The following is a 1,099,501-nucleotide window of genomic DNA, read 5'->3' as shown; positions in this document are numbered from 1 at the left end:
TGCCTTCAGAAGGGTGGGGAGTAGCAGGATAGATCTAGTGATTGAGCCTAGGCTAACTGTAGTTATGCAACTACTTCCTCCTGCCTTTATAACTGAGATTTAGCCACTCAATATGACTGAAAACACAAAATGATTTTTTTTCTGCAACTCCATCAGCCTTGTTCCTATTCTCATCCCAAAGACCTAGGATAGGCACTCTGAGCTAGGCTCAGAACTAATCCATAACACAACTTCAACTAAAAAATGATTAAATTTTCAGGGAGTTGGTAGAAGTTGGGAGTGGAGGGAGAAGAGGAAACAACAAAAAGTGAGGAAGATTATAGAATGAAAAAATAAAGTATATGTTTAAAAATCCAGTATCTTTTTTTGGAACACTTTCAGAAAACATGAGTAACACTTTACAATGTGAATGTTTAACCACTGAGGCACCTGGATGGTTCAGTCAGTTAAGCATCCAACTCTTGACTTCAGCTCAGGTCATGAACTCACAGTCATGAGATCAAGCCCTAGAGCCTGCTTGCTACTCTCCCTCTCCCTCTGCCCCTCTACTGCACACACTCACAAGCATGAGCGCACTCTCAATCAATCAATCAATCAATAAAAATGCTTAATCTCAGAGAATATGAGAACACTAAAGATGTTATTAAGTAAATTAATTTCATTCTTTTGAGTTCTAAATAGTAACATATATATAACATTATACGACGATTAGGTGAGAAACTTCAGCTAGGTCACAGTCATACTTTTTCAAGGGCAAAGCTAGAGGCATGAAGTCAATACCAATAAGAGCACAATGAATTGTGTATTCAAAAGCTATACAAAAACTTTAAAAAAGAAAAATGACTTCCATAAGTAATTTGAAAATTTTTGCATATGTTAATTTTAGCCTTCAAGGGTAATTCAGCTTGAAGTTTCACATTTAGTCATAGCATCTCTAGGTTTAAACTATCTTATAATGAGCAAAATCTAATTTTGTAGCTTGATCAGGAAAATCCAAATTCTGTGAACTTCTAAAATTATTGCCACTAAAGACCATCTGCTATGGTGTATTTTTACAATTATATACATAAATGGTGACGCCTCAATTAACTAAAAAATTCAATGAATCTTTTCCTCACCCTCCAAATATAATACTAGAGCTGCCAAATATATATATATAAACTAATACAAGGTTAGCTTCCATAATTATCTGGCGTCAAAAAAAAAAAAAAAAAAAAACCACTGTCAGGATGTAAGTATTGTATTTGTGTAGTGTGCTTACAGAGGGGAAGCCCTGGTAATGCCTTCACTTAAGTCATTTGGTAAGAAGTTAAGGGTATGCAGTTGTAACAGGAACACATAAAGGGCTCTGCGTAAAACATAAATTGTTCTGTACAGAATACAAAACAAATTGAAATTTGCTAACCAGCATAATTCCTCAAATTCAGTTCAACAGAAAAAGGTCATTTCATTTATAACATATATCACCTGATATTTAACCCTGAGAAACGAAAAGTATCTCATGTTACTGTACTCATCTTAAAGATTACCTCGAGTTTATCAAACACAAATTGAACTAATATTTTCTCTGCAAGTTAACTCATTTACTCAACACTCAGCATCATGCTTGAATCTGTTAAGCAGTGCAACTTAAACTTGCCTACTTCAGGGGTGCTTGGGTGGCTCAGTTGGTTAAGTGTCTGACTTCAGCTCAGTTCATAATCTCATGGTTCATGAGTTCAAGCCCTGTGTCGGGCTCTGTGCTGACAGCTCGGAGCCTGGAGCCTGTTTCAAATTCTGTGTCTCCCTCTCTCTCTGTTCCTCCCCTGTTCGCACTCTGTGTCTCTGTCTCTCTCTCTCTCTCTCTCTCTCTCTCTCTCTCAAAAATAAAGATCAAAAGAATTTAAAAAAAAAAAAAAAAAAAAAAAACTTGCCTACTTCCAATTCTTAGAAGTAGGCATAAAACATAAAACAACTTACTTCTCCATTATAAAAATCAACTTGGGGCGCCTGGGTGGCTCAGTCAGTTAAGCGTCCGACTTCGGCTCAGGTCACGATCTTGCAGTCCGCGAGTTCGAGCCCCGCGTCCGGCTCTGGGCTGATGGCTCAGAGCCTGAAGCCTGCTTCGGATTCTGTGTTTCCCTCTCTCTCTGCCCCTCCCCCGTTCATGCTGTGTCTCTCTCTGTCTCAAAAATAAATAAACGTTAAAAAAAAAAAAATTAAAAAGAAAAAAATCAACTTGACCTTTCATCTGATTATTAATCCTTTCTCCCTTAGTTCGTTTTAAGTCTGGAATTTCCAGCAAAAGTTAACAGTATGAGTCTTACCACCCCATTTCACTCTTCTCCAGGCCCCCTTTCCACTCATATCATAGTCAATGGCTTGTCAGAAGCCCTATGAAAAGCTTCCATGCTCAAACACATTTGTTGCCTAGTGTATTCCATTCTCACATCTGCATGTCCTGTCTCAGCTATATAACATCAGATTCTGAAATTTAGTTGTTGCCTGAAATTTAGTCTGCATCAAAGGGAATTAAAGGTACACGTTTCTCCATTTTGCAGGCATATTAAAATCAGTTCACAAGTTACTAAGAGGCTTATGATAATTTGTAAACACATCCCAGAGGGTAGCTACAAACAGGCATATACATCAGATGAATGGCATTTTCCTACCTTATGTAACAGAAAGAGCTGACCACAATGATGAATGCACAGTCCGAAAGAGCTACAACAATCCAAACTGGATCAACTAAGAATGAAAACAATATAAGAACCAAAATGATCAGAAAACCCTGACTACCTCAAGGCCAACTTGCAAATACCTAAGAAATAATATAACACACAAGTGAACACCAAAAACTATTTTAAAACTCAACACATGAAACTATCAAATAAATGTAAAATCAATGTTCCAATGTTAACTGGAGAAATGCATCCCCAAGTTCCTAATAAATTCACACAACTGACATTTCCAATAACAAGTGACAAATTAAACATTAATTCATGTGCAGTGAAAAGTTATCAGCCAAAAATGACATGAAATAATTTCTAAGACAGAAGAAATTAAGTTTTCAAACTATAAGGGATAAGAAACAAATTTCAAATCAGATTCAGGATAAGGAAAATTATTTTAAAATGGGTAAAAATAAGCAATACAAAGTTTTACATGTACTTGTTTTCAGTGAGCCACGCAATAATGTTACCATCCACAATCGCCTTCACTCAAAAACCCTCATTTCCTGGGGCGCCTGGGTGGCGCAGTCGGTTAAGCGTCCGACTTCAGCCAGGTCACGATCTCACGGTCTGTGAGTTCGAGCCCCGCGTCAGGCTCTGGGCTGATGGCTCGGAGCCTGGAGCCTGTTTCCAATTCTGTGTGTCTCCCTCTCTCTCTGCCCCTTCCCCGTTCATGCTCTGTCTCTCTCTGTCCCAAAAATAAATAAAAAACGTTGAAAAAAAATTAAAAAAAAAAAAAAAAAAACCCTCATTTCCTGAAAAGATTTGCCAAGTGAATAATACTAACTCTATTTAATATGCAATGGACTTCTCATTTGTGACACAACAAAATACTCTCCATATCTTTTAAGATGCTCATCTTCACTGTCATTCTGGGCTGTATAAATGAAATGCCTGCTACCATTAAATCCACTAGTATTTCAAATCAGGTAAAAAATATTTTCTGACTGTTCCAAGAAGGTTTTGTTTTTTGTTTTTAAACATCAAGGCAAATTATAAACAGGTATCTGACTCTGAACTTCAACAGCACAGAGAACCTTTGTCTGCGAGGCTGACAGGTGTCAAAACCTGACCTTTCCCTAACTGGCCAAGTGAAAAATCACTAATAGCATATTTGACCTTACCCACTCACCTTTAATGTGACACAAGGTTAAGTCAATCAACTCAACAATGAGATCCAAAACAGCCTCCAAAGACAATATTTACTCATTTCTAATCCTTCCTAGAAATTACAGATTTAAAATCCAAATTATTTACATGTAAGTCCAAAAATGAAAAAGTTTTTCCTTTCTGAATACTTCACATTAACATTTTGTGTTATATATCAGAATTTACTATGCACTAGGAACCCAAACACAGACTACAAAAGCCAAATTATCAAAACACAGCCAGAATGAGAAATACAAGAATCTGAATCTGATAACTGGCCCCATTCCCCTCCCCCAAATTTTTATCCAATAAAATTACATCAGCTATGGCAAACTGAACAAAAAAAATTTTAAAAAAAAACTACGCAAAATATTGTTCCTTTCTCTGTAAATATTTCTCCATTATGCAAACATAATGCAATTTAGTTATAACAATGCATCTCCTAACGTAAAAATATATTTATTTTACAGAAACAGATCCACGTAGAAGTCACTGCAGCCTTAGGGACAACTGGGTGGCTCAGCAGGTTAAGCATCAGACTTCTGCCCAGGTCATGATCTCATCGTTCATTAGTTCAAGCCCAGTATCGGGTAAGCATGAGCCCCACTTCAGGTGAGCCCCGCTTCTCTCTACCTGCCCCTCATGGCATTCTCTCCCTCTCTCTCTCTCTATTGCTCTCTTCCCCCACCCTCACTTGCACCCTCTCTCTCTCAAAAAATAATAAATAAAATTTAAAAATAAAATATTTTTTTTTAAAAAGTCATTGCAGCTTTAATGAAACTGTAAAGATAAACAAAGACATACAAACACAGAGTCCAGGTAGACTCTAAGATGTGTGTGCCAGGAACCCAGCTTCTGTAGCCTTGTGGCTCTCCACTCCCCGATGTTTCCTTCTGCCTCAACTTGGGCAGCAGGATCTATTATACATCAGAGACCAGTTTATGCAATAAATGCAAATAACGTTTCCCTAACTCTTGCTTTGCCTTAAGTCTAAAAGCACGTGTTTAAGCCCAACAGTTTCAAATGCAAACCAAATATTCCAATCAAAGTGAAAAAAAAACTGTGCATGTTTCTATTAACGAAATGGTAAAAGTTGGTAAATGGGAAGAGCCACAGGAAACTAGAGGTGAGCTAATCAAAAGCACCTGAATTCAAGCGCCTTAATTACCAGTACCAGTTGCCATGAGAGTATACCAGAAGGAAAAAGTCTCAGCCAGGAAAGTGATACAATGTATCACAGGAATGGGTTTTCTGCCAAGCTCCTGCAATGCTTTCTCACTTTCTTCCATGAAAAGTGAGCTACAAACACCAGCTACAAACACTTGACCAAGTTTTACATTCCAGTTTATTTCAGAAACAAAAAACGTGTTTTTCACTCTACACACCTTCAACCAACATTCTAATAAACCCCCAGGAGGACTACCTACATCCCATCTCCCAAGTGAGAATCACTGAACTAAAAAAACAGTCACACTAGTAAGCCGAAAGTTACTATTCCTTTTAGAAATTGCAAGCCTCCGACTTCAGCTCAGGTCACGATCTCACTGTCCGTGGGTTCGAGCCCCGCGTCAGGCTCTGTGCTGACGGCTCAGAGCCCGGAGACTGTTTCAGATTCTGTGTCTCCCTCTCTCTGACCCTCCCCCATTCATGCTCTGTCTCTCTCTGTCTCAAAAATAAATAAAAAAACGTTAAAAAAAAAATTTAGAAATTGCACAGGACCCCCTGTGACATACAAATGTAGACATTAATTTTCCCTACAATTTCCCAATCATCTATATTTCTACATCTTACTTTAATGCATGTTTATTATAATGCACCTCAAACGACTTGCAGAATGAAATAAAATATAATTATAGCAAACACACTGGAACCAACCACAATATTAAAAACCAATCATGACCCAACACACATTAGTTTCAGGGATACAATAGAGTGATTTAAAAATTCCACACATCACCCACTGCTCATAACCACAAGTGCACTCCTTAATCCCAATCACCTTTTTCAATCCATCCCCCGACCCACCTCCCTTCTGGTAACCATCAGTTTGTCCTCTATAGTGAAGAGTCTGTTTACTGATTTGTCTTTTTTCCCTTTGCTCACTTGTTTTGCTTCTTAAATTCCACAGATGAGTGAAATTATATGGTATTTGTCTTTCTCTGACATTTTGCTTAGCATTGTACTCTAGCTCCATTCACGTCATTGCAAATGGCAAGATTTCATTTTTTATAACTGAATAACATTCCATTGTAAATATATACCACATCTTCTTTATCCATTCATCAACTGACGGACAGCTGGACTGCTTCTATAATTTGGCTGTTGTAAATAACGCTGTAATAAACTAAGAGTGCATGAATTAGTGTATTTTTGTATTCTTTTGGTAAACACCCAGTAGTTTGATTGCCGGATCATACAGTAGTTCTATTTTCAACTCTGTGAAGAACCTCCATATTGTCTTCCACAGTGGCTATACCAATTTGCATTCCCACCAACAGTGCACAAGGATTCCTTTAGCTCCACATCCTCGCCAACACTTATTGTTATTGATTTTAGCCATTCTGACAGGTGGGAGGTGATATCTCACTGTAGTTTTGATTTGCATTTCCCTGATAAGTGATGAAGAACATCTTTTTGTACATCTGTTGGCCATTTGTAGGTCTTCTTTGGAGAAGAAGAATGTCTTCTGCCCATTTTTAACTGAATTATTTTTGGGGGGTATTCAGTTTTATAAGTTCTTTATACACTTTGGATACTAACCCTTTATCAGACATGTCATTTGCAATATCTTCTCCCATTCCACAGGTTGCCTTTTAGCTTTGTTAACTGTCTTCTTTGCTGTACATTAGCTTTTTATTTTGATGTAGTCCCAGGAGTTTAGTTTTGTTTTTGTTTCCCTTGCCTCAGAAGCCATATCTAGAAAAAAGTTGCTATGATCAAAGTCAAAGAACTCACTGCCTGTGTTCTCTGCTAGGATTTTTATGGTTTCAAGTCTCGAAAATAGATTTTGGTTTTTTTTATTTTATTTTATTTTTTTTTTTTTTTTTGGGACAGAGAGACACACAGCATGAACGGGGGAGGGGCAGAGAGAGAGGGAGACACAGAATCGGAAACAGGCTCCAGGCTCCGAGCCATCAGCCCAGAGCCTGACGCGGGGCTCGAACTCACGGACCGCGAGATCGTGACCTGGCTGAAGTCGGACGCTCAACTGACTGCACCACCCAGGCGCCCCTAGATTTTGTTTTAAATTGCAGCAAAAGTATATTAAATCTAATTAACCCCAAACTTCAACATATAGGCATTTGCTGCTGCCTCTGTATCTGCCATAGTATTACTAGTTAACATATATGCCAGCCACAGTACTAAGAACTCTACATATTCTAACCCATTTAAAACTCACAAATCTGTGAGGTGAGGATTAGGATTATCTTCATTTTATTTTTTATTTTTGAGAAAGTAGGGGAGAGGGGGAGAGGGAAAGAGAGAATCTTAAGTAGGCTCCACATTCAGCATGGAGCCTCATGAGGGGCTCAACCCCAGAACCCTGGGATCATGACCTAAATTGAAATCAACAAACATTCAAATGACTGAGCTACCCAAGCGCTCCAGATTATCTTCATTTTAAAAAAGAGGAAACTCTGGGCGCCTGGGTGGCTCAGTCGGTTAAGCGTCTAACTTCAGCTCAGGTTATGATCTTGCGGTTCATGAGTTCGAGCCCTGTGTTGGGCTCTGTGCTTACAGCTCAGAGCCTGGAGACTGCTTCAAATTCTGTGTCTTCCTCTCTCCCTGTCCCTCCCCCCTCATGCTCTGTCTCTCTCTTAAACGTAAAAAAAATTTTTTTAATAAGGAAACAAATACAAATTAGAAAATTTACTCTAAGGGGCCCCTGGGTGGCTCAGTTGCTTAAGCATCTGACTTCAGCTCAGGTCATGATCTCACGGTTCATGGGTTCGAGCCCCACATCAGGCTCCATGCTGACAGCTCAGAGCCTGGAACCTGCTTCAGTTTCTGTGTCTTCCTCTCTCTCTGCCCCTCCCCTGCTCATGCTCTGTCTCTCTCTCTCTCTCTCAAAAATATATAAACCATTTTAAAACGAAAAGAAAAAAGAAAAGAAAAGAAAAGAAAATTTACTCTAAATCACATAGCTGATTGTCAAGTCTGGGACTGAACTTTATGCTACCTGTAAGTCAAAAGTTAGCCTACTACTGTTTAATGGATGCTGACAGAAGACACAGACTCCTGCATTAGAGACAAAGAACTTTATTACTCCTATCACAAGAAGCAGCAAGAGAGCCAACATGTTGTGTCATTCTCCTTAACCCTAAGTTCCTGGGGGGCAACATGACATAGTCCAGATGAATGGTCAAGTAGAGTAGGTTTGCACTATGAGGGAACACGGAGAAACAATCAACTTTGTAGCAGGCAGTAAGCAAGCCTCCTCTATATACCAGGAAGATATTTCTTCATCCCTCAAGGCTGCTTACTAAAATCACAGCTGTGAGAAATGGCCTGGTAAAGAGTGATCATGACCATGTTTTCATGACATACCAAGCAAGATATGTAGGATCAGAAGAGACCCTTGGAGGTGTTTTCCCAACACTGATGTGTGCCAGAGAGAAAACTCAAACTAAACAAATACAACACCATAGTCTGGACTATTGACCACTATTAATGAAACATTCAAAAACTTCACCTTTGTTCCCTAAATTTAAAACTATAATTACTGAGGTCATTAAGGCCTCTGGCTAAACACAACATATTTGTTTCCATTACCTCCACAACAAAAGAAAAAAAAAGTCTCAATAATTTTAAAAGGACTGAAGTCATACAAAATATGTTCTCAGACTAAAATGAAATTAAGTTAAAAATCAGTAACAGCAGCAAGTTTAGAAACTTCAAAAATACATAGTAATTAACACTCAAAATAACAGTAAGTCAAAGAACAAACAAGGAAATACTTTCAAATGAATGAAAACAAAACATGACATAGCCAAAACTCATGGAATGCATCTAAGGCCATGTTCAGAGGGTAGTTTTAGCTATAAATGCCTACATTAAAAATGAGAAAAAAGAAAAAAAAAACTCAAATCAGTAACCTAAACTTTGACCTTAAGAAACTAGAAGAGCAAACTAAACCCAAAGCAAACAGAAGGAAGGAAATAATAAAGATTAATTAGTGATAATAACAAAAATTAAACACACAAGAATAGAAACACAGTAGAGAAAAATTAACAAAACCAAAAGATAGTAATTTGAAAAGATCCACAAAATTGACAAACCTCAAATTCAATGACAAAAAAAAAAAAAAAAAAAAAAAACGACTTAAATGAAAAAATGAGATCATTACCAACCGTATAGAAATAAAAAGGATCCCTGAAACTAATATAACATCAGATGTTAATTATATCTCTTTTTTAAAAAAAGGATTGTAAGAGAACACTATGAACAAGTGTACACATCAATTAGATAACTTAAATGGACAAATTCCTAGAAAACACAAATTACCAAAACTGACTCAAGAAGAAATAGAAAATTTAAATAGATCTATAATAAGAGTGAATTAGTAATTTTAAAGCACCCCACAAAGAGAAGCATAAGCCCACAAAGATTCACTGGTTAAATTCTACCAAATGTTTAAAGAAAAATTAACACCAGTCTTTGACAACCTCGTCCAAAAAAACCACAAGAGCAGGAAATACTTTTACAAACTCATTATATAAGACCAATATTACCGTGATACCAAAACAAGACAATGACATCACAAGAAAACTACAGACCCACATCCTTTAACGATAAACACAAAAATCCTCCACAAAATACTAGCGAATCAAATCCAACAACATATAAAAAGAATCATACAGGATAATCAAGGGGGATTTATCCCACGAATACCCCAGCAAGATTGGTTTAACATCCAAAAACCAATTAATGCAACACACGATATTAATAAAGGACAAATCCCTAAGATAATCTCAACAGGTGGAGAAAAAGCACATGACCAAATCCAATACCCTTTCATGATAAGAATGCTCAATTACAATTAGAAGGAAATTTTCTCAATCTGATAAAGGGCATCTACAGAAATCATGTATCTAATATCATAGGTCATGCTAAAAGACTGAATGCTTTCCCTCTAAAATGAGGAACAAGATGGGTGTCCACTACTGCCACTTCTATTCAACATTACATTGGAGATTCTAGCTAGGGAAATTAATCAAAAATGGAGAAATAAAAAGCCTCCTGATTGGAAAGTAAGGAATAAGATTATCTCTATTTGTGAGACATAACCTCCTAAGGAATCCACTAAAACCAATTAGTACTAACAGAGTTCCATAGGTTGCAGGATATAAGATCAACATGCAAAAATCAACTGGACTTCTATACACTAGCAAGAAACATTCCAAAAATGAAATAAAGAAAATAACTCCACTTACAATGACATTAAAAAATAAAATACTTAGGTATAAATTTAACAAATATAGTACTCAATCTTGTTGAGAAAAATTAAAGAAAACCTTAAGAAATAAAGGACGAGGGGTGCCTAGGTGGGTGCCGTTAGTTGAGCATCCAACTTGATTTCAGCTCAGGTCATGATCCCAGGGACATGGAATCGAGCCCCACATTGGGCTCCATGATGAGCATGGTGCCTGCTTGGGATTCTCCCTCTCTCTCCTTCTGCCCCTCTCTCCCACTTGCACTCTATCTCTCTATAATAAAATTTTTAAAAATAATTTAAAAATAAAATAAAAAACATCCCATGTTCATGAATAACACTTAATATTAAGATGGCAATACTCCCCAAATTGATCTATATATTCTCTGCAATCCTAGTCTGAATCCTAGCTGACTTATCTGTAGAAAGTGGTAAGTAAATCCTAAAATTCTTAAGAAAATACAAGGAACCAGAATAACTAATCTTGAAAAAAGAATAAAATTCATTTTATTCTCCTACTTCTCAATTTCAAATCTTACTACAAAGCTACAGTAGTCAACATTCAAGACCACAATAGTACTGCCACAATGATAAGCATACAGCTCCAAGAAATAAAATTAAGAGTCCAGAAATAAACCAACGTATAGTCAAGAGTAACAATTTGGTGAGGAAAGAACAGCTGTTTCAACAAATGATGCTAGAACTGGATATCCACATGCAAAAAAAATGAAGTTGGGACTCCTACTTCATATCATATACAAAAATTAACTCAAAATGGACCACAGACCCAAATATAAAAACTAAAATTATAAAACTCGTAGAGAAAGCCAGAGGAGTAAATCTTCATGACCTTTAGACAAAGCCTTCTTAGATCTGACATCAAAAGTACAAAAGAAAAAAACAGACTTCACATAAATTAATAACTTTTATGTTGCAAAAGATAACCATCAAAATGAAATGACACCTAAGAATAGGAGAAAATATTTGCCAATCATAGATCTTATAATGGACTTGTATCCAAAATATGTAAAGAATTAACACTCAACAATAAAAAGAGGACTCAATTTAAAAATGTACAAAGGAAAAAAAACAAATGTACAAAGGATTTGAAAAGACATTCCAAGGATATACAAATAACCAATAAGCACATGAAAAGATGCTCAACATCATGTGTCATTAGAAAATGCAAATCAAAACCAGTGTTATGTTATCATTTCACATCCACTAGGGTGGCTACATTCAAAAACAACTGTGGATGACAATGGTGGAGAAAGTGAAACCATCATATCCCGCTAAGATGTAAAATAGTGCAGCCACTTTGAAAAAGTTCGTCAGTTCCTCAAAAGCCTAAGCACAGAATTAATTACCCTACAACCTAGTAATTCCACTCCCAGATATATACATAAAATAAAAAAGACATCCACAAAAAAAAAAAAAAACTTGTACACAAATACTCACTACAGCATCATTCCTATTAGCCAAAATGTAGAAACCCAAATGTCCATCAACTGAACAGAGAAGTATCATTTGACAATAAAAAGGAATGAAATACTGATATAGGCTACAACACGGATGAAACTTTAAAATATTGTGCTAAACAAACCATTATTCACAATAGCCAAGATATGAAAGCAATGCCAGTGTTCACCCATAGATGAATAGATAAAAAGATGTGGTATATTATACAATGAACTATTCGGTCATTAAAAAAAAAAAAAAAAAAATGCATTCCTATACACCAACAATGAAGCAACAGAAAGAGAAATCAAGGAATCGATCCCATTTACGGTTACACAAAAAACCATAAAATACCTAGGAATAAATCTAACCAAAGAGGTGAAAAACCGATGCGCTGAAAACTAAAGAAAGCTTATGAAAGAAACTGAAGAACACACAAAAAAATGGAAAAAGATTCCATGCTCCTGGATAGGAGGAACAAATATTGTTGAAATGTCGATACTACCCAAAGCAATCTACATATTCAATGCAATCCCTATCAAAGTAACACCAGCATTCTTCACAGAGCTAGAACAAATAATCCTAAAATTTGTATGGAACCAGAAAAGACCCCAAATAGCCAAAGCAATCTTGAAAAAGAAAACCAAAGCAGGAGGTGTCACAGTCTCAGACTTCAAGCTATACTACAAAGCTGTAATCATCAAGACAGTACGGTACTGGCACATGAACACTCAGATCAATGGAACAGAGAACCCAGAAATGGACCCACAAATGTATGACCAACTAATCTCTGACAAAGCAGGAAAGAATATCCAATGGAATAAAGACAGTCTCTTCAGCAAGTGGTGCTGGGAAAACTGGACAGCGACATGCAGAAGAAGGAACCTGGACCACTTTCTTACAGCATACACAAAAATAAACTCAAAATGGATGAAAGACCTCAATGTAAGACAGGAAGCCATCAAAATCCTCGAGAAAGCAGACAAAACCTCTTTGATCTTGGCCGTGGCAACTTCTTACTCAACACATCTCCAGAGGCAAGGCAAACAAAAGCAAAAATGAACTTACTGGGACCTCATCAAAATAAAAATCTTCTGCACAGCAAAGGAAACAATCAGTAAAACTAAAAGGCAACCGTGAGAATGGGAGAAGATATTTACAAATGACATATCAGATAAAGGGTTACTATCCAACATCTATAAAGAACTGACCAAACTCAACACCCAAAAAACAAATAATCCAGTGAAGAAATGGATTCCAGTGAAGAAATGTGGCAAAAGACATGAAGAGACACTTCTCCAAAGAAGACATCCAGATGGTCAACCGACACATGAAAAAATGCTCAACATCACTCATCATCAGGAAAATACAAATCAAAACCACAATGAGATATCACCTTACACCTGTCAGAATGGCTAACATTAACAACTCAGGCAACAACAGATGTTGGTGAGGATGAGGAGAAAGAGGATCTCTTTTGCATTGTTGGCAGGATTGCAAGCTGGTGCAGCCACTCTGGAAAACAGTATGGAGGTTCCTCAGAAAACTAAAAATAGAACTACCCTACAACCCAGCAATTGTACTACTAGGCATTTATCCAAGGGATACAGGTATGCTGTTTGAAAGGGACACATGCACCCCAATGTTTATAGCAGCACTATCAACAATAGCCAAAGTATGGAAAGCGCCCAAATGTCCATCGATGGATAAATGGATAAAGAAGATGTGGTATATATATACAGCAGAGTATTACTCGGCAATCAAAAAGAATGAAATCTTGCCAACTGCAACTACGTGGATGGAACTGGAGAGTATTATGCTAAGTGAAATTAGTCAGAGAAAGACCAAAATCATATGACTTCACTCATATGAGGACTTTAAGAGACAAAACAGATGAACATAAGGGAAGGGAAATAAAAATACTATAAAAACAGGGAGGGAGACAAAACAGAAGAGACTCATAAGTATGGAGAACTGAGGGTTGCTGGAGGGGTTCTGGGAGGGGGGATGGGCTAAATGGGTAAGGGGCATTAAGGAATCTACTGAAATCATTGCTTCACTATATACTAATTTGGATGTAAATTTTAAAAAATAAAAAATAAAGTTAAATCAAAAAAAAAAAAAAAAGAGTGCAAACTTCCAGTAGAATGATGGATATAGTTAACAATACTGTATTATGTAACTGAAAAGTTGCTATGTGAGTAAATTTTACATGTTCTCACCATAACCACAACAAAATGGTAATTATGTGAGGTGAAGGATGTGTTAACTAGCCTTACTGTGGTAAAACATTTCACAAGGCATACATGTATCGAATCATCACATCTGACACCTGAAACTTACACAATGTTATATGTCAATTAGGTCTCGATAAAGCTGGTGAAGAAAGACATACTATACAATACCATTTATATAAAGTCCAAAAAATAGTCAGAATTAACTTATGATATTAAGAGTCAGACAGTGGCTAATTTTCGGTGGAAGATAGGAGATAGTGAATGGGAGGACGCATAAGGTGCACAGGTGATAGCAACATTCTATTTCTTAACTCTGTTAATGTTCACTTTGTGATACTTCACAGAGCTATATAATTCCAATCTGTGCACTTTTCTGTGTGTGTTACGCTTAAATTTTAAAGTTTTGGGTTTTTTTTTTTTAACGTTTATTTATTTTTGAGACAGAGAGAGACAGAGCATGAACAGGTGAGGAGCAGAGAGAGAGGGAGACACAGAATCTGAAACAGGCTCCAGGCTCTGAGCTGTCCACAGAGCCCGACGCGGGGCTCGAACTCACGGACCGTGAGATCATGACCTGAGCCGAAGTCAGACGTTTGACCGACCAAGCCACCCAGGCACCCCATGTTTGTTTTTTTTTAATGTTTATTTTGAGAGAGAGAGGGGGAGAGAGAGAGGGGGAGAGAGAGAGAGAGCGCGTGCACATGTGTGAAGGAGGCGCAGAGAGAAAGGGAGAGTGAGTTTCCCAAACAGGCTCCACACTGTCAGCACAGAGGCCAACGCAGAGCTCAATCTCATGAATTGTGAAATCATGACCTGACCCAAAACCAAGAGTCGGATGCTCAACTGCCTGAGTCAGCCAAGCACCCCAAATTTTAAAGTTTTTTAAAAGAAACATGGTTTTTGCTTTAAAAAATTACACGTGACAATACATGGAGACACCGTAGACACATCTATAAAAAAATAGATCTTCTCAAAGACACTCCTCTATTCATTTCCACAGGAAAATATACACTATTTTTATCATGAAAGGATAAAGTAACAGTAATTGAATTAGCAATAATGGACTTCACTAAGGATCTAAGTTAAAACAAAGGGAAAAAAGCATGGGGCTTGGGTCAGATGATCTGAGCTTGACACTCTTCTATGCCCACATAGATGTTATTTAGAAATCTCACTGACCTCTTATGAGAAGGGAGAGAAACTTGAAAGTGCTTCCCTAGCACATGCTAAACACTAAACGTCTATCAAATATTTACTTCCCTTCATGCTATTTCTTTCCACCAACTTCAATAACCAACAGTGTTCCTGTATACAGTAGGTACATTTTCCACTTCTCAGACAGGACCATGTATTTCACTCCAACTTCTACTTTATTTGGCTTTAAGTTACTCACTCTAACATCAAAATCAAGACTCACCCAATGCTACTACCATCTGAGTCTAAGTCTTCCAGAACAGAATTTTTCAGCCTTCCCACTACAACACAGATCCACCTAAAAGACATAAATCCTATTTCCACCCACAATACTTATACCTGCTAAATATATCCCAGACATTTCTTCTTTAATATATAGTTATGATACATAAATTAAATATATCTGCAAAATAACTATTCAGAGGTTCTACTGACAACTGACTTTTCAAATAAAGTCTAAATTAAACATCATTAGAAGTAAATACTACCACCTCTCTATTCTCTTTAATGTATATTATTAGCTTTAAATTTTCAGCCTAGAAGATTAAAGATGAACTCTTATAAATTAAACCTTCTTGTGCTTTCACAAGTCACATATTTAATAAAGCAACTCAATGTGAAACTTCGGTACTAAGGAGTCCCTTTTCTTCTAGTCACGGAAAGGCAAAGTTTCATTGCTGTGCAAAGCCAATAGCTATTGTTTCAGGCAAGTACTTAAGAAAATGTAAACAGAAAAAACACCTCACGGGCACCTGGGTGGCTCAGTCGGTTAAGCGTCCGACTTCAGCTCAGGTCACGATCTCGCGGTCCGTGAGTTCGAGCTCCGCATCAGGCTCTGGGCTGATGGCTCAGAGCCTGGAGCCTGCTTCCAATTCTGTGTCTCCCTCTCTCTCTGCCCCTCCCCTGTTCATGCTCTGTCTCTCTCTGTCCCAAAAATAAATAAACGTTTAAAAAAAAAAACTTTTTTTTTTAAATAAAAAAAAAAAAACACCTCACATTAATACTCGCACTTAAGGTGAATGGGAAGGGATGAATGGTGAAAACAACTGAAAATGGCTACAAAACCATACTCACGGCCTCAAAATGCAAATGGCTATCCTTTAAAAAACTTTGAATCTTGTCTTTGGGTAAAATACTGAATCGAAATCGAAGGAGATCCATTTCTTGTTGAATGAACCAGCGTCTAAGATCCTCACTGAAATCAAGACAGAGAAATGATAAGTATAAATGAAAAGTCCACTGATTTTAAAAGTCCATGGATTATTAAATCAAGAATTTTTTATGAAATAAAACTCAAATATGAGCAAGATGCCAACAGACAGAAGTTAAAAGCACACATGTCGTCTATTATGATAAACAGTATACAGAGCACATACCACTATCTTCAAGGATGTGTACATTGGGAGAGGTATTAAATACAGAATACCTTGAGCCTAGCTGATTATCCAACAATATAAAAGAAAACAGTTCATTGCATTTAACTGCAAAACAGTCATTTACATCAGAAAATGGGGTATTCCTTCAGTCTAAGGTGGTTCCATCAGTGCCAAATCAACACCAAAATTTTTTTTTTTTTAACATTTATTTTTGACAGAGAGGGAGAGACAGAGCATGAGCAGTGGAGGGTCAGAGAGAGGAGACACAGAATCCGAAACAGGCTCCAGGCTCTGAGCTGTCACCACAGAGCCCGACGCGGGGCTCGAACTCACAAACAGGGAGATCATGACCTGAGCCAAAGTCAGACGCTCAATTGACTGAGCCACCCAGGCGCCCCAACACCAAAATTTTTAAAGGTCCCTTTATCTCTGAATACATTATGATCAGATAAACTCTGAAAGTAAACTTTGTTTACAGCTTTATAGTTAATAATTTCACAAAATTTAATATGCACAACTACATCGTGATTTTTGAAAAAGCAACACACAAATATAAATTCATAAAATACATAATGGTTATTACTATTGTCACAAAATAATTATACTACTATACATAAAATATGATGTATATCCCCCCCTCAAAGGGACTTTCACAGATTGTCAGCAATTCATTTACTGCATAAATTACATAAACTGTACATTCATCTTTACAAAAGAAAACCTCCAGAACCAAAGATGGTCGTGGATAGGATCACCTGTCCAGGGATAAGTGGGATAGTAAACAATTCAAGATTCTCATTTGATAAGACTCTTAACAGAAAGAAACAGAAAAGAAACTTACAATAAGTATATTATTTAGCCAAAATTAGTACAGAAAAAAAAAAAAAAAAAAAACACAGTTTAAAAAAAAAAAAAAAAGAAAAGAAAAAGGCAACTAACTCCTTCTCCCTCTGGGTGGCACTGTAGACTACAAGAAACCAACTAGCAAAGGGAAAATAGCTTACACCTGTACTAAATTCAAGTATATGTTTGAGGTATTATTTCTTATAAATAGTGCCACTTTTTTTCTGAGAAAACAGGATCAAAAAGTCCTTTCTTACCGAAATCCCCCCACCCCCACAATTGCAAATCCCAAATGAAGAGCCTCTCCCATAAAACTAGTAAGTGTTGCAACAGGCAAGTTTTACAATAGAATTTTTTTCAATTTTTTTTAGTAAACAACTGGCTTCAAACAGTTTGCAACAACAGTGTTCAACCCATGAATCACCAGCTTCTGTTGTTATTCTGAGTTTTCCTATGTGCAGCACAATACATGTCAGCTTCCCACGTACCAATTTGTAACCCAAGATAGCAGCTTTGACTATGAGAGTCTAAACGTATACTCACGACTGGCAATAAGCAAGGCGTAAAATAAAGTGAGAAATATGATCTCTTCTTCGGCGCTCATATTCATTTTCTACATTTTCCTTAAAAATAATGACACATGAATAACATAAACACATTAGAATGTTAAGAGGTATAAAGAAAAATGGAGTCAATATAAGCCAATGCTAAAATAAAAGTTTCAAAAACAAATTTCATAATATGTAATTACCATTTTACTTACGTTAGCAAACAAGTGACACTGAGATATGACCTGATCTCAAACAAAACCTCCTGGGTTTGGACTCTCTTCTATCAACTCCTCTCTTAACTTTCTTTCTTACCCAGCATATATCCAGGGTTCTCCCCTCTTCCACCACCTCTGGCATGAACCTTCATTTAACCATTTGGCCAAACCTAGATTCTAAATAAATCTGCAGTCCTATTCCCAAAACACTAAGAATCTCTGGGGGAAAAAAATACACAATTATTGAGAATTTGGAATATTAAAAATTCACAACCTCTAACCTGAACTGGACTTTTACAAGCACCAAGAAATTCTTATTCAAGTCCAACAGAGTAAGAGCAAACATGTCTTGAGCACTTATGAGGTACACTTACAGCACTGTTGTAAGCATGTTTAATCTATTAACTCACTTAATCTTTAAAAAAAAACTCTCATGAGGTAATAAGCACTACTATATCCCTATTTTAAATATGAGGAAACCGTCTAGGTGGCTCAGTCAGTTAAGCATCCAACTTTAGCTCAGATCATGATCTCACGGTTCATGAGTTTTAGCCGCGCATCAGGCTCTGCTCTGACAGCTCAGAGCCTGGAGCCTGCTTTGGATTCTGTGTCTCCCTCTCTCTTTCTGCCCCTCCCCTGCTCACACTCTGTCTCTTTCTCAAAAATATATAAAAATTACTAAAAAAAAAATTTTTTTAAGGAGGAAACTGAGGCACAGGGATGTTCTGAAATTTTTCCAGAGTCATAAAGCTTATTAAACAATAGAACAGAGATTTGACACATAATCATCTCTTTCCTCACTGTTAGAAAAGCTGCTTCAGTCTTCACTACTTGACCCAAGCTCCCTACCATGCCATCTTCTCTCTCAACAGAGAACTTCACTTACTTTACAGAAAATAAAGGCCACCAGGCCAACTTCTTCAGCTCCAAGCTTGTGCATCCACTGTATTACTTTCCCTTCCATCTCTATGGACAAAGGATCTCCCCCTCCTCCTGAATAAGCTCATCCCTAAACCTGAACCATGCATTACTTTCCCTTCCATCTCTATGGACAAAGGATCTCCCCCTCCTCCTGAATAAGCTCATCCCTAAACCTGAACCATGCAATCCATCTGCTCTTGGCTCCTAAGGATCTTGATTTATCAAATGCTCTCTCCAAGTATCTTTAAGCTCCCCTCCTCTTCTTTCTCTTCTAGATTTTTCACTCAGCTTATAAGCATGTTCAAGTGTCTCCTGTTATGTGTCCTCTCTTTTTCCCTACAAATTCTTCTATATTCAGACCTATTTCTCCCCTGTCTTTTCAGCTAGCCATCTTAAAAGAGTACATATTCTACACCCACCTCTCTCCTCCAAACACTGTCCTCATTTTGGCTTCTGCCTCTATCTACAACTCATCTATCCGTACAACTCATCTTACAGGAGCCTAAACTTCTGAAATTATGTGGTTAAGAGTATCACCTGGAGACAAAATGTCCAGTTCTAATCTTGGCCCCACCATTTACCATCTCATAAGCCTGGGCCAGTTACTCAGCCTATCAATAACTCTGTACCTTTATCTATAAAATAGGGATGACAATTGTACCTGCTTCATAAGACTATTAACTATATTACATGGATTAATATATGTAATGTGCTTAGGGCAAACTCTGGGATACACTAAGCATAATATGAATGCTTGCTGTTATTATTCCTATGGGATCAGTATTTACATCATAATCATCATTATGGAAACTCCAAATTTCCTTGGCTACCATGCCACTATTATCCCTGCTGATCTCCCACCTCTCAGGCAGCTCCTTCTCAATCTCCTTCCCAGACTCCCCCAATTCTACTTCACCTTCAGTACTGGTATTCTTCACATCTTGTCCTCCATCGTCTTCTCACTCAAATATTTCCCTCCTCCTGATGATTCCAACCTTCTTCTTAAATCCATACTCCCAACTCCAGCCTTAAGTCCAAGCTATATGCATATCCAATTATCTACTACACATTTCCACTAGAACCTCAAATTCTTGTCTAGAACTCAACATGTTCCTTCTAAGACTTGCTTCTCCTCCTATATGTTACCTCTCAAAATACTACCACCATCCATAGTTGTCCTAACCAGAAACCTAAGGTGTCATTCATAACTCTCTTTTCCCTTCTCCCTGTAATGTCACTAAAATCTTTTGATTCTACCTTCATAATATCATTATACTAGTCCTCTTCTCCAATTCAAATCACTCTCATCCTTTTCTCCAATTCGAATCACTCTCATTATGTCCAAGCTACTTGGTTTTCCTCCCACAGACATGGCCCTCTCAATCTGCTATCTTCCCAAAATAAAAATCTGATCACATCTATCGAGTTTCAGTTCCAGCACTACCTGGAACTTTAACACCTTCCCAAACCTCCCCAAGCTGGGCTGGGTAATCCTATGTGCTCTTGGAGTTCCTGGAACACATATCTAGTAACAATACTCATCCTGTGGTACACAGGGTACATCTGGCAATGTCTGGAGATACATACCAGGTAGAAGCCAGAGATGCTACTGAGCACCCTACAATGCACAGGACAGTCCCTACACCAAGAAATTATCAGGCCCAAATGTCAGTAGTTCCGAGGCTGAGAAACCCTGCTGTATTATAATCGTCTGACTATATATGGCAATCATTCCTAGTGGACTGCAGATATACCTTCAGGCACAGTCCATGCTATTTTAGTCTTTTTAAAAGCCCTGTGCCTAATACAAGAGATTTTCCACAACCAAGACTCAGTATATAAATATATACAAACTGAAAAACATTTCTTTCCCACTTTTACTTACTCTGAAGGAAAACTTGAGCCTTCTTATCTCAGCCTCCAACTTACTCTGGTATTGCTCGGTTCCTTTCACATGGCTCACACCAAGATTTTCGACTGTTTTTAGCACTAGAAATTTTTTAAAAACAAAAGAAAGAAAAATGTATGAATGCAAGATAATTTTTTTTAGAAGACAGCACACACACAAGCAGAGAAGAGGGACAGAGAGGGAAAGGAAAGGGGGGAGGGACAAGGAGAGGGACAGGGAGAGAGAATCTTAAACAGGCTCCGCGCTCAGCACAGAGCCCAACGCAGGGCTTAATCCCATGATCCTGGGATCATGACTTGAGGTGAAATCAAGAGTCGGATGCTCAAGTGACTGAGCTATCCAGGCACCCCAAGATAGTTTTTAAAAACTAAATCACAAGACAAAGCCTATGAACAATTCCATAATTACTTGTTTTTAAAAGATAAGTTATAGGGGCACCTGGGTGGCTAGTCAGTTAAGCATCCAACTCTTAATTCCAGCTCAGGTCATGATCTCACGGTCCAGGAGCTCTAGCCCTGCATCAGGGCTCTGCACTGACAGGGAGGAGTTTGCTTGGAATTTTCTCTCTCCTTCTCTCTCTGTTCCTCCCCTGCTTGTGTTCTCTCTCTAAGTAAACAAACTTGAAAAAATAAATAAAAGATAACAAGTTGCAATAGTTTTATTTTCTGCAAGTACATTATATAAATTATATAAATTTATAAGAAGATAATTTCCATCCATGTGCAGAAAATATCCATGTCCCATAACACAAGTTAATACCAGGGATTCTCAGAGAGTGAAGGATGGGGAATAATCACTGTTGTACTGAGCCACCATTGTCGAGGAATGCAAGTGTGCTGGTATGAAAAAAAAAAATTAAGTACCCTTGTTTGCATCCCTTCTGTGGAACTGTTAGTTTGTTTCATTTACTCAGCATAGAATCATCAGAAAAAACAGCCCTTCCTTTCCTGATGAAGTAGAGGAGAAGACACAACAGTGAAGAAGCATAGCCCTCCAATGATGCAAGTGAACTGTCCTGATTAGATGCATATTGTTCAAAGGTTCCTTGTCAATTCTTTCTCAGATTAATTCTACTTCCATCGATATAAAAAACATTTTTGTAATTCAAGGATGAAAAACTAAAAATGAATCCTGAACGTAATTCCATGTCCCACAGGTACCTCCTTATTACGGTATCTCAAACTAAACTCATCATCTTCCCCTCAGTCCTGCCCCTCTTCCTATCATCCCCATCTCAACTAGCATAGTTTTTTTTTTTTTTTTTAATTTTTATTTATGTTTGAGAGAGGGAGAGACAGAACGTAAGCAGGGGAGGGGCAGAGAGAGAGGGAGACACAGAATCTGAAGCAGGCTCCAGGCTCTGAGCTGTCAGCACAAAGCCTGACGTGGAGCTTGAACTCATGAACCATGACATCATGACCCGAGCCAAAGCTGGATGCTTAACCAACTGAGCCACTCAGGCACCCCTCCACTAGCACAGTTTCTAACCAGACCATCCAGACTGGAATTTCAGCCACCCCCACTGGCCCCCTCACTCCTCACATCCAAACAACTCCCAAATCCTGTCAGGAATACCTCCTCAGTATCCCTTAAATCTCTCCCTGCCTACACACTGCCACTTGTCACTGCCTTAGTTCAGGCACTTATAGCTCACCCCTTAAGTGCCAAATCCAAGGGACACTCTTCAATCATCCTCTTAATCTCCATGAAGCATCTGACACTGTTAAGGTTCCTAAAACCCTTTTCTCCCTTGTCTTCACTCTTTCAGTCAACAGACACTAAGTGCCCCCTCTGTGTATTAGCAGTTGTCACTCTGCTCTTCTAAAAATGATGAACAGTTTCTCACCTTACCTTCTGATTTTCCCACAGGGATATCCTGGAACATAAACTCAGAGAACACTGCTTTTATTTCTGTTTCAATTCATCCTAGCTTATTTCTTTCTTCCACTAGCACACAGAGGATAAGTAGGCCACATCCCGCCTACACCCTCATATTACACTGTTAGCTTGGCAAAAAAATGCCCTTGGTTATCCATTCTTCTCCATTTGCTCTGAACTTGTCACTGTTCCCTCAGATATAACATTCTCTCTTGCCTCCCAGCCTTAGTACAGTTTGTTATCTTGGACTGAAAAAAACCTTTAACTACTTCTCTTTTCAGAAATTTCTACTCATCCTTCAAGGTCCAGATTACACTTCAACTTCTCTAAGAAGTCTTACTTAATCAAACTAAGTCACCCCTACTTCTGTTTTAAGAGCATTATTATTTGGGGCGCCTGGGTGGCTCAGTCGGTTAAGCATCTACCTTTGGCTCAGGTCATGATTTCATGGTTTGTGAGTCCAAGCCCCGCGTCCGGCTCTGTGCTGACAGCTCAGAGCCTGGAGCCTGCTTCAGATTCTGGGTCTCCTTCTCTCTGCCCCTCCCCCACTTGTGCTCTGTGTCTATCAAAAATAAATGTATAAAAAAAGCTTTTTTAATAAAAAAATAAGAACATTACTATTTACCTCTAGTAAGGCACTTGCAATACTAAATTATGATTATTATTTTGGATGCCTTTAGTGTGTACTAGAATACAGCTTCAACAAATATGAGAATTACATTATTCATCTCGAAATCCCCACCCCAGAATATAGTGGCACTCAATAAATATACACTGAACAGTAAATAGCAAACCCTCAATAAATATTTCGAGAATGAACTGAATGAAGGAAATTACCCTCATTCATTTCCACAAAGTATAAGTGAAGTTCTCAAGAATATATAAATTCTAATTCAAATATCACTCACGTTTAACTCTATCAATAGCCAAGCTTTCAAACTCAATCAAAGATATGTTTTCAGAAGGTGGCTCCAAGTAAAACTGAAGGCTATGAGGATAGCAAGCATTCCTTTGGTCACCTCCCAACCTCAGTCTTTTCCGATTTCCTCCAGAAAACTGCATCTCATTATCTTGGAAGGAAACATAAAAGGGTTAAAAGGATGGCAAATGGAGTTAAAAACAACAAACAACAAGCGCAAAAAACAACTCCACATACACAGCAAAAAACTGAAGGGCATGCATAAAATGTTAAAGTGGTTATCCCAAGGCAATACGTCTTTCTGTATTTTCCAGATTTTCTACAACACACCTGTAACAATTCTGTAAAGGGGGGGGGGGGGAAGGTTAAACGCAGGTGGTGGTCATAACTTCCAGCAACATCAAAGTCAAAGTCAAGCGATATTGCCAGTTCACTACAGGTCTGTGTACCACCGTCCTTAGATCTCTACAGTCCCAAGAGTTAAGACGAGATTTTAAACCCGTTGCAATCGTAAATTCGGAGGAAAGCGCGGTAGATTCTGGCTTTCCAGAGAAGAGACTTAATGGTCCGGGTCCAATTCATCACTTCCTATATTATGACCCCGGAAAATAGAACACGTCTTTCTAATCCAGTCCTTCCGAACCCCTTTTAGGAAACATCCTCAAACTCCTATAAAAATTAAGCCCCTCAATCCTACCTGAGCACTCCTCCGACGAAGCTGTTCTCTCCTCAGCTCGCTAACACCTGCGTCTCTGCCTCAACCAACCAATACTCAATACACCCACTCCACCATGTCATTCTTCTGTTCCCAAGGCTCGCAAAGTGCTCTCCTTTCTTTCTCGACCTGCAAGCCTTAACACCAAGACTACTGTCCGTGGTAAAACCGCAGGAGATCCTCTTACCTGCAACCACACCAAACGCGATATGCAGAAACGCCGATAGGCGCTTTTGTCAGATGGCGGGAGAGTTCATATAGGGCCGGAAACGGAAGTGACTGGACCACAAAGCCCGCCCTCCGAACCTCCAGCCCACCCAGCGCGCGCCCTGCGCATGCTCAATGTGGCGCTCTTCGGTTCCTGAGGGCGTGTAATCCACGTTGCCCGCTTAAAGTTTTTTAAATACGATTGTTTGTGTCTCCAAATTAAAAGCTGCACGGCCTGTATGTGCAGTCGATAGCTTTTTGACGATTGAAATTGGGGAACTGGAAAGCTATCGGCAGAATTTCCAGACTCCCAAGAGTGTGGCGCTTTAATCCACAGCCTGGACTGTGGAGCGAGCGGAGGAAGGGAGGAATAGGCGTTTACGGAACTGCTCAGTATTAGAGGTTCTCTTCTTTTCTTGCTTAATCTTTCAGCGACCTTATGAGGTATTACCCCCATTTTACAGATGAGAAAATAGAAGCTAAAAGATGAATGTTAGTTAGCCTATGTATAGTACATATTTTTATTTTTCTATGGGACGTCAAGCCGAGTAAAAACAGATTGTACCTTCATTTCTTCCCCTTCCACGCCTCGCGCATAGTAAGCGCCCCGAAAAATAACTGGAATTAGAATGAATACACACACGCAGAAATAGCTCCGAGCCTACAGAAATTAGAAGAGATTCGACTCAGAGGGAAGAAATAGGGGTCGAACAGAAGCGGTGAGTCAGCCACAACAGCTCTCCGACTGAGGTCTGTATGGTTTTCAAGAGCTGGAAATAAGCTTCACCTGTGGCCTGTAGGAGGCGTGTCTCACTAAAGTAGCTGAGGAAAGATCTAGTAAAGGTAATTATTGCAGGTGAAGAGCGCTTTGAAGCTTCTAGAAACGCAAAATATATTGAAACGGTATCAGATTTCAAAGCACATACCTATCATGGACCAAAATGTGGCTAGCACTGACTTTGTATCAGGACACATTCTAAGTGATTTCCATATCAATTCATTTTATTCTCATAACCCTGTGACATAGGCTTATTATTAACCCATTTTACAGATAAGGAAACCGTAGAACAGGGAAAGAAGTTATCTCAAAGATGACAGAGCCACGTTCAAAGTGAAGGAGAATGTCCCCAAACACCACAGTGCTAACCAGCATACTGTACTAATTACGTGTTATGACAACAGTGCCTCGCTTTAATGCTTTCCTGTCTGTATCAGACAACATAATTAACATCACCTGGTACAAAGAAGGTATCTGAAAGCATGGGAGCTGCCTGAAAAAATCTGGAGCACAGACGATAAGAACATTTATTTGAATGTTCATCTGATCTCTGGATAGGAAAGGAAGGTAAATAAATTACAAAGAAATCTAAAGATTTCACTGTAAAAATGTAAAATTGGGCATCTAAAAAAAATCAAAACTAGAGGGAAAGTTTACCGTAACTAATACCATCAAGATGCAAAGAGCTTGTGTAAATTAATTAGAAAAAATCCTGACACAAATTGAAAACTGGAAAAAGAACAGCAGCAAATAACTCATAGCCAATAAAATGTGAAAAAATGTTTGTTGTTGAGAGCAAAGAAATTTTCCCCAAATTGGCAAGGATTTTACAATGGAAATACCCAGTGCTGAACAAAGTCCAGTACAATGAGCTCACATAGGAATTGATCTTGGCGCTAAAATTCTGGAGTACAATATAGTAATGTGTATTATGAGCCCTAAAAGAATTCATACAGTTTGACCAAATAATTTCAATTATATGAATCTATGCAGAAATGGACACAAAAATTTGTATCCAAGTAACTTCATTACATCATTATAAGAGTGAAAACCCAGAAAAAAGAATAAATGAGCAATGATATAGTTGTGTCATGGGACATTACACAACCATTCAAAATATATGTTTTTGAAGAATATTGACTTGGGAAAATGCTCAAGATACTACTCATATAAAACCACGTATGTCATATGAGCCCAATTTTGTAAAACAACAAACAAACAAACAACAAAAAAAACTGACAACAGTCATTTTTAAGTTACTTTTCGTAGTAAATAAAACTGTAGAAATTTTGGGAACTGTCAAAAAGAAAACCCACCTATGATGTTGCTTTCTACTTATGCCATCACCCAGGGACAGGCACTGTTAACATTTTGTTTCAAGCAATAAAATTTCACGGTTGGTGAGAATGAACAAAAGATAGTGGTACCATACCAGTATATTTTTCTGCAATGCTTCTGACTTCCAGAAGGAGGCTGCCCTCTGCAACTCCTTCTCCCTCCAAATGTACACCAATCCACAACCTCCCCTCCTCTTATGATCTGGGCAGATGGTATCCGTCGCAAATAGAATTTTAGGTGCAAAACAGCCACTCTGAGCTATACATAGTTTTTATTTAACTTTTCTTAGCTTTATCTTCAGTCCAGTCTAAAAAAATTGGTCTACTGCAAAAATAACAATGCTTTACATTGATAGCAACTAAGCCACTGGCAGTGCAGTAGTATTTTTCTGGTATTTTTAAAGTTCTATTTTAATTATTCAAACACATCTTGGGGACACCTTGGTGGCTCAGTCGGTTGTGTATCCAACTTCAGCTCAGGTCATGATCTCCCGGTTTGTGAGTTTGAGCCCCGTGTTGGGCTCTGTGCTGATAGCTGGGAGCCTGGAACCTGCTTCAGATTCTGTGTCTCCCTCTCTCTATGCCCCTCCCCCACTTGTGCTCTGTCTCTCAAAAATGAATAAATGTAAAAAAATTTTTTTAAAAAATTCTATGTATCCTTCAAGGAGTCAAATGCTGCCCTCCTCCATCCTATTGAGCCTTTGCTTCTGCCACCTGGGTTGCTCCTCATGTAAATCGCCATGCTCTTTGTAATTCCATACAGTATAATTCTTTCTCTAGTTATATCCCTATACTACAGAAGTTCTTAATCTTTTCAGAATGTGAACTACTGTATGATTTGATGAACACACTCCTCAAAGTACGCTCCTTTGGTCACTACCTCACTGTAAAGAGTGTTTTCTGTATCCAGAGGCAACTGTAATATGCATCTACCTATCACAGCACCAATAACGGACAACAGTGTCATACATTTCAGTAGCCATATTTGGTAAATCACTGTAATCTCTTTCATGTATTTATTTTCATCAAAAAAATTAACACAATGCTCAGCCCTGGCAACCAAGATGCACATAAATTACAGACCTTGACCTCATAAGCCATGGGAGCAAAAACACATATAAACATATAACTTTTACTTCCATTAGACCATAAGCATCTCAGAAACAGGGACCAGTGCATCATTCATCTTTGTAACCCCTACAAATATCTATTATTTTGAATTGATGTAAAATATGAAAGATGCATGAAAAAACTGATGGGTTCAGCTTGCCATGCAACAGATGGTTTGAATCAAAGGTGGCTCAACATATAAAACTTCAAGTCCTCATCTGAAAACTACATACACATTCCTTCCAGAATGACTTGGGTCCCAAGTTTAGCCAATAGTAAGCACAGAGTACCATCTCTGATGAAAATTCCATGATCATCACTGCTAAATTCAGTGCCTGCCCTGGACATCACCCAGCTACAGGCAGACTGTCCCACAGAGGGGCATTCACTCTTAGATGACTCCACAGCTCCAAGAGTTATGTCCTGTAATGTGTCGTACTTACAACCAAGATTTTCGTTACCATGCTTAGCAAATCAAAATGAGTGCTCATTCTTCCCCTATGCAGGGTATGCTGCCCTAAAAACCAAAGGTCTGGTACATTTCTTTATCCAGTGATGACTCTATAAACTCTAGGTCCAGCCAGCTCTGCTTGCCAATGAAAGCAAAGACAGGAGGGATTTCCAGCAGGGTAGCTGACCCATAAAATAATACAGTTAGCCAATACTGATCTCTCCACCCTTTTCATTTCACTGCCCACCTCTGGACATGGCAAAGAAAGAAACCTGAAGGAGCCCTTTGTTTTTATCCCTTTGTTTCAGATTGCTTTTATTAGTCGAGCATCAAGTAGCAAGAGAAGTAGAGAAAAAGCATATTCCTTTTTTTAATGTTTATTTATTTATTTTGAGAGAGAAAAAGAGAGTGCAAGCGCTGGAGGGGCAGAGAGAGAGAGAGAGAGAGAGAGAGAGAGAGAGAGAGAGAGAGAATCCCAAGCAGGCTCCACGCTGTCAGCACAGAGCCCAACATGGGGCTCAATCTCACAAACCTCAAGATCATTACCTGAGCCGAGATCAAGAGTCTGACGCTTAACCAACTGAGCCACCCAGGCGCCCCAAGAAAAAGCATATTCTTAAAGGAAAGTACAGGGAGAAAAGATTACCCTTCCACGTATCAAACTTAGGTGACTTGTTTTAGAAATACTAATTCAGTACCTACTAAGTGCCAGGCAATATTTTCTATGTCAGGGATATAAGAATGATGACACAGCCAAAAATCCCAGCCATCACAAACCTTATATTCTAGTGGAAAAGAGAGACAACAAAGAAGAGAAGAATACACATTACTATGTTAAATAATAACTGCTAAGCAGAAAAAAAAAAATTAAAGCAGAGTATGAGGATATAAAGCGTTTGGAAGAGGCATTGAAATTTTGAAAAGGGTAGTCAGGAAAGACTAGCTAAGGATATGACCATAAGAAAATTATGGATTTAGTTATGTGTATCTTTAGAAGAATAACATTTCAGGCAGATGGAAGGCATATCATAATTCCATAGTAATAGACAAATCAACAATAGCAACAGAAAAAAAAACCCAGAAATGGACCTACACTTATGAAGAAACTTGGTATAGGACACGTCCACTCTATGACTCAGAGAAAAGATGGATGATTCTAAATGGTCCTGTGACCACTGGCTATCTATATGGGGGAAATATATTTCTTACCTCTCGCTATACACAAAACTCAATTCCAGATGGTTAAATGACTTACATGTGAAAGGAAAAACTTTAAGAATTTAGAGCAAATATATGGATGGTCTTAATATAGCAAAGAATTTCTTAAATAAGATATTATGAAAAAGCACAAGCCATTCTGGAGATGGACAGCAGTGATGGTTGCACAACAATGTGAATGAACTTAATGCCACTGAACTGTACACTAAAAATTGGTTAAAATGGTAAGTTTTGCACCACAATTTTCTTAAAAAGCACAAACCTAAAAGGGGAACATCGATAATTTCAGCCACATTAAAATTAAGAACTTAGGTTTAAGAAACACATAAAGATATATTTTTTTAAATCACCCACAAATTGGGAAAAGAAACTTGTCAGATATGATTAACACAGGATTAGTATCAGAATACAATCAATAGAAAAAAGATAAAAACACAATAGAAAAGAGGGGGAAGAACAACCCTGAACAGGTATTTCACAACAGAAGAAACATAAATGATCAATAAACATACAAAAATATGTTCAACCACATTAGGAATTGGGGAAGTGCAAGTTAAAACCACAGTGAAGTAATAATCTATATCCACTAGATGGGAAAACATTTTAAATCTGAAAATATTGAGTATTAACAAGGAACTCCTACTGTAGGTAGGAGTATTAATTGGTGCAACTACTTTAAGATTTAAAAAAAATTTTTTTAATGTTTATTTATTTTTGAGAAAGAGAGAGAGAGAGCGCAAGTGGGGTTAGGGCAGAGAGAGAGAGATGGACACACAGAATCTGAAACAGACTCCAGGCTCTGAGCTGTCAGCACAGAGCCCAACAGGGGGCTCGAACTTGGGATTGGTGAGATCATGACCTGAGCCAAATTCGGATGCTTAAGCAACTGAGCCACCCAGGGGCCCCTTTTTAAGATTTTTTTTTAAGTTTATTTATTTATTATTTGAGAGACAGCACAAGTGGGGGAGGGGCAGAGAGAGAGAGGAAGAGGGAGAGAGAATCCCATGCAGGCTCTGCACCACCAAGGCAGAGCCTGACATAGGGCTCAAACCCACAAACATGAGATCGTGACCTGAGGTGAAACCAAGAGTCAGATGCTTAACCGACTAAGCCACACAGATGCCCCTAATGCAACTACTTTTAAAAACAATTTGGCATCATCTGGTAAATCTAACCCTTTGTCTCAGTATATATAATAATTCTACTCTAAGTGTATTCTCTAGAGAGATTTTCATGCATAGACATCGAAAACCCTTAACAAGAATGTTCATAACAACATTAAGATATTAAAACACCGAAAACTATCCATCATCAGGAAAACAGGTGAATAAATTGTAGTCAATTCACAGAATGGAATAAAACAAACAAAGACAGCAGAAATGAATGAACTACATGTTTGCAACAACGTGGATGGAGCTAGAGAGTATAATGCTAAGTGAAATAAGCCAATCAAAGAAAGACAATACCACATGATTTCACTCATATGCAAAACTGAAGAAACGAAACAAAGGAAGAAAAAAAAGGCAAACCAAGAAACAGTCTCTTAACTATGGAGAAAAAACTGATGGTTACCCAGAGGGAAGGCTGGGGGATGGGTGAAATAGGTGAAGGAGATTAAGAGCACACTTAGCATGATGAGTACTGAGTAATGTATGGAAGTGTTGAATCACTATACTGTATACCTAAAACTAATATAACACTTTATGCTAAATATACTGGAATTAAAATTAAAAATTAAAGAAAGAAACATTAACACCAACTGAAAGAAATGAATGAACTACAATTAAAGTAAATACATCAGCATGGGCGAATCTCAGAAATATGTTGAAGAAAAAGCAAGTCTAAGGAATATATATCTATGTACTAGATCTCTTCCATTCCACCCCTCACCCTACACTCCTGCCCTCTCCCATACTCTCTGATCCTGACTGGCATGGACCATATATCTTCCTGTGCCTTCTGCGTTCTGCTTCCAGAACTTTTTTTTTTTTTTTTTTAAGATTTATCTTTAAGTAATCTCTATGCCCAACATGGGGCTCGAACTCAGAACTCTGAGATCAAGACTTGTATGCTTCACCAACTGAGCCAGCCAGGTGCCCCTGCTTTCATAGCTTCAAAAGTTACTTTGGGAGCCCCAACAGGAGATGGGAAGGAGAGAAGAAAGTGAGATCAAAATATTGATTCTGCTAGCTGCTTCCCTGCAGAGCTGCCTGTGTTCTCAACCTGTCCTTGCTCTTTCAAGGTGACCCTCACCCTGGGTCTGGAACAGCTCCCATCTCTACTTTTCAGGTCCACACACACTAAAACATCAACTTCAATTAAGCCCTACTTGGTTAGACTATCCCTTATGGTTCCCTACTCCCACATCTTTGTAAATAGTCTCTGCAAATTCTGGCTTTCAATTAGGCTATTTTGAGTGTGCCATCTGTCTCTTGTTGAATACAATTCAGCCTTTATATAAAAACTAAAAAAAATGGGGCACCTGGGTGGCTCAGTCGGTTAAGCGGCCGACTTCGGCTCAGGTCATGATCTCGCGGTCCGTGAGTTCGAGCCCCGCGTCGGGCTCTGTGCTGACAGCTCAGAGCCTAGAGCCTGTTTTGGATTCTGTGTCTCCCTCTCTCTGACCCTCCCCCATTCATGCTCTGTCTCTCTCTGTCTCAAAAATAAATAAACGTTAAAAAAAAATATTTTTTTAAATGGAATAATATATTGCTCAGGGATACATACTGCAAGTGGAAAATTATCAAGAAAGCAGAGAGTGGGGCTCCTGGCTGGTTCAGTTGGAAGAGCATGAGACTCATGATCTCAGGGTCATGAGTCAGAGCCCCACATTAGATGTAAAGATTACTTAAATAAGTTTTTTAAAAACTAAAAAAGAAAAAACCCAAGAGAGTGATTCATACAAAATTCAAGATAGTGGTTAACTAAGTGGGGGAAAGGGGAGGATGCACTGTGTGGGTACATGGACTTTGAAGGTTCTGGTCCTGTTCTAGTGATTATGCTCAATCAGGGGAACATGAATGTTCCTTTTATTATTCTTCTTTACTCCTATTTCCTCCCCCCTCCAACCTACATCTCATCCCCACTTCATATCCCTCCAAAACTCTTATGCCTTCTCCTTTCTCTCCCTATTAGACCCAAGACAGAGCTGACATTGTAATAGGGACTGAGAGTTCCAAGCATGGACTCATGGAGACTCAGTGTGAAGTCCCCAGCCACTTCCATCCATTCTCCTGGGACCAGGAGCTCATTCTTATGATACAGGTCCTCTTCCTTGTCTTCCTCATCTCTGAACTTCTCAGGTGTCAAGATCCATGTCTTTTTTCTTGAGAGAGTCACCACCTTCCCCTAAATTCTCACCTCCACTTGCCGGTGTCATTCACCCCTTGCTGTAATGACCTGGTAGAGGGAGGGAGTTGCCTGAGCCTCCCATGAAGTTTGTCCCACTTGGGGCTTTTCATCAGCCCAGATACCTGGAAGTTGGATGCACTAGGCTGGCCCTCTCACTTGGGGTAACACAGTATGGAGCTCATCTCAGAATCCTGAATCTGGGACTGGGGCTGAAGAAGGAGACATGGGATAGGAACTATGTGGGGTTTAACCCAATACCTCTGCTTTGAGTTTATCCATATGGTGTATGAGCATGTGTAGGGGTGAATGAAGGGTGTGAAATGAATTTCATGAAAACATCCAGTAAAATTATCCACTCTTGATGCTGTTTATAAATACAGAAGACTAATAATGAATACAGAAAAAGTCTGACCTTGGTTTAGCCATGGGGAAATAATTTCAGATACCAATATTTATAAGCACTACTTATCATTTCTGGATAATTATCCTAACAATAACTTGAGGCATTTCATTACTCTGCATCAGATTACATTTGGGGCAGAATTTATTTTATTACAGTCTTAATTATCTATGCCAGCTCAGGATATCCAAAGAGTATAAGAAATTCCTATTTTGAGTAAGCACACAACCCAATTTGGTCCCTAACAACTTAGTAGAATGTCCCTTATTGTTCTTTCCCTATTTAAATTTCAGCTGACTGGAATCCACTGAACTAGACCCATCTACTTAGAACCATCTTATTTGTGTTTAAAGGAATTTAGAGAAAGGGAACATAAGAATTTAAGTAATCAAAGAACTATCCTCAAGTACAAATTCGCTTTATGCTCTATAATTGATGGCATTTTTCAATAATGTACTGTCCATATAACCTGCTAAAATAAATTAGTGAGTTCACATGAATTCAACTGGATCTTGGCAACATCAGTTTTTCTTTGCAGTGACACCACCCCAAATGTTTGAATTTGTAATATGAGACCAGTTATGAGCTCCTTTACACCATGAGCTCCTGTAGATCAAGCCAACTATCTCATTCACTCCTGCCTCTGCCACAGTTCCTGGCATAGCTGTCTGCTGAACTGAATTGAACTCTTCTGTATTTATCCTTAATTCCAGATGGGTCCTCTTACGCTTTATGATGTAATCCTTCACAGAAGATGTGTTTTCACTCTAGATTTTGGCTTTCCCACTAAAATTCCTGATGAAAATATTTTCTCTCAGTTGGCTGAGTTTTGGAAACTGAAGTAGGTGTAAATACGATCCCATTATGATGCCAAGATTTCATTCCAACTTGACTAACTGACTGATCATCATATCCAAAAGTTAACATTCTCAGCTAGATAATGATTTTAACATTCTAGAAAATGGAAATAAAAAAGTAAAAAAATAAATCTACTCTGACTAATCTAAACACTCCATCATCGATGTTCAGGGTTATCCAAAGCATGGAGAGAAAGGACATTCCTACCACATGTGGAATCCCATCATCTGCATTTTCTTCTCTTGGAACAGTAAAACAATCTGTCAGCCGAGGGCTCATGTGGTTAAAAACTTCATCCGTCTAGAAGGAACATGGTTTTTGCCTACGAAGCTAAATATTTTAGGATCAGTGGCCCAGAAGCAACACAGTATGTACTTGGGACTCCACCCTAGGTGGGCTTCATACCTGCTGCTCTCTGTCCAGACCCCTCTACCCCAGGCAATGGGCTCCCAACTCAAATGTCCGGTCTCTTTCACAGGGACAGTCTTCTTCCCTTCCAATTCAATACCGCCCCCTCCCCCCAACCCACACAAATAGCCCGCCACACAGGCAACTCTTAGAACCAAGGTCAGTCTTCCTCAGAGTATATTTATGAAGGAATGAGGTTGTTTTGTGCTTTTTCCAGTGGAGTGATAGGAACAGCTGTTTTCTTGGAAACTCTGTGTAATGACCTTTATTGTGGGAATTTTCTATGTAGAGTTAATGTGAGCATTTTTAGAGTTTGCTATGTAGAGTTAATCCAAGCATTTTTATATTATAAAAACATAATATTATTAACTCCAGACTTTTCCAATTAGATCTGTTTCCTAATAATAATGCTATTGGCATTTGTGGAGCACATTATACTTTTCCTTTTTTTCTAATTTCTTTTTAATTTTTTTAAAGTTTATTTATTTTTGAGAGAGACAGAGACAGAATGCGAGTGGGTTAGGGGCAGAGAGAGAGGGAGACACAGAAGCAGAAGCAGGCTCCAGGCTCTGAGCTGTCAGTACAGAGCCTGATGCGGGGCTCGAACTCATGAGCTGTGAGATCGTGACCTGAGCTGAAGTCAGACGCTCAACCGACTGAGCCACCCAGGTGCCCCACACACTATAGTTTTCAAAGCACTTTTATTTGTATGATCTAACCCAGGATTTCTCAAATCAGTTGAATCTCTGGGGTTCCTTCATTCAACATAATTTCCATTTTTCCCTTCAATCTTCTATGATAAGCTTGAAAAGTTTAATAAAAAGCATATCCTGTGTCATCTGGAAGACGATGTTATTTCCAAATGGTGCTATATGACTTCAATGCCAGCCACTGCATATGACACCAATCCCACTGATGTCATACGATCGTCTGAAATGACATGGTTTGATTTGCCGTGCGTTGATAAACATGTCTATCTGCCTTTAGATTAACAAGTTCTAAAGTCAAAATGTCAATCATCATGCTGCATTGCCATTGTTCTTAATTTGGATTTTTTTCAACAGTTATACAGATAGAAGGAGCTTCTATTTTGCAGTCATAATTTGCATAATTTTCAATTGCAAGACATTCTCAAGAGTAAGACTTTGGTTTCTTAAAATATTTAATAGTCAACGTTTGATTTGATATTGTGAAAACAAACCAGAGTAGAAAATAAAGTACTATTGAAAACACAATAGAGGTGAACTTAAACATGAAAAGGATTCATTGGAATCAAATAAGGTAAATGATGCTTTTGTTCACTAAACAAAGATTTCACAGCAGTTGGAATAGAATTTGTGGTAGGACAGCTGGATTTTCAGAGCGTTTATAATTCAAAAGATATTTAGAGGTTACAAAGAGCCTGCTCAGCCATTCAGCCAGTGCTCAGTTGGTATTGCAAGTAAAAATGTTGCTCCGATTCTGCCTTTGAATGTACCAACTTGCAACGATGTACAAGCATTATATATAAAAGTTAATATATATTTAAGGGTGTTCAGTCAGTGGCATTTTCAATTTTTTTTCTCTTGTGTTTTATAGTGAACAATTAACTTGATTGTTGCTCCAATCAATTGTAGTGGTTAAAAACAAACCCATTGTTTAAAATAAAATAATAAATAACCAACTATGGTAATGACAGTGATTCAGATGATGAGTTACTATGTTCAAAATAAAAAATATCAAGTAAAACAGTGACTGAATTTTCCATTATTAACCTTAAAATATGCTTTTTAATTTCAGCAAACATCCAACAAATTAAATACTGTCAAGTGGAATTGTATTAGCTTGCGTGGCTCAGTCAGTTAAGCATCTGACTTCGGCTCAGGTCATGATCTCATGGTTCACAAGTTTGAGCCCTGCATCAGGCTCTGTGCTGACAGCTCAGAGCCTGGAGTCTGCTTCAGGTTCTCGATCTCCCTCTCTCTGCTCCTTCCAAATTCACACTCTCTCTCTCTCAAGAATAAAATAAAATAATGGGGCACCTGGGTGGCTCAGTCGGTTGAGCGTCTGACTTCGGCTCAGGTCGTGATCTCACAGTTTGTGGGTTCAAGCCCCGCATCAGGCTCTGTGCTGACTGCTTGCTCAGAGCCTGGAGCCTGCTTCGGATTCTGTCTCCTTCTCTCTCTGCCCCTCCCCCGGTCATGCTTTGTCTCACTCTGTTTCTCAAAAATAAATAAAATGTAAAAAAAAAAAAAAAAAAAAAAAAATTAAAAAAAAAGAGTAAAATAAAATAAAGGAATTGTATCAGCTTTACAATTCTGAGCTTAATATATAAATGTACTTAGGTTTCATGTGGATTTCTTAGCTACATACACATAAATATTATGACGACAATTACAATGACATCAAAATGATATGTGTCAACTCTAGGAATCCTTGATAATTTTCTTCCCCTTAAAGACTTCTTTACATTACTCAAATTTGAGAAATACTAGTCTAATCATGAAATAGATTAACAGTAAACTTTTTGATTTATAATGCTACTCAGGATAAATGCTACCCACAGTAACTTAAAACAGTTTTTGACAAATTTAGAAATTTTTTTTTTTAATTTTTTTCAACGTTTTTTATTTATTTTTGGGACAGAGAGAGACAGAGCATGAACGGGGAAGGGGCAGAGAGAGGGAGACACAGAATCGGAAACAGGCTCCAGGCTCTGAGCCATCAGCCCAGAGCCCGACGCGGGGCTCGAACTCACGGACCGCGAGATCGTGACCTGGCTGAAGTCGGACGCTTAACCGACTGCGCCACCCAGGCGCCCCGACAAATTTAGAAATTTAAAATCAATTTAAATTAAAAAAATTTTTAATTTAAAAAATCAATTATTACTTTCTGTTTCAATAATTATTTTATTTGAATTGAAAACAATGGACTTTTATGATGGAATCAATTCCAGAAGGCACTGGTTTAGGGATAGAAGAACTAGCCCTTTGGAGTATTTATTTTGTGGGAGATAAACAGTGTTGTTATTAAAAAACACTCTTCCAAATGCCTCATGGTTATTTATAACATCCATTAACCCTAATGGAGTTACAAAATGTTAAGGAAGAAAAATGTGTTTTAGTAGTTGTGTCTTTGAGAGATAAAGATAATACTTTCATTGCTAAGGTATTTTATATATTTACCTCTTAGTTGTATGTGCATAACCAAGCAACAATTTTCATATCTCTGTTGGACACATAATTTTTAATGAACTATTTAAAATTCAACAGCTTCCTTAAAATCAATTAAACACATGGAAAAGTGCTAGAAAAAAAAATTGAAAGCCAAAAACATTTGCTTACAATTCAATGATGTACTTAATGGAGCACTTAAAGATTCAAGAGTTAAATAACCTGGATTGAAACTAGATGGATAGATAGGTAGATAGATAGATAAGATATAGAAAGAATAATGAAAATTATTTATATAAAATAAAAAATATATTAAATAAAAAGAAATAAATTCTACTTTTACATATATTCAAATGGAATTCTGTTTAAAAAAAAAACTAAATAACTAAAGTATTTAGCAGATATTCATGTTTAAGTGAGTTTTTTTTCCTAAAGAAGTTTGTATTCTCATCATAAAAGGTGCAGGTAAGGCCATGTTTCATATTTGATGTTTCAAATTTGGAAATGAAATCAGTTCAAATTTGGAAGCAAGAATCTTGTGACCCCTAAGGATTGGGACTGAAAGTCCTATCTTAAGTTTTGAACTTCTAGCCATAACTGGGATTGTGTTCTGAAGTATCTGTACTTAGGTGGGTACAATGGAAAAGACAAAGGAAAATAGAACCAGAGTTGCATCAGGATTCAGTCTTAACTCATTCCTCACCTCAACACGCATATAATCAACAATCCACAAAATCTTTTTGTGAACTCCTTCTTGGTAGTGCCCATGTGCAGGAAATCAGGTTCTGACTGGCAGGCTTTCTCCACTTTATTCTTAAGATTAATCATTTCATCATCAGGTATGAGGTTTCTAGGGCTACTTCTCCCATTCTTAAGACTACCATGCCTGACAATAATCTGCATTCAGGGCCAACACGAATCTCACTTCAGGCAGCAGCCTTTAATGGAAGAGGAAGGAAGGTAGTAAAACTTAGAAAAGGGATCTTATCTACACCAGGAACTGCAGCCACGGCTATCCTGTGCTTAGGGTAGTCAGATATTACTTTTGTTTCCTTGCTACAAAGACCTTTCTGCAAAAAAAGACCTAAAATATCAGGTGTTTGAAACTACCTATTTTTCTGAAATCAGCTTCTCTCACACCAACATTAATAGTAAAATGGCAAAGATAACCAGTAACCCTCCTTCTCACCCTTTGATAAGAAGGACATCCTTTATTTTTTTTAATTTTTTAAGTTTATTTATTTATTTATTTTGAGAGAGAGAGAGAGAGAGAGAGCAAGCAGGGGAGGGACAGAGAGAAAGGAAGAGAGAGAATCTCAAGCAGGTTCCATGCTGTCAGCATGGAGTCCAACACAGGGCTCAAGCTCGTGAACATCAGGCTCATGACCTGTGTTGAAACCAAGAGTCAGACACTTCACCAACAAAGCCACCCAGGTGCCCCAAGGGACATCCTTTAAATCAAGATACTTTAATAAAGATTACTACCTTGCACAAGTTGAGGCAGAGATCAACCAGTAAAATTTATCTGTGTTGCAGCTGTTTCCCCCAGAGCAAATTTAGAAAGAAACTTTGCATCTCAGCATGATGATAGGACTATTGTGTCTAAAGGCAGAACCAGAACTATGCTAGTAGGGAAAATAGCAATACATGTTTAAATCAAGATTTATCCAGAAAAATTAATGCCTTTGAGGAATGTACTCATTTATTGTCAACCAATTAATAAACCAACAACCTCATTATTCTTACCAGAGGGAAGATTGAACTCTTAAGTAGAAGATATACATGAACCCACACTCAAGGTGACTACCCAGTCACCAGACCCAAAACACACACACACACACACACACACACACACGACAGAACAGCAATGTACAGCCAGTTTAAACACACCCACCTCATCCACCTAGATCTGAAGCCCAGAGAGTCATTCTGATCTAAATCTTCTCTTATACACAGGGACTGAAATTTCCCCAGGGAAGCTGAGGTTACTGCACCAAGATACATGAAGTATACCTGAGGTACATGTGGGAGTAAGGGGAGCACAGGGTGCTGGTGCAAATGTAAGCCACATCCAAAGTGGAGGAAGTATATGCAGGACTTGCCTCCTAATGCAAGTTGGCTAAAACTTTAACACTTGTCCCTCCTCTACTGTAAAGTGCTTTTTTCAAAAAATGTCTATTTATTTTGAGAGACAGACATAGAGGTAGAGAGAGAGCATGAGCAGGGAAAATGGAGGGAGAGAGGGACACAGAGAATTCTAAGCAGTTTCTGCACTGTCAGCCCAGAGCCCGTTGCCAGGCTCAATTTCACTTTGTCAGATCATGACCCGAGCCGAAACCAAGAGTCGGACATTTAACTAACTGAGCCACTCAGGTGCCCCTCTACAGTCCTTTTGAAATCACCCTAACCCTTCACTAAAGGATTTCATATATAGATTTCACATATAGAAGACATGAATAGACACTTCTCTAAAGAAGACATCCAGATGGCCAACAGACACATGAAGAGATGCTCAACATCACTCATCATCAGGGAAGTACAAACCAAAACTTCAATGAGGTATCACCTCATTCAGTCAGAATAGCTAAAATTAACAACACAAGAAACAATGAGTGTCAGCGAGGATGCAGAGAAAGGGGAACCCTCTTACACTGTTGATGGGAATGCAAACTGATGCAGCCACTGTAGAAAACAGTATGTAGGTTCCTCAAAAAGTTAAAAATAGAACTACCCTACAATCCAGCAATTGCACTACTAGGTATTTACCCGAAGGACACAAAAATACTAATTCGTAGGGATACATGAACCCCGATGTTTATACTGGCATTATCAAATAGCCAAATTATGGAAAGAGCCCAAATGTCCATCGACTGATTAATAGATAAAGAAGATGTGGTAAATATATACAATAGAATATTACTTAGTCATCAAAAAGAATGAAATCTTGTCAATTGCAATGACATGGATGGAGCTAGAGTATAATGCTAAGCGAAGTAAGTCAGAGAAAGACAAATACCATATGATTTTACTCATTTATGGAAATTAAGAAACAAAACAAATGAATAAAGGGGGGAAACACAGAGGCAAACCAAGAAACAGTCTTAACTACAGAGGACTGATGGTTCCCAGAGGGGAGGTAGGTGGCAGGATAGGCTAAATAGGTGATGGGGATTAAGGAATGCATTCCTTGTGACAAGCACAGGGTGTTGAGAATGTTGAATCACTAAATTCTACACCTGAAACTAATATTACACTGTATGTTAACTAACTAGAATTTAAATAAACACTTAAAAAAAGAAAGAGAATTGGCAAGACAAATGGGGCATGGGAGAATAGGAGAGAGGAGGCAGGGGGGAGAATGTAGAATCAAAATGATTCAGATTTTGGTGTTGTTTTTTTTTTACTATACGTATGTTTTATTCCAAAATGCATTTTCTGTACATGATGTGAGGCTTGACTGTCATCTTACACAACTGAAAATAACAATAGCATTCACAATTTTTGTTGTTTAAAAAAATCAAATGCCTCTCAGAATCTGGAGGGAGAAAATGAAGGGGAATCCACTCCTTTACACAAAAGCCCAATTTTCTAGCTGTTAAAATTTTGCTCTCTGGGGTGACATTTAACCCTTCTCACATCTGACTCTAGCCCCGCTTTCCAGGGTCAACTCCCCATATGCCCTGCATGAACCAGCATTCCTAAACCAGGTGTACATGTCCATTCCTCGTTTCTTCAGTGTTGTCATTCTGTTAGCATGGGGTACCATTCTGCAAAATGGTATTTTTTTTATGATGTTTAAATTTTTAAAATTTTCACTTTGAAATAACTGGCTTACAAAACAGTATAAAATAGCACCAAAAATTACCTATTGACCTTCCCTTCATCAGCTGACCCCAAAGACATTGTCCCACTGATGTCTTTCTGTGTCATCCAGGATTCCACAGTACATTTAGCTGCCATGTTTCCTTAGTCTCCTTTATATGGGACGGTTCCTGAGCCTTCCTTTGTCCTTCACGTCCTTGATACTGTTGAGGAATGCTAGCCAGCTATTCTGTCGACTGCCCATGTTTCCTCATGATGAAATTCAAATTATGGAATTTTGGCAGGAGTGTGTCTTTCCAGGGGAAGATGTTGTGCCCATTCCTCCATTCTTCCCACCCAGACTTAGAGATTATTTTAATCTTGGTCTTGGGGAGGAAGGTTTTACTCTCATGTCGGGGAACCAACGAATAGAGGACAGATGTGTAGGGAGAAGATGATGCACTCAGTTTTGCAAATGAGGACTTAAGGTGCCTGTGCACCTGTTCACATGGAGCTAAACATCAGGACTTGGGCAATTAGGATTTGCCACTCAGAAGATATTTTAAGCAGTTCTTCTGTCAGTGCCTGGAAATGCTGTATTTTCTTCTAGCCCCTCCCTGCACTTTCTTTTTCTTTCTCTAAAATCAGTCAGTTCATTAAGAATAAAGCTAAAGACTATAATTCTAACTCATTAAATCACAATATGCTATCAATCAAGTATAAAACTGGCCTTTTCTCATGCCAAATATTTCCTTTGGCAGAAGAGAGATTTAGGATTCTTTTTTTTTTTTTTAATAAGATTAGTGCAGACTAATTCACTCCAAAATAAAATAGTGGTCTGGTGCTGGTTAAACCTCTAGGCATCGGATCAGATATTCCCTATCTGAATAGTTATTGTTATAAAATCCAATTCTTGCTGATAAAAGATTATCTTGCTTCAGAATATAGATGTATTTGATATGTAGAAGTAATTATTGGCACCAAAAATGTTGGCAGCATTTCCTCTCACCAGCTGGCGGAGAAAAAAAAAACAACTCTTAAATAGACGACTTATGGGTAAAGTAAAACTGGAATTCTGCTAATTTTTTAAAACAAAAAATGAAGATACCTTTGTTTCTGATTATGAGATATATCTTTATTGTGAAGATCAGTATAAAATATGACAAATAAAGTAAAAAAATTCTAACACTCTACCACTTAGAAATAATTACTGTTATTTTTTTTGTATTTCCCTCCATGTATTGTTTTTAAGTTTACTTATTTATTTTGAGGGCAGGGAGGGGCAGAGAGAGAGGTAGAGAGAGAATCCCAAGTAGGCTCTGTGCTAACAGCACAGAGCCCAACATGGGGCTCAATCTCACAACCATGAGATCATGACCTGAGTTGAGATCAAGAGTCGGATAACCAACTGAGCCACCCAGGCGCCCCTCCCTCTATGTATTTTTAACTGTCTTTTTTTTTTTTTCAAGTAATCTCTACACCCAGCATGGGATTCAAATTTACAACCAAAAGCTCCATGCTCTACCAACTGAACAAGCCAGGCACCCCCCTCCATGTGTTTTTAATGGATATACATAAATAATTAAAGTTTATTTTATGTGTATGCATGTATATATACATTTATATATGCTTATATATAAATATATATATATATATAAATGTGATAATTCTCTATAAACTTTTTGAGTCTGCAATTTTTTTAACTTTTTTTTTTTAATGCTTTTTTTTTTTTTTTAACATTTTTTATTTATTTTTGGGACAGAGAGAGACAGAGCATGAACGGGGGAGGGGCAGAGAGAGAGGGAGACACAGAATCGGAAACAGGCTCCAGGCTCCGAGCCATCAGCCCAGAGCCTGACGCGGGGCTCGAACTCACGGACCGCGAGATCGTGACCTGGCTGAAGTCGGACGCTTAACCGACTGCGCCACCCAGGCGCCCCATTTAATGCTTATTTTTGAGAGAGAGAGGGAGATGGAGACAGAGCCTGAACAGCGGAGGGGCAGACAGAGAGGGAGACACAGAATCTGAAGCAGGCTCCAGGCTCTGAGCTATCCAGCACAGAGACTGATGTGAGGTTCGAACTCACGAACCGTGAGATCATGACCTGAGCCGAAGTGATATGCTTAACCGATTAAACCCCTCAGGCACCCCTAGTTTGCAACTTTTTAATTTTCTTTTGGAGAGAGACAGAGAAAAAGTGTGCAACCAAGGGAGAGGGGCAGAGGGAGAAAGAGAGAGAATCCCAAGCAGGTTCCACACTCAGTACAAATCCTGACGTGGGGCTCGACTCCACAACACTCGGATCATAACCTGAGCCAAAATCAAGAGTCTGAACACCCAACCAAATGAGCCACCCAAGTACCCCGAGTCTGCAATGTTTTACTAATGATAATTTATTTGTACTCAATCTTTGTTTTGTGCTGTTTACTTATGGAAGATGGAGATCGAGTGGATGAGTGGTGATGGACAGAGGGACTTATTTTTACTCTCTATATGTGATACCATTTCAGCCAGGCACACCAAAACTGTGTGCATATATTACATGGGCAATGAAAAACAGACAAAAACTATTTAAAATCAGAATATAGACTCATCTTTGACTTTTAACAACACACACTTAAACCATCTGATTAGTAGCTTTTCGAGCTGTACAGCGTCCAAACACATCTGCCAAAAGTTAAAGTCGAAGACTAAACTTGGCAATATTGCTTGCAGTGAAGTGCAGCTGGTTTATCTTATCTGACCTCGGAACATTTAAGGAAAATAAATTTACCCGCAGGCTTCTCAATGGCCATTAGCTGAAATATTCTCCTAAATAGAACTTTTTACTTTTGGGTTCAACTCTCTTCATCTTCAGACTTTTCTTCCTTCAGAGAAAGTTTGCCCCTTGCCCCTCTTATCTTCATGAAACAAATTCCATGGTTCTTCTTAAGCAGGGCCATTCATGGGGAAGGCAACCCCATGATTTGTTGTCTGGGGACGCCTGGATGGCTCAGTCAGTAGAGCATGTGACTCTTGATCTCAGGGTCGTGAGTTCAAGCCCCATGTTCGGTGTAAAGATTACTAGAAAAAATAAATAAACTTTAAAATAAAAAAAGAGGGGCGCCTGGGTGGCGCAGTCGGTTAAGCGTCCGACTTCAGCCAGGTCACGATCTCGCGGTCCGTGAGTTCGAGCCCCGCGTCAGGCTCTGGGCTGATGGCTCAGAGCCTGGAGCCTGTTTGCGATTCTGTGTCTCCCTCTCTCTCTGCCCCTCCCCCGTTCATGCTCTGTCTCTCTCTGTCCCAAAAATAAATAAAAAACGTTGAAAAATAAATAAATAAAATAAAATAAAAAAAGAAAAGAAGGCATATAGTTTTATGTCTAGATCCACAAATTACTAGGCCTTGGAGAAGAGAAGGGGCATTTCCAACAGAGGTAACAATAAAAAGACATGGTCAAATTGTCAATCATTCAGTATGAGTGGTACTCAGAGTACATATAGGACCATATCATAAAAGAAAAATCTGATATTGAAATCTGTATATAAAGAAAAATGTGCTGAGACTATTCAATAAGAACCAACTTTGGGGCCCCTGGCTGGCCCACTCAGAAGAGCATGCAACTCTTAATCACAGAGTCATGAGTTCAAGCCCCACATTGGGCATAAAGCCTACTTAAAAACAAAATAGAACAAAACAAAAGAATCAACAATGAGTGGACTAGAATAACAGCACTGCTGGTAAAGGGAAAGAAAGAAAGGAAAACAAATATTTAGTGATGATAAAATGGGTTGAGAGTATTAGAAAAGAGACTTCCAAGTATATATGCCTGAGAGAATGCTGGTAAGTGCAGAAATATGGAGGAACATTGGGAAAGCCAGTTTATACTTCAGATAAAGAAAATGTATTAGTAAAAAAAAAAAAAAAAGTCTATTAGGTTACTTGGGATGCCATAACATAGTACCACAGACTCAGGCTGGGGGCATAAACAACAGAAATCTATATCCTCACAGTTCTGCAGGCAAATAGTCCAAAATCAAGGTGTTGCCTGTGTTGGTTTCTTCTGAGGCCTCTCCTTGGCGTGTGGATGACCACCTTCTCCCTATGTCTTCATACAGTCTTCCCTCTGTCCCTGTCCACATCCCAATCTTCTCTTCTTATAAGGACAACGAGCAAAGGAGATTATGGCCCACCCATTGGACCTCATTTTACCTTAATCACCTCTTTAAAGACCGTATTTCCAAATACAGTCTCATTCTGAGTCACTGGAAGTTAGGACTTCAATATTTGAATTTTGGAGGGACACATTTCAGCTCATCACAGGAAGAGACTGGCTGGGTGCGGGGGGGAGTGGGCATTTTAATTTTAGCCTTTTGTAATTTGCAATGAAATTAGATTATTGGAGTAGAACTATGTAGGAAACAGTTGGAGATAAGCACCAAAGTGTGCATACTAAAAGCAGACAAAACTGAAAGACTATGACTTCTCTGAGGGAAAGAGTATAGAAATAATGTTTAAATGAAAAAAAATCTATTTACCATGTAATAGCAAGATAGCATGGTGAGCACTGTGCAGTCTGCAAAACTGAAGAAGATACTGTCTTACTCTCAAAAATGTGCAGAAAACGAGAAACACACAGATCACATGCACACACACACACACACACACACACACACGAATGGCATAACCTGAAGATGGTCCTAAGATAGGACAAATAAGTATCAAGTGTGATTTTTTTAATGTTTATTTTTGAGGAGGAAGGGGGAGAGAGAGAGGGAGACAGAGGATCCAAACAAGGCTCTGCGCTAATAGCAGAGAGCCCAACACGGGGCTCAAACTCACCCACCACGAGATCATAACCTTAGCTGAAGTCAGACACATAACTGACTGAGCCACCCAGGCACCCCTCACGAGTGCTTTTTAAAGGAAGAAAGCACTTCCGATAATGAAAAGGAACAAGCAGAGGGTCTAGGAATGAGGCTTGGGGTAATTTCTCCTATCATTAGTGGTGGCTTTTGCCAGTACTTGATGTTTCCCTCAGATGATCTATGAGGATCGAGGGACTTAACTGAGTACTTTAGAACCGAGCACAAATCATTCAGTATTGGCTTTGAGCAATGCCAGTAAATGTTGGATCAGACTCGGGGTTTAAACTGGTCTAGATCATGCAGAAACTCAGCTTTAATACTCTTTTAAAACATAAGGAGAAGCATCTGCCAACCACTTGTAACTATCTTAGGGAGTGAGGACTCCTCTGGAAGTAGTGCCCAAAGCTGCTGCCATAGGTAAGTTAAGCCGTAAGGTCCTGAGAGTCCCATCTGCCCAGGAGCACATCCTGACTCAAGATTCTCTGCTTTCTTTGACCCAGAATTCCCACTTCTCCAGGTCAATGCACTGTAACTCGGTAGCCCCCTGCTTCAGGCTGGGAATGTCCACTGACTCAGAACACTGCGGGTCAGTTTTCCAGGTTAGTTAGTGGAAATAGGATAGAAGTAAGTATATTCTGACAGAGATGAGACAGAGAAAGTAAATTGTTAACATGAGGGAAAGCTAGGTCGCAGACACCCAGGAACTATTTCTTGCACTGTCTTTGGAACTCTTCTATAAATCTAAAATAATTGTAAATTTTAATATTTGTTAACAAAAAGAATATAGAGTAGGGAAATGTCTAGGAGGTGATGTTAGTGGAAAAAAGCAAAATATAGTCTTATACATAAAATGGTCACAAACATCTAAAAAGTTATATACCAGATATACCAATATATTGGCCAGGGTTATCTGTGTGGTGGAGTTAAAGGTTGATTTTAAGTTTTCACTTTATGCCCTTCTATAACCTCCAAATTTTCTTCAGTGAGAATTTTTCAATTTCATAAGAAAAAATACAAAGATTAAAGAAACAATATAAAGAAATGTTTATATCTTTTTGAGAGAGAGAGAAAAAAAAACACAAGTGGGGGAGGGGCAGAAAGAGAGGTGGAGAGAGGATCTGAAGTGGGCTCCGCGCCAACAGCAGAGAGCCCAATGTGGGGCTTGAACTCACAAACTGTGAGATCATGATCTGAGCCAAAATGGAACGCTTAACCGACTGAGCTGCCCATGTGCCCCCCAACCCCCTTTCAAATACTCACCGCCTTACTTAAGATTCCTCAATGTCTCTGTGGAGTGTTGAGGGGGCTGTCTAGACTTCTCAGCATGGTAGGCGAGGGGCATGATATCTGGGCTCTGCCCTTCTCTGCAGCCTCACCTCTTGCCCTCCTCCCTTCTAATCATTCTGAACCACTTACAGGCCTCCAGCCTACCTGGTCCATGTAGGCTGTTCTCAATGTGGACGGCCCTTTCCCCAAATCTTCCCCTGTTTAAGGGCTACTCTCTCAGAATTCCGCTCAGGACATGCTTGCCTCCACTCAATCCATACTGCCATAGTATCATATTTTGCCTACTTTTAGCGTGTACCATACATTAATCCCTCTCAGTCACTTGTCTGTCAGAACTCTCTTATTTTCCACTTCGGAGCCTAGCACAGTGCTGGCACAGAGTAGGGCCTCAAACATGTTTTGAATGACACTAATCCCATTCACTACTTTATGTTCCCTCTAGCCCACACCAACCTACCTTCCCCTAAGCCTCTATATGCAAAGAGGAACTTGTCTCAATCTAGTCATACAGCTCTCCACAAAGAGGGTGGCTGTACCAGCCTGGCATGGACTGATCCAGCAGCGCTGAATTCCTGAATTCTCCCCAGGGCACTGCAGTTACTGACCCAAAAGAGTTCAAAATGACCCAAAAGAGTTCAAAAGACAGCAACTTCTTAAGCTATTTCCCTACAGTTTAAAAGCAATCTACCCCATGCGGGAATTGAAAAGGGGTGAACCAAGGATTCCCTTCTCCTCCCAGACCTAGGGGATGCAGTTTCCAGAAGTTTAAAAAGAGAGAGAGACCAGTAAAGTAAGCAGTAAAATTTTCCAGCTTTAATGTGTGGCTTCCCCCGTCTAAAATCTTTACAAGCTCAAGTGCCTCTTAAGACAGGACTTGGAAACACGATTTTAAATCATCTTGCAAGCCAAACCTCTAGTAACATGCCCTCAGTGAGTTGGGCTTAGGTTTCACAAACCACCATTTCACCCCTCTGGGTAGAACAAACACTCTAAGCAGTCACAACCTACTGTCTTTAATGGATGCTTCAGGCCATGCTCCTGGTGCTGCCTGGCAAGTAGTAAGCACAAAACACCATTACTGAGTGAATACAGAGTCTTTGGTTTTTTGTTTTTTGTTTCTTATTTGCTTCATTGTGTCAATATAATGATCACTCGAGAAGGAGGAAAATATTCCATAGAGTTCCAGAGCAATGTTGATGGAAGAGGTCTCCTCATCTGTATCTTGGTGCCCCCTCCCCACCTGCGGGACACCCTTTCCCACCTCCTTCATGGGTCCCTTCCAGCTGAAGCTGCTCCCTCATCCACAGCTCTTTTCCCTACAATCCTCTTCACAACTCGGAAAAGCATGAAGAAGAAAACAATAACAAAGACACCTTACATCCATATGTAGAATTCTATTATGTCTCTCAGGATGTCAGATATTTATATGTTTTTGTCAACAAGACATTTGGGGGATGTAGTTCTTGCCAAAACATTATACAGTTACAAATTAAATGATAAAGAATTTATTTGTAAAATATCTTTTCATACAATAGCTTGCTATGCAAAATAACAAAAGTGTATTGAGGCAATGAAATGAATTTCTAACAGTGACATACCGGTGCTGAGAGAGCAGACAAAAGGGTAAGGGGACAGGTTTTGGAGAACAGACTCTTCCCAGTGTCCTAGAGCATAGAGCTGAACCTTAGGTACCCGATGCCCAGGCAGAATCTTTCACTCATGCTAATGACCTGAACCGGGCTTTGAATTCCCGTCACGGTCCTCCAAGATCACCAAATCTATTTCCAAGCAGAAGCAAACTCCCAACACTCCCCACCACTTTGTTGCCAAGGTAGCTTGGGTATTCCTCCCACACACGGAGCTGCAAATGTCTCAGTGGATATAGAGCTCTCCCCAGGAGATCATGAGCTCCTTGAAGGCAAGGATTCATTCCGTATCCCCAGCATCCCACAGAGTCTGCCATCTGTGAAGCGTTCAGTACATATTTGTAGAATGAATAAACCCCTCTCTTTCCCTGGGTGCCTTGCTGGGACATTCACACACAAACAAGTTGGACACAGAAAGAATCTGCCTTCCAGACACCTCGGGTCCATGAAGGCAGATTTTTTCGTGGTTTTGTCCACTGCTGTGCCCTGGAACAGTGCAGAGTACATACAGTTAACAAATATATGTTGAATAAATGAATTAATGGATCTGCTTCATTGGAAAGGGTGCCTTTCTGTCCTTTCTATATCATCTGATTTTCCTAGCAGTCACACACACTGACCTCAGATTCATCCTCTCAGTGTTCCCTCTTTTTGCACTAAGTCTCTGTGGTGGTGACCTCTTTTTTCTTTTTTAAGTTTTACTTAAAACTTAAGTTTTAAGTTTTTTTAAGTTCTACACCCAACATAGGGCTCGAACTCACAACCTCGAGCTCAAGAGTCACATGCTCTTCTGACTGAGCCAGCCAGGTGTCCCTGTGGTGATAACCTCTTGACTAAAATCACATACCTCCTGGAACTCACTGGCCTGCAAGTTCCCATTCCTGATCCCTTGAGTTGTCTTCTCCTTCTTCCTCTTCCTCTCCTGTCTCCTTTCTTTTCGTTCCCCTCTTCCTCCTCATCCTCTTCTTCACCTCCCGTTCTTCTCTTAATTATTTGAGACAAGCAAAAAAGTATAATGTCATCATGATTGTGCCTCTACCGCCATTCAGCTCACAAAAAGATATTACAGTTAAAATTGAAGTCCCTATATATGTGTCCCCACCCATGCTCTTCCTTTCTTAAAAGTAACTACTATGCTTTGCTTTACTACATATGTCTATATATATGTATATATACAGTGTGGTTTGACAGTTTTTAACTTTTTATTCATTATACCATATTCAGGTACACCACTGCTACTTGCTTGTTTTCACTTGGAAACATGGAGCCCTCGTTCCTTCTTAATCACTGCTGTGTTATATAGTATTCCATGGTATAAATATATCACCATTGGTTAATGCATTTTACGACTAATGTGAGGTTTTCAATTTTGCTATTATGACAACTGCTGCTTTGGACATTTTTGTTACCTTTTAGACAAGAGTGAAGGGGTGGGTACATTTGGACTTTGGGGATAAAGTCCAATTTGCTTTTTCATGAGGACTCCAGCAGAGGTAGCCACCTCAGACCCAGGAACTGAGTAGCTCAGGAGTAGGAGCTATGTTGTGTTGGCAGTGAATTAAAATTACCATCTGTCCAAACTCTGACTTTGTAATAGCACCAACATGTCCTCTTATAAGATATTCCTCTAGCTATCAGCAGCCCAAGAGTTGACTGCAGAAAACAATATCTGGATTTATCCAGAACAAGGTATGGGGGTGGGGGTGGGGGTGGGGGGACTATTTTTTTTTAAGTAGGCTTCACACCCAGTATACAGCCCAACGCAGAACTTGAACTCATGACCCTGAGACCAAGACCTGAGTTGAGATCAAGAGTTGGAGACCTAACTGACTGAGCCACCCAGGTGGCCTGGGTGGGGTACCTGGGTGGCTCCATTGGCAGAGCATGGGACTCCTGATCTCAGGGTCATGAGTTCCAGTCCCACATTAGGGGTAGAGATGAAAAAGAAAGAAAGAAAGAAAGAAAGAAAGAAAGAAAGAAAGAAAGAAAGAAAGAAAGAAAGAAAGAAAGAAAGAAAGAAAGAAAGAAAGAAAGAAAGAAAGGAAGGAAGGAAGAAAGAAAGGAAGGAAGAAAGAAAGAAAGAAAGGAAGAAAGAAAGAAAGAAAGAAAGAAAGAAAGAAAGAAGGAAAGAAAGAAAGAAAGAGGAAGGAAGGAAGAGAGAGAGAGAGAAAGAGAGAAAGAATTGTGCCTTAGGTAGTGTGAAACCATCCAATTGTAACAGCATCTACTTTTAACTCTAGCCTTGCTTCCAGGCACCTGAGTGGCTCAACTGGCTCAGGTCATGATCTCTCACAGTTTGTGAGTTTGAACTCCACATAGTGCTCTGGGCTGACAGCTCAGAGCCTGGAGCCCTCTCTCTCTGCCCCTCTCCTGATTGTGCTCTTTCTCTCTGTCAAAAATAAATAAACATTAAAAAAATTAACTCTAGCCTTGCTTCCTTACCTCAGCAATTGGCATTTCATTCTGCTTGCCTTCCCCCCCACCCCCCCCCACCTTCCCCCCAAATCATTGCTTTTCAGAGTTATCAATCCGCATCTTTCCATTTTGGAGATGACATTGAAAAACTGTACAAATGTGGAAAAACAGGTTCTTAACAGTGTTGGTAGGCAAAAGACATGGTAACATAAATTGAAATCTTCATAAATTCCCAGAACCTACTGTATTATAATCATTCTTGAAGCTCAATAGAAAAAAAAAATACTGAATAAAATCCACTTTCCTACCAACAGTGTTAACCTTGACTCTGAGGTAGCATTTTTTTCACCTTTTGTGCATAGATGTTTTGATATCCCATTGTATATATTTTTTAAAGCCATGATCTCTCAATATGTGAAAACCTCATGTCCTGAGGCTCAAAGCATAGAATATGTTCTGCTCTTTGGTTCTAACATTTAATGTCCTTATAGCCCACTAGAGGTCACGTAATTCCATACAGTAATTTGAGCACCACCTAGTGGGCATTCTGGCTACATTCCTGATTTGAAAGAAACCAATAGTTCTTTGAGACCAAGGAGTTAATGTGAGCCAACAGGGGCCTCTCGACTGAAATGACAATTTACATAATTCATAGAATCTTTCTCTGCCCCCAACACGTTAACAGTGTTCATAGGCCTATTCTAAATCTCACTGAAATTGCAAAACCAGAAACAAGAGCTGTTATTCTCTTAAAGCCCAGACAACACTGCATAGACAAAGCTGATTTTGCTCCTGCTTCCATATGCTCCTCATGTAGCTCAACAGCCCCTTCATTTTGCATGAAGTCTTAGATCGTTCCTGTGATACAGTTTAACATAATCTGCCCTTCTGCATTTTCAATATCTGGGCTTCATTTTCGTTTCCATTTCTAGCCTTTAATTTACAACCTTCTCACGCTTGATCATTTTAATTGCCTCTGGTTGCCTAAGCTGTTCTTGATTCAAACAGCACATTCCAGTCTAATTAAAGAGAATAGCTAATAATCAGTGCTTTAAACAATTAACAAGCCATTTTTATTAGTATCAAGTCAAAGGTAATTCAAAAACAGTTAATGTCCATTAAGATAAACAAGAACTTAAATTCTGAATTTAAGAAATAAACAATTCTTAAATTATAGGAAGAATTGATGGCTTAGCATACGTTAAAAGTTCAGAAATAACAGAAGTAAAAGCAGTGAATCGTCAAAGTAGTAATTAGTAAAAATTTATAGTGCGTGCACCAAAAAGGCAGCTGGCAAATCAGGAGCACTCAAACCAAACACAGAATGAGGCTCAGGGGTATTGTTATAAAGCGGCTTATACAGTGAGAAAGCAGGGACTTTATATTTTACAGTGATTGGTGATAACATGAGAATTTTCTTAAATGACAGGGAATTGGTCACTGAATACCTCATATCAACTTGGGGAAACAGTTTAAGTTTTGCTTGTGATTCCCAGAGGTGTAAGCGAGAAATGACTCAGGTCAAGTTAGTCTTTCAAAATAAGTTAAATTAAGCTTTGTCTACAGGACTACACTGGTTTTGTCTCCTCAGAGAATTTTCAAAACTGGTCTCCACTTGTTTTTGATTTTAACACTATTACTGTTACTAACATTATGACCACTTACGGATTCATGAATGGCAGAAACCTTGAAAGTCATCTGGTTTTATACCATGGTATAGGAATTCCTCCCACAGTTTGCAAGTAGTCAACCAGTCTCTGCTTGAACACTTCTGGGGAGAGAGAACAAGTTCAGTGTGAAGTGGAGAAAAGGGAATGGGATCCAACACCAAACGCATCAAAGTCCTAATCTTTGCACTTGCAGTTACTTTGTGGTGAATAACAAGACCTCTGAAACTTCCCTTTTCCCATCAGTAAAATAGTTTGGTTGGGGCTGTGGGAAAAACTAAAGATCCCAATACACATGATTCTTACAAGGATCAAATGAGATAACCTCCCTTTCAGTTTTCAGGTACGCAAAGACCATAAGCCTCCAACTTCTGACCTCACATCTTCTAACCCCACTACTTAACTAAATTTTCCTTTCTCCAGTCTTGGTCTCTGTATATCTACCAACCAAGCTTTGTAGCAATGCTTCCCAAACTTCCATGTGGTAAAACTCATAGAAAGTGACAAGATATGTACAGTGTTGAGCTAAATGGCTGAGGTTGGTTAAAGCCAACAGGTTTTGAAGTCTCTCAGAGGGACCAGTGGGATTGAGCCCCCCTTGACCACTACAGCAACCTGCTTATCAAGTTTCCCATAATAACATTCCTTTCTTGTCAATATTACTTTCCCACTCCCTAATCATGCTTGCTAGGGTCACATCCCAAATAAACTACTTGCACCCAAACTCTTAGCACATTGTAGTAGATAATGAACACCAAAAAAACCCTGGTAAAATGGTAATAACCATAATATCCAGGCAAAGTAAAGCTTTGTGTATCAAGTTCTCCTTCAAAGCATACATCAACCAATAAGGTAAAACCATGTCTTAATTAATAAAGGTAGTTGCTTAAATTCTTTTTCTTTTCTTTTTAAGTAGGCTCCACACCCAACGTGGGGCTTGAACTCATGACCCTGAGATCAAGAGTTGCGCACTCTACTGACTGAGACAGCCAGGCACCCCGGTTACTTGAATTCTATATTCACTTTGTGTGTGAAAGCACCGTATTCATTCTAACAGCATTTTCAGATTTATATCAAGACACCCTCTTTCACAGCTAAGAAACCAGACCACAAAAAGTTTAATGACTTCCAAGATCATATCTTTATCAGTAAAAGTAAAAAATAGTTTAGATTTTCTGAGCTTTGACTACATATGAGGCCCTGTGTTAAATACTTTGCCCCATTTCACTAATCACTGCAACAGCTTTATATTATTTTAGAGGTTTTAATTATATCTAGTCCACAAATGCAGAAATTGAGGCTTAAAGAGATGGGTTCCAAGGGGTGCCTGGATGGGTCAGTCAGTTGAGAGTCTGACTTCGACTCAGGTCCTGATCTTATGGCTCATGAGTTCAAGCCCCACGTGGGGGCCTATGCTGACAGTTCAGAGCCTACAGCCTGCTTTGGATTCTGTGTTTCTATCTCTCTCCACCCCTATGCTGCTCGCTCTCTGTCTCTGTCTCTGTCTCTCTCTCAAAAATAAAAATAAACATTAAAAAAAATTAAAGAGATTGGCTCCAAACTGGCACCAATCAAAAATTAAAGAGAAGTGGGGCACCTGGGTGGCTCATTCAGTTAAGTGTTGGACTCTTGGTTTTGGCTCAGGTCATGACCTCATAGTTCATAGGTTCGAGCCCCACATCAGGGAAATTCTCTCTCTCTGCCTCTCCCCCATGCACATGCATATGCATTCTCTCTTTCTCTCCCTTTATCTCAAAATAAATACATAAAATTTTGAAAAGAAAAAACTAAAGACAAAGTTTTGAGCTAGCAATGAAGAGGAGCTGTGGCAGAATAAACTGTTTTTATCCTACAAAATATTATTTTAGTAAAGGCTACATATACACCCAAACTGAAATGGAAGATCAGGGCAAATAACCAAATAACTCAACAGCAACAAATCATCCCTTTCCTTGGCAATTCATGAGGAATTTTTTTTTAAGATTTTATTTTTAAGTAATCTCTACACCCAATGTGGGGCTCAAAATTAAAACCCCGAGATCAAGAGTTGCACGCTCCACCGACTGAGGCAGCCAGGTGCCCCAAGAGGAACATTTTTGGGGTGAACTATCCATAAAGTTGAATCAAATCTCTGCTATTTATTGTATGCTTAAATAACTCTGGACTTCATCTTAAACAAATGGTCACTTTGCTCAGTCCCATCAGAAACTATGACTGCAAAAATTGTCAAGGTGATTATTAGATTAGGTAGAACTAAAAATTCTGATATTTTTAGGGTCAACATTATTGGCGTTTTACTGAAATGAGTCCCTCATTATTGACTCTGTAGGCCTTCTGGGTTTGTTTTCTAGAGACAAAGATGGAATTTGCACCAAAAATCTAAATACGTAGGAACAGTCCTGAGCATATGGCCAAGTTTTTGTGTTGAGATGCTTGTCTGCCCACATGAAATTGCTACTGTCTTCCATGAAAACTTTGGTTCCTTGGTTTATTTATGTTGAATCATATTACAGCTATTTGATATTTAAAGCAAAATGGAAATTTTGATGCATTCCACTCAAAACCATGCAAACTGCAGATTTTGTTTTTGGGTGTCTCATCTGGTTAAGCTCTTTATAAGAGTCCTAAGCCTGAAAACTAGTTAGGTTTCTGACTGTTCCTTTTTTTATTCTCCTTTTATTATCATTTAAAAATCAAAATACGTGACTTCATTCTACTTTTGTAAGAGTGGGCAAGAAGCCCTTTCCTGTTCATGATGAGCTGACCATATTCTGACAGGACATTAAGGAAGAGTTGGACGACATCCTGGCAGGAGAAAATCAATTGGAAAAAAAAAAAGTGTACTTGTATTTGGAAAATGAGTCAGTGTCTAGGAACCAATTACATTCAACACACAAAATTTGCTCCAAATGAGCAAATTGAAAATGCTTCAAGAGAAGCTGCATAATGAATATAGATCTGGAGTGGTCAGGCACAAAATGCTTCATAAAGAATTCTGTTTAATTACAATGGTATCAATTTCTGGAGCATCTCCAGAATAAATTAACAGATTTTCAAAAGCTGAAATACATAAATCACTAAATGTATTCAAAACGTTCTCTGGAATTGTCGAAGTCTGCATGCCTAAATGTGTTCTAGTAAGTGTCTGAGTGTCTACCCTAAACTAAAGTCCTACAAAAAATTTTTCTGGAGAAGCAAAATTATAATGGCACAGGCCAACACACCAAACAAGCAAAAGATACATCACAAGGCATTATGTTAAAGAACTTGGGAAAGATCATCAACAAAAAATCAAGATTTTTGCTCCTTTATAGCTTGATAATTAACATCATAGTATCCCTTCCCTCCCCAAAGTAAAAGATGATGAAAGAATAGAAGAGGTTAACACACAGAAGCTGATGACCTTGAAAATGCTGCTAAGTGGCCTAAACACTTATTTGCCCAGATGGCTTAGTAAAGAGGCCAACTCAGGTCTTCACCAGAGATTAAGTTGCTTCCCATGGTCACCCAGGTCAAAGACAGAGCCAAGACTATTAAGATTGCAGCTGATGTTATTCACAATGGCATTTGAGAGCATTTACAACATTGTATAGCTTACAAATTGCTTTTGTAGACATTAATCAAGTTATCTTTACAACAATCCTATCAAGTAGGTGGGACATGCATTACTATTACTTTCCCAATGACAAAAGACATCAGAGTCCAAGTCTCCAGACTTGGATTTTTCTCTCCTCCACCTATTACTCAGTCTCTATCCTTAAAATCTACATCCTTAAAAGATTTCGAGTGTTTTAACCAGCCTAGATCACCCCTCACCGCATTAGTATCAGAAAGACTGGATCTGTTTACTGATTTATTCAATGATAAGAAGACTGGCTGGCTCTGTCATTATATCCTGTGAAATAATCGGTTGAGTATTTAAGAAGATGATGAGCACTCCAGAACCAATGAAAAAGAAAATCAATGTAACAAGTCAGGGGACAAAAATAAAGGCACATCACTCCCCTGTTGACAACCAGTTACGAGGTCAGAAAACTAGCAAATGAAACCCACGGCTTGGGCATCATCATAAATCTGCACTAAAGAGGGCTCTAGGCACCACACCACCCAGCACTGCAGGAAACACTACAATATTTCCATAGCAACTGTAACTAAGGACATCATCAGGATGCTGAAAATGCAAAAGAAGAAGAAAAAGAGGCATAAACTGGGGACAAACAAGATTGTTTCCCTGGCAGAGTGAAGCCCACTATTCACCCCCAGAAAACATAAATATTTCACCACCTGAAGCAGGCAGTAACTAGCTTTCAGCCAGCCAAAACCATCCTCCCAATTTATATTTTCCAAGAAAAGAAATCAGCCAAAGGGTCAAAAACACAAGGAACTCAGAAATACATATACCAAGCAGGCAGCAGCATGCTTGAGTGTCACAGATTGGTCATGAGTCAGGAAAAGAGCCCAGTCATTTATTAAACTATCAAACCTGTTATGGCCAGGCAGGTACTGTCAGGAACACAAAAGTGAACCAGAAATACATTATGTCCTTGGAGTGTTCAGGGTTGTAAGGGGAGATAAAAGATCAATTACTATAAAACAAACTAGAATGTGATAGACATTAAAAAAAAAAAAAAGAAATGAATATTGCTATTAGAATTTAGATTATTGGAGGGTGTTATGGATTGAATTGTGTTCCCCAAAAAGATATGTTGAAATCCTAGCCTCCAAGTACTTCAGAATGTAACCTTTTATGAAATTAGGGTCTTTGCAAATATGATGAAGTTAAAGGAGGTCATAAGGGTGGGCCCTGATCCACTAGGCTGATGTCCTTTGAAGGGAGAAGAGCTTATAAAAACTGAGACAAACCAAGAAGGTGGCGATGAGGCGGCGGAAGCAGACTGCAGTGATGCAGACACAGGCTGCAAGGACCAAGGATTGCCGAGCTCCACCAGAAGCTGTGAGAACCACTAGAAGCTGGGAGAACCACCAGAATCTGCAAAGGGCCTAGGAAGCATGCTTCCTTGGAGACAGCAGAATCGGGGCGGCTCTGCTGACGCCTGGATTTCAGAACCGTGAGAGAGAAATTTCTGTTATAAACCTTTCAGCTTTTGTTACTTTGCAACCGCAGCCCTAGGAAACTAATTCAGAGGGAAAGATTACTTCACACTAAACAGATTACAGCAAGTCTTCTTGTAAGCAATGACGTCTGAATGTAACCTTGAAGAAGTTGCAGTATACCAAGAGCGGGAAATGGGATTTCCTATTTATATGATAATAGCATCTACCGTTTACTGAGAATCCACTCTGTACCAGGTATTGTACTAGGAATCATTCATACGTAACTGGCGTGGTCTCTGGCTCATAAAGGAGTGCATACAGACCTCACCTCCCTAATTGACCCTTGCTCTTCCATTTCACAATGTCTGATATGTAAAGAAGTTTCCGTTTAAGGGTGCCTGGGTGGCTCAGTCATTAAGCATCTGACTTCAGCTCAGGTCATGATCTCAGTTCATAAGTTTAAGTCCCATATGGGGAGAGCTCAAGCCCCGCTTTAGGTGAGCCCCACTTCTCTCTCTCTCTCTCTCTTTCTCTTCCTCTCTTCTTCTCTCTCTCTCCACCACTCATGGGATTCTCTCTCTCTCTGCTCCTCGCTCACTTTCGCCCTCTCTCAAAAAAACAAAAAAGAAAGAAAGAAAGAAAGGAAGGAAGGAAGAAAGAAAGAAAGAAGTTTCGGTTTAATAAATGGAAAAGGAAGGAGGGCTTGGGGTTTGTGGACAGATGTGGAAGGGAGGGAAGGAAGCAGGGAGCAGATGGCAAAGCATCTGTTCCCCTTCCAGCCTGGCCATGATCTCCTTCTAGAAGAGAGGGTGGAAACAAGGCCCAGAACCTCTGTGAGTTGTTTTTGTTTTCATGTGAAACTAGGTGAGGAACTAGTCAAGGGAACTTCAACAGGCTCTGCATGTTTGGGGCTAATCTGTCTCAGAGGCAGGGGAGGCCATTCTCCCCTCCTCTCCACATGGAGGCCTTCCAAGGACTAGACTCTGAGAGCACGAAGAGTCAACAATTTTGGCATAGGCAGTGTTCTTATGATGGACAGTGGCCCTGGAAAGGCTTCAGCCTTGGCAAAGCCTCAGCAAGTGGCCTTGCAAGCAGATGCTGGACATGTGGGAGCTAGGATGGAAGAAAATTAACAGGGCAGAAATCCATGGCAACTGCAAAAGAAAGGTTAGCAAGGGAGTTTCTTTGAGAATTTCTAGAAATAACTGGAGATACTTTGAAGGGAATTAACTTCCTTCAGCCAAATAGGATGGGGATTCACACCATAAAAATTGGGATATAGGGCACATGAGTGGCTCAGTCGATTGACGATCTGACTCTTGATTTCAGCTCAGGTCATGATCCCAGGGCCATGGGATCAAGTCCCACATTGGGCTCTGAGCTTGGATCTGCTTAGAAGTCTGCCCCTCTCCCCTCCTTGTGTGCTCTCTCTCTAAAAAAGAAAATAAATCTTTAAAAAAATTGGAATATAAAAAGAATGTGAGACAATGGAGTACTACAGGGCAATGAGAAAGAACGAAATATGGCCCTTTGTAGCAATGTGGATGGAACTGGAGAGTGTGATGCTAAGTGAAACAAGCCATACAGAGAAAGACAGATACCATATGTTTTCACTCTTATGTGGATCCTGAGAAACTTGACAGAAACCCATGGGGGAGGGGAAGGAAAAAAAAAAAAAGGTTAGAGTGGGAGAAAGCCAAAGCATAAGAGGCTGTTAAAAATTGAGAACAAACTGAGGGTTGATGGGGGGTGGGAGGGAGGGGATGGTGGGTGATGGGTATTGGGGAGGGCACCTTTTGGGATGAGCACTGGGTGTTGTATGGAAACCATTTTGACAATAAATTTCATATATTGAGAAAAAAAAAAAAGAATGTGAGAACTTGTTCTGTGACAGCAGGCTGATGAGGCCTGGAATATACCAATCAGGCACAGATTTTATTTAATCCAGCCAATCCCCATCATTATTCCCACTCTACAGGCAAAAAAACTGAGGCTCAGTTAAATAACTTTCCCAGCCATTAAAAACAGTTTAATTCTGGATCAAAAATAAAACCATGTCTGTCAATGGCCAATGCGTTTCCCACTATACACACTGTGGATCTAGGCAGAGGAAAGAAGAACACTTGCAAAGAGTTGGGAAAAGAATAGAGGGGTACTTGGGGGGCTCAGTCAGTTACGTGTCCAACTCTGGATTTTGGCTCAGGTCATGGTCTCACAGTTCATGAGTTCAAGTCCCGCATCAGGCACTGCACTGACAGCATGGAGCCTGCTTGGGACTCTCTCTCTTCCCCTCTGTCTCTCCCTCCCTGACTCATGCTCTCGCTGTCTCTCTCAAAAATAAATACATAAAACTTAAAAAAAAATAATACAGTAGGTCAGGGTATCAGCCAGAATTCTGGCAGGAAACAGAATGCAACCTGAGTTGTTTAAATGAAGAGATTTGTTTATTTATTTATTTACTTACTTACTTACAGGCTCCACACCCAGCACAGAGCTCACAACCCTGAGATCAAGACCTGAGCTGAGATTGAGAGTCAGACACTTAACCAACTGAGCCACCCAGACACCCCTGAAGAGACTCTAATAAAAGATATAGTTGACACCGCTATGGGCAGGATTAAGAGAATCAACAACAGGGGATGTTAAGATACCCAGAAACCAGAAATAGAGGATTCACTCCTAGTGAATCCTAGTGAGACTGGAAACCATGCAGAAGAGGCTGCCAGAGGGATTGGTAACCAGGGAGGGACACCTACAGGGAGGTGGGGGGCTGGAGAATAATCTGACCTTTCCTCTTACTCCCAACCTTCTGACTGCACCACCTACTGATGGTGCCAAACTGGAAACTGGCTGCCAAGGAAGCCTGGATGAGGCCAGTGTCAGGGATCAGAGACTCACAAGTGGAAGAGAAGGAAGACATTTCCATGGAAAGAAGATGAATTGAGGCTATGTGCTAATCCTGGCCTGTTTTGCTCTTGGATCCATTCCCTGCCCTACTCTGTCCTATTCTGTATCATGAGAATTTCCATCCCCACCTTCCTTGGCCCTCTGGTTTCTGCATCAATTCAGCCAGTGGGAGGCTCTGAAGGAAGACTAGGGGGAGGAAACAGAGAATCCAGGCTATTTCTCCCCCTCTCCTTCTGCTTCAGGCACTGTCTGTGGCAGTGGCTGTCTTTTCTGTGAACCCAACTCTTGTGGCAAGGCCTGCCGAGGTGCCCGCTTCCGCTTGGTGACCCTGGATCCTATTGCCCCTTAAGCTTAGGCAGTGATAGTAGCTTCTTGCTCTTAACCTCAGGGATGCTGTACGATCCCACTTTAGGCTTCTCAGCTCTGTCAGTGCCAGTGGGACCAATTCTTTGTACTAAGTTCTCTGTTTTAAAATATCAAGAATATTTCCTAGACCCTAGCTGATATAGGAAACTCACACCAGAAAGCTTCAACCTGTGGCACCTGGGTGGCTCAGTTGGTTGAGTGCCTGACTCTTGATTTCAGGTCAGGTCATGATCTCATGGTTTGTGAGATCAAGCCTCATGTCAGGTTCTGTGCTGACTGCACGGGGCCTGCTGGGCATTCTCTCTCTCCCTCTCTTTCTGCCCCTCCCTCTGCAAAATAAATAAATAAAACAAAAACAAACAAACAAACCGCCAACCTTCCTACAGAAAATAGGAGGAAAATGAATATAAACATGACGTGTATATCCTAAGTATTGAATAAATTTTTGTTTATCTATCACTGTTGTGAGCCTGTTTCTCCATCTTACTGGGGCCTCCTGTCCCTTAGCCACCAGTGTTCGGATATGCTCTCTGGCCCCTCTTGCCCTTCATACCCCTGGAGATGACAAATAGCCACATAAGCAATAGTCTGTTAGAACTCTTAGCTTCCTTGCCGAATGGTCCTTCTATCTTATCAAGACACATCCCTGAGTAGAACAAATTCTCTACTTTCACAGTTCCTGCTTTTTTTCTGGAGAAATACTATGTGGCCAGAGAAATACTGTGTTTCTTTTCCTAGGATGTTCATGTGCTCTGTTCATTATATCCATAGTGCCCATTTCCAACAATTCTGCACACATATCTTTCCCCCAGAGTCCCTTGAATTCACTAAGCTTCACATCAGTTTAAAATTGATGCAAAGGAAATCCAGTAAGAATCAGAGACGGGGTGCCTGGGTGGCTCTGTCAGCTAAGTGTTTGACTTAGGCTCAGGTCATGATCTCACTGTTCATGAGTTCAAGCCTTGCATCGGGCTCTATGCTGACAGCTCAGAGCCTGGAGACTGCTTCAGATTCTGTGTCTCCCTCTCTCTCTCTGCCCCTCCCCTGCTCGCATGGAATGATTTCCTAAAAGCAGAAGAGGTTGGGGCAACTGGGGGGCTCAGTTGGTTGAGTGTCCGATTGTTGATTTCAGTCCAGGTCATGATCTCATGGTGAGATTGAGCCCGGCATGGGGCTTTGGATTTTCTCTCTCTCCCTCTCTCTGCCCCTCATCCTCCTTGCACTTGCTCTCTCTCTCTCAAAATAAATAAACATTTCTTAAAAAGTAGAATGGGTTTGTTCAGAAAATGAAATAAACTGCTGATATATAAATCCTGACATGGAAAAGAATCAATATTATTAAGTCAGTTATATCTATAAAACAGTTCGCTGCATTTTTATCTTTGGAATACTGAACTGCCACCACACACTTGGAATTTAATTCAATTTATGAAGCTTCCATTTGCCCACAACTTCTCCAGAACACCAGATTTTGCACATTCAGTTCCACCTCAACCATATTTTAAGCTCTAATACCAATGGTTTAAGTATACATTAGGATATTTCAGACACTCAATAGTTTCTCCAATACATACTTTTGTCCTAATCTTGGATGCAGTTTAGTCTAGTTGTTAAATGCAAAGGTGTGGTAAATTGCATTGTTGGTCCTGACTTTCCTATATTCCATCCATGTCCTTTGCCATTGTCTTCGGAATTCCTCCCCAGTTGAAGATTAGATTTGTATGTGGCAATTATCGAGGAGTGCTCTTGGGAACAGCACTTTCATCAGAGCAAGGGAAGCAAGACTAGGCAAGGGAGAAAAAATAGGACTTGGTCTGTTGCACCCAAGGCCTCAGCCAATCCCACAGGAAGCTCTGGAACTGGGATGGCCCTTCAGAAATGTTTTGAATTGGGGCATGGGGTTGGGTCTTTGCACTGTCACACCTGACCTGTAACTGCATGTGGGTGGCCTGTGGGGGCACCCTTGAGCAAAGCAGCTGCCAGCAGGCAGTGGGGATGGGAGATCAGGGGTAAGGGTGGTAGTGGGAGGACGGGAGGGTTGGGGGGGTCTATCTGTGAGTCTTCATCAGCAATAAATATTCAATGCAGCTGAGGGAATGAGAATAATTCTGAGGGGGATCGACAGGTGTTTCACAGCATGTGCTATATTCCATAGAGGTAGAGTGTATCTCTTTGCTGCTTGACATTGGGCTCAGCCTTGTGACTTAGCTGGACTAAGTGAATGAGGCAGAAGTGAGTATACTGGTCTCAAGCTTAGGCCTTAAGAGACGTTGCATATTTTCAATTTCCTTTTTATACATGTCCAGGCTAACCTGCTGGTCTCAGGAGGAAGATTAGAGGCGCATAGAACAGAACCATCCCAGCCAGCCACCCACCCAGGCAAGCCCAGCTTAGATCAGCTAACACCCAAGATGACCTGTAGACACTATAGAAATTGAGTGCTTGCTTTTGTATGATGTGATTTGTTATGCATTGATAGCAAGTTGATATAACAGACTCTGACCCAACGGTCAAATCTGATTCAAAATCCAATACTTCTGGCATTGATGATTAACTTTATGTGTCAACGGGCTACAGGGTACACAGATTAAACATTATTTCTAGATGTGTCTATGCAGGTATTTCTGGATGAGATTAGCATTTGAATTGGTAAACTCTGTAAAGTAGATTGACCTCCCCAATGAGTGGGCATCACCCAACCCAGGGAGGGCCTGAATAGATCAAAAGACAGAGAAAGAAAGATATACATATCTCCCACTGGTTAGGTTTTTCTGGAAAACCCTAACCAATACAGTGACCTACTTGTGATCTTGAACAATTTGCCCAATCTTTTCTTGTAAGCCTCAAGTTTACCCTTGATATAGAAACGGTATCTGCTCTATAATGTTGTTGTGAGTTTAGCGTGGTACATGGCAACTTAGAAGCACTTAATCACTATAAGATATGCTCAATATTTGTATGCTTTTATTTCTAGGTGTAAAAATCATGACCCTAGAAGATATTGCTGGGTGACGGGGGATAGCAAAGGAAGGGTCAGTTCCCACTGCTCTCCAATCCCATTGGCTGCTCTTATCCTGCCCTCCACCCTTCAAATGTTTAGGTCTGGCAATGGAAGAAGTGACAAAGCTGAGTCCAGCAATGTCAGCAGTAAATTGGTGTATCTGCCCTTCGATTCCTGGACTATTAAGCCAAAGATAATATTTGCTGGAAGGGGCAAGAAAGAACAGAGGACAGGTGCCTTCTAGTCCTGCACTGGTCTTTTCTTGTGGCTTCCAGGCTCTCGAGCTTTCTTAACTATTCATAACATGGTGTTCTGATGCATCAAGAATAGTCTGTGGAGCCCTCACTGTGTAGCCACTTCAAACAGTACTGTAGGCGGAGAATTTTTGCTCACTGAAATTCTACTGCCAAGTTTTGGCATGGTGCTTTACTTTTTTCCTCTTCCTTTTAAAGCTGACAAGGAAAAATAAAGTGCAGAAATACTGTTAACCAAATAAAGAGACACTGATTTTTTTTAAACCTCATTTGCGTCAGAAAATTCATTCCCCAATGAGCCATAACCAGATGAGACTGAACATATCCCAAGCCTTACAAGAGAAAGTTTTAATTACAGACTTCATGTTTCATCACCAGCAAGTCCAAGCCATGGTTTCCAAAGGGAGTTGAGACTGAAACGCCTCCCATCTATATCTCCAAAATCTTATCTTGGCTTGCTTATTCCCAACTATTAGGTTATTTCATTTTAAATAGAGTGAAACTGAGACTCATTCCCCTTCATTTCCCAAATTCCTAAAACAGCTACTCTTTGTTTTTAATGGTGCTACAAAAAGAGAGAGAGAGAGAGAGAGAGAAAAGAAAACAGCACATTCCTGAAATATTACAAGAGACCAACAGAAGAGAAGCAAGTGCAGCATGGAGAGACTCCTGGGGAAGGGCTTCTTGAACTTTTGCACCAAGACGCCTTAACAAAAGAGGAGAACAAAAAAATTGCCCAGGGGCACATGGAAGTATACACAAAAATGAAAATAGCTAACATTAGTGAGAGTTCACTGTGTACCAGCCACTGCTCTAACATTTAACATATGCTTGTCATTTATTCTCATGATAACTCTATATGGCAGATGACATTATTATTCCCACTTTATAGATAAGGAAAATGAAAAACTGAGACACAAAGAGGTTAAGCAACTTGTCTAGGCTAAATACACAGCTATAAAAAGGCTAAATACAAATAAATAAAAAGGCTAAATATAGCTAAATTTAGCTATAAAAAGCTAAATTACAGCTCTACAGCCTGTAGTTTCAACCACAAGTTGCCATGAGTAGTCTACTAAACACTCAAAGTGTCGTTAAAGTTTCACCTTAAAAATGCATGTGAATAAAATGACATAGGGTATAAGAATGGATTAAAAAAAACAGGATCCAGGGGTGCCTGGGTGACTCAATCAGTTAAGCGTCTGACTCTTGACTTAGCTCAGGTCATTATCTCATGATTTGTGTATTTAAGCCCCACATTGGGCTCCATGCTGACAGTGCGGAGCCTTCTTGAGATACTTTCTCTCTCTCTCTCTCTCTGTCTCTCTGCCCTTACCCACCCCCTCTTTCTCAAAATAAATAAATAAACCTAAGAAAAACAAAAACAAAATAAAACAAGATCCATCTATATGCTGCCTACAAGAAACTCACTTTAGACCTAAAGACACCAGCAGACTAAAAGTGAGGGGATGGATCTATCATGTTAATGGACGTCAAAAGAAAGCCAAAGTAGCCATACTTATATCAGACAAACTAGATTTTATTTTAAAATATTTATTTTTGAGAGAGAGAGAGAGAGAGAGCATGCACTTGAGCAGGGGAGGGGCAGAGTGGGAGAGAGAGAATCCCAAGCAGGCTACCCATTGCCAGCACAGAACCCAATGCGGAGCTCAATCCACAAACCATGAGATCATGACCTAAGTCAAAATCAAAAGTCGGATGGATGGTCGACCAACTAAGCCACCCAGGCATCCTCAGAAAAACTAGATTTTAAACTAAAGACTGTAACAAGAGATGAAGAAGGGTATAATATCATAATAAAAGGGTCTATCCAAAAAGATCTAACAATTGGGTGTATTTATGCCCCCAATGTGAAACACCCAAATATATAAATCAACTAATCACAAACATAAAGAAACTTATTGATAACAATACAATAAAAGTAGGGGACTTTAAATCCCCACTTACAGAAATGAGATCATCTAAGCAGAAAATCAACAAGGAAACAATAGCTTTGAATGACACACTGGATGAGATGGACTTAACAGATATATTCAGAACATTCCATCCTAAAGCAGTAGAATACACATTCTTCCCAAGTGCACATGGAACATTCTCCAGAATAGATAACATACTGGGTCACAAACCAGCCCTCAACAGTACACAAAGATTGAAATCATACCATTCACATTTTCAGACCACAACACTATGAAACTTGAAGTCAATCACAAGAAAAAATTTGGAAAGACCACAAATACATGAAGGTTAAAAAACATGCTACAAAGCAATGAATGTGTTAACCAGGAAATTAAATAAGAAATTAAAAAATACATGGAAGCAAATGAAAATGAAAATGAGAGGGGCCTGTGTGGCTCAGTCTGTTAAGCATCTGACTTTGGTTCAGGTCATGGATCTTGCAATTCATGGGTTTGAGCCCCACATTGGGGCTCAGGTGCTGATGGCTTGGACCCTGGAGCCTGCTTCGGATTCTGTGTCCCCCTCTCTGCCCCTCCCCCACTTGTGCTCTGTCTCTCTCCCAAAAATAAATAAACAATTATAAAAAAACAAATGAAAATGAAAATGTAACAGTCCAAAACTCGGGATGCAGCAAAAGTGGTCAGAAGAGGTAAGTACATAGCAAGACAAGCCTACATCAAAAAGCAAGAAAAATTTCAAATATACAACCTAACCTTAAAAAGGAGCTAGAAAGGGAACAGCAAAGAAAAAAAAGAAAAGAAAAAAAAAAAAACCGGCAGAAGGGAAATAATAAAGATTAGAGCAGGAAAAATATAAAGAGAGAAATTACAAAAACAGTAGAACAGGTCAATGAAACTAGGAGCTGGTTCTTTGAAATAATTTATAAAATTTATAACCCCCTAGCCAGACTTAACAAAAAGAAGAAAGGACCCAAAGAAATAAAATCATGAATGAAAGAGAAGAGATCACAAACAACACCACAGAAATACAGCAATATAAGAGAATATTATGAATAATTACATGCCAACAAACTGGGAAATCTGGAAGAAATGGATAAATTCCTAGAAACTCACAAACTACAAAAACTGAAACAGGAAGAAATAGAAAATTTGAGCAGACCCATAACCAGTGAAGAAATTGAATCCTTAATCAAAAATCTCCCAACAAACAAAAGTCCAGGACCAGAAGGCTTCCCAGGGAATTCTACCAGACATTTAAATAACAGTTAATATCTATTTTTCTCAAACTGTTTCAAAAAAGAGAAATGGAAGGAATACTTCCAAACTCACCTACAAGGTCAGCATTACCTATTCCAAAACCAGACAAAGACCACACTAAAAAAGAGAATTACCAGCCAATATCCCTGATGAATATGGATGCAAAAATTCTCATTAAGACTAGCAAATGAAATCCAATAGTACATTAAAAGAATCATTCACCACGATCAAGTGGGATTTATTCCTGAGCTGCAGGTTTGGTTCAATATTTGCAAATCAATCAGTGTAATACACCACATTAATAAAAGAAAGGATAAGAACCATAGGACCCTTTCAACAGATGCAGAAAAAGCATTTGACAAAATACAGCATCCATTCTTTTTTTTTTAAGTTTTTTTTTTTAATGTTTATTTATTTTTGACAAAGATAGAGACAGAGCATGAGCAGGGGAGGGGCAGAGAGAGAGGGAGACAGAACCCAAAGCAGGCTCCAGGCTCTGAGATGTCAACACAGAGCCCGATGTGGGACTGGAATCCATGAACTGTGAGATCATGACCTGAGCCAAAGTCAGACACTTAACTGACTGAGTCATCCAGGTGCCCCCATTCTTGATTAAAAACCCTCAACAGGGGCGCCTGGGTGGCTCAGTCGGTTAAGCGTCCGACTTCGGCTCAGGTCATGATCTCACGGTCCGTGAGTTCGAGCCCCGCGTCGGGCTCTGTGCTGACAGCTCAGAGCCTGGAGCCTGTTTCAGATTCTGTGTCTCCCTCTCTCTGACCCTCCCCCGTTCATGCTCTGTCTCTCTCTGTCTCAAAAATAAATAAACGTTAAAAAAAAAATTTAAAAAAAATCCTCAACAAAGTAGGGATAGAGGGAACATTCCTCAATATCATAAAGGTCATATATGAAAGATTTACAGCAAATAGTATCCTCAGTGGGGAAAAACTGAGAGCATTTCCTCTACAGTCAGGAATAAGACAAGGATATCCACTCTCACCATTTTTATTTAACATAGTACTGGAAGTCCTAGCCTCAGCAATCAGACAACACAAAGAAATAAAAGACATCCAAATAAGCAAGGAAGACGTTAAACTATCACTATTCACAGATGACATTATACTCTACGTAGAAAACTTCAAAGACTCCACCAAAAAATTTCTGGAACTGATACACAAATTCAGTATAGTTGCAGTATATAAAATCAATGTGCATCAATCTGTTGCATTTCTGTACACCAACAATGAAGCAGTAGAAAGAGAAATCAAGGAATCAGCCTCATTTACAATTGCACCAAAACCATAAGATACCTAGGACTAAACCTAACCAAAGAGGTAAATGATCTGTACTCTGAAAACTATAGAACACTTATGACAGAAATTGAAGAGGACACAAAGAAATGGAAAAGCATTCCATGTTCATGGAATTCCACACTCCATGCTTTGGGTCTGTGCTACCCAAAGCAAACTACACATTTAATGCAATCCTTATCAAAATACCACCAGCATTATGGAACCACAAAAGACCCTGATAGCCAAAACAATCTTGAAAAAGAAAAGCAAAGTGAGAGGAATCACAACTCTGGACTTTAGGCTGTATTACAAAGCTGTAATTATCAAGACAGTATGGCACTGGCACAAAAACACATATATAGATCAATGGAACAGAATAGAAAACTCAGAAATGGACTCACAACTATATGACTAACTAATCTCTGACAAAGAAGGAAAGAATGTCCAATGGAAAAACTCTCTGCAACTCTCTTCAACAAGTTGTGAGTTGTGGACTCACAACTATATGACTAACTAATCTTTGACAAAGAAGGAAAGAATGTCCAATGGAAAAACTCTCTTCAACAAATGGCATTGAGAAACCTGGACAGAGACAGGCAGAAGAATGAAATTGGACCACTTTCTTACACCATACACTAAAATAAATTCAAAATGGATGAAAGACTTAAATGTGAGACAGGAAATCATCAAAATCCTAGAGAAGAACACAAGCAGCAACCTCTTTGACCTTGGCCAGAGTAACTTCTTACTAGATACGTCTCCAAAAGCAAGGAAAACAAAAGCAAAAATGAACTATTGGCACTTCATCAAGATTAAAAAAAAAAACTGCACAGAGAACAATCAACAAAAGTAAAAGGCACCCTATGAAATGGGAGAAGATATTTTCAAATGACATCTGATAAAGGGTTAGTATCCAAAATCTGTAAATAACTTAACAAACTCAACACCCCAAAAACAAATAACCCAGTGAAGAAATGGGCAGAAGACATGAACAGATATTTTTCCAAAGATGACATCCAGATGGCTAACAGACATATGAAAAGATGCTCAACATCACTCATCATCAGGGAAATACAAATCAAAACCACAATGAGATATCACTCACACCTGTCAGAATGGCTATAATTAACAACTCAGGAAAAAACAGATGTTGGTGAGGATGCAGAGAAAGGGGAACCCTCTTACACTGTTAGTGGGAATGCAAAGTGGTGCAGCCACTCTGGAGAACAGTATGGAGTTTCCTCAACGTGTTAAAAATAGAATTACCTTATGACTCAGCAATTGCACTACCCAAAGGATACAAAAATACTGATTCAAAGGGGCACATCCACCCCCAATATTTATAGCAGTATTATCAACAATAGCCAGAGCCCAAATATTCATCGACTGACAAATGGTTAAAGATGTTGTGTATTTATATATATATATAATGAAATACTAGTCAGCCATCAAAAAGAATTAAATCTTGCCACTTGCAACAACGTGGATGGAACTAGAGTGTATCATGCTAAGTGAAATAAGTCAGTCAGAAAAAGACAAATACCATACGATTTCAATTATACATGGAATTTAAGAAACAAAACAGACGAGCATAGGGGAAGGGGGAAAAAAGGGAGGCAAACCATAAGAGACTCTTAACTATAGAGAACAAACTGAGGGTCGCTTGATGGGGAGATGGGTGGGAAGATGGGCTAAATAGGTGATAGGTATTAAAGAGGGCACTAGTTGTGATGAGCACTAGGTGTTTGTTGAGGTACAATTGACATAAAATAAACTCCATAATCACAGTGTGCAATTTAATAAATCTTAACCTGTCTTCCACAATCAAGACAGTGAACATAGCCATCACCCTCAAAAGTTTCCTTGTTCCCATGTATTCCCTCCCTCCTCCCCTCACCCCTCCACTTTTCTGATATTTTTAATGTTAAATGTTGTGGGTTTTTTTAACCACCCCTCTTTATGGCTCTAAAAAAAAAAAATTCTACTCCTGAAACAAATATTGCACTATATGTTTAGTAACTAGAATTTAAATAAAAATTTTTAAAATATATTTTAAAAATGCATATGGATACTTCATTCTATTCGATAATTCACATTTGCTTTAAGATAAAATCTGCCCTCAAAGAGTTTGGTTTACATTTTTCAATGTCCTACTTCCCCTCCAAGCAAATCTTCAACCAAAATTGCTGTTCCAAGATGGTAGACCAAGTGTTTAAGGTGGTGTGCCCAGTTTGAGAAGCACTGGCCTAGGGCAGCTACCTTGCCCAAGAAAAATAAAAACACCTTTATTTTATCAGCCAGAATTAATTTGTCCAATTAACCGTATTTATAAGAGATATTAGCTTCTTCTCCACTGTCAAGGCACCTGATTCTAAAGGGTTGTGGGTAAAATGGAATTGAACCAAACAGATTAACTGAGTAATTTAGCAGGAGAAAGGAGACAAACACATCAGTTAGACAGATGAAGTTCATCATGGCTAAACTCAAAATAAGCGTAAGGCTTGACATAAGGCAAAGCATCTTACGAGCAGGATATTTTTAGCTTGGACTGAGATGTAAGGACATGTGAGAGAGAAAGGGGGAAGGAATGTGTGTGCGTGTGTGTATAAGAGGGAGAGAAAAAGAAAATTTGGAGAAGGAGCAAAAAGTCTGTTTTTATTAGAAAAGAATGCGGTTGGGCACCTGGCTGGCTCCGTCAGAAGAGCATGCAACTCTTAATCTCAAGGTCATGAGTTTGAGCCCCATGTTGGGGGTAGAAATTACTAAATAAAATAAATTAAAACTTTAAAAAAAGAAGAAATAATGCAATTTAATGGGGGAAAAAGCACAGGAATTAGAGTCAATTCAACCATGAATGAGAACATTATATGTGTTAATAATAGTGCAGCTTATTTTATCAAATCTAAGACACCATCAATTGTAAGATTCATTCAAATATTCTTTTAAAATTAAGAAAAAATTCTAATGTTTAATTTTTTTTTTTTTAATTTGAGGGAGAGAGAGAGAGCACAAGTGCAAGAGAGGGGCAGAGGAAGAGAGAGAGAATCCTAAGCAGGCTCCATGCACACTGCAGACAGGGCCAGAAGCAGGGCTCCACCCCACAACCCTGGGATCATGACCTGAGCAGAAATCAAGAGTCAGATGCTCGACCAACTGAGCCACCCAGGTGCCCCATTCAAGTATTCTTTTAAAATGTCATCTCAGAATTGATGAACTACAATAATTTCTTTCAGTCCCATTTGAAAAATGAAGATAATACCTACTATAGCCCTTTTTGTTTTGTTTCATTTATTTATTTTTGAGAGGGCGTGCAAGCAGGGGAGGGGCAGAGAGAGGGAGAGAGAAATAATCCCGAGCAGGCTCTGCACTGCCAGCTCGGAGCCCAATGCAGGGCTCAAACTCACGAATCATGAGATCATGACCTGAGCCAAAACTAAGAGCCAGCCACCCAGGCGCCCTATTACCTACCTACTACAGCCTTGCAGGGAGACGGTGACAGATAAATAAAGTAACATTTGCCTGACATATGGAAAGTCCTCAGGAAATATAAGACATATTATTTCTACTACTTTTTGCCAAAAGCAAGTTAATTCTTATCCAAAATAATATTTTTGTTTTTATTGGAAAAGTTTACATTGTAAAGGGGAGCATTCATCTAATCACAAATGAAAACAATATACTGATGGGTAAAGCAAGACAGTATTTATCCTCTCCAGATTTTTCTATATTTATACAACAAATATATGTGAGTATTGACCCACACACGAGGTGATAAATTGATTTTTAAAATTTATTCACATGAGCACCTTTAAGGTTTTTCACACCGCACTGCATAATGGACAAAGAGTCATACTAGAGGAGATACAACTCATTAATTGTCTTTCTAAGAACTGCTAGGTTCTATCACTGAAATTAATATAAATTACCATACCTATACTTAAAATGTGTTAGGTTCTAATAGTGTTTTACTCATATTTGTATCTTCCATAATAGACTTGAAGATTTTTCTTTTTTTTTTTTAATTTTTTTTTTTCAACGTTTTTTATTTATTTTTGGGACAGAGAGAGACAGAGCATGAACGGGGAAGGGGCAGAGAGAGAAGGAGACACAGAATCGGAAACAGGCTCCAGGCTCTGAGCCATCAGCCCAGAGCCTGACGCAGGGCTCGAACTCACGGACCGCGAGATCGTGACCTGGCTGAAGTCGGACGCTTAACCGACTGCGCCACCCAGGCGCCCCGACTTGAAGATTTTTCTGATCATTAACTAGATGTGCTCTTTCCCACCTTTACAAGGTCATGGATTTCTGTATTATGCTTATAATTGTTATGGAATACCGCTGCATATTGCAGTTATGTGTGTTTATATCTTATCACCTCTGCCAGCACATTGAAAAATGGAAATGACAGGTTGTGGCAATGACACAGCATCGGTCACTAGAAAGAGTGGTAGAAAGATAAGATCTCAAATAAACTGAGAGCAAGTCTAATGATCAACTGTGGTTTCTGGGCTGTATAGAGAAGGGTGAGAAGCCAAGCAGGGAGTAAAAGATGAATTAAATAGAGGGATCAGGGGGATCAAGCTCTCCTTGTGCTCAAATAGTCAGTGGAGTTGCAGAGAGATGCAAGAATTAAGAGCAGATGTTAGGGGTACAGAGAAAAAAAGTAAAATTCACATTCTATGTGGTAGAGAAGCTCAGAGTGATGATAAACTTCAGCTGTAACTCTCCAAGTGGGTAATGGAAATGAGATTTAAGAGTTGGGGAAGGGGCACCTGGGTGGTTCAGTCAGTTAAGAGTCCGACTCTTGATTTTGGGCCAGGTCATGATCTCACAGTTTGTGAGATCAAGCTCCAGTAGGGCTCCAAGCTGACAGAGCAAAGCCTGCTTGGGATTCTTTCTCCCTCCCTCTCTGCCCCTCTCCTGCACACGCACAGTCTCACGCTCTCTCACTCTCTCTCTCAAAATAAATAAACTTTAAAAAAGGAGTTAAGGGGAAAATTGGGGTGCCTGGGTGGCTCAGTTACGTAAGTGTCTGACTCTTAAGCTCAAGTCTTGATCTCAGGGTCATGAGTTCAAGTCCCGTATTGGGCTCTGCCCTGGTTATGGAGCCTACTTTAAAAAAAAAAAAAAAAAAAAAAAAAAAAAAAAAGAGTTGAAGGGAAAATCTGTGGACCTGAGGAGGTAAATACATTCTGAAAGCTAGGATGCTAAAAGGTCCCATGGGTGCTGAAACTCCTCAGAAAACCTCGGGAGCTGGAGTAGCAGGGAAGACAGTGAACTGGGCATCTATAACAGGAAAACTCGTTTTCCTCCTTCTGTGGGGAAAATCCAGTTCTTCCCTGTGTGTTTCTTTCCTAGGAGTCTCCTTTACTTTTACCCAGAACACTTCACTTCTGGTCACTTCTGGTTACCAGATATGTGGAGGCTTTTCCCCATACCAAGCGATTCTCTGGGATACAGGCTGGGTATCTTACAATTTAACTCAGTTCTGATACTATCTACCCAGATATAGTGTCAGATCCCACAGGTTAAGGCCTCAGTCTCACAAGACTGCCGCCCCTCCCCTGATGCAAAACACACATCAAATGCAAGTTGTAAATCCAAGTTATCACCTGGACTTCTGACCAGCTGGCTATAGATTGGAGGTTCCAAAGACCCCCAGCTTGGGTTTGATTCATTTGCTAGAGCAGCTCACATAACTCAGGGAAACACTTAGGTTTGTCAGTTTCTTAAAGGATATGATAAAGGATACAGATGAATAGTCAGATGGAGAGAAACATAGGGTGAAGTGTGGTGGCATTTCTGGTGCAGAAGCCTCTGTCCCCATGGAGTTGAGGTATGTCATCCTCCTGGTATTGATGTGTTCCCCACCTAGAAGCTCCCTGAACCCAAACACTACTGGGATGTTATGGATGCTTCCTCATGTATGCATGATCAATTATTTACTCTGTTTCCAGCCTTTCTTCCCTCTCTGGAGAGTGTGGGGTAGGCCTGAAAATTCTAAGCTTTTAATCTTGGATTGGTTGTTCTGGGGACCAGTGCCTATCTTGCAGCCATCCAGGAACTCACCCAGAGTCTCCTCAATAGAACAAAAAATGTTCTCAGTGCTCTTATTCTTTAGGAATTTACAAGGGTTTTAGGAGACCTGTGCCAGGGATGGAGGTCAAAGACAAATATTAGAGCAAGAGGTGCTCCTTGTGTTCTTATCATTTAGGAAATCACAAGGGTTGTAGGAGCCCAGTGCCAGGAACCAGGGGCAGAGACCAATATATTTTTTTCCATTTTTTTAAAGTTTTAAAATTTATTTTGAAAGAAAGAGAGAGAGCAGGAGAGAGGCAGAGAGAGAGAGAAAGAAAATCCCAAGCAGGCTCCTTGCTGTCAGCACAGAGTCTGACTCAGGGCTCAATCTCACAAACCATGAGATCATGACCTGAGCCAAAATCAAGTGTCAGACACTTAACCGATTGAGACACCCAAGCACCCCTACTTTTTCTGTTATTTCATAGTGCCATAAGATCTTCTGAGAGTGTGTGTATGGGGTGACTGGAATGTCAGTAGACAGCAACTACAAGTTGGAGAGTGCATGGCATAATGTCAAAGGTATCAAAGGAAGAGGAACATTTTCACCAGCATAAAGGAGTAATGATTTCCAATGGTGATTCTCAGAGTCTAGTTCCTAGATAAGTTACACCAGCTCCACCTAGGAACTTGTTAGAAATGCAAACTCTAGCCTCCACTCCAGATCTACTGAATCAGAAGCTGGGAGTGGGCTCAGAAATCTGTGTTTTAAGAAGCCCTCCAAGTGGTGCAGAGGCTTGCTAAGGTTTGACCACCGTCGGTTTAGAAGTGGCTACAAACAAAGCTGAACAACAGGTCAGCATCCACCCATTTACCATCACAGCCTTTTCTTTAGTCATCTGTGGGATTCAGATTTCAGTTAAAGCCATAAAATGGAGGGAGCATTATGAAGAAAAGCCGGGGCAATAGAGGGGTTTGTTTGCAATGGAAGAAGGGTTCCAGAGGCAGCCCTGAATGTTGACTCTCTTCCTTCCTATCCCAAGCCCTTGCATGGGCTCAGCCATCCTGACAGAAACTGGGGACAGGAGTACACAATGGGGCAAGCTGAATTAATAACTGTAATAGCAATATTTTATAATAACCATAATTATACTATTAATAATTACATATAATTGGTAGCTAATAATCCCGTTTCATTCATAAAAACCAGCAAGAAGATAAGTGTCATGGTCTCCCAGGGCTGAACGTGGAGAAAATGTTCACTCTCACACTTACAGTTTTCAGATGGAACAGATACGGCCACATGGACTAATGTTTTTCAGTTTATCCTTAAACTAACCAAATAGGTCCAGTAGCATATTAACAAGCCCACAGTACCTAAAAAGCACTTAAGTTCACGGAGTTAGTATAAACTTATACTCATGGTCTCTTCCTTTGCTGTGATACATACCCCTCCCAATCACCACTGAGATGGTTCTCCAAATGAAGCTGACCATACCACGTGTTGCTTCAGCCTTAATTACACAGGTTACATCACACCTAATTACCATTTACTTCATTTGCATGTTGTTGTTGTTTTAGGAGATTGAGGAGGGGATCCTGAAATTTCAAAAACTGGGAACAACACCTGCAGAGTTCAATTACAGTTGGACCTTCTCCTCCTGGCTAAACTTCAGCTTTGTTCTTGGCTCTCTGCCCTGGAGTCACAGGAATGTAAACATTAGAGAACCTCATCCTCTTTATCTTGTCTGTTACTTCCAATGTCCCCTCCTGAATTTACTGATCTAACATATTCTGTTTCTAATAACTACTAAAGTGAATACATTTCTTCCCTTCAATAAAACAGATCTCCTTTCTGATCAATATAACTCAGAGTGAAGGGTGCCTGCATGGTTCAATCGGTTAAGTGTCTGACCCTGATTTTAACTCAGGTCATGATCTTGCAGTTCATGAGTTCCAGCCCCATGTTGGGCTCCATACTGTCAGTGCAGAACCTGTTGGGATTCTCTCTCTCTCTCTCTCTCTCTCTCTCTCTCTCTCTCTCTCTCTCTCTCTCTCTCCCCCTCTCTCTCTCTGCCCCTTCTCTGCTCTCTCTCTCACACACAAACACAAAATTGAGAGGTAGGTATAGAGATTTCCAATATACTTCCTGTCTCTACAACTGCATAACCTCGCCTATTACCAATATCACTCACTAGAATGGTATGTTTTTTACCAAGGGGGAAATTACATTGGTGTATCATAATTACTCAACGTCTATAGTTTACTTTACACTTCACTCTTGGTGTTTTACATCCTGTGGATTGAGACACAAGTATAATGACCTATCATTATATCATACAGAGTATTTACACTGTCCTAAAAATTTTCTGTGCTCTGCCTATTCATGTTTCCCTACTCCTACCCCTGGAAACAACTCATCTTTTTATTGTCTCCATATTTTGCCTTTTTCGGAATTTCTTATAGTTGGAACTATACAGTATGTAGCCTTTTCACAGTGGCTTCTTGCACTTAGTAATATGCATTTAAGTTTTCTTCGTGTTTTTTTCATGGCTTGATAGTTCATTTCTTCTTAGCACTAAACATTTCCCTTGTGTGGATGTACCATAGTTTATTTACCCATTCACATACTTAAGGACATCTTGGTTGCTTCCAAGTTTTGGCAATTATAAACAAAGCTTCTATAAACATCCATGTGCAGGTTTTTGTGCAGACGTAAGTCTTCAACTCCTCTGGGTAAGTACCAAGGAGCACAATTGCTGTATTATATGATAAGAGTATGTTTAGTTTTACAAGACATTCACCAAAATGTGTTGGCTATACCATTTTGCATTCCCATCAGCAACGTATGAGATTTCCTGTTGCTCCCCACATCTTTGCCAGTATTTGGAGTTATCAGTGTTCTGGATTTTGGGCCTTGTCATAGGTGTGTAGTGATATCTCATTGTTGTTTTAATTTGCATTTCCCTAATGACATATGATGTGGAGCATCTTTCCATATGCTTATTTGCCATCTGTACATCTTCTGTGGTGAGGGGTATATTAAAACCACTGACCCATGTTTTTAATTGGGTTGTTTGCTTTTTCACTGCTGAGTATTGAGTCCTTTGTATACTTTGGATAACAGTCTTGTGTCAGATGTGTCTTTTGCAAATATTTTCTCCCAGGCTGTGGCTTGTCTTCTAATTCTCTTGATATTGTCTTTCACAGAGGAGAAATTTTTAATTTTAATTCAACCCACTTTCTCAATTGTTTACTTCATGGTTTATGCCTTTGGTGTTGTATTTTTAAAAACATCATTATACCTAAAGTCAGCTTGGTATTCTCCTATGTTATCTTCTAGGAGTTTTATAATTTTGCATTTTATATTTTGTTTTATTTGTTTTTGTCACTGTTTAAGTGAGCTCCAAGTTAGACATGGCTTGAACTCACAACCCTGAGATCAAGACCTGAGCTAAGATCACGTGTTGGATGCTTAACCAAATGAGCCACCCAGGCGCTCTTGCATTTTACATTTAGACCTATTATTCATTTTGAGTTATTTTTTATGAAGGGTGCAAGGCAAGACATAGAATTTTAAGAGCTAAAGGTTAACACTATGCGAAAGTACAAGCAAGGTTAAGGGTCACTTGATTGGGTGGATCAAGTCATGTAGGAATTGAGCACGAGGGAATAATTATTAAATGTTTATTTTGAGAAAGAGCTAGAGAGACCATGCATGCATGCATGCATACACATGCACCCAAGGGAGAAGCAGAGAGAGAGGGAGAGAGAATCCCAAGCAGGCTCCATGCTGTCAGCATGGAGCCCCACCTGGGGCTGGATCCCATGACCATGAGATCACGATCTGAGCTAAAATCAAAGTCAGACACTTAACCAACTGAACCATCCAGGCGTCCCAGAGAACTAAAGAATAATTATTAAGGAGTGGAGTTAATTAAGGACGTCTTCTTAGAGGGAGGAAATTTGAAGGAAGTTCACAATTGAAATGTGAGGAGGGAAGTTGATGAGCTAGTTTAAATAACCTGAATTGCACAACCTGCAGAAAACAGACAATGTTTACCCTGAAAAGAAAAGAATGAAGCTCATGAGAAAGAAGACGACTGGCTATTTTCTTCAAATATGTGAAGATCTGTCATATGAAGTAAAAATGGCTGCATGAATAATACCTGGTTGGATGGTATCTGCCCAGCTCATTTCCCCTTCTGTGTAAATGGTCCAATTCAAAAAATGACCACTGCAGCCACATTTTTTAAAATATTTGTTTATTTTTGAGAGAGAGAGAGAGAGAGACAGAGTGTGAGCAGGTGAGGGCCAAAAAGGAAGACACGGAATCTGAAGCAGGCTCCAGGCTCTAAGCTGGGACTCGAACTCATGAACCGCAAGATCATGACCTGAGCAAAGTCACACACTTAACTGACTGAGCCACCCAGGTACCCCTGTACCCATGTTTAAAGTACTTGACCAGCCCCTCTTCATGGCTCAGTTGTTTGGACCCAAGAAAGCATCTCATCCAAGTTAGATATTCGGATTCTCCCTTTTGGAAATTTGAGATGGTTCCAGTGGAGGAGGTGAAAACCTAGGGGGTAACTGACCCACTAAATGAAGTGACCTGAACTACTAAATGACTACATAGAGACACTCCCCTGCCAAACTGCATTACACTGTGAGCCTGCAAGAAACAAGCCTTTATTGTATTAGGCCACTAAAATTTAGGGGTTGTAATAGTGATTCATCCACCTTGACTAATAACAGCAATTTATACTACATCACCTCTAAATATCCCTTCAAACTCTTAGATGCCTTAATTAAAGTAAGATTTAAGAAAAAAATCTAAATAGATGATCTGCAAGATGGAGCAAAGGCAAAAGAAAATGGAAGCAAGAGATTAGTTATAAATCTAACACAGAAATTTAGAATCTAAATCATGTCACTTTTGGGGCGCCTGGGTGGCTCAGTCCATTAAGCATCCAACCTAGGCTCAGGTCATGATCTCACGGTTCGTGAGTTCGAGCCCCGTGTCATGCTCTGGGCTGACAGCTCAGGGCCTGGAGCCCCCTTCGGATTCTGTGTCTCCCTCTGTCTGCCCCTCCGCTGCTTGCACTTTGTCTCTCGCGTTGTCTCAAAAATAAATAAACATTTTAAATAAATAAATAAATAAATAAATAAATAAATAAATAAATAAAGTCACCTTCATGAGAGGCTTTCCTTCACTCCTCAATCTAAATTAATTAATAAATAAATGAATAATTTAAAAATAAATAAACAATAAATTATGTCCCTCTCATTATTATTGCCTTTCATACTCCCCTAAACTGTTTCTGTAATAGTATTTACTATAAATTACTATTTAATTTGTAATTATATATATCTGTAGGGGTTTATTTATTTAATCTGTCTCCCTGGATTGTAAGTGTCATGAAGAAAGTGACCATCTCTTTCAGTTCACTTTTTTATACCCAATGCCCAACACAGTAAATAGCCAAAAAAATATTTGCTGAGCTAATTAAGTAATTCTCAGATTTCTAATCTGAAACACTGAAGAAATGTTACATATTGTCTGAGTCAGTATTCACATATTGAAGAAACGGCAATATTTGTACAATCAAAAAATTAACGACTTAGGGAATATCAACTGTCTGCTGCAGTGTGCAGCACTCCAGAGTAGGTCAGTCAACAAATATGAGTTCCATTCCTCCAACTCTCAGGACATATGCCCCAAACCACCAGATGAACTGTCTGCAACAATGGAACGTGCAATGAAACAAGAAAGATGGACATTTAGATACTGGTCTTCCGAATACCAGGAAGGCCAAGAACTAGTCCAGGCAGGATGTCATTACTTGAGGAGCATCAGGGCCATATTAGAGCAACAGTGCCCCTCGGCAGTAACCAATATTCCATTGAAAGCCCCTGGACTAGGGGTGCCTGGGTGGTGCAGTTGGTTAAGCTTCCAACTCTTGATCTTGGCACAGGTCATGATCTCACAGTTCATGAGTTCGGGCCTCGCATCAGGCTCTGTGCCAATGGTACAGAGCCTGCTCAGGATTCTCTTTCCCTCTTCCTCTGTCCCTCCCCCACTTGTGCGCGCTCTCTCTCTCTCTCTCAAAATAAATAAATAAAACTTTAAAAAAATTTATAAAGCCCCCGGGCCTATGTTCTCAAACTTAGTGTGCCAGGTCCTGTCTTGGCCCAATCTTTTCGTTCTAAGCCTTTGGCCAGCACATTAACCTGGGTAGTCCTTATCTCTCATTAGATAACCTATCTCCCGTCTTGGCAAACATGACCTACTCTGTACTGGACACACTTGTACTATTCTTTTTTTTCTTTTTTAACATTTATTTATTATTGAGAGAGAGAGAAAGACAGAGCATGAGCATGGGAAGGACAGAGAGAAGGGGAGACACAGAATCCAAAGCAGGCTCCAGGCTGGGAGCTGTCAGCACAGAACCTGACGCGGCACTTGAAGTCATAGACCACGAGATCATGACCCCAGCCCAAGTCAGATGCTGAACCAACTGAGCCACCCAGGTGCCGCACACTTGTGCTATTCTGGCTCTCAATTAAGAGTAAGATATTCTTACTTCAATTTCTAAACAAGTTGTCCAACTAAAAAAGGACTTCTTTCTTCCACAAGTGACCATTTTTTCGTAATTGAGAATTGCTCAGCAAATAATATGAGGAAAATGTTCTCTTTGGAAAAGCAGAAGAGGAAAGGAAAAGGTAGTTTAGATTTTCCAAGAATATTTCTTATAAAATACTCCTACAAAATATTTCCTGAAACAGGCATGTCGCACCCAAGCTCTAAGTGTTTTGGGAGGACAATTTTTTTTTTAATTTGTGGCATCATATTACAGCCTTTCATATTTACATTTCATAATTGTCCTTTGATAACTGTTCAAACGGAGTCTGTTTCCCCGGTATATTAACGGTGGCTTCAAAAAAGTAGGGGAGGGGGAGTGGAAGCCCATCAGTTCTACAAAGAACAATGTGCTAAGCAAATTGACATAAATGGTATTAAGGGAATTCTGGTATTTTCTAAGTAATAACTTAAGGATATTGAACAGAAGTCACTAGCCCACTGCAAGGCATCTTGTGAAATACTGTCTTCTGTCTCAAATGGTTATGAAATGAAAGTTAAAGGAGTACAAGACTGAACCTCACATTGCAAGCCAAGGACAATTAGGTAAGTTAATAGGTGTGATTTATCTCTCTCTATGGATAGCAAAATGAATTTGAAAAGTGCTTTGTAACCCAAAGAGCTTGGCTCAAGTTCAAACTGCTCCTACCATCTGTTTCCAATGTTGATTTGCAGAGTCCTTGGGTACTACTCTTTCCTGACCAACTCTCTGAAGTTACAATGCAAAGTCCTGTGTAACTACACTTGGATACATTTGCTTATGCCATGTTAGGTATGATACATGATTTGGATATGGCGCTTCGCATGTATTATTTATATAGTCCAAGATTTTTAAGTACATTCCTTAATTCTCCACTTGGTCTCGTTCTGACCATTGGCACCTGTGATGGATCCAATTATTTTTTGGTTAAATTCAAAATCTCCAAGCATGATTTGAATTACATACTATGTTGACTTGTGTTATTACACCCAGTATCTTGATTTTTCTTTAATCTCCCTGTTCTATAAAAATTTCAGAAATAATCTCATGCTCACTCACTGGCTAGGGCTACAAATACATCCAGAGTGACAAGAGTTTATTTTAAAAATCTCAAATAGATGTTTCCACTGCTAGGAGAAATCCTTTGAGTCATACAGAAATTAGTTCGCCAAAGGTTTGTAGGCCATGTCCAAATAAAGCCCCAAGATTATTTAAATCACAACTTAAAAAAAAATTTTAGTATCCAAAATGACATCCTAAGATATAATTTTGATAGTCCTGTGAAACACTTTCTCACATAGACCAATCACGTAGAGAACATTTTCATTTTATCTGCAGTAGCTAAAAATGTGAATTTATGCTATTTCAGCAGTTCTTGCTATTTCTCATTAGTTTCTTTGACATTTATATGCTCAAAAAATACCAAAAATAATTTTGTTCTGAATAAGCTTCAATTGTAATATTGTCATTTATTTGATAATACTTTTCTACCTTCCTTCAAACCCCACGCACTAATGGATAATTAAGCACTTTTCAAATTCCTAACAATATGTGTGGTATGAAACAGAGCCTTGAAATCTGACAAGCTCTAAAACTCATTATAATCTATCCAAGCCATAGACATGATGGATACTCTTACACAATTCAATCAATGTCACCCTTGGATGTTAGGGGCAGTGAAAGAGGGCTGGCCAGAAGGGGCTAGAGCTACTTTTCCAGCAAAATGGGAGAGATGATGAATACCCTAGGTCTAGGTGGTCAAGAAATCATGTCCAGAGATGTCAACCAGACAGGAATCAGCACATGAGGATTATAAAGGCAGGTACAGAAACTAGCAGGTGAGGGAATCAACAGGAACGGTTACCTTGGTACACGTCTGCCGAGCATTCCTTGCACCGGTGAGCTGCCCCTCCCTGTGCCAGCCTAATGGTTCTGGCCAGGGCTTCTTCTGTTCTCACCATTGTCCACCCACCTGGGCACAGGTATGGATTTCTGAAACAGACTGAATAAATCATAGTGCTAGTGCATTAGGGTTAACTGTGCTCCTAGTTTCTGAGCTGGTATAACACCATCTTATCTTTAACTCCTACTTTTACCCCATTGCCAGAACAAAGTATTGATGGGTGAGTGGAGACTGACAAGGGGGGAGTTATAGGTAAGAATTGGGCCAGAAAAGGACTGAGCCAGTTCCTTTTTCTTCACATCTGAGGAAACCTAGAAACTGGCAAATGTAGAATAGCACCGTCTCCAGTATTGCAGCCATTTTCTGTTGGCCTCCTGGAGACAGGAAATCAAGTGATTTCCTATAGGTTTTCGCTTGAAGATGTGAGAAGTTATAGGAACAAAAAGAGTTAATGCCTTTGAAACACAGACCAAGAAAACTTGTACTGAAATAAGTTTCTAGGTCCAACATGGATCTACTCCTGCCCAGAGTGCCTAGTCAGTAAAAGAAAACTTAAATAATTTTCATGTCTCTGTAAGTGCTCCTCTTGACCAGAAACACAGTATATCCAGTCAGCCAGTCCCCAAACCAAAGCCACTCTGGGGCCTTATCACCCCCAACAAAGAAGACTATTGGCTCCAACCAATCAGATATTTTTATTTGTCTCTCTCTAGTTCTCTATTCTTTATTCTATAAAAGCTTCTTGCCTTCTACCCCATTTGGCAATTCTCCAAATGGAGACTGTCCACTTCATGAAGTGTTAAATAAAGTTTGTCTGTATCACATAATTTGTCTTCTTTAGGCATTTTTTTTATCACTTGTAACACCCTTTCACTCATAAATGGGCTGTAGAACAGATAACACAGGTTTCTGTAACACAATTTAACATTTAAATGAGTTTACTGGGGGGGGAGGGAGTCTTAGAAAATAAAAATTTATTTCTAAATAAATTAAAAATTTTTATAGTATTGGGGCCCCTGGGTGGCTCGGTCAGTTAAGCATCTGACTTTGGCTCAGGCCATGATCTCACGGTTCGTGAGTTCAAGCCCTGCGTCAGGATCTGTGCTGACAGCTCACAGCCTGGAGCCTGCTTCGGATTCTGCGTCTCCCTCTCTCTCCGCCTCTCCCCCAATCATTACCTCCCTCTCTCTCTCTCAAAATAATGAACATTTTTTTAAGCTTTTAAATTTTTTACAGCATCGAGATACATGATATATAGATATGATACTATAAGTGAGCAACCACTAAAATAATAGAACTCTTCTGACACAAAACTAGGACTAGATTTATTATATTTTCAATGACTCGCATGGCACTAGAAATAATTGTCTAGTCTTTCTCAACAATTTGAAAATTATAATTATGGATGAAAAATTCAATCATCTATTCCACCACATTCTATAAAACAGGAACTCTCGTGTCCTACCATTTATAATCTAGTACTTCAGGCACGCTGTCCTCTGCCTGTGCCCCCATTCCCTCCACCTCCACTCCAGGGCACTCAGGACTCAGGACCCCATAATTATTCTCTTGCTGAGCTACTCTTTGACCCTCTGAGCTCTGAGATCCCAGCAGTTGTGCTAAACCAAAACCCGGCATTAGTCAGTTCTCTGTGAGGTGGTCAATAACCTAGACCAAAATCTGCAAAACTGAGACCTCAGAGGGGGAAGAGAGTAAGACAAAGAAGGTGAAAAATGGAACCTTGATGCAATTCTTTGAGCAACCTTGGTTGTTTGGTTACCAGGCCCAAGGCAAAGTCAACCCTGTGAGTTTACTGGTACATACTTCCAAAGATGACAGATATAATTCATCTTTAAAGCCTAAGAGGTAGGCAAACTGGGCTTCATGGGTGTGTGACCTGGGTTCTGCTATCAGAAAGGCAATGTCTTGAAATTATTAATAATTTAATCTTTACGCTTGTACTTTGAATGTTTACTTATTTATTTGGGGAGAGAGAGAGGGAGGGGTATAGAGAGAGAGAGAGAGATAATCACAGAGCCTACGTGGGGCTCAATCTCACGAACCACTAGATCATGACCTGAGCCAAATCAAGGGTTGGACGCTTAACTGACTGAGCCACGCAGGTGCCCCTGCACTTGTACTTTGTCAATGAGGCGTGATGGGGTAATGGAGCATGCACGTTAGCAGAGCAGATACAGGCTGTCGGCAACAGTAAACTCGGGCCCATGAACATAGTCTGCGGCACAAAAGTCAAGCCAAGAGACCAGGTGTCCTGGGGATCTGGTGAGCACCTGCATGCCTCAGGGCTCCAAGGTGATTAGAGATGGGTGGTGGCAAAGGTAGTAGCAGAAGCAGCAGAGGACTGGCCGCACCAGGGAACAGTGCTGGCACCTGTGGTGGGAGGGCAGCAGCCAGTCCATCCCCTGAGCCAGTTCTTCCTGGAGAGTCTGCACAAGTATTAACTCTCCCACCTGAGCTCTGGAACAGGCGCTGCTGGTGCTCAGGTAGCAAATCCTGTCTGTAATTATTACAGAGTAAAAGCATATACACAGACTTTCTGGGTCCTGGATACAATTCCAATGTTGCGCGGGGTGGGAGGTAGTACTTGCCACATACCACCAAGCAATTTCTGGAGAGCAGCAGGCACCTGAGAATTCAACCCAGTTCTGACACTATGCATTTGGAGATGGCATCAGCCTCCATAGGTTCAGGGTATGATCTCACAAGATTGCCTCCCTGCACACACACACATACACTTCAGACGTCTACAGCGAGCCCAGGTTGTTACCTGTATATCTGACCAATTTGCTATAAATCAGAGGTTCCCACAACCCCCACCTTGGATTTGATTAATTTGCTAGAGTGGCTCACAGAACCCAGAGAAACATTTTACTTACTAGATCACTGGTTTATTAAAAAGGATATAACCGAGGAACCGCCATATGGAAGAGATACACAAGATGACATAGTAGGGCACAGAGTTTCCATGCCCTCTCCAGGCGTACCACTCTCCCAGCACCTCCATGTGTTCACCGACCTGGAAGCTCTTGGAACCCACTGTTTTGGTTTTTCACACAGGCATAGCAGATTAAATCATTCACCATTGTTGACTGATTAAACCGCCAGTCTCCTCCCCTGCCCAGAGGTCAGGAGGTGGAACTAAAAGTTCTAACTCTCTATTCACAGGTTGGTGTTCCCGGCAACTCAGCCCCCACCCTTTAATGGGGTTTATAATTCACCTCATTAATATAATAAGGAACAACTTTGTTACTCTCATCAGTTAGGAAATCCCAAAGGTTTTAGTAGTTCTGTGCCTGGAATGAGGAAGACCAAATTTGTTTCTTATTATAAATCACAATATTACACACAGACATTGCAATAAGGCATCATAGGGAGTTACGGCAATTCTTTTGTTTAGAATCTTTGTTTTTGAAAACCGTGCAATGTAGCAGAACAAATATCCACAGACTTAGAAATTAAGTTTCAAGATTGTCATATTCAATGGAAAAAAATGGAAAGAGATGCTCTCTCTTTCTCTGCCCTTCTATCATACTCGAGCTCTCTCTCTCTCTCAAATTAAAAAAAATTTTTTTCCTTGTAATTAAAGACAAAGTACAATCCTTATCAAAATAACACCAGCATTCTTCACAGAGCTAGAATAAACAATCCTAAAATTGTTTATAAAATTGTTTGATAACCAAAGCAATCTTGAAAAAGAAAACCAAAGCTGGAGACATCACAATCCCAGACTTCAAGATGTATTACAAAGCTGTAATCATCAAGACAGTATGGTACTGGCACAACAACAGACACTCAGATCAATGGAACAGAAGAGAGAACCCAGAAATAGACCCACAAATGTATGGTCAACTAATCATTGACAAAGCAGGAAAGACTATCCAATGGAAGAAAGACAGTCTCTTCAGCAAATGGTGCTGGGAAAACTAGACAACAACATGCAGAAAAATGAACCCGGACCATTTTCTTACACCATACACAAAAATAAACTCAAAATGGATGAACGACCTAAACGTTAAGACAGGAAGCCATCAAAATCCTAGAGGAGAAAGCAGGCAAAAACCTCTTTGACCTCGGTCGCAACAACTTCTTACTCAACACATCTCCAGAGGCAAGGGAAACAAAAGCAAAAATGAACTATTGGGACCTCATCAAGATAAAAATCTTCTGCACCTCAAGGGAAACAATCAGCAAAACTAAAAGGTAACAGACAGAATGAGAGAAGATATTTGCAAATGAAATATCAGTTAAAGGGTTAGAATCCAAAATCTATAAAGAACTTGTCAAACTCAACACCCAAAAAACAAATAATCCAGTGAAGAAATAGGCAAAAGATATGAATAGACACTTCTCCAAAGAAGACATCCAGATGGCCAAGGGACACATGAAAAAATGCTCAACATCGCTCATTATCAGGGAAATACAAATTAAAACCACAATGAGATACCACCTCACATTGGCCAGAATGGCAAACATTAACAACTCAGGCAACTACAGATGTTGGCAAGGATGCAGGGAAAGAGGATCTCTTTTGCACTGCTGGTGGGAATGCAAACTGTTGCAGCCACTCTGGAGAACAGTATTGAGGTTCCCAAAAAAATTAAAAATAGAAATACCCCATGACCCAGCAGTTACACTACTAGGTATTAATCCAAGAGATACAGGTGTGCTGTTTTGAAGGGGTATATACACCCCAATGTTTATAGCAGTGCTATCAACAATAGCCAAAGTATGGAAAGAGCCCAAATGTCCTTCCAAGGTTCAATGGATACATAAGATGTGGTATGTATGTGTGTGTGTGTGTGTGTGTATGTGTGTGTGTGTGTGTGTGTGTGTGTGTGTGTGTGTATTACTTGGCAATCAAAAAGAATGGAGTATTACTTGGCAATCAAAAAGAATAAAATCTTGCAATTTGCAACTACATGGATGGAACTGGAGGGTATTATGCTAAGCAAAATTGGTCAGAGAAAGACAAATATCATATGACTTCACACATATGAGGAATTTAAGATAAAAACAGATGAACATAAGAGAAGGGAAGCAAAAGTGACTTAAAAACAAGGAGGGGGACAGGGGCGCCTGGATGGCTCAGTTGGTTAAGCGTCTGACTTTGGCTCAGGTCATGATCTCACGGTTTGTGAGTTTGATCCCCACATCAGGCTCTGTGCTGACAGCTCGGAGCCTGGAGCCTGTTTCAGATTCTGTGTCTCCTTCTCTCTCTGCCTCTCCCCAACTGCTCTCTCTATGTCTCTCAAAAAATAAATAAATGTAAAAAAATTTTTCAAAAAAAAACAAAACAAGGAGGGGGACAAAACATAAAAGACTCTTAAATATAGAGAACAGAGGGCTGCTGGAGGGGTTGTAGGGGGGGATGGGCTAAATGGGTAAGGGGCATTAAGAAATCTACTCCTGAAATCACTGTTGCACTATATGCTAACTAACTTGGATGTAAATTTAAAAATTAATTAATTAATTAATTTTTTAAAAAGATAAAGCATTATAATGCATAAATGGGCCTACTGAATTACATACAAATTATATACAAATGATGAAGGCAGTGGCAGGCTGTTGTACACAAGTTACAGGAAATGTCAGAACAAACATTAAAATGCCAATGTATAAGTTTTCATGGAAAGTTAAATTCACACTCAGACATACACATATGGATTTTTATGAAGGGTTAAATCTTTCTAGAACAGTTGTGCCATGAGAATCATCAAGTCTAGATGTACTAAAATTTACATTTCAAAATAATTGATCAGAAATTTATCCTAATGTAGGGGCACCTGGCTGACTCAGGCAGAAGGCATGTGACACTTGATCACATGGTTGTGAGTTCAAGCCCCAAGTTGGGTGCAGAGATTACTTAAATAAAAATAAAACTTAAAAAAATTTTTTTGAATGTATCCCAAAGTTGTCACAGCCTATCAAATACTCTTAAGAGCTCAGGAACAGTTGTATCAGTCGATCCCAAAATTTTAAATTATAAAATTATGTGTGTGGGGTGCCTGGGCAGCTCAGTCCATTGAGCATCTTGCCTTCAGCTCAGGTCATGACCCCAGGGTCAAGGCCCTGGGATCAAGCCCCGTAGCAGACTCCAATTGTATCAAATGAAAATAAAGCTAAAAGTGTAAATTTTGATCACATAATAAATAAATTTGCAGAAATATGAGCCAGAAAAGTCTTATGATCAATCAAGATATCACATTAATCAAGTATTATTATTTATTGCATTCACAAAATTATGATATCAGAAATATTATTTTAAAATTTGTAAGTTATGTTGTTACTCAGTTATCAATATTTTCCCAATTACCTTTCATAAATAATATAGGGATTTTTGGGGTGCCTGGGTGGCTCAGTCGGTTGAGCATCTGACTTCAGCTCAGGTCATGATCTCACACTCCATGAGTTCGAGCCCTGCGTCAGGCTCTGTGCTGACAGCTCAGAGCCTGGAGCCTGTTTCAGATTCTGTGTCTCCTTCTCTCTCTGACCCTCCCCCATTCATGCTCTGTCTCTCTGTCTCAAAAATAAAATAAAATGTTAAAAAAATAATAACATAGGGATTTTTTAAAAGAAAAACCTTTAAATTTTAGTTCCTTTTTTTTAAATTGATTTATTTAAGTAATTTCTAGTACCTAATGTGGGCCTCAAACTCAGGACCCCTAGATCAAGAGTGGCATGCTATTCAGGCTGAGCCAGCCAGGGGCCTCTATTTTAGTGCCTTTAATGGCACGTTTTCCCCGCTCTTTGAACAAGGGGTTCCACAGCTTTTTTTTTTTTAATGTTTATTTATTTATTTTGAGAGAGAGTGCATGCACACAAGGGGAAGGGGCAGAGAGAGAGGAGACAGAGAATCCCAAGCAAGGTCTGTGCTGTCAGCACAGAGCCTGATGCGGGGCTCGAACTCATGAACTGTGAGATCATGACCTGAACCAAAATCAAAAATTGGATGTTTAACCAACTGACCCATCCAGGTGCCCCTTTAATAACATTTTCTTTTCTCCAGCTTACTTTATTATAAGAATGCGGTATGTAACACATACAGCATACAAAATATGTGTTAACTATTTGTTATTGGTAAGTCTTCTGGTCAACAGTAGGCTATTAGTAGTTAAGTTTTTGGGGAGTCAAAACGTGGGTTTTCAACAGCATGGAGGCTTGGTGCCCCAACCTCCAGGCTTTCAAGGGTCAACTATATTCTTGGAGAATCTACTATGTGCTGGACCCATTGCCATACTGGGATACAATGGTGAACCTCAAAAGACAAAGTGCTTCTCCTTAGGGCATTTACAGTCTAGTGGGTGAGAATAATAAAATAAAAGAATCACACAAATACATGTAAAATACAACCTCAAAAAATACTTAGAAGAAAGGAATATAATTGGGGAGATCAGGGAAGTCAGGAAAGGTTTTCTCAGGCAATTGAAGTATCTGTGTTTCCCCATTATATTAGCTAGATTCAAATGATATAGAAGGAACAGTAAGCCAAACACTGTGTGTCTCATTCTGAACACTCAGTTTTAATATAGAATTTCACTGGGTCACCTGGGTGGCTCAATAAGTTGAGTATCTGACTCTTGACTTCAGTTCAGGTTGGGATGTCAAGGTTCATGGGTTCATGAGTTCGAGCCCCACATCAGGCTCTGTAAGTGCAGAGCCTGCCTGGGATTCTCTCCCTCCCTCTCTCTCTGCCCCTCCCCTACTCAGTCTCTCTCTCTCTCTCTCAAAATAAATAAATTTTTAAAACTTTAAAAAATAAAGTAAAATAGAATTTAACCTCTTCATCTGTGCTAATAGTCTTTTCTTTAAATGTTTATTTATTTTGAGAGAAAGCTTGAGTCAAAATCAACAGTTGGACACTTAACTGAATGAGCCACCCAGGCATCCCTATCTGTGCTAATATTCTATTGACATCCCCTCTTAATCTTTATTTTAGGGGGCCAGCACCATTCCTTTCTGCATCCTTTTTCCCTTGGTCCCCACATGCACACAGCAGCCTATTCTACACTCAGGCTCTCCACAGCCACCACCATCACCTTCACACACCCACACCTTGTCCTCGTTGTCTCCCCACTACAGCTTCCTTTCCCTCTTCTCAGGCAATTAATCAGGGTGAAATATTCAGTAGTGAATGACCATTACCATTTGCATTTCTTTCACCATTTGCATTTTCAGAGTATATGTAATAATGACATCTGGAAAGTGTAAAAAGGTGAAACAATGAATTACAGACTGCAGAGGAGAGCTGACTGAACACTAGGAACCTTCTGAGAACTTATATTTTATAGGTGGCTGGCCTTGGGAGATGGTATTTGGTTGGTACCAAACTGGGAAACATGGTCTTTGGAACAAATAATACTATGTTGTTTGAGAATATCCACAAAATTCATAAAAGGTATTTAAAACAATTTCTAGGGGGCTGCCTGGCTGGCTCAGTTGGTAGAGTGTATAACTTGATCTCAGGGTCATGAATTCAAGTCCCATGTTGGGTGTAGAGCCTACTTGATTAAAAAAAAAAAAAAAAGGATTTCTATAAAATTCCTCTTTTCCGTAAGAAATCATTCCTAAAAAAAACTCAAGGCAAACATCACTGTGAGATTGCCTGTAATCAGTTAAGATACAAATACAGATCAGGTTACATCATTGCTTAATTATAATGTAAGGAGCCTGGGCTTTTCAGGGCTCTAAATAAAGTCTGGGCAGCAATTTGGTTACACACACACACACACACACACACACACACACACACACACACACAAACCAAAAACCAAGCACATGATATGTTACTAATCTTCCTCTGAGAGTTAGGAAAATACACACCCTAAGATGTCATACAGTAAGAACTTTACAATTGTTTATACCATATTAGGAAAAAAGCTTATGCTATGATTAACTAGCATGTTTTTCTTTTTGATTTGGTAACCATCATATTGGTTTAGGAAAACATGAAACAATTTAAGTCAGTTGTAAGTTACTTGATTTCCATGTTGTAGCTATACGACTATAATTCTTTTCAGTATTAAGTTGTGATTACAAGTAATCTAATTTATATTATAATAATTCCCTTAAGGAATATTTATTGGTAGACAAAAAAAAAATCAAAACATTTCACTTTTTCTATCTGTTTTTTTTTTTTTTTTTTTTTTAAACAAACTTTAACACTTTCAACATTTATTTATTTTTGGGACAGAGAGAGACAGAGCATGAACGGGGGAGGGGCAGAGAGAGAGGGAGACACAGAATCGGAAACAGGCTCCAGGCTCTGAGCCATCAGCCCAGAGCCTGACGCGGGGCTCGAACTCACGGACCGCGAGATCGTGACCTGGCTGAAGTCAGACGCCCAACCGACTGCGCCACCCAGGCGCCCCACTTTTTCTATCTGTTAACACAATATCATATTACATTTTATTGGCAGGGAATTTTTAATGCTTTATTAGAGGCTTTTACTATATTTTGACATGAAGGAAGTTAGAGGTACTTTCATTTAGAGGTACTAGAAGAAAGAAATCATTATTTATTGAGCATTTATGATATGCCAACCAGTGTTTTGCACATTAACATGTCAGATCTCATTTAATTAGCTGAACATTGTACCAAACCAAGTAAAGAACCAATTATTGTTAATATCATTATTAATAATAGTGATAGTCTTTATCTGTCACTTAACAGTTTACAAAGAAATTTTAATATAATTTTATCTTTATCAGTTTACATATTCATAGTTTAAAAAATTAAATAGTTCCACAAAATTTATTATGAAAAACAGTAATCCAATAGCTTCGTATGCCTCTGATTTTTGTTTCCAAAGGACGAATTTTCAGTCCTTTTCTGTTTCTTTTAGTGTTTATAGCCATACTTCTATACTTAGTTTTGTTACTTTAAACATGTCTTAATCTTCTATATCCATCAACTTTCTATTATGGAAGACGAGAAAATGATTCTCTTACATACTAACTGCCCCCACACTCACATCCACACATCCACACTTAGGAATCTTCTCCTTCCTCATAATACATAATTGTCTCATGCTTTGATTAGATCAAACAGTATTTACTTTGTTATGGCCATAAAATAATTTGCATTGTTGAGCTAAGTAGCACAATGTGATTATATTTCCTCTCTTGTACTTTTCCTTAGTGCTTGTTTTTCGTTTGCTTAGTTTTCTATGTAACTTATATTAATTTACCACAAACTCTTTCCTAGAAATGTAAATCTTCTCTCAAAACATTTTTAAACCCTTATATATTCTATCAATTTCATCCCCCCTGGAGATAGCCATTCTGGAGCCTCTCCCTTTTCTACCATCCAGGACTTGCTGCTCCCCTACCTCTCACAGCTGCTGGCCCCCGCTCTCCCCTACTCCTCACCTGTGGTGGACCTCCCATTTCCTGGATCAGGTGTATTTCTCCTTGTTAACTCTTTTGTTTTAATAACGTATCTTGTCAAGTAACTTCCTGAAACGTATATATAGAATGTAAGTTTTTAAAAACCTTTCACTTTTAAAAATGCTTTGATTATACCCTCATATTTGTTAGTTTGGGTAGGCGAAGAATTCTGGGTCAGGAATTATTCACTCTCAGAACTTTGAAACCCTGTTCCACTGTCACCAGCCTTTCTGTGTTTCTGCTGAGAAGTCTGATCCCTGGTCTCACTCCTGATCCTTTGTATGTGACTGTTTTTCTTTCTAGAAGCCTTTAACATCTCTGTCCCAAGAGTTTGGAAATTTCATAATGATGTACTTGGATTTAGGTCTTTTCTCCTCCACTGTGCTGGGAACACGTTGGACCTTTTCAATCTATAGAATCAGGTCCTTCCATTCTGAAAATTTTTCTTGAGTTATTTCTTTGATTTTTTTTCACTTCTAGTCTCTTTCTATAGCCTTCCTGGAATTCTTGTTTTATAGATGTTGGATTGAAATTTGATCAGTCCTTTAATTTTTTTTATCTGTTCTCTCCCATTTTATCTCTTTCCATTTTTATTCTATTTTATGGGAGATTTCCTCAGCTTTATCTTTCAATCCTTCCATTGAAATTTTAGTTTTCCACAAAAAAATTGCTTTTAATTTTCCACTATCATATTTTAAGTTTCCAATAATTTTTTTACTCTTATAATTTTCCTTTTAGTTATCTATTGTTTCATGGATATGTTATTTTTGTATTATGTCTCTGTAGATTTTATTTTTTTTATTTATTTATTTTTTTTTTACATTTTTTATTTATTTTTGGGACAGAGAGAGACAGAGCATGAACGGGGGAGGGGCAGAGAGAGAGGGAGACACAGAATCGGAAACAGGCTCCAGGCTCCGAGCCATCAGCCCAGAGCCTGACGCGGGGCTCGAACTCACGGACCGCGAGATCGTGACCTGGCTGAAGTCGGACGCTTAACCGACTGCGCCACCCAGGCGCCCCTGTCTCTGTAGATTTTAATGAGCTGTGGTGTTGGGATTATTTTTAGCTTTTTTTCCTCCCTCTTAGTTTCTATTTTCTCTAAGCTTTAGCTTACCCTTGGATTTTGTCTCTGTCTTTGAGGTTGGAGGCTTTCTCAATGTATGGGGATCCTTGACAATTCATTCACATTTAAGAGTGGAACGTTCAAACCTGAATTGAAGCTGTGTGGGCATGGGCAGGGCTTTGTCAACTAGTGAGCTGGTTGAGGTGATTCCTGGGGAAATTCCCAATTATCAGTATCTTTAGGCCTTTTCTTAGATTTCCAAAGAAAGGCCTTTTCTTAGATGTCCAATGTCCTTTAAAAAAATTTTTTTAATGTTATTTTATTTTTTAAAGTTTTTTTTTAATGTATTTTGAAAGAGAGAAAGCACAAGCAGGAGAGGGGCAGAGAGGGGAGAGAGAATCCCAAGCAGGCTCTGCACTGTCAGCATGGAGCCCAACATGGGGCTTGAACCCACAAACCGTGAGATCATGACCTGAGCCAAAATCAAGAGTCAGATGCTTAGCTGCTCTGGAAAACAGTGTGGAGATTCCTCAAAAAAATTAAAAATAAAACTACCCTATGACCCAGCAATAGCACTGCTAGGGATTCATCCAAGGGATACAGGAGTGCTGATGTATAGGGGCATATGTACCCCAATGTTTATAGCAGCACTTTCAACAACGGCCAAATTATGGAAAGAGCCTAAATTTCTAAAAAAAAAATTTTTTAACATTTATTTATTTTTGAGACAGAGAGAGACAGAGCATGAACGAGGGAGGGGCAGAGAGAGAGGGAGACACAGAATCGGAAGCAGACTCCAGGCTCCGGGCCAACGGCCCGGAGCCTGACGCGGGGCTCGAACTCACGGACCGCAAGATCATGACCTGAGCTGAAGTCGGACGCTCAACCAACTGAGCCACCCAGGTGCCCCAAGAAAGAGCCTAAATTTCCATCAACTGATAAATGGATAAAGAAGAATTGGTATATATATACAGTGGAATACTACTTGGCAATGAGAAAGAAGGAAATCTTGCCATTTGCAGCAACATGGATGGAGCTGGAGGGTATTATGCTAAGTGAAATAAGTCAGTCAGAGAAAGACAGATACCATATGTTGTCACTCATAAGTGGATCTTCAGAAACATAACAGAAGACCATGGGGGAGGGGAAGGGGAAAAAAAAGTTACAGAGAGGGAAGGAGGCAAACCATAAGAGACTCTTACATACTGAGAACAAACTGAGGGTTGATGGCGGTGGGGGAGAGGGGAAAGTGGGTGATAGGCATTGAGGAGGGCACTTGGGATGAGCACTGGGTGTTGTATGGAAGACAATTTGACAAAAAATTATATTAAAAAAAAAAAAGAGTCAAATGCTTAACTGACGAGCCACCCAGGTGCCCCAAATGTCCAGTGTTCTATGTGGAGGCTCTAAGCCTGCTTGCTACTGATCCTGGAACTGAGTGGATTTAGAGTTTCTCCCTTCAATATGTAGACTTGCACTTACTACTCGTTTTCAGTGTGGTACTCTCCTCTCAGCTGGGCCTGGTACTCCCTCTGGTTCACTTTTATTCAGAAAGCAAACAAAATCTGCTATAGTGAGAGAGGGGCAATTGACCAGCTCTACATGGTGGTAGACAAGGCGAGTAGCAGGGAGAGAGCAAAGGAGATCTGGAGTATCTAACTGCTTCTTATAAAAGCTTTCAGAGGCGCCTGGGTGGCTCAGTCAGTTAAGCGTCCAACTTTGGCTCAGCTCATGATCTCATGGTTCGTGAGTTCAAGCCACACCTTGGGCTCTGTGCTGACAGCTTAGAACCTGGAGCCTGTTTCGGATTCTGTGTCTCCCTGTCTCTCTGCCCCTCCCCTATTCGTGCTCTGTCTCTCTCTTTCTCTCTCTCTCAAAAATAAATAAACATAATTTTTTTTTAAATCCATCAATCCTATTTTACCCTTTTATTTCAGAGATTCCTTGTTTTTAACATTTAGGTTTTATTAGTACTGAGGTCAGGAGATACTTGCCATTGAAAAAATCTTTTGTTATTCACCATTCCCGGAAGGAAGCATGCCAACCCACAAAGAGCCACAGGGGAAGCCCCAGGGTTGGTTCAATAACAGGGAGTGAGGGAGAAACAGGCTTTACTGCAATTTCCTGAGAGGACTGGGAAAGGCAGGGTAAGCAAGCCAAGGACTGGCTAGTTCAAATAATCTCAGCAGGCTCTGGGACACAGGGGTTGTCCTTAGGTGTTGACTCCTGGCCTAGGATGATTAGGGCAGCAGAATATTAGCCCCGAATGGAAGAACCTCATAGGAGAGGTGGGGAGAGAAGCCCTGGGAGGTTCAGTCTCCCCACCATCAGAGGTCAAACATCAGAATAAAAAGGTGTATTTAACACACTTAGTCCTGCCAATTTGAGCCTCTGGGAGGACTGCGGTGCAAGATGGCTCATTTCTGGGGCTCCTCCACTGCTGTTTATGGTTCTGCTTTCCTGGATATAATACGATTATGACAAGTAAGGACTTCTCCCCAATCCATCCACTCTCCAGCTTTCAAAATTGTATGCTGTTGCTCTCCCTTGTTGTCTTTGAATATGAGATACTTATAGCTTTTTAAACATCTTTAAGGTCATTTTAATGGGGTTTGTAGAGGTGGCAAAGATGAATGATCATGTTCAGTCTACCATCTTTAACAGGTGGTGACAAGTAAGTACAAATACTTTTTCCTCTTACTTTGAAAGAAGGGAATATTTAACCATTGTACTCTACCCTACCCTACTCCTGCTCCAAATAAGGCCATATAACCATCTTAAAATATTCGAAGGGCTACTATATAGAAGAAAGAGTAAACTTACCCTGAGCTCCTCCAGAATCCATAACTAAGAACAGTAAGTAGAACTTTGAAAGAGTTGGTTAAAGCATCTGACTCTTGATCTCAGCTCGAGTCATGATCTTACAGTTCTGAGTTTGAGTCCCACAACAGGTTCTGCACTGATGGTGCAGAGCCTACTTGGGATTGTCTCTCCTTCTCTCTCTGACCCTCCCCAGCTTGTTCTCTTTCTCTCTCTCTCTTTCTCTCTCTCTCTCTCTCTCTCTCTCTCAAAAGAAATAAACTTAATTATATACATGTACTACATCTTTATTCATTGATCAGTCAATGGACATTTGGGCTCTTTCCATACTTCGGCTATTGTTGATAGTGCTCCTATAAACATTTGGGTGCATGTGCCCCTTCAAAACAGCACTCCTATATCCTTTGAATAAATACCTAGTAATTAAATTGCTGAGTCGTAGGGTAGTTCTATTTTTAATTTTTTGAGGAAGCTCCATATTGTTTTCCAGAGCAGCTGCACCAGTTTGCATTCTTACCAATAGTGCAAAAGGGTTCCCCTTTCTCTGCATCTTCACCAACATCTGTTGTTGCCTTAGTTGTTCATTTTAGCCATTCTGACAGTGCAAGGTGGTATTTCATTGTGGTTTTGATTTGTATTTCCCTGATGATGAGTGACATGGAGCATTTTTTCATATGTCCATTAGCCATTTGGATGTCTTCTTTGGAAAAGGGTCTACTCATGTCTTCTGCCCATTCCTTCACTGGATTTTTTTGGGGTGTTCAGTTTGATAAATTCTTTATAGATTTTGGATACTAACCCCTTATCTGATACTTCATTTGCAAATATCTTCTCCCATTCTGTCTGTTGCCTTTCAGTTTTGCTGATTGTTTCCCTTGTGGTGCAGAAGATTTTTATCTTGATGAGGTCCCAATAGTTCATTTTTGCGTTTGTTTCCCTTGCTTCTGGAGACATGTCAAGTAAGAAGTTCCCCTTGCCTAGGTCAAAGAGGTTGTCTGTTTTCTCCTCTAGGATTTTGATGGCTTCCTGTCTTACATTTAGGTCTTTGATCCATTTTGAGTTTATTTTTGTGTATGTTGTAAGAAAGTGGTCCAGGTCACAGAAAATGAAATCTTGTCATTTGCAACTATGTGGATGGAACTGGAAGGTATTATGCTAAGCAAAATAAGTCAGTCAGAGAAAGACAAATATCATATGACTTCACTCATATGAGGAATTTATGATACAAAACAGATGAACATAAAGAAAGGGGAGCAAAAATAATATAAAAACAGGGAGAGGGATAAACTAGAAGAAACTCTTAGAGAACAAACTGAGGGTTGCTGGAGGGGTTTTGGGTGGGGGGGGTGTGTGGACTAAATGGGCAAAGGGCATTAAGGAGGACACTTAATGGAGATGAGCACTGGGTGTTATATGTAAGTGATGAATCACTAAATTCTATTCCTGAAATAATTATTACACTATATGTTAACTAAATTGAATGTAAATTTTAAAATGAATAAATAAACTTTAAAACTTTTTAAAGAAAAAATATTAGAGGAGTCTAAAAATTTAATCTGCTGCCTCATGAAATAAAGAGCTTTCCATCATGGAACATAGGTATTCACTCATGAACATCTATCAAGTGCCCATTAAGACCAACATAATTTCTCACCGGTCTCAAGTTGCTCATGGTCTAATGGAGGGAGAGAAATGTCTCAGCCTAAAGATTCCTGATCCCTGAGGTCTCTCTGTTATACTTACCATAGAATTTATATTTCTTTTGGAGCATTTACAATTCCTTGCTTAATTTCTGACTTCTTTTTAGTCTCTGAACTCCCTAAGAGCAAGAACTGTGTCTTTGTTGATCATTACTTTACCTCTTAGATTTAGTATAGTGCCTGATACATTGTAGGTGCTCTGAAGCAGACCAAAATTTAAATAGCAGATTAAGAAGTAGTATGGTATAAATATAATCATAGAGGGGAATCATAGAGGGGAATTCCAGAAGAAGTAGAATTAAGTGAAGACACTTAATTTAGCACACGATGATAAGGGAGGACTTCCTGAGGGATGAAGGTACTGACATGAATTCTTAAAGAACATTCAGGAGTTAGGAAGGCAAGGAAGGAGAAGAGTAAAATTCTAGGAGAAGAAACAGACTGATCAACATCACAGAAATTTTAAATAACAGATGCAATCTGTGAATTACAATGTATTCACTATAGCAGATTAGAGTGAAGACTAGAGAGCAATATAAGAGCAAGGTCCTACTAAAGAATTTGACAATATGGCAATGAATATGATTCAAGGCTCTGAAGCAGAATATTTTACAATTTATTATTATTATTATTATTATTATTATTATTAATTAATTTTTTTTAAGTAGGCTTCATTCCCAGTGCAGAGCCCAACACGGGGCCTGACCTCACAACCCTGAGATGAAGACCTGAGCTGAGTCAAGAATTAGACACTTAACCAACTGAGCCACCCAGGTGCCCCAAAGATTTTACAAATTAATTTCGCTTAAGATCACTCTGGCAGCAATGTGTAGGATGCATGAGAAGTGGCAAGTAGAAGCAAGACCAACTGGGAATGTGGAAGGTAGAACAAAACACTAAAACATGAACACAATTCAGCCAAGTTCTTTGCCACTTTATAACAGATTGCCTTTCCCCCAGTTTCCCTAACAGGTTCTTCATTTCTGTCTGAGACCTCACCAGAATGGTCTTCACCATTCATGTTCCTTCCAACATCCTGCTCTGAATTACTTCAGTATTCTCTAATAGGACTGAAGCTTCCTCCACAGCTCTCCTCTTTTCTTTCTGAGGTCTCACCAGAATCACACTTAATGGTCCATTCACGGACATACGGGGTTTTTCTAGCATGTACCTCAAAACTTTACCAGTCTCTGCCCATTACTTAGTTCCAAAGCTACTTCCACATTTTTAGGTATTTATTATAGCAGCACCCCACTTCTCAGTACCCATTTTCTGTCTTAGTTCCTTTGGGCTGCTTTAAGAAAACACCATAGGGGCGCCTGGGTGGCTCAGTTGGTTGGGCATCCAACTTCGGCTAAGGTCATGATCTCACAGTGTGTGAGTTCAAGCCCTGCATCAGGCTGTGTACTGACAGCTCAGAGCCTGGAGCCTGCTTCAGATTCTGTGTCTCATTCTCTCTCTGCCCCTCCCCTACTTATGCTCTGTCTCTCTCTGTCTCTCAAAAATAAATAAACGTAAAAAAAAAAAATTTTTTTTTTAAAGAAAAAGAAAAAACCATAGCATCCGGGGGCATCTGGGTGGCTCAGCTGGTTGAGTGTCTGACTTTGGCTCAGGTCATGATCTCATGATTCATGAGTTCAAGCCCCACATTGGGTTCACTGCTGTCAGCACAGAGCCTGGTTCAGATCCTCTGTCCCCTTCTCTCTGTTCCTCCCTGCTCTCTCTCTCTTAAAAATAAACATTAATATATACATACATACACACACACACACACACACACACACATATATATTTATATATATATATATATATATATATATATATATATATATATATATATATATACATACAGCATCCATAGAATGAATGGCTTATAAACAACAGAAATTTAATTCTTACAGTTCTGGAGGCTGGGAAGTTCAAAACCAAGGCACCAGCAGATTTGGTGTCCAGTAAGAACCTATTTCCTGGTTCATGGGTAGACATCTTTTGTAGTGTCTTCACATGGCAGAAAGGGCAAATGAGCCCCCTGGGGTCCCATTTATAAGAGCACTAATCTCATTCATGAAGGCCTTGCTCTCAAAGGCCTTACCTCCTGATACTATCACACTTGAGATGAGGATTTCAACATATGAATTTGAGGGTTAGGGGGGAGGGGACACAATCAGTCATAGCACCTGGCATCTATAATTAAAGATAGAATCCACCATATCTTTTGCCATGCTGTCTGTTCTGTTATCATTTATGGAATTATTCTTCACCACAAACCTACAGACTCCTTCAGCGTTATTCCCCTCTTAATTTACCATTAGCTGACACTGCTCATGGCTTCACATCCTACTGCACCATGATCTGGTTCAGGATGACAGTTGAACTCACTTCCTTACATGTGAACCACTGGCATTAACACAACTCACATGTCAATAGATAGGCTCTGTATATTGTCACAGTTTAAACTTCGATATTTTTAAACATTTAGACACACAAAATATAGTTTTGATCAAAGAAAACATTTTCTTCCAAAGTTTAAGCATGATTGGTTTAAAAAAAAAAAACATTACTACTTATAGTGTTTGGTATATGAGGCAGTCCACAACTATGTGATAAATGAGTGGACATTTGGGGTCAGGAAATAAAAGACCCAAGATGGCAAACTCAGGGTATGTTCTAAAAGCAGTAATGGTCAAAATATCAGATACATAAAAGCAAAGTAAGAAGGTGAGCTGGAGTAAAACTTTGGGGAGTCCTGAATGCTAAGATATTTGGATTTTAAAGAGAACCATTAAAATTTGGTTATAATCAGCTATCTGCTTAAGAAAGGTGTTCTGGGAGCAGCTGGGTGGCTCAGTCCGTTAAGCGTCCAACTCTTGATTTTGGCTCAGGTCATGATCTCCTAATTTGAGTTGTAAATTTGAGCCCCACATCAGACTCTGTGTGGGTAGCGTGGAGCCTGCTTGGGATTCTCTCTCTCCCTCTCTCTACCCCTCCCTCACTCATGCTGTCCCTCTCTCAAAATAAATATATAAAACTTAAAAATTTTTTGAAAAAATATAAGAAAAAAAAAAGAAAGATAATTCTGAAACTTCCCATTTTAGGGATGTTTTCAAAAATGGCCAGTATAATATAAATACAGGAACAATTCTGTTTCAGGGATGGAAAAAGAGATGGTATAGGTCAGAGCAATTTCTATAAGACAAAGTGCAAACAAAACCAGAGGGGGTGGAGGTGGGGGCGAGGAGGAAATGAGCAACCTGCAAGTCAATAAATGAAAAAGGAAAAGCCTGCTTGGGTAATTAGTGATGATGTCCATAACTGAACCCACACCCCCATACTAGAGAGAGGGCAGTAGAGCTTCAGGCTGTCAGCAGGAGGCCCTGCCAGAACTGCAGCTCCTTAAGCCTGCCCTTGTGAAGTGGAGCACAGAGGGGCCTGTGAACCTCTAAAACGAGGATCAGTGCCTGTTGCCAGGGTGAGTGTGGGAAGGGGGGGCAGTGCCAAGGAACAAACCTTGAGAACAAACCTTGAGAGGCAACGGATTAGCACATCAGTGAAAAAAAATTTTTAGAGAAATTGTCTGAGATAGCTTCCTTCCTACTTCAAACAAGCTGTTTATACTATAAATCTTGCAAAATCACTGAAGAAGATATAAACTTTTACCCCTTTTTTAAAATTTTTTAAAAATTTATTTATTTTTGAGAGAGAGAGAGAGAGAACAAGTGGGGAAGGGGTACACAGAATCTGAAGCAGGCTCCAGGCTCTGAGCTGTCGGCACAGAGCCCGATGTGGGGCTCAAACCCATGAACCATGAGATCATGTCCTGAGCCAAAGTCGGACACCCAACCGAGCCACCCAGGCACCCCAACTTTTACCCCTTCTTGAAACCAAAAGATTTGCCCAAGGACCCAGATAATCTCCAACACAATTTATTTGAAATCCTAATACTGGACCAATATAGATACTTTGTTAGGATGAACAACCAGAAAAGTTAACAAATTCAAAGTTTACTGGCAAATACACACATACACATAGACTTGAGTAAATAAATGTTGTAAAATGAGTAAATAAATATGATGTTCCTGAACAGAAGACTCAACACGACGAAGATGACAATTCACCCCAAATTAATCTATAATATGTATACAACCCCAACCAGAATCCTAAAAGGTTTGTGTTAAGCATTTCATCAGAATTTCCTCTACATACTCTCTGAAGCCCAGTACTCCTTCCTCAGGAAAGGAATTATGAGCAAGCCCTACATGTCCTACTTTGATCTGGTTCCATATATACCACTTGGGAAAAACTCCTTGAAATTTGTGCCATGTAGTTGGTATTTTCCATATCCTCATATTAATGCAAGTTGTTTTAATTACCAATTGTTATGTAACACACAACTCCAAAATTTAGTAACTTAAAGCAATAATCAATTTCTTTGCTTGTGATTTTGTAATTTGGGCAGGACTCAAATGGGCACTCATCTCTGCTCTGTATGGCACTAGTAAGGTTGGTTTGACTCAGGCTAGGGGATCCATTTCCAAGATGGCTCCAGGTTGGTGCTGGCTATCATATGTGAGCTCAGCTACTACTAGGTGGAGCCCTTTATCCTTTTCCCCTTGACTCAAGTTTTCTCATAGCATGGCTACTGGGTTTCAGAGGAAGGAGCAGAAGGCTTATTAATGCCTGGTTTCAGAGATCCCAGAATGTTTCTTCTCTGCATTCAACTAGGTAATGCAGTTACAAGCCCACATCAGATTCAAGAGGAGACATAAATTCTCCCTCCTGATGGAAGTAGCTGCATGTATGTACAAGAAGGGGCAGAATTATTTGGGGGACATCTTTGGAGACTATCTACTACTCAGGTTGTTCCTCTATTTTATATTCCATTGGTCATTTGGTCAGTTTCCATAAAGGATATCCAAATGGCTAGTGCTTAAGCCACCACCTTTCTTAGAAGTAGTCCCAAATAATTATTAATCTAAATATAACTCATCATGAAGGTAGTATTTCCCAGAAAAGAAGCACATTATTTTTCTAATTTTTTATTGAGGTGTAATTTAGTGAAATATACAGGTCATAGTGTAGAATTCAATGTGTTTTGATACACACATATAGCTGTGTATGCACACATACATACGCCATGTGCATAGCTGTCTAACACATACCCATACCAAGATATCTCCCTCACCCAAAAATATTGTGCCTTTTTCTTGTCAATGCATGTTTCCAGAGTCAACCACTGTTATTTTTTTAATCTTAAATTTGCCTACTCTAGAACTTCATATAAATGAAATTATATGCACATACTCTTGTTTCAGACTTCATTCGGCATAGTTTTTGAGATTCATGTTGTTTTGTATATTAATAATTTGTTCTCTTTAATTATGAGTAGCATTTCATTTAATGAATATACTACAATTTGTACAACTTCATGTGTTGGTGGATATTTAGGTTGTTTCCAGTTTGGGGCTATTTTAAAACTGCTATGAACATTCATTTTCATATACCTAAAATTTTATTTCTCTTGGGTAAATACCTAGAAATGAAATTTCTGGGTCATACAGATGACATATCTTTAATTTTAGTAGAAACTGCCAAGGCTTCTGAAGTGGTTGAGCCAGAATTCCAGTTTCTCCACATCTATGCAAATATTTTGTCAGTCATTAATTTCAGCTATTTTAGAGGTGTCTGATATAATCGTATTGTTGTATTAACTTGCATTTATACGATGACTAATGATGTTGAGCGTTTTTCCATGTACTTAATGCCCATTCATATACTTTTCCTTATAATGTGTCTGTTAAAGTATTTTGCTCATTTTTACTTTTATAAATGAATTGTAAGGTTTTAAAAAAATATATTATGCTTTTTATTATTTTTTTAAATATGTATTTTTGAGAGGGAGAGAGAGGGCAGGGGAGGGGCAGAGAGAGAGGGAGACACAGAATCCGAAACAGGCTCCAGGCTCTGAGCTGTCAGCACAGAGCCTGACACGGGGCTCAAACCCACGGACCGTGACATCATGACCTGAGCCGAAGTCGCACACTTAACCGACTGAGCCACCCAGGCTCCCCAAAAATATATTATGGATATAAATCCCTAATGACATGATCATTACGAATATACTTGTCTATTCATTTTCTTAACCAAGTCTTTTGATGAGAAATTTTTTGTTTTGTTTTTAAAGTTTACTTATTTTGAGAGAGACAGAAATAGAGAGAATCCCAAGTAGGCTCCAGGCTGTCAGTATGGAGCCCAACATGGGGCTAGATCCTGAGAACCCTGAGATCATGACCTGAGTAGAAACCAAAGTCAGTCACTCAACCAACTGAGCCACCCAGGTGCCCCTTGATGAGGAGAAATTTAAATTTTTTATTATGTACAACTTATCAATTTTCTTTTATAGTTAGTGTTTTCTGGGTTCGAAGAAATACTTGCTTACCCCAAGGTCATGAAGGTATTTCCTGTTCTCTTTTAAAAGCCTTAGTTTTTGCTTTCATTTACATTTAGGTTAATAGTACACTACAAATTACTTTCCAAGGGTAGTATGAGATAAGGCCTGAGATTCAAAATACCGTTATTCCAGCACATTTTCCCTTTCCCCATGGAATTATTGTGGAGTATTTTTTAAAAATTACTCGATAGGGGCACCTGGGTGGCTCAGTTGGTTGAGCATCTGACTTCAACTCAGGTCATGATCTCACGGTTTGTAGGTTCGAGCCCTGTGTCAGGCTCTGCACTGACAAACGCAGAGCCTGCTTCAGATTCTCTCTCCCTCGCTCTCTGCCCCTCCCCCACTCATGCTCACGTGCTCTCTCTCTCAAGAATAACCAAACATAAAAAAAAAATCATTTGATCATATTTGTGTGGGTGTATTTCTGGACTGTATTTGTATTTCAATGATCTATGTGTCTTGTTTACAGTACCCATCCATACCCAAGGTCTTAAAAATCATAGAGACTCAGTCCCTCAACTCTGTTCTTTTCCAAAACTGTTTTAGCTATTGTAGGTTCATCACATAGCTTTTACATAAGCTTGAAATTTTTAGTGAAAAGCCTACTGGGATTTTGACTGCACTGAATCTACAGATCAATTTAGAAAGAGCTGACAACAAAACAATATTGAGTATTCCAATCGTGTATATAATATATCCATTTATTTAAATCTCCTTTAATTTCTCTCAGCAATAAGTATCACACATTTAAATCTTAGGTGTTTGTTTATAATCTGCTGATTAGTGTAACTTATAAATCTGTGTAAAGCCATACGAGGAAATTTCAAGATTGGTATGACATGGTGTTTTTTCTTATACTCTAATAGGAGAGCAAAGTATCCTCATTACAGTTTTAAAAATAGAAAAATTTGAATAACATTTGAATTAGAAGAGATGAAATATGTACACATTTAATGACAGCACAAAGATAGAATATAAGAGATATAAAGGAATCACACATGCTACAATACAACAACCAAGGAGAAAGCAAATCTAGCCTTTGATTTCTCTTAAACAATTAAAAATAGAAATATGTTGAAGTGAATCTGTCACTTAATATATGAAAAACTGAATTCTAAGAGATATAAGCAATTGGGAAAATAAAAATCTTTTTATGACAACTTCTGCATCCAAATTGGCATTCAGCATGGATAAAATATATTTTTTAAAGATTTTATTTTTAAGTAATCTCTACACAATGTGGGGCTCAAATTTATAACCCCAAGATCAAGAGTCACATGCTCTACTGATTGAGCCAGGCAGGTGCCTCTATTTTTTTTATTTAATATTTTCATTTATGAAGATTACTTAACTTCATTAAATGATTTCAGCATTTAATAATCAATATAACCAAGCTTAATCCTTCACCTATGATCTTCTACTTTAATTAAAAATGGCTGGTCAGAATTCCCTTTATATAAACCTTTTATAATGTACTTGAAAATGGTTAACTTATTTCTTTTTGCTTACTAAGTACATAATCCCAATTCAAAAGCTTTTCATATGTTTTAATTCTTTAATTTTTTTAGACAAAACTATCAAATAAATATACACTAAAATATGATTAGATCAGTCTTTTAAGATACTTCCCTCCCCGTAATTTCAGATGAGAAATTAGACTTCTGATTGAAAAATAAAGTTATTCTTTATTATTTTAGTTTTTTTAAAATAAATGCATCAAATAAGAAATCAATGTTAGAACATTTATAATCTGAAAATGTTCTTAGCAGTAATTCCTCCATAAAATATAACTGCATATATAAAGCAGTATCAAATCCACATATATACATATATATATTAGATAGTAAAGTATAATGAGAAGATAGCACATCTTTTTATGTCTGGACTATATGAAAATTAATAGTTATAAAATGGGATAGAAAATGGCTTTGCTGCTAACTAGTATGCGACTGACAAACTTCTCTCACATCTTCGTTCTCCTTTTTCTCAAAAACAGGGAGGGAATAATAATACCTCCATAGGGTTGCAAAGATTATTGTTTGCAAGGTACTTTGTATAGTTCCTACCTGATAGTAAGTACTAAATTAATGGCAGCTGATATCATCTTATGGCACTAATAACAACAGAAACACAGTTGATCCTTGAACAACACAGGGATTGGGGCACTGACCCCTGCACAGTGGAAAATACAAGTATAATGACTCCCCCAAAAGTTAATAGCCTACAATTGACTGAAAGCCCTACGAATAAAATAAACTATTAACAAATATTTTGTATGTTGTATGTATTGTATATTGTATTCTTACAATAAGCAAGCCAGAGAAAAGAAAAGGTTATTAAGAAAACTGTAAGGAAGAAAAATACAGTATTATATTTTACAGTATTGTAAAAAATCATGTAAGTGGACCCACACAGCTCAAACTGGTGTTGTTCAAAGTTCAGTGGTATATTGCCTTACATGAGCTATTCTGTATGCTATTTAATTCAGTAGACTGACTGAAAGAGAAAAGGAAACTTGAGGAACTCTGCAATATGGCAATTATCCCACAGCTATGTGTCTGTATACTAAAAACCAGCCATAATGTAAAAATGCACAAACAACATCCTGGAGTCTTACACAGTTTTTTCTTTAGCATCCATAGCTCGTTAGAAATTAATGGTTATTTAAGAGAATTAAGGGTCTCAAGAAAAAAATTAATGTCAACTTTGAAGGCTTTAGAATTAAACTGAGGAAGTATTTAACATATCATTTGTGACTGATTTTCAGACGTACTTAGTTATTTAAAATGATCAATTATGGTTAGGTTTAAAATACACACAAGTGCAAATAAAAATTCAAATGTGTAACAAAGATCTCTCTTCAGTTCTTATGAAAAGAAAAAAGGACAAAACTAAGTATGTAAAATTATATTACAAATATCAGGAAACTTCAACAATCATCAGAGATTATATAGAAAGCTAGCAAACTCTTTCCCACACACATTTAATTAATCTCAAATAGAACACATGTGAACATATTACATACATGATTTTCTTTGGCTACTAAAGACCACAAAACAATTCGCCACAAAATATATTTTGTGCAAAAATTAAAGAGACTGTATTTTAAGAGAGAAAAAAAGGAAAGATGAATCATTAACAGGTACCCATTGTTAGGCACTGAGTTTGTTTCCCCCAACACCTATCCCATGGCCAGCAATGGGTGTAGAGACAACTGGTGACATAAAAATTAACTTGTTATATTACTTTAAAATAGATAATGCCAGATTATTTCAGTATTATGAAAAGGCAAACATTCACTCTTGACCACTTACTAAGGACTTGCCCCAGAAATTTCTATTATCTTAATAGTAATCTGGACAGAGGGAGGAGGACGGTGCAGATGGAAAACTTTGAGAGAGAGAGAGAGAGAGAGAGAGAGAGAGAGAGAAAACATACAAAAGAAATACATATAACGTTACGCATATAGTACAAATAATGAAAAACGACTTTGACACATTTTCCAAAAAAAGTTATTTTTACACACCTTGAAATCCTGTAAAAACCAGGTAGATAGCAAGGGTTAAAAACAAAGTCACTGATGAATGATAATCACTTTTTAACAGAGTTCATGCAGTTATCTTAGTTGGAAAGCTCCTGTCCCAAGTCACAAAATTTATGCTGTCACATGATTACGTATGAAAATCGTTTCTTAAAAGAAATTATTTTGTATTTGGTGTTAACAGAGCTCTTGAGAAAGTGCTATACAAACTGAAGTTTATAGAAATTTTTAAGTGATAATCTTAAAATACCATACAAAATGTGTAAACGAAAAGATGCTTTAGAGTTGCAGGGCATTATAAAATCCATAATGCAGATTAAGACCAAAGATCATTTCTTCTGCATTTAAAAACATTATTAGCACAATCTTAAAAGTTCAAAATTGCATTTCAGTCAGCAGCGAAAGGTATTGGAAGTACCACCGCACTTCACAGGACCTAAGGGATAACTGCAGGTGCGCTGTGACCTGGCCAGCACAAGCTCACCGCACTTACGGATGGACGTAGGAGAGAGATTTTGCAACAGGTCTCACCTAGGAGATATTCTAGCATTAAAACATTTATACTCGACTTGTATCTACTCTGTCAGAGAGGGAAACTGCTTTTAAAAGACATTATAAACAATATAAATTCTGATAGTAAAGCACTGTAAAAATTAGGTATGATATATTTGGCACAAAGCACTTTTAAAATCTGAGCTCATTTTGCAAAATATATGTCTGGAATTTCTTATTTGAAAATAAAAACTTAACATACATACAATGTGTAAATGATTTTATGAATGAATTAGATTCTATGTTTCCTTAAATACTGAACATACCGTCAGTATACTTCAGTACCAGATATCTGCATGCATACCTCCACATTCTAAATTATACAGATATTGCACAAGTAACATTGCCAAAATACACACCAATGCAGTCTGGCAAGATTTAGAGTTTACCTTTCAATATTATTTTTTTATAAGTATTCAGATTCAGTACTACTTTCCAAAAAGCTATATGACCAACTTCAGAAAAAGAACGCTTGCTATCTTTCCTTGACCCATAACATTAAAATCTGTACCAACATATTTAGGCATTTCAGTTATGTTTTCCAGCATTTCAAATTCAGCAAAACCTGTTTTTTGACACTTCTTATGGACTATTCCTTCAAAAACAGGAGAAGCTTCGTCTGATGCAAAAAAATTAAAACCAGTCCACAAGGCAGTAATTTTTCCACCAAAGATGTCACTCCATCTGAAAAGCACTGCAGAACAGTATTTAAGTCTGTCAACTTTCAGAGAGCCATTAGGTGCAAAGTCTGCTAAAAAAAAAAACTTGTAACATACCACGACAGCTGGATGTGTTTCTTACGGAATTGCACAATACAATTCAACTTTTTTTCCTCCCTAAAACATTTTAGGGTATGCTACAGCTGCTAAAAGGATTTCTGTTTTTCTTGGTCCTCTGTTTGTTGGGTCTAAGATTGATGACATCTCCACCATTAAGGGTACTTGAATTTTGACCTGAGTGACTTCCACCAGATGTATTAAAGACACCTGTATAAATTGAGAGAAAGCACAGAGAATGGCACCGATGCAGCTCAGGGTTACCAAATGTAAACTGTGCATCCAGTTTCTTAGTAAGTTCGTAATATGTTCAGTATTTATAATTTTAAGCTTCTGTTTTCATTTCATTTATTATTTTTTTAAACTCTACGATCTTTTTTTTAAGTAAACATGAGGCTTGAACTCACAATCCTGAGATCGAGTCACCTGCTCTACCAACTAAGCCATCCAATTTATTTTTAATAGCCAATGTACATCATTCAAAGTTCAAAGGATACAAAAAAAGGATTACAATGAAGTCTCCCTTTCACATCACCAGATTACCTTCCCTAATGCATGCATGTTTTATCACTTTTCCTATGTATCCTTCCAAAAATATTTTATGCATATGTAAGCAAAAATGCACATATATATTCTTCTTTCCTTCCTTGACTACCAAAATAGTGATGAACTATATACACTGCTCTGCATCTTTTCACTAACAATCCATTTCTGAAATTTGGAACCAGTAAATATGATAATTTTAATAAATTCACTTATTATCTTTTACATTGTATAATTTCCTCAAGAATACCAGATCTGTAGGTAACAACAGTATTTGTGAGATTTTATGTTAATAAAAACACTGCATATATAAAAGCAGGTAGTAATGTAAAATTTTCCTATTTGGCTAAAACAACAACAAAATGGTCTATAGATAATTAAAGTGATGAGTAGACAAAAGGATGAAATAAAAGAAAATGTTTAACTATTAGAGTTTCCATTTTGAATTGTGCTGGTCTTAAAATGTAATCTCCAATTTCTAAACTACTTAGTGGGGAGGCGGGGGGAGTTGGATAGAATACAGATATGAAGTCCTTAAGAGACTACACAGAAACTTAAGAAACAAGGGCGCCTAGGGCACCTAGATGGCTCAGTCAGCAGAGGATCCGACTTCAGGTCAGGTCATGATCTTGCAGTTCATGAGTTCGAGCCCCTCATCAGGCTTGCTGCTCTCAGTGCATAGCCTGCTTCAGATCTTCTGTCCCCTGCGCTCTCTGTCCCTCTACAACTTGTGATCTCTCTCTCAAAAATAAATAAAACATTAAAAACAAACAAAACAGGGCGCCTGGGTGGCTCAGTCGGTTAAGCGTCCGACTTCGGCTCAGGTCATGATCTCACAGTTCGTGGGTTCAAGCCCCACGTCAGGCTCTGTGCCTGACAGCTCAGAGCCTGGAACCTATTTCAGATTCTGTGTCTCGCTCTCTCTCTGCCCCTTCCCTGTTCACGCTCTGTCTCTGTCTCAAGAATAAATAAACATTAAAAAAAAAATTTAAACAAAACAAAACAGGGGCGCCTGGGTGACACATTCAGTTAAGCGTCCAACTCTTGATTTGGACTCAGGTCATGGTCTCGCAGTTTTTGAGATCAAGCCCCAAGTTGGGCTCTGCGCTGAGAGCCCCTCCCCTGCTCACACTCACATGCATGTGTACTCTCTCACTCTCTCTCTGAAATTAAATAAACATTAAAAAAAAAAAAAAAAAGGCCTTAGAAACAGAAAATTTGGTTCTCAACTTCTTGGAAGCCAAAGCAACGAGCAAGAAGACATGGTTAGTCAGTTATTGTTACAGAGAAGACAATACACTTGTTCTTCAGGAAATGCTAAACTTTGCAGGCATTTAGCATTAAAAATAAAATCAGTAAAGTGTATGGAGACAGTACAAGTACAGAACATGTGTTAAGAGCTTCTTTATTTATAGAACAGACCATTTTAAAAAGTCTTTATCTCTGTTCTCCTAAAATATAAAATGAATTTAGAAAACTCAATAGTTAAAAAAAAATCTTTTAACTCAATATACCTTTTAATATGAGACCAGATACTAAGTTTAAAAATTGCACCTGAGGGGTGCACCTGAGTGGCTCAGTTGGTTAAGTGTCTGACTTCGGCTCAGGTCATGATCTGGCAGTTTGTGAGTTCGAGCCCCGCACTGGGCTCTGTGCTGATAGCTTGGAGCCTGGAGCCTGCTTCAGATTCTGTCTCCTTCTCTCTCTCCCCCTCCCCCACTTGCAGTCTGTATCTCTCTCTCTCTCTCTCCAAAATAAATATTAAAAAAAATTTTTTTAATTGCTTATCTAATACTTCCTAATCACATTTTTTTAAGAAAGGAATATATTGTATTAAAAAATAGTAAATATGGGGCACCTGGGTGGCTCAATCAGTTAGGAGTCTGACTGGGGCTGTGCTCAGGTCATGATCTCTCAGCTCATGAGTTCGAACTCAGTATCCAGCTCTGTGCTGACAGCTCAGAGACCCTGGAGCCTGCTTTGGATTCTGTCTCCCCCTCTCTCTGCCCCTCCCCCACTCATGCTCTGTCTCTCTCTCTCTCTCTCAAAAATAAACACTAAAAAATTTTTTTTAATTAAAAAAATAGTAAATATGATAACGAATGAAAATAAATTTACCAGGTAAACATGGGACTAAAACTTTCTGAGTACTTACCAATTTTGTTACTACTTGAATGCATTAATTCTGGATCCTCAGCTATTTGCTGTTTGAGTTTCTGAAGATATTTTTCAGCCAAATATTTAAATACTAAAATAAAAACAAAAACAATAATCTTACCAGGTCAATATAATTTCTGCATGTAAAATCTATTATTTTATATCACTCACTATAATACTTTACACTACATTTATTTTATTTTTGAAATATTTATATTCTTTTATTAATCCTTACTAAACACATTTAAAATTACATTAAAGTATACAATCTGGGGGGGGAGGGGCACAGGTGGCTCAGTTGGTTAAGTGACCGACTCTTGCTTTACTTATTTTGAGAGAGAAAGGGGGAGAGAAAACGAGTGAGGGAGGGGCACTGAGAGAGGGAGAGAGAGAGAATCCCAAACAGGCTCCACGCTGTCAGCACAGAGCCCAGTGCAGGGCCAAAACTCACCAACTGCAAGATCATCACCCAAGTCGAAATCAAGGATCAGACGCTTAACCCACTCAGCCACCCGGGTGCCTCAAGCGTCCAACTCTTGATTTCAGCTCAGTTCATGATTTCATTGTCATGAGATGAATGAAGCCTCATGTTGGGATTCTCTCTCTCCTCTCTCTTTGCCCCTCCCCTGCTTGCAGGTACGCTCTCTCTCTCAAAATAAATAAATAAACATTAAAAAAAAAAAGTATACAATCTAATTCAAAAATTTCAACTTTTAAAAATTATTTGAACAATACTTAAGAAAATGGTAATACTAATATATATATATGGCATTTTATTGGTAAAGAAATGAAATACTTGTAGTCATGAGTTTTGGTACTTGAATAGGGATCAGCTTCAGCAGCACTACACTAACTCAGTCTTGAAAAGATGTCCCCTTTCTTTAGATGAAAAAAATAATGAACGATGCAACAATCGAATTGCAATCTAATAAAGTAAGTAGCAATTCTGGAATGAGAAAAATAACAGTCATCTTTCTCTAATCTCACTTTCTTAAACTGGGAAATAGTATTAAACAAATTAAGGTCAGAGGTGCCTGGCTGGCTCTGTCGGTAGAGCACAAGACTCTTGATCTTAGAGTCATGAGTTTGAGCCCCGCATTGGGCATAGAGGTTACTTAAAAAACAAAACACCACATCAAATTAAGGCCATTACAACTACCTAATGGAATATGCACTATTGTGGAGTTTTAAGAGGTATGCATGAAAAACGCATACATGTATACATACATATACGCAGTTACATATTTATTTTTTTAATTTTTTTAGAGTTTATTTATTTTGAGAGAGACAGAAACAGCATGAGCAGGGGAGGGGCAGGGAGAGAGGGAGAGAGGGAGAGAGGGGAGAGAGGGAGAGAGGGAGAGAGGGAGAGAGGGAGAGAGGGACAGAGGGAGAGAGGGACAGAGGGAGAGAGGGACAGAGGGAGAGAGGGACAGAGGGAGAGAGGGAGAGAGGGAGAGAGGGAGAGAGGGGCAGAGAGAGAATCCCAAGCAGCCTCCACACTGTTGGTGCAGAGCTCAGCATGGGGCTGAAACTCATGAAACTGAGGATCATGACCTGAGCTGAAACAGAAAGGCTGATGCTTAACCGACTGAGCCACCCAGGCTCAGTTATATTTTTAAATGAACCACCCAGTTATATTTTTAAAGGTAAAAAACAAAACAAAATCCAATGGAGTTTTGCTATAGAGAGCAACAACTATTCAAAGACATCAGTAAAGGGGCACCTGGGTGGCTCAGTCAGTTAAGCATTCAATTCTTGGTTTCAATCTCACGGTTTCGTGAGCTCAAGTCCCACATCAAGCTCCACACTAACAGTGCAGTGTCTGCTTGGGATTCTCTGTCTCTGTCACTCTCTGCCCCTCCCCACTTGCACTGTCTCTGTCCCTCTCAAAATAAACAAACTTTAAAGAATTAATAAAAAAAAAAAAAGACATTAGTAAATAAGGATTCTAAGAAGCATCATCATGCCTTTAAATTTTACTTAATGATAGGGGCGCCTGGGTGGCTCAGTCGGTTAAGCATCCGACTTCGACTCAGGTCATGATCTCACAGTCCATGAGTTCTAAGCCTCGCATCCGGCTCTGTGCTGACAGCTCGGAGCCTGGAGCCTGCTTCGGATTCTGTGTCTCCCTTTCTGTAACCCTCCCCCATTCATGCTCTGTCTCTCTCTGTCTCAAAAATAAGTAAACATTAAAAAAAAATTTTTTTTTTAATTTTACTTAATGATAGGTGATAAGAAAATTCTGTTCGCATTAAATATGATTTCCAAACAATACAACCAAAAAACCATAAGCAGAATAAAACAAACTTCCTGTTATTAATTTTTTTTAAAAAGGCAGTTTACCTTCAGTCACATTTAGATCTTCTTTCACTGATGTTCTGTAGAATCTTAGCTTTAACTTTTTTGCCAGTGCCTCAGCTTCCTCACTATATATAAATTAAAAGAAAAAAAGTGCTTACAAAGGTACTTTCTGATAGCTTGTTTTAAAAAATCGTATTTATTTTATTTACTGAATACAGCTTGAGGTTGGGGGGGGGGGGGGTGTGAGACCTTCCAGACCAGTTCAAAGCTATGTTCTCAGTACCTGAGCAGAACTTTTAGTTTTCAGTACTCTTGTAGAATAAATACCATTATGCTGTCACTTCTATAGTCTCAAACTCTAGGCTTAAAATAGCTAAATATCACTTTTTTTATATAATACTTAATTTTCTCCCTTGTCTTTAAAAACATTTGAATTTAACTGCACCCTGATAATCTTACACTGCACTCCCTTCTTCACTCTTGCTCACTATGAAACCACTTTGCTGACAAAGCCAAAGTTACTGTATTAACAACTGTGTCTACAAGAGGGGACTCCTAACTGTAGTTTTATTATGACTCCTGATCTTAGTTTTATTAAGACTGTAGTAGCTCTACTCTAAAATGGTTCTCAAGGATTCCACCCCATGCCTCACCCTCCTCCTGGTCTTCACATCCTTGTATAGTTTCCTCCCCCACTGGAATCGAGGTTGGTCTGTGTCTGTGTGATCAATAACACACAGAAGTGACAGCAGGTGACTTCTGAGACTAGGTCATAAGAGACATGATGGCTTCTGCTTTGCTCTGTCTTGAATCATGGGATTGGGGGAAGCCAGTTGCTATGTTGTGACAACACTCAAGCAGCCCTGGGGAGGTCCACATGGCAAAGAGCTAAGGCCTCCTGATAACGGTCAAGTGATGAGCCAACATGGAAGTAGGTCCTCCAAGCCCCAGTCAAGCCTTTAGATGACTACAGTCCTCAGCAACATCTTGACTGTAACCTCATGAAAAACCTGAACCAAAACCACCTAGTTAAGCCACTCCCAAATTCCTGACCCAAAGAAACTGTGAAATAACAAATTTTTGTTGTTTTAAGCCATAAGTTTTGGATTAATTTGTTACACAGCAACAGATAACTAATATAAGAACATACAAAAAAATAAGGTAAAAACCAAGCAAAGATTTTCAAAGCTAGCAAAAAGTTAACATGATGTACAAATACTTACAGAATTATCTAGATGCTCTGTTCACAAATTTGAGCCTACTTCTGAATATACAAAACAACGTGAATCTGAACTACTGACCCATTTAAACTCATCCACACAGGACAGCTCCATGCTTTAGATATTAAAATATACAGGGATGTTTTTCTTAACATTCTTATTATATCTAGATTTGACTTAACATCAAGCGCTGGATTTGTGGTATAAGACATAAAGACTAGAATTCTAAAAGGGCTTTCAAAATTTATTCCTTTAATTTGTTCTACTTAATGACAGTGCAAACCCAAACTGATCACGCAGAATAGCGCACAGAAAATTTTAAGTATAAGGTGGTCTCTATAAAACCTCTCCCAAATTTTTTAATGTATGCATAAATTAGAACAGGTTTTAACTGTACAGAATTACCACCTCCCCCTCAAAAGTGGACACCTTACTTCTTTATACAAGAGTCATCCAAGAGATCAATCTTGTTTTGCACAAGCACAGTTGGTATATCTCCAACTTCAGCTACGACTTTCTCTCTCCAACTGGAAATTGCTTCAAAAGATTCCCTGTCTGTGGTAGAAAATACAAGCACACAAGCCTGGGCTCCTGTAAGGTCACAAAATAAAAATGTTATTTACATTAATGAAACAATCCTATATTTAAACAATTTTTTTAATTGAAGTATAATGAAGATATAATGTTATATTAGCTTTAGGTGTATCAAGACAATTTTACGTAAATAAATATTGAGCTCATCTTTGCAGCGTTCCACTTATTTTTAACATTTAAACTCTATTTTCCAATTCAAAGAACCAGTGGTTCTCAAAATTATGTACAAGTCTCAAAACTATATTCTTGTTAACTGGAATTTAAATAAAAACTTGGAAGAAAAAAAATTCTCTAGAGAGAATGGTAAACTAAGTATGAATGATAGGCTGTTGCCAAGTTCTTCCTGTTAATATCTATCATTTGCTTAATTTCTTTTAGCACATATTTAAGAAAAATCTATGAGGAAAAAGTCATAATTTTCTCACTGTATTAACTTTTTAAAAAATATGTATTATTTTATTTCAGTAGAATACCAGTGATGTTAAGGAACACGATTTAAAGACCAGTGCCAAGGGGCACCTGGGTGTGGTTCAGTCGGTTAAGCATCCGACTCCGGCTCAGGTCATGATCTCACGGTTCATGGGTTCAAGCCCTGCAAAAGGTTCTGTGTTGACAGCTCAGAGCCTGGAGCCTGCTTCAGATTCTGTGTCTCTCCCTCGCTCTGTCCCTCCCCTGCTCATGCTCTGTCTCTCAAAAATAAGTAAACGTTAAAAAAATTTTTTGAAACAAATAAATAAAAAATAAAAACCAGTGCCAAAGTTAAATATATATATACACATATATTTTACATATACATGTTATATATACATATATATATATATATATATATATACATGTTATATATATATTAGATTATATATAACATGTATATATAAATTATATGTATATATATATTTAACTTTGGCATTGATATATATATATAAAACATGTATATATGTGTATATATATTTAACATGTATATATAAAATAGAGAAAAAGGTTTAATTTCATTTTTTATCCTGTTTAATTGTATAATTCCCATTCTCACTGACAATATTTTAACTTCCAATTATCACATTAGGTTGATAATATCTAAGATTGAAAATAAGCAGCAACTTTCTAAAAGAAGCCCTTTTATTTTATTTTTAAGTAGGCTCTATACCCAATTAGGGGCTTGAACTCACAACCCTGAGATCAAGAGTCATATACTCTACTGACTGAGCCAGCCAGGCACCCCTGAAAGAAGCTCTTTCATAAATGATTAGATGTTGAATTAATCAGGCAGCATGGTGACAAAAGCAGATACATAAGTAACAAAAGAAAATCATCTTTGGGTTAAAAGGATTTCCTGGAATCGAGGCACGTTTTCCTACTGTTACTCTTTACTTCCAGATTCCTCAGATATAAGAATTTCCTAAGATTCAAAGCATACACACCTGGGCTACCAAGACACTCTGAAGGGAAAAAAGGGTTTACAAATCACCAAAGCAAAGCAAAAGAGGATGAAAGAGAAAACCACAGTTCACTACTACTGTAAAAGCAGAGGCTTCACGTGGGAAAATCTTCCCTACTCTAAAACAGGTTTTAAATCAAAGAAAAAATTAATTACAAAAACTGTATAAATTACTACAAAATTGGGGCAGGGGGCAGGGTACAACACAGACAGAGGTACCCTGATACCTTCCAGGAATTTAAGGAGAAATAAAACTGATAAGATCACACTAGATACTGGTAAATAAATTTGTATTTCCTCGAACTTTAATATTTACTTAAACTATAAATAAAACATTTAATTATACTTCGACTAAGAAACTATTCTCTTTTTTTTTTTTAAGACTTATTTTATTTTTTAACTTATCTCTACACCCAACGTGACGCTCAAACTCACAACCCTGAGATCAAGAGTCTCATGCTTTGGCCTGCTTCAGATTGTGTGTCTCCCTCTCTCTCTTCCTCTCCCCCACTCACACTCTGTCTCTCTCTCAAAAATAAACTTAAAAAAAAAAAAGGCTCATGCTCTGGGTGCCTGGGTGACTCGGTCAGTTGAGCATCCAACTCTTGATTTCAACTAAGGTCATGATTCTGGGATGGTGGGATTAAGCCCTGCATTGGTCTCGATGCTGAGTGTGGAGCCTGATTGAGATTCTCTCTCTCCCCCTCTGCCCCTGCCCCGCTCGTGCCTCTCTCAAAAAATACTAATTAAACTAAAAGAAAAAAATAAGAGTCTCATGCTCTACTGACTGAGCCAGACAGACACCCCAAGAACTGCTGTTTATTATAAAACTCTATTTAGCTTTAAGCCTAGAATTTTATATCCAATCAATTGTTATTTGAATAGGGTACAAAAGGGCATTTCCAGGGATACAGAGTCTCACTTTAAAAACAAAGAAAGGCGCATGTGAGTGGCTCAGTAAGTTAAGCATCTGACTCTTGGTTTCGGCTCAGGTCACGATCTCATGGTTTTTGAGTTTGAGCCCCATGTTGGGCGCTTGCACTGATAGCTCAGAGCCTGCTTGCAATTCTCTCTCCCTCTCTCTCTCTCAAAATAAATGAATAAAATTTTAAAATGTTTAAATAAAATAAAATAAAATAAAAAGATGGTCCAGTTTCAAAAAAAACAAAAACAAAAAACTCTTAGAAGTATATTTTAATAATAATGTAAAAAAAAAAAACACAACAAACTAAGCAGATGGTGCCAGAGATATGGGCAATAAGAGTAATAAAGAAAAGAAAAATGTTGTTTAAAAAAAATCAATGATTGGGGAAACTGAGTGGCTTGGTTTGTTGAGTGTCAGACTCTTGATTTTGGCTCAGATCATTGATCCCAAGGGTCATGGGATAGAGCCCTGCATCAGGCTCTGCGCTGAGTGAGGAGCCTGCTTAAGATTCTCTCTCTCCCAGGGCACCTGGGTGGCTCAGTCGGTTAGGCATAGGACTCTGGCTCAGGTCATGATCTCTTGGTTCATGAGTTAAAGCTCTGTGCTGAGCTTTCAGCACAGAGCCTGGAGCCTGCTTCAGATTCTGTTTCTCCCTCCCTCTCTGCCCCTCCCCTGCTCGTGCTCTGTCTCCCTCTCAAAAATAAACATTAAAAAAAAATTCTCTCTCCCCCTCTGCCCTGCTCGCAAGCTCTCTAAAAATTAAAAAAAATCAGTGATCAACAGATAAAAGAAAAGTATGTCCATAACAACCCAAAAGTATTTAGTGGGCAACTTGGTGAAGAGACAACAGAGGAACATGGAAAAGTGCTAAAGTGCCAGTCTAAAGAGGAGGAACATGTAATATATGTTAAAGCAATCAAGGGAGTTTCACTGCAGCTGTGGACAGGTCCTGCCTGTTGTATCTACCCTGAAGCACACGCTACAGGTGGTACTCGGCTTTTCTGCCACATGGCTTTTTCCTACACTTCAGAAAGACCCTTGGGTTATCCTATTTTAAAGGAACGGATACCTCTGGGGAGAAACGTGAATGTATGGGAGGTAGGATAAAACCTCAGCGTCACTATGGTGGGACCATCTTGAGGCATGTCTACATGGTTCCTCACAGGGATTGGTCCCCAATTGCCTACAGTAATAATTAGCTCATTAATGCACCTGCATAGGTTTTTTTCCCCTTCCTTCCCCAGTCTCTCACTTCTTCCTGGGATCACCTACCAGAAAAACCAGCCCCAGAAAGTTGTGCCAAGAACTATCTGGCGCATGACTGTGGGGGTGGCATTCACATTAAGACAGAATCTTAAGTTAAAGGCAATCACCATAAGAATAAAAAGGATTGGGGCTCTGCGCTGACAGCAGGGAGCCTGCATGGGATCCTCTGCCTCCCTCTCTCTCTACCCCTTCCCCACTCTCTCTCTCACACACAAAATAAATAAACTTTAAAATTTTTTTAAATGAAGAATAAAAAGGGAAAGTATAACTATTAAACCACAGGACAAAAGAAGATGTATCCAAAGTGATGGAGGAAAGAAAATACACACACACAAAACCCAAACAAACAAAAAATACAAAGCCTGAACCAAGATGACAGAAATAAGTCATGACAAGAGCAGTTACAATCTCAGATGGCTCCTCTGAAGCAGGATGGTTCAACTGACAGGAAGCCTTAGACTGGACGCTGCCACCACCTTAGCTTCCTTAACCTAAATCAATTTCCAACAGGAAAAACCAAAAACACAAGACAGACAACCTGGATTACTTCTGGAGATTCAATAACTCTGACAAAGGATAGACAACTACTTATTTTAATTTCCCCTAACTGAACATTATCATCCATACATACAGATAAATACTCTGTGAAATTGTGATGCATTATGGTTCTTTTCTGCTTAGGAAACCAGCACACCTCCTCACCATAAAAGCCCTTTACAGTATATACTTTAAAAAGTTAAAGACCCTTTATAGAAAATTTTTACGTAAGTGCCAATAAAACAGATGATAAATATCAGATTCCAAGTATGTGTGGAAAGATCATTCTTTGCAGAATTTACAAAGGAAATGATCATAAATCCATTATACAACTTTGGAACTCCCTCAAACACTTCAAGAAAATTTTTTTTAAGAATTGAGACAAAGGGGAAACGATTTTTTCAGAAAAAATGCTATCTACTCCAACCCTTCCCTCTCGTAAGTAGCATGATATGTGTTCCCAGCAACTAGAGGACACTCTGGATTGATGGTGCTGCGATTCAAGGCTGGAAATGAGAGCAAAAGGGCAAGACCGACAGACAGAAAGAAGAGAGCCACACTTGGGAGTAACTGCGCTCCTGCCAATGGCAAGACAAAGAATGCACACAAATTTCATATGGATAGAGGTGAACCACATCTAAGAGACAAGCTAGCATACTCGGTCATCTTTAACTCATGTCCAACAGGACCGCTTATCAGGTGATGGGAACTTTGCATAAAGGAAGGTGGAGGTGGGGGGTGCCTAGGTGGCTCAGTCAGTTAAGTGACTGACTTCAGCTCAGGTCATGATCTCACAGTTCCTGAGTTTGAGCCCTACATCGGGCTCTGTGCTGACAGCCCAGAGCCTGGAACTTGCCTCAGATTCTGTGTCTTCCTCTCTCTCTCTGCCCCTTCCCTGCTCACACTCCGTCTCTCTCTGTCTCTCAACAATAAATAAATAAGGAAGGTGGAGGTGGAATGTAAGTCCCACAAAGGGGAGCAAGGGAGCAAAGCAACTGCAAGAATCAAGTACAAGTGCTCAGAAGCAATATCCCTGAAACTGGGAACCTTGGAAGAATCCAGAACAGTCACCTAGAGAAAGAATCATCTTTGAACATCTGCCACCCACTCAGTCGGTTGAGCTTCGGACTCCTGATTTTGGCGCAGGACATGATCTCATAGTTGTGAGATGGAGCTTCGCACTGGGCGTGGCGCCTGCTTCAGATTCTCTCTCCCTCTACCCCTCCCCCTACCACATGTGTGTGTACTCCTTCTCTCTCACACACACACAAGCACACACACACACACGAAGAAGAAGAAGAAGAAGAAGAAGAAGAAGAAGAAGAAGAAGAAGAAGAAGAAGAAGAAGAAGAAAATAATGTTTAAAAAAGTTAATAATGTTCTAATTTCTCTGTTGCAGTCATCTGGACATATCTTACACCCCTGATATTTAAAGGCAGCTACTGTTTTCTATCCATATATTTTTAAAAGATCTGTATTTTCCCCACTATTCAATCTTACTTCAATACCACCTACCCTAAGAATCACATGGTTAGAAGTTACTCTGTCATCATAGTTAAGAGTAAGCCACCCACAAAAGATTCACTTGTAATAATTAACAAACTACTCCACTTATCCACACATCACAAACACAGAGATATGAATAAAGTTGTGTCAATTATAAGAACACCATTAGCAAATATTTATTTCTCTTATTTTTCTTAATTGTTTATTTATTTTTGAGAGAGAGAGAGAGAGAGAGAGAGAGCGAGAGAGCGAGCGAGCACGAGCAGGGGAGGGGCAGAGAGACAGGGAAACACAGAATCCCAAGCAGGTTCCAGGCTCCAAGCTGTCAGCACAGAGCCCAACAGGAACCACTAGGTAATGACCTGAGCCGAAGTCTGACACTCCAGCCACTGAGTAACCCAGGTGCCCTAAAGCACACAGATTACATAATGAACCAATCTATTACAGATTCCATGCTCATACAATTTCGAAACAAATCTAAAGGATCTGCATAGTCTAATTCAGTTGTTCCTTAATTTTTGCATTTATAATTGAAATTCATAAATAGCTTCTTGTCTAGAGCTATTTCATTTTCAACAATTTATATTCACTTAGGTTTGTGAAAAAAGGTACTTTAAAAAAGTTTCCTTCTATTTATGGACATAATCTCAGGTAATAGGTCTCAAGTCTGTAACCTCATTTTCTATATATTGTTAGTCAGGAACATTTCTTAGAACCAAATCATAGTAAAAACTATGATGAAAATCTGTATTATACTGTATATAACTTTCTATACAAGGAATGATTTCTACTGCCTAGGGTGGACTTCTTAAGACTTTAAGAGGAATCATTTGGGATTCCAAATGGTCCTATGATCTGTGCTCTGTTCTTTACAAGGTTATTTTTCAACATGTCTCACTATACAATCAACACAGCATTCTAAGAACATAATTAATCCTTTAAGCAAAGGTTTTTGATATCATGTCTTTCAAATGAATTATAGTAACATTTTTCCTCTTTAAATATAAACTTTTAAAATTTTTATATATTTTGGATGATACATTTCTAGGACATATATCAGTAAGTCCTAATTTTATGAGGCATGGTGTTACTATCACTAAATCACTATCTTATTTAATGCATTCTTCCCAGCCTTTATCTTCTCTTCCTAGTCTTTGCTTCTATTTAATTACATCATTATTTGAATCTATGTTAGTGGCAAAAATTGGCATCCAATTCCCCTCCCTCCCCAAGAACACCTCTCCCTCACTGTATAGTAGACACATGGTTTAGGCAGGCTGAACCTACACTCTGCTCTGAGGGAGTAGGCCCTAAGTGCACCAAGCCAATTAGGGTAATCACATTCCTCTGACTACTTACTGTGATCTGGTCAAGGGTGATCTAATCAGATAAAAGCTCAGGATTTATAATCCACTGTTGTGGGAAGTGATCCTTTCTCCCAAGGATGTGAACAAAGAATGTGGCTTCCATTGTTGATGGTAGCAATCTTGCAACCAAGAGGAAAATCAGCATGAGAAGGAACCCCACAAAGGGAGAGAGGGGAGCCGGGAGAATCAAAGAGGTTACAGTAAGAACAAACCATAACTAAAAGCTATGATACTTCCACTTTTCTTTGTAGTTTAAGTCAGTTTGAATTTGCTTTTCTGTTGTCAGCAACCAAAAGCATTCTGATGAAACCCCAAAGAAAAGTATAGAAGAATATTTAGTATGCCATTTCTCAAATTCACATATAATTGCCACTGGGATGGTATGTTTATTCTTACAACTTAGAAAAAGAAGCTGAAACTTAAGACCTGTCTCAGTATCCCACTTTCTTTGCCATTTAACATGGTTGACTAAAAATTTACATTTTAAGAAAAGCTTTTAACAGACGTCTATTTATATGCTTAAGATCACTTTAAGTTAAAATGTTAAATGTAGGAAAATCAAAGCTGTTTAAAGCCTTTTAGGTGAAATGAAACCAAGTGGAAAAAAATTTAAACATCACCCATAGTAAGTTAAGATGTAAATACTAATAATTATGGGTTCTCTTTTTAGTTTCTGGCAAAGAGTGTTTTTTTGTAGAGTTAGTAAAGAGAAACTGATTTGTGGACACCTAAAAAGCACTAAACAAGAATTACATGACAAGCCAGACGAGTCCAATTTTGAAATTTAAAAGATAATAATGTTGAACACAGTCTGAAGGGAAAAACTGAAGAAAGCATTAATTCCTCAACTACAGTGGATATAAAAATATTTTTAGGGGCGCCTGAGTGGCTCAGTCGGTTGAGCGTCCGACTTCAGCTCAGGTCATGATCTCACGGTCTGTGAGTTCGAGCCCTGCGTCGGGCTCTGTGCTGACAACTCAGAGCCTGGAGCCTGTTTCAGATTCTGTGTCTCCCCCTCTCTCTGCCCCTCCCACACTCGTGCTCTGTCTCTCTCTGTCTCAAAAATAAATAAAAACATTAAAAAATATATATATTTTTAGCTACCTGGTCTTTTTTTTTAAAACCAGGGACCCAAGTGATCTACTTAACTCTACAGTTCCCACATTTTCTCCTTTTTATTTATATGCAAATCAAATCATTTTTGACATTTGATCATTTTTGCCTTTTTTCAAGTTAAACTTTATTTTGGGTCAGTTATAAACTAACACAGTTTTGCTTTATAAATTAGAGATACATATGGTAAATACATTCTCCACAATTATCCATAACGGTTAAAAAGTAATACTGCCATATAAAATTGTCGAAAGCTTAAAATGAGAGAACCCAACCTATCTTTTTTCCTCACAAAAGAACATATATTTCATGCCGAGAACTTAGAGAAAAAAGCTAAATGAAAACAATGAAAATCTCATATACTCCTACTAGTTTACACCTAGGCTGTTTGTGTTGTTTTTTCCCGTGTGAATGGGGTGAGGGGATGTGGTGGTAATAACCTAAGAAAATACAAATAATCTTACTCAAGAATTAACTTTACTGGGGCCCCTGGGTGGCTCAGTCGGTTGAGCTTCCAACTCTCAATTTCGGCTCAGGTCATGATCCCATGTGATCCAGCCCCATGTCAGGCTCTGCACTAAGTGTGAAGCCTGCTTAAGATTCTCTCTCCCTCTCCCAGTGCCCCTCTCCACTGTGCACACACTTTCTCTCTCTCTTAAATAAAAATAAAAATAAAAATAAAAATAAAAATAAAAATAAAAATTAAAATTAAAATTAAAATTAAAATTAAAATAAAATAAAATAAAATAAACAACTTAAAAATGTCAAAAAAAAAAAAAAAAAAAGAATTGGGGCATCTCGGTGGCTCAGTTGCTTAAGCATCTGACTCTTGGTTTTGACTCAGGATGTGATCTCACAGTTCATGGGATCGAGTCCCATGTTGGGCTCTGTGCTGAGAGCGTGAAGCCTGCTTGGGATTTTCTCTCTCTCCCATGCTCTCTGCCCCACCCCCACCTCAAAAATAAACATTAAAAAAAAAAAAAAAGAATTAACTTTATTTTTAGGACCTTTAGCATCAGTGCTTATGAAATTAATAATTTGATAAAAATCCCATCTAATCTAAGAGCTTTGGGTACTAAGGACACAATTCCTGCCTCATACCATGTTATAGGTGCTCAAGATCCAAACTGGCATGCATCGGAGAGCAACAGTCCAAACTACTGCAGGTGGGAAGCTTTTAAGGACACAGTAAATAAAGTGAGAAGTAGTGGTGACATTATTACAATACTACCTGGTGTACCTCTCTTAATTTCTCAAGGAACCAAAATGTCTTCTGAGAGTAGGCAGTAGAAGTCAAGTTTCCCTGGTACCAAGTTGGAACAGCAACTTCTTTGGTGGTTTGGATGTTTAGCACAATTGTGTTTTCATTATACCTCAGCTGCCATTATTAATATAAATCCCACATTTTCAAAAGTGGGAAAAAACAAGATATATATTCAAAAGCGCCAACAGACTATAAGACTACATGGTATTATATCAAACCTCCAGTTATTTTGTTCTCATTGCAATTACCACTGGCAATGAGTTGCAGAAACACTGTAAAAGTTTGTCATAAATTTCAAAAGGACAAAATTTTATAGGAAACTTTAAGTTCCATTTAGAAATTTCAGTTTTTGGGGCGCCTGGGTGGCTTGGTCGGTTAAGCGTCCGACTTCGGCTCAGGTCATGATCTCATGGTCCGTGAGTTCGAGCCCCGTGTCGGGCTCTGTGGTGACCACTCAGAGCCTGGAGCCTGTTTCAGATTGTCTCTCTCTCTCTCTCTCTCTCTCTGCTCCATCCCCACTCATGCTCTGTCTCTCTCTGTCTCAAAAATAAATAAACGTTAAAAAAAAAAATTAAAAACAAACAAAAAAAGAAATTTCAGTTTTTCCCCTACAACCCAGCAATTGCTCTAGTAGGTATTTATCCAAAGGATACAGGTGTGCTGTTTCAAAGGGGCACATGCACTCCAGTATTTACAGCAGCACTATCAACAATGGGCCAAGTATGGAAAGAGCCCAAATGTCCATCAATAGATGAATGGATAAAGAAGATGTAGAATACTCCGTTGTATATAACGGAGTATTACTCAGCAATCAGAAAGAATGAAATCTTGCCATCTGCAACAACTAGAGTGTATTATGCTAAGCGGTATTAGAGAAAGACACATATCATGACTTCATTCATATGTGGAATTCAAGATACAAAACAGATGAACATAAGAAAAGGGAAGCAAAAGTAAAATAAAAACAGGGAGGGGGACAAAACATAAGAGACTCTGAAATATAGAGAACACTAAGAGGGTTGCTGGAGTGGTTGTGGGTGGGGGGATGGGCTAAATGGGCAAGGGGCATTAAGGAGGACATTTGTTGGGATGAGCACTGGGTGTTATACACAGGGGATGAATCACTGTATCCTATTCCTGAAATCATTATTACACTGTATGCTAACTAACTTGGGTGTAAATTTATAAATGAATGAATGAATGAATGAATGAATGAAATTTCAGCTTTTCTTGAGGAATTTAACCCCACATTTTATTCTTAAATCCTATAGGTGTAGTTCTTTCCTTTCACATGTATCTTACGCCTTTCTGAACTCAGAGCACTGAGACAGCTTTATCCACGCAATTTCATGAGTCAACAAAATGTCATCTTATTTGCAGGGATTTTGCTTTCTTTCATGCTAGTTCCCACTCTGACCATATAGTCATCTCCATATGGTCAGAAATAGGCATTTATGGGGCACCTGGGTGGCTTAGTCGGTTAAGTGTCTGACTTCGGCTCAGGTCATGATCTGGCAGCTCATGGGTTCCAGCCCTGCCTTGGGCTCGCTGCTCTCAGGTTACAGCCTAGAGCCTGCTTCAGATCCTCTGTCTCCCTCTCCCTGCCCCTCCTGTGCTCACAGAAGCTCTGTCTGTCTCTCTCTCTCTCAAAAATAAACATTAAAAAAAAAAAAGGCATTTAACAGTTTCTAACTGATTAGAACTGGGAATGCCTATGTGAGTCATATAATTCCAAGGCAGAGACAAATGATCTATAGTACAAAGTATTGTTTACCACTCAACAAGATCATTAGAATAGTGACCTAAGAGATTTTTAAAAATGCTTTGAAATTAATGTAAGTATTCTTAAAAAGAAACCCTTCTAATGTGGAATAAAAAAAAGTGAAGTTCTTTGTTTACCCAAAAGAAAACGCCCCCTGCAAAATACCCCACAATTTACCTCGATAGTAGGCCTTTGTTATTGCATCAAATTCCTCTTGACCTGCTGTATCCCATAACATTAGTCTGACATCTTCATCATTAACTCTGAAACAAGAGATGAATTTATGTCATATGTAAAAGAAAATGTCTTCAGCAACATAACTTTGTACCTATTTTTATTTTTCAAAGATTTGAAGGTTTTAAAACTACAATATTGGTGTTCACTCTGAAAAAATCTGAGTGCTTTTAAATACTGATACTATTACCAATAGTGAAACTAAAGGGGGAAAGACAGTCCCTCAAAGCTATAACTTTATACATGATCTGAGCTTACCTGTCCTGTTTTCTCCTTTAACACCAGTCACAGACAGTGGTGGCTCTCAGACACTGGCACTGGCAAGGGGATTCCCTTAGGTTAATACTTGCTCTCCTCTTGCTACAAAATTCTAATGGGTTCTGGTGTACAAGTGATACAATAAGAATAAGGAAGGAAAGAAATGAAAGAAGCAAAAGACAGAAGTGAGAAAGAAAAAGAAAGAAAGAAAGAAAGAAAGAAAGAAAGAAAGAAAGAAAGAAAGAAAGAAAGAAAGAAAGAAAGAAAGAAAGAAAAAAGAAAAGAAAAGAAAAAAAAGGAAAGAAAAGAAAAGAGTGACAATGGAAGGAAGAAGCAAGAGGAAGCAATGAGCAAAAGCAAGCAGTTTACCTGCTTGGTTGCCCTTCAACTTATAAATTTACTTGTCAGACACTCCATTGTCTTATTCCTGTTCTATAAAGTCACTGCAAATGCTGCATTATAAAATACTGAAACACTGCTCCCAGGGAAATACAGGGTTAGGTTCTTGTAAGCCCTGGTTACATTCTCCCCAACCAATAAATATATAACCTTGGTTTTTTGTGATTCTGTTTAAAGATAGCTTATTTAATGCATATTGTTTATTCATTAACGTTGAAGTCAAAGCCAACAGCACTGTAACTTACGCCTGAATGACGCATACCTAACATACATATTTTCTCTATAAGGCACATCATAGCGTTCTTGTACTTAGGGAAACTAGATGGCACTATGCTTGGGGCCATGTTAAACAGCATCACCTTCAACAAAAAGCACAAAAATGTGGGACAAAAACAGACACACAAAAAAACACTTGTTTATAATATGAGAGATGAAAAAGGAAGTCACCTTGTTCAGTCTAACCTGAGAACATGCATGTAAGGTACCAAATATTTGCTGCTCTGTGCATATCAATGAATGACCACCAAAGCACTGACCATATTGATTCTGGGATTACAAATAAATTTTAGCAAGTAGATGAATTTGCAAATATGGAATTACAAATAACAAGAATCAACAATATACTTAAAATATAAATATGGACTCTACAAATAACAAGGATCAACTATATACTTAAAATGTTAATTTGGTTCAGATAACAAGTACAGAAATAAATACTATTAAGACTTAAAATGAATCCTCTTAAAATATCTGAGAAAGGAAGTAAACACAGAAGTATCTTTAAAAGAGGGAAATAGGGGCACCTGGGTGGCTCAGTTGTTAAACATCTGACTTTGGCTCAGGTCATGATCTCAGTTCATGAGGCCAATTCCCACATAGGGTGAGCTTGAACCCCGCTTCAGGTGAGCTCTGCGTCTCCCTCTCTCCCCTTAGCTGACTTGCACCCTCTCTCTTAAATAAATAAATAAATAAATAAATAAATAAATAAATAAGGATAATAAAATGCAAATTAGAAATTGAACAATCTTTAAAACAATGAGCACAATTATCTTTAACGCTAATGTCTACGCTAGTCAGATTTGTTTAATGTTACTTATTTCTGGGACTCCTGGGTAACTCAGTTAAGCATCTGACTCTTGATTTTGGCTTAGGTCATTATCTCACGGTTCATGGCTTCAAGCCCGCAATGGGTTCTCTGCTGTCAGTGCACAGCCCGCTTCAGATCCTCTGTCTCCCTCTCTCTCTGCCCCTCTCCAACTTGCTCTCTCTCAAAAATAAATACTTAAAAAATACATATAGATATGGGCGCCTGGGTGGCTCAGTCATTTGAGCGTCTGACATCAGCTCAGGTCATGATCTCGTGGTTCGTGGGTTTGAGCCCCGAGTCGGGCTCTGTGCTGACAGCTCAGAGCCTGGAGCCTGCTTTGGATTCTGTGTCTCCCTCTCTCTCTCTGCCCGTCCCCTGCTCACACTCTGTCTCTGTCTCTCAAACATAAATAAACATTTTTAAAAATTAAAAAAAAAAATATATATATATATATGTATATACACACACACACACACACACACACACACACACATATATACACATGCATGCTTGGGGTATGGGGGAATGGGCATAATGAATGAAGGGCAGTGGGAGATATAGGCTCCTAGTTATGGAATGAATAAATCACGGGAATGAAAGGTACAGCATAGAAAATGTAGTCAATAATATTGTAATTGCATTGTATGGTAACAGATGTAGCTACACTTGTGGTGAACATAGCTTAACCTACAGAGAGTTGAATCATTTTGTTGTATACTTAAAACTAATGTAACATTATGTGTTGACTATACTCAGAATAAAAAAAATTAAAATTTCCTTAAAAGTTCTGAGGACTAGGGGCGCCTGGGTGGCTCAGTCGGTTAAGCGTCCGACTTCAGCTCAGGTCACGATCTCACGGTCTGTGAGTTCGAGCCCCGCGTCGGGCTCTGGGCTGATGGCTCAGAGGCTGGAGCCTGCTTCCAGTTCTGTGTCTCCCTCTCTCTCTGCCCCTCCCCCGTTCATGCTCTGTCTCTCTCTGTCTCAAAAATAAATAAACGTTAAAAAAAAAAAAAAAGTTCTGAGGACTAATGACAAAAAGTGTCACTCTTGACATGTTTTAGAATCCAAATGGATCTACTAAAGTAAGATTTCCTTTTCATAGGAGTATTTAATCCTGCCAAATCTGCTCTTATTTCTTTAAAACAAATGATCAATTCTCGAACTTCCAGATAGTCTTAGGATCCCATAATATAAGAGCTGAAAACTATACTGAGAGACAGGTAATTTCCCTTCCACATAAAGCAGGCATGCCTCATTTTATTGCACTTCGCTTTACTGGGCTTCACAGATACTGTGTTTTTTACAAATGGCAGGTTTTTGGCAACCCTGCATTTAGCAATCATATCAGCACCATTTTTTCCAACAGCATCTGCTCACTTTGAGTCCCTGTGCCACATTTTGATAATTCTTAGAATATTCCAAATTTTTTCATTATTATCATATTTGTCATGGTGATCTGTGAATAGTGATCTTTAATGCTACTACTATAATCGTTTTGGCTGCCACAAACCACTTCCATATAAGATAGCACAGTAAATGGAACAATGTTGTGTGTGTTCTCACTGTTCCACCATCAGTCATTCCCCCATCTCGCTCCTTGGGCCTGCCTATTCTGAGACACAGCCATACTGAAATTAGGCCAATTAATAACCTTACAAGGGCCTCTAAGTGTTCAAGTGAAAGGAAGACCCACACATCTCTGACTTTAAATCAAAAGCTAGGTGGCTCAGTCGGTTAAACGTCCAACTTTGGTTTGGGTCATGATCTTGCAGTTTGTGGGTTCGAGCCCCGTGTTGGGCTCTGTGCTGACAGCTTAGAGCCTGGAGCCTGCTTCGGATTCTGTGTCTCCCTCTCTCTCTACCCCTCCCCCACTCACACACACATGTGTGCGCGCGCTCTCTCTCTCTAGAAAATAAACATTAAAAAAATTTTTAAAAGCTAGAAATGATTAAGCAGTGAGGAAAGCATGTTGAAAGCTGAGAGAGGCTGAAAGCTAGGCCTCTTGTGCCAGTAAGCCAAGCTATGAATGAAAGGAAAAATTCTTGAAGGAAATCAAAGTGCTGTCTCAGGGGTGCCCGGCTGGCTCAGTCAGTAGAGCATACAACTTGATCTCAAGCCCCGCATTGGGTGTAGAGATTACTTACATATTTGCTTACTATCTACTAAATAAATAAATAAATAAATAAATAAGCAAGCAAGCAAGCTACTCCAGTGAACACATAGAATGTAAGAAAGCGAAACAGCTGTACTATTTATATGGAGAAAACTTTTGTGATCCGGACAGAAGATATAACCAGCCACAACATTCCCTCAAACAAAAGCCCGATAATCCAGAGCAAGGCCCTAACTCTCTTCAGTTCTATGAAGGCAGAGAGGTGAGGAAGCTGCAGAAGAAAAGACTGAAGTTAGCAGAGACTGGCTCATGAGGTTTAAGGAAAGATGCTGCCTCTATGACATCAAAGAGCAAGGTGAAACAGCAGGTACTGATGCAGAAGCTGCAGCAAGTTACCCAGAAGATCTAGCTGAGATAATTAACGAAGGTGGCTACACTAAGCCACCAATTTTCAATGTAGGTGAAACAGCCTTCTATTGGAAGGAGATTCTATGGAGGACGTTCATAACTAGAGGAAAGTCAGTACCTGGCTTCAAAGCTTCAAAGGGCAAGTTAACTCCCTTGTTAGGGGCTAATGCAGCTGGTGACTTTAAGTTGAAGCCAATACTTATTTATTATTCTGAAAATTCTATGGCCCTTCAGAATTATACTACATCTACCCTGCCTGTGCTCTATAAATGGAACCACAAGGCCTGGATGACAGCACATCTGTTTACATCATGGTTTACTAAATATTTTAAGCCCACTGTTGAGACCTACTGCTCAGGAAAAAAATTCCTTCAAAGTATGACTGCTCATTGACAATGGACCTGGTCACCCAAGAGGTCTGATGGAGATGTACAATGAGAGAATGTTGTTGTCATGACTGCTAACACAACATCCATTCTGCAGGCCATTTGACTTTCAAGTCTTAGTATTTAAGAAATATATTCTGTAAGGCTATGGCTGCTACAGATAGTAATTCCTCTGATAGATCTGGGCAAAGTAAACTGAAACTTTATAGAAAGGATTTACCACTGTAGATGCCAATAAGAACATCTGTGATTCACTGGAAGAGGTCAAATATCAACATCAACAGGACTTTGGAAGAAGTTGATTCCAACCCTCACGGATGACTCTGAAAGGTTCAACGACTTCCATGGAGGAAGTACTGCAGACGTGGTGGAAATAGCAGGACATGGAGCCTGAAGATGTGATTGAATTGCTGCAATCTCATGATAAAACATGAGCAGATGAGGAGTTGCTTATTATAAATGAGCAAAGAAAGTGGTTTCTTGGCATGGAATCTAGTCCTGGTGAAGATGCTGTGCAGACTGTTGAAATGACAAGAAAGGATTTAGAATATTAAATAAACTTAGCTGATAAGGTAGCAGCAGGGTTTGAGAGAATTTTTTTAAAGTTTTTAATTTTAATTCCACTATAGTATAACATACAGCGTTATATCAGTTTCAGGTGTACAATATAGTGATTCAATAGGGTTTGAGAGAATTGACTCCAATTTTGAATGAAGTTCTACTGTGGGTAAAATGCCATCAAACAGCATCACATGCTACAGGGAAATCATTCCTGAAAGGCAGAGTAAATCAGTGAAGCAAACTTCACTGTTGTCTTATATTAAGAAACTACCAAAGCCACCCCAACATTCAACCACCACCCTGATCAGTCAGCAGCCATCAACATCAAGACAAGACCTTCACCAGCAAAAAGATTAAGACTCAGTGAAAGATCAGAGGATAGTTAGCATTTTTTAGCAACACAGTATTTTTTAAATTTTTAATATTTAATTTTTTTAACATTTATTCATTTTTGAGAGTGAGAGAGACAGAGCAGGAGTGGGGGAGGGGCAGAGAGAGTGGGAGACACAGAATCAGAAGCAGGCTCCAGGCTCTGACCTGTCAGCACAGAGTCCGACGTGGGACTTGAACTCACCGTGAGATCATGACCTGAGCCGAAGTCGGATGCCCAACCGACTGAGCCACCCAGGTGCCTGAGCAATACAGTATTTTTAAATTAAGGTATGTACATTTTTTTAGACATAATGCTGTTGCATACTTAATAGACTACAGTATAATGTAAACATAACTTTTATATGCACTGTGCAACCAAAAAATTCATTTGACTTGCTTTATTGTGGTAGTCTGGAACAGAACCTGCAAAATCTCCAAGTTGTGCCTATAAGGGACAGAAATCTCATTAGAGTCAAGCATCAGTTTGACTTTAAGAAGTACGCAAGGTGCCACCAATAAATATAACATCAGATACAAGACAGAAAGTGGGGAGGGGAGTATGAAAAAAGGGGGGAAATGAGGAAGGGAAAACAGATGAAAGGTGAAAAAAGGCAGAAGAATAAAGATATACACAGGAATATGTTAACTAACTGGAATCTAAATAAAAGCTTGAAACATTAAAAAGAAAAAAAAAAGATACACACAGTAATAAGTATTTGAAAACCACCACAGAATGTCTCATTAGCCACAGTCACTAGACTCCTAACCTTGGACTATACTATAATCAGTATTATTCCAGTGAAAGTCCTAGATATAGTTCACAAATCAAAACTTCATAAATCAAAACTCAGGGGATAAAATGGCCAAGTACATACTGGATTTGTCGCTCCAAAAAATCAACTCCAATGGTTTTCTTGTAGTCTTTTGTAAAAATGCCTTTGCAATATCGCTGAATCATACTGGACTTTCCAACTGCTCCATTCCCTACAACCACCATCTTGATAGCCACTTCCATATCTTCCTCCAACATTTTTGCAGTTGAAAAGGTTTCTGAACCAACTTTAATTCCAGGTGATCAGATCTTCTCAAATCTGTGGTTTAAAATGAAATTATTTTTCATAACATAAAAATTGTACAAAATAAGCTATAATTGTTTTATGGAGAAATAATTATATTGCACTGCAAGAATTTGTTTCCATGATGGAGGCCCTCTTACCATCCTGTTTAGATCATGTAAATTATTTGAAAGGAGGAACAATAATATCATTCATTTCTGAATCCTGATCAGTAGCAAAATGTATGATATCTAGGTATTCATAAAGGCCTAGATTACATAGTTCTACCTTTCACGGAGACTAAGATTAAGATGGTCAGTGTTAGAGTTGAGGTCTGATTTAAAGTTGCTCTTAGTGAAGTTACTGCTTGACCTCTTTAAACTTCAGTTTACTAAGGATATTTATCTCACAAGATTGTTGATCAATGGCACATATAAAGCACTAAGCATAATGAAAATCGAGCACTCAAAAAATGGTAGTTTCATACAACATAATAAATCCTCCATAGTCACCATCATATGGGTAACAAATAAAATATCTAAGAAAACTGCTTTTTCAACCTCACAAGTAATAATTACTATCCCTAGAAAAGCACCCCTAAGAAAGATTTTGTATAATATACAACTGTGTGTCAGCACTGAACTCTTACAGTGCTTCACTGTTCAGATTATAATGAATCCTTTATAAATAATCTTATACCACACATTCTTTCTTTAGTTTCAGACTAGGTACAGTTACTCATATAATGAAAGTAATACAATGTGTACTGTCTGCATTTTAGATTGAAAAGAACAGAAAGTCAATTTCTTCTATTTCTTAAAATTACTAGTTAAATTCCTATTATACAATATTATATTCCAACTACCTTAACTGAAAATCCATCTATACAACCATTACATAAAACAAGTCTGAAACATGAAGAACATTTCCCCCATCCCCCACCACGGAGTCTCAGTAATTGTCCCTACCGCTTCACAAATTTGCACAATCATAAGAATCATCTAGGAGGATTTGTTCAAGTATAGGTTCTAGGTCTCCACCTCAAACATAATTAAACGATAAAAAAAAAAAAGTATAAGAATGAAAAGAAGACTATGGTAGGAGCAAAAATACAGGTAAATACAAGACTTCTCTTGAATGTTCTAAATTATGTTGGACTCAAACACAATTGTGTGGTTTTCAGTATGTATAGAGAAAATATTTATGATAGCTAATTATAAATGGGAGAAGATAAAGGAATGTAAAGGAAGGTAAAGTTTCTATGCTTCACTTGAACTGGTAAAATGTTGACTCCAAAAGACTGTGATAAATTATATATATAAGTGTATATATATGTGTGTGTATATATAAGTGCATATATATGTGTATATTACATCTATACATATATATGTATGTATATATACATATATGTGTGTGTACATATATTTATACATACACATATGTACGTACATAGTGTGTGTGTGTGTGTATATATATATAGTGTAATATCCAGAGCAACTACTGAAGTTACAAAGAGATATACTTAAAACAAAATTAAAGTCTAATAACAATAAAACAATCAGAATCTAACTGACATTTATAGAACTGTCCACACAACAGAATATACTTCTTTTTAAGTATCTATTAAATCTATCTACTAAATATATACCAAGATAAAACAAATTCCAGGTGATTTAAAAAAAAAAAAACCTCAACAAACTTAAAATAATCAGACCACAATGCAGTCGAACTAGAAATAATTAACAGAAAACAGAAAGATAACAGGAAAATCTCCAAACATTTGCAAACTAAAAACAATGTGTGAGCCAAAGACTGAAGCTGAAGATAATTTTTTTTTTTTAAGAGAGAGAGAGCGAGCATGAGTGGGAAGAGGGGCAGGGAGGGAGGGAGAGAGAATATCTTAAGCAGGTTCCATGTTCAGTGTGGAGCCTGACATGGGGCTCGATCCCATGACCCTGGGATCATGACCTGAGTCGAAATCAAGAGTCTGGATGCTCAACCGACTTGAGCCACCCAGGTGCACAAGAAAAAAATTTTTTTTAATTTTTAAATTTTTAAATAATTTTTAAATTTTTAAATAATTTTTAAATTTTTAAATAATTTTTAAATTTTTAAATAATTGAATGAAAAGGAAAATACAACATGTGAAAATCTGTGAGACATAGCTAATGTAGTGCTGAAAGAGAAAATTTATAGCACTAAATGCTTACCTTAGAAAAGAAGAAAAATCTCAATCATTTAAACTCCCACCTCAAGAAACTAGAAAAAGAGCAAAATGAACCCAAAGCAAATGATGGAAATAATAAAGAACAGAAATCAATGAAATTGGAAACAGAAAAACAGGGAAAATTAAACAAAAAACTGTTTCTTTAAAGATCAGTATAACTGACAGAAAAAAAAAAAGAGAATACACAATTTACCAATATTAGGAATAAAATCAAGAATGTCACTATGGACTCTGTGGACTCCAAAGGATAATACAACAGACAACTCTACACACATAAATTTGACAACATAGATGAAATGGACCAATTCCTTAAACAGGATTAACTACCACAACTCACTCAATATGAAATAGATAATTTGAATAGCCCTATAACTATAAAGGAAATTGAATTTGTAACTTAAAAACTCAAAGAAAAATCTCCAGGCTCAGGTGATTTCATGGGAGAATTCTACCAAGCTTTTCAAGAATTGACACCAACTATACACAATCTCTTCTAGAATACTGAAAAGAGGGGAACACTTCCCAACTTATTTTATAAAGCCAGCATTACCTTGATACCAACACCACACAGACAGTACAAAAAAGAAAACTGGACAAATATCCCCTCATGAACACAGACACACCAAAGTCCTCAACAAAATATTAGCAAGTCAAATCCAGGAATATATAAAAAGAATAACCAGGACCAAGTGGGCTTTGTTCTGGGAATGCAAGGGTGGTTCAATACCTAAAACCAATCAGTGTAATCAACCATATTAACAAAGCAAAGAAAAACCTCATCACCGTATCAACTGATACATACATCACAGGAAATATATAACAAAACTCAACATCCATTTGTCAGAAAAACAGTCAGCAAACTAGAAACACAAGAGGACTCTTTCAACCTGATTAATGGTGTCTATTAAAAAACTATCCAGCTATGCAGCCGCTCTGGAAAACAGTGTGGAGGTTCCTAAAAAATTAAAAATAGACCTACCCTATGACCCAGCAGCACTGCTAGGAATTTACCCAAGGGATACAGCAGTACTGATGCACAGGGGCACTTGTACCCCAATGTTTATAGCAGCACTTTCAACAATAGCCAAATTATGGAAAGAGCCTACATGTCCATTAACTGATGAATGGATAAAGAAATTGTGGTGTATATACACAATGGAGTACTATGTGGCAATAAGAAAGAATGAAATATGGCCCTTTGTAGCAACGTGGATGGAACTGGAGAGTGTGATGCTAAGTGAAATAAGCCATACAGAGAAAGACAGATACCATATGGTTTCACTCTTATGTGGATCCTGAGAAACTTAACAAAAACCCATGGGGGAGGGGAAGGAAAAAAAAAAGAGGTTAGAGTGGGAGAGAGCCAAAGCATAAGAGACTCTTAAAGACTGAGAACAAACTGAGGGTTGATGGGGGGTGGGAGGGAGAGGAGGGTGGGTGATAGGTATTGAGGAGGGCACCTTTTGGGATGAGCACTGGGTGTTGTATGGAAACCAATTTGACAATAAATTTCATATATTGAAAAAAAAAACTATCCAGCTAATATTATATACTTAACTCTAAAAACCTGTTGTTTTTTTATTTTAAGTAAACTCTACCCGCAACATGGGGCTCAAACTCATGACTCTGCAATCAAGAGTCACAAGCTCTACTGACTGAGCCACACACCTGAAAGTGTGACTGTTTTAACCCTTAGACTAAGAACAGGGAAAGGATCTCTACTCTCACCACTCAAAGTTCTACATTATACACAAAGTTCTAGCCAGAGAAACAGGTGACAAAAAAACAAATAAAACAGAGATTAGGGAAAAAATGAATAAAAGTGACCCTACTCACAAATTACATGACTGTCTTTATAGAAACTTAAAGGAATTAAAAAAAAAAATCCTGAAACTAATAAATCAGGTTAGCAAAGGCACAAGATACAAAAACAACAAACAACACTGAATTGTATTTCTATACCCTAACAATGTACAATTTGAAAGCAAGAAACAATATTTTTTTAAGTTTTATTTATTTAAGTAATCTCTATACCCAACATGGGGCTTGAACTCACTACCCTGAGATTAGGAGTCACATGCTCTTCCAACTGAGCCAGCCAGGCACCTTGAAACCAAAAATTTTTACGTGACATTTACAAGAGTTCCAAAAAAAATTAAATACTTTGGTATAAATCTAACAAAACACGTACAGGATCTATATGCTGAAAACTATAAAACACTAATGAAATAAACACCTAAATAAATGAGAAGATATGCCATATTCACAGAGTGGAAGATTCAACAAAGTAAAAATAGCACTTCTCCCCAAATTGACCTATGGTTTAATGCAATTCCAAAGTACCAGCAGGATTTTTTTTCTGTATTTGAGACAAGCTGATTCTACATTTATTTTTATTTTATTTATTTTGAGAGAGAAAGTACAAGCAGGGGAGGCAGAGAAAGAGGGAGAGAGAGAATCCTAAGCAAGTTCCACACTGACGGTGCAGAGCCTGATTCAAGGCTCAAACTCACAAAGCATGAAATCATGCCCCGAACTGAAAGCAAGAGTTGGTCCCTTAACAGACTGAGCTACCCAGGTATTCCAAGACAAGCTGATGCTAAACATTATATGGAAAGGCAAATAAACTAGAATAGGTAACACAATTTTGAAAAAGAATAAAATTGGAGGAAATCATACTAGCCAATTTTAAGACACCAAAGAGCTATATTAATTAAGACAGCATGATACTGGCAAAGACAAAGATACATAAATCAATGGAACAGAGAGCCCAAAAATAGACCCACACAAATTCAGTCAATTGATTTTCGACAAAGGTGCAAAAACAATTCAATGGAAAAAAGACAATGTCTTCAGCAAATGGTGATGGAATGATTGGACATTCATATGTAAAAAAGCAAACAAACATCTACCTAAACCTCAAAATGGATCAAAGATGTAAAACTATAGGTGCTCTCTCAAAAATAATAAACATTAAAAAAATAATAATAATTTTTTTAAAAAAGGGACTCGTGGGTGGCTCAGTAGATTAAGCATCCAACTTCAGCTCAGGTCATGACCTCCTGCTTTATGAGTTCAAGCCCCACATCAGGCTCTCTGCTGTCAGCTCAGAGCCTGCTTCAGATCCTCTGTCTCCCTTTCTCTCTGCCCTTCCCCCACTCATGCTCTCTCTCCTTATCTCTCTCAAAAATAACATTTTTAAAAAATAAAATAAAAACAAAAATATAGGGGAACCTGCGTGACTTAGTCAGTTGAGCATCAGACTCTTGATTTCAGCTTAGGTCATGATCTCACAGTTTGTGAATTCCAGCCCTGAATCAGGCTAGCTGCTGTCAGTGCAGAGCCAAGCCTGCTTCAGATCCTCTGTCACCCTCTCTCCCTACTACTCCCCTGCACTCTCACTCTCTCTCTCTCAAAAATAAATAAAACGTTTTAAAAAATAAAATAAAACTATAAGGGTGCCTGTCTGGCTCAGTTTGGTAGAACCTGTGACTCTTGACCTTGGTGTTGTGATTTTGAGGCCCATGTTGGGTGTAGAGCTTAAAAATAAAATCTGAAATAAAATAAAATAAACAAAAATAAAACCATATTTTTTGGAAGAAACATTTTAGAAGGTGTAAATCTTGACCTGGGGTTAGGCAGAGTTCTTAAAAGGAAAAATTGATAAATTAGACTTCATAAAAACGAAAAACATTTGCTCTGGAAACGATGCTGTCAAAAGAACAAAAAGACATGCTACAAACTACAAGAAAGTATTTGCAAAGCACATATCTACCAAATAACTTGTTTCCAGAACATATCAAGAACCCTCAAAGCTCAACATAAGAAAGCAAACAACCCATTTGAAAAATGGGCAATACCCTTGGCCAGATACTCATCAAAGATTATACATGCCAAATAAGCACGTGAAAAGATATTCAACATCATTAACCATTAGTTAAAGACCCATCAAAATCATGTGATACCACACGTCTATTAGCATGGCTAATTTAAATTTAAAATTTAAATTTACTTTTACATTTTACATTTACATTTAAAATTACTGACAATACCAAGTGCTTAGGAGGATGTAGAACAACTGGTACTCTCACACATGGCTGGTAAGAATGCAAAATGATACAACCACTCTGGAAATCAGCATGACAGTTTCTTATAAAGTTAAACATATTTTATATGACCCTGAAACCCACTCTTAGCAATACCCTAAAATGAAAACTTATATTCACACAAAAACCTGTACATGAATGTTTATAAGCAGCTCCATGTATAATCACAAAAAACTGGAAACACTCCAAATGTCCTTCAGTGGGTGGATGTATAAACAACTGTGGTACATCTACCTAATGGAACACTACTTAGCAATAAAAAAAGAAAATTATTGATACATACAACAATTTGGAGGAATCTCAAAGACATTAAGCTGAGTGAAAAGAAGTCAGAATTAAAGGTTACATATTGTATGATTCCACTTATATGACATCTGGAAAGGACTGGTGATTGCCAGGGGTTAGGGGTAAGGGAAAAGATATAAAAGGACAGCATGAGTTTGGCAGGGGTGGGGCGGTGGTAAGAACTGTTTTATAATTCAGATTGTAGTGGTGTTTGCATTAATCTAAAATTCATAGAACCACAAATCCCCTAAAAAGTCACTTTTACCATTTAATTTTATTTTATGTTTGTTTATTTATTTATTGTGAGAGAGACAGAAAGAAAGAGAGAGAGAGCGAGCGAGTGAGCACAAACACACAGGTCGGGGAGGGAGAGGAGAGAACCCCAAGCAGGCTCCAAGCACAGCACAGAGCCCAATGCCGTGCTGGATCCCATGACCTTAAGATCATGACCTGAGTGGAAACGAAGAGTCAGAGGCTCAGGCAACTGAGTCACCCAGGTGCCCTTTATCATATAATTTTAAAAACAAAATTTAAAGGGACACCTGGGTGGCTCAGTCAGTTAAGCCTCCAACCTTGGTTTGGCTCAGGTCATGATCTCAGGGTTGGTGGAATCCAGCCCCTGCATCAGGCTCTGAGCTGACATCATGGAGCCTGCTTGGGATTATCTCTCCCTCTCTCTCTTTGCCTCTCCCCAGCTCATCTCTCTCTCTCTCTCTCTCTCTCTCTCTCAAAATAAGTAATAAGTTTTTTTTTAATTTAAAGAAGGAAAGTGCAATCAGATTTTAACGCAGGCAGTCTGACTCTTATGATTATCAGCTACTACTACTGTCTCGACTTAAGGCACTATATCAAAACAATTAAGTTCTTAGAAAATAAGCATAAACCTGAGTATGATAATTAAAAAGCTTACAGTAATGCTTTACATAAATACTCTTTTCCCCCAATTTAATTTTAAAGACTTACCCAACCAATGCAATCTAATAAACTAGAAAAGAAAAATATGAGCTAAGTTACTGATTAAAAGGGTTGTCTTTTTCATCTCAGCCTGTACTTACGTACAGTACGATTATGTTTATAACAACACTGAAAAAACTTGTTAGGTTCAGTGAAATTACCCGGAAGACGTTAGGAGTTATATAAAACCTAAAGAAGTACCCGGCCCTTTTCAGACTCGGCTGACACTACTGATAGTGAAGTTAATACTCTCACACACACACCCTCAGGTTCTTACGTCTGGGAGCTGCTGAAGGCTCCTCGGTTCTCCGAGTTAAGAAATTCTGCGGCAGCCAGTGTCAATGAAATAGTGCAGTCTGGCTCATTCATATTCTAGCAGTCACTGAGTGAGAAACTAGGGAAGGGTGGGGCCGCGGGTAAGGAGGGGGCCCCTCCGCAAGGAGGAGGGGGACCTAAAAGCCGGGGTAGAGCCTGGGACCCTCCTCCCCATCACACCTCACTCGGCACTTAACGCCCCCTGCCGCTGTGTCTCCCGGCCGGGGTCGCCCCTTCCCCACCTGGGGGCTAGGGAAAGATGAGAAGCTGGGTGCTCAGCCAGGCTGGAGGCCAGCGCCTCTCCCCCGCGCCGTTTCGCTCCTTCCCGCCCTAGGGGCAATTCCAGGGACCCACACCCTGGGAGCCCCGGCCGCGGGGCAGGGAGAACGGGTGCCGGGCAGGCGCTGCCGCCCACCTCCTCCAGCTGGAACTTGGGCACGGCGCTCCGAGGCGGGGGAGAGGGCGCTCAGGGGCCGGGGGATGGGAGCCCGGGCCTGGAGGGCCCTGTCCCCGACACCCCTCTCCAGTCCCCGGAGTACGGCACATCCCGGGACCCCGGGGAGAAGCGGGTCCTTCCTCAGCAGAGCCGGGGGAGTTCTGAACCGCTGGAGAGGGCGAGTGAGAGCCGCGCGGCTGCCCGGAGTGCAGGCTGCTACTCACCGTCCCCGCTGGCCACGGACCCGCCGCCCGGCGCGACCGGCTCCTCCTGGTCGCGGCGCAACCGCTGCCGCCGCCGCCACCTCCTCCTCCTCCTCCTCCCAGCGCGCCAGCTCCCCCCGGCGGGGCCGCCCGGCTGGCTCGCGCCCTCTTTCACTCTCTTAAAAATGACTATGATTTTTTTAACGAACTTTATTGCCAGCCAGGGCTCAGAACGAGCGGCTCAGCACGAGCGACTCAGCAGCAACTCCGGCAAGGATGGTGGGGCGCGGGAGACTCGACTCCCCTCATCTGTGGACGCGCCGCTCTGCGGAGCATGCGCTGGGCTGCTTCTGCGCATGCTCCGCGCGGACCCGGTCCCCCCGCCCTGCTCCACCCGCGTTCTGGCTGGTTCTCGGGGAGGGCGGCTCTCCCGCGTTCCCGGCGGCTTTTCTGCGTTCCCGGTGCGTCTGGGGGAACCCGGTGTGCAGTGAGGACCGCAGCGGCGGGCGGGAGCTCCTAGATCGTCGACCCTAGTATAGCACTGACCGAGGAAGGTCCGCATAGGTTTCGCCTACTAAGTGATCAGACTTCCAGAGTACTCAAAGGACTTGCCCTGCCTTGGACACACACCTTTTTTTCTCCACCGGATGACATCCAAGTGGTAGAGTGAGCAAAAAATGTTGAGCAAAACTGAAAACGCACTCACAGTCCACCCGTTGCGGCTGGAGAAAGAAGTCTGAGATGGTTAACAGTTGAGAGAACCAAACCAACAATTAAAAGTTCCCCCTGAAAGCAATCTAAACTGCTTCAGTTGTTTTTATATTTCAAAATACAATAGAATAGAGGGAATAAAGGAAAATACCAACTGTTGGCAAAATACTCCAAGGATGTAGAGTAACTGAATGCATCTACCCTGCTTCTGGAAAGTAAACTAGAACAACTCCTTTAAATAACAATTGGGCGCTGTTTCCTAAAGAAGCATACCCTATGACCCACCAGTTCCACCTCTACTAATCCAGCCAAGAGAAATGAGTACTTACCTTGCACCAACACGGCAAAAGAATGTTCACAACTGCATTTGTGTTAATAGCCCCCAAATGGAAATAACCCCAAAGACCATAAACGATAGAATGAATTACCTAATTCACACAGTGTTGATGCAATGGAATACTGTGCAACAATGAGAAGAATAACCCACAACTACCGACATGAAATGGCTTAACTGCAGAAATGTAAATTTGAACAAAAAGTAAGGCACAAAAAGTACTTAATGGGTAAGACTTTTTCAGCACAAAAACATGAAAAAAAAAAACCTATAAAATTTAGGATAATGGTTACCGTTGCAGGAAAGGGATAGTGACTGGGTGAGGGATTTCCAAGGTGTTAGTAAGGCTCTCTCTGTTGATCTTGGCACTAGTTACACATATGTGTTCATTTGTAAAAATTCACTAAACTGTACTCCTATGCACAGTTTTCTGTATGTGAATTATATTTCACAAGCAGTAGTTTTTAAAATTAAAAATTTTTAATTTCAAATGTTTTACCTATAATTGCAATATTGTTTTGTAAACACAGTGGTTATTTATAGGAAATTTAATGCCAAGTAGCCAATGGATTTATCTCTAGGATTTGGTTAGTAGTCTCTTAAACTTGACTAATGTACTCACCCTCACCCCCTTTAAAAGAAAAGGAAAAGCTTCACTAAGAAATGGGGAAAGGACTTAAATAGACATGTCTTCAAAGAAGGTGTACAAATGACTAATAAGTATATGAAAAAAGACTCAATATCACTTATCATTAGTAAAATGCAAATCAAAACCACAGTGAGATATTACTTCACACCCATTAGAATGACTGTTATAGGGGTGCCCAGCTGGTTCAGTCCATTGAGGGTCTGACTCTTGATTTCAACTCAGGTCATGATCCCGGGGTCCTAGAATCAAGCCCAAAGTTGGGCTCTGTGCTGAGCACAGAACCTGCTTAAGATTCTCTCCCTCTCTCCCTCTGCCCCTCTCCCCCGCTCTCTCTTTAAAAAAAAAATTAATTAAAAAAAATTAAAGATAAATGGCTATTATAAAACAAAACAAAACAGAAAATAGCAAGTGTTGGCAAGGTTGGTGAGAAATTGCAACCTCTGTGCACTGCCAGCAGAAATGTAAAATGGTACAGTCATTATGGAAAACAATATGGCAGTCCCTCACAAAAATAAAAATAGAATTCCACTTCTGGGTATATACTCAAAAGAATTGAAAGCAAGGAATCAAACCAATATTTGTACAACCATGTCCATATCAACATTATTTACAGTAGCCAAAAAATGGTAGCAGCCCAAATGTGTATCAACAGATGAATTGATAAACAAAGTGTCATATAAATATGACATTTATTATATTACTCAGCCTTAAAAAGGAAGGAAATTCTGATACATGGTATACCATGGATGAACCTTGAAGACATCGTGCTGAATAAAAGCCAGTCACAATAGGACAAATACTGTATGATTCCACTTACAGAAGGTATCTAAAGTAGTCAAATTCATAGATACACAAAGTAGAATCATGGTTGACAGAGGGAGAGCGGAGGGGAGAATGGGGAGTTAGTATTTAATGGGTACAGTTTCCATTTTGCAAGGTGAAAAATGTTCTGGAGATGGATGGTGGTAATTAATGATTGGACAACATGAATGTGCTTAATGCCCCTGAACGCTACCCTTGAAAATGGTCAGAATGGTGGGGCACCTGCATGGCTCAGTCAGTCAAGCATCAGACTTTGACTCAGGTCATGATCTCATGGTTCATGAGTTCAAGCTCTGCATCGGGTTCTGTGCTGACAGCTCCGAGCCTGGAGCCTGTTTCAAATTCTGTGTCTCCCTCTCTCTCTGCCCCTCCCCCACTCCCACTCTGTCTCTTTCTCTCAAAAATAAACATTAAAAAAATTTTTTAAATGGTCAAAATGGTAAATTTTGTGTTAAGTATATTTTACCACAATTTTTTAATTTTTTAAATGTGTATTTATTCTTGAGAGAGAGAGAGAGAGACAGGGAGGAGGGAGGGGCACAGAGAGGGAGACACAAAATCCAAAGCAAGCTCCAGGCTCTGAGCTGTCAGCACAGAGCCTGATACAGGGCTCAAACTCACGAACTGTGAGATCATGACCTGAGCCGAAGTCAGATGCTTAACTGACTGAGCCACCCAGGCACCCCACCACAATTTTTTAAATGGGAAAAAAAAAGAAAATTCTAGTGAGTATCAAAAAATAAATCTGAGGATTCAAATTTGAGAAAAACTTCTTGAAGGCCCTTTTCCATTTCCATGGGATTTTTGCACACTCTAATGCAATTATGTCTACCTTTTATTTGATTCAAGACTGTACCCAAGAAGTGGAAACCTGGCCTTTTATTTATTTTTTAAAAATTTATTTATTTTTGAGAGAGAGAGAAAGAGTGTGCGCATGTGCATGCCAGTGGGGGAGGGGCAGAAAGAGAGGGAGACACAGAATCCAAAGCAGGATCTAGCCCTGAGCTGTCAGCACAGAGCCCGTTGCAGGTCTTGAACCCTAGACCTGCAAGATCATGACCTGAGCTGAAGTCTGACGCTTAACAGATTGAGCCACCCAGGCACCCCAGATCTGGCCTTTTAAATCCTGCAGTTGTGGTGTAGCAAAAATGGCAATAGAATTAGTCTGAAGGCCTTTGAAAGAAATTTCACCTGCTGTATCTAGAAATGAGTTGTGCAAAATTATTTAGGGAAAATATTCTTTTTTTGAGAGAGACAGCACTCAAGAGGGGAATGGGGCAAAGGGAGAGAGAGAGAGAGAGAGAGAGAGAGAATCCCAAGCAGGCTCCAAACTCAGTGGAGAGCTGGATCCCATGCCCTTGGGATCATGACCTGAGCCAAAATCAAGAGTCTCAACCCAACTGAGCCACCCAGGCACTCCTAGGGAAAACATTATGAAAAGTTTTTTTGTTGTTGTTTTGTTTTGTTTTAATTTTTAAGTGATTGCCATGCCCAATGTGGGGTTTGAACTCACAATACCAAGATCAAGAGCGGCATGTTCTACTAACTGAGCCATCCAGGTGCCTCTGAAAAGTTATATTTTTAAGTAATTTAGTGATTCTTCAAATCTAGTACCTTCACTGACCCAGCAAAAAGTCCTTTGCTAGTTTTTTTACCATGTCTGACACTAACGTGCCAAATAGTTTTCAGGGATCATGAATTGTATATGGGTGAAAAGAAACACATTAAAGAAAAATGACTTACTCTTTTTTTTTTTATTTTTTAAAATTTACATCCAGGGGCGCCTGGGTGGCGTAGTCAGTTAAGCGTCCGACTTCAGCCAGGTCACGATCTCGCGGTCCGTGAGTTTGAGCCCCACGTCAGGCTCTGGGCCGATGGCTCAGAGCCTGGAGCCTGTTTCCGATTCTGTGTCTCCCTCTCTCTCTGCCCCTCCCCCGTTCATGCTCTGTCTCTCTCTGTCCCAAAAATAAATAAAAAACGTTGAAAAAAAAAATTTACATCCAAATTAGTTAGCATATAGTGCAACAATGATTTCAGGAGTAGATTCCTTAGTGCCCCTTACCCCTTTAGCCCATTCCCCCTCCCATAATCCCTCCAGTAACCCTCAGTTTGTTCTCCATATTTATGAGTCTCTTCTGTTTTGTCCCCCTCCCGCCTATATTATTTTTGTTTCCCTTTCCTATGTTCATCTGTTTTGTCTCTTAAAGTCCTCATATGAGTGAAGTCATATGATTTTTGTCTTTCTCTGTCTTGGCTTAGGCCAAGCCTAGGACTTGGCTATGGAACAGGAAAGAGGTAACATCAGGAATGACTCACAGGTTTCTTGAATGACCATCTGAGATTCTGGCACCTAATTCCAATGTGTGGGAGCCACCCCCACCCCCACCCCCCACCCCCCCAGGACACTAGCTGTGTGTCCTACAATTCAACTCAATTTTGACATTTTCCGTCTGGAGATAGCATCAGGTTCCCCAGGTTAAGGGTTCAGTCCTACAAGACTGTGTTCATTCTCCACCACCACCCCCTCCCCCCACAACACACACTTCAGATACCAGTCACAAGCCCAGGTTATCACCTGTGTTTCTGACCAATTCTTTATAGATGGGAGGTTCCAATGATCTCTTCCGTGGGTTTGATTAATTTGCTAAAGCAGCTCAGAGAACTCAAGAGAAACGTTTTACTTTCTAGATTACCAGTGTATTATAAAAGAATGTAACTCAGCAATAGCCAGATGGTGGAGATGCATAGGGAGAAGAATGGGGAAAGAACATACAGCTTCATGCCCTCTGCAGATGTCCAGTCTCCCCACATCTCTGCCGTTCATCTACCCAAAAGCTCTCTGGCCCAGCCCTCATGGGTTTTTATGGAGGCTTCATTATGTGAGCATGATTGATTAAACCATTAGCCATTGGCGATTGAGTCAACCTCCAGGCCCCCTCCCCTTGCAGAGGTGATGGTGAGAGGCAACTCTCTAATCACAAGGTTAGTTCTCCTGGCAACCATCCCCCTATCCTTAGGTGGTGTGCAAAATTCACCTTATTAACATAACAAGAGGCCTCTGTTGCTCTCAACCCTAGGAAATTCCAAGGGTTTTAGGAGCCCTATGCCTGGAAGAGGGACAAAGACTAAGCATATACTTCTTATTATAAATCACATGAACTTGCTGATAGTGATCACTATGCTACTAATTATAATCCCTAGCCAGTGTGAGTCAGGGAATAGTCGGTTCTTTCTAGATTTCCTTTTTTGGTTTGTCATTGATTGTTCTTGTCTCAATGGGCTAGCTAGTCTGTACCATCGCATACACTTCTGGATTTAGGGTGCTCATCAATTGTTAGAACATAAAAAATAATCTTTGTTGAAGTGCCTGGGTGACTCAGTTGGCTAAGCGTCTCTTTTCTTTTCTCTCTCTCTTTTTCTTAATGTGTATACATTTTTGAGAGAGCTTGAGTGGGGGGTGGGGTGGGACAGAGAGAGAGGGGGCAGAGGATCCAAGGCAGGCTCTGCACTGAGAGCAGCAAGCCAAATGTGGGGCTTGAACTCAAAAACTGTGAGATCCTGACCTGAGCCAAAGTCAGATGCTTAACCAACTGAGTCACACAGGCACCCCTAAGCCTCTTACTCTTGATTTCAGGTCATGATCTCACAGTTCATGCAATTGAGCCCTGTGTCAGGCTCTGTGCTGACAGGATGGAGCCTTTTGGGATTCTCTCCCCTTTTCTCTGCCCCTCCCCTGCTCTCATGTGCTCTCTCTCTCTCTCTGAAAATAAATAAATAAACATTAAAAAATGTATATTTGTTCTCCTTCACTGCCCAGGTCTTTCTCCTACATAAATTTGATTTTGTTGAAATAGTGTGCTGAGAGATTTCCTCTCTGAAATACTCTTTATTTCTCAATTGGGAGGCTTGGGATTACCTTTTAGATCCTTTTTTTAAAGTTTTATTTTTATTTAAGTAATCTCCCTATACAACATGGGGCTCAAACTCACAACCCTGAGATCAACAGTTGCACGATCCTCCAACTGAGCCAACCACATGCCCCTAGATCCTTTTATACTCTCTGCTCCTCTTCATTTCATTTCTTAAAATTTATTTGATTTAGGGGCACCTGGGTGGCTCAGTTGGTTAAGTGTGTGACTTCGTGGTCAGGATCTCTTGATTTCAACTCAGGTCAGGATCTCACAGTTCATGGTTTGAGCCCCGCTTCAGGTCAGGCTTTGTGCTGTCAGCTAGGAGCCTGGAGCCTGATTCAGATTCTGTGTCTCTCTCTCTCTCTCTCTGCCATTCCCCTGCTCATGCTCTGTCTCTCTCGCTCTCAAAAATAAATAAACATTAAAAGATAATTTTAAAAAAAGAAACATTTAAGATTTATTTATTTGGAAAAAACTTTTTAGCTTTACTGAGATATAATGAGCATATAAGATTGTGTAAATTTAGGTGTACAATGTGTTGATTTGATATACTAACATATTGCAGAATGATTGCCACCATAGAGTCAGCTAACATTCTATCATGCCACATGATTATCATTTCATTTCTATTTTGCGGTAAGAACATTTTTTTAATATAATTTCTTTTTTTTAAGTTTATTTATTTTGAGAGAGAGAGAGAGAGCAGAGAAGGGGCATAGAGAGAAGGAGAGACAAAATCTCAAGCAGGCTCTGCCCTATCAGCAAAGAGCCCGATTCAGGGTTCAAACTCACAAACCGTGAGATCATAACCTGAGCTGAAATCAAGAGTCGGACACAACCGACTGAGCCACCCATGTACCCTGTGGTAAAAACATTTAAGATACACTCTCTTAACAACTTTCAAATAAGTAATACAATATTATTAACTATAATTACCATGCAACACATTAGAGCTCCAAAACTTATTCATTTATAACTGAAAGTTTGTACCCTTTACCAACATTTCTCATTTCCCTCACATGCCTGTCCCTGGTAACCACCATTCTACTCTGTTTCTATGTGTTAGGCTTTTTCAGATTCCATGTGTAACTGATATCTTAAAGTATTTGTCTTTCTCTAAATGACTTATTTTGCTTAGCATAATGCCCTCATGGTCCACCCCTGTTGTTGAAAATGGCAAAATTTCCTTCTTTCTCATGGATGAATACTATTGCACTATATGTATGTTTATATTGTCTTTATCCATTCATCCACTGACAAACACTTAGGCTGTTTCAATGTCTTGGCTCTTGTGAATAATACTGCCATGAATATGAAAGTACATATATCTCTTCAAGATACTGTTTTCATTTCCTTTGGACTTATACCCAGAAGTGGGACTGTTAAATCATATGGGACTGTTTTGGGGGAAACCTCCCTATTGTTTTCCATAGTGATTGCACCAATTTATTTTCCCATCAATAGTGCACAAGTCCACATCCTTGCTAACACTCGTTATTTCTTGGTTGTTGTTGTTGTTGTTTGATGACAGTCATTCTAACAGGTGTGAGTTTTGTAGTTTTAATTTGCATTTTCCTGATGATTAGTGATATTGAACATCTTTTCATGTATCTGTTGGCCATTTATATGTCTTCTTTGGAAAAATACCAATTTGGTTCCTCTACCTTTTTTTTTATCGGATTTTTTAAAAAAGATATCTCTATACCCAACATAGGGCCTGAATTCACAACCTCAAGATCAAGAGTTACATGCTCTACCAACTGAGCCAGTCAGAAGTCCCTGGACTTTCTTTTTTCTATTGAGTTGTATGAATTCTTTATATAGTTTAGATATTAACTCCACATCACATATATAGTTTGCAAATATTTTCTCCCATTCTGTAGGTTGCCTTTTCATTTTGTTGATTGTCTCTTTTACTCTGCAGAAGCTTTTTATTTTTTTAATTTTTTAAAATGTTTTATTTATTTTTGAGAGAGAGAGAGAGAGACAGAGTACAAGCCAGGGAGGGGCAGAGAGAGAGGGAGACAGAATCCGTGAAACAGGCTCCAGGCTCTGAGCTGTCAGCATAGAGCCTGACGTGGGACTCGAACTTGTGAACCGCAAGATCATGACCTGAGCCAAAGTCGGAAGCTTAACCGACTGAGCTACCCAGGCGCCCCTGCAGAAGCTTTTTAAACGTTTTTGTGTTTATTTATTTATTTTGAAAGAGAGAGAGAGAGAGCTGGGGTGGGGGGGGGGCAGAGAAAGAGAGTCCTAAGCAGTATCTGCAGTGTTCGTGCAGTGCCTGACATAGGTCTCCATCTCACAACTGTGCGATCATAATCTGAGCTGAAATCAAGAGCCGGTTGCTTAACCTACTGAGACACCCAGCACCCCAGAAGCTTTTTAGTTTGATGTAGTCAGAGATTACTTTATTGTTTCTTGGTAAATGCTTGTTGTCTCAAAAACTCACCTTGAATTACAAATAATAATACACAAAACCAATAACAAATTAGGAAAAAGTACTATCAACATTTGACAGATAAATGGCTAGTTTCTTTAATGTAGAAAGGACTCATACATCAATACGCAAAAGACCATCAGCTGAATAGAAACATGGGCAAAGACGACACGTCGAATATGAAAAGAAATACAATAGTCAATTGACAGGAAAGTGTATTAATATCATACACAATAAGGAAATGAAATTAAACAATGAGGATATAATTTTTCTTGTATCTAATTGACAGGGATTAACAGCATAACACTACTTAATGTGAGTAAAGCTGTGGGAGAAGAGATATGTAGTTATCCCCTGTTTTTCACAAATTCTCATTATGACACCTTGCTTGTACAGAAGACCTACATTAGTACCTGTTTTCACAACCAAAAGAAATCTGAAGAGGATTTTCGCTTTTACAAAACAAAAACAAAAACAAAAAACAAAAGATAAAAATCGAAAATAACATTCAGTGTTTGTTTTGCAGCGGACTGTTATGGTACAAGCAGCGGGCACCTGAGCAGCGAGAGAGGCCCTGCCTAACTCCTTGAGATCCACATCCAGCATCTCAGCATGACTGGCCACAGCTCTGAACTGTGCCTGTGAGCACCTATGCTCTGTGCTCTGTCTCCATTTATTTTGTGCATCTACTGGCAAGATGTGTTCTAAGATATTGGAAAAACCTAAGAGAAGTTATTGCAGGGGAGTCTGGGAATGATGAAAAGTTTTTCCATGTAAATTAATGGTAATTGCTTCTTTGCTTTACACCAATTTGACTTAGAGTGTATTTATTTATTTATTTATTTATCTATCTATTTTTAAGTAATCTCTACACCCAATGTGGGGCTTGAACTCATGACCCAGAGATCAAGAGTACCATGCTCTTTTGAGTGAGCAAGCCAGGTGCCCCTGCTTTATGCCATCTTGGCTAAAGCTTTCACAGGACGGCTCTACTTTTAGGAGTGGGGGAAGCCTGGTATGTTGTTGGAAGAGAAATGAAATCAATCCTTTCAGAGAGCAATTTGGCAAAATATATCAAAAGGGTAAACTTGTATTTCCCTTTTTAAACATTTCATTTACACTATATTCTATAAGGGTCCTTAATAATACAAGTACAGTGAACTCAATTATCTCATACTTTAAGGTCAAATGGATATAGAGTTTGTGAACTGAGCAAAGTATTAAATGCTTTTCTCTCGGGGTGCCTGGGTGGCGCAGTCGGTTAAGCGGCCAACTTCAGCCAGGTCACGATCTCGCGGTCTGTGAGTTCGAGCCCCGCGTCGGGCTCTGTGCTGACAGCTCGGAGCCTGGAGCCTGTTTCCGATTCTGTGTCTCCCTCTCTCTCTGCCCCTCCCCCGTTCATGCTCTGTCTCTCTCTGTCCCAAAAATAAATTAAAAACGTTGAAAAAAAAAATTAAAAAAAAAATAAATAAATGCTTTTCTCTCTATCCCAAGTTATAGTTGGTTCCTTCTAAACATACAGGCTTGGGGTGCCTGGGTGGCTCAGTCAGGTTAGGTGTCTGACTCTTAGTTTTGGCTCAGGTCATGATCTTATGGTTTGATGAATTCAAGCTCCACATCAGGCTCTGTGCTATTGGCTTGAGATTCACCTTTTCTCCTACCCCTCCTCTGCTCACACTCTCTCAATCTCTCTCAAAAATACATAAACTTAAAAAAATAAACAGGTTAATTTGGGCATTATCAAGCCTTCAGAGATTCAGAAATTCTGCTATAAAAAAAATGATAGTCTGTCTTGAATTTCCTCCTAAAAGATTTTTCCCTCACGGGACATAATTTAAATGTAGACAGAAAAAACAAAAAAAAAAAAACCACACACAAAAAAAAAACACACAAAAAAAAACCCCAGAAAGAATGCAGGACAAAACAAGTGTTGCATTGATGATGAATTGGTGATAATTACAAAGACACCTCTGGGTGCTTTTAGGTTGCTTCAGGGCCACATGGCAGGTCCAGATTCTACTCCTCAGATTTATATGTTTAAGAATCGTATTCTACCAGTTCACTCAAGGGATGATTAGGGAACGGGAAACCAATCATCTTCCAAGAAGCTTATTATATACATAAAGCAGAATGTTAGTCTCATAAGTAGGATATATACCAAGGATGATAACCAGACCTGAAGGTTTCTTCACAAAACATGATCTCTTGCTTAAAAAAGCAGAAGCCTCCATTTCATGCTTCCGTCTTTCTCATTTTTCTTCTTTTCTGAATTTTTTCTTTCTTGTGGGTATGTACATTTAGGAGACCAATTTGCAAGTCAGAAGGCTGCTGAGTAAGCACAAAACTAAAGCAAATAGAATTGGATGCCTTCTGAAAGAATTTCTAGCAAACTGAAGAGAAACAATGAATTGTTCTTACACATTTTACAGGAATTTCTTTCTAAAAATTTGGGCTGTGAGTCAAGAATCAGAACACCCTTTCTTTTTTCAAGTGAAGGAAAAATACAGGCTCAGATACACAGTTGACTCTTCAACTGCACGGATCCACAGGTCTACTTATACACATTTTTTTATACACAACAGTACAGTACTGTAAATGTATTTTCTCTTCTTTATGATTTTTTTTTGGAAGCATATTTGAGAGAAAGTGTGAGCACGTGTGCGTGTGTGCACAAGTGGAGGGGGGCAGAGAGAGGGAGAGAGAGAATGCCAAGCAGGCTCTGTGCTGTCAGCTCAAAGCTTAACATGGGGCTCAACCTCACAAACCATGAGATCATGACATGAGCCAAAATCAAGTGCTAGATGCCTGACTGACTGAGCCACCCAGGGACCCCGAAGTATTTCAGCACTTTGAAGACCTTTTGGGGACAGTAGTCTGCTGTCTTCCGTGTCAGCATCATTGAAATAAACTCTTTCTTGTTTCATCGCCTCTCATCCCTCTGCCTTTGGATTTTGTCAGCTGCGAGTGGCCGATCCTGGTCTGTTTGGAGCCCCTGGAGCCGGGTGCTCTTGCACCCCAGCACCCCAGTTACCCCATGTTGTACAAGGGTCAGCTGCAATGAAACCAAAAACCGGGCCAAATGATTTCCTTTTATCTGCCCCCAAATGATAGCACACATGCTGCTTTTTAAAAATAAAGTAAAAGCACTACCAAAAAGAGGGTGAATACCTTTCTTCACTGTGGAAGGAAGTTATGTGGTTGTTTCAAAAGTTGTCAGTGTGTTCCATGATAGGGAGTTATATGCAAAATGACTCCGAAAGCAAAAGGAGCCACAAGACTGAAGAAAAAAGTGGACAAATCCAGCTTGAGAGAAATGGTCTGTTAAGGGGAAGTAGGGACAGAAGCTGTGTCTTTGGTGCCAGGAAGGCAGTAAGATGAGTAGATCGCTGCAACCTCAGCTCCCGTTAGACTTGTTTTTATAGCCTAGAGGCTGGGGAGTATAAATTGGGGACTACCAGGAGGACTACCTCTGAGGAGAATGTTCCGGAAAAGTTGTCTTATCTCTAGAGCAGATCAAGGACATTTTGCCCTGAGGGTGTACTTAAGGGTGTGGTTAACAAAAGGAAAGAAGGTGGTGGTGGTAGTGGGATTGCTGTACCCCAAAAGGCTTCCGGTCACAGAATGCAATGCTTAGAAAGAACTCTCAATGATGTATTTCACAGTGCCTGTGACTTTTAAGGACTGGGATATTTTCTGAAGACCTTAGATGAGCAAATGGCCTCAGCACCTAGTGTCTAACTTAAAGTGACTTTAACATAAAATGTTAATTGTTAGCATCCTTTTCCAAACCTTTTAAATAGTTGCTGGTAACTTGCTGAAGCACTCCCATTACTCTATCGTTAGGGCATCTGTTTCTCTGAAAACAAAATGACTGGTGAGGTGAAAATTTGTCCCACACTGCAGTCATTTAATTAAAAGGTAGATTTCTTCAGTTTTAACTGTTACAAATATCATGTATACCATTATAACTCTTTACGTTTTCACCCTAAAATACATAAGCCTACTATATAAGTGACTTTATTTGCTAGTAGAAAGTATTTAAAACCACAGTGGACTCTGAAATGTCCAGTCACCTAACTCCTAGGTAACTACATTATTTGGCTGTAATAACTTTTATTACAGGGTGCTCCTTTTCTTCTCTCTCTTGAAATATCTATGTTAGGATGTTGGTAAATGTCCCTTAAAAATAAAAACATTAGGGGTGCCTGGGTGGCTCAGTTGATTGAGTGGCTGACTCATTTTGGCTCAGGACGTGAGACTGATTGATCCCTGCCTCTGGTTCTGAGCTGGGTGTGGAGCCTGCTTAAGATTCTCTCTCACCCTCTTCCTGTGCCCCTCTCCCCACTCATGCCCCCCTCCTCTAAACAAACAACCCTTTGGATTAAAAGGAAAACTGAACCCCTTATGTATTTTTGTTACTATTAAATAATGCTTTTGTAAATTTGAATGGAAAACCACCTGTATGTATTGCTATTGGGTTGGCGTTAAAGTTAAGCCCTTGTTTAATTTAAAATATACTACTTAGGGGCGCCTGGGTGGCTCAGTCGGTTAAGCGGCCGGTTTCAGCTCAGGTCATGATCTCGCGGTCCGTGAGTTTGAGCCCCGCGTCGGGCTCTGTGCTGACAGCTCAGAGCCTGGAGCCTGTTTCAGATTCTGTGTCTCCCTCTCTCTGACCCTCCCCTGTTCATGCTCTGTCTCTCCCTGTCTCAAAAATAAATAAACGTTAAAAAAAAATTAAAAAAAAAATAAAATATACTACTTAATAAAAATTTCATGAAAGATAAATCCAATAATCAAAAAATAAATGAATTTCAAAACTAAAATTTTGTGTAACATGTATCAACAGTGTGGAACAAAGCAGTAAAAGATATAATGTAACTTTATTAAAAATATTTTTTAATGTTTATTATTTTTGAGAGACAGAGACAGAGCACAAGCAGGGGAGGGGCAGAGAGAGAGGGAGACACAGAATCCGAAGCAGGCTCCAGGCTCTGAGCTGTCAGCACAGAGCGTGACATGGGGCTTGAACTCACGAGCCCTGAGATCATGACCTGAGCTGAAGTTGGACACTTAACTGAGCCACCCAGGTGCTCCTATAATGTAACTTCTTTAAAATTTAGAACAACTTGGGGCACCTGGGTGGCTCGGGAGGTTAAACTTCTGACTTCACCCCAGATCATGATATTGAGGTCAGTGGGTTCGAGCCCTGTGTTGGGCTCTGTGCTGACAGCTCAGAGCCTGGAGGCTGCTTTGGATTCTGTGTGTGTCTCTCTCTCCCCACCCTCCACTCATGCTCTGTCTCTCTCTCTCTCTCTCTCTCTCTCTCAAAAATAAACATTAGAAAATTACAAAAAATAAAATTCTGAACTTAAAAATTTTCATATTTATCTAATTATTTATTTTAAAAATGTTTATTTATTTTTAGAGAGCGTGAGTGGGATGGGGGGGGAGAGAGAAGGAGAGAGAGAATCCCAAGCAGGCTTATGCTCAGAGCACACACCAGCCCGGGGCTCATCTCATGACCATGAGACAATGACCTGAACCAAAATCAGGAGTCAGAAGCTTAACCAAATGAGCCATCCAGGCACCCCTATTTCATGTTTTAGATACTCTGCCAATATTTAGCATAGTGATTTTATTGATAGTGGGATATTTAATGCAATTTAGTAGCACTGTGGCTTAAATAATTTTGTCTTAGAAATGAAGTTTGTTTTAAAGAAATAAAATAAAGTCTATTTTAAAGAAATGTTGTTTGGAGGCTTTTGTGCTCCACCCTCAAGTAATAAATTTACTTTGCCCTGTGCAAAATAACTGTAGCATTAAAAAATATATAAATAATCTCTACATCCAGCATGGGGCTTGAACTCACAATCCTGAGATCAAGATGCTCCACCGACTAAGCCAGTCAGGAGTCCCCTATTCAAATTTATTTAGCAAGTGCTTTCTATGTTAGCCACCATCCTAAGCACCTTGCATATGGCATCTCATTTAAAGTTCATAACTCACAGGAGCATTAGCATCCTGACTTTACAGCTGGGGAGGTCAGGGATATTCTTGGGGCTCTCTGCTGATAAGAGCTGGGGTTAGGAACTCAAGTCTTCCTGCAGCAAAGCTTAAAGCCACTATGTGTGTTCTGTCCCAGGGCTGTATCATCTTTAGACCTGAAGGCTGATGATTACACTTGAATATGTACTTATAATACTCTCTGGATCCAAATTCTAGGTCAGTTTTCCAATGCCAGGTTTTTTCAATCTTTTCTGACAGCCTCTGTCAAATTCCTGCACAAATCGTGCCCAAAGTAGTTGCATATTAAAGTTGGACTAGAGGGGTGCCTGGGTGGCTCAGCCGGTTGTGTCTGACTCTTGATTTTGGCTCAAGTCATGACCTCACGGTTCATGAGATCGAGCCCTACACTGGGTTCTGTGCTGGCAGTGCAGAGCCTACTTGCAATTCCCATTCTCTCTCTCTCTCTGCCCCTCCCTCACTTGTATTCTCTCTTTGAAAAATAAACTTAAAAAAAAAAAAGCTGGGCTAGATACTGAAATTGGCCCTCACCAAACAGCTGTGAGTGAATGCCATAGTGATCTGAATGCCAACTACATGCAAGGGAAGCATGTTTGCCACAATGTTTTTTGTTTGTTTGTTTGTTTGTTTTATTGTTTTTACATAAGCTCTACACCCAGCGTGGGGCTTGAACTCACAAACCCAAGATGAAGAGTTGCATGCTCTAAGGCCTGGTCAGCTGGGCACCCCCAATATTTGAGGTGGGTAATTAAAGATTAGTGTGACCCAGTTCAAGTTGTTTACTCTTTGATCATGATTGAAAGCTTAAGAATGTAGTCATGTCCCTAAACAGAGGTCCATTTCATTTTGCTTGCTTGTTGTGAGTAGACACACACAAGTTCAATTTCACTACTGTCCTTGCCTTTTCTAAAATTCTCAGCTTTTACTTTCATTTTTCTCTTTGAGGAATTTCAAAATCCAGCCTTCAAAAATAGCATTATCACATATGTGTCCTCCACATGTATCAGAATTTCTTTCAGTCATTTGAAAGGGACACATGTATGGATATTTCCTACTTAAAAATCATTGCATGTAATTGTTTGCCAGATCCTTACTCTGTTCCTTTCAGGGGTTGTTAAATTCTTTCATGCTTTCCAACTGTAACATGTTTAAGCAGAGTTCTGTAATTAATTGGTCATCTCCTTAGAGTGAATTCCAAGCATTTTGAGTTGGAGTGCTAGAGTGAGCTGCATCAATGCAGAGGACCATGTCTGTACTCACTGTCGTGTCCCTCTGCATCATACCTCACTTGCTAATGTTCTAGGCACAGGATACCATTCCCATAGAATAGCGTGAATGGTGCCCCCTAGTGGATGCAGTACTGGTACTGGGAGGGCAGCACAGCTGGAAAACCCAGTTCACATTCATTACTGTTAGCTCTCTCCTTCCTATCCCTGTGAAAGCTTTCAGGATTTTTATTATTATTTTTTAATGTCAATGATTCCTACATTTAAATGCCAGGAGGGACAAGTCTACATTTGTCAGACTTTTCACGGGGTGGCAATATCACTCTGTCCTCAGTTGATGCACATTGAATGCTCTCCCGTCAACTCCTTGGCTGGTCCTGCAAGCTGCACTCTTAGAGCCAGTGTAGGAATAGGGACACTCTACTGGGAAGCAGTCTCATGAAGGATGGAAGCAGGGCTGTCCAAAAACTGTATGCTACATTCAGTAAATGGTAAGAAATGATCTTGCAGTTCGAGTCTGAACGCCACTTCAGGGTCTGTGCCGACAGCTCAGAGCCTGGAGCCTACTTTGGATTCTATGTCTCCCTCTCCCTCTGCCCCTCCCCCTCTCAGGCTCTGTCTGTCTCTCTCTCAAAAAATGAATAAACATTAAAGAAACAAAAAAGGAATTGGGCTTTAGGGAATGTATGAATAAAAGACAAATAATATACTCTGAATTCCATTGTAGCCCCAGACTATCATCTATATAAAAGATGACAGGGGCGCCTGGGTGGCTCAGTTGGTTGAGCGCCCGACTTCAGCTCAGGTCATGATCTCGCGGCTCGTGAATTTGAGCCCGGTGTTGGGGTCTGTGCTGACAGCTTGGAGCCTGGAGCCTGCTTCGGATTCTGCGTCTCCCTCTCTCTCTGCCCCTCCCCTGCTCATACTCTCCCCTGTCTCTCTTTCTCAAAAGTAAATAAACATTAAAAAATTTTTTAAAAAAAAGATGACAGATGAAGGTTAATGTGACTCTTGGTAGTTTCATCATTTAAAAATGAATTGCACTTCTACTCATTCTTGTAATAAATAAAAATGTTAAGAATCAACACACTGAGGTCCTTGCCCCTGGAATGTGGCTCAGGCTGGAGATACAGTGGGCTACAGGTGCTGCAGGCCAGGGACTGAGGCAGCCTGGAGATGAGGCAGCCTTGAAGACCACAGCTCTTCAAGTCCATGATAAGGACTGGCCTCCAATGAATCTCCACTACAAAAAAATGGGAAAGAAACAACATGAAGAGCATAAAGGTTGAGGAGGCGGGGCCCAAACATGTGGTAGAAAATGTCCTAGGCTAACATGGAGTGAACGAGTGAATGGGAAGTGGGAGTATCTCCCAGGGTGGAAGGGATTCAAAGATGCTGACAGTCCTTGAGAACTGGAAGAAAACTTGATTCTTGTTTCTTAATTTTCAAAAAGCTGGTAAAGATGGCACAAAAAGAACATCTTTATCTGACAGTGAACCTGATGACAGCAAATGAGAGTCAAATGACAAAATCAAGCGGCTTTGACCACAGTTACCAATGAGAATTAATGTTCCCCATGAAATGGAAAGATTTAAATGAGGCCGACTTAGCAATGGCAATCAAAACCATAATGTTCTCAGATTGTAATTGCTTTTTATGAAGAGAAGCTAATTTGACATTTTTGCCCAGAAAATGAAGCTCAATATTGTTTGCATCGCAAGCTATAAATATATAAAGCTAATCTGGATCCTGACGCCCTTTCTCCCCCAGTGTGAAAGAATACCTACATTCTCATGAAAATTGGGTTTGATGTATTCATTTTGAAGTAGTATTTGAGGGGAAGTCGAGGTTTTTGTGTATCCACAGCACTAGTTACTTCTAACAAATGAAAGTGTTCTACGGTTGTTTCATTTATCACACGTAAAAGAATAATCAATATACAGGTCAACCTTGTCAGTAAACAAAATGCAAACTAAATTCAGGTATTTAGTCTAATGTCTAATGTTAGAAAAAACAATGCTCGATTCTCGGAAGCTTTTAGTGAAATAGCTACATTTTAATTACTGAAGACAGTATAAATTGATGTAACTCTTATACCAAAAAATTTGGAAATATGTCAGGTCATGAAAATGTATATACCCTTTGACCTGGTAAATCCCACTGCTGGGAACTTATACAAAGAAAATCAAAAACAAAGAAAAAAGGAAAAAGCTCTCTGTATATAAATATGTTGCAGGAATAAGAAACAACCTGGAAACAACCTAAATGCCTAGTTAGGGGAATGGCTAAGTAAATTATACAACTATACGGAATAGAGGTTTTAAAGTTGACAATTAGCAGACTTTATAGCAGCATTTTTTTTTTTTTAAAAAGGCAAGTTACAATACCGCATTTCAATAATGAGTACAAATTGAGAGAAATGATGCATTTGGAAAAAGATAAAGTGGACATATAGTTGTTCACAGTGGTAAAATCAGGTGAATTCTCTCACACTTTATGCCATGTTTTCACACACAGGAAGGAATATATTCATATTATCAGATGCATAAATCTTAAGTCAAAATTGATTCAGATGTCCAAAAAAGGTGCTTTATGAAAAAGATGGAGGGAAAGCTTCTTATTTTGGGATCCCTTTTAAGCACACTTCTTAGTTAACAGTAGATGTGTAGTGTGTGTGTGTGCTGATTAAGTAAAGAATTTCTAGTCAACCAAATGCCCCATGTGCCCAAGTATCTCCACGTCAGATAAAGCCCAGGAAAGAAAATAATGCTTTTGCCCTAGGCTGAGCACTAACTCTCTCCTATATACTAAGTATTCAACCACAGAATAGTAAAAAAAAATATATATTAGGTGCTAGATCCTAATACAAGACAAGAATTCAATCTAAAAATTTCTAGAAAGATAATTAAAATACTTCTAGTTTTAATTATGTTAATCACAAAACTGATGACACTGGGATATTTTCCTCATCTGAAATAATCAGTATCAAATGTTATGCCTAACATAAAGAACTAGTATTTAATCATTTTTACGTCATTATTTGTAAGTGCTCTTCTGTTTCAAAACTAATTAAATTTGCCTTCAGCATTTTGTTGCAGAGTTTTGGAACCAGCTCCTTTAGAATGCTCTAACAGCTTGATGGCCTTGTCAGAGTTTTCAATATTTCTAAGCAGAGTCTCTAATCTTCTCTTAATTTTCTTCTGATCTTCAAGAGCACAGCCAATCACTATGGACTGAAACTTCTGGTCAACAGGCCCAGATGGCACCTCAGATGAACAAGCACTGTACAGTGACATCAAGTGACTCTTGGCGTTTCCCAAATCATCCAGAAACTTACTGACCACCTCATCAATAATCCTGGTGGCATGCTTTAAGGATTCTTGCTGCTGGGGATTTCTAATAGTTTCTACTGAAACTTCAACGGTGAGCGTTCTTCCCATCAAACGGTTTGCTGTCAGATTTAATTCTTCTCTTTCTCCTAAACGTAGAAAGTTTAAAGTATCAATCAATATGAGATATAAATTTATCGATGTTGAGAACATAAAGGCATTCTTTTGTGGCTAAAACTATTTTCTGTAGTGCCTCTGCTATGAAATTTTTAGAGTAAAAGTTAAAACTATAGCACATAAGATTAACTATGTGTATTACAAAGAGAGGTTGCAGAGTACCTTTCCCTGAAAGTCTTTATACGTGGGATACCAGATGACTTCTCAAGTGGTCATGTTTGAAAAAGTTTGGGCGGGCATGCATTTGTAACTGGGATGGAGATCAAGTCTTAACACAGAGTGACTTAACTCTGTGTTACACTTAACACAGTGTAACTGGGATGGAGATCAAGTCTTAACACAGAGTGAACATAACCAGGGCTTTGTGCTGGGTAGACAAGATATCAGATGAGGTGGATCTCTCCATACGGATGTGCACATAGGGGAAGAAAAAGAATTTTCCCTGTACCTTTCTGAGCTCTTGGCTGAGAAACGTTGTAATAAAAGACAGATTCACAAGAAAAAAAACCCAGAAATTTATTAATATGTATACTTCAAATATACATAAGAGATTTCCAGGGAAACGGAGATGGTCTAACTCCCTGAGATGGCCTGAGCCACCACCTTAAAAACCATCTTCGGCTAAGGACTAAGATGTTGAGGGAGGTCTTCCCCTCCTTAGGGAGGTTACTAGGAAAAGCAGGATAAACAAGGCTAAGGCTGTTTTGCAGATGTAGTAGGTGCTTTCTGCATAGATAAGAGTTTCTTGTGACTTCCAGTCATCCTTCTTTCTGGTACACAGAGTTCCTTACAAATGGAACTTTCCTTTGTAAATTTAAACTTCCCTTACAAAAGAATGACTTCTACTCTGTTTTCAGAGCTTCTCCTGTGTCTGCAGTTTCTCAGAAATAATCAGCTTGAAATAATTCTCATGCCAAGAGGTATACTTTCGGATGACATAGTCTGCACGTGTATCAGAATACAATGACCCAATTTTGGCTGACAAAAACTTAGCCACAGTAGTGGAGAAAAAGCTGGCCTCAGAATGAGACACTGGCTTCATCTTCTCCAGGCAAATTTAAGCAGGCCAGTAGTATAAGTCTTGACCAGCACAGAGAGGCAATGGTGGGGAGAGGGGCGCTGGGTCAACATTTCATTATTTATATGAAAAAGTCAGCAATCTTATGTGTGTTCTGTTCTGTGACTTCCTTCCTAATTCATGGATCTTTGGCCAGGATGGGGAAAAGACTGGCTAGGTCTTAACCCCGCTGTGCATGTCTAACATTTCAGGGCCTAGAGTTAGATGGCACATTCATGGCACCAGCTGCTGGCCTATTAGCTTGTCCCGGGAAGCACCAGGGCAACCAAATTAGGAAGACCACTGCTAGTGAAAGGAAATTACAAGTACCCTGTTTCTCCATGGGCAGTCATGCTTTTCGTATGGAAACAATAGCACATTTTTACATTAATGGGGTTTTATCGGGTCCATAATTTATTTCCCCTGCATTTTCTCTCCTTCCTCTCTTTAAGTTACACCTCAACCCCGCCTTTTTTGTCTTCTCTGCTTTTATACTTCTATGGTCCAATAACTTCTGAGGAGCTGAGGTCAAAGCCACAGCCCTACTGCTCGGGGCTACCTCTTCTGGAGCTTAGAGGCCTTTTCTACCATTTCCGATCATGTCCCTGAGGTAGGGGGTGGGCCAGAAGGGTGACCTCTGGGTACGTGGCTCTTGTTGTAATAGACTGACAGCTGCAGCTGCTGTCTGCTGCTCACGGGAGATGCCAAAGCCAGGCGTGCTCATTCCTCAAGTCAAGCGAACATGGACCCATGTGTATCCCAAATCCCTTCACGGAGTGGAAAAGATGAGCTCCCTTCCATGGAAATGCTCTCACCATCGCTGATCTGCCTCATGTCCTGGCTATTCTGGATGCTGTGGATCATCTCCAGGAGGATTTCTTTCTCTTGCTCCACAGCAGTTGCCGCTTCTCTCAAAGCCTCCACCCTGTAGAAGTTGGGAAAACAAAAGTTACCATATGGAAGTTTAGTTTTCCTCATCTCTATCATGTGCTCCAACTCAAGTTTCAAGATCACTAGGAGCACCTTTCAAAAATTCTTTATTCCTTTTTAAAAAGTTCTTTAACTTTTCTATTGTTTTAAATCCACCTACCCCACTCCCATTTTCCTCCCTGCTTGTATGGCGACCATTCTGTTTAGTGTTTATCTATTTTGTATTTGTTCTTAACAAAATGTGTATTTGTGTTTTCACCTATTTTCAATTTATATCTCACTCTGTTTCCCCTCAGCATTATTTTATTAAGAACCATCCGGCTTCCTATGTGAATATCTAGTCAGTAGCTTCTGATTGCTGCATATCATATACTTCATGCATATCCAGCTGGTTTTACATCTACTCTCCCAGTGGAGACACCCACCTTATCCCCTCACTTTTCATCACCACAAAAAATGCTTACACGAATACATGTCCCCTCATGGACTGAATGAGAATCTCCTTAGGATGTATTCCAGGGCAGGATTGCCGAGACAAGGGTACAATTGTTCTCTGGAATGGCTATGCTAGACCACTGTTCGGAAGCAAGAATTCTTGTCCCCTCAAAGGTCCTTCTAGCTGGACCAAGAATTAAATTGACATGAGACAGATTAAGAGGAGAAAATCAAATATAACAGTGTACATTGGAGGAAATTCCAAAGATGGTCAGGCAAAATGAGGTGTATATGTCATTCTGAATGAAGAAAGGGGGAGTAGGGGTCTGGGACTTCGGACAAAAGGAATATACTCCACAGGGTGATAAGAAGAGCAGATGTTTGGTAATTAGATGTTTGCCCTACCAAAAAGATGGGCCATTCAGATAAAATTTATCTCTGTTTATAACCCTTATTTTGGGAAAGACCCCTAATTTAGATTCTTCTGTGTGGTTAAGGGAGGGGTAAAAGTTTCTCTTGAGCCTGCAGGTTCTCAAGTGCCTTCAGCTCAAAATAACCCACGTGCCAAAGTGGCACATTCTGGGGGCCCTGTCCTGAACTCCTTCACAATATTCCCAGCAGCAAAGCAGAGGAATCCCTGTGCCCCCAAAGCCCTACCAATACTCAGCATTTTCCAACTTTCTACTTGTTGCCAGTCTAGAAAGTGTGCAGTGATATGTTCGTACCTAACTTGCATGTCTGTCATTACTAATAATTTTGGACATCTCTTTGTATTCTTGTTAGCTTCTTCATAGCCTGTACCTATTTTCACTTCATTTCATTTCATTTTCTTTTTCCCCCTCCGTCCTTCCCTTGTTTATCTTTTTTAAACAGGGGTTACTGTCCTCTTGTTGATTTGCATGTTCAAGCAATCAATCCCACGTTAGTTAAAGACATTATAATTATCTTCTCCCATCCTATCATACATGAATTTTGTCTGGGATATCCTTCACTGAACAGACATCCTTACTTTGAAGTGATCAAATTGATCTTTTCTTGCTTTTCTTTTGCCTTATGGTTTACGCTTTTGAAGTTTTGCTTCAGGATCTTTCCATCCTAAGTCCTAAGTTATTTTCCTATATTTCTTCCTATTAACTTTATTGCTTTATCTTTCTCATATTTATGTTTTAGTCCATTTAGAATCCACCTTGTATGTGTTTAGGTAAGGATTTTGCTTTATTTTCTCCAAATAGTGAACCGGCTTCTCCAACATTCTATCCACCAAAAATCTACCTTTCCTCCAATGATTTATAGATTGTCTACTCATAGAAATCTCTATTTCATTCACTAGTATATTTGTTCTTTTTTAATGTTTTTATTTATTTTTGAAGGAGAGAGACAGAGCATGAGCAGGGGAGGGGCACAGAGAGAGGGAGACACAGAATCCGAAGCAGGCTCCAGGCTCTAAGCTGTCAGCACAGAGCCCGATGCAGGGCTCGAACTCACGAACTGTGAGATCATAACCTGAGCCGAAGTCGGATGCTTAACCAACTGAGCCACCCAGGTGCCCCTACTAGTGTATTTGTTCTTACACCAACACCCATTTTTTAAAAAACAGCAACAGCCTGGTAACATGCCTTAATATTTGGCAGAACTAGTCCCCTAATCTTAAATATAACTTAGCTATTTAGACTTTTAATTCTCCATATTAACTCTAGAGTAAGTTTATCGGGTTTCTCAAAGAACTGAGATAAATTTGGCATCTTTAGCATACTGCCATTCTATCCAGAAGCATGATGTGTCGCTCCATCTATTCAGATCATCTTCTATCTTATTTTTATTTTTTTATTATATTTTTTTTTTAATTTTTTTTTTCAACGTCTTTTATTTATTTTTGGGACAGAGAGAGACAGAGCATGAATGGGGGAGGGGCAGAGAGAGAGGGAGACACAGAATTGGAAACAGGCTCCAGGCTCGGAGCCATCAGCCCAGAGCCTGACGCGGGGCTCGAACTCACGGACCGCGAGATCGTGACCTGGCTGAAGTCGGATGCTTAACCGACTGCGCCACCCAGGCGCCCCTTTTATTATATTTTTAAGATTTTATTTTTGGGGGGCACCTGGGTGGCTCAGTCAGTTAAATGTCCTGTCTGACTCTTGATTTTTGGCTCAGGTTATGATCTCACAGTTACTAAGTTCGAGCCTGGCATCAGGTTCTGTGCTGCTGGTGCAGAGCCTGCTTGGGATTCTTGCTCTGCTCAACATGTTCTCTCTCTCTGTCTCTCAAAAAAAAATAAACTAAAAAAAAAAAAAAAGATTTTATTATTTTAAGTAATCCCCACACCCAATGGGAGGCTTGAACTCACGACCCTGAGATCAAGAGTCACATGCTCAATTGACTGAGCCAGCCAGGCGCCCCTCTTTTATATTCTTAGAGTTTTGAAGTATTCTTTTAAAAAATTTTTTTAATATATTTTTTTAAAGCTTATTTATTTTGAGAGAGAGAGAGACAGAGAACATGAGGAGGGGAGGGGCAGAGAGACAGGGAGAGAGAGAATCCCAAGCAGGTTCCACACTGTCAGTACAAACCCTGATTTGGGGCTTTAACTCACAAACCATGACATCATGACCTGAGCCAAAACCAAGAGTCGGACACTTAACCAACTGAGCCACCCAGGTACCCCGAGTTTTGAAGTTTTCTTAATGGTAGTCTTTGTGGACTCTTCTTAGTGCTTTGATCCTTTGAGGATACTGTTGTTATTGTGAATATTTTAAATTATAATTTCTTGCTGGTTATTGCTGGTTGGAGAAATGCTGCTTTTAGAAGGTTCATCTTGTACTTGGTAACTGATTTATTTATTAATTTTAATAATTTATCTTTTGATTCAGTGATTCGTCTAGATTGGTGGGCATATCATCTGCACAAAATGACAGTTTTAATCTCTTCCTTTTCAATCCTATCAGCTCCTATTTTAATTTATTTTTAGTATTGACTAAAGTCCTCTGTTACTTTATTAAGCAGTGGTGATTAGACAGGGCAACTGTGTCTTTTCCTGAATTTAAAGGAAATGCCTGTTTAGGTTTTTGGTATAAAGACCAGATCAAGCTATAGGAGCACTACTTTTCCTAATTCCCTTGAGTATAAATAAATACACATGCGCTCTTATTACACATACACATGAACACACCCAGTCACCAAAGAACAAGACTGTGGAATTATGAGAACAGAAAAAAATAAAATCCTGTATGTTTAGGGTGCTTTGTTTTCAGGGCCATTTCTTGCTATACGTTATCCTGTAACTAAGTAAGTTGCCATTTCTGCAAAATGAACAGTGACAGACTTAGATCCTTGGTATTCAGATGGCCTGAGAATCATGAGATCATGAAGATCTAATCTTGATTGCTGCCTTAAGTGGGCACAGAAGGAACAACTTCACTAATGTTTGAACACATGTCCACTCCATATAAGGCTTCCCCTACTCACCCTAACCACACATTTGCCTTTTCCCCAACAGCCATCCACCTGTTAGACCCCAAAATAGCACTGATAGACTATAAAGTCACACGGTCTCTTTGTTCATCAAGATACTAAATATATGTTGAACTTTGTGTTCATAAGAGCCAGAAAAACAAAGAGCTGGTAAGAATCTTATGTGACAAATGTGGCTGGAAAGCACAATAAAACCAATATTCTATAAAACAGCAATAATGCCAAAAGCAGGCCCACTTCCAGCACCATTCATTGCGTACTTCAATATTTTACATTAGCAAACTCTCAGGCAGATAACCTAGGGCCCAGGACATAGAAGAGAGATTGAGTAGGCACTAATATCAAATATTTATGTGAAAAACACAAACCATGACTATACTGTTTAAATGACACAGATGAATCATGTGATTAGTAAATGAGAAGATGCTGAAAGAAGAGATTAATTTTTCAACACTCTTTGAGTTTGTACTCAAATGCACAATGATAGAGAATTAAATGTTACTCTAAAAAGGAAAGCTTCATTTACATCAAGTTATGACAGTAAATTCATGGAATTGTTAACAAGAAATTGGTTTAGGAAGAGATGCTCTAGAAAAAAACCCCATAAATATAAGGAAGATATTTTGTCATTAAATGAGACCAAATGCAGAAGAAATTATTGTTAATGTTTATTTATTTTTGAAGAAACACAGCGAGCGAGAGAGCGAGCGTGAGCTGGTGAGGGGCAGAGAGAGAGGAAGACAGACAGGCTCCGTACTGTTAGCACACAGCCTGACATGGGGCTCAAACCCATGGGCCATGAGATCAAGACCTGACCCAAAGTCAGACCTTTAACTGACTGAGCCACTCAGACGCCCCGAATACAGAAGACATTAGATGGAACTTTTAAGGGTTGTGGGGTTTTTTGTTGTTGTTATTGTTTTGTTTTGTTTTTCTCCCCAAGGCTAGAAATTGCCAGGGCATTTTCCCTGTGATAAACAGACTTCACTTTTAATGAAACCTCTCATATACATTTTTATGTATACTTTTTTCATTTCATAGCAAAGGTAAAATGCATTCTTTAGAATGTAAATATTTCAAGGCTTTTTTGTTTGTTTGTTTGTTTTTTTTGGCACCATCGACCTTTCATGTGCAGTTCCCTCTAGCTGAACCTAGACCTCTACTTAAATTTATGTAAGTAATATTTGCACTGTTTGTCAGCTACTGAGATCCTTAAATTCATCTCACATATAAATCTTTCTGTCTACAACCCTTCCATTTAGTTCTAGAAAATTGTTAGTTATAGTATCTTCGAATATTCCCTGTCCTCCATGCTATTATTTTCCTCCGGGACTCTGGTTAGACAAGTGTTGGACCACCTCACTTTACCCTTCAAGTTTTTAAACATCATTTGACAACACTTATCTTGGCAGAGAAGGGTGGTTCTGTTTTTATTAACAGATCCTAGAAGAGCTACATGTCCAAAATTGGGAAAGAAATCCTCATACCATGGCTGGCCTGGGTTGTACTCCTGGAAAACTCTCTGCATGAAATCGCAACTAAGCAGGCTTAACACAAAGAAATTTTAGTCAGAAATTCTTAGGAGGGCAAAACTTGAGGTGCCCACATCCTCCACTAGTGTTCGGGTCTCCTGCACCTCACACATCTCTGCAGCCTAGGTAGCAAAAGGATGCACTTGTGAGGCCTGACAGCGACTTCACCAGACTGAGGCTACTGTGGATATGTCCACTAACACAGCATTCAGTGAAGCCACAATGGCTTTTCAGTCACACTGTTCAAACCGGCACCGCCGATTACTGGCTGTGTAACCTAAGTTCTCTTTGCCTCAATTTCTTCATTTATGAAATAGGGATAATGAGATGGTGGTTGTGACTGAATGAAGTAAAGCAGGTAAAGAGTTTAACACAGTTGACTGACAGCACTGACTACAACAATTATGTTTATGAGTTACTACATGTCACGTGTCTAGAATTGGTGCTGGTAAACATTAGCTTCATGCTATTTATTACACACTTACCATTATGGACTCAGGCTTATAAATACCAAGAACTTGTGCTTTCATACAAAGGAAGAGAAATGGCAAATGCTCCTATCATGAATTTAGTTGAAATAAATAATTTCTAAAATAGGTTCTTAAAATCATAGTCCATCTCTTATTAAATACTCATATCCAAGAAACAAGTGTTGGTAAGGATGTGGAGAAAAAGGAACCCTTGTGCACCGTTGGCAGGAATGCAAACTGGTGCACACACTGGAAAACAGTATGGAGGTTCCTCAAAAAAACAAAAATGGAATTACCCTATGATCCAGTAATCACACTACTGGGTATTTACCAAAAGAGTACAAAAATGCTGACTTGAAAGGTTATAGGCACTGTTATGTTCATTGCAGCATTATTTATAATAGCCTAATTGTGGAAGTAGCCCTAGTGTGCATCAATAGATAAATGAATAAAGCAGATGTGTATATAAATACGCACACGTATGCACATACATAATGGAATATTATTCAGCCATAAAAAAGAATGAAATCTCGCCATTTGCAACAACACGGGTGGAGCTAGAGTGTATAAGGCTAAGCGAAGTCAGTCAGAGGAAGACAAATAACATATGATTCTATTCATATGTGAAATTTAAGAAACAAAACAAATGAACAAAGGGAAAAAAAAAAAAGAGAGACAAACAATAAAACAAGACCCTTAATTATAGAGAACAAATTGGCAGTTACCAGAGGGAGGGAGTGAGTGGGATGGGTAAAATAGGTGAAGGGGATTAAGAGAAAACTTATCTTTTTTTTTTCTTAAGTTTTTTTTTAATGTTTATTTTTGAGAGAGAGACAGAGCGTGAGTGGGGGAGGGGCAGAGAGAGAGGGAGACACAGAATCTGAAGCAGGCTCCAGGCTCTGAGCCTGACGACGAGCTCAAAACCCATAAACCCTGAGTCAAAGTCAGATGCTTAACCAACTGAGCCACCCAGGTGCTGCTTAAAGATTTTATTTTTAAGTAATCTCTACACCCAATGTGGGGCTCAATCAAGAGTCACATGCTCTACTGAGCCAGCCAGGTGCCCCAAGAGTACACTTACCTTGATGAGCTCTGAGTAATGTATAGAATTGCTGAATCAGGGCACCTGGGTGGCTCAGTCGGTTAAGCGGCTGACTCTTCAGCTCAGGTCTTGATCTCACGGTTCGCGAGTTTGAGCCCCTCCTCGGGCTCTGTGCTGACAGTGTGGGGCCTGCTTGGGATTCGGTCTCCCTCTCTTTGCCCCTCCCCCATTTGCTCTCTCTCTCAAATAAACTTAAAAATATATATATACTTAAAAAAAAATAAGAATGGCTGCATCACTATATTGCACACCTAAAACTAATATAACACTGTATGTTAACTATATTGGAATTAAAATAAAAATAAATATTAAAAAAATACCCTTGTATATAAAGAATGCTACAAGGATTACTTATATTCTAGGCAGTGTAAGATTTTGAGTAAGTTTTCCTAGTCATCACCAAAATATGAAAATACACTCACCACTGCAACCCTGCAGTGTGAAGATGGAACTGGTGCTTAGGAGCCTCTCATCAGTACTGCGGCCTTAGGCAAGCCACTCAATCCCTCTGGACCTGGGTTCCCTCATTTCTAAAAGAGATAACATTCTTGTGCCCTCCTCTGCCTCAAAGGGTTTTGTAAGGTTCAAATGACAATGTATGTGAGAAGTGCTCTTTTAAATTATAGGCTGTTGTTCAATATTAACTCTGAGGCCACTTGTTTTGTGACTCGTGGGTCACTGGCACACCCTAAGAAACTTCAAGCAACAGGAAACTTTCAGCCAAATGATCCATATCACTCCCGGCCCCAACCCTTCATTCTCTGGATGTCGGGTAAGTCACTGGGCAGGGCAAGGACCTACAACGTGACCAGTTTTGGGAAATTTGTGAACAATCTTGCAGTCCTATCATTTTCCCCTCTGCCACTCTCCACAACCCATATCCCAAACATCTTCATTACCATCGAGAGCCTTCTAGGAGCCACTCAATACTTAGCATCAGTAGGTGTTCAGTATTTACTGTATTCAACACCAATTTAAATGTAATTTTTGGGGCACCTGTCTGGCTCAATTGGTGGGGTGTGTGAATCCTGATCTTGGGGTTGTAAATTCAAGCCCCATGATGGGTGTAGAGATTACTTAAAAATAAAATCTTAAAAGAAAAGGGATTTTCACTTCTTTCAGTAAAGTCATATATTCATCCATATACTATTCCTCCATTTTGAAATACTGTAAGCAGCAAGAGTTAGGGGTCCCTGGGCAAAGAAAGACAGACATAGCTTTCTTGATGTAAGAGAAGTCATTTTAGGCCCCAAACCATCTTGTGACAGAATGTGAGAACAGCCACCATCAGGCCAGGAGATAGTCTAATCATAGTCGGAAAGCAAAGACTGACCTGATGCACACTCCTGAGTTATTTCTGCAGGATTTAAACCCCTTTGAGTACTCAGATCCCAGACCAACTGACGCCAGGGAACGGATGCTGCTGACCCTTTCCAGCCCTTGTGACTTTGACTTGGAATCAGTCACCCCATTGCCATGCTGTATTCCCCACTGTGCAAGCCTCTTCCTGAATATGTATGCACCCTTAGCTTAAAACTCCCCCAATCTTGTTGTTCCGGGACACACTGCTTGGGAAAGATCCCCCATGTTCTCCTTCACTTGCAAGTAAAACCCTTCCTTTTCCTATTCTTTGGCTTGGTTGTATCTTTCGGCTTGACACCCACCAAGAGGCAAACCCAGCTTCAGGTAACAGTAAGACACATCTAACTTTAAGAGAATTCAGGCATGAATTATTAAGCTCTATTGCCAGTCTTCCTGGGTTCTGGCTGGGGGACCCTGGACAAGTCATGTATCTTCCTAAGCCTCAATTTCCCATGTGGAGAATGGAGGTAATAGTAACTTCCACAAAGGAATGGGCCCTGGTATACAGAGTCAGTGCTCATTTAATGAATCATTGTTAGCATGTATTATTCATAAATTACAGTGACTTAAAAAAAAGTAACAATAATAAGCAAGGTGTCTTGAGCCACTGATGAATGTAAAAGTCAGATGCCATTTAGAACTGGTCAAAAAACTGGGAGAGACAGGAATCACCTTTTTAGGAGGAAGCAAAAAAGGAGATGAGATGGAGTCAAGAAAGAAAGGCCAGTGTCATGGTAAAGTATTAGAAACAAATGGAATTCCTTTAATTTGTAGAATGCTGCCAAACATTTTAAAGCATTTAAAAACTCACATACGCCACCAGTTCATACTCTAGCTCATAGAGCATTTAGCAAATTGTTTTCAGTTTCATATGGAAGACATTTTACCACAAATGACACAATTAGTATGGCTGGGGAACAGTAAATGCAAGCTTCTAAGTACAAACTACAGTGTTTTATTCTACCTAAAACACTGCCTTATGAGTCATCCTTAATATAAAATTAAACTATTAGAGCAAAATTACCTTGAATATGTTTTCTTTTACAAATAGATCTAGGCATGAGGCTAGTTTTTAATAGTGCGGTGCTCTGTGACACTGCTCATGTGGTTTCAAAGGAACTTTAAAGCATCAGCATTTGCATTTATATTTTCACTACCTTCTAAAATACTTCCTTAGATCAGTATTACTTTTTATTTTAAGGAAGAAACAAAGCTTACAAAAGGCTAAATTACTAGATAAGTCCTTAAAATGAGTCATTAGGACATTTTAATCAGTCTTTCTTCCTCAGCTCAAGGGTTAATTAAACAAGTTATAATGTAATCACTTGTATACAGTAATCAATTTACATTAATCAAACATTAAGAATGTACTAATACTCAGAACAGAGGCTTTCCTTTAAAGATAAGTACTTGCCTGCTTTTCCACCTACCCCACACGAGGTGTTAAGTCAAGTTTGAGGAGAATGACTCAGCTTGAAGAAGGGAAGGGCAAAATCCTCCTCATTCCTTTCAGGAAAAATCGTTTCTGACCAGGAGGGAGAGAGCCCTGAAATAGTTAAGAACTTGCCCTCAAAGTTCTAATACCTGGGGAGATGTGGGAGTTACTTGTTTTTTTGTTTTGTTTTGTTTTCAGTGTCTTCATTTCCTCATCTTTTATTCATTTATTTTTATGTTTACAATTTTATTTAAATCCAAGTTAGTTAACATACAGTGTAATAGTGGTTTCAGGAGGATGTGGGGAGTTACTTGTAGCGCTGCCATATAAAAAATATTATTCTTCAGAGGGGCATTAAGTAGCTTGAAGCTACTGATCAGTCTTGTTCCACTTTCTCTGGGGGCTGAATGCGTCAAGCTCAACCATGGGGAAGCCTTAGTTTTCTTTTGTTCCATTTGTCTCATTCTGAGCCGAACTCTAGAATGTGGTTTTGGCTCCGATTTCCCTACGAGTTGCCATCCATGAAATCATCCTGGAAGGAGAATTTCTCATCTTTTGACTCTTTTCTCAGGATAATAATAATAATTTCCTCAACTGCTGAGATATACTGTGGTTATGAATGCACTTTGTTGGCAAATAGACACCCCTTCTTATTTTGGTATATAAATCCAGGGAGATAAAGACATACATGCACTGCTTCCTAAAATTTTTGGCTTACATACTTCTTTGCTCCTCCAGAACCTGGTGAAAACTATAGAAAAAAAATTCTGTGTAGTTTCAGGGGTTGCAGAGCCTTAATAAGATTTTCATTTAACTACATCTGCACACAATTGTCACAGTAACTTTGGTGACATAAACGTTTACAAGTACATAAAAGTTTTAATACACTAAGGGAAACAAGTATTTCCAAAATTTATTATAAATTACTTAGAGATTGTACATAAGCATAACTATGTATTACTTAATAAAATCTTATTCAGTTGAGAAGGAAAAAAAACGGGTGACTATCTTATGCTTTTGGGCCAATGATTAGCACTTTCAAGAAGGTGTCAGTCAGGGGCGCCTGGGTGGCTCAGTCGGTTAAGCGGCCGACTTCGGCTCAGGTCATGATCTGGCGGTCTGTGAGTTTGAGCCCCAAGTCGGGCTCTGTGCTGACAGCTCAGAGCCTGGAGCCTGTTTCAGATTCTGTGTCTCCCTCTCTCTGACCCAACCCCGTTCATGCTCCGTCTCTCTCTGTCTCAAAAATAAATAAACATTTAAAAAAATTTAAGAAGGTGTCAGTACAGTCAATGCCTTCTACGGAAGGAGGTACACAAATACTGCGAAACTAACGGAAAGGCTGCATGCAGGGTTAGGAGGAAAACGAAAACTGCAGGGTCTTATTACACCAAGTACCCAGCCATTGTTCTCCCCGCAGCCCCTCATTTGTCCTACTCCTCCCTACTCCTTGCTATCAGACGGGTCCCTGGATTTTTAGTTTTTTTGCTCTGCTGGGTTTTGGAGCAAAGAAACTGATCACTCACCAGTAAACTGCTGCCGCTCTTAAAAATGAATAACAGGAAAAGGGCAAGTTAAAAAACATTTGGGAAGACCACACACTGGCACTCAGAAGGTTCTAGAAGTTCTGTAGACACGGAGTGTCACAGTCTGTAATCTCAAATAACGCCACGCTAACTTTTACCTTCTCTGGTTTTTCTCCGTTCCCAAACGCTCAGGTCTGTTAACGAGAACGTGGCCACCAATAATGCGCTCACAGGTTCTTAAATCGCATGCGTTCTCTCTCCGACGGAGAGGAAAATCCACCAAGGGCGAGAGAAAACTGCAGCATCCCCATGAAAAACAAATCTCAAGCAAGCAACTTCTGTGGCCGCAGCCTGCCCCGGGACCGTGCCGGACCGGCCCGCCCCGCCGCGCACGGCCTCCGTCCGCAGACCGCCCCGCCGCTCACCTGAGCTCCAGCTGGTCCAGGCTCTCCAGCAGGCGGCTGGAGCGGTCGGCCATGGAGGAGGAGCGGCAGAAGCGCCCCTCGTTGGCTTTCGCGTTGATCTTCGCCTGAGCCATCTGAACCTCCGAGGCGGGGCGGCCAAGAGGTCAGCGGCCTCTCCGGCGGCGGCGAGTGGAGAGTCCCGCGGCCGCAGGCGTCGCCGTCACCGCGCGGGGCGCCCGCCTCCCTCTGACGCCCGCGGGGGGCGGCCCGGGAGGATGCGCCGACACCGCCGCCGCCGCGTGGCCAAACAAGGGCAGGCGCGCCGCCCGCCGGGCTCAGGGCTACGGTCCCCGGCGGGGAGCGACTGCGGCTGCGGGAGGGAGCTCGCTGGCCACGGGGCCTCGAGGGTGGGCAGCCAGGGCCCGGGGCCGGAGGAGCGGCCTCCGAGGCACCTGGAGGGGCTGACGAAGGAAGGGGAGGACCTAACTCGATCGCCCCTTCTTGCTCTCCAGACCCGGAAACAACCGAAACCCCAGAGGAGGCTCACAGAACAGCCCTCTACCCCTATCTCTGGGCGCCCGCGACTCTGTGCAGCCTGGATGTAGCCAATTCCCCACACGCCAAGGTACCTACTGGTAGGCTGTGGGTATTACCCAGTGATGGCTTCGCTTAGTTTCTCCCAGCTCTCCTAATTCACGCCCTAAACCAAAACCATTAAAATCCTTTGATATGGGGAGAAAGGTTCCTTTGTGGCACCGATGGCATCTAAGTACGGCTCCTTGGCAGTCTGTACTTGCCCGACCCTGTCTCAACATTTCCTTTCCTGAGGTGGAATAAATGAAAGCCTGGATAAAACCACTGAAGCTTACAGAGCGGGGGAAAAAAAGGAAAGAAAGAAAAAGCTACCCCATCTTTCTTTGTCTTTCACACGCAATTGATTTAAATCTCCTGTTAAAAAGATACGGCAAGTCACTAGGGCAGACGCTATAAAGGTCAGTGAAAGAACAGGACAGGGAATACAAAGATTTATGTACTGAAAAACTTGTGCTTTGCTCCCATCTCATTATAGCTGTCCGCCTCATATTGCAAGGATGAGAATATATATACAGGGCACATTAAATGATAGATAATAACAGTTTAAAGCTGAATTACCACCTTTAATCTGAGATCAAAGACATTTAAATACCTGAACAGAGAGGAGTGCTGTAAGCCTGGATTCCAGTTCCCTCTGAACTCCATCTAAATACTAATAAACTATTGGTGTAGGGGATTATTTGACCTCATTAAATATATTTTGCCATTATCATGACACAAACTTGGAATCCAAAGAGATGTTGTGAATGGTTTGAAAGTCTTTCATGGAAGTTTAGAATCATCTTGGACTCTCTCTCTCCTATCCTGTAGATCCAATCCATCAGTAAATCCCCTCACCTTTATTTTTAGAATATACTCTGATTCTTCTCTCCAATTCCACTGCTACCACTGTGGTCCCAGCCACCATCAGTTCTCACCTGGATTACTCCCAACACCTTCCTGTCTGGTCTTACTTCTCCTCTTGCCTCTGGTGTATATTCTCAATACAGTAATTACAGTAATCCTTCTAAAGAAGGCAGATCACACCATTAATTCTCAGAAACAGGATCTTTCCCTTCTTTATTTTTCCTTCTTTAGTTACCACCATTGGATACACTTGTTTATGATAATGGATAACACTCTATCCAACCCTCTCTTCACCAGTTATGCGAATCATAAAGGAGTGTGGGCTTTGCTTTGCTCACTGGTATATCCCAGTGCTTAGAACAGTCAGTGTCACATGGTAAGTACTCAACAAATACTGTGTGAGGGAATGCATGAAAGAAAAATAAATCAATGATGTAATGAAGATAAGCATCTTTGTCAATGTCAGAAACATATTTACTTTTTTTTAATCACTTACTTTTGATAATAATACATATAATTTTCTGTAATACCATCTAATTACCTCTCCTCTTTGTGTCTAAATTAAGTTCAAATTATGAAGTAATTTAAAAATGATTTTTCAATTGCTTAACAAGTAGAAATATAATCAGTGACAATTATTAAATAAAACATTGAACCACCCAATTATCTTTTTTTAATGGTCATGATTAAATATCCCTTTACTGTCATATAAAAAACTTCATTTATTCTTTACCATACACACCACAAAAACTTCTTAACAGAACATCTGTGTGTGGCACCTCTGGCAGAGAGGTGTTGATTTCTCTTTCCCACATCTGCTTCAGCACTCTTCTTTCTGGATCATCCTTTGTGCTCCTCACTATTGAGCAAGCTCCTGGAAAGGTCTTTAAGGTCCAGCTCATGACTACCTCCTAAAGCCTTGCTTGATGACTTTAACATACAAATGAAAAGTACAATGTGGTCATTTTGGAAAAATGACTGGTAAATTCTCAACCTACATGTCTACTTAAAAAAAATAAAAGCAGAAGGTAGGACAGAACTGACATCTTAAGAAATAAAAACACAAATTGTTTCCAGTGTGGACTGGAAAGACTATAGTAAACAAAAACAAGCAGTAATTGTATTTTACACTAAAATATCTAGTTGCAAAGAAGAAAATTTTAGCGATGATTTTTTTTTTGTCTCAAAGAAAAAATTTATATTTATAGAAAATGTTAAGTTTTGTATGGAATTACTACTCAAAATTTTTAGGAAAGACATTTCTGGTCATGAAGCATATACACAAAGATACTGTGATAAGCCCTTCTTAGTCTTCTAATTATGTAATGTTTTTTATTATTCACAATGGAGCCTGAACATTTAAAAATTAAATGGGTAATATGAAATGTTGGAGACTGACAATTTAATGATTAATTAAAATGAAGACACTTACAATGAAATAAAAATTTTAAAGGGTTAATTAAGGAAGATTACTCCTGAGTAGACCTTTAACATTATTTTTTGAAGATTATGTTTACACAAATATATATAGAAAAGACTAATATTATTAAAAATACATTTAATTCTATGCAAACATTTTGACATCATTCCCTTTAAATAGTAGATAATACAATTCACATGATAGTCTAAGCAGGTAAAAGGAATGGAAAGGTTTCTTTTTAATAATTTCAAAGAAATTAGGGTTTGTCTTTTTTTTTTAATTCTACAATGTGCTGCCCCAGTTAAAGTAGGAATATACATCTGAGTGAAACCCACAAAGAACACTGCTGGTAAAAATTTTAATCTGTTTCCATGATCAGTTTTCATTACTCTCTTCCAATAATCATAAACAAAGATCTCAATGGTATTCTATACTAGTGCCACATAAGAAATGGAATTTACAGAAAAACTGATCTATGACAGCTTTATTTATATTCATTTTCACTCTAAAAAAATAAACTAGAATCATTGTACAGTACAAATAAAATTGAAGTACTAATGCTATTTGGGAAACATATAAACAATAGTTGAGGGCTTCTCTATTTTTTAATTCTTTTAACCTAAATATATAAATTCAAAGTTGACTGGAAAACTGTGATAACTATATTAGAATACATGATTTATATTTGCATTAACATGTATTCTACTCCTCTGTACATTTTTGCAAAATAGCACAAAAATACAAAGCAAGTATCAGATGCAAAAGCAAAAAAAGCGTGTTTCCAAATACATTTGTACTAACAGATTTCTGGTCTCCTTTAGAAAACAAACTCAAGAATTCATTATTCTGAGTCTCTTCAAGGCCACTTGATGTTGTGTGGTAATATCTTTATAATTACATTTCCTCAAGACTTCTTCTAATAGCTTCTTCTAATTCCACATCTGCATTAAAAGACAGAATTTTAATATTTAGGGCAGAAAATAAATACATGCTTTATATAAATCTCATCAACTACACTTGGGATGATGTGACAGTTTCTTCATAAAATTTGAGTATTTCAAAACAATAAGAACCTGGATATAATCTCAGGCTGAATTATAATAAATATGAGCTTAATAAGGAACTTGCAAGTTACTTCCATTTAGGGACACGGAAAGTCAACAACATTCTAGAATCACTTGAGGCAATGCATATAAGAGTTGATATAGGCAAAACCATGAAATGCCAAAATCTCAAAGAGATTAAAAATTTAGTTTGCAGTGCTTGGGTGGCTCAGTAGGTTAAGTGTCCAACTTCGGCTCAGGTCATGATCTCACACTTTGTGGGTCCGAGCCTCACATCAGGTTCTGTGCTGACAGCTCGGAGCCTGGAGCCTGCTTTTGGATTCTCTTTCTTTCTCTCTCTCTCTCTCTTTCTTTCTCTCTCTCTCTTTCTCTCTCTCTCTCTTTCTCCCTCTCTCTCTCTCTCTCTCTCTCTCTCTGCCTCTTGCCTGCTTGTGCTCTCTCTCAAACATAAACAAACATTAAGGAAAAAAAAAAAAAGCTACAGACTAGTGTATAATGTATGTTAAGTTAAAGCTAGATTCTAGGTCAGGGAGTTGCCCTAAGATGAATTCAAAGGGATGAGGAAATACAAAGAAAACCCAAGATGCTTCTTAGCAAAGAAAAACAAGGTGACAACACTTATAAAAAATATGAAAACTTATTATAAAGTTATAGTAATTAAGAGTGTGGTCCAATTTCTAGAAGATAATTCAAGGGGACAGCGTCAAGACCTTAGTGTAGGGAAATATTTATTAAACAGAATTTAAAAAAATATTATGGAAAACTACGGTAATTTGGAATGTATTAAAATTACTTTTATTCATTAAAAGACACCATTAAATGAGGAGCATGGGTGGCTAAATCAATTAAATGTCGACTCTTGATTTTGGCTCAGATCATGATCTCATGGTTTGTGGGTTTGAGCCCCACGTCTGGCTCTGTGCTGATGGTATGGAGCCTGCTTGGGGTTCTCTCTCTCTCCCTCCCTCCCTCTCTCTCTCAAAATACATAAACATTAAAAAAAAAAAAAGACACAATTAAATGAGTAAAAAGGCAAGATATACAGTGGGAGAAAATATTTACAATACATGGAACTTGCACCCAGAAAGTATTAAAAAATTTTCAACCCTGAAAAATCAATAAAATAATCCATACGAAAACTATTAAGAAATTTGAAAACGCACAAAAGATTATGGCAAAATGGTCAATAACCTTACTCATCAGAAAAATGTAAATTGAAACTACCAAGAAATAACAGTATATATCCATCACTAGCTAAAATTAAAGAGATCAAAAAATTTAAATGATTAGTGAAAATGTACATCAATGGGAACTCACATATGCAACACAGGACAAAAGAAAGTGGCACAACCACTTTGGAAAAACAATTTGGCATTACCTTCTGAAGTTGAACACAAGCAATCCCACTCCTAGGTATATATTCCCATAAATGCACACATATGTGTATTAAAAGACATGTATGGGGGCACCTGGGTGGCTCAGTCGGTTAAGCGTCCGACTTCGGCTCAGGTCACGATCTCGCGGTCCGTGAGTTCGAGCCCCGCGTCGGGCTCTGTGCTGACTGCTCAGAGCCTGGAGCCTGTTTCAGATTCTGTGTCTCCCTCTCTCTCTGACCCTCCCCCGTTCATGCTCTGTGTCTCTCTGTCTCAAAAATAAATTAACGTTAAAAAAAAAAAATAAAAAAAAAAAAAATAAAAGACATGTATGAGAACATTCACAGTAGTATTACTTGCAACAGACAAAAGGTACAAAGCAAATGTCTATAAATAGGTGAATTGAGATATATATGTAAAATAGAATATTATTCAGATATTAGGAATGAACAAACAAAAGCTACATGCTAACACCTGGATTAATCTAGAAAACAACTCGACTAGAAGACACCCAGACACAGGAACACCTGGGTGGCTCAGTCGGTTTAGCTTCCAACTTCAGCTCAAGTCATGATTTCATGGTTCATGAGTTTGAGCCCCACATTGTGCTTGTTGCTGTCAGCACAGAATGAGCTTTGGCTCCTCTGTCCCCCTCTCTCTCCCCTGCTTGTGCACTCTCTCAAAAATAAACATTAAAAAAAAAAAAGGGCACCCAGACACAAAAGAATATATAGACTCTGCTTGTGCTGTCCAATATGATGGCCACTGACTCTATGTGGCTATTTATATTTAAATCAATTAAAATTAAATGAGATTTAAGATTCAGTTCCTCAGTTAAGCTACATTTCAAGTGCTTAATAGCCACACATGAATATTAGCAACCATATGGGTGCTGATATCAAGTATTTTCGTCACAGAAAATTATATTGGACAATGATGATCTGTATGATCCCCTTTATTTATTTATTTATTTATTTATTTATTTATTTATTTATTTATTTAATTTATTTTTTAACGTTTTATTTGTTTTTGAGACAGAGAGAGACAGAGCATGAACGGTGGAGGGGCAGAGAGAGAGGGAGACACAGAATCGGAAGCAGGCCCCAGGCTCCGAGCCATCAGCCCAGAGCCCGACGCGGGGCTCAAACCCACGGACCGTGAGATCGTGACCTGAGCTGAAGTCGGACGCTTAACCGACTGAGCCACCCAGGCGCCCCTGTATGATCCCCTTTAAATAAAGTTCAAAATCGAGCACTACTAAACTAGTATTTCAAGACATGATAGTGGCCACTAACCTTTTTTGGGAAGGAGTGCAGGAAAAGTAACCGGAAGAGAGAAATGAGGGGGACACTTCTAAGGTACTGGTTGTTGTTGAATTACGTTCCCCCCAAACATGTGTCCAAATCTCTAGTACCCAGGAATGTGACCTAATTTGAAAATAGGGTCTTTGCAGATATAATCAATTTAAGATTAGGTCACTAGGGTGAGCCCTAATCCAACATGACTGGTGTCCTTATAAGAAAAAAATACCATGTGAAGACAGACACGCAGGTAGAAGACGGCCACATGATGACAGAGGCAGAGACTGGAGTGATGCATTCATAAACCAAGGAGTGCCTATGATTGCCTATAACAACTAAAAGCTAGGAGAGGGACAATGGCCCTACAGACAACTTGACTTTAGTTTTCTAACCCTTAAAGCTGTGAGACAATAAATCTGTTGTTTTAAGTCATCTAGTTTGTAGTATGTCGTTATGGCAGCCCCAGGAAATTAACATGCTGGTGTTATTCCATTTTTTTAACCTGAGGGATGTAAGATCTTTTGTACAATTTTTGTGTTCATTATACTATACACATTTACACCCAGAGAACCAAACACTGGAGAATACCAGCATCTAAGTTGGGAGGAGAGGATCAGAATTGAAGGGTTTTAGAGTCCTTTTCTTGTTGCAGAGGCAGACAGCATGTAGGTATACTTTAGTTTTTAAATTACATGTAAAAATGTGGCAAAATGCCAATATAAGCACAAAAAAATAGAAATAAGGTATATAACTTACAAACCAATTAAAAGAAAACAGAAAACTAAAAATATACAAAAACAATTAAATGGTTCCACTTTTTTTTTTTTTTTAACATTTATTTATTTTTGATACAGAGAGAGACAGAGCATGCATGAACGGGGGAGGGGCAGAGAGAGAGGGAGACACAGAACTGGAAGCAAGCTCCAGGCTCTGAGCCATCAGCCCAGAGCCCGACGCGGGGCTCGAACTCACGGACTGCGAGATTGTGACCTGAGCTGAAGTCGGTCGCTTAACCGACTGAGCCACCCAGGCACCCCTAAATGGTTCCACTTCTAATAATAGTGGAGTAGCTTATGTTGGATTAGCCCTCTCATAGATAACAATTATGAACTATTTTAAGGCACTGGAGAAGAAAAAAATCAGGTAGAAACAGGACAGAAGCTGATCACTGAAAGAAGCAAACTGCACAGGGTTCAATTTTCAGCTTTATGGTTTTATTGCCTCAGGGTATTCCTCAGTCCTTGTAGAACAAGAATACAACTTAACCCAGGAAGCGAAACTGTGTGGCTTAAGGCATCATAGACAGAGTTTGAATCATAGAAGCTAGAAAGTGGAGCTGGGGAAAGGAAGTTTTGAAAAAAGAAGGGTATCCCAGAAGAAACAAGAAACCAACAGAAGGAGGATCCTCGTAATCTACAAATTCTTAGTTGACTTCTAAACTGTGCATACAAAGGAGACGATCTAAGATTCTGAGTGAAAAACAACAGTTCGGAAGTAAAAGAAGTAAGCAACTTTAGCTACTGCCTGCTGTGGAGGAGACAGAGGTTGGAGATTAGGTCTATCAGGTAACTGCCTTCAAAAGAAAAAAAAAAAAACCCAAAATCCAAAGAATCTGCAATGTACATCCACAATATCCATATACATCAAAAATCACTTGATTTGCAAGGGAAAAGAAATGTAACCCAACAGTCAAGAAAAATAGCCAATTGAAACTAATCCCCAAGATAACTGAGCTGTTGGAATTAGGAGAAAAGAATTTTAGAAAATTTGTATTTTCAAGGACTTAAGGATGAATGCATAGAAAATGTCAACAGAGAAATGAGATCTATGTAAAATCAAAACAACTAGGAGCACCTGGGTGGCTCAGCTGGTTGAGCGTCTGACTCCTGATTTTGGTTCAGGTCATGATCCCAGGATCATGGGATGGAGCCCCACATCAGGCTCTGCGCTGAGCATGGAGCCTGCTTGGGATTCTCTCTCCCAATCTCTCTCTCTCTCTCTGCCCTCCCGTCCCCACCTCTCAAAAAAATTAACACTTAAAAAAAAAAGTTCATTCCTTGAAAAAGATCAAATAAATCGATAAATTTCAAGTTAGACTGATCAGGAAAGACAGGAAACAAAAATTACCAATATCAGTAACAAATGAGGAAATATCACCACAGATCCTACAGAAATAAAAAGTACATTTGGTATATTTGACAATTTAGGTAAAATGGACAAATTTCTTGAAAAACACAATTCTCTAAAAACTGACACAAAATTAAGCAAAATCTGACCCTATATATATTAAAGAAAATAAATCTATTATCAAAAAACTTCCCAGGAAGAAAACTCCAGGCCTAGATAGTTTTACCAGTGAATTCTCTAAAACATTTAAAGAAGAAATAAAATCAGTCTTGGAGTGAATTCAACAAAATGGTGGAGTAAGCAGCTGCAAACACCCATCCTTCCACTGAAACACACGCAGAAACCATCAGAAACAACTTTGTCCAAAGTCTGAAAAACATTCAAAGGTTCACAGCAACTAAGCAAGCATTAAATCAAGAAAAGACAACATAAAAACAGTAGGAAAGGGGCACCTGGCTGGCTCAGTTGGTTAAGTGACTCTTGATTTTGGCCCAGATCATGATCTCACGGTCCTGGGATCAAGCCCCGAGTCAGACTCTGAGTTGACAGCATGGAACCTGCCTGGGATTCTGTCTCCCCCACTTTCTCTCTGCCTCTCCTGCCCATGCACATATGCTCTCTCTCAAAATAAGTAATAAATAAACTTAAAAAAGAACCAGGAGGAAAGCCTAGTGGTATTTTTACTTGCCCTTTCTTCACCACCTCCTTGACTTGGCAGCAGTCTTGAAAACAACAGAGAATGTTCCTGGTATGGGACTCTGGTCTCTAGTTCCAGATGGAGTACAGTAGAAATTACAAATTACTGTGTTTGTTTGTTTTAGTCTGTCTGGGGGCTCTGGGGGCTACAAGAAGGATGGATACAAGGCATATGTCTCTGTTTTGCCTTGCTCAGAACCCATTTAGGACCAAAAAGCAGTGGGCATTGCTCAAAACATTTTAAGGTGAATAATAAAAAAAAAAAAAAAAAAAAAACACAACAAAACATAGCCTGGAGCAAAAGATTATAGTTGAGACATACAAAAGACTGCCTAATAAACACCTAGAAGGAAAACCCCCAGAAACTTTCTTCGGGAAATCAGCGCATTCAAAAGCACCTGCACATGCCCTAGGACAGGATGCACACTAAGAAAATACCTGAAAAGACCCTAAGCTTTCACCACTGGCTGATTTGTAGGCCCAGTGCAAGCCTGGCTAAATGCTAAAGAGCTTCAGCACAGAGCCAAACTGCAAACACTAAGAAAGGTTGTTTTGAGCTTCTGGTAATCAAGGCAGTTTCTGGTAAAACACTAGCTGAACACAAGCTAAAAGAACAGAGATTCAGGAGTGCCTGGTTGGCTCAGTTGGAAGAGCATGTGAGTTCGAGCCCCATGTTGGGTGTGGATACTATTAAAAAAAAAAAAAAAATTAAAAAAAATAGAGACTTAGATACTTTAATGACCAGACATGTATTTTTTGCAAAAATACAGTTGATCTTGGAACAACACGAGTTTGAACTGTGTGGGTCCACTTTTATATGGATTTTGATAAATACAAATACAGTACAGTACTATAAATGTATTTTCTCTTCCTTATGGTTTTCTTCATTTTTTTTTCTGTAGATTATTTAAGAAAATAGTATATAACACATATAACATACAAAATATGTGTTAATCGACACTTTATGTTATTGGTGAGGCTTCCAGTCAACAGCGGGCTATTAGCAGTTAAGTTTTGGGGGATATAAATTTCTGATTGTGTGTTGGGTGGTGTCAGTGCCCCAACCCGTTGGGTTTAAGGGTCAACTGTAGTTTGGAAAAGCAACCAACCAAACAGACAATTACACCCTTTAATAATAACAGCAAACTGTGGGGAAGAGATATAATCCGATTTCCAGAGGTACTGTAGTATTTGCATACCCAGTTTTCAACAACAACAAAAACAAAGAATACAAAGAAACAGAAATGTATGACCCATTTGAAGGGGAAAAAAAAATGAATTAAACTGTCCCTGAGAAAGCCTAGATATTGGACTTCCTGGACAAGGACTTTATATCAATTGTCTTAAATAAGTTCTAAGAGCTAAAGTATATTATGGACAAAGAACTAAAGGAAACCAGGAAAGCAATGTATGAACAAAATGAAGTTACCAATGAACAGATGGAAATTATGAGAAGCCAGCAAAAAGAACTTCTGGAGCTGAAAAGTACAACTGAAATAAAAAATTCATTCTAAAAGTTTAACAAATTTAAGCAAACAGAAAAAAAAGAATCAGCAAACTTGAGGATAGGGCAATTTATCCAGTTTGAAGATCAGAAAGAAAAACGGAGAAAAGCAATCAGAGGCTAAGAGACCAGTGGAGTACCATCAAATGCAGTAAGGCAGGCATTATGGGAGCCCCAGAAGGAGAAAGGGGCAGAAAGAATATTTGAAGAAATAATGGCAAACAAATAGCCCAAATTTGATGAAAGATATGAACCTATGCATCCAAGAAGCTCAACAAACTCCAGGAAGAAACTGAAAGAGATCCACATTGAGACACATTATAATCAAACTGTCAAAAGCCAAAAACAACAAAAGCAGCAAGAGAGAAGCAATTCATCATGTATAAGAAATTCTCAATAATAAAATTAATAGCTTAATTTTCATCAAACCATGGAGGCCAGAAGGCAGTGAGATAACATATTTAAAGTGCTGGAAAAAAGACCTATAAACCAAGAATTCTATATCCAGCAAAACTAGTCTTCAAGAATGGAGGAGAAATGAAGACTTTCCCATATAAACAGAAGGTAAGGGAGTTTGTTACTAGCAGACCTGCCTTACAAGAAATGCTAAAGGGAATCCATTTGGTTGAAATGAAAGAATATTAAACAATAACGGAAAGCTATATGAAGAAATAAAGAGAATTTGTGGGAAGTAGGTCTTTGCCTTAATTTCATTCTCTTTGAAAAAGAGGTAATTACTGCAGAATAGGCAAGAACTCAGTAATAGGAGTTAGGATACTTATATATGAATCATGCCCCATCATTTTGAGACTGAGAATCTGGAGGCAAATTACTTAATGTTTAGAAGACTACATTTTTATGTAAAATGAAGAGAATATTCTGACTCTCACAGAGCTGTTGAGATTAGTGTTTTCTTAAACATTAACTGAATTAAAAAATAAACATATTATTCTCCCTTATCCTGTATTTGTTCATTCAACTAGCCACAATGTTTTACTACTTATAATATTAATTATATGATGACTGCTATTAATTGAGAGCTGAGTTTTAACCAAGGCAGTCTGAATCCAAAGTCTGCACTCTATATCACCATACTATGTGGTCCCTACTTCCCCTGTCTGGTATACAAAATAGATTACAGAAGATATTTATGATTGGCATGGGTAGTCAGAGTCTGATACTGGTCTATAGAGAACAGCAGCAAATAATGAGACAAATCATCATGGGGGTACGTAGTGTGGGTAAGGAAACTACCATTCCTCAAGGCAAAAAGTCACAAGATTTATCCTGCCTTTTGCCACTATTTGTCAGGCAGTTACAATGTTGTGCCGGAAAGAAAAAGAATGAAAAGAGGCTTGAGAAGTTATTTAACCTTTTTTTTAAGTTTTGCTAAGAAGTCTGCACTAAAATACTGCTTTGCTTCCATGGTGCAGGGTCAATAAATCACCCACTCTTCTCTCACCCAAATGGCCTTTATCTTTTTTTTTTTTAATTAAAAAAATTTTTTTTGAGACATGGGGAGGGGAAGAGAGAGAGGGGGACAGAGGACCCAAAGCAGGCTCTGTGCTGACAATAGCGAGCCCAATGAGGGGCTGGAACTCACGAACCTCGAGATCATGATCTGAGCCAAAGTCAGATGCTCAATCGAGTCACCCAGGCACCCCCAAATGGCCTTAATCTTAATTTCCCTTACTTAGCTTTAGAGAGATGGGTCCTGCTAGCTCTAGCATATTCTGAGTTTGTTATAAGTATATTCTTCAACAGGCAATCATTTTAGTGCCAAACACCAGGAGCTAGGTGCTATTGAAAAAAAGACAAAAGAACAACAAAACACATGATCCTACTTCTCAAGGGGATAATACACAAGCAGATAAATCTGTTTGGTATGGTACAGAGGGAGCTTAGAGGAGGCAGCGGTTAGCTCTCTCTAAAAAGGGTAACTCTAAAAGTAATGACCAAACAACAATGCCTACAAAATGTCAAGTCTCTACGGTTCGACCTAAGAGATGATATTTGAGCTGGTTCTTGTTGTGTGAAAGGGGAAAAAGAAGAGTATCAGAGGAAACTGCAGAGGAGACCAAATTCCTTAACTTAACATGGAAAACTGTGGGCTGTCCAACTTATTTATATAAAGCATCAGAAGAAAAAAAAAAACACGCACATAACACTTTGATTTTTCTTAGAATTAGAGCATTACATTCTTACCTCATATGACAAGTAGTTTAAAGTTTAAAGTATCTTTTCCTGAATTCTTTAATAGCAATCCTTTTGCCAAACTGAAGAATCACAAAAATGTAAAAACTCTTCAAATCATAAAACAGCCAGAGATAACAAAATGTTAGAAACTCTGGTACACATTGCATTATACATATCTCAGATCTCCTGGGTCAGCTAGGAACCATAAAAACTGTGAAAGCTCCTCAAGGGTGGTTATTTAAAAGTTATAATTTTGTGTGGCATTTTCCATGGGATTAAGTCATGAGTGGAAAATAAAGGCTGCCAAGTCTGAACTACTTAGATGCTCAGTGGTGTTTATCTTTTAGTGGTCTTGATAAACAACTTAGGTGGCAGGTTTTTTTTTATTTTTTTTGTTTTTAACTCACAAAAGTTCTTTCATTTGTTTAACTCATTATTATGTGGCTGCTAAGCAGTGAGCTAGACCTTGAAAAACCATGTTGGGAAAACAAGATGGTCAAAAAAACTTGCTTCCATTTAGGTTGCAGATTTACTGCCAACTTTATTTAACCACTGAATTTTGGTTATAAGACTAGAGTTTTGATGAATCAAGTCCACTGCCAGACTCAAATTCCTAAACTCCTAATAGCACAGAGTATGCTCTTTTAAAAAAAAATTTTTTTTTAATGCATATTTGAGAGAGAGAGAGAGAGAGAGACAGAGACAGAGCATGAACGGGGGAGGGTCAGAGAGAGAGAGGGAGACACAGAATCTGAAACAGGCTCCAGGCTCTGAGCTGTCAGCACAGAGCCCCACATGGGGCTTGAACTCACAGACCGCGAGATCATGACCTGAGCCAAAGTTGGAGGCTCAACCGACTGAGCCACCCAGAAGCCCCCAGGGTACGCTCTTAAACAATTGCATTATGTGAGAGATCAAGCAAATACACAGAAAATAAATCAGCTGGGCCATTCTATGCTTGTTTAGCCACATTTTCCTCCCTACATTCTGGTCTCCACATTCCCATTCTCAAATCTCCAACAACAAATACTTTATTGGAATATATTAAGACTTCTGTTGTCCTTTAAGGTTAAAGATGTCATTGAAATAGTTAAACTTCTTCAGTGAAGCTTAAACCATTTTCTAAAATCACTGTTTCGTTTTTCCCTATGGTTATTCCCTATGGTTATAATATTTAAGCATATTCCCTATGCTTAAAAAGCACAGTCTGTTATGGAAAAACCAAAATAAAAGCATATGACACAACTAAATAGTGGTACAGCCAGGAAACTATTCGATGTGAATAAAAAAGTTCTCTTTAACCTATGGAAGAAAACAGCTTTTCCTTTAAGAAGAGGGAAAAACTTAATTTATAGAAACAGCCCATTAATAATCAGATAGAAGTGCTTGTTTTCATAGTTCCACGCTTAACTTGTAATATTCTTGTTTTTTGACAGATAGAGAAGGAGAGAGAGAACATGTATGCACAAGGGGGGAAAGTGCAGAAAGAGAGGGAAAGAGAGAATTCCAAGCAGGCTCCGCACTAGTGGAGGATTTGCGGGGCTTGATCCCATGAATCGTGAGACCATGACCCTAGCTGAAATCAAGAGTTGGATGCTTAACTGACTGAGCCACCCAGGTGCCCCTAACTTGTAATATTCTTAATTCAATACTACTTGAAATAAAGAAAAATTAGAAAACCAAAATCTTCTCCTAGCCTAGGGTTAGAAAACTTTTTCTGCAAAGGGTCAGAAAATAATTATTTTAGGCTTTTGTCCTTGATTCAACTTCCATAAGAAAATGCAAACTCTCAAAAAAAAAAAAAAAAAAAAAAAGAAAATGCAAACTCTCCTTTAAACCAGGAAACAATGTTTCTGAAACTCAGGGGTAGGAGGTTAATAGGAGGGAGTAGGAGTGGATGAAGTGGTAAGAAGGGGAGCAATTAAAAAATACAGATACAGTGAAGTAGGAAAAGGATTAACTCCATTAGGTTACCTTCTGTGGATGTGAATTCTTCTTCTATTGAAGTATTTTTTATACCCAGGTTATCATCACTATCACATTCTGTAAGGCAGAATAAATACAAATATATTTCTGAAACAGTTATTGTGTCATCATTTACGTAGTCTCAAACAATACTATTTTCAATCACTTCTACCATAGCAAAGCTTACTAATTACAATTCATTAGTATTATACCACTTTTCCTATAGGTTTCCTTTTAAAAAATGCTTACCAAATACTACTTAAATAAATCAAGGGGGAAAAAATGCTAATGAAATTAATTCAATTTCAGCTCTATATTCAAATTATTTGAAAAATTTATTTTAGCACAACTGTTAATGAATATAAAATTCTATTATTAAAAAAACCTAGAAATTAAGAAAAGCTAGTATGCTTGTTTAAATCTACCAAATAAACTCCCAAGTTTAAGTTACATGAAATCATCTTAAAATTTCTAAAATGATGAGATAAAGTTCTTCTATATTTTGACTATCATGCATCATTGCTATAGAGACCACAGGCTTAAATTAGCAATACTTCTTCATGGCACAAACTCACTTACCTGATGTCTTATATACTTTCATAATGAAAAACCTAAGTCTATATAAAAATGATATGACTGATCAGGTATTGCAAAAGTCACTTAAAATTTGAACCAGTGAGCAAATACTTGATTTATCACTTTAACTACATTTAAATCAATATATACATCATAGTGACTGAATCAGAGATTAAATAACTGAATATAAGTCATATGGACATATTTGCTTTTGTGGAAAATAGGTTAAAACTTAAATATACATTTAAAAATTTAAGATTTTTAGTATTTATAAATAAAAATCACTATATTTCACTTATATTTCTTTGTTGCAGAAATTTGTTGTAAGCCATCTTTTGCCATTCCAGCAAAAATACTAATGCTGTTTTTATAATCTGTTATGTACACTTACAAACTCAAATATTTCAAGCTATGTTTTAGGGAAATAAAACTTTACATTTACAATCTGAAGAACAACAAATTAAGTCTTAAGACATTAGGAACAATGAGAAAGTACCCAAGGTTTCTGTTATTTCAATTCAAAAGCAATGCCAGTCAAAAGCAGAATGTTTTAACTGGACTAAACAATTCATCACTGCATACAAGGCTTAGGCAAAAGTGTAGGTTTGAATCACAAGGATTAGCATGACACTAGGTTGCAAGAATTAAAAAAGGTTTTCTTTGCCTCAGTCAGCCCCACCTGTAGAACAGAGAAAATCATGAATATTCTTTCCTGTTTTCATTACCTTACAAAGAATTAATTGTATCACATAGATTTTTAGGATGGTGTCCTAACCAACAACCTGTGGATAGTCTCATTAACAGGCTGAAGAAACAACTGGCAGACTTTTAGAATTAAGTTCAACAATTATTTTATATAATGACTACTGGATACAGCATGATGCTACTTCTGTCAGCCACATTTTCATGACATGGGTGAACTTTTATGTTTCATACTTAAGATGGCTTTAAAAATTTGTGTAACTGGGGGGGGCGCCTGGGTGGCTCAGTCAAGCATCCAACTCTTGATTTTGCTCAGGTCATGATCTCATGGTTCCTGAGTTTGAGGCCTGCATCGGACTTTGTGCTGACAGTGTGGAGCCTGCTTGGGATTCTGTCTGCTTCTCTCCCTGTCCCTCCCCGACTTGGTCTCTGTATCTTTCTCAAAATAAATAAAAACTTAAAATTTTTGTGTAATTGGTATGATTCCATAGATACCAATGATACTTAATGCTTCCTTCCATCCATTCATTCCAAAATGATGACATACACCAAATAGATATGACAAAGTCCTAGGCCCTATGGTACTCAGATTCAACAAAAATTATCTTGAAGCATAGTAAAATCTGCTTTCAGACTGAATTAATTCATAATATCAAGTTCAACCTTGAAAAAATATTCTAGGGAAGTTAATACTTTACATAAAACTCAAGGAAGATGTTTAATTACTAAAGAACTATAAACAACTGAACATACAAAACTATGTTTTTAAAAAGAAAATTTTACATAAATCAATATTCTTCAACTAAACTACAAGATACAGCTAAGTTCTGTTATATAATTAGATCTCTAAGAGCCCATAGAATTCTTTTTTTTTTTTTTTTAATTATTTAAAGTTTAGTTATTTAGAGAGAGAAAGAGCAAGTGACAGGGGGGGGGGGGGGGCAGAGAGAGAGGGAGAAAGAGAATCCCAAGTGGGGAGATCATGACCCGAGCCGAAATCGAGTTGGAAGCTTCACCCACTGAGCCACCCAGGCACCTCCAGAATTTTTTATATAAGCAATTGTCACCAATGGAGAAAGAAAGAAAGAAAGAAAGAAAGAAAGAGAGAGAGAGAGAGAGAGAGAGAGAGAGAGAGAAAGAAAGAAAGAAAGAAAGAAAGAAAGAAAGAAAGAAGAAAGAAAGAAAGAAAGAAAGAAAGAAAGAAAGAAAGAAAGAAAGAAAGAAAGAAAGAAAGAAAGAAAGAAAGAAAGAAAGAAAGAAAAGGTAATGTAGAAATTCAGCCATTATAAAGTATGGCTAAGATAGGGGTTTGTTTGTTTTTATGAAAGATATTAGGGAACTTACAGTGCTGATCACTTTCCTTGGCTGTGTTTGATATATAATCAGCAATACCAAAAGTCACAATCAAATCTTTTAATTTTCTGCCCACCCCCATACATCTTCCTAAATGTTATTTTTGTTGAACTCTCATATTTGGTATCTTTACACAAACTCTGCAATTGTGTTGTCAACACTACAGCAAAACGTCTTTATCTTTTTCAAGGAGATGGTTAGAGTCAATAATTCACACTGGATTCTCTACATCATAAAATCAGATATTTGTATCAGTAAAAGGCTCAGCCTTACCAGGAGATACTGATAAAGAGAAAAATACTTGCTGTGTGGCCACAGGTAGCTTATTTTAACCTTTCTGGACCTCCACGAAATGGGATGATCTTAACACATCCTACCTCACAGTGTTGAAAAAGTAATTAAATAACATGTGGAAGTTGTTCTTTAAACATGTTTAAACATATTCAACCACTACAAATATAAAAAGCAGCTAGGAGAGTGGCTGGCACATTGTAGGCCCTCAATAAAGATTAGTTCCTTTTCTCTCCTTAAAAACATTTAAGTGACAAGTTATATTTGCATCTTCGGAATATGAGTCTTGAGTTAGAATGAACATATATTTGTGAGTAAAATGTAAAAAAAAAAAAAAAGTTTTGAGGAAGAGAAAGTATACCTGGCTCCTCTGATTAGGATTACTAGAAAGGATCCATGTTTCTTGGCAAGTTTTTTTTTCATTTTATTTTTTAAGTATGCTTCACACCCAGCATGGAATCAATGCAGGGCTTGAGCTCACGACCCTGAAATCAAGACCTGAGTAGAGATCAAGACTTGGACACTTAGGAGCACCTGGGGGGCTCACTCTTGATTTCAGTCAGTGGACTGACTCTTGATTTCAGCTCATGTCATGATCTCATGGTTCCTGAGATTTAGCCCAGCACTGGGCTCTGTGCCGAGAGCATGGAGCCTGCTTGGGATTCTCTCTTCCCCTCTCTCTGCCTCTCCACTGATGATTTCTCTCTCAAAATAAATAAACATTAAAAACTAAAAGTGCCAGATGCTTAAATAATTGAGCCACCCAGGCATCCCCTGTAAAGTTTTAAATGAGTGAGAACAACTGGGGCACCTGGGTGGCTCAGTTGGTTGAGCGTCCAACTTTGGCTCAGGTCATGATCTCGTGGTTTGTGGGTTCAAGTCCCATGTCTGAGCTGTCAGCTCAGAGCCTGGAGCCTGCTTCAGATTCTGTGTCTCCCCCATCCTCTCTGCTCCTCCCTTGCTTGTGCTCTCTCAAAAATAAACATTTAAAAAAAGTGAGTACAATATAAAATAGAACTGATGAAGGATAAGAGGGCCAAAGGTGTCAAATTAATAGATGTTTTAAAATAGCTCTACAGAGGGGCGCCTGGGTGGCGCAGTCGGTTAAGCGTCCGACTTCAGCCAGGTCACGATCTCGCGGTCCGTGAGTTCGAGCCCCGCGTCAGGCTCTGGGCCGATGGCTCGGAGCCTGGAGCCTGTTTCCGATTCTGTGTCTCCCTCTCTCTCTGCCCCTCCCCCGTTCATGCTCTGTCTCTCTCTGTCCCAAAAATAAATTAAAAAAAAAAAAAAAAACGTTGAAAAAAAAAAAATTAAAAAAAAAAAATAGCTCTACAGAGATTTATATATTTATCATAGCTGTAATCAAAATGTAGGTGATTGAATCCTGAGGCTTAGAAGGAGAATTTAATTTACCGGGCAAAAGCCATGCCACGTTCAAATCTCAAATTTAGTCTAAAGGGTTATGTTGCCAGAAAGAGTAAATGACTTACTCTAAGTGAGAGATCTTTTTTTTTTAATATATGAAATTTATTGTCAAATTGGTTTCCATACAACACCCAGTGCTCATCCCAAAAGATGTCCTCTTCAATGCCCATCACCTACCCTTCCCTCCCTCCCACCACCCCCCCCCCCCCCCATCAACCCTCAGTTTGTTCTCAGTTTTTGAGAGTCTCTTATGCTTTGGCTCTGAGAGATTTTAAAAAGTACCAGTAGTAAAGCTACTTAGCTGTTCCCTCCCTACCAAGTGAAAAAAGTAGTATCTTATGGTGAACTGACTTGACATTTATATAGGGAACCAGCCACTCAGACTGTATTTATTTCTATTGTGAAAAATACTTCCTGAAAAAAACCTTCCATTAACTGAAAAACTGGCAAAAACTAAAGATACAACATTGTCACAGATTCTCATGACACTATTCAATACATTCTTCCTTGTTTATATAGGAAGCTCCAGTTCAGTAATATCACTTTCTGGTCCTAACAATAGAAAATTTCTGAAAAATTAGAAAGAAATAACAGGTTCAAACTTCTATCATTTGTTTATGCTATGGTGGAGATTTACAAAACCTGAAAAATCAGCAAACTGTCTATAAAATAATGACTAATATGAGAGAACCTCTCACTGTATGTTACTTGCAGTATGAATTTTTGTCATATTCTAAAGAGTTTTGTGGGTTAATCAGTAACTAGGAGCCTTGAGACCACAAAGCCCCTGAAATTGTATTTGATATTGCATATACAAATTTTTTTGTTTTTTGTTTTTAATTTTAGAGCAAAAGGAGTGGGGCATCTGGGTGGCTCAGTCAGTTAAGCATCCGACTTTGGCTTGGATCATGATCTCATGGTTTGTGAGTTCGAGCCCCACATCAGGCCTTCTGCTGACAGTGTGGAGCCTGCCTGGGATTCTCTCTCTCCCTCTTTCTCTGCCTCTCCCCAACTTGCACGTGTGTGTGCTCTCTATTAAACAAACTTTAAAGAGAGAGAGAGAGAGAGAGAGAGAGAGAGAGAGAGAGAGAGAGAGAGCATACAAGCAGAGGAGGGACAGAGGGAGAGGGAGAGAGAATCTTAAGCAGCTTCCACCCTCAGTGACGAATCTCTTGCAGGGCTCAATATCACGACCCTGAGATCATGACCTGGGCCAAAATTAAGAGTCAGATGCTCAACGAACTGAGCTACCCAGGTGCTCCTATACCTGTTCATTTTTGAGGAAAGAAACATAGCTTTTGTCAGATTTTCAGAAAGGTCCAATGATTTCCACCCCAAACGGTCTTATTTTCAAATCTGAAGATAGGAACACTGTGCTAATAAGCTAGGAGGGAGGAGTTACCCTGGCATTCTTGTGGTCACCAAAAGTACCTTAAAGGCCTAAGAAGAATGACAGTATTTGTGGACACTGAGGAATTTTCTAAATCCCAATACATATCAAATATCATTTTTAAACAAACGCTATTATTCTATTTTTCAAAGCCATTTATTAGGAAAGGTGATGGAATAAAGTTATCCAAGGACTGTTCTTTTTCTTATTGTAAAGTTCACTACTAGTCAATTTGATGTCTTTAAGCCTTCCATAAAGAAAAAAATTTGTCTTCAACTGAATCTGAACTTACTGTGATTCAGTATACCTTATTTTTTTGAATTTTTTTGAATTTTAGAGCTAGCTACGTAAGTATCTTTAAATCTAGGTCTAAATGAAATCTCATGATCGAAGGATTCTACACATCTTTGGCCACTTAATTTTAGTAATTTTCATTACTTTTAAAATGTAGTGGCTGTAGCACATGAAAAGATGCTTGGGCACCTGCGTGGCTCAGTCGGAAGTGTCTGACTCTTGACTTCCACTTGGGTCATGATCTCATGGCTCATGAGTTCGACCCCCATGTCAGGATTTGCGCTGATAGTGCGGAGCCTGCTTGGGACTCTGTCTCCCTCTCTCTCTGCCCCTCCTCTGTGTGTTCGCTCCCTCTCTCTCAAAATAAATAAACTTTAAAAATTTAAAAAAATTAAAAGATGCTCAACATCACTAATTGTTAGGGAAATGGAAATCAAAACCACAATGAGATCCCACTTCATACTAATTAGGATGACTACTATAAAAAACAAACAAAACCTAGAAAGCAACAAGTGTTAGCAGGGATACAGAACACTTGGAACCCTTGTACACTGTTAGTAGGAATGTAAAATGATATAGTCACTATGGCAAACAGTATGAAGTTTCTCAAAACATTAAAAATAGAATTAGCATATGATCCAGCTATTATACTTCTGGGTATATATTCAAAAGAAATAAAAGGCAAGGTCTTGAAGAGATATTTGTGCATCTATGTTCATAGCAGTTATTCACAACAGGTAAAACATGGATACAATGTAAACATCCACTGATGGACAAACAGATAAGCAAAAAACAGTCTGTGGGTTCAGCTTTTGGCTTTGTCCAGCAAGGCTGAGGATGGCAGAAAGGATTGCTCAAGATTCCATGCAAGTCAAGAGAGGTGAGAGGGAGGCTTAGGGAAGTCTCTCTGAGCTGCTCTCAAGCTCCCATATTTATTGAGCAGACATTTAGGATAACATTGTGCAATACTCAGTGGGCTACATGCCACTAACAATGTACAGAAAACGTGCAGAAAAACAAGTTAAGACAGGGTAAAATATTCCATGTGATAACATGGTCTAAGGAATTTGTGAGCATAGGCAGGACCTAACCCCTAGGTATATATTAACAAAGCTTGGCTGGTGTTTTCAGCAAGGCCAGAAAGCAGTTTTCTGCTTTGCAATGTGTTCCCTTATAATCTCTTAACCCACAACATACCTATTTGATTTCCCACAAAAGTCTATAGATACAATGGAATATCATTCAGCCTTAAAAAGGAAGGAAATTCTAACAGTTGCTATAACCTGGATAAAGCCTGAGGACATTATGCTAAGTGAAACAGGGCAGCCACAAAAAGACAAATGCTGTACGATTTCAACTATATGAAGTACTTAGTCAAAATACTGAAGAATGGTATATTGCCAGGGGTATCTGCCAAATGGTATTTGCCAGAAAGGGGAGTGCGAAGTTACTGTTTAATGGGTATAAAGTTTCAGTTTGCAAGATGAAAAAAGCTCTGAAAATGGATGATGGTGATGGCTGCACAAAATGTAAATGTAGTTAACACCAGTGAACTATATACATACACTTCAGAATGGTTAAGATGGTAAATCTTCCGTATATTTTGCCACAATAAAAAATATTAGAAAAAACAGAAATAAAAAGTAGTGGCTAGGAATCATATTTTTTTCTTATGGTAGTAATAATAAAAATAGCTGCTATTAAATACCCACAGTACTTTATATGCTGTGCTAGACATTTTATACATATCATTAATTCTTACGACTTTATAGATATGAAAAGTGAGGCTCAGAAAAAGTTCAGTAACTTGCCTGAAATCACACAGCAAGGAGGCAGCAAAGTTAGCATTCAAACCAAAGCCCATGCCCTTCTTTATGCACTGTAGCACAATCTCTGCATTTCATAAAAATTCAGAATAAAGTACACAGATGCCCTCAAAGAGCAGTAAATTCATAACAGCACTGATTATGAACTGATTAAAAAAAACAAAAACAAAAAACACACACACCTAGAGCATAAGGGGCACTGAGAGGGGAACAATCAGAATATAATAACCTATATCTTATCTCCAACCCTAATACACCCATGCAGACCTACTTATATGCAGCGCTCATTCCAAATCAAGTTGGTAAGAAAGGCAAACCGATAATAAGTTTCACGTTGGAAACTACCAAATAAATGTCTCACAAATCAGCAGCATAAGAAAAGGGAAAAAAGGTGGTCTAGGGTGGCAGAAGGTAAAAATTTAGGTATTTCACAGGATATTAAGTGGATGTTGTTAAGGACTGGGGACAGGATGGCAAAAAAATAAAAGAAAAAGATTAAAAGAAAAGAAAAAAAAAAAGGAGCAGCCAGAGATACAAAAAGCAAACAGATGAAAACAAAAATTACAGAACAGGAAGATAAAATTCAGTACTAAAGAATGACATAAATATGCAAAACAGAGTTGATTTTCCTTTAAAGAGCAGAGTTGGGCTAGTAAAGATTCCTAACTTGGCAGAAGTAAACTGATCCACTGTAATGAGTGATTAGAGCAAAATTTTTCAGAATGGGTTTTCAATCAAAATGTGGCTCCAAAAATATTGAAAGAAAAAAATACCTAGGCGGACAGCAGAGTTGGAAAATTTAAAGCATATAATAAAGGGGCGCCTGGGTGGCTCAGTCGGTTAAGTGGCCGACTTCGACCCAGGTCATGAACTCACAGTTTGTGGGTTCAAGCCCCGCATCGGGCTCTGTGCTGGCAGCTTACAGTCTGGAGCCCGCTTCAGATTCTGTGTCTCTCTCTCTGCCCCTTCCTTGCTCATGCTGTCTCTCAAAAATAAGTAAGTGTTAAAAAAAAAAAAAATAAAGCTTATGATAGAAATGCCAAAGATACGTTTTCATTGAGGTCATTCATCAATATCTTCAAATCTTATTCATGACTGGAAGCCATTAGGATATTTAAAAATTATTCTTTTGTTCTTTTCTTCTATTCACATTTACTTCAGAAATTATGAAAAAAACTCATCTGATTCCCTAGAATTACATCCTTTCTTAAATGCTTGGTAGTGAAAGTGAACATTAGCACATCCTTTCATTGAACAATATCAGAGTGCCAGAGAAGAGAGTTTAAGTCCTGGGAATAGGACAGGAAGGTACCTCTTTCAAGGAACTAAACCTCTCTCAGGGCTTCATTTCATCCCTGCCAATCTCTTAAAATGATCTTTTTTTTTAAATTGCCATATTATTATTTATTCTTTCTGGTTTAATCTATAAGCAGTTAGCTTTCAGAAAAATTGAAGATAAATTTGGAACTTCAGAAATAGTGAAAATCTGGATTCTCAGCTTTGCAAAATTGTACTAACATATTTCAAATCATGAATATATATTTTATATACATGAACACAGATTTTATCTATTAGATCAGAAAAGCCTCCAGAAAATCATGAAATCATCCTTTCTCTAAAACACTAAAAAATGAAAGGGAGAAAAGGAAAAAAATAAAAAAAGTATGAGAGCATGATGCTTTAGTGAGCAGCCAGTAGTTCACTAGTGGACAGCAGTTTATTGGTTTCTCTCAGCAGTGAAGTCTCCTCCTCTTGGACGGTTTGCACTGTGACTGCAGCTGCGTACCTTTGGTAGTATCAGATATGCTATTTAACAAGGCACACATCATATCTCCCTCTAAATGGTGAGGGTTTAGTATATGTGCTGGCCTCTGAGTCTTCTTAAATTGGTTCTCTAGCTCCAGAAAACCTTGATCTCCTGAGAGGATGGTGAAAGGAATCTGCTTGGGTAGTTGTTCATCTAGACGGCCAGCCTAAGTTGGAACAAAACGCATATGTTGATAAAAATCAGCATTTGAGTTTTAAACCATTACATCTATTTCAGTATGAACACATACCTAGAAAGGTTTATTTATTTATTTTAAGATTTTATTATTTTTTTAAAGTAGTCTCTACACTCAACATGGGGCTCAAAGTCAACCTCGAGATCAAGAGTTGCACACTCCACTAACTGAGCCAGCCAGGCACCCCTAAAAAGGTTTATTTAACTTGTTCTCTAGCTCCCACCAAAGTATGATACAAAGATCTCCTTCATAAATATAACACATTTAATCAAATGTAAACTGCCACGAATTATAAGATAAGCTATTTTATGTGCCACTAAGAAAGAAAAAAAATACCAAAAGAAGTCAAATAAGAGGCTGGAATGCTACAAGGGTTACACAATCTAAGGATAAATAAGAAATAAATCTGCCATAGAGAGAAGGGAAGCAAGGTAATCTGCATAATTCAATCTTAGCACTGAATAGATGGAAAAGAAAATGTTTTGTGGTTTAAAATGTAAGCAGGAGTTAACAAAGTTACAGAGTAAATTCATGTTATCAGTGCGACATGTAAACTGACTTACATTTAAGCAGAGAATTTAATTTAAAATGGGTCTCAGGTTGGTAGTTTCTCTAGGTGACTGGCAGACACAGAAGCAAATGCAAATTTCACCTAGGCCAACAGTGATTGTTAAGGTGTCTCCCAATTTCAGAGATGTTAAAATGTGAAAGTATCTCAGCATACATCAAATACACTGTCATCTATTGATCATTATTCTATAAATAGTTGAGGGTCTACAATGGGTAGCTGGGAGTCTGCTAGGAATTGGGGAAAGCAGTAAATAAGTATGATATGGGTCCTTGCTCTCATTAGTCATCAGCAGAATCTGATGTAGAAGGTTTTATACAAAAATATAGCACTGAAGAATGCTCTATACTGTCATTACGATTCAAGTGGAAAAAAAAATTCCAAATGGGTCCTAGATTCACATTAGATTTTGAATAAAACAATCACTCACATGCATACATATGGCAAAATCAGCAGCATCTTTTCTTTTACTACAACGAGGATGAAGGAAGAAACATCCAATCCTATTCAGGTAATTATAGATCTTACAGTTGAGTGGAGGCTTCCAATTGGTGTTTCCTCCTATTATTTTTAGAAAAGGCATAAATGATAGTCAAACAGAGAAAAAAAGAGAACTGAACAGTAGCTACAACTGAAAGCTCTATCAAGAAAAAACACACTAGAAAAAGATTTTTTTAGAGGGCAAGTACTAGATTAGAATGCAGAACTCAGTTCTAGTATAGGCATCACCATCTTGTTGCTTTACAATCTTGGCAAAGTAGGCCACCTTCCCTGCATCTGCCCATTAATCTGAAAACTCATAGGTTATGTTAAGGAAAATCAAAAGTAATTATGTGTAAGGAGTCTCTGGTATAATTCCATATAAACGTAAGCATTAATTTTGTTTTGCTTTGTTTTTAACAAATATGTCAAGACTATTCAGTGGACAGAAATGATAGGCAATCAGCAAAGCTAAATTTACTAAAAGGTTGTACTAGAGTATTTATCCAGGTCAGTACATTTCTTTTTTAATTTTTTTGAGGTCAGTATGTCTCTATCCTAAATCCAGTCCTCCTCTTTGTTTTTTTAAAATTATTTTAAAAATGTTTATTTACCTATTTTGAGAGAGAGAGAGAGAGAGAGAGAGAGTGTGAGGTGGGGGGGAAGGACAGAGAGAATCCCAAGCAGGCAACATGCTGTCAGTGCAGTGCCCAACACAGGGTTCAATCCCATGAACCGTGAGATCATGACCTGAGCTGTCAACTGAGCCACCCAGGCACCCCAAATCATCCTCTTATATGCTGTTTCCTATCAAACATAAAGTTTATTGGATGCTCACTATACTAAACTTCCGTAAATCAAAGTCATCTCTCTCCCTGTTTGGTCAATGGTTTGTAAAGAAATATTTAGATGAAGTTGCATATTTATGAACTTCAGTTCAGTAAGGATGAACTGAAGAGGCAATTATGGCAATTTGAAAATCATACTAGTTCTGTAGCCAAGTGGTCCAAGTTCAAAAGCTAACTCTATTATTTATCAGTTTTACACTTTGGAAAAAATAAACTTCTCATGCATCCTGCCTTATGTTTTAAGAAGGAGATAAATAAAATAATTAGTAAGCATGGGTTAATACCAAGCATTAGTACCTGGCATATTGTAGGTGCTGAATAAATGTTTTTTCAATATGTATCAAAAGATCCACAAACTTTAGGTCACCAAAGAGAGCTAACATTCACCACAAAGAAATGTAAAGAGAAAAATATTCTGGCAAAGTAGCTACAATGCAAAGTGACAATATTGCAATTATGTTTGTATGTTCTATTCAAGAAGGTTCAAGAGCAATCCTTTTACTGTGGAACATATTCTAATGGAGAAAAGAGGAGAAGGTATCAGATGTTTTCCTTATCAATCATACCTTGAAAGCCCCAGATGAATGTTCCTTGGTTAAGATGCCCTGGTAGATGACCAAAAAAGTTTGACCAGTTATCAAAGTCTACAAAGACTATATGAGTCATGGTTCGCAGATAATCCAAATCTGGAAGTTCAACAACTTCTTCATCTGAGAAGAGAAACATTAACATGAATTTGGTAAGAATTAGCTAAAAATGCTTTAATTTCTCAAGTTTAAAAGATACTAGAGAATATACAAAAATATTAATCTTGAATATTAATTTCTACTTAAACCTTTTCATGAGATCCAAACCTATACATGATACAGTATATTTACACCAGATAAAAAATATTCTGAATACTTCCAAAATTTTATTATTCTTTCTATAAATACATGCCATTGATGCTAAGCCTGTCTTTCTCTTTTTAATTTAAAAAAAAAAAAAAAAAAAAACTGAGGTGGCTCAGTTGGTTGAGCATCCAACTTTGGCTCAGGTCATGATCTCATGGCTTGTGGATTCAAGCCCTGCATTGGGCTCTGTGCTGACAGCTCAGAGCCTGGAGCCTGCTTTGGATTCTGTGTCTTCATCTCTCTCTGCCTCTCCCCCACTTGCATGCACACTGCTCTCTCAAAAATAAACATTAAAAATTTTTTTAAAAAAATAAATAAAAAAAACCTGTCACACAATTAGTCAGAAATACAGTCCTCATTTTTTTTGCCCATACACATGAATATTGCCTAAAACATGTCTTCTTTGTATGTAGCAGCTAGGCTCTGCCACCAATATGGTGGTCTGAGTCCACAAATCCATGTAACTAACACCTTCCCTGTCACTTCTCTGGCTCTCCTCTCCTGCTAAGCTGTTTCCTGGCAGTAACTGAAATCTGCCACTACTATAGCTACTGCTGCTGCTGGAACTGCCATAGCCATCTTAGTTTTGTAGATTGGCAAAGTATTGGCCTGTACTACCATAGGGGCCAGAGCTTGTCTCTTTTCTCTTTTCATGGGTCCCAAATTTGAAGACTGTTGTAACTGCCAAAATCATTATAGCTTCCACCACTTCCAAAATTACTTCCATCATTACCAAATATGTTATAGCTAAGACTTTCTTTAAAAGTTGTTTATAATAATAAAATATAATAAAATAATAATAAAATAAATAATAATTTAAAAATAACGTACTGGGAGAACTAAAAGACCAAGTTTTAAGGCTGAAAAACCAAAAACTTGTACCATCCATCAAATAAAATTTCAAGGTGGGGCACCTGGGTGGCTCAGTCAGTTAAGCATCCAACTTTGGCTCAGGTCATGATCTCACAGTTTGTGAAAGTTTAAGCCCCGAACTGGGCTCTATGCTGACATCCTGGAGCCTGCTTTGGATCCTCTGTCCCCCTCTTTCTGCCCCTCCCCTGCTCATGCTCCCTCACCTCTCAAAAATAACTAAAAACATTTAAAGTATATATATTAAAATAAAATTTCAAGTTTACCTGATAAGAACTTCTCCCCACCAGAATTATGCTCTTTTCCCAATCTAGACCGATTTATTAGTAACCTGCTAGCTATGTGATTAAAAACCCTACAGAGCACAAATGAAATAAATGACAACCCTCTACCATAAAGTGGTGCATAATAGATACTGGTGGCACATCAGTACCTCCTACCATAAACACATCTTTCTTGGTTCTCTTAAGTTCTTTCTTCTTCCACCATTCTCCAACTCTTGTTCTCCATCTCTTTCACTTCTTTCATAATTTTCTATCTTGATAAGGCCTTAAAGTTTCTAGTGTACCAATGCAAACCTTAACATTTTTAATTATTTTTAAAATGACTAGGTTCTACTCCATCTAATACAGCCTCCCTCAAATATACTGCACTGCCATCCTCTCCCATTTCCAAGCCACCTATCTTCTTTTATCTTGTCTTAAAATTCTTAGTAATTGTAAGGGCCCCTGGCTAGCTCAGTCAGTGGAGCATGTGACTCTTGATCATGGAGCTGTGAGTTCAAGCCCCACATTGGGCGTAGAAATTACTAAGAAAAAAAAATTTTTTTAATTCTTAGTAATTGTAGATTTAGATACCACAATCATCTATCAAACACAGATCGACATAAATTCCCAAAAGTAATCGGGAGAACAAGAGAAAAGCACAAGAGAACATAAAAACAGTGTAATCACTGCTTCACTGTTAAAAGTAGAACTGAATGAGTTGATAGTATGTCATGTAATCATTTCTTACATAAAACATGCCATGACTAAAGATGATGCTAAGATCTACAAATGCTATATACAGCAAGCCTGTATAAGCTCAGTAGTTCATAAAAATAGTTTATAAAAAAATTTTAGCCAAAATTTTCACATATCCTCATTGTCCCCTCTCTACACTGTGTAACTTACCAAGAGCTCATATTTATTTAAAAGAATATGGACTTAAAATTATATTCTAACCACGACAAATTATACTTCTAAACAAAATAAAACCATTGTCCTCTTCCAGACTTACTCTTTTTTGTTTGTTTATTTATTTATTTTGAGGGGGGAGGGGCAGAGAGAGAGAGGGCAAGAAAGAATTCAAAGCTCGCTCTGTGTTGACAGTACCTAAGCCACCCAGCACACCTACATTCAGGGAGTCTTATCTAGATTAAGTACAAAGGGATCTATATCTCAATTTTCTCCCTGGTTTCCTGCTACCATTTGTAACTCTACTTCTAATTGCTATTTTAAGTCTAAGTAAAAGCTCTGCTTTCCAGAAAATCATAACAAAAATATGTAAATTCTGAAGTGAACATTACGATTTCTCATAATTACGGAATAAAGCCAAAATATGAGGATGTGGAGAAAAAGGAACCCTCATACACTGTTGGTGGCAATGCAAACTGGTACAGCCACGATGGAAAACAATACGGAGATTCTTTGAAAAATTAAAAATAGAATTACCACACGATCCAGTAATTCCACTACTAATTACCTGAAGAATATGAAAACACTAATTCAAAAAGATATATGGACCCCTATGTTTACTGTAGTATTTACAATAGCCAACTTATAAATACAACCCAAGTGTCCACGGATAGATGAATGGATAAAGAAGATGTGGTGTATATATACAATGGAATATTAGCCATAAAAGAGAATGAAATCTTGTCATTTGCAACATGTGTGGATCTAGACGGTATAATACTAAGGGAAATAAGTCAGTCAGAGAAAGACAAATAACATACGATTTCACTCATGTGTAATTTAAGAAACCAACCAAACAAAAAAAAGACAAAAATCAGACTCTGAATATAGAAAACTAGTGGTTACCAGAGGTGAGGTGCATGGGGAGGATGAGTGAAATAGGTGAGGGGATTAACAGTACATTTATCATGATAAGCACCGAGTTCTGTATAGAACTGTTCAATCACTATACTGTACACCTGAAATGAATATAACACTATGTTAACTATACTGGAATAAAAAAAAAAAAAGTTTAATTAAATAAAAAAAAGTCTGCCGACAACAAAAGAATAAAGTCAAAATATAAACACAAAGAGTTCACTGGATTTATCTTCTTAATGAACCTTCTAAATGATAAGAAGAATCTAAATGTTAAGGATAACATTTATATATATATATATAGACTATCAATTTTCTTCATCTCTCAAAATTCCCATACTTCTTATAAAAGAAAAGACAATGTTATCTTAAATACATAGTGTTTAAATCTAATATATACTCTTTGTCCCCTTAAGTTTAGAGTAGTTAAATGAATATTTAAATACTAGTATGTATTCGTATTTAGGAATACATATCCCCCAAAAGTATATGCTATAATGATTACTGTATCATCCCACCATGTTTCTTACTTCAAAACTGAATCATTATTAGCTTTCACAAAAATGATGGCCACAGGTGCACCTGGGTGGCCCATTCGGTGAAATGTCAACTCTTTTTTTTTTTTTAATATTTATTTTTGATAGAGAGAGGGAGTGAGACTTGGTAGGGCAGAGAGAGAGGAAGACACAGAATCTGAAGCTGCCTCCAGGCTCCGAGCTGTCTGCACACAGAGCCTGATGCGGGGCTTGAACTCATGAACTGTGAGATCATGACCTGAGCTGAAGTTGGACACTCAACCGACTGAGCCACCCAGGTGCCCCAAGTGTCAACTCTTGATTTGGGCTCAGGTCATGATCTCATGGATTAGTGAGATGCAGCCCTGTATTGGGCTCTGCACTGACAGTGAAGGGCCTGCTTGGGATTTTCTCTCTGCCTCCTCCCCGCTTGTGTGGACACTCTCAAAATAAATAAATTTAAAAACAAGGATGGCTACAATACATGTATGTTTCTCTATCAGTATGTGAAATCTGCACAGACATTAGAGTTGTAATGCCATACCTATATTCTGACAGCTTAGGTCATTCTCGGCTCCCTTTTCCATCTCTGAATTTTTTGGATGGCTTACTGCCTGTTTTAGTTTTCTCTCTGGACGTGAGGCACTGGCAGCAAACTTGTACAGGCTTGTTTTCTCAGATCCGAAATGAGCCACACTGGGTTTCCGTAAAAAGCAGTGTTTTCTATGGAAGTGCTGCTGAGCACTCTCAGGATCGTGAAACGCTTTGGTGCAAGTGCCACACTTGATGACATACTGTTGCTCCTCTTCCTCCTCACTCTTTTCTTCTCTGTGCACTTCATGGATGTGAGTATTGATGTCAGTTACATTCTGTGCTGTTGCTGAACACAAGGTGCAGCGAAACCACAGTTTACCTTTATCCAGCATGATTTGGAGACATCTACCATAATCTTCCTTTCTGTTAACTTTACAGATGTAACTCTCACGGCAACCACAGGTTAACAGGTTACTGGTCTCTATTACTGGAAAATCATTCTCAGTTTTAATTGAAGTTTCAGTTTTTTCTGACACAAACACATAATCTGTGCTGTGGTGCTCCTTATAATGACTTAGAAATGCTTCTTCCACATTAAAGGTAAGATCACAAAGCCCACAGAAGTACTTAACTTTTATCTCATTGTTATGCTCATCTTGGCAATGTCGGTACAGTGTTTCAACCTTGTGAAAAGTCTTTTTGCAATGGGCACAGCTGTATCTATGAAACTGGTGACTTGCTAAAGACATGCAATGCTGTTTTACACAGTCCTGGGAATCAAACATATCTTCACAAATTCGGCACTGCCATTTACCCCTTGGGGGACTATTTGCTGGAGAATGATCAATAATAGTAATAGTTGAAGAAGGATTCTTAGCAGTCAAATTACTCACCAATGTTGCAGAGGATGTTGGCAAAGTTTCACCTTCTACCTCATCCGTCTCATAAAAATATCTGTGTCCATTATGAAATTCAGTCACATGTGCCATGATAGTCTCTTTTCTTGTTAACTCCTTTTTGCATGTCCGACACCAGAAAAGAAAGTTATTTAAATGTGCCCCTCCATGAATCCGGCTCATATGTAAACGGATGACCCCTGAATCTTCACATACCTTTCCACAGACCACACACTTATAACACATTGTGTTTGCTGAGAAAACATGTTTTTCCACTGCATCTTCACTTGGGAATTGTTGATGGCATTCACAAAACCAGGTTTTAACAAATGACTTTTCTTTCTGAACACAAACTGTACCTTCATGGCTTTTACCTTCTAAATTCATCTTCTTTTTTGGAACAGTGGTGCAATCTTGTGAGTTAGATTCTTGAACAGCCATGGTTCTTTTAAGTGATGAAAATTTTGATCGATCTAGCAAGAGATTCAAGTCAGAAGAAGGTTTGTTCCCTTCACTGCTATGGCAATAAAGTAAGACTGATTCTTCCATTGAGGTAATGACTCGGACTTTGTGCCCTGAATTCTGCTTGTGATTTCGGGTACTGGTTTCATCTGCAAAGACTTGGTTGCAATTTGGACAGTAACCTCTTAATACGAATTTTTCTGCAACTTGGGCAATGCTCTTCTCAGCCAAAGCTACAGGACCAGCATTTCGACAACGAACTCTAAATTAGATGAAAAAAAACCTCTTTTGTAAGTACTTTCTAAATACGGTATCTCTGCTTTTTATAGGAATTATAAACAATGTATACAAAAAGCACTAAAAGATATTTTTCAATAAAAATGCAGGTTACAGAATAATTTTACCTCAGAGTACCTGAGTATTACCTATATTTTGTCTGTTTCTAATCCATGTACAGAACAGTAAAACTAGAATCAAAGGATCAAAAAAATTCATACAAATATTTGGAAACTGAATCCCTAATCTTTAGAAGTTAAACAACAAATTTCTACTAAATCTATGGGTCAAAGGAGAAATTAAAAGGGAAAAGGGAAAATATTATTAAATAAATGAAAAAGAAAACAACCTATCAAAACCTAAGGGTAATTCAATGCTTAGAGGAAAACTTATAACTTTAAATGTTTATACAGAAAAAGAAGGTCCAAAGTCAATCTAAGCTTCTACCATAGGAAGCTAGAAAAACATAAGCAAATTAAACCCAAAGTTTAATTTTTTTTTAATGTTTTTTATTTTTTTGAGAGACAAAGTGTGAATGGGGGAGGGGCAGAGAGAGAGAGACAGAGAGACAGAGAGACAGAGAGAGAGAAACAGAGACAGACAGACACAGAATCCAAGGCAGGGTCCAGGCTCTGAGCTGTCAGCACAGAGACCAACGTGGGGCTCAAACTCACAAGCCATGAGATCATGACCTGAGCCGAATGCAGACGCTTAACCAACTGAGCCACACAGGTGCCCCATAAACCCAAAGTTTAAAGAGCAGAAATCAACAAAGTAAAAAATGGGCAAAAAGCAGAGAATCATCAGTAAAGTCAAATGCTGGTGGTTTCAAAGATCAGCAAAAATTTGTTTTGAGACAAATTATAGAAATAAACATAAACGCTAAAAAAACCAAAAAGCTTAAAAAAAGCTGACGTTCATAAAAGTTGAAGTAAACAAAATATATTCCTGAAGAATAAGCAAAGGATACTCAGGAAAGAGGATGGACAACCACAAAAGACATAATTAATATGATAGCAAAGTCTAGACTGGGACAGAATATAGTCACATATTTCTGACAAAATATTTATATCTAGAATATATCAAGAATTCCAATTCACTATGAAAAACGCAAACAATCCAATCTTTAAACTAGCAAAAGACTTGAACAGACATTTCACAAAAAAAGATAAATGAATCACCCATAAGCACATGAAAAAGTGCCCAACATCATTGTTTATCAGGGAAATGCAGATTAAAACCACAAAGAGGCACTCAAAGAACAGCTAAAATGAAAGACTGGCGATACCAAACCTTGGCAAGGATGCAGAGAAACTGGAACTCTCATACCTTGTTGGTACAAACACTTTGGGAAAGTATGTAGTAGTTTCTTATAAAATTAAATATACACTTACTCTTTGATCCAGCAATTCCACTCCTAGATATTAATCCAAGAGGAATGAAAACATATGTCCATAAAAGACTTGTACAAAATATATACAGTGGCTTTATTTATGATAGCTAAAAACTTTAAATCCAAATGTCCATCATCAGGAGAATGAATTAACAAATTGTGCTAAGTTCATATAATAAAATACTACTCACCAATAAAGAGGAACAATGTACTAAGCAACATAGGTGTATCTCGCAGCTATTATGACAAATACAAGAGAATACATACTACATGATTTCAATTACATGAAGTTCTCAAGGAGATGAAGCCAATGCAAGGTGGAAAAAATATCTAGAGCAAGCAGGGTAAGAGGGTGGGAAATGACTGGAAAGGGACACAATGGAACTTTCCACAGACAGGTAACATATTATGATAAAAGCATAGGTTAACAGATGTAGGTATCTATCTGTGATTTTATGTCAAAATCATAAAAGTTAAGATGTGTACACTGTGATTAATTTAATTTGTATTTCAAAAACAAAGAACTTTTAAAAATAATTAAGGGGCTGGGGCGCCTCGGTGGCTCAGTCAGTTAAGCGTACGATTTCAGTTCAGATCATGATCTCTTAAGTTGTCAGTTTGAGCCTTGCATCAGGCTCTGTGCTGGCAGTGCAGAGCCTGCTTGGGATTCTCTCTCTCTCTCTCTCTCTCTCTCTCTCTCTCTCTCTCTCTCTCTCTCTCTCTCTCTCTGCTTCTCCCCTGCTAGTGCACACACACACACTCTCTCTCTCAGATTAAATAAACTTTAAAAAAAATAAGGGGAATAAAGAGCATAAAGATGTATAGAATAAAATGGGTAAATGGAGGTTCGCTAGACTATTCTGCTGACTTCATACAGTTGAAATTTTACATAATAAAACATTAAGAATAAAAATAACAGGTAGAACCAGGATTTGAACTCACGAAATATAAGTCAGAACCAGGACTGCTAACCTTAGTAGTTACACTGGGTATATACAGAGTAATTATATTCTACTGCCTCGTTTATTGAGAACATATTTTACTCGAAGGTTTGTGAAAATAATTGTTCTATTTAAATGAATGCAATTTAGTAGATACGAACTTTTAATATATTTTAATGATATAACAGGAAAACAGAGACCTAAGAGACAGAGCACCTAAATAGAAAATATGTACAGACTTTGTTTGGATCATGATTCCAAGAAACCAAATGTGAAACAAAAAACTTTATGAGATAATCAGGGAAATTTGATAACTGATTAGGTATTTGATGCTATTAAAAATACCAGTTTTTAAAGGTGTGATAATGGTATTATAGGATTTTTTTAAAAAAAGGAGTCCTTATCATTTATAGTTATATTCAGAAGTATTTACAGATAGAATGACATTACTGCAAAATAATAACTTGCAGGGGGGTGAGAATATAAATGAACACGACTGCCGTGTGTCGCTAAATCCTGAAGCTGGGTAAAAGGTATACTGGGGTTGTACACTGCTTGATAATTTCCATTGCAAAGACAAAAAAAAATCACACTTGATTATTTGATAAATTTGGTCTTTCACTGAAATTTAATTTTCATATATATATTATACTTTCCATTCTGGTTGACTTAAAAGCAAGTCACACTTAAAGGCAAGTTAACCCACTCCTCCCCTCATACACACATTCTTCACAAACATACAGAGAAAAACACAAATAGAACTGTTGGTTTTACATTCACAGCAATATCAATATATCCACTTTTTCCACACCTTTAACTTCTCTCATTATGTTAAATTTGATTAATTTCCAGACTAATATATAATCTCATTTTAAAAGCAGAGGAACATGAAATAGAAAAACATCCTATTGAATCCTCCTACTGGTAAAGAGCTTCTTGGGCAGGATTCCCTTACAGCCTGACTAGACCTGTACAAACCTGAAGTGGGCAGTGAGCTCCATGTGAGAACGTAGTGTCTGGTGGCAGGCCACACACTTAACTTGAAATGAGACATCTTTGCAGAGAGAGATCAGAAGTTTCTTTGCAAAAGATGGAAATGATATTGGCTGTGCTATTCCCTTGTCATCTGAAAGACAAAATACACTATAACTTGCAAAGATTTAAGCAGATAGCAACCCAACCTTCCTCCCCTTTGCCTTTCTCAACATTGGCTGGAATATGTAAAAGATTGTTGTGATAAAAAACTAAGAGAAGTCATTTTCCAGCCATAAGTACAAAGGATGCTGAACTCATGCTCAAAATTTGAACCTTTAATGCAGAGAAACACCCAACTTCCCAGATATTATGGATATATAAAAATTATTACATCAAAAATTATTTTTTATATTTATTATATAAAGAAATGTTTTCTTTCCAAGTTTCTCTTCATTCCTCAAAGTAACTAAACCTTACTGCTGGTACAGATCAATGTTGAGAATTTTTTTTGAAAAATAAAAATTAAGACAATCTTTCACTTTCATGTTTCCAATCCAATGTGAGGATAAGTTACCTCAAGAATTATCTGAGAAGTATGGTAAATCAGCAAAGATTAAAGTACTTTAATAATTTTCAGAACAGAGTATTAACATACCACTCAGTTTAAAATTCTGATGGAAATGATTCTTTCCAGACATATGCTTCAAACACTCATCCTTGCTGCTAAAAAGAAGGAAGCAATTTGGACATGCAAAACACTGAATAATCTGAGGAAGAAGGTTGTTTTTATGTCCATCATCTGCAGCTTCCTAAAATACAAGCAAAGCTGTATTACAGACAACTAAAATCAATATTCAATTTTTAAAAATCAACTTTCAAAATTTCTGATTTGGAATATTCTGTACCAGTTTTTAACAAGAGAACTTTTCTTTCCTCAGTGTGAACTATGGAATTTTTATCATTAAATTGCCTATGTGGATTAAAATTTTTTTTTTCTTAACTCTTGACCATCTTTTTGTGATAATATACAAGTAAATTTGCTTTCTATATATTTTTCTTTTATATACACATCTATATTATGTTAATGAATAAATGTTTTCATATCACATATACTTTTTCTTCCATTTTGCTTTATTCACTCTACTCTGCAATATAACCTATGTTTATATATATGTATTCTTCCACAAATATCTCCATGCTTAATAATCTACAAAAATATATAGAAATAAACACACAGGGAACTGCCACTGTTTTACCAAATATTGTCATCTTACAGACTCTTCTGCTTCTTAGTTCTCTTATTCCACAATACCTAATGAAAATGCCTAAAAAAATCAACTGGAATACCTCTAATTCATTCTTCTCAATGGTTGCAAAGCTCTCAACTGGTTGTAAACCAGTGTAGGTTTACTAAGACTTAGGTAACTATTCATTACCAGACTTTTTTTTTTCTTGCCACTATAAACAACACAATGGTGTTACAAACTGATAAGAACATATACTACACTTGATCTCAGGCAAAAGGCAGAGAATAACACAATGGTGTTATAAACAACCTTGAATACATATCCTTATTTACAGACGTATTTTTCTCATTATTAGGAGTGGCCCTATTGAGTTAAAAGGTTTATTACTTGAATATTAAAGGATACTGTATGATTGTTTTTCAAATAGGCTCTACCAATTCACACATTCCCTAGCAATGAATGAGCCTGGTACAATAGCTACTGTAGATTTTTTTTTTTTAATTCATACAATTCTATGGATAGTCCATATTCTGTGGATTGCTTACTCATACCCTTTTGTCTGATGTTTCAGTTGGTTTTGTTTTCTCCCCACCGGTTAACTTGTATCATTTCTTCATTATAAAAATTAACTTTCTGTCTGATGCTCCATTTTGCAAACATTTTTGAAATATCTATGAATTTTGATGTGGTCACTTTAAAATTTTAATATAGTCAAACAGGTATGTCTTTCTAGGTGTCCACTTGGTTAAGAGGCTCCTCTATCTCAAAATTGAAAATGTTCTAAATATAAAAAAAAATTTTTTTTAAAGTAAACTCTACCTCCAATGTGGGGCTCAAACTCACGACCTCGAGATTAAGAATCACATGCTTGGGGTACCTGGGTGGCTCAGTCAGTTAAGCATCTGACTTCAGCTCAGGTCATGATCTCATACTTTGTGGGTTTGAGCCCCGTGTCAGGCTCTGTGCTGACAACTCAGAGCCTAGAGCCTGCTTCTGATTTGGTGTTTCCCTCTCTCTCTGCCCCTTCCCTGCTCACGCTCTATCTCAAATAAATAAATAAATAAATAAATAAATAAATAAATAAATAAATATAAAAAAAAAGAAAAATTTTAAGAGTCACATGCTCTACCAACTGAGTCAGCTAGGCGCCCCAAAGCTGAAAATACTTTAAAGTATCTATATTTATGTCTGTGTATGTGTGCTTGTGTATAAATATAATTTGACATCTTGTTAATGGTCCTTAGAGTAATAGCCTTAGAAGTTGTACTGTGTCTTTTTAAATTTACAATCATTAACATTAGGGATATAGAAAGTTTATATAGTGCTAATAAGATGAAACAGAAAGAGGAATAAGAAATTTACATTTAAATTGAGCACATGTGAAGAAGCACATTAGGGTTCAAAACGTGCTTTTCCATTTAGTCATTACAATAGTCCCATGAAGTACTATTTTCATTATTTATAAATGAGAAAACTAAATTTAGTTAAGTCAACACTTCCCTCCAATCAAGTTGTACCCTGGGAAGAGACAAAATAACCATTCAAACAGTCTTATACCTCGATTAAAAATTCTATGCTCTTTCCACTATACCTTACTCCATTTTAATTTAGTGAGTGCCCTGCAGAAGATCATATCTAAGAAGATACTTAGAAAGCTCTAAATAAGAGCACTAAAGGCATTTCTTAAACACCAATTTATAAAAATGTCCCTAACTTGAAGAATGCTAACAAAATAATTCTTAGTTCAACTGTGAGTTATAAATGGATTCAATATAAAGCTTGTTTAAAATATTTGCTCAATAGAACAAGAATGTGATCCTACATAAAATTTTATTGAAATATACCAATTGCAAAAGCATAGCATATTAGCTCATGCAAACTAGGGGAATAAGTGGGAAATAGTTATTCAATTCTTTTCTACCACTATATTTTCAGCTATATTAAAATAAAATACACCATACACATTTGTATATCTAAACAAAGTTAAATCACAATAAAATATTACTTTTTACCCACTAGGATCTAGGCTAGCTTAAAAGACATGTAAGTGTTGATAAGAATGTGGAAAAATTGGCATCTGCATATATTGCTAGTAAGAAAGTAAAATGGTACAGTGTGTTGGATAACAATTTGGCAGTTCTCCAAACAACCGAACATAAGTATGATATGACCCAACAATTTAACCTGTTAGACAAGTAAAGACATAGTCACACGAAGATTTATACATTTATTTATAGCAACATTATTCACAACAGCCAGAAAGTAGAAATAACTCAAGTGTCCACCAAGTGATGAAATGATAAGGAAAAAGTGGCATATATCCATATGCTGGAATGTTACTTGGCAATAAAAAGGAATGAAGTACTGATATGCTACAACATGGATGAACCTTGACAACATTATGGTAAATAAAAGAATCTTGTCACAAAAGGCCACATATTTTAAGATTCCATTTATATGAAATGCTCAGAAAAGGCAAAACCATAGTTTACAGGTTGCCTAGGGCTAGGGAGGATGGGCTAACAACAGGGAAAAATAACCTTCAATGATAGGCTGGCCCCTAGGAAGAGAATGAGAAAGAGTGGTTGTGCCTATTGACCCACAAGTGACACTGAGGTACACTGAAGCTTACAATATGTCCTCTACCACCTGCATTAAACGGAAGAAAAGCAGAAAGCTATCTAGTGATATAGCACTCATTGAATGGCTTTAATGTTAAAAACCACTAGACATTGGCTACTACTCAAAGTGTGACCCAAGTACAAGAAGCACTGGCATCACCTACAAGCTTGTTAGGAATCTTGAATCCAAGGTCCCACCTCAATTTATTATCAGAACTTGCATTTTACAAGATTCCCAAGTGATTAGTGTATTAAGTAAGAAACATCAGCATAGAAGAAATTGGAGACGAAAGGGAAAGAGGAGGGAAGCAAGGCAAAAAATGCAAATTGTGGTAATTTCATTCTCTTTCACCGAAGAATGCCATCTTTACAAAACAGAATTCACAGGTATACAATCTTCTAGTGACCTCTTCTGGCTGATTTAAGATAGGCAATTATAATTAGTGCATACCAGTTTCCTTTAGAGTTCCGGTGACGGACTCTCCAAAGAATAAGCAATAAGGAGCATTTAAAGAGAGCTGTTTGTTAAGGCCTAAGTGCTTTAGAAAGAATTATATTTTCTCTCGACAATCTTGCATGTAAGTATGACAATTTTATTTTAGAGACAAATAAAGCTCAGAGATGTTCCTTAACTTGCTGAGTACATACAGCTAATAAAAGCGACAGCAGAATCCAGGTCTGTCTGGACATCAAAGCCTTTGCTCCATTTTACCATAATGCTTCTCAGAAGGCTAAATATCATAAATTTACTTCCTGGAGACCAGTCAAAACAACATGGCATAAGTAATTCCCAGAAAAAAAGGGAACAAATTAATGAAATTTGGAAAATACAAATGAGAGTATTAATTAAGGTTAAAATACCTATCCAGATTTACTAAAGAAAAAAGATAAATAATTTGCTCGCTAAAATAGACAAAACACTTACCCTGGAATAGGGAAACAGACTCTGAAAGAACTCTAGTTTCGAAAAAGGAAGAATACTAGTCACCAAGTGAAAACACCAAAAAAATTTATGGAACGCAGTCCTCTTGTATCATTTTTCTCTTCTCTCCTTAAACCTTTGTCACAATAGGAAGCCCTGTCATTTCTTTTTGTTTCACTTTAAGGTCTTTATTCTAAATGCCATTACCTAAGCAAAGCCTTTTTTCATCTCAAAGTTAAATTATTGCAAAAGTCACCTAAAGCAGTCTCCTTTCTACACCTATGAATCCACCTTGAACACTGCTACCATCCTAATACCACTCGATCTCTTTGGTATCCCTGAGAAAGAGAAGGAATTGGGTTCTAGAATTAAAAGTCCTTCTAACTCTAAAAGGTATAAAGCATTATTTTCATCATGTCACTGTCCTATTACAATAACCTCTTGCCAGTATTAAGGTTACCACTTGTGTTGGGAGTCCCCCCAAATCATCCCCAGGTTTGATGGTTTGCTAGGATACACAGCACTCAGCATATAGTTGTATTCACAGCTATGATTCATTATAGGTTTTAAGCTATCAGGATATTTAATGTGGTATTGTTTTTAATAACAAAAAATGAAACAACTCATACATCTAAGAGGAAATTAAATGAACTATAATATACTCATACAGAGAATACTATTCATTGACTTAAAGTGTATGCATCGATTCAACAAATGTTTAAGCACTCATGTTTACAACACACTGCTTTTCTCTTTTTTTAAGTTTATTTTTGAGAGAGAGAGAGAGAGAGAGAGAGAGCAAGCACGTGTGCATGCAAGGGGGCAGGGAGTGGGACAGAGAAAGAGGAAGAGAGAATCCCAAGCAGGCTCTACACTGTCAGCACAGAGCTGGGGCATGAACTCACTAATCGTGAACTCATGACCTGAGCCAAATCAAGAATCAGACACTTAACCAACTGAGACACCTAGATGCTCCTAACACACTGATTTTCTTAATTACAGAAAAACTCACACACCTGATCTTATATAAAAATATTTATAAGTGTTTTTGATGCAACTGTAAATCAGATTTTTTCTTAATTTCACTTTCTGCTGCTTCAGATTAGGGTATAGAATTGCAACAGATTTCTGTACGTTGATTTTGTATCCTGCTACCTTACTGAATTCATTTATTAGTTCTAGTAGTTTCTTGGAATCTTTAGGGTTTTCTATATATAGTATCATGTCACCTGCAAATACTGAAAGTTTTATTTCTTCCCTACCAGTGTGGATCTTTGTTATTTCTTTTTGTTATCCAACTGCTGTGGTTAGGACTTCCAGTACTATGCTGAATAAAAGTGGTGAGAGTGGACATTCTTGTCTTGTTCCTGACCTTAGGGGAAAAGCTCTCAGTTTTTCACCACTGAGTATGATGTTAGCTGTAGGTTTTTCACAAAAGGCCTTTTTTATGTTGAGGTTATGTTCCCTCTAGACCTACTTTGTTGAGGGATTTTATCATGAATGGATATTGTACTCTGTTAAATGCTTTTACTGTATCTATTGCAATGTTTTTTATCCTTTTTCTTATTGATATATCACATTGATTGTTTTGTGTGTACTGAACCTGCTGCACCAAAACCAATAAAATACCTAGGTATAAACTTAGCCAAAGACATGAAAGACCCATACTTTGAAAACCATACAACACTGATGAAAGAAATTCAAGATGATGCAAAGAAATGGAAAGATGTTCTATGCTCATGAATAGGAAGAACACATATTGTTAAGATGTCTATACTACCCAAAGCAATCTACAAATTTAATGCAATCCCTATTAAAATACCAACGGCATTTTTCACAGAACTAGAATAATCGTAAAATTTGTATTGAACCACAAATGACCCTGAATAGTCAAAGCAATCTTGAAAAAGAAAAACAAAACGGGAGGTAACACAATTCCAGACTTCAAGTTATATTACAAAGGTATAGTAATTGTAACAGTGGGGCACAGGCATAAAAATAGACATATTGATCAATGGAACAAAACAGAAAACCCAGAAATAAACCCACAATTATATGGTCAATTAATCTTTGACAAAGGAGAAATGAATAGCCAATGGGAAAAAGATAGTCTCTCAACAAATGGTGCTGGGAAAATTGGAGAGCAACATGGAGAAGAATGAAACTGGGGACACCTGGGTGGCTCAGTTGGTTAAGGGTCCAACTCTTGATTTCAGCTCAGGTCACGATCTCCCAGATCATGAGTTTGAGCCCTGTCAGGCTCTGTCCTGACAATGTGGAGCCTGCTTGGGATTCTCTTTCTTCCTATCCCTCTATCTCTCTCAAAATAGATAAATAAACATTTAAAAAAAATAGAATTAAAAAAAGGAAACGAAACTGGACCACTTTCTTTCACCATACACAAAAACAAACTAAAAATGGATTGAAGACCTAGATGTGAGACCTGAAACCATAAAAATCCTTGAGGAGAGTACAGGCAGTAATCTCTGACACTGGCCATAGCAAGAATTTTCTAGATATTTCTACCAAGGCCAGGGAAATAAAAGCAGAAATAAACTATTGGGGCTTCATCAAAATAAAAAGTTTCTGCACAGCAAAGGAAACAATCAACACAATTAAAAGGAAACCTACTAAATGGGAGAAGACATTTGCAAATGACATATCCGATAAAGGGTTAGTATCCAAAATATATAAAGAGCTTATACAACTCAGTCAAAAAACAAATCGTCCAATTAAAAAATGGGCAGAAGACATGAACAGACATTTCTCCAAAGACATTCAGATGACCAACAGACACATGAAAAGATGCTCAACATCACTCATTATCAGGGAAATGCAAAGCAAAACTATAAGAGGTGATAATGAGATATCACCTCTTATCTGTCAGAATGGCTACAATCAAAAACAAAAGAAACAAGTATTGGCGAGGATGTGGAGAAAAAGGAACCCTTGTGCACTGTTGGTGGAAATGCAAACTGGTGCAGCCACTCTGGAAACAATATCGAGGTTCCTTAAAAAGTTAAAAAATAGAACTACTCTGTGATCCAGTAATCGCACCACTGGGTATTTACCCAAACACAAAAACACTAATTCAAAGTGATAATGCACCCATATATTTATAGCAGTATTATTTACAATAGTCCAAGTATCCATCGATTGATGAATGGATAAGGAAGATGTGGTGTATATATACACAATGGAATATTACTCAGCTATAAAAAAGAATGAAATCTTGCCATCTGCAGAGAAAGACAAACACCCTATAAATTCACTCATAGGTATGATTAAGAAACAAAACATGAGCTAAGGGGAAAAAAGAGAGAGAGACACAAACCAAGAAACAGACTCTTAACTATAGAGAATAAACAGATGGTTACTAGAGGAGATGAGTGAAATAGGTGATAGGGATTGAAGAGTATACTTGTCATGATGAACGCTGAGCGTTCATAAAGTAAAAACTTAAGGGGCACCTGGGTGGCTCAGTTGGTTAAGTGTCCAACTTTGGCTCAGGTTATTATCTCATGGTTCTTAATTTCAAGCCCCACTTTGGGCTCTCTATTGTCAGCACACAGCTGGCTTTGGATCCTTTGTCCCACTCTCTTTTTTTGCCCCTCCCCCGCCTGTGCTCTCTCTAAACATTAAAAAAATTTTTTTTTAAATGAAAAAAAAATTTTCTCCACAGTGAACATATTGCACAAGTAACATTTTGTAACGTTAATAAGTCATTATAGATATATAATTTCAAATATAGTAAACACACACTACAGAATCATCTATTATACAGATTTGTGTATGCCACGAATCAACCTGTCTCCCTTGAGATTTAACACTTAATGAGAGTTACATAAAACAACCTTTTGTATACTAGATTTCTTAACACTAGCATTAATAAAGGAATTGTTATTTAATTTACTAGATGGCTCCAACATTTCAACAGGCAGTGAAAGGCAGCACACTTAAGATTAAAGTTCTAGTTCTCATCATAAGCATCTTGAAGAATGTTAATTCCACAGAGCAACTCCATCAAAGGAAGGGCTTCGATGATAATCTTTAGGAGTGCTGGCTTTCAGTAATGAAGTTTACCTGTCCACAAAAATTTAATGTTCCAATCATTTTACTCTTGACCCTTATGTGCACCACTAGTGACTGCAGGCTTAAGAGCAGCAAGAAAACACTTGCATTGAATTCCATGGTTCTCTAGAAAAAATACCTACTCTTAGGACATCCTCTTACCTTAGCAAAAAGATGATCCCTATATTGCTGTTGAGTAACAAAATTTTTGTAACATACTACACAAGCAAAGGAATTGACGAATGGTCCATGTAGTGTAATTGTCGGATCACATGGAGAGTGATCAAACCTACTCGGCAAAAGAGAGGTAGCATTAGAAAAGTCCACATTTTAGGAGCCAAACTATGTTGCTTCATTTGTTAAGCATTTGCTTATTTGTTTACACACACATACACACAACACACTCAGAAATTTATACTTTTCTATTGAAATATTAAAAACGTTCTTCATGTTCAAGAAATGCCACACAATCCCTTCAAACAGTGACCAACAGTTAGCTCAAGATTTCATAAAAGTATCCAAGATCCAATAAAACGGATTTAAGCATGTCTTGCCAAACTGGTACAATTCCAGTCTGAAAGTTATAGAGCCATCATCTTTTCCTTTTTGCCTTATTTGCCACAATATTTACTAATAGTTGTAAATGAATCAATAGAATTATAATCTCATGTCAAGATTTCTGGCATACACCTGTTTCCTAAAAATGGCTTTTAATCCTTTTAATGTTCACTTTAATCATTTAATAAGTATGTGTCATTTTAAACTGCCTCAAAGACTTTTAAAAACTCTTTAGATATAGTATGCTACCTAGTTATTTATAGAATGCTGAAGACCGTACAAAAGGCTCTATAGGTAGGTTAATGCATAAGCAGGGTGAGACATCTAGAAATGAAAAAGGTTGTGAGACCCCAAATTCTCAATTTCCATCTTTAAACTATTAGAAGGAGAGATTATGAAGGTAGGAATGTTTTATACCTTTAATACTGCTTTTCCCTGATATTTACTTTCTCAAGCTCTACTATTAAAAAAATTCAGTAAGTTAATAAGATAGGTTTATAAATAGAATATTTATTATTAATTTTGCTACATTTAGTTTGCTTTTAACATTTCTTTTGTAATACCATATTAGCTTTCTTTAGGCTAAACCAAATACCTGTAAGTGCTTTGTGTCTCTTGAAATTTGCATTTATGGGCTGGCTTTATCTACAACGGATTCAACTGCATATCAATGTAAAAATCTGTTCAAAATTTTATGAGACATATTAGGATAAATACATACTTGAATGCTACAAGTCTTTAAAGAAAAGAATATAACTAGAGAAATCTGACTTTAGGCCTTCTAGAAAACCTAAGAAATATAAATTTAAAATAACTATCATAAGAGCATAAAACAATTTGTCTGGAATATAAAGCTATGGTTACAACGGCATGAGTGCATCATGCTTTCATTATATGAAATCACTTTGTAACACATTTGCTCTTCAGTATCCACTATTCTGAGTATCACACTCACCTTTTCAAATGTCCTAAGAGAAGGTGTCCATTATCAAATTCCTTGTTACAGTGCATTATGGGACATAAAATTGGTTTCCCAGACACCTGCATCTGGCCTCCTCTTCGGAATGAACTTTTTTTTCCAGAATTAATTGTGCCTGTTTTGAGTCCTGCATTATTGGAAATACAAATTCTTAAGTTCCTACTTCAGATATTTGTCCTTTGGACAGGTAACCAAAATTACGGCAAAATAATAAATACTATGAAATAGCATCAACTGGGTGATTCTAATTATAATTAAAAATTTCTTAGCTTTCTAATAAAGCATATGATAACCTAAAAATAAATAGTTATTTGGGACAAATAAAGCTGTTAACATCTTTTTTTTGTTTTTTAAAGATTTTATTTTTTTAAGTAATTTCTATACCCAATGTAGGGCTCAGACTTCCAACCGGAGATCAAGAGTCACATGCTCTATTGACTCAGCTAGCCAGGTGCCTTTTCTTTTTGTTTTTGAAATAGGTATAGGGATTAAGTTTGTTTGTATGTTTATTATTGCTACAGCCAGTATGGGTCTTGAACTCAAGACCCTGAGATCAAGAGTCACATGCTCTGTTGACTGAGCCAGTCAGGAGTCCTGAATGCTGTTAACATCTTTAAGTAACATTCTCTGGGGGAAAAAACTCTATTTTCTTAAGTTCAACAGCCAAGAAATGTCAAACATTAAATACTGATTAGAAAAGCAGTTGCTGGGGCGCCTGGGTGGCGCAGTCGGTTAAGCGTCCGACTTCAGCCAGGTCACGATCTCGCGGTCCGTGAGTTCGAGCCCCGCGTCAGGCTCTGGGCTGATGGCTCGGAGCCTGCAGCCTGTTTCCGATTCTGTGTCTCCCTCTCTCTCTGCCCCTCCCCCGTTCATGCTCCGTCTCTCTCTGTCCCAAAAATAAATAAAAAAACGTTGAAAAAAAAAAAAAAAAAAAAAAAAAATATACAACTGGGAGAGCGGGAAGAGTGGAGAGCTCAGGGAGGCAAGGAAAATAAGAGTGGTACTTTCTGAAGAAACCAGCCACTGAGCAATGAGTTCCAACCTGGATATCAAATAATGCAGATCTCAGTAATAAATTTACAGAACACAAAGCAGAGATTTACTTATTGTTACTACCTCTTTCCTTTCTATTTATTCTATTTTGTCCCTCTTCTTCTCCTTTCATGTAAAAAAATTTTTTTTTAAATCTTATTTGAGAGACAGAGAGAGCGAGAAGAAAGTGCCAGTGGGGGAGGAACAGAGACACAGAGGGAGACACAGAATCCAAAGCAGGCTCTAGACTTCGAGCTGTAAGAACTGAGCCTGACACAGGACTTGAACTTAGGATATGAACTCAAGAACCATTCTTGAGATCATGACCTGAACCGAAGTTGGACACTTAACTGAGCCGCCCAGCCACCCCTCTTTTTCTCCTTTCAAAGTTTGCCTATCACTAGTTTCTCTCTTTCTTTTTAAAGTAAACTCCATGCCCAAAGAAGAGCTGGAACTCACAACCCCAAGATCAAGAGTCACATGGCTCTACTGAATGAGCAAGCCAAGCACCCCTTTTCATCACTACTTTCTCTTAATTAATCTTCCTCTATCCTGATCCATTCTTCATCCCCTCTCTTTCTTTATAATCACACAACTCTTGTAGACTAATACCCCTGGCCAAATTTTGTTCCCAGGGAAATTCCGAATGCATGATATATGATGGAAATTTTGTAGTCACACTGTATAAACCATGAAATGTAAAACTGCCAGGAGGATTCTGACTGTATATCACATGATTATACACAGACGGTTTGATTATTGACTCCCTTTTATAATTATTTGTGGATTGTTTCAATACCTTGAATATTTCATACAATAGAAAACTAAGTTATTTATCTTTATGGCAGATTTAAAGATTTAAATAGAACTTAAAGATTTAAATAGAATGAATTATTCTTTTAACATCATCTAGTTTTAAGATCTAGTTTTAAGATCTCCAAATGGTTATTATACAAACTTAAGGTTTCAACTGCTTTTCTGCTGTTTTAGTTCTCATGGGGGGAAGGCCTCCATTAAAAGCTGCCAAAATGCTTATCAATGTGTTCTGACAACATTGAACAGCATAGCATTAATCATATTTTAATCTTAAAGAGGCATTAAATGACAATGCATTTTTTTTATCCTTAATTTTCCGATGCAGTCGCAATTATGACAGTTTTTATTTACCGTCGATCCACATTCTAGATGTTGCTCCATTTTGATCTTTAACTAAATAAAGGCTCTGGCTAAAAATAATAGCAGAAAACAATCTATTGAAAGAAAATAAGCTTTACCCATGGAAAGGCAAAAGACAGAATTTTTTTTTCAAAATACAGAAATTTAAACAACTCTTTTCCTTAAATAGTATAGGAAGTGTTGTTTTTGGGGCGCCTGGGTGGCTCAGTCAGTTGAGCGTCCAACTTCGGCTCAGGTCATGATCTCACAGTCCGTGAGTTCGAGCCCCACGTCGGGCTCTGTGCTGACAGCTCAGAGCCTGGAGCCTGTTTCAGATTCTGTGTCTCCATCTCTCTCTGAACTCCCCCCCCCCCCCCCCCCATTCATGCTCTCTCTCTGTCTCAAAAATCAATAAAGGTTAAAAAACTTTAAAAAAAAAAAAAAGAGAGAGTGTTGTTTTTAAGTTATGAAGTATTCAAATGTATACAAACTGGCCTAACTGTAAAGATCTATAAAAGATGAATTTCTAGTAGAGTAATTATAAATAAAGTACTTAAACTACTTCTAATCAAAGAACTGAATTACAAAGCTGGATACTTTGGAATAGATTGAACAAGTCCCTTAGTGCTACTTTAAAGTAGAATCTCACTTTCTGTAATTTAAGAAAACAATGACTCATCTCTGTTTCCCCAGCTATACCCTATCCAAATATCTCAGCACTTTCTAAAGATAATTTATGGAATAGCATCATACCAAATATAGTCAGTGCTGAAGCAGCTGTTCTAGAAATAGATCCCAAACTTTCGTTTTATAGTATTTTTGTAGGGAGCAAGCAAAAAAAATAAAACAATCATATAAAAAGAGTATAACTAAAGACCTTAAATCCACACTTAAGCTCATCAGCCACCAATGAATCAGGTGTGACCTATAGATATATACAATAACAAGTCTTACCAAGACATGAAGACACAGTTAAATGACTCATTTGTTCCCCCCTGACCTGTTCCGACAGATCCATAAACAGATGCTCATGAATTCATTTTACAAGAAATTAAAATATTGTGCCAACCTGGAGGCTAGGGGTATGCCTAAAGGGGCATATTACCAGGCCAACTAGCATTCTAGACAGGACTTGAAGGTGTTAGATTCACATGAGATAAACTATTTTTAGAAGACATCTTATAGATGAAATAGTCCATTTCTCTATCAAAAATACCTAGGAATCTTTCCAAAACTATAGATGTCCTAGAATTATCTCTGGAGATGAAGCCAAGGTATATATTTAAAAGCTCCCAGGTGACTCTGATGTAGCTAAGGGGAAACCAGTGAACTAAAGTCATTAACTTGCACTAAGAACAGAATGCTTATCAAGAGGAAGTTTTTATTATTCCAAGCCTTACAAAGAACAACCCAAGGGGCAAAATCATTTACCACAATTCCTAAGTATCTTTTGCTAAAGCAGGTCTGGAATGCCAAACAATTCTTTTGTTTAGTTGAATGACAGTCACATTTGGAACTCAAGTCCTAGGCTTCTTTTCTGTATTCATATGCAAATGATTATAGCCTGCTTTGGCTAATATTCAACCAGCATTTATTATCTCTATGCTGAGCATTCTTTTTAGGCACTCACACAAAAAAGAATTATAAACCTTGGTCTTTGTCCCCAAAGAGTGTGGAGTCTGACAAAGACAGACGTGCAAACATTTCAATTCAACATAACAGGGTAAAAACCGCACTAGAGAACTTTGGAATTATCTCATCAGTGGTAATCTGATTCAAAGAAAACCCCTCTGAAAACAACTTCAGAATAACAAGATATCTAGGTTCAAGTTGAGTACTGCATGCAGTTATTTCTTTTGTTTGTTTGTTTATTTATGTTTAGACACACACACACACACACACACACACACAGTGAGAGGTGGGGAGGGGAGGAGAGAGAGAATCCCAGGCAGGCTCCACAGTGTCAGCACAGTGTCCAATGTGGGGCTCTAACTCAAGAAACTGTGAGATGACCTGACCAGAGATAAAGAGTCAGATGCTCAACCAACTAAGCCACCCAGGCACCCCTGCATGCGCAGATATTTCTAATGGCTTTTTCAATGAAATCTTCTGTGGATTATATCCACAGCTAAGATTTCTGTGGATATCCCAAGCGTTTAAAAGGCTCACTGTTTTGTCTACAAGACAGGCTAGAAAAGCTGCCATGGTGTGAATGTCCCACTGGCTCTTAAAGATTCCATCAAATTATCTGTTGGGAAAATGTTCCATAGTGACTCTTTCAGGAACCTAAGGTCTGCAAAGAGTTAGTGAAGAAGCTACCCAATGCTTTAGATGAGACTCTCATGTGGACACTTCCTTCCAAATATCTATACAGGCTGCATTGATGAATAAATAAATAAACATGAACTTTTTAGATCTCAGCTTAAAATCCACTTCATTAGAGAAGCCTTTCCTGACCCCAAATAATCCATTAAAAATCCTCCCAAAACACATGCACTATTCCATGTAACAACTATAAAATAACACGAATAAATACATGAGCAGTATCTAATGAGATCAAGGATGGCCTATTATAATCAAAATACACGTTTGCCAATGTAGAAAGACAAGTGGTAAAGTAGGCCATTATTAATTACTGAAACTAAATTTCAATACTTTATACACTTACTAGCAACTGAATAATACAGACATAATGCATTAAGGCTTTAGGGAAGCTCAGTAACCTCAGTGTTCCACTCTGATCACTAAAGAATACCTGGCATTTTTAGCCACTGGTCCACACACAGTCTTGCTGCTTCTGTATCAGAATGTCCTCGAATAAATTCCAATTCCTGTAACCCATGAGCATGCTGAAAATCGATTTTTTCCTAAAGATATTAAGAAGAAAATTAATTAACCTATGATTACTAACCTGGTTTCCTTAAGAAAAAGATTTTAACATACTAGTGATCAGAAAATACTGATTATCCTTTGTCCCTGTAACTCCACATCTGGACATCTATCCCAAAGAGAAAAGTCAAAACAAAGGTTCATGCTCTAAGATACTGATTCCAATGTTATCTGTATTTGCACAAAGTTTGCTACAATCTACATCTCCAACAATGGGTACTGTTTAATTATGTATATATATCTCGTGAAAGTCAATTAGAAACATTAATCAAACTTTTTCAGTGAAGTAGGAATGTATTTTTGTATCAAGTAGGTCACCAAATAGTATTAAACAAATGAGGCCAAATATAAATAAATATTAATTTCAAGCTATATGTAACTACATCTGCTGCAGAGGGGGAACAAACGCTGAATGAAAGTAAATATACAAAATGTCAATGACTATCTCTGGGAATGGAAATATGAATGGTTATTTTAATTTTTAAACCAGTATACATTCTTTTCAAATTTTCCACATATGTTCTGAAGTATACAGAAGCCTATTCAATATTTGTTCAGTGAATAGTATTAATAAGAGCAGATATTCATTAGTACTGAGTATGTGCCAGTATAAAGCATTTATTACCATCAAGATCCACAATTGGCAAACTTTTTTCATAAAGGGCCGGACCAGTAAATATTTTTAGGTTTTGCAGACCATACAGCCCTTACTGCAACTACTCAACTCTGCATGAAAGCAGCCATAGAATCATGTAAACAAATGGGGATTGCTATGTCCCAACAAAATCTTATTTACAAAAAAAGGTGGCAGGCCAGGACCAACCATGAAATTAGACTTGTGCTTTCGACTGTTAGTTTCTAACTCTTCCTGTATATTACCTGTAAATCTTTTGCATACTGTCTGATCATGCTATATCTAACAATTAACACTTATTGATGACTTACCATGCCATTATTCTAAAAGCATTTTAGATTTTTCACAATAACTTTGTGAGACAGGTACTATTACTCTTTGCATTTTATGATGGGAAAACTGAGGTACACAGAAAGGTCAAATAAATTGCCCAAGGATAAATAACAATGACAGGATTTAAACTCTCACAATTTGATTCTAGAATCAATGCACTTAACTAGCATACCATACTGCATCTCAACAAAGTTGTTCTTAAAAAGAAATCACAAAGTCACAAATGCTAGATTTGTAAGAGACAGGCCAGAATAATCAATGGCCTAGTTAGCAATACAACAAGATCTTCTATCAAAAAGTAGAGGAACAGGGAGATTCAAGATTTAAATCTGAAAAAAATCTTCTATACAACATTGTTCAAAGTACAGCCATACGATACTAATTCTAAAAGATGTTAACAAGCATTATATAGAGATTTAAAAAATTCCCTATAATCAAATTAAGTAAGTATAGAAGCAATGGTTTTAATACAAAATTTAAAAGTCTCCTTTAGTGCAGGACTTCCAAAGCCTTCAAGCGTCAATGTTTGTGTGATTTTCCACACAGAGAATATGCAGTATCTCAAGAAATTATCAAATATTTTTTTTCCAAAGTATATCCTGATCCTGCAGTATTAGTGTTCTGAGTAATACGTTATGGAAAACAAAGCTAGTTTATCCAAAGAAGCAATATAGTAAGCCTCCGGTAGACTCCAAAGAAGTTTTCTAATGTACAAAATTAAACTACTTATCATAGTTCCTTACAAAAATCTATCACAATAAAAACTCTTAGATTAAGATCAAGTACAACTACATGCCAGCCAACAGCCTATTTATTTTAAATTGTCAAAATTTAAAAATAAACAGATTTTTAAAAAGTTCTGACATTTTTTATAACAGAATTTGAACTCTCTGGTGATAGTCAATGCTCAAAAAACACTTGTTGGCTGAAGTCATCCCCAAATTAGCCACTACTTTTCCTTTGTCATGAAGCTTCTTCCACAAACTTTAGGGTTATACCCCTTTTTGTAAGTCATCTTAACTCTTACAGTATAGCCACAAGCAAAGCTGGTAGCTGGTCAACTAGTCAACACAACATTATCTCTGAAAGTAATTTATCTAGTGAAGATTTTGAAGTTTATTTACTTTGAGAGAGCACAAGAGCACAGGTGTTTGCACACAAGTAGGAGAGGAGAAGAGAGAACAGGAGAGAAAATCCTAAGCAAGCCCTGCGCTATTAGCACAGAGCTCCATGTGGGCCGTGAACCCATGAACCATGAGATCATGAACAGAGCTGAAACCAAAAGTGGGACGCTTAATCGACTGAGCCACTGAGGTGCCCCAAGATTTTTTAAAATTTCTTTTTAAGTAGGCTCCACACCCAAAGTGGGGCTTGAACTCATGACCCTGAGATCAAGAGTTGCACACTCTACTGACTGACACAGCCAGGTACCCCATATGCAGTGAAGGTTTTAATGAATTTTCTTTTTTTCTATAAAACCACTCCATCACAAAAGATGAACAATTCACTTTAATAGTAAAACATCAATAATTCACAAAGGCCTAAGAATAGTTGGAAGATATTTTCTACTATATCTAGTTTTAGTCAGAGTTATCATCCACTAAAACTCCTCAACAGTTATTTTTATTTTCGTTTCATTATCTTCCTTTCTGGGTAGTTTATTTTTGTTTTCTGTCATCTAGTTAAAACAAAAAAGAAGTTATCTACACAGGAAACCAAATTTTAAAAAATCATGAATGGATAGCAAGCAGTGAACTAAAGCATCTGTGTTACTTTCTCCCTTAGAAAATGAAATCTTAGGGGCACCTGGGTGGCTCAGGTGGTTAAGCTTCGACTTCGGCTCAGGTCATGATCTCACGGTTCGCGGGTTTGAGCCCCATGTCCAGCTGTGTGCTGACAGCTCAGAGCCTAGAGTCTGCTTTGAAATCTCTGTGTCCCTCTCTCTCTCTCTGCCCTCCCCCACTCTCGCTCTGTCTCTCTCTCAAAAATAAACAAACATAAAAAAAAGAAAGAAAGAAAGAAAGAAAAAAAAGGAAAATGAAATCTCGGGGCACCTGGGGCTCAGTCGGTTAAGCGTCTGACTCTTGATTTTGGCTCAGGTCATGATCTCATGGTTGGTGGGTTTGAGCTCCATGTTGGCTCCGTGCTAGAGCCTGCTTGGGATTCTCTCTGCCTCCCCCTCCCCAAAATAAATAAACTTGGAAAAAAAAAAAAAGAAATCTTAAGAAGAAAGAAATTTGGACACATTTATTCTTCACAACTGATTAAACAAGAATTTCACAATTTCAAGAAGTTCATTCAATGCTGAGGTAAAGTCTTTAATAGAATAAATCAGCATTTATATGGGTAGAAGCTAAAACCACCCTTGAGAAAAGCACCAATTATCATAGTGCCTATAAGATTCTGAACTCTTCACAGACGCTTTATTATTCATATGGGAACACTGCCTGGGAAAAGAAGCTAGCATCATTCAGGAAATCTGTGGAAAAGGACAGCTTGCAAATCACCCCTCTCTCAAGATTTTCCCCAAGACCCATAAACAATACATTTAACATAGTTTTGGGGAAAAATAATCTTCCTTAAAATTGATTATTATTTCTGCCAGGAAAGAAATGATCCTATTTTTTTTTTTTATGTCTCTATGCATTAAACATTTTAAACATACAACTAGAATACTATGCACTAGTTTAATTGGTATTACATTATGAAGTAAAAGTCCCCAAACAAATCTATTTCTAAATGTAAAGAATATTAATTTATTCTATACCAAATTAGGAGATACTAAAACAGAGGCTATAGAAATATACAAATTCCTTTAAGATAACCAATGGACAAGCAATCAAAACACAGATGTTAAAATTATAAAGTCCTAGTGCTTATCCCAACCTGGGAGATCATCTCCAACTCTATCCCTACCAAATTAAAGTACAAAGTCTATAAAAGGTAAGTGACCTGCTGAAACCCAAACAAGCAGCTGGCAGTGCCATGATTTCAATTTCTTTCTTTTTTTGTTTTTTTTAAAGTAAGCTTTACATCCAATATGGGACTTGAACTCATGACTCTGAAATCAAGAGTTGCATGTTGTAGGAGTGCTTCGGTGGTTCAGTTGGTTAAGGGCCTGACTCCTGATTTCAGCTCAGGTCACAATCTTACAGTTGTGAGATGTAGCCCCACATTAGGCTCTGTGCTGAGCATGGAGCCTGTTTAAGATTCTTTCTCTTGCTTTCCCTCTGCCCTTTTCCCTTACATATGTGTGCTCTGTCACTCTCTCTCTCTCAAAAAAAAAAAAAAAAAGAGCTGCATGTTATACTGACTGAGCCAACCAGGCACCCCTCAATTTCCATTGCCAAAGTCCTAGTATGAAGCTTTATTTACCCAACTCATCAACTTTCTACTCCTAACAGACATTTGTCAGCCCTGAGGGATTCTATTTTAATTTTTATTAAAAAAAAAAAAAAAAAAAATTTTTTTTTTTTTTTTTTTTTTAAAGTAAATTCTACCCTCAACGTGGAGCTCAAACTCATGATGCTCACATCAGGAGTCACATGTTCCATCGACTGAGCCAGCTAGGTGCCTCAGTATTGAGGGATTCTTTAAGTAATTCATCCAGGGCCTTCTAAAGCAAGTGAAGAAAAAGATTTACATCATTAGATATTCTAAATTAGGCTTCATTTTCCACATAGCAGCTTTTTGACAAACCTGACTCAAAATTCCTTCCTTTTAGTAATAGATTTAATCTGAAGGGACAGGCTCAAGTTTGAGAAAGCGGTCTGATTCTATTTAGTAGAAAAACCTTTCTTTTAATAGCTTTCTAATAACCTTTCTTTTAACAGCTTATGTCTATGAAAGCACCAATAAACTCTTTTCACCCTTGTGATATAGTAATCAGAAACCCTTAATTGCTTATCTGCTGTAAGAAATCCCATGATTTTTAATTCCCAAAAATAAAGCCCAGTCAATTTTTTCTCCTGTATACATATATGATCAGAATCTAACAAACTAAAGACAGAGATATAAAAAGTTATTATGAATTACTACTAAATTAATGAGCTATCTAGAGTCCATACTGAACTGGATTCAATTACACATTTTTTGATGACAAGTTTCTCTTTACAATTGTATTCTAAACAATTCTATAATTTGGTAAAACACCAACTAAAAAACACCAACTACATACCCTGAATGCTCTATTCTTCTCCTCTTTCTGCTGTTTCTCCACTTCGACGTGGCGGGCTAGACGAGCCAGAGTTAAAGCAACTTTATCCTTCTGATGGTCAATATAGTCTTTATGCTTAACATTATCCTATAATTGAAAAAAACATTTTCATTTTTTTTTTAACTAACAAAACAAGCCTTGGGATAACGAATCCATTTACCAAAGCGTTATTGTACTAAAGAACCATTTACCTTTTTTTGTAGTTTATTTCTTTAAGTAATCCCTACACGCAACATGGTGCTCAAATTCATGACTCTGCGATCAAGAGTCACATGCTCTTCTGAGTGAACCAGCCAGGCACTCAAGAACAATTTACTTTTATCATCAGCAAATTTCTAAGAACATGTCTTGTGTATTCTGTATTTCATGTAGTATTTTATAGGTCAATTATCCACCAACATCTTTCATTTTCTAAAAGTTAGATAAACTAGCTTCTAAGGACAATTTATCATCTTTATTTACTTTATAATCATCTGGATATTGAAGAGTTTGGTGTTGCTTTGTTCTTCTGATCTATAAGGTAATGCCATTAAGCCATTAGTCTACCTCTAAAAGGTCTAACAGTACAAACATCCTTGATTCTGGCTTTTCAGCAATGCCAGAACAATATTTATTTAAGAGAAATTATTGATTAAAAAAATAGATCTAACTTCCAGTTTCCAGTCCAACATGTAAGGAGCTTATAAGCTACCACTTCATTCTGTTGAGTAAAAAGCTGAAAAAACCAAAAGTGAACAACTCTTCTTACATCCACCAGAGAAGTGAGGTCACAGTATAAATTGGTGCTCCAAAAAAGACAGGGGGCAAATACAGAGAATCCCAAGTAAATGGAGCAAAAACCCATGAGTGGAAACCTCAGCAGGAAGCAATAAAGGCAAAAAACCTCAACTGTAACTGATGGATTGCGAGAGGCTCAGTGGGATAAGTCTAAGAGTTAACAACTGCAGGATGACCCAGTCATGGAGAGCCCTCACACTTTTGTGAGTTTACCTCCAAGGAGTTCTACCAGGTTCTCACAGTAAACACTGGAGAAAAATCCCTTCATGCTTCCAGCAGGGGGAGAGGAAAAGTAAACATTTTGAAATATGCCAGAGCATTCTGTTCTTAACAAGGTCTGCCCTCACCAACAACTATTTTACCAGAAGGTAACCTTGTAGGAGTTTTATCAGAACCTAACCAACCTGGGAAAATGGAAAGACCCAATCTAGCTCCATTTAGCCTTCCACATGAGGGAAAGGGAAATACCCAATTTCAGGCCACACTAGCCATCCTTCCCGATTGAAAGAAGGGAATGAGAAGCAGGGCTGAAGGTCACAGTCCAGGGGCACAAGCTCAACAAGACAGAGACTTAATCACAGGACTATACAGTGCTACCACGCCCCATTCTTTACTATCACATTATAAAGGCCCATTTACCACAGTTCCTTTTACCTAACACATCTTATCTACCTTTCCACCAAAAATTATAAGGAACACTAAAAGGCAAAAAAAACCCCCACAGTTTGAAGAGCCAGAGCAAGCACAGAAAGGCAGACACGGCAAGGATGTTAGAATGATTAGATCAGGAATTCAAAACAACTATGATTAACAACATGAAAGAACAGATGCGTAATGTAAGTAAGAGAGAGAGAAATCCTAAGAAAGAATCAAAAAGAAATGGTAGAGATCAAATACACTATAAGAGAAATGAAGAATGCCTTTGACAGTGCCCTTAGTAGACTGTACACTGCCGAGGAAAAAATCTCTGTGCTTGAGAATACGGCCACAGAAACTCCCAAAACTAAAAAACAAACCAAAGACTGAAAAAAACACAAAATGGAATATCCAAGAATTGTTACAAAAGACGTTACACATAAAAAAAATACGAGAGAGAAAGAACAGAAACCTTTATGCAATGACTAAAAAATTTCCCCCAATCAATGCCAGACAAACCATAAATCAAGAAATAAAATCCTCGGGGCGCCTGGGTGGCTCAGTCGGTTAAGCGGCCGACTTCGTCTCAGGTCATGATCTCGCGGTGCGTGAGTTCGAGCCCCGCGTCGGGCTCTGTGCTGACAGCTCAGAGCCTGGAGCCTGTTTCGGATTCTGTGTCTCCCTCTCTCTCTGCCCCTCCCCTGTTCACACTCTGTCTCTGTCTCAAAAATAAATAAACGTTAAAAAAAAAAAAAAAAAAAGAAATAAAATCCTCTTTGTTCACAGATGACATGATCTTTCTTAAAGAACAACATGCAGGGGCACCTGAGTGGCTCAGTAGGTTAAGCGTCTGACTTTTGATTTTGGCTCAGGTCATGATTTCCCAGTTTCAGAAGTTTGAGCCCTGTATCGGGCTCGGTGCTGCTGGTGTGGTGCCTGCTTGGGATACTCTCTTTTTCCTAATCTCTCTGCCCCTCCTTGCTAGTGCTCTCTCTCAAAATAAATAATTAAAAAAAATAAAAAATGAACACGCAAATATATAGTAGTTAGGGGCAAAGTAACCTGTGTAATTAGATATTTGTAGCAGCTTTATTCATAAATGCCAAAACTTGGAAGCAACCAATATGTGTTTTAGTAGGTGAATGGATAAACTGTGGAACATCCAGATGACAGAATATCAGTGCTGAAAGGAAATGAGTCGACAAACAAACAAAAAAAGCCATCAGTTTATGAAAGGACATGGAGATTTAAATACATATTACTAAATGAAAGGAGCCGATCTGAAAAGGCTATACATAGTGTATGATTCCAACTACATGACATTCTGGAAAAGGCAAAACTATGGTGATAGTAAAAAAGATCGGTGGTTGCCCAGGGTTGAGGAGAGGGGAGGATGAGCTGGCAGAGTACAGATTTGCAGGGCAGTAAAATTATTCTGTATGATACTATAAAGGGGACACCTGTTATCACAAATTTTTATAAACTCACAGAATGTACGTTAATAGTGAGCCCTAATGTAAACTATGAACTTAAGTGACAATGATGTGTCACTCTAGGTTCACTCACTATAACAAATGTATCATTATGCTGGGGGATGTTGATAATGAGGGAAGCTGTACATGTGCAGGGGCAGGAGGTATACAGGAAATCTCTATCTTCCTCCCAGTTTTGCTGTAAACCTAAAACTTCCCCCCAAAATAAAGTCTATTAAATTTTTTTTCTACTAGAAAGACTGGGTTACTCTGTATCACTCTGTAGGCAAATCAGTCATTTATGTGCAACCCAAATTTTATATACAGTGGGATAGAGTTGCATCATCAACCATGTCAAACACCAAGTGTGACTTTCCAAGAACACAAAAGTTACACTGGAGTATACATAAGAAGGTCAAAATGGTATTTTCAATATGAAGCTGCATCCTTGGATGCAAGGAATTCCTGCATCCAAGGAATGCTCACAGAATCACTTTGGGTACAAGTAGTTCCAGCTGACTTCTGACCACTTGGCCAGCCTACATATACCCTTGTACCAGGTAATAGATGACATTCTCCTAACTTCACCAAAATATTCTTTTACAAGGCATAGAACAATGCAGCTTATTAGAAAAAGAGTCACAAAAATCTTTATCAGAGCTCTGATCCTTTAGTAAAGACATATTGACCTGTCTTAAAAACAAAAATTTACTCTTTGGGAAGACAAAAATATTTCTTTATTTAAAATGTAAATACTACCTTGAGAAGGAAATCTAGAGTAGATTCTAAAAGAATTTTTTAATTTAAGGAAGTTAATGATAATCAATCATGGGCCTAGAGTATGTTAGTTTTCCTAACAGATACACTTTTTAGGTTTTAAACTCTAGTAAAAGTTGTGCTTGGAAGGTTAAGTAAACTAAGGTCACATGAACACAAGGTAGACAAGGTATAAATTAGGGTTTACCTATAAAAATATGTTGTTGGATCACAATTCTGGGGACAGAAAGAAGGCCATGTTCTGGATTAAGGTAATTCTAATGCAGGAAAGAGCTACCCTTGAATTGATGGTTCACTATCATTTTACTTTTTCCTAGGCCACTACAAAATAACCATTCTGAAATACTTCTGAGGTTATACTCATTCAGGAAGATTTTACATAATATTTATTCTTCTTAAAGTTTCCTTTAAAGCACAATTAAGGATTCTCTGCTTTACATTATAAATTATAAATACACTCTCGGGGCACCTCGGTGGCTGAGTTGGTTTAAGCATCTGACTCTTGGTTTCAGCTCAGGTCATGATCTCATGATTTGTGAGTTCAAGCCCTGATCTGGCTCCACATTAACAGTGTGGAGCCTGCTTGAGATCTCTCCTCTCTCTCTGGCCCTCCCCTGCTTCTATGCTACCTCAAAATAAATAAATAAATAAATAAATAAATAAACTTAAAAAAATTTTTGAACATATGCTGGGCAGAAAACTAGCTGAAAATTAAAGTCTAAAACAGATTATATATCCAACTGGAAAAATTTTTAGTAATCCATTAGTCACAAAATATAGGTAAGAATTTTACTCCATTCAAACTATACTCATAAGCTAGGAAGATAAATTGTTTAGTACCTTTAATCAGCACTTATACATTTGTTTAGATCTCTTCAACCTCATTCTAAAGTTAGTCTCTAGTCCTAGAACATTACCTTTTGGAGAACAAATAAAGACTGTTGGTATTATTGTTTGCTAAAATTATTTTTCCTATATTTAGTTATCAGTAGCCTACGTTAACACTTAATGAACTAGCTGACGATATCAATCAAAAGATTACTTCTGTGATTCCCAGCTAACTCTGATCTGTTTATTTAATCTTTCATGACTTTGAAGGACTCAAAAGACCTACCAGCTCTGATACTGAAAACAAAAGACATTTGAGTTTATTTTCCTTCTTTTCCTCAAAGGGGAAAGTTTCTATTTTCTTCTTAAAAATAAAAAACAAAAAACAAACCCCAAGCCCCAAAAACCCCACCTCTGGCTACCTATACTGAAAGCACATAAGTAGATATGAAAGACAATCTGCTAGGAGTAGCTAAAAAGGAATGAATGGCAGCCAGAGAAAGAGTGAACTTCAACTTTGAGACTTCTGCCATTTAAAATGACAAAAATTAGGGGTGCCTGGGTGGCTCAGTCGGTTAAGCGTCCTACTTCGGCTCAGGTCACGATCTCGCGGTATGTGAGTTCGAGCCCCGCGTCGGGCTCTGTGCTGACTGCTCAGAGCCTGGAGCCTGTTTCAGATTCTGTGTCTCCCTCTCTCTCTGACCCTCCCCCGTTTGTGCTCTGTCTCTCTCTGTCTCAAAAATAAATAAACGTTAAAAAAAAATTTTTTTTTTTAAATAACAAAAATTAATTATATGAGGCAGGGGATGATGATACTCATATACTTTTCCATCACAACTTAGGTTTCGGGATCACGGTTGCTGGTTTAAGCCAGGCATGAGTAATGGGTTATTTATGAACACACACTCACTCTAGGAAGCCAAATCCTTTGAATTTCCATTTTTAGAGGTTCAAGATGAGGGGCAGCCTCTAGATCTTACTGAATTACATACTTCTATGGTTCTGGGAAAACACACATGCACTGGAAAAACAGAGATGACTGATATTAAAACACATACTAGGGATTTTGCCTATTAGGTCGCAGAAGACCTTATTTTGCACAAAAATAGAACAGGTAATTCAAAGAATCAATATGTTCGGAAACATATTTTAACTTATCAGAAAGAAGCAAGGGGAAAAAAACTTACTGCAGGCCACCTTGTTACTGATTCAAAAGCAGAATCAAAACTATAGTGTTATTTGTCAGGAACATGGGCAGAAAGTAAACTCATTTCAGGATAGACGAAAGTGTATTAAATGTTTCTGTAGAATTAAGATGAAAAGGGGCCACTATATTCTTAGGTGTGGGAGTCTCCACCATTCCATTAGTGACAAAATACTGAATTGTTATTTGACGTGAAGTCACAAAATTCTAGGAGTGTTCTTCTTAGGCCGGATTTGCCAATCTTCCCCAAAGCCTGTAGTATTAATAAGCATTTAGGTCCTTAGAGTTTCTCTATGGTCTGACTTTCAGATATGTAAATTCTCAAGCTAGAAATGGAATTGGCTCTCAAAGGTAAGAATGGTAAGAATAAAGACACAGAGAGGATGATGCCACATGAAGAGACTAAGTCACGCAGGGAGAATGTCATGGGAGACAGAGGCAGCAACAGGAGTGACAAAACTACAAGCCAGGGACTGCTGGCCACCGTTAGAAGTGAGGAGAGACGTGAGGACCCTTCCCTAGAGTGGTCAGAGAGTGCTTGGTCTGGCCAAACTTGGACTTCTAGTCTCCAGAACTGTAAGAGAATAAATTTCTGTTGTTTTAAGCCAAAAAGAAAAAACAAAAAGAATAAAATGTTAGCAGCTATAGGATCTTCAGAGCCATCTTTCTTGAAGCACTTGCTGTGCTCACCCTGGATTAACTTCCATATTAGAAACTATTAAAGAATACTACTGAGTCCAGGGTTACAGCAAATAATCTGCAAGAAAATGCTACCCACTCAGTTATTTTTTGGGAGAAGAATATGACGGTCTCAAGAGATACACTGGGGAGGGGGAGAGTCTGTTTGCCTCTATTTTAGATCATTCTCTGCATCAGTTTTTCTTCCATACCCTCTCCTCTCCCATTGGGGAAGTTGTGTGGGGTTTTCATAGAATTAAGAAGAAAGTTGTCAAGTCAGAAAATGTTAAAAGGCATATCCTAGTTCAGGGACCATGGAAAAAAATTTATGAAGAATATTGTTTGTTTTTTAATTGGGAACCAGAGGTATGGTTAAAATCCCAGTCTGACACACACAAAAAATCTGTGGGTGATCAGGAGTCGGAAGGTTACAAAATAAGGGACACACTGGGTACAGGAAGAAAAGCTGTTCCAGAACCTCAGAAGCCAGGCTAATATGGCCTCTCTCTGTGATCCTGTTTCTGCTCACCCTGGACACTATGAACTCCTTATATCCTCTGGTATATTCTTTACATTTTTATCTAAGACTTGGGTTTTATACAAAGCAAATTTGAGTTGTGTCCTAGAAATGGCAGTCAGATTAAGAATACGGGTTAAATCTGAGTACACATATCCATGAAAGTTAAGCACAGACAGGCACACCTCATTTTATTGTGCTTCGTAGATACCACGTTTACAAATTGAAGGTTTGTGGCAGCCCTGCATCCGGTAAGTCTATCAATGTGATTTTCCCAACAGTATTTGCTCACTTTATGCCTGTCACATTCTGGTAATTCTTGCAAAATTTCAAAATTTTTCACTATTGTATTTGTTATGCCGATCTGTGATCTTTGATGTTACTACTATAATTGTTTTGGGGTGCCATGAACTACACATAAAGATTGCGTAAACGTTGTCTGACTGCTCCACTGACTGGCCATTCCCTTGTCGCTTTCTCTTTCCTTAGGCCTACTCCCTGAGACCTAAATATTGCAATTAGGCCAATTAATAACCTGATGATAGCCACTAAGTGTCCAGATGCAAGGAGGAGTTGCACAATTTATCACTTTAATAGCTAGAAATGATAAAGCTCTGTGAGGAAAGCATACTGAAAACCATGATAGGCTGAAAGCTTGGCCTCTTGGACCAAAAAGGCAAGTTGTGAATGCAAAGGACAAGTTCTTAAAGGAAATTAAAAGTACTACTCTAGTGAACAAACAAATGATAGGAAAACAAAACAGCCTTATTGCTGATATGAAGACAGTTTTAGTGGTATGGACAGATCAAAGCAACCATAACAAAGTAACCATAATATTCCCTTAAGCCAAAGCCCAATCCAGAGCAAAGCCCTAACTCTCTTCAATTGTGTGAAGGGTTAAGTGAGGAAAAAGAAAAGCTAGTTTGAAGCTAGTTGATTCACAAGGCTTAAGAAAAGCTGTCTCAGTGAACAGCGAAGTGCAAGGGGAAGCAGCAGGTGGCTACACTAAGCCACAGCTTTTCAATGTGGATGAAATAGCCTTCTATTGGAAGGAGATAATATCTAGCACTTTCGTAGCTAGAGAGAAGTCAACGCATGGCTTCAAAGCTTCCAAGGACAGGCTGACTCTCGTTAGGGGCTAATGCAGCTGGTGACTTTAAGTTGGAATCAACGTTCATTGACCATTCTAAAATCCTAAGGTCCTTAAGAATTATGCTAAGTTTACTCTGCCTGTGCTTTATAAATGGAATAAGGCCAGGATGATAGCACATCTGTTTACATCATGGTTTACTGAATTTAAGCATACTGTTGAGACCTACTGCTGAAAAAGAACTCCTTTAAAATATTACTGCTCACTGACAATGCACCTGGTCATCCAAGAGCTCTGTTGGAGATACGCAGTGAGATTCATGTTGTTTTTATGCCTGCTAACACAACACACATTCTATAGCCCATGGATTGAGGAACAACTTCAACTCGCAAGTCTTATTATTATTTAAGAAATTTATTCTGTAAGGCTATAGTTCCATACATAGTGATTCCTCTGAGAGATCTGGGCAAAGAAAATTGAAAACCTTCCGGAAAGATTTACCATTCTAGTGGCCATTAAGAACATTTGTGATTCATGGGAAGAAGTCAAAATATCAATATTAAGAGGAGTTTGGAAGAAATGGATTCCAACCCTCTTGGAGGACATTAAGGGGTTCAAGACTTCCGGGAAAAAGGAAGGAAGTGCAGATATGGTGGAAATAGCAAGAGAACCGGAATTAGCCAGAAGTAGAGCCTGAGGATGTGACTCAATTTCTGTAATTTCATGATAAAACTTGAATAGATGAGGAGCTCCTTATCAATGAGCAAAGAGATTTCCTCAAATAGAATCTACTCTTGTGAGGATGCTGTGAAGACTGTTGAAATGACAACAAAGGATTTAGAATATTACCACGCTTGAGAGATTGTTTCTGAAACTTAATCAAAGCAACAAACCTCACTGTAATTTTATATTAATTGCCACAGCCACCACAAACTTCAGCAACCACCAACCTGGTCAGTCAGAAGCCATCATCATCGAGGCAAGACGAGAAAAAAGATTAAAACTCACTGAAAGCTCAGATGATGGTTAGCATTTGTTAGCAATATTTTTAAATTAAGGTATGTATATTTTTTTAGACATACTACTACTGCACACTTAACATCTGTGCTATTGTGGTGGTCTGGAGCCAAACCTGCAAAATCTCCAAGGAATGCCTGCACAGGTGAAAGTAAGACTTTTGTTTTTGAGGACAAAATGTTTATGTTTTAATGTAGTGGAGTTGAGTTATAGCAAAAATTCCAAGCTAGAAGTAAGGTATAACTTGGGCAAGAAAGGAAGAATCTCTTATGAGATCTAATCCGTAATAATGGGATTCAATGTGTCAACATAACTGGGGGCAGAGGGAAAAGCAAAGCCTGGGATAGGAGTCCCTTATTTTGTCAACTAAGGACATTTTTTTTTTTTTTTTTAAAGTAGGCTCATGCCCAGTGTGGAGCCCAATGCAGGGCTCAAATTCAGGAACCTGAGATCAAGACCTAAGCTGAGATCAAGAGCTGGACACTTAACTGACTGAACCACCCAGGCAGCCCAAGTAAGGGCATTTTAAAGGAACTAATATCAATGGTCACCATTTCTTACGAGTAAAGACACAACCTCAGGCTGATCCTTTAAAATTTCCCTTAATAGTCTCATATTAAACAAATTTAGCCTTGTGAAAAACTAGCTGCACTATCCTGATTTTTCTTTTTGCTACAGGCCAATAACCACCTCAAAATCAGTTCAGTTGAACTTCAAATTAGTTTTGATCATGAACTCACAATCCTGATCATAAAAGATCGTGAGGAGTCACACCCAGGGTGACTACTATTTGGACAAAATTTTCACCAAAGTAATTAATACTTTCACTTACTAGTCAAGTTTAATGAGCTAAGATTTCCTGGATACTATTAAAATTTCTAACATTCATGTGAAACATCTATGTGAACTATAAAATCATACACTATCATTAAATAGGCAAATTAGTGATGAAATGGCACAATACTGCCGATCAATGAAGTTATCATCTATATACATTTCAATGTCTTTTTTCCCTAATTTGTATTTAAGTGAAAATAATTTTGTCTTTTGTTAAATAAAATATGTTAAGTAAAATCTAGAAAGCTAAAAATCAAATCTTAATAGCAGTTGTTTCTTTCTGTTTGGAAAGGTTTTTTTTCCCGTTTTATCTCTATTTCCTAGTATTTCTACAGTGAGCACATGTAATAAAATTATTTACAGAATTACAATTTTTTTTTTCAGTAGACTTCACGCCCAGTGCAGAGCCCAACATGGGGCTTAAACTCACGACCCTGAGATCAAGACCTGAACCTGATCAAGAGTAGGATACTTAACTGACTGAGCCACACAGGTGCCCCATAAAATTTCAATTTTTAACAAACAAGACAGCATAAAGACAAAAAGAACTGAGGATCTCATTCTTTTGTTTGGGAATGATAGATCTGGTTTAAATTAATCCCTTACAAAAATAGAAGTTTAACATTTATACTTTATAAAGGTAGATGGAAATTCTGTATCTAGAAGCAACATAATCTGTTAGTAAATTGTATTTAACTTTTCTTTTCCTCCAGATTTTTCCCTCTAAGAAATCCAATGACAAGATAACATTATTTTCCAAACCTAACAGAAAAAGATACTAATCATAACTAAGGTAAGTCATATTCAATTCAACAGACTTAAGGGCTATCAGGAAAGTGTATTTTACACAGTTTTGATGTCAAACACCATACTATTTTAAAGCAAAAAGCAAAATACATGTATGCTTTAAAAAATTATGAAGTACCCATACCCATTTGTATTTTTAAGTGTAAATTATTAAAAGTATATTTTGTCAAATTAAAAATACTAGTTTATTTAGCCTAAACCTGACCGTCCTCTTTTTCTTTTTGGAATATAAAAATAGAAAGCAACATTCTTAACTTTTCCAATGACCAAGGTAATTTCTAAATATACATATTTATTCACAAGAAAGCTAACAATGTCCCACAAGTAATTTTAACTATAACTTGAATTTCACAGGTGGGTTTTCTTTCAAAATTCATCTACAAATGCCCATTTCTTGGACCATTCACTCAATCCTTCAGTGTATTATAGTTCAAGAAGCCAAGTGCCATATACTTGCCAACTCCCCTTTGGTAGTTAAGAACTGGACTTGGCACTGAATGCTGAGAAAACAGGCTATAATCCATTTAATAAAACTTTTCTAAGGTCTCATGAATAAATGTTTTTAAAATATTAAATACAGGCAGTTTTTCCATTTTACTCTTCATTCATCTGCTCACCCAAAAGTTGAGCTTCTTACTGCCATTAAGTCAGTTTTCTAGAAATATTTGCCAAGATTAAGTTAAAGGAAATACAGAATTAAAAGAATAAATCTGCTTTTGTAAAGCATTTTCTAGAAACAATACTGAACAAGGCAGGGCTTCACAGAAGAAATTATCATTTTATAATAGTTTGTGGCATTATATCATTTTGAGGCTTTTTTATAATGAGCAACTGACATATTTTAAAATCACCAATCTCTAAAAAGCATTTTAGTTGTTGAGTAACTATCAAATTTGGCATTATACAAAATTACTTTTTTAATGGAAATAATGAATATAGCCAATGGAGCGCTCTGTGAAATGGACTAATTCTCACTCCTTACAGGATGATGTAAGCTAGGAGAAAGCACTGTAAAAATAGTTATCCAGAGAGGTGATCACAACAACCCAGTTCCCTATCTGACGCACCAAAGGCGCTTTTTTGGCTACAGAAAAGCCAGTAATAAGGAAAGATGAGCTTTGTAGGAGCTGGAGGGCGGGGGGGGGGGGGGGGGGGGGGTAGATTAGGGAGAGGGGATATAGAGAACAATCCAAGGGAGCGGTTTATTTGTTGTTACAGCATCCTTCCTGAATACCAGCTGGCACAAACTAGTCAGAGGGGTGTTAACTGGAGAATGATTATTCTGGCCATTATCCTTATCCTCTATAAGGGATTCCAAGTTTAAAAAAAGCTCGAAGAAGCAATCAAATGCGAAAGTGTAATTAACTTTGTAAATCATCATATTATCTATCCATCTGACGAATGCAATTAATTTTAAAAGAATTCCTGAAACAATTGCATTATTTAATACAAACTCAAATTCCAAAGCCTGCTTATTACTGCTCATTCTAAAGCCGGGGTCCGCAGTTCGGTCTGAAGTTTGTACTCCCAGAAGTTCTGTTTACCAGAAGCCTCTTCTGCCCAACCTATGGCTCAAACCATACCCCAAAATAACATTTTGAAAAGCAACAATTTTTCTCAAGAATTTTATATTCAAATACAGACAGAGCAGAAGGGATAAACACAGCAAAGCAGTACAATATTTATTTACCATCTCCAGCAGCAAAGCTTTGGAACCAGAAAACAACCCTTTTATACAAAGCAATCATCTTCCCACCCCCAACTGGTTATTGTTTACAAATACAAAGTACACAGAACATCTGCTCTATATGAGCAAACTTAAAAACATACATACAGACATACCCCATTCTGTAAAGTACTTTATTCATTTAAGAAGGCCAGTAACCACCAAACGTGTTAGGTAAGATTCTTCTTCCTGTATTGTCTTTTCGGTAAATTGCCAGTATCTATACTTATAAAAATCCCTCCTGGGAAGAATGACATTGATTCTCCTTCAGCACAGGACCACAAACAAACAAAAAAACAACTTTGGAACTCGGGAATTTAAAAATATCTCTGAAGCTGCAAAGGGGGAGTTATAGCTTTAACCCTGAGTGCCACTGCTATATCTCTGGCACAGAAAGAAAAAGGATGAATTATGAAAAGAGAAAAGGTGACAAAGTGGCAACAAAAGCAAGAAAAGAAACTCCAAACCAGAGAAAAAACAAACAGGAAGTTGACAAAATGTGTTCTGGGTGCTGCTGGAGATACCACTGGCACAAGGTACACAGGTCTTTCTTCAATACAACACCTCCAAACTCCAATGAAGCAACATTTTTAGAAATATCTTCATTTTCCCCAAATCCACCCTCAAATTATCTATAAACCAACATACAGGGAGATTAGCCACATTTAGCTACACTAAGGACACAATGCCAATAGGAGGTCATGAAGTATACAACTGTATACCCATAATGTAACATTCCACTTCAGTGTCATCATCCTGTTCATCTTCAAAGTTGTTCTCTACCGGTGCCTCAGTTCTTTCTCACTGCTTGAGCTGTCTATCCCTGGGGCTGGTGGTGCACTGACCAAAAACCCTCCTTTGGCTCAGTTCAGAGAAGAAAAAGAATTGTTCTAGATGTCCACAGGAGACTATGGTACAAAGTGAACTCCAGACAGACTACTTCTATAACCTTACAAGTAACGGCTATACAAACTTGGTATACTTTGAATAAGTAGGAACCAATACATTTTCATGGGTAATTTATCCTTTTTCTTCAGCTGCATCTCAAACTGTGCCCCGTAAAGGCTGTTCCTTACAATTCTGAAACCAGATGTGATGTTCCACATGCCTTTGTATGCACTGATTCATTTCAATGCCTGGCTCCTGATTCTCCGTTAGTCCAACTGGCTCTTCTCTAAGCATGTTCCAAACCCCAGCTCAAGTATTTACTAAGTAAGAAAAGCTTCCTTGATCCCTCTAGATGGCCCTCTTTTGTTCCAACCTCATCACAGACAATCCTCTAAACAGGACAATTACATTGTATTGGTATTTCCTTCTCTTGCGAGAATACACCATCTCTTATGAACTCCCAGTACCCCCAGACCTTCCTCAGTGCCTGCCTGCACATAGATATTGATAATGATGATAAAAGTTTGTTGCCAACATAGACACAAAGTGACAAAACAGCATCCATCAAAAACTGTATACACGTACCTACATATCCTAGCTCTTCATTCTACATTCTTTTATTTCTTATTATCATAAGCATTTCTTAGCTTGCACTTGAGAAAAGCAACTATTTTACTTTAAATATGCCTTTCAATCACTTAGTCCATTGATGGGTTTGCAATATAGCTTAATGGTTGAGCCTTAAAAAACTGTAAACAAGGGGAAATGATCTGATGACAAGAACTATTACATGCTATTAAATACACATCTTAAAATGTACCTGTACTTATACCCAATACCATCCCACAGTTATATCTATGAATGTGTGTAGAAACAGCACAACTATGAAAGAAATCTGTATTTGACTTTTGAGTTTTCAAAGTACTTCTGCGCATTACCTCATTTGAGAGTAGGAAAACTGAGGCTCAGATAATGACTTGCTAATACTCGGATCAAGGTCTTTGAATTTAAATACCATGTGTGTTGCACCATTCCACCTTTTTCCCTAGCCAATATCTTAAAGATGCCAGCAAAAAAAAAATAAATAAATAAAATTTAAGTGTGTATCTGAAACAAAATGGATACAACAAACAAAAAAGGTAGGAAAAAAAAACCATGACTAAAATGATCAGTGCTGAAAATGAATGGAATACATGAAACAAGCCAATGACCATGCATCAAGAACAATCTTAGTCCCACAGTGAAATCTCAATGGGAAAACTAAGAGGTTAGGGTTTCTCGTCTGACACATGAAATGACCAGGAATTAGTTAATATAAGACATCAAATACTAAGGGATGAGAGTACAACCATAAACACAAAGTTTAGGGAAGAAAAAGATTAGTGTATGTCAAGTTAGCTCATCAGAAAAGTTAAGACTTTAGTAGAGCCTTGAAAAATACATAGAGGCAGCCTAGTATAATGCTGAATTCAGACTTTGGAGGAAGAGTCTATATTCAAAGCTTGGTTTCACCAATTGAGCAAGGTGTTTAATGATGTTTCATTTCCTCATCTGCAAAATCAGAGTGAATTTCTTCCTCAAGAACGCCTTGTAACTTCTAGCACACAGCCTAGTAAATGTAAGCTCTATAAATGAAAATTTTCTCCTCTGCTTGCTTCCCAGGTAGGAAGACAATAGTTAGACTCAAGGCTATCAAGGTGCTTTCAAGATCTCAAAATATATTTTTGCTAAATGTAAATAGGAGTTGTTATAAGCCATTAGACAAAGACCAACATGCATGCAACTCTTGCTAAGAATCTAAATGAGGTTAATAAAAAACTGACTAGAACCAAGGCAGGAAGGAATGGGCTGCACACCTAACAGCTGGATATTTAATGTAATTAAATATGTTCAAAAAAATGTAACTGAAAATTTAAGACTATTTAGTGACTTGGAAAATGTTTTCCCCCAATCGTCCACATCATTGTTGCCCCACGAATTAAAAGTGGTATAAATAAAAGGGACCACAAACATGATAGTTCTTATAGCACATTAGTGTTAAATGCACACTAAGTAGTGTAAAATAGCCATCATAGATAAAAGTGGGAGTTAACAAGAGGTCTAACTGTAGCCCTTCAAACTCAATGACGTGACAGAGCTACTCTTACGGGCAATGAAAGAAAACAGAAAACATAGATAGCTCATGGGAAAAAAACAGCATATCAAAGTAGGTCTTGTAAGAAGACTACTAACAGAACTCATAATAACACCTGAAGCATTTAAGATCAAAGGAGAAATTTAAAATACCACTAGATATAAAGCATTTACTTTCACTTCTACCAAAGAACATAGTTAGGATTATTAGAAAACTCAATACAACTTGAGAGATCTCCAAAGTCCTAAAAGAAAGTACAGACAACCTGAGAATTCTTGTTGAATTCTTGACAAGGCATCAGAAAATCCAAGAGACCATTTGAAATAGACAGTTATCTCAATAAAACATGTAAAGCCCTTAAGACCTGGAGAAAACTAGTTAACTTTAAGATGCACTATATGTCAGCACTGTTCTATAACTCCATGGTAATGGGCTTAAAATTTTTATGAGAGGATGCAATTAGCCATAAACCATATGTAATAATACATTTGTGTGAAAATTATAAAATGAGAAAATACTACTATTAAATGAGGAAGCATTTAAAACTGATGAAAGTTCAATAGCCAGAAAATAATAGTTCCAGAGACTGGACTGGCTACTTTCAAAAAAAAGGACATTAAAAAAGAAGACTAGAAAATCTCTTACAATAATGCTGAAGGCATTGTATTTAAGTATACAAAGCCACATCAAAATACTGGCTAGTAATTACTGGTAGAATAAAAAATATAATCTACATCAAAGAGATTAGGGGAAGATCAGACATCCTTCCAGAAAGATGTGTTACATAAGGGAGAAGAAAAGATCAAATAAAGAATGAAATAACCGATATGATAACATCAAAAGGACATGGTTGGACTGTGATCACTTCCAGATATATCCCACTGGAAGCAAACATAATTTCCAGTAATAACATAACTCAATGATACCGAACACGACTATAAAAAAGTTTTCATTACTATGAAGTCAAGCAAACAAAAAAGACAAAAATATTACAAAAATATTATCCCACTAATCAATAAGAAAAAAAAGATTTAATAAAATAGTATTTCATCATTCGTACAGGACGGGAAATTTCATAAAAGAATTTCTTAATGGCTTACAAAACTCTTTATTTCTGGAAAAATAACTAAAAGATTTGCATTCAAAAGCGATCATCAGTTAAATGATAACTTCCACCTGTATATTTTAAGTGAAAAATGGAAGGATTGGTTTGTGTATCCACAAATGAAAACTATACAGAATGGACCTGGCGAACTGAATGACATGCGTAAGATGTACACAGATATCACAATCCATTATTGGACTAGCCACTAACATTAAGAATGGCAAATTTCAAAAGACGAGGAAACATAAGCAGTGCAAGTCTGGGGCAAGATATGCCTCACGTTAAAGAAAAAAAAAAGTTTTCAATTATTGCAACCTTTATAAACTATTCCTACAAAGACCTAATCCATGATTTCTAATCTTCATCAGAACCCCACTAAATTACATCCTCAAGAATAGTGAATGTGGCAGTTAAGTCTACTTATCCATGTCATTTAACTCTGTATCCAATTTTATAGCTAGAAGGGATTCTGGATTGTGTCTATTCCAACCTCCTTGTTTTTAGTACCTGAGGTTATCCTGGATGTACTGGACCCTTAAGGACATTATCAATCAGGTCACTTAGGTATCATTCAGTAAATTATTAGTATAGTACTAATGTAACATACTAAATAGTATCCAAGTATCCTGAAAGACTTTATGCTCCCCTCAAAATGTCATTTTGAGGGCTATGTAAATAAATGGAATTATAAAGAAGCTGCCACACAGTAAGAAAAAAAAAGTTTAAATACAATTACATTGATAAGGAAGTTGTCACACCATCTGAAAACAAAGGATAAAGTATCAGGAAATCTACTGCTTTTCCTAAAGTCCTTGTTTCTTCTTACCAAGCAAACACTTCCACTTATCAAATATAAGTTGTGTTACCATGGCTTAGAACAAAGTTAGATAGACAAATGACTCAATCAGAAAACCTGGAACCTGCAGAAAGAAAACAAAGCTGCCTTAATGCCCAGGAAACTGAGCCAATCATTAATAACTAAAAAGAACTACCATAACATTATTTAAATAAAGGGGAAGGGCATACTCTATAACCTTCTGAAATGGATCAACAGTGCTATAAAGAAAACAAATGAACATTCAGAAGGAGAGTACATTTAGATAGTGCAATTGTACAGATGATGAATAAACTATAAGACTCCAAAAAAAAAAAAAATAACTGTACAGAACTCACATAAATACCACCAGCAACATATGCAAGACACCAAAATGTTAAGTTTTAAGCAGGGTGAAATTTAAAAAGGCACTTCATATAACAATGGAAACTGTTTCTCTGTACACAGTAACTGCAAGAAATCATATTGTCTTCACATATATTTTATGTCTAGTTGAGAAAAAACATTTTGAAGAAAAAGGATCATTAAACACATCCCTTTTGAGAATACCAAATCATTAAATTTGCAATTACCCCAAAGCTTCCCGAAAACCTAGAGATATTTAAACAGGTTCACCTAATGGAGAATTTTTGTGGCAGGCTCTGCCCATGGCAGGCACAGTAAGAAAACTTACTATCTAATTGTGAGTTCCATATGCTATTGGGGTTGTCTCCCTACAACAAGTCCCCATTTTTAGTTTTGTAACACCATTATCATTCAAGTATGCCAGAGAAAGATTTTTAAATAACAAGTTAAGAATACTGTTTCTTCTGCAGTCAAGAGACTGATCTATAGCTAAAAGCTGTTCCTATTTACTGCATTCTGACAATCCCCACTCAACTGCCAAATCCAAATCCCTTTCAGAAGTTACCCAGTCAACAATTCGGGGATTTCTTTTCACTTTTAGGATTTCACTTTTAGGAAAGTTCTCTGGAGATGCTTGAGTCTATCAACTGGAGAGTGGTAATGCAATTTTAACTTTACTACTGAGCAACATAAATAACACAAGAAGAGAACAGCAATGCTGTTTTATAAAATATTTGAGGAGCTATACAATGTAAATAGAGCTAACACGAGTGAACTGTACACTTAAAAATGGTTAAGATGGTAAATTTTATGTTGTCTTGTCTCTAACCACAATTAAAAACAAAAATTTTAAAAGGAGGCGTGTGTTAAGTGGAAGTGCCAAAGCAGTTTCAGAGAATCCCATCTTCACATATCATTTTTTGATTCGGATTTTGGAAAGTAAGAGTACCTCAAAAATCATCAAATTTGTAACCCACTATCTGATTCAGGGGAGGAAAGGGGAGAAATGGACAAGTGGGAGATTAAAGTAGCCTTAGCTAACTCGGAACTATGTGAAGCCATATAGAACACTTCCAAGGTCTCTCTCTCCACTGAATTCACCTGTGATTAGTCCTTTCAAAAAAGAAGCTATATAGTGCCATGTCAAGGGCACATGAGACCACTTAACTGATGTGATACATATCAAACTATAAAAATCTTTATGATTTCTTAGACCCTTGTGTCTTTCAAGGTAAATGTTAAGTCTAGATATGACTTGACCAAATGTGCAAGATCATCTCCTCTATCAAGTCTGCTAAGCTTAATCTACAAATGGGACCAATATAGTACTCTGAAATTATCTGACAAAATAAAATAACTTCTTCTAAGTAGGGATTTGAGTCTTCAACCTCTGTTGTGTCTTCAACAATCAGAAAGAGGAAGAAAAGTAGTAAAAAGGGTACTGAATATAGTTACAATGGAGGGGGAATGAGCTTCAACTATTAAAAAGTGGGGCACTAGGGAAAATATAAATCACCACTGTGCAAGAACTACGGCAGAAATAGAAACCACATGAACCCTAAAACAGTTATATTCCACTAATAGTAGATCCAAAATATTTTGACCAAGCAGATGAAAAAATGCAGATGTTTTACAAACTAAGGAGATACAAAATGTTAAGTCTGTTGATAAAAATTTTTGGGGGGGCTGTCAAGCAAATAATACTAGGTGATGGACTCTGACCCCTCAAACTTGACACTTCTTCCATTTTTGAAGTCATGCTGCGAAAACGAGGATCTAAGGACTGGTATACTGCACAGCCACTGCCTTGAGATTAAAAAGATACTGTGGAATATACAATTGAGGTATCTGCTGCCAGTTCCAGAATTGTGAAGAACTATTAATGGAACCAACTTGGAGCAAAAAGATAAGTCGTCTCTCATGATTAAGAGTCTGACTAGAATAAGGGACCAATAAACCAAGAACATGTTACTGAAGTCTTGATTTCAGACTTTTAAGAAATCATTACTGGATGTTATCGTTTAAACAGATATCCAGAAACAGAACTGCATGAGATGTTCTCTTTACTACATCCATAGTTATACTCTAACACTTAAGGATTCTCAACATCATCTATTTGATGGCATCCCTCTTTATTACAGTAAGAGGACCAGATTGTCAGGCATGTTTGGAATTCTCCTATAAGAGTTCAGATTTGCATGCCTGGATTGTAGAACATCCTTTATTTCCAGGACACTAATGCACATTTCCTTTTTGTGTTTAGAGTGATGAATTATCAAGCTCAAAAAGTTTAACTGTTTAGAAGGTAGGTTTGTTTAAGAAGGTCATCTTGGTGAAAGGCCTAGAATATCCTGAGAGAACACCATGATGGGTCTCACAGCTTGCTTATATGTGACAGCTTGACAGGTCAAAGACTTAGGCCATGATGATAAAAAGAATTCTCTCACATGTAGCTTTGAGTGGTAATGACACTGTAGCCATCAGTCTCGATACGGACAGTTACTTTGAAAATTTTTAGAGATGTTACAAGAAGGAAAAGTCTTTTTCCAGCTGGTGTCCACAGTAGACCTGTAACATCTAGCCATCCTACTGGAAGCAAACTGGATTTGGCAAAATTTGATTTGTATTCCAGTTCTTGACAGAGTTGCACGGTTGATTCTGAAGTCTGAGAGAGCTTGAGAGTAGTATGGACTCTTGAAGAGTCAGATTGTCCTGACATAAACAGGGCACAACAGATTTGTCATTTTGTGAAGATCTGACAAGGTGAAGCCCGAACAAGGAAGCACTGATGACATAAAAATGAAGGATTTGCCTCTGGCATTAGTAAACAGAGACCTAGTAGCAGGTTATTTCCAGGCCCCAGATCTGCTAGTCCTCAGTTTACCAGTAAGATTTTCCTGAGGAACAAATCATTTATATTTTTTTAAGCACAAGAGGATTCAGATTCCTGAGTACCCTCCTCTGAACTTACTTTGGACCAGAAATAATGGGTAAACGTTTGTCCAACCCTACTCAGATGGAAGTCTCTACTGTCACTTGGCCAATAAAACATAAGTCTCTATTTCAAAAGTCTAGAATTACATGTTAGCCGTGATAATTCCAGACATGCATTTATTTTCTGAGGTGACCTCCTACCTGTAGATCCTGTTTGAGTGGGGAGGAACAAGTAAAATAGTTAGGATCTTGGATGACTACACTGCTGAATGCAAACAGGTTATTAATTCTTGTACCCATGGCGTTCTGGAGATTCTCCCTTTTTTCTATATCTATAGGGGTGGTTTCGAGGTTTGTACCAATCTCCTTTGGAATATCCTCTATTGTGATAATGTGCTTTCTGATCATGACTATAAAAGTATCGATGTTGGTTATAGTATTTGTTGTGGTCTCTATAATCATTTTCTTTTATACTGTTTTCTTCTGCAACAACAGCATTTACATCTTGTCCAAAGAGAGAAGTACCATCAAAGGGCAAGTGTGAGATCTTCTCCTGGGTTTTCTTAGTGAGAGATGTAAGTCGGAGCCAGGCTTGTCTTCTGTAGTCTATTGCCATGGCCATAACTCTGACTACAGAATCCATTATGTCCCTAGTAGTACAAAGCTGCCAAAGGCCGGCATCCATACCATCCGATATTATACATCTTGCTTTTCCACGATCAAACTCTGGGTCATGAACCAGATCCTCCATGTCTTCCCAGAGTTTACGCTGATATTGAGTCATATAGGCCATGTAACTAGCAGCTCGGGCTGCAATGGAAGCAGCATGGTAGAATCTACAACCCATGACCTCCATTTCTTTTGAGGTAGAATCTAGAGGAGATGTTGTGCTTCCTCTTTTGCTGTGCTCTAGTGCTTCTACAATAGGGCCCTCGGCTGGTGGATTTGGTTGGAAAGGAGAGGTATCCTTGGCCACAGGATATACTCTGTGCCCCATGAAGGAAGAAGGATGGCAATCAGCAGGGTCTTTAAAAACCTCAGTGGTGGCAATTCTCAGAAGAGGATGCAATGGAGGAACCAAACGTTTCTTAGAGGTCACATAATCATGTTTCCCTTCACATGATTCTGCTTCAGATTGTAACGTTACTCTCTTTATAACACCTCTTTGTTCCATTCTTTTCAAAAGACCTGTGAAACTAGACTGACTGGGATCAGTTGGCTGCCCTTTGTCATCAGCTGAGGGGGACTTGCAGTCAGCTTCTTCATCAACCGTAGATAAATTTTCATCCTTGGAGGTGGAGATGTCCCACGGAACTGAGGAGTTCTCACTTGGCCTAGAATGATGGAATCTAAAACAGCTCCTAGACTGCAGATCACGTATCACTCGTGACATCTCAGCCACCTGTGTCTGAAGATAAAGGATGGCATCTTGTCCATGCTGTGAAGCTGAAGAAGACTCTACAGGTAAATCCTCCTTGACCTCTGAAGAGGCCAAAGATTCTTGGGGGACCAGAACTGGAGATGAAGGCAGAGTCTGATAATTTTGTGATGGTTTAAGTGTCTCTGTCTCAGAAATCTTAATATCTGAATTATTTTGATCATTTTTCTGGTTCTCCAATGGGTTCTCAACAGAAGAAGGTTGAGAAACTATCCTTTGTGGACTGCTGGTGCAACTCCCAGAGGAGGAGCTGCTGTCTCCAATGGGAAGAGGAACACTGCAGCTAGAGCACATTTCTGGGCGATGATTCTCAGAGGATGGCACCTTAGACTCAGGCATTCTCTGGGTTATCCACATGAACAAGAAAACCAAGGAAGAAAAAAAAATGCTTTTAATATGTTAACTTTCAAGTGCAGAGATGCATGACCAGTAAGTAGAACTCAATTTTTTTAATTATTATAACAACAATGAAAGATGCAATCCACTACAGGTCTGCAAGGGGATCATAGAAGTCAAAGCCACAAGCTTCACTACCCCCAAAACCCAATACCAACTACTGGCAATAATCTGGCACTCTATTAAAAAAGAGAGTAAAAACAAGCCCAGTTCAATTGGTGCCATCTTAGCCTACTGCTCAGTCTTCTGCTAGGACAAGAAGAGGTGGTGAGACTACTGGTGATTAACAATCTTTTTTTTAAAAATCCCATCTAATGTATGTAAGTCAACAAGTAGAAGTTTATAATAGTATAGAGAACTTGGGAAAAGTTCCACTGAAAATCACACACACAAAAATATTTCTCAAAGTCCCCATTGAAGAGTCACTTTTAAGTCCTTTAAAGATTCTTGTTCCCTCTCCATGAATAACATAAATGAATAATGATAAAACTTGCCAGTTGCATAGTCCTACTTTATGGTTTGTAGTTTCCAAGGAGCTTACATAGTATGTATTTGTCACTTCATTTTGTCCTCACAACAACCCTGTGAGGTAGGTATTATTATCTGATAAAGAAATTAAGATTAAAGGCTACTTAATTTATCCAGAGTCACAAAATTACTAAGGAGTAAAGCTCAGGCTAAAACCTAGGCATACTGATTCCAAGTCCAAGTCTCAATCCCTTGTAACATAAAGCAAGAAGTATTCCGGCCAGGAGTCTCCAACCCATCAATCCATCAAGACAATAGCCCATTAATAGAAACTCGGGCTAAGACAAAAGAAAGACAAGGTTGCTACAAAGGGCTCAGCTAGTTTAGTTCTCAGAGTAAGGGAAGTATTAGTTTAAGGGTCAAACCCACAACCAATAAATCACAGGTAAGAGAAAAAAAAACCCCTAAATATGTGAGGAATAGAGAAGGTTAAAAGGAATGACAACTGAAGTACTATACCACCTATAACCCTTCCCCACATTCCATTTTCTAAAGGATCTTCACACATCCTCTCTTCCAAGATAAAACAAACTTTCTGTGGCCACATGGTTCTGGAAGAAAAGGATCCAGTTATACATGGCACCTAAGGAGAGATACGAAAGGAGAAGGGCACAAGGAACCAAAACACTTGCAGTTTTTATTCCATTTCCCTTTTATCAGATACCATCTTCAAGTGTTAGAACTTTGCTGTATCATGTTATCTTTTCACATTCTCACTGAAAGTAAAAAACAAAACTGGAAGTAGGAGATGTTCTGGGCAAAGGACTCAATGGATACCTTCTATGGCTCATTCTATAGAAATGGACCATTCACTAAAGTACTACAGCTCCTAAACAAAGCCATCATTGACTTGATAATTGTCTTAGACAAGGCCTCTTAAATGACTAAAGTGAAAGAAATCCAAATCAAATATAATGTACTTACATCACTATGGGAGGTGCTAGGCTCTTCATCATCACTGCTGATCAGATCAATGTATTCCAGAACAGGTCTTAATGGTCCTTCCTATGAAACAATCAAGCAAATTAACAAGTCATGTAGTTATTCAAACTAAACCAGTCACTTAATCACTTTTTTTGTTGGGACTGGCAAGAATTCCTCTAAAGAGGCGGCCTATGGGCGCCAGAAAATAATTAGAACACACACACAGAAAAATATTCAGAGTACATGAGTAAGAAATGATGATGGGGCACCTGGGTGGCTCAGTTGGTAAAGTGCCCGACTTCGGCTCAGGTCATGATCTCACACTTCATGAGTTCAGGCCCCACATGGGGATGCTAAGAGCAGCTTGGGGCCTGCTTCAGATCCTCTGTGCACCCCCACCCTTGCCCCTCCCCTGCTCGTTATCTCTCTCTCTCAAAAATAAAAAATAAACATTAAAAAAAAACTAATGACAAGATCTAAAAGGAAGAGTTTAAACCTTGGTAGAATATTAAGACAATGTTATTCTTTGAGGAAGGATTATTAATAATAAAGGAATTAGTGCTATAAGGACACAGATATGATTCAATGTTTTTTAGATGGGATGAGTATTAATTACCTGTTAGATAACCAGACTCAAAAACATGTGGTTCTCTAACAGCTTGGCTTTATTTCCCACTCCTATAGTCAAACATCAAACCTGATTCTTCTCCATCCTGCTTCCAACCATACTAACTGCATCATATATCAGGCCTTGAATACTAGGCCTAAAAGCCTAGATTTTATTCCATAGGCAAGAGGGAATCAATAAATACTAAGATAAGGAAAACATGAGTACTGTGCTTTAAAATTAATCATGTAGATGAGTATGGAGAGTGGGAAATGCAGGGTAATTAATCAGTCAAATAATGCAAAAAAAACAGCAGCAAAGAGAGTAGTGTTGTAGTATATATACAAGACAATACATGGGTATTAAAAAAGAAAAAAAGATTGGCTATAAAAAACAAAATTCCAACAATAAAAAGGAATCAAAGAAGTCCCTAAGGTTTCAAGCTTGAACAACCAGCTGGATATATCTGGAATTCAGAAACAGGAAGCCGACACTCTTTTGAACATAATGGGTTGATGTACCAGTGGCACACAAAGTTAACTGGCAGAAGCCAGAAATGCAGGGCTGAAATCTGGATGTACAAACATAGCTAGAAATACAGATTTGGGAGGGGTTCCTCTAGAAGACTAAATTGAACTATGATATTGCTAACAAAGAAAACAATGAGGAAAAAGAAGAAATTTAATGAGGCTCTTGAGGAAATGCTGGAATTTTAGGACTCAAGAAGAGCTAAGCAGGTAATTAAAGACTGAAGAAGAATCAGGAATGGATAAATTCAAAAACACTAGAGAATCCTCAAAAAGTTGTCAATGCAAAATGCAGTCAAAAACATGGACAACCAAAAAAACTGCCACTGAAATTGGCAACATGATTTTTAAATGCCTGAAAACAGCTTTCAAGAAAGTAGCAAGCATATAAAAGCCAGGCTCTAAAATATTAAGTAGAACATGAGGCAATAGAGGTGCCTGGCTGGTCAGTCAATGCAGCATGCGACTCTTATCTTGGGGTTGTAAGTTTGAGCCCCACGTTGGTTGTAGAGATTACCTAAAAATAAAAAAATAAAAAAAAAAAAAAGAGGCAGTAAGGCCATGAGTAAAGAATATTATTTTTTAAATTCTAATATGTTGAGAATAAGAGAAAGGAACACAGGAAGAGAATATAGCTGAGGGAAAGATTTCTTAGGATGCAGAAAGCTGACTGTTGGCAAGCCAAAGCGATCTATTCAGTGGATAAACTAACAGAGAAAGACTAGAGTCAGGACACAGAAGCTAAGATCTTTAAATATCCTCTTCCTTAGAAGAGACATTCCGTCTCAAAGATAACTTGTTTCTCCCTTAGGCTATAACTTCTCCTCAAGCAGAAAACTGCTATCCTTGCAGACAGGTTTTATCTAGGCACTATGATAAAACCAGAGACCAGAACTTCAGGACAGGGATCATGTAATAAGTAATTAAGATTTTTGCCTGAGCTGTAAAAATGGAAGTTTAAAAAAATGTTTTTTATTTTTTCTAAATGTTTACTTTTGAGAAAGAGTGAGTGAGCGAGCATGAGCAGTGAAGGGGCAGACAGAGAGGGAGACACAGAATCCAAAGCAGGCTCCAAGGTCTAAACTGGCAGCACAAGCCCAACGCGGGGCTCGAACTCCCGAACCGTGAGATCATGACCTGAGATAAAGTCAGACACTTAACCAACTAAGCCACCCAGGTACCCCTAAAAATGGGAAGTTTAGAAAAGAGGATATTCTCCAATTATGGTCAACAGAGAGGAATCACCTACCTTTAGACTATAATCTACCACTGTTATTGTCAATGTTATACATTCAATTCAAGGAAGTAGAAGAAATAAAAATATGCTAGCTTCTCCTGTTCTAACGCCTTAACTTTGGGCTCTTCAAGAAATGTGCATTAGAAATTGTTATTACATGTCCATAGCAACAGCCCACCAAGAAAGTCTCCGGGTTACCAGAAATACACAGAGGGAGGGGCAGAGAGAGCTTCCATAAACAGAGAAAAAAGAGACAAAAGAAAGTAACAGAGTACAAAGCAAAAAGTAGAAGAGGACCCCCCCAAAACCCCCAAAACCCAGGATAAAGAAAATGGTCACAGATGGGATTTAAAAACAGCTGCAGAAATAGCAGAAATAGCAGAAAATAGCAGGAGCAGGAAATGATGAAAGAAGACTATTACAAATTTACTGCTAGGGTGAACCATTAGACTGATATGCAACCAACTATTCCTGAACTAGCGAAAAATGACAACTTCATATGATTCACACTAATTAAAAGAGTAAAAACAATCTGGGTAGGAAATCCAAAAATGAGAAAAACCAAGAGTCATTTAGAATATTTATTGATTAACTCAGCAAATAATTATGGGTTTGTATGTGAAAGAATGGTAGATGACGATGACATGTATTTGAGACCACCAAAAAAAGCAGAGGCTGAGTTAAAAAATAAGAGAAGTATCCCCAAGGAAAATATTACTTATATGCACACACTCTAAACTTTAGTTATGGATATGGAAAAAATGCCACCATAACGAACTTAACGAATCAAAACATTTTAGTATTCCATTAATTTTACTACTCATCAATAACATTTGTCTTTGAGCCCTATACAGGAACTGTACTAAACTTCTCATGTAAATGATTCCATTTAATCCCCAATTACTTTATGAGATGAAACAGTGAATTATTACTATTACTCCTTTTAACAAATGAGAAAACTAAGTGAAGTACACCTGATTCTCTAAATATATAACCGGCTGTGTGGTCACTATAATTCTGAGGTTAAGTTCAAAGTATACACACTACATTTTTTTTTAATTTTATTTTTAAGTAATCACTACATCCAACGTGGGGCTTGAACTCACAACCCTGAGATCAAGAGTCACATGCTCTACTGACTGAGCCAGCCAGGTGACTCTACATGCTTTTTTATTTTTTTTTTTATTTTTTTTTTTTTTTTATTTATTTTTGGGACAGAGAGAGACAGAGCATGAACGGGGGAGGGGCAGAGAGAGAGGGAGACACAGAATTGGAAACAGGCTCCAGGCTCCGAGCCATCAGCCCAGAGCCTGACGCGGGGCTCGAACTCACGGACCGCGAGATCGTGACCTGGCTGAAGTCGGACGCTTAACCGACTGCGCCACCCAGGCGCCCCTCTACATGCTTTTTTAAATCAATCCCTTATTACCTAAGTTTTTAAGAAACTTTGTCTTCCTTCAAAAAGAGAAAAAAAGACTTCTTGCTATTGCCCTCAAATCTGAATAACTCATAACACTAACCAAACAATAAGTTATTAATTCCCCATAAGAATGTGTATTATGTCAAGAAACATTTCTTAAAATGTTTACAGTAACTGCCTATGTTCTTAACAAGTATAAATGCATGTTGTCCTCCAGTTAAAGGCATTTTATTTGAATTTGCTCAACTCATCAACTAGTAAACCATCACTCTCATCATCCCTTTTGTAGCAATAACAAAACCAAAGGATTCTACTCCCGAAGGCCGCACAATTAGGGCCAGGAGCACAGGCACAAACAACACAGTTTAGTAACACAGCTGAATTAATATTAATATTCTAAGTAAAAAAAAAAAAATTAATGACACAAAAAGCTTTCATTCCTGCTACTAGAAAAATGATTATCATACAAAACCAAACACCAATTACCTATGACAGTTGACCCTTGAAGAACATGAGGGTTTGGGCTATGACCTTCCCTTCCATTATGGAACTGAAAATCGACATACAGCCATCTGACTTCCCAAAACATAACTACTAGAAACCTACTGTTGATTGGAAGCCTTACCAATAACATAAGCAGTTGGTTAACAGGTATTTTGTATGATGTTATTATATACTGTATTCTTACAATAAAGCCAAAAATATTACAAAAATCATAAAGAAAATACATTTATAGTACTGTAAAAAAAACTAGATACAAGTGGATCCACGCAGTTCAAACCCACTGTTTAAGGGTCAACTGTAAATGGAAAATAATGTCAATACATTAAGATATGGACTGTAAGAAATGTAGTTTACCCAAGTCTAAAAGAATATGGATTTGAATACTGACGCAAAACTCTAATCTAAAATTTTAATAATGCATGTGTTTTTTCAATAGATTTCCAGTTACAGGATCAGGGATATAGTTTACTTGTGCAATCCTGCCCAGTTCAAAAATTCCAAGTGGTTCCCATCTGCCACTTTTAGACCACAATTCAAAATCTACACTATCTGGCCCACCCTTTTCTCTTTCACTTGAAAAGTTTTTATCCTCCAAAACTACACAGAATCTTCCCTGCTTTCCCATTTTGATGCCTTTCCTTATTTCTTTTCAAAATGCTCTTTTAAATACAAATACTAAATGTTACCTAGGCCAAAAAGGCTTCCTTTATTTTTTTATATAGCACCGGGTACTTTTTATAAAATAACTACTTTCTACAACCATTTACACAGTTCTCATAACCTATATTATCTTCCACATTGAAATATGGGCACTTACAGGTAGGACCTATTTTCAATTAATCTCTTGTAGTTCTAGAGTACTTACTTCATGACTTTGCATATCATGAGCTCCAGCATTATTTTTATTTACTGAGCTAATTATAGGTGCAAGACACCCAGCCAAGATACCTTCACATTTTTGCCCATGACTCTTACCTACTGCAGTTTAAGTATTATCACTTGACCTATGTGCTTCAGAAGCTAATGATGAAATTATACCTTGATTTCCTTCACTATTTCCATATGTTCAATGATTCCGCATTATACCAATAATCTTGACTAAAACCTAAATCTCATGTGCTATTACCAAGATTATAATAGGTTGCCTTTGTGTCTCAAGTAGCACTGTGAAAAATCATGTCATCAGCTCTTGGCTAAAACCATTTTCTGGGAGTAAATTAACTAAAATATACAAAGTTTCAAAGAAAGACAGAAAGATGGTGGCTGAATAAGGGATCAGAAAAATATTCTCAGTTTTCAAAAGCTTGTGTTGGGGGGCGCCTGGGTGGCGCAGTCGGTTAAGCGTCCGACTTCAGCCAGGTCACGATCTCGCGGTCCGTGAGTTCGAGCCCCGCGTCAGGCTCTGGGCTGATGGCTCGGAGCCTGGAGCCTGTTTCCGATTCTGTGTCTCCCTCTCTCTCTGCCCCTCCCCCGTTCAGCTCTGTCTCTCTCTGTCCCAAAAATAAAAATAAAAAACGTTGGGGAAAAAAAAAAAAAAAAAAAAAAAAAAAAAGCTTGTGTTAACACCATTTCACTTTTACGAAAGACCTACATTGGTATCAGTTTTCACTAACTGAAGTAAATCTGAAGATTTTCTCTTATACAAAAAAAAAAAAAAAAAAAAAAAAAGTGATGAAAAACAGAAATACTGTACAGCATTTGTTTTGCAGAAAACCATTACAGAGGCGGTATGCACCCCAAGCAGCGACAGTACCACTGCCAAGCTGCTTCCCTGTGAATTAAACTCAGCATTTCACTGCCATAGCTTTGGATTATGTCTGTAAACATCTGTACTTTATCTCAATTTATTTTGGACATCCATTAGCAAGATGTGTTTTAAGGTATCAGAAAAGCCAAAAAGAGGTTATTTTTGGGGTCTGGAAATGCTGAAAATTTTTCCATATAAGCAAATGGTAACTGCTTCTTTGCTTTAGACCCTCTTAGCTTATAAAGTTTTCATAGGTTTCAAATGTTTCTACTTTACAATAACTGGGAGTGGTGGAGATACACCTGTATTATTAAACTAAACAGAAAATGAGAGCAAAATGCTTAAATAAAAAGTTTTTGCTATGGTAACATTATGTTTGAGATCACCCAGGTATTGGCTTTGCAAAAATCAAACGGTACACTTATAAACCGTGCAGTTCTCTGTACGTATATTTCAACATAATTTAAATGAAAGGGATTTATTATCCTTATTATTTCTTTCCTTCAGCACACTGCTATATTTTGCAAACCACTGAAAGACTGCTGTGCCACCATGTGATCAAAGACGGGAAAATTAGATTAATGAGCGTGAATTAAGAAATCCAAGCCAGAGTAAATCAAGAAGCAACATTATAATGCCATTTTTGTATCTGAAGAAATCTTAAGCAGAGAACAATTTGTTATCTTTACTGGATGAGCATCACCTAAAGGAGTCAAGGATAAGATTAGTTTACAGAGAGAAGTAGAAGGTTATATCTCAATTTATTTTAAAATAGAATTAAGTTATCATTAATTATCATTTAAGTGTTATCACTAAAAATGTAGAAGCAATGTTTTTCATAGATCTCTTCTAAAACTGTAATTGTGCTTAATACATATAATTCACTTCTTCATTTGGAACTATCAGAACTTTGAACCTGTATTTGCCAACAGGGATAAATACAAGGTGTTGTATCAAGGTGCACACACAATATATTTTTTAATTTTTTAAAATGTTTATTTAGTTTTGAGAGAGAGAGAGAGAGACAGAGCATGAACAGAGGAGGGAAAGAGAGAGAGGGAGACAAAGAATCTGAAGCAGGCTCCAGGCTCCTTGCTGTCAGCACAGAGCCCGACACAGGGCCTGAACTCACAAGCCATGAGATCATGACTTGAGCCGAAGTTGGATGCTCAATCAACTGAGCCACCCAGGTGCCCCTGCACTATATATTTTTTATTCTTGACACAAAGATGTAAGATATTCTCTACATTTAAAATTAAAAGAATATTTTTAAAAAGTTTTTTTTTTAATGGTTTTTTTTTTTTTTAATTTTTTTTTCAACGTTTTTAATTTATTTTTGGGACAGAGAGAGACAGAGCATGAACGGGGGAGGGGCAGAGAGAGAGGGAGACACAGAATCGGAAACAGGCTCCAGGCTCCGAGCCATCAGCCCAGAGCCTGACACGGGGCTCGAACTCACGGACCACGAGATCGTGACCTGGCTGAAGTCGGACGCTTAACCGACTGTGCCACCCAGGCGCCCCTTTAATGTTTTATTTATGAGAGAGAGAGAGAGAGTGAGTGAGTGAGTGAGCACTTGCAGGGGTGGGGGAGAGAGAGAGGGAGACACAGAATTTGAAGAAGGCTCCAGGCTTTGAGCTGTCAGCACAGAGCTTGACATGGGGCTTGAACCCATGAACCGTGAGATCATGACCTCAGCTGAAGTTGGATGCTTAACCAATACACCACCCAGGGGCCCCTAAAATTAAAACAATATTTCAAAAATAAAGAGTATTTTGAACTTCAGCTTAATACATTATTAAGCTTAAGTTACATACATGCTATACTGTAATTTTTTATTCCACAAGTACCAAAAAGTTTTTCAAATCTTATTTTTATAAATTCCATCTATGATTCTCAACCCAACACCCATAGTTTATAAAGAAGTATATCATTCTTTAATATACACAAATATCAAGATGAATATTCTCCAAATACCAATATTCAGGAACAACCTGAAATATTTGTCCTAAGAAGCCATAGAATCCTGTTACCAACATACTTCAGTCCACTGTTAGGGCACCTGGGTGGCTCAGCTGGTTGAACATCCAACTTTTGATTTCGGTTCAGGTCATGATCTCAAAATTCATGAGATCGAGCCCTGCGTTGGGCTCTGTGCTGATAGCACAGAGCCTGCTTAGCATTCTCTCTCTGCCCCTTTCCCTGCTCCCATGCTCTCTCTCAAAATAACTAAACAAACACTTAAAAAAAAAAAAAAAAGAAAAAAGAAAAAGTACATCGGAAACTAATTTAACACTATGTTAACCACACTAGAATTAAAATAAAAGGACAAAAGGCACCTGGGTGGCTCAGGTGGTTAAACATCTGACTCTTGATTTTGGCTCAGGTCATGATCCCAGTTTGTGAGATCAAGCCCCACACCAGGCTCTGTGCTGACAGGGTGGAGCCTGATTGGAATTCTCTTTCTCTCTCTCTCTGCCCCTCCCCCTGTTGCATGCTAACCTGCACTCTCTCTCACTCTCAAATAAAAGGAAAAAGTACCACATGCGCTAGCAATGGTGAAGACAGCCAAAAAAATGATCTCGTGAAAGACTCCTCAATAAAGCAATTAAAGACAATACAAGAATGGTTTCACCACAATGGCCCTAACGTTGGGTATATAGAGGATATCATTTAATAACCAGCTTTACAAACTGTCCCAAACCAACAAACATAAAAACACTACAATCTATTAAGAAAAACTATACACGTTTCACAGCAAACCTCAAATAACTACAGTATTCAGAAAATGGTTTAGAGTAGAAGTATTCTCTAGCTAACTATGATACCACTTTAAGCTGAGCCTTTGCAACTCTTGACAGTTTTGGGTGAAAATCATCTCCAAATACGTCATAACCCCCACTCTGCCTAAACCAAGGCTTTACAAACTGTGGTTCAGAGATTCATATGTCCTTTCATCTTTCCAAAAGGAAGACTCCTAGGTCCCACCTACAAATTCTGATTCAGTGGGTATGGAAGGGTGAGGCCCCGGAATCCGCACATTTACGCTTGGTAATGCTTAAAGACCACTGACCCGAAGGGACGAAATTCTGAAAAATATGTGTGTTCCTGGTGATGCGGGGATCTCCATATGAACATCAACTCCTGCACTATGCTGTAACAAACACCATGATCTCACAGGTCAGGGAAGTCTTCAAGCTAGTCGCCTTCATGTTATGCAGCTACATAACGCTCAGATTTTGAGTTCTTGCAAGCCTTCTTGTTCTCTACCTCCTTCCTCATCATCACCTGTCCTCTCTCCCTCGCCTGCATCGTCATCTGTTACAGGACAACCTTGTCCCTCTTGGAAACACGCCTAGACTAAGCATTAAAACAGCGCTAAATAAACGCACGAGAAGCGTGATGGAGTGAGCACCACGGACTTTCGGCAGTCTTTGTGACGGCTACCGCAGCTGCTCCGAGGCCTCTTTGGGGAAATTTCCTAATCCTACGCCACGCTCCCCGGTGTCTAGTACCTATGAGACGTTCATACACAGTTGCTCAATGAGGAGTGGACAGGTGCAGTACAATCACATAATGGCTTACCACGCGCAGTCTTGGAACTCTAGGAAAAACCCGAATGTCGTTGCTACTTACACTAACAAACTGAATGTCATCTTCATTTTCATCCGTTGTTGACTCAGATGCTTCGGGCCCAGCTGGAGGGACAGATTCTATTATCTATAAAAATAAGCCAAAACACGCTTATCTATACAGCCACGTACTTGGTGGAAGAGACTTTCCCAAAAGGAACGAAAAAGAAAGAGCTTTTTAAAACAACGAGCTCTTGAGGAAACCTAACAGCACAACTGCATGCAAATCCGACTAAGAACAGAACTCCATGGAGTCGCGTTCTGCCTCTGCAGACGCGGAGCCACGGGGAGCGGACGCCGAAAACGACTCCCCAGCCCCTGCGAATTCCCCTATCTGCTCGAGGAGGAGGGATGCACGCTCACCGCCGAAGAGCGATCCTGTCTCAAAATGTCGCTCTCGCGGGCAGAGCGGCGACAACAGAGACCACCGGGGCCGGCGTAGGGGACCGGGGGCGGCCGGGCGGCCATTGTTACCGCTGGGTCGTCGTTCGGACCCGCACCAGGCCCGAACGCTGGGCTCGGCCCGAGACGCCGAGGCTTTCGCCCCGCGGGCGCACAGCAGGCCGCACACTCAACAAAACACAAAGCCCTTTCGCGACGCGGCTGAGAACGCCGCGGCCCGACGCTCCACCACTCACCTCCGACCCCGGGTCTCCCATTTCTCCGACGGCCTAACTGACAGCACCACCGCTGCTGCGGTCTCCGCCGCCACCGCCGCCGTCGCAGCTGTCCCCGCCGCCACCGCCGCCACGACTTCCCTTCCCGCCCAGCACCGCTTCGCGCCGCCGTGACCCGCCCTGCGTGAGCGCCGACGCCGCCGACGCCACCGACGCCGCGGGCGGAAAGAGGTGCGAAACCGCTTCAAAAGGAGGAGCGGCCGGCTCTGGCCCGCTATCCCCCGGAGTCTCTTTCGCACAGTCCCGGCCTGCCTTCTCCGCGCCGCGCAGGAACCTGGGAATTGTAGTTCTAGTGCCGCCCGAGACGGTCCCGGCGTCAGTAGCAAACCGCGGAAAAGGACTCCAAAGCATGGCGCACACATTTTGCCACGCTGACGTCAGCTGCAGCTTTGCGGCGCCGTGGGCGGGCTAGGTTCTGTTTCATAGTGAAGGGCAGGAACAGGGATGTGGAGGTGTGTTTGCAATTGGGTATTGTATGGGTGTGGAATCGAAGCTCACCGGTGTCAGTTTTGGCCTAATGGCGGATGATGGGGATTAAATTCTCATATTCCTTTTTTAATTTTGTATTTTTTGCAGTGGGCCCGAAATGTAAAGGTGTAGTTGAATTTTGAGATAAAGAAATCCGAGGTGTCTTTATGTTACTCACCTGTTCCCTAGCTTCATTCTCTCAGCCATAGCATGTATTAATACACCCGAGTAGGCAAATTGAGGACCAGAGTTCCAGTCTCCAGGTTGGCCTGAAGAAAACTGGCGAAGCAAGAGTCCAGGGAGCCAAGGCCTAGCTAACTATCATTAAGCTCTAGGCCAGTGAAAACATGCGCTGTTTAAAGATATTCTCAGAGTATTACCTTACTACAATAGCTTTTTTTTCAGCGTTCATACTCAAAAAGCAGTCTTTAAAATAGTTGACTCATGTTTACTTGTGTGGTTTTTCTCACTTTAATGTCATACAAAACTGTCTGGCTTTTTTTTTTTTTTTTCTACACCAACAATTTTGAAAAGAACTTTTAAAGTCGGAAAATTCTTTTAAATTTTCCGATGCCTGTTTTTGCCTATGTCCACACCTAGCTGATTATTTATGCCTATAGTAATTATTCTTGGTATTTGTTATTTTCTGCTTTTCCAGCAAGTGCTTTATGACTTCATTTGCTTTTCTGCCTAAGTTTGAAAATTCTTGAAAAAATTGAGAATAAAAGACTGATTACAGGTAGGAGTTAATGGGTAAAACTATCGGAAAACGAGCTTTCTCTGGCTGGAGTTCCCAAATTCTCATATTCTTCAATTCAGTTGTCAATGCAAGGCTTTATCCTGAGGACATACCTTAGTCTGTAGGAAAATATGTATGCAAAATATTATTTATGACAAGTTTGTAATAGAAAAATTGTAAAACATTTAAATGTCTAGTGACTGGAAAATGAAATGGTTAAACTTTGGGATGTATTCTGCCAATATAATTCTATAGTGTTTTCATCTCCATTGAAAATGTGTAGCTAAAATTTCTAAAATCCTGTTTTTCAAAAATGCAAGATAAGTAATATGATAAGAACCATGTCAACTGCCAAGAAAACCATGCCTGAATTAGGAAAACTACTTAATCATCAACAGTAATTTTCTCTGGGTAGCTAGACTATGTGTTTTTAAGAAAATCCTTTGCAACACACTAAGAAGATTAGAGATATGCCTGTAGTTACCACAAAACTAGGTTTATTTAGCTTAGTGTAGCAAAGGAGAAGAAACCACAAACAAAGTTTAGAGACTCCTCTCAATCTGAGGAAATTAAGAGATTGGGTTGCGTGATGTTAAGACCAGCGTGTGAAGTAGGGACTGATTAGATTTGGAAGAAGCAGAGTTGTTTCCTGAACGGTTCAGGGTTCAAAATGGAGACTTTTTAACTATGGGGAAATGTTTTCTGTGTGGCTATATTTTTTTATGTTTTACTTGGGCCGTGGATCCATTATTTTGCTTTATGAGTTTAGATTGGTGAGGGAGCCTACCACTGGTTTTGGTAACTCCTCTAATTTAGTTCTCTTAGACTGTATCCTAAACAACATAATAGATTTTTTAGATCTAGATCAGTGATATTATTTTGATATTATTCTTTCTTTCTTTTGGTGGAGAATATTCATATTTTTTTAGTTTTTATTGAGGCAAAAAGCACATAACATGAGCTCTACCCCGTTAACGAAGTGTATGACACAGAATTCAGTATAAGCAGTGACTAGAACTTGCTCATCCTGCATAACTGAAACTGTAAACCCCAGTGAACAGCAGCTCCCCACTCTTGTTCTCTCCAGCCCTTGGCCAACACCATTCTACTTTCTGTTTCTATGAGCTTGACTACTTTAGGTACCTCGTGTAAGTGGAATTGTGCCATATTTGTCCTTCTGTGACTGGCTTATTTCACTTAGCATCATGTCCTCAAAGTTCATTCATGTTAGGTAGACCACATACCAGAATTTCCTTTTTTACGGCTTCATGATATTCCATGGTGTATGTAAATCTCCTTTTCTTTACCCTTTGATCTGTGGATCAAAGGCATTTAGGTAATGTCCACACTCCACACTGTCTATTGAGAATAATGCTGCAGGTAACATGGGAATGCAAATCTCTCTTTGAGATTCTGATTTCAAATCACTGGATAAATGACTGGAAGTAGGATTGCTAGATCATATTTTTTTGTTTTTTATATAATGGTCATTCTGTTAAGAGGTGATATCTCATTGTGGTTTTGATCTACATGTCCTTGATGATTGCGCATCTTTTCATATATCTGTTGGCCATTTGTAGGTCTTCTTTGGAGAAATATTTTCTTAAGTCCTTTGCGCATTTTATTTTTATCATTTTTTTAAGTTGATGAAATATCATTTTTAAATTTACATCCAAATTAGTTAGCATATAGTGCAACAATGATTTCAGGAGTAGATTCCTTAGTGCTCCTTACCCCTTTAGCCCATCCCCCCTCCCACAACCCCTCCAGTAACCCTCAGTTTGTTCTCCATATTCATGAGTCTCTTGTTTTGTCCCCCTCCCTGTTTTTATATTATTTTTGTTTCCCTTCCCTTATGTTCATCTGTTTTGTCTCTTAAAGTCCTCATGAGTGAAGTCATACGATTTTTGTCTTTCTGTAATTTAGCCTAATACCTTATCTCCAGTTCCATCCACGTAGTTGCAAATGGCAAGATTCATTCTTTTTGACTGCCGAGTAATATTCCACTGTATATATATATACCACATCTTCTTTATCCATTCATCTATCAATGGACATTTGGGCTCTTTCCATACTTTGGCTATTGTTGATAGTGCTGCTAGAAACATGGGGGTGCATGTGTCCCTTTGAAACAGCACACCTTTATCCCTTGGATAAATGCCTAGTAGTGCAATTGCTGGGTCATAGGGTAGTTCTATTTCTAGTTTTTTGAGGAACCGTCATACTGTTTTCCTGAGTGGCTGCACCAGCTTGCATTCCCATGATACTATTCTTTAAACTCACAATTTAACAAAGAAGTTTAAGCTTCAACTTTAGTTTTGATCAGTTTGTTTTTTTTTTAAAGACCACAAACAGGGGAGGGGCAGGGAGAGATGGGGACAGGGGATCTGAAGCTGGCTCTGTGCTGACAGCAGAGGGCCTGATGTGGGGCTCAAACTCACGAACTGTGGGATCATGACCTGAGCTGAAACCAAGAGTTGGACGTTTAACCGACTGAGCCACCCAGGTACCCCTGTTTTCATCAGTTTTCTATTGATTTGCTTTTTTTGTTGAATGATTATTTATAGAACCATCTGTCTGAATATTGGCTGCACAGCAGCATTTAAGATTCTGGAGACCTAGTTCTTAACTAAGAGAATGCCACCAAGAGGCAAATTAAATGCATTAAAAGGCTCAAACCCTCATTGAGAATTATACAATATTTTCATACGTCTGAAAAAAGGGGAAGTATCATGTGCCTGTAATTTACTTAAAGAGCATTCAATTTGGGCCAAAGAATTCATGTATACACAGAACCAAATCTTACTATACTTTAGTAAAAGCACAAATACTTCTAATGCAATTCTATTATTAAGACCATATTTGGTTTTGATTAAATGCTCTGGTTTTAAGACCTGGCAACTACAATGGTCTCTTCAACAACTGCTAATAAAGAAATGGATTTATAGGCATTTATTCCAAAACAATTTTCTTCAGGGAAGAAGATGGCTCTTAGAATAATACAGAACCAGTTGACATAATCATTTCCTGGGAGTTATGGGAGCAGAACAAAAAGCATTTGGTTCTGAAAAGAGTATAAAAGACTAGCCCATAGGTCTATAAGTGCAACTTCTTTTTTCCCGTCAGATCTAGAATTCTGTACAAGTGTTGCACATAAGGAAAAGTAGCCTGTTGGAGCACAGAACAAAAGAGGGTTTTTCATTTCTATGGTTCATTCAGAAGTACAAGCCACTTTTTTCATTAAAGCAAGCTGTAATTACTTCTTTAAAATGTAGACATTTCCCCCTTCAAGCAATGATGTATTTGCCTGTATGAGGAAACTGGGGAGAGTAGTTTTTGGTGCCATTATTACACATTTTGAGTAATTTGCAAAACTTCCTACCCCTCTGTAGGACTATTTGAAGGGCATTTTTCACTGTGTTTGCATCATAGTGACATTATTCCTCCATGTAAAGCCAGTGAACAAAACTTTCAATGGTTCAGCTTGTAGTGGGTCACAAGGGTTTTGAAAACACCACAGACAACCAAAAGTATTAAAATTGCTTTTTATTCAATAAAGGAATTGGTCTTGTTGCACAACATAAGTGTAGATATAATTGTTAACAATCTTGCTAGCCAATCATAAGTATTAAGATCTCTCTAACTTCTATGATAATGTACATGTTAGAATAGTTGTCAAAGTCTATTTACGAAAGAGAAACTGTGGAGGAATTGAAGGCATTTTTAATATTTGTTTCTTCATACAAGCTAAAGGAGAATGAAAAATCCTAAACAGGAGCAAGACATCTCTGTATGATTTCACACTTAAAGAAAAACTGCAGGAAAAATATTTGTTTTATCATATTGTCTACACACAGAGAAACCTATGTATACACATATACTTTTCTAAATCATCAAAGAGCAGGTTGCATGTATCATGCCTCCTTACACCTTAATGTTCCAGTGGGTGTTTCTTAAGAATCAAGGATTTTCTTTGACATAACCATAGTACTTGTTTTAGTCTGCTTGGGCTGCTATTAATAATTTACTACAGAATGGGTGGCTTAAATAACAAACATTTATTAGTCTCGATTGGGAGGTTGGGAAGTCCAAGATATATATCTTATATCTTTACACGATGGAAAACAGTTCTCTAGGGTCTTCTTATAAGGACCCTAATCCCATCATGAGGGCTCCACCCTCAAGACCTATTACCTCCCCAAGGTCCCATCTCCAAGTACCATCCATTGGAAATTAGGGTTTCAACATAAGAATTCTGGGGGACACAAAAACATGCAGTCCAAAAAAGTGGTAATGTTAAAAGCTGGAAATTTAACATTTATATGATACTGTTTTTTTTTTTTTCTAATCTATAGTCTTTATCACATTATATCAATTGTCTACTCCAGGATCATGTAATACATTGAGTTGTTAGGTATTTTTCTTTAATTTGGAGCACTTTTTCAGCCTTTGTTTTTCATGCTATTGATTTTTTTGAAGTACAAACGTCCATTGTTGTATAAAATGTTCTTCAGTTTTGGTTTTTCATATGTTTCCTTACTCTTAGATTCAAGTTTTGAATTACCAGACAAAATACTGTAAGTGATGTTGAAGTGATTACTGCATCTAGAAGCACATGATGGCTAACTGCCCCTCATTGAGGATATTAATTTTAATCATCTGTTCAAGGTGTTATCCAGTATTATCCCTTAAAACTAATAAGCAATCTGTGAGGGTATACTTTCAGACCACGTAAACTTATTCCTTTATAGAGAGCATATTCTGATTATATCAACCTTTACTATGATCATTACAAAATGATAATGTTCCAACTCTACAGTCTTTCAACTTTTTTTTAGTTGGCATTTTTCTATAAGGAAGAGTCTTGCCTCCTCTCTTTTTAAAAATTTTAATTATGAATTCATTGATTTCCTTAAAAAAAAATACTCTTCATAGTTAAGTTGGTTAAGTGTCTGACTTTGGCTCAGGTCATGATCTCGTGGTTCATGGGTTTGAGCTCTGCGTCAGGCTCTGTGCTGACAGCTCAGAGCCTGGAGCCTGCTTTGGATTCTGTTGTGTGTGTGTGTGTCTCTGCCTCTCTCTCTCTGTCTCTGTCTCTCTCTGTCTCTCTGTCTCTCTCTCTCTGCCCCTCCCCCCACTCACACTGTCTTTGTCTCTCAAAAATGAATAAACGTTAAAAAAAAATTCATTACATGATTTCTTGATGTTTGTACACAGAATACAGATACTCAGAATCATGTCAAGAGCCTTCCTTGCATGTTACCTTGATCACTTTGTAGATATTAGGGGTTTAGAATATCAGAGATAATTAACTACTTTTCTTGTCGGTCTACTTTTTCTACTGTAAGACCTATAACACTTGTCTTAGATGTAGTTTAGCCATGTTACATATTTATGTTCTGATTTATTTTCTTTTGAGATAAGTTTAAATTCACATGCACTTGTAAAAAATAATTCATAGTACTTCTGGCATGATCATGTGAGGGGCTAGGCTGACCTGTTCCCAAAGTGAAACTGGTGAAGATTATATCTAAAAAAACCACTTAAAGCCTATGGAAGCAATCCTGAGGACAAACAGCAAATGAAGAAACATCTATTTAAGAAAATCTAGGAAAATTCTGTAACCAAGGGAAGAGTCTGTGGTATTCAAACCATGATCAGTCCCTACCACTCCCCTCCCAGCTCAGTGAGGCAGAGAATCTACTCCAGATTGCTGCAGCCAAAAGCACAGGGCTCCCTCTCTACTCACTAACCCCTAGCTCCTGGTTAGAGAGAGCTCTTTTCCTGGAACGAGCAGGATATCAGCATTTCTCATCTTGTCCCCAGCTACCTGTTGCTGAGGCTATCTCAGGTGAGTGCAGTTGAGAAGTAGTGAGTCTCGTTTTCCATACAACTGGTACTAATGGAATAGAAGTTCTGCCTTGAACACAGCACACTGAGAATACTTAGTCCTTTGTCACCCCTGACTCACCTGGTAAGGCAATGTTCTGTGCAAGAAGAGAGAAGACCAGAGGACCTCAGGCTGATGCCCCCATTCCTCCACCAACTGGTTAGCTCCTTGAATGAGATGTCACTAAAAGAGAAGCTTGCCAGTGTCCAGAGCCCTAGTTTAGAAATTTTACCTCAGAGGAGAAGCAGGCTGTGCAACACATGGCTCCCAACCTCTTCACAAAGGAGCTGACTTCATTGCAATTGGTGGTGGTTAAGTTCAACCCTACAGATACTTTCAAGAACAGTGGAAATTGTGGTGAAAGGCAATTGGGAGGACATTCAAGATAAACTGTAGGCTGCCTAGTTTTCATGAGAAGCATGGAATAGGATATCTAAGACAACAAAACAAAACAAAACAAAACAAAAAAAGGTGGACATAGGAATATCAAAAAAAGGATGTAAATATTTCGGAGGTCCAAAGAACTCCATCTAAATATCATCCATGCCAGCAAAGGTAATAGTAGCTGTTTAAAACAAGAGAAAAAGAATATGGAAAGATACCATATACCCTCTTCGCAGTTTCCCCAATAGTAACATTATTCATTATTCAAAATTGTAGTACACTATCACAACCAAGATGCTGACAGTGATACAGCTAAGATATAAAATCTGTCTGGAGATTCTTCTAGATTTTTTATGTGTAAGGATATTTTGTATATCTAAGGATTCCTCCTGTTGCCCCTTTCTAGCCATACCCTTTTTCCTCCCAGCTCCAACTCCTCCTTAACCCTTGGCAACCACTAATCTGTTCTCCACTTCTATAATTTTATCATTTCAAGGATGTTATATCTATATCTCTATCTATATATAGAGAGAGATGATATATAGATATAGATAGCGCTATATAAATGGAAACACACAATATATAACTTTTGGAATTGGCTTTCTTTTCCACTCAGAATAATTTTCAGGAGATTCTTTCAGGTCCTTTCATGTAGCAATACTTCATTACTATTTATTGCTCAGTAGTATTCCAAGGTATGGATGTAACACAATTTAACCATTCAAATGTTGAGACATCTGGATTGTTTCCAGCTTTTGGCTGTCACAAATAAAGCTGCTATGAACATTCTGTAAAGATTTTTATGTAAACGTAAATTTTCACTTCTCTGGGATAAATACCCCTAAGTGCAATAACTGAGTCATATGGTTTAGCCAAACTGTTTTCCAGAGTTGCTGTAACACTTTACATTCCCATCAGCAATATATGAGTGATCAAGTTTCTCCACATTCTTGCTGGTATTTGGTATTGTCACTATTTTTTATTTTAGCCATTTTAAGTGTGTAGTGCCGTCACATTGTAGCTTTAATTTGTATATTAATAATGGTAAATGATATTGATCATCTTTTCATGTGCTTGCCATCTGTATGTTCTGTGTGTCAAAACGTCTCTTCATGTCTTTTGACTATTTTCTAACTGGATTTTTTTTTTTTTTTTTTTTTTTTTTACCATTGAGTTTGAGACCTCTTTATATAGTCTAGGTACTAGTCTTTCATCATATATGTAGTCTCTAAATATTTTCTCAGACTCTGTAGCTTGTCTTTCATCTGTTAACAGTGTATTTCACAGAGCAAAACCTTTAATCCTGATGAAATCCATTTTATCAATTTTTCCTTTTATGGATCATGCTTTGGGTGTTAACTCCAAGAACACTTTGTCAAACATTAGATCCCAAGGATTTTACCCTGGTTTTTCTAAAACTTTTATAGAAACCTTTATAAATTTATAAAAAATAAATTTCTAAATTTCTAAAAATTTTTATAAATCTTTAGAAGTCTATAGAAATTTCACATTTCACGTTTTAGTTTATGATCGATTTTGAGTTAATTTTTTATAAGGTATGAAGTTTAGGTTGAGGCTCATTTTCTTGGACTATGGATGTCCATTTGCTTCAGCAATATTTGTTGAAAAAGCTATATTTCAGCTTTTTCAGCTATATTTTCAGCTGGAAAAAAAATAGCTGGAGATGTTTGTGTTGGCCTATTTCTAGGTTTTCCATTCTGTTTCATTGAGCTATGTCTATCCCTCTACCAATATCACACAATCTTGATTTCTAAGCTTTATACTAAGTCTTGAAATCAAGTAGACTGATTATTCCACTTTATTCTTCTTTTCCAAAATTGTTTTAGTTATTCTAATTCCTTTGCCTTTCCATATGAATTTTAGAATAATCTTGTCTAAATCTACAAAATTCTTGCTGGGATTTTGATTGGAAGTGCATTAAAGCTGTATATCAGTTTGGTGAGAATTGACATTTTTACTATATTGAGTACTCCAATCCATGAACACATTTCTCCATTTATTTAGGTCTTCTAGAATTTCTTTCATTTGCACTGTATAGTTTTTAGCATATAATCCTATATTTAAGGATTTTTGGTAGAAAGATGGTAAACAGTTGTATTTTTACCTTTGGTGTCTATCTGATTATTGCTAGTATACAGAAATACAGTTGGGTTTTGTATACTGATCTGGTGTTTGTAACCTTGCTGAACTCACTTATTATTAGTTTTAGCAAGGTTTTCGGTTGGTTTTTGTTGTTGTTTTGTTTTTTTGAGACTCCTTGGGATTATCTATATAGTCAATTGTCTGCCAATAGGGACAGTTTTGATTTTTTTCTTTACCATCTGTATGCCTTTTATTTTTTTTCTTGCCTCCATGTACTGGCTAGAATGTCCAGAACTATGTTGAAAAAGTGATGAGAATGGATATCCTCATCTTTTTCCTAATCTCAGTATTAACTCTTACAGGACCAAGTGTAATGTTAACTATAGGGTTTTTGTGTTTTTTTAAAAACTTTTTAAAATTACGAATAAGCGCTGAATTTTGTTAAATGCCTTTTCGGTGTCAATTGATTAGTACAATGTGATTTTTCTTCTTAGCCCCGTGGGGGAGGAGTGGGATGAGCACACCTGCTTACAGGCTGATGGGGGAAGAAATCTGAACTCCCTGATCAGCCTTTGCTGGCATGGATGATGTTTAGATGGAGTTCTTTAGACCTCAGAAATATTTAGACCCTCTTTTTTAAATTTTCTATGTTCATTTTTTTTTTTTTTTAAGTAGGCTTCGTGCCCAGCACAGAGCCTTAGCTGAAGTCAAATGTCAAACATCTAACCAACTAAGCCACCCAGGTGCTCCAATCTCCACCTTTTCTAACAAAGCCTTAATTCCTTAGGGACATACTAATAAAAATGCTATTTGGTATAATTCAGGGAAGCCAAGACTTAAATTCTCCAGATTAATTCAAAATTTACCATCAAATGTATCTCTCAGATGCCCCTCTGAAATGTACAGTTTTGCTCATAAAGTTCCCCAAAGTGTCCAACGTAGTTCTCAATTGCCTTTGGTAAAATTGTGGCATTTAGAAAGATAGGAGCATTAGTTATGACAATAATGAGAAAACATAAAAAGAAGCACGTGCCCATCCCAATGGAGGGTAAACTAACCCATGAAAACTCAGAGAGTGGTGTTTTTGCACCTTTTGTCTCCATGTTCTAACTAATGGCTGACTGTCATTAACTGTAGGCCTGACAACTTGCAGTCCCAGTTCAAACAGGTGAGGATAATCAAGTCAGTTCTAAGTGGCAAGAAAACAATACTTAGGAGAGTTTTTATAAGATTCTGAAAGATGACCCTAGTCAAAGTTTGTGGAAAGGATGACACTCTAACAAGACTTTGTTTTTTAGTCCTTAGGGCTAATTCAAATGGTAGCCTCATCAGCCCTATGCTTTGTCCTCTCCTCAAAGATTTTCTTTTACAGAAAAACAACACAGAAGACATCAAAATGAAAGATAAAAAGGAAGAGGAGACAATGATACAAGCCAAATTTAACCAAAAGGCAAAATAACACAAATTGATCAGAATCTAACATTTTATTCTTAATCCTAGGAGTAAAAATAAACTTACGTTGAAAGGCACCATGAAAGCTTAAAGCTCAGATTCAGTTATGAAAGTACACATCATTATTGGCAAATAGATTTCAGGAGTCTCAGATATGCACACAGCTACCATGTTGAAGTTCCTGGTCCATGGTAATAAGGATCTTAACAGAGTCTCTGTAGGACCTCAAAAATGCCAAAGCCCACCAATGTAAGATCAACAGTGACATGCCAAAGTAACAATAAGCCAATTATACTTATCTTGCTACATCAAGGGAGAACCTCTACCTCCCCCAATACAGACACACACCAGGGCAAAGTTTAGGAGAATCATAATCTAAGAAGGTTAGGAAGGGCCTTTGAAGGGGTATTAATATTTGTGCTGAGTGGTTTTAATATAGGTCCTAAATGTGAGTAACTGACAGGAATAGGTAGGTTTGGAGAAGCAAGGTTATTTATTGATTGATTCAGGCTTAAAGCAAGATTTTTTTTTTCCTGTATTAGAATATTTATTTTATTTTTTGAAGTTTTTATTTAAAATCCAGGTAGTTAACATACAGTGTAATATTAGTTTCAGGTGTACAATGTAGTGATTTGATTCAACACTTTCATACAACACTCAGTGCTCATCACAGTCAAAGCCAAGACTTTTAATTAAAAAAAAATTGTTTACTTTTAAAGATTTTATTTTGAAGTAATCTCTACACCCAATGTGGAGCTCAAAAACCCAGTCCTGAGATCAAGAATCACATGCTCCACTGTCTGAGCCAGCCAGGTACCCCAAAGCAAGATTTTTGAACTGGAGGAAGATGTTTCTTATGGCTTTACTTTGGGTCTGTTAATGTGGCCCGAGTTAAGAACTTTAAAGGGATACTTGGGCCTTGAGTCTGTTACTGTAGTTTATGAGTTAAGATCTTCACTGGGCACATAAGCATACTTCTCAATCCCTTAAATTAGCTTTTGATTCATTTTGGGTTTTCATGTATAAGTACATCTCATTTATTTAGAGGTAATAATTCTGGTAGCCATTATTATCTCAAATACAATAATATCTTGCGATATAACTTTGCTTGGAAAAATTTCCATATTTTAAAAATGAAGGCATAGGGGTGCCTGGCTGGCTCAGTCGGTGGAGCATCTGACTCTTGATCTCCGGGTCATGAGTTCAAGCCCCACATTGGGTGTGGAGCCTATTTAAAAATAAAAAATAAATAAAAATAAAAATGAAGACATGGAGGGGTGCCTGGCTAGCTCAGTGGGTATAGCATGCAACTTTTGATCTCAGGGTTGTAGGTTCAAGTACCCACATTGGGTGTGAAGATTACTTAAAAATAAAAACTGGGATGCCTGGGTGGCTCAGGTGGTTGAACGTCTGACTCTTGGTTTTGGCTCGGGTTACAATCTCATGGTTTGTGAGTTTGAAGCCCACGTCTGGCTATGTGCTGATAGCGTGGAGCCTGCTTGGGATTCTCTCTCTCTCTGACACTTCTGCCCTCTCTCTCTCAAAATAAATAAACTTTGGGGAAAAAATTTTAAAAAGTAAAATCTTTAAAAATATAAAAACAGAATACAAATGAAGACATGGGTTCCTTTGTACTCTTAATATCCTATGACTTTCAGTTAAAAAGTAAAGAATATGAAGACTACTCACAAGAAAAGTATTAAGATGCCTCCTAAACATATAAGAAATGCTTACACTTATCCACAAAGAAACATGTAAAAACTAAAAGTACACATATTTTTCATCTATACATATTGTAAAGATAAAAATTTTAGAATATGCTGTGCAAAGCAAAGATGTGGGGAAAGAGGCATCCAATAGGATTGCTAGAATTTTAAGTTTATTAACAAAATGCAATTCGGTAATAACAAAATGTGTAATACTCTTTTCTAGGAACTTACCCTTCAGATGTATTCACAAATACTTGAAACGGCACATGCACAGGGATACTCCTAGCAGGACTGTTTGTAACAATAAAAAACTGGAAACAACCGAAACGTCCAACTCAAAGTGATTTCAAATAAAGTAGGATATACCCATACAGTGGAAACAGTTGCAACCATACAAAATTGGCTATTGGAAATTTGGATTGGGGTGCCTGGTTGGCTCAGTAAGTAGAGCATGCGACATTTAACCTCAGGTAGTGACTTCTAGCCCCACTTTGGGTGTAGAGATTACTTAAAAACAAATTAGGATCGTGGTTATATTTGGGAAATTGTGGTTGAATAGTGCTGGAAGGGGCACAAATGACCTTCTGGGGTGATGGTTACACAAGTATGTTCAATTTGTGGAAGATCATCACACTGTACACTTACAGCTAATACATTGTTTTGTATGTATGTTATACTTCAAGAAAAAAGATTCTAATGAATAAAGCAGTGTTATGTATTTATATGCAATTATCTTTATGTTAACTAAAAAAACACAAAGATCAGAATAGTGTATATAAAATCCTACAATTTGAAAAATATATGTGCATGACTGTACACGCATAGACAATCTGGAAATATAGGAAGGTGATAGGAGTGGTTGCCTCTGGGCCATGTGTTCAATATAAGACATTTTTCAATATGGAAGCATTTGGATCTTTAAAATATTTTACTGTGAGCATGTATTACTCATTCAAAATTAATATAATTTATTAATTTAAATAATTTTTGTTCTCTAGAACCCAAAATAAATTTGTCACTACCTAAAAATTATTCTACTAATCATAGGGGTATCCTCAGACCTGTCATAGCCTATTTACTTTTTTTTTTTCAATGTTTATTTATTTTTGAGAGAGAGAGAGACAGAGCACGAGAAGGGTAGGAACAGAGAGAGAGGTGGACACAGAACCTGAAGTGGGGTCCAGGCTCTGAGCTGTCAGCACAGAGCCGGACGTGGGCTTGGAACCCACCAACTGTGAGATCATGACCTGAGCCGAAGTCGGATGCTTAACCGACTGAGCCACCCAGGCTCCCCTAGCCTATTTACTCTTTAATTACATTAAGTGGGTGTAGTGCATTCTTGAGTCCAGGATGATCAGTAGCAGATAACAAAAATAGAGTAGACTTACTACATGTAAGCATACTGAAAGTTATAGGAAAAGAGAACAGCTGGAAAGTGAGTAGACAAAAATTAGAAAAAATGTACATGAAATAACCCACAGAAGTAATACAATCAAGGTTATTTGGTTAAGGAGCAAATGACTCTACCTATTCAACAACTTTTTTTTTTTTTTAACGTTTATTTATTTGAGAGAGACAGAGAGCGAGTGCGAGCGTGAGAGTGGGGGAGGGGCAGAGAGAGAGGGAGACACAGAATTCTAAGAATGCTCCAGGCCCTGAGCTGTCAGCACAAAGCCCACGCGGGGCCTAACTCATGAACCGTGAGATGGTGACCTGAGCCGAAGTCGGACGCTTAACTGACTGAGCCACTCAGGCACCCCTCAACCACTTTTGAATTTATGATGTAGCAAATGCTGTTCACATGTTCAACTTAATTCACAATAGAAAAAAATAATGAAAAATAGATTACTTTAAAAATCATGAGGTATAGTCTTCACACCATTCTAGTGTGATCATAAAACAGAATGACATGGAAAGCAAATGATCCTGGAAGTGCTACCAGGATTGTGTGGCAGGTAACTCCAAGGAGCTAGACACAGTTCCTTTCTTTTCCTTTTCCCTCTTTTTCACCTCTGGCTCCTGTCACTCAAATATAAAATGGTCTATTTTTTTTTTTCCTCTGAGGATAGAGCTTGATTATTTACCACAAAAGCCCCAGATATTAGAATCCCAAATAACTATTTTCCTTTAATGAAAGTTATGTGTGAGATTTGTGCGTGTATGTACATGTGTGTACTTTCTGGTTCATTGTTGCTTAAAGCAGCAAAAGCAAAATATGAATCAATGGGACATTTGTTAAAGAATGTCTTATCTCCAGCCAAAACAAGTAATCAGACATAACACTAAAGACATACCTATTTAAGTAAGAGAGAAAATAAACTTGCCTGTTACTACTACTCCTATGTCTAGAAGTCACAAGCAATGCTCCAAGGAAAAGAATGGAGCAAAAAGCATCAGAAAGAGGAGGTAAAAGAACCATTATTTGAAGAAGAAATCTCCCCCCCCTCCACAACTTGGAAAACTAATGTGAATCAAAAGGGTAATATGGAGACTTAAAAGGAAAACACATTGGGGCACCTGGGTGGCTCAGCTGGTTAAGTGTCTGATATCAGCTCGGGTCATGATCTCACAGCTCTTGAGTTCGAGCCCTGCCTCGGGCTCTGTGCTGACCGCTAGGAGCCTGGAGCCTACCTCTGCTTCTGTGTCTCCCTCTCTCTCTGCCCCTCCCCCACTCACATTCTGTCTGTCTCTCTCTCAAAAATAAACATTAAAAAAAATTAAAAAAAGGAAAACATATTAATATCACTATTTTTCTATATAACAATGACCAATTACAAAAATAAAAATAATGTTCCATTTGGAGTAGCAACATATAAAAATATGAAATGCAAAAGAATTAAGTTTATGAGTACATAGGACCTATATTTTAAAAATGCAAATATTTATTAAAGAAAAGAAAGTATAATTTAAACTGTCCATGTACTTGAATTGGAAGAATCGGTTTTGTAAAGATACAACTTTTTCCCAGATTTGAAAATTACTTAAGTGTAATTCCAGTAAAAGTTCCAAGGGTATTTTTGGGGAAAAGGGAGTTGGGGAAGACCAGATGATTCTAAAACTCATCTAGATTAATAAATTTATGAAAATAGTAATAATATTCTTAAAAAACATTGAGTTATAATTAACTATCAGATGCTATAATTTATAAATCTCTAGTAATTAAGACACTGAAATGGCAGAATTAAAGCATGAATTTATTTTACTTCTCTTCCAATTTTATTCCTTAGATGAATATACAGAAATTATTAAGTCCACAAAAACACCAACAGAGATTTTTTGGGCACTATCGTTCAGGGAATTAATATGAATAGGACTGTCTGGGCTTTTGAGAGGTTTTATAACACTAATAACTGCCATTTGTAGAATGATTACTTCAAGTTCAGTGCTCTGTTAGGCATATTACATACGTAACTTCATTTGACTCATACAACAACCTTATGAGGTATTATCTGACATTGTTTCCATTAGATAGTTGAGAAAACTATGGGAGACAAAAAAATGAGTAGTAACTTACTTCAAGGGAAGAGGAAGCAAACCAGTTTGCCCCAGAAAACCCAGGAGGGGCTCATAATAGATACCAGATATAATGGATAAACTCTCTCAAAGAGAGTTTGAGAGACTGCATACAGGAACTATAAATCTCTCCTCCTACACATCTCCACATATCTATTCAGAAGACATTTTCTGCACTTAGTCAAAAGCAGACATTCAGGGCCCAAGGCACTGGGTATAGTTGTGGGCATGAGTGAGAGCTGAAAAGGGAATTCACACAAAGTCTGTCATTGAAACACTGTTACTTCCAGTCCCTTTTCTCTGTCCTGTATGTAAAATATTATCAGCCAGGAGTATCAAAAGATCTGGAGAGCAATTCAACACCAACCACAAGATTCAGTATCAAACTGATATGAAGGATGCCCCCCCCCAAACAAATGGCTTTCTACCCAGTGACTCATAAGTGAAGCTACCCAGGTAACAGATTAAATATGAAAGAACATCCAGGATTCAAACAGAAAGGCCTTGGAAAAGAAAAGTAAATTTAAGATAATGAGGAAAAGGGATCGTGAGTGAAATAAATAATACCTACAAAATAATTTATTAAATTTTTTTCATAAGGATAAAGGAAATCCAGAAATAAAGTATTTTAATAAAAAAGAAACTTATCAGAGAATAAAAAACAGGTCTTAAAAATTAGAGTTTTAGGGGCGCCTGGGTGGCTCAGTTGGTTAAGCAGCCGACTTCGGCTCAGGTCATGATCTCACGGTCCGTGAGTTCAAGCCCCGCATCAGGCTCTGTGCTGACAGCTCAGAGGCTGGAGCCTGTTTCAGATTCTGTGTCTCCCTCTCTCTCTGACCCTCCCCTGTTCATGCTCTGTCTCTCTCTGTCTCAAAAATAAATAAACATTAAAAAAAAAAATTAGAGTTTTGACACGTTCAATTTATATAGCCAAGAAATCTTCCAGCTGAGACTTAAAAACAGCTGAGACTTAAAAGAAAAATTGTACAGAAATGATAGGAGACCTAGAGATTCAGTCCATAATGATTGGACTTCTAGGACAACTGGAATTCCAGAAAGATATAAATGAAAAATGGGGAGGAGAACTTTAAAAATTATATAATAAGTAATAAAATAAATGTTCCCAGAATTGAAGAAATGCAAGTATCCAGATTGAAATGGTCCATCATGTGCCCCAAACAATGCATATGAAAAGATACACAACAGGCACATTTTCATCCAATTCTAGTATATAAGAGACGACAAAAAGAACCTTAAGGAGTATGAGGAAACAGGTTCTGAATAAAAGAATGAGAATCAGAGTTGCATTAGGCTTTTGAACACTGGATATAACTGGATGTAACTCTATGGTATGAACACATTGGTAACCTTTCTTTCTCCTCCTGAGAAATCAAAGCAACAAGAAAAAATTAGAAACAACAAAATGAAAAGAGGATTAAAAAAATATTGCCCCACTTTTTCAGCAAAGAGGTGTCAGACAAAATCTGTGGAACCCAAAAGAAAACCAATTAAAATTAAATAGAGGGGTGCCTGGGTGGCTCAGTCAATTGAGTTGTCTTGACTTCGGGTCATGGTCTGGCAGTTCACGGGTTCGAGCCCTGCACTGGGCTCTCCGCTGTCAGTCAGAGCAGAGCCTGCTCTGGATCCTCTGCCCTCTTCTCTTGCCCCTCCCATCACTTGCACTCTTTCTCAAAAATAAATAAATGTTGAAAAAATAATAAAATTAAACAGAAAATGCAAAGAGAACATCAAGGGACCTCATGAGTAGCAGGCCTCAGAAAGTAGCAGCAAAGCATACTTCCTGAAAGGAGAAACTCATCCAGAAATGCAAACTCTATAGCCTATAAATCTAATAACTGAGGGGTAACGTAAGCTGAGCTTCAGAAGTCACAAGTTGGGATGCAGAGAAAATGCACAGAGTATCTATCTGAGAGGGCTCCTAATAGCATATCTCAGAAAGATCCAGCAGAATCTTACTCCATGAAGGTTAAGGGCTCATCGGTAAGTGCAAGGGCTCTGTCCTGTTTGCTGCTGCTGCTGCTGGTGAAGGGCCTGGGAATGCAGGGCTGGGAACAGAAATCCTTTCAGACTCAGCTCGGGTCAGAGGACCAAAGGGAGGAGGGCTACACAAAATCTTGTCAGAGGAGCCATGCTGGCTGGTATCTGTGGTCTCTGTGACTGCGAAGAGAGGGCTTCTGAACGGTCTGACACCTGGCAGGGAACCCTGGCCCCTCCACCATCCATGAACTCACCGGCAAATAGCTGGACCAGGAAAAACAATGTCATTATATATTAATGTTGAAGAAAGGCTATGGCAGGACATCAGCACAACGATTTTGTAAGAGAAAATGTGAAAGAGCTATAAAGATTACAAATGCATCAAAGACATTTGCAGGAAAATGATGTCATAGAACAGATGAAAATATTGGCCACACATTCCACCACAAAAGAAGTCTGCAAAATACACATGTAGGAACTCATACATTAGTTTTTCCTTTGGCCCTTTTGCTGCATCTTTTATATTAAGACTGTTCTTTCCTTTTAAAGAACATAAAAATATTCACCAATGTTAATTTTTCTTTTATAGCTTCAATTTTAACTCTTAATTCCATCTTTAATTTTTTTTCTGGAATTTGGTATGAGGTAGGAATGTAACTTACAATTTTTCCATATACCAATTTTATTTGAGGATAGAGAAATGCATATTTCCAAAGTAAACATACCTCATGCTTATTTGGCTACTAAATTCTCTGGCTTGATCAATCACTGATAATTAGGGTAGAATATATGTACAGCTTCTTCAGCAAGCTTTTTGCCCCATGAAGAGAACTAGTGATATTACAGACATCTCCTGGCCTGTCACTATGTCTCTGTGCTCACTGCCAGGGAGGCTGCAGATTCTCCAACAAAATCCAGTTAGATTCAGAACTGAAAATGCCTTGTTTCAGGTACCTATAAAAAGCAAATTTTTAAAAATAGGGCAGATTTATGCCACTGTTTTGAAATACTTTTAATAGTTGTATGTTATTTTTGTATCAACAAGTTTTTTGCTTAAAAATACAAATTGTAAATAACCATTATTCATAAGGTGAGTTGAGAACTGTATAATTTATTAAGAATTCCAGCATAGGGTCACCTGGATGGCTCAGTCGGTAAAGCGTCTCTTTTTTTTTTCAACGTTTATTTATTTTTGGGACAGAGAGAGACAGAGCATGAACGGGGGAGGGGCAGAGAGAGAGGGAGACACAGAATCGGAAACAGGTTCCAGGCTCTGAGCCATCAGCCCAGAGCCTGACGCGGGGCTCGAACTCACGGACCGTGAGATCGTGACCTGGCTGAAGTCGGAAAAGCATCTGACTCTTGATTTCAGCTCAGGTCAGGATCTCATGGCTGTGGGACTGAGTCCTATGTCAGGCTCTGCAATGATAGCACAGAGCCTGCTTGGAATTCTCTCCCTTTCTCTCTTTCCCTCTCCTGCTTGCACACACACATGCATTCCCTCTCTCAAAATAAATAAGTAAACAAGATTCATTAGGGAAGTTTAAAAACACGAAGTAAAATGAATCCTCTCTCCCCACACACGCAACATTAAAAAAAAAAAATTATCAACAATTCTGTCATTCTTCAGGTAACATTTACTGACTCCTTATTAAGTGTCTGGAAACATCCCAAGCCTGCCTTACCTCATTCAAAACTCAAGAAAACCCAATGAACTAGGTCAGTGGCAGAATTAGTACAAAGCTAATAGTTTCTGGGGCGCCTGGGTGGCGCAGTCGGTTAAGCGTCCGACTTCAGCCAGGTCACGATCTCGCGGTCTGTGAGTTCGAGCCCCGCATCAGGCTCTGGGCTGATGGCTCGGAGCCTGGAGCCTGTTTCTGATTCTGTGTCTCCCTCTCTGTGCCCCTCCCCCGTTCATGCTCTGTCTCTCTCTGTCCCAAAAATAAAAAATAAAAAACGTTGAAAAAAAAAAAAATTAAAAAAAAAAAAAAAGCTAATAGTTTCTATACACGAATACCTTACAAAAAAGGGGCCCTATCAATATCTCCATGTTTATTATGTTTTTGTAAAGTATGTAAAAATGTCTGTTTCTACCATAGTCAGTTAAGACTACCGTCTCTTTCCATTTCAACTGCCCCTTATTTGCATTTCCCTTCCTGTTTAGCGGAAGTAGAGGTGGCAGTAGGTATTTCTGAGATTTTGTTAAGGATTGACTGGAAATATTTTTTGTGCTTTCTAATCTCTCTGCCATATCTAATTACATTATTGCTGGCCATCTCCAGTTTGGGATGTCTTCTAAGAATACCCTGAATGTGGCCAATTCAAAAAATATTTAAGACATTCATTCTACAGAAAATTTGAAATGCCCTAAAATCTCATAGCTCAGATATATCAAAGAAAGTCAATAGAGGTTTCCTCAAATTTGACAACAATCCTAAAAATGACACTGCATCACTAGTTGAGAGTTGAGAATTTGGAAGAAACCTCTGAGCTATCAAAAATAAAAGGCAAATTTCCATCAGCTTATGTTAGAAGATACTCCTAGTTAGTTTCCTGTTCCTCCTATAGAAAATGATAATTACATGGGGCACCTGGGTGGCTCAGTTGGTTGGGTGTCTGACTTCAGCTCAGGTCATGATCTCGTGGTTCGTGGGCTCGAGCCCTGTGTCGGGCTCTGTGCTGACAGCTCAGAGCCTGAAACCAGCTTTGGATTCTGTGTCTGCCTTTCTCTTTGCCCCTCCCCCATTAGCATGTGCTCTCTCTCAAAAATAAACATTAAAAAAAATTAAAAAGAAAATTATAATTACAAAGTTGTTAAATGAAGAGAGACTCCATGTGTATGATTTTCTTGGCCTAAGAAATACTTCAAATTGTATGTAACACGGTAGTCATAATTTTGTGGGTTTGTTTTCTTAAATACAGCTTGCCAAATTTAGTAAGCAAAACCTACAAAATCTAGAACCATTCATGAAGTTATTATATTACTTTTGTTGAAAGATTAATAAGTTGAAGTTCAGAGAGATCAATCAACTCTCCAAAGTCATGTAGATATTAAAAGGTGAAATATGACATAAAATCACATTTTCACTCCCCAAAATATTGAACAGAACCATAAGATAGTATTGGTTAACTGTTCATGACAAACTATGTGGCCATGGCAATTTTGTTGACCTCTGGAAACTTCAGTTTCACTGTGTACGAAAAAAAAAAAAAACAAAAGAGAGAGACAGATCCCACTAGGTCATCTTTAAGTTGCCCTTCAAAACTAGGTCAATGGCATCTACCTTGAACTTAGTAGTGGGTGGAAGCCCCAATCTATCACAGGGTATGCAGTGAGGGTTGCTAGGCTTCCTGCACACATTCAAATTTATAAAAATTTGTTGATTTGTACTAGTATGGTTTTGCTCATAATGAAAATTCGCTCCCCTCCAATAATATATAGGAGTGAATCAGTGTAATTGCACTTAGGTTTCTGTTGAGTTTACCAACCTAGGACAAGAGAGAAACTATACCCGTATACTACTACTACTGACTACATCATCAAACATGTCTAGACTGTTTTTAGTTTAATTAAAATTTTCTTTTGTGGGGTGCTGGATGGCTCAGTCAAGGGTCTGACTTTGGCTCAGGTCATGATCTCACAGTTCATCGGTTCAGGCCCCGCGTCGGGCTCTGCGCTGACAGCTCAGAGCCTGGAGCCTGCTTCAGATTCTGTCTCCCTCCCTCTCTGCCCCTCCTCTGCTCACATTCTGTTTCTCTTTCCTTGAAAAATAAACATTAAAAAATATATATTTTTTACTCCCTTGGATTTTCTTTCTTGATTTCACAACTTGACAGTTATTTGAGAAGTTATTTTTTCATTTATTTTCTCATGGATTCGTCCTTAGAAAATAACTCTAGGGGCATCTGGGTGGTGGCTCAGTTGGTTAAGCATCTGACTTTGGCTCAGGTCATGATCTTGCATTTCATGAGTTCAAGCCCCATGTCGGGCTCTGTGCTGACAGCTCAGATTCTGTGTCTCCCTCTCTCTCTGCCCCTCCCTCGCTTGCACTCGATCTGTCTCTGAAGAATAAATAAATGTTTAGAAAAAAAATTTTTTTTTCTTTTGAGATAACCCTAGATTCACATGTAGTTTTAAGAAATAATAGAGATACTATGTATCTTTTCCTCAGTTTTCCCTTGGTGAATCTTATGAAACTATAACACAATATCACAACCAGGATACTGATAGTGATATAATCAAGATGTAGAACATTTCCATCAGCACAAGATCCTTAACACTGCCCTTTTATAGACACACTCACTTCCCTCTTATCCTTAACTCCTGGCAACCACTAATCTGTTCTCCATTTTTAAAATTTTGCATTTTGAGAATGTTACACAAATGGAACCCTACATTATGTAATCATTTGAGATTGACTTTTTTTTTATTCAGGATAATTATATAGAAATTCACGTAAGTTGTTTTAAATAAGTTGGGGATGCCTGGCTTGCTCAGTCTGAAAGTATGCAACTTTTGATCTCAGAGTAATGAATTTGAGCCCCACGTTGGGCATAGTTTACCTTAAAAAATAACAATAGTTTGTTCCTTTGTGTTATATAGTATTCTATGCTGCAGATGTACCATAGCAATTTGTACATGTAGATATTCGGTTGTTTCAGCACCATTTGTTGAAAAGATTATCCTTTCTTGTTTTTGCTCCTGTGTTAAAGATCAGTTGATTGGGGCGCCTGGGTGGCTCAGTCGGTTAAGCGTCCGACTTCGGCTCAGGTCATGATCTCACGGTCCGTGAGTTTGAGCCTCGTGTCGGGCTCTGTGCTGACAGCTCAGAGCCTGGAGCCTGCTTCAGATTCTGTGTCTCCCTCTCTCTCTGACCCTCCCCCATTCATGCTCTGTCTCTCTCTGTCTCAAAAATAAACATTAAAAAAAAAAAACCAAACATCAGTTGGTTATATGTTTATGGGTCTATTTCTAGGCTCTCTACTCTGTTCTGCAAATTTGTCTATTCTTTTGCCAATGCTAAACTGTCCTGACTGTCACATAGCAAGTTTTGAAGTCAGGTAGAGTTAATTGTCCAAATTTGTTCTTTTTCTTTAACAGTGTATTAGCTACTCTGGGTTTCTTCTGCCTTTCCATATAAACTTTAGAATCAGTCTGTTGATACCCACAGAATTATCTTGTGGGGATTCTGATTGGGATTACACTGAAACTATAAATAATGCTGGTAAGAACTGGTATCTTAACAATACTGAGTCTTGCTATCCATGAACCTGGGATAACTCTCAATATATTTGGGTCTTCTTTGCTTTCTTCCATCAGAGTATTATAATTATTCTCATATAGATCTTTTACATATTTTGTTAGATTTCTACCTAAATATTTCTTGTAGACAACATATGGTTGGATCTTGTTCTGTTTTCTTAAATCTATTCAACAATCTCTTTTAATTGGTATATTTAGAACATTCACATTTATCCAAAGGATACAAAAATGCTGATTTGAAGGGGCACATGCACCCCAATGTTTAACAATAGCCAAATTATGGAAATAGTCCAAATGTCCATGAAGTGATGAATGGATAAAGAAGATGTGGGGCATGTATATATGGAGCATGTATATATATATATATATATATATATATATATATATATATACACACACACACACACACACACACACATATGTATGTGTATATATGTATACATACATATAATGTATATAATGGACTATTACTTGGTGATCAAAAAGAATGAAATATTGCCGTTTGCAACAACGTGGATGGAACTAAAATGTATTATGCTAAGTGAAATAAGTCAGTTAGAGAAAGATAAGTATCATATGATTTCACTCATATGTGGAATTTAAGAAAGAAAACAGATGAACATAGGGGAAGGGAAGGAAAAATAAGATTAAAACAGAGAAGGAGGCAAACCATAAGAGACTCTTAAAGAGAGAGAACAAACTGAAGATTGTTGGGTGAGGGGATGGGTTAAATGGGTGATGAGCATTAAGGAGAGTACTCGGTTGGAATGAGCACTGGTTGTTATACATAAGTGATGAATCACTAAATTCTATTACTGAATTATACTATATGTTATTATTACACTGTATATTAACTAACTTGGATTTTAAAAAAGAAAAAAGAACATTCACATTTAGAGTGATTACTGGTATAGATGGATTAATATATACTACTTTTCTATGTGTTAGTTTGCTCTTTCTTTTCTTTTGTGTTTCAGTCTTTTTTTTTTTTAAACCTTCTCTGGTTTTAATTGAACATTTTATATAATTCTATTTTATTTCCTCTCTCAGCATCTCAATTATACTTGAAAAAACTTTTAGTGGTTAGGGCACCTAACCTGGCTCAGTTGGTTCAGTGTCTGACTCTTGTTGATTTCAGGTCAGGTCATGATCTCGGGGTTCATGAGATGGAGCCCTGTGTCGGGCTCTGCACTGACAGCATGCAGCCTGCTTGGGATTCTTTCTCTCTCTCTCAAAATAAACTTTTAAAAAAAAATTTAGTGGTTACTCTAGCATTTGCAACATACATCTACATACAACTAATCCACTTTCAAATAACATTGTTCTGCTTATTTGCCTTTATTGTTACTTACTGTATTTTCTTCCTTTCTAATATTATTCTAAGATTCCTTCTTTAATGGCTTCATTTGTTTATAGAACTTCCTTCAGTCATTCTTTTAGCAAAGGTGCATTGAGGTCAAATTTTCTTAAACAAGTTTTCCTTCCATCTTGAAAATATTTTGAATTCTTCATTCCTCATGGGTATTTTCTCTGCATATAGCACTCTTTGTGGATAGTTCTTTCAGTACTTGGAAAATGATGTACCACCACCTTCCTGCCTCTTCCATCATTCAAATTATTTCTTCTTATACATAAGGTGTCTTTCTCCCTTAATGCTTTCAAGATTTTTGTCTATAGGGGCACCTGTGTGGCTCAGTTGGTTGAGTGTCCAACTCCTGATTTTAGCTCAGGTCATGATCTCAAGGTTCATGAATTTGAGCCCCGTGTCAGGCTTTGCGGTGGCAGCACAGAGCCTCCCTGGGATCTTCTCTCTCTCTCTCCCCTCACCTCCCTGTTCCCTGTCTCTCAAAACAAATAAACTTAAATATATATATATATATATATATATATATACACACACACACACACACACACACACACACATATATATACGTATATACACACACACACACATATACACACATGTGTATATGTGTGTGTGTGCACATATATATATATATATACGTAAAGAGATTTTTTCTTTAGTTTTCATAGATTTGATTCTGATATATGTTGTTTGGATTTCTCTGATTTATCCTGTTTAACGTTCTTTTGGCTTTTGTTTTTCCCTCCCCATAGCCAGCTTCTTGAATTGAGGTTCTGTCTTTGCTCAGTATGGGAAATTTTCAGGCAATATATTTAAGATTGTAATTTTAGGTAATCTCTACCTAACGTGGGGCTCAAACCTACAACCCTGAGATCAAGAGTCGCATGATCAGGGGCGCCTGGGTGGCTCAGTTGGTTGAGCAGCCGAACTTCGGCTCAGGTCATGATCTCGCGGTCCGTGAGTTCGAGCCCCGCGTCGGGCTCTGTGCTGACAGCTCAGAGCCTGGAACCTGTTTCAGATTCTGTGTCTCCCTCTCTCTGCCCCTCCCCCGTTCATGCTCTGTCTCTCTCTGTCTCAAAAATAAATAAACGTTAAAAAAAAATTAAAAAAAAGAGTTGCATGCTCTGAGACAGCCAGTCACCCCATCAGCCAACATTTCTTAATACACTCTTTCAGCCCTGCCCTTTCTTCTCCTCCTAGCTCTCTGATGACATGAATATTAGATCCTCTGTCATTGTCTCACAGGTCTCTATGGCTGGCCTCATTTTTTTTTTCCAGTCTATTTTCTGTTGTGCCAATTGGGTAATTTTTGTTCCATCTTCAAGTTCATGGATTCTTTCCTCTGTCTCATCCATTCTTCTGTTAAGCCTATTCATTTAGTTTCTTATTTAGGTTATTGTATTTTTCAGTTTTAAAATCTCCATTTGGTTCTTTATAGCTTCTATTTCTTGGCTGAGACTTCCTGTTTCTGTGCTGAGACATTCTGTTTTCATTTATTTTAAGCTTGCTCTTAATTGCTTGCTTAAGCATTTAATGATGGCTGCTTTAAAATCTTTGTCAGATATTTCTAACATCTCTGTCAACTTAGTGTTGCCATCTATTTTTTTTTAAGGTGTTCCTGGTTCTTGGAATGACATGTGATCTTTTATTGAAACCCAGACAGGGATGCCGGGGTGGCTCAGGCAGTTAAGTGTCTGACTCCTTATTTGGGCTCAGGTCATGATCTCATGCTGTTAGCATAGAGCCTGCTTGGAATTCTCTCTCTCCCACTCCCCTGGTTGCACTCTCTCTCCAAACCAACCAACCAACCAACCAACCAACCAACGAACCTAGACATACTGCCATGCTGGTTGTTTTGAGATTCTACATCATAAACTTTCTACTTTAGTTGTTCTTCTCGGACACCACTATAGGAGCAGAAAGGGGATGTTGCTGCCATGTACTCCCAGGTGGTGAGGACGTCCAGGCCCCCTAGGTAACTTCTGTAATACCTGAGGTGGTGAGGGAAGGGCTTCTTATACTGGGCAAAGGTAAAAATCATGACTCTCCATTAGGCCTCCCCTGACACATCTCGGTGGGGGATTAGGATTAGGATTAGGGGGGCGCCTGGGTGGCGCAGTCGGTTAAGCGTCCGACTTCAGCCAGGTCACGATCTCGCGGTCCGTGAGTTCGAGCCCCGCGTCGGGCTCTGGGCTGATGGCTCAGAGCCTGGAGCCTGTTTCCGATTCTGTGTCTCCCTCTCTCTCTGCCCCTCCCCCGTTCATGCTCTGTCTCTCTCTGTCCCAAAAATAAATAAAAAACGTTGAAAAAAAAAAAATTTAAAAAAAAAAAAAAAAAAAAAAAAGGATTAGGATTAGGATTAGGAAACAAATAACCCAGTGAAGAAATGGGCAGAAAACATGAATAGACACTTCTCTAAAGAAGACATCCGGATGGCCAACAGGCACATGAAAAGATGTTCAACATCGCTCCTTATCAGGGAAATACAAATCAAAACCACACTCAGATATCACCTCACGCCAGTCAGAGTGGCCAAAATGAAGAAATCAGGAGACTATAGATGCTGGAGAGGATGTGGAGAAACAGGAACCCTCTTGCACTGTTGGTGGGAATGCAAACTGGTGCAGCCACTCTGGAAAACAGTGTGGAGGTTCCTCAGAAAATTAAAAATAGACCTACCCTATGACCCAGCAATAGCACTGCTAGGAATTTATCCAAGGGATACAGGAGTACTGATGCATAGGGGCACTTGTACCCCAATGTTTATAGCAGCACTCTCAATAATAGCCAAATTATGGAAAGAGCCTAAATGTCCATCAAGTGATGAAGGGATAAAGAAATTGTGGTTTTGGGGCGCCTGGGTGGCGCAGTCGGCTAAGCGTCCGACTTCAGCCAGGTCACGATCTCGCGGTCCGTGAGTTCGAGCCCCGCGTCAGGCTCTGGGCTGATGGCTCGGAGCCTGGAGCCTGTTTCTGATTCTGTGTCTCCCTCTCTCTCTGCCCCTCCCCCGTTCATGCTCTGTCTCTCTCTGTCCCAAAAATAAATAAAAAATGTTGAAAAAAAAAATTAAAAAAAAAAAGAAATTGTGGTTTATATACACAATGGAATACTACGTGGCAATGAGAAAAAATGAAATATGGCCTTTTGTAGCAACGTGGATGGAACTGGAGAGTGTGATGCTAAGTGAAATAAGCCATACAGAGAAAGACAGATACCATATGGTTTCACTCTTATGTGGATCCTGGGAAACGTAACAGAAACCCATGGGGGAGGGGAAGGAAAAAAAAAAAAAAAAAAAGAGGTTAGAGTGGGAGAGAGCCAAAGCATAAGAGACTGTTAAAAACTGAGAGCAAACTGAGGGTTGATGGGGGGTGGGAGGGAGGGCAGGGTGGGTGATGGGTATTGAGGAGGGCACCTTTTGGGATGAGCACTGGGTGTTGTATGGAAACCAATTTAAATAATAAAATAAAATAAAATAAAATAAAAAAAAAAAAAAAAAAGGATTAGGATTAGGGTTAGGGGTACTTCATTGTAAATTGGCCAGGATAGGAGTCCAGGCTCCCCACTTGGCCTTGGAGGCCTTGAGTGGGAGTGTGGCTACTGTTTTTCCATAGTATTTGCCTGAAATAGAGACGTTATTGTGTAAAATAATACGTTTTGTCTCACTAGCCTGCCCTTTCCTGATCCTTTGACCATGACAAGACAGGCATTTTTTTTTTTTTTTCTGTCTGCATCCATTGGCATTTCCAGATTGCTAGCTTCTTCAGCCTGAGATATATGAGGCAAACAGAAAACTCCAGAAACTCACCACTCTGTGGTTCTATTGAGTTCTCAGGCCCCTCCCTACCTGGTCTGCCTTCTCTCCATCTTTCAATCTTCTTATGTGTTTATTTATATATAATGTATTCAGGGTTTTTAGTTATACACAGCAGGAGGAACAGGGCAAAGTACATTTCTCCATCCAGGTATTTTTGACTTGTGATTTTATCTAAAATCAATTTCTAGTGGACAGAGGTAGGTATTGCTATTTATTCATTTTGGCAATCTGCCTTATTTATTGGTATGTTTAGACCATTTGTAGTTAATGTAATTATTGCAATGGCTATATTTAAATCTACAATTGTATTTTGTTTATTCTGTTTTTTATTCTTCTGTACCTTTCCCTGCTCTGTTTTTCGATATTTGAATATTTAACAAAGTTCCATCAATTGCTTTTTTAGTTGTAACTCTGATTTTAATTTTATTATTACTAATTTTGTTAATGTTTACTTATTTTTGAAAGGGGGGGAGGGGCAGAGAGACAGAGGGAGACACAGAATCTGTAAAAGGCTCCAGGCTCCGAGCTATCTGCACAGAGCCCAACATGGGGCTTGAATTCAGGAACGGTGAGATCATGACCCAAGCCAAAGTTGGATGCTTCAGTGACTGAGCCACCCAGGCACCCCTAAAATTTTATTTTAGAGAGAGAGCATGCAAGCAGGGGAGAGGGCCATACGAGAGGGTAGAGAAAGAGAAAGAGAGAGAGAGAGAGAGAGAGAGAGAGAGAATTCCAAGCAGTTATTGGATTCTTAGTTATTCTAAGTAAGTTAGTTATTCTAAGAATTAAGATGTACATTCTTAACTTTGTTTCTACTTAATTAACATTGTATCATCTCATGTAATACATAGAAACTTTACAACCAAATACTTTCCTATACCATCACCTCCACTTTTTTATGCTCTAGTGTATATGATGAAACAATGTTATAACTTTTGCTGTATTTAATTTTTTTACAAATTTTAAGTAATTAACAATTTTAAGTAATTTCTACACTAACATGGGGCTCAAACTTACAACACCAAGATCAAGAGCTGCATGCTCTACCAACTGAGCCAACCAGGTGCCCCAATTTTGCTGTATCTTAAAGAAATTAACAAGAAAATGGTCTTTTATATCTGCTTATTTACTATTTCTCTTGCTTTTTTGTCAAATCTGCACCACTTCTCAAAACTACTTGAACTTAAATACAACCAAAGTATACCACTGTCCCCCTTTGGGGATAAACATATCAATTATATAGTAAGACTGTTCTTGACCTTTCTCATTAACTCATAACAAGTATCATTTGGTACCAATGTGATTGGAAACTAAAACACAAATTTAAGTAATGAAACTGGGCAGTACAGATGAGAAGATTTGTGTTTCTGTTTCACATTATCAGTTACAATTTTTTAAAAATGTTAGATATTGAAATTCTTGCTGAAAATTCTGTCTAAAACTGTTAACATGTCTGAAATATTAAATAAAACAGGCAATGTTTTCAACTCATTTTAAAGAATTACCCCAGTATGTCTTCAAAGTAAATGTGAAATTTTAGTTCATACCAATATGTCTAAAATTAAAAACTGTATTTTATTTCCCTTAGAAGTCCACTGGGAAATAGGAATATTTGGTGAGATAACCAATTCATAAAAATAAATTCATATGTATGAAACTTCATTTACTGAACTTTCCTATGTGCTTGACATTGCTACTAACCAGGATTATAGACTCCTTTTAAGACACTCACTAGTAGGGAACAAAGGCAAAAACATTGCCTTCTTATAAGTGAATCAGAAAGGTTGAACTTTACTATCTTGAAGAAAGTGAGGAACGAGTGAAGGATTTTCAGTAGTAGAGAAATATGGTAACCTAACAGACCAGCTAACCCAACGTCCACTCCCCTTTCTCCACTGTCTATATTTACTAAAGAAGCTAGAAAAGGTAGAGGTTCATATTCCAAACCTCTCTTGCAGTGAGAGATGGTCATGTTGACAAAGTTCTTGTCAGTAAAATATAAATCTACTTGAAAAGGCTTCTGGCAAAGCTTTTGATTTCCTGATGACTACACAGGGCTTGCTCCACCCCTTGCCTTCTTGGCTTAACTCCAGCCTGTCTACAACTGTGCCAGCCATCCTATAACCTGAAGGGGAAGACCAAAAGCATCCTAGATAACACAGCAATGAGGCTATTGAGCCTGCAGCCATCCCCAGATTTCTTATTCAAGATTATAAACCCATTTAAGTGATTTAAGTTTGGTTTTCTTTTATCTGAGTCTGAATGTTTTTCTAACTAATAAAAATTGTAAGAATAAATGTGTATTTTAGAATATCCATTCCTGAATTAGTGTGGAGGATGCATTAAGAAAGGGGCAAAATGACTCTGGAAAACAGTGTGGAGGTTCCTCAAAAAATTAAAAATAGATCTACCCTAGCAATAGCACTGCTAGGAATTTACCCAAGGGATACAGGAGTGCTGAGGCATAGGGGCACTTGTACCTCAATGTTTATAGGACCACCTTCAACAATAGCCAAATTATGGAAAGAGCCTAAATGTCCATCAACTGATGAATGGATAAGGAAATTGTGGTTTATATACACAATGGAATACTATGTGGCAATGAGAAAGAATGAAATATGGCCTTTTGCAGCAACATGGATGAAACTGGAGAGTGTTATGCTAAGTGAAATAAGTCAAACAGAGAAAGACAGATACCGTATGTTGTCACTCTTATGTGGATCCTGAGAAACTTAACAGAAGACCATGGGGGAGGGGAAGGAAAAAAAAAAAGTTAGAGAGGGAGGGAGGCAAACCATAAGAGACTCTTAAAAACTGAGAATAAACTGAGGGTTGATGGGGGGTGGGAAAAGTGGGTGATGGGCATTGAGGAGGGCACCTGTTGGGATGAGCACTGGGTGTTGTATGGAAACCAATTTGACAATAAATTTCATATTAAAAAAAAAAACAAAAAAAGGAAGGGGCAAAATAAAGGTACTGAGACTTGTTAGGAAGTTATTAAAGAACTCTAAGCAAGAAAAAGAAGGGCCTGAACTAAGGTAACTACAGTGGGGATAGTGAAGAAAATATAGATTACAGAGATATTTAAAAGATGTTAGAGATAGGGCAAAATGATGAAATAATTTCAAGTGTCTTCTAAGTTTCTAGTTTGAGCAACAGGATGGATATTTGTGCTGTTCTCTGAGACCAACATAGTGAAGATCTGATAAGTTCAGGTTTGGACATACTCAGTTTGAGATACCTATGGGACAATGTGAAAATGATGAGAAGGAAGTTGACTATGGACCTTGAAGTCAAGAATGGAGTCTGGATTGAAGGAATCCTTATTTGACAGTAACCATCATATAGAGTAGTACTGTCCAACAGAATAATGTAAGCCACATATGCAATTCTAAAGTAAAAATAAATGGATAATATTAATTTTAATATTTTATTTACCTCAATATAACCAAAATATTTTCAACATATTACCAATAATTATTAATGTGATATTATACATGCTAAGTCTTTAAAATCTGATGTGTATTTTACATGTAAAGCACATCTGTTAATCTGAATGCCTTTTTTATCACAAATACTTGATTTATATATAAATTTCATAAAATTTAGTTGAAAAATAGATTCATATACTCAAATTATTCCAGTTTTCTAATAACTGAAAGAAAATAATATTTTCCAAGAAAATAATTACATCCATAATGAAAAAAATCCCATATATCTTTTTAAAAAGAATTGATTTGCCTTCAGAGCAAAAGCATATCAATTTGAAGACTGTATTTGTCTAAGTAAATTCGATTAATTTTGGGTCAGCTCAGTACTGTTAACATCGAATTCAGAATTATGGAATAAATTTAAGAGCAAATTAATCAATAAATAAAACATTTTTCAAATTTTCTTATAGTTTACATAGTAAATTTACATAGCAATGTCAAATACAGTTAAAAGTTTGTGCATACGGACTCATATTAGAAAAATGTGTGAAATTATTTATTTTTAAAAGTTTCTATTTCAAAATAAATTTTAGTGCTTGTCTAAGTAGGACACAAATAGGCTTTTTCTTTTCCTTGCAGCTTCAAATTTAGATCATTGGGGAGATCTAATTTAGATTCAATGGGGAGAAAACCAGCATTACTCTTTTTTCTTTTAACTTTTTTTTAAAGTAAGCTCTTGTCTAACATGGGGCTTGAATCCATGACCCCCCAATCAAGAGTCACATGCTCTGCCAACTGAGCCAGCCAGGTGCCTCACCATTTTCTCTTTTTAAGTATTAAATATTTGGCTAGCATTTTTTTGTTGTTAAAGAAAATCCTGAACTAGTGTTAACATTACAGTAAGTTTTTACTTCCACAATTCAACCAACTGGCAGAGTACATCAGATCACTAAATTCATTCTTCTAATTCTTTCAGCAATCCTTTAAGCTGATGTTGATTCATAGTGTTTGCACTCATACAATGAATATTTAACTGTATCCATGACACCTTTCATAGAGACCATTTCAGAAAATTGACAACTATCTTCAAAATGTATCATACAGGTAGAATGAACCAATAAGGGAAATGTCTCATCTAAAAATTTCAATAAAGTATGACATTTTACCTAACCTGGCTGGAGTGCCATTTACTGTGATAGAAGTAACTTTTTTTCTCATCTAGTTGAAACTCCTGTGACAAATATAAAAGCTTAAAAAATAGCTACACAGGGGCACCTGGCTGGCTCAGTCAATAGAGGAAGCAACTCTTGATCTTGAGGTTGTGAATTCAAGCCCCACATTGGGCACAGAGCTTACAAAAAAAAAAAAAAGCTACACAAGGGTCATTTTTTTAGGCCACAAATTCAAACTATTGCTTCATAAATGTTTAAGTCCTGTAAGACAAAATGCACTCCAAGTTTCACCTGAGTTGCATCTATTACATAACTCATCCAAAAAAAAGGAATTTTTCAGATTTTAAATCAATTTATCTTTTATATGTAAGAAAGGTCTTGTATTCTATAAACAAAGTTTGGTTACTTAACTAAGGACTCTGCACTTTCCTAATAAAACATTTTTTAGGCTTTACCTCATAATTTTCTAACAATTTCTATTACTAAATATTTCACTATCTATCCATCTAAAACCGGTTCTATTTCATGTAAAAATTTAAGCTGTTTTATAGGTGGCCAAACTTAACAAGCTCAACTCGTTTAAAAATTGCTAAAAAATTTTTTTGTTCAACATTTAATTCTGATTTCAAGTAGCTAAATTTCATTTCTTTTTTGACTTTGAAAGATTTCATTCAGTCATTATGCATTTGCTGAAAACAGTCTCAATATTACCCAGTCTACTGTCTCTGTTAAGTAACAGCTCATTTTCCTCTGCCCACAGCCAGTGCAATTACCATTCATCGTGAAATCTGTAACGTACCTTCTTCCAGCTTGTTTACTGTTCCAGTTGTAGTACTAGCTTCTGCATCTCTACTTCTTTTTCAGTATGCCTTCATTTTAAATTTAAAAATGGGTTCATATTCATGTCTAAACTAGAAAAATAGTTACAATTAAAATAGGTATTTCAATCTAATTACCAGTATGATTTATATAAGTATCACTAGTTCCTGTTGTCTATATAAAATACTCAGATAAAAATGCTATGTTATATCAATTCATAGAAAAAAAGTTATGTGCACTGAATCTGTTGACACCAATTCCGTGACGTGTTTTTATGTAATACTAGACATGACACATGAGTCTGACAGGCACGCTACAAGAATCATAAGCAAGGTAACAAATGTATTTCTAAAAGTTGAGTTTTTAAAATATTTTACACTTTTTTATATTTAATTGAAATTAAAAATTTGCTTAGTCCTACTGAGCTCATTTCAAGTGCTTAATAGCCACACGTGCTAGAGATTACTGTATTAGCACAGATACAGAAATGAGAAAGAGCCAAAAAGTTTGCAATTTTTATTTCATTTTGCATCCATATAATTTCTAGGGCTTAGAACTTGACTGGGTTGTTATTCTTTTGCATCTTAAGTAAAAAGTAAGACAGCAAAAGTGGAAAATGGCTGAATGTTCTGTACAGAATATATATCATGGCCCTCTAGCAGACGTGGGCTAATCTCTAACTATGTAACTCCTAAAAACAATCAACTTTAGCTTTTGGAGAATGCCTTTTAAACAACATGTTAATAAAAGTTTAACAATTGACTTTCAAAGAATTTTTTATGTATAAGAGATGTATAGCACACAATTTACAAATGATAAAAACATATACAATACCCTTTATTGTAAGTTCCATATAGCCAACTGATTCTCACAGAAGGCTTTTGCTGATTTTTGCCGAACTCTTTTATCTGTAGCCAACCTATGGTTACAATTTGACCAGGACGTTACAAATGGAGTTGCATCCCAATCTGCTAACTCCTTCCCCAATAAATTTATTGTCATTAAATCTGATATGTGATCTATTGTTAAGCTATTTCTCACCCTTGTACAAATTATATTCATTAAATTGAAACCTCTTTCAGCTTCAGCATTATTGATTGCAATAGTGTTAACTATCTTTTTAGCTTTTTGTATAGCTATAGGAATTGAAACATTGTTTGATTTTATATTATCATGTACAAATTCTCGAAAATCATTCAAATCAATTTCGTATTTTAAAATTTCACATAGATGAAATAATTTTTTTTCACCAGCTATCCATGGTGAAGTTATTTCTTCATAAGGCCATGTAGAAGGTTCTAGCAAGTCAAAATAATTAAAAATACTTTCGTCATGGTTTCTGTCAGATAAAAGACGTAAATGCATGTGTTCAATTATATTTTCTAGTAACATACTCCTTGGAAGAGCATTAAATTCATTGTTTTTATTAAATGGAATATCTTTAAACTTATCTGACTTAATCAAACCCTCAATTTGAGACTCATGCTTTCCAGCACTGATTTTTAAATTTTCCAAAGCTCTTATGGTGCGTTTGATCAATTTTTGTGCTTTGTGAATGTTAGTTGATCTTGACTGTAATGCAGTTGAAAGTAGTGAAAATTCTTCAAGAATGTCAATCATTAAAGCAAGGTCTTGTAAGAAATTAATGTTAGATAATCTCTTTGCCAAGCCAGAACAAGAATGAGAAAAATGCATATATAATACAGGATATGCATGCCATACAGCAGTAGCAGCTTGTAAACTACATGCTGTCCATCTTGGTCCCATTACCCGGCCAATTTTAACAATTTCAATTTCAAGATCTTCAGCTACATTTTCTAAAAGCTTGTTTTGATTTTTATTAGACTGGTGATAAATGGAATAAATTTTATCAAGAAATAGTTTAAAATGATTCACTTGTTTTATTTCAGATATTGAATCATCAAGTGACAACTGTAATCGATAATTTAAACAGTTCCAAATAATGATTTTAGGAAAATATTCTAACAACTTTGTAGCTACTCCAGACTTTTTTCCCAGCATTGTATTAGCACCATCAGAACAAAATGCAATTAAATTTGCTTTCAAATATTCATTAGTAAACCCACAATCATTTAAAGTATTCAATAACGTATTGACAATAAACTCTGCTGTGGCGGAGACCAATTCTTTTAAAGCAACGAACAACATAACTGGTGCGGGAGCCGACTGAACTGTGCATTGGAGATAAATCACTAGAGTGCTTTTCTTTGAAACTGTAGATGCCTCATCAATTATGATGCAGATTTTGGCATTCTCTTCTATCATATTCTTAAATATCTTCATTTTAATTTCTTTTGCAATATGTTCTGCTATTCTTGTTGCACTGTATCGTGTATTTAAACAGCTGACCTCTCCATTTTTCTCTTGTAATTCTATTGCCCCCTCAATATCAGACAAAGGTCTATTATGTTTTACTAAACTATAAACTGTATTGAAAACTTTTATGGTAGCATCAATATTTTTATTTTTTTTTTTATGCACTAAATTAGAAATTGAGTCATTAACTGATTCCTTCAAGAGATCCTGAATTTTACCATGGGCTTTAGAAACATCGTGTTCCCTAATTTTTTTCCGCAGAGAAGCTTGTCTAGTAGTTTTATTACTGCCATTAGGGGTTACTAAATATGCAATCCATTCCTTGGACACATGGACATGCTTTTCTGCTTTTGATCCCAAATGCCGAACTGTTGAACAATCCTTACATCCTAATTTACCTTCTTTTATTTCAAGCCATTTGTACTGTTCTGTAAACATAAATGCTTGTTTTTCATTCCAACAATCTGGAAGCACCAGATTATCTGTTTCTTCCTTTGATGAACATGATGGATTTTCTTCAATGACTGGTTTTTCAACATATTTGAAATTTGATTCCTCTGACTTAGACAGTCCACAATGATTTCTGTTATCATTTCTTTCTGTGTCTGTTTTCACCTTCTTCACATTTAAAAAATGCAAAAAATCTCCCTGTCGTTTTGGCATTTTAGGGAACAGAATCTGAAAAATAATTTTACATGTATAAGTCAAGTTCATGATAACACTTTAAGAGTTGATGTAAAAGTTTCTGTTAATGGGGGCGGCTGGCTTAGTCAGTTAAGCATTGACTCTTGATTTCGGCTCAAGTCATGATCTCATAGCTCATGAGTTAAAGCCCTGAGTGGGGCTCTGTGCTGACAGTGTGAAGCCTGCTTGGGATTCTGTCTCTCTCTCCGCCCCTCCCCTGCTCACATGGTCTCTTTCAAAATAAATAAACTTAAAAAAAATTAAATAAAATAACCTGAAGGTGCCTGGGTGGCTCAGTCAGTTAAGTGGCCAGCTCTTGATTTCAGATCAGGTCATGATCTCATGGTCTGTGAGTTCAAGCCCTGTGTCGAGCTCTGCACTGAGTGTGGAGCTTGCTTGGGATCCTCTCTCTCCACCCCTCCCCCACTTTCTGTGTGTGTGTGTGTGTCTCAAAAATAAATATAAGTAATAATAAAAACTTACAGGGTGCCTGAGTGGCTCAGTTGGTTAGGTGTCAGACTCTTGGTATCGGCTCAGGTCATGATCTCGTGGTTTTATGAGTTCAAGCCCTGCATTGGGCTCTCCATGGGCAGCGTGGAGCCTGCCTGGGATTCTCTCTCCCTTTCTCTCTCTGTCCCTTCCCTGCTTGTGCTGTCTCTGTCTCTCTCAAATAAATAAACTAAAAAAACAAAAACAAACAAACAAAAAAACCCAAAAAAAACTTTAAAAAAGAAAAAAGAGAAAGCACTCTAGGTTGAAGTAACAGAGCCCTATATCTAAAAAACCAAAAATAGCCTCATTAAAAAAATTTGTTAATGATTTTAGAAATAAATTTTAAATTACTTACCTTGCCTTTGTTTGTACCTATAACTTCAATACGACTTGCTATTTGTTGAAAAATTCACTACCACGTTGTTTTCTTAAGTTTATTTGTTTATTTTTTAGTAATCCCTATACCCAGTATGGGGCTCACTCACAACCCTGAGATCAAGTCACATGCTCCTCCAACTGAGCCAGCCAGGCACCCCAGTTTTCAAAATTTTATAACCAGTAATGTCATGAAATCTGACTACAAATGTTTATCATCCAACAAAGAAGCTGCTCATATGATTTAAAAATGGGTATAGTTCCAATATGAAAAGTGGTTAACGTTTTCATTTAACGAATAAGGTAAAAAGTGAAAAAAATGAAGATTTATATGAGAACTCCACTCAGTCACCAATGATATCAACATCTTTGTTGAATCAAAGGAGGGTTTTCAAATAATGCAAGTTTTCCTCAATTGTTCATATTAAATACAGTTTAGTAATTTACATCTTTTGGCTTACTCTACATTAACATTTTATCCATCACTTTCTGAAGTTCAGATAATCAATAAATAATTAATCAAGCCCCAATTTTGAGTTTGCTGATTACCGTGGTGTAAATACTCCAATCATGTTGCAGGAGGAGTATGCTGTTATAAAATATTTCTATCATACAGATACAACAGATATAAATAAATAAAGATATGAGGAGTTTTGAGTATTTACTACCTTAAATGTAGTAATTTATTTCCTTGTAGGTTTATACACTTTAGTTTTTAATAACGGCTATGTTTAACAAATCAGCTTCATAAAACTCCTGAAAATCTAACCATCAGTTCTTGCAAGCCAGTTCAAGCCACCTCTAACACATTTTGCACTTGATGACAGAACTGAAAAACCACAGGTATAATGTACTTACATCACTATGATAGATGCTAGGCTCTTCATCATCACCACAGACCAGATCAATGTATTCAAGAACAGGTTTTGATGGTCCTTCCTAAAAAAGGATTGAGCAAATTCACAAGTCGTGAAAACCATTCAAACCAAACTTGAATTTACAATCAATAGGTTTTTGTTGTTGTTGTTGGAATTACCAAGAATTCCTCCAGAGAGGAAGTCTTGTAGGTGGAACAGAATAATCAGAAACAAAAGCAGCACATGAAAGACTCAGAGGAGATGAAGAAGTAACGATGACAAAACCCAAAGAAAAACTAAATCTACATAGAGGAATAAAACCATATGGATTCCTTTGAAAATGGGAAGAGTACAGGGATGGTATTAAAAAGACAGAGACAGACCTCATGGTAGTGTATTTTTTAAATGTATGACTATCAATAATCTTTTAGTTATCTAAGCTCAAAATCGCATAGTTCTTCAATAGCTCTGCTTTATCTTCCACATCCTACACAAGCAAACATGAAGCCCTGATTTTCTCAATTCTTTCTTTACATACATACTACCTGCAACACACATGAGGCCTTAAATACCTGGCTCAAAAACCTAGATTTTATTCTATAGGTAAATGAATCAATCAATAGTGTTGAGATAGGAACAACAATTAGAGCTCTGTTTCAAGGTGAGGAAAGTATGAAGTGTGGGAAGACTAGTAACAAGATAATCCAGACAAATAGTAATGTAGTACTGAAATAGAGTGAAGAATGAGGAAGTACAGTCTTCTGTATATATATTATAGTAAAATTTATAACAAAGGGCTCTTTTTGTACCCCCAAATTTCTATCATTCCTTTCTTTCAGGATATTGTGTTTATTTAGCTGCACATACATATATATTTATATGGCAGAACACAAAGGAGATGCTCTAATGAAGAATGAAGGCGGGAAAGAAATTTATATGAAAAGACTAAGGAATCCATACTAGAATACATCAAGTGGTAACATACTTTTTTTTTAATGTTTATTTTTGACAGATTGCAAGCGGGGGAGGGGCTGAGAGAGAGGGGGACAGAGGATCCAAAGCTTGAATGTGGGCCTTCAACTCATCAACTGTGAGATCATGACCTGGGCAGAAACACACTTAACTGACTGAGCCACCCAGGCACCCCAGTAACATACTTCTTGATAAAAGATATAAAAGGAACAAAAAAAATGTTCTTTTTGTATCTGAAGAATCCTCAAGCAGAGAACCATACCCAGCAGCCTTTCATCGTTACTAGATGGTAATATAAAAAACATGAAGAAATAAGCACATCCTGGTGGAGCCCAGCACAGAATGGGGTTACAAAGGGAAGTAAATTCTGTTTCTGAATGTATTTAATTTTATTATTTTTATTTAAAGAGTTTTTTAAGAGCTTATTTATTTATTTTGAGAGAGAGAATGTGCACACAAGCAGGGGACAGGCAGAATGAGACAGAGAATCCCAAGCAGGCTCAATATTGTCAGCACAGAGCCTAACTTGGGGCTCAATCTCATGAACCGTGAGATCATGACCTGAGCTAAGATTAAGAGTCGGACACCTAACCTACTGGGCCACCCAGGTGCCCCTCTGAATGTATTTTAAAGTAGAATTAAATTAAAAAATAAAGTAGAATTAAATTACCATTGTTTTGTGTGTGTGTGTGTGTGTAACCATTTAAAAGCAACAGAAATATTTTTACCCTCTTTTTTCTTAAATTTTAATGTTATACTTATTTATTTTGAGAGAGAGAGAGTGTGTGAGCAGAGGAGAGGGGCCTAGGAAGAGAGAGAATCCTAAACAAGCTCCATGCCACCAGCGCAGAGCCCAACATGGGGCTCAAACCATGAACCATGTGATCATGACCTAAGCCAAAATCATGAGCTGGACATTCAACCAACCAAGCCACCCACGCATCCCTACTCTCCTTTCTGATACTGCAATTCTACTTAGATCCACATAAGCATACTTCCAAAATACTGCCAAGAATGATATTGTGAATATCACAATAAAGTGGGTCAAATGAATTTTTTGGTTTCCCAGTGCACATAAAAGTTATGTCTATATTATACTGTAGTCTTTTAAGTGTGCAATAGTGTTATGTCTAAAAAATACATACACAGCTTAATTAAAAAATACTTTATTGCTAAAAAATGCTAAACATCATTTGATCTTTCAGTGATTTATCACTGATCACAGATCACAACAAAATAATGATAAAAAGCTTGAAATACTGTGAGAATTACTGAACCATGACAAAGACACAAGAGTGAGCAGATGTTATTGGGAAATTGTGCCAACTGACTTGCTTGACACAGGGTTGCCACAAACCTTCAACTTGTAAAAAACACAGCATTTGTGAGGTGCAATAAAACATGGTATGCCTGTATAATTCACTTCTCCTTATAGAGCTGTCAAATATTTGATCAATTTTTGGAAACAAGGCTAAATGATAAGAAGTTCTATCAAGTTGGAGGTACAAAACTCTGGAGGCAAAGATACAGGGGCACCCGGGTGGCTCAGTCAGTTGAGCGTCCGACTTTGGCTCAGATCATGATCTCGCAGCTCGTGAGTTCGAGCCCCACGTCCGTCGGGCTCTGTGCGACAGCTCAGAGCCTGGAGCCTGTTTCGGATTCTGTGTCTCCCTCTCGCTCTGTCCCAACCCACTCGCATTCTGTCTCTGTCTCTCTCAAAAATAAACAAACATTAAAAAAAAATTTTTTTTTAAAAGATACAAAAGATTCTCTGTATTTAAAATTATATTTAAATTAAGAGTTTTAAACCTCAGTAAGCAACTCAATCAGATAGCAACTCAGTAAGAATTTAGAATATAATACTTCAATCCACAGAGTGTTACACAAACCTGTACCTATTCATTTTTCCAACCTTAACTTTGTAGAGTCCTTCCATTTCTCAAAGGCACGTGTCATATAACATCTATGCCACTCCTAGTTCTGGCTGCACAAAATATCATGAAGATAATAATGTCCCATTCGCTTTGATTTTTATACCACAGTCAGGAGGAACCAAAGTATTTTTCCTGAAGACCCATGAAATACTCTTTCCAAATGCTTTTCAGTACAAAAACAGACACTGTGGATCTTCAATTTTCATAGTTACATCATTTACTCCACAACACAGGGAAGGCAGAGTTAGCATACAACCTCTCTTTGTACCCCCAAATTTATAAAGTACCAAGTGTCAAAAAAAGGGGGGAGTACCATGTGTACAATTAATGGGCAAGAATGTCACAGAAATAATCTTGTAAAGAATTTCTGTATGACCCTACAAGAAACGACATGTTAACACAACGTTTAAAGATGGGATTTTATTTGATTTAAAAAACAATTTATGAAAAAAAAATTGTGGTTTATCAGGTTGCCCTAAATCTATAGCAATTCAAGAACATACATACATTAAACAGGCACTCATTTAAAAAAAAAAAATTATACACCTTTCACAGCAAACCTCAAGTAATTACTGGTTTGGACACTTTTTTTTTTTTTTTTTTTTTTTTTAATTTTTTTTATTTATTTTTGGGACAGAGAGAGACAGAGCATGAACGGGGGAGGGGCAGAGAGAGAGGGAGACACAGAATCGGAAACAGGCTCCAGGCTCCGAGCCATCAGCCCAGAGCCTGACGCGGGGCTCGAACTCACGGACCGCGAGATCGTGACCTGGCTGAAGTCGGCCGCTCAACCGACTGCGCCATCCAGGCGCCCCTGGTTTGGACAAGTTTTAAGGTAGCTAAGATACCACTTTAAGCTGAGCCTTTGCAACTCTTGACAGTTTTGGGTGAAAATCATCTCCAAATACGTCATAACCCCCACTCTGCCTAAACCAAGGCTTTACAAACTGTGGTTCAGAGATTCATATGTCCTTTCATCTTTCCAAAAGGAAGACTCCTAGGTCCCACCTACAAATTCTGATTCAGTGGGTATGGAAGGGTGAGGCCCCGGAATCCGCACATTTACGCTTGGTAATGCTTAAAGACCACTGACCCGAAGGGACGAAATTCTGAAAAATATATGTGTTCCTGGTGATGCGGGGATCTCCATATGAACATCAACTCCTGCACTATGCTGTAACAAACACCATGATCTCACAGGTCAGGGAAGTCTTCAAGCTAGTCGCCTTCATGTTATGCAGCTACATAACGCTCAGATTTTGAGTTCTTGCAAGCCTTCTTGTTCTCTACCTCCTTCCTCATCATCACCTGTCCTCTCTCCCTCGCCTGCATCGTCATCTGTTACAGGACAACCTTGTCCCTCTTGGAAACACGCCTAGACTAAGCATTAAAACAGCGCTAAATAAACGCACGAGAAGCGTGATGGAGTGAGCACCACGGACTTTCGGCAGTCTTTGTGACGGCTACCGCAGCTGCTCCGAGGCCTCTTTGGGGAAATTTCCTAATCCTACGCCACGCTCCCCGGTGTCTAGTACCTATGAGACGTTCATACACAGTTGCTCAATGAGGAGTGGACAGGTGCAGTACAATCACATAATGGCTTACCACGCGCAGTCTTGGAACTCTAGGAAAAACCCGAATGTCGTTGCTACTTACACTAACAAACTGAATGTCATCTTCATTTTCATCCGTTGTTGACTCAGATGCTTCGGGCCCAGCTGGAGGGACAGATTCTATTATCTATAAAAATAAGCCAAAACACGCTTATCTATACAGCCACGTACTTGGTGGAAGAGACTTTCCCAAAAGGAACGAAAAAGAAAGAGCTTTTTAAAACAACGAGCTCTTGAGGAAACCTAACAGCACAACTGCATGCAAATCCGACTAAGAACAGAACTCCATGGAGTCGCGTTCTGCCTCTGCAGACGCGGAGCCACGGGGAGCGGACGCCGAAAACGACTCCCCAGCCCCTGCGAATTCCCCTATCTGCTCGAGGAGGAGGGATGCACGCTCACCCCCGAAGAGCGATCCTGTCTCAAAATGTCGCTCTCGCGGGCAGAGCGGCGACAACAGAGACCACCGGGGCCGGCGTAGGGGACCGGGGGCGGCCGGGCGGCCATTGTTACCGCTGGGTCGTCGTTCGGACCCGCACCAGGCCCGAACGCTGGGCTCGGCCCGAGACGCCGAGGCTTTCGCCCCGCGGGCGCACAGCACGCCGCACACTCAACAAAACACAAAGCCCTTTCGCGGCGCGGCTGAGAACGCCGCGGCCCGACGCTCCACCACTCACCTCCGACCCCGGGTCTCCCATTTCTCCGACGGCTTAACTGACAGCACCACCGCTGCTGCGATCGCCGCCGCTACGACTTCCCTTCCCGCCCAGCACAGCTTCGCGCCGCCGTGACCCGCCCCTGCGTGGACGGCGCCGCCGCCGCCGCCATCAACGCCACCGACGCCACCGACGCCGCGGGCGGAAAGAAGTGCGAAATCGCTTTAAAAGGAGGAGCGGCCGGCTCTGGCCCGCTATCCCCCGGAGCCTCTTTTGCACAGTCCCGGCCTGCCTTCTCCGCGCCGCGCAGGAACCTGGGAGTTGTAGTTCTAGTGCCGCCCGAGACTGTCCTGCGTATATTTGAAAAGTGGAAAGGAACTCTGAGATGCGGCGGTTGCGTTCCTCTAGGCTTTTACGGTACCAAAGTAGTATTAATAGATGGCTTTTCTTTCTTAATATGTCTCCCTCTCCCCACCTTTCTTCTACTTTTTAATTTTTTCTTCTCCTCCTCCTCTTTCAATACAAATATCGTTCTAGGTAATTTAGATCAGTAGTGTTAAAATGCTCTTTCGTTGTTTGCTCAGATACTTCCTTACTAAATAATGGCCAATTTTTTTGTTTTCAGTATTTACACATTAACGAATGTGAACAGATACAGTTTATGAAAACATGTGTTAACTGAGAATATACTGTTAAAGCTTTTCCTCCTAGCCCTATCAGACCAAGATCACCTAACCTATCTGTGGTCCCACAAAATCCCCTTTATGATTTTGACAGTGGTCTACAATGCGTGAGATCACACAGCAGAGGAACTAAGGCATCTCACAAGACAAAGCAATAGAGTAATTAGGAAATTTTTAGGAAGGTAGAGGTAGATGAAATTTAAATGAAACAGTATTTTGATAGGTTCAAAGCCAATTAGGGCTGTGTGTAAGAGTTCAACGTCACGTCTGGACTACAATTTGGACCCAGAGTCCTGTTAACTTAAAAACTACAAAATTAACATACATACTAATTGTTGGCCCAGAACCCTCTTATCTGTAGCCTTGCACTTGGTTTGATATGTGGCTTGTTCTCTGTGTGTCAGTGACCAGCCAAGGAAGGGCTATTTCATTCTTACTGATAGATTTTCAAACAACAATGTTGCTCTCTATGAGTTTGGGAACAAATTTTCTCATTGTGTAAATAAGATAGGAGTAGTCACCAAGGTCACCTTGATTCTACAAGTGCAGTATTTCTTTGGGAGAAATACGGTCTGTTAATTTTTCAGCTGACTTTATCTATGTCTGTTATTTATGCCCAGCAGATATTTACTTTCTCATTTGAAGGCTTGTTTTTGCTGGTCTAAAGGAGAACATGGTGTTTGATTACTTACATCCTAGCTAGTATTTGATGAATCTGTTTGCATTTCCACAAAGTGGACTAAAACTGCAGGTGCATTTGTACCAGCTAATTTGGGACTTGCAGATGAAAATTGAGAAAAAGAAACATCTGCCAAGATGATAGACTCAAAAGCTGTATGTAAATTAACCATTTTTAAATCTCTTAAAAGTCTAGGAGAGATTTGCATTTAAACAATTTCTTTAATGTGCTGGTGGGATTTCAGTGGAACAAGTACTTTGAAAGGTTGCAGGTGGGAGTCATTCAGTTACATTCTTGGAAAACAGGCAGTAATTATGTGGCTGGAGCCCAAATATGGTTATGCCTTTCAATTCAGTAATTGCTGCATGGATAGTCTTTTCCATTTTAGATATTCTAATAGGTATGTAGTGATATCCCATTGTGATTTTAATTTGTATTAACCTAATTACTAATAATGTTGAAAATCTTTTTATGCATTCATTTGCCATCCATGTATCTTCATCGGTCTTGTCTGTTAAGATCTTCCGCCCACTCTGTAAATTATTTTCTTGTTATTGAATTTTAAGAGTTGTTTATTTATTCTGGAATCAAGTCCTTTAACACATATGTGATTTCCAAATATTTTCTTCCAGTCTGTGGCTTGACTTTCCATTTCTTAAAATTGTCTTTCAAGAGAAGTTTTACTTTTGATTGAGTTTAATTTGCCAATTTTTTGCTTTTCTTGATCATGCTTTTGGTGGTATATCTAAGAAATCTTTGCCTAAACAAAGTTACAAATATTTTCATCTTTGTTTCCTTCTAGAAATTTTACCCTTCACACATTTTCAGTAGTCATTCTACTATAAAGAAGGTCTTCCCTACTCCCCTACTTTTTGATTTATCTATCCATTATCATGATTCATAGATTTCTATTTTTATTCAATGGGTTATGATTTTTGATTGTTCGTTGCTATTACAGAAATAAAGCAATTTTTTCCCTAGCTTTATTGGGGTACGATAAACAAATAAAACTGTGTATATTTACATGTACATGATGTTTTGATATTATTATACATGTGAAATGATTGCCACAATTAAGTTAATTAATACATCCATCACAAAAATAGTTACCATTTTTGTGTCTGTGTAGTGAGAACACTTGACATCTACTATCCTGGGGCACGTGGCTGGCTCAGTTGGTACAGCATGTAACTCTTCATCTTGGGGTCACAAATCCAAGCCCCACATTGGACATGGAGCTTACTTAAAAAAAAAAAAAAAGATCTACTCTCAGCAAATTTCAAGTATATAATACATTATTATTATAGTCACACGCTATACACTAGGTCTCCAGAACTTATTCATAACTGAAAGTTTGTACTCTTGGACCAACATCTCCCCGTTTCCCTCATCCCCACAGTCCCTGGTAATCACCATTCTGCTCTCTGATTCCTTGAGTTCAGTTTTTTTACATTTCACACATGAAATCGTGCAGTATCTTTCTGTGTCTGGCTTATTTAGCTTAGCATAATGTCCTCCTGGTATACCCATGCTGTTGTAAATGGCAGGATTTCCTTTTTTAATTTTAATTTTCATATCTGTTTATTCTTCTTTAATTTTGAACAGTTTCTCAACCTTTCCTTTTTTCATGACATTGATATTTTTGAAGAATATGGGCCATTATTTTATAGAATGTTTCTCAGTTTAAGTTTGTCAGTGTTTCCTCATGATCACATGCAGGTTATGTCTCTGACCAGAATACTACATACATGATCTTGTGTTGCTTTTAGGGAATCACATTCAGAGACACCTGATATCCATCTGCCCCTTATTGATGATGAGGATTATTGGTGATAATCATCTGGTGAAAGTATTGTCCACTTTCTTCCATTTTTTTCTACTGCATAGTTAGATTTTTCTCCTTGCAGTGTATAATCAATCTGTGGGATAATTCACTGAGAATATGCAAATACCCTTTTCTCATGAAACTTAACACTTCAATCTTGCCTGATCAATCTTTACTATTATCGTTGTAAATAGTAATTTTCCAACTCTACCACCCTTCCCATATTTTTAATTGACATTCTGCTATATAATAAAGGGTCTTCCCTTCTCCCTTACTTTTTGATTTATTATCATTATGGATTCATGGATTTCTGTTTTATTCAATGGGTTATAATCCATTACAGTCCTAATTTATTTTGATTCCAGTTTGTCCCAAATTTGGCCAGTTGTAGTCCCTTTTGCAGCCTCACATGGCCATCATTCTTTGAGCAGTCCCTTACTTTCTGGCGTAACATACCATGTTCCAAGTACATTTGGTACCTTCTCTGCCCCTGCCCTGGAATCAGCCATTTCTATAAGAAGCCCCTTTTCCTTTGGTGGGAAATGGTATTTAACCAAGATCTGGGTGTTAGGTGTACTCATTGTCACTGGAACATTTACAAAAGATTCTGACATTTGTTGTAGCTTGGATCAAGGGATGATTTACCACACAATCTTTTGTTTACACAGCTAACTTAAAAATTCACATTTTGATCCATTTCTAAAGAAGATGGACATGGTGTGGAAACATCTATATATCCGTTCCAGAATACTGCCTAAAAATTCTTACTGGGTGATACTTTATATCCTCATTGGATTCTCCTTACCTTTGTTTACGGGACTGGATCAATTTCTACTCAATTCTAGAAATTGGGCGGATTTGAGATATAGCCTTAAGAAGATTAATGTAATTACTCCTGCATTTTTTAAAAAGATTTTTGAAAAAGTGTTTATTTATTAAAAAAAATTTTTTTTAATGTTTATTGATTTTTGAGACAGAGACAGAGCATGAAGGGGGGAGGGTCAGAGAGAGAGACACACAGAATCTGAAACAGGCTCCAGGCTATCAGCTGTCAGCACAGAGCCCAACGCATGGCTCAAACTCACGGACCGCGAGATCATGACCTGAGCTGAAGTTGGCCGCTCAACCGACTGAGCCACCCAGGCGCCCCTTTTTATTTAAGTAATCTCTATACCCAACAAAGGGCTTGAACTCACAATCCTGAGATCAAGAGTTGCATGTTCTTCTGACTGAGCCAGCCAGGTGTGCCCCTGATTACTACAGCATTTTTAAGTATTCTTCAGTTCTATGGTTTTTCAGAACACTTAGGTCATTTTCTGGCATTCTCCAATTCATTTTTTGTAATCAAGTGTTTTTTTCCTTAGGGGCATATTAATAAATGCACTAATTAGTTTAAATCAAGAAGACTGAGATTTTGAGTAGATAGGAGCACTCAGAATTCCTTCTTAAATGTATCTAATTTTTCCTGAGGTTTTAGAAATTCTTTAAATATGGCTTTCACATCTGCCTTCGTCTTGGTTCAAAATCTACTCTTCATAATTTTAAGTGAAAATTTCAACTTTACAATTACAAGTTCAGGTGGGAAAGGAGATGACCTTTGTGTGTTTAAATGGTAGGTGGAACATAAAAAGAAGAGAGATTGTGTATGTGAATAGAATTGTTTACAGATGCCTGGCTGGCTCAGTCAGTAGAGCATGTGTCTCTTGATCTGGGGGTTACAAGTTTGAGCCCCACGGTGGATGTAGAGATTACTTAAAAAATAATAAAATCTTGGGGCACCTGGGTGGCGCAGTCGGTTAAGCGTCCGACTTCAGCCAGGTCACGATCTCGCGGTCCGTGAGTTCGAGCCCCGCGTCAGGCTCTGGGCTGATGGCTCGGAGCCTGGAGCCTGTTTCCGATTCTGTGTCTCCCTCTCTCTTTGCCCCTCCCCCGTTCATGCTCTGTCTCTCTCTGTCCCAAAAATAAATAAAAAACGTTGAAAAAAAAATTTAATAAAAAAAAAATAATAAAATCTTAAAAAAAAAGGAATTGTTTAATCATTATATTGTACATCTGAAACTAATATAACACTGTAGTCAATTATACTTGAATTTAAAAAAAGGAAGGGAGATTGTATAATGGAGTAGAGAAAGGACACAAGATGAATAGGGAATTCCCAAGAGTGAAACAATACTAAATTTTTCACATTTTTTCATTAGCTTTAGCCATAGACTCTTTTGGGAAACAATTCTATTGTCAAGACTAAGCTCTGATTCTTTCTGATGGCAATCAAAGAAGGCTGACCTTCTTGGTTAGGTATTTTGTCACCTTATTGTTCTAAGTCCCTCCGAAAAGGACAATCAGTCATAATTAAAGATTCCCCCAAGATGCCACTGTAGTTCTTGATTATTCTTGGTGAAATTGTGCCATTTGAAAAGATGGCATGGTAAGTAAGAACTGTAGTGATGTAATGGAGAGGCAGAGAACCCCATGAGAACTGACCTGGATGAAGCATTGTTTATGGTTTCTTTGTCTCCATATCCTAACTAATGGCTTGCTGTCATCACCACTATGCATGAAAACCTCTGGTCCCAGTTCAGGCATTGAAAATAATCAAGGCAGTTCTCAGAAGCACAAAGATAAGACTAAGGAGTGTTCTTACAAAGTTTTGAAAGATGACCTAAACCACGTTTGTCCAAAGGATTCCATTATAATGACGTTTTTTTATTCTTTATTCTCCACAACTAATTTGAATGGTGGGCTTACCAAATATATGCCTGCTTTCTCTCTATAGACTTCATATAAACAAACCAAAACAAAAGCAAAAATTAAACAGGAGTAAAAAATACAGGCCACTTTTAACAAAAGGACAAAGGATAACAAAACAGAACCCAAAGTTTTATTCTTAGTCCTGGGAATCAAAAATAAATTTAGTGCCAAAGAGCTTAACAAAGTTCAGAGCTTCAGGTTCAGTGTGAAACTTACCTCATTATTATGGGTCAAGTGAATTTGAATGGGTGCAGACCCAAAGATTCTCAAATTTGCCCCCTCTTACCATATCAAGGAGTGTGGAAATGGGGATCTCAACAGAATCTAGGCAGCACCTTCAGATTGTTAAAACTCTACAACAGAAGAACATCAGCGACCTGCCCGTGTCTTAATAAACCAAGTACATTTAGCTTTCTGCAGTAAGACAGAATGCCCCATAGGCACAGTTTAGAAACATCTTAATCTGGGAAGGTCAGGGAGGACTTTTAAAATGAGTATTACGGGGTGTCTGGGTGGCTCAGTCAGTTGGTTAAGCAACCAACCCTTAATTTTGGCTCAAGTTGTGATCTCCCTTTGTAACATCAAGCCCTGCGTTGGGCTCCATGCTGATAGCATGGAGCCTGCTTGGGATTCCCTCTCTCCCTCTCTCCCACTCCCCTCTCTCCCTCTCTCTCTCCCTCTTTCCCTCTCTCTCTCCCTCTTTCCCCCCAACCCCTGCTTGCACGAACACATACTCTCTCTCTCCCAAAATAAATAAATAAACTTAAATAAAATGAGTATTAGGTGCGTACAGAGCAGAGTAAATGTCTTTTCTTCTAGGGCAAAATACATACATACATACATACATACATATTCATGCTTGGATCAAGTGCTCGTAGTAGGTGTTTTGTAAAGTAGGGAGCTGGTTAGAATAGGAAGATTGGAAAAAGAAGTTATTTGCTGATTGGTTCAGGGTTCAAAGCCAGATTTTTTTTTTTTTTTTTTTTAACTGTGGGGAAATATATCCTAAGGTTTCACTTGAGATTTGGGTCAGTTATAGTGGTTTATGAGTTAAGATGTTACAAGGGGGTTATAAACTCATTTCTCATTCTCTTAATTTATCTTTTCCCTCACTTTGGATTTTCCTGTATAGGCTGACCACACTTATCTGGAGGTAATGAATCTGGTAAACTTACGTTTCTGAAACACAATACTTGGGCCCTTAACTTCTGGATTAACTTCCACATCTGTAAAATGACAAAAGAGACTCCATGATCCCTTCTAGCTTTTAATGACTTGAGATTTTAAGTAAGTTAACTATGAAAGACTGTTTACAAGAAAAGTAATACAGATGTCCCCTTATACATATATGAATAGAGAGATGCAAACTGAACTATAAGAAGATAGATAGCATCCATCCCCTAACATGTTGTCAGAGACTAACTGAAGGATAAGATGAAAATGCCTATTATCACTTGTATTACTTAACATTGTATAAAATACAATATCTAGGCCTTGAAATATGTGTAAGATCACCCTAATATCCTCCTCAGTGGGGGAAACTGAAAGCCTTTCCCCTAAGATCAGGAACACGACAGTGTTGGCCACTCTCACCATTGTTGTTCAACATAGTCCAGGAAGTCCTAGCCTCAGCAATCAGAAAACAGTAAGAAATAAAAGGCATTCAAATCAGCAAGGAAGAAGTCCAGCTTTCACTCTTTGAAGGTGACATGATATGTGGAAAATCTGAAAGACTCCACCAAAAGATTGCTGGAACCAGTACATGAATTCAGCAAAATCACAGGATATAAAATCAATGTACAAAAATCTGTGGCATTTCTATCCACCGATAATGAAGTAGCAGAAAGAGAAAACGAGGAATCAATATCATTTACAATTGTGCTCAGAACCATAAGATACCTAGGAATAAACCTAACCAAAGAGGTAAAACTATAGAAAACTTATGAAAGAAATTGAAGACACAAAGAAATGGAAAAAACATTCCATGCTCATGGGTTGGAAGAACAAATATTGTTAAAATGTCTACACTACACAAAGCAATCTACACATTCAGTGCAATCCCTATCAAAGTAACACCAGCATTTTTCACAGAGCTAAAACAAACAATGCTAAAATTTGTATGGAAACAGAAAAGATACCAAATAGCCAAAGTAATGTTGAAAAAGAAAACCAAAGTCACAATTCCGGACTTCAAGCTGTATTACAAAGCTGTAATCATCAAGACAGTATGGTACTGTCACAAGAACAGACACATAGATCAATGGAACATAGATCAATAGAGAACCCAGAAATGGACCCACAACTGTATGGTAAAATTAACAACTTAGGAAACAACAGATGTTGGTGAGGAAGGGGAGAAAGGGGAAACTTCTTACACTTTTGGTGGGAATGCAAACTGGGCCAGCCACTCTGAAAAACAGTATGTAGTTTTCTCAAAAAGTTAAAAATAGAGCTATTCTACAACCTAGCAAAGGATTTGTATTTATCCAAAGGATACAAAAATATTGATTTGAAGGGGCACATGCACCCCTCTGTTTATAACAGCACTATCAACAATAGCTAAATTATGGAAAGAGCCCAAATGTCCTTGAACTGATGAATGGGTAAAGAAGATGTGGTACATATATATACAATGAAATATACGCAGCAATCAAAAAGAATGAAATCTTGCCATTTGCAACAACGTGGATAGAACTAGGGTTTGCTATGCTAAGTGAAATAAGTCCGTCAGAGAAAGACAAATACCATACGATTTTAATCATACATGGATTTTAAGAAACAAAACAGATGAACATAGAAGAAGGGAAAGAAAAGTAAGATAGAAACAGAGAGGGAGGCAGACTGTAGAGACTCTTAAATACAGAGAAAAAACTGAGGGTTGCTGGAGGGGAGGGGAGTGGGAGATGGGCTAAATGGGTGATGGGCATTAAGCAGAGCATTTGTTGTGATGAGCACTGGGTGTTATATGTAAGTGATGAATCACTAAATTCTACTCATGAAACCAATACTACACTATATGTTAACTAACTTAAGTAATATATACTACACTATATGTTAACTGACTTAAGTGAAATTAAGTTAAGTCTTAGAAAAAAAATTTTTTTTTAATTTTTTTTTCAACGTTTTTTATTTATTTTTGGGACAGAGAGAGACAGAGCATGAACGGGGGAGGGGCAGAGAGAGAGGGAGACACAGAATCGGAAACAGGCTCCAGGCTCCGAGCCATCAGCCCAGAGCCCGACGCGGGGCTCGAACTCACGGACCGCGAGATCGTGACCTGGCTGAAGTCGGACGCTTAACTGACTGCGCCACCCAGGCGCCCCGAAAAATTTTTAAAAAATATGTGTAGGAACTATACGGAAAAAATAAATGTAAGTATATAAATATAATCCCAATAAAAATTTCAGCCTTTCTGTTTTTGAGAGTGGAAAGTTGACAGAAGTATTTTAAAAATCATCTAGAGGAAGAAATTTATGATTACTATGAGAATAATCACGAAATTTGTGAAAAAGAATAGTTATTATATTTCACTTTTCTCCTGATTCTTTCCTAAAAAGAATACTTACGGGTGCCTGGATGGCTCAGTTGGTTAAGCATCCGACTTTGGCTCAAGTCATGATCTCACAGTTTGTGGGTTTGAGCCCTGAGTCAGGGGCTCTGTGCTTACAGCTCAGAGCCTGATGCCTGCTTCGGATTCTGTGTCTCCCTCTCTCTCTGCACCTCCCCTGCTAATGTTCTGTCTCTCTCTCTCTCTCTCTCTCTCTCTCTCTCAAAACTAAATAAACATTAAAAAAATTAAAATAAAAAAGGATATTTAAAATATTAATAAATCCCAAAGGACAGCAATGTAAGGAAGAGTTTGGGTGGAAGAAGGGAGAAACATGTGTTATCTCCACCATCATTAATGGAATTATTATAGCCAGGACCATCTGGGACACTGAGAGTTTGTGTAACAGTGTTTAATATAATATAAATAATATAGATATCGTATCATATATACTTAAGTATACTTTATATTTTATGTATAAATATATACTTTATAATTTATAAATATATAAATTTATATTTTACAATATAATTGTATTTATATTAATTATTAATATTATATTAATTATATATGTCCCATATATATTTCCCAGAATTAAAAGCTAGAAGTATCCAGATTGAAAAGGACAAGCATGTTTCCTGAACAATGAATAAAAAGAGATGGAGAACAAGACATATTTTCATAAAATTTTAATGTATCAGGGAAAGACAAGGTCAAAAGAACCTCAGGGAAGATGGGAAAGCATATCATGAATAAAAGAATGAGAATTAGGATCACATTATGCTCTTGATAGGCTAAGGCTGCCAGATTTGACAAATAAAAATAAAGGACATCTAGTTAAATTTGAATTTAAGACGGATGAGTATTTAGTGTAAGTATATCTTAAATATTGCAAAGGATATACTAAAAAATTTGTTGTTAATCTGATTCAGATTTAACTTGATGAATTTAATTCTTCCAGCAATCCTACAGTGGCAACAATGGATGTAACTCTGGTAAGAACATCCAAGTAAGCCTTATTTACCTTTTCCTTACTGTAAGAAATCAAATAAAGCAACGAGGAGGGAAAAAAACCAACAACTGCAAAACACCCTGTCCTGCTATTTTTTTTTTAAGTTTGTTTATTTATTTTGAGAGAAAGAGAGCATATGAGCATGTGCACGCAGGGGATGGGCAGAGAAGGAGGGAGAGGGAATCCTAAGCAGGCTCTGCGCTGTCAGTGTGGAGCCCAACGCAGGGCTCGAACTCCCAAGCTGCCAGATCGTGACCCTAGCTGAAACCAAGTTGCTTAACCAACTGAGCCACCCAGGTGCCCTGTCTTGCTATTTTTAGCAAAACAGGCAACGGATGATACCTGCAGAAACCAAGGACTTAAAAGTTGCTATTAAAGGTTAAATTGTGCAGAAAATGCAAGGACAATGTCAAGGCCCCTTATGAGTAGCAGGCCTCAGAAAGTAGCAGAAAAGCATACTTCCTGAAAGGAGAAACTCATCCAGAAATGCAAACTCTATAGCCTATAAATCTAATAACTGAGGGGTAATGTAAGCTGAGCTTCAGCAGAAGTCACAACTTGGGATACAGAGAAAATGCACAGAGTATCTATCTGAGAGGGCTCCTAAACAGCACATCTCAGAAAGATCCAGCAGAATCTTACTCCATGAAGTTCAAGGGCTCATCGGTAAGTGCAAGGGCTCTGTCCTGTTTGCTGCTGCTGGTGAAGGGCCTGGGTATGCAGGGCTGGGAACAGAAATCCTTCCAGACTCAGCTTGGGTCAGAGGACCAAAGGGAGGAGGGCTACACAAAATCTTGTCAGAGGAGCCATTCTGGCTGGAATCTGTGGTCTCTGTGACTGCGAAGAGAGGGCTTCTGAACGGTCTGACACCTGGCAGGGAACCCTGGCCCCTCCACCATCCATGAACTCACCTGCAAATAGCTGGACCAGGAAAAACCATGTCATTATAAATTAATGTTGAAGAAAGGCTATGGCAGGACATCAGCACAACAATTTTGTAAGAGAAAATGTGAAAAGAGCTATAAAAATTACAAATGCATCAAAGACATTTACAGGAAAATGATGTCATAGAACAGATGAAGACACTGACCACACGTTCCATTACAAGGTAAAAATCTTTTTTTTTCTTTTTTTCTTTTTTTCTTTTTTAGTGTTCCATCTACTAGGTAAAAATCTTAAGGAAACTATCATCTCCATGTAGGAAGACAACAGAAAACCAGCCCAGAAAAAGATTTTTTCCCTGGATTTTATACATTAATAAGAAACAAGCAAATACTTTTTATGTTTTCAATGGGATTTATTTATATTTAAGTAAAAGTAACAAACGTTAACATAAGTTATTTCCTTTATCATATTTATTTTGTACGACCACATTTTTATCAAGCAGCATTATGGAATGTTCCCTGGGTCCACAACTCTGAACTTTCCAACTATTATATGCATCCTCTTTTCCAACTTTAAACATGACCTTGTACACTGAAGAAGCATGGCTTGTCATTGCAAAGTTGTCATGTGTGACAACCTGACATCAAAGTAGAAGCCTCTTGATGAAGAATGTTTTATCTTTCATTCATTTAAAAAATGGTATTTTTCTTTTTGTGTGATTATCCATCCCATATGATTTTGTTTTCAATTCTTTTTTCTACTGATACTATGGAATCAAACCAGTTAAAACTAAGGATTGTAGCAATAAAACCAACCAAATACATATGATGTAATATCTTATATAGGATATTTTAGATGATGTTTATGTTTTATATTACACATCTGTATTTAATATACTTTGGGCAATAAAAAGTTAGAAGCATGTAAACAAACAGGAAAATTTTTTCTGAAATCAATATATTGTTTCAACAGTCACAAAAACTTGGGTTTCTTTCTTTCCTAGGAGTGCAGTGGAATAGTTTCATATTAAAATAAAAAGGTCTTGTTGCTTTCACTTTTTTCAGATTCCTGTTTTATACATTTTTAGGTAACAGGGAAGAATAACCCTGTAACTTCATTGCGAAAACACCATTACTTGGTTAGATATGATCATCAAATTTTAGACCAACTTTGCTGTCCTCACATTCATGTACATTGATTATTTACTATTTACTTTTCCAAGCATGCACTTTTGCTAAAGATCCAAACACTAAACTGGGAAGTCGTTGGCTATAATAAATGTACAGTGACTGATTATTTAGGACAATGACAAATCGTAGGGGTTAAAGTTTTTGTTGCTGTGGTAAGAGCTCTATTGTGTTAAGTTAGCTGTGCAGAGAAGCGTTTGGGGACAGGAAAATGCATATTTCCAAGAAACCATATTGCATGCTTATTTGACTACTAGAAATTCTCTGGTTTGATGCATCACTGATATTTATGGTGGAATCTACATGCAGCTTCTTCAGCAAGCTTGTTGCTCCATCGAGAGCCAGCGATATTCCAGACATCTCCCAGCCTGTCACCATGTCTCTCTGTGCTCACTGCCAGGGAGGTTGCAGATTCTCCAACAAAATCCAATGTTAGATTCAAAACTGAAGATGTTTTATTTCAGATACCTACAATACCTAGAGAAAGCAAATTTCAAAAAAACAACAAATTTATGTTAGAGTTCTTACAGTGCTTTTAACAGTTGTATGAGTTATTGTGCCTACTATAAATTTTTGCCTAAAAATACAAATTGTTAATAGGAGCTATTACTACTGAGGTGACTTAGAAATTATTTTATCATCTATTCAGAGAAATTCCAGCATAGACAACAGTTAAAATATTTTACATATATTTTAATCTCAAATGACTTAAAAAATCTTTGTATTGGGTAAAATTTCAAATCCACAAAGTAAAATGAACCATCCCCACATACCCATCAATCATCCTAAAAAAATTATCACCAATTCTGTTTGTCATTCTTCAGTAACATTTATTGACTGCTTAAATAGCAGGCAGTTCCCCAAATCTGGTTTACCTCTTTCAAAAGTCACAAAAACCAAATGAGCTAGGTTAGATGCAGAATTACTATAAAGTTAATAAAGATTGCTTGCATGAGTGCCTTCCAATATGTTCACATGTTTATTTATTTTTATTAAATTTGCAACAGTTAGATATTTCGACTATAATCAGTTGAGACCACTGCCTTTCCCTTTCAACTGCCCCTTAGCCATATTTTCTCTCTGATTGTAACCATGGGGTGGCAGTGGGTATTTCTGGGATTTTACCACGGATTGACTGGGATATCCTTTTGTGCTTTGTCATGTCTCCGATTTATAGTTATATTAATGGTGGCCATTCCAGTTTGTAGTATCCTTTAGCAAAAATATGACTATGGTCAATTCAAAGAATGTCTAAGAGGACTCACTCCATAGAAAGCTTGAAACGCCCTGAAATCTTATAGCTCAGGTATCATAGAAATTTAACAGAGGTTTCCCCAAATTTGACAACAATCCTAAAATTTATATTGCTACAAAAGAGTTAAGAATTTGAAAGAAAACTCTTAAAAATGTCAAAAAGAAAAAAATACATTTTTTAATCTACTATACTAGAGGATAGTCTAAATTATTTTTTTATTCTTTCTGTAGAAAAGGCTATTATAAACTTGTCAAATGAAGAGGCAATCAACATGTATGCAACTCAAAAAAAGTAGGATGAAAGTATTATAGAGCTGTTAGTAAAAATATTATATAATTTCCTCTACATTATGTGATATTTGAGAAATTTGTCAACTTTTAAACAGTATGTCATTTTGGGGCGTCTGGCTGGGTCAGTCAGAGCATGCGACTCTTGATCTCGAGGTCATAAGTTTGAGCCCCACTTTGGATGTGGAGCCTATGTGGAATTTTAGCTGACTGTGTATTCATAATTTTGTATTTCTTGAAGTGAGTTCTCCAAATACTATTAAGCCTTAGGTCCCACAAATCCTGAATCCATTCCTAGGCAGGTAGTAGTATTATCCCTGTATAAATTGATATTTAGAGAGTTCAAGTGAGTTTCCAAAGGCCACACATTTATTAAGAAGTGGAACAGTCTTCAAAACCAGACTTTCTGACCCTAAAACATATAATTTTATATGTAAACTTGGCTAGCCTATGATACTCAGTTGTTTGGCCAAACACCAGTCCAGATGTTGCCATAAAGGTATTTTTTAGATGGGATTAACATTTAAAGCAGTAGATTTTCAGTAAAGCAGATTATCCTCCATGATATGGGTGGGTTTCACCTAGTTAGTTGTAAGCCTTAAGAGAAAAGGCTGAAGTTTTTTGGGGAAGGAGGAATTCTGCCTTCACGCTGCCTTTGAACTGCAACATCAACTCTTCCCTGGGTCTCTAGCCTGCTAGCCTGTCTTGCAGATTTCAGACTTACCACACCTCACAATTGTGTGTGCCAATTCCTTCAAATGTCTCTTTATATACATCCTATTGGTTCTGTTTCTCTGGAGAACTATGACTAGTGCAATAAGAAATACAAAGGACTATAGTACTACATCAAAATAAAAAGCTTTTGCACAGGGAAGGAAACCATCAACAAAAACAAAAAGGCAACGTACTGAATGGGAGAAGATATTTGCAAATGACATATCTGATAAAGGATTAATATCTAAAATATATAAAGAACTGATACAACTCAACATCAAAACAAAACAAAACAAAACCCAAACAATCCACTTAAAAAGGGGAGAGGACCTGAATGGACAATTTTCCAAAGAAGATATACAGATGGTCAATAAACACATGAAAAGATTCTCAACATCATTTAATCATCAGAGAAATGCAAATCAAAGCCACGGTAAGACATTATCTTACACGTGTCAGAATGACTAAAATCAAAAACACAAGAAAAACAAGCATTGGCAAGGATGTGGAGGAAAAGTAAGCCTCACACGCCATTGGTGGGAATGTAAATTGGTACGGCCACTGTGAAGAACAGTATGGAGTTTCCTCAAAAAATAAAAAAACAGATACCATATGATCCAATAATCTTACTGCTGGGTACTTACCTAAAGAAAATGAAAATAGTAATTTGGAAAGATATATGCTCCTCTGTGTTTACTGAAGCATTATTTGCAATAGCCAAGATATGGAAGCAACTTAAAAGCCCAATAGACTAATGGATAAGGAAGATGTAGTGTGTGTGTGTGTGTGCACGTGTGTGTGCGCACACACACGCGCACACACACACACAGGAGTATTATGCAGCCATAAAAAGGATGAAATCATGCCATTTGTGACAACATGGATGGACCTAGAGAATATTATGCTAAGAGAAATGAGTCAGGCTGAGAAACACAAATACCATATGATTTCTCTCATATGTGGAATCTTAAGAAAAAAAGAATAAACAAAAGCAGAATTATACCTGCAAATACAGAGAACAAACCGATGGTTGCCAGAGGGGAGACTGGGGGGGATGGGCAAAATGTGTGAAGGGGATTGGGAGATACAGGCTTCCAGTTATGGAATGAATAAGTATGGAAATAAAAGGCACAGCATAAGGAGTATAGTCAATGGTATTGTGATAGTGTCATATGGTTACGGAGGGTAGCTACTCTTAGGGTGAGCATAGCATAATATATAAACTTGTTGAATTGCTGTGTTGTACACCTGTAATGTAACATTTTGTGTCTACATTCAAATTTAAAAAAATGATTAAGAAAAGGTTCTTCAAAAAATACAAAGAACTATATGTTCGTGTTGGCTTTCTAATAGTTACTAATCAGATAATCTTGGCAATTCACTTAACTTCATTTTGGCTTTAGTTTCTTTATCTGCAAAGTAAAGAAATCATTTTAGACCAGGATTTCTTAATCTTGGCACAATTCACATTTTGGGTTAGGTAATACTTTGTCGTGAGGGGGACTGTCCTATGCTTTGTAGGAGGTTAGCAGCATCTGTGGCTCTGTCCACTAGATGCCAGTAGTATCATCCAGTTGTGACAATGATGTATATCTCCAGACATTTTCAAGTATCTCCTAGCTGGGAGGCAGGGGACAAAAATCCGTCCCATTCTATTTGAGCACTGCTATATTGGATCATCTTTAAGTAATAATAAATGCATTTGTAATGTTATTGTGGAGATTATATAGGCTGAGGCAGCTTTGGAAATTTCAGGAGAAGGCTGTTTGACCATTTAGTGGGATGTTATAGAGGCGATATGCTAATATTCTGTTATTCTTATTTGCCTCAGTTCCTGTAAAAAAGAAAAAAAATGGAGGGAGGCCAGAAAGGTTGGCAACATAAAGCTCTTGGCAAAGCATAAGCTGCAGGCAACTTGAGGGCAGTCATAGGAGTGAGAGAGAATAGATAAAAAGTGAAGAACGGTGGAATTTAGGGCTTATCCTCTCAGAAATAAATCTTATCTGGGAAACAGTTGTTTCAAATCCAAGCCACCAGTGGCAACCTTGCACTCAGTACTGGGTGGAGGGCATGGTCTACCACAGGGCCCGTGGGTGGGGGTTGCTGGGCTTTGTGGATGCACAGGAATTTGTAGAAGTCTACATGATTTTGCAGTGCATATTGCCTTGCTAATAGTAATGCAAAGAAAGTTATTTTTCCAAAGAATACTTTTGGGGGTGGGATGAGGAGGGAGTATGGTTTGCCTGAGTAAGTGCAGTTATCTTCAGTCTCCTTCCTGTTAAATGACCAAGAAGAGAAAAACATAGCAGCATTCCACTAGATGGTGCTATATCAGACTTATTCATGAAACATGGCTAAATTAAGTTTGATATGACCCTGTCTTTCCCAGCATGTTTTATCAGTCCTTTTGAAATGATTTAGATTTAGCTATACTTCAAATGAAAGATACCTGCCAATTAAATTAATTACCTGCCAATTAATTTGGATTTAGCTATACTTCAAATGAAAGATACCTGCCAATTAAAAAAATTTTTTCCGTTCTAGGGTTAATCTCCACCTCTGATTCAAAATACGCACATTTCCATTCCAAGCAAGTTGTCAACAAAGTGAGGCTCAGGCCCAGAAGGCACCAGAACATGCTGTGTTCTTAGCAAAAGATTTGCTCCTTTTTTCTATTTTAATCATTGCCATAGTCAGGTGATTAATAACAGTACTACTGGGTTGCGAGTACAAGCAAAATTGATATAAAACCCTTTTAGCTTTAATTTCTTTAACACTTTGCTGACTGATAGTCAGAGTTGAGTTTTGTGCCTACCCTTGGCAGGCTGAGGCATTAAAAAGGCAGACGTTGGGATATTGAAATACTATGCACAGCTCTGAAATATAATTGTGTGCTCCAAAAGGTAGCCCTATATAGCAGACCCTTGGAGTTCTGGTTACATGGCATTTAGCAAGGGAACTTAGCTACTTGGATAACTGGGTAGCCTCATGTCAAAACAAGCAGTTCTAAGGGCTAATTTAAGCAATTATTTCCCAACTGGGAAGTTGTGGGATTCACAGCCTACTGAAATTTTTCATCAGAAAAAGGATACAAATATCCTATCTTTTATAAATCTGTAAGTCAGTCTACCAGTATGGATGAGCCAAGGGAAGGAACCCCCTGCAGTCGTTATAAGTGGTTTTTTGTTTGTTTTGTTTTGTTTTGTTTTTAAGGAGAAACTATTGTTGACCCTCATCAGAGTGAGGCTTCAGTTATATAGCAAAATAGTAAGGGGCCATCAAAGGCGGTGGGGGTAGTAGTCAGGGTGGAGGATAGGTGGGGAGAATTACTGCATTACACATGGCCCAAATCCCATTTAAAACACGGTCAGAAAATAAAGGCAAAATAAAATGGTGTCAAAGGTGGCTCGAGTTAGGCAGAGAACAAGTAAAGTCAAAGTCAAAGATAGAAGTCAAGAAAATGGAAGAAAAACCTGCCCTCATGTATTTCCCATACACCTCTGTTTATCAAAAAATATTAAAAACATAATAGTGCATTTTTTTCCCACATATTTTCCATCAAAATAATGGAGAGGAAAGCTGAGCACAAGCGAACCAGCTGGGACACTGGGTTGCTAAAGCAAACACAAAATTCCACTTGAACAGTTTTGCCTAAGGGCAGGGCCTGATCATGAAGTATATTTCCTTCAAAACTCACTAGCAATAATTCTTTCTCTTAGTATAGTAGAAACATCTTGGTAAAAATCCTTATCAAACAAGTACAAACTATAACAACTGATTTAAAGATTTAAAGACAGCGAGAAGCAGAAGGAAGGATGGCAGAGGGGACCCTTCAGGACTTCCAGCCAGTAGTAGGTGCATGAACCACTGTTTGGAGTTGTAAGTTCAGTCCCATTGATGTACCTCAGAGATCTCCCTGGGGTCTGTGTCTCCCCTGTTCTAGAGAAACAATTCTTAAATTATCAAGTGTCCCTCCTCTGGCTCCTTTCTACCCCCACTCATAAGTTAACATACATTCTGTGAAAAAAAAAGAAAAGTTTCTCAGTAAAACACATTTGAAAACCACTCATACTCTATCTCCATTTTAGAGATTTCTGGTGCACTTGGGCATTTTAAAGAATATAAAATATGCTGAGAAGCTCTGGGAAAGGAAAATCTGTATCTGAACTTAGCATTTCCCAAATTGAAATCCCCTTCCCCATCCTCACCTTCACCCCCACGAATACCTAGTAGTGTTTCACAGGCCACTAGTATTCTCTAGAAGAGTGTTCACGGAATGCTACTCCAGGGATAAAAGTATTACATCTTTTGGCCCCATTGAGAGGATTGTGAAGATTGAGCAGACTTACCAAAAGGATCTACTTAATATCCTGAGAGTTCAGATTTTTGCTTAAATTTGGCTTCTTGGTACAGTTGTTTAGCTTTTGCCCTATCATTCTCCTAATTGAAACGTCATCTGTGTTGGGAAATAACTGTTTTGTGACTCCTGTAAACAACAACAACAACAAATACACAAAAACACTTTTTGAGGCCTTTGCATCATAAGGTATGAACTGAGATAGAACATCAAACAATTCACATTATACTTTTGTCTCCACTTCGCAAAAGCAGCCCAAACACCCATGAGATATTTAAATAGATGAGTATATAGGCAGGGTTTTCAAAGCAAAGCAAGAGATATGGAAGGTCTATGTCTTCCTATGGTACCACTCAACTTTAACCTTGCTATTTGCTCTTAACTCTAGATCCCCTTGCTCCACAATGTTAGGAATTTATTTTTATCCATTCCCAGCAAACAGTTGAGACAACTAGATTCTGACTGATCCTTTTGTAGCTAAGAAATGGTATATTAAAATACAGAGAGCTCAGATTCATTGATTTCCTAAATTTGTTTGATATTTGCAAAAAAAATTATTTGGTAATCTAGATTATTATATTTGAGGAGATTCATTAACTTAAAAACCATAAATAGGAAATTAGCCTCTATTTTTCTAGCATAAAAGATAAGGGATCTACAACCAAGATAAGAAACAGAAAATAAGATATAAACTGCTACTTGAAATTTTGTTTGAAAGGATTTTGAAAAGCATTTTTCTAAAGCTATGAATTTAAAAAGTTCAAACGTGTCACTGAAATAAAATTTAGTTTTATTTTAATGACTGCTTTAATATAAATTTTTTCTGCAAAATATACCATATTTAATAAGAGGTTTAGGCTATCTTGAGATTTTCCTTTCATAGAAAAATAAACAACAAAAAGACCATGAAACAATGACTTAACTTGGAATGATAAAAGAATTTCAAATTAATGTGACAATGTACTACAATTATATTATCACCTATGATTTCTTGAACTTCATTCTGATTCATAGCTGGTTTTACAGCTTTGTCCCTCGAAGTAGAGGACTTTGCGCCCGTCAGGCTGTGTGTGGCCATGTATTCGTTCGTGTAAAGTACTTGCATTAAATCATTAATAAACTTCTGAGGCTTGCTCTTGTTACAACGGGCAATCTGCCATTTTTCAATCTTGAACTAAAAAATACAAAATAATAATTGAACCTGAACAAAGAAAAGGAAAGTATCTGCAGAAATATATTACTGATTGAGTTAAGACACACTAGAAAACACAATTAACGTTCTTTAAGGTGATGAATTTACTTAAAAAAAATTTTTTTTAAGGTTTATTCATTTTTCAGAGACAGAACGTGAGCAGGGGAGGGGCAGAGAGAGAGGGAGACACAGAATCTGAAGCAGGCTCCAGGCTCTGAGCTGTCAGCACAGTGCCCGACAAGGGGCTCGAACTCACGGACTGTGAGATCATGACCCTAGCGGAAGTCAGACACTCCACCGATTGAGCCACACAGGCACCCTGGTGATGAATTTACTTTTAATATGTATTTTACATTTCAGGGGTTCAAGTTCAATGTTATCTTTGATATAGCTCCCAATATTTATGTAGTGTTTGTCCCAGAGTACATACAGATTCTTGTATGTGATCTGGATTTGATGGTTTAAGAATGAGTCCCATCCCCAACACCTCCTACTAAATGTGGTAGGCAGAATAATGGCCCACTGAAGATATCCCCATCCCTGGAGTCTGTGAATATGTTACCTTATAAGGGAAAAACAACTTTGTAGGCGTGATTAAAGTTAACTACCTTGAGATGAGAAAATTATCCTGGATTATACAGGTGGACCCAATTTTATCACAGAGCACTTAGATGCAGAAGAGGGAGGCAGAAGAGTGGATGAGAAAAAAGATGCAGGGGGCACCTGGGTGGCTCAGTCGGTTAAACGTCCAACTCTTGATTTCAGTTCAGGTCATGTGCTGACAGTGCAGACCCTGCTTGGGATTCTCTCTTTCTCTCTCTCTCTGATGCTCCCCCCACCTCTCAAATATAAATAAACAAATATTAAGAAAAAAAAGCAGAAGAAGGAGGACAGAGTGGAAGAGTGAGAGAGGCTTTGCCTGTCATGGTGGAATGGACCACAAACCAAGGAATATGGTTGCCTATAGAAGTGGGAATGGACTCCAGTGTATAGTCAGCAAGAAAACGGGAACCCAGTTCAACAACCACAAGAAACTGAATTCTATGATAACCTAAATGGCAGGAAACAGATTCTTCCATAGAGCCTCCAGAAAGGAATGCACCTGCTGACTCCTTGATTTTACCACACTTCTGACCTATAGGACTCTGAGATAATGCATTTGTATTATTACAAATCACAAAGTTTGTGGTCTTCTGTTATACAGCAAAAAGAAACTGATATACCAAGATTCAAATATTCTCAATGTTAGATTGGTAGTATTTAATTATTGCTCTGGAAGGCACATTTTTAAAGCTGATACCTCATTCTAATGAAACTCTGTCTTTTCAGCTTCTGTTACTTGATGAAGAGAAATTAGGGAAGTAGGAAAAGAATTATGTTCATTCAGCATGTAGAGGCTGAAATTTACCTTCTCCCAATGACGTAATTTTGTAATCCTTAATGCAAATTTACCTATCACTGGTTTAAGAGTTTTCTGGTTGGCTCAGTCGGTTAAGCATCTGCCTTTGGCTCAAACCATGATCTCATGGTTTGTGAGTTCAAGCTCTGGATCCAGCTCTGTGCTGACAGCATTGGAGCCTGCTTGGGATTCTCTCTCTCTGCTCCTCCCCCACTTGCATTTCTCTCTCTCTCTCTCTCTCAAAATAAATACATAAACTTAAAAAAAAGAGTTTTCCAGTTTAATAACCTCATCATTGATCACAATTTGACTTTAGTTATCTAAATTGGATATTTGTGAAACAAATATTGTTTTGATTTATTGTAAAAAAATTGTTTTATGTAATTGCAGTGTTATGGTCATGACCTAAAGTTACCTAAAGTTATCTGATAAAACAATGATTATTTTGTAGTCTTTTTTTTTTTTAGATTTAATTTTTGAGTAATCTCTATACCCAACATGGTACTCAAACTGAGTCCATGGACCACGGACCGAGCCAGCTAGGAGCTCCATCATTTTGTAGTCTTTTAATTTTTGTATTTACTATATCCCAGAAAAAGAAGGGGGCAAGTATTCCAACTCACCTGTTTCTCATCAGTATGATGCTCTTCTTCAGCCTTCAAGGAAATTGGTGAACTGGAATTAGAATTAGAATTACTGCATGTTGAGGCAAATGAATCTGGTGAGGAGTTGTTTGTTGCTCTCCAGAGGGTGGACGCAGATGTAGACATGGTTCCTCCACCCTTAAGTAGGGCCTCTGCCATACCAACCAATTCTTCAAACTGGGTGACTGCCTGTGGTAACACTAAAATGGCAAGAAAAAGTAACAGTTTACAAATACTTTTAATAACAGGGGCATGTATTCTTATTTTTTATCGTGGTATACGTATATTATACTGCATGTATAGAAATAGGTGGGACAAATTGTTAACATTTTCTACTTTTGGAAACTAAGCATGGCAAGAAAAGTGATTGGGACATACTTTGTATTATTTAATGTAACAATGGCTTAATAATAGTAAATCAATTTAAAAACATTTGGTTATTGGGGGTGCCTGGGTGAGTAAGTCAGTTAAGCGTCTGATTCTTGATTTTGGCCCAGGTCATGATCTCATGGTTTGTGGGTTCAAGCCCTATGTTGGGCTCTGTGTTCACAGTGTGGAGCCAGCTTAGGATTCTCTGTCTCTCCCTTCTCTCTCTGCCTCTCTCTCTCAAAAATAAATAAATAAATAAATAAATAAATAAATAAACTTAAAAAATATATATATATGCATTACTTCATAACTAAAATAACTAAATGAATTATAAAATAATGAAAATGAATTAAAGAGTTGATTCTTTTTTTCTAATCATTAATAGTATTATCTGGAAGTTTTAAATCTCATTTGGAGACATTACTGATTCTATTATCAATCACCTTCCCAATATATCAGGCCAATTTAAGTGACTAGTAAAATAAACCATTTCTATTTAAATTTATTAAAATAACATTTCAATGATGCTTGTGTGTGGCTTTCCAAGGAGTCAAATTTCATCAAATTAATAAAAATCTATTGCCATAATTCAAAACTATGTTTTCACATATTAAAGATGAATTTTGGTAATCAGCTGAATGTTCTCTTTGTTCCTTTTTAAATGGAAACTTACACATTCAAAGGTGATCATGTCTCCATGTAAAATGGTCTTCTCTGTTGTTATATCTAGTTTGTTTCCTAAGGACAAATAACATTTTGTTGGAGTTGGAAGACACATTGAACCCTATCTAATTTAGCTCCCACTCTATGGTTGAGGGTACTGGATGTTGGAGAAATAAAAAGACTCTAAAGCATTTTTGGACTTTTCTTAAGCACATTATTAAGCCATAATCTTTAGACCAATATTTGATTTGAAAGCTGAAAACCAGCATATTGATAATATGTACAAATCAATACACCTGGTACCATGTTAATAGAAAAATAGTAAAATATACTAAAGAAAATCTTCTTTTATATTCTTTCAGTTGATATTTACTAAGCATCTCTCATGTGCCAGACACTAATTCAATAAGCATTATTTATTGAGCATTTAATAATAAACATTTATCTAGATTTTACTCTGTGCCAGGCACTATTCTGAGAACTTTACTGATGTTCATTCATTTAATCCTCATTGCTCTCTGAGATAGATATTATCATTACCCCTAGTTTATAGATGAGGACAATTAGGCAGTGAGGTTAAAAAACCCATCCAGGGTCAACCCAGTTAGTGAAAAGAAGACCAAGATTCAAATTCAGACTTAGGCAATTCCATGCCATAAACAACTATGTTATGTAGATTGTCAGCATTTGCTAAACACCATATTAAATGCTAAGACTGAGACTGGGAGCAAAACCAAATGTGATCCTGGCCTTTTGGAACTGAGGTGGAGGAAAGAGAGGGAGGAGCACTATTTACGCAACCATGGTGTGGAATAAGAATTTGGCCTGCTTAAAGAGAGATCTGGCCTCCACCTAACCACCTAGTTCCTGAAAGGTAGCCTGTAAACCCTTGGAATTTCCTGAGTAACAGGAGGCATGTCTTTGTTTTTCAGAGTGAGCCTCTCAGCCCACACCTGATAGTTTATGCTAAGATATATCTCAGCGTGTGGACAATCACACCCAATAGTCTTAGTGTAGAAGCAGACCACAGCCAGAAAGCTAGAATGATTTAGAGACTGAGTTCAACATACGCAACCAACCAATCAATCAATTAATCATGCCTACATAATGAACCTTCAATAAAAACTCTGAACATTGGAGTTCCAGTGAGCTTCCTAGATGGACAATACTCCATGCATATTGTAACATATAAATGCTAGGAGGGCAATGCATCCTGAAGACAACAGAAGCTCACATTTGGAAGCCACCCTGACTCTGCCCTATGTGTGTCTTCCAACTTTGGCTGGTTCTAATTTGTATTCTTTTCCTGTAATTTTCAGTGAGTTGTGAGTTTCTCTAGAAAATTAATGGACCTGAGGGTGGTTTTGGAAAATGTCTGAGCTTATAGTTGGCATCCGAATTATTAGGCAAATGTAGCAGTCTAGAGGGCAGTGCCCTTAACTTTGCAGTTGGGTTAACTTGAGGTACATACAAAGAAATGAAAAATTACAATTGTTAAGTGTCACAAGAGAGGGGCATAACATGTTTAACTCAGCCTGGGGAGGGGAGGTATATGGAGGGCTTCTCTGGGGACATCAAGATTGACCTGAGAGCCAAAGGCTGAGCAGGGATTAAATAGCTGGAGGAAATGAGGAGGTCATCAGAGGCAAAGGAAATGCAATTTCTATACTTGAGGAACTGTAAGAAGGCAGCTAGAAAGTAAAGAGAAAAAGGGAATTTTCTATAAAGTGAGGTTTGAAGAATATTTACTGATTTTTTCCTAATAATGAAAGTTGGACATGTTCATTGGAATGTATCCTTCTTGTCATTTCTGTGTATCTTCACTCATATTCATGTATTTTCTTTTACATAACCAGGACTGTACTATATACATAGCATTGTGTCATGGTTCTTTTTTCCAATTAAAACTGTAAGTTTAATATTTGCCTATTTCACTAAATCTTCTTGGAAAATATGATCTTTTGAGGTCTAATTTACATAGACTCAAAGGCAAGATCCTACACAAAGTGTGAGCAGAAATTAAGTAGGTAAAAGGGGATAAATTTGACAAAGCGATATACCCAGTTAATGGACACCCAACAAGATATAGAACATCTCCATCCATCCAGAAAGTTGTCTCTTGTCCCTTCCGAGTCAGTCTCTAGACTCGCCTTAGAGGCAACCACTGATTTGACTTTTTGGTCAGAGATAAGTTTTACCTGTTCTAGAATTACACATAAATGGTTTCAAATGGTATATTCTCAGTTTTTTTGGTCTGACTTTTTTTTTTTTTTTGCTCTGCATAATGTTTTGAGATTCATTCATGTTGTTGTATGTATCAGTTATTCATTCCTTTTCATTGCTAATATTTTAATATGTGGATACTCCATAATTAAAGTTTTCATTCACCTGTTGATGGGTTATTTTCCACTTGAAAACATGATTTTAATGGTTCCCTAATATTCTGAGGTATTGCTGTTTTATAATGTATTTACATGCTCCCCCTTTTATCAAATTTAGGTTGCTTCCAATTTTTCTTTATTTCAAACAAAACTTTTATGACTTGCCTAGCACATACATCTTCATATGTATCTCTGATCACAACAATGCTACAAATTCCTGAAAGCATAATAATAGGGTCAAAGGTATAAATGTTGTCCAACCTCAACTAATACTTGCTCTTGAGAAAGATTCTTCCAACTTACCCACTAACAATGTAAGAAGTTAGCATTTCACTCCAGCATCAACAACAGGTGTTAACCACTAACAATAATCTTCACTGTTTAGATAGGTTGAAATGTTAATAAAATTTAAATTGCAATTATTTTATTATTGTGAAGTTAAATATATACTTATTTATTGATTATTTGACCTTCTATGAATTATCTGTTAGACCATGGAATATTAGTACTTAAAAAACTTTTTTCTAATGTTTATTTAATTTTTGAGAGAGAGACAGAGACAGAGCATAAGTGCAGGAGGGGCAGATAGAGAGGGAGACACAGAATCTGAAGTAGGCTCTAGGCTCTGAGCTGTCAGCACAGAGCCCAACTTGAGGATTGAACTCATGAACCACAAGACATGATCTGAGCCAAAGTCAGCTGCTTAACCGACTGAGCCACCCAGGTGCCCAGTACTTTTTTTTAATGTAATCTCTATGCCCAATGTGGGGCTCAAACTTATGACCCTGAGTTCAAATGTTTCATGTTCTAGCCAGACAGTACTTTTTCTATTTTTGATAATTCAGTTTTTGTGAAGTGCTTATAAGTGTGCCTAATGTGTTATAAGCACAGTGTGTTAGCTATTGTTATTTACTCCCTTATATGTTAAGCATTTTAACCTTTTATTTGTCATAAGTTGCAAGCATTTTTCTTAGAGTGTTTATCTTTTAATTTCATGATATTTTGAAAGCATACACACATTTTTAGTTTTTATTGTAAAGTAGCAGTCTTATTCAGTGTATTATTTATTTTATGCTTAGAAAGTCATTCACCTTTCAGATCAGTAAAATAGTCATATATTTTGTATGGTTTGAATATTTTTTTACAAATGAGCTTTTTCCACCTGGATATAATTTTTAAACTTCTAATGGATAGTTCTGGACATAAACAAAAATTGTAAACTCCCATATATCCATCCCCCAGTTTCATCTCATAGCCAGTCTTGTTCTCTTTAAACCCCCATCCACTTTCTCTCCATCCCCAAGAATACTTCCAACAAATCATAGGCAGCATCTCATTTATCTGTAAATATTTCCATATGTATCTCTAAAGGCAAGAAAACATATAAACATATATGTTTAAAATATAAAAATATTACATAAATATAAAATAGAAACACAACACCATTGTGACAATCAACAGTTCTTTAATAACGTTAAAAAAAACTAATAAGTGTCCAAATTTCTCTGATTTTCTCATCACTGTTGTTTTTTTATTTGAATCAGGATCCAAATAAAGTCCACATGTTATGATTAGTTACCGTCCTTTTATAAACTATAGATTTTTTTCCTCTCTGTCCTAGTTTTTTCTTTGGAATTTATTAATTGAAGAAATTGGGTTGTAAGTTTTACAGGGTTTCCTGCAGTGGGATTTTGCTGATTGTATCTACAAAGTCATGTTTAACTTATTATTCTGTTCCCTGTATTTGCTCTAAATTGGTAATTACATATAAAGTCTTGATAAGATTTAGGTAGTGTTTTAAATTCTATCAGGTAGTGATAGAATGCATGGTTAATGTTTCTTTGGGTATTAGCTGTCACTGATGATCACCATTTATATTTCATTACATCATAAGGGATTGAAAAATGGTGATATTCTAATTCTTCTTCAATTATTGGCTAGAATTCTTGTACAAAGAGAAACTTCCTCCCATCAACGGTTTGGTTATGCTTAGGTTCATTTCATATAATAAATAATGACAGGGCAAATACTTGACTTTTTATCTATATTTGCCAGTTTCCAGATGATCATTAAGTTTTTTCTTTTTTGAATACCATTATGAACTCATGCATTTAAATATATATGATAACCTGTTGCGGGTATCATTATTATTGAAACTCATATTGTCCCATCTTTGGCCAGTGGGAACCTCTTCTGGTTGGCATGTCTACATAGTCTTTGCTAACTGCCTTGCTTGCTGGTATGACAAGATTTTCATCTATATTTCCTGTTCTAGGCCCCAACAAGGCTCATTTTGTACATTTCCTGTGCAAGTTCTGGAATCAGCCATTTCTCCAAGGAACCCTAGCTCCTTTTAGAAGGAAATGTTATTATAAGACCATATCTAGGTGCTAGAAAGGCCTTTTGCTCTTGAGTTCATGTTTCTAGGCCTATTCAATGAACAAACAGTATTAGAAAATACGTATTATTAATTTTTAAAGATAAATTTCATCATGTGTTTAAACCAGTACTTCCCACTCAAAATTCAGAAGATGGCATTTTTATTTAAACTGTATAGCTATGATTTTAGTGTGCCATATGGTGTGAAATGACCACCTAATTTGAACCTGCCCAACCTTCCCCCCAACATGCACTGGAATATCAAGTTCCCCAGGGCCATCTGTTGAATAATTTATCCTTTTTCTGATTAACTTGCAGGACTTGCTACATAAATTGCCAAGCCCATTGCAAAAATGAAAATGCAGCACTCCTTGTTCAAACCTTTTAAAAAATTTTTAATATGGTGACAGCAGAGCTTTTAACCAGTATTTGGGACCTTTCTAAGAGTAGGGTTGTCAGGGACTGTACAGGTCAGGCATCCATGAAGCTGGCCCTGATGATTTGTGATAGTGAACCCTGGAATAGCAAATACTTACACAGCCAGGTTCTGTTCTGAATGCTTCACATGTCACCCAGCTAAGTACTTTTATTATTTCCATTTTGAGATGAGGAAACTGAGGCACAGAGCAGTTAAACAACTTGCATATGGTTACACAGCTAGTAGGTGGCAGAGCCGGGGTTTGGACCCAGGTGGTTTGGCCCCTCTAAATCTATACTCTCTACCTTTACGCCGTAAGGCCTCTAGGATAGTTTCTGTATCACATATAAGGTTCTGTTTGGGAGATATGCATTCTGTTCCACTGATCTGCTGATCTTGCACTAGCAAGTCATTTTTAATAATTGGAAATTTATATGATTTAATGTTGATAGGTTATACACTCATATTCTTTTTCAGAATGTTCTTTATTGATTTTGCCTATTTATTTTCTCAGGTTAACTTTATAATAATCATTGCCAAATTCCCAAAAACAAAACAAAGCAAAAAATCATTAGTATTTTTATTGGAATTCCACTCAAAGTATTAGTTATTTGGGGATGAATTGGTATCTTCTCCTCTCATCAATGAATGTGACAAACCTCTCCATTAATTTAGGTTTATATATTTCTCCAGTGAGGTTTTGGGTTTTTTTGTTTTGTTTTGTTTTTGTTTTTGTTTTTATTTTAGAGAGAGAGAGAGAGAGAGAGAGAGAGAGCACAAGCTGGGGATAGGGGTAGAGGGAGAGAGAGAAAGTCTTTAGCAGGCTCCACGTCCAATGCAGAGTCCTGACGCAGGGCCCAATCCCATGACCCTGGGACCATGACTTGAGCTGAAATCAAGAGTTGGACGTTCAACTGACTGATCCACCCAGGAGCCCCTCCAGTGATTTTTTTAATTTTTCTTCGTTGATCACATACATTTCTTATTAGGGTTGTTAGTAGATATTTTATAGATGTTTGTAATTAATGTGACTAGATTTTTTTTTCTTCTAGAAATATAACTGGCAATTTCTGACCTATAAGGAAGTTACTGATTAAAAAAAAATGATAGCTGCTAGATTTGAACACCTATCATGTACTCATTATTAATCAGTTTTTAAGTAAAATAAGGCTTATAATGAATAACAGTAGTCCTCTGCCCTATCACTCACCTCTCTTGACTAACACTCTTAGAGACCACCAATTCCAATCCATTTACATGCTTCTTCTGGTACTTACCTTCATAGTCTTAAATAATAATATGCATATACAACTATTTACTGTTTTTTTTCAGATCCATATAATTCTTTCTTTCTTTCTTTCTTTCTTTCTTTCTTTCTTTCTTTCTTTGGTAAGCTGTACGTGCAATGTGGGGCTTGAACTCATGACCCCAAGATCAAGAGTCACATGATCTATGACTGAGTCAGCCAGGCAACCCAACTTACTGATTTTCAGCTATGTAGTATGACAATATTGCTCTCTTTCAAATCCTCCCCCAGCCACACAGAAACACACACACCTGCTAATCACATGCAAACATGTACACACTCTTCTCATCACCCCAGAATAGTGATAACACAATTGTTAGTTCAATAAATATTGTGCTTACATTATTATAGTGATGCAAATGTTATTCACAATTCCTTTTCTTTAAAACATTTTTTCAGAGTTAATAATTACATTATTATTATTATTACTATTATTATTTTACACTATTTCTCTCACTTAAACATCTCTAAACTTCCTGTCGGAGGTGTAAAATCTCCTTTCATTATATTTGGATACATCATGTCATTTATCAATTTCATATTTTTCTTGGAGTTCTCTCCCCTGGAGCCCTCCATACCCCTCCATAATCTGGGCTAGCTGCTTCTAGGCCACTGTATACTTGTCATCCTGGAGCTTCCCTTCACTATCATTCTATGGCCCCTCTTTGTCTTTCTCCTGAATTGGACCACCAATTTTCTGGATATCATGTTTTTATTTTTCTAGATTTACTCTCTCATTTGGGAAGAGTGCATCCTCTGTTACCTTTGAAAAAGAAATCATAGGAAGCACATTAGTGAGATTTTATAAGTGTGAAAGTATTATTCTACCCTCAAACTTGGCTGATAAATCACTGGGTATAGAAGTCTAGATTTGGAAGGCATTGCATAATTATCTTGGAGCTTCCTTTGTTGTTGGTGAAGAGGCCAATGCTATTCTGAGTTCCAGTCCTTAGCCTGGGACGTGCTTATTCTCTCTGAAAGCTTTTGGGTCTTCCCTTTACTTCTGGTGTTCTAAAAGTTCACAATGTTGACTTAGCCAAGTCTTTTTGCTTTTGGTGGTATCTTTTAATCTAAAAGTTTGTGTTAGTCAGTTAGCTTCTCCTTCTTCTTTCATCTTTTAGAATTTTTTGTCTTTGGGGGCACCTGGGTGGCTCAGTCGGTTAAGCAACTGACTTTGGCTCAGGTCATGATCTCGCAGTTCATGAGTTAAAGCCTCGCATCTGGATCTGTGCTGACAGCATAGAGCCTAGAGCCTACTTCAGATTCTGTCTCCCTCTCTCTCTCTGCCCCTCCCCTGCTTGCACTCTGTCTCTCTCTCTCTCCCTCTCAAAAATAAACATTAAAAAAATTAAGGGGTGCCTGGATGGCTCAGTCTGTTAAGCCTCCAACTTTGGCTCAGGTCATGATCTCACAGTTTGTGGGTTCAAGCCCTGGGGCAGGCTCTGTACTGACAGCACGGAGCCTGGAGTCTGCTTTGGATTCTGTGTCTCCCTCACTCTCTACCACTTCCCCGCTCTTGCTCTCTCTCTCAAAAAGAAATAAAATATTTTTTTAAAAATTAAAAAAAAAAAGAACTTCTTCTCTTTGAGCATTTGACTTCCAGGACTAATTCTTTATTTTTCCCAATCTTTTCTATTTTCCTTTTCTTGGTCTTCTTACTCTAATATCTACAAGATTTTCTTAACTTTAACTTCCAGACATTTTATTGAATTTCTAGGTTTCTCCCCACTTGGTCTTTGGATATTCATTTCTTTTCTTTTTCTCATTTTTTTAAAATTATTTTTTAATTTTTTAAAAATGTTTACTTATTTTTGAGAGAGACAGAGACAGAATGCGAGTGGGTTAGGGGCAGAGAGAGGGGGAGACCCAGAATCCAAAGCAGGCTCCAGGCTCTGAGCTGTCAGCACAGAGCCCAATGAGGGGCTCAACCCATGAACCATAAGATCATAACCTGAGCCAAAGTCAGATGCTTAAGGGACTGAGGCACCCAGGCGCCCCTGGGTGGATATTCATTTCTTAAATTACCCTGTTCTTATATCATGTATATTTCTTCTGCTCCCTGAATTATCTGTTTCCTTTGACTTTATTTTTCTCTTAGTTTGTTTTGGTCTGTTTTCCATGATAGAAGATTTCCTCAAATAATCACCTTCCCTCAGGTGTGCCCAGTGTCCCTGAGTTCATAGCTCTGGTTCAACCCCTCCTGAGAGAAAACCTCCATCTTTTGCTGTGGTGAAGAGTGGTAGTTGCAGACAGCATGGGAAGAATATGTGACTTTGTGGTCCCAAAGTGTCTTTGTGTAGGTCTTTCAGTGACTCCTCCTTTCAGTGACCTCTTCATGTAGGTCTTTTCACACTACCAGCACTATCCTAATCCCTTTCACACGGACAATTCCTAACCCATTTATAGTTCTGTGGTGTGATATGACTTATTTCTTTTTAATTTCTCTACCTCTATCCCCTCCTCACCCCCATCACAGACACTGAGTTTTCAGATTTCTACAGAGTTAGTCACTACTCATCCATCTGTTTTTCAGGTTGTAAAATTTTATTGGTATCTTTTATCTCCTGTGGTCTTCTTTCAGGTTTTCTTGTCATTTCCTTTTATGCATTTTAAGTTTATTTTTAGCAGGATTTCAAGAAAGAAGGGAGAGTCACACATATTTCACTTAAGCTTTATATCATGCTTAAAGAAATCTGGGCAAAACTTAACTAATTTTTTATTCTTCACTGTAATCTCATTAGTTATGAGACTTGAGTTTTCAGTCAATGCTTTCCTTTTTATGGTACACATTCATTTTCTAAAAATAATGACAAAATAAATGGATACCTTCTATACAATAGATATGTCACCTTTTCCTCTTTTATATCTTCTTTTTTTAGTGTTTATTTATTTATTTTGAGAAAGGGAGAGGCAGAGAAAGAGGCAGAGAGAGGATCCCAAATAGTCTCAGTGGTATCAGTGCAGCACCCGATGTGGCACTCATTCCACAAACCGTGAGATCACTACCTGAGCCAAAATCAAGAGTCAGGTGCTTAACCAACTAAGCCACCTAGGTGCCCCTTCCTCTTATATCTTATGGTGTTAGTCAGTTGTGGTCCACAAGATAAGTTTCAAATGCTTAACACATACATATATAGCACAAATACATTTGCCATTCTGAATGTCTAAAGTGGCATATATATTCTGCTGTTTTTCTTAGTTAGTAGGCTTTATAAGTTGAAAAAGATCCCTGATTATTAGTTCAGAGAGTTTTAAAGAATTACTGAGCAAAAGATAACCACTTTGCAGTCTGCTCTTACAGGGTAGTTAGATGATCATTGAGAAATGGATTTCGAGGCTAGCAATATGTAATGTTATGGGTTGAATTGTGTCCCCTCAAAAAAGAAACTTTGGAGTCCTAAATCTCAGTACCTCAGAATGTGACCTTCTTGGGAAGTAGGGTCTTTACAGATGTAATCAAGTTAAATGAGATCATTAGGGTGGGCTCTGATCCAGTATGATTGGTGTCTTCATAAGAAGGGGGACTTTTAAACATGATGAGAGAGAAGCATACAGAGAGAACACCATGTGAAGACTGGCATTGTGTGGCCTCAACCCAAGGAACAACCAGAAACTGAGAGAGAACTTACCTGGCACCTTTAGTGGGAGTGTGGCCCTGCTGACACCTTGATTTTGGAATCCTAGCTTCTAGAAGTGGGAGACAACACATTTATGTTGTTTAAGCTACCTAATTTGTGGTACTTTGTTACTAGCAAGCTTATATATGGAGGTTATTGCTGATCAAGAGAAAAGAAGTTACAATAGAAGGAAAAGGAACTAATTAAAGTGGAGCCAGAGAGAATAAAAGGGGAAAAACTGAACACAGTGTGTAGTGTCAAGTCATTTAGGGAGTTCTTCTCTAAAGGGAAGGAGACAAATAGGGTGGAAGGTGGAAAAGCAAAATGCCTGAAAGGGGTTTTGTTTTGTTTTGTTTTTTAAATGGGAGAAATAATGGTATGTCTGATTTTAATGGGAATGATTCATTAGAGGAAGAAAATTTTATCTTGTAGCAGAGAGCAGGGAGAACCTCCAGAGCTCTGTTCTTAGGTAGAAGAGGATGGTATCTGATGCACAGAGACTGCCTTTGGCCCTACAAGAGGATGGGTCATCATGAGCGACAGGAGAGTGTGAAGCATTAAGCATGGGTGCAAGGATAGGGCATCCAGCTGACTCAGTTGGTAGAGCATGGAACTCTTGATCTTGAGGTCATGGATTCAAGCTCCAAGTTGGGCAGAGATCCTTACTTAAAATATAAAAAAATAAATAAATAAAGCATGTGTACAGGGAGATGACAGTCTCTTTCATATCCTCCAATTTCACACTGAAGTTGGAAGCAAAGTCATCACCTGAAAGCAAGGATATGGGAGGAGGTGTGAGAAATTGGCAGAGAGAGAAGAAAATGAAATGGCATTTGGAAGTATGGGAGAGAGAAAAAACTGGTCATAGTGATTCCTTTCATATACTATTGAGACTCATTTGCTACTCTTTCATTTAGAATTTTCTCATCTAAATGTGTAACAAAGATTGGTCTAATAATTTTCTTTTTGGGCTTTATGTGTCAAGTTCTGGTATTGATAAAAACAGAGACAATAATAATAATAAATGCCATTACTGACCACCTATCATGTGCTCTGGGGAAAGCATTTCTTCCAATGATCTCTTTTAAAAATTTTTTTTTTTCAACGTTTATTTATTTTTGGGACAGAGAGAGACAGAGCATGAATGGGGGAGGGACAGAGAGAGAGGGAGACACAGAATCTGAAACAGGCTCCAGGCTCTGAGCCATCAGCCCAGAGCCTGACGCGGGGCTCGAACTCACGGACCGTGAGATCGTGACCTGGCTGAAGTCGGACGCTTAACCGACTGCGCCACCCAGGCGCCCCCCAATGATCTCTTTTAATCTTCGTAGCAGGAAGGACATGACAGATTACCCTCATCCCCATTTTGTAGATAAGAAGATTGAAGGTGGGGCCGAGGGCCCAGGAAAGTGACATGGCCAAAGTTGTATAGCTAATAAGCAGAGATGGGATTCAAACTAAAGTCTGTAACTCAAAAATCAATTCTTTGAACCAGCAATTTATGTTATGTTTATAAACTAGCTTTTAATCATACTCTAAGTTCTGGAACAGATTAAATAAAAATGAAAATTATCTATTCTTTGAAATTTGCAAAAACCTCACCAGAAAAAAACGTTGGTTACAAAAATTCAATATTTAAAGTCGAAAAAATAAAGAGATAATGGCTTGGTGATGCAATAAACACATTTAAGATGTAGCTGTTTCTATATAAAATTATGAAGTCTTCAATTTAATAAATATACTTAGGAAAGCATGTGAGTCATTACTTTGTAAATCTAGCTCATCACCATGTTTTATCTGTCTCTGATCATGTCTGCCTCCAAAAATATGTGGAACTGTCCTCTTTGCATCCATGCTATCACCCTGGGCTAGGCTGCCATCATGTTAGTCTGGATGACTGCAGTACTATTAGAGAGTGGTCCTTCTTCACTTTCTTCCTTGTGTTATTTGCACTCATTTTGTGCAGAAGCCAGAGGGATTTATTTTCAAAATGTTCTGTGTATTTACTGTTTTACAACAAGATGCTGCCCACCATAGCATATGATTGCCAAATATTCAGCAGCACAAAATAGTGCCTGGTGCTGAACTGTAAATGGAAAACATAATTTTTGAAAAATAAATACTTAAATACAATATAAGACCATACGGAAGGCATTATACCAAGTGGTTTTTAATTTGCAAAGATGGATCTTTCTCATTTATCAGTCTTCAATGGAATGTGATTATTTCTCAATAATTTGTGATTATTTTCTCAAACCACTTTTCCCAATTCCAAAACTATGATTTAATATATGGGATCTTTAATTCCAGTAATTCTGTAATGGATCATAACAGGCCTCATTTTCTAGTGCTTTCCCTGGCAGAGGGGAATGAGATCAATACATCATAAACACCTTAGTGTATTTGTTCTGTCTTAGTAATCTTTTCTTTCTGGGGCCTACCACAGTGAGTAGCCTCTATTAAATGCTTAGTAAGTATCCACTGAATGTTATTAAGTGAATACAACATTTGGTATTTTGTAGTAATAATCTAAAATTGTCTAAGCTATAAACTAAAGGCTTCAATAGAGTGCTTAGAAAATCACAGATTTTTTTTAAATGTGATGTTTGATTTTTTTCTCTAAGGTAGTGATTTTCTTTTTCATTCTTGACAGGTGATTTGCAATAATTTTCATTTATCATATATTTTCCCTTTCATCTAAAAATGTCAGTTTTCTCAAAGTTTACCTTGAAGCATGACCAAAGACTGTCGAAGTCGGCTGTTTTCTTTCCGGGTGTTTGTTAGTTTTTGTTTCAGGCTTTTTATTTTCGTGCACAATTCCTCCTTTGACAATTCTGCTAAAGGCTCTTCTTCCTCACTGGAGCTCTCACCAGGCAGAAAGGCATTTCCTGAATATGGGTCTCTCTAAAATACAAGGCAGGCACAACAAAAAAAGCTTCAAAGTGACTTTAATGGTTTATCCCATGTTCTGTGTGCTGAAGGGACCTACAAAACCCTCATCTCCTGGGCATTTCCTGCTACAGATGTCTTACCTAGTGAACTAGCCTCAGCTTTGTCTTCCTCTCTCCAGGAGAGCTCAGAAAAAGGTAAGACATCAAAGTTTCATGCACACATCTCTCACATAGCAAAAATCAGGATTCTGTCTAACTTCAGTGAAGAATATAAAGTAGGAAAATAGTATAACAGAGAAGGATCAACCAGACTGCCACTCAAATATTTGTAATTCATCTCCACCCTCCATTTTTCCCCTAACTCTTCACTCACAGTCTCTCTGTTGAGACTGTTAGAAATTTGGGGGTTTATTGCATCAGAGAAAAGAGAGAGAAGATTCACCTAGAACAAAACATTCATGCTTTCCTTTTAGTTTTAAAAATAATTTTTAAGATCAATAGCAAGACAATACTCTGAAACATACACATTTGAGTTGCAAAACACAGGCTGTGTTGAGACAGAAAAGGATTTCCTCAAATTACCAAATTTGCCTTGGTAATGAATTTATAAAGATCCAAACCTAAAAGGCTGGAGTATAAAGTTTTTAAAAATAAACTTTAGAATATAAGAGATAAGGTATGACATAAAGAAAGTTTCTGTTGTACAGGAAAGGAAGAGACATTCTGGTGCTAGGAGGAGCCTAGGGAATAAGTAGCTGGAATGGCAGGAAATCAGATTCAAGTGTCTTTGCTTTTTCTGACCCCACTATTTGAGGGGAAGGGAGAAAGATCATGGGGTAAGGGTATATGTTAGAAACATCCAGATAAATGAGGGGCAATCTTAGAGCAACAGGATTGGCTCCTTCCCTCTCAGTGCATTAAAAACTCCCCAAAGAGCCATGATGTCCAGCATTAGCATCATGTCAACATGGTATTTCTCAGGGTCATAAATCTGAAATGGCCAATATTAGTATCTAGACAGTTGGACCAGAGAGAGCAGCCAGACTCTCCAGAGTTCTTACAAAGCAGCTGGAGAATCCAAATGGTCCCTTTGTCCTTGTCAGGAAACAGGTAAGTGCTGAGGAAACTGGTGAAACAGAAATAGTTCAGTGTGTAGACAGAGAGACCACACAATTCCAGAACCTTTTAGAAGGTGGCAGTGGGCCCCACTCCTGCTAGGGACCAAACAATGCCCACAGTAGGCAAAGAAAACTTTTGCAGACAACTGGACTGAAGGAAGAAAAGGCCAAGATTCAACAGCAGAGCACATGCAACACACATAGGAGACACTCCTTGAAGTGTTAGGCCCTGGGGAATAGGGAACACTGCACTACAGAGCAATAGAGGACCTCTTCTTTGTAACGTTATTATTGTAAATGGCAAGAGAAGTAGCTGAGTTTTCTAACACAGAGAAACAGACACAGAGAGTTAAACAAAATGAGGAGATGCAAGAATATGTCCCAAATGAAAGAAAAGGAACAAATACTAGCAAGGGACCTAAGCAAAATGGATATGAGTAGTATGTCTGATAGAGATTTTAAAGTAATGATAAGGGGTGCCTGGGTGGCTTAAGTCAGTTGAGCATCTGACTTTTGATTTCAGCTTAGGTTATGATTCCAGTATCGTAGGATCAAGCCCTGTGTCTGTGCTGAACATGGAGCCTGCTTGGGATTCTCTCTCTTACTCCTTCTGTCCCTCTCCCCTATGCATGCTCTCTCAATCTCTCTAAAAATAGATAGATAGATAGATAGATAGATAGATAAAATAATAAAGTAATGATCATAAAGATACTCACTGGACTTGAGAAAAGAGGGCAGGACATCAGTGAGACCTTTAACACAGAGATAAAAAAAAAATCAGATCAAGACCAAAATAATTGAAATTTAAAATACATTTGATGGAATAAATAGCAGTCTAGATGAAGCGAGGAATCAATTAATGACCTGGAAGACAAAGTAATGGAGAGTAACCAAGCTGAGCAAAAACTAATTTTGCTAAGAAAAGCTCATTTTCTTTCCTTCCTTTTGTTCAAATTGAGAATAGTCTTAGGGAACTCAATGACCCCCTCAAGCATAATACCATTCACGTTATAGAGATCTCAGAGGAAGAAGAGAGAGAAAAGAAGGCAGAAAATTTACTTGAAGAAATAATAGCTGAAAACTTCCCTAATCTGGGGAAGGAAACTGATATCCAGATCCAGAAAGCACAGAGATTCCCCCTAAGCCCCCAAATTCAACCCAAGAAGGTCCATACCAAGACACATAGTAATTAAAATGGAAAAAAGTAATGATAGGGGCGCCTGGGTGGCGCAGTTGGTTAAGCGTCCGACTTCAGCCAGGTCACGATCTCGCGGTCCGTGAGTTCGAGCCCAGCGTCAGGCTCTGGGCTGATGGCTCGGAGCCTGGAGCCTGTTTCCGATTCTGTGTCTCCCTCTCTCTCTGCCCCTCCCCCGTTCATGCTCTGTCTCTCTCTGTCCCAAAAATAAATAAAAAACGTTGAAAAAAAATTTTTAAATAAAAAAAAAAAGTAATGATAAAGAAAAACATTTTAAAGCAACAGGAGAAAGGAAGACAGTTACATACAAGGGAAACTCCATAAGGCTATCAGTGGATTTTTCAGCAGAAACTTTGCAGGACAGCAGGAAGTGGAATGATACATTCAAACTCCTGAAAAGAAAAAGCTGTAGCTAAGAAAACTCTATCAGAGAGTATCGTACAAAATCAAAGGAGAAATAAAAAGTTTCTCAGACAAAAAATAAGAGTTCATGACTACTAAACAAGGAAAGACCATAAAGGAGAGTATGAAAAGTAAAATATACAAAAGCAGTAAAAGTAAGTATTTCTGTAAAAACCAGTCAAAGGTATTCATAAAATGAAAGGATGTAGAATATGACACTATATACCTAAAACGTTGGGGAGGAGTAAGAAATTGTTTCAAACTTAAGCAATCATCAACCTAATATAGACTACTCTATGCAGAAGATGTTATATAAAAACCTAGTGGTAACCACAAATAAAAAACCAGGAAATATGCAAGGAATAAAGAGAAAGGTATCCAAGTATATCACTAAAGAAAGCCAACAAACCATGAAAGAGAGCAAGAGAAGAAAGGATCAGAGAAAATCTATAGGAACAACTACAAAGAAGTAGGAAAAAAAAGTGACAATAAATACATATCAATTAATCATTACTTTGAATGTAAAGGGACTAAACACTCCAATCAAAAGACATAGGGTGACAGAATGGATAAAAAACAAGACCCATCTATTTTCTGCCTATAAAAGACTCATTTCAGGGGTGCCTGGGTAGCTCAGTTGGTTAAGCATCTGACTCTTGATATTGGCTGAGGTCATGATCTCGTGGTCATGGGACTGAGGCCCAGTGTTGGCTCCTCCATGCTGGGCTTGGAGCCTGTTTGGGATTCTCTCTTTCCTTCCCTCTCTGCCCCTACTTTGCTCATCTTCTCTCTCTCTCTCAAAATAAATAAATAAACATTTAAAAATACAAAAAGTTAAAAAGTCTCTTCTTTAAAAAAAAAAGACACCAGATTGAAAGTGAGGGGATGGAGGGCACCTGGGTGGCTCAGTCAGTTAAGCATCTGACTCTGGCTCAGTCATGATCTTATGGTTTGTGAGCTTGAGTCCCACATCAGGTAAGCTCAAGCTCCACTTCAGCCCCACTTCAGGTGAGACCCACTTCTCTCTCCCTCTCTCCCTCTCTCTCTGCCCCTCTGCGCCTCTCTTATACAACAACAATAACAACAGCAAAGAAAGTAAGGGGATGGAGAAACATTTATCATGCAAATGGATGTCAAAAGAAAGCCAGGGTAGCAATACTTATATAGGACAAAATAGATTTAAAAATTGTTTTTTTCAACGTTTTTTATTTATTTTTGGGACAGAGAGAGACAGAGCATGAACGGGGGAGGGGCAAAGAGAGAGGGAGACACAGAATCGGAAACAGGCTCCAGGCTCCGAGCCATCTGCCCAGAGCCTGACGCGGGGCTCGAACTCACGGACCGCGAGATCGTGACCTGGCTGAAGTCAGACGCTTAACCGACTGCGCCACCCAGGCGCCCCAGGACAAAATAGATTTTAAAACAAAAACTGGAACAAGAGACAAAGAGGACACTATACAATAATAATGGGGACAATTCAACAAAAGGATACAATTGTAAATAATTATGCATTCAAGATCAGAACACCCAAATACATAAAACATTTAATAGAAAACATAAAGTAAATAATCAATAGTAATAGAATAATAGTAGGGGACTACTATGGTAACTAAGGTAACACCCCACTTATATTATGATGGACAGATCATCCAAACAAAAAATCAATAAGGAAACAGTGGCTTTGAATGACACCCTGGACTAGATGGGTTTAACAGACATATTCAGAACATTCTATTCTAAAATGGCAGTATTCACATTCTTTCCAAGTGCGCATAGAATATTCTCCAGAATAGAGCACATATTAGGCCACAAAACCAGTCTCAATAAAATAAAAAGAAAATCAAAGTCATACCATGCATCTTTTCTGACCACAATGCTATGAAACTAGAAATCAACCAAAAGAAAAAATCTGGAAAGAGCACACATACATAGAAGTTAAATAACATGCTACTAAATAATGAATGGGTCAGCTAATAAATAAAAGAAAAAATAAAAAATTACATGAAAACAAGTGAAAATGAAAATGCAATGGTCCAAAATCTTTGGGATGTAGCAAAAGTGGTGTTAAGAGGGAAGTTTATAGCAATACAGGCCTACCTCAAGAAGCAAGAAAAATCTCAAATAAACAACCTAACCTTACATCTAAAGGAGCTAGAAAAGAAGAACAGACAAAACCCCAAATCCAGGAAAAGGAGGGATGTAATAAAGATTAGAGCAGACAATGTCACTCCTCATCAGGGAAATACAAATCAAAACCACACTGAGATATGACCTCACGCCAGTCAGAGTGGCTAAAATGAACAAATCAGGGGATTATAGATGCTGGAGAGGATGTGGAGAAACGGGAACCCTCTTGCACTGTTGGTGGGAATGCAAACTGAGGCAGCCGCCCTGGCAAACAGTGTGGAGGTTCCTCAAAAAATTAAAAATAGATCTACCCTATGACCCAGCAATAGCACTGCTAGGAATTTACCCAAGGGATACAGGAATGCTGATGCATAGGGGCACTTGTACCCCAATGTTTATAGCAGCACTTTCAACAATAGCCAAATTATGGAAAGAGCCTAAATGTCCATCAACTGATGAATGGATAAGGAAATTGTGGTTTATATACACAATGGAATACTACTTGGCAATAAGAAAGAATGAAATATGGCCTTTGTAGCAACATGGATGGAACTGGAGAGTGTTAGGCTAAATGAAATAAGTCATACAGAGAAAGACAGATACCATATGTTTTCACTCTTATGTGGATCCTGAGAAACTTAACAGAAGACCATGGGGGAGGGGAAGAAAAAAAAAGTTAGAGAGGCAGAGAGCCAAACCATAAAAGATTCTTAAAAACTGTGAATAAACTAAGGGTTGATGGGGGGTGGAAGGGAGGGAGGGGTGGGTGATGGGCATTGAGGAGGGCACCTGTTGGGATGAGCACTGAGTGTTGTATGGAAACCAATTTGACAATAAATTTCATATTAAAAAAATTTAAAAAAGAAAAAAGAAAGAAAAAAAGGGCATCAATGAAAAAAAAAGGTTAGAGCAGAAATAAGTGGTATAGAAACTAAAAAAACTCCAATAGAACAGATCAATGAAGCCAGGAGCTTGTTCTTTGAAAAGATCAACCAAATTGATAAACCCCTATACGGACTCATTAAAAAAAAAAAGAGAGAACCCAAATAAACAAAATTACTAATGAGGGGGCACCTGGGTGGTTCGTTTGGTTAAGTGTTCATCTTTGGCTCAGTTCATGATCCTGCGATTCGTGAGTTTGAGCCCCACCTCAGGCTCTGTGCTAACAGCTCAGAGCCTGGAGCCTGCCGCAGATTCTGTGATCTTCCTCACCCTCTGCCCCTCCCCTGCTTGTGCTCTGTCTTTCTGTCTCAAAAATGAATAAAAATTTAAAAAATCACTAATTAAAGAGGATAAATATCAACCATTACCACAGAAATAGAAACAAGTGTAATAGATTATGAAAACCTATATGCCAACAAATTGGACAACCTAGAAGAAACGGATAAATTACTAGACACATATAACCTACCAAAGCTAAAGAAAGAATTGGTCTGTTCAGGCAAATTACCAGGAATGAAATTGAATCAGTAATTAAAAACTCCCAAAAAACAAGAGTCCAGGAACAGATGGCTTCACAGGCAAATTCTACCAAACATTTAAAGAAGAGTTTATACCTATTTTTCTCAAACTATTCCAAAAGATGAAGAGGAAAGGAAACATGAAATTCATTCTACAAGGCCAGTATTATCCTGATTCCAAAACCACATAAAGACACCACAGAAAAAGAGAACTACAGGCCAATATCTGTCATGAATCTTCAACAAAATATTAGCAAGCTGAATCCAGTGATACATTAAAAAAGTCATTCACCACAATCAAGTGGGTTTATTCCCAGGATGTAGGAGTGGTTCAATACTTGTGAAACAATCAACATGATACATCACATCAATAAGAGAAAGGATAATAGGATCATTTCAATAGATGCAGAAAAAGCATTTGACAAAGTACAGCATCCATTCATGATAAAAACCCTCTGCAAAATAGATCTAGAGGGTAACCCCAACATAATAAAGGGCTTATATGAAAAACACACATCCAACATCATATTCAATGGTGAAAAACTGAGAGCTTTTCTCCTAAGGTCAGGAAAAAGACAAGGATATCTGCTCTCACTACTTTTATTCAACATAGTACTGGAAGTCCTAGCCACAGCAATTGGACAACATAAAAAATTAAAAGGCAACCACATTGGTAAGGAAGAAGTAAAGCTCTCACTATTTGCAGATGACATGATACTATTTATAGAATACTTTCAAGACTACCAAAAAACTACTACAACTGATAAATGAATTCATGAAGTTGCAGGATATGATATCAATGGAGAGAAATCTGTTGCATTCCTGTACACTAATAATGAAGCAGCAAAAAGTGAAATTAAGAAAACAATCCTAGAGGTGGCTGGGTGGCTCAGTCAGTTAAGCATCTGACTCTTAATTTCGGCGCAGGTCATGATCTCAAGGTTTTGTGGGTTCAAGCCCCGTGTCGGGCTGTGTGCTGACAGAGTGGAGTTTTCTTGGGATTCTCCCCCTCTCTCTGCCCCTCCTCCCACTTACATTCTTTCTGTCTCTTTCAAAATAAATAAATAAATATTTATTATTGAGAGACAGAGAAAGACAGGGCATGAAAATGGGATGGGCAGAGAGAGGGGGACACACAGAATCTGAAGCAGGGTCCAAGCTCTGAGCTGTCAGTACAGAGCCTGAAGCGGGGCTCAAACTCACAAACCACAAGATCATGACTTGAGCTGAAGTTGGACCTTAACCCACTGAGCCACCCACGCACCCCTCAAAATAAATCAATTTAAAAAAAAAGAGAGGCACCTGGGTGACTCAGTCGGTTGAGCTTCCGACTTCAGCTCAGGTCATGATCTCACGATTCGTGGTTCAAGCCCCACACGGGGCTTTGTGCTGACAGCTTGGAGCCTGCTTTGGATTCTGTGTCTCCCTCTCTCTCTGACCTTCCTCCATTCATACTTTGTCTTTTTCTCTTTCAAAAATAAACATTAAAAAAAAGAGAAGACAATCCCATGTATAATTGCGACAAAAACAATAAAATATCTAGGTATAAACTTAACCAAAGAAGTAAAAGACCTGTACTCTGAAAACTATAGAACACTGATGAAAGACATTCAAGATGATGCAGACAAATGGAAAGACATTCCATGCTCATGGGTTGGAGAAACAAAATATTGTTAAAATGTCCATACTACCCAAAGAATCTACAGATTTAATACAATCCCTATCAAAATGCCAAAAGCATTTTTTACAGAACTAGAACAATCCTAAAATCTGTATGGAACCACAAAAGACCTTGAATGGCCAAAGCAATTTTTTTTTAATGTTTATGTACTTTTGAGTGAGTGCAAACAGGGGAGGAGCAGAGAGAGGGGGACAGAGGATCCTAAGTGAGCTCTGCACTGACAACAGTGTGCCCCATGTGGGGCTCTAACTCATGGACTGCGGGATCATGACCTGAGCTGAAAGCAGGCGCTCAACCAACTGAGATACCCAAATGCCCCAAAAGCAATCATGAAAAATAAAAATAAAACTGGAATTATCACAATTCCAGACTTCAAGTTATTATTACAATGTTTTAGTAATTAAAACAGTATGGTACTGACATTTAAAACTAGACACATGTATCAATGGAATAGAAGAGTAAACCCAGAAATAACCCCTCAGTTATATGGTCAATTAATCTTCGACAAAGGAAGAAAGAATATACGATGGAAAAAAGACCATCTCTTCAACAAATGGTGTTGTTCATGTTGTTCAACATCATTTGTTGAAGAAGCCACATGCAAAACAATGAGACTAGGCCACTCATTTTCACCATACACAAAAACAAACTCAAAATTAGATTAAAGACTTAAACGTGAGACCTAAAGCCATAAAAATCCTGGAAGACAGTACAGCCTGTAATTTCTCTGACATTGGCCATAGCAACATTTTTTCCTGTGACAAGGGAAATAAAAGCAAAAACAAACTGTCAGGGCTACAAAATAAAAAAGTTTCTGCACAGCGAAAGAAACAGTCAACAAAATGAAAAGGCAGCCTACTAAATGGTAGAAGGCATGTGCAAATGACATATTCAATAATGAGTTAGTATCCAAAATATATAAAGAACTTATAGTATAGGAGTGCCTGGCTCAGTTGATTGAGCACCTGACTCTTGATTTTGGCTCAGGTCATGATTCCAGGGTCATGGGATTGAACCTTGTGTCGGGCTCCACATTGAACACGTAACCTGCCTAAAATTTGATATCTCTCTCTCTCTCTTTCCCCCTCTGCCCTCTCCCCCACTTGATTTCTCTCTAAAAAATAATAATAATAAAAGAAAAAATAATTTATACAACTCAACACCCCCAAAAGAAATAATCCAATTAAAAATGGGCAGAAGACATAAACAGATATTTCTCCAAAGAAGACATACAGATGGCCAATAAACACATGAAAAGATGATCAACATCACTCATCATCAGGGAAATGCAAATCAAAACTACAATGAGATATTACCTCACACCTGCCAGAATGGCTAAAATCAAAAACACTAGAAGCAACAAGTATTGATGAGGATGTGGAGAAAAAGGAACACTTGTGTACCATTGGTGGGAATGCAAACTGGTACAGCCACTGTGGAATCAGTATGGAGTTTCCTGAAAAAATTAAAAACAGAGCTACCCTATAATCCAGTAATCATACTACTGGGTTTTTACCCAAAGCATACAAAAACACTAATCAAAGGGATACATGCATCCCTGTTTACTGTAGGATTATTTACAATAGGCAAATTATGGAAGCCGCTTAAATGTCCACTGATAGATGAATAAAAAATAAGATGTGGTATATATACATAACGGAATACTATTCAGGCATAAAAAAGAATGAAATCTTGCCATTTGCAATGACATGGATGGAGTTAGAGAGTATAATATAAGTCAGTCAGAGAATGACAAATATAATATGATTTCACTCATTTGTGGGATTTAAGAAACAAAACAAATGAGCAAAGGGGAAAAAAGTGAGAGATAGAAACCAAGAAACAGACTCTTAACTATAGAGAACAAACTGTTGGTTACCAGAGAGGAGGTGAGTGGGGGGATGGGTGAAATCAGTGAAGGAGATTAAAGAGTACACTTATCAAGATGAAAAAAAGAATAAACAAGAGTATGGCAGTGGGTGCCAGTATGGCAAACTTTAACTGCTGTGCCAACAGAACCCTCAAAGGACCTGGAAGTGACTAAAACTAAAATACTAATAGTTCAAAGGGACTTTTAAAAACTAGAAAACTCTAAATGTAATTCACTGTGAATAAGCAAGTTGAAGCTTTTTTCTTTCTTGTTAAGCAGGGATGGAGAAATGAAAGCCCAGTAGGATCAGTTATAGAAAATACAATTACATTTTTGCATGATTTATAATGTATACATTCAACCTCATTCCTTATTTTATAAATATACAAGTATATGTATATGTGCATGTATTTCATTATTATATATATGCATCTATGTGACATATATAATATATATAGGGCTAATGAAAATTACTATTATCATATGTAGGCAAGTAGCTAATGTACTCACATTAGCTATATAAATCCTACAGGAAAAAAAATGATGGATTTAGCTAAATAAAAATGAAAGATTTTTTTTTTGAAAACTGAAGGATGCCATAAATCTATGCAGAGAAATTTGAAAAAATTAGAATCTGTGGCCTAGTTCTTACCATTTTTAGCAAATTCCTAAAAGAAATAAATGAAATGAGGCAAAAGCAAATCTATTTGTAAACATCAATGGAAAATATAAAGTTAATAGACAAATATCAGATTGGGAGAAGATATTTGCAAAAACAAAAACCATAAGAGACTAAATTTCTTCAGTAGAAATGGTATTTATGCAAATTGATAAGAATGGAACAGGAAACCCTCTAGAATAGACTAAAAAAACCAACAGAAAAGATAAGAGTCCAATAGAAAAGTGGACAGTGACAGAGACTACTACTTCTCTCCAGGTATGTGGTCTCCCATTTTTCTTAGAGTGATAGGTTTTTACTTGGGCAGGTAGCTGTCAGTTAAAGATTACATTTCCCAGGCTCCTGTGCATCTCAGTGTGGCTATGTGACTAAGTGTCCATCAATAAGATAGAAGTAGAAGCAATGTGTACCACTACTGGATCATGACCTTAAAAGGAACGGGCATGTCTACCACCTGTATTCTTCTTCTGTTGTCAGAGAGGAAGGCATGATGGTGGAAGCTGGAGTAGTCACTTTGGACCCAGAGATAGAGGCTCTGTGTTGAGTAAGGTAGACCAGCAAGATAAGAGAAAGCCCCAACTTTGTGGAGTTGCCATAGTAAGCCTGAACTGCCCTTGTTATGTGAAAGGGAAGTAAACCTCCATCATGTATAAAGCCACTGTTATATTTGGGACTTGTTACAGCCTTTGAAACATGCATCATAACTAATACAGATTTTGGTACCTAGAAGCAAGATATCCAAAACCTGACATATGTTTGAATCATTCAGAGATCAGGTTGTCGTCCAAAAAAAGCAGAGATATAACGTGTTGGAAAGCTGTTGACTCTTGTCAGACCTTGTGACATATTTGGTAAACCTGTCATCTGGAATACTTTGGAAGGCAGACCAGGTGTTTACTGAGCCTGGAAAAAGAAATGTCGGTGTGTACCAGGGACTTCTTGTCAGTTAACCAGTTTGCAGAGAGGAAGGTTTTCTCTTTCTACCTCCTTTCACCTGAATGTAGCCTACAATCTAAATTTACCAATAATCAGTAATGTTAAATCTTCAAGGTTTGAAAAGCCAATTACTGCCATATCTAAACAGCAGGAGGTAAGACTGACCTCGAGGCTTTCTCAAGAGCTTCTCTTGATATCTGTTGAGATCTGTCCCAATGGTAAGTATCAAATTCAGTGTGTTACCTTTGAGCTTATTGTTTCGCATGGCCATTAGATAACTGCCACAAATTGGAGAGAAAAGAGGATGAACACAGATACCATAATAAAAGAGGAGAGTTTTCAAGCTTATTTATGACCAAATCTCTGGTCCAAGATCTCTGGCTGTAGTTACTAGCCATGGAATCAAATAGAAATAAGTAATCTGGAAAGCTAGTAACTTTCTGAAGAAAATAAATTGCTAAAGAAATCACAACACTGGCCTGCAAGATCTTGTGACTTTTTTACTCCTCAGTGAACTACTGAATCCCCAAAATCTGCACCAATAAATTGAAGAAAGATGTCATTTTCTCCCATCATTGCCAGAAATATAAAATATGAGTATAAATGTTAAGTGATGGTAGGGAAGTACAAATATAGGAGTCCCTAGTGTGCTGCTTCTGGGCATGTGGACCGATGTGGACATTCTGGAAAGTAATCTTATAATATCTGGTCAAATGAACTAGAAACAAACACATAACTTATAAGCCATAAGTCATCCTTCCTATGTGTTTATTCCAGAGAAACCCTCACATTCTTTCTTAAAAGGACAGGTATGAGGGTATTTTTTTTTTCATTGTTTGTAGTAGCAAGATGGTGCAGGAAACTTAGGTATTCATCATTGGAGAAAAGGACAATGCAAGTAAAATGCTATGCAGTGGTTAGATATGATGAGTCAGATGTATATTAGCAATATAGATAAATGTTAAAAACAGTGCTGACTGAAAAATCTGACACGGGTTGAGGTATATATTATACCAATGTAATACTGGTAAGTAAAGATTAGTTCATAGATACAGTGGAATAATATGGAGTTGTGAAAAAGAGAAAGTTCTGGGGCACCTGGTCGCTCAGTTGGTTAGGCATCTGACTTCGGCTCAGGTCATGATCTTGTGGTTCATAAGTTCCAGTCGCACATCAGGCTCTGTGCTTTGGATCCTCTGTCTCCCTCTCTCTCTGCCCCCCCCCCCCACTCTCTCTGTCTCAAAAATAAATAAACATTTAAAAAAAAGAGAGAAACTTGTTTATGTACTAGTGGAAAGATCTTCAAAAAACATTAAATAAAGGGCTCAGTCAGTTACTCATTCTCTCTCTCTGAAAATAAATAGACGTGCCTGGGTGGCTCAGTCAGTTAAGCATCTGACTTCAGCTCAGGTCATGATCTCACACGGTTCATGGGTTTGAGCACCACGTTGGGCTCTGTGCTGACAGCTCAGAGTCTGGACCCTGCTTCAGATTCTGTGTCTCCCTCTCTCTCTGCCCCTCCCCCGCTCATGCTCTGTCTCAAAAATAAATAAACATTAAAAAACATTAAAATAAATAAACCAAAAAAATCAAGTAAAAAAGCAAAGTACTAAGCAGCATGTCTGGTAACTTACTTTTTTGTACAAAAGAGGGGATAAAAATATCTATGTTTATACTTGCTTTACTCGAATAAGAAACACTGGAAGAATAAACAAGAAAGCAACAAATGTGGTTTACCTATAGGGTGTGGATGGGAAGTGGGAACAGGGTAGACGGGAGACAGGGATGTGAGGGAGACTTTTCACAGTTCCCCTTAAAAAAATACACACACACACACACACACACACACACATAAATGTGTGTATGTTTACATATATATATATATATATATATGCCTTTTGATTTTTTTAACTCAGAAAAGCTTTATAATTTATTTTGCTTTCTGACTCTTCCTGTGCCCTCAACACTTTCACAACGACTTTCAGCTCCTCAGTAAAGAAAGCGTGCTTGATCCTGTCAAGCACACATTTGGCAATGTGGAACCACCATGGGCCCTGCTGACATGTCTTTTCGTTTTAGAGAACCTCATAAGAACTTTAGGTCTTGTCTCACAGCACAAGCTCCTTAAAGATGGACCGAGCACACTCCACAGGCAAATTTTGGTGATTTACTAACTTTCTTAGTATAAAGGTAAACAATTCCATTACCAGGGTTTTGGAACAGCCTAGTTTTGCTAGAGGCATATGACAGTGTGTCAAATGTCAGACCATCCTGAATGCCCCTAGACACCATCCCCGGAGGACCAAAATATATTTTAAACTATGAGAATGTATAGTATGTATTTAAAAAATTGTGTAAGAATACATGCACAAAAACACTACATGTATTATAAATGCATACACAAATATATATATTGCAAGGACACACAAATAAAAAGATCCAGAATAAACACACTGATGGATTGTCCAAAGCATAAGAGGAGTATGGGAGTGGGGAATTCCAATCAAAAAGGAATAAACGAATAAAAATAAGAAAGGATCCTAGACCAAACTAGTGAGGAACGTGGGCCACAAATTGGAGTTACAAAAGAAAAGAAACTGAATCCTAAAGAGATATCTCAATTTCTTCAGTACTTTTTGAGAGGAAAAATAGTTTCTGACAGTTTGCTGCTCTTTCATTTCCCAGAATATGAGGGATAGTTTGAACAACGGCATGATTGGTCATACTTATATGGAAGGAGGTAAAATGACTTTTGAGTAAGTTTTTCACTCAACTTGTTCAACATCACAAAGAGAACAGGGCATTTTATTCCCTTAGTTGAATAAAGAATTAAAGGGAAGCATAAGTTAATAGAAGACGGGAAAGTACTAACTCATACATTATGAAAAGAATTATGGAATTGTGCTGGAGCTAGATACAAAAATGGCATTGAGGTAACAGAACACCAACCTGTCCTTTATCCATGTCACTATTTGCATTCTCTGAGTCCATTGTCTCTGTCCTTTTCCTTTTTCCTTTTCTAAGAGCTTGGGTATTGGTAATGTCATCTGTTTGCAAGATCTTCTGCATTTTCTCAAGTAGTTATCAAATATTTTCTGAAATTGTAGGAGGAGGGAGTGCCCATGTAGATGATGCTATTCTGGACGTAGCCCCAACATCAGTGTTTTTCCTTAAAAACAAAAACAAAAAGGGATACATAATATATTTAGCAACTATATGTTTCATAATGGCACTAGCCACTCAAGTAGTACTTTTACTAAATGCTTCTTATCTTTCTCCCACTGACCAATTTTTTTTTTTATTTTTAAAAATAAATTTTTTTAACGCTTATTTATTTTTGGGACAGAGAGAGACAGAGCATGAACGGGGGAGGGGCAGAGAGAGAGGGAGACACAGAATCGGAAGCAGGCTCCAGGCTCTGAGCCATCAGCCCAGAGCCTGACGCGGGGCTCGAACTCACGGACCGCGAGATCGTGACCTGAGCTGAAGTCGGATGCTTAACCGACTGAGCCACCCAGGCGCCCCATCTCCCACTGACCAATTTATTACACATTGTCATTTGATTCAAAAGTCTTTCAATTTCATCATCAGGAGGCTGTCATGTTTCCGTGATTGTGACTGATATGCAGTGAGTTGTCACTTATAAAATGAAATAGTGTAAGAAAAATTTCCATTTTTCCAAGTTTTTTCTTGTCAGTCAGTTATGAGGAGTCTAAAAACCAATGTAGAAACATTATAAATTTATGCAAACAGTATTTCAAGGACGAAGTTGTAAAAGGCATTAATAATAGCAGATTTCATCAAGATCAAAATATTCCAAAGGAAATCAATAAGAATTGCTTAAAGGTTTTTTCTTTTCCTGAAAACCTAGAGTTTTGAGGTGGAAGATTTTCCCTGGTGTAACTTTAAGAATTGTACCATAAAGAATGGAAGAAAAATATATCTCAAAGGCAAAAATACATGTCAAAAAAAATTTTGAGGGATAATCATTTTTAAAACCTGATAAAGCAGATGATAATTCTTAGGTAGAACAGGGTTGAAATGTTCAAATTTAATTTTTGCTATACACAGATGATATGGTACATTTGGTCTTAGCATCCTTATTACTTGCATATATTGGTTTATTTCTATGAAAAGGTATTAAATTATAAATAATAAAACTTTAACTACAGAAGGAAGTGAGCTCAAAGGGACTTCAAGAAATATGTACACTGTTGAGCAGAAGGTAATATATGCTCCTTACCAAATCACACTAAATAATCCTTTTATAATAAATATGGTACTTGTACCTACTTTAAGAGAAATTCATCATTCTCTACTCCAAGTGTGAAATAATATGTGGGATGGTCTTGCCAAAATTGCTTATTGTGACTCTTTGAAAACTTACTTTGTGTTTTCAAATATATGAAGAATACTTAAGCTCACACATGGGACTGGGCTATCATATCTGAGCCACAAATAGCAGAGATCTTATCTAGCATCAAGCTTTATTAACAATTTCAATTATACAAGCAATCAAGAGGCACAGGTCAAGTAGGGTGCACTCTAGGTCATTTTGTTGGCTTTGTAGGTCCTCTCTTTTCAGATCACATAGGTACTCTGTGGTCTAGAATAAGTGAGGCCTCTACATGAGGTTTGAGGGTCATCTCACACAGTGAGGAGTGTTTAGGTTGTGACACATCACCATTTTATAACCTCAGAGTTCTATACCTTGTGTGACCTTTTCCAGGAAGTTATAAAGCCATAGATTCTAGGTAAGTTTGCCATAAGCAATCCTAAATCAAGGATATACAATTAAGAGCATTCCATAGATAAAAATTCCACTGCTAGCAAATATCATTAAACCATTTACCAGGAGCAAGTTTGACAAATATTTTCTGTTAAAGGGGTCACATAGTTTAGGTTTTGCAGGTCAAGAGGCAAAATCGAGGATATTATGTAGTTCTTATATAGCAAAAGAAAAATAAATTTTCACAAAATTTTTATTCACAAAATTGAAAATATACTAATGATAATTGAATACAACTTTTTGTATGACAATTCTAATGAGAATAGAATTTTTAAAACTAAGATCTTGTTTAAATGGGGTTCAAAGTTTTCCTTACCATCAAAATCATTTGCAGGTGTTCATTGTTAATGCTGACCTGCAATGAGATTTTATAAATTCCAGATCTGAAAATGTCTTTTACACCAATAGTTGCTGTCATATACTGATATTAATCCATGAGTTTGTAATTTTCTTAATTGAGGTAAAATTCACTATTTTAATCATTTCAATTGTATGTTCACTGGTTTTTTAGTATATTCACAATATTGCACAATTATGCTAGGGAAAGATAGGATTCGGTAGGCAGAGAGGGAAAGGTTACAACCTGAGGTCCCTGAGTGGGGAAAAACACATTTTAAAACATTTCTTCTGGGAATGTCTGACCTCAAGCAAATTCCCTCAGCTGTAAGGTTCCTCTTAAGAATGTAACAGATACCACCGACTCCCCCTTCAGGTTCGCCTAAGGAATTTGACAATGACAATACCTAACTAAAGGGCTCCTGGGTGTCTCAGTCAGTTAAGCATCCAACTCTTGATTTCGGCTCAGGTCACGATCTCACAGTTCAATGGATTTGAGTCCTGTATTAGGCTCTGTTCTGACAGTATGGAGCCTCCTTGACATTCTCTCTCCATCTCTCTGCTTGGGATGCTCTCTCTCTTCTCTTTCTGCCCCTCACCTGCTCGCTTGTGGACTCCTTCTCTCTCTCAAAAATAAATAAACAAAATACCTAATACAAAATGCCTAACTAAAATAAATAAACCATAAAACTTATGTTATATGAAGGATGGTAAAACCATAATCTGACTCCTCACACAATGATGTCGAGCCAATCAGGAATGAATAACCCACCACCTAGTTATCATGCCATTAAGGGTAGAGCCTGAAAAGGAACAAGGGAGAAAGGAAAAGGGAGGTGACCAAAACCTTATAAAACAAGGGACCTATAGTAGGCAAGGGACTACAGTGGGAGAGTATTCACTTTCAAATGTCCTCTCTCTGCAAAGAGAGCTTTCATAATATTCTTATTTATACTTATATAGGTAAGATATTCTTAGTTAGGATGTTCTTAATCTTATACTCTAATAAACTTTTGCCTGCTGTTCATTTTATTTTGTGTCTACTTCTTCATTCTTCGAAGCAGCAAGAAAACAAATCCCGGGTATTGAGTTAAAAAAAATCATGTAACACAATCATCCCCAAGATAGTTCATACCTCCCAATATAAGCAAATAATTTTAATTGAGGATATTCATCTCCTAGTAGACTTAAAAAAATTTTTTTTAATGCTTATTTATTTCTGAGACAGAGACAGAGCGTGAGTGGGGGAGGGTCAGAGAGAGAGGGAGACATGGAATCTGAAGCAGGCTCCAGGCTCCCAGCTGTCCGCACAGCGCCCGACACAGGGCTTGAACTCATGAACTGTGAGATCATGACCTGAGCCAAAGTTGGTCACTCAACCGACTGAGCCACCCAGGTGCCCCTCCTAGTAGACTTTTATAGAATTCTACTAAATTCTTTTGATATTTGCCTTTAGTGTGCGACTCCATTGCAACAATTAATTACTTCCAATTAAAGGTTAAGTGGAAGCTCCTCATTGCACAGTTAAATGTATTTTGAAATAGGTTTTTGCATTTCTTTGCATTTTCTTTGCATTCATTGAAGTCTGAGACACAATACCAGAACTGTAATTTGAACTGGAAAATTACATCTGGTGTAAATCTGAATGGGGATGAACATCTCAATTCTTGTTTTAACTTATGGCAGCAGGGGAAGTGTATAAAGTAGCTGGAGACATTACTTATGAGTGACATATTTGTTGTTATTGAAATGAATTTACCTGAGTGTATGTTTTGCATATAAGTACATGTTTTGTCTTACAATTTTGTCTTGTAGTTTATTAACAAATTCATTAAGAAACATCAAGTCTGCAGCAAAAGCTAATTTCCATTAGCCATTCAGGATTCCAAAAGCCATTCAGCCTTCCATAGGAGTGGTTGAGGGCAGTTCTCATTCACAAAAAATTTCAGTCTTGGCCCTGAATTCAAACATTTGCAGTGAAACTTCACCATTGCTAAGGTTACTGAAATGGTGTACAGCAGGGCAAGTTAGAATATTCAACTTCTACTTCTGAAAAAACTCATGGAACTGATGATGGCCAAGTCCACAAGAATGAAATTCACCATTGACACTATTGGTTCAATAAATAATGATATTTTCAGAAATTGCAAAATGATCTTAAAATTATAAGAAAATGCAAGAGATTGGGAATGGCAAAACAATCTTGAAAAAGAAGAAACTTGGAATATGCTCACTTTCCAATTATAAATCTTACTACAAAGCTACAGTAATCAAGACAGTGTGGTACTGGGGCACCTGAGTGGCTCAGTCGGTTGAGCATCCATCTGACTCTTGGTTTCAGCTCAGGTCATAATCTCACAGTTTCATGGGTTTGAGCATTGGGTCAGGCTCCACGCTGACAGTGTGGAGCCTGCTTGGGATTCTCTGTCTCCCTCTCTCTCTGCCCCTCCCCTATTCATGCCGTCTCTTTCTTAAAGTAAATAAATAAACTTAAAAAAAAAGTGTGGTACTGGCATAAGGATGGGCATATAAATCATTAGAGTAGAATTGAGAATCCTGAAATAAACCTTTTACATCTATGGTCAATTGATTTTTGACAAGGAGGCAGATACAATTAAATGTGGAAAGAAGAGTCTTTGCAACAAAAGGTACTGGAACAACTAAAAATTCATATGCAAAAGAGCGCATCTTACCTCACACAACACACACAAATTAATTCAAAATTTATATTTAGATCATAGACCTAAAAGTAAGAACTAAAACTATAAACTCTTGGTAGCAAACACAGGAGTAAATTTTGTGATCTTGGGTTAACCAATGATTTTATAAATATGACAACAAAGGCATTATCTTCAACATCTTGATGAGACCATCAAGAAAGTAAAAAAGGCAACCCATGCAATGGAAGAAAATATTTGAAAATAGATCTCATAAGGGGCTTGTATACAGGATACATAAATAACTCTTACAATGCATTTATAAAGAGACAACCCAGTTTTTTAAATGGGCAAAGGATTTAAACAGGCATCACTTCAAGGAATATATACAAATAGCCAATAATCACACAAAAAAGATGCCCAATGTCATTAATCATTACAGAAATGCTCATAAAAACTATGATGAGATGTCCCTTCATACCCACTAAGATGGCTATAATAAAGACAGCAAATAATAAGTGTTGGAAATTGGAACCCTTATACACTGCTCGTGGGATTGCAAAATGGTGCAGGCATTTTGGAAAAGTCTGGCAATTCCCCCCAAATTTAAACATTGAGTCATCCTGTAACACATCAATTCTACTCCTAAGTATATACCCAAGAGAAATAAAAAACATATATCCACACAAAAACTTGTATCCAAATGTGCATAGCTATATTATTCATAATACCTAAAAAGTTAAAAACAAAAAACGAATGTCTATCAACTTATGAAGAAATAGATAAAATGTAGCATATCCCTATAGTGAAATATTATTAGGCAATAAGAAATAAAGTTCTGATGCTACAACATGTATGACCCTTGGAAACATGCAAAGTAGAAGACACCAGTCACAAAAGATCACACATTATGTGATTCCATTTATATTAAATCTCAAGAATAGTCAAATTTATAGGGACAGAAAATAGATTAATGGGTTCTTAGGGATAAGAGATCGTGGCAAGGAAGGAGATATGATTGCTAATGCATATAAGAATACCCTTTCATGTAGAGAGAACAAAAATGTTTCTTAAAAATTGGATTGTGGTGATGGTTGTACAGCTCTGTGAATATACAAATAATATTGAATTGTAAACTTCAATTGGGTAAATTGTAAGGTATGTAAATAATATTTTAATAAAGCTATCTTAAAAAGCATGGAATACGTTCAAAATATTTTCTGTGAAGTACCTGCTGATAAATTATAAAATGAATGACAGTAGCTTTAAACACCTTATATTTTCACAAGTTTTGTAAATTTTTCCAGTGAAACCTTTTTCTGCTGCACACACATTTCTACCACCATCAATTGTAACACATCTTAGTAGATTCCACTTCAGGTTGTACTGAATCATTGTTTTCCCAGCCTCTTTGAAAATATTCTCTCCTGTGGTTGTTTCACAAAGACTATTTATAGAGGCTAATTTGTCAGTCACTCTAAATTCAGCAATTCCTCCCAAATAAACAAGAACAACTGAGCAATATCAGTAGCATCTGCTGAAATCATCAAGTGCCAAGAAAAAGTCATTTGCCTTGTTTTTATTTTTATTTTTTTAAATTAAAACAATTCTTTTTTTTTTTTTTTTTGAGAGAGAGAGAGAGAGAGAGAGAGAGAGAGAGAGAATGAGTGGGGGAGGGGCAGAGAGAGAGGGAGATACAGAATCCAAACCAGGCTCCAAGCTGTCAACACAGAGCCTGACGCTGGGCTTGAACTCACAGACTGCGAGATTATGACCTGAGCTGAAGTTGGACACCCAACCAACTGAGCCACCCAGGCGCCCCTTATTTGCCTTGTTTTTAAATTGATTATTATGTTGTCCCCAATGTCCTCAGTTCTTTGAACAACTGTTTTTTGCTGAAAGTCTAATGGTCTTAAGTAAGTTTATTTTCTGGGCACGTCTTCGGCTACTGGCATGATCTGTAAATGGTTTTCCTTGCTTGGCTAACAAATGAACCACTCAGAAACTTATTTTGGTTGCATTTTCACTTCATTTTGTTTCATTTGATTGTTTGGTAAGCTCTTTGCCAAATGTGGGGCTTAAACTCATGACCCCAAGACCAAGAGCTGCATGTTCTATTGACTGAACCAGACAGGAACCTGCCATTTCTTACTTTTGTGAAGAAATTCTACTGGGATGAGATATTTCATTTTACATTTTCTAATTTTTCTGACTGTTGCTGTCTTGTGAATTGTGAATATTGGGATGAGTGCTTAGTTTGGTAACGTTGACATATGTCATGTTCTTTTAGCACACCTATGGTGTCACTGTATCATAAATGCAATGCTTTGCCCAATTTGATGACAAAATAATCCACACCCCACTCTGCTTTAAAAGCATGAAACACCTGGGGGGGTGCTGGGTGCCTCAGTCGGTTAAGTGTCTGATTTGGGCTCAGGTCATGTTCTCATGGTTCCTAAGTTCAAGCCCCTCCTCCGGCTCACTGCTGTCAGATCCTCTGTCTCCCTTTCTCTTTGCCCCTCCCCCACTCATTCTCCCCCCACCCCCTCAAAAATAAATAAGCATTTAAAAAAAAGCATGTAATACTTGGGGCGCCTGGGTAGCTCAGTTAAGCATCAAATTCTTGATTTCTGCTCAGGTCATGATCTCACAGTGGTTAGATTAAGCGCTGCTTAGGGCTCTGCACTGAGTGTGGAGCTTGCTTAAGCTTCTCTCTCTTCTTCTCCCTCTGTCCTTCCACCACTTGTTCTCTCTCTCTCTCTCTCTCCCTCTCTGTCTCTCAAAAAGAAAAAAACCTGAAATGCAGTTTTCTCTCTTTTTCTTTTTTTACATGATTGTCATGCACTGGTAATAAAAAATAAATAAAATAAAATGCCTTGGTATGACAATATGCATGACACTAAAACACTGTGAAGTTATTGTAACTGCATTACTGTGATTTGTGGGGTACTGAGCAGCAGTACAAAGTGATGAGATTGTCTCGTATAGTTTCTGTCACAACAACTCAACTCTGTCCTCATAGCATGAAAGCAGCCATAATAATACGTAAACATGTAAGTGTGGATATGTTCCAATAAAACTTTTTATGAACACTGAAACTTTAATTTACCTGATTTTCACATATTATGACATGTTATGCTTATCTTGATTTTTTTCAACGATGTAAAAATGTAAAAAGCATTCTTAGCTTACAGGCTGTACAAAAATAGGTGGTGAGCAGATGAGCATTAGTTTGCTGAACGCCATAGGGGCTCAGTTACAGTATTTAAATGCAGTTTAAACCGTGTCACCTGCTTTCTTTTCTTCCATCTTCACTTCTTTTCCTGTAGAACAAGCCAGCTGCTTTAACTTTTCTCTCCTCAGTGCCTTACTTCACTGTACATTATTACTAATAAATTAAGATCAGTACTTGAGAGACATAATACGTACATAGAAGATCCTACAGCAAATAGTTATTATTTGATAGAACTGAATTTTGCCAGATATAACTGATACAGACCTGTTAAGTATCATTTAGTGATGGTAACAGATGTCAGACTCCGAGGTCACTGGGGTTGAGGATAACTCCAGGGTGGAGGGAGGGGGAATGGGGAGTTACTGTTTAATGGGTATAGACTTTCAGTTTTGCAAGATGAAGAGTTCTGGAGATGGATGGTGGTGATGATCACATGACAATGTGAATGTACTTAATGCCTCTGAATTATACACCTTAAAATGGTTAAGATGGTAAAGTTTATGTTATGTGTTGTAAACACAATAAGAAAATTGGAGAAAATTAGTTTACAAAAACGTTGCTTTTGTAATAACCTTACCTGTAATAAAATTTTCTCCTGCTAATATGATTTTTTATATATAATTTATTGTCAAATTGGTTTCCATGCAACACCCAGCGCTCATCCCAACAGGTGCCTTCCTCAATGCCCATCACCCACTTTCCCCTCTCCCCCACCCCCCATCAACCCTCAGTTTGTTCTCAGTTTTTAAGAGTCTCTTATAGTTTGCCTCCTTCCCTCTCTGTAACTTTTGTCCCCCCTTCCCCTCCCCGCTGGTCTTCTGTTAAGTTTCTCAGGATCCACATAAGAGTGAAAACATATGGTATCTGTCTTTCTCTGTATGACTTATTTCACTTAGCATAATACTCTCCAGTTCCATCCACATTGCTACAAATGGCCAGATTTCATTCATTCTCATTGCCAAGTAGTATTCCATTGTATATATAAACCACATCTTTTTATCCGTTTGTCCAGTTGATTGACATTTAGGCTCTTTCCATAATTTGGCTATTGTTGAGAGTGCTGCTATAAACATTGGGGTACAAGTACCCCTATGCCTCAGCACTCCCGTATCCCTTGGGTAAATTCCTAGCAGTGCTATTGCTGGTCATAGGGTAGATCTATTTTTAATTTTTTGAGGAACCTCCACACTGTTTTCCAGGGTGGCTGCAGCAGTTTGCATTCCTACCAACAGTGCAAGAGGTTTCCCGTTTCTCAACATCCTCTCCAGCATCTATAGTTTCCTGATTTGTTCATTTTAGCCACTCTGGTGTGAAGTGATATCTCAGTGTGGTTTTGATTTGTATTTCCCTGATGAGGAGCGACATTGAGCATCTTTTCATGTGCCTGTTGGCCACCTGGATGTCTTCTTTAGAAAAGTGTTTATTCATGTTTTCTGCCCATTTCTTCACTGCATTATCTGTTTTTCAGGTGTGGAGTTTGGTGAGTTCTTTATAGATTTTAGATACTAGCCCTTTTTCCGATATGCCATTTGCAAATATCTTTTCCCATTCCATCAGTTGTCTTTTAGTTTTGTTGATTGTTTCCTTTGCAGCACAGAAGCTTTTTATCTTGATGACGTCCCAATAGTTCATTTTTGCTTTTAATTCCCTTGCCTTTGGAGATGTGTCAAGTAAGAAATTGTTGCGGCTGAGGTCAGAGAGGTTTTCTCCTGCTTTCTCCTTTAGGGTTTTGATGGTTTCCTGTCTCACATTCAGGTCCTTCATCCATTTTGAGTTTATTTTTGTGAATGGTGTAAGAAAGTGGTCTAGTTTCATTCTTCTGCATGTTGCTGTCCAGTTCTCCCAGCACCATTTGTTAAAGAGACTGTCTTTTTTCCATTGGATATTCTTTCCTGCTTTGTCAAAGATTAGTTGGCCATACATTTGTGAACCAATTCTGGAGTCTCTGTTCTATTCCATTGGTCTATGTGTCTGTTTTTGTGCCAATACCATACTTTCTTGATAATTACAGCTTTGTAGTAGAGGCTAAAGTCTGGGATTGTGATGCCTCGTGCTTTGGTTTTCTTCTTCAATATTACTTTGGCTATTCAGGGTCTTTTGTGGTTCCATACAAATTTTAGGATTGCTTTTTCTGGCTTCGAGAAGAATGCTGGTGCAACTTTGATTGGGATTGCTTTGAATGTGTAGATCACTTTGGGTAGTATTGGCATTTTAACAATATTTATTCTTCCAATCCATGAGCATGGAATGTTTTTCCATATCTTTGTATCTTCTTCAATTTCCTTCATAAGCTTTGTATAGTTTTCAGCATACAGAGCTTTTACATCTTTGGTTAGGTTTATTCTTAGGTATTTTATGCTTCTTGGTGCAATTGTGAATGGGATCAGTTTCTTTATTTGTCTTTCTGTTGCTTCATTATTGGTGTATAAAAATGCAACTGATTTCTGTACATTGATTTTGTATCCTGCGACTTTGCTGAATTCATGTATCAGTTCTAGCAGACTTTTGCTGGAGTCTATCGGTAATATGATTTAGTTAAAGAGTAAATCCTCAAGTTTCCTCAAAAACACACAATTCTTTCAAGACCAACCAGAAGAGACATATCAAACCTCTTTTAGAATGACTACTTTTCAGGAGACTTCAGGCCAATATTCTGTTACACCATCTACAAACAGATGATTCAATGTTTATATTACCTGCCAATTAGCAAGTTCAGAAGGAATATTGTGAATTTGGTATTAAACACTCTTAGTTCCTGATAGTAGAAGATTCATCTAGTAGTTATCTGCCATTCTTTATTTTTTATTTTTTGCTAGAATAAATCATTTCATTAATTCCCTAGATAGTACATGTAGAATGTGAAATTAAACATAAGCACAGCCATGAGTACACCTATGATATGTGGTTGGTTGAACAATATAAGTCAGTGGCTTTCAACCTTTTTTGGAGGTTTTACATTTTGATCTGGGAAACAAACACGCAAAATTAAAAGAAAATTTCATGAAACATTCTCACCCTTACTATATGTGATACAGTCTCTCCATTTCTAGTCTATTTACTATATTGTTTTATTTTTAAAAGTGCTGATCATAGCGTATTAAATTGATTTCACAGCTCACTAATAGGTTATAGCTCATAGTATGAAAAACAATGTTTTGAGCAACATCCAAATTATGAAAAACATACTATCTACAAAATGAGACATAGAGAAAGGGTAGCTTTATAACTAAAGAAAGCAAATGAAGTTAATAAAAATATAAACTCTTAATGCATTTAGGTTTACTTTTAATGAGTTGATATAGTTAATATCGGAATTCAAAAAGCAAAAGCCCACCTCTGAAATTGTAATAAACAAAAGTCACCAAATTTAAGAAAAATAGATGAATATCAAAATATAATTCAATGTAATTCTCATTGGCCTTTGAATCGCAATATAAACTCTCTATTATGAACTGAATAAAAAATGTGAAAGGCAAGTACAGCGCTATAGTAAAGCCTAGCTGCCCTTACATAATTTTCAAAAGTGTCAGATTGTTTTCTATACATATCAGTTTTGGAATGTTCAGACATAAAAGGTCCTTTGCACTACCCAGGTCAGAATACAGGCTGAAGACTTCCCTCTAAATGAGTTCCAAAGTGCCAAGAAAATGGTGCCAACATAATTCTAAATATTCACAGGTCAGTTTAATGTTCTCTGTGAAATGGGCTCCCAGTTTCAACTCAGCCTCTAGTAAAGTGGGACATAGGGGAGGAAGATCCATAGTATTTTTAGAAAATTATATATATGCTAGAGGAAGAGAAATCAAGATCAGAATGGCTTCTCCTGCAATACCCACAACACTCTATGAGCAAAACTGGTGCTTGTATGACTTTCTCATCAAAGTGCTCTTGATTTCTGCATAGAAATTACTAGGTTTTACTAATGTCCAATAGGGAGCTTTTCAACTCACTCTTTTTACTCCTTCCATTTCCAAAGAACATCTAACCCATTTTCAATTTCCAAGTTATTCCAGCAATATCCTGATTAAAAAGATGATCAATATACTTTAGGATGATTCAGCAACACAGCCAAACTATAATGACATTACTTAGACTAGACTGAAGACTATGTGTGAGCCTAGGAAATGTAAAATATATTTGAAGGACTATATACCTGAAACTTTTTTAACTTTCCATGATGGGAAAAGAAAAAGACAATCTTACAGGCCCAGGGTTGGCAGAAATACTTTTAATAAAACTAATTTAACTAGTAAGCAGTGATACCATGCAATGGCATCTATGTAATCACTATCTAGGAAAGGAACTAATTTTGCTCACCCTACTGCCCTATATGACATCCTGCCCTATATGACATTTCTCCAATCCTGTCTCCTTCATTTAATAACAATAAAAATACAGCTAACATTTACTGAGTGCTTACTATACATAAAGTACTGTGCTAACATTTTACCTCTACTATCTCATTTAATTCTCATAGTAGTTCTCTAGGATAGGTACAATTATAATTCATACTTGACAGATGAGGAAACTGGGTTTCTAGTGGACCCTGACAACCACTCCTAATTGCTAACTTGTAAGCAGGCTAAAGAAGGTCTCTAGAGCCAGAACTTAGAAACCAATCATCAAATCACCTTTGCAAAAGATTCCGTTAACTCCAGTAACTAGGTTTTTTGCTTTCTTCGCTTGACTAAGTCCCTTAAAGTGTCCTCCTTGCTGAAGTTTCTGCTTTGTAGTCCCATTCCCTGAGAGACAAGTCTTGACCTGCTTCTTAGGACTGTAGTCCTGCTCAGACACAAGTTCTGGAGACCCTCCCTTTATCCCTCCATCTCCCTTCTCTAGCCATCTCTATTCTGCTGTCTAAATTAGGAAGCTGACCTGTTTGGGCTTTTTATCCTCTTCCCAGTTGGATTTAGCCAGTGGGGTGTCCAAGCAGGAGATCAAAGGGAAGGAGGACAAAGAGTCAAAGAGAATTTAACCTCTTGCCTCCTTTCTCATGGGGTCATCTCAGACTTTTATAGTAGCTTTGTCTATATGATCTTCTCCTTTCATATTGGAATACCATTTCTTTTCCTCTCCCTTTGAGCCTATGTCTGTAAACATTTCCATTATGATTAACCCTGAGGTGCAGCATTGTTCCTCTTGTTTTCCCCACACCCAGCTGTTATGGTCTGAATGGGTGCCCTCCACATACACTCTCCCCGCACCCAAATTTGTATTTTGAAATCCTACCCCACTTAGGTCATGGTATCAGGTGACGGGGCCTTTGGGAGGTGATTAGGTTATGATGGGGGAGCACTCCTGAATGGAATTAGTGCTCTCATATAAAAGGCTTCAGAGAGATCCTTACCCCTTCTACCAAGTGAGAAGTCAGCAGTCTGCAGCTTGGAAGAGGGTCTCACTAGAACCTGACCATGTTGGCCCTCTGATCTTGGACTTCCAGCCTCCAGAAGTTGGGGAAATAAATGTCCATTGTCTCTGTAAGTTACCCAGTCTCTGGTATTCTGTTATAGCAGCCTGAATGGACTGATACTAGCCATCCACATTAGCTTCATCATCTATACTAGAGTTTCTCTGTTTCTCTTGATCTGGCAAGAGAGCCGGATGCTAAATGATCCAGCTTTTGTCTTACCTGAAGTTAGATAGCTTACTTTCATCTTGATGTGTTTAGGAAGAAGACTTTTATAGCAGAGAGGTATTAGCACAGAAATCAGAGGCTGGGAATGGTGGAAGACAATCTTTACCTCCTCTACAATGTTACTTATCCCTATCAATTGTCTATGAAAAGCTCGTAGCCATGCATGTAGTTATTTGAAAGCTTGCACAAGAAAGTATATGCAAAACTTAAAAGGACTCTGGACAAGGCTTCCTGTGGTTCCAGGGTCTCCAAAATCTCTAGGAAACATCAATTTTTGTGAGAAGTTGTGGCTATTTTTCTGTTACCATCTTCCCTGCACCCCCACCAACCCTTGGTATTTATGTGACTTTTCCCCATTTATCAGAAACAGATGCAGAGTTAAGCATAAAGGAAAGTGAATCAATTAAAAGTTACATTTTAGAATAACTGTAAGTCATGTAAATCATCTTCCATTTCACATTTTTTTGATTAATGCAGAACATTCTATTCATCTTGAAAGTTGAGGGCAAGATGAGATCATTATGCTTTTTACTTCAAGTAATCATATTCTAGAACATTAAATTTTAGACCAATTTCTAAAATTCACCAAATGTAATAATTCTGATGCAAGAATCAATGTGTATGCATAAAAATCAGGAGTGATTCAACTTTCAAATATTAATTTATCATATCAATTATAACATGAAAGGACAAAGTAATTTCTCTTTGAAATATCTGCCCCATTATACCCTATATTAATATCATATATTAATGAAATAACTGGTTAGCATTTACAATGTCTCTATTAATTTTTTACTTTTATGGTCTCAAAAGTTGAGGTCTAAACATAATTTATATGCTGAGTCACATACTTGAGATAATTTACTTAATAAATCACCTTAAGTGGTTTGCCCCCTCATCTGCTACCAATAACTTTCTCATCCTAATTTTTTTCATACCACGTTAAAGCAACATTAAAATTAAAAAAAATGATCACCTACATTTCACACTTTTTATTAAGTTATTTCCCTACCTCCTATATATAGGTCATTAGAAAAATGCATTCATCTGTCTTTACAACTTATAGTTTTTTTCTATTAATAAATTCATAGAATGATAAAAAGGGAAGGAAATATAAAGGGCCATGTCATCTCTGTTACTTGTATTGCCAAACCTGGGTGTGGGCAGCCATAGGGCAAGTCAGGACTAGGAAGTTAGTTAAGGGTGGAGAATGCAAGTATTGATCAAAGAAGGAAGCCCAAGGAAATGGAATGGATCTACTCAATCCAGCTAAAGTCTAGAGAGCTATATAAAAGCAAGGAAGGGTAGATGGGTACAGTGAGTTCAAAGTGTGGAAGTCAACTTCAAGGTTCAAGAGTGTCAAAGATTGACAGGAACAGGGGCTCAATGGTGGTGGCATTTTGGGACAATGTTGTGAATCCAGGATTGTGAATTCCAGTAGAGAAATTGCTCAAACAGCCAAGGGGGGACAGAACCTCAAGAAGATGTTCATCCTATTCACAGCAAGAGGGGGAAGACTAAACATCCTCCTACCAAAGGATAGAAAGCTGACTGAAATACCTTTTTCTGTTTGTTTGTTTGTTTGGTAGAGGTAAAGTCTTGCTACGTATGTCATTTGAGAGAGTTTTCCAGTCTGAATCTCTTCTAAATATATTAGATAATAAAGCAGTGTCACATAAGTGGTCACAAACACAGGACCTAGAATCAGTCAAGCTGTCTGGATCCATAACCATAGATCCAATACTTACTAACCATGTCACATTTCTGTGCCTGTCTCCCCATCTGTGAAAAGGTGATAATAACAGTATTATGTCTCATAACACCATTATGAGACTCTATGTTAGGTATATTAATAGCATATTTATTAATTAATTTATTTAGTTTATTAATAGTAGCATTATTATTCTTAATTGAAGGAAAAAGACCCAGATCCTCTTCATACAGCTTAGATTACACATATAGTGTGTGTGTGTTTGGTGAGTGGTGGCTTACAAGGGGCAGCAGTGGGGGAGGCATTAAGAAACATAGTTAATTAACTTGGATGCCTGTGAACTATATGAGACAAACCACAATCTTACTTAAAAGTATAAAGAAAAATTGTTAGACCAATCCTCCCCCCTTTTTTTAAGTAGGCTCCACAGCCAATGTGGGGCTTAAACTCAAGACCTGAGTCACATGCTCCACCCACTGAGCCAGACAGGTGCCCCTTTTATGAAAGACAGAAAGATGGTCTCTAATAGAGGCCCTTTTCCAAAGTGGGACTCTGCTTGCCCCCCAAGCCTGTTTAGCTTCCTGGAGGTGCTGATTTGAATTTACCCAATGATGGGGCAATGAAATGGTAATTTTCAATAAAAGAAGTCTTGCTAGACTGAAGGATAGAGGAAGTACTCTAGGCAAATCCCTCAAAGGGGAGGAGAAGATCTCTTGTGTGCTGGGAAACAGCTGATATACTGCTGGAGTATCTGGCTGGCCCTCATTCATCTGAGTTGGGTTAGCCTAAGGACAGTCAGATGAGAGAAAGGGTAGCTTCCCAAACCTAACTGGGAGGAGTTCCTTCAGGGGAGGGGCTGCAGTGGGCAGGGGGGCAGTGTAAATGAAAAGCATGCAACAGAAACCATATGGTTTTTGAAGTGCTGGAGAATCATGGCACTTGCTGGCTGTGTGATCTTGGTGGAAATTCTGTTCTCTATGCCTCAAGGTCCTTATCTATAAAATAGAGATGAGTAGTACCTATCCATTGTTGCTGTGAAGATTAAATGAGTAAATGTATGTAAAGAAACATTTAGCAGAAGTATTAGCTACTTACTAAAACAACTTGGTTGTCCACCCCAGGATAGCCATTCAGTAATGCAAAAGTCCAGGACATGTTGTTTCATGCCCTTTGAGTGAGAGGGGCAGATGAATAAGATTGGACCAACCAACTCCCAGGGTGCTGCTGGTGGTGTCTCTTAATCCAGGCACTGAAACCCAGACTTCAACAGCTCACAGAAGGCAGACCACCAGGGGGTCTGGTACACTAACTGCAGTCCTATCGTGTCTTCTCAAGGTGGATTTCCTGCCTTGTTTCAAATGGACACAAAAAGCAATTGTGCTTACTTGCAAAGAATAGTGCCTACTAGACTCAGAGCGGGCTGGGACACTTAAGTAAGTAATGGCATCAGTTCAAAGTCTGTGTGGAACACATAAATGTTGTGTCACTAAACCCTTCACAGTCTAGAGGGTCAGAAGGGAACTTGGAGGAAATAGAACCAGCCAGACTGAGAGATCAGAACACCCCTGGAAACTGGGCCTGTCCACTGGAATGAGAAAGTGAAATGATGAAATAACCAGCCTCGTGATGTGGCAGAATGGGATCACAGTGATGAGACATTGGGGCCAAGTGTTCTGAAAATATGGTGATGTTGGGGGGGCAGGGGAGTCAAAGTTCATAAGCATGGCAAATGTGGGAAGCTAGACGTATGAGTAGATGGAGCTGAGTGCTTGGTATGGACAGGCAGTCTTCTATACCAAATGAAGGATTATCCTTGTTGGATTGAGGGCCCCAGTTACCAAGTTTCCAAAGAAGGATGAATGTTGAAAAGCCTCAAAGATTGTGGGTTGAGGCAGGATTTAGTAAGAGTAATTGCTACATTCAACAGGATGTCTAGGAGTAGTTTTGGGGAGCTGGATACTAAGTCCTTCTGCCTTTCTTTTAAGCCTTAAGACTATGGAGATCCTTGCAGACCCTGAGCTCAGAACTAAATTTTAGGACTAGTGTTTTTGGCTCAGAATAGACTTATCTATCCAAACATCTAGCTATAAATTGGGATACTTAACTGGCCTGAAGACAGCTCAGGAATCAAGTTAGCCCTTCTTTCCATGATAGAGGTCTATGGAAGTGGTCCTAGATAGTTAACCCAGTCTTCCCTTTCAGTGTTAGAAGTGACATCTCAATGAAAATTACCTTAGGGAACTCACTTGCCTCTTTTCTAACCTGTTCAAAGTTGTAAGAGGACAGGAAACTCACAGCAGATCGTGTCCAGTTAGTCTCAGGGTGGACAGCATTTGCCTGCATTTGGGAGATGTCCCTGAAATTTTATAGGGTAGAGTTGAGAGTTTCCTCAACTCATCCTAGACTGACAGTGTTTATGACACTTCTCCCAATCTCAGAGGAGGTACTTAGGTGATGTTAATGTCGATGAAACGAGAGAATCATTTGATACTGCAGAAACGTGGTATCTGTATGGTTCTGATGATTCTCTCTCTCTCTCCCTCCCTCTCTCTTCCTTCCTCTCTCCCCTCCCTCCCCTTCTTCCCTCCCTTCCTTCCTTTCTCTTTCTATCTCTCGTCTCTCTCTCCTTAATAACTCTTTAAGAACCTGATGAAAACTATGGATCATGGTCCCTAAAAGGGACCCACATTTTTATGCATAATTTCAGGACCCTAGAAGTCTGTTTATGAATTCCACATTAAGAACTCCTGCAGCAGATAGGACCAGCAAGAACAGGCTTTAGTTTCTTGGCTTTCTTCATTGAAATGCAAACTTTACTATATTCTAATATGGTGTGTTTGCTGTTTTGTTTCCCTATTTTACTCCAGAAAGTGTGTTGAGGTTAATCAAGACATTTTAAGATATACTTTTCTTTCTGTTCTAGATCTGTGGGATGTCATTATATTGGGATAATTTCAATAACCTGTGGAATTGTGTGGCACTGAAAACAGTTTTTCTAATCATCAGTTACTCATTAAAGTTCTCTGTTCTTCTAGAGTGTATTACGCTACATGAAATAAGTCAGTCAGAGAAAGATAAGTATCATATGATTCACGCATATGTGGAATTTAAGAAATGAAACAGATGAACATAGGGGAAGGGAAGGAAGAATAAGATAAAAAGTGAAGGAGGCAAACCATAAGAGACTCTTAAATAAAGAGAACAAACAGGGTTGCTGGAGGGGAGGTGGGTGGGGGATGGGCTAAATGGGTGATGGGCATTAAGGAGGGCACTTGTTTGGATGAGCACTGGGTGTTATATGTAAGTGACGAATCATTAAATTCTACTCCTGAAACTAACACTACATTATATGTTAACTAGCTTGGATTTAAATAAAATTTAAAAATAAAAAAAAAAAGAAAAAATGAAAAAAAAAGTTCTCTGTTCTTCTTGGGATATTTGTTACCTCTGCTTAGTGACATTATTCTTTCAGGCTATCAGCATGCTGATGAATTAGCATATAAATCTATTAGCACAAAATATTTAATGCAAAAAGGCTACAAAAAATTATTGTAAGAAATGGAGGATATTTAGCTGGAAATGTTGCTATCATTTCATTAAGATAATATGGGATTTTATTCAGAAACATTAGTCAAGATTTTATTCATCTCAAGGCACCTGGGTGGCTCAGTTGGTTAAGTGACCTACTTCGGCTCAGGTCATGATCTCATGGTTCCTGAGTTTGAGCCCTGTGTCAGGCTCTGTGCTGACAGCTCAGAGCCTGGAGCCTGCTTTAGATTCTGTGTCTCCCTCTCTCTCTCTGTCCTTCCCTCACTATCTCTCCCTCCCTCCCCCCTCCCTCTTTCTCTCTCTGTCTCAAAAATAAATAACATTTGAAAAGATTTTATCATTGCATATTTACTATGCAACTATAAACCTCCTATCTTACTTATTTTCTTCTTTCACTTGAGAATGCAGTACAAATGCTTGTAACCTATATGACAAGCCTTACCTTGGAACTGGAAGTCACTAACTTCAGCTTTCAAACTTGCTTTGTAAATTGCCCTTACTTAGAAATGGTGGAAATATTTTACACTCTCTGAATAGTAATGAACAATGCTGCTCAGTGATTTATAACTCTAAGAGCTTTATAATTTGATTTATGAACAGCTCTCAAATTTTCCATTGGCAGTTCATACAACTATGAGTAAATTTTCTGGCCAAATGACTTAGTATTTTGCTGCATGACTAATCCCACACTCAATGTTAGAAACTACATAAATGAATTCTATTTGCTTGTGGATAATAAATGATTACTTTCCAAAAACTGTCTGCAAAGCATTCTAGAGTAGATGAATTCAATTACACTGACATTTTTAAAAAAACTCTCAGACTCCATAGACTTTTTTTTTGAGAAATCTGTAATGTTCACAAAAAATAACTTTCCCCCCATGCCCCAACAGCATTATTCTAGATTCTGTAACCCACAGGACAATAAATCCTAATTAGGCACTAAAATTCCTAAAATGTCACAAGAACAATTTGGAATGATTCACTTGAAATATTTTCTCTTACAATGATGCCTGTAAGTTATTTCAAAAGTTTTTATTATGGCAAGATGAGTCCTTTCCCGTGTACTGAAAATAATATTTGATATTACTGCAAATAATAATTATTTTTCCTTCATAAACACAAATTTTAAAAAGACATCCACCCACATGATGGCTCCCTTGATTCTGTGGCTAGAAATTGCCTCCAAGATTAAATTAGATGATGTAGGTTCTTCCAGATAATGCAGCTCCTTTACCTTTCAACACAAGAACATGTGCTTTGTTGGCACAGGTGTTGGTCTCACTCTGTCATGAAAAGCCATTTGTGAATAAATAGGTGATACAACACATTTCCTCAGATACCTCCTCAGATACCTCTCAGTTTTCCTTTTATGTCATTTAAATTCTTTTTTTAATTTTAAAAAATGTTTATTTATTTTTGAGAGAGAGAGAGAGAGAGAGAGAGAGAGAGCGAGCATGCACAGGAAGGGGAAGGGCAGAGAGAGAGGGAGACACAGAACCCAAAGCAGGCTCCAGGCTCTGAGCTGTCAGCACAGAGCCCCACATGGGGCTCAGACCCACAAACTGAGCCTAAGTCAGACACTCACTGACTGAGCCACCAAGGCTCTCCTCTGCCACTTAAATTCTGAGAGTAAAAAGCTTCACCAGTCCAAACTCAATATGATTCATTTCTAAAACTTTGTTGCTAGAGCCATTCTTACCTACACTTTTTGTTTCCAAAGGGGTCATGTTTTTATGTAGTGTCATTGTGTGATTATCAGTTGGGTAATACACTCACTTCCATTTAAGTTGTAATAAAAGGTTACAGATAACCTGGGCTACATTCCAAGACATTCCTTATCTTTGTCTAAAAAAAAATCACTCTCCTAGTTTGAGTGTTAGTAGTCAGGGATGGTGGGGAGGAGACCATGGGCAGGGAGCCATCCTAACCAGTCAGGGTGAGTGTTAACTGCAGAGTCAAAAGCAGCTGGAGAGCAGAAAGAACCCATGGGGGTGGGGGTGGGGGTGGGGAGAAGACTGCAGGTATGTTAAAACAAACAGCTAAACCACACCTGGCCAGAAGAATGCCTTCTTCCCTCCTCTCTTTAACTCTCAATTTCCCCTCCCTCTGTTGGTTCCATTTCTCAGGTTCCCTGGAAACTTGTTTAGGTACCCCTATCCTGACCAAAAAAACAAAACAGAAACAAAACAAAACAAAACAAAAAACAAACAAAAACCAAAAACCCATTACTCAGGCTTTAATCCAGCTCTCTCTACTTGTCCCTTTTAGATGAATTAACTTTTAGAGTTAGAATTTAAGTTTTAGGGTTAAATTTCTCCAAAGATTGTGGACAAAGGTTCTCTACTGTTTCCACCTCCTACTCCCTCTTCAACATGTTGATGTTTGGTTTTAACCTCTCCCACCACAATGAATCAGTACTCTGGAAGGTCACCTCATCACCAGTCCTCAGTCCTTGCACACCTTCCGCTCCCATTTGTGCCTCTGTTCTAGTGTGCCACTAAATTGGAACACTTCCTACTCTGGCTTCCGTGGACTTGCCTTCTGCTGTCCTCTGCTGTCCACAAATGAAAGTTGTCTCCAAAGTTCTGGTTCCAAAGTTCTGGTTTCCTAGTTTCTCTTCCTTAGTCATTTTGTCCATCATGACCTCAACTATAATTCATGTCATGACTCCCAGTCTGTCTCCGGTTCTGACTTTTCTACCCATGTTTCCGTGGGCTTGTTGGATAATTTTACATGGACATTCTGGTGCCTCTATCTCAATGGGTCTAAGATTCAGTTTGTCCTCTTTTCCTACAGAACTGTCCTACCACCCTAGCTCAAAGGTTGAGTCATCTTCATTCCTCCCTTTCTCTAAGTTGGTCACCACAAAGCTTAGGGTGGAGCCTCCTTTTTTTCCTGATGCTTCTCCTGACCCATGAATTAGGAATTTGTGCCACAACTTCCCATCTCTTAGAGAAGTACCACAGAGCTTCTATCTTTATTAAAGTTCGTTACTCACTCTTACTTTGGGAGGCAAATGACTCAGTGATGGGGGAAGTTGGGGAGGGCCTTCCAGTTGATATATGAAAGGTCCCCTTCTCACATATGGTCCTGTCTCTTGTTCACTAATGCTGCAAACCTCATGAGTGGGAGAGTGTCACGCTCTTTTTTGGCCTCTGGTCTCCTGGTAAGAAGTAGAATCCTAGTGCCTTAGTGTTGGAAAGGCCTGTAGTTCTTCAGCTGTGACCGGATGGGTGTGCAGAGTTAGGAGAAAAGAAATGAGATATCTCATTTTGGCCTAGAATCTAAGCCATGTTCTTCAATCTGACTTTACTCTGAATAAAGTTAATATTTTTGTTTCCTTTTGGTTCCTCATGTGTGTTCTCAATCCAATTTGGCTAAGAATCCAAAGAGAAGAAGGGCTGCGTGATAGGTCATCTTCTACATTCCTGACACCAAACACTCCTATTTTTATCAACTCATTTGTCTTCTCTTGGGTGACCATGCTAACTCACTATCATAAAAAGTCAAAATATTATATATACTTTTCCATCTTGATTGCTCATTTCTTCATATGAAACATTGACCAAGGACCTTCCTCCTCCATTCCTACCGCCAAACCTTAATCTTTTTGTGACTTTGATACAATGTCAATTATTCTTTGTAATGAAAACCTAGCAGAAAGAAAATATATGAATTCTATTAAATTAACTTCCAAAAAGGATTGATTGGCTAATTTAATATTTATTAAATTCCACAATGCATTAGCATTACATAAACACACAGAAAGAAGCAATTAATAACATGCCATTATTTGGAGATGGAAATGATAAATTAGCAACAAATCAGAAAACAATGGAACCTAAATACTAAATTCTATCAATGATCTGGTTTCCTTATTATTAGTATCCTTGAGGTAACTGATGTAAAGAACAGACACAAATGCATCTAAAAAGAAATATCTATAATCCTACTGCACGCAGGTAAAGCATTTGTCTGCCAAGAGAGATAAATGATGTTCTTGTGTATACTTGAAACTTATAAATGGCTGCAGCAAGACACAGGATGATAACAATTGTGCTAAAGTAATAGCTCAGAAAACCATAATTGCTATTTAGTTGCTTTTTGTTGTTAAAAATGCAGAGTTTGGAGCACATTGGTTACTATGCTGTGTTTGTGGTCTTAGACATGTTTCAAGGATATTTAGACCATTTTAGCTCACTCACAAATTTTAGTCAGTGGGAAGTATCAAAGTAAAACTGACCTTTCTAAATTCTATTAGTCATTTCTCCCAATGTTTGCAAAAGGTTAGTTCATTTTTGTTGTTGTTTTAAATTACTCTACCAGGCCACTGGGAATCAATGCAGTAAAGAATTCTTCCTTTCCTGATGTGCCACACATTGTGGACAGTCTTCAATACTCCTGCACAATGGACAGGAGTACAATCTCTCACTGCAGTGGGCTGCGGTATCAGGAGACCTTTGGGCAATGTGAACATGAGGCTATCCTACCTGTCAGACCGCGAGTGCCAGGGGCCTCTGAAGCCTATCTTGACTTGTAGTATATAGCCTATTCTCTGACATTCAACATTCCCATATACAGCATCTTATACAGCATCTGCAAGCAAGGTCCTTGCATCTTCAAACCCAAACGACCGAATGTGATACAACATGTCAACAACTTGACTGTTTATTTTGTTTTAGGAAACATGTTGTACATAAGAACATTTAATCCGTGGTTTCCCACGTTTATGAATCTGGCATTTAGGAAATGCATTAGCCAATGCCTTTTGGAATTTCCTTTAATGCTTACACATGGTAACGTGTTCTAGGCCTTAAAAACATCAATGGTTAAGCTTTTATGCAGAGTTGCACTGTTGATTTTGTATAGTTAGAAAACAATACTGATTTTAAATTCCTACACGCAAATAAAACTTAAGTATTGTCATCTATTCTTTGAATGCTTTTCAGAATTTTACAAATTACTTTTCTATGACAATTTCTTCAGTGTCTCAAATGTTCCAAAGTAAGAGTCCACCTTTGTAGTTATTAGAAACTCCACAAATGCAGTAATATGTTACTTTATGTCACTATAATTGCAGTTGCCTTATGCGGGTAAATAAAACAAAACAAGTTAAAAACAGCCCCCCACAGGAAACGCCTGCATTGCCTAGGGTGCAGCTTAAAGCTGTATAGGGAACGCTGGGCCTGCCAAGGCCAACCGATGCCGCAGACTGCAGCCGCAGCGGCGTCCGGGCCAGGTGGCGGTGGCTGTCCGCAGAAAGGCACACTGCAGCGCTCCCGCCACACCTTCTGCGTTGGCATTGCACCAGCGACCACTGTAAAATCTCCCGGCACCAACAATATACTTTTTGCTGGTTATGAAGAAAGGGGAGGGAGCCGGAGGGAATGTGTTCATTTTGAGTGTGACAGATCATTATTTCCTCACACTCCCTGAAATATTTCTCTTCAAAATATTTACAAGCCAATCTCCAACTTCCTTTATCTGCCAGGTCCCTAAATCTTAAATTGCCTCTCTCTCCAAACGCACTAGATGAGTCAGGGCTTGACGGTAAATGCATGGAAGTGCCCGTTTCTCGGCTGCGAAATAGCACCTAGATTGGGGGTGTCACAGTTCACGTCTGCAGACCGGAGCGTTCTACCGGGGAGCGCTCCCACTTTAGAGAGGCTTGGAGAGGGTGGGCCTCCCGTTCTTGGAAAACCCCAATTCCCAGGGAAGGCCCTTCCCGGCATTCACGCTTCAGCGAGCGAGGAACCCCCCGCAAGCAATAGCTCACCCGGCTGCATCCTCCAAAGCCCCAACCTCGGGGCGGGGCGCGGGGAGGTGGGAGGTGGGGGTAGCACCGCCTGCAGGCTCCCGCCAGCGCCTCACGGTTTTCCCCCTGGCTCCTTGGCGCCCCCTGTCGCCGGGCTCCCCAGCAGTTCGGCCCAGGGAGGCTGGATAGGTGGAAGCCCCAGGTGTCGGGGAGCGGAGAGGCGCGAGATCTGTGCACCCGCTGACCGCGCGGACTGGAGGGCGGCCCCGCGGGAGGGCGCTGGGCGCTCAGGCCCGGGAGCAGCCCGCGGCCGCCGCCGAAGCCGCCGCAGCCATGTCCGCGCGCCCGCGTTGCCGCAGCCCGGCCGTGATGTCATCAGGCGAGCCCCCGCCGCGGCGCCCCATTCCCGCCCCCCGCGGGCCGCCGCCGCCGCCGCCGCCGCCGCAGCCCGGGCGCCGAGTCCCCGCCCCGACCCACGTGCGCCCGGCTTGTGGGATGCCGAGGCCGGCGGCGGCCGCAAGACGATGCGCGGGACCCGGGTGGCCGCGGCGGCAGTGCTGCTCCTCCCAGCCCGCCGCGTCCCTGGCGGGGCTGCGCCCGGGGGCTGCGCACGGACGGGGGCGGGGGCGCCTGGGGAGAGAGGGGGGAGGCTCCCCGCCGCCAAGTCCCTGCCTCGTCGCCGTCTGCTGAGTCATGGCAAGCGCTCCCCGCAGCCCTGGATCACTCGCATAGCGCGGCTGGCGCGGGGTGCGCAGCCATTGGGCTGGGCGCGGGGCCGCGAGCGCCGGGCATGACGCGCTGAGCCGCGCTCGCCCGTGCCCGCCGCTCCGTGGTGCGCCCGGCGCGGGTGCCTGTGCCGCCGCCCTCCAGCCCCGCCGCCGAGCCGCCCCCGCCTCGCCCGCACCATGATCGCCGCGGCTTTCCTCGTCTTGCTGAGACCCTACAGCATCCAATGTGCCCTCTTCCTCTTGTTGCTTCTGCTGGGCACCATCGCCACCATCGTCTTCTTTTGCTGCTGGCACCGCAGGCTCCAGAAAGGGAGGCATCCGATGAAATCGGTCTTTTCGGGTCGTTCAAGGAGCCGAGGTAAGACACGCCGCGACGGCTTTCTTTCGGGCTAGGAGGAACATTTAAGCCGATTTGGAGAGTGAAGCGGGGTTCTCTCTCCCTTCAGCGCTGCGGTCCCTACCCCCATCGCTGCCCACTTCGCAAGCTGAGTACGTTTATGTATATAACGTTCTTTGCTTGCCCTTTTTGCCCTCACCGCCTTCCTGCGGTCTCTGTTGGGATACCCACGGTGATGCCCAGAGCTGGGAGGGGAGGAGGCACAGACGCCAGTTCTTAGTGGCAGTTTGCTAGAGCCCTAAGGGTAATTGGAGCGGAATCCGGGGCTGCGGCAGCCTCCCTCCACCCATCCATCGCTGGAGCTTAGGGGTAAGAAAGTAAGGCACGGAGAGTTCGGGGCTCCCCAACTCTCCCAGAACTTTCCCTGAAACTTCTCGCGGAGAACTCACCTAGAGATCGATGGCCTAGTAACCTCCCCGCCCTATAGTATGTCCTCACTGAATTTAAGGCGTCCGGGATGTGTCTTCCCGACCCTTGTCCCTCAGGTAAGTCCTTAGTAACTCGGCAGGTGAAGAGCAAGGAGTTAAATGAAGTCTCGTTTTTCTCTTTTCTCCCCAGATGCTGTTATGAGATCCCACCACTTTCGTTCTGAGGTAATTTATTTAGCGCGCACGCTCAAGGTCAGAAGAAGTTCTCTTTCCTGAGTACCAATATTAATCATAGGCGTGTTAAGAAACCCGCAGGGCATTGAATGGCGAGCATGCTGCCCCCAAGCCTAAAGTGACGTTTCTTTTTAAGCGATTCCCCACCGTTAGTGCCCGCCGAGCCAGCGGTGTTAGCAGATTTCTTGTGTGGTGGAGCCACTGTACCAGAGGGAGAAAGACGGCCCCTAAAAGCGCTACAGACCTTAGGAAACTTCGCCACGGGGTGGATCTCAGTTTCGTTTACAATATATAATTTGCGGGTGGAAGCTGTCTGGGTGCTGTGAGCTGGCTGTGGTGGTTCCCTTGGAGAGCCAACGACAGAGGGGAGCTCTTAGGAGGTTGGTGCAGAGCAATTTGATCATATGCATTTCATTTTAGTCTTTCCAGTGTACATTCTTACTCACTCATAAAGCTGCCCATGTTTTACTCGGGCCATCTGATGCTTTTTGCAAAGGACGGTGGTTGTGATCCGGCCTTATCTGATCTCGTGCGCTGGTCTTTGGTCTCGAATGCGGACCATCCCTACGTGAGCAGGTGATGTGGGTGCAGTGATTAGGTGGGGCTGTTATAGGACCAGCCCCACTGAAGGTAGGACAAAACAAAAAGCACAAGCTCTCCCAGGCCCAGCATTCCTTTATGAATTTCCAGGCCAACCCCCTACTTAGTGTGAGACAATTTTCCCTCTTTTTAGGAGAGTTTCACACAACCAGGCTTGGAGGTTACCAGTAAGGATGCTTGCTGTGGTTTACTCATTTTAGCAAAGACTTGGTAGTTAGACACCCTCCATTTACTTGCTATTTACCTGAGACGTTATTTCACATTTCGTTTCACTAGTTAATCAGATGTTTTATTGCACCATAGATGTTTTCTTGGACTCTGGTTGCTTGAAAGCTTTAATTGAATTATTACAACATCACTATAATGTTGCACAGTGAGTAATCCCACTGCATGTAGCCCTGGAGGGTGGGTGAGAACTCTCTTCTCAATTTAGGATACTTAAGAGAATAAATTTACCAGTCAGATAATCAAGAGGTTCCATTTCTGTCTTTTCACTAACTAGCTGTGTGGTTCTGGAAAACTCTCTTAACTTCTCAGCATCTCAGTTTCCCCATCTGTAAAATAGTACCTTGCAGGGTTACAGTGGAAGGGGAAATTTACAAGTAATTATGTAAAAAAAAAAAAAACAAAAAAACAAAACCAAAAAACAACCCACTTAGTTCATAGTAAATATTCAGTAATGGGTAGCTACCATTACAGGTTATAAAATTGAATTTAAAAATGTGTAAAAATAAAAATCTTTGCACAATTTAAATGAAGTCTTAATTCAACTAATTAATTCAAACTTAAAGGAAACAACATAAACTCTGTTATGAAGCAACATTTTTGAATATCTGATTAATTAAATAGAATAACTCATTTAGATGTGACAAAAATAAGTAATGGTCAGGGTGCAAACATCAAAATTTAGGATTTTTATTTTAAGAAGAGATTACCAGCTCCATACAAATAAGTGATAGAACCAAAATAATCCTGTTATGAATTAATTTATTTACCATTAGGCATTTTAGCTAAAACACAAATGAAAAAATGCGATAGGACTATGTCTTGTTTAGTTATCTCTTAGTTAAGCATTTATCCTGTGCTTGCATTTGGTTAGGAAAGCTGGGGACAGTTGTTTAATGCTTTAACTCATTTCACACAATTCCTAATCCAATTTGACATCTTGTCTATACTTCATATTTGCCTAATCTGCTAGCATATGAACTCTTTGAGGACATGAACCATGTCTCTCCTTTTAGGGCTGTATCCCTACTGCCTGGTATATAGTGGGTTCTTAATAAATATTTATTGAATGAATAAAAAAATTTCTCAGTGTGTGCCAGTTCTCATAAATTGGCAAATAGAACCCAGAGTTGGGCAAAAAAAAAAAAATGCACATTCTCAGGATATTGCTTGGAATTCAACATTTGCTGAATCTCTTTCCAGCTTTTAAAATTGCCCTGGAGTTTGTATTAAAAATGTAAGTCACTAATCATAACAAAATGAATTTGGTTAGAATGTTTTTTCCTCAGGAAATTAAATACAGTATTAGCTTAATTTGTTGATGGGCTATCTGTGTGTCTTTCTGTACCAAGTTTCTTTGGTAAACTACTCAAAGAAAGTTATGTGAACATCCCAAGTGCATGAGAGTGCCACATTTTTTCACTGTTTTATGCTTACCACAAATAAAACATTTTCCTTTAAGGAAAACATTGGGAATTATTTTTTTTCCTCCCTTTTTATCAAAATGCCATTTCTTGCAGGATTTTCTCCTTGAGAAATACCTCTGAATTTTTTGGATTCCAGCTTTTCAAAAAATCAGAATTTGAGTAGCATAATGGATATTCTTGTTGCTTTTTAGCAGTAGCTGCTGCAAAATATTTCTCAAAGAAAATGTTTTGAGTTTTTGACCAGTCATAATCATACTGAACTAAGAACTTAGTGACTTCTTCATTCCAATCTCAGTAAGTAGATAATTCACTTTCAGCATTTCCATTGTGGTCAAATAAGGAAAATGAGTTTAGGATATGCTGACTCATTTGGAAATGTGAAAGAGCATTGGGAAAGCCCTTGAACATGTGAAGAAGTTTGTTAGCCCTGTGCTGCTTTGCTTGGCAGAGGTTATTGCTTCTGCTACCTACATGCTCAGGAAGGAGTCCAACTGGACAGGAAATTTCAGGATGTTCCTTCCCAGATAGTCATACTTGTCCAGAGGGGAAAACCATGGCATCAAGACCCACTTTGCTTTCTGAAGAAAGTCACATCCCTCACCTGAGGAGCTCCAGCTTTGTTTTTCTCACAAAGTATATAATAAACAAATTTCTTCAACATGAAGTTAATTTCTTCCTCATGAAGCTACAACTAAATAACATAGATGTTTATAAGATGTTTTGGAAGTGTAACCATCTACCAACACTTGCAAATTCATCTTTACTGGCTTAATAGTCCTCTAAATTTTTGTTAAGTGTTTATTTATTTTTGAGAGAGAGAGAGAGAGAGAGCGAGCTCAAGTGGAGAAGGGACAGAGAGAGGGGGACAGAGGATCTGAAGCAGGCTCTGTGCTGATAGCAGTGAGCCTGATGTGGGGCTTGAACTGATGAACTAGAAGATCATGACCTCAGCTGAAGTCAGATGCTCAACTGACTGAGGCATCCAGATGCCCCAACAGTCCTCTAAATTTTAACAATAGTATATGAAAATGTGAAATTATTAAACCAGCCAGCAAGGTCTGAACACTATAACTCCAACTTACCGACAGATATAAAGACCCAATTAGATAGATAGAAATGTGTGTTTTATGTCTGAATATAAAGAACTTGTGTAGTTTTTGTTTTCATAGCAAATGAAGAGAAGTGATTTCACATTGAAGTAGGACACAGTTTAGAAACCCAAGTATTCAATCTGAACATCTAAGAAGTGTACTTTTCCTGAGGATTTATAATGTTTTATGCTGTGACTTTACACAATGGTTAACTGTTACACTGGATTCCTGTGGTAAAAATCAGGCAGTGACAATCCTGATTTTAAGGAAATTTCAGAAAGTGATATGGGTAATTGAGGTACCATGAGATTTCAAGAAAGAGCCTTGGGAGTGCTTCAATAGGATGAAGACAATTATAATGCCCTTTGAGAATACCCGGAGTGAACAGTGGTAAATGATCCCTATTCATCAGCTCAGTGGAATAAGGGGAGCCTTGTTTCATATAAGGAAGGGGACGAGTGTGTTGTGTGTCTGTCAGGATTTGAGTAAATATCTTCACTTCCCGTTTCAGGTTAAGGAACCAAAAGAGTTAACTCAAGCTAAGCAGTTCTCAAGGAGTCACATAGCAAGATAAGGACTGAGTAAGACAAGAACTCTCTGGCTACATTTTGTCTGCCCTATGGTGTTTAACTGTGTCACTCATAGCTCAGAGAATAATATGCTCAACATTCTCAATGAAAGAGACAAGCTAAATTGAGTGAATTTCTTACAGAGCTGAATTAGGTAAATCCTTTAGACTTCCAATGATTATCCAAGTTATCGTAGATGAAAGGATAGTCCACACAAACTCTCTTGGCCTCATTATGTTCTCAGAGTGTTCCTTTAACAAACTGTGCAAGAATAGTCAGCAAAATAACCATATTTCATAGCTTCTCGTTAAACTTCTGTATTTCATTGAGAATTACCCAATTTAGTGAATTAGAGAAAGTGATAGTTTATTATTTAGCTCTCTTTTAAATTGGATTATCTTTATAAATAAATTCTTTGCTTAGAACTAAATTCTAGGTCTAAATTAATTTATACTAATTAAATCAGTCATAAATTGAAGTCTACACATGATATGGTATTAATTTAGCTTCACTCAGTTATTTTCAAAATAAATACACTTACATTTTTGTTCTGTACAAAGTGTGACGTTAGATAGTAGGGCTAACCGAAGGTCTGAGGTATAGCCCTGTCCTTGACGATTGCTTCTAGGTCATTTCCAATATCAGTGCTGAAATTGTATAGTTGCTGGTTTCTTCTGTTACGGTAACTGAACTGCTGTGCTGTTTCCAACTATGAATCACAAATGTGGCAAGAGCATCAAAGGCTAGGGTGTACAAGTACAGCCAATACATTTGTAAAAAAAGACAAATTCACCCTGTTCACAGAGCTTTATTATGCCAGAGTCACCACTACCATATAATTTACCCTTATATTAGCTACATGGCAACCAAACAGAATGCTAAAAGAAAAAAAAAGAAGAATAGAAACCCATTTTTCCCCCGTGCAATCCAAGCCAGTTAAATGCATCTAGATAAAAGTTGTAACAAAAGCTTTTCCAGAGAAGTTTGAATCTTTGCCTAATCTTAAGGCTTAAGAGTGACTCTTTTTTGAGATTTGGATTACAAAATAGAACTAGGCTAACAACAAGTATTGGTTTAAAGAAAGGAAGGTAAGCGTAGAGTTTAAAATCCTGATTTGGGGTTCCAGCTGTGCCACTAACTGGGTGATCTTGGTCAAGTCTCTTAGTATCTCTGAGACTTAGACTTGGTGTTCACTGGTAACATAAAGATGGTATCTGAAGCCCCTCCAGAAGTAATAGGCCATGTTTCTGCTATGTGCAAAGCATCATGCTAAAAAGTCATCATGTAAAACATGATTCCTGCCTTCTAGGAGATTAAGGCAGATGAAGATAAAGATATAATTAACAAAAATACCAAGGAACAAATTATGTATAGAAAAGGAATGGTTGGAATCGTCCTGGTGAAATGACTGCTTCTAGCTAGGGTGATCAGAAAGGCCTTGCAGGAGGCGGTGATATTTACACTGAAGCATTCAGGTTGGGTAGTATCTGGCAAGACAGAGAGGAAATGAGAGCAATCCCCCAGCAGAACACATAAGGATAGGCAAAGATTTAGGAAGGCATGTGCCTCTTTTCAGAGCTCAGAATATGCTAATATGATTAGAAAAAAGGGTTCCTGAGATTGCAAAAAGCAGTGTAGAGGTAGAAATATAAGTGGATGCCAGCTACAATAACAATATTTTTTGCATACTACTTGACAGTTAGCAAAGGACTTTGACATAACATTATTTTGTTTGAACACTTTAGGAAGGCACATGCTATCAGCCCTCTCAAGAGAAGCAAAAAAAATCACTTTTTGATTTCTTTCCCAGCAACTATAGCAAAACAGCCCTATCACTGTTTTTTTGTTTTTTTGTTTTTGTATGCTCAGGGAGAATGGAGAGTCATGTCCACTGCTGCAGAGGGCCTGGGAAAATGAGTGGGTATGGGCTTTTCTGGTCACCCAGAAGCTGCACTTTTGCAGGATAACACGTTTTTCAGGTCCAATGTTCAAGTATCACTGGGTTGTATCTTAACTGCAGATACCATATGTCCGAGAATTGTGACATCCTGCTCATGTGTTCAGTGTGGTCATTACAAATCCTAATGCCAAGTATAATAAATTTGCAGGTAATTTGTTATGTACAAGCCCATTTTGAACAGCTTTTGAAATATATTACAGTTTTTTAAAGTATTCGAAATATGTCTCTGCTTTTAAACTTCTTCCTTGCAAATATGTCTCCCATAGAAATTATTCTAAGTGTTTATGTCCTCCTTAAATCCTCAAGCCTACTCCTTCACCCTCGGCCTGTGACTTTGGTCTCCTCCTAACTCACAGAGAATATCAGTGCCATCAAGCAATAAACTTTTTGGCTCCTACAAACAAAGTATATCTTAAACTTTCCTGCTAGTCCGATAGACAACCCATCTGTCCTCCTTTCTAGTATTTCATGCTTATGTGGTGAGTTCCTTTTCTTCCTAGCTCTTGGGGGATGTTGGTCCATGAATCATCCCCTCCTCTGTTAACTTCTTTTGCTTCCCCTTTGTAGGCTCCTTTCCTTAACACATAAGGATCATTGGTACTGCCTTTTTTGTTTTTAAGTTTATTTATTTATTTTGAGGGAGAGAGAGAGCATGAGCGAGGGTGGGGGGGAGGACAGAGAGAGAGAGGGAGAGAGAGATAATCCCAAGCAGGCTTCATGCTTGGCACGAGGGAGTCCGGCACTGGGCTTGATCTCATGAACCATGAGATCATGACCTGAGCTGAAATCAAGAGGCAGTCACTTAAGTGACTGAGCCACCCAGGAGACCCTGTGTTGCCTTTTGAAAACAATACAAACCTCCCTATACCACCAGCTCTTCTCTTGGCAAGAAACATTTCCTGAAAAAGATTCTTTGTCACCTTCTGTTCCTCACCTCTCATTTATTCCTCAACTTTGTGTAATCTGGCTTCTGCCACTGCTACTAAAAATCACTTACTCTTGGGGCACCTGCGTAGTTCAGTTGGTTAAGCATCTGACTCTTGATTTTGGCTCAGGTCATAATCTCACGGTCATGATATCACAGTCATGAGATAGAGCCCCTGCATTGGGCTCTGTGTGCTGAGCATGGAGCCTGCTTGGGATTCTCTCTCTGCCCCTCCCCTGCTCATGCTCTCTTTCTCCCTCAAAATAAATAAATAATAAAAAAATAAATAAACAAAAAATATCACTCATTGTTAGCTCATCAATGATTTCCAAATTGTTAAATATTTCAGCCAGTGGGTTTTAGTGTATCTGCAAGGTTATGCGACCATCACACAGTTTACTTTTAGAACACTTTTATTACCCTCAGAAGAAACTCCATACCTGTAGGCAGTCACTCCCCACTCCCCCTTCCTAGTTCCATCCCCAGCCCTAAGCCACAACTAACCTACTTTTTTATCTTAATAGATGTGTGGGGCCTTAGTTTTGCCTGCCCTATTCAAACTCTCCTTGCAGGATCTAGCCATACTTACTGTTCTAGTTTACTTACATATAATGGTTACTCTGAAATCTGTACCTCAAATTCAGACTTCACTCTTGACCTCCAGATACAGTCAACGACTTTTCCCTCATTTTCACATGGAGGTACCATAGGTATCTCAAACTTAACAGTGAACTCATCAGTCCCAAACCCTAACTGCCACTGTTTTGAAGAGTGGCACTACACTCACCCCTACCCTCTGCAGCTGCTCAAACTAGAAATCTGGAAGATATGACAGATCCCTTCCTGTGTATCCTGTCCTCTTTTAAATCTCTCTGGAGTCTATGCCTCCTTTACTACATCCACTATGGTTACCTTAGTTCAGGCCCTATAATAAGCCTCCAGAGCAGCCTCCCTGCCTCCTCATCCCTAGTCCATACACACTAATTTAATAAGGATCATTCTCAAATACAAATTCTTAATTTTTTTTTTAGTCAGGGAGATAATCTTATTCAAGTAATCTCAACAAAAAAATGGATTATTAATAAACAGGGATTTGTATTCTCTCATAGCAAGAAGTCTGGAGATGCTGCAGCCTTTGCTTGAGCTTCATGGTTGCAGGATGGCTAGCTAGCATGGCTCCAGACATCATGGCCAAATTCAAGGAAGGGAGAGGAAGGGACAGGAAGGATGTTCATCAGGATCAAAATTTTTGCCAGAAGCCTTTCACATTAAGTTTTTTCTTACACTTCACAGGTCAGAACTGCGTCAGAGTCCATCTGAAAGGAAAGCTTGGGATGTGAGCTTTTATTTTTCCTAGTTTCTGTAGTAGAGATAGTCAAGGGAGGAAGGTTGGATAAGCCATATTCCTCTTCTATTTAAAATCTTTCAGTGGCTTCCCACTTCCTTCAAGGTAATTCAATTCAACTTTTTTTTAGGTTTATTTTTTATTTTTAAGTAATCTCTGCACCCAGTGTGGCTCTTGAACTTAACAGTCCTGAGATCAAGAGTTGCATATTCCACAGACTGAGCCAGCTAGGAGCCCCAAGTTTGACTTTCTTTATTTCTTTTTTTTTAATTGTTATTTATTTTTGACACACACACACACACACACACACACACACACACACACAATCTGAAGCAGTCTCCAGGCTCCATGCTGTCAGCACAGAGCCCAACATGGGGCTCGAACTCATGAACTGTGAGATCATGACCTGAGCTGAAATCAGATGGTTAACTGACTGAGCCACCCAGGTGCCTCCCAAGTTCAACTTTCTTAATATAACATCAAAATGATCCCTATACTGATGTCCTTGTGATAGTTCTATTCTAACCATTTGTCTACAGTTACAATTCTTGAAACAGACCATGACCTTTTAGGATTATTGTTTTTGTCCATATTATTTCCAGCTGAGAAAGCCTCTCTTTCTCTTCCATTCCTCTCATTGCCCACTCACTGCCAATAAAAACAAAAATACTCAGGCACAAAAGGCTAACTTCTGACTTTCCTTAAAAATTTAGTTCATAAGTCATTGCTTAGAGAAAGTTTCTTAGCTCCCCCTTCATAATAGTAATTGAGGTTTTTTGTTTGTCTCTTCTGCAAGATTTTGAGTATCTTGAGGGTAGTGTAAGTCCCTAGTTCTTAGCTCACTGTCTGGCACAGAATAAAGCTCAGTAAATGTTTGCTAAATGATTGAATATTTGATGTTTTCTAAAGTCAGTTTAACTCTCAATTTTCATGGATTCTGTAACTTTCCAAATATTCTTGTATTTTGAATATTTGGAATATTTCCAAATATTCTTGTATTTCCAAATATTCATTTTACTTAAAGAGAAATAGAAGATTTTCATTAAAAAAAAATTTTTTTTTAACGTTTATTTATTTTTGAGACAGAGGGAGACAGAGCGTGAACAGGGGAGGGGCAGAGAGAGAGGGAGACACAGAATCTGAAACAGTCTCCAGGCTCTGAGCTGTCAGCACAGAGCCTGACGCGGGGCTCGAACTCACAGACCGTGAGATCATGACCTGAGCCGAAGTCGGACGCTTAACCTACTGAGCCACCCAGTCGCCCCAGATGGTTTTCATTTTTTTAAATGATTTTCATTTTTTATTTCAGATAGTTATGCCTTAGTTAACATCGTGTGTTTACTTTGAAAATACAGATTCAGGCACTTTTAAAAATGAATTGAAAATATTCCCTGACATTTTTGTTTGTTATTGAAGGGATTTGCATTCTTTGATGTGGGAGTTTTGAACAAAAATTTTAATATTTAATGTTTTTACTCCAATTTATAGAATGAAAAGTCAATGTAAGTATATTCTGAATTGTCTTGTAATCAATATACCTTATCACCAGTATTGTCACTCAGTTCCAGTGCCTGAATTTTATGTTTTCTTTATAATCACATTAGTGTCAAGTGGTATTGTTTTTTTTTTTTTTTTTTTTTAACATTTATCTATTTTCAAGAGACGCAGAGCGTGAGTGGGGAAGAGGCAGAGAGAGGGAGACACAGAATCCAAAGCAGGCTCCAGGCTCTGAGCTGTCAGCACAGAGCCCAACACGGGGCTCGAACCCACGAACTGTGAGATCATGACCTGAGCCGAAGTCAGCTGCCCAACCGACTGAGCCACCTAGATACCCCTCAGGTGGTATTGTTTTAACTGTCATGATCTTAAGGGAAAAGATTAGGGCAGTTTTAATGTGTAATTTATGTGTTCATGCCACATGAGGGCCAAATGTGGTTTGGTAATCTCTGCTCAACTAGTTTTGAGAAATGTGGTGCTAAATTTGAATAAAGAGCATCAGATCAGAAATACCAAATATATAATACTATTTCATTCCTCTTAATTTCTTTGAAATACATTGTTTAGAGCACAAATTGTAACATTGTATTGTGGGATGTATGATGTATATATAGGGATTTGACAATATACTATAGACCAGTACAGGGGAGTAAATGGACTCCCTATATGATTGTAACATTTCTACATTTTATATTAAGTGGCATGTTAACTCTAAGTAGAGTGAAAAGTTAAGAATGTACATTATAATTCACAGAATAGCCAATAAAAAACAATGGAAATCTGATAGATAAACCCAAATTGAATCCTAAAAGATATCCAAATGATCCAAAGAAGGAAGGAGTGAAGAAACAAAGAAACAAAAAAAACAGAGAGGACAGGCTGAAAATAAAATATAAAATGTTAGACCTAAATCCATATTAATAGTTGCATTAAATATTAGTGGGCTAAATACTCCAACTAAGAGACATATTATCAGAATGGATACATAGTAAGATCTGATTGTATGCTGTTTATAAGAGATTTACTTAAAGACCCAGTTAGATTGAGAGTGAATGGATGGAAAAAATAAATGATACATATGATAATGAAAAGAACGTCACAGTGGCCATATTAATATCAGATGAAATAGGTATCAAGGCAAATAGAGATAGGTAAAGAGGGATGTTCCATAATGATAAAAGGGCTAAATGTTCTGGGAGACATAATCATGTATGTATTTAATAATAGAGCCTCAAAATACATGGAGTAAAAATTACCAACTTTAGAGGTAATTTTAGGGGCACCTGGCTAGCTCAGTCAGTAGAGCATGTGACTCTTGATCTCAGGGTTATAAGTTCAAGCCCCATGGTGGGTGTAGAGATTACTTAAAAAAAATAAAATCTTAAAAAAATATAGAGGGAGAAATAGACAATTTTGTAATCATGCTTGATGATTTTAACATTCTTTTCTCAGCAATTGATGGAATATGCATAGAGTAAATCAATAGAAATATAGGTGATGTTACTAACCCCATCAACTATCATTAACTAACTGATACTTATAGAACATCATACTCACATGACTCATTCACAAAGGCAGACTATATTCTGGGCCATAAAATATTTGGAACTAAATGGTAATGAAAACACAATGTCTCAAAATAGTGGGATGCAGCCAAAGCAGTGCTTAGAGGAAAACATATAGCTTTAACTGCTTATATTAGAAAAGAGGAAAGATAAAATCTTAACAAATTTTCAATTTTAAGTAGCTAAGGGATAAAAAGGACAAAGTAAACACAAGGTAAGTAGAAGGAAGGAAATAATAAAGAGCAGACATGGATGAAATAGAGAAAAAAACATACAACAGAGAAAATAAAGTTAAAGTTGGTTCTTTGAAAATATAAACAAAGTATTTAAATGTCTAGCTAGACTGATCAAGAGAAAAACAAAAATCACTGTTGTGATACATGGAAGAGAGTTTATAACTATAGAACCCACAGACATTAAAAGACTAAGAGAATATTCTATACAGTTTTATTCTACACAACTTGACAATGAAGATGAAATGGACAAATGTCTATATATAGCCTTTAGTTTTCCATCCTGAGCATATTTCATCATGTCTTAGAACTGCTGTAACTCCCAGATCTTGAATTCTGAAATATCTCTGATTACACAACCTCCTTTCTCTGTACTTCATCACATATTCCTGATGAGTTTCTGCCTTACCTTCATCAAGACCTCTGGTCTCAGTCTCTCCTAACTTTCAGCCTATCTGACTTAACTTCACTTGCCCTTCTGCTGAGTACAGACCCTTAGCTGACTGTATAAAGAAGTTTTTACTGTTATTCTCACTTTGCTCTTGCAGTGACTTGCTCTGCCACCAGTGACTTTGACAATTCCCAGACCTGAGTCAATCTCATTGACCCCTTTTCTATTTCTGTGCCTAGGAGGTAGAGATTGACAGTTTGGGCTGTGCCTGGCTGGGCAGTGGTTCTGATCTGAGTCAGGCTTGGCTCATTGCAGCCAGAACTCCTGTGTCTTTGGTCTGCCTCAGGCACATTCAGTTTTCCTCGACAGGTCTCTCCTCTTCCATAAGGCAACCCAAGTTGGTTCACTTGTGGCTAGATTTGGGTTCCAGATGTGGAATAAGCGAAGCCTCTTGAGGTCTAGGCTCTGAACATATGTAGTGCCTCTGTTCGCACATTATTTTGGCCATGGCAGGTCACAGGGAATGGGGGAGATAAGAGTCCTGATGCAGAGAATTGTGGTCACATTTGCAATCTACCATAGGTAATCTTTTGATTTCTCTCTGGTTTGCTTGTGTACTACACTCCTCAAAGCACTCATTTTAAGGTTTTTCTATTGTTTTCCCTGGACAGCCTATTCCAATATCTCAGATTTCATATATATGTAAATTACTTCCACCTGAAATTTCTAGCCCTGGCTTAATTTTTCAACATTTTTTGACATATAATTTCCAGTTTTAGAATATTTTCCATCACCTCAGAAAGATTTCTCATGCCTGTTTGCATTTAATTCCTTTTCTCACCTCTCACCCTATAGTGGTTCTTTTTTTTTTTTTAATGTTTATTTTTGAGAGAGACAGAGAGAGAGAGAGAGAGAGAGAGAGAGATGCAGAGAGAGAAGGGGATGGGGGATCTGAAGCAGATTCTGCACTGACAGCAGTGAGACTGACGCAGGGCTCAAACTCATGAACCTCAAGATCACAACCTGAGCTGAAGTTGGACACTCAACCAACAGAGCCACCTAGGCTCCCCAACCCACCCCTCACCCCATAAAACCTCTGATCTACTTTCAGTATCTATAGATTTGCCTTTTCTGGACATTGAATATAAGTAGAATCATATAACATATAGTCTTTTTGCCTCTGGCTTCTTTCATGTAGCTTAATGTTTTTGAGGTTCATCCATGTTGTAGCATATTTTAGTACTTTGTTGTTCATTTTTGTTGCTGATTAGCTTCCATTCTATGAATATACCACACTTTGTTTATCCATTCACCAGTTAATGGACATTGAATTCCCCCCGCTCAGTTTTTAGCTGTTTATAAATAATGCTGCTATGAATATTTGCTTAAAATCTTTGTGTGGACATATGTTTTCATTTATCTTAGGTAGATACCTAGGAGTAGAATTGCTTATTTATATGATAAAATTATGTTTAATTTTTAAAGAAATTGTCAAACTGTTTTCCAAAGTGGCTATACAATTTAATATTCTCACCAGCAATGTATGAGGGTTCTAGTATCTTCACATCCTTGGCAGTACTTATTATTGTCTGCCCTTTTAATTATAGCCATTCTAGTGGGTCTGAAGTGGTATTCTACAAATTTAATCTGCATTTCCCTGATGACTAATGATTTTGAGCATCTTTTCATGTTCATATGGTTCAAATCTTTGGCCATTTTTATTTTATTTTACATTATTTTTTAAAGTGTATTTATTTATTTTGAGAGACAGAGAGAGAGAGAGTGAGAGCAGAGGAGGGGTAGAGAGAAAGGGAGAGAGAATCCCAAGGAGAGAATTCCAATCCCATGTGGTGGGATCATGACCTGAACCAAAATCAAGAATTGGACGCTCAACTGTCTGAGCCACCCAGGCACCCTGGCCATTTTAATTTTTATTATTTTATTAAAATACTGAATATTTCACCTGTATTTTTTTGTCTCCCACCATTTCCATTTGTCTGACCACCACTACTACAATATCCTGTTGTAACATTCCATACATACTTAAAACCAAGCAAAGCATGGACTTCCATCTTTAAAAATTAAACAGGCATTTTGGGGGTGCCTGAATAGCTCAGTCAGTTAGGCATCCAACTCTTGATCTTGGCTTGGGTCTTGATCTCAGGGTTGTAGGTTCAGGACCCACTCTGGCCTCTGCACTGGGTGCGAAACCTACTTAAAAAAATATTAAACAGGCATTTTGGACAACACAGTCTTGGCAATGGAACCTGGACTACATTTATCAAACATAGTAGGGAAAGTTTTCACTCTGCATCATAAAAAGGACAGCCAGATAGAAACTTTCACAGCAGTGAAATAAGATGGGAGAATTTTAACAAAGTGTTTAGTTTATTAAAAAGAGACTTCCTGGGGCATCTGGGTGGCTCAGTCAGTTAAGTGTGCCACTTTGGCTCAGGTCATGATCTTGCGGTCTGTGGGTTCGAGCCCCGCGTTGGGCTCTGTGCTGACGGCTCAGAGCCTGGAGCCTGCTTCGGATTCTGTGTCTCCCTCTCTGTCTCTGCCCCTCCCCCGCTCATGCTCTGTCTCTCTGTCAAAAATAAACATTAAAAAAGTGTTTAAAAAGAGACTTCCTCAGGGGCGCCTGGGTGACTCTGCCAGTTAAGGGGCTGGCTTTGGCTCAGGTTATGATCTCACGGATCTTGAGTTGAGTTCGAGCCCAGCATCAGGCTGCTGTCAGAGCAAAGCCTGCTTCAGATCCTCTGTAACCACTTCTCTCAGCCCCTCACTGGCTAGTGCTTGCCCTCTCTCAAAAATAAATAAACATTAAAAAAAATAGATTTCCTACACTGCCAGAGATCTTGAATATGCCACCTGGCCAGTCATCCAAAGCAATTCTTCTCATAATTGATGACTTTGGCTTCCGCTTTGGGAAGATAACTACCTTTTTCTGAACTTATTTGCATTTTGCATTATTTAATGTCTTCTATGGAAGTAGGTCCTCTCTGTGTTTTAAGGTTTGTTTTTTTTTTCTTGTTTTTTTGAAGGATTCTTAACCTTTTGATCTTGGTATTAATGGTCTTGAGTTTTTTCCATTCTTGGTTTGATTTCTGTGCATTTTTGGCTGGAATATTTCATATAGATTTCTTTACTGGGGTTTTCTCTTTAGCTCTCTCATCAAAATCATCATCATTATCATCATCTTCCTCCTCCTCTCCATCATATCATCATCTTCATTAGCAACAAGTTTTACCTTTTTCTTTTCTTTTTTTTTTTTTTTTTTAACGTTTATTTATTTTTGGGACAGAGAGAGACAGAGCATGAACTGGGGAGGGGCAGAGAGAGAGGGAGACACAGAATCGGAAGCAGGCTCCAGGCTCTGAGCCATCAGCCCAGAGCCTGACGCAGGGCTCGAACTCATGGACTGTGAGATCGTGACCTGAGCTGAAGTCGGACGCTTAACCGACTGAGCCACCCAGGCGCCCCAAGTTTTACCTTTTTCTGTGGAACTTTACTACCACTTCCAGGGGCAGATCGCTTTCCAGGTATATTTAGGAGTTTCACATCTTCCTCCTCTTCATCTTCTGACTGTGCATCTTCCTACATAGTACTAAATGCTATCCACAGAAATGCACAGCCTTGAAGCACAGACCACAGGTGGTGTTATGCCAAAGCACCCAAAGGAAATCATTGACTGTACAGACATTTTCAAAGTTGTCAGTGTTACTGTAATTGGGCTGCCTTCATAATTCCTTGTCTCTGCGTCAACATTGTACAATTCATCTTTTTTTTTTAGACTGAAGATCAGATATATTTATTATCACATACATATAAATGAATGAAACATACCAATGAAAAGGTAAAAGGCTATATAGGATTTAACAAAAATAATGAACAGTGGGTTATGTCCTACATTTAAGAATCAAACATTTATATAATGTGCTCAAAATAAATCAATTGTGTAGAGGAACAGATTAATGACTTAACTTGATTTTATTATTTACTTATTTAATGTTTATTTTTTGAGAGAGAGAGAGAGAGAGACAGCACATGAGTGGGGGAGGGACAGAGAGAGAGGCAGACACAGATCTGAAGCAGGCTCTAGGCTCTGAGCTGTCAGCTCAGAGCCCGACACAATGCTGGAACCTACAAACTGTGAGATCATAACCTGAACCAAAGTCAGATGCTTAACTGATTGAGCCACCCAAGAGTCCTCTATTTATTATTTTTAAGTAGGCATAATGCCAAGCACGGAGCCCAGTGCCAGGCTTGAACTCAAGGCCCTGAGATCAAGATCTGAGCTGAGATCAAGAGTCAGATGCTTAATCAACTGAGTCACCCAGGTGCCTCTTAATTTGATTTTTTTAAATTGAAAGACAATTGACATACAACATATTAGTTTCAGGTGTACAACATAATGATTCAATATTTATATATATTGTGAAATGATCACCATAATAAGTCTAATTAACATCCATCACCACACATAGTTACAAAGTTTTTTTCTTATGATGAAAACTTTTAGGATTCACTGTCAGAGCAACTTTCAAATATACCATACAGTATTATCAGCCATAGTCCCCAGGTTGTGTATGACCTCTCCTTGGCTTATTTATTTTATAACTGTAAGTTTGCATCTTTTGACCCCTTCCCATATTTTGTTTATCCTCCACTCCTCCTCCTCTGGCAACCACAATCTGTTCTCTGTGTTTATGAGTTTGATCTTTTGTTTCATTTTGTTATAGATTCCACATATAAATGGGATTATAGGTACAAGAAAAGAAAGCTCTCTGTTCAGATCTGCCTATTTTTTAATTGGGTTGTTTTCTTTCTCTTGAGTTGTTTCAGTTCTTTATATATTTTGGATATTAATGCCTTATCAAATACATGATTGTACAGTTCATCTTTTGCACTGGTCTCTAAACTGACCATTCTTAAAGATAACTGGTGTTCATTTTCATCATTATCCATCTTAAACTGATAATTTTTGTCAGCTTGTAGTTCATACCTGGAAAGATAGTTCTGGGGCTTCAGTCCATATGCAGGTAGGAGAGAAGGTAGATGGAGATAAAGGACTGCTGCTCCAGAGAATAGCCACACAGGGTGACTCATACCAGGGCTGATCTTTGCCCATTTTTAAGCTGGGTTCTGTGTCTTCTTGTAAGAGTTCTTTGTATAATCTGGATATAAGTCCTTTAACAGACATAAAATTTGTGAATGTTTTCTTATGGTCTGTGGTTTGTCTTTTCATTTATTTAGTGCTACCTTTTTAAGTGTAAAATTTTAATTTTTTTGTTAAGTCTAATTTGTCAATTATTTTCCTTTATGATATCATATCTAAGAATTCTTTGCCTCCTAGAGTCATGAAAATTTTCTGTTATTTTTTTTCTGGAAATTTTAGAGTTTTGATTCTTACATGTAGTCTCTGATCCATTTAGAATTTTTCTTTATTTTATATGAATTATTGATATTCTTTTAAATATTAGTAGAGTTCATCAGTGAAGCCATGTGAGGCTGGTGTTTTCTCTGTGGGACTATTTTAAGTTGTCAATTTAAAATTAAATATTCAATTTCTTTACTTTTTATATGCCTACTCAAATTTTCTATTTCTTCTTGAGTCCGTTTGATCATTTGTATCTTTGTAGGAATTTGTTCATTTCACCTAAATTGTCTAATTTGTTGGCTTAATAGTATTCCCCTTTAGTTCTTTGTCTTTCTGTATAGTTGGCAGTGCTTTCAGATTTCTTTTTTCTTCTATCTGGTCAGAAAGTTGGGGCTTTCATTAAAAAAGTGTGTGTTCTGTTGCACACTTCTGTGACTGTGCCTGCATCCAGGGCTAAATGGCAGGAACACAGAATATAAAGTGGTGAGAGTTGACCCCACTCTCTTGGGATCAGAGAGGAAGGTTTCCTTCCTAAGAGTTTTAGTTCCTATTCTTTTGGGACTTCTAATGTCACTGCCAGTGGGATTGCTTGAGGGCTGGAAGTTAGGAGAGAAAATGGGGGGGGGGATTTTTGCACTCCCTTCCTCACTCTGCAAGTCAGAATAAGGGGTCTTCTCTTGGAGTTCTCTCTCTCCGATCCTCAGTACCTAGCTCTGGGTTTCAGGGTGTGCAGCTGCATTGCATTCAGTCTGGGGGATACTGGAGACGAAAAATGGCAAACTCATGATTAGTTTGGTGATACTTCGAGTTCTGGCAGTTTTACTTCAAGTTCCTTGTTACTAGTTGCTTTTCAGAATCCTCAGATAGCTAGTTGCTCTGTGCATTCTGTTCAGTTATATAGTTGTGTTCAAGGGGAGACATATGCTTATTCTACTTTACTGTACTCAAAACCCTGATATGTTTTTAATTTGTCTATCCTCCTTCCACCTTAAGCCTGTTGCTTTTCTCCCTTTTATTTATTTGTTTTTTGGAAAATCTTGTAGAATTTTGCCATCTAAAATGAAGTGTGTATTGCTACGTATAACTCATGTAACACTGCAGATTCCATTTATTTAATCATTATACAGAATTTTTAGTAACTTAACTTTAATATGTTTTCATTTGGAAAAGTTTCTTTTCTTTTCTGATCAATCTCATCATTCTCCAGAGTGATGTGTTCTCTAGATTTCCTTCTAATTTCCGGAAACGAAATAGACTGAGATTAAAGAATACCTCTCAGATTTTGGAGAAAACAATATACATTTTATCATGTTATTGAAGTTATTTACACAGAGAATAGAATTCTCACATTATGAATTAGGCAGTAGACCATTAACAAGCTTTAAGTAACTAACTGACCAACTCTGGAGAATCATTAACAAACGTTAAATAAGTAAATTCCTGCCACTACCCCTTCTGCAGTGAACTGTATGGAGGAGGAAGCAGACATTTTCAAGCATTTCAGACGGATGTAGAGTGTAGCTAACTGCCTTTTGTTTTAAAAGCTGCTAAAGGGCATTCCAAAGGAATCCCAAATATATTTGAGAAGATTTGGTGAAACTACCTAGTTTTTGTTTGTTTGTTTGTTTGTTTGTTTGTTTGAGTTCCTTTATTTTGAAGGATAGAGCAAGTGGAGGGGAGGGACAGGAGAGAGAATCCCAAGCAGGCTTCACACTGTCAGCACAGAGCCCAATTCTCCTGTGAACCGTGAGATCATGACCTGAGCTGAAATCAAGAGATGGATGCTTAACCAACTGAGCCATTCAGGCGCCCCAAAACTGTCTGGCTTTTCAAAAGTGATGTAATATAACAGAAATTTGCAATGAAAAAAGAAACTTAAAAGTTTAATAATTAATTTATAATCATGAGGTCTATTTCTACTGTTCTGAAGTCCTCTTGTGGCATCTCAACTTCTGAGGGACATTGTAAGAATCTGATGAAATCTATGGTCTATATCTCCAGAAATGTTAGGGATACATAGACATATACGTTTGCATATACTTTGAAGTGACTAAGGAGGCCCTTTTAATAAATGCTCATGTGTGAATTCCTAGGGCAGAGATAGATTCCAGTTAAGAAATCCTGCAGTATTGGGGCGCCTGGGTGGCTTAGTCAGTTGAGTGTCTAGACTTGTGATTTTGGCTCAGGTCATGACCCCAGGGTCGTGGGATCTAGCCCTGTGTGGGTTCCATGCTGAGTGTGGAGCCTACTTAAGATTCTTTGTCTCTTTCCCTCTGCCCCCTCCCCTTGCTTGTGCTTGCTCTCTAAAAAAAAAAAAAAAATAATAATTAAAAAAAGAAAAAAAAGAAGTCCTGCACTAAGATAACCAGGTATCTTTGTCTAGTTATGGTTGGGATAATTTTCAAAAATCTCTGCCAGGTAAAAATGTGTCCTGGATAATGCCTTTGGCAGGGTGAGGTGAGTTGAGCTTTAATTTCCACTATGGTTCAGGTGTGAGATGTTGTAGATAACTTCCTGTATATTATCAGTAATGCTTGGAGAGATAGTAATTCATAAAGTTATTCTCAATCTATAGTGTACAACTGGAAATTCTAGCTCACATCTTTTACTTACAGCATGGACGCTGATGGGCTCCAAGTTTGTTTAACAGTGAAGACATACATATTCAGGGAATATATGGGGCTACAAAAACTCCCTGGGGCAATGTGTCTCTGCTTGTCTTTACCATGCTGCAGTAATGGGGCTGCAGAAGTCAAGTGGTATAGTGGAAATGATCCCAACTTAGTTGTTAAAAGACCTAAGGACAGGGGTGCCTGGGTGGCTCAGTCGGTTAAGTGTCTGACTTTGGCTTAGGTCATGATCTCACAGCTTGTGAGTTTGAGCCCCGAGTCGGGCTCTGTGCTGACAGCCTGGAGCCTGGAGCCTGGAGCCTGGAGCCTGGAGCCTGGAGCCTGCTGCGGATTCTGTGTCTCCCTCTCTCTACCCCTACCCTGCTTGTGCTGTCTCTCATAAATGAACAAATGTTTAAAAAAATAAAAAAGACCTAAGGACAAGTCCCATTCTTTAGCTTCCCTAGCATAAATCACTTAATATTGCCAATGCTTACTTTCTTCTTTGGTAAACCAGAAATAGTAATAACTGTTCTTTTTGAAGGATATTCTGAGGATCCATGAAAATAGTACATGTATGTGATTTTTTAAAATATATAAACCTATCGATTGAAACATAAAGAGACATAGCTGTGATGAATGGAAACTTCATTCATTCACCCTGCATTTTTTCATTAGCAAGTACCTACAAATCTAACATGCATAGGGAATTTTTTTACTTCCTTATACTCCTGGCTGGAAATATGGCCCTACTATCTCTCAGATACTTTTTAGAATCTGTCCATCTTGTATAGAAAAAAGAGAATAAAAGGATGCTTAGTGTTAGAGAATGAGGAAGTCAAATGATCTATGTAATATTTGAGTTGAAGAAAATCAGTAATCAAGTAGTTTATATTAGCTCTTAAATTGATAGTCAAAAAGAGCAGGGCGATTTTAGGCTTTCCTGGAAATAGTGAGATCTTATCCTGCCCCACATCCTGGGTCAGAGATGGGGAAATGATAATAGCTGCCATTTCCTGAGAGCTTTCCTATCTTTACATATGTTGTATCTCATTTAATCATCACTTGCCTAAGGTCCTACAGAGGTTGTTCCAAGTTGAAATTCCAACTCTGGTCCTTTTACCTGCATAGTCCATGCTCATAGCTACCCATCAGAGGAATGGGGCTGAATTAGAGCAAGCTGAACTGGCATTTGCCTTTTCTAAGATTCATAGGGATCAATGTTAATTCACATTTTTTAACCTTGAAAGCTCAGAGCAACCTTTGAGCTTGCTCTTTAGGACTTACAGACGGTGATAACTGCCATCTGAAAACAAGATGGGATTCAGATGGGATCAAGTTTTAGCTTTAAGAAATATGGATCTCTGAGCTCCACTTATTAATTTTTGAAATTCTTAAATGAGTGAATTTACAATATTTAATCTATTTTCTGAGAGGTCATTTTCAAGCATATTGGAATTTAAATTTCTGAGTTATTAGAATATATGAAGCCATATGATTATTATAACTTGTAAATATAGTGCATTTTGTCCATTATTATTAGAAAGAAAAATGTGCTGGTGTTTTCCACAGGTGCAGTCAGGTGCAGACTGAGGGGCTGAATTCCCCCTTGGTCTGCTCTTTTAGCTGTAGTCTGCTGGTTACAATACTGATGTGGCAGAACAGAAGAAACCAAAGGGTGAATTTTAAATAACATTCTTAGTTGTTTAGACTCTCTTAAAATATTTAGAATATCTAGCTATATGTCTGAATCATATGCTGTGCTGGGTGGGAGGTAAAATTAGGAAATTTTGGCTGGCTACTGCTACATTATAATTTCTCTAGAAACCTCAAGAAAATAATGGACTCAAGCATGCCTTGAGCTGTTCTCTGAGAAACTATGGCAACAGGCCTTTTAATTAAAGCTGAACTAGTGTGTGTAGCTTAGAAAAACAGATACTGCCAAACTGATAGCAAGAGTGTATGGGAATAATCCAGGAAACTAAAAAAAAATTCTTTTTAGATATATTTGATAATTCTTTGTTATCTATATTGTTCAAAGAAATAGGAAAAAAAAAAAGAAACAGTAGGAAAGTCTTTTAGTGGATGTCAATATTTGGCCTTGGAATATCCTGTATTGATTTTCTGTAAGCAAATATAGTTTCCTAATTATGCTTTTTAAGGTTAGTATTCAAATTATGTTTCCTGAGTGCAGGTTAACTGACCTTGGAAGGGCCAGCCTGGAGGCATCCTCCTTTGCAAGGGCAACCAACCCGGGATAGTCAAAAAGGGTGATCTTTCCATTTTGATAACAGAGACTATATGTGTGCCACAGTGAGACAGCTCGTGGGCTGTTGATCAATAAATTAGTAAACTAGCCTCCAGCTGAGATGAACCATTTATAGCCAACATGCTAGAGTTTGTAAACTCAGAGCATACCAAAAAGTAATTAAAAAAACCCAAAAAGTAAATGGGAAGTCAAGAGTTGCCATTTTTCTAGGATCAAAATATGTGTTATGCTCATAACTCCCAGTGATGGAGAGATTTTATCACCTTCTTTGCCGTGGAAAGTTTGAGTTTATGTCTATTGCTTTAATATCCCACCTGATTAGTGCTCCCATTCACTCTTAAAAATGTATGTGTTTGGAGCATAAATTGTAAATCACTCGGTAAGGGTAATAACAGAGAAGATGAGCCTCTAATGAAATAAAATGCAATGGTGACAAATGTAAAGTTCATAAGCCAGAGACAGTGTAGGAACTGGCTCCTAAAATAGTCTGTTATCCAGTCTCCTTGGTTCTGGCTTGCAGTTTACCTTTTATTGTACTGTTAGCAGAGTTAGCTAGTATAGTATAGTATAGTATAGCTAGTAACAGTATAATCAGATCTGATCTTCCACACCTTTTGCTTAATGGCTTCCCATTGCTTACGGAATTAGTATACCCTTTCTCAGACTCAGCTCCACCCTACCTCTAATGCGTACATTACCTAAACACAAACAAGGCCCAGCTGTTTAATGTTCCCTGTCCTCCTCTGTGTGTTCCTACTTTTCCCAGTGCCGGAATTCCTCTACTCTTTGTGTGTGTGGAGCGAACTCCTACTCATACTTAAAAACGAGGACTAAACATCACCTTTTCCCTTCCTTTATCTCACAATCCCCACTTAATTCTCTCAAACATTCTCCTCTGTGGGACTAGGTGTAGGGATTTACACATCTGTCTTCCTAAGGCAGGTGCTCTGTACAGTTGACCCTTGATGCAGGGGTTGGGACATCAACCCCCACAGCAGTTGAAAATCCACGTATAACTTTTGGCTCCCCCCAAAAACTTAACTACTAATAGCCTACTGTTGACTGGAAGCCTTACCAATAAAATAAATAGTTGATTAACACATATATTGTATGTTATATGTATTATATACTGTATCCTTATAGTAACATAGAAAAAATGTTATTAAGAAAACTCAAGAAAGAGAAAATGCATTTATAGTACTGTGCTGTATATAAAAAACAAAACAAAATTGTATAACCTGTCAGAATGGCTAAAATCAACAACTCAAGAAACAACAGGTGTTGGCGAGGATGTGGAGGAGGGGGAAACCTCTTGTACTGTTGGTGGGTGTGGTCACTATGGAAAACAATATGGATGTTCCTCAAAAAGTTAAAAGTAGAACTACTCTATGGTCCAGCAAAGGCACTATCAGGTATTTACCCTAAGAATACAAAAATACTAAGTCTAAGGGATACATGCACCCTGATGTTTATAGCAGCATTATTACAAAAGCTAAATTATGGAAACAGCCCAAGTGTCCATGGATTGACGGGTGAATACAGAAGATGTGGTATATACACAATGGAATATTACTCAGCCATAAAAAAGTACAGAATCTTGCCATTTGCAACAACATTCATGGAGCTAGAGAGTATTATGTTAAGCAACATAAGTCAGTCAGAGAAAGACAAATACCATATGATTTCACTCATATGTGCAATTTAAGAAACAAAACAAATGAACAAAGGGGGGGGAAAAGGAGAGAGGAACGCAAACCAAGAAACAGACTCTTGGGGCACCTGGGTGGCTTCTTCGGTTGAGCGTCCTACTTCAGCTCAGCTCATGCTCTCGTGGTTCATGAGTTTGAGCCTTGCGTTGGACTCTGTGCTAACAGCTAGGAGCCTGGAGCCTGCTTCAGATTCTGTGTCTCCCTTTTTCTGTGCTCCTCCTCCACTTGCGCTCTGTCTCTGTCTCTCTCAAAAATAAAAAAACATTAAAAAAAGAAGAAGAAGAAACAGACTCTTAGCTATACAGAACAAACTGGTGGTTACTAGAGGGGAAGAAAGGGGAGGAATGGGTGAAATAGGTGATGGGGATTCAGGAGTGCACTTGTGATGAGCCCTGGGGGTTGTATGGAAGTGTTTAAATCTCTGTATTGTATACCTGAAACTAACATTACCCTGTGTTAACTAACTGGAATTTAAATAAAAATGTAAAAAAGAAAAATCTGCGTGTGGACCTGCGCTGTTCAAACCTATGTTATTCAAGGGTCAACTGTAGTTTTTATCTTGTCTCCACAGCCTTGTGTGGTGTGTGGCACAGAATGGGTACTTACTATTTGTTGAATATTTGATGTTTGGTAAATATTTGATGAATGGATGAGTGGGCTTAAGTGGGTAAAGTAATTGGAGTCACTAGGGCATATTTGAGAAAACACAGAGTAGTTGAAATTTGGTTCTGCTGTTTTCCCTCTTCCCTTTTTCTCATTCTTCTGCTCCTCCAGGTGCCTGTTTGTTGGCTTCTCGGAACACTTTCTTCAGCGTCTCACCTGGGCTTGCCTTACCCCTGAATTCCCCTCAGCTTCTAAAATCCCTTTTGCCTTTCTTCCCCAAACTTCTATCTTCACCTCCCATCAGAATGTCATTTCCATACTGAAGAATGCAGCTAGATATAATTAGAGGATAATCACTTCAGCTTAATTCATTCCAGGTTATAAAAGATTGACAGGGAGACAGCAGGAAGTGTCTGATATTTGAATTCCACAATAGAAAGGCTTGCTTTGTCTGTTCAGATTTCTGACTGTGTATAACCTTCCCTTTCATATAGTATATTAATGCCATCACTAAATAGGTTTTCATGCCAGGGTTTCGGATTATGTCATTCAATCTTGACAAAGGAATATTTTGAGAGAGGCCTGACTAACCAGTTTCAGCAATATTAACGTCTTTGTTCAGCATTTGTGCAATTATTTGGATATTTTACTGCTTTTTTGGGTATTTTTTTATATACATGAACGAACATTGGAAATACTAATGATGGTGATAAGGAAATTAAGTTTTATTCAGCTAATGAACTTCAGGCAAAGATAAAAAAATCATGTGAGGCAAGAGTTGATTCTTAGTCTCAAATGGATGCTCACCAATTTTAACCCTATGTGTAGTCTTTTATTATTTGGAAAAAAAAAGCAAAAGTAAGGAAAATGTATGGAATTCTGGAACTCTACTTCAAAATTGTATACAAAAGGGGAGCTATAACTAAGGATTTTTTAATTTTATATTTCAGTTTCCAGGCCAGAAACCTAAGTCTCTCAGTGTGACTTTGCACATTTTATTTCTTCTGTGTTTTCAAACAACCGTTCGGTACATTTGAGGGGCCACCTGTAAAAGGGAAGGAGATATGCTTGGGTTTCCTTCAAGCTGCCCCTTCAATTTTGTTAGCTCTTGCTTTAAATCCTTCTAGCAGCTGAAATCTAGCTAATTGATACCTTTGCTGCAACTACTTTAGTAGATCCCCAAATCAGAGCCCTGCAAAACCAGGATATGACACAGGCTCCTGGATTGGGTACTGAGATTTATGAGATGAGGCCAGAGGTTCTGAAACCATCACCACTTCCCTTCCCTGTTTTCCTCATCCACCACTTCCCTTCCCTGTTTTCCTCATCCATCCAGGAACCACCAGAGCCTGGAGGGCAGTTTACTCTGGGCCAAGAATTCTGAAGGGCTCGGTCTTACTAGAAGAGTGAACTCAACTGACTGAGAGAGGCCTTTCTGTCAGAAGCTTAAGTGGAATAAAATCAGATTGAATAAGACCTACCCTTGCCTTTGTGGAACGCTCTTTCCTCCCTTCATCTTGTAGTGAAGTATCATTTGCGGAGAAATTTGTCATTCACTGAAGTTAGTGTTGATGTTTTCTTTTTTCTCTTCTTTGGCTATACCTGCATTTTCCTGAGAGTTGCTATACTTGTGCATAGAATCAAAGGGTAAATGGGGTTTGTTATTATTTGTTTGTTTTTTCTGGCTTTGCACATGGGATTTTAGTAATGGGACTAGGAGAATGGAAAAAAGTAACCGGAAAAACTTTTTGTATGCTGGTATCTCTTCTCTGTAGAACTTAAAGATTTAGTTAGGCAGTATTTGTGGTTAATTGCCTATTTATTTTAATTTTTGTTTTATTTTTGCATGTGAAACATTCACATGATTCAAAAATTAAAACATAAAATAAAAATATATCAGTGAGAATTCTTATGCCATTCTTGTTCCTCATATATTAGGAAATCTTAGATTACCACTGTTCTAAGTTTATTGTGAATCCTTTATTATTTTTCTTTTTACAAGGAAATAAATATATATTTTGTTTTTCTCCTTTTTCATATGCATAGTAATGTGCTGTATTCACTGTTGTGCATCTTGTTTTATCCACTTAATGTATCTTGGAGAACTTTCTATAGAGAGTGCTCTAATTTTTTTTTATAGGTGCATAGCATCCCCTTTGATACAAATATAATTTAGTTAATCATCCCCTATTTATGACATTTGGGAATTTTTTAATCTTTTATTATAAACCATGCTTAAATATAAAACACATTGCACATGTGTGCAAATGTTGTCTGTAAGATGAACCCCCAGAAGGAGAATTATGGTGTCAAAGATTTATGTATTTCAATTTTGATAAATACTATCATATGGCCTTCCATAATGGTTTAATTACTGATGCTTCATAATATGTCCTCTCTTATTGGGATGTTCTTTTGCTTGGCTATTTTTTTTTAAGTTTATTTATTTATTTTTAGAGAGAGAGAGACAGAAAGAGAGAGAGAGAGAGAGAGAGTGCTGGGGAAAGGCAGAGAGAGAGAGGAAGAAAGAGAATTCCAAGCAGGCTCTGTGCTGTCAGTGCAATGCTGGGCTCGATCTCAGTAACCGTGAGATCATGACCTGAGTGGAGATTAAAAGTTGGATACTTAACCAAATGAGCCACCTAGGCACCCTTTGCATTGCTGTTTTTATTTTTTCCTGTTTTATATGAATATTAGAACAAGGTTGTCTAATTCTAAGAGAAAGATTAGTATTTTTATAGAGATCATGTTAAATGTAAATTTTGTTAAAGGAGAACTGAGTCTTTGTGATCTTGAATTTTCCCATCTAATAATTGGTATGCTTTTCTATTTTATTTTATTTTTTAATTAATTAATTTATTTCGAGAGAGAGAGCACGAATGGGAGAGGGGCAGAGAGAGAGGGAGAAAGAGAGAATTCCAAGCAGGTTCTATGATGTCAATGCAGAGCCTGACACAGGGCTTGAACTCACGAACTCTGAGTTCATGACCTGAGCCGAGATCGAGTGGGATGCGCAACTGACTGAGCCACCCAGGTGCCCCTATGCTTTTCTATTTTAATTTTTTTTTTTTCAACATTTTTAATTTATTTTTGGGACAGAGAGAGACAAAGCATGAACGGGGGAGGGGCAGAGAGAGAGGGAGACACAGAATCGGAAACAGGCTCCAGGCTCCGAGCCATCGGTCCAGAGCCTGACGCGGGGCTCGAACTCACGGACCGCGAGATCGTGACCTGGCTGAAGTCGGACGCTTAACCGACTGCGCCACCCAGGCGCCCCTATGCTTTTCTATTTTAAACTCTTCTTTTGTGGAAGAGTCTTTTTCATGTATTTTCCCTACATTTCTTGTTAAGATTATTTCCAGTATTTTATCTTTTCGGTTGTGATTAAAAGTGGGTCTTTTTTTCATTATATCTTCTGTTTGTAGTTTCTATATATGAAAACTATTGGTTTCATTATCTTAACCTTATAATCTGCTTACTTAACCTATTTTACTGTTTGTAATACAGTGGAATCACTGTAGATTCAGTGGAATCTTTTGTGTTTTCCAGGTATACAGACATATCATCGGGGGTGCTGGCTGGCTCAGTCAGTAGAATGTGTGGCTTTTGATCTCAGGGCTGAGCCTCCTTGGGTGTAGAGATTACTTAAAAATAAAATCTTATAGTATATGTGCTGCCGAAGCGAGCACTAAAAATAAAATCTTAACAAAAAACCCCACAAAACCCCCAAACATATCACCTGCAAGTAGAGATTATTGTACATCCTCTTTTCCTATTGTGAATTTATTATTTCATTGGTATGTGTGGACATCCAGGAAAATGTTAAATAGTAGTAATGACAGTAGGTATCCTTTTCCAGTGCCTGACTTTACTGACGATATCTTTGGTATTTCCCTGGTAAGCATAAGCTGGGTATTGGGTTTAAATAAATACATTTTATTATGTTTCAGGACCATCCATCTGTGCTGGTAATTTATTTTCTGTTCTTTCAGCTCCACCTTGACCTTACATACTATAGTCCCTGGAGTTGGGGTCCGGGACTCTGCAGGCTACTTTTCTCAGATGCCTTTGACAGCTGCTTCCTATTGAGATCTGTCAATAGGGGGCACTAGAGGGAGTCTGGAAGTTGGGAGGAGGGAGAAGCATTTCCTGTCTCTTGTTGTTCCTGTCAGAGGTGCCCTACCTAGTAAAGGTAGTTCACCAAGGACCTCCAGCTTTTTCTCAGGAATGCCAGAACCAGCTTCATCACCTCCCCTCATAGGTATCAGCCGAAGCCAGGCAGTGATCCCTCTTCAGAGGAATGAGCCCCAACTGAGAGGCACTTTCCTCCTCTGAGCCCCTGAGGAACTAATGGCCCCTGAACAGTGTGCCCCTTTCACCCTCTGAGCTCCAGCTTTGTGGAGCCTCTCCTTTGAGCGCCCACATTCATGTAACCTAATCTCTTCCCACCCTCACCCCAACTAATGGGTGGCAGCTGCATTTATTATGTCTGGGTTAGCTCAGTGTCCTCCTTTTGCTCTTCCAGTCCTCCAACACCTGTTTCACCAATTCCCTTTATTCAGTCCCCTCTGTTGAGCTTGCTGATGAGCTGATGAGCTGATGAGCTTTCTGCTTTCCTGAAAGGACCCAGTCTGTGACTCATCTATTCCTGTCTTACTGAATGTTTTGATCCAGATTGTTTTCCGAATCCTTTGCCCCAGTGCTTTTTCTGTGCCAGTGGGGATGATTGTGTGGTTTTTCTTTATAGACCTATGAAATATAATAATGGATTTTTCTAACTAACACTGGACTCTTCTTGAATTTCTCTAGTAAGTCCCCCTTCATCATGTGTTCTTTCACTGGGCTGCTGATCCTTCTTGATGATATTTTCATTATGGTATTTGCATTAATCTTTATACATGAGATTGGTCTGAGGTTTTCTCTTTTTGGGTAGCCTATGTCAGGGTTCTATTTCAATGCTGTATTTGCTTCATAAAAGTTTTAGCTTTCCCATTTTTTTTTTCTGAACTCTGGAACAGTTCCTATAGCATTTTACATCAGCCTTTACAAGTTTCTGTTGTTTTGTCTGGTTTTTGCTTCTTAAAGTTTGGTGGCATCCCTTTAGGAGATTCTCTGATACTGGTGCTAGTTTGGTATCATATACTAGGAGATTATTTTATTAAATTAATCCAGAATGACTCAAAAAATGATGTTTGATGCTGCATTAGCTGGTCTGGTTGAGAAAAGCTGGTCCAAACCAAACTGAAATAGGCAGTGTGTCTCTGGTGCCCTTTAATCCCATAATTATTGTACTATGTCTTTAAGTAATTCTGCCTTTTACCTGCTCCTCTTTTCCATCCTATTCTGATGCCAATGCCTGCTGACGTTACCTACTCTGAACTGATACAGTTTTTGTTATATGACCCTGCATATATCACATATTTGCATTTTAATAACAGAATCATAAATATGTTCATGACAGAATCTTGGGTGCTGGTACTTTATGTTTTGTGTCTCTTGTGTCTTCTGTTTTAAGTTCTCCAAGTGCACTTACATCTGAGGTGAGACATAACTGTACTGGGTTGAGGAGAGTGTATCTTCCCACTGACTCAGTTAAATAGGTTTAATAAACTTAGCACTCAGAAACCTGAGGGGGGGGTCTCTAGCCTTCTTTTAAAAAACCTCCAAAACATCAGGGTCACCTTGGAGTGAATAAGGGAAAAATGGAAGAATGCCTTATTTAAATTTCTGATCCCATCTCTAGATTCATGGCTTATCATTTATTTTCAGTGCTGTTATGCATCCTCCTTTCTCTGACCAGTGGCCATTTTCTTGCCCTTGACCTTGTTGACTGCTTTGCTGTGACCCTGGCTTTTCTTACACAGTGGATTCTCCCCTCCTCCCGCCATGAGCAGACCACCTCCTCCATCGCCCCATAATGTCTCCTGAGCATACTTCTTTATGTCCCCTTCATTGCATCACTTGTTTTTAAGTCTGTGTTCTCCTTTGGACTGGTTGTTCCTGAGGGTGCATTGTGTCTATTCATTTTTGTTTTCAGTGTTTAGTACAGTGCTGCACACATAGGAGGGTTCAAAAAATATTGGTTGAATTATTGAATGAATAAAGCCCAAGTAAAAGTGGAGAAAAAAGAAAAATAAATGGCGAATGGCTACATGACTTCAGTACTATGTGCTAGACGCTAAAAGGTGGGTTCTGAGTAATCTACTTGCACTGTATGAAAAGTAAGCATAATGCTTTCATTCAGAGTGGATTTAACTTATATTTGATTTACGCTTACTGTGCAGATGCTTTTCTGGCAACACACCTTTCTAAATCTGCTTCCTCAGAAGGTGTATATCAGAATAAATCAGAAAGACAGTTTTCAAGGCTATGGAAGTCTAAAAATCCTCTGGTAGCTTTATAATAATCCACCTTTTGTATCAGAAAATTTGTGTTTATTTTCCCTGCATCGGGAAATTTGGTCCTGCTTCAGGAAATGATAGTAGAGATAAGAGAATGAACGGGAATAATAAGAGATGCTAAAAATAGATCCACTGGGAGATCGAGATGACCTGAAAGCAGAGGATTAAGTTGAGGGTTTGAGGGAAATTAAAGCTCTTTCCATGGTGCCTCCACCTGCAAAGTATAAATATAGAGCATGGGATTATGTTTAGCTTGAATGTTTTTCCATCTTGAGCTGCTAGAAAAATTTTAATTGGCAATCTGTGTTTGGATGACAACGGGAGGATTTAGAATTCTTTGGACCCACTTTAGCTACAGAAGTTATTCATGAATATATAAATATTGTTACCCTTATCTTACTGCTGCACTGATGCTACCTGCCCAAGGTAGACCTTAATGTACTTAGGTATTCTTTATTCTTTATCTCTAGGTAGATATTTTCTGTTTTAGTTTTCTCTTTCTTATCAGTGTACTAAATTATGTTTAGTTATGCTGAATTGTGTAGGGAGAGTGGGACAGTTTTGGAGAAAATTTACATATATGTGCTTACCATTGAATTACATTAAGAGTTAAAATTAATCTTTGTAAAGAGTTTAGCATTACCCCCAAATAAGGAAAACTTGTTTGACAGGGATGGTATAAATTCGCTGATTTTATAACCTTACTTCAGAAGTGTTTATTCCTTTTGGTGAGACAGTTTGGTTTTATCAACTGTGATATAAGAAGGCTGATTCTTACCTGTAAATCAATATGAGTGCCTTCATTCCTAGCCCACAGAGTTAGTTTCTGTCTTCCTTTAGGGAGTGGGGAATGTGAGTAGAGGAGAGAAACCAAGGGGACTCTATCTTATGGTTTCTCCAGCTGGAGTGTCCTTCCCAGGGAAATGTGCCTCCTCTCCAAAAGGTACACAATGTGGAGACCACTGCTGCTGCCTTTACCTGAAATAAATACACACTGGATCCCAGTAAAAGTTTTAGCAGTGTAGGGTTTAGATGAATGCTCCAAAACTGTGGGGGTGGTGAAGGGAAGGGCCAGGGCTCTGTCAAGGTCAGGCCAGAACTCTTGGCCCAGGCTGTTCTGTCTCTTATTCTTTAACCCTTCTGTTTTTCTTTTTTCTTGGTCTCTCTACATCCTAAGCAGAGGAATTTTCTCTTGTTTCTCTGTGCTAGACTTTGCATCCTGCTCCTTCCCACCTCCCACCACTAGGGTGAAGGTCGATGCCTTTCTCCTTTTCTGCCATCTCTGAGAAGGGTAGGTGAACTTTGACTTGTGACTGCTGGCTTTGCCAATCTCTGCAGGATCTAGATGGGAAAGTAACATTCTTCCTATTTAATGCTATTTTGACTCTGTATTTTTTGTGACCTGTTGCCCCAGCATTACTATGCCAAGACAGCTTTTTAAATTAGCCAACCATTAAGGTGCCCAAATCAGTGATCCTTAATCCCTATGGAAAAAAAAAAAAAAAAAAAAAAAAAAAAAAGCAAAGCAGGCACAACTATGTTAGCCAATTCAATCAAAGTTTGGCCTGAAATAGAATATTGTAATCTATACCTTCTCCTACCTCATAAAATTAAATAAACATTTTTTTTTTAAAAGCAAGCATTTGTACTTTAAACTCAAATGACCACATCCAGTACTTGGTAGCTTCTTTGCGTGTGTTTCCCACAATGCTCATGGATATGTAGTTTTCACTCCTTTGTTGGAAGTATTCTAACCACAAAAGGGGTAAGCAGAGTCAAGTCCCTTGCTATCTTGCAAGAACATTGCCTCTCATTTTAGCTTACCTTTTTTTTTATTAAAAAAATTTTTTTTATACTATGAATGAGAAGTTATTTAGGAACATTTTAGGGTACACAGGTGAAATGAGAGAACTTTCTTGCATTGTGGAAACAGCTTATACTTCTGAGGGCTAAATTAAAATAAGGGACATGTTTAAAAATGAGAAAAGATGATTTTGTACATTTGGTGCTAAAAATGTCTTCCTCTCTAGATATGTTTAATTTATTGCTTTCATCAAATATCCTCCACCATAAAAGAATATTATCAAAAGCCTTAGATGGCCAAAGCTGAGATGAAATAATATAAATTATGTCAGCCATCCTTTTAAAGCATGTTGACCTTAAAAAAAAAAACAGCTCTTTTACCAGCAAAATAAACTTTTTTGGGGAATAGCAGAGAATGGCATTTCAAGACAAGCAAACCATAGCAAGTCTAGAGAACAGGAGAGAGGGGCTTGCTTTTATAGGGGAAAGAAGGAAGCTGGAGGGGCTATTATGGCTTCTCACTGGCTGAATGTGGCAGTTTCCCATTGGCTGGGCTGTTGCTGGGCAAGTTATTCCTTCTTATTGCTGGGATAGGTTAAGCTTTCTCCTGTTGAGGTATGCTTCTTAAGGTGGGTAGTAGTGCATGAGAACTCTCCTTTCAGGGTTTCTCAACTCCATTTTTAATGACATTTCCTTTATTTATTTTCACATTTCTCCCTTTGATCAAGATCTTTACTTGAAAGCATTGCTTGCTGATCAAGAGTTGGGGTTTTTGTATTTAGTGGTTTCGAACACTAAAGTGATTTCATCCCTTAGTGCCAAGAAGGACTTTTCTTGATTGTTATGTCCCAGTTGCAGGGAAAGTGTACAGATTGAAATCACTGAGGTCACATTTCAGTAACAGGGAAAGGTAGAAGGGAGAATTCTCAGGCATTTCCCATCTGAGGTTTGTATCTTAAGCGTTTGAGATCATCTTGAAGCACCAAGCTAACATCACCGTATTGGGCATGTCATTTTTACAAAAGTTTGACAGTCAACAGGTATAAAGCTTAAAAATGATAATACAGAGCAAGATAAAGAGCAGACATTCGCAGGGAACTATCCCAGCTTAAAGGAGTCTTTTCTAAAAACCTTGCAAAGTGGAGTTAAGCTCGTTTACATTTCCCTTAGATGCAGGGGAACAGATAGAAGACTGAGGGATCTCCAACATCATGAGCAGATCAGAATTCTTGGTGACAGATCCAGCAGACAGAACGGTTTCTCCCTTTTGTGATAGATTGGGCTAAGAAAGAGAGGGAAGAAATACAGTAAAATGCAATAGTGAGAAAAAAGTATACATGCTTGTTCCAGTCATCTTGGGAAAATGGTCTCTTTCAGCTATTAACCTGCTTCAATTCCTGGAAATCTTTATTTTCAGGTCACCACTTGGTGTGCAGGTCCAGTTAGGGTTTGGTGCTTTCTTTAGATGTGACACATGGATCCAAGAGTCTTTTCCTTGGGGTTTGGCAGCACAAGCGTTGGTTCCTTTGCAACATGGTTGAGAAGAGTCTTTGTGAAGATATCTTTTCCAACAGGTTGAAATCCCCAGGTTGCAGTCTGTGATGTTGTTGGTCTTTGTCTCCAGGGAACATGCTTTTGAGAGACTGTTCTGCTAAAGTATGGTTATTCTCAACAGAAACAAATAGAAGTATATCCCTCTTAACCAGCTATGGGTCAGAAGAAGCATGACCCAAGTGCATTGGGCATCCTGTGATTATCTCAAAGGGTGAGAGTTTATGGGTTCCAAAAATGGGAGACCTGAGATTCAGAAGGACTAATGGCATTGCCTTTGGCTAGCTTATTTGGAGAGTCTACAGATTTTGCTGGTTGAGTCTTAATAATGCTGTAGTGTGTTCTACTAACCCTGAGGATTGAGAGTGAAAGTAAGACTGGCCAAATGGCACAGGCTTGTTGAAGCGTTTGGCTGGTGAAGTGAATTCCCTGGTTATGAAGTTTCAGGGGCATTCCCCAGGTAGAAGTGATATTTTAAAACATACAAGCCATTGCCAAGACATATTTATATCCATGAGACAGGGGAAGGTGTATAAAATCCATCTGCCAAACCTCAAATAGTTTATTGGGAAATTTAAAGTGTCCGGGGGCAGTGAGGACAGGTTTTCTTGCATTGTATTTCAGGCAGGAGGTGGCAAGCAAAGTAGGCACTCTTTGTGGCCTTAATATTTCCCCAACCAGTATTGGTTCATAAAGGTTATCATTTCATCAGTAGACCAATGATTCAATGTCTGTTTAGTAGTCAGTAATGGAAATTTTAGTCTCTGGTGGGCCTGGATTATTATTTGGTCCAAGTTTTCTTTCTTTCTTTCTTTCTTTCTTTCTTTCTTTCTTTCTTTCTTTCTTTCTTTCTTTCTTTCTTTCTTTCTTTCATCACACCAATGGTTATTAGCTTTCCAATGTTGTTTTTTCCTTCCTTGGGCTGATTATTGGATATCTGTAGTCGGTTCTTCTACATTATCATTTGGGGGAGCATCCCTTAGGATCAGGACAGAGATATGGTCATTGATTCCTTTGAGAGCAGAGTTCTCTGTGGAAATATCTATTAGGTTGTTTCCTTTAGCCTCTAAAGAATCAAATTTGGAATGCCCAGGGACCTTGATAATAGCTAATAATTCCTGGACATGAAGGCCATTTTGAATTTTGTCCCCACTGGAAGAGAGGAAGCCTCACTGTTTCCCATAGTATTCCAAAGTGATGAGCTACTCCAAAGCATGCCTGCTTCAGAAGGAATTGCAGTAGTATGCTCAGAATAATATTTATCATTTTCGTCTTTTAAATAAGAACTTTTGGTAAGCCATGAAAAGTTAGCATTATCAGGAGGCAATTTGTCAGAGTCAGGCAGTCATGAGGAGCATTATTGGCAAAAGAGGGAAGAAGGTTGGCAGGGTTTTCAGGAGGGAAAAGAAGAAAGAAAGTTAATGTTCAAGGGCAGGGGTATTTAACATTCTTTCCTTTAAGGCTTTAAGGCTAAGTCATCCTGATCTTCCCAAATGATAGTGTCAGGTTTGTTTTTTTTCCCAAAAACTTCATTTTGGGAAGTTCATGATGCCATGATCTAAATGGCATCTTGGGAAAGTGCCATTCCTGGAAATGACTTTGAGATCATGTGCCACAAATATCAAATCTGAGTTTGAGGAAACTGAAATTTTTCCTTGGATTCTTTGTGTACCTTTAAGTTTTAACATTGGGGCACCAGGCTCAGTTGGTTGAGATTCTGACTTCAGCTTAGGTCATGATCTCACCGTTTGTGAGTTTGAGCCCCAGACCCGGCTTGCTGCTATCAGCGCAGAGCCCCCTTCGGATCCTCTGTCCCCCTCTCTCTTTGCCCCTTCTCCGCTCACACACACTCTCTCTCAAAAATAAATAAAACATTTTTAAAAAGTTTTAGGGTGCTTGGGTGGTTTGGTTGATTAAACAGCCGACTCTTGATTTCAACTAAGGTCATGATCTCTTGGTTCATGAGATCAAGCCCTGCATTGGGTTCCGTGCTAACAGTGTGGAGACTGCTTGGGATTCTCTCTCTTTCTCCTGTCCCCCTCCCTTCGCCCCTCCTCTGCCTGCACTCTTACTTTCTCAAAAACAAATAAATAAACTTAAAAGAAAAAGTTTTAACAAGTGGATACTGTCTTCTTGTGAAGGGGTCTGAGCATCTAAGTCAGTCTTTAAAGGCTGGGAGAAATATGAAGGACTTTTTTCCCTCCCGAATAAAGACAAAGAGATATTGGCTGCCTTATCCTTAGGGATGGTAAGAAAGGTGCTACATAAATTAATTACAGTGAAAAATTTGCTTTCAGTGGGGATGTATGCTGACAAAGAATGGGTATTTGGAATAATAGGGTGACAAGGGATACTAGTACAGAGGATAATAAGGCCCTGAGCCTTATAATCTGTTGTAGGCTTATGGCTGATCCAATAGGGACAAATAGTATCTTTAAAGTTAGGTGTAGTGTTGTCAGGGGTAGAACACACAAAGTATGTTTAAAGGTCATTTGATTCACCTGCTTGCTATTTTGGTTCTTGCTATCAAATTCTAGAATTACCCCTTTCAGGAGGAAGAAATTCTGGCATGATATTTCCCTAAGAAATCTTGTCCCAATAAATGAACAGGGGCAGAGGAGCTAAGAACTGTTTTAGTACTCGGAGGCAGGGGCTTTTTAATGGCAGTGAGGCTGAACACCTAGAGTGTAGCTCTGGTGTTGATAAGATTCATTCCCCATCCGGAGAGTTGTTTCTGTAAGCGGAGTAAGAGGAGGGATTGAGAAAAGCTCCTGGGGTTGCTCAGGGCCCCATCATTGGGAGGGTACTGGAAAGACTGGGTAGAGGGCTGAAGGGACTTGGTGTGCTTGAGTTTTGTAACAATCCTTTTTACCAGTGTCCTGGCTTTTTGCAGTAATGAAAAAGGCCAGGAGAGATTTGGTTTTGTTTAGGGGCCTCCATTTGTTGGAGCTGAAAATTAAGGGTTTTAGTGGTCTTCCTTTTAGTTGAATCACCTAGGGTGTGGGTGAGCTGATTTACTAAATTAAAAAGCTGGAGTGGAGATGGTTTACCATTCCATCCCAGTCCTTTTAACTAGAAGGGGAAGGTTCTGGTTCAGCATATTGATGAACATAGAATTGAAGGCTACCTGAATGGATTTGACATCTGTAGGAAGGCCAGATTTTTTCTTGAAAACTCTTTCCTTAAAAACAACAGCTGTAATAATAGTAATAATAATTCAAGGGCTTATTGACTTTTTTCGTTTATTTATTTTTTGAGAGAGAGAGTCAGAGAGCCAGCAGGGGAGGGTCAGAGAGAGAGATGGAGAGAGAATCCCAAGCAGGGACCGCATTGTCAGCACAGAGCCCTACGTGGAACTTGAACTCACAAACCGTGAGATCACGACCCAAGCCGAATACAAGAATCAGACGCTTAACCGACTGAGCCAGGCACTCCTCATTGACTTTTTTCTTAATGGCCAGAGTATTTTATTTAATTTATTTTTTTTACTTTTTATTTATTTTGAGAGAGTACAAGCTGGGGCGTGGGGGCAGAGAGAGGAAGAGAGAGAATCCCAAGAAGTTCTGCACTGATAGTGCAGGGTTCAACGTGGGGCTTGAAACTACAAACCATGAGATCATGACTTGAACCGAAACCAAAAATCGGATGCCCAACCAACTGAGCCACCCAGGTGCCCCTCATTGACTCTTATTCCAATGAACAGGTTTTGAGAAAGCCCAAGGGATTGCCAGGTGAAGTCATTTAGTGATTGCCTGAGCCTCATTATATAACAAGGCAGGGGACTGGGTTCCTATCTGCAATTCCAGAGATTTTTCAGCATCAGCCCAATTAGCTGTTTTCATCCAGTTGGTGGGCTTGACCTTCACCAACGAGCATGTGAACCATCTGGGTAGAAATCTGAGAAACCTGCATGTAAGTTTGAAACACTATATTAAATTCCTCAGCAAATCTGTGAGGATCCTTAGTTACTTTGGGAAATCTTTCACTATGGCTTATAGTTCAGGCTTAGTCCGGGGGACATGGGTTTCGTGTTGTTGGGTCAGCCTCTAATAACTGGACTAAACTCTATTTAGTCTTGGGTTATTAGTATTTTAACTCACTGCCAGCGTTTGGTAGGGTTTTATTTGGAATTTCTTTATCTTCAGATGTTAGATTGGTCTACAGTTGCTTCTCTTGGATCTATCAAGGTTTATTTTTAGGCTGTGGTAGCATCTTAAAATGAATTAAGACATTTTTCATCTTATTCTGTTTCTTGGAATACTTTGAGTAATAATTATCTGTTGTAAGCTTAGATAGAACTTGATGATGCATGCATAGCTCTTTCCAACTCCTGGAAATGGCAGTGCTAACTGAGTCAGTGCTGTTGGGATGTGTTTCCTGCCAGTGTGAGTTGGCAATCATTCCCCTCTTCTCTTCAGATTCTGTGGAATGAACTATTTCTCTTAGCCATTCTTCTAGCTATAATTCATCAAAGTGTTGGTCACTTTTTCTGTCAAGGATCTCCATAAAGTTGCAATTAGTTTCAAATCTTTGTTTCCTATTTTTGCAGTCGTTTCTTTGAGGTTGCCTTGAGCCATTGTGAAACTCACATTTTGTTGCTCAGTGTATCCTACTTCCTTTGTTTCTCTTTGGCATACAGGGCTAGAGCTATCACTGGCACACTTTTTCATCAATAATTGTGAATCAAAAATTTTAGCCAGAACTCTAATTAAAAACGGGCTAGAGTGGAGTAATCATTACATATTGCGGCATATGCTCAATATACAACATGCTCTTTGGGGGATTTGTGGTAAAGGGCACTCGTATTTGTTAGCTTGGAGTCCATTTATTGTCTGAGAGCTATGCTGGCATACAGCATATGGGAAACACAGGAATTTTAATTGTTAATGGCAATAGGAACTTATATGTGTATTTTTAAAGGGATTATATATGATAGTAATTTCCTTAAATACATACATACACATATATATATGTATAAAGGGATATATATAGATGTATATGCATATTATATATGTAATATATAATTAATATATAATATATAGCATTATATAATTGTATTATATAACATACAATATGATATTGTGTGTTATATTGTATGTTATATATTACATAATACATGCATATATATATATATATAGAAAGGGATATATAAGATATATGATATAATTATATATAATATAATGTACATATAGATGTATGTGACTATATTTTTGAGGAAATTAATTCAGAAACAAACTGTAGTATAATAATTCGGTGCTGTGTAGTTGGCATTAAATGGGGGCTATGTGTGTAATATCTTTGTGCCTAGAACCATATTTCATGTTAGAGCTTTCTTTTATCCTCTTTAGTACCTTCTATGATTACTGGTCCATTTAGAGTTCTTCCTCTTTTATATGTTAAAGACAAATAATTGAAGTCCTTTTCTACGAGCAATCCTCAGTTTTGATTGTATATACCACCAGTAAAATATCAGCATGCATAAGTGAAATAAGCCATACAGAGAAAGACAGATACCATATGGTTTCACTCTTATGTGGATCCTGAGAAACGTAACAGAAACCCATGGGGGAGGGGAAGGGAAAAAAAAAAAAAAAAGAGGTTAGAGTGGGAGAGAGCCAAAGCATAAGAGACTGTTAAAAACTGAGAACAAACTGAGGGTTGATGGGGGGTGGGAGGAAGGGCAGGGTGGGTGATGGGTATTGAGGAGGGCACCTTTTGGGATGAGCACTGGGTGTTGTATGGAAACCAATTTGACAGTAAATTTCATATATTAAAAAAAAAAAAATATCAGCATGCACATTCTCTATATATATATGTATTTATTTCTAAATTATATACTATATCCCCATATTAATTTATTATAACAAATTTCACTCTGAGAAAAATGTAGTTAAACATGTTTGACCTTAAAAAAAATCTTTGCTTAACACTATGATTTAGAAATTCAAATATTATTTTAAGCTCCATTTATTTTGATATTTGGTTTTAGCCATTGTCATAGCTGTAAAAGATAACTTAAAAAAAGATTCAAATGGAAAAAGTGCATTGATGACTGCTCTTACAATTATGACAGTTTTCAATTTTCATTCGTTGATTATGCAAAATTATTTAAAAATAAAATTTGGTAGTAAATTTTCATATTTCTTGTCAGTTGGTTTTGTTATGAACTAATCTGAAGGAATTGATTTTATATATTTCTTTATTAAAATTTTTTTCTTAACGTTTATTTATTTTTGACAGAGAGAGAGAGAGAGACAGAGACAGAGAGAGAGAGAGACAGAGCATGAGCAGGGGAGGGGCAGAGAGAGAGGGAGACACAGAATCTGAAGCAGGCTCCAGGCTCTGAGCTGTTGGCACAGAGCCGGACGTGGGGCTGGAACTCACAGACCGCGAGACCGTGACCTGAAATTGGACGCTCAACCGACTGAGCCACCCAGCCGTGCCTAATTTTATATTTTTAAACAGGATTCTAAAACTCACTGAAAATTTTTATTTGGGTGGTTTTTAAACTGACTAAAGAACTCTTTCCAAATTTTAAAATCTATAAAATTAGCTTTTCTAGATAATGAATTTACTTTTTTTTAAGGGAACAAAATCATATGTTAGTAGAAATACATTCAAATACCCATTTTCAAAACACCCTTTTTAATCCACAAATTTAAAAAACCAATTACTTTCCTGCTAATTATTCAACCATCACTTTTATTTGTTTGGTTTATTTGAAAATATCTGCTACTGATGGTCTCTTGTCATCACTGAAAGTTAGCAATTTGAGAATTTTGGACTTCTTGTCTTTCTATAATATAAAGCAGCATAATTTATTTCTATATTTGACAACTCATTTAAGTGCCTTTAAAGATAATCAAACTCTGTGGTACATAAATTTTTTACACTCACTTTTATAGTAAAGACTGAATTTTTCCTCCAATTTCAATCTTCCCCTATTTTTGTGGTACAAATACTCTATACTTATGAGTGGGCATATGGTGAAACAGCTAGAGCCTCCATTTCTCAGCCTCTCTGGCAGTACTGTTAAGTTCTGGCCAATTGGAGATAAGTGAAAGTGATGTATGAACATTCTAGGTCAAGTCCTTAAAACAGAGCTGCTTGTCTCCACAGTCCCTTTCTTTCTTTCCATGCTTGGAAAGGAACTGTGTGGTATGTCAAATGTATGGACAAGGAATACCTGAGGGGAAGGTAGAGCAGTGATAGGATAGAATCCTGGCTCCTTATATGACCTCATGGCTCAGAGCCACCTATCAACTGTGAACTGGCCACAAGAAAAATGAATTTCTATCTTGTTTGAATCACTGTAGTTTTGGATCTATTTGTTATAATAGTTGGTCTGTATTTTACTATATTTCTTATTTCATTAGAATGCAGTATATAGAGTATATTTGTATTGTTTTTATGAACAATTTGTATTTATGTATGTATCATTATAAAAAAACACACTGACTCAAGTACAACAGAGTGTTCAGATACATATCCAAATATATGTAGAGGTTTAGTAAATGATAAAAATGGCATTTGAAACATTTATTTATTAAAAATTTTTAAAAAATATTTATTTATTTCTGAGACAGAGAGAGACAGAGCATGAGTCGGGGAGGGACAGAAAGAGAAGGAAACAGAATCAGAAGCAGACTCCAGGCTCTGAGCTGTCAGCACAGAGCCCGACACAGGGCTCAAACTCACAAACCTGAGCCAAAGTCGGTCGCTCAACCGACTGAGCCACCCAGGCACCCCTGAAACATTTTTTTAAAGGTTTATTTATTTATTTTGAGAGAGAAAGAGAGCATGCGAGTGGGAGAGGGGGAGAGAGGGGGAGAAAGAGAATCTCAAGTAGGTTCTGTGCTGTCAGTGCAGAGTCCAACATGGGCCTTGATCCCATGAACTGTAAGATTATGACTTGAGCCGAAATCAAGAGTCAGATGCTTAACCAACTGAGCCACCCAGGTGCTCCCGAAAATGGCATTTTAAATCAAGAGGGATGGAATGATATGATAGTTCTTGAAGCTGGGTGGTGGGTACTTAAAGTTCTTTATTCTCTTTTACCTTCTTTTTTATATTCTGAAATTTTTTTATAATAAAAAATGAACACATTTAATAAATAATGGTAGAAATGGTTGTACATTTTTAAGGTTTTTTTTTAATGTTTTGTTTATTTTTTTTTTAATTTTTTTTTTTTAACGTTTATTTATTTTTGAGACAGAGAGAGACAGCATGAATGGGGGAGGGGCAGAGAGAGAGGGAGACACAGAATCCGAAGCAGGCTCCAGGCTCCGAGCCATCAGCCCAGAGCCTGACGCGGGGCTCGAACTCACGGACCGCGAGATCGTGACCTGAGCTGAAGTCGGACACCCAACCGACTGAGCCACCCAGGTGCCCCTTGTTTTGTTTATTTTTGAGAGAGACAGAGCGCGAGCAGAGGAGGGGCAGAGAGAGAGAGATACAGTATCTGAAGCTGGTTCCAGGCTCCCAGCTATGAGCACAGAGCCTGACACAGGGCTCAAGCTCACGAACCGTGAGATTATGACCTAAGCCAGAGTTGGATGCTTAACCGACTGAGCTACTCAAGCGCCTCAAAATGGTTCTACATTTTTGGAGACAAATCTGGTAGTATCTTTGCAATGTGATTTTTCTGAGGCCTGGCCATTCCATTTCTTTCTTTAAAAAAATATATTTTGAAAGAGAGAGTGTGCAAGTGCACGTGGGGGAGGGGCAGAGAAAGAGAGAGAGACAGAGAGAGGGAGAGAGAGAATCCCAAGTGTTGATGGTGCATATCCCAATGAGCGACTTGATCCAATGGACTGTGAGATCATGACCTGAGCCAAAATCAAGAGTTGGACAAGATGCTTAACCGACTGAGCCACCCAGGCACCCCCTGGCAATTCCATTTCTAAGTAGAGATGTAGTTAAAGATACATAAGTGTCTTGTTGACTGCACAGTTTATAATAGAAACAAACAGAAATACCCCAAATTTTAATCAGAATAGTTAATTAAAGTATGGCATACCCATATACTAGAAAATCAGTTGTTAAAAATAATGTACTATCTGTATAATTTTGTTTTCATGTTTTTTTATTTTTTTATTTTTTTATTTTTGAGAGAGACAGAGTATGAGCAGCGAGGGGCAGAGAGAGAGCGGGACACAGAATCCGAAGCAGGCTCCCAGGCTCTGAGCTGTCAGCGCAGAGTCCGAAGTGGGGCTCAAACTCACAAATTGTGAGATCATGACCTGAGCCGAAGTCAGACGCTTAACAGACTGAGCCACCCAGGTGCCCCTGTATAATTTTAAAATCTATATCTATGTTATTGTTAAATGAAAAGAGCAAAGTATAAAACAATATATATGTATATATAGCAAGATCCTATTTCTTTTAAAACTTTTTTGTACATCTGTAGGTATCTCTGCAAGCATAGGGACAAAATCAGGATGCTATTTACTAACTTTGCAGTTATTACTCTGGAGGGATGTGTTTGGAGATACAAAACAGGCACATTCATTTATTTATATAGTTCAGAAAGAATGTGGTATGAACTCTTTTTGGTAGGTTCAAGTTTCCAATTTGTTCTTTTCTGAAATTTTTAGACAAATGCATCTTTGAAAAAGGAAGATCAAACCCAAAACATATTAAGAATGTACTTGTACCATATCTATAAGTAGGAACAAAGAAGGATACAAAGGGAAATGAAGCATGTCACTGCCTTTATATCCAGGAATGCATTTTAGATAAGTCAAACTGTAATAAATACTGTGAAAAAGCCACATTGAAATAAACACCACTCAAATCAATCAACTGGGAAAAGTCAACAGGATCATATGATCTAGGTTAAAAAGTTGATAGCTCTTGCCCGAATAACTGCAAGACAGAGTAATACAATCTCTTTAAAGCTTTTAGCTACTATATCACCTTGGGAAAAAGGTGACCTCTAACAGATTTTTGCTGATGTCCATGTGATAGATGTCAAAGACAGAGCAGAAATAAGCAGTAAAAGATGTCATAGCTACCCTTGAAATGGACTAGCCACCAGCATTTCTCACAATCCTCTGATTAACTGTCTTTGTTTGGACCTTGGTCCTGTTAGCTCTCTCTGCTCCTTCTTCTCTTTCTCTTTACTTAGTATAAATTATCAGAAGATTTTAGGTCATGAAAACTTTTTTTTTTTTTCTTGCTGATAAGTATGTCTTGAGAGTAAGCAGATTTTGAGAGGGCATGTGCTGCCAGAAAAGCATTTAAGACTTGAACACAGACCAAATACACATTCAATTAGTATCATCAGGGCAAAGGTCCAGCTTTCAGACTGGGGGCAGAAATGGCCAGTTCTTCCTGTTCTGTGCATCCTCAGTGGGGACAGTTTCTGAGACCTGTCTGATCAGAGCGGTGTTTGCTGGAAGCCTCTGCCCATGCTGTTTTTAGGCTTGCTTCACAGGCGTTGTGCCTGAGGCTTGCTGCTGGTGAGCTTGGCAAGCATCCATCTTGCCACTTCTTGCTTGGGGGCACAGTAAATGACTATCCCACTTTACTGTTTTAGTCTGTAGCTTACCATTGGGACTTGAAATCCTGCCCTGAACTCGAACCCAAAAGCCTGAATAGCTTTTGTTAACTTTATACATTGTCAGGGTTGATGTTCAAAATTCAAAATATTTAACAACCTGTAGAAAGTAGGCATTGACTAATCACAACATTTGACAGCTGAAGGGCTAATGCCTTTTATTTGCTAGATCCTGGGCAGGGTCAAGAGTGCAGTGTGAGGCTCCTGGGTGGCTCAGTTGGTTAAGCAATTGACTCCTGATATGAGCTCAGGTCACCATCTCACAGTTCTTGGTTCTATCCCCCGTCGGGCTCAGCGCTGACATGCGGAGCCTGCTTGGGATTCTTTCTCTCCCTTTTTCTCTGCCCATCCCCCACTCATTCTCTCCCTCCCTCCCTCTCTCTCTCTCTCTCTCTCCCCCCCTCCCCAAAATAAATAAAGTTAAAAAAAAAAGAGTTCAGTGTGGAAGGGAGGCTGGCAACAGTGAGGATGCTTACGGTTCTTGGGGTCTTTACCCATTATGGCTACGCAGGTCCTCTGCCTGAATCAGTCACCTAGTGCCTGCTGAACTTATGAGTATTTGATGCCTGAAGCTCTCACGGTTGTGCCAACCCACTGGCTCTTGTCTGTTCCATACTCATAACTCTGACCAGGTCTGGCTTGCTGCTTGCCCCCATTACCTGTCTGCCCCTCAGTCTAGTGAGACTCTATTCATCTTGTGGCTGAATTGACCTGAGTCATGATAGAATCAGCCTCAACTTAGAAATTTCTGAAACAATACTTTATCAGGATTGTTGTTGGACTTTAAGACTAAGCTATTACTTGAGAATAGCTGGTTGGGGATGATGCTATTGATGTAGCTGTAGTTGTAACATTGGTTTAACCACCCATTCTTCCTTGGTATAGAGTGTTAGCTGTTCAGCTTGCATATACGGTTAGGTCTTTTTTTGTCCTTTCTTGGGTCTTGAATTGTTTCTGATTCACAGTCTGATAAATTGACTCAATATTCTTAAAGGCTTTGATTTTACAATGGTATTCAGGATGTCTTTGAAGACTTAGTGACCATGTCAGGACTTTGTTAGGACTTTGCTGTGACCTGTTGCAAATTAGCACACTTTTCCTCCCTTCTTTGTCTCTTGTTTTCTTTCCTTCCTTCCCTATTTTCACCCTTTTCCTTCTCCCCCATTTTCTCCTGCACTTATGGGCTGCACAGCCTCACCCATCTCTCTTGCCTTTCCTCCAGTGCTTTTCCCATGGCTCCCTTTTTCTCTCCCCATGCCCCTTTACACTGCTTTCTTTCTTATGATTGGTCTTGTGGCCTTTGCTTGGTGTGAGTAATGGTCTTTGCATAGTGTGGATACCATTTCAGAAGTCTTGCTGTTTGGGGGGGGGCGCCTCAGTGGTGGCTTAGTCAGTTAAGCCTCCAGCTTCAGCTCAGATCATGATCTCTGGTTGATGAATTCAAGCCCCACATCAGGCTCTCTGCTGTCAGCACAGAGCCCGCTTTGGATCCTCTGACCCCCTCTCTGTACCCCTCCTCTGCTCATACTCTCTCTCTCTCTCTCTCTCTCTCTCTCAAAAATAAACAAACATTAAAAAATATTAAAAAAATAAAATCTTGCTGTTTGGGTGGTATCTGGCTTCTTAGCATTTGCAACTGGGAAGTTGTAAACACCTCTTAAAACATGATTTATATTTCCTTGCTTCTTATCTTGAAAAGGACATTGTCTCTGACATAATCATGTTTTAAACTGTGACTCTTTTTGTTTTGTAGACATGCTGTTAGTGATGATGTCTCTGAGTAGGTAGCTCAGAAAAGAGCTGCATGCAAACAGATTGTGCTCACATTTAAAGAATCATCTGTAGGACCTCTTGATCTGCAATTATGAAGGCTAGGTTGTGATTTGCTGGTTGCTCTGCTATTTATGGAGCCTGTCATTGCGCATGACCGTCTGTGCCCAGGGCTGGAGCCTCGTTGCCAAGAGGCGCTGAGCTGAGCTCTGGCTGCAGCGAGAGCAGATTGCACTGACTGCTCCTGTTTCCCAGGCAGCCTTCCCCACTTGCCCTCCTTAGCTTTGAGTGGAGCTTCAGCTTCTCTCTAGGACTCTGTCTGCTCCCTGCTTCACTTCCCAATGACTGCTGCTTCTGCATCGTGTTGCCACACTGATGTATATACACTGCCTGATATTTTGCTGTTACTCTCATTTTTTTGTATTGATAGATTTTCTGTCTTCTGGGAAGCTCTTTATTGCTGATTCTTTGTTTTCAGTGAGTGTTAAATATGGCTCATAAGTTATCGATGGCACTGTTTAGGAAATCAGTCTCATGTTTGTTGCACATCAGCTTCCTAGGGAGAGACTTGGAGATGGAGATTATATGCAGGGGATTGACTGGTGAGTGCCCTTGGGAACAACACTTAAAGGGATGGAGGGAAGCAGGATGGTCAGAGAGAGAAGTAGGATTGTGATGCATGTGCAACAGAGACCTCAGCTGATCCCACAAGTTCTGCAGCTGAGAGGCCCTTCAGAAATGTCCCTAATTGAGGCGAGCACTCACCTTTCCACTGACCAGCATTGGCCCTTGGTGAGGGGCGTTGACTCTAGCTAAGCTGCTAGCTTTCAACCTGAGGGCAAGCTGTTTCCACCATGGGATTCTGCTAAAAGCCAGGATCTACCATCACTCTTGGCACCTGGGGAAATAGGCATCTGGCTCACAAATGTGGGATTTGGGTGGTGTCCCACAGCATCCTTTAAAATGTTCTTCTTATAGTTCCACTATGATGGATGCAATTTCTATCCTACTTCTAACTTGATTTTAATAACTAGTGCAAGGCAGGTTTCATACTCTGAGAGTCTCTTAAAAGTTAAGATATTTATTTTCTTCTTACAGTTTATTTTGGTAAAAAACATGATGTTGATGAATCCTAAGAGAAAAATGAGTATAGGCCAGTTTCAACAGAATAAGCCTTGCCTTACTGGATTGCCATTGCCCACAAAATTCACTGTCACTCTGTGTTGATGGCTTTATCTCTAAAAACTAAAGCAGGAGGTGGGAATGCTGAAGGATTGAAACCTGTTGTACCAAAAACAGCTGGGTTGATAAACTTGTATAAACCTTTTGTTTGATAGTTATAATACTGATATAAAAAATATCAGGGAGTAGTTATAATCTTTATTAGAAAGATAATGCAAATGCCTCCTTGGGTAGTATTGTTTATATGTTTGATGAAACAACATAACAGATGTTGTTTAATCTGCATGTGAAACCACAAGCAGATGGGGTAGACATGGCTGCCAGAGGGAAATTAGACGGACCTTATATTTCACAGACCAGGTTGTTGATGGAGAGCACAGATTAGCAGACTAAAACACCGAGTCAAAAGTACTTTTTTCTCTGTGATAGAAGCAGAATGCTTAAGACCCTATAGGATATGGTAGAGCAGGGGTTGGCAGAGTTTTTCTGCAAAACCCCAAATAATAAAGATTTTTGACTTTGAGGCCATATGAACTCTTTTGCAACTATTCACCTCTGCTTTTGTAGCACAGAAGTAGCCATAAACAATACATACATGAGTGGGCATGGCAGTATTCCAATCAAACTGTGCAGAAAAAGTGGGTCAGATTTGGCCATAATTTGTCACCCCTGATAGAGAACATGGGTCGGGTTGCCTGGGTTTCAACCCTAGGGTAGATACTAAATGTCCATTTTCTTATCTGTAAAATGGGCATCACAATAGTATTTACCTCCTAGGCGTATTATAAGAATAATGAGATCATGCATACACAGTGTCTGACAAATAGGAAGTGCTCTATGACTATAAATTATTATTATTTATGCAACTGTAAAGAAAGTTGGAAAAAAAAAGAATTGAAGTTGGATGTAGTTTACAGCTGAACAATGTTGGGAAAAAGTTAAATAAATGGGGCTCAAATTATGTTTAACTATGTAATAAGAGTAAATGGAACTCTTCTGGCCTGAGTTTGCCCTGAGAGATGTGGTTGGTAAGGCTCATGTTGCCAGAGAGAAGAGCTAGACCCCTTCTACAGGACTTGCAAAGGAGGTGGCTCTAAAATGGGTTTTGCCACTAGTTCTGTGGCAGTTTGCTGTTCCTCACCAAGATCTGTGCTCTCTTTTTCTGGACACATGACCTAAATACATTTTTTACTTTTCTTCGCAGTTAAGTGATGGCCATGTAACTGAGTTCTAGTTAATGAAATGTAAGGAGAAATGATGTGTGCCATTTATAGGCCTGGACCTTTGCAACCCTCCCACACAATCCTGGTTCTTTCTCCACAAACTAGCAGAGTGGAGAGGACGTTGTGGATCTAGAGTCACAACATGGAAGGTGCCTTGTGCCCTAAATGACTCTCTGGAGCAGAGCACTTATCCTGCTTGCTGATCTGTGAGTGAAACAAACTTTTATTGTGTTGGTGTACTGAGATTTGGTGTTGCTCGCCTTGACAGTTAGCCTACACTTCCATTTATGATCACCCATCACCAGTTTTGAGCTAAATGGATAAAGGCTGAGGATCAAGTTATGAGAGGTTAGAGCAGTGCTATTGATAGAACCTTCTGTGATAATGGAAAGGTTCTATCTGCATCATCTGGTACCACTAGCCACATGTATATTGAACAATCGGAATGTGGCTAGTATGCCTGAGAAACTGAATTTGTAGTTTAATTTTAATTAAAATTTACATTCAAATAGCCACATGTGGCCAGTAGCTAGTGTATTGGGTGGCTCAGGATTAGAGTCTGGAAAATTGCTTAGCAGTGCACCCACGTCTCGCCCTAAGCCCTCTTAAGCCTAGTGAGAGTGAATTTAGGGAGACCATGGGGAGAGCTTGACTTGTGTCCTCAGAGTGTATGTGCCAAGGCTGGTGCCAGACCACGTGGGATGATTTCAAAGATTGTGGCTGGCGGGATGCTCTAATGATGGAGTTAGCAGAGTTGGCTGCATTGGGAATAGCCTACTTTCCCAGAATGTGTTGGGGCAAAGGATGCATGAGAATTTCTTACGGATCTCTTGGGAAAAAGAGCCTAGAGTCACTTTAAACTCTGTGTAAGAGGAAACTAGGAAGAATGATATGACCTCATTGAAATGGCACTGGTTTTGTGACTAGAAGTGGCTAGAAGACTTTTTAATTATCTGAGAATGACCAGAAAAATTATAGAGTCCATTCAAAATTTTGTGTAGCATTGGGAGAAAACTAACTCTTCATCGTGGATTTGAAAGACAGCAGGGAGAAAGAATATAGTTGTTTTCTGAGTGTACCCTATGATCCCTGCTTAGGTTAATCTAACAGTTATAATTAAAAAGCACTTTAAGCTCCTTACAGGAGACGTATTTCCAATAGTTTTAACCTCAAAGTCTCCTTTTATTCTCTTCCCTGCCCCAACCATGGAGGCCATGTTTTGTGTCTTAGGCTCATTTGGGTGCAGAATCAGAGACCAACTGTATTTTAGGGTATGTTGTAAGGATGTATGTGTCATTTAATGGAATTTAAGAAAAAGATTCATAGTTGATGCTGGCTTCGCAGGGATGCGTGGAGAGCTGGTGGTGGTTTCAAGGCCTCACTGCTCCCTGTAGTGAATGCCAAAGGTGGGGCTCAGAACTACTCCATTGGCTTCAGCTTTTCCTTCTGTTATCAACTGATTGTTCTCTCCTCACCATGGTTTCCATGCCCCATTCCTGTCAGCCTAGACAAGAGCCACAGAGTTTCTATCAGGCTTCTACAACCTTGTGACCCAAGGTTAGCTCTGCAGATTAACAGCATTAGAAGCTTGGAAGCTTGTTAGAAACTCAGAATCTCAGGTCTCACAATCTACATTTTAATAAGAATATAGGGGCTCCTTGGTGACTCAGTCTTTTGATTCTTGGTTTTGGCTCAGGTCATGATCCTGGGGTTGTGGAATCGAGCCCTCAGTCAGGCTTCACACTGAGCATGGAGCCTACTTAAGATTCTCTTTCTCTCTTCCTCTGCCCCTTGCCCCCCTCTCTCTCGAAACTAAAAAAAATGAAAAATAAATAAAAAAATAAGAATCCTAGGCTATGCATGTACATATTAGAGTTTCATCACTTGTCTACAAATGATTTTTTTTTTTCAGTTTTAACTTCTGTGCTAAGTGTTCCAGGCTCTTGGTATTTCCCTCTCAAACTCTAAAGAGAGGTACACAGCTCAAGTATCAAGACCCAGCAACCATGACCGAGAGGGGTGGGATGCCATGGTACAAAACATGCTTTCCTAGGCAGCATGTGGGTGGGGCATGGGTCCAAGAAGGGAATGATTGACATCTGTAAGATATTTTAAAAGATTTCTGTTTACAAAACTGCATTTAAGTTAGAATTCACTTGCAATTAGAAAAATTATCAAGGTTCTCTGTCCCCAATCAGAGCTTCTGATTAGCAGGAACTAATAACCAGTTGATAGAATATAGTCAGTATAAAAGAAACACTACAGTGCTAATCTGGGAAACCTTATCTAAAATAAGTGTTCAATTCCTTAGACTTTTTAAAGATTAGAAACTGACTTCTTGCTATCACCATACCTCTAGAAACTATCTATACCAAAGAATGATTATTAGAAAATAAGACTTTAAAAAGGTAATATTTTGCCCCATTATCCCTTATTTGTCAGAGAATACATTCTCTGAAAACAAATATGTAGCTCTAGATATATTATTTCTTACCCAGCTGATAGAGTGGCTTCCATGGCCATTCTTTTTCTTTTTTTTTTTTTTTTTTGAGTGTTCACTATTTTTTCTTTTTCTTTTCTTTTATTCTTTTCTTTTATTATTTTTAAATTAACATCCAAGTTAGTTAGCATATAGTGCAACAATGATGTCAGAGGTAGATTCCTTAGTGCCCCTTACCCATTTAGCCCATCCCCCCTCCCACAACCCCTCCAGTAACCCTCTGTTCTCCATATTTAAGAGTCTCTTGTGTTTTGTCCCCCTCCCTGTTTTTATATTATTTTTGCTTCCTTTCCCTTGTGTTCATCTGTTCTGTGTCTTAAAGTCCTCATATGAGTGAAGTCATATGATATTTGTCTTTCTCTGATTAATTTTGCTTAACATAGTACCCTCTAGTTCCATCCACATAGCTGCAAGTGGCAAGATTTCATTCTTTTTGATTGCTGAGTAATACTCCATTATATATATATATATATATATATACACACACCACATCTTCTTTATCCATTCATCCATCACTGGACATTTGGGCTCTTTCCATACTTTGGCTATTGTTGATAGTGCTGCTATAAACATTGGGTTGCATATGCGCCTTTGAAATAGCATACCTGTATCCCTTGGATAAATACCTAGTAGTGCATTTGCTGGGTCATAGGGTAGTTCTATTTTTAATTTTTTGAGGAACCTCCAGACTGTTTTCCAGAGTGGCTGCACCAGTTTGCCTTCCCACCAGCAATGCAAAAGAGATCCTCTTTCTCTGCATCCTCGCCAACATCTGTTGTTGCCTGAATTGTTAATGTTAGCCATGGTCATTCTTTTAATGTAGGATTATTAAAACCACAAATGACAAAGTTGCTTTAATCTTGAAGGTCCTACTGCACATAGTACAATAAGGAACAGTGTTATCATGACCAACATCACTCACTGATGATACAGCAAGGGGCAGGAGCTGGTATTAGAGCAGGGATTCTCAGAGTATAGTCATGGGATGGCAGCATCAGCATTACCTGAGGATGTGTTAGACATGCAAATTCTCAGGGCACCTGGGTGGCTCAGTTGGTTAAACTTCTGACTTTGGCTCAGGTCATGATCTCATGGTTTGTGGGTTTGAGCCCTGCATCAGGCTCTGTGCTGACAGCTCAGAGCCTGGAGCCTGCTTCAAATTCTGTGTTTTCCTCTTTCTCTGCCCCTTCCCTACTCTCTCTTTCTCTCTCTCTCTCTCTCTCTCTCTCTCTCTCTCTCTCTCTCATTTTCTCTAAAAAATAAACAAACATTAAAAAAAAAAAGAAATGCAAATTTTCAGCCCCCATCCCAGATTTACTGAATGGGAAGATCCAGGGGTGGGGACCATCACTTGGTGTTTTAATCAGTTCCTGGTTGTTCTGATTGTTGATTAAGTTTAAGAACCACTGAATTAGGGTAATGCAAGCTTCCATAGCAAATATACACTTTAATAGCTCAAACAGAGTAGAAATATGTTTGTCATTCATTTAAGGGTGTAGTGGGCGAACAGTTGGGCAAAGTGGCTTCCTCCACGCAGGTATTCAGGTATGATAAAGTCACTACTGTCTTCAATATGTGACTTTCAAATCTGTTCTGAAGGTCATCGCAGCCCAAAGAGAAGAGCATGGAGAAATGGCTGTGGGAAGTATTCATGGGCTAGTTCCAGAAATGGCATAAATTGGGGTGGCTAAGCTTGGTGGCTTAGTCAGTTAAGTTTTCAACTCTTGATCTCATCTCAGGTCTTTATCTCAGAGTCGTGAGTTCAAGCCCTGCATTGAGCTCCTTTCTGGGTGTGAAGTCTACTTAAAAAAAAAAAGCATACAGTGTGCTTGGGTGGCTCAGTTGGTTATGCGTCCGACTTCAGCTCAGGTCATGATCTCGCAGTTTGAGGGTTTGAGCTCCACGTCAGGCTCTGTGCTGACAGCTCAGAGCCTGGAGCCTAGTTTGGATTCCATATCTCTCTCTCTGTCTACCCCTCCCCTGCTCATGCTCTGTCTTTCTCTGTCTCTCAAAAATAAATAAATGTTAAAACAAAATTTAAAAAAGCATACATTACTTATGTTCATATTTCATTGGCTAGAACTTAGTTCTACCTGTTGGTTCTACTTAAGTGTGAGGGAGGCTGGGAAATGTCCAGCTTAGCTTGTGCCCAGGAAAAAGAGGTAAGCATGGGTTTTGGTGAGCAGCTAACATATAACAGTATTTGTCATAAACTCATTTCTGAAATTTTCTCTATTCTGGAACCATTTTATGCCATAAACCTCTTTGGCAGTCTAGTGAAGCCCAGGGACTCAGTTTCAGAATGTTTTAAATGCATAACATTATGTGTGTGTGTGTGTGTGTGTGTGTGTGTGTGTGTGTGTGTAATTATAAAGGAATCCAATTATATTGAAAGATCATTATAAATTATTAACAATTTGGACAGAGCAGTATATGTACTTCTTTATTAAAGAATTAAATAATAAGTTCTAGTGGCAGATATGTTGACTACTGTGGTTTTGGAGTGATGATTATAAATGGTATTTCAAATACCTCCAGTGACTATAATTAAATATGTAAATATATTTGTTTCCTTTTGGTGGCAAAAGTCACCAATACTGCTAATAGTATCAGGTTTATAGCCTACATTCATAATTGAGTGATGGCAAATTTCAAGTAGCCGTCAGTGGAAGTAAAGACATGATTTTTCCCCATCCAAGTAAATAAGTTGTCCTCTTGATTTGCCTAGAATTTTATCCATGGACCCAAGAACTTCTGCTATACACTTTATTTCTAGCTTGGATGAAGAGAATCAAAGAGTTTTTATGAGGAATTACTATATACTTTATGAAAATATCAGCTAATTGAGTATCATAATATTTGTATATGGTCAATTTGTATCATGTATACTTAACCTCAACCTTGGCATTCTCAGGTATAGCAACAACACAAAAGCAATTTTATTTATTTTGTTGTTTATTTAAGAAACTTTTTAAATTTAAATTTTAGTTAGCTAACATATAGTGCAATATCGGTTTTAGGAGTAGAATTCAGTGAGTCATCACTTACATACAACACCCAGTGCTCATCACAACTAGTGCCCTCCTTAATACCTATCACTCATTTTTAACCCATACCCCACCCACTCCCTAACATCAACCTTCAGTTTGTTCTCTATCATTGAGAGTCTTTTGTGGTTTGCTTCCCTCTCTCCTCTTTCCTCTCCTTCTGTTTTTTTTAATGTTTATTTTTGAGAGAGCGCAAGGAGGGGAGGGGCAGAGAGAGGGGGACAGAGGATCCAAAGTGGGCTCTGTGCTGACAGCAGTGAACCTGAAGTGGGGCTTGAACTCATGAACTGTGAGATCATGATCTGAGTCAAAGTTGGTGGCTCAACCAACTGAACCACTCATGTGCCCCTCATCTGTTTTGTTTCTTAAATTCCACATGAGTGAAATCATACGGTATTTGTCTTTCTCGTCTAACTCACCTCGCTTAACATATTACCTTTTAGCTCTATCCACGTTGTTGTGACTGGCAAGATTTCATTATTTTTGATGGCTGAGTAATATTCCACATGTGTACCACATCTTCTTTATCCATTCATCAGTCAATGGATATTAGGGCTCTCTCCACACTTTGACTATTGTTGATAATGCTGCTATAGACATTGGGGTGCATTAATCCTTTGAATCTGTATTTTTGTATCCTTTGGGCAAATACCTAATAGTGCAATTGCTGGATTCTAGGGTAGTTCTATTTTTAGTTTTTTGAGGAACCTCCATACTGTTCTCCATAGTGGCTGCACCGCTTTGCATTTCCACCAACAGTGCAATAGAGTTCCCCTTTCTCCACATCATTACCAACACCTGTTGTTTCTTGTGGTGTTAATTTTAGCTATTCTGACAGGTGTAAGGTAGTATCTCATTGAGTTTTGATTTACATTTCCTTGATGATGAGTGAGGTGGAGCATCTTTTCATGTGTCTGTTTGCCATCTGGATGTCATCTTTGGAAAAGTGTCTGTTCATGTCTTTTGCCCATTTCATAACTGGGTTATTTGTTTTTTGGGTGTTAAGTTTCATAAGTTCCTTATAGTATTTTGGATACTAACTCCGTATCAGATTTGTCTTTTGCAAATATCTTCTCCAGTCAGTAGTCTGCCTTTTAAGTTTCATTGGTTGTTTCCTTTGCTTTTTATCTTGATGAAGTCCTAATAGTCCTAATAGTTGTTTGATTTTGTTTCCCTTGCCTTTGGAGATGTGTATAGTAAGAAGTTGCTCAGGCTGAGGTCAAAGAGGTTGCTGCCTTTGTTCTTCTCTAGGATTTTGATGGGTTTCCTGACTCACATTTAGGTCTTTGATTCATTGTGAACTTATTTTGTGTATGGTGTAAGAAAGTGGTCCAGGTTCATTCTTCGGCATGTTGCTGTCCAGTTTTCCAACACCATTTGTTGAAGAGGCTTTTTTCCATTGGATATTCTTTCCTGCTTTGTTGAAGATTAGTTGACTGTATAGTTGTGGGATCGTTTCTGGGTTTTCTATTCTGCTCCATTGATCTATGTCTTTTTTTTTTTTTTTTTTTTTTGGGGGGGGGCCAGTACCCTACTGTCTTGATGACTATAGCTTTGTAATATAGCTTGAAATCTGGGATCATGATGCCTCCAGTTTTGTTTTTCTTTTTCAGGATTGTTTTGGTTATTCAGGGTCTTTTGTGGTTCCATACACATTTTATGACTGTTTAGCTCTGTGAAAAATGCTGGTGGTATTTTGATAGAGATTAAATCTACACATTAAATGTGTAGATTGCTTTGGGTAGTATAGACATTTTAACAATGTTTGTTCTTCAAGTCCATGAGCATGGAATGCTTTTCTATTTCCTTGTGTTCTCTTCAGTTTCTTTCATAAGGGTTCTCTAGTTTTCAGAGTACAGATCTTTTACCTCTTTCATTAGGTTTAGGTGTCTAGGTATCTTGCTGTTTTTGGTACAATTGCAAACAGGATCAATTCCTTGATTTCTTTTTCTGCTGCTTCATTGTTGGTGTATAGAAATGCAACAGATTTCTGTACATTGATTTTATATTCTGCGACTTTGTTGAATTCATGTATCGGTTCTAGCAATTTTTTGGTGGAGTCTTTTGGGTTTTCTGTATAGAGTATCATGTCATCTGCAAACACTGAGGGTTTGACTTCTTCCTTGCTGATTTGGATGCCTTTTATTTTCTTTTGTTGTCTGATTGCTGAGGCTAAGACTTCCAGTAGTATGTTAAATAGTAATGGTGAGAGTGTACATCCTTGTCTTGTTTCTGACCAGAGAGGAATGGCTCTCAGGTTTTCCTCATTGAGGATGCTATTTGTTGTGGGTCTTTCGTATATGACCTTTATGATGTCGAGGTATGTTCCATTTATCCCTACTTTGTTACAGGTTTTTATTAAGAATGGATGGTGTAATTTGTCAAATGCTTTTTCAGCATCTATTGATTGACAAGATCACGTGGCTCTTTTCCTTTCTTTATTAATGCAGTGTATCATGTTGATTGATTAGTGAATATTGAACCAGCCCTGCAGCCCAGGAATAAGTCCCACTTGATCATGGTGAATAATTCTTTTAATGTCTTGTTGAATTCGATTTGCTAACATTTTATTGAGTTTTTTTGTATCTATGTTCATTGGGGATATTGTCCTATAATTCTCCTTTTTAGTGGGGTCTTGATTTTGGAATCAAGGTAATGCTGGCTTCATAACCATTTCCTTTGATTACTATTTTTTGGAACAGTTTGAGAAGAATAAACCAAATTCATTTTGAACCAGCCCTTCGTTTTCATTGATCTGTTCTACTGATTTTTTGTTTCTTTGTTTCTGTATCATTTATTTCTGCTCCAGCCTTTATTATTTCTATTTTTTGGCTGGATTTAGGCTTTCTTTGCTGTTTCTTTTCTAGCTCCTTTAGGTATAAGGTTAGGTTGTGTAATTAGAACCTTTTTTACTTCTTGAGGTAGGCCTCAGTTGCAATATACTTCCCTCTTAGGGCTACCTCTGCTGCATCCCAAAGGGTTTTCACTGTTTTTTCGTTTTCATTTGCTTCCATGTATTTTTTTAAATTTGTTCCTTAACTTTCTGGTTAACCCATTCATTCTTTAGTAGGATGTTCTTTAACCTTCAAGTATTTGTGGTCTTTCCAAATTTTTTCTTGTGGTTGACTTTAAGTTTCATAGCACTGTGGTCTGAAAATATGCATGGTATGATCTCAGTCTTTTTGTACTTGTTGAGGGCTGACTTGTGACCCAGTATGTGACCTCTTCTGAAGAATGTTCCATGTGCACTGGAAAAGAATGTGTATTCGGCTGCTTTAGGATGGAATGTTCTGAATACATCCGTTAAGTCCATCTGGTCCAGTGTGTCATTCAAAGTCATTGTTTCCTTGTTGATTTTCTGATTAGATGATCTGTCCATTGCTGTAAGTGGGGTGTTAAAGTACCCTACTATTATTGTATTGTTATCAATGAGTTTTTTTATGTTTATTATTTATTGTTTTACATATTTAGGGGCAAGTTGGGGGCATAGATATTTACAATTGTTAGACCTTCTTGGATAGACCCCTTTATTATGATATGGTACCCTTTTTCATCTCTTATTACAGTCTTTGGTTTAAAATCTAGTTTTTCTGATAAAAGTATGGCTACTCCAGATTTCTTTTGACATCCATTAGCATTGATAGATGGTTCTCCATTCCTTTATTTTCAATCTTCAGGTGTATTTAAGGCTAAAATGAGTCTCTTGTGGGCAGCATATAAATGGATCTTGGTTTTTTATCCATTCTGATACCCTGTATCTTTTGATTGGAGCATTTAGTCCATATACATTCAGAGTGATTATTGATGGATATGAATTTAGTGCCATTGTGTTACCTGTAGAATTGGTGTTTCTGGTGTTGTTCTCCGGTCTTTTCTAGTCTTTGTTGCTTTGGTCTTTTTTTTTTTCTTCCCTTCATAAAGAGTCCCCCTTAAAATTTCTTGCAGGGGTGTTGTAGTGGTCACAAACTCCTTTAGTTTTTATTTGTCTGGGAAAGTCTTTATCTCTCCTTCTATTCTGAATGATAGCCTCCCTGGGTAAATAATTCTTGGCTGCATAATTTTTCCATTCAGCACATAGAATATTTCCTACCACTCCTTTCTGGCTTGCCATGTTTCTGTGACAGATCTGCTGTGAATCTGATATGTCTTTTCCTTGTAGGTTAAGGACTTTTTTCCCTTGCTGCTCTCAGGATTCTTTCCTTGTCAGCGTATTTTGTGAATTTGACTATGATATGCCTTGATGATGATCTGCTTTTGTTGAATTTAATGAAGGTTCTCTGTGCTTCTTGGATTTTTATGTGTGTGTCCTTCCCCAGATTAGGGAAGTTTTCAGCTATAATTTGTTTGAATAAACCTTCTGCCCCCTTTTCTCTTTTAATCCTCTGGGACTCCTATAATACGAATGTTACTATGTTTTAGTATATCACTGAGTTCTCTAAGTCTGCCTTCGGTTCCTTCGTAACCTTTGTTGCCTCTTCATTTCAGCTTTATTATTTTCCATAATTTTATCTTCTATATCACTGATTTGCTCCTCTGCATCATCCACCCTCATTTTTACGGCCTCCATTTGGGATTGCCCCTCAGTTATATAATTTTTAATTTTGGCCTGACTAGATATTAGTTAATTTATCTCTGCAGTAAAGGATTCTCTAGTGTCTTCTATGCTTTTTTCAAGCCCAGTCAATATCCTTACAATTTTTAAATTCTAGTTCAGACAGCTTACTTAAATCTGCACTGATTGAATTTCTGGCTGTCATTTCTTCCTGTTCTTTCTTTTGGGGTGAATCCCTCTGTCTTGTTATTTTGGAGAGAAAGAATAAGAAAAATAGAATAAAACCAAATAAAAATTTAAAAATCAAACAAAAAAAATTTAAAAATAAAATGAAATATGTATCAGAAGCTAGATCCTAGGTATGTTTTGGGGTGCTTGTTATGAGAAGCTTGACAGAAAAGAGGTAGAAATAAAGAAAGAAAATAAAAGAAAATAAAAAGAAAATTAAAAAATTAAAAAAATTGCTCTTTCTGTATCAAACAAGCAAACAAAACAAACAAAAATAAAGATAAAAACAAAAAAACCCAAAAAGAAACAAACAAAAAAACCAAAGGATGCTAGATCCTATTTCCCCTAGAACTGAAGCTTTGCAGCACTCTATCATCAATACACTTGGTATGCGTGAGGGGTTTGTGCTGGTCTTCAGGGAGAGGGGTCTGCTGCTCTGATTATTATGTGCAATTGCTCTTTTGGAGGGTGCAAGGGGGCGGGGCTTGGTGTAGCAGCTCCCTTCTCCACTAGGTGACACTGTTTAGCTCACTGAGGTGGATCAAGCTAGGGAGCAGGAGAGAAAACGGCTTCACCCAGTTCTCTGGTCTTGGGAGTGGGAAATGGGTGGCCACCCCTGTTAGGTAAGCCCTCACAGCTGGGAAAACAGTGACTTCACCTCTGTTTCTGGTTTCAGTCAGATCCCTGCCTTCATCCTGTCTGTGTCCGAGCTTTCCACCTGCCAGATGGTGCAGGACTCCTGTGTTTTAACTCAGGCACAGCTGTGTGTCAAAACCCCACACTTTAGAGACCCCCATGGCATGGACCCACACTGATCTTCTGGGGAAGGGTCTCTGCATTGTGTTGGGTGTTGGCTTGTTGCAGAAGACGGCTGCGCGACCATACAGTGGTTTGGATTTTATGATAAATTGCACCACACAGCTGGCACTAGGGATTGCTGCCCTCAGCTGGTGTGTTTGTACCTGTACTGGTGAATGGGACAGTTGGATGTCGGCTGCAGGGTCCTTTGCCGGTGGAGAGGCTGTATCACCTCTACCAAATGTACTCAAAGCAGGGCAACTGCTTCTCCCTGTGTGACCCTGGGGATACAGAGCACTGCTCAGCTCCCCTGGGGGTGAAACTGGCAATGTCACAGACCTCCCAAATGTTGGAATCTGTACTCTGCTGTTTATAGAAAACTGGTGATATTGTAACCCTCTCCTTTTTCCTTGTCAAAGGTTTTGGGGAATAGTTTTCTTGTGCAGTCCCTCCCCTGAGTGTGTTTTGCTCTTCCCGCCACCTCCATGCTTTTTCTCTCTTTGTTCCCTGTCATTGTCCCCACCATGGTCAGGGCTCCCTCCTCTGGCTGCTCTTTTCTCCCACAAACTCTGTGCAGTTTCTGTCTTCCATGGGTCTTTCTTCTGGTTTGTAGATATGCAGTTTTGTTCTCTAAGACCACCAATAGATTTCTTTGCTGTTAAGAATGATTTGATATTTATCTATCTGTGTTGGAGGGAGGAGTCAAGCTTCTTACCTCCCGCCCCTCAAAAGAAATTCTATTTAAAAATTTTTAAAGTTTATTTTATTTTTGAGAGAGAGAGACAGAGAGAGAGAGAGAGAGAGAGAGAGAGAGAGAGAGAGAAGAGAGGGAGAGAGGGAGGGAGGGAGAGAGGGAGAGAGAGAGAGAGAGAGAGAGAGAGAGCGAGCACAGGTGCGGGAGGGGCAGAGACAGGGAGACATAGAATCCAAAGCAGGCTCCAGGGTCCGTGCTGTCATCAGAGAGAGCCCGATGTGGGGCTTGAACTCACAAACCATGAGATCACGACCTGAGCCAAAGTCGGGTGCCCAACTGACTGAGCCACCCAGGTGCCCCGAAAACAATTCTATTTAAATGCTCAGTGATCCAATGTGTTAAGTTTCCATTTGTTCAGTTGCTTCATCAGTAAACTAGATGGTAGTTTGATCTTATCCAACAATAATTCTCACCTGAAAATGTTAACTTTTTCAATTTCTTCCTCACTTATCTAAATTGTTTACAGACCTTTTTTTTTTTTTGTTTTAATCAACCTGCATATATTTCTGAGCACTTCCTTGGTGCTTAGTCCTGAGAATATATGTAGAACACTATCTCTGAATGCATTACTACCCTATATATAATCTGTGCTTCATAGCAGAATGCTAAGGGCACTGGTGTTGAGTTGGAATTGGATAGACCTGAATTATGATCTGGGCTTTTCTAAGAAATTGCAAGTTTTTGCCTTATGTAGATTACTTAGCCCTGATAAGCCTCAGTTTGCTTGCTTAAGAAAGGCATATAATAGGCTTATCACCTAAGTGGTGTTAGTAAATTATTACTGTTAATGTGTCCTCCTTTTTTATGCCAGTCTACACAACTAAACTGGGTTAGTCAGAATACTCAGCCTTCAAGGGAAAGAGCTAACCATCTTAAAGCATAACAGAAGAGTATACACTGGGGTTTTTTGTTTGCAGGCAACAGAATCTGATGTAAACCAAAAGAGAATTTATTACAAATACATGATTAAACTCACAGGCAAGACTGAATGATTGGAACAGATTAAACCAGGCAGCTTCAGAAGGTCTTTGGCATAGTCACTAGACTGATGAATTCCTACTGATTTTTTTTTTCAGGCTTTACATCCCTCAATTTAATATGCATTGTCCAAGCAAAGAAACTTTACTTGGTTGAGCCTTGGCCATGTGTCTACCTATTAACCGTATAGGTCATTAAGAGGCAAAATCTAGAGTGGGCTGTGGAGCATTCTGTATCAAGACTGCATCTCTTGAGAAGTTGTTACCCAAAAGGTGCTGATAAATTGGGGTGGTCTAAAAATGGCAGACATTCACTGCTGAGAGACTTCCAAGTGTTTATCACCTACTGGTTAAAGTGTATCCAGGCAAGATCAAGTGAGTAGACAAAAATGGACTTTATACTGACACCATCAAGTCCTGTTAACATCTGTAAAAACCTGCTGTTTTAAAATATTTTTTATTTTATTAATAAAATAGTATTTTTCAGAGTATTTAGGACAAACAAATCTAATAAATGTACAATCCTATAATTCCAGGAAAACCGTTAGGGTGATTGCCCAGTGATGACTCCATGTTGTTTATATGTTTGTAGTCATAACTGTGACCTAATTATGTGTGAATTGCTGCTGCAACGTCTAGGAAAGGATATAGTAATAATGGTGATAATTTTTTGACTTACTGTATTATTTGTACTGTTGTGAGTACCTAATATAGATTATCTCATTTAAGCACCATCAAACTCCATGAGAGAGTTATTATTATATGTATTTGACAGATGAAGAAATGGAGACACAGAGAAGTAATTTCCATACCTACTCAGTGACACAGCTTATATTCAAACCCAGATAGTTTGACTCACTAGGGAGTAAGTGCTCTGAATTCTCTGGAGAAAAGAACTCTCCCCTAATGATTAAGGGTGATTGGTCTCTCAGCTGTGCCTCATGTGTGGCAGTCAGTAGTGCATACCTGTGGTGTGATTCATTTTCCTGTTTACATCTGATTAATAACATACTTTTGTTTTCAATAATATCTTTTATTCACGCAAGTGAAATACGTAATAATCATAGCAACACTTACGTATCACTATATACCAGACGCTCTTTTTTTTTTAAATATATGAAATTTATTGTCAAATTGGTTTCCATACAACACTCAGTGCTCATCCCAAAAGGTGCCCTCTTCAATACCCATCACCCACCCTCCCTTCCCTCCCACTCCCCATCAGCCCTCAGTTTGTTCTCAGTTTTTAACAGTCTGTTATGCTTTGGCTCTCTCCCACTCTAACCTCTTTTTTTTTTTTCCTTCCCCTCCCCCATGGGTTTCTGTTAAGTTTCTCAGGATCCACATAAGAGTGAAAACATATGGTATCTGTCTTTCTCTGTATGGCTTATTTCACTTAGCATCACACTCTCCAGTTCCATCCATGTTGCTACAAAGGGCCATATTTCATTCTTTCTCATTGCCACGTAGTACTCCATTGTGTATATAAACCACAATTTCTTTATCCATTCATCAGTGGATGGACGTTTAGGCTGTTTCCACAATTTGGCTATTGTTGAGAGTGCTGCTTTAAACATTGGGGTACAAGTGCCCCTATGCATCAGTACTCCTGTATCCCTTGGGTAAATTCCTAGCAGTGCTACTGCTGGGTCATAAGGTAGGTCTATTTTTAATTTTTTGAGGAACCTCCACACTGTTTTCCAGAGTGGCTGCACCAGTTTGCATTCCCACCAACAGTTCAAGAGGGTTCCCGTTTCTCCACATCCTCTCCAGCATCTATAGTCTCCTGATTTGTTCATTTTGGCCACTCTGACTGCCAGATGCTCTTCTAAGCACATATGTTAATTCATTTGTTCTTCTCAACAGCCCTATGAAATAAATTCTAGTTTTAATCACTATTTTACAGATGAAGAAATGGCTAAGTAACTCTCGAAAATCGCACAACTAGGAAGTGACAGAGGCAGTATTTGAACACAGAGAGTCTCGCTGGTTCTGTGTACTGTATACTGTAGTGCTTATAAAGAGTTATTTAAAAATAGTGCAAGTGTATTTGGCTATAATAGAAATCACATGGTGGTGCTCAGATCTTTGAAATAATATGAAGGTGTAAAGAAAATTATGAAGTTTAAGGAAGGATGCTTTAAACTTTTAAAAAAATTATTATTATCACAAATAATATGATACCTTAAATACCCTCATACTTGTTAGAATTTCTCTAGAGTAGATACAGGGATGCAGGTTTATTGGATTATTGCTGTCTGGAATGACTGCACCAACGTCCAACATGTTGAGTTTTTTTTTTTTTTATTATTAAAGTTTACTTATTTATTTTGGGAGAGACAGAGAAAGTGTGAGTGGGGGAGGGGCAAAGAGAGAGAGGGGGAGAAAGAGAGAATCTCAAGTAGGCTCTGTATGGTCAGTGAAGAGCCTGAGGTGGGACTTGAAATTTTTTTTTTTTCAACGTTTTTTATTTATTTTTGGGACAGAGAGAGACAAAGCATGAACGGGGCAGGGGCAGAGAGAGAGGGAGACACAGAATCGGAAACAGGCTCCAGGCTCCGAGCCATCAGCCCAGAGCCTGACGCGGGGCTCGAACTCACGGACCGCGAGATCGTGACCTGGCTGAAGTCGGACGCTTAACCGACTGCGCCACCCAGGCGCCCCATGAGGTGGGACTTGAACTCATGAAATCATGAGATCATGACCTGAGCCCAAATCAAGAATCTGATGTTTAACCAATGGAGCCACCCAGGCACCCCTGCACCTATATGCTTCTTCTTAAACTTTTTTTGAGGGCATCTCATTAAGGGAGTTTTATGGTGCTTTTTTCCCAAGTGTTTTTAGAATTTGTAGGCCAGCAAGAAGTATTGGTAATAATACAGGTTAAACAAAATTTGGTTGCTTATTACTCATAGAAACATAAGAGAAGGAGGATCTACATTCTTACCAAAGAAATATACTCACTCACCCTCTATGACAGAAGTTAGGGTATTAGCAAGTACTTTGTTAATTCTACCAGTGCACTCATTTCTGAACCAGAAAGAATGCAGCAGATCTGGAGGTTAGTGCCACCTTGTGGTGAGACTGAGCTTTGACTCCTAGAGGTTCTCAATCTTCAAAGTACAGAAAAATTACCAGAGGAGCTTGTTAAAAACAGAAATTCTTTGTGCACTTGAAACTACTGTAAGGTTGTGTGTCAGCTATACGTCAATAAAAATAAAAATAAAAGAGAAGGATAATGACCAAAAAAAACCCACCCCAAACCAAAAACTGATGCTCTTAGCCTCACCCCTACAGAGTCTAATTCAGAAAGAAGAAAGGAGAGGGGAGAGAGAGCATGTGCGTGTGTTCCTGTGTGTGTGGGGGTGGGGGTTGGGGGGAGGATGTCCATGAACCTGCATATTTAAAAGGCAGCCTGCGTGATTGTTGGTTCTGTTTGGTCCTAATTCTGATTTAGAAGGCATTTTAGTGATTGGCCCAGCTCCCTCTTTGTAATCCTCCTCTCTCCTAACTGCTGTAGTATCTCTTGGATTATGTGGGAACTGTAGCGATCTTCTGGGACTATTTTGGACACAAGAGGACCCAGCTGAGCTTGCACACAGAGAAGGGATGGGAACAGGCTAATGTGTTTTGCCAACTCCATTTGCATCTTCTCCTTATTGATTTTTGATGACCTCAGTGCTTCTTTTGACTCTGTGGGTCACACCCTACTTTTGTCTTTTTTCTCCTTGTTCATGTCCTTCAGTTTGGTATTTGGGGTCTCCATAATCAGACCTCAGATCTTCTCCCATGTCCCTCACCGGGAATCCCCCATACATATTAATCTTTCATACTGCTTCTTCTCCTGAAATTCTTACCCTCCATCTTTTATGCTTTTACTGCAGTCTCTAAGTAGTTTTTATAAATCTTTTAAAAATCAGAAGACCTGCAACCCTCCTTGAAGCATTTAGCACCCCCTACACTCTGGTCTCCCACCATACTTTGTGCATAGCTTACTTATACGGTCCTCCTGGTACATCATGAAATAGTGTTTCCTATTGCTGCATAAATATGTTATCCATCCATCCATCCATCCATCCATCCATCATTTTACTTATTCATTCATTCCTTATGTTGTTTTCCTTGCCTGGAATGTAAATTCTATTCATTCTTCAGATGCCACCCACACAACTAAGCCAAATATAGACTATCTTCAGCTTCATTCATTGATTCCTCCTCTGAGATCTGCTAGCACTGAGTGTCCTCAGTTGCCCACTTTAACTCTTAATTATACATATCAATGTATACATGCACTTCTGTTCTTCAGTAAATTGTAAGCTACATGAGGACAGAGACTATTTTATGTAATTCTTTGGTATTTTCTAACGTTCTATATTCCCAGATGCATAATATGGTTTAGCTAAACTTGTACTCTTTGCTTTACTGCATTGCCTCCATTTAGTTTTAAGTCTTTATGGTGTTTTATAATGATGTTTTATATTCCTGCTTTCTTACCTTCAGAGTCTGCTCTCAGGAATATAGAGTAACACTTGGCCATGTAACAGTATTCAGTCCTGCTCGTATGCCATGCTTCATGCCTGAGTGGAAAGAAATATCCTTCTTCACATGCAGTCTGACTTATATACACAAAAGTAAAGCAATGTGCTCACTTGCTAGTTTTTTTTAACTGAATTAAAAGCATTTCTTTTTTTTTTTTTTTTTAAATGTTTATTTGTTTATCTTGAGAGAGGGGGTAGGGGCAGCGAGAGGGAGGGAGAGAATCCCAAGCACACTCCTCACCGTCAGCGTGGAGCCCAATGCAGGGCTTGATCCCATGAGATCATGACCTGAAATGAAATCAAGAGTCAGATGCTTAACTGACTGAGCCACCCACTTGCCCCTAAAAACATTTCTTAACATAGAGTAACTCTGGGCCCTGAGACCCTGAGGTGCTTGACAGAATACACAACGTTGCAGGTTGAGCCTCCTTCTACATATATACTCCCTTTGGGAATGTAAATGACCTCCTTGAGCTTGGTGACTTTTGGAGCCCTTTGTGTAACTAGCCCCAGAGGATCACCAAACTAACTCAATACAAATCTGGATTTGTTTGGGTTTGTTTTCTGCCACAGGGATTCAGAGCAAGCCCTCGGCATCTTAGAAGACGCGCTGCTGCGGCCGCAGCTGCTCGCCTGGAAGAGGCCAAACCTGTGGTGGAAGTTCACCATCAGAGTGAGCAAGAAATTTCAGTGAGGAAACGAAGAATCAAGAAAAATAGCCGAGTCCAGCCAGAATTCTATCACTCCGTTCAAGGTGCTTCAACCCGAAGGCCTGTAAGTAGAGAACTTTTACAAGATTATTAAATACATGGCATGGTTGTTCTTTGAGAAAATTGCCAGATTAACTAATCAGGGTACTGTCTTGTCATCCTCAGCAAGTGCTATGAACCCATATGAATTCCAGGGAGTGTGATTTCACAGAAAGCACTGGGCCAGAGAGTTGTCAAAGAGGCCAGAGTTGATCACTGCAGATGGAGTGATTTAAAAACTGGTGGATATTGAGCCCCATTAGAGCCAGGGTCTAGATTTAGAGCAGGCACCACAGAGTCAACAGGCTGAGGTGCAATAATGACAGGGTCGGAGTTGGTGAAGAGGGGCAGCAGCCAACCTAGTATCAGCAAAGGAGAAGCAGTGCAGGGAAAGGTGGGGCTCCTCTCCAGGAGGAGGCTCTTGGGCCACTCAGGCCTGTGCTGCTCTCTGCAGTCAGCCAGAGTGATGGTAAGGGTGCTAGCCTTCTCTGGTTTGGCCTTCGTTTGGGTCCACGGCAGCAGGCAGCGTTGTCCTCTTCTAACTAAGTTCTCTGCATCTCTGTTGGCTGCAGTGCTACCTTATCTGGGAAAAGCCCTCACCTGGGAGCCGGTCTCCACCTGTTGACCCCATTGTTCTATGTGCGCTGATATTTTTTCTTGGTTCAGGTTCTCACACGTGGACTTTTGACCAAGGCTGTGGCAGTCAAGGATTTGGGGCTTAGAAATGCCACATGAAAACTTTGTAAAAAATATTTCATAACTGCAATAGTTTTACATTGCTTTAGCATTTAGAAGAAGTTTCCCTGTGGTTCGCTTTTATGTTGGGGGGAGCCTATTTTTGTCGTTCTTTATGCCAACCTAGGGGAACCATCAAGATTTGACTTGTTAATAAGTTTTTGTACATTATTAAAGTGGAACTGCCCTTCTGTGGAGGTAACTGCATCGTGGCACATGCGGAGATTGCTAGAAGGCCAGGAGAATGTCTGACTCAGTGAGCAGGCCAACAATGATGGCAAGAAGCTAAGTTCCTTCACAGAGAAGGTCCTGTTTGTCTTTAAACAATTGTAAAATAAGCACATATTTAGAAATGAGAGTCTTCTTTTCATGATTTAGTGAAACAAGCTATTAGGTATCTATGTGGTATCTAATATGAAGTGGTAGGAAGATTTATTCACTCTCAACAAACATAAGCTTGGAAATAAGGGATACACAGTTATATATTTATTCAAATAAATAGTTATTTGAATAACAAACAGTTATTTTTTTTAATGTTTATTTCTGAGAGAGAGAGAGAGAGAGAGTGAGCAGGGGAGGGGCAAGAGAGAGAGACAGGATCTGAAACGGGCCCCATGCTGACAGCACAGAGCCCGGTGCATTGCAGGGCTCAAACTCATGAACCACAAGTTCATGACCTGAGCCTAAGTAGGATGCTTGACCAACTGAGCCACCTGGGTGCCCTGAATAACTAACAGTTATTGAGGGCTTACTGTATAATAGGACTCACTTGACAGCCCTATCAAGTAGATGTTGTTATTATTTGCATATTATGGGTAATGAAACTGTGGCTCAAAGAGGATAAATAACATGCCTACATTTACCTAGCTGTTTGCAGCAGAGTCTAGGATTTGGATCTAGGCAGCCCACTTCTAGAACCCAAGCACTTACCTCTGCAGTCTGCCACCTTGCTATAGTACATGGCCTCTAGGAACGCACAACTGAGTCCATGGCCAGCATGCAAGCAAGTAAATATGATGCATGTCTGTGTTAGGAAAATGCTATTGTAGAGTTAAGGACAAGGTACCATGGAAGCATGTTGAGCATCTTGGAGGGCCGGCAATATTTACAGAGAAGCAGACACCTGAGATGAATCCTGACAGAGGAGTTTGTATCTCTGATGAGAAGCACATGTACAAAAGCACAGAGGTGTGACAAGGTGTGGCGTCCTCAGGGAACAGCTGGAGGTGGTGCTGGTGGATGAGACTGGTTGGGTCAGGCAGGGCCAGATCATCAAGGGATTGTATATTATGCTAAACAGTTGGGTTTATCTTTGTGATGGGGATCTGTTGAAGGTAGGAAATAGGCACATTGATTCTCTTGACCGGAATATAGTGAATTCTTTGTTGCTTCTAATCTCAGATTTCAGGTTCAGGTTGGGTAAGTGAGTATCATCACAGTTTTGAAACCCTCAACCACCATTATTCTCTCATGAGCACTGTACATAACTGCCTTGGGTAATAAGACATATTCCTCTGTGACTTTTTTTAAAAAAATATTTATTTATTTTTGAGACAGAGAGAGAGAGACAGAGAGACAGAGTGCAAACAGGGGAGGGGCAGAGAGAGAGGGAGACATAGAATCCAAAGTAGACTCTAGGCTCTGAGCTCTCAGCATGGAGCCTGATGTGGGACTTGAACTCACGAACCCTGAGATCTTGACCTGAGCCGAAGTCGGATGTTTAACTGACTGAGCCACCTGGGTGCCCCAGCTCTGTGACTTTGAAATTGGCATCCATTTTGTCCTTGAATGCCTGTCTTCCCTCTTTGTTTGCCTGGTGAATTACACTTCACCTCTTAAGACTGACCCATGATCAAGCAACTTGTTCAGAAAAGGCTTTTCCGGTCCTTCCTATCACAGTGAGATACCTTTTGTTTTGATCCTCAGCATTTTGTACAGATCTCCTGCATAGCAATTATCTAAGTGAAAAAGGCAGGCATGGGGCACCTGGCTGGCTCAGTCAGTGGACCATGTGACTCTTGATCTCGGGGTTGTGAGTTTGAGCCTCACACTGGGTGTAGAAATTACTTAAAAATAAAAATCTTAAAAGAAAAAGTCAGCCTCTGTAGTAAGAGGGACATGGGTTCAAGTTCTTTTCTGTGTACCTGGCAGGAAACAGGTAGCACGTAAGATAATTTAACTGAAGAGAATTTAATGAAAGGACTGTTTACAGAGGTGTGGGCAGGGCTAAGGTGTATCACTAACCTTCCGGTGGAGCCTGCCTACCTAGTATTCCTAGCCTGAAGAGGTGGCAGATGGCACTGGTCTTCCTGCATCCTGGTAAGTATTGCCGGGGCCATGAAAGAAACCTTTCATAGGAACTGGGATGGAGGAGTGAAACCACAGCCAGAATTCAGTGAGTCAGGAAGGGAGCAGGGCGAGTGTATATAGGTTATAGGTTTCCATTGACCTACCCTAACTAGAAGCCAGAGGGCAAAGGGGCTTGGATGATTTGAAGTACAGAGATCATCATCCCAAGGAGAAAGCAAGGGAGACGTGGGCAGAGAGTCTGAGAGGGGTCAGGGACAGTGGAAAATAAAAACAAAAACCAAAAAGCGTATCAGGTAATCTTTGCCAGGTTGTTTAACTCTGTGAGACTCAGATTTCTTATTGTAAAGTGTAGCTACCTCAGTGAGTTGTGAGGATGAACCGAAGTGACACATGGAAATACATGGCACAATGACCTGCTTAGAATAAACAAAAATTGGTAATGTCTTCTCTTCCTTTCCTTTCCTACACCTTGACTTATTTAGGGGCTATGTCATCTGTCTACAATATCTCCTGGAGAATGGCATCTGAATGCATTTTAATGAATACATGAATGAGTGATATTTATATATGACATATAGCTTATGCAATAGAGGAATTCAGAGAACAGAGAGCGTCCACACCCCGCCTAGGGTGGTCATGGGATAACTGTTTCACAGATTGGGCTTTAAAATATTGGCAGGGCCCCTGGGTGGTTCATTCGGTTAAGCATCTGACTTCGGCTCAGGTCATGATCTCACGGTTTGTGAGTTTGAGCTCTGTGTCAGGCTCTGCGCTGACATCTCAGAGCCTAGAGCCTGCTTCAGATTCTGTGTCTCTCTCCCTTTCTCTACCCCTCCCCTACTTGTGCTTTGTCTCTTTCTCTCTCTCTCTCAAAAATAAACATTAAACAAAATAAAATATTGGCAGGAATTGACTAAGCAGCAGAAGTTAGGTATGATAAGTGGAATTAGTAAAAGTACTGAGAACCGTTGGACTGGATTTGGGGATTTATATGAGAGAAGTATAAGGTAGAGTTGGAAAAGAGGCTGGGGCCAGAACATTCTAGATAGCCACTGTGTTTAAACTCCATTTTTTGTGCTTGTGGAGGTCTAACTAGAAGAGGTATGATTAAAGCACAATTTTAGGAAGATTAAACATAAGCAGGGTGAGTCTGTGGGGAGCAGGGCAGGGGTCAGGTAAGTACTGTAGTACTGTAGGTATAATTAGGGCCTGAACTTGGGTCTAACAGGTGATGCTATGCTGGCATCTGGTGATCACTGCTTCTGGGGAATCAGATGATGACCTTGACTCTCACTTCTTCAGAAGGAATTGGAAGGGAGAGAGATGAGAGGCAGGAAGTAGCAGTGGAAGCTACTTGGTTGTTTAGGACAAAAAAAAAATTCTGGAGAGGGTTCTTTGGGGGCAGGTAAAGCTCACCTCCCCCTTCTATCTTCAGCTCCTAGGGTAGCTTCATTTTTAAAATTTTTTTAATGTTTATTTATTTTGAGAGAGAGTATGCACAAGCCAGGGGGGGCAGAGAGGGAGAGAGAGAATCCCAAGCAGACTCCTCACTGTCAGTGCAGAGCCCAACATGGGGCTCAAACCCACGAACTATGAGATCATGACCTGAGCCAAAATCAAGAGTTGGACACTTAACTGTCTGAGCCACCCAAGTACCTCTCTAGGGTCGTTTTAGAGATTGGAAATTGTCAGAGTTGGTGAGGAGGCTGTTGGTATCTTATGTCACATGATTCCTGTTCAACCTTCTGGAAACTTAGGGCCTCTGCTGACATGTCCATATTTTTACTACCATATGTGGACTTGAGCTAAGGCCTTGTGCCCTCTTCTGGATTTGGTTATAGGTGCAGTCAGTAGTTCTTGCTAGAGTCACCCTATTCAACATGTGCCCAAAGCCTGTGCCTTTTCTAGCTTACACATTTGGAGAAAGTCATGGGTTGCCATCAAGTCAACTCTGATTGTGTCTTGGAGATGGAATAAAAATAAATCAGCTGTGGTGATTCAGGATTATTTCAATGATTTTATATGAAGCACTTTAGGCATTTCTAGTAGCCATCTGAATAATAAACAGCCCTAACAGTGAGAAAGCCTGAAATAGGATGTGGCGGTGAAGGATGATGTGGAAATATTGGGGTTCAGAGCAAATGGTAAAGAAAGAATTCTTGAGACGTCTTTGGTGCAAAGAGGTGGTTTTATTAAAGCATGGGGACAGGACCCGTGGGCAGATGGGCAGAAAGAACTGCACTGGGGTTGTGAGGAGCAATTGATTATATACTTTCAAGTTGGGAGGGGGTTAGGGATAGCATAAGTTTCTTAGGAATTTTGGAAGCAAGGTTTCCAGGACCTTGAGGGGGCTAGCTATTGTTAGGAAGAGGTGGATCATTTATTACTGTCTAGTAAAACCTCAGTCACGAGACCCTTCAGATGTATATCAGTGGGCCATATGCTTAGAGGATGATTGCTAACATATATCTTGGAGGTTTGAGATAAAGAAAGTTTCCAAAGGTATTTTTATATATTAAAGGAGACTTACAGGATCCTGGAGGTTAGGATAATATTAAGCTAAGATTGCCTTTTGCCCTTAGCAAAGTATTAACATCGAGGCACTTGAGTTCTTTTTTTTTTTTTTTTTAATTTTTTTTTTTCAACGTTTTTAATTTATTTTTGGGACAGAGAGAGACAGAGCATGAACGGGGGAGGGGCAGAGAGAGAGGGAGACACAGAATCGGAAACAGGCTCCAGGCTCCGAGCCATCAGCCCAGAGCCCGACGCGGGGCTCGAACTCACGGACCGCGAGATCGTGACCTGGCTGAAGTCGGACGCTTAACCGACTGCGCCACCCAGGCGCCCCGAGGCACTTGAGTTCTTAAAGGAAGGTCACTTTGCCTGTCTCAAGGACTCATCAATGGGCTGTAAGTTGTAAGGAAATTTAAAAGTTGTAAGGAAAGTTTTTCTTTTGCCTTTGATTCCCACATCAAAGGAGATGGATCAGAAAATGTGACAGTACAGTTTCAGCCAACCTGCATTGGGACCAGCCCCTTGATGAAGTAGGCCACAGGCCACATAGAATGCATTATACTTTTGTATCCTTGGCTTCTCTAACCTATTTTTCTGATTCTATAATTAAAAAAAATTTTTTTAAATGTTTATTTTTGAGAGAGATGGACACAGTAAAAGCAGGGGAGGGACAGAGAGAGAGGGAGACACAGAATCTGAAGCAGGCTCCAGGCTCTGAGCTGTCAGCACAGAGTCCGACGCAGGGCTCGAACTCATAAACTGAGACTACGACCTGAGCCGAAGTTGGACACCTAACCGATTGAGCCTCCCAGGTGCCCCTCTGAATCTATAATTTATACTCAAATGTGCCTATATGAATTTGTAATAGAGATCACTAATATAAACTTAATAATATATGTGCATTTTATTTCACACCTTTGGAATGTTTCTAAGAGTGAGTTAGCTAAAAATTTATCCAGATTTTTCTCTTAGTTAAATATGTCTTGGGACTTATGTTAAGACATGTCACTGGAATACTTAGAAATTTTCCACCACTTTGGAGCAGAAAAGATACTTAGCACCAGATCTCCATTTGTCCTTTAGTATTTTGACATTAGAAAACTTTTGTGTTGGAATCCTAGAGTTTTAAACCTCCTTTTCATCATGATAACACACAATAGCAAGAGCTCTCACATTTATGGCACGTTTACTATGAGTGCACACTTAACTACCACGTGGGCAACAGTGGGCATTGTTCTCCTGTGTTTCCCTGTTTTTTCTCGCTTAATCTTCCCAGCTGTTCTCTGGGGTAGGTGCTCACTTTCCAGAAGGGGAAACTTATCAAGGTCACACAACTGGTAGATAACAGAAATAAGATTTAAGCCTAAACACCCTGACTGGACAAGGGAGAAATTCACATGATCATATTTTTAGTGCTAGATGTTTATCCTAAGGAACCCTCCTCATGTATTTTAATCACTTTGAGTCTCAGTTTTCCTACCTGCACAGGTGGTAGAAATGGTATCAAAAACTGTAGATAAACTCCAAACCTCATTTTCGCCATGCATTTTATTGAATCTCCCTTTTTGTGGTAGGGAGTAGTAAGAGTCTTTCTGCCTCTTGCCCTCTCATAGGAACCCGTTAATGTATAACAACATTCAGCCCCAGGAGGTATTTATGTGTTTGTGTTGGGGGTGGGATGAGGGGAAATGAAAATTTTAGAGCACTTGCAAATAACCAGGCACACTGAGTCCATTCTTGTTACATTTCGCTGCTTCTCATTTTTCGTACACTACAACAACATCGCCTCCATTTCCTTGTGACTTAAAATTTCTGAGACTTTCTCCCGGAGGTGCAAGAATATCTGATTAAAAATTGCTGGTGTTCCCAGGTCCCAGCCCAAGCTGTAGTTTGCTCCCCCTGCTGGCAAAACTTTGGCCCATGAGGCTTGCACAGCAAGTAACTGAATTATCGAGCCTGATAATATTGCAGGATTTTTTTTACCACAATACCCGGGATTCGTTGTCTCGCCACTTTGAAGAATGAAGAGGTGGACACAAAATGAGCAGCAGGGCAAAAGTTTATAAGAATATAAGATTAGGAAAGAAGAATAGTAGGAATGCTTTCTTTCAGAGAGGGGCATTCAAAAGTGAATGCCAGAGGACTCTAGGCAAGGGTCCTTGTTTTATACGGTGCTGGTGAGCCCTCCCTCTTCTTGCCTTCCTCCCTGTTCCTTCTCATGTTCTACCCTTATTGGCTGGATAGCTTGAGGTGCTGGGTTGTCCATTCCTGATTGGCTCATTTCCAGTGTATGAGGGGTGGTCTATGGCCATTCTTAGGTCTTGTGTCAAATTCCAGAGGTGAAACCTGAGGGGGAGTAGGACAGGTCTGTTACATTATTAAGAGGAACCTTATGCCTGAGAGGTCTTGCTGTGGTCAGACACTCCCAGCATTTTTCAAAAATAGGTGTTTTTCCCCACCCGGGGACCTCAGGCCCTAATCTTTCCCTTTCTGCCTACTGACTCCTGTATTGTCCTATGATAATAATTTTGGCTCAGGAGTTAGAGGGCAGGTGGGCTTAGCGCAGACAATTGGTGGTCTGGGTTTCTGAAATGGTGATCACTGAAGAAGAAGCAGGTTTGGGCTGATGGGTGGAAATCAAATTTCTGATCTGGATATGTTAAGTTAGAAAATATCTATTAGATATCCTAGTGTCTGAATTTCATGGAAAACCTGAGCCTGGATTGGGGGTCATGAGTACAGAAACGTTACCAAATTCATGAGACTGGATGGGATGACCCAAAAAGTGAATGTTGATGGAGAGGAGACTTGAGGACTGAGCCTTGGGGTTCTCCAGTATTGAGAGGTTGGGAAGAGGACTAAGGTTCATTTATAACTTCTAACTCTTCCTCAGAAATAGATGTAGGGGCGCCTGGCTGACTCAGTTGGGAGAGCATGTGATTCTTGATCTTGGGGTTGTGAGCTCGAGTCCCAGATGGGGTGTAGAGATTACTTAAATAAAAAAAAAAATTTTAAAAGGGGGCACCTGGGTGGCTTAGTCAGTTAAGTGTCTAAGCATCTGACTTTTGATTTGGGCTCAGCTCATGATCTCACAAGCCCCATATTGGGCTCCTCACTGGTAGCAGGGAGCCTGCTTGGGATTCTCTCTCTCTCTCTCTCTCTCTGCTCCTCCCCTGCTTGTGCTCAGGCATGTGCTACATTCTGTGTCTCAAAATAAATGAAAAAACATTTAAAAAAGTACTTAAAAAATGAATAAATACAGATACAGAGAACAGATTGGTAGTTGCCAGAGATGGGAGGTAGGAGATAAAATAAAAGTACACACATCTGAATACAAGTGTTATTTTCAGTGACACAGAAAAGTGAATCTTTGTAATATATACACACACATAAGAAATACAGATACCTTAAGGAGAGATGGGTTTAGGGCCCTTGAATTTCATTTAAGGATATTCATTTTTGGCCAAGAAAAGGCAACTCAGGTAGAAACTAGAGAAGGTAGCAGAAAAGGATTTCCCAAACCTACTGATTATTCTTTCCTGTTCTTTCTCCTACTAAACTGCTTCCTTGACTTCAGCCTTCTGTTGTTGGATTCTGGTTTCCAGCCTTGGGGAAATTTTCTGCTTTTCTGATTGCAGTTCAGGTTATTGTAAGGCTGCAAAATATTTTGGAACATTGCATAGTTTTCATTTTTTAAAAAAAATAGTGTTAACAGGATTTCAGGTCATCTTTGTATTTGGGAGCTTGCTGCAGTGTGGAAAAGATTAACCACACATCCTTGATCTCACTGAAAATATAGTAGGATGTTTCCCTGTTCCTTTCCTGCTTAAATTATTAAATGGTCTTCCTTTTCCTTTTCAAATATGTGGGACCAGGCAGCTTTATTTGCATAACCTCAGGACACTTCCCTTTCTGTGGAAGGCTTGACTATACAGCTTATACCTTACTTTGCCTTAATTAATTGGCAAGTATGAAGCTTCTAAAGGAAATGTTTGTTTTCTTTTTCTCTTTGGAGTTCTAGAGAGTGAATTGAATTAATAAAGTCAAATTTCTTTTGCTAACTGCCTTAAAAGGATTTTTTGAATTATGCCCATGCAACTTACTGAGTCTGCTATATATTGCTATGCCTCCCTTATGGTATCTTACAAAAGATTTTATGTACTATAAATTTGCTAACAATAGGTGAAAGAATAATTAGCGCACAGAAGCATGCCAGGTAGGTGGACTATGTTGAATGAACAGTGCTCATACAGGTAGAGTTTAATTTCTCAAACAATTCATGAAACCAAGATTAACTTGGTGAAGGGATTCATGCGCTTTGCTTGGAGAAGAATAAGTGTATCTTTCTAACTCATGATTCTTTCCTAGGTCAGCATTTTGACGACATCAAGGCCTGTTGCCATTCCATTTAAATCTTTCTTGTACTCTGGGTCATCTGTTTAATTCTTTAAGCTCAAGCAAAGGACATTTGAAGAAAACTCAAGTGTTAGATAGTCTCTGTTAGATAGCGACTTAAACTTTGCAAGTTTTCATGAAGAGCTGTGGATCAAAGGACTGAAAAGAAAGCCCCTTCAAAGATGGTCTAGTTTATTACTTCTAACCAGAACAATCTTTAAATTGTGCTGGGAATGTGAGTGGGGATAAATTCCTTTATTTTAAAGGACACACTCCAGTAGCTTCCTTTGGCATTTAAAAGCCCTCTTTGCCTGAGGTGACTCCTTGATCTTTGTCCTCAATCCCATGGGTTACAATAGAAGATCCTTCCCTGTTTGTATTGTTTGTAAAGAGAGTGAAGCTAGGCCCACCTGCTACTGTGTTACTATCAGCCCTTGTGAAATCAAAATGCTTTGAGGGGATCTTAGAGCTTAGCTGATTATAAGGTTCTCCTAATGCAAGATTCTCCTTTGCTCTAGTCCTTTGAATGGTAAGATCTTCCATTGTTAGATACCTCTAAAGTAACAACTTAATGTACTTGGAATCAAAAAGCTGTTTGTTTTCTAGGCTCATGGTTACATCTCTCTGGACCTTTTCTCTTTTTCTCAACTTTTCTACATATCACTTTCATTGCACTCCTCCAGACCATCTCCTGGTGAGTTACAAGGATCTGTTTGATTTCTCTCAGTAGTGTGCCCCCCTCCTCACCACCCCCCTGGGTGTGAAGTGATAAGTGTGGTTCAGGAAAATCAAACTATAGAAATTGAACATAAGCAAAGAGAGCTTAGTTTGTGCCTTGGGAAAAGAGAGGTCAGTTCTGGAAATGAAAGTAATGTTTCTGGAAAATTATTGTTTTGCAGTAGCACTTTGTAGGTAAGTAGTACTTCATATTTTTTAAAAGCATGTTCATATTCATTAGCTCATTTAATCTGAACAACCAATTTATGCATTGAGTAGGGAATATGTTGTTAACCGAATCTGACAAAACCGAGCCTCAAAGAGTAATGGACTGACCCAAAGTCATAGGTCTAAATAGAAGCAGATGTCCCTTATCCCGGTAATCTGTTTGGGTGAGCTGTAACTCAGATAACACCTGAGGAATTAGGTGAGAAATTTCAGGGACAAGACTATAGATTCCAGTAGATTGTAGGAATTAATCATTTTCTCTACCTGATTCACTCCTAGGGCGTATTAGTTATATATCTTTGAGAGCCTGCTCAGTCTGCATTGTCTGTACCGGCTATCCTAGGGCACCAATGCATTGGCAGGTCTGCCTTAGACTAATAGTACCTAGTTCGTGCCTCAGCCTTCACACATCCTGCTCAACTATCATATGGTAATGTAGGTAATTGACTCTGATGCTAGGGAATATCACTGATTTATCAGCATTGACCTCCACTGTGTGCAGCTCAGTGTCACTACGATGAATGAAGATTAGATACATAATTTAATCTGGTGTTAAAAATTAGGTTGAAATATTCTTGTGCATTGTTACTGGAAATGTAAAATGGTGCTCCATGGAGCTACTATGGAGAACAGTATGGCAGTTCCTCAAAAAATTTAAAATAGAATTACCATAGGATCCAGCAATCCCACTTTTGGATATATAACCAAAAGAATTGAAAGTAGGGTCTCAAAGAGATATGTTCATACCCATGTTCATGGTAGCATTATTTATACTAGTGAAAAGGTGGAAGCAACCCAAGTGTCCATTGACAGATGAATAAATTAACAAAATGTGATATATATGTACAGCTGACCCTTGAACAACATGGGTTTGAACTGCACAGGTCTTCTTATATGTGGATTATTTTCAATAAATACATGGGGAATTTTTTTGGTGGTTTTTGACAATTTGAAAAAAATTTGCAGACAAACCTATAGCCTAGAAATACTGAAAAAAAATTAGAAAAGTTAGGTATTATTGTAAGAATACCTTATATGGTAGGTACAACATATAAAATATATGTTAACCAACTGTTTCTTATTGGTAAGGTTTCTGGTCAACAACTGGTTATTAGTAGTTAAGTTTATGGGGAGTCAAAAGTTATACATGAATTTTGATTGCGTGGGAGGTTGGTGCCCTAACTCCTGTGTTGTTCAAGGATCAACTGTACAATGGAATATTAGCCTTCAAAAGGAAGGAAATTCTGACATGCTGCAATATAGATGAACCTTGCAGGCATTATACTATATGAAAAAAGCCAGTCAGGAAAAAGAATCCATACTGTATGATTATACTTCTATGAAGTACCTAGAGTAGTGAAATCATAGTGATGGAAAGTAGAATGGCGATTGCCAGGGGCTGAAGGGAAGAGAGAATGGGGAGTTGTTTAATCAGTATAGAGTTTTAGTTTTGCAAGATGAAAAGATTTCTGGAGGTGGATGGTGTTGATGGTTGCACCACAGTGTGAATGTACCTAAAACTACTGAACTATACACTAAAAAAGGTTAAGATGAAAAATTTCTTGTGTGGTGTGTTTTACTACAATTAAAAAAGAAATTTAGTTTAGGGGCGCCTGGGTGGCTCAGTCAATTAAGCATCCGACTTTGGCTCAGTTCGAACCCCATGTCGAGCGATGTGCTGACAGCTCAGAGCCTGGAGCCTGCTTTGGATTCTGTGTCTCCCTGTCTCTCTCTCTGCCCCCTCTCCCCCTTATACTCTGTCTCCCTCTCTCTCAAAAATAAATAAACATTAAAAAAAAAAAGAAATTGAGTTTAAACAGCAACTGCAGGCAAAGAGGCAGAAGAATTACAATAAAAGTTAATGGCATAAGGACTTGAATGGTAGGAACATCAGAGGAGATATACATTTAGCTTATTTTAAATAAAATTATCACGAAGTAGGAGAGACAAAAGGTAAATAAGAGGTAATCATAAGTAGCAAATGCTCGGAAAAGGACTTAATTGCTAATGGGAGGATATGTCCTTGTAGGCACAGTGTGGGCATGACTGTGGATCGAGTATCAGGTGGCAAGACATATTTCATATAAGTGAAATGACAGTTGGTATCATTACTCTTAAAAAAAGAGAAACTACTTAGAATGTAAATTCTTAGTTGAGGTTTTAAAGGCTACTGTATGATCATTTGCATATGAATTAAAACATATTAGAATAAGCAATATTGATCTAAAACAATGTAAACCTGATATTAATTTCAAAGATTGTATTCTTTCATGATTGATTTTCTGTATCAAAAAACTTGAGAAGCTTTATTTAGCAAATAGCTATGTTGATGTTGTTCAGTGGGAGAGGGAAGAGATGCAGGTATAACATCAGAGAAGTAAACCCTTATAATCCTAAAATTGAATTGGAAATATCAGTTTGAACTCATAATGAATTTTTTCATTAAAAAAAAGTATTTCCTGGCTCCATCCACTGAACAGGTCTAGAGACAACGACCAATCCAGTAGTAATGCCATATTATAGTTTCCTAAAGTCATTTCTTATGTAAACAAACTAATGGTAGGGTTTTTCTTTTTTTTTTTTTTTTTTCTTTTATTTATTTATTTATTTATTTATTTTTTCAACATTTTTAATTTATTTTGGGACAGAGAGAGACAGAGCATGAACGGGGGAGGGGCAGAGAGAGAGGGAGACACAGAATCGGAAACAGGCTCCAGGCTCCGAGCCATCAGCCCAGAGCCTGACGCGGGGCTCGAACTCACGGACCGTGAGATCGTGACCTGGCTGAAGTCGGACGCTTAACCGACTGCGCCACCCAGGCGCCCCTATGGTAGGGTTTTTCAAGCAGATCCTGAGGAGGGGACATCCTTGTGAAAGTGATTTATTGAAGGACAGGTCTCGGTAGGAGAATAAAGAAACCAGGACAGGCCAGAGAGCAAAAGCTAATAAGCAAGGACAAAGGCTTGGCGGGAAACTAGTTACAACCTGGTCCTGTATTAGAATTTGGCGCACAAATTGCACTCCAGAATTAGTCTCAACTGGAAGTGACCTTTTAGTCCCCCACTTCAGTTAGCCACTGGCCATTGGCCACCAGGTGGAAGTGGGAGGAAGCTGAGTTTAGCCCAGGGGAGTTCTTTGAAGAAGGAGCAGCTGTGAGCCATTAGCAGTCAGCACCAGCTGCAGCTGGGAGTGTACTGGCTGGGTGGAGGGGATCCAGTTGGGGCATCCTCAGCAGCCTTGGAGAAACGGCTGATGCAGATTTGGAGCAAGAAATATAGAGTGAAAGTGGCACGTCCTGTCAAATCAGAAAGCAAGGAAGCATCCAAGATTACTGAGGTCTTGTCAGAAGGACCAGGAGTAAACTTGGAGAGGTTCCTACTGCCTGATCAATAAGAATAATGATCACAGTGGATTGACACACATCAGTATATTTAGAATCCATGAATTTATGATATAAAACCCCCCCCCACCTGATTAATGACCTTTGGAGAATGCTAAATGAACCAAGTCATTTTTCTGAAAAATGGTAAAGGGAAAGGAATCAAGCATTATCTGGTCTTGGCTATAAGAATTATTCTATACAGGGGACGCCTGGGTGGCGCAGTCGGTTAAGCGTCCGACTTCAGCCAGGTCACGATCTCGCGGTCTGTGAGTTCGAGCCCCGCATCAGGCTCTGGGCTGATGGCTCGGAGCCTGGAGCCTGTTTCTGATTCTGTGTCTCCCTCTATCTCTGCCCCCCGCCCCCCCTTCATGCTCTGTCTCTCTCTGTCCCAAAAATAAATAAAAAAAAAAAGTTGAAAAAAAAATTAAAAAAAAAAAAGAATTATTCTATACAGTAAATCAGATAGCTGTTGAGGGAAGAAAGCATGATGAAATTCCAGTGTCACCATTTTGCAGACCCTAATGAAATAATGAACTGAAACATTGATCAGCAGTGACTGCTAACCCCAACAATACACATTAGGTGCCTTATATAACCCTTAAGATTAATATTCTTGTGAAAAACATTGAACCTACATCAGATCAAACTACTATTTCTAATTAAAGACTTACACAAAATAAAGAGGACAGAGGAATATGTTGAACAATTTGCTGAAGATACAGTTAGTAAAATCCAGATGGTGGGAAACCTTAGGATAAACACTCCGATTCCTTCAAGAAACAAATTGTAAGGAAAAAAAAAAAAAAAGCAGGAGGGGCAATCTATAGATTAAAAGGGATTTTAGAGACCTATCAACTAAATGTAATGTATAGGCCTTGTTTGGATAAACAAACCACAAGTAAAAGAAGAATTCTTGAGAAAATTGGGGACTAATGAGATATTTGATGGTATTAGGAAATTTTTATTAATGTTTGAGATTGGTAATGGTATTACAGTTTTGTTAAAAGTAGTCCATATCTTTTAGAGAGATGTACTAAAATAGTAATGAAATATTAAGATCTCTGGGATTCACTGGGAATCCAATGGGGTGGAGGAGGAAAGGTATGTAGGAATATAATCCCAACAGCACTGACCAAAACTTGTATTGATGAAGGTAGGCAATGTGTAAATGGTAGTACCTTATACTACCAAATTTAAGACATTAAAAAAAATGAAACACTTATTTGTGTGAAATTTATATCATCACCACTTGGCTTTATTATGTCTCTCCTGTGACTTTTGTTTCCCATAGAGTGAGCCTAAAGTTTTGTTAATAACATTTCCAAATTTTAGATAATTTACTATTAGAAGGTTTTTAGAAAGACAGAAGGGGGAAATATTCCTATGGCCATCTTTTGAGGCTTTTTATTTCTTTTTTCTTTTAACAAAGGACTGTTGCTTATTTGTCAGCTTTTTTGCTCAGAAAATTTTATAATAGCATGTTGGTGAATGGTGTAAAAGTGTGCTATTATTTAAAACTTGAACAAATAATGTAAAACAGGTGAAGAATTATATAGGCATATTCTTTCATTTTAATATCGAAAAACTGATTTTGTCTGAGATTGCTGTTTTCATTCTTGGTAGATTTATTGATATGAAAATAGAATCATTATTAAAACAAAACTGACTCAAAAGGCAACACTGCTTGACTTTGTCTTGCTGAAACTTAAAGTGATACCTCATCTTAAAACTTTTTCTTAGTAAACAGAATTCTTCTTTTGCAGTATTACCTTCTTCCAGCAAATTATACTTCTATCTTCTTACAGAGCTCATGAAATTTTGATGATGGTGGAAATGCAAGCTATTGAACTGCCTAATCGATTTTAGTTAATCTTTAATATTGACATTGCATTCCATTATGTAACTTTCTGTTCAGGAGATGGTTTTCCTGAAGTAGATTCTTTACTTTCATTTGCTGCTCATACTTCTATTTTTTTGTTGTTTAAATCGAGAGGCAAGCTGATGATTTACACATTTCTAGTTCTGTTTAAAGCTTACTTAAGAAAGCTTGAAACTATTTTAATTAGGATGCTTTAGAATTATCTGTGAATTTTACTTATATATTAGCCCTATTAGAAGTAGGCATGGATAATTGAGAAAAGATTATAATTTTTAGCTGCTGTGCTAAATGCAAAAAAATAATTACTCTGTTCAGTTTTGCAGAAACTGGACAGCTAGGCATGGATCTTTAAGAAGCAGTGGGTCCTTGGGGCACCTGGGTGGCTCAGTCGGTTAAGCGTCTGACTTCGGCTCAGGTCATGATCTCACAGTTTGTGGGTTTGAGCCCCGCGTGGGGCTCTGTGCTGACAGCTTGGAGCCTGCTTTGAATTCTGTGTCTCCCTCTCTCTCTGTTCCTCCCCTGCTCATGCTCTGTCTCTCTCTCTCCTTCAAAAATAAATAAAAACGTTAAAAAAAATTAAAAAAAAAAAAGAAGCGATGGGTCCTTATAGGGCATGTGCTTTCGTGCTATGAATTTTTATCACTTGCAGAAAAATTATTTTTAAATACCCAGCATAAGTGTTGAAAATGAGCTCCTTTTTCTTAGCTATCAGAGTAACCATGTCCCTTGGACTGTGATTATAATCAGTTGTGACATATCAGTTTTAGCCTTTCCTGCATTCCAAGAAGGTTAAACATTATTTAGTATGATTCTTTGTCCCAGGAGTTCAGAAGGGCAAAAGTCATACATTCAGCATTCAAGCTGACCATATACTTTAAAGTGGAGCGTCATGTGTTCATTCAGCTCTTTGGAGTTTAAAGAGATATTAAAGAGTCATTAGTCAAGATTCTTGGCACCACGTTCCATCCTTTTGCTTGGTCCTGTTTCGTTTCATTTCGTTTCGTTTCGTTTCGTTTCGTTTCGTTTCCTTTCCTTTTTCCTTTCCTTTTCTTTCCTTTTTCTTTTCCTTTCCTTCTTTCTTTCTCTTTCTTTCTCTCTTTTTCTTTCTCTTTCTTTCTTTCTTTCTTTCTTTCTTTCTTTCTTTCTTTGTCTCTGTGAAACAGCATATTAGTCTCCCATTTAATAAAGTGTGAACTATAGTCAGACTTGATTTCTTCCACTGATGACAAATTAGAGAAATTTGTGATTTTCACCAATAAAGAAAAACCACCTGTATTAAATATATCTGATTGGTGATGTCCTTTTGAGTTGTGCTATTTTTAGGAGTCTATTTTTTAGGAGTGAAAGACAGTATGGTTGGAGAGTTTAGAATTCTGTGGCCCATGGCCTACTCCTAAAAACTTAGATGGTTCATTTTGTAATAGACATATAAACTGGTGGTTTGAAGGTGGGAGCTGGGGTGGGAAGATGAGTAAATGGGATATCAGACATTGTCTGATTCTTTTTTTAAAAAAATTTTTTTTTAATGTGTATTTATTTTTGAGAGAGACAGAACATGAGCAGGGGAGGGTCAGAGAGAGCGGGAGACACAGATTGTGAAGCAGGCTCCAGGCTCTGAGCTGTCAGCATAGAGCCTGATGTGGGGCTTGAACCCACAGGCCATGAGATCATGACCTGAGCTGAAGTTGGACACTTAACCGACTGAGCCACCCAGGCGCCCCAACATTGTCTGATTCTTTTGGCAGTTACTTAGTGTTTGCTTTATATTCTCAGTTATTTTTGCTGGTTCTTTTTATTTCCCTAGGTATACATAACTTTGAGTAAGAGGTGTTTTTATTACAAGGCACTGTAGAAGTATTTCATTAGTTGATGTTTTAAAATATCTCTAATTGAAGAGCCAGATAAGTCAAAAAATAGAATTGCACTGCTTTCTTAGAAGCGTACTAAAATTATTTTTCCAAAGTAATTTCTTTGTACTAGCTCTGTCTCGTGTTTTGACTTTAATAATGAGAAGAATTATGTTCCCCGAGGAGAAAGAGACTGTGCTCTGTGTTCTAACCCTTAGCCCTAGGGCATTGTGGAATTTCAATAAATTTTTAATAATGAATCTCTGGTCTACTTTTTTTCCTGAATAGTTATGTTTAGCCATCATGGAATAGGAGAAAGTCATACGGTGAGAAATCAGACTGATGAGGAATAGAAGAAAGGGAAGGAATACCAAGTTGGATTGTATTTTATACATCCAAAACAACTGTTCTTGATACTCTTTTGAAAGTTATTTCTCATGGGAACAGAAATTAAAATCTTTTTATGTCACATGCTATAAGAGCACCTGGTTTATTAATGGGTTGGGCCCAATTTATTTTGCTTGGGCTAAGACTTAACCTTTCTGCAAATATAAACATTATGATGGAGTGGCTAAGAGTGCGTATTCTGGAACCACGTAGCCTATGTGAGAGTAAATTCTGGCTTTAGCACATATTACCTCAGTGCCTTTGGGTACTGTGAGTTATTTAGCTTCACTGTGGCTCAGATTCCTCAACTATAGAATTGGGTTCATAACTTCATAATGTTATTGTGCTAATTCATCTTTTTAAGGTGCTCAAAACAGTACTTGGCAGATAGTGGATGTTATATCTGTTTACTATTATTACTTACATAGAACCTAGGTATGGAATAAGGTTCTAGATGTGTTGGAGATATGGAGGTGAGTAACATAAGGTCTCTGACTTTAAGGATATTATCGTCTTATGGAAGGGGACAAACAGATGGTTACCATGTAGTGTGATAGAAGGTGTTCTAAGAGAATATTAGAGAGTCACTTATTTCAAAATAGGAAGTTCAGAGAAGGCTTCCTGGAGGAAGTGTGCTGAGCTGAGTATTGAAGCACTGTTGAAGAGGGGCGCCTGGGTGGCTCAGTCGGTTAAGCGTCCGACTTCGGCTCAGGTCACGATCTTGCGGTATGTGAGTTCGAGCCCCGCATTGGGCTCTGTGCTGACTGCTCAGAGCCTGGAGCCTGTTTCAGATTCTGTGTCTCCCTCTCTCTCTGACCCTTCCCCGTTCATGCTCTGTCTCTCTGTCTCAAAAATAAATAAATGTTAAAAAAAAAAAAATTAAAAAAAAAAAAAAAAAAAGAAGCACTGTTGAAGAAATAGGGGAAAGCCTTCCAAGCAGAGGGAGCAGCATGTCCTGAAGGAACAGTATGAGAGAGCTCTGCTCCTTTTGGGGAACTAGAAATAGTTCCTAACGAAGCAGGTAGAGAGTTCGAGGCTGGAAATGGGTAAGGTCACAAAGGACCCTGTTTGCCCTGCTAAAAAATTTGAACCTTTATCTTTTGGCATTGAGGGCCCTAAGGACAGTGAGTAAGGGAGGGTTATGATGAGAATTCCTGTTTAGAAAGATTAGTGCCAATGTACCAGTTGGATTGGAAGGCTACAGGGTTAGAGTCAGGAAGACTAATACTTTGGTCCAAGTAAGAAATTATTAGGGCTTGAATTGAGTAATAATGTAGGTGAAAAGAGGAATTAATTTGAGAGCCATAAAGGATTAGATTAAATATAACTTGGTAACAAATAATATGTGGGATGAGGAAAAAAGAAAAATCTTTTAGTTGGTGTCTAGCTTTAGCAAATGGGTAGATTCTGGAGTCTCACTAAAGCGGGAAGAAAGCAAGATGAGAGGAACAGGGTGTGGTGTAGGGGAGGGGGAAGATATGTTGGATTCTGTATGTGTGGTATATGAGGGTTAAATGGTGGAAGAGGAATCCATCAGGATGAAACAAACAGAAGACACAACCAGAGAAGAAAACCAGAGGAGAATGGTGTCACAGAAGCCAAGAGAAGACTGAATTCCAAGAAAGGACTGGTAATGATGTAAAATATTGCCAAGGAATTAAGAAGGGTGAAGACTGAATTTGTGTTCTGAATTTTAAGCAGCAACAAAGAGGACATAAGTGTTTTTGAGGGGAGAACATTTTAGATGTATAATGTTGGGCAGAAACTAGATTTCAGCATATTAACGAGTACCTGGGACTTTTGATTTCAAGGTGGCAAGTAGATGGATTTCAATTCCTGATCCTTCTTGCAAGATTGCTCCAAAATAAAAAGGAAGACAAGAAACTGAGAGACAAAGTCAATCTTTGAGGAAAGTGAGAGACATTTGTAACCTTGAACCACAGTACATGAAGATGAAAGCAAATGGAGAAATGTAAATGACTTAGCCAAGGTTAGGTAGCTAACCTCTGTTAGGTACAGAGAATCTAACTATTGCCCCCTTCTGAGCACCCGAGACATGGTTAGGAATAGGAATCACCTTGTTTTGTTTCAGGTGGAAATGAGGTGAGGACCACAAATAGGAACTGTTTGAAAGTCTCCATAAGGAGCATTTTGACTAGGCACGTTTTTTATTCATTCAGACACCTTCTTCCTCACTCCTACAGGAGATGAAAAGTATAATTTCTGAAGAAATTGGGTCAGAGAGACTATGGATTTGGGAATAACAGGCATTGAAGAGGCAGGAATGAGGTGTGGGGTGTGTAAATGTGATAAGACTTCTACACCTCAGGAACTTCACTCCCCTCCAAAATGCCAGCATCCAGGCTCATAGTTCCTAGGCAGGAGACTGGAAGACCCTTCTCTGAAGAAATCAAACCACCCTGAGGAAGGCAGATTTTAGTGGGTATCCTATGAAAAAGTCAACTGCTACCTTATTGCTTGGTAATGAATCCTACCAGTTGACAGACTTCATCAAATCATGCTTTGGCCAAGCCCACTAGTTGGACAAACCTAAATCATGTTTCCAGAGTTTTCAGTGAGTTTTTTAGTATCTCAGTCCTGAATGTGAATGGGTGGCTAATCATCACCAGATATTGAAGAAAGCCTCCAACATAAAGGAGAGAAAACAAAAACCCCAGACTAACTAATAAAAAGAGGAACTCAGAGGAGATAGTGATAATATAGAGAGATGAAGAAAATTCTTAACATCCTTGAAAGAGTAAGAGGTTATAAAAAAGAATGAAAAACATGACCCTCCATAAATATAAACTGAGCATGTATTAAAGATTTTATTAAACTTATTAATTAATTAATGCAGGAGCCTGTCAGATAATAAGGTAAATTCAGAGGAGAGTCTGAAGGAGATATATAGTTAGTCAAGACTGCAGAAGTAAATTTGCTAATAGATACAAAACAGATTAATATTTTACTGGTGAATAATATGTAATATTGGGCTTGTCATTTTTGCTGGGTGGAAATTAAATCAATTGGATCATTGGACAAAATTCATTTACATTGCTATGGACAAGAATCATTTGTTTAAGGGGCGCTTGGGTGACTCAGTCGGTTGAGCATCTGACTTCGGCTCAGGTTATGATCTCAGGGTTTGTGAGTTCCAGCCCTGTCTCAGACTCTGTGCTGACAGCTTAGAACCTGGAGCCTGCTTTGGACTCTGTCTCCCTCTCTCTCTGCTCCTTTCCCGCTCACGCTCTCTCTCTCTCTCTCTCTCTCTCTCTTAAAACTAAATAAACATTAAAAAAATTTAAAGAATAATAATTTGTTTTATTACAAGTTACCTTTACTCTTACAGGGTTATAAATAGCTTGGTCTAGTGGCTCTCAAAGTAGTCCAGAAGCACAGAATCACCAGGGAGCTTGTTCTTTGTTCTGATCAACTGAATCAGAAATTCTGAGAGCAGAGTCTGGCAGACATTTTAGCAAGCCCTCCAAGTGCTGCTGATTGATGCATTATTAAGTGGGACAACCACTGGTTTAGTCAATAGAAAGTCAATCAAAGGTGCCCACCCCTATAGAATTAGATCATTCCCTGAGGGTTTGCTAGGCAGCACTCAACGCTCCATTGAAAGAACACTTAATATTCTCTTTTGCCCATTTCCAAGTCTTTCATGAGACATGCATGAAATGAAAACAATATGTAATTAAAAAATAATAAGGAGCAAAGCATAGCAAAGAGTTCTTGGAAGTTAAAAATGAGGGGTGTCTGGGTGCTCAGTTGGTTGAGCATCCGACTCTTGATTTTGACTTGGTTCATGATCCCAGGGTCTTGGGATCAAGCTCCATGTCAGGTTCTGCAGAATGTGGAGCCTGTTTAAGATTCTCTCTCTCTCTCTCTCTCTCTCTCTCTCTCTCTCTCTTTCTCTCTCTCTCCCTCCCCCCTTCCCCCACCACTTGCATGCTCTCTCTCCCTAATATAAGAAAGGAAGAAACTAAAAATGATAGCACACCCACTCTCTTGAAGTTTATAGTTAATGAAATCTTTCAGAAAGTAGACAGACAATTGGAGAGAAAAGATAACTTTATCGAATGGTTCCAGATGGTCCCACATCTGAAAAAAGAAAGAAGAGGAAAATAGTGAGGAGAAAATTATCAAAGAAATAAAAGAACAACAAAGGTCTCAGAACTGAAGGATGTGAGTCTTTAGATTAAAAAGACCTACAAATGGGGGTGCCTGGCTGACTTAGTTGAACATGTGACTCTTGATCTCAGAGTCATGAGTTTGAGCCCCACATTGGGTGTAAAGATTAATTAAATAAATAAATAAACTTAAAAAAAGACCTACTGAGTACCTAACACAATGAATGAATAAAAGACATTATGCTAAGGCATTTCAGTGTATGATTGCAGGACACTAGGGAAAATAAGATAATCCTATAGAAGCTGAGAGGAAGAGGGAGGGATCAAGGGAAGGGAGAGGGGAAGGAGAAGGGAAGGAAGGTAGAAGGGAAGAAGACCTCACACAGAATGACTTAAAATGGGTATATTTATTGTATATAAACTATTCCTCGGAGCTGACTTAAAAGAGAATGAGGAAACAGAGTGTTATTGGACTTTAGAAAAATATCAGGAGCTTTAAGACAGTGGAGAATTGCTCTTAAAATTCTGAGAGAAAATGACTTCCAATCCAGAAAGTTTGCCCAAGCTGTCAATAAAATGTGAGGATCAAGACATTGTCACATTTGCAGGGATTCGCAAAATTTATATCAGGTGAATCTTTTCTTACTTGACTGGTAGAAGATCTGTTCTCTCAGATGACGTAATAAAACAAGAAAGAAAAAGATGTGGGATCTAAGAAACTGGGGATTAACACAGGAAGGAGGTGAAGAGAATCTGTAGGATGATATAGAAGATGGTCCCAAACTCCTATCTGTGCAGCAGAGGTAGGTAACAACTGGCTGAGATGAGAGGATGGGAAGTCTCCTGAAGAGATTTCTACAGGAATAACAAAGGGTCAGATTTGGCCATATGGAAAATCTACACTGAGACGAGTTGTACACAGCTCTTGGTATGTGTCAGAAAGCATAGTCAAGAGCGGCAGGCGAACAGCGTTTTTCTGGGATGGGTGTTGAGGATGGCAGTCCAAGGGGAGACCTGGCATATCTTTGAAACCAGTGTGGCTGCAGGTGAAAAAGATGCCAAATTAGGGCATTGCCTGCTCTCCTACCTCAGCATGGCCACTGTCTTCCTGGATGGCAGAGGAATTGGGTTCATTGGGTTCAGGCGAGTCTCCTCTGGGCATCATCCTCCACTGCTGATGGGGCAGTTCTGCTGTGATGCCCTCACCAGGTCCCCTGTAGTTTCCCTGAGCCTCCCTAGTGTCTGGTTGGGCCTGATCCTTCCCTTCCCCATCCTGCTTTGGTACGCCAGCGCCTGAGCTGGGGCCCTGGAGCAAATCTTAAAGACAAACTGGAAATCATAGAGATTAAAATAAAGAAAATAGAAATAAATGAGGCAATTATTAATTGTAAGAAAAATGGAAGTTTGAATAAGCAAGGAAATTTAATCATGATATGCACTTGATTAAACTGTGAATAATATCAACATGAAATCAATCATGAAATCACTGAATGTGGATTTAAGCAAAATTTATGTAAGAAAGGTATAATTTGTCTACCATGGTAGGAACTCAGTAGATAATACCTAAAACTAATGAATCTAGGGGCGCCTGGGTGGCTCAGTTGGTTAAGTGTCCGACTCTTGATTTCGGCTCATGTCATGATCTCACAGTTCCTGAGATCAAGCCCTGAGTCAGGCTCTGCGCTGTCAGCATGGAACCTGCTTGGGATTCTCTCTCTCTCCCTCTCTGCCTCTTCCCTGTTCTCTTTCTCAAAATAAATGAATAAAACTTAAAAAAAAATAAAATTAATGAATCTAGAGATACCACTATGTGCATATTATTCTACAAGCATGTAGAACTAAAAGACAGATGTGGTAAGAACCAAAGATTTGGAAGTGGTTACATCTAGGAAGAGAGGGAGGAGAGCCCAAGACCACCATTTTTGTGTATAACCTGTTTATTGATTAGAATAGAAAGAGAAATCAAACTTATTCCTTCTTCCCAATATCCATTTAAATCACCATCTGATTCTATGGAAAAATGTAAGACAGGTTTCACAACTTTTCTGCAAAAGTGGAAAACCCCTGGGTTTCTTTCAAACATTAAAGATTTTAGCACAGTCTAGTAATAGCATAACCCCAGTCTGGTCTTGCGCATGATCACAACTCCTATTTGAAGTTAGTATTCCTCTTTTCCCTCAGCCTGAGCCAGAATTGGGAAATGGCAAAGGACATAGTTGGCTTCTCATTTTCTTCTTCATTTTCTCCCGTACTGTCCAGTTGTTGCTCCTGACTGTTCTAGGATTGGCCCAAGGAGAAGAGGGGACAAGACTAGGTTTGCACAGCCTATGTAGTTAAGATCTGACATCGGTACACTCTGCCTGTGTTGCAGTTCCCTTCATTGTGGGAAATATCTTTACTTTGCTTGTGTATTGTCCCTTGGCCCCCTGAGCTTCTGATAATTCACCTCCTCTATTTGGTCCCTTCTTCCATCCACAAAGTCCTTTTGGATAGGATCCCCTTGAATAGGAATCTAAATTAGGTTCCTCTCCCTTGGGACGCATGTTACATCCCCAAAAAGCTTGTGCCTTTGTCTGTCAGGATGGGCAGCTCAATCCTGGGCAGCTTTTTCACTCCAGCCACAGTCTTCACCTTTAGACTCTCTTGGTGAGAGTTATATTGTAGTCTTATATTCTGTAACCCCAGGGAGACATGTTTAGTCCTTCAGGAGATCTCCTTGTACTCTTTCTTATTATAAGGTGTAGGGTAAGCACACCAACTCCTTTTCCAGGAGGCAATGCTCAAGGCATCATTAGCTTCCTCCAAAGCAATTTCTCTTGGTTTCTGGCTTTGTCTGCTCTCTTGGAGTGGATGGTGGACTCTTGTTGCTCTGATTCATATTACAGTGACTTAACATGGCTTTCATAGATGCCCTAGCAAAATACTTTTCACACACTTGTGGGGAAGGATTTTTGTTTTTTAATTTTCAATACATTGAAGATCGACATATGGTCCTTTAATGCATGACTGATTGTCAGCTTATGTCACGGGTGGCTTACCACATGAATTCAGCAGCGCCTGAAATGATCTGTTCAACAAGGCAAGTCTACTGACCATTTGTATTTGCAGAGCAATGTCAAATTATTGAAAAAGTTTGTAAATATTCTCAATTTCTGTATTTACCTTGTAGCAAACTAGTAAAATAGTTCTCAGACTGGCATCATCCCATGGGAATATTTTTAGTTGTGCTGTTCTAGCATTTTTCTTTAGGATCCTTTTAGGATTGTAGGATCGGGGTCCTTAGGTATCATTGCTGGCCTTTGGGGCATCAGCTAACACAGAACAAAAAGTTCTAGTTTAATATCTTATTACAATTATAATGTATCTTCATTAATCCCACTAAATATATTTTACTACATGTCTGCTCTGTGACACAGATCTTATAAAAATAGAGTATGTATTCTAAAAAGGGGAGAGAGATAATAAACAAATAGCTAAATATACACTATGTTAAGAAATGATAAATGGTATGAAAAAAAGGCTTGAGGTAAGCCGGGGGAAAGATGGGGGTAGAATGGTGGGCTGAAAAGTTTTATATTGCATGCTCAAGGAACATTTTTTGATAAAGTTACATTTCATCAGAGATTTGTATTAGTGACAGAAGCATATATCTGCATAAAAGGCTTTTAAGCCAAATACTTTTTAATGTTATTTGCTTCCTAGATTATGGCCTGTCTTACTTTGATAAAGATAAAAGTAAATTTAATAACGAATGGGGAAAAATGAATGGGACATGAGGACATGGAGAGAGCATTTGTAGATTACCTAAGGAGGGAATGAGGAATTTAGGCAGTAAGCTAGGGAGGATGTAGGATTCAGAAAGTTCTTTCTTAAGATGGGAGACATCTGGGATGTTTTGGTAAGAGGAAAGGGAGGCCTTCTTTGGGCCTACACAGAATGAAGGTGGAGGTAAGAGCAGAAATAGAGACATTTTGGGATTGATGGAGGTTGTTAAATAGGAACAGTGCTGACGGCCTAATTTGACATTAGAAATTTGTACGCTTGTCAGGGGATCAAACTGACTGGTTGAATAATATTTTCAAAGCAGGTTTTTGCAATTTAGGATCAGGAGTTAAGGTGAACATTTTGGTTGATACAACATGGAGGATGGAATTGATAGCTCTAGAAAAGGAGGCTAGGATATTGATGTCAAGAGAATGCTCGAAATGATACACCAGGAGATGAGGAAGATGAAGAAGAACAGGAAATCATAAGGGCAGTAATGGATCTGATGATGAACAAAGAGGGTTGGAGGTCTGATTAACCTGAAAAGTGCTGAGAAAATTAGCCAGAAATTTGAGGTCATCTTGTTGGATTGGAATGAGAAGTTTCAGAGTTGGTTCAGTTCCAGTGATGTCATCCAGAATGGGGCCATGGGTCAGAAGAGGAGAGAAGGTGAAGATTATTTGAGTTCAGAAGGTTAGGAACTTTTATGATCGAGGTGTTAGATGGCTCATCCAAATGATGTGGAAATCTTCCTGGATGATGATGACACTCAATGTGGTGATGAAGCATTGGGTCAGATGCCAAAGTCCTTAGTGAATGAGGAGGTGTGGCCAAAGGTTGGACAATTCAGAAAGGAGAAGGGAGTGGCATTGGAAGATACTGGGATGTAAGAGAGGGGCAGGCTTTTGATGGGATACACAGGAAAAGGAGCAGCCTCTGGTAGAGGAATGCAGGGATGCCGAGAGTGGGCGCTTAATAAGTGATTAAGGTAAGGCAAGCAGTGGAGTTGGTATTTTTCTGTGAGAAGGTGGAGTTTGTTGACTGTGAAATGGGGGTTCCAAAGGGCATCTAGAAAAGTTGACAGGGAGGGCAGTGGTGGAGGAGGTATAGATAGGAGGATGATAGTCTTTGAGAGGACAGTTGCCCGTGGGGCTTGAATTTGAGGCAGTAGCCAACGATGGCAGAAGTGAGTGAGTCCACCTGTACAGAGATGTCAGCGGCTTGAGAAATGGACCTCAGTGAAGTCATCTACACCAAAGGTCTTCAGCCTTGGTGCAGACCAGAAGGCCAGGTGGTCTGTCCCTTAGATTCTAGTCTGTTTGTAGTCTGACAGGCTTAAATACATTATTGGTTCTAAAAAGGTTTGGAGCTTGAACTTAAACAGTCTTAAATTAAGTGACTGCAAAATAAATCACTATTTCAACAGGCAGCTGTAATTCAACGTTTATATAATTGTACGTAAATGAAATGTAAAATCAATTCAAAAAGTTATTTTAGCAAAATTTATAGAAATAAAGCTCTTTCAAACCTTTGATGAAAAAATATGTAAAATGTATCTAATTGTAAGTCTGATGTGATATGGGAAGAACTTCTAAAATAGTCATAGGCCTGTAAACATCTCAAAACATCTCTGGCTTGGGTTCTAAATATAAGCTCCGTGAGGAGTTGTTCAGAAGGTGTTAGTAAAGATAGGAAGGGGATCCACTAATCTGAGGAATCGTCTCTCTCAAACACGTTAATTTTGGTATCTGCCTTTGGTGATTTGGAGGCTTAATTATTTCTTTGATATCTTTTTTTTTTTTTTTTTTTTTTTTTTTCCAACTTTTTTTTTTTTTTTTTTTTTTTTTTTATTTTTGGGACAGAGAGAGACAGAGCATGAACGGGGGAGGGGCAGAGAAAGAGGGAGACACAAAATCGGAAACAGGCTCCAGGCTCCGAGCCATCAGCCCAGAGCCTGACGCGGGGCTCGAACTCACAGACCGCGAGATCGTGACCTGGCTGAAGTCGGACGCTTAACCGACTGCGCCACCCAGGCGCCCCTGAGATCTTTTTAATGTCATGTGATTTGCAGTGGGGGTGGGTGGTGAGAAAGGTTAGAAAGGGTAGGTATTCTTCAGGCTCATGTAGGAAAGGATAAAGAACTAGGAGTTTTAAGACCTAGATTTAAGCTAGAACAATCACTTTATCTCTTTGAGCTGTAGTTTTCTTAGATGTAGAATGAGAACAACAGCAATATATATACCTCATAGGATTGTTGCAGAGAGTCAGCAAGATAGTATTTTGACAATATGAGCTATAAAATGCCTCACAAATGTAGTTATGATTGACAGGGTTTTGGGTGGCATGATGGTAATAAAGAGGGGTAAAAAGAAAGTAACATGAGTAATACCTGACACCCTCTTATCACTGGCTGCATGCCTGGCCTGGTTTGCCTTTCTGTCTGTCTATCTATCTATCTATCTATCTATCTATCTATCTGGTACCCACAACCCATCGTTCAAAACAAAAGCTAGGATCTTGGCTAGGATCTCATCTCTGTCTAACCATATGGTCTCTCCAGCCACCTGACTGTCAGTACTCAAGGTAGCCATCATTCAGAAATATTTATATCATTCTCTTGTGTGCCTTTTCAGAGTTTATTGCCTCTCTACGTATTCTTAAATAATTCACATTTAAAATTTTTAGGTGTTTTTAACTTAATAAGAAAGATGACCATACCTTATGTAATTATTTGGAATGCACTTTCACTTAATGTTCCGTTGCCAGTGTTCAGCCGTGCTGTTGCATGCCATTGTAGTGTATTCATTTCGACTTTTGTGTGAATGTGCCAGTTTGTTCCTTTACTCTTGTAGATGGGCATTTGTTCCCAGGCCTTTACTTATTTCAGTGCTACTCTGCGTTTTCTGGCATATGCCATTTACACTGCATGTGTAGGTTTTTCTTGGATATATGCTTAGTGGAAGTGCTACATCATAGGGCATACATGAAAGTTAAACAGTGAAATGATGTCAGACTGGTTTTCAGAGTATTTGTACCACTTATACTTCCATCTACCATGGGTAAGCAAGCAGGAGTAGTCTTGATATTAGACTTGAAACGTTTTTGCCAACTGAATTCATGTAATGTGTTATCTCACTGTGGGTTTGATTTGCTTTACTCTGATCAGTAATGATGCCAAATATCTTTTCATATGCTTAGTAGCCATATACGTTTCCTCTCCTGCAAAATGTCCATTTCATTTGCTCCTTGCCCATTTGGTTGCTAATGTTTCTCTTACCGATTTGCGGGAGTTCTTTATATATTTCTGTCCACTGGGTTTTAACTTAAATTATTATATTTTTCATTGCTTTGTTCTTTTTGGTAATTTCTTATACTTAACTCCTATTTTTAATGTCTTTTCTACTTTCTTTACGTGGATAAAATGCACTTGTTTTATATTTAGTGTCTGATAATATACCTGAAGTTTTTGCTATGGGTTTATGTCTGTATGTTGTTCTTGTAGTCCCACCAGTGGGGCCTTGTCTCATTATGCTTTGCAGCTTTTATTTATTTATTTACATTTATTTATTTATTCATTTATTTATTTTAAAATATTTACTTTTGAGAGAGAGAGAGAGAGAGAGAGAGAGAGAGAGAGAGAGAGAGAGAAAACACGTGCAAGCAAGGGAGGGGCAGAGAGAAAGGGAGACAGAGGATCCAAAGCAGGCTCTGTGCTCTCAGCAGGGCTCAAACTCATGAACCTGACCTGAAGATCATGACCTGAGCTGAAGCTGGACCCTCAACCAATTGAGCCACCCAGGAGCCCTGTTTTGCAACTTAAAAAAAATTGAGGTACAATTGACATACAACATTATAGTGGTTTCAGTTGTACAACATAATGAGTCATTATTTGTGTATATTACAAAATGATCGCCACAGTAAGTCTAGTTTAAACCCCCCTCCCCTACTTCCAGAGTGACATTTTTTTTTGTGTGATTAAAGCTTTTAAGATTTTTTTCTTAGCAACTTTTTCAAAATATGCAATACTATATTAGTAACTATAGTTGCCATGCTTTATATTACATCAACATGACTTACTTTATAACTGGGAGTTTGTACCTTTTGACTCCACTCACCCATTTCACTCATCCCACTTACCCGGCTTTGCAACTTTTTATCATGAGCTTTCCTCTGCTGGAATTTTGTGGGAGTTTTAGAGTCCTGGATTGAAGGTACGTTTCTCCAGAGAGGATCTTCTTTTATTTTTGCCAGGCTTTAGTAACTGTGGGAAATCTAAAAGTAAACTTTTAGTGTCAGAATTTTTCATACTGCCTAGGTGCTGTAGTTGGCCACAAAACACACATGAGAACCAGCTTGTGGTTGTGAAAATGTTTTTCCTACTGTGTCCAGCCTCAGGCCTCAGACAGACAAGTGTCCTTGCTCTCTGAGGGTATTTTGTTTAGTATTTCTAATTCATACTTCCCCTGGCTTTATTTGTGAGTGTTCTGATCAGACTGCCTTTCTTCTTTGTCTTCTGTCCTTGCCCTTGGTCATCAAAGTGAACCTTTAGGTCTCCCAGATCAGTGTGTCATCTCTGTTTTTGTGTTTTTGCTTCTTCATCTCTCTGGCTTCTGAGGGTTTCCTTAACTTTCTTGCCACCTCACTGATGCATTAAGATATATATATTGTTATTTTATCCAGCATTTTAATGTATTGTATAGTAGGAAGGCATGTTAGGATGCCAAGTTTACAATATGTCTGGGAAACCCTCGTCTTATTTTTGTGACTAAATGGGTTCCCCTAAATGGGTTCTCTTAAGTCAGAGCTGTGGGTACCCCAAAGTTCTAGCTTCTGTTCCTAGAGCCATCAAGAGTTAAAAAAGCTGATCATTACAGTTCATTCTCCCCCCACCTCTGGCCAGGGGGTCAAGACGTGACTTTTAGCATTTCTAGTATAATTTCATTTCTACGTAGGGCTGTGCAGTACACTGAGCCAGCTGCTTCTCATCTCTTATCCTTCAAGCAGATGACACAGCACCTTCATTTCCTGCAGACAGTAGAATTCATGATCATATAGGGTATTGAGAAATACTCTAGTGACTCACTGATTTTCAAGTGTCCAATTTCATATTGACAAATACATATTTGTCATTTCAGTTAAGCCAAATCAACTTTTTTTTAAAAATTTTTTTTTTAACATTTATTTATTTTTGAGACAGAGAGAGACAGAGCATGAATGGGGGAGGGTCAGAGAGAGAGGGAGACAAAGAATCTGAAGTAGGCTCCAGGCTCTGAGCCATCAGCACAGAGCCCGATGCGGGGCTTGAACTCACAGACTGTGAGATCATGACCTGAGCCGAAGTCGGCCGCCCAACTGACTGAGCCACCCAGGCGCCCCAAGCCAAATCAACTTTTTTTTTTTTTTTAATTTATTTTTGGGACAGAGAGAGACAGAGCATGAACGGGGGAGGGGCAGAGAGAGAGGGAGACACAGAATCGGAAACAGGCTCCAGGCTCCGAGCCATCAGCCCAGAGCCTGACGCGGGGCTTGAACTCACGGACCGCGAGATCGTGACCTGGCTGAAGTCGGACGCTTAACCGACTGCGCCACCCAGGCGCCCCCCAAATCAACTTTTTAACGGTATAATGTTTTGTTACAGTTGAACATAAAACGTCAAATAGAGAAAATATTTCTGACAAAAAAATCCATATAAATGAATGAAATAGCAATTATGGTCATCAATTTATTTTATTTCTTAATTTTATGTATTGTTTTTGGTAACTAACAACTTTAAAAAAAATGCTGTAGTCCAAAATACACTTTTTTGAGGGATGGATGAGTTACGGAATTAGGAGAGGGTATTTTTTGTTTTCTTTTTTCTTCTTTTTTTAATGTTAATTTACTATTTCGAAAGAGAGAGGGGAGAGTATGAGGAGGGGAAGGGCAGAGAGAGAGGGAAAGGGAGAATCCCAAGCAGGCTCCCCACTGTTAACACAGAGCCCAACACAGGGCTCGATCTCATGAACCATGAGATCATGACCTGACCTGAAATCAAGAGTCAGATGCTTAACTGACTGAGCCACCCAGGCGCCCCTATTTTCTTTCTTATATGTGAATCTCGGTATATGCTGTCTCTAATCCACTAGATTTTAAACTTAGTTCAGGATAAATTTATTATGTAAACAGGCTGTGTATAAGTTTGAAGGGAAAACTTAAGAGATATTGGAATTTGGGCATTAAAAAAAACTTTAGAGATGATGGATCCATGGACAATTTAGAAATCTGAAGTCATCCAGCCTGAGTTGTCACTTTAAGGAATCAAGGCTCAGAAAAATGACCCAAGATGCCACACATCATATGTCCTGAAACCTTCAGAGTCACAACTGGAAAGAGGACCTCTAGGTTGAATACTTTTATGCTATATTATTTCCCTGTTTATATGCCATGGTGAGCTAGGCTTGTCAAGTTTTTTTATTTCTATAAATTAAAAACATGAATATTTACATGTTTTATAAAATGAACTGACTCCCTCCCCATGTTTACAATTAATTTAGAAAACCTAGACATTTCACATTAAAAAAAAAACTAATAATCTTCAGAATTTATGGAAGTATTAAGCAGGCAACAGAGATTTCTTAAGTGTATTTCTAGAATACATGTAATCTCCATGACTCCAGGCAAACTTGTCTGTTTATTAGAGAAAAGAATGAGGAAGTCTGAGATGTAGACATTTCAGGATACTAGGGAAGCGAAAGCTATAGCTTCTTCTGAAACAAGAACACTGCTTTTTATAAACAAATGACTACCATTGTTTCCTGTTTTAAATTGTCTCCGGTTTGGAGACATTATCAGCTCTGTGGTTCTAGAGATAACCATAAATAAGTGAAACTGTGCAAGAAAAGAAGTTATAAAGACACAGACATTTTATGATGGCAGCATTTTTATTGTTGCTCGTTAAGGACAGTAACAGTGGCTGGCATTTCTTAAGCACTTCCTGTGAGCCAGGCACCGTGCTAGGCAATGGGCAGTAGCTCACTTAATCCTAACAGCAACTCTAGGAAGTAGATTTTCTTTATACATTAGAGAACCCAAACTTAAAAGGGTTAAGTCCAACAGTCACATAGCCAATCAGTGGTGAAGCTGGACCAGGAGACATTGTTCTGTCAGACTCGAGACCTCAGTTCTTTATTTTCTCTCCTATAAGTCTGTGTTTTTTACAAGCCTGTCACAAGGAGAGGAACACTGAAGAGTGAATCTCTAATGGGAGAATTTCAGACATTATGGCACCAGTTTTGATAGATCTTCTGACTCCATCAGATCACATTAAAGATTATGTTCTCACTGGAGAATGAGGAAGGCAGGTGAGAAGATAAGGCCATCATCTGCTTCTATGACTCTGCAAAGAGGTGATGATGAGGCTCTACTCTGAACTAGGGAAACAGAGGAGCGGATTGTTGCATTTAAATGAAAACATGTGCCCTACACAGTATTTCCCTTGAGTAGTATTCTGAATTAGGGCCAGACTGTATTTCTACTAGTATAGAGACTTGTTTGGCTCACTGCATCTCTGTACTGTGATAGACTGGCTCTAGGAAAAATTATGAGGTAGGCAAAGCTTAACTTGCTTTACCTCTAAGAGTACCAGTGTTCCCTCTTCCTCTTCCTCTTTGTTTTTTTGTTTCTTTCTTTCTTTTTCTTTTTTGAGAGAGAGAGAGAGAGAAAGAGAGAGAGAGTGTGAGCATGTGAGTGAGGGGCAGAGACAGAGAGAATCTCAGGAGGGGCAGAGGGAGGGAGAGAGAGAGAGAGAGAGAGAGAGAGAGAGAGAGGAGCAGGATTTACCCGAAGTGGGGTTTGTGTTTACCTGGAGCAGGGCTTGTGTTCACCCAAAGTGGGGTTCGAGCTCACCTGATGTGGGACTCGAACTCATGAACCACGAGATCATGACCTGAGTTGAAGTCAGATGCTTAACAATTGAGCCACCCATGCTCCCCCTCTTCCTTTTATGAGAATATTTCTTCAGGGGGTGCCTGGGTGCCTCAGGTGACTAAGCATCCGACTCTTGATTTTGTGTGCTCTCTTTCTCAAAATAAACTTAAAAAATTAAAAAACAATATTTCTTTAGGATGTAGTCCGATGACCTTATTCACACTAAAGTATAAATGACTGATACCACTTACTGTTTTCTATCTATGAAATGTTTGATTAGAAATAAAAAGCTTTAAACCCAAAGGATGAATCATTATTACTGGAAGTTTAGGCATCAGTGTGTAGGTGATATGAAAGGGGGTAAAGTTTTCTTCAGGGTGATATCACCAAGATGATGACATAGGTCATTCCTGACTTTGCTTCCCCTCACAAGAAGAACAGCTAACATATAGTCTAGAACAAGACATCCCTGAGAGGATCCTAGAATACAGGGTTGAGGTTGAAGCCCCCCTACACCTCAGAGACCAAGACAGACACATTAGAAAAGTAAGAGAAGCGGCTACTCTGTGACTGCACTGCCCCTCTCCCAGGTCAGTGCAGTACCATGTAGAGTGGTCTGCCCTGAGCCTGTGGTCTCTCCAGGGGGAAAAGAGAACCCAGGGGGACAACCAGCCTCTCCCAGCATTGTGGGTCATTTTGTAGGAGTGCCTACTCTGATCTTGCACTGCAGAGACTGCAGGGGAATCTGCATCCACTAGGAATCTGACTGATGGAGAACGGGGAAGGGTTTGCCTCAATTAGCACACGAATCTTAGCAGACTGACCTTATAGTAGTGCCTGAGTAGTAATCCCAACCAGCAGTTTTGTTAATCTGCAGAACCAAGTTGGACATGTACTCTGACCAGGGAACTTGGTGGAGTGCAGATCTGCCTGATTGAGTTCCTCACATGAGGCGTTTTTCCAGTCCTAGAGCTCAGTTGGCACATGTCCAGGCAAGGTGCTGAGCCACCCCACCCACTGTGGAGAGTGCCTTCCAGCTCCATCTGACTGGAAGGGCTAGCAACAACTCCTGGAAGCTGTGTAGCCCAGTGGCACTCAAGCCAGGAAGTGGGCTAGCAGAGCAGATTGTCCTCAGAGCAAAGCCAGTACTGGTTATCGAGCGTTCTTGTGCTACTGCACAGGTAGGGAGATTAATTCATAGCCAAGATTGAGGGTAGTTCTCAGCCCCTGCTACCTGGAGAGCTTATTTGGGAAATTGAGAGGAGCCCAGAGTGGCCCTGTCCCCTCCTGCCCAGGCAAGGGAGCTGAGACTGCCTGATTCAGATTCTCAAATGAAGTTTTGCTGGCTCTAGAGCCCAGTTTGCTCACACCCAGGCAAGGTGCTGAGTCACAGCTTCACTCACTTGGAGAGTGAATTTCTGTCTCATCGGATCAGAAGGGCTGGAGACAGCTCTTGGAAACTCTGTAGGCCAGTGGCACTTGAACTGAGAGAAAGGCACACAGAGCCGATGGTTTGCAGAGCAAAGCTAGTGGCCCTGTTCAGCTAGGGAACTTGGGGTGCAGGTCAGCTTGAGTTAAGATAACAAAGAGCTTTACTGATTTTCAAGTGGCTTCCCCTGCAGTGCCTGGGCAGGGAATTGAATTCATAGTCCCGTTCATGACTGTCTGACCATGGAACCTAACCAGAGTGTTTGGGAAGCTGTGAAGCCCATATAGCAGTCCCATATACACTGACACATGAACAGAGGGCACAGCCCATGGCTTTCCTTGTCTACAGAGTGAAACCAGTGGCCTCACTTGACCATGGAATTCAGTGCCCACCCAGGCCTGGTCTGGGCTCCCAATTAGTGGCACAGACCCTGGGTTCTTGCCTGCTACTCTGTAAGGGCAAAGAAGTCAATTCATAGCCTCATCCATTACTGAATACAGTCCCCAGTCCTGACCATCTAGCAAGCCTCACCAGAGAAGTCAGGCAACTGTGGAGCCCATCCTACAGCCTCACTTGGGGAGGGAACCAAGCCAGCAGTCCTAGCCACCTGTTCGCAGCCAGTGGCACATTCTCCCATCCCCATCATCATAGCTTGAACAGTTGCCTTGCCCCAAAATAGACCATAATAGTAGGTCTCTTCTGTCCAAAGATATTAGCAGCAGTCACACCCAGAAACCCAAACTGAGCTGACTGGTGAAGAACTGTCTCTCCCAATGAGAAGAGCCTCATTATTCAAATATTCCAATGTAATGGATGAAGGATCATGAAAAATTAAGTAAATATGATACCACCAATGGAAACTAATAAAACTTTAATAACTGACCCTAAAGAAATGGAGATTTATGGGATACCTGTTGGTATGGGGTATCTGGCTCAGAAGGTAGAGCATGTAACTTTTGATCTCAGTGTTGTGAGTTCAAGTCCTATGTTGGCATAGAGCTTACTTAAAAAGTAAATAAATAAAAATGTAAAAAAATGGAGATTTATGAACTGTCAGACAAAGAATTTAGAATAATCCTCTTAAGGAAGTTTAGTGAGCTACAAGAAAACACAGATAGATAACTACATGAAACAAGGAAAACTGCACAAGCAAAATAAGTTTGATGGAAATAGCAACCATCAAAATAAAAAAACAAAAACCAGAGAAATCTTAGAGTTGAAAAGTTAAAAAAAACTGAACAGAACAATTCAATAGAGTTTCAAAAGTAGATGCAGACTATGCAGAAAAAGAATTACCCAGTTAAAGGAGAAAAAGAAAAGAGTGAAGAAAGCTGACTGGAATTATAGGATACAGTGAAAAGAAACAATATTTGCATTATGGGAATTCCAGAAGAGAAAGGGAAATGGGCAGAAAATATATTTAAAGCAACAATACCTGAAAACTTCTCAAATCTGGGGAGAGAAATGGACAAACAGATCTACAAGGCCCAAACAACCCAAATAGATTGAACCTGAATAGGGCTACACTGAGACACGTTATAATTAAATGGTCAAAAGTCAAAGAAAGAATTTTATGAGCAGCAAGAGAAAAGAGAGAAGTTACATTCAAAGGAACTCCCATAAGATAATTGGTGGATTTCTCAACAGAAACTTTTTAGGACAGGAGAGAATGGGATGACATATGCAAAATATTGAAAGAAAATAACTATCAACCAAGAATTCTGTTCTGAAGGTGTCCTTCAGAAATGAGGAAGGATAAAGACTTTCCCAAACAAACAAAAGGTGAGGATGTTCATAGCTGCTAGAACTGCCTTACAAGAAATGGTAAAGGGAGCACTTTGAAGTGAAGTAAAAGAATGCTAATTAACATAAAAACACAAGAAAGTTATATAAATCTCACTATAACGGTAAATATATAGTCATAGTTAGATTCTGAAACATGGTAGTAATGGTACGTAACTCACAATTTTAGCTTAAAAGGAAGAAAAATAAAAATAGCAAAAGTATCTATAAATACAATAATTTGTTATTAGTTACATGATATAAAAAGCAGGTCAATTGTAAAGCAATAACTTAAAATGTGAGGGAGAGAAGGAGTAACAGTGTTGAGTATATGAATTCTATTGTAAGTTGGTATCAGTTTAAAATAGCGTGTTACAAATTTAAGATGTTTTTATGTAAGCCTTAGGGTAACCAGGAGGGGAAATTTTATAATAATTAGACAAAAGAATACGGTAAAGAAATCAAAGTATACCAGTACCAAAAGACATGATCACACATAAAAAAGGACAGCAGGATAAGAAACCAGGAACAATGGATCTATGAAATAAGACAACCAGAAAATAATTAACAAGAAGGCAATGGTAGTGGTATCTTGTCTGACCTAAATGGCAGGAAATCTATATAGATTTCAGTAACAGTAAGTCGGTAACAAGAGGAAAATTGGAAAGCTCACAAACACATGTTAAACAACACTCTTCTGAACAATCAAGGGATCAAAGAAGAAATGAAAGGATAATTAAAAAGTTTCTTGAAAACTGAGCCCATGTGCTCACCACTCAGTCTTTCCATCTGGGAACACCCATGACTGTGACCACGTGTTCAGTGATAAGGGAAATGGCCGCCAATGTCACAGAATCGGTGTGGTACAGCCCTTATTCTCTGAACACAGGGCCAGTGCACTAGAAATCAGCACTTAAAAGACAGCTGAATGCCCCCTAGATGATGGAGACTGGAGAATGCACCCTTAATGACTCATGCGTGAGAAAATCCAATGCAGGTTGTGAAATATTTAGACCTGAACAGCCCAGTGCCCACCTGTGGGAGGCAGCCAGAGCATCTCCGGGAGGACAAGAGGAGAGACAAGCCGGAGAGATGTCAGACACACAGGGGCAATGCAGCCGCAGCGAGACTGCTGCGTTTCAAACCAGCGGGTAAACATAGAACCCCCTCTCTCTGATCCATTCTGGCTGGTATTCCCCTTGCACCAGTTAAATCTTTGAAATATCCCCCTGACTAGAGGAAACTTCCTTTCCCCAAACGTATTTAAAAACAAAAGGGATGTAAAATAAAATGACTTCAGTACTTAGCCGTAGGAGGGAAAAAAGGCAAATCTAAAGGAAGCAGAAGGAAGGAAATAACAAAGAGCAGAAATGGGGAAACAGAATCCTATGGATCAATAGGGAGGATCAGTGAGACAAAACTGGGCAAAATTGGCACACCACTGCGGACGACAGGCAACCCCGCTTTCCTTTTCATAGCAAACTCCCTGCTGAGAGGCGTGTCTCACTATCCTGAGCCTGCATCCCGCACTGTGCTGCAAGGTCAATAAGTTTGAGCCAATGAGATGAGACTAAGACTGTGAGCTCCGCCCCAAGGGCCGAGTCACAGGGACTCAGTCACGTGCTAGGGGATGGGCAGCAGGACCCTGTGATCTAGGGGAGAGGTGGATACCTGGCTTATTGAAGCCCCTGCATTTCTGTCACAGCAGCTTAGCATCTTCTCTAAAAAAATAGCAAAGCTGTGGAAGGCATAAATAACAGCAAATAGCGATACCAGGGCATTAAAAAACACCAGGGATACAGTGTGGTTTATGATCAGAATACTTCATCATGTGTCTGGATGTGTTAAGAGAAAAGGGAGGAGGAAAAACTCCTGTGATCTTTTCAATGAAAAACAGAAAAAACATTCTAAAAAAAAATCAGTATTTGTTCATGATTAAGAACCCCCCTGCCCCAAACTCTAAATTAGGAAGAGGAAAACTTCTTAACCTGATGTGGCTCATCTGGCTTTTGTTCTAGTGTCTGTAGTGCTTCTTTCCTGAAGCTGAAAGCCTTTTCCAGACTTCCTTGCGACCTGGGTTACAGCCCAGCAGTGCGCAGAGGTAGAACTTCCAGGTGGCAATGCCTGGAGGAAGTGGGGCAGGCAGGGGGAGCAGATTTTGGGGAGAGTACAATGGCTAGTACCCTGGTTCTTCAGGGGCAGCTGTACCACATTTGTACCCAGTTTTGTGTCTTCACCTAAACATTGTTAATAACTGTTTACCAAAAAAAAAAAAAAAAAGTTTCTTGAGACCAACAGAAATGGAAACACAACACACCAAACCTTAGGGGATGCAGCAAAAGCAGTTCTAAGGGGGAAGTCCATAGCAATAAAAGCCTGCATTAAGAAGCAAGAAAGCTCCTAAATAAACAATCTAACTTGATGCCTTAGGGAGCTTGAAGAAGAAAAAAATGATCCCAAAGTTAGCAGAAGAAAAAAAAAATAATAAAGAGTGGAGCAAAAATAAATGAAATATGGGAGAGAAAAACAATAGAAAAAATTAACCAAACTCAGGGTTGGTTCTTTGAAAAGGTAAACAAAACTGACAAACCTTTAGCTAGACTTACCAAGGAAAAGAGGGAAGGCCTAAATCAACAAAATTATATATTAAAAAATACACATTACAACTACACCTCAGAAATCCAAAGGATCATAAGATGCTAGTATGAACAACTATATGCAAGGAACTGGACAACATATAAGAAGTGGAAAAATACTTAGAAACATACACCTTACCAAGACTGAGTCAGGAAGAAAGAGAAGTATCAATAGACCAAATACTAGTAAGGAGATTAAATCAGTAATAAAAAATCTCCCAATGAAGAAAAGCTCAGTACCGGATGCCTTCACTGCTAAATTTCAGCAGATATTTATTTTTTACTTTTAAAAAAGTTTTTAATGTTTATTTGTTTTTGAGAGAAAGAGGCAGAGTGTGAGTGGGGGAGGGGCAGAGAGAGAGAGAGGGAGACACAGAATCAGAAGCAGGCTCCAGGCTCAGAGCTGTCAGCACAGAGCCCCACATTGGACTGGAACCCACTAACTATAGATCATGACCTGAGCCGAAGTTGGACACTCAACTGACTGAGCCACCCAGGGGCCCATAAGCAGACATTTCAAGGAGGATTAACACAAATCTATCTTAAACTCTTCCAAAAAATGGAAGGGGGGTGGGGGTGGAAAACAATCCCAAACTCATGTTTCAAGGCCAGAATAATCCTGATATCAATACCAGAAAAATACACTACTAGAGAGGAGATCTACGAGCCAGTATTCCTGGTGAATCTAGATGCAAACATTCTTAATAAAATAATAGCAAACTGAATACAGCACATTAAAAGGATCATTCACTATGACCAAGTGGGATCTATCCCTGGGATGCAAGGATGCTTCAACATACACAAATTAATTATTGTGATAAATCACAGTAATAGGATGAAAGAAAAGAATTATATGATCATCTCAGTGGATGCAGAAAAAGCATTTGACAAAATTCAGTATCTGTTCATGATAAAAAGGTCTTAACAAATTAGGCATAGAAAGAACATATCTCAACATAATAAAGGCTATATATGTAACATACTCAGTGGTAAAAGGATGAAAGCTCTTCCTCTAAGGTCAGGAATAAGACAGGGTGACCACTCTCACCACTTGCATTCAACATAGTACTGGAAGTCTTTGCTAGAGCAGTTACTCCAGGGAAAAAAAAGGTATCAGAATCAGAAAGGAAGAATTAAATTGTCTTTATTTGCAGACAACATAATTTTACGTATAGAAAATCCTAAAGACTCAACCAAAAAATGGTTAAATGTAATCAATGATTTCAGTAAAATTTCAGGGTACAAAATTAACATACATAAATAAGTAGCATTTCTATATATTAACAACAAAATTTCTGAAAAAGAAATTGATCCCATTTACAATAGCATCAAACATAATAAAACAGGAATAAATTTAAGGAGGTGAAAGATCTCTTTTTTTTTTTTTTTTTTCAACATTTTTTATTTATTTTTGGGACAGAGAGAGACAGAGCATGAACGGGGGAGGGGCAGAGAGAGAGGGAGACACAGAATCGGAAACAGGCTCCAGGCTCCGAGCCATCAGCCCAGAGCCTGACGCGGGGCTCGAACTCACGGACTGCGAGATCGTGACCTGGCTGAAGTCGGACGCTTAACCGACTGCGCCACCCAGGCGCCCCAGAAAGATCTCTACACTGAAAATCGTAAGACATTGAGGAAAGAAATCAGAGTAGACAAATAAATGGAAAGGTATCCTGTGTTCATGGATTTGAAGAATTAATATTGTTAAAACATCAATACTGTTTTTATAGAAGTAGAAAAAACACTTCTAAAATTTATATGGAGCCACAAAAGACCCTAAATATCTAAAGAAAACCTGGGAAAGAAAAGCAAAGCAGTATGTATCACACCTCCTGATTTCAAGCTATAGTATAAAGCTATAGTAATCAAAACAGTATGGTAGTGGCCTAAAACAGACAATTAGACGAGTGGAACAGAATAGAGAGCTTATAAATAAACCTAAGCATATACAGTCAACTAATATTTTACAAGGGAGCCAAGAATACTAAGTGAAGATGGGGCACCTGGGTGTCTTACTTAGATGGTTAAGTGTCTGACTCTTGATCTCAGCTCAGGTCTTGATCTCAGAGTTGTGAGTTTGAGCCTGAACTGCATTGGACTCCATGCTGGGTGTGGAGCCTACTTAAAATACAGCAACAACAACAACAACAACAACAACAACAACAAACTCAGTGGAGAAAGGATAGTCTCTTTAATAAGTTGTGCTGGATATTTATATGTAAATTGGATATTTACATTTAAAAAATGAAACTGGACCCATATCTTACACCATTCACAAAAATTAACTCAAAATGGATTAAAGATTTAAATGTAAGATGTGAAACAATGAAACTCCTGGAAGTAAACACAGGAAAAAAACTCCTTGACATGGGTCTTGGTAATGATTTTTTGGATATGACACCTAAAGCACAAACAACAAAATAAAAATAATCAAGTGGGACTACATCAAACTAGTAAGCTTCTGCACAACAAAATAAACCATCAACAAAGTAAAAACAACTTATGGACTGGGAAAAACTATTTGCAGACCATATATCCCATAAGGAGTAAATATCCAAAACATGTAAATACTACAACTTAATTGCAAAATGAAACACCCTCCAATAACAAAAAACCTCCCCTAAAACTTGCCCCTCCAAAAAAACCCCTAACAACACAAAAATTAAAACCAAAACCCTCCCCCATATAGCCCAATTAAGAAACAGGCAAAGGATCTGAATTGACATTTCTCCAAAAAAGATATACAGAAGGCTAACAGGTACATGAAGAGATGCTCAACATCACTAGTCAGCAGAGAAATGCTAATTAAAACCACAATGAGATGTCACCTCAGGCCTGTTAGAATGGCCATCATCAAAAAGATAAGAGATGATAAATGCTGGTGTGGATGTGGAGGAAGGGAACACTTGGGTACTGTTAGTGGGATTGTAAATTGGTACAGCTGCTATGGAAAACAGTATGGGGGATCCTCAAAAAATTAAAAATACAACTACCATATGATCCAACAATTCTACTTCTGGGAATATATCCAAAAGTAATGAAAATACTAACTCAAAAAAAAAAAAAAAAAGGTATCTGCACCTCTGTGTTCCTAGCAGTGCTATTTATAATAGCTAAGGCATCAAAATGAACTAAGTGTCCACTGATGGATGAATGGATAAAGAAATTATGGTATGTATATATAATGGAATATTATTCATCCATAAAAATGAGGAAATCCTACCATTTGTGACAACATGGATGGGCCTTGAAGGCATTATGCTAAGTGAAATAAGTCAGAGAAAAACAAATACTGTATGAACTCAGTTATATGTGGAATCTAAACACACACATAAACCGCGAAAAACTCTAACTCAGGGGCGCCTGGGTGGCTTAGTTGGTTAAGCATCTGACTTGGCTCAGGTCATGATCTCACGGTTCGTGGGTTCGAGCCTCACATCAGGCTCACTAATGTCAGCCTGTCAGCACAGAGCCTAGAGCCTGCTTCAGATTCTGTATCTCCCTCTCTTTCTGCCCCTCCCCTGCTCATGCTCTGTCTCCCTATGTCTCTCAAAAATGAAAAAAAAAAGTTAAAAAACAAAATTTAAGGGGCGCCTGGGTGGCTTGGTCGGTTGGGCGGCCGACTTCGGCTCAGGTCATGATCTCGCGGTCCGTGAGTTCGAGCCCCGCGTCGGGCTCTGGGCTGACGGCTCAGAGCCTGGAGCCTGTTTCGGATTCTGCGTCTCCCTCTCCCTCTGCCCCTCCCCTGTTCATGCTCTGTCTCTCTCTGTCTCAAAGATAAATAAATGTTAAAAAAAAAATTAAAAAAAAAATTAAAAAGAAAACAAAAAACCCAAACTCAGAAAAATACATCAGGCTTATGGCTACCAGAGGTGGTAGGTGGAGGGAGGGAGGTGGGAGGAAGATGGTCAAAATTTGCGAATTTCAATTATAAGATAAATAAATACTAGGGATATAATATACAACATGATGACTATAGCTAACACTGCCGTATGATATATAGAAAAGTTTAAGAAAGTAAATTCTATGAGTTCTTACCAGAAGGAGACAATTTCCTCCCCTTTATTCTTTTTTTCTTTTTATTGTATCTGTTTGAGTTTTTAAAAAATGTTTATTTATTTTTGAGAGAGAGAAATACACAGTGCAAGTGTGGGAGGGGCAGAGAGAGAGGGAGACACAGAATCTGAAGCAGGCTCCAGGCTCTGAGTTCTAAGCACAAAGCTGGACACGGGGCTCAAACTGCTGAAGTCCTGAGTTGGACGCTTAACTGACTGAGCCACCCAGATGGTCCTATTATATCTGTATGAGAAGATGGATGTTGAATCTATTGTGGTAGTCATTTCACACTATCTGATAATCAAAGCATCATGCTTTATGCCTTAAACATATACAGTGATGAATGTAAATTATTTCTCAATAATGCTGGAAATTTTTTTCAAGTCCTCAAAATGGTATACTTTTTGGTAATATAACTATAATCATTGCTATTCTAAGTACTCTTTACTTTGTTTTCATTTTATCTTTTCCTCTTAGAGTGAAATGCTGTAAAATAATATTGAGTGTTATGTGCTAGGCAGGCATCATATTAGATGCTTTACATATATTATCTCATTTTTAAAGAAATGTTTATTTATTTTTGAGAGAGAGCTAGAAAGCACATGTGTCAGTGCATGGGTGAGGGCAGAAAGAGAGGGACAGAGAGAATCCCAAGCTGGCTCTGTCCTGTCAAATGAGGAGCCTGATAATGGGGCTAGAACTCAGGAACCATGAGATCATGACCTGAGCTGAAACCAAGAGTTGGATACTTAACCAAGTGAGCCATCCAGACTCCCCCATTATCTCATTTTATACTGCCTAACATTAGTGAGGAAGATATGATTATCCACATTAAGAATCTGGGAAAGTTGGAGAAGTTAAATAACTTTCTAATGGTAGTATGGGTGGTGAATAGTAGAGTTGGAAGAACCATTGTAGCCTTCTGACCTGGCCTGATAAAAGTTCTGTATTTTCTTTCCATTAAAGTGTAAAATGTGAATTATACCATGTGTTTCTAGTTCCCTGAAATGCAGGAAAGGTGATTTATAAAACTCTGAGAAAGTAATATTGAAGCCAGTTGTATTACTTAGGGTTCTCCAGAGAAATGGAGCCGATAGGACAGATATACATATGGATTTATTCTAAGGAATTGGCTCGTGTGTTTGTGGGGCTGGCAAATCCAAAATCTGTAGGAGAGTTTGACAGGATAGAAATTCAGATAAGAGTTGATGTTACAGGCTGGAAACTCAGGCAAGTTTCCTGTGTTGTAGTCTTGAGGAAAATTCCTTCATTTACAGGAAACCTTAGTCTTTGCTCTTAGGGCCTACAACTGCATTGCTGAGGCTGACCCACATCCATGATCTGGCCAAGTTGATATATAAAATTAACCATCACACCAATAAACAATGATTTTCGCTGAACAGACTTTTGAAGAGACCTGGATTCCTCACTGCCAACTTTCCAGCTGGTTCCTGTGCTGTGGATACATACACAGGACCAGTGCAGGAGGAAATGAAGTAGGGCACAAGGGAACAGCTCTCTGTTTATTCCATAGTGTGCATGTGTTTCTGCTAGAATTCATCATAGTGTTTTCTGGATGTGGAGCAAGCAAGTGTATTCCCTTCTACTATGGTTCTAGAGTAGCCTTAAAATGAAAAATGATGCTGGAGGAAGAAGGAGGAGGAGGCAGCTGCTGTGGTTGATCTTGTTGATGGGCTGTGTGTGTGTGTGTGCATGCGTGAGAGAGAGAGAGAGAGAGAGAGAGAGAGAGAGAGAGAGAGAGAAAGGGGGGGGAAGAGAGAGAGGCAGATAGATACTCAGGACATTTGTAGCCCTAGTTGACAGAGCTTCCTCTTTGATTCTGTACTCACATGAGAACCAGCTACTGAAGCTGAGCTACAAGCCAGTGGATCCATTCAACAGATAGTCATGAGGGGCCCACTCCCAAGAACTGGAATTCTAAAGTAAATATGAAACAGTCATGCTCATGCAGGGAGTGTGAATCTATAAACTCTGGTGTAAGATATATCACTTTCTCTCTCTCTCTCTTTTTTTCATCTCACCTTCGGTTTTGACTCCCATTCTCCCATTATGCTGGGTTGGATGGTCCTTGCTTCATCCATCTTGGAGTTGTGTTAATGTTCTGGGTTCTTAGAAGATGCCAAAGTGTCAATGAATAGGAAAAAATATTTGTGACTCTAGGTTATGCTGACATACTGCCTGTGATTTGGCTGCCCCTTTGGGCCATTTAGGCTGTTTCTGGGTTACTCTCCGGACACAGGGATCTTTTGAAAGGTGCACCATAGAGTTGGCATCCCTAGACATACCAGGCAGCCATGTCTGTATGGTTTATCTTCTCAGATTCAAGAAGTCCCCTGCTCCAGGATCCACAGATGTTCCTTGTAGCCCAAGTGGGCCTCTTTTTAGGCTGGGGCAAGTCCTTTTCTCCAGAACTTTCTACCCTTTTCTATGCCCTAGTCTCAACAGCCATGTGTTCTTGCAGGCTGTTTCTGCTGCCTGCCCTGACACATAGCTTCCCCAAGGGATAAAGCAAAGAAGGGACAGGTCCAGATTACCTTCTGAAAGAGACATCTATTACAAAAAGAAGATGAAGTCCGAGGTAGCCCTTAGTGAAGATGTAGGGGCTTTGAACCACACAGTTGTTCCAGACGGATCTCAAGTGTTCTCAGAGTGGGATGTACAGTGCATCTTTGGGAAAGCCCAAATACTACTTAAGGGCAAATGGAATGTACTTGGCATTTATTCCCCAGAGGAGAGGCTGCAATGGACTGCCGTCATCCAGCACGAAACATCCCAGCTGGGCAGAGTTTTCCACCAAGTCAGCTCAGAGGCATTGGGCCTCCTATGTTCAGTCAGTGATCCATGGTTCCAATCAGATGTGGCTTATGGTAGCAGGATCATTTTCACTTAACACACTGGGATCAAGCCCTGTTTTTCTCAGAAAGGGACAGTGGAAGTGCCAAGCACTTAAAATGTCATGTACTTGGTTTCAGTGCAATAGTAAGGCTCCTTTTTTAAATGAAAAAGTAATTTTTCCACTTAATTTAAGCAGTAACTGTTTGAAGTGAGAGAATAACTCTGTAAAAGCTATTATCAAAAGCAATTTTCTGAAGTCTCATTAATGAAGACAGGTAATGAAAATGAAGGTATAAAGACATAATCCTGCTTATGTTTCTACAGGGAAGAATTGAATACCTATAATTGCTTTTTCTTTTAATACTAATGTGTTTGTCTAAGTTTTTGTTGTTGTTTCCAACAATGGAGACAATGAATTTAAAAGAAAAAAAGAGGAATGGAAAGATACAAGGACATCTCAAAGAACTGAAGTTTCAACAACCAAGGTTGGGATGGATAGGAAGGATAGATATGGGAACTACATGGACCTTGTGTGCTGAGAGCTGTTACTTACGTGACCTAATTCCAATAACTTCCAGTCTCTGTCTCTGTTGCTTCAAATTCCCTGAAATGACAAATCATGTTGGCTTAACTGGAGTTAGTCATATACCTCTGGATCATGCCAATGTGATTAGCTAACATCACTTAATGCTAAAATTTACTTAATGCTTTCTCCATGTTGGGCATTGCTATAAGCACTTTTCATGTATTATTTATTCTGCTTCAACAACCTTATGTCTTATGCACTGTTACATTTCCCATTTCTCAGATGAGAGAACCAAAGCCCAAAGAGGCCAGTTTTCCCAAGGTCATATAGCTTTTACCCAGCATTCAGTCTTTGGTGTGATATGCACATATCTTGAACTTTATGACTAGTCAGCATAGATAGTAGTTGGGGTTTGGTCTTTGCAAATGTCCTGTGCTTATATCTTAGGGCCCCATATGTATGATCATAGCCCACATCTTCTTTTTAACAGAAGCCAGAGTTCTGTACTGGCTGTTGAGAGTATTTGGAGTCAAAACCTCTTCCATGACCTAGACAAAGGTAGGAGAAACATTTGGTAGCAGATTTGACCATGGGGAGGGACAGGAGCGAACAATAGTGGGAGTCAGCAGCAGTAGCAATGGGCGGGTGGTCCTGCCAAGTTCATGGAGATCATGAGTCAGCATTTACCAAGGCATACAGTTCACTGCCATTTCCTGGGCATTTGAAATGTTAACCAGAGTTTTTGGGAATGGAGCAGAATGAGATCAGCACTTGGATGTCAGCAGGAACATAGAGTCCTCTGTTTCTGTTTGACTCTAATTTAACTGAGATATTTTGATAACCCTTTCCTTTGTTTTGTCCCCTCTTTTCTGGTTTTCTTCTTATTGTTTTTTAAACTGCCATCCCCTTTCTAAAAAATTTTAAATGTTTATTTATTTTGAGAGAGTGAAAGAGTGTGTACTAGCAGGGGAGGGGCAGAGAGAGAGAGAGAGAGAGAGAGAGAGAGAGAGAGAGAGGATCCCAAGAATTCCAATCCCAATCCCAAGAGAATCTGTGTTGATAGCGCAGAACCCAGTGTGGGGCTCAATCTCACAAACCATGAGAACATGGCTTGAGCCGAAATCAAGAGTTGGAGGCTTAAGCAACAGAGCCATCCAGGCACCCCTAAATGGTCATCCTCTTTTTATTGATTACCATCCCCTACTTTCCTCACCTCTGCGGTTTACTTTCTGAATGCAACAGTATCACCCATACTTTCATTTATGCCTTAATTTATGCTGGATCCTATGCCAGGCATCATAAGTAAATGAAGTGGGCCAGGTATGGACTGTGTCAGACTAGAAAGCACATGTCCTTTCTGAAAAGGGGAAATACTATTAGGCTCAAAGCTCCACATCTTAATTTTCTTATAAAACTCCCAGTTTTTAAATGTCTGTCATTAGTTTTAAAAAATGAGTAGGCCAGTCACAATGCATCTGTAGGATGGCTGTATCAGCAGTTGACAGTTTTGGATATGATACTGTTGGACGAACGAGGCAGGTACAAAATGCTTGCATCTCATCGTGGCTTCTAAAGAGACTATAGATGCAGTAAACTGTTTCCTGACTCAGCATCTCTCTCCCAATTGACTTTATATTATTAATCATATCTTTATGTACACATATCTTTATGTATCTTTATGTACATTATCTTATGGAAGAGATATTTTTCAGCCTAACACATTAAGATGATAATATTTATTTTTTTATTTTTATTTTTTTTAAAAGATTTTTTTTTCAACGTTTTTTATTTATTTTTGGGACAGAGAGAGACAGAGCATGAACGGGGGAGGGGCAGAGAGAGGGAGACACAGAATCGGAAACAGGCTCCAGGCTCCGAGCCATCAGCCCAGAGCCTGACGCGGGGCTCGAACTCACGGACCGCGAGATCGTGACCTGGCTGAAGTCGGACGCTTAATCGACTGCGCCACCCAGGCGCCCCAAGATGATAATATTTAAATATAAGTTGGCTACTTTATCACCTCTGCTCTGCCAGTTAGATTTTAAGCTCCTCCAAGGCAGGAGCCGATGTGTGCTTCAGACATATTTATTTTTAAGATTTTTATTTTTAAGTAATCTTTACACCCAACATGGGGCGCAAACTCACAACCCTGAGATCAAGAGTTCTCCAGGAGCAATCAAGAGCAATGCTCCAGTGGAGCATTGCTCCACTGACCAAGCCAGCCAGGTGCCCCCACTTAAGACATATTTTTAATTGATTGATATAAATAAGTAGCCATTTAAAATATAACATTATGTATTCTCTAGTTAAAGAGATGTTTTTGGCATTTGAGTTTGTCTTCCTAATGTGTTTCTGTTATGTGGGGCTATTTTCAGTGTTGCATTTGCTTTTTCTTTAGGCAAATTATTTGAAATGCCCTTTGTCAGTTTGGAAAGACTACCTACAGGTCCTCAAATGCAGACTGGTTTTGATGTCTCTATTTCTATAATTTTAATATGACCAAATTAAGCAGGACTTGCAAAAAAAGTCTGCTATTTTTAAAAGATTTTTATAATTTTAGAAAAATTTCATATTTTGACACCTAATATAATTTTTCTTTTATTTGTAATCCTTTTGGGGGGATGATTGGGGCAGTGTCAGAACACCTAGGACCAAAGAATCTTAGAGTTGGGAGAGACCAGAGTAAACTCAGTGTTTCCCTCAGCACAGACTTGGTCCCTTGCAGTAGGAAGGTGCTCAGTATCATACAAAGCAGTCTTTCCCAATTTTTTTTTGAACTTATAAAAAAAATTTATTTATTTATTTTTGGGGGGGGGGAGAGAGAGAGAGAGAGAGAGAGAGAGAGAGAGAGAGAGAGAGAGAATGGGAAAACACAAACAGGCGAGGGTCAGAGAGAGAGGGAGACAGAATCTGAAGCAGGCTTCAGGCTCTGAGCTGTCAGTGCGGAGCCTGATGTGGGGCTTGAACCCATGAACTGTGAGATTATGACCTGAGTCAAAGTCGGATACTTAACCGACTGAGCCACCCAGGTGCTCCAAGTCCTTTCCACTTTTAAGGGTTGTTTATTTTTGTATGGTTTTTCTTTGTGAACTGACAACTGTCTCTGATCATTTCTGTCCTTTGGGCTTAGTACTGAGCATGGAACAAGTCTACTTATTTTGAGCTCCCCAAATAAATGGTAAGATCTCTGAGGGCTGTATGTTAAGATGTTCCTCCCAGTGCCTAAGACACATTTTAGGGCATTTAACAACACATGGTTGAGAGCACAGGCTTTGGGGTCAAAGGACCCAGATGGAAATCCTGGCTCTAATTTGTAATGATGGAATGACTGTGGACAAGTTACTTAACGTCTCCAAACATCTATTTCTTTCTTGGGTTGCAGTGAGTGTTAAATAAGATATGAAAGAAAATGCTTAGTATTTTTCCTGACTATGGTCATTCAATAAATGATGTGTGTAGTTAGAACATGACGGTTATACTGAAAGGAAGGAAGTCTTGGAGAATGTTTTAGTACGAAGCTAAGACTGCCTAGAATCTCAGCCATACTCCTCCCAGAAATGAGTCTTTGATGCTTATCTTGTAGAGCTTCCTACACACTAGAGGAAAATGATGTGTGAGCTCAGTTTCCCCAGAAACATAATATCAAGGAACACTCTTTTTTTGTTTTTATTTTTTTTTAACATTTATTCATTTTTTTGAGAGACAGAGCATGAGTTGGGGAGGGGCAGAGAGAGAGGGAGGCACAGAATCCCAAGCAGGCTCCAGGCTCTGAACTACAGCACAGAGCCCAACGTGGGGCTCGAACTCACGGACCATGAAATCATGACCTGAGCTGAACTCAGATGCTTAACCAACTAAGCCACCCAGGTGTCCCCCATGGAACACTTTTAATGCACAATCTTTCTAGGAAGAATTTGTGTTCTAAATTCCAGTGTTCTTCTTTCAGAGGCTGATGAACTCGCCCTGTCCACATAAAAGAAACCTTTGACTTCCTTAACTCTTTGCCCAAAGCCTCCTCCATGGAGTGAGATCCAAGAGCCTTCTAGCTTCCCTTCCTTCTGACCTCTCTTTTCCCCTAACTCCACCTAGGCTCTTCTTCCCCTCTCAGTTAAGGGCTCCTGCAAATGTCCCCTAAAAGGAGAGAGTGGGAGATAGCTGATGTCTCATCAAACCAGAAGCTCCCTCCCTCTTACTGTTTAAAAGTGGTTTCCAGTTGGGAGGCTAATTAAAAACTATTTATTTGATGAGATATACTGAATTGTTCAAATAGGTTTTAAAAAAAATTAAAACAAGCACATAGTCTCCACAGTTTATCATAATTCATTTGGTTTTCAAGGGTTTAAATACACTGTCTTGCATTTTCCTTAACTGTTTTCATCAACATCTGTTTATTTGTGGTAGAGATTGTTTTCTCTAGGATCTGTAATATCAGATAATGGGCCCTTGCTTTTTTGACTTGTTTCCCAATAAAAAACTAGCATACAAGTTGTTTTGGGCCTTACTATATATTTACCTAATCAATGGGATTTTAAACAAAATTAGATCTTCATGATTTTAATTTAATTTAATTAATTAAATTTAATTTTATCATTATTATTTTTAATATGGGGCTTGAACTCATGATCCTGAGATCAAGACCTGAGCTGATATCAAGAGTCGGACGCTTAACCAACTGAGCCACCCATGTACCCCAGATCTTCACGTTTTTCAAGTTTTGATGTCTTTTATTTTGTTTATATAAATTTTTTTTTAAAATGTGATTTTGAACCAACTTTGTGTTCACTGGATTGTATATTAAACGAATACCAGTGAAGTCTCTTTTATATCCTTTCATCTAAAACTATACTTAGGACTAAGGCAAGCACATCACCTTTCTCTGGTGTCTTGTTGATTTAGGCTACTGCTTTGGTGCTTCTCAAAGTGTATATCAAGAAATACTATGAAAAATTACTGAGATGGACACTATCACTGTGTACTTGCAGTCCAGGGATCTCGATGTTGTGAGAATAGGCCTAGATTAAGCAACACTCAGAGAAACCGAGAAAGGTCTTACTTATGTGTCCACCCCTGTCCCCCACCCAACTCTTCATTTTGAAAATATTCAAATGTGTAGAAAAGTTGAAAGAGTAGTATTGTGAATACTTATTATTTTTTATGTTCATTTTTTTAGTGTATTTATTTTGAGAGAGAGAGAGAGAGAGAACACCTGTGCATGAGCAGGGGAGGGACAGATAACCTGTTGGGCCATAACCTATTGCTATATTTACCAGTTCTCTTGTTTTTTTTCTTTTTTAAACAATTGAAAATAAGTGCAGACATCAAGAGTTTCTTCACCCTGGAAGATAAGGATAAAAGTGTCCCAGGATAAGGCACTTTCCTATACAATCACAATATCATTATCACATCTTAGAAAATAAACAATAATTTCCCAATATTATCTAATAAACAATCCATAATCCATGTTCAAATGTTCCCAGTTGTCCCTAACATGTTCTTTTTAGCTTAAAACAAAAGTGTAGAATCTCATCAAGGTTCACAAATTTGTTAGTATGCTTCATTAATTTTAATTTTAATTTTATTTAAAAAAATTTTAATGTTTATTTTTATTTTTGAGAGATAGAGAGACATAGCATGAGCAGGGGAGGGGCAGAGAGAGGAGACACAGAATCCGAAGCAGGCTCCAGGCTCTGAGCTGTCAGCACAGAGCCCAACATGGGCCTCAAACCCATGAACCGTGAGATCATGACTTGAGCCGAAGTCAGACACTTGGCTCACTGAGCCACCCAGGCGCCCCTGCTGTATTTATTTTTAAATTTATAACATGCTCTGTTTGTTTGGTGTGTATATTTCTCAACATTGACCATTATGAAGAGTACAGAAGGGTTATTTTATAGAATGCCCCACAATCTAATTGTTTATGTGTTTTGGTTTTTAACCTTTTGGTAAACTTTTGGAAATATATTTGCAGAAGTGTGCATAAAATATAGGTATGCAGGTTTGTGGAAGTCACCTGTCCAGTCTCTGGGATCCTAAAAGTCTGGCTCTTTTCAAACCCTTATCTCTGCACTTGTTTCTCCATTGCATTTAGAGAATGCCTAGTGCAGAGACAACTTCCTGGCATTTTCCTGCGGATCAGGGTGCTAAGACTGGGCGGCTTCCAATTTAGGCAGTTCCATTGTACTTATCTCAGATCCCCCACCGGGGTTTCAATTAGAGAAGTTATTGTTTAGATCCCCTTCTAAAAATGTTGCATTCTCTAATTATCTTGGCTTTAAGACATTTGGGTTGTTTTTATACCATGTGAATGCACTGGCTGTTAGGAAAGTCATTTTAGAGTTTTGGTGATCTAATTCAATTGTTAAGACTGCCTTAATAACTAGGTTGTAATAAGACATAATACAGGGTGTTTAGATTTCTCACAACCTGGTGTTTTTGGTTAGAGACCCAACATCAGTCCTGAAGTGGTTCACAGCCCTTTATTTAAAAAAAAAAAGGCCAAATGTTAAAAATATTATGACCCAGGCCAACTTTGTCTTTACCCTCCTACTTACCCTTTCTTCTTCCTCTGCACAGTCCACAGTGCTTTCCTATTTCTTTTGTACTCAACATGAATGCCAAATGGTGATGACAGACGATGGTGTAAATTGGGGTCCTTAACTTGGAGTCGGTGTGTCAGTGAACTCCATAAAATCATGTGCAAAGTTTGTGTATATTTGCCCATGTGTTCTGTTCTGGAGAGATGTTCCCATAGATTTCTTCAGCTTTTCAGGGGTGCCTGTGAGCCCCAAATGGTTAAAAACACTGGCTAACTAGTTACTTCTTCCCAGGGCCTTTGCTATTTTCTCTGACTCTAGGCATAGTAGCTTTCTCTTTAGTAATATTTTTGTGTACTTGTTTTGAATTTAAAAATTATAAGGAATAAAATTAAGTCCATTTATTTATAATATTGGTCAACATTCTGAGAAACCATTGTTTATACACTGGTAAATAGTTATCTATCTACCTATCTTCTGTTTACCAATTTATCAATCACCTATCTATTTATCTATCCATCTACACACACACACACACACACACACACACACACACACACACACACACACTTTTTAAAAGGAATCCTGGTGTAGATGGGTAACATTTTTGTTTAATTGCTACAGTGTAGTTCATTAGTTCATTGTATGGATATACTGTAATTATCAAATCTCTTATTCATGGACACAGATTTAATAGGAATCAAACCTTAGGCAATAAGAGATAAGATCTTGGGGCTTTTGCTGGTCACAAGAGCCCTCTTCCTTTGTCTAATCCCTGCAAACTCCACATCAAATGTGAGGCTATGGATTTGGGGCCAGAAAACAGGTTAGCTTTTTCGAAAAGAAAACTGTATTCTTTTTTTTTTTAGTTTAATCATTTTATTTTGAGAGAGACAGAGAGAGAGAGTGTGTGCGCATGAGTTGGGGAGGGGCAGAGGAAGAGGGAGAAAGAGAATCCCAAGCAGGTTCCATGCTATCAGTGCAGAGCCCAATGCGGGGCTCAATCTCATGAACTGTGAGATCATGACCAGAGCCAAAATCAAGAGCTGAATGCTTAACTGACAGAGCCATCCAGGCACCCCAGGAACTGTATTCTTACACTCTTCCCTCCAGTCTCCAAGATACTGACATGAATCAAATCATTTCAAATCAATAAAGAATATAACAGTTTTATAGGATTGATTACCTTCAAAGCAGCTTCATTTAAATCCATTTTCAATTTTCAAGGTTCAAATGGGCCTAATTTTGTATAGTTTACTTACATTTTTAAAAGTGTTTATGGAAATTATTGTGTAAAAAACCCTGATATGTTCTTAAAATGCTTTTGTTATGTAGCTTGGGAGACTTTACCAAAGAGAAATATGCATGATTTCCCTTGGTCTGTGTATCTGTGTCTATATTTTCATATGATATATTGCTGAAAGAAGTGTTGCTGATGGTCTTTTCTTCCTTTTCTCTCTTATCTGTTTACCAGTGACACTACCAGATTAGAAGCTGCCCCAGTCAACACCCTTGGGTCCAGGGGTAGTAACTGTTCCCATCTGGCTACGTGTGATTAATGGTGTTTATGTCATGGCATAAATCACATTTTGCTGTTCAATCAGCTGAGACTCTGGCCATTAAAAAAAATTACTCTATCTACAAAAATCAATAACCAGTGGTTTTTGGAAAGGAGCAGTTCTTTAACAGTTACTCCCTAAGTCTGTCTGTAAAGATAAACAATCAAATTACTATAGTCAGTGAAATTGTGCGGGCAACAGCAAGAAATATAATCTCGCAGATAAGGGATGACCTTAAGTAAGGACAGGTAGGAAGCCATTTTAAGGAAGACAAGGCAACCAAAGAAACCCAATACCCTTTTGAAAGTCTTTAAGAATGTCACCCTTTTCCACAGATGTAGCCAATAACACGACATCAGAGAGTGCAAGATGAATTTTCAGAAAAGCATGGAAAATAAATTAGGTTGATAATGGCATTCTGTGACTGACTTAATACCCACTCACAACTCTCTGTGGACTCTAGCAACAATTTAGAAAATCAATTTTATTTATTTACCTCATGTTTGCCTCATACATTATTGCCATGAGGAAAACACACAAAAATCCAAATAAATAAATTAGGCAAGGTGATGACATTTCAGGTAAAATAAAATGGAGACCACTTCTTTGGGAAAGAATAGGGCGAAAGATAAATCTTAGACACTTGACTTGCTGGGAAATATTATGTGTACTTTTAAAATGGTGGTGTTGACCATGTGTAGCAACATGCCTGAATAGACGGAGGCAAGATTAATAGTCCTGATTCACTTATAGTTTGCTTCACAGGCCGTGAGTGAGTGCTTTGGGATGTTGCTCACACAGCCTGTTTTGCTGCAGTCGCCACTGCTTTTGTGAGCAGCTCAGTGTTTTTGCTCAAATTGGAGTATGCCTCACTGATTCCGGTCTGCAACTTGCTTCTTAGGAGTCTGTGACTGCAAGATCCATTTCAGGAATTTGAGTTGCACCAGTTTGCCATCTTTACAACGAGCCTTACTTTTTTAGCAAGTGGAATTCTAAATGGGAAAGTACAGATTCCCCCTCGGTACTTTATTTATATCACTGTTCGCAGCACAGATAACATCCTTATTTCCACAGCAAGCCAGCAGCTCTCTAAATAATCACAAACCTACCTCAGTAAAGAAGGCAGGAATAATATTTCGTGCCTTTTCCCTGTGTGGAAGATAGAACCTTTTGATGCAAGATATGATCCTGCAGATTTGTTCCTGCTGGACGAAGGGAGGACTAACCTTCAGGCAAAGTGCTTTGGTAGAAGCATCCTGTTTCTCATTTCACTGTGTAATGACCAGGAGCTGAGAAGAGCTGTTTCCTGTCACTGAGCTGCATCATCCTCATTTACATTATTGGCAGCTGTTACTTTGCTAGAAGTTTAAATTATCTGAAGAACTCTCAACTGAGTTCAGATGTTTGTTTATTGGATCTGTCTTGGGCTTCTGAAAACAGTCTTTTGTGTTTTCCCCAGTCTTAAAAGCTCTTCTCAGAATCTGTCCTTCCTCCCTCCTTGCTCCTTTCTGGGAACCTGCTTCAATCTCATGAAGAAAATTAAGTAAAGAGGACAAGGGGCTTACAACTCGTCAGAAAGGAGACTCCAGTTGTGAGGCGACTTGAAACGGAAAGGAATTGGGACTCAACATCCTGCATTTGTGCTTTGTTTTTGAAACTTCGAGTTAGTTGCATTAATGAATTCACCAGCAGTCTAGTAATGGAAAATGTTTCTCCTGTCCTGCTGGGGGAGCCAGATACTATAGATTTGTAACAGGAAGGCTGTTGATTCTGGCTTCATTGTTGGGCCAGTCATTTGTGAGCCGGTGGCCGGACCGCAGGCCACACACTTCTGTGCAAATCTCCCATGTATTGGGACCGCCTGGGTTTTGTTTCTGCCGTCCGAGACACGGCCAAGAAAAGATGGTGAGCCCTGGGTTTCATTTCTTGTTTGTGTTTCCCCTCAGCGTTGAGGATGGTGCAGGATGCCAGACTCAGTTTGGGGGCAGGGAGGGGACTGTTGAAAGCGATGAGCATATGTGAGTGTTTTGCTATTAATGCTTTTTTCTGTGTCATCCTCTGTAGAGTTCCGGGAACGCGTCCTATCGCTGCTCTATGTCTTCCTCTGCGGATTTTTCTGATGAAGATGATTTCAGCCAGAAATCTGGCTCGGCATCTCCAGCGCCGGGAGACACCTTACCCTGGAATTTGCCTAAACATGAGAGATCAAAAAGAAAGATTCACGGGGGCTCGGTGCTGGACCCCGCTGAGAGGGCAGTGCTTAGGATAGCAGGTAAGCGCATCCGGGAAGGGGATGGAGCCTAGAGAGAGTTGCGAAATTCACCCATCTACCCCCTGGGGCCGGGGCCGTAGCTGGGAGCTGCTGATGCACCGGGCGGGCGTAGATTGGTGCTCTAGGTGGGGGAGGAGGATGACCATGTTTACTTTATGCCCGATTTATATCGAGAAAGCAGTTTGCCCAGCCTGCTGGTGACTAAGCTGTTTGGCCTTGTCTTTGGGTTGGATGAATTGATACCTTTGAAATGCAAGGGGATATTTACAGACATCTGCATTAAACTTTCCTATTTACACGCTGTAGCTACTGTGACATTCTGAAAGTATTAACTTATGTGATTCCTAGTGCATTTGCTAGAAGCTGTGAGAAAGCTGCCTTCTTTTCCATTTTTGCCCAGGGACACTGAGCTACGCAGATTTAACTGGGGTAGATTCCTGGCTTTTGGTACCCAGGATTGTAGAGGGTACTTCAGCAACTTGGATGCCATTTTTTTTTTTTTTTTTTTTTTTTAAATGTAGCATCTCTGTCAGCATCATGTGTCCATAGCAGCTTTCTGTCCCTGGTGCTTTTCAGGGCTTAGCCATCATGCATTCCTGATTAATTAATTTATGGGAGGTGCCAACATTTCTGTTCTGTTACCGGTGTTCCCTTGCATTGGCCGTAAAAGTCGAACCAGAAGGGATGGCTTGTTTTACCCAGCTGAAAGCTGAGAACACTGAGGAAACCAGTCCTCCAACCTTGCAGTGCTAGTGTGGTTCTCTCTTCTGTGTTCTGTGCATGAGACTTGCTTCCTGGGGTGATTGTTCCTCAATTCCCTCAATAATTCCCTCTCTCTCTCTCTCAGAAATGGTATAAGTCTTTTGGGGCTCTTGCAAAGGCCAAAGGTCAGGTTTTTTCCAGAGCTAGTTTCTGCAGTCAGTGGATCTGGCCTTCTTTCCTTTCCACTCCTGGGGTGGGGGTGCCCACCCAGTTTCTTTTGCCTCCCACTATAATACAAAGTTGGTACTCTATCTTCCTCTGAGGGGGCTGGTGGGGAATAGTCCAGATCCCAGCCACCACAGCAGCTGAGACTCCCCCTATGGTCCCCCCAGTGGGATTTTCTGATTACGGGAAAAACAAACAGCGCCCAGCCAGCCATTCTGTAGTCTGGGTTTCTGGGGCAACAGCCTTGAGCTTCTTCTGTCTGTTGTGAGATGCTGGCTGGTCTCTTCCAGGCCTTTGAGAGGAGGGGTGGAGCTGGGAAAGGGTAGGAGGAGGGAGGATCTAGGAGGGAGACTGTTCTGGAGCCAAGTGAGAGTGAGCAGGGGTGGCTTGGGGGAGCTGGGACAGACCTAGCTCTCACCGCCTTTCTCAAGTACTAAAAAATGTTTAGTCACTGAGGCCTGACTCCTTGTACCTCCCCTCTTTTCCCCCCACTACATGCAGGTCCGGGGCATGGAGAGGAGGAGATGGTGACTCCACCCTATCTTTGTGCAGAAAGGGAAGATAGGTGAAAAGAGGGTACTGAGAGAAGTTGTTGGGTCTTTGTGGAAAGCCTGGCCCATCAGAACAGGATACCTGTGTTCTGTGCATTTTTGTGGAAGGAAGAGGTGCTTTTGGCTCGAGGGTTTTGATAGTGGTGGCAGAAGTGGATATTTTGCTTTCATTAGTGCAGGAAGGGGTTATGGGAGCAGGACGGATCAGGTGTTTGTCAGGGGGAATGACATTATATAAGCTGAGGAAGACAACTAGGCAGGAAGTCAGGAGAAGTTGGGGAGACTGTCATTGTACCCTGCAGATGGGGAAGGAATGGAAGAATTGGCAGTTCTGGTGGGATGCAGTGGGCAAGTAGCTGCTGATGTTGGTAGACTGCAGACTCTTTGAGGGCAGGAGCCATGTCTTACTCGTAAAATGTTTGTTGAGTTATTTGTGGGGATTGCTGTGAAGTTAGTGGTTATTAATGCACTTGAGACTTCCAAGTTACATACTTAAAAAAATTTCTTTTAATGTTTATTTATTTTTGAGAGAGAGAGAGACAGAGTGTGAGCAGGGGAGGGGCAGAGAGAGGAGACAGAATCCGAAGCAGGCTTCAGGCTCTGAGCTGTTAGCACAGAGCCTGATGCAGGGCTCGAACCCATAGACCCATGAGATCATGACCTGAGCTGAAGTCAGACACTCAACAGACTGAGCTACCCAGGTACCCCTCAAGTTACATACTTTTAAGATATTAATCAAAAACAAAACAAAATTATGAATAGAATAAGCAGCCCTACTATGGAAATGTGCTACTGTATTTAAAATAAATATTGGTAAGTTGCTGTTTTCTACACAAATCATAATAATCATACCTTGGGAGCAGAGACTTGGAGGCCGGTCTTCAAATATCTGTTTAATAATAATGTGGCTAAAATATGAAATTCAGATATATTATGTGTTAAATACACTGCTGATCACCCCCATGTGAAGATAAGATACTGCTGATCACCCCATGTGAAGATAAGTGGAGGGAATTTGATGCTGAATTTGAAGATAAGTGGAGTTTGAAAACATACCATTAAAAGATTTTGACTCTTAACTTTATTAGACATTTTCACAGTCTGCCCAAAACTCACCCTGTCTTTGAAATTCATCCCTAGTAAGACATGGGATGAGGTTCAGAAATGGTATGAGGCTGTCAGTAGTGTTCATTACCTAGTAATAAAGGAGTTGAAAGTCCAGTATTTTTATTTGTTTTTAAGGTCACAAAGATAGAATTGAGCATGAAAATGCCTAGAGTCAAAAAGACCATATGGTCTGTGGGATACCTTAATTCATTCATATTTAATAAAAATTTGAGTCCTGGAATAAAATGAAGAAAAGCACATACTGTTGCCTCTAAGGAAGTTTTTGTTCAGTATGATAACTGGATGTGTTGTCAGATACAACACGGTGTGAGAGATTTGCTGTAATGACTATAAGTACCTAATATGAAACGAATCTAGAGGAGAGTCTAACTAGCTTGGACAGAGAGGGAAGGTTCCTGAGAGGCTTCTGGTGGGAAGTGCCACTTGAGGTGAGATTTGAAGAGCTTGATGGAAATAGAGGGAACGGGAACACCACTTCAGAGGGATGGTACCACAAGAACAAAGGTAGGGAGATGTGTTTAAATGGAAACTTTAAGGCAATCTAGAAATCAGAGTTAAGTGCTTAAGAAAAGTGGGAAAATATGATAAATGGAAACTTCAAGTAATATGCGTAGTAAAGCATGGAGTTTGGTAGGGAATAGCAGAAATTATAGAGGAGCTTGTGTGCAATGTTGAGAGATTGGACTATTTGTGTTGTAAGGGGTGGGGGAATTCTTGGAAGATTTTTCAGCAGTGCAGTGACATAATCAGGTTCACATTTTGGAGAATCTTATTGGTGCTGGTGTCGCATGTCTGACACTATGATTTTAAAAGTGCTTTTGCACTTGTTGTAGTTCTCTTATTTTAAAATCTGAGACTGTATACCTTTCCTTTCTCTCACAGGGTCAATGTGAGAATAAGATGATGAAGTGTGAGGAATGGGGCTTTGTAATATCCATTGTATAAATGGCTTTTACATAAGAACAATATAGATCTGCTGTTCTTAGTTACAGGGTTCCCTGTAAGTTGGGTGTTTTAGTATTGAAGTGCCCATAAAGGTACATGGTTTGTTGGTGACAGTGCTGTTTTAAAATAGGGATTTTTGTCCCATGTAAATTGTTTGAAGTGGGAATTGAAGGATCTAAGCAGAGTTAGACTTTGGACTCAGGTAAGCTTGGATTTGAATTCTCCCTCTATCATTAGTCAGTTGTATTTTCTTCAGCAATTTCCTGAATTTTTCTCAGCTCCATTTTCTTTATCAAAGGGGGTTATAGCTGTGGTGAGTAAATAAACTAGTGAATGTAAAATCTTTTGTGAATTCCTGGGCACATGGCAAATGCTGTATAAATGAGTTTGTTGATGGCCAGATGCTCTTAGAAGCAGTTACTACATTATCTCATTTAGTCTCCCAACAACCTTATGAAGTAGGTATAATTATTTTCTCCATTTTCCAGTGCAGAAATCTGCTGAGAGAGGGAGAGACTCTTCCTAAGATTATACAACTAGGAAGTGGTGGATCTATGATCTGAATTTGAACATTCTTGACTCCAGAGGCCAGCCTCTTAACTGCTGTGCTTAACTGCTGCTTCCATATGGAATAGACTATTATTATTAGCAGGTTGACCCAATATTACCATTCCAAGCATGCATGGGGCAAAGGCTGTTTTTACAGAAAAGCCCAAATGTTGCTGCTGTTCATTTTGACTGGTTCCTTAAACAGAGAGTTAAAATCAATTAAGAGAGCACTGATTATATTCACAAAACGGAGTGCTACTGGGTTTCAGTCTTTGATGAAGACTCAGACTGTACCCTCAATGACCCTACTTATTGCGAAGGACACAAAACAGTTTTGAGAGATCTGTGTACCTGTATGGTCTATAAATGGAATGAGTCTCAGGGATCTAATTGCTAACTCTTTCATTTTAAGAAGGTGTCACAAATAACGCATGTGTATTGCTTCATGCACTAATGTGTACATAAACGCATACCAAGTTGCAAGAAAACTAGTGATCCTAAGTGCTTGGTGGGACATGGGCTCAAACTCAGATTATAAGCCAGTGGTCAGGGTAGAAAGGCGAGATACGCCTTTGTTTGGCGAGATATGCTTTGTTTGGAATAACAAAAGTAGGCCAGTTGCTCAGGAGAAGTAAAGATTTCCAGTTATAACTCAAATAAGTCTTTTTCGAGAGCATATAGTTTTTCAATTAGTACTCATTCCCATCTAAGAGTTAATGGAAAATGTTGCAGATTCGCAACACTGAAAGGGAAAGGAAAAAAATATCATTAAGGACAAAAGGTCAGTACACGTGAAGGGAAGAAATAGGGAAGGAAGATGTGGGCAAAAGGTGAAGTTGTCATAAGTCAGATGGTCAACAATGAGTTGATTTATCTATTAATAGTAGCTAACACGTATAAAGCCACAACTTTATAGGGTAGGCACTATTATCCCCCCATTTTACTGATGGAGAAGTTCTGAGAGGATAAGGAACTTGGCCGCGTCACACAGAAAGGAGGCAGGATGCCATCCAAGGCAGCCTGACTTCAATCAGTACTCTTAAACACATCCATTTACATGATCTGAGTACCCACTGGTTCCACCAATGGACCCTTAAAACTCACCACTTTAGTATATGACATGCCAAAGTTAAGAGAATTGTATCCATTTTACTCAAATTCAGTGGATACCAGTACTGTGTGGAATGAATAAAGGGTAGCGAGAAGAAGGGAGGGGACACAGTAGCCTGGGGGCGTTGTGAACTGACCTGGCTGTGGCCGCTTCCTAGGAGCCCAGCGGCAGATGCGCCGACAGGCTCTGGGGGGCGGAAGGGAGGGACCGAGGGCTGGTCCGCCGGCTGCGCAAGCGCGGTAGCTTCCAGGCTGTCAGGCCCTGACGCGCAGGGCCACCTGCAGAGGCCGCGCCGCCCCGCCCCCGAGATGTGCCCAGAGCAGGGACCCCCCCCCCCCCCCGGCCCCGTCCCGTGCTGCTACCACTGAGTGACCTGAGTCCCTCTATGCCATAAGCTGGGTTGAAGTGTATTTTCCACTCTCCTCCGCGTCACCCCTTCCCCCGGGAGAACTGCAGACTGCTCAGCGAGGGGCAGAGGGGGTGGTGGGGGGGGGTATCCTGCCCTCGTCAGTGACCGCGATCTGCGGCTTTGTTTCCCAGGCACCTGTTGTGGGTCCCAAATAGAAACCTCACCCTTGGGGATCCGGGCTGGCCGGCCAGTGTCCGGGGGTGGGCGTGCTTGGCAGCAAGACCGACCTAGGTGGGCGGGCCGGGGAGGGGGCCACGGGGCGCCCGGCGCTGCCTGGCAGGGAGGGGCCGAGCCGCGCCGGGGTCGGAGCCTAGCCAGCCCGGGCGCTGACCGCCGCGCTTGCCCCCTCCCTTCCGCCCTCCCCCCCTCCCTTTCTCCGGGGGCGCGGGCGAGTGTCTGCGGCGCGGCGGCCAGGAAATGCCGCAGATGCGCCGCGCAGCATCCCGGGCGGAGGCAGCGCGCCAGTTCTCTCGCACCGCCGCCGCGGCCTCGGCCCGGCCCGGAGCAGGCACCCATCGCAGGGCCAGGGTGGCGACCGCGTTGGCCGAAGAGGGTCCCGGCGCCTGCCGCCCTTCGCCTGTCCCCACCGTGCTCCAGGCTCCTCCGCGTGGTGTGGCGCTGCTTGTCGCCGCCCCCGGGCTTGCCGAGATTTGCTGCTGCTGAAACCTGAGAGGGACTCTGGCTCCCCGCAGCGGCGGCTTGGCACCCGCAGCCCGCCAGGGGGCCTGGGCGTTTCCTCTGCCGGCTCCGGCGCCCACCACCCCCTCGCGCCCCGGGCTCTGCGTCTCCGGCTTCAGTGCTCTCCACCAGCGTGCCGCTCCTTCCGCTTTTCCAGTTCCCTAGGCAGCGTCTTGCTGACTCCCGGGGTTAGGAGGGGGAAAGGGGAATTGGCCAGTCATCGTTTAGATAAACTTCGGCATGGCGGGGTACCTCTCGCCAGCTGCTTACCTGTACGTGGAGGAGCAGGAGTACCTCCAGGCCTATGAGGATGTCCTGGAGAGGTACAAAGGTATGTGGTGCCCGGTGCTTGGGCTGCGGGGCTTGGCACGCACCAGCCGGGTAACCGTTATCTTTGCTTAACCAGAGCCACTACGGCTTGGGCATAGGTAAACAGGTGTCTGGACCAGTCTTGGGAATGGACCAGGTCTTTTTGGAAGGGATTCAGTAACCCTGACTCACAGAAGGGTGGTGGGGTGGGCGATGGTCTGGAGACGCCCTTTGATAGGCTGTGGCGTGGGGGGAAGGGGTTTGGGTTCTGAGCACATTGCATTTTTCTTTCCCTTGTAAAAGCTGTTAAGTACTATGTGCATAATCATAATTCTTCCTGGGAGGGTGGGTACCGATTAATTCTCCATAGAATTACTAAGGCATTGCTGCTCTTGCTTTGCATGGGGTATTGGTTAACCCTATACAAAAGGTTCTGGGGTTCTTAAATAGATGGGCTGTTTCACCATTGAGTGCATCACCAAATCATTTTTCTTAGAACGATTTTATTTGAAAAAAGTTTATGGTTTGTGACTATATACCTGTTCTTATGTGTCATAAAAATTATTTGATTGTGATGGATGAAAGACTTAAGTCAGCGACTCTTGTAAATTTAAATATAAAGCAATATATTTTGAGATTTTTTTTTTGCCTATACTTTATGTTGGGGAAATTCTGTGCCAACCTGATAAATTTTTCATATTTTAGTATTGTTTACTTCCATCTTAAAGTCCACCATCTCCTCTTAAAGGGTCTTTTTGTCTCTGGAAATCATTTTTCAGTGCTTACAGAGACACAGTAAGGAGACTGAAACACTGCACACCCAAGGCTAGCTCACAGAGTCTTAATATATTAATAGTGAATAGTGGTCTGATTCATATCTTGGATTCAAATGGCTTTAGATCTTTCGAATATTGGCTTTGGGCTCAATTTCGGTAATTTGAATGGGCATTATATGGTTAAAAATGGCCCGCATTAATAGTTTTCTATTAGTAGAAAGTAGAAATATAAAATACTGAATTAAATAATTAAATTCCAAATCTCCAAAAATCTCAAAACCCACCCAGTAATATGTTTTATCTCTTTCTAGAATGTGTTTTATTATTGACATTCTTTTAATCCACGTAGAATTTTGTAAACAGCACAATCAGAATTCCTTTGTGCCAAGACTCTATTGTGTATAATACTGCCACTGAGCAAATGCAGTGGTATTTTAGGCGAAAGCACATTGGTAGCATTTATGTCTGTGTACGTGTGTAATATTCTCATGTTTATGTCTTTCTTAATCAGTTGTCTCCAGAACGTTAAAAATGAGAAACATTGCAATATAGACTAGTAAACCTTATTGAAGACACACACCTGTGCTCTTTAAAATCCCAAAGAAAAAAGTTGGAAAGTTCTAAAGCATATACATTTTATACTTTCGAAAAAAATTATAGCCATATGAATTTTTGTCTCCTCGAGTTTTGCCTCAGTGATACGTGGCTGTTTTCAGGTGACTTTGAAAACAGTAACTGAAGTGCTGATTAGACTTGTCTTGCAGAAGCAGACATTATTGAAAAGCTTGTTTCTATTTGCCTTTGGAAATAAAAGAAAATTAAAGATCTGAAGGCCATTGCAGTTTTCATGACACTTCATTTTAATTATGACCTAATGATCAGTATTGCACTTAGGCATACACTTTTTCAAACACGTCCAAAATTTCACAGAAAAAAGTGAGGATTGTTTCCTTCATTTTCTTTGTGGTTTTAAAATGCTTAGGTCATCAATTTGTACTTGGCTTTATAGATGTTCTATGTTTCATTTAGTTTTGTAAAGGAAAGTAAGAGTATTGGTTAGTGTATCATATGAAGGACTGGAGACCTGGAAAACTCATTGTTTCCCAATGTGTTTTGAAGCCAGTTATGATTTCCCATCAGTATCCAATACGATGACTTCACTATAGTGCTTATGATCCCAATGACTTGCTGTGGGGGCTGATCTAATCAGGAAAGAATTGTAGGCTTTGAATAGGGAGTGTCAGTTCACTAAACTTTCAAAGTACGGTTGCTCATTTTCTGAAATCATGCATTGTTCAAACATCTCGCATTCCCATTTGAACTTAAGAGAGGTTATTTTGACTTTTATTTCTGACAAAGTTCCTTGGTTACAGAATGAGTTTGCATTCAGCTAGTGTATTATCAGGTTGCCAAGTTATCATATGCCCCAGCTGTTGAATAGTGTAAGTGGTGGAGTCAGCTGGAACAAATTCAAAATTTGTCTGTTGTCAGAAACGTAGAGTTGTAATAATCTATACTGTCAGCAATTATGAGTACTGGGTTTAGGAGCTGAGAGTTTTGCCAGGCTTAGTCCTCAGATGGCCTTGCAAGGACTTCCAACCTAGTCCTTTGTAGAAAACCCAGTAGTGGCAAGTGAGTGAGCCCTAATTACTTACGGTGTGGCCTATTCTAGTGTCTTGCTTTGGTCCGTTACTTCTGAGTAAAAATAGGCAACTGTTTGCTGAGTTAGAATAACACAGAGCTATTTGCTGCAGAGAGGAGTGCAGTGCTCTGATTCATATTGTAGTCCTCTTATAAAACATACAGTCAGAATATTCAGGGTATCCAATTAAAAAAACATCACATTACTTCAGCTAACAGCACAGTCAGGGGGAGTAAAGGCATTTATTTACAAATAAAAAATATTTACTTATTGTTTATGCTAGAAATTGCCCATGTCAGTGGCTTTCTTTAATATTTATTAGCTTATCTACTGTATTTACCATGTAATACAAAACATGTTGAGTAGCTTAGCATAAAAGGACAGAATAATCCCTCTTGGTTTTTTTTTCTGGTCAGTGTAAGGAAACTAACCTGTATACTATTATACTTAATTATATGTTTTTATATTATTAATACTAATTAGCTGTCACTTTAATCCGTGAAGTTCTGCTAGGTAGCTCTGTCATTGGAAGCTTTAACTTTCTCAATGTTGTTACTTTTTGAAAAGGATGTTAAATGTGAAAAATGACATCATTAATATGAACCCAGCAAATCTTATTTTATACAGTTTAGACTTAAAAAGAAGGTAGTTTATTTTGGTGCAGCCAAATGAATGTCTTCCCATTGATCTGGAAATTAATTATCCCCACACAACTGTAAAAAAATGTTTCACTATCATTCTCTTTGAAAACTGCATGCCAGATTTGTTACTTGTAAAAATCGTCTTTGATTACTTAGGAAAAAAAGGAAAAAAATTTTGTTTTTCGTGAAAACTTTGAGTAATTGCTTCAGTCCCTTCTCTCAGGGCTATGTAATTCTGCTTATGTGCTTGGTGACTGAGAATCACTGCACCTGTAGTTTTCATTTCAAGTTCAGTTTTATGGCCTGCATAGATGTGTGGTTGGCAAAAATCCTGTCCTTTTGCTGTGTAAACTACTCTGGTGCCATCTGATTTGAAAGTTGGAGTGTAAAGGTTTCCAGGAACTTTCCTTCCCTTCATATTGTGTAGTCTTTGATGATCTTGCTCAGTGGTTTTCACTTGGATTCCAGGATGCTGCAAAAACTTGATTTCACATTTTACCTGCTCATGCTCTGCTCACAGGTTAATGTAATAGTTGTGTAATAGTGAACTTCAGCTGTGCTGCATCATGATAGTATTATATTGTAGCTAGTTAGAACAGTATTAGTCTTGGTTTTTTCTTTTCCTTTAATGAATGAAATAGGCTTAATCTGGTAGTAAGTGTTAGGATTGTATTTGATTGTTTGTAACAGAAAACAGATGATAGTGTTTGTATCAGGTACTGAGAGGTCATGGTAGGCAGGTAGGCAGACCAGGGTTGAAGGATACCTGGATTTGCCAACAGGACCTGGACTTCTGTATTGCTGCTTAGCCACTTGTGTATCATGTGGTCATTCTGTCATCACAAGATGGCTGCTCCTTTTCTATCCCTTGTGTCTTACTTCCACATGGAGGAAGAAGTGCAAGGACAAAGGACAAAAGGCGCAAACTAGTTGAGTTGGCCTCCTTTTAAAGAGATTTTTTAGAAGCCCACTTAGCAACTTTCACTAGTATCTCCTTCACAGGAACTATTAAAATGGTCACTGCTATCTGCATAGCAGACTAGGAAAGTACCCGCTTGAACACAGTTGAACTTGTGTTGGTTTAAAGGATAAGAAAAAAATGGATTATAGAGTTTGCAACCAGCAGTGTCTGGCACACAGAGAGTAAAGTATCTGCCCTGAAATTCAAAACTTAAAGTTTAGGCACATGTTAACGACCATAACACAATATATTTGACTTTGCTAAAATTTAAGAGAATATCTGAGAGCTCTGCTGAAATCTTTGAGGATTTTCAAAATGACATAGTTGAATGTTTTATAATGTTACAAAATGGATTTGAAAGTAGTTTCAAATTGGCCAAATAATTTCTTCATTGCCTCCTACCATAAGGAGGAACACTATCAGTCTAGGAATGTAAGCAGTTATTAGATATTGTTAGTGAATTTAACATTGAACCCAAAATATCAGACTGATGCTCCTTTGGTTTCTTTTGTTTTGACTTAGACTTTTGTAGATTTCTCAACATTTATTTACCCAGGGACTTTTAAAAAAGCTTTATGCTTTTGAAAGTTTTTTTATTTGAGCAATGTGGAGATGCTTATTATCTGGCTCAGTGGTGATGTTTTAGGTAATAAATGACATGTAAGGAGAGGCAGTGGGAACAATTTATTATCTTACAGTTAATCTGTAGCCAGGCAAAGAAACTTCAGTGTTTCTGCGTTTGGGTCATGTGTGCCCAGGAGCCTGGCTCTGGAGAGCTGGACTGTTTGACCAAAGTGTCTTCACGAAATTGAAGATTGTAAAAACATCTGAAGCTATAGAGGTGACAGAAAGATGGAGAGTATCGAGGCTGTTGGGTGTTCCTTTCTGTTTTAGCTCTACAACTGAGTATAAAAATGTGTAAGATTATCTGACCGTTTGTCTGATGAACGAATTGAGTGAGAGGATTTGTAGTTTAGAATATTTAGTATTTCTTATTAATTAAAAAGAAACTTGGGTGCTTCTGTTACATGGGACTTTTCTTTTGAAAAGAAAGGCTTTTGTGTCCATTTCTCAGCTCTTAGTAAACTAGGAAATCACATGCTACTTACAAAAAGGAATTTCAGGCAGCTATCTGCTGAAATACATCATTATTTCTATAACAGATCAAATAAGGATTTATTTATTTTTTGGTTTATTTCTTTTTTTATTAAAAAAATTTTTTTAAACGTTCACTTTTGAGAGACAGAGTGTGAGTGGGGGGAGGGGCAGAGACACAGAATCTGAAGCAGGCTCCAGGCTCTGAGCTGTCAGCGCAGAGCCTGACATGGGCTCGAACTCAGGATCTGAACTGAAGTCGGATGCTTAACTGACTGAGCCATCCAGGTGCCCCATTTGTTAGTTTATTTCTTTAATGTGATTTTATTTGCTGTTATTTTTCAACCTACTATTATCTCTTTCAGAAGAGGAAGCAAATAATTCTGCTTGCGTTGGATGTTGTACTTATGGTCGAAAGGGATTTTACTCTGTGAGGTGAAGGTACCAGGGAGGAAAGCTCCAAGAGGAAAGACTAGTGTGACCATTCCATTTCATTACTATAACCATAGAATCCATTTTGAGCATTTGGCTAAAGTGCACAATAAATTTTTGAGATGCAAGTGTGTAGAGGTTGTAGGAAAATGGAAGTGGGTGAATATGGAGGGTTACGTTGGGGCAGATCGAAAGGGTGTTGAATGCCTCACTGAGGCTCAGGTTTGGGCTTTATTCTGTAGGTAGGGAAGGGAACCCTAATGATCTTCAGTAGAATGTTACCAGTGAGAATAGCTTTTAGAGAGATAACTTTGGTGACAGTAGGGAGACAGGCCGCTGTATAATTATGGTGGTTGGAATGGAAGGCTGATTCAAGAGAAATTATAGAAGTTGACAGGATGGCTGTGACTGGTTGGTTCTGTGTATGGGACTGGGAAGGGGTGCAGCAACTTTCATTGTTGAAGTTACATTTGAAGAAGCCTGGAGCGTTTTCTTTTTAATTTTGTAAAAAAATGTGTAGTGTGTTAATTAGAAAGTATCTTTTTGAAACAATTTTTTTTTAAAGTTTATTTATCTTGAGAGAGGAGAGAAGAGTGTGAGTGAGCGGCGGAGGGGCAGAGGGAGAAAGAGAGAGAGAGAGAGAGAGGGAGAGGGAGAGGGAGAGAATATCCCAAGCAGGGTCCATGTGTGGACAGTATAAAGCACCATGCAGGGCTCGATCCCATGACCCTGGGATCATGACCTGAGCTGAAATCAAGAGTTGGTTGCTTAACCAACTGAGCCACCTGGGTGCCCCTGAAACAATTAAAAAAAAATGTTCGTTTGTTTTTGAGAGAGAGTGAGACTGCAAGGGAGGGTCAGAGAGGGAGACAGAGGGTCTGAAAGCGAGTTCTGCACTGAGAGCAGAGAGCCCGATGCAGGGGCTCTAACTCATGAAACTGTGAGATCCTGACCTGAGCTGAAGTTGGATGCTTAATCGACTGAGTCACCCAGGTGACCCAAAACAAATTTTTAATATAAATGATTATTAGACCTTCTTTGGTAATGAAATGGTATGAATGCTGTTTGGCTTGACTTTGGAAATACAGCAAGTAGTGTGACCTAGAAAACTGGAATTTTCCATTTAATATAGGGCTCCTGAAGTAATGGCTTATCAATCTTGTTGGAATACTCTGAGCAGGATTTGTAGTATCTTAGAGCAGTGAATTTGTTTTCTTTAAGCAAATAAAATTACTGGTTTAAGATCCTTTGTAGAAATAACTGTAAGTTATTAAAAACAAATCTTTCAATATATTTCAGTAATTTGTAGTGTTTGGTTTTATTTCAAAAAGCCTTTTTTCCCCCTCCTATGTAAATTTCAGATTTGTAGTCAGTTTTGTTTGGTATATAAGAAGTGCAGTAGTTACATGATCTTGTAAGTTCTAAGCCATCCTTTAATTTATGGGTGAAGCTTTTAATTTCTAACTGAAAATAGTAAAAACAATAGCTACCATTTATATGCTTACCTACTTATATGCCAGACAGTGCTGGGTATTGCAAATGAATTATATATGTATAATTTCTAATTCTCATAACTCTTTCATCTTTGCTGCAACTACTGCCATTTTGCCCATATGGAAATTGAGGCTTAGAGAAGTTAATTTTCCTAAGATCACATTGCTGTAAGATCACCAATGCCATGGTGGCCATGGCATTTGAACATAAAGTGTATATTTGACATACTATATATTTTGAGTTTCATTCCATTGGTAAATGTTGCAGAAGTTGTTTTTATGAAAAAATTTTTATTAGGATTGTGATTTTGATTAATACTACAACTGCTTGGGATGTGTTAAATGGATGCATGACATTAAAATTAATAGCTTAAAAATCGATAGAGATTTATTTCAAGTGTTAAATAGACTTTGGAGATTGAACTGTTATATATCTTAGCTGGATTATAAATTCTAATTATTAGATATCCATGAAAGGAAAATAAAATTTTAAGATGAGCATTTTCAGTGTATATTTAGGTTGAGATTTTGAGAAGAATTAAGTTTTGTAAATGTCACCAATGAATGTGGCCGCTTTGATACATGCCTGAAATGTTTCCTGGAAAGAATCGTCAAAGCGAATTGACAAAGTCTTGATTTTTCTCTAGTGGGTGAAAATATTTCCCAGTGAATCCTGGTATTAAAGACATTTTACAAAGATACTATTGTCTCAGTGAATTAAAACATGCCCTTATTTGCAGTGTTACAGTTCTCCATGCTGGCCATGCCAGTGTGACTGTATGCATTCTTGATTCTTGGCATGGAGTACTACTACTTGGTGGCTTATTTTGTCCTACCTTTATTAACCTGGTGAGGTCTGATGCATCAAGTCTACCTCACTGGCTCAGTGAAGGTGGGATAAAGTAGTACATATGAAGTATTCTGAGCAGCAGAGATTACATAGATGACTCAAGTCCTCTGGCTCCTCCTAGGCCAGTAGCTTTTATTTTATTTTATTTTATTTTATTTTATTTTATTTTATTTTATTTTATTTTATTTTATTTTGAGTGAATAGACTACTTTGAAAGTACTTTTAATTCATAGAATAATTGGGCAGAAAGTACAGAGAGTTCCCATATACTCCTTCCTTGCCCCTTACTGTTTCCCCTTTTGATATCTTGCATTGGTGTGGTACTTTTGTTATAATTGATAAACCAATATTGATGTATTATTATTAAGATCAATAGTTTAGATTAGGGTTCACTAATGCATGTATCATGTGTCTACCATTACAGTATCATACAGAATTGTTTCACTGCCCCCAAATACTCTGCATTCTACCTATTCATCCTCCTTCATCCCTGAATCTCTGGCAGCTACCGATCTTTTTAGTCTTCATAGTTTGCCTTTTCTAGAAGTTCTCTAGTTGGAATCATGTAGTTTGTAGCCTTTTCACAGTGGATTCTTTCACTTGGTAATAGGCAATTAAGGTTCCTCCATGTCCCTTCATGGCTTAATAGCTCATTTCTTTTTATTGCTGACTAATATTCCATTATTTGGATGTACCGCAGTTTATCCACTCATCTATTGAGGACATCTTTCTTGCTTTCAGCTTTGTCAGTTATGAATAAAACTGCTATAAACATTTGTGAGCCGGGTTTTATATGGACAGAAGTTTCCAACTCATTTGGGTAAATTCCTAGGAGTACAGCTATTGGATCGTATGGTATGGCTTTGTTATCTTGTAATAAACTGCTAAACGGTCTTCCAAAGTGGCTGTAGCCTTTTGCATTTCCACCAGCAATGAATGAGTGTTCCTGTTGCGCCGCATCCTCGCCAGCATTTGGTGTTGTCAGTGTTTTGGATTTTAATCATTCTAAAAGGTGTGAAATGGTTTTGAATTGTTTTAATTTGCGGTTCTCTAATGACATATGATGTGGAACATCTTTTCATATGGTTATTTGCCATCTTTACTCTTTTGGTGTGGTGTCTATTCGGGCCTTTTGCCCACTTTTTAATTGGATTGTTTGTCTTATTGTTGAGTTTTAAGAATTCTTTGTATGTTTTAGATAATGGTCTTTTAGTAGATACGTGTTTTGCAAATGGCTAATGACTTTTTATACAGTTGCCTCCTTTTGACACTTATAAACCATTGCATATTATAGATATTATTTAAATAAATAAGGCCCTGATTATTTCCTTTCATACGGTCATGTTGTTTTTAACTACTATTTTGTTTTGGGTACATGCATTAAATATTGTAGCTACTTCAGAGGATTGCATGTGGTGTCTCAGAGTTCAGCTATCTGACAGTTTGCTCAGTTATCTGCATATGCTGCTGCTACGATTCAGGTATCCAGTTGGCAGCTATGATGCTTTATAGCACTTGAGTCTAAAATTAGTTGAACTGTTCTATTTTAAGGATAAACTGCAGTTAGTAGTCCATGTCCTGCAAAACATATGAAAGTTCAGCTCTTAGGATATTGGATTACTTATTTAAAATGTGATCAGAAGTAGGGTTACATAGATAATTGTTAGCTTTAGTTGTTTAGCAAGTTTTTGTTGTGGCGATTTGATTATAGCCTGGGTGTAAAACTATATGTATGTAATATCTAAGAACACAAAGTTTTACTCTTGTCCCTTAAACTGAAGACAGTGCCTTTAACTTAGTGATCATGTTTGAGTTTTAAAATCATGTGAGTTAAGAGGTAGAACAAGATTACCTGATTTTTCTTTCAGCGTATTTTAGAAGAGCCACAGGCTGTGAACATTGATGAATGCTGGAACACCATCGACTACCTTTGCTAGGGGAAAGAGGTGAATGATAAAAGAAATATTTGGTGGTTCATTTTATGATCTTCCCCACCCCCCTGACCAAAGTTTGTTTGTTTCTTTGTTTCTTTATTTATTTATTTTGAGAGAGACAGAGAGACAGAGCAGGGGAGGCACGGAGAGAGAGGAAGAGGGAGAGAATCCCAAGCAGACTCCATGGAGTCAGCGCAGAGACCAATGTGGGGCTCGAACTCACAAACAGTGAGATCAAGACCTGAGCCGAAATCAAGAGTTGGATGCTTAACCGACTGAGCCACCCAGGCATGGCTGGAATATGTGGTTTAATTCTAAATATTTGTTGATCATATGCTTTAAAAATGTATAGAGGAACTAGGGTCTGCAGAAGGAAGAGGAACATAGGACTACAGGACTGTAGCCTCCCAAAGACACAGTTTTGATGAGGAAGGTGGACCAGCTCTATGCATTATAAGTGAGTGCCACAAAAGAGGAGTAATGTGAACATTCCAGGGTTTTACTAGCCGAGTTGGCTATTTGAGGAAAGCAGAATTTCAGTAAGGGGAGGAGACTTGGTGTTGTTTGTGAGGGGTGGATGGCATCAGCACAGGGCTTTCTCCACCTTACCATTTCATCTGGGCAGTATGACCTGGTATTTCATTCACTCTGCAATTGTAGGAAAATATTACCAGAATGATTCAACCAATACTTAAAATTTTTTTTTTTACATTTATTTATTTTTGAGAGACAGAGTGAGACAGAGCATGAGCAGGGGAGGGCAGAGAGAGAAGGAGACACAGAATCGGAAGCAGCCTCTAGGCTCTGAGCAAGCAGTCAGCACAGAGCCTGATGCGGGGCTTGAACCCCTGAACCGTGATATCATGACCTGAGCTGAAGTCAGACGGTCATCCGACTGAGCCACTCAGGTGCCCCTGTTTAATCAATACTTTAAACCACACATTTCATTTTTAGGTATCAGTGTTAAGTCAAAAATTTTATCTTCTATTTTTAAGGACTCTACTAATATCACACATACTATCAAATCTAAGGACTTAGTAGTGAGAAATAATTCTAAGGTGTGGCTCAGCAAATGTAAAGGTTGAATGAGATACTCTTAACATGGTTTAGGAAACTATGAATTAGGCTGATGATCATAATAACTATAGTACCTTATGTGTTTGTCATATTTTTATGTGTTTGATATAATATTCATATAACAATTCTCTCAGACAAGTAACTTAAAAGCCAGTGCCCTTATTTTATAGCCAAGGAAAACAGGTTCCTATGATTGCATTGATTCAGTGGCTGACTGGAGACTAGAATCTTGATTCTCTGATAGCTGGTCAGGAAGAGCACTCTACTATAGACAATTATGGCCCATCTTTATATACAAAGTAATTATTAATAATATAGATTATGAGTAATGTATCTGATAAGAGGTGAATATTCTTTGTTTGAGTGAATAGCCATTGAATATGTGTTGGGATTGGTACATGTCCATGTTTAGGAAGGAGAGAAGTATGGTTTACTTCTTTTTTTTTTTTTAAAGTTTATTTATTTTGAAAGAGAAAGAAAGTGTGAGTGGGGGATGGGCAGAGAGAGAGAGAGAGAGAGAGAGACAGACAGAGAATCCCAAGCGGACTCTGCACTGTTATCATGGAGCCTGATGTGGGGTTTGAACCATGGGATGGTGACTTGAGCTGAAGTTGTATGTTTAACAGACTGAGCCACCCAGGCACCCTGGTTTACTTTTTATGTAATGTAGATTTGGGCTCTCCATAATCCATAAGCTTTTATTTTTAACATGGTTTTGGTCTATCCATAATCCATCAATTTTAGTGATAAATTCTATTCCTGACTGTTGAGGATTTAGTTACTTGAGGGAAAAATTCTGTTATCCTTTATTTCCATCGTTAACAGAAGCAACTCTTAAAATTACAGGGTTTAACATTTAGGTGGAAAAACTGTCCTATTCACTAAAGGGTGTAATTTCTGTATTACTCAATGGAAAAGGAAGAACTGTGTAAGTACTTGGGGGAATGTGAGAAGAAAAATCTGATACAAACTCGCTAACATTTTTTGAAAATAAGGAAATATACAAAATATGAATAAAAATAATATGTAGTTCTGTTATCCAAATATGTAATGTTCTGACATATTTCTTTATCTTTTTTTTCATTTCTCTTTTCTCCTTAATATAGAATATTTAAGAATTTGGGCCACCGTGTGTAAAGCTCTGTATCCTGCTTATTCACTTAATATATCATGGCATTTTCTAATGCCATTAAATATTATTTCAAAACATTTTTAATGACTGATTTGTGTATTCCATTATGTAGTGGGATAAACAGTGTCATGAAAGCAGTTTTGTATCCTGGTGGATTTTGGTTAATATTATTGCAGTGATATCTTTTGACCTAATTACAAACTTCAGAAATAAAAGTTTTCAAGATAATAAAGAAATCATAGATTATATAAGCCACTTAACAATGAACTACTTCTAAGGAAGTGCCTAATTCATGATTGAGTGGATTCTTGAGTTTTATATCTAACTTAAAAATTCTAATTTCTCTGAGTTTTAGAAATTCAACAATAAAGAAAGCAATGACTAATAATCAGGTTTCCACTCCTGAATCTTATGATAACTAACTAGATTTGGATGGGTTTATAAATTAAAATAAATGATTGCCAAGGTTTCTTATCATCCTATAATACTTGCTTTAATGAATTGATACATCATTTATTCATTTAGAAAATACTTATTCTGTGTTTTTGTGTGCCAACAAGTATGTTAGATCCTTAAGTGATAGATACAAGAAAGTTAGTGATCTTTTATGTTTTTGTTGAGTTGTGAATGTTTCACTTTATACTGGTATGATCTGTCCATTTATCCTTGACATCACTTTCTGACATATTTTCCATTTATTGTTTATGGCATCTGTCTCATTTTTAATTTTTGAAATGATTACCATATTCATGATTTTTATTTTTTTCAGAAACTATTACTGATTCTTTTTGAAACTTTTTTTTTAAAGTAGGCACCAAGCCCAATGTGGGGCTTGAACTCACAACCCCAAGATTAAGAGTTGCATACTCTACTGACTGAGCCGGCCAGGCACCCCTGAAAACCTTTTTCAAATGCCTTCAGGGTTTTTGATATAGTTTGAAAATCATTGATTGCATGTGTATTTCATTTCCTTGTGCTTAGTCTTCAAGACTGTATTGTTTATTAATGGTACTGAATTAAGCAGTGCTTTGGAGGATTAGGTTTATCTGTAACACTGATTGGCGTAGAACTTTGGAAGAAATTCATATTTTTAAAAGTTTTTTCATTCTCATCACATGCATTAATGATATGTAAACTTGGTGACTTCAGATGTGTGCAAATGAGCTCTTTTTGGAAGTTTTAAGATTGTCATCCATTCTGTCACTATGCACTGTTCTTACATGTCTAGGTCTGTGTTTCTTTTGGGTTTACTTAAATGATAACCATACATGATTTTGAGGAAAGGCCTAAAGTGTTGTTTCCTTCGAGCTTCCTTCTCCATCTCTGGTTGAACGGAAGATTTCTTTCATGGTACTTAGTGTTCTTTAGTAATGAATGTGAGCAAATAGTTCCTGGCTGGCCTTTTTTTGAGTCTGAGATGGAGCTACAGCCCCAGGACCATGGATTGTCATGTTTAGTTTTTTTTTTTTTTTAAATTTTTTTTTTTTTCAACGTTTATTTTATTTTTTGGGACAGAGAGAGACAGAGCATGAACGGGGGAGGGACAGAGAGAGAGGGAGACACAGAATCGGAAACAGGCTCCAGGCTCTGAGCCATCAGCCCAGAGCCTGACGCGGGGCTCGAACTCACAGACCGTGAGATCGTGACCTGGCTGAAGTCGGACGCTTAACCGACTGCGCCACCCAGGCGCCCCTGTCATGTTTAGTTTTGAAGCGCCTTCATTCTGGGGGATTGCTCATGCTCATGCTTTTTAGATTTGTTTTTCCCTTCCATTGTTCTCCCCTACCTCCCAAAGGAACAGAGCTATTGGAGACTTCTGTATCTAACCCTGACTGTACTTTCCTACCTGCCTGCCTTTGAGAAGTACATGGCTTATGGTTGATGTATGGAAAAGATAGAAGCATTGAGTGTGCTCACTTTCTGTCCTTTCCTTTTACACTCGAGAAAACTGAAGTCCAGGGAAAGGGTAAAGTCCCAGCAAAGGGTAAAGCGAGATCTAATTTGGGGTCTCCTGATTTCTGGTTCTCCACATTGCTTGGTCTCCTTCTTTACTTGCTGGTAGATAGAAGGGATGCTTTCTTTGGGTATATCTAAGTCACTTAATGAAAAAGGCATGGCTGGCTAGGGAATTAGTAAGGAAATGAGTGGAGAATGTCAGGCAATAGCAGAAGTCGTAATGACCGTGTTATTCTAGACATGCAGCAAGAAGAATGCTGAGTTTTCAGTGATGGATTTGATGTGTTTTTTTTTTTTAAGTTTTTATTTAAGTAATCTCTACACCCAGTGTGGGGCTCGAACTCACAACCCCGAGATCAAGAGTCACCTGCTCCATGAACTGAGCCAACCAGGTGTCCCTGATGTTTGTATATTTTAGGGTCCCGTGTTAGGTCAGTAATGCAGCAGGCTCATGAGTGTTCTGGGGCTCTAAGAAATAGATTAGGCTTAATGTAAATTGGAATTATAATATGCAATTAAAATATTCCTCCATGTTGAAAGGTCCAGTGACAATTTGGCTGCAGCTTTTTGATCAGCATGTAGATTTGGCTGTTTCCTAGTTAACTATCAGATGCAGGCTCCAAGAAGGTGGTATGTGGGCCATACTTTACCCCTTCCCTGTGGCCTGCATTCTGAGGATTGGGTGGAATCATACCCTTCCCTTCTGCTGTGGATCAGGACTGAAGAGGAGAATATGATGGTATGTGGCCTGAATTCTAATACATTTAGAAGGTAGGTAGGAGTGGCAGTGGAAGGGATGGAAAGTTTGCTCACAACTCAAATAGGCCTGTGGTGTGTGTGTGTGTGAGGCAGGGCTGTGGAGAGGGAAAGAGTAGAGAAAAAAGGAGAGGGAGGTTAGCTCTTGGTATTTCTAGGAAGTTGGGAGATAGGGGTTTTTAGATGAATGGTGGCCTGACTCCATTCCTCATCTTTTACCCCCAACTCCTTCCCTGCTCGTATGCATTTCTTCTGAGGGTCCCAGTCTCCTCAGTTCCTTCTATGATAACAGCAGGTAAGTATATGGTTGGGAAGGATGTTATTTGGAAAGTGTATTTCCAATAGGAACACCCCTATTGTATGTATTTATGAAACTTTTAGAAAATAGATCCAATGTTATATATTTTAATTATTCTAGATTAACTACAAAGTGTCAGTATATATTATACATCAATAATTTTGTTTGCCGTTTTTTAAATTAAAAATATATCTCATCTTTAAACAGCATTTTTAAGAGAAAATGTGTTATAAGTTGGTTGTTTGGAACTTATCAGTAAATTTCTATAGCCCTGCTCATTGGTTAACTGAAGATAACTGGCAAATTTTTGACAGTGGGCAAGTCTGTGGAGAAGTTTAAGGATTTTAGAAAACAAGAAATACTATATATTTTTAAAGTTAGTAATGACTTGGACTCCTGTCATCATCTTCCAAAAGCATTTAGCATAGTGTAATGTCCAGTACTAGCAAGAATGTAGGGAAACACTACTCTCATGCATGCTTATAACGTGATTTGCTGCCATCTTTGGGGAGGGGAGGTTGCTGCTGAAGACACATTTACTCTTTGACCCACCACAATTTTAGGATCTTTGTGGCAGGTAAAACTCAAGATATTGAATATGACATTATTTATGATAGCGAAATACTGAAAACAACCTGAATGACTCTCAGTAGGGGATAGTTGAATAAAATTTGATATTTGTATGTTAAACTAATAAAGAATATGAGTGAGGTCTCTAAGTATCTCCCTGTAACATTTCTCTGATATATTTTTAAAGAAAATTAAAAGACAGAAGACTGATACGTATGGCATTTTTATAAAAAAAGAAAAAATCTGTATTAAAACATAGAACTATAAAAGATAGGAACCAAACTGTTAAAAATAGTCAACTCCAAAGGGTGAGATTTTATTTTTCCATCTCTGTAGTTAACAATTGAAAAAAGTATCTGTTACTTCTGTAATAAATATAAATACCACCACAAATAAAGTAGAAAGTTTAAAAGAAGAAAATTATTAAATATTTGCTTGTATATGATGAAACAGTGCTGGTTTTTGAGAAAAGATTCATCCATGGGATCTTGATAGGTATAATTTATAAGCAACATTGTGGTATTAAGTGACATTGCCTTAACAGACCATCTGGCACTTTCATAAACAATTTACAGACTTATGGTTTGTGTGGTTGTTTATGGCTGAGGTGGTTCATTATGACCTCAGCTATCATTTTCATCATTTGATTTGATTGTACACTTGCAGGCTGTCTTCTTAGGCAGAATCCACTGGGGCGAGAAGGCCCTGACTTGAGTAGGGCAGAGAAATGTAATAATGGTCTCTAAGAAGTGGGGTCCTTAGCCAGAGTTCCTGTTTGTTTTTAATCTCATTTAATTTTTCATTTATTTATTTAATAATATTGGGTGCCCATGATATACACAAAGATGAAAAGGGTGATGTTGCTTTCCTTAGGAAATCTCAGTCTATAAGGGAAAACCAGCAAGATGAATTCTGGAACAATTAAGATGCAATATATTCAGTAGGAAAAAGTATCTTATGAGGAACTTTGTATGCTCTTTACCTGGTGAAGCTAGTATGTCCTATATTCCTTAGCTTGTTTCATCTAGTTTTATTTCTCTAACAAGTAGGAATAAAGAAGTTATGGTAGAGCCCCATTATAGCACAGTTTCTTTTTCTTTGGATTGGAATATAAACTAACCCCATCGTTATAATATACTTACTCTAGTACCTGATAGTAAACAATGATATGGAAATACAATGGGGAGATTAAGGAAAACAAAATGCATATTTGTTTATAAGATCATCAAATAAGGGAATATTGAAAACTCTTGAGGTTTGCAAAACTAAGTGGGGAAACTGTGGAAAACATTTTTTTTAATTTAAGTCTTTTAAATCTTTCCGGTGCTTATCATGATATTTGGCGTATTTTAGATACTCACTAATTATTTTGTTTTTTATTTATTTATTTTTTTTTTAATTTTTTTTTTCCCAACGTTTTTTATTTATTTTTGGGACAGAGAGAGACAGAGCATGAACGGGGGAGGGGCAGAGAGACAGGGAGACACAGAATCGGAAACAGGCTCCAGGCTCCGAGCCATCAGCCCAGAGCCTGACGCGGGGCTCGAACTCACGGACCGCGAGATCGTGACCTGGCTGAAGTCGGAGGCTTAACCGACTGCGCCACCCAGGCGCCCCTATTTTGTTTTTTAAATTGTTGAATGAATGAATTTCCACTGAGGGTTTTGACCTTAAAATTTTCCATATTCAGTTTCTTAACCTAACTAACTAGAGTTACTAGCTTCAGGTTTATTACTCTTTTCTTTTACAGTGTCTCATTTACTGTTAATCCAACCAAGTGTATTTTTTATCTCTATTAAGTTCAGTTTGGGTCTTTTTAAATTTCTTCTGTGTCTTCTCTTAATATGCTTTCCTCTATCTTTTTTAACATATGAAGTGTATTAATAGCTATTTTAATATCTTTGTCTACTACTTCTGTTATTTGTTCTGGATCTGTTTCTTTGATTACTTTTCCTCATTATAGGTTTTACTTCCCAGCTTTCTTACATGCCTGGTAATTTTTTATATAGATGCCAATTTATTTTTTTTTTCTTTTTACAAAGTGTTTGTTTATTTTGAGAGAATGAGAGTGCAAGTGGGGGAGGGGCAGAGAGAGAGGGAGAGAAAGAATCCCAGGCAGGCTTCCTTCTGTCAGTGCAGAGCCTGACACAGGGCTTGATCTTACAAACTGTGAGATAATGACTTGAGCCAAAATCAGGAGTCAGGTGCTTAATCGACTGAATCACCCAGGCGCTCCACGTGCTGAAATTTTTTAATGTGTTATTTTAAGTGTTTCTCAGTTTTGTTTTGGGATATAGTTAAATATTTAGAATGAAGCAATCTTGTCAAGGGTTGTTTTTAAGGTTTTGTTAGACAGGACCAGAGCAGGCTTTAGTGTAGGGTTGATTTCCCCCACTACAGAGGCAGTACCATTTTGTGTTCTGCCTGTTGCTTTCTGATGGTTCTTTACCTGATCTCTGTTAGTTTCCTTATAGTGTACACTATACAGTGTACACAATAGTCAGGTAAAGATACAATTGCTTGCATATCTCTAGAGTTTGCTCCTGTGCAGTTTTTTTCTGGTTCTCTGCCTTTCAGATTCTGGTTGTCTTAACCTCTTCAGATTAACCCTTGTCTCCTCAACTGAGGGAGACTACTGGCTCTCTTCTCTTCCCATCTCTAGCTGTACCCCCCGATACACACACACACACACACACACACACACACACACACACACACACACTGTAGCCTGGGAACTCATCCAGGCAGTAAGCTGGGGTGATAGCAGGGCTCACCTTGTTTTGTTTCCCTTTTCTCAAAGATCATTGTCATCTGTTCTGCCCACTGCCTAATGTTCAAAAGTTGTGGTTTCATAAATTTTATCTCTCTTAATGTTTTTTTTAATGTTTGTTTATTTTTGAGAGAGAGACAGAGCATGAGCAGGGGAGGGGCAGAGAGAGAGGGACACACACAATCTGAAGCAGGCTCCAGGCTCCGAGCTGTCAGCACAGAGCCTGACGCGGGGCTCAAACTCACGGACCATGAGATCATGACCTGAGCTGAAGTTGGGCGCTTAACTGACTGAGCCACCCAGGTGCCCCTTATCTCTCTTTTTAAAGGCAAAAATAGTTTTGTAAAGTGGAAAAGTAAATCCAGCCCCTGTTACTTTATGATGCTCAGAAGTCGAAAGTCCTCCCTTTCTCTTTAAGGCTCATGTGCATTTAAATTTTGTATTGATTTTTTAAAATTATAATTAGATAGACTATAGAAATGTAGACTTAAATCTTCAAGGTCTTTTATATAAAATTTATCCATGTTTATTAAGTTCTTTCTGTTTGATGGAAGTTCTGGAACTCAGCTTGTGAAGGGCACAGAAAGGAAAAAAGTATGGTTTTTGTTCATGCATTTGCCTTTGTGTTGGTATAACCCTAAAAATGTAAAAGTTGGTAGCTGGAAAATTAAGATGGGATACATAACATTTCTATATTTTCACGTTAAATGTAAATGTTTCTGTTTATGTGGTTTTTAAATTTGAGTCAGCTTAATAAAACTATGTTACCATAGTAGGCCAGGCAGAGAGGAAAGATTCTTTAATAGTGACAGCACATTTATTCAGAACAGTAGATCAGAATCATAGAGCTGAGATTGTGTAATTTAGCTCTTGAATTTTATGTCTGAGAATTAAGCTCAGAAATATTAAGCTCATAGAACTAGTTAGCACCAGAGTTGGAACTGGAGCCCAGATATTCTGATTTCTAGATTAATGCTTTCTCTACTTAATCAAGCTGCCCTGAGAGAGTCATTGTGCTACTTAAGCACCCACATAGATGCATGTGCTGTACTTCCCCTTCTCTCTGGTCCTGACCAAGTAGGGTAAGTCTCAAGGGCCCAGCCAACCTGTTTCCTTGGCAAGCTCCATTCTGTAAACATTGCCACACTTTTAACATAACTCAAAACATTTAGTTGGTCTCTTTGAACACATTATGTGTGTATTTATCGCATTAGGGCCTAACATATGACATGCAATGGGCAGTTGAGTACTTGACTGTTAGTTTGAAAGTTAATATTTGTGTTTCAGTTAGACTGACTGTGGGCTTGTTGATATTGACTTGAGTTGCTAAGTAATGTCAGAAGGTCAAAACAATTTTAAGAGATGTGTGGACTATATCTGATGACAGTTTGGCACTTAACTTTTATCTCCTTAAGGTGGCCTTCATAGTGAATCATGGCAGATTAGACTTGTTATTTTTAAAGAATACTGAATCTCTCTTGCTTTGGTAGACAGAAAAAGCGAGGCCCCTGTCTGGTGCAGTTATAGACAAAGGTATGTGGTCCTTTAGGGACACAGTTTTGAAAAGGAACCTGAGCTTGGCAATCAAGTTTGCATACATAGTACCAACAGGGATAAGAAATAGACTAGTGATAACTAACATTTTGATTTGTCACCCTTTTTTTCCTGTGAAAAAGAAATTAAAGATGGCTTACTATAATAATTGCTCGAATAACAGGCAGTGGTGTACTGATAAATATTTGACAACCAGTTAAAAAAAAAGACTTGATTTATAGCATTTGCTCTTTTCTATAGTATAAGTACTTTGACCGTGGTCGATTTTAAGCTACCTAGTTGACACCACTGACTGCCCCCAGTGACACCACAGATTGAAAAGAGCTGTGCGGTAACACGCTACGTATGGTGGATGCAATAGATGCAAATGAGTGCAAGATCATAGATAATAGTAACATGTAGTCAATTAGTGATGAATTTTGAATATTTATAATATTTTAATTTATTTTTTGTTAATGTAGTTTATTCAAATGTAGTCTAAGTGTAGCTTTATGTAATTTAATTTTTAATGAAGTCTACATTTAAAAATTGGCTAACAAAATCCTGAAAATTCAACAGTCAGCTCTCACTCAAGCTGTTATGAGTTGGCACTAATATACTACTGAAAATAGGTAATACTTAGTGAGCACATATCTGCTGGGCATAGTCTAAGTGTTTTTTGTGCATTACATCAGCCTCAAAGTAAGCATATGAATTAGGTGCTTGAGTTATCTCCATTTTGCAGTAAAGTTGAGGCAGATAGAGGTCAAATAACATGCCCAAATAGAAGTTGGCAAAAGTGGCAGAGCTGGGATTTAAAACTAGGCCACCTGTCTCAAAAGCCTATGTTCTTTTTTTTTTTTTCAATATATGAAATTTATTGTCAAATTGGTTTCCATACAACACCCAGTGCTCATCCCAAAAGGTGCCCTGCTCAATACCCATCACCCACCCTCCCCTCCCTCCCACCCCCCATCAACCCTCAGTTTGTTCTCAGTTTTTAACAGTCTCTTATGCTTTGGAAAAGCCTGTGCTCTTAACCATCTTGCAAACTATCTCTTGAGAATAAAGATACTCTTTTTTTTTTTTTTTTTTTAAGTTTTATTTATCTTGAGAGACAGAGTGCGTGAACCAGCGGGGGTGAGAGGAAATCCCAAGCAGGCTCTGCACTGTCAGTGTGGAGGCCCATGTGGGGCGCAGACTCAGGAACTGGGAGATCATGACCTGAGCTGAAACCAAGAGTTGGATGCTTACCTGACTGAGCCACTCAGGTGCCCCAAGTGTAAAGATATTCTTGAATGTGAGGCAGTAGTAGGTATGATAATTCTTAAGCATGAGTAATTTACTTAAAATTTATCTTTTGACTTGTTTAAATAATTGCTTAGATTTTATTTGCATTTTTATTTATGACAAAGTGCTACTATCCTTACTATATGGTATGTTTATATAAATAAATATGTTTATTTAAATCAACAAGAAAAGAGATACTCTTTTCAGCAGAAAAACAGACCAGAGACTTCAATAGGCAGTTCATAAAGACTAACAATGGCTTGTAAACATTGAAGGCAAGGACAGTATCTATTTTGTTCATCACAATAGTAACCCAACCCTTGCAGAGTGCCTGACACACAGCGGGGCTCCATAAATACTATTTTAGCACCTGTTAATTTTTGACATGTCTTAATGAAGCATATATAAAGATTTCTTGACCTTTGCATATAAAGCTGTTTCCTAATGTTGCCTTAAAGAATTGACATTTTTTAAAAAGGCATTTCTGATTATATTGTTAGAGACATTATTACAAAACCCTAAGTTCAAATAAGGATGAAGAGGCCCAATAAATTATTTTTTCCTTAATTATAATTAAGAATCAATATATGCTGTCTTATATAATTTCAGTAAGTAAAACTGATACTCCTAAATTTATGAGACATAGTGGAATTATAAGAAATTGCTGTATAATTCCTAGAACCTTTAAGTTAGAAGTAGTAATGTGTTACTTCATTGAGCTGTTTTTCTGAAGACCTTTTTGACGAATGTACAGTCTCCCCTGGACGGCTAAGTGACTAATGCTTCACTCTGCGGTTTTCCCCAGTTGTCCATCTCTTCCTTCTCTCTGGTCAATGTTGTTTTGGCCATTTCAGAGCTCACTTGTACTTCTGGTGGATGTTGTGAATTATTTTCAGGAATGATGAAGCATATCAGAGTAACGTTTTTGGTGCTGACAGATGAATTCTGGAGATTAGGAATGTGAGACTTCTGAATTGGTTTGAACGAAATGTTTTTGTTGTGTTGATATACATGTCATCTAGGATTTGCTGTAGTATATCATTCTGAAGATGGAAAAGGCAATAAGGGGGGGAGTAGAAGAGGAAAAGAGACAAATATTAATTGGATGATGACCCAGGGTCAGATCCAGTGCTAAGTGTGTACATGTATTATCATTAAAGTAAAAGCTTTCTTTTATTCAGCAGCTGGAAAAAGATGGGGGGAGGTGGTGGACAACTGGTTCCTTGAGAAAATGTGCAATTCACTAAAAGGTGGTGATATTGCTCAGTGTAGATGGTTATACATCAGAGTACTTGAAACCCTTGGGATTAGGACCCTTCTCTGTATTCTAGAAACATCCCAAATAAGGTTGGCCAGATTATCAGGTTGCTTTGTTTTTGGCAGAGTTATATTAATTTACTCTGAGTTTTTAGGTTGATCACCATATCTGCTTGACAGTACAGTATATCAAATTAAAAAGGAAAATTATTTGTTAAATGTAGTTCATTTGGGAGATGACACTCTCTTCATGGGACTCATGAAGGGTGGGGCACAAGCTGAAGTAAAAAGGGTATTTAATATTGAAAAGGTTAATGACTCTTGCCCCATTTGGTTTGTCTTGTGACTTCTCGTGGTGCCACAGAATGATACGTTAAAAGATAAAAACATTCATGTTAATGTGTCCTTTGCTGAACCTTTAGGAGGCAGAAACCTTGCTCTCCTCTTTCCTTCCTCTGGCCCTTCCTTTCATAATAGCATGATTCTTGTTATTAAAAAAAAAAAATTGACAATTTGCCCTGGAAGGAAGTTGTATTAGTTTCCTTCTGCTCTATAATATATCATCACAGTTGTACTAGCTTAAATAATACAGATTTGGTATCCTACAGTTCTAGAGGTCAGAAGTCCAAAATAGGTCTTAGAGGTTAAAATCAGACTGTCAGCAAAACTATTCTAGATGTTGTAGGGGAGAGAATCTGTTTCCTTGCCTTTTCTGGCTTCTAGAAAGTGCCCTCATTCTGTGGCTCATGGCCACATCACTTACACTTCTGTTTCTTTGTCACATCTTCTCTTACTCTGATCTTCCTGCTTTCTTCTTACGAAGACTCTTGTGATTATATTGGACCTAGCTGGATGATCCAGGATAGTCTCTTTACCTTAGGATCCTTAACTTAATCACAATGGCACTGTCCCTTTTGCCATGTAAAGTAAGGTATTTACAGTTTCTGCAAGATTAAGATGTGGGTATTATTGGGGGACTTTTATTCTGCCTGCCACAGAAAGTTTTAGAAGTTTCTGGTAGGGGCGCCTGGGTGGCGCAGTCGGTTAAGCGTCCGACTTCAGCCAGGTCACGATCTCGCGGTCCGTGAGTTCGAGCCCCGCGTCAGGCTCTGGGCTGATGGCTCGGAGCCTGGAGCCTGTTTCCGATTCTGTGTCTCCCTCTCTCTCTGCCCCTCCCCCGTTCATGCTCTGTCTCTCTCTGTCCCAAAAATAAATAAAAAATGTTGAAAAAAAAAAAAAAAAAAAAAAGAAGTTTCTGGTAAAATACCAGATAGCATAACTTTTCCTATATTAGTTGATCATAATGGAGACCAGAGGTGATGTCCACTAACCTTTAGAAAAATCATCATGATTACCTTTAACACAAAAATATTTAATAAAAAATAAAATATGATAAGTTTGGCTAATTTGTATTATGCTGTTTTGAGTAAGAATGGGGGCAAATAGTAAAAGGAAATATGACTTCATTTCTTGCCACAGAGGTTAGTAATAAAATACTATTGCTATTGAAAAAAAAATAAAACCGAATGTTTATCTCACAGTACTTCATCAAAAGTCTCATTTTCTCAAATTGTTTTTCAGATATCCAACCTGCAATATAAACAATATAATTTGTTTTCTTCTGAAAAGAAAAATAAAATCAAATCAAATGTCCCTTAGATTCACTTGGAAAGGCTATGCTGTTTTCTCAGTTGGTTTAAACTGTGAAGTTGCCTTTAAAAATAAATTCTTCATCCAAGGAAATGATTAGATCAGTAAGGTTACCTGAAGAGAAGTATCTTTAGAAAGGGAGATGCCAAAGTGAAAAGTAATAGTCCTCTTTGAAATTTTCTTATAAGTACTTTTTAGGCGGCTTCTTCTTCCTCCTCCTCCTCCTCCTCCTCCTCCTCTTCTTCTTCTTCTTCTTTTGTTTTCTCATTGTTTTTCAGTATCTATTTAATTCCTTTTTTTTTCCAAGTGGCTTAAAACAACACCCATTTTTTGTCTCAATTTCCATGGGTCAGAAGTCCAGACATTGCTTGGTGATGAGTTCTCTGCACAGGATCTCACAAGGCTGAATTTGTACTTGGTTTTTAGAACAGTGTGGAATTAGAAGTAAGAAGAGACCACAAAGATCTTGGACAGAATTAAAAAATTTTTATATGAACATTATTTCTGACAAGCTACACTTTATATATAGTGTAAAGACCTTGGAGAGTATATAAAAAAAGCAAAAAAGAAGTGTCTGGTTACAACAGCTTCCAGAGCGCCTGGGTGGCTCAGTCTGTTCAGTGTCCGACTTCAGCTCAGATCATGATCTAATGGTTCTTGAGTTCGAGCCCTGAGTCAGAGTCTGTGCTGACAGGTTGGAGCCTGCTTCGGATTCTGTGTCTCCCTCTCTCTGCCCCCCCTGCCCTTTCTGTCTCCCTAAAATGAATAAACCTTAAAAAGTTTCTTGGGCGCCTGGGTGGCTCAGTTGGTTAAGCGTCCAGCTCTTGATTTCAGCTCAGGTCATGATCTCATGGTTCATGGATCCAGCCCTGCCTTGGGCTCTGCGCTCACAGTGTGGAGCCTGCTTGGGATTCTCTCTCCCGTTCTCTATCTGCCTGTCTCCCACCCCTCAAAAATAAATAAATAAACTTAAAAAAAAAACCAGTTTCTCTTTCTACTTAAAATATATGAAATTTGAAATTAAGGGAGGCATAGATTGATCAGGCTTGGACCTTTGAGCCTCATTGAGTGTTTCCTACTTACTGTTACCACCACAGCCCTGCAAGAGAATAGGGGATTCCTTTCGTACTGTTTTTTCATGGATAAGGTCTGTTAATAATCTGCCAGGATGCTTATAATGAGCAAGCAGAGCAATTACAGTAGAGTGCTATTGCTATGCAGTTGAACCATAGGCCTATAATAATACTTGAGGGATGAAGATAAGTTTCTTTACACATGCCATAGCTCTTGGGTGCCTGGCTAACTCTGTGTACTTGCCTGAGTCTATAAATGGTGCAGCCTCCTCTCCTTGAAAGTGGGACATGTATAATAAAGGAGCTGTAGAAACACAGGTCTCCCTGTTCTTCTGAGGGAGTATCAAATGACTTTTTGCATTAGGTTGATTTTTATAGGAAGCTGAAAAATACCAGGTAAGCAGTTTCCCAAGGTTTGTAAATTTTTGTCAGTTCATTAACACCTTACACCCTGTGACTTTGGGTTCATCTCATGCTGTGGAACCGAATTCATTAAATAGGGGTATAAAACTGGAACTAAGCAGTCAGGGAGAGAGGGGTGGGACTGTGACGTTAATGAGATTGGGGGCATATTCCTTTGTGTTATTTATTTTCCTACCTTAAAGTTGTCCTTTGGTCAAAACGCAGGGATTCCTTGTATAGACATTTTATTGTTAGAAACCCCTAAGTTCTTATGTAAAGCAGAGGAAGAAAGGAAACTTAAATTATTCAGTCTTAACTTTGTTCAGAGCTGGGGAATGTGGCCATAAACTTCCACTGTTTTATTATCAAATACCTAAATTATATGGAATAATCACTGTGGCCTAAATGTCCGTATCTATCTAGATTTAGCAGATATTTGTAAGAGTAGATTATAGTACATTTTATATAATTTTGCAGAGTTTTTTTTATTGAAATATAATTGAAAATACTGTTTGGGCCATCATTGGTTGAAGTGTTTAAATTGAAAAAAGTGGGGCGCCTGGGTGGCTCAGTCGGTTGAGTGTCCGACTTCGGCTCAGGTCATGATCTCACGGTCCGTGAGTTCGAGCCCTGCATCGGGCTCTGGGCTGATGGCCCGGAGCCTGGAGCCTGCTTCCGATTCTGTGTCTCCCTCTCTCTCTGCTCCTCCCCCGTTCATGCTCTGTCTCTCTCTGTCTCAAAAATAAATAAACATTAAAAAAAATAAATTGGAAAAAGTGGGAAATCAGATGTTTACAATATTTTATAATTTACTTTCAGGATTAGCTGTTTAGTTTAACCTCATTTGCACTTCTATTGTCCTCTGAAATGGCCTCAAGCTCCAAATTTGGGAGAGCAGAGGTGCTGGGATTTAGGCTTCAGAGGTATCTTCTCCCCTTTGTGGTGATCGTTTTTAAAGGCACATGCACAGACCTTTCACCCAGTTCTCAAAGTGGAACACTTCCACTGTGCTATAAAAATTTCCTGAATTGGTCAAACTTCTTTGGCAAACTCATGCCGGGTAAATACCGTGCTTAATTAATTTGGCCAGCATAGACACCATCTACTAAAGATGTCTTGTCCTGTAAAAATGTAATGAGTATTAAACACACCAATTTTAGCTTTGAATTTTTATACCTTGGTGTAATGGGTAAAACTATGGCTAAGATGAAAACAAGTCATATTTGTTATAAGGGGCTGTGTGCATTGGCCTTATTTGTGGATACATTTTCTATTCTACCTTATTCTCCTCCCCACCTCTCCCTTTTACGCCAGCATTTCTACGCAATTCTTTACTGGCCAGGTACTGTTGTAAATGCTTTATGTATGTTAAGTTAATCCGCATAACGGCCCCAGGAGCTCATTTTACAGATGAGGAGATGGGTGCACAGAGAGGGTAAGTGACTTACCAAGATGACACAGGAATTGTAGTGAGCAGCAGGGCTGTGATTCCAGTGCAGGCTCTTTGCCTATGGAGTCTGTACTCATCATCTCCCACCTGTACTACGCTGTCTTTACCACAGTCCCATTTCTCATTTATGGTATCTGGCTGTAATCTTACAAGTAACTTCAGATCCTCTTTGCAATGTACATGGTTAATGTACCAGTGAACAAATAGTAAAACCCTTTAGCATGTGCTTTGCCTCTGACTATTTTTGTTCAATAATATTTTGATTGAGCGATTATACTTCTAAAATATCATGAGACACCTTGACCAAAATATATTTCTAGAATCAGCTTTGGAGTCCAGTCCTCTCCTCAGCTGGCAAATGTCTTAAGAGAATTTTTTGATATTTCTATTGTACAGTGCAATTAGGTTTTCTTTCTCTGAAAGCACAGCTGTAACTATTGTTGTGACAAATGTTGTTGGAGAAAACTGCTGTGTTGCAAACAGGGTTGAAGAGATAGGCTTCAATTAAGTGTTTTCTTTGGTCTGTCATAGACTTAATAGGAGGTCAAATCCTGCTCTGAAGGACTGTTAGCAGCAGGTGCTATTTCTGTCACCAGGATGGTCTCTGCTGATTTTTAATTCACTGACATCCCCAAATAGAAGCATTCTGTCATTCTCTCAATCCTTCGATTTGTGGAAGGATTTTGATCAAAGAGTGCTTTTTGCTTTTTATTTTTTTAGTGAGACACAACATCATATTTCATATAGAAAAACCTTGTGTAATAATAAAAATAAAATAGCTTATTTTCTTTGCTCATTTTTCACATACTTGAACGTTATACTTTATTTTTTTTTTTATTTTTTTTTTTTTTTACATTTTTTATTTATTTTTGGGACAGAGAGAGACAGAGCATGAACGGGGGAGGGGCAGAGAGAGAGGGAGACACAGAACCGGAAACAGGCTCCAGGCTCCGAGCCATCAGCCCAGAGCCTGACGCGGGGCTCGAACTCACGGACCGCGAGATCGTGACCTGGCTGAAGTCGGACGCTTAACCGACTGCGCCACCCAGGCGCCCCGAACGTTATACTTTAAAAACGAAGTCCTATAGAAGCATACTCTCCCTATATAAACCTATTCATTTGTATAATACATAATAATGAGTAATTTCATTTGTGTGTTGGTACCATCGCAGTTATTGCATTCATATTCTTAAATCATATTCTCTTTGGGAATCAACTTATTTTGAATTGATACAAAAAGCATGTTTATGCTCAGTGATTTTTTTTTTAAGTTTATTTTTATTTTGAGAGAGAGAGGAGGGGGGAGGGGCAGAGAGAGAGGGAGAGAGAGAATCACAAGCAGGTTCCGTGCTGTCAGCGCAGAGTTGATGCGGGGCTGGAACTCACAAACCGTGAGATCATGACTTGAAATCCAGAGTTGGATGCTTAACCAACTGAGCCACCCAGTTTCCTCTAGGTTCAGTAGTTTTTAAAACTGAGTAGTGAAAGATACATATTTCATTTATTCTACTTGTAATCTGGTAAAAGATTGGTTGATAGAGGATAAAAGAACTGGAATTTTTTAGTATTTGTAGTTCATTTAGGCAAATATATTAAGTAGCATAAGAATTAAATATATTAAAACAGAATTTTAAAAATATGTGTTTCTTAAATGAGTGGCTTGAATGAGTATAGTTATAGCAAGGGTTGTATAAATATCTGTTATTCTCAGGTTTGAAGATAAACATGTGATTCTTTCAATTCACTGTTAATGGCGGAATTTGAGTTTTTGATAATTTGTCATATTTAAAACAATCCACTTTATTTAGCATAAATGTTTTAGAATATTAAAAGTTGTTTTTTGGCAAGTAGATATTAGTTTAGATATGCCCTTTGAAAAATTTTGTGTTTTATAGGGCCTACCTACCTCACTATATTTTCTCCTTTTGTGGAATACAGTTTATGTTTCAAGTTTATATTTTCTTCTACTTTTTAGACTTTTTTTTCTGAAAAAAACTTAACTAGGCTTATTGGTAAATTCTCATCTTAATTAGAATAAGTTATGATCTACTTTTTCTTAAGCAGGTAAAACATTAAAAAAGTAAATTTTTAAAAGACTAAAAATAGTTTCAAACAAGCAGTTGAAAAGCCTAATTTAAAATTAAATAAACTGTTAAAAAGATATGCCTCCCACATCTGCTGAGAATTTTTGTTAGACTTCAGTCATTTGCCATAATCATTAAGCAGTGCAGCATGTTTGTTGTTTGCTTACCCAGGAGTTCATGTTCCTCATCGCATCCATTAGTAGACAAGTGAATGTTTTCTTCTGTTTTCAAACACAGCCTTGACATTGACATCTCAGATTCTGACTTGTCCAAAAAGAGAAAGATCAGGTCACTTACTATGTTTACCTGGCAAAAGGGAAAATGAAGTCGACACACAGTTTCATTATCAGCTTGTAGAACACCCCTCCCCCCCATTTAAAATGAACAACAGTATCTAATTAACAAATGGGTTTGTTTCAAAGTTTCTTTTTAGATAGGGTTTCAGTACCACATAGCATGTTTCCTTAATTGCTGTGCTAGGAAGCCAAGGTGTCTTTTGGTTTTACAACATCCTGTGGTTTCTGTGGGAAGAGTACATCCCCTAGTTCCTTTCAGAAAAATCAAACACCTGGATATAGCATGGGGAGAAGAGCTGGCTTTTCTCTGGATCCCTCCCTTGGGTCAGCTAAGATTTGGCTTCCTGTTTTATACCCCACCAGGGGCCTAATACTTCCTGCTTATCTCCCAGGTTGGGGCTTTCCCCCACGATGACAGCGCTGCCCCCAGCAGCTGCAGGGGAAGTCTGGACACAGTCCCTTGTAAAGCTCAGGCTTTCCAGCCTGAGGGGGGCCTGCGTCCTTATACTTTTTAATGAAGACAACATGATGTAGCAGTAGGAATGAAACGTGGGGTCAGGAAGTACTTGGAGTTGACCTGAAATGGCTATTTCTTCACTGTAAGACCTTGGGTAAATCTCTTAACTTGTTGTTGTTGTTGTTGTTGTTGTTGTTGTTGTTGTAGTTTAGCATATCTGGTGAGTGGATTTTCTTGTTACTTTTGTTTTTATTTAAAATTTTTTTTAATGTTTACTTATTTTTGAAGGAGAGAGAGAGTGTGAGCATGGGGAGGGGATGGGGTGGAGGTGGGGGACCGAGAGAGAGGGAGACACAGAATCTGAAGCAGGCTCTGAGCTGTCAGCACAGATCCTGGCACGAGGCTCGAACTCATCGACCTTGAGATCATGACCTGAGCTGAAGTCTGGCGCTTAACTGACTGAGCCATTCAGGTGCTGCCCCTGTACTAAGTTACTTTTAATGTTCTTTCCTGCTTTAACATTATATGCAATGATCATAAATTTCTGAACGGGGATTACAAATGATTAGGTTCTTAAAAGATAGGAAAATAATTTTTTACATAGACCACACAAACATTTACCCATCACTGAATGCAAATTAGGATGTTTAGAGTTGCATAATTATGAATGACTGGCATTATAATCTGTTACTAATAAGATGCCACAGTGTCTGGTGGGCAAAATCATGTTGCATAGAAATATGATATTAATATTACATATGTTTTTAGCAGACATACACATTTTAGCTGCTTACTGAATATATAGGTTGTCATTCTTTTATTTTCTTCAACCTAACATTAAGTACAACTGGGAGACACACATACAAAAGTAAATTAATATTGATAAATAAAAATGGTATATTTTAAATTTCTAAAAAATTGCCAAATTTAATGGTTCATGAAATTTGTTATGTGAAAAGGAAGCAAAAAAAAGATTTTAAAAATTAAAAAAATTTTTTTAAATTTATTTTTGAGAGAGAAAGAGAGACAGAGTGTGAGCAAGGGAGAGGCAGAGAGAGAGGGAGACACAGAATCTGAAGCAGGCTCCACAGAGCTGTCAGCACAGAGCTTGACGTGGGGCTAGAACTCTTGAACTGTGAGATCATGACCTGAGCCGAAGTCAGACACTTACCCGACTGAGCCATCCAGGTGCCCCTGGAAAAAAGATTTTTAAAAGTTAAACTCTTGGAATTGAAAGTCTATCTAAAATCTGTCTCTTTTCTAGTCTTAGTTCGGGGTGGTAGACCTAACTGAGGCTTTCAGAATCTGCCACCGAGTGAGTCAGCACTGGGAACATTTACTGTGATTTTACCAGCTGTCCAAGTGGAAGATGGGAGGTTGTGTTAACTGTGTGCTGACACCAACCAACAGTCAATTTATATTTTAATTATTTGCATTTTTTCTTTCTTTCTTTCTTTTAAAAAATTTTAATGTTTACTTTTGGGAGAGAGAGACAGAGTGCAAGTGGGAGAGGGGCAGAGAGAGAGGGAGACACAGAATCCGAAGCAGGCTCCAGGCTCCGAGCTGTCAGCACAGAGCCCGACACAGGACTTGAATTCACAAACCGTGAGATCATCACCTGAGCTGAAGTCGGATGCTTAACTGACTGAGCCACCCAGGCACCCCTGCAATTTTTCTTTCAAGTAGAGCTATGAAGATAGTATACTGGAAGCTCTAGTTTTTTGGGTTTCTGATGTTTTATTACATAATAAATTAATTAAAGGGGGGCAATATTTTAAAATTTAATTTATGCTACCACCCAAATGGCTAGGTTGTGCAACAGGTTTGTTTAATATAGAATTGAAAGATCCCTAGACTCCTGTCAGACTGTACCCTCAGACCTCCATGGGAAAAGATGCATGGAGCCATCCAGAAGTTATGCTTCACTCAGGGAGGGGCAGTTGAGGTTTGTTCCCTGAGGCCAGCCCCATTCCAGGAATACTTGTGACTGATGGGACTGACTTGGAGGAGGAGAGATTGAGGGAATTTGGGGTGGGATGGTGTCATGGAGCTTAAAGGAGAGCATAAAGGAGCAAATCTAGGGGGCAAAAGTGGGATTAGTGCCTTTCAAGAGAGGGTGCGGAGATTTGGGCCAATAGCGTGGGTAGTCCTCACACACTCCTGCCTCCCAGCTGTTCCCTTTGCCATCAGATGCTGAGTGATTTGACATCACAGGCAGCCACAGAGGATGGTGGGCAATAGAGAAGGCTACACAGCGCCATGGGATCCACATTGCAGTCTGGCATCTGCTTCATGTTAGGCCTCATGCAACAAATTTGCCTACTAACCATTATTCAGAAATTACCGAAATCCTTATCACTGACTAATAAACACAGACTACCAGCAGGTGGTAGAAAATGTCCAGTTTCTATTATTAGATTGTGCTCCATCTGCTAATTGTAAAAATATCAGTGGTTCTTTTTTTTTAAACCTCTCAAATGAAGCATACTAAGGGAAAATGTATCGTAGAATATTTTTTTTTACTAGTTATGTGAAATGAGCTTAATTAGAGTAGCATTAATAAATAGAATGATGTTTCATGCTGATTCTCGTAACAACTAGTCCATAGTCCATAGTTTTCTATGTTAAACAAATGCTGGTTAGATGCAGTTGTGTATAATTTCATTATTTAATTTAGGAAATGATCACAAGATATTAGGTAAATGGTGGGCCATTTTTTTTTCCTACTTGTCCATTATTAATGAACTTATCTTGTCCATTATCCTATATGATAATGGCAAACCTGCATTGTAAGGGTGTTTTTTTTTTCCCTCAACTATATCAGATTTTGGTAACTTATGACTCTGGTTTTCTTTGTTTTTATTTCAAACTGTTCACTTCTTTTTGTTCTTTTTGTTCTCAGACTTGCTGGAGCATTTAACATCAAAGTCAACTATTATATATCTTTGTTCTTAGGATATTGACACTGACATATTTAAGAGTAAAGGGAAATCATGCCTGTAACTTTCTCTCAAATGGTTTAAAAATTTTATACACACACATACACACATGTATATATAGATATAGATTAGGTAGATAGGTATAGATATAGATAGGAGGAGAAAAAGAAAATATGGTAAAATGTTAACACTTAGGGGAATGTGAGTATACAGAAATTCTTTTATTATTTTTGCAACTTTTCTGTAAATGTGAAGTAATTTAAAAAAGAGTTGGGATGCCTGGGTGGCTCAAACTCTTGATTTCAGCTCAGGTCATGATCCCAGGGTCATGGGATTGAGCCCTGCATTGGGCTCCACGTTGAGTGTGGAGCCTGCTTGAGATTCTCTCTCTGCCCCTCTCACTTGTGCTCTCTCTAAAATTAAAAAAGATAATAATTTTAAAATGTATTTAAAATTAACCATTTCAGTAGACTGAAGCAAAATGTATCTTTGGGGGAAAAAAACCAGTGTAGGAAATTTCAATTGATTTCTTAGAGCACCAGCTTGCAAAAGTACTGTTCATTATAGATAAAAAATAGATAGGAGACTTTACTGGGGTTTGAATGGCTAGTTTGGCAGTCATTGGGGTGTTACTTGGGTGAAGTTGCTGTAGCCCAGGATTTGGGTTTTAGTTTTTTAGGTGTAGAGACTACAGCCTTGTCTCCACTCAGGAAGACTGACCCGTTCCAGGTGAATGCACTCTCAGGACACTGATGTATAAACCAGGATGTCAGTTTATTAACATCCAGTGGAAAGAATGCAGTTGCCAAGTGGATTGGATATTCTTGCTAGATCGAAGACTAGTGCATTCCCCTCTCCCCGGAGAAAAGCTACAGGAAAAGCCATGGTGCATATGGAAGTGGGGATGACATAGACCATTTTGAAGAGCAAATTTTTTTTATTTTGATGAAGTCCACTTTTTGTTTTTTTTTTTTTTCTTGTGTGGTTCATGCTTTTGATGTCCTATTTAAGAAGTTTTTGCCTAACCCAAGATCATAAAGATTTTTAGGATCACAAAACTTGGAAAAAAATAACATTAAATATTGCTGGGAAAATTAGTGCACAGATAAGAAGTAAAAAGGGAATATAGAGAACATTAAGGTAGAAACCAAAATTTAATTTTACCTGCAAAAATATAGTAGCAAAAGTTGTTGATTCTACTAGTTATGAATCAGGCACGGGGAAAAAGTATTTTTATTTGTCAGGGTCTACTGATAATTATTATCATTAGATTAAAAGGCTTGCTCTCATAAGATCTGTAGAGGGTCTGTATTTGGTTTAATACAGTTATGATCCTCTCCTTTGTGAAAATGTATTTACTGGAGCTACTTCAGTGTGGTCATTAGGTACTATGCCTTCCGTGTTAATGTTTCTTGAGAAATGTACTATTGCAGTGGGTTTCAGGGAAATAAGTATTTTACTTTGTCAAATTTTAATTGTCAGGAGACACTGATAATATATTTTAAAGCCCCAGGATGTTGGGAATTTTTTTGGAGTAAGCAATACAATATTTCATGTATCTTGTTTTTAAATTGGTATATTAATGAGAAATTTCAGTGCTGCCAAAACACTTATCTCGGTTTTCTGTGTAACTAGGGCCAAAACTACCTGAAAGTATTTTTTTTTTAACATTTACTTTTCATGTTGTTTAATGACCCATTTTTGCAGAACTGAATTTAAAAATAATTGCAATAACCTGATGTTGAGAATTTGGAAATTTTCTAAATCCTTCCGATTGCAGAGTCACAGATGATCTATATCTGGTTACCATCCATTTAATCTTTAAGATAAAAAATAATTAGAGCCCTTGGCATGTTTTGCTACTTAATTACTGAGTATACATATATTAGTGTAGCCTGTGTCTTGATAACTTGATTTCATGAATGAAATCTAATTTAAAGATGTTCAGATTCATGCACTGAAGAAAACAACTTAATTGTAATAACTTGAAGATTGAATTTGGTCATGTGTTAGATACTCAAGACTTTAGGAGATGCCGTGAAATGGGATCACAGCCCTTGGCTTCAGCCCTTTGTGTTTGTGTGATGGGAAAACCTTGCCTTGTTTCCTACACCATGATCCCCACTTTAGGAGAGTGGGTTACAAAGAAATTGTGTCTGTGTTGTTCAGATTCCCCATGAACCACAGAAATTCCTGTGGCACTGCATGCTAGGGAGTTGTCTTAAAGCTTTAATAAGAGGAGGGTGACATCTTGGAATACTGTTAAACAATGTTTGAGCACTTGCTCAACACTTGCTGTGTTAGAAGGAATGTGGACTTGCTGGCCAGCTTGGTCTGCTTGTAAGATCCATATTAGGGGCTGTATGAGATGGATTCTCTTCTCATAGCTTTCTGATGGGAAAGGGAGTTCTGCCTCTGGTTGTCAGGAAAATGGTAGAGATTCGATAATTATATCAAAAGAAAATGGCAGTGATGAATTTAAATAAAAGATGGTAGCACTCAGATTCAGTCCAAGACTATCTTATACATCCTTTATTATATTTTGCAGTCTCCTGAACACTTAAGAGACTGAAGGTATATTTAAGCAGTAGTGTTGCTATTATAGAGATTGAGGAAATTTTTAAAAAGCCTCCTGTAGAAAGCAAAACGAGGTATCAACTAAGGTTAAGGGATGAATTTTAAAAGTAATTTCCAAAGGAATAGGCTATTTCCAAATAGTTAATGTCATAGTCCATGTTTTAAAGTCAGTGGTAAATATGCCATAGTATTTTAAGAGCTCAAGGGTTTTATGACCTTGCTCTGCCAGTGTACCTAAGTTTTACTTTTCTTACCTGCAAAATATGGATAATATCCACTTACAGGATTTTTTGAGGATGAAATGAGATGATGTATGTAAAGCAATTAGCTTAGGGCTTAGCACATAGTAAAAACACCCCCAAATGGCAGCTATTATTGCATAGGTTTTCATGTCAGCTACAGTATTTTGGATCATTTGCCAGTATTGTACTGTATGATATTCTTACTATGCCTTGGACCTTCCTAAGTATAATGATTTTCCTCTTTTCAAATTGAATTTTGACCTTTTCAAAAGTCTGGAATTCACTGAAGACAAGGAAATATCCAATACTCCATGAATGGTGATGTTTATATTGGCTTGGCCGGAGGCCAGGTGGCAAACAGCATTCAAAAGCAGACATAAATTTTTTTCTTTAGAAGAGGCCACATGGTGCTCTTTGCCTGCATCAGGCTCCCATGGATATCAATGGGTGTTATGTGTGTAGAGCAAGGGAAAGGTCTTGCTCCTAAAAAGTAGAGCAATGTGCTATCTGAGATAAGTTAGTATGTTCCCATGAGCTCATGTGTGTCCTAAAAGATGTCTTTGTCTTGAGGTCCTTAGGGTCTGGCTAGCAGTGAAGAGTCAATATTTGGTATATTTTTCAGTGGTTGAGTGTTACTAGGATGTTCTGAGTTTGTCAAAAATCTAGTGGTATTAAAGTCCAAACAAAAATATTTATCAAAATCTTACATGCCTCTACTTTGTTTAAGTGATATTTGCTGAATTTGTTCCTCTTACCAAATTTAAATGATTTATTTAAATATCTTTTCCCAAGACTTTTTTTTTTTAATTTTTTTTAACGTTTTTATTTATTTTTGAGACAGAGAGAGGCAGAGCATGAACAGGGGTCAGAGAGAGGGAGACACAGAATCTGAAACAGGCTCCAGGCTCTGAGCTGTCAGCACAGAGCCCGACGCGGGGCTCGGACTCACGGGCTGCGAGATCGTGACCTGAGCCGAAGTCGGACGCTTAACCGACTGAGCCACCCAGGCGCCCCCTTTTCCCAAGAGTTTTAAGACAAATGGTACTTGAATCCATAAATTTAAGAACCTTTTTGCTCATAGTCTATGGACATCAGGAAATGTAATCCTTATATTTCTCATTGTAATGTCATTGAGTTCATGTCATGCTTCATTGTACTTAGAATGCTGTTTTCAAACCTGTCTTCTGATTATTCCTTAAATATAAAATATAAACAGATTAATGAAAACACAATAAGTAAAACTGAGAGTAGTGTTAAGAAAGTAGAAATCAGCAGGGTGCCTGGGTGGTTTAGTCCGTTAAGCATCTGACTTAGGCTCAGGTCATGAGTGAGTTCGAGCCCTGGGTCCGTCAGGCTCTGTGTAACCGCTCAGAGCCTACAGCCTGCCTCGGATTCTGTGTCTCCTTCTCTCTCTGCCCCTCCCCTGCTCGTGCTTGCTTGCTTGCTCTGTCGCTCTCTCTCAAAAACAAAAATAAAGACATTAAAAAATTAAAAAAAAAAACGAAATTAGGAATCAGCTTTAGTTTCTCCCTTAAGGTTTATTATGTGACATGTCCTTAAGATTAGAACACTTAGTAAGTTTCATGTCATTTCTTTTCACTCATTGTTATGATTCTTTTTCCTAAGAGTTTTTCAACAATTTTATATGTAGAAACCCTTTATGAATACGTCAAGAGTCTTTGGTTTCTCCATGTAGTTACAAAGATGAAGTTGCATGTTCTAGGGGAAAAGGAGGGTATTAGTTTTTTGTTAAGTTTATTTATTTTTTTAGAGAGATGGTGAGAGCGTGCATGCAAGTAGGGGAGGGGCAGAGAGAGAGAGGGAGAGAGAATCCCAAGTAGGCTGGGCACCATCAGTGCAGAGCCCGATGTTGAGCTTGAGCTCACGAACTGTGAGATCATGACCTGACAGCATAACCTGAATTAGGTGTTTAACCAACTGAGCCACCCTGGCACCCCCGGAGGGTTTTAATTTTTATCTGAACGTTTTGTAAGAGGAGAACATTTCTGATCCGTGTCTAGCTTGTGAATAATACATATTAAGCAAATACATACTCCTGATATAGAAAACAAAGTTTTAAGGGCCTTTTTATATCATTATTTTATTAGATCTTCTCAGTAATGGTATTTTTTCACTTTACAGCAAAGTAAACGGAGTCTCAGTGAGTAAAATGATTTGCTTAAGTGTAGCAATTGACATTCCTTAAACAAGCTTCTCCCAAGTATAACTGAAAAATAGCCCTTGAGATGGGGAGATGGGACAATTAAAAAAATGCATTGTTTCACTCTGGATGTGGTCCTGGAGCAAAAAGAGGACTTTATGAAAAAACTAGTGAAATCCGAATGAAGTCTGGAGTTCAGTTTTTAGAAAATGTGTAAAGAGTTAAAATTCTTTGGGGGCACACAGGACAAAATTTCTGAAGACAACTGAGCAGATGAAAATCTTGCATGTGTACAAGTAGATACAAGAGGCTTTTTCAAATCCTGTTGCTTTTAATAGAGAAACTTTGGAAATAACCTAAATGCCTGTCAATATTATAATGGATAAATAAGTGATTTTATAATTGGGCAGTGAGTACTACTATATATCAATTAGAAAAATGAGCTAGAATTATATCAACAGACTTAACTTTTAAAGTTAATTTCAGTGAGTATAGCAGATTATTAAAAAAACCCTTTTTTTGGAATATGTTTTTAAATACATTCTTTATTTAAACATGATAATATATGCACATGGTTACAAAATCAAACAGTACAGAAGGATTTGTAATGAAAATGAATAGTTTCAGCTCTGGAGTTCTTCCCTTTTCTTCCCTTGTCCTTAAATGCCATTTGGAATCATGTTTTAGTTTTTCTGGTGGCCACTTACATGTCTCCAAATGAAATGTTTATATTGTTATTTTAAAAAATATGCTGTCTATAGACATGTTCTATTTTTGTTGTGACAGATGAAGATGTACCTTGCTTATAGACTGCTTTTGTTTTTTATAATTTAGTCTTATTTTTCATTGGATCCGTTTTTAAATGGATCATTCTTGTAATTTAAAAGTGAAATAGTTCTATAAAACTTATTACAAGAACCAGCAGTCCCTTCCATAACCATTTATGCCCACCACCCCAACTATTGTTTGCACCTAGAGGCAAGTACTGTAGACTTCTGTCTGTTTTGGAATTTGAATTGTATCATTAAATAATAGATTTTTAGATTGCCTTATTGTTTTTTTGTTTTATGCATTGTATATTGGATTCTTTCTGTGGAGGGTGAGCATTTAACCCACTCTACCCTCTTCTGCCATCAGACACATCACACTCCCAATCCTGTCCTCCAGTGTAGTTGTGTCGTTCTTTTGTCCAGATCATTGCTGTGTGTTCACATTGTTTAGTAAATGCTATTTACACTGGGGGCACCGAGTAAAATATGATGACTTTTCTCTTCTTGTACAACTTCTTGTGTTCTCTGGAGTTAATAATTATCTTTCTTCTTTGCTTAGTTTTCTAGGGACTTATCACAAATCCATCCCCAGATTGTCCCCAGTTGTTAAAATTTTCTCTCAATACGTTCAAATACATGAGGTATTTTATCTTTTCGTTTACTGTCCTCACAGAATTGTGGGAATCCATTCTGGATTGGTTGCCCTGTATCTCTGGGGCACTTATCCATCATTCTGGGGATACCATTTGCCTGCCCCTGTGTTAGTTCCTTGTTTGCTGCATTCCATTCCTTCCTCTTCCTTGGCTTACAGCCTTCTTTTGGTGAACTACCTTTGTAAGTAGTATCCTGAGGAAAGATGCAGGGAACATAATCTTGTGAGACCTCAGTGTTCTGGAAAAGTTTTTGCTACGTGCTTACACTTAATTGCTACTGTCTAGATTCAGAATAAATTTTCCTTCAGAATTTTGAAAGTGCTGACGTGTTATCTTTTAGACTTTTCATTATTGCTGTTTAAAAATCTCAAAATTGTTCTCCCTCCTTCTCTCTCTCTGTTTTTCCTTAGCTTCAGGGCAAATTTAGGATGGTGGTTCTCAGTCCTGGCTGCACTTGAGAATCATTTGGGAACTTAAACCAAATCTTAGTATGAGAGATTTTGAGGTAGTTGTTCTGGATGGGAGCCAAAACATGGTAATTCTATAAAGCTCCCTAGGTAATTCAAATATGCAGCCAAGGCTGAGAACTACTGTTTCAAGATCTTTTTCTCCAATATGCTAAAATTTCATGATGATATGTTGTGATGTGGGTCTCTTTTCATCCATCGAGCTACACACTTGATTGTCCCATCAATATGGAGACTTACATCCTTTAATTTTGGGAAGTTGTTTTTTCACATTAGAGTACTTAACAATTCAAGTATTTTTATTTGAAGTACAATGAGTTAGCATTAAGGCAGGTATCTTGGGTATCTGCACTTCAGGTAGATCTCTTAGAAGACCCATTCAAGGAAATTCACTTAATCCACCTTACAGAAGCCCATATCCTTCACATACTGATGGAAACACTGGCGGTACATATTGAGGCTGTATTTCTGGATCAGATTGTGCTAGTTTGAGCAGACACAGTAAGAGCGAGATCCCTGGCCAGATATCCTCAGATGGCCCCAATAGAGCTTCTGATGACCCATCTTGCAGTCTCAGATGCTACAAGGCAAAAGGAATTTTGGGAAGTTTTTTATTTCCTTTTCTCAAGTTACCCTGTTGTATTGTTTGTAGGTCCTCTGCTTGTCTCTTTTATTTTCTGTAGTTTATTCCTGCTGTTTTGGTTTCTAAGTGATTTCCTCAGTTTGACCTTTCAATCCTTCCACTGAAATTTTTCGTTTCTGTTTTTATTTTCCAAGAATTCATTTTTTATGGACTAACATTCTCCCCCCGACTCCGATCTTTATTGAGATAAAATTGACATATATCCTTGTGTAAGTTTAAGTTATACAATGTGATGATTTGATATATGTACATATTGTGAAGTGATTACCGCAATAAGGTTAGTTAATACATCCTTCAGTTCACATAGTTAGCATGTTCTTTTTTGTGATGACAACATTTAAAATTTACTCTTTTAGCAACCTTCAAGTATGAAATATAGCATTAGCTATAGCCACCATGCTGCTTACTCATTTTTCTGTTGAAAGTTTGTAACCTTTTGACCAATATCTCCCCATTTCCTCAACCCCCTGGCAACCATTCAGTCTACTCTCTGTTTCTGTTGAGTTAGGTTCTTTTCTTTTCTTTTTTATATGTTTTTATTTATTTTTGAGACAGAGAGAGACAGAGCATGAGCCGGGGAGGGGCAGAGAAAGAGGGGGACACAGAATCTGAAACAGACTCCAGGCTCTGAGCTGTCAGCACAGAGGCCGGGGCGGGGCTCGAACCCATGGACCGTGAGATCATGACCTGAGCCGAAGTCCAAGTCAGACGCTCAACTGACTGAGCCCCCCAGGTGTGCCCCGAGTTAGGTTATTTTAGACTCCACATATAAGTAAGATCATACATTTGTGTTTCCCTGCCTTATTTTACTTGGCATAATGCTCTCAAGGTTCATACGTGTTGTTGCAAATGGCGCTCAACCCAATGACCCTGGGATCACATCCTGAGCCGAAATCAAGAGTTGGATACACAACTGACCGAACCACCCAGGCACCCCTGCTCTAAGTTAATTTTTAAAAATCTATTACTTGTTTTAGTCCCCTCCTTTAACATTCAAGGCTTTCCTCAGAAGTTTTCCTTGGCTGCCTGCTTACTCATGTTTAAAAGCTGACTGTGGAAGCTCTGGCTGTGTGATAGACTTGTCAGTCTTAGCCTTTACTGTGGAATAATCTGCCTGGGCCATTGTGCTGCGGGGAACCTTGCTATCAGTGTCTCAAGGTCCTCTGTCATGGGCTGGTCAGATTCCGCAGAGAATAATACTTTCAACTCCAGCTGAAGGAACTGAGTGGGCAGGAGATGGTTGGAAGCTGTTCGTTTTTAGTATATGAACTCACACTTAGTCTCCTGTCTTATCTGTGTCTCGTCATGCAGATTAGAGACCCTGTCTCTGTTTCACTCTCTCCAGACAATAAATCTCGCCTTTTGGGGGCTGGGAAATCATCTGAGGGACGTAAATCTGCTTCTTACACCTTGCCCATCTGTTTCAAGTCCCACCTCCACCGTAATTTCCAAGGTTACCTGGTACCATGAATTTCTGGTGTGGTTTTTGGGAGTTTCAAGGTATGAATCAGGTTCGTTCTCTCAGCTTTCCTCAGGACTGGCTTAGGATTCAGTTCTCTGTTAGTTCAGGTACCACCAGTCCGTTTGCTTTCTAGCTCCCAAATGTTTTTTTTTTTTAACAATTTCTTTTCCTTTCTCCTTGTTTTTGGGGTGTATCCTACAAACAGATCCAATTACTGTCAGTGTAATGTGTTTTCAGCAGAGAGGGGAGGTAAGCTGTTAGTTCAATTTGACCTATTCAATCAGAAACAAGTAATGTGATTGTAAATGAAATATAAAGAGATAGTGAAAGGCTTTAGACTGTCATAATGATTCCATTTTGCATGTCAACTCTGAATTTCAGATTACTTGGTAAATGTAATGTCTGCAGAGGTCTGGCAATAGCTGGTGTTTGCTGTTCTTTGGTGGAGGATCATGCTGTAATTAGTAGGACTGAAAGTTAAATTTGGAAAAGTTATTTAAAGTCTTCTGCTGCAATGCAGGTTGACAGCCTGTATTAAAATAAAATGTTTAGTTTAGAAACCTTAAAAACACTGTGCGGTTTCAAAAAATTAAAAAAAAAAGGGGGGGCGCCTGGGTGGCTCAGTCGGTTAGGCGTCTGACTTCAGCTCAGGTCATGATCTTGCTGTCCGTGAGTTCAGGCCCGCGTAGGGCTCTGTGCTGACAGCTCATAGCCTGGAGCATGTTTTGGAGTTTGTGTCTCCCTCTCTCTCTCTGCCCCTCCCCCGCTCATGCTCTGTCTGTCTCTGAAAAATGAATAAACCTTAAAAAAAATTTTAAAAAACAAAACAACAACAACAAAAACACTGTGCAGTTTCAACGAAAGAGCTTGAATTATTATCCTTAAATCAGTCATTGACTATATTAGGATTTTTAAACATTCTCTTTTCTCAATCTCATGTGTACCTCAACCAGATGTCACAAAGAATACTCATAGATTACAACTCCTATCTATTTTTTCATTGTACATTTAAAGTATAGACTCTATAATGTAATAGTTCATTTTAAGACCTTTAGGGAATTGGTACAGGATCTTAAGGAACTTTTAATAAATACAATTTTTTGGGGGGGGCATTTTACTTATTACTTCTGTGTCAGGGGCAATGTGTACATTCTTCACTGCGTATTTGTTCAAGTTTAGAAAGCAGGTCCTTTTTTTCTTTTTAAATATATGAAATTTATTGTCAAATTGGTTTCCATACAACACCTAGTGCTCATCCCAAAAGATGCCCTCTTCAATGCCCATCACCTACCCTCCCCTCCCTCCCACCCCCCATCAACCCTCAGTTTGTTCTCAGTTTTTAAGAGTCTCTTATGCTTTGGCTCTCTCCCACTCTAACCTCTCTCTCTTTTTTTTTTCCTTCCCCTCCCCCATGGGTTCCTGTTAAGTTTCTCAGGATCCACCTAAGAGTGAAAACATATGGTATCTGTCTTTCTCTGTATGGCTTATTTCACTTAGCATCACACTCTCCAGTTCCATCCACATTGCTACAAAAGGCCATATTTCATTCTTTCTCATTGCCACGTAGTACTCCATTGTGTATATACACCACAATTTCTTTATCCATTCATCAGTTGATGGACATTTAGGTTCTTTCCATAATTTGGCTATTGTTGAGAGTGCTGCTATAAACATTGGGGTACAAGTGCCCTTATGCATCAGTACTCCTGTATCCCTTGGGTAAATTCCTAGCAGTGCTACTGCTGGGTCATAGGGTAGGTCTATTTTTAATGTTTTGAGGAACCTCCACACTGTTTTCCAGAGTGGCTGCACCAGTTTGCATTCCCACCAACAGTGCAAGAGGGTTCCCATTTCTCCACATCCTCTCCAGTATCTATAGTATCCTGATTTGTTCATTTTGGCCACTATGACTGGCGTGAGGTGATATCTGAGTGTGGTTTTGATTTGTATTTCCCTGGTGAGGAGCAACGTTGAGCATCTTTTCATGTGCCTGTTGGCCATCTGGATGTCTTCTTTAGAGAAGTGTCTATTCATGTTTTCTGTCCATTTCTTCACTGGGTTATTTGTTTTTCGGGTGTGGAGTTTGGTGAGCTCTTTATAGATTTGGGACTAGCCCTTTGTCCGATATGTCATTTGCAAATATCTTTTCCCATTCTGTTGGTTGCCTTTTAGTTTTGTTGATTGTTTCCTTTGCTGTGCAGAAGCTTAGAAAGCAGGTCTTTTTTTTTTTTTTAATTTTTTTTTAACGTTTTATTTTATTTTTGAGACAGAGAGAGACAGAGCATGAATGGGGGAGGGGCAGAGAGAGAGGGAGACACAGAATTGGAAGCAGGCTCCAGGGTCTGAGCCATCAGCCCAGAGCCTGACGCGGGGCTCGAACTCACGGACCGCGAGATCGTGACCTGAGCTGAAGTCGGACGCTTAACTGACTGAGCCACCCAGGTGCCCCAGAAAGCAGGTCTTAAATCACAATGTATTTGCTGAAATGAGAATAAGCTAGATTTTTAATGTTTACACTAACCAGAAACCTTTTTTCTTTTTGCAAATGGTTTTCTTTTTTTTTTTTAAGTTTATTTATTTATTTTGAGAGAGAGAGAGAGGGAGAGAGAGAGAATCCCAAGCAGGCTCTGCACTGTCATCGCAGAGCCTGATGTGGGGCTTGAGCTCATGAACCATGAGATCATAACCTGAGCCGAAATTGAGTCAGATGCTTAACCATCCAAGGCACCCCTGCAAATATTTTTCTCCTCTTCAAAGCATAGTGTTCTATCTCTGAACCTCTTTTGGTTGTTAGAATTCTTTGTGGGTAGATTGCTTTGCCTCCATTGTTTTATTTTGAAAAACTTAAAATCTATAGAAAAATTGAAAGAATGTATACTGTGTATACCCTTCACCTAGGTTTACTGATTGCTAACATTTTGGTGTGCTGTCTCCTTATTTTTAATTTTTATTGAATCATTAAAAATTAAATTTATATGTCATGATACTTTGTCCCCAAATAATTATGTGTGTATGTATTCAGAATAAGGACATTCTTTTACCTAATTGTGTTACCATTTTCATCCCTAAGAAACTTGTCTATAATCTTATTTCCTAGATTTCTCCAACCTTTAGCTACCAAATTCTTTTCTATTCCTTAGGACTCCCAAAATCTAAATAAGGATCATATGTTGTATTGGTTAGTGTATATCTTTAGTCTCATTTATTCTAGAAAAGGTGCCTTCTTATCAATTGTCTTAGAATGTTCCACAGTCTGTTTTTTTTTTTTTTTTTTAATCATTTCCTCATGTTTGGATTCAGGTTAAACATTTTCCACAAAAATGTTGTAGAGGTGATAGGGTGTATTTCTTACTGGATTATATCAGGAGATACATGCCGGTATATCCTATTAAATCTGATCACTTAATTAAGGTGTTATCTGCCAGGTCTCCATTGTAATAATATCCTTTTTGGGTACTTTTTCTCTCTTATAATTAATGCATTATCTGTGAGTAGTTTGTACATATCCTCTTCCCCAGTAACTTTTTACCCAATGATTAGGATCCTTGATCCTTGCCTAATTCAATTATCTAATAGTAAAAATTTCTTTCTCATTTATTAGCTGGCATTCTTCTGTAAAGAATAGCTTTCCTTTGTCCCCTGTTGCCCCTGCCCCACTCCCTGTTTTTTTGTTTTTAAACTTCACTGTTGACTTATGTTTTCTTTTTTTATTCAGTGTGTTAGAATCCATTGCCATTGCTATTCTTTTGATGCTTGAATTCTCCAAAGTTGAACTAGTGGGAGTTCCTTGAAGCTGACTTCTGTGTCTTTTTACTATGTTCTTATTAATCTTTAAGCATTTCTTTGCTTTCTGGAATAACAAGATGTTTCAAGCTCACTTTGTGCTTTCCCTGCCCCAGATCTGGAATCAATTATTTCTCTAAGGAGTTCTAGTTTATTTCAACGGGGCTTTGTATTTCATAATCAAGATCTGGACACTAGATGTGCTTAATGCTGCCTGGTCATCATTGTTTCTAGGTCCTTTTAATAGAAATAGTTAGGATATAGATGTCTGTTTTACAAATCATAAATTTATTACTGATACTCACTATTCAAATCTAATACCATGGGACCCTTTACCTTCTCCCATTCTTTCTTCATGCTTCCCAGCAACATTCATATGTTTCCCCAATTGCTGTCTCCTATAGCATATATAAAATAGTGCATCAGTTACTGCACCTTATTCTTACCAATTTTACTTGGTTTCAGGGAACAGAAATTTCACTCAGACTACTGGAAAAGGATTAAAGGATAAAGGATTTAGTGTGAGGGTACATTGTGGCCTTGGATATAAGGCAGCCTTTGGCTTGTTCTCTTGGCCTAGAATGGTTTTTCTTGTTCATTCTAGGTGTCTCTGCTTCTTGTCTCTCACCTTAAACTTTCCCAAGTGTGGAAGAATTTATTAGGTTGATTATTACTCTCTAATAAGTAGCATTCCTGTTGGGCAGCTTCTGAGCAAAGTACCTTTGGTACTATGGGCCAAGGGCAGGGAAATGGGCATTTCTTTTGTTGAAAGCATCTGGCTGCTTTCTTTTGTTTGGTCTTTGTAATCTTTGGGTACATTTAGGTTTCTTGGGCTAGTACAAACCTATTTTTATTATTTTATTTTTTAATGCAGTTACAGACTCCTTCACCCAGGGATATGGTTAATGCTATGTTTTAAGCTCATGAGTAATTTAGAAAATAAGGTAATGAAACATGTTTTGTTTCTAACTTGCCAACTAGCACAATGTAGTTTCTTTCTGAACAAATTAAAGTAAATACACAGGGCAGATATATTTAGTTACTGATGACATATTCTTAGACGTAGCCCAAAAAGAGGAAAAAGGTGTGTGTTCTCTGTAGATTTCTAAATGAGAAAGTGTCCAAAGTGTGTAAACTTGATGTTCTGAGAATAATGGTTTTTATCTGCCGTAGGTGTTAGTGACAGAATTAACAAGAGAATTTGTAAGATGTAGCATAAAACAGTGAAAAGACTATAAGCTTTAAATTTTATAGACTTAATTTCCAAGTTTGGTGTGGCTTATTCAAATTTTTGACATTGGGGGGCGCCTGGGTGGCTCAGTCGGTTGAGTGTCCGACTTCGGCTCAGGTCATGATCTCATGGTTTGTGGGTTTGAGCCCTGCATCGGGTTCTGGGCTGACAGCTCAGGGCCTGACGCCTGCTTTGGATTCTGTGTCTCCCCCTCTCTCTGCCCCTCCCCCACTCATGCTCTGTCTCTCTCTGCCTCTCAAAAATAAAGAAACGTAATAAAAAAAATTAATAAAATGTTGTGACATTGGGTAAATGACTAATGCATTCTGAACCTTATTTTTTCTCTTTTGTAAAACGGGCATCATAGCACCTACTGTCTGTCATAGTAGATAGTAGGTATAAGTGAGAAACCATAGGGATTGGACAAAAAAAATTTTTTTATTTTAACCTTCTGGAAAGTCAGAGATAACCAGCTCTGGAGAAATAATGGATTCCCAATGTTAGTAAGTGAAAGCATGGCCAGGAAGAGTAACAGGACAGTCTCCAAGAAGTGTGATCTGAACACCCACGGAGCAGCCTGTGCATACGGAGAAATGAGGGAGTGTCTGTAGCTGGAGGTGGACTGCTGGAACTCCATCTGGTAGAGGCTGAAGCCTGATACCTTTTGAGGTCAGGCAAGGAAGAGTTCCTGTTCCCGGTAGTGACTCAGTGATTCCATGCTCAATATGAGAACTCTGGGGGCTGAGAGGTGGAAGGGATAGACTTTCCTGTCTCTTTCTGTACCATCCCTTACCCCCCTGCCTCTGTAGGGTGAAGTTGTAAGCCATATAAAGTGGAATTATCTACTCTTATTAATAAAATAATTGGAATTCTTTGTGCCAAGGACTCCTAATAAAGGATTTTACTGTGTTTATAAATATTTGTAAATAAGTACAGTATTTTACATAGCAGCCCTAATCATAATAGCTAGGAGTTGGAAGCAACCCAGATGTCCATTGATGGGCGAGTGGATAAACAAAATGTTGTTTGTACATACAGTAGACTATTATTCAGCCTTAACAAGTAGGAAATTCTGACACGTTGTGCAGCATAGGTGGGTCTTGAGGACATTATGCTAAGTGAAATAAGCCAGTCACAAAAAGACAAATACTGTATGATAACACTTATATGTAGTATCTACACTAGTCAAATTCATAGAAACAGAAAGAATGGCAGTTTCCAGGGATGGCAGGTGGAGGTGGAGGTGGGGGCAGGAACAGAATGGTTGTTTATTTGGTACAGAGTTTCAGTTTTGCACGATGAAGAAGTTCTGGAGATTGGTTGTGCAACAATGGGAGTATACTTAATACTAATGAACTCATAGTTAAAAATGGTTAAGATGGTAATTTTTATGTTACACAGTTTTTTTTAACCATAGCAATAAATAAACACAGTATTTAAACAGATACTGCTTATATAATAGAGATGTATTTGTGTGCTGTGTGTATGTATATATGTATACATATACACACAGATATATACATTTCTATATATGGTTATAAAATACAAATACTTAAAAATTAGATCTAAATGTGTTTCATGTTGTGCTATTTCAAATAATATCCTTGCTAATACTAAAAATGATATAGTCTTTTTGCAGGATAATGTATTTTTTCATGTTGACTGAAATTTCATTTGTAAGAATTTATTATAAGGGAAAATAAGCATACACAAAGGGCCAACAAGGGTGTCGTTTACAGCACTGTATATAATAATGATAAAAAGTTGGGAACAAGTATAATTGTTTAATATTGGGGAATTGGTTAAATAGATTATGGTGCATCCATCATTTAACTGAAACAGAGTGTTACAGAAATGTATATTCATGTTGAAAAATACCTGGATGCTGTTAATACTTGAAAAAAAGTAGATTCTGTGTCTAAATGACACAACTCAAGTTTCTTAACTCTGCATTCTTCTCCATAGTCACTATACACAGAAGGTTTCTCTTGATTGTGCAAATAATCTCCAGTCCTTTTTTCAAGAGCTAGATACCAACTAATAGTGTATCTTCCACAATTATTTCATATGCTTTTGCTTCTCAAAATATTTGATGATGAAGAGTTTAATAGAGCATTTCTCTTTGTAACTGTCAAAATTAAATTTAAAAGTTCAGAGTTTCATTTTTAAGAGAGTGTGTATTTCATGAAAGTTGTGTTTTTTTCTTTCCTAATATTGATTTTATCAAGTTAATATTGTACTCACTTGTACAAAGGAAGTTATTAAACCATTCCTAGTTAGAATTCCTTAATAGCCATGCTTCTTTTTTTCTTTTTTAAAAACAAAGTCTGGCATTTATTGAATCATTAATAATCCCTAAGTATGATGATCAAAAAAACCCCCCATGAGTAATTAGTATTCTTCTCTTTGATTTTAAATCTGAAATGTTGGAAGTCTAATGTTATCTTTTGTGGTGTATGTTACAGTGTTTCACGTTTTTCCATGCTAACCCTGGTGAGAATTGTAGCCTGTCTTAGATAATGAAGTACTTCAGTTCATAAAATACCTCAAGCTATTTTGTATCATTTCTCCAGCGTCTAGGAATGCAAAATATTTAGTCTAGTTTGTTTTAGAGATCCTGTACTTCCAAGTCAAGTCTTGGTTTAAGTGGCCTTGGTTAAATTACTATATCTCCTTGAGCATCAATTTATTCATCTGAAGTAAAAGCAAAGATGATAAAAAGGATGCACATACTTAATTTTTGTTAATAGAATATTGTTCATTCCACGGGCATTTACCTTAGGGAAGTTTCACTATACATGCTCAGATGCAGAGTCCCCTGTGCTATCAGACTTTGGTAGCTTAAACACCCTGGTGCCTCATGCCCCTCATTTATAAGATGGAAGTAGTAATTGTACCTGCATCATAGTTACTGTGAGATGAAATGAGTTATTACATGTAGATTGCTTGGAATACTGCCTGGCACATGGTAACTCAATAAATTCATTGAGTGTTACTGTTAACTGTCTTTGTTCAGACTCTGATGACATTTTCTAATCCAAAACTCAGCACTTCAATAAGTTAAAATCTACAAATTGGTAGATAATTTTTACTATGCAGTAAATCATGGTTTCAGGGAAATTGCACTCTGCCTAGTGATGAACTTAGATTTGGCTTTTTAGGCAACTAATTTCCCATTTTAGTAGACTAAGAACATAAGAAGTGCAAGATTCCTCATAGTGAGGATTTCTGTCTGACCTTGGAGTTGAGAATTTAGGCTATTTTCTCATGAATGTAATGATACCCATAAAATATTTCTGAACCCATTTTCTCAGCCATCTGTGGTTATGGCAGTTGCTGTCTGATCTTCTAAGGTATGAGTTTTAAAAAGGCACGTGACACACATCCAAGTGATGAGCGATTTTCTTTCTCATTATTGATGGACCTTTGCTATCAATGTATGGGACACTTCATTATTCTTAGGGACATCTTGGGTTAAAATAGACTGGAATGTTAGGAGCACGATTTCAAGGGGAGGGATAATCAGGAACTCTAGGGCTTGGAGATGAACACAGAGATCAACAAGTAGGTCTTTGGCTTTCATTGTGGACTGATCAGGAACTTAAACACTGGAACAAGGTCAGACAAGATTAGTGTTCAATTCTGAAGAAACCAGGTTTCCTATCTGCTAGTAGAACAAGCACACATTTGTCAAATGTGAGGGATCTTTAAAAAATGGGGTGAACATGAAAATTTTAAGGGCTACCTCTTGTCACAGTCTTAAGGCTTGGAGGTGGGGGAATGAATCATGTCCTGGAAGCAGACTCTTGTTTAGTTTTGTTTTTACAAAATTTGAGATGAGCGCGCGTGTGCACACACACACACACACACACACACACACACACACACATTTAACTCATGTATGATAGGTACTGAGGTGGGTCTCAAGGATGAGAAGGTGATTTCTCAGAGAGTTAGCTCCAACACAGTGATAGGGTTATAGAGTGATAATGTTGATATGTGAATATAGATAGATCGATGTAGGGGCCTATAGATGCTCAACTTCCTTCAAGTATAAGGAAACTAAGTAACAACAAAATAAAAAATAAGGAAGACTTTGGGCTCCAGCAGGCTCTCAAATCTGTAATCTGTTTGTTATATTCCTGCCTCAATTCTGCACAGTGATACTGCCCTGGACAATTTTGTTTAATTTTTGTGTTCAAAATTCATGGTGTTGATTAGGGGAGACAGAGATAAGTGAAAATCTCCCATTTCCTTGGAATCCAGTTCCTTGGAATCCAAGTACTTCTTAGATCTATTCAAACTTTGCGTGTGTACATACATAGAATAAATTTGCAACAATGGAATACTGAAGCCAAGGGATATGCATATTTAAATTTTGTTAGGCTTTCTTTTGCATTTTTTAGTATTTCATATAGTACCTAACATGATGCAACTAAATACATGTTGGTTGTTTCACTCTTTTCTTGTGGAGGGGGATGCTTATTCCTCATTCCTGTGATGGAGAGTCCATTAGTGTAGTACTTATACCTTCCTGCACCTTTTCAGGAGAGCAGAGGGGATTTAATCTGATTGGTGAGTTTGAAGTGAGGAAGCAGGCATATGTGGACCACTACTTCTTCCTCTGTCTCTTATGAACAAGCTGCCCATAGCTCAGCCTGTTCCACCATGCCGTAAGTTTTGTAGGGACATGCTGTTCCATCTGCAGGGTACCATGCTGCCTGTGACTGGGACGGCAAGTCTGTTCAGGTATGAGTCTCAGTATTTGGACACTACCTCCTTGTCTGTAGTAAGTAATGTTCTCCAATTTAGGTTTTATTGGCAATAAAGCTGAAGTTTTGGTCTTCTGTTTGCTTTCTTCTCCTATCTTATCCACATAACTAAATTGTTTCTCTTAAGATTTATCTCTTTTATCCATTTTATCTCATTTCTCAATTGGTTCCGAGTTTGGGCAGGAAGCAGGGCTTCCTATTTGTTGCATCTCAAGACATAAATGGCTTGTATTTCTTTGTTTATACTTCCTTGCATTTCTGAGTTTAATTACATGCTGTTTAGTATTTGCATAGAGAAAGCAGGGTTAATTCAAGTAAAGTGTTAGGAACCACTACCGAGGAAAGAACAGATAGGCATTTTCATCTCAGCATGGAGATGAGCAACATTCATTCTTAATTTCTAGTAAAGTAGTTTGTAAGACATAATAAGCCCTGTTAGGGTGCCCAAACTTGCATATGTACTCCACTAGTGTAATTGTTAAAATTTTCAAATCAAGCTGTCGTAGTGTCTGTCTCCTCAAAACTCTCTTTCTGTTTGGTATGTAGAAGACCTTCAAGTCTTGATTTGACTGTGGTTTTTAAGTAGACCATTTGTGTTGTAATGCTACACACAATAAAATCCCTAGGTGTGATAAAGGAGGTTTGGTGAGCAAGACATTTAAAGATTTAAAAAATAAAAATGAATAATTTAGGTGTAGAATTGGTCTATTTAAAAAATATTTTTAGTAGGAAGCTTAGGTCCAGAGTCTTGTTTTTCTCAGAATATTTTTCAAAATATGCAACCTCTTTGAAGTTTTTAAAAAATTTAAGAGAACTTTTTAGAAGTTTTTAAATTGTAGAAAACTTGTAGGACAGTGCAGATAGTTCCTGAATACCCTGTGCCTAGTTTTCCCTGTTGTTAGCATCTTACGGTAGTACGCACATTTGTCACAGCTAACTGACTAACACTCATACATACTACCTTTAATTAAACTCCATACTTGAGTTGGATTTCATTGGTTTTTCCTTAATATCCTTTTTCGATTCCAGGATCCTATCCAGGATACCACATTATATTTAGTTGTTATCTCTTTAGTTTCCTCTGGGCTGTGACATTTTCTTAGACTTTACAAGTGTTTTTGTTTTTAAGATTTATTTATTTATTTATTTATAAATTTAAATTCAAGTTAGTTAGCATACAGTGTAATCTTGGTTTCAGGAGTAGAACCCAGTGATTCATCTCTTACATATGACACCCAGCGCTCATCCCAACGGGTGCCCTCCTTAATGCTCATCACCCTTTTAGCCCATCCTGCTACCCACCTCCTCTCCAGCAACCCTTCATTTGTTCTCTGTATTTAAGAGTCTTTTATGGTTTGCCTCCCTTTCTGTTTTTATCTTATTTTTCCTTCCCTTCCCTTCCCTTATGTTCATCTGTTGTGTTTCTCAGATTCCACATACGAGTGAAATCACGATACCTGTCTTTCTCTGACTTATTTCGCTTGGTGTAATATGCTCTAGTTCCATCCACGTTGTTGCAAATGGCAAGATTTCATTCTTTTCATTGTCCAGGAGTATTCTATTATATATATATAATAGAATATATTATATAGAATATAATATAGTATATATATAGAATATATACACACACACACACACACATACATACATACATACATACACACACTACCTCTTCTTTATCCATCATGGACATTTGTGCTCTTTCCATAATTTGGCTCTTGTTGATAGCTTTGCTATAAACACTGGGGTGCGTGTGCCCTTTCAAATCAGCATTTTTGTATCCTTTGGGTAAATACTTAGTACCGCAGTTGCTGGGTTGTAGGGTAGTTGTATTTTGATGACCTTGACAGTTCAAGGAGTACTGTTTGGATATTTTGTAGAATGTCCTTCAATTTGTATTTGTCTGATGTCTTTCTTGTGGTTTGGAATTACAGGGTTTTGCAAGAAGGACCACAGAGGTGAAGTGCCCTTCTTAACTCATCATATCAAGGGCATATGCTTTCAACTTGACTTTCTGTGGTGTTAATCTTGATTACCTCTCTGAGGTCATGTTTGCTAGGTTTCTTCCTTCCTTCATCTTTACATACCCTGTTCCTTGAAAGCAAGTTACTAAGTGCAGCCTGTACACATGAGATGCAGAATTAAGCTTCACATCCTTGAGAGAGGACTATCTACATAAACTGTTTGGGGTTCTTCTTTGAGGAAAATTTTTCTCCCCCATTTATCTTTTTATTCCTTTAGTCATTTATATCAATGTGGACTTGTGGATGTTTATTTTATACTTTGGGTATAATCCAATACTCTTTTACTTGTCTTGTTTTTCAAAGTATTCCAGCATTGGTCATTAGGTGCTCTTGCAGGCTGGTTCCTGTGTGTCTTTTTTTGTTTTTAAAAATTTTTAAAAGTGTTCATTTATTTATTTTGAGAGAGAGAGAAAGAGAGAGCGAGTGTGTGGGCAGGGGACAGGCAGAGAGAGAGGGAGAGAGAGAATCCTAAGCAGGCTCCGCCCTGTCAGTGCAGAGCCCAATGTGGGACTTGATCCCTTAAGCTGTGAGATCATGACCTGAGCCGAAATCAAGAGTCCGATGCTCAACTGACTGAGCCACCCAGGTGGCCCCTGTGTGTCTTTGACGTGCCCCCATTGCTTTGTTTTTTGAGCACTTCCTTACTTTTCTGACATTACAAGATGGAACCCCTTGGGTGGCAGACAGCTATTGCAGTCATCTCAAGGCCCAGTGGGGGCCAGAGACAATCTGCTTCTGGGCTCTCTCATGTGCTTTTGGCCGGCCTCAGTTCTTTGCTTGCTGTTGGCCAGAAGCTACAACATGCTCACATCATGGCAGCTTGCTTTCCTCAGAGCCAGAGATCCAAGAGCAATGGCGAGAGAATGGGCACCGGAGGGTAAGACTCTTTTGTTTATGACCTAATCTTGGACCGTATGCAGTTGGTCACACAGGTAGCCCTGGTACAGTGTGAGACGAGACTACATAAGGGTGTGAATAACAGAAGATATGGATTATTGGGAGTCATCCTGGAGGCTGGAGTCATCCCCAGTGACTTTGAGTGGACCTAACTATCGGCCAGCCTTTCTGAGGGAACTAGTTCATATGTGAAAAGTTATTGTAGGGCAGCCTATAATAAAGTTACTTGTAATTCTGATTGTTCTGTTGTACTAATTGACTCTCATTGTTTACTTTGGATAGACTCATAAATTCAAATATAATTAAGATTGTTAAAGATCATATAGTATATCCCTCAATTTTATGACTTTTTTTAGAATTGAGATTCTGAAAGGTAATGCCTTGATCAGAGTCACATGGCTAATCAGTTGCAGTTCAAGGAACAGATTGAAGGTATTTGACTCACAGTGGAGTGCTGTTTCCACTGTGCAGGCTCCTCCCCTGTGCTCCGCTAGTACAGAGAGTGTCATTGCAGTAAAAATGTCAGTTTAAGAGACTTTTTCTCATGGCTTAGCTAATAAATAACATGTATTTTTATTCTTATTTTCTATCACATGAAATAATTCAGATGTTATATTGAAAATTTGCTCTATATTTTTTAATGCATAAATTTGACATTTGATTTTACCAAATGATAAAGTGCATATGTAACAGAAATTGGCTTAGAAAGTCTAAAATTATATCTACTTTAAATGTTGAGATTTTGATAGGTCAGCTTTTTTCACAGACTTAATATTTATTTATTTTTTTAAATTAAATTTTTTTAAATTATAATTTATTGTCAAATTGGTTTCCATATAACACCACCCAGTGCTCATCTGAACAGGTGCCCTCCTCAATGCCCACCACCCACTTTCCCCTCTCCCCCACCCCCCCATCAACCCTCAGTTTGTTCTCAGTATTTAAGAACAGACTTAATATTTAAAACAGCCTGGACCCCACATAGTAGGGTGTAACTCTTCACTGTTTCCATTGCGGTTTCTTTTTCAGAGTGAATTTTGTTAGTGACACTGTTAATCTTCTGTTTTCTCACCTGCAGTATTAACACTTTATATAGAAGTCACTGTCCTAGTGTCTTGGAAACCATAGGGCAAGTCTAGCAGTCTTGCAATGGGGTTTTTCTCTAGGTTAGAAGTTTTTAAACTGAGGTTAAAAGTCAGGTACTCCATACAGTTGAGGTAAAAGTTTGCCTTCATGTACATGTACTGTGTACATTTGGAAGAAATTTGACAGGTTTTATCACGTTCTTAAAGGGACCTATGATCCCTAAACTATTAGTGGCTCCCATTTACATGTTGCAGTTTGGTTCTGTAGGTGTGATTAGTATGTGCAGTTTGTGTTCATGGCGGGCAGTATACAGATATTTCTCGTTCTTTGGATAGGAAAATGGAATCTTAGCATTTTGCCCATAAGTACTCAAAAACAGAACATACACCTGACTGTTTTGAGCCAGGTTTTTGTACTCATTTGGTGATTATTTGTACATTTAGAATGGCTGGAAGTAATAATTTTTATTGTTTAATGGTTTACAAACAGTTTAATAGTCTACATTCAACACAGAAAATTATAGTGTCTCCTTAAATGACACCACATTCTTTAACTATTACATTACAGACAGAGTCAGAATGTCAGTTGGACAACTGCTCTTTGCAGACAATTTTAGTCACATACCAGTGCGAGGATTAGCATTAGCTTAAATTGGGGACCCTTTGTGAAAGAATTTATGAACTTCTAAAGTAATACCCAGTTTTCTTAGGTAATGTTTATAATTCGATTCCCTTTTGAAGAGATTCTATTATCTAACAGGAATGTAGTTTAGATATCTCCTGATAATTGTGTGGTCACAGAGTTATTTTAAATGATAAGCTATTTTGGGATGTGGTAGCTCTAAGACCTGTGTGTAAATTGTCCAGAAGAGATACTTTTATAAATAGCGCTTTCCCTTTCTCAAACTCCTACCTTACCCCTTGATAATTTAGTTTCCTGGCTGGTTATTTGTTTACATTTTTAAAGGCAGCAGGCATGCGAGTCACATGTTAAAGGGTGTAGCAAAAACAAGTCTGGGGAAAATTCTAGTTCGTCTTGTGAAACACTAATTACTTTGCAGGACTCAAATACAGAGAACATGGCAGAGTTGTGTTCTATAAGCAGTAGACCTGAGCCCTGAACTCTGGGCAGATGTGTAGAATAAAATAGGGCATCTCACACTCTGGGTTTTAATCTGTTAAGAGAGTTTGCAGTTAGGAACAGTTGTGGTATTTTTTGATTGAGTTAGGTTGATTTTCATCTGAACCACTGAGTTATGTTTATTGAATCACTTTGAAACTTTGACAGTTTGAAGATAACATACAGTGTAGAAATTATATCATACTTTATGGTGTAATGCCAAGACCATGAGGCTTTGAAGTCAGTTGGGTTTTGAAAGCCCAGCTATGCTATTTTTAAGCTGGGGCCTTTCATTATTTAATGTGTCTAAACCTCAGTTTATAACTTTATAAATTTATAACTTCCTGGTTACTATTACATTACTTAACTTCTTTATGTGCTTTTGAGCAATTTAATGTGAGCACAGACATTGATGAAATCACATAGGCAAAATTATAATTGGAATAGGTGCTCTGAAGGGCCGATTCACGGAGCAATGAGAAAATATAATGGGGTTCGATGGAAGGAAATAAGCAAAAGAATGTTGAAACTAACTCTTTAGCTGACGTTTTGGTATAATTGTATTGCTTTCCTTAGACATGGTTTTTGATGTTTTATTTCTGCTTGTATTATCCTTTTTCTGCACGTCATCTTAACTTCTTTTTGGAAGTGGGCAGGATATGTATAATGTAATGAGAGAATAAGGATTTTGAGGGTAGGAATAATTATTTTATTAACAGACTTGTAGAACAGTTTTAAGTTTATAAAAAAATGGCCATAAACTATAGAGTTCCCATATACCCCTTCTTTCCCATAGTTTTCCTTCTTGTTAAATTAACATTTTGCATTAATGTGGTACATTGCTTACAATTAATGAACCAATATTGATACATTATTATTAACTAAAATCCATAGTTTACATTGGGTTGTTGTACTGTTTTTTGGGTTTTGACAAATGTGTAATGTGTATTATCTACCTTTACAGTATCATACAGATGAATTTCACTGCCCTAAAAATAAAATGATCCACTTGTTTATTCCCTCTTTTCCGCCCTTTCCTTAGCCTCTGGAAACCACTGATCTTTTACTGTCACTGCAGTTTTTGCTTTTTCTAATAGTTGGAATCCTACAGTATGTAGCCTTTTCATATTAGCTTCTTTCACTTAGCAGTATGCTATTAAGTTTCCTCCATATCTTTTTGTGGCTTAATAGCTCATATTTTCTTTTTCTTTATTTTTTTGTTAACAGTAAAAAATTAAAAAAATAAATTTATACCCCCTTTACTCATTTTTTATTAACACTAAATATTCTATTGTATGGATGTACCATAGTTTATCCATTCATCTATTGAAGGACATCTTGCATGCTTCCAATTTTTGTCAATTATGAATAAAGCTGCTGTAAACATCAATTTGCAGATTGTTGTATGGACATAAGTTTTCAGTTCATTTGAGTACATATCTATGAGGGTGTTAATGGATTATACGGTAAGACTGTGTTTAGCTTTGTAAGAAACTGAACTGACTTCCAAAGTGGCTGTACTGTTTTCCATTTTTGTCAGCAATGAATGAGAGTTTCTGTTGATCGATGTCCTTGTCAGTATTTGATGTTTTCGGTTGTTTTAGATTTTGGTCATTTGGGTGTTTAGTGGTATTTTATTGTTGTTTGTTTTTGCAATTGTCTAATGATGTAAAATGTACAACATCTTTTCATATGCTTATTTGCCATTTGTATATATTCTTTGGTGAGGTGTCTTCAGATCTTTTGCCCTCTTTTCAGTTAGGTTGTTTGTTTTCTTATTTTTGTTGAGTGAGCTTTTTAAAAATTTATTTATTTTGAAGGAGAGAGAGAGTGCTCTCATGCACGTGCACAAGTGGGAGAGGGGCAGAAGGAGAGGGAGAATTGCCAGCAGGCTCTGTGTTCTGCATTCCTCACCGAGTGTGACATGGGGCTTGATCCCATGACCATGAGATCATGACCTGAGCCAAAATCAACAGCTGGACACCCAACTGATTGAGCCACCCAGGTGCCCCCTTGTTGAGCTTTAAGTGTTCTTTGTATAGTTTAGATAATAGTCCTTTTTCAGATATGTTTTTTGCAAGTATTTTCTTTTGATCTGTAGCTTATGTTTTCATTTGCTGAGCAGTGTCTATTGAAGAACAGAAGTTCTTAATTTTAGTAAAGTCCAATTTATTATTTCTCTTTCATGGAGTGTGTTATTGCTATTGTATTTAAAAAGTCACCACCAAATACGAGACCACCTAGATTTTTTTGTGTTATCTTGTGAAGTTTTATAGTTGTACATTTTACATTTCAGCCTGTGATCCATTTTGAGTTAATTTCTGTGAAAGGTCTGTGCCTCGATTCATTTTTCTTTACATGTGACTGTCCAGTTGTTCCAGCACCATTTGTTGAAAAGATTATCCTTTCTCTGTTGAATTGCCTTTGCTTCTTTGTCAAAGATCATTTGGCTATATTTGTGTTGGTCTATTTCTGGGCTCTCTATTCTTTTCCATTGATCTCTTTGTTCTTTTGCCAATACCACACTGTCTTGATTACTGTAGCTTTATAGTAAATCTTGAAATTGAGTAGTATCAGTCCTCCTACTTTATTATCCTTCAGTATTGTGTTGGCTATTCTAGATGGGATTAATTTTTTCTACCCCAGGGATAAGCACTTGATAAGTATTCTGTCTTGGAAAATCTCCCCCCACCCCCGATATAAAAGCTATAGGGATCTTTTAAAACATAAGTCGGATCTGTTATTCTTCTCCCGAAATTCCTCCAGTGGCATCTCATATCAGGAAGAGTCAAATTAAAGGTCCTTGAAATGACTTATGTGTCCTTAAGTAGCCAGCTCTTCTGTTACCTCTCTGACCTCATCTCTTAATGCTCTCTCCCTCCAATCTCTTCCTTCTGGACACAGTGGCCTTCTTGATCTTGCTTGAATACACCAGGCACACTCTGTCTTAGGGCCTTTGCAACGTCCATTGCCTCTGCCTTGAATGTCATTCTCCCAGATATTTGCCTGGCTGACTCTATCTCTTTCAAGTCTTATTTAAGTGCGCGCTCTACCACTGAGCTACTCCCCCTCCTTTTCAAGTCTTATTTAAATGTCTGCCATCTTCCCAATGAGGGCTCTCAGATCATTTTATTTGAACTTATACTTACCTCCTTCCCTGCTCTGACCCTATACACTCTTACTCTTTCTTGACCTTCTCTGCTTGTTTCCGTAGCTATCATCACTTTTACCATCGGATATATTTACTTATTTGTTATGTTTATTGTTATTGCTCATTGTCTCTTTTTCTGCTAGAATTTAGTTCCAAATGGCAGGGCTCTTTGTGTCCCCAGCTCATAAAACATAGCAGGTTTTTAATAAATATTAATTTTCAACAATGAATGATGAAAGAATGATTTGGTGACTGATAGGGCATTAATTGTGTGAAAGGATGCTTGATGCCCAGTCATTTGATCTTACCTGATCCTTAAACCTGGGGACTTATAAGATGAAGTCAGTATTTAAACCAAACTAAAATAGTGTTTGAGAAAATTTATTGATTACTGACAAGGTGCAGCTGCTTGTGGTGGTAATAATAGGTTTTCCTTACTGTGTTATTTATGAGTGGCTTAAGGGCATCAGCCACGTTAAAATAGAAGAGAAACCACCGACTCAGTAGATTTCCAGAACGCTAGTAGTCCACTTGTGCTTCTCGATTAAGAGAATTGGGATTCCCCTGTATAATCTGGACTATTAAAGGTGCTACAACAATTGCAGAGAAAGGCCTTCTATGTCTGAGATGGGAGATGGCAAGTTGTAGAAAGCTGGCAATGCTTGATAGCCAGGATTTCAAAGCTAGATCTCCGCCTGGTTGGTACCTGGTACATAGTAGGTACTCAATGAGTGTTTGTTGAAGGAATGATTGTAAGAGACATTGTCAGTGAACGAGTGACATTTGTGATATGAAAAGGTCATGAAACATGGGTCAATGATTGCCAGGCGCTTTTGTTTTATAAGAAACTGCTCTTCATACCTTATCATAGAAATTGCATTGTTTTTGACTTAAAGATTCAGGCCAGTAAGCTTTAACAAAATGTGCGGCCATGTTTTGGTTAACATATCTTTGAGAAACGAGGTTCAGCTTCCACAGTTAGCTTAGGTGGATTGGGGTTCTTCGTCCCATGAAGTTGTGGTGTAAGAAGTTGTGCGTGTGCACAGCTGAGTGAGACAAATAGTTTCACTTAGATTTTCTTTGCCCACATACAGTTCATGTAAATGCAGTGAACCCCAAATCAAATTTGCCAAGTCTTGAGAGGAAATGTTATTCAGGTGTTTTTAGAAAATTTAGAGTGTAGATATTTTTCAAAGGAACTGATGGGTTTTCTCTTGCTTAGGAAGGTTGAAGAGGAGGCCGTTGTAACTCTGTTCCTGGAAAGTTTGCTTCTGGTAGTTCGTCAGGGACCAAGGATTTTATTCTCATTCAAATCCTTGGAGGTTTTTCCAGACACTAGTAATTCTTTAACTTGGGTCTGCTTGGTGGGCCTCAAGCTGTCTGTCAGATAACTGTAATTTATACTTCCCCACCATCATCACGTCCCCACTCTCTAAGCAGATTGGTTTCTGCTGCCTCTCATTACCTGTGCCTCAAAACTCAGACCCAAAATCAGTCTTGCATATCTTGACTTTTGCATGTACCTTTATTCTGTCACGTGGCCCTCTATGATGTCTTGGCACGCTTGTGTTTCCTATGTTATTTCTACAGAATGGTTGATCAGAATTCATTCCTTTTCTTGGTAGATCCAGTTCTTACCTAACATCTTCCTGCAGTGACTTCTTACCATAATTGTACAAACAAATTATGTACCATAATTCTTACCAAATTCATAATTTGAAAATAATTAAGTCCTCAATTACTGATTTCCATGTCCACTTCTATTGAAACTAAAAATATTTTGCAGCATAAAATTAGGGGAGAAAAGACATCTTCAGAGGTATGAAAGTAGTGAAAGAGGTTGTAGAGGCTTTGCTTTTAACAATCTCATTGAAAATTGGTGTTTCTGTGGTGACCTTCACTAGCATGATGAGCATTTGTATAAGAGAATAAGACAGTAGAACGTACAGGTCATGGAATCTTAGAGGTCATAGACTGTAGTCCAGTAATCTTATAGGTGATGAAACCGGGCCCAGTGAATAAGCTGTCCCTGCTCATATAGCCAGCTAGTGGCAGGCAATCGTGTGTAGATTTGGGGTCTGAAACTGATGCTTCTTCCTTTGCCTACCTCCTTTTTAACACCCTTCCTAACATCTTTTTCCTAACTTTCTCCCTTCTTTACAGAACTATTTGAATATCATCTCTGTGCTTATTGCTAGAACTATAAAGATAAATGAAACAAGGTCATTCTTCCATATAGTACCACAAATAGTGAGGTAGCTGGACTTGAAAAAAGAGGCCTGACCTGCAGCTAGGGGATCTCAGGCTGCTAGTGCAGATGGGGCATCGAAGGCCAACCAGCATGTGAATGGGGCACTAAAAGTTACAGAATATTGACAGAGACCAAAGGAAGTAGAAGAAAAGGCTGCCAGCCTGAATAGCAAATGTTATTTGCTGTTAAAGAGGTTGGACCAAAAATAGTCTTGGAAAATGTGCTTGTTGCTTTGCTTGTTGGTGACTTGCATTTTTCAGTTTAGCCACTGGAGAGCGCAGGAAAACTGGGCAGTGACGTTCAGAGAGTCCTGTCCAGGTGGAAGTGGTCCAACCAGATAGGTGTCTTTCTCAAAGCATCTGGGATTGTATGTGGCATGTGTACCTGCGTGTATGCACACTGGGAAGAGGTTTAGGTTATTAGGAAGGAAACTCAGGGATGGGTGTTTAGATTTGGGCTGGAGACTTCTTAGAATTGAAGTGTAACTACTGTTAGGTTGATTATTAACCTGTAAATTTGTGGTATTCAATTACGTTAGATACTTCCATGCTAGATAGCAAACATATTTGCAAACGTTAGGTTAACTGTGTACTTAATCTGAGTACATTCTTGAAGGTAAAAAATACAGATGACAAGAAAAAGCACTGGAGTTCCTTGTTAGGTTGAACCTATATTTCTGGGGGTAAATGGTAGATGACCCCTTTGCTTTTATTCTCTCTCTCTCCCCCCCCCTTTCTTTCTCTGTTTCTCAATTAATTGATGAAAGAGGAAAGCTAGAGACTTGATCCAAGCAGAGAGCAGAAGCATTTTCATATACTAGGCAAATGATCAGATAAATGAGGCATAAATTAATGCTTATGCTAATATGCCTGGTATATGTAAGGAGAAAATTAGAACATATGGCCATAGATGCCATATCCCTAAGGATAAACAAGGAGGAACTACTTTCTGTAAATGTGTTATTTTCATAAATTTGTTTTAGCTATGGTACAGAGTACATAGTGGGTGTTAAAATAAGTGCTTGTTGAATGACTACAATAAACTAATCAAGAAAAAGAAATCACTTTTTTTTTTGGTTTTGACCTAAAAATATGTAAGAGGTAAAAAAAAAAAAAAAGAGGTAAGGAGAAAATAGTTGTGCAACTATTTTACAGTGTTTTGTTAAGCATACGTTTATCGCATGACTTGCTATTATTACTTGTCTTTTTTAAAGGTTATTTTTGTTTTTTAAAAAAAAGCTTATTTATTTTGAGAAAGAGAGAGAGAGAGAGACAGAGAGAATCCCAGTCTAACAGTGCAGAGCCTGATGGAGGGCTCGAATTCACAAACCATGAGATCATGACCTGAGCCGAAATCAAGAGTTGGACGCTTAACTGACTGGGCACCCAGGTGCTCTGTTATTGCTTGTCTCTTGAATGAAACTGTGAATGACATTGAAGGAAGAGGAACAAAGTAGTTAAGGCGGGATTTCTGTCTTTAAAGAAGTGTAATCAGGAGAGGGATATGGACGTGCACACATACATAGTATGAGGGGATGTGGTGTGAACTGTGAGTGGAGATAAGTGTATTAAAAGTTTGCAGATAGCATTCTTGTACTAGAGTCTGGAGGAGCAGGTTTTAAAGCCCATCTCTGTTGGGGCTAGGAGAAGGCGGGCAGGCCACACAACATGGTTTCCAAGGCTCCTTTTTACTTTTGAATTATGTGAGTCTGTTTTAAAATTTCTACACTATTGCTCAAGGTTGACATCTGTGCCACGAGTAGGTAGAATACTGTTAAGTAATAGAAATAAATTGCTTTTGTGGTTTTGGATGCTCAGCTGTAAGGTGCATTAAATAATAGCACATGAATACTGAAAGCAAAAGCTTTGTTCATGTTCATAAATCAAGATTCCGTATGTAATTATTGGGTAAAAAATGATTTTGGTGGAAGATCTTATTTCTTGATTTGATGTGTCATTGTGTGAAAACCTGATTAATCCTTTTCTGAGTTTGTCAGAAGGAAGTGTAAGCACAGTTGTAGGATTCAAGCTTAGGTTTTTCATAGGTTTTTAACCTGGGGTTAACATGTCAGGACCCTAATCCAGGCATGTATGAATCTTTTAGGGTGAAGCCCAGCCATCTGTATTTTTAAAAAACTGTACAAATAATTGTTTCCAGTTTTATTAAGATAAAATCGGCATATAACATCGTGTAAGTTTAAAGAGTGCAATGTGTTGATTTTATATACTTACATACTACATGGTTATAAAGGCATTTGGTGCCAGGGTGATTGTGCATACAAGCAAGTATCATGTTTGCCCTAGACTCTTGCCAGATTGCGATACTACTTGCAAGGCATCTTCTGATCAGTATCTGACGGCTACGTTAGATCTACATGTGCAGTTGGAATTCTTATTTAGTAATTGACCAGGGAGAAGCCATTGAAAGAGTGTGTTGCCAGTAGGGACCATGTCAACCTCTTCGTCTCCCCCTGCCTCCAAGAAAGGTTGTAATTTACGGAAATGGAGTATTTCTTTTAAAAATTTTTTGCCTCTCTGTAACAACATTTTAGGCAGGAAGAGTGTGTTGCTAATGTTATGACGGTGAAAGATCTTGCGATTTGGAGAATGTGAATGAAAGAGGATATTGGAATTCTTTGTACTATTTTTGTAACTTTTTTGTAAGTCCTATTATTTCAAAACAAAAATAAAAAATTGCAAATATAATATCTATAAGTAGGTTTGTAATATACAGTGATTGTCTTCATGGATTATGATGGATTTTACTTGAATTTAGGGAATGTTTCTATCTTTGTGTTTTAAAAACAAGAGTCTGTCACTTTTTCTTTTTTTTCTTTTTTATTAAAAAAATTCTTTTTAACGTTTATTTATTTTTGGGACAGAGAGCATGAATGGGGGAGGTTCAGAGAGAGGGAGACACAGAATCTGAAACAGGCTCCAGGCTCTGAGCTGTCAGCACAGAGCCCGACGCAGGGCTTGAACTCACGGAGCGCGAGATCATGACCTGAGCCGAAGTCGGCCGCTTAACCGACTGAGCCACCCAGGCGCCCCTTTTTCTATATAAGAAATTAGGACAGAGTTGCCTGTCCTATATGTACTGAACTCATCAATACATCCTTTTTCTGCAGTATTATTTGGAAGTGTCATCCTTCTATAGTCAAAAATCTCATTTTAACCATGATTATTCTATGTCTTAATTTCTTCTGTAAGGAACATGTTTACAGAGAACTAACTACCCCCTAGTTTTTTTTTTTTTGTAATTGCTTTATTGAGATATAATTCACATACCGTGTAATTCACCCAGTGAAAGTGGTTTTTAGAATATTCACAGAATTGTGCAACCATTACCATAGTCAAATTTAGAATATTTTTTTTATCACATTGAAAAGAAACCCCATACCCTTTAGCAGTCATGCCCTATTTTCTCTATCTGCTCCAATGCTAAGGCAGCGCATAAGGCATACTTTCTGTCCTTATGGTTTTGCCTATTCTAGCCATTTCAAGTAAATGGAATTCTGTAATACGGGATCTTGTGTAACTGGCTTCTTTCTTTATTTCTTCTACCTTTTTTTCTATGGAAAAGGACAGAATGGTTCTCATGGCCTAACTATTATCACTGTGGCTGCTATAAGGGTTGGTCCTTCAGTGAAAGACTGTTGATGTGATGGGACGACCAGGGATCCAGGAAGGCCTGGTTTATGGACAGCATTGGGATGTGATGCTCCCTGTATGTAGGAGAACCATCTTGTGATTTCATTAGTCATCTTGAAATCATTATAATTGATTAAATCTTTTTTTCCTTAAAAAGATAGTTGTAGATGTGGCAATGAGAAAGAATGAAATATGGCCCTTTGTAGCAACGTGGATGGAACTGGAGAGTGTTAGGCTAAGTGAAACAAGCCATACAGAGAAAGACAGATACCATATGTTTTCACTGTTACGTGGATCCTGAGAAACTTAACAGAAACCCATGGGGGAGGGGAAGATAAAAAAAAAAAAAAGAGGTTAGAGTGGGAGAGAGCCAAAGCATAAGAGACTGTTAAAAACTGAGAACAAACTGAGGGTTGATGGGGGGTGGGAGAGGGGGAGGGTGGGTGATGGGTATTGAGGAGGGCACCTTTTGGGATGAGCACTGGGTGTTGTATGGAAACCAATTTGACAATAAATTTCATATATTGAAAAAAAAGATAGTTGTAGCTTATATTATGCTGTTTATTTACCTGGTAGATAGATTTTGGATTAATTTATATTTGAATTCTATTTTTGTGGTTCTGTTTGCAGAGTTTTATGTGGTGTTTATGTGGTACATTTTCATTGAAAATTTTTATGTTTAAATTTTGAGAATTACCGTTCACTTGATTTTTTTCTGTTAAAGTAAGGTTCCTTTTGAATCTATTCTAATTGAAAGGAATATTCAAGGCCATAATCTGTAGCCATTTTCCAACTCCTTCTAGGTACTCAGCCAGGAAGATGGCTAGAGGCTAGTATGACTTCTCTTGTAATGTGGCTTCTGGCATCCTTATTGTCATCTTTTCTTAATCTTCCCTACTTCAGAGATTCAGAGCCAGTGATGGTAGCTTTCTGGTTGAGCCAAGAGCCATGGAGTGCTTGTTTTCTTTCTTTCTTTCTTTCTTTCTTTCTTTCTTTCTTTCTTTCTTTCTTTCTTTCTTTCTTTCTTTCTTTCTTTCTTTCTTTCATGTTAATTTTATTTTTATTTTGAGAGGGAGAAAACGAGAGAGAGTGTGAGTGTGTGTGTATGCAAACAGGGGAGGGGCAGAGAGGGAGGGAGGGAGAGAATCCCAAGCAGTCTCTGCACTGTCAGCATAGAGCCTGACATGGGGCTTGATCCCACGAACTGTGAGATCATGACCTGAGCCAAAATCAAGAGTCAGAGGATGCTCAACTGGCTGAGCCACCCAGGTGCTCCTGAATACTTGATTTCTTAAAAAAAAAATCCTACTTGAATACCAAAAATTTAGTAATTTAAAACATTGTAATATTATTTAAGAAGGCAAACACAAAAATATCAAAACTATGGTACATACCTTTTTGATATGTAGGGTCCCTTGTCTTCTTAAAAAGAGAGTCAGTTGTTCCTTTGAGGATCTTCTCTTGTGCAAAATAAAAGGTATGTTTATCAGTTATCCTGTCCTGTGCTACTGCAGGCTGAGGGAGTGATTTTGTAGTCTTTTGTCACTTTTCAGTAGTCAGTCCATCAGCAGTTGTCAGAAGGCACTATAATCCTAGTTTGTTTTTTTATTGCTGGCTTTTTATGTTATGGATGTTCTTTCAGCATCTAGAAGTAAAAGAAGCTCCTATTGTTCTTGGACTCTGAAAGTTGTTTAACCTATATATTGTTGCTATCAATCATCAGCTTCCAAGTTAGGAAAGCAACACAAATTTGTTGTAACAAGCAGACCAATCAATACAAAGTTGTTTTCCTCTCTCCCCATTCTGCCTTTCCCACAGTAACTAATATTTTTTTTTAATGTTTATTTTGAGAGGGAGAAAGAGCAAACACAAGTATGGGAGGGGCAGAGAGAGAGAGAGAGAGAGAGAGAGAATATATCTCAAGTAGGTTCTGTGCTGTCAGTGCAGAGCCCAATGCAGGGCTCGAGCTCACAAACTCTGAGATCATGACCTGAGCTGAAATCAAGTCAGAGGCTGAAATGACTGAGCCACCCAGGTGCCTCTCCTGCAGTAACTAGTATTAACAGTTTGTTGTACATTCTTCCCTTCTTTTGTCATAAAATGTGTGAAACTATTCACATTTTTATGTTTTCCATTTATAGGTACTTATTTATTATTATTTTTTGAAACAAGATTATACCCTTCCTGCAGAGTATTTTTTTTAACTTATCACATATAGGGAATAGGTAAAGCCAACATATTATTTGCTAAATGGCAAAAATCTTTTACTTTTTTTCCTCAAGTTTTGTCAAGTTTTCCTCTAGCAATTAGCATCTGGTTTACCAGAGAGATTTACTGACTATAAAGCAAAGAATTTATACCAGAACTGAAAAACTAAAATATAAGATGAATTTAGACTAGAAAAGCCAGCTGTTTTACTTGTTATGTGCACAATAGAGCATCTTTTTCCCTATCAAGCTTTTCCTGTGTTCTCTCTCTATGAAAACATGGCTTATCAAAATCTAGAAATTTAGAAATACAAAGCTTTCCTTCTTAATCCCCACCCCCTTTTTTGTCTGGCAGCCACCTCATCCTGGAAAGTTTTAGGAACCAACTCAATATTTGGAAACTTGAAATAAAGCGAAAGTATTAAGTGTTTATGTGTATGAACTTGTACCTATATCTGAGAGTAAACAAATATTTAATAGAAGAAAGATTCTCTTTACAGAAATAGTTTAGCTTTTATTTGTATTCTTTTTCCTGTGTATCAAGTTTATTTCACTTACTTTATCTAAAAAATTAAAAAAATTACATCTAAGTTAGCATATAGTGCAATAATGATTTCCGGAGTAGATTCCAGTGATTCATCCCTTATGTCTAACACCCAGTGCTCATCCCAACAAGTGTCTTGAAATAGTTTCGCTTCAAAATGAGAAATGAATGACAGAGTTGGAATGCTACTATTCTATGCCTACTGCATTCAAGGCAATGATCATTAATGGCTGCTACAAAAAAAGAGACAGCCAGATTTTATGTGCTTGACTCTTATCAATTAGCTAGATCTAACTTCTGATTCATAGCAAACATTAGGAATGTGTTAACTGGTACATTGAGGGTGCAATCACCACAATTCCAACTGGGAAACCATAGGACAAATGATCTGCCCACTTCAACAAATAAATTGCAAGGAAATAGAGAAGGAGGGGACCTATAGATTGAAAGAGAGTAAGGAGACATGTCAGGCAGCTGCAATGTATTTAAGTCACTGAGATCCTACACCAAACAAAAAAAATGTTGAACTTTTATTTCATGATATTAAGGAAGATTTTACTGTTTGGAGGCACACGCTGAAATATTCATGGATGACATGATATGCTGTCTGAGAGTTACTTTAAAATAATTCATGGAGGGAAGGAGTGGGTATAGATATACAGATGGATATAGATGGACCAAGGCTGTCTGTGAATCGATAATTGTTTAAGTTCTGTGATGGATCCATGGCAGTTTATTGTGGTCTTCTCAATATTTTAAAATAATTCTTCTGTAACAAAAGCTCCTTTAAAAAAGTAATGTCCATACCTTTCCTAGGGAGCTGAATATATAGAGATCCATCTTGCAGGTGAGGTATCCTTTAAATAGCTAATAGACTTATGTTTCATAAACCACAAACCCCGTTCTTAATGTCACTTGCTAAATATAGGAGGAAACCTGTGAGAAAGATGAACCCCAAGCCCTGTTGGAAAAGACACTGTTAGCATTGCCTGACTGCCATGCTGTCTCCAGTGTGCTCCAGGAGACAGCACTGACATGGACCCGTTAGGGACCATGCCAGTCCGCAGATGAAACGGCATTCTGTTGGTCCTGCCTGTGATCGACAGACAAAGACAGTATAGAGAATACAGATCTGTCAGCCTTCTCTTGGGGATATAGTCTGTGTCATCCAGCAAGAGCAGCACACGAAATGGTCTAGTCACAGTGCCATTCTATCAAAGGGAACCTGTGGTTTTTCTATTTCAGTGAATGTTGCCTGTATTCTCTGTTTACTGGAACCCTGGCACAGTCTGATACCTTTTGCAAGTGAGATGGAATATTTTGTGATCTGGAAAGGAGGCCGTGGAGACATTAGGTGGTCTGCATAGTCATTTAGTGAGTTAGTGGTCCTTGAACTGAAGTGGATCTAACATACACTGAATATCTGCCTTGTGCCGGGTACTGTACTCAATCTTTGTGACATTTCTTGGCAGTTGGTTTCCATTTCACAGACCTGTATGACTAAGGCTCAGGGAGAGCAAGTAGCTTCCCTCAGATCACGCAGCTGGACCTGACTTGTAGGACTTCATTTTAACTTAACCTGTTTCAAAAACCTTTATTTTTCTGAATTCTGCATTCATGGATTTTGGTATTAAATATTCTCCTCTAGATGCATATTTACATATTTGCATCTAAGCAATATTTCAAAGCAATCTGGTTTTAAGTGTATTTTGAAATCATCAGACTTGTACAGTTTATTAATTAGAATGCTCTCAAAGTTTGTTTCCTTTTTTTTGTTTTGAGGGGAATGAAGGAACCAGTGATCCTTTTACGTGCTTTGTTTTGAGAGGATTTGAGGATGTGGAAATTCTGTTTTTTGTTAATTAAAAAAAAATAAAAGGATAATGATATATCCAGTGTATATTAAATGATTAGAATATGAAATGATCCTGTAAAACTGTTAGATTCTCTTTGTTTAGTTATAAATGCATGACAAGAAAGGCAGGTGGAATGAGTGGTTTACTCGACCTAGAGTAGGGTCTTTGGGGGAGTAGCTGTGATATGAAAGGCTTTGGGGCCCATTCAGTCACATTTGCACAGTGCATGCATCTGGAACTCATTGTTTTTCAGGCTGCAGTTTCTTGGCTATGTCAGCATCTTTATTGTCTGGGCTCAGAAACCCCATAATGCACCAAACCAGGAAGGGAAATGGGAAGCATGCTAATGACTGGATTGTAGTGTATTAGGGGTTTCTGATTTTCATTAATAATATTGACTGAAGAAGATATGCCGACAGCTGGTAATAGAAAATGAATTGTAACTACAGGGTCATTTTCGTAGGTGTAAAATTAGTTTTTTGAGATAGACGTTACTGCTAATTGTGTTGGATCTGTTTCTAAATATTGGGGTGCATAGTATTTCTTTAAAATTTTACTGCAGAGGCCCACAATTAACAGTGGCTCAAAAAATGATCACTTTTAATTCCACTTTAGTGGGGGAGCCCAGGCTGGTAAGCACCGCAGGCCCATGAGTTTGGCCAGGGCTAGTATGATGCTCAGGGTCACAGATTGTGGTGGTGGTAAAACATGTGTTTAGTTTCTTAGCTGCTTTTCCCATTGAAAGGTTGTGGAGTCGTTGTCTTCTCCTCTCGAATCTGGTTGGACACTTGACTCAGAACCAATAGAATGTGGGGTTAGTGATGCCACGTGACTTCCTGAAGTTAGGTCAGGAAAGGTGATACAGCTTCTGCCTTGTCTGGGACACTTGCTTTTGAAGCCCTGAGTTACTACAAAAGCAGTTTGACTACCCTGAGGTCGTTATTCTGTGAGGCCAGTATGGAGGCTGCCTATGAGTGATCTGGCTGACTGCCCCAAATAAGGTCCCCTACAGTTGTGAAGATGCTGCTGAATGATTCTAGCCCCCCAACTGCCAGGCATTCTATCTGTTGAGTTTTACCGGCTGAGGCTCAGAAACTGTGGAACAGAGACAAGATGTCCCCTGTACTGGGTTTGAATTTCTGACCTATAGAATTCCTCAGGATAATGAAATGATTATTTTACATAGTTAAACTTTGGAGTGGTTTGTTACACAGCAGTAGTAACTGGAACAAGGTTCCTTCTATCATTTTGCTTTGCCATCCTACATTGTTACCCTCACATGGTTCTTAGATGCTTTGCCACTGCATCTGTATTCCAGCCATCTGGACGGAGGACATACAGAAAAGGGCACTGCCTTTCTCTTTAAGGGTACTCCCTAGACACAGCACAGTCATTTCTCACATTCACTGGCCAGAGCTTAGCCAGGACATAGCCATCTCTAACTCGAGGAAGACTGGGAAATGTATATTTCTTCCCAGTGACCATGCATCTAGCTGAAAATTAGGGGATCTGTTTGAGAGAGGATACATGGTTATACGAATGATTATACGAATTCTTTACTTTGTACTTTATAAGTGCTATCTATTTCTCTTCTCTGAAATTTTCCATTTTAAAGGACTCAGCAGTTTGCTGGAAAACACTGTATTTGGTTAGGATTAGAATCAGTTTAATAATAACCCTATTTTGTAAATTAAAACAACACTGACTTAAAATGAAGTTTACTTCTCTATCATGTGAAGGAAGTACATCAGCCAGTCCACGGCTGGCTAAGCTCTGTCTCATCAGTGCTGATTAATACAAATGCTCATGAATACCACCATCATCAGCAACTTAGAGTCCTTTTACCGTGTTCCTGAAACAGCCTCGTGGTCTGAGATGACTGCATGGACTTCTTCCATCAGTTTGGCTTCCCAGCCTGTAGAGAGGAGGAAAGAGGGAAGAAGGCATAAGGAATTCACCAGGCCCTGGCAGGTGCCATATGAGTTGCCATATGATACTTGTGCTTTTATTTCATTGGTCAGAATTTTATCATTTGGCCACTCTTGCTGAAAGTAAAGCTGGGGAAGTATAGTTTTATTTGAGGCAACCATGTGACCCCATTAAGATCAGGATTTCTCTTACTAGGGATTATGGCGAGAGTCATCAACAGTCTTTGCTACGCACTGTTAATTTGAAAAGAACCATTTAGTTTGCCGGAACTTGGGCCACCTTATATGGTGCAGCATAGACAGAAAATGGTTAGAAAATGCACAGTAAGCTTACGAATGTTTTGATTTACATCTGTGTTCACATATGACTTCTAGCCATCCCTTCCTTATTATTATAAACACTTGGATTTGTAAGGACATCTGATGTTTACTAGCAGATGGCACACATCTGTGTACAGACTGTCACTGTTTTAGCTTAAATTCTTAAAGCCTTTCCTGAAAAAGAATAATCCCATCTCTAGTATAGACATAATGGGGCTGTCTGTCATCGTTTCTCAGTAATGCAAAGTTGCACTGTTTCAGGTTCCACTTTTCTAAAGGTGTAGTTCTACTCCATCATGGGGTTTTTCCCCCCCTTTGTTTTACACTTGAAATAGTCTGAAAGGATATATTAGCCATTATTGATGCAAGACCGAACTAGCTTCGAGTCAGTGATTCATCCCCATACCACATACAGTTGCTTATAGAACTTTTGTCTTAATACCCCTTCTGAGAAAATAGCATGACTCTTCGTTGTGCTCTGTGTAAAGCAAATTTTCTGCCCTGTTGCGGTAGGGTTGAAAGATTTAATTCATGATTAAAGTTGGAAATGCCAAGAAAAAATTTTCTTTAACTTTATAACATCTCTGTCCATCTTCATGAGTTCTACCATTTCTGATTAGTTGAGAAAATTACTAGAGTTGAATCTGTTGTAAAGCTTAGTCTGATGTAGTCTTTTGAACAATCTCTGTTGTTCTGACGCTCCTGGATAAAAATGCTTATTAGTTCTAGGGAGTAGTCTCTCTCCTTTTCTCTTTGGGCACCTAGAAGTAGAGATGTGGCTTCTGCAACCTTGCCTTTATGGGGAAACAAGGTACCCACACTTAACCAGGGTCTTTATCTTCCTTATTATTACCTCTGCCTTCTGGGCGATGCCTCTTCTTGCCTGATGCCTTGGCACCACCAATTCTCAACTCAGCAAACAGTGAACTGGGGCCCATTCTTGTGGCTTTGTCCGTGCCACAAAGACTGTCCGTGCCAGTCATTTACTTGACTTCACCTTGGTTTGTTGGTGCTACCAAGTGTCTAAAGTCTGGCTGGGATCCTCAGTTGTTCCTGACTCACATGATCTGCTCTCCAGCCCTTGCGATATAGAGCCTCTTTTTCTTGCCAGGGATGACCCCGGTGGCCAGTGCCCCAGCCAGACTCACAGGTACTCCTGTGTCTGGTCTATTCTAAGTAGAGCCACAGATGGCCCCCTTCACAGGGTACCCAATACAGCCCAGGGCTAAGAGTCCCCTCTGCCTTCCACATCACTCGTTACTGTGAATGAACCTCTTTCTCTCAGGGCCAAAGGCTGGGCCTAGAAAATTGGCCTAGCCTCTTTATCTTCTCTCCCACAATATACCTGTTTCATATCCCACATTTCCCTGTATCAAATACTCCTTTCAACTAGTCCTGTGGCTCTGCTGTTACAACTGGAAGGGGGGGTATCTTTTCTATGCTGGAGGAGAATTCTGTGAGCCACATGAGGTCCCTGATTAAAAGGAGGTAGGGATAGGGGAAAGAATAAAGCAATTTGTCAAACTCTGTCTAGATAAACAGAGAGCATGGCTAGCAAAGTTACACAGTGTTGCTTAATGATCCTATTTTGTAAGTCAGAAGTGATTATTCATCTTTCTGTAGCATTTCTGTAACTTTTTAAAAAAGTTTATTTATTTTGAGGTGGGGGTGGGCCCAAGAGAGGAGAGAGAGAATTCCAAGCGGGCTCTGTGCTGCAGTGCCCCATGCAGATCTTGATCCCATGAACCCTGAGATCATAACCTGAGTGGAAACCAGGAACTGGATACTTAACCGACTGAACCACTCAGGCACCCCTCTGTAACCTTTTTTTTTTTTTTTTTAAGGCTGATGAACACTTTATGCCAAAAGGCAAACGAAGATGTGTAAGTGATTTTCAAAATGTTATCTTATTACACTTGCTTTTAAGGTGTGTGGAAATTTTAGTCTTTTTAAATTTGACATCATTGAAATCCGTGTCTTTGCTGGACTTACATAGTTTACAGCACTATGGGACTTTGTAATCCAAAGACCTGTGTTCAAGTCCTACTTACCACTTAGGTGATGCTGGATCAATCACTCTCATCTATTAGTACCTCGGTTTTTTCATCTTTAAATGTGAATAAGTATTTTCCTCATCAAATGTATGTGAATATAAAGTGGGATGATCATGTGAAAGCACTCTGCAGACTCTGGAGTACAGCATGATTTTACATATACTAGTTTTCTCATCTCACATTATGCTCATCCCCTTTTGTGTACTTCTGCTCTAGTTCCTTGTACCGAGTGTGTACGGCTTCTCCTACCTTCCGCAAGTCTGTCATGAGTGCTCAAGATTACACTGGTCCTGTGCTCTCAGTTCCCATGCTACGTGGGGTCAAGAAGCTTCCCATTTTGTGTCAAATAGTTAGATTTCTTTGATGGTAGAGGCTATATTTTATATACTTCTATCATATCTCATAATATCCCTGTATTGCATGTTCCTTTCAGCAATCCACTCCACTTCTTCTAGAACATGCCCTCCTGGGTATTTTCTCTAGTCCTAGGATACATTTTGAAGCTGGAAAAAAAATAGGCATTGGGTGGCATTACTACAAGCCAGTGAAATAGAAAAGATAATCCAATTATATTTACTTCTATAATCCAATTTCCTGTCTGATCCATTTCTGATTCTGAAAAGTACCTAACCTCTAAATAACTTATAGTTAGCTGAAATTATCCAGGACTTATGAAATAAAGAACGTATGTTTTAATTTCAATACTTTATGTGTAGTTTGACTGTTAGAAAATATTTTTAGGTCTTAGAGAGTCACCTGGGTGGCTTGGTTGAGCATCCAACTCTCAGCTCAGGTCATTATCCCAGGGTCGTGGGATCGAGCCCCGTGTTGGGCCTCAGGTCATGATACCAGGATCATGGGATGGAGCCCCGTGTTGCCCAGCATGGAGCTTAAAATTCTCTCTCTCCCTCTGCTCCTCTCCCACACTTGTGCATACTCTCTCTGTCTCTCCCCCTCTAAAAATATATATATATATATATATATATATATATATATATATATATATATATATACACACACACACATATATATGTATATATATGTATATATATATGTGTATATATATATATATATATATATGTATATGTCTTAGAAATTTATCTTGGAACTATGATGTCATTTCTTTTATTACACTAAAATATTCATGGCTCAGTTTGTTTGAATCCAGAGCTAATATATGTAACATTTTGATTTTGGTGGTCATATTTACATAGCTCTTTGGTCTTCTCAAGGGGTATGCCTACAGTTGCTATAATTAAGCCATTTTAGATTTAGTTAATAAATCTTAGTTAGCTAATATATATTCATGAGGCTGCCAGGAGAGTGGAACTGGTGATAAAGGAGATGGTCTGACTGAACACATTTATTCTGAAGGCCCTGTGGTAGACGACATGCTAAAGTAAATTAGGTCTGGATTTCTTAGTTAAGAGCATAGACTCTAAAAAGAATGAGTTGTGCACACCCCATCTGCAGAAACAAAATTAAAAAATGTGCAAAGTCAGATAAAAATTTACCTTTAGTATGAATGTCAGTGTATTTTGTTTACACTTTTTAAAAGGTCATTATCTGCAAAAAAGTTAGTTATTTCCTCTGCTGAATTAATTTCCTTTAAAGGGTTTCACTTCATAAAAGTTGTTATGCTCCTACCAGAGGTCAGTTGGAGTAGCATGTATCACTATATAATACTTTAATTTCTTTCTCATCCCTTTTGCTAAAGCAGTCTTAATTTCTTTTGTAAGATCAGTAGTATTAAGTGGATTTCTGAAATGGTTTATGTAAACAGGAAGGTCTGTTTTAAAGTTTTTTTAAAAAATTTATTTATGAGAGAGAGAGAGCGCACGAGAGTGAGCATATGCACATGAGCAGGTGAGGGGCAGAGAGAAAGAGAATCTCAGTCAGGCTCTGCACCCATCAGCATGGAGCCTGACCTCATGAACAATGAGATCATGACCTGAGCTGAAACCAAGAGTTGGATACTTACCTGACTGAGCCACCCAGGTGCCCCAACAGGAAGTTCTGTTTTAAGAAGCATTACTATTGTCTTTGCCCCAGGGTAAAGCTAGGGAGCCTTTAACTGGCTATGCTGTTGCATCATTACTGTAACTGGACCATCAGGCTTGTTTCTTTAGGGTATCAATAACCTATGAACAAGTATCTAGTTGAATCTGTAGCCATGATAAATTTTCCGTTGCTGCTTCCAAACCTCATTTTGTTAACTTGTGCTCACTCTTTTCGTATCTTCTTAAAAATCTTCTCCTGAGAAAATCGGTTAACTTAATTCAAAAATGGGTTACCAGAGATCTCATTGATAAATCTGCAGTCACTGAAGTAGTGTCAGATTAGCAGAAGCCATCAAGGATGCTTCTGATGTATTGCCGTCACTTAGATTCCTGTAAATGTTTGAGATGAGTGTACTAAAATCCATCAGACAGCATTAAGAGGAGCTACTATTTTATGCTGAGCATCCTCTTAGCTGCATAGCATTCATTATTCTTTTTTTTCCAGAATCTCTACAAGTCTTTGAAATGGGTGGTATTTTCTCCATGTTACAGATAAAATAAATCTTAGGGAGTTTTACTAACTTGTTCCTGCCCACAGAGTTAGTAGCAGAGTGGGGATTTGAGGCCAGGTCTTTCTGCCTTCAAAGTTGGTGTGTTCTATACTGCCTCACTGAGGCTGAAAGGAAAACACTTCATTTTGAAAGTTCTGTTTACTGTTCTCCGTTGCCTTGCTGATGGAGTTCCCCATTCCTTAGCATGGCATATCTTTACAGACCTTTTAATTGGGTCTAACCATCCATGATTCTTCCAGATGCATCACATACTTTATCCATGCCGATTCACCTTTAATTCTCCAATAAATTTGCCTTCTCTCCCTTATCTATTTTCTTTGCATACCCTATTCATTCTTCCCTTATACTCTCCACCTTCCCTGCCCCCTACATTAAAAACACACAAATATAAATCTAAGGGTTGAAACAAAACAGATAAAACTCAGTGTCATGCGTAGTAGCATAAATTGCTATCATATTGGAAAGTCCCCAACATCCATCAGGGGTGAATGAATAAACATCCATTTAATGAAATACCTCTTTGTGATCACAAGGAATAAATCACCACAACATGGAGGAATCTAAAAAAATATGCTGAGTGAAAGAAGCTAGACTCAGAATCTATTTATATGACATTTTAGAAAAAGCAAACCTAATCTATAAGTGATAGAAATCAGATGACTTGTGTGCAGGGATGTGACAGTGACTGCAAAGCACCACAAGGGAGATGGAAATGTTATATATCTTGTTTTGGGTGCTGGGTATAGGATGCAAACAATTATCAAAACTCTGAACTGAATGAACACTTCATATTTACTTGTTTTATTAGTTGACCTTCAATTTAAAAAAATTGGCTAAGGGGTGTCTGGGTGGCTCATTCGGTTAAGTGTCTGACTCTTGATTGTGTCTCAGGTCATGATCTCATGTTTCATGAGTTCGAGCCCCACATCTGGCTCTGCACCGGCAGTATGGAACCTGCTTGAGATTCTCTTTCTCCCTCTCCCATCCCCCCAATAAATAAAGAAACTTAAAAAAATCATTTAAAAAATAAAAAGTAAAAAAGTCGACTAAGCTCATGTGCACAGTTCTATCATAGCTTCTCATGTGGTTTTGCAGTTTGGCTTCCCAATCTCTTTCCCGCTGGATCAAGGCAATTTGTATGACTCATTCATTCCATTTTGTATTGCCCATGCGTAGCACTCGCCTGGCACTTAGTTGGTTCTCAAGAGATGCTTGTTGAGCTAATGGAATGCTATCTTCTGAAGAAAGCATGGCCCATTAAAAGAAAAAAAAAAGGACTGGGTTTGGAAATAGTAGGAGCTTTAGTGAGATGTTTAATACTTAGGGACATATAAATCTAAGCTTTGTAGGAGATACAATTCAAGCCATTGCTAATTTAGTTATAGAGATTTGTATATTAAAAATGGAGACTGAATTTGTATATTTTAATCTTTGAGTCTTTTAGGCACTAGGTGTCAGTTGATGTCTGAGGTTTAAACTAACAATTTCTCTATGCCCTCCCTCCACTTTTTCTTTTGGAATAAGTTTGGTCTAAAGCATATCCCCGAGTCACACCTCTGGGCTTAGGGGCCTTGAAAGTACTTGATTATTGACATAAATTTTAGTTACAAGTTCCATTTAAGTAGCCAGGCAGAAGTTGCTGAATGCTCAGTTGGTTTATAGCTAATGGACCACATGGTGGTGCCCTCTTCTCTGAGGGAACCTGGTAGCTGGTCTCCTGGGAAAAATTCCTCTGTATTTTAAATGGCTGTCCGAGTCTGGTAGTTCAGAATTAGCTACACATTTTCAGAATGATACCAGTAGCAGTGAGGAAGACAAGGCATGAGACATTTAAAAAAGTTGTAGAAATTGAGGAGGTCTCAAAAATCTCACAAGAATACCTGCTGTGCAACCCTCTCTCTCTCTCTCTCTACACACACACACACACACACACACACACACACGTGTATAAATGTATATATACATACATGTGTGTATATATATACATACATATGTGTATATATATATTTATTTCTTGAAGAAACAAATATATATATTTATTTATTTCTTAAAGAAAAATTGGAAGAAAATATTGATGTTGTAAATAGACATTTTCACGTCACTGAAACTCTTAAGTATAATTTATTTAGTGAATGCATAATCATTGTGTGGCTGTGCCATAAATGATTTGATCATTTTTCTATCCTTGGATATTTAGATTATTTTACATTTTTCTATTAATAGGTAATAATAATACCTTAAAAATATTGAATATTATCAGACAAGAATTGTACTTAATGTTGAAATGAATATTTTCTTATATAAGAGGTATTCTGAATTTTGGATTTTCTAGACTGTATCCCAGAGGCAGTATAGAATCAGAGTTATGAGTCTGACCTTGAACAGATTACTTCTCATTGCCTCTGTAAATTAAGAATAATAATAGACCTCCACTGTGAAGATATAAAATGTTTAGGACAGGGCCTGGCATAGTATTCTGGAAATGTCAAGCATTGTATTTACTGTGTCAGAACACATGAATGTTACCAACATTTTAAAAGCTTCTTTATTAGTATTGCCAAATTGCCACTAGAATTTCCCACCAGCACTACCTCAGGGTGCCTATTTTTACCACAAAGAATTAGCAAAACTTCCTTATATGCATCTGTTATTATTGGCACATCATTATTCAGTTTCTCCTTTGCTCTGCTAGCCCTGATTTTCGTTATATCATTTATCAACTCATAATACGTGTGGAAACAGAAAAAAACTGCAGTATCTATTCTTTTCTTACATATATTTTCTTTTTTTTCTTCCTTTTAGGGGACTAGAGTGTGACATGTTACTTTCTTATGAAGATAGGAGAGTCATGGAATTTGAAAGTTTGAGATCACTGTTTTAACAGTAGAAAATAAAGGAGCATAGAATATTTTAAAAGTTGCTGGAAGGATATCTGAGAAGAGTATCCACTTCTTCAAAATTTTATGTTCAAGGAAAAAAAGCAGGTGGACAGGACAAGAGTCCTATAGAAAGTTGCGGTGTGGAAAGGTGATGTTCCCTAGGGGGTAATTTAGGGAGAAGCTCTTTTCTCCTGTCGCTTCAGTCAGAGCTATTTCATCTCCATCCTTTTTACCTGTTGTGTTCTGGGTAAGCTTTGGTTGGCAGAGTGCATCTCTGGCTAAAACAAGTTTCAAGATCTTTTTCCTCCCAAGAGGAATTAAGCCTCAGGGAGAAGTCTCCTGGCACTCCAGAAGCTTATTAGTATGTGCGTCTTTCCTTTTGCTCATCTGCGCTCATGAGTGTGGCTGCGGGGGCGGGGGGGGGTGGGGGTGGGCACAGGGAGGGGAGGGTGGGGGAGGTGCATGGTGGTGCCACCACAGCCCTTCTAGGATGAATTTAGGTCACTGGCTGCGTGGTTTCTGAAGCCCACTGGGGCATGTGTGGTGATGCTATAACTGAAACAGTTGCCCTACATGCTGAAAACTACATTTAAACACAAAACTTTGGGTGGGAGATAATTTTATTATAAAACAAGCCCTGGCTGAAACTTTTTTCCAGTGGTTCAGAGTAGTTGTCTTGGGTGTTCCCTACTCTATCCCTGCTGTTGGCTCACTCCATGACTGGCCTTGTTGTATCAAAGGAGTGAATAGTATTGTGCCTGTGAATCACCCTCTAGTTTCCTTTGACTTGAGAAATGTAGCCTCACAACCTGAAAAAATACTCAAATCCATGTTCAAAGTAAAAGAGATCACAACTATATAAAAGAAGTTACTAAGACTTCTAGATGTCAATTATACCTCTGTTTAAAGAAAAAAGAATTGTAGGTCACTCTCTTTCATGGAGAATGAAATTTGTTAGATGAATATTAGACCGTATATTAAGTTATATTTGGTTTTGTTCCTTGGGCTACTGTGACATGTTCATGGTATCAGCCAATACTTATCAAGAAAGACTGATTATATTCAAGGTAAACAGAATAAGAATGTTCTATTGTGCAATAACCCACTGTCTATTACCATAGAGAGATAGGAACTCCCAAGTTTTTTTTGTCCCTTGCATTGATTTACTCTGTCACCTTGAGAAGAATTAAGGATTTCTCTCTTTCATTTTCTAGTTTGCTATATAGAGAAATTTTATGCAGTTTATTTACTGGAGGGATAGTTTCTTCAATAACTGAGGGCATTTTATTTTGTTCTTTTCTTTTTCTGGAATTGGTATGATAAGAAATTAAAGCGCCTATTTGTCTTAAGTCCCTTTCTAGGTTCCTTGATTCTAGAGAGTATATGGGTTTGAGTCACTCTGTCTTATTTGTAGTAGTAAAAAGTAGAAAGAGCATTCGAAATTCTGGGTCAAATCCCAGCTCTGCTGCTTCCTTGTTTAGAGAAACCTTGGACCGGTTTAAATTCTTTGATATGTACTTATTTTTAACGAGTAAAATGGAGGTCCTGATACACAAATACAGTAGTAGTTGTGAGATGATGTGAAATTCTGTAGCGCATGCCATGGTAACTTTGACTTGAATTTGACACTTGACATTTGTTGTAGGTGCTTAATACATATTTGCTAATTGAATTAAAATGATTAGGAATCCCGTAGTATTTGTTGAGGTCTACTGTATCATATTTATACTATTCTCATCTTACTTAGTGCTTTTATTAATACTATGTACTTGGTATGTAGTAATGTACGTGATGACAGTCACTCAGTTTTATAGATGAGGAAACTTGAGTTAACAGACGTTAAACCATTTTCCCAATCTGAAGTTGTTAGCCAGTGTTGATGCCAGGATTTGGACTCATGTTTGTGTAGGTCTTTTATCCTTGTCTTCATAGCCTACCAAATGGAGCAGATAGTGAAGTATATAGAGGGAAATTACTTTTATTATTTTATGTTTTAAAGTCTAGAGGCACCTAATTACTTAATGAACTTACATAGGCACTCTTTTTTTCTTTCTCAAAATAAATAATAAATAAACATTAAAAAAAACGGGGGTGGCTCAGTTGGTTAAGCGTCCGACTCTTGATTTCAGCTCAGGTCATGATCTCACGGTTTGTGAGTTCAAGCCCCATGTTGGGTTCTTCGCTGGCTGCATGGAACCTGCTTGGGATTCCTTTTCTCCTCCTCTCTCTGTCCATCCCCACCATCCCCCCCCCCCCCAAATAAATAAATAAACATAAAAAAATAAACTTACATAGGCATATATTGTCTAAATAAGGTATTGGTTGGGACAGAAAAAAACATAAAGGAAAGAAGAAATATTCTTTCAGAAACTAACAAATACAATCTGAAAGGAATTTGAAACACTGTATGCATTCATTATAATTTGTTGATTGTATTTTTCTCTAGGCTATTGGAGGTCTTTGATAATTTTTGAGGCTATCTTGTATTAATTTGAATTTTAAGTGAGTGGTTCTGTTTTTCCTTCCATATGGTAGGAAACTTCCATTGTAAAAGTTTTCAAAACTAAGGACTTTTATAAAACCCCACATGATCTCAGGTATTCATAATCTTGGTGAATTTTCTCATATATAAATAATGTGGAAATGATGTTTCTTTGCTTTGTTTTGTCAATTTATATAATAACTATGCACTTTGGGCTATGTATTTTTTTTTCTTGAGAGAGAGAGAGATAGAGAGAGAGAACATGCACTCATAAGAGGAGGGAGGAGCAGAGGGAGGGGGAGAGAATCTTAAACAGGCTCCATGCTCAGTACCAAGCCCTATGTGGGGCTTGAGCTCACGACCATGAGATCTTGACCTGAACCGAAATCAATAGTCAGATGCTTAACTAACTGAGCCACCAGCCACCCCTGGGATATTATTAACCAGACCTTTGAATCTGAAAGAAAGGCAAAGATTGAAAACTCTAAAAGAACTCTAATTTCCTTAAGTCATGTAACACAGATAAAGAATTGCAGAAACTATCTACCTTTGGGGAGCCTGGCTGGCTCAGTCAGTAGAACATGTGACTCTAAGTCTCAGGGTCGTGAGTTAAAGCCCCACATTAGAGATGGAGCCTACAAAAAAAAAAAAAAAAAAAAAAAAAAAAAAAAAAAAAAAAGAAAAATCCTTTCTACCCTTAACTGTGACTCAGAATGACAGCAGTTAGACCATATACAATTCTTAAATGTCCTAGCGGTATAACTATAATTAGTTCTTTACGTGTGAGCATTTAGTGTGCTCAGGTAGGAGAAATTAGGTTAAAATCAGATTGTCGGTGTTTTATATCCCAGTTCTTGGCCAGTTATGAGAACAGATACCAATAAATCCGTCAGAGCAGAACCCAATACTTTTTTGTTCCTAGCCACTGTAATGTGGATCTGATACTGTGGATCCTCAGCCCACAGCCACTGCGCTGGCAGGGAAGTATGGGATTTGATCATTGATAGTGGGGAGTGGTGGTAGCAGGAGAGGGGATATACCAAAAAGCATTTGTGTGGAGAGATTGATGGCCTCTATTGTTCTACATCTATGCCTCAGCTTACTTAGCACATTCTATCCTTGTCCCGTTTTTGGATTCCTGGCAAAGGAGAGCAGAACGATTCCTATATTTTGTTCTGTGGCAATTAAACTTCAAACAAGGACGCCCTCTGAGCATGGTAATTTCTGAGTATATTCTCAGTTATTGATTCTCCTTGCAGAGACTTTCTACAGTGTCATCACTTTGTATCCCAGTCTGGGCAATCATCCTCTGAAAAGACATTACCAATTGAGCCTCTGCCTCTTCTCCCAACCTCTTACGCCCTTTTCTCCTTCCCATTCCCCTCCCTTTTCTCTTCCCCTCTCTCTCCTGCTCTCCCTTTCCTTCTGCAGCTAGCAGCCTAAGAGCAACCCAGCCATACCTGAAGTGTTTAGCTCCATCTTCAGATCTGAGTAGGGGTAGTCTGGCCCGTGTCTTAGTCTTTTTCTGTATCTTCTATAAAGTCTGCCAGAGTTGGATACATAAATGAATAAAAGAACTTGAAACACTTTTTTTTCTCATAGTTATTATTCATGTTTTCCTTGTGGAAGATTCAAACACTCAGTATAGAAATATGAAGAATGAAATAGGCAGTATATCACACTGATTTCCGCTCCTTCCAGCTTCCACCCTCTTCTGATGACACTGCTCTTTCCAACTTGATGGGCATCTTACACACACACACACACACACACATACACACACACACACACACACATTTGTTCAGTATTTTGTTTTTTTTTTCTTGGAATCTTTTTCATGTCACTATGTGCAAGGTTTCCATTATTAATATTCTGTAGGATGGGTAACATATAATGCATTCATCTAGCCTCCTATTGCTTGACATTTAAATAGTTTCAAATATTTTGCTATAGTAAACATCCTGGTATGCTAATCATTTATAAGCACATATTGCTTTAAATTTCCAACAAGTGGACTTGTTGGTTCAGGAAGTTCTATGCATTTTAATTTATAATGTATACTGACAAATTTTCATCAAAAAAAGTTTTTGCCAGTACATACTTTAACCAATGTTGTTTGGGACTACCAGTTTCTCTGCATTAGTTATTATTTTATAAATTTATGCTGTTATGAAATCATTTGATTCACATGCATTTCCTAATTAGAAGGGTGGTTGAGCATTTCCCCATGTCTTTTTTTTTAAGTTTTTTAATTTTTTAAGTAATCTCTACACCCATCATGGGGCTTGACCTCATGACCCCAGAGATCAAGAGTTGCACGCTCCACCAACTGAGCCGGCCAGGCGCCCCTCTCTGTGTTTTTATTTGCCATTTGCATTCCTTCTTTTTCAAATTGTATGTTCAAATCATTTGTAATTGGAAAGGGGCTGTCTTTTTTATTAATGATTAATAGAAATTATTCATATATTTTGGATATTCTTGGTGTATACTACATATGTAGCATATATTTTCTCTCAGTTATGCTTTCTTTTAAGCATCATTTATAGTGTCACTGTTATATCAGTACTTTGTCAAATTTGTCTGCCTTTAAAAAAATTTGTCTGCCTTTTTAAATTTTTTTCAACGTTTTTTATTTATTTTTGGGACAGAGAGAGACAGAGCATGAACGGGGGAGGGGCAGAGAGAGAGGGAGACACAGAATCGGAAACAGGCTCCAGGCTCCGGGCCATCAGCCCAGAGCCTGACGCGGGGCTCGAACTCACGGACCGCGAGATCGTGACCTGGCTGAAGTCGGACGTTTAACCGACTGCGCCACCCAGGCGCCCCAAAAAAATTTGTCTGCCTTTTTAAAAAAAATGTTTAATGTTTATTTAATTTTGAAAGAGAGAGACCGAGCACGAGTGGGGGAGGAGCAGAGAGCTAGGGAGACAGAATCTGAAGCAGGGTCCAGGCTCTGAGCTGTCAGCACAGAGCGACTGGGGCTCAAACTCACAAACTGCAAGATCATGATCTAAGCTGCAGTCAGACGCTTAACTGACTGAGCTTCTCAGTTGCCCCTTGTCTGCCTCTATGTGTTCATTTTTTCCCAGGGGTTTTGTAACTTGTTTTGTAACACTTTTCCTACTCAACTATTTTTAAAACACAATTTTCTGTATTTTCTTCTCATGGTTTCATTTGTTTAAATAATTTTCTCATTCTCAGGACACCTGGCTGCCTCAGTTGGTAGAGCATGTGATTCTTGATTTTGGGGTTCTAAGTTCAAGCCCTCATTACTTAAAAATAAGATCTTTTTTATAGTTGCCTGGGTGGCTCAGTTAGTTAAACATCTGACTTTGGCTCAGGTCCTGATCTCGGGGCTTGTGAGTTTGAGCCCCACATCGGGCTCTGTGCTGACAGCTCAGAGCCTGGAGCCTACTTAAGATTCTGCCTCTTGGGGCGCCTGGGTGGCACAGTCGGTTAAGCGTCCGACTTCAGCCAGGTCACGATCTCGCGGTCCGTGAGTTCGAGCCCCGCGTCGGGCTCTGGGCTGATGGCTTGGAGCCTGGAGCCTGTTTCCGATTCTGTGTCTCCCTGTCTCTCTGCCCCTCCCCCGTTCATGCTCTGTCTCTCTCTGTCCCAAAAATAAATAAAAAACGTTGAAAAAAAAATTTTTAAAGATTCTGCCTCTGGCTCTCTCTGCTCCTCCCCACCCCTTCTCTGCTCATGTGCACACACACACACACTCTCTCTCTCTCTCTCTCAAATATAAATATTAAAAAAATATTTTTAAAAATAAAATCATAAAACATTTTTTCTCATTTTAATTTCTAATATTGTATAATTTCTTCATATACTTCCAGATAGTATAACTCTTTGAAATGCGTTGTCAGTGCTTATCTTGAAATATCTCCTCTTTAAGCTATCTTCATTTTGTTGGCAGAAGGATTAAGGATTTTTGAAAATGTAAAGGACTTCTTTATGAAGATTGTAATTTAGATATTCCAATAACCCTTTTTTAAATGTTTTTAGTCATACTTACTAAGTAGCTCAGAAGCAGTAGACTAATTATGCTCTCATCAAGGAGGGACTGCAACAGAAAATAATGTCAATTTCATTTAGATTCAGATCTAAAAAATAATAGTTGTAAAAAACGAAAGCTGAGAAATCCATCAGCATTGGTAATTTAAATTTAAAGTAATATTAAGGTAATTAGAACAGAGGCAGAACAGTGCTTATTATTGGGAAATCAGGTATAGGCTTGAAGTTTATGAGATTTTGCAGTAGTGACTAAGCTAAGAACTTACAGGGAATAATATTGGTATGCTTTCACCCATGGAGTCCTCCACTGTTTTGTAAAGTGTGTGTTGTTTTTTTTTTTTAAGATGAATAATTTCATGGCATGATTTTGGTGAAATTTTCCCAATAAGAATCTTGCTTTTTAACAAAACAGGGATGGGGGTAGATGTTGTGGCTAAGGTCAGAAATGTTAAGTATCTTCCTGTAGGTCTGTAGTCCTAAGTCTGTGGTCACACAGAACAGTGGGGATAAGTTGGATTAGTAGTAGCTCTATACTCAAATAAACCATAATGATATTTCTCTGGGAATATTTGGTAAGATTTTTCAACTAAAATGGGAATAGGGACTCCCTTCCTCTTACCATTTCACCTACAACCTCCAGTCAACAGCTGATATTGGCTAGGGCCACTGTAGGTGAGGGTCACATCAAGTGGGCAAGGGAGTTGTTAGGAGAATGAGGGGCAGAGCCCCTAGGTGATGATTGGGTGCAGGCTGTCTGATCACAGGGCCATAGGTGGGACTGGGTAGAGGGAGGGGTGGTGATGTGCATCAGGTCTGATACATTTTTACCTAGCTCCCTGGTCATCAACTGTACATTATCATCAGTTTCAGGAGCTGGTCTTTCCACTGATTCCAACTATTTATTCCAGCCAGTTTTCCTTCTGTCATGATGGAAATGTTAGAGCTTTTGCCTTGCTATTTTCTTTTTTTTTTTTAAATTTTTTTTTCAACGTTTTTTATTTATTTTTGGGACAGAGAGAGACAGAGCATGAACGGGGGAGGGGCAGAGAGAGAGGGAGACACAGAATTGGAAACAGGCTCCAGGCTCCGAGCCATCAGCCCAGAGCCTGACGCGGGGCTCGAACTCACGGACCGCGAGATCGTGACCTGGCTGAAGTCGGACGCTTAACCGACTGCGCCACCCAGGCGCCCCGCCTTGCTATTTTCACTGTATTATACTACAGAACTATTTCTGGGCAGTGGTGGGGAAACTGACTAGACCCATCCCCTTATTCCTCCCTCCCCCAACTTTTTTCCACATGACTCAACACTTCATCTTTTCTTTCTTTTTTTAAAGATAGAGTGTTTTGCAAAGTATTGTCCAATCTTCTTTTGAAATTCACATCCGAACCTTATTAATAAACAGAAAACTCATCCTTCCCCTAAATTCTGATGTGACTTCTTGGTAAAGCATTGTGATTAGCCTTCCTGTACTCTTGAGCATGACTTACCTGCAGAAGGCGAATTCCATCTTTTGTGTATCTTCACCACTGAGGAATTGTCCAAGGCTCATTTTTTACTTTTTGTTGTTAGCTTATTAAGAAGCTAGCATTTTGTTTTGCAGGTATGAAATTATAATATTGAATGTGCTTTTGCAAATTGCATCCTCTTCCTACCCCTTGCCTTAGTAACTGCATGATCCTGGGCAAGTTGTTGAACCTCTAAGCTTCTGTTTCTTCCTTTATAAGTAGGCATAATCTCAAAGAATTGTTGTGAGGATAATATGCAGTATATATATGTGTATTGTATGTATGTTGCTGAGAATAATACCTGGCAAATAGTAAGTGCTTCCACATTGCTACTATTAAAATCCTCTTTCAGTGAAATGGGTAGGCTCAGGTTATTCTATAGGGGAGACAGAGGTTCTAAGAAAACAAAGACAATTCAAAAGGGAGAGAAAGGAAGTGAAGAATACTAAGTAGATACTTTAAACTTTTCTGCAGAAATTGGTATTTTTTCATTTATGATATATTGAGAATAAAGTTAAAGATCATATATGGATAATTTCAAAGCATATTGGCAACTGTTACATTTGCAGTTTCTTTTCCTGTGGCATGAGCAAATTTGCTAGCTGTCTTATTGCTAAAAATAACTAGTGATCTTTTTGTTATTGTTTGTTGTTTTCGAGTTAGGGTTTGTACAGTTTCTATTCAGGTAGATCTGTTTGTTTAATGTTTCAGACAACATCAGAGTCTTGAAGATGCTTGGTTTGTTGCCTCTTTGAACAGGGGTTCTCATTCTTTTCTCTCTTTTTAAAATTTTATTTCTTTATTTATTTTAGTAATTTCTGCAGCCAGTGTGGAGCTCGCACTCAGGACCAGCCAGGCACCCCAGGGGTTCTCACCTCTTGACATTTTTTCATTCATGCTCTGAAGTGAAGATCTCATAAATCTGAGGGGAGACCCCTTGTTTTTCTTGCATTATTGGATTAGGGGTTCTGTTGTTTGATAACATAGAAAAGAAGTGGGTTTTGGAATCGGATTTAAGATCCCACTTAGGCTGTGGAATCTTAGGCTGGTTTCTCAATCTCCCAAACCTTGGGGTGTGTGTGTGTGTGTGTGTGTGTGTGTGTGTGTGTATTTTTTAGGTTTATTTATTGGGGTGTCTGAGTGGCTCAATTGGTTGAGCATCGGACTCTTGGTTTTGGCTCAGGTCATGATTTTGTGGTTTCATGGGTTCAAGCCCTGTGTTGGGCTCTGCACTGGCAGTGTGGAGCCTGCTTGGGATTCTCTCTCTCCCCCTCTCTGCCCCTCCCCCACTTTTGCTGTCTCTGAAAATAAATAAATAAACTTAAGTTTAATAATAAAGTTAGGTTAAGTTTAATAAACTTAGGTTTATTTATTTGTTTTGAGAGAGAAAGAGAGAGAGAGCACAAGTGGAGGAGGGGCAGAGAGAGAGGGAGAGAGAGAATCCTAAGCAGGCTCCGCACTGTCAGTGAAGAGCCCAATACGGGACTTGAACACACACTGTGAGATCATGACCTGAGACAAAGCTGGACACCCAACCAACTGAGCTACCCAGGCGCCCCAGTTTTTCTATCTTTAAAATGAGGAGGTACCATCCAGCTCAAAGAATTGTGATTGAACTGAAAATATTTGGGAAATGTACACAAATTCTTGCTGTAGGAATCTCCCTTGAAGGATATGTATCTAGCATATAAAGTTGAGCTTTCTAAATCACCTTCATAGCATGGATATCAGGGATGAGTTAATAAACAAGTTAGGCTGGGTGTTGTCTTTTATTCCAGGGGAATTCTGCCTGGGGTGTTAGAGAATGTGATGAGCTAGTTCAGCAGTGAAATGTAACATCCTATTGGTTTGCCTTATTGAAAAAAACTTAGGAAATCAAAACTCTGTTTTTAAATTAAGGGACTTCATGTGAACAGCTTAAAATTAAAAGGAAAAATAGATAATTAAGCTTTTTAAAAACTAATAGTTGTATATATTCTGTACAAAATAGTGCAGGAGGCTGGCTTTGCTCATGTTTGTTTAAAAGGGGGAGTTGACTAGTTTTCAGCTTGCAAGTGGGAGTGTCTAGTCAGTGTTTTTCTTTCTGCATAGAAAGTTAACAGGACTCTGACACATCGGAGTTTGTACGAAAAGCTTAGGGAACTGTTGGACACATTTCTCGCAGAATGATGGGGCAGCTCATGAAAAATGATCAAGACTGGAACGCCAAGCTGGTGGGGCTGATGTGCTGTATGGGTTAGTAGTCTCACCTGTAATACCACTTTCATGTTTGCAGAACTGAGAAAGGAAAGTTGCATTCCCTATGTTAGTTTCTGTGGCGGGAGTTTAGCAGACTGTGGGGCACCCTTCAGAAATCTGGCCAGGCTCACATAACCACTTCCGAGGCTCCCTGGAGAAATTTTTCACCATATTGTTGTCATAGGATATGTGTTTAAATAATATTAATATTTACTTTACATGTGATACTAAGTGGATTTAATTTTGATTGGATTTTACTGAAAACCAGGCAACGTAGTTTGTAATAATAATCAGTGCTCTTTTTGCACGTTTCTTTGTTTTTCCAAATTCTCTTATTCTTCGTGTTCTGTGTCATTACATATTTTCAGCCAGGTTGTACTTTTTTAATGTGATTGTAGATGTATATTTTTACTTAGTACTTTATAAATGAAATAGTTTTCCAGTAGAGGAATGTTATAAAAATTCATTCAGAAAAATAACTGGATAGTCTGTAAAACCAGTAAAATCAGTTAAAATCTCAGGAATGGTTTTCCTTTTTTGTTGTCATAGTAACATTGCCCTAAATATAAATCTCAAAGTTAGACATCCCTTACTGAAGTGAAATAAAGAAGCATTATGAGACTTGTAATTGGAAAATTAGATGGTGTAATCTGGAATACACCCTTTTGAAATAACTCCCTTTTGAAATAACTCCCTTTTGAAATAATGCCTATGGAAAGTGGCAAATCACATTCTACCCAGACTTAAATTATTCTCTGATTGTAAGTTGCTTTCCTGAGGAAAGTTGAGGCCCTTAAAGTTGACATTATCTCTTTCCTCATTATTGTAGCACTGTGGGAGGCTTCTAGCATTTAAAAGAACTTGATATACTTGAATGGGAGTCATCTAGGTTTATTAGGGTTTGAAAGAAAAGATTTAGGTTACTGGTAGAAAACAGTATCAGAACCTACAAATTGTGTGTGTTACTTAACCTAAATCTTCTCCCCTTATGCATGTACTTTAGTTGTGAGTCATAATCCCCAGGTATTACCTCAGCATTACTTGCCAGATATTTAGCTCCCATCTTACATTTTCAGCGGTGTTTTTGAGTTCCTAGCAAAAACCACCACAACCAAACCTGAGTAGTCAAAATAGCCTTTTTAGAGTTATGTATTATTTAAGTGAATCTCTTGTCTGTACTGGGAGGTAAATTGTTTGATTAAGTCACCATTCTTGATAGATCATGTAGATAAGAAATTAATCAACATGCGATTAGTTTTTAGAACATGTTCTACTTCTTCACATTCCTTAAAATATAGGACCATTTTTTATTAATTTAGAAAATAAGAAATATATTTTATTAACCATTATGTGCCAAGAGGAGAAGAGTTATATAATGTGCATAATGTGTTAAATTTAATGATAGAGAGTAAATTTGTTAGAGTTTGTGTTATAACATGACGATTCAATAAATTAATAAAATTTTGGAGTAGAGTTACAGAAATGCCTTAATCCCATATTCTGTAACGTGATATGGAAGCTGTCTATTCTTCAATGATGAAGATTTTTAATTAATAATTCATGTTAATGTTTTTCTTGATGATTTAACATTAGGGTCCTAGATTATTAATTGGATAGGAATAATGTGGATATTGCTAAGAAGTGATTTTTCTTTTTCCCCGTACTCTGTTTTCTTTTTGCTGGAGGCTTGGAAAAGCACTGCCGAAAAGGTGATATGAGTGCTAGACTTTGGTGCAGGGGTTCTGTTGTTTTCATTCACTTGTCCAAAGTTCACCGGCATAGCAGGGCTAGATTCCTCAGCACCCAGTCTGTGACTGAGTTGTGTTCAGCACTTCCATTTGAAAGTTGACAGTATGTTGGGATAGTGGAAGCAACTCTGAAGGGAATCATAACACGTGGGTTTTCACACATAGCGGGCTTCTGTCTTGCTAATCTACTTGTCCTCCTTCAAGCTCCATTTGATTGCCCTGGGCAGGGTTGGTCTTTCTCTCAGCTGTGCTTGCTTACATGGTGAGTGCCACATCATTTGCTCAGTTAGTATGTTCATCACATTGCCTTCATGCCAGGTGCCTTATCTAGGTGATGTCCTCCAGAGAGCAAGGGCCAGTGCTCTGTCAGCATGGTGGTCCAAGTACCACTATGACACTGGGCTCATCATATGGCCCGATAGATGTTGGAATGAATGAGTACATGAAAGATACATAGAATCTACATTTTAATCGTAAGTAGGACTAATAGGTTGCTTCTTTTTCTTTGGTCTTACCTTATGTACTAGTAATTTAGGTTCATTCTGAACTCTTTAGTAATGGCAAGGTTGAAAGACATTTAAAACACCATTATGCTTCATTTGCTTATTGTATGCAAGGATTTATGTATGTAAATAATTACATATTATCTTGAACTCGATTGTGCTTTTTGAAACATAATTCCCATTATGGGCATATTTATTTGTTAAGTGCATAAAAACATTTTGGTGTCTACTGTGGGGTAGGCAAAGGGGAGTGAGGTATAGATGATACCCCTAAAGGGCCAACGGAAGAATTAATACATATTTTGTGAATGATTATGTTGGTTAACAATTATTGATAGCATTGGTCATAAGGAGAGTCATACCTAGAGATTTTACATTGAGAATTAGTGTTTTCATTTTCTCGGAATAAATATCCAGAAGTGGAATAGCTAGATCATGGGGTAGTTCTATTTTTAATTTTTTTTGAGGTATTTCCATACTGTTTTCCATAATGGCTGTACCAATTTATATTCCCACCAGCAGAGCATGAGAGTTCCCTTTTCTCCACATTCCCTCCCACACTTGTTATTTCTTGTCTTTTTGATAACAGCCATTTTAAATAGGTGTGCAGTGATATCTTATTGTGGTTTTGATTTGCATTTCTCAGACAATTTGTGATGTTGAATGTCTTTTCATTTGCTTTTGGTTATCTGTGAATTCTACCAAACATTCAAAGATTTAATAGCTATTCTCAAATTATTTCTAAAAATTGAAGGGGAGGGAACATTTCCCAAACTCTTTTTATAAGGCCAGCATTACATGGATACCAAAACGGAGATTAGGATACCACAAAAAAGAAAATTACAGGCCAATATCACTGATGAACTTAGATGCAAAATTGCTCAGCAAAATGTTAACAAACCGAATTCAACAATACATTAAAAGGATCATACATCATAATCAAGTGGGATTTATTCTGAGGATGCAAAGATGGTTCAACATTTGGAAATCAGTCAAAATGAGGGGTGTAAGGATGGCTCGGTTGAGTGTATGACTCTTGATTTCAGCTCAGGTCATGATCCCAGGGTCACGAGATCGAGCCCTGTGTTGGGCTCCATGCTGAGTGTAAAGACTGCTTAAGATTCTCTCTCTCCCTTTCCCTCTACCTATCCCCCAACTCTCTCTCTCTCCAAAAAAAATCAAAATGGTACACCACATTAATAAAATGAAGGATAAAAATTATATTATCTCAATATTTGAGAAAAAGCATTTGACAGTTTTCAGCATCCATTATGATAAAAAGTAAAGTGGGTATAAAGGGAACATACCACAGTATAATAAAGGCCACATATGCCAAACCCACAGCTAACATACTCAACAGTGAAAGCTGTATGGTCTTGGACTTTTGTTTGTTGGGACTGTTTTTGGTTACTGATTCAGTCATCTTACTGATAATTTTTCTATTCAGATTTTCTATTTCTTTATGATTCGTTCTTGGAAAATTGTATGTTTTTTGGGAATTTATCCATTCTAGGTTTAATTTGTTGGTATATAATTTGTTCATAGTAATCTCTTAATGATTCTTTGTATTTTCTTTGGTATCAGTTACAACTTCTCTTTCATTTCTAATTTTATTTATTTGAACTCTCTTTTTTTTCTGGGTAAGTCTAGGTAAAGTTTGTCAACTTTATCTTTTTTATTGTTTTTTTGTTTTTGTTTTTGTTTTAGTCTCTATTTTATGTATAGATGATCCCTGACATATTATGGTTCAATTTAGAATTTTTCAACTTTACTATAGTGTGAAAGTGATATGCATTCAGTAGGAACCATACTTTGAATTTTGTTCTTTTTCTTTAAAAAAAAAAATCTTTTTTTTAATGTTTATTTTAGAGAGAGAGAGAGAAGGAGAAGGAGAATGAATGAATGGGAGAGGAGCAGAGAGACAGGGAGACACAGAATCTGAGGCAGGCTCCAGGCTCTGAGCTGTCAGCACAGAGTCCAACGCGGGGCTTGAACGCATGAACTGCAGGATCATGACCAGAGCTGAAGTCAGACCCTCAACTGACTGAGTCACTCTCTCAGTTTGGTCTTTTTCTGAGGTTGTGATAGGTGGTACAATACTCTCTCGTGATGCTGGGCAGTGTCAGTTGCAGCTCTCAATCAGGCATGTGATCACAAAGGTAAACAACTGATATACTTAAAACCATTATGTTTCTTGTTTCAGTACAGTATTCAATAAATTACATGATGAATCAGCAGTTACTATAAAATAGGCTTTGTGTTAGTTGATTTTGCCCAACAGTAGGCTAAGAAGTGTTCTGAGCATGTTTAAGGTAGGCTAAGCTAAGCTAATATTTGTTACATAGGTTTTGCATAGTATATACATAATCAACCTATGATATTTTCAATTTCTGATGGGGTTATCAGGATATAACCCCATTATAAGTTGAAGTATTTTCCACTCTGATCTTTATTATTTTCTGCCTTCTAACTTTGGGCTTTGTTTGTTTTTAGTTTTTGGTTCCTTTAGGTGTAAAGTTAGATTATTTGAACTTTTCATTGTTTCTTGAGACAGGCCTATATTTCTGTGAACTTCCCTCTTAGAACTGCTTTTGCTATGGGGCGCCTGGGTGGCTCTGTCGGTTGAGCGTCTGACTTCGGCTCAGGTCATGATCTCGCGGTCTGTGAGTTCGAGCACCATGTCAGGCTCTGTGCTCACAGGCCTGGAGCCTGCTTCAGATTCTGTGTCTCCCTCTCTCTCTGCGCCTCCCCTGCTCATGCTCTTTCTCTGTCTCAAAAATAAATTAAAAAAAAAAACACATTAAAAAAAGCCTGCTTTTGCTGTATCCCACACATTTTGGAATGTTGTATTTCCATTTTCTTTTGTCTCAAGGTATTTTTTGATTACCCCTTTGATTTATTTTTTAATTGACCTATTGGTTGGTAGCATGTTGTTTAAGCACCATGTACTTATGGTTTTTCCCCTTTTGTTCTTGTAATTAATTTATAGTTTCATACCATTGTGGTCAAAGAAGATGCCTGACATGATTTTAACCTTAAGTTTATTGAGACTTGTTTTTTGGTCTAATATTTGATCTATCCTGGAGAATGGTCCATGTGTACTTCAGAAGAATGTGTATTCTGCTGCTTTTGGATAGAATATTCTGTATATATGTATTACATCTATCTGGTCTGCTGTATCAATTAAGGCCAGTGTTTTCTTATTAATTTTCTGTCTGGATGATCCATCCATTGATATTAGTGGGGTGTTAAAGTCCCATACTACTACTGTATTGCTTTCAATTTCTCCCTTTAGGTCTTGTTAATATTTGCTTTATATATTTAGATGCTTCTATGCTGGGTGCATAAATATTTTAAGTTTTACATCCTTTTGTCGGATGGACCTTTTATCATTATGTAATGTCCTTCTTTGTCTCTTATACAGTCTTTGTTTTAAAGTCTAGTTTATCTGATGTAAGTATAGCCATAGCAGCTTTTTTTGTTTCTATTTGGATAGAGTATGTTTTCCATACCTTCACTTTCAGTTTGTGTGTGTCCTTAGATCTGAAGTGAGTCTCTTGTATGCAATGTATAGATAAGTCTTGTTTTTTAAATCCATTCAGCTACTCTGTGCCTTTTGATTGGAGAATTTAGCCCATTTGCATTTAAATCTATAATTGATAGGTATATACTTCCTGTCATTTTGTTCATTGTTTTCTGGCTATTTTCATAGTTCCCCTGTATTCCTTTCATCTTTTGCTTTCTTACCTTGTAATTTGATGACTTTTGTTTAGTGTTATGTTTAGTTTCCTTTGTCATTATCTTTTGTGTATCCACTCTAGGTTTTTGCTTTGTGGTTACCATGAGGTTCAGCTATTTCATTCTTATCAATTTTACGTTGATAGTAAAATTTGAGGACATTCTCAAAATTGTACCTTTTTACTTTCCCCCCACCTTCATGTTTTGTGTTCTTGATGCCATATTTTACATATTTTGTCCCTTAACTTGCTATTGTAGTTATTGTTAATTTTACTACTTTTATCTTTTAACCTTCATACTAGATATATGAGTGGTAAATCCACTACCTTTATTATATATTTGCTTTCTCAGTGCAATTTTTACTTTCATATGTTTTCTTCTTGCTATTTAGTGCCTTTTCAGCTTGAAGAAGTTTCTTGGAAGGACAGTTCAGTGGTGATGAATACCTTTAGCCTTTGACTCTCTTAGAAAACTCTTTGTCTCTGAATTCTGAACGATAAACTTGCTGGGTAGAGTATTCTTGGTTGGAAGTTTTTTCCTTTTTTCCTTTCTTTTGAATATATCATGCCACTCCCTTCTGGCCCACAATGTTTCTGCTGAAAAATCAGCTTATAGTCTTACGGGATTTCCCTTGTATGTAGCAAGTTGTCTTTATCTTGCTGCTTTTAAGATTCTATCTTTTTCTTTAACTTTTGACATTTTAATTATAATGTCTCTTGGTGTGGGTTTCTTTGGATTCATCTTGTTTGGGATTTTCTGTACTTCCTTGACCTGGATGTCTCCTTCCTTCCTTAGGTTAGGGAAATTTTCAGCCATTATTTCTTCAAAAAAGTCTTTTGCCCTTTTCTCTCTTTCTTTCTCTCTCTCTTCCTTCTGGGATTCCTATAATGTAAATGTTTCCGCTTGATGTTGTTTTATAGGTCCCTTAAGCTGTCTCCCCTTTAAAAATTATTTTTTTTTCTTTTTTGCTTTTGTGTTTGGGTGAGTTCCACTGCCCTGTTTTCCAGGTCACTGATCTCTTCTTCTGCTTCGTCTAATTTGCTTTTGAACCCCTCTGATGTGTTTTTTAGTTCAGTTGTTGTATTCATCAGCTCTATAACTTCTATTTGGTATATTCTTATATATATATGTTTTTATCTTTGTTGAAGTTCATCTGTTCTTCTCTCAAGTTCTGTATCTTAATGACCATTACTCAAACTTTTATCAGGTAAGTTACTTATCTCCATTTCATTAAGGTTTTTTCCTGGGGTCTTATCTTGTTCTTTTGCTTGGGAGATATTTCTCAGTTCCCTCATTTTGCTTGTCTCTCTGTGTTCATTTCTGTGTATCAGGCAAATCACCTACCTCTCCCAGTCTTGAAGGAGTGGTTTTGTATAGGCAATGAACTTTATCATTCAATCTTGCCCTACCTCTTGGTTGTCTCTCAAACCTTTGTGATTATTCAAGCAGCCTACTTTATTCTTGACAGGTCTCAGTTGTTGAGATTGTGGGAATTCCTCCCAGTGTTTCAAAGGGAGTAATCTCAGCCAGCATTTATTTTCCAGCTCATTGGAAACCAGACCCTGAGGCAGGTCTGGCATACCTTTTAAAGTATGCAAATATATACAGTCCTGTGGGACCACAGTCATAACTTCTGCTGGGCTTGCAGACCACATGATTTAGAGATGTCCTTTTGGCAACAGTTACAAAACTCAGGGCTCCAGATAAGTGTATAAGCTCCCGTCTGGGAGGTACCTGTGAGCTGTAGCAAGGCAGAGGGAGAGTGCAGAGATGCGTCTTCCAGACTATATTGTCTGACAACTCCTCTGTGGTTTACAGCCGTATGGTAAACCTGAAGCCTGCCCCTCTGGCTAATGCTCCAAGAACAGTAAATAGGCATTTTTCACAGGAAGACTGGGGGCGTGTTTCAGTCTAATATTTGTGCTTTGCCCTGGGGGTGGTAGCTTGCCAGAAACTATCTCTTCTGTTGTTTTAGTTTCATGGAGCCCAGCAATGCAGTCCACACTGGCCACCAGAGACAAGTGCTTAAGGGGTCACTCCTGTGTGCACTGTGTGTGCCCACTGGCTTTGGCCGAGTCAAAGGGGAGCCTAGGGCTGGGGCTAGCCCACAACCTTCAGCAGTGCTTTGGGGGAGCCTGGGGTGGTATAAGTCTGCCTGCCGGCTGAAGTGGAGCTGGGCCACAGGGCACTTGGCTGCCTCAGTTGGAAGAGCGACTCTTGATCTCAGAGTTGTGGTTTTGAGCCTCATGTTGGATGTAGAGATTACTAAAAAAAAAACAACTTAAGTAGCTGAAGTGGGGCTGTAGTGGGGGGAAGATGGTGAGGGGGGTACAGAGAAGTTGTGTGGGGGTTGGGCAAGCCCAATAGGATGAGCAAGATGAGGGAGCCCAAAAATGGTGCCTGCCAATACTGGTGCTAGCAAACTGGTGTGAGAGTAAAAAAATGACACTTAGTACCTCCATATCCAGAGAAATTTTCAGTATGCTCCTGCACCTCCAGCAGAAGCTTTAAGATGAGCTAATGAATCTTCTCATGTGGTCTAGGTGCATTTTTAAATTGCTGCTTTTGTGCTGAGTGACTGGGTGAGTGAGTCCTTTAAGGGTAGACTTTCTCTGTTTCTCACAGCCTTTTGGGTCTCTTGGATATAAGCCCTGTTATTTTTTAAAGCCGTATGTTTTGGGGGCACATTTCTCTGGTGCAGGTTCCAAAGGTTGTGATGTCTGATGTGGGACACAGATATTTTGCCAGTCAGAGAGATGCTCCATATTTGTGAGATCTCTGCTGGTTGTGGGTCATTGCACCAGTGAAACCATGTCTCTGCCTCTCCTACCTGTCTCAGTGTGGTTCTTTTGTCCTTTGTTGTAGAGGAGATGTTCAGTTAGTTTTCAGGTCCCTTTTGGAGGGAATTCATCCACATGTGGCTGTAGATTTGGTGTGTCAGTAAGAGAAGGTGAATTTAGGATGTTGCTACACAGCTATCTGAATCCAATCCCCTTAACAATGTCCATAAATACTTTTAATAAATAGAACAAATTTTTCAAAGGCACTTCTGTTCCATTAAAATAGTTTATGGACACTCAGGGATGAAGAATGAGGAGGAAGAGAGTGAGACATAGCCTACCCCTAGGGAAAGAATAGAGAGCTTCAAACTGTGGCAGAGAAGGAGAGAAGACCACCAAGGAAGAAGAAAGTACTATCCCAGATGCATAAAGGAGGAAGAATGGAAACAAATATGTAGGGAATTGCTGCCTAGAACCAGGAAGGAAGAAGGTAGTGTAGTTTTGAATGTCAGTTCTGGGTGTTGGAAGATTATGGTTCTCTTTTGAAATAATTATTGAAGAACCGCAATATTCGAGTGCTCTTTCTCTTTAAATCACAAGAAGCCATCCTCACCCTTCTGTGTACCATGTCTGTGTTAACCAGGGTGTATCATACTGAGGATCTAGTTGGGGTATTCTTTTTTACCAAACAATTCAAAACTGGGAGTCTAGGAGAAAAGCAGTGTGGTTAGTCATTAAACCAGAGTTTATTTCAGCCAACGGACCTGAATGTAATTATCACAGTTTTAAATATTTTGTTGAATATTCATGGTTTAACCTCTCTTAAATCTTGTTTTCCTCTTTTGTGAGATGGGAATGACACTACCTACTCTTCCCTCTTTTAGTTGGAAGACCAGATGGGATGTAATATGTGGTCAAGTGCTTTGTGAAGTTCAATGCAAGGGCTCACCTGAAGGTAGTAAGGTTTTTGTTACACAACTTCCTGGTTGTGGTAGTTGTGATGGAGTATATGCAACAGAATGCGCAGAGGGGTTTGTTTAATGGAGTAGCACTGGCAAATACAACACTGGGCAGAGACCAGTCTGACAGATGGATCTCTAACCTTCTTACAGATAGCTGTAAGTTGCCAAAATTCAACAGGAAAATTCAAATGTACTAACCGGTATTTTTTGAATACCTTTCATAATCACAGTTGAAGTCATAGTTTTTACCAACCTCATTTTATATCTTTTTTTCCCCCTTCCAGATGAACGGGACAAAGTTCAAAAGAAAACGTTTACAAAATGGATAAATCAGCATCTCATGAAGGTCAGTTTATTATTTTCACATCTTGGAATTGTTTTGCTTACTTTAATTTATTGTGCAGTAATGTATAACTCTGAAGCATTGCTTTTCTTTTTTTAAAAAAATTTTTTAATGTTTATTTTTCTTTGAGAGAGAGAGTGACACAGTGTAAGTGGGGGAGGGGCAGAGAGAGAAGGAGACACAGAATCTGAAGCAGGCTCCAGCCTCTGAGCTGTCAGCACAGAGCCTGATGCAGGGCTCAAACTCACAAACTGTGAGATCATGACCTGAGGCGAACTTAGATGCTTAACTGACTGCACCACCCAGGCACCCCTAGCTTTTCTTTTTTTAAATTTTTTAAAATGTTTATTTATTTTTGAGAGAGAGAGACAGACAGACAGAGTGCGGGCGGGGGAGGAGCAGAGATAGAGGGAGACACAGAATCCGAAGCAGACTCCAGCCTCTGAGCTATAAGCACAGAGGTTCGAACTCACGAATACAAGATCATGACCTGAGCCAAAGTTGGAGGCTTAACCACCTGAGCCACACCGATGCCCCTGAAGCATAGCATTTCAATACCAACTTGAAAGTTTAAATTCCAGAGCATTTCACATGCATTTTAGGCATCTGTGATTATCTGGTGTGTGGCCTGTAGGTAATGATGAAGGTGAGAAAATAAGTACCCAGTGATTATAGTGCATTCTGTGATGTTAGGAAAACCTATTATTATTGGACTTAAAAAAAAATCTCAGCAGTTTAAGAAGTATGTAAATATTTATGTGTTAGGGCATGGAAAAACTGTAATTCTCCAGTAAGATTTTTTCTCTCTCAAGATTCAGACCAGGTTCTGGCCTCAGATTTATGTGGATGGCAGACAGTTACTTATATGAGAATAAAGATGGATTGTAGAGACTGAAGTCTAGACTTATTTTTCTTCTTGTACTTAGTATGACATTGATATTGGCTTAATGTCTGTGTTTCTCTGTGTAGTAAATAGTTGTGGTTCTCAAGTTAATATTTATTTGTGTGCTATGGGACACTTTGAGGATCTGATATAGGCTCTCCAGAAAAATACACATGCACACAAAATTTGCATACAGTTTCATGGAGTTATTGGATCCCACCCTATAAATCTCAGCTAAAGCACCTGTGTAACTTCGCAATGAACTATTAGTCACTTTTTTCCCCTCTTCCAGACAGTCCTAAAGTTGGAAACAGGTAATGTTTTAAGTGTGAGAGTTAGAAAGAGTTCTCTCAGAAAAAAAAAAAAAACACATTATTTTGAATGTGGTTACATTCTTAAAGCTACTCTACTAATCGTATTTAAAGCATCATGTAGCAAAGTAGTACCAATAATGTACTAGCATCTAATAGCCTTCTATAAAAGTGATTCTTATTTCAAGGGACATATCAAAATTACCTGAGGGATGTTGTAGTCCCCTCTGTCTCACTACCCATTGACAAAATTCTTTCCCCAAATTCTGATATGTCCTTCAGGAAGGCCATGTCACCCACTCTCCAATTGAGAATTTCTATAAAAAAAAAAAGAGAGAGAATAAGTTCTGTTGTTGATGGGAGCTGAATCCTTTGATGTGTTGGCAAGAGATAAGAGGTTGAGACATTCTGCTTTATGATGGTTTTGTTAGGAAATATATTGTGAATACTAACAAAAAATACCAGCCGTGTACCTACCCTCTTTCAAGCTTTTGTCTAATCACACACAAAGTGTGAGTGGGACTCTTCCACAGGCTGGGGCATAGGTGGGCTGATTATGAGGTTAAGGGTATTGAACTTTGGAGCTGAAGACTCTGACAAGATTTCCCCATTTCTGAGGTGAATCCAAGGGAAACAAAGTTTTTGATGAAGAGGTTCCCTTTTGGTGGCTGATGCCCTAGCAACCTTTGTAGCTGTGGCTGTGTAGGGGTGGGCATGTCAGTGGGCACAGAGGGTTGTCCTACGTCTTCTGGAGCATAGCTGCTATACTTCCAGGTTGGTAATCACGTTACAACTGCTGGCAGTGGATGCCAAAGAGAAGTAGAAGTAGAAACACAGGCCCTATAGGAACCATAGCACGGGCCCTGGATAGGTATTTATTGAGGGTCTACTGTGTGCCAGGCGTGTTGGATCGGGCCATTCATTTTATAAGTAGTTCATAAATTGAATGGTTGAGTAAAAGGAGACTTCCATTGCTAAAAATGTCAAAATTCCATTCGAGCTGCTAGAGGACAAAGGCTATATTATTTACTCCTAGGACCCACCGCAGTGTTTGGCAAGAGTATTCTCACTGTGTGTAATATATGTTGTATACATTAAATCATTTAATTCTTCTAGCAGCTGCCCAAGGTGGTTTAATTTAGTGGTTATACACACATAGCCTTCAGAATCAGACAGCAAAGGTTCAAAGCCTGATTTACCTGGAATATGTGACCTGGTTTTGTTTTGTTTTGTTTTTTTAAATAAAATGACAGATCTCAAGATTTAAAGTTTACTTTTGCTGCAACACAGTAAGAATGGGGAAAATATGTTATTTTTATGTGCAATAGCTATTAGATAGATGCCAATCCAACTGATGAGGGTTTCAGTCAAATTAGTTTATTTGTTTTTGTTTTTGTTTTTTGGAGTATGTTAAAGGGTCAGAATTTAAAATTAACTCTTATTAAATGAGAATTCATTTTAGGGAGTAGGGGAAAGTCAGACTACATAGTCTTGGCTAACTACCACTGTCAGTTACTTACATTCTTGTTCTGATTTGGTCTAGTATCAGCTCAAAGTAGTCTTCCCTTATGATCTTAAGAATTGTGCACTGAGATTTCTGGTGCAAAACTCAAATATGTGAGAACATAGTTTTTTAATCTTTAATTCTTTTATGTCTGAAGTTATAGCTTTAACCTCAAGTGAAGAAAAATAATCCAATATCCTAAAACTTTTAGAGGCACCAGGCTGTTAAGGTTTGTTTTGTTGTTAGATAACCAGAGAAAGGGCAGCCTTCATGAGAACTTTTCCATGTTTCATTCAAGCAGTGGTTGAGGAATGTTGCACTATGTTGTCAGCCTCTTTTGTCTCACTAAAAAAAAAGAAAGAAGAAAAAAGATGCTGGATGCTTTTGTTCTAGGTAGCCATTTGGTTGTAATCCAATTAATGGGAAATATAAAATAAGTGTATGAATTTTAAGTAAAAATTTTCATATTTGAAAGTAGTATTTTTTCTGTATTGATTTTTTTTATATTCTTCACTTGAAATATTGAACATCTTCAAGGGAGAAACAGAGAAAGGAGAGTAGCAGGTCCCATATATTTTTTGCCTTACCATATTCCTTTTCAGTGAATGAGAAGTATGTTATTTATAGAGTTTGCAATAAAATGGGATCATGGGAAAGGAGGACCACAACAAAGGGGTCAATAAAGTAAAAATGGGTAAGGAGAGAAAAAACTGGGAATGAAATCATTTAGATAATTGAATAATTCTACATGCCTTCTTTATGTTTTGCCACTTTTAACTGTAGTCACAAGTAGTCAAACCATGGGGAAGGGAGGAAAATTACAGGAAAGGGGGAATTATAGGAAAAAAAGAGAGAAGGAGAGGTGAGGGAGGTGGTTAAAGGGGAAAGAGAGGGCAGGAATGGCTGTTTTGTGCACTAGGAGTGCTCTCTCACAGCCCCAGAGTTGTGCCTCGGGATGGCTCTGTGGGGCCCAGGGTCTGGAGACCCTGCCCTTGGCTCAGCTGCCTGAGAGTGCTAATTCCAGCTAGGAATTATTCTCCATCTTCTGAAATAATTCTTACAAAGTTTGCCTTTTCTAAGTTATTGTTTTATTTATTTTATTTTACCCTGTTCTCTCCACCACAGTTTTGCCTCCAGGGAGAACTGTCCTTGGGAGTTCTGCTTGTTTGGGCAGTGAGGTGATTGAGAGGTTTAGTCCCAGAACAGACTTTCCTTTACTGAGTTTTTCTTCTCAGGTGATAACTTATATATTCTGGTAACTTAGATAAAATTGTCTTTGAAAGAAGAATGTCTCCTTCAAAGTTGCTAGTCTGTGACATGTAAGCCAAAGATGGGAGGCAAGAGAGGTTAGACAGACAGGGGGTTGTGTCCAGGCTTTGCAGTTTATTATTTGTGTGACCTTAACCTTCTTAGGTTCTCATCTGTAAAATGGTGGTGGTGATAGATTAGTGTGAGGAGTTAAAGGAGATAATCCATTTAAGCATAAAGCATGATAACTGGCACATTGTATAAGTTGCCTCTGGAACCCTTCTGCCTCACTCATCCAAGTCCCTTTCCTTGCCTCAAGTACTTTCCCTTTTAGTTTATTCATTTTAGAAAAAGCTGGGGTTTAGGTTCAGAATCTGTTGAGGAGATAGATTGACCTATTGCCTTCTTGCCTTAGAGTCCTGCTGGGACACTGAAGAATTACTTATTTGAGGTAATCCTGTTAGCTGTACCTTCCTCTCCTCCCTATACCCTGCGCCCCAGTCATTTATGGGTTGATCTTGGGGCTCACAGGTCTTTTTTATTCTTTTTCCTCTTCTCCCACACACTCTCCTCACAGAAAGGGAATCAGTGAAGACCCACCATACTTCTGAAAGGTTGGCCATTTTTATTCCTCAGTTGTGATTTCACTTAGATTCACAACTGGAGGGCATCTTCCACATCCTCCAATTTGCTTCCTTCGTTTACAGAAGGGAAAGCTTGCCACACCAACTTTTACTGGGAGAGCTGCACCAGAAATCCTGAGATGAGAATACAAATTAGAATGAGGGGCTGTGTCCGGTGTTTGTTTTCCGTGTGCAGTGTGAGATGTTGCAGATATGCCAGCAGGTCCCCCTTGGCTATGAGGTTGTGTTTACTTTTTTCTACCTATAGTTTTAACTACTTGTAATTACTCCCTGTGATTTAAGAAGTTATGGTTTATGCAGCTGCAAAATAGCATATGCCCAGTGCTTAGGGGATGATTCTGGCATGGTCAGTTTTTAAAAGTTTATATGACTGAGAAAGGTAAACACTGTAAAGTTTATAAATGATTGATTGAGTTATTATTATATCCATGTGTATAAACATTTTTTTTCCTTAAAATATTTGGTTAGGATTTTTTTTTTGGAGAAAAAAAACTATATTAAAAATATAGCCTTGATTGATATTCATCAGAGCTAAAATTACATTTGTTTAAAGTAAATAGATTGCTTAATTAAAACTTCCATTTGCTGTGAACAAGATGACTCTGGCATTTTTCTAAATATATTTAAATTTTAGTGTTCTGGTATTTCAGTTGTAAGACTAAGCCTGTCCTTAAACTGATTGTTCTGGCAAGAGTGTTTTCCTTTTGAGTGATTATTTTTCAGAATACTTTTATTAAGGGGCGCGTGGGTAGCTCAGTCGGTTGAGTGTCTGACTTCAGCTCAGGTCATGATCTCATACTCCGTGAGTTTGAGCCCCGCATCGGTCTCTGTGCTGACAGCTCAGAGCCTGGAGCCTGCTTCAGATTCTGTATCTCCCCCTCTCTCTGCCCTGCCCCTGCTCATGCTCTGTCTCTCTCTCTGTCTCAAAAAAAAAATAAATAAATAAATAAAATTAAAAAAAGAATACTTTTATTAAAATCCAGTTGACACATTCAAGTCTGTTTCCTCTGTAAGTCTCTTCACACCCTGAGTAGACTGGATTGTTTACCTTGCAAATTGGATATTGAGGTAAACTACTGGTTTAGGTAACATTTATGTATTGTTCTTAGCATAATTTTAATTATAGTATTAAAAAACATGAGCTGGTTGTTATCAAAAATGTTCGTGACTTCACTTAGCTAAATTTTACCCAGAGGATTGTTCTAAAACATAAAATTAATGACAGTCTTCTATTATTTACAGTATTTTTATGTCCATTTTACCTATGGAAGTTTATAAATTAGAGGATCTTCTATCACTTTTTAGTTTTTTTGTGATCACATGCAATTCTGTCTTGCTGTCTAGAAATCAACAAGACCATAGTATAAGAAATAGCACCTAAGGTTTAAATACCTGTGATTTAACTTTTGCCTTACTCTGGTGAAAACAAGAAACAATGAAGCCATTTTTTTGTTTGTTTATTGTTTATTTATTTATTTTTAGAGAGAGAGAATGCATGTGTATGTGTGCCTGTGAGGTAGGGAGGGGCAGAGAGAGAGGGAGAGAGAAAATACCAAGCAGGCTCTGAGCTGTCAGCTCAGAGCCCAACCAGGAGCTTGATCTCATAATTTATGAGATCATGACCTGAGACAAAATAGTTGGATGCTTAACTGACTGATTCACCAAGAGGGCCCAATTTTCTGAAATACTTTAACAGTTATCAAAGATCAGAAGATTCTCTTTAATTGTTGACTTGGACCCAGAATTAGCATTTGAGCCATGGCTGAGAGGCTGCATTAAAGAGGAATAATTGAAAGGGCTGAACAATTTTTAGAACGTTGGAATCTGAAGAAGTCTTTACAAGGGGCTTTCCTTACCTTGGATCCATCTAACTGGCAGTTTATAGTAGAGATAGATTCCTCAGTACTGGTTAGCTATACTGTAAGTTTATTCCTTAACATTGTATAATAGAATATTTGGTCTGAATTTTAATTTATTGATATATAAATGCATTTGGAGCGGAAGAGGCCCCGGGTTCCAATATTGCACCACACCCTATTTGGTATTAACCTGCTTGGTTGCCACATGGGAGACACCCAACTCACTATCTGATTTTTGTCTCTGTTCCATCATATCTTTGGAACTCTTCATTTACTCATAGCATGGATATTCTTTGCCCACATTTTAAAGTCAACGACTTCATGGCTACACTGAATCAATTACACCATTCTTTATTTTCTGATTTGGTGGCTGGAAGGAAATGTAAATCCTCATGCTGAGAACATAGTGATAACGTTCAGAGAATAGAGAAAAAGCTCTAATTTGCTCCGTGTTCTTGACCATCACATTCTTCTTGAGTGATTTTATATCTGTGGGCATAGATGAGATGGGAGACTATTTGAAGCATTGACTTCATAAAGGGTAATGATAAATACATCTTCTGAAAGTATAAGACAGTGCTTTGTTCTTAGAATCTGATATATTTTTTAAAGATCTTAGACTTATATGAGTGGTTCTTAAACTCTAGCTCCATCAGACTCACTTGGAGGGCTTGTTACAATAGATTACTGGGCCTTACCTGAGAGTTTCTGATTCACTAGACTGGGGATAAGGCCTAAAAATTTCCATTTCTAACAAGTTCCAGGAATTTGTGTTTCCAATAAAATGCTGATGCTGGTAAGTTGGGGGCATATTTTGAGAACCCCTGTCATAGACAAATGGATAAATATTTCAATTAACCATCAGTTTTGTTATAACCAGCAAATATTCTAATATGGTTTAGAAAATAATAGCAGTGTTTTTAAGTTTATTTATTTTGAGAGAGGGAAAGAGGGAGTGTGTGAGCCAGGGAGGGTCAGAGAAAGGGAGAATCCCAGCGAAGAGCGTGACGCGGAGCTTGATCTCATGAACCGTGAGATCATGACCTGAGCTAAAATCAAGAGTCGGATGCTTAACCAACTGAGCCACCCAGGTACCCCAAGAGCTGTGTTTTTTTTGTATGCTAGGTACTTTACAATTTTAAGGCCAATATTTAATAATAGCTGCTAATAGTACTTGAGAGGTAACCATGTGCCAGGATCTGTCACTCTCATGTCTTAGTGTATTTAATTCTCACAACTATCCTTATAGTCTGGCCTGATAATTTTTATCCCCATGTTATAGATGGTGAAACTGATGCACAGGGAATTTCCATAATTTTCCAAGGTCATGCACCTAGTAATTTTTTGGACTGTGTGGAAACTAAGGCTACGAGAGCTTATATAATTTTCCATAGGTTGGACGACAGTCTAAAGGGGAAGTGAAAAATGCATTCCAATCTGCCTCACTACAGATCTTTTGCTGTCTTGACTACACTGAATTCTTAAGGATTAATTTAGAGTTGCATGATTATAGCTGAAAGAGAAGCTGAGCTTGACATTTGGACATTTGTCTGATTTCTTTACAAATATGACTTGACATTTAAATTATTTCTGTTGTGATATAAGAGATTAACAGTGTAGGTAGAGAGGAAGGTTTGAAAGCTTTTTGGGGAAATGTCTGGTTAAAGGCCCAATGTGTAGAATTGAGAAGTCAGGACTTACAAATGTGAAGAGATCATTGATTTCAAGATAGTAAGAGATGTATGGAAGAGTACGAAATGGTTCCGTGTAGATGAATATAGCTTGGGATGGAGAAATTCTGAATGTCTTCTCATCATGAAGAAGAATGATACCTTGGTGATAAATTCCTCATCCAGAAAAAAGTCCAGATTAACACTATGTTTACTTTCAACTTTGCTGTAACTTTAGCATAATAAGAGCTGCATTTGAAATACAGTTTAGGAACTATTCTGTTTTCATGCAACTATCTTATTTTTTTAAGTAAGCTCTATGCCCATTGTGGGGCTTAAACTCAGGACCCTGAGATCAAGAGTCACATGCTCTTCCAGTGGAGCCAACCAGGTGCCCCCATTGAGCTATTTTGTTGGAGATAGTAAGTATCTCCATATGTGTAAAACCAGTAAACATTTAAACCATTAAAGTTAGGCAGGGCAGCATAGGATAAAGTGTGCCAGGAGTGGCAAAGTGTAAGGGTTTTAAGAGATTAGATATGGGAGGCTTGGGGTGCCTCTGAGTAGTCAGAGACTGTGTCAGGAGGAGGAAATGGACTTAAGCTGGGTGCAGAGGAGAGGGTGGTGGGGGCGGGGGAGCACAGTGCCTGTGAGGTAGTGGATTGCTAGGATTTGCTGGAAGGAGATCAGATTGGATAGAAAATAATGAAGCCAGGTAAGAAACAGATGTGAATGGTTAGCCAACAATGTTGGAAGTTTTTGAGGACAAGAGTGTCATAATGTAATTGGCATTTTAGGGAGAATCTTGCATTTCATACACAGGCTTTAAGGAAGTAAGTGTGGCTATTGTGAATTTTATGACATGATTGGCTGTATGTTCACATAATAACTCCATATTGTAATGGGCATACAGAGAGATGACTACTGGCTTACCCCAGGGGACTCTTAATTTAATAAATCTGCTTTGTAGCAGATAGTTGAAGTCAAAGAAGGCCCGCTGTTCAGACCTGTAGAGGAGAAGAATACCCAGTGTAATAGATCAAGAAAGCTAGATCTCTAGTCTTATCAAAAAGACAAAATTTGACAGTGAAAGATGTAAAGTTCTGTTTCAAAGATTGACATGTTCATCTGTATGATACAGAAGGTCTGGTATAGAAGTAATTCATGTGACAAGACCTAGGGGGGTTGTTGACCTCAGATTTATAACAGTGGTGTACCTGAATGCAGTCTTAATAGAATTAAGCTGTCTTAATAGAGCTGAGAGTATATAGCTCTTTTGTACTGTTTGCTGATTGGGCCATATCTAGGGTATTTTTTGTTTAGTTCATGGCAGTGCATTTTAAGAGACAGTAAAAGGGAAAGTCTATAAGGAGGAAGTCATGATGTTGACGGCATGGAAACCATCTCTCGGAGGAGGAATGATAGAAACAATGGGGAAGTTAGTTTTGAGAAGACAGGATCAGGAGAAATGTGATGGGTGTTTTCAGATATTGGTAGAATAGTCCTATAAGAAAGAGTACAGTTTTTGGTTTTTTTAAATCTAAAAAGAGGATAGCTGGATAATTTCAGGTTTGAAGATTTTAAACTGGGTGTAAAAAAGTATCTGCAAATGGCCTCAGTGCCTAGTAATAGATAGTCAAGAAAGTGTTTTGATCTCAGGGTATATTTTTATAGTTTCCTATGGCTGCTCTAACAAGTTACACAGACTTGGTGACTTATAACAATATAACCTATTCCCTCACTGTTCTGGTGGTTAGAAGCCTGAAATCAGTTTAACTGGGCTGAAATCGAGGTGCTAACAAAGCTGTGCTCCCTTCCGAGGCTCTAGGGGAGAATCTGTTCTTTGCTTCTTTCAGCTTCTACTGGTTGCTGGCATTCCCTGTCTTGTGGTCACATTCTCATCTGCCTCTGTGGTCACATTGCTTCCTTCTGTTCAGCGTTATCCTCTCTGCCTCTCTTTGCATAAGGACACTTAGAGTTAGGACCCACTGGGATAATCCAGGATCACCTCCCCATCACAAAATTCTTAGTACATTTGTACAGACTCATCTCCAGATAAGGCAACATTCACAGTCTCCAGGGATTAGGACCTGGTTTCTTTGGGGTCCCCACTCAGCCTAATGCATGTATGGACAACTCTAACTCTCTGATGTGCAATTAGCCATAGTTTCACTCCCTAGCCAGTAATAAATTTCCACCAGAATCTCATGGGGATTTAGTTAGAGTCTATCAGAGATGGATTAGAAGTGATTAGTATTTTGGTTGGAGGTTGAACTAGGTGGTATCTAATATCCTTTTCAAGACCAGGAAGATATATTCAAATGACTTAGATGACAGGTTATGTGAAGTACTAATTAATAGGGATATATCAGAGATTTATTTTTATATTTTTAAGCTATTTGGAAATAACTTTACATTTTAAAAAGTTACAGAAATAAAAATAGGACAATGATCACTGTAAGCTGTTTACCCAGACTGACCTCTTACTAACATTTACCCTCTTTGCTGTATCATTCCCCAGACATTGTGCATATGTGTGTATGTATGTAAGTGTATATCTATACTTTTAAAATCTGAACAGTTTGAAGGTAATTTATATAGACCATGGCCCTTTGCCACTAAATACTTAAGTATCCATTTCCCAAGAATAGGCGTATTCTCTTTCATGGTTATCAACTTCTTACATTTACATTGGTATGATACTTTAATATATTGTTTATATGCAAGTTTTGTTGCTTGATCTTTTTGCACCATTTTCCTTCCTGGGTAGATCCACTTGGTTAGGTATTGAATTAATGAATGAACAAATTAATTAATTAATCCATCCCTCTGCAAATATTTATTACTTATTTATTTTTATTTAAATTCAAGTTAGTTAACATATAGTGTAGTCTTGGCTTCAGGAGTAGAATCCAGTGATTCATCTCTTACATATGACACCCAGTGCTCATTCCAACAAGTGCCCTCCTTAATGCCCATCACCCATTTCCCCACCCACCTCCCTTCCAGCAACCCTCAGTTTGTTCTCTGTATTTTAGAGTCTCTTATGGTTTGCTTCCCTCTCTGTTTTTATCTTAATTTTCCTTCTCTTCCCTTATGTTCATCTGTCTTGTTTCTTAAATTCCACATCTGAGTGAAATCGTATGATCTGTATCTTTCTTGGACTGACTAATTTCACTCAGTGTGATATCCTCTAGTTCCATCCACATTGTTGCAAATGGCAAGATTTCATTCTTTTTCATTGCCAAGTAGTATTCCATTATATATATATATATATATATATATATATATATATATATATATATATATATACACACACACACACACACACACACACCGCATATACCATATATATATAGATATAGATATAGGTATATAGATACATACACACACACACACACACACACACACACCACATCTTCTTTATACATTCATCAGTCGATGGACATTTGGGATCTTTCCATATTTTGGCTATTGTTAATAGTGCTGCTGTAAACACTGGGATGCATGTGCCCCTTTGAATCAGCATTTTTGTATCCTTTGGATAAATACCTAGTAGTAGTTAAATCATCAGATGTTGGCAAGGATACAGAGAAAGGGTAACCTTTTTGCACTGTTGGTAGGAATGCAAACTGGTGCAGCCACTCTGGAAAACAGTATGGAGGTTCCTCAAAAAATTAAAAATTGAACTACCCTAGGTACTGCATTTAGTTGGCATGTCTCTTTAATCTGTTCTGGGAACAGTTGTACAGCCATTTTACAGACTTCTGTGACATGAACATTTTTGAAGAATACAGAACAGTGGTTTATTGGGATAGAATGGAAGATGAATTAATAGCAAAATGCCTTTTGAACTTAAAGTTGCTTTATGACAAGAAGACAAACTTTTTTCCTGTGAGAGTCATTTAAACACTTACAAGTGATTTTAGTGTTTGTCGAGAATATAGTGGACTACCTTTTCAAATTAAGGACACCAAATTTTACTCAGTAATTTCATCAGATGATTTTAATTCTATCTTGTGATCAATAGCAATTTTCCTTCTTTTTGACTTCTTTATTCATTATTATCATTATTCTGTCACCATCGCTACCTTTTATTGAATGCTCACCATGTGCCAGATCCTGGACTGGATACATAACATACATGATCTGATTTAATCCTTGTTTTTACCAGTGAGGAAACAGGGGCTCAGGGAGGCTAAGTTATCCACCCAGCATGAAGTAGGTAGGATGTGTCAGGACTGAGCTTTTTAGTCTGTCTCTACAGAAAAACTTTGTCCTACCACTACATCATGCCACAACAGAATGACACAAAATTAAGGAATGATTAAGAAGAATTGAAGATAGAGAAGTAAGGGAAAAAAGCAATATGTTGGGATACATTGCACTTTACTTGGTTCTGATTTCTCTCAGCCATATCCCTATATACTTTAAGTCTTTGCTATTATGGCTTGGCCTCTTCACATGACCATAAATTTTTATTTGCATTCTTCCCTAATCAATATACTTTACAAGAATTTGGAGATATAGATAAAATTGTACAAAGAAGCCAAGCAGCATTCCTGAAAGTAGTTGTTTTACTTGGAGGAAGGGTATCGACTCAGGCATTTTTGAAGAAGAAAAAAATTACACTTTGATTAGTGGAGCTAACATTCTTTTTTTTTTTTTTTTTTTTTTTTTTAATTTTTGAGTTTATTTTGAGAGAGAGGGAGCAAGAGTGGGGGAAGGGCAGAGAGAAAGAGAGAGAGAGAGAAGAAACAGAATCCCAAGCAGACTCCACACTGTGAGTATAGAGCCTGATGTGGGACTCGAACTCACACATTGCAAGACTATGACCTGAGCCGAAGTTGGACACTTAACTGACTAAGCCACCCTGGTGCCCCAGTGATGCTAACATTCTAAATCATATTGTATGGGCCTTGACATCAGAAGAAGTGTATGCATTCTGTAGTAGGTAGATTAAAGCAGAAGATTTATTTTATTTGGTACTAGACTGTAAGCTGCATGAGGACAGAGCTGTGTCTGTCTTAGGAAATAGTGTGTCCCTGGAATCTAGTATAGTGTCTGTTACACTGCTGTTTTCCTCAGACCATACTGAGGAATTTGGTTGCTTAATGAATGAATGTAAAGCCAAATGAAACTTTCTCCCAGTTTATAGTATAGTATAGTATAATATAGTATAGTATAGTAACTACTATGACGGGGAAAGTGAAAAGATTGCTTTGGGTAGGAATGAGATAAAAGTTAGCTGGAGGAAAAATAAATTTATGATGACTTTCTTCTTTTAAAGCTAAAAAGATCTGTTTCATTGTAGGTGTAAAAACTGAGGTTCCAAACAGGTCATGATTAGCAGGGCCAGACTTTCCATGTTCTGACAGCTTTTCATGTTATTTCCTCTGTGTAATTCAGTTTTTCTATTTGTGACTATGAATACCCATATTCATAGATGAGATTAATTTATCTAAAAGTACTAATTAGTTTTGCTATACTTATCCACTATTTTCATTAATTCAGAATTTAGAAGAATATTGGCTTGGAAATTCTTAATATATTAATAAAATTAGATTCTCTGCAGACTTACCGCATGTAAGGGAGAAAAAACCCTTTTTACCTTCTCTCCTTCTAGATTTTTGGTTGGACTGTACAATAAAAAATAGTTTAACAAGAGAAAAGCATACAAATGTATTTAATAAAAGTTTTGGGATACAGAAGCTTTAATATGGAAATGAAGGCCAGAAAAAATGATTAAGCCTGAGTGTTTCTATATGAGATTTGATGAAGAGTGGAAAGTCATAGAAAAATGTGATAGCACAAAAGGGTATGAGCTAAGGGTAATAAACTGATGGGAAACTTAGCAAGGCTTAGTTGTTCAGTACATTTCAGTGTCCCTTTGTCTTTAGAGATAAGGATGCTCTTTTCCTCCTGGTACAGGGAGGGAACCTCTCACATGAAGGTCTTATGACCTGCTTCAGGGAAGAAGATGTGGGGAGTCAGAAAATCCTTCCAGGACTTGGTGTTTTCCAAATCCCTTCACTGTAAAACATTCAGTATGCTAAAGTGCTGTATTTTGGGGTCATGTGCCCTGACCTCATCATGCAGATGTAGTTAAATTTCTATGTAGGTCTGAGATGCTCCTTTGCATAGAATGCAAGAAAGCCCTGTTTCCAGGCCCTAATCAGTGTTTGCTGTAACTGCAGATCCAAGGAAGAATTTAGAAACTAGTTATCAAAGGGGCTGACAGAGCAAGACAAGTAGCAAAGGTAGAAGTCAGTAATCAGAGAGGGTTCAGAATTTGAGATAATTTGATAATGAAAGTGGTCAGGGTGTCAAAGGTAGCAGTGGGTCAAGTTCGACTGTTCCATACACTAGAACTATTTGATCTTAATGTAATATAAAAGAAATTTCTGCTTTCTGAAAAAGGGAAAGAGGGATGACTTCAGAGGGAAATTGTTGGAGCTGGGAAAACTATTGCATACTTCTGTTGCATATATGCCCGATGGCACTGAACTATTGATTTACTCTGCTAATATGTTCTTACACTGATGTTTGTGTCAAGAATTTCTTATCAGAATTGTTCAGGTACTCTTCTTTGTCATTCAGTAAAACTCCATGGAAATACACTACTGATTTTCAAGTAAAATTTAGGGGGACCATGGTATTCATTAAAAGATCAGTTTTTGAGGGGTGCCTGGGTGCCCCTCAATTGGTTAAGCATCTGACTTCAGTTCAGGTCATGATCTCACAGTTCTTGGTTCAAGCCCCGTGTCGGGCTCTGTGCTGACAGCTCAGAGCCTGGAACCTGCTATGGATTCTGTGTCTTCCTCTCTCTCTGCCCCTTCCCCACTCACACTCTCAAAAATAAATAAAAATTAAAAAAAATAGGTCAGTTTTTGACTCTACATTCGTACAGAATACTTAACATATGAATGGGGACTTTTATAAGTCATTTTTAGAGAACTGCATTTCCCAAATGGCTAAACTACGTGGTAATGCTGCTTGTTCTCAGGCTAGCCCATTAGATCTTACTGGATTCATGTCCTGTTTTACAGATGTTAAGAGGTCAAGTCCCGACATCGAGGAGACTTAATACACTAGAGGAGAGAGAGGTCTCCTCCTGTCACCCCCAAATAGGTTTAAGCTTAAACCTCACTCTAAATCTTTATTCCTTAGAATCACCCTCTTTTTTTTTTTTTTTTTTTTTTTTTTCCTAACCCCAGGCCCCAGTGCATGTATGTATCCTCCTAAGGCACTGTTTTTCAGTGTTCATGTTCCATCTTGGACTCCCAGGGCAGTTGGTCTCAGTTAGGGTCAGGAGGGAAGCCTGCTGGGAAAGACTGGTGGGAGCCTAATTCACCACAGCCCACGAATGGTAGAGCCCTCTGGACATCCTGCTGGAAGGTAAATCCCTGGTAGGGTTTCAGACAGATTGAAGAAAAAAAGTTAGTTGTAGTTAGGAAGCCAGGATGGAAGTAAGTTGGTCATGACTGGAGTGTGCCTTGGCTTAGTTTTTCTAGCCTATACCTACTTTTTATAGCATCTTTCATCACTGTCCTTTAGAATCCAGGGAAGGTGGTATATAGTGTAGTGGCTGAGAGCACAGGCTTTCAGCTGAGCTGCTTAGACTCACATCTTCCCTTGACTATTTACTAGAGATGTGACCATGACTTTTCCTATGCTTTTGTTGGCTCATCTGTAAAACAGAGAGAATAGCGTATCTTTGTATCTATAGATTTTTAAGATCATCATAAAACTTCAGGTTTGTCCTGTCTTCTATAGCAGTGGTTAAAATGGTCCTGATGTTTGCATTTTCATGGGATTAAGTCCTAATGTTGCCTATATATTGAAAAGAGGACACTGCCTAAAATGTATAGCTGTGGTGGTTTTATAGTAATATTAAAATAATGGATACCAGTTAAATGCCGAATTCTAAATAAAGAATGTATTTTTCATGGTCTGGCAAAGCCTCCCTTTAACACCTTTTTTTTTTTTCCCCCTCCCATGGGCATGACAGTTTGAGGTGAGATGCTATGAGTGTTTGGCAGCTAAATGTATTATTTATGAGCCATCACATCACTGATTGAGTTTGCCTAGATAAAGTAGTTCACAGAGCCACAAACACAACACAGCTTGTGTTTGCTTGAGCAGAGAATCTGATGCTTATGTTTTCTGTAAGAGCACTGGCAGCTTTCTAGTATTTCTTAAACAAACAAACAAAAAGCCCCCCCCCCCAGTATGTTAAAATCTCCAAAAAGGAGTACTACCTGCTGAATTCTTGAACAGTATATAAATCCCATTTCTTAGATATAAGTACAGTTATACCAGAAAGATAAATATTGTTCCTCTGACAAGTTCTAAAAGTAGAAATGTTTCCTGTAGATCTGTTGTCTGAGTTAATGAGTTTTGGTCCTATCCTTTTATTTCACAATTTGTTACTGTTCCTCTTAATCGTAAAAAATAAAACTGCAGGTTATTTTATCAGCAAAAATGGGTTTATTCAGGAATAGAGAATTGTAATATGGTACAAGCAAGCTACTTAAAAACAACAACAACAAAAAAACATAGGCAAAACCATAGGCAAGTCCAGAGAACAGAGGAGAGGAGCACTATTTTATAGTGGAAAGGGGTGAGTTGGGAGGGCTGTTATAAACAAAAAGTCCCTTGGAGTCAACTGGGAGTTGCAAGTACAGTGACTTTTCATTGGTTGAGTTGTGATGGTTTCTCATTGGCTGGGCTGTTTGTTGCTTGTTGCTGGGGGAAGAGGAAACCTTTTCCTTCTCCTGCTGGGAGAGTAAAGCAGTAGTAAGAGTAATACTGGCTTGCAAGGTATGTCTCTTCCTGTTGGGTCTGCAGTTGATCACGAGTATCAGGGTGTGACAGGTCTCCTTTTTGGTCTCTCAACTCCATTTTAGTGAGGTTTCCTTTTATTAATTTTCACAGTCCCAAATGTTTTAAACATTTAATTTTTATTTTATATCAACTTCAACTTAAGAAACTGTTTGCAGACACTTTGATTTTACTTAAGTTAAGGAAGAAAAATTCAGCTGACTAAATTTGAAGATCTAATTGGCTTTATTAAGCAGTTCATGGATTGGCAGCATCCCATCTAGCAAGTAGAGGGGACCTCTAAGGAGTCATATTAAATAGAAAGTTTTTATAGGAAGGAGAGTGAGGCAAGGAAGTTATTAGCAAAAGAAAAGATTATTCCAGGCAGGGTCACCTTCCCTTAGGGGGAAGGACTGTGGGTTCTCATTAGGTGGATTACCTCATCTTCCTTTGGGGGATACCAAGGGCTTTTGTGACAGATTACCTCATTGGTGCTGACCAGAAAATTCCTGACTGACCAGTTAAGATTTCATTTGTGCGGGAGGGTGAAATTGCAATTAGGTTAGGTATTAAGCCCCAGTATTGTGACTTTGCCTGGCCTAAGTGGCTCCATCTTGGGTCTGTGGCTTTCTTTTTAACACTGAGCATTGTATATAGTAGAGTAATTTTAATGTTTAATCCAGGTCATTAAGTTCCACACTTTTTTCTTGTAAAAACTTAATTTCTTGTTGATACTTTTCTTGCTGAATTTAAAAATTAATTTTCCAGAGTTGACAAGATCAGATAAAAACATTTTTTTTTTTTTTGCAGAGGAGCAGCATTTTTCAAATCAGGTTCCCAGGAACACCAGTGTGATGGTGTGAGATGTCCTGGTGGAAAAAAAAAAAAAAGTTTCCATTGCCAAAAGAATTTGGAAAGCAGCATTCCCTGGTTGAAGAGATTTATGGTATAGATTAGCATATTAAAGACCGAGAACTTCTGTGGTAAAGAACCCTGTTTAATTCAGTGTGTCACAAATTCACTTGGTCATGGATTCTTTTTATCAGAGAGTATCTACTAGCATCCCTTTGGGAGATCCTAAAGGAGTTTTAAAGTGACTGCTTTTAAGCAAATGTAATTAATTTTAATTTAATTAGAATCCCGGATTTGGACAGGATCTAGTTAATTTGGTTGTCATTGCAGGAATATTTTCTCACAGCCTTTCTTATGGGTCACTGATTTTCTAATTAATGGACAACTTATACTTTTGGTTCACTTGGGTTGTAACTGAGCTGTTTTTTTTACTGTCTAAAATTTGCTTATTGTGACTTCCACTCATTTATCTTGGGCCAGCCCTCCAGAATGATAGAAACTATATACGGCAGCTCTTAAATATCTGAAGAAACTATTTTGTCCCTTTTTAGAAAACTTTTCTTGTCAAATTCTATCATTTCCTTTATTAAAAAATATTTTTTTAACGTTTATTCATTTTTGAGAGACAGAGAAAGACAGAGCGTGAGGTGGGGAGGGGCAGAGAGAGAAGGAGACACAGAATCTGAAGCAGGCTCCAGGCTCTGAGCTGTCAGCACAGAGCCTGACGTGGGGCTCGAACCCATGGACCATGAGATCATGACCTGAGCTGAAGTCAGACGCTTAACCAAGACTGAGCCATCCAGGCGCCCCTCCTTTATTTTATTTCTATGTGATGCAGTTTTTATTTCATACATATCTTTTTCTAGCATATTCTTTTTTGGTTTTCTCCATTTGGAATACTTAAGACTCTTGAGTTGAAGGCAGAAAATGAGCTGAGGGAAGTCTACCAGGTAATCAGTTATACAGGAAAAGCATGGGCTACTGTTATGCATAGAACCCAAGTCTGTTTTTATTGTCCAACTCCCTTTCACCTCTCCACCTTAGTACATATTGAGCTGTTTGCCTATTTACTTATTCATTCTTTCTTTCTTTCTTTCTTTCTTTCTTTCTTTCTTTCTTTCTTTCTTTCTTTCTTTCTTTCTTTCTTTCTTTCTTTTCTATTCCATTGTGGAATAGCTCCTTTAGTCTTAACTGTTTTCCACTTTTTCTGCAAAGTCATGTATTGCTTTTATTATTAGAAAAGAGCAAGTTTTATAAAAACCATTGCTTCAACTCTGAACTTGCTACAGCAAGAGAAGGCAATTGAATGATTCATCTTCTTTCCTAGAGTGAGGGACTGATAATGATTAAGGGGCTGCTTGCTAGTCCTAAAGGTGTTTGTGTTTCAACCTGGAACTCTTGGTGGGGGAGGGCTTAGAGTTGTACTGCCTCAGGGCCAAATCTGGCCACAGCCTATTTTTTTGGTACCGCGAATGAGGTTAAGAATTGTTTTTACATTTTTAAAGAATTGAAAACAAAAGAAAAATAATATTTTGGGACACATGAATATTGTATGAAATTTCAAATTTGGTGTTTATAAATAAAGTTGCATTTTTAAAAAATTTTTTCAATGTTTATTTTTTGAGAGAGAGAGAGAGAGACAGAGTGTGAGCAGGGGAGGGGCAGAGAGAGAGGGAGATACAGAACAACAAGCTGGTTCCAGGCTCCACGCTGTCAGCACAGAGCCCGACATGGGACTTGGGCTCACAAACTGAGTTCATGACCTCAGTCCAAGTCAGATGCTTAACTGACTGAGCCACCTAGGTGCCCCTATAAATAAAGTTGTATTGACTCCAGCTGCTACCATTCAGTTTTGTGTTATCACATCATATGACCCTTAAAACCAAAAATATTTACTATTTGGTTTTTGTAGGAAAAGTTTCTTGATTCTGATGGATGGAATGGTTTTACATATATTTTAGGAAAGGTTTTGTGTATATTCACTTTAGTGATGAGATATGACACCTTGTGTTTCCCCTGAATCCCTTTATGAAGGTAGCATTCCTTTCCTATATGTAAGGCTAGCTATGGTTCTATGAATGTGATTTTATACCATAGCTGCTTTTCTGAATGAGCTTCCCTCTTTGGTTTATTTTAAAATACGGCATTGAAAAGGCCAGCTCAGTTTAATGCTTTATTAAAGCAAAATTTTATTTCTGTGATTATCCTCTTTGAGTCAAGACAGTCACGGAGGATAATATGCATTGCAGATGCCACTTCAAGTAGCAAGTTCAATGAGCAATGCTGATAGAGTGGATGAAATGTTTCTTCTATCACTTAAATTAGAGGTTTCCTACTAGATTAGTAGGTAATCCTTTATGATTATTGTATTTGCTTTTTGCTCTTTTAATATATACCTCCTTTCTGGCATAAAGGTTTTATAGTGATTGGCTTTGACAGCTTTTCCAGCTTTATTAATACTATGATCCGCCCTTTTATTTAATTATTAATTGATTATATTTATAACAATTTTTCAGTAAGTACAAGTCACGCTCTTTTTAAAATGTATCTCAGCTGAGTATACTGATGCATTAGAACAGTCTAACATCCTGTCCTATGTTCTGGGCACTATTATTAATTCTTGTTGAATTGTTGTGAGTATAAACATTTCTCATGTGTGAACGTTGCTGCTATTCATTAACTTGAAGGAAGTGTGATTAAAATATTTTTAAGAACATATTTCCTTGAGGTATAATTTACACGCAGTATTCACTGGTTTTAATTGCATAATTGAACTATTTTTAATTGAATGATTAAAAAACCTTTTTTTTTTTTTTAATGTTTAGTTTTGAGAGAGAAAGAGTGTTGAGTAGGGAAGGGGCAGAGAAAGGGAGACACAGAATCTGAAGCAAGCTCCAGGCTCTGAGTTACAGAACCCGACTTGGAGCTCAAACTCACCAACCTTGAGACCATGACCTGAGCTGAAGTCGGACGCTTAACCGACTGAGCCACCCAGGTGCCCTTTTAATTGAATAATTTTTAATAAACACAGAATTGTGCAGCTCTCACCACAAGCAGAATTTTACAACATTTCCATCACCCCAAAAAGAAACCTGTAACTATCTGCCCTGTGCACCCCACTCCCCCTGGCCCTAGGCAACCTCTAATCTATTTTTTATCAATAAGATTCACGTTTCCTGGGTATTTCACAAAAATAGAATGTGTCCTTTGTCTGGCTTCTTGCACTTAGCACAATGTGTTTGAGGTTCACCATGTTGTAGCATGTATCTTCATTCCTTTTTGTTGTCAAGTAGTATTTCCATTTTAAGGATGTGTTACATTTTGTTTATTCATCTAAAAGTTGAGTGGCATTTGGATTGTTTCCACTTGGCTATTATGAATAATGCTGCTGTAAACATAAACATGCAAGTCTTTGTATGGTTATGTTTTTTCACTTCTTTTGGATATTTATTTAGGAATGGAATTGCTGGATCATATGGTAAATCTAGTTTAACATTTTAGGGAATGCCAAACTGTTTTCTAGAGTTGCACCATTTTATATTTCCCCTAGCCATGTGGGGGCAGGGGTAGGGCTTCCAATTTCTCCAGATCTTTTCCAGTACTTACTGACTTTTTTTGATTTTAGCTCTCCCAGTGGGTACAAAATGCTCTCTCATGTGATAGTGATTTGTATTTCTCTAATGATGTTGAGCCTCTTTTCACACGTTGATTGCTCATTTGTGTATCTTCTTTGGCAAAATGTCTATTCAGATCTTTGACTATTTTTAAATTGGGTTGTGTGTCCTTTTATTATTGGGTTTTCTTTTACCACTTATGCCCTTGGTGCTATATATAGGTAATTTTTGCCTAACCCAGAGTCAGAAAGATTTGCTCTTCTGTTTTCTTCTAGCAATTGTATAGTTTTTAGCTCTCACGTTTTGGTCTCTGATCCATTTTGAGGAAAAGGTTCTTTTTGCATGTGGATATTGAATTTCTCAGTATCATTTTGTAAAGATTCATCACAGAATTGCTCTTCTGCTCTTTCTTTTGTCAAAAGCCATAAATATGTGGGTCTCTTTCAGGACTTTATTATGTTTCAGTGACCTTTATGTCTATTTTTATTTAAAACATTTTGTTATAAGATTAATTATTAAGTTCTGATAACCTGATTTATCAGAACACCAAACTAATTTAGATGGGTTCAGGAAAATACTTAGACGGTTGGCATGCCAAAATGAACGTTTCTCCTCTGTGTGTTAATCATTCAGCAGCATTTATTTAGCTCCAACTGTGTGATAGGACATGAAGCTAGGTACTAACTCTCATAGATGCCATGATAGGCCCTGGGAGCAAAGACAGATCCCTTGCTAGGAAATGGCCCAGTGGAGTTCTTGAATCTGTTTTCTCAGTTGCTCTTTTCTTCCTGTAACTGGGCAGGCATTCAAGGGCCCACAGCTGAGGGCATGCCTACATTCACAAGCAAAGTGCAAATGACTAATCTTTTATTTATTGAACAAACCGTCTTTGAATGTTTACTATATGAAAAGTACCGTGCAAAGCATGCCACATTTACAATGAGGATCTAAGACAGGGCCCTGTCATTTTAAGGGGCTTATGTTTGAGTACATCATGTACATAAAACGATTCTATAAGGAAAATGATTACTGGTGTCCTAGAATAAACCATGGAATATATGAACATAGAAGAGAAGCCTTCTTAGTCTGGGTGGCATTACAGGTTGACCTGGAAGGGAAAAGTAAGATTTCAATAGCCAGAAGAGGAGGGGGAGCAGAGCAGCATGTTAGGTTGGAGGGAATACCATGAGTATAAGTGGAGAGAGATGACAGGGGTAGTTTCAAGAATGTGACCTCAAGCATTCAGTTTAAAAAAAAATTTTTTTTAACATTTATTCATTTTTGAAAGAGACAGAGTACAAGTGGGGGAGGGGCAGAGAGAGAGGAGACACAGAATCCGAAGCAGGCTCCAGGCTCTGAGCTGTCAGCACAGAGCTCACCATGGGGCTCAAACTCACGAACTGTGAGATCATAACCTGAGCTGAAGTTGGACGTCTAACTGACTGAGTCACTCAGGTACCCCAAGCATTCAGTTTTCTTTTCACATTCTCTTCGCCTTTGGGATTAGGAGGAGCGCTCTATTGTTCAGGCACTGGCCTATATGTCTTGCACTATACCCACAGCTGTGTCCTGTGGTTCACCTTTGCACATGTGGTCTCTGATTTGCTAGGTGTTACTTAGCTCAAGCCTACTCTTGGTGAGTCTTGTCAGTTCAAAAGAGAGAGTGCTCAGAACTGAGGCTGGAGAGAAAATCACTCGCACTTAGATTTGAGGCTCCAGTATGAGGCATAAATACAGCATCTCCTCTGGTCGTGAACAGCTGGGAGGATTAGCCGTTGAGTATTTGTGGTGCACAGGCCTTGGTTGAGTAAATGGAATCTGGAAATTTGGCAAAATTGTAATGTCATTTAAGAAGTGAATCAACTTGAAGAAATTAAAGACATCTTTGAGAGTTTTAATCTTCCTACAGAAGGTATAATTCTGTTACAGGGATTACTTTTAACAACAGTTAATAGAACCTCTGTCAAAAAATTTTTATTAGGTGACTAATAGAATAAAGCTGTGTTTGTAACTCTGTTCAAAATTGCCAGTTTCCTAAATATGTTTTTCAGTGTTTTTATTTTGGAAATATACATCATGGTACTGGGGAGTTGGAATTTCATCTGGATTTAAGGAAGCTTTTTTTAACAGGGAAGAGGTGTTAAGCATCAGCATGGATTGTAGCAAAGATAGAGGAATCTCATCATCTAGAAGTGTCTTTAAAAATAGTTTCATTGTTCATCTCCCTGTGACAGTTGTCTTGGTCATAATCCAGGGTTATTTCAAAGGTTTAATGTAGAGGATACAACCAGTTGTTCTCAGTGGTTTGTCAGGACTCGAGGAAATGGGCTTATGTTTAAAGAAGAGTGAATTAATTTATGTATAAAATATCAGAGAGTGTCAGAGTATTGTAAAGGCCTTAAAACTATAAAATATGGGGTGCCTGGGTGGCTCAGTCAGTTAAGTGTCTGACTTTTGGTTGTGGTTGGGGTCATGATCTCATGGTTCGTTGGTTCAAGCCCCACATCAGGCTCTGTGCTAACAGCACAGAGCCTGCTTGGGATTCTCTCTCCTTCTCTCTCTCTCTGTCTCTCCCCTGCTTGCTTGCTCTCTCTTTCAAAACAAATAAATAGACATTAAAAAAAAAAAAAAACTATGAAAGAAGCTACTGAGAGAACCATAGATTTTTCAGCCCTTGATACTTAAAAAGAGATGAAGCTACCACTTGTGTGATGGCCTCCCTTGGTAGTCTCTTGCCCAGTGCTCCGAAAGGGAAGTAGCCGGGGTGCTGTGACCAGGAGATATCTGCACTTGCTGGCTCCACCTTCCCTGGCCCCTTCTCCACAGGTGGATTTGATTACTTGCCTAGCACTCCCCCTTCTCTATGAGGGCCCTGCTTCCTCCCCAGCCCAGAGCCTGACTCCTATTGCAAGCCTTCCAGCAAGTGGCTCACTGTTTGCTTGAGGACTGGCAGAAGCATGCTGGACATCATCCATGAAGTAAGATGAAGTTCCTTTTTGAAGGCTTAGCCGATTCTCCGTTTTTTTGTGTGTATGCTGAGATAGTACCTATTTTTTTCTATAAGCAACTGTGTTGTAAAAGGTATTTTCTTAATTTTTATTTGTTTTAAAATTCCAGTATAGTTACCATACAGTGTTATATTCATTTCAGGCATACAGTGTAGTGATTCAGTAATTCTGTACATTACCCAGTGCTCGTCAAGATGAATGTACTCTTTGATCCCCATCACCTGTTTCACCCATGCCCCACCCATCTCCCCTCTGGTAGCCATCTCTGTGTTCTCTATAGTTGAGAGTCTGTTCTTTGCTTTGTCCCATTTTCTTTGTTTCTTAAATTCCAAATATGAGTGAAATCATATGGTATTTGTCTTTCTCTGCTGACTTATCTCACTTAGCATTATACTGTCTTTTTCCATCCATGTTGTTGCAGATGGCAAGATTTCATTCTTTTTATGGATGAGTAGTATTCCATTTTGTGTGTGTGTGTGTGTGTGTGTGTGTGTATACATACACCACATGTTCTTTATCCATTTATCTATCAATGGACACTTGGGCTCATCCATAATTTGGCTATTATAAATAATGCTGCAGAAAACATAGGGGTGCATATGTCTTTTTGAATCAGTGTTTTGTATTCTTTGGGTAAATACCCAGTAGTTCACTGGATTATATGGTAATTCTATTTTTAATTTTTTGAGGAACTTCTGTATTGTTTTCTACAGTGGCTGAACCAGTTTTCATCCCCAAGAGTGCATGAGGGTTCTTTTTTCTTTACATCTTCAGTACTTGTTGTTTCTTGCGTTTTTGATTTTAGCCATTCTGACATGTGTGCAGTGATAACTCATTGTGGTTTTGATTTGCAATTCCCTGATGATGAGTCTTTTCAGCATGTTTTCATGTGTCTCTTGGCCATCTATATGTCTTCTTTGGAAATGTCTATTCATGTCTTCTGCCCATTTTTAATTGGATTACTTTTCGGGGGGGGGCATTGAGTTATATAATTTCTTTATATATTTTGGATACTAACTCTTTATCAGATATACCATTTGCAGATATCTTCAGCCATTTAGTAGCTTGCCTTTGAGTTTTGTTGATGCTTTCATTTGCTGTGCAGAAGCTTTTTATTTTGATGTAGTGTCAATAGTTTATTTTCACTTTTCTTTCTCCTGCCTGAGGAGACAGATCTAGAAAAATGTTACTATGGCCAGTGTCAGAAAAATTACTGGCTGTGCTTTCTTCTTGAATTTTTATGGTTTCAGTATCTCACATTTAAGTCCTTAAATCCATTTTGAGTTTATTTTTGTGTATGGTGTAAGAAAGTGGTCCAGTTGTAAAAGGTATTTTAAATGGTGCCACAAAGAGAGAGGACAGTTCTTTTCTGGGGACAAGTATCTACTTAATTGTTGAATTAACTGTGTAACATGTTAGCCATTGACACTCTATAGGGCACCTGACAAATGCCCCAAAGGAGATAATTCAACTCAAAAGTATTCAGTAAGCAGGTGCCATAACAAGCACTTCAATCAGAATTGTGAAGTAGCTGACATTTTTATTTGTCACTTTTCTATATCTCTTTCTTGGACTCTTCTGTCCCCACTCACCGGCTACCCAGAGTTCTCCTGCTGCCTTCTTAGTGTTAAAAACTCTTAACTCTGGAATCCTACCATGCCCTGCACTGCAGTGCTTCCTTCAGACTCTCCGCCCACCCCCCTTCTCCCAAAAAAGTTATGCCATGTAATCATCAACCATGTAAGGTTTCTCTGAAATTGATAATGGGTGTTAGGAAGAAAATCAGTCAGATGAAGTGACTTGGCCTTAAGGGGCGAATGACTGATAGGTTTCTGTATTCCAGGAGCTGTCTTCATTTTCATATGGGAACTGAATATATTTACCTGAATGCATCACCATTTTCTAGTAACTAATCTGATCCTGACTTATGATACCAGTGTAACCTTCCCAGAGTCCTTAAGTGGGGATTTATTGAGGAAATGCACATTTTGTGAACTAGTTGTAAATTTTGGTCATGACTGTAATTTAAATAAAAGGAATTAACAATTTAAAAGAATTTACATGATTTTTACTGAAAAATATGCACAATTGTTTCAAACTTTTTCATTTGAAACTAGAATTTGAAAATACAGTGGAATCTTTCAAAATGTTGGTGGTGAAGGGTAGGACTTTGATGCTGTAGTTACAGACCATATAGGTTAAATAGGCTTAATTTATGTCTAGTTATGTTTTTTAGGAGTTGGCACATATGTACCTAGCTATTGTAATAGTATTCTGCTCAGCCGTCATGATTTGTCTTATTAAATTATTATTGTTGTCACATATTTACATCAAAATTTAGTTTCTAATGAAAAAAATTTTTAGTCTCATTGACTAGCTTATTAATTACTCATTAGAAGTATTGTGATTATGACCCTCCCCACTTTGGCCAGCGTTTTCTTTCTTTTGCCCAAATTGTGAGAATGTGAACCAGAAAGAGGTGAGTATAAAAATGCCAGTGATGAGGGGTGTCTGGCTGGCTCAGTTGGTAGAGCAAGCAACTCTTGATTTGGGATTTGTGAGTCCAAGTCCTGTGTTGAGTGTAGAGTTTAAAACAAAAATGCTAGTGATTGGTTCCTTCTCTTTAACTTATGTTATTATTGGGAGCTGCTCTTGATAGAATAGCTTTTGCCGTGATTTTTTTCAAGTCATAAATGGTTTAAAGAAAGATATATGTAAGTAATGAGCTAGGAGGATACTTGAGAAACTTCTAAAAGGTGATATCCATATCCTCCTGCCAAACATCATTGGATTTTACCCTTGGTGACAGAATACTGGACAGAAACATTCTTTAAATCTCAGCTAAAATAGTACACCCCATCCTTCCTTTCTCTACTCCATTTAAAGACTACATGGAATGGATAATGCTGGTTTCTTTATAAATCAGTGTTCATTGGTCTGACATTATAGTACAGAGGTTATCTAGCCCACATCTTTAATAAAAATTAACTCCAAAAAAAACAGTGGACAGATGCAAAAAAGTAAGTAGAGTAATTGATTTTTTAATTCATTTTTCCTCTTTCAGTGACATTATTTGTAATTGCTCAGCACAAGAACTATACAACTCTGCAAGTGATCAAAGATCTGCAGGCTGATGGGGAAATACACACAAAAATAATATTTCCCCCATCTTCCCTTAGAGGGAAGAACTGGAAGGAAATGTAGAGGATTCACACCCAGACTAAACCAGACAGAACCAACTATCCCAAACCCAAAACAGATTTTTATGGAAAATAGTTGCACGCTTGCAAAATTTTAAAAATTGAAGGAGCCTTTTGAAAAGATTCCTATGATAATAGTGAAACTGTGCAAAAGAGAATATAAAAAATATGTAGGTGAAGACTAAACTGTTCCCAAATCTTAAAAGTGTTTATTAGTAAAATAAATGCTTTTATTTTATTTAACCATCTAATGTTCTACCTTTTAGTGAAAGACTAGAGAAGACCTTTTTGCTTTTGTTTTTTAAATTGATTATAGATTATAAACATGAAAGTTTAAAAGAGAAATCTTCTTTGTCAAAGAACTTACTGGCTCCAACAGAAAGAAGACAGATTATTTGTACTGCCCAGGATCAACATTGATTTGTTTTAAACGCTTCCTTATTTTATTCATTAATACCTTAAGATTTATGATAAATATCTTTATTTTATAGTTTTATAAAACAGTAAAGAATATGAATTAAGTATGGCCTTAATGCTGACCTAACATATTTACTTAAAAAAAAGCATGACACCCCTTTTATTATAGCAGACAAGGATATTTCCCCATTATACTTGCTCGCACCAATTTAGAATTTATAGTAATTTAAGTAGAATGTAAACTGTAGCTTTTATTCTTTCACAATTCTTGAAGAAATAGTACTGGAGTAAAGAAAACTGTTTAGATAAAGCAACTAACTGATGCAGGCAGGCTGGTCCGAGGACCCAGAGGGGTCCCTGCGGGACCAGCCAAGAGGATCTTTGGCTTCTCACAGAATGGAAATCAAACAAGAGCCATGTTGGGGCACCTGGTGGCTCAGTAGGTTAAGTGTCTGACTTCAGCTCAGGTCATGATCTCACGGTTCGTGAGTACGAGCCCCACGTCAGGCTCTGTGCTGACAGCTCAGAGCCTGGAGCCTGCTTCGGATTCTGTGTCTCCGTCTCTCTCTGCCCCTCCCCCGCTCACTGTCTGTCTGTTTGTCTCTCTCTCTCTCACAAATAAATAAACATTAGGGGCGCCTGGGTGGCTCAGTCGGTTAAGTGGCCGACTTCGGCTCAGGTCATGATTTTGCGGTCCGTGAGTTCAAGCCCCACGTTGGGCTCTGTGGTGACTGCTCAGAGCTTGGAGCCGGTTTCAGATTCTGTGTCTCCCTCTCTCTGACTCTCCCCCATTTGTGCTCTGTCTCTCTCTGTCTCAAAAATAAATAAACGTTAAAAAAAATTTTTTTTAATAAATAAACATTAAAAAAAGTTAAAAACAAAAACAAAAAACAAAAAAAAAACAAGAGCCGTGAGCTGACAGGAAAGAAGAGCCGAGTTTATTGACGACATAGAGCAGCTACAGACAATGGTGTGTAGGAGACTCAGGAAAAGGAGCATGAGTCTCATCTTTGCCTAGGGTCTGGAGTTTTTGTTTTTTAAAGATTTTATTTTTGAGTAATCTCTATACCCAACGCAGGGCTCAAACCTACAACCCAGAAATCAAGAGTGGCATGTTCCAATGCCTGAGCTGGCCAGACACCCCAGGGGGAGGGGGTCTGGAGTGTTTAATTGAGGTCGGTGGTCTGGTGTACATGTTCTCTCAAGCATCCAGGAACTTGTCCAACTAGGATGAGTGCTCAAGTGTCCTCCATAAGTCACTAATGCTCTGGAGCCAGGGGTCTTGACATCAAGGTGTTTGGAGTCAGTGGTCTTGGAGAACATTCATGGCAACCTACCTGGTCACTCCTTAGATGTTATCTATTGGTTGGAAGACTCCAAAGAAATCATTAACTCCTTGTCCTTTATTAGGAGGATGTACATTAAAGCGTGTGTAAGAGGGGTGTGTAGGGTCTTAGCAAGAACAGAAGCATGAAAAGAAGCAAAGGAAAAAAAAAGCCATCTCTTTCTTTCATGGGGTCCCTTTGGTTTTCCTGTCTCATAATTACCCAAGAATATATATTGTTTTTAAACATATCTGTGTATTTTAAAAGCATTAGTTACTCATCACTAGTTAGTAAGGTAATATATTGATAGATTAATTTAATTTTATGTTTGTTCCTCTTCCCTATTTTTATTTTTTGAACTAGAATTTCTAAGGATCTCTCCCAAGAGAATGTGGTAGCTTATTTTTCATGAGTGTATTGGTTTGAAGTAAAAAAAAAAATTGCATTGAAAAACATTTTAATTCATAGTTTTCACTGAAGCTGACTGTCCCTCTTCTCTTCACTCAATTAGTAGGCTGTGAGGCGATCTTATTTGGGACAAGCCTTCTTTTATTATTTATGTTCCTTCCTAAAGATAGCTAGTTGTTTTCCAGAATACTGTATCCTTTGGATGTAGGACTTATTTAAGAGAGGACTTTGGATGCTTCTTGTGGCTGCTGTTGGGCCCCTTGCTGTGCTGGGATGTGTGCATTTTACCCAAGATTTACTGATAGAATGCTCCCTCTGCTTTTTTCTGAGAGACCTTTCCTCATTATTGTGTGTAGATTTGACCCTCAATAGCTTTATCTGTGATTAGGGTTTAAGATAATACTTTATTTTACTTTATTTTTTGCTCAAGATAATATTTTACAAGGAAGCTTTTATTTTGGTCAGAGATACTGAGTCCTTGTTCTGCTTAAGAGCCTTTTGTGGTTCTCTTTGCTCAGGAAAGGTCTGAGCTTCTTCCCAAAGTGGCATGCAAAGCTGTCACGCCCTTTCCCCACCTCACCTTCTGCCTCTCCTTTCACTCATTTCACAGGCTGCTTTCCTTCCTTGGAGCTCACAACACAGTTGTGTGCATGTTTGCCTGGTTGTCTTTGTTCTTGCTCTTCCCTCCTCTTGGAACATTAAGCTGTTTTCTCCATTTCTATCACCTCAGTCTGAAGGCTTCGAGAGATGGCACTCTCTTATTATTCATCTTTGTACCCTTACAAGTTAAATGACACCTGGGCATGTAATGGACGCTCAGTAAAGATTTAGTGACCTGAACCGAACTGCAGCTACATGGTAACTTTAAGTTTAAATGTGGGAAGTAACATTGTGGAATTTTCCTAGATTAACAACAACCACTACAAAATCAGACTTTTAAAAAAGGCGGTCTTAAACGTATTTAAATGAACAGCTAGATGATCTTATCTTCAAAGTTGTATTTGACTTAGGCAATAACAAACCAAACAATCAAAAGTTAGCAAATTTTCAGAGTGGGGTTTTTGGTCATTTAAGCCATTTAGATGATGTAAATCTGGCAGAATATATACATATATATCTTAAAAATGAATTGCAGTATTGCTTATGTCATCATCACTAACTATCACCTTGTTTTTAATCTCTCTCCTTGTGTGCCCTCCCCACCATTTTGTACTTTATTTTCCTTCCTTAGGATACTCTTCTTAAGCAAAGGATTAGTGCCCTCTAGGGGTGAACTGCAGATGCAATGCAGTGCGCACCTTTTAAAAAGCACTGCAAATTCTAGAATTGTATGAAATACAGAAAATGATGCTTCATCCTTATTATGTAATTCAAGTTATATAATTTAATCCCAGAGTATCTCAGACTGCTTTCACTTTGCTCATCACTTCCCGTAGCACGATTTATTCAGACAGTTTTTTTGCCCCACGGGGGAAAGTTTCCAAAATGAGAAGAAAGAACGTTTTATTAAAAATTGAAGCAGAAGGTTAAGACTGCTGGCAGTTAGTATAGTCATCTGTGAAGGAAAGTTACCAGGCCAAATATCTATGACTCAGGCTTAGGACAAAATAAAAAGCTTTTCTGTGTCAGTTTAACTATTTAATTCCTTTTTTTTCTTCATAAATTGGTCACTAGATCAGCTATTTCTAGAGAATCCCAATTATTTCCACTCATTTCATCCACAACCACTCATTCCCCACAATGCAGATTTGCTGACTTATAATAGTTGATTAACATTTTCTTTCATCCCATTCTTTGGTGGTCAGGAAAATGAGCAAATACAAGCACTTGAACACAGACAACCTCAGGTGCCTAGGAATAGTTCATTGTGTATGTATTTGTATTTATTATTATTACTGTTATTATTATTACTATTATTATTATAACTCCTTTTTTTTTCTTAAGATTTTATTTTTAAGTAATCCGTACACCCAAGGTAGGACTTGAACATACAACCCTGAGATCGAGTCCTATGCTCTTCTGAATGAGCCAGCCAGCTGTCCCTGTATTTATTATTGTTAATAATGGTAACATTTGCTTGACATAGCATGATAAAGATGATGATAATGGTATCTCCTGCAGTTGTGTAGCATTTTTTATATGTAGTATTTATGTGAACCTTCAGAATAATCACTTGAGGCAGGGAAAATAGGCAGTATAGCCTCAGGATTTTTTCAAGTATTACAGAAATTAAATTAGTCTATTTCTATATTCTCTCCTAAAATTCTTAAGAAATTAAGCCATAAGACTTAAGGTCAGCTTTCCATTTTACCATTTTCAGATCATAGAATTTTTGTTCTCTGGTTTAGACTAGAGGCCTGTGTGCAAAGTTTTATTTTGAAGATGAGAAAATTGAGGCCTAGAGAGGATAGGCAGCTGGTGCTAGTTCATGAGACCCGTGGCAGAAGCAAGACTGAAATGCAGGTTTCCTCATTCTTTTTTCCCTTATTACATGTTTTCTTTTTTCCTAACTTGGTTTTGCATGACATCATATTATTGTTATCCTTCTCTACACATATCTAATTAAATTTTTCTTTACTGTTGGCATATACATGGTGATGAAAAATGGCACCTGATTTTGGAAATTGTCCCTGATGTCAGAAAGAAGGTTTAGTTTGATTTGGCAAAAAGCAAGTTGTGAAATTGCCTTCCTATGAAATAAGTGTTCAGAATCACACTTCATCTTTAACTGTCTGAGAGTGAGAATGACAAAGGAAGTGGATGTGGATTGAAATGTGGCTTTGGCAGTGCGTGGGAGGGTCCAGTGGACCAGAGAGCATGGAATTCTCAGCACTATGTGTTAGTTCCTGTCATGGCAGGCCACATCCTGATCGTGCGCTGAGAATGTCAGACCTGTACAATAAAGTCATTTATTTTGAGAGATTAAGCCAGGATCAGGAACTACATAGTATTATTTATATAAATGTGATCTCTTTTAGGTTCAGGCTCTTTTAGAGTTAGGCTGCCTTCTCGTTACACTGGAGATGTACAGGGAAGTACTTAGATCTAGATGCATTGATGTGCAGAAATTGATAAGCATAACTCTTCTGCCTTGTTTTTAAGTAGGTCCTTAGTCTTGTAAATTAAATTCATAGTTTGGAATGGGACTAAAGGAATTCTTACAGTGCTCCAATGAGTGAGTAGAAAAGTAAGCATTAGGGGTGCTGGGTGACTGTCAGTTGAGCTTTCGACTCTTGGTTTTGGCTCAGGTCATGATGTCATGTTTCGTGCGTCAGGCACTGCTGCCAGTGTGGAGTCTGCTTGGCATTCTCTCTCTCTCAAAAGAATTAAGTAAACTTAAAAAAATAAAAAAAAAAGAAAAGTATTAGTACTCATTTCTCTAGGTTGCTTATTTGCATGCATATGTGTCATGCGTGTGGTAGATGTGTTCCTGAAAATATTCTTGAAAATTGATTCATCTCTGAAATATAATTGAGAACTTGAGGGGATTGTCATTTAATGGTATCCCAAATGGAAGGGATAATCACTTTATAACTTTTTTGGGTATTTACAGATTTTCTAAATTAGAACTGCCTAAAATATGTTATGCTCTTTTTTTTTTAGGAAACTAAAACATTTTTTAAACTATATTTTACTGTTGCATCGTTATCTTGGGACACCAAAGATTCAGCTGATATTTCTCAGGAATTAGGAAATCAAAATAAAATGTCAGTCTGTGAAGATGGGGACACTTGTTTTAAAGTAATTTGACTCACTTTCAGTGTTACTGGGCATTTTATAGGTACTATTGATATTAGCAGTTATTTAGAGCTGTTGAGCCTAAGTTTAATACTTACATTATTTGTGGCTAATGATCCCTAGATAGGTAATCAAATATTGAAAAATTCTGTGATTTAGTCAAAAACACATAGGAATTAGTAAGTTTAATATGAAACAAGGGAATTTTTCTTCATTAATAAAAAGTATTTTCTGACACAGATAAACTGCAAAATATGTATGTAGTCAACTAAGATAATAAAATGTAATAGTATTTGAAGTTTTTTAGGATGAAAAACTTAACCATCAAAAGTTTGTTTCCAGTTTACTTTAGCCCTTGCTTGTTATGTATTCAGATAGTTTTGATCATAGTTTAGATCTTGTTATTATTTTGTGCTGTATATTCACTTGACATTTTGGAAATGCAGAGAAGTTTGACTTACATGTACAAAACCTTTGAGAGTTTACCACACCAACTGGCAAGCATATAGGGCTTGTGCCCTATGTGTGATGTAGGTGGGATTCTGGTCTCTGCCTCTGGGCCACTTCCTTGACTCTTTTAATGAGATCAACACAAAGTAATGCAGCCTGGAATCACTAAAAGGTGAGAAAATGGAAACATGCCAACCCGCTGTAGAACAGCCATCTTAATAGCCTGCTTTGACATTTGTCTCTCTAGCACAAACCTTAGAGCAGGCCAAGTATTTACAGGAGATATCCCTACTTGGCAGACTGAACAAAGCTTTTGGGAAATCTTTGGTGTTTTGTGCTCTAAAGTCACAAGCTTAAATCAGGCCTGTGGAATGGAGGAAGAAGCTATTATAGATTAGGTGTTAACTTTGTGCTAGTGTTAATGTGGTTATAAAAACCCCCTGTCACAAGAAGATTTATGTTGTGCACAGGATGGTTTGGGCAGAGGTCTTCTAACTTGACATACGTGAATTAACATTTTTTTTGAAATAAATATGGAGACTAAGGAAATTTCAAAAATAGTAAGAATATAGTCTCATGGGCCCTTCTAGCTTATATTTCTGGAATTTTAAAGTGTGGAATGTGTATCTCTGGCCTCCTGGATCTAGTGGCACAAAGAATAGGAAGAAAGACCAGCTCGGGTTAGGGGGAGGGGTGAAAACTTGCTTGTCTTGCTAAGGTGGCTCTGGCTGTTATATCAGGAATCATGAATAAGGTTATTGCCATTGCCTGTATTTAAAAAATTGTAACCCTATGTAGTTGTCCAAGCTTATTTATAGTAACTCTAGTTACTGTTAAAAAGATAACAATTTTGTTTGTCTTTAGGAATTACTGATATGAAATTTACTTTTTTTAGTTTTTTTTAAATTCAAATTTAGTTTTTAAGTAATGAGAAAATCAAAGTGAAAATATTGCTGCAAGAATGAACACTGTATGAGGAATGTTTCCTGCTTGTCCTTGTTCTTGTTTTAGTGTTAAAGATGATCTGCATTCTAGACCCAAAAGTTAAATTGCTTTTCTTTGTGTAGGTTCGAAAACATGTGAATGATCTCTATGAAGACTTAAGGGATGGACACAATTTAATCTCTCTTTTAGAGGTTCTTTCGGGAGATACCTTGGTAAGTTTTAAATTTCCTAATTTAGTTTGAAGAACACATAATGCTGTCTACGTAAGGACCAGTGTGTTGTTGGTAGAGACTGTTCAGATTTTTGCAACATTCGCCTTTAGAGCTGTGAATTCTGCCTGGAAAAAAGAGTTCTGGTTAGATTCCTAATCATTTTCAGACTTCAAGTGATGTGAATTTGGGAGATTGAAGCCCTTTGACTACTTTGCTTATGTAATCAGTTCTATAATAAAACTACTATTTTTGTTCTTGCTTCTTTTTTTACCTTTGGGTTTTTTTGCTTAGCAGAGGTTGGATGCATAATATAACCACATATTAAAAGACTTACAAATAGCAAGGAAATAAACATTGCTTTCTGGAAAATGGTCTAACCCATTCCACAGGTGTCATTTCCTTTTTTGTGAACATTACTTCCCCTTCTTGGTTACTTGTTCTCCTTCATTATGTTCTGTTCATGCTCTTCTTTTCATTTCTGGTCTGTCTTGTGTCTTTGCTGTCCTATCTTCTGTCTGTTATATTCATTAGCCAAGGGAGCGAGATTTTTTGAAGACCTTACGATTGGTGAGTGCAACAGAAGCATGCGAATATGAACAGCATGAGGATGTGGAGGATGAGGATAAGGGGGTAGGTGTCGGCCCCCATAACTCGACTAACCTAGCCATTACAGTGCGGTGAGCGCTAACGTGATAGAGAAGTAACCCCTGGGTTCGGGCTCCTTTTTAGAAAATTATAGAAAGGACCAAAACCCATAGTGAGGTAGATGTGTGTGTACCAAAAAAATTGGACAAAGGAAATATTTTCTCTTTAAATTTATTTAGACATTACTGTGCAGTGCATGGTAATTGAACATATGTGATTGAATTATATGATGCCATTTTAGCTAAAGAATTTTACATGCATTTTATATAAATGTGGAAATCTTGACAACTAGCCTGCTAATTTTTATGCACATTTGTTCCACTTCTGGAATTTATATTTCAAATGTGGCAACTATCGCTTTATTTGAAGGGACTTAGGGAAATTTATTTCCTAATTAAGTTTATGCTTTAAATCATACTGGCAATAGGTATTTGATGGACATTATTTATGCATTTTCTATGTCTTATTTTTATTTAGAAGGGGGGAAAGTTTTAAAATCTGGATTCCTGGTAGAACCTATAGAACTGTTTCATCTTCATGACACTTAGTTGACTTCAGCCCACCTTTGCAAGACAGATAATGCTTCTTTTGTCATCTACATCCCAAGTGCCCCTGATTTGGAAATTGTGCTTTTTTTTGGATCCATTGGGTGAATTTACCAACATGATTTCTACCTGTTTATATAGAACCTATTTTTCCGTTCTGTACTCTGCTGTCTTTTCATTATGGTACCTTGGCTCTCAATATTCATATTTGAGAAGCTAAGCTGTCAGTGTTTTTTTTTTCTTTTCTTCCTTTGGGAAGATTTTATGTGAAAAATTTCAACTCCATTCTTTGTATTTTTGTTAAGCATCTTCTCAGCTCTATCTCCTTATGTTTTCCGTCTGCTAACTTGTTACATTTCTCAAGGAAAACGGCACCAAGGAAAAGAATTATGGATTGCCAGTTTTCCTGAGATCATAAACAGTCATGTCCATCCCTAAGCAGTAAAACTATTAGAGTCCAACTGATTTTGTGAAAAAGCTAAAATAAAATAAAGAGGAAATATATGGCTTTAATTGCTTTTTTCTCTTCCTCTATCATGGCTAAGTAAGACTCCATCTTTCTCCTTCTTGGTGATTTTTATACTAACTGCATGCTACTTTACCTCATTTTCATTAACATGCCATACATATATAATTATAAAAACCCGCTTGACAATAGACTTTATTAAGAAGGCAAAGTGGGGAATGGTATTTAATTCTTTCTGTGCATCCACAGCTAATAAACTGTAGGCTAGATTTGTAGTATAATGACTATAAAAGTCTGTATGTTCTGTGGTATTTTTTCTTTTCCTTTTGTTTAAATAAGGCAAAATGGAATAAAGCATATGTTTAAATAAAACATTTGGAGAAATCCCTATTTGTTTAAATTCAATTTCAAATAATACAAAACAATTAAAAGTATTTAATGTAATTTAATTTAATTTTAATTTAAAAAATCTAATGGGTTTACCCAAATATTAAATCCTGTTTTGATATGTTAAGATGAGCATAAAGTATATTTAGAGTATACCTCATAAGTGTATTTAGCATGGTCAGTGGTATCAGAAACTATAGTGTTTTTTATACCCTGCATTTTTCTATTCTTAGCCCAGAGAAAAAGGTCGGATGCGTTTTCACAGACTACAGAATGTACAAATTGCACTTGACTATTTGAAAAGACGCCAGGTATGATGTTTTTCAAAGACTATAATCATATAAACATATGTGATGGAGTACATCTAGATAGGAACATGTCAGGGGATGAAACGGTTAAATTTGTCCATTATAATGTTTAAATTTGTGCTTTTGAGAGACAAATATTTAAAAATATGTTCAAACATTTGCTCCAAAGAAAAGGAAGTTAATAGTAGGTGTAAGCCCACAGGAATTATAAGTGGCTGCATTTCCATCTGAATAAGAGCTACTGATTTTCCTTCTGTTAGAATTGGAATGCTTTGCCTAGGAAGTTAATGACCTTTTAGTAGCAAGAGAATGTTAAGAATGCCTATGAAAAGTTCTTAGTAGTGGGGCAATACTTTATTATTTATACTTAGTATATAAAATTATTTTTATAAAAAATAGTTGATGGACTACTTTCAAAAAACTTAGTGTAAGCATTTTTAATACTTAGTGGTAAGAAAATATTTTATTTTTATAAATAGATAATATTGGGTAATTAAAAGGAGTTAGAAATAAAACAACCTCCAACTAACTTGAGGTTTTAGAAGAAGTCATGGTTAAAGAATGAAAACCATATTGGATATGATCTTGATTTGGTGGCATTGTGGTATTATAGTGGTATAAGCCAAAATATTGGTAATTTTTCAAATAGTAGAGGAAAGAAAGAAAATCAGGGGAATGGAAAATTACTGCAAACAATGAGAAATCAGAGGTGGCAGCAATTTAGCTTGTTAATGGAATAAGGAAAAAAGGGAGGAAAACGGGGAGAGGTAAACACCATTTTTTTATTCATTTATTTAGTTTATTAACATTATAGTGATTTATTTAAACTCAGATAAACACTGCGTGCTTAAATATGTTAAATGTTACTTTTATTTACCTTATTATTCTTTTAAAAAAAATATTTTTGAAGTTTATTTATTTGGAAAGAGCGAGAGAGTACAAGTGGGGGTGGGGGCCATAGAGGAGAGACAGAATCCCAAGCGGGCTCCTACACCCATCAGCGCAGAGCAGGATGAGAGGCTTGAATTCAAACTGTGAGATCATGACTTGAGTTGAGATCAAGAGGCAGATGCTTAACCAGCTGAGCCGCTCAGGCACTCCTATTTACCTTATTATTCTTAATTCTAGTGGAAGTTTTCAGAAGGACTGATGGTTGATTATGTTTCCTTGTCTGAAGTGTTTTTGTCAGTGTTTTGTCCAGGAAGTGAGATGTTAGTTATTATTGTGTTTGATTCATGATATTTAATTATTTTTATCCAGGGTATAAATGATAGGTATCATTACTATATTTGTTTACCTGAAAATGCATAATTTGATAGTTAATAAGCTTTAAGTCTAAGTATTATTATTGTTTGTTTTTATTTTTATTTTTATTTTTCATATTTGAGCAGCCTTCCAAATATCCAGTGACTTATATATTTATTTATCTTGGTAACAATTTATGGTAGATAAATGGAAAAAAGATGCTAGTTTTTTTTTAATTTTTTTCCCACTTTGTGACAGAAGTATGAGAAAGTTGTTAAACTATTTTATGGTTCAGAACAGTATCTTAATGGTTAGAGCAAAATAAAGCTTATTTTCAAGTGATAAAATTGTGTCTAATTTTAAAATCTCAAGTATTTAAGAATTCCCAACTTCAGTAGTATTTTTCAATTGGAAAGTGATTACTTATAATACTTGTTCTAGAAGAAAAACCGGAGTAACGCCCTTTTTTTTTTTTTTTCCTTTGTGGTGACTCTATAATTTGCAATCTAAAGTGAGTAGAGATAAGGGAGTAAGACCATATTTTGAGGATTTACTGGTATTTAGATCAATCCGTTTTTTTCTTTGTGTAATTTAGAATTGATTTTATGTAGGTAAATATAACTTATGTGCTGGTTTGAAAAAGTTTTCTTTATTTCTTCTTTCCATATAACACAGGTGAAATTAGTGAATATTAGAAATGATGACATAACAGATGGAAATCCCAAGTTGACTTTGGGATTAATATGGACAATAATTTTGCACTTTCAGGTAAGCTTAATTTTTCTTAGTTATCATTTCTTTTAGCCTCTCATTGCTGATTTTCAAGTGGTTCATATGAAGAATAAATTATGCACTTACATCCTATGGAAGAAAATAAATTTCAGGCTTCTTAAAAAGTACATTTGAATTTTTCCTTTCAAGTAACATACTGCCTGTGAACCTTGCACCCTGTCTCCTGGTATTGATGAGCTTAAATATTCTAAGATGCTTGTAATCCTGTTGTGGAAAACTGGCCTCTATGCTCTGGAGCCCAAATATGTATGGTGAAGACAAGAGTTTGGATATAAAGAGGAACAATAGCTTTAAGAGGAACAATAGCTTTGTTACTTTGCTGGGCAAAGAAGACTGCAGCAGGCTCAGGCCCTCAAAATACAAGCCCACCTGGAGGAAGGGGCTCCAGGATTTTATAGGGAAATACAGGATCCAGCTGGTTTCCACAGGAATTGTGTACCTACTACTAGCCAAGTTCATCGTGTTTTCTAGGTGGCTCTGGGTTCCTGAAGCAAAAGGCTAAGAAGGGAGGAAGGGAGGAGAGGTTTACGGAAGAGAGGAAAAAGGTTACTTAGTTTAAAATTGAACCTCCCTGAAGCATTAATGCAGCCATTTTGATTTTAACTTCTGCTTTTAAGCGGTTTCAGTCTCAGTGTTGGAAGACACAGATTATTTTTATGGAATGCAGACTCATTTCCTTTATTTATTGGATAGTATTACTTGATTTAGATACATAAAAATTTTATGATTCAATCCTTAGAATGGTTTTTATTGGTATTATGGTTTCTCAGCTATGCAAACTCCTTTTTCCTGTTGATAGACACTAGATGGCAGTATAATTCTCATAACGGTATCTTCTGAATTAGAAGAATCTGGATTTTGTGTAGACCTGTACTTTCTCAAATTGGATTTGAAGAGAGTCAATGCAGATTTGTTAACTGTGATTTATATAAAAAAATCTGTGCTCGTTGAGGGCTTATTTTGATTTTTTAGTTTTTTTTTTTTCTTGAAAAAAAAAATCTTTATTTGATTTAAGGTGAATCCTAACTCTGGAACTTGCTTTAGTTTATGAACCATTTTCCTGGTGATGCATATTCTCTGTGCAGCCCAGAGCCTGACCCATAGTAGGCATGTGGCAAGTCATACTGAATGACTGCTGTTCAGTTGGACCTTAAAGGAGGAAGAGGTAGCTTGCCAGCTTCAGGAAGGAGCTGGGGTTTGGAACCAAATCACAGGAGGAATAATACTTATTTCTTAATTTGTGCAAGTTTTATTGGGATTTAATATTTGTAAGGGAATAGTGGGAAATAGTGTACCTGGGGCTCATTTGGGAGCAGGATAAATGTGACAGGTATGGAGAACTATAGGAATTAGAGTCTAGGTAGTCCCAGCACCTGAACAGGCGGGTGAACAAAATTACAGCGGTAGGAAATTGGAGAAGATCCAGGTGACTAGGTGTCACCAGCCCGACTACAGGGTAGCTAATACAGGTGAATGTTCCCACAGTGTGGGGGTATTGCTGTCATGGTGATCCAGTAGCAGGAAATGGAGGCAAGACCCTAAAGATCTGAGGGTCCCAATTATTAGAGCACTCCTGCCTTAGGGGATTAGGGGACTGAGCACTAAACCACAGCAAGGATTTGGGCACAGAGCCAAGACCTTGTTTCTAGAATTGGGTAAAGGCTAAGTAGAACTGGCTGAAAAGCACATTTCATGTGTAGTTCCTCAGCATTCTCAGTGATCCTTTAATTATTATTATTTTTTAAATTCTTTTAAATGTTTATTTTTGAGGGAGAGAGAGTACAATCAAGGGAAGGGCAGAGAGAGAGGGAGACACAGAATCTGAAGCAGGCTCTAGGCTCTGAGCTGTCAGCACAGAGCCCAACACAGGGTTCGAACTCACAAACTGTGAGATCTTGACCTGAGCTGAAGTCGGACACTTAACTGACTGAGCCACCCAGGTGCCCCTGGGGATCCTTTAATTAGTCCTCAGTGAATCAGGTCCCACAACTTTTAGTAGGGTAGAGACTGCAGGAACCCCACATGGGAAGACAAAATGCCTGTCGGAGCAGGGAGCCAATCCCATCATTACCGACACAGTTGGGAAACAGGCTGTGGCTGGAGTTTGAATGTCAGAGTAAGAGCGCTGTGAGGCAGTAGGAAGCCACCCAGACTGTGGTGGGAGGCAGCGCTAAGTGTCACCATTAACTCTTACTTATGGCAGTTGATTACATTGGGTGCATCACTTAACCCTTCTGAACCTGAAAAATAATGTTTTAGGAAACTAAATCTATCAATTCTACATGAAATAAATTGAAATGAGTAGAGTCTGTAGTTAGGGAGACAAAAGCTAAGAAGCCGAGGTGGTGATCTCAGAGTAGAGTGATAAAGGTCAGGACTCAGATGGAGATGAAAATTGAATCCAAGGGATGGCATTTTGAAAGAAGAAAGGAATGGGCTTAGCAACAGAGCACAGAGAACGAAGGAGAGGGATTAAGGCTGACTCTGAACCGTTGCACCTGACAGATAAAACAAACAAGAAACCAGTAGATGACTGAGAGAAACAGAGTGATGGTCAGGGGAGAATGAATGACCTCCCGGGTGGGTTTGATGGTGTGGCGGGCGTCCTGTGCATCTGTGCACTGAGCAGTTTGGGAAGTCAGCTACAGGTGACACACTTGGAGTTATCAGTATAAAAGTGTTGGAGAGAGGGATCTCCAGAGGATTTGAGAGAATCCTCTTGAATATGTGAAGAGCTAAGGACAGAAGTTTAGGGAAGGCCCATGATTTGGGATGCAGGAGGAAGAAGTTCCATCTGGGGAAACAGAAAAGGAACATTTGGAGAGATAGATGAAAGCAACAAGAAAATCTAGTATTGCTGAAGCCAGGGGAAGAGAGTTTCAAGTATAAAGGAATGATGAGCAGTATGAAATAAGAAAATGAAGACTAAGCCATAGTTTTGTCTAGAAGGAAGACTTTGGAGACCTTGGAGAAAACATTCCCAAGCAACTGGGAGCAGAAACCAGAAAATGTCAGACCAAAATGTGAGAAAATGGTTGGGAATTAGAATCAGTCTATATAGAACCTTACGTTTGAAGAGATATAAAGCAAAATGTCATTCAAAAAAGAATTATATACTGGGGAGCCTGGGTGGCTCAGTTGGTTAAGCGTCCAACTCGATTTCGGCTCAGGTCATGATCTCACGGTTTGTGGGTTCGAGCCCTGTATTGGGCTCTGCGCTGACAGCACAGAGCCTGCTTGGGATTCCCTCTCTCCCCTCCTCTCTGCCCCTCCCTTGCTTGTGCTCCCACATGCTCACTCTCTGTTTCTCTCTCAAAAATAAATAAATAAACTTTTTAAAAAAGAATTCTGTATTAAGAAACTCTGCGTTTTGTCATTGGGAGAAAAAGGAAGACCAGCCACAGAAGTACTTCTAATATAATCCTAATGGTCCTGTGGCATGTATTATGAGTTCCAGTGTATTTTAGGACCTGAACTACAGCATATTAAATTAAATTATCACCAATATTTAAAAATTAGACCCAGATCTGTTTAAAGTGGAATGCAACAATGTTTTGGTAAAATAAAAATATTTCTTCTTATTTGAATGAAAGAACTTTTCATAGTACTTTGATAATTTAAGATTAGAATGATTCTCTGATTATGCCAAGATAAAAGGCTATTTACAGCAGTGGTGATCATCCTCACTCCAAGTGAGTTTTGGTTGTTTTTGTTTGTTTGTTTTGTCTCTATACTTTGCATAAATAAGGGAAGTAACTTTAAAAGATCAATTAGTTATTAAAAATATATTTATTACCAGTATCACAAGTTGAATCTCTTTTCCAGTCAGGCTGTCTGAAGATAAGCATTATCAACACAGTAATCCTCTATCAATAGTTACCATATGCTAGATTCAGAGATACTAAGATAATGAAGTATGTTGTTCTATCTGTTGGGACAATGTTCATAAATCTATTGGTGACGAGTCCAATGCAATATAAATAAAAATGAGGATGCAGAGGAGTGAGTGTTGTGGTAGGATCAGCAAGGTGTTAGAGAGTAAGGGAAATTTTTACTGATATTAGAGCTAGACTTTGCAGGACGAATGCTAGCTTCCAGGCAGAGACTAAAGTTGGGCCATTTCTGGGAGAGGGGGCAGTTGCTCAGACTGGCAGGGCTAGAAGGAATGGCGGATGGGATGCACATCACTGGTTACTTGTGCCTTTATCTTGCCAGTACAGACTCTAGCCATTATACTTTTAAATTCTCGTGAATAATGTTCCATTGCCAATATAGACATTGAAAATGTCTATAGACATTGTCTATAGACATTGAAAATCATTTCAATGTCTATAGACATTGAAAATCAAATTAAAAATAAACCCACATCTGAGCCTTTATTTTTGCCGGTTTTTCTCCTAGGATACTCAGTTTTGCCATTGGAGATTGTTTCATTATCTCTTTGAATCATTAAGAAAAGCCTTATCACACAGGCCTCTTGACAAGTATCAGCAACATTGCTAGCTTGACTATTTAATTGGATATTCTTATTTAGAAAAGTATAATGAGTTCCATCTTCTGATCAGTCTACCTAGAGAATGGCAATTATTTTTTTTTTCTAATGAGTCAAATGATAATCTGCTTACGTGTAAGTCCAGTCATGCCATACTAATTTTCTTTTTACCACATCTGTGACTCAGTTTTAGAAATATGCACACCTTAGATAATCAGGCTCCATACTGATTTACTATTTTTACAGCAAGACCCTAGTAAAATTGCATAATATTTAACTAGGGTACAATTACAAAAGTTATATATGAAGTTTAACTGCCTTCCTTCATGTAAAAGAAACACATTCATGTGTTTCTTTTGGCTAAGCATTTTATGCTTTAAATCATAAAATTTATCAATTTGCTTATGTGAAAATACTAATGATCACATAAGGAAAATGGCTTGGAAATTGGTGTCATATGAAAATGTGAAAAATGTTAGAAACTATTTTATAAGATTTTAGAAATGATTTTAATTGATATTTTTAGGAATTTAGCATTTATTATCTCTCCTTCAGCTATTGAATCATCCTGTTGGTTTTTTTTAATGGCTGATGTTTTTAAAAAGTCTGAGTATAATTTACGTAGATTTTTGAGCCTTTTTTTTTTTTTGGCAAGTACCAAAATTAGTTGTTTTTTCTTAAGAAAAAAATTATATGGTAGAGACTCTCTGAAACTAAGTTTGAAAGACATTTTGTTAAATTACTCCTGTATTTGCTTTTTGTTTGCTCTCAGATTTGTTGAACCACCAGTAGTTTCAAAGGTTAATGCAAACTTTAGTAGCGTAACTGCATTTCTGAAAATCGAAAGTTAGAATGAGGGTCAGAGTCTTCTCGTGTGATAAAGCTGAGGTTTGCCTTGAAAGCTCAGCAGCGTTGTAATTTTACCATGAACACTAATGTTTGTCTAAAAGGATTGGTGGCCAGAAATAAGCCACGGTGTCTAATGAGACACAGGGACCCAGCTGGGCAAGATGCCATGGCATTTCTTGCGTGTGTTTTTCTCATAAGCAAAATGGCTTCATGCTGAAGAGGATGGTCACAAAGTCTGAGGAATTAGAGGTCAGAGTGGGACTTTCAGACTTAATGCGGAAGATCTAGGTAAGCCCTGGATTTTGAAATGAGTGAATCTGTGGAACTGTGATTTCCTGCAAATCAAATGGGGAATGTCTGCAGATGTGTAAGAGCTGAGAAAGAAGAACAGTATTTAGATCCTGCCAAAACTCCTTTGAGCCCTGAAAAATACTCTCCCAGAAGAAAATATTTCAGGAGAAAACCGGTCAAGACAACTGTAGGTGACACAGACTCAGTAGAGCCAAGCCAGGACAATGAAGACAAGAGGGAGAGCAGTGTTCAGCTCTCAAGAGAACAGCCTGCTTTTTCACTCAGGGGACTGGCGCGGGAGGGATCTGCCGCCCCAAACCTCACACCGGAAAGTGGTATTCGGCAAGAGGGGACAGAAGTTGTAGTTGATGCTAAGAAACAGAAACTTGTGCCGAGTACTGTGAGCATTCGGTCTTACCATGTGGACACCTCTCCTGCTGATGACAGTGAAACAGAAGTAAAAGTTAGTAATCTGGACAAAAGGATTCCAGAAAAGAACAGCACTCCATATTGTGCAAAGAGGAAGGAACATTTAGATGCTGTCAACAGGAGAGAAATAACATTCCAAAGGAAAACTGATGTTTTCTCTTTACGAAAGGCAGCCAGCTTAAGTTCCATTCACTATGGTACAGAGAGATCTTCCGAAAAAAGTGGGCTTTCTGAAGACCCATCAAAAAATTATAGCAGTGTTCAGGAAAAGCATAACACTGAGAGATTCTGCCCTCGTGAAATAAACAATTTTCACTTTGAAAAAAAGAGATGTCATTCCCTCTGTACTATTGGGTTCCCTGCTTCCAAGGGCACAGATGGAAACGAGGTAAGTGAAACGCAGAGTCTGAGTTGCAGGTGTAAATAAGTACTCCTGGTGTTTATAATCCGAGGGAGGTTCTGTAATTTGTTCTAAATTATTTTCGTATTAGCTTGTGTGGAAGTTGGAGAGTTCTTGGTGCATTTTATTGCCTGTAATCTTAGGTTTGGTTATTGTGATTTTTATTTTCTGTGATTTCCACATTCTTTGATCACACTTTAAACCCCTATACATTTTTGTTGTCGTCGGAAGACTTAAAAAAGCTTCATTGAAAGAGAATGCACATCTTCTGAAGTTCTCTAGTTCACATCTCTTGACTTTTCCTGGGGAATAGCTTTTGGAAACTTGTAGGCACAGTTGAATCAGAAAATAGTCATGAGAAGACAATAGCCTCATGACAAATGTAGACAGAATACAATACAGTTATCGGTCAGTGCTGGCTTGCTAATTGAGAAGTTTGGAAAAGTCAGTTCTAGTTCTCTATTGGTTTTCATGCATAGGAACACTCATATACTTGCTTTAAGTTTGTGTGTGTGTGTGTGTGTGTGTGTGTGTGTGTTGGGATGGGTAGCATGGAGGAAATCATCCAAATCTTTTGTCTCTTTGTTACATGAGTTGTTCCTCAGCCCCCATCTAAAATCAGAAATCATTTGGGCAGCATGTCATAGGAATTTCAGTATGACACCATCTGGCAGGAAGTTGAGATCTTTATTCCTAACACTGATACTTAGCTTCAGATGAGTTATTTCTCTGGGGTTTTCACTTGTCTTTAAAACGTAAACATAAGCGCAAAATGTATATTTACTTACATTTAAATGTAAGTAAAATTTATTTACTTGCTTGAGACATGTGTTACCCAAACAGCCTCTACATGTTACTAGTTGGAATTTGATGGCTTTTTCTTTAAGCTACTTCTAACTTTGTCTTTTTACACAAACTCCGGACATAAATGGGGTATGTGATGATAAACAGTCTTGGCAAGGTCAGCAGAGATCATTTGCACAGTGATAGAATCAAGTTTTATGAGGGTCAGTGTGCATGATCATTTTGGGCCTTAGCTGCTGAATTCGCTGAAGATGTTTTTGTTTACATACATCACCACACCGTGCCAATATTATGTCATCCCTTAATATTTACAGTTTTCAGTGGTTACATTTAGAAAAGAAAGCATATAGTCCATGTCAGCGCAAAAAGAAACGACTTAGCTGTTCCGTGTTTACTAATGCAACCTCTTGCTTTGCTTCATGTTTTCCAGGTGTTTTTTTTGTATAATTTGGCTTCTTGTAAGCCTTAACATTTTTTCAATATTGGAAATTCTTAAAATCAAAGTCTGTTTCCTAAGTGCTACACAGACCTTCTTTTTCCCCCCTTGTATTATCCTCATGCCAAGGATTTTACCTTTCTAATTGGAATATTTTTGAAGATTTTTGAAACGTCAATGGTAAATATATGTGAAAAGAAGGTGCAAACCTGCCAGTTAGATTTGTTAAATAATTGTGATGTGGAAGTACTTACCAAAGCGTTACATCTTTTGGGGTGAAAACTGAATTTTTTGTCATTGTCTGAGGAGTTTGATGTCTTATTTTCCTGCAGTCCAGAAAAAGACTCTTCATTCTGGGGCTTTCAGTGTCAGAACCAACAGCTTAGGTAACTTCTCTTAGGACATTCTTCCTGTCACCTTTTGAGGTGTTTGATTCTGTTTGCTTAATTACCTTGGTTAGAACTATTTGTCTTGCATTGGACTCTACTTTTTTTTTTTAATCTTTTTTAATCTTTATTTATTTTTGAGAGAGACAGAGACAGAGTGCGAGCAGGGAAGGAACAGAGAGAGAGGGAGACACGGAATCCAAAGCATGCTCCAGGCTCTGAGCTGTCAGCACAGAGCCTGACGTGGGGCTTGAACTCACGAACTGTGAGATCACGACCTGAGCTGGAGTCAGCCGCTCAACCAACTGAGCCACCCAGGCGCCCCAGACTCTACTTTTTTTGTTGGAGAATCAAATGCAAATGAGAGCCCTCAACCCCTTTATTAGCATTACAGCTCAGAAATGACTGGTTAGCTAGCATTCCTTTTATTTAATCCTTCAGGATCTTTTTCATATCTTCCCTATTGATTCCACTCTTTCTCTTGGTCATTTGTCTGCAGGATTGAGGTTGATGACTTTTAAGTTAGCTTCCAAGTAGAATAGTGTACGGTTCTCTGAACTTTTATTGAACTTCGACTTAGTGCAGGCCTCTGACTTTAACTTCCCTGGTCCTATGAAATTTTTCATTCTTAGTGTAGGTGACCGGCCTACCTCCCCTTTAAATCCTTGCCATCCTATGCTGACCTAGAATGCTCCTCCAGGCGCAGGGGTTCTGTGGAGGTGGTTCAGCCAGCCGCTGCTTGAGTGCCTACCAAATAAAGTCTCAGTCATGTTACATCTTGCCTCCGATCAGGAGTTGAAAATAAAGAAAAGGAGTATCTTAGATTTGTGTATTGCTTTGGAATTAGAAAAAGGATTTTAGAAACATTGTGGCTTTTGATTATCCTGACAACTGTATGAATAGGCAAAATTGACAGTTCTTCTTTTATAGAATGAAGAATTCAAAATTAAGGTTAAATAATGTCCTTAAAGGTGGCACAGTAAATGGCAGTAGCTGAGTTGAGCTGCTCAGCAACCTACTTAGATTAATTGTCAAAGTGCTGAAGGATATTGCTGTGAGGTTGGAGCAGGGGTTGATGTTTATAGGAGTTGATGTTCATCTGTGAAGGATGAGTGTTATAAACAGTGGTGGAAAAGGCAGATCATGTTTGGGAACAGGGAGGAATGAGCTCATTGCAGTCACCTTCTTCAGGGATTTATTTGTCTAAGACTTACATGCTTCCTGTACCTTGTGACAAGGTCTCCTACCTTTATCCTTGAGCTTTTCCCACAAAGCTTTCTTATTTCTCTAGGTTCACAAATCCCACCTCTTTCTAGTCTTGTTACATTGATCTCAGCAAAGATGGCTGTCTTCTCTGTTTATAGGCCATTGAATCTCTAACTGATCACATGTAAGTGTCACCTGAGGGCCTGGGGGCACCTGGGTGGCTTAGTCCATTTAGCGTCCAACTTCAGCTCAGGTCATGATCTTGTGGTTTGTGGGTTCAAGCCTTGCATCAGGCTGTGTGCTGACAGTTTGGAGCCTGCTTCAGATTCTGTGTCTCCCTCTGTCTCTGCCCCTCCCCTGCTCACACACTCTCTCTCTCTCAAAAATAAATAAAATGTTGGGGCACCTGCGTGGCTCAGTCGGTTAAGCATCCGACTTCAGCTCAGGGCACGATCTCACAGTCCGTGAGTTCGAGCCCCGCATCGGGCTCTGGGCTGATGGCTCAGAGCCTGGAGCCTGCTTCTGATTCTGTGTCTCCTTCTCTCTCTGCCCCTCCCCCATTCGTGCTCTGTCTCTCTCTGTCTCAAAAATAAATAAAAACGTTTAAAAAAATTAAAAAAAAATAAAATGTTAAAAAAATTGAAAAAACAAACAGGTGCCTGGATGTCACCCCTGTGATTCTAATGTAATAGATAAAGGTACAGCTCCACAGATGATTCTAATGCGCAAGACTATGGATAGGAAGGTCCCTATGCTTCTTATTTCTACAGCAGTGCTTCTCCAAGTGTAACTCCAGGGTCCTTGCAGTAGAATTATCTGGAATGTTTATGGGAAGCACCTTATCCCTGAGTTAACTTGATCAGAGTATCTTTTAGTGGAGCATAAGAGAACGTGGCATATGTTTTAGACACATGCTTCTTAAAAGCATGTTTCCGGGTGCCTGGGTGGCTCAGTCGGCTAAGTGTCCAACTTCAGCTCAGGTCATGACCTCGTGGCTTGTGAGTTCAAGCCCCGCATCGAACCCTGTGCTGACAGCTCAGAGCCTGGATCCTGCTTCGGATTCTGTGTCTCCCTCTCTTGCTCTACCCCTCTCCCGCTCAAGCTCTGTTTTTCTGTCTCTCAAAAATAAATAAATGTTAAAAAACATTAAAAAAAGCATGTTTCTTAAAAATGCTAAATTTTGGGAACCAGCATCACCCTAGCTTAGCATTTGCATCTTGTTCTTTTCTCAATGTAGTTTTTCTTTTTTCTTTTCTTTTCTTTTCTTTTCTTTTCTTTTCTTTTCTTTTCTTTTCTTTTCTTTTCTTTTCTTTTCCTTTATTGTAATATTTACTTATTTTTGGGAGAGTATTAGTGGGGGAGGGCCAGAGAAAGGGGGACAGAGGATCCGAAGCAGGCGCTGTGCTGACAGGCTGACAGCAGTGAGTCCGATATGGGGCTCAAACTCATGAACTGCCAGATCATGACTTGAGCTGAAGTCGGATGCTTAATTGACTGAGCCACCCAGGTGCCCCTCAATGTAGGTTTTCTGATAAGCAGTGCGGATTTGGGGCCCAGGAGGCAGGAGGTCTGAGTTCTAGTCAGCCTTTGCCCCAGAGAGCTGTACGACTTGGACTTTTTAAATTTCTTTAAGCTCAGTTTCATTTCCTAGAAGAGGAGAATATTGGACTAAATCATGAAACTGCTATTAATAATAATGGTATTTGTTGAGTCCTACTATATGCCAGACACTCCACTGTTGTGATATTTAATCTTCAGAGCAAGCCTATGGAATGGTTCTATTTTTAGCTCCATTTTACAGAGGAGGAAACTGAGCCTTAGGAAAGGTAAATAACTTGCTTAGGTCACTCAACCAGTAAGTGGAAGAGCTTGACCCACATATTTTTACCAAGCTGAACTCTTAACCTGATACAAGTTACCTACCTTTTCCCGTATACCTCTCTTTCACTTTTAAATATCTATGAATTCATGTATGTAACTGAGTACCTTTTTGTTTGTTTACTGTTTTCACCCTTTCCTCCATCTCTCTCTTCTTTTATTTCTCTGTCAAGCACTTATTATGTCCCTGTTATATGTTGAACCAAAACGAGGCACTTTGAGAGTAATAAAACATAGCTCTTTTCTGCGTGGAGTATATCCCATTGTTTGTGTAGAACAAATGACAGGGACCATGACTGTAAACTTAGTTACCTGGAAGTTAGGCCTCTGGGATGGTAATCATGAAGAACTTTAACTTCCCACCATACTGCGTAGCCACATATTAACTAATGAAAGCCAAACTCTTCCTATGTTCCTTTTCATCTTTTGGTGAATTGCCAACGTATAGTTCAGTAACCAAGGAAAGAAGCCGAGGAGAGAGGATGAGAAATAAGGAGTGTGGATATTGTACAAATTATATTATCAGTCTCTAAATAATGAAGAGTTTAATTTTTAATTAACTTTTGTATTTTAAAACTTAAAAAAATTGAGAACCACCTCAAAATGTTAGAAGAATATATTAATGTTCAAACTTGCTGAAATATAATTATTTGATATTATTTTCTTTGGCCAAGTCTTTTATGAATCTTAGACTCCAGAATTCTTTATTAGAATTCAAGCACTAGGATAAAATCTAAATGCTTTTCCTTTTATATGATAGCTTTGGTCTACTAATTTTGAAAACAAAGGTAATTTGGTTTACAGTTGACTAACTCATTCCTTTCTGAACTATTTCATCTTTTAAAATGAGAAGGCATTTATTAATTTTTAAAAATGTTTACCATTGTTAGTTGTTACTTGGATTTCATAACCAGTTTCTGAAAATTTAGTTATGAAATAGTTGCATGGAATTTGGGTCTTTTTCAGTATTACAGTGCTTTGATCTTTTCAGTTAAATGAAGGACGTGCAAAAATTAAAAGCCTTTGCTGTACAAGGAGAATAGTTATATTTTCCCCCTTATTTGATTAAGAAATAAATGAGCATTTCCTAAATTTAAAGCATTAGTACTTGAACTTTATCAACTTTTTGCTTTTGTCCTTTATTTAACTCTTCCTTTTAGGGAGACCGTTATAGCCAGATAGAATTTTCAAAATATTTGTGCCATCTTTGCTGTTAAAAATATTTTGTGGAGCATTTTCACACATTTTTGAAACTTGGAAGCACTGACTAAAAATGTGTTGATTACATTTGTTTCTGCCAAAATAGTTAAAACATCTTTGAAGAGGTTGTCTTTGGAAGCAAACATCTTGGCTTGGAAATATTTGCTTGTGTTGACAAACTCAATATGGGATTTGCTTTTGTCTGACTACATTGTCGAGTAGTGCGAATCGAAGAGTTTATGCTATAGTCCCCACCTGGTGCACAGTTACCTCTGCTCACTGGGGGCAGGTGCTGTTCTGAACCCTGTGTGTGTGTTGTTTTAGGCTCTCAACGTCTCCATGAGGAGATACTTTACATGGGAAGAAACTGAGGCCCAGAAAGGCCACAGGGCTAGTATGTGGTGGGGTCCGGAATTGAACACAGGTCACGACCTTCCACAGCTCTGTGCCACTCTTCCTCTCATTGTTACACTTTTACTCATGAAACAATTATGTTAAGAAATTCTGGAGGTAGAAGAATTTTGAGGTCCATTTTTTCCAACGTGCAGCTTTCATTCTTCTTCATACCAGAACTCTCTCAAATAGAATATAACCTCTTTTATTTTAACAAATATATGAAGGAATTGAATTTCCTTTGATACCACTCTTGTGTCCAACCCTCTGAAACCAATAGTTGTTTTGTGTTGTGCAAGGAAGAACATTGGATTAGCTATCATTTCTATATTTACTGTGTCTGTTAAATCAGTTTTTGCTTTTATAAAATGAGATGGTTCACTGGTAGGCACAGCTGTTTCTGGAATGTTTTAAGGAGTCAGTACAGATTTGGGGTGGCAGAGGAAAGGGAACTTATGAAATCTTGAATCAGAAGACTAAAATTTAACCCAGTCTTAGTTTCCCCATCTGTGAAACAGGGTGGTGTGTTTTGAGCATTAAATGAGGTAATATATGTGAAAAGGATTTACTTAACTTCTGGTTAAGTACTTGATAACTTCTATCTTGTTAGTGTCTTCTGCTGCTGTGGAAAAGAGGAAACATCTTGTAACCATCTGCTGAGTAGAAAAGCTGTATGTTTTCCAAATTCGTAACAGGGCATTTCTTTCGTTCCTATGGACATGAGGCATTATGCATAAGCAGAGTAGGCTGCCTCCTTCTGTCTCCCCAACTCTACTCATCCTCTCACTATATTTGAAGCAAATATTTACTGAATACCTATCATTTGTCAGACAGTATATTCATCTAACTCTGTAATTAGTTAAAAATTTTGTCAACCTGTCGGAATAGAAATAACCCCTGGGATGAGCCAATTCTTGGAGCTCATATTGGTTATGGACACCTTAGTACATGTACATTTCAGAGACATTATTGTTAGTAGTTCTGGTATGAGAGTAGAATAGAGCATGATGCCAGGGGGAAATCTACCATTCTGTGGGGGAAGTGCTGTCATTTAAGGTGTTGTGTTTAGTGAGGAAAATTGCCGTGAACCCTGACCTTCAGTTTATGTCAGAGATCCAAGGGTGTAGCTTCCTCTGAAAATGTGTAGAATTTTATGTATCAGCTACTTTGCCGGGATAGAGACTGAGAAGCTCCGGTGAAAAGGGTCTTGACTTCAGGGGTTAAGGCAAAGGTAGAGGGTGCTCTTTCGTGACCTATGTGTGGACAGCCATTTTCCCAGCAGAAGGCACACTGAAAGGAAGCACCCACTGTGGCTACTGACCCAGAGAGTTGTAAGGATAGATTTCTTTTGTAAATGTGAAGGAGAAACTTCTTGCAGATTCTAAATTGGAATTTAGAATACCCAAGTCCACACCCTAGGCCTTCTACTAGCATGGGAGATGCTGGTCAAGTCACTTCACTTCTTGTAGCCTCAGCTTGCTCACAAGTGAAACAGGGAATCCTCCAAGTGCCTTTGGGTACTTTCAGCTTGAGTTCCCCTGATTCCTTAATCCTTAAGTATAGTTATAGCTTTCTCTAAGCTAAATATCTTAGTTCTTTTTACTTCAGAGATGTTGCCTTTCCCATGTTACACATAAGTTATTTAAGTAGTAAATTTGATTAAGCTTTTTAATCCTTTCAACAAATTGTGGTTATTAAAAAAATAAAAAAATAAACGTTGCATGATTTGCCTTGTATAGAAGAATGAAATACATGCATTTTTTTTTTTTTTAAAGTGAATCTTTTAGGGAGTATCCGACTCAGCTTTGCAGTTTGGCTGTTCTTGTGTTCTTAGTGCATGCCAGAACCATGACAACATCTGTAAAAATAGGGTGTTCCTATCTCCCAGTTGTCTGGTGGCATTGACTTTGCTCAGAGGACTTTCACATATATGGCCTCAGCTGACCAGCACAGTGAGGCTGTTGCAATTCAGTTAGCAGTAAGTGGGTCATCTAGTAATAAGCTATGAATAAAATCAGAGTGTGCTATGAGATGGGTTATGTTGGCTTGTTTTCTTTTATTGGAAAGGCATTTTGAGGTAGTCTGTTGTGTCAAGTTTATGGAATTGTTTTAGAAAAATGATTTAGATGAAGCTCAGTTTCACTGCTTAATGTTGGGTTCTCACTGAGTAATCTCTGGGCTTGAGCTTGCTGCTGGGTACTTTTGTGCAGTAGTCAGGGCATTCTATTATTATTGGAAAGTGAGCTTAATTGGAAACGTTTTACTTTTCTAAAATGACAAGTCTTACATGACATGACAGGTTAAAACTCACTCATCTCAAATGAAAACATGAAACATGTTTCTGATCTTGCATTATATATTCCCTCCCTCCACTTATTCAGCAGATATTGAGCACCTAATCTGTGTCATGTTAGGCAGAGTATGAGGAGAATGTTCCAAGGGGAGTAGTAGCTTGAACAGAGGACCCTAGGAGAGAGGGAGCATGTGGTTCACATGGTTCGAAGTTCAGATGGTTCGATCATAGAATAGGAAGGAGATAGCTTGAGTCTAGAGAGAGCAGCCAGGGGCGCCTGGGTGGCTCAGTCCGTTGGGTGTCCGACTTCGGCTGAGGTCGTGATCTCACAGTTTGTGGGTTCGAGCCCTGCATCGGGCCCTGTGCTGACAGCTCAGAGCCTGGAGCCTGCTTCGGATTCTGTGTCTCCCTCTCTCTCTGCCCCTCCCCCACTCGCACTCTGTCCCTATCTCTCAAAAGTGAATAAACATTAAAAAAATTTTTTTAGAGAGAGCAGCCAAAACTGAACTGGAATACTGTGGCTGTGGAGTCAGGAACAACCTGAAATGGCATTTGAAAGTAAGCCAAGACTTGGTGCAATGAGACTAGTTAGGAGACTATTACTAATCCAGACACTGAGGCTTAGTTCCAGAAGGAGGTGGAAGCTCGCTTGAGCCCAATACTATTCCAGGTGTCTCATGACTGTGTCTTAAAGGATGTCCTTAGTATTGACATTGGAGACTAGAGGTGATGGTCCAGACCAAGGATAGTAATTATTGCCACTCGATAGTTTGTAGTGTGAAAAGAGAGAAAACAGGGAATATAAGACCCTCCTCTCCCCTAGAAACAGTCTTGGGACAGCTAATATATCCATGTTACTGATGCTCGTGTCTTCCTTAGGGATGTGGGAAGCTAGCAGATGCATGAGTTTGAGTGGCACAATGAGTCAACACCCATGGGGAGGTTTCAGGAGCATTGGAGCAACTCATGCTTTTATGTTTTGAGAATTCCAACACTGGATTCTTTGGTTCCATTTGCAGAAGCAAACAGTCCATTTGTTGTTGGGTGTGTATTGTGTCTCTGAGCTGTTTGGTGAGACTGTGGTTCACATTTCCTGATGGTGCTCTATGAGGCATTTGGTCAGATGTGCACTATGAAACAAAGCTCATCCCTGAGCAGGCACATGCCTGGTTCTACCGCAGTTAGAACTGTGTGAATTTGGGTCAGGCTTTCTTTCTTGTGTTTGAATAATGTCTGCACCCTTTCCCCCTCCCCTGCCCAGAGACTTCTCCTAAAGCCCCTTGGACCTTCTTTTACTTCCATTTATTAATGTTTCAATCATTGTATGTTGTCTCAGCTCTGCCAAGAGGAAGAAGGGAAATTATGTAGTAAAATCTTAGTGTTGAGTGTAAGGGTAGAGGTGATGTGGGAATAAGGGATGTGAAGGTAGGAAAAAGTATGAGGGTTTTGTTTTGTTGGTAGAATTTATTTTAGGCTGAGCTTTTTGGTTTTTTAATTGCAGTTTTTGATCTTATATGGAGTGAAAAGAAAAAAAACAGATATGGTGACTTCTTTATTCTCAAGGCTCAGGATCCTGAACTATGAAAATGACTTCATATACTCGGTATCTGGATTCTTTTTTAATGCCCTAAATGGTTTAAAATAATTTTGCTAAAATATATAGCCAGCAGGCATATTTTTAATTCAAATGGGTTTCGGGACTTCCTATCCAAATGGTTAGATTTTTCTGAGATTTACCAGTAGGAACAATACTTTTAGAATCCACATTTGGAGAACCCTGTCTAATAACATGACCATGCCATTTTTGAGAATGCCTTATGTTGTGTATTTTTAAAGCTTGGAACTGTTTCCAGAGCTTTTGTCAGGGCTCTGGAAAATACTTGCTCTTCACATAAAAACCTTGTAGATTTCCAAATTTCAGTTTGGACTGTCCTCTTGGAAGAGGAATACACATAAATAGAGTGGTGGTAGAAGGCCAATTACCCTTTCTTGCTCTGGCCGTGTCACGGCACAACCACATTCTTGACTTTATGGGAAGGAAATAACATTTCCTCTCTAATTCAAGTGAAAACTACTTACTGAAATTTCACATTTAAAGCAGATAAGCCAGAAAAAAAGTCAGTGAAGTTGCTTAGTTGAAAAATTAAGGAAAATAAGCAGAAAGAATTATTTTGATTATAGGTAAAGTGGAAAGCCAGACCAAAACTTGACAGTTCATACAAACTTTAGATTTCCAGTAGTGAGACTCAGTTCTAGAAGAAGGTGGAAGCTTTGCTGAACCCCATACCATTCTAGACTTATCATAATTTTGTCTTAAAAGATACTGCAAGATTGACATTGGCATTCACTTGAACTTGGGATATAAAGACATTTTAATTCAAACATGTCAACCTCCTCCCATCATACTCTTCCTTGAACTTGGAGAATACTAGATTTAGGTTATTTTTACACAGTGCCAAAATAAGTTTTTTGGAAAATGTTGCCAAATATGTCATTTTTACTGTGTAGATAGTAAGCAAAAACCTACAAAAAATGGTTGAGTGACATTTTTATGGGTGCGTCAGTTTTTTTGCTTGGAGTTTGCACAGTGTAGGTAATAAAGCCTCTCCTTCCTGTGTGGGACCTTGAAGTATATGCTAAAGCAGAAGTGATCAAGGGTATCCTGGTTGCCTGAATGAAATAATTTAAATTCCAGAGGTGCCTAACTCAATCACAAAGATATATGCTCATGGGCATTTACTGTCTATTATGTGCCAAGCAGTGACAGAGTTAAGACAGTGTAATGCTAAAATGAATAAGACATTGTCATTTTGTGTACGTTTGCTCACATATTAGAGGGACAGAAGATATATCAACAGATGATAATTATACACAACACGTGTTATTACAGTAGTGTGTGTATGCGCCGCTGTGGAAGCAGAGAGGATGGTGGGACATCTCTCACAGACCCTGGAGATTGAATCAGCTGGGGCTTCTTCAAAGAGATGGATGAGTGAAGGGGTTGAGTGGGATGGCAGCTGGTGAGGGCATTCTGTAGGTAGGTAGTAGCATATATAAATGCATAGTGTCCTGTGGAAATGTGTTGTTCTTGAAGGAACAAGAAGTGGTTCAGTGGGGCTGGAGTATGAGGAATTTTTGGGGGTGTGTGTTGAAGGGGAGGGAGGAGAGAAGAGGCTGCATAGGACTGTGTGACCAATTGAAGATAGGTACAGATGGAGATAAAGGCATCGAGGATGACTTCAGTGGTTTTGATTTCGGAGCAACTGGGTAAATGATGGGGCCATCCTCTGAGCTACAGATACAGAAGGAAGAGTGAGATGGAGAAAGAGAAATTCAACTTTCTCTATAGTGGGTTTGAAGAGGTTGTGAGATAAAGCACAGTGAAGCCAGGTAGATGCAAGTTCAGGTGTTACTTCTACCTGTTAGTAGTTTGTGTGCACTTGAGCAAGTCACATAACCACTTTGTGCTTCATTATCATTTGTAAAATGAGATTGTATCTAATGATGATGAGATGATACTTGGGAAGTGCTTCAACACACGGGCTCACTGAAGTGCTCAATATATGATTGGTTTTACTATTTTGACAGAAGTGTTCATTAGGGAGTTAGAATTTATGGGTCTTATGTTCAGGGGTAAGTTTTGGGAGCAACATGGGGATCCCAGAGTCATTGGTATGAGGGGGGAAGTTGAAACCATTGTAGAAGGTGAGATTGTACAGGAGGCGTGAGAAGAAGCGGGGGTGCTGAGGACTGAGCCTGGGGAATAGCACTAAAGGAAGGGTAGCAGTGGAGCCTCTGCTGCAAACTGAGAACGAATGGCCAAGGATGCAGGAGGAAAACCAGGAAGGAGTGACATCAGGAAAGTCAGGGAGGAAGACTGCCAGTGACAGATGCCTCAGACAGATCAGGAGTGGAGAATGGACAGATTGGAAAGCAACCCTTGAACTCTTCTCTGTGATGTTTTTCTGTCATTAAATTGCAGGCTCCATGAGGGTGGTTGTATGACCAACTCCTCGTAGTGGTACTAGCAGACATTTGTGAGTGCTTATTGATTAAGTGAGACTATGGAAGAGGAGGTTGTAGATGATTGCTCACAATATCTTTCAGCTCTTCAGGTACCACGTGACCTCCCTCCTTTCGTGCTTACAACTTGCTCTGTTACATTTTACCATCTGATTTCCTTTTTCTCCTGGGAAAATCGAGTCACAAGCAGGAAGCTCCCTCACTTTCTTATCTGGTCACCGCTACTTAGTTTTAGTGGAGTGATTGGGATGGAAGCCACATCACAGGAGGTTGAAGAGTAAAGATAATAGAGCTAAAAAATACAAAAATAAAGTCTGTTTAAAAAACATGAAAATTACAGAGGGTTTTTTTTTTTTGTTCAGTTGCTTTACTGGAAGAGAGAGAGACAGTGATAAGAAAAGAGGGAATTGAGTTTATAAATCTTGTTTATTTTTGTTTTAGGATGGAAGAGATGGGCATTGTCAGTGTGGAGCCTGATGTGGGGCTCAAACTCATGAACTGTGAGATCATGACCTGAACCGACATCAAGAGTCAGATGCTTAACTGGCTGAGCCACCCAGGCACCCTGAGATGGGCATTTTTAAATACTGAGAGCCAAGACCCAGATGTGGAGGGGATGATTGATAGAGTGACAATTCCCCAGGAGACAGGAGGTGGAAGGATTCTGAGCATATGAGAAAAGCAGGTCATGCAAAAGCCAAGTTTGTTGGTAGCAGGGCAGGGCAGTGAGGGAGTTCTTACTCATGTTGCTATTTTCTCGATAAAGAAGGAGATTAAAAAGTGAACGCTAAACGTAAATAAGGAAGTGGTACGGTAGGGAATTTCATGCAAATGGTAAACAATATTGAAAGAGAGATTGTGAGGGATAGAAAAACGGGCCAATTAGGACACCAAGAAAAAGTGCCAGGTTTCTTAGCGTGCTTAGCTGAATTGCAGACCTGGAACCTGTGGTGGCAGCAGTCCACATGGGACTGCAGTTTTCTAGTAGAGCTTTATAGCATAGGGAAGAGTAGGGGAGACGTGCAGCTGACTTGGCCAGGATTGGGGTTTGGCTGGGGGCTTGCAGGGCAAGGAGAAGGGTGTGAGGGAGTTGAGGAAGTTGGTTGAAGTGATGGATCACGTGTTGCAGGCCAGCTAGAGAAAGAGGTGAAGATAGAAGAGGGCTCATAGAATGGATCATAATGAGGCATATCAAGCAATGTGAGATGTCAATGAAGCCAGAGAAGTGGTTTTTACCTAGGGTTGGGGAATGAAAGTGGTAGAAGAACAGGAAGTCACTATCAGAAGTTAAATATCGGAGGTGGACTAGTTCTGGTGTAAGATGATGAGATCCAGGACGTAGCAATAGATGTATGAATGGATGAAGTGGAGAGAAGAAGGACTGTGAGGATGTGACACAGCATGGAGCCAGGTACACACTGAGCCAGGTGTCAGATCTTTGGGGGATGCAGGAATCTTTTTTTTTTTTTTTTTTAATTTAAATTTTAGTGTACAGTGCAGTGCTGTTTTCAGGAGCAGAATTCAGTGATTCGCTTCCATACAGCACCCAGTACTCCTTACAAGTGCCCTCCTTAATGCCCATCACCATCTAGCCCATCTCCCACCCACAGGGATCATTTTTAAGGAGAAGAAGGTGGTGATATAAGAGTGAGTGGCCTACAGTGTAAAAGTGAGGTCTTCGTACCTATGGGTCACGGTTTGAAAACTATCATTTTTGCATCACTGGGGGATTAGAATATGCTTGCCCTGCCTGGTGGTATGTGGGACTTGACCGGAGGTGAGAGGGACAGACCAAGTTCAGTAAAATAGTAGAAGCAGTGAAGGTACTGAAGTTTTAGGAGCCTTTGTTTACCCTGGAATAGATATTTCTGGAAAGCTTGAGAGTGGTGGCAAGCTGGGTCAGGAGAGATGAGACAGGGATGAAATACAGGCTCAGGAGGCTCAGTGACAGGAAGAGCTCGAATTTGGGTGGTAGCCAGCAATGACCTGGATGTGAGGCATGAGGGCTTCAAGTTTCCAAAAGGAGCTCTGGTGTAAAGGGTTTTGTTTGCTTTAGGTGTTAGCTGACAGATTGTTGGTGAGAAACTTTAAGTGGCAAATACTACTAATAAAATTGTGGTGGGAGAAGCTAACATTTGTATGCCAGGCACTGTGCTAAGCATTTGATGTGGATTTATTTTACTGAATCTTTAGAACCACTCAAAAGAGGTAGAAATTCTGTCATAATTTAAGTTTTTTAAATGAGGAAAACGGATTTTAGATGATGTGGATGGCTCTGGGTTGTGGTCCCGTTTACTCTTGGAGCTGGAATTTGAACCCAGGCAGCATGAATGGAAACCTTCTCTGGTCTCTGTATTGACTTCAGGATCTGAAAGGAGGAAGCTTAATTACTTCCTAGAACCACCCCTGACCTTTCACTGAGGGAGGAGGGTTCAGACTGTTGTGCTGAATGCATAGATTTTAAATCAGGGGTCATCAATGACAACTGCAGACATAAATTTTAGAGTTTAATTTATTTTTCATTTTGGTTTTGATTGCACAGTATCATGAAAAGTTTGATATACTCAAGAGAGGTAGTAGTTAATGGTAACAGGACATTTTAAAAAATACCTTGAGTTTCTCTATAGGAATAATACTGAGGTAATTGGAAATGGCAGGAAAAGCTGAAAGTCAGTGTGTTAGTAATCTTTAATTATGTTAAAGTTTGGTTCATAATATTTGAATATACATTTGAAAATCACAGCTTTTTAAATAGTGTATACATGTGTAATAACCTGAAGTAGTGTGTGGGAGTAACAATCTGAAATTCATCCATTGGAAATCTATTTAATTAGACTATACTGCTTTCTCTTGGTTGATATTTAGACCGTTTTTCGACCTCAGAACTCCCCCTTTAATATCCTTCCTGGGATAAAATGCTGAGCAGCACTTGAACCTATTAAACTTACCTTGTAGTTGAAATTTACTGACTTCCCTTGTGAATAGATAATTCAGTGACTGGACTGGCATGGAACGTTCTTGACCAGCAGAAAATAGTCCCCCGCCTTTCCAACTCTCTCCCTTTTCTTTATTTAGTTGTGATTACCACCCACAGAGCTCCCTTGTGGTAAGGGTTCCCAGAAGCAGTTGATTTTATAATTTGTAAAGACTAAGAGAAGCCTCTTGTGAGATTTTGCCGGGAGGCATAACTTTCTTGTTTATAGTTTCCTAGATTTGTTTCTCTGAACCCTTGTTTTTATAAATGTTGATTTGCTTGAGGCAACAAATTTAAAAAATTTTTACTTCTCAGGGCACCTGGGTGGCTCAATTGGTTGAGTGTCCAACTCCTGATTTCGGCTCAGGTCATGATCTCATGGTTTGTGAGTTTAAGGCCTGCATTGGGCTCTGTGCTGACAGTGGGTAGCCTGGTTTGGATTCTCTCTCTCCCTCTCTGCCCCTTCCCCACTTGTCACTCATGTTCTCTCTCTCTCTCTCAAAATGAATAAACATTAAAAAAAAAAAAAACTTTTTACTTCTCTTTACAGTAGGAGAATTGGGAGAATAATAAAGCCAAATTTTTGCTTCTCCCTTTGTAAAAAAGAATAATAATAACCACAACAGTAAAGTTGCTGACATTACACTGTGTTCGTGTTGAATTCTCATGATATAGCATAATAACTATTACCATCATTATTTTACAAGTCAGAGGATGGTCTTGAAACAGTTGAGTAACTCGAACATAAATGGTGGAGATGGAATTTAAACTCCTGGGATGTACTAGAAGGGCTCTCTAGCATAATTTCAGATCAGGGTATCAGTTGGAAGTTGGGGGTGGAATAACATTGGTGATTTTTCTGCTCTTTTTTTCCCCACATTAAAAAAAAAAAAGGAATTTGTCCTGTATATACTATATAATGTGTTCATGCATGCACATAGTTCTTTTCGTGCTGTGGAGATTAGCACAGGTTCTTAGAAAAGATGATTAAATTGAGACCGTGAGCTCATATTTATTTTTTTTGTTATACAAATAATTAATTAATTTAGATCGAGCAAGGGAGGGGCAGAGGAAGGGGGGGCGGAGAGAGAGAGAGTCCCAAGAAGGCTCCACACTGTCAGCACAGAGCTGGACAGGGGCTCAAGCTCACGAATCGTGAGATCATGACCTGAGCCAAACTCAAGAGTTGAACGCTTAACCAGCTGAGCCACCCAGGTACACCCTGAGCTCATCTTTCAAATCATTTGTCAAGGAGCATGTCTCATACTGTGGCTGAGAGCAAGCTCTGCAAGGCATGGAGATCTATGCAGAATATTGGAGAAAGGGTGTGTGTGGCTCCCGCCATCATGTCCAGGTGGTGGTGTTAGAGGCTGCCAGGCCTGGCGTGGGCTTTTGCTGCTGCAGCCTGCACCAGGTTCCTGGTTGGCCTGGCCTCCGGCTCTTGTGGCAGCTGGGAAGAATAAAGGGCTTCCTGTCTGAGCCTAGCACTGCTGCATGTCAAAGGCTTTCTTCAGTCTGGGACTGTCAGATTTTCTACTTTCAGTTCTTTGACTCTGGCTCTTCTGACCTCTGACTTCTGTGTTGTATTTACAGTCTCTGGGTAAGACTTTAGATTGACCAGAGTCTTAAACATGATCTGCTTCTCCCTCCTACCTCCTCATTTTATAGATGAGGAAGTTGACTCACAGACATGAAATGTATTATTCAAAGCTGTGGGAGTAGTGGCCAGAACTAGAAGCCAACCTCATGACTTGAGTGATTTTTTTCCTGTTACAAAATGACTTGTGCCTCCCTATATATTGCTTCCAATTCTTTATTTACTCATCCTGATCCTGGCTTCCCGCCTGTCTTTCTTGATCCCTTGGCTTTCATCCTGCACTGATGGAGGGAACAGTTGTTTCTTGGTGTTAATCCCAGCTTTGGAATCACTGTGTGACCCCTGGTAAAGTCACTTTGTGCCCTAATATCATTATCAGCAGATTAAGTAGGACCCTTGTTAGAGAGGTTCTTAAGAAAATGTCAATCATGTGAACTGGTGACCTGTTTTATTTAGTGAAAGAGACTTTTAGAAAATTAAATGAAAATGAACAAAGTATAGGGAAAAAAATCAGTTAATAAAGGTATCCTGTTGAGTAAACTGAGAAAGGACTCATGAGAAAATTAAAGAGACTTTAGGTCAAATTGTTATGTAATGTAGTTAATTGGGGAAAGTACTAGTTTCCTTCTTTGTTCTTTCCACGGAATACCTGTCAGATCAAATCCTGCTCTGCAGGTGGTAATATAGATTAGTTTGTACGTTTTACTTTGGATCCATTTGAACTTGGCAAAACCTTTGGTTGGATTATTTTACAGATCTGATTAGTAAAGATGAATGTAGAATTCTCAGTGCTGTGACATTTTGGCATAATAAAAAAAAAATTAGGTGCTTAGGTTAAATCCTCCTTTTCTATCTATGAACGTCTTTGAAACTCAGTTTCCCTGTATGTAAAATGGGAAAAATACATTTAGCTTTCCAGTCAGAGTTATGAGGACTAAGTAAAATAACACTAATGAAGTGCTTGGTACATAGTAGTTTCTCAGTCTGAGCTGGCTTTCTTCCTAATATTTTAACACTTTCTGTTGTGTTTAGATATCTGATATCCATGTTACTGGAGAGTCAGAGGATATGTCTGCGAAGGAGAGATTGCTACTGTGGACACAGCAGGCAACAGAGGGTTATGCTGGAATACGGTGTGAAAATTTCACTACCTGCTGGAGAGATGGAAAACTATTTAATGCCATCATTCATAAATACAGGTATGGAATTTGTGGGGTCTATTTTCTTAGACAAATATGAGAAGTGTTTCTTCCATTTCCAGATTTTAAAATAACCTTTTATTATTATAGAAGCAATACATGTGCATGGCAGAAAGTTAGAAAATACAGACCAAGTACAAGTAGAAACATCAGATTCTTACCACTGCGAGATCATCACTCTAAGCTTGGTGCATACACACAGACCACAGAGCTATATCATATCTTTGAATTTTGCTAGTAACTTGGAAGACAGTAAGCTCTGATATATAGAGTCTTCAAGTGGATGAGCATGATTGTACAAATGGAGAACTGATGAGTTGTAGGGTAAGGGTTTAGTTCAGACTTAGAGCTCACACATGTCCAAATTGCAGTCTCCTACACTGGTTACTCTGATGAGTAGCTGGGTTCAAAAGAGGACAACTTTGAGGTCGTAAACAGTTTTCTGGGTGAGAATTATTAACAACTGAATCCCAGTTAACACTGACATAGCACTTACTATAAAGTGCCAGACACCATCCTAAGCAGTTTTTACATATATTGATTTATTTAGTTCTTACAGCACCCCTATATCATCATTCCCAGTTACCATACAAAAACTGAGGCACTGAGTAAATACTTGCTTGCAGTCACACAGAGCAAGGGCAGCTTTGAGATTCAGACCTGGGGCCTCTGGCTTTTGACTCCATGCTTTTAATGTCTTCTAAGGAGCTAGAGCCCCAGAAAATATTTATTGAAAACAATACGTGTGTTGATCTCAGTAACTTTTCTTAGTTTTGAAAAAATTATATCATGTTGTTGAAGAATGTCTTCCTAAGTAGAGTAAGCTTAAGCTATAGCTCATTGGACTAACAAATTTATTTGATAAAAATAATAATTATATAGAATAGTTAATATTTTGATAACTTTCTACATGTGGGGCATTCTGTTCATTGCTTTCCATATGTTATCCCATTCAAATCTCCTAACAGTCCCACAAAACAGGAACTGTTACTATCCCACTTTTGCAGAGGAGGAACCTTGGGTTTGCCAAGGTCTCGCTGCTAATACATCATAGAGCTGAGATTTTAATCTCGGTCTGCTTGATTTAAAATCGCATTCTCCCCATCTGTCTCCTTTCTCTTTCTTTTTTTCCTTTCACTCCCCTGAGGACCTTACTCTCTTTCCCTCTTTTTTTTTTACAAAGGGGAGAGATCTTTTTCTCTTTCCCTCTTTTTTATTTTGGAAATTTTAACATCAGTCAAACTGTAATGAATCTCCCACGCATCCGCACCCAGAGCCCCTTTATAACACTGTAATAGTCTGCTTCTTTATGGAACGACATTTCAGTAGAGGTAGGTATAGTTTGCCTGATTAATAAGAAAAATCAGAATCAACTCGCCTACACTTGTTGAAAATAAAGTATCAGATCTCCTTAAGTAACACAGTGCCAAGAGGGTTTAGTCGGTACAGACATTGCTGTCATCATACTGCACTTCTATGTGACTTAAAACATGAGGCCATCAGAAGGCTGCATAATTGGATATATTTTATACCTGGGATGATAAGATCTTGGCCTTTAAATAAAAATATTTGGATTGTTATACCTGAAGGATTTATGTCATGATGTACCTTTGAGTGTGTGCTCTTTTCTCTTTGAAGTGTTTTAAGTAGAAGCAAAGCATTTAGAAGCTGGCTATTATTCTAAAATAATTGACTTTTAAAAACAATGGTCTCTGGACATTGTCTCTTCAATACTCGTGAAAGAGTATAAGTACAAATTAGTATATACATGCTATGTGTTTTTCTCCTACATATGTGACAGAAATGCTGAAATTTCCTGGGGAAGTTTAATATTATAGAGCTCATATTGCTTTAGGAGAGAATTTGGATCTTTTGAATATTATTTGCTTTGAACTTTTAATTTGACAGAGTGATCATTTTAGAAAATTGTTTAGCTTTACTGGAGCACCTGGCTGGCTTACTCACTGGAGCATGTGACTCTTGATCTTGGGGTTGTGAGTTCAAGCCCCACGTTGGGTGTAAAGATTACTTAAAATCTTTTTTTTTTTTTTTTTTTTTTAAAGAGAAGAGAGCATCTGGGTGGCTCATTTGATGAAGCATCTGACTTCTGACTTTGGCTCAGGTCATGATCTCATGGTTCTTGGGATCGAGCCCCATGTCGGGCTCCACACTGGCGGTTTGGAGCCTGCTTGGGATTTTCTCTCTCTCCCTCTCTCTCTCTGCCCCTCCCCTGCTCTCATATGTGCATACGTGCGTGCGCGTGCTCTCTCTGTCTCTCTCTCTCAAAATAAATAAATAAACTTAAAAAAAAAAGAATTGTTTAGTTTTAACTTTGAACTTTGATTTCCTAGTTGGCTTTGTTTTCCCTTGTTAGAATTCATGGTAGAAATACTGAGTATCAGGTTTAAGTGCTCACAAGATTTCTTTGTTGCTTACGTTCATCATCATGTGCCTCATAAAATACTACTGTGGCCTTTTTCACTGGAAGAAACTTTTCATGTGTAGAACTGTTTTTAGCTTTTCTTTTTACTTAAAAAATGATCGAGTACTTTTCTTCTAGCATGTGTAAGAAATGGATGGGGTTGAACTACACATAGTTTTCACTGTTGAATGTTTTAAAATACTCTAAAGGGGAAATAGAAAGTTATAAACAATTGAAAAATCACTGTAAGAAGATTTTTGGATATACAGCAATAATCACATTTAGAGAGTAGTGTCTAATTTATAGTTGTTTTTACTTGGTAATTATTCCCCTAAATTTTGTGATGTATTTGGACTTGCTGTGGAAACATATCCATTTAATTGGGTTTGGGGGTCTATTTCTAGATTAAAAGTTGTTTTTTATATATGAGTTTCATTTGACTTATGTAATAAAAATGATCTGAGGTGGTACATGGGTTTGGTTTCTACTTAAATACCAAGCCTAACTGTATGGAGTACTCGGTTGAGAAGGATCTTGACAGGGAGTGAGGGCTTAGCAGGAAAGAACCTTGAGATTCCTGGAGTGGATGGGCAGAGGATTGTGGTGCCACTCATGAAGCAAGTTTGCACGCCCCAGAGAGAATATGCAAGATTTCTCTGGGGATCGCAAGGAAAGTGGACACTCTTTGTCATTTCAACTATTTTTTTTAAAGGTTTTATTTATTTATTTTGAGAGAGAGAGCGAGCACTAGCATGAGTGGGTGAAGGACAGAGAGACACAGAGAGAGAGATAATCTCAAGCGGGCTACACATACAGGCCTCAATCTCTTGAACCATGAGATCTTGACCTGAGCCGAAATCAAAGAGTTGGACGCTTAACCTACTGCGCCACCCAGGTGCTTCCTATGCCCCGTATTTGTCATTTAAAAATAAATGAGTATTAATTGTAGTAAATGATCTGGTCAGATTTTTGTGCACACATCTCCTGAAGATTTAGAAATACTGATCTGAAATGGGGACAGAATAATAGCACCCTTCAGATTTTGTATTGCTGTCAATACTGTCAAAACTTAATTACATTAATTTGGATTGCCTAGCATAATTTTATTAGTGTTCCCACATAGAATATGACTTATGAAGTGGAGAGAATGTTTGTTAACCCCAGTAAGCAGTACTCGACTAACATGAAATAAAAAAGAAATTTTTATAGTAAGAGTAATTTATAGACATTACACAATAAAAACCATCCCTGAAGTTAAAAAGAAAGTAACTGTTGCATAGAAGGCACCCAAGAAATATGTGTGGACTGTTGACCATGTATCAATTTCTGTGTTAGCTGTTTTTATATATGGTAGCTTTTAAAATGATCACAGTCCTGTGAAATAGATGACACTATTTCCATTTTTATCTGCGTATTAAATGATCACATTATTAAATTACTGAAGAAACTGGGGCTCAAAAGGGAAACTAATGTACTCGACGACATACCTTTTAAATGATGGAGGTGACAGCTCAGGAGTCTCAAGTCCTCATATGCTTCTGTGTAACTACTTACCATAATACCCTGCAGGTAAACTAGATATCCAGAAATGGAACTGTTGACCTGAGCAACTGTGCTAGGGCAGTGTTGAAAACTAATGATATTCAGCAAAGATACATGAGAATTCTCGATGAATTTAAGAAATGTCTACATGAATAGTATATATATATAAATGCCAACTAAGATCTTTGTCCCTCATAAGAAATTAGTGAGGGACATCAGTCACATAACTTAGAATTAGCCGTCAGTGAAAATGGCATTAGCAGCAACTCATAATGTGAGGAAAATTGTAGATAATAAGAGAACATTAAAACACTCAGCATAAGTGAGAGCAAAACCACAAATGAACTGTTCTGTAGTTTTGGGTATGTCATATTATCCCCAAGAAGGTGAAGAGCCTGGATTATGCAATGGGTAATAAGAATGATAAAGTACTATGATATAGTGGAAGAGATTACAAAGGATAGCTCTTATAGGTTCTACTTAAATAGGTCATTGATTCAGAATGTAACCATGATTATTGCTTATTGTTGTGAGCATGGTATAATATATAGAATTATGGGATCACTATGTTGTATGCCTGAAACTAATACAACATTGTATGTCAACTATCCATCAATTAAAAATAAAATAAATAAATTTTTAGGAAATTTTGTTCCTGATTCTTTCTGGGAAATTCTGTTCTATTTTAGGAAATTCTGTTCCCGATTCCTTCTAGGAACGTCTGTTTGTTGTGTTCAGTTTTCAGTGGAAAGAATTCAAATAATAAAACTACCATATATCTGTACTAGCTTGTACTTGTTTTGTTTGTATAGTTTAAATTTTCTTGAAAGAGTATTAAAATCTTTTCACTGAAAACCACAGCTGGTAAGAGATCTTAGGTAAATAAGCCTCACTGTTGCCCCTAACCTTGGTTTTCATTCAAAAGAATAACAAGGTAGACTGGATTTGATGGACTTAGATCAAAAGGATGTCACAAAAGCATCTGATGAGTAAGTAGGTTAAAAGCAAGAGAAGTAGAGTTAACTGAGAATCAACAGCCTCTGGGATTCTAAACTGCAGTAGATTAATCATTCTCCTAGAGTTTGGATACAGAGGACTAAAATTCCCATTAGTAGCACATGTTCTTCATAGTAGGTGTTACAGTCAGACCGTTCAGCTGATTTTTCTGTGCTCTCATTTAAGAGTGTGCTCAGTTATCACAGTAAAACTGATTTTGTTTTTCTTTTTGAGAGAAATAAAGCTCTGGCTTCTAGCTTGACGTTCCGCCCCTGACTTGTCCTACTTTATCAGTCACTGCATGCAGATAACTGCCCCAGAACATTGATGAGAGCCAAGTTCCCAAACAGCAGCACTCACTGTGAAAACATGTCTGCCTGAGCAGGCATGAACATGAATGTTCGCCCACAGGCCACAAAGAACAGGGCAATATGTGCGGTAGAGCCAGGTGAAAACCTAAGGTGGTAGGATGGAAAGGTACGAATATGTCACGACTCACATGGTAGAGGGGTGGTGTGTTTGGCAGAGAGATTATTTCTGCTTAATAGTTTCTGTTTGTCCTAGTCTTGTTTTTAGTTTATGCCATTCACTGGTTTGAATTTCCTTTTGAGGCCCTTGGCATTCTTTTCATAAGCATGTTTTACATACATTATGTAACCAAGGAGGACTCCACTTTCTTAGGATAGATTGTGTTCAGGAGCACGCCATTTAAATATTTTCTAATCAGGCAGCCAGAAGCTTTTCACTTGTCTGAGTGTGTAGTTGGATAGCAATTATTTTGTTCATTGTTTGCATTTTGAATTAGAACTTAATGGGACCATCATATTTCATTACATTAAATGTTTAAAGATGCTGTAATTGGGAAGATTAGACTGTAAGGCTGTGGTCAGAATCATCATGTTTAATAGTCTGACCTGGAGGCCTGTGATTAAGCTGCATGCTTGGATTCAGTCACACCTTACAAGCTGAACTGGATTGGACTGGTTTAATACTGGGAGGAGGCCCTTTAGGGTTTGAAATGTTCCCTTAGGAAGTTGGATTAGTGTTGATGAGGGGATTTTTTTTCCCTTCAGAACCAGGTCTGCCCTTAGGCTGCAGAACCCAGAAGTCTGAGGGTGTGTGTATGTGTGTGCGCATACACACAAGTATGGTCTCTGGTGTGTGTGTGTGGCCATGGGCTAGGCAAAGACACAGAGCCCCGAAGGTTATAATTTTTGGAAAAGTCACAAGTATTTCAGTTTTTGAGGCAAAATCAAATTGCTTATTTGCCTTACCAGATAAACTCAACACAGTTGAATTCTGAGAGCTCACCGTGAAAGCCTGGTAAATTTTATAGTAGGTTCTCCTACTATACTGTGGTATTTCTTGCCACAACCCTACTTTGACTTGCATCTGTGACTTTTATATAAAAAAAAACAGCAACTAACAAAATGTAATACATTAACATAGTAAAATACTCAAATAGAATAAAGGCGAATGCATTGAAATGTGATCTCTTTCCCCAGATACCCAGTCCCCTTCCCTAGAGACAACTGTTCAGTTTCTTTCATAGTCTTCCAGAAATGTTCTGTGCATATACAAACACGTGTTTTGGGGCAGGGTGGGGGGAGGGTCAGCTTGCTGAGGTATAATTTACATAAGCACCAAGTCTTGAACATTATTATAAATAATCTTTTCTAAAACACAGTTGAGAGAATGGCATATATGCTATTTCACATTTTTCTTTCTCCTTAATTTATTTTGGATGTCTTTCCATATCAGCAGAAATGGGTTTACCTTATTCTTTTAAAATGCTACAGAGTGTTCTGATGTATGGATGTAACATTATTTAATAGTATTGTATTGATGGACTTTACATTTTTTTGATATTAAAAAGTGTTGTATTGGACTTTGTATGTGTGTTTGTGCAGATGTGTGAGTGTGTTGGTTTGACAAGTTCCTAGAAGTAGAATTTCTAGGTCGAAGGGTAATGCATTTAAAGTTTTAAGACCTATATCTGAATTGTCTGCTAGAAGAGTTGCACTGAAATACCCTTTTGTACTGTTTCCCCTCCATGATGCCTTTAAGAAAGAAACATTCCATTATTTGTTAATGACATCCTAGCAGATATTAAACCCCATTCATTTTTTTCTATTCTTTTAAGTTTGTTTATTCATTTTGAGAGAGAACGCGAGCATGCAAGTGTGCACAGGTGGGTGTGGGACAGAGAGAGAGGGAGAGAGAATCCCAGCAGTGCAGAGCCTGACACGAGACTCGAACTCATGAACCATGAATGAGATCATGACCTGAGCTGAAATCAAGAGTCAGACACTCGACTGACTAAGCCAGCCAGGTGCCCTCTCTTCTTTTTTAATTTACCCTTTTATTCATATAATTTTTTTTTCAGCTTTTAAGGTATGTGCCAGAGCTGAAATTGCAGGCTTATGTTTCCCTCTGGTGTGCAAGCTATTAGTCTAAACATGTATGTGTTGAGAGTTTAGGGGAAAATGACCAAGTAAGTTGGCAAATTTGAGAGTGATGTGATCATTTAAGACGTTAGAATGCCAGCAGTGGGGGTGGTCTTGAGGTAACATACAAGAGAATGTGGGCCACAATGCCAGAGGTTTGGGAAGTATGTAATAAACATCAGATTCCTTCCCTTCCTGCTGCCCACCCACTAATAACAGGGCACGTGACCGTAAAGCACAAGAGAAGCTGGGCTTTGCTGAAATACTCCCCTTACTTTGAAACTTGACATATGCTTCCTTCATCCTGGCTCCCTTCGGCATTTTCTTACCTTTCTCTAACACTAAGATTTCTCTTATGTTGCAAGAGTAGCTGACATATCTTCTATCCATCTATTTTTCTTTGATAGGTCCATCTGTTTTGTTGCAATATGTCTTTATTTCGACTCATTTTCAGATTCCTGTTCTATGTTATTTTGTGATATGAAGTGGTTTAATATTTTCTATCAGACTAAAAAGTAAGTTTATCCCTCTTTTGGAGGCATATTTATCCCCTAGAGAGTAAGATTTACTTAAGTTCACTAAAATATAGGTATTGAAAGAATTAGGTCTCTATCAAAATCAATACTATTCTCTGTGTTTGTTAAAGGGTATGAGGCTGTTATGGGGTTAATTGTTCTTTGTGAACTGAGACTTGTAACTCCTTAGGTATCTTTTAATTTCCATTGGTAGGTTCCAATCTTGAAGTACTAACTAAACTCGCTGTAAATCATAGCATTTTTCGTCCTTTGCTTTCTGTCTTGTTGGTAGAGAGTTACTTTATAGAAAAAAACAGGAAGAAAATTTGAAATAAATTGAGGCATCTAGTTCTGAGAAAGGGAAAATTACCTTCATGGCTTTGTTTCCTTCTACAATACGTGCCCAAATAGGAGCATAAAGGAATATATACACCCATTTACAAAAATATGGGTGGGTCTCTTGCGTGTTCATCTTTATTTGCTGTCCTTTTTTTTTTTTTCCGCTGAGGGGAGGGGGCTGAGGGGAGATACTTTTTTGTACCAATAAGAACAGTAAAAACATGCTAAGCCTGAACATGATTTAATCCAAACAGTCATCTACGGGAATTTGTCATGGTAACTGCCGAACTGCCATAGGATAAGTGAGGCATATTGAATACATATTGTTATTGTGTGATCTATCAGAGAACAAATGTTGAGTAACGTATGTGGCTTCATGCATCTGTGTGTGAGTAGGTGCGTCGTGTTCTGGAGTACAGACGTTGTTTTAAGACTGATTTCTAGGTAAATGGAGGTTTTGTTTTGTTTTGTTTTGTTTTTATTTCCACATAATTTCCTTTCAATTCCTTGCATGCTGCTGAGTACATACTAGTTTTCCAGCAAAGCCTGAGCCTGTGCGCGCCCAGCTACCTGCTTTGTCTGTGCATGTACTCAAGCAGTGAAGCGCACCAGGAAAAGTCATATGCAGATGATCAGTTTCACTGTGACTTCATGCTTACCAGCTTCAACTGGTTCTGATCAGCAGTCTTTTCCTATCTGTGTTAATTCACACCTTCTCTCACTCATACTGCCTTTTCTCCCCTTACTATCAGCTGATGATCTGCACTCCTGCTCTCAGAGAATACTGACACCAGCAAGTGAAATGTCTTTCTCTTTGCTACCAAAGATACAGACCTGACTTCGTTTGCATCCATCCCAGCCCATCTTTGCTCCTGTTTGACAGATGAATTCCTCCTCCACCTCTCCAAGGCCTGTATCCCTCCTCCTGTGCTCTGGATCCCATTTCTACCATTGCCTCAGAAACCTTCTTTCTCATTACACTAAACCTTTCTCCCTCAACAGATCTTTCTCCTTGAATTTTAAGCACGCTGAAGCCTCTTGGCTAATAAAACAACAAAAAAAATTCCTCTCTTAACTCCTAAATGCTTTTTTCCCGTCTACTGCCTCACATCATTCCTTTCCTTAAAGGCCAGACTTGTCAAAAGAATTGTCTGTACCCTCCATTTACATTTCTTTACTCCATATTTATTCCTCACCTCACTTCTTCTGGCCTCTGGCCCCATAATCCACCAAAACTCTTCTAGGGTCAAGAATGACTTCCATGTGGCTAAATCCAATGGGTCGTTTTCAGGCCTCATTTTTCTCCTCTGTATTTGACCCTACTGACCATTCTTTTCTTCTTGAAATACTAGTCTTTTTTCTTTGGTTTTTATGGCTCCACACTGCCCTGGTTTTCCTCCTGTTTCTTGGGCTCTTCCTGCTCAGATCTATTTGTAGACTCAGCCACAAGGCCAGTACATGTTGGGAGTTTTTGGGGGTTTCCTGTTGACTTTCTTTTCTCTCTGTGTTGACTCCCATCCATGCCCACACCCCTAAGTTCTGTGGATTTGACCTTCGAAATATCTCCTTCCCTGTCTGCTTCTCTCCTCTGCTGCCACATTCTTTTGCAGTCACTATGGTTCCCTACTGGCTTCTGTGGGAATACTTTCAATACTTGAGATTTCTTCTGCATGTAACCTCAGATCTGATCATTTAGGCCTGTAACCTCCTTAATGCATTTCAGTGCATTAGTTCTTAGAAAAATATACAAAATCCTTTAAGAAATTCATGAGATTTGGGGCCTCTGGGTGGCTCAGTCAGTTAAGCGTCTGACTTCAGCTCAGGTCATGGTCTCATGGCTCATGAGTTCAAGCCCGGCATTGGGCTCTGTGCTGACACCTCAGAGCCTGCCTTGGATCCTCTTCTTCCCTCTCTCTCTGCCCCTTCCCTGTGCACACGTGTGTGCACATGTTCTGTCTCAAAAATAAACATAAAAAAAAAGTTCATGAGATTCTGCATCATCTCTGCCCCTGCATCCTTCCAGTCATCTCTTACCATGTGTCCTCCTGATGTTGGCTCCTATCCCAGGCAGTGGTCTCCTTGTTCTCACGTGGCCTCCAGGCCTGAACATGTGCAGGCTTTTCCCCCTCTGCCTTGGTGCTCAGGGTGTTCTTTCCAACCAGGTTTTCTCCTGGTTTACTCCTGAATTCCCTTTAGAGCTCTGAGCTCTTCGTATGCCCAGTGCCTGTATTCTTAGTGCCTCTCTGCCCAGCACATAGTAGGTGCTTATTAAATGTTGAGTGAATGAATGAACTTGCTAGTTTGTTGACTGGGAAGAATTATTTAGAATTAGTGTTACCGAAGTGCCAAGTTAGGCCTTCTGTGACATTTTCATTACATTGGTTACATGCCAGTGGATGCTTTTTAATAACCCGTGTATATAGTGGTTTATATTTAGTTTCACAGGTACTTTCACATAAATCTTCTCTTGAGACCTTGGACAAATCAGTTGGCTTCTTCAGACCTTATGGCTGTAGCAGCCTAAAATGGCTTTCTTCCACTGCCACACAAATCTCAAGACACTCCCTGGAATTCCAGACGATTCTTATAGTTCCTGATTTTCTGTAATCCTTGATTTTCATTTTTTTGTAGGAGAAATGAGAAACTTGAGACACGGGTTTCTGGATGCGTGTTCACAGTCAGAGAACAAGTTAGGGCTAAATCACAGGACACCTGAGTCACAGCCCTGTTACTTCTTTCTGTCTCGCTAGAGCCTTTTCGCTCCAATATGTAAAAATGGTCCTTTAAATTTTTTTTAAAGTTTGAAAAACTGTGGTAAAATATACGTAACATTTACCATTTGGTATGTTAATACACTGTTGCTAAACCATCACCACCATCCATCTCCAGAACTGTTCTCCCACCCCCCAAACGCTGGTAATAACCATTCTACTTTCTGTTTTTTTGTGTGTGAGAAAGAAAATTATTGCTCAGTGTCCTTTCACATGATCAGATATCTCCTATCGTGAAGTTTATTTAAGTGATTTTTATTTCAATGAAACAATCTGTCACCAAATGCTGTCTTTGTCAGCTACCTCGTTTTACAGTCTATTCCAGAGTTGGGCCAATATGAAATGTGACTCCGCCCCGTCCCCTCCAATCCTAAACGTGTTCTTTTCCTCTTGATTTAAGCAATAAAAATCAGCACTGGAAAAGAGGGAAAAGGCTTGCTGTCTCCTACTGAGAGTCTAAGGCAGTAGGCATGTTTGTGTCTGCTTTGTGTTTGTCTTGTTACATAATTATCTGATAGTGTTATGGATTTTTTTTTTTTTTGCCAGTGCAGAATATGGATGATTTTGAAAGAAAATGAGAAATGTATTAGAGGCAAGAAGGATTTTAAAATGATTTAGTTCCCAGACTTGCCTGATAAGAATCACCCTGGGGGAAGGGGAGAACCTTGTTAAAATACAGATAACCAGGCCTTTCTCTATATTCTGTCAGTCTGGAGTAGGGCCTAGCACCATTCCAAGTGTGGAAAACATTGTTACAGTATATATTGATGAGTACTGTTTGGGTGACAGTCTGGAATTACATTTATTTCATACAGTTTATTTTTCTGAATATGCCGGCATGCACAGACACACTCTCTTGTGTTTCTTGTATTACCATCATCATTATCACTTTCCCCACCAGCAGAAGCATAAATTCTTCTCTGTTTTCTTTACCTTGATTTTTCAGCTTCATATCGGATGTTACGATTTAATTAGATTTCAGTTTATAATGCCAGCACAGCGCAGCACGTTGCTCAGACTTTGTAGAGAGATACACCTGGGTTCAAATCCTGACTGCCCTTGTCAGCTTGCATTCTTCAAATTACTTAATCTCTTAAAGCTTAAATTGTTTCATCTGTAAATTCAGAGTGATAATTATACTTTTTGAAACTTTGTAATTTATCCCTTGCCTGTTGTTTTCACTGCATGCCTGTTTTCCAGATTGTTTTTAGCAGAGAAAGCCTTTAGGAAACCTTAAGATGTGTGTTTGTTTAGTTCATGGAGAAGTTATGGCATTGTGTTCTGTCCCATGTGGATTTTGATAAGGGTGTGAAATCCTGATTGGAAGCTATCGATGGTAGCTTTATCTGTAGAAATTAACAAAGAGAAAAGGAACAAACCTAGGAATCAGGAATGTGAACCAGGTGCCAAATGGTACCTTCCAGTCCTCAAAGCTATTCATTTCTTTATAATTTATTCATTTTTCAAATATTCGTGTGCCGAGCATCATGCTAGATATTGAAGATACAAACATGGCTAAAACAAGGTCTGTCTTCAGGCAGCCTGCTGTCCATTGTGAGAGGCAAGTGCAGAGTTAGAATGAATTGTGGCAAATACACACATGAGGATAGTAGACAGCATCTGGGAATGTAGAAAAGCAAGACTTACAGGAAGAATCTGAGTTGATCAGGTTGTGTAATGTATGGGGGTGAGGTATGCAGTGGACATTTGTTGAGCAAAGGAAAGAGACAAGGACCCGATGTGTTTTTGCTTTGAGAAATGGACTCTGCTCGTTTCTCTTTCTGTCATGATTCCTAAAAGGGAAAATTTCTCAAGAGGGTTCATATCCTGGATAGCCAAAACTTACATCTATACCCACACAGTAAATAATGATTGAATGCCAATTGAGAGCCAACACAACCCAGTAAACCCTATGAATTTAAATAAATTTTGCATACTTTGAAAAAACATCCTGATTTGGATTCTGACTACTAACGTTAGATCTATCCTTGCAGCCATTATCATACTTTTGGTTCGGAATTTGTTAATCTTGTGTCTGCACTAATGCTCTCTTCTCTTAGCTAACTTTTATCAGTGTCCCTTCAAGGATGATCCAATGGCCGTTTCTAAGTCCAAGTATTCTGACTTGGTTTCATGTTCCTTGTAGTTGAGCATTTCAGTGTTTGGCATGATGTAATGTGGAAGTCTTAGGTAGTGTCGTGTGCTAATCTTTAGCCATTTGTAATACTGCATAAGTCAAATTTTCTCTCAGAATCCTATCTAATTCTCATGTGAGCTAATATAATAATAAAGAATTTGAGGACTGAAAAGTTACTTTGGGGTGTCTGTACCAAAAAATATCTTACATAGTTTTAATGTTCTGTTAGTTTGGCTATCTATTAATGTGGGTGGTAACATATATAAAATATATGTCTGTCTATATATGTGTGTTGTGTGTGTGTGTGTGTGTGTGTGTATGTGTGTGTGTATATGTGTATATAAATATAAACATAAATAAAAATGCCCATATACATGTATATATGCCTGCAGTTTTGTATGTATGTGTGTGTGTGTGTGTGTGTGTGTGTATGTATGAGTGTAGCCTATTGTATAATTTTTTTGTTTAGAGAGAATGCTCTTTTAACATGGGTGTTATATGAAAGATAAACATTACTTTTATCCAAAATTATTTTGTATTATGGCAGTAGCCACTTTGAGACCTTTTGGTCCTATATCTTTAAACAAATTAAGGGCACTAAGCATCCATACAAGTGCTTTGCACTTTGGGCTTTGCTTTCAGTTTCATCTTATGGTCTTATCTTGATTTTATACTCACACTATATAATTTATGGTATCTTCTTTTTTTAAAATTTGTTCTTGTTTGTTTATTTTTGAGAGACAGAGCACATGAGTGGGGGAGGGGCAAAGAGAGGGGGACAGAGGATCCAAAGCAGGCTCGGTGCTGACAGCAGAGAGCCCAGTGCTGGGCTCAGAACTCATGAACCATGAGATGGTGACCTGAGTTGGACGTTTAACCAACTGACCCACCCAGGTGCCCCTACTTTGTGGTATCTTCTTGTGTTTTTCTTTATAAGCTGTTTTTAATCATTTATGGAAAAAAAAGTAGGATAAAAATGTATGTTTTTTAAAAGTGCTATCTGTGAACATGGAGTCATTCAGAAAAGATTATATTATTCCAGAATAATAACACAAGTTAAGAGTTAGGATGGCCCTTTTCCCATAAAAGACTAACATATATTACTTTCAGTGGCAGAGTATTACATTATACGATTTTGAAAGGTTTGAAGAAAATAGGGAAACTAGAAAAATTAATGCAATATAGGAACATGGTTGTTGCCTTGTACCTGTTTACAATGTAGTGTAGACTTGGGTTAGTCAAACCTAAGATGGGAATGAAATTTCCTATTAAAGTTCCACAAAAAGGAGATCTTAAGCTGGAATGAAACCTTTGGAATGAAAATACAAACCTGTAGGTGGAAAATAGCTAACATTTTAAAAGGTTATATGATCCCAGTGAGCCTGTAAAGAAGAAGAAAGATAGGTCACAACACAAGCCTCTTCTGGAAGCTCCAGACACCTCAAGGAAAGGCAGCGTAGAAGACTGAAAATGACTGAATGGTTAGGAGATGAGTTTGGAGAGGGATAGGATTTTGAAAACGTTCAGGGTGTTCGTTTCTCATAGTGGTTTTACAATTTTTTTTTTTTTTATTAATTTTGTCTATTGCAGTCTTTTAATAGAGGAATGTCACTTCGTTTTTTGTTCCATTAAAGTGTTAAATATCATGATAAAAGAGGTGACTTATCTCAACTCAGTGTATTATACAGCTGCCTTTGTGCTGAAATGACTATGTCATTCTGAAGGAAGTTTTATGTTTTATTCTCTTAGTCAAAAACTTGGTTCTTCAATGACTTTATTCATTCCCTCTGGGATTACTCACTGTTTACTTTCTTGCTAATGGCAGGGTTCGTATAACAACATGCCCTTTCTTGTTGGGAGATTTCGCAAACCCAGAAAGGCTGGTTTTTATTTCTTCAAAATGTGTGAACTTTATGGAAGCAAAACAGTTTTTTGAACTTTAGATATTTGTTTTTGTCTAGACCTAAATTCACCTGTTTAGTAATCGTGAAGTTGGCAGATTCTTCAAAATACTTCTTTGGGAGTAAAAAATATTATTTTTAGAAGTATGTCACTTACCTCTATTGTTGTCAGTAGATTTATTGTTCCTATAATAAATGTAGGATCACTTTTAAGTAATCATGTTGGTGCATATGAAAAACGTTAACGAATTTGCTAATAATTTCCCCGGGAAATAGGTAGGTAGGTCATGGCGGCTACATTTCAAGGTTCTGAACACTTTGAAAGTTCTTTAAAACTGTAAGTAGATTTCTTTGAGGTCTGCTTTCTTATCAGATAAAAAGAAGACTACAAATTGTTGTTTACCTTCCTAAGATTAAGAGTTTTTCATGTAAACAGCTTTCCAAGTAGTATTCAAAATAACTTGCATTTCAGTCCTTCTCCATGACCTCTGAGCCCTCCCACTCATTCTGCAGTTCCCAGATGACTATTCTGAGCAAACCCGAATGTCTGTGGGACATTGTTAAGAGCCAGCCTTAGAACTTGATAAGAGTGGGTTCTTAACTCAGTGATTTTGAGGGTGGGTACCACTCTTTTTGAGCTTTACTGTTTCCACATTTGTTTTTGCATTCTTTTAATGCTTTGCTTTTGAGATGAACATTTCCTGACTGGCTTTTGGCCTTGCGTTAAGTTTCCAACTACCACATTTTGCCGCTATCTATGCAAGGAGTATTTGGGAAGTCTTTCCCTTTTCCTGTCTTGTGTATAGACAGAGATAGCTTTGAAGTATCCCTGTGGTTTAGTGTAACATCCAAGTCTCACAAAATAGAAAGGGTTGAAGTCTGGTGTATGAGAGTGTGTGTGTGTGTGTGTGTGTGTGTGTGTGTGTATGTGTGCGTGCTTGCACCTGTGTGCATGTACACGGGCATGCACATAGATGCTTGTGAAGATGTAAACTAGTGCTTATTTTAGTCTTTCATTTATGACTCAAATTACTAATTAGCCAACCTACTTGCCAACTTACTGCTAGATATTTGTTGTCTGCTAATTCTTTGTCACTCTTTGCCTCAGCAGAAGGATAAAATACAAAAGTTTATTAATACATGGTTCTTGCTGACTTACAGTTAGCCGGTTGTGAGAATCAAGATGTGCATGCACATTAAATAGTGAATTAATAGGGCAGGGAAGTGTATGATTATTCTAAGGGCCAAAGTGACGAGCACGGGCCCAGGAGTCTGTAAAGAGTTCAGGCAACAGAAAAATGAAGGTTGGGAAGATGAGTGAAGGCTTCACAAAGGATGATAGTGCTCGCAAAGATGAGTCGACAGCAATCACAGCACATGGCATCCTGTCCACTGGGCGGTGGGTGCCAAGGAAGCAGCATTGAATTCATCATAAACCTTTGTGTTTGGGGAGAAACTGAGAGGATGCTAGTTGGATTGGAAGGATGCTGTTGGAATAGTAGAGTTTATGATTGTGAGGAATTTGTAGATTTTGTTGAAAGTTATCAGCTTTTTATAATTTCCTTGCTACACTTGGTTTTGGCACACCAAAGTTTTCTTTTTTTTTTATTGGGAGAGAGAGAGAAAAAGCACATGCGGGGGGAGGGGCAGAGAGAGAATCTTTTTTTTTTTTTAAGCTTATTTATTTATTTTGAGAGAGTACACAAGCAAGCGGGGGAGGGGCAGACAGAGAGAATCCCAAGCAGGCTCTGTACTGCCAACTCAGAGCCTGATGTGGGGCTTAAACTCAAGAACCGTGAGATCATGGCCCAGGAGTTGGACCCTCAATTGACTGAGCCACCCAGGCACCCCAGCATACAAAGTTTCTGAGAAAAGTAAGCATTGTTAAATATTTGATGAAAATCTCTGTATTTCAACATAGGCTTAGTATTAGTATTTGCAGAGATGGTATGTAAATTGATAAACAGGTTCGTGTAATGTTGAATTAGCACGTGAGAAAACTTAACTGATTGCAGTGAATTTTTTCCTAGGCCGGACCTGATAGACATGAATACTGTTGCTGTTCAAAGCAACCTTGCAAATTTAGAGCACGCTTTTTATGTAGCAGAAAAAATTGGAGTTATAAGACTTCTGGATCCTGAAGGTGAGTTGTTCTGACTAGATGTAGACTGGCATGAAAGTCTGGTCAGAAGTAATCTGTCAACATTTTGAAATAATTTATGTGGCTGCTTTTAGATGTTGATGTCTCCTCACCTGATGAAAAATCAGTAATAACTTATGTGTCATCTCTCTATGATGCATTTCCCAAAGTCCCTGAAGGTGGCGAAGGCATTGGTGCAAATGTGAGTATTGATTTTTCCCTACTAGAAGCTGCGGATTCAGTAATGACCAATTAATGACCAGTTAACTGAATTCTTTGATAGAGCTTTTTACAGTATTTAAATGTGAAATATTCTTTAAAGAATTTGAGTTAAGATGCTATTTAATGAACCAGTACTGTTTGCATTTTCATGACACTATTCTACCATTATGATTAAAGTATAACTCAAAAAAATTTGTTCTGTGTCATAAAGTAAGCTGTTTAGAGTTACATATAATTTTATTATTTTTTTTATAAAAATTTTTTTTTCAACATTTTTTATTTATTTTTGGGACAGAGAGAGACAGAGCATGAACGGGGGAGGGGCAGAGAGAGAGGGAGACACAGAATCGGAAACAGGCTCCAGGCTCCGAGCCATCAGCCCAGAGCCTGACGCGGGGCTCGAACTCACGGACCGCGAGATCGTGACCTGGCTGAAGTCGGACGCTTAACCGACTGCGCCACCCAGGCGCCCCTATAATTTTATAATTAAAAGCTCTAAAGCACCGAATTTTGGAGTTTTTCCTTTTTAACTTGCTGCTGTTTTATATTTGCTCTGTTTGATGTCCTTCTGTATCTGCAGAATATCTCACCCCTGAGATCACTTTCAATGTTACTAATTCTCATAATCCCATGAAATAAGTTGGCTAGGAATTGTTTTTCTGATTTAAAGGTGATTATCTAGAGGAAGGTTATTTGATTTTGCCAAATTAACAAGCTACTTCATAAGCAGAGTGAAGTGTGGTACAGAGAGCTTTGGGCTCCTCATTTGTCCACTGTTTCCCAAACATTTGTGTAATTCAGTTCAATGGTGCATTTTGTAGTGGTCATACGAACACATATGGAAGCATTTCTGGAAGAGAACAGGAAACCATCAGTTGTGCGTTAGAGGATGAGCCCCTTCACCCTGGACTTCTCCCCTTTCCCTTGCAGATACCTTTATTCCTAATTTACTTAGAAGATTTTGGAGCTCATCTTTTTCACCTCTGTGTGCTTTTGTTTCTGGACTTACTTCCATTCTCTTCTCCCTGTTCTTTCTCTCAGAGGTGTATCGTCTTCTGATCCCTGAGTAACTTGCTCTCCTGCTCATCCTTTACTGTGATGTCTGCCAACAGTTGAGTGTTGAGCGTTGCTTGAGAATGTTTCTCGTGGCCATTCCTTGCCTTACCTTCTCCCTGCCTTCACCCCATTCCTGCCTCGTACTCCTTACTAGGATGACAGCTTTTCTACACTTTTCTGCCTCTGTTTTATTTCTCTTCCCATCAGCACTGCACACGGTCACCAGATTGATCTTCCTAAAACCTGATGTCTTTGGCTTGAAAACGTTCAATGATTACATATAGCTTGTTAGGTGAAGTCCAGCCTAGATACTCTGACATTGAAAATTCTGCGTACCTCCTTTTTTAGCTACAGTGTTTCAACACAGGCTGTTTGCTGGTAGCCAGGGCATTTCTAGTTCAGAGTCCTACTCACTTGGGGCTCCCTATCTTTTATCTCTTCCTCCCCCCTGCCCCCCGACACTTACTGGTTGTTGCAGAACTGCTCAAGGACTTCTCTCCCAAGAATACCTTGGTGATTGTTTTGAGGCACATATATAATGACCTGATTCTTATCTCAGCCTTTATCATATACTACCTGTTTCAGTTATTTCAGCACTTAATTAACTACTGCTTTTCAATTTGCTTAACTGTTTATATTATGACTCTCCTGCCTCCCTATCTAGACAGTAACTCTTTGATAAAAGCTATTATGTTTTAAAGTATTAAATTCTTATTACAACACATAGTATAATGCTCTGAATGTAATAAGCACTTGTCAAATACTTTTAATTCAACAGAGCAGGTGACAGCCTTCCAGTTTCTTTCCATTTTTATAAAAGGTTTGCTTAATGAGTAATCCTACCACATACATTTTCTATAATTTTTATTCCTGTCTGCTTTCCTGCATACTCTATAGACCATTGAATTCAGGTATACAGTGGATTTAGATCTAGAAAGGTTGGAGGACATAGTAGCTAACTTGGCTTGTGCACGCTTTTACTCCCTCATTGTGGGTGCCTGGAAAACCCCAAAACGATCACAGTGTTTCTTCCTGCTGCATTTGGATGCAGCCTCAGAAGCCATCTTAACATAGTGCCCCAGGCAGCCACCATCTCTGGATCAGAAGTGACACTCATTAGGTCAGTCTTCGTTGTCAGATGTTGGTGGCATGTTTTCACATCTCTTTATGTGGGGCTGTGTGAAAAGTGAGAAGACAATGAGCTGCTTCTGACTGACCAGCTTAAGGACATATAAATTCACAGAATGACCTTTGACTAAATTGTGTTAGATATGAATGTTATTATTTGCAGACATGGATCTTGTCTTGTCATTTTATTGTTCCAGGATGTTGAAGTCAAATGGATTGAGTACCAGAATATGGTGAACTACCTCATTCAGTGGATTAGACACCATGTGACCACAATGTCTGAGAGAACATTTCCTAATAATCCCGTAGAACTCAAGGTCTGTGTCACTGTAGAAGTTACAAAGGATTGGGCTTGATTATTAAACTTTTAAATAATGTTATAATAGTTCCATAATTTCAGAAGTTCAAGAAAAATTTCCCTTGGCAAGCCACTAATAAATAGGCAGTTTTTAAATTTATTCATCTCCCATTGCTCAAAGAAAATGGAGGTAAACGTTAATAATGAAAACATAATAGCAATAACACCTTAAAGAAATTTATAGTCTCTTAGCTTTGAATTGTTGGGAGTTAAAAGATATAATTTGAGAGACCCTGGAACTGACATTGCCAAATTGCTTTTGGTGCATGGGGAATGCTTGGAACCCACCATATGGCCCAGGCAGGAAGGGCTCTGGGAAGTTGATACAAGTTTAACCATGGTTGGGATTGTGCCTGTGGTTAAACCCTGTTAAAAACTCCTGTAGAGGTTTCTTTTTGTAAAGCAAGAAGCACATACTCTATTTCACCATGAAATGAGAAACACATACCTGACTTTCATTTTGTAAGACGTTTGCTGCTACCTAAAAACAGGTCCAACTCTTTGAGGCAAAGACATCCTAGAAATATAAAAGAATTATAGATATGTAAAACTACTGATGAGTATCATCTCATTTTGTATATTTGGATTTGTAATAACAAAGTAATCTGCTTTATTTTAAGAAACGGATAATGTGAATATTAACAATAAAGTCTTAATTCCTTGAATTATAGGCTTTGTTTTTTGATCAAACTGGAATTGCAAAAACTGTAATAACCCAGGGTGGGTCCTGTTAAAATTATTCATCGTGTTCATGCATCCGTACAGAACATCTGTGGAACAGTTTTTATTCACATTGCCATGGGGAGTTTGTCCTTGGCGTGAAGTTACTTGGCATATGTTGATATGATGCTTTTTAAGTGTCCTGAAGTTGTTTGTGTGATGTCTTCCTTTGTGGATGCAAAACTTCCCAGGGCCAGAAAGATGTCCCCCTTCTTTCACCACATCTACCAGGAATGGTGGTTAGCACATAACATAATGGCATCCTGAGCTTATTTTCTAGTGGGTGTCCTGAAACATTGCATTTTGAGTTCAAAGCCATTTCCAGATTTGAGGTTCAGCTTATTTCCAAGTGGGTTCCTATTGTCCAGACACTTGGGTAAATTTGTATTGGCTTCTGATTAATGCAAATTCTTAAGGTTTTGGAAGAAATTTGAGTGGCTACACAGATTACTTGCTGGTGCCTAGGACAGCACATGATACATAGACGAAAACATCATGGGGAAATGCCAGTAATTTCATTAACCAGTAAAACGTTGAATGGAATCCTTCATCAATCCTGCCTGAAGATTTATACGGAATTTTTTTAGAAAAACAACATGAATGAAAATGAAATAATTTGTATATACTTATTAATGTGGATATGTTTTATCTATATAATTTTTATGAAGGTCCTTTTTAATATTTAAGATATTTTCAAATTAGTATCTACAAAGTAGATAATTGAATTATGTAGTTGAAACTTCTATAATAATAGCTGCAACAAATAACATCTATGTTTGTTTATTAAAAGATCTGTTTAACTTGGCCAACAAGTTAAAGTACTATAATGGAGCATGGGGTCATTTTACTGGGACACTGGAATCAAGATTTAGCCCTATCTATATGATAAGAATTCTGTTTTCAAGGATAGATCCATAATACAGAAGAGAACATTTTTTTCCTTTTGGGAATTGCATCAGATTATTTTTCCAAAAACTGAAAGCTAAAGGGCAGCATTTGGAAAGTGAATCTTTTAAAAGATGTGTTTTCTTGTTTGTATGATGAGAGATTTTTAGTTAGAACCATATTAAACTCTGCCATGGCTTATTATTACCCAGATCCCTGCATGGCACATGTTGAATCACGACGCACATCAGTAATTACACCCTTGTCAAATCTTGCATTCTGCAACCTAGTCACCAACTAGCTGGGAATCCGTTTTGTCCTTGAGTGTCAGTTTTATAAAGCAATTCCACTGAATGCATATAGCATAGTAAGTGGCATTGGAAGTGGTACACTGTGCGGTAATGAAAATAGGTCTTTGAAATTTGGGCCTTCATTTATTTTCCCTTTCATTCTAGGCACTTTATAATCAGTATTTACAGTTTAAAGAAACAGAAATTCCACCAAAGGAGACAGAAAAATCAAAAATTAAACGCCTATATAAATTATTAGAGGTAAGTAGGAATTTCCTTTGTATTGTCAAGCATAAATCTTTTTTTTTTTTTTTTTACATCCTTGCTTCATACTACATTTTTTTGTTTTCTCAAGATTTGGATAGAATTTGGACGCATCAAACTACTTCAAGGTTATCATCCAAATGACATAGAAAAAGAGTGGGGAAAACTCATTATTGCCATGCTCGAGAGAGAGAAGGCACTTCGACCAGAAGTAGAAAGGTAGGCCTGGGGATGTTTTCTGCCATGGGTATCAAGTTGGGCACGGGGAGGTGTCTCTTTGTTCTCATAGGAAGAACTTAAGTTTTGGAGCCAGGCAGGCCTAGGACCAACATTTATATTTTTCATTTCCTTTGCTGCATGACCTTGGATAAGTCACTTATTTAGTCTTTCTGATTCTCCCATTTTCTTATCCAGAAACTCATCCAAGAGATGTGAAGAGTGAATCAGTGAAGTAATGTTCACATAGGACATGCTAGGCTGGGTTGGTGTGTGAAGTCGCCTCTAATAATCTAAATTACATGTGGGCATTTCCCATATATTTAAGTCATCAGGGCCTGGATCCATTTGCAGGTCAACAGTTAATTTACTTCGTTTTTTATTATATTTTTGCCAAGGCCATCCTTCTGTGGGGCAGTGGAAGCCAGACTCGAGTCTGTCTCCATTTAAAGGGCAGCGAAATGGCCTCTAGAGAACACTCAGGATATGCTGGTTCAAATTCCTACTTCCACAAACGCAGTTATTCCATGAAATCATCACTGACTCTTTATCATTCTCTCTCTCTCCCATTACACCCAGTTGCCTGGGAAAGCACTGCTTAGTCCTTAGGAGATATTTGTTGAGTGGATTTGCCTCCATTATAGTACTTCCCTCACAGCCTGTCCTATGTATGGCGTTGGGGAAGGGAGCTCCGTAGGGGCTGACCCTCACAGTATAGGCCTGTGTGGTCCGGTGCACCTCTCTGGCCTTCTCACTCCACACCCTTCTTGCTCCCTACCCTGTAGCCACACTGGCTGCCTCTCAGGAGCCCTGATGTGCCAAGGTCCCGCCCTCCTCCATACACAGGATCTTTGCACCATCTGTTCCTTTGGCAGGGAAGTCTCTTTCATCCTCCATGTCTCTCTTCACTCCTGATCAGTCTCAGATCCCAGCTCCAGTGTTACTTCCTCATGAAACTTCCTGTGGTCTCCCACGCTGGTTCAGATGTCTTGGTTATAACTCTCATATTTACATGTATTGTTCTTTCATATCACAGTTGTAATTTTATATTTATTTCTGTGATCGTTTGAGTCAGTGCTGCCTGTTCACAGTTACGAGCCCCAGGAATGTGGAGACAGACTTGGTTTTGCTGTCTTTTGTGTTGCCAGTGCTTAATGCATTGCCTGGGACACAGGGAGCGCCTAGTGTGCTCAAGTTCTTTGTGTTCCACACATGACTCCCGCGTTGTTGAAATAGGAAAGAATAATGCCTTGAAGATATGAGAGCAAGGCTAATGAGTCATTCATTTATGAAAATACTGATTACACTTCTGTTAAAGTGTAATATTCTATCTGCATAACTGGATCTAGATCCAAAATAAGCTTGAAATACCCAGGATGAACCTTTTATGGAGGAGATAATTGTGGGTGATTAAAATTATACACTAAACTAATCATCAGAAGTAATGGAAAAGTATGTCTCAGAAAGGATAACGGAGTAGATTTTTAGTTGTCAGAATAGTAGCCGGATTTTAATGCAGTGGTTGAGTTCAAGGTCCAGGAGCAAGTCAATCCTGGATTAGATTTTTAGCTTAACTTGCAAGCTGTGTAATCTTAGACAAGTTCATTAACCTCTCTAAGCCTCAGTTTCCTTATTTGTAAACAGTATGTAATAGTACCTACCACATTTGGTGCTTGTAAGTATGTGATGAGGTCATGCATATGAAATGATCAGTTAATTTCCTGGCACATAATAATTGCTTAATAAATGCTAATGCTGCTGTTATTATTTCAAGCTTTTCTGCTTACTAACTATATTTGATAAGATAATCTCAAATTTCCCCTTTCTTGCCATCTGAAAAGAAAAATAGCTACCTTTAGAGTGGAGAAGCAACAGTTTTGCTTTGTAGTGTTGGGTATATGAAAATACTCTAGGAGCTTGGTTGGATAAACGCCTTCATTTTTCTTGATGCAAGTTTTTTGGCATTAACTATTAACTGCAAGTAATAACCATGTACAGTGAGAGTGTGTAAAAGGTAAATGGGAAATAACCAATGTTCTTTTGCCATGTGATAACCTATAGAAAGGAAAAACAAGCACAGACAAGTTGAATTTGCAAGCATTGCATTGATATTCTTCTACTTTAGTGCTTTGGCATTCTTTCTTTCTTTCTTTCTTTTTCTTTTTCTTTTTTTTAAAGTTTATTCATTTATTTTGAGAGACAGAAAGTGTAAGGCAGGGAGGCACAGAGAGACAGAGAGAGAGAGAATCCCAAGCAGGCTCCACACTGTCAGCATGACACGGGGCTCGAACCCACAAACCGTGAGATTGTGACCTGAGCCGAAGTCTGAAGTTTAATAACTGAGCCACCCAGGCTCCCATACTGCTTTGGCTTTTAAAAATATAAAGTAACAGTAGTAAGATTAAGTAATGTTCTTGAGAGCACATCATGTGAAAAAAGGCAAATGGATAATTTTCCAGTTAATTTAATCTAATAAACAAATGACATAGAGGTTAAAATGGAAATGTACTTTGTTTCTCGTCAAACTCACTTGTTTACATGTGCTTATAAGTACCAGCTTTTAGCCAGGAGAGACAGACCTGGCCCTTTACAAAAGTCAGGCTGTGATTGAATATTTGTATTTTTAAGCTGGTGATTGGTATTGCCTGAATAACCTTTACAATTGTACCTGGGCTTCAGTGAGAGGCACCTGAGTTGTTTTTTAGGTGACTGCAACTGGATGACTCTTGATGAAAATATTTGGCAAATATTTTTCAGTGACGCCCTGATGAGGCTGCCTTGTCCATACTTGTAGAGTTTTCATGCAGGCTACAAAAGGCAAACCTCAGCTAGCAAACGCATGGCTTTAGGCGAGATTCTTTTGAATGGTTACCAGCACATTATTTGCTGTATGTTGAATATGCAAGTTGGAGCGTATTTAAGGAGCTATTAAAGCTGTAACATTTAGCTGTGGTTTTCACCGTTAGGAGTAGAGCTTTCAGCAGACCTTCTACTTTTTAGTCTACTTTTAATGGTCAAAGAAAGAACATCGTTTCAGGAACAAAAATGCACAGTAGTAGTTACAGCTACCGTAGCAGTGATTCTGTGTTTAGTAACACTACTAGCACTCGAACCAGTCTTGATTCAAATGAAAACTTTCTCTCGGTTAATTGTGGTCCAACTCTGATCAACTCCTGCATTAGCTTCGGCAATGAATCCTTTGATGGACACAGGTATGGAATCATCGTTGTAGGATTGTGTTTTGCTTTTGGTGGGGAATTATTTTTCAGGGGCGGTAAACTCTGTACTTCAAAGGGAAAGGCTTTAATTTATTTTGTCCCTTCTTGTAGGTTGGAAATGTTGCAGCAGATTGCCAACCGAGTTCAAAGGGACAGTGTCATCTGTGAAGACAAACTGATACTTGCCCGAAACGCTCTCCAGTCTGTAAGTTAATTTTAGGAGCCATTGGGATTATGGTGGAGGGGTCTGTACCTTTGGATGAAATAAAATTTTTGTGTAACATTTAGTTGATTCTTGGTATTGTCTTCTACTGAAACTTAAAGTTTGTTAAAGATTGTGATCACTGTTTGCTCTCTTGAGGAAGAGTGAGCAAAGAGAAAGCATATTTTTGAACCAAAAGGGAAAACAGAGAAGACCTAATAAGTAGCTTTGCATTCCAGTATTTTGAGTTTCATATTTGAGGCTAGTTTGGAAACTTGTTTCATAGAATTAATATTGAGTTCTTTAAAAATACAGGATTCTAAAAGATTAGAATCAGGAGTACAGTTTCAGAATGAAGCAGAAATTGCCGGGTATATACTTGAATGTGAGAACCTTTTACGCCAGCATGTGATCGATGTACAGATTCTTATTGATGGAAAATACTACCAGGCAGATCAGTTGGTACAGAGGTAAGATTGCTACGTACTCATACCTTATCCTTTTGTGTAATCACTTCATGGGCACTTGTGATGGGAATGCAGAATGTGGCAGTTTTATGAAATACATTTCTTATGCTCTTTGCAGTTGAAAATGTGTGTTGCCTTAATTCAGATGTATTTTGAGATGTTAAATAGGTATTTGTTTTTCAAAGATAAGTAATAGAAAAATACTTTATAGCACATACAATATGGAATACTGTGGTAATATACTTACAGTTAAAATAGTTGTATGACATTTGAAAAAGGGAAAATATAAGAAAGTATCCTTTATAACTGATTTTTTTAAGCTATCGATTTATCCTATCATGAAAATGTTTATAACAAAATGTTGAAAAAAAATGTCTAAAATTCTGTGTCTCTGAGAAGTGGGTTTAGGGGTAGGGAATGGAACCCTTTCAGGTTGAAGACTGTATGTATTATATATAATATACATATACATACATACATATATATATATGTATATATATATATATACATATATATATATATGAGATACATATTAAGCAAAAATTATAAATGATGCTTTGACCCAGTAATTTCACTTCTAGGAATTTGTAATAATTTTAAATATAGAAAATATATAAATAAATAAATTTTTTGTTAATGTCAGAAATATTTTATAATAACAAAATTTGGAAATATCCTACATGTCAAATAATAGAATGATGACATTGTAGTGCAGTAATTATGTTCACTAGAAAGACTATGTGATAATATGGAAAGTGCTTATTGCACAAATTAAGTGAAAAAAATTGTGATGCCAAATTTTGTCAGTATGATTATAAGGACTTTTTTTTTTTTTTTTTTTTGAGAGAGAGAGAGAGCACGTGCAAGTGGGGAGAGGGGCAAAGGGAGAGAGTGAGAGAGATTTTTAAGCAGGTTCCACACGCAGCGTGGAGCCTGTCGCAGGGCTCAATCTGAAGACTGTGAGATCATGACCTGAGCCAAAAGCAAGTCAGACTTTTAACCGACTGAGCCACCCAGGTGCCCCATGATTTTTTTTTTAAATAGACTATTTTTTTGGAGCAGTTCAGGTTTACAGAAAAATTGATTGGAAAATACAGAGTTTCCTTATGCCCCTTTATACACACCTTTCCCAATTAGTAGTATCTTGAATTAGTGTGATTCTGTTGTTATAATTGATGAGCCAGTAATTGATAATGTTAACTGACTAATGTTCATAGTTGGCATTAGAGTTCACACTTTGTGAAAAATGCCTTTTGCGTTATAGTTTATGTCTTCTGATGTTCTTTCCAGGGTTGCAAAACTCCGCGATGAAATTATGGCCTTAAGGAATGAATGTTCCTCGGTGTACAGCAAAGGGCGCATGCTGACGACGGAACAGACAAAACTCATGATATCAGGAATTACTCAAAGTTTAAACTCAGGATTTGCACAGACCTTAAACCCCAGTCTGAACTCAGGGCTGACCCAGGGTTTAACGCCTTCCCTGACCCCTTCTAGTGTGACATCAGGCCTGTCATCAGGTCTGACTTCCCGTCTGACTCCATCTGTCACTCCAGCTTATACACCTGGTTTCCCATCAGGAGGATTAGTTCCAAGTTTCAGTTCAGGAGTAGAGGCCAATTCGTTACAAACTCTGAAACTGATGCAGATCCGAAAGCCCCTTCTGAAGTCTTCTTTGCTGGATCAGAATTTAACAGAAGAGGAAATCAACATGAAATTTGTTCAAGATCTTTTGAATTGGGTTGATGAGATGCAGGTAAAAAAATGTTTACTTTACCTGAAAGTTTTAGTCTTTAGTCTTTATTGCTATTAGTTTCTTTTTTTAAATCTAGTATCTTTCTGTTTAAAGGTGCAGCTGGACCGCACTGAATGGGGATCAGATTTGCCAAGTGTTGAAAGCCATTTAGAGAATCATAAAAACGTTCACCGAGCTATTGAAGAATTTGAATCTAGCCTTAAAGAAGCTAAAATCAGTGAGGTATATGAATTTAAAATGTGTATATATTTCATTTTAGTTAGCTATTGTTTTGCTCTTTTTTTTTTTTTTATAAAGAGCCTATAACAAAATAATAGATACAGTGAGTATGAGTCAGAATTCCTTAGGATCCCTAAGCTTGATGTCTTTTTATCCCATGTTATAGATCCAAATGACGGCACCTCTTAAACTAACTTATGCAGAAAAGTTACACCGATTAGAGAGTCAGTATGCAAAACTCCTGGTACGTTGTGTTTTTTTGTTTTGTTTTGTTTTGTTTTTACTTTCTGTTTCCCTTATCTCTATTTGGCAAAGACATGATTCTTAACAATGATTTTTCTTGCGAAGAATACATCCAGGAATCAGGAACGGCACCTTGATACACTCCATAATTTTGTAACTCGTGCAACTAATGAACTTATTTGGTTGAATGAAAAAGAAGAGGAGGAAGTTGCCTATGACTGGAGTGAAAGAAATAACAACATAGCTCGGAAAAAAGATTACCATGCTGTGAGTATGGCCTTTGTCATTGAATGCCAAGGTTGTATATCAGGTGTAGATCTTTTTCTAACCTCACTTCTTCATTCTTTGTTAAATTAGGAATTAATGAGAGAACTTGATCAAAAGGAAGAAAATATTAAATCAGTTCAGGAGATAGCAGAGCAGCTACTTTCGGAAAATCACCCAGCCAGACTGACAATTGAGGTAAGTCAGGAAGTGTAACGGTCATGGTCGAATATTGACATTTGATAGTCACTCTTTAGATTCTTTTATTGCTGATAAATTCAGAAATACAAACTATCAAACTTTTAATACAACGTGACTTAAAAATAATGTTTCTGACAAATCATAGTGCTTCTTGTCTTTAGCTCTCTTGCTTTTTCTGTGTTACTCACCTGTCCCTGACAAAGGTACCTTTGTCAACTCCCATGGCTAAAGGGATGTATTATAGTAAATATGAAGGCTCTTTTTTTATTCCTCCCTAATACTGTGGTATTGTGCAAGCCATGTAACCAGACTTAGCCTCCTATCCAAAATGGGGGCGAGCCTCTAACCCATAGCATTGTAGTAAGATGAGGCAAATAACATACTCTTACTACTTAGTACAGCTCTGGTTACATATGTTCCCAGGAAGTATTTACAATTATTATTTGACTTAATAATTTTATTCACAATCTAGTTTTGTGAGGTATATTGGAACAACAGTCTGTCAAAGGCACATGGCATATTGCACACATTTCACATCCAGAAATGGAGAAGTGTTGTGGGATTTATCAGGTTTCCTGTGCGATAGTGGTAGTGTGTTTACTTTTTAGTCCTAATATGTACTAGTTAGAGTTAGTGACTTTCTAAAAGTAAAGGGGTGTTATATAAGAGAGACATGCATCAAACATGGACAAATGCGGTATATTGCCAGAGTGAAAAGATGGAGCTGTGCTTAAAATGTGACATGCTTCAAACTCTCACAGGTGAGGAGAGGAATCTGATAGTCTCTGTTCACTGAAATTGCCACAAAACAAAAGATTAGTGAAATTTTAGGCCTCAATAGGAAGTTTTGGGAATGTTACATTTGACCTGCTTCATAGAAAAATGGAGTCTTAGGGCACCTGGGTGGCTCAGTCAGTTAAGCGTCTGACTTCGGCTCAGGTCATGATCTCACAGTTTGTGGGTTCGAGCTCCGCGTTGGGCTCTATGCTGACAGCTCAGAGCCTGCTTCAAATTCCGTGCTTCCCTCTGTCTCTCTCCTTTTTCCCCGTTTGTGCTCTCTTTCTCTCAAAAATAAATAAATAAACAAACATTAAAAACAAAAAAAAATTAGAGTCTTGCATGCAGATGAAATGCCAATTAAAGAACCAGTTAAAGAGCTAGAAGAGGAGTGGGGAGCACTAGGGAAAGCACTTTAGAATAATGAAGGATTTGGATATACTTTTGTATGATACTAAACTAAAAATAGAGTATTCTTCAAGGTAGAGATGAAACTGTTAGGAAATATGATTACAGGCTAAGAATTTTAATGGGATTGGATAATGTGAATGTGAACCTGATTACTTTTATGTAGAAATGCTAATCTAATTAAAAATTTCTTGAGGGATAAAATTAAGCTTGAGTCATCTTTATGATTCTTTTGGCCTATCCAATGTCTTGTGGGCACATGGGTAATATTTAGTTAATTATCAACAGTTCTTCATATGTTATGTGAAAAAATAAACTAACAATCTAACAACTCACAATGATATGTCTTTTATAGCCAATTTGCTCAAAGTAGCTTAATTTGAGGGTGCAGGTAATATGACTGTGATATGTTGCCAGATTTCCATTCCTACACTGTATATTCCATTCAGAAAGCCTGCCTGAGCATAGCTCAGCAGAAATAACTTTTTCCAGAAGGGGAAGTGTGACAGACTTACTTAAGAGTCATTAAAGTATCTAGATCGCCCTCTTCTGGAAGTCAGTGAATTGCATCTTAAATATGAAAGGGTGTTTTATGTTTTCTTTATGAAGTAGGTGTTCTGTTACCTTTTTGCTCTCACAGGAGATTCACTTTATATTAAAAATTCAAGTGAAAATATTTGTAATACTAGTACTATAATAATTATAGTTCCAGAATTACAGAAATAAAGGATTGCCCTCTCTCTTCTTCACCTTCCCAAACCTCTCTGGCAAAAACAAATATGTAAGTCACCCCCCTGACCCCAAGAACTGCTGGCCTAGTTTTAGAAACAAAATCAAGTGAAAACTACAGAACCATCTATTTTTATGTGCATTTTAAAATATTTATTTTAGATTTAATTTAAATTTAGATTTAGATTTTTAGGACTGGCTTTGTGCAAGTGAGAGCTCTTGTATTAGAGGGACATTTCACTACCCTAATTTTCAGGTCTTGCTCTGTTAAAATGATCTCATCACCTATTTCGATAGCAGAGTTTCTAATCCTTTAAAAGCTTTGTTGTATGTATATGTCATTCCTCTTCAGCCAGTTACAATGGCTGTGATTTTTATCTTCAAGGCCTATCGAGCGGCAATGCAGACACAATGGAGCTGGGTCTTACAGCTGTGCCAGTGTGTGGAGCAGCACGTCAAGGAAAACACCGCGTATTTCGAGGTATGTGAATGGGATCACAGCGTGATTTGGGCCGATTTACAGAAAGCATCTCCCTATTTATTAAGGACATGTATGTAATGTGCAGGGGAAAGAAACTGAAATATTTTCTTTGTAGGATATATGGGAAAAATGTCCTATAGGATAGACTGAAGCATTGTATTAAGGAGGAAATCCTTTAAAAGCCTTTTAAAATATCAGAAAATCTTTATTTTATAAATGCCTTTTACAAGGAAATATTTCATTATAAAGAGTCATTACAAAGAGCTCTTTTTTTTTTATTCTTCAGGAATTTTAAAATATTGGAATTTCACTCCTACTCATAAATTATTTGGACCCTCAAGTAAAACAAAGCTTTAGCCAGAATAATATAGGGCCAAAGCACAGTACAGGTATAAGCTTTAGACACTTAGCATTTACTGACAATCATCCAAATTCAACAGTGGTTGTTTGGGTAAAGGAGGAATGTGACTATTAAGTTGTCTTGTGATTTTATTCTCTTCGCACTCATGAGGGGCCCACGGGGCTCTGGTACTTGGACTTGACAACTCTGTGCTTGACTGTCATTGAATAAACTTGAGCTGCCGGTTTTCATCTTTTTATAGTTTTTCAATGATGCCAAAGAAGCTACTGATTACTTGAAGAATCTCAAGGACGCCATTCAGCGGAAGTACAGCTGTGACAGATCAAGCAGCATTCACAAACTGGAAGACCTGGTTCAGGAGTCAATGGTACCAGTACAAGAACCTGTGCATTTCATCAGTCATGTGAATCAGGAGTAGATTAGTATTTCATCATATTGTTATGTGTGCAGAACTTTATATTTTATTGGTACTATTGGTATTTCATTTGATCAGGCATTTAAACATTCAGTTTTATTGTGTTTTGGTAACAATTACAACAAAAGTGTTTTTTATGTGATTGCCTTCATATTTTAAATACATGTTTTGATAGTGGTGTGTGTGTGTGTGTGTGTGTGTGTGTGTGTGTGTGTGTATTCATGCACTTCACAAATAACTGTAAGCACTTTGTATATGGTAGACACTATTTTAAGTACTGGAGATAGAGCAGTGAAGAAAAGAGACAAGAATCCCCACACTCCTGGTGCTTCTGTGCGAGAGGGGGAGCAGGCAGTAAACATGATAAATGAGTAAAATATAGGAAGCATCGTGGTAAATGCTAAAGAAGAAAAAAAAACATCTCATAAAGACAAGGGAAGAGAGATGCCAGAGGGGGCGGGGAGGGCTTGAATGTTTAAAACAGGTGGTCAGGGACTTTTGTGATGAAATTTTGTTTGTGTAAAGACCTAAAAGAAGATAGAGTACAAATCTTTTATTTTTCAATATCTGTCTTATGTATTACTTAGGAAGAGAAAGAAGAACTTTTACAGTATAAAAGCACAGTAGCAAGCCTGATGGGGAGAGCAAAAACAATAATTCAGCTGAAGCCGAGGAATCCTGACTGTCCACTCAAAACTTCTATTCCAATCAAAGCTATCTGTGACTACAGACAAATTGAGGTATTGTAGAAGTAGACTAATTTCTAGCATTGTTCTTGTATTTCTTAATTTATTTTAAAGTTTATTTATTTGAGAGAGAGAGAGGGTGAGCAGGGAAGGGGCAGAGGGGAATACCAAGCAGGCTCCGTGCTGTCAGTACAGAGTGCAACTTGGGGCTTGAACCCATGGACCGTGAGATCGTGACCTGAGCTGAAATCAGGAGTCAGATGCTTAACCATCTGAGCCACCCAGGCTCCCCTATTCTTAATATTTTAAAAATGAGGTCATATTGCTTGTTCTCGTGGTAGAGTTTTCTACCTCAAAAACAAACAAAAAATCCCAAGATTGGGTATGATAAAGGATTAGTTGATAGTGACCTCATTGCGTTATTCTTTTCTTCATTTAAAACCAGATAACCATTTACAAAGATGATGAATGTGTTTTGGCCAACAATTCTCACCGTGCGAAATGGAAGGTCATCAGCCCCACTGGGAATGAGGCTATGGTCCCGTCTGTGTGCTTCACAGTCCCTCCACCAAACAAAGAAGCAGTTGACTTTGCAAACAGGTGTGTATGTGTTCACTAAACACATAGAACTGGGTTTGGAGGCTCTCTGAAGGTTGAAGAAACAATCAATACTTTGTCAAGGCCCATAGGATCAGAAGGATCTAGAACTAGTAAACACAGGATAGCTCACAAACAGAAAAATTGTAGCATGTTTTCAGAGGGAGTGAAAAGAATTAAGTGTTTGTTTTTCATATTTTTCAGAATTGAGCAACAGTATCAGAATGTCCTGACTCTTTGGCATGAGTCTCACATAAACATGAAGAGTGTAGTGTCCTGGCATTATCTCATCAATGAAATTGATAAAATTCGAGCTAGCAATGTGGCTTCAGTAAGTATAAATCTACACATCAGCCTGATCTGTCCAAAAATGTGGGGCACATTAGCATGAGGGGTGGAATTTTGTTTTTGTTACAGGATAGGATGGAGCCCAGCAGATCCATGCTAATATTCATCCATTTAATGATTATTTGTTACATACCTGCTGTATACAGGCACTTTGTAAGAATTGGGAAAATCTGGAGATCACATTTCATTCAGTGCTTAATACATTTTGATGAGACAGGGTATAGTGTTTGAACTTATGGGATAAGTTGATTTCATTTTTTGATGTTTTATAATCTTGTTTTTCCTCATCTTTTAAAACTCAAAAATGTTAATTAAGAATAACATTAATTTCAAATGGTTCTTCTGTTTATGGCTATCAATATGAACTGATGTATACCAGGAGACCCTAACTTAAGAACTGTCCCGTTTAAATTTAGCTCTTAGTACCATAATCACTTGATTACATGGATCATTGGTCTTCCTTAGATAAAGACAATGTTACCTGGTGAACATCAACAAGTTCTGAGTAACCTGCAGTCTCGTTTTGAAGACTTTCTGGAAGATAGCCAGGAATCTCAAATATTTTCAGGCTCAGATATGACGCAACTGGAAAAGGAGGTTAATGTATGTAAGCAGTATTATCAAGAACTTCTTAAATCAGCAGAAAGAGGTAAAGCATGGGAATCTTTATCTTTTTTTCCCTCCATAGGTGTTTAGATCAGGCTATTTTCTGCTGTCAGTGGGAATCTTGATCTTAGGAGTGTTATATTACCCAACCTATGATAGTTAGGCACAGTGCTACCTATCAGACATAGAAATTAAAAGTATGTTTGTGGTAGGAAGATACAAGAGACGTTCATTTGTTTCTAAATGATCAACTAATTAAAAAATGCCCACCAAATAATATGACAAATGGTGAATTCTTAACACATTGGCTTTTCAGCATTTCCTTTCTTTTTTTTTTAAATTTTTTAAATTTTTATTTATTTTTGAGAGAGACAGAGACAGAGCACAAGCAGGGGAGGGGCAGAGAGAGAGGGAGACACAGAATCCAAAGCAGGCTCCAGACTCTGAGCTGTCAGCACAGAGCCCAACGTGGCGGTTGAACCCACAAGCCCTGAGATCATGACCTGAGCCAACGTCAGGCACTTAAGACACTGAGCCACCCAGGCATCCTCCAGTATTGTCACTATTTTGTAATGCAATGTTCTGAATGATCTTTTAGTTTCAGTCATTTTTCTCTGTACTGAGTCTGGATTTTTTTTTTTTTTTAAACTTTATCTTTTGGAGCAGTTTTAGATTCATAGTAAAATTGAGAGGAAGGTACAGAGAGTTCCCATAATCCAAACTGGATTTTATACAGGGTTTAGAGGAAGTTAACCCTCTAGAGCTAGTTAACTTTTGTTAAATATATATTTTATTCTGAAATCTTTTGATATTACCTAGAGACAAAAGAATTTATTAGTAATCTATTAAAATTTTTTTTAAAACATTAACAAATTCTTTACCTACCTTTCATTTTTAAGGGTTTTTAATTTAAAACATTAATCTGCAGCTAATATAATTCATATTTTTGTGATCATAAAACAGCATAATACATTTACTTTCCTTGGACATCATATCAGAAATTGGCGGGGCACCTGGGTGGCTCATTCAGTTAAGCATCTGACTTTGACTCAGGTCATGATCTCACAGTTCTTGGGTTTGAGCCCTGCATCAGCTCCGTGCTGACAGCTCGGAGCCTGGAGCCTGCTTCAGATTCTGTGTCTCCCTCTCTCTCTGTCCCTTCCCCACTTGTGTACTCTCACTCTCTCTCTTTCAAAAATAAATAAAACATTAAAAAATAAATCAGAAATTGGCACTTTTGGGGGAAATATTATTAACTGTTCATAAACTGTGATGTCCACTATTTCAAGATTTATATCTTTAGGGTGGGATTTTGGTGAATGCCTGGTAACAGTAGTAGTTCGACCAGCCTTGTCCCAGTAGTAGTAACACTGCCACATTAGGATACGAACAGCAGCATCCAGAAGACGGAAAACAAGGTGTTTTCTAAACATTACATTTACGTTCACAGAGGAGCAAGAGGAATCTGTGTATAACCTGTATATCTCTGAAGTTCGAAACATTAGACTTCGGTTAGAGAGTTGCGAAGATCGGTTGATTAGACAGATCCGCACTCCACTGGAAAGAGATGATTTGCATGAAAGTGTGTTCAGAATCACCGAGCAGGAGGTGAGATTCGTAAATGTGTTGGGACAGAATTAACTTAAGGTAAATTACTGTCTCGGTGACCTTCATTGTCAAACTCCGGTGACTTCATATGCTCAGCTTTGCCCACTGGTCACGTTGTGAGATCTCATTATGTGTTTATTTCTTATTGTGAAGCAGGATTCTGTAATTCAGTTCTATATTTGACTCCAGTAAATGTAGAAATGTGTACCCTCTTACTGGACTTGTCATAGTGAAAGTCATCATACGTTTATTGACCACCTGCTGAATGCAGAAGCACAGAGTTAGATATTTGTGCCCAAGGAGATGGGCAGTAAGGGAATTACTGATTATGAGACTTGAATGCTGTGGCTTACTTTCCATGATAAAGAAAAAGTAAAGAATATGTAGCTTTTTAAGTCAGTGATTATAATGTAAATTGTGTGTTTTTAAACTGTTTTAGGAAAGATGCCCCATCTGGAGTGATAGCCCAATACCTATGTTTATTCTCTGTTTTATAGAAACTAAAGAAAGAGCTGGAGCGACTTAAAGATGATTTGGGAACAATCACAAATAAATGTGAAGAATTTTTCAGTCAAGCAGCAACCTCTGCATCAGTGCCCACCTTACGGTCTGAGCTCGGTGTGGTCATTCAGAACATGAACCAAGTCTATTCTATGTCTTCCACTTACATAGATAAGTATGTAATCTCTGTCTTTTTATTTATTTTTATTTTTTTACAGTTTATTTTGAGAGAGAGAGTGTGAGTGGGGGAGGGGCAGAGAGGGGGAAGAGAGAGAATCCTAAGCAGGCTCCATGCTGCCAGCACAGAGCCCAGTGTTGGGCTCAAATCCACAAAACCGTGAGGTCATGACCTGAGAAGAAACCAAGAGTCGGATACCCAACCTACTGAGCCACCCAGGCACCCCTGTAACCACTGTCTTAATATAAATTTGCTTCATGGGGTGCCTGGGTGGCTCAGTCAGTTGAGTGACCGACTTCGGCTCAGGTCATGATCTCATGGTTTGTGAGTTCGAGCTACACGTTGGGCTCTGTGCTGACAGCTCAGAGCCTGAAGCCTGTTTCGGATTCTGTGTCTTCCTCTCTCTCTGCCTCTCCCCGACTCATGCTCTGTCTCTCTCTGTCTCAGAAATAAATAAACATTAAAAAAATTTTTTTAAAAATTTGCTTCATACAACTGTCCTATATACATATGCTGTTCATTTAAAACATTCATCTTTATGAAAGTAAATACTCCCTTTTTTGTTTTAATAACAAATATACTAAATATTTCCATGGGTTTATTATGCTTCATATTGAAAGGAAATGTGCCTCAGATTAGAGCATATGTGGACAGGTGTTCCCACATTTTGCCCATAGTTTTAATCCCCCATCTGTTGGAGCCCATAGTATTTTTTCCTCTAGAGCTTGGTCTAAATAAGGTTTGAAAGAAGACCACCTTATGTTGCAATCTCTTGCAAAAAAGCATTTGCAGGGCAGGGCATGAAAGCACATGCCCTCCATTAAGAAGAGAGTTAGTTGTGGGGCGCCTGGGTGGCGCAGTCGGTTAAGCGTCCGACTTCAGCCGGGTCACGATCTCGCGGTCCGTGAGTTCGAGCCCCGCGTCAGGCTCTGGGCTGATGGCTCGGAGCCTGGAGCCTGTTTCCGATTCTGTGTCTCCCTCTCTCTCTGCCCCTCCCCCGTTCATGCTCTGTCTCTCTCTGTCCCAAAAATCAATAAAAAACGTTGGAAAAAAAAAAAAAAAAGAAGAGAGTTAGTTGAATGTTGATCTCGTAGTAAATGTCTCAGTGCTGCAAGATGAAGAACAGCTGTATCGTGCATCATTATGGTGCATCAGGACTGTGTTATTGGAAAATAAACATTTACTAATAGGAAGCTGTTGTTGCATTCTCTTTTTTAGACTGAAAACTGTTAATTTGGTGTTGAAAAACACTCAAGCAGCAGAAGCCCTTGTAAAACTCTATGAAACTAAACTGTGTGAAGAGGAAGCAGTTATAGCTGACAAGAATAATATTGAGAATCTAATAAGTACCTTAAAGGTATGTGTCTCACTTCTGGCTCTTTTGTAAGGTCATACTTTATGTCTCCAGCACCTGGATCTTCAAACATTAAGTAAATAACTTAATTTGAATATATTTATATTCATTTCATTTCATATCTCTCTATAGCCATACCTTAGCATAAATGAGTCATTTTTAGTTTGTGGATAGTTTTTCTCGTTTGAAATTTGCATCTTTTTGATAATAGCTTTTTATAATCAATTCATGTGAGCAAAAGGAGTTGAAGCTAAAAATTATATTATTTTTAGTAGATTCTCTTGCTGAAAGAGGCAGTTAAGACATTAAGGATGTAAGTAGAGGAGTTAATTCAAGAAGGGAAGTAGACAGGTAATTGTACTTGTTTGTATTGATATTTCTATGTATAAAGCATGAGTACAAAATTATTGCGAAGGAGTGAAAAATGGTCTCTTTGATTTTTAATGCAAGTATTCACTTTTAACCAATGAGATTAGTAGATACTTAAGAAATAGTCTTGCTTAATTTTGTTTTATTGATATGCAAATTATTTTAGGCTGAACTTTATAAAATTGCTTTTTTTAAAGATCAAAGTGCAGTCAGATATTGATGATTTCATATGGTTCAAACTAATATATTATTTTTGTTTATGAAAGATAGTCTTTCCTTTATTTTATTTTATATCAGTCATTTGTACATAAATTGTAAAATTAGGTAAAGAGTGTGTTTGCCTAGTGAGTGGTTGACACATTTTTATAACTTTGACCCATTAATGTATTTTAGCAATGGAGGTCTGAAGTAGATGAAAAGAGAGAGGTATTCCATGCATTAGAGGATGAGTTGCAGAAAGCTAAAGCCATCAGTGATGAAATGTTTAAAACCTATAAAGAACGGGACCTTGATTTTGACTGGCACAAAGAAAAAGCAGACCAATTAGTTGAAAGGTGGCAAAATATTCATGTTCAGATTGACAACAGGTTAGTATCCTCTTGTGTTCAGTTTCAGCACAGATGTAATGTTTATCCTTGTGTTCTAGTAAAATCTAAAGTTACTAGGTTTTTTAAAACTTCATATATAGTTAATTTCACAGAGTTACTTTCCATATATAGTTAATTTGATTAATTGCAAGGGCTCTATCTAATTATATTTTTTTGTTTTGGTGGACTTTAGCAAGACAGTTAACTTCAAAATAAATGTTTTTCAACTCTTTTAATTAAAAAATGTTTTCAATGTTTATTTTGAGAGAGAGAGTGTGGGAGAAGGAGAGTGGGGGAGTGGCAGAGAGTGGGAGAGAGAGAGAGAAAGAGAGAGAGAGAATCCTAATCAAGCTCCGTACTGGCAGCAGAGAGACCGATGTGGGACTCAAACTCATGAACCCTGAGATTATGACTTGAGCCAAAATCAAGAATTGGATGCTTAACCATCTGAGTCACCCAGGAGCCCCTTAACTCTATTTTGTTAAAACTGCTGATGTATTCTGGCATTTGTATAGTAAATCTACTTGTCTTTTCTGAAGGAAAAAAATAAGTTCTATGAGTTATTACCAACGTACAATATTCAAATAACCAAGACTTAGTAAGAACATGGATCATGTGTTTGAGAGGGCTGTATGAATCAATCTATACTACACCTAAGAAGTATAAAGCGATTGTAATGACCTGATGTTCATTTTAATTTAGGTTGCAAGAAAGTTGAAATCATTCACCCAGTGACTGAAGTAAAAAAGTGAAAGCAAATGGGATGGTTTTAGGGCTCATCTTAAAGGAAATCAAGTCCTGTCCTTTATCATTCATTGTAATGTTTATATTAATGCCAATAAAGTGCTTTTATAATACAGGGCCATTCTTGAGAAGTAAAATTATGTCCAAATATATGTTATCTAATTTCTGTAAAATATGTGTTATGTAGTAAATGTTTAATGTAGTATTCTTAAAATCGTAGAAACTGAGGTTTGTTTGTTTTTTTCTCACACTTCCTAGAAAGCACTCTCTGAGTCCATGTTGAACCATCCATTGAAATACTTTGTCATTATTTCAAAAGAGAACTGCCATTGGATGCAAGCTTTGGGTATTTAAGATATGCCAATTGATAATAATTATGGTTAAGTTTCCAATTTTCTTGATTTTTAGCTTTAGTCTGTTGGGCTTGAACCTAGAAAAATCAGAACTACTAAGTTGTACAACCCCAAGACAAAATGTTTATATTCAACCTAAGCCAGTATGGAATGAGTCCCTTGGAGATAGGCCTTGAATTCTTTACACTTATCCCTATTGTTGTACCTAGTGCGTTGTGTGTCTCACTATACCTTGCACTCTCTTAAGGGATAATGTTGGAAACTATGAGTATCTTGTTTTTATTCTCTTAGGTTACGGGATTTAGAAGGCATTGGCAAATCACTGAAGTACTATAGAGATACTTATCACCCTTTAGATGATTGGATCCAGCAAGTTGAAACTACCCAGAGAAAAATTCAGGAAAATCAGCCTGAAAATAGTAAAACTCTAGCCACACAGTTGAATCAACAGAAGGTATGTAAAAACAGTTCCTTATACTAAGGTTGTGCCTGCATTTGGTGAGTCATGATCCTTATCTTCCTTTACCTTGTTAAAAGAAAAAGCCAGCAACTATCTGGAGGAAGGTAAGGAGTAAATCATAAACATTAAAATCCTATAGTCCAAACTTACATCCATCACATACTTTGATTTCTTGGAAGTCGTTTTTGAAAATATAAGGCATTAGAAAATAGCATGTTGGGACAGTGTTCAAATTTAATCATTTACTCATAAGTATGGTCATTTAATCATTAGTATGGAAATCTCTTTGGCACTTTGGTGGCCACAATAGTTTTGCAGTATCTTAAATAAATAAAAATGGCTAGTGTCTGTAGAAAATTAAACAGCCACGTTTGACAGAGAATTGAATTCTTTGAGATTTCTGTTCCATCTTGAGGGGACAGTAGTGTCCAGTTCCACTTTGATCAGGAATGGGGGGGGGGGCAAGGCCTTCAAGTCCACTTTTGGATAATTCCTGGGGAGTTTAGTAATTTTTGCTTTGGAAGCCCCCTGAGGCTGGGTCACTTATGTGGCTTAATCTAGAAGTTTGTAATTTGCCTCACTACATACTAAGTACAAAGGACTAAAGAGCTTTATTATTAAAGGGTATGGTTATTTCTTAGCTCCTGAGCATTTTAGTGGTTAAATAGCATAGAGTTCCTTGTTCTCTTTCTTCTAAACTCTATGTGTTTATAGATGCTGGTGTCCGAAATAGAAATGAAACAGAGCAAAATGGATGAGTGTCAAAAATATGCAGAACAGTACTCAACTACAGTGAAGGTAAGAAAATTCAGTTACTTGCATCAAGTTCAATGTTCAGGTATGTGATTCAACAAAATACTGAAGAAAAAAAAGCCTCTGCAAATAATTTCACTGTGTTAAAAAGTAAAAACAGAGAATCTTCATTTGAACCCTGTGACACTTACCTAATAATTCTTTGTGACACGTGAGGCACACGTCAGCCTCGGGTTCATTCATTTTCTCCCAATCACACACGACACCCCAGAATAAATGCATAGCTCTGAAATTGTTTTTTTTTTTTTTTTTTTAATCATTTTGTGCATGTTTGTGTATGTTCTGTCTCTCTCTTTCTCTCTCTCTGTCTGTCTCCTTTACTATTGCTAGAATATTCCCTGGAAGAGCTTGACTTTCTTAGGAGACAGTTCCCATGTTTTGAAGCTGTTGACAATGCCTGGGCTTTAGCCATCAGACCTACTCTTCCATTGCCCAGCCAGAGGAAAGGGAGACTGAATATAACTAGCATATTGTAACTAAATGTTCCCATGAACTTCTAAAGAGACCTAGGAAACTTTTCTGATCACCCTAAATATTTCTTATTTTTATTACCACCTTGGAAACATTCCAGGATTAGATAGATTCCTAAAAGTGTAGTTTTGCAGTAATTTCGTAATGTTGCTCAGTGAAACTAGGTTCCATTTCTCTGTATCGAGTCACCGAGTCACTGTAGAATGAAGTGTCAATGCTTTGCTTTAAATAATTTAGTCTTATTGACTCCATTATACAGGACTATGAATTACAAACAATGACCTACCGGGCCATGGTAGATTCACAACAAAAATCTCCAGTGAAACGCCGAAGAATGCAGAGCTCAGCAGATCTTATTATTCAAGAGGTAGTAAAAGCATGAAAGAAGGGAGGGGACATAAAAGAGAGAAACACTACTGAAAGAATTATAATTATCTATTTGTATTGTAGTAGAATATATATAATAGGAAATGTACCATTCTAATCATTTTTAAGTGTGCAGTTCAGTGGCACTCAGTATATTCACAGTGTTTTGCAAACATGACCACTGCCCGTTTCCAGAACTTTTTTCCTTGTCCCAAAAAAGAAACTCTCTACCTAAAACAATACATTTTATTAAGGGTTCTAGAAAATCCTTCGAAAAGCTTTATTCCAAGATTAAGTATTAATTACAGAGAATTATAAATGTACTTCATCATTACATTTAGAGGAGAATTGTCATGTAGTATGGTTTGCACAGCAGTAAGAAGCTCATTCCTGCCTACTTACCACTATTGGGCAGTTGTGTATTTTACCGTCACAAAGCCTAATGTTATAATTATTAATCAACATTCATTAAACTCGCTTAGAGCCACTGGAGATTGTGTTTTTATTATTTATTTCATTATTTGCAGTTCATGGACCTAAGGACCCGATATACTGCTCTGGTCACCCTCATGACACAATATATTAAGTTTGCTGGTGATTCATTAAAGAGGCTGGAAGAGGAGGAGGTAACCATTAACTATGAACAGCTAACTAAAAGGAACTATAATATTTTTGGGAAAACAAAAAAAACTGTACATGGTTGAGAAGTAATTATTTAATTAGAAAATCACAATGAGAAAGAGTAGAGGCCTAGGATTTTTTGGTTTGTTTCTAAGATTCTCTCGAATAGGGAAGACATTGTTGATCTTCATTCTAAGATGCTAATATTATTAGAGTCATGGCTCTATTTAAATTATGGAATGTTGGTAGTTTGGCAGAATTTTTTTCATTTTTTCTCACATTTGAGAAGTATACTTCTTTGAAGTATAGTTACTACGGTTAAAATGTCTACAGAAATACTACTTAAACACATTTCTCTTAAGCATTTTAAAGTGATTTACATCTTTAAGGATTTAAAACATAAAATCAATCAATTTAAAAGAAACAGGTTTTTGCACAAAATGATACTACTTTTTAAGAATTGTGGAGGTTTTTATTTTGATTTTTCCTAAAGATCTATGGTGAATGGTGAAAAGACTAAGTACCATTCTAATTTGGAGGATTTCTGTGTTTTTATTCCACATTCACAAAATATATTCAGAAGTAGAGCAAGCAGTTGATGAAAATACATTGTCATAAAAAGTTGTTGTATCTAATTTTGAAGGAATAATGCTATGCTTTATTATCTTAATGTGTTTTCTATGCCTAACCTCAGAACAGACAAAAATAGTAGACAGAATGCTAAATAAATTGTGAGGCATTAGCTGTTTTAAATTAGGCTGTTGATAATTCTGAAGATGATTATACTTAGTGTTAACACTTCTTATAATGAGAGAATGTAAATGGTAGTGAATGTCTAATAGATGTTACTTTATTGTCTACTATTTTAGTCTGTTCAGAGTTAACAGTTTTCTGCAACTAATTCACTAACGTAGCTAATTGCAAGTCTTTATAACTAGATTTCTTTGCACTTAGAAAGGAGAACCAGAATATTTGTGACCAAATAATCAGTATACATCTCTCATCAGTGAAAGAACATCTATAATTTTTTTTTACCTTTTTAGTTTTTGAGAGCTATGATTCCACTTAAAATGATATGTAGATCTTTTAGATTGCATATTTAGTAGTTAAATATAAGTCGTTTTCTTTCTTAATAGTGTATATGTGATTTGCACATACATGAGCCACTTTGCTTAGTTTATCTGATGAGGTATAATACTAGAAGTTGATAGAACCAAAAAATATTTCAGAAAGCCTGAGATAATATACAAATTAGGCTTGTCATCTTTTGAAATGTAAAAGATTCATATTGGATTGAAAGTCAAAACAGTAGAGTTTATGGAGGACCATGCAGGGACTGTAACTCAAAATAGATAGAACACATTCCTGATTAAAAATTCACCAGTAAAGGATCATATTAATGCAGCATTTTATAAAAGATGCATAGTTCGGTTTTCAGACCCAGGAAACAGTCTGCAAAGACTTACATTGGATGTCTTGGTCTGATAGCAGAATTTTTTAAATAATAAACATAAAATCAAAGAGGGATACAAGTTAATTTCAAAAGATGAAACCCAACTAAAGAAATGTTAGTGGAGTATAATGGGTATTAGATGGATAAAGAGATTTTCTAATCTGTGTTGAGAGAAAAACATATCAAGCATTAATTGATGGGATTAAAGGACAGCATGTCCTTTCTGACTTTTCATTTTTCTAACCTCAGAACATGACAGAAGAAAAAAACAGCTCAAAACCTCTTAGCAACAGCTAAGTTTTAAAAGATTTTGATAAGGAATTGAGATGAAAAAAAAAAAAAAACAGAAATTACCTCAAAAAAAATACTGAAAATTTGATATTTAAGCAGATAGCATGATTCAGTGTCACCAGTTGATCCTGATGACAAAATAAAATAGAGCACTAATTTTTGCAGGTTGTGATGAGATTTGTTTTTATATTCATATTCTTATTAGGAGAAACCATATTTAGGTTAGCAGGAAACAACGGATATTCTTGTCAAAATTATTGGGGATCAAAAATTAGAAGAAGTGGATTAAGATGTGTGGTCTATGATGTAAATTAAATTCTTAAAATTCACCAAAGCCTCTCAAAGAAAAAAAAAATCTACCTATAATAATTTTTCTACTCCTGTTTAAATTGATTCTAATTATGATAATTTTGAGTTAGTGATATGAAACTAATAGTCTTATGGTATTAATAAAGAGAAACTAAATTGGAATTATATACTAGCCCTGATCATGTAGTCCTGTAGTCAATGCAGAATGTATTCCTCCTAGCTGAGACTGATTCTTCTATCATTTGAAAAATAATTTTTTTTTATTCTATACATTGGAGCTGACTCCCTAATTATATTTTTAAAAGCATTTGTATTTAACAAATATCTTTATATTTATGGAGTATCTAAAGGTACTTGTCAAGGTGGATTCATATGAGACATGTCATTAACAACAACAACAAAATCTGTGAGTATATGAAGCACATCTTTTCTAAAGGGACTATAGCTGCCTTTGCATTAGCAACTCTGATTATTATAATTGTCATAATAAGTCAAGTATAAACAAATAAGGAATTTGGCTTGAGAAATTACAAGTTTTTATATAATTTTCCTCCTTCCCCATGTTAGGTGTTATTTCTTGTTTTGACTCTTTAAAGTAGTACCAAAACTCTATATTTCGTTTCTTTAACCATAAAACAGAGAGATGTAAATATCATTTTAAATTTCCATTGGGTGACATATTGGAAACTAAATTTTTAATTGTCATTCGGTTCCTTTATGTTCTTAGCTTGTAGGACTAAGTTGTGAGTGAAAGCTGAAAGGGCGCCGTTGTGAGTCTTACTTCCCACTTTGTCACTCACCTGTTGTGAGGGTTTTCAAAAGTATTTGACCTCCCTGCACCTCAGTGTCCTCATCTGTAAAAGGTTGGGGTCATGCTGTATGTTTCGTGAGGTCCCTCCTTTCTTGCTGTAAAATCTTGAGCCTAGCTAATTTTTAAAATGAAATTGTTCTTGAGAGACAAGAAAAGATTCTTTGGGTTAGCAAACCTGACATGAAGGATTTTTTTTTTCGCTTTTCCCATTGCCAGCTTTCTGAAGCTTCCTCTCTGGAAGGTGGTGGTGGTGGTGGTGGTGCTTGTTCTGCGATTTGTTTCCCTTGTTTTTATAAGTACTTTTATGAGCATCGCTTCAGGTTTTTGTGGATAAATTTGAATAGAACACTTTGACACTTTTAAACATCTCTTGTAGATTAAAAAGTGTAAGGAGACTTCTGAACATGGGGCATATTCAGATCTGCTTCAGCGTCAAAAGGCAACAATGATTGAGAATAGCAAACTTACGGGAAAGATAAGTGAATTGGAGAGAATGGTAGCTGAACTAAAGAAGCAGAAGTCTCGAGCAGAGGAAGAACTTCCAAAGGTCAAGGAGGCTGCAGAAAATGAATTGAGAAAGCAGCAGAGAAATGTAGAAGACATTGCTCTGCAGAAAATCAGGGCTGAGAGTGAGGCCAAGCAGTACCGCAGGGAGCTGGAGACCATCGTGAGGGAGAAGGAGGCTGCAGAACGGGAGCTGGAGCGGGTGCGAAGGCTCACCCTGGAGGCCGAGGCCAAGAGGGCAGCAGTGGAAGAAAACCTCCTGAACTTCCGGAACCAGTTAGAGGAGAACACCTTCACCAGGAGGACCCTGGAAGATCATCTTAAAAGAAAAGATTCGAGTCTCAATGACCTGGAACAACAAAAAAATAAATTGATGGAAGAATTGAGAAGAAAGAGAGACAACGAGGAGGAACTCTTGAAGCTGATAAAGCAGATGGAAAAAGACCTAACATTTCAAAAACAGATAGCAGAGGAACAGTTGAAAGAAAAGCAGAAAATTGAACGGGAAGCGAGAAGAAGAATAACTGAAATGCAGTATTCGTGTAGAGAAAACACGTCGCCTGCCTGTGCGGTCGCCCAGGCTACGTCATACAGGGGAACAGCAGACAAACAGAAAACAGAAGAACTCAAACAGCAGGTAGATGAGCTAACTGTCGCCAATAGAAAGGCCGAAAAAGACATGAGAGAGCTGAAGTACGAACTCAGTGCCCTTCAGCTTGAAAAAACTTCATCTGAGGAAAAGGCTCGTTTGCTAAAAGAAAAACTGGATGAAACAAATAATACGCTGAAGTGCCTGAAGTTAGAGTTGGAAAGGAAGGATCAGGTGGAGGAAGGGTATTCTCAACAGCTCAGAGAACTTAGTAGGCAGTTGAACCAAACCACAGACAAAGCTGAAGAAGTTTTGCAGGAAGCTAATGATCTTAAGAAAATAAAGCACAATTATGAACTGGAATTAGAATGTCTTCAACAGGAAAAAGGGAAGCTGCAAAGAGAAGTAGACAGGATCACTAGGACCCGTGCTGTGGCGGAGAGAGATATTCAGCATTTAAATTCACAAGTGAATTCTCTTCAGGCTGAGAAGGAATCCTCTAATGAAAGAGTACGATTCTGCCAGAGAAAGTCGGATCATCTAAAAGAACAGTTTGAGAAAAGCCATGCACAGTTGCTCCAAAACATTAAAGCTGAAAAAGAAAATAATGATAAGATCCAGAAGCTTAACGAAGAATTGAAGAAAAGTAATGAGTGTGCAGAAACGCTAAAACAAAAGGTCGATGAGCTCACGAGGCAGAATAATGAAACCAAGTTAATGATGCAGAGAATTCAGGCCGAATCGGCGAACGTGGTTTTAGAGAAACAGGCTATCCAGCAAAGATGTGAGGCCCTGAAAATTCAGGCAGATGGTTTTAGAGATCAGCTACGCAACACAAACGAACACTTGCATAAGCAGACAAAAACAGAACAGGATTTCCATAGAAAAATTAAATGCCTCGAAGAAGACCTGGCCAAAAGTCAAAATTTAGTCAGTGAATTTAAGCAAAAGTGTGACCAGCAGAACATTATCATCCAGAATACTGAGAAGGAGGTTAGAAACCTGAGTGCAGAGCTGACCGCTTCCAAAGAGGAGAAGCGACGAGGGGAGCAGAAGGTACAGCTGCAGCAGGCTCAGGTGCAGGAGTTAAATAACAGGTTGAAACAGGTACAAGACGAGCTGCACTTAAAGACCATAGAGGAGCAGATGACCCACAGAAAGATGCTTCTGTTTCAGGAGGAATCTGACAAGTTCAAACGCTCAGCAGAGGAGTTTCGGAAAAAGATGGAAAAGTTAATGGACTCCAAAGTTATCACTGAAAAGGATATCTCAGGCATCCAGCTTGACTTTGTGTCTCTCCAGCAAGAAAACTGCAGGGCTCAAGAGAACGCCAAGCTGTGTGAGACAAGTATTAGAGAACTTGAAAGACAGCTTCAGCAGTATCGTGAGCAAATGCAACGAGGGCAGAATGTGGAAGCAAATCATTACCAAAAGTGCCGGAAACTTGAAGATGAGCTGGTAGCCCAGAAACGTGAAGTTGAACGCCTGAAGCAAAAGATGGATCAGCAGATAAAGGAACACGAGCATCAGTTAGTTTTGCTCCAGTGTGAAATCCAAAAAAAGAACCCAGCCAAAGACTGTACCTTCAAACCGGATTTTGAGATGGCAGTAAAGGAGTGTCAGCACACCGGAGAACTGTCCTGTAGGAACACGGGGCAGCTTCGCCCAGCGACCCGATCTCCATTGCTGAGAAGGACACGAGAGTCACAGCAATCAGAGGAAAAATGGCAACATCGGGTTGTTGACCAGATACCAAAGGAAGTCCAATTCTGGCCATCAGGGGCACCGCTTGAGAAAGAGAAAAGCCAGCAGTGTTACTCTGAGTATTTTTCGCAGACAAGCACTGAATTACAGATAACTTTCGATGAGGCAAACCCTATTACAAAACTGTCAGAAATCGAGAAGATAAGAGATGAAGCTCTGTACAATTCCAGGCCACCGGTTAGGTATCAGGATGACAAATGTGCAATGGACCTGGCGAAGCTTTTGGCCCCCTTAGAGGTATACTCTGGATTCTGAGACCTTATCAACTACCTCATGTCAAGTTTCCTCTTGTGTTTTCTTTCTCTGCTACACTAAATTTTTTAATAACATTGAGCAAGATTGGCCCTTTGTAGTTCTGGCAGAAACTAATGCTATCATTTTCTAGTGATTGACTTGAATCTTTACTACAAATTATCATTCTTTAGTTTTTAAATGTTTGAGATCAAATACACAAATGTAATAGTTATACTGTGACATCTATGGTATTATATTCCGATGGACATTTTTTTCTTGAATGTTTATTTTGAGAAAGAGAGCCAGTGCACACATGCGTGAGCAGGGGAGGGGCAGAGAGAGAGGGGGAGAGAGAGAATTTCAATCAGGCTTCATGCTATCAGCACAGAGTCGGCCCCAGGGTTCAGCCTCTGGAACCATGGGGTCATGACCTGAGCTGAAACCAAGAGTCGGACGACTGAGCCACCCAGGCACCCCTGAAGAATGTTTTTTTGTTTGTTTTAAAAGCTAGGAAAACCAAGAAGTTCGCTTTAATTTCTAACAGTTTCTGGGGACACATTTCATCTTTTTTAAACATTTCATTTTTTTAAGATTTTATTTTTAAGTAATCTCTATACCCAATGTGGGGCTCGAACTTAAAACCCCAAGATCAAGAGTCACACACTCTACTGACTGAGCCAACCAGGTGTCCCTAAACATACCATTTTAACACCTTTATTGTCATCCAGGTAAACCTCACACTCTCAAAATAATATTACTTGTCCCTGAACCCTCTTTGTTTTGAAAATTTTCTTCTCTTTACTTATTTTTGTTATCGTAGGAAGTATATTTGGATTAAGGATGGGTAAAGTGACGTCACGTTCTTTAGATGGCCTTTAACGTCTCATGAATTCCTGTTACAGATAGCTAAGAGCAAGCAGTATGATATGCACACAGAAGTCACCACATTAAAACAAGAAAAGAACCCAGGTCCCAGTGCTGAAGAATGGACGCTGGAAGGGTGCAGAGCATCCGGTGGACTCCAGAGAGAGTTTATTAAGAAAGGCTCAGAACGAGAGACCTTCCAGAATTTGGATGGCGATCACGTGTGTTCAGTTAGGGACGATGAATTTAAATTCCAAGGTCTCCGGCACACTGTGACCGCCAGGCAGTTGGTTGAAGCTAAGCTTCTGGACATGAAAACAGTAGAGCAGCTGCGACTTGGTCTCAAGACCGTTGGCGAAGTTCAGAAAACTCTTAGCAAGTTTTTGACGAGAGCCACCTCAATTGCAGGGCTTTATCTAGAATCCACAAAAGAAAAGATTTCATTTGCCTCGGCAGCCAAGAACATCATAATAGACAAAATGATGGCTTTAGCATTTTTAGAAGCTCAAGCCGCAACGGGCTTTATCATCAATCCCATTTCAGGTCAGACCTACTCTGTTGAAGATGCCATCCTTGAAGGAGTTATTGACCCCGAATTCAAAATTAGACTCCTTGAGGCAGAGAAGGCAGCCCTGGGGTATTCATATTCTTCTAAGACATTGTCAGTGTTCCAAGCTATGGAAAATAGAATGCTTGACAGACAAAAAGGTAAACATATGTTGGAGGCCCAAATTGCCAGTGGGGGCGTCATTGACCCTGTGAGAGGCATCCGCGTTCCTCCCGAAGTTGCTGTGCAGCAAGGCTTGTTAAATAATGCCATCCTTCAATTTTTACACGAGCCATCCAGCAACACGAGAGTTTTTCCTAATCCCAATAACAAGCAAGCTCTCTATTACTCAGAACTACTGCGGATGTGTGTGTTTGATGTAGATTGCCAGTGCTTTCTGTTTCCCTTCGGGGAGAGGAGCATTTCCAATCTCAATGTAGGGAAGACCCATAGGATTTCTGTAGTAGATATTAAAACAGGAGCAGAACTGACTGCATATGAGGCTTTCCAGAGAAACCTAATTGACAAAAGTACCTATCTTGAGCTTTCAGGGCAACAGTATCAGTGGAAGGAAGCCACGTTTTTTGAATCTTATGGGCATCCTTCTCATATGCTGACCGATACTAAAACAGGATTACAGTTCAATATCAATGAGGCTATTGAGCAGGGAACAATTGACAAAGCCTTGGTCAAAAAGTACCAGGAAGGGCTCATCACACTTACAGAACTTGCCGACTCCCTGCTGAGCCGGCTGGTTCCCAAGAAGGATTTGCACAGTCCTATTGCGGGGTACTGGCTGACCACTACTGGGGAAAGGATCTCTGTCCTAAAGGCCTCCCGCAGAAATTTGGTCGACCGGATTACTGCCCTTAGATGCCTTGAAGCCCAAGTCAGCACAGGGGGCATAATTGATCCTCTCACCGGCAAAAAGTACCGAGTGGCAGAAGCTTTGCACAGAGGCCTTGTTGATGAGGGGTTTGCCCAGCAGCTGCGACAGTGTGACTTAGTAATCACGGGGATCGGCCATCCCGTCACTAACAAAGTGATGTCAGTGGCGGAGGCTGTGAATGCAAATATCATCAGTAAGGAAATGGGAATGAGATGTTTGGAATTCCAGTACTTGACCGGGGGGTTGATAGAGCCCCAGGTTCATTCCCGGCTGTCACTAGAAGAGGCTCTGCAAGTGGGTATTATAGATGTTTTCATTGCTACGAAACTCAAAGATCAAAAGTCCCATGTCAGAAATATAATATGCCCTCAAACAAAAAGAAAGTTGACATACAAAGAAGCTTTAGAAAAAGCTGATTTTGATTTCCACACAGGACTTAAACTCTTAGAAGTATCTGAACCTTTAATGACGGGAATTTCTAGCCTTTACTATTCTTCGTAATAGCACGTGTTTAAGTAACTGTGCATGGGGGTGATGCTGTCTACTTCATATCTGTCCAGAGCATGATGACATGAGTTAAAGAGACAGTCTAGCAACTATGTCACGTACTCAAAAGGGCTGTTTATTTCTTGAGGGCTGGAAATGGCTGACTGTTCAGAAGAGAGAATAATTTTTAAATTGAGAGTCACAAAATATTTACTCTTCTTCAAAATGGTTTCCTTTGGCTTTTAGGTTAGTCTTGTCTACCCCCCCCCCAAAAAAAAAAGGTATTTTATCTAGAATATGGGGTAAACTTGATGAACTCCAGCAAGTTCATAACATCCTTTCTTCAGAATTCCTCGTCACTGAATAGATCCAGCCTGAGGTTAGGGCTCCCATTTGTTAAGTGATCCATTACACTCATTGAAAGAGCACCTCAAAAAGCACCATAGAATCAAAGAGAAAGATGTAAATTTGTTCCCACATCTCTGAAGCTATTGTGTTTCAGATGGCCTTGAAAAGTGAAAAAGTTTTTAATTTTTCTGTACATTGTAACTTTCTTTACATATTAAATGTTTACCACAATCTCCCATTTCCAGGTGGACTCTGTAATTAAAAGTAACATTGTGTGTTGGAAAAGGGGGAAAGATTTTTCTTCATTCTGTGTATTTTTCATATGTATGTACACATTCACACCTCTTTCAGCTTTCACTTGTTTGATACTTTTCTGTGAAGACAATTGTGATTGTAATGCGAATGCAAAGGCGGCAGCAATTCAAAGATCTTCTAGTGCTTCATGAATAAAATTGAGTTTATTTGTCATATTGGTAGACCAGCTGGGAGTTTAGACTGATGATTATAGAATGTCACAGCTTCCTTTGCCACCATAAACATTTTGGAAGTACATCTGCTATGTGATGTGATAAACATGGTTAAGGAAATGAATAAAATACTCAGTAACCTGGTGTGATGAAAAAATATTTTTACATTCTTGTTTTCTGTGGAGAGGTCAGTTTCATAGCTCAATCATTTACTGGAATATATATATTTTTTTTTTACCACTCACACTTGTCAGAAGTCACTGGAAGAAGAAAAGAAAGAACATGTTGAAAAAGCCAAAGAATTACAGAAATGGGTATCAAATATCACCAAGACATTGAGAGATGACGAGAAGGCTGGAAAATCTCCCTTCTCTAAGCAAAAGGTATTCACTGAGGTTCTAGTTTAATCATAATAATGGTAGAATTTACTGAGTTGAAGCAGTCAAAGTAAAAAAACCACTTTAGTTCTTTACCTTAATTTTCCCCAATTTTATAGGCAATTACAATGATGGCCAGAGAGGTTAAACCTGCCCAAGGAATTACAGTATGCAGCAGAAGAGGTGTCTCTGATTCCAAAGCCTGAACTACATCTATTAGTCTTACTATTAGTGCTTCTTCTAATGGTTAGATCTGCTTCTTGATTATAGTGAAGAGAGTTGCTAAGGAGCAGAGTCATCCTATTTTGTGCCCAGATTAAATCCATGCACTCCTTATCATAAAGATATGGTCTCGTTCTCACAAAGGTTAACAAAAAGGTTCAGGAACAACGAATACAAACTAGGATATCAACATTATTGAGGATTTAATTTAGCTGTGCTTTGTATTTTACAAAGAAGTGTTCTCTAGTGAGTCACTGGAAATTCTAGATTATTTCCTGCACCTAAATGAATTCTTTTGTGCTGTGGGCTGTATTCTCCAGCTGCTCAGCACTAGTTGGATAGCTGCAGCTTGTGAGATGTTAGTGCTCCATGATGGCCATTGGAAGGTGCTACTTGAATCTCTCAGGACATCGATAGCTAAGGTCCAGTGTTGACGATGCTGACCTTGACACCGGAAGTGAGGCTGTATTTTAAAAAAAAAATAAGTTTCCACTAAGTTAAGCAGCATTTTTCTCAACTTGCCCTCCTGCTGCTGCCTGACCCTAGGAAATGATGGGGCTGTCATTAGCTTCCTCTTCTAGCTTTGCATCAGTGTTCAGTTGTCATCAGTTGAAACAGACATTATTGACATAATTAAATAGAAAACTTCAGTGTCTTGTCTAATTTTGCCTGTGATATGAGGGCAGATGTAACTTATCTGGGGTTCCCCTTAGAGAAGTATATAGACCCAAGTATATACTTGGATTAGTATTCAACTGAAATAAAGCCATATTAGCTCATAGTCTTACATACTGTATTTCATATTAGTGTGGAAGAAATCAGAAGTTGGCAAGCAATTACATTTGGTGTCTGAAACCCCAAACTGTCAAAGCAACTTTATACAAATATTTAGCTTAAACTATTTTCTCCTTTTCCCCCCTATCAGAGAAAGAACTAAAATATGAACATAAACCTTAGCAAGGATTTCTTGGGGGAACAAGTTTCTTTTGAGAAATGTGGATGATAAACCTTGGTATTTTCTTATTCTGCACTTTTAAATTGCCCAAAACTTCACTAAATTCGTTTTACTAGATCTAGTAGACACTTTTTAAATGCAGATCATGCCCTAAATCCTACATCTCTAATAAAGATTGCCTTTGTGTCAAGTGAAATTTAAGGAAATTTGATGTGAGTGATAAATGTGTGTATTAAAAATCATTATGGCCTCATGATTACCTGTAATCATGAAAAAAACAGACTTTAAGTTGACTTTGTTCTGAATAGAGTACATTGGGAGAAAATAGACTTTTCATTTGCCCATCATTTCCTCTCATTTCTGCTTGTTTAAAAGAGTGGCAGTCCATTTCTGAAAGTATTCAGAAGTAATACACTGCGTAATTGGGAAAAAATGTTACAACTTCTTGCTTTTCCCTAAACAGATAAATTTTATTCCTCTGTCATAGATGAATTTTGCAAAGTTTAGAAATCGAAAATATTTAATCTTGGTCTGCATATCTACAGATTAATGCTTTCACCATAATTTTTTCAAAAAGAGCAGGGTATACAAGAGCATGGGAGAAGGAAGACACTCTTTTGGAGTAGTGTTCCACGTTCATGTATCTTTTTGATGTAAGGATGATATTGGGCCAGTGGAAAATCTCTGGCCACTTGGGATGTGAAGGCAACCTTTATTCACTGTTGGGCTGTGACAAATGCGACAACCATATGATGTAGCAGTATTATTGCCTATGAAAATGATGACATTATGGTTAGAGAGACTTTCCCTAATTAGCATTCTAAATAAAGTAGTCTTCTTATTCAGGCCTGTACAGTGGTAATCACTGATCGGTTTTTCACTTGTGCCACCCAGAAAGTAGTCCCTTCATTTGGATCTTAATTAAAACTTGATTAATGTTTAAAAATTCCTATTTTCTAGTCTTGATGAGGGGGAGAGTTTGAGCATGTTTTCTTAACCTTGCAGATTTCCAGTGAAGAAATATCAACCAAGAAGGAACAATTATCTGAAGCACTTCAAACCATGCAGCTGTTTTTGGCAAAACATGGAGACAAGTATGTTGGTTTTTATTAGCTCTTTTATTCAAATTAGAGAAGTGATGTTAATGTTCAACAAAGCAAAAGCTGATAAATTTTAATTGAGGTTTAAAAAATGGAAGCCAATTAGAAATTTACTTAGTATAATAACATACAACTATAAACTTAGCAATTTAATTGTCACTTTTAGTCACGTCTAGTGTTTACCAAAACCCTGAAATGTACCTATTATTCCCAGATATTAGTGAGAAGAAAATGAGTTCAGGGAGATTAAAGATCAGTAGCTGGTGAGTAGTAAAGATTCTAAGGCAAGAGTAATTCTAAGTAGTATTCTCTGTGACTTTACTTTTTGGAAAATGTGTGTGGATATATTGTTCACTTTTCTTTGCTGAGACTTGCAGCAACCTGATTTTGCATAGTTTGGTCCCACTTTTTCCAAAAGAGCACTTCATTTATTTCAGCTAGTGCCTCAGGCAGGGAAGAAATCTACCCTTTTCTTAAATCCTTTTTGGGGCTGTCCCCAGGATCATTCCACAATGACTTTGTTTTGTACCTTAGAGAATCAGGTTAATCTCCTTGTAAATTTTTTATCTTTATTCATGCTTCAGCCTGAACAAGTTTCATCTTGAGTAATGGTATCTTTCTGTCCCATTTCTGTGTTGGAACTAACAGATATTTCCCTTTGTCGGATAACAGCAATTGTTATTTTAGAAATGTGTATATGCTGGAGAAGTGCTGATCTATTAATTCATATCCTTTCCTCCAGTCTGTTTCTCAGGCAAGAGAAGGATTCCTGGATGTGTAAGGGCCATTCTTAATTTTCATACACAGTCATTCTGAGACTTGAGCAATCTGTATCTGAGGGTTTATTTTATGACCACGTGCTTATTTAGAAAAGGATTCTACTTTGCAAATTCATTGAGCCTAATATGTTGTCTTCATCACTTGAAGCCTTGCATTTCTTTTTTCATACTTTCTGGTTATTTTAGAATGACAGATGAAGAAAGAAATGAATTGGAAAAACAAGTGAAATCTCTTCAAGAAAGTTATAATTCATTCTTCAGTGAATCTCTGAAACAACTACAAGAATCACAAACCTTAGGAGATACAAAGGTAGAGGAGAAGGTAATATAATTTTTTTAAAACACGATGCTCTTTCAAGATTCTTAGCTTTACTGCATGGTTGTAGAAATACATGTCAATGAGGAAGAAATGACCTTGAATTTGTGTACATGGAAAAAACATGGATGGAATTTATCTAACTATTTAGAGATCTCAGTGTTGTGTATTAAATTCAGTCCTACACTTGCCGTCATCAGTTTCTGTGACATCTTAATCTCTGCCTTGCATGGTAAAAGAAAAGAATCATTCATTTTTCTAACTCTTCTCTTTAAAAGCCATTTGTCTGCTATATTAGGTATTTTACTATGTATAAAGTAACCTTGAGTCATCTCTAAAGATGACATTGGAGTGTTAGGAACTTTTTTGATTTTTAGAGATAACCATGAGATTTATTTGAGCGAAACTGGGCCATTTGCCATAGTGAGGATGCCCTAGCATCTTCTTACAATGTAACAGAAATCGCTTAAAATTTGGCCTGTTCTTAAACTTTTGAACCGTGACGATACATATTCACAATTTGCAACACAATATTCAGTATTGAAAAAGTTATCTTCATATTCAATTTCCTTACTCCCTGGAATACTTTACACACTACTTGTCACATTTTGGGGGTATGTAACAATTTTTCTGGTTCATTTTTACTGTCTGCGAACAAGGTCTGTATGCTGTAAACATCAATAGCATGGGGTTTGATACTCTCTTTCATGTCAGTCGACTAATCTCACCCAGTTGCAGAGAGCATGATTTGCCTTCTTAGGTATGTGTTCTGTTTTCTCACTATCATCATTTACTCTGTTGTGTCCTCACTAACCTTGTTAATGTACACAATATTAAGTTTTCAATTCACAGATGCATGTTGTTTTCAAAGCTTTTATCACATCCTGTGCTGTTGAATAGATCACTGACATAGATCACTTGTGCATTTGAGCTGCCTAACATTCACAGCATTGCTGCGCCTTGGTAAGTAGAGGATTTTCATGTTGAAGTGTATTATTTATCTAAAAAAAAATGCCAACTAAGTTTCATGAAATTCTGCCCACCCTTGGCTCACACACTGACCTGAGAATTTTGTATTTACCTTTCAGCTGGCTAAAGTGATTGCAGGCACCATTGACGAGACAACTGGAGAAGTCCTGTCAGTCTTTCAGGCAGTTTTAAGAGGCCTTATTGACTATGACACAGGAATCAGGTTGCTTGAGACACAGCTAATGATTTCTGGTCTGATTTCACCAGAATTAAGAAAATGTTTTGACCTCCAAGATGCCGAAAGTCATGGCCTTATTGATGAACAAGTTTTATGCCAACTCAAAGAACTAAATCAAGCAAAGGAGATCATTTCCACCATGTCATCTACCACAATTCCAGTGCTGGAAGCTTTGGCTCAAGGCATGATATCAGAATCTATGGCCATCAGAGTGCTTGAGATACTACTTTCCACTGGCTTTCTAGTTATTCCAGCCACCGGAGAACAGCTGACCCTACAGAAGGCTTTCCAACAGAACTTGGTTTCTTCAGCGTTATTTTCTAAAGTCCTGGAGAGGCAAAATATGTGTAAGGATCTTATCGACCCCTGCACCGCTGAGAAGGTGTCTTTAGTAGATATTATACAGAGAAGTATTTTACAGGAAAACACTGGGATGCGGCTTCTACCTGTGAGACCACAAGAAGGAGGTAGAATAACATTAAAATGTGGAAGAAACATAAGCATTTTAAGGGCGGCTCATGAAGGTCTCATAGACCGGGAAACCATGTTTAGGTTATTAGGCGCACAGCTGCTTTCTGGAGGTCTGATCAATTGCAATTCTGGTCAGAGAATGACTGTTGAAGAAGCTTTGATGGAAGGGGTGATTGACAGAGACACGGCTAACAGTATTCTCACATATCAGGTTCAAACAGGTGGAATCATCCACTCAAATCCTGCTAAACGTTTAACCGTGGATGAAGCAGTCCAGTGTGATCTCATAACTTCGAGCAGTGCTCTTTTGGTACTAGAGGCTCAGCGAGGCTATGTGGGACTCATCTGGCCTCACTCTGGTGAAATATTTCCTACATCTTCTTCCTTGCAGCAAGAATTGATTACAAATGAATTGGCATACAAAATCCTGAATGGCAGGCAGAAAATAGCTGCTCTTTATATTCCAGAAACTTCTCAAGTCATTGGTTTGGATGTTGCTAAGCAGCTGGGAATTATAGATAATAACACGGCATCAATTTTAAAAAGTATAATACTGCCTGATAAAATGCCAGATTTGGGAGATTTAGAAGCTTGTAAAAATGCCAGAAGATGGCTCTCTTTTTGTAAATTCCAACCATCCACAGTCCATGATTACAGGCAAGAAGAGGATGTTTTTGATGGAGAAGAGCCAGTGGCAACTCAGAGCTCGGAACAAACTAAAAAATTATTCCTGTCTTATTTGATGATAAATAGCTATATGGATGCAAACACAGGGCAGAGGCTTTTGTTATACGATGGAGACTTGAATGAAGCTGTTGGTATGCTACTGGAAGGCTCTAGTGCCGAGTTTGAGGACACACCCGTAAAAGAATGTCTTGATGTCTTAGGACTCCCTGGTGTATTTCTGAATAATGCTCCAAGTAGAGGAAGGGATGACAGTGTAGCTTCACTGACTAGTTTTGATAAATGTTATTGCAGAGAACCTAAGTGTAAAGAAATCCCTGAGGAGAGGAAGAATGCCGTAGATGAAGAGTTTAATGAAATGGGAAATAACATTACCAGTGGTGAATTTCATCAGTCAGAAAACCTGGCAAATATAATAGCAACTGATCATAAAGTTAAGAATTCATCCAGTGTGCATGTTCCCAATTCTGTATCGTGTTTAACACAGCCTGGACTTGTACCAGTTAGCATGCTTAGACAAGACTCTGAAAACATACTTAAAAACTGTGAAAATCAAAGTCAAGTTGGAATAAATGAAGATGAATGTAGTCATTCTAAACATACTCAAAACTTTGCAAGTGACTCGATAACAAATCCTATTATGAAATCAAAAACTAGTAGAACCAGGGATTTGACAACCTTCGACTATTCTCCCAGGCTGAGTGCCTTGCTAAGTCATGATAAATTGAGGAATGATCAGGAAAGTCTTAATGATTTACATACCACAGAGAGCCATGGAAACAAATGTAAAGACTCTACTTTGTCATTCAGTGACCAAACCATGTTATCGGGTCAAAGAATGGGAGAAAAGTTTCAAGACCAGTTTCTGGGAATTGCAGCTATCAATATCAGTTTACAGGGAGAACACTGTCAACAAAATCCTTTAAATATAGGTGACAGTGATCCTCAGGTACCGTCTCACAATGATAAATATAATTCAGATATTTATGGTGAAGATGAAGAACCGCACGCTGCTTCTCAGCAGAAACCTGAAGACGGGAAAAATGAGTCCCAAGTGGAAGAGTACTCCTGTGCCACAACTCCACAGGGTGACACTGATAATGCCAACCCATCTCGTATCTGTGGTACATCGCTGCTTGAAGAAACTGTCTGCGCCGGTGACTATGAGACGTCACTGCTGGATGATCAGCACAGTGTGACAGAAACAGACACAGATAGTGATGATGATTTTTATGATACCCCCTTGTTTGAAGAAGACGACCATGATTCTCTGCTTCTTGAAGGTGATGATTGTGATTGTCTACAGCCTGAGGACTATGCCACACTGCAAGAGGAAAACGATGGGGCTGCTCCTCCTGGTGATGTTTTTTATGATGTTTCAAAAGAGATTGAAAATTCTGTGGTGACCCAGGGAGCACTGGTTGATAGCTTAAGTGTGAGGGAGGACACACGGTCTCCTCAGGGTTTTCTCACAGGTACTGAGAAAGCTGAATTCGATTCTGGTGAGAGAGTACGCTCAAATTCAGCTGACTCAGACAAGGACAATGGACAGTTGCTGGAAACTGTATCAGAAAGTGAAAGTGCAAACAGCCTTGAAGGTGATGAGTGTGACTCATTGGCTGATTATGAAATTGTAGAGGGAAAAGAGAGCTTCAGTGCTTCTCTAACATTTGATGACACTGGGTGTTGGAGAAGGAGACAAGAAGAACATATAGCTGAACAAGAATTTAAATCTGATACTGAGCATTTAGATTCTGTGCAAAGTGAAGAAAGTTATGGGTATTATGTATGTGACAGTAATGATCAGGATGATGATGACGATTCCGATGATGATGATGGTGACAGTGAAGAAGGAGTAGAAGGTGAAAATGGAAAGCCCCCATACCAAGACGAGGGTATGAATATCCAGCTGCGTGCCACCATAGTAAGTGAAAAGGAAAACGGTCGTGAAAATCAAAGTGTTACTAAAGTAATTCTCCCGGATAAAGCGCACAACTACAGTTCTTCAGAAAAACAGCAAAGTGTAAATGTTTTACAACTAGAATCAACTAGTAAAAATAGCTTAGTTACTGAAAGAAGCAACCTTCCAGAATATACACCTGAGGCTGTTGGAAAAAGCAAAGAAGACCTGTTGAATCATGACATGGCTCTTAAGGATATATTGCTGACTATCACTAAAGACACTGAATCAGAAAACACCTCTGGCTCTGTAGGTGTTTTAAATAATACTAATACCTGTTCGACTTCTGAAGTAGATAAGCATCCCATGAATGTAAAGTTTCAGTTGATTCAAGAGCCAGAGTCTACTGACACTGTGAAAGGTGGAGATCAGTATTTTGACAATGTGACAATTCAGGACTCCTCTCCTTTTGATAAAATCATTTGTCCTGAGCCTGATTTAACAGGAAAACCTGCTGAGGAAAGCCATTTGTCATCCGTAGCCTGTGTAAGTGCCAAAGATCATCAAGTACCTGAAAGAGGCCTAGTTAAAAAGAACAGTGACCAAAATGGTATACTAACAGAAGATGAAACATATGTTCATAAAATGTGCTCAGGTAAAGGAGATGTGCTTAGAGAAGGGCTAGAAGAAGAGAGTAGGTCTCTCAGACCTCTGCCTGGTGAAAGTACAAGGAAGAATCTTGATTTAGTGAATGATCAATTTCCATTTCCGGCAGTCACAGATAGTGAAGAACATAATGTGAAAGGAAGCCTGAAAAAAACAACTGTAACTCTTGCAGATGAACCACAGAATCTACAAACAGTGGTCAGCAAAAGTCCTGTTCAGTTTGAGAATCTTGAAGAGATATTTGAATCCTCAATTTCCAAAGTGATCAGTGATGACATTCTTTCTGACATTCCATTGTCTGAAGGGAATACAGATACTGAGAAAGATTCATTCACTGATGGACCTGACAAAGAATCTGACCTGTTCACGTATTTAAAACATTGTGCCAAAGATGTAAAAGCAAAAGATGTATTGAAACCAAATGGACATATACCAAGCTGTGTTCTAATGGCTTCCCCTGCTGTGAAAGAAGACATACAGTTCGGAATAAATAATGCAAAAGAGAAGACAGCTCTTACCCAGGAAGTCTCACCTCTAAATGAGACGGCCCAACAGAATGATCTTTGTAGTAACGAAAGTGCCTCAGAAGGGGGAACAGAAGTTGGTCATTTCACACCAGAAAGGAATGAAAGCACACTTTCAATCTTTCCTCTTAAAAACGTGGAAGACTTTGGGGAAAATACTGATTTTGTGTCACCAGAACTCTGCTCAAATGTGATAAGAAATGATAACTCCAGTAACCCTTTAAGCACGGACTACTTATTTTCAGAAATTCACGGTAAGATGGAAACAATTGAGCAACAGCAGCGAAAAGAACAAGCTTTGTCTCTAGGACTCCAAGAAAAGGAGGTTCACATTCCTGAGTCATCTCAAGTATTTGTTGAGGATGTAGAAAGTAGATTGGAAGAAGGTCCTATGAATCCTCAAGAGGTTGGAGAATCTCCAGTCTGTTCAGACACTGAAATTTTAATTCAAAGCTTAATTAAAAGGGTAAACACATTACAGTTGGCAAAAGAAGCATCTAGTGTGCCCAGTGATTCTAAAATTGGTGACTGTTCTAGAGTTTCCCCCATGAATAACTCACCAGAACTAAAAGCAGAGAGTAGAGATGATCCAGTCTGTATTGCCAATCTTAAGTCTGAGTTTCTCCTTAATATACTTAAGCAGAATCAGTATAGCCAGAAAATTACTGGAGCATTTGAATTGATGAAAGAATTAACCCAGATGGAGTATGAGCTCGAGAAAAGAGGTATTACATCCAAAGTACTTCCATTGCAACTTGAAAATATTTTCTATAAGCTGCTCGCTGACACATATTCAGAGAAAGTAGAGCAGGTCAGAGACCTGAATCAAAAATCATCCACTGCTTCGGAGGTTGTGGATGAAAAGTCACACATTCTTGATGATCTTAAAGGTGAAGAAGGAAACCACTGTTCCCATAATTTACAAAACCTAAAAGATACCGGACTTGAAAACCCGACTGCGTGTGCATCGGCATTGCCGAGCGATGAGAAGCTGGGGGAGCTATGCAGTGATATCCCAGAACATCTGGAAAGTATTGCAGGGTCAAAACGAGTGACTTCAGGAGATAGCTCAATGGAACAAGTAAGTTGATACTACATTTCAAATGGCAGTAGCTGCATGAAGCATTTGGGAATAATCCCATTTATTTTATTTGCTTTGAAAAACTATGTAAAGGCTATTGATTTAACATGTCCAAATTTGTGTTTAGTTTTCCAGTGAGTTACAGCAGTGTTTACAGCACACATCAAAAATGCATGAGTATTTGGCTTTACTTCAAGATATGAAGCCCCCGTTAGACAACCAGGAGTCTCTGGATAATAATCTGGAAACATTGAGGAACCAACTTAAACAGTTAGAGGTGAGAACTGTCTGCTGCCTATTATGAATGGTAGTCAGCTGGTGTTAATTTGGAAAAAATAAGCATTGTGCTTATTTTATTTATTATATTCTAAATATGTAATATGCTACATATGCTATTACATATAAAATAATAGTTATATTTGTGTTTCTCGCTGAATAGTTCTGGGATATATATTTTTTGCAGACATTTGAATTGGGATTGGCTCCAATTGCTGTTATTTTAAGAAAAGACATGAAGTTGGCAGAAGAGTTTTTAAACTCCCTTCCCAGTGACTTCCCCAGAGAACAGCTTGAGGAATTGAGTCTAGGCCACCAAAGTTTGCAGACTGCTTTCTCTTCCCTCAGCAGTGTGTCTTCAGAAAGGATGAAACGTGTCACGCTCGCGATTGACTCTGAAATGGTAGGCATTGAAACTGTTCACGCTGAGTCAGAATTTGAGTCTTGAAGAGAATTTTGATTGTTTGAAAATTTAGTCATAAGATGAAGTGTTTTATTTTCATACTATTAGCCCTTGAAACAGAACCATTTTTTGTAGGAATTCAAAATTTGGGGATTGACAGAAATGAACACACTATTTTATTTTCTAGTCTAAACTAGCAGTTTCCCATGAAGAGTTTCTGCAAAAACTTGAGTTGTTCTCACATTGGATATCAGAGAAGAACAAATCTGTGAAGGATATTGAGATTGTGAATGTTCAAGATACTGAACATGTGAAGAAAAGTTTGCAACTTCTCAAGGCAAGTATCAAAATAAATGAGATGAAGTGCGTTGAAAAACCTCCATATTAAAAAATTTCTTTTAATGTTTATTTTTGAGAGAGAGAGACACACAGAGTGTGAGTGGGGGAGGGGCAGAGAGAGAGGGAGACACAGAATCTGAAGCAGGCTCCAGGCTCTGAGCTGTCAGCACAGAGCCCCACATGAGCTCACAAACTGTGAGATTATGACCTGATCCGAGGTCAGATGTTCAAGCAACTGAGCCACCCAGGCACCCCCCCTTTTTAAAAAAATTTTTTTTTCTAAAACCTTCTGGGTTTAAGATAATAAATGTGTAGGGGCACCTGGGTGGCTCAGTCAGTTGAGCATCCAACTCTGCATTTTGACTCAGGTCATGATCTTACAGTTTGTGAGTTCGAGCCCTGTGTCGGCCTCTGCACTGACAGTGTGGAGCCTGCTTGGGATTCTCTCTCTCCCTCTCTCTGCTCCTCCTCCCCCCACCCCTCAAAATAAGTAAATAAACATTAAAAAACTTAAAAAATAAATAACAAATGTGTAGAACAAAACATGACTGCTAAATCTAAAATGATTATTTCCTTTCTTTGTCTCTAGAAGATGTTTGTGTCACACACGTTTATGGTTATAGACACAACTGTAAAATAATCACAGCTTTGTGGATGTCTTTCTGATGCTGTTCCAACTGCCTTATCGCTCTCTTCCCACCACTTACATCTTGAAATTTGTATTTATGTATTAGTCACATAAATACATAATAGTTAAATTATTCTTATAAATACATCATAGTTAAGTAGTATTTATGTACTGGTCACTTTTGTCATGGCTTTTTTTTCTCCCCAAGTTCTTAATTTGAATGGCATCCCTCATGAATGATGCTTAGGCTCCTGGCCCGTGAGTCAGAAAACTGAAATTCTAACTCGTTGAATTTATGTTTCAAAGTCCCCATTGGCTTTTTTATGAGCAACGATAAATACATGGATATTGTAAATATTAGCAAGTAATATTTTAATGTTGATTTCCCCCTTTAACGTGCCATGTATATGTAAGTTAGGTCTTTGTTTTTTGTTGAGTTACATTCTAAATGCAATGTGGCAGGCAAGATTAAAATGTTCTTACAGGTGTTGTCTTTCCATATAATATTAATTACCATAGTATTGAAATAATTTTATCATTGCTGTCTGTTACTAGGTGATGGATAGATTTTTGACTAAACAAATCATGAAAAATGTCAATAAAACCTTCAGTCCATGATATAAAAAACATATTTTAAACATATTATTGATGTAAAGTTTATATTATGGCTTAGCTCCCTTTTGTACCTTGTACTGTTTTGTTCACAGACTGTGTTAAAAGACCTTGGGCCTACCAAAGTGCAGCTGGAGACCACAGCTTTTGATGTACAGTTCTTCATTTCGGAATATGCACAAGACCTGTCTCCCAACCAAAGCAAACAACTGCTGAGGCTGTTAAATACAACTCAGAAGTGTTTTCTTGATGTACAGGAATCAGTAACTACCCAGGTGGAACGTTTAGAGACTCAGTTACAGCTAGAACAAGATCTTGATGATCAGAAGGTTTGCCTTTCTTTGTCGAGTTGGCATTCTTTGTTTTTAGTTCTTCCGTGCGAAACCTGTAATGAGGATACCTAAGGATCATGGTGTAACATGCAAGATTTTCTGGAAAGGCAGTTAATGGAGAGGGTTAATGTAGAGATCCTGGAGTATACAACAATATTGTTTTCCATAATAATGCTATAGTTAATTTTGATTTTTTGTGACTCCTTGAAACTACTGTTTTCAAGTGGGAGTCTTGATTTTTTTTTTCCGTGTAGTAGGAAATATGGAAGTACTCAGAAATTTCGATAAATTGATGAACATATGGATAAAGAAGGTTACGGTGTCTTCTTCCTTTGGGAGGCAGTGTGGCACAGCAGTACAAAGTGTGGGCTGTGGAGCCAGACTGCTTAGTGCGTCCCAGCTGCACCCAGACGGGTGTGATCTAGGGCAACCCGCTCAACCACCATTTTCTCAGTGATAAACTGGAAATAATCACTGTGCTTACCTGGGTAGGATTGTGAGCATCGATAAAAGAATGAATATAAAATACTTAGTGCTTGCCTGGTATGTGTTAGGCTCCTAGGAAACATGATCAGTGGCTATCAGATGAATAACTAGTATATGAGTAATAGGAAAGTGAAAAATGCAAGTAAATTCATCTATTAGTTTAGTGAATTATATTAGAATGCTACATCTAATAACAATAATGAGCAAATGGGTGGGAATGGAATTAGGCATAGTGGTTAAGTAAAAATATTGCATGCAAATGCTTTTATTATTTCTTGAAGCGCCTAGGTTTTGTCTCTAGCATGATAACCTATATATTAAGTATGTTCACAGACAAATCACAACTAACTTCTGTTTTGATATCCTTTTGCAGAATTAATTGTGTGTATCGCAGGTTTCAAGAGCTTAAGAAAATGGAATGTTTCTTCCTGTCGGTCAGAGGTTCCATCTCTTACACATATGCATGGCCAGTATTCTGCTGAGCAGTTTCATCCACACATCTCCTCCTTTGTATATGGGACATGCTTTCACTTTCTGTGTCACCTTGCTCAGTTTGTTACCCCACTGCTATCATGTTTACAGCATACTCAGAAAATCTTGCAAGATATGTTCTGATTTTTCTATTAGAACTTGCAAAGTGTGTTCTAATTAGGAGTAATCACAGTAGTTCATGTGCACACATTTAAGATGCTTTGATTTTGCCCCGCTTTAGATCGTGGCAGAGCGTCAGCAGGAGTACAAAGAGAAACTCCAAGGGATATGTGATCTCCTCACCCAAACTGAAAACCGCCTGATCGGTCACCAAGAAGCCTTTGTGATTGGAGATGGAACGGTCGAGTTGAAGGAGTACCAGTCCAAGCAGGAGGTAAAATTTGGTTTTGCATCAGCAGGTCTATGTTGCTGTTAAGTTTGATTGCTATTATTACCAAATCGTTTTAGCTTTTCTGAGCCAAGACATACTTAGATGGCTGCAGGCTTGAGCTTTAAACTTTATACTAAGAGTTACATTTCCATTTCAAGAAAGCCAGGTAATTTTCTTGACTGGTTTTGGTGAGATACTCATTGAAGGAGATACAAAAGGAGGTTGCTAATGGAAATACCTTGTGTGAGGAGTTAAAACTTGGATCTATTTAAGCCCAGCTCATTCACTTGCACATCAGGTGAAATAGCCATTTATTTGGGCTCGTTCTCTTTCTTAACGCCTTCTTATTCCTTTCCTCTTTCTCTACAATTTGTTCCTTTTCAGTGAACAAACAGTGACGGCAGGTAAAGATATAATTTATATTGGTATCAGGAGAAAGAACACTCTCATTGTAACTAGTTAGCTCTTGGTTCAAATCCCAGACTCTTCCACACTGTTAGCTTTATAACCAAATCTGTTTGAGCCTCAGTTTCTTCATCGGTCACACTTCATTGATTTTAAGAGTTAAGTAAATACTGTGTGTTAATTAAGTGACTAGCACAGTTAATATCACATAGTATTGACTTAATAACTAGTATCTCTTTCAGTTCAAATGCTTCTGTTTTTGCAAGTTTTATTTATTTATTTTGAAAGAGAGAGAGAGCATGAGCAGGGGAGGGGCACAGAGAGGGAGAGAGAATCCCAAGCAGGCTCCATTCTGTCAGTGTGGAGCCTGATACAGGGCTTGAACTCCCAACCCATGAGATCGTGATCAAATACTTCTTAGAATAATTTGATGAGGCTGAAATTAAAAATATGAAAAAATACTATGAAAGTTCAAACGGTGTAATATGAAGAACGAAAATGCAAAGTAAAGGAGGAAGAGAAGAATAAAAATTCCATAAAGAAATCTAGACTCAGAGGAGCTGTAACAGCTGGGGCAAAGAAGCAAACATTGCATTTTAGAGAGCTTTGGGGTTTAGAACTTAATGTTAGTTCACTGGGAGAACTACTTTGTTTTTATCCTGAGTAGAGATATATATTAAAATAAATGTAGGGGCGCCTGGGTGGCTCAGTCGTCTGACTCTTGATTTCGGCTCAGGTCATGCTCTCACGGTTTGTGAGTTCGAGCCCCACGTTGGGCTCAGTGCTGACAGTGTGGAGCCTGCTTGAGATTCTCTCTCTGCCTCTCTCTGCTCCTCCCTGGCTCAGGCATGCACGTGTGTGGGCACTCCCTCTCTTACTCACTGAAAAATAAATAAACTTAAAAAAAATGTTTAGAAATTGAATAAATAATATTACCATGTATTTAAAAGCTCTTATAAATGTGCTCACATGATGTAAGAATACCTGGTGTGTGCAAATGTGTATAGATTATATTATTAAATTCGTTATTTTTAGTGTTTTATAAACCATATCCCTTTGTGAAATATGAAAATCTGACACCTTTCTTTAATGCTGTTTGAGATTTCGAATTATGTTAAATATTGTGATTTAAGTAACCAGCTCAAATCGACTATATTTTGTCAAACTCTGTATGCTAGATTCTCCTTGCTCACACCCTCTTTTGGAATTACAACTCTGGAAGAATTAAATAGGTAATCATTTAATAAGTTTTTTTTTTTTGTTTTGTGTTATAAGGAATTACAGAAAGATATGCAAGGAAGTGCACAGGCTTTGGCAGAAATAGTGAAAAATACAGAGAACTTCTTGAAAGAGAATGGTGAAAAGCTGTCACAAGAAGATAAGGCTTTGATTGAGCAGAAACTTCATGAAGCCAAGTTAAAGTGTGAACAGCTTAATCTAAAGGCAGAACAGTCAAAAAAGGAGCTGGATAAAGTTGTGACAACAGCAATCAAAGAAGAAACTGAAAAGGTCTTTATTCAAATATATGGTACACTGTTGCTTTGTTGAAAACGATTAGTGTAACAGCCACTTGAATTTTTAAGTGTTCCCAGGCAGCAGTAAGCAATGCTGAGCACCAGAGACTAGAATTCTGGGTTTCCAGTTATGTAATTGACCAAATACTACAGAAGCTTAAAGAATTGGCTTTGTTTAACTTTTAAAAAAAATTTTAAGTGGGATTCTAAGACTTTCTACTTGGGAAATACATGAGGACTTATCAATTATAGTTAAAATTTTTAAGGACAGTGGAAACTTCCAAGTAATTGCCTGTTGCTCTAAGGTTTAATTTCACTGCATTCAGTTTTCAGTGTGTGTCAGCTTTTAGTATCCCCACTCTAAAGTTAAATGATCTTAAAACTAGTGCCTCAGCCTGCATTCAGAATACCTACTGTGAACTTTCTCTGCCCAGGTTGCAGCTGTGAAGCAGCTGGAAGAGAGCAAAACCAAAATAGAAAACCTTTTAGACTGGCTGTCAAATGTGGACAAAGATTCAGAAAGGGCAGGGATGCGACAGAGACAGGTAATTGAACAGAACGGGACTCATTTTCAAGAAGGTGATGGCAAGTCATCGATTGGAGAAGAGGATGAAGTTAATGGTAACTTGTTGGAAACTGATGTTGATGGACAAGTTGGAACCACTGAGGAGAATCTGAACCAGCAATACCAGAAAGTTAAGGTTGGTTATTTTAAACATAGAGATATTGTCAAATTCTGTTTTTCAGGTCGGTTAAAGAGAGGAGCACCTGAGTTATCTTTCAAAGCCTTAATGACCAGGGCATCTGGGTGGTTCAGTCAGTTAAGCGTCTGACTTTTTTTTGTTTTGTTTTGTTTTAATGTTTATTTATTTTTGACAGAGACAGAGCATGAGTGGGGGAGGGGCTGAGAGAGAGGGAGACACAGAATCTGAAGCAGGCTCCAGGCTCCCAGCTGTCAGCACAGAGCCCGACGCAGGGCTTGAATCCACGAAGCACGACATCATGACCTGAGCCGAAGTTGGATGCTCAACCCACTGAGCCAAGGCGCCCCAAGCATCTGACTCTTGATTTCAGCTCAGGGCATGACCTCAGTTAGTGAGATCAAGCCCCACATCGGGCTCTGCACTGACAGCGTGGAGCCTGCTTAGGATTCTCTCTCCCTCTCTTTCTGCCCCTCCCACTACCCTGCTCTCATGTTCATTCTCTCTCTCAAAATAAATAAACATTAAAAAAACTTTAATGACCATTAAGAGTAAAGTCCCATTTTCTAGGTTCATCATGTCAAATGTAAGTTACTGTGAGAATTCTAAGTAACTCAAAAACAATGAGAAATCATTAGCTATGGCATTCTTCTAAGTGAAGTGACTTCTAAGGAATTGATAGAAGTAATAATAAGCTGCTACTTATAGAGCAGTTATGGTGGGCCAAGTACTCTTCTTAGCTCTTTCCATCTCAACACATTTAGTCCACCCAGCTCCCTCTGAGGCTACATCCTACTCGTGATTCACAGGTAGGGAGACTGTAACTTTACAGAAGAAGTCACTTGCCCAAGTTTATATATCTAGTGAGGGCTGGAGTTTGGATTTAAAACTAGGCCATGAGCTCAGTTGCTGTGCTAAGTTCTACTCCATATTTGCAGAGCAGCTCGCTGTGCACTCTTGAGCTCTCTCACGTTCTCCCTGAGCCTTGGCTCATCTCTATAGTCAAGGGCATTGCTGAGAAGAGGAATGAAAAGCCTTTTAAAAATTTGTGGTGTGAGTGCGAACTGAAGTGAACAGTAATGCTACCACAGAACCAAAGGCAACTTTGGAAAAACCTTTTTCACAGCGTCACACAATTGATCATTTTATTTCTGCATTTGGGTTTTGTAGTCAGATGACTGAACTTTGAGGCACTTTTGCAGTTTTGTGTGTTTTCCTCCATGTCCTAGTCTTTGTAGTCTTTGGAATAGAATGCTGTCCGGGAGGTTTTTATATTACAGGAAATCTAAGTTAAACCAGAAGAAAAGTGGAAGTATTTATTATATTTATGGTTTCTGGGGGCTCTTACAGAACCTTGCTATAATTATTTCTTAAAATGAAAAACTTAATGAATTCCTTTAGGAATGCCTTATGAGTCCATTACATAACAGTCAGGAAAGGTTAGTAACTTGACACAAGGAGTGAAAAATACGGGTGGGTGGATTGAGACATAAAGATGTTTCACTGCATGAGGTTTGCCTTCTGATCTTTTTGCTTCTAAGAATACGGACTCTGAAAGTGCTGTAGGAATTCCTGATGTCCTGGTAGAGTGGAGAGAGAGCCCCAGTGCCTGTTTCTAGCTCTTTCTAGTTGTGCCACATGTCCTCAGCCATGGCATTTCTTCCTTCAACCCGAGTTGCCTCACCTTAAGAGGAAGGGGATGGATCAGAAATTTCTAAGGTGTTCTGTATGTCTAACTTACTATGTTCAGAAGACCCACTGGAGAATAGTATGTGGTTCCATTTCAAATGCCAAAGACGCAGTCTGTGGGAGAAATGTTCTTCAGACACAAATATTTATCTTGTGCCCACAGTGTGGCAGGCGTTGTTACGGATAGTGAGAATACAAATAGTTCGCTGCTGACTAGTGGGGGATCAGACTTGAAAGTGAACAGTTGCCCTACAGCGGTGCTTCTTGGTCCTGTCTACTTCACAGCATCTAGTTATTCTTAGTTAGCCCTTGTTGCCAACACTGCTCTAGGTGCTTGGGATTCCCCAGTGAGCAAATGAAATTCCCTGTCATGGTGTTTGCATACTAGGAGAGTGAGGATGATAGGTCAGACAACAAATACCTAAATGTTACGCAATATGGGATGTTAGAAAGTGGTGAGGTTTTGCTGAGTTGGGTACAGGTGGGTGAGCGTGGGGTTGGGAGCCACTCTTCAGCATTAAATAGGATCATCTGAGTAGGCTGCATGAGAGGATGAGATCTGTGTGAAGACATAGAGAGGACATGTCAGAGGGGAAGGGGGTTGCGAGGCAGATACCTGCGGGAAGAACCATTTGGTGAGAACAGCCAGAGGAAAAGGTCCTAACGTGCCTAACAAGGTGAGGGAAGAGATAGTATTTGAGAGACTGGCGTGCCTCAAGTAGGGTGGGAGACAGCCAAGCAGTAAAGGAGCTCAGCGTTAATGTTACCAGGCCCTTTGACTCCCTGTAAACCATTATGAGAAATGTGGAAAATGACCCAAAAGGATTCTTCTCCTATTTGCCACATTTATATGGCATATTGCGGGGAATGGAAGAAGCTGCTATGGCTGGAGAGAAAGGGACTCCAGTGTATTTTATTTATTTATTTATTTATTTAAAAAAATTTTTTTTTCAACATTTTTTATTTTATTTTTGGGACAGAGAGAGACAGAGCATGAACGGGGGAGGGGTAGAGAGAGAGGGAGACACAGAATCGGAAACAGGCTCCAGGCTCCGAGCCATCAGCCCAGAGCCTGACGCGGGGCTCGAACTCACGGACCGCGAGATCGTGACCTGGCTGAAGTCGGACGCTTAACCGACTGCGCCACCCAGGCGCCCCAAGACTCCAGTGTATTTTAACCCCTGGTACGTGCCAGGCTCGTCAGCAGGTATTCTACACGTGTGACCTCATGTACTCCTTTCAGCAAACCCATGACGTGCAGGGGTAATTGTCTCCATTCTCCCCATGCAGGAAGCTGAGGGCCAGAGAAGCAAAGTAGCTCCAGCATTCTCTTTGATCTCATTGGGCTCCTCTGAATGTGTATTGTTCTCGCTTAATTGTTGTCATGGGATTTTTATAGCTTTAAAAGGAACAGATTCTCTTTTTCCTATGTATGTGTCTTTTCAGGATCATTTCTTAATTAAAATATTGTATTTATCTGCTCAGTGATTAGCTGAAGACATTAGCAGTCCCTTTAAGGTGATTGTGAGGAAGCAGTGAGTAAATTGAGATCATACTGTAGATGTTTGTTTTAGACGTGGAAGAGAAATTCATAACATTTTTTCCAAACTTCTCAAAAACAGTACTTGTCCTATGTGATCATCTAAGTACTTTCTAGAGAAGATTGGGAAACCTCCTCAGAAGTAAGGTTAGGGTGGTCAGAGCATGCTCTTCTGAAATGCACCAGTACACGGGACACACTGTGCACCTTGACAAGGTTAATGAGAAGCAAGTCTGTCAGTCCTGGGCTCCTGACACCTCAGTGTCACCCCATCGCCGCTCTGACCTTACGGCTGATTTGTTTTCACGCAGGCCCAACATGAGAAGATTGTCTCTCAGCACCAAGCAGTCCTCATGGCCACTCAGTCTGCACAAGCCTTGCTTGAGAAACAGGGTCACTATCTCTCTCCTGAGGAAAAAGAGAAACTGCAGAAGAACATGAAGGAACTGAAAACACATTATGAGACCGCACTGGCCGAGTCGGAGAAGAAAATGAAATTAACGCATTCTCTGCAGGAAGAATTAGAAAAGTTCGATGCAGATTATAGCGAGTTTGAACACTGGCTGCAGCAGTCAGAACAAGAATTGGAAAACCTGGAAGCAGGTGCTGACGACCTCAGTGGTTTAATGACCAAACTGAAACGGCAGAAGAGTTTCTCAGAAGACGTCATTTCTCACAAAGGGGACTTGAGGTACATCACAATTTCTGGAAACAGAGTGTTAGAAGCGGCCAAATCTTGCAGCAGGAGAAGCGGCAGTAGCAAGGCTGACCAGGACAATATCGATACTTCTGCAACCCACAGAGAAGTCCAGAGCAAATTGGATCATGCTACCGATCGCTTCAGGTCTCTCTACTCGAAGGTAATTTCATTTTTAAGGGAAGATCAGACTATGACTAGAGTTTTCACCCTGTCCCTCTTAACTTTTGTTTTGGAATTAGAGGCGAGAAATCTAAGAACTGAAGCAGAGGAAATAAGGTGGTTTCATCCTCATTCCGTCTTTCTTATGCATGTGCTTTACTTCTGCAAACGTGTTTAAAGGTTAGGAGCCTAAAGTTATACCTAGTTAGTGTTTTGAGATGCATTTTCCAGGCAGCCTGAACTCTAGAATGCCAGCATCCGATTTGACCACCAGGTGGCGTATATGTTTTGGTTCTGAGCCCAAAGCGTGGCTTGCTAATTTGCTTGCTAATTTGCATCCTCTCAGGCTTGGGAGGTGACGTTTCATTTCGGATAATTCCCTTCACATATATGACTCTTGTTTGTTTTGCAGATATCTTTGATCAGTGCACTATTTTAATACTTAAATGGCTAACAGACTGTTTCAGCTTCTTCTTGTGGACAAGCAGAAGAGTTCTGTTTAAAAACAAAACAATACGAAGAACATTTCCCTGTTTACAGTATAAGCTGAACACACTGGCCAAGTTGCACAGATGGTTTGAAGAGCATCATTGATTATTGGCCTTTGCTTCATTCTGATCTAGATTATTTGCCCTCCTTGTGCAACATCAGTCTTGTGTAACATATGAGTGATTTATTATAAGCACTTTGAAAACCTTTCCATCAAATACATGGCTGTACACATGGTGGATAAAACTCCTTGGGAATGTGCCCTGGTAGATTAGTCTCCTCTGGTGATTGATTCCTAAATCCTTTGTTCTGGGGTAAGACCCAGATCTTGTAAATATGTTTTTGAATTGGTATAAATCTAGAACTACCTCTTTGTTTTTATTGTTACTCTTTGAAGATGCTTCTGCATGTAAAAGAGAAAATCTTAGTCCTGTAGGTTTCACTAACTTTGGCTGAAGTCTGGTGTTTTCCAGGTTGCATTACTCATAGGTCCTAAGGTTTTTAATACATGCGAAGATAGTGGGATTTTAATCCCCCACGCTTTTTTTCTTCTGATTTTTTTTTTTTTTTTTTTTTTTTTTTTTTTAGTGCAATGTCCTTGGGAATAATCTTAAAGACTTGGTGGATAAATATCAACACTATGAAGATGCCTCATGTGGACTTCTTTCTGGGCTCCAGGCCTGTGAGGTCACAGCAAGCAAACACTTATCTGAACCTATTGCTGTGGACCCTAAAAATCTGCAAAGGCAATTAGAAGAGACCAAGGTAAGAGCGAGAGCAAGAAAGAAAGAGAAAAGTGAGAGATCAACCCTTCTGTCGTCTTACTGAAAGCCATCCGTCTCCCCACACTTGTGTGATGGTTTCAAGTAGGAAAGGAGAATAAAGTATGGGAAAAGTACTTGTCTTTCTAAAGGGAGGTGCAACTCTAATTCACCATCCAGTTCAGTTCTCTTTCTAATAAGATTGTTTTTTCCACTGTTGTTTAACTGTTGGATGTTGCTGTTATGGCCGACATCCCACTGCTCCCTCCTCCCTAAAGAAAAACCACTATTGCCCTGGCCACTTACTTATCTTTACACTTCTTTATTTTGTTCATTGCAAGTAAGTTCCATGAAGGTAGGTGTGTTTTCCTCCATTTTGCTCACTGCTACCTCCCCAGCACCTAGAAGAGTACATGGCCCAAAGTGGGTACTCAGTAAATACTTGTTCAAGAATGAACAGGTGAAAAGGAAGAATGGATGTCACTGTCCCATCTGGGGTCTGAGGGCCAGGACTGGTGTTCCTATTGAGTATCGCTGTAATTCTTAGAGACATAAACTTCAGTTATTACCTATCACAGTTCTCAAAAAGTCTACCTGCTCTTCAAAAAATGCAGGCTTGGTGTCAGACTGAATAATTGAAGTCTCGGAATACCCACAATGGAAGAGTATCTTCAATTTAATGCGTATATTATTTATTTTTCAAAAAAAATTGAGTTTATTTATTTATTTTGAGAAAGAGAAAGAGTGCACAAACAAGGGAGGGAGAGAGAGAGAATCCCAAACAGGCTTCTTGCTGTCAGCACAGAGCCCAAAATGGAACTTGAACTCACGAACTGGGAGATCACGACCTGGGCTGACATCAAGAGCTGGAGGCTCAACCGACTGAGCACATGTGCAACCGAAAGCCTATTTTAAAATCTTAATGTAGTGAGATAACTTTTGAAGTGTTTTACTCCTGTTCCATGTGACTGATAATTTTGAATTTGAAAGTTTCATTTCATAAATCTGTTCTGTCTTTTCTTTTAGCAGGTGGGTAGCAGTCACTTATTGCTGCTGTAGCTAGAAAGTAAACACAGTATTGCCAGTGAAACAACTACAGTTCAGAGTTTAGTTGCCTCTGTTAGTTACAGAATCAAAAAATCATTATTATTGTGCTATTACAAGGAAAACAGGTACTGTAACGTTAGTTACTGCCTGAGACTGGCAGCTTCTGCCTGGAGGTCATACCAGAGTGAAATGTGGCAGGTTAAGGCCAAGGCAGAGAGATGGGGATGGGAAGCACGGGATGAAAGGAGGGAGGTGAGGTGCCTGGAGGAGAGGAGAGTGGAGGGCGCTGCTTCTGTCTTTACTCAGGGTCACATTAGGCACCCGGGAGAGGTCCAGTTCCAGGTCAGAATCCCTGCAGTGGTGCTGCCTCCCAGGGGTTGTTTCCTTCCTTTAGATGTGCATTATCAGTCCTGGACCTCTTTGCTTTTACCCTTTCTTTTTTTCTTTCCCACAAGCACTGGAACAAATCTGCCTTAATTAAGTTTTCAGGTCACACTTGATTACGTGTCAAAGGACAGTATGGCTCAGTGGGTTGAGCATCTGACTTCAACTTACGTCATGATCTCACAGTTCATGAGGTCAAGTCCCACATCGGGCTCTGTGCTGACAGCTCAGAGCCTGGAGCCTGCTTCGGATTCTGTGTCTCCCTCTTTCTGCCCCTCCCCCGCTCATGCTCTCTCAAAATGAAATAAAACATTAAAAAAAAGTTAGGTGCTTTTAGTATAGGAAAGTATATAAAATACAACACATTTCAAGTTAGGTCTCTCTCAGGAAACTGATTACATACTATATGAAAGTAATTTTTTTATAACTGGAGCAAAAAGAGAAAGAAAAACCCCAAAGAATGCTATGGCTTTTAAGTTAAACAGATACATAGATTAATTCTAAAACAGGAAAACTTACTTGGTATGTGCTGTGGAAGAAGATTCTTTCAGTCACAAGGCAGCCAAAGAAATAGTAAAGAGGAGAGCAATGTCTCAAAGGAGGATAAATTCTAATTAAGCCACAGCATAATTTAAAAAATTAAATGTGCAATTGAAGTTGTTCTTGGCATACGTTCATATTTTCCTCACAGATGATCTCAGCATGTAGCAAGGATAAATTTTTATGAGGATTGGGTAGTCTCCATTTCTTTCATTTTTATTAACATGTAAAATTATTTTTCTTTAACAGTAATATAAACACATAAGACTACCACATTTTGTTTTGTCTACATTTGCAATGCTAACATATTCTATTGGGCAGATAATGTGATTTGGGGGTACCCAAGTCGGTTCATGTGAAATAATTCTCCCAATAGCACATTGTCATTATCATTATTATTCAAATGACTGTTAGCTGAGTTGTCTGCACTCTGATACCACTGAGCTATAATGACCTCCTCAGGATCGGCTTCCAGGAAAATCCATGGACCAAACAAAATTTTTGTCCCATCTGAGGCACAGAAAGACAGGATTTGGGGACCAGCTGAGAGGCCTGGGTTTGGGAACAGGTGTGGAGCTAGGTCATGCTGCCTGGCAGTATCCACCCTGTAGCCTTGCCTTGATCTCAGGGATAGTGTCAAGTCAGGAATCTTCTATGAGTTGGACAAGTGCCCTTTACAGATTTCACACTTCTCTGGTCCAGGCAAGGGGCCCAAGGTCATAATCTTTCAGTATTTCCGGTCATAGATGCTCTTTCATGTTTTAATGTCATTGAGGTCCATTAAAAACTACATATGGTACCCTTTTGACTATTTTAATTTGCAGTTTTATCCTAAAGTAGTATTGTAAACCACTGCTATCACCAAATTATAACCCAATACATGTTGGGAATTAAAAACTGTTGACTCTCTTAAACATAATTATGCAGAGAAAAGATGTGGGATGTTTTGAAAAGGAGAGGGGAAGAAAAAAAATGCTTCTTTTGTAATCCATTTCTAAGTTTTAGGATGTTTAGTAGGGCCATCTTTGGTATTGGATGTTTTTGTAGAACTTTGACATATATTTTTTTGGTGGACATTTATGTGCTAGGCCCACGGTAAGATTTTGTGAAGACACAGATGTTGAAACCCTGATTCTCCCCTTGGAGAACGCACATTCTAAAAAAATCTGTTTTTGGAGGTATCCATAACCTTATTCCATCTCTTAAAATAAGCATGCAATGCAAGTAAGCTGTGTCTTAGATTTCAGTCTGGTTCTAGGTAAAGTTCCTGTCTTGAGGAATTTTTTATACCTTCTATAACTAAACATCTGGAAGAATTTCCTAGACAGACGCACTCTAGCACAGATTCTTTGGCTTTTTGGGACAACGTTAGGATCTGGTATACAGATCACAAATCACATGTTGGCCACAGCTTAGTGGGCCTTTTGACATATATGTACTGCCCATATGTCATTTAAGTTTTCTTGAATATAAAAATTAGTGGAGGAAATAGTTGTGATTAGCTATAGGCATTTGCTTTAGTCTGAAATGAAGGCTGAAACAGAAGAGGATCTTTCTGGATCTTATACTTGGTATTTTTATTTATTTTCATTCATTTACTTATTCTAGAAATGTTATATGCCAGACATTGTGTAGGCAGTGATAAAAGGAAGCTGAATGGAATGAATTCCTAGTTTTCAAGGAAGTTACAGTTTAAAAGAAGAGACAAACCCAGTAATATTCACAGGGCATTTATGGGAGAACCTGCAGGGAGTACTTAGAAGTAGGGCTGAAGAGAAAGTTAGGAGGGTTACCAGCTGACTATGAAAGGGTGAGTAAGAGGCCAGGCTCCGGATAACAGGGAGGGGTAGGTTGCATGAGAAGGTTAGTATGTAGAGATGTTAAACATTGGGTCCAGCTTGAGCAAAATAGCTGTGTTGTTGGACATTTCTGGAACAGGAGGTGGAAGATGATATTGAAGATAGAATTAAGGAATAGATTTCATTGGACCTTTTAGAGTATACTCAAGTCTGTCTTTTTTATGAAGGCACTGGGAAGCTCCTGAAAGATTTTAAAGAGAGGAGTGATCTAGTCAGTATATATTTTAGATAGAACACATTGGGGAGGCTATATCAGGGAAGAGACTGGAGACAGGGAGCACAGTTAGGATGCTTTTTTGAGTTGAGTGAGAGATTATCCTGCAGTGATCCAGAAATACAGAACAGAGGTCTGATTAACGAAAAAACAGAAACACCGTTAAGCAGGTAAAATTGTCAGGGCCTGGTGGTGGATTTGCATGTGGAAAGGAGGGTTGAGGGAGAGTCTAGGAGGAGCCTCAGAGTTACTGCTTGGATCACCTGATGCAACACCAGGAGAAGTGCAGGTGTAGGGGATGAGATGATGAGTTCAGATTTAGTGTTTTGAGTCTGTGTTGACTGTTTACGCCCAGATGGAAACGATCAAGAGCCAGTTGGAAACTTGGGCCCACGGCCAAGGATGAGTTCATCTACAGTTGGACATAGGGGAATTTGAATTTGAAATCCGAATGTGAGACTGGAAGAGGACCTTGAGTAGCTTCAGTGAAATGAAAGCCAAGCATGGGGCCCATGTGGACAGTGGCCCATTTGGACACAGCTATGTCAGAGGGGTTAGGAATGCCGGGCCAAACTTCTGGAAGACTTATCTGTGGTTCTTGCCTCTACTTCTCTCTTTGTCCTAGCTGTTGAGCTGCATCTGCTTAGAGAAATGGGGGCTTCTCTTCAGATTCAAGGTTACAGTATCCTTTCTAAAGCAGATGACATTAATAACATTTTCCACTTTCTGTCTTCCTGTAACCTTTGGGGGCAGAATTGTTTCAGGCCGATTTCCATCTCCTTGATGATAGGTTTTTGTGTTTGTTTTTTTCCCTTCTCATCACTTATGTAGAACTCTCTGTGATTCCTTATGGCCTTCTTCTCCAGTGTTTTCCTGCTTTCTTCTCTAGCAGTCTCACCATGGGTCTTGGCTTCCAGTGCTTTATGTCTAGTTCCAGCCTGTGTTCAGAGTCAACTCCCTTTCCAACTTCACTGTTTTTTTTCTTTTTTTTTTAATTCTTTTTTTAATGTTTATTTATTTTGAGAGAGTGTGCAAGTGGGGAAGGGGCAGAGAGATAGGAAGAATCCCAAGCAGGCTCAGTGCAGAGCCTGATGGAGGGCTTGATCCCACAAATTGCAAGATCATGACCTGAGAAATCAAGAGTCAGATGATTAACCGACTGAGCCACCCCGACACCCTTGGGTTTTTTTCCTATATGAGGGTCCTAAGAGTACTTTGAAGTCCTAAATTCCCAGACTCTCCTTTGCTCCCACTTTCGCTTACGAATTCCATTAATTACCTAGGCTCAAAAACTCTGGATATTTCTCTTGTCTTTTCTCTTCTTCCTGCCCCCTCAAGCAGTGATGTCTGATAGAACATTCTGTGATGGTGGACATATTCTATAATCTCTCCATTGTGGTAACCACTCCTCACCCTTGGCTACTTAGTGCTTGAAATGTGGCTGGTGCATCTGAGGAATTAAATTTTTAATTTTGTTTGATTTCAATTAATTTTAAATTTAAAAAGCCCCATGTAGTTAGTGGCTATCATATGACACGGCACAGTGTTAGATAACCAGTTATCAAGTGCTGTGGTCCCTCCCCTACTCCATCACCAATTCTACCTTCCCAGTCCCGAACGGGGCCTCTCAACTGCTTAAGTTGCCCCTAACTGGTGTCTCTCCCTCATTTCTTACTCATTTAGTTTATCCCACACAGTGCTACAAATTTAGCCTTCTCTTAAGACAGCTCTGAGCATGTCAGTCCCTATTCAAAAGCCCTGAATAACTTTCCATTGCTGCAGGGTAAAATGTAAACTCCTTAGCAGACATTTGAAGCCTTCCCGGTCCTGGTACTGTTTATTCACCCATACACATTCTCTAACTGGTTGGGACCCTCCCCTTCTCCTAGGATGTTTCTGTCCCCATCTGTCCCTCTGCAGGGAGCTGTTACCCCTCTCCACTCCTGCATGCCTCAATCAACGTTTTTTTCAGGACTTACCTCAGTCTCACCACCATGGGGGTGGATGTCAGTTCCCTTCCCAGTTATTCCTCTTCTCAGTTTCCAGTAGCACTTAACACTTTCTGACTGTAAGATCCCTGTGAGTGAGCTTTGTGTCTGGTTTGTTTGGGGTTTTTGTTTTTTTTTTTTTTTTTTTTTGGATCTTCACAAACATAGCAAGATATTTTGGATTTGTTAGATGTTAAGTAACTTTTGTTGAATAAACAGATATAAACATGACTTTGTATTGAAATGGAAATCCCTAATTGTTTCCTTACTTGGAGTCAGAGTCCCAAAGGTGTTTTGTCAGGTTGATTTTTGTTGTTGTTTTCTGGTGGTTAGTGAGGGTATCCTCTGAAGTCTCAAAGTGGGGACTCAAGGGGATCTCAGGCTAGAGGTAGAGGGTTGCAAGATCGAGAATCAGGCCAAGTATCATGAACATATGCTCAAGCGTTAATTTCAAGACTGAATTTGTATTATCCTGACTGGTTGATATCTTTGCTAACACCACTTTATAACTGGCCTTACTCTAAGGACTCTGGAGTAAGTTTGTAATGATGAAGAGATTATTCTGTCCAATTTAACTTTATCTTACTGTAAGCAATTTTTTTATACTGGAAATATACCATTTAGTCCTACTGAGTATAACTGAGGCATTCAATCCTCCAGGCTCTGCAAGGGCAGATATCAAATCAGCAGGTGGCTGTAGAGAAACTGAAAAAAACGGCCGAAGTCCTTTTAGATGCCAGAGGATCTTTACTTCCAGCCAAGAATGATATCCAGAAAACACTGGGTGAGTATTGATTTCCTTGTTCACTTTCTCCCGGGTAAATCCTAAATGAAGATATTCTGATATGGAGAACACGTTCACTAGTGTATATTGTGTTGTTTATGGCCTTTCACTGTGAAATGGTGCTTCTCAATCTGGGAAGAGGCATGGCTTTTCTCAGCAGGTATATTGGGAGTGGGGGTTGTATTCTTTGAGAGGAGTATATTTAAAGTTTAGTTTTATTTTTAGAAAATGTAACAAAAACTCTATGTAGTATTCACCACAGGAAGTAGAACTTCAGATTCTTTTGGTTGATGGCATTGGGCAGAGCTAGCCTCTAATCCTGTAGCCAAAAGAGACTCCGTGGAGGGGTCTGTCTTTGTTGAAAGCAGGAGCGTGGGGCTAAGAGATGTGCTTTAAACCAACATTTCCAGCTCTCCATTTTCTAGAAGCCTTTGAGGGGTCTCACAGGGTTCCAGTTGCCCCAGTTCTTTGGTGATACTAGAAACTTGTATCCAGTTATGTTGGTGCTTTTGTGCCCTCTAAGAGTCCACATTTCTTAAGAAAAGAGCTATTGCATGTTATTCTTCGTATCCACTCATAATGTTTAGTTTATAGTAAATGCACAGTGCGGGTATCGGTAAATGCTTGCTGTCTAACTGTATGTTTTGCTTTGACTTTGCTGCTTTTCATATTATTTAATGTGTGGTTTCAGGTTATTATATATTTCTACATGTGAAATAGAAAACTTAATGTTTTGTAAGATAATTGGACCTGTGTTTTCACATCAAAGAAAGTGTGAATTAAAATCTGAGCAGAAATTTTAGATGAAGAGAAGGACGAAACTTTGCTTTTCTAAAACTGCTCTGTAGAAGGAAAACTTTTTTTTACATTCTTAAAGATGTCTAAACTTCTTTGATCATGCACCTCTATCAAATAATTTTCAGCATACACCCTCATATATGCATGTGTATTTATAAGTTATGCACACGTTACTGTCTTATCACATTATGTGTATTATAATTATAAAATACAAAAACATAACATTTTAAAGTATAAGGTAAAAAATATGAACGGAAGGTCTAACATTTTGTTCCTATATGCCAGTGTACCATTTTGACATCCCACATTTGCAACCAACTGCTTTAAAGACTTGGGCACAGAGATTTGGAGAAGAAAGAAAGACTTTGTTATATGTGTTGCTGTTATTTGCAGAGGCATTTTGACATTTTTCCCACTGTTAATTGTACATAGTCTCATTTTTATTAGCTTAAAACTCCACATATTACACATTATTTTGAGACTTAAAACTTCTATGTGGTATAAGTTTCTAGGAATATGTGAAAATATATTTAAGATAGAGAGGAATTTCTCTAAGATCTGTGTGACCTAAGAAAACTCTATGTGACTCTATGAAAACCAACCACTTAAAAAATTAATATTCTTACAGTAGATTTCATTTTGTCACTTTTTATAAAACAATATTCACTTAGTAAAAGCAAGAATTGACTTCAGTGACAGTACTTGATCACTAAGAAATACGAAAATAGTAACATTCAAGATGTGTTAATTTTATTAAAATAGCTGACTTTGTGTGGGACGTCCCTTAGCAAGGCTAAACAGATTGCCTACGTTACCCTGCTGATGCACAGAATTGCCCATTTGAGAAGCAGTTCACCTGGTAATCAATCACTACCTGCAATTCAGAGTATCTTCTCTTGTGACTTTCAAAGCAGGGCTTGTATTTGAACTTGCTGCTTGTTTTGTCTGCTGATAGAATCTTGGTGCATATTCAGTGCACTCCCCTATGCCCCCCACCCCACTCCGCCTCCACATTCTCAGGGCTTCATTATGTTCTGTGGCAGAAGCATGATTGTCTCTTTAAATTAAATTTAACCTCTCAATTTAGTGAAAATTTGTCAAACTGTTTTCTCATTATATATTAAAACAATCAAAGGGAAATATTGCTTATATAGATCATGTTCCATGGACCAAACACAACGTGTAAAATATTTCACTTTTAGAGAGGGGTTTCAGGTCAAAGTTTTCTGCTAACTGCACATACAATGTATCCAACTAAAGCATTCAGAAGTAATTAAAATATGTTTCAAATTATTGTACAGTGAGTGACAAATTGATGATTATTCCAGAGAGAGATTAATACATTTAAAATCATTGTTCTTTGAACTTTTTTTGGTCTGCAGTACAGAATGCAGGATGTTAAAATATAGAACTTTATATTTGAGTGAAAAATTGGCTAGAATGGGCTGCTTTTTTAGCATCTTAATTGAAAAGAAGGTTAATCTCATCTGAGATAGGTCAAGCTGTTAACATTTATTTTTCCCTTTTGTCTGCTATCAAACTTTTCAAATACATTCTATTTATATTTTAGAAGCATAACCTCAACCCTCTTTATTTTAAGTGAATTTTCATTATCTGTTTTCTGATTATATTTATTTTGTCATGTTTGGATCTGTCAATTTCTGTGCATTTGAGTACTTTGCTTAGGATGTGAAGGATGACAAAAGCTTAATTATGTGTGTGTGTGTGTGTGAGAGAGAGAGAGAGAGAGAGAGAGAGGGAGGGAAGGAGAGAGACGGAGAATGCATATGTGTACATGGGAGAGATAACTTTTTATATGTGAGGGTTAATTCTTGATAAATCTTTTTATAGCTGTGTATTGTTTCTTGAGAATAGCTGTATCTGACTGTCACCTTTTTCCCCCCATATAGTTACCAAGTATGGCTAATTTGAAATGTCAGGTTGAGAACCAATATTTATTCCAAACATCAGCAGTTTAGACCACTTAACATTCTCTGCGACAATTCAAATATTTATGCATCCAAAAATCTCTTTTCAAATGCAGATGGCATATATTTGAACTATTTTTAAAGAAATAATTCTTTTTTTTATATTCCACTGAGATGCTTTCCTTCTTTTTTTAAGTTTTTAGATGGTGCTCTGATTATGTATTTTGAATTTATCATTTAAACTTTTTCCTTTTTCCAATTTTGGTATGGAAGTTTTGTGACTCACCTTAGTGTATTTTTGAAAAGGAATAGGTCAAAGAGAACTTCATGGTTAACATTTCCTGATCTCTTTGGACTAGATGACATTGTTGGGAGATATGATGATCTGTCCAAGTCTGTTAATGAACGAAATGAAAAACTCCAGATAACCTTGACCCGCTCACTGAGTGTGCAGGATGGCCTGGATGAAATGCTGGACTGGATGGGAAGTGTGGAAAGTTCTCTGAAAGAACAAGGTCAAGTGCCCTTAAACTCTGCTGCTCTTCAGGATGTGATCAGTAAAAACATTGTAAGTGACATTTAAAAAGAAAAAAAAAACACTTTTAGATGAAAAAAAAATGTTTAAAAAGTCCCAAGAAGGGGTAGATTTAAGATCAATTTAAGGATATAGAAAAAGGGGTTTCTTGAGTATAACTGGACAGTATTGCTTGCACCAAAACACATGTGTCAGAACAGTTTTTCTGTGAAGAAGTATAGAGAGAGCTTTGTATACTTTTTCATGAGTGTAATTCATTTCAGAGGGCTTACACATACATGAGCCCTATCGTGTGTATCACAGCTTCAGCCAGCTGCACATGAGGTTAATCAGATCAATCTTGCTGTTGTCTAGCCTTTTAAAAATGAGGACCATGGATAATCCCGGGGCTCCATTAGATCCCAGGGGCTGCTGAGTAGCAGCCGCCTCCTGCCTTGCTCAGGCAACTTGCCAGCTGTTCTCCAGTCTCTCTTGAAGAGATTTGGGATTGTGTTCCTCCAGGGACAGATCAGACTTGTCAGTCAGTTTCAACGTTAACTTGCCTCAGTCACAGGTGGTTCAAGCTCATGTTGTTATGAATAGTGATGTTTTTAACACTCTGTGATACTATTTGTAAACATCATTGTGAAACATATGCATTATTTGGTTCATTTCAGATGTTGGAACAGGATATTGCAGGTCGTCAGAGCAGTATAAATGCCATGAATGAAAAAGTGAAGAAATTTATGGAGACCTCAGACCCATCCACTGCATCCTCACTGCAGGCCAAGATGAAAGACTTGTCTGCTCGGTTTTCAGAAGCTAGTCATAAACACAAAGAAAAACTGGCCAAGATGGAGGAGCTCAAAACCAAAGTAGAACTCTTTGAGAACCTCTCAGAAAAGCTCCAAACGTTTTTAGAAACAAAAACTCAGGCTCTTACTGACACAGATGTGCCAGGAAAAGACGTTAGTGAATTGTCTCAATATATGCAGGTGTGTCTTCCTTAATAATCACAAGGTTAATCAAGTATATTAACATTTAAGACCAGCTCATACATGTATTAGCGGAATTATAATTAACGATCATCATTAATGCTGATAGATTGCTGATAGATTAATTGCTGATTGGTAAGGATCTGTGCTTCCCTCCTTTAAAAATCCCAAACCCCATCTTCTCCTTGATATGTTTTGCTCATTGATTAGAAATGAACACCATGTCTCACATACACAGTTTGCACATATTAAAGATCTTAAAAGTACCTTATATGCCAGAACCCACAAAGAGACAGAGTATAAAGAGTACGTTTTTAAATTAAATAAATTTACTATGTTCTCTTTCAAACAGCCTACTTCATGTTTATTTATATTTAGAGTACTGACTACAGGTGGGATCATTCTTCTGTGAAATTCTGAGGAGAGCCATTCTGGCTCCATACATACCTCTTGGTAGATAGAATGCCGTCTGAAAATCTAGCAGTATCTTCTATTGATTAAATATCTAAATCCTTTGTAGGAATCAACTTCTGAATTCTTAGAACATAAGAAAGATCTTGAAGTTTTACACAGTCTTTTGAAGGAGATATCCAGCCATGGCTTGCCAGGTGATAAGGCTCTGGTTTTTGAAAAAACAAATAATTTGTCAAAGAAATTCAAGGAAATGGAGCATACCATCAAACAAAAGTAAGCACCCCTTAAGAAATTGGATTTTAGTCTACTTGACACTTAAAGAATGAATTATTTTTCTTTGCTTATGTCAATACCTGAAATAAAACTTGAGAATAAGCATAGGACTACTTTGTAAGTGCTTTTATATTGATACTATTTTTTTTGGGGGGGGATTAAAATTAAGTGCATTTTGTTAAAAGATTTAGGAAGGAAATTTGGTACTTTTTCCTAAACGTAGAGAGTATTACGAAGAAAAATAGTGGTGGTGGTGTTTTACTGAAAATAATCTAAAGTCACTATAGTCTCTGAAGCTTTTGGTGAATAGCACATTTTATTTGCAAAAGCAGAAATAACCTTGAAAGATAGCTCATGGCTCATTGCTTTTTGGGCTCAATTCAGAAGCTATGCGCAATTTTAAAATAAGTCTTGATGGCCTTTTTTAAAACGTAAAATAGTTTACCTTTTAAAGAGTTGTAGAAAGAAATGATTCCGTGAATAAATAAGAAACGAGAAAATGAACCTAAGTTGAGCTAAAAAGCTGTGCTTTTTAGAAAAAAACCTTGTGGCTAGACTTATACATATTTCTGATCTCATGTTAGTTTGGAATATACATTTGGTTTTGCTAACGAACCCACAAAGATGGAAAACACTTATCTTTTACCTATACTTAATTTCTTCAGGATCCTCTACCTAAAACTTTTGAGTGCTATTATCTATACTATTTCCAGAGCTACATTTTCCATCTTGTCACATAATATTTAATTCACATTGCACGGAAGTAATATTCTTTTTCCTAGGTCAACTCTAGGTTTTTTCTTCCTTCAGAATGGTCCAGTTTTTTTTTTTTTTTTTTTTTTTAATTTTTTTTTCAACGTTTTTTATTTATTTTTGGGACAGAGAGAGACAGAGCATGAACGGGGAGGGGCAGAGAGAGAGGGAGACACAGAATCGGAAACAGGCTCCAGGCTCCGAGCCATCAGCCCAGAGCCTGACGCGGGGCTCGAACTCACAGACCGCGAGATCGTGACCTGGCTGAAGTCGGACGCTTAACCGACTGCGCCACCCAGGTGCCCAGAATGGTCCAGTTTTAAGACCATGTAGTCATCAGTAATTAGTCCAGCTTCAGTGGACTCTTCTATGTTGCTAGTCCACATACACGCACATGCGCACATGCCATCCATAGGTCATCCTCCATGTACCAAATGGGACTGTCCTCACAGCTGTTCCTTGCTGGGCATGTGCCCTCCCTCCAAGGTGCTTAGTGTACAGAAAGATCCTAGAGTTCATTGGGGAGCGTTCTGAGGATCTGTGGGGGAGGTGGTCGTTAACATTCTTGTAACCAGGTCTCACCTCATCTTTGGAGAGTTTGGAGAGAACTGTACTCTCTGAGGCACCTGGTTTATCCATCCACTAGAAGGACTCTAGTGTCGTATAGAAACCACTAGATGGCAGGATGTTTTCCTCATGTCAGTGATGTGTAAATGTTTCCCTGCCCGTTCTGTGCCTGCTGGCATTAAGCACCATATAAAGTGGACAGATCAAAGTTTGCTTAATCTAAATAATGTTAAAACTGTTTATATAGCCTCAGAGTTTATGTAGCATTATAGAGTGCCATTACCATATGGGTTACAGATTTCTTAACTGCTCCTATCTTTTTCTGTGGAGTGTGCCTGAGGAATAAAGTAGTTATTTAGCTGATTTCACTTGGATCTATGACACCTTTCCTCTTTTTATCAAGGGTTAGAGTGTGCATAGGGGAATATTTTTTTCTTAATAGTAAGCTTGATACAAGAATAATAATTTATTTATTAGTAATTATTTCTTTGGAGTATTTTCTGTCAGAGACTTAAATTCTTCAATAATTTTTGTTATCTAGGAAAGAAGCTGTATCTTCTTGTCAAGAACAGATGGATGCTTTCCAAGTCCTTGTTAAGTCATTGAAGTCATGGATAGAAGAAACAACAGAAAGAGTTCCTATTGTGCAGCCTTCTTTCGGTGCGGAGGATTTAGGAAAATCTTTGGAAGAAACTAAGGTGAATCATTATCTAATACTAATTCTTACTTGCCTGTGTGAGTCATGAGAGGTTAAAAGACTATTAGTGGTTTCCTTTTATCTAATATCATATTAAGTTAGATCCTCATTTATGTTCAGTATATTTTGGTAATACTTGGAAGTCATAACATAGCTCTGATCCTTTTGAGGAAGAACACAAACTTTGACTTAATTTGATTTTTGAGAGATATTTATTAGTGGCTGCCTGTTCTAGTACCCAAGTTTACTTCCCCATCAAACCTCTACTTAGCTTGAATTTTTATACCATTTCTCATAACGTTATGTTATGCTGCTCTTCAACTCAGCAATTAACTCTAGCTCAGATACATCACTGTAACCAGTATTTGAATCCCTAGTACAAATAGTGTACAAGTCTTGCCAACTGATTCAAATCATAAAACTTATGACCAGTTACAGCAGTTATCCCAACTCCCAACTTTGTGGAGATGTATGTTTTTAAAAATTCATTGAAATTTTGATGATTAAAACTCACTATTAAATAGAATTCTGAATTCCCATTTTTAAAAAAATCATTTCTAGTACCTTTCTTCTTGTAATTTGGCCACTACTGAGTATAGTCTTGAGACTGGCAGTTGACAGTTACTTTGGAATCCATGGCAGCTAGAAATAGCCTGACTTCCACTGTGGCTAGGAGCAGAATGCAGGATGGACCATACCTCACTTCTCACTGCTAACAGTGTTACCAGTCACCTGGGCACAGTGTTAACAGTCACGTAGGGATGGTGCCTTTTTTTCTATCCGCGCCCCCATGAATCAGGACCCACAGTCATCATTACTTTAAGATATGTTAAAGAAATTGAATTATAATGTGTAACTTTGAAACTATTATGAAGACTGGAAAATAATGTGTTTTCATATCTCAAGAAATTACAAGAGAAGTGGAGTTCAAAAACACCAGAGATTCAGAAAGTAAACAACAGTGGGATCTCACTATGTAACCTAATCAGTGCTGTCACTACCCCTGCAAAGGCAATAGCAGCAGTCAAATCAGGTATGTGCTTTACTTACATCCGTGGAGAAACCCCTAAGAATTGGGTCTGACCCTGTTACTTTCATTTACCTTAGTTTTTAAATTGATGCATAAAGTAAACACAAAAGAAAAGTGACAAGAAAGATGGCATGTATATGCATGCACTAAAAGTATGCTCCCCATGTGGAGCAGTATCTGTAATGAGTCAAATTTCAGATCCCTCTTCTGTTCATTTTGTTAGAGGCTACAGTTGAAATGTAGCCAGACTGATACATAAGAATAGGGAGCTTTAGATTGGGGAAGAGGAAAAAGCAGATTCTAATTTGTTTTTTTTACCGTAATTAATGGAGATGCTCAAATCCTCTTTGAAATATTTGATAAATGAGTCTGGTCTCCTGGGAAAGGAGAGGTGAAAGAAAGAAGCAGTTCTTTTGTGTAGGGTGAATCTCTCCTTTTTTAAAAAATTAAAGTCCCATCTAGGGGCTTCTGGGTGGCCCATTCGGTTAAGTGACCAACTCTTGGTTTTGGTTTAGGTCATGATCTCAGGGTTCGTGGGTTCAAGCCCCGTGTCTGCTCTGCACTGACGGCGGGGCCTGCTTGGGATTCTCGCTCTCCCTCTCTCTCTCTGCCCCTCCTCTGCTTGTGCTGTCTCGGTTTCTCTCAACAAGATAAATAATAAAATAAAAAAATAAAAAATTCCCATCTCCTTTAGCATCTACTTTATTTTGTACAGAAAACAACTATAGCATATCTAAATTGCAGTCATGACTGAGGCACTTAACACAAGGGGAGAGTCATGTATAAGTAATGATTCTACAGTCCATTTAAGTTGTGGATATGCTTTTAAGTTTAAATTTTTTTTAATGTTTATTCATTTTTGAGAGACAGAGACAGAGCATCAATGGGGAAGGGGCAGAGAGAGGGAGACACAGAATCTGAAGCAGGCTCCAGGCTCTGAGCTGTCAGCACAGAGTCCGACACGGGGCTCAAACTCACCAACTGTGAGATACGACCTGAGCTGAAGTCGGATGCTCAACCGACTGAGCCACCCAGGCGCCCCAATAGTTTAAAACATATTTATGTTGTTAAAATTGGTGTTTTTTTTTTTTTTTAAATACAAGAACAGATGGAGGCAAATCTTGTATCTTTATTCTGAGAATCTCTGAGTATCCTTTGTGGTTTATCTGTCCCTCCCAGCCCCCTAGCTGCCCCTCTTGTGAGACTGATGTTCCCGCTGGGCCTCTCTCAACCATTTATTCCGCTCTATTAACCCCATTTAAGGGCCCACTTATGTTATATATGGTGTGATGACCTCTCCTTTCTCTTCTAATCACATTTCCTGAAATGTCAAGTGTTTTGTTTGGCTTTGTTTTTAGAAAAGGAATTCTATTGTGTTTTTAGTTCTTCAGGTCCACTTTGTATTTGCAATAGGTAAAAAAAAAAAAACAAAAGTTTTTTTCCTACTCTTGATAACTAACAAGCATGGTAGGAATTATTTTTGAGCATCATCAGGATATGTTCAATTTCAACCAAAATGTCAATGTGTGATTTTTTTTAAAGAGACCAAACATAGATTAAGATTTAGATATTTAAATATTATTGTTTTAATCTTGTTCTCATGTGTCTAGTGTTTTAGATAGGAAGCCGATGCAAACTCACATGAGAAAGTCTAATTCAGTATTTTAATACTCTGCTTATGAAAAAGGAACCAAGGCTAGATGTTTATATAATTAGAGAGGAGTAATAATTACTACTTACTGAGTAGTTCCTATTTGCTAGGCAGTCAGTCAACTGTCTTGAATACCTACAGTGTTCTTGCATTTAAATTAGGTATTATTATCCCCGCCTGTTCGGTTGGGGTGGTGATTAATTTGTCCAGTCACCCAGCTAGTAATTAGTGGGGCTGGGATTTAAATTCAGGTGACTCATACGCTGAAGCCCAGGCATTTCTAACCACTGTGCTCTTCTCTCTCTGTGTTGACATAATGTGGGTTTTAGTAATAGGGTTTGTGTGTTTGTTTTACTTTTAACTTTTCATGTCTTTGTACCTCATTCTGTTTCCATTAAACCCATAATAACACTGTGTAACTGTACCAGACAATTTTCAAATTTTTAAGTAAGGATTTGTCTGTCAGTCACTTATGCTTCATGCAACACACTTACATAGTGAGCAACTTTTGAGCTTCAAGGACATTATCACTAAAATTTAGCAATAAAGCAACTTTATCGCAAAATTGTTTTATAATTAATACTTAATTGATTGTTAATGTTAATAATTGATTAATGTATTAATCTAAAGTTATTGACACTAGTATTTAAAGTGATCATGTTACCTTACCACTTTAAGAATGAATTTTATAGACAAGAAAGTTTCTTAAAATTTTCGACCTTTATTTGATTTAGAAATTGAATCAGTGGTTTACATTTTCAAATAGTAATAACATTTGTAAATGACTACTGTTTATGGGGTTTGAGTTAATGCAGTCTACTGTTAATGTGTAGAAATACTATTGGAATCTATGACTACTTCAGTGTTAATAATTTTGCAGGTGGAATAATAAATGGTGAAGGAGCAGCCACAGATACTCAAGAAATTTTGGCAAATAAAGGTGAATAGTAACTTTAAGTGCTTATTTTTTTTTGTTAACGTTTATTTATTTTTGAGACAGAGAGAGACAGAGCATGACGGGGGAGGGTCAGAGAGAGGGAGACACAGAATCCGAAACAGGCTCCAGGCTCTGAGCTGTCAGCACAGAGCCCGACGCGGGGCTTGAACTCACAGACCGCGAGATCATGACCTGAGCTGAAGTCGCACGCTCAACCAACGGAGCCACCCAGGCGCCCCTTTTTTTTGTTTTTGAGAAAAAATCTTTAGAGATGAACAGTAGTTATATCGAAATTTCAACCTTGACTTAAAATAATTATTTATTATCATAGTCATTTGCCATAAGTATCATATTAATATAACATTCCATGCAATTTTGTTCATCTGAAGTTAGTGAAACCTGGTAGTTCAGTTTGGTATTTGGTTATGTTCCTTTTTTCTGGTTAAGTAATTTAAGATATTTTGTCACTTGGAATAACATTCTTTGAGCTATTTCCTTGAGTTTGATTTCTAAGAAATTAATATATAGCATTTTATGGTTTTTGGTATTATGCAATGTACCTAAATTGTTTGTTATTAAATAACATTATAATTCTAAAAAAATTGTTAGAAATATTAACCCTTTAGTTCTAAAAATTCTATGACTTTATCATGGTAGGCTTAATATAGAGAAAATACAAGGGAATAACATGTAAAGCAAACTTATTTCTAGAGTTCTAACTCTAAACTGTCTTGAAAATGTGTCCATCTGATTTTATTTTATTTTATTTTTTTACTTTTAGGGTTAACATCCATTAAAAAGGATATGACTGACATAAGCCATGGTTATGAAGATCTTGGCCTCTTACTTAAGGACAAAATATCTGAACTGAATAGCAAACTCTCCAAATTGCAAAAGGCTCAGGAAGAATCAAGTGCAATGATGCAGTGGCTACAGAAGATGAATAAAACTGCAACAAAATGGCATCAGGCACCTACACCTACAGATGCGGAAGCTGTGAAGACTCAAGTTGAGCAGAACAAGGTATATTCTGTGGATATATTTATTGAAGACCTAAAAAAGAACAGACTAGCATTCAGATGGGACCCTCAGGACCCCTATTGTGATTTCTGGCTCTATAACCTTCAGCAAATAATTTGCCAGTTTTGTTTCATATGTTTTTCTGTAGAAAGTGATGATAATAGGAATCTGTTTTACACACAGACATTACAAAGATGAGTGAACTGTTTGGGGTAACTTTGCCACCTTTCTTTGTTGTTTTTTTTTTAAAGATTTTATTTTTAGGAGTGCCTGGGTGGCTCAGTCAGTTAAGTGTCTGATTTTGGCCCAGGTCATGATCTCATGGTTAGTGGGTTCGAGCCCCATGTCAGGCTCTGTGCTGACAGCTCATGGAGCCTGGAGCCTGCTTCAGATTCTGTGTCTCCTTCTTTCTCTGACCCTCCCCCACCCACACTCTGTCTCTCTGTCTTTCAAAAAATAAAACGTTGAAGATTTTATTGTCACGTAATCTCTACACCTAACATAGGGCTTAAACCTACAACCTACAATGATCATGAGTCGTATGCTCTACCAACTAAGCCCACCAGATGCCCCAGCTTTGCCACCTTTAAATCATGTTAAGTCTGGGATTTTAACCAGTCAACTATTAGAAAAGATTTATGTAGGTGTATCAGGGATTTGTTCTGTCCAGCATAAAATAGGGTAGCTTATGCTTTCCCTTTCTTCAATAGATGGCATTTCTTTCTGCAACTGTCAAGACGGGGGAAATGACTTTTTGTGGCAATTATGGCAAAAATGTCTACAAATGTGATTACCTATATCTGAATTCTATAATGTGTTATCCAGAAAAGCATTGACTCACTAGTAGATTCTCAGACCTGGCAGCTTTTATCCAGACTGATTTTCTTCTCAGTTACAATATTGATGCCATCTTCCTTTTTTCCAAAGGGATTTGTTTGAGGATAATAAGAAATTATTCCTAGGTACTAGGGTGTAGAGTAATTTTCTCCACAGAAAGTGGAGTAATTTTCTCCACAGTAGTAGTGTTCCTCTTTGGGATTCCTTTATCAGATAGTTGAAGATTGGTTAAGAAGAGGAAAGGAGAATAATTACCTGCTGAATTCTGGTCCTCACTCATTTCAGCACCTAACAGTAGATATTTTCGTCTGTTGTAATTGTGTTTGTGTCTTTTGATATTGACATACTTTAACACAGTTTTTTTCCTTTTGTTAGTCATTTGAGGCAGAACTGAAGCAAAATGTAAACAAAGTACAGGAGTTGAAAGACAAATTGACAGAGCTGTTGGAGGAGAACCCAGATACTCCTGAGGCCCCCAGATGGAAACAGATGTTGACAGAAATTGGTATGTTATGTTACTTAAACCAGAGTCCACCAATAGAAAGAAGCACAATTATTTTTTAATCACAGTCTTTATCCGAAAAAAAATTATCCAACAGCCTCGGTTTACTTTTGAATTTGCCTTAATGTTTTGTGTTTAAAATGTTGCATATTTAAATATACCATTTCAAATTATATTGTACTGAGACTTGGCATATCTTGTATTTTTCTTGCTAAACACCATAACTAAGTTTATTTTTATGAAGAGGGTAGATACTGGGAAATAAAATGCTGTGCACTGAGTAACATGTTTTCATTACTGGTTTTTACTTGATTTTTGGTGTTTCTATTTTTTATACTTTATTATATTTTAGTTTAAATATTCCTTACGTGTGTGTGTGTGTGTGTGTGTGTGTATGTATTATGTACACACACACACATATATATATACACATACACATACATACATACACACATATATATTCCCTTCGGTCTGGAAAAGACAAACTCCCTTCTCCTTCATGAAGTTCCTTCTGGGACTCGTTTGGCCCCTACTGTGTGTTGTTCTCTTCCCCCATCAGGGTTAAAAAGTAGCTCCCTACAGAAATCTAGTGATTTTCACTCTTTATCTAGAGTTATCCTCCCATCTCTATCCTGTCCCCATAGAAACGGTTTCTCCTAAACAAGGAACTTCCTTCACAAGCTCTATTATCTTATCACCCCATTTCACTATTATAATGATAAGGAAAATGCACGTAAGACAATGGTACTAATTTTCCCTACTTCATAGTATTGTTTAGAGAATTCAATGAATTAATGTGTGTACGGCTTAGACAAGCTGTACCTGGCACATAATAACTGCTGTGTGTTTACTATGATTATAATAAGAATTCTTTTACTTTCAATTGTTCCATTATGTTTAGCTAAATATTGTCCTTCCATTAGAGTCAGATATGCTATGATAAATTTAGAAACCTGTAAATATGTTTTAGTTTCAAAAGTTATTTTAAGGGATCTTAACGTTCAAAGCTATATTTAATCCAACTATAGACTATTGCATTATAATTAATTTGTCCCTAATTCAGTGGCTGTCACCTGGGGTATCAGAGTTACTTAGGACAGTATTATCAAGATATTTGAGAATAGGGGTAAGTAATGCATATTTCAAAAAATCTTCCCAATAAGATTTTGATATTTCTCCCTCCCAATTCATTATTTGAATTGCATTATTTTGTTGTCAGATTATATTTGATTGGAACATGCCATATAGAATGATGCTATTAGGTGAGGTTTTCGGGACTGGGTTCTATTAAAAACAGCCATTTATTGTACTGTGCTAGATGAAAAAATCTGTCAGGTCAACTAATCATGCCCATCAGTAACTGTTTATTGAGTGACTAATGTGTTCAAATGCTGGTCAATAACTCTTGGCCTCAGAGGGCATACTGTATGAGGGTGGGAACAGCTTGAAAGCCTTCCTGGCAGAGAAATCTAGTAGAATTGTGATGAAGGACAGAGCTGGGGTATACAGAGAGGAGATAGGGCTGTGTTAGGTATGGGGCTTATGTAAGCAGAAGCCTGTTTGGATGATAATGGTAGGATAAACAGGGCTAGGTTAGAGGTTTCATCTCAGACTGCATACCCTCTACTGTTAGTAGATTAGGGTCAGTTTGTGGGAGGCCTCGAATGTGAGGCAGAAGTCCTCCGATTTTATCATCTAGGTGGTGAGGAGTTAGTTATTAAAGGATATGAGCACAGAAATGACATATTTAAGTGATTTTTAAGGGAAATTATTTTAGAACCAAATTGGTTGCAGCTGGGATACCCTAATTACAAGGAAACCCGTGGTAAGACTAGTAGTCTAGAACTATAGTTCTCAAAGGTGTGCCCCTGGGAGCAACAGCATCAGTGTCCCCTGGGAACTTTCCAGAAATGCAGAATTTCAGCCCCCACTTCAGACCTCCTGAATTGTAGATTTTGGGGAGGGGGTTGAGCAACCTGTGTCCCTCCAGGTCATTCTAATGCAGCTGGGGTTTGAGAAACACGAGTCTAGGCACACCATGATGAGGACCAAAATGGAGTTAGGACACTAGGAATGTAAAGGATGGGTTTCAGGTTTTATGATCAAGGATATAGGAGTTCAGAGAGTCATGAAAGAACATTCTGAATTATTGTTTCTCAGTGACGTGGGAGAATAACCTTTCAAAGTAATCTAAAATCGGAAAAATCTGCCAGTTTCGATAGGAATAAAAAGTGATTTTTTTTTATGTTAAGTGTGAAGGGTTGGTGAGATTTCCTAGTGTAACTTTCAGGCAGCTGGTTGTCAGTGGTGATTTAAATAAAATAGAATGGACATGGATATACAAACGTGGGAGTCATTTGCCCAGAATTGATCATTGAAGATTTCCTATTAAAGGAAAGAATTAATGTTCATTGTTCTAGTAGGGCAGTTATTGTTGAATAAACAGACTGTATAGGACCTCTAGAAGAAATGAGGATCTCCGGATCCTGTTTGCTTCAAGGAATATTCCATATTATTCTACATTATCTTCTAGGGTCAGATTCAAATTTGTTTTTCATGTACTTCGGTTGATACCCAGCACCAGCATCATAAAATCTGTATCATTAAATGCCATTGACCCTCAGAGTAGGCTTTAATCGACTGTGTAAGAAGAGTTACAAAGATGGAATGATAGCCACCTATGTATCATTCTGAGTCCTGTCCTGCAGTCTTCATACATGTAGTGATGTTAATGTATAAAAACCAAACACCTCTTTTATTTTTTATCTTTTTCTTTTAGATTCTAAGTGGCAAGAACTCAATCAATTAACAGTTGATAGACAACAAAAACTGGAAGAATCCTCTAATAATCTAACCCAATTCCAGACTGTAGAGGCTCAGTTAAAACAGTGGCTTGTGGAAAAAGAACTGATGGTCAGTGTTCTTGGGCCCTTGTCAATTGACCCAAATATGCTAAACACACAAAGGCAGCAGGTGCAGGTGAGTGTTACATGACTTGACTTAATAAGACAAGTGTTTTCATTATAAATACATTAGCTGTGGACAGTATGTGCTTAAACTGCCTTGAAGTGTATTTGTAATGTTTCAGATGCCCATAAGATAACATCCTGAGGTTAGTGGGGAAACCCCCAGGGAACCAAAGCCAGGAGGCATCAGTCTCCTGAGCCCATGAGTGTGTCAAGTCCCTTGATCATTTGAGTCATATTGTGGTTTGTGCAGACCCTGTTAAAAAGGGCCTTTTTTGAAATATTAATGTGATTGTATAAGTAATTACATTTTTATGAGAAGCTGGTATATGCTTTTTATTGTTTAGAAATTGCTCCTTTGAGGTTTTATTCATTTTGATTGTGGTAGAAGATAATGAAACTTGTAAAACTCATGCAATACAGCCCTGAGGGGGGGAAAGACAGAATAAGAAGAGGAAAAAGAGTAAGCAAAACAGAGGAATCTTGAAACAGAGTGGGTTAGACCAGTCTAATTACAAAGTGGATAAATCCACAAGGAGAAAAAAAAATACATGAAATTTAAGTCAGAGAGAAAAAGCTCCATTGTGGTTCCAGTTAGATTTCCTCCTGTATATGTAGTGGTATTAGAGCAGTGCGGCTAATCCTATACTTTTGAAAACACAAATCAGTCTTGGTAGTTTAGAGTCAACATGTCCTAGTTCATATATGTTCTTACCCTAAAGATAGTGAAAACAAAAGATGTAAATAAATTCTTGGCAGAAATAATTGCCCCTAGACTTGGTAGTCTCCCTAAGATAGATAAAATATTATACTACAATTTAGGGGGTGCCTGGGTGGCTCAGTTGCTTAAGTGTCTGACTCTTGTTTTTGGCTCAGGTCATGATAACACATTTTGTAGGATCAAACCCCACATCAGGCTCTGCGCTGATAGCACGGAGCCTGCTAGGTATTTTCTCTCTCTCTCTCTCTGCCCCTCCCCGCCCAACCACCCCTCCCCGCCCAACCACCCCTCCCCACTGGCTCACACACATGCATGCACACTGTCTCAAAATAAATAAACATTTAAAAACTTAATATAAAAAGGAAATTTTTAGATCATTCATTTTAGAACGAGAGTCAGTGTTGAGCCTGCACATTCTGAGCAACATGATTTATTGGCTAAAATTTTTATATAGAGAGTATAAATGTCAGTAATCTTATATTTAAAAGAGGTTTTATAAATCAATGCAGTATGAGTTAATGTATTCTAACATTGTTTTCACTGAACGTTTCCTTTGGTGTAAAATGCTATAGAGCATTTAAAATATCCTACCAAGAGACAACTCCAAGTAGGAAAATACAAATTTGGTGTTTGTGTGATATGAACTTGTCCAATAGCAATGCTTGTCTTTGTATATGAAAATTTGTACATGGGTTTTTCTTCATTTTGCCCAGACTGCTATATTTACTCTCTTTTCCCCTTTGAGGGATATTATTTTAGACAAAATGTTATCTCTGTGAAGCACCACTGCTCTTTGGATTAATTTAAGATAATTGCACTGCCCTTGAAATAAAAGCTAGGAAAACAGGAACTAAAAAACAAAAGTAAAAACTAGATAAGTAAAAACTAGACCATTTATGTCTGTTTAGAAACTCAAAGCTCTGTTTTCCATAATTATCCACTAACTTGTATGTTTATTTACCCTTGTTACCTCTTTGCCTTAGATCCTGCTGCAAGAATTTGATACTCGGAAGCCTCAGTATGAGCAGCTAACTGCAGCTGGTCAGAGCATTTTGAGCAGACCTGGTGAACACCCCTCTTTCCATGGGATTGTGAAAGAGCAACTGGCAGCTGTGACCCAAAAGTGGGACAGCCTAACAGGACAATTGAGTGACAGATGTGACTGGATCGACCAAGCCATTATTAAGAGCACACAGTATCAAAGCCTGCTGAGAAGTCTTTCTGATAAACTGAGTGACTTGGATAATAAACTCATCACCAGTGCGGCCGTGAGCGCGCACCCTGATGCCATGAACCAGCAGTTGGAAGCAGCCCAAAAAATGAAGCGGGAACTGGAGCAGGAAATGAAACAGATAAACGTGGCCCAGGCCCTCTGTGAGGATTTGTCAGCACTGGTTAAAGAAGAGTACTTGAAAGCAGAACTGAGTAGGCAACTAGAAGGCATCATAAAGTCATTTAAGGATATTGAACAAAAAGCAGGTTCGTCTGTCTTCTTTTAATACATATATTTCCTGGAAATAGAGATCAAGTATTGCCTGCTCTGTGTTTCCAAGCTGTTGCCAGGAAGCTAGGACCCTAAAGAGAGTCTGCCCTCACTGAAATTGTAGATGGGGAAGGGGCCACTCACATGAGCACAGAGAGTCATTCTGTGTTCACGTGCAGATGCAGCATCAGGGAAATTCTGCACGCATAATTGGCAAAAATCCCTTGAACGAAGGCCCGTTGAAATTTCAGATATTTCAACCTGGTTTTTAAAAGATATAAATGTTTGGGGCACCTGGGTGGCTCAGTCAGTTCAACATCCGACTTCAGCTCAGATCATGATCTCACAGTTCGTGAGTTCAAGCCCCGTGTTGGGCTCTGTGCTGATAGCTCAGAGCCTGGAGCCTGCTTCGGATTCTGCGTCTCCCCCTTTCTCTGCCCCCTCCCCTGCTCACACTCTGTCTCTGTCTCTCAAAAAGTGAATAAACATTAAAAAAAAATAAAAAAAAAATAAAATAAGGTAAAAGACCTAAATGTTTTTGTCTTGTGACAGTTTCACTGCATCAGAAAAACAGATGGATACAGTTATTAAAAAGGCTTTGTATCATTTTCTCATCTACAGTTACTTTGTTTCATTCTGCCGCAGACAGCTTTTCTAAAGAAATGTGTGAAAGAGAAGCATTTGGCACTCTGTTTCTCTCTCACCTACTGTGGCCATAATGAGCCAGGATGTGTCAGAGGCAGTGGTAGTGAGTTACTGCACGTTAGAATGGCCTGCATTTGGCTGCTATATTTGTTCTGTTTGAAAGTAACACTGAATGCCTTGCACCTAGTAAATACTCAGTTTATACTTTTTTAATTGATTGGATTTATTTATTGATCATAGCAGCCGTTTCAGATTTACTCCTTTATTTTGACAGGATATTGGTAATGAATATTAGCTAGCGTGTTGGTGATTATTCCTGTTACAGCCACTTTTATGTGACAGGCAGTAAGCTAAGAACTTTACATGTGCTGTCATTTAATCACCACAATAGCTTCTATTGATTTTGCCAATTTACATTCGGGGAAATGAGGCTCGGAGGTTTAGTCATCTGTCCAGGGTCTTCCAGCATTTTGAGAGGCTGGGCTGGAACCCTAACCCCTGTAGTCCCCAGGTGCTCCGTAGTGCCCCTATGACAGGTACAAATCACGGAAGTGGAAAAGTCAGATTTTACAGGAGGTGGATTATTTATCAGAATAACATGAACTCTGAACAGTTATCACTTCCTCGTACTGGAATGGAGTTGGCTCCAGGATCTAGCCTTGACAGCCTCTGTTCTTCCTGTGGTGCTCCCCTCCTGCTCCTCCTCAGCCTCCATGTCGGACTTGAGCTCACTTGTAGTTCTTACAGTTAGTGCTAACAGGCTTTCCTTTTAGCCAGTTCTGTGCGTTTATTTGGTGGTCTTTCTCTTGGCTTTTCGCAGACAGAATTACATTTTGATGAAAAATAAACATGTCTGTGATTTCATTTTTAGAGAATCATGTTCAGCACCTTCAGTCAGCCTGTGCGAGCTCTCACCAGTTTCAGCAAATGTCTCGAGATTTTCAGGCTTGGCTGGATACAAAGAAAGAAGAGCAAAACAAGTGTCCCCCCATATCAGCCAAACTCGATGTCTTGGAGTCCTTAATTAAAGATCAGAAAGACTTTAGTAAAACTTTGTCTGCTCAGTCTAGTATTTATGAAAAAACGATTGCAGAAGGTGAAAATCTCTTGTTAAAAACACAAGGGTCTGAGAAGGCAGCCTTACAGTTACAACTTAACTCAATTAAAACCAACTGGGATGGATTTAATAAGCAGGTGAAAGAACGGGAAGACAGGGTAAAAGATTCACTGGAAAAAGCCCTCAAGTACAGAGAGCATGTGGAGACTCTCCGGCCATGGATAGACAAATGTCAAAATAACCTGGAGGAAATAAAATTTTGCTTGGATCCTGCTGAAACAGAGAATTCTGTTGCCAAGTTACAGTCTCTGCAGAAGGAAATGAACCAACACTTCGGGATGGTAGAACTGCTAAACAATGCAGCCAATAGCTTGCTCAGTGTCTGTGAGGTAGATAAAGAGTCTGTTACAGATGAGAACAAATCACTGATCCAGAAAGTAGACATGGTCACCGAGCAACTTCACAGTAAGAAGTTCTCTCTGGAGAACATGGCCCAGAAGTTTAAAGAATTTCAAGAAGTTTCCAAAGAAGCTAAAAGGCAGCTTCAGTGTGCAAAGGAGCAGCTAGATGTCTATGATTCCTTAGGACCCCAGGCCTACAGTAACAAATACCTGACTGTGTTGCAGACTCAGCAGAAGACCCTTCAGACCTTGAAACATCAGGTAGATTTGGTCAAAGGGCTTGCACAAGACCTTGTGGTAGAAGCTTCAGACTCAAAGGGAACCTCTGATGTTTTATTACAAGCAGAAACCTTAGCTCAAGAACATAGTGCATTGAGTCAACAGGTTGATGAAAGGTGTTCATTCTTAGAAACCAAGCTTCAGGGCATTGGGCATTTCCAGAATACCATCCGAGAAATGTTTTCTCAGTTTGCAGAGTTCGATGATGAACTAGATAGTATGGCCCCAGTGGGGAGAGATGTAGAAACATTGCAAAAGCAAAAGGAGGATATCAAAGCCTTTCTGAAGAAACTAGAAGCCCTCATAGCAAGCAACGACAATGCTAATAAAACCTGCAAGAGGATGCTGGCCATGGAAGAAACCTCTCCTGATCTTGTTGGAATCAAAAGGGACTTGGAAGCTTTAAGCAAACAATGCAACAAGTTACTGGACCGAGCACAAGCCCGAGAAGAGCAAGTTGAAGGGACGGTTGAGCGTCTTGAAGAATTCTACAGCAAACTGAAGGAATTCTCTACTCTGCTTCAGAAGGCTGAAGAACATGAAGAGTCTCAAGGCCCTGTTGGTATGGAAACAGAGACCATTAACCAACAGCTTAATGTGTTCAAGGTAGGGAATTCTTCATTTTTATGTTTAAAAAATTTTTTAATTTTCACTTTTAAAGAGAATTTTTATTTCATATCTTTATTTTTTATTTTTATTAGAAAAATAAATTTTTATTATTTTTCGTTATTAAAATAAATTTATAATTGGTATCAGAAGGAGATTGCCTATTTTGTAGAACCTTCTAATATGGCTGTCATGTAGCGAGCGTTTGAGCCTGAAGGAGCGTGTTATGGGGGTAACATCCAGGCATGTGGGGACTTGCAAGCTTACTAGGAATTTGGGCCCTCATGGAATAAAACCTGAGATAATATCAAGAGGTCAAAGGGTACTTGAAAAGTTTTAGGCAAGCCTGAAACTAACATTTTAGAGTCTGCGTCTGATGTCATTTACAACTGACATCTGGAGTGAGCAAAGCCATGTTTTGAACTCTGCTGCAGAGGCCAGTGTATAACACAAAAAGCTTGTTCTCTTCATGTTTGTCTCCCAGCATTTTGTTTAGATGGTGAATTATAGTCTGTTCCTGCTCTTTCCCTTTTTATAGTCTTCTTATCCTTCTTAATTTAATTTCTTTTGTAAACTTTTTCTTCCAGAAGTTCATATTTGTAAAAGCAGAGTGGAGTTCCATGTTGTAATCCTGGTTTTATAAAACAAAGATCTTGGGCTCACACTCCAGAGGATTAGGAAAAAAAATTATTTTTGATTGGACTGCAAGCTCCTCCGTGCCAAGAATCGTCTGCCACTTGATGGCACTGAGTGATGCTTAATAAATGGAACATTAGATAAAAATGGTGGGCAGCATTTAGTGTCACTGGTTTTGACCTCATTTATGACAGTATGAGTGAGAGTTGCATCTCCACAGTGGACAAAGACAGGGTCAACACTGCACCGAGGAGGTCCTAAGTATTGGGACTGCATGGGACCTGTATCAGTCTTTGGGGTTGGTGTGGGTCTTGTTCTATTCATGAGGTATGTTTTGCTTTGCAGTAAAGACCAGTATGATGGTAAGTCCCACCACTAGCACATAAAGGATAAAACAAGGCCAAATGAAAATAGAGCTTGCAAAACTATAAATTATTTCCCATGAGAAATGAATATGAATCAGATGGACTATCATATTCTACGTTGTTATACTTGGCATAGTGTTTCCTTTGCTCATCTTTAATAACGCTATTTAGGTGACTGACTTTTGAAAAATAACTTATTACTATTATGGTCATTTGGTATTTATAAAATGTGTTTAAGTCCTGGTTCCTTCGGGGCTTAAAAATCTGTGATTCTGTATAGATCTTGATTTCTGAAGGTGAAGGAAGTGTTAACCTTAAAAAATAAAACTGGCAGGTACTTTACCATCAAAAGATAGACTTACTTGAGAATAGCAGAGAATTGTGATGGGGGACAAGCATGCCGGGGCAAAACCATAGGCAAGTCTGGAGAACAAAGGAGAGGAACGTTGTTTTATGGCGGAAGGCTAGAAGTAGAGAAGGCTGTTGTCAACAAAAAGTCTATTGGAGTAAACTGGGGTTTGAAAGTGTAGCGGCTTCTCACTGGCTGACTTGTTCTGTCTCTCCTTGGCTGGACTGTTGTGGGGATCGGGGTGGAGGGGTAAGTCCTTCCTTCTGCCTGCCCTGCGGTAGAGTAGTATCCACCTGCGAGGTCTGATTCTTCCTGTGGGATTTGCAATTGAGGACTGAGTGGTAGGGCATGAGAGCTACCCCTGCTGAACTTCCCATTTTAGTGAGGTTTCCCTTAATTAATTTTCACAAAAGCTACCTTACAGTTGATTTGACTTCCCTAATTACTCTGTCAAACTTTCCTATTTCTGTTTTGCAAAATAGAGATTTCCTATGAGAGAATTCACTCTCGGAAAAACAACGTTCTGGGGCATCTGGGCAGCTCAGTCGGCTAAGCGCCCGACTCTTGATTTCTGCTCAGGTCATGATCTCAGGGTTCACGGGATTGAGCCCCATGTTGGGCTCTGCACTGACAGTGTGGAGCCTGCTTGGGATTCTCTGTCTCCTTCTCCTACTGCCCTTCCCCTGCTTGTGCTGTATTTCTCGCCCTCGCCCTCGCCCTCTCTCTCTCCCTCTCTCTCAAAATAAATAAATAAACTTTAAAAAAATAATAAAAAATAAAATGTTCTGTAGCCATTGCTGCATCAAAGGTCTGGGGGAGAGCTTGATAAGTGAGTCCCTGGAGTTTTCTATAGAACCCTGACAAAATCTGAATGCTTAAATGACAGTAATCAAGTAGTCTTCTTCCTAATGAAATTGAAGCATGTTCAGTGCTTTTGTGAAACCTATCATTTCTCTGGATTTTTCTGTGAATTTGTGTAGAAAAAAGGCCTTCATTTCTCTTTACAACTTCAACTACTTGTAAGAAAATGGGCAAAAGTAATAATATTGGTGCTGCTGCTTGTCGATACCTCCTTCTTTGTGTTCCCAAGCATGAATGCAGTGAAAAAATGGGCTCTCCATGCAGAGAATTCTTTTGAAAGTAAGAAAAAGCAAGGTAGGACGAGCACTCTCACCACTGCATGGAAAGTGTTTTGCAAACTGAAAAGCCCTAAAGCATCATTACCATTAATGTTACAGAGATTGTTCTGTTTGATTGTGAAGAGAAATAAAGTGGTCACTTCTTCTAAAATAGACCACTTAGCATGCTGTGTTGTCTCTTTTCTGATTACTTTGGAAGCAGTTGATTGATTTTAATGAAATTTAGTAATAAAGAACATCTTGACATAACTTCAGTCTCTTGAGACCTAGGGACTCAAAAAGAAGCTTCCAAGTGGACAAATCACCTGCACTTAATATATTTTAGCAACAGAGGGGAAAAAATAAGAAGAATGTTGTTGTGGTAAATAAAGATGGTGGCATACAGTCACTAATTCTGTTTATTTGTATATGTATGTTTTTTAAAAAGCAGTTACAAGCAGTTAACATTTACGAAGGGCTTAGTATGTGTTAAACATTATTCTAAATCCTGTCTTCAGTTCTGTTAACAGTCCTGAAACATGGATGCTATCATTATGATCCCCATCTTGTGTAAGGAAGCTGAGAGCCAGGGGTTAGGTGACCTGCCCAAGGTCACACAGGTAGTAAGTATCACAGCTTGGATGTTTTGGTGGAAATAATGCAGAACACTGTGTCAGTCTGACTCATCGTGATGCACATCTGATACTTTCTCTGGGAAATTTTGAGTCATCTCTTCTCTAGCCTAATTTGGGTGAGCTAAGTAACCATTGTCCATTTCGAACCAAAAACACCAGGAATACTTACTTGATGAAAGTGTTTTATAAAACCGGCTGTGGTGAGAAACATGAAATAAATGTGTGTGAACCTGGCTTAGAACCTGATGCGTGGATGCTGTAATGACGTCATCAATGATGCAGTGATGACGGTGACCACCACCACTGCGGTGGAAACAGAACCAAACAGTTCATTGTCTTCCTGATGGTGTCTCTCTTGATTAAGTTGGCCAATTAATCTGTGTACAATTCAGATTCTAATTTAGTTTTCCTTGGACAGTTAGGCTTTGGTTGAACATTAGTTTTGACATACTATTTTAGGAAAATTAAAACAAGTAGAATAATCTGTATCAAGTGAAAAACTAATAGTTTGCTAAAAATAGCTATTAGTTTTTATGATTTCTAAAAATAGAAGAGAACTGAAGTACTGGGTCTATTTTTATTATAGACTTTGAAATGTAATTTAGTTTGACATTACTCTATCTGGTAGCTTTAGTTGAACCCAATCATGGATAAAATCTTATAACAATTTTCCATAATAGCAAGTTTGGAATATGACTGAAACTTAGTAGCTGTCACCCAGTTACTCAGTAGGAGGTGTCTTCTATTCACTGGGAGGGTAATGGATTATTTAAACTAGATAAGGCAGACCTCTCTGCTTCCATTTTTTTTTTCCTAAAAATTATCCTAAAAAATAGCAGCTGATATCCTTGAAAGTTCAAAATTAATTCATGTTTAAGATAACAACCCAAACATAATAATTAAAAACAAATGCTATTCTCAACCAAATGTCCTAATTCACTGTCCGTGAAAGCTATTCCAAGTCTTTGAAAATATTACCTTTTGTGTTAGCTTGAAGTCTTTAAACTATTTTGATTGTGTGAGTTCTGTTTACCATATGTTTTCTGACTTCTGAATATTAGTCATTGGACTAAAATGTATGCAGTGTGAGGTGTTTTCTATTACTGTTGATAACTAAAGTATCATTTTTCTACTTATACTTCTCTATATTACATTAAATTCTATGCACACTGTCATCGATTCCTAGGCAGAAAGGGAAAAATTCCCTTTGGTGTTCCTCCATCCCTACCTCCTGGTAAAGATTACTAGCCTAAGATTATCTTCAAGTCTAAATGACGTTATTAAGTAATATTAATATTTCCACATTTTTATTTATCAAAGACACATGTAACCTACTCGCATACAAGGAACATGTCCCAGCAGTTCCTGTGATGTCATCAACAGCCAGTCAGATCTTCTGATCATCCTGAAGTAATCACTATCACTGTACTGAATTGATTTAATTTCAGTGAAGATCAAAGAAACTTGATGTTTCAATAAGCATATACACCCTTCACACCTCTATCTAGGCCATGGTAAAATGTTTTACCTCAGAACCTGTTTACTTTTTATTTTGGCCACTCTGTTGCTGCCCCAAATTGTCATTCAGTTTGTCCCCACAAATGAATATATCACCAGTACAAAGCTCTCTAACCCAATTTCTTTTTATTTTCAAAATTGAAATAGTACTACATAGAGCAAAGAATTTTTTTAATGTTTATTTTAAAGAGAGAGAGCGACTGAGCACATGCACTAGTCGGGGAGGGAAAGCGGGGGAGACAGAGGTTCCAAAGAGGATCCTATGCTGACAGCAGCAGGCCCTATGTGGGGCTCAAACCCATGAACTGTGAGATCATGACCTGAGCCCAAGTTGGATGCTTAACCGACCGAGCCACCCAGGTGCCCCCCAAATTTTTTAAAAAATTTATTTATTTTGAGAGAAAGAGAGAAATGGGGAGGGGCGGAGAGAGAGAGAGAGAGAGAGAGAGAGAGAGAGAGAGAGAGAGAGAGAGAGAGATATCCCCAGCAGGCTCCACACTGTCAGTACAGAACCCGATGTGGGGTTTGAACTCACAAACCATGAAGTAATGACCTGAATTGAAATCAAGAGTCTGACACTTAACCTGAGCCATCCAGATGTCCTGGGAGCAGAGAATTTTTAAGCCAAGCTGAAACCATAGAACACCTGCCTAATTTGCTGTGATACATGTTCTCTGGTCCAGGTAAAGTCATTGTTTAACCCAGGTGTCTTCATTTGGATAGTGGGTGAGTTACAATGCCTGTTATCATAAGACAAGTGAAACCAGGCAGTTTGAGCCTTATTTGTAAATAGTATTGCTGAAATAAATCACTTTCCAAATATCTTCCTAAGATATTTATGAAATGATCCTAAAACAACATCTGTGATGTCACCATATTTTTAAAGATAAAATTATCCAAAGATATGCTTTAACACAGTGGATTTTAAAGAGGGTGCCCGTGTTGTTATATAGAGGTCCATGACAAATCGTTCCCCATTTTTGTTGAGAACAGGAGGATATTAAATAAGGCTGTTGCATAAGAAGTTTTTCTTAGGGAAAAAAATTCTTACTTGACTGGACTTCTGTTAATTAGAGTATATTAGCAAGGCACTTGCATGATGCTTTTCCTCTAGTATTTTTAAAAATGAAAATGTTCTTACTATAGAAACCATAACTTGATGCATAGACCTTATGGGAAGATCACATCATTTAATCAGATACGGAATATCATACATGCTGGGTAAGAGAGAAATCCTACCCAAGCAGAGACCACCATAATCATGCCACAAAGAGCTGGCGCTGATCTGTGTGCTATCAGTAATCCCTCATATTCTCATGTGAGAATATGACATAGCATAACACAGGGGTGCCCTCCTTCATACATCAAACACAAGAATGTACTGTACTAAAAGGAGTGACTAAAGGGAAGTTGGCACTGTGTGTTCTCTTCCTGCTTTTTGCTAACTAATGCTGTCACTCTTTATGCTGCGTGGTCCTCTCTTCTCTTGCTTCGATTAAGATTGGGGAATTACAGTAGGTTGTTCTGACGGCAGTTTTAGCCAGAGATTTTATAAGGCAAGGTGGGGATGGGGATTCTTTTTTCTTTTCTTTTTTTTTTTTTTTTTTGGTTGTTTCGATGTTAACGGGGTAAACCTTGGGGGATTTTAAGCAATCCCCCAAGAGCACAAAACTGCAGCTTCTACTGTCATTATCATAGGCGTCCCTTTAGATAAAAGGTGTTCTACATAATTTATTAATGTGGAAAGTTGCTTAAAGGTGCGTGTGTGTCTTTGTGCATGTGAGACAGAATTTGCTTTGTGGCTATAAAATTACACATTGGTTTCCTGTTAAGAAAAGTTTGACCTGTAAATGTTTTATAAATGGTTGTCTCCGTCTACAGTCGTTCATAAAACAATGTCTCACAGAGGTAAATGCTGTGATTGTAAATTAAGGGAAGAGCTTTTGGAGCTGTCCAGGAACCAGAATACCCTGAGAAAATCTCTGTGCTCACATATCCTGTTCCTCACTTGCCTTTAATCGCCTTAATTTTAAGACTACTTTATTTCTTTGGTAGTGTTTTAGTATGAAGTGTTTTCAGGTTTTGTCTGGTTTTTGGTTTTCTGAAGGAAGTTGAAGGGGATCATTAACAGGTGCCTTGGTTTTGCTTACTGGATGGCTTTAAAAAAAAAGAACTTTACCTTTTAGAAGTTACAGTGCACATATGCATATATTTCAATTAATAATGTTACATATAGAATCATTTTATTAGGTAGAATTTTTTTACCCACTGTCATCTGAAAACCATATTGAAGATAGAAGAAAAACAGTATTTCTGTAACTCACAGGAAAAATAGCAAGTGCCTATTAAAGCTATTAGCTAACATTCACATCAAGATAAATTCCCGTCAAGATCAAACAGTAAATCTGTTAAGTGTTTCTAAAGTTATTTCCTTTGTGGTGGGGTCTGCATATCCTACTTTATTTTAAATATAAACTATTTCCACTGAAATAAATAACTATTGCATATCCATCTGATAAATACCCTCAAAAATCCTTTAGTCATTTATGTGAAGAAGTTTATTAGTTTGAAAACTAAAAACATGGGTTCTTTCAGTTTTCATTATCTAATGGTGTATCTGTTGGAGAAAGAACAGAATTTGTTGCTCCTAAGGCTTATTTTTGTATCATGGCAAAAAACAAAAAACAAAAAAACCCCCAACAGATCACATGTTTCTTGTTTGCCTTCTGATCCAGATTTCAGTAGCAAGCCATTGGGCCGGGAAAATACTTCTGTCAGTTTTCACGGATAATATTGCATTTACTCACACATTTTCTACTTACTGCACATTGAGTTTCTTAATATTGCCAGTCTTTCAGCTCTAAAAACTCCATGTATCAGTTGATAAAATTAGCCTTTAGCTTTTCTATGAAATGGCTTGTTGGACTTAATTCTAAGAGTTTTCAGTAATTATTCTTTTCAAAGACTTAATTTAACTTTAGAAAAATAAAATGAGAACGTGGTTCTACTTTGCTCATTTTTCAGTTGGAATTTGTGTGCTTTTCCAAAATCATCTGCCTTTAGAAGATACTTTAGCTAGATCACATTTAGTAGGCAACATAAAGTAAGTAAAGTCACATTTGGGGAACATTTAACATTATGACTTTTGTATATATGAAATAACAATGTTGACTATTTTTCAGAAAAACTTTGCTTATTTTATTCATTGTGTATTTCTGTCTTATGAAAATGTGAGAGATCTAGATATAATGATTAATATTTAACAGTTTAATATATCTTAATTTTGTTAGTATCAGAAACTTTAACATTTAAAGTATCTGTAAACAGGGGCGCCCGGGTGGCTCAGTCTGTTGAGGGTCTGACTTTGGCTCAGGTCATGATCCCACAGCTTGTTAGTTGAAGCCCTGCATCAGGCTCTGTGCTGACAGCTCAGAGCCGGGAGCCTGCTTCAGATTCTGTGTCTCCCTCTCTCTCTGCCCCATACCCACTCATGCTCTGTCTCTCTCTGGCTTAAAAATAATAAAACATTTTTTAAAAAGTAAAAAAAAATAAAGTAGCTGTAAATAAATCAGATTTGGGAGGAAGAGATAAACCAGTCTAGTTTTGCTCTAAATGTAAGAGTTCTTTAGTTATCCAGATAGATTTTTGGAATGTGATTTTAAGTAACAAAGGTATATCTGTATATCCATATCTTTATAAACACACGTAGGTTTGTATATAATTGTCATAAATACCAGTATAACATTAATAATTCAAATTGTAACTTGAAACAGAATTATTAGGCTCATCATTTATAGGATTAGTTGAAATTAGTTTAATAAAACAGGAATTCTGTTATTAAATAAATGGCATGTACTTAAACATAATCACCAAAGAGCATTTTTCCACAGCACTCCTTACTTCCAAACTGTATATTGTACCCATTTTCCTATCCTTATTCTCCACTGTACCGTAAATTGTATAAGGACAGGGGTGCTACATCTCTGTGCACCATTGTTTTGCCAGTGTTTACTGTGGTGTTTGATAGATAGTGAGCACTTTTTGATGATGCTTGTATTTATGAACAAATTATATATGTAGTTTAAAAATGTAGTTTAAAAAAATACACTAGCCACCTCAACTGTGAAGGTTACATGTTTCTTTTCTTAGCATTATGTAAAGCCAAAATAATATTGTGCTGATAATTCAGAGTTAGAGTTTAAGGTGATTTAGGGCCATTTTTGGGAAAAGTTCTTTGAGGATCTCAGAATGTTTAGGGAAAGGTACTCATCCACATTTCATGGAAAATTTAATATTAATATTACCACGAATACACAGCTTTCCAGTCTTACATATCAGTGCAGTGACAGTTGGGAGTAAACCCCGTGGTTTCTTCTAATTCTCAGCCTAGTTCCCAATCTACTGTTCAAACAAGGAAACTGTGTGCACTTTTTAAAAAATCTTATTAGCATCTCACAATAGCCTCTGTGCTTAAGTACCATAGGATTTAGTGTTGAAATATTTCACTTCTTGACTATGAAAAATGGGCATTGATACTGTGATATTGATAGGTGTTTTTATACATATTTTTCTTTATAGATGGCTGTATGTGTGTGTGTGTGTGTGTGTGTATGTATGTATATATTTTGTTTTTTCCCCAACCTAATGATAGCCACATATTGAATTGCATCAAATAATTGTTGAATGGGTGTTATTACATATAGAGTTCCGGTTACAGATAGATTTTTTAAAAGATTTAATACTTAAGTTTATAAAAATAATTTTGGAACAATATTTCATATTTGGAATAATAATTTTGTTATTATTAAAAGTACAAAAGTTCTCTGCCACATCATTTATGTTCAGATGATGATTGTTTTGTGAGAGTGAGAAAAAACAATCTACCTTTATTTGTAACTCTGCTACTTCTGGTTATGTTGCTTATTTCGTAAACTAAAGAATAGATAGATTTTATAATATTTAATTAAAAGTATTAATTTTTCTTACAGAGGTTAAGGTTTTTCTTGCTGAATTTATTTTCAGTGTTTTCAAAGAGCGTTCAATACATAACAATCTGTGGAAGTGATTTTGTTTATTAAATATCCAGAGTTACTGACTGCCCTTGATCTTTGCCTGGGCCTTGCATTAAGCTCCAGGGGACTGTGTGGGGTTATTAGTAACTACTGATATTCATGGCAGCGGTGCTCAGGGCCGTGCCCACAGGAATAATTTGCTCTGGAGAACAGTTAGACTTGAACTTGGGCTTTTAAAAGGAATGACTCAACATTGGATCCAAAGTGATCCGCACTTCGCATCGCAAATGCTACTTAAACGGTGTGCAACTGCAGCATATGAGGGTGTGGTTTCAGCCGAAAGGTGGGGACCTGTGTAGTCCCTTTCTTCCTACCTCCCCCCCCCCCGCCCCCGCTATTTAATATTCAAATGAGCGCCGTGACCGGCGTTGACGAAAGGATACCTTCGGGGAGCCCCTGGTGTCAGGTTCTGCCTCTGCAAGCCCTTCAGATCTCTCCCCATGTTGAGCTCCATAGTTGGTGGGATTTCGAGGATCTCTGAACTCGAGCCGCCCCTCTCCCCAGCTCCATGACTGGGTCTGATGTGCGCTGATGTCACCACCGAGCTATTGCATTGCAGCCGCTCGGCCTCTAGGTACCTCCCCCTGAAACAGCCCGCCGGCTCCCGAGAGGGGGCCAGGAGTCCAAGAAAAGATGACGGCGAAGTTAAGTCGCGGGAGGGCGTAGCAGCGAAGAGAGGGAGCTGCATGCCCGGAGCGCTGCTCTGCGAAGGGACGTAGCAGCTGTTGCTTGAAGAGAGAGGGCGTTGCTGGAAGCGCCCTGGCTCGGGAGGATGCCTCCCGGGGACCGTACTGCCCTAAGGAGCTGGGGACCGCGCAGGACGTCCCTGCTGGAGTTCCTTTTCTGCCTCCTCCATCGGCCACCTCTGCCTCTCTCCAGCTGTAGCTAAAATGAAAGCCAAACCGCGGCCACAATTGGTCAATTTCAAAGGTTAGAGTAGACTTGGTTTTGAGCTGAATGTGAATTATGCTGCTTGTGCCTTAGAGGAAACCCGGAGCTCTTCTTTGCTACAGTTTCCTCAGGTGGAATAAGCCTTAAGGAAGATCAGATAAGACTCTTTGGAAATGACTTTCTTTTTTCTTTTTCTTTTTCTTTTTTTTTTTAAGGGGAGTTTATAGCACACCATGCTTTCTAACTGTTTACTTTAAACGGTTGCTGGATTGTCCTGGCTTGGCTGTCCAAAAGTCTATTTTTTTCCTTTGGGTAGCCTCGAAGAAGCTTAATATGGGAAGAAAAACTGCCTTTTGAATCAAGATTATTTATAGCTACACCCAAAAAAAGTAAAAGAAAAATTTAACTTTCTTAACAGCATTCGACAACTTATTTTTCGCTGAGGATTTGTTTTTGTGCCTTGACCTGAACAATACATGGTCCCTGTATTTGTCTTTTAAGTTTCTGAAGCGTGGTTTATTTATAAAGGAGATGGAGTTTTGCAAGCCTTCTTTAAGTGGATTACAGTTAACCAGAGTTCTGCCGATATTAACATTCAGCCTAGCCTGTTAAAATGCTTGCTCATTTGGAAATTTTAACCTGGAAATCTCAGATGCAAAATTAGACTAAAAAGGGAAATGGACTGACAGTGGAATGTTCTGAGTGTTTGAGCCACTGTTAAGTGTGTGTGTGTGTTTGTTTTCTGTGTTTTGGAGTATGTGAAAGGGAACCTGGGGGGATAAGGGAAGGGGGGGGGGAAGGAGATTTCTGTTCTTTGTTCTCAATGCACTTTATTTTTTTTAGAATCATTTTAAAAACAACCAGGTAAAAGGATAGTTGCATTTAAGACTGATGCACTGATGACCTTAAACACCTCCTATATCACAACCTATATTGTTTGAGCGTGTCTTTATGCTGACGACACTTCATAGTGCTGTCCAGAAGTACACTTTTTTGAAAGATGCTTTACCTTACTTCTTATTTTCTGTGTCAAGAGCCGCAATATTTGTTTTAATCGTCTACGAAATGGGGAAGCCACTCAGCAGACCAGACTGTTTACGTCAGAATCCCCCATGTGTAGGGAAAGGTGAAGAAGAGGAGGACCTAAATATCGAAGACTGTTATGTCCCACAGCGGTCAATCTATGATACTGTTAGGCTGAATGAACAGATAGACTCTGGTTCAAAGGGTAGCCTCTCTTCCAGGCATTTTACAGATCGGACTTTACCCTACAGTCACAGAACACTGGATGTTAGTTCTCTATGCTCTAACGGTGCCCTTGCTTCTTCCAGTGTATTTGAGCTGAGAGGTCGTGAAGCTAACAAACTAGATGAAAAGATGATATTTGATGCGCTCAAACTAAATAGTGATATCATTCGAACCACCGGGTTACCCAAAGCCAAGTCCCATGCAGAAAAGAAAGAACATAGACGGTCATGGCGAATGTTTGTCCCAGCCAATTTTATGGATTATGCAAACAAAAGTGAAAGCTCTTTTGTTGAACCTACTGATATGTCAGATGCTGTTCCCAAGGCCAGCAAGTGCAGATGGGGTACTAATTCTCTAACGTCGGAGGAGGATGACTCTGGTTTATGTAGCCCTCCAGCAGAGAGGGAAGAAAAACAGGGCATTTTAACTGGAGACCAGTCACGAATTAGAAGCTTATCTTCAGCTGAAGATATTCATATGGCAGAGCAATACAGGCCATTTTTTTCTGTTTATTCCATTAGTGAGCAGAAAATCCCATTGCTTTCATGTAGAAGTGCCCACCCTGATGAAAATTTCAAAATGATTTTGCATGATGTTCCTCCACTAGATGAAACAAAAGGTGCAAATTGTCAAAGGGAAATCCATGGTGAAAATTGCTTTCTGCAGAATGATTTAGAAGAGAGCACTGTAAAGTATGATCCATTGATTATGTCAGGAGATGGGGAAAGCCAGTGTATTTCTAACACTGGAGAAGAATGGAAAACCTATGGATCGGGAGAATTCCAAATCACGGCACAAAGTGGGAAATTTCTGGAAAATTCTGAGGATTTACATCTCTCTCTCACAGATGTGGAGGGAAACGATGCAGATTGTGGTAGCACGAGTTTAGTAAAAAGTGTGACCGTGTTGACACCAGATGATTTGGAAGAATCCAGCGTCGCATCTAAAGAGGCAGTGGAGGTGCCCCTTTATTCCCGGGAGATGGAGGTGGTCCAAATAAAGTGTTCCCCGAAATTCATACCAGTAAGAAAGCAAGCAGCTTCCAGAAAAGCAAGGGCCCAGGCAGGAATATTGGACACAGTCTGTAATGGCTTTCAGTCAGCTCGGGTAATTAATGGGGAATGTGAGACTGCAATGCCGGGCGTTTGTGGTTCCTTTTTAAAGTGGTCACTAGTGTTTCTAATAATGATCAAATCCAGTCTTTTATTTTGGGAGTTTGCCTAATACCCCACAAGATGCCAGGTATTGATAAGGTGATCATTGTAACAACTTAATTAGGGACCTTTTTTTAAGAATGATTATTCCCAGCTGTTTAGATTCCTACTGTTGCTTGTGCAGGTGCTGGGCTGTTCCCCTGCATTTAGAGTGCTTCCACTGTGGGTTTATGTGAACATGAGGCTTTTACACAAATTGTGGTTTAAGACTCTGCCATTTAAGGGTAGTTGTATTTATTAAGGTTGTATTAAGTTGTATTTATTAAGGTTGAGCAGGCCTAGTCATGAAGGTACAAACACAAAGTATTCTATTGTTGTGGTCTGTGAAGTAGGCTACTCAAATTAAGGACATTTAAAATGTGCTGAAAATCAGAATTCTGTCAGTAGCTCTGGACATGGAAGTAGAGAAGCTGTGCTGTATTTTGCAGTCATTATAGCTGCTAACTTTTTGTGAGTGGTGAAGGAGGTAAGAAAGTAAAGGGTGCAGCCTTGTAATAAGTGGAGGCTGTTTGTCAAGCCTGTAATTTTTTTCTTCCCACTCGGATTGAAGTTCAGCTATTTTGGTATTTTTACAAAGTTCTTCTGGTAAACTTTGCCTCAGAGGTAATTTTATTTTATTTTAAGCTTTGTGTTTGTGTACTTATGGGTTAGATTAGGGGGAAAGTCTCTCTTCATAGGTATTTGTTACCACTGAGAGATAAGGAATTTGGACAGTATCAGAAACGTTCCTCTTCCCAGCCTATGAAGTCATTGCTCTAGGCAGCGTTGCCCTTTCCTTCAGCTTGCGTGAGATGACATACTAGTTTAAAAGCTTAAAAGTACTTTTTTTTTAACGTAAAGGATTTTGCAGTCTATTTGTAGGAAGTAATTGAGCCCTTAGGAATATACAGATTCCTTAGTAGTTTTCTTCTTTAACCCTTAGTATATTTTTTGTAGCACTTCAGAAAATTACGACTCACCCAGACCTACTCTGATATGCAGCCTTAAAATTGATTTCTTTAAAACCAAGATCAGGGGTTAAGGCAATTTACTAGAATGTTATCTTAGGTTTTTTGTCCTGAGCATTATCTGACAGGAAATGTAGAACTTTTCCCTGAATCCTTCTATACCAGACAAGTTCCTGGAATTAAGAATGCAGCAGTTTTCTTACTGTCCCTCCTTCTTTTTTGTAAGTAGTAAAACCTCTCCAGAGCTCTTAGTTCCTAGAAGTAGTTAACTTAGAAAGTGGTATAGAAAAGAAGTAGCATCTCAGTTTCAAATTCTATTTTTACCACCTTGCCACAAAATTATGAAAACTTTTTTTTTTCCCCTCAGTGATTTGAGGAGTTCTTATTTCTTTGGTTATGTGTAATTGACTTTTTATATTCAGCACTGCTGTATAGAAACAATTAGCCAGTATGGAAATTGTCTATAAGGATTTTATATACAAGAAGAAACTCGGGCTTTTAGCAGAGAGACTTCTAAGGGAAATGATCATTTATTTGTTTGCTATTCCTGAATTTACTCATACATGCAATAACACAGAACTATCTTGTGTGCCATGCCTTAGGCCAGAGTCTAGACAGTTTTTCTTGTAGCCTCTCCATTATTTTCCATACTGTGTAAAATTATTTTCCATACTACCTCTGTAATTTTTTAAGTATTATTTTGTTACTTGCCTTTTTAATGTTTCCATATATTCTGTTAGCTGTTCATTTACTTGGACTATTGGTATATTATATGGTGCCCTGTGGTGTAATGACTCAAACCCCAAACTCGGTCGTGTCTTAGTATCTAGCTGAAACTTCCCTTCTTTGGTTAAATTCATCTCTTTTTCTTTATGGAATCCCTTAAGTCCTGTATTTTAAACATTTGTATGTCTATGAAAGAGTTAACGTGTTATCAGTATTCTCTTTTGTGGAGTTGATGCCATCCACTCCGAGATGTAAATACAATTTTTCTGTACTGACACGCATTCGGCAAATAATTATTAGGTACATATTACATGCTAGGTACTGTGGTAAGTCCAGGACATAGAATGACTATAAGGAAGACAACTTTCTGCTTTCATGGAACTTGCATTTTACTCTAATACATGAGATTTGTTGGCCAGTTATAGGCACTGGAGGACTGTTAGTTGGATGAGACTGAGAGTCAGAGGGAGGGCATGGGAAAATGGTTGGCGGTGCAGGGGGTGACCATAGAGTCAGTGGAGTTGCTGTGCTGGCCACGTGTGTGAGCACGTCTGTGGGGTGAGGTCTCTGTGCTCTTGCAAGTCCTTTGGCATCTCACTAGGTATTGAGGGGGCTGGATGGGTAAGGATCTATTCTATTTACTATGCCTGCCTAAGTCTTTTCTCTTTTCCTAACTCTGTATTTGGGCTCCTCTGGCAAGCTATAGATTGGCCTCTTGGCTCATCTCATCGTCTTGTCAGTTCTCTTCTTTCCCAGTTTGAGTCTCAAACTTCAGTTGTCAGCTGGCAGCAGTTATCCTTAGAGGAGCTTGTAAGGGTCCATGCCCAGGAAGACTGATCTTGGGCCCATCTTACCATTTTGCCCCTTTGCATTTTCCATACTGTTTTTACTAGAATTATATTGGAATGATAGAAAATATCTGGTTTATGCTAATGAAGCAGTAGAGAGAGGACACAAACTCTTTTCTTGGTTTTATAGGTAATCTGATTAAAGGTACTTAGAATATCATTCTTTAAAATTCCTGAGTAGTTTTGATAATATGAATTTATATTAAGTTTAGTTTCTTACTGTTATTCATAAGGTAGCTGTCACATATGAATAGCCAACAAAAATTCTTTTTAACTCTGATAACCGATACTCGATCATTGAACAAATGTTTATATTTGGTGGTTGTTAGATAAGGTAATTTATATAAATGATTGCTCTCCCAACTGCAGGTATTCCAAAAAGAAGAGATTGAACCTTTGCAGGTTAAACAGCAAGATGTGAACTGGTTAGGTCAGGGCCTTATTCAGAGTGCTGCTAAAAGCACCAGCACCCAGGGTTTGGAGCATGACCTGGATGATGTCAACGCACGGTGGAAGACTCTCAATAAGAAGGTAAATTTTCCATTCCCTTCATTGTCATTTCTGTTGATTATTATTCTCTAGCATTTGTTGTGACTCATCATATTTATAGTAGCTAAACTTCCCTAAACATGGATACCTTTTTATATTGCTGTCAACTCGGCAGCCCAAACTCGGATGCCCACAGGGCTTCAGTGGGCAGCATAAATGAAACAAGTAAGCTGGATGAAATAGGACCTCTCCTGCCGTTAACTTGACTTTCATAGAGGCCCAGTAGTGCCAGGGTGATGGCAGGCGGCCCGTGATTCATGACCTTGTGTTGAGCGAGCACATACACCTTCGAAGGTGTACAGCCGGTACTTAGCTCCAGCAAATCATTCCATGTAGGGATCTAGGTTCACTGTTGCCAAATAGTCTGCTTATTTTCAAAGGAACCTGAAAATCTCACTTTTTCTGTGAAGCCTAATTTTCAAATGTCAGCAACTAATTTTACGTTGTATAATAGGTCACGCTGTGCAAGTGAAAGCCACCGTGTCTCTCTGTCAGTCCTGGACTAAGGGTTTACCACCCTCACTATAGACTATTAACTCTAAATGTCATTTCATTTATGGGATGTAGATCCCACTTTTTTCTAAATGCCCACGAAGGAAAACACTGGAAGACAATGCTCTGGTGTCTTAAGGAGATCATGCTGAAACACAGTGGCAGCCCTTTGCATGACGTAAATTATCAGGACATTGTTAGGGGACGACTGTGCTTATCTGGGGTGGTGGTTTTTGTTCTTGTAGTTTTCTGTGCTTTGAGATCTTAGGCAATTGTGGCCGGATCTCAGAACTACGTTTATCATTCTTTAAAGTCTGATTTGTACTGTAGTGCTCTTCAAACACAATTGGAATGTAGTGTCAGGTGCAAATATATTCAATAGTGCTTAAAACATCTTGCCAACTACTTTTTCAGTCCTGAAGGAAAAGATCTGTGAGAAGGGCAATAGGATATCTCTGTGTAGGACACAGAGACTCCATTTACTAGAATACAAAGGGTCCGGTTTGTCCAAAAAGCCTGTAGGACTTGGAGCTAGCAGAATTTAATTGGATACTTCACAGGCAATTTTCCTAGCAAAATAAAAATCTGTTTCTCTCTACTGTAAGTTTTTTTTAATGTAGTCTTTTAAAATATTCATCAGTAGGAAATAAAATATGAAGTCAAAGGATAATAATAAAAATGACTGAGACATTGTTTCTTTCGGTAATCTTAAAATATTTGAATTATTCATTGCTAATCATAAATGTACTGGGTATTTCCAAAGTCTCAAAGATTTCATCTTTTACTACATTACCGTTTGGGATGGTAACCTTTTCTTCCTGGCTTACTTGCTAAACTTTGACTCCTTTCCACCACAGTCCTGGCCACTGTCAGTGCTTTGGGCAGATTTTAAGTGAAAAGGAAAAGAAAAAGCATTTTTTAATGTTTGTTTATGTACTCTTTTGAGAGACGGAGGGGGAGAGGCAGTGGGAGAGGGAGACAGAACCCCAAGCAGGCTCCATGCTTTCAGCACAGAGCCCACTGTGGGGCTCAAACCCACAAACCGTGAGATCATGACCTGAGTTGAGACCAAGAGTCAGAGGCTTAACCAACCAAGCCACCCAGATGCCCTGGAAAAGAAAATTTGTGACCAGATGGGCAGAGCATGAACAGTGGTGGCTGGTGGGCAAACTGCATTTTTTGTGAAACCAGTAAATAAGCCGTCGCAACGGAAACTCTGCAGGTAGCTCAGCGGGCAGCCCAGCTGCAGGAGGCACTGCTGCACTGTGGGCGCTTCCAGGACGCCCTGGAGTCCCTGCTCAGCTGGATGGCAGACACTGAGGAGCTTGTGGCCAACCAGAAGCCCCCATCAGCCGAGTTCAAAGTGGTGAAGGCCCAGATACAAGAGCAAAAAGTAAGTTCGTGATACTTCTGTATTGTGTTTCATGTCCCATCATAACCACGAGAGTAAAGATTTATCTTGTGACTCTCTGTAGTAATAGGATATTCTAGTTGACTGGTTGTTGATGCTCTAGGTATTATTTTTTAGTCATTCAACAAATATATACTGAACATCTGCCAGGTTTCAGGCTTTGTTTCAGCTGCTGGCAGTGATCCCTAAACAGAAAAGATGCAAGTTCCTCACTGAGTTTAAGGTTTAGTGGACGGGGAGGAAGAGGGAGAGACTGTAAACAAAGTAAGTACATGGTGGTAAGTTAGCAAGTGATAAATAAAGCAGGGGTGGGAGATAAGAAGTAGGAAGTGACAGAGCAAGGATGGACAGGAAGTGCTGGAGTGGAGTCTGGGGGTGGGTATGTATGCAGTTTCCAGTAGAGTCGTCAAGGAAGATTTCACTCACTGAAAAGGTAACTTGGGTGGAAATGTCGTCATTCCCTTACATAGCAGATTGATCTGTATGAAATTGCCTTTTTTTAAAAAAGTATAGTTGACACACAATGTAACATTAGTTTCAACTGTAGAATACAGTGTGATTCAACAAGTTCATATGTTATGCTATGTTCCCCAAAAGTGGAGGTACCGTGTATCACCATACAATGCTCTTACAGTTCTATTGACTATATTCCCCATGCTGGCCTTTTATCCCTGTGACTTACTCATTCCATAACTAGCACCCTGTATTTCTCACTCCTTTTTTTTTATAGATTAAATACAGGCCGTTTCTTGTGGCTCAGCCTGTACGAAAGAAGCAAACATTTGATTCATATATGCTAAAGAATGTGTTGTGTCTTTTGACACTACTAATACAGGACCAAGTTGGAAAGGAAGACACACTTGCTGAAGGGATGATAACATACCAAAAAAACCATTTTGTGCTCCAGATGGTGATGGTCAGTTAGGACGTATTTAGTGACATTTTCAGTACTAATTTGTCAGCCATGACTTGAAATGGCACATGGGAGGGGCCTAGCACACAGCACATTGGTAAGGTTTTTCCCGTGTGGAATCTTAAAAAGAAAGGAATGGATTAAGAGGCTTAATTTAATTTTGACATTCAGTAGTATTTCTAAAAATTCTTTGAGGACTCTAGTATGTTGGGAATTAACCTATTAGAAATAAATTTGGAGATAAGGATTAAAGAAACATAACATAAACATAAAAAATGATTTTTAAATAGAATATAATTCATAATATGTAATAAAGTAATAAAGAATAAGAATGTAATAAAGTAATAAGGATGTATAATATTATATATGACAATATAATTGCTACCATTCGCTATTTAATTTAAACCTTTGTTATTCTCCCAAAGTTAATGAACTATGTTTAACCAACAAGACCTATTTGTGGATTTTGCTTTCTTAATTGCTAGAGGCTTTGCTATTAAAGTTTATCAGAAATAATCCACTTAATGAGTTCTCTCTACTGCCTCAATCACCTGTGGTTCGCTGATTTTCTAATGACTCTAACCTGTGTCAAGAGAGTTTGCATTTCTTCCTCTTCTTTTTAAACATGTTGGTTCCTCTTACCACCTGATTTGGCGGTCTCAAAGTGAAAGGGAGAGGGTGCTGTCTTAGCTTGTTACCTCTAGGTAACTGTACATTTCTTTAATCCTTAATTAACCATCAGGGTCAGAATAAGGAATCAGTGAAGTATTTAGCATTTTACGTACCTGTGTCTTCCTCACTGCTCTTGACCAGTGCCTATGCATAGCATTTGCTCATGAAATAATTGTTTTGATTAGGTGAGAGCAAAGTAATCCTGGGTTCTGGCCACTTCTTTCAAACATTCCATTCTGAGTTTTTTGAAATGCTTCTTAGAATTAAATTGCATTTTTTTTTTTCTGCCTCTAAATCTTGAAATACTAGTCTTATTTAGCCAGCTTTGGGGGATTTCTGACTTTCCATTCCCCGTTCATTTTGGACATGATACTTGAAGTCTCTTTTTGAGTTTCTATCCTAATGAAGGGTTATAGGAGCTAGTCACACCTAGTAAAGGGAGGCCAGAGCCTCTAGATTTAGCATCACTGGCTTGTGAAGTTGGTCTGAGTCTCAACTTCCCTCTCTATAATGATTTAACATGGGGAGAGGTTTTGAAAACAGTAATGATTTATAATATCTTAAGCTTGTCTCGAAAGGACAGATGATTGTTGAATGTTTAAGGTATTCCCATTTCTTTACAGTAATGGGAATTTTGCGCTTTCTGTGCAGTGGACTTATACTGAAGCAGCACCTTCTACCCTATTATTTTATATTAAAAATTAATAGTGAATGGCTTAGCAGGCTTATCAATATTAGTTTTATCTGCTATGAAAATCCCCCGTCACAGCGTCTGACACAATAGTAATGAATCACTAAACAAAATGAGCTATTTTTAAAATCCTACTTCTTTTTATGTGAATCTATACAGAATATGTATTTTGTCACATATCAAAAGTACTTAGACTGTGTTTTCCATTCGATAACACAATTATTTCTTTGTCCCTCCCGCCTCTCCTTTTGCTTCTGGTATTTAATGTTCTATGTCAAGCTTCTCCAAAGATTGCTGGATGACCGCAAATCGACTGTGGAGGTAATCAAACGTGAAGGAGAAAAAATTGCTGCAACAGCAGAACCTGCAGACAAAGCAAAGATTCTGAAGCAGCTGAGTCTCTTGGACAGTAGATGGGAGGCATTGCTTAATAAAGCTGAAACACGGTAACTTACATACTTGCGGTCTTTTGAAGAAGTAGCAAAGTCTTTAATTACTGATGTTTTGCATTTTGATATTGCTTTTCTTCAAACTGTCATTTTCCTACATTTATCATGTATGTGAACAAGGAGCAAGGGCTGTGGTGCCGCTCTCCTCCCTCCTCCCTTGGTAAGGTCTTGTACTCACCAGATACATCTCAACACTTGGTTTTAGAAAAATAATTCCCACAGGAGTAATTCATTTATTTATTAATAACACAGTTACTGCCTGCCCACTGTGCATCAGGTATCGAGCTAGGCCTTGGGCTTTAGAGGTGAGCTGGACAGATCATTTCTGTCCTCAGGGTACAGTCAGTGTTTTATAGCCATTGAAAAGTAATGACAAATGTGATATTTCAGAGCAAAAATATAGAGTGCTGTGGAAGCATGTAATGGGCTTTTGCACTCAACATGTTTCTTGATTACATTTTTTTTTCATTCTCCATGTTGGGATCACAGTGACCTGTGTTGAGTAGTAGCTACACTGGAGTGTAACCACAGCCACATAGACTGGGTGGGTTAAAACTAGACGAACCACTGAACAGAATGATTATCTCCATAAATTGCTACCTTCTTTGGAACTACAATGGTGAAGAGGATTTGTCTAATCTTGAATACTGGAGTAGAATTAATTATAGTTTATAGTTGTAGGACCGTAGAATGAGATGCTCCTAAGGAGGCTAAAAGCTTCATGTCCTTTAGTCTCGTTTTGGGAGATTATTCCATTTGCAGAATTACCAGGACATTGTACCCTGACTGCCATGAGAGATACTCTCAGTACTTTTTAAAAATAAATGAATTAATGAAATGAACTAATGTCTAGATCCCTGCTTTACTACCACAATGGCTTTCTTTTCCTAAACCTTCCTCACAGTGGTATTAAATAGAAGGATAGTGGTCATATTATGATTTATATGCTGATTAATAAAGTCACTCACAATTTAAATCACAGTAAACTATGGTCACAAAATAGTTTATTTTCACTGATTCTAGATGATTGGATATTTGAATTTAGAAAAAAAGAATGTGGAGGATCTGGGTAGCTGAGTTGGTTGAGCGTCCAATTCTTGATTTCGGCTCAGGTCATGATCCCAGGGTCATGGGATTGAGCCCTGCATTGGGCTCTGTGCTGAGCATGGAGCCTGCTGGAGATCTCTCTCTCTCTCTCTCTCTCTCTCTCTCTCTCTCTCTCTGCTTACATGTGTGTGTTCTCTGTCTCTAAAACTTTTAAAAAAGGAAAAAAAGAATTTTAGTAATAATTTAGAAGTCAAAAATAATTGTATTCATTTTTTTAAAGATCAAATATGTTTCATGTGAAAGTTTTAAGAGATATATAAATGTGCAGTTTATGATATACACAGAAATTATATTCAGTAGCATATGCCAATTTTCCAGAATTCCCTTGGTCTCCATAGAAACAAATTTATTAAATCATGCAGTTCCCTAAGAATTATGCATGATAAAAAGTTATGACAACCACTCTTGGTCCCAGGATCTGGTACTGAGGTACTCTGTATAGAGACGGGCACAATCTCTTGCCCTAGGTAAAAACTGAGGGTGGCGAAAGGTAGGTTTTCAGTTACGTGGTACCATTTTAACTGAAGAACTAATGTGTTTTTTAAAAGCATTTCAAACTATATAAAAGTGTATTCAAATAAGTAAAAGTCTAAAGAAATCCTTTTTCATGATATTTTAATCCATAAAATATTAAGTGTTGCTTTTGGGAAATATACCTGACACTGTACTTTTTTTTTTGGCGGGGGTTGGGAGGGAATAGACCTGGCACACTACTTTAGTAGGAGTCACTATTCATTCCACTATGGGGGAGCTACAGATGGTCTTCAAAATTTGAATCCAATTTTGACCAGTTGATTAAGTAAGTCCCAGTAACTGGTGCTCTGATTGAAGTGAATTAATATATAACACACTTAAAACAGAGGCTTGGCAGAGCATATGTGTTCAATAAGTTTTTTTTTATTGTCATCATTGTCATTATTATTGCTGCTATTGTTATTATGACATTACTATTATTATTATTACATAGCTATCATTGTGTTGTAACCAGATTTCTTAAGAGTTTCATAAGATTTAGCTGCTTGGGATTGGCCTGTGCTTCACCTTTAATTTTATTTAATAGGATAGCTATTTTAGCATGTCCTTTAAATGTGACAGATCTTAATTTTAACCTTAGTTGTTTTCCACAAAAAAATGTTTAGAATGCAGGAGCCTGAGTAAAGAAGTTTGTTGACTATGTCACACATTCTTCATCCCTAAATGACCTTTATCTTGGCACATTTATAGGAATCGTCAGTTGGAAGGTATCTCAGTGGTAGCACAGCAATTTCATGAAACCCTAGAACCATTGAATGAGTGGCTTACAACCATAGAAAAGAAGCTGGCGAACTGTGAGCCCATAGGAACCCAAGCGTCTAAACTTGAGGAACAAATTGCGCAGCACAAAGTAAGATAACCGTTGCACGTTAGTAAGATTCAGTTTTCCATTTCCTTTGTGGTTTTATGTCATAAATTTGAGTTATGTACTGTTGTGTTATGCATAATTGTAAACTAAGCCCATTTCAAATGTCATTCTTTCATTTGATTTATGTTTTCATTTTTATTTGTCCATCCTTTTTGTTTCTCTTTTCTTAAACTTTATTTTAGGCCTTAGAAGATGACATCATCAATCACAATAAACATTTACACCAGGCTGTTAGCATTGGCCAATCCTTAAAGGTTTTGAGCTCCAGGGAGGATAAAGATATGGTGCAAAGTAAACTAGACTCCTCTCAAGTGTGGTACATTGAGATTCAAGAGAAAAGTCACAGCAGGTCTGAGCTCCTCCAGCAGGCCTTATGTAATGCTAAGATTTTTGGGGAAGATGAAGTTGAGCTGATGAATTGGCTGAATGAAGTGCATGACAAACTGAGCAAGCTCTCAGTCCAGGATTACAGCCCTGAGGGGTTATGGAAGCAGCAGTCTGAACTTCGGGTATTTTTATTTATTTTATTTTATTTTATTTTGTTTTTTCATTTCACTTGTCATTATTTTCTAAGTCTTTCTCATTTCTGGATTGTTTTATGTTCTTATGATTTAGGGGAATTGCTATACTCAAAAAAAGACTTTGCCTGTATATACAGATTACTTCTAATGGAGTCACTTTAAAAAGAGATTGAATTTATCCAATAGCCAGATTCCCCCCTTTCCTTTGCTATTTTATTGTTGTACATGAAGACTCATAATTAACTGGTAGTCCAATATCTTCACATAGTCTGTTTTCTGAAAAGGGGAGAGCGTGTGAATTAGGGTAGATGAACATGGGCCATGGTGGTTTAAAGAGGAGGCGAAAATAAGGGAACAGGGATTAATAGTTGAAAATGGGAGGTGTCTACTTAAATCTCTATGAAACACAGAGTTCTCTAAGATTAACCAAAGCTAACTGTGATTTTTTCCCCCCCGCCAACATAAAAACCGTACCTGTGTCTTAGGTTCTGCAAGAGGACATCCTACTCAGAAAACAAAATGTAGATCAGGCATTACTAAATGGTTTAGAACTACTGAAACAAACAACAGGTGAGAATCTTTCAAATCAGATCATCATGCAATTAGCATTGTTGCATTGCTTTCTAAATATTTTAGGGATAAGAGAAAAACAAAATCCTTTATAATTCTGAGGCCACTCCAAGACTTCATTCTGCAGAATTCTTTGAAGACTGATCCAAGGGGGTTTTGGGATATGAGCTCACTTTTTTTCTCATGATCTCACTTGAGTTCCTAATGGAAGTTGTGTGTATTACTCATAGCACATAGCAGGGTTACATTCATTTTCCACTTGCGGGAGGCAGTTGTTCTGCATGAGTACGCAGGTTGTAGACCAGTTTTTAAAATTTTAAGATAGTTTGCGTTCAGTGACAAATTCTCTGACTATACACACACTTCATTTCTCCATGCTTACACTTACTAAGAAAACAGATACAGACTAATTCGTTTTAGTAATTCCTTTGGCCACAGGAAAGTTTCACTGTACCTGTGTCCATTAGCATCTGTGTTGAAGTACGGGCCAGTAACATTCATTGTGAGTTGCGAGGGGTTCACTATAGTATCTAGAACCTTGAACCAGGAGTCTGAAGCCCAGGATGCGATTTCTCTGGGTGTCTGAAAATGAGGTAGAGGAGAGCGAGGACCTACTGGAATAGTGCAGATAAGTTTATTATTTTTAATATATACACATTCACATCCCATACACATGTACCACGTACACACATGTGCACACATTTGCACACATACATATGCACATGCCAGACGCTGGTCTAAACGCTTTGCAACTATAAACTTGTTGAATTTTTATCACAACTTTATGAGGTAGATTCTTTCATCCCTGTGTAATAATGAGTAAACCAAGGACACAAAGAGGTTAAGGATCTTGTGCATGGTAACAAGTGGCAAAGTCAGTGTTGGAACCCAAGCAGTTTTTAGCTCCTGTGCTTGAAGTCTGAAAACACCATATAGTTAGTTGTGAAGGTGGTGCTTTCCCATAACTGCAGGCACTGTAGCCCTTTCCGGTTTTATATTGGCATTTTCAGAGCTGTTTAGATTTGCCAGAAATCTCGGGAAGGATTAAAACCTAGAAAAAGGCTTCTCTTGGGTCAGATCATCTTTGGAAAAATGTCTCTCCTCCCTCCCCTCCCTGAGAAAATCTCATCAGTGTACAATAAAATCTGAAGAAACCCTCCCTCTAGCTTTTCTTTGCTTTCTTGAGATATAACGTGCCTTTGAAATTTTAGGTGATGAAGTTTTAATCATTCAAGATAAATTGGAAGCCATTAAAGCAAGGTACAAAGACATTACTAAATTAAGCACGGATGTAGCCAAGACCTTGGAGCAGGCACTGCAGCTTGCCAGGCGCCTGCACTCCACACGTGAAGAGCTCTGCACCTGGCTGGACAAAGTGGAGGTGGAATTACTTTCATACGAAACTCAGGTTCTGACGGGAGAAGCAGCAAGCCAAGCCCAAGCGAGACAAAAAGTAGGCTTTTATTTACGCATTTTGGATCCATTTGTTACCGTTTAGGGTGATAGTCTCCTGTCGTTACTAATATGCTGAAGGATGCCTTGATGGGGACCCAATAGAAATTGGCAGGAGATCAATTGTGTAACACTTCGAAGAGCCCAGAGATGAAAGCCTTGCATTTATAATTTGTTTCCAGAGTCTTGTGGTTGGGAGTATAGTTTATTACACAAGAGACAGAATGATGAAAACAGAAAGAAAAAAAAAGTCATTGTTTCAGAGATACACATAATTTGCTTAGAACAACAATATTTATGTAAGATAGATGCGTAGCATGAGGTGGCTTTTCTACTTATATTGCAGAAGTGGTATTCTGTCATGCTGGTTTTCTTTTCAGAGATAGCCTCTGTTTTATCATCCCTGAAGTATGATCACATGTGGGTGGAAGGGAGCCGGGGAGGTCAGGCTCACTGAGCCTGTAATGATTCAACAGGGATGATTTAAAGCCACTACGTACTCATTTTGAGGGTCACTTAGTTCTGGCTTGGACTTTACTCTTTATTTTACTTTCCTAGTACCTGATTACTTAGAGGTTACCAGAAAGCAAAGAATAATACATGTGAACCTGCTTGGTTTTGTTTCCCGAATTTTAAACATTTATATTAAAGTTCAAAGATAAAATCTTTGCCGTGTTGACAAATGAATTGTTCTTTGGAACTCCTCAGGAAACACTTTTCCTTTTTACAAAATAGCTCTAAATAGCAAAGGTTTCTAGAACTTAACTGAAACTCAGGGACCAATGCCTGGCATAATTGACCTGCAAAGGATGTCAGCCCCGAGGACAGTTAAAGGAAAAGCCTGTTCTAACTCTTAAGCATTACCCACAGATTTGTGTCTTTTCTGAATTCTGTTTTCAGGAACTGAAAAAGGAAGCTAAGGACAGCAAAGCCTTATTGGACTCCCTTAACGAAGTGAGCAGTGCTTTACTGGAGTTGGTACCCTGGAGGGCGAGGGAAGGACTTGAAAAAATGGTGGCCGAGGACAATGACCGCTACCGATTAGTGAGCGACACCATCACTCAAAAGGTGGAGGAGATCGATGCGGCCATTCTGAGATCACAGCAGGTAGGGACAAGCGGTTTGTTGTCTAGGCAATAAATTTCCCCCAGTTGTTCTCAGAGCCTTTACCTGAACAAAGATTTCTATTAATAGTGTTTCCATTCATTTGTTATGCTTCAAAAATGAAAGGAGGGATTTGAAAAGATTTTGGGTTACTTCGACATCTGAGTGCGAGGCAGGGCAAGGCTAATCTGTACATTGTTAACAGCCATCTGCCTCATTGTAGCCCAGATTTATACCCTTACCAAATCGGTCACTGGGAAGATCAGCCCTGCTTTCCAAACAAAGTGCTTTTCGCTTACATATATGTGAATTGCTAATGCTAATTTTATGCCTTGGCTAAGTCTAATCTGTATGTGAGTAAATATTTTGAGTTATCACATAAGTCCACACTGACTATTCATTTACATACAGCAATGGCAAAGAGAGGCTGTGTTCTTTCTAAAAAGGAAACAGTCATGTTGGCGATGTGTGTTTTTTCTGGACTGAAGGGGGGGGGGGTGGGCGGTGGGAAGGGTTGTTTCTGACCTGTCTGTGACTCATGCAGAGTTTAGAGTTCCAGAGAGTTTTGTAGGCACCCAGCCCTCACCACAGCTCCCTCAGAAAACTCTGGGTTATGAGTGGGGTCCTGGAAATAGAAATTTATAATATGTGTTTTGATTAACTTTTATTGACTATCTTGGACTATTTACATTAAGTCATCAGACTCTTACTGCAGACCTTCTGTGACAGGATTAGTGTGCTATTGCAGGGTACTTCAGAGCAGAGCTCTGGAAGGCACATAACTAAGCCTTTACTAATACATGCTGAACACCAGAGCCACAAACCAAGCAGATTGTGTGGGAGCATCCAAAATTAATTTTCTAAGGTTGCTGTAAAAGTGTAATTTATATAGTTCTATATTATAATTTATGTGGCATAATGCCTCACTCCTCATTTCAGGGCCATGCTCTAGAATCACAAAAGCTGATGAAATACAATGATAGCGGAAGGCCTGCCTTAGAAATTTTTGTGAGGGAGAGCATTCATGCCTGAGGAATGTATTTGCATGACTTCAGTTTTCAAAGTTCGGCACAATCTGTATGCCTCATTATTACAGGAGGATAAATGCATTTATCTGTGAAGTTTATTCAACTGTATGAAAACACTGGATATTTTCCCAAAAACTTATATCCACATTTCAGAATTGGCACTGAAGATTTCCCTAAATAGCAAGACTACTATTCTGTACTCTTGGAGTACGATTTTTCTTGAGAGGTTGACTGTGGGTGGTTAGTTCAGTGAAATAAGAGCATAAAAAGGGCAAGATGACAGATTGAGCTTGTATTTTTTTTAATGTTTATTTATTTTTGAGAGAGAGACTGTGAGTGGAGGAGGGGCAGAAAGAGAGAGACACAGTCATTATAGAAAATTTTAAGATTTTCTGAAAGAATACAGGAAAAACTCATGGAAGAAATAGTGTGTAAATAATATGATCTCTATCCTTCCAGTCTTCCTTCTGAGAGAGGAAGACCTAGTGTCTTACTACCAATAAGTCATACAGCTAATGCTAATGCCATTGATATTTTCTGGTTGTTCACATGTTTCTAAACTCATAATTTTCAAGTTTATAAAGGAGCTAATTTATGACTGAAGTCATTTCATAACTTTGCTCACTTATAAATATTTGGAATTAGCACCAGAGTACAGTTTGGCACTAAAATATTTGTTTTCTCTTTTCACAATAATAATTCGTCTCTTCAGTATAGAAGAGATGGTGCAAAAATATCTGGAGACTCGGATGTTAGCCACACATTTCGTACTGTTTTAAGGTGCATAAACAGACCAAGCACCATTCTGTGTCTCTTCTCCATCTAAAACAATGGATGTGATCTGACCTCCGTCCCATCTTTTTAGACATACCTATAGTCACATACAATTTGTTTTATTAACAGCTACTCCTTTCCAGGTCCCTACCTTCAACATACCCACACCCACAAGTTGACAGGGTAGGACGTATGTCTTGAACACGAAGTGGTAATTTTTACATTTATAGATTTGATGCTTTGTTTCCTAATAACCTGGCTAAATAGATTTTAAACAACTGAATGTTTTGTTTCCAAGTAAATTTCTATTAAGATGTTTCACCTTTTGCCCAGCATTAAGGCTGTTTGTATACAGATCTACCTCCTATATAATGTTATAACCTGCTTTTTGGAATTCAAGAAAAGCATAGGGACTTTGTGAGTCAGGTCACTGTTGCAGAGTATATTGGCTTCCAAACATCGATGGGAAAGATGTCTAGGAGTGCCTGGGTGGCTCATTCAATTAAGCAACTGACTTTTGATGTCAGCTCGGGTCTTGATCTCAGGGTCGTGAGTTTAAGCCCCATGTTGGAGCCCACTTAAAAAAGAAAAAAAAGAAAAAAAAAAGATATCCAAGAAAACATAGAAAAGAATTAGTTTGAAAAGGACAGGGAAGGGAGCATGCAGATGTCTAGTAATTGGCATGACTTTGTAACCATCCTGTTTAAACATAGTTTTTAGAAAAGTTCTGATTTGATGTGGTTAGATTTTTTATGGTTATCCTATATTGATAGTAACAGTTTTGAGAATATGTGTCACTGAATTTTGAAATCATGGAGGCCTATGACAGAACCCTTTATAAATTTGAGTAGTATTTATTGCTGTTTGAAAATCATCAAACTGCCTCTATTATGGACAAATGAGTGAGGACTGTATGCATCTGACTCTACAGATTGGCAAGCATTGACATTCTGAAGAGAGTATGCTTTTTTATAAGAATTAGGCCCATTCATTACTTTTAGGAAATACCTGAGGAGAACAAGTCAGCTTTAGTAAACAGTGATGGTGAGCTTTATAAACAAAACGAAACAGGTCTCTCCTTCTCACAATACATGCCATCATCTGAGTTAGAAACTGTACATATTTTTGCCTGTTAAACCTGCACGAAGTAGCATCTTTTTGTTGCTTTCTTTTTGTTGCTTTCTTTCTCTAATTGCAAATTGAACCAAATGAGCAATGTGGAAATAGGGGGAGGCACTTTCGCTTAAAAGATGTGCAGACTTATAGCCTGAATTCACACCATTGTGATTGTTTTAACCTCAGAGAAGTTCATTGTCCTTTGCCTCATATTAATATGCACAATTGTCAGAAGTTGCTAAAATGTGTGTATTTCACGGGATCTGGGAATCCCAGACACTCTTCAACAGTTCTAATTGCTTGGCTTGAGTGGCCATAATGACCCTTTTATATTAAAGGCACGTAGGTTGGTGATTTGGGTGCAATTAAAATAAGCAACTCATCAGGTCATTAGGAATCAGCCTTGGAAAAAAAATAACACCTGTTTGTTTCTTTTAAAGAACTAGTAGGAAACTTCCCCCACGGAAGGGAGATTAGTTTAGACCCTCCAGGTGTTGGGGGTGGGAAAATATGGGCTGTGTTATGAATAATGCAAAGCAAAATGGAAGGAAATGCTAATCAAGGAAAAGTGATAAGATCCTCAGCCAGGGGAAGGGAGTAAAAGGATGTCCTTGAAGTTAAGGTTCACTTATCATTTTGCCTTTCTTAAGCCTCTATTTCCACTTAAAAGAAACCCTCTAGATAAACACAAAAGTAGTTTGTCAGAGACTGGAGAAATGTTTAAGAAGTTAAAACCTAGTATTTATTGACGGTTGTGGTATATGAGCCATTTTTGGTGAAATTGCATGCATATTTTGAGTTCACGAAGCCCGAACTGTATATGAGCACCAGTGATAGGGCAACTAGCAATGCAGTCTCTGGGGTCAGACCACCTTGGTTTGAGTCTCAGCTCCAACAGTTACTAGCTGGGTAAGCCCTGGTAAGTCAGGTAACTTTTCTCTACCTCAGTTTTCTCAACTGTAAATGGAGTAGATGGTAATACCCAGATGATGCAGTTGTTGTCAGGATTAGAGAAGATACTGCATGTGAAGCACTTAGTGTGTTCAGTAAAATGCTGGCCATTATTGTTTTAGAGCGTTTTTCAGGAATAGAGATAGCCAATTTCTTTCACTATTAGGGTGCCTGGCTGGCTCAGTTGGTGGAGTGTGTGACTCAATCTCAGAGTTCTGAGTTTGAGCCCCACGTTGGGTGTAGAGATTACTTAAAAAATAAAATCTTTAGGGGTGCCTGGGTGGCTCACTTAAGCACCCGACTTTGGCTTAGGTCATGATCTCATGGTTCGTGGATTTAAGCCCCACATGGAGCTCTGTGTTGACAGCTCAGAGCCTGGAGCCTGCTTCGGATTCTGTGTCTCCTCTCTCTCTGCCCCTCCTCTGCTTGTGCTCTGTCTCTCTCTGTTTCTCAAAAATAAATAAACATTAAAAAAATTTTTTTAAATAAATAAAATCTTAAATGTCTTTCACAGTCTTGTTGGAAATTTCTGAAATACTGGTTCTACTATAATAAGAGTTATAGTAGGTCAGTGGTTAGATTCCACTGATAAAACCTAGTAGAATATTTCCTAGAATGCAATTATGGATGGTAATATTATCTACAATTTATTTGAAGTCAATTTCTGCTACTTGAGTGAGCAGTAAACAAGTTTATTAAAATTTGGTCTAATAAACTGGTTCTCCATATTGTTCACATTGTAAAATAAGCAGCCTTTATGGTCTATTAGAAATGTACACATATAGTCATTCGAAAGTTTATAGGTGTAAATAAAATGCCTTGCTTCCCTGTAAATTGCTTAATGAAGACCCTGGGGCTATTCCATTTGTTGCTAAACAATAAATATTTGCTAATTTAATTAAAAAAATCTCAAAAGACAGGAGGGAAATTTCTGCTTGCAGTCTTGTTTTCTTTTAGCAGAGCAAATATTTGCTCTGGTTGAAGAAACAGTGTTTTAGTTTCAGTTTTCCATTTTGGCAACTTAGATGGTATCCCCATACTATTTTTCACTGGAGTCTTTTTTTTTTTTTTTAAGAGAAAGAGAAATAGATTTAAACTAATATTAACACTAACAGGCTGACTTTATTTACTAGGACTGTCATATAAGTGCTGAAAATTGCCTGATCACAAACAAGTGGGGTGGTTTGTCACTTTGTTTTTTCAGGGACCAGTAGAGGAAAAAAGTCATTACTGTTAAATTTTATTCAGATATCTCACAGCACTTGCACTCAGGTACAAAGGCCTGGACTGTTCTGCCCAGTTTCACATTCGTTAAGGGAATCACATAATAAAGTTTTACCTTGAAGTTTCATTGTATATATCTTGAAAGTGAATAATCTAACCATGAAGGCTCTTCTACTTGTTTTTCATGAGGATTTCTTTTTTCTACATTGAAGCTCCTGAATTAGTTGAAATTTTTTCCTTTCCTTTTCTTTTTTTTTAAATTTTACTTTTAAGTAATCTCTACCCCCAACATGGGGCTCAAACTTGAAACCCCGAGATCAAGAGGCACACGGTCCACTGACTGAGGTAGCTAGCCAGGTGCCTTGAAATCTTTTCTTTTCTTTTCTTTTTCACATTAGTGAATAACTGCTAATGAGTAGTTCCGTTTGAAACTAATATAAAAATTACTGAACCAGATTAAGATACAATTTTTCATATGGTCTTTCATATGGATTCTTTTCTGGAAGCCACATTGTTCTGGTTTGTCCCAGTAGCAGGAAAAGTAACGAATCAATGAAAAAAAAACATTTATTAACACTACTGTCTGCAAACCAGGAGCCTTTTCAATAAGTTTTATGAAAAATGTGGCTTCGCTAAAAAAATAATGTATAAAGTTATGGGAAATACAGGAAAAATGAGTAATTATGTTTGAATGTATAAATGTACACATAGTCATTTTAGAAGTACTGCCCTTATAAAGGAGCTCACCCCACTCTGTGGACTAAAACTCTGAATTTCTGTCTGGAACAAGTTCAGCATATCATTGGTCCTCTTAAATGTGTGACACTTGAAGGACAGCCCAATGTGGCAAATGTGTTCCAGTCTGCTGTCCAGACACTATGTTAGTCTTAAAGCAGCCTGATTTTGCATCGTGTTTGTTTGTTTGTTTTGGTAGGTATTGGTTTCTATCAGATTTTATTCAGGCAGCAGTTTAGAGGTTGTTAAGGAAAGGTCTGTTAAGCCCTATCTCCTCCTTCATATCCTTATGCAATTGAGTTGTTTTTTGTTTGTTTGTTTGTTTGTTTTACACCTCTATTGTATTCCTGGCTGGGACCCATTATTTACATGATTACTAAATTTTTCTTCCATCTGAACCATTGACTAAAAGAAACTGACCTGCAAATAGCATCAGTATTTATTTACTCATTCATTATTTGGCAAAGGTGAAAACAAGTGGGTTCATGATATATAGGAAAAAACTATAATAATTTATAATATTATTAAGTATTTTTCACTTCTATAATTTGTTATTCTTTCTTTGTGAGATTGAAAGTGTAACATTACTCTTAATCAGTGCTATTCAAGTCTGTGCCAGGTTACTGCTGGCAGATTATTTCCTTATAATTAAGGGAAGTCCACTGATACGCTTGGAAAATATTATTTAAAAATAAATTGTACCCCATGGTGATGAGGGTACAGAAAAACTTGCCTTGTGGCTGTATAAATCAGTATATCCTACCTGAAGGACAGTTTGGCAGTATATTATCTAAAAGGAAAATGTGAACTGGAGCTCACACAGAGGTTATCCACACAGACCTTTTGTTGTTGTTGTTTTTAATTAACTTTTATTAAGATACTTGTAGATTCACATGCAATTGTAAGAAATAAGATAGAGACAGTCACATTGTACCCTTTACCCATTTTCCCCAGTGGTGACGTTTTGCAAAAGTATAGTACAGTATCACAGGCAGGATGTTGATGTTGATGCAGTCAAGATACAGAACATTTCATCACCGTAGGACTACCTCATGTCTCCCTTTTATAGCCTCCCACCTCTGCTCCCTCCTTAACTCCTGGCAACCAGAAGTTATTTCTGCATTTCTGTAATTTTATCATTGTTTAAAATATTTGAGGGTTTTTTTTCCCTACAATCTCTTTCTCTTCTCCTTCTGAGACTCCAACAACAGGAATGTTAGATCTTGTATTATAGTTCCACAGGTCCCTGAGGCTCTATTGATTTTTTTTTTTTCCTCCAGTCTGTTTTCTATTATTCAGCTTGGGTAATTTCTGTTGTTGTGTCTTTTGCTTCACTGATTCTTTCCTCTGTGCCCTTCATTGATCTCATCCTCTGACCTTATTTGTTATTATATATTTAACTTCTAAAATTTCCATTCGGTTCTTTATATATCCTCTTTTTTTGCTGAGGATTTTTGTTGCTAAGGCCTTCTGATTTTTCACATTCATTTCAGTGGTGTTTAAAATTGCTCATTAAAGCATTTTTATCATTGTTCCTTGAAAATTTTTGTCAGACAGTACTAACATTTCTGTCATCTAGGTATCGGCATCCATTGATGATCTTTCTTTAGTTCAGTTGGAGGCCTTGGTTCTTGCTGCTAACTTAGGAGTTTTGGGTCGTAATTAAACTTTCCGTTTGGACTGGCCTCCTCAGGCACCACTCTGGCAGAAGAAGCTGGGGGTACTGCCGGGTACAAGCAGAGGTCTTCGTTCCCCACTCAGCCTCTCGTGACACCTGACATGGGTGCTCCTCATCTCTGCCAGCTGGGAGTGGGGATTAGACCTCCAGCTGTTGGAGCAGTCTTTTCCAGCAGCTCAGTGAAGGTGGCTAAATTAACCACAGAGCCGTGGTGAAAATCCTGACTCTCCACTAGGCCTTCTCTGAACCACCCCGGAGGAGATAGGGAGGGGCAATTCATGACTGCTTGTGGGGGCTCCCCACATGATCTCCACTGATACTGTGGGCAGGAGCTTTGTTACTGGCCAGTGGCACCAAAAGTTGCATCTCCCTATTTCGCCTTCTCTGACATCACCCTGGCAACAGTGCCAGCACCTTGATATGTAGGCTCATGAGCGCAAAAATGTAGGCCTTCCTTGGCATGAGTGTGGGTGAGACCACAGCCTTTTTTCCTGTGGAGTCTAGACAGAGTGGTTATCGTTTAAAAGTTCTGTGTCTTGCTAGGATGCCCCTTTCCTGGTCATCTGGCTGAGGGGGCAGACTTCTCTTGGGGTTTTGTCTGTGCCTCTTGGTGTTTCCGGGTTCCATTTTCTCCAGTGTCCAGTCTAGGACGTGTGAGGCAAGAAGAAAACCCAGAGAATTCACCACTGTGTTGTTCCCCGGGCGCCAAGGTCCACAGCAGTTGTGCTGTCTTCTGTCTCCTTTCACAATCTTATGCGTGTTTCGTATGTAACGTGGGCGTGTATGTAACGCCTGGGGATTTGTAGGTGTGCTTACGAGGAACAGGGAAAGCACATCTCCATCTTCCCGTGAGTCTGCATTGTGTCGCAGAGTGTTTTAGAAGTATGAATTATTTTCTAACCTAGTATCTTATCTCTACTCTTCTCTCTCGTCACTTATATATCCCCTGCTCTCATCTAGATTTCCAGATTCTCATGAAAAATTAAAAGTTCTGGCAGTACTGTAACTGAGTGCTTGCAATGTCTGTTTCCCATTAAATCTTCCAACTAAGGCCAATGTTAGTTACCATTTACCATTGGTGCTTGTGGGAGCACTTTGCTCATTTATGATACCTGCTTGGTTCTAGAAGGCATCAGGTTCTGTCTCATGCAAGGTAATGAAGAAGTTCATGCTCTTTGACTTGGTAGTTAACTTCTAGGAATCTACCCTGAAGAACTAATTGAAGATGCCAGCAGAGATTTATATTTATTACAGGTCTGTTTATATAATAGCAAAAAATGCAGTGTGCCTAAATGAAAATATCCACGTATGCTAGAATACAATGATGTTATTTAAAATTCACATTTCAAAGAATATGACATAGGAAATGTTCATAATAAATGAAAGAGCAGGATATGAAACTGTTTATACAGTATTATCCCAGACTTTCATAAATCTTTTTCAACTTCTGGAATAAAATTCACTAAAATACCAACAGTATTAACTCCAGGTTTTAATTTTCTTCTGTATATTTTTCTGTACTTTATGAATTTCTACCATGAATTATTGTTAAGATCAGGAAAATAAAACCTCATAAAATATTTAAGAACGCTTTTGGAAGTGAATTATTAAATGAGATATAAAAAATTTTACATGAGACATTTGCAGGTATACTCTACATACACAATCATACTTTGCACATACATTTATACACACATAGTATGATAAATAAATGGGAATATTTCATGAGTTTTGCTAGGAATCTTATACGTCAGTAGTGGAGTGCTGTCTGCATACCACATGGATTAAAGTGATGAATGCAGTGATTGAAAGATGATACCCACTTTCTTAGCTGTTTAATTTGGATAGTACTCTTACGGAGGAAATTCTTATAACAACCAAAAAGAAGGTAACAGACTTAGCTGTCCCAGAATAATTAATGCCATGTTACAGATTCAATGTGTTTTAAGAGCGTGTGTTTAATTATTCTGTGGGAACTTCTCCTTTATAACTTGAGTCATTACCATGAATTATTTTAGGATGCCATGAAGAGATAAGCTCAAATTTTCCACTTGTGTAATTAGGATATTTTAAAAAATCTTAGGTAGGTATTTTTCTGGCACCAGTTACAGGAACTTACTGACCTAATTATTCGTCTTCTGTTTAGTTTGACCAAGCAGCTGATGCTGAATTATCCTGGATTACTGAAACCGAAAAGAAATTGATGTCTCTGGGTGACATCAGGCTTGAGCAAGACCAGACCTCTGCTCAGCTGCAGCTTCAAAAGGTGAAGAAGTACATTTCCAGTTATATCAAAATTGCTTGTTAACGTGCTCCAATCTAGAAAGTGGGATTGCATGATTTACTTTACAAGACCCTTTTAGTGTAACTTGGTATTTTTAACTACTTTGCCTGATTGTTTTCATTTTAGTCACACAGCCTCTCTCTCTCTCTCTCTCTTTTTATCTTTATTCTGGTAAATCACAGAAATTCACCATGGAGATTTTGAGACACAAGGATATTATTGATGAGCTTGTCAAATCTGGACATAAAATCATGACCACATGCAGTGAAGAGGAAAAGCAATCAATGAAGGTATAATCTTGTCTGTGTGGCTGCTGCTGAGACCCTCAAATAAATGGCATGTATTGAGTGCTCAGTCCTAGAGCAGCACATTTTCTTTATCCACAGCTGCCATTTGGACATCTGAATCATGAGATTTAAATAAGGCATTTTTTCAAGCTTACAGAGTAAAAGTAAAAGGAATATTCCTTAAGGGAATCACCCTGGGGACACTTTTTTTAATAGACACTAAAGCTATTAAAATTTGCATCCTTGAATAACTGGCACACGTTAAACATTCAGTTAATGTTAGCTGTATTATTGCCATTATTATCAGTATAAATTATCACTCTATATGTCACCTGTTGTCTGTATGCTTCAAAATATATGGTTCTGTTTAATGCTGAAATCCATTCTGTATAAAATTTTGGTAAGCTGTACAGGAGAAAAATGAGCTGAATAATTAAGAAAGCATCTGGTTTCTAGACTTCTAATGATCCTTTAAATTGATGGAAAACCAGTCACAAGTAAAAATGTTTAGTTCAATTCACATTCAGACATCTCAGCAGTCTAAAGAAATTAATGTATACTAATGCTTCTGATAGGAAACTATCCCATAGCAAAAAAAAAAAAATGCAAATGTTTATGCCTAAGATTACACTTTAAATAGTATGCATTGGTTTCAAGGTGTACCGTGGACAAAGTAATAGAATGTAACTGTATATTGATACTACTTTTATTTATTCTGGCAATTTACTTATTTATAATTTAATCTTTCCTTTATTCTTTTTATAAAGACTGACATGAAAAATAGAGATCATCATGAAATATTTTCTGTGTCATTCTGTGGTTTATTAGATTCCTGTTGTGCTTTATCTTCTGCTATTAGTTTATGATGTAAATTTATACTGTAATCTAGATCACTATGATCACCCCATAAAATACAGTGTATAGTATAATGTTCTACTCTGATTGTAATATATGCAATTAATTTTGCTAGCAATTCCTCTTATAACTTCACTTGTGAGAGGGAGTCTTTACTTTTGGCCAGAAAGTAATGTTAATGTCGCTAGACTCATATGAGACTTGTTTTCTAGCCCAGAAGGCCTATACGACCTAGAAGGATAGTTGAAGAATTTGGCTTATTATGTTTGGAGAGCTCATTGTCTTTTTCATAAAAACCTGAATCTGTTTATTTACTATATTTTGGGTTTTGTCACCTAATATTTCTGACGGGGGGAAGGAGGGTGCTTGTTCTCTGTCATTAAATCCCATGATTTTTGATGACAATATAAAAACCTGTTGTGTGGATATATCTTGATCTCCAGTTGTACTTTTATGGTTCCACATTTTTGCTATTTTTTACATATATATGTGAAAGGTTTTTTTGTTGTGGTAAGATACAACATTAGCATAGAAGGGATTATTATTCAGCCTTAAAAAGAAAGGAAATCGTGCCTTGTGCAAAAATATGGATGAACCTGAAGGATCTTTATTTTTCTTTTTAAGATTTTATTTTAAAAAAAATTTTTTTTTCAACGTTTATTTTATTTTTGGGACAGAGAGAGACAGAGCATGAACGGGGGAGGGACAGAGAGAGAGGGAGACACAGAATCGGAAACAGGCTCCAGGCTCCGAGCCATCAGCCCAGAGCCCGACGCGGGGCTCGAACTCACGGACCGCGAGATCGTGACCTGGCTGAAGTCGGACGCTTAACCGACTGTGCCACCCAGGCGCCCCTTTAAGATTTTATTTTTAAGTAATCTCTACACTCAACATTAGGCTCCAACTTACAACCCCGAGATGAGGAGTCAGATGCTATACTGACCAAGCCAGTGAGGAGCCCCCAGGGTCTTTTTAAATTTAAAATGAACGTTTGTACATAGAAATAGTTACAATCTAAATACATTTTAAAATTTTTAATTAATTTATTATTGAGAGAGAGCAAGAGCATGAGCATGTGAGCAGGGGAGGAGCAGAGAGAGGGAAAGACAGAATCCCAAGCAGGCTCCATACTGTTAGCACAGAGCCTGATGCAGGGCTCTATCTCACGAACTGGGAGATTGTGACCTGAGCTGAAGTCAAGAGTTGGATGATTAACCAACTGAGCCACCCAGGCGCCCCTAATCTAAATAGGTTTTAATGATTTTTTTCATTTAACATACATCTGTGAGTGCCTGCTTTGCACTAAGCATATAGTGCTAGAAAAAACATTCTGGAGTATATGTGCTGTTTGGCCTGTTTAGCCAGCTGAACACATTTCATTTTCTTATTTTCTAGAAAAAACTGGACAAGGTGTTGAAGAACTATGATGCCATCTGCCAGATAAACTCAGAGAGGTATCTACAGCTAGAACGAGCACAGTCCCTGGTTAACCAGTTCTGGGAAACATATGAAGAACTTTGGCCATGGCTGACAGAAACACAAAGAATCATCTCTCAGCTTCCTGCCCCAGCCCTCGAATATGAAACTCTAAGACAACAGCAGGAAGAGCACCGGGTAAGCTGGGTATTAAAGAGAATGTTGTATTCCCCATTGAAAGAGAACCACGATGGTTATGCTGTTTTTCTAGTATATGTGCTGCCAAAGTGAGCACTGGGATGGTGTTTTTTAAATGCAGTTAGATGTTTTACATTATTTTGGGGGGTTTTAGCAATATTGTATTCTGGTCTGCACAGTTGCTTACCTCATATTGCTCACCTGTTTTCCAGGGTTACAGTGAGAAAGACTCCTGTGGGGAGGCCACATTGTGTATGTCATTAATTACATCCCAGCTTTCCTAGAATAGTATGAAGTATAAGCCATCCTGGTACAAAAGCAAAGTGCTCATTTTTAAATGTTAGCGAAATAAGCTTTTTGAAGTACTTTGAATTGATGCATGTTGAATTGCTTTTAATTTACATATGTCGACTAAGTTTTATACTTAATATGTATTGGTTGGAGACCTCTAGAATATAAGCAAATAGTAGAAATACATCAAAGCGGCATCATACAGACAAGGCCATTGAGCTTGGAGGAAATTGACAATATGACAGCGTGTCAAAACACAAATAATGTAAAAGCTAAGTCAGTGAGAAGGGAATGCTAAAGGTGCAAAGACAAGATGTTTCCCCATTTTTTTTTTAACCTTATGTGCATGGAACTCTTTTGATGTTTGTTTTTGCTCCTATAAGCGTATACGATTAAGCTAGAGAGTATATTTACATCTACAAATATATCATGTTTTAAACATAAATAAAATGGCATTATGAAGCCCTCATTTCAGCAGCTACTTAAATATTAACATGGCTTAAAATTTTGCAAGGGTTTGAATGAGAGAGAGGGTTCAAGACTGTCAGAAAAACTCTGAAGTTGTTGCTGTCATGGATGTGTGAACCTAGTTGCTGTCTCCCAGATCTATACAAGATGTACTCTGAGATTAATCATGCGTGTGTGCAAGTGTGCGCATGTGTGTGTGCACGCACACAGGAAGACTTTAACTCAGTGGTGTATTACATCATTGTATGAAGAATGTGCCACCCTTATTTTGTTTGTTTACTTTTTTAATGTACTGGCACTGAAGAATATCCCTAAGCGTTTGTTTAGAAGGGCTTTAGTCAACACTTTAATGCAAAATGGAAATTTTAAGTTCTATCTAAAGCAGCAGGAGAAAGACCTAGAAATTATGTAGAATTGAATTTAATTTTGGTATAAAGGTTTCTTCGTGGCAGAAATCCTGATGCCTATCCACTGAATAAGTTTTAATATAAAATGTTAACGTGGATTTCTTCAATTCTGAGGTGAGATTTGAGCAGCTGTGTTTCTGTCATAACATCAAATAATGGAATGAGATTATTATTGAATTATTACTGAATTTCAAAGTGGAATTAATTTTCCCTTTTTAGCATAATCTTTCAGCTCTCAAATGTACAGTTTTATGTATAAAGGAACTATAAAACTTTGTAGCTGAGTCTTCAAATTATTCAACTAAATTATTCATAATATTTACAGCCTTGTAGAACAGCCTTTCTTTTGCAGCTCCACAGCCTTATCCTCCGCTGCATTTGTTTGGGAAGATCTTCTAGTTCATTCTGATCAGGAATGAAAAATGGCTCCAAGAACCAGTTATTATATGGTAGATACATTGAGGTCACACTCATTATCTCCATTGTGACTGGACCCTTATGGCAGTATGTTGCCAAGAATCATTTTGTTACATATGAGGCAGAAGACATCACCCATTGGGCCCTTTCTCCACACACACACCCAAGTAGGCATCTGGTAGTACCAGATGTTTAAAAAAGGAATGGTCTGAAAAAGGGTCATCTCAGTACTTCCCAAACTAAGGAGTTTCACAGTGGTGCTACACAAATGAGATCTACCTACGTGCTAGGCAACTGGGGACATCTCAGCAGAGATCTCTCATTTTACCTGAGAGTCTCTTGATAACTCAAGTGTAAACTTGATTTACCAACATGCCTTGTAGAGTACTGAAACCAGAACGTGTGTAACACAGTGCTTTTTTGTGAGATTGTTTATTAGCTGTTACTACCATTATTACCTCCATTCCTTAAGGCAGCATGAATAGATGATCTCATAATATGAAACAAAAATAAGAAAATCTCAGCCTGGACCACTCAGGAGCTAGATCACAGACATCCTTATGAGCAGCATGTTAGATTAGGACCAACCCCTTCTTTTTCTTTTAACGGAATTTATGTCTATTTAGCTGTTGTTGTTTTTTTTTTTTTTTTATAATTTTTTTTTCAACGTTTTTTATTCATTTTTGGGACAGAGAGAGACAGAGCATGAACGGGGGAGGGGCAGAGAGAGAGGGAGACACAGAATCGGAAACAGGCTCCAGGCTCCGAGCCATCAGCCCAGAGCCTGACGCGGGGCTCAAACTCGCGGACCACGAGATCGTGACCTGGCTGAAGTCGGACGCTTAACCGACTGCGCCACCCAGGCGCCCCTATTTAGCTGTTTTTTAAGAGTTTGGAGACCATATTCAGAAAAACTTCAAAAATAGCATTGTATTCAAAAATACATCATTGTAAATTTTAAAAAATAAAAAAATAAAATTAAAAATAAATAAATAAAATAAAGGATTTAAACCTTGGAAAAAAAATACATCATTGTTAATGATATGCCAATTTCCTTAATAATTTTCAAAATAATTTATATGACTGATTTTAGTGAGCACTTTCAATAAGTATCTAGATATGTGGCTATCTTGGCGATTCTTCTTGTGAATGATAGAAATTAAAATGTTTACAGGAGGAGATTGGTAGATTTTCTCTAGACTGTCTTTCCTGAATATAATTTCTCTCAGAGAAGTTTTTGTTAGGGGCTAGGTAGCAAATAATTTGGAAATAAACCTTCTGGTGAGGACAAGAAGCTTCTGATTAAGGATCCTAATCACTACTGTGGTACAAATGGAAGGCTCCTCAATGCTGCAGGGAGGCTAGCCTAAGAGAGACCTGGAAGCAAAGATGGATGTAGCTTTGGATCTGGTCCATGAACCACTGCTCAGTGGAGGCTCTGGGTTCTATGGAGTATAGATATTCTAGATTTATTTGTCTTCCTAGAAGGAATGGGGCTCCATTACACACCCACTTATTGGCATAAATATCATTGTATCTCTTGATTAGATGACATTGTGCAAAATATTTCATGTGTCATATATTTTTCTTTAAACACACCTTACCAATAATGCTCAGTATACAGACATGTCTGATAGATTGATTACCCTGTAGCCTTTAACGTTTTAAAATACAGATGGATTTATTCATATGTGTATATTATAGGTATCACATATATACATATAATGGAGTCATACTTGGGTATATGTAATGTAACCTATATATACACATTTTGTATTGGTTTAAATATATACATAACTACAATGCCTTATGGCCTTATATCCTCTTAACTTTTTCTCTTGGCATTATGTCTGCCTTCTGCTGAACTTCTTTCCTTTTCTTTCCTTCCCTTTCTTCCTTCCTCCCTTTTAAAGAATTTTTGCATATATCATGAGTGTACAGAAAGGGACACCGAAAGTTATGGCTTAATCTCTATAGGTTGGGAACATAGTGAGTTCATAATTCTTTATGTAATATGACCCTTGTCCGAGTGTCTACTGCTCTTGATAGGAAATGCATAATGAACTGGGATTCATTATTTCACTCAACGAGCAGTTTTGTATGTACCCTTAAAGAGACTTTGACGTGACCAGACTATTGTTTATTCTTTGTGTCAGGGGCATCTCTTGCTGGCAAGGAGCAGTATGAGCCGTCCTGTGTTAAATGCCTTGTGATGGGAAGGGTGTTTGGAGTTTCTTGCCAGCTGGATGCATTGGGCATGTAGACAGCTGTAATATGGAAGTGTGACCCTGAGATACTGAGAAGCTGTTTGGTTTGTTATAGCAACTGCGAGAGTTGATAGCCGAACACAAGCCTCATATAGATAAGATGAACAAAACTGGGCCACAGTTACTGGAATTGAGCCCAGGGGAAGGCTTTTCTATCCAAGAGAAGTACGTGGCAGCTGACACCCTTTACAGTCAAATTAAAGAAGATGTCAAAAAGCGAGCTGTGGCATTGGATGAAGCTATTTCTCAATCTACTCAGGTAATCATTTGTACCAGAAATATGACTGAGTTCGTTTAAATGGCAGAGCATGGAAAAACATTTTCTTGGATCTCCTGATTAAATTTGAACCAGAATTATTTCACTACATTAAATCTGAGTATTGAAGTTTTTGCCTCTCAAAAGGGGTATTTGCTCGGTCCAATCCTTATATTTCTCTCTGCCTGCTTGCAGATACAATACAAAATAATATTCAATGCCTTAAAAAACATACAACTGACATCACTGTTCAAATATTTAATTAAGTGTCCATCTAAAGTAGAATGGAATATTTGCCACTGGGAGAGCTAAAAGAAAAGTGCTATTATCATTATTAATGAGACACTCCCATGAAGGCAATAAGAAGAAAGACTGTGTAGACTGAATTAGAAGGAAACAATTAGAGTTGGAAATTCATGTTTTTCTTTTTTTTGAAAATACCTGTTTTCAAGAAGTTGAATTGGAAATTACCTACAGATTTTCCATCTGCACAGTTGGGCTTTTGTTATTATATACACTGACAGTGGAGTGGGCCATTTTTCGTAATCCTGAATGATGATTCTTTTAAAACTGAGGAGAGTGTAAAATCCATGACTGAACAAGGTTTTATGACTTTGCTTTATCGCCCATGGTACCTTTGCAAACAAAACTTTAAAATTCTTTCATGAATCTGATTATGTGTTTGACCATGAATGGAGCTCAAACTTCTGTTCTGTCAGGGAGGTTTTTGTTTGGACTCATTTTTTAACATTTTTCAGTTCAGAAAATTTAGAACTTAAGAAATTCATGTATTCTAATAAAAAATGTTCTTGAATCTTACATTTAATAATATAACGTTTTTAGGATGTCAAAATAATGAGTACAGATGAATAAAACAGTTTTGATAGAAAAACACACAGCTTATTGGGCTTAATTTTTAAAATTAATTTGAATTATGCTAAAATGAGGCAACAGGTAAAATGCTGATGTCAGCTAGTCCAATTATATATTAATGTATGCTGTTTCTTTTTTTAACGTATACTGTTTCTTAACGAATACACTCATTTGGGTAGATATGTTAACAAAGTAGCTAAGATTTAATTCTTGATTGTGACATTAACTATATGGGTTTTTTTTTTTTGTTTTCATTTAAATATGACGTTTGATATCACAGGTCTTTTCCCCATAAATGACCCCTTTGATTCACTTCTAGTTCCACGACAAGATAGACCAGATCCTTGAGAGCCTGGAACGCATCGTGGAGCGTTTGAGGCAGCCGCCTTCGATCTCAGCTGAGGTAGAGAAGATTAAGGAGCAGATCAGTGAGAATAAGAATGTGTCAGTAGACATGGAGAAGCTACAACCATTGTATGAAACACTTAAAAAGAGGGGAGAGGAAATGATTGCGAGATCTGAGGGCACTGACAAAGACATATCTGCCAAAGGTAATAATTTCAGAATAAGGAAACAACTGAACTTTACCTTTAAAATAATTCTAAATAATTCTAAACATTTAGAATTGTCCTGGTGTTTATGGACGGTCCAATGGCATAACAAAATGCCAGATTTTAGAAAAGGTACTACCATTGGGGTTGAAGAGCTATGTACAAAAATCCCTTGTTAATGTTTTTCTGTGTTACAAAGTGTGCCATTATGCAAAAGCCATGTGTTCTTTGGGACTTCTAAACCAGTTGTTTAAAGCATGATGCTAAGGGACAAATCTAGGTTTTGTTTTTGTTTTTTTTCTCATTACTAATTACACACTACTTTTTATAATGCGTACAACAGACTGGGTATCGTGTAGCCACAGAAATGGCAACCACGACCTTAGCCAGCCATCTTAAAGATAAGAGCTGGGGTTCAAAAGGAAGAGTACATACATGGATTAGTGGAGGTTTATAAGGTTACTCTAGAAACAAGCCCAAAATACATATCCTACATTGTTATGTTCCTGAGACTGAACAGACATCAGTATTTTTGATTTGGAGAGCTTAAGTGGTTATTTCATTTTCTTTGGAATGAAGGTCAGCCTTGGTGAACTTCAAACTTGGTAAACTTAGGTCTAGTCTGAGCTCACTTACCCTTGAGTGTCTACTTTTGTCAGAAAGAGCCTTGGTTCAGGAGGAGTAGGATACCCTGAGAGCTTGCATTTGTCTAGAATATGCTATATTGGGCCTAGTGATACTCACTAGACTGTGGTCAACTAAAATTGGGTCCAGTTTTAGATACTTAGCAAATTGAATCACTGTTTCTGTGTAAACTAAAACATTCTGCTTTATTGCTTAAATGAGGCTAACATACTGCCTTTTTGATACTATTTTGTGCCGTAGCTGTTCAGGATAAGCTTGACCAAATGGTTTTCATTTGGGAGAACATACACACACTTGTGGAAGAAAGGGAAGCCAAACTACTGGATGTAATGGAATTAGCAGAAAAGTTCTGGTGTGATCACATGTCATTGGTCGTAACCACTAAAGATACACAAGATTTCATCCGGGATCTGGAGGATCCTGGAATTGATCCCTCAGTAGTAAAACAGCAGCAAGAAGCAGCAGAGGTAAGCAGAAAATCTCCTTTAAAGTTAAAAAAAAAAAAAGTAAGTTGTAATGAAACCTGGATTCCCTTGGTAAATATTCGGAATTACTCTATTACAGTTTATATTTGGTTCCAAAAGTAGAATGCATAGTGATATAGTAGGAACTAGATTATACCCACATATTTCACTGAGAGAGTATGTATTTTTAAAGTTTCCCTTCATCTCAACTCCTCCTGCCTTATTTCAGGCCCTTGTTCCCTCCGTTTTTGGCTTCTGAAGTAATCCATAGTGGTATCCCTACCTGCAGAGTCTTTTTCCTTGCCCGACTTCCAACCTTGTCCTCTCTCTAGATCTACTCTTACTGTATCGCCACTCAGAACCACTCGGAGGCATCCACTGCCTACAGAATGAAATCCAGACACCCGATAGTAGTGTCCTGGCCTTTTACATCCCAGCATAGCCCATGCCTGTGTTCTCAAAGCCATTTGGTTGAGTGCTGCTCCTTTATTAGAAAGTGGCTTCCCCTGACACTGCGGTGTGCTCTTTCTAGTCTCTGTTATCTTTGCGGATTAGTTACCTCACCCTCGTATGTTCCTACCACTCTTCTGGCAAATCCCACTCAAACTTCAAGGGTCATTTGGGTTGTAAGCCTTGCATACTTAGGAAAGTTTGTCTGTGTTCTCATAATGCTGTCCTCATGCAAAAGACTCTACACATAGTATAACTTATTGATTATATCTCTCTTTTTCCTAATGGACTTCGATCCCCTTGAGTGGAATAGCTCTATTTTTATTTATATCCCCAATGCCTAGTTTGGGCTTGGTTTATGCTTATTAAATGTTTCTTGAGTGAATAAATATATTTAACCAAGAAGATTAAAGCAAAAGTAGTACACTGCATTTTTCTCCTATTTTTTTTTTGTAGTTTATAAGTCCTAGGGAAATGACATAATAAGCTAGATTATCTTAAATCTACTAACATTGTTAATTTGTTAGAAGTTTTTGAAGTCGTGCTTTACTTTTGGTTATTTAAGTTCTATTCTTAACAACTTTAAAATATACAATGCAGTATTATTAACTACAGTCACCAAGCTATACATTGCTTCCCATGACTTCTTTTTTAACCAGTGGAAGTTTATACCTTTTGACCCCCTTCACCCATTTGTCCCACCCACATCCCCTGCCTCTGGCAACCACCTATCTGTTCTCTGTATCTGCAAGCTTGGTTTGGTTGTGTGCATAGGGATAGGAGTACTTTAGATTTTTTTTTTTTGTTGTTGTTGTTGTTGTAGATTACTCAACCTCTATTTTAAATGTATATTGCCAGGGCATCTGGGTGGCTTGCTCACTTGAGTGTCTGACTCCTGAATGCAGTTCGACTCATGAACCCAAGTTCGTGAGTTCGAGCCTCACATCTGGCTCTGCACTGACAGTACAGAGCCTGCCTGGAATTCTCTCTCTCTCTCCCTCTCTCTGCCTCTCCCCTGCTGATGCTCTCTATTTTCTCTCAAAATAGATTTTAAAAAACTTCAAAAAAATAAAGAAAAATATAAATGTATATTGCCCAAACTATTTTGTTTCAAAAACAAAATGTATCTCTACACTTTTCATTGTTATTGATATTTAAAGGAGCTTGTTCTGGTATTTGTTACGTAGAACTAATTCTTTAAATATTGTTTTTAGAATAAACATGTTTATTACAAAGGATGCTGTTTTTCTTTAAAATATTTCTTCTTTCTTATTCAAAAAATTGATCGCAGAAAGTTAGAAAAGAAGAAGAAAATAAAATTGATCATAATCCCACTTCCTAGAAATAACTATAATTAATGTCTCTGTGTCCATCTTTTTAGTTCCCGTGTGTTTTTGCTTAAAACTCTGAGGCTGTCATTTCTTATTCTAGGCCATTAAGGAAGAAATTGATGGACTACAGGAAGAGCTGGATATAGTTGTCAACCTGGGTTCTGAACTCATTGCTGCATGTGGGGAACCTGATAAACCCATTGTCAAGAAGAGTATAGATGAGGTACAGCTAGTGTATTTCCTACTCTCATCAAAATGCTTTTTTAAAAAAGATTTTGTTTAAAGCATATTTGGAAGAAATAGTTGCAAACTTAATAAATGACACTAAAAGAGTTCTGATATTTATATTGTAGTTAAATTCAGCCTGGGATTCTCTGAATAAGGCTTGGAAAGACCGGGTGGACAAACTTGAGGAGGCAATGCAGGCTGCCGTTCAGTACCAGGATGGACTACAGGTAAGGGCGTTCAGGCATGTCTCCTGGTAGGAGAATCAGGCTGACTGACGCGTGCAGATTTACACATTGACACCACCCCAGCACCGCAGATACGTGTGCAGTAGGCTCACCTACTTCAGTGTATGTTTTGCCTTTTGGAAGGTATTTCTGACACTGGATAGATGTGTAGATTTATGCACACATCTCACTACATTTTTATACACACAGTGCAATTTACTTTGAAAAGAAAAATTTTGATTTTTGGAAAATGTTAATGGTTCCACACCAGACTGAAATGAGAGCTGAATCGGAGTTCTCTTCTAAAGTTGAGTGGAGTAAGATGAAAGGAGTAAACACTATCTAAAAATATCCCTGAGTTTAACTAAAGTCAGGAGTAAAAGAGATTTGATTTGAAGCCAGTGTTCCCCGTTGAACTAAAATAGATTTCTGTTTCATTAGGTCATAATCTGTTGTATAAAATGTTTTTCTTCCTTTCCATCCACGTAATTCCTTTTCACGGTTGTTTTTCACACCCCTTAACGGTTCTCATTCAGTTTATTAACCATGTTTTAAAGTTTCCCTTTTCATATGAAAAATTGTCTTGTTGGTGGAAGCCAGCTCAGGGACATTTCTCTCCTTACCTTCTTCAGCTTTATTCCATTTCCTAACAGGCTGGCCAGTGTTGAATCTGTCAACCCTCCTACCATATGGAAAAAGCCCTTCTGAGTATTTCCATAACACCAAGTGAATATTATTTTTAAAGCTCAGATGAGAACATCTTTTCCTTTTTATTATGCCATTCCATTTCTATATTTGTAAAAGTAAATATCAGAAGCCAGGCTTCATGCCAGTTGAAAGTGTTTTGAACTTTGGAAATATATGAAAAAATTCACCACAAATAATATCTTATATAACTTTCCTCCTTCCCCCACTTTTTAACCGAAGAGTTAAATGATTGGTTAGGTTTCAGTGGCCAGGAACTAACTAATCAGGCTCCAGCCCTCAGTTTGTGGGAGCAGGTCATGATTTGTATGTGTTGTTAATAAATGACTGAGTTGTGCCCTCTTCTGTGGCTGCAGATGGCACTGCCACCATTTGCAGCCTTTTGCCCTCAGGAGCCATTAGCCACAGAGGTCACTGGCTAGGCGCTGTGACTTTCCTTTTTTTAAAATTTTAATGTTTGTTTGTTTGTTTTTGAGAGACAGAGAGAGAGGGAGGGAGAATGCAAGTGGGGGGAGGGCAGAGAGAGAAGGGGACACAGAGAATCCCAAGCAGGCTCCATGCCGTCATTGCAGAGCCTGATGTGGGGCACAAATCCGCGAACCATGAGATCATGACCTGAGCATGAAATCAGGAGGGAGGCTTAACCAGCCAAGCTACCCAGGTGCCCTGGGGCACCTTAACTTTTACTCTCTCATTACCCCTGCTAGACAGACAAGGCCCATTATAGGTTAGGAGCATCATCTGCGAGAATGAAGGGCCACTTGATTTACTAAATAGCTAAGATTGGCTAGAACGAGATGTTGAAAGGTCCAGAAGCTCTAGGCATTTCAGGGTTTGACTGTAAAGTGAAAATATATATATATGTTTTTATTAATTGACAGAGATTGTATTTTTATGTTCTTTATTCATGCGACTCTTGACACAAATTTATTTTACATAACTGAAGTATTAACATTTTGATTGTGAAACTGGTTTAATATAGCATAATTACATAATAAGCAGCTTATAAGTTCTCATTAAATATAATTTCACAGGTTACTGCTTAAGTTATTGGGTTTATTAATGATAAATGAAAATAACAGATAGTTTCCAAGATTCTTCCTCCTACTATATGGTCTGGCAACTTCATTAAAGTCCAGAATAATTTTGTGCATTCAGTATCTGAAAGAAATGTGAGTTGTGCCTTCCTAAAATGTTTATATTACATAAAAAGAACAGGAAAATAGATTCTGTTGTCTATGTTGTAATTCAGAATCATGGTCATAATATTAATTGTGGTATGTGCAGGATTTTTATGCTAATCTAAATAATGTGTAAGGCTTTAGCTGGGCCAAATATTTTGCTCAAGTGCTAAACAATAAACTTCTTGCTTTATTAGAAAAAACAGATGGCTTTGAAATCTTTTTCTTTCAATATATTTACATAATCTTCCTCTTAGAATTCTCTATGCTTTCTTATGTCTATTTCATGTGATTGAATTTATAAAACTTTTTCAAATGCACTTTTTTGAAAGTTGTTAATATTCTAAGCTCCATTCAGAAAAGAATTTCCTTTGCAAAGTTGGATGCAGAATTGAAGGTTCTATCTATTGCATATTTGGGACAACTTTTTCATCATATTGTTTCTTTTACTTATTTAGGTGAACCATCTTAATTTGTAAAATAGGCTCATTCCATAATATCTGTATAGATTTATGATTGTACTTTTCTGTAGCACTTGGGATGTTATAGCAATTTCAGATGTGCTAATAACTCATGGGCTAATGTGTTTTTCAGGCAATATTTGACTGGGTAGATATTGCAGGTGGTAAATTAGCTTCAATGTCACCAATTGGAACAGATCTTGAAACTGTCAAGCAGCAGATTGAAGAGCTAAAGGTATGCGTGTGGTTCATTAATTTATCAGAGATTGTATTTTTATGTTCTTTGTTCATGGGACTCTTGACACAAATTTATTTTACATAGCTAAAGTGTTAACATTTTGATTGTGAAACTGGTTTAATATAGCATAATTACATAATAAGCAGCATATAAGTTCTCATTAAATGATACAAAATACTAGTTTTCTTCTTATTAAATCAATACCTATTCATTATAGAAAAGTCAGAAAATGATAACCAGAAAGGTGGCTTTTTAAAAGCTACCCAAAAATGTTACATACAACTTCTTTTAAGATTTGATCTATAGCCTTTCAGAAATCCTTATGCTGGGAGCACACTGAAGAGGGGAAGGGGGTGGGAGGGTGTGGGTGTATACTTTATACACATGTAGCTCATACTGTAAGGATTTTTATAACTTCATTATTCAATGGTGTATCATTGTCCTCGATACACATATAACATTTTTGTTTTTTTCAGTGGGTCAGAGTAATCCATTCAGTCTAACAGGCTGAAGAAACATCCTTGGTATAATAGTGTTTCCCAAAATGTTTGTTTTGTAAAAATGTTTATTGTTTTCTATCTGCTTTCCTCTGTAATTTTTACTTTCGTGGTTCTTGATCTCCAGCTGTGTAAGTGGCTGGACTGTTTCCTCTTTGAATTCCTCTGTGCTGATGATCATTTATCCAAGTGGGATCACCTGTTTCCTTCCTAATTTCAAGTCCCCATCCAAAGAGACATCATGCCATTTTCAATGAACTCTACTAGATGTTTATATACATTTATTATCTGGCTTTAAAATTATAGCATTTTCATCTCTATGTGTGATATAGAATATTTCATTTAGAAATTATTACCGTTGCCATTATTAGATTGTGTTTTATTTTCTTTACCTTTATGTGGTCATGTAGTAAGCACATGATATACTTTTTGTACATTTACATGTGTACATTTTTTTTTTATATTCGCGTATATCTCAGTAGTTTTCATGCAGCAGGCTGCTTACGAGTGCTGTCTCTGAGATTAGGTTGTTTTGAGATTACATCCCAGTGCATTCACTTACTTAGCCAAAGGACCTCGGGACAGTTCTCTAACTGGTCTCACTTTTGTGTCCTTAGCTTGAATTGAGAATAAAATTATTTTTTTTATAAGTTTGTTAGAACAAAGAAAGTGTTCATGATACCTTAGTTATTATTTTTTAATTATTATTTTCATGTTTGAAAAAAAATAAGGGACTATTTAGTCATTAATAATGTACTACTTAATGATTTACTGTTACAAATAAAAAATAAATATTTTGTGAAGGACAGTTTCCTACTACAAGCAACCATTTGCTAACCTGTGTTGGTTGCCAAAGCCAAGATCATTAAATACATGTTAGTGAGCACTGGGAGAAAAATAATGTTATTCTGAGTCAACAGTTAGGCATAGGAATAACTGAATATCAACGAACACAGCACAGCTACAGAAAACATAAAATGTTCAGTGGATGCACTGTTTTTGAGCAGGAAATAAATATTAATCTGGGTTTCTTAGAGATTTTTTTGGGGGGGGTTTCATATAGGTCAGTGTCAGTGTATATTTATTGAATATAATAGGCATTGGAATAAGGTTAACCTGGAAATATCTTAAATTTGTACTATAGAGAACAAAAGTGAGATGTCAAAATTATAAATAGAAATATCTTTCCAGCATTTATAAAACATTGAATAAAGAAAGTATATTTCTCTCATCTTTTTTTTATTTGTAATTCTTTTGTGTTAGATTTTATTCCTCTTCATCTCCCTGGCCATAGTAAATATGAATTAGAATAAATACTGAATCCATAGAATTTTTATTGTTTAAAGTTTTGATTTAGAACACATTTTCCTTGTATATCTCCTTTTTTAAAAAATAGCAATTCAAATCAGAGGCCTACCAACAACAGATAGAAATGGAGAGACTAAATCATCAAGCAGAGCTTTTGCTGAAGAAAGTAACAGAAGAGAGCGACAAACACACTGTTCAAGACCCATTGATGGAGCTGAAATTGATATGGGATAGTCTGGATGAAAGAATTATCAACAGACAGGTAAACATCAAGACTTTTGTTAGGAAGTTAGAGAAGTTCAGGTAAAATCATTATTAAAAAAATAAAATAGGTGATTAAGCACATAAACTTTTGAAGCCCCTACGTAAATTCTTATTTTATTAGACCTCTTCCTGCTTCTCGACATGCCATTTTTAACCACAAGGAATGTCAAACGTAAAATGTAGGATATAATTGGGCTTCATTGGATATGCTTACAGAATTACACAGTATGCAACAATTGATTTTTCTTTTTTGCTCTTGTTATTTTTATAAATGTATGTCATTCATGATATCGAATTCATATGGATTTTCTTCCTCTCCACTGTTTCTGTAGCATAAGCTAGAAGGTGCTCTGTTAGCACTGGGCCAGTTCCAGCATGCCCTGGATGAGCTGCTTGCCTGGCTGACACACACTGAGGGCCTGCTGAGTGAACAGAAGCCTGTGGGAGGAGACCCTAAGGCCATTGAAATTGAACTCGCCAAGCACCATGTATGTAGCTGTGATTGCGTGTCGTGTTTCTTCTCTATGTGTTTCTAATGTCATCAGAGTTTTGTTTTGGTATGTTTCCTCTTTATGTATTTTTCAAGTTGATGGTGATAGCTCAGGTTCATATTTGACATTTGTAACTGAAGGCTAAACTCCTTAAAACACACTTTTTAAAAGATTATAAACAATTTTTTTTTCCTCATTGTTCAGGGCAGTTATCCAGAACGGCAAGGATGGGAAACTTCTGGCTAAATTTCCAGGCTGCGTGGCAGATATTGGTTTAAATCCCTGATTATCCCTGTCACTGGATTGACATAGCCTAGTTTTAAAAGTGGTTGGGGATACCCTAACAAAGTCATAGGCTCAAAATGTTGTTCCGCTGCAGGCTGTGTGTATGTTTTTCCTCTGGTCGCCCTTAGCGCCATGTGAGTGTCACCTGCTGTGTGTTTGGCATGTCTAACATCTTTCTGCTTGCCTGTGCATCTCTCACTCTGTGGAGGTTTGTTCTTCAGTCTCCGTGTCTCCCTGACTTCTCATTGGCTTTCCGTGTCTTAGTCCTTTTCTTTCTGAATTAGTTTTAAACAATATTTATTATGTTTAAAGGGTTTTTATATGTCCTGAACATGATGGAGAGCTTTAAATTAAAAATTAAATTAAATTTAAAATTTTAATTATATCTTGAGGTACATACCCAACAACTTTATGTTGTCATCTTTGTGATACTTGATTGACAATTCTTTTTTTTTTTTAAGTTTTTTTTTTTTTTTTTTTTTAGACTATTTTTGAGAGAGAGCCAGAGAGAGAGCAGGGGAGGGGCAGAGAGAGAAGGAGAGAGAGAATCCTAAGTAGGCTCCACACTGTCAGTGCAGAGGCCGATGCGGGGCTCCAACCCACAGACAGTGAGATCGTGATCTGAGCTGAAATCAAGAGTCAGATGCTCAACCAACTCAGCCACCCAGGTGCCCATTGTTGTCATCTTTGTGGCCCTTGGTTGACAATTCTTAATAGAAAATACCCTATCTCTGTACAACCTGGAGGGTTTAGGGAGGAGGAAAGCATGGAGCTTAACACAGTGGGCCCCAAACTGATAGCCGGAGGCATCTTCAAGGCTTAGATGATATCCAGCCTAGGTAGGTCATCAGAGCAGAACTTGTGGGGGGTTGAGAGCAGAATTCTAGTTTATTACGATAAAGTTCATTTGACTAGAAACATAAATCCTGAAACCCAGTTGTTAGAATCTTTGTGCAAATGACCAAAGCCATTGACTTGGCCAGGAGAAGTGAGATAAATGATTTTTTTTTTTTTCAGATGAAAAGAAAATTCCCTATCTCTTAAGTCAGTAGGCTTAATGAATAAAAGGTGATGCTTGGTTGAGTTTATCCTGACAGTCCAGTCTTTCATAGTACTTGAGCATTCACATTAATAAGGCATCTTACCTAAGGTCATGTCATAAATTCTGACCTTAAATAAGTTTTCCTTGATTATCAAAGAGAAAATGTTTAATAATTTTTATCATTTTAAAATGAAAGGTGAGGGGCGCCTGGGTGGCGCAGTCGGTTAAGCGTCCGACTTCAGCCAGGTCACGATCTCGCGGTCTGTGAGTTCGAGCCCCGCGTCGGGCTCTGGGCTGATGGCTCGGAGCCTGGAGCCTGTTTCCGATTCTGTGTCTCCCTCTCTCTCTGTCCCTCCCCCGTTCATGCTCTGTCTCTCTCTGTCCCAAAAATAAATAAAAAACGTTGAAAAAAAAAAATTAAAAAAAAAAATAAATAAAATGAAAGGTGAGTTTTTGGTACTTTACTATCATGATAAAGAGTTTTTTAGTATTCTTGCTGTAGTTTTCCTTCTTTCATACTTTTCCCCACAGTAACCGTACCCTAATTTAAATTTCTCTCCCTCTCTTACCTGGTTCTGTCTTATTTATGATCATTGCCCAGCCATATCTAACTGCCCAGCAGTTAGGACCTATTTTGTATCAATATTTTTTATTATCTAATGTCTATTTTATACCTTTCTAAGAATAGTAATGACTGGTCAGACTGACTCTGCATAAAAAAAAATATGTTTATTCCAACTTAGCAGTTGTCCTTAAATGCAGCATACATCAGTGACAGGAATTTTTGTAGAGTCCAGTAGAGGTGGGACAGTGAGACACCACGATCCAGTTATTTTGGCCGGGCATGAGGTAGGGATCTTTTATTTCTGTTTATCTACCTTTGAGCAGTTAGGGATATGTCCTCCCTTCTTCCATTTTTCAAAGGTCACAAGGTAAAGGGCTTAAAATCACTAGCACAGTTGCTGGAGCAAGGGAGGGAATGTTTCCTCAGTTGATTTTATAGCCTTTAACTTCCTTAACAGGTGCCTCAGAGAATGAGTGCATATCGTCAGAAAAACAGTTATCACAGATGATTAGTGCTCTTCACTAAAAATCCCCCTGTTCTGGATTTCCCTCCAGATGTGGGATGCCTTATGTAGGATGATACATGATGTTTCTTTTCTCTCCTGTTGTTAACCCTGAGTCAGTGAATCTAGGGAAAGATTACCATTGGCCCTTACTAACATGAGAGGAAGGTTTCTTCTGGTTTCCAAAAACATAACTGCGGTTTTCTTGAAACTATTCCTAACCTCTATTTGTTCTTTTTTTAAAATTTTTTCTAATGTTTATTTATTTTTGAGAAAGAGAGACAGACAGACAGAGTGTGAGCTGGGGAAAAGGCAGAGAGAGGGAGACACAGAATCCAAAGCAGGCTCTAGGCTCTGAGCTGCCAGCACAAAGCCCGAAGAGGGGCTCGAACCCGTAAGCTGCGACATCATGACCTGAGCTGAAGTCGGATGCTTAACTGACTGAGCCACCCCAAATAGGTGCCCCAGCTCAGTTTGTTCTTTAAAGTGCAATTCTTTTCAGTGTAATTTCAGGGTTTTTTTAGCCTTGTGGTTGCTTTTTGCACTTAACATTCTTGTCCCACGTTAGCACATTTAAGCATTATTGGTCTATTCTGATATTTTCACTGTACATAAGGAAGGTGTTATTTATTGGAATCTGTAGTGGACACTTCAAATGTGCATTTTCTCGTAAAGGAACAGCTACACTTTTGATTGCTGGGCTTGAGTATTCCTGCTGTCCAGTGAAATCTCTTTTCCTCTACTGTCAGGGCATCCTAAGATTCCTGTCTACTTAGCAGTTAATTGTAGCATCTTTACAATGAGAGAAGCTTGAAGAATAGTCTGTGGTAATTTTTTTTTCCTCTTAGAGTGTTAATTGTAAAGCATGGCATTATCTAAGAATGTAATAATTTTGTATTTGAAAATGGATATATAGAAATCAAAATATTTTTCAAGTTGTTTACTTAAGACATGAAAATTAAGTTCAGTCAAAATGATTTTGAATCAAATGAAAACTTTCATAACCTTTTAATTATAATCTCTAGATACTTAATGTCCTCAATATAAGGTTATTCTAATGGGAAGAACTAGCAAAATGTTCTTTGATAATCATTTCAAGGTAGACTAAAGGTATATCCAGGAAAGCTGCAAAGTTAAGGGAAAAGAAGTCCACCATTTGAACACTTTTTTAGTATTAAAACTTTCTGTAGACGATGGTTTTGTTTCCAAATGTTCTATCTTCAGCAAATAAAACAGTTGCATTAAAAGCACTGTTAACATGTTATGAGCTAGCAAACATAGTGTTCTGTTCATATTTTCAGGTGCTTCAAAATGATGTACTAGCCCATCAGTCCACAGTGGAAGCCGTTAACAAAGCAGGAAATGATCTAATTGCATCAAGTGCAGGAGAAGAAGCAAGCAACCTTCAGAACAAGCTAGAGATTCTAAATCAACGATGGCAAAATGTTTTGGAAAAAACAGAACAAAGGAAGCAGCAGCTGGATGGTGCCTTGCGCCAGGTGAATAAGAGAGTAGATTCTCAGCCTTTCATGGCCTTCCAGACCGAAATAGTATGGAATTCTTTCGTTGGTTTGCAGACCCTGTTTAATTTGTGTACCGTAGGAGAGGAGTAAAAATAAGTGGGATAAAGAACACAGCAGATGAGAAGGCAGCCCTCTGGCTCTTAGTGTAATAGTCTTATCCGCCAGAGCTCTCACCATGAAGAAAGGCAAGGCAAATCCACTTGCACCTGCCTGTTGTTTAGAACGCAGAGAGAGGCTTAGCAGGCCGGGCTCCTTCAGACATTGTTTTCTCCTTAAAAGTGACAATGTGTTTATGGCCTAGACTTAAAATTCTGTATCACTCCAGGCCAAAGGGTTCCATGGTGAGATTGAGGATTTGCAGCAGTGGCTGACGGACACGGAGCGTCATCTGTTAGCCTCCAAACCTCTGGGGGGGTTACCGGAAACAGCCAGGGAGCAGCTTAATGCCCACCTGGTAAGTATATTATTTCCTACAGCTCTAGCCTCAGAATAAGAAAGACACTGACCATTTTGTGTGGGTCCTGGTGACCAATAAATTGTGGGAGAAAGTTTAAAGGATATACAGTTTTACAGCAGAAATCTTTATGTGTAAGTGCTAGAAACACCATTTATTGATTAAATTTTTCAAGTCAGAACTTATTCTTTATTTCAGAGATGAGTGTGCCAGAAGTACCTAGAAGTCTAGGTATTTTTTAGAAGCTAATTTGCCCCATAAAATGATGAACTTGTATGGATAGTAATAAAACGTTGTGTAAATTATAAACTGTTGTACCTTCAGTGAAGAGAAAAATCCCGAAAGCCATCAGAATTGACTTAAAAATTATTGCTATAAGCATGATACTCCCGTCTAGTTTCATGGAAGGCTGGAAAATATATTCTTGTTCTGTTCAAGAGTGACTTGTTTATTTGTTTTACTTTAAGTTTATTAATTTTGAGTGAGTGAGAGAGACAGAGAGAGAAAAAGAGAGAGAGAGAGAGTGTGTGTGTTTGTGAGAGAGAGAGGGAGAGAGAGAGAGACAGAATGGGGGAGGGGCAGAGAGAGAGGGAGACAGAATCTCAAGCTGGCTTTGCACCCTCAGTGCAGAGCCTCACGGTGGGGCTCAAACTTGGAGACTTTGAGATCATGACCTGAGCCGAAAACAGGAGTCAGAGGCTTAACCGACTGAACCACCCAGGCACCCGTGTTTGTTTGTTTTAATGGTGATAGGGCTGTATCTTCAACTTCACACCTGTACGAGCTGTGAACAAGGGGTGGCTTCTGTTTAGTTCATTGTCCAGTGGGAACATTGTGCCTATGGGCTGTTCCCACCCAGATTCTGTGGCACTGTCCACTCTTAAAAGAGGAAAAAATAATGAAACTTGAGACTTTGGCTTTCTTTCACAGAAATGGAGACTGACAAATTGAATTTAGACTTTGATTTATTGGCATTACATTATAATTCAGGTTTAGAAGTTTTAAGATAAAACAGTCTGTTTCATATTTTGAAAACTAATCCTCTTTTATACTTGTGAATTTTTGTCAGAAAGTTTTTTTTAATATTCAAATGCTGACAATTAGTATCTTGAGAAATAAGAGTAGATATGCTTGGGGATTGGGCAAAAGAAATGGGCCATTATACATCCAAGCCTGTATTCTTTATCAGATGTCCAATGTTGTTGTGAGAGCTTATTGAAACCACACTTGGTTGTAAATAATTTTGAATTTGGGGATTTGGATAGGAAGTAACCATCATACAGGTGTTGTGGAGAACTGGTCTTAAGTTTTTACATGAATGTAACTCTTGTTTTGATATTAAATTCTGAATTTGTTTTCATAATTTTTTTGTATTCTCTGTAGAAGAAACACATTGCATTCCAGTTGAAAGCTTTAAAGATGTTATAAATGAGAGTAATATTCATAGTATCCCGAATTTGTCTTTTGTGATTCCAAAGTCCGAACAATCAACTTAAAATATCTTACTGTATTGAGCCTTCACTTTCTATTCGTTGTGTGCCTTCTGAGCACAGAAATAAACTATCCCAAAAATTATTATAGCCACTGTCATAGTCTGAGGTGAGACTTAGAAAGCCCATGTTACAGAGAAGGAAAACAAGGCTCAGAGAAGTTAATCACTTGCTCGGGGTCACCGAGCTGATTGGTTACTGCACAGTGAAACTTTTCTTGATAACATAAAAGTTACTTACCAACTTTACCATGCTGGACTGAATTGATAATGATAGCACCATTTCTGAGATTTCTGGCAGACGGATATGTCTACAGGCTTAGGTGTTGTTTTAATATAGTGAAATATTTGAATGTGTCACAGTTATTCTGTATGTTAGATAAAGGTGACTATATGATGAGGGGCTTGGGATTGATGACTTGGGAAAGGAACTCTTAGATTTTATTCTCTTAAAAATGATTTAACTTGGGGGGATATCTCAATGTAGGAAATCTGTGCTGCCTTTGATGTTAAAGAAGAAACATACAAAAGTCTGATGCAGAAAGGCCAGCAGATGCTTGCAAGATGCCCCAAATCTGCAGAGACAATTGACCAAGACATAAATAACTTGAAAGAAAAATGGGAATCGGTGGAAACCAAACTCAATGAAAGGAAAGTATGTGCTTTAATTAATGTAATAGAATGAATGTTTTATTTCATGAGATTTACTTAATCTCTGAGTAGAATTAGCAGTGGAACTTTTAATGACCCCATGTTTAAATTTTCTTTGTATGCATTTGGAGGTTTCATGGGGTCAATTGAAAATAGTATTCTCTTTCACACAGGAGGATAGAGTTAAAGCAGTCTGTTCCAACACAGATCATAGATCAAGTGTTTCTAGGTGTATTTTTAAATTTGTGAACCACTCGAATTCTGGATTGTTAAATAATTCTAATCACACTTACTTATGTATATAGTGGGAAGGGAAAGAGGGAGGTCAAGAGAGTGAAATGATTGTGTATATAATAAGCACTTCCATGACAAAAGTCCATGAAAAGGGATTAAAAATATCACTGTTTAATGCTGTAAGAATAATGATAGGCGAGGAATACTAGATTGTATTCCCTCACTGACAGACCATAATGTATATATATTTCACATCATTTTGACCCCCCAGATTAATCATGTGAATGTCAAGTTTTCTTTTTATATAAAGATATAAAAGACATCTGTTTAGTAATTGCATTCTGTGGTTCATTGACCTCAAATCACAATTTTAGTGTATATCAGATTATTTTTAGCTGCAGTGAGATCTTCTCACTATACTAAAAGGGGTTTGGTTTGCCATTATTTTAGTGAAGGCCCATTACACTCATAAACTGTTTAGGTAATACAGAAATACAGATTAGGTATAAAGCAAGCATGGATGGGAAGGAAATCTGCCAGAGAGTGGTTAAACTGGGGGGAAGACACTTAACTATCATCAAATACTAAATGATCTGCCTTTGCAGACTAAACTGGAAGAGGCCCTCAACTTGGCAATGGAGTTCCATAATTCCCTCCAAGACTTCATCAACTGGCTAACCCAGGCTGAACAGACCCTAAATGTAGCTTCTCGGCCAAGTCTTATCTTGGACACAGTCTTGTTTCAAATCGATGAACACAAGGTATGATGTAACTCAGATGGATAGTATTCTTATTTTAGACCTTTTTAGACCACAGACTGTTTTCATGTCAGAAGTATGAATTTGGTAGTTTAGAAACTTTATTTTGTCCTTTAAAATGGTTTCAGCTTATGACACCAGAAGCACTTATAAAACAGAACAGTTTTTCATGCGTTTCTAATTCCACCCTTCTTTTTGGGAAAGGTCTTCGCCAATGAAGTAAATTCTCACCGTGAGCAGATAATAGAGCTGGACAAAACTGGGACCCACCTGAAGTATTTCAGTCAGAAACAAGACGTTGTCCTAATTAAGAATCTACTGATCAGTGTACAAAGTCGGTGGGAAAAAGTGGTTCAGCGGTTAGTAGAAAGAGGGAGATCTTTGGATGATGCAAGGAAAAGAGCCAAGCAGGTAAACCTTTCTAAACTAGTCAATAAATCAGTTCTAGGTATTGAAATATATATGATGACATTCAAGTACTTTTATCGTAGGCTGTATTGGTTGTAACAATCATGGCACAGGGCCATGGTGTTTATATCCGAAAAGGGCCTAAGTTTCAATGATAACATCATGTTTTGCCCTAGCACCTTCTGGTCCTGGGGACTAATCTTGAAAAGACTGATTATAGCTTGGCTTCATAGACCCACTGTTACTAAGATCCAAAAAGAGGCTCAAGTTTTTTGTTACTGGGTTTATTTGTTTTTTTCCTTTGTGCTTGCAATCTCCACTCTCATAGCTGGAGTAAGTCATCAGACTTTAGTATATTGCTACCTTGTGTTTAGTCCTAAGCCAGACTTTGTCCACAAACTCTGAGGGCTGAGAGGCAGACACCGGCCCACTGGACAGCTTCCTGAAAGGGCTGATTCTGTGCCTAAGCTGCTCGGTACTCCTCACCTTTCTGAATCTTTACGCTTGTTGACAAGCTCTCATTTCTTCTCTGGTATTTTGATACAGTTCCACCCTGCTTTTATTTTTTATTTTTTTTATTTTTTTCAATATATGAAGTTTATTGTCAAATTGGTTTCCCTACAACACCCAGTGCTCATCCCAAAAGGTGCCCTCCTCAATACCCATCACCCACCCTCCCCTCCCTCTCACCCCCCATCAACCCTCAGTTTGTTCTCAGTTTTTAAGAGTCTCTCATGCTTTGGCTCTCTTCCACTCTAACCTCTTTTTTTTTTCCTTCCCCTCCCCCATGGGTTTCTGTTAAGTTTCTCAGGATCCACGTAAGAGTGAAAACATATGGTATCTGTCTTTCTCTGTATGGCTTATTTCACTTAGCATCACACTCTCCAGTTCCATCCACGTTGCTACAGAGGGCCATATTTCATTCTTTCTCATTGCCATGTAGTACTCCATTGTATATATAAACCACAATTTCTTTATCCATTCATCAGTTGATGGACATTTAGGCTCCTTCCATAATTTGGCTATTGTTGAGAGTGCGGCTATAAACATTGGGGTACAAGTGCCCCAACGCATCAGTACTCCTGTATCCCTTGGGTAAATTCCTGGCAGTGCTATTGCTGTCCACCCTGCTTTTAAATGAATTGTTTGAACCTTTTAAGGCTTCTTTTTTCCTTTTTCTTTTCATCTAGAGAATCTCACGGGTCTCACAAGGAACTCCCCTAACTCTCTTCACCTACTATTAATATGCCATTCTTAGGCTAAACACAAAAAAGAAGTAGAATTATGTGTCTCTCTACTCTGGGAGAGAGATGTGCCCACCTTGTTTGGCAACTATCTTTGAATTTTACTAGAAACTCTGTGTAACGTTGAGGCTGAATTTTATAATGAGTCTTTTTGCCCCATTCAGTTCCATGTTTCTGTAATTGGTATTGGACTCCATTCTTCTGGGGATCCAGGCTCAGTTGGGTGATGTAAAAGATGGCTGGGAGTCAAATGTTTCTGTGATTAATGCTCTCAGCATAAATTTGTTAAAAGCTTAGAAATAACAAATTGCATTGTTGTAGGATTACATGCCATATTATTTCTTTTTTTGAGTGGGATGTATGATGTGTTCAATGTTATCAGTGAGACGGTGGAATAGAATCGGTCTCTTCTTGTTTTTATGAGACAGTATTAATGATAAGCCTGACATTCTTCTCTGCACCGAGCAGTGTCCTCGGTAGTATGGGCATTTCTTGAGTTATGAACATCTAATTTATAGAAGTCTTTCTCCTTTCTCCATGTTGTCAATTTTATTTTCTCATTTGGCTTAATCTGTAAGAATTTTCTACTGCTTTTAGGTACAAAAGTATGGCATTTCTTGTATTTATGTGGCTTAAAAATAGTTTTTAAAGCAGGACCAGTCTTAGAACCTGTGCGTTTGTATCATTAAACTTACCATCTGTTATAGCCTATATTAATTGTGGTAAGACCACCAAACACTGCGACTATTTCTTTATTTCTCACTATCCTACTTTCTTAGTTTGGGGCTCAGATGTTGATCATAGTTCTCTGACTTTGGCGGTTTATATACCTCTTCTGGCCTCTTTATTTTTGTATTTAAATTGATTGGAGGTGTGGGAAGGAGGGGTCAGGAGAGCAGGTTTGTGATGAGGTGATCTCAGCGGGCGCTGCCAGCTTTGTGATCCCGTGCTCTTATTGTGCTGATTGTTAAATGTCTTCTTGTTATTTCTTTATTAGTGTGCTTTGATATAAAGCAGATTTTATTTTGATTACTTCTGTTTTTGTTATGTATCCGTTCACTTAAGTTTATTATGAGAAATAATTTATAACCAATTTCACAATTTGGGATCCAAAAATAGTACCCGCTAGTTCTCTGTGATAAACAGAAAAGAGACTGTGGCTGAAGCCAAGTATACATAGCACCAGAATATTGCAAAATCATGGAGGCCAAAGAGAATTCTATTTTGTTAGAATTCAAGTGCTGTGGGTGCTCTTACATATAAAACCAGTAAGTGAGGCCCAGGCGTTAAGTTGAGGATTTTGCTAGTAGCAGTAAAGATACTGAATGCCTTTTGTATTAAATAGGAATGTTATGGACTTCTATTGTTGTTATTCTTTTACTTTTTAAGGCAAGCTTATTAACTTTATCCTTTGTCTTTCCCTTTTTGTTCCTGTTCCTTAACATGGGAATTAAACACCTTAGAAGTAAACCTAGATCTGTCGGTGACAGCAGTGGGCAAATCAAATTCTCTTGAGAGTTTATGTTAATTGCTAAGCAGAAGGAAAGGGAGGGAAATTCTCCCTGGTGTTCCCTGTTTCTAGGCTCATTTCTATTTTTGTTAAAGTTTATATGTTTCAGTGAGTTACAACAAAGTGACCGTGGGGGCCCGACCACAGAAGCCAAGAGTTAGTAAGACATGGCGAATCCAATAAAGCTACTACTTTCTTCTTTTTTAAGGGAAATTTGAATTAAGTATTTTAAACATTTTCATTAATACTAATTCCTATTTTATTTATTTTATTTTTTTAATGTTTATTATTTTTGAGAGAGACAGAGACAGAGAGAGAGCAAGCAGGGAAGGGGCAGAGAGAGGGAGACACAGAATCTGAAGCAGACTCCAGGCTCTGAGCTGTCAGCACAGAGCCCGACTCTGGGCCCCAACTCACAAACTGCAAGATCATGACCTGAGCTGTAGTAGCCGCCCAACTGACTGAGCCACGCAGGCGCCCCTATTAATTTCTATTTTAAAAATAAAGGGAGCATACCAGGAAATTCTCTGGATTGAGATGTGTATTTCTTTTACAGTTCCATGAAGCTTGGAGTAAACTTATGGAGTGGCTAGAGGAGTCAGAGAAGTCTTTGGATTCTGAACTGGAAATTGCCAATGATCCAGACAAGATAAAAACACAGCTTGCACAGCATAAGGTGGGTCTATAATTAGGAATAGCATATATGTCATTCTGTATCTCAAGATCACCTTTTAATTCCTTACTTGGTTGTGTATTTGTTCATCATTAGAAAAAAAAAAAAAGGTGTCCTCTGTGGACCTCTGTTAAATTTAAAACCAGCTGCCCATCACATTGATCAAGTAGCAATAGTATCTTTACTCTCTGTTGACCATCCCACCATCATTCTAGGATTACTGTTAACAAAAAATATACAAAATTAAAGCTGGCGGTGTTCTACAATCTAGAACTTAAAAGATTGAGAGGGGGTCAAGTGTTGGCGTCTCAATTTTTCACTTATCTGTCTTGTCTTGTAATTTCTTTCATAGACCAAATGCTATGCAGAAGATAATTTTATAGCAAAAAGTAATATAAATTTTGCCATATAGATTCTATCAAACAGTTATGTGGGGAAAATTGGTTGCCTCTGCACAAACTGGTGTTTTGTTATGTATATGTGATATATGAAATTCTGTCCTTACCCTCAAAGACATAGAGTCAGTGGCCTCCTTATGTAGACTAGAAGATGCAGAAACATATTATTTTATATTTCCTACCTTTTATATTCCTACTACATTGCATTCAAAGAACATCCCCCCCACCCCATCTTTCTCAGCTCTTTTGAATTTGGGTCTGTCATTCTGGTTATAAAGTGATATCAGCCTTCAGGGTGAGTAAAAGGAAGAGTGGTTCCTGCAAAAACTATAAAGTTTTAAGCATCTATCTATCATCTTGACACATGACAATTTTTTGAAAGCTGGAAAAAATGGGGTGATGTAAGGTTTATCATCATCAGAAAATTCTAGCCATCATATCCATACCGATTGATAGCTTCCATGCTGGTTGTTAAGTCACCTCAGGAGGTCACGATCCTAGGATGACAGAAAGAAGCTGTTCTTTGACTAGATGAGGGCGTGTGAGTGGCTCATTCTGCTGGCACCCTCTACCTGTGAGCTGCCACCATGTTCAGTACTGAGAGCACAGTGAGGGGGACCAGCACCTTCCTTCCTTCCCCTGATGGAGAAACGAGAGCCTCCTTCTCAAAATACACTGCCTGTTTGAACTTGAACATAGATATCATGTCATGGAGTCTTAGGAAATTATATTGTGTGTTTAAGTTGGAGAATCCTAGAAATAAGAATACGTTAGGAACCCTTCTAGATCCTCTCTTTCTCCTGGTGTGACTCGTTACCAAAGTCAGCATCTGTCTGAGATAAGGGTACAAGGCACATGAAGCCAATTTTAAAATAAGTCTTTTCTTTCCTCTTTTGGCTATTTTTCTGTCTTTAAAGAGTGTTCATCTATCCTGTATTCAGCTGTAACATTTTTTTATGTATCTGCTCTTTTGAGGAAAATTTGTCAATGCCATGATTCTAAAACTAATATTCTGTTTAGAATAACAAGAAAAAATAATAATTACAGAAAGCAAACTTTAGAAATAGTGTGGTATTGTAATAGTGTTTATTGCTAAAAAAAATCCTAGATGTAGTGGCCTCCTATTATAAGACCAAGTAAATATCTTAGTCATATTAAGACACCTAAAGTGTCTGGGTTTTAAAGGCAATAAAAATGCATTAGGTAATGATAACCAAGATTATTTTAGAAAATTATACATTTGCATAGCATTTTACTCTCTAAGGTGATTCTAATGTGCTACCAGGAGTTAGAATCACTGTGTTAGTGTTTCCATAATATATTATGAGCTTGTAAGATGCCCATTAAGTTGACCTTCCTTCCTTCCCATCTCTGAGATTGTATATGCAATAGCAGTGGTCTCATTCTTGCTATTACACACTTACAAACACACACAAAATGTAAGATGATAATGAGAGAGGCCTGCAAAGACAGTGTCCCTACTTTAGAAAAGCTTTTAATTGAGTTGTGTAGACAGATTATATAATCCATCTTTCCCACACATAGAAATTTTCATACACAAACATGCAGATTAATAATGTAAAAGATAGGAAAGTATAGATGTCACATTAGCAATATAGCTATTTAATACTGGAAAAGTAATCTGTAGATCTTGAGAGACGTTCGTAGGGCATCATAGTGGTGGGGAGGAGGGGTATAGGCTTGCCAAGGGGTGTGAATTGAAGGGGCAGTAGGTCGGAACATAGGAATCTTGAGATGTGGTTCTTATTTGCCCCTCACCCTGGCTCACAGATGAAATTATACGTATCATCATTGTAAACATCCAAAATGTGTGACAGCAGATCTGGTTGACCAAAACAAAACAAAACAAAAAAACCAAAAACCCACAAACAAAAAACAAAACCTGTAGTAAATTTACACATTATGAGTCACTCTGTGTCCACATAGACCTTTATTTAGTTACTCATTGGGTGTTAACTACTTTTTCCTCTCCAAAATCTTGGGTTTCTCAATAGCAGATTAGCAGTTCCATTTTATTATAACTAGTATACTATTTGTGGTTGATAGCTATGAAAGATTCAAGATTTGTTGTGCTTTGAAATCACTTTCTTCATAATAGTAGGCTTCTGGGAAAAATAAGTTCTTCAGTTTGAAAATATAAGGATTCTTTTCCACCCTGGTGTGTTCCTGTGTAGCCAGCAGCACTACACCATCTGATCTGTTTGCTGATGTCTTCCTCTGTTTAGATTCCTTTTATTAGGGATGCCTTTTGTGATGTCTGTTACCTATTTAATAGTCCTAAGTAGAAATGCACATTGTTTTCCTGTTAAATATATAGGAGTTTCAGAAATCACTCGGAGCCAAGCATTCTGTCTATGACACCACCAACAGAACGGGACGTTCTCTGAAGGAGAAAACCTCCCTGGCTGATGACAACCTGAAACTGGATGACATGCTGAGTGAACTCAGAGACAAATGGGATACCATCTGTGGAAAATCTGTGGAAAGGTAAAATGTTCTTCAACGTTTATTTTATTTTTTGGGACAGAGAGAGACAGAGCATGAACGGGGGAGGGACAGAGAGAGAGGGAGACACAGAATCGGAAACAGGCTCCAGGCTCTGAGCCATCAGCCCAGAGCCTGACGCGGGGCTCGAACTCACGGACCGTGAGATCGTGACCTGGCTGAAGTCGGACGCTTAACCGACTGCGCCACCCAGGCGCCCCAAAAGGTAAAATGTTCTTTAAAGCAGTTTGGTTACCTTGTTGGCTTCTTTCAAACATACAGTAGTGATGCTTTGTGGGAACTTTCTAGGAACCTAAATACCTCCTTTAAGAAGTTGTTTCTTCTCTCTAATGCCCCACTTACACAGTATCTGCACGGAGAAGGCTTTGTTGTTCATTTTTACTTATTTTTTAACTCCTCAGTTCACTCAAAAGTGGTATCATTCTCTAAGCATATTATCTGATACCTGACTTGCTGTTGTTTTCCATAAGCTAATTTCCATGTAACCACTGGGGTGGTCTCTTTAAAAAATAAGTTTGATCTTATCATTTCCCTTCCTCATACCTTTTAGGAACTTATTATACCTTGAGCGTGAGCCAAAACACAGGCTCCTTAATGTGTCGTGCAAGGTCCTACCAATCTGACCCCAGTGTTCGCTTCCAACTTCCATCTACCCCTACCCAGTCTTCGTTCTCATTACACTTGAACCAGTTGAAATATGTAGTAGTAGAAGAATTCAAATATCTTAGAAATGTTTTCAAATATTTCATAGATCCTTAGTCTAATTACTTTTGTCAGTATCAAGATTGAATGGAATATTATATTCTAATAATAAAATTATATTATAAAAGGAAATTAAAATATATTCTAAAGAATATATGGAAGGAATATAGAAATTTTGGGGTTGGGTTTTAAAAAGCTTTAAAACCTGGGGCACCTGGGTGACTCAGTGGTTAAGTGCCTGACTCTTGATTTCAGCTCAGGTCATGATCTCATGGTTCACTAGATCGAGCCTCTGGTCCAGCTCTGCATTGACAGCGTAGAGCCTGTTTGGGATTCTCTTTCTCCCCTGCCTACTCGTGCTCTTCTTCTTTCTCAAAATAAATAAATAAACATTAAAAAAAATATTTAAAACCTTCAATATCAAAAGGTTATCTGCTTTTTTACTAAGTCATATAAATGACTTCATGGCAGAGAGATACGTGAATACAAGGGGATGAAGATGGGGCAGGCTAGGACTATAGACAACATTTGGCAGATTGAGGGATGATGAAAATGTTCAGTTTCTTGATCATGATGATAGTTACATGAGTCTATATATGTGTTAAAATTCATAGAACTGTACACCCAGAAAAGTTAAGTTTACTGTATGATAATTTAAAATATAAAAAAAAATTTAAGGGTGCCTAGAAGGCTTAGTCAGTTCAACATCTGACTCTCGATTTTGGCTCAGGTCATGATCTCATGGTTTGTGCATTCAAGCCCTGCATTGGGCTCTGTGCTGGCAGCATGGAGCCTGCTTGGGATTCTTTCTCTCCCTCTTTCTCTGGCCCTCTCCATTCATGCATGTTCTCTCTCAAAATAAATAAATAAACATTGAAACAATATATTAAAAAATTTTAAGGCCTATTTTTTTATGAAGAAACCAAAGGGCTATTGATTTCTAGAGGTGATGATGAGGGAATTTTCTGAGAACACATGCTATGCATTTAAGGAATAAAAAAGAAAATTTGAGAAAAGTTTTGTTATTTTCTAAGGAAAGCAAAGAAACAGCAGCGAGTACCAATATATCATTTTTTCTTTGAGTACTCTCAACCTTCATAAATGGATTTTAGATTTTCAGATATGTAAGGTGGCTTTTTTGTTGCTCACATTGATTTTTCCACCTTCTTCCTCAGACAAAACAAACTGGAGGAAGCCCTGTTATTTTCTGGACAATTCACCGATGCCTTGCAGGCCCTCATTGATTGGCTGTATAGAGTTGAACCCCAGCTGGCAGAAGACCAGCCTGTCCATGGAGACATTGATTTAGTGATGAATCTGATCGATAATCACAAGGTATCATTATCTGGGACATTTTATTTATCTCATTTGATTGTCATGAGTATAGAAGAAAATGTAACCCCTTAACTCAGCCTTTTAAAAACTAGAGACTGCATATCATACTACATACCAGTCTTTAATAATGATATATGTGTACATATGAGCAGAATCAGGAAGCCAACTTTAAAAGTGAGTCAGAAAAGGTACTTTATCAGTTAGATACTTTTTTTTTTTTCCTTTTTCAACTTCCAAATCTAAAACCTTTTAGAACTTAGAAAATGATTTTATTCTCTGGTGCTTCATGTTCCAAGAATGTTTTACAGTCTTTCATTATTCATGGAAAGAATTATGGAATATAATTTAAAATTCTTCATTCATTTACCCGGAACTTGGTCATTGCATAAGCGTATGGATTTGTAGCATGATCTCTGGGGGTCAAGACAGGCTGCTTTTTTGTTTTTAAAAACTGTTTTAAACTTGCCCCTTTAACTACAGCAGTTGATGAGATATCAGTATACGCTGTGAGGGACTTGATTATTACTTCAGAAAAGCGGCTTCTTGCAACCTCCTGAAGGGTATTCAAAATTTTTGTGCCGGTAAAAAGGAATGTACAAGACATCCAGCTGATACGGAGTGTAAGGTCCTAAATTATGGTAAAATGTTGTATTACAACCTAAAGAACCTTGAAAACAACCTCATGGGCACAGTACTAACGTGGAGTGGTGGTATCAGAGTAGACTTTATATACAGGTATCATACAGCACTGTATGTGAATCCGTGTTGTGTTTCTTTCTCTTCATTATTTTTGAGTTCAGGAAATACATTTCCTTTTAAAATGTTTTCTTTATATTTCCCTAGCTATCGTGTTTGATCTTACCTATTCTTTTTTAAATGGTTGGTCCTTTCAGCATATTTATTTCCCCTCTTCTGGTTCTGTTATCTCATTATATCTATAAAAAGAGTGTTACATTTGAATATTATCAAAAAATCAAAGAATAAATGAAGGACAGGGATCAGGCCTACAGAAATCAAAAATTTTAAGTTTTGTTACTTGCCTGTATTGAAACAAATGTTTTGTGTGTGATTAATATAAACTTTTTTATGCCCTGGCATTCATTCAATGAGTAATGAATAGTGTAATGTTACTTTTTACATAAATGCCATTTGTATAAACTCACTGTCTAAACATTTACTCCCTTCGGCACTTGCCAGGTTTTTTTATATATTAAAGGTCATCAAGAATGAGTTAATCATTCGGCATTAGTAATGCAATTGGAAGGCTCAGGCTTAAGTATACAAAGTACATTGGAAAATCTTCTCAGAACTATTGGACTCGTCCTATCACAAACAGACTGTATAGACACTGTATTTCCTATGCCTGTGTATGGATGTGTGTCTCTGTGTGTCTGTCTGTCTATCTGCAGGCACATCTCATTGAACACTATCAGAGTGAAATCAAGCAAAGAATTCATCACACTATGTGTGGTTTGTTTCAGATGGACTCCTTTTTATGAATGATTTGATTGTCAGAATAGAAACTCATGGATATAGCCAAAATTATAAAATGTGATTAGTGATATTCATTTGTGACCATTTTTTAGAAAAATAAGTTAATTTTATTCTATACATAACATTAGTTACTTGAAAGATCTAGCTGCATATACAGAATTTTGGACCAGAAACGAAGTACCCTGGGCTCATTTCTTGGATTACGTCTGTGGTCAAAGGAAGCCAGTTCAACTCCTGGCACCTCAGAGTTCATCAAAATTAGGCAAGGGGTGGGGGGAAGCTTTTCTTCCAAAATGACAAAGATTTAAGCCTCTAAAGTTTGACATTCTAGGTTAGCTCTCAGGATACTGTGAAAGTTGAAGCCATGCTACAGAGAAGAAGACTGCATGGCAAGTCCCTGTACGATTCCCTGCCATTACCTCCAAAACCCCCATGTGACAGCCCAGGACTGCTTAGTTATTTGTTAGTCTGTTAGATATGTTTATTAACTAAGAGTAATGAGGTAGCCAGCACATTCTAGGCATTTAGAGTAATGATTTGAGAGGAGCTGGAATGCCATACTAAAGAATCGTAGAAAAAAAAGAATTTGATTCTTTTGTGTAAACTGAAATAAAGAATAGCTGCCATTATTTAAATCCAATGGGTCATTAAAAAAAATCGGGTTTGTTCACTCAGGAGAATGTTACAAGATTGAACAGATTTATACAAGACCGTGTTCTTAACAGTGCTCTGGTGGGAGCAGTGTGCCACGACTCAGCTTCTAAAGATTCTGTGAAAAGTGTGTGTCATTAAGCTGTAGGTCTTAGAGATTGGTACATGATGTCATGTGTACGTATATTCCAAGCAGTGTCTTTTACTGGCTTGATTTTATAATTAAAAATTAATTTTTCTAAAAACATGGTCTTTTAGGCTTTCCAGAAAGAACTGGGGAAGAGGACCAGCAGCGTGCAGGCCCTGAAGCGCTCGGCACGAGAGCTCATAGAGGGCAGCCGAGACGACTCCTCCTGGGTCAAGGTCCAGATGCAGGAACTAAGCACACGCTGGGAGACTGTGTGTGCACTTTCTATATCAAAGCAGACCCGATTGGAAGCAGCTCTGCGTCAGGTAAATGTCATGCAAATTGCATCTGGACACAGTGAGAAAGGTTTCGAAGCCTCAACGAGAACTGCTCTTGTGAGGAACTGTTCCGTTCCCCCTTTTCTTAACTGGGACAGTCATGAGAAGGAGATTCTTAGAACATCCTTGCCTTGGTCTTCCTGACAAGAATTTAAATTACTCACAGAGGAAGTTGCCTCATCTTTACATAAAAGTGCTGCTCTATTAATTTTTCAGCTTGAATGTGCAATGGGCTACCCTGTATCTAAAATCAGATTGTTCAAATGGTGAATTAATCTCCATATAGGCCTCTGTGGTATATTAGAGGTATTACATTTGTAAAATGTAATAGCACCATATATCTTTATCTTTTTAATGGGAATAATGCATATCATTAATCAGTTTAAGACTTTTTTTCACTGAGAAGAGAAATCTATACTAACAAGCATATTTGGGGATCTTATTTGCGGGGTGTGTGTGTGTGTGTGTGTGTGTGTGTGTGTGTGAACGTGTGTGAACTATTAGGCAGAGGAATTTCACTCGGTGGTGCATGCCCTCCTGGAGTGGCTGGCCGAGGCGGAGCAAACCCTTCGTTTCCATGGCGCTCTCCCAGATGATGAGGATGCTCTTCGGACTCTCATTGATCAGCATAAAGTGAGTTATATAGATGCTAAGTAAAACTAAATGAGAAAATCAAGTAGACCCAGGATCATAAATATCAAATGCATGAATATTTCCCTCCCTGAGAAGTAATTAAAGATATTGGTACAGTTGAGAATTTACCTGTGTCCTCCTGGCTTACATAGGTATGTTCCCATGCCCCTACATATGTATAGCTATCTTTTCATGGTTTCTTTATGAAGAGGGTGGTTATTCTAAAATCAGGGAATTTTCTAGGGAGTTATTTGGCTTCTGACCAAAACTGGCCGATTTCATTGCACTTGTATGTGCATTTCAAAGACGAAACTTCCGTAATGAGCGTTTGGCATTTATAAATTTATTTATAATGCATTAGAATTGTAAGTTAATAATTTTGACCTTTGTAAGTAAGACAAGTAACTTAATAACTTGTTCAAATTTTATTTTTAAATCTCTGTCAATTCTGGTTTTAATTGAGATCCACTTAAATTCTTTTGAGAAGTAGCCTGTAGTATAAATTATAAATTAAAAATGAATTCTGTAAGTAGATGCACTATTGAATAGTTAACCAAAGTAAAAATCTGGCCACAGAGTTTTCAGGTCATCCTGTATTTTGTAACAGTGCATAGAACTAGCAAAACCCTTAAGAGAGTGGTCCAGATACATGTTAACACATGTTTTTTGTTTGTTTGTTTGTTTGTTTGTTTGTTTGTTTTTTTAACCCTTGACTTTAAAGAATTAGGAATTTGCAATGCTAACACTCAGTGCAGTATTGATGTCAACATTTCCATTTAAAAGTTCTGTTTAGGGGCGCCTGGGTGGCGCAGTCGGTTAAGCGTCCGACTTCAGCCAGGTCACGATCTCGCGGTCCGTGAGTTCGAGCCCCGCGTCAGGCTCTGGGCTGATGGCTCGGAGCCTGGAGCCTGTTTCCGATTCTGTGTCTCCCTCTCTCTCTGCCCCTCCCCCGTTCATGCTCTGTCTCTCTCTGTCCCAAAAATAAATAAAAAACGTTGAAAAAAAAAAATTAAAAAAAAAAAAAAAGTTCTGTTTAACACCACAGAATAAGCTTATCTTTCATGGTCAAGTTGGAAATACATCATGAGTTCTGGTGTCACATGGATTCCATCATTTGTGGAGACTGCTTACAGTGATTACTGATGGATTGCCTAACCTATAGCAATGAAATCTTGCCTTGTCATTAACAAAAGTGATGCGAGCTTGTCTAACATTATCTGGAAGAATGAAATGCTACATAAACCATTTAAATTTGAAACAGAATATAAGAGTAGGAAAATTACAGCAAATTTATTGTGAATTTTTGATTCAATTCAATGTTTTGAAAATCTCTTATATTACTCTTGGCTGACCATCAGCCAGCATCGAGTTCCACTAACATACTTTGGTCTTAGAATAGCCTCTTGGAGCCCAGGCTGCATGTCTGACACCTTACAGAAAGGAGCCTTGTGGTGGTATCTCCACCCTCACGGCAGCAAGGAACCCCCAGAAACACCAGGAAGCAGGTATTGAGAGCAGAGGTAGTGTTGTGGGGTTTTTTGTTTGTTTGTTTGTTTTTTACAACAAATTATCTTTATAAACATTTTATTTATTTATTTATTTATTTATTTATTTATTTATTTATTTATTTGATTTATTTATTTTAGTGAGAGACTGAGAGCAAGCAGGGCAGGGGCAGGTCCTAAGCAGACTCCCCACTGCCAGCATGGAGCTCTAACTCATGAACCATGAGATCATGACCTGAGCTGAAATAGAGTTGGATGCTTAACCTGTTGAGCCACCCAGGCACCCCAATATTTTTAAATAGTGTAAAATTACATGTAATTTTATAAAAGTGGTGCTTAGTAATAATAATTTGCAGTAGCATTATCCATTCTTTCTGATCTCCTGCTTCCTTCACACTCCGACCAAATAAAAGTAAAACAGAGTATTTAAATTCTTAGCTCCAGGACTAGAGGCTTCTCGGTATAGTCCACTCTGTAAAACTGGCAAGCTTTCCCAGGTGAGCACTAACCACTTAGCACTCAGGGTTGGAAGAGCACAGAATGCAAGCAGGGAGTTGCTAGTCCAGTCGACAGCATTCTGGGCAGGACTCTGGCTTTGCTAGGTTAGGAATGATGTAAAAGTACGTGGTCAGGTCACCTGTCCTTGGAAGAGCACAGCTGTTGTTGACCTCTTCCAGTAGGTCAACCTGTTACTGACCTGTTACCTTTTTCCCAGTAAAGTTTTTGTTTTCCTTCCAGTTAAGTGGATCTATATTGGGGAAAATTAAAATACTTTTAAGAGTAGGTCATGGTATGTAAAAAGTAGGTCATGTTAATGGAGTATATTGTTAATCAAGCCTTGATGCCACAGCAGGAAAAGTGTGTAAATAAAAGTGAAAAAAAAAGCATTTATTCAGTCACAAAGACTCACAATTGAATAAGACACAGCCTTCTGATCTTGTGGACCTTAATATCCAGTAGATATCTATATGAACAGGTTTAGCAAAATACCAGAGTAGGAGCTATGTGACAGCTTCACAGACCTGGAAAACAAGACACTGTAGGAAACACATTTTCAAATCATCACCTTGATCACATGGCATGAGTAGTACTGATCGTCAACTGTGTCTGTAGCCCCTTGTCAGCCTGACTGAGGGATTGGGTGCCAGTAGATGCTTGACATTCATTATGGGGTTTTGGAAGCATGTGACCTTTTTTAAGGCAGAGGTGCTCATTTGTAACCACACTTTCAGAGTTCTGTGATCCATGTATCTATGAATTACAGTTCAGATGGTGTAGAGTACAGGTATATGTGTAAGACATTTGCCAAAAGGTAATTCGAAAGCTTCTCGAAGCCTTTTAAGGTTTATTCACCCCTCCAGGGCAGAGAATAGCTGTTACTAGCCTCTGAAAGGGACTCTTCTCACACAGGCTGTCTGGTGATCAGGCCCCCAGCACCTCTAGCCTCTCCCTGACTCCTTCCTGCTAGACATTTGGGCCCCCTCACCTCAAATAGTTATCATTTCGTGTTGAGCCTTCTCTCTTCCATGGCACTTTTTTGGTACATATCCCTATAATTCCTGGCACAGTTCATGCTATTTTAAATATACAACCTTCTTGTCTTCTTTGTTAGAACATATTTTTTTGCAATCAGTATTATTTCTGTCTGTGCTATTACTGTCTCTCTTGGTCCTGTTCTCCATTAATATAATATATCCAGATCTAGAAGAATGTATTTTTTGTGTAACATACTTTGTAAAGCAGGAGATGTCACCCTATCCTCGAACTTTGAAATACTTGTTAGAAAGTACTTCATTTCCCATTTTTGTCCCTTCTCTCTTAATGCCCCAATGAGTGAATTTCTTCCAGCTGTGAATAAACCAATTGAAGTTCTTCTTTATTTAACTCTGACAGTCACATACACATCCCTGGAGTTTTGTTTTCAGCCTGTGCCAACAGCTAATCGAAGTCTTTCTTTCTGCTGTAGGAATTCATGAAGAAACTGGAAGAAAAAAGAGCTGCACTGAATAAAGCTACCAGCATGGGAGATGCTGTTTTGGCTATGTGCCATCCTGACTCCATCACCACCATTAAGCACTGGATAACCATCATCCGGGCCAGGTTTGAGGAGGTCAGTGTGTCTGAGGTCATCATTAGAGCAGCAACAGCTTTGAGAATGAGGGTGTGGAAACTTGGGCAACTGCGATACATTTATGACCGTGGGAACATGAGGCCTCTGCAAAGAAAAATGCTCTTTAAAATACCTTCCAGTGTGCATTACCTGTCTCTGAAGTCCACTTTTATTTTTAAAAGTTGAAATAGTTTTGCAGCTATGCCCCTGCAACATGGAAAGGCAAATATTTGGTTCACTGTATTACTTTCTGTCCCACTTACACACTGTCTCTGTTGGATAAGCCAGCACTTGAATTGTATTTCAGACGAGCGTATGCTTGTGGAATGAAGTGCATGCATGAACTGAATTCTGTATCTTAAGATTTTAGCTATTTATATTTCTGCTCAGTGCTACATGGAATAAACATATCTGATCCTTCAGAGAATGCATGTTTGAATTTTTTAACGTTTGTTTATTTATTTATTTTAACATTTATTTATTTTTGAGAGACAGAGAGAGGCAGAGCATGAGCAGGGGAGGGGAAGAGGGAGAGAGAGGGAGACACAGAATCTGAAGTAGGCTCCAGGCTCTCAGTTGTTTATTAGCACAGAGCCCAACGCGTAGCTCGAACTCACGAACTGCAAGACCATGACCTGAGCTAAAGTCAGACACTCAACCGACTGAGCCACCCAGGTGCCCCAGTGTTTCTTTTTGGGAGAGAGAGAGCACGAGCAGGGGAGGGGCAGATGGAGAGGGGGCCCTGAGGATCCATAGTGGTCTCTGTGCTGACAGCAGTGAGCCTGATGCAGGACTCGAACCCATGAACCGCAAGATCATGACCTCAGCCCAAGTTGGACACTTAACCGACTGACCCACCCAGGCGCCCCCAGCAAGTGCATATTTGAACTTAAATTAGAAAACAAGAGGAAACCTGGGATGTGTATGACATCCATCTCTGCAAACTGGCTCTTGGTACCACGGATGGGATATAGAAAGACTGGAAGTATTATGAGTCCGGCCCAGGATGATCCCAATTTACATTTAAATTTTGTGGTTTTTATATCAATTAAATAATTAAGATGAAAGAAATTCAGGGAAATTTTTTTTTCCCCAACAGGTGTTGGCCTGGGCGAAGCAGCATCAACAGAGATTAGCAAGTGCTCTGGCTGGGCTCATTGCTAAACAGGAATTGTTGGAAGCTTTGCTGGCTTGGCTGCAATGGGCTGAAACCACGTTGAGTGATAAGGACAAGGAAGTCATCCCCCAGGAAATCGAAGAGGTGAAAGCCCTAATTGCAGAGCACCAGGTAAAATAAATATCATCCTAACCCCTGGTTCTTTATTTCACCACCATACTGCTCAAAAGATTGCTTTGTGCTTGTTACCTTCATGTCCTCAAGTCGTTCCTCCTGGGTTTCTAATTCCTTACCTTTATTTTCAGCTCTGTCCCATCCTGTTCTCTCTTTCGGCGATCTCCCTTCTTTATTGCTCCCTGCTTGTGTATTCCACTGTCTGGTGCTGAGCATCTCCCATGATGTCCACCAATACGCCAGTATTTCAAATATATCCTGTCTACAAGGGAATGCATCGTCTTGTTAAGAAAAAAAAAAAGGCTACTGCTCTATCCTAATCTGTTTTAAACTTTGAAATGATGGGCGTCACATTAACGCTGACTTATTTGTTTGCTTGTTAGTCTGTTTAATATACATTATTAAAGGTCAGCTTAGTTGGCTAAGAGTTAACATCGCTATTATATCTTAATGAAGGTATGAGCCATCCATGTCCAAAATGGCCCTGAAGTGCCTCACGCCATGTTCTCTGTCATGAGAGCTCTTCCGTGTGACAGATACTCCAGAAATGTGTTACTCCACTTTTCACTTTTATCCCCCTCCTCTTTTTTTCACCCCTTTTCACCGCAGTCTGTGCCTTTGCCACATATTCCAGATATTGGGATATGTAAGTCAGTAAGCCTAAGGAGATGAGATAAGAAATGGGAAGATAGTCAAACCTGTTAAATGGAAACTTTAACCTGAATAACTTTTATCTGCCTTGGCATAGCATATATGTTAACAGGACTATTTAAAATATATCCACATTTAATGTGGATGCTTTACATCACTGTACATCAGAGCCATCTTAAATATTTCAAATATGTAAGTGAAATGTGCTACAAAGAAGTTCTAAGCACCAACCCAGTTAACTAGTTGCTTTGCAGATAAATGCTCACTTTAAGATTCTTCAGAAAGAGCTTGGGCTGATACCCAGGCAGATTATGTGTGGTCTTCAAACTAAAACAAATTACTGTTACAATGCTGTAATTACTTAACAGGTATCACATTTTATATTCTTTACATATGAGTAAATGCTTTGTTACGTGGGCTTACATTTTTTCCCCCAAAGATGCAACATGTTTCTTCCTTTTTCCAGAAATAATAGCATGGTCCTTTTATCCTTTTGTTTTTAGTTCACTTCTAAAGATAGTTTTCTCTGGTATACTTGTATTTAATTGACATTGACATTTCAGACCTTCATGGAGGAAATGACCAGAAAACAACCTGATGTGGATAAAGTTACCAAGACCTACAAGAGGAGGGCAGCTGATCCTGCCTCATTACAGTCCCATATTCCAGTCCTGGATAAGGGACGAGCAGGAAGTAAGCAGTGGCTAATTTCTTTAATTATTATTATTTATTATTTTTTCTTTTTAGAGAGAGAGAATGTGAGGAGGGGAGAGGGGCAGAGGGAGAGAGAAAGTATCCTAAGCAGGATCCACACTCAACACAGAGCCTGACATGGGGCTCGATCCCACAACCCTGGGATCATGACCTGAGCTGAAAGCAAGAGTTGGACACCCATCCTGTTGAGCCATACAGGCGCCCCCTAATTTCTTTAAAGTGAATATGGTTAAGCAAGGAAGTTAGTTTTGAATTGTCATTTGAAATTTTAGAACAATTGGTGATTCTGTGAGCTCTCTATCATAAAAGGTTTCCTTGAAAGAATACGTGGGCTCAAATATTGTAGCAACTTATTTAAAAATAAAGAAAAAGATATATCCAGGTCTCTGTGTGTAAATTTATTTGCTTGAAGGGTATCTTTTAGATTAGTTAGAAGAAACTGGAAAAAATTTGCAACAAGAACAGAAATCATCATCTCCATTTGCTTTCATTATATAACTAGCCCTAAGATGGAATATAACAGAAATAACCATGACCTGGGTAAAGTTCATGACCTAACTATTCATTGGTGACCAGCAGTCCAATAGATTTTGCCCATGTTCATATGACTTCAGGTTCTATTTACTTCTCAGACTATCTTGACTCCACAAAAGAGTGTCAAAAGTGACACTTAAAACAATAATAGCTGGTTTGTAGAAGATTTAAAATAAGCAAAATTTATCTCTGAATAGTGGTATATTTGATGTATTTCTGAATAGTGCCTTAATTTAAAAAATGGTTTCAGATCTTTTAGTTACTGTATTGCACAAGGGGGCAAGGTAACAATGCGATTAAGAACCCTGGAGACAGACTCCTTGGCTCTTCTCACTACTTACCAACTAGGGAGATATAACCTTAGACAAGTTACTTAAACTCTGTCTGAGCCTCAATTTACTCATCTGTATAAGGGAATAATTATAACTTCATTGGATTCTGGTAACAATTAAATGAGCTGATGTGTGTGAGGTGGTTAGCATACTTCTTGGCATGTAGTTAAATGCTCAATAAATATTAGCTATTGATAACTCCAATAGGAGTTAGGAACTCTGGGCATTTCCCAGCTTGGACACTCACTTCCTGTATGATTTAGGCCAGTGGTTTTTCTAGGCCACATTTAATCAGGTAGATGAGGAAAATGCATTGAGACACTTGTTCTGTGACATTATAAAAACTTGTGAAAAATAGCCAGAAAAGAGGGAGAAAACTTTAGTAAGGCAGGAAATTGGGGTATGAGACTATGCACGGGAAACATGCAGTCTCAGCGGAAATGGATTTGGATGAACACTGGGATTTTACACACACTTAGATATTTGATTGGAATTTGTAAAGTATCTTGCTCTGACTCTAATGAATGGCCAGTGTTTCCTGCCCTCACCTGCCCTCCTTTCAGCCTTTTTTTCTAAGAAAGGCAGCTGAGTTTGTGTAGCTTATTCTAAGATAAGTCTCACTGTCCTGGGAGATCTCTTTTATCATCCCTTAACAAGAGAGAAGATCACAAGGTAATTCATTGTCATTGAAATGGCATGGATTTTAAGCTGGAAAATGCTTTTAAACATAATTTTATAAGAGATCATTCCAGTATTTAAATGCCCTTGTCAAGATATGTTTCTTTAATTTATACAAAAGATCCTTGGTAAGTAAAACAGATTTGGACTTGAACATTATGCATCATCTAAATAGGATATTTCTAAATAATTAAGGTGATTCAGTCTTAGCTGGGAACGATAAAGGCCCGGCCTTAACATATTTCAGAACCCTGGAAACTGCCCTCCTAACTAAAGTTGTATTTTAACAGGAAAGCGCTTCCCAGCATCAAGCTTATATCCCTCTGGATCACAGACACAAATCGAAACCAAGAATCCCAGGGTCAACTTGTTGGTGAGCAAATGGCAGCAAGTTTGGCTCCTCGCACTGGAAAGAAGGAGGAAGCTTAATGATGCCTTGGACAGACTGGAAGAGGTTAGAAAACTCATGCATTCTGCACCCCTGATATATGGGATATGGGTTTAGGGAATCAGTACAATAAAAAATTACAATTGACCCTTGAACAACATGAGCGTTAGAGGCACCAACACCCTTCCACACACCGCATAGTCAAAAATCTATGTATAACGTTTGACTCCCCCAAAACTTAACTGCTTAATAGCCTACTGTTGACCAGAATCCTTACTGATAACAATCAATTAACACAAATTTTGTATATTTGTTATATACTGTGTTCTTACAATCAAATACGCTAGAAGAGGGGAAATGTTATTGAGAAAATCACAAGAAAAAAATCACAAGGAAGAGAAAATACATCTTTTTTTATTTTGTAAAAAACCTGCATGTAAGTGGGTCCACACAATTCAAACCCATGTTGTTCAAGGGTCAAACTGTAATGTTTAAACATAAGCAGAAGCTGACTCCTTAAGAAAAGGAATCAGATCCAGCTTGGGGCGCCTGGGTGGCTCAGTCAGTTGAGCATTCGACTCTTGATTTTGGCTCAGGTCATAATCTCATGGTTCATGAGTTCAAGCGCCATGTTGGGCTCTGTGCTGGTGGCATGGAGCCTGCTTGGGATTCTCTCTCTCCCTTTCCTCTGCCCCTCCCCTGCTTGCACACTCTCTCTTTCTCTCTCTCTCTCTCAGATAAAATTTTTAAAAAAATTAAAAAGAAAAGATCCAGCTTGACATATGTTTGCTTGGTATTACCTGGAAAATGTAACCGTTTATAGTTCAGATATTTTCGTTATTTATATTCTGTGACCTGAGATTTAGAGTTTCAGATTCTGAAACTGGGAAATTTTTAGAAGCCTAAAGGAGGTAGAATGACAAATAGCAGAGAGAGAACAGAGGTAAGTGCTACCACGCTGGGCCTGGTGCTCAGTGGGTAGAGAACTTTCTAGAGGTGTTATTACTTTGGGGCATGATCACATTGGCATGATCAGAAATTTTCAGTTTGAGGGTGCCTGGGGGGCTCAGTTGGTTGAGCATCCAGCTCTTGATCTTGGCCCAGGTCTTGATCTCACAATTCGTGAGTTCAAGCCCCACATTGGGCTCTGCACTGACAGCACAGAGTCTGCTTGGGATTCTCTCTCTCTCTCCCCCTTTCTCTGCCCCTCCCCAGCTTGTGTTCTCTCTGTCTCTGTCTCTTTCTCTCTCTCAAAATAAATAAATAAAAACTTAAAAAATTTTTTTTTTCAGTTTGACTTTTTGACGAACTTTTACTTGTAAAGAAAAGCCAGTGACACTAGTGAAATTACAGGAAAAATGTTTCTGAGTTCTCTGTGCAAGATCATACCTTTGTTTGAAGTGGGAAAGATAGGTGCTTTATCCACAAGATCATTAAAAATAACTTTATTCATAAAGTGTAAGATATAATTTGAGCACTGAATTAACCAAAATACATTTTGTCCTTTCCAGCTGAGGGAATTTGCTAACTTTGATTTTGATATCTGGCGCAAAAAATACATGAGATGGATGAATCATAAGAAATCTCGAGTAATGGACTTCTTCAGGAGAATTGATAAAGATCAGGATGGGAAAATAACCCGACAAGAATTTATTGATGGAATTCTTTCCTCAAGTAAGTCCCAACAGGGGTGACTGTAAATGATGTAATTTTTAAAGAAAATAAGCACCGTTTAAACTTGTGTTACCAATAAAGCATCGCCTTTAAACTTGGCTGTGAAGTCACAGCCCTCAGTGAAAAGCGCCCTTGGTAAAATTCATGGGTTTGGATTCAGGCACACTTGTAATTGTGTAACCACAATTAGTATATTCCTTGTTCCACTGCAGCTGTGTCCTCATTAGGATAATAAACTTAATAATATTTGATTCTTAGATTGTTTGGCCTGACATATAATGGGAAATCAATAAACGCAAGTCAGTCTCTTCCCTTTTTTTGTTCTAATTGACATTCTGATCATTGTCATTAGTAGGAAATTAGAACTCTTTAAAAATTCTTAAAGTATTTGTCACCTTATTGGTAGTTTAGTCATATGGATATGCCTTCTCTGGAAGATGTTACTGGAAGTAATTCTTAAAGGAAATTTAATACAATCATATGAATGTGTATATTCATATGTATAAAATCCATATATTCCTTAAGTAAAGTGGTAGTTGAACCATATGAAACTTACTAATATGAAACAGTTTTTGAACTAGAAAAATAACAGTTTCAAGTGATTCACCCTGGTGTAGTCATTAAAGATAAATGTAGGTCCTATACACTGGTTTCGTTTGTTTCAATGTCAATCGGCTTCTTAAAAGGATTTTAATATATTTGATGACCCTGATAATTTAACTGGCAGCATTAAGATCAAAATAATACAATCAAGAATGTCTTGAGGCAGAATTAACATGTTATACCTCTTCCTTTTTTTTTTTTTAAAGCTTAAATCTTTTTGTCAAATGTTACTGTAAATAGCTAGGTTTTTAAAAACTTTCATTGGGAATGTAGTATGGCTTATTCTGAGAGTATCCTAATTATCATTCATACGTGGAATCTAAATACAGAGTTAAACTCAGAGTGGAAAAGTGGTTGCCAGGGTCTGGGGGTGGGGGTGAGGGGAAATAGGGAGAGTCTGGTACAAGAGTACAATCTTTCACTGTATGGTGAGTAAGGTCTGAGGTTCTAAAGTATAATGTGGTGACTATAGTTGATAATATTGTATTGTGTGATTGAAATTTTCTAAGTGAGTAGAACTTAAGTTTTCAGAAAACAAAACAAAACAAAAAGATAAATATGTGAGGTGATGGATGTGTTAACTAACTTGATGGGAGGAATCCTTTCACAGTGTGTACGTGTATCAAATCATCACAATATACACTTTTCATTTTCTTACAATTTTATTTGTCAGTTATACCTCAGTAATGCTACTTACTATTATCTGAAAATTTTAGAGTTTCCAACCAGCCGCCTGGAGATGAGCGCAGTTGCAGACATCTTTGACCGAGACGGCGATGGATACATTGACTACTATGAGTTTGTAGCGGCCCTTCATCCGAATAAAGACGCATATAAACCTGTCACTGACGCCGACAAAATCGAGGATGAGGTATCATTATCTTTCCGCCACCTGCAACAACATCTTGTGCTGCCAGGATGTCCTGCACAACCCATGCAGCCGTTTTATTTATTTCATTTTGAGTTGTCCTGTCAAGGTTTTAAGGATTCCGCAGTGTGTAATAACATTAAAGTGGACATTTCGTTGTTCTTTTTGGCAGGTGACAAGACAAGTAGCTAAGTGTAAATGTGCAAAACGGTTTCAAGTTGAACAAATCGGAGATAACAAATACAGGGTAAGTCTGCAAAATAACGGTTTAGTTCTCTTGAAGGAGAAAAATTGAAATTTGTATGCAATTTGATCTGCATTGCTTTCCAGGAATGCTAATTACTTTTACCTCACATCACAATATAGTGGTCTATAAAATTCCAACTTTTGTCATTTTACATTCTATAAACATAGCCTGCATTTTGTAAATTAGGACATATCTTTGACATGTACGTTACTTTTAAGGAGGAAAACACATCTCACATACTCAAGTTGGTTCGTGTGACTTATAATATATTTTATTATGACTACAGGTAAGTTTTCATATTTCTAGTAACAAAGCTATTCCAAGCCAGAACCATAAAGTTAAAAATGTTGACTCATTTTTAGAAAAGTGAAAAAAGAGGCAATGTTTTCCACTTGTACAGTTATTTTTCCTTTCATTCGAAGTCTCAAAAGCTCAGTCCACCTTCTTCAGAACAATTATTTGAAGACTAATGTGACTTTGTCACTCCTCTCTCTTTTTTTTCTCTGTTTTGGGATATCTCTTATATGTAGTAGCTAGACAGGAAATGTGCTGAGTTTCCCTAATACAGTTTGTTACTTACAAATGAAATTTTTTTTAATTTTAATTTGTATATTTCCACATTGGAAAATATTCATCTACATATTTGAATTTCTAACCTAAATTTGAAACCCAAAGCTTTTCAAAAAAACTTGTATAGGAAATTTTCTGCCTATTTGGTTTGAAGTCTGAACACATGGGTACCTGCACATTTCTAAACTAGGTACTGTATCCAGGAGCCCCGAGTGTGAAAGATTGTGTGTGTGTGTGTGTATGTGTGTGTGTGTTCTAGAGTCATATAGAAAGTTTCCTATTGAACTAATTGTGTCTTTCTTCCATTTTTCATTTTTTTTTATCAGTTCTTCCTGGGAAATCAGGTATAAACCAGTGGAATGTATTCTCAAGTTCCCAATGATTTTTTTTTTAAACTTTAATTCATAGCCATTAAAGCTTGCCATGGCCAATCTTTCCCATGCTGTTGCCCTAGCTACTACATTGTTGGTTGGCGTGGTGTTTCTGTAAATGCTGTAAGGATCCTTGATCCAGGATTCCTTTTTGCAGTGTGTCTTAAATGAGGAGATTACTTTTAAGCAAACCAGATAATAAATTGTAGCTTGACTGGTCACAGTGTTGCAAATGCAATTTTTAATTCCAGTTGATAATAATATGTTATATGTATTTTATGCACATACTCATTGGAACACAAATTTGATTCTGAACACATCTCTACACTGTATTTAACCATTGAGGTCACATGGTCTACAGTAGCTAGAGAAGGACCAGCGTCAGGCAATGACATGGGAAGACAGAGAAGTGAGAAGTCTCCCTGGCACTCAGCCACAAGTAATGTGTTCTCTCCAAAGCAGCTATTGTCCAATTTGTCCTAAATCATCAATTTTAGGGCTTTGCATTTTCCAAGTAGAAATTTTAACTCTGGAGGTTTTAACTGGTATCATTCATTTTGAGGACATGTATCTCCCATATGAAATCCTAAACCACGCTTTATCCCATTTTGACTTCACATTGAAGTCAGTATAAACTGTCCAGTGGCACTGTGTCATGATCACAAGTTTTAGAACTAAAGATAAGAGAAATTGTGTTTTGATTTAAACAAAGGAGAAGAGTTCTTCCCTGTATGCTTTTGGAAAGAAGCGTACTATTTGTAATACCTGACCATATCATATTAGATATTCCTCTGCCTCTCAGTTGTTAAGCCGTATTGTAGCTTAAGTTTCAAATTCCCTCTTACTCCCATTTATTGCAAGCACATAATTTTTTCAAATAGAAATTTTCAGGTCCTTCGAATTGATGTCTTTAAAACTTGGCATTAAGTATAATATATAAAAAGTTACTGTCCTATTCACTTATTATTATTTTCTGAGTTAACAATTGGGGTAGTATTTTTTATTTGTGGAAAGGATGAGAAAAATGCTCACTTTAAATGGTTTTATTTACTGAACACACAAAGAGCAACATTAATCTATTTTTTTCTTACATCACGATTTGGCTGTTAGGAAAATTAGAGAAATTCTGAAGGCAATGTTATTGTCTAGAAAATACATTCTCAAAATAAAAATTTATATTTATTAGACTTGAAATATCTCTATAAAATAGTAATCCTCCTTTTGTTTTGAACATAATCTTGGATTGAAAGTATCTTGTCTAATTATCTGGTTTCTTAAGGGTAATTTTCTTTAAATCCCTTCCTTTTCCTTTGCTTATTAGCAGCACCAAATTTTTTTCTAACAAAATAAATATATATTTTAATTTCAAAATTTTAATTTACATTTCAGGAACCGGTTCAATTATAAGAGAGTTTAAATCTCAAGGCTTGAAAATGGACTACTTTAGAAATAGCAATATAAAAAGGGTTGATGTAAAACGCATGAGTTCCTGCTGGTGCATTTTACATGCTTTCCAGGTCCTTTTGAGTTTCAGGGTCATGGGTTGGCTTTGTTTTAGGTTCTATTCCTGAAACTCAATGTTAAAGCATATTGAAAAGCAGCAGATTGTTTCTATTTAAAGTGAAGTTTTCTGTTTACCCATCATGAGTCCAGACAAATAGTCAAAGTCACAATTGCATCTTACCTGCCTTTAAAAGAAACTATGTTTACTTGACTGTTCATTTTGCTATGGTATCTGTTGAGTTGGCAACCATGAAAATCAGTATGGTGATTTTTACAAGCTGAACATGAGCCTATTAGAAATGATTTCAAAGTATAAAATTATTTCTCATGGGCTTTCAAAACAAATCTTAGGATCAAAAACTGTACTCTAGACGGTTATTCCAGACTTGCAGAATTTGTAGCATATCCAAGTGATTGGAAATCCATTGAAAGGGTAAGAACACAATTGCGTATTAGTGTCAGTAATTATGGTACAAACAGCTTTAAGACAAAGCCTTTTAGATTCGAAAGCTGTATCACTAATAATGTGTCACTGGCTGTTCTAATATTACAGTAATCCAAAATGGCACACTAATCCAGCCTTTGACAGATTGGTTTACCAGATCATTAGTGATCCAGAAATTTTAGTTGACTGTGAAATTTTTGCTGGTCATGTTCATTTACTGCTTTATCTCTCTAAAGTCAAAACTGCTCTTAGGGAAAACCGAATGAGCTTATGGAGATTATTCCTGCAGATTTCAGTGGAAAATAGTTTTAGTATAAGAGAAAGTTTTAATGAAGAAGAATCAGAGTTTACTAAACTTTCTTTAGAATCTTATTTTGTATAAGCCCTGGCAGGTGGGCCAGTGCTTATTTTGATGTCTGTGTTTAATTTCTAGAAACATCTTTCAATTACTGCCTTACTAACGTTTCTATCATAAAGAAAATTCATTTCTGGAACAAAGTTTCAATATTACACTTGATAACCTTGGTAGCTTTTTTCAAACTGTTTCCTTTGGGCTAAATCAGCATGCAGCAGTCTAACGCAGATCATTTCAAACCCCTTTTTATGAGATTTTACTAATCACTGTGAACTAAGCAAGAAATTTAAGTTGGTTGCTTAAGCTACTGCAGATTGCATATCATCCTTAGGTGTTTAGCCTTACTGTTGACAATTAGAGGTTCTGTCTTTCATCTTCACAGTTTGGGGACTCCCAGCAACTGAGGCTCGTTCGAATCCTACGAAGTACCGTAATGGTTCGTGTTGGAGGCGGATGGATGGCGCTTGATGAGTTCTTGGTGAAAAATGATCCTTGCAGGGGTAAGGAGATGCTATGTTATGATAATAATACCATGAAAGTATACAAATTTTGTATTACTTCCCAGCATCAAAAACATGCTGGGTCTAATTTTGGTTATTTATTACGGTAATGAACATTTCACATTGGTCTCTGTCAGCCTAAAGTTCCCAAAGAACTTTTGGCAATCATGTAAACCATGTTCTTCTCATTTTTTTTTCTTACTTCTTCTGGATAATTATGAGAGTGATAGACAGGAAATACTAGAGTAGATGTATTCATTTTTTTAATGAAATGCTCCCATATGCAATTTTCAAAATCAGTAATTACATCAACTAGGGAAAAGAGTTCATCTGTCATTAAATAGCAAAGTAAAATGAAAGGAAACTGAGGTGAAGAAGACTGAACATGCTGGATGGTAAAAGTTTAAAAGTGAAAGTTTTTTTTTTCCTTTAAATTGGGGGAAGGTAAGGAAAGTAATACCTAAACATTTAAAAATTAATTATCAACTGCTAACTTGACGCTTACTTGGAAGCTATAGGTTAGCACATTAAAAATATAAACATATGCTACTATATAGCTCACTCCATATCTACCAGCCACAGAGTCCTTGATTATCTTTTAATTTTCCTTATCTTTCAGATCCCATAGTCGATTTTGGAATTCTTAACTGATTTACCTTACAAATGGTCATTTGATTGCAGTCTCTAGTTAGGTCCCCTTTACTTAGTAGGTCCATTTTTCTTTGAAAAAAGGAAACAATAAAATTCTGTGATTTTCTTTAACCTGTGAGCTCATTTTACTCCTCTTAAACAAACAACCACAAATGTTTGTGCTGATACTGATAGGCTACCCTGCGGGAGGCCGGGGTTCTTCCGGTGGGGCCTGTTTGTTAATTTAGTGCTGGCACCTGGATGCACAGGTGTATCAGAGTGAGCCCTGCTCTGCCAAGGGCACCTTCGATCAGCATACAACCCTACAGGTAGCTCTGCTCTCTGCAAGTCACAGATACACCCCAAAAAGGGGCAAAATAACAAAAACTCCCTTTCTTAGTAAATGCAGCCTAAAGTAATGTACCTTCATTTATGAAACAAAGAAATGAGAATGTGTAGCATCCTGTTGAGTTGCTTAGAGAGGCTGTCGTGGCTGCGGCCAAGTCTTCCAAATAGGTTTTTCTTATGGAGTCAAATCTCAGAGTGCTTCTTTTCCTGATGCAACTTTTCTTCTAAAATGTGTGCTAAAAGCCGGATCTGAGCACCCTTTGCATATTCAACTACTGTACTTTGTTTCTTCTCTTGCTAACAGTATTCTTTAATGTGATTGGTATCCTGTGTCATTTTTTCTAGTTCATCATCATGGGAGTAAAATGTTACGTTCGGAATCAAACTCTTCAATTACTACTACTCAGCCTACTATAGGTTGGCAACCCCTCTCTTTGCCTCTCCCCTCTTACCTTTTCTCTTTCCTACTTTTACATTCTCGCTTTAATCATTTGTTTTAAGATAACACGCTTCATCCATCGCGTATGGCTTAACTCATATCCAACTGAGCTGGTGCTTCCAAATTTAAATTCTGAACCGTTGACACACTTCCGGTGTGTTGCACACGTAGGTGTTCTGTAAGTGATCAAACACATGCTAACACGTTGCTCATTGGGTTCTTGTGGAGTGTTCTCCGTGTGCATATGTGTTTGTATGAGTGTTGCATCACTGATTATCTCCTATCCTTGGGTCTGGTGTTTGTTATTTGCATGTTGGTTAAACAGACTTTTTGGAGGCATAAAATAAAAATACTAGTTGCCTCATTTAAGTGAAGAACCTGAGAGTTTATATGTTGTCATCATGATTAACAAGCCATCTCTCATTCTGTGTAATTCTATTGTTTAATTAATTCCAGTGTTAAAAAACTGGCATTCTCCTTACCTCAGTAGTACATGCAAAAGACACAGTCCCCGCCTTACTGGCTTGTCTTCTCAGTGTGCAGAAAGGGCGATGAAACCATGTGGGCATCAGTAGCTGGTGGATTAACAATATTTTAGCATGAGCTTTCCATTTTCATGCTGACTCTTTCTTTAATAGTGGTTATTCTTGCTGGTGTCTAGTGTTAGAATAAACACACTATTTTTTTTTCTTTCCCAAACTTACTTGTATCCAAAAGGAATGCATTGTAAAGGAATGCATTTAACTTTTTGTTATGCTGAGTTGGAGTTGGCATGGCAAAAAGATGTTCTTGAAATCCTCAACTTAATCTGTGGTGCCAGCTGGTTGTTCTTCCCGTAAATTGATTGAGCATCTCTTTTTTTTCCCCCCTTCCTCTTTTGCTTGTGTACCTCGTTGTGTGCCACGTAATCCAGCCAAAGGAAGGACAAACATGGAACTTCGGGAGAAGTTCATTTTAGCAGATGGTGCCAGTCAGGGTATGGCAGCCTTCCGGCCCCGGGGCCGAAGATCTCGGCCTTCGTCACGAGGAGCTTCACCCAACCGCTCAACATCTGTGTCCAGTCAGGCTGGCCAGGCGGCCTCTCCACAGGTCCCTGCCACCAGCACACCCAAGGTAAGACTCAGCTGGGAAAGGTTGTCTTTCTCCCATGCAGTCACTGTCTCCAGTATGCTTTTGAATGTTTTGGGACCCCAGCATTTGAAGGACCTGCCTTCTCCATTTGTATCCTTTCTCACAATATGACGCATGAAGGATTTAAAAACATGTATCTACATATGTGCTTTTGCCTTGTGGCCCATAAGGAGACTGTCTATTTAGGGGCTTTGGTTACCTTTCAGATTGGTTTTTCTTTTTAAATAAAGCTTTATTTTTTTATTTTATTTTTTTGATGTATATAATTTGCCATCCAATCTTTCCACTTATTTTTAATCATTATCATTCTTACTGTGAAACATTACTCTTTGCTATGAATATCTCTTTCTGTGGTTTGTTTTTTATCTGCTGTCCTTTACATTTGATTTGCCATTGTTCCATACAGATTCTCCATCCTTTAACACGCAATTATGGTAAACCATGGTTGACAAACAGCAAAATGTCAACTCCTTGTAAACCAGCAGAGTGCTCAGACTTTTCCGTGCCGTCTGCAGAGGTATCGTAAGGCCCAGATTCTAGTCTAACAGTCTTCTTTAACTGAAACTGTCACCCACTAACATTGCTTTACCTCTCCCTTAACACATGCACTTTTGATAATACCACGTCTTTTTACAGACTTCTATAAAATAATAAACAACTCCGCATTTCTGAGAAGACATGAGAGTGTCTTTTCTCTCTTGGGAGAGTGAAATACAGGAGATTATATTAGACTTATGTCAAGTTTCTTTTAGAGCTCATGGTAGGCTTGTGCTTCTAGACATTATTTGGGCAAGAAATGCAACAATACCCCTTCAGGTGAGAGTGAGAGGCAAGTCATTTACAAGTATTTCCTTAAAAGAATATTTATTAAGTGTACACTGTGAGCAAGGTCCTTCCAAATGTATGCTACATTTATTTCTGCACAAGAACACTGGGTGGGTAAGACATAAGCCTTCTAGTTATCAGTGGGGGGTGTGTGGCTTAGGTATGAAAAAAATTACCTGGCATTTTCAATAGGTATGTGTCTTTATTAGACTTTAAGGATTATTATTTAAGTGTGCTTCAGCTTTTTATATGGCAGGATTTATGGAGATAAGATATTTAGGTCATGTAAATGTGCCCAATTAGCTCATATATCAGATCATTTCATTCAAGTGAAAATCAACCAAATATATTTGAAAGAAAGTTCTCTGTAAAATGACACACACATAGGTATCAAATGATCACATACTTGATTAGAGGTACAATAATTGGGGTGATGTCCCTAAATAACTTTGCTTGAAATGAAGTCCAGGACCCTTTTATGAAAGTGATATATAGTACCTGTAAAAAGCCCTGTATGCTTTTCAAAACACTTTCTAATCTATTATTTAATCTTCACATCAGTAGTAAGAGGTAAGCAGAGAAAATTTCATTACTCTCATGATTCAAAATGTCATTACTGGTAATGGTAGAATCGAGGCAGAAACAACCCATTTTTCAATTCTTCCTCATTCCCTGACCCTTCATTTCCACCCTGTCACTTATGGTGAATCTAGTGTAACAAAAACTGAGAACAGTTCAAGAGGCCTCAAGCAACATATATGCTTTAAATATTTAGAGCTATGCTGCTATGTTCCAATTTTTTTAAAACTAGAGATTCCCCCAGATTAGAGTTTATGTCATTTTAACTACTATAAAACTATGTTTCGTTTCAAATAGCCTCATTAGACAAAACAACCGAAGAGAGAAAACAACTAAGGTATATACCTCTATGGAGGGGTCTGTGAGAATCCTAGGTAGGGTTGGTGACCCTAAAATAAGAGCAGTCAAGGCCTTCCGAGAAGAATGATTTTACATGGCAATGAATTCTGCCACCTTGGGTGATATGTTTCATAATTTGGGGGTCCTCACTCTTTTGTGGGTTGTCAAGATTCTTTGAAACTTAGGAATTTAACTAGATGAAAGTTGTCAGATCTTGGGCAGATCACTGCCCTCCTCAGGCCCTCATTTTCCACATTTGCCAAAAAAGTTGTGATTAGGGGAATGTAAGGATTAATTATCCTTACGTGGATGAAAGTATTTTGAAAAGTTAAGGTTTTTTTTAATGTTTATTTTGAGAGAGAGCGAGTAGGGGAGGGGCAGATAGAGAATCCCAAGCAGGCTCTGCACTGTCAACATGGAGCCCATCACAGGGCTCAGTTCACAATCTGTGAGATCATGACCTGAGCCAAAATCAGGAGTCTGATGCTCAACCTACTGAGCCACCCAGGCACCCCAAAGAGTTAAGTTATATATATATACAAGTCACATATTAATTCTGTCCTTAAATGTATGATTAGAATTCATATGTAAATGAATTTTGAATATTACATTCATATTAAATTGCAACTCTAATATATCAAAATGTCTTACATACACTTCATTACATATTTACAACTAATATGAGAAAAACTAATTTTTAAAACAAATGGACACATGGGGTGCCTGGGTGGCTCAGTTGGTTGAGCGTCCGACTCTTGATTTCAGCTCAGGTCATGATTCCAGGGTCATGGGATCAAGCCCGACATTGGACTCTGCACTAAGCATGGAGCCTGCTTAATATTCTCTCTCCCTTTGCCCCTCCTGCCCACTCGTGTTTGCTCACTCTGTTTTTAGAAAAAAAAATTTATTTAAAAAATGCCCATATACACCTGTTGGGATGAGCACTGGGTGTTGTATGGAAACCAATTTGACAATAAATTTCATATTAAAATAAACAAATAGAAATAAATAAAAATTAAAAATGCCCACATAATTTGTACAGGTTCATTTCCTCTGAACAGCTCCCTGTGAGTTCATTGAGGCAAGTGACAATCTCTTCTACTTCATGGGAGATTTGCTTATTTTGTTGACTTTGGGGAAATTTTCAGAATGTTGTAGTGGTCTGGAAAAAATGCAGATTAATTTAGCCTTATAATAAAATCTCATGGTTGTGATTGTTTTGGGCATTCTCTGTGAACTCCTATAAGAATTTTAAAAGAATTTTCCCTAAGTGTTGCCCACGTGTCTCCTGCGTAAAGACCATAGAAGGAAATGAAAGTAGATGAAGTGATGTGGTACCAAGTTGTAAAATGTCACTGCCTCTTTTTTGCAGTTAAGTTTGTTTAAATGAAGACTGTTGAGGCATCATTTACTTATTGTTCTGTCAGTTTATTTCTGGCTGGTTCCCTAAAAGCATTGGAGGCACCAGAATATCCAAGCACGGCTTTTTCAGAGTCCCATTCTCTCTCTGTACCATGCACTCCCAACCTTTCTGGCAAGACTCTTCTAACTCCATAATGTTCACTGACAACCTGAAAGATACTAATGTGCTCACGGTTTAATTTGCCTTTTTTTTCCCCTTGCTATCCTTTGGGGAGCTCTATTTCTGTGTTTTCTCTTCCATATGAATTCCTTTTTAACTCAGGGAGGGAATACAGAATGAGTGGGAAGAAGCAAGTGGAGAGAACCCCATGCCACGTCTAATCGAAAAGCCTCTCCCACTCCCCCTCCTGAGGAGGCCCAGTGCAGGGGCTTCCACCAATCTATAATGTGGTGTCAGTGGAATATCGTAGAACAGGAACGATTTCTTGAAATGTCCTTTCACTGATTAAATACAGGGAACACCAATACAAGGAAGCAAGCTTCGACTTCCAGGATATTTATCAGGGAAAGGCTTCCACTCTGGGGACGACAGTGGCTTGATAACCACCGCAGCCGCCAGAGTCCGAACACAGTTTGCTGGTAAGTGTGATGTGGCTCTTTCTGTGATAGCTTTTTGCAGTATGATCTGAAGGTGAAAGTCCCTGTTCTTCATGGCGGATGAAATCACAAATTGACAGTGCTGTATTCTTTCAAAATGACACATAGCCCTGTCCTCCAACAACGGTAGGGGATAAATGACAAGAAAATCCCTTTTGGAAAGTACCAAAGGAAGATGAGCATAAAAAAAACTAGAGCAGTATCCTACCCCTTTACGCTGGAAGCTCTTGGCTCTTCTGTCTGCTTACAAGTTGCCTGGGCTCCATTTTGGGTGGTTGGAAAAACCCAACTGGACTGGGCCTTACACCCGTGCTAGTCCTGCTTCTTCACAGAATAGTGAACCTGGTCCCTGGGGTTGTGGGCTCAGCAAGCATGAAGTTTCTTTAAAATTTCAAGACTTCTCTTTTAAATTCCTCTGTGCTTCAAATTACTTATCCTCGGGTAAAGCATTTGCCCCATGTCTGCCCTGCACACATCCCTAGGTACACATGTTAAACTTTGGAAAGCATAATGTTAAATTCTAGGTATATTCCTTACATCTGTTTGTAGGAAATGGAATCCTGTCTAAGCCCAAACCTACCTTTTGTCTGTAAGCCTACCTTTTTGTATATTACATTGACTTAGAATGAGGCTACTGACCCTAGTGGAATGTAGAAAGGCCACAAATCCACAAGTGTCTGCTGAGTGCCTGCTAGGTGACAAGAAAATGTGTTGAGATTAAAGGTGGCATTGGGTTTCAAGAATCTGTTGTCGATGGACCCGGGAATGAGGGTGGTTCAACTCCGTCCTCTCTCCTCAGATCCCAAGAAGACTCCCAGCCGACCAGGAAGCCGAGCCGGAAGCAAAGCTGGCAGCAGGGCCAGCAGCCGCCGAGGCAGTGATGCGTCAGACTTTGACATTTCAGAAATCCAGTCTGTGTGCTCAGACGTGGAGACTGTCCCCCAGACACACAGGCCTACGCCCCGAGCAGGTTCTCGGCCATCCACAGCCAAGCCTTCCAAAATCCCCACTCCCCAGAGGAAATCACCTGCCAGCAAATTGGACAAGTCCTCAAAGAGATAGTGCAATTGGTTCCACCGCGGCCCTTCCTTGAGCGTTTATTATTTAAGTTTGAAAGATGTAAAATATGTTGTAGAAATTATTGTGAAATAATTGCAAGGAGTTGAGTTTAAAATTCTGCAGACGGCCTTATTTGTGTATTTGTCTTCTTATTTTATCTGTATAATTTCTTGTCAGATATTCTGGGGGTTAAAGTCATGTCATATGTGAGGGGGAGGAAAGAGTCTAACATGCACTAACATTTCCGCACCGTAAGGTGTGGAGCACACACTAGAATCGGTGACTGTACCTACAGGTAAGTCCTCATCCTCTCCGACAGCCACAGCACGACAGCCGCAGCTAACGTTAAGGATACCTCATGACATTTTCTTGCTTTTGTAGACACTCTGAGAAGCCAAAAGACACACACCGGGGATACACTTTGAGATCATTAAAATGTAAACTAAACGGGGGAGGGCAGACAGACGAACACAACCACGTACAGTTCTTTAAGCAGCGTCTGACAGAGAACTCACAGGAAGTTACTTTAGGCACTTGCCAGTGCTATGACATTCGAGAACCTTACAGCATTTCTGTGCCATCGCTTCACATGAGGCCAGAGGCGTCCCGGATATTAGACCTATTATACTGTAAGAATATAATTATAAAGTGCATTCATATAAATGTGAGGTTTTCTTTTGCTTGAGTGGACAGTAGCACCTGTATCATTGAACTCATTTTGTATCAAAGCAATTTTGCTTGCAGAAAGCTATGAAATAAAACATGTCCCTTAACTACATTGCTATGGAATTAATTTTTTTCCCCAGGGAAAATCCGTGTATTTTTTTATGAGCAATATCAATTTGGAGTGACCAAAAGATACTTAAAAATGGGTTTATTTTGATTTCTCATCTGAAATAATCATGTTCTGGTATTATATCTATATTTAATAAATATATACATTTTAATTTATTATGTATACTCACATACTATAGAAAGATATTAGTATGCATTTAATAAAACCTATTCACTTGAACATGTGGAATACCTGATTATTTAAAGAACTTTTTCTATCGTTTGTTTTGAATAAAGGTTGTATGTCTGATGTATTTGTACTAATAGTGTGACAGGGTAAGTTTGGGGGGCATCAAAACACAGGGACACAATAAGGTATGTACTAAGAATGACATTAACATATATTCACTAGTCTACAAATATTTTTAGTACTAACCATGTGCAAGCTCCTGTGTTCCCCTGAGGCTGCAGGTTCCTTGCTATCTTCTATTCAAGGGGAAAACAGTTCATCAACAAGCAAATCACTAAAAAACGTGAATTAAAACCAGGGGATGTGTGACAGGGTGCTGATTTTATTATTAAGGCAATATAGTGATATTTTTCTGGCCTGTGTACATTTAAAAATCGAGTGATCAAATTTTCCTAAATACAAAAAATGGCCGTTAGAAGAATGGCCAATCCTGATTAGGGCGTGACAGGTTATGACTCTCCCCAGAACTCCGTAAATTTATCTCAGCAAATGTTGTTGAGGCTCAAGGGGATAGTATTATGTTTTCCCTGCTTGGCCTTGTTCACAGAGGCCAACAGAGAAGGGCCTGGAGTCTCTACTGACAGAAATTAGGTGCCGCTTTTAAGTGATAGCAATTCCTTTTCTCTCCAAGCATGGGTCTCAGGTGGGAGTCCTTGATGGAAAAGGGTAATCCTAACCTAACAGATCACGTGTTGTCATTCATGCATTTATAAACGTGTCATCCGAGAAAGCAGTGGGAATTGTCCTTATTCCTTCGGTGATTTGCGTGTGATCACGTTTCTACTTCAAAGACAAATTTAAGGGAATGTTTTTTATCTCAGCCTCTTTGAATGCCACCCCTGTTAAAGACCTGGGGATTTTGCGCTCTCTCTCTTTTTTATAAGTTAAATAAGCTTTTGAAGAAAGACAAGTGGTTTAAAATATTTCAGAGAATTCTTAAGGAACTGCTCCTAGTTATCAGCAGTTGCCCTCATGGGGAGCTTTTCAAACTTGGATGCCTGCCTGATCTTTGTTTCCTCTTGAGCTAATCCTTTACCCACAGGTTGACTTCTGAAGAGTCCTCCCATAAATTTCAGGGAATGTAGCAGACACACCTCTTTCCCTACACACACACCTTCTTCCTTTTCCTTGTCTCTTTTTTCATTTTTCTCTCTTTTTCTTTAAAAAACATGACATTGAGGGGCGCCTGGTTGGCTCAGTCGGTTAAGCGTCCGACTTCAGCTCAGGTCACAATCTCGCGGTCCGTGAGTTCAAGGCCCGTGTCAGGCTCTGGGCTGACGGCTCAGAGCCTGGAGCCTGCTTCGGATTCTGTGTCTCCCTCTCTATCTTCCCCTCCCCTGTTCATGCTCTGTCTCTCTGTCTCAAAAATAAATAAACTTAAAAAAAAAAAAAAACATGACATTGAAATGAATCTCAACTCTAAAAATCTTTTTTTTTTTTTAGTATTTATTTTTGAGAGAGACAGCACAAGTGAGGGAGGGGTAGAGAGAGAGGGAGACAATCTGAAGCAGGCTCCAGGCTCTGACCTGTCAGCACAGAGTCTTTGTGGGGCTTGAACTCATGAACCACGAGATCATGACCTGACCCAAAGTTGGACACTTAATGGACTGAGCCACCCAAGTGCCCCATCAACTCTAAAAATCTTAAAAGTTTGGTTCTGTTAAAAGATAAATGAATTTTTTTTAATGTTTATGTATTTTGAGAGAGACCATGAGTGAGGGAGGGGCAGAGAGAGAGAAAGAATTCCCAGTAGGTTCCCAGCTGTCAGTGCAGAGCCTGACGTAGGGTTCGATCTCAGGAGCCATGAGATCCTGACCTGAGCTGAAACCAAGAGTCAGATGCTTAGCTAACTGGGCCACTCAGGTGCCACAAACTGAGGAATTTTTATAAAATTTTTAGGAGTTTTATAAAACCTTTGGGAGTTTTGTGGTGCCTGGGTGGCTTAGTTGGTTAAGTGTCTGGCTCTTGATTTCTGCTCAGGTTACTATCTCATGGACTGTGAGTTCAAGCCCTGTGTCAGCCTCTGCGTTGACAGTGTGGAGCCTGCTTGGGATTCTCTCTCTCCCCCTCTCTCTCTCTGCTCCCCCACTTGGGCACTCTTGCTCTCAGAAATAAACATTTCAAAAACATTGTAGGGGTTTATTTGAGCAAAAATCTATTGGAATCAGCACCAAACTGGAAGTAGTTGGGAGTGCTTCACTGACAGGAGCTCGGGAGAGATAGAGAGTAGACAAAAGCGAGGAAGGAAGGAAAGTAAGGAAATTATTGATTGACTATAGCTTAAGTCCTAGTTGGCTGTTTGTAATTGGTTGTCCTTGGTATTTTGGTTTTTTAAATTTTTTTAATGTTTTATTTATTTTTGAGAGAAACAGCATGAGTGGGGGGAGGGGCAGAGAGAGAGGGAGACACAGAACTCAAAGTGGGGTCCAGGCTCTGAGCTGTCAGCACAGAGCCCAACGTGGGGCCCGAACCCATGAACGGTGAGATCATGACCTGAGCCAAAGCCAGACTTAACTGACTGAGCCACCTGGGCACCCCAAGGTATTTTGATTTTTAACGTTGAAGCATTTACAGGCTTAAACTTTGGTTTGCTAAGTTAGGCCATTAAGACATTAGACCACCCTGGCCTAAAGGTCTCCTTGTTTAAATAACAGTTCTTAAGCACTAGGGAACCATGGAGTAGCTTTTTTTGTCTTAAAAAATCAAAACCACTAGTTGTGATGTACTGCTACCTTGTTTTGAAATAATGGAGCATCCTCTTTGATTTCAGTGCAGAACTAGATGGGCCTGGCCAAATATCAGATCTGGTTCCTTTTATGGCACATGCTGGTGGAAGGGCTTGGGAGGTGCCCTGTGACTGTCAGGAATTGACCTGTAAAGCTGAAAAGGAGGAGAGGCTAGGAAAGGATGTTGCTCCCCCCCCCCTTTTTTTTATTCTTGTAAAACTTGCTTTCAGCATTTACAAGGGAAACTGTAATGTAGTGCAATGATTTACTCCTTTTTTGACAAGATGCTTTGAAATGCATGTGCTTTATTGTCAATTGGGTGAGCAGATAACCACCCAACAGTACAAGTGCCCAAGCTGTTGTGTGTGTATCTGATGACACTGCCACTTGGCCGTGAGTTACCTTTGGGGGTCCCACAAAGAAGGCAAGGATGGACACTTTGTCTTTAAGAACTTTAATAAGTTCCCTTCAGTCATGTTAGGGATTGACTTCATGTTTATCAAAATCTACTGGGAAGAGAATAGAGTCATGGGTAACACGTTTGTGCAAGAAATAGTTCATATGCCGAAAATCTGACAACCTACCGAATTCTAAAACTTGGGTTGATTTTATGTAATTTCAGAGCCTATGGAAATGTTGGCTATCTAGTTAGGATGAAGGATGACAAAAACGGAATTCTTTCTGCTTCCAACATGCTAAGACTATATGCAAAGCAAAATGTGTTCAAAGGGATTTTGTATTGTTTTACCACACTTCTATTATACTCCATTATTTGAAATTAAAAGACTGCATAGGATATGAGAATAAAATAGAGATTAAGAAGCTTTCAAAAGTTATCCTCACTTAAAAACAAACCATTCGTTTAGAATATTACTAACATATAATTACTTTTACCCCAGGGCAAAGACTAGGCTATTTAGTTCCCAGGGCCTTATACTCTAACTTCCATGCCCATAGTCTCCAGCCCTCTTTGATGGCATATTTCTATCTATAAAAGTTTTTTGAGGAAACCCTTCCAATATATGCATGTTAATTTCTTCCAAGGTATTTTTTGCATGTATTTTATCATTAGCTAATTTTGCAAGGCTCAACATAATCTTAGAGTATGATCTATCTTTAACAACATCAATACAGGTATATGTACATATTTGAAATAGACAATGTAAATGGTCGTGAAGGTTAGTTTCCTCCTCTTTCTTTTAAACAAAATGGAATTCGAAATAAATATCTTATTTTCCCACATCCCCTGCGGTCACCTTGTGTACAACCTGCTTTAGAGATCACTGTTCTACACTATTTTCTTCTGCCACTACTCACCCATTTTCCCACAGGGTAGAAGTATGTTCTACAGTTCCTTTCTCCTCTGCTCCTAGTTAAGCAAAGATACACGCCTTTGCTAGTGGTTATCTGTGGTTGTAGCCCTGCTTAGCTAGTCTCCAAAAATTCAGGGTTGGGGAGGGGGAGGAACACATCAATATTTCCAAAGCCACAGTTTCCTTCTGGCCCTTGTTACCTCTCACCTATCTTACTACAACCGGTGCCTGTTTATTGCCTTACTTCCCATGTCTTCTCCAGACATCATCATGTTGGAGAAATTGGCCTCATGGGGAAGGACATACCTTTTTGAGGTGAAGAAAGAGTGATTAAAATGGGATAAGAGAAGTTAAGGGAGTTACCCTGCACTGGCTTATTTCTCTCAGCAAATTAGAAAATACAGTGTCCTGCCTGGGGTTAAGGAAAAGGTTATAGGTTAAGGTTTTGGAGTTGAGCAGAGAAGATTCAAAGTAGCTGAGACCATGGGTTTATAGTTACCCTGATCTACAGGGTGCAACATAGTATGGGAACAGAGGGGACAGAAGGTTAATCTACAGCTGGGCTCCTTCCAGTCAGGTTCAACAGGAAGAGCAAAGGGTTTGAGCAATGGAAGGAAACAGAGGGCAGAGGCTGGGTTTTTACCTCAGAATCAGGTTGTAGGATTCCCACAGGAAAGAGTTTGGGAGGAAGGCACACCATGAGTGGAGTTTGGATCAGGGCGGTAGGAGGCTAGAGCAGTACGAATGAGCACACAGGAACACATGTATGACCACGAGTGATTTATATTTGGGGCATTGTCTAAGGGTTACATGAATGTGAATTTTGGTGGCCTCAGTATTTTGTTAAAAATTAGTCTCAGCTTGGGGCGCCTGGGTGGCGCAGTCGGTTAAGCGTCCGACTTCAGCCAGGTCACGATCTCGCGGTCCGTGAGTTCGAGCCCCGCGTCAGGCTCTGGGCTGATGGCTCGGAGCCTGGAGCCTGTTTCCGATTCTGTGTCTCCCTCTCTCTCTGCCCCTCCCCCGTTCATGCTCTGTCTCTCTCTGTCCCAAAAATAAATAAAAAATGTTGAAAAAAAAAAAAAAAATTTAAAAATTAGTCTCAGCTCTTCCACATCTTGATTTTTATTGTGCTTATGGCAGAATCTGCATGTAGAACACAATAATAGTCACCTCCTGGATTTGAGGAATGGGTGGAAGATACTGCCTTTCAACTGAGCTGGGTCGTGCTTCAAAGCCCCAAGTAGGCTGGTGTGTGTTGGTGTGTGTGTGCGCATAGCTGTGGCTTTTTAAGAAGGCAAAAGTCTCTGGCCTCAGGAGTGTAGTATGTTGATACATACTTGTTAGATCTGGCTGTAGGCAAGAATTAAAAATGAACTGCCATAAAGACTAGGTTTCTGAAAGGAGCAAGATGGCCTTTCAGAAGGAGGACTGACCAGAACATAACATAGTAGTGTTTTTAATTACTAGTGTAGAAAAGTTTGTTTCAAAAATAAGCAGTTGTGGAAATATGATCTGGTCAACAATTTAGTCACAATATGCCTATTTGGGAATTGGCCAGTCAATTCAGGGAAATAGAATAGGTTTGAAGCAATGTCTTCAGATATAAACTATATAGTATCCCATCATGGGGGTGCCTGAGTGGCTCAGTCTGTTAAGCGTCCGACTTCAGCTCAGGTCATAATCTCATGGCTCGTGAGTTCGAGCCCCACATTGGGCTCTGTGCTGACAGATCACAGCCTGGAGGCTGCTTCACATTCTGTCTCCATCCCTCTCTCTCTCTGCTCCTCCCCTGCTCATGCTCTCTCTCTCACTCTCAAATATAAATAAACATTAAAAAAATTTACAGTATCTCATCAGTGATTAATTTGGAGTTGTTTCTCCTGGGAAATCTTTTGCTTCTTCAGATACTTGATTATGCCCATATTGATTCTTTTAGTCTTAACATTCGTATGCCAACTTTGGTCTGTAAAGCTCTTAACATAAATAAATATCTTACTGAGGTTCTCAACCAGTCATTGAAATAGGAGATAAGTATTATTTGCATTTAATAAATAATTTGAATGAAGCTAGAAGGGGGGTTGTTTTTCCGAGCTTACACAGCTAGAACATGAGTAGATAAATATTTTTATACTGAGACCAATAGTCATTCCACTACACGTCACCATTATGTCAGGGCCTACACATTCTTTTCTAAAGATGGCACCCTTCATAAAGAAGACACGATCGTGACCTCTCTCAGGAAGCCACACCACATCTGGGTTTTCCAGAGCAGCAAACTTTATCTTAAGATAATTGGAGTGTTGGAAATGTCTTGTGTTCCATAACTAGACTAATTTTCCATTGTTTCATGTCTCATCAAATTATCTAGTTCCAAAAAAAGTAGCAACCTTTTAAAATTGGCTTGCTGAGGAAGACGGTCTGTTTCGAGATAGCTAATATTTAACATCCCTTTTCCCTCCAACCATTACAAGATGCGTAAAATGTTTCCCTGTAAAGTTGATTCATCGCTTAGTTACCAGAGCCCTGATTCTTCTTGCTGCCAGATAAGTAATCTAAATGCCTTACCTGAATTAAACTTTTGAATATTCTGCCTTTTGTTTAAGTTCATTGAAAATATATGTGGATAAATATTGTAACTCTTCATTCACCATGTCATGGTATAGTATTTTCATGGCCAAGTGTTTTTCAAAAATTAACTTCAGGTGTGGAGACATATATAATGTGACCTAAACAAAAAATATCTAAGATATGTAAGGAATGATGTACATTCAGATTTTCCTGCTTCGTTTTTTACTTAGTTTGACAATAGGGCTTTACAAGGTGGTCCTAGGCATTTATCCTGAATCTATCACTTAAATATATTTCAGATTATGTTGGTACTTTCACGCATATGTTCTTTTGCTCATCTGGCTCTCACCCTACTCTGAAAATGCATCTTTTAAATGTCAGTTTATATAAAAGTGTCAGAATCCTTTGCTTTTGTCGAACCGTGTATAAAAGGTAGTTAATTCAGTGAATAATTTTGTTTAGTAAAATCCTTTGATTTATATTGACTGCATTTTGGAAGTGGGATTCTTACACATTTAGTGATATGTTTCATTATCAGCTTCTATTATAAAGCTATGTTTGTTAACTATAGAAAGTTTAGTAATTGCATAAAGGTACAAAGAGGAAAATAAAATTGCTAATCACCCCACTACTCAGAATAAGTCACTGATAAATTTCGTAGGTAGTTGTTATTTTGTTTAAAATTTTGGAAGTCATATTGTACTTTGTGGTTGGTATCCTTAGTTACATACTTAAACTAAAAAAAGTCAAAGACGCTTGAGTTGTTTATCTGTATTTTAGTCTTTAGAAGTAGAAATAGAATGATACCTATATTGCTTTCCTTTTCTGGACAATGATTTCCCTAAAACTGGGTGATTTCAAACAATATATCTCAGAGTTTCTGTGACCAAGAATCTGTATGAGTCTTAACTGGGTCCTCTGCTTTCATGATCTCTTATGAGACTACGGTCAAGGTTCCCACTGGGGCCTCATTCATCAGTGTCACAGTTGATTTGGGACATGATCCACTCTCAAGTTCACTCATTGGTTGGTTAGTTTGTTGTCAAGTTAACTCATAGTCTGTTGGACTAAGGGACTCTGTTCCTCGCTAGCTGCCAGGCTGGAGGCCACCCTCAGTTCCTTGCCATGTGTGCCCCTCCAACACAACAGCTTGCTTCATCAAAGTATGCAAGCTAAAAAGGACAATAAAGTCCAACAAGATGAAGTCACACTCTCCATGACCTAAGCACAGAAATGACATCCTATCTACTTTTGCCATATGCTGTTAGAAACAAATCACTAGGTCCAGCCCACACTCAAGAGCATGACTACCAGGAGGCAGGGATCACTGAAGGCCATCTTTGAAGGCTGCCTACCATCATACTAAATCATAAAAGCTGTGTTCTAATCTCTTGACCCACTTATGTAATGAATAAACAGGTTTTAAAATCTCTAAAAAATCTCAAAGTCCTTTTCATCACACGTGAAGAGTATGACATATCAAAATTCAATTGCCGATTCAACATAGTCTAGTTTGGAAGAGGAATGTTTCTCCAAAGCTTCACTTTCTTAAAAAGTGTCATATTGGGAAATAAATAAGACAATCATCCAGGCAAAGATTGTTTATCCCAGGCCACAGGAGTGGTATCTGACATTTTCAACAACAAAAACAGGGTAGAGTACAAATGGACATGAGTGGCTCCCTAATAGGGACAATGGAGAGGCACTGGGAAGTTAATGAACATTCTTCAAATACAGTGAGAGAGGATTGATGGAGTGAAGACTCTAGGCTGGCAACTCACTAGAACCCACCTCACCCCTTGGTTAAATGTTGCCTTGCCTCAATTTCCTTCTTCTTAATTCCCCTTCCTTTGTAACTCTGGAGGCTCTAGGTTGCTGTTCTATGGATACATTAGATTTGCTCTACCGGAGAACACCCAATGTTCATGGCTGGGAATATGTGCTTGTCACTGGCACCTAAATGTTCCTCTGCTGGCCTAGAGCTCCAAGGAATTAACTAGTTGGTCATAGTTAGTATCTCGTTCAAATTTTTTTTTCCAAGGGATCTTACATTTGCAGCGTATGCATTTTAAAAGACACATACTCTTTTGTGAAGCAGGGGAAAGTTTGGCAAAAGATAAAACATGCTCTTATGGGCCCTCCCTCCTTGTATACATGTCTCAGTGTGGTCTGACATTTGCTTGGTGCCAGTAGGATCACTTTCATATTCAGAGGAATGGCTTCATAACATTGTCTAGAAAACCGAAGTGCACAAAACACCTCAAGAGCAGGCACGGTTTTGTGAACTTCAAACCAATGTTTATCCAAGAAATGTCATGTAGAATGAAGCAACACTAGAGTTTTTCACAGTAGGTATGCGCCAGCTTGCCTCTGAGTTATTGTTAACCCAGAGACAATCCAGATAGCACTTTTCATACCAAACACATACATTGGTTTTCAGGGGACAGAGCTATTCTTTAGTTTTTATTACTTCTGGGAAAAGCTAAAAGAATATTAGAGCCATGTTGGAGTTTGACTCCTCCCACCCTCACAAGGCTGTTGGCAGATAGCAGTGGTATGAAAGGAATGGGGAGTGAGCTGAGGCTCTGAGAATTACATGCTCAAAATCACCTAGTTAATAAGTAGAAGAATCCATGTTTACTAGCCAGTTCTGGTTGAACCCAAAGCCCATCTATTATACCAAGCTACTGTGTGAGTGGTTATTTCTTGGCGTTATTGTTCGTGTCCTGGCCCACATCTTATTAATCAGTTTCTTGCTTTATCTGTTCTTAATTTGAGTACTTTAGCAACTTAAAAAAAAAAACTAAACTAAAAACATATTATTCCCCATCCTGCTTCTCCTGCCAACAAAAAAGTAAAACATTTTAAAAAACAGAATTCACCTAGTTCATACAAACATTAATTACCTGACAGCTAAATGTGGGGAAAGATTAGAAAGAGAAAGGCAAAGAGAGAGAGAGAGAAAGGCAGAAAACGACAATTGGGAAGCAGCAAGGAATGTGGTCCTTTTACACTATGATGTATATTCAAAATGCACAATTTGTGCTCAGCTTTGCAAGGAAATCCTTAGCTTTAGAGGATAATATATAAACGTTGTTTAGGATTAAGCTGAATTATGGCTCCAACTGGATGGAAGAGTCCATCTTCTGTGCCAAGGATCAGTGATCTTGGCTTATAGTTGCCTCTTCTCTTTGGTATGTCAGGCTTAGGTCTCTTAAGATCAAGGATGGCCTTTGGAGAGAAGTCCCTTTTCTTCCCCACTGCCAGATAGAAAGCTGTTCCAAGCCTATATATAGAACTTTAAATGCCAGAACTGAACTATGTGACGTGTATCTACTAACAGATTTGCGGACAAATATTAAGGAAAAATGATCACCTGATTCTAGAACACATGTTTGAAAATGCAAAATAAAGCTGATCTACTTTTCTACTAAGCGCAGAATATTGCAAAGACCTGTTATCATCTTTATTACCTTCCTTGTATGGCCTCCCTGTTAGGTAGATACACTAGAGTGATTAGCCATCTGGTCACGCATGTCTGTTAATTGACCTGAATGTTAGTTACCAAGCAACTGGTGGTAAGAAAAACCCCTTCCCTCTGATATACTGCAACACAGAAGGAATCTCTTTTAGCTTTAAACCTAAAATTCCTCAGTCATCCTGCCTCAAAGCTTGAGTTTCTAAATCACAAAATATTTTTAAAAACAAATACATAGATTAAAAAAAAGCATGTCGCTTTGTGACCAATGACAACAAAAAAGTAAATATATGGTAGATAAAGATTTAGAAGAGTACAAAAACTATCTGGATATGCTAGATTTCCACCTACAAATCAAAGCTACAATTTAGCAAGTTTTATAAATTTAGGAACAAAGAAACCAAATGCAAAATATAAGAAATTTATCCATAGCATATAGAAGAACAAAAAGTGGTTGTAACTGAGTAACTGACAGCTCTGTGGAAGTCAGTTGGTGATGTTTCAAATGATCTTGAGCTTTATTACTGGAAATATAAGGCCCAGCACAAGAGAGGAGAAAGTCCTGCTTCACTGTGGCACATCTTAACGTGGGCAGCTTCAGGTAAGGGACCAGGATACAGCATAGAACCCTATTGGAAAAGGCTGTAATAATATGGAAGAATAAGAGTTTATATTGTGTGCTTAATATAAATTCCTTCAAGTTAATTATTCCAAAGAAATTTCTTTTTGCAGGAGAATCTGCACAGTTTGTATGCTAATTACTTTGATTATAACAGATCAGTGAAATCATAGTTAATAGGTTACTTAGCACAACTTCGATGAAAAAATTCACTTAAATTTTTACATGGACTGACAACAATTGTTTTCCAACAACTAACATTTATTCTCTATGATGAATATAGTCTCTCAAAATCACAGTTATTGTAGTTCAGAAATAACTATTGACACCTGTGAATACTATGCAGCTGCTCTTTGTACTTTTGAGACAACAGACCTAGGAGCCAGTGTCATGATGACTAGATACAGAATATAGAGAGAGTAATCATCAGTTAAGCATCCTCTAACTGTTCTAAACATTCTCTAACTGATATCCCCCTTCATCCTCCAGGACAGGTTAACAGTAATCTTAGTGTTTTACCCTAGTGAAAACAGTCTTCTCTAAATTTCCATTAACATTACTCAGAATTGTGGCTGATTGCAACCATCACTTTGACTAGGTTGAACGACATTATTTGGGGCTTTTAAGAGCTACAATAATAACGGTTTCCCTGTAAGGCAGGCAATATTATCTCATTTTGGAGATGGAAAACACAGAGGTTAAAGAAACTGCCCAAGGTCACAAAGTAACAAAACTCAACCTCAGCTGACTGACTTTAGTGCTTCCTCAGCTTTCTTTAAATATCTGAAGGACCACCAATGGGTAGAAGACAGATTTTTATTTCATTATGAGAAAGAATTTTTATTCATTTAACTGTTCTAAGGTGGCTGCCTTGGGAGTAGAGTTGTTATATAAGATATAGGACATCAGCTAAATTTGAATTGCAGATAATGATGAAAATTTTTAGTCTGAGTCCCAAAATGGCATAGGATGTTCTTATATTAAATATTATTAATTGTTTATCTGAAATTCAGAGTTAACTGAGCACCTTCCATTCTTATTTGCTGAATCTGGTTACCCTGCTTGGGAAACGTTATGTTTCCAGGTGCTAGTGATTAAAAAGATGTATGATCACATGCAGACGTGTTTTTGAGTCTCTGAGGGGCAGAAGAAGCAGAGGTGGGGTGTTTTGGAGAGTGGAATCCAGATTTCATCATCTTCATGGGCTAGGGGTTGGGGAGGAACAGAATGACTTTACAGTTTATGGCTTTGAGGAACAATAGCTTTTTATGGTCTTTCCATTTTCTCTGTTTCTTGTTCCTTTGGCAGGATCATCTCACTGCTGTCCAGCCCGTGGTAGGTACAGGGGACAGTGGAGATATGAAAGAGAACATTTTGCTCCTTACTGATATTTCTTGAACTGATTGGTGGTGGAGATCCTTGGAAATATATTTATATGGAGGGTTGTGTTCCTACCACGAGTTCTGGAATTTTAACCACCAAGATGCAGTATCAAGTATATTTTCTGTTTTGTTCCCTAAGGATAAAACACTGGGAGTATTCCTCTTAGAGGTAGGGATTAGAATAGTTCTGGCAGACTCTCCAAATCACATAAGTAGATAAGTTATAAGTTGGCCTTACTTTGAAGTTGATGAAACCATTGCTTTGGAAACATTTCTTAATGTTTCTGAATGAAACCCTTTAGGACAATTCTTCCTTAATGGACATCTTCTAGCCCATGGTATTAAAGACTTGTCACATGAAACCTTTAAGTAGCTTCATGCTAATAATTGACAAATAATGGAAGTTCAACTGGGGCCCCTTTCAAATTTGGTTCTCCCACGCAATGTAATCTGTTTACTGGAAGCAGTTGTTAAGACTGTAAAAACAATCTCTGTCTGGGTGCCAGAACAGAATGCAGGCTGCCCAAGGCATAAAAACTCAGTTGTGCATATGCACGGAGGTAGCAATATTTCTATAGATGTATTTTTAGGTTACAATTATGAGAAATACTTGAAAATTCCCCTAGAGAGGTGAAACCAGAGTCATAACTTCTTGGGGGGAACAGCTATACAAGAAATATGCCCAGTTTTATAAAACGTTCTCATTATTTCAACTGGTGGAAGCCTGCCTTACCTAAAAATAAGATTCTGTTAAGGCACCTTACCAAAAGCAAAACTGAAAAAGCATGACAATCCAAGAGATGAGTTTTTAAAATATAATTTTAGAGTGGGAAAAGCCTTTCTAAGCAAGATACAAAATATAAGAATCATGAAGGAAAGACAGACAAACACCTGCTCATCACAAAAACTACCACAGAGTCAAAAGACAAATTGGGGAAAATATTATAATGGCAAAGGCTAAAATGTTCTTAATGGACCAGAAAATTCAATTCACATTCAAATATAAATGGCTGGGGCATCTGGGTGGCTCAGTTCATTAAGTGTCCAACTCTTGACTTCGGCTCAGGTCTTCAGGCTCTGCACTGACAGCACAGAGTCTCCTTGGGATTCTCTCTCCCCCTCTCTTTCTACCCCGTCGCCGTTAACATGAACACACTCTAAATAAATAAATAGATACATAAATACGAATATAAATGGCTAACTCTACTCAAATATAAGAGTTATGAGATCACATTCTCCCCTAGTAGTTTGGCAAATATAGAAAAGTCTGATTGTATACAGTGCTGGCAAGAACATGATAGAACAGACCCTCAAAATGCACTGTTGCTGAGAGTGAAAATTGAATGGCCTCTTTAGGAGACAATTTGGCAATATCCATCAGAATCTTAAATGCACGTGTACTTTGACCTAACAATACTGGTTCTGGAAATGTATCCAACAAGAATGTGTGCTACGCGGGACAGTTTTCCAGGAAAAATAATATTCCCCTAACCAGACCCACTTTGCTTTGCCAACCCAAGACCAAAGTGATGAATTAGCATTGCCTGGGTGTAGAAGGAGAGGGAAATAGAGAAGATATCCATGGTTTCAAGCCTGCCGGGATGCTGGTCAAGCTGAGCTGGGGTCCAGAGTGAGTGTACAGTTTGTAAACTGAGTCTCCACAGAGAAAGCTGGTGCATCAAGGTGTTAGTTGGGGACACTACATTTCAGTATGGGGAGAGAGGACTCGATGTACATTAACTTCTTTCGCAAAGAGTGGCATTTGAGACACTCCAGGATTCTTCCTCTTTGAATCTAGCTTATTTAGCTTACAGCTTATTTTTGGCTCTTTCCCCTTTGAGTCCAATGTTCTCTGCTCCTCCAGGGTGACATGGCCTTCACTCCCTCCTGGGACTGTGGTTCCCTTCAGATGTAATATGCAGCTCAGTGGGAACATTTCCAGGCCCTAATCCCATGGATTCCTCCATCCTCAGCAAGATGCTGGGCCTCATGCAGCCCCGGACAGGCTGGCACTCCCCTGCCTCCAGCTCTGCAATTCTCACGCCTTTGCATGCTGTCTCCTAGGAGAGTTTCCCTTTAATCTCACATTCGTCTCAGCCAAAGACAAATGGGTACCACAGACACTTGGAAGAAAGCCACTGTTGATGTGTCTATTAAATATTAGGCCCCAAGAGGCCCACAGAGGATCAACCCTTGCTCCACTGCCTCTTCTCTGTCTTTGGCTTTGCCCGTCCTTAGATTTATTATTTTAACAATTTAATTTTTAATAGGCCATACATTTACTTGACTCAAAAGTCAAAACTATTACAACGGTGTCACAAGAAGTCTCAGTCTCTCTTCCCTTCATCCCATTTTATTCATTTTGTTTATTTTCCCACTGGTTCTTGGTATGAATACAAGTACATACACATATACACACGCACACACACATATACACACACAGAAATATGTACACACACAAATACAGCAAGAAATAAGAGATTATACGAACTTTCATTCCTCTTCCTTGGCCAAAAGCATTTGCACCATAATATAAACAATACTACACCTTGCTTTTTCTAACCTAAAAATATCTGGTTATATATAATTTTTATTTTTCACTGTGGCAAAATACACGTAATCCAAAATTTACCATTTGAACCAGGTAATCATACAAGTTGGTTTTTTTAAGACTAGGTTATTTCACTTAGCATAATGTCCTCAACGTTCATCCATGTTGCAGCATGTGTCAGAACTTCCTTTGCTTTTCATGGCGGAACAATATTCTACTGTGTGTACAGACCACATTTCGTTTATCCGTTCATCCATCAATGGGCATTTGGATGGATTGTTTCCACCTTTGGGTTATTGTGAATAACGCTGCTATGGATGTACATATATCTCTCCAAAACCCTGCTTTCAATTTTTATTTTTTGAGTATATACCCAGAAGTGAAATTGCTGGATCATGCAGTACTAGTTCTACGTTTTTGAGAAACCTCCATACTGTTCTCCGAAGCTGCTGCACCTTTTGGATTCCCTCCTGCAGTGTGCAAGAGTTCCCATTTCTCCACGTGCTTGCCAACACTTTTGTTTTGTTTGTTTTGATAGTAGCCATCGTAATGGGGGCAGGGTGATATCTCCTTGTAGTTTTGATTTGCACTTCCCCAATGGCTAGTGGTCCCGAGCATCTTTTCATGTGCTTGTTGGCCATTTTGTCTCATCTTTTAACTACTCTAGACCTTGAGTAACTTACCAGATTTAATAGCAACAGAATCACTGGGCCTCTCTACTAACTACATCTTTCTCTATAGTAGTGGGATATTCCATAAAGCTTCATTTCCCTACTCCTTTCAGCTGCCTGTGTAAAATCTTCATCTGCTTCTGAGGCTGGTTCTTGCCCGTCTCCACTAGCTGTGATCCAGTCTGACACAGTCCTTGAGATTCTGCAGTAAGCGGGCACCACAGTGAGTAAGAGATGAAGTCAGCCAGTTCTGGGTCCCCTGAGAACCTCCATCGTTTAAACAAACCCCATGGACCTAGATTTTTACTTCTGAGACCTAGATCTCTTGTTATCTGCTGCTTCCCATCTGCCAGGTCTCACTTGTACCTGGTATGTTTCCTTGGAGACGATCAATACTTCCACCTTCCCCAACTAATTTTTTTTAACGTTTTATTTAATTTTGAGAGAGAGAGAGAGAGAGAGAGAGACAGAGTGTGAGCAGGGGAAGGGTAGAGAGAGAGGGAGACACAGAATCCGAAGACACAGGCTCCAGGCTCCGAGCTATCAGCACAGAGCCCAATGCGGGGCTCCAACTCACCAACTGTGAGATCATGACTTGAGCTGAAGTCGGACGCTTAACTGACGGAGCCACCCAGACACCCTATCCCCGCAACTAACTCTTGAATATGAAACTCACCTAATGCTCCAAATAACATGTGCTGATCTTCTCAAACTTTCTTTCTCAAATCTTGCTCAAATCAGTGGTTCTCGGTTTTGGTTGCACATTGGACTCAGCTGGGGAGATTTTTAAACAACTGAGGGCTGGGTTCCACCCCCAGAGGCTTCTACTTAATTGGCTCCATTGCAGCCTGGGCATTGGAATGCTAATGTACAGAGTCAAGGTTGAGAACTACTGACCTAAATTTTACAAAAAAAATTAATTAATCTTATTAATGAATGTTATTAATAAATCTTAATAGTTCTCTGTCTCTTGGTAGTATCCTAGATTGGGCTGTCCCTATGGAAGTTATCATAGTTAGCTCTCTGAGGTTTTATCCTCTGTTAATTATTTCTTGCATCCCAGGCTTCTCCTATGATCTAATCACTCAAGGATCTTAATTCCATTTGTGAAAGGAGTATGCCCCTTTCATTTTTTCCTATCTCTCTAGCCTGCCAGTAGAAGAAAATATCTTCTCTACCCCACCCTGGAACCCCTTCTACAGGCAGGAAGACACAGTGGCAAATATTAGGTCCAAGACTTGTTAGAAAACCCTTGGGAGTCTGATTTCTATGATTCCAGAATTCTACTAGAAGCCACTTATTTATAGGGCACCTGGTTGGCTCAGCTGGTTAAGTACCCGACTTAGGCTCAGGTCGTGATCTCACAGTTAGTGAGTTTGAGCCCCGTGTTGGGCTCTGCTGCTCAGAGACTGGAGCCTGCTTCAGATTCTGTGTGTCCCTCTCTCTCTGCCCCTCCCCTGTTCATGCTCTGTCCCTTTCTCTCTCTAAAAAAATAAACATTAAAAAATTTAAAAAGAAGAAAATGCTACTTATTTCTGAATATATTGAGCTGGCATCTGCTGTTAGAGACACATGTGCAGCTGGGAAGGCAAGAAACCTCTGAGTCCAGCAGAAAAATGGTAGAAATAATACAGAAAGAAGATTGGCAATCTGAATGACTTGAAACTAAGTTGACTCATCTCTCTTTGGAAACTTCAGAATTTTTGCTTTTAGATCAATTCATGTGATTCCTCTCAGGTGTACCACCTCTAGAATCTGTGATTCCTGGAACTTTCATTCCTTAAACTCAAGATGTCATCGAGAGTCATCCAATTATTCTGCTATGAAAAGGTAAGCACAGTTCATTTTGACGCTATATTAATTAGGGTGTGTGTTGTGTGCTTACTGGTCAGAGCCAGGGGGAAGACCTTTTATCCAAAGCACCTTCTCCTGTTGAGTCATATGAGCTGCTTTGTGGAAGTTGTCCTTGCTTTATTTTTTATTTTTTTTTAAATATGAAATTTATTGTCAAATTGGTTTCCATACAACACCCAGTGCTCATCCCAAAAGGTGCCCTCCTCAATAGTCCTAACCCACCCCCCATCAACACTCAGTTTGTTCTCAGTTTTTAAGAGTCTCCTATGTCTTGGCTCCCTCCCTCTCTAACCTTTATTTTTTTCCTTCGCCTCCCCCATGTCTTCTGTTAAGTTTCTCAGGATGCACATAAGAGTGAAACCATATGGTATCTGTCTTTCTCTGTATGACTTATTTCACTTAGCATAACACTCTCCAGTTCCATCCACGTTGCTACAAAAGGCCATATTTCATTCTTTCTCATTGCCATGTAGTATTCCATTGTGTATATAAACCACAATTTCTTTATCCATTCATCAGTTGATGGACATTTAGGCTCTTTCCATAATCTGGCTATTGTTGAGAGTGCTGCTATAAACATTAGGGTACAAGTGCCCCTATGCATCAGCACTCCTGTATCCTTTAGGTAAATTCCTAGCAGAGCTATTGCTGGGTCATAGGGTAGATCTATTTTTAATGTTTTGAGGAAACTCCACACTGTTTTCCAGAGCGGTTGTACCCATTTGCATTCCCACCCACAGTGCAAGAGGGTTCCCGTTTCTCCACATCCTCTCCAGCATCTGTAGTCTCCTGATTTGTTCATTTTAGCCATTCTGGCGTGAGGTGGTATCTGAGTGTGGTTTTGATTTGTATTTCCTTGATGAGGAGTGACGTTGAGCATCTTTTCATGTGCCTATTGGCCATCAGGATGTCTTCTTTAGAGAAGTGTCTATTCATGTCTTCTGCCCATTTCTTCACTGGATTATTTGTTTTTCGGGTGTGGAGTTTGGTGAGTTCTTTTGGATACTAGCCCTTGTCCGATATGTCATTTGCAAATATCTTTTCCCATACTGTCGGTTGTCTTTTAGTTTTTTTGATGGTTTCCTTTGCAGTGCAGAAGCTTTTTATCTTGATGAGGTCCCAATAGTTCATTTTTGCTTTTAATTCCCTTGCCTTTGGGGATGTGTCAAGTAAGAAATTGCTGAGACTGAGGTCAGAGAGATTTTTTCCTGCTTTCTCCTCTAGGGTTTTGATGGTTTCCTGTCTCTCATTCAGGTCCTTCATACATTTTGAGTTTATTTCTGTGAATGGTGTAAGAAAGTGGTCTAGTTTCATTCTTCTGCATGTTGTGTCCAGTTCTCCCAGCACCATTTGTCAAAGAGACTGTCTTTTTTCCATTGGATATTCTTTCCTGTTTTGTCAAAGTTTAGTTGGCCATACATTTGTGGGTCCAATTCTGGAGTCTCTATTGTATTCCATTGGTCTATGTGTCTGTTTTTGTGCCAATACCATGCTGTCTTGATGATGACAGCTTTGTAGTAGAGGGTAAAGTCTGGGATTGTGATGCCTCCCACTTTGGTTTTCTTCTTCAATATTACTTTGGCTATTCAGGGTCTTTTGTGGTTCCATACAAATTTTAGGATTGCTTGTTCTAGCATCAAGAAGAATGCTAGTGCAATTTTGATTGGGATTGGATTGAATGTGTAGATAGCTTTGGGTAGTATTGACATTTTAACAATATTTATTCTTCCAATCCATGAGCACGGAATGTTTTTCCATTTCTTTATATCTTCTTCAGTTTCCTTCATAAGCTTTCTACAGTTTTCAGCATAGAGATCTTTTATATCTTTGGTTAGGTTTATTCCTAGGTATTTTATGCTCCTTGGTGCAATTGTGAATGGGATCAGTGTTTTTATTTGTCTTTCTGTTGCTTCATTATTAGTATATAAGAATGCAACTGATTTCTGTACATTCATTTTGTATCCTGCGACTTTGCTGAATTCATGTATCAGTTCTAGCAGACTTTTGGTGGAGTCTGTCAGGTTTTCCATGTATAGTATCATGTCATCTGCAAAAAAATGAAAGCTTGACTCATCTTTGCCAATTTTGATGCCTTTGATTTCCTTTTGCTGTCTGATCTAGCACTTCCAACACTATGTTAAACAACAGCGGTGAGAGTGGGCATCCCTGTCGTGTTCCTGATCTCGGGGGAAAACTCTCAGTTTTCCCCCATTGAGGATGATATTAGCTGTGGGCTTTTCATAAATGGCTTTTATGATGTTTAAGTATGTTCCTTCTATCCCGACTTTCTCGAGGGTTTTTATTAAGAAAGGATGCTGAATTTTGTCAAATGCTTTTTATGCATCGATTGACAGGATCATATGGTTTTTACTTTTCTTTTATTAATGCGATGTATCACATTGATTGATTTGTGAATGTTGAGCCAGCCCTGCAACCCAGGAATGAATCCCACTTGATCATGGTGAATAATTCTTTTTATATGCTGTTGAATTCAATTTGTTAGTATCTTATTGAGAATTTTTGCATCCATATTCATCAGGGAGATTGGCCCGTAGTTCTCTTTTTTTGCTGGGTCTCTATTTGGTTTAGGAATCAAAGCAATGCTGGCTTCATAGAATGAGTCTGGAAGTTTTCCTTCCCTTTGTATTTTTTGGAACAGCTTGAGAAGGATGGGCATTATCTCTGCTTTAAATGTCTGGTAGAGTTCCCCTGGGAAGCCATCTGGTCCTGGACTTTTATTTGTTGGGAGATATTTGATAACTGATTCAATTTCTTCACTGCTTATGGGTCTGTTCAACTTTTCTATTTCTTCCTGTTTGAGTTCTGGAAGTGTGTGGGTGCTTAGGAATTTGTCCATTTCTTCCAGGTTGTCCATTTTGTTGGCATGTAATTTTTCACAGTATTCCCTGATAATTGCTTGTATTTCTGAGAGATTGGTTGTAGTAATTCCATTTTCATTCATGATTTTATCTATTTGGGTCATCTCCCTTTTCTTTTTTGGAAGCCTGGCTAGAGGTTTATCAATTTTGTTTATTTTTTCAAAAAACCAACTCTTGGTTTCGTTGACCTGCTCTACAGTTTTTTTAGATTCTATTTTATTTATTTCTGCTCTGATCTTTATTATTTCTCTTCTTCTGCTGGGTTTAGGCTGCCTTTGCTGTTCTGCTTCTATTTCCTTTAGGTGTGCTGTTAGATTTTGTATTTGGGATTTTCTTGTTTCTTGAGATAGGCCTGGATTGCAATGTATTTTCCTCTCAGGACTGCCTTCGCTGCATCCCAAAGTGTTTGGATTGGTGTATTTTCATTTTCATTTGTTTCCATATATTTTTTAATTTCTTCTCTAATTGCCTGGTTGACCCATTCATTCTTTAGTAGGGTGTTCTTTAACCTCCATGCTTTTGGAGCCTTTCCAGACTTTTTCCTGTGGTTGATTTCAACTTTCATAGCATTGTGGTCTGAAAATGTGCATGGTATGATCTCAATTCTTTTATACTTATGAAGGGCTGTTTTGTGACCCAATATGTGATCTATCTTGGAGAATGTTCCATGTGCACTTGAGAAAAAAGTATATTCTGTTGCTTTGGATTGCAGAGTTCTAAATATATCTGTCAAGTCCATCTGTTCCAATGTATCATTCAGGGCCCTTGTTTCTTTATTGATCCTGTGTCTAGATGATCTATCCATTACTGTAAGTGGCGTATTAAAGTCCTCTGCAATTACCACATTCTTATCAATAAGGTTGCTTACGTTTGTGATTAATTGCTTTATATATTTGGGGGTTCCTGTATTTGGCACATAGACATTTATAATTGTTAGCTCCTCCTGATGGATAGACCCTGTAATTATTATATAACGCCCTTCTTCATCTCTTGTTATGGCCTTTAATTTATAGTCTAGTTTGTCTGATGTGAGTATGGCTATTCCAGCTTTCTTTTGACTTCCAGTAGCATGATAGATAGTTCTCCATCCCCTCACTTTCATTCTGAAGGTGTCCTCAAGTCTAAAATGAGTCTCTTGTAGACAGCAAATAGATGGGTCTTGTTTTTTTATCCATTCTGATGCCCTATGTCTTTTGGTTGGAGCATTTAGTCCATTTACATTCAGTGTTATTATAGAAAGATATGGGTTTAGAGTCATTGTGATGTCTGTAGGTTTCATGCTTGTAGTGATGTCTCTGGCACTTTGTGGTCCTTGTAACATTTCACTCACAAAATCCCCCTTAGGGTCTCTTGTAGGGCTGGTTTAGTGGTGACGAATTCCTTCAGTTTTTGTTTGTTTGGGAAAACCTTTATCTCTGCTTCTATTCTGAATGGCAGACCTGCTGGATAAAGGATTCTCGGCTGCATATTTCTTTCTGTTCATCACATTGAAGATTTCCTGCCATTCATTTCTGGCCTGCCAAGTTTCAGTAGATTAGGTCTGTCACTAGTCTTATTGGCCTCCCTTTATATGTTAGAGCATGTTTATCCCTAGCTGCTTTCAGAATTTTCTCTTTATCCTTGTATTTGCCAGTTTCACTATGATATGCCATGCAGAAGATCGATTCAAGTTACATCTGAAGGGAGTTCTTTGTGCCTTTTGGGTTTCAATGCCTTTTCTCTTCCTCAGATCAGGGAAGTTCTCAGCTATGATTTGTTCAAGTACACCTTCAGCCCCTTTCTCTCTCTCTTCCTCTTCTGGAATTCCTATTATATGGATATTGTTGCGTTTGATTGCATCACTTAGTTCTCTAATTCTCCCCTCATACTCCTGGATTTTTTTATCTCTCTTTCTCAGCTTCCTCTTTTTCCATAATTTTATCTTCTAATTCACCTATTCTCTCCTCTGGCTCTTCAATCTGAGCTGTGGTTGTCTCCATTTTATTTTGCACCTCATTTATAGCATTTTTTAGCTCCTCATGACTATTTCTTAGTCCCTTGATCTCTGTAGCAATAGATTGTCTCGTGTCCTCTATACTTTTTTCAAGCCCAGCGATTAATTTTATGACTATTATTCTAAATTCTTGTTCCGTTATATTGCTTAAATCATTTTTGATCAATTCGTTAGCTGTCTCTACTTCCTGGAGTTTCTTTTGAGGAAAATTCTTCTGTTTCATCATTTTGGTAGTTCCTGCAGTGCTTCCAAGCTGCAGGGAACTTCCCCTGTGCTGTCTGGAGTAACTTGTGTTGGAGGGCGGGGCTGAAGTCAGACCTGATGTCTGTCCCCAGGCCACCACTGAGGCCACAGTCAGACTGGTGTGTACCTTATCTTCCCCTCTCCCAGGGGCAGGACTCACTGTGGAGTGATGTGGCCCCTGTCTGGGCTACTTGCACACTGCAAGGCTTGTGGTGCTACTTCGATGGGATCTGGCGTATTAGCTGGGGTGGATCCACAAGGTGCACAGGGGTGGGAGGGGCAGCTCAGCTCACTTTGCCATCCCTAGTCCCCTGTGGGAGGGGCCCTGCAGCATTGGGAGGGAGGCTGACCCGTCAGAGGGATGGATCCACAGAAGCACAGAGTTGGGTGTTTGTGTGGTGCAAGCAAGTTCAGTGAACTGATTCCCTTTGGAATTTTTGCTGGGGGATGGGAGAGGGAGATGGCGCTTCACAGTGCCTTTGTTTCCCGCCAAGCTGAGCTCTGTCTTCCAGGGCTCAACACCTCTCCCTGCCGGTGTCCTCTTGCCCTCCCGCTCTCTGAGCAGAGCTGTTGACTTATAACATTCCAGATGTTAAGTCCTGCTGGCTGTCAGAACACACTCCGTCCAGCCCCTCTGCTTTTGCAAGTCAGACTTGGTGGCTCTCCCTTGCTGGGGGGGGGGCTGCCCCTCCACCCCCCCGGGTCCCTCCCACCAGTTTGTGTGGCGCGCACCACCCTCCGCCCTTCCTACCCTCTTCCATGGGCCTCTCGTCTGCACTTGGCTCCGGAGACTCCGTTCTACTAGTCTTCTGGCGGTTTTCTGGGTTATTTAGGAAGATGTGGGTGGAATCTAAGCGATCAGCAGGACGAGGTGAGCTCAGCGTCCTCCTATGCTGCCATCTTCTCCAGTAATCCTGTCCTTGCTTTAATTCCAACAGCAGCACTGGTTCCATGTTGTTTGAGCCACGCAAGGACAGAAGGTGTCATGATAGACAAGCCTCTAGGCAATGAGTCATCGGGTCAGACCTCTCTTAGGAGTCAGAGGTGAGTGTGCTCAGCACAAAACTGCAATCAATCAGGATGCAGTTAACATGCTAAGTGGAGCCCTTCCTTTCCCTGGAAGGAGTAAAGGACTGTCTAGTTGGCAGTCTCTGCCAGGCCTTTAAGAGGCCCTTGTCTCAGGCTGTTTGGGCTGTTGTACCAAGTTACCACAGACTGGGTGCCTTAAACAGCAGACTCTTGTTTCTCACAGTTATGAAGGCCACAAAGGGTTCTTGGTGATGGCCTGTTCCTTGTTTGCAGACGGCAGCGTCCTTGCACCTTCACCTGGTGGAGAGCAGAGAGGCAAGCTCTCTCGTGCCTCTTCTGAGAGGGCACTAATCCCATCATAAGAGCCACACTCTCATGACTTAATTTCCTCCCAATGGCCCCATCTCTGAATATCGTCACTGGGGTTAGGGTTTCAAAATATGAATTTGGGAAGGACACAAACATGGGGTCTGTAACAGCTCTTCTCAGGGTTCTAATGTTAGTGTTGAGGAATCCTATTGGTGAGTTTATCCACTGCTGTTCATCTGCCAGTCTGCCTGCCTGCTCCAAGATCCATCATCACTGTGCCCAGTGGACACCCCCAATAATTCAGATTAACGTACTCAACTGCTCATCCCAGACACTGAGTTTCTGCCTCCTGCCGAGCTCCTTCCCAGGTCACATTGCTGCATGTGATTCCTTGGTACCTGCCTCATTTTAGTGAGTCAGCTCAGGCCCAGGCCCCAGCCCTGCCCTGGCCTCACCCTGTAGGCGCACATGTTCATGCCTGACCTTGGTAGTGATGAAGAGCAGCAACATGGGGCAAGGCTTAAGATTCAGGTTCAAATGATTCTCTGCCACCTGCTATCTGTGAGACCTTCCCAAGCCTTTTATTTTCCTCAGGTGTAAAACTGAGAAAAAACAGTAATTACCTAGTAGGATTGCTACGATGTTTAAATAAGATAATCCACATAAAGCCCTTGGCACATTGTGAGCTCTCAATAAATGCAATAAATGTTATCTGCATTGTTTCAGTTGCAAGAAAAATAACCAAGTCAATCTAGCTCTAGAAACAATAGGGCTTGTTGAAAGGCTACAGAAGAATTTCATAGAACCTAGTTTCTATTGCAGTAAGGACAGATGGGTGTCCAGGAACTGGGAAATCACAGAATCTCCAACATCCATTTTTCTTTTTTCCTTTTAATAACAGAACCCTAGCATTGAGGCGAACTCATGGCCTTCCAGCAAAAGATAATATTTTCTCGACACTCTTGTAACTGGGTGTGGCCATGTGACCAACTTCTGGTTTGATGTGGAAGTGTTGTATGCAACTTTGTGACCCTAAGGGGGCATGTTCCTTACTCCATCCTTCTTCTGATGGATGTATATGGTAGAGAGCTATTTTGGACCACACAACCCTAAGGATGAGGCCACAAACTCCAAGGAGCCTGTGTCCCCAGCAATGAGGTTTTGCTATATCAAGTGTGGACAATTTTCGTTCCAACTGTTACCTGGGAGAGAAAAACAAGATCTTCTATCTTATTTAAGCCATTTTATTTTTGTCTTTATTGTGGTGGTTGAACCTGTGCCATAATAGATAAATCACTTGCTCTCATTGGCTTATGGAACTATGGCTTCCCTTGACCCAAAATAAATACTACCTTGAAGTGCAGGCACTCAAAATTGTATATTCCATTTCCAAATTCCAACAAGAAGGAATCTGATTGGCCAAGCTTGGGACTGATATTCAGCCTGTCCCTGTCCATCTATGGTTTTGGGATGTAGTGAGAGAGGAGGAGGGTCTTGTGGTGTAGAGAGCTACCCTATACAAAGACCATCAATGTTGCAGTTTTATTAATAATAGAATATGAATTGTTTCTGGAATGGTAATTGCTTCCGTTAAGTTGTTAGCTTAAAAAGTTATTATTATTGGAGCACCTGGTGGCTCAGTCGGTTGAGCGCCTGGCTTCGGCTCAGGTCATGATCTCTCGGTTTATGAGTTCGAGCCCCGCGTTGGGCTCTGTGCTGTCTGCATGGAACCTGCTTCGGATCCTCTGTTTCCCTCCTCTTTCTGCCCCTCCCATGTTCATACTCTCTCAAAAATAAATAAATATTTAAAAAATTTTAAGTTATAATTATTAGTAATAGAATATGAGTGTTAAGATAATTATTGGCCTTCCTAAAACCCTAAGATATAATGCATATGTCCAGAAAACAAACTTTTGGTAATGTAAAACAACAACAACAACAACAACAAAGCTTCTAGGATATGTTGTATATCAGAAAAGATTGAAGACAAAACCCCAGAATCTTCTACTTGTGTAGGATGGTATTATAATCACTGGATAATACACATTCTACACAAATAAAAAACCTCAAACATTAAAACATGCTTCAATTGTGTTTATTTACTGAATTGACAAAGTCCAAAAGTATACCTATAGATTTTATAAATATTTTTAGCCTAAATTAACTAGAATTTAGTTCTAGCTAATTAGTTCTGGCTAATAATTTAGCCAGAAAATTCAATATGTTCAGGAAAATTTAAGTTACTCAAGATTTTGCTGTCTGTGAAATTTTTTAGCTGTGATATTATCAAAATGATTTTTATGCTAATGTAAGTAAACTGGGTGCTGTAGGTACATTTGGCTCCCATAACTTCACACTTAAGTTTAAATGTCATTCCTAACCTCTGATCAGTGTCAGAGGACAGTGTGAGATTACTGGGGATATGGTCTCTGAGATTCTCCTTGTCTTTAGCTGTGGAGCCATTTCATTTCCATCAAGCCTATACAGTAGCATTTCCAAATGTGTGTTCTGTAGCCCACTGGGACCCACATACACCGCAAGAAAAGTGAAGTTCCATTGTAAAATAAATTTGGAAAATATGCTGTAAGTTATAGATCCCTCTTAGAGGGGCATAATGCCATACATAACGAAGGCTCTGAGACATCCTGCTGAAATGAAATGTGTAACATCTGTTGACCATTGTTTAATCCTGTGTTTCCCCCAAGTTTCACATTTGGGAAAATGCTGTGAATATGTGTATATTAGCATTGGGTGCAACAGATGCAATAATGAGGCCATGGATAGAAGTGTAAGAACCAGAGATCAAAGTAGCATAATCAGAGATGAGGTTGCCCAAGAAAGATAGGATACTCATGCTTTCAAGCTGGGAAGGGCTACAGATATGTTTAAACAGAGCAAAAGGTGTGAAGAGATATGTACATATTAGTCTTTATCACCAGATATGCCCAGGCCTGAAAACAGCCATTTGTATACTTTGTCATTTACAAGGCAATACATATGTATGTAAACTTTTACTCAATCCCCATATTAAACCCATAAAAATAAGTGTTACTCTATTTTGGAAATGAGAAACCTGAATGTTAGAGTGGATGGTGATCGGCCCTTCAGGGGAACAGACACACTGCAAAGGAAAAATGAAGCCAGGATCCTTGGGCGGGCGGGTCGGGGAGGTGGGGGAAAGTGTATATTCAAATAAGTTTGGAGAGGCACAATAGACCATTGAACATTCTAAACTATTGTCACAGACAACTCATTTACCTTCAATTTCACTTGGCATTTGTCAAACTTACTTGCCTGCAAGACATGTTTTAAAGTTATTTTTCCATATTAATTTCCTATCAACTTTCTACGGAATATACTTTGAAAATGGCTGCTCATTATCACCAGCATTGGTTCCGTACTGGCTAAAAATAAGAATCATCATGGCTGTAGCCCTCCCATGATTCATGGCTTGTTAGTCAGGCTACATGACAGAAATCGACGAGGATTCCTGGAACTGGATTCAAGTTTACTTTTGTGGGTTCTAGAAAGAACACCCTTGCTATGTAATTAGTATCAACCTGATTCCCCTCCCCACAGCAATCTGCCCGAATTACGTGAATGTGACTTTGCTCACAGGGTTTTTCTGTTGCGAGTCCTTTCCAAAAATTGAGCCAGGTTGACGCCTGCCACGGATTGCTTAAAGTATTTGGAACCTTATATACCTTCTGAAAAATAAATGGGAAGCTTGGGCCAAACTTTAAAAATGAATATTCCAGATGAAAACAAACTGATAACCATACCCAGATGTTAATTCAGTGAATACATCTCATGTGGTGCCATTGTAATGGCACATTCCAAGTTTTTGGTGGGCCAAAGTGCGGAATGCTTACAGTCTCCCAGACTCCAGTTAAAAGCCACATGTCCTTTGTTGGGGAAGTCCTGCTTCTTTCAGTTGCCATATTTAATTAGACCAGTCTCCAAGCAGTCTATGAACAGTCATTATAAACACATTGAAGGATAATTCCAGGAAAGGTACCTAACAGCATACCGTGAAAATGCAAAGACAAAAAGGCATAGAAGCCACAGACTTCACCCTGGAAGCAGGTTTTGGTGGGGAGGAAAAGTTAATCCCACTTCACTTTTCCTTGATTCAAATTTTCCTTTAATTCATATTCATCCTAAGTGACTAACTGAACAGAAGAGGGAGTAACTTCTAAGGAATATTTACATGTCTGATCTTTTGAGTTTTTTCCCCCCAGCTTTACTGAGATATAATTTATATAATAGCATTGTGTGAGTTTAAGGTATACAATGTGTTCATTTGATACACTTATATATTGCAAGATAATCACCACAGTAGAATTAGTTAACATTTCCATCACATCACACAATTGTCTTTGTATGTATGTGCGTATGGTGAGAACAATTAAGATTCACTCTTTTAGCAACTTTCAGTAAAAAATACAGTATTGTTAACTGTAATCATCATGCTGTACATTAGATCTCCAGAATTTATTCATTGACATATAAAATTGTAGAAGTTTAAGGTATTCAGTGTGATGGTTTGAAGCATGTATAATACCGCAAAATGTTTTCTATGGTAAGGTTTTTTAACACATCTATCACCTCATATTTGGTTGTTATGGCGAGAACATTAAGATTCTACTGTCAGAGCAACTTCCAAGTATACAATACAGTATTGTTAGCTACAGTGACCATGCTGTACCTTAGATCCCTGAAATTTATTCATCTTATAACTAGAAGTATATACCCATTAACCAACATCTCTACATTTTCCCAGTCCCTTGGCCCTTGGCAACTACCATCCAACTCTCTGTTTTTATGAGTTCAGTGTTTCTTAGATTCCACATGTGAGTGAGATCATACGGTATTGTCTTTCTCTGTCTGACTTATGTCACTTAGCATAATTACCCTCAAAATTTATCCATCTTATCACAAATGGCAGGATTTCCTTCTTTCTCATGGCTGAATAATATGCAATTATGTGTATGTCTATACATCTGTATCTATCTCACATCTTTATCCATTCATCTGTTGATAGACACTTCGATTATTTCTATATCTTGGCTATTGTGAATAATGCTGCAATAAACATGGGAGTGCAGATTTCTCTTTGAGATAGTGGTTTCATTTCCTATATATATATATATATATATATATATATATATATCTAGAGCTGGGATATTGCTGGAGCATATGGTAGTTCTATTTTTAATTTTTGGATACTGTTTTTCATAGTGTCTATACCAATTTACATTCCTACCAACAGTGCACCAGTGTTCCCTTTTCTCCACACTCCATTTCTCTGGCCATTTTTAAATTTAATTTAATTTTTTGTTTCTGAAAGCAAGTTTTGTTTAAGTAGGGGGTTAAATACATTACATAACATTAAAACTGAAGAAAAGTTAAATAAAAAACCAGCGTGTTACTTCACATGACATTGGGTAGCTTTTGCTAGTAAGTTGCAAGGTCTACAGCCAGCTACATGACTGATACATCAGTTTGAAATTTGTTCCCTTGTCAGAAGTTTAACTCTGATAGAAGGTTGGCCTCACATTCTGGTGTTTGGATGTCAATTAGCTACGGATATGTCTGGTCAAAAAAACCTTGGTGGCAAGCCAGATGTCCTATCACACTTCACTAGAGAGAAGATGGTGACTCTAAGCCCTGTCCACAGCAGGTTGGAGACACCAGGGATCTTTCTTTGACTACCAAGGACTCCCTCCAGCAGCACGACTGCCACCGACGTCTTACCTCATCCTGTCCTCCCAGCTCTGCCGCGGGCTGTTCAGGTGGTGACATTCTCTTAGGTCAGGGAACTCTGAAGAGGGAGAGCTGATGAGCTTCTGGCCAGATGTAGCCTGCTGTGATCTTGGGGCTTTGGGCTTGACTGAAACATCACATTACTGCTTGGTTTCAGGCCAGATACTGCCAGACGCCTACTGCTTGACCTCTGTTTAAATGAGGGACTTCAAGACTAGACAGCATGGCTCTTTTCAGTTTATCGGATGAAGGAGTTACACTAGTCCAAGTTAAAAGCAGACCCCAAATGGTTACATTATACAAGCTGTGAGGTTTTCAAACTTGTGACATGGGATAGAAGGGAAATTCTACTCATTGCAAGGAAATCCTCACTTAAGCTTCAGTGAGCCAAAAGCACTTAAAACCCATGAAACTTCAGCTGGTCGTCCTTAGCCAGTCCAATCTCTGTGAGGGAGGAACTGGCATATATACTTGTACTGGTCTCCCAGTAGCTGAATTACTTCTCCATATTCTGGAAGCTCACTTATAGTACCATTGCAGGCAAGTTTCTTCTTAAATGCTTTCATTAGTTTCTTTTTATTTATTTTTTATTTTTTTAAGTTTATTCATTTTTGAGAGACAGAGAGAGACAGAGCGTGAGTTGGGGAGGGACAGAGGGAGAGGGAGACACAGAATCTGAAGCAGACTCCAGGTTCCAAGCAGTCAGCACAGAGCCTGATGCGGGGCTTAAACTCACAGACCGCAAGATCATGACCTGAGCCAAAGTTGGTGGCTCAACCGACTGAGCCACCCAGGCACCCCACTAGTTTCTTTTTATCATAATCATTAGTGATCCCTTAGACAGTACTAGGGGTCTTCCTGTTGTTGCTCTGTTGAATTCCTTTTTAATATAGATTTTTAAATGTTTATTTATTTATTGAGAAAGAGACACACAGAGAGAGAATTCCAAGCAGGCTCCACACCCAGTGCAGAGCTGACAAGTGGCTCTATCCCAGGACCTTAAGATCATGACCTGAGCTGAAATCAAGTTGGTGTCTTACCTGACTGAGCTACCCAGGCACCCCTCTCTGTTGAATTCTGAGGATATAATCCTCAGTGCCAGTAGGAAGCAGATCATCACCCTTACTTGTATCAGTAAAGGGATCAAAAGAGTGAAGATTTTGGATAGTGGATATTCTATAGGATTCCTTTTCCTCAGTGGCAACAGTGGAAAAATGGTGGGAGAAGGTGGGCATGGGGATGGAGCCTTGGGAAGCAAAAGGCTCAAGGAGGAGGCTTCTGAGTCCTTGTTGAGCAGTGACTCTGTGACTGGGTCTTTGACCATTTTTTAATTGGTCAGTTTGTTTTTGCTTTGGAGTTGTTTGAGTTCCTTACATATTTTAGAAATGAACCACTTATTAGGTATATGGTTGACAAATATTTTCCACCCTTTCTCTGACCCTCTCTGTAGGTTGCTTTTTCATTTTGTTGATTAGTTCTTTTGCTGTCCAGAAACTTCGTAGCTTGATGTAGTTCCACTCGTTTTTGCTTTTGTTGCTTATGCTTTGGTGTCATATCAAAACAATTATTGCTAAGACCAATGTCAGGAGCTTTTTTCCTATATTCTTCCAGGCATTACAGTTTAAGGTCCTAGCTTTCATTTTTGTAAGGTTGTTGAAGATAAGGGTCCAATTTCATTCTTTTGCATGTGAACACCCAGTTTTTCCAGCACCATTTACTGAGGAAACTAGCCTTTCTCTGTTGGATATTCTTGCTTCCCTTGTCAAGTATTATGCAAGTGTTTATTTCTGGGCTCTCAATTCTGGTTTTTAAGTCTATGTATCTGTGTTTATGCCAGTACCATACATACTGTTTTGATTACTATAGCTTTTTAGTACAGTTTGAAATCAGGAAATGTGATGCCTCCAGCTTTGTTCTTCTTTCTCAGGATTGCATTGTCTTTTTGAGGTCTTTGGTCCCCTATGTATTTTAGGATCACTATTTCTATTTCTGTGAAAACTACCATTGGCATTTCCATAGGGATTACACTAAATTTGTAGATCGCTTTTGTTAGTATGGACATTTTTTTTAATATATGAAATTTATTCTCAAATTGGTTTCCATACAACACCCAGTGCTCATCCCAAAAGATGCAGTATGGGCATTTTTTAAAAGTAGTCTTTGCACCAGTGCAGAGCCCAACATGGGGCCCGAACCCATGACCCTGAGATCAAGACCTGAACTGAGATCAAGAGTCGGATGCTTAACTGACTGAGCCACCCAGGTGCCCTGGTAGCATGGACATTTTAACAATGTTAATTCTTCTGATCCATGAACATGTGATATCTTTCCATTTATTTGTGTCTTCTTCAATTTCTTTCATTAATGTCTAATATTTTTTGTCCTATACTTCCTCTCTTAAATTTATTCATAAGTACTGTATTGCTTTTGGTGCTATTGTAAATGGGATTGTTTTCATTATTTCTTTTTCAGAGAGTTCACTGTTAGTGTATAGAAATGCAACTGACTTTTATATGTTCATATTATATCCTGAAACTTTACTGAATTTCTTTAGTCTAACAGTTTTTTTGGTGGAGTTTTTAGGGTTTTTCTTTCTGCACAGATTATGTCATCATCAAAGATGATTTTATGTCTTCCTTTCTTATTCTGATTTGGGCACACTGAAAGCTGGAGGCCTGCAGCCATGGCCTCAGGGTCTTGGCACTGGTGCACACACTGCATTATAGGCCGGTGATTAGACTTGGTCAGCAGGGTGCAGGTGCACAGCTAGTTGCAAGCAAGCCCAGGAAGGGAGGCCAGTGACATGAGAGGCCTCCTTCCAGGCCCAGGAGCAGCTGCAAGGGCTTTGGCTCTCCGTCGTGCCCCTGTAGCTGCAGGATCTCCCCACTGGCATGTATACAGCAGAGGAGACTGGTGATGGGATTCAGGGGAAGGGTGTGCAGGTGCACAGCCAGAGCGGCTAGCTTCAAGCATGCACTTATGAGTGAGGGCTCACTACAGGGACTATAGCCTTGCCTTTTGTACTTCTACAGCTCCAGAGGCTGGGGGTTGCTAGTGGGGATTCTAGGCTCTGCTGGGGGTGGGCAGGCTAGGAATTGGAGAGGAATCAGGTGGCTGGAAAATACCTGTGGGATGAAAACCCTGTAAAATCTGCAGGCGATGTACAGCGACTGTGCTTGTCATTGAGTTTTTCAGTGGCAAAAGCTGCTGGGCTCCTTGGCAAAGCAGGTCACTGGGAACCTCCTGCTGCATGGCTGATACTGGTAGCCCTTGCTCTTCCTTATTCCCAACTGTCTCTCTACATCTAGCTTTGCCGGTGTCTAGGTGGAGTGAGGTAGAAGCTGGTATCTGGAAAGACTGTAGAAGCTGGTTGATCATCTGCTTTTCCTTTCCCAGCGAGAGAACTTTCTCTAGCTAGTGCATTTCCTCTCCAGAATAGAACAGTGCTGGCCTTGGGGTGTGGGGTGGGAGGTTGTGAAATGATGTAGGATGAATGGAGCTGTTCTTCCTTCCCTTTAAATGCAGTTATTCTCAATTTTTTTGTTCTACGGTGTTGCTGAGGTTTCTAAAATGGACTCCTGAGCTCCCCCAGAGTTATTTTGGTTTGTGGATAGCTATGTAATTGTTGATCTTTGTGGGAGGCAGAGGCTGAGGTCTCCTACTGCACTGTCATGGTGTCACCATCTAAATGTTTTCTTTTTCTCAAGTTTATTTATTTATTTATTTTGAGAGAAAGAGCAAGCAGGAGAGGGAGAGAGAGAGAGAGAGAGAGAGAGAGAGAGAGAGAGAGAATCCCAAGCAGGCTCTGCACTGTCAGTGCACAGCCCAATGTAGTACTCGAACCCACAATGAGATCATGACCTGAGCTGAAGTCGGAAGCTCAATCGACTAAGCCGCCCAGGCACCCCCTAAATGTTTTAAAATAAAAATCCATAGGGACACTTGGGTGGTTCAGTTGGTTAAGCATCTGACTTCAGCTCAGGTCATGATCTCCCGGTTGGTGAGTTCAACCCCTGCATTGGGCTCTGTGCCGACAGCTCAGAGCCTGGAGCCTGATTCGGATTCTATGTCTCTCTCTCTCTGCCCATCCTCAGTTCATCCTCTATCTCTCTTTCAAAAATAAATAAGCATTAAAAATCCATAGATCTATAATTTCTTTCTGTTCTTTTCAGCTCTTGTCTCACATTCATAGTTGACAAAGATAGGATGTCACTTTATTACAAATTCTCTCAACTTCTGAAAGTCTCAGTTTTTTCACACTCAAAATAAGAAGATTAGATGCATGTAAGGCCCCTTTGTTCTTTAATTTTGGTGCACTTTCTGGCCCACAGTGAGTACTGGATAAACATTTGTTAAATAATTCTGGATATTCAGCCACATACACTGACCCCTACCAAACACAATATTCTGCCATCTAGCAGACCCATGTTAATACTGTGGTTCCACAATTTATTAGTTCTGTGAACTTGAGCAAGTTGTCCTTTCCAAGTCTTTGTGGCCATTCTATGATGTGGATTAAAATATGCCCACTCCATTAGGTTAGTAGAGCATGAGGTGAGGCAGCCTCCATAGCCCTCAGTTTAACGCCTGTTACAGAGCAAGCATGCAACTATTATTATCTTAACAGGCACTAATAAGAAATCATTATCACTAACTGTAGTTCTATGGGAATTTCCTAAGAGCCTCTGTAAGAATAGTTCTCATTATGGGTGCTTGTCAGCCTCGCTTGGCATCCATTACACTGGGCAATGTGTTCACAGTCAGAAAGTTCTGATATTTCCATGTTCCTAGTTTCTAGAGAGTCTCTTGCCTCATTATGAATCCTCTGACTTCTTCACTTCTCCTCGCCATCTCTGCCCCATCATCATCCACCAGCCCCTGTGCATCTCATTCTCGCCAGCTTTGCATCCTGCCCTTTCCTAATGTTAGCAGTCACTTACTCTCCTGGCTCTGTCACTCTTCTCAGGCTCTTTCACTGAGCCTGGGTTGCTTCCTTCCCTGGGAAGCGATATGGAAAATGTGGATAAGTAAGAAACATATATGCTTCAGACTAGATCTTCTTCAAAGAGCAATACTAAGACAAATAGTTAACATTTCAACAAAACTTATGGAAGTAGGAGTCAGTGGGATCATATTTTTAAAGTGCTGAAGGGGGGCAAAAAAACCCTGCCAACCTAAAGTTCTATATTTTGAAAAAAAATCCTTCAAAAATTATGACAAATTAAAGACATTTTCAGACAATTAAAAGTTGAGCAAAGTTGTAACTAGCAGAACTTGAATATAAGAAATCTTAAAGGAAATTATTCAGAGTAAAAGAAAATGATCCCAAGGATCTTCAGGAAGAAAAGAAGATCTCCGGGAAGGGTAACTGAGGGTAAATGTGGGAAAAAAAATATTTGCAACTTAAAGCAGCAATACTAGTAATGTCTTATGGGGTTTAAATTTTTTTTTTTTCAACGTTTTTTATTTATTTTTGGGACAGAGAGAGACATAGCATGAACGGGGGAGGGGCAGAGAGAGAGGGAGACACAGAATCGGAAACAGGCTCCAGGCTCCGAGCCATCAGCCCAGAGCCTGACGCGGGGCTCGAACTCACGGACCGCGAGATCGTGACCTGGCTGAAGTCGGACGCTTAACCGACTGCGCCACCCAGGCGCCCCTCTTATGGGGTTTATAACATTTGTGAGAGAAAAATATTCAAAAGCAACAGCACAAAACCAGGAAAAAGGTACATGGGGTTAAACTGTTTTGCACTATTGACAAAGTGGTGAAAGTACTGATTTAAGGTAGATTGTAGTCAAGAGTGAGATGCATATTAAAATCTTTAGAGTAACCACTAAAAGAATAATATGATAATGCTTAATTAAAAGCCAACAGAAGAGATAGGGTAGATTACTGAAAATACTTGATTAAACAGAAGTTTAGAAAGCAGGAAAAAAGGAGTTAAAAACAAGAAGGTTAAATAGAAACAAAAAGCAGTATAGTAAACTTATGCTATTGGTATAATAGTAATTACATTAGTTAGTAATTAAAATTGTTAGTTATTACATTAAACACTAATGGACTAAATACTATGATTAAGAGACCAAAATTGGTAGACCAGATTTAAAAAGTTATCCCAAATATTTTGTGTTTGTAATTTACACATTAAATATAAGGACCTAGATAGGGTAGAAGTAATAGGATGATAAAGATATACTAACACTAACTAAGGGAAAGCTGGTACAGCTATGACTCTCCAAGTACATTTAAGGCAAGGTAACTAGGGATAGAAAGAGGGATATTTCATAATAATGCAAGGGTCAGTTCAGTAGGAAATCATAATTCTAAATGTGTATGTATCTAACAATATACACTTAAAATATATGAAACAAAAATAAAAGAACTATAGGTGTAGATTTAAAAATACCTCCCTCAGCAGCTGATAAAATAAGACAAAAGAAATCAGTATTCCCAAACTGTAGCATACATGATATTAAAGTCAGAACCAAAACAGAACATATGCTGGAACAAAAACCAAGTTTCTTTTCTTCTTAAAAATTTTTAATGTTTGTTTGTTTGTTTGTTTTGAGAGAGAGATAGCATGAGCAGGGGAGGGGCAGAAAGAGAGGGAGACACAGAATTTGAAGCAGGCTCCAGGTTCTGAGCTGTCAGCACAGAGCCCGATATAGGGCTCGAACCCACAAACTGTAAGATCATGACCTGAGCTGAAGTCCAACGCTTAATCAACTAAGCCACCAAGGTGCCCCCAAAACCAAATTTCAACCAATTAGAAAGGATTACAATAATACACAATATATTCTCTGATCAAAGTGGAGTTAAACTAGAAGCAAAAACAGAAATATAGATTCTGTCTTCAAAAACAGAACGATAGATTTCAGCAGAACAAAGATCTCCAATTGTTTAGAAATTAGGCAACATATTTCTAATTAGCTCATGAGTCAAAGAAGAAATCACAGTAAAAATTAAGAAAATATTTTGAAGGGGTTCCTGGGTGGCTCAGTCAACCATCTGACTTTGACTCAGGTCATGATCTCCTGGTTCACGAGTTCGAGCCCCGTGTTAGACTCTGTGTTAACAGCTCAGCTCGGAGCCTGCAGCCTGCTTCAGATTCTGTGTCTTCCTCTCTCTCTGCCACTCTCCCACTTGTGCTCTGTCTCTCTGTCTCTCAAATATAAACATTAAAAAAATTTAAGAAAATATTTTGAAGTGAATGATACTGAAAATATGACATATCAAAATATGCCAGATGTAGCTAAAGCAGTGCTTAGATCTATTGCTTTAAATAAAATATTAGAAAAAAAGAAAGGTTGAAAATTAACGATCTAAGCTTCTGTTTATCAAAAGTATTTGATTAAAAATAGCAAATTAAACCCAACGATAGTGAAAGAAACAAAACCATAAAGACAAAAGTAGCATCAGTAAAATAGAAAGCAATTATAAACAGAGAAAATCAACAAAATTAAAAGTTGTTTCTCTGGGGGCACCTTTGTGGCTCAGTTGGTTGAGCATCCAACTCTTGATTTCAGCTTAGGTCATGATCCAAGAGTTATGGGATTGAGCCCAGTATCAGGCTCCACACTGCGTTAAGTAAGATTCTCTCTCTCTCCCTCTGCCCCTCTCCCCTCGCATGTGTGTGTGCTCTCTCTAAAATAAAAATAAAAATAAAAATAAAAATAAAAATAAAAATAAAAATAAAAATCCAAGCAAAGTATTGTTTATTTTTCTTTTGGTAGAAATGTACAAGTTGAATTTAAAATTTGTGGCACCTGGATGTGTCAGTCTGTTAAGTGTCTGACTTCAGCTCAAGTCATGATCTCACCATTTATAGTTTGAGCCCCATATTGGGCTTTGTGCTGACAGCTCAGAGCCTGGAGCCTGCTTTGGATTCTGTGTCTCCCTCTCTCTCTGCCCCTCCCCTGCTCTCTCTCTTTCTCTTTGTCTCCCTCTCTCTCAAAAGTAAATAAACATTAAAAAAAATAAAATAAAATGTTTATGGAAATGCCTAGAATCCTAAGACAATTTGGAGAACAGAATTGGAAGACTTGTACACCACCAAATTTTAAAACTTATGAAATTATAAAACCATAAAACTACCATAATTAATTCAGTATGGTACTAACAAAGGATAATCAAATATACCAAAGGAACACAGAAAGCCTATTAGAAAGTCCAGAAACAGACCCTCATGCAGAGACCCTCAACTGGTTTATAATAAAGGTACCTCTACAACTCAGGGGGGAAATGACAGTGTTTTCAATAAATAGTAATGAATGAATTGGATTATAAAATAACTTGCCCCATAGTTCATTATATACACACAAAAATGTATTTGAAATGAATCACAGACTTAAGCATGAAAAGGAAAACAATAAAACTCTCAGAAAGAAAAACATAGAAAGGTATCTTTTTACGAAGTTCAAGAACTCACAAAACTGCTTGATAGTGATGGAAGTTGGAGAGTGGCTTAATCCCCTTTTGGGATTAAGAAGGGGCAAGTGGACCCTCCGGGATGCTAGAAATGTTCCTTCTAGCTCTGGATCTGGTGGTTTGGAACAGTTATGCATCTGTAAAATGCGTCGTGCCATACACTTGGATTGGGGCACTTTATTCAGTAAAAAGTAGAAATAAAAATTAACAAATGTATCAAAGAAGAAATCTCGATGGAAATGAGAAAACATTTTGATATTTGTTCTCCTCTTCCCACATCCCACTCTTGTGCCCCAGCCCCAGGTGAACCTTTGTCAGTTCCTTTTCTCCATATTGACTAAAACACTTTCAAAAAGCATTTAAAGAACTAAATCTACGTTTCTCTGAGACTTCTCTTATAACTCTAAATAAACTTGGAAAAAGTTCTCAGATACTCTAGTGACTTGTCAAAAGCTCAAATTTGTGTTAACACTGATGAGGGAGCTCCGTGAGTCAAATATTAACATCAGGGTTGCAGTTGGATGGCTCAGGAGGTTAAACATCAGACCCTTGATCTTAGCTCAGCTCTTGACCTCAGGGTCATGAGTTCAAGCCCCACATTGGGCTCCATGCTGGATGTGAAGCCTACTTAAAAAAAAAAAAAAATAAAACAAATATTGACATCAAACCAAAGTAAAACCACTTGGGAGTTTAATCACTGTCACATATTCTGGGAGTAATGCCGTCACTATGCTAGGCCCAGGGAAATCCGTAACAGTGAGATGAAGCTTCTTTCTCCAAGGGATTCACGCTCTACTTAGAATAACTGAGATTTCTATAGTTCTTCTTGTGTGCAAGGAATTATTCTCAGTGCTTTGCCTGCAAGTGAATTTATTTCATTCCTCCAGGGACCCCATGAAATGGGTTATCCCTCATTTTACAGATGACAAAACTAAGGTACTGAGAGGTTAAGTATATCTAGATCACACAGCTAAGACATGGTGGAGCTGGATTTGAGCGCAAACATCCTGGTGCTATTCCATGTATTTTACCCCCTTTGTCCTATAGGAGAATGAATGCTTCCTGTCCCTTAGGGTTGGGTGAGTGTATTTCGGGGAAAGGACCCCTCTTTGGAATTCCTTAAAAGCCCAAGAGCAGCCTACACACAGAGCTGTGCAGCCAGGAAAGGGGTTGTCATGTCATTCCTGTGGAGGCCTGGTCTGCAGGAGGTGGCCTCTGCATCTGTATTTAATCTCTAAAATAGAATGGGTATTCCTGAACCAGGCATCCTGTCCACCTCAGGTTTGGAAGGAATGTTTTATCTTCCATGAAGCAGTTTCTCATTCTAGAACCTCAGCTCTGTGGCACGCAAGGAGGGCTAACTAGCAGATTTTCCTAAGAGAATTGGCTAAGAGAAGGCTAGAAATTGAATCTTCCTCCTTCCGGCACACCAGCACCACTGACAGCATTTGCAAAATTCCCGGTAATTAGATTAATTTGCCAACACTGCAGATTAAAGGATATTTTAAACTTGATTTTATCGTACTGCATATGCTTTGTTTACTTCCTTATCAGTGCTGTGGCTTAATTTATTTTTTTCAATTTTACACAGGCCTTTCTTTTCCTTGAGAAGTCTGGGAGGTACCTCAAATGAGAGCTTTTTGTTCATCTCTGATTCTTAAAAATTGAGTTATATTTGCCATACAACCTTGTGTTAGTTTGAGGTGTATGACATATAGATTTGATACATTTATGTTGCAGTATGATTACCATTGTAGCATGACCTAACATGCCTATCACATCATAAAATTATCATTTTTTCTAGTGTTGGGAAAAATGAAGATCTATTATTCTCTTAGCAAGTTAAATGTTTATAATACAGTTCTATTGTCTATAATCACTGTACCGCGTATTAGTTTTCCAAGACTTATTTATCTGCTAGTTGACTCTTTGATTTTTGGATACAGGATTTTTTCTTTACATTTTTGGTACAAGGTTTCTTAACCTCAGCACTATCAAAAGAAACCTCAGCACTATCAACATTTGGAGCAATAGAACTCTTTGTTTTTGGGGCCGTCCTGTCCTGTGCTTGGTAGGATGTTTAGCGGCATTCCTGGGTTCTACTCACCTGATGCCAGGATTACCTACACCCCCAGTCGTGACACCAAAAATGTCTCCAGACAGTGTCACCTGGGGAAAGGCGAGTCAACCTAGATTGGACACTGCGTTAGTCACTGGTTCACAACTGCAAGGCAGCCAAGTACAGTTAGTTATAAAGTTCCAGACATTGTGTGTCTATGTAACCAACCCCAGTGCAAATGGTGGACATTTACAAGCATCTCCCACTGGGTTGTGTGAGTTCTCAAGGGCACAGACTCATGTAGCTTCTAGCTCTGGGCCTGACACAGAGTCTGCAGAAGATTTTTGTTGGATGAATAAAATAAGTCAGTGATGACTCCATAAAAATTCCTTTTAATGCTATGAATTTGATGCAGCTGGATGTCAAATAAACCAAATGCTGTGACTGGCCTATGTAATTAAAAAAAATTTTTTTAATGTTTGTTTTTGAGAGAGAGAGATAGAGGGAGAGAGACAGAGTGTGAGCTTGGGAGGGGCAGAGAGAGAGGGAGACACAGAATCTGAAGCAGGCTCCAGGCTCTGAGCTGTCAGCACAGAGCCGGATGCAGGGCTTGAACTCACGAACTGTGAGATCATGACCTCACCCAAAGTCGGACATTTAACTGACTGAGCCAACCAGGTGCCCCATGGCCTGTGTAATTTTACACTAAATTGATTGCTTTGCATTCATGCAGTTGTATATTCATTCATTCTTTGACTCAGCAAACACTTATTGTGATCTCGCTATATGTAGGCAGGTTGGTCCAATGGTTCATGGCATGGGCACTGGTGCTGAATTGCCTGGGTCAAGCCCTGTCCCTGCTACTTGTTGGTTTTGTGACCCCAGGCAAGTTTACATCTCTGTGCTATAGCACATACCATATAGAGTTATTATAAGGATTCAGTAACTTAATACATGCTAAGTGCTTAGACTATTCCCAGACACTTAGTAAGTGCCATATGTGTTTGCTATCATTATGCCCTCACTGGAAAGGTAAAAAAAGGTAAAAAAGGTAAAATATGTGCCTCAGAATTGCTCTAATTTGGTGCAGAATGTATTTTGTATTATAAGAGAGTTCAAACCCATCTTTGTGTGGAGAGTGGAGAAAACAGAGATGGCCTCATGACAGAGAAGACATTTGAGCTGCGTCTTCAAACGTGGATGAGTAGAATAGAGTGTCAAGCAAGAGGGGCTTTCAGTAGGAGGCAATAGGGGAGCAAAGTTGTGGGGACACGTGAAGGGAATCCTGATGGTGCTCTTGAATTGGCGTGTGGGGAGGTGGTGGAAAATGATTCTGGTAACCCAGGGTAGGGTCTGGCTGAAGGGCTGCCCATGAGATTCAGTCTGCTCCTCATGGCACAGCAGTGAGAGGGCTGAAACCAGTGAGTTTCAGGTCCCACTTTCATTACTGATTAGCTATGTCCTAGGCATGTCGTGAAACTTCTCGGAGCCTCAGACTGTAACCTCAAAATGGGAAAAATAATGCCTACCTCACGTAATTGTTGTGGGAATTAGTGCAAGCAATGAATATAAAGGGCTTAGTACAGTGCCTGTAATCAGCATTCATTATTATTCTGGGAGAAATGGAAAAGAAAAGAAAGAGGGAAGTGCCAGAAGTGTGCTGGAAGAGAGAATGCTGGCTGACTTACACTGGGTCCCTTATAGGCTTTGCCAATGACAGAGCCAGGAGGTAATGGCTAGAACATGAGGCTGGATGACAATTACTTGATGAGGGACTTCCCCATGCTACGCAGCACTGCATACAGAGATAAAGTAAGTAGGGTCCAACCACGGCCCTCCTGGAAACCACATTGCAGTAGGGGAGACCAGACCATTAAGAAATGGTGGCAGTCTGATGTTGTAGGCCATCCTGTCTCTCCTTCTGGATATAAACACAAGAAGTGGGGGTGGGGCTAGGAGAAGGGCTGGGATGTGGGCAAAAACTAGGCACCCTTAGGCCAACTGTTAAATGAAATTGTATAATGCCCTGTTGTCATACGGCACAGTCACTATGGGGGTGGGGGGGGGTGGGCATTGAAAACACAGACTAGCAACAACAGCACATAATTAAAAGAAACTGAAATCTTTCCTATCATCTCTCTCAAAAGACTAAGTTGTTTTGTTTTAAGAGAGCAAACAGGAGAGAAAGGAGTGTGCTTTCATAAAGCACAGGAAAACTTGAAACTTCTTTTCCCTTATATTATTCATATCCAAGTTCTCTACCTACTACAACAGCTGCAAAGTCTCCTCTCACTTCAGACTCATCTCCAAGATTGGCTACTCTAAACCTAATTGATGTAGAAGCCCTCTTTCCCCTCCCCCATCTGCCCTGGCTCAACTATCATGTGGGTTGACTTCACCTTCCATGAGCTTTCAATTGCTATTGGCTCTCCCACTCTCTACATTTTGTGCAATCAGCAGCCCAGAGCTCATCAGGCCAGTCAGCATCTTTGCTACTTGGGAATGTAAAATAAGAACAGAAGTATGCCTAGAATCCTCCTTAGAGAGAGACACAGGGAAAGAGCCTACAAATATACATTGAGTATTAGTTTTTGATCCTGTTTTTTTTTAATTAATGTTTATTTATTTTTGAAAGAGAAAGTGAGACAGAGTATGAATGGGGGAGGGGCAGAGAGAGAAGGAGACACAGAATCCAAAGCAGGCTCCAAGCTCCCAGCTGTCAGCACAGAGCCTGACACGGGGCTCGAACTCCGGGGGCTCGAACTCGCGGACCATGAGATCATGACCTGAGCTGAAGTCTGATGCTTAACTGGTGGAGCCACCCCAGGTGCCCCTGGAGATCCTTTTAAATAATCCTCATTTCAACCTTTGTCCTATAAATAGAGAGTTCAGTGGTGCTATTTTCTTAGTTTAATGAGATTCACCCCACAACGAGGTATCTAGTTTTTCATGGAGCATCTTACCTATTTTTAATTTTTAAAAGCCTTTCCAAAACGTGATAAACTGTCTTCCTGGGCCTCACCACAGTTTGCCTCCAGACACAATTTCATGGCTTACTGGGTAAGTTTGTGGTCGGCTGGAAAGTAAATGAATTGCTTGTGGAGGAACTCGTTTTTCAGGGCCTGTCCATTGAAGAAAGCTGTGTGACTTTTCTGTCACCTTGGGCACTCTGACCTGACTAAATGCTACACAGAGTTCATTTTCATCTGTCATCTCAGCCCATCTCCCTTGGAGTCGAATACTTATTTGTAAAATTTTCCTTCTGCATGTACTTTGTTTATGATATGGATCCTTTAAACACCAAGGCTGCCAACTCAATTCTCTTCAGCATATGGTCGTCCTTTAACAAAAATACACAATTATGTTTTCCACAAATAGACGGTAATTGGGTGGTGTGCACTGAATGGCTCTTGACCTCCTCTTGAACTCTACGACCAGTGTGACTTGCGTGTCTCAGCCAAGGTTACCTCGCAAGGCTCTGTTATTCTGGGATTCCTGGCTGCTGGAGGAAAATGGTTTTGAGGACGTCTCAGTGCCTCTGTGACCTCGGGTCTCTGGAGGATATTTCGCCACACGTGGTCCTCTCCAGAGTTCGAAAGCCTCCCTGGACCCGTGGGTGCACTTATGAGACAGAGGGCAACAAAGGCTTTTAAGCTTTTTTATATGCTTTTAGCATTGAAGGATGCTGGATACTTTTGCCCCTTTAAAAAATTTTTTTTAGTGTTTTTTTTTTTTTTTAATTTTTTTTTTCAACGTTTTTTATTTATTTTTGGGACAGAGAGAGACAGAGCATGAACGGGGGAGGGGCAGAGAGAGAGGGAGACACAGAATCGGAAACAGGCTCCAGGCTCCGAGCCATCAGCCCAGAGCCTGACGCGGGGCTCGAACTCACGGACCGGACCGCGAGATCGTGACCTGGCTGAAGTCGGCCGCTTAACCGACTGCGCCACCCAGGCGCCCCTAGTGTTTATTTATTTTTGAGAAAGAGAGAGACAGAGTGTGAGCAGGGGGTGGGGCCAGACAGAGACAGAGAGGGAGACAGAATCAGAAGCAGGGTCCAGGCTCTGAGCTGTCAGCACAGAGCACAATATGGGGCCCAAACCCACGAACCGTGAGATCATGACCTGAGCCGCTTAATCGACGGAGCCACCCAGGCACCCCTGCATCTTTTAAATAACAGACTAAGAAGATTTCATAATTCTCTTGTTGTTCATCTTTTTACCAAGAAGTCTATCCCACGTGACACCAGATGATTGCCTCTGGCTTCTTAGTAGATTCCTTTCTAAAACTGTAAGGATTGCCATTGTAACCAGGTCCTTGATGAATAATACCGCAGGTCAGAGCTGTTTGACACACGTACTTGGCTTTCTAGGGCCCTTTGGGGTTTGTAACTAAAGCTGGAGCTTATGCAGCATGTAGCTTTCAGGGCCAATGGAAAAGAGCCTGCAGGCAGCTGAAGTAGGAGACGGTCTGGATCTTCAGTGTGAAGATGAGAGACTGAACATGCAAAGGGACAAGGGTCTGACCACCTATAAAGATAGAACTTTGACCCACAATCTGTAGTGACCTCTAGGAGGCCAGATGACAGCTCTAACTTCCCCACAGGTGGGAAGAGGTTCTGACAGTCCCTGAGGAGGCAGCAAGACTCTGCTCAGTTTCCCATCGTGTCCACCTGTAACCGCCAGAGCCAGCTACGGATAAGGAAGAGCGTTCTCCTGTGAGGCTTTATGGAAGGGACGGTTGCAGCACAGAGGCTTCTGTAAACATAGACATAATCTGTTCTTGAAGCATCCTGGGAAAAGCCTATTGCCCAGCCTTGAAAGAGATGTCTTTAGACTAAAATGCTTTCCCCCAAAAGTTCCTTTATATTATCCAGCAGGGTCAGTCTAAAGAAGTAATAATGCTAACTAACCATGATGCCATTGCACCGGGGAAAATGTCTTAGTCACTAAAGAGAGTCTGGGAGAGGGAAACTCTAGGTGCCCTTGGCCTTGTCCTGGCTCCCCCGGGTGGGGGGGGGGGGGAAGGACTTCCCCTCTACCTAGGACTGTCATTGCAACCTTGTCCTTCCCCCAATAAAAGGAGCAGCCTATGTCCAGTATTATCAGAACCCCGTTTTCCCATTTCTATAGTAGCAGGTGGTTAGGCTTATGCCTAGTGGCTGTTATATTACCTACTTGATTTCTGTTACCCAAGTCAAATGTATTCAAACATGACGTAGAAACAGTCCTCTATCGGTGGCTGTCTAATGTTATGGTATGTAGGATGGACTGGATATGACAAACCCCAGGATGGAGGAGATCAGGCCCAGCCAGGTTCCTTGTCAGTCACTCTGGGGAAGGAGGTGATTACCAACCAGCCTTGCACCTTAGACCAGTTACTTCTCTGGACCTTAGTTCTCTCATCTTTAAATCTGGTGAATAATAGTTATACATTGTATTTATCTAATGCTCACTATTTCTCAGACACTATTTTAAGCATATCATATATCTGTTGACTTACTGAGACCTCACAACAATTTTAACTTCAGGCTCATTATGCATGTGAGTGCGTGTGTGTGCATGCGTGTGTGTGTGTGTAAGATGTTGATAATTTTAACAACATCTAAGAGTTGATGTAAATATTCAAGTGAAAATAAATGTAATAGGTCCTACACATAGTGAATCTGTGTGTGATAAATGGATATGAGAAGTACTGTGATGTTCATTGTTCTTTGCTGGATTTATGGTATATGGAAAACCCACTCTCTCACTTGAGAAATACATCAAAGGAGCCTGATTTTTTTCCTTAATGAATTAATAAACTTTCTTCATAATGTTAGGCAGTGCCCTATCTCAGTGTATTAGGTTTGGGGTCTTGCTCCTTCAACTAATTATTTAAATCTCCTTCTATAATGAAACACAGAAAAACTAAGCTATTTGCCATTGATGGGCCCATAACTAAACGGATATATGTAAAACAGTTACATCGTGTTTCTGAGGATGTAAGTACCACGAGGACAGGGTTTTTGTCCATTTCTTTTTCCCACTGCTGTATTCCCAGTGTTTAGAATAGCTCCTGGCACCTCATAGACAATAAATACTTATTGAATGAATGAATGAATGAATGAGACAGGAAACACGAATGCATGCCCTTTTATCTTTGTAGAATTGCTCTAAGCAGAGCTATAAGAAGCTTAAGCTTGTTATTTTTTTACCAAATGAAATAATGCAAATGAATGAATGAATGCTCTTTGTCAAATGAATGCCCCTTAAAGAGTTTTGAAAACTATAAAGCACTACAGAAGTAGATGCTATACTTTGATTTCCTGCTGGGGAGGTGGTTGGGGAAAAAATTTCTATAGGAAACAATATCGGGCTTTCTAAGTTTGTTCTGAGTTTATTTAAAGAAAATGCATGTAAGCAATAACTAGAGCACTGGATTCTATTTGAAAATTGAAAAGGGTCCAAGAAGTAAAATGTGAAGAAAGTCTGGCTTCTCTGATAGTTTGCTGGGTGTGTGGCAGATGTGTATGTAATTCCGCATAATTGTTTTTCCACCAAAAGCCAATACTAATCTTTTAACAGCTTCTTACCACATTAGACTCAGTCTTTCACTTTCTATCAATTCCATCTGAAGAGTCAATTTTGTCTGTTTGAAAAAAAAAAAAACAAAAAAACCCAGAATGACACTCACCCAGATGTTCCGGGAGGTGCAGGGAGCTTGTGGGATCAGCGTCCTCTATTCCTCACTTGATGTGTTGAGTGCTATCCTTGCAACAGGCTGGAGCCCATGGCAATGTGACACTACCTTTGACTCTTGGGCCTCTACTCCATGTTTACAGTTCATTTTATTTTTTTTTTTAAATTTTATTTTTTTCAACGTTTTTTTATTTATTTTTGGGACAGAGAGAGACAGAGCATGAACGGGGGAGGGGCAGAGAGAGAGGGAGACACAGAATCGGAAACAGGCTCCAGGCTCTGAGCCATCAGCCCAGAGCCTGACGCGGGGCTCGAACTCACGGACCGCGAGATCGTGACCTGGCTGAAGTCGGACGCTTAACCGACTGCGCCACCCAGGCGCCCCTACAGTTCATTTTAAAAAAACCTTGTTGTCTGTGCAAGTTGGGGAGACCTCGCTCTCTGTAGACACTTCTACAGTGTTCAGGAGCCTATTCATACAAGTATGAGTTGTATATTTTAATGCTGATAATATACAACTGGTGATGAAGTTGTTTTTTGCCCCTATCCACTGGTAATTTTAAAATACGATTTATTTAGAAGGAAAACATTTCGAACAAACTATATTAAGTTCCCTTGGCTGAGGAGAACTATATCCTTGTGTTACATTTGCTATTGTTTTTTCATTTTATCCTTCCCTATTTTATCCTTATTTCTATGATTTCTAGATAGTTCTTTGTTTTAAGAATTGTCACTTTTTTCTTCAAACCCCCAACATGAATGGGTTATTTCCCACAAGATCACTCTGTCGTTATAATTTAGTTTCCAAACTTTTCCCAAAGATATACCTTAAGATCTTTTCAGGAAACCCGGCCTATTTTAGGTGGCATTGAGGGAAATTTTATGAGTGTTCTGGTCTGGATGTTTCTCCCTTTGATCTTTTTAAACTACTTATTATATCCGGAGAGTGGGAATTGTGAGAATATTAGCAAAGAAAAGAGCAGAGACCAAAAGGAATATCTTCTGGGTGAAGGTCCTCGGGATTTTATCCTCTGAATACGTTAGCCTGCTGTCTGCTGAAAGGATCAGAAAAACCGCACCCAATTCCCTGGAACAATAAGGGATTCATTAATTCAAATTACAGGATGTCTTGAAGGAGGGCAGGTTTCAGGCATAACCTATTAGGCTCTGTCTTTGCTTCTGTGTGACCCCCTTGGCCCTACCAGCCACTGAGGATCAGCTTTATCTTTGAGCTGGTAATGAGAGGTGACAACAATCTTCAGTATCCCTTCCAGACAGGACAATGTTCCCAGAGAAAGCACGGATCTTTTTTGTTCTTTTTGCATTTCTTCTTAAGACCATATCTTTCCCATGTGGCCCCCAGAAGACCTCTCTTGGTGAGTGAGTGGCCAAAATTGCATCACAGGACTAGTCCTAAGCCAATCAACAGCAATGGGGATGAGATTGCCATGGAAAGTTGGTGAAGCCTTTGGCTTTTTGGAGGAAGCAAGTAACTCAGATGCAAACAGGGTTTAGTCTAGGCAACTAAGAGCTTCAGCTATACCCTTGTAGGGCAATCAAGGAAAGAGTCTTGAAAGGCAAGAAATGTAAATGGAGTTCTTGACTTGTTCCAGGTATATGTGGATGGGTCCAAGAAACACAAAGCAGTCTCTTAAATATTTGAAGTAAAGAAGAATTAGGCAAGACTCTGAGGCATTGGGATTACAGAGCTGAAGTAGATTTATATCTTTGGTCATGCCATCCAGGAGAACGTTCTAACTCTAAAGTTTTTTGTTTTTTTAAAAATTTTTAACGTTTATTTATTTTTGAGACAGAGAGAGACAGAGCACGAACGGGGGAGGGGCAGAGAGAGAGGGAGACACAGAATCGGAAGCATGCTCCAGGCTCCGAGCCATCAGCCCAGAGCCCGACGCGCGAGGCTCGAACTCACCAACAGCGAGATCGTGACCTGAGCTGAAGTGGGACACTTAACCGACTGAGCCACCCAGGTGCCCCCTAACTCTAAAGTTTGATGGACCCATCCATCTTCTAGTTAGCAAACCAGTAAATAAGAAAAGTAGGGGAAAACTTTGGTGGTTAGTGAGTGTTAATGACTTTAGTGTAAATAGAGCTTCTGACTGACTTACTGAAACATTTCATCTACTTTTCTAATTGCCGTTCCTCACTATTTAAAAAGCATTGTTAAATAGTCCCTTTCAAACTGTCCTGTTGTGGGTAGTGAAATAGGTCAGTGAAAAAAATCTGATAGAATAAAAAATGCACTTTTAGTTTGCTTCTCATTAAGGCCGAGTGTGCTGGTGAGGCGCACTGGTGAGCTGGTATGTTTGGGTTCTGACCCATGATTCTGATGGTCATGGTGATTATAGGTAGTGGAGCCTCTCAAAGACTTCTCTAAATTGCTACTAGTTAAGTGCTGAACTATTTGATATGTCTTTTATAATGTCCATATGATTCATTGCATGTGATTAACATACACCTTTTCCAAATTTTACTCTTCATTCTCATTAAAAAATTTTTTTAGATTCTTTGTTTATTTTCATATAATGTGGAAAACATATAAGGCAAGCCTCATAACTGATAGTGAAAAATAACTGTATCAAATATTCCTGTTCATGAGGCCCTTTTTTGGAAAGAGCAAAGAAATGGAGAGGGCTTTGGTGAAATTCAATTGAACAAAGGCCCAAATATGGAAAATGAGTACTTTCTGAGGTAGCTTTTTATGATTTAAAAAGAAAAATGGAGAGGAGAGGATAGCTTTGCAATTGACCAGTTCTAAAAAGGCTAAAAAATAAACAAGGCTTCTTTTCTTTTGTGTGAGCATCTGGCAAAATCTTACTAATTTCTTTCAGGTAGGGAGGCCTGCCAACATGAAAAAAAGAGCAACTTAAATTTTCTTCTGCATTTTGTAGCTAATGTTATTTGGCATCCTTTTAATTTGGCAACGGGCTGCATGTGAATCACAGATTACTAAAGGGGGTGATTGGCATTAAGTCTTACTCAACAGATAGTCATTGTACAACTGTGAAAATTCACTGGTTCAAAGACGCTGCAAACTAGTACTTTACCTCAGGCTTCTTCACTTAGTTTTTCTTTTCTTTTTTTTCTGTGCATGTCTTCTATAACATGTTTCAAAAACCCTAAAATGGACCCAAATGACACAAAATCTGGAAAATATGCTTTCTTAGCCAATTCTGGTTTGCCTCAGTAGTTGTTTTGAAAACTTTCTATGCTAAGTGCAAACATTCATATACCAAATTCCATGGGGCCTTCATCATTTTTAATGTGAAAAGAATCTGTTTTTGGTTTCTTTAATCTTTTATGGCCAAATTGGGTCCAGAAGATGAAACTGTGGACCTACACTTTCCAACTAAACAAAGCATTGCAAATAGACAGGAAATGTGTGGAGATCCTGTGCAATCAAATCTCCAAAGTATGCTTTCTTTTGTTTTGAAACAAAGAGATCTATTTAATATGCGAGAGAAACACCGCCCTCTAGTCTTAAAACCACTGAGAGAAGGAAGTAATTTCAGAGGCTTAAAGTCTGGTGTTATTTGAGATCTACTTGGAACAGTAGACCTGTATGGGAGATGTAATGGCTCACCTCTTGCTTGTGATCACAGCCACTTTTGTAAATGCCACTCAGGTGAGTAAAAAAACCCTTTTCATGTGGCCCATTTCAAGGCTTTGACATTATATGAGCGTATTTATTATTTTCTCTGAAATAAGGGTTCTTAAATTGTGATATGTGGATATCCAGAAGATTTATGAATGAGCTTCAGGAAGTCTGTGAACTTTCTGGAATTTTGAGTTCACTTTTCTGGGTAGAGAGATCTTGATTCACAACAGATTTTGAAAGGAGTCACTGATCGTCCTCAAAAGTTAATGACCACTTCTTAAAGACTTATATTCAAGATATTTTGAGCCTGTGTTTTAAGATTTTTCTTTCCCTGTGTAGATTTGAATACTGAATAGTAGCTAGAATTAAGTGAGTTCTGACTATGTATGTATACTTTTATATTTCTCATAAAAAATATATATATATTTTAAAGTTTATTTATTTTGAGAGAAAGAGGAGAGCATGTGTGTGAGTGGGGGAGGGCAAGAGAGAGGGATAGAGAGAGAGAAAGAGAGAGAGAGAATCCTGAGCAGGCTCCATGCTGTCAGCACAGAGCTGCATGCAGGGCTCGATCCCAAGAACTGTAAAATCATGACCTGAGCTGAAATCAAAAGTTGGTTGCTTAGCCAACTGGGCCACCCAAAATTTTGGCCCCCCAAATTTTATATTTTAATCCAAGTTATATTTTCAGAGTCAAACAGTTCCACAGTGTTTATTATAAAAATATAGCACTCCTCACCTTAATTTCTACTTCACAAAGGCAAACATTTTCAACTTTCTTAGCTATTTCTTTTGGAGTTTGCCTCCATCTTTCTAAACAACGTAACTAGGGGCACCCCTCTCTACCCCTCCTCTGATTGCTCTCTCTCTCTCTCTCTCTCTCAGAATAAATAAATAAACCTAAAACTTTTTTTTGAAAAATATAACTATATTGAGAGTTTTAGTTTATGCAGTGTTAGCTATTTTCTAGTGACGTCTCCTTTGCAGAAGAGGATGGAGTTCTCATAGCTCCCTCTCAAATAGGCCTAGGGTATTGCAGATGCAAGTATTCACACACTCACACAACTTCCCCTCTCCCACCCCCCCATGTATTTATATAATAATAGTTCAGTATACATTGCTTATATGATTATTCTCATATAAAACTTACTAACCGCTAAGTCACCTAATGTACTATTACATTTCTTATTTTGTATAACTTTATTTTCTCTTGGAGCTAATAATTTTTTTTTTAATTTTTTTTTTTAACGTTTTATTTATTTTTGAGACAGAGAGAGACAGAGCATGAATGGGGGAGGGGCAGAGAGAGAGGGAGACACAGAACCGGAAGCAGGCTCCAGGCTCTGAGCCATCAGCCCAGAGCCCGACGCGGGGCTCGAACTCACGGACCGTGAGATCGTGACCTGAGCCGAAGTCGGACGCTTAACCGACTGAGCCACCCAGGCGCCCCATTGGAGCTAATAATTTTTTAAATTGAAGTATGATTAATTAATACAACATTATATTATATTAGTTCGGGTATAAAGCATAGTGATTTGACATTCCTATACACTACTCAGTGCTCACCACGGTAAGTGTAGTCACCATCTGTCACCATACATTATTATAATAGTACCAACTATATTCCCTAGGCTGTCCTTTTCATCTCTGTGACTCATTTATTTTATAACTGGAAGTTTGTACCTCTCAATCATTTTATCTATTTTGCCCCTCCCTCTGGCAACCACCAGTGTGTTCTCTGTATTTAAGAGTCATTTTTTGTTGTTTCTTTTGTTTTGTTTTCGGAGTCCACATAATCGTTTTTGTAGTGTTCAATAAAAATCCTCCCAAAATATTTTTTTGCTGTATTTTTTCTTTAAAAAAATTATTTATTTATTTATTTATTTATTTATTTTGAGAGAGAGTGCACACATGCATGCAAGTGGGGGAGGGGCAGAGAGAGAGGGAGAGAGAGACTCCCAAGCAAAGCCTGACATAGGGCTCGAACCCATGAATCATGAGATCAAGACTTGAGCTGAAATCAAGAGTTCAAAGCTCAACCAACTGAGCCCCCCAGGCCCCCATTTGCTGTGTTTTTTTCTTATTTATTCTCAGACTGTCCTCCAGAGACATAGATCTCTTAAAAGGTGGTTACCTATCAGGTTGTCCGTCACTGTCACCAGTTCTTGGAGGATAGCTCCTGGAGCCTTGGGTCCCTATGGCTCTCTTCTGGGCCTATTGTCCTTGGGTTTGCTTTCAGCATCACCTTGGACTCTTTTCAACTCTCTTCTGGTTGGATCACCTGCTTAATGGATTTATACTTCACTTTTTCTTGGTTTGCTCCCTCATTTTCTTAGAACATATTCTTTGATAACTTTCCAAGAAAGTTTGCATGAATAATGAATGTTTTGAGAGCTTGCATGTTCCAAAATGTCTTAATCCTACCCTCACAATTGATTGATAATTTGATTATTATAGAATTCTAGGTTGGAAATTATTTTCTCTCAGAATTTTTGAAAATATCTAAGCCATAGTGTTTTATTGAAAATAATTAGTTTGGTGGATATAATTATTATGTAAAACAAGTATTTATATAGTACATTTTTATGGGTAGAAATTAGTAATATCTTTGTAAAATAACATATAAGATATCATAAGTGAAATCATTTTTCTAATTTTAGGCCGCAAAAAAAAAGTGATTTAAAATATGTAGATTTTCCCTACCCCTACAAACATTATTAAATGTTAACTTCTGCTGAGTAACAATTTTAGTAAATGTCACAGGGTTTAGTTTATAAGTGGCAATTTATAAATACTGTTTTAAGACAGTTTTCTTTAGTATAATTAACAAATATCAGGATAACTAAAATAACTGATCTTTTAAAAAAATTTTATTTGAGAGAGAGAGAGAACACATGAATAGGAGGAGGGACAGAGGTACAGAGAGAGAGAGAGAGAGAGAGAGAGAGAGAGAGAATCTCAAGCAGGTTCCACACTCGGCACAGAGCCCGACATGGGGCTCTATCCTACAACCCTGATATCATGACCTGACCCCAATTCAACAGTCAGATGCTCAGCATACTGAGCCACCCAGGAGTCCTGAGATAACTGATCTTCTTCTTCTTCTTTTAAATATTTATTTATTTTTGAGAGAGAGAGAGAGAGACAGAGATAGAGACAGAGACAAAGCATGAGCATGAGTAGGGGAAGGGCAGAGGGAGAGGGAGAAGGAGACAGAATCCGAATCAGGATCCAAGCTCTGAGCTATCAGCACAGAGCCTGACTCAGGGCTCAAACTCACGAACCATGAGATCATAACCTGAGCCAAAGTTGGACGTTTAACTGACTGAGTCACCCAGGCACCCATGAAATAAGCGATCTTCTATGCAGTGTACCAAAATCACAGGATACTTTCTGTTGGTAAGAATGTGTGAAACATTTGTGAAACAAATGTAACATTTTAATCGTGTTCCTAAAGGTAAATGATAAAATTGTTCCTTAAAAACAAACCATATTCCATTTGACCTTTCATAGTTATAAGTGGTAAAGATACAGAGTTAGGGAGAAACTCGATTATTTTTGATGTAACATCTCTTCAATACTCATATTTTTAACTGATTTTTTTTCTTGTGACCAAATATAAAGCAAAAATCTTACCTCATCCTTAATTAAACTTAAATTAAACTTCTTTTCAATCCTTAAACTTCTTTTCAATCTCTGTATCTCCAATTAATTAAAGTGAAAATACAAATAAACCAACGCCCCCTGCTGTCTTTATTCCCATTAGTTTTGTTTTTTTTTTTTTTTTTAATATATCCATTTTGATTTGAGTCAGGAAAAATGTTGAGAAAGAGCAAACGCTTTGAATAACTCCCATGTTAAGGTACTATAGTAAGACATTAAAAAGGAAAAAATGACCATTAAGGTCGCACTTTGAACACAATCGGTGAAAAATGAGTAGCTTTGACACTTGGCAGCCATTTATCATCAGCTTGAGCTAGCATTGATTTCAAATATATTCCTGTACATCATATGGAGAAATGTGTATTACCCAAAATGAAAGGGATGGGAATGGGTGACAATGGATGAGACGATCTAAATATAGCATAGCCATTATTACTAATCACATTCCGTCAGAAAACTATTCCCAAAGGAAGCAATTAAAGTTCAGAAGGCCTGGAAGGTATGAGGACTCCATTTGGCCAAAGCCACTAAAGAATTCTGGGTCTGGAATCTCAAAGACTCATCCCAGATAAACTTGATGTCTGTTGCTGAGGCTGATCTTTAAAATGGTTTTTGAACAGGTCTAATTAAGGCTTTTAAAATTATTTTTAGGGGTACCTGGGTGACTCAGTTGGTTAAACCATCCAACTCTTCGTTTCAGCTCAGGTTGTGACCCAAGGGTCCTGGGATAGAGTCCTGCCTCGGGCTCTGAGCTGACAGTACAGAACCTGCTTAAGATTCTCTCAGCCCCTCTCCTCCCCCCAAATAAATAAATTAAACATAAATAAAATAAAATAAAATAAAATAAAATAAAAATCTTTAAAAAGAGAACATTATTTTCGAATTTAGTTAGAAAAAAAAAAACTCTTACTGACTCTTATTTTGTAGGTGAGAATCTTAACTTAAAATCCAACAGCTGGAAATTACAGGCTATTTTACTCTGTAGCACAATGTAACCAAGATTAACTTTCTAGGGATAAATATTTGAGAAGACTACAAGTAAAAATAAAAATGGCTTATAATGAGTTTGCTGCAATTACTTTTACTGTTAGTTATTTGGCATCAGAATCTAGAAGACTTTAAAAAATTACCCTCCAGAAGTCTTTTTTTTTTCCCTAAAAGCTCTTTAAGTATATTGTTTTTCACTGTTTTGCTTGGTAAGGAGATAAATGTATAGTTAAATTATCTGGTTCAAATGGTAGCAGCAAACTGGATTTAGGTGTTATGCTCACACATATACAGCAAGAACAAAGTGGGAGACTTGAAGCTGGACTGCATGCTGAGCAATGTACTCAATGTTGGCCCCATCAGCTCATCTTTGTATCAGTAGATAGGAGTCCTACCGCTCAAAAGTATCTTAGATAAAAAGGAATTTTTCCTTGATACACATCAATGGTCTTAATCAATGACTGACTAGTTAGGCCTGTTGATCTCAAAGAAATTTATTATTAATGGTACTTGCTAAGCAGTCATTGAAAACTGATTCCAACATTCGTGGTTAAAAAGGAAGGAAAATGAAAATAGGCATTCACAGCATGCATAAAAACCACAACAATGACAATGTTAAAGTACTTTTTAGGAAAAGTTACAACAAAGATAAAACCACAATAAAATTTCATAGGAACTTAGGATGAGTTTTCTTCCAACAATCTCAGAAAAACATACAACCAAATTCCTGCTCTGGCGTGTTGTCTTACACAGGTGCTCACAGTCACTGCCATCGCCATGTGTGGCCTGCGTGCATGTGATTCAGGTGCATTCATCTTTTGCATGAGACAAGCATTTCCGGCAAGGTGCAGTCTTATATTTACATCCTTACTTTACACTTTTTTGTTGTTTCTCTTAAGCCTTTTCAAATGAATGTTTCCATAGGGAAGGCTGGGATTACCCCTCAAGATCTGCAAGTGAATGATGAATGTCATTATGTTCCGGAGTCTTCATGCCCACAAAGCCCCACGGAGGGAGATGAAGTCTAACCCTTCATCATTCATTTCCATAGTCAACTGGATCCTACCACAAAAATGGGAATCCTAGACTTGAGAGAACACAGTCTGATCTTTAAACTCTTCATCTTCATCTGATTCTTATTCAGGTAAGTGATAAACTTTCAAAAACAGTGGCAAGTTTGATGTCATGTTTTTAACTTTCATCAATAATCTATGTCTTCAACTGCTGTTTCATCTGAGTAAGGTTGTTAGCTTTTGCAATGACAGGTACAATAATTCACCTGAATGTGTATTATCTTCATAAACTTAGCTTCTGAGGATTCAAGTTCGTGCTCAGAAAGTGAAGTAGAGTAAAAACAACATTGCACTGTGTTCTCTGTGATATGACCACTGATTCAAACCATTTTTATCATGCAGAGATCATTCAAACTGCTCATCAATGTAAGAGATACCAAAACAGACTGTGTGGTTGATTGCTCATCATGTCTTGGTGTAACCACTGCTCTAAGTCACAGTTTGACTCTGTCTCTCTCTTTAGCTTAACCCCTTGAGCATCACTTTAATGGTTTTTCAACTTTCTTTGTTCTCCAACTCAAAATAATTTTACATCGGTGAGTCAAGAATAGACTGTCTATGAATGTGGATTTTTAATCATTACTATGAATTCAGAAAGCATTTTCACTAGATTCAGTTGGGAAGATTGCAAATCCAAAATAGTTAAGAATTTCTGGATTAGTAAATTGAGTAGGCTGCTTGAACACCTTTAATGATGTTTGGCTAATCAACAAATAAGACAAAGAGTAGATGCCAACTGATTAAGCCGCAGACTGCACCCAGCATCATCACTCATGGTCACATCTTCACAATATTTTAAATAACAACTCTATTGAGGTATAATTCACACACCATAAAATTAATCTATTTAAAGTACACAGTCGAGTGGTTTTTAGTATATCCACAGAGTTTTGCAATCACTACCACTATCTAATTCCTCAGTATTTTTGCTACCCTCAGGAGAAACCTTGAATCATTTGTAGTCATCTCCCACGTCCCAAGTCCTTAGCAACCGCAAATCATCTTTCTGTTTGTGTGCATTTGCCTATTCTGGGCACTTCACGTAAATGGTATTATATAATAAGTTCTTTCTGTGACTGGCTTCTTTCATTTAGCATAATGCTTTAAAGGCTGATTCATATAGTAATATCAATACTTCTTTCCTTTTTATGGCTAAATAAAATCCCTTTGTAAGAATATAACAGCTTTTCTTATTCATTTATCAGTTAATGAACCTTTGGATTGTTTCCATTTTTTGGCTATTATAAATAATGCTGTTGGGGTGTCTGGGTGGCTCAGTCGGTTAAATGTCCAACTCTTGATTTTGGCTCAGGTCATGATCTCATGGTTTGTGGGATCAAGACCTGTATCATACTCTACGTTGACAGCACAGAGCCTGCTTGGGATTCTCTTTCTTTCCTTCTCTCTCTGCCCCTCGCCTGCTTGTGCTGCTCTCATTCTCTCTCAAAATAAATAAATAAACATTAAATAAAAAAAATAATGTTGCTGTGGACATTTGCATAATACATTTTTATGTGGATGAATGTCTTCTATTCTTTTGCATATATACCTAGGAGCAGAATTGCAGGTCATATGGTAACTCTATGTTTAACAGTTTGAGAGACTACCAAACTGTTTTCCAAAGGAGCTGCACCATTTTACAATCCTGCCAATGATGTATGAGGGTTCCAACTTCTCCACAGCCTTGTGAATACTTGTTATTGTTTGTGTGTTTGTTTGTTTTTTTATAGCTGTCCTAGTGGATGTGAAGTGGTATCTCAGTGTTTTGATTCGCATCCCCCAGTGATTAATGATGTTGGGTATCTTTTCATGTGCCTACTGGAAATTTGTGGTTTTTTTTTTTTTTTTTTTGGAGAAATGCCTATTCAAATTTTTTGCTGATAACTTAATTGGTTATTTGTCTTTTTATTGTTGAATTGTAAAAGTTCTTTTAATATTTTACATACAAGTCTCTTGTTAGTTATATGATTACAGATTACTTTCTCCCATATTTTGAGTTGTTTCCACAGAATTTTGAAGGCACTTTTTCATTGTCTGATATCAGGTTTAGTATTTAGTAGTCCAGTGCCTTTATAATTCTTAGTCTTTTTTACAGCACCTATTCTCTCTCCCCTCCCCCTTTCTCTCAGCTTTTAGGATTTTCATTTTGTCTCCAGTACATACTAATTTCTGGGTAATACACATTAATGATAGTAATAAAAAACCCATTGTGTTTGAAATAAATATTTTATTATAGTAATTTCCAAATATAATAAAAAGTAAAGAGAATACTGTAATGAATACTTGCATACAATGTTGTTTACTCATATAGATTAAATAATTATAAACATTTTCCAGGCTTACATCATCCATCCCTTTTTAAAATTTTTTTTGGGAATATTTTAAAGATAATACAAGGCATCTATTATTTCACCCATAAATCCTTCAATATGCATCTCTAAGAGATAAAATTTTTTAAACATACTTATGATGTCATTATTACCTCTGTAAAAATAAATAATAATGCCTTAATATTATGTAGTTTTCCATTTATGGTCACATTTCTTCTATTGCTCAAACATTTTACCTACAACTGGATAACATAGTTTATTCAATCATTCTCCTATTGATAGACATCTGGATTGTTTTCAGCATTTTGTTATTACACAAATAACTCTATAACAAATATCCCTGTGCATATGTCATTTGGCATATTTGCAAGTATCTCTTTTGGATAGAGTCCTAGAGTGGGATTGCTTGGTCTAATGGTAAATACATATATATATTGTATGATATAGCCCAATATCTTTACATGAGTGTTGTGTAATTTAGGATTCCCTTGGTGCAAACATTAATCTTGAAACACATGTCTTTTGGTTCTGGGAAATTTATTGAATTCTTTCTTTGATTATTTCTTTGCTCTTATCTTACTTTTTAGAATTCTCAGAATTGGGGTATTTTCCCTTTTATTCCAATCCTTCAATTTTGTTATCTTTTGTCTTCTATTTTCCATCTTCTTGGGTTTCCCTTGTATTTTCTGGGAGAAATTTTTCTACCTTATCTTCAAACCTGTCTAATAGATTCTATTTCCAGCTGTTGTATTTTAATATTCAAGAGCACTTTAGTTTGTTTTCTAACTCCTCTCTTTTATAGGCTTCTGTTCTTGTTTTTCAACTTATTTTCATTCTGTCATGTATTCAACAAATAGTGAGCACCCATTATTATGTCCCAGGTACTTTTCTAGGCTCTGCATAACTGGCAGTGAATAAACAGATAAAATCTCTGTGCTCAGGGAGCTCAAACCCAAAAACATATTTAACGTGTCAGTTAGGTAGTTATAAGTCCATGAAAAAAACAAAGCAGAGGAAAGGGAAGATGAGAGTCCCTGGAAGAGGGGCTGCAGGGTTACATGGGAGAGTCAGGAAAGGCTTCAATGATGAGGTGATATTTGTGAACAGACTAGAAAGAAGTGAGAGAGTAAGATGTGGTATGGGGAAGAGCTTTTCAGGCAGAGGAAATGAAAAGTATAAAGGCCTGGAGGCAGGAATATGGAAAGTTTAGGGAAAACCAAGGAGACTCCTGTGTCCAGAGCCCTTAAGGGAGAGAGAAACCAGAGATGAAGTCAGAAAGGGAACAGGGGTGGAGATCACAGAGGATTCTGAGAAGAAGAAAGTCATGATCTGACTTATATTTTTAAAATATCATTCTGGCTGCCCCATGGAGAATGGGCAACAGGAGGGCCATAGTGAAAGAGGGAATAGTTGGGAGGCTTTTGCAATAATACAGGTGAGAGGTAATGGTGACTCAGACTTGACTAATTGAGTAAGAAGTGGCCAGATTCTGAACAAGAGTTCACTATTGAGGGTTCAAGAATGAATCCAAGGTGTTAGGACCAAGTACAGAAAGAGTGTTGTTGCCATTTATAATTATGAGGATGATATAAGGAGAGCCAGGTTGGGAGGGAAATTTAAAATTTCAGTTCTAATCATGTTCAATTTGAGATAAAATTAGAAAGCCAAGTTCATTTATGAAGAAGTCAGTTGGATATAAGAGGTTTCAAAAGAAAAGTCTGGGCTAGAGATATAAATTAGTAGTGCGATGTCTCATGATATTTAATGAGAAGGAAAGAAAAGAGCTCCAAGAACTGAGTTTCAGTCTACTCCAACATTCAGAGTTTGAGAAGGTGAGGAAAAACCAACACAGGAGGCTGGTTATGCTTGGTTGGCCTAGCAGGAGGAAAACTGAGAGAGAGTGTTATCCTAGAAACCAAGAGAAGAAAGTGTTTCTGGAGGGAAGAAGGAATTAACTATATCAAATACTGCTATAAAGTTGAGTAAAATGAAAACTGAGGATTAACCTTTGCATTGACACAGAAAAATTCATTCTGACTGAGTGATAAGGGCCAAGGTCTGATTGTAATGGAATCAAGGGGGAATAAAACAGAGGAACTGGGTACAGGTACTATAGATGTTCTTTTGTGGGTTTCACTGAAAGGGTGGCAGAATAATGCAGTGATAGCTAAAGATAGATATGAGTTCAAGTATAGTATCTTTTGTCCTCCTCCTCTTCCTTTTTTAAAAATTATTTATATTTTAGAGAGAGGGGGAGAGAGAGAGAGAGAGAGAGAGAGAGAGAGAGAGAGAGAGAGAGAGAGAATCTGAAGCAAGATCTAGGCTCTGAGCTGCCAGCACAGAACCTGATGTGGGGTTTGAACCCATGAACTGCTAGATCATGACCTGAGCTGAAGCCAGCCACTTCAGCAACTGAGCCACCCAAGTGTCCCTCTCCTCCTCCTTCTTAATTGCGGTACCAATAGGAATGATCTACCCGAGAAGGAAAATTGATGGATGCAGTATAAGGGAGAGGGCAACTATATTCCATCTGTTCTTGAGAAGGTGGAGGTAATGGTGGAACCCAGTAAACAGTGAAGGTGCTGGTCTTGGACTAGAGCTAGGACCACTCATTCATTTTTAATGGGAATAAAGGCAGAGTGTAAAAGTACAGATGCAGGGTAGACTAGGAGATTTGGTGATAGTAGCATGTAGAAGTTCTCTTCGGACTATGTCTATTTTTATTTTTTTTTTTATGTTTATTTTTGAGAGAGAGAGACAAAGAGAATGTGTGTGAGGGCAGGGAAAGGGCAGAGATAGAGGGAGACAGAGGATCTGAAGTGGGCTCTGTGCTGACAGCAGAGAGCCTGGGGTGGGGCTCGAATTCACACACTATGACCTGAGCTGAAGTCAGATGCTTAACTGACTGAGTCACCCAGGCACCTCTAACCATGTCTATTTATTTGGTGAAATAAGAAGCAAGGACATCAACTGAAGGTAAGGATGGTGATGGAGATGTTGAAGATTGAGGACAAAGGAGAAGGCATAAAATACTAATCTAGGAAAGCAGGAGTGAAAAAGGAAGAAGAAAGTATTTTGGTGCTGCAGATCAGTCCTGAAGGCCCATGTGGGGTTATTGATCACAAATTTAAAGTAAGGTCAGTTAGCATGGCTGCCTGATTTTTTTTCCAGCCATGTTCAACCGCAAAGGTGCCTATGTGGAGTAGGTGGAACTGGACTTGGCCAAGAGGGCTTGGCAAAATGGAAGAGAAGATCACTTATGCAAAGTAGTAATGAAGGACTCTGGGAGCAGGTGGGCTGGAGACAGGATCATTGGAAGAGGGCAATTCAAGGAAGTGAGCAGACAAGATATTGGATTGGTCATCTACATGTTGACATTGCCAGGTGTTCTAACTGAAGTAGTGTAGAAGAAAGTGACCACAAGTTGGATGCCAGAATTGTCACGGAATGAGAAGCAACCCAGAGATACAGAGAAATCTAATAAAAATGGTAGATAATAGAGTGTGTATAACTGAGCTTCAGAGGAACTGAAGGGTTAGGAGGATGAACAGATAGAAATGGAAATGGTGATAAGAAGCAGAAGGGTGACCCTTCTTTCCTCCAGGCTCTTTGGTGTGTGGGATGTGGGAGACAAGCAGCCACCACTTGCATTGGGCATATAGGAAGCTATGGCTTTAGGATAGGCCTTTTCTTTTTGAGAACCAGAAAATGATGGGAATTTTCAGAAAAGAAGTAGAGAATGGAGGATTGAGTCATTGCTGTGATTGAGTTTGTATTTGATCCTATGTTCTAGAGGTCACAGTAGATGTTTAAGGCTTGGAAAGAGTACAATTGGGCCAGTTTAAGGGAATACAAAACCATTGGGCTGAGATTCTAGTATTGCTGCTTTTCTCAGTTATGAAGGACCCCAGACTCAGGCCTAATGGTAGTGAAATGTGGGAGGGGGACAGTTTTTGCCATGAGCACACAGAACTTTGTGGAACCATCCTATAGCAGTATGGAAGATGGTGTCAATGGGAACATGTAGAACCTCTTGAAAAGGGGATGTTCTTAGATGGAACATGAGAAACTCTGAGGGAGCCCTGTTCACTCAAGTTAATGGTGCTGTGTAGGTCAGGAAAGAGGCAGAGTCACTGGGAAGGGATGGAGCTCTGTTCTATCTCTTAGCAGTGTCTCCTCCTATCTCTTTTCCCTCAAGTATCATTTATTTTTTCTCTTTTATTTATTTTTATTATTATTTAATGTTATTACTTACTTATTTACATCCAAGTTATTTAGCATATGGTGCAATAATGATTTCAGGAGTAGATTCCAGTGATTCATCCCCTATGTATAACACCCAGTGCTCATCCCAACAAGTGTCTTTCTTAATGCTCCTTCTCCATTTAGCCCATCCCCCCACCCACAACACCTCCAACAATCCTCAGTTTGTTCTCTGTATTTAAGAGTCTCTTACATTTTGTCCTCTCCTTGTTTTTATATTATTTTTGCTTCCCTTCCTTATGTTCATCTGTTTTATATCTTAAATTCCACATATGAGTGAAGTCATATGATATTTGTCTTTCTCTGACTGACTAATTTCTGTTAGCATAATACCCTCTAGTTCCATCCATGTAGTTGCAAATGGCAAGATTTCATTCTTTTTGACGGCCAAGTAATACTCCATTGTATAGATACACCACATCTTCATCTATGCATCTGCCGATGGACATCCTCAAATATCATTTATAGTGAAGCTTTTTGTTGTTTTTAAATTTTTTTTTTCCAACGTTTTTTATTTATTTTTGGGACAGAGAGAGACAGAGCATGAACGGGGGAGGGGCAGAGAGAGAGGGAGACACAGAATCAGAAACAGGCTCCAGGCTCCGAGCCATCAGCCCAGAGCCTGACGCGGGGCTCGAACTCACGGACCGCGAGATCGTGACCTGGCTGAAGTCGGACGCTTAACCGACTGCGCCACCCAGGCGCCCCGCTTTTTGTTGTTTTTAATATGTTCCCTATATTGTCCGTGTTCCTCAAGATTCCTTATTCATGTTTGTTTGTTTTGAATTTTGTTTCTTGAAACTGAAGCAGAAATATAAATGGAGACCCACATGCTATATGTGTGTAAACATAAAAACTTTAAAGCTAACAAAGTGTTAATAAAGTATGTTCAATTCTTCTACCTCAACAACTATATATTCATAATAACCTGGAAATCCAGGACCAAATTTATGGTGGTAATCCTAATATAAAAATGTATCAAATCAATATCTTTCACACCTTAAGGTCACACAATGTTATATGTCAACTATATCTGTATTAAAAAAATCAAATTTAAAAATCTTTGGGAGAAGGGAGCTGGGAATTCACTTCTTAGTATAGATCTCTACTAAGGCCCACATGTTTTCAGAACTCTATTCCTACACTTAGCAATGCCTGGGGTGCCAATATTCATTCTCCTTCCTCTCACCTCTCCAGTGACTACACCTCCAGTCTTCTACCTGAGTGCTGTAAGATTAGTCTCCATGCTACTCTGGCTTGGAAGGCAAGTCCGGACATCTCTCTACTCCACTGCCTAACTTTTATCAGATTCTTCTGCTTTTGGACCCACCTGAACTCCACTGGGTGCTCCTAACCTCTCATCCATTCTGCTTTGATTTGACTTGCTTCTGGGTCCTGTGTCCACTGCTGGCCAAGTTTTCACCTTTCCAAAATCGTGTCCATCTGCTTTCCAGCTTCAAAAATCCTTTTGCTGTCATCTCTTCTACGATTCTGTTTCTACTAGTGAGTTTTTGCTTGAAAAATTTTACTGTGATTTTGGTAGACTTTGGAAGATGAGATAAATATGCCACTTTAACTGAAATTATTAACCCTTCTGTTTCATTGGTGCTGGTCTTCTTATCATTGTGATGACTATAGCAAGCTACTGTATTGGTGCATACAATGATAACAGTGACAGCATACTGTCTGGGAAGAGAAATGTTTGGAGTCCATATTTCAACACAGTGCAAGTTTTCAAATATTTCTCACTGACCTGATTTGCTGACTGAATCATTTGGTTTATTTGAACACCGTAGATGAATAAGAAGACTCAAGAGTCAGATCCGGTTTGTGAGGATGCCTGATTCTCCAAACTATCTAGGGAGTGTAACGGATATTTATTTTGTGTATCTTCCCATAATGCACCACTATTTTCTGTCAGTCAGTTTGATTTTTCCACTGGGAACTACCCCTCCCCAACTCTTGGTCCAAGTATTTGTGTGAGCCTGGATCTGGGAGCTACACACAACCTGGCTTGTTCAATGAGTACACTCTCTGGCTATAGTGGTTGGTTCAGGGAGATCACCTAATCCAAATCAGTCCAGTGTGGTACAGTCTCACTGTGGTCATTGAGCTGGCAGACTTTATAGCCAAAGGTGCTACTGGCCATCCTGTCCCATAGAGACATGCCTGTGCAAGAATGAAGGAAAGGAGAAGAGAGATTGAGATTGAGGCCTAATGATGTTACTTATTGCTAGAGCCCCTAGGTTTAAGGTAGCTTGTGTTGGGTTTCTGCTTTGTACAACCACAGAGGCCATAACCATATTAGAATATTTACAATCTTGGATGTGGTGTGTGTGTGTGTGTGTGTGTGAGAGAGAGAGAGAGAGAGAAAGAGAGAGAGAGAGAGAGAGAAAGAGAGGTCCAAAGAAATCATGGATCCTTCTCACTTTCTTAAATATAAATATAATGCCATGGTGTTCATAGAAATAAGTAAAGCTAAGTTGTTCATGTGAATATGGACTTTTTTATGTGTGAATAAAACAAAAAAGCACAATGCTAGAGGTATGACTCTTTGAAAAAGTTCTTCTCAAAGTCTTTGAAGATGATTTCATCTAATGCTAACAGCTCACAGGGGAATTTCAGAGGTTAAGAAAAAGTGAACATTACATGATTCCACCAGATGTGGGATAAAGGAATAATTTTAGAATTTAAATAACTAAAAAGTGCCTCTGGTGTGCTTCTAATGTTTCAGTATATGCAAATTAGATTTTATATAATGCATCTCATAATATGGCCAACAATGGAGTGAAATTGAGCTTTAATTGAAAGCAGAGCTAGAGGAAAGCTGGGGTTGGGAAGCACAATTTTTCAGTTCCAACAAAAGTCATTTACACTGCATATGAAAAATGGGCCATAATTTTAAACAAAATCAGAAATAGATCAATAGGAAGGAATCCATTCCAATGTTGGAAGCATATTGAGAGACACAGGATAAAATCCTATATATTTGGTAATTATTTAAATATAAGTAAGAGAAATTATGATACAGAATTTTAAAAATTGTCCATAGCAAAGCAGTTCATGGGAAAAGAAGTGGGATAATGCTAGACTGAGAAGCACAATTGATATAAAATACTATTACACCACACGCCCCTTTGGCATGGATCTGTGTTCCTAAGTTATTTTTAAATTGCATTTTTTTTTCAGTTTTTGCATTACATATCAGCTTAGAATCATAATCCAAGCAAACATTACACTGAGACCTAATTATAGGACTATAGAAATCTTCCCCCATACATTACCCAGACATTACCAAACGCCTATTTACAACAGTTCCTTTCATCCAGTAAGTCATGCTAGACTCTCAAGAAAATATTTTAAGACCTACCAAAAGACAAAATACAGTTTAAAGAGACAGAACAAGCATCAGAACCAGACTCAGATATGGCAAAGATGATGGAATGATCACAGTGGGAATTAAAAAACCAAACAAACCTGTGATTAATATGCAAAGAGTGCTAATGGGTAAAGTAGACAGCATGTAAGATCAGGAGAATGTGAGCAGAGACATGGAGATTCTAAGAAAGAACCAAAAAGCATGGTAGTGAGAAAAAACAAACAAACAAACACTAGAACAGGAACAGAGAATACCTTTAACAGGGTTATTACTAGATTGGGCATAGCTGAGAAAGAATCTCAGAGCTTGAGGATATATCAATAGAATGCCTAAAACCCAAAAAGCAAAGAGAACAAATATTGAGAAAAAGAGAACAGAATATCCAAGAACTGTGGGCCAAGTACGAAAGGTATAGCATATGCATAATGGGAATGTCAGAGAACAGAGAAAAAGACAGAAGAAATATTTGAAACAATAATGACTGAGAATTTGTCCAAATTGTCAGACACAAAACCACAGATCCAGGAAACTCAGTGAACATCAAGCAGGATAAATACAAAACAAATAAACAAAAAACTAAAAACACCCCCAAAACTATAACTAGACATATCATTTGCAAATTACAGAAAAGCAAATATTAATAAGGAAAGATCCTGAAAGAAGCCAGAGGGAAAAATACTTTATCTATATAACAAGAAAGATAAAAATTACATTTGACTTCTCGGAAATGATACAAATAAGAAGAAACTGGACTAAAATATTTAAATAGCTGAGAGAAAAACCCCTCAACCTAGAATTCTGTGAAATTATCCTTTAAGAGTGTAAGAGAAATAAAGACTTCCTTAGACAAACGAAAACTGAGGGAATTTATTGCCAGTAGACTTGCCTTGCAAGAAATATTAAAAGTTATTTAGAAAGAAGAAAAGTGACATAGATCAGGAACTTGTGATTCTGAAGGAAGAGATTCAAAGAAGGAATAAGCAAAAGTAAACTAAAAACTTATTTTTCTTATTCTTAAATGATCTAACAGATAACAGTTTTTTTCAAATAATAACAATGAAACACAAGCTGATTCTTTGAAAAGATAAGCAAAATTGATATACCTTCAGTCAAGCTAATCAAGAAAAAAGGAGAGAGACAACACAAATTACAGTCCTATATCTACTAAAGAAATTGAATCAATAATTAATAATTTTTTAAAGCAGAAAGCACTAGTCTCAGGTGGGTTACCCGGTGAATTCTACCAAACATTTAAGGAAGAAATTATGCCAAATCTCTACAATTTCTTTCAGAAGATATAAGCACAGGGCATATTTCTTAACTCATTCTATGAGCCCAACATTACTCTAATATCAAAACCAGACAAAGGAATTACAAAAAAAGAAGACTACAGACCCATATCTCTCATGAACACAGATGCAAACATCCTCAGTAAAATATTAGTGAATCAAACCCAGCAATGTATATAAATAATTATATGCCAAATCCAGGTGGGACTTATCCCATGTATGCAAAGCTGGTTCATCACTGAAAAGTCAATTAATGTAACCCATCACATCAACAGGATAAGAAAAATCATATGATCATATCAATAGATTTAGAAAAAGCATATGACAAAATTCAATACCCATTCATAATAAAAACAGTTAACTTGGAATAAAGGGGTATTTTGTCAACTTGATAAAGAATATCTACAAAAATCCTAGAGCTACTGTTACATTTAAAGGTGAGAAACTCAAAGCTTTCTCTCTAATATTAGGGATAAGACAAGGGTGTCTGCTCTTACCACTGCTTTTCAATAGTACACTGGAAATGCTAGCTAATACAATAAGACAAGGAAAAGTAATAAAAGGTATATAAACTAGGAGGAAAAAATGAAACTGTTTGCAGATGATATGATTGTAGAGAAAATCTGAAAGAATCAACAACAAAAATCCTGGAACTAATAATTGATTATACCATGTTTACCATTATGTAAAGTCAATTCCTTTCCTTTATACCAGCAATGAACAAGTGAAATTTGGAATGAAAAACACAGTACCATTTACATTAACATTCCAAAATATAACATACTTAGGTATAAATCTAACAAAATATGTATAAGATTTGTATGAGGAAAACTACAAAACATTGATGAAAGAAATTAGAAGAACTAAATAAATGCAGATATATCCCATGTTTGTGGATAGGAAATCTCAATATTGTCAAGGTGTACATTCTTTCCAACTTGATCTATAGATTCAATGCATTCCCAATCAAAATTCCATCACATTATTATGTAGAGATCAATAAACTTATTCTAAAGTTCATATGAGTAGACAAAAGACTCAGAACAGCCAACACAATATTGAGAGACAAGAACAAAGTTGGGGAACTGACATTACTGACTTCAAAAATTAGTAGAAAGCTATAGTGATCAAGACAGTGTAGACAGTGTAGTATTGGTGAAAGAATAGACAGAGAGATCAATGGAATAAAATAGAAAGCTCAGAAATAGACCCACAAAAATACAGCCAACTGATCTTTGACAAAGAAACAATGGGAATATGATGGAGAAAAAAATAGGCTTCTCATAAAATGGACCTGAAACAACTAAATGGTTATCATTGCATTAATCTAGACGCAGAAGATACACCCTTCATAAACATTAACTCAAAATGGCTCACAGACCTAAATGTAAAATGCAAAACTACAAAACTTTGAGAAGATAACAGAAAACCTGGATGACCTCGGGTTTAGAGAAGACTTTTAAGATACAACACCAAAAGTATGATCTATGAAAAAAATAATCAGTAATTTGGATTTCATCAAAATTACAAATTTCTGATTCAGAAAAGACACTGTCAAATGAATAAAAAGAGAAGTCACAGATTGGGAGAAAATATTTGCAAAAGACACATTTGAAAAGGACTGTTATTCAAAATATGCAAAGAAGTCTTAAAACTCAACAGTAAAAAAACAAAGAAACTAACTAAAAAATGGGCCAATGTCCTTGACAAAAGAAGATATATACAGATGACAAATAAGCATATGAAAAGATGCCCCACATCATGTCACCAGGGACATGCAAATTAAAATAACAAGGAGATACCACAACAGATCTATTAGAATGGCCTAAATCCAGGACACTGACAACACCAAATGCTTCTGAGGGTGTGAAGCAACAGGAACTCTTACTCATCACTGGTGGAAATGCAAAATAATTAACCACTTTAAAAAATAGTTTGGTGGTGTTTTACAAAATTAAACATAGGCCTATTATACAGCAATCATACTCCTTGGTATCTAGCCAAGTAAGATGAGAATTTATGTTCACACAAAAACCTGTACACAGATATTTACAGCAGCTTTATTCATAACTGCCAAAACTTGGAAGCAACCAATATGTCCGTCAGTAGGTGACAGATAAATAAACTGTGGTCCACCCGGGCAATGGAATGTTTTTAGTGCTAGAAAGAAATGAGCTATCAGGCCATAAAAAGACACGGAGGAATCTTTAATACCTATTACCAAGTGAAAGAAGCCAATCTGAAAAGGCTACATACTGTTTGATTCCAATTATATGACATTCTGGAAGAGGTGAACCTATGGAGACAGTAAAAAGATCAGTGTTTGCCAGGGGCTACCAGGGAGAGAAGGAGAATAGGCAGAGCACAGATAATTTTTAGGGCAGTAAAACTATGTGTTTAATACTATAATGGATATATGTCATTGTACTTTGAAAATACTCTGTATGTTTTTATAATGATATACATTATTATACATTTTCCAAAACCATAGATTGTGCAACGCCAAGAGTGAACCCTAATGTAAACTATGGACCCTGAAAATGATGTGTCAGTATAGGTACATGGATTGTAACAAAGGTGCCACTTTTGTAGGGGATGCTGATAGACGGAAAGCTATATATGTGTGGCGACAGGGGGTATATAGGAAATCTGTGTCTTCTGCTGAATTTTGTTCTAAATCTAAAACTCTTCTAAAAAATAGAGTCTACTAAAAAAAACTAGGACATTTTTTCAGTAGTTATTCAAAACTTTAAAAATATGTATTCCTTTCACCCAGAAATTCTATGTTCATGAAATTATTCAAAATAAATAGACTTCTGTTCTAGGGTGTTAATCATGGAGTTATTGATACAATAGTCTAGTATCTATTGATTAACTGGCAATTGATTACATAAGTTATGATATACCCACAGTATGACCCTTAAAATTGTACTGTGAAAATATTCATTGATATAGGAGGACACTCATGACTTGCTAAATTCATTTAGCCAACAAATGTTTATTGTCATGGAAAGTATGCATTTTCTTTAACAGGTATATTTCAAGAATGAGATGGGCTATATAATGTCACACAGAAGAAATAGATGATTCGTGTCAAAAGATTTTCTTAACCTTTCTCAGAAGTGGCTCACCCTTCTCTATTTATTGGTTCAACCATCCATTTAGTTGCTAAGTTCCCCTGGGGGGTTAAAACATGTTCAGACACTCTTTGATACTTCCTCCAAGAAGGTGGATTGCAGTTTGTGCTCCCCATAAATATGGCTTGGCTTGAGTGACTTGTTTTAAAGAAATAGAATGTGGTGGAGGCAATGCTACACTTTTCTAAGGCTAAGTCATAGAAGGTGATATTATCCACCCGCAGCTGTACACAAGCCTTGGGAACCCTAAGTTGGCATGTACTAAACCCTGCCTACCCAAAGCTACCATGCTGGAGGGGCACCTGGGTGGCTCAGTCAGGTAAGCATCCGACTTTGGCTCAGGTTATGACCTCACTGGTCATGAGTTTGAGCCCCCACATTGGGCTCTCTGCTGTCAGCACAGAGCCCACTTGAGGTCCTCTGTCCCCTTCTCTCTCTGCCCCTCCCCTGCTCGTGCTCTCTCTTCCTCTCTCAAAAAGAAATAAACATTAAAAAAAAAAAAAGTTACCATTCTGGGGACACCATGAGGACAGAGCACATAGAAAACAAGAGATGCCCAAGGACAACCAGCTGTCCAGCTCAGCTCTTCCAGGCTAGGCACCAGGTTTACATAAGAGAGAGTTTTCAGATGATGCCAGTCCTAGTCTCTAAGCTGCCTGGCTGACACAGGGTAGAGGAAAGATAAGCTGTCCCCATCAAGCCCTGCACAAACTGTGAGCTTCTAGATTTGTGAGAAAAATAAAGGTTGCTGTTTTTAAAGCCCCTAAGTTTGGAGGAAGTTTGTTGTACAGACTTAGATAACTGGAACCAACCTTACCTGCCAGCCAGGTTACAAATGTATGTACAAAAGTATACAAAGGTATGGTTTATCTCTCTCTCTCCATCATGAAAAGACACTAGAAGCACATCAAATAAAAATATGTTGGTAGGATAATATTTAGGTGGTGGAATTATGCAGAGCTTTTGGCTACTCCTTTGTTATTTTCTATAACATACAGATGATCTGAAATCAGTAATATAGTTATTAGAGGGTAAATCAATAAAGGAATAGCCAGACAAATAAGTAGGGAAGAACAAATGACTTCTGGAAAGGCCGTGACAATTGTTTTTACACTAATCATTGGCTAAAGGATGACACATATCCCCTCTCATTCTTGTTATGTGCTTATTAAAATGCATCTTCTGTGACAGTCACAGTGTGCTGAACTCTCAGGCTTCATAGACGCTGCATTCACAACCTAGGACACATGACCGGAGAGGAGAGAGACACAACTCCTGGTGGCCGCCCAGTAATTTGTACCCACCAGAGCTACCATCAATTCTATTTCTATTAATACTCATGTATTTAAAAAAATAAATGGCTGGACAGTCTCTGGGTTCTGGGTGTTTATAATTATGCTCTTTATCCTTCATATAATGACTCATGGAAAAGCTCAGATGCATGTTTTATTTACACCAACATAAGCTGATCATTGATCATTGGTCAATGTGCTAGTGGCAGAAGAAGATTGCTGGGAAGATAATAATTAGTCTTCCCTATACACATTTTAGATGCTCCTTGCACAAAGGGGAAAATATGAAAATAGCTATACGGGCTGTGATTGTACAGAGTGTTTGGTGGGTGATGACATTTGCTTTCTATTTCCACGTCAAATACGGCTGTCAAACATGTTAGGGAAGCTGGTTTTAGTAAAAAATAATTAACATTTTCATCCCCAGGGAAAGACGTCATGGACACATAGGCCTAGATTTGGTCTGAAAACATCAGGCAGTTCATGTGGTAACCTGTGAAAGTATGTTGTGTATTATTAAAATGTCAGGATGAGAGCAAAAACTAGACAAACAAGCGTATAAAATTTATCTTGCTTTCAGAACCCTGGAATATGTTCATTTTAATAACGTTTGAGGTAAGGGTAAGCTGGTTTCCCAGCCCAGCTATAAATAGATTGTTCTTTAGTCCAAGTTCAAGCTGCAAAAGGTCTTCAGGCATCCTCCAACCAGCTGTGCCCAACCTCTTGACATCACAGCAATATTTTTTCTCCCTTTTATTTCCTTCTATTGTGAAAATGTTGGCTGTAGTGTGACATCAAATGACTTGGGGAATTAAAGAATTCACTTTCACTTATTTAGTGATTAGTGTGTGCCAGACACTAAGTGTTATGCACTTATTAAAGCCTTATTAATTTTCACAATGGCCCTGGGAGGTATTATCCTCATTTTGTAGTTGAGAAAACTAGAGCAAAGAGAGAACACCGCCCAAGATCAGCCGGCTAGTATGCAGCAGAGCTGGATTGTAAAGATAGAAATAATAAATATGCTATCATATTTTCAGCACTAATTATGTAAAAGGCTCTGTGCTAAATGTGTATTAAGAAAAATTATCCAAAACTTGGAAATAAGGCAAAATGATGACTGCATGTCTTGCCATGCTGTAATATTGTCTGACAGGACCATTCAAGGATTATCTAATTGTCTAGGAATACATCTTTGTTTGACTTTCTATTTACTCTTGGTGCAGGCCCAGATGGAATCAGATGAAAATTTCTAGCAGACTGATACATTTCAAATAATTTTTAGATGGTAGAGATGCAAATAATTTCTATGGAAAAGATAACTTCAGTTTTGTTACTCTATAAGATAGTAACCAGTTTTCTAAATCATTTAACAATCTTATTCCAACACTTTCTTTCATTTTATTATGTGTACGAGCCTCTCCCATACCCCTTTGAATCAGCTTTGTCATTCTGCTGGCTTCTTCACTAATGAGTTAAATAACTCTTTGTCTCATGTTCACTATAAGTTTGGAAGATAGTCCTGTCTTTAATGTTTTGAGAAATATACTGTTTAACTCCCACAAAATCCTGTGAGGTAGACAATGTTGTTTTCTCTGTTATACAAAGAACCTGAGGATAGAAGTCAAATAATCAGCCCATGATTTCACCTTAATAAGGAAAGTTGCTGGAACATAGAACAAGGGCTGCCTGATTCCACAGACTATGTTTGAATCAATGTATTCATCTTTCTGTTTGAGTCATTGAGGTCAGGGTCTTATTCTATTTACTTACATTAAAAAAAGGCTGTTGTAATGGACACTTAGTAAATACACGTACCAAAATATATTACAGAAATAATCTCAAACCTTATTGGAATAAGATGGAATACAAAACTTTTTAAAAAGCTAATCTTCTGGGAAATCATCCAACTCCAGATGTGATCTGTAGATACTACTTTGAAACCCTCATTTCTTTTTTTTTTTTTTAATTTTTAATGTTTATTTTTGAGAGAGACAGAGTGTCAGTGGGGGAGGAGCAGAGAGAAAGGAAGACACAGAATCTGAAGCAGGCTCAAGGCTCTGAGCTGTCAGCACAGAGCCCCATGTGGGGCTTGAAATCACAAACTGCGAGATCATGACCTGAGCCGAAGCTGATGCTTAACCGACTGAGACACCCAGGCATCCCTGAAACTCTCAGTTCTGCTAAAGGCTTAAGATATTTTAAATGTTAGAATTTTCTTTAAAATTATTTGGAGTTGGGAAAGTTAGTCATATTCAGGATAATATTTTTACTAAGATAATGTTCTTATGTAGTTCCTATTAAGGGTAAGAACTATTGGGCCGCTAAGTCCTAGCTTGAAGTCCTTGCTGTTGACTTCAGACTAGTGACAATCTCTCTAATTAGAAAACGAGGATGCTTTCTCTTCTTTTTATTTCCCATCCTTTAATTTTCCTGGCTAGGCTATTGTTCTCTTCCTACTGCTTTTGAACATGTAACTGGTTGTCCATTATATTACTATTCTCAGATTCCCTATACTAGAATCATCTGAAGTGCTGTCAAAAATTCAGATGCCTGAGTTTTACCTCAATTGTTTTGAATCAGAATGACTAGAGCCAGGAATCTGAATTTTTAACAAATCTCTAGGTGATTCTTACATAAACCCAATAACTGGTTTGGTTAAAATTCTGAAGATCTGCATTCTAGTCCTTCATTTTCTAAACAAACTACAGCTCAATTCTGAGTTTAAATTTTCTTGTTTATTTAAAACAGGAATAATGACATTTGCCTTACAGATAGTAGATAGTTGCAGCATGACTCCAAAGATGCTGACCAAACTTCCATGAAATTTGGTAGAGACAAGGTCCTGAAATCTCTCAGGAAGAAGTAATTAGGGGTCAGGCTTGGGTCAGTTCAGAAAGGCAGAACCAAATTGCTGGGTTTAGGAAAAGAAGCTAACAGGAAGTTATAGATGAACTATTCTTATAGAAATCTGCTAGAGGCATTCAACAGACTACTTTGCTGGTAGGAGAAAAAAAAATCAACAGACCTGAATCTAGATTAATAGAGATTATACAATCTGAGGAACAGAAAAAAATGATGAAAAATGAAGTCTCAGAAAATGTGAGATAGCATTAGTTGCATAATTAATGCTTAATTATGGGATTAATATAAGAGGGATCCTAGAAGAAAAGAAGAGAGAAGAGTCAGATAAAACTCTGAAGGAAATAATGGCTGAAATTTTCCAAGTTTGATAAAGCAAAACAAAAACAAAATATTAGCTTACTCTTCAAAAAGCTCAGTGAACTCCAGGAAAGTTAAACACAAAGGTATCAACACTCAGGTACATCATAGTCAAAGAGAAAGAGAAAATCTTGAAATCAGCAAGAGAAAAATGACTCTATGTGTACAAGTGAATCCCAATAAGGTTATGGCTATTTTTTTTTTTGTCAGAAACAGTGGAATCTGGAAGAATGTGGGATAACATGTTAATGGACAGAAAGAAAAACTTTTCCATCCAAGAGTCCTATACCTGGGAAAACTATCTTTCAAAAATGAAGGCAAAGCAAAGAATTTCCAGATAAACAAAAAATGAGATAATTCCTTGCTAGCAGACTTAGCTTATAAGAAATACTGAAGGAAGTTCTTAATGATGAAAAGAAATTAAAACAGAGAGTAATTTGAATTCATATAAAAAAACAAGGTGTGCTGGTAAAGGTAATTATGCAGGTAGCTATAAAAGAAAGTATAATTACTTTGGTGAACCTATAACATATAGGTGTAATATATTTGACAAGAACACAAAGAAGCAGGAGAGGAAAGTAAACTACTGGATTAAGAAAATGAAATCAGATGGTTACTCAAATCCCCATGTAGAAATAAAGAGAACCAGAAGTGGTAAATAAAACAATTAATATAAAAAAAAGTCTATAAATAGGGGCACCCGGGTGGCTTAGTCAGTTAAGCATCTTGACTTTTGCTTTCAGCTTGGGTCATGATCTCAAGGTTTATGAGTTCAAGCCCTGTGTCAGGCTCTGGGCTGACAGTGGGGAACCTGCTTGGGATTCTCTCTCCTTTACTCTCTGCCCCTTCCCCATTCATGTGCTCTCTCTCTCTCAAAATAAATAAATAAACTTAAAAAAAAACCCTCTATAGGGGCACCTGGGTGGCTCAGCCAGTTCAGCATCCGACTTCGGCTCAGGTCATGATCTCATGGCTTGTGAGTTCGAGCCCCACATCATGCTCTGTGCTGACAGTTTAGAGCCTGGAGCTTGCTTCGGATTCTGTGTCTCCCTCTCTCTCTGTCCCTCTTCCACTCATGCTCTGTCTCTCTCTGTCTCTGTCAAAAATGAATAAACATTAAAAAAATTTAAAACAAAGAAAAATAACCCTCTATAAGTAGATTTTTCCCCTTTTATCTCTTAGACATAAGATTGTACAAAATAATAACAATAACACTGTAATCTTTGGGTTTGTAACATACATAGCTTTAATATTCCCAACAATAATAACACAAAAATTAGGAGATGGGAATAGGGTTATATTAGAGCAATGTTTCTATATATTATAGGAATTGAGTTAGTGTAAATCTGAAGTAGATTCTAACAAGTTATTATTGATTCTAGAGCAAACACTAAAAAAATCACTCAAAAATAATCCAAAAATTATTAAAGGATAAAATCATACACAAGAAAATGTCTATTTACTACAGAGAAACACAGTATAGGAAAAAACAGAAGAACACAAATGACATAAGACATATAGAAACTTTAAAGTAAAATAAGATATCAATCCAACTATATCAATAATAATATTAAATGTGAAGAAATAAAACAATCCAATTAAAAGGTGGTGACTGTCAGACTGATGTAAAACAAGATCCAACTATCTGTCATCTTCAAGATTCATGCTTTAGTTTCAAAGATACAACTAGGTGGAAATTAAAAGATGGTGTGAATTTTTTTTGTACACCAGATCTGTGTTGATTTTCCACACCAATTCAGTTCTCTCACATCAACTGGATGTCTAACAATTCAGTCCTATTCTGATGCTATCTATCTGGTGTTAGTGTCAGACCCCACAGGTGAAAGGGCTTAGCCCCATAAGACTGTCTCCACTTCAAACACCAACTCTAAATGGGATTCCCAAGCAACCCACACTTCTTCCCAGATGACAACAAATTTGGGGGTTCCAACGACAAGCACCCCACTACCTCAGGTCTGGTACTTCACTAGAACAACTTACAGAGTTCAAGAAAGTGTACTATTTACTGTTACAGTTGATTATAAAGGATACAAATGAACCACTAGATGAAGAGGTACATACAGTAGGGTCCGGGAGGGTTTCAAGCACAGGAGCCTCTGTCCTTCATGGAGTCAGAGTGCACACCCTCCTGGCACATGGATGTGCATACCAACTCAGAAGCTCTCCAAGCCCCATGATTTAAGTTGGTTTTTTAAAAATCATTTATTTATTTTTGAGAGACAGGGTGTGAGTAGGGAGGGGCAGAGAGAGAAAATCTGAAGCAGGCTCCAGGCTCTCAGCTGTCAGCATAGATCCCGACCCGGGGCTCGAACCCACAAACTATGAGATCATGATTTGAGCCAAAGTTGGATGCTTAACCAATTGAGCCACCCAGGAACCCTTAGCATTTTTTTTAAATGGGGATTTCATTCTGTAGTCCTGGCTGATTAAATCATCAGCCATCAGATAATTGGCTTCAATCTCCATCTCCTCTTCCCTCCCCAGAGATTGGAGGTTAGGGCTGGGAGTTCCAACACTCTAATCAATGGTTGGTTTTTCTGGCATTCTTAAGCTATTTATGCCCCTGCCCCTCTCCCCACCTGAATCATCATCTCATTAACATACAAAAGACAGTAAATTCCTAGGGTTTTAGGAGTTCTGTGCCAGGGACTTGGGATAAAGACCAAATATGTATTTTTTATTACACCACAGATGGAAAAATATATTCCATGCAAGCAGCAACCATAAGAGAACTGAAGTATCTATATTAAGATGAGAAAAATAGACTTTAAGATGGAAAATATTACTAGAGACAAAGAGGAACATTTTCTAGTTCCCTAATATCCTGCACAAAGGAATTGGTGGATGGGAAGAAAAGGAGGATCAGAAGTTAATAACGCTTGCTTGCCCCCATAGGACTGGGTCAGGACCTGAGGCAGGCCTTAAACCCAGCAGAGCCCATGGGGGTGAAAATGTTCCTGGTATATGAGCTGTGGGAAACAACACCAGGGGAAGATGTTTTCTCTAATTCCTTTCCTCACAAACCTCACAGTTTAACCTTTAACTTTTGTTATGGCCTCTCTATGAACCCTCAGTGGAAACGGTTTTATGATCAGGTTGAATACTAGAAAAATGTACATTTTATATCCTATTAGGAATAAGATTGAGAGAATATAAATTACTCGGTAAGATGGTAATTCAATTTAATGGTTGAATGGAATGTGTGCCTCCAAGGTGACTAAGCTCAGGGAAAGAAGTGATGAATAATTGTGAATAAATGGGAGAACAGCACTTGAGAAAATGAAAGATGTTTTAATATAGCTTATGAAGGGCAAAATCTTCCATTCTTTTGCTGTCTTAATGACCTAGTGATAATAAAACTAAAGGATTCATCAGTCTTTGAAAAAAGACAGTGTTACAGTGATTGTGTAGGTTTCAGCACATAATCTCATGTGTTCAATTCAGCACAAACTGTTTTGATTTGGCATTAGCAGACATAATAATATTATCACTTTTACCTTTTACAAATGGGTACAGTTCTTGCTTGTTGGGATTATGCCACTTAAATTTATTTATGGATTTGATTCATTCCTAAATTTTTAAGAGAAGGCTTGTATAAAAAACAACATTCTGTTGATTCATTTATAGCTTTGAAGAACTGTTCTTAATAAAACTGTTTGGGGTCTAATCAAATCAGGTCTAAGTTTTAAAATGTGCCAACTTGAGTATGTTTTTGTAAGAATAGAGAAAGCCAGATCTCAAATTAAGAGAATTGTAAATTATAAAATCTGTTAGTCCTTATGTAACTGTGCCCTTATTATCAGGGAATTATGCTATTTTAGAATAAAAATTCTATGCCTTTAATTGGGAATTGGAGCATTGACATATTTGCATTTGGTAGATCTTAAAAAGTAATCTCCATTAGAATTCATATTCCCCTTTTGATAGGGTAATAGACTTTATCAGAGTGATAAATCCTTGGCTCTTGAATTGTGGAATGTTGTCTATAACACAATGACTGATATTTAGAGGATACCTTGGTTTAGATTAATTATTTAAATTAATTAACAATTAAATTTTAAATAATTAAATTGTTTCCACTTAAATTTTATCCTGTCTCATCTGTTCCTGCAATGGAGAAGGGCCTATTTTTATAAGCAGTTAATATATGTGTGCAACATCAATTTTGAGAAGCCCTGAGTAAATTTCACCTCATAAACCTCTGATATTTGCAAGGTAAAGTCATTCTGAGATAGAATGTTCACTGGGCAGCACTCCGTGTCATATGGCCCACCGTTTTGTTTTACAGAGGAGGATAGTAAGGGCAATTTGACTTCTCCCTGTCCTCCAACCCCTGCTTAACTGGTCTCTAAATTCTGATAATTTTACTTTCTAAATATTTCTCCAATTTATTTCTCCTTCTCTTTCCCTATTCTCATCTTTTATTCCTTGCCTCACCAGATTTCATCTGGAAAACTCATTTTCCAAACTTCTTTTCATGTTCTTTTAAATCTATCTTTCACACAACTTCCAAATTCAGTTATTTAAAACACATTTTTAGAAGATACCCACAGGACCTGGGTGGCTCAGTTGATTGAATGTCTGATTCTTGATTTTGGTGCAGGTCATGGTCCTGGGGTTGTAGGATCGAGCCCCATGTTGGGCTCTGTGCTGACAGTGCAGATCCTGCTTGGGCTTCTCTGTCTCCTGTCTCCCTCTCTCTCTCTCTCTCTCTCTCTGCCCCTCTCCTGCTCATGCTTGCACTCTTTCTCTGTCTTAAAACTAAATAAATACACTTAAAAAAAAAAGAAAAGATACTCAGTATCAATAGTCTTTAAGGAAATGCGAATCAAAACCACAATAACACCACCTCACACCTGCTAGGTTAGCTATAATACGTACACACACACACACACACACACACACCAACAAAAATAGAAATTAACAAGCGTTGGCAAGGATGTGGGGAGATTGGAACCCTCATATGTTGGTGGGAAGGTGAGATTGTGAAGATACTGTGGAAAACAGGTTGGCAGTTTCTTAACATGTTAAACATAGAGTTACCATGTGACCCAGCAATTCTGCTCCCTAGTATGTATGCAAAAGAACTGAAAACAGGCACTCAAAGAAACACTTGTACACAAATGTTTACAGCAGCACTACTCATATTAGCTAAAAGTGGAAACAACCTAAATGTTCATCAAAGGGTGAATGGATAGACAATGTGGCATAGTCATAGAATGGAATATTATTCAGCCATAAAAAAGGAATGAAGTACTGATAGATGCTACAACATGCATGAACCTCAAAAACATGCTAAGTGAAAGAAGACAAACATAAAAGGTCGCATATTATATGATTCCATGTATATGAAATATCCAGAACAGGTAAATCTATAGAGGCAGAGAACAGATTGCTCATTACCAGAAGCTAGAGCTGGGGGAAGTGATTGATTTGTGGGTCTGGAATTGCTTTTTTTTTTTTTTTTTTTTTTTTTAATATATGAATTTTATTGTCAAATTGGTTTCCATACAACACCCAGTGCTCATCCCAAAAGGTGCCCTCCTCAATACCCATCACCCACCCTCCCCTCCCTCCCACCCCCCATCAACCCTCAGTTTGTTCTCAGTTTTTAACAGTCTCTTATGCTTTGGTTCTCTCCCACTCTAACCTCTTTTTTTTTTTTTTTTTTTTTTTTCAGAATTGCCTTTTGAGGTGATTAAAATGTTCTAAACTTGGTATACATTGTGGTTGCACCATATTGTGAGTGTACTAAATGCCACTGATTTGTATACTTTAAAATGGTTAATTTTATGTCACATGAATTTCACCTCTCTAAAAAAGTCTGCGAGAATGTGAGGACTGGCTTGCTTTTGCTAACTTTAAAGATGGAGGAAGGAGGTCGTAAACTAAACAATGTGGCCAGCTTCTAGAAGCTGGAAAAGGCAAGGAAATGGATTCTCCTCTGGAGCTTCTAGAAGGGAACTCAGGTCTGCCCACACCTCGAATTTAGCCCAGTGAGACCTGTGTCTCTGACCTGCAGAACTATAAGATAATAAATTTGTGTTAAGTTGCTTTAAAAAACAAAAAAGCAAACCTAAGCATGCAACTTCTTCCACCAGAGCTTTTCTAGGGTATTAGGAGCCAATACAAGCTGCACTGGGACTTGATTCCTGCCAGCCTCTCCAGGGTCCTCATACATCACTTCTATTGCTAGTGTTGCCTCCTTAGCGCCAACCTTTTAGCATCCTTGACCTGCATGTCACCTACTCCTGCAAGACTCAGCTCAGACTGCTCCCCTCCAGGCCATGTTAAGTTCCCTTCCTTGGTGCTCACCTAGCATCTCAGGCACATCTCTGTCCTTGCAATGACACCCTTTGGCTTATTTGCTGACTATGTGCAACTTGAGGTCAAGGCATGTCTTTAAGCCCCAAGACCTATATCACACTCTCTCCAAATTCCTGCAGTGAATAGGCCTATAAAAGTTCACTGAATGCATAAGTGGAAAAATCATTTCCAGAGAGGTGAAATGGTTTATAGGAAATGATTAACAAAGTAGGGAGTGAGTCTTCTCCCCAGGCTGGTGCTGTTATGAGCTGCCTAATCACATTCAGCAAGAACTTGTCTGCAATTGTATCAGATATTTCTACTCAGGACCTGTTGTTTGGGAACCAGGATCATTTAGGAAAATATTACTTTTTCTCTCTGTATTTTCCCTTTCCCATTTCCCCAAGTGTAACCAATCCTTTTGATGTTCCTTTGGCTTAGAGAAAGTTTTTGTTATTGGGCCGGAAGCAGAAGTTGTCTGTGACACACTTCTCTTCCTGGCTTTTGTTTTCCTAAAGCCTCAGCTCTGACAAGTTTATGCTAAGCTCTTTGAAGGACAATCAGAGGAGAAGAGCTTTTTTTTCCCTTAGATCAAGTCAGAAGGTCAAAGTGGGGTGCAAGTGGTCATTGTACCTGAGGCATCATCCACACTCCTGGTGCAGGAGCAGAGACGCCTGTTCAGGGAAGCAGTGTGGGCTCGATGATGAGGACATCAGGGGCACCTGAGAGACACTGACCATTACCGGTCTTTCCCCCAATTTCCATGCTACCTAGCCTTTTGGATTCTGGTGGGACTGTAGGTCAAGAAGGAGTTTGGGAGAGATGGATGCCACACAAATGAGCAGGAAAAGGGCTAGGAGTTACATTTAGTTTAATCTAAGGAAAAATATTTTAAAATGGGTATTTCTTACATCTTTGACTTTATAGACTAAAATTCATACTCACTTAAAAATGGATGAATAGGGGCGCCTGGGTGGCTCAGTCAGTTGAGTGTCCAACTTCAGCTCAGTCATGATCTTATGGGAGTTTGAGCCCCACATCTGGCTTGTTGCTGTCATAGTGGAGCCTGCTTCAAATCCTCTGTCTCCCTCTCTCTCTGCCCCTCCTCTGCTGGTGCTCTCTATCTCAAAAATAAATAAGCATTAAAAAATGGATAAGTAAAAATGTCGAACTATGGGGAGGTGGTCTGAAAGATTCCCTTACTCTCTAAAATCTCTTCTGGCAACTGGCTTCAGTGTCTGAGATGATCACTTTTCAACTTTTTAAAAGTTATTATTGTAATAAAATTCCTGATGGAGGCAACAGGGTAGGCTGGAAGGACTGTTAAATAGGAAGCCAAAGACCTGGGCAGTTTCCCAAAAGTACTGGGCAAGATTATGAAGGAAGTAGATTGCCTTCAAAGTTACCCTTTGGGGGGTGGTGCTTCTTCATCCCCCTTCCTCTGCTCAGCTCCAGAATAAGCTCAGGATTGTCAGGTTTGTTCTGCCCTTATCAAAATCTGTGAGGGGAATGTGGACGTGTTTCAGGAGACCTGCTCTGCCTCTGATGTATCTGAGGGAGAAATGAATGTGACATCAAATCATTACCAGACATTGACACTATACCAGGAAGTAGTTGATTGGATCATCCAGTCATCTTCTCCAAGGGAACAGAAGTCAGAGGCAAGGTTTTGATTAACTGGGAGGAGGAGGAAGTTGCTCGAAAGATTAAGACTGTGGGTGCTATTGAGGTAGGGATGGGGGACAGTGTGGGGAAATGTGTGGCTGCACACATGCTGTTCAGAACCAGCATGAAAACACCAGGCCCCAAGTCAAGGACAGGCAGGGTTTTAGTTGGGCTGGCATAACAAAATATCGCAGACTTGAACAACAGACATTTATATTCTTATAGTTCTGGAGGATGGAAGTCCGAAATCAGGGTGCCAGTATGGTCAGGTTCTGGTGAGACCTCCCCTCATGGCTTGCAGATGGCCACCTTCTCCATGTGGGGTACATGGCCTTTTTTGAGTGCATGTGGGTGGAGAGAGAGCCACAGTGAAAGAGCTCTTTCTCTTCTTATAAGGCCACCAATCCTCTTGAATTAGGACCTTACCCTTATGACCTCATTTAACCTTAATTCCCTCCTAAAAGCCCCATCTCCAAATATAGTCACATTGGAGATTAGGGCTTCAATATATGAATTTTGTGTTGGCTGGAGATGGGGACACAGTTCATTCTGGTGCAGGAAGAGAGAGAAGGGGGCTGGGGGGAGCAGAGAACCTATTTCCCAACTTCACCTCTGATGATGCCTGCTTCTTCATAAAGTGGTTTTCTTTAAAAAGACAACAGCAAGATCACCTGATTTGTCTACAGAATTGTGGGGCTATGGAGACAATACAATTCTTTTGTTCCATATGAAAGACAAGTATATGCTGGAATGACTAGTGGTTACTTAGGAGGGAGGACTTGGGCATTTCCAGTGCAGTTCCAGGGCACTTAAATTACACTTGCCAGATTAATCACCAAAATAAAAAAAATTCAGTGGTGCAACTGTACAGGTCATACATAGTAAAGCTCGCCAGCTCTGACAGGTATGGTCTGCTTGCCGCCCTAGTGGTTATAAACTTGACCACGTATCAAATCAGGTGATTTTGTTTAGTCTCCTTTTACAGTTCTGTATGCATGTCATCAAGAATTATTTGCATGTAGGTCACAGATTCATATCTGTTGCTGAAGCCAAATTACTGGCAGAGAGGACAATGGACAAGGAGAAGCTTTCGCATGGTGTCATTGTGTAAGGGTGTTGCTATCAGAGTCTGAAAATCAGCCATCGCCTGAGATTTGACAAGTGGAGGGGCTAGAAGTGTGACTTACAATTTGGAATCAGTTTGTCACTTTCAGCTTCATTTAAATATGACTTGTGGACTCTCTTAGCTGGTAATTTACCAAATAGTCCTCATTTTGCTAGAAGGTAGGTCTTCATTCTTTTGGAAATGATCCCAGTCAAAATTGATTAAAGGGAAAGTTTTATTATAATTGCCCAAAGTAACTTTTGTAGCTTATGTTGGGTGAAAGTTAATGTGACCTCCAAAGTATAACAATATTCCTACTGCAAATTTTGTAGAAATGGAAGTGACCATTTTCATGTATTTCTTTGTAACTGAAGCCATGGGCTCATGCCATCCCCAAGTAAATATTTCAAGGATAAAGTGAAACAGCACTCCTGGGAATCTAATTGCTTCCCTTTGAAGTAGTAGACATATAATCTTTCTTTTCCTCTGTATCAGGTAGGTTTTATTTGAATGGATGGAGAGATATCTTGTTTCTGCTTGGGCAGAGCTCCACAGACCAGATGGCAGGTAACACCTGGATTCAGGTGTTTATTCCACTCATTCTTCTTTTTCTTCCAAACAAGTCACAATAGCTGGAGATGTATAGTAAACACAACTTCATAAATATGACTACATGAAAAAAAAAATATCCTTGCCAAAAAAACCAAACTAAATGACAAATGACAGGCTGAGCTTATATCACAGACAGAGGGCTCACTTCCCAAGTGGTTATCATTATTTACATTAGTCTTCTGTTCTATAAAGTCACTGTAAATACTGAATTAGCAAATGCTGAACCATTCTCTTAGGGGAAATTCAGGAGTACTTTCCTGTTAGCTTTGGTCACAACATTTTTGTCAACCAGTCCATACATAACCTTGTTCTATGCATGTTTCTGTGTAAAGACACCTTGTGTAATATAACCAATAGCACTATAACTTGTGCCTGCACGGAGCTTATCAAACATACATATTTTCTCAATAAAACCCATTGTAACCCTCTTGCTCCTAGAAAGACTAGGCAGAGCTTCAGCACTGTGGTTAGAGGGCCATTTAAAACAGCCAAATTACCAACAAAAACTCAAAAATGTGAAAAATGCGGTGTGAAGTAGACCATGAAAAGGATACTTGTTTACAGAATGGAAGCTGAAACAAGAAGGCAGAGCATGGCCTTGTTTGACCTTGTTTGACCTTGTTTGCCTGGGAGCAGGCACGTTGGGTGACTCACACTTTTCACCTCTCTGTGCTTATCTGAGAATGACCACAAAAGCACTGCAAATATTGACTTGGGGATTACAAATGCATTTTCGTAAGTGGGTGAATTTGCAAATACGGAATTCATGAATAATGAGGACCTAGTGTATATAGGTAAAAAGAGTTTATTAAAATCAGTAAGAAAAAAAACAACTGCCTAGTTGAAAAATGAACGGGCAAAGGCAATGAATAGACAGATCTCAGAACAGGAAACACAAATGGCTCCTGAGTATGTACAAAGATGCTTGATCTCCCTCAGATTAAGATAAATGCCAATTAATTTAAAATTATCAGATGTCATTTTATTTTACTTATTTATTAAAAAATTTTTTTTGGGGGCGCCTGGGTGGCGCAGTCGGTTAAGCGTCCGACTTCAGCCAGGTCACGATCTCGCGGTCCGTGAGTTCGAGCCCCGCGTCAGGCTCTGGGCTGACGGCTCGGAGCCTGGAGCCTGTTTCCGATTCTGTGTCTCCCTCTCTCTCTGCCCCTCCCCCGTTCATGCTCTGTCTCTCTCTGTCCCAAAAATAAATAATAAAAAAAAAAAACAAACAAACAAAAAAAAAAAAACGTTGAAAAAAAAAAAATTTTTTTTTAACATTTATTTTTGAGACAGAGCGACACAGAGCATGAACGGGGGAGGGTCAGAGAGAGGGAGACACAGAATCTGAAACAGGCTCCAGGCTCTGAGCTGTCAGCACAGAGCCTGACATGGGGCTCGAACTCACGGACCGTGAGATCATGACCTGAGCCAAAGTTGGACGCTTAACCGACTGAGCCACCCAGGCGCCCCCAGATGTCATTTTAAAACCTATCAGACTAGTGTAGATAAAAATTTTGTTAGGGGTGCCTGGGTGGCTCAGTTGGTCAGCAAAAAGCATCCGGATTTCTGCTCAGGTCATGATGTCACAGTTCATGAAGTTGAGCTCAGGTTGGGCTCTGCACTGACAGTGAGGAGGAGTCTTCTTGGGATTCTCTCCCTCTCCCTCCCTCTCTGCCCTTCCCCCACTTGCATTCTCTGTTTCTCTCTCAAAATAAATAAAATTTAAAGAAAAGTAAGTTTTGTCAGAGTGCCATTTCAGAGAGGTTGTGAGGAAATCGGCACTCATATTTTGCCTGTGGAAGTGTAAAATGATATGATATTAAATAGTAAGTCACATGCCCTTTCACTTAGCAATCCCACTCCCAGGAATTCATTCTATAGATGTATTCATTTCTCTGCAAAATGACGTGCATATGATGTTATTTACTGCAGCAATATTTATAAAAGCATGAGTCTTAATAACAAGCTACACGTCCGTCAGTAACTCTCTGGTTAAAGAAATAATGATACTTCAAGACTATGAAATATCATGCAGCTTTATAAGAGAATGAGACAGCTCACTGAGATACTGAATTGAAAAAGTATGTAGTATGTTACCACTGCGTGTGCTTGCGTGTGTGTGTTTGTGTGTGCGTGTGTGTGTGTTTACTGCTCAAATGACATTCAAAGTTTAGCATTCTTCTAATTTCCAGTTTATTTTATTTTAGCCAAGGTCATATCTACTGTTATTTGATCACATCTTGGTACTGGAGGATACTAGAGCATTCCCTCCACCCTCGCCGTCCCCTCCTCCTCTAAATTTAACAGGTTCTTTGTATGAATATAAATATCAGGGAAGGAGAGTAGGTGGGGAGAAGGGAGGAAACTGATGAGTACACATTATTTTGCCTTAGCCTAATTATCTATATATTATCTAACTTCATCTATATCTTATCTATATTTAATTTTCTTCCTGCTAGTGGACACCACACACTCCTCCCCATGGGTCTTTAATTATAAAAAAATATAGGCCATGCATCATCCCCCTCCATCTTCAGAGTATTTCCATGTACCGCTCCATTTTTTCTCTGACTATTCACAATCTCCTAAGACTCCTATCCTATTTCAGTGCCCCACATCAAATTTCCATGACCCTTAACTTATTGAAAAAAAAATTGAGGCCATAAGGTATAAAATGTCTGAACTTGTTCTCCATCTCTGAGACTTATCTACACATCCGCTCATCCTTACTTTCTTCCCCTCTTCTACATGAGGGATGAAGGCCCTCATATTCAAGTTCAACTTTCGGGAACCTGCCTCTCCTTGGCCTGTTGTAGGGTGAAACTCTTCCTCTCTATTGAGATATTTCTCTCTGCATAGAGTGATTCTCATGTTTCTCCCATTACAAAAAAAAAATACCCCCCTTCCCCTGTTCCTTCTCTAGTTACTGTCGAATCTTAGTCTACCTTCTTTTCTAATCCGGGGTGCCTAAACACAAGTCTCTACATTCTGCCTCCATGTCCTCTTCTTCCTTTTCACTGTGGATTCCCAGGCAGCTGGTGTCCACAGTCCCACTGTTTGGAAATTTCCCTGACAAAGGTGGTAACTGTCTCCTCAAATGTTGCAGCCAATAAATAAGCTTCAGTCATTATCCTACAGGTCTTTTCTTAGAATCATACTGACAACCAGTCAGCTCTTTCCCCTTAAAAGCCCTACTCCTGACACTTGAGTGACATCTCTCCACTGGCTTATTCCTCCTTCTTGATTGCTCCTTTTCAGTTGCCATGCTCCCTTTTATCCATTAAACACCCATGTCCTGGGGAATGCATCAGCTGCCCACAGAATTTCTCAACATTTTTTTTCTTTAATCACCTTTGTGGAGGTATAAGTTTTGTACAACAAGTAATGTCCTCTTAAAGTATCCAATCCAATGACTTTTGACAAATGCATACGCTCATGAGTCCACTACTACAATCCAGACACAGAATAATTCCATCATACTCAAAGTTTTCTTTTCTGTCTATCTTGGTCTGATTTGTGACTCCAGCAACCAATGAAATCTTTGTTTTGTCACTACAGATTAGTTTGCCATTCCTAGAACTTTATATAAATAGAATCATACACTGTGGCCTCTTTTGTTTCTGGCTACTTTCACGCAGCGTAATGTTTTGATTCATAGTGTTTTTTAGTATATCAGTGGTTGGCTTCTTTTTGTTGCAGAGAACTACTTCATTGTATGGATATATCATATTTTATGTATCCATTCATGTTTTCAAAACCCCGTTTGATATTTTTCACCAAGTCCTGTTCTTAGTGCCACCTGCTAATTTGTTTCATGTCCTTCAACCTAAATTTCACTCATCTTTTGTCATTTATGTGGATATATAGTTTCACTATACGCTACAAGAAAAACAATATATGATTGAAAGTTTATAAAGGACATGTATATTTAAGTGGAATTATTTAGGATTTTTGAAAGTTTTTTTAAAGAAATCTTAATGATTTCTTTCTCAAAAGAAATTGCTTCTAATCAAGAATGTAATCTTTTCCTCTGGAGGTCACTTTTATCTCTGGGCCATTTTGTCACCTGGATGATACCAATGATGAGATCTCTGTAGAAATGTATGCTGACATTTAAGTGGAGCAGAACTTTTCTGACAAGGCACCTCCTTGCTTCAAAGAAACATTATCTCAAATTTACAGGGACTTCGGTTATAAAAGTTGGTGATCGCAGTCTGTCTTTCCCATTTGAAATTTAGCTCTTTGAGTCTTTTGTTAGTTTTTTAAAAAATTATAATCAAGAGTCTCTTCCTGAACCACTTTATCTACTTTCCTAGTTTTATTGTCTACCTACCTGTGAGGAATTCCTAAACTTCCATCTCCAAAAATGAAATGTTGACCCTCGTTCACACATTTGACATCTCTACTTGGATGCAATGTAAGAACATGTCTGGACTGAATGTAACACATCTACTACCCTCATCCCAATTCTGCTTGTTCTCTTGCCTTTGAATCTATCCATTCCCCCACCCCCCAACCCCCTACCCTAGGCTGCCTGTGGTCAGTCATTGGGTCTTTCAGAGAATGTTTTCATTTTGTGTCAGTCACAGACCCAGCAGGAAACTGATGGCGATACTCAACTGATGTAACTAAGGGGTATAAACACCACTGTGTAAAGGGACCTGTTTACTCTGTGGGGGTTGATTTAGGGAAACCAATAAGGGATGGAGCAGTGCACTAGGGCTAGAACAGAAGACAGTGCCTTCCACCCTGGTCATGAAAGGGCCTGGGGAAGGGGCAGTGAGCAGAACCCAGAACAAGTAGCCACATAGAGACGACTTCCTGATGGGGGCTGTGGTCTTGCTGGGAGAGAAGCAGGAAAGTAAAATTTCAGACCTCACTCACTTTCTTCCTACTTTTCTATCTTCTGCTGGTGCCTCCCACTGGCTGAACCCAACTGGAAGCCAGCAGAGAACTGATAGATGCAGTCCACATGGCTCAGACTTCTCGGTCAGTGAACAAAGCGGGGAAGCATGGAGAGTGGATCTGGAAAACCAAATGGAAAATATCCCACACAGACTCCTTCTGCAGGGACTCGGCATACAGCTGTTACTATTTATATTAGGGTTTTGCTGACCTTGATGCAATTTCGTACATGTTCCCCCCTCTCATTCTCTAACATTCTTTCTATCCTATTCCCTCTGGCCCTGCTTTTCTCTCACTTTTCTTCTAAACTGGCTTTCTGCCTTCGGCTGAGTCCTACTTCCCAAGAGTTCTGGCAACATGTAAGAGTCTACTCAGCATGTGGTGGGGCTCCTGCTCTCTGGGGTGCAGCGACACTATGTAATGATTGGAGCTGGGTTTTTTTCCCTCAGCGAAGCCTGGTTTCCTGGCAAACATCCACCAGGAGAATCATCTTCCCATAGACTAAAGAATCTCACCACATTCTAGGTGACCAGAAATGGGGAGATAATTAAAAGAGAGCAGGGTGGGAATTTTGTTTAGAAGTGATTTCCTAATTATGTCTAGATGTTATTGAAAATATGCTCTACAAACTTTCCAAGGCCTAGAGAGAAGAAAACATAGTTTATCTTATTTTGAGAAAATCCATACACAAGGTCCCTCCTACTTCTCCTATTCCTTGCCTTTTTTACTTTACGGTATCCTATTTTATTCTTCTGAAGAGGTAAACAAGATTTGTTCTTTCAATTCTTTGTAGTGTGGTGTTTGTCAGTTTTAAAAGACTGGTCAATGAGCAGGAAAAATTCTATATAACAGGAAAGGGTTTATCACAGACATCTATTTCCTTTGGGGAGAGTTTACCTCCTCCATTCTGTAAGATCCTTGTGAGTTGTCTTTCATGAAGTCCATTGTCCTTGGCCACAGACATGGACATTTCACACAGGTTAAGCCAATCTTAGAGTCCCATTCTTCTAGCAACATGATTGGGGTAGAGGTGGGTATGTGATGCCCAAAAGATTGATAGGAATCCTTGCCTGGATTGATATACACTCTTAAAGAACCTCCTTTTCAAGTGGAGTTAAACTGAGTCAGTATGAATCTGGGGCAGCTGTTTGCAGTCAGGTTCTTATGTGCAAGCAATAGAAACTCATTCTGGATGATTTAAGTAGAAATATGTTTGTGGATAGCAGAAGGAATCCCTGGGATGGCCAGAGAATCAGATGCTTTGTTCAAAAACCAGAAATATGATCCCATATTGCCTCAGGATGGGTCCAGCAAGGACAGCATTGCCATCATAGCTGAGCACAAAGTCCTCCAGGTTCTAGAGCTGACACTATGAGAATAGAACCCTAGAAACCACCACAATGTGGCCACCAGTGTCCCAGGAACATGAGCTTGTCAGGAAGGCCCTCAGATTGTTTTTTCTCTTTTTTTCCCCTTTGCTCTTTCTTTGCTTTATCTGTGTCTGGTTCCAAATTTAGGATGGCTGTGTTTGACTGGTGTTGTCTGGGTTACATGTCTGAACCCCAGCTGCAAAGCAGTTTGGGAAGACAAGCATCCGACATTTGCAGCTTCTGCAATGGGAGAGCACGTGTCCCACCAAGACTTATGAGGTTGGAAATTCCCTAAGCAGAGAGAGGAGTTCCAGATGCTGCAGAACAAAAGAATGACCAACACCATTACAATAACTACCTTTGCTAGTCATTGGAGAACAGGTCTGCAGAAGTAAGCCAACATAGAGAAGGAAGAAAAGCCAAGAAGTGAAGAAACAGACAAAACCCAGACGATATTATTGAAGCCTCTGAATCTAGATGTGCCTGAGCCTTTAAAAAAAAACAACTCTGGCCTATTTGTGTAAGCTGATAAATTCCCCTTTTGGCTTAAGTTACAAACTCCCTTTTAGTTGAGCATCTGTCACTTGTAAACAAGAGACTCCTGCCTTTTATGGTGCTGCTTTCATTATTGTTGAAATCATATTCTTGTTTCTTTATTGGGGCATTTTTACTGAGTTTCCTCTGCCAATACTTTCTGAATACTCTTGGCGTGTTGGCACATGGACAAACCAGGGTGAGGAGGGAGAGAACCACCACGCCCATTGGCCAACCTTATAGATTGGGCCTTATCCTCAGATAAAATTCCCCAGATTTTCTCTAATTTTGCTTCTTTCTCCTGTGTTTGAAAAAATATTGTTTCCAGTTGTAGAGACTCTGAGAGCCAGTGTCCAACTGTAGGGTCCAGGTGTCTATTTTGGTTATTTCTAAAATTTTTTGGTTTTGTACAGGGATCTATTTGTAAGCACAGGATCAAGGGGTGAATCTTTCCTTTCCAGGAATTGGCATACCTGGAACCCTGTGGAATTAGTTTTCTGGTGTAAGACACATCCCAAGGATTTATTTTTGGAGGGATGAATACCTTGGAGCTGTCCTCTGAGTCCTCAGGGCAGGCAGGACATGTATAGCCTTGACTCCCTTGGCTCTCTGGTCTCCGTCTTTCATGGGCTCACCCTGGACATGAGGGGGTTTATCTCAGCTTCACAGAGCAGGGTTTTGGCTATGGGTGATGGACACTACTTCCTGCTTGCCTTATATCTTTCCTTCTTTGATGGTGCAGGGGGCTGAGGCCTTTGGGGATTTAGCCCAAGGGAAATGAGTAAGAGGTCAGGAATTTCTGAAATGGAAAAAAAGGGAAGTCTAATGTCTTCTTAGCATCCAAAGAGGTACTCATTGCTCCTGAATGGCTGAGACACTACTATGGAGACCTTGGTTCTCTTAGCTGGTCTCAGTGGGAGGCTGGACTGTAGATTTTGCATGGCTCCAGCACATTTTGGGTTGGTGAGAACCGGCCCTTCAACCTAATTGTCCTCTCCTAGGGAACCGTGATAAATTCCAGGCTACCAAGCGGGGGCAAACCAGTAGAAGAGGAAAGGATGTTCAGGGTGGCTGGGTAAGTCGAGGTTGGAGCTAATCTCTCTTTATCTAGTAGACCCTAAATGGATGGGGCACCTGGCCCCGGACATGCCTGTGAGCTGATAAGATGTTCATCCTCAGGATGCAGCAGGTTGAACATGACACTTTGTCATCCAGCTGAGCTGAAGCCAAATAACTCTTAAGACATAGCTCATCTTACACTATCTTGGTGTATACCATTAGACTGTAAATCCTCTTCTGCACTGGGATTTGCAGTGAATCTACTGAGTAAATAGCAGAGGCTGAAGAATTCCACGATGATACATTTTTACATTTTCAAACATGGTTGGCATTTAACTTCTCTTGAGGTTTCTAGACTCTGGAATATATCATACTTGTTGACTAGATTTCCCTTTGAACCTGGAGGTTTTCAGCAGACATGAGTAACTGGTGAGCAGAGGTTGTGGTCAGCATATGGTGTAGATCCCGAAGGAAGTGAAAGCAGATTTGTTCAATGACTATTCAATTCTTTAAGGCATTTCCTTTTCCCATAAAAAAAATCTACATTAACCTGATTTGGAATATGTAAATAAGCCACCTCCTTCCTCTTATTTTCATCTGTTGCTCTGCAAAATCCATTCTTCCTCTGGAAATGGAAGGAACTGATGTAATTGCTCTGTGTGGAAGACAATGAAGAGCTGTGGGAGCCTTGCCAAGTATATTTCCTGCCAGGGCTGTTCCTTCACTCAGTTTAATTATGAGCGATTGTTTGGGCTGCGATGTGAAGAAATATTAGAGAATGGAAAAAAAGAAGAACAGAGCTCAGAATATTCTGCTGCAACTGATTCATGTTTTGGCAAGAACTCTTAACTAGATTTTATGCTTTAGCCTTGTGACGGTATCGCAAGGAGCAACCTTGCCATATAAGCACATAAAGCCCAATTCTACGGTTTATTTTGAAAAGGTCTGAGTAAAAGCATTTGAAAAATGTAGGAATAACATCAGCCATCGGGTAAAGTTCTGCGTTAATCATGTAGCGGTGCCCTCATCCGAGGGACCAAAGTTATTTTAAATGGGATGTTAGCACTCCCTGTATTTAGCTGCTGTGTCTGTCAAATTTTACTGCTTAATTTTCATATAGTTGACAAACCTCACATTTTACACAAAGATTCTGATTAGTTCTCACTGTATGTGCTTAAGGAGGGACCTAAAGCTGGGGGAAGTTGAACCCTGGGAAGAAGGCTGGGAACAGAGATTTTTTGTTCAGATCTGGGTCTGAATCAGGCAGTTCTGAGCAGAAGTATCCTCAAGTGGCTGCTCCTGAGAGAGTGAAATCAGACTCCAAGGGGGGAAAAGGAGGCATTTGTGGTTTCTGTCTTTAGATCAATAAAGTAAAAGACAAATACAGAAAAGGTAAAAAGAAATTTAAAATAGCCTAGAATCCCATAACCTGTAGATAAAATCCTGTGAGACTTCAAGTCATTTTCTATGCATATATTTACACGTAAGCATATATTTTTGAATACATTAGTCTCCCCATTATGTGTGGTTTCACATTATTCTGCAGTTTCAGCTACCTGCTACGTCACAACGCCCACGTCATTGACGTCATTGATGTCCGGTCATCTCATCACGTGGGCATGTTATACTCTCACATCATCACAGGAAGAGTGAGTGCAGTACAATAGGGTATTTTGAGTGTGAGAGAGAGACCACATTCACATGACTCTTGTCATACTATATTGTTATACTTGTTCTATTTTATTGTTAGTTGTTGTTAATCTCTTACTAATTTATAATTAAATGTTGTCACAGTTATGTATATATAGGAAAAGGTATAGTATACAAACGTGTCAGTACTACCCACAGATTCAGGCATCCACTGGGGGTCTTGGGAGGTATCCCCCTCTGGTAATGGTGGGGGGACTGCTGTAATTACAAACCTTCAGCACAACTGTTTTGTAATATACTTTTTCATGAGCATTTTTCTTGCATTTAATTCACAGGACACACATGTTTGTGCCGGGAGAAGATTACATCTAACATCTCTACAATCACTCTGAATATTAGATGGTTCTGCATAAATCTGCATTATGGTTGTTTTAATTTGTGTTTTTTTGAGTATCATTGAGGTGGAGCTTTATTTTCCAGATTTATGGATGTTTATGTAATTCGTGACCTTTTTTCATGGGGCATGGAATTTATCCTAAATGATTTGAATGATCTCTCTCTGTTAAACCTATAACTCCTTTGATCAAACCTTGCAAAAAGATTTTACAGTTGTTTACCTTCTTACTTTGTTCAGGATTTTTTTTTTAATGGAAAGATTTATATTCTTGTGCAGTCACATACACCAGGTTTTTTTTTTTTTCTTTTCTTTATGTTTTCTTCTGCTGCTTTTATGCCCAGAAAAGCCTCTGGGCCCCAAGATCAAATACTTTCACCCGTGTTTCCTCCCACTTCTTTCATGGATGCAATTTTACATTTAACTCCCTCTTACATCTGGAATTTCTTTTGCTGTGTGATGTGCAGGATGGTTTTTGATGGTCTAGGCATTTGCTGAGTCTTCTATTTTGAATTCATTTGTCTCTTCTCATACCATTACCACAGTGATTGAACTATTGTAACTTCATTATATGACTTCATATGTGAGGGTAAGACTTCCTTCTTTTTTCACTAGTGCTTCAGAATTTGCTTGGCTATTTGTGCCAGTTTAGTTTTTGTGATAAATTTTAGAATCATTTTGTCAAATTGTCTTTGGAAAATGTTCCAATTCGGGAACATAATGTTTCTCTCCATTTACTTAAATAGGCTTTTATATTCTTCCTTGATATTTTGTAGTTTTCCTCACAGGTAGTCTGTGAAAAGAATAACTTAATTTAGTGCTTAAAAAAATCAGCTTTGGATGAAAATAAAACACACTAGCTGGTAATTCCCGTTCTGATATATTCTGAGCACTTGTAGAACACAGACTTATTTTTAATATCTGAATAATGTAAAATCAGTAATACCAAAATATTTTTCTCCTTATCAAATACGTTCAATAAGATCAGATATTCAAAGCATTCTATAATTTCATATGTATTTACTGGAAAATTTCAATAAGCTTTCTCCTTGTGGTCTTGCATATCTAATCAGAAAGTGAAAACGGTCATTCTATTAACTGATTATTCCTTCTTTACAACGTCATCAATGATTAAAATACCTTTTTTTTTTTTTACTTAATGGGATGTTTTCAATTGAACAAAGGGGTTAGCTAATAAAGATGACTAAAGCAATTGTATTTTGATATTCAGCGAAAGGCAGATATTCTGGATTCATACCTAGGATTTATTTGCAGTGACTTCTAAGCAGTCTGTACTCAACCTAGTTTGTTTCCAAAGATGGAAGAAAATACTGTGCTGCCCATTTTACAGATAGAGTCTTAGCAAGGACTGAGACTCTCTCTTATAGTAGAGAAATTATGTTGACATTTTTCTACCGAGATAGTTAAGATTAAATGAAATGGACGGCACACCAGCACATATTTGCAAACTGCTGTGGAGGACTGAAAATTAGAGACCATTGAGAATTTCTCTTCCTCAGTGCTATTGCGAGTAGGAACAGGAAATGCCCTGAGTGACACTTGCTGACAGGAAATTAATGGTAGGAAGTGACCTTGAAGCTTTGCTCCCAAGAAATATAAACGGACTTTCCCTGGCAGCTGAAAGCAGATAATTCTGAAACCAGGGAAGTGTAAATGAATTTTAATGGGAGTGAGAAGAAGAGAGTGTGGAGTGAGGACCAGGTTCCAACTATGACCAACTGGAATTTTAATCAAGCTACAAAGCAGTTACTGCCTGGCATGTCACTTCTGCACTCTTAACCAAGCTTTTCTTTCAGCTACAGAAAAACCAAACTGTTCAGTATTTAGTTTTCTCCACTGCCATGAATCAGGTTGTGCATTTCTTTATTCATCTAAAATCGTTATGGAAAATGCCATTTTATCTCTTCCTGATTAATCCACGTACCTAAAGAACATACCTTTAAAGTCTGTAGCTGTAGAGCTTTAAAATTTTATTTTTGTCTAGTCCATGAATAACAGATTATAGATCCATAAATGAGGGAATAATTTAAAAGGGTGAGGTTATTCTAGAATGATTTATTTAATTTAATTTTTAGAATCATTTATACAATACAGAAATACAAATATGCTGCAAATACCATTCCCAGTTCTACCTTACTGAGTCAAAGGACAGACCGCTGAATAATTTCTGACTGGAGTGTTGAGATGACTACAAATTTGAAATGCTTGACTTCATTATGTAGTGTTTTAACTAAAGCAATTGTACTCAAATGCTTATGGGTATGTATGATGAACCTTTAAGAATTATTTCACTTCTGGGGCACCTGGATGACTCAGTTGGTTAAGGGTCTGGCTCTTGGTTTTGGCTCAGGTCAAAAACTCATGGTTTGGGAGTTCAAGCTCCACACTGTCAGTGTGGAACCTGCTTGGGATTCTCTCTCTCTCTCTCTCTCTCTCTCTCTCTCTCTCTCTCTCTCTCCTTCTCTCTGTTCCTCCTCTGCTCACTTTCTCTCTCTAAATAAAAATAAATAAATAAAAGTTAAAAAAAAATAATTATTTCACTTCCAAGGAATAGAAAACTGGATAAATGGACTTAAATAATGAGTATATTTATTATTTCATGTAACAAGACATCTAGAAGTAGATGCTCTAGAGCAGGCTAATTCATTCATCTAGTTACTTTCTCTCTGCTCTGTATTTTCAGGGTATCGTAAGAGACTATTATCTCCCCTCCTTGTCTCAAAGTATCATTTCAGACACAAAATTATCCTGTAGAAAATGTGACTGTTTTTTCTTACTTATGTTTGTTTTTTTAGATGGAGGAAATTTTTTCCAGAAGTCCCCAGAAGACTTCCCCTCACATTTCATTGGCCAGATCTGGGCCACATGCCCACTCCTACACTAATCACTGGCAAGGGAAATAAAATGACCTTTGTGGGTTTAGACTAATCAGGTTTACACTCTGAGTCATATGGGGAAGGGATGAGCAAACAAACAAAATTAGGATTCTATCAGCAGCAACGAAGAAGGAGACATTAGAGACTGATTTCCCCATCTATCATACATACAATCAGTGAATAATGGCATTTTCAATCAGTTCTAAATATTTTAATATCGATTCAACTAAAAGGGAAAGCTACTAAATTTACGTATTTCTGATGTGCCATTAAACTTTGTAAGATCCTAGAGACCTCATATATTCTTGAAATTTTAAACTTCTTTTTAATTTTAATTTTTTAACTATTTATTTTGAGAGAGAGAGAGGGAGGGAGGGAGGGAGAGAATGTGGGTGGGGGAGGGGCAGAGAGAGAGAGGGAGAGAGAGAATTCCAAGCAGGCTGTGTGCTGACAGCTACTCAGGACCAAATCCCATGAACCATGAGATCATGACCTGAGCCAAAATCAAGAGTCAGATGCTTAACCAACTGAGCCATCCAGGTGCCCTGAAATTTTAAACTTCTGATCTAGATGTAACTTTGAGGAGATTATATTTTAAGTAAATGAAGGTGGGGTGTATACAGGTGTGTTCTTAATAGTAAAAAGAACACCCCAAGACCTTAGAAATGCCATTAGTCTTCCATAGTTGACCATCTCTCTCTCTGAACACAAATTGGCCCAGTGAGAATTAAATCTCTTACAAGCTATTGCTTCATCAGTTGCTAAAATCATTCTGCTTTTTCTTGCCATAAAACAATTTTCCACTCGTGGTACTGTGGGAACACTCATCTGGAAGAAACCTGCATTTGTCCTTTTGAGAGATGTTGGCCTAGAGTTCAAACCAAATCCCATCAACCTAATTGATCCTGCCACATGGCCTCAGGAGTGAAGAATTCTCCCTTTGTTCACAACCTGACAGAGGGGCAGAGTTCCACAAAATATATTGCTTGCACAAAAAGACAGAAATATGACTTTAGATGACATCCTCCTCCAGGTTAGTTGCTTTTTTGGCACTGCCTGGGCATACATTTGGATGTTGCTGCATGCAAAAACAAAACAAAACAAAACAAAACAAAACAAAACAAAACCAACATATTTCTTTTCAAATGGGAGCAGCCCATTCTCATTCCTGATACTCAGCTTCTGAGAATTGACATGATCTCAACCAGACACTCGTAAGATTTTCCTGTTGTAAGACTTGGCCATCAAAGCTAAAAGCCTGTTCCTGTACAGGTCCACTGGTCTCCCCAGTTTGCAGAAAGGTATCATGGGATGAATGTGAGCACTGAACAGGCTCAGCTTTGTCAAAGCTGTGCCATCATCAAGGTTTTGTCTGGTGAGCCAGATCTTCTTACCTTTTAGTCTTGTTTCCATTCCCATGTTTCCTCCTGCTGCAGCTTCTTTTTTTTTTAATTTTTTAAATTAATGTTTTATTTATTTTTGAGAGAGAGAGAGAGACAGAGCACCAGCGTGGGGGTAGGGGGGGTAGAGAGGGAAACACAGGATCTGAAGCAGGCTTCAGGCTCTGAGCTGTCAGCACAGAACCTGACACAGGGCTCAAACCCACAAACTGTGAGATCATGACCTGAGCCAAAGTTGGACGCTTAACCGACTGAGCCACCCAGGTACCTCCTCCTGCTGCAGCTTCGGTATCTGCAGCATTTATAATTTTTTTAAACCCCTTTCCTCCTATCAAAATGTGATTTCAGAAAAGGAATCCAATAAACTCAATAATATACAAGGGTAAATTCCATAAGGTTAGAGACACATTTGCATTCATCCTTTCCTTGAATTTTCAAGTGAGACAAATCTCTAAATCAAAGGATCCATCTCTAATGGTGACATTTTCTTTTTTTCTTCTTTCTTTCTTTCTTTCTTTCTTTCTTTCTTTCTTTCTTTCTTTCTTTCTTTCTTTCTTTTGAGACAGCAAGCGAGCGTGCAAGCAGGGGAGGGGCAGAGAGAGAGAATCTTAAGCTGGCACCATGCTCAGCATGGAGCCTGATGCAGGGCTCAATTTTACGACCATGAGATCATGATCTGAGTTGAAATCGAGAAGAGGATGCTTAACCAACTGAGCTACCTAGGCGCCTCTAATTGTGACATTTTAGTCTTCAGTAAAAGCTAGTAAGAAAGGTTCTCTTCTTTTTTTAAAAAATTTTTTTAACGTTTATTTTATTTTTGAGACACAGAGAGACAGAGCATGAACAGGGGAGGAGCAGAGAGAGAGGGAGACACAGAATCTGAAACAGGCTCCAGGCTCTGAGCCCGACGCAGGGCTCGAACTCACGGACCGTGAGATCATGACCTGAGCTGAAGTCGGACGCTTAACCGACCAAGCCACCAGGCGCCCCAGAAAGGTTCTCTTCTATTCCTAGTTTTCTTTTCTTTTCTTTTCTTTTCTTTTCTTTTCTTTTCTTTTCTTTTCTTTTCTTTTCTTTCTTTTCTTTTTTCTTTTCTTTTCTTTTCTTTTCTTTTCTCTTTTTCTTCCTTCCTTTCTGTCTTCCTTCCTTCCTTCCTTCCTTCCTTCCTTCCTTCATTTGGAGGGACTGTTGAAATTCTTCATGGGGACTTTAAAATCCCATGCGCTGAGATGGGTTCCTACTTTAAGAGAAGAATGTAGTGAAATGAAAAGAGACTTGGAAAGAAATAATTGTTACAGAGGATGTAGAAGTTCAGAGTCAAATCCATGAAATGAATGAACTGTTCAATGGCAAACCAGCTCACCACCCTCCCCATCTGTGAGGCTTTAGCATACGAGGATTGTGAGAACATTTTACTGCCACATTGGAACTCATGGTTTTATAACCTTGGATGGTCTTCTGGCCTTAAGGAAATAGATAAACTATTGGGAATAAATCTGAGGTTAGGAATATTTTAGAAAATCCTAAGCATTATATTTGTATCATACCTATAGCCAAAGCAGGGGCGAGACAGCTTACATTAACACATCTCAAGCAGCAAACTAGCAAAACCACTAAAACAAGAGGGCGGGAAAAAGGACTCAAGAACCAAGAAGTTAAAGGGTAAGAGTGGTTTTAAATATCAAGCTATTTAAATGAGTTTAATATTAAACTATTCTTTGGAGCATAAAGGTCAGGTTAGCACTGACCTTAGAACCAAGAGACAGTTAAGGGGTACACAGGTCTCATTATCTTCCTTGTCCATCCAGTAGGAGAGAGAGAGAGAGGGAGAGAGAGAGAGAAGAATCCTAGCTTTCATCTCAGGAAGGAATCTATCATGTAGGCTTTTTATATGGGGAACACTGAACAATAAAGAAGATAAATTATTACTGATGAGTCATTTTGGTCAAGTACAGATAGCTATTTAAAATTATTAGAGATTTGAGAATCTCTAATAATAGGTTGGGGGAAGGCTTGTGGTGAGCTGTCATTGTTTTTTTCCTGATAAATTTGACTCCTGACTGTTTAATATTCCTGAGATTAAAGGATGTATCTGAATCTATTTTAGGAACCTCAAAAATTATGTTTTCTGGAATTGTTACCTATGAAACAATGTTTTAGATAATATGAGCATCCCAGCATCCTCTCTTGGGGAAAGAATTTTACACAACACCCCAGGGCTTTTAGAGAATTCAATTCTCCAGTGACTCAGAAACAAAAATGGAACCAAAATACTTTCTTGAAACCTGTATAGTCCCTCTTGTATAAGCCTAAAAAGTGCCCCAATCGTAGCTATGGTAAATGATTATGCCTTCTGTGAGAGAGAGCAGGCTGCTTGAATTTCTGAATCCTTTTTTTCTGGGCTCTTTAAAGAGTGAGATATCATCTAGCCAACTGGGTAGAATAAGATCAGAGCTGCTTTTGCCATGTAATCTTTACTCATGGCAAAGCAAATTGTAGCCCTAAAGCCATCCAAGAGAAAATGAAAGGCACCCAGTTTGGCTGTCTGAGAACCAGGCAAGGCTTGTGATGGGAAAAACAGCACAGCACAAAGCTCTTTTCACCAGCTGCTTGTGTGATTCAGATGGTTAGCTATGGATGGAGATAAGTTGGATTTATGGGAGGGGTCTCCCCAAAGGGTCTAGCGCACAATCCCCTCTCCTAGTCAAACAGGAAAGCTCATTCATCTGTTAACAACATCCAGGAGAAAATAGCCCTTGAAGATGGTATCTGTGTAAAAGCATTGTGTGCTAGTAAAAGAAACTACTTGTTTCCATGGAGGTGGGGGATCACTGAGGCTTCTAATTCTTGTCTGCCTCTTTTCTGAAAGGTTGCTGCTTAGATTCTCTCATTTACAGCACCTGACACTACTACTTCTGCCAGGGTCCATTAGTACTGTCTCGATGACTCCCTTTGCCAATTAGAAAGAATTTAACATTAATGAGGGTCTGGGACACTAAAGAACTCATCCTTGCCAATTCAAAGGACAGCTGAGAGAGACACATACTCTGTCAAAGATGTAGATATTTGTTTTTTTCCATTCTAATAAAATCACACAACACTCATTATGCTCATAATGCATTTATCCTGGCAGCCAACCTATTGAGAGCTTGTTGATTACATCAGCCATCAAATCTGATGTTCAATACAAACTCCGACTTAGTCCAGGTCAGCTCAGTTCAAATTATCTGCCCTGTCTAGTAATTTTTTTCCCACTGGTACAATTATTGTTTCCAGTTGTCACCTATTAGCAATACAGGCTCAACTTTTAGATCAGAGGTTCTCATCTGGAGAAAGCATAGTCCCTCCAGGGGTGCTTAAAAATGTGTGGAGGCACTTTGGATTATCCCAATCAGATTTTAGTGGGCAGGTGTCAGGAATGCTGAACACCCTGAAACATGGAAGACTGCCTCACCCAAAATGTGTAAGGTGAGTACAAATTGATAAATATCACCTCATGTCTACCTCTCACACTCAGGTAGGTTTCTCCCAGGATTCACTTATTTCTGTCTGAAGCAAATCTTCTGAAACACACAACCAGCTGGTAATGCCACAGGTGACCAAATTTAAAATAACTCCCACAGTGAACTGTGATACAGCAGAGCCTCTCTGGTACAAAGCCACATGACTTGTATTTAAGTTTCTCTCTAACATTTTTTTTTTTTTAATTTTTTTTTTCAACATTTTTTATTTATTTTTGGGACAGAGAGAGACAGAGCATGAACAGGGGAGGGGCAGAGAGAGAGGGAGACACAGAATCGGAAACAGGCTCCAGGCTCCGAGCCATCAGCCCAGAGCCTGACGCAGGGCTCGAACTCACGGACCGCGAGATCGTGACCTGGCTGAAGTCGGACGCTTAACCGACTGCGCCACCCATGCGCCCCAAGTTTCTCTCTAACATTTACCAGCAGTGTGACTTGTGCTAACCTTCTTAACTTCTGCAAGCCTCAGTTTCTATATCAGCAAAATGAAGGTATAAAAGCCTATCTTACACAGCTATGAGCATTAAAATAGATGGTAAGTGTGTGATCCCAAGATACCTATGGTGTCTGTATGGCCTGGTCCTTCTGCTACCTGGGACAGTGACTTAGTAAAAAGAGGCTTAAGCCTTGTCCCCAGAAGGTCGTGGAAGTGAGTCCTCACTCTCCCAAAGCATGCTTTCATTTATTAGTTTAATTTGTTTCTCCATGCAGGTCTACACATAGTAGGTGTCAGCCATTCCTGCTTCATGAAAGAATGCCTCAGAGAAATTACTGAGCCACTGCTAGTCTCCTGTGGCCTTTGGTCATACCTGGCCCTGATAGAGATTCAGAGTAGAAACATTTCATAGAAGTTGAGATAGAGGTATAGCTGTAGTGAGCCCTTGGGACTCAAGGGACAATGTAGGGCGGGGTGAGGTTCAAGCCTGTTCTGTCGTGTGGAAGAATCACAAAGCTTCCCAATAGGAAGACTTACACTGAAACCAGGGAAGGTTGCTGGGTCCTTCATGGAAGGGCTAGGAAGCTGGGGGGGGGGGGGGGGCTGGGAGGTAGAAGTGGTGAGGGTGGATCCTTGCTTATAAAAGTCAGCAGGAATGGGAGATGCAAGGCCCTAATATAGAGAAAAGTGTCTTCATTGTGATGAGGGAGCAGAAGGCAAGCTGACACCCTGCAACCTGTCCCCCCCCCCAACCCCCCTCCAGGTTGTGTGACATTCCTCAGGCACTCTTGGCTGCCCAGGAACAAAGGTAAAGGGAAAACCAATGGTTAACTGATAGAGATCACAGTTATGCAGGGCAGGAGTCTCCATCAGTTTACAGATGTCTCAGTAAATTACAAGAAAAAGGCAATCTTATCAATAGCCTAATTTCCAGAAACATATAGACTCAGTTTTCTGGAGTCCCAACTTTACCCTCCCCTCCATACGATGTGGGAAGCAAAGAAGGAAATCGCAGGTAAAATGAAAATTTTTTAGAACCTGCAGCCCATTGACAAATACTTCAGGCAAATACAGAGTATAACATTTCTTCAGGAAACCCCTCCTGTCTTTAATGTTGATGGCTTGCTAGAGGAAAAACAACTTTAGCTTGATGATAGCAAGGCCTCAGATATCTTCTGAGTGCTCTTTAGCATATGAAAGTCCTTCTGGAGGCATCTGTTTTGCCTTTACTTCCCCCAACTCCATAGTATATAACCAGTCACTCTTCACAACCCCATTGCAGCTCTTTCTGCCCATGGCCCTGTCGCCATGCTTTAATAACACCACCTTTTTGCACCAAAGACATCTCAAGAATTCTTTCTTGGCCATCAGCTCTGGACCCCCACTACTCCAAAACCCCATCAGTAGTGGGTGAGGGAGGAGGAACATTCCTTCAAGGACAGACCCCAGATGGGATGCCAGTAGTGAAAGCCAAACCTGGCCACCATTAAACACAGGGCCATTTGAGTAAATTTAGTAAAAATCCCAATACTGTAACCATTCAGTCTTTTAGAGAGCTATTACTTATATTTCATAGGTATAAATTTATACTTATTTATAAATAATTATAGATATGGGCATGGATATGGGTGTATTTATAACCAGGGGATCCCAAATTATTGGCTTGATTAAAATGACAAAATGACTCTTAATCATTGTATTTAAAATTATAAAATGATACATATTTATTGTAAAATATTTAGAAAACAGAGATCAGCAAAATAAGAAAATTTAAGGCACTCATAGTTCCACCACACAGAGATAATCATGACTAACATTTTGGTGAATTTCCTTCATATGTTATTACTGTTATAAGTTTTTAAAATAAAACACTGAGATCACACTTTACATACTTTTTTCTTCTTTCACTTGAAAGACTATCTTTTGAGTTTGGCCGAATTCGCTACTTGTCAGTGTTCCCTCATCTGGTAAAATCAGGTGGGGCCTCGGTTGGTGTGTGAGGCATTGGATGGGTCATGGGACAGGTTCACCGGGGTTTCCAGGGGCAAGCGCTCATTGTGTTCCATTAACCTAGAGACCTGATTCATATCCTTTCAGTGACCAGGAAGGTGGTTGTTCTTGCTGGGAGGCCAAATGGCCAGTGAGCCAAAGGAAAAGGTTCTGTCTGCTTGAAAACAATGCCCAATATCCTTGTAAATGACCCAAGGGCACTTTGAGCTTGGCTTTCTTGCAAGGGCTATAGAAGTGGGACTTTTGGAGTTTTCAAAAAGATATCGGTTGTCTTTGTGTTGTTTATATTTTAGAAAAGCACACACACACACACACCCCATAAAAAATCCTACAAATCAGCAATTGCTGTTAACTTTTTAATTTTTATGCTTTAGCCTTCTGTTCTTAATATAAATGAATCCTGGCAACCAGAGATGAACAATGTTAGCATTTCGGTGTCACTAAAAAAAAAAAGTGTGATCATTCTGTTTTGCAGCTTCCTTTTCTCCCTGTGATCAAACTAGTATGAGCATTTTCCCCAAGCCACTGTATGATCTATGTCATTTCAAATGGATACCTGATAGTCCAATGATATATCACAATTATGAAAAATAATATCCTATCATTGAGCATTTAGTCTATTTCCAACTTTGGACTTGTTTTAAAAAATGTTTATCACATTAAAAATAAAGTTAAGCAAATAACTGTGCAACCTGCAATCAAAATCATGACTAATCAATGCCCTGGTTATTCATGTAGGAGACAGAGCATGAACTGGGAGAAACTCAGAAGATGGACATTCCCCTGGCTCTGTTCTGAAGGATGTAGTGTAGTCTAACCCTCTTATTTTACACTGTGGGAATCATGAGTCGGCAAAGCTAAACTACCTGTCTCAATCACATAATGAGCAAATAATAGAAACTACAGGTTTCTGACTTCCTGTCTTGTGTCCTTTATCTGATTAAGATTTAAATTCATATTATTATAATTAAAAATTAAATAAGAAAAGAAAAAGGTGGGGGTTGCTGCTAATAATTCCAGCATTCTCTCTACCTGAGGCTTATAGAAATAGGTTTTGTTATTCAAATGTACCCATTTAGTTCCCAGGAATGGTGCCCTGGGTATTTGCTCTCTTCAACTGATACCATTTTTATTTTAAAGCTTTTCAGTCAATGCCTTTTAAAATCGTGCTGCCAACTTTTTGCCAAGACATTTTCTTTTACCTGTTGCTCTTGCATGTTGCATCTCCTGCTGTCTTAGTTTTGTGACAAATAAGCTCACTGACCCAATCAAAGGAGGGATGTGAAGACTTGGAGCACTGTGAAGTGAGGCTTTAATCGACATTCTTGCAAGAGCCGGTGTCTGACAACAGACACACTCAGGGCAATTACAGCAGACAATTTATCTCCTAGTGGAAAGTCCCTCCCCTGATTCCTCATTGGCTGAGTAGTACAGAGGTTACAGCTTTTCAGGGGTTGCCTATGCCCAGGTAAGGCAAACAGTAGTCTGATTGGAACAAATGTCCATTTCCTGAGGTGACCCAGAGACTTTCAGTCCCTCCTTGGTTCTTTGGCGCATGCTCATTGAAAGCCCAGGAAAATAAGCCCCCATTAATTGGAGAGGGGAAGAAGAACAAGGAAGTGAAGTGTCTAAGGGTTTGGGACTCCATTATGTGGGATGGGAAGTTCATATATATTTCCAATAGGTTGTAAACCCAGTGTTAACTAGACAGCACAGCTTTTATTTGGTATTTCGAAAAATGAATCATCTCCCTTACCTCTCACAGTTTCTATTTCTGTGAACTCTTGTGGCCCCATCACTTCCATTAGTTCTCAGGTTCACAACACTTATGGTGGCAGGGATTTTTTTTTCTTTTTTAACAAAAGGGCCTTTTCATGTCTTTCATCAGGTTTGCAATAATCTCATGCTCATCCCTGGTCTGTAGCATCTGTTCTCCCTGATGTTGCAATTTTGAATTCCGCTATTGTAACCTGCAGAGTGGTCCACGTTGCCACACCAGTGTGAAGCCGAAACAGATGCCGTGGCACAATGCAACCAGCTTTATTCCCTTTCTGTGCATGGAGCACACACCCTCCTGGCCCTCCCTGGTCGCTTTTATTAGTCTCTGCCCTCTGCTTTCTCATCACCATTGTGTTTAGAAGGACTTCTAATTCCAGGAGAATGATTTAAAATCCTATGAAAAAGAATCAGTGCTACAATACCACTGTCTGTCATTCTTTTTAGGATAATCAATAGGCATTCTTTGTTTTGTGGTTATTTATTTGCAGCGCAAATAAGATTATGCAGCGGTGTTCCGGACACATCATATCTCGCTAGTTTATTGTCCCTCAGTTTGCAACGACTTTATACTTAAAGAGAATCTCAAATTAGATTAAGGAATACATTTCATTTCCTTTGATGTAAGACTCGGATGAGACTTCAGAGGCGCCAGCAATTCTCCTTTGTCTTGCTTTTCAGACTCACATAATAGAACATCAATCTTGCAAAGAATCCTTCTGCCAAAATCACCCAGTTTAATTTAATATGCTACTTGGTTAAGACTGGAAGTCTTTATCTTTCATCCTGCATTAATATGTCAATCTTTTAAGTTTATTTATTTTTGAGAGAGAGAAATAGAGAGTGAGTGGGGGAGGGGCAAAGAGCGAGGGAGAAAGAGAATCCCCAGCAAGCTCTGTCCTGTCAATGCAAAGCCTGTTGCGGGGCTCGAACTCACAAACTGGGAGACCATGACCTGAGCCAAAACCAAGAGTCAGACGCTAAACCCACTGAACCACCCAGGTGCCCCTAATGTGTCAATCTTAAGCACTACTAAAAAATGGGAATATTACTCATATGGAGAACTTTGGGGGTGTGCTCAGACATAACTTTTAGGAAAATCAATGGCAAATGTCCGAATACCTCTTATTTCCAAGTTTAAAAAATGTAATTCATTAACTGATATAATAAAGGGCTCACAAGAAAACCAACAGCCTCATTCCATGATCCAACTTGGTGAATAAAAAACTGAAGGAAAGGTATTATGAGATGCTTTGCTGCCCTCTGATGGTTAATCATCTCAACAACACAGACATAGCTCAGAGGTTCATTTTGAAGAGGACAATCTCCAAGCTTTATAGGACAGGAAACGGAGCAGGTGGGGGCCCTGTGACTGGTCCAGACTACAGGGAACAAAATCCTGTTGGGGTTCAACTGCAAGCATTTATATTAAGATTACTGGATGTTTTTATACATATATTGTAGTGTATATTATTATATGATGTGATATACATTTGAACTAGTTTTTAGAAAATACCTATTATCAGAAAAATTCTACTACAGAATAATTTTGATGCCAAAGGAGTGATATATTCTATGCTTTTTTTTTTTAACATTTATTTATTTTTGAGATAGAGAGAGACAGAGCATGAACGGGGGAGGGTCAGAGAGAGAGAGGGAGACACAGAATCTGAAACAGGCTCCAGGCTCTAAGCTGTCAGCACAGAGCCTGACGTGGGGCTCGAACTCACAGACCGCGAGATCATGACCTGAGCCGAAGTCGGACACTAAACCAACTGAGCCACCCAGGCGCCCCATTCTATGCTAACTTTTGACAGAAAGTTACATTTGGGGACTGAATTCATCATCAAAATTCTTGTTTAATTTTGGGAAAGTTTTAAGAAACATTATTTAGTGTATTGTAGGTAGAAAGCTTAACACTGAAAGAAAACAAAATATGCTTTGCTTTAGGTAAACACCTATTAAATGGAAGTCATGTCTTTGAGAAGGGAAAACACTTCACATTTTACTGTTTGTATAGAACAAAAGTTCCACATACATTCCTCTATGTCTTTTTATCCATTTGGCCATAACAGGTATTTTCATACAATTAAAAATATCAACAAATGTGACTTCTTTTCCCAGAACATTTGGAGATTTTAGATCTTTTCTTTTCTTCTTTAATTTATATTCTTTGAGTATCTCTTCTGACGTGGGGCCATGTTTGGGGGAATTCTATACTCAGAAGCTGTTCCTTTCTTCTGAATTCCTTTATATTCCATTGAGATTTAACCAAAAGTACTAGAAGCTTAACAATGTACAGGATTGTTATGGGTGTGCAAGCCAGTGGGTGAGTGTGGCTTTAATTTCTAGTTCTCTCGCTCTGCCTGCCTCCTGATGCTGTTGGACTGTCTGCTACATGGACAAGATAACTAGGGAAAGAGTGTAAGAGAGAATAGGATTGAAATTACACTTTGGAGTTAAGTTATTATTTGAGGATGCAAATTCAACATGAAATCAATAGCTTAGAGAGGACTTTGATGGTTAAGCTATCATATAGCATCATCTGTATCACACCTGATTTGGGAGATTTTTTTTTTTTACAGAATAAATTTGTATTCTCAAATGTTGCCTCTCGATTTGACCAGATTTGACAACTATGAAATCCTAGCAACAACATCTACAGTTTGTTGATAACCAGCTAGGTGTGAACCATGGTATTGGCCTTCTCTGTGTTGTATTCCCTCAAATCTAAAACAAATGTGATGTACACCATCATTTTATGCATCACTAAGGAAGAAAAAGTGTGCAGTTAAACATACAATTTTTGTTGTATACATATTGCAAGAGCTATTTTGGACTTAGCTAAATGTTGTTCTTTTTTATTACTGATCACCCTTGCGCATATACAAGAAGCAGAGTACAAATTCAGTTGGTTAAGGAATCCCTGAAAGATTGTTGTTGTTGTTTTGTTTGTTTGCTTTGTTTTGTTTTTGCATTCAGACTCTATTGAATCCCTTTTTGTTTCAGAGTTGTTGAGATTCTTGTTTCTCTACCCAACATTTTCTTTGTTACCTGTGAGAATGTGGGTGACACAGCTTTCCTTAGAAGATGCTTCCCTATGACCTCTGGGATTTCTTCCCACACCACTGGCACCTTTTCTGCAAGGTTTGGTGTGGTGCTTCCTTTAAGTATCAGCAGAGGGTTTTCAGACAACAACCAGGACCCATACTCCTTCCTCAGATGATTCTGGAATGGTCTGTTCGCTGAAAGCTGAAGAGTTGCCAGTCGTGTCACCGGGGTCAACAATACGTTAGTGCAGGGGCAGGCGATGACAGCTAGACTGTGGCTGCTCCCTCCTGGTGGGGAGTTAGATGCTAGAGATTTTAAGATACATTCCCATTCTTGAGATGCTCAGATGCAGAGGAACTGTACTTTTCCAAATCAGTGAAGTACTGTGTATGACCCTTTAATCTTTATTATAACCCCCTGAGGTAGGTATTGCCTTCTCTGATTGACAGATCATTCAGGCAAACTACAGCACGGAGGGAAGATGCAAGATTACAGAAAGCCAACTTCATAAGAACTATGGCTAGTCCTTTCATAAGTAGCTGGAAGAAATGAAAAGTAATCATACCCGTTCATGTTACCTGGCATCAGGTACCCTATTTATAAGGAAACCAGTTTATTATGTATGGCATGTTCAGAGAACCCAGAAAGCATTTCAGAGGGTACTGCGGAATTTGGTGCGAGTGGCCTTTGGCTGCGATTTCTGAGAAACAAATGGAGGCATTCCATAATATTTCTGCACCATACCCCAAACCAGAATCACTGATGCTGCCATGATGATGTTTCAGGATTGTGAAAATTGGGCTGTTGACGTTATTTTTGTAAATGGGCAGCAGGACTCCTCCATGGAGAAATTTTAATCATCTACAGCAAAGGCACAATAGCCTCTTCAGAGGGAAGTGGTTCACAGCAGGACTTGGTGGCCAAGGGATTCATCCTACAGAAACAAGAATGTGTCAACATATTTCCCAAGGCATGCTCCAAGGAACTGCTTGAGGAATTTAAGTTGCAAGCAGGCTGTCAACATTTGGCCACAAAGGATACCTTTTATGAGGAAATCACATTGTTATTCCATAAGGCAGTCATTATTTTATGTTGGCTGCATTTCATGCAGCACACCCCTCCCTCTATGGTTATTATGAAGACATTGGGTAGAAACGATAATTTTTTGCCCCCTGTGGGACATTTGGCACTGTGGACATTTTTTATTTGTATGGCCACTGCTGGTGGTGGTGCGACCAGCATCTAGTGGGTAGAGGCCAAGAATGCTGCTAAATATCCTATGAGTCACAGGAAGGCCCCCCTACAACTGAGAATTATCAGCCCCACAAGTGTCAGTAGTGCTGAGGTTGAGATTCCCTGGTCTAGCCCCGCCATTGTCCTTCAGTCCCCACAGTAGCATGGCTTCTGGAAAGCTTTTTTTTTTAAATTTTATTATTATTTAAAAAAAATTATATCCAAATTAGTTAGCATATAGTGCAACAATGATTTCAGGAGTAGATTCCTTAGTGCCCCTTACCCATTTAGCCCATCCTCCCTCCCACAACCCCTCCAGCAACCCTCAGTTTGTTCTCCATATTTATGAGTCTCTTAGGTTTTGTCCCCCTCCCTGTTTTTATATTATTTTTGTTTCCCTACTCTTATGTTCATCTGTTTTGTCTCTTAAAGTCCTCATATGAGTGAAGTCATATGATTTTTGTCTTTCTCTGACTGACTAATTTCACTTAGCATAATACCCTCCAGTTCCATCCACGTAGTTGCAAATGGCAAGATTTCATTCTTTTTAATTGCCGAGTAATACTCCATTGTGTGTGTGTGTGTGTGTGTGTGTGTGTGTGTGTATCACATCTTCTTTATCCATTCATCCATCGATGGACATTTGGGCTCTTTCCATACTTTGGCTATTGTTGATAGTGCTGCTAGGAACATGGGGGTGCATGTGTACCTTCGAAACAACACACCTGTATCCCTTGGATAAACGCCTAGTAGTGCAATTGCTGGGTCATAGGGTAGTTCTATTTTTGATTTTTTGAGGAACCTCCATACTGTTTTCCAGAGTGGCTGCACCAGCTTGCATTGCCACCAACAATGCAAAGAGATCCTCTTTCTCTGCATCCTTGCCAACATCTGTTGTTGCCTGAGTTGTTAATGTTAGCCACTCTGACAGGTGTGAGGTGGTATCTCATTGTGGTTTTGATTTGTATTTCCCTGATGATGAGTGATGTTGAGCATTTTTTCATGTGTTGGTTGGCCATCTGGATGTCTTCTTTGGAGAAATGTCTATTCATGTCTTTTGCCCATTTCTTCACTGAATTATTTGTTGTTTGGGTGTTGAGTTTGAGAAGTTCTTTATAGATTTTGGATACTAACCCTTTATCTGATATGTCATTTGCAAATATCTTCTCCCATTCTGTCGGCTGCCTTTTAGTTTTGCTGATTGTTTCCTTCGCTGTGCAGAAGTTTTTTATTTTGATGAGGTCTGAATAGTTCATTTTTGCTTTTGTTTCCCTTGCCTCTGGAGACGTGTTGAGTAGGAAGTTGCTGTGGCCAAGATCAAAGAGGTTTTTGCCTGCTTTTTCCTCGAGGATTTTGATGGCTTCCTGTCTTACATTGAGGTCTTTCATCCATTTTGAGTTTATTTTTGTGTATTGTGTAAGAAAGTGGTCCAGGTTTATTCTTCTGTATGTCGCTGTCCAGTTTTCCCAGCACCACTTGCTGAAGAGACTGTCTTTATTCCATTGGATATTCTTTCCTGCTTTTTCAAAGATTAGTTGGCCATACATGTGTGCGTCCATTTCTGGGTTCTCTATTCTGTTCCATTGATCTGAGTGACTGTTTTTGTGCTAGTACCATACTGTCTTGATGATTACAGCTTTGTAGTATAGCTTGAAGTCTGGGATTGTGATGACTCCTGCTTTGGTTTTCTTTTTCGAGATTGTTTTTGCTATTCAGGGTCTTTTCTGGTTCCATACAAATTTTAGGATTATTTGTTCTAGCTCTGTGAAGAATGCTGGTGTTACTTTGATAGGGATTGCATGGAATATGTAGATTGCTTTGGGTAGTATTGACATTTTAACAATATTTGTTCTTCCTATCCAGGAGCATGGAATCTTTTTCCATTTTTTTGTGTCTTCTTCAATTTCTTTCATAAGCTTTCTATAGTTTTCAGTGTATAGTTTTTCACCTCTTTGGTTAGATTTATTCCTAGGTATTTTATGGTTTTTTTGAGCAACTGTAAATGGGATCGATTTCCTTGATTTCTCTTTCTGTCGCTTCATTGTTGGTGTATAGGAATGCAACCGATTTCTGTGCATTGATTTTATAACCTGCAACTTTGCTGAATTCATGAATCAATTCTAGCAGTTTTTTGGTGGAATCTTTTGGGTTTTCCATATAAAGTATCATGTCATCTGCGAAGAGTGAAAGTTTGACCTCCTCCTGGCCGATTTGGATGCCTTTTATTTCTTTGTGTTGTCTGATTGCAGAGGCTAAGACTTCCAATACTATGTTGAATAACAGTGGTGAGAGTGGACATCCCTGTTTTGTTCCTGACCTTAGGGGGAAAGCTCTCAGTTTTTCAACATTGAGGATGATATTAGTGTTGGGTCATTCATATATGGCTTTAATGATCTCGAGGTATGCTCCTTCTATCCCTACTTTCTTGAGGGTTTTTTTTCAAGAAAGGATGCTGTATTTTGTCAAATGCTTTCTCTGCATCTATTGAGAGGATCATGTGGTTCTTGTCCTTTCTTTTATTGATGTGATGAATCATGTTAATTGTTTTACAGATATTGAACCAGCCCTGCATCCCAGGTATAAATCCCACTTGGCCGTGGTGAATAATTTTTTTAATGTATTGTTGGATCCGGTTGGCTAATATCTTGTTGAGGATTTTTGCATCCATGTTCATCAGGGAAATTGGTCTATAGTTCTCCTTTTTAGTGGGGTCTCTGTCTGGTTTTGGAATCAAGGTAATTCTGGCTTCCTAGAATTTGTTTGGAAGTTCTTCTTCCATTTCTATTTTTTTTGGAACACCTTCAAGAGAATAGGTGTTAACTCTTCCTTCAGTGTTTGGTGGAAATCTCCTGGAAAGCCATCTGGCCCTGGATTCTTGTTTTTTGGGAGATTTTTGATTACTAGCTCGATTTCCTTATTGGTTATGGGTCTGTTCAAATTTTCTATTTCTTCCTGTTTCAGTTTTGGTAGTGTATATGTTTCTAGGAATTTTTCCATTTCTTCCAGATTGCCTATTTTATTGGCATATAATTGCTCATAATATTCTCTTATTATTGTTTTTATTTCTGCTGTGTTGGTTGTGATCTCTCCTCTTTCATTCTTGATTTATTTTTTTGGGTCCTTTCCTTTTTCTTTTTGATCAAACTGGCTAGTGGTTTATCAATTTTGTTAATTCTTTCAAAGAACCAGCTTCTGATTTCATTGATGTGTTCTAGTGTTTTTTTGTTTTTTGGTTTTTTGGTTTCGATAGCATTGATTTCTGTTCTAATCTTTATTATTTCCTGTCTTCTTCTGTTTTGGGGTTTTATTTGCTGTTCTTTTTGCAGCTTCTTAAGGTGTAAGGTTAGGTTGTGTATCTGAGATCTTTTTTCCTTCTTTAGGAAGGCCTGGATTGCTATATACTTTCCTCTTATGACCGCCTGTGCTGCAATCCAAAGGGTTGTGGTGTTATCATTTTCATTGGCTTCCATATACTTTTTAATTTCCTCTTTAACTTCTTAGTTATCCCATTCATTCTTTAGTAGGATGTTCTTCAGTCTCCAGGTATTTGTTACCTTTCCGATTTTTTTCTTGTGGCTGATTTCGAGTTTCATAGCATTGTGGTCTGAAAATATGCATGGTATGATCTTGATCTTTTTGTACTTGCTGAGTGCTGATTTGTGTCCCAGTATATGGTCTGTTCCGGAGAACGTTCCATGTACACTGGAGAAGAATGTATATTCTGCTGCTTTAGGATAAAATGTTCTGAATATATCTGTTACATCTATCTGGTCCAGTGTGTCATTCAAAGCCATTGTTTCCTTGTTGACTTTTTGATTAGACAATCTGTCCATTGCTGTGAGTGAGGTGTTGAAGTCTCCTACTATTATGGTATTGGTATCAATGAGTTTCTTCATGTTTGTGATTAATTGATTTATATATTTGGGTGCTCTCACATTTGGTGCATAAATGTTTACAGTTGTTAGGTTTTCTTGGTGGATAGACCCCTTGATTATGATATAATGCCCTCCTGCATCTCTTGATACAGTTTTTATTTTAAAGTCTAGATTGTCTGATATAAGTATGGCTACTCCGGCTTTCTTTTGTTGACCATTAGCATGATAGATGGTTTTCCATCCCCTTACTTTCAATCTGAAGGTGTCTTTAGGTCTAAAGTGGGTCTCTTGTAAACAGCATATAGATGGATCTTGTTTTCTTATCCCTTCTGTTACCCTATGTCTTTTGAGCATTGATTGGAGCATTGAGTCCATTGACATTTAGAGTGAGTACTGAAAGATATGAATTTATTGTCATTATGTTTCTTGTAGAGTTGGAGTTTCTGGTGGTGTTCTCTGGTCCTTTCTAATCTTTGTTCTTTTTCATATATATATATATATATATATATGTATATATATATATATATATTTTTTTTTTTTCATCTTTTCTCCCCTCAGAGGGTCCCCCTTAAAACTTCTTGCAGGGCTGGTTTAGTGGTCACAAACTCCTTTAATTTTTGTTTATCTGGGAAACTTTTTATTTTTCCTTCTATTTTGAATGCCAGCCTTGCTGGATAAAGAATTCTTGGCTGCATATTTTTCTGATTCATCACATTGAATATATCCTGCCACTCCTTTCTAGCCTGCCAAGTTTCTGTGGATAGGCCTGTTGCAAACCTGATCTGTCTTCCCTTGTAGGTTAGGGACTTTTTTTCCCTTGCTATGTTCATGATTCTCTCCTTGCCTGAGTATTTTGTGAATTTGACTATGATATGCCTTGTTGATGGTCAGTTTTTGTTGAATCTAATGGGGGTCCTCTGCGCTTCCTGGATTTTGATGTCTGTGTCTTTCCCCAGGTTAGGAAAGTTTTCTGCTATGATTTGCTCACATAACCCTTCTACCCCTATTTCTCTTTCTTCCTCTTCTGGGACCCCTATGATTCTGATGTTGTTCATTTTTAATGAGTCACTGATTTCTCTAATTCTTAAAGCGTGCTCTTTTGCCTTAATCTCCCTCTTTTTTTCTGCTGCATTAATTCTCTATAAGTTTGTCCTCTATATCGCTGATTCTCTGTTCTGCCTCATCCATCCTTGCCGCCACAGCATCCATTCATGACTGCAGCTCAGTTATAGCATTTTTTATTTCATTCTGACTAGTTTTTCCTTCTTTTATCTCTGCAGAAAGGGATTCCAATCTATTTTAGACTCCAGCTAGTATTCTTACTATTGTGATTCTAAATTCTGGTCCAGACATCTTGCTTGTATCTGTGTTGGTTATCCCTGGCTGTCGTTTCTTCGTGCTCTTTCTTTTGGGTGAATTCTTTTGTTTTGTCATTTTGAAGAGAGAAAAGTAATTAATGAGGTAGAAAAATTAAAATTAAAAAAATTATAATTAAAAAATATTAAATTAAGAAATTAATTTACACACACACAATCAAATAAATGATGCTAGATCCTAGGTGTGTTTTGGTCTGGGTGTTGAAAGTGGTTTGACAGATTAGAGAGAAAAAAGTGTGGGGGAGGAGATCACTTGAGAACTTGAAAAAACGAATACACTGAAGTAGACTAAAATGAGACGATAGGAGTAAAATAGAATTTGAAAAAATTTACACAAAAGTAAGGAATATAGTAGAAAAAAATTAAAGAAAAATATTTTTAATAAAAATTAAAAATAAAAATGAATTTTTTCTCTTTCTGTATTCAAAAAAAGAAAAGAAACAAAAAAGAGAAAAAGAGAGGAAAAAAAGGAAATCGTTTGAAAATTTGAAAAATGAATACACTATAGTAGAGTAAAATAAAATGATGGACGTAAAATAGAATTTGAAAAAATTTACATAAAAGTAAAAATATAGTAAAAAAAGTAAAGAAAATATTTTTAATAAAAATTGAAAATAAAAACGATTTTTTTCTTTCTGTATTCAAGAAAAAGAAGTGAAAAAGAGAAAAAAAAAGAAAATTGAATAGATAGACCTGCTATCAGATTGAAATAGGACTGAAATTACTTCGTTTTCCCCTAGAAGTTAGACTATGAAGTGCTTTATAGTCCATAAACTAAGCAGGCAGTGAGACTTGTGTTCTTGAAGTGTGAGGTTGGCCCAATTGGGCAGGGATTAGTGTAATGGCTCCATTCTCCACTAGATGGCGCTGCTAGCCTACTAGGGTGGAGTGTTGTGGTGCTTTTAGGTGTGTATGTGCATGCACGGGAGCAGTGAAAATGGTGTTACCCAGCTACCCAGTCTCTAGTATTGGAACTCTGTTCTCCCCGATCAGCAATTGTTTATCTGTACTCTGTCGTCAGCTTTCGTCCACTCCTCAATTCTTCACTGTCCGTGACCAAGCCCCAGGCAGTACCTCTCTCCTGAGTTTTGTCTCAGATGCGACTGTTTTCCATGGCCCTTTACTTCTGAAGGATTATGGCTTTGACCCGTTCAGCTCCTATGCAGGAGGGTCTCACTGAGCAATGGCCAAATGTCGGCTGCACCCAGGAACGCCTGCTAGATCCTGCTGCTGCTGCCGGTGCCCTCAGACTGTGGCCAGGTGCCAATCTGCCCAAGAAAAAGTTCATGAGATAGTGTAGCAGCAGCGTTTCAGGGATTATGAAAATCACAACACACATCTGGCACCAGGCTTCACCCTTAACGACCTTGTTCCAGCACCAGCGAATGTGGCCGTTTTCCGGGGTCTTCTGGGACCAGGTGGTTTCAACAGTCTCTACCAAATGTCCTTCCAGCAGTGGAACCACTTTGCCCTGTGTGGCCAGAGAACCTCCCGGATCCTACTCTGTTCCTGGGGATTCGCCCTTCCCACCAGAGCACCACCAGGTATTGAGCTGCTGAGTTGCAGACTATGCACTCCCCTTGTTTACAGTCTTAATGGAATTTAAACCCTCTCCTTTCTCCCTTTTTAGTTTAGACCCTGTGGCTGTTTCCAATTTTCCTCTTTCTCTCCAGCTGCTTTTGGGGAGGCTGCTTTTCCCGTATTCCACCCCGCCACCCCCATCTCTGTCCTCTGCCCGCAAAAGCAGCTCTGCCCTCTGTGGCTTCTAGCTCCCCAAGTTCACTTCTCCATGCCACAGACCTGCTGAATTCTGTGGTTCAGGTTGTGCAGATTGTTGTGTTAATCATCCAATCAGTTTTCTAGGTATGCAGGATGGTTTAGTGTTGGGCTGGCTGTATTTCATGGACACGAGACACACAAAAAACTTCCATGCTGTTCTGCCATCTTGGCTTCTCCCCTGGAAAGCTTTTCTGGGTGCCTCTTCCGTGGGCTGCATAGTGCCCTGTGCTCACTACCTTCACAGAGCATATCACTCTGTTCTGAAGTCAACTGCATTTTTGTACCTGTCTTCACATTATCCTTTAAGCATCTTGAGGGTGGGGTGACCATGGCATTGCACCTGATTACATTAAATTATTACAGATGAATGATAGCTATCAATTAGAGCTAGGTTTCACAAAATAAAGAATCCCAGGAAAAGTTGAAATATCCAAATTTAGCAAGGCCAGGGATATAGCTGGAGTTCAGGAAGAGTTCAGGAATAGCAAAAGCTGACAAAGCTCTCACCCTTTCTCTTTCTCTGTTCCTCTCTCTATGTGACCATTAGTCTCCTACATGGGAAAATGTGGCCATGGATAGTTACTGAGTTTTTAGTCTTATGACTGGCTCCCTTGAAGAGGAATAGGGCCATCTTTCTCTGGGTCTCAAATTCAAAAGTCTAAGGAATTTTGTAGGTTTCACTCATTGGCTGCCTTGGATCAATTGTCCACCCTGAGCTATTCAGTTGTGGATCAAGCTAAGAGCAGGAGCAGTTTCTACAAAAAGAAGACTACTGGACAGACAAAACATAGGTGTCTACGACACCTGGTTGATACTCAGTGATTATCCCTTCAGTGAATGACTATTGAAAAGCCCAGAGGAATATAATGTGTGCCAACATATTAGAATAACCTCCAAGGACCTCTAATTTTGATAGGAGATGAAATTTCTAAGAGGTGGCATGGTTGTCTGGGAATCCTGAAATTGAGGGAAAGCTTCCATTAGTTGGTGTTCTTTGGCCCCAGATGGCTAAAACCTGACTTAAATGAGCTTACCCATAACAGAAACTTTTTGGTTTCTGTAACTCTGAAGTCTGGAGATAGATCAAGCTACAGTCATGATTAGATTCTGGATCTCAAACAATCTTACACCTTCTTTGCTTAGCCTAATTCTGTATGCAGACTTTCTCCATATTTTGGAAAAGAAGGACATGGGAAGCCCTAGACTCACATCTTACCAGTTTAGCCATGAAAAAGAGAATGGTCTCATATGCCAATATCTGAAAAGATTCCAAGTGACTCTTTTTGGGGTTTGGGTCCAATATTGATCAATTTCTGTGGTTAAGTGCATAGGGATGTCTAACTGGTGCATATGCATCTCATGACCACTCTTGTGATATACACTGAGTTTGTAGCCACATGGAATCAAGGAGTCAAGGAGGAGTTTCTTTAAATTTTTTTTAATGTTTATTAATTTTTGAGTGACAGACAGAGAGAGAGAGAGAGAGAGGGAGACAGAGCATGATCGGGGAAGGGCAGAGAGAGAAGGAGACACAGAATCTGAAGCAGGCTCCAGGCTCTGAGCTGTCAGCTCAGAGCCTGATGTGGGGCTCAAACTCATGGACCGTGAGATCATGACCTGAGCTGAAGTGGATAGTTAACCGACTGAGCCACCCAGGCGCCCCAAGGAAGAGTTTCTTTAAGGTGCTAGAAGTCATGATAGAAAGACAGATACAGCTATCACAGTTCACTGTATTGCTCTACTGCTTTTCACTCACATGACTTTGGAGAAAGAAACTTAAAAACTCTGAGGTCCTTATTCAAATAAAATATAAAGACTGCTTACTAAATATGAATAATAACAATAAAATTATAGACATTTTATTTAGTAAATACTTAGTCTTGCAATTAATTGCCAGGAGCTTTGGCATTGACCTACTCTTTTGAGATAATGGTGCCTTGCTGCTAATCAGCCAAGAGAGGAGGGAGATTACTACACAGAACCTTGTGTTTCCTTTCTCCTCCTTGGCTTCTGCACCTTTCCTCTTCCGCTCTTTGAAAGTTCAAATTTGGTGCCAAAGCCCTCAAGTTGGGGGCTTGTACATTTAGGAACTTCATCAGTGTTATTTTTTTAAAATAATTGTAATACATGAGATGAGAAAAAGGCCTTTATATTAAATAGAACATTCTAGTATAATGGCCCCTTGGGGCCCATCCCCTTGCTTAACAACCATCAACTCTTGGTTTATACTGCATCATTCATAATGGCACCCTCTTTGCGCATCTTTACCAATCATCCCAAAGCAAATTTTTTTCCGAATTTCATGTGTGTCTCTGGGAGATAAAGACACTTTAAAAGAAAATCACAATGCCATTATCATGCCTGAAAAAAGAGCAGTAGTTTTTAAATAACATCAAATAGGCCACAAGGTTTACATTTCTTTGATTGTCTCATTCATGCATTTGTTTATTTATTTGTATTATTAATTTATTTATCTTTTAAATTTTTTGAGGGGGGAGTTATGACTCATCTAAGGTCCAGGCATTACAATTGGTTGACAGGACTCTTAAGTCTCATTTAATCTATAGGCTTCCCTTTTCATCTTTCTTTTTATCCTTGTATTTTTTTCATTGAAAAACTGGTTATTTGTCCTGTAGAGTTGCCCATAGTCTGGATTTTGCTGATTGAATCCCTGTGTTGTTGTTTAATGAGCTTCTCTGTCTGCTGTGGTTCTGGAGATTGGCAGCTGTATTTAGAGGGCTGATCAGATTCAGGTTCAGTCCCCTGAACAAGACCATTCCTGTAGGTGGTGGCAAATACTCCCATCATGAGGCACGTAATGGCTGCTTGTCTTTCTTTTTGTGATCTTAGTAACCATTGTTCCATTAATTTATTGGGGATTTCAAAGTGATGACATTTTAGTTCTATCATCCCTTATAATTGATTAACTGGAGTGATCTATGAAGAGAAATCTCATTACCAACTCCAATTCCTACCAACTGTAGGAATGTTCTCTTCTGACCTAGTCTGGGAAATCTTGCAGCGTCACTTCTATAACATTGTAGTCACTATGAGGGAGCCACTAAGGAAGCCCATGGTCAAAGAGAAGGAAATTGGACTCCACTTCTCGATGGGATAAATGCTAAATAATCTGTAGACATGTTTTACCACCACTGAAGTTGATATCTTCAGGTCTTTTCTTTAGGGCTCTTGGGTTCTTCCTAAGATGAAATATCTAGTCTACTGTTGAGGATGGGAGATAAGTCAATGCTTGATAAGCCTCTCTGTTCGTATTCTTAGACCAGGGTGCAGAGAGAAAGGAGATTGCAATTTTCTGGTGGGAATGTCCATGGTTCAGTATGCAGATTTTAATTTAATCCTCCCTTTCATCAACTGCATTTTGTTCCTTAGTCCTATTTTCTTAATTTAAATTCCTTGGGAGCTCTGGTTTCCTGCTGGGTAGAGCAAGGGAGTCCAACTGCTCCTTGTAAACCCTTTCAACATATCCTCATTTTCAGAGGCACACCTGTCCATTTTTGTGATATATGGCGGCTGCAGTACTTGAGTCAGCAATACTGGTGTCCTGGATATGTTCTGTTTTTCTGTCTGAATTTACTTTCCATCCCTCTCTGTTCTGCCTCGGACTTTGGGATACTGACCATATAGACTACATGAAGGGGCTCCTTTCCAAATTGCTTCCAGCATCAGTAATGGTGCTCTGCTGAGCCATATTAGAGCTCCATACAAAAGGAAAAATTAATAATACTGATTCTGTCTTTAGTTAAAATTTTTATATTTTGTCCATCATGGAAGTTTTGGCATCAGTTTTGACTTTTTAAGATATTGTGTTAAAATATCATTTATCTTGATCACTGAGTCTTTTGGTCCTGCTCTCCTTTAAATTTTGCACCCAAAGCAAATATTTCATTTACCTCACCCTAGTCGTACCTCTGACATTCAGAATATTATGTGGCAAGACTCTGTGTCCTGTTAAAATCATCTGGAGAATGTCTTTTTTTTTTTTTTTTGCTTTATTTTGTTTTACGAGGCAGTGAGCCCATGAGGTTCAGACTGCCAATTCTGTCTCACCTTCTTTCAGTGGTGGTTCCAATGTCAACACAGACTTCAAAGGCTTTGCCATGCTTTGGGTGGGGTTTCTGCTCTTGGCCACCCAGGGTTAGTCTGGAACTGGGTTATAGTTTATCTCATAACTCAGGTCTCAAGGCCCTCTCCTGAGGGAGATCACAGGACTTGTGTCAATTCATATACAGAATTAGGGAACCCCTTTCTGAGATTTCAGCCATATTCCCCAGCTCCAGGTCCTGGTTACTGATTCCTCTATCCAGAAAAATGAGGCTTCCTCTGAGTTTCAGCCTCCTGTGTGTTGTGCAGTTACAGTGAATGGGCCTGCCCTCTGGAGAAGCTGTAAGAGGTAAGAGAAAGGGAAAAATAATGTGAATTTCTCCCCTTCTCTTTTGATAGTCAGGACCTTTTTTCTTGTATCTCTCTTAACATTAGTCACTTTACAGCAAAAATACTTATCACTTTCTTCTGCAGTGGCCTCCGGGGAATACAATAAAGAACCCAAAAGAGAATTCGGCAGAGCTACCAAAGTCATATAGAACATAAGCTCTTTGCACCAGTTTGGGCGTCTAATTATAGATGCTAATATGTAGAATCTGTAGTACCTGCTAGGTTATAAGCTCATGCCTGGCATGAGCCAGGCACATGGCACAGGGCTTTAACACACAACATAGGGTTGGACACAGAGTAGGTGTTAAATAAATACTGATTAAATGTTCCATTGACAGATTTCACCATAACTATTTGAAGTTTGACTACAGAAAATTGTATTTCCAAAGTTTTAAAATAATGAGCCAACATTGCATCAGGCAAGTGTTTCTACTGTCAAAGACAGAAACCTGGGGCCTCTGTGGGTTGCTGAAGGAATGGGCTAAGCTGAGGCTGGGGTGTCTTCTTGGGTTTGGGGGTTTAGCCATCACTGCCATCTTGGCTCTGCAGTGTCTCCTCTCTAGTCCAAAGCCCCAGGTTACTAACTGGTAGAAAGCAGTCCCAACTGGTTGTGAGTCTTTGAATACAGTTCTGGTACATACCCAATAATATTTATATCCTCTTCTTCTAGATTACTGATTAAATTAAGTCATCTGGAGGAGAGATGTTAGAACTTTAAGTCCTTTGACACAGGTTCAGAAAACAAAAGCAAACTGAAAAATCACTGATATTCTTGAATATTTCCCTGAAATGTATTTTAGCTTGCCTTTTCTTTGTTTTTTCAGTACTCACCGCTTAATGCCTTAATGTTGTGAGAGACAACACGCAATACCCTTTGAGGAATAAAAAGAAACACTTATTTAAAAAGCTAAAAAGAGGGGCCCTGGGTGGCTCAGTCGGTTAAGCATCCTACTCTTGGTTTCAGTTCATGTCATGATCTCATGGTTTGTGAATTCGAGCCCTGCATCAGGCTCTGCACAGGCTTGGGATTCTTTCTCTCCCTCTCTTCTTGCTCTGTTTCTGCTTCTCCCTCTGTCTCTCAAAACAACAACAACAAAAAAGCTAAAAAGGCATTTCTCTGCTCTTCTTTTACCATTAGGTAACATTCTCTTGGAGGATGAAACATCTAAGCCCTGGTTGTAACACAAGTGCTCTGAGAGGTTGCCAACCCTTCCTCACTCACCTCTCCTTCATGTGGCTCTTTCCACCTGCCTAGGCTTTTTCAGGCTTTCATCTGAGGCAGTCTCATTCCTGCTGAGCTGGCGGCAGGTCACGTGACCCTCAGCACACACTCCCCACTCCAAGTTTGGAGTGGACTCGAAGTGCATACTTGATCATTGCTGGCCAGTTAGATTCCTTCTCCTTGTAATTTTGAGTTGGGACCAAGATTTGAATCAGCTAGGCTTACATGCTGATGTGGACTCTAATATGAAACTGCCATTTTGAGCAGACCTCTGGGGACATGTGACTAATTAGTAAGGAAGTGTGTTGACCTACACTGTGGAAAGAAAGGGGGAATGTAGAAAGGATCTGACAAAGGATCCATGTCGGTGCCTGAGAAAGATGGAGACAGAATCCTGTTTGGTTCCTATTGATGTCCCAGGCCCCTGTACAGGCCATCGGTGTTTCTGCCCTTGGATTCCGGCAGATGCCCTAATTCCTTAGGATGAAACCCCTTTTAGGACCAACTCGAGTGGACTTCTGGATTGTTTTCTTTTAACAACAAAATGAATCTTGATTAAAATAAAAAAAGAATGAAATATAAGGTAAATAATAATAATGGAAAAGAAGAAATGGCAAATAATTCTGGCTGGTTAATTCAAAAGACAGGAATGTTATTTTATAATTTCTCTAAATTATTGCTATACTCCTCCTCCCCAGATTTTTAAGCAGAAAAGTTCAAAATCACTGCTCTGAAATTTTGAATTATTTTCTTTCTGATTGATGATTTTTAAAAGTTGATCACTTTGGTGATAGCCTTAGCATCTCCAATTTCTTTGGTAAAAACCACTTGCTGGTAAGAATGCAACTTGAGATAATTATGGCTTTGCATGCTGAGTTTGTTTTCTAAAGGTTATTTTGATTTATGGTGACTCAACCCCTCAGTCTATGTGGTTAACTTTTTGGGGGTGGGAAAAGGTCTTCATGGATTCCCAAACTCTGTCTACAAAAAGCATGAAATTTAAGGAACTCTAGTTTCATTTCTTATCTCAATTCATTTTGCTCTCTCTGGGGTATTTAGTCTAAAGGTGCCTGGGAAGAAAGCGTTTGTCTCACTAAACTGGTAATTATCAGTGTAGTGGGTTATTTTCAAGGCTTGTTTGATTCCTAGACAAGGATTAAAAGAATGCCTTTTTAATTTCTCTTAATCAGAGTCAATTCTCTGCTTTTTTCTCTGCTTTAGGGACATTTTTCCCCTGAGGGAACATTCTATAAAGGAAAAGTCTATTTTCCTTTCCTCTGTAAGTGATAAGGACAAGTGTAGCATTTTTATCTTCTGATTTAACCATTCTAAACTTCCACATTGAATTTTTATCCCCCACCTTGTTCTATTTTTTGAAATTGAGTGAAAACACCAAATCCTTTTGTCTTTCTGAGTTTCATAGATGACGTGAAAATTTTTATAGTAAATTCTGACAGGAAAAGTTCACAAAAGGAGAAACTTATAGGGCTATAAAGGGCCACCTCCCTGTCTTCCCAAAGGACGGAAATTTCCCTCTTCTCTAATCCTAAAGTGTCTGGAGGGAGGCTGGCCCAGTCTGAATTATAAAGGAGAATAAATTTGTCTTCTCTGCTTCCCTAACGTTTCTGACTGAGATTCATGGCTATTTTCAGTGCTCAACTCTTTCTGGTCTCCTAGCAAGTTGTCTTTCCCTGCTGGCCTCTTTTACTGCCCTGAGTTCCAACCAACTCACCTGCTAGGATTACAGACCAACCTCTCCCTCCTTATCTTCATTATTCCTTATCTTACTTTGGCTGGAAGAATTTCCCATGACTGAAGCAAGGGCTCCCAGAGTGGTTACGTGAAAAGTGTTTGTGGGGGCAGGAGTGGGGGTATTGGGGAAAGTGAAATGGAAATGAGGGAGATGGAAGGTGGGGTGTGCCCTGAGCTGCATCCCATATATCACCTTAGAACTCCTCACCTTGCCCCTCACAGTTATATGCCTTAGTTCCTTTTTCAATATGACCTCCTTCTCTTCTGGGCTCAGCTTCTTATGAGAAGAGAGCAGGTTTCTCCAACTGCCCTTCTTATATGCTAAAGAACATGAGCCCCAGTAAGCACTCAGTAAACAGTTGTTCAATAAATGAAGAGAATCCTTTCTTTTACTCTAATCATGACATCTATATAGCACTATAACACTAGTCCCGACTACTCTTTTATGGAATGATGTGGACCACAGTAGGTGAATGAATGGATAAATGAGAAAAATGAAAGAATATGGGGATGATATTTTGAAAATGTTATTTGAAAACACTTTTGTAAACTATAGGGTTTGAAGGCAGATGAAATGACTATAGCACAACCCCATCACAAAGGAGAGGGAGAAGTAGGAGAACAGGGCAAAGAGGTCAGACAGGAATGATTTGGCTTTCTCTTGAGGGATGAACCTTGGCATGGGGCTGAGTAGGGGGCAGCAGGGAACACCCAGAAAGGTTAGGAAATGCCTGGTGTGGGACTTACTCAAAGCTTCTTAAATGCTTCATAGGAGAATCCCAAGCCATGTAGGTATTGTGTTCAACATGATGCTGAGCATGGGGCTGCTCTGGTGATACTTTAAGAATATCTGAAGAATCTAAGTTGATGGGCCAGAAATAAGTCCTCAAAGCCCATATTTCTCCAGTTTGGTACAGCAAAGGCAGCTGAGAATTTTTGGGACCCAAGGGGGATGCAGATGTGGTGACAGGACTGGTTGACTAAATAGGGCTGAGGTTGGGATGGGGAGATTGCTGAGTGTAGAAACCTCTTGCAAGAGGCTCTGGCAGGGACCAGAGAGTGCTACAGTGAGTGGCCGTGGCATCCTAATACCCAAAGGACTAGATTATCAGTGGGCAACAGACCAGCAAAGACCTTGGGTGTGGTTCTTGTCTGAAACCCCACTGCCTGCTGCCCTGAAGACAGGAATATCTTCCCCTCCATCCAGCCACAACACTGGGAAGGCAGAAGTAGTCCTCATTGGGGATTGGACCTTTGAGTTGAATTCATATTCTCTCCAAATCAATTTGGACCAACATACATTGTTTTAAGCTGGAAGGCATCAAGTTATATTTAATTGTTGTTTGTATGTTTCTGCTGCCAGTGAAAGTAGGAACAACAGGGCAAGATGAGATGGTTATAGATAATAAAGTTATATGTCTTGTGTGTCTGGTTTGTTGTATGTAAATTTTTGAGGTGACACAAATAATACAAAAGATGAACTCAAATATTGACCAAGTAGATCTAATAATTTCTCATTACTATTTCATAAAAGTACAGTGGGATAGTACTCATCAATGATAAAGTAAATGCTAATACATACAACAATCTGAATGAAATGCAAAAACAATGAACAAAAGAAGCCAGGCCCAAAAGAGTGCATATAATTTGTTAATATGAACTTGGGGAATGGGAAAAGTAATTGATATGATAGAAGTCAGAATAGTGATAATTGTGGTTATTGACTGGAAGGGCATGAGGAAACTTTTTGGGGTGATGGATATGTTCTACATCTAGATCTGGGTGGTAGATAAATAGATGTATACATATGTAAAATTCCACTGAGTTGTCCACATAAGAGTTGCATATTTTATTGTATATAAATTATAAATAAAAGTACTTTTATAAAAAAGGTAGGGGGTAAATGAAGAAAAGCAGTCCTACTCATTTTTCACCCAAAGATTAAGTTAAATTGTCAGAATACAAAGCCAAGTGTTGAAAAGTGAATGGTGCCATATAAAAATATATGTGGTGCTTAAGTTTGCCAGAGGTTGACTCAGTCAGGCTCCTGGAATAGTTGAGAGAAGACAGAAATTTAGACATGAGCAATGAGGAAAATGTGTTTTCACCAAAAAGCCCCTTGGGCTTCCTCTGACAGCTTCTTTCTCTCCCTTGGAAATTTTTAGATGCATTATGTTACCACAGCATTTTTCCAAAACTCTCCTTCTGGAATTGATTTGTCTAAAGACATACTGGCTTCTTTAAAATCAAAACTAAGCTGTCAACACATCTTAATGGCATTTTTTTGGAGAGAAGATTGGTGGTGTAAGTGGCCCTGGAAGACACAGAAATCATGCATGCATATGTTCTGAGTCTTTAGGAAGGTTGCTTGTTTTTGTTGTGGTGTAGTGGGAAGACTGTGTTGGTTTCGACATGAAAAAGATGTGAGGTCAGCTTCCAACTTCACTATTTCCTATCTGGGTGATCTTGGGAAAGTGGCTTGTTCTTTCAGTACCTTTGTTTCTTTACCTGCAAAAAGGATATAATATCTCTTTCACAGATTGGGGTATGAAGATTAGATCAGATCATGTATTGGTGCTTGGCATAGGATAGGCTCCCTATAGGTGAGTACTCATTATTATTGCTAGTATAAACTTACAAACAGTCACCTACCCAGATATCATCCTTATCAGTCATGGACCTTAGTTCATACGCTTCTGTTCTTTTAGAGTTCTCTTCCTCTTTCCAATCTCAACCCAAATGCTATCTGCCTCAAATCATATTCTGCCTTTTGTCTCTTTTGTTACCTTATAAGGCTCTTAAAGGAAGAGTCTCTTCTGTTCACCAGTGTGCCCCACAGAGGGGTGAGCTCAGTGGTATATGGGAAAACACCTAATGTTTGTTAACCTGAAGGATTCGTTAAAAATACAAAGGTTTTAGTAGAGAAAATATATACTATTAACATATTTGCAATGGTTTACACAGTAACGTCTATCAGTTTATTGTATCAACTGCTTATGAACTTCCAGAGAGCATTCCCTGAAGTAGGAAGAGGATATTACAACAAGTACCTTATGGGTGAGATGGTAGTGTCTGGGCACTTTCAAGAGTTTGGCTGATACTAAGCCTGTCGTACTAGTTATCTATTGCTGCATAAAAATCTCTCCAAAACTCAACGGCTTAACACAACAATAAATCATTTATTATCTCTCACAGGCAATGAGAGTCGAGAGTTTACAAACAGCTTGGCTGAGTGGTTCTGACTTGAGGTTCCTCGTGGAATTACAGGTAGGTGTCAGATGGTGCTACAGTCATTGGAAAGCTTGGCTGGAGCTCAAGGTTCCACCTCAGGGGGCTTATGGTTATCATGTTAGTCCCAGATGTTGTGGGAGACGTCAGTTCCTCTCCATGTGGGCCTCTCTACAGGGTGGCTTAATGTCCTCACAGCACGGCCACTGACATCCCAGAGTTAGCAATTCAAGAAGCCAAGCAGGAGCTACAGTGCCTTTGTGTAGCGTTGGAAGTCATGCAATGTGACTTCTGCCACATTCTATTGGTCACACAAACCTACCCTGACTCAGTGTGAAAGCACGGCATGTGCTGGGCATGTAAAAGCACGATGCAAGGGCATGAATACCATGAGGTGAATATTGTTGGAACCATTTTGGAAGTAGGTTCCACATTCTGGCACTAGGGACTAGGTAGAACCTATTCTATATGCTTCCTGCAGGATGGTGAGTTGTACTACATTTGTCTCCACTGAAAGAAGTGTTTTGTTGTGTAGCTGTGGAGATTTTCTTGGCATTTGAGTATGCGTGCCCTCTTGAGTTGTATAACAAAGTAGCCCACTGGAAGGCCCTTAGAAGGCCTGCTTTAGAGAGACTTTTGGACCGGAATAAGGGGACTAGAAATTTAAAAAGCAAGGGACAATGTTAGAAAATACCCTCCTATGGAGCAATCTTTCTGAGGGAGGATTTTTTCTACTTGTACACAGCTTTATCCCCAGAGTCAGAACAGTGCCTGACATATGATCAATGCTCAAAAAATATATGTGGATAAATAAATGCATGAGTTTGAAACCTGTTTAATAACTGATGTCTAGTACAACTTGTCATAAGAAAACTGTAGGAACCTTAGTCTGTTATGTAAATATACATATGATTTATGATGAGACATTGTTAATCATTAATGTTTAGAAAAGGTTGTTTTGTAGTTAGATGAGTGTTACTTGAAATATTACCTAAAATATCTGAAACTTAGTTTTATAAAATTATTTTTTATGACATTTTCTTGTGAAACATCTCTTTTCTTTTTTCTTATTTGTAAATCATTGTCATGGGGAAATAATAGGAAATTGGAAATGCTCTTGGAAACACTGATTCTGGAAATAGAGTTTTTTGTATTTTGATTATTACAGTAAGTTGTAAGTGACTGTTACTATTATATGACAGCAGGCACACTGTAAGAAAATGTCCTTGGTGAAATATGTAAGATAATGAATTTAGTTGCTCTATCTCTATGATATTGAATAATGTATTTTATTTGAATAACTAGCCACAAAAATAGAACGTAGGAGGGGGCACCTAGGTGGCTAAGTTGGTTAAGCAACTGGCTCTTGATTTTGAGTCAAGTCATGATCTCACAGTTCATGAGTTCCTGCGTCAGAGTCTGTGCTGATAGTGTAGAGCCTGTTGGGGATTCTCTCTTTCTGCATCCCCCCCCACCCACCCCTTCCCTGGTCATGTGCACATGTGCGTGCACACTCTCTCAAAATAAATAAATAAACTTAAAAAAAAGAATGTAGAAAAACTCTGAAGGTAAATTTGAACTCTGAAATTGGGGTTGCTCTTCATAATAAAAACTGGCTGAAATCAACAGTCAAATACCATTATCCACCACTCTCAACTTTCCACTGGTTTATCATCAATGGTTATTGTGAAAATGACTTTGCTCCTAAAGTGGCGGGAGGCATCTGAGAGAGGCTGAGGTAACCTTCACGTCCATTCCAGGAAATATATAAAGAGCCATGGGCAAAAGCAGATAAACAATGCTCCCCTAACCAGAAAGAATAATGTGTTGTCAAAAATAGAGCTAAGTTTCAGCATTTAAGTTGTGATGGAAGTTGACAGTTTTTGCTTCCATATGCAAGAAAAATGCAATTTTTAAAAGCTTGTCATGAATTATTATTAGGCGTTCTGGAGGTTATTACAATGACAGACTGGGAAGTTAGGGGGTTCTTGGGCAATGGGACTAGAGTGGCAAGTCTAATTTGTACTGGTGAACAGCTGCTCCTTAGGACAGAAAGCAACATATATTGTGGATCTTTTCAGAGATCAGATACAGACACTCAGTTGCTTGTCAAAGTCCTGCCTTGTCTCTTTGGGTGGCCCCAGTGGTGATTACTTTGAAAGGAAATGCTTCCTGTTAGCCTTGGAGACAGACGTTTTATAGGTGGGTCCGTAGGAATGTGGAAATATCACTTTCCTGGGGTTGTCTTGAGAAACAGCCCAAAGTTCTGTTCATATACAGGTAATGGAGTCCCTCCCTTAGCAATTTCCACCTTAAAATTTAATTTGATTTTATCAGCTATGAGTTGTTAGCAATGGGTCCTACAGCACTTAGCTCTAGGGGAGTCTCTTTCTGCTGAGGAACTGACTGGGGTCCCAGGAAATTTCTGGTTGGACATGTTCTGCAGGATTCCTGCCCCCAAATGCTGAGAACTGACAACAGAAGACCCCATTAGCCCAGAATTTTCAGTTGGTGTGTTGGCAAAAGTATATGTGTGCAAGAAAGAAGGTCCAGATTTTGCTTCCACTAGTCTTATTAATTTGCACAGTGACTTTAGCTTTACAGTTTCTTTCTGTGTCTCCATTTCTCTTTCCATTAAAAGGAGATAATTTTAATTTTAAATTGCTGCTTTCCAGTTCCAGTATGTTCTAGCCAAACCCCTGTAGGCAAAACACATTTGAGTGTTTTCCCATCTCTAAAATGGAAATAGAAATGACATATAAGCCAGATGGTAAAATTCTAATATATGTGGAAGCATGTTATAAAGCATAAAGCAAGGTATACACATTGATTTTGTCTTGTCAGTGTAAAATCCAGGTGGTTAGCACATAGGCAGGTCAGCTGCCCTCTTCCTAGGGGATTCCTTTGCTCACTTACATGGAGTCGGAGTTAACTGCAGTGTGGATGACTGAGTTTCCTCCTCAGGCCAATGGGATTTGTGAAAGAAGAAATAATATGAAATAATATATTAGAATGAATTGAAGTAAAATAACAAACTCTTGTGTGGTCTAGATGGAATTCAATTATGCCATAATAGTAATCCAGGATATTTACGGCTATTTTCTAATAAAAACCATGTATATGCATGTCTGGAATCAAACATTAATTTTTCCTAAAGTTTTCCTGCTCCTGACTTATCTGCTTCCCCAAGGTAAAGAAAAAAAACATGTTATTCCTTTTCTTATTTTCATATGCAAAAACTAGAACCACAGATGAGAATGTATATGCAGAACTTCCAAACCAGAGTTCAGCATAACTTTGTTTAGCATTAAATACACCCAGTCACTCACTGTTTGGAACTCAGTCATGTAGCAATTGGAATAGGGAAAGGAAAATGACCAGTTTAAAAGCCAGTGACTGTTAATGACACTTCAGGTGGAGAAATGAGCATTCAAGTGGATGTGAGACTAACTTTACATTGGTCTGGACTAGATTGAATTAAAAAAAAATCCAGTATAATTAACATATAGTGTTATATTAGTTTCAGGTGTACAATATAGTGATTCACCAATTCTTTACATTACTCAGTGCTCATCACAAATGTGCTCACAACCCCCTTCACTTATTTCACCCATCCCCTCTCTCCCTCACCTTCCCTCTGGTAACCGTCAGTGTGTTCTCTATACTTAAGACTTTGTTTTTTGTTGATGTTGTTGCTTTTTTCTTTCCTTGTTTTGTTTCTTTTTTTTAAGCTTATTTATTTATTTTGAGAGAGAGAGAGGGAGAGAGAGAGAGAGAGAGAGAGAGAGCAAGCAAGAGCATGAGCAGGGGAGAAGCAGAGAGAGGGGGAGAGAGACAGAATCCCAAGCAGGCCCTGTGCTGTCAGTATAGAGCTCGATGCAGGTCTTGATCTCACAAATAATGAGATCATGACCTGAGCTGAGATCAAGAGTCAGACACTTAACTGACTGAGCCACCCAGGCACCCCCCTTTGTTTTGTCTCTTAAATGAGTGAAGTCATATGGTATTTGTCTTTCTCTGGCTTATTTCATTTATCATTATACCCTCTAGATCCATCCATGTTGTTGCAAATGGCAAGATTTAATTTGTTTTTATGGTTGAAAAATATTGCATTGTATATAAATACATCTTTTTTATCCATTCATCTATTGATGGATACTTAGATTGCTTTCATAATTTGGCTATTGTAAATAATACTGCAAAAAACATATAGGTGCATATATCTTTTTGAATTAGTGTTTTCTTATTCTTTGAGTAAATATTCAGTGGTGGAATTAGTGGATCATATGGTAATTCTATTTCTAATTTTTTTGGGGAAACTCCATACTCTTTCCCACAGTGACTGCACCAGTTTGCACCCCCCCAACAATGTATGAGGGTTCCTTTACTTCCACATCCTCATCAACACTCATTGTGTCTTGTGTTTTTGATTTTAGTCATTCTGACAGGTGTGAGGGGATATCTCATGGTGGTTTTGATTTGCATTCCCCTGATTATTAGTGATTTTGAGCATATTCCATGGGTCTGTTGCCTATCTGTTTGTCTTCTTTGGAGAATGTCTGTTCATGTCTTCTGCCCAATTTTAATTGAATTATTAGGTTTTTATTTGTATGGTTTTGAGTTGTATAAGTACTTTATATATTTTGGATACTAACCCTTTATTGGATATGTCATTTGCAAATATTTTTGTAGATGGGACTTTTAATTTTAATACCTGCAAATGACCCCAAATCAATGGAATATCTCCAAAACGAAGTTAAAAGGGTTTGCTATAGCACATTGTGATGGCAGCACATGGAGAGAAGGAAAACCATTTCTGTGTGTATTCCACTGTATTTAGACATATCAGTAAGCTGGTTACATGTGCATTATCTCAATTTATCCTCACTACATTTCATAGACATTAAAACTGAGGCCTAAGAGGCCCAAGATTACATGGCATGGAATGGAATGTGTGGTTCCAGAGCTGAGACCATAATCAGAAACCCGGATTGGTGGTTGAGAGCAGGAATTAGGAGTCACAAAGGTAAAGATTCTTAGTATGTTATAACATTTTCATGTCAGCCAAGGACTGTTTATGGGCAGGACGCCTTACAGAAATTATTTATTTTCAGGGGAATATATCCTTTCACTGTCCAACCTGGGAGGGTGGAAGTGAGAACTAGAAGATCTTGGAACATCCCAGGGGTTTATTGAAGGTAGTAGTTGTTACTGCTATTGTTATTTTTATTATGTAGTGGAGCCCTTGTGAAACCCGTTGGAAATAATAACAAAGAGGTTCATTGCCCAGGAAATTTTTGAAACTCAGGTCATACGATATTGTCATGTCCACTCATGGTTGTTATGCTGGCTGATAGAGAAAAACATCTAGGAAAAATGCATTGGTAGAGCATGTTTGGAAGAGAGAAAGAAGTGTGACAATATTTTGGAAGAGTAAGCTGAGGTCTAGCTAAGAACCATTCCATGAAACAAGGGTGGCAAAGGAGGATTCATGGAGACTGAAATGTGGAAAAAGGCATAGAAAGTATTTACTTAGTCAAAACAAAGCAGCTGGTTTTGCCAAAATAACTGGATGGAAAATGATCTACCCATTGTTTTGGACTAGACAGTACCAAATAACTGCTTTGACAGATTTCTTTCTCCCAGTACATTGACCAACATTTTGGCATTGAGTAGACACTACTTAAATCACAGGGCAGAGAGAGGGACCAAGGGGGATCATTTGCAGATACTGGGTCTAGCTAACAATAATGGCGGTAACTTGAATTTGTATAATTCCTTAAAAAGTATTTTCACATAAGTGATCTCATTTGTTTGAGACTGATCTCAGTTTGTGTTTTTGGGTAATTCCCTGTTACATAGCCTTAAGGCAAAAGTGGCTGCTGGGAAAAATAATTGATCTTGGAAATTTATATAATCTCTAAGGCTGGTCCTTCTTCAGGGCTCTGAGGGGAAAATATCTTTAATATCAGAATATTTTCTTTTCATCCATTTGTCCTTGTGCCACTTTAATTACAACTCACAAAGTGAATAGTATCCACATAGACTAAGTAGATAAAGAAAATTGGAAACTTTTCATGTTTTCTCTCGTAGCTAGAGAGGCAGTATAGAGAATCAGACTGTCCAGGTTTGAACCCAGCCTTTATCTCTTTCTAAATGTGTGAATATGGGCAAGTTAGACAGCTGTCTTGTGCCTCACTGTTCTTATCTTAAAATGATATGAATTAAAATGATGTCATGGGGTAGTCCATTGGCTCTCAAACTTTAGTGGCATCAGAATCACCTGGAGGACCAGTCAGTAGATGGGGGGAAGGGACAGAGAATTTACAGTCCTAACAAGTCCTCAGGTGAGACTTGATGTACTTTGAGAATTTTGGGGGTATTCTATGAGTTAATTGTGTAACCAAAGTGCAGAGAACTCAGAATACTACAAGAGTTCAATAAACATTAGTTGTTGTTATTCGTCTTGTCCTCCTCATCCTCATCACCATCGCTGTCATCATTACCATTGTCATCAAATAAATGATAGTGAATTGAGTCAATAGCAAGGCAGTCCCCAAGTGCTCCCAGCTAAAATAATAAAATTTACACAAAGTAGAGGCATTTTTCAAGATTCCTGAGCAATTACCAACGAAGAAACTAAACTGGTATCCATGGCAGTCTCCCTGTGGGCGGCTCAGCCTGGCTTACCCGTATAGCTGTAGAAATAAACCAAGACAATCAGATGAGAAAAGTAAAGGCTGTTTATATGACTCTTTATATGTTTATATGACTACCTTACTACAGCAAGGTAGTCAGCCACCACTTGTGTTTTGGCAGACTCGAAGGCAAACAGAAGAGTAGAATAGCCAAATCGTAGGAAAAAAGTAAGACTTCTGGTATGCCCTGATTGGAGGCTGTTTGCAGGGGAAAGTGGAAGGCAGGCTATGTAGAATTGGGGAATTCTGTGTGATTGGTTAGGGTGCATATTTGGTTTTCTCTGGTTGGTCCTAATTTTGATGCTGTCAGTTATTAATCAAGTCCTGATCATTTGGGGATGATTGTTAGAGAGTTATTGTTCAGCTTCCTGGATTGTCACCAGAGATGGCAATCTGACTTCCCACACATTTGACTAATAGCAGGCAGGCTTCCTGGGTTGTTTAATGCAGATAAGGAGTTGATTTCCTGTTTAATGCAGATAACCTGTAGATTACTTCAGGTTGTGGGTCAAATTTCAATGTTTATATATGGTCTGGCTATTGTCTATTTTTATATTCAGTCTCTCATAGTGCAGGGACAATCTACAGGGAGAAGTTCTGGCTACATTGACTAGGGATCCAACCCATGTGACACTTATAATTATTATTATAGCTCACACATTGGCTCTCTTCTGCATCAGTTACTTGTGATCCTAGCTAGTGTTAGTCTCTCTAAGGAAATGACTTACTCTTGGCACACTAGCAAATCAAACTTACCAAAACAAAGGAATAGATTCTATAATTTACTAAGTCATAAGCTAATGCCACTTGACAAGCTTCTTGTTGGCCATGCAGCCATTCTTTCATGGGCAACAACCCAACTTCATTGTCATTTATGTTTAACTTATGACTGTCTTGCTCCATACAGCTGCTTTAAGCCACCACACCAGGGTCTAGAAGTAATGACACTTATAACTCAAAATTATTGTGTTTTGTATGTCAGGCTAAAGTGTACAAAAGTGCTTTACATACATCATTTCACTTAATCTACATAGCAATGCTGTAAGGTGGTAAATGATTCAATTGCTCATTTCAAACATGTATGTGAGGTGGGCTTCCGCCACACCAAATGGCAATTCTAGGGGCTCTAGATGGGTGTTCTGCAATTTAACTCATTCTGACTCTACCTACTCCGAGATAATGCCATATCCCACAGGTTAAGGAGTCAGTCCTACATATCTGCCTCCCCCGCCCCACTTGAGATTCTAGTCACAAGCCCAGGTTGTTACCCATACTTTTGACTGGCTCTAAATCAGAGGCTCCCATGACTCCCTCCTGAGGTTCTACTCATTTGCTGAAGTAGCTCATGGAACTCAGAGAAACATTTTACTTACTCAATTACTGTTTATTAAAAAAAAGAGGATGTAACTCAGGAACAACCAGATAAAAGAGATGCATAGAGTGAGGTATGGGGAAAGGGTGCAGAGCTTCCCTGCCCTTTCTAAACATACTACTCCCCAGAACCTCCATGTGTTCATCAACCGGAAAGTTTTCCAAACACCCTCCTTTTGAGTTTTTATGGAGGCCTCATTACAGAGGCATGATTGATCACATCATTGACCATTGGTGGTTGATTCAATCTCCAGCCCCTTTGCACTCCCTGAAACTCAGAGGGGTAGGATTGAAAGTTCCAACCCTCTAATCACATGGTTGGTTTTCCTGGCAACCAGCCCCCTCTTTAGGTGATTGCCAAAAGCCACCTCATTAACTTAACAAAAGACACCTATATCTTTCTATGCACCTGGGAAATTACAAAGATTTTAGGAGCTTTGTGCCAGCTGGGGATGAAGACCAAATCTCTGGAAACAGGGATGAAGACCATACAGATCACAATGTCACTGGTGGGTGATAGATATGTTCCTTATCTTGAATGGATGATGGCTTCATAGGTGTATGTGTTTGTCAAAATTTATCAAATTGCACACTTTAAACTTGTGCAGTTGATTGTATGTCAGTGATACCTCCATAACACTCTTTCAAAACATTAAAAAATGAAACCTTAAGTTGGAGGAAAACATGGCAATTTCTTATCTCCGAGTGGGAAGACCTTAAACATAAGTGCAAAAAAAGTACCATAAAATGAAGAAAAGTTTAAAGAATTAAACTACATGAAAATCTAAAACTTATTAAGGAAAACACAATAGAATGAAAATTAAAGGGCACATGACAAATTGGTAAAATATTGACCAACATGTCCTTGCAATTTTTAAAGTATAAAGAATTTTTACAGAGAAATCAGATGACTAAGAACATGCCAATTGATTAATGAGCAAAGGACATAAATAAGCAATTTGGAAAAGGAGGACTACAAATTGTGAAGAAACATCTAGAAATGTTTAGGCTGTTTAACTGACTTCCTCCATGCCTATCTCCTTACCTACAGCCCTGTAACTTGGGTAGTGCTCATAGAACCAGAGAACAGGGAGGGTGGTGCTCATAATTAAAATTGAGCAGGGTGATGATGTCACTCTCTACTTTGTAAACTCATATGGTAAATTCACTTTTAAAAACTGATATAATTTAGTGTTGACAATGGCGATAGAGGAAAAAAAAAAAAAAACACCTCATACTGTCCCACTAATGGAAGGACAGGCATGCAGCCCATTTGGAGGACAGGTTGGTGACATGTATTACAAGCCCTCATATTTTGAGTTAGAAATTCCACACTAGTAATACATCCTAAGAAAATAACTCCAATTTAGGAAAAAATGTTTTACCCAATTCACAGCTAAGTTCGATAACTAAAGTCTGTTTTGAATATCCCACCATCTTACTGATTATGTACGATAGCTCTTCCCAGCCTGGAGCTTGTGTTCTAAAACTTAAGGGGTAATTACTACCCAAATGTTACTTTTCTTTATGATTTACATAGTTACATAAAGATTATATTTACTATTAACTTATTCTTTTTTTTGTGTTTCAGAAATATTAACACTGTATCTTCTGTGTCCATTTGCAAGTAGTTTTATTTCTACAATGCAGCAGTTAATTTGGTTTCTACTAAAAGTCTAGCTTAATAATTTCCAAATTTACTTGGAATGATTTCAAATAAACTCCAAATTATTTCCAAATAATTTTAAATTTTAATGTTTACATTTTATTTATTTATTTATTTTTTTAAAAAAATTTTTTAACGTTTTATTTATTTTTGAGACTGAGAGAGACAGAGCATGAAAAGGGGAGGGGCAGAGAGAGAGGGAGACACAGAATCGGAAGCAGGCTCTAGGCTCCCAGCCATCAGCCCAGAGCCCGACGCGGGGCTCGAACTCACGGACCGCGAGATCGTGACCTGAGCCGAAGTCGGACGCCCAACCGACTGAGCCACCCAGGCGCCCCTAATGTTTACATTTTAAATTTAAATCCATGAATTACATTTTCCTAAACATGAATAGTATATTTTGAGATCAATATATGCTTATATTCAGAGAATTGAGTTTCTTTGTACAATATAGCAAACCAAATATAGTTCTAGACTTCCAGTGGTTTTAAGATATAATAGGTTATGTTGAACAGAATACTTTAAGAAAAAGCTGATCATAATTTTTATTTTTATAAAATTATTTTGCCATGTGGTGTTTGATTGTCAAATGAGGCAATCAATGAGAAGTTTCATCGGTAAGATTCTTTAAAGATTCTTTCCTTGAAGAAAATTAATTTTGTGGTATCTTTGCCATGCTGAAATTACAGATGTCTAGATTATCCTATGAATCACTGGCCTATATGTGAAACTTTTATTAAGCTTAGCTCAGGAAACTGGGACCACATGCCACACCTATGATAAAACAGAAGGAGACTAGTTGAGATTCATCCAAAAGTTTTATGCGTTCCGAGTTTGTCATTGCATTAACTACATCTGTGACGTAAGTTTGTGGTATTACTTAGGTATATTGCTACATAAACAACTTTTGTTGAGTGCATATTCTCAGCTGCATACAGAGAACTTATTTCCTGACAAACAACCCTTTTCATTTCCTCTCACCTCTGAACTAAACTGTTGTAAATGTAGAGGGAAAAAAATCAGTTTATATTATTCAGGCAGTAATATTAAATATCAAGAGAGGAAATGGTCCAATGTGGTTATACAGATTTGGCTTTTGACTAGTTACTAATGTGAACTACTTTTCCTGACTGCCTCCACGCTGACTTCCTCCATGCCCATCTCCTTCCCTACAGCCCTGTGACTCTGGTAGAGCTCACAGAACCAGGGAACCGGGGAGGGCGGTGCTCCTAATTATCAGATGTGTGAGAGTGTGAGTGTATGACTATATGCACACAAAATATTAAAAAGTTAGTTTTTACAGTTAAAGAATCCTTAAACTTGAAATGGCAGTAGATACATGTCATATAATAATCATAATGATAATAGCTATTATGTTTGAGCCTGTGCTATTTGCCTCATGCTATTGTAGGCAATTTGTGAATAGATACTGCTTTTCCCATTTTAAAGATGAGAGAGCTGAGATTAGAGAGGTTATATCACTTGCTCTAGGTCATTCAGCTATAGTAAGTAGGTGGCCAAGCTGGGATTTGAATCCAAGTTTCCTCTGGTCCTAAACCCAGGCTCTGAACTATATGGCCTTTCCTTTTCAAAACTGTATCCATGAAGCAGGAGCCTTGCTGCTGGGGGAAGATTTGGATTCATCAGGCCAAGTGATCATGGAGCAGCAGACTGTGAGCTCAGTTAGCAGAATTTGCTGATTAGAATTTTTCTCCCTACTTACCACTTGATAGTATGCTTTTCAGTTGTATATTTTAAAATAGTAGATGTAAAACATACAGTACTGGTAGAGTTCCATTATTTAAAGTTTATTTATTTATTTTGAGAGAGAGAGAGAGAGAGCATGCAGAGGGGAAGGGGCAGAGAGAGAGGTAGAGGCAGAATCCCAAGCAGACTTTGATGCTAGCATAGAGTTTGACATGGGGCTCAAAGCCACGAACTGTGAGATCATAACCTGAGTCAAGATCAAGAGTTGGACACTCAACCGACTGAGCCACCAGGGCACACCGGTGGAGTCCCATATTTACAAAGAATTACAGAGAATATCTCGAAAAAATTTGGGAATCCTTTAAGGAAATAATTCCAAACATTGACAGTTATCAGTTCTTCCAGGTGATTTTTGTAGATAAGATCTAAAGTGTTTCTACCTTTGACATGGTTCCAAATGTATAGGTTTCATCAAACTGAAAGAGGTTTGGTCTTTCTGCGACTCACATTAATGCTTTAATAGTGACTTATTAATTCAACAATATTTCCTTGGCTTTGGGGATTTTGTGGAAAACATAACAAGCAGAGTCTCTACTTGATTTTTTTTTTCCAGTTCAATTACCGCTCTTGAGATTGGGAACATGACTTAAAACTAATGGCAAATGAAGAGACAATTATACACTGGCTTTAGGAGTACAAAAGCTATTGAGTCTTATACCTAGAATTCAGTATGAATACTATGATATCAAATTTGAACTGGGATAGATTTTAAAATATGTAAGAATTTTTTAATGAAAAGAACTTGTATTTTAAAAATAGTTGACCTTGAAACTATTTGCGACTGTCACTATAAAGACAAGTTTATGTACTTGGTTTATATAATGACCAATTTATTTTGACTTATGTAATTAAAGATCTGAGACATAATTAAAGAATCTGGAAGAAAGGGAGTAAAATGTGAGCCTCTTAAAACAGAAACATTTAAAATGTTCCTAAAGGCAAAATATGAGCTACAGTTTTCATCAGAATGTCAAGTGTCTGCAGCTAATTAATCAACTAATTATTTTCCATATTTGATGTTGCAAGTTGGAGTATAAGGGAGTAAAGGTGAGTTTTCACTTGTAGAAGATAAAGAGGGGCATTTTGCAAATTGTGTTACTGAGCTGAGCTTAATCTGTGTGGACAAAGACAGGCACTGTCTTTCTAGATGAGAAGTTATTAAACCTCATGGTCACACTGGGCGGTCTGCAGAGAATTAAAGATCTAATAAGAAAATGTTCAGATCTTTGGCAGAGGAAGAGGTTGTGACCTTTGGAAAGCATGTCTGCTTAACTTAGACAAAGCAAGATTTAAAGACATTATACAGTTAGGGCTGTTAGAAAAGATGACTCATATTAATTCTTCACTCGCATTCTAGAAACCATGTGATTATGAGTCATAGAAAATGAATTTTTGAATTAATGATGTGAATATAACCAGAATGTGGGTTGGACAAATTTATATATTGTAACAACTACTAGGTTGTTTCCAAGTCATATTTGCGTGTAAAATGAGAAAATGTGCTTTTTTATTTTAAAGCAGGTAGTAAATGACCCAACTCCCGATTGTGCAGTGGACAGCCTGACGCCCCGTTTATGGGTTTTTACTGTGTCTTTTTTATATTCCTTAAGATTGCAAATTGGTTCCTAATTACCAGCTTCCCTCTTCTCAACATGACTCCTCAGCTGCAGGTGCTGCTTTGTGACCAGGCCTTGTGCTAAGTGTATTATGTGGATGATTGTTCATTGTTCCTCATAACAATCCTAGGAGAGAAGCATTGTGATCATCTCCATTTACAGTTTTTAAATATTTATTTCTGAGAGGAGGGAGGGGCAGAGAGAGAGAGAGAGAGAGAGAGAGAGAGAGAGCATCTGAAGCAGGCTCTGCACTGACAGCAGAGAGCCTGACGAGGGGCTCGAATTCATGATCCACAAGATCATGACCTGAGCCAAAGTCAGATCCTTAACTCACTGAGCCACCCAGACGCCCATCTCCATTTACATTTTGAAGAAACTGAAGCTCTGAGGACAGTAGCTGGCCCAAGAGTATCTAGTTACTAACTGGTAAAGTCAGGATTTGAGTTCAGGCCTGTTGGATTTGTCGAGTTCATACCTTCAACCATATTCCAAGGTGGGCATAATTCTCTGAAATTATCCAAGTGCCTCATTGACTTCAGACCACCCCTGTCTCCCCTTGGACTCTTCTACTGGGGGACTTATAGCCACTGACCTATTACCTGATATTTGTTCTTTACCATGGATAGGCTTCTGGAGACATGCTCATTTCCTTATTTTTGAACCTGTTACTTTAGTTTCTTCCATTCCTTAGGTGGAACTGTGTTATTCTATTGTTGAAATTCACCGCAGACCATGTGGCATGAGTCTCATATTTTTACTTGCTTTTAATGAAATTAGATAATAATTTTTTATTTCTGCCCAATGTATTCCCAAATTTCTGAAATCCAGAGTTTCTCTAAAACCAAGCTGTCCGTGTTTTAAAATATTTACAGAGCTTCAGAACATTTGAAGAAAATATGTAATATTAGGAGCCTCACAAAAATAAAATCAAAGTAATTAAGTTTTATATCATCTACTGCAAATTAGAATGTTTAACTTGATCATATTGGTTTATGTAAAAAGGAAAAAAAAATCCATGCTGAAGATGCATGCATTTCCACAAACCATTTCCCAGGTATGTAACTAGAATGGGAGAAATTCCCATTTTCCGTTAAGGTTTCCCTCTATCAAGCCCAGGTGTCCGGCGCAAGTAACTTTTGGAGATAGTTTTAGATTTTTCTGTCTAGTCTCAATTAAGACTAAATCACTCCTGTATTGATTACCGTTGTTCCCAATTGAGTGAAGATAGAGATTTATGTTTTTAACTGAACAGATGAGTTGAATTAATAGATATTTTATTAAAGGTCTTTCAGTATTTCCTAACTTAAAATAGTTACTTTGCTAGCAATAAATGTCTTGAAGTATTGTTAGAATCGTTTCAACTGATCACCATGTAACATTGTTAACCAGGGAGAAAGACAGGGCTGTCTTTTTGATTTGTGACGCAATATCACTGAATTGCAGTTAGATTAGTTTTTAGAATCTTTCCTCTGGCAAAGTTTGAGAGCCTAGTGAAATGAGGAAGAGGGTAGTTTTATGTAAGAGAAAATAACAGGTAAGCTAGGACCCATGTTGCAGCTACTTTTTGAGAGGGAGAATTATGATTATCTTGTTGCTTCTAACTCAGTATGTTTTTCTAATTTCTCAGGTTTGAATTAACATGTGAATTATAAAGTATATTTTTAATATAATAAATTTAATCTAAATGAAGAATCCATTATTTAAAAAAACTGCCTTAGATTCCTTTCAGAGAGATCAAAAGATTTCAATGCTTAATTATCTTTTCATTTTGTATATATACGCTTAACTAAAATGTATGAAGAGCTTTGATAATGGAAGATAACATATCTAATCAAATATTACATCAAAATAGAATCATGTGTTTCTCCCAGTTTGCTCTTGCCTTGTATTAAAATTCGTAGTCAGTCATCACAACTAATGCTAATTAAATATCTGTCGGAAGAATGACACAGTCATATAGAGGGTCTCAATTTTTATATTACTATGATAGAAGTGGATGCAATTTCATGGCTGTCCAGATGTGGTGGGACATCTGGTTCTGTCTCATTTTCCCTTAATCAGGTGTAGGGGTGGGTCTGTCTTCCATGCTGCTGCCATTTTCCTGTCCAGGTGTCTAGGGCCATGTCATGTTCAGGGCCAGTGAATGGAGAGATTGTCCTCCTAGGGGAGTACTAAGCAATGTGTTAGCTCTAGGAACTGGATGCTATTTGAGCTAACAGAGACCACCCTAAACAAGTTCATGATTATTTGATCTCTGAGAGTTTCTCTTTAACCCAGTCAATGTTCAGTCCCTACTGCTTTGAGGAAAGTGTAAAGCAGGAAACAAAGGTGGTAACTTCTTGGAGGGACTCAGCTTCAAACTAGCAAAGCAAGCTTTTCCTGTCCCTAGACTAGATAAAAGAGATAACAGGCTAGTATACAGGGGACACCACCTAGAATGGAGAAGAGTGAGGACAACATAGACAAATACCAAATCAGTGCCCAATTACTCTTTTCACTAAGGTCCAGTGAGCAGCCTGAATATTGCCCTGGCTTGTCTAGTAGGAATGGCCCTCATTTGTGCCTCAACACATTGCTTAGGGTTTACCTGGCACCTTAGGTTAAATATAAACATTGGCAAAAATCAAGTCTTTCATCTATTGCCAACAACAGAGAATTAAGGGATAACTATAACCAATATTCTTGGTAAATTTAGGGATTCTAAGAATCAGAGATAGAAACTGCTAGAATTTACTTGGGGCACTTCGGAACAGTAGTATAGTGTTTGTGAAGAACTGTGAAAAGTAGGAGATCTTACCTACTTGCAAGCTCACAAGTTAGCCTGCCACAGTTTTGATGATGGCAGAAGGCACAACTTCCGACTCAGAGACAAAGGAGTTTATTACTCACAGCACAGCAAGCAGCATGTTTGTGTGAGTTCTGTGTGCCCAACGTTCCACTGGGCCAATGTGTTGGGTTTAGATTTGTGCCTATACATGTGGTAGGTTTCATTACAGGAGAGAAACACTGAACTTAGGGAATCCAATTTTTAAAAAATGACCAGAAAGCATGCCTTCCCTTTGTTCTGGAGGTAGATGCCATCTCTAATTTCTAGGACTGATCAGTATATAAATACCCATAGAAATATAGCCTGGAGCAAAACTAGTTAGTGCCTCTGCTCATAAAATGTGCAGAAATGTGAGAGACCCATGAATAATTGATTCCTAACTATATTGTGATGAAGATGGTGGGTTTGTGTGTGTGTGTGTGTGTGTGTGTTGTTTTTTTTAAGATTTTATTTGTTTTTAAAGTAATCTCTATACCAAACGTGGGGCTTGAACCCAAAGCCCCGAGATAAAGAGTTGCATATGCTCCACTGACTGAGCCCATCAGGTACCCTGAAGTCATGCTTAATTCGAAGTTTTACAATTTTTACCAGTTCTGTACTCCCAGTGGATGAGCCATTGCATGTAGTGTCTGTAAATTTGGTTTCCTTGTCTGCAAAATTTAGTATTCATTCAGCTAATACATATTAAATGCTCCTGTGTCCAGGCAATGTGGAATAAAAGCAATAGGCACTTGGAATAAAAGCAATAATTAAACCAGACAAAAATCCCTCTCCTATGGAGTTTACATTTTACTGGTGTGTATCAATAATTTTAAAAATTTAGAAGATGCTAGGGGCGTTCTGGGTGTCTCAGTCAGTTTAGCATCCGACTCGGTTTCAGCTCAGGTCATGATTCCAGGCAGAGTCATGGGATGGAACACTGTGTTGGGTTCTGTGCTGAGTGTGGAGCCTGCTTGAGATTCATTCTCTCTCTCTCTCTCTCTCTCTCTCTCTCTCTCTCTCTCTCTCTTCCCTGTGCCCCTGTCCTCTGCTCATGCTCTTACTCTCTCTCTCTCTCTACAATAAAAAAAATTCAGAAGATGCTAACGCTCTGGGAAAAAAAATAAAGCAGAGAAGGGGAAAAGAGAATCCTGGGTGGAGTGATGGGAGAGAGCTCATTGTTGTTTTAGAAAAATTTGTTAGGCTTTTCTGATAAGGTGACAATTGAGCAGAAGTCTAAAAGAAGTGAAGGTATAAGCCATGTGGATATTAAAGGAAAGAGATTTCCAGGTAAAGGAAACAAAATGTGAAACCCTGAGACAGGTCCTGATTAGTGAGTTGTAGAAATAGCAAAGAGGCCTGTGGCTAGAGTGGAGGGAGAAAGAGGAAGAAGCAGGAGATAGTGTTAGACAGTTATGTGTGTGTGTGTGTGTGTGTGTGTGTGTGTACGTGTGTGTAGTTTCAGACAAGTACAAACAATTCCAAGAGGTTTTATTGAAAACTAGGCCCAAGAGGGGCACCTGGGTGGTTCAGTCAGTTGAGTGTCTGACTTCGGCTCTGGCCATGATCTCACAGCCTGTGGGTTTGAGCCCCATGTTGGGCTTCTGTGCTGACAGCTCAGAGCCTGGAGCCTGCTTTGGACTCTGTGTCTCCCTCTCTCTCTGCCCCTCCCCTGCTCACACTCTGTCTTTCTCTCCTTCAAAAATAAATAAACATTAAAAAAATTTTTTTAATAAATTAAACAAAAAAGAAAGAAAAATAGGCCCAAGAAGTGGGGTAGTAGCTAGTAGGATCGATACTAAATATATACTTTTTGAAGATAGGAGTGTTTACAGCATGTTTGTATGTTGATGATAATAATCTATTAGAGAAGGAAAAATCAATGATGTCAGAAAAGGTATGGTGGAGAAGGTAAGAGGGAAAGGATCTGGTGTATGCATGGGAAGACTGGTCTTATTTAGATACAAGATTAACTATAATAGGAATAAAGGCAGAGGACATGGGCACAGGTGCAGGATAAGTGGGTGGTGGTGGTTGTAAGAGAGCATGGAAGTTTTCTCTTGATAGTTTGTTCCCCCTGAAATAGTAATCGGAAGTGTGGTTGTCAGTTGAGAGTAAGGAGGCAGATGAAGGTTTGAAGGTTTGAAGACCCAACATTTATGAGGAAGAGTCTAGGGGAATGGAAGAGAAAATGTACTAGCAAGTTGTTGGATTTCCAGGTATTACAAAGTGCTAGTGGACACATATTTGACTTACGACCCATCAAGGTGGTTGAATATTCGTTTTTAGTCATAGGTACAGGGTTAGATTTGACTTCACAGGTACAGGGTTAGGATTAGGCAGAGTTGGATTTAACCAGAGTGACAGTTGAACGAAGAGAATCTAATGAAGAAGGCATGTGACTTGAGGCTCTAGACAAGAGTCTAATTATAATGATGGACCATGGATGTAGAAGAGCATGGATGATGAAGACAGCAGGGATCAGTGAAAAGTATTATTAAGAGATTGAGAATCTGCTGTCTTTGAAGTGTTTTGGAGGGCAGAAGAACTAGAGGGATTGAGCTGGGGAGATAAGAGGTAGTGGTAGAAAAATTCAAATTTGAAATTGAGATCATGGAGAGATTCATATTTGTCATGGCAAATCTGCCATTGATATGACCATGCAGGTAGGTAACTGAGATCGCATGAAGGACACAGTCAACTACGGAGAGAAGGGAGATCGAGGGACTGAGGGTCTGGAATATTGGAATAATCACCTACATGGATCTCGAAATTGCTAGAAGTTACAACAGGAGAAACTGCTGTACAAGGAATTAAAATCCTCACACAGTGAGGAGGACTCACCCAGGGGTCTGCAGCTGGTTGCAACAAGGAGGCATTGTGGTAGTATGGAGGTTGCAGCACAAAGCCATAATGTTATGGGGAGAATTAAAGACATGGACGCTTATCAAATGGGTTGCACGGCACCAGGTGCATGGTAAAGGTCAGTAAGTCATCTTTGAACTTGTAGTTTTAGTTCTGACATGGAAAGAGCTCATAAGTCATCATTCTCATCCTTACAAGAAAAAAAGCTGAACAAACTAAAAATCATTGACTTTTCATGACCCATCAGAGAACTGAGCTTGTGGAACAAACTTCCACCCTGAGATGTGGAGAGAGGTGAATTCAGACATTCACAGGTGGATTGAGACAGGTGGATTCAGACAGTCACAGCCGAGATTTGCTTAACGGGAGTAGAAGCCACTAGAGTCATAAACTGGTAGGGACATTTGAATGATAATTTTGATGAATTGCTAGAGGTTGAGTGTGGACCAGCATGATAACGAGAAACTCCAGGAGGCTGTGGTCTTCAAATCCTACATGACACTTCTGGAGAAGTAATGTGCCTCAGTGACCAGAACAGGCTTACAATTTGGATATTTGCAACACACTCTGCTGCTCAAAAACATCTCAGTATTCATATAAAACTATAATTCTTTTATAAAAATAAGAATAATCTGTTTGAAAATGTATATTTTTGTTTTTTTTTTGAAAGAGAGAGAGAGAGAGAGAGAGAGAGAGAACTTGAGCAGGGGAGGGGTAGAAAGAGAGAGAACCTCAAACAGGCTCTATGCCCAGAGCAGGGCTAGATCTCAGGGCCCTAAGATCATGACCTGAGCTAAAATCAAGAGCTGGACGCTCAACTGCTCAACTGACTGAGCCACCCAGGTGCCCCCCAAACGTGTATTTTTAATTGTAGTTTTTCTTAGCAAGCATGTAACAAACTTATGACTCCTTTGTAGTTCAAGGACATGTTTGTGTTATTGCAATATAGTAACACTTAATTAAGTACCATGTACAAAAAGAAAACCAGTTAGCAATGACATTACACTTACTGTAAGGTGTGCTTTTAAGCTCCCTTTTCAGGGGAAGGAAAAAGGACCCAATTAGCCTAACTCAGGTAATTGAAAAAATCTATGTGTAAAAATAGAGGAAGGCAAATACAGAGGGAAGAGAAGGGAAAGAGGAAGAGAGAGAGGAGGGAGGGAGAGAGGTAGGGAGGAAGAAGTGGAGAGAAATCTCAAAGGAAGTGAGGAACAGCTTCTAGAAAACAGGAAATGTAATTTGGAAATGAGAAAGATTCAAGATTCAACCTGGATCTAAAGATAAGCGTTTCTAGTGGCCACTCAGCAGCAGGCATCCAAGATCACCAGTCTTTACTTTCTTCTCATGTATATATTCCTGCAATCAACTGACTGATTCTCTCCATAGGCCTAAATTTAAATTTCAGAGTGAGAGAAACTTGTTGATTGCAACCAGTCATCCCTGGCCACATTTGTGAAGAACTTTTGTGTGAAGCTACCTCATAGCTGGTTGGTCAAGCTATGGGTTATCTGTTTTTGTGGGATCCAATCAAGGGGAGAAAGTTAGGCCTACAGGCCCGGGAGGGCTGTCACAGGCGGAGGACACAGGCACCCTGCTCAGGGAATAGGTCAGGGTGCCTTCATGAGGCAATATCCTTTAAAAGGAGCTGAATGTAGCCGTACTGTACTGTATGGTCAGACACCTAGATAAAAAGGAAAGAATCCATTATTGGGATTGATATTCATGCATTTGCCTTGTTTATAATCAGTCGAAGTGTCTAAATTTATCATGCTGGTATTAAATAATTCCCAGTTGCATTGATTTTTTAAAATTTTTATTCTTTTAGTTTGGTTTCTGTCTTTGCAGTGACATCCCATAATAATGGCAGAGCTCAGGCATTCAATTACATCATGTTTACAGGTGATCCACCACAGGATAAAATGCCAAGGTACAAAAGAATCTATGTTACTGTATTGCCCTCTAGTGGTATGCTCTTGGGTTAACGGTCACTGTTCTGCCATATGTGGAGAGCAACCTTGTGCACTAATTAAAATAAAGGAAACTCTTTGCTTCTGTTCTATTTAGAGAATACATTGCGTAAGAGCCATAATATCACAGTCTCTGCCTATTTCTTACCATGGAAAATCACAAACTAGGCTTATCAAACTCTAATAGACAATTTGAGTTGGAGACTATGGAAACCTTAGTTTTGAAACTTAGAAACTTTTTGACATTGTTAGAATTATATAACATTAGGAATGGGACAAAGTTTAAGACCATTAAATCCAACCCAGTCATTTTACATTTGAGAAAACCAGCTTCAAGATGTAAATATATTACCCAAGGTGCTGCAGATGATTTACAGTAGAACTGAGCCTAGAATCCAAGTTTCCTGCCTCCCAGGCAGGGAATCTTCTTTCACACTTTCACAACTCACATGTTGCAGTTACATTTATTCAATGGGGGAGGGCTTAAGGTCCTTGATGTTATTTAAAAAAATGTGTCATATCTTGAAAAGGAAAATTAATGCATGGGTTATTTTAAGGAAGGAAGGATATATGCTCTTTCTCCTTTAGGAAAATAATACAATTTTAAAAACCTTATTCTCTTTATTAATTCCATAGCATTATTTCTGGGCAAAGCAGGAGAGAAGGGAAAATAGGCTGGGCAAGGCAGAGGCAAGTGGGGGAGGGTATACAGGAATACCTCTATCCATGTTTCTGTCCTCAGGTGCTTATTCTTATTCAAAGAATATGTTGTGAGGGAGGGTGACTTGACTGGAATATCCATTCCCTTCTTATCAGTGATCTGAATGGCTATGCTATGGACTGAATTGTGTTCCCCACCAAATTCACATGTTGAAGCCCTAACCCTCAATGTGACTATATTTGGAGAGACAGAGCCTATAAGGAGGTAATTAGGGTTAAGTGAGGTCATAGGGTGGGTCCCTAATCTGATAGAACTATCTTCTTATATGAACAGGAGGAGAGAGAGAGAGAGGAGAGAGAGAGAGAGAGAGAGAGAGAGAGAGAGAGAGAGAGAGAGAGAGAGAGAGAGAGAGAGAGATCTGTCTCTCCACTATGCAAGGACATATCCAAAAGATGCTATCTATAATTCTGGATGTGTTCTCACTAGAACCTGACCATACTGACACCCTGCTATCATTATTTCATTTTAACTTTGAAAGTTTTGGAAACTAAGGACCAGAGAGTAACTCACCACCCTTGTAAGTGGTGGAACAAGAAATCAAATCAAGCTTTGTGTGATTCTGAAACCCAAAATCATTCCAGCCCATTGTACTTTGGCCACGTTAGTTTCCTACCAGCTGCGTTAAAGACATGTGTCATTTGGCCAGTCTTCCTAGTGTAGGAGGCTGTGAACCCAGCGTCTTTACTGACTTCTCTGATGCTTTTGCCAGTCTGGACTATACCTTCCTTATAAACCTCTCTTCCCTTGTTTTCTTTGATACCAATTTGTATTGGCTATCTTTCTTCCTAACTAACCCTTCCTTGTCCCTCAAGGACATGCTTTTGTCCCTTTATGTACCTTAGTGGCATTGATGTGTCCCAAATGGTGTTTGTCATTGTTATTTTTGGCAACCTTATGTCTTATGCATTATTGTATTTTTTACTACCAGTCATATTCTTTGACCTTCCCAGTAGTTTTCTCTTTCTTTCTTTTTGTACAGATAGAAAATAAGGGTATTTCTATCTGAATCTCTGATAGATACTTCAAAGCAAATTATAAATCTGAACTTAGAAGTTTTCATTCAATGAATGTTCTTACTCAAACTCCATCACTCCCTAACAAATACCAACATCCTCTTAATCACCCAAGCAAGAAAACTGAGGGCCAGTCTCAATTCTTTCTTCTACTCCTTATCCAATCAGTCATCAAAATCTATGTTTTATCATCAAAATAATCACAGACTCCATCCCTTCTCTCTTTCCCAACTGCCATTACTCTAGTTGACGAGGTTTCATTGCTTGTTCGCATTAACCTTGTAACTCATCTTTCTGCTTCCATTATTTATCCACTTAAATCTTTCATACTACAGCTAGACTGAATAATCTAAAATGCAAATATGAGTGGTTGCAAAAGAGAAGTTCAGTCTTTAAAACAAGGTCCTTGTAATCTAGATTCTGCTTTTCCTTCCAGCCTCATCTGCAGTCACTTTTACAGCATATTCCAAGTTTGCTTAATTTTTTATAGTTTCCTGTTCACAAAATTTTGTTGTCAGTTCATTATGTTCTTTATTCTGTCCATAACTCTTTAGTGCTCACCCTCACTCAACAAGAATGATGCATATCATGACTCATTTTTTTTTTCAGGACATAGTTAAGGTGTCACCCCCACCAAGAAGACTTCCTGATATCACATTAGGCTACATGTCTTTCCTCTATGCTCACACAGAGTCCTGAACATTCCTCTGCCGTTGATGATGCCACTGTAGTTACATGTCTGTCTTATTTGCTCCTCAATGGAAGTGGAGTCAGGAATCAGCCGAGCATTTAATGAGTCCTCACAAGTGTTTGTTAAGCTGAAGTTTTCTAAGGGCAAGTTTTTTTTTTTTTTTTTCAGTCAGAGCCTTCAGTTTCAATATCTTGTGGTTCACTAATTATTTTTACAGATCTATATCTATATCTATATCGATATCGATATCTATATTTATATCTGTACATACAGATATGCATTTGTGATTTTAAATCAAAATGATTAGTTATATAATATGATGAATTATATACATATATGCACATGTATATGTCTGTATATATGTATAACGTATACATTTACACAGCTATAACCATGTTAGTTAGCTGCTGTCTTTCAAAGTAGAGTAAAACTCTTTTATAAATTTGTAGAGCCATACTGTGGATCCACTTGAAGGAAACTTACCTTATTGAGATCTAACCCTCTCATGAAAACAAGGAATGTAATTTTTCTTTACCCCAACTACGAAGGGTTCTAGCAGCCTTCCCAATGTTCTTTCTTCTTTTCATTGTTTATCGGAGAAAGGACTAGAGAAGGCATTAAAATGCATGGGGTGGCAATGCAGGGGCCCAAGTGACTCACTGCCAAGGGGCTATGATCTGAACCGCTCCCATCATTATCCCAGGAACACATGTTTTCTAACAAATGCTCTAATCTAACAACTCATATCCTGGAACTGGTCTCTGCTCACTAATCCAAGAATTGTATTCTCTGGTTTATTCTTTTTACTCACGATCTTTGTACATTTGTCTTGGCCAGGAAAAGAGTCATTGTATTCTTTAGAGCTAGTGTTTGATGGGCTAGCACAAAGAGTTTTGAAAGTTTTCTCCTTATCCAAATGGTGTCTTTTAAAATACATTGGTAGGAAATAGAGTCAATACGATTGTATTAACTTTGTTTTTTTAAAAATGTTTATTTATTTTTGAGAGAGAGCGAGTGGGGCAGGGGCAGAGAGAGAGAGGGAGATAGAGGATCTGAACTGGGCTCTGTGCTGATAGCAGAGAGCACAAGGTGGGGCAAAAACTCACAAACTGTGAAATCATGACCTGAGCTGAAGTTGGAACTTTAACCAGCTAAGCCACCCTGGTATCCCTATGTTGTGTTAATTTTGTAAGGTAACAGATAGTAACAAGACTTACTGTGGTAACAATTTCACCATGTATACAAATGTTGAATCACTATGTTGTACACCTGAACCTAATATAGTATTCTATGTCATTTATACCTCAATAAATTTTAAAAAATGCATTGGCATTTCATTGCTAAACCCATACTCTATCTTTTAAAAGATAGCTGAGCAGGGGCACAAGCCATGCAGCCAGTCCCTGGAAAAATGTCCTTTTGCCCGTCATCTCCAGCATGCTTGTTCTCAACATGGTCTAACAATGTGAGACTTTGACATTTACACTGGCAGCTGGACGTCAGCTCTCACTTGGCTAAGCCATCTCTCCCAAGTACCAAGTCCTATAAAGGTACACACAACTAAATTCAAACTTTATTCTTTTCATCTCCTCTTGCCTGGAGCAATTGTGTGATTGATTAATCTAACGTTAATTAAAAGACATTATCCTTAAAAAAACCCATAAGTGACAGTTGTTTATTATTCCTGTTATCTTGTTCAGTTGCAACATCTGAGCCAGGTATTATAACTCACATTTTAATGTTTATTTATTTTTGGAAGAGAGAGACACCCACACAGAGTGTGAGTGGGCGAGGGGCAGAGAGAGAGAGGGAGACACAGAATCTGAAGCAGGCTCCAGGCTCTGAGCTATCAGCACAGATCCTGAAGCAGGGCCTAACTCACGAACCTTGAGATCATGACCTGAGCCGCAGTTGGATGTTTGACTGAGCCACCCAGGTGCCCCTAAGACCCATGTTTTAAATGTCTATTCCTAAAGTATGCTCATGGACCAAATAGTCAAATAGATTTCTGGTGAAAGGAAAAAAGATTAACATATATACTAACAGAAATATGTTTATATACTGTGTTTTAAATATTCTATAACATTATAAATATTAGTAAATATGTAATTATATGTAACATATATATTCAAATATATATTTATATTAAATATATAAACGTATTAATGAATATATATTTCTTCATTTGTTCTGGACATACTCCTTGGTGTTAGATGGTAAAGCTTTTGCTATGAGACTTTTTTTTTTTTCACTACTACCATATTTTATTTATTTATTTTTTTCAATATATGAAATTTATTGTCAAATTGGTTTCCATACAACACCCAGTGCTCATCCCAAAAGGTGCCCTCCTCAATACCCATCCCCCACCCTCCCCTCCCTCCCACCCCCCATCAACCCTCAGTTTGTTCTCAGTTTTTAAGAGTCTCTTATGCTTTGGCTCTTTCCCACTCTAACCTCTTTTTTTTTTTTTCTTCCCCTCCCCCATGGGTTTCTGTTAAGTTTCTCAGGATCCACATAAGAGTGAAACCATATGGTATCTGTCTTTCTCTGTTTGGCTTATTTCACTTAGCATAACACTCTCCAGTTCCATCCACGTTGCTACAAAGGGCCATATTTCATTCTTTCTCATTGCCACATAGTACTCCATTGTGTATATAAACCACAATTTCTTTATCCATTCATCAGTTGATGGATATTTAGGCTGTTTCCATAATTTGGCTATTGTTGAGAGTGCTGCTATAAACATTGGGGTACAAGTGCCCCTATTTTTGCTATAAGACTTAACTAGCTAGACACGTTATTTCGGCAGCAATTATGTATTTGTAAATGGCCTCCAAGTAACTTTTATGAGAATAAAAAGAAAGCCCTTTCCAATAATAGTACTTATATTTAAATAAAATTATTGCTCAGTGATAGTCCTATTAAAGAGTTACCTGGAGAACACTAAAAATACTGATACTCAAACTCGCCTAGAGATTCTGGTTCAGTTTATTTGGAAGGGCTTGAGCATTAGTATTTTTAAAAACTCCCCAGTGCATTCCATTATGCAGCCAGGATTGATAATAAAAGACTGAGCACAATTAATAACCAATCGAAGGTCAGATGGAAGCCTCTGCATTTGCCGTGTTCCTGTGCCCACCACCCTGGCTAAGATAATATATCAAAAGCATAGCATATCCCAGGGGAATAACAGAAATTGTTGTCATTTTTAAGAATCCTAAGTCAGGCTGCCCAAAAGAATTCTCTATAATGAGGGAAATGTTCTATATCTATCTTGTCAAACAGAGTATCCATCAGCCATGTGTAGCTATTGAGCACTTGACATGTTGCTAAGGCAACTGAGAAACTGAATATACATTTTTTTAAATTCTTTTTTCCCCAAATTTTTATTTAAATTCTAGTTAGTTAACATACAGTGCAATATTGGTTCCAGTAGAATTCAGTGATTCATAACTTAGATACAACACCCAGTGCTCATCCCAACAAATGCCCTCTTTAATACTCATCACCCATTTATTTAAAAAATTTTTTTCTTTTAACCTTTATTTATTTTTGAGAGAGAGAGAGACAGACAGAACGTGAGCAGGGGAGGAACACAGGAGACACAGAATCCGAAGCAGGCTCCAGACTCTGAGTTGTCAGCACAGAGCCCGACGTGGGGCTCGAACACACAAACTGTGAGATCATGCCCTGAGCCCAAGTCAGACGCTTAACTGACTGAGCCACCCAGGCGCCCCAAAACTCATCCCCCACCTCCCTCCCTCCGTCAACCCTCAGTTTGTTCTCCATCGTTAAAAGTCTCTTATTTTTTGTTCCCCCCTCTTTTTTCCTTCCCACAAATTCATCTATTTCTTAAATTCCGTATGAATGAAATCATATGCTTTTTGCTTTTCTCTGACTAACTTATTTCATTTAGCATAATACACTCTAGCTCCATCCATGTCATTACAAATGGCAAGATTTCATTCTTTTTGACATCTGAGTAATATTCTGTTCTGTATACATACCACATCTTTTTATTAATCAATTAATTAATTAGTTAAATTTTAATTTTTTTATACTCAAGTTAAGTAACATAAAGTGTAGTCTTGGCTTTGGGAGTAGAATCCAGTGATTCATCACTTACATATATAACATCCAGGGCTCATCCCAACAAGTGCCCTCCTTAATGCCCATCACTCATTTCCACTTTTTCCACCCCATCAACCCTCAATTTGTTCTCCGTACTTACGAGTCTCTTATGGTTTGCCTCTCTCTCTGCTTTTATTTTATTTTTCCTTCTCTTCTCTTATGATCATATGTTAAGTTTCTCAAATTCTACATATGAGTGAAATCATGTGATATTTGTCTTTCTCTGACTGGCTTATTTAGCTTAGCATGATACCCTCCAGTTGTTACAAATGGCAAGATTTCATTCTTTTTCATCACTGAGTAGTGTGTGTATCTATATCTATATCTGTATCTATATCTATATCTATCTATCTATCTATCTATCTATATATATATCACATGATGATATATATATGTCCACTGATGAATGGATTATGAAGATGTGGTGTGTGTGAGTATATTTACATATATATAAATATATTAATATATTAACATTTATATTATATAATACACCACGTCTTCATAATCCGTTCATCAGTCAATGGACATTTGGGCTCTTTCCACAGTTTGGCTATTGTTGATAATGCTGCTATAAACATTGGGGTGCACGTACCCCTTTGAATATATATTTTTGTATCCTTTTGGTAAATACCTAGTAGAGCAATTGCTGAATCATAGGGTAGTTCTATTTTTAACTTTTTGAAGAACTTCCATACTATTCTCCAGAGTGGCTGCAACTATTTGCATTCCCACCATGAGTGAAAGAGGGTTCTCCTTTCTCTGCATCCTTACCAAATCCTGTTGTTTCTTATGTTACTTTTAGCCGTTCTGATAGGTGGGAGGTGGTATCTCATCATGATATTGGTTTGTATTTCCTTGATGATGAGTGATGTTGAGCATTTTTTCATGTCTAATGGCCATTGGGATGTCTTCTTTGGAAAAATATCTTCATGTCTTCTGCCTATTTCTTAACTGGATTATCTCTTTGTGGGTGTTGAGTTTGATAAGTATTTTATAGACTTTGGATACTAGTGCTGAATATAATATGTCATTTGCAAATATCTTCTCCTATTCTGTAGGCTGCCTTTTAGTTTTGTTGATTGTTTCCTTCACTGTGCAGAAGACTTTTATCTTTAAGTCCCAATAGTTCATTTTTGCTCATTTCCCTTGCCTCTGGCAACATGTCTAGTAAGAAGTTGCTCCAGCTGAGGTCAAAGATGTTGCTGCCTGTGTTCTCCTCAAGGATTTTGATAATTTCCTGTCTCACATTTCAGTCTTTCATCCATTTTGAATTTATTTTTGTGTATTGTGTAAGAAAGTGGTCCAGTTTCATTCTTCTGCATGTTGCTGTCCAGTTTTCCTAGCACCATTTGTTGAAGAGACTGTCTTTTTTCCATTAGATATTCTTTCCTGCTTTGTTGAAGATTAGTTGACCACATAGTTGTGGATCCATTTCTGGATCTTCTATTTCTTCTATTGATCTATGAGTCTGTTTTTGTGCCAGTACCATATGGTCTTGATGAATATAGCTTTGTCATAGAGCTTGAAGTCCAGAATCATGATGCCGCCAGCTTTGCTTTTGTTTTTCAGGATTGCTTTGGCTATTCAGGGTCTATTGTGGTTCCATAGAAATTTTAGGATTATTTGTTCTAACCCTGTGAAAAATGCTGGTAGTATCTTGATAGAGATTGCATTAAATACAGATTGCTTTGAGAAGTATAGACATTTTAACAATGTTTGTTTTTCCAATCCATGAGCATGGAATGTTTTTCCATTTCTTTGTGTCATCTTAAATTCCTGTCATAAGTGTTCTATAGTTTTTGGAGTACAGATCTTTTACCTCTTGGTTAGGTTTATTCTTACGTATCTTGTGTTTTTTGGTGTAATTATAAATGGGATCGATTCCTTGATTTCTTAGTCTGCCGCTTCATTACTGGTGTATAGAAATGCAACAGATTTCTGTATGATTTCTGTCACAGATTTCTTGTGACTTTGCTGAATTCATGTAATAGTTCTAGCACTTTTTTGGTATAGTCTTTTGGGATTCCTATATAGAAAATCATGTCATCTGCAAATAGTGAATTTTTAACTTTTTCCTTGCCAATTTGGATGCCTTTTATTTCTTATTGTTGTTTGATTGCTGAGACTAAGACTTCCAGTACTATGTTAAATAGTAATGGTGACAGTGGACATCCCTGTCTTGTTCCTGACTGTAGAGGAAAAGCTCTCAGTTTTTCCCCATTGAGGATAATATTAACTGTGGGTCTTCCATATATGGCCTTTATGATATTGAACTATATTTGCTCTATCTCTACTTTGTTGAGGATTTTTATCAAGAATGAATGCTGTATTTTGTCAAATGCTTTTTCTACATCTACTGACAGCATCGTATGGTTCTTATCCTTTCTTTATTAATGTGGTGTATCATGTTGATTGATTTGTGAATACTGAACCACACCTGTAGCCCAGGAATGAATCCCACTTGATCGTGATGAATAATTCTTTTAATGTATTGTTGGATTCGATTTGCTAGTGTCTTGTTGAGAATATTTGCATCCATGTTCATCAGGGACGTTGGCCTGTGCTTCTCCTTTTTAGTGGGTTCTTTGTCTCGTTTTGGAATCAAGGTAATGCTGGCTTCATAGAATGAGTTTGGAAGTTTTCCTTCCATATCTTTTTTTTTAAAAAACATTTGAGAAGAGTAGGTATTAATTCTTCCTTACATGTCTGGTAGAATTACCCTGGGAAGGAATCTGGACCTGGACTTTTGTTTGTTGGGAGATTTTTGATTACTGATTCAAATTCTTTCCTGTATGGGTGTGTTCAAATTTTCTATTTCTTCCTGTTTCAGTGTTGGTAGTTTGTATGTTTCTAGGAATTTGTCCATTTCTTCCAGATTGCCCAGTTTGTTGGTATATAACTTTTCATAATATTCTTTTATAATTGTTTGTATTTCTGTGGTGTTGGTTGTGATTGCTTATCTTTCATTTATGACTTAATTTATTTGGGTCCTTTCTTTTTTCTTTTTGATAAGTCTGGCTAGGGGTTTATCGATTTTGTTAATTCTTTCAATGAACCAGTTCTTAGTTTTGTTGATCTGTTCTACTGGTTTGTTGTTGTTGTTATTGTTTCTATACCATTTATTTCTGCTCTCACCTTTATTAGTTCCCTTCTTCTGTTGACTTTAGGCTTCATTTGCTATTCCTCTTCTAGCTCCTTTAGATGTAAGGTTAGGTTGTGTATTTGAGACTTTTCTTGCTTTTTGAGTTAGGCCTGTATTGCAATATACTTCCCTCTTAGGACTGTCTTTGCTACATCCCAAAGGTTTTGGACTATCATGTTTTCATTTTCATTTGCTTCTATATACTATTTAATTTCTTCCTTAATTTCCTAGTTAATTAATTCATTCTTTAGTAGGATGTTTTTTAACCTCCATGTATTTGTGGTCTTCCCAAATTTTTTCTTGTGACTGACTTCATGTTTCATAGCATTGTAGTCTGAAAATATGCATGCTATTATCTCAATCCTTTTGTACTTATTGAGGGCTGATTTGTGACCCTCAAATGTGTTCTATGTGCATTCGAGAAGAATTTGTATTTTGCTTCTTTAGGATGAAATGTTCTGACTATATCTGTTAAGTCCATCTGGTCCAGTGTGTCATTCAAAGCCATTGTTTCCTTATTGATTTTATGCTTAGATCATATGTCCCTTACTGTTATTGTATTATTATCAATGAGTTTCTTTATGCTTGTTATTAATTGATTTATATATTGTGGGTGTCCAAGTTGGGGACATATATATTTATAATGTAATATCTTGATGGATAGACCCCTTAATTATGATGTAATGTCCTTCTTCATCTCTTGTTACAGTCTTTTGTTTAAAATCTAGTTTGTCTGATATAAGTACAGTTACTCCAGCTTTCTTTTGATGTCCATTAGCATGATAGATGGCTCTTCATCCCTTCAATTTCAATTTGGTGGCATCTTTGGGTCTAAAATGAGTCTCTTGTAGGCAGCAGATAGATGGGTCTTTTTATTTTATCCATTCTGATAACCTTTGTCTTATGATTGGAGAATTTTTTCCATTTGTATTCAGAGTGATTATTGAAAGATATGAATTTAGTGCCTTTGTGTGGCCTGTAAGTTGTTTCTGATCATGTTCTCTGTTCCTTTGTAATCTATTGCTTTTAGTCTTTTTCCCCCCCCACTTAAAGAGTCCCCTTTAATATTTCTTGTAAGGCTGGTTTAGTGGTCACGAACTCCTTTAGTTTTTATTTGTCTGGGAAACTCTTTATCTTTCCTTCTATTCTGAATGACAGTCTTGCTGGATAAAGTACTCTTGACTGCATATTTTTCTCATTCAGCACATTGAATTTATCATGCCACTCCCTTCTGACCTATCAAGTTTCTGTGGATAGGTCTGCTGTGAATTTTATCTGTCTTCCCTTGTAGGTTAAGGATTTTTTTTTCTTGCTGCTTTCAGGAGTTTCTTCTTGTCTAAGTATTTTGTGAATTTGACTATGTCTTCATGAAGGCTGACTTTTGTTGAATTTAATGGAAGTTCTCTGTGCTTCTTGGATTTTGATGTCTGTTTCCTTCCCCAGATTAGGGAAGTCTTCAGCAAAATTTGCTCTAATAAAACTGCCCCTTTTTCTCGCTTTTCATCTTCTGGGACTTTCATGATATGAATGTTATTACATTTTAAGGAGTTGCTGAGTTCTCTAAGTCTACATTCATGATCCAATATCTTTATTTCCCTCTTCCTTCCAGCTTCATTTTTTATCTTCTACATCATTGATTTATCCCTGTGATTCATCCATCTTTGTTGTCCTGGCATTCATTTAGGTTTGCATTTGCATCTCGGTTATAGTGTTTTTTATTTTGTCCTGACTAGTTTTTTTTTTCTTTTTTTGATCTCTGCAGTAAGGGATTCTCTCTTGTCTTCTATGCTTTTCTTTTTTTCAAGCCCAGGTAGTGTCTTTATAATTGTTTTAAATTCTAGTTCAGACATCTTATTTATATCCGTATTGATTAAATCCCTGGCCATTACTTCTTCCTGTTCTTTCTTTTGGGGTGATTTCCTCCACTTGTCATTTTGTCAAGGACACTCTTTTTGTTTTATTTTGGTTTTTTTTTGTGGTTGCTCCTGAGAGTGATAGCTATATTAAAAAGAGGTCCAAAAAAAAAAAAAAAAAAAAAGGAAAGGGAAGCTAAATCCTAGGTCTGTTTTGGTCTGCTTATTAAAAGAGGATAGATCCAAAAAATTGTAAAAAATAAAGAATAAAATAAAATAAAATTTAAAAGTTGCTTTTTCTGTATCCCATAAAAAATACAAAAACAAAGGAAGCTAGATCCTGTTACCCCTAGAGCTGAAGATTTTCAGCACCTATGATCCTTCAACTTGGGGCATATGAAAGGTTTGTGCTGTCTTTGGTGGAGTGGGGCCTCCTGAGCTGATTCTCAAAGGATTTGACCTAGTAGAGATGCACCTGCAGGGCGCAGGTGTAAGCAGCTCTAACCTCCACTTGGCATTGCTGTTTTGCTTACAGAAGTTGGTCAGTGTTGTGGAGGGAAATGGCTTGGCTGTCTCTCATATCTGTCTTGGGAGTGAGGACTGTGTGCCTGCCACTCCTCAGGAAGCCCTCACAGAAGAGCAAACAATTATCCCCCCTCGTAGCTGGCTTCCACCAGATCCCTGCCTTCACCTTGCCTTCTTCTGAGCTGTCTGCCTGCCAGACGGCACAGCACCCCTGTATTTTATCTCAGGTGCAGCTGGGTTTCAAAACTCCAAACTTCGGAGACCCCCGTGTCATGGACCCACTCTGATCCTGTGGAGGAGGGTCTTGCTGCACAAACAGTGTTTGTTTGTCCCAGAAAATGGTCATAAGACCAAGCAGCAGCTTTGATTTTATGACAAAGCGCAAAAGAAAGTTGGCACCAAGGCTTACTGCTTTGAGCCAGCATCCCTGTTCCTATGCTAGCGAACAAGGCAGCTCAATGGTGTCCACTGGGCCTTTTGTCCCTGAAGAGGCTGTGCCATCACTCCCAAATGCATTCCAAGAAGAGGAACTGTTTGTCCACCTGTGACCCAGGGGATCCTCAGACCATGCTGCCTGCTCCAGGGTCTCTGCCTTTCTTCCCCACCAGAGCATCATGAATCCTGCCAGGTATGACATTGGTGATGGTGCAGAACTCTACGACTTCAGACTTTGAGTTCTGTTGCTTATAAAAACTTGCAATGGTCACCCCCTCTCCATTTCCCAGTCACTGGTTTTGGGGAAGTTTTTCTTGTACAATTCCCTGTGCATGTTTTCACTCTTATTCTCTCTCTTGCTCCTTTCTCCGTGACCAGGGCTCCCTCCCCTCTGCAGCACCTGCAGCTCTTTTCTCCCCCAAATCCACTCTCCACAGCTCCTACTTTCCATGAAGTGGTCATTTTTCTACTGTGGACATGCTGTTTGTTCTCTCAGTTCTCAGATTGATTTCTTGTGTTTGAGGGACAAGGAAAGCTTAGGGTCCCCCTATTTCTATGCCATCTTAAATCCTCTAAAAATTTTATTTTTAGTTCTAGTTTAAATTTAGTCACATGTATTTAGTGACTACTGTACTAGACAATACAGATCTAAAGAGTGCAGAAGTGAGATCTCTGTTATATTTCCATTTAATCTCCTCCAGAAAACTGTTCCTGATGTCTCTAGTCAGAAGTAATTTTGTTCCTATCTGTCTGTTTCCTATTTCTGCTGTAACAAATTACCCCCAAACTTAGTGACTTAAAAACATAAAGTGGCTTAAAGGAACATAAATCAAGTTCTGAAGGTCTCAAGTTTCTGGAGGTCAGGACTCTAAAATGGGTATTATGAGGCTAAAACCAAAACATTAGAAGGATTGTGCTCTATGAATCAATCTGTTTCCTTACCTTTGCCAGCTTCCAGAAGTCACCTGCATTCCTTGGCTTGTGGGTCCTTCCATCTTCAAAGCCAACAGCATAGCATCTTCAAATCTCTGACATTCCTGTATTCCTCTCACTTATAATGACCTTTTTTATTACAGTGTGTTAATCTGGATAATCCAGATAATCCCCTCATCTCAAAATCCTTAATAATGTCACCTTCAGAGTATATTTTATTATGTAAGGTAACATAATCACAGGTTTGGGGGATTAAGATGTAAGCATTCTGAAGGAGCCATTATTCAGCCCACTGTAGTATTGTACTTATTCTGCTTTGTCTTATAGTTTCCCATGTGCTTTTCTGAGTCCTTTTCTATGAGCAGCAAATGAGCCTTAGTATAATTTCTAGGTTAAAACCGTGGCCTGCACACTATAGGTGCTCAAAATATATTTGTTGGAATGAGTTGGTTAAGGTTAAAAAAAGAAGAGAGAGTATTTGATAGATGCTGACTGAGTGAATAAAGCATCAAGGGGAGTCCTGATGCAGCAAATTAATTTTGAGCATCTGCATGGATTAAATATTCACCAATCAATCAACCCATGGAACAGATTTGGGGGCAGTGCTTATCAGTTGCCAATCAAATACAGACTGAATAATTGTACCCTGGTCTGTTCACTTTAGCTCAGTGTGTTTTGAGCTAATAAGAAAGCAATGGGAAGCCAAACCTGTTTGCGTAATTCTCTAGGAAATAAAAAGAAAAAAAGGTAGAATGATAATTATTAACTTATGTTTGATGAATATACTCCAAAACATCGCCAGCACATTTTAAGATTAATACATTATTTGGTAAAGGAAGCTAGTGTATAAAAATCTATGATTACTTTATTAAACATTTATATTTAATGAGTGAATAATTTACTGTAGTTTGGTTTTTTTAAAAAGATATTTCAGGATAAAAAATGCCTAGTTTAATTATTTATAAATTAAGCATTTAGTGTAACAGACTAATATTTTTTCTACAAAAATTTAAACGTACACAAAAGTTGAAAGGATCATATAACAGACCCCATGTACCCATCATCCATGTTAAACAACTATCATCCCATGACATATAGTATTGTTTAATCTGTACTCTATTCCCCACTCCCTATCCCCACCTTCACCCCCAACCCTGATTATTTTCAAGCAAATTCCAGAACCATATCATTTTATTCATTAATTTAATCATTTATAAACACATTTGGGCAGATTTGTTCATGAATTTCCTCATATTCATGTTGGCTTCCTGCACACTTTGGCGGCTCCATAATCTTTCTGATATTTACTATCTTTTCTTTACCTTGTGTGGAGTTTTGTTCTGAAGGACAAAATATAACAACTAAATATGGAAAATGCTAAGCTGGCCAGATTTGTTTAATTTTCCTATTACTTTGATTCATATTTTAGAAAATAGCTTACAATGTGGAAATATATATGAGAATGCAAGTAAAATTAAAACAATATTTGGATTTTTTGGGAGTAGAGAAAGGGGATCTCTTAACCACAGGGGAAATATGAGTTAATATGAGTGGAAACCTCCAAACTCTACTCTTCTTATTTAAGGAATGTATTAAATAATGTTAAGGTGAGACATATATTACTCAGTTTAAGAGGAGCTTAGAGAAAGTTCAGGATTAGGGGACATTCTGAGGGAAAATTTTTCATAGGCATAATTAAGTGAAGCCTACACTAGAACTGAGATAAAAGATGTTGTTGAAGATGAAAGTCTAATCAGAAAACATTAAGCCATATAAAATATGGTTTCATAAAATATGAAAATATGAAATGTTTCTTTGGGAACTAAAATACTATCTTCTCATATTTGTCTATATACAGTGATTATAAGCGATATTCCTCAATGTATTAAATATATTAACAAAAGTATGCATTATCAGATTTGGCTGGGCTGGAGGAGGATGATAATTTTATTATTTTAAAATTATATGTCATTAACACATATGATATATCTTTATGCATTTCTATCTTTCTGTATTTCTTTCTGTCCCCCCCCCCTTTTTTTTTTGGTCTTTACCAGGAACCATTCAGTGTATCTGAGTCACAGTATTTTATCTATGAATATACAAGTTAAATATTTGGAGGAATAAATAAAATCAATTTCTAATTTTTCAAATCCAAATTTAGCATTCTAAAATTTATCGAGCTGAAATTCCCTGTTGTGCCACTGTTCTAAAGAAGAAAGTTTCTGTGGGCCTGTTCCTTTTGTGGACTCAAAGATTTTTAGCAGAATCTATGAAATGATGGAATTCAGCTCCATATTTGGAGCTGGAGGTCTGCGGATCAAATGAATTGCTAAAGGTAACACAGCTAAAAGTGCCAGTTCAGTGCTCACTTAGCAGCACAAATACTAAAATTGGAACTGCAAAGAGAAGATTAGCATGGTCCTGCATGAGGATAACCTACAAATTTGTGAAGCATTCCGTCAAGAAAAAAAAAAAGTGTCAGGTCAGAGAAATGTAAGCAACTTTCTTGCCTTCCACATTGATGACCCCCTCCCAGATATTACAAAATATGAAGTTTTTAAATTTTTTATTTTTGTTTTATTTAAAAATTCTTTTTTAAGTTTATTTATTTTTGAGAGAGAGACAGAGAGTGTGTGCACACGTGAGTTGGGTAGGGGCACAGAGAGAGAATCCCAAGTCGGCTTTGCACTGTCAGCACAGAACCTGATGAGGGGCTCACAGTCTATGAGATCATGACCTGAGCCAAAGTCAAGAGTTGGCCACTTAACCGAGTCACCCGGGTGCCCCAAAGATGACGTTATTTTTATCTCCAATGGCACATGAATAAAACTATTTTATTCTTTTACTTATGACGGTATAGAAATCTGTACTTTAATAATATGGCCTTGAATGCAAGTCGTTTCAAGGAATTAGGTGATTTTAAGGTTTCTTCAAGCTCTACGATGATGAATTTCTTTTAAAAAATTTTTATTTTGGGGGGCGCCTGGGTGACTCAGTCGGTTAAGTGTCCGACTTCAGCTCAGGTCATGATCTCACAGTTCATGGGTTCTAGCCCTGTGTTGGGCTTTGTGCTGACAGCTCGGAGACTAGAGCCTGCTTCAGATTCTGTGTCTCCCTCTCTCTCTCTGCCCCTTCTCAGCTTGTGCTATCTCTCTCTCTCTCTCTCTCAAAAATAAATTTTAAATTTTTATTTATTTATTTATTTATTTTTGAGAGAGAGAGAGAGAGAACACAAGTGGGGGAGAGGGGTAGAGGTAGAGAGAGGGAATTGTAAGCCCTGAGCATTGAGCCTAACATGGGGCTTGATCCCACTTCCCTGGGATCATGACCTGAACCGAAATCAAGAGTCAGGCACTCAACCAACTGAGCCACCCAAATGCCTCAAAGGTGATGAATTTCTAAGAAGAGGTTCTGGTTTGCATTTTTAAAATTGAGTACTATGGTTTTGCATAAACTAAGGCTATAACACTATAAATGCTATAAAACTATAGTGCCAAATATTTCCGAAAGAGCAAATATAAATGCAAAGACGAAAGGGTTAGTTGTCTGCTTCTGGTCTCTGTGGTTGATGTCCGTGAAGTGATGGTATGTTGATACCTGTGCTGTAGCAAAAGAGTTCTAATAACAGTAACCTCCCCACATCCCCAACTTATTCCCTAAAGACTTCCTTTACCTCCTTTCCTTAATTAAAACTTGGTTCATGCTCAGATATCACCTCATGCCAGTCAGAGTGGCCAAAATGAACAAATCAGGAGACTATAGATGCTGGAGAGGATGTGGAGAAACAGGAACCCTCTTGCACTGTTGGTGGGAATGTAAATTGGTGCAGCCACTCTGGAAAACAGTGTGGAGGCTCCTCAAAAAATTAAAAATAGACCTACCCTATGACCCAGCAATAGCACTGCTAGGAATTTACCCAAGGGATACAGGAGTACTGATGCATAGGGGCACTTGTGCCCCAATGTTTATAGCAGCACTCTCAACAATAGCCAAATTATGGAAAAAGCCTAAATGTCCATCAACTGAAAAATGGATAAAGAAATTGTGGTTTATATATACAATGGAGTACTACGTAGCAATGAGAAAGAATGAAATATGGCCCTTTGTAGCAACGTGGATGGAACTGGAGAGTGTGATGCTAAGTGAAATAAGCCATACACAGAAAGACAGATACCATATGGTTTCACTCTTATGTGGATTCTGAGAAACTTAACAGAAACCCATGGGGGAGGGGAAGGAAAAAAAAAAAAAGAGGTTAGGGTGGGAGAGAGCCAAAGCATAAGAGACTCTTAAAAACTGAGAACAAACTGAGGGTTGATGGGGGGTGGGAGGGAGGGGAGGGTGGGGGATGGGTATTGAGGAGGGCACATTTTGGGATGAGCACTGGGTGTTGTATGGAAACCAATTTAACAATAAACTTCATATATTGAAAAAAATAAAAAATAAATAAAATAAAATAAAATAAAATAAAATAAAACTTGGTTCTACCTTGAATTATATCACCTACCAAGCAACCCCTTAGACTCAGGGCTAAGGGTGGAATGGTATCCCTCACTACCCATTACTATTTTCACACCATTTCTCCTTCTACCTCAGACCATATATCCAGCTTCCAATTGCACATATGGGTTTTCTACAGGCATAATAAAACCAACTGCTTTTAACTCTCATCCCTCTGTCATCCCATTGTCCAATCTATTCCATGTCCTATGCTCACTCTCCCACAGAAAGACACCCTAAGTTTATAACTGTCTAAGACAGACACCTGGGAACAATACTTGGCCCTTCCTTACCTCACCCAATTAAAAGTCAATTCCTGTTGATAATACCAGTTAAATACATCTCCAGTCTGTTGCTGTTCTCCAAACTTGTGGACTTGCATTAGTTCTACTCACCATCATCTCTTTCATGAATTGTGGCCACAGCCTCCCTTGCCATTAGACTTGGCCCCTTCTAATCTGTCTGTGTTTGATAACAACCGTGTGCAAGTTATTTTCTTCTTTTAGCATTCGTATTGCTTCCATAATATAAAATGAATGTCATGAAAACCAAAAAATTGGCTCACACTAACACAACTTTTGAGTGTTTGAGCCAGATATTCTTACTCTTTACTAGGATTTCACTTACTTCCATTTGCCCCTTTTGCAGGTCTGGAGATATGTGTACCCCTGAAGAATGCACACTGCAGAATTGAGGCCTAACCGAGGGTAAAATAATAGAAGGCTCTCAACTTTTAAACCCTAACTGTAACATAATGTTCAGCTGTCATTCTGAGTCATAGTAATGGTATTTAGAGGCCATCAGTCTACAGCATTGTGACCTTTTGAGAACCATAACTTCATTGTGTATAACTTGTTCCTATTTCCCAATATCTCATTTTATCGTCATTATAAATCATGTTTGTTTCTTGAGGACTTTAGTTTTCAGGTTGCCATAAATAAAAAACTAAGTTATCCTTTGGAGTTATACCAACCAGTTGCCCATGAAGTCAAATAAAAAGAAATTACAGTCAATGAAAGAACATAGTAAATAACTATTCTTGACCATTCTTTTCAAATATTAGAATTATTTGACAACATGACAGGGTATTAAGCAAAGTAAAAATATGTATGTTGGCTCACATACAGGGACCTGCCCATCTTTGTAAGGCCAGATGGCAACTAACCAAGTTTTAAGGTCAGTGAAAAGTAATCTCAGGTTTCACCTTATTTAAGCTGAAGAGAATAAACAAAACAATGGATAACTAGAAGGAAATTCTGAGATATGAAGGTTTTGGGGGGAATTTACTGAGATGACTTTGAAGGGTAGAAAATGATAGAAACTAGTTTTCACTTGTGCAAGATTTTATTCATTCTGCATAACTCAGGTTCATTGTAAACTTGATCTGTACTCAGTCATTTTTGTACCCATGTGTATTGTCATTTCAACTTGTTTTTAATTCCTCCCTCTTTAAAAATTAGAAAATATCTGAGATCCATATTGGATCTCTATGGGAGATTAGCAATTTAATATAGTAGTAGGCTGTATTATCAAGCTGCAACAAGAGTTCTGTTGACTGTGAAAATTCAAGAAATGAGTACATGCTCAAAGGGGTCTTAGATATCTCATGGACGGTAATAGCTAAGGTTGAGCCTTCTTTGGATTGACAGATACGTCAGTAATTTTGGAAATATATCCTCACTTTGATAAAACATGTCATACTTTCATTCCTGTAATCTGTTTCTTGTATTTAATGCCTGTGGTAAAGCATTTCTTAAGTGTTCTATGGACACTTATGAATTACTTTTGTGAGGATAAAATGTAAGAGTAGTTTATTGTTCTAGAGAGCTCTTCTTGGTGGTTAGTATTGTGGGAATTTCACATGAAGTTTTCAATCTGGCCATCCATGTGGTGGTATATTCTTTCCCAAGTGTTGGTTTACCATAACAGAAACAGTCCAGATATTGTCTCAAGGAGAAGTTTGGCATAATGTACAGTGTATCTGTAAACAATCCAGAGCCAATGATAAAAATTATAAAATTGCTTTGGATGTTTATTGCACATGGCACCTATGATTGTATTGAGAAAATTAGAGGGAACATAATAGTAGTTTAAAAATATTATTATATGTGTTGAGGTAATTGGAGACATAGCTAAGTGTCATAGGCAAAAATTTAAAATCATTAGTATACATAATGGTTTAAAGAAGTGATTTTGACCAAGAAAATTGGAGGGTTATTTTGCTTAAATATAGTTTTCATTCAAGACTGGAAAATGCCATTGCTACTTATCTACACCCACTGGAAGTTATTTGGATTGTCATTTTTTTTCTTCATTTAAAAATATGATGTATGTTGGACATACTCTTATTTTAGAAGTTTTAGGTTAGAAAAGGAAAGATGATATATTGCCCACCATGCTTTAAGACAGATATTTCTGAGTTTAATGCTGAAACATACCAATATTAATTAAAGTAAATCAAGATCTCAGCAAACTGAGAATAGAACATCTTTAACTTGATTAAAAAAATCTATGAAAAATCTACAGCTAAAAATCATACTTAGTGGTGAGGAATTAGATACTTTCTCACTAAGCTCAGGAGTAAGGCAAGGATGTCTCACCACTCCTATTTAACATTGTGCTGTAAGTCCTTGTTAATCCAGTAGGTCCAAAAAAAAAGGAAAGAAAGAAAGAAAGAAAGAAAGAAAGAAAGAAAGAAAGAAAGAAAGAAAAAGAAAGAAAGAAAAAAAAAGAAAGAAAGAAAAAGAAAGAATACCATTTAGGAAGGAAGAAACAAAAATGTTTTGATTCGTAGATGATAGGATTGTCTATGTAGAAAATCCTACAGAATAACAAAACAATTTCCAGAACTAATAAGGAATTATAACAAGTTTATAAGATGCATAGTTAATACACAAAAGGCAGTTACTTTCCTATATAACAGCAATGAACAATTGGAATTTGAAATTGAAAACACAGTACCATTTACATTAGTACAAAAAAAAAAGAAAAGAAAAATAGGTATAACAAGATATATCTAACATCTATATGAGGAAAACTGTAAAACTGTGATGAACAAAAACAAAAAGAGATTTAAATAAATAGATACTCCATACACATGGATTGGGAAACTCAATATTGTTGTCTGCTTTTCCTGAGTTGATCTATAGATCCAGTGCAAGGCCACTGGACATCCTAGCAAGTTATTTTGTAGATATTGATAAACTGATGATAATGTTTATATAAAAAGGCTAAAGGCCCAGGATAGCCAGTCAAATATTGAAGGAAATAAACAAAGTTGGAGGATTAACACATCTGAACTTCAAAATTTACTATAAAGCGTCAAGTATACTCAAATAAATAAATAATTTTTTTGAACATTTATTTATTTTTGAAACAGAGAGACAGAGAGAAGAGCATGAGTGGGGGAGGGGCAGAGAGAGAGGGAGACACAGAATCTGAAGCAGGCTCCAGGCTCCGAGCTGTCAGCACAGAGCCTGATGTGTAGCTTGAACCCACCAACCATAAGATCATGACCTGAGCCGAAGTCAGTCACTTAACCGACTGAGCCACCCAGGCGCCCGTACTCAAATTAATTAATTAATTAATTAATTAATTAAAAAAAGATGTACTATAAAGCTATAATAATCAAGACAGTGTGGTGTTGATGAAAGAATAGAAAACACGTAAGTGAAACAGAGAGCCCAGAAATCGACTCACACAAATAGTCAATTGATCCTTGACATAGACAATTCCATGGAGAAAGGATATTTTTCACAAATGGTGCTGGAACAATTGTATGTCCACATATGGAAAAAAGAAAAGATTCTAGACACAGAGTTTCATGAAAATTAACTCAAAATGGATCATAGGCCTAGAGATAAAATGAAAAACTATAAAACGTCCAAAAGATAATGCCCATACATTTGTAGGTCCAAACCTGTGTTCTCTATTCTATTCCATTTGTCTATGTGTCTGTTTTTGTGCCAATACCATACTGTCTTGATGATTACAGCTTTGTAGTAGAGGTAAAGTCTGGGATTATGATGCCTCCCACTTTGGTTTTCTTTAAAAAGAACTCTTAAAACTCAGTAAAAAAAATAATCCAATTTTAAAAATGAGAAGAAGATCTGAACAGACACTTTAACAAAGAAGATAAACAGGGAGATGACCATATCATTTGTCATTTGGGAAATTGCCAATTAAAACAATGAGATACCACTATATACCGATCGGAATGGCTAAAATCCAAAACACATAACACCAAATGCTGGTGAGGATAGGAAGTGACAGGTGATGTGAATGCAAAATGATACAGCCTCCTTGATAGGTAGTTTGGCAGTTCCTTAGAAAATTAAACATGCTGTTATATGATTCAGCGATTGTGCTCCTCAGTATTTACACAAACGAGTTGAAAATTTATGTCTACATATAAACCTGCACGTGAACACTTACAGCAGCTTTTGTCATAGTTACCAAAACTTAGAAGCACTAAGAAGTCCTTTAGTAGATGAATGTATATATAAGCTGTGGTATATCCAGACAATAGAATATTATTTAGTGATAGGAAGAAATGAGCTATCAAGCTGCAATAAAGACATAGAAATGCATATTGCTAAGAAAAAGAAACTAATATAAAAATGTTGTTTATTACATAATTACAACCATATGACATTCTGGAAAAGGAAAGCTGTGGAGACAGAACAAGGATATTCATTTAGTGTAACTGAAGCTTTACATAATTTAACAACCCCCCTTTAATGTCTAAAATATATAAGGAACTCCTACAACTCTATAGCAAAAACAAAACAAAACAAATGGAACCTATGGAATGGGAAAAAATATTTACAAATCATATATCTGATATGCATTGTTTCTCAACCCTTTACAAACTCTTGTGCTGTGGATTATTAATTGATTTTTCATTTTGACTGAAAAGGCAAAAAATGTTAAGCCCTCACACATTGCAGCGAACTCATAAAGGAAGCAGAAAATTGCTACTTAATTTAATCTTGCCTTTTTGTTCAATTCAACATCAAAATGCAATTGTAATGATAGCCTTATTTAGTTTAGTAAAGTGAAGATAGGAGTTTGGAATGATTTTGATTGGTAGAGTAACAAAATAATTTGGGTCCAGTTCTGGTTCAACTAAATTGCCATTTCAAATCAATTTTCTGGTCTTATTTTAATTGAGTTTGACTCACCACATGCAGTTTTTGCCATATGCACTTTGCAATGAACCAGGATAAATTCCAAAAGGAGCTGGTGCATCTCAGCTGTTATAGTTCAAGTTCAGTTGAAACATAACACGATAAAAACCTTTCTCCCTTTTCATGATAGTTTCTAATGCCTGAAATCATTTTTGCATAATTAGCTAACTGCTTGGAAATTGTCATGTAACTTTTTATTTATTTTAATGAAATTTAAAAATCAAATAGCTTTCATGTGTTTTCTCTATCTCCTTAAACTTTTCTTAATGTTTCTTAAATTTCTGTGATTTTTTTTTTTTTTTTACTCAAGAGCAGGATTTCTATAATATGTTTGCTAGCAATTGAGTCAGAGTTGCCTAAGGATATGAAATTTTCAGAAGGGTCTTTATCTATAATCTCATATTTTATTTCATTAATTATCAAAAATTATTAATAAATTCATAAGATGATTTAAAACTGGGGTTTCCCCCCCCTTTTAATGTAAGACATCTGGCCTTCTAGTTTCTACATAGTAAATACATGATTATTAGGAATTACAATTTTTTGTTGTTCTTTGAAGAATGTCATATAATATTTTATCAGCATATTTACTCATCAATTTACTCATCCACATTCAGAATAATCCCTAAATTTCGCATGGATTGTCTTAAAGAACTTAAAAATCTCAGAATCCATGATTGATAAAATATGTGAGAAAAATAACCCTATACACAAACAAAACAATCTCATAAAATAAAATATTTTGGCAAGCCTGCAACAAATGTGAACCTTTGAATCAAAATACTTGACACTTTTTGTGTTACTTGATTTTTTTACTTCATGCGTAAGTTGAAAGAGAATTTATAATGTTTGAACATAAAAACTGAACATGTACCTATATATGGAACTCTGATCTTCTTAGTGTATTTTGGAACTATGAAGAATCTTCCCACATTTGAAAAAAAAGTCATTTTGTTTTCATTCGCACTTTCATATGAGCTGTGTTCTCACTATAAAAGCATACTATAAATTTCCATTTATGTAAAATTGAATATGTGTGCATATGTTGTTTAAACTTGCCCACATGTGTGAATATATTCCATTTAAAATAACTTTCTAATGCATTTATTAAAAAGATTGGCAGTTTTTAGGAACGATTATACTTCAGCTTTAAATAAATTCAAAACGCTAGACTTCACAATTGAAGTCCAAGCATAAGAGTTAAGGATGTCCACTGGGTGGCAGAAGCGTACCAGGAACGTTCACAAATAAACCCCCTGTCCGGGGAACGTGCTGGCTATGCCAAGGTGGTGCTATGGAGAACATGCTGATGCTCTGGAGGAGGACGTTTGCGGACCAGTTATGTTCTTCAGCTGCGTCCGTGTGTGGGCACTGAGCCGCCATGCTTTCCCACCTGGTATCTCTTGTGGTGAACAAGGCACATTTGCCAGATGCCTGGTGGAGTGAGACGCTCCAGCCTCTTTCCCGGAGAGAAGCTGAGGCGGCTGTGTGGTAAAGAAATAGTTCTCAGACTTACTGGTCCCCTGGTGAGTTAAAGGACCCAGAATCTCCTTGAGGGCTCTTGTTGTGTTGATATTAATTGAACACTTGAAGTTTTTGGATTTTACTTAGCCATTTAAGGAAGTACTAAGAAACAAAAGAATGCCGACTTGCTTTTGCTTGTAATACTTTGAACTAGAAAGGGAAGAACAGAGAGGGAAATACTGAGTTTTTAAGAGAACACAGAGCCTGAATTCATTTCTTTCTCCCTTGACATATGAGACAATAAGACATATAAAACCACAATAAAGCAGTGGTTTGCACCATTGGCATTGTGATTATTTGCAAGTAGGGGGTTGCCGCCACGCTACTAACTTGTAACTTGTTTAAGGTAACTTGTTTAAAAGTCAGGATTGATAAAAGAAGTGACAGACTCTGCAGCAGGATTTCCTACACCTTGATGTGCATGGGAATCCCCTGGGGATCTTGCTAAAATGCAGATTCTGAATCAGTGGATGTGCCTTTGTTAAACTATTGTCTCTCAACTCCAAACCCACACTTTCAAGCTCCCCTTGGTGTTGCAAGGGCTGGACTCTGCAAACCACATTTATGCTTTGCCAGCTGGCTCCATGCTAGATAGACTTCTTCAGTTGGGGCACTAGAGGGAGACTGCAGAGCTGGAGGAGGGAGAAAGGATCTGTCTACTTGCTGCCCCTGTGAACATCACCTCAGCAGTGCGTCTGGGAGCAGCGCGTCCTTCTTGTGGCAATTTTCAGTTTTTCCAGCCTTCTCAAGATGAACTTCATTATGCCCTTCAGAGACCCCAGCACTGGCCATGCAACTCCCCTGTCAGAGGTTTCAACCACTTTCCTGTATTTCCCTAAGCTTAAAGGCGGTCACCGCTTTCTGCAGTTGTTATCTCCCTAATATAGTTGACCTTTATTTTTACTCTTTCAATTACCTACTTAACAACTTTAATAATTTAATGAACAATTAAAAACTTTTTTTTTTATTTAAGCGTAGACGCCATACACTATTATATTAGTTTCAGGTATACAACACAGTGCTTCAATGTTTATATACATTATGAAGTGATCACCACTAAATCTAGCTAAATCATACACAGTTGCCACAATATTAACTAAATTTCCTATGCTTTACATTACATCCCTGTGATTTAATTATTTTATAACTGGAAGTTTCTACCTTTTCATCTTCCCTTATTTTGCCTGTTCCCACACTCTCCTACCCTCTGGTAGTCTCCAGATTGTTCTCTGTATCTATAGGTCTGTTTCTATTTTGTTTGTTCATTTGTTTTGTTTTTTAGATTCTGCATTTGAGTGAAATCACATGGTATTTTTCTGTCTGATTTATTTCACTTAGCATAATATCCCCTAGATCCACCCATGCTGTTGCAAATGGCAAGATTTTATTCTTTTTTATGGCTGAGTGATATTCCATTGTGTGTGTGTGTGTGTGTGTGTGTGTATACTACCCTTTATCTATCCACTCATCTATTGATAGGTACTTCGATAGGTTGGCTATTGTAAATAATGCGATGAACAAAGGGGTGCAAATATCTTTTCAAATTAGTGTTTTCTTTTTGTTCTTACACCATATAAAAAAATAAACTCAAAAATCATTTTGGTGTAAGAAAGTGGTTCAATTTCATTGTTTTGCATGTAGTTTTCCAGGTTTCCCAGCATCATTCACTAAAGAGACTGCCTTTTCCCCCTTGTATATTCTTGCCTCCTTTGTCAAAAATTAGTTGACCATGTAAGCATAGGTTTCTCTCTGGGCTCTCTCTATTCCATTCTATTAATCCATGTGTCTGTTTTTGTGCCAGTACCATACTGTTTTGATTGCTGTAGTTTTGTAGTATAGCTTGAAATCAGGGAGTATCATACCTCCAGCTTTTATTCTCCCTTTTCAGGATCGCTTTCGCTATTCAGGTTTTTTGTGTTTCCATACAAAGTTTTGGATTACTTGTTCTACCTCTGTGAAAAATGCCATTGATCTTTTGATAGGGATTGTATTGATTCCATGGATTGCTTTGGGTAATATGGACATTTTAACAATATTAATTCTTCCAAACCATGAGCATGGCATATCTTTTCAGTTATTTGTGTCATCTTCAATTTCTTTCATTATTATCTTCTGGTTTTCAGAGCATAGGTCTTTCACTTCCTTGGTTAAATTGATCCTTAGATATTTTATTCTTTGATAAGTTGTAAATGGGATTGTTTTCTTAGTTTCTCTTTCCGGTAGTTCATTATTAGTACATAGAAATACAAATCTATTATATATACTCTATATATTAATTTTATATTGTGTGATTTTACTGAATTCATTTATTAGTTCAAGTAGTTTTTTTGGTGGGGGGTTTTTCTATACATGGTATCATGCCATCTGCAAACAGTGACAGTTTTACTTCTTTTCCAATTTGGATGCCTATATTTCTTTTTCTTACCTGCTTGCTGGTGGCTTGGACGTCCAACACTATGTTGAATAAAAATGGCGAGAGTGGGAATCTTTGTTTTACTCATGATTTTAGAGGAAAAGCGTTTAGCTTTTCACTGTTGAATATGATTTAACTGTGGGTTTATCATATCTGACATTTATTGAGTTTTTATCACAAATATTGAATTTTATCAAATGCTTTTTCTGCATCTATTGAGATGATCATATGATTTATGGTATTCACCATTCTTTTTGTGAATGTGGTGGATCATGTTGATTGATTTGCAGATACTGAACCATCCATCCTTGTATCCCTGGAATGAACCTCACTTGACTGTGGTATATGATCCTTTCTTAATGTGGTTTTGAATTCAGTTTGCTAATATTTTGTTGAGGATTTTTGCATCTGTGTTCGTCAGGGATATTGGCCTGTAATTTTCTTTTCTTTTCTTTTTTTTTGTGGTATTTTTGTCTGGTTTTGGTATCAGAGCAATGCTAGCCTCATAGAATGAGTTTGGGAGCCTTCCTTTCTTTATCCATTTTTTGAAATAGTTTGAGAAGGATAGGTATTAACTCTTTAAATGTTTGGTAGAATTCACCTGTGAAGCCATCTGGTTCTGAACTTGTTTGTCGGAAATTTTTGAATACTGATTCAATTTTATTAATAGGGATAAATCCATTCAAATTTCCTATTCCTGATTCAGTCTTAGTAGATTGCATGTTTCTGGGAATTTATACATTTCTTTTGGGTTGTCTTATTTGTTGGTATATAATTATTTGTAGTAGTCTTTTATGATCCTTTGTATTTCTGTGGTATCGGTTGTAATGTCTCTTTGATTTCTGATTTTGTTTATTTGGGCCCTCTCTCTCTTTTTCTTTTTTCTTTTTAAGTTTGTTTATTTACTTTTGAGAGAGAGACAAAAAAGAATGAGTGGGAGAGGGGCGGGGGTGGGGCGGAGAGAGAGAGAATCCCAAGTAGGCTCTGCACTGTCAGCACAGTACCTGATGCAGGGCTCGAGCTCATGAAGCGTGAAATCATGACCTGAGCTGAAATAATCAAGAGTCTGACACTTAACTGACTGAGTCACCCAGGCCCCCCCTTTTTTTTCTTAATGAATCTTCCTGAAGATTTATCAATTTTGCTTATCTTTTCAAAGAACTACCTCTTAGTTTCCTTGATCTTTTTACTTATTTGTTGAGACTTTGTTTCCTCTGGGTGTGATGGGGCAGGGAACTGCTCGAGACATGCCCTGGCCGGGGTAGGCAGGTTGGGCAGGGTGAGTGTGCAGGGGAACCCCAGGGCAGAGCCAGTGGTGCTGGCACAGCACATGGACAGTATCAGAAACGGCTCCCACCAGTGCCAGGCCAGGTAGGTGGAAGGGGAGTAAAAAAAAAGAGATGGCTGCCAGTCCTTCCATCAGACAATATTCTAACAGATCCCTGCCCCTCTGGCATATGCCCTAAAATTTGTCAGTGATTCGCCTTCAAGTGTAACCACGGTACTTTTCAAACTGCTGCCTCTGCACTGGGGCTTAGAGTGAGTAAGATTGTACTTGTGCCCTTGGAGAGCAAAGTCTTGGTTTCCTGCTGCTCTCCAGCTCTCCCGGACAAAAGACCTGCTCATTTAAGTCAGACCTTAGGGGGTCTCTTCTTCCTGGTAAAGGACCCCTGGGCTGGAGAACCCAATGCCGGGCTCAGACCCCTCATTTGTCAGGGAGGGTCTCTACGTATGATTGTGATAGCCCTCTCATTTGCAGGTTGCTGCTTCAGCGATGTGCATCCTGATTAGACTGTGTCTCTGCCTCTCCTGCCCATCTCAGTGTGAGTTTCTTTACGTCCTTAGTTGTATGTGAAGTCTTTTCTGTGAATCTCCAGTTACCAGAGATACTCGTCCTGCAAGTGGTTGTAGTTCTGGTCTGTCTGTGGGAGGAGATGAGCTCGGCGTCTTCCCAGTCTGCCATCCTCATCTCGTTTCCAGTTAGCAAATTCTTGATGTGAAATTCCCACGGTTTAAATCATTGGTGTGGTTTCTGTCCCCTGCCTGGACTCTGTCTTGAGTCTGAGTCTCAGGTAGGGCCTGAGATTCTCCATTTCTCCCAAGGTAATGCCCAGCTGCTGGTCCAAAGACCACAGTGTTAATAGTGAGCAGCTAGAGAAGTGAGTCTCAATATTTGGCTGCAAATGGGAATCACTTGAGTGCTTTTGGAAACTACTTAGATGCCACCCTGAATGAGTCTGACTTGATTAATTTGAAGTGTGGTCTAAGCCTTGGGTTCTTGAAAGTCTTTCTAAGTTATTCCAACATGCAACCGTAGCTGAGGACCTTTGTTCTAAAGTGGAGGTTCTTGGGGCGCCTGGGTGGCGCAGTCGGTTAAGCGTCCGACTTCAGCCAGGTCACGATCTCGCGGTCCGTGAGTTCGAGCCCCGCGTCGGGCTCTGGGCTGATGGCTCGGAGCCTGGAGCCTGTTTCCGATTCTGTGTCTCCCTCTCTCTCTCTGCCCCTCCCCCGTTCATGCTCTGTCTCTCTCTGTCCCAAAAATAAATAAAAAATGTTAAAAAATAAATAAATAAAGTGGAGGTTCTTAACCAGGGGCAATTTTGCACCCCCGATTGGGACATTTTTGATTCTCACAATTGGTGGGGGATGCTAATGGCATCTTGTGGGGAGAGGTCAGGGATGCTACTAAGCATCCTATAATGCACAAACAGTGCCCTACAACAAAGGATTGTTTCGCTCAAGATATCAATAGTACCGAGGTTGAAAAATCCTGATCTAAAAGATGTGCCAAGGTCAGCCAAATTCATCTCTTCATCTATTTGCTCATTCAGATATATTTACTGAGCATCTACTGTGGGCTTATCTAGGTGTCAGAGACTATTAAAAGATTTGTGAGCCACGTATTTTCAGATAACCTTAGGAGAGAAAAGATAGTCCTATAAGGTGCTTGCTGGGTAAAGATGCCTGCTTTGTCACTTATTTTAGGTCCTGAATTTAGCCTCATATATTCAAGGTCTGAATATTAGAGTGTAGACATTGTAGGAGGGCATTATTCTTCCCACTGCCTGGCCACAATGTAAAAGAGTTTGAAAAATACAGCTTTATGATAAAACATTCTGCTTCAAGTATATCAAGTAGCCTTGAAGGGCTTAAATGTAGTTGTGGATCAGGTTTAATGTCATGTCTCATGTGTATTTGAGCCTCAATCCGAGGATCGTGTTTGGTTTCTGTTAACATGCAAATCCATTCACAGGCCTGAAATGTCCTCAATAATTCTGCTGCTTTCTATTCATTATTTCCCTAAGAACAATTAGTATGATACTGTAACATGGAACACTAAAGTCAAATCAGCATTATCTTTAAACACATAAAAGCCAAAAAGCAAACAAAACAAGGCTGCTCTTTTCAGAAAAGAAAATCTAAACTTCCTGCTCCTCAGATTATTCCATCTCTCTCTATGAACATTCCTTTCATCCCCAGTCTTATTTTATATAGAACTTGATGAGATTATGAACCTTATCAAACTTGCATTCCCCTTTACAAAAGTGCATGTGCTCCAGGATCATGAGCTTTGAGCATCCCTATAATTTTATGAGAAAAGCAGGGGTTTTTCACAGTTTTCAGTTGGGAAAAACAAGATATGAAGTTATATAAAGAAGGTCAAATGATTAGTAAATTTAGACATACCAATGTAGAAAATTATGTAAATGTTTTGAGTTAACTTGTATTTGTTGAGTACTTCATGTGGGCTCAGCTCAGTGCCAAGTGCTGTGGAAATTTACAAGTAGAGGACATGGTACCAGCCTCATGGAACTTAGACTTTTGTTTGGGAGGTAAAATAAGAGTGTGCATACATGTGCATTTGTGTACATGTGCATATGTGTGGATATGGATGTGTGCAGCTATGTATGAGTAGTATATGTGTGGTTTTTTTCAAGTATGTTAGTATGTATCTGCATGTATGTGTATACAGACACGTGCAAGTATGTGTTTGTGTCTCTCTGTGTGTATGGACATGTGCATGTATGTGTGCACTTGTACTTGTGTGTACATATGTTTGTGCGTGTGCGTGTGTATGTGTAACTGAACTTCAGTGGCAGCAGAGTGCTCAAATGCATACACTTTTGAATCAAACTGACCTCTCCTCAACCCATCTTTTATGGATATCCTCTTCTCTAACTTGTTTTGAGTATGTCCTATTTAAACTTTGCATGAAATCATACCTGGGCACAGTTATTAGCCTAAACACTAGGATGATTTCTGATTGGCCAGTTAATTAGGACTTATCAAGGGAGACTTTAAGTCCTTTGCTCTTTTTGACTTTTCTGTTTCCTGAAACAGATTGAGCTAGTGGAAATCCACATTTAATTAACTGCCGGTATGAAAGCCTGAGGGGAAAGGCAAAAAAAAAAAAAAAAAAATTAGTATTGCCATTTCCTTTTCATGTGAGAGCCCAGAAGGGAAGAATGTGTATGGCAGGAAGAAAAGAGTAAGCAAACCATGTTTGGGAGATTAGCAAACTTTATTACAAATAGTGCCTTTAGGAGAAGGTGGGCTGAGGAGGAGAGAGGGGTTGGAAGGGGAGGGAGCACGGCCCTGAAGGAAGGGTTTAAAGAGTGGGAACAGCCTTTGGATTTTACTCAATAGAGAACAGGGAGCCTCAGGAGTTTTCAGTTAAATACCATATCATGTGAGTACTCGAGAAGACTTTACACTAATTTAATAGATGTCACCTTTTTGTCATGTGTTTCCTCCTTATCCTAACCAAAAAGAAATGAGGTTTCTACTTCCCATGTATATATTCTTTTGTGAAGTCATTGTACTTACATTTTAAATGTATGAACTCCTTGTGTTGTGTGAGATGGACTGTTCAGAACAAACACTATCCTTAGAGTTGTATCCTAGAGACAGTTGGATTTTAAGATCCTTTCCAGATCTAAAATACACAAAGCTAGTATAATGTTAAAAAGAAGTTAAGTGCCTGACACCTTAGCTAATTGACACTCTTAAAGAAGAGCGATTTAAGACAGTGATTAAGGGCTGAAAATCCCTACTGATGATTTCAGTGAATTAAAACACAATTTTATTGAGTTTTTATTCTAAGCCAAGCTATATGCTAGATGTTTAATGGGCAGGAAGAAGGAGACAAAGGAGGTCAGATATGAAAATTAATAATGCCTCGCACATAAAGGCACATAGTAAATACCTATTGGATGAAGGAATTAATGAATGGACAAGTCCCTGTTATTTATTGATTCAATTTGTGGGAGATGGTAAGGGGTGGTACTAGGGGGACAGACACAAAAATAGAAATGACCAGAGACCAGATAAGTGATTCCCCACATTTGGCTGCACATTCAAATTACCTGGGAACTTTAAAAATTTCTAATGACCAGATGCCTCTCTAAATCTGACTTGGTTTGAAGGCAAAGAGAAGGGGAGAAGGGAAAAAAGTGACCATAGACCCATGAACTTGGAAAAACAAGGCATATTATGGAGAAGGATGAGTGTTTTGGAGTAGGTAAATTGTAGGGTAGACAGATCTTAGCCAGAAGATGGAACTTCTGGGCAGACTATAAACAGGTTGATGGAGTTCAATTCCTGAAACACCTGGTTTGGCACTGAGAGCTGAAGAATTATGTCCACTCTTGTTGCTTTTACTGTTTGAGGTCTCTTTGTCTCTGTCTCTCCTTCTCTCTGTTTCTCTCTCTCTCTAGCTGAGGAGGTTTTGTGTGCGTGTGTGCATGTGTGCATGTGTGTGCGTGTGTGTGTATGTCCCTGCTCTGCCTTCCTGAGACTACATCTCTTTTATTGGAATTTTTGAGTTAAGGCATACTCCTCAGCAAGGCTTCTTTATTTAAAACATTGGTTCCTGCTACAAATGGCTGCTCACGTTTTTCTACGGCTTTCATTCATGTTTTGGAGACTGGCCTTCTTTCCTTATTTGTGGTCCCCTCACACACCAACAATCATACCTGTTTTTCTATCACCGAGCAACACTGACAGAAATGGTGTTGGTCTATGTCTTCCTGTAAAAAACTAGTACATGTTCATTGTAAATACTTTTAAAATATAGGAAAGTTAGAGAAGAAAATAAGAATTATTCATAATAGAGCTCTTACACTTTTAGCATCTTGGTATATTCTAAACATGCATTTGGTTCATGCCTATACTTAGTTGTGAAGTTGGAGATGGCTTCCCAGTGAGTTTTTATTCTCCCTCTTTAATTTTTTTTTCTTGTAACTTTGAATTATGAAAATTTCTCTACATGATTAAATATTTGTTAAAAAACATTTTAATGACTTATATTGTTCCAACCAATGGGTTCATAATGATTCTTTACTATGGTAAAAATTGGACTTTGTGTTTTTTTTTTCAGTTTTGTGAATAGTATGACACTGAGAACATTGCACATAAATCTTTAGGCACGTTCTGACTTCCCTGGGACATATACTTAAAAGGAGGATTTTATTAGGCTAAGGCTTTTATCTTTGAAGATCTTTTATAAAGATTGCTAAATTATTTTTCAAAAAATTTGAGCATATTCAGTGAATGTTAGAGTACATTGTTTATAATGGATTGAAATAGAAGTTTCTCCTGACCTACATGGAAAATTTTCTAAATGAGATTCATCCATAAAACAACATCTTTGCTGAGAAAGCCATGGGAAGAAAGTTCACATGAGTAGGCTATTATGTAGCCTGGTAAGTGGATACAGCATATTCTGATTTTTTTATAGTGATGAAGGGGATTATTGACATAAATAATTTTTAAGAACCGGAGTTCATTAACTCAGTGGCCCTGTAGTAGGTTTGCAACATGGTTTGGGATGGCAAGGAGTCTTATTTACTGTATAAGAAAGGATCATTTTTGTTGGAGGAACATAATCCATCATCTGGGTAACTTGTGTACAGATGATAGCCTTCTTTGCAAGATGGTTAACATCAACGTACACATTTCTGGGGAAACATCAATGTACACATTTCTGGGGAAACCCTCCCATATTGAAACTTGTGTGAGCTAAACAAGTGTCTGGATCTGGTTTACATAATTGAGCATGTAATCAATGCATCTGGAAGAAGTCTACATGCTGCTCAAGGCTCTGCATTCTGGTCTGTCCACAGAGGAGAGTTTCCCATCGTAAGCTGGACACACTTTGAACCATTTATATCAGGTATCTGGCATCCAGGGGTCTTCTCATGTTTCATAATAATAGAACAATAGAAAAATGGCTCTATTCTTTGTATCTTTGTTTGTGATTTTCTTTTCTTTTTCTCTGGGAACATTTGTTCTAAACTTATTTTTTCTTATTATAGAAAGACCATGTGTTTAAGAGACAATAAAATCTTATTTTAAAATGAAACTTACCACCAACCCCCAATAGGAGCTAATGTCTCTCTCTCCAGCTTAAAATTTTCCAATTTTTTTTTTCTTCTTTCTTTCAGGGTTCCATGAAAATCTTCATTGCTACCTATAATTGTAATACAATTTTGATGGCAACCAATACTAAGTCTTTCTGAAGCGCTTCTCTAATCTGGGAACACAGACTTTTTGTGTGTGACCCCAATCAACAGTTGCTTATTTGGCATTCCTGGAACTATAATTTGAAGGCACCAGGGCTTTTAGAATTCCTCCAAAAATACTTAGAATGGAAACTTACCACTTAGAAAACAGCAATTCTAAAAACCCACTCACGTCATCTTCCAAAACAACAGTGAAATTATTCCATTTTAAAGATTTTCTAAGAGTTTCTAGAATTCAATAGTTCTCCTTTTTGAACTCCCAGATTATTTTTTTCCCCATACCCACTTATGACACTTTTCTTGGAGTATTGGAGTTATTTAATTATAGGCTTTATCTGCCAAGTCTAGGTGCCATCTGATTCACACCTGTGCTCAGCCTCCCACATATTTCATGATCAATTGATACAAGGAGTGGGTACTTCTTTTATTTCTTAATTTTTCTGTTTGAGATCTGGAGGCAAGCACACTCACCTCATAGGCCTTGGAAGTGCCACTCCAAGTTAGCAGCAGGAAGTTAACAGGGATAAAGAAGGAGACAGATAAGTTAACAGAGCACTGGTAAAGCATTCTCTTGGCCCATGATGAGGAAGAGTATCAGCAGAGCTGGACATTTTACTTTTATAAAATTCTGAAAGTATTCTTGAAGTCTAGAGCTCACATAGCAAGTGCTTGTTTAGGTCAATGATGATAATGTTAGTGGTGGTTGGGGGTGAAGTTTCTTTCTTTTTTCCATATCACACTATTTTTTAAAAAAATCTTTTTTTAGTATACTCCCATAGCATTTACCCTGTGTGCATTAAATGATAAATGACTTTGTAAACTGTAATTTTGTCATTGTTATTTGATATTGTGACTATCCTTTAAAAGGTCACTCTCTTCAAAGACATATAAAAGCTCCCATTTTCTTTCTTTCTGACAGATTGTGGTCCTGTGTCTGAAGCCTCCCCATCTGGGAGCATCTGGGATATAGAATCTGCAGGGAATACGGAAGGCAGGGCTGTTGAGCTATGACGACTGTGGGAAAGTCTGGTGTAAAGGAATTCTTGCCCTGTGGGTCAGACAGACTTAGGTAAGTTATTTCACCCTTCTGAGCCTCAGTTTCCTCACACATAGAATGGTGATCGTAAAATCATTCATATGCAAGGTCATGTGTATTAAGTTCCTGGCCTGGTCACAGAATGTACAAGCTACACGTGTTTCTAGCCTGCTTTCTTTCCTGCCTGCAGCCTTTGATTGCACTTCTCTGACTCCCCTCCGCACAGCATAGTATAGTCACCTGCTGGACTGGGGAGGCTTTGAAGAGCAGGGATAGTGTCTTGTTCGTTTTTTCACTCCAGTGACTGGTTCAGTGCCTTGGAGACTGGAGGCTCCATGAGGGACAGCTACACTGAGCTGTGTCCAATCGTGCAAAAGAATCCACAATAATAGCAGGAATTTGGAGAAGAGTTGAGACACTTGGAGGGAAGTAGAATAAAGCAATAATAGCCTGGTTCTGTGCCACCTATTCAAACTTACCTCTTGATGGTTTGGGGCTTAGTCAATACCTGTTGAGTGAATGATATTAATAAGAAAATTTGTAAATGAGCCCCACAGGAAAGGTATGTGGAATGGAGATCAGCTGACCTAGCCAAGGACCTGGCCCATAGTAGACACTGGATAAATATTCACTGAATCAATGAAAAAGTAATTAAGCAAATGAAAGACATGCATGGATGGTAACTCATGGATAGTAGTTAAGTAAAATAGATTATTTGGAAGGTAATGGATGTAATGGAAGGTGGTACCCACATTATCTGTGTGTGTTTGTATTCATGTAGGACAAAGGAGGTAAGTGGAGGGAGGAGAAGGTGTGTTCAAATGAACATCTGAGGGATTGAATGATTGATCAGGCTTAGTTTCCTTTCATTGCTATTAAACACTAATTTAATTACTGGAGGAGGTTGGTGGTCTTAGAGGCAGAGGAGAAATTCTCATCTGATTCATACAGCCAAAATATAAAACTATCTGACCTTGGTGGACAGAAGCCACCTCCATGCTCTTACTAACACCTTTTTCTGGTTCATCTCTTGCTCACGGACAGTATTGTTCACAGGCATAACCTAACACTCATAAAAGAACCTCCTTTGATATTGTAAAGCAATTAAATGAACACAGCTTTTATTTTGCACCTGAGGTTTGTGAATCACCCTTAAGTATTTCCAGTATTTTTCCTGCACGACTCTGGAGTTATCAAATCTGGCAATAGGAACAGGATGGTTCTCAGGAGGGCTGCCTCAGAGAGGAGTGGCTCTTGCTTGGCTGCCAGGAGACAGGCACTCCCGGCCCCTGCTGTTGCTATCAGAGATTCCAGGAACTGCAGGGGCCCAAGCAAAGACGTGGCAGCCAGCTCTGCTACACACAAGTCCCCAGTCCATGGCAGCCTCCTTCCATATGGCGGCCACTGACTCCTAGTTCGGGCTACGCAACTTCATTCTCGTGCATGAGCATAGTTTATGTAAAGACTAGGAGATTAGAGTTTTTTATTACTATTTCAGGAGAGAGGGTGTTCATGGAGGTGGAAGTCTTCAGGTGTTTAGGAAGGTGTTTAAGGAGGTCTGTGGAGGGTCCTAGCGCAGTGGCCATTCTTCACGAGGCATTGGTGTGATGTGGGGAAGCTGCTGCCATTCCTGAGCCTCAGTTTTTTCATTTGGATTATGACCATGCACCTCTTCAGCCACAAGGAATAGGACCTTATTGTCCTAAAGATTAGCGAAAACAGATTTGAACAGGCTTTGTAAAATGCACCATGCTGTATACATACACGAATGTGTAGTTTATATCCTGCATATCTGGAGGAGGGGAAAAAGGGAATGGGGAGAGGGAAGCCTCTCAGGCTTTTATTAGGAGTTTGGCTCATTGTAGGGAATGTTGGCGGTGCAGCGTTTATAGACTCCTGGGTAGGCAACACATAATGAGAGCACGAGAGGACAAAAATGACATTCTTATAAAAAAAAAGGCTTCTTTTCCTTTCCATCTCCAACCCCCTACTGTCATACCTCCTGCTCCCTTTTTGGCTTTTACGTAGGGTTGTGTCAGCTGGAATGCTTTTTGAGATCATTAAGTGTAACCCCCAGGCAGTTATTTTACAGTTTTTCAAACATCCCACGGTTATTTTAGCCTACTCACATAAGCTGAATAAGACGGATCTAATGCTCAAGGGAGAGGAGAGTGGTGGTAGGAATTCTTATGGGGAAAGGAAGATGAAAGGTTCTGGTGCTTGTTTAATTCTGTGCTTGCCAAATAGAAAATATACAAAAAGAAAATTGCAATGTAAATAGCACAAAGTGTCCAGAATTGTTTTGAAATAAATCCAGGTTTAAAGGACATAATTTGCCACTTTGAACATATTATTTCATGCTCCAACAAATAAAAGATGCTCAGAGCTCTTTAATTTTGGCCAGTATTAAAAAAAACCTTATGGAAATTAACCAATGATAATTTGAGTCAGATCTCTGTTGCCTTTGTATAATTAGCACAAATATCATTTATTTGTCAGGAGTGTAAATATAAGTCTTGCCTTATTAGCCACTTCCCATCTCTTCTGAATTCACAAACCAATATTGGCATTGTTATAGTTCACATGCTTATCTGTAGTTTATTGAGTATTTTCTGGTTTTAACAGAGATATTTAATATCTGAAATGACTTATGCAAAATGTGATGAAAATGGTATGTGGGTTTCTAAGATCAAGGAGTTTTAGGACATTTTAAGAATCTGCTACACATTAGCGTGGTGATATTAATAAAAATTACTAGTGTGTATGGTAGACATTATAAATACATAGAAGTAATAACAAAAATATCTTTTGATTAAATGAGAATACCTATTGGAGCTATGCTACCTGTGGTAACAAACAAGTCAGCAAAAGTATCATGGAGCAAGAATTACAGAGGATAATTTCTCACTCACAGAATGTACAAAACGGGGAATCTTGATTGACAGCAGGCTCTCCTCCAAACTGTGGTTGGAGAATGAGGTTTCTTCCATCTTGGAGCTCTCCCCTCTTTAACAGTTGTTTTTCAGGTTGCTGGGATCATCTCCTTTGAATCAATGAGAAGAGAGAGTATGGAGGACCATGCACCAGAGACTTCTGTGGACCAGGAACAATCCATTAGTGGGACCTCCAGCTGTGTCCCTAGAAGAGGAGGAAGCAGATTTGCTGAAGAGTTAGTCTCTGGGGCACTGGCACATTGTTAGCTTTCAATGACATAGCTACTAATGTTATTATATTGAATGTCAATGTACAGCTCTTATAACCCCTTTTTATTTTAGGTGATATGAGAGATAATTTGTGTGTGTGTGTGTGTGTGTGTGTGTGTGTGTGAATGTGTGCTGTATTGAGACTCATGATTAGTAATTTAGATCTCTATTTGGAAGGGGAATTGAAGAAGGTGTTTATTATCTGTTCCTTACATTAAAGTCAAGCTTAAATTAACCGGATTTTAAAGTTAATTATGCACATTCAGCCTGAGCCGTATGCTGTAGAAAATATATTGATGCAACTGAGTCAATACATTCTGTTAATAGTTAACTGAACAAAGGACAAGAATGGTAAAATTGTTTTCTTTTCTTGAACACAGTTTGAGGTAGATAATCTTTGTCAAACACATTATCTAAAGAATAAAAATGATTCTTAAAATGAGATTAGTAAAGCACTTTAAATGTCCTTCCCCCCCATTTCCTTTAGATGCTATTAATGAAAATGTTATATGTAAGTAGAAGCTTCCTTATTCATCTATCTATCATTTATTATCTATCTATCTATCTATCTATCTATCATTCTATCATTCTATCTTTTATCTATCTATCTATCTATATCTAAATGAATCCTACCAGAAAAGATTTAGGTACTCAGTTACTTTTCTTTCAAAGGAGAGCAGCCATTCTAGCATAACTAGAGATAATGCATTGCAGTGAGAACAGGAGTTAGCAAGTTTTCTGTAAGATGGCAGGTAGTAAATATTTTAGCCTTTGTATGCCATACAGTCTCTGTCACAACTACTCAACTGTGCTGTTTTTGTGTGAAAGCCCCTGTTGACAATATGTAAACAAATCACTGGGGTTGTCCTTGATAAAATTTTATTCACAAACACAGGCAGTAGCCTGGATTTGGTCCATGCACTGCATTTTTCTGACTCCTGGTCTAGAATGTTCAGTACTTTCTAAAAAGGGTACATTTTCTAATTTTATATTAGATGTTTATGTTAGTTATGAAGCTAATTTCTCTCTACAGAGTTGGAAATATTACTGTCAGTTTGATTTTTGATGGCAAGAATAACCATGACCTAAGATAGCATTGACTAAATTCACTGTCCTTTGTCATCGGCATTAATGAAGCTATAAATCATAATTGTGTTGGCAATTTTTGTTAGATAACAGGCCTATAAAAGTGGTTGGTTATTCAGAGTAAAATTGCTTTATTAAAAGCACTTGGAGACAGGCCTTAGTAACTGCTAAAAAAGAATTCATAAGGCTTTCGTCTTTCAGGAAAGTTTAGTTGGTGTGTATTTGCTTACTTTTTCTTCTCATTGGTAGATGGAATTTAATTTTTATACCTCAAAAACTTTACACTTATAAGACTCCAACTAGCATACAGAATTTTATTTAATGTTTTCAAACTGTCTACGAGAGGGTTTTTTCCTAAAATGTCATCAGCAAGTAGAGTGAAAATATAAAAAGCAACCCTGTGCACCCGGCAGAAGCACATAAAGAGGTCTAATTAAATGACACAGATGGAAGCAGGCCCCCTGTTCACTGAATGAAGATGACACGATCTGTCACATATGGGAACTATGAGATATAGAGTCTTCTTTAAGTACAGGGATTTGGAATTCTGATACCTCCCACATTAGTTTATGTAACAAGTGTTTTTGAAGTAGAGTTTAGACCCACTTTGCACTGGGGGTGGGGAGTACAATTGTTTGTTCTTGGATCAGGCTGTTCTGGTAGGTGGAGTAGGGAGGAGAGAACGGAAAAGGACAGTGTCTCTTTCTTGGTTGGCTCTGTTACAGTCCTTGAGCTGTTAGTTCCTGTTTTGTTTTGTTTTTTTTTCTTTTTTTCTTTTGGACTAACACTGACTACCCTTTAGTGACGCATATGCAAAAAGCATTCAAATTCTGGCTCTTCATGAAGAACTTGCATGCGTTCTATTACCTCTTCCAACTCCCCACTTAGCATCTGCCCTGGCAGTCCCCTCCAGAGCCTCTTTTGTCTGGGATCCCCATCAAGAGTTGTGGGACATCCACTTGACCCATGGCAAACCCACACATTGCTGATTTTTCCAAGTTGCCCGTGGACTGCTTCAATGCCAGCCCTGTCTCAGCCTTGGCATCTCACTCCAACTGTCCTCTCCTCTTGCTCAAATAAGCACAATGGGCAAATCCATAAGACCTCTGTGTAAGCAGATATCTGGCATGGACTGAGATGCCAGTCTCCCCTTGTGTAAGCATCTCAGTTCTCTGAGTGATTCTCTTCTAGTTTGTCCCTCACTGGATTGCAAGAGGTACCTTTCCTTCTCTATGTGTAAAGAAGGGAAAAAAACCTCATCAAGAACTACTGATGGCTCCTGGGCAGAAAGAAAGTCCCATTCAACATCCTCCATCAGTGTCTTGTGCTAGGCAAATGGTGACAGTGAAGGATAAAAGTGGATAGATTAGAAATATTGAAGAGATAATATTTGTAGGACTTGGTGACTAGATTATATTTGATTAGACATAGGATTAAAGGAGAAGGGGATGAGAAAGGAAAGCATTAGAGTAAGATCAGGTTGAGAGTTCATGTATTACAAATTCAGTTTTTGATAAGTTGAGTTCTAGGTGCTAGGTGGGCATTCAGATGTCAATGTCACATGGGCAATTAGTTACATGTACAGGGGACCTTTGAACAACATGGATTTGAACTGTGTGAGTCCACTTATATTTTTCTAGTATATTTTTTACTTATATTTTTCAATAAATACAGTAAAGTACTCTAAATGTATTTTCTCTTCCTTATGATGTTCTTAACATTTTCTTTCCTCTAGCTTACTTTACCATAAGAATATAGTATATAATACATATAATATACACACTATAATCTAATTGGCTATTTGTATTATTGGTAAGCTTCTGGCCAACAAGAAGTTTTGGGGGAGCTAAAAGTTACAGATTTTTAAGTGTGTGGGGGTTGGCATCCTGAACCCCACCTCATTCAAGGTTCAGCTGTACATTAGCAGCCAAGTCTTGAGGCAGATATAACTTTGCAAGTCTTATGAAGAAAATCTTCTAGGGAACCGGGATAGGATGAAAAAGAAGAAAGTGTCTAAGATTGGTCCTTGAGGAATTCTGACACTTAATGGTTGGGGGATAGTAATAAGCATTCCAAGGAGACTGAGAAAAAGCAGCCATAGAAGTAGAAGGAAAATCAGGAGATGGCTTCCAAGGTACACAAGATATTTAAGTTGAAGGCAAGTGGAGGGATTCGGAGTCAGTGGCAGAAGGGTGACTTGTGGATTATTCTATTTATGTTGCTCCTACTGATGCATGAAGCCATTAACCAAATGGAAATGCAAATGCAAATGGAAGCATTATGAAACTCTTGTGAATTTATTTGGAATGTTCATGCTGCTAAATAAAAATTTATTTCAGCAATTTGCTTCCCATGTGTGTTATAATCAGCTCCAGAGAGACTTCATTTATCACAAAGACAATGCTTTATGTGTCACAAGGAAAACATTATAAACTAAAGAGTTTCCCATAGGGAATATAATTTCATTCTTTATAGATTTTTTAAGAAGAGTGTGTGTGTGTGTGTGTGTGTGTGTGTGTGCGTGCGCGCGCGCACGCGCGTTCCTCTTTCTAAAGCAAATGTTATCATTTGTTCTTTCTGCTAAGATTTCCTTTTTAAAAAATATTTATTTATTTATTTATTTGAGAGGGAGATGGAGAAAAGTGGGAAAGGAGCAGAGAGAGAAGGAGAGAGAATCCCAAGCAGGCTCTGTGCTTGTCAGCTCAGAGCCTGATGTGGCGCTCAACCTCACCAACTGTGAGATCATGACCTGAGCCGAAGAGTCGGATGCTTAACTGAAATCCAGAGTCGGGGATAAAGCATTTCTTGCTTTCATGGAGTTTGCCTTCTTGTAGCAGTGTAGTAGTTGAGACCACGTGTTCTGGAGTCACTTTTCTTGGTTTTGCATCCAGGCACCCCTTTCTTCTAATATTTCTTATAGTATCTCTTATGCTCTATGCTGAGTGAATGCTCAAATATCAGGAAAATGTTTAAATAACTGCCTAAACTGTATGAAGCGCATTATAAAGAGAATGTTAAACAGCTGTTTTCCATTTCTCCTGATAGAAAACAAGAACACAGCTTCATCTTTAGCCATAGAGATGTGGGTAACAACAAAATGGAAACTTTGCCTAGAACAGAGTGAACAATGGTGGGTTCCTGGAGTACAGACTAAAACATGGCTTAAATGAACCATGATTTGGAGATATTATGGGGCACACTTTGACTTCCTTGGCTGTGGGCATTGTTACAAGTGGAAATGTCTTTTGGAATGTACAGTTTTGAATTTCTCTCTGACTTAAGCATCTTGTGATTGAATATGGTGAGGCTTCCACAATTCAATACCAATGTACTTTTTAAGCCTTATTTCCTACCACTCCCTTATTTCAACCTTCCATTTCAGTATGGAAGCCAAATATGGCTTTTGTGCTACTGGGTCAAACTTTTTTCTAGATCTTTAAAAAATCTAGCACAGATGTCACTTCTGCCATGGAACCTTCCACAGCACCCCAATAAAATATAGTCTCTCTTTCCTACTGATCTCTTTAACTTTTCCTGAAATACCACTTATTTAAGCCTAAACGTATTCATTCACTCAGTAAATATTTACTATGTTTACTATGTGTCAGACTATATTTGTGATGGGTTCTGGGGAGAAAGCATTTCTTGCTTTCGTGGAGTTTGCATTCTTGTAGCAGTGTAGTGGTTGAGACCACATGTTCTGGGGCCACATTTCCTGGTTTGTATCCTCGTTAGTTTCTAGCTGTGTAATCTTGTTTGTTATGTTTCTGTGCATTAATTGCTTTAGCTGAAAGCTGAAATAAATCACAACTACCTGAACCAAATGTTTTTGGCATGGGTTTGTCTACTACCCCAGACCCACATTTTCACCTTGTTTTCTAGCTGGAGCAGTCCTTGTAACCGCTTGTCTTCTTCTCTTGGGCAGGAAGCCAGGCTGCAGCTACTAGGTCTAGTGTCTACGGAAACACTACTTCCAGTCTAATTGGAGACTGGGATGAACTTTTCAGAGAATAGTACTTTTCTGCCTCTCTCAGTATCTCTTGATTTCCTGTGAGCACCTAGCATGTCACAAAACCATGGCCATCTCTGTATGCCAGTTCCTTATATGTCTTCCCTGTCCTTCCTGCCCCTTTGGCCTCTTCTTAGGCTCCAGTGCTTCTGGGAATGCCCACTGAATAGAAGACTAGCATATACATTTTCATCTTAGGCTCTGTTTTCTAGGGAGCTTGGGCTGCAATACCACCTCATTGGCTTATTGGGAGGATTAAATGGAAAGTGCTCAGAACAGTCCCTGGTGGAGAGTAGAAAATAAATGCTAGCTATTATTATTGTGACAAAAGCAAATGAGAACACAGTAGAGGGTCTAGGTTGAAAGAAGGAAGGTTATTTAAGGATTCTTGGAAGAAATGCTGTTTAAGCCAAGACCTGAAGGTTGAGCAGCCAAATGTAGGATTTGGCAGTGGGGTACATTTGTGGTGAATGTGCCAGGCAGAAGGAGCCTTATGTTTCCAAGCCTGGGGTTAAGAAAGAGCCTAGGTTTGAGTAACCAGATACATTAATAACTAAAATTCATATCTGTTGTATTCATTTGTAGTTATTTATATATGTGTGTCTAGCAGAGACAGTAAGGTTTATCAAATATTCTACTTTCTTCCTTATCTTTCCCAATCCTCTTGCAGTTCTGGATAATGAAATGTGAAGGAAATGACATGAGTCACTCCTGGGCTGAGGCAGGGTAAAGTCTACATTCTTCCTCCACGATAGTGACCAGAGACCACATGTTCCAGAGAGATGGGATACAACATAATAAAGCTGCTATCACTAAGTTTCTTGAGTAATTCCCTAGGTAAGGCAGAGGGTCCTGCTGGCCTGCCTGTGGTGAGAATAAGAAATAATTCTTTGTTGAATAATGCCACCAGAATTTGGGACTGGTTTGTTATTGCAGCATAACTTAGTTTAACCTGACTAATACAATGATTAATCTTCCCGACTGCAGTGTTAGCTTCTGGATTAGAGCCATGCCTAGGGTGAGGCAAGAGATGCCTGTGGTACAAAATTGAAGGAGGCACTTCCTTTCAGGTTTATGCAAGTGGGTGACATTATGACCAATGCAGATTAAGTAAGAGGGAAAGTGTGGGAGAAGAGGTCTGAGAGGTTGTAACTTTGAAGACCACTGGAAGATCTTTGGATTTTTAGTGGAATTATATATTTTTTTAAAGATCTAATTGGCTTTATTAAATGATTCATGAATCAGGCAGCATCCCATCTTGCAAGAGAGGTGCTCCCTGTAGTGGAATTATGGTTAACTCCTTATTTGCTATAAAATAAGGCAAGAAAACCAAAAGAGAAAGGAGTTCATTTAGACAGTGAAAATTTGCTTTTATTATTTAAGGCAAAATTGTACTCCAAAAACAGTCTTCTTTGGGAAGAAAGTTATCTTCCATTTCCACTTTCTAAAGAATCTTCACTCAAGTTACACATTGCCTGTAATGTTTAACGGTACCTCACAACTTTCTTTTGGGTTAAATCCATGGTTATAGAAGAATCACTCCATCAGGTTTTGAGTCATTTCTTGAAGGAGGATAAAAAATAATTCAGCTTGAGCCTAGGTTCCTGAATAATATTCTCCCGTGAAACCAGACTCATTATTTGGTTAAAACTTTCTGCCTTTTCCCTGTTGTTGAATTTGAAACATGCTGTGTATGTGCGTGGTGGAGTGGCAGTGGGTCACTCCTGCTGGGTTAGAATCCAAATGTTAACGTGAGAAAGAATGTCATGCTTTTCCCCCTTGATAAAGAGACTTATCTGAAAATTTCCAGAAAAAATCCAGAATACCATAATGTAGCCTGGAAACCAATAAATACTGAACTGGCCATATATTTCTTTAAGCTCTAGTTATATGGGGCACGTATTTGCAATCTAAAATAATAGGTTTCATGAAGGCTGTTGTAACCTGAAGCAATATTTTATTCTGTATCCTTTGTAGTCTGGCTGTAGAAATTTGCTTTTGGAAAAAGTAGATGTTTTTCTAAGAAGCTATTAATTGAATTAAAGGTTAATGCAGAACTCCCTGGTGATTGGACATTTGAAAGATATTGCCAAAAGAGAAACAATGAGATGCATTCAGAGAAGACTGTATATTGGATATGCTCAATTCTTAGAAAAATAAATGTGGGAACATCTAATCTCATCACAGTTGGATACATATGTTTTTGCAAGTGGAATGTAATTTTGTAAAAATGTCAGCTGTGTATGTCTCATGGATACTGAAAACATATGCTAATTTTTGGCAGAAGCCAAGGAAAGCTATGGGTGCTTTTAATTTAAATTTAAATACACAGTTGGTGAGTGAGCACTCAGTAATGATGGGAATGCACTAGAGTGATAGCACATGTGGCGAGGAATCAGAGAGATTGATAGAAAGAGAAGCAGCAAGTGGAGAAGGAGAGGGAGTTGAAGGCACTCAGTAGTCTAAGTAGAAATGCAAATGGCAGCATTGCTAGAGCAGCCAGGACAATATGGTGGAACCTGGGCCAGAATGGGCCAGATTTAGAGTCTGAGACCATCACCATCCAATGCAGAATGATTTGAGGGATGCTAAGCATATTAGTTTCCCCACCTCCTCTTTCCCAATCAGCTCTTCTATTAGCCAGGTCAGGGTATCTCCAAGAGTGTTCCTTGGGAACACTGCTTCTGCTGGATGTTTTTGATATTTATGTGTTTCTATTAAAACAAAGTACAGAGGCAGGGAGGGGGCAATACAGAGGGAAGTCACAAATAAATTTGGGGTACAATGAATTGCACAAGTTAAATGGGTTACCTTTACTTTTGGACTTTGCAAAGCCTTTAAAAGCCTTTATATTTATGAATATATATTATGAATCATGAGTCTCAAACATGGAATACTGTAAGCAGCATCTCTCAAAGTGATCTGAACACAGATCTTATTTCCCCCCCCTGCAATATCTCCTAAGACAAGTGTTTGTGAAATACACTTGGGAAATGCTGGCTCAGATGCCTGAAATTTGTCTGTCAGCTAATTATTTAATTGAGTTAAGATATTAAGATTCCAACCCCCCTTTTAAAATAAATATAAAGATATTTCTGGAAGTCCTACAGAATGAGTCCTTATCTAGTATGTACACCACAGCACTGACACAGCAGGTGACAGGCTGCTTGTTAACTGACCAGGAGCCAATAGCAGGTGAGCAAGAGATGAGGGAATGGGGTGTGTGCAGGTGGACTTTGAATGGCAAGCCTCGGAGGTTAGAGAAAGTATATTGGAGATGCAGACAGAGGGAAGTAGTTGGAGGATTTTTAATGCCAGGACGGGGAGCTGGGACAGCATGCACTTGCTAAGTAGCTGGGGAGAGCTGAAGGGTGTGTGGGGCTGGGAAGGGAATGAAAAAGTAAGGGAGACACCCTGACTTTGAGGCTAAGATCTAGTATAATTTAAAATAATTTAAAAATTTAATATAATTGAAAAAATGATATGCCCTTAAAAATAAGTGAATTGAGAGCTTCTATTTACACAAACGGTGTTGTTTAAATGTTATTGCTGAAAAAGAGTGCAAGCTTTGTCAAGAATTTCACAAAGTCCAAAGTTTCTGAGTAATGTTTAAAGAATGAGAAAGAAATGAATCCTTTTAGCCAAAAAAGTTGTTCTTAAAATATCATTTTAATCATGGAATTACATATGCTTATTGTGGGAAATCCAAAAAAATACAAAATAAAGAATGAAAGAAAAATCATACATATCACCCATAATCTCTCAATCTAGAAATAGCTACAATAAATCTTTTAACATATTATCTTCCAGTCTCTCCTTTGTCTCCTTTTTCCACCCTCTCCACCTCCCTACCAAATTGTATAATTTTGGCTGATAGTAAACATGAACATATAATTTTAATGAGGATACTATAATTTAATCAATCAGTTGGAAAATCTGGCCTGTTACCTGTTTTTGTAAAACCCATGAGCTAAGGATGGTTTTATATTTTTAAATATTTAAGATAATCAAAACAATAATATTTAATGCTATTTGAAAATTACATGAATTCAAATTTCAGTGTCCATTAGTAAAGTTTTATTAGAACCCAGCCACACTCACTTACTTACTATTGTCTGTGCTGTTTTCACATCAACGATGCAGAGTGGTAATTGTGACAGAGACAGCATGGTCTGCAAAGCTTAAAATATTTCCTATGTGGGCTTTTATAGAAAATGTTTGCTGACCTTTCATTTAACCAATCCACAATTTGGGGGTATATTTGTTTTTTTTTAATCTTTTCCCCATTATAAATAATGTTTTAACTGATATCTTTGGGCACAAATCTTTGCCTACTTTTCTGATTATTCTATTTGGGTATTTTCCTAAAAACAAAATTACTGTGTCAAAGGGTATGAATATTTTAAGGCCTCTGATGCATAATGCCAAATTTCTTTCCAGAAAGCTCAAACTAAGTTCTTTTCCCACCAGAAGCATAAGAGAGCTACAAAGATTTTCTTTTTGGCAATACAATCTGTATCCTACCCCACCTTAAACTATTTTAAGTTCAATAATAAAACAGTGTTAATCATGTCCAACCTTGCTAGTTACGAGGATGTGCTGGGGGGGGAGATAAGTTTCATATGCTCTATATTTTTATCTCTCATTTCAATACAGTCCTGAATCATGCAGCCTCTGCTCTTGATACATCCTGTTGTGAGACCTCATTGCACTTGCTTACTCCTCAGTCATTGTAAATAGAAGTATGTAATGGAGAAATACCTACCTATAGTATGAGAAATATGATTCATCCAAGTTTGTACTTGATTCTGTATAAATTGGAGATGAGGGTTGCTTTGCCTATCTACATGAATTTACTTGTATTTTGAATGACTGATTTTAGACTTAACATTACAAATTCTTTTTTTTATATGAAATTTATTGTCTAATTGGTTTCCATACAACACCCAGTGCTCATCCCAACAGGTGCCCTCCTCAATGCCCATTACCCACTTTCCCTCCTCTCCTCCCCATGAACCCTCAGTTTATTCTCAGTATTTAAGAGTCTCTTATGGTTTGTCTCCTTCCTTCTCTATAACTTTTTCCCCCCCTTCTCCTCCCCCCAGGTCTTCTGTTGAGCTTCTCAGGATCCACATATGAGTGAAAACATATGGTATCTGTCTTTCTCTGCCTGACTTATTTCACTTGGCATAACACTCTCCAGTTCCATCCACGTTGCTACAAATGGCCAGATTTCATTCTTTCTCATTGCCAAGTAGTATTCCATTGTGTATATAAACCACATCTTCTGTATCCATTCGTCAGTTGATGGACATTTAGGCTCTTTCCATAATTTAGCTGTTGTTGAAAGTGCTGCTGTAAACATTGGGGTACAAGTGCCCCTATGCATCAGCATTCCTGTATCCCTTGGGTAAATTCCTAGCAGTGCTATTACCGGGTCATAGGGTAGATCTATTTTTAATTTTTTGAGGAACCTCCACACTGTTTTCCAGAGCGGCTGCACCAATTTTCATTCCTGCCAACAGTGCAAGAGGGTTCCTGTTTCTCCACATCCTCCCCAGCATCTATAGTTTCCTGATTTGTTCATTTTAGCCACTCTGACTGGCGTGAGGTAGTATCTGAGTGTGGTTTTTGATTTGTATTTCCCTGATGAGGAGCAACATTGAGCATCTTTTCATGTGCCTGTTGGCCATCTGGATGTCTTCTTTATAGAAGTGTCTATTCATGTTTTCTGTCCATTTCTTCACTGGATTATTTGTTTTTTGGGTGTGGAGTTTGGGGAGCTCTTTATAGATTTTGGATACTAGCCCTCTGTCCGATATGTCATTTGCAAATATCTTTTCCCATTCTGTCAGTTGCCTTTTAGTTTTGTTGATGGTTTCCTTTGCAGTGCAGAAGCTTTTTATCTTTATGAGGTCCCAATAGTTCATTTTTGCTTTTAATTCCCTTGCCTTTGGGGATGAGTCAAGTAAGAAATTGCTGTGGCTGAGGTCAGAGAGGTTTTTTTCCTGCTTTCTCCTCTAGAGTTTTGACGATTTCCTGTCTCTCATTCAGGTCCTTCATCCATTTTGAGCTTATTTCTGTGAATGGTGTAAGAAAGTGGTCTAGTTTCATTCTTCTGCATGTTGTGTCCAGTTCTCCCAGCACCATTTGTTAAAGAGACTGTCTTTTTTCCATTGGTTATTCTTTCCTGCTTTGTCAAAGATTAGTTGGCCATACTTTTGTGGGTCCAATTCTGGGGTCTCTACTCTATTCCATTGGTCTATGTGTCTGTTTTTGTGCCAATACCATGCTGTCTTGATGATTACAGCTTTGCAGTAAGAGGCTAAAGTCTGGGATTGTGATGCCTTCTGCTTTGGTTTTCTTGTTCAATACTACTTTGGCTATTCGGGGTCTTTTGTGGTTCCATACAAATTTTAGGATTGCTTGTTCTAGCTTCGAGAAGAATGCTGGTGCAATTTTGATTGGGATTGCCTTGAATGTGTAGATAGCTTTGGGTATTATTGACACATTTTAACAGTATTTATTTCAGTCCATGAGCATGGAATGTTTTTCCATTTCTTTGTATCTTCTTCAATTTCCTTCATAAGCTTTCTATAGTTTTCAGCATAGAGATCTTTTCTATCTTTGGTTAGGTTTATTCCTAGGTATTTTATGATTCTTCGTGCAATTGTGAATGGGATCAGTTTCTTTCTTTGCTTTTCTGTTGCTTCATTATTAGTGGATAAGAATGCAACTGATTTCTGTACATTAATTTTCTGTCGCGACTTTGCTGAATTCATGTATCAGTTCTAGCAGACTTTTGGTGGAGTCTGTCGGGTTTTCCATGTATAATATCATGTCATCTGCAAAAAATGAAAGCTTGACTCATCTTTGCCAATTTTGATGCCTTTGATTTCCTTTTGTTGTTTGATTGCTGATGCTAGCACTTCCAACACTATGTTAAACAACAGTGGTGAGAGTGAACATCCCGGTCATGTTCCTGATCTCAAGGGGAAAGCTCTCAGTTTTCTCCCATTGAGGATGATATTAGCTGTGGGCTTTTCATAAATGGCTTTTATGATGTTTAAGTATGTTCCTTCTATCCCGACTTTCTCGAGGGTTTTTATTTAGAAAGAATGCTGAATTTTGTCAAATGCTTTTTCTGCATTGATTGACAGGATTGTATGGTTCTTATCTTTTCTTTTATTAATGTGATGTATCACGTTGATTGATTTGCGAATATTGAGCAAGGCCTGCAGCCCAGGAATGAATCCCACTTGATCATGGTGAATAATTCTTTTTATATGCTGTGGAATTCGATTTGCTAATATCTTGTTGAGAATTTTTGCATCCATATTCATCAGGGATATTGGCCTGTATTTCTCTTTTTTTGCTGGGTCTCTGTCTGGTTTGGGAATCAAAGTAATGCTGGCTTCATAGAATGAGTCTGGAAGTTTTCCTTCCCTTTCTATTTTTTGAAACAGCTTAAGAAGGATAGGTATTATCTCTGCTTTAAATGTCTGGTAGAATTCCCCAGGGAAGCCATCTGGTCCTGGACTGTTATTTGTTGGGAGATTTTTGATAACTGATTCAATTTCTTCTCTGGTTATGGGTGTGTTCAACTTTTCTATTTCTTCCTATTTGAGTTTTGGAAGTGTGTGGGTGCTTAGGAATTTGTCCATTTCTTCCAGGTTGTCCATTTTGTTGGCATATAATTTTTCATAGTATTCCCTGACAATTGCTTGTATTTCTGAGGTATTGGTTGTAATAATTCCATTTTCATTCATTATTTTATCTATTTGTGTCCTCTCCCTTTCCTTTTTGAGAAGCCTGGCTAAAGGTTTATCAAACTTGTGTATTTTTTCAAAAACCAACTCTTGGTTTCATTGATCTGCTCTACTGTTTTTTTTTAATTGTATATTGTTTATTTCTGCTCTGATCTTTATTATTTCTCTTCTTCGGTGGGGTTTTAGGGTGTTTTTGCTGTTCTGCTTGTATTTCCTTTGATTGTGCTGTTGGATTTTGTATTTGGGATTTTTCTTGTTTCTTGAGATAGGCCTAGATTGCAATGTATTTTCCTCTCAGGACTGCCTTCGCTGCATCCCAAAGTGTTTGGATTGTTGTGTTTTCATTTTCATTCGTTTCCATGTATTTTTTAATTTCTTCTCTAATTGCCTGGTTGACCCATTCATTCTTTAGTAAGATGTTATTTAACCTCCATGTTTTTGGACGTTTTCCAGACTTTTTCCTGTGGTTGACTTCAAGTTTCATAGCATTGTGGTCTGAAAGTGTGCATGGTATGATCTCAATTCTTTTATACTTATGAAGGGCTGTTTTGTGACCCAGTATGTGATCTATCTTGGAGAATGTTCCATGTGCACTCGAGAAGAAAGTATATTCTGTTGCTTTGCGTTGCAGAGTTCTAAATATATCTGTCAAGTCCATCTGATCCAATGTATCATTCAGGGCCCTTGTTTATTTATTGATTCTCTGTCTAGATGTCCTATCCATTGCTATAAGTGGAGTACTAAAGTCTCCTGCAATTACCACATTCTTATCAATAAGGTTGCTTATGTTTGTGATTGTTTTATATGTTTGGGGGCCTCCAAATTCGGTGCATAGACATTTATAATTGTTAGCTCTTCCTGATGGATAGACCCTGTAATTATATAATGCCCGTCTTCATCTCTTGTTACGGCCTTTAATTTAAAGTCTAGTTTGTCTGATATAAGTATGGCTACTCCAGCTTTCTTTTGACTTCCAGTAGCGTGATAGATAGTTCTCCATCCCCTCACTTTCAATCTGAAGGTGTCCTCAAGTCTAAAATGAGTCTCTTGTAGACAACAAATAGATGGGTCTTGTTTTTTTAATCCATTCTGATACCCTGTGTCTTTTGGTTGGAGCATTTAGTCCATTTACATTCAGTGTTATTATTGAAAGATATGGGTTTAGAGGCATTGTGATATCTGTAGGTTTCATGCTTGTAGTGGTGTCTCTGGTACTTTGTGGTCCTTGCAACATTTCACTCACAGAGTCCCCCTTAGGATCTGTTGTAGGGCTGGTTTAGTGGTGATGAATTCGTTCAGGTTTTGTTTGGTTGGGAAAACCTTTATCTCTCCTATTCGGAATGACAGACTTGCTGGATAAAGGATTCTCGGCTGCATATTTTTTCTGTTCATCACATTGAAGATTTCCTGCCATTCATTTCTGGCCTGCCAAGTTTCAGTAGATAGGTCTGCTACTAACCTTTTGTGTCTACCTTTGTATGTTGAGGCCCGTTTATCCCTAGCTGCTTTCAGAATTTTCTCTGTATCCTTGTATTTTGCCAGTTTCACTATGATATGTCATGCAGAAGATCAATTCAAGTTACGTCTGAAGGGAGTTCTCTTTGCCTCTTGGATTTCAATGCCCGTTTCCTTCTCCAGATCAGGGAAGTTCTCAGCTATGATTTGTTCAAATATACCTTCAGCCCTTTCTCTTTCTTCCTCTTCTGGAATTCCTATGATACGGATATTGTTCTGTTTGATTGCATCACTTAGTTCTCTAATTCTCCCCTCATACTCCTGGATTTTTTATCTCTCTTTTTCTCAGCTTCCTCTTTTTCCATAATTTTATCTTCTAATTCACCTGTTCTCTCCTCTGCCTCTTCAATCCACGCTGTGGCCACCTCCATTTTATTATGAACCTCATTTATAGCATTTTTAACATTAAAATTCTAACTGAACCTGCCCACACTTATTTCTCCATCAATTGATCAATATATTTACCTCCTGATGGGGAAGCACTGTTAGTTTCACTCTCATGTGAGACTAAAAAGCATATAGATTTGCCCTTGAAAAGGGCCATAAAACCCTCATTTTAATGTTATTTGGTTGGTGGAGTGAGAAAATAGATATTTAGGGTTCAAAATCTTAAGTCTAGATTTTACTCATCCTTAGTATGAAACTAATTTATATCATGGAGGATATAGTTTTGAATCTCTTTTTCTTTGAAGCTTTACTTCTGGCACTACATAAAAGTGATGTCTTGATTCTGATTCTGACTATTTACTTGTTACGTTTTCAAGGATCTAATTTGACACCAAAAATTTTCATTTTTTTCTATTCATAGGGAAAATATATTTCTTTTAAGTAAGAAACTTTTAGGGACACTATACATGAAAGTGCAGGAAGTAAGATTCATTCTGCTAGTATTTGAAGAGAAAACACAATGGATGCCTATGAAATGAATATTTTCCATCTCTGTCCACATTCCTACATCCACCAGAGATAAAGGGGGTAGATCAGAAGCCCTGGAAGTCATCCTCAGACTAAGCTTTCCAGATCCTTAAAGAAGAGCAGGGCGAGTGTAACTAGGGTGGAAAAGTGATATGAGACCATTGAATTAGCTTTAATTTTAGCCTGGTCTTAGGCTGCTTGGCGTCGAGAGAACTTCATGTTTATTCAGCAACTATTTAATGGGTTAAAGTGCCTCCTAAAAATACTCCAGAGTCCTGTAACTTGTCCTTACGAAAAATAATCAGAAAAACTTATAGGGAGACTCTATAATCCTAATGCCCTTATAATTCATCAATCACTAGATGAGAACCTTGGGTGAGGATCTTTTAGCTGAGCCAAGCAGACCTCTCAGAATTGTCACAGTTCATGTTTGCGGAAAGTGTATAGTGATTGTGATTACCCTGTGTATCACATCTCTCAGAGCCCAGCTATGGTGAGAAATGGGCTGGGATTCTCTTTAAACCTTTGTTGTTTTCCTTTTTTTTTTTTTTTTTAAATCAGGTACATTGTGGCTTTTTCAAATTCAGGCTCAAAGGCTTTATCAAAGTTGAGCTCCTGAAATGCCTGAGGGGAAAGCCACATCTCTCCTGTACACAGATTCTAGCAGATGAATCTGCTACAGAAGAGGGACTGCTCTTTTGAATAACTTGGCATTTATGCAAGGTGGGCAGACAGCCAAGCCAAGGCATTCATCCCTCCCTTTGCTGCTTCACTGAGGCTTCCTGAGTATGCTTTTGGCCAGGGAAAAACCTTGGCAGAGCAAGAGGGAGATATTTCTCTCCCTGTTCCTTTACAACAAGATGTCAGGCAGGCAGGTGGCCTAATTTATGATGGCAAGTTCTAGAGATTGCATCTAACGAAAAGAGTCATGTATGTCTTTAAGAAAAGATTAGTTTTACAGGGCTCTGTGCAGTTAGACTGGGGCAAAATCTATATAGACACTAAGTACACATACATTCTCCCTTTTAAGAACAACAATCAGTCTAGAAGGTTAGAAAAGAAAGATATTATACCCAGAATTGAAAAAGAGAGTAATGAATCTAGGATACAGTTTGTTCAATTAGCTCTGATTTAGAGAACATGAGAAGTAGGAAAACAAAATGCAGGTTATAATGTCTGATTAGGACTATGGCTTGTCTGTCCCACAGAGGTTCAAGCACTTTAGATCTGGGAAGGGACCATAGGTATCATTTCATCAACATCCTAATTTTTCATAAGGCATATGATGAAATCTCTCTTAAATCTGGTCAAAGTGACTTATATAAAAACAAAGTATTGGGAATTAAACAGAACTGAAATGTAAGGGAATGAGTGTGAGCCATTTACCTGGGGGAAAATGTAAGTTGGATAATAAATGACTTATTATGACAGAAAAAAATCTAGGATTATTAACATGAATTGGGAAATTAAACAGTATAGGGTTATCTCTCTTTTTTATTTATGTATGTATTTATTTATTTTAAAATAGGAAGAGAACACAAGTAGGGGGGTGGGCAGAAAGAGAGGGAGAGAGAGAGAATCCCAAGCGGGCCCCACACTGTCAGCACAGAGCCTGCCGTGAGGCTTCAACTCATGAACCGTGAGATCATAACCTGAGCTACAATCAAGAGTCAGAGATGCTTAACTGACTGGGCTGAGACACCCAGGTGCCCTGGATTGTCTTTTCTTTTTAAAGCAAGCAGCACACTGTAGGATGTCTTCTCCAAGTGGTTATCACTGATAATTCCCTGTATGAACTATTTATTATTCAGGGTCCTATGCAACCCTTGAAGCAATCTCAGAGTGATGCTAAGCAAACCCTCAGGGGAATAAAATATGACCTTTAAGAAAAGTTAAAGAACCAGTATTTCTAGAAAATACAAAATTTTTAGAAAAATACATTAAACAACTTCAGTATCTTCAAATATTTCTCATTCTACCCCCCCTCCCCACACACACACATGCACACTCACACATCCATTGGAACTTGAAACACTAATTTGATATATATCACTGCCGACTTCAAAGTTAATGGGAAGTGAGCTCTCTCTCTCTCTCTCTCCTTTTAATCTATCCCAGCCCATTACTAACCATGTCTATAAGGAATTCAGGGACTTGTGGAATCCTTGTGGACAGGCCTCTATTTCCAATTTAAAAAAAAGTTTATTTATTTATTTTTGAGAGAGAAAGAGAGAGAGAGAGAGAGAGAGAGAGAGCACAGTGGGAGAGGGTCAGAGAGAGAGGGAGACAGAGAATCCAAAGCAGAATCCATGTGCAGGGCTCCAGCTCATGAACCATGAGATCATGACCTGAGCCAAAGTCAGATGCTTAATTGGCTGAGCCACCCAGGCACCCCTCTATTTCCAACTTTTAACTGTAACTCAAAGGAACACCAGTACTGAATATGTACTTTCACTTTAGATACAAAATTTCAATCATAAGTAAATTAACCAACAAAGAATTTATCTTCCTTTTACTTTTGATGATGCCTGTATATAAATGACTTCACCACAAAAGCCAATTGCCTCTTCCATCTTGACAGTAACAACCATAATGAAGCATCTTTCGAAGAGTTTCTGTGGAAAGGGGTCTAACAAGAAATCATTGCCACAGCTGGCTGGAAATAGGGTAGTTACTCATTTCTGTTATGGTTTAAATCTAGGGAAGTTGGATTTGCCTGTTGGCCCTAAAATAAAAATGTAAGAAATGTGACCCAAACCTTGGGGAATGTGAATTCATTCAGTGTTCTCTTGGCTAGAAGAACTTGGGACTCTGAATGAAAAAAAAGAGAAGCTATGAAATGGAATAATTAACTCTTTCTAACTGCACTTTTGGTGTATTTGTACTTTTTTGCAACTTTTCCTGCTGATTTAGGTGTCTCACATTTCGATCTGAGAACCTCCCCTCAGAAATAATAACTGTAGGTCACCCAACAAAATTAGAATATGAGTCAAATTATCTTGAGCTTTTGGGCTTTTATGTACATTTGTTACTTTGAAAACATGTTTATTTATTTACTTTGAGAGAGAGAAAGAGTGGGAGAGGGGCAGAGAGAGAGGGAGACAGAGAATCCCAGGTAGACTCCATGCTGTCAGCTCAGAGCCCAGTGTAGGAATCTCACCAATCCTAGATCTTGACCTGAGCAGAAATCAAGAGTTGGACACGTAACTGCTGAGCCAGGTGCCCTGGGATCTTGGAATTTTAAAGGGAATAAAAATATTCATTTTTGATGTCAAGCTCTAATATTAAGCAATGATATTTAGCATCTCAAGCTATAAATTTAAGAAGGATTTAAGACACAAAATGATTTTTTTCATGTATAACAAAACATGGTATTTATTAACTAATTTATATTTTTATTTAAATTCAATTTAGCTAACATATAGTAAGTACTGGTTTCAGAAGTAGAATATAGTGATTCCCCACTTACATACAACATCCAGAGCTCATCCCAACAAGCGACCCCTTTTATGCTCATCACCCATTTAGTTTATCCCCTCACCTACCTTGCCTCCAGCAACCCTCATTTTGTTCTCTGTATTTAAGGGTCTATTATGGTTTGCTTCCCTCTCTATTTTTATCTTATTTTTCCTTCCCTTCCCGCATGTTCATCTGTTGTTTCTTAAATTCCACATGTGAACGAAATCATATATTTGTCTTTCTCTGACTAGCTTATTTCACTTAGCATAATACATTCTAGTTCCATCTACATTGTTGCCAATGGCAAGATTTCATTCTTTTAGATTGCCTAGTAATATTCCATTGTGTATGTGTATGTATACACACACACACACACACACACGCACACACACACACACACATCTACTTTACCCATTCATCAGTCGATGGACTTTTGGGTTCTTTGCTTAATTTCACTATTGTTGATAGTGCTGCTATGAACAGTGGGGTGCATGTGCCTCTTCTAGTCAGCATTTTTGTATTCTTTGGATAAATACCTAGTAATAGACACTAAATGATTTTATATTGACATTCTGTTTTCTTAAGGCTCTTTCAGCTTTGAGTGTTCAGTTTAGGACTCTTCTCACTGAGGGTAACAGAAACCCAATTCAAATTGGTTTAAACAAAAGAGGGATTTATTGACTTAGGGGAAAAAATCTAGAAGTAGGACTAGGTTCAGTAATGGCTGGATGTATTCAACTGATATCTGTTGATTGTACTTTCTTCCTGTGTTTCTGTTGATGTCTGTGTTGTTTCCATTCTCAGTTATAGTCTTCTAGGAAGATTCAGACTTACATGGTCCCTAAGGTTCAAAATCCAAGAAAAACAACAACAAAAACTCCTCTTTCCCTCCCTTCCACAATTCCAGAGAGATCTCTGCCTGGCCTAATGGGTCATTTGTCCATCCCCAAACCAGTCTGTGTGGATGATTTCTTCCGTGGATTGAGTGGTCCAGTAATGTTATAATGGGGGCCAAAACTAGGGACCATTATAATCACTACTGAAAAATCATGGACCTTTGGGATGTGAAGTATTTTCCAGTTATTTCCACGGTAGGGGTATTATATGCCATACCTACTTAGAATACAATCAGTGTATATTAACCCTTTGGATTTAACCATCAAAGTGTGTGTATGATACAAGAATGTAGGTGTTGAAAGGAATAGAAAGTAATCTCTATAGTTGGTTCTGAAAAAGTCCTAAGGAAATAGCATAGCTTTCCTTTCTCCATAGTAGCTGTTTTATTTTGTCTTGCACACACAGCACTCACTCCTTCTTTTTATGGTACCAGGCATCCTGATTTCCTTTGTGGTTTTCTTCTTCCCCATGGTAGGCAGTTTTAGTAGGCCAGTACAATTAGATGCCTTGTTCTTTCCTAATCTAAAGGGTTGACTGATGACCCAACCTAGGCCAATAAAATTCACTATCTTTATACATCGAGTAGATTAATATATGAATGGGAAAAGTAGCTCATTTCTACCACCAGTGGTATCCTTTTAAACATGCTAAGTAGTTCTGTTATCTGTGATTTCATCTGGTTCTTCTTTTCCTAATGTAGTTTTCCAGACCTTCTGTCACCTACTCATATATTTCAAAAGGATTCATTTTCTGTGTAGATTGGAAATAGTTTCTGTGCTTGTAACCAGAAAGCCTAATTGATACAGAAATTGGGGCCAGAAGTAGGGTGATACAAGTCACAATGCTTAAAATGTAAAATTATCTAGGCAAGGGAGGATGGAGGGTGGAAAAGATGCTATCCAGGGCTAGGAAGTTGGCCACCATTATTATGCAATAGGAGGAAAGGTTGTTAAGCTGTAGCCTGTAGTAAACTGGGATTCAGACCATCTGAGTCTTTCAGAAACACAGAAGGTAAATGTGAAGGTATTGATGTTTTGGGGATATATTTTAGTAGGACACTAGAAGAAATTGACATGTGAGCTAAAACTCATTTCAAAAACAGGAAAAGTTGGGTGAAAGAAAGCCTTTTTATAGTCACTGAATGCAGCCTATATAATGAAATGGCATAAAGCCTGGTGCTCTGGGGACTTGGATAGTTGGAAAAGCCAAGTTCTCTGGGCAATGATAAAGCTTGTAGGAGCAACAGTAGGAAAGTAGGAACCACAGAAGGAAATAAGAAGCCTACTCTCCAGGACCCTTGCATGTACCTCTTGTTATGAAGTGTCTGATTGTCAGAGGGGATAATGACATTTATTGCAAAAATGTAGTTGGCTCTTGTTTGGAGTCAAAGGTCAGACTGGACAAGACTCTCCACCCCACATTCCTGTTGAAAATTGCTTAAATGGAGGCTAGGGAGATGGTCAGAACACTGAAACTACTTTCCGGAAACTGGAATCCTCAGTAGATGTTTAGATTCGAGGACATGACTCGATAAGTTAATGACCTTTAGTTTCTAGCCTCGGGAATTGAAAGAAGCCTCCTAGAGTTTAAAGGAAGTTGTCTTCTCAGATAGACCTCAACCTTGGCAACAATGTCCTTTGATCAGTGATCAAAGGAGATGCTCCTGGGAGAGAATTAGCAGCTACTAGTGTGCTGACCAGGACACCTACTTCTCTTCTGTGGAACAGTCTTGGCTGTTCTTGTTTAGCAGGATATATTGACAGTAGTGGTGGTATATATTTTATTCTCTCTCTGTCTCTTTTTTTTTTTAACCAAATCGGGGGTCTTTATTGAAGTTACTTGTTCTCTAATATTGATATTGGTTAATTTTATCATTTAGTCATGGTTGTTGGACCATGTAAACCTGACCAAGAAAAATGCACATCTTGGATTTGAAGCTGCATGTCTGATGAGGTTTTGGGTTCTCTTCACTTGGGAAAAAACTTTATTTGGAGCCTGAACAGCAAAAGGTGTAAATGTGGCGAACATTTGTTGCTTTTTAATATCCCCTTCTCTCAGGTTTGTTTCCTCTTTTTTAGTTAACAGAGCCCTGATTCTATCTGAAGAAACACCATCTCCCTCTTCCAGTCTGTGGGCCCTGGGTCGGCTCCGCTCCTGACTCCAAGGATGGAGCATGTGACCTAAGCCTCTTCATTTAGCACCCTGGATAGTCCTCACATGGGAACTGCCTCAAGGTTGGCCACCTGGTCAAGCAATTTCCTCATGACTTTGGGAACTATTTAAGTCCACACTGCATTTGAAGGAGTGCTACTGGGTACAGCTGATTTTATGGTCAGGTTGATCAGACAATGCTTAGTTTCTGGTTGTCAGCTGGTGTATTAGGATCAGATGTTTCTCCACCACTGGCTTCGGGTCTGTCAGATCCCCAGATGAGGGAGTGGGCTTAGAACCCAAGCCAGGCTAACTGGACTCTCTCTCTGGACTTTGGGTCTTAGGCAGAGTGCTGCATGAGCAGGAAGAATAGACACAGTTTGTTTTCTCATGCTGTGTTGCCTTTACTGGACTGTTGGGCAATAATCACTGCACAAATCTTGGCCTGACCAGTCTGTCTTTGAGCCTGATTCTCCAGGCTTCCTATCATTTCTGTGGCCACTATCTTTCTAATACATTCCTTTGCTGTTGAACTCATCCAGAGTTGCTTTCTGTGATGTGCATCCCCAAGACTGTCAGGTAATTCACCTTTTCCTTCTCAAGCTGCCTATCGTACTTCTCACTCCCTTCATGCCTGCCTTTGATTTAAAGGGTAAGACTGGCTTGGGATGATCCTGCCTGCAATCCGAGAGAGAGTATTGGAAAACTGCTGCCTTTGTGAATGGTGCATTAACTGAGGGTGATTTTAGCTACTTCTGAAGGAAGACAGGGGCTTGTTTGGTTCGCAGCTCTATCCCAAAAGACTAGCCTGATGCTTGGAACAACATCAGTGCATTCAGTGTATATACACTCATGTTATTCTCCCTTGGTCTTGTCACATTAGCCAATTTGTTCATTCAATAAATATTTGTTTATTGTTCACATGGGAATATAATGGTGAGCAATACAGACATGACACTTGCTTCTCAATGGTATTGACTTTTAGTTGTCGCTGTGTGGCTCAGCTGTGGTAGATTGGTTAAATATGTTTTAGCTGTTGCAAATTTGAGATTTTTTTTTTTAAAATGCAATAATATAGGCTTATTCTTCTGGAGAACAGGAAAAATTATTGGCTTGAGCAGGATTAAGCCCTGAATAGTCAGGGCAGAAGGCATTTCTAAGAGAGCAATATATCAATTATAGGCAATCTTTTTGTAACACAGTTCCTTCTATATCCATATTCTGGGTTTGGATGGGGCCAAGATGAGATAAAGGGGACTGTAAAGGAAATGAAGGATTTTTTTGGTCTCTTCTGTTCTGGTTTTGGGATCTATGACTAAGCTCTCTGTTACCAAGGAGGAAGAGGCTATATTATAGATTTGATACAATAATGTCCTAAAACAAAAATTGGGAAATTTTATTTGGCAAGCATGTTCTGTTTTCTAAATTTTAAATTTACATGTTTATGGACAAGTCTTAAAGTGTTTAATAGACAATAAATAAGTTTATTAAACAAATAAAAATTAAATAATAAATACTTTTTTAAGTTTACTTATTTATTGACAGAGAGTGAGAGAGAGAGAGAGAACGAGCTGGGGAGGGGCAGAAAGAGAGGGAGTCTGAGGATCCGAAGCAGGCTCTGTGCTGTCAGCATGCCAGGCTCGAACTCACGAACTGCAAGATTATGATCTGAGCTGAAGTCGGATGCTTAACTGACTGAGCCACCCAGGGGCCCCAATGAATAAGGTATTTATTGAGGAATACAATAATTTATTTTTAATATCAAATTAATATTATTCGAGAAAATAGCCCAGGGAATTCAGATTTTGCTAGAATATCTGGACTTATGGTCACCATATTCGTTTTCTATTGTCACATAACAAATTCTCCAAAACTTAGCAGCTTAAAATGACACAAATGCATTATTTCAGAGTTTCTGAAAGTCAGAAGTCTGGGCATGGAGGGTTCGAGGCAGCGGAAGTTAAGTATGGCTAGTGTTTCAAGGATAAGGGGGTGAGAAGGTGGAGAGGAAGCGGCAAGTCCTAAGTGTGGAGAAAAGTCGTGGAGACACGTTTAAGGAATTCAGAGCTTAAGAGCAAAGAAAAACCATGTTAGTGTTTTAATCAGGAGAGGGTCATATTTACTTTAGAGTGAAGACTGAGGCAAAGTCCTAGCTTGAGCAATTGGATGACTGGTGGTGACTTTGAGAAAGGCAAGAAGGCAGAGAGGAGGAGCAGGTTTCTAAAGAGGAAAACAAAGATAATAAACTCAGGCTTGACCACATTTTATTTGAAGTGCTTGTCATTCATACAAATAAAGATGTCCAGCTAAAAGTTGGAGAAAGAGACGTGGGTTGGAGATGTAGACATGGGAATACATGGAAAGCTTTTAACCATTTAATACATGAAAAGCAGAGGGTCATACTTTGAGAATCTAAGAAGTCATTGAACATGTCCCCAGATAATTACAGCTATATATATATATATATATATATACACACACACACACACACACACACACACACACACATATATATATAGCTGCTATCTATGTCTCCTTATTGGGAAATTGTTATGTTTTCATTGATATGACCTAGGAAGAAACATATTTGCATACCAATGGACTATAACATGAATGTATAAATGAATGAGTGAAGAAATGCAGAAAGTGACAATTCTCCCAAGATGTTTGAATCTGACCTGAATTTAGGATTCAGTTATTGCAGGAAGGCATTTCTTTGTGAACATTCTCCCCTGGAGATAAATTAGTTCACACATTCATTCAGCTGATATTTACTGAGCACCTACTATGTTCCAAGTATTGTTGTAGATGCAGAAAGTGAGGCACAAAACCAATTCTCGCTCATAGAGCTTACCTTGAGATGGATGCAAAACCAAAGAACAAATAATACAATTTCAAAGAGTGGTGAGTAATCTGTTGAAAATAAAGTGGGGTTGGGGAATGTGAATGGTTGTGTGAATTTCATTTGGCTATAGTGTTCAGGAAGGACTGTCTGGAAGAGGCATGTGATACCTGAATGAAGAGAAGCAGGAACTGAAAAACACACTGGTGGCAAGCAGGCCACATGGGGGTGGGGAAGCAGTGTGAGAAGTGGGGAGAGTGACAGGTGAGGGGGATAAAGGGAGTCAGGGCACAATGGAATTCTAAACACAGGACAGTGAAAGAACTTTCTTGCGCTCTGTGAGTAATGGACAGAACAAATGAGTATTCCTTTATTGTCACAAAGGCAGTCACCTTGTTCCAGGACTTCCTGTAACTTTTAGGTCCGC

The 1,099,501-nt window shown here is 38.5% G+C and overlaps 7 protein-coding genes, 2 long non-coding RNA genes, 2 other non-coding genes and 2 pseudogenes across 32 annotated transcripts in view; 2 read left to right on the top strand and 11 right to left on the bottom strand.

Annotated features, from left to right (window-relative positions):
• Positions 1 to 24,791, bottom strand: part of PRIM2 (DNA primase subunit 2) — a 350,622-nt gene extending 325,831 nt beyond the window's left edge. Inside the window, exons 1-5 of one of the 2 annotated variants that reach the window (XM_058734337.1) lie at positions 24,697 to 24,791; positions 23,784 to 23,945; positions 20,974 to 21,077; positions 17,945 to 18,024; positions 16,257 to 16,377 (exon numbers count right to left, since the gene is read on the bottom strand). In XM_058734337.1, the coding sequence (XP_058590320.1) occupies positions 16,257 to 16,377; positions 17,945 to 18,024; positions 20,974 to 21,077; positions 23,784 to 23,937 (459 nt within the window). In that variant the 5' untranslated portion in view covers positions 23,938 to 23,945; positions 24,697 to 24,791. Of the gene's footprint in view, positions 1 to 16,256; positions 16,378 to 17,944; positions 18,025 to 20,973; positions 21,078 to 23,783; positions 23,946 to 24,491; positions 24,514 to 24,696 lie in introns of those variants that run through there. The other variant, XM_058734336.1, reaches the window with a different exon arrangement.
• Positions 24,792 to 49,204: 24,413 nt separating this feature from the next.
• On the bottom strand, positions 49,205 to 82,287 carry LOC131514390 (uncharacterized). Its single transcript, XR_009263049.1, has 3 exons — positions 82,112 to 82,287; positions 53,442 to 53,547; positions 49,205 to 50,345 (listed from the first exon to the last, which is right to left on the bottom strand). It is a non-coding gene; the product is annotated as an uncharacterized LOC131514390 (long non-coding RNA).
• Positions 82,288 to 107,170: 24,883 nt separating this feature from the next.
• On the bottom strand, positions 107,171 to 145,058 carry RAB23 (RAB23, member RAS oncogene family). Of its 3 annotated transcripts, none has more exons than XM_058734332.1 (7): positions 144,770 to 145,052; positions 136,043 to 136,258; positions 129,527 to 129,612; positions 118,018 to 118,174; positions 116,406 to 116,488; positions 114,058 to 114,150; positions 107,171 to 111,277 (listed from the first exon to the last, which is right to left on the bottom strand). In XM_058734332.1, exons 2-7 carry the CDS (start codon positions 136,195 to 136,197, stop codon positions 111,027 to 111,029), a joined length of 825 nt encoding a protein of 274 aa, XP_058590315.1. In that variant the 5' UTR covers positions 136,198 to 136,258; positions 144,770 to 145,052; the 3' UTR covers positions 107,171 to 111,026. The 3 variants fall into 3 exon arrangements, with proteins under 3 accessions (XP_058590315.1, XP_058590317.1, XP_058590316.1); XM_058734333.1 differs by having other exon boundaries at positions 111,143 to 111,569; positions 144,770 to 145,046; XM_058734334.1 differs by lacking the exon at positions 136,043 to 136,258 and having other exon boundaries at positions 144,770 to 145,058.
• On the bottom strand, positions 140,481 to 140,553 carry TRNAR-CCU (transfer RNA arginine (anticodon CCU)). The gene has a single exon. It is a non-coding gene; the product is annotated as a tRNA-Arg (tRNA).
• A 17,842-nt stretch (positions 145,059 to 162,900) lies between the features above and the next one.
• On the bottom strand, positions 162,901 to 178,320 carry BAG2 (BAG cochaperone 2). The gene is made up of 3 exons (XM_058734331.1): positions 178,111 to 178,320; positions 166,244 to 166,353; positions 162,901 to 164,343 (listed from the first exon to the last, which is right to left on the bottom strand). Exons 1-3 carry the CDS (start codon positions 178,221 to 178,223, stop codon positions 163,931 to 163,933), a joined length of 636 nt encoding a protein of 211 aa, XP_058590314.1. The 5' UTR covers positions 178,224 to 178,320; the 3' UTR covers positions 162,901 to 163,930.
• Positions 178,321 to 179,981: 1,661 nt separating this feature from the next.
• On the bottom strand, positions 179,982 to 269,787 carry ZNF451 (zinc finger protein 451). 5 transcript variants are annotated; one of them, XM_058734323.1, is made up of 15 exons: positions 269,642 to 269,787; positions 269,008 to 269,091; positions 259,330 to 259,410; positions 235,398 to 235,523; positions 230,120 to 230,231; positions 225,154 to 225,304; positions 223,803 to 223,929; positions 215,435 to 215,588; positions 214,783 to 214,930; positions 209,847 to 211,456; positions 205,498 to 205,641; positions 204,034 to 204,164; positions 202,819 to 203,005; positions 193,185 to 193,253; positions 179,982 to 181,890 (listed from the first exon to the last, which is right to left on the bottom strand). In XM_058734323.1, exons 1-15 carry the CDS (start codon positions 269,660 to 269,662, stop codon positions 181,844 to 181,846), a joined length of 3,192 nt encoding a protein of 1,063 aa, XP_058590306.1. In that variant the 5' UTR covers positions 269,663 to 269,787; the 3' UTR covers positions 179,982 to 181,843. The 5 variants fall into 5 exon arrangements, with proteins under 5 accessions (XP_058590306.1, XP_058590309.1, XP_058590307.1 ...); XM_058734326.1 differs by lacking the exon at positions 269,008 to 269,091; XM_058734324.1 differs by lacking the exons at positions 269,008 to 269,091; positions 269,642 to 269,787 and adding an exon at positions 268,445 to 269,001.
• Positions 269,788 to 304,305: 34,518 nt separating this feature from the next.
• On the bottom strand, positions 304,306 to 313,968 carry KIAA1586 (KIAA1586 ortholog). 2 transcript variants are annotated; one of them, XM_058734329.1, is made up of 4 exons: positions 313,746 to 313,968; positions 313,112 to 313,195; positions 308,551 to 308,631; positions 304,306 to 306,819 (listed from the first exon to the last, which is right to left on the bottom strand). In XM_058734329.1, exons 1-4 carry the CDS (start codon positions 313,764 to 313,766, stop codon positions 304,642 to 304,644), a joined length of 2,364 nt encoding a protein of 787 aa, XP_058590312.1. In that variant the 5' UTR covers positions 313,767 to 313,968; the 3' UTR covers positions 304,306 to 304,641. The 2 variants fall into 2 exon arrangements, with proteins under 2 accessions (XP_058590312.1, XP_058590313.1); XM_058734330.1 differs by lacking the exon at positions 313,746 to 313,968 and adding an exon at positions 307,309 to 307,504 and having other exon boundaries at positions 313,112 to 313,456.
• An 11,526-nt stretch (positions 313,969 to 325,494) lies between these two features.
• BEND6 (BEN domain containing 6) lies at positions 325,495 to 389,582 on the bottom strand. Of its 2 annotated transcripts, none has more exons than XM_058734321.1 (7): positions 389,322 to 389,582; positions 364,580 to 364,799; positions 349,998 to 350,175; positions 336,118 to 336,338; positions 333,885 to 334,077; positions 332,896 to 333,032; positions 325,495 to 326,767 (listed from the first exon to the last, which is right to left on the bottom strand). In XM_058734321.1, the coding sequence occupies exons 2-6, from the start codon at positions 364,697 to 364,699 to the stop codon at positions 332,905 to 332,907; spliced, it is 840 nt and encodes a 279-aa protein (XP_058590304.1). In that variant the 5' UTR covers positions 364,700 to 364,799; positions 389,322 to 389,582; the 3' UTR covers positions 325,495 to 326,767; positions 332,896 to 332,904. The 2 variants fall into 2 exon arrangements, with proteins under 2 accessions (XP_058590304.1, XP_058590305.1); XM_058734322.1 differs by lacking the exons at positions 364,580 to 364,799; positions 389,322 to 389,582 and adding exons at positions 351,997 to 352,032; positions 361,796 to 361,817.
• Positions 389,583 to 390,147: 565 nt separating this feature from the next.
• DST (dystonin) lies at positions 390,148 to 886,398 on the top strand. 13 transcript variants are annotated; one of them, XM_058734316.1, is made up of 104 exons: positions 390,148 to 390,386; positions 390,984 to 391,018; positions 457,884 to 458,084; positions 515,698 to 515,905; positions 622,887 to 622,948; positions 657,967 to 658,056; positions 658,588 to 658,686; positions 660,333 to 660,410; positions 662,328 to 662,420; positions 687,128 to 687,294; positions 704,395 to 704,507; positions 704,600 to 704,706; positions 707,108 to 707,227; positions 709,329 to 709,424; positions 709,519 to 709,646; positions 712,973 to 713,066; positions 713,379 to 713,533; positions 714,821 to 715,286; positions 715,380 to 715,508; positions 715,672 to 715,749; positions 715,854 to 716,015; positions 716,106 to 716,210; positions 718,513 to 718,608; positions 719,211 to 719,336; positions 719,972 to 720,124; positions 720,516 to 720,670; positions 720,872 to 720,998; positions 721,481 to 721,664; positions 723,072 to 723,229; positions 723,727 to 723,905; positions 725,127 to 725,265; positions 726,025 to 726,218; positions 727,607 to 727,769; positions 728,490 to 728,573; positions 729,319 to 729,426; positions 729,953 to 730,051; positions 739,857 to 739,985; positions 742,162 to 742,250; positions 743,222 to 743,357; positions 744,440 to 749,884; positions 750,012 to 750,161; positions 750,348 to 750,563; positions 750,751 to 750,900; positions 752,238 to 752,471; positions 753,673 to 753,825; positions 755,503 to 755,736; positions 756,176 to 756,442; positions 759,983 to 760,531; positions 761,608 to 761,784; positions 768,473 to 768,596; positions 771,682 to 771,890; positions 772,514 to 772,831; positions 773,352 to 773,518; positions 775,380 to 775,536; positions 776,442 to 776,568; positions 779,097 to 779,156; positions 779,935 to 780,176; positions 781,386 to 781,515; positions 784,292 to 784,491; positions 786,183 to 786,678; positions 788,199 to 789,670; positions 805,607 to 805,768; positions 807,501 to 807,671; positions 810,245 to 810,411; positions 812,746 to 812,905; positions 813,106 to 813,432; positions 813,930 to 814,014; positions 815,226 to 815,467; positions 816,367 to 816,573; positions 826,223 to 826,342; positions 826,543 to 826,650; positions 828,898 to 829,116; positions 833,022 to 833,225; positions 834,415 to 834,646; positions 835,532 to 835,758; positions 837,637 to 837,759; positions 837,890 to 837,991; positions 840,469 to 840,570; positions 842,467 to 842,640; positions 842,975 to 843,130; positions 846,829 to 847,026; positions 847,376 to 847,504; positions 849,481 to 849,648; positions 850,484 to 850,639; positions 850,841 to 851,047; positions 854,355 to 854,474; positions 857,208 to 857,377; positions 859,273 to 859,432; positions 861,836 to 862,030; positions 862,547 to 862,675; positions 866,147 to 866,290; positions 867,390 to 867,578; positions 868,796 to 868,925; positions 870,781 to 870,944; positions 872,390 to 872,552; positions 873,872 to 874,026; positions 874,196 to 874,270; positions 875,167 to 875,184; positions 877,897 to 878,014; positions 879,338 to 879,409; positions 880,345 to 880,544; positions 880,969 to 881,079; positions 884,183 to 884,306; positions 885,124 to 886,398. In XM_058734316.1, exons 1-104 carry the CDS (start codon positions 390,206 to 390,208, stop codon positions 885,384 to 885,386), a joined length of 23,409 nt encoding a protein of 7,802 aa, XP_058590299.1. In that variant the 5' UTR covers positions 390,148 to 390,205; the 3' UTR covers positions 885,387 to 886,398. The 13 variants fall into 13 exon arrangements, with proteins under 13 accessions (XP_058590299.1, XP_058590302.1, XP_058590300.1 ...); XM_058734319.1 differs by lacking the exon at positions 879,338 to 879,409; XM_058734317.1 differs by lacking the exon at positions 879,338 to 879,409 and having other exon boundaries at positions 390,984 to 391,045.
• On the bottom strand, positions 405,825 to 407,964 carry LOC131514812 (nucleophosmin-like; annotated as a pseudogene).
• LOC131514383 (small ribosomal subunit protein uS14-like) lies at positions 562,590 to 562,760 on the bottom strand (annotated as a pseudogene).
• LOC131514384 (uncharacterized) lies at positions 740,388 to 776,245 on the bottom strand. Its single transcript, XR_009263048.1, has 3 exons — positions 776,100 to 776,245; positions 773,279 to 773,450; positions 740,388 to 740,664 (listed from the first exon to the last, which is right to left on the bottom strand). It is a non-coding gene; the product is annotated as an uncharacterized LOC131514384 (long non-coding RNA).
• Positions 886,399 to 1,051,404: 165,006 nt separating the features above from the next.
• LOC131515592 (U6 spliceosomal RNA) lies at positions 1,051,405 to 1,051,509 on the top strand. The gene has a single exon (XR_009263652.1). It is a non-coding gene; the product is annotated as a U6 spliceosomal RNA (small nuclear RNA).
• Positions 1,051,510 to 1,099,501: the final 47,992 nt, after the last annotated feature.

This window comes from Neofelis nebulosa, chromosome 6 (genome assembly GCF_028018385.1).
Source record: "Neofelis nebulosa isolate mNeoNeb1 chromosome 6, mNeoNeb1.pri, whole genome shotgun sequence".
NCBI classification, from domain to species: domain Eukaryota; kingdom Metazoa; phylum Chordata; class Mammalia; order Carnivora; family Felidae; genus Neofelis; species Neofelis nebulosa.
The sequence above is the reverse complement of the archived record's forward strand: the minus strand, read 5'-3'. Positions and strand labels throughout refer to the sequence as shown.

What these genes read in the sequence shown, in the direction of transcription:
- RAB23 (XM_058734332.1), bottom strand. Translation starts at nt 136,197, where the DNA reads ATGTTGGAGGAAGATATGGAAGTGGCTATCAAGATGGTGGTTGTAGGG. An exon ending in TTTTTGGAGCGACAAATCCA is followed by an intron (nt 129,613 to 136,042) that starts GTATGTACTTGG and finishes CTCTTGTTTCAG; the next exon opens with AGTTAATGATGAAGATGTCA. An exon ending in TTCAAGTAGTAACAAAATTG is followed by an intron (nt 111,278 to 114,057) that starts GTAAGTACTCAG and finishes ACTGTTCTGCAG; the next exon opens with TGCTTTTCAGATGGAGTGAC.
- BAG2 (XM_058734331.1), bottom strand. Translation starts at nt 178,223, where the DNA reads ATGGCTCAGGCGAAGATCAACGCGAAAGCCAACGAGGGGCGCTTCTGC. An exon ending in CTGGACCAGCTGGAGCTCAG is followed by an intron (nt 166,354 to 178,110) that starts GTGAGCGGCGGG and finishes CAACTTCTACAG; the next exon opens with GGTGGAGGCTTTGAGAGAAG. An exon ending in CATGAGGCAGATCAGCGATG is followed by an intron (nt 164,344 to 166,243) that starts GTGAGAGCATTT and finishes TTCTACGTTTAG; the next exon opens with GAGAAAGAGAAGAATTAAAT.
- ZNF451 (XM_058734323.1), bottom strand. Translation starts at nt 269,662, where the DNA reads ATGGGAGACCCGGGGTCGGAG. An exon ending in GGGATCATCTTTTTGCTAAG is followed by an intron (nt 215,589 to 223,802) that starts GTAAGAGGATGT and finishes CTTGTATTTTAG; the next exon opens with GAAGCTGCAGATGATGGACA. An exon ending in ATTTTGCCATATGTATGCAT is followed by an intron (nt 203,006 to 204,033) that starts GTGAGTGATTGT and finishes GTTCCAACTTAG; the next exon opens with GCTGGCCGTCTAGATGAACA.
- KIAA1586 (XM_058734329.1), bottom strand. Translation starts at nt 313,766, where the DNA reads ATGGGAGACCCGGGGTCGGAG. An exon ending in ATGACATTCAGTTTGTTAGT is followed by an intron (nt 308,632 to 313,111) that starts GTAAGTAGCAAC and finishes ATCCTTTTTTAG; the next exon opens with GAAGGACCATCAAAACCTGT. An exon ending in CTAGCATCTATCATAGTGAT is followed by an intron (nt 306,820 to 308,550) that starts GTAAGTACATTA and finishes ATTATTTTTCAG; the next exon opens with ATTCTGTTCCCTAAAATGCC.
- BEND6 (XM_058734321.1), bottom strand. Translation starts at nt 364,699, where the DNA reads ATGCAGAAGATCTTGCAAACAGATGACATTACCAATACCCAAGCTCTT. An exon ending in GTGACATGGATAAAGGACAG is followed by an intron (nt 350,176 to 364,579) that starts GTTGGTGTTCTG and finishes CTTGTATTTTAG; the next exon opens with AGAGACCCATATTCAGGAAA. An exon ending in GTCTTTGGTCATGCTTCAAG is followed by an intron (nt 336,339 to 349,997) that starts GTAAACTTTGAG and finishes TTGCCATTTTAG; the next exon opens with TGTTACCACAGGCAGTCACC.
- DST (XM_058734316.1), top strand. Translation starts at nt 390,206, where the DNA reads ATGATCGCCGCGGCTTTCCTCGTCTTGCTGAGACCCTACAGCATCCAA. An exon ending in TGGAGGATGAGGATAAGGGG is followed by an intron (nt 658,687 to 660,332) that starts GTAGGTGTCGGC and finishes TTCTATTCTTAG; the next exon opens with CCCAGAGAAAAAGGTCGGAT. An exon ending in AAGACTTCTGGATCCTGAAG is followed by an intron (nt 704,508 to 704,599) that starts GTGAGTTGTTCT and finishes GGCTGCTTTTAG; the next exon opens with ATGTTGATGTCTCCTCACCT.